The sequence below is a fragment of the Neocloeon triangulifer genome, unplaced genomic scaffold (assembly GCF_031216515.1).
Source record: "Neocloeon triangulifer isolate White Clay Creek 2 clone unplaced genomic scaffold, ASM3121651v1 ptg000012l, whole genome shotgun sequence".
NCBI classification, from domain to species: domain Eukaryota; kingdom Metazoa; phylum Arthropoda; class Insecta; order Ephemeroptera; family Baetidae; genus Neocloeon; species Neocloeon triangulifer.
The window spans coordinates 6,155,706-7,102,232 of NW_026775554.1; the positions used below are offsets into that span (position 1 = coordinate 6,155,706).

The 946,527-nt window shown below is 38.2% G+C and overlaps 109 protein-coding genes and 5 long non-coding RNA genes across 213 annotated transcripts; 55 read left to right on the forward strand and 59 right to left on the reverse strand.

Annotated features, from left to right (window-relative positions):
* The first annotated feature begins 7,399 nt into the window (after positions 1 to 7,399).
* LOC132197190 (cuticle protein 38-like) lies at positions 7,400 to 8,236 on the forward strand. The gene is made up of 3 exons (XM_059620301.1): positions 7,400 to 7,511; positions 7,621 to 7,925; positions 8,082 to 8,236. Exons 1-3 carry the CDS (start codon positions 7,500 to 7,502, stop codon positions 8,128 to 8,130), a joined length of 366 nt encoding a protein of 121 aa, XP_059476284.1. The 5' UTR covers positions 7,400 to 7,499; the 3' UTR covers positions 8,131 to 8,236.
* A 2,333-nt stretch (positions 8,237 to 10,569) lies between these two features.
* LOC132197510 (uncharacterized) lies at positions 10,570 to 12,989 on the reverse strand. Its single transcript, XM_059620846.1, has 9 exons — positions 12,845 to 12,989; positions 12,750 to 12,789; positions 12,043 to 12,119; positions 11,779 to 11,950; positions 11,689 to 11,717; positions 11,174 to 11,351; positions 11,012 to 11,103; positions 10,924 to 10,951; positions 10,570 to 10,811 (listed from the first exon to the last, which is right to left on the reverse strand). Exons 1-9 carry the CDS (start codon positions 12,884 to 12,886, stop codon positions 10,708 to 10,710), a joined length of 762 nt encoding a protein of 253 aa, XP_059476829.1. The 5' UTR covers positions 12,887 to 12,989; the 3' UTR covers positions 10,570 to 10,707.
* An 856-nt stretch (positions 12,990 to 13,845) lies between these two features.
* On the forward strand, positions 13,846 to 16,266 carry LOC132197560 (uncharacterized). Of its 2 annotated transcripts, XR_009441874.1 has the most exons (5): positions 13,846 to 13,952; positions 14,011 to 14,124; positions 14,723 to 14,791; positions 14,925 to 15,145; positions 15,742 to 16,266. XR_009441874.1 is itself a non-coding variant. In XM_059620905.1 (2 exons), exons 1-2 carry the CDS (start codon positions 14,911 to 14,913, stop codon positions 16,122 to 16,124), a joined length of 618 nt encoding a protein of 205 aa, XP_059476888.1. In that variant the 5' UTR covers positions 14,892 to 14,910; the 3' UTR covers positions 16,125 to 16,266. The 2 variants fall into 2 exon arrangements, 1 of the variants encoding a protein (XP_059476888.1); XM_059620905.1 differs by lacking the exons at positions 13,846 to 13,952; positions 14,011 to 14,124; positions 14,723 to 14,791 and having other exon boundaries at positions 14,892 to 15,145.
* An 863-nt stretch (positions 16,267 to 17,129) lies between these two features.
* On the forward strand, positions 17,130 to 19,754 carry LOC132197072 (elongator complex protein 3). Its single transcript, XM_059620120.1, has 9 exons — positions 17,130 to 17,323; positions 17,375 to 17,628; positions 17,690 to 17,893; positions 17,941 to 18,095; positions 18,157 to 18,379; positions 18,508 to 18,573; positions 18,633 to 18,850; positions 19,119 to 19,251; positions 19,341 to 19,754. The coding sequence occupies exons 1-9, from the start codon at positions 17,305 to 17,307 to the stop codon at positions 19,725 to 19,727; spliced, it is 1,659 nt and encodes a 552-aa protein (XP_059476103.1). The 5' UTR covers positions 17,130 to 17,304; the 3' UTR covers positions 19,728 to 19,754.
* Positions 19,755 to 19,882: 128 nt separating this feature from the next.
* LOC132197071 (serine/threonine-protein phosphatase 4 regulatory subunit 3) lies at positions 19,883 to 24,097 on the reverse strand. Of its 2 annotated transcripts, none has more exons than XM_059620119.1 (10): positions 23,474 to 24,097; positions 22,455 to 22,843; positions 21,823 to 22,003; positions 21,449 to 21,760; positions 21,204 to 21,396; positions 20,950 to 21,150; positions 20,716 to 20,885; positions 20,476 to 20,627; positions 20,166 to 20,418; positions 19,883 to 20,112 (listed from the first exon to the last, which is right to left on the reverse strand). In XM_059620119.1, the coding sequence occupies exons 1-10, from the start codon at positions 23,816 to 23,818 to the stop codon at positions 20,017 to 20,019; spliced, it is 2,292 nt and encodes a 763-aa protein (XP_059476102.1). In that variant the 5' UTR covers positions 23,819 to 24,097; the 3' UTR covers positions 19,883 to 20,016. The 2 variants fall into 2 exon arrangements, with proteins under 2 accessions (XP_059476102.1, XP_059476101.1); XM_059620118.1 differs by having other exon boundaries at positions 20,476 to 20,645.
* A 6,705-nt stretch (positions 24,098 to 30,802) lies between these two features.
* On the forward strand, positions 30,803 to 33,606 carry LOC132196791 (uncharacterized). The gene is made up of 4 exons (XM_059619675.1): positions 30,803 to 31,008; positions 31,071 to 32,174; positions 32,701 to 32,877; positions 33,341 to 33,606. The coding sequence occupies exons 2-4, from the start codon at positions 31,080 to 31,082 to the stop codon at positions 33,422 to 33,424; spliced, it is 1,356 nt and encodes a 451-aa protein (XP_059475658.1). The 5' UTR covers positions 30,803 to 31,008; positions 31,071 to 31,079; the 3' UTR covers positions 33,425 to 33,606.
* Positions 33,607 to 37,571: 3,965 nt separating this feature from the next.
* LOC132197650 (SET domain-containing protein SmydA-8) lies at positions 37,572 to 49,597 on the forward strand. The gene is made up of 7 exons (XM_059621057.1): positions 37,572 to 37,727; positions 38,484 to 38,677; positions 41,480 to 41,863; positions 43,260 to 43,680; positions 45,958 to 46,172; positions 47,213 to 47,382; positions 48,568 to 49,597. The coding sequence occupies exons 1-7, from the start codon at positions 37,710 to 37,712 to the stop codon at positions 48,810 to 48,812; spliced, it is 1,647 nt and encodes a 548-aa protein (XP_059477040.1). The 5' UTR covers positions 37,572 to 37,709; the 3' UTR covers positions 48,813 to 49,597.
* LOC132197651 (G-protein coupled receptor dmsr-1-like) lies at positions 49,585 to 67,855 on the reverse strand. Its single transcript, XM_059621058.1, has 7 exons — positions 67,809 to 67,855; positions 63,008 to 63,060; positions 60,066 to 60,382; positions 55,587 to 55,854; positions 52,620 to 52,780; positions 52,016 to 52,141; positions 49,585 to 50,046 (listed from the first exon to the last, which is right to left on the reverse strand). The coding sequence occupies exons 2-7, from the start codon at positions 63,021 to 63,023 to the stop codon at positions 49,783 to 49,785; spliced, it is 1,152 nt and encodes a 383-aa protein (XP_059477041.1). The 5' UTR covers positions 63,024 to 63,060; positions 67,809 to 67,855; the 3' UTR covers positions 49,585 to 49,782.
* Positions 67,856 to 72,006: 4,151 nt separating this feature from the next.
* LOC132196897 (acyl-CoA Delta-9 desaturase) lies at positions 72,007 to 77,311 on the reverse strand. The gene is made up of 4 exons (XM_059619833.1): positions 77,123 to 77,311; positions 75,651 to 75,778; positions 73,223 to 73,611; positions 72,007 to 72,382 (listed from the first exon to the last, which is right to left on the reverse strand). Exons 1-4 carry the CDS (start codon positions 77,298 to 77,300, stop codon positions 72,073 to 72,075), a joined length of 1,005 nt encoding a protein of 334 aa, XP_059475816.1. The 5' UTR covers positions 77,301 to 77,311; the 3' UTR covers positions 72,007 to 72,072.
* Positions 77,312 to 77,740: 429 nt separating this feature from the next.
* Positions 77,741 to 88,692, reverse strand: LOC132196767 (acyl-CoA Delta-9 desaturase). Of its 2 annotated transcripts, XM_059619629.1 has the most exons (5): positions 88,491 to 88,692; positions 86,008 to 86,147; positions 83,892 to 84,022; positions 83,145 to 83,536; positions 77,741 to 78,492 (listed from the first exon to the last, which is right to left on the reverse strand). In XM_059619629.1, the coding sequence occupies exons 2-5, from the start codon at positions 86,144 to 86,146 to the stop codon at positions 78,171 to 78,173; spliced, it is 984 nt and encodes a 327-aa protein (XP_059475612.1). In that variant the 5' UTR covers position 86,147; positions 88,491 to 88,692; the 3' UTR covers positions 77,741 to 78,170. The 2 variants fall into 2 exon arrangements, with proteins under 2 accessions (XP_059475612.1, XP_059475611.1); XM_059619628.1 differs by lacking the exon at positions 88,491 to 88,692 and having other exon boundaries at positions 86,008 to 86,217.
* Positions 88,693 to 95,386: 6,694 nt separating this feature from the next.
* Positions 95,387 to 99,874, forward strand: LOC132197897 (acyl-CoA Delta-9 desaturase-like). 2 transcript variants are annotated; one of them, XM_059621496.1, is made up of 4 exons: positions 95,387 to 95,512; positions 97,094 to 97,340; positions 98,108 to 98,534; positions 99,165 to 99,874. In XM_059621496.1, the coding sequence occupies exons 1-4, from the start codon at positions 95,441 to 95,443 to the stop codon at positions 99,607 to 99,609; spliced, it is 1,191 nt and encodes a 396-aa protein (XP_059477479.1). In that variant the 5' UTR covers positions 95,387 to 95,440; the 3' UTR covers positions 99,610 to 99,874. The 2 variants fall into 2 exon arrangements, with proteins under 2 accessions (XP_059477479.1, XP_059477478.1); XM_059621495.1 differs by lacking the exon at positions 95,387 to 95,512 and adding an exon at positions 95,568 to 95,685.
* A 2,330-nt stretch (positions 99,875 to 102,204) lies between these two features.
* On the forward strand, positions 102,205 to 105,771 carry LOC132198222 (UDP-glycosyltransferase UGT5-like). Its single transcript, XM_059622116.1, has 5 exons — positions 102,205 to 102,604; positions 102,764 to 103,057; positions 103,107 to 103,485; positions 103,789 to 104,008; positions 105,186 to 105,771. Exons 1-5 carry the CDS (start codon positions 102,233 to 102,235, stop codon positions 105,421 to 105,423), a joined length of 1,503 nt encoding a protein of 500 aa, XP_059478099.1. The 5' UTR covers positions 102,205 to 102,232; the 3' UTR covers positions 105,424 to 105,771.
* On the reverse strand, positions 105,124 to 123,735 carry LOC132198221 (uncharacterized). 3 transcript variants are annotated; one of them, XM_059622113.1, is made up of 14 exons: positions 123,520 to 123,735; positions 123,354 to 123,468; positions 116,763 to 116,938; positions 115,799 to 115,968; positions 111,907 to 112,012; positions 111,033 to 111,133; positions 110,810 to 110,971; positions 110,633 to 110,726; positions 109,417 to 109,710; positions 108,194 to 108,208; positions 107,401 to 107,721; positions 106,733 to 106,947; positions 106,468 to 106,676; positions 105,124 to 105,701 (listed from the first exon to the last, which is right to left on the reverse strand). In XM_059622113.1, the coding sequence occupies exons 2-14, from the start codon at positions 123,449 to 123,451 to the stop codon at positions 105,518 to 105,520; spliced, it is 2,145 nt and encodes a 714-aa protein (XP_059478096.1). In that variant the 5' UTR covers positions 123,452 to 123,468; positions 123,520 to 123,735; the 3' UTR covers positions 105,124 to 105,517. The 3 variants fall into 3 exon arrangements, with proteins under 3 accessions (XP_059478096.1, XP_059478098.1, XP_059478097.1); XM_059622115.1 differs by lacking the exons at positions 123,354 to 123,468; positions 123,520 to 123,735 and adding an exon at positions 117,193 to 119,695; XM_059622114.1 differs by lacking the exon at positions 108,194 to 108,208 and having other exon boundaries at positions 123,354 to 123,733.
* Positions 123,736 to 125,905: 2,170 nt separating this feature from the next.
* Positions 125,906 to 127,871, forward strand: LOC132198223 (3-oxoacyl-[acyl-carrier-protein] reductase FabG-like). The gene is made up of 7 exons (XM_059622117.1): positions 125,906 to 126,062; positions 126,114 to 126,263; positions 126,819 to 127,075; positions 127,139 to 127,208; positions 127,273 to 127,309; positions 127,364 to 127,427; positions 127,567 to 127,871. The coding sequence occupies exons 1-7, from the start codon at positions 126,026 to 126,028 to the stop codon at positions 127,723 to 127,725; spliced, it is 774 nt and encodes a 257-aa protein (XP_059478100.1). The 5' UTR covers positions 125,906 to 126,025; the 3' UTR covers positions 127,726 to 127,871.
* A 1,024-nt stretch (positions 127,872 to 128,895) lies between these two features.
* Positions 128,896 to 153,233, forward strand: LOC132196695 (suppressor of lurcher protein 1-like). Its single transcript, XM_059619511.1, has 6 exons — positions 128,896 to 128,970; positions 131,934 to 132,120; positions 145,159 to 145,349; positions 148,403 to 148,610; positions 150,075 to 150,325; positions 152,848 to 153,233. The coding sequence occupies exons 1-6, from the start codon at positions 128,904 to 128,906 to the stop codon at positions 152,907 to 152,909; spliced, it is 966 nt and encodes a 321-aa protein (XP_059475494.1). The 5' UTR covers positions 128,896 to 128,903; the 3' UTR covers positions 152,910 to 153,233.
* Positions 153,234 to 153,331: 98 nt separating this feature from the next.
* LOC132196694 (NADP-dependent malic enzyme-like) lies at positions 153,332 to 174,159 on the forward strand. 3 transcript variants are annotated; one of them, XM_059619510.1, is made up of 9 exons: positions 159,474 to 159,578; positions 163,529 to 163,843; positions 165,262 to 165,442; positions 169,970 to 170,128; positions 171,245 to 171,607; positions 171,888 to 172,187; positions 172,520 to 173,071; positions 173,200 to 173,323; positions 173,843 to 174,159. In XM_059619510.1, the coding sequence occupies exons 2-9, from the start codon at positions 163,806 to 163,808 to the stop codon at positions 173,980 to 173,982; spliced, it is 1,857 nt and encodes a 618-aa protein (XP_059475493.1). In that variant the 5' UTR covers positions 159,474 to 159,578; positions 163,529 to 163,805; the 3' UTR covers positions 173,983 to 174,159. The 3 variants fall into 3 exon arrangements, with proteins under 3 accessions (XP_059475492.1, XP_059475491.1, XP_059475493.1); XM_059619509.1 differs by lacking the exons at positions 159,474 to 159,578; positions 163,529 to 163,843 and adding an exon at positions 153,332 to 153,526 and having other exon boundaries at positions 173,630 to 174,159; XM_059619508.1 differs by lacking the exons at positions 159,474 to 159,578; positions 163,529 to 163,843 and adding an exon at positions 153,333 to 153,526.
* LOC132196696 (uncharacterized) lies at positions 174,144 to 175,561 on the reverse strand. Its single transcript, XM_059619512.1, has 3 exons — positions 175,323 to 175,561; positions 174,755 to 175,226; positions 174,144 to 174,679 (listed from the first exon to the last, which is right to left on the reverse strand). Exons 2-3 carry the CDS (start codon positions 175,207 to 175,209, stop codon positions 174,397 to 174,399), a joined length of 738 nt encoding a protein of 245 aa, XP_059475495.1. The 5' UTR covers positions 175,210 to 175,226; positions 175,323 to 175,561; the 3' UTR covers positions 174,144 to 174,396.
* Positions 175,562 to 175,851: 290 nt separating this feature from the next.
* LOC132196445 (uncharacterized) lies at positions 175,852 to 184,441 on the reverse strand. Its single transcript, XM_059619109.1, has 4 exons — positions 184,091 to 184,441; positions 178,093 to 178,283; positions 177,804 to 178,031; positions 175,852 to 176,871 (listed from the first exon to the last, which is right to left on the reverse strand). The coding sequence occupies exons 1-4, from the start codon at positions 184,131 to 184,133 to the stop codon at positions 176,509 to 176,511; spliced, it is 825 nt and encodes a 274-aa protein (XP_059475092.1). The 5' UTR covers positions 184,134 to 184,441; the 3' UTR covers positions 175,852 to 176,508.
* Positions 184,442 to 184,733: 292 nt separating this feature from the next.
* LOC132196446 (uncharacterized) lies at positions 184,734 to 190,844 on the reverse strand. Its single transcript, XM_059619110.1, has 4 exons — positions 190,724 to 190,844; positions 189,550 to 189,738; positions 186,444 to 186,553; positions 184,734 to 186,044 (listed from the first exon to the last, which is right to left on the reverse strand). Exons 1-4 carry the CDS (start codon positions 190,776 to 190,778, stop codon positions 185,817 to 185,819), a joined length of 582 nt encoding a protein of 193 aa, XP_059475093.1. The 5' UTR covers positions 190,779 to 190,844; the 3' UTR covers positions 184,734 to 185,816.
* Positions 190,845 to 191,063: 219 nt separating this feature from the next.
* On the reverse strand, positions 191,064 to 193,906 carry LOC132196442 (cleavage stimulation factor subunit 2). Of its 3 annotated transcripts, none has more exons than XM_059619104.1 (10): positions 193,732 to 193,906; positions 193,575 to 193,653; positions 193,345 to 193,514; positions 193,076 to 193,221; positions 192,900 to 193,007; positions 192,650 to 192,839; positions 192,362 to 192,500; positions 192,119 to 192,207; positions 191,259 to 191,359; positions 191,064 to 191,194 (listed from the first exon to the last, which is right to left on the reverse strand). In XM_059619104.1, the coding sequence occupies exons 1-10, from the start codon at positions 193,775 to 193,777 to the stop codon at positions 191,075 to 191,077; spliced, it is 1,188 nt and encodes a 395-aa protein (XP_059475087.1). In that variant the 5' UTR covers positions 193,778 to 193,906; the 3' UTR covers positions 191,064 to 191,074. The 3 variants fall into 3 exon arrangements, with proteins under 3 accessions (XP_059475087.1, XP_059475086.1, XP_059475089.1); XM_059619103.1 differs by having other exon boundaries at positions 191,259 to 191,362; XM_059619106.1 differs by lacking the exons at positions 191,064 to 191,194; positions 191,259 to 191,359 and adding an exon at positions 191,992 to 192,068.
* Positions 193,907 to 193,999: 93 nt separating this feature from the next.
* On the forward strand, positions 194,000 to 196,210 carry LOC132196443 (uncharacterized). The gene is made up of 4 exons (XM_059619107.1): positions 194,000 to 194,127; positions 194,191 to 194,566; positions 194,698 to 194,997; positions 195,234 to 196,210. The coding sequence occupies exons 2-4, from the start codon at positions 194,246 to 194,248 to the stop codon at positions 195,717 to 195,719; spliced, it is 1,107 nt and encodes a 368-aa protein (XP_059475090.1). The 5' UTR covers positions 194,000 to 194,127; positions 194,191 to 194,245; the 3' UTR covers positions 195,720 to 196,210.
* LOC132196444 (ubiquitin-like protein 7) lies at positions 196,209 to 197,605 on the reverse strand. The gene is made up of 5 exons (XM_059619108.1): positions 197,336 to 197,605; positions 197,085 to 197,284; positions 196,711 to 197,026; positions 196,485 to 196,648; positions 196,209 to 196,429 (listed from the first exon to the last, which is right to left on the reverse strand). The coding sequence occupies exons 1-5, from the start codon at positions 197,475 to 197,477 to the stop codon at positions 196,268 to 196,270; spliced, it is 984 nt and encodes a 327-aa protein (XP_059475091.1). The 5' UTR covers positions 197,478 to 197,605; the 3' UTR covers positions 196,209 to 196,267.
* Positions 197,606 to 197,677: 72 nt separating this feature from the next.
* On the forward strand, positions 197,678 to 199,297 carry LOC132196816 (STAGA complex 65 subunit gamma-like). The gene is made up of 6 exons (XM_059619714.1): positions 197,678 to 197,977; positions 198,049 to 198,237; positions 198,305 to 198,393; positions 198,460 to 198,557; positions 198,617 to 198,759; positions 198,812 to 199,297. The coding sequence occupies exons 1-6, from the start codon at positions 197,826 to 197,828 to the stop codon at positions 198,924 to 198,926; spliced, it is 786 nt and encodes a 261-aa protein (XP_059475697.1). The 5' UTR covers positions 197,678 to 197,825; the 3' UTR covers positions 198,927 to 199,297.
* LOC132196817 (PEST proteolytic signal-containing nuclear protein-like) lies at positions 198,963 to 200,115 on the reverse strand. Of its 3 annotated transcripts, none has more exons than XM_059619716.1 (4): positions 199,975 to 200,115; positions 199,566 to 199,729; positions 199,374 to 199,507; positions 198,963 to 199,293 (listed from the first exon to the last, which is right to left on the reverse strand). In XM_059619716.1, the coding sequence occupies exons 1-4, from the start codon at positions 200,015 to 200,017 to the stop codon at positions 199,173 to 199,175; spliced, it is 462 nt and encodes a 153-aa protein (XP_059475699.1). In that variant the 5' UTR covers positions 200,018 to 200,115; the 3' UTR covers positions 198,963 to 199,172. The 3 variants fall into 3 exon arrangements, with proteins under 3 accessions (XP_059475699.1, XP_059475700.1, XP_059475698.1); XM_059619717.1 differs by having other exon boundaries at positions 199,374 to 199,504; positions 199,566 to 199,732; XM_059619715.1 differs by having other exon boundaries at positions 199,566 to 199,732.
* Positions 200,116 to 200,355: 240 nt separating this feature from the next.
* On the forward strand, positions 200,356 to 203,005 carry LOC132197371 (mitochondrial tRNA methylthiotransferase CDK5RAP1). Its single transcript, XM_059620621.1, has 9 exons — positions 200,356 to 200,770; positions 200,839 to 201,084; positions 201,162 to 201,372; positions 201,494 to 201,639; positions 201,695 to 201,900; positions 201,955 to 202,389; positions 202,446 to 202,586; positions 202,647 to 202,799; positions 202,878 to 203,005. The coding sequence occupies exons 1-8, from the start codon at positions 200,527 to 200,529 to the stop codon at positions 202,782 to 202,784; spliced, it is 1,767 nt and encodes a 588-aa protein (XP_059476604.1). The 5' UTR covers positions 200,356 to 200,526; the 3' UTR covers positions 202,785 to 202,799; positions 202,878 to 203,005.
* On the reverse strand, positions 202,803 to 240,603 carry LOC132197370 (ankyrin repeat domain-containing protein 6). Its single transcript, XM_059620620.1, has 12 exons — positions 240,267 to 240,603; positions 222,315 to 222,489; positions 221,132 to 221,230; positions 210,194 to 210,295; positions 205,792 to 205,992; positions 204,885 to 204,983; positions 204,723 to 204,821; positions 204,343 to 204,570; positions 204,106 to 204,285; positions 203,625 to 204,044; positions 203,123 to 203,447; positions 202,803 to 203,066 (listed from the first exon to the last, which is right to left on the reverse strand). The coding sequence occupies exons 2-12, from the start codon at positions 222,453 to 222,455 to the stop codon at positions 202,897 to 202,899; spliced, it is 2,064 nt and encodes a 687-aa protein (XP_059476603.1). The 5' UTR covers positions 222,456 to 222,489; positions 240,267 to 240,603; the 3' UTR covers positions 202,803 to 202,896.
* On the reverse strand, positions 235,937 to 236,639 carry LOC132198036 (uncharacterized). The gene is made up of 4 exons (XR_009441953.1): positions 236,533 to 236,639; positions 236,399 to 236,468; positions 236,261 to 236,326; positions 235,937 to 236,162 (listed from the first exon to the last, which is right to left on the reverse strand). It is a non-coding gene; the product is annotated as an uncharacterized LOC132198036 (long non-coding RNA).
* Positions 240,604 to 241,431: 828 nt separating the features above from the next.
* LOC132198419 (heme transporter FLVCR2-like) lies at positions 241,432 to 244,482 on the forward strand. Its single transcript, XM_059622466.1, has 6 exons — positions 241,432 to 241,836; positions 242,193 to 242,420; positions 242,799 to 242,949; positions 243,004 to 243,199; positions 243,444 to 243,686; positions 244,200 to 244,482. Exons 1-6 carry the CDS (start codon positions 241,432 to 241,434, stop codon positions 244,480 to 244,482), a joined length of 1,506 nt encoding a protein of 501 aa, XP_059478449.1.
* Positions 244,483 to 245,253: 771 nt separating this feature from the next.
* On the forward strand, positions 245,254 to 248,437 carry LOC132197516 (uncharacterized). 7 transcript variants are annotated; one of them, XR_009441862.1, is made up of 7 exons: positions 245,254 to 245,310; positions 245,596 to 245,688; positions 246,403 to 246,503; positions 246,841 to 246,995; positions 247,043 to 247,225; positions 247,289 to 247,569; positions 247,636 to 248,437. It is a non-coding gene; the product is annotated as an uncharacterized LOC132197516 (long non-coding RNA). The 7 variants fall into 7 exon arrangements; XR_009441861.1 differs by having other exon boundaries at positions 245,255 to 245,310; positions 245,596 to 245,677; XR_009441865.1 differs by lacking the exon at positions 246,403 to 246,503.
* Positions 248,426 to 250,072, reverse strand: LOC132197515 (DNA-(apurinic or apyrimidinic site) endonuclease-like). The gene is made up of 3 exons (XM_059620854.1): positions 249,637 to 250,072; positions 249,447 to 249,579; positions 248,426 to 249,256 (listed from the first exon to the last, which is right to left on the reverse strand). Exons 1-3 carry the CDS (start codon positions 250,042 to 250,044, stop codon positions 248,673 to 248,675), a joined length of 1,125 nt encoding a protein of 374 aa, XP_059476837.1. The 5' UTR covers positions 250,045 to 250,072; the 3' UTR covers positions 248,426 to 248,672.
* A 2,879-nt stretch (positions 250,073 to 252,951) lies between these two features.
* LOC132197998 (uncharacterized) lies at positions 252,952 to 255,808 on the forward strand. Its single transcript, XM_059621661.1, has 3 exons — positions 252,952 to 253,065; positions 253,839 to 255,327; positions 255,393 to 255,808. The coding sequence occupies exons 1-3, from the start codon at positions 253,045 to 253,047 to the stop codon at positions 255,506 to 255,508; spliced, it is 1,626 nt and encodes a 541-aa protein (XP_059477644.1). The 5' UTR covers positions 252,952 to 253,044; the 3' UTR covers positions 255,509 to 255,808.
* Positions 255,809 to 255,960: 152 nt separating this feature from the next.
* Positions 255,961 to 257,353, reverse strand: LOC132197999 (uncharacterized). The gene is made up of 3 exons (XR_009441931.1): positions 257,225 to 257,353; positions 256,386 to 257,051; positions 255,961 to 256,336 (listed from the first exon to the last, which is right to left on the reverse strand). It is a non-coding gene; the product is annotated as an uncharacterized LOC132197999 (long non-coding RNA).
* A 1,236-nt stretch (positions 257,354 to 258,589) lies between these two features.
* On the reverse strand, positions 258,590 to 259,193 carry LOC132197901 (uncharacterized). The gene is made up of 2 exons (XM_059621503.1): positions 259,086 to 259,193; positions 258,590 to 258,894 (listed from the first exon to the last, which is right to left on the reverse strand). Exons 1-2 carry the CDS (start codon positions 259,171 to 259,173, stop codon positions 258,602 to 258,604), a joined length of 381 nt encoding a protein of 126 aa, XP_059477486.1. The 5' UTR covers positions 259,174 to 259,193; the 3' UTR covers positions 258,590 to 258,601.
* A 1,364-nt stretch (positions 259,194 to 260,557) lies between these two features.
* On the forward strand, positions 260,558 to 264,835 carry LOC132198427 (uncharacterized). Its single transcript, XM_059622474.1, has 11 exons — positions 260,558 to 260,639; positions 260,834 to 260,981; positions 261,053 to 261,111; positions 261,271 to 261,409; positions 261,477 to 261,641; positions 261,696 to 261,832; positions 263,839 to 263,992; positions 264,044 to 264,102; positions 264,158 to 264,296; positions 264,360 to 264,524; positions 264,616 to 264,835. The coding sequence occupies exons 1-11, from the start codon at positions 260,620 to 260,622 to the stop codon at positions 264,754 to 264,756; spliced, it is 1,326 nt and encodes a 441-aa protein (XP_059478457.1). The 5' UTR covers positions 260,558 to 260,619; the 3' UTR covers positions 264,757 to 264,835.
* LOC132198147 (uncharacterized) lies at positions 264,763 to 268,870 on the reverse strand. Of its 3 annotated transcripts, none has more exons than XM_059621975.1 (9): positions 268,734 to 268,769; positions 268,189 to 268,307; positions 267,275 to 267,427; positions 267,128 to 267,209; positions 265,914 to 266,024; positions 265,693 to 265,856; positions 265,233 to 265,408; positions 265,086 to 265,172; positions 264,763 to 265,029 (listed from the first exon to the last, which is right to left on the reverse strand). In XM_059621975.1, the coding sequence occupies exons 2-8, from the start codon at positions 268,289 to 268,291 to the stop codon at positions 265,089 to 265,091; spliced, it is 873 nt and encodes a 290-aa protein (XP_059477958.1). In that variant the 5' UTR covers positions 268,292 to 268,307; positions 268,734 to 268,769; the 3' UTR covers positions 264,763 to 265,029; positions 265,086 to 265,088. The 3 variants fall into 3 exon arrangements, with proteins under 3 accessions (XP_059477958.1, XP_059477959.1, XP_059477957.1); XM_059621976.1 differs by having other exon boundaries at positions 264,764 to 265,029; positions 265,693 to 265,844; positions 268,730 to 268,870; XM_059621974.1 differs by having other exon boundaries at positions 264,764 to 265,029; positions 268,730 to 268,870.
* A 57-nt stretch (positions 268,871 to 268,927) lies between these two features.
* On the reverse strand, positions 268,928 to 274,124 carry LOC132198145 (UPF0489 protein C5orf22 homolog). Of its 3 annotated transcripts, XM_059621968.1 has the most exons (11): positions 273,984 to 274,124; positions 273,689 to 273,927; positions 271,581 to 271,759; positions 271,322 to 271,520; positions 271,046 to 271,153; positions 270,857 to 270,982; positions 270,275 to 270,691; positions 270,032 to 270,224; positions 269,748 to 269,928; positions 269,573 to 269,681; positions 268,928 to 269,333 (listed from the first exon to the last, which is right to left on the reverse strand). In XM_059621968.1, exons 2-11 carry the CDS (start codon positions 273,812 to 273,814, stop codon positions 269,049 to 269,051), a joined length of 1,923 nt encoding a protein of 640 aa, XP_059477951.1. In that variant the 5' UTR covers positions 273,815 to 273,927; positions 273,984 to 274,124; the 3' UTR covers positions 268,928 to 269,048. The 3 variants fall into 3 exon arrangements, with proteins under 3 accessions (XP_059477951.1, XP_059477953.1, XP_059477954.1); XM_059621970.1 differs by lacking the exon at positions 268,928 to 269,333 and having other exon boundaries at positions 269,573 to 269,700; XM_059621971.1 differs by lacking the exons at positions 268,928 to 269,333; positions 269,573 to 269,681; positions 269,748 to 269,928; ... (4 more) ...; positions 271,322 to 271,520; positions 271,581 to 271,759 and adding an exon at positions 272,235 to 273,545.
* Positions 274,125 to 274,805: 681 nt separating this feature from the next.
* Positions 274,806 to 277,446, forward strand: LOC132198146 (gastrula zinc finger protein XlCGF7.1-like). 2 transcript variants are annotated; one of them, XM_059621972.1, is made up of 6 exons: positions 274,806 to 274,945; positions 275,047 to 275,123; positions 275,175 to 275,281; positions 275,343 to 275,654; positions 275,725 to 276,012; positions 276,555 to 277,446. In XM_059621972.1, exons 3-6 carry the CDS (start codon positions 275,213 to 275,215, stop codon positions 276,795 to 276,797), a joined length of 912 nt encoding a protein of 303 aa, XP_059477955.1. In that variant the 5' UTR covers positions 274,806 to 274,945; positions 275,047 to 275,123; positions 275,175 to 275,212; the 3' UTR covers positions 276,798 to 277,446. The 2 variants fall into 2 exon arrangements, with proteins under 2 accessions (XP_059477955.1, XP_059477956.1); XM_059621973.1 differs by having other exon boundaries at positions 274,817 to 274,945; positions 275,343 to 275,606.
* Positions 277,447 to 278,325: 879 nt separating this feature from the next.
* LOC132198144 (uncharacterized) lies at positions 278,326 to 283,690 on the forward strand. 3 transcript variants are annotated; one of them, XM_059621965.1, is made up of 7 exons: positions 278,326 to 278,575; positions 279,308 to 279,545; positions 279,637 to 279,822; positions 279,892 to 280,106; positions 280,238 to 280,468; positions 280,525 to 280,665; positions 280,769 to 283,690. In XM_059621965.1, exons 2-7 carry the CDS (start codon positions 279,428 to 279,430, stop codon positions 283,628 to 283,630), a joined length of 3,753 nt encoding a protein of 1,250 aa, XP_059477948.1. In that variant the 5' UTR covers positions 278,326 to 278,575; positions 279,308 to 279,427; the 3' UTR covers positions 283,631 to 283,690. The 3 variants fall into 3 exon arrangements, with proteins under 3 accessions (XP_059477948.1, XP_059477949.1, XP_059477950.1); XM_059621966.1 differs by having other exon boundaries at positions 279,340 to 279,545; XM_059621967.1 differs by having other exon boundaries at positions 278,326 to 278,471; positions 279,340 to 279,545.
* Positions 283,691 to 284,387: 697 nt separating this feature from the next.
* Positions 284,388 to 287,794, reverse strand: LOC132198431 (dynein intermediate chain 3, ciliary). Its single transcript, XM_059622479.1, has 8 exons — positions 287,588 to 287,794; positions 287,332 to 287,493; positions 286,823 to 287,087; positions 286,244 to 286,497; positions 286,032 to 286,191; positions 285,241 to 285,716; positions 284,766 to 284,969; positions 284,388 to 284,712 (listed from the first exon to the last, which is right to left on the reverse strand). The coding sequence occupies exons 1-8, from the start codon at positions 287,792 to 287,794 to the stop codon at positions 284,659 to 284,661; spliced, it is 1,782 nt and encodes a 593-aa protein (XP_059478462.1). The 3' UTR covers positions 284,388 to 284,658.
* Positions 287,795 to 287,957: 163 nt separating this feature from the next.
* Positions 287,958 to 295,737, reverse strand: LOC132197261 (S-adenosylmethionine decarboxylase proenzyme). Of its 2 annotated transcripts, XM_059620426.1 has the most exons (7): positions 295,549 to 295,737; positions 291,936 to 292,022; positions 290,159 to 290,388; positions 289,806 to 290,098; positions 289,700 to 289,720; positions 289,368 to 289,523; positions 287,958 to 288,910 (listed from the first exon to the last, which is right to left on the reverse strand). In XM_059620426.1, the coding sequence occupies exons 1-7, from the start codon at positions 295,680 to 295,682 to the stop codon at positions 288,773 to 288,775; spliced, it is 1,059 nt and encodes a 352-aa protein (XP_059476409.1). In that variant the 5' UTR covers positions 295,683 to 295,737; the 3' UTR covers positions 287,958 to 288,772. The 2 variants fall into 2 exon arrangements, with proteins under 2 accessions (XP_059476409.1, XP_059476410.1); XM_059620427.1 differs by lacking the exon at positions 289,700 to 289,720 and having other exon boundaries at positions 295,549 to 295,736.
* Positions 295,100 to 298,523, forward strand: LOC132197260 (dynein regulatory complex subunit 3-like). The gene is made up of 10 exons (XM_059620424.1): positions 295,100 to 295,229; positions 296,240 to 296,369; positions 296,435 to 296,718; positions 296,773 to 296,942; positions 296,988 to 297,188; positions 297,244 to 297,384; positions 297,440 to 297,647; positions 297,694 to 297,882; positions 297,933 to 298,072; positions 298,127 to 298,523. The coding sequence occupies exons 2-10, from the start codon at positions 296,243 to 296,245 to the stop codon at positions 298,245 to 298,247; spliced, it is 1,581 nt and encodes a 526-aa protein (XP_059476407.1). The 5' UTR covers positions 295,100 to 295,229; positions 296,240 to 296,242; the 3' UTR covers positions 298,248 to 298,523.
* Positions 298,267 to 299,965, reverse strand: LOC132197262 (enoyl-CoA delta isomerase 1, mitochondrial-like). 2 transcript variants are annotated; one of them, XM_059620428.1, is made up of 6 exons: positions 299,847 to 299,965; positions 299,519 to 299,640; positions 299,339 to 299,466; positions 299,134 to 299,280; positions 298,779 to 299,079; positions 298,267 to 298,536 (listed from the first exon to the last, which is right to left on the reverse strand). In XM_059620428.1, the coding sequence occupies exons 2-6, from the start codon at positions 299,634 to 299,636 to the stop codon at positions 298,367 to 298,369; spliced, it is 864 nt and encodes a 287-aa protein (XP_059476411.1). In that variant the 5' UTR covers positions 299,637 to 299,640; positions 299,847 to 299,965; the 3' UTR covers positions 298,267 to 298,366. The 2 variants fall into 2 exon arrangements, with proteins under 2 accessions (XP_059476411.1, XP_059476412.1); XM_059620429.1 differs by having other exon boundaries at positions 299,903 to 299,923.
* Positions 299,966 to 300,155: 190 nt separating this feature from the next.
* LOC132197031 (tumor susceptibility gene 101 protein) lies at positions 300,156 to 302,733 on the forward strand. Its single transcript, XM_059620059.1, has 4 exons — positions 300,156 to 300,291; positions 300,372 to 300,794; positions 300,935 to 301,603; positions 302,267 to 302,733. The coding sequence occupies exons 2-4, from the start codon at positions 300,498 to 300,500 to the stop codon at positions 302,528 to 302,530; spliced, it is 1,230 nt and encodes a 409-aa protein (XP_059476042.1). The 5' UTR covers positions 300,156 to 300,291; positions 300,372 to 300,497; the 3' UTR covers positions 302,531 to 302,733.
* On the reverse strand, positions 302,256 to 308,508 carry LOC132197030 (TATA element modulatory factor-like). Of its 2 annotated transcripts, XM_059620057.1 has the most exons (15): positions 308,254 to 308,508; positions 307,965 to 308,192; positions 307,643 to 307,907; positions 307,273 to 307,498; positions 306,741 to 306,776; positions 306,443 to 306,678; positions 305,772 to 306,013; positions 305,570 to 305,711; positions 305,305 to 305,452; positions 305,041 to 305,234; positions 304,766 to 304,978; positions 304,083 to 304,628; positions 303,679 to 303,883; positions 303,425 to 303,616; positions 302,256 to 303,300 (listed from the first exon to the last, which is right to left on the reverse strand). In XM_059620057.1, exons 1-15 carry the CDS (start codon positions 308,369 to 308,371, stop codon positions 303,004 to 303,006), a joined length of 3,288 nt encoding a protein of 1,095 aa, XP_059476040.1. In that variant the 5' UTR covers positions 308,372 to 308,508; the 3' UTR covers positions 302,256 to 303,003. The 2 variants fall into 2 exon arrangements, with proteins under 2 accessions (XP_059476040.1, XP_059476041.1); XM_059620058.1 differs by lacking the exon at positions 306,741 to 306,776.
* A 353-nt stretch (positions 308,509 to 308,861) lies between these two features.
* Positions 308,862 to 313,179, reverse strand: LOC132196558 (vacuolar protein sorting-associated protein 18 homolog). The gene is made up of 16 exons (XM_059619303.1): positions 313,011 to 313,179; positions 312,738 to 312,930; positions 312,344 to 312,678; positions 312,092 to 312,290; positions 311,918 to 312,039; positions 311,650 to 311,862; positions 311,366 to 311,595; positions 311,189 to 311,300; positions 310,951 to 311,127; positions 310,743 to 310,887; positions 310,373 to 310,687; positions 310,019 to 310,237; positions 309,741 to 309,892; positions 309,417 to 309,683; positions 309,218 to 309,357; positions 308,862 to 309,160 (listed from the first exon to the last, which is right to left on the reverse strand). Exons 1-16 carry the CDS (start codon positions 313,068 to 313,070, stop codon positions 309,097 to 309,099), a joined length of 2,943 nt encoding a protein of 980 aa, XP_059475286.1. The 5' UTR covers positions 313,071 to 313,179; the 3' UTR covers positions 308,862 to 309,096.
* Positions 313,180 to 314,583: 1,404 nt separating this feature from the next.
* On the forward strand, positions 314,584 to 504,702 carry LOC132197566 (uncharacterized). 2 transcript variants are annotated; one of them, XM_059620912.1, is made up of 11 exons: positions 314,584 to 315,126; positions 319,963 to 320,008; positions 498,967 to 499,068; positions 499,436 to 499,564; positions 499,630 to 499,780; positions 500,178 to 500,733; positions 500,987 to 501,286; positions 501,562 to 502,942; positions 503,176 to 503,353; positions 503,413 to 503,506; positions 503,562 to 504,702. In XM_059620912.1, the coding sequence occupies exons 1-11, from the start codon at positions 314,896 to 314,898 to the stop codon at positions 503,697 to 503,699; spliced, it is 3,306 nt and encodes a 1,101-aa protein (XP_059476895.1). In that variant the 5' UTR covers positions 314,584 to 314,895; the 3' UTR covers positions 503,700 to 504,702. The 2 variants fall into 2 exon arrangements, with proteins under 2 accessions (XP_059476895.1, XP_059476896.1); XM_059620913.1 differs by lacking the exons at positions 314,584 to 315,126; positions 319,963 to 320,008 and adding exons at positions 420,570 to 420,796; positions 423,486 to 423,531.
* Positions 331,838 to 335,822, forward strand: LOC132197211 (uncharacterized). Its single transcript, XM_059620344.1, has 22 exons — positions 331,838 to 331,908; positions 331,956 to 332,103; positions 332,166 to 332,197; positions 332,260 to 332,292; positions 332,350 to 332,383; positions 332,437 to 332,501; positions 332,645 to 333,007; positions 333,064 to 333,114; positions 333,168 to 333,216; positions 333,275 to 333,339; positions 333,396 to 333,498; positions 333,549 to 333,784; positions 333,844 to 333,913; positions 334,009 to 334,058; positions 334,441 to 334,476; positions 334,546 to 334,660; positions 334,711 to 334,820; positions 334,882 to 334,953; positions 335,006 to 335,042; positions 335,109 to 335,182; positions 335,239 to 335,338; positions 335,389 to 335,822. Exons 1-22 carry the CDS (start codon positions 331,867 to 331,869, stop codon positions 335,655 to 335,657), a joined length of 2,154 nt encoding a protein of 717 aa, XP_059476327.1. The 5' UTR covers positions 331,838 to 331,866; the 3' UTR covers positions 335,658 to 335,822.
* On the reverse strand, positions 337,444 to 338,774 carry LOC132196889 (cuticle protein 65-like). Its single transcript, XM_059619824.1, has 3 exons — positions 338,641 to 338,774; positions 337,934 to 338,381; positions 337,444 to 337,797 (listed from the first exon to the last, which is right to left on the reverse strand). The coding sequence occupies exons 1-3, from the start codon at positions 338,650 to 338,652 to the stop codon at positions 337,541 to 337,543; spliced, it is 717 nt and encodes a 238-aa protein (XP_059475807.1). The 5' UTR covers positions 338,653 to 338,774; the 3' UTR covers positions 337,444 to 337,540.
* LOC132196887 (uncharacterized) lies at positions 372,156 to 381,883 on the forward strand. The gene is made up of 9 exons (XM_059619822.1): positions 372,156 to 372,193; positions 379,563 to 379,697; positions 380,082 to 380,304; positions 380,383 to 380,575; positions 380,629 to 380,664; positions 380,716 to 380,888; positions 380,937 to 381,131; positions 381,343 to 381,573; positions 381,631 to 381,883. Exons 2-9 carry the CDS (start codon positions 379,576 to 379,578, stop codon positions 381,799 to 381,801), a joined length of 1,344 nt encoding a protein of 447 aa, XP_059475805.1. The 5' UTR covers positions 372,156 to 372,193; positions 379,563 to 379,575; the 3' UTR covers positions 381,802 to 381,883.
* On the reverse strand, positions 397,143 to 398,571 carry LOC132197992 (probable chitinase 10). Its single transcript, XM_059621649.1, has 5 exons — positions 398,465 to 398,571; positions 398,055 to 398,167; positions 397,835 to 398,002; positions 397,470 to 397,589; positions 397,143 to 397,404 (listed from the first exon to the last, which is right to left on the reverse strand). Exons 1-5 carry the CDS (start codon positions 398,550 to 398,552, stop codon positions 397,246 to 397,248), a joined length of 648 nt encoding a protein of 215 aa, XP_059477632.1. The 5' UTR covers positions 398,553 to 398,571; the 3' UTR covers positions 397,143 to 397,245.
* Positions 398,647 to 399,795, reverse strand: LOC132197902 (uncharacterized). The gene is made up of 5 exons (XM_059621504.1): positions 399,725 to 399,795; positions 399,498 to 399,666; positions 399,354 to 399,444; positions 398,935 to 399,056; positions 398,647 to 398,879 (listed from the first exon to the last, which is right to left on the reverse strand). The coding sequence occupies exons 1-5, from the start codon at positions 399,758 to 399,760 to the stop codon at positions 398,647 to 398,649; spliced, it is 651 nt and encodes a 216-aa protein (XP_059477487.1). The 5' UTR covers positions 399,761 to 399,795.
* On the reverse strand, positions 401,377 to 405,121 carry LOC132197458 (probable chitinase 10). Its single transcript, XM_059620756.1, has 11 exons — positions 405,072 to 405,121; positions 404,390 to 404,558; positions 404,165 to 404,333; positions 404,021 to 404,111; positions 403,615 to 403,736; positions 403,341 to 403,564; positions 403,151 to 403,286; positions 402,819 to 402,931; positions 402,457 to 402,624; positions 402,071 to 402,190; positions 401,377 to 402,022 (listed from the first exon to the last, which is right to left on the reverse strand). Exons 2-11 carry the CDS (start codon positions 404,468 to 404,470, stop codon positions 401,864 to 401,866), a joined length of 1,383 nt encoding a protein of 460 aa, XP_059476739.1. The 5' UTR covers positions 404,471 to 404,558; positions 405,072 to 405,121; the 3' UTR covers positions 401,377 to 401,863.
* On the reverse strand, positions 405,101 to 407,730 carry LOC132197459 (probable chitinase 10). The gene is made up of 10 exons (XM_059620757.1): positions 407,688 to 407,730; positions 407,455 to 407,626; positions 407,306 to 407,396; positions 406,917 to 407,044; positions 406,586 to 406,809; positions 406,386 to 406,521; positions 405,988 to 406,100; positions 405,761 to 405,928; positions 405,400 to 405,519; positions 405,101 to 405,344 (listed from the first exon to the last, which is right to left on the reverse strand). Exons 1-10 carry the CDS (start codon positions 407,706 to 407,708, stop codon positions 405,186 to 405,188), a joined length of 1,332 nt encoding a protein of 443 aa, XP_059476740.1. The 5' UTR covers positions 407,709 to 407,730; the 3' UTR covers positions 405,101 to 405,185.
* Positions 408,523 to 411,382, reverse strand: LOC132196867 (probable chitinase 10). Of its 6 annotated transcripts, XM_059619800.1 has the most exons (10): positions 411,308 to 411,382; positions 411,078 to 411,246; positions 410,932 to 411,022; positions 410,553 to 410,640; positions 410,279 to 410,502; positions 410,089 to 410,224; positions 409,641 to 409,753; positions 409,406 to 409,573; positions 408,990 to 409,109; positions 408,523 to 408,929 (listed from the first exon to the last, which is right to left on the reverse strand). In XM_059619800.1, the coding sequence occupies exons 4-10, from the start codon at positions 410,614 to 410,616 to the stop codon at positions 408,771 to 408,773; spliced, it is 984 nt and encodes a 327-aa protein (XP_059475783.1). In that variant the 5' UTR covers positions 410,617 to 410,640; positions 410,932 to 411,022; positions 411,078 to 411,246; positions 411,308 to 411,382; the 3' UTR covers positions 408,523 to 408,770. The 6 variants fall into 6 exon arrangements, 4 of the variants coding, with proteins under 4 accessions (XP_059475783.1, XP_059475784.1, XP_059475781.1 ...); XM_059619801.1 differs by lacking the exon at positions 410,553 to 410,640; XM_059619798.1 differs by having other exon boundaries at positions 410,553 to 411,022.
* Positions 504,676 to 511,579, reverse strand: LOC132197569 (ERC protein 2). Its single transcript, XM_059620921.1, has 7 exons — positions 511,427 to 511,579; positions 510,251 to 510,356; positions 509,972 to 510,182; positions 509,320 to 509,625; positions 506,001 to 506,420; positions 505,192 to 505,545; positions 504,676 to 505,045 (listed from the first exon to the last, which is right to left on the reverse strand). Exons 2-7 carry the CDS (start codon positions 510,343 to 510,345, stop codon positions 504,914 to 504,916), a joined length of 1,518 nt encoding a protein of 505 aa, XP_059476904.1. The 5' UTR covers positions 510,346 to 510,356; positions 511,427 to 511,579; the 3' UTR covers positions 504,676 to 504,913.
* LOC132197571 (uncharacterized) lies at positions 507,216 to 509,831 on the forward strand. Its single transcript, XM_059620924.1, has 5 exons — positions 507,216 to 507,282; positions 507,542 to 507,635; positions 507,739 to 507,886; positions 508,183 to 508,333; positions 508,532 to 509,831. Exons 3-5 carry the CDS (start codon positions 507,848 to 507,850, stop codon positions 509,011 to 509,013), a joined length of 672 nt encoding a protein of 223 aa, XP_059476907.1. The 5' UTR covers positions 507,216 to 507,282; positions 507,542 to 507,635; positions 507,739 to 507,847; the 3' UTR covers positions 509,014 to 509,831.
* Positions 511,580 to 512,340: 761 nt separating the features above from the next.
* On the forward strand, positions 512,341 to 520,910 carry LOC132197567 (tubulin monoglutamylase TTLL4-like). Of its 4 annotated transcripts, none has more exons than XM_059620915.1 (16): positions 512,341 to 512,479; positions 513,611 to 513,844; positions 514,147 to 514,398; positions 514,547 to 514,755; positions 514,817 to 514,887; positions 515,597 to 515,716; positions 515,803 to 516,009; positions 516,186 to 516,457; positions 516,638 to 516,972; positions 517,036 to 517,252; positions 517,309 to 517,434; positions 517,492 to 517,632; positions 517,749 to 517,956; positions 518,029 to 518,102; positions 520,108 to 520,244; positions 520,364 to 520,910. In XM_059620915.1, the coding sequence occupies exons 2-16, from the start codon at positions 513,620 to 513,622 to the stop codon at positions 520,536 to 520,538; spliced, it is 2,769 nt and encodes a 922-aa protein (XP_059476898.1). In that variant the 5' UTR covers positions 512,341 to 512,479; positions 513,611 to 513,619; the 3' UTR covers positions 520,539 to 520,910. The 4 variants fall into 4 exon arrangements, with proteins under 4 accessions (XP_059476898.1, XP_059476900.1, XP_059476899.1 ...); XM_059620917.1 differs by having other exon boundaries at positions 520,315 to 520,445; XM_059620916.1 differs by lacking the exon at positions 515,597 to 515,716.
* On the reverse strand, positions 520,844 to 523,011 carry LOC132197570 (sulfur carrier protein adenylyltransferase). Its single transcript, XM_059620922.1, has 6 exons — positions 522,394 to 523,011; positions 521,990 to 522,320; positions 521,713 to 521,921; positions 521,438 to 521,652; positions 521,100 to 521,322; positions 520,844 to 521,041 (listed from the first exon to the last, which is right to left on the reverse strand). The coding sequence occupies exons 1-6, from the start codon at positions 522,611 to 522,613 to the stop codon at positions 520,896 to 520,898; spliced, it is 1,344 nt and encodes a 447-aa protein (XP_059476905.1). The 5' UTR covers positions 522,614 to 523,011; the 3' UTR covers positions 520,844 to 520,895.
* Positions 523,012 to 523,120: 109 nt separating this feature from the next.
* Positions 523,121 to 523,618, forward strand: LOC132197573 (large ribosomal subunit protein bL36m). Its single transcript, XM_059620926.1, has one exon. The coding sequence runs from the start codon at positions 523,246 to 523,248 to the stop codon at positions 523,609 to 523,611; it is 366 nt and encodes a 121-aa protein (XP_059476909.1). The 5' UTR covers positions 523,121 to 523,245; the 3' UTR covers positions 523,612 to 523,618.
* Positions 523,619 to 523,631: 13 nt separating this feature from the next.
* On the forward strand, positions 523,632 to 525,083 carry LOC132197572 (Golgi SNAP receptor complex member 2). The gene is made up of 4 exons (XM_059620925.1): positions 523,632 to 524,140; positions 524,206 to 524,311; positions 524,370 to 524,525; positions 524,579 to 525,083. Exons 1-4 carry the CDS (start codon positions 524,004 to 524,006, stop codon positions 524,822 to 524,824), a joined length of 645 nt encoding a protein of 214 aa, XP_059476908.1. The 5' UTR covers positions 523,632 to 524,003; the 3' UTR covers positions 524,825 to 525,083.
* A 1-nt stretch (position 525,084) lies between these two features.
* Positions 525,085 to 531,294, reverse strand: LOC132197568 (serine/threonine-protein phosphatase 6 regulatory subunit 2). Of its 2 annotated transcripts, none has more exons than XM_059620920.1 (19): positions 531,121 to 531,294; positions 530,507 to 530,605; positions 530,338 to 530,417; positions 530,004 to 530,277; positions 529,437 to 529,574; positions 529,204 to 529,385; positions 529,016 to 529,138; positions 528,850 to 528,964; positions 528,535 to 528,687; positions 528,202 to 528,477; positions 528,091 to 528,149; positions 527,797 to 527,983; positions 527,554 to 527,738; positions 527,271 to 527,450; positions 526,952 to 527,031; positions 526,722 to 526,871; positions 526,553 to 526,670; positions 526,379 to 526,504; positions 525,085 to 526,234 (listed from the first exon to the last, which is right to left on the reverse strand). In XM_059620920.1, exons 2-19 carry the CDS (start codon positions 530,564 to 530,566, stop codon positions 526,186 to 526,188), a joined length of 2,535 nt encoding a protein of 844 aa, XP_059476903.1. In that variant the 5' UTR covers positions 530,567 to 530,605; positions 531,121 to 531,294; the 3' UTR covers positions 525,085 to 526,185. The 2 variants fall into 2 exon arrangements, with proteins under 2 accessions (XP_059476903.1, XP_059476902.1); XM_059620919.1 differs by having other exon boundaries at positions 529,437 to 529,607; positions 531,121 to 531,293.
* Positions 531,295 to 531,509: 215 nt separating this feature from the next.
* On the reverse strand, positions 531,510 to 538,831 carry LOC132196718 (lethal(2) giant larvae protein). The gene is made up of 19 exons (XM_059619547.1): positions 538,730 to 538,831; positions 538,575 to 538,668; positions 538,107 to 538,292; positions 537,948 to 538,054; positions 537,506 to 537,649; positions 537,113 to 537,451; positions 536,586 to 536,952; positions 536,049 to 536,300; positions 535,841 to 535,996; positions 535,496 to 535,775; positions 535,217 to 535,370; positions 535,008 to 535,147; positions 534,610 to 534,893; positions 534,198 to 534,427; positions 533,879 to 534,087; positions 533,551 to 533,647; positions 533,363 to 533,496; positions 533,158 to 533,228; positions 531,510 to 532,660 (listed from the first exon to the last, which is right to left on the reverse strand). Exons 1-19 carry the CDS (start codon positions 538,762 to 538,764, stop codon positions 532,604 to 532,606), a joined length of 3,336 nt encoding a protein of 1,111 aa, XP_059475530.1. The 5' UTR covers positions 538,765 to 538,831; the 3' UTR covers positions 531,510 to 532,603.
* An 851-nt stretch (positions 538,832 to 539,682) lies between these two features.
* LOC132196724 (ADAMTS-like protein 3) lies at positions 539,683 to 542,945 on the forward strand. The gene is made up of 6 exons (XM_059619559.1): positions 539,683 to 541,347; positions 541,419 to 541,536; positions 541,745 to 541,868; positions 541,933 to 542,050; positions 542,267 to 542,590; positions 542,866 to 542,945. Exons 1-5 carry the CDS (start codon positions 541,249 to 541,251, stop codon positions 542,501 to 542,503), a joined length of 696 nt encoding a protein of 231 aa, XP_059475542.1. The 5' UTR covers positions 539,683 to 541,248; the 3' UTR covers positions 542,504 to 542,590; positions 542,866 to 542,945.
* LOC132196723 (L-xylulose reductase-like) lies at positions 542,883 to 544,159 on the forward strand. Its single transcript, XM_059619558.1, has 5 exons — positions 542,883 to 543,043; positions 543,108 to 543,366; positions 543,424 to 543,631; positions 543,772 to 543,889; positions 543,963 to 544,159. Exons 1-5 carry the CDS (start codon positions 542,974 to 542,976, stop codon positions 544,067 to 544,069), a joined length of 762 nt encoding a protein of 253 aa, XP_059475541.1. The 5' UTR covers positions 542,883 to 542,973; the 3' UTR covers positions 544,070 to 544,159.
* Positions 544,160 to 544,277: 118 nt separating this feature from the next.
* On the reverse strand, positions 544,278 to 549,408 carry LOC132196721 (casein kinase I-like). Its single transcript, XM_059619554.1, has 8 exons — positions 549,228 to 549,408; positions 547,857 to 547,947; positions 547,688 to 547,798; positions 547,489 to 547,637; positions 547,203 to 547,431; positions 546,496 to 546,666; positions 546,286 to 546,434; positions 544,278 to 545,922 (listed from the first exon to the last, which is right to left on the reverse strand). The coding sequence occupies exons 2-8, from the start codon at positions 547,930 to 547,932 to the stop codon at positions 545,596 to 545,598; spliced, it is 1,212 nt and encodes a 403-aa protein (XP_059475537.1). The 5' UTR covers positions 547,933 to 547,947; positions 549,228 to 549,408; the 3' UTR covers positions 544,278 to 545,595.
* A 517-nt stretch (positions 549,409 to 549,925) lies between these two features.
* On the forward strand, positions 549,926 to 554,316 carry LOC132196719 (E3 ubiquitin-protein ligase ZNF598). 4 transcript variants are annotated; one of them, XM_059619550.1, is made up of 11 exons: positions 549,926 to 550,035; positions 550,250 to 550,467; positions 550,671 to 550,907; positions 551,314 to 551,525; positions 551,585 to 551,830; positions 551,997 to 552,288; positions 552,344 to 552,541; positions 552,593 to 552,685; positions 553,163 to 553,513; positions 553,564 to 553,812; positions 553,987 to 554,316. In XM_059619550.1, the coding sequence occupies exons 2-11, from the start codon at positions 550,294 to 550,296 to the stop codon at positions 554,167 to 554,169; spliced, it is 2,235 nt and encodes a 744-aa protein (XP_059475533.1). In that variant the 5' UTR covers positions 549,926 to 550,035; positions 550,250 to 550,293; the 3' UTR covers positions 554,170 to 554,316. The 4 variants fall into 4 exon arrangements, with proteins under 4 accessions (XP_059475533.1, XP_059475531.1, XP_059475532.1 ...); XM_059619548.1 differs by having other exon boundaries at positions 552,593 to 552,694; positions 553,987 to 554,315; XM_059619549.1 differs by having other exon boundaries at positions 552,596 to 552,694; positions 553,987 to 554,315.
* LOC132196720 (protein downstream neighbor of son homolog) lies at positions 553,848 to 557,230 on the reverse strand. 2 transcript variants are annotated; one of them, XM_059619553.1, is made up of 10 exons: positions 557,005 to 557,230; positions 556,747 to 556,944; positions 556,398 to 556,634; positions 556,141 to 556,336; positions 555,968 to 556,078; positions 555,679 to 555,917; positions 555,448 to 555,626; positions 555,182 to 555,395; positions 554,777 to 554,975; positions 553,848 to 554,717 (listed from the first exon to the last, which is right to left on the reverse strand). In XM_059619553.1, the coding sequence occupies exons 3-10, from the start codon at positions 556,616 to 556,618 to the stop codon at positions 554,385 to 554,387; spliced, it is 1,692 nt and encodes a 563-aa protein (XP_059475536.1). In that variant the 5' UTR covers positions 556,619 to 556,634; positions 556,747 to 556,944; positions 557,005 to 557,230; the 3' UTR covers positions 553,848 to 554,384. The 2 variants fall into 2 exon arrangements, with proteins under 2 accessions (XP_059475536.1, XP_059475535.1); XM_059619552.1 differs by having other exon boundaries at positions 556,999 to 557,230.
* Positions 557,231 to 557,344: 114 nt separating this feature from the next.
* Positions 557,345 to 559,700, forward strand: LOC132196725 (eukaryotic translation initiation factor 4E-like). Its single transcript, XM_059619560.1, has 5 exons — positions 557,345 to 557,444; positions 557,773 to 557,945; positions 558,412 to 558,589; positions 558,647 to 558,786; positions 558,964 to 559,700. Exons 1-5 carry the CDS (start codon positions 557,406 to 557,408, stop codon positions 559,076 to 559,078), a joined length of 645 nt encoding a protein of 214 aa, XP_059475543.1. The 5' UTR covers positions 557,345 to 557,405; the 3' UTR covers positions 559,079 to 559,700.
* LOC132196726 (uncharacterized) lies at positions 558,921 to 562,286 on the reverse strand. The gene is made up of 4 exons (XM_059619561.1): positions 562,001 to 562,286; positions 560,170 to 560,682; positions 559,990 to 560,114; positions 558,921 to 559,873 (listed from the first exon to the last, which is right to left on the reverse strand). Exons 2-4 carry the CDS (start codon positions 560,501 to 560,503, stop codon positions 559,751 to 559,753), a joined length of 582 nt encoding a protein of 193 aa, XP_059475544.1. The 5' UTR covers positions 560,504 to 560,682; positions 562,001 to 562,286; the 3' UTR covers positions 558,921 to 559,750.
* A 453-nt stretch (positions 562,287 to 562,739) lies between these two features.
* On the forward strand, positions 562,740 to 569,960 carry LOC132196722 (elongation of very long chain fatty acids protein 6). 2 transcript variants are annotated; one of them, XM_059619557.1, is made up of 3 exons: positions 562,742 to 562,889; positions 562,946 to 563,298; positions 567,275 to 569,960. In XM_059619557.1, exons 2-3 carry the CDS (start codon positions 562,982 to 562,984, stop codon positions 567,870 to 567,872), a joined length of 915 nt encoding a protein of 304 aa, XP_059475540.1. In that variant the 5' UTR covers positions 562,742 to 562,889; positions 562,946 to 562,981; the 3' UTR covers positions 567,873 to 569,960. The 2 variants fall into 2 exon arrangements, with proteins under 2 accessions (XP_059475539.1, XP_059475540.1); XM_059619556.1 differs by having other exon boundaries at positions 562,740 to 563,298.
* Positions 564,349 to 565,389, reverse strand: LOC132196727 (uncharacterized). Its single transcript, XR_009441791.1, has 3 exons — positions 565,231 to 565,389; positions 565,007 to 565,154; positions 564,349 to 564,517 (listed from the first exon to the last, which is right to left on the reverse strand). It is a non-coding gene; the product is annotated as an uncharacterized LOC132196727 (long non-coding RNA).
* Positions 569,961 to 575,580: 5,620 nt separating the features above from the next.
* LOC132197033 (WD repeat, SAM and U-box domain-containing protein 1-like) lies at positions 575,581 to 584,417 on the forward strand. Of its 3 annotated transcripts, none has more exons than XM_059620063.1 (16): positions 575,581 to 575,725; positions 575,777 to 575,906; positions 575,972 to 576,143; positions 576,306 to 576,451; positions 576,516 to 576,709; positions 576,877 to 577,088; positions 577,144 to 577,326; positions 577,383 to 577,525; positions 577,603 to 577,920; positions 578,027 to 578,232; positions 578,297 to 578,523; positions 578,588 to 578,678; positions 578,733 to 578,827; positions 579,019 to 579,163; positions 579,226 to 579,375; positions 583,987 to 584,417. In XM_059620063.1, exons 2-16 carry the CDS (start codon positions 575,806 to 575,808, stop codon positions 584,040 to 584,042), a joined length of 2,439 nt encoding a protein of 812 aa, XP_059476046.1. In that variant the 5' UTR covers positions 575,581 to 575,725; positions 575,777 to 575,805; the 3' UTR covers positions 584,043 to 584,417. The 3 variants fall into 3 exon arrangements, with proteins under 3 accessions (XP_059476046.1, XP_059476044.1, XP_059476045.1); XM_059620061.1 differs by lacking the exon at positions 583,987 to 584,417 and adding an exon at positions 579,442 to 580,135; XM_059620062.1 differs by lacking the exon at positions 583,987 to 584,417 and adding an exon at positions 579,442 to 580,092 and having other exon boundaries at positions 578,297 to 578,502.
* Positions 579,826 to 581,381, reverse strand: LOC132197044 (uncharacterized). Of its 4 annotated transcripts, none has more exons than XM_059620083.1 (4): positions 581,048 to 581,381; positions 580,375 to 580,613; positions 580,115 to 580,311; positions 579,826 to 580,050 (listed from the first exon to the last, which is right to left on the reverse strand). In XM_059620083.1, exons 1-4 carry the CDS (start codon positions 581,105 to 581,107, stop codon positions 579,914 to 579,916), a joined length of 633 nt encoding a protein of 210 aa, XP_059476066.1. In that variant the 5' UTR covers positions 581,108 to 581,381; the 3' UTR covers positions 579,826 to 579,913. The 4 variants fall into 4 exon arrangements, with proteins under 4 accessions (XP_059476066.1, XP_059476068.1, XP_059476069.1 ...); XM_059620085.1 differs by having other exon boundaries at positions 581,007 to 581,381; XM_059620086.1 differs by having other exon boundaries at positions 580,375 to 580,535; positions 580,592 to 581,380.
* On the forward strand, positions 581,453 to 581,843 carry LOC132197046 (uncharacterized). Its single transcript, XR_009441811.1, has 2 exons — positions 581,453 to 581,591; positions 581,663 to 581,843. It is a non-coding gene; the product is annotated as an uncharacterized LOC132197046 (long non-coding RNA).
* On the reverse strand, positions 584,370 to 585,697 carry LOC132197041 (uncharacterized). 2 transcript variants are annotated; one of them, XM_059620079.1, is made up of 5 exons: positions 585,543 to 585,697; positions 585,267 to 585,449; positions 584,914 to 585,152; positions 584,657 to 584,853; positions 584,370 to 584,592 (listed from the first exon to the last, which is right to left on the reverse strand). In XM_059620079.1, exons 2-5 carry the CDS (start codon positions 585,438 to 585,440, stop codon positions 584,456 to 584,458), a joined length of 747 nt encoding a protein of 248 aa, XP_059476062.1. In that variant the 5' UTR covers positions 585,441 to 585,449; positions 585,543 to 585,697; the 3' UTR covers positions 584,370 to 584,455. The 2 variants fall into 2 exon arrangements, with proteins under 2 accessions (XP_059476062.1, XP_059476061.1); XM_059620078.1 differs by having other exon boundaries at positions 585,267 to 585,453; positions 585,543 to 585,689.
* A 71-nt stretch (positions 585,698 to 585,768) lies between these two features.
* Positions 585,769 to 587,943, forward strand: LOC132197040 (cyclin-dependent kinase 1-like). The gene is made up of 7 exons (XM_059620077.1): positions 585,769 to 586,028; positions 586,085 to 586,238; positions 586,397 to 586,532; positions 586,709 to 586,867; positions 586,920 to 587,083; positions 587,345 to 587,486; positions 587,540 to 587,943. The coding sequence occupies exons 1-7, from the start codon at positions 585,983 to 585,985 to the stop codon at positions 587,645 to 587,647; spliced, it is 909 nt and encodes a 302-aa protein (XP_059476060.1). The 5' UTR covers positions 585,769 to 585,982; the 3' UTR covers positions 587,648 to 587,943.
* Positions 587,944 to 588,120: 177 nt separating this feature from the next.
* On the forward strand, positions 588,121 to 590,490 carry LOC132197036 (isovaleryl-CoA dehydrogenase, mitochondrial). Its single transcript, XM_059620075.1, has 7 exons — positions 588,121 to 588,341; positions 588,401 to 588,490; positions 588,549 to 588,770; positions 588,919 to 589,080; positions 589,156 to 589,321; positions 589,385 to 589,738; positions 590,107 to 590,490. The coding sequence occupies exons 1-7, from the start codon at positions 588,189 to 588,191 to the stop codon at positions 590,238 to 590,240; spliced, it is 1,281 nt and encodes a 426-aa protein (XP_059476058.1). The 5' UTR covers positions 588,121 to 588,188; the 3' UTR covers positions 590,241 to 590,490.
* Positions 590,491 to 590,621: 131 nt separating this feature from the next.
* On the forward strand, positions 590,622 to 592,484 carry LOC132197039 (isovaleryl-CoA dehydrogenase, mitochondrial-like). Its single transcript, XM_059620076.1, has 7 exons — positions 590,622 to 590,772; positions 590,823 to 590,912; positions 590,968 to 591,189; positions 591,253 to 591,414; positions 591,502 to 591,667; positions 591,720 to 592,043; positions 592,095 to 592,484. Exons 1-7 carry the CDS (start codon positions 590,629 to 590,631, stop codon positions 592,211 to 592,213), a joined length of 1,227 nt encoding a protein of 408 aa, XP_059476059.1. The 5' UTR covers positions 590,622 to 590,628; the 3' UTR covers positions 592,214 to 592,484.
* On the reverse strand, positions 592,434 to 604,698 carry LOC132197035 (PDZ and LIM domain protein 3). 10 transcript variants are annotated; one of them, XM_059620067.1, is made up of 11 exons: positions 601,275 to 601,499; positions 600,085 to 600,233; positions 599,222 to 599,486; positions 599,057 to 599,167; positions 595,340 to 595,489; positions 595,120 to 595,170; positions 594,499 to 594,587; positions 594,308 to 594,388; positions 593,241 to 593,409; positions 592,856 to 592,888; positions 592,434 to 592,726 (listed from the first exon to the last, which is right to left on the reverse strand). In XM_059620067.1, the coding sequence occupies exons 1-11, from the start codon at positions 601,419 to 601,421 to the stop codon at positions 592,640 to 592,642; spliced, it is 1,332 nt and encodes a 443-aa protein (XP_059476050.1). In that variant the 5' UTR covers positions 601,422 to 601,499; the 3' UTR covers positions 592,434 to 592,639. The 10 variants fall into 10 exon arrangements, with proteins under 10 accessions (XP_059476050.1, XP_059476048.1, XP_059476053.1 ...); XM_059620065.1 differs by having other exon boundaries at positions 594,308 to 594,391; XM_059620070.1 differs by lacking the exons at positions 594,308 to 594,388; positions 601,275 to 601,499 and adding an exon at positions 604,538 to 604,698 and having other exon boundaries at positions 593,241 to 593,514.
* Positions 604,699 to 606,001: 1,303 nt separating this feature from the next.
* LOC132197045 (hemoglobin subunit beta) lies at positions 606,002 to 611,677 on the forward strand. The gene is made up of 4 exons (XM_059620087.1): positions 606,002 to 606,472; positions 608,388 to 608,579; positions 609,328 to 609,553; positions 610,993 to 611,677. The coding sequence occupies exons 2-4, from the start codon at positions 608,410 to 608,412 to the stop codon at positions 611,125 to 611,127; spliced, it is 531 nt and encodes a 176-aa protein (XP_059476070.1). The 5' UTR covers positions 606,002 to 606,472; positions 608,388 to 608,409; the 3' UTR covers positions 611,128 to 611,677.
* Positions 611,678 to 611,800: 123 nt separating this feature from the next.
* Positions 611,801 to 612,721, forward strand: LOC132197043 (uncharacterized). Its single transcript, XM_059620082.1, has 2 exons — positions 611,801 to 612,117; positions 612,217 to 612,721. The coding sequence occupies exons 1-2, from the start codon at positions 611,940 to 611,942 to the stop codon at positions 612,708 to 612,710; spliced, it is 672 nt and encodes a 223-aa protein (XP_059476065.1). The 5' UTR covers positions 611,801 to 611,939; the 3' UTR covers positions 612,711 to 612,721.
* A 13-nt stretch (positions 612,722 to 612,734) lies between these two features.
* On the reverse strand, positions 612,735 to 613,860 carry LOC132197042 (DNA-3-methyladenine glycosylase-like). The gene is made up of 2 exons (XM_059620081.1): positions 613,374 to 613,860; positions 612,735 to 613,223 (listed from the first exon to the last, which is right to left on the reverse strand). Exons 1-2 carry the CDS (start codon positions 613,708 to 613,710, stop codon positions 612,850 to 612,852), a joined length of 711 nt encoding a protein of 236 aa, XP_059476064.1. The 5' UTR covers positions 613,711 to 613,860; the 3' UTR covers positions 612,735 to 612,849.
* A 530-nt stretch (positions 613,861 to 614,390) lies between these two features.
* On the reverse strand, positions 614,391 to 616,864 carry LOC132197622 (brachyurin-like). Of its 3 annotated transcripts, none has more exons than XM_059621017.1 (7): positions 616,758 to 616,864; positions 615,583 to 615,736; positions 615,335 to 615,524; positions 615,115 to 615,278; positions 614,926 to 615,030; positions 614,740 to 614,873; positions 614,391 to 614,671 (listed from the first exon to the last, which is right to left on the reverse strand). In XM_059621017.1, the coding sequence occupies exons 1-7, from the start codon at positions 616,758 to 616,760 to the stop codon at positions 614,501 to 614,503; spliced, it is 921 nt and encodes a 306-aa protein (XP_059477000.1). In that variant the 5' UTR covers positions 616,761 to 616,864; the 3' UTR covers positions 614,391 to 614,500. The 3 variants fall into 3 exon arrangements, with proteins under 3 accessions (XP_059477000.1, XP_059476999.1, XP_059476998.1); XM_059621016.1 differs by lacking the exon at positions 616,758 to 616,864 and adding an exon at positions 615,790 to 615,904 and having other exon boundaries at positions 615,335 to 615,515; XM_059621015.1 differs by lacking the exon at positions 616,758 to 616,864 and adding an exon at positions 615,790 to 615,904.
* Positions 616,865 to 617,450: 586 nt separating this feature from the next.
* LOC132196955 (aconitate hydratase, mitochondrial-like) lies at positions 617,451 to 621,805 on the forward strand. Its single transcript, XM_059619928.1, has 12 exons — positions 617,451 to 617,581; positions 617,949 to 618,094; positions 618,332 to 618,683; positions 618,828 to 618,986; positions 619,238 to 619,564; positions 619,619 to 619,748; positions 619,867 to 620,024; positions 620,211 to 620,675; positions 620,732 to 620,829; positions 620,885 to 621,021; positions 621,090 to 621,301; positions 621,356 to 621,805. The coding sequence occupies exons 1-12, from the start codon at positions 617,549 to 617,551 to the stop codon at positions 621,494 to 621,496; spliced, it is 2,358 nt and encodes a 785-aa protein (XP_059475911.1). The 5' UTR covers positions 617,451 to 617,548; the 3' UTR covers positions 621,497 to 621,805.
* A 15-nt stretch (positions 621,806 to 621,820) lies between these two features.
* On the reverse strand, positions 621,821 to 622,885 carry LOC132196956 (B9 domain-containing protein 1-like). Of its 3 annotated transcripts, XM_059619930.1 has the most exons (5): positions 622,531 to 622,885; positions 622,353 to 622,473; positions 622,199 to 622,307; positions 622,030 to 622,148; positions 621,821 to 621,976 (listed from the first exon to the last, which is right to left on the reverse strand). In XM_059619930.1, the coding sequence occupies exons 1-5, from the start codon at positions 622,723 to 622,725 to the stop codon at positions 621,822 to 621,824; spliced, it is 699 nt and encodes a 232-aa protein (XP_059475913.1). In that variant the 5' UTR covers positions 622,726 to 622,885; the 3' UTR covers position 621,821. The 3 variants fall into 3 exon arrangements, with proteins under 3 accessions (XP_059475913.1, XP_059475912.1, XP_059475914.1); XM_059619929.1 differs by having other exon boundaries at positions 622,199 to 622,473; XM_059619931.1 differs by having other exon boundaries at positions 622,199 to 622,473; positions 622,524 to 622,639.
* Positions 622,886 to 623,314: 429 nt separating this feature from the next.
* LOC132197463 (splicing factor U2AF 50 kDa subunit) lies at positions 623,315 to 627,300 on the forward strand. 4 transcript variants are annotated; one of them, XM_059620763.1, is made up of 10 exons: positions 623,315 to 623,521; positions 623,612 to 623,771; positions 623,956 to 624,071; positions 624,257 to 624,384; positions 624,573 to 624,831; positions 625,235 to 625,362; positions 626,087 to 626,209; positions 626,392 to 626,550; positions 626,603 to 626,767; positions 626,966 to 627,300. In XM_059620763.1, the coding sequence occupies exons 1-10, from the start codon at positions 623,494 to 623,496 to the stop codon at positions 627,095 to 627,097; spliced, it is 1,398 nt and encodes a 465-aa protein (XP_059476746.1). In that variant the 5' UTR covers positions 623,315 to 623,493; the 3' UTR covers positions 627,098 to 627,300. The 4 variants fall into 4 exon arrangements, with proteins under 4 accessions (XP_059476746.1, XP_059476743.1, XP_059476744.1 ...); XM_059620760.1 differs by having other exon boundaries at positions 623,315 to 623,771; XM_059620761.1 differs by having other exon boundaries at positions 623,315 to 623,771; positions 624,573 to 624,828.
* A 145-nt stretch (positions 627,301 to 627,445) lies between these two features.
* LOC132197464 (uncharacterized Golgi apparatus membrane protein-like protein CG5021) lies at positions 627,446 to 628,591 on the reverse strand. Of its 4 annotated transcripts, none has more exons than XM_059620767.1 (6): positions 628,501 to 628,591; positions 628,352 to 628,416; positions 628,054 to 628,288; positions 627,867 to 627,980; positions 627,674 to 627,808; positions 627,446 to 627,616 (listed from the first exon to the last, which is right to left on the reverse strand). In XM_059620767.1, exons 1-6 carry the CDS (start codon positions 628,513 to 628,515, stop codon positions 627,557 to 627,559), a joined length of 624 nt encoding a protein of 207 aa, XP_059476750.1. In that variant the 5' UTR covers positions 628,516 to 628,591; the 3' UTR covers positions 627,446 to 627,556. The 4 variants fall into 4 exon arrangements, with proteins under 4 accessions (XP_059476750.1, XP_059476749.1, XP_059476748.1 ...); XM_059620766.1 differs by having other exon boundaries at positions 627,867 to 627,992; XM_059620765.1 differs by lacking the exon at positions 628,501 to 628,591 and having other exon boundaries at positions 628,352 to 628,491.
* Positions 628,592 to 628,997: 406 nt separating this feature from the next.
* Positions 628,998 to 632,959, reverse strand: LOC132196874 (phenoloxidase-activating factor 2-like). Its single transcript, XM_059619808.1, has 9 exons — positions 632,942 to 632,959; positions 632,145 to 632,224; positions 631,315 to 631,431; positions 630,785 to 630,983; positions 630,504 to 630,601; positions 630,137 to 630,420; positions 629,815 to 629,966; positions 629,512 to 629,633; positions 628,998 to 629,453 (listed from the first exon to the last, which is right to left on the reverse strand). The coding sequence occupies exons 1-9, from the start codon at positions 632,942 to 632,944 to the stop codon at positions 629,378 to 629,380; spliced, it is 1,131 nt and encodes a 376-aa protein (XP_059475791.1). The 5' UTR covers positions 632,945 to 632,959; the 3' UTR covers positions 628,998 to 629,377.
* Positions 632,960 to 640,445: 7,486 nt separating this feature from the next.
* Positions 640,446 to 648,434, forward strand: LOC132197907 (uncharacterized). The gene is made up of 9 exons (XM_059621509.1): positions 640,446 to 640,521; positions 644,407 to 644,440; positions 644,553 to 644,785; positions 645,162 to 645,298; positions 645,360 to 645,556; positions 645,718 to 645,808; positions 646,298 to 646,475; positions 646,769 to 646,964; positions 647,039 to 648,434. The coding sequence occupies exons 1-9, from the start codon at positions 640,474 to 640,476 to the stop codon at positions 647,263 to 647,265; spliced, it is 1,341 nt and encodes a 446-aa protein (XP_059477492.1). The 5' UTR covers positions 640,446 to 640,473; the 3' UTR covers positions 647,266 to 648,434.
* On the reverse strand, positions 647,463 to 650,552 carry LOC132197909 (ethanolamine-phosphate cytidylyltransferase). The gene is made up of 6 exons (XM_059621513.1): positions 650,393 to 650,552; positions 649,381 to 649,692; positions 648,934 to 649,165; positions 648,682 to 648,882; positions 648,226 to 648,449; positions 647,463 to 648,166 (listed from the first exon to the last, which is right to left on the reverse strand). The coding sequence occupies exons 1-6, from the start codon at positions 650,434 to 650,436 to the stop codon at positions 648,070 to 648,072; spliced, it is 1,110 nt and encodes a 369-aa protein (XP_059477496.1). The 5' UTR covers positions 650,437 to 650,552; the 3' UTR covers positions 647,463 to 648,069.
* Positions 650,553 to 650,796: 244 nt separating this feature from the next.
* Positions 650,797 to 651,822, reverse strand: LOC132197910 (paramyosin-like). Its single transcript, XM_059621514.1, has 5 exons — positions 651,658 to 651,822; positions 651,495 to 651,582; positions 651,329 to 651,389; positions 651,021 to 651,276; positions 650,797 to 650,952 (listed from the first exon to the last, which is right to left on the reverse strand). The coding sequence occupies exons 1-5, from the start codon at positions 651,722 to 651,724 to the stop codon at positions 650,864 to 650,866; spliced, it is 561 nt and encodes a 186-aa protein (XP_059477497.1). The 5' UTR covers positions 651,725 to 651,822; the 3' UTR covers positions 650,797 to 650,863.
* A 101-nt stretch (positions 651,823 to 651,923) lies between these two features.
* On the forward strand, positions 651,924 to 661,142 carry LOC132197908 (C-type lectin domain family 4 member F-like). 2 transcript variants are annotated; one of them, XM_059621511.1, is made up of 16 exons: positions 651,930 to 652,046; positions 652,113 to 652,274; positions 652,335 to 652,398; positions 652,462 to 652,560; positions 657,656 to 657,700; positions 657,756 to 657,869; positions 657,928 to 658,035; positions 658,117 to 658,260; positions 658,315 to 658,351; positions 658,410 to 658,468; positions 658,527 to 658,644; positions 658,701 to 659,386; positions 659,744 to 660,175; positions 660,235 to 660,408; positions 660,461 to 660,647; positions 660,706 to 661,142. In XM_059621511.1, the coding sequence occupies exons 2-12, from the start codon at positions 652,150 to 652,152 to the stop codon at positions 658,934 to 658,936; spliced, it is 1,149 nt and encodes a 382-aa protein (XP_059477494.1). In that variant the 5' UTR covers positions 651,930 to 652,046; positions 652,113 to 652,149; the 3' UTR covers positions 658,937 to 659,386; positions 659,744 to 660,175; positions 660,235 to 660,408; positions 660,461 to 660,647; positions 660,706 to 661,142. The 2 variants fall into 2 exon arrangements, with proteins under 2 accessions (XP_059477495.1, XP_059477494.1); XM_059621512.1 differs by having other exon boundaries at positions 651,924 to 652,051; positions 652,167 to 652,274; positions 652,335 to 652,560.
* LOC132197904 (uncharacterized) lies at positions 658,386 to 663,818 on the reverse strand. Of its 4 annotated transcripts, XR_009441913.1 has the most exons (4): positions 661,753 to 663,818; positions 659,011 to 661,699; positions 658,837 to 658,943; positions 658,390 to 658,783 (listed from the first exon to the last, which is right to left on the reverse strand). XR_009441913.1 is itself a non-coding variant. In XM_059621506.1 (2 exons), coding segments are annotated over exons 1-2 (2,067 nt in total). In that variant the 3' UTR covers positions 658,386 to 661,698. The 4 variants fall into 4 exon arrangements, 1 of the variants encoding a protein (XP_059477489.1); XR_009441911.1 differs by having other exon boundaries at positions 658,389 to 658,783; positions 658,837 to 661,699; XR_009441912.1 differs by having other exon boundaries at positions 658,837 to 661,692.
* Positions 663,819 to 663,825: 7 nt separating this feature from the next.
* LOC132197906 (uncharacterized) lies at positions 663,826 to 667,576 on the reverse strand. Of its 2 annotated transcripts, XM_059621508.1 has the most exons (11): positions 667,326 to 667,576; positions 666,745 to 666,892; positions 666,336 to 666,616; positions 666,075 to 666,251; positions 665,908 to 666,015; positions 665,716 to 665,802; positions 665,204 to 665,377; positions 664,798 to 664,896; positions 664,501 to 664,736; positions 664,189 to 664,375; positions 663,826 to 664,094 (listed from the first exon to the last, which is right to left on the reverse strand). In XM_059621508.1, the coding sequence occupies exons 3-11, from the start codon at positions 666,613 to 666,615 to the stop codon at positions 663,826 to 663,828; spliced, it is 1,617 nt and encodes a 538-aa protein (XP_059477491.1). In that variant the 5' UTR covers position 666,616; positions 666,745 to 666,892; positions 667,326 to 667,576. The 2 variants fall into 2 exon arrangements, with proteins under 2 accessions (XP_059477491.1, XP_059477490.1); XM_059621507.1 differs by lacking the exons at positions 666,745 to 666,892; positions 667,326 to 667,576 and having other exon boundaries at positions 666,336 to 666,712.
* Positions 667,577 to 670,342: 2,766 nt separating this feature from the next.
* LOC132196503 (nuclear factor NF-kappa-B p105 subunit-like) lies at positions 670,343 to 673,223 on the forward strand. 2 transcript variants are annotated; one of them, XM_059619208.1, is made up of 6 exons: positions 670,343 to 670,425; positions 670,601 to 671,030; positions 671,091 to 671,300; positions 671,353 to 671,727; positions 671,833 to 672,045; positions 672,383 to 673,223. In XM_059619208.1, exons 2-6 carry the CDS (start codon positions 670,773 to 670,775, stop codon positions 673,136 to 673,138), a joined length of 1,812 nt encoding a protein of 603 aa, XP_059475191.1. In that variant the 5' UTR covers positions 670,343 to 670,425; positions 670,601 to 670,772; the 3' UTR covers positions 673,139 to 673,223. The 2 variants fall into 2 exon arrangements, with proteins under 2 accessions (XP_059475191.1, XP_059475192.1); XM_059619209.1 differs by lacking the exon at positions 670,343 to 670,425 and having other exon boundaries at positions 670,522 to 671,030.
* A 536-nt stretch (positions 673,224 to 673,759) lies between these two features.
* Positions 673,760 to 682,399, forward strand: LOC132196299 (nuclear factor NF-kappa-B p100 subunit-like). 9 transcript variants are annotated; one of them, XM_059618850.1, is made up of 8 exons: positions 674,348 to 675,990; positions 676,541 to 676,759; positions 676,972 to 677,331; positions 677,539 to 678,486; positions 679,264 to 679,473; positions 679,530 to 679,904; positions 680,115 to 680,333; positions 680,694 to 682,399. In XM_059618850.1, the coding sequence occupies exons 4-8, from the start codon at positions 678,373 to 678,375 to the stop codon at positions 681,453 to 681,455; spliced, it is 1,680 nt and encodes a 559-aa protein (XP_059474833.1). In that variant the 5' UTR covers positions 674,348 to 675,990; positions 676,541 to 676,759; positions 676,972 to 677,331; positions 677,539 to 678,372; the 3' UTR covers positions 681,456 to 682,399. The 9 variants fall into 9 exon arrangements, with proteins under 9 accessions (XP_059474830.1, XP_059474836.1, XP_059474827.1 ...); XM_059618847.1 differs by lacking the exons at positions 676,541 to 676,759; positions 676,972 to 677,331; positions 677,539 to 678,486 and adding exons at positions 673,760 to 673,819; positions 674,000 to 674,122 and having other exon boundaries at positions 674,232 to 674,486; positions 680,694 to 682,394; XM_059618848.1 differs by having other exon boundaries at positions 674,348 to 676,759.
* A 10,367-nt stretch (positions 682,400 to 692,766) lies between these two features.
* Positions 692,767 to 694,988, forward strand: LOC132198300 (cuticle protein 19-like). The gene is made up of 3 exons (XM_059622254.1): positions 692,767 to 692,925; positions 693,700 to 694,011; positions 694,356 to 694,988. Exons 1-3 carry the CDS (start codon positions 692,911 to 692,913, stop codon positions 694,665 to 694,667), a joined length of 639 nt encoding a protein of 212 aa, XP_059478237.1. The 5' UTR covers positions 692,767 to 692,910; the 3' UTR covers positions 694,668 to 694,988.
* Positions 694,989 to 698,776: 3,788 nt separating this feature from the next.
* On the forward strand, positions 698,777 to 704,321 carry LOC132198299 (cuticle protein-like). The gene is made up of 3 exons (XM_059622253.1): positions 698,777 to 698,925; positions 699,281 to 699,382; positions 702,945 to 704,321. Exons 1-3 carry the CDS (start codon positions 698,896 to 698,898, stop codon positions 703,617 to 703,619), a joined length of 807 nt encoding a protein of 268 aa, XP_059478236.1. The 5' UTR covers positions 698,777 to 698,895; the 3' UTR covers positions 703,620 to 704,321.
* Positions 704,322 to 705,069: 748 nt separating this feature from the next.
* Positions 705,070 to 766,043, reverse strand: LOC132198298 (mucin-12). 2 transcript variants are annotated; one of them, XM_059622250.1, is made up of 11 exons: positions 765,840 to 766,043; positions 750,605 to 750,642; positions 741,065 to 741,226; positions 723,142 to 723,392; positions 719,591 to 719,786; positions 708,480 to 708,700; positions 707,618 to 707,900; positions 707,186 to 707,395; positions 706,846 to 707,066; positions 706,595 to 706,788; positions 705,070 to 706,225 (listed from the first exon to the last, which is right to left on the reverse strand). In XM_059622250.1, exons 4-11 carry the CDS (start codon positions 723,373 to 723,375, stop codon positions 705,088 to 705,090), a joined length of 2,697 nt encoding a protein of 898 aa, XP_059478233.1. In that variant the 5' UTR covers positions 723,376 to 723,392; positions 741,065 to 741,226; positions 750,605 to 750,642; positions 765,840 to 766,043; the 3' UTR covers positions 705,070 to 705,087. The 2 variants fall into 2 exon arrangements, with proteins under 2 accessions (XP_059478233.1, XP_059478234.1); XM_059622251.1 differs by lacking the exon at positions 750,605 to 750,642.
* Positions 766,044 to 768,684: 2,641 nt separating this feature from the next.
* On the reverse strand, positions 768,685 to 828,533 carry LOC132196810 (methylcytosine dioxygenase TET). 3 transcript variants are annotated; one of them, XR_009441796.1, is made up of 12 exons: positions 828,383 to 828,533; positions 825,706 to 827,020; positions 792,250 to 792,321; positions 784,150 to 784,284; positions 781,947 to 782,045; positions 772,927 to 774,538; positions 772,693 to 772,871; positions 772,248 to 772,601; positions 771,964 to 772,191; positions 771,748 to 771,902; positions 769,689 to 771,545; positions 768,685 to 769,629 (listed from the first exon to the last, which is right to left on the reverse strand). XR_009441796.1 is itself a non-coding variant. In XM_059619706.1 (12 exons), the coding sequence occupies exons 2-12, from the start codon at positions 826,990 to 826,992 to the stop codon at positions 769,784 to 769,786; spliced, it is 5,835 nt and encodes a 1,944-aa protein (XP_059475689.1). In that variant the 5' UTR covers positions 826,993 to 827,020; positions 828,383 to 828,533; the 3' UTR covers positions 768,685 to 769,783. The 3 variants fall into 3 exon arrangements, 2 of the variants coding, with proteins under 2 accessions (XP_059475689.1, XP_059475688.1); XM_059619706.1 differs by having other exon boundaries at positions 768,685 to 771,355; positions 771,404 to 771,545; XM_059619705.1 differs by having other exon boundaries at positions 768,685 to 771,545.
* A 622-nt stretch (positions 828,534 to 829,155) lies between these two features.
* LOC132196814 (protein spaetzle 5) lies at positions 829,156 to 836,271 on the reverse strand. Its single transcript, XM_059619712.1, has 6 exons — positions 836,156 to 836,271; positions 833,059 to 833,252; positions 831,076 to 831,165; positions 830,779 to 831,024; positions 830,486 to 830,668; positions 829,156 to 830,426 (listed from the first exon to the last, which is right to left on the reverse strand). Exons 1-6 carry the CDS (start codon positions 836,174 to 836,176, stop codon positions 830,252 to 830,254), a joined length of 909 nt encoding a protein of 302 aa, XP_059475695.1. The 5' UTR covers positions 836,177 to 836,271; the 3' UTR covers positions 829,156 to 830,251.
* Positions 836,272 to 836,959: 688 nt separating this feature from the next.
* On the forward strand, positions 836,960 to 843,871 carry LOC132196811 (uncharacterized). 2 transcript variants are annotated; one of them, XM_059619707.1, is made up of 13 exons: positions 836,960 to 837,070; positions 837,153 to 837,211; positions 837,274 to 837,479; positions 837,544 to 837,722; positions 837,784 to 837,928; positions 837,982 to 838,180; positions 838,242 to 838,510; positions 838,579 to 838,799; positions 838,859 to 838,925; positions 838,979 to 840,824; positions 840,938 to 841,487; positions 841,541 to 842,499; positions 842,885 to 843,871. In XM_059619707.1, exons 2-13 carry the CDS (start codon positions 837,168 to 837,170, stop codon positions 843,285 to 843,287), a joined length of 5,088 nt encoding a protein of 1,695 aa, XP_059475690.1. In that variant the 5' UTR covers positions 836,960 to 837,070; positions 837,153 to 837,167; the 3' UTR covers positions 843,288 to 843,871. The 2 variants fall into 2 exon arrangements, with proteins under 2 accessions (XP_059475690.1, XP_059475692.1); XM_059619709.1 differs by having other exon boundaries at positions 837,005 to 837,070; positions 837,160 to 837,211.
* A 140-nt stretch (positions 843,872 to 844,011) lies between these two features.
* Positions 844,012 to 848,106, forward strand: LOC132196813 (eukaryotic peptide chain release factor GTP-binding subunit ERF3A). Its single transcript, XM_059619711.1, has 11 exons — positions 844,012 to 844,366; positions 844,645 to 844,808; positions 844,878 to 845,049; positions 845,474 to 845,620; positions 845,672 to 845,972; positions 846,025 to 846,171; positions 846,227 to 846,401; positions 846,456 to 846,629; positions 846,688 to 846,777; positions 846,834 to 847,002; positions 847,117 to 848,106. Exons 1-11 carry the CDS (start codon positions 844,126 to 844,128, stop codon positions 847,158 to 847,160), a joined length of 1,824 nt encoding a protein of 607 aa, XP_059475694.1. The 5' UTR covers positions 844,012 to 844,125; the 3' UTR covers positions 847,161 to 848,106.
* A 200-nt stretch (positions 848,107 to 848,306) lies between these two features.
* Positions 848,307 to 851,323, reverse strand: LOC132196812 (uncharacterized). The gene is made up of 3 exons (XM_059619710.1): positions 851,084 to 851,323; positions 850,898 to 851,012; positions 848,307 to 850,650 (listed from the first exon to the last, which is right to left on the reverse strand). Exons 1-3 carry the CDS (start codon positions 851,138 to 851,140, stop codon positions 848,405 to 848,407), a joined length of 2,418 nt encoding a protein of 805 aa, XP_059475693.1. The 5' UTR covers positions 851,141 to 851,323; the 3' UTR covers positions 848,307 to 848,404.
* Positions 851,324 to 851,445: 122 nt separating this feature from the next.
* LOC132196815 (uncharacterized) lies at positions 851,446 to 855,701 on the forward strand. Its single transcript, XM_059619713.1, has 5 exons — positions 851,446 to 851,492; positions 852,100 to 852,238; positions 854,393 to 854,546; positions 854,614 to 854,832; positions 854,949 to 855,701. Exons 2-5 carry the CDS (start codon positions 852,126 to 852,128, stop codon positions 855,270 to 855,272), a joined length of 810 nt encoding a protein of 269 aa, XP_059475696.1. The 5' UTR covers positions 851,446 to 851,492; positions 852,100 to 852,125; the 3' UTR covers positions 855,273 to 855,701.
* Positions 855,702 to 855,876: 175 nt separating this feature from the next.
* On the forward strand, positions 855,877 to 859,117 carry LOC132197240 (dynein axonemal assembly factor 3). The gene is made up of 3 exons (XM_059620391.1): positions 855,877 to 856,210; positions 856,904 to 857,535; positions 858,048 to 859,117. Exons 2-3 carry the CDS (start codon positions 856,906 to 856,908, stop codon positions 858,825 to 858,827), a joined length of 1,410 nt encoding a protein of 469 aa, XP_059476374.1. The 5' UTR covers positions 855,877 to 856,210; positions 856,904 to 856,905; the 3' UTR covers positions 858,828 to 859,117.
* A 1,338-nt stretch (positions 859,118 to 860,455) lies between these two features.
* Positions 860,456 to 876,761, forward strand: LOC132197697 (ATP-dependent translocase ABCB1-like). Of its 2 annotated transcripts, XM_059621159.1 has the most exons (27): positions 860,456 to 860,593; positions 864,708 to 864,904; positions 869,907 to 869,970; positions 870,241 to 870,378; positions 870,434 to 870,558; positions 870,677 to 870,797; positions 870,861 to 870,994; positions 871,048 to 871,219; positions 871,274 to 871,398; positions 871,535 to 871,706; positions 871,985 to 872,209; positions 872,266 to 872,391; positions 872,455 to 872,658; positions 872,776 to 872,946; positions 873,009 to 873,089; positions 873,152 to 873,306; positions 873,362 to 873,656; positions 873,713 to 873,814; positions 873,871 to 874,032; positions 874,082 to 874,285; positions 874,339 to 874,439; positions 874,498 to 874,638; positions 874,959 to 875,115; positions 875,167 to 875,361; positions 875,421 to 875,624; positions 875,954 to 876,100; positions 876,166 to 876,761. In XM_059621159.1, the coding sequence occupies exons 1-27, from the start codon at positions 860,567 to 860,569 to the stop codon at positions 876,358 to 876,360; spliced, it is 4,140 nt and encodes a 1,379-aa protein (XP_059477142.1). In that variant the 5' UTR covers positions 860,456 to 860,566; the 3' UTR covers positions 876,361 to 876,761. The 2 variants fall into 2 exon arrangements, with proteins under 2 accessions (XP_059477142.1, XP_059477144.1); XM_059621161.1 differs by lacking the exon at positions 874,082 to 874,285.
* Positions 864,622 to 867,793, reverse strand: LOC132197698 (cytochrome P450 9e2-like). Of its 4 annotated transcripts, none has more exons than XM_059621165.1 (6): positions 867,283 to 867,793; positions 866,413 to 866,994; positions 866,137 to 866,358; positions 865,774 to 866,025; positions 865,538 to 865,719; positions 864,622 to 864,920 (listed from the first exon to the last, which is right to left on the reverse strand). In XM_059621165.1, exons 1-5 carry the CDS (start codon positions 867,653 to 867,655, stop codon positions 865,556 to 865,558), a joined length of 1,593 nt encoding a protein of 530 aa, XP_059477148.1. In that variant the 5' UTR covers positions 867,656 to 867,793; the 3' UTR covers positions 864,622 to 864,920; positions 865,538 to 865,555. The 4 variants fall into 4 exon arrangements, with proteins under 4 accessions (XP_059477148.1, XP_059477147.1, XP_059477146.1 ...); XM_059621164.1 differs by lacking the exon at positions 864,622 to 864,920 and adding an exon at positions 864,994 to 865,489; XM_059621163.1 differs by lacking the exon at positions 864,622 to 864,920 and adding an exon at positions 864,994 to 865,477 and having other exon boundaries at positions 867,283 to 867,792.
* On the reverse strand, positions 876,051 to 877,373 carry LOC132197701 (cytochrome c oxidase assembly factor 8). Its single transcript, XM_059621172.1, has 3 exons — positions 877,148 to 877,373; positions 876,722 to 876,982; positions 876,051 to 876,655 (listed from the first exon to the last, which is right to left on the reverse strand). The coding sequence occupies exons 1-3, from the start codon at positions 877,181 to 877,183 to the stop codon at positions 876,434 to 876,436; spliced, it is 519 nt and encodes a 172-aa protein (XP_059477155.1). The 5' UTR covers positions 877,184 to 877,373; the 3' UTR covers positions 876,051 to 876,433.
* A 117-nt stretch (positions 877,374 to 877,490) lies between these two features.
* LOC132197696 (WD repeat-containing protein 81) lies at positions 877,491 to 884,422 on the forward strand. 2 transcript variants are annotated; one of them, XM_059621158.1, is made up of 14 exons: positions 877,491 to 877,679; positions 877,781 to 877,939; positions 878,006 to 878,132; positions 878,186 to 878,348; positions 878,399 to 878,851; positions 878,904 to 879,238; positions 879,296 to 879,496; positions 879,557 to 879,884; positions 879,948 to 881,222; positions 881,279 to 881,689; positions 881,757 to 881,828; positions 881,886 to 882,361; positions 882,413 to 883,387; positions 883,591 to 884,422. In XM_059621158.1, the coding sequence occupies exons 2-14, from the start codon at positions 877,824 to 877,826 to the stop codon at positions 884,074 to 884,076; spliced, it is 5,418 nt and encodes a 1,805-aa protein (XP_059477141.1). In that variant the 5' UTR covers positions 877,491 to 877,679; positions 877,781 to 877,823; the 3' UTR covers positions 884,077 to 884,422. The 2 variants fall into 2 exon arrangements, with proteins under 2 accessions (XP_059477141.1, XP_059477140.1); XM_059621157.1 differs by having other exon boundaries at positions 877,492 to 877,679; positions 881,276 to 881,689; positions 883,591 to 884,421.
* LOC132197700 (uncharacterized) lies at positions 884,389 to 929,474 on the reverse strand. Of its 4 annotated transcripts, none has more exons than XM_059621170.1 (5): positions 929,275 to 929,474; positions 905,131 to 905,331; positions 889,805 to 889,831; positions 889,179 to 889,548; positions 884,389 to 888,033 (listed from the first exon to the last, which is right to left on the reverse strand). In XM_059621170.1, the coding sequence occupies exons 4-5, from the start codon at positions 889,538 to 889,540 to the stop codon at positions 887,559 to 887,561; spliced, it is 837 nt and encodes a 278-aa protein (XP_059477153.1). In that variant the 5' UTR covers positions 889,541 to 889,548; positions 889,805 to 889,831; positions 905,131 to 905,331; positions 929,275 to 929,474; the 3' UTR covers positions 884,389 to 887,558. The 4 variants fall into 4 exon arrangements, with proteins under 4 accessions (XP_059477153.1, XP_059477154.1, XP_059477151.1 ...); XM_059621171.1 differs by lacking the exon at positions 889,805 to 889,831 and adding an exon at positions 902,288 to 902,411; XM_059621168.1 differs by lacking the exon at positions 889,805 to 889,831 and adding an exon at positions 902,288 to 902,414.
* On the reverse strand, positions 889,861 to 901,784 carry LOC132197699 (uncharacterized). Its single transcript, XM_059621166.1, has 2 exons — positions 898,725 to 901,784; positions 889,861 to 893,536 (listed from the first exon to the last, which is right to left on the reverse strand). Exon 2 carries the CDS (start codon positions 893,526 to 893,528, stop codon positions 892,593 to 892,595), a length of 936 nt encoding a protein of 311 aa, XP_059477149.1. The 5' UTR covers positions 893,529 to 893,536; positions 898,725 to 901,784; the 3' UTR covers positions 889,861 to 892,592.
* Positions 929,475 to 932,832: 3,358 nt separating the features above from the next.
* On the forward strand, positions 932,833 to 935,633 carry LOC132197963 (uncharacterized). Of its 4 annotated transcripts, none has more exons than XM_059621598.1 (8): positions 932,833 to 933,032; positions 933,147 to 933,588; positions 933,644 to 933,956; positions 934,012 to 934,153; positions 934,241 to 934,313; positions 934,368 to 934,682; positions 934,735 to 935,085; positions 935,155 to 935,632. In XM_059621598.1, exons 1-8 carry the CDS (start codon positions 933,001 to 933,003, stop codon positions 935,206 to 935,208), a joined length of 1,722 nt encoding a protein of 573 aa, XP_059477581.1. In that variant the 5' UTR covers positions 932,833 to 933,000; the 3' UTR covers positions 935,209 to 935,632. The 4 variants fall into 4 exon arrangements, with proteins under 4 accessions (XP_059477581.1, XP_059477580.1, XP_059477582.1 ...); XM_059621597.1 differs by having other exon boundaries at positions 932,834 to 933,032; positions 934,735 to 935,087; positions 935,145 to 935,632; XM_059621599.1 differs by having other exon boundaries at positions 932,846 to 932,934; positions 934,735 to 935,087; positions 935,145 to 935,633.
* A 116-nt stretch (positions 935,634 to 935,749) lies between these two features.
* On the reverse strand, positions 935,750 to 942,907 carry LOC132197965 (transcription factor kayak). Of its 3 annotated transcripts, none has more exons than XM_059621602.1 (4): positions 942,749 to 942,907; positions 937,225 to 937,399; positions 936,746 to 936,903; positions 935,750 to 936,416 (listed from the first exon to the last, which is right to left on the reverse strand). In XM_059621602.1, the coding sequence occupies exons 1-4, from the start codon at positions 942,860 to 942,862 to the stop codon at positions 935,943 to 935,945; spliced, it is 921 nt and encodes a 306-aa protein (XP_059477585.1). In that variant the 5' UTR covers positions 942,863 to 942,907; the 3' UTR covers positions 935,750 to 935,942. The 3 variants fall into 3 exon arrangements, with proteins under 3 accessions (XP_059477585.1, XP_059477586.1, XP_059477587.1); XM_059621603.1 differs by lacking the exon at positions 942,749 to 942,907 and adding an exon at positions 939,785 to 939,945; XM_059621604.1 differs by lacking the exon at positions 942,749 to 942,907 and adding an exon at positions 937,485 to 937,642.
* Positions 942,908 to 946,527: the final 3,620 nt, after the last annotated feature.

Consider the following 946,527-nt stretch of genomic DNA (forward strand, 5'->3'; position numbering starts at 1 on the left):
ACAATACGTTTAAGTAATAATTGCCTTTGAATTAAATTTATAATATGTCATTAGAATAGAATAGCATTTTTATTTCATTAAATTATCAACGCATTGAAAACTTTTGAAATATGTCAAATAACTTACTCTTGTAGATTTTTAAAACAAGATTTAACAGATTAAGTTTTCTAATTCTAGCTTCCAGACACACATCCTTAAAAGTTTCTGATAAAAATTAAAGGGTGAAAGTTTCAAACATAATATTTGATTGAAATTGTAATAATCTAGATACAAATTTTCTTGGTAATTATGAAAATGAGATATGAAAAAGTAACTCAATTATCACTAATAAGACGTGAGCATTTTTCTGAGAACAGACACGTTTGTTGCAAAGCAAATTTCATTTCATTCAGCTGGACTAGACGCGAGTATAGCCTTCAGGATATCTTGGTGTGCAAGCACGATAGAAAATTATCATTTTAAACAGATCAACCGTCGCCGATACCTTTCGCAGCACGGGTTTTCCCTCATCAATCACAAATCGCAAATTGTGTATTGACTTGTCGCTGCGGCCCCTTGGTCGTGTTTGAAAGCCCAAAAGGTATAGAATAAAATATAAATAAACTGTATCGCAAAAAATATACATATATAAGAGCTTGAAACGTTTCTCTTTGCACTGATTTAATTTGGCGAAATTGCGTTGCAAAAAAGCTAAAATAGGTGTTTTCAAGGATAGATAAAGTATTTGGAGCGGTGTGAAATTTATTTGTACAAGAAAGTTTCATTAAATAATTAGCACATCAAAACAAATAGTCAAGACACCTAAATAAAATTGAGAGATATAAATCTTTTGTTCACTATTATTCTCATTAGAGTCACGTGTTAATAGGTTAAAACAGCAATAAATCGGCAGATTAATGTCTTTCCCAGCGGCGCTTTGTTGCTGAAATTTCCTGTGTCGAAAGTTTGTCTCCTTTCGGAAGATTTGCTTGTGTGAAAAAAAAATTAAATTTTCGTCTGCTGGACGCAGACACACTAGGCGAAGCGCGCGTGTGTCGTTCGCCAATCCGGGCCCTGATGTGCTAATTTTAATTGGCCGCCGCGGCGCTCTTTTGCAAGCTGAGGACGGAGAACTCGTTTCTCGATGTGAGCCGGCCGATAATCGGCGGCGGTTGCGTCACACACGCCTCTGATCCGCAAAAATAGTATTCGCTGCGCGCGAGTGAATAGCTAATTATTTTTATATTCATGCACACACAAAGTGACTCGCTCGCATTTCTCACGACGATCGTGATTCCGAGCACAAAATTGGGAGTAGCGGGTTATTGTTGTTCTCGGATGAATTTGGCACAAGGTCTTTGTTTTATCACTCAAGGAAAGGGAAGTCACAAATTCGTGTAAAAATTAATCCTTCTCTTTCTCTCTCATTCGTTGTGGTCCTTAATTCGAGCCGGCTTATTCATATAATGGATTTATTGCTTTTCAACGCAGTTTTCTGTTCTTGACGATTATATTAGGCAGTCAAGTGTGTTTCGCCTTCAAGGTGCGATGGGCTTCTATCCATATTTGTAAAATTTCGTATTATATGCAAGATGGAAATTATCTATCTTGGGCATAATTTCATGGCTTGCTTCGTCACAGCCCATTAAACACGGCTGTTTCAAGACAATTTCGTGAGGATGAAAGTGATTTTTTTTTACAAAATATCAAGATCAAAACCCATATGATTTCAAAAGAATCGTCAAATTTCGCAGAAACCGTTATGCAACTAAATATTTTATTTGAAATTCTTAGTATGTAATCTTTTTTAGTTTGAACTAAAAAATGGTTATGTTATTTCAAAATTTTAAAATTCTGAAAATTTCAGAGATTTAATTGCAAATACTTTCCAACATTTTACAGGATTAGATTACATATTTACTAGCCTTATTTTGCTTTTTCGTATATAATATCATCCAACCGTTAATTTAATTAGTCCAATGGAAGTATTGAAGGATATAAAAAAAACACAGCATATAAAAATAATCAAATTTCATTGAGAAACAAACACAAGAAACACACGTGGGGGACATTCACTGGAGAGATGTCCTCCCCGGCTAGCAAACATGGTTAGCCCGAGATGATCTTTAGTGAATGTCACAAAAAGTTTGGACAGTTGACAGCAGCTGATGGTTTTAAAATTTTAGGAAAAACAGTAAAACAGCTGCTCCCATCCAGTTGCGCGTTTTTTTTAAAAATAATATTATATTTCTTCAATCTGAATAAAATTTTTGTTTTATCATATTTTTTAATGACAAAAAAAATCGTTTTAGTTGGATAAATCGTGTAATTGTAAGTACGGAATTAATTAATTATAGGCTTTTAAAAGGAAATTGATATAATTACCCTGACCTTTCCCAAGTAAGGAGAAAACCAACGCCCATGATCCTTTTTACTCCATTCTGCCACATAAGCAGTTGAAACTCATTTCATTACGCTTGAATTGACTCTGACTTTTATGCAGAAACGCACAAAAACAAACTAGATCTGACCGTATAGAAGATTTGATCGTTTTGGTCGCGGTACCTTTTTCCACTCACTTTATATTATACATTTTGATGTTTTTGTGCAACAATGTAAATAGCAGGTCGTTGAGCGGCTAGAAATGGATGGTCTATGGCATAATAACCAACGAGCCATGTCCAGACCATCGATCTCCATTCTTCGCTCCACCCTTTCTGTGTGTGATGCATGTGTGTGAATAGAATAAATGCGAGAGATAGTGCGAGGAGTTGCACAAACTGGTCCGTCACTTGGCTCTGCTCTGCCGGTTTTAGTGTTTTTTCTCACGCGGTGTAAAGAGAAAAAGATTATATAAAGAAGTGCCTAGGCTTTAATGAAAGGTTCGGGATTTACGAGGCTCTTAATTACCATATTGGTTGAGATTGAGAGGCTCTATTGCAATACGATCCAATCGTTAGGAAACACACTTGGGAATCCTAAATGTCTTAATAAATAGATGCACTGATGGTTATACAAAGTTGGGCAAGTTAAAGGTTCAAGTTAAAATTATGACGAAAAATTAATTTTAATGGAACAAACATACATGGCATTATTTTTGTAGTAAGAAACCATATTTGCTAGTTTTCTGTCACTTTTATTTCATTGTCAAAGCAAAAACCGTATAGAAATCGTGAAAAACCTAAAATATAGGAAATTTTAATTAAATATAAAAATATTATAATTTATAGCATAGATTACCATTTTGAATATGTAATGATGGCGAAAAACGTGCAGCTTTCTTCAAATCGAGCACCACGCGAGTTCAAAAAACTCGTTTCACAACGAATTTGCCAAATTTCCTGCTCGTACTAATCACGGAATGAGGTCTTTTCTCTAAATGAATTATTCCAGGCATAGTAGTTTAATAACGTTGTTCACTCATTCAGCCAGTATTAACACACACACAACATAATTGGCCTATTCCTGCAAATTAATCAATAAAATCATAGTGCCGGCGGCGATTCGCAATCTCTCGCTCCACAATCGCAGAAAAAACTGATTTTCCATTCAATATCCCCTGCGCATGAAAAGTGTAATGAACTAGCGGAGAGGTTGCTGGCGGCTCTTTAAAAATGTACACACTCGCCGCGCCTGTAAGGTGATGGTAATGTAAAAACGGGCGGCGCATTTGTGTCTCTTGCGATTGCATAAGCCGGAGAACAAGAGCACTCTCAACTGCTGCCTTTATTTATTTTTACAGCGAACACGTGACTGCTTTCAACGCTTTTCCTGATCCAGCCATCGCGAATATGTACAGAGGTGTTTTTATCCAGATCTATAATAAAATCCAAAACTTTGGTCGCGCACTTTCATTGTGTGTGACAACTGACAGAAACCGGCAGATATAAAAGTTAAAAAAGCGACGTCTCGCCACACAAAGGAAAAGTGTTGATGTGAAGTTTTTAAGACCAACAGACTGTAAAGATTAAAATGTATTATTTTTTGTTGCTTTATTAATTATTTATTTCTCCTCTTTGTGCAAATGCTGGAAATATTGACAGGCCTATTGCCCAATCATGGATAAAATATGCCAATTAATGGACTGAATCGGAGAATTCCAAACGAATTCATTAAACCTCTCGACCCAAATTAAATTACGATCGCTGCTTAATTAGAAACGTTTTTTTACGGAGAAAGCCACCACTTGATTTCGAAATTTTGATCTAGAAATTGACCTTGATGACGCTGTGGAGGCCACGCGTCGTCCACCTAGTCTGCGAATGAGTCATGCTTGCAAATCTTAAAACATCAACCTTCAGATCTGTCTGAAATTTTTTGAATAATTCCTATTTACTTATTCCATTGAAACCATTCTCAATTAATTTTCCATTTTTTATTAAAATTAAAAAATTTGGCACAAAAAAGTTTCTGGAATTACATTCTTACTCAAAGGTTGAAACAGTTAAAAGATGCCAAGGTTACAATAATTTTCATTTTTTGCTCTTTAATTTTGCAAGTTTCATCAACTTTATATAATATTGTTATAAAACTTTTTTAGTTATAATATTATGAAAAAAATATCAATACTATGATTCTTATTAATATTATTTAGAAGCATAAAAAACATTTTTAACATAAAAATAGTGTTATATGATACAATAAATATTAAATTTGTAACTAATTGTGTTTTTAAATAATGTTTATTGAAGCAAAAAATATTAAAAGCTACCAAATTAAAAATAATTGTAATCTTTCTATGTACAGGGAGTGCATATTTAAAAAAGGTTTGTCTTATTAAATTTTATTCAAGAACTTAAGTGCTTTACAAGTTATGGCAATTAAATGATGAGCTAATCGTTATCTTTGTAAAAGAAAATTTTACATTAAAATGAGTCAATTTACTTTTTAACAACCGACGTATACTCCTATTTCACGGGAAAGTATAAAAGTAAAATCAATAGTACCTGAAAATTGTAAACCAATCGCATTTAATAAATTAAATTTAAACTGTACCTGACGTCACATTGCAACCGCGCCACCTTCCCCCGATTCACCGATTTTAGACATTAGCTCATTCTTGTTTAAGTCATGGAGCTATGCGGAGCTCATGAAATAGGTCAGTCAATTGCTGTAAAAATTGTGTGTTTAATCATGAAATTCACCATGTTAATAATTGTTGTGTTTCATCTCGTAATATAGGTTTGCAGAATTAATCCATCTATTTTCAAATAAAAATGTATTTAATTCAAACAGGAAAACGGTTTATCATAAATTAACCAGGTTTTGGTAATTAATTCTAAAAAAATTGATTTTTGTATCGAACAGAATCCAGACGCCTCTTTCTTGACCAACGTGTTCTGGAAAGATCGGCGAGCGACAATTCAGTTCCTATAATTTCTTACGAGATGGTCATGTATACAATGCTAATTGTGTCACTTCTTGTATGCGCGCGTACTTCAGTGAGCAGAGAAAGACGGACAAGAGGAATTATTTACAAGCGTGCACAGCTGCGGCGGTAATCAATTATTCGGAGAGATCGTGACCCCGATTGAAAATAAGAGCTGCCGAGAATATTATTTGCCGGCTCTACATATAGTGAAATTCACACCGCGCCTTGTGCGCAATTCCACTCAAATTCCATTTACAACACTGATTATGCATGCGTGTTGGACGGAAAAATGGAGAAGAGCCAGAGACTGAGTTTCAGACGAGGAAATGAGCCGATTGTTAAATGGATAATATCGCCGTGTATTATGCAATTGTCGCGCGCGCGTTCGAAAGTGAAATTGAAAACTCGCCACGCCAGCCAAGTAAATACTCATCTTCACAGCCACGCGTAATATACATTTAACCGCGCTCGTTTGATTTGCTTAATAGGACGTGCTTCAGATTAAATAAATGTTTGTAAACCACGCTTGTAAATGTCTGGTTTGCGCACTATAGTGCCGGAAAATCTACTGGTGCTCAACATTATAAATAATTTATTAATAATAAGTCTTTTCAGAGATTGTACTGGTAAACTTTTTACATTACAAATTTTTTATGTTAAAAAGTATTGTTTTTCACTTAAATTATAAATTAATTTTTCATATAGAATTAATTTAAATAAAGTCTCCATCAAAAACTTTCCTGGCCTTTGTTTGTTTTCTTGATATATAAATTTTTGTTATTATTTAATGGTTTAGCATAATAAGTTTTAATACTGTTAATCTTATGATAGGGTTTTTACTGATTTTTGCTGACCTGCGAGATAGGAAGTGCTTAATTATGGCTAAGAATAGACATAAATGAATAATAATAACTAACAATAATTAATGGCTCTGTTTTATAAAATATTTCGCAGTGTAAAAATCGGTAAAAATTATTTTTCCAAGGATATTTGTATTTCTTATAGGAACGATTTCTGTTGGATTTCCGGTTCCTTGCTTCCGTCCACATATATTCATAATTATTTTCCTCTCTATTATATTAATGGTCATATTGAAAACGTGCCTCGAAAAAATGGATTTTGCTAGCTTTGGGTCTATGTCCGTCCGTGCGCCGCCGGCACTTCCTACGCTCTTCTCGCTAGGCACAAACAACAATTATCTAGTCAGGGTCTTTTCCTCTCTATTCGTCTGCGGCGGCCTGTGCGAAAACAAACCGACTCAGGGCCGGAAGAAAAGGACCCTCAATTATGAAACGAATGGGTCGATGGTCAGATCGATATTGCAGATAGATGGAATACCTTGAGAATTGCAAAACGAAACTTCACAGGACTATAATATATAAAATTAATTAGTTTGTTGATACGATTTGAGACTAAAATTATGTCTGTACAACTGATTTACATACAAAATATTGAAAATAAAACTGTTGCACATTATATTACATTTTAAAATTTGTGCTTTTGTGAGTGGATTTTTCATTAATTTGATTAATTTATCACTTATATAATATAAAATGTGGATTAATGAAACTTTTCTTTAATTTCAATTGATTATATAATACACTATCATTACCAAAACAAAATTTGTACTTATATTGTTAATGTGAATTTGATGCATTTATGTTTTCCATACTAATTTCAAGTAGAAAATTTATTTTAATTTTCGCATAAGAAAAGGGAAGAAATAAATATCCATCCATCCGTCACAATAGATACATATGTAGGCCCAATGGCCTGCAGGAACTAAATTTTTATTTGATCGTCTCTGTTGTCAGCTGCTGGTATGTAATTAAATTTTGCAAAAGAGCGCGTGTGTATGTTGAAGTCTAAAAGTTAGCCTTGCATGTGCGATTTTTTTTCTGAATGAGAATCGCGGATTGACCTGCGATGACCGGCGCGTGATGCAAGGATTGCTCCAGTTAATTCTACTCCATTTGATTTACCTGGCGAGCCAGCAGCACCAAGAAAGAATCACACACACCAAGGCTGCTCCCCTGCCCTGAGACAGTCAGGGTCCCCTCCTTCAACGCTCCAGCTATAAAAAGCCCTGAGCACCTCCCAACATCATTCTTTCAGCAGCAGCCGAAGAAACAAAATCCCCTCAATCACCATGTACAAGTTTGTGAGTATCTAGTTTTTGCCAAACGCATAATTAGATTTAATCAAAAAAGCAGGCCCCCAACAGCCGCCTCTCTCCGACCCGAATAAAACTAAACCTACCCTGATTTCAGGTCGCTCTCGCCGCCCTCGTGGCCGTCGCCAACGCCGGACTCATCGGCGCCCCCGTGGCCGCTCCCCTGGCCTACGCCGCCCCCGCTGTGGCTGCCCCTCTGGCTTATGCCGCCCCCGCCTACGCTCCCGCCTATGCCCCCGCTGCCTATGCCGCCCCCGCTGTCGTCAAGTCTCTTGCCCCCGTCGCCACCTCCTACGCTAACACCTACAAGGTCGCCGTGAAGGCCGCCCCCGTCGCCTACGCCGCTGCCCCCGTCGCCTATGCCGCCCCCGCTGTCCACGCTCCCGTCGTCGCCGCCCCCGCCTACGCTTCCTACGCTGCCCCCGCCGTCGTTAAGACCGCCTATGCTGCCCCCGCCATCGCCTCCTATGCCGCCCCCGCCTATGCTTCCTACGCCGCCCCCGCCGTCGTCAAGACCGCCTATGCCGCCCCCGCCTACGCTTCCTACGCTGCCCCCGCCTACGCTTCCTACGCTGCCCCCGCCTATGGCGCTACCCTCCTCCACTAAGTCCGAGGACAAACTTGTAAATTTGCACCACCATCAGACTGAGTAAATATTGTAACTTATTTGCGACTACATCTCAGCAATAAATGTTTACATGATCATCAAAAAATTTGATTTTTATATATTATAATTGACAACCCATAATAGGTATAAAAATGGGGTAGAAAGATCCAAAACACTACGGAAAATTTGGGATCTGAGTTAAAATTATTATCATTTTTTTATCTGAGTATTTTTATCCATGTTTATATCAATATTTCAGTAATAATAACACAAAAAAATGAGAAAACTTGCAGACTAAAATACAAGCCTGAACTAAGTTAAATACATCGTGTTTTAGATTAAAAATTATACCTATCATTCAATTATGATTCACGGTTATTTTCAAATATTCTACATTACAAAGTCAATCTTTCATTGTTCAAATAATGCAAAATTAATCACTATTCTTCTTTATTTTTATAAGAGGATAATTTTTTCAATTCTATTCAATTGTTAGGGGCAAACTGATTTAATTTTTAAGTCGAACAAGCTTTAGGCATAAAAAGGGATAATACAACTTGTAGAGCATAGGAAGATTGAGATTAAAATCTAAATAATTCAGTTCCATTCAAATCAATTCAAAAGACAAAATATGATCAATGAAAATCAATAAAAAAAAAACTACATAAATAATTGAAAGGATCAACTTGTAAAAAATTTGTAATGTCATGTGATGAAAAATAATTAATAATATTATAAACTTAAGGATACAATTGAACGTTAGGAAGGCCCTCCATTATGCATTTAGACTGACGGGTAGCTCCCCTTGACACTGACAGTGCTCTTTTTAAGTGCTTGATCCATTAATTAAAGATCACTACCGTCTGTTTAAGACGTCGGCTTCATACGCTCAAAGTGCACCTTGCCTGACAATGAGTATAAATAAAATATGTACATACTTTACCTAAAAGACAGATTGAACTCTCGCTTTTATTTTACAACTTTATTGGCATTTGTATCTCTGTTGCTTTGAAAAACAGAATTATTAAATTTAAATGTTATTTGCATTGAAATACAAATAAAAAAAACGTACATCCTTTGAAAAAAAAAGAAAATAAACAACATGTTATTATCTAGATACGCTCTGTATATCATTATGGATCGTTTATTTTAATTATTTTCTTCTTCATTTTCTCTCCGAAACATAATGTTAATAAAGGTGTGTAATAATTGCACCATTACTCTTTCATTGCCACACTTGCAGTTCACATCATACTTATTTCTAACGCCATATATTCTCGCACCTTGCGCACCTAATTTGCAGTTCAAGGTCCCCACAATACTCTGAAGAAGAACTTGAATTTTTCTCCGCATTTAATGAATGGCAATTTGTGCCCCAACCTTTTAAGGTTGTTGCATTAGTTTTGCATCTACCGATGAAATAAATGCGATTTATCCATCAACGTCACAGAGTGTTTTGTAACAACACTAATTCTGCAAAAAGTTCTAAAGCTTACTTAGCGGTTAAAGATAAATTTGGATAAATCTAGCGTTGCCCAACTGTCTGTGAGCAGCGAGACAGACAAAGGCCCACTCTTGGTGTAATTACGGCGGTTTTATGGTGTGACCAGAGTGACCCGGCGGCCTCCCTGCGGCCGGCGTGCAGATTTAACTTTCGCTTTTCATCCCGCGTGTGAATCCAGCTCCGAGCTAGCGGCCCACCATCCTTGCGACCAATCATCCATAGAACAAAACCGCCTCGAATCCTGCCGACCTCCAAAGCCAGAAAACATCAACAATAGAATGTCAAATTATTGCAGCACAAAACGTGTGCGAAAAATGCACGCAGAGAGAGCAAAGGAGAAATATAATTTTAAAACACAGGAGTCCATTACAACACTCGTACAAAATTCATTCATTCAAAAACAAAAACTTCACACAGTGAAACGAAAAAAAATATTTGATAAAAAAAATTAACTTTTTAGATTATTTGTTTTTTCGCCCACTGAAACTTGTAAGATCAATATTAAATTATTATTTTATATAACTCATCTTATAGAAAAAATCTAAATATCCCTTCCTGGTCTAGTTTTGGCTTAATAATTTCGTTTACTATTGTTTTTCCTTTATTCAGACATAATTTTGGTTGCACAATGTCACTATATAAAAAAAGAAACAAAGCACAATGTCATGGAGCAAGAAGGCCCTGAATAAATAATTTGCTTTTTGTTACCAAAATAATTTACTTAAATTATTAAACGTATCTTTTTTTAACTATTTTCAGAGGAGTTTTAATTACCATCAAATTTTAATTAAAAAGGAGCAATATACAATTAGCGAACAAAATTTTGGCTAACCAAATTTTTTTAGGACTAGTGATCGCAAATCGCAAGACCTAGCTCAACTGATATTAAATTTAATACAACTTGATCCAAGGAATAAAAAAAATCAAGGTCTTGCTGTTTTTTGGTTTTTAACACAAGCCGTCATATTTTATTTGATTAACAGCCAATTAAAGGGAAAAATTAAATTACGCAATTTCCATGATTTAATAGCACGCTGTCAGGTTGCCTGGAGAATTTGCAGTAGACTGAGTGTTCAGACAATGAGTCTGTAGGGCGACGAGGGGCCGAAAATGGACCGCAAGGAAAAGCCGGCGGCGAGCGACCTGAGGTTGTTCAGCGAATTATCGCACGAAGTGCCTATCGGGAGAAAAATAATCGTTTAAATTTGATTGCGTGTTTCTCAATTCGCATGCAAAAAAAACCCATCACGCACACACACATATCAATCTGCGAAATACGAAACACGTACTTTGAGTCAAGTTGTCGGACAAACACTCCTGCAGCATGGATAAATATAAAGCTTTTAAATGTACGAACGACTTAGCTTATATATTTACCTCAAGCAAATACCTCCGAATGCAAATGGAGAACTTGAGCGGGTAAGTGGAGCAGATTCTGCCCGTGCTCGTTCTGATCGCCCTTGGTGAGGCTATTTTATTTTTTCGATTCGTTGCATTATTATCATTAAAAGTAGATTTGTAAAAAGTGAGTTTGTTTACTAAAGGCCGTGGAGGAGCAATAATCGGTTGCGTTAGCAATTATGTCCGACCAGTCGGGATAGTAATCGGTGGCATTGGTGAATAGTTGGTAGACGCTGTCCATGTTCAGCGAGGATGAACTCGAGATGGTTGATGGATCCACCAAACCTAGACCTTGATATGCACAGTCTGCATAGCACTTTTATTAAAATGCAAAATTGATATTACAATTTTTTTTAACAATGAACACACAATTTTTTAGTAAGCTGTTTCCCATCTGTTTTTATATTAATAAAATTGTAAATAAAGAAATGTTTTTTATGTATAATTTATAACATAAGTTGCAAAATATTTGAGAAAAATTTAATTAAGGATATAATTAAAGACTAAATCAACAAATTCATATTTTTATAAATAAATTTTGCAAAACATTAATTAAAATATTGTGATGATAAAATAAATTTAATTAATTTTGTGTGTTGTTATTCTATAATTTTGGGAAATGTGCCAGGTGTGCATGAATTAAAATTATTTACCACGTTCAAAAGAACATCCTCTGCAGAAGCTGTCAATTTCACGGAAAGTTGTTTAGAAAATTAATTTGTTCCTCAAATTTCGCAGCTCACCTCTGCCACTGACGGCTGCCCTATTCAAGAAAGGCCGCACTAGCGTGCCCAAAAGTCCTCCAAAAATACCCCTATTTGACGTCCTGTACGTGACAACGCGCGAAGTTGCCCCGCACGCAGACTGCACGTAATTTGGAATTAAAATTGGAGCGTCGCAGCACGCCTGAGCCGACTATAAATAGACACATTTTTGCAATGAAATGCAAAACACGAAGGAAGAGACACAAATGATGAATGTCGCAAAACGTTTATTTAAATTCGAACCTGCAGCACGCCAACGATACTGGTGTATGGCAGGACATTCAGAACTGCTCGGGTACGCCTGTTCAGTGGCTCGTCATCTATATTTTGTGATTGAAAGGCAAAATGTAAATAATAAAATATATTTTAATCTTTTGTTATCAATTTGAAAAAAAATATAACTGAAATTTAATTGATAGCGCGCGCATTTTAAGCACTTCTTTCCATGAAATTATAAAATCTTTGTGAACAAAAAATATTATAGTGATGGTGATTTTCATTGATTGTCGGCTGTAATAAACAGCTCACAAAACCCACCGAGGATAAGTCGACTGAAAATTCAAATTACCATGACTCAACCCTCGACCCTTGATCATAAAATTCTACAAAAAATAATAACAATTTAACTCTTTTGATATATCAATGGCTAGAAGCGGAGAGAAGCTAATATATACAAAAGTTAATCAGTTTTTAAGTCAATTTGAAATTTTTATTTCATCTAATGTTTAGCCATAATTGTCCACCTTTATACCAAAAATGCCTGTTTATGTGTTTTCCACATGGAAAGTTCTAAAATCCAATATTATTTAATTATATCTATATATCGCCAATTTTTTTTATAGAAAATATTTTTCTATATTAAATTTTTTATTTAATATTCAAAAATAATTTTTCAGTTCCAAAATTTGTAATACATTTTTTATTATTTCCAATTTATTTATTTCTCTCACCTGAATCAAAATCAATATCTTGGCACCAAACAATAGGCACCTAAAGTACTCTCACATTTTACTTCGTTCTCCAAAATTGTATTATTTTTTGTCACCAGTTGCAGTAGAAGCGGAAGAAGTGCCCAAACAACAGCCATCCTGATTCAGAACTGAACGCGTGTGTAAAAAAAATAAGCGAGCCGACGCGTAAACCGCAGTGAAAATTAAATTGTTAAAAACACATTGACCTTCGCCAAGTGGCGCGTCGTCATAATGACTGCCGCTGCTGGTATTTAGATGCAATTTTCTAGTAATTTAGATCCGGATGTCAGGGAAAAAAACATTTGTCGCTCTCATAAAAAATGACGACTCGACAAAAATAGAAATTCATTTCGTTCTTATATTTCACAAAAAAATAAAAAATTAATTTCAACTTTTTAAGATTCGCATTTGCAGTCGCCCTTGACCTTTTGCGGCGAAATTATTTCCACACGCCAGTTAACTGCATTGAAATTATTTTCATTAATTATAATACCAGTTGAGCGTGTCAGAGAAATTTCGGCAGTCTAAATTATTCAGAGTGGTGTATATTTGCTGGTGTCGTGCGAGTACCAAGCCCAACGTAGCACCGACAGTCACCATGGAGACCCACACTTGTGATTTTCGGCTCCCTTGCGGTGTACGCAAGGGAATTCTTCCCTTTTCCAGTTTGCTGGAATTCGCAGGTGAAGACACTGGGCGTCGAGTGATGGCCCACAAGAGGGGCTTCGCGGTGGCCCCTTCGAGACCTCACGACTACCTCTATGGTTACTTTTTTCTTCTTATTGAAGAACTAAAAAAAAAATGTACAATTTGTTAAAATTCTGTTCTGAATATTGCATTATGAAGTTAAAATTTACAAGATTGAGTTTTGAAACTCACATATTTTTTTTTGTTATCACATATTGTGTAAAATCTGGAAAAAAAATGGCTATAAATTCTCAAGTAACAACAAATGATAATATTAAATTTAATTAATTTTACGCATTTTCCATTTTCATTACCTAATTCTTCTTTTTTGTGTGCGCAGAAATTGAAAATAAAAAATATCTTTAACTCAGTTCATTATAGCATAAAGCTTAGTTTTTATCATTTAAAATTTTTTCAGATCCCTTATTCACTGTGCCCACGTTTAAGGACTTCATGAAGGCGGCCAACTGTGCAGCTAAAGAAGCTGCTGAAATTGTTAGAAATTCATTCTAAAATTAAATTTTATGTAATTCTAAACTTGATCTAACATTAGCACTTGAGACCAGTTTTCAAAAATATGTTCAGTGAGCTGCCGCATTATCCGAGCATGGAAATTGTAGTGACAAATCGGAGCTTCCCACACCAAGTTCACAAAACTTTGTTCCAGGTAAGAGCAACAATAAATGAACAATTTATTTTATCCACTTTTGATTTTTTTCTTTTGGAAAAAAGTATTTAAGTAATTGATCAATGAAAATAATTAATAATTTTAATTCAAAAAATCTACGTTGCTACTAGTTCTGATACTGATACACACTCTTTATTTTTCCCTTTTCATAACTACAAGAGTTTAATGAACTGTAATATCAGCTTTAATGTACTGAAAAAGTTATTAATAAAAAGTAAAAAAATTGATTAATTAGTTTATTACAATATTTATTTGAGTTATTAGTTATTACCAAACAATTAAATAAACTGTAGAAAGAATTAAATATAATACAATTTAAATTATTCATCATTAAACATTAAGGCTTTTCTGCCATGCCTGTGTTACATGTTATGCTCATTTTAGCCATTCCGTGACGGGAGTACAAATATAATATAATTGTTTATACTTATACTACATTTAAAAGTAGTGCATGTATATCTATATATTTAAAGCGGATCAAAGCTTGTGGCTGTCCGTTTTCCTTGTTTCCTTGTGCAAAAGTGAATGCCTTTTTGCGTCAATCGATTGCATTTTATTTTTTTCAATGACACGCCAGGGTGGCGAGGAGACAATCTGATCGCGCTTCTGAAGTGAATGGAGTCCACAGACACAAATATTTTACAAGGTGAGCCGAAAATTTATTACCTGTTCTCTTTTTTCACTGGCATACGCCTATTTATAGTTGCCATTGACCACGTAAAATTTAAACAATGGACAAAAATTATTTGAACTTGCGAAACAAAAATGATTTATTTCAGCTCGATGGAACCAACACATGATTTGGATTGTGCGCCGCTGGTGCGAAAATCGTCCAGGCCGTGGGCACCGTCGCCCCTCAGCACAACCTACGTGGTCACCAGAGAGCTGAAAACCCTCGACCGACCTTTGACTGAACCCCATCTGGCCCTGATGACGGCCAGTTACAGAAACAACGGCACACAAACTTTCGCAGCCCACCTGCGTCCAGACATCGCCAAAGGTTATTCCCAAAAAAATATTATTCCCCTCAGTATAAAACAATAAAACGAGATGAGAGAAATTTTTTCCGTTAAAATCAATCGCATAAATGATAAATAAGGATGTTACCTTCCAGGTATATATGAAACTGAACCTTCTACAGCAGTTTGAGCTCCTGCTCTTCTGATCTAAAAATAACCCTCGCACACCTCACCGCACATTTTACGCAGTATAAACACAAACAGTTCATCAGCCTGAACAAGCCTGAAGAAGGCACGTCTTTGTAGCGGATGTTGTAAAACACTTCTTATCGGGTTTTTTCGTCTGCTTTTTTGATGAAGAAATTTATGACTTTCAGGTCAAAAAATTTGTTTTAAGAAACAATAATATTGAACTATTTGAACTATATATTTATGTAAAATGAAAGTAGATAATGTCAATCAAAATTAGACAATTTCGAAAATAAATATGCACGAAAAAATTAAAAAAATGTAAAAAAAGAAAATGATAGGTAGATTTTATATTTTAGAACAAAATGTCATTTAATTAAATAGGATGAAAGTAAAGAATGTCGAAATAAAACTTTTTTCATAATATAAAATAAGGAAAATAAAAAAGTTTCAGATTGCGACGATCCAAAGGGAGCGATTGAAGCAAAAATGCGACACATGAAGGAAATCAGCGACGAGAGATTGAGACTGGCGGCCAAATTGCGGGCCGAACACGCGTCTGCTGCCCAGGCGCAAAGAGAGGCTACCAGGGCCAGGACTAAAGCTCGATGGGAAGACCGCAAAGAAGCTGAACTGGCCAAACTCATGACGCGACATAACAGAGGCAAAACACCAAATCAAAAATTATTTTTACTCTCTTTTAAATATTTTTTTTATACTTTACAGAAGTTAGAAAACTGGCGAGGGAGTTCAATGACATGGGTCTTCACGAGCACCAGAGGAATAATTCAACTCAGGTGGACCGGAGTGAACACTTGGAGTTGCCGTTAATTCAAAATTTACCAGTTGTGGCACCATCGCTGTAAATTTGCATTTCTTGAGAAATTTCGCGATAAAGACTTTTCTCAAAATTGTATAAGCAGCCTTGTTATCCCCATTGTGCGTTGGTTGACGTTTGGAATAAATTTTATATAAGGCCTCCCATTTGCATACAGTGCTTCTTATTTTTAATTTTATTTTTAGCCCATGATATTCTTTATCAGCAAAATTGCCGTTTACGACCGGGTGCTGCAGTTATTGTTGTGGCAAAACGATGCGCAAACTGAACCTTCTATCCGAGCTGCTCGCCTGCTACCTGATTCTAAAAATAGATTTTAATGCCCAATCATCGCGGATACACCTATAGCGAGCACGGCGGGTACATGCACGCGGTCCAACTGTACCTGCATCGCTCTCCAACCTAACATCAACTAGAAACAGGAACAATGGGCACTTAAATAATACTATACCAGGTGGAGGCTTTTCACATCTTGCAGGGCAAAGTAAATACAACATTAAGAATATATACTGAAATAGGAAAAGTTTTAAAATTATTTGTAGAACAAAATACATAAAAATAATGGGGGACATTCACTAGAGATATCCTCCCGGGATAACCATGTTTATTTTTAAGATATTAAATTTTTACAATTTAAAATTGCAAAATTTTGCTTCAAAGTAAAATATGAAATAAACAACTACCTTGCAATATCTTTAGCATTTTAGAAATTGTTGAATTTTAAATTTTAATAAAAATAAAAATACATATTATAAATTAAATATTTTTCACTAAAATGTCGGGAAATGCATATCTCTACATTTTTGTTTTTTTATAATTTTTCAGTTTAAAAGAATGCAAACATTGATTGAAAATATGAGCCCCTAGCGTTATGTGCATAGGCCACAGGGTTGATTGCCGAGCGCAGCCAGTTGCATACTTTCAAATAAAACCATCATCGTCAAAAAACTTGCCGAGTTGCCGTGGTGGCGCTAGTAGTTGCTTTTGCGAAACACAAACCACAAACACATGGCAATGTTTTTATTTACTTGATTTTGCTCTTTATTATCAAAAGAAAGTGTATAGGCTCACTAATTCATTAAATTAAAACTACGAATTGAGCATTTTGAACTCACCTTGCATTTTTGAAGGGTTTTCAGTCCATCTGTTAGATAATCCAGAGTCAAATTCACCATGGGCAGAGGGAAAACAGGTGAGTAATTTTCACCAAAATTTAGTGCGATGTAAATTCAAAATCTTTTAGAAAAATCTCATCACGAGATACTGGAGGAGCAGCAACGGAGTTTGGCCGCAATCACCGAAATCGTGACTGAACTTGCCCAAGCCCAGCGAGAGGGCCGCGACGTCCAACTCAACAGACTCAAGACCAAAATCGCTTCGAAACATGGTCTGCAAAACTCACCTCGGCTGACAGAAATCATCGCAGCAGTTCCTCCAGAACTGAAGAAACTCCTGCTGCCAAAATTGAAGGCCAAACCTGTCCGAACAGCCAGTGGAGTAAGTTTTTTACTACGAAAAAATTAGTTTTAAAACCTTAATTGATCTTTCAATATTTAAGATTGCTGTCGTGGCTGTGATGTGCAAGCCCCACCGATGTCCCCATGTCAGTCTGACTGGCAACATTTGCGTCTATTGTCCTGGAGGACCAGACTCTGACTTTGAGTATTCGACCCAGTCTTACACAGGTTATGAGCCAACCTCCATGAGGGCCATCAGGGCCCGCTACGACCCTTATCTGCAGACCAGACACCGAGTCCAACAAGTAAAATAATAATTAAATTGTCAAGGTTGAAACTAATTTAAAGATAGCTTGAACAACTGGGACACTCGGTGGACAAAGTGGAGTTCATCGTAATGGGCGGAACATTCATGAGCCTGCCGGAAGACTACAGGGACTATTTCATTCGAAATTTGCATGACGCCCTTTCTGGACACCGAAGCTCGTCTGTTGATGAGGCTGTTATGTAAGATTTAACGTTCAAATTTTTTATAACATTATAGCAAAATGTTTTATTGGTTTTATAGGTATAGTGAGAGAAGCAGGGTCAAGTGCATTGGTCTGACGATCGAAACCAGGCCAGACTATTGTTTGAAGAAACACCTTTCCGACATGCTGAAATATGGCTGTACTAGGCTTGAGGTCGGAGTGCAGTCTGTGTATGAGGACGTAGCAAGGGACACCAACAGAGGTCACACAGTGCGGGCAGTGTCTGAAAGCTTTCAGCTATCCAAAGATTCCGGATTCAAGGTTTTAAAATCAATTTTGTTTAAGAAAAAAAATATAAAAGTATTTTGGGTTTAAATTGACAAATTAATAACATTAATGTAAAAATTAACTCTGTAATATAAGTCTGATTATTTCCTTTAATTTGATAGGTTGTGGCCCACATGATGCCTGATCTTCCGAATGTTGATTCGGAACGAGATCTGCTCCAGTTTCAAGTGGGTTTTATCTGTGATTTGATTTTTCACTGATATTTTAATTTTTTTTATTCCATCAGGAATTCTTTGAAAATCCAGCATTCAGGGCTGATGGCCTAAAAATTTATCCAACACTTGTGATTCGAGGCACTGGGCTATACGAGTTGTGGCGGACTGGTAGATACAGGAGCATGCCTCCAAGTGGATTGGTGCAATTGGTGGCCGAAATTTTGGCCATGGTGCCCCCATGGACCAGAATCTACCGAGTGCAGAGAGACATTCCCATGCCATTAGTCACGTAAGAAATGAATTTAATATTTGCAATTTCATGTTTAATTTAAGGAAAGCAAACTCATTTAAAACAAAGTTCCATGCACTCCATTTTTTTAAGCCGTTGCCGTTAAGTGCAACCCTTTGTCTGTTCTTGATTCTGTTTTTAAATCAGATTTAGTTCGTTGTTCCTTTATTTAACTAGTTTTTGGGCAAAGAGTCTCAATTTGGGAAAAGATTGCTATGTTTTAATATTTATTTCCCCTATTGTGCTTAATATTTTATTTTCAAAATAGATCTGGAGTGGAACATGGTAATTTGAGAGAGCTTTGTTTGGCTCGACTTCAAGAGCTGGGATTATCATGCAGAGACGTCCGAACAAGGGAGGTTGGAATCACTGAAATCCACAGGAGGGTTCGACCTTATCAGGCAAGGAAATTATTCAATTATCAAATTATAAAACAACAAATTCTATTATTTTAACAAGGCTTTGAGTACAACAATAATATGAATTTCAGGTGGAACTGGTGAGACGAGACTATGTTGCCAATGGTGGCTGGGAGACGTTCCTTGCTTACGAGGATCCTGAGCAAGACATCCTGGTGGGACTCCTGCGTCTCCGCAAGTGTACAGGCCAAGCTTTCCGACCCGAACTCAAGGGTGGCGTGTCTATTGTGAGGGAGCTCCATGTCTATGGCTCTGTGGTGCCCGTTTCTGCTAGGGACCCAACTAAGTTCCAACATCAAGGTTTCGGGGCTTTGCTGATGGAAGAGGCCGAACGCATTGCCAAAGAGGAACATGGGGCTAAAAAATTGGCTGTCATTTCAGGAGTCGGAACAAGGAATTATTATAGGAAGATTGGCTACCATCTTGATGGCCCTTTTATGTCAAAAGTGCTTGTCTAAATAAAAATGGTTTGTTTGGAAATTGCAATCTTATATGGACTTTATTTATTTTATAATCACAAACTGAAAATAATCAAAATTTTTAAGGTTCAAAAAGTTGTGAAAATCAAAGCACTTGAAAGAAGTTGATATGGATAAAAATTTAACAATTGATATTCAGTCTACTTCCATTATTTATTATAAAAATGTACATTAGCTGTAAATATACACTCACAAACAAGGACGGCACTCCCTCTCATTCAGATAAATTCATTCTCATGCACTCACTCATACAGCTCAATGACGCACTTCACGACAGTTTTGCCCTTTTTGGGGCCACCAAGTCATCGTCCTCTGGCTCCTCTTCCTCCTCCTCATCACTGTCTCCCTCGTAATCAACAAGTCCCTGCGACAAATTGAGATTAGAAACTTCTCCACAATCTTGGTTGAACTTAATACCTTTTTGAACATGAGTTTATCACTTCCTGGACTTCCAGGGGGTGATCCGGAGGCGTCGCCTGCTGCGTTGTTGTTCATTCGACCAGGCGTCTTGCGCTCCATCAACTTGCCTAACGAGTCCAGCTCCGAGTCAAGTTTTTTGGGGTCTGGGGTATCCTCGAAGTCTTCCTCGTCGTTGAACCACATGTCTTCCTCCTCCTCTAGCTGCCGTGGGTCACGCCGAAAACGAGGATTTCTCAGGATAGATGGCACTCTGAATAATAAAAAAATAAATAAAGCTTGACTAGAGATGCAAGACAAAATGTATTACCCATCAAGTGAGGACCTATCACGGTCCCTCAATTTGTCTTGATGCTGCTCGTAACGAACTCGCAAAGCCTTAAAAGTTTGTACGTAGTCAACTTCGTCAAGCACCTTGCCATATTGCTCGACAACATGCAACCACAAAGACTTGATATCCTCCTGCAAATCATAACTCAGCTGTAAAAAAAGGTTAGGAAAAGGGGGACACAAAAGGATAAGGAAAGAAAAATGGATTTCTTTCACTTACCAGTTTAATGAACTCAAAGAGTTCGATAATTGCAGAGTCTAAAAGGTTGTATCTGCTGCTATTGCGGATAAATGTGTCCACCACTGGCCTGAACAAGTTGTTCTTGATTATGTACCGGTTGTAAAACTCGTCTTTGAGAGCAATGATTTTACGCATGAACCGAAGAGCACCTACAAGTTACGAGAGTTATAGAATCATTTTCTAATATTTCTAGCAACATAAACAGATACTTACTGAGCACCAGGAAAGTGTGCTTTGAGCGCGTCAGCACCAGAACACGGCCCAATAAATTTTTGTTGAGGATGCAATTCTTAACATGGTAGGTGTGGTGCTCTACACAAAACGACAATAATTCCAGAACCACGGCCAATAACTGTGCAGTGCAATAGTCATCTCGGATAGGTGCGTCGCCTTCAGTGTTCACCAAAAGAGGATCTAAAAAATGAAACAAAAATTATTTCCCCAATGATGTTAATAAAAAAACTCACCTATTAGAACTTGAATGCTATGCTTGTAAAAGTAATTGAGGAAATCAGTTTTTTCGCTTTTACTGATCGAAGCCAGCATATTTTCAGGGTCCAAGAGGATGCGGAGGACACCCATTAATTGAACAGCACCGCCAAGTTCAGGGTCGGAGTCACAAATCATTTGTTCAATTATCACATTTATCAGCAGCTGCTCCTGCAATATAATTTTATGTAACCCAATTTGATTTTTGTTTGATTAATTTTACCTCATCAGCACTGTTTGCCTGCTGTAATGTGTAACCCCTGACAACCGAGGGCGAGTACTCGACAATGTGAGTAAGAATGTCTATCGAGGCAGCCTTTGTGACCGGATCAGTGCTTGCCAGAGTGTGCTCCAGAGCAGGCAGTATTCCGAGCGCGCTCAACGTCTTATAGAATGTTTCCTTGCCTTGAGGTTGCAGGTTTTGCGAGAAGTTGCAAAATTCCTTAATAAATAACACCAGGTCCCTTTTCTTGGTTGGGTCCAAGTTTTCGTCCATCAGCTGCACAAACACTGCAGTCAGGAACTTATCATCCTCCTGCAGCAAAATACCAAAAATACAGTGAGATTTAGGATTTAAAAAAATAGACGAATGTTTACCTGGATGAGGGTGACTATTTCAACCTTATTGAAGAAAATGAAGCTTGACAGCGTAGAAAGAATGTTTTCCTCGATAACTGAAGGTGTTGGCAGCACCACGTCTTGGATGTACTGAACTCGATAAGTCTGATGAATTTTTGCAAGCAGTTCGGGATTGTTGATGGGAACGACTTCCTTAAATCTGTTGGTGCATAATAGAAATGAATTTAGTACTAATTAAATTTACATACAACTATATAGATACTGATATTGATTCCAGATATCAATCAATAAAGTCAATCATTCTTAATAATTAGTTCAAGATTAAATTTTTATAGCTTATTTATGAATAATTTATTGCAAAATAGAGTAAGCAAAGGTTCCAAGAATTGAAACGTTTCATTCCTATTGTTATTAAATTTTTTTTACATATGTTTTATGTTTTATAAAATGTAATTTTAAAATCAACACCGTAGAAAGTCTAAAATAAACAGCAATAATTATTATTGCCAAATGATTTCACAGATCAAGGCGTGTAAATTAATTATCTGATAAGATAAGTAGGTAAAAAGACGAGATGTAAAAAAGTGGTTGACCTAAACACACATGAACAACTCAAATTATTTCTCAAAGATCTTAAAGAAAAAACTTACTTTGCTATGCCCTTGAGGTATTCTCTGTGCCGCTTGGGCGTGGGCAATGTGGGGTCGTATTCGAGACAGCCAACAACGTCAAAAATGGTGTCCTCGCTGAACATGACTTCGAAGAGTGCATTTTTATTGACGAGAAAGATGTTCTTGAAGATGGTGTATAGGTGATGAAGATGTTCAACGGACTCGAGGTCTTCACAGGTGCGGAACACGGCCAACAACTTTTTGATGTAGCCTTCGTGCTCCAAGGCAGTGGCAACTTTGTCCTTGCGCATTGGGGAGCCTAAGCACGACCTGATGACCTCGCTGATCTCTTCCAGCCTGGCCATCTCGCACGGCGGTAACTCCACAGGTGCCGAGTCAGAAGTGTCATCAAAACGCTCATCCTCCGACTGTGGGCAAAAATGCACTTTTAGTTACAATGCTGTTAAAAAAACCGTTTTAGAAATGTTAAATTGAGAAAAACAGTGAATTATAATATATAAACCAACATGGTTTGCGCCTCTAACAAGTTCATTTAAAGTTGAAAAGTAATTTATTGTTTACTAATTGTTATGAACAAAATCTTTTCAAACATTCCTATAATGCAAATTCAGGTGATAAATTATTACATAATTTAATTATGTATATAAATAAAAAAATACTCAAAAATTCCATCGAGGAAAAGCGGATTTATTCAAGCACAGTAATTTAAAAGATTCAAATTCATATAAAGCACCCAGAGACATAAAACACTAAAAAAAATTGACAGATGAAAATAAAAAGTGATTATAAAAAATAATAATAATAAACAGTGGGCAGATTTTTAAGTGTTTTGATTAATCAAAGTTTTTGAAATCCATTAAAACTTCAAGGTAGCATCATGTTTTAAGATAAGTAAAAAATGTAATGTTGCTGTCAAATTGCAACACAAATCCCTTTATTTCCTCATCCCAAAAGAGTTATTTTTTTTAGAGTTTACGTAGGCTCGAATTTGTTCTTGTGCCTTTCTGAAGCAAAAATAAACAAATAAAAGTAATTACCTCTACAGTATCCTGAGTTATGTCCACCGAAGGGTCTTTGCCTTGAACCTGACAAATCTTCTCCCAAATTTCGTCGCAACCAGCTTTTTCCTGGAAGCTCAGCGCCAGGTCAAAGTTTTCACCCTCGGACCACACAATCAGGGTGTCCTGCTGCTTTTGGTAGGCAGTGTCCGGCTGAATTTTGGACTCGAGCAAAAGAGATCCGTCCAACTCGGCGCGAACCAACAGGGAGATGCCCTTCAGCCGGTCGACGTAGGACGAGAAAACGTGTCCGGTGCCCCGGTCGTCCCATTGTCGGTCGGCGTTAAGCGCGTACAGTTTTACCCTCCGCCTTGTGTCGGTCATCGTGCCTCTGGAGGGCCCAAATAGGGCCTCAACAGCCCAAACTCACGTGCGAATCAAACCTCAGGCCACTGGCTTTGCGGGCATCGGCGCTTTTCGGTTCGAGCGTACAGCTGCAAGGGCCCCGACGGCCCAGATGTGGAACAGGGGACGTTTCCGGCTCTCGGGGGCGGCCGGCTGGATTAAAATTGGCGTCACACCGACTCACTGAAGCGAAATTCGAACTGGCATTATTTACCTCCTGAACTATTTGCATACAGTGGCAGCCATGTTGGATCACAACAACGCTCTACGGGGTCGCGAAGTCTCATGCACGGACTGCTGACGCGCGCAATATTTAAAAGTTTCATGACTTTGATTGACTTGCTGTATTGTGTATGTGTGTATGTAATTATGGTGTTAATGGTGTATGGTACCCGACAACCCGACGCGAAGTAGGTTCAGTTCTCACTAGTAGGTGAACTTGCAAAGAATGCGACTGTTCTTTGAATTTCTAAAATTCATGACCGAAACTGAAAATTTGAGAAATTCAGGTCTACTTGTATTGTCCTTTCATACTCAATAAAATTTTATTTAGACCCAAATATTGAAAATTTCAGTTGAGTCAAGGATTTTCTGGTCTAGTGCAGCGCGCGAAATGTGTTAAGATCGCGGAGGGCGACCTGTGCAGCGAACGCAGCGCTCAAAATTAATTACGATCGCGGAGGGCGACCTGTGCAGCGAACGCAGCGCTCAAAATTAATTGCGATCGCCGAGGACGAGCTGTGCAGCGAACGCAGCGCTCAAAATTAATTACGATCGCTGAGGACGAGCTGCATGGAGGGCGCAGCGCGCGAAGTAGGTTTTGTTCTCACTAGTGGGTGAACTTGTAAAAAATGCGACTATTCTTTGAATTTCTAAAATTCATGACCGAAACTGAAAATTTGAGAAATTCAGGTCTACTTGTTTTATCCTTTCACTCGATAAAATTTTATTTAGACCCAAATATTGAATATTTCAGTTGAGTCAAGGATTTTCTGGTCTAGTGCAGCGCGCGAAATGTGTTAAGATCGCGGAGGGCGACCTGTGCAGCGAACGCAGCGCTCAAAATTAATTACGATCGCTGAGGACGAGCTGCATGAAGGGCGCAGCGCGCGAAGTAGGTTTTGTTTTCACTAGTGGGTGAACTTGTAAAAAATGCGACTATTCTTTGAATTTCTAAAATTCATGACTGAAACTGAAAATTTGAGAAATTCAGATCTACTTGTTTTATCCTTTCACTCGATAAAATTTTATTTAGACCCAAATATTGAAAATTTCAGTAGAGTCAAGGATTTTCTGGTCTAGTGCAGCGCGCGAAATGTGTTAAGATCGCGGAGGGCGACCTGTGCAGCGAACGCAGCGCTCAAAATTAATTACGATCGCTGAGGACGAGCTGTGCAGCGAACGCAGCGCTCAAAATTAATTACGATCGCTGAGGACGAGCTGCATGGAGGGCGCAGCGCGCGAAGTAGGTTTTGTTCTCACTAGTGGGTGAACTTGTAAAAAATGCGACTATTCTTTGAATTTCTAAAATTCATGACCGAAACTGAAAATTTGAGAAATTCAGGTCTACTTGTTTTATCCTTTCACTCGATAAAATTTTATTTAGACCCAAATATTGAAAATTTCAGTAGAGTCAAGGATTTTCTGGTCTAGTGCAGCGCGCGAAATGTGTTAAGATCGCGGAGGGCGACCTGTGCAGCGAACGCAGCGCTCAAAATTAATTACGATCGCTGAGGACGAGCTGTGCAGCGAACGCAGCGCTCAAAATTAATTGCGATCGCCGAGGACGAGCTGTGCAGCGAACGCAGCGCTCAAAATTAATTACGATCGCTGAGGACGAGCTGCATGGAGGGCGCAGCGCGCGAAGTAGGTTTTGTTCTCACTAGTGGGTGAACTTGTAAAAAATGCGACTATTCTTTGAATTTCTAAAATTCATGACTGAAACTGAAAATTTGAGAAATTCAGGTCTACTTGTTTTATCCTTTCACTCGATAAAATTTTATTTAGACCCAAATATTGAAAATTTCAGTAGAGTCAAGGATTTTCTGGTCTAGTGCAGCGCGCGAAATGTGTTAAGATCGCGGAGGGCGACCTGTGCAGCGAACGCAGCGCTCAAAATTAATTACGATCGCTGAGGACGAGCTGTGCAGCGAACGCAGCGCTCAAAATTAATTGCGATCGCCGAGGACGAGCTGTGCAGCGAACGCAGCGCTCAAAATTAATTACGATCGCTGAGGACGAGCTGCATGGAGGGCGCAGCGCGCGAAGTAGGTTTTGTTCTCACTAGTGGGTGAACTTGTAAAAAATGCGACTATTCTTTGAATTTCTAAAATTCATGACCGAAACTGAAAATTTGAGAAATTCAGGTCTACTTGTTTTATCCTTTCACTCGATAAAATTTTATTTAGACCCAAATATTGAAAATTTCAGTAGAGTCAAGGATTTTCTGGTCTAGTGCAGCGCGCGAAATGTGTTAAGATCGCGGAGGGCGACCTGTGCAGCAAACGCAGCGCTCAAAATTAATTACGATCGCTGAGGACGAGCTGTGCAGCGAACGCAGCGCTCAAAATTAATTGCGATCGCCGAGGACGAGCTGTGCAGCGAACGCAGCGCTCAAAATTAATTACGATCGCTGAGGACGAGCTGCATGGAGGGCGCAGCGCGCGAAGTAGGTTTTGTTCTCACTAGTGGGTGAACTTGTAAAAAATGCGACTATTCTTTGAATTTCTAAAATTCATGACCGAAACTGAAAATTTGAGAAATTCAGGTCTACTTGTTTTATCCTTTCACTCGATAAAATTTTATTTAGACCCAAATATTGAATATTTCAGTTGAGTCAAGGATCTCTGGTCTAGTGCAGCGCGCGAAATGTGTTAAGATCGCTGAGGGCGACCTGTGCAGCGAACGCAGCGCTCAAAATTAATTACGATCGCTGAGGACGAGCTGCATGGAGGGCGCAGCGCGCGAAGTAGGTTTTGTTCTCACTAGTGGGTGAACTTGTAAAAAATGCGACTATTCTTTGAATTTCTAAAATTCATGACCGAAACTGAAAATTTGAGAAATTCAGGTCTACTTGTTTTATCCTTTCACTCGATAAAATTTTATTTAGACCCAAATATTGAATATTTCAGTTGAGTCAAGGATTTTCTGGTCTAGTGCAGCGCGCGAAATGTGTTAAGATCGCTGAGGGCGACCTGTGCAGTGAACGCAGCGCTCAAAATTAATTACGATCGCGGAGGGCGACCTGTGCAGCGAACGCAGCGCTCAAAATTAATTACGATCGCGGAGGGCGACCTGTGCAGCGAACGCAGCGCTCAAAATTAATTACGATCGCTGAGGACGAGCTGCATGGAGGGCGCAGCGCGCGAAGTAGGTTTTGTTCTCACTAGTGGGTGAACTTGTAAAAAATGCGACTATTCTTTGAATTTCTAAAATTCATGACCGAAACTGAAAATTTGAGAAATTCAGGTCTACTTGTTTTATCCTTTCACTCGATAAAATTTTATTTAGACCCAAATATTGAATATTTCAGTTGAGTCAAGGATTTTCTGGTCTAGTGCAGCGCGCGAAATGTGTTAAGATCGCGGAGGGCGACCTGTGCAGCGAACGCAGCGCTCAAAATTAATTACGATCGCTGAGGACGAGCTGTGCAGCGAACGCAGCGCTCAAAATTAATTGCGATCGCCGAGGACGAGCTGTGCAGCGAACGCAGCGCTCAAAATTAATTACGATCGCTGAGGACGAGCTGCATGGAGGGCGCAGCGCGCGAAGTAGGTTTTGTTCTCACTAGTGGGTGAACTTGTAAAAAATGCGACTATTCTTTGAATTTCTAAAATTCATGACCGAAACTGAAAATTTGAGAAATTCAGGTCTACTTGTTTTATCCTTTCACTCGATAAAATTTTATTTAGACCCAAATATTGAATATTTCAGTTGAGTCAAGGATCTCTGGTCTAGTGCAGCGCGCGAAATGTGTTAAGATCGCTGAGGGCGACCTGTGCAGCGAACGCAGCGCTCAAAATTAATTACGATCGCTGAGGACGAGCTGCTTGGAGGGCGCAGCGCGCGAAGTAGGTTTTGTTCTCACTAGTGGGTGAACTTGTAAAAAATGCGACTATTCTTTGAATTTCTAAAATTCATGACCGAAACTGAAAATTTGAGAAATTCAGGTCTACTTGTTTTATCCTTTCACTCGATAAAATTTTATTTAGACCCAAATATTGAATATTTCAGTTGAGTCAAGGATTTTCTGGTCTAGTGCAGCGCGCGAAATGTGTTAAGATCGCTGAGGGCGACCTGTGCAGTGAACGCAGCGCTCAAAATTAATTACGATCGCGGAGGGCGACCTGTGCAGCGAACGCAGCGCTCAAAATTAATTACGATCGCGGAGGGCGACCTGTGCAGCGAACGCAGCGCTCAAAATTAATTACGATCGCTGAGGACGAGCTGCATGGAGGGCGCAGCGCGCGAAGTAGGTTTTGTTCTCACTAGTGGGTGAACTTGTAAAAAATGCGACTATTCTTTGAATTTCTAAAATTCATGACTGAAACTGAAAATTTGAGAAATTCAGATCTACTTGTTTTATCCTTTCACTCGATAAAATTTTATTTAGACCCAAATATTGAATATTTCAGTTGAGTCAAGGATTTTCTGGTCTAGTGCAGCGCGCGAAATGTGTTAAGATCGCTGAGGGCGACCTGTGCAGTGAACGCAGCGCTCAAAATTAATTACGATCGCGGAGGGCGACCTGTGCAGCGAACGCAGCGCTCAAAATTAATTACGATCGCGGAGGGCGACCTGTGCAGCGAACGCAGCGCTCAAAATTAATTACGATCGCTGAGGACGAGCTGCATGGAGGGCGCAGCGCGCGAAGTAGGTTTTGTTCTCACTAGTGGGTGAACTTGTAAAAAATGCGACTATTCTTTGAATTTCTAAAATTCATGACCGAAACTGAAAATTTGAGAAATTCAGGTCTACTTGTTTTATCCTTTCACACTCGATAAAATTTTATTTAGACCCAAATATTGAATATTTCAGTTGAGTCAAGGATTTTCTGGTCTAGTGCAGCGCGCGAAATGTGTTAAGATCGCTGAGGGCGACCTGTGCAGCGAACGCAGCGCTCAAAATTAATTACGATCGCGGAGGGCGACCTGTGCAGCGAACGCAGCGCTCAAAATTAATTACGATCGCTGAGGACGAGCTGCATGGAGGGCGCAGCGCGCGAAGTAGGTTTTGTTCTCACTAGTGGGTGAACTTGTAAAAAATGCGACTATTCTTTGAATTTCTAAAATTCATGACCGAAACTGAAAATTTGAGAAATTCAGGTCTACTTGTTTTATCCTTTCACTCGATAAAATTTTATTTAGACCCAAATATTGAATATTTCAGTTGAGTCAAGGATCTCTGGTCTAGTGCAGCGCGCGAAATGTGTTAAGATCGCTGAGGGCGACCTGTGCAGCGAACGCAGCGCTCAAAATTAATTACGATCGCTGAGGACGAGCTGCATGGAGGGCGCAGCGCGCGAAGTAGGTTTTGTTCTCACTAGTGGGTGAACTTGTAAAAAATGCGACTATTCTTTGAATTTCTAAAATTCATGACCGAAACTGAAAATTTGAGAAATTCAGGTCTACTTGTTTTATCCTTTCACTCGATAAAATTTTATTTAGACCCAAATATTGAATATTTCAGTTGAGTCAAGGATTTTCTGGTCTAGTGCAGCGCGCGAAATGTGTTAAGATCGCTGAGGGCGACCTGTGCAGCGAACGCAGCGCTCAAAATTAATTACGATCGCGGAGGGCGACCTGTGCAGCGAACGCAGCGCTCAAAATTAATTACGATCGCTGAGGACGAGCTGCATGGAGGGCGCAGCGCGCGAAGTAGGTTTTGTTCTCACTAATAGTGGGTGAACTTGTAAAAAATGCGACTATTCTTTGAATTTCTAAAATTCATGACCGAAACTGAAAATTTGAGAAATTCAGGTCTACTTGTTTTATCCTTTCACTCGATAAAATTTTATTTAGACCCAAATAATATTGAAAATTTCAGTTGAACTCTCTGTGCCCCAATGTTAATTTCTGTGCCGACAACAATGGTTTGTCCAATCGACACTTCCAATATCAATATTAGAAATTTTTGAAAAATTCTCAATAAAAAAGATATGTACATAAATCTTTTTTGCATAAAAAATTTTCACCCTTTTTCATTATTTGATTGCGCAAATACATACTTGTAAAAGGAATTAATATTCCAGTCAGAAGAAAAATTCAGCGCAAATAAATTTACAAAAGTGCATTCATTTTGGAACATTTATGATTACGAGAGTATCTGATGATCAAAATAATTATAATATCTCTCGTCTATACCTTTCCTCTTTAAATGAACAGTGAACAGATCGAGAAGTTAACTCAGCGAGGCAAAAGTACATACACACGGATTCTAATTGAACTGAAATCGCATTGAAAATTCAAATATTTAAAAATGCGGTTTGATGTTATTGTTATTCTTGTTCTTTGCGAAGGTTCGAGGTCGTTCGAGACAGAGTCGACAACAAACAAAAGAAAACAAAAAGATCATACTTGACCACAAGTCAACGGAATGGCGAATGTCAAAGTCAAATCTTCAAAATTGAACGTGTTTGAACGTGAACGTCTCGCGAATTCAGTCTCGCAATTTAGCCAACCTAACAGTATTACATACATAGTTCTTGATCTTGATTTGATGAATTATACATAATGTATTTTATATTTTATTATTTCTGTTTAGACTTTGCTGATTTTTTAAAATCAACTTAAGATTGATATATTAATTTATGTTTTCATTTTAATGCTTTAAGGATCTTTCCTACGTGACTTTATTATTATTCTTAATATTTTTTAAAATCTAGAATCTGGATCGCGTTAAACAGTTGGTATTATTTTAGTTCTGTTGGTAGAACTGGTAGAAGTCGTCTGGCGTCTGCTATCTCTTCTCTGGTTGGTAGGTCTTGCGGTTGGTCTTGGTTCCGCTCGTTCGCTGTTCGCTTCGCTTCGCGCCAATTGCGTCCGTCAGCCATAAAAAAATAATACCATTGTTTACATATCGGCTAAGCAACATCGTTTTTCTGTTTTTCCGACCTAATCAACGACCAAAACGCATCAAAAAGCATCTCCTACAGCACCTGTCTCGGATCTGTGAGTTCAAACACGAGGATTATCCTTAGAAATAATTGATAATCGCCAAATTTCGTTCGCAGACCGCAGCCATGGGTCGACCGTCTAGAGGCAAAAGAGCCCTTGCCGACAAAACTAACGTCCGCCGCAAGAGTACGGAGGAAAACCCAAAGAAAGCGTGCGTTTACTCCAGCAAATTATCGCCCGAGAAACGCAAAGAGGACACAGATGTGTATCAGTTTGAGTTTGACAGCCAGGAGGAACCCAGAGGCAAAATCAAGAAAAAGCGTGTCAGAACAAAAAATCCTGCAGTAAAGAGGCTCAAAGCCTCTGCCAAGATAGGCGTTAAGGGCAAAAAGAGCCCCAAAAATAACGCTGTATCTCATTCCATCAAACCACCACCGAAAAATCTGCTTGCAAACATTGTTAGATCGATGCCTTTGATCCGTCCGAATTTCCCAGCCCACGTCCCTGCTGCTCTTCGCAAAGATCATCAAACTATTGACAAAGCCATTGTTGCCCCACCCAAGCTGCTTCCAGTTCGACCTCTACAGCCAACTCCGGAGTCCAGTCCGTCTCTCCCAGCAGTCACATCAACCCCAATGAGATTGGATAATATCAATGATTTTGTTCCGCCAAGTCCTCAGCATTCCTTCACGGATCGTCCCATCACCCCTCCTCTGGAAAATCTCTTTGACGATGATGTTCCTCTGGTTGTCTCCACTCAAAGGCCAACTAGATTTGATTATCAAGAGTTGGCGGACGCCCGGGCCAGGGTCATCAGGACTTCCCTAACCCCGAGAAATGTTGTTCCTGAGCCTGTAGTATTCAATAGAGATCCTTCTCCAGAACCTCCGAGGATGAAGCAGACGAGCATTCTCAGTTTTGTCACTTCTCCAAATGAGGGCCTGTTCTCCTGTTCATCTCCGGTGCGTCTGACAAGCCCGGAACCATGCAGCATGTTCAGTCCCACCAAAGATGGTGACTTGGATCTCACAAATGTTGAAGTGGGTGATGAAGAAGAAGAGGAGGAGTTGATTGAGAAGGTTGAAAAGCAAAAGAGAGTGGAGAGTCCTGCGTGTGCCCCAACACGGATTTCCGCCAGAGCTTTGAAGGAGGTCCTTGAGGCCAACAAAGAGACCCTTGCCAAGGAGATGCCACTTTCTCCGAAAAGACACTTCAATAGGGTGGGTTCATATTTTTTTTGAGAATTGTTTGTATTTAAAATTTAGAATTTAAAAAAATGCATATATAACTTTCAATAATCCTGATAGGAGGAAATTCAATTAATTTAGTATTTAGTTAGGAATTGAAAAATGAAAATTTAAATTCTTCCTATCAATAAGCCAAAAATTATTTTTAAAATCAGAAAAATTTTGAAAGGAGTGTAAATTGGATGGGTTAGAATAGAATGCTGGGTGTAGTCACTTTGGCAGGAAAAGGTAAATTATCTTTTTCCCGCTTTTTCCATTGAAATGAGTGCTTTGCATATAGCAACCTAGTCTTGTAATTTTACCTTAAATTATCTTCTTTTTTCCAAATTGCATTCTTTGATTCCTTTTGATCAATGTCCAAATGAAACTCTAACAAAATTTATTGAATTGACTAGTTTTTAAATTTTGAATGGATGCATTTAGCTTCATTTTTATTTTTTATTGTAAAAAATTAATTACTTTAACTTGCATTAAAATTAATACATTTTTCAATTTCCAGCCGGCTCGAAAATCCTATGACAGATTTTCCAAGAAAAAGGCCTTAGACTTTATGGAGCTGGAACACGAACATGATTGTGAAAGCGACCGTGAGAATCTCAGCAACAGTGAGGCAGAATCTGAAGAGGAGATTGAGGAGAAGAAAAAACTAAAGCCGAAGAAAAAGAGAGTTGATGCTGTAAGTTATTCAAAGAGAAATAATTAGAAAACATTACTAAGAGAACAATAGTCTTCTTCAAATTAATATTGCTTGAGGGGAATGGTATCTCATCTTATGACTGAGCCACTCTTTGCTTGATATTTTCACACCAGTTATTTCTCAAATTTGGAAATCAATTTGAAAATATGAGCAACACAGCTCGTCACAACAAAAATTGGCATCATCCAATTGAGAAAGTTGCTTTTTGCTTAAGAAAAACTGGTCTTATTTTGCTCATATTTTCATATGGATGTCCAATTTTGAGTAAATAAATGAATTTGTGCATTTAGAAAACACTCAGCACCAAACATTGGCTCATTTGTTAAACTTGATTTCCATCAAGCAAGGCCAATCTTTTATCGACCCCCTTCAATCAATTTTCCAAAAACAACAAACAGAAATTATAATGTTTTATTAATTTTATCAATATTTGCTTTTGCAGAAAACTAAGGCTTTCGAAGAGTGGGCCTCAAAGTTCAACAAGGAGCTTGAAGACTATGAAGAATTTGATCTAGCTGTCGAGTAAATGTATTCATTGCTATTGACTTTCAATTTTAACAAATGTATGTAAGGTAAGGTGCCTTGAAAGTGCATTTATTTTAAAATCTTCAGTGTTATTATTTAATATTATATTTGCTTGTGACAAAGCCTAATTATTTTTGTGGATGCAGGAATAAAATGTCAGTTTTTGCTACTTAAGCCACTAAATTAGTATTTGATTGTCCAATTACATCAACTATTCAGTCATATTAATCCTACGTGAATATTTGTAAAAGCCTTTTGCTATAAGCTTGTTGGAAAAAGCATTCAGTTTATTTTATGATTGGTTTTACATGATTAACAGTTTCATTTATAATAACGACCTTATGCCACTTGTGTATTTTTAATTTCTATTTATAGTAGCTATGTATTTTATTTATTGTACCAGCAGATTTGAGCGCATAATAATAACTCGGTAAAATATCAAAAGCTTTGGCTCTGGATGAAAAAGTACAGAAAGCTAATCAGTAATTTGCTTGTCATTGAGCTGGCAGTTTAGGCAACCTGCTTGTTATTTAGATTTTAGGTTTCACAGGCGGTAAAATGTTTAAAATGATGGGCTTTAGTCATCTATGATGTAAAAAAAGCAGACTAATTTTCCCATGATTTTATTTTAATGAGTGCAATTGTCTCTAAACCGACATTGTTAAAAAGCAGTGTCACAATAATATTTTATTAATCTCATTGGAGCACTTGATAAAATAAATATCTATTTATATAGTAAAAAAAATGGAGGCAATAATATAGGCTTTTTGACTGCAATGATCAGACAGACGCGCACATTTTCAAATACTTCTTATGCATTTTAAAAGATCAAATAGCTCTAGTAATGATAGAATTTGACCTGCTGCTGCGTTCGAGTTTTGGAATAATATTACTTAGTACCATGAACTACTGCAAACTGTTAATGAAACTAATATGAAATGAAACCAGAACCAGATGACAGGAATTATAATACTCTTTGAAATCGAATCCCTCAAAGAGGCGCTGGCGGATAATAGGCAGAAGCAATGAGCAGCTGCACTATCAAGTTTTGCTCTCATTAATTATAAAATTTAACATTGTTAAAATTTTTAAGAGAATATTTAGGAGAAGCTGATTTAACTGAAGCATTTAAAGTGTGCAAATTTAAAGTCAGATGAGAATAAACAGTGAAAAAATTAATTATAAAAAGTGAATTCGTATTATGTACAAATTTCATGACCGCAAGTCGAAACTTGTAATTTTGTGATTTTGAAGCGACGATGGACGATTGGTCACATATCTTTGGATTTTGATTAAGAGCATTACTCGTGAGTGAGGCATTTGAAAAATAAATCATATAGATATAAACAAACCGATTAAGGAAAAAAACGGCAAAAATTCACATACGGTTTTCATAGCTGGATGCATTATAAATACCATTTTGTTTATTTTTAGGATTTTATAAATATTTTCAAGACCTTCAATAAAATATTTGAAAAACAAAATGAATTAATAAGAATGTTTACAACAAATCAAGGTCCGCGCATCAGCAACAATGAAAAATGATTTGATTGTTGTTTGAGCTCTCTGATTGGGTACAAGAAAAGTTGTACCCAATCAGAGAGCTCGACAACAATCGAAATTTTCTGACGAGCGGACCTTGCAACAAATTATAAGGTTGGTTCACCTTGGTAGCTGCGTCTCTTTTTATTGTTTATGCTTTTTTTTTACTAAGAATAGTAAATTACAATAAGTATAAAGGGATATTTAAATATTAATCTAAAATTTTCAATTTCCTCATCAATGAAAAGTATTTCAATTGCTGCATGAAAATATAAATGATTATTCTTATTTTAGCAAATCAGTTTTCTTTCGATCGAAATCACAGCAACGTTATTTGGTAAATTACGAACTGTACCGCGTGCTGCCTAAATTACTGCAAGTTTTGCGATTGTCTCTCTACCGCTTGTCTGTGGCAAAATGTTTTGCTTAGAACAGCACAAAACTCGTTCCTCTCGCTGTTCTTCCTCAGCCAGCAATTCCTCACATTTGGCAAAAAATTAAATTCCATCCGTCGCGCCGTTGCCTCAAAACTTCGCTTGCGCTTTCCATTACTAAATTGGAGGAAAACGCGGGCGATCCAATTAGCGACACCGGCAGGCACCCTTATTTTTCAAGGAGTTTAGAGAAAATATTATGTGAGAGGGTCGTCGAAAAAAATCATCTTTCTTCTTTTATTGCAACTGGTGGTGCGTGTTGGTGGCTGGTTCTAAAAATAAGCACGGAATTGTGTAATTTTTTTTGTTGCGACGGCAGTATAATTTAATTTAATAGGTGTCATTTATCCTGAAGTATTCGCTGTTGATGTTTGGAATGAAAGTGATACATTGAGGAACTTCCATTATCCATTTTCACATAAAACACATTTGAAATAATATGAATTCATTTGCTAAAAAAATTCATTAAACTTGAAAAATAATAACTAAGAAATAAATTTTAAGCAAAACTAAAAAAGAAGTTCAATGAATTTTATATAGATATTTCTTCAAAAAAATTACAAATGTGCGTGCCAGGGCTCACCGGAGATTTGCCAAAACGTTAATTAAAAGCGAAGATTAAGCTTAAATTAAAATTCCTCCAGTGGCCATTATTTTAAATTAGCAAAAAAACGACACCGGGCCACGTGCGATTTATCACGCCGGTGGAGGACGGATGGCGGTGCTTTACTCATTAAAAGAGTAGCTCCGTTTAAACTGCACTCGTTAATTTGAAAATTCACGAGTGCCTGCAGGCGCGCTCTCGCCAACAGACCTCGCTTCGAATGGCTTTGATGGTGACAATTTAACGACGACGAGAAGGCTGCTTTTGCACACACGTTGTTGACTGTCACCAGAGCTTGGCGTACAATCCGCGCTTTTCCAGAGACTCGGTCTTCTGACTTGTGATTTTGCGCTCCATTTAGCCGTGGGTTCGGATCATATAAGACTTGCCACTTTCACGTTGTGAGTGTAGTTTTCTTCAATATTTACAAGGTTAGATAGCTTAAATAAGTTGAATCTAAGTTTTCCAATTAATTAATTCATAAATTTCATTATTTAAATTAAATTTACGCGGAAAAAGTTGTAAAAGTGGATGCTTTTAATGCTACTATTTTTGTTAAATTTATTAATTCATAATGAAATTGTTTTCATATTTAAAAATGATTTGATTGATGTGTAGCCATCACATTTTGAGAGATGCTTGTTTTGTGACTTATGACATGCGACAGAGATTTGCTGTGTTTTATAAATATATCTAAAATTCCAGTAATGACTATTACGTCTGTTACACTCAATGTCAAAATAAGCTGTCATTGTTTCAAAAACTCATATTGCGCACCCTAATAAAACTTCCTCAGGCGAAAGTGACATGCACACACACGTCATAATATTTTGGAAACCTTTGTTTCTTCTCTCTGAGTTTCGCAGGATATAATTATTGTTCGCCTATATGTCACTCTTGACACCAGCAGTGTTTCTATTAGTCAACGCTCAAGAGCAGTGCCGCCTCCAGTGCAAACACATGACATATTTGTCATTTTGTCATTTGGGCTTTTCTTTATTGGGGTGCTACTTAAAAAGAGCGGGCCAGGTGGAAGAAAACGTGTCAGGACAAATGAAGACATCTGAGCTCAAAATTATTTCAAGCTAAACACTAGATGCATGGTGAGCAGATAATCTAATAAGTTCAGACACTGTTTACTTAAAAAATTTCACTAGAAATGTAGAAATTAAAAAAACTATTTTGAAGATGAGTTAAGTAACAGGTTTTTTTTTTAAATTCGAATAAATTATAAAATTTTACTTTTTTTAATGTTTTTTTTTATTCTTTTTATTTTTAAAATTCATGTATGTAGTATATTCGTTAAATTTACTCTCCTTGTACTAATTGCAAGCTTTTGTATCCCTAAGAAAGGTTCCCAGTTGACAGTTCTCATAATTGTCGTTTCACACATTTATATTTAGTTTCGGTCTTTATTCTGGTCAGCGACGCTCTTCTCTCTCCAGAAGTTTACTCACATTTTTTGGCAACGCTTCTGGATGATCAGCGCCAGCGGCGTGCGCTGTCAATACGCTCGCGAGGGCCACAATAATTGAGCCAGATATTTAAAGACGTTGTTGTGCTATTAGCAGTCGGGGGTGTTTAATGGCTCGTGCCAGGTTGTTATTTGGGTTGGTGCCCATTGAGGAGGGGACCGTCAAGGCGCACGGGTCGTCGTCGGTCGGACGGACAGTAGTGCAACGCGGCGGCCGGGACACGCACCCACCATGCACAAGAAGCACAAGGTACTCTCCATCGATTCTCCTTATTCTAAAAATAAAATTATAAATTGATTTTGCAATATCGGGATCAATTTAATTAGACGGAAACTCCGAGACGCCGAGACGAGCCCTGGGAAAAACTAAATTTAAAAATTTCTAGAGAGAGCGGGCTGATTTTGCGTCTTGCTATTTATAGAAGCTTTTTCTCACTAGTGTTATATCGACAGGAGGTTAGTTAGTCATTTCCTCTGGAAGCGCGAAAAAGATCGGTTTCATCAATTCATTTCAATACGTCCAGTTCTGTTGAATTCTTGACTCGGGCGAAAATATAAAATATACGAAAGATATATAAGAGGCGCGCGTCGGACCATCGGCGAAGAGCGGCGCACAATTAAATTTAGATCAAAGGAGGGAATTCTCATCATATATATTTTTATTCTGGGCGAGTGCACGCCGTAAATAAATACAAGAGAGGGGTCCGTGGCGGCGTGTGCAGCGTGTTGGGCAAACGAGCGCGTGTGTTGTTTGTGTACGAAAATGTTAAAAGGCAATTAATCGGCACGCGCAAGTAAATCGTCGGCTCGGTGGAAGAAGCTGCGAAAGGGCCATTATCCGCCGACGACGAGACAGCGAGAGATGAAAAACGTTTTTTCAGTCGACTGACAGGCCGTCATGTTGCCTAGCCCTCTTTGTTGTTAATTTTCGAGACTCGGTAGTAATGCTAGTCAGCCTATCTGGTGTCCCTCCCGCTGACTGATCCAATTTCTTGGCCCAAACCAGAAATCGGGCGGCAAGAACAAGAACAAGCACCAGCAGCAGCTGCAGCTCAAGAGGTCGCCTGGAGATGACGAGCAGGAGCAAAAGACTGAGCTCATTGAAAATCAGCAGAAGGATGAGTCAACAACCCCCGCAGAGGAGGGCGTCGAGGGGGTGCCCGGTCCTGTCGAAATTCGCAATTCAGAAGTCATGGGAAGGTTAGTTTATTTATGATTCATTATTATATTGATTATTTCCAACTAAAAATCAATACAGTTTTATAAGTAATACAGTTTTAAAATAAAACTGATACAATTATATTTAAAAATTAACTAGTTAAATATAATTAACAAAGTTAGAATGAGAAATATGTACAGAAAAAATTAATGGCAGAGATTTTATGAGATAAGGGAATGCTTTTTATATATCTCATATAAAGCAAATTTTGCAAATAAACAACTGCTATAAAGCAACAATTATTATGATGATTGCATGTAAGTTGATTCCATCAAAGATATTCTGTATTAAAAAATCAAGCGATCATATAGGAAAAGAAATTAAAAAATTATGATTCCGTTTATGCGTTTAATATAAAAATAAAGTTATCTTTTTTTCTTTAGTCTGAAAATAAGTTGTTGGCAACCTATTTTTTTTTATAAGCTTATCATAAATTAAAAAAAAAGCACTTTTTGCTAGAAGATTAAGAATCACAATAATATGTTCTATTATTTGATGCTACGATATGAAATTGCTGCTTTATAGTGCACATATACGAGCAATTATAAAAATTGCCTCAGCTCAGCAGTTCATTCATTCCCGAGTCCGCCGTTGGAGTGGGTTTACACGCATTTGCAAAGTTTTTTATTGCTATCAGTAGCATCACATCCGCGATTTCAAGTACCTGCGAGTACTAGAGCATCTAGGTCGGCTCGAAATGAGAAAAGTTGTTTGCGCAGTTGAAAATACACATTTCCACCGGGTTGTGTAATGAAGGCAGCTTTACAGAGCAGCCAAAAACACTCGCTTGACACAACGCGCCTTTCAAATATGCATGAATACTCCTCACAACGCAAGTTCGCTTGCTCGCGCGAGTTGAGTTTGTGCTTTGGTCGAAAATATAAATACGCATGAACATCACTTCTTGCTTATTCAAGAGTTGGAAAGGCCGGTTTATAGAAGGGGAAAAAACAGTTAACTTTTGTGTCTTTCCAGGAAAAAGGGCAAATTTAATTTTTTTAGGGCTTCGTCAATATGCGTGACTTGACTCAAAAAGAGACTTTTGTTGCTCCGCAGTATGTAAACAAAGGTGCCTCTTGTGAATCTTCTTCATGAACGTTGGCAAGGCAGAGCACACGTTTTACTAACTTGTAACGAGATTTATTAATGATATTTTCAATTACCGATTTTGCAAAATTTACTATTCAGCAATTATAATAAAAAGAAAGATTATGCAAAGACATTTATCAAAGCCTTCTGCATAGTAAACTAAATATTAATAGCTGTTAATTTTCAATCATTGAAATTTCACCTTCGTCACGGCTCTGTTTTCAAAATTTGATGAAGAAACTAAACTGAAGCACCGCTGTTATAATTCTATGATTATTACCGTTCACCAGCTGAACAATAGGCCAGCTCGGCTTAATTTCTGCACGCATGGCATCATTTGCGTGGCGCAGCAGAAGCGAACAATAATTTATTTACCAGCACTAGGCAAATTGAATGGAAGAAAATTGAATTGTCCTGCATTATTACTGCTGCGTACACACGTTGTTTGGATTTGCGTTTTAAACCAATCGGGCTTTATCAATCTATTCACTCCTCTGTTTTCAATACATTTTGAAAATCAAGCGTGTCCTGGTTTTATTTACAACAGCGTGAGTTTGATCGTTTATTTGCAAAGGCTGGTTGATCACGATGCAATTAATTTGAGATCTATGACATGCTATTTAAACAGCAGTGCGCGGTCATTTATATTTGCAGATAACCCCATTAAAACGACCAGTCCGTGGAAATGCGATTTTATTTCGAGCACCCATGCGGCCAATGCCAAAGGTTTCATCCGATTGCACAACTTATACACTAGCTTTGGTTGCAATTTGCATTTTACAGCAGATATCGAGCTTTTGTTCAATGGAGGAATAATACAAGCCCGATATTCAAAGCATAAATGCTAGAGATTAAAGAGACTACTTAATTTTCAGCTCTCTTGTGAGATAAATAATGCGCTTCCTCTTAAACGATTGCGCATTGCAACACTGCAGGATCATTTATTTTCATTCGATACGACGTTTTTATCCGCTTTCTACGAGGAAGACCAGAGTAGAAGTGCTTTTATAGACGATGATTAAATTTGAATTCCAAGTGTGCTCTTGAGAAAAAAACATTCCTAGTCAATACAACATTATCATTTTCGTTTCAACGCTCTTTTTATAAAATCTCTGGTTTAGTTTTCTGAGCTCCTCCGTTTTATTTGCTGCCTAATTTTACGAGAAAATATTTCACACTAATTTTTCCTAGTTTAAATTGACCAAGAAATAGAAAACCTTGTTAATTTACAGTTTTAGAAAATTTTGGGCAATATCATAAATGGATAAATCAACTGCGTTGCTTGGCGGAGCAAAGATAATGTTCATGGAACTATTAAATAAATAAGATCAAATTATTGAATCGTTCTTAAATAATTACTGTTAAGTTTATTTGCATATTTCAGATTAATTAAAAATTATGTAGCAACAACACAATTATTTATTACCAAACATTTGAAAATTTTTAATGTGCTGAAAAAATTCGAGAAAACAAAAATAATTTTTTTCCCTTTAGGTTTTTAATTTTTTATGAAACCCCGTAATATGACATATGACACATTACAAATTGCTGGAAGAATGTTTCAATAAAACATGGTTAGGGCCATTTTTTTTAAATCACTTTAAAAAGAAATTTTTTTACAATTTTTTTTAGTTGTAGTCTTGTCGTCTCCAATCAACTGCTGGTCTTATCTAGGAGATGAATTATTTTTCCAGGTATTTGGTAGCTACCCGTGATCTCCGTCCTGGCGAATGGATCTTGCGCAACCTGGAGCCTTTGGTTGTTGGACCCTGCCAGGGTGGTCTGCCCTCCCTTTGTCTCGGCTGTCACGAACCTCTGCAGCTGCCCCTTCGATTAGGATTTCACTGCCCAGACTGCGGGTTGCCCTTGTGCAGCTCAAAGTGCCCTGGTTCTTATCACACGTCGGAATGCGACCTTCTGAAGGAAGGAGGCGCCACTCCTCTCGCACCTGAACTTCTTGACCTGCGCCCTGAACTCTACAATGCCATTGTTCCGCTCAGGGCTCTGGCACTGAGGGACTCTCACCCTGACAAATGGACCGTCATGATGAGGATGGAAGCACACAATGAAATCAGAAAGTGAGCTAAATTTTAAATTTCATGCTTTATTTATTTTATTTTTTTACTTTTGTTATCTACAAATCAAATGTTCTAAAATACCTTTAATTTAGAATAGGAATTTAACCCATATTATTTTTCTATGGTTCTTTATTTTTTAGGTAAAGGATATAACGTTCCAATGTTGGTATTTTTCTGACAAAGAAAATGAAAATCTTTGATTCAACATAGGATAATTTTAATTTTTCATTATCGTTATTATATTTGGTCGTCTGGATATTGTTTATGTATTCCAATTCTGAATTAAAATAGTTAAAGAAGTTCAAACTTTTTTATGAATTCTTTAGTGGCAAAAATTAATCAAAATTAGCCAAAATAGATTTGCTTTCAAGTTAAGACAACCCTGTTTAGCGCTCTTATTTTAATGGAGGTTAAGGTTAGTCTTCCTCCCACACCTGGAATTGATTGTGCGCTTCCAACAGACGATGCCACTTTTATTGAAGACTAAGCTGCACGCGCGGTCTCATATTTTATAAAGAGACTAATCCTTTCCAAGCCAAATCGAACGGAAAGCCGGGCATTTATCTTGTGTGGTGGCTGCCTTAACCAGCACGCAGGAAGAGAAAATCTTTCTTCGCCTGGCTTGTTTGCTTCAAGGAAGTCAAAGATTAGCCACGCACACGGTCCGTTCCCACGGATTTTCTGGGATTTGCCTCGATTTATATTTTCCCAAGAAAGAGCAAACAGATCTCAATCTTTACATTTCATCAACTTTTCTTTTGCCAACGAAAATAATACATAGTTTTTGATAAATGATGAGGTAATTGGCCTCAATTTATCCTAGGCAATTCGTTTTGAATAAACATAATTTAATTTTGTAAGAGGAAGAGATGATTGCGTTAGAGGGCTTGAAAGAGCCCAAGTGGCTTTGCTAATAGGAGCACGTTAGCCACGGCTGTTTATTTAGGATGTGAGGGAGGAGAGAGGTAAATTTGCTTTGTAATTTGTGACTGAATTAACTAAATCTAGCGTCTAAGTCATTAATATTAGAATCCACGTTGACAGAATTTATTAGTTATAACAAGACTGTAAGATAGTTTAGTAAAATTGAATCGTAGCCAACAAATGAAAAATTATTTTACAATTTTTTTATGTAAAAATAAATTTTTGATAGATTTTCCAAGTTTAAACATCTTTAAAAGAATAATAAGTTATTTTTTAAATATTAAATGTAATAAAGCAATTGAAATAATGGTTTCACCTAAATATTTCACTATTTTTTTTGCTTATTTCGAGGCAGACGACCCACTGACTATTTTACTTTTGAAGTATATTTTTTTTAGAATTTTTATATTTTGAAAATTGAAATAAAAAAGAGAGTACTAATTCAATGCCACTTTGGCGCTTTTTTCTACAGAACACGGCCAAACATTTGGCACGCAAACCAGCAGTTGGTCGTGGAACCGATCAGGACCACGTGGAAACTGGCCGACCGCTTTTCCGAGGAAGAAATCCACACAGTGTGCGGCATTCTGGAGGTGAACGCTTTCGAGGTCGGTCCTCAGGGCCGCAGCGTCCGCGCCCTTTACCCTGGGGCGTACTTAATGGCCCATGACTGCACGCCCAACACAAGCCACACGGACGACAGTACCAGCCGCCTCTCGGTGCGTGCCGGGTTGAAAATCAGCAAGGGCGAGTCCATCACCCTGAGCTACGCCTACACCCTCCAGGGCACCCTGCGGAGGCGGCAGCACCTTCGCGAGGGCAAGTTCTTTGATTGCGTGTGTCGCAGGTGCTCGGACAAAACGGAACTCGGCACTTTTTGCAGTGCTCTCCTGGTGAGTACCATAGAATTATGCTATAAACTTTTATTTCTGAATAAGACTACCCGCTAAGCTCCTTCGTCCTGCCGGTTGCATATCCAATTTATTTCAAGGGGCTATCTGCTCTGTGTGTAGCGAAAAAAAATATGTACAAGAATTAATAGCATAACTTGAAAAAAAAAACTATAGGTAAATAATTCAAGATTATTTTCTTTATCTTCATTAATGCGAAAATTAAACAGATATTAAATTTGGTGATAATTTAAAATAAATTTGCCTTTCTTGTTTGTTTTTATGGCAATATTATGTATCAATGCAGTAGCCAGTATGAGAAAAATTCTTTACATTTTATTTATATTTTTGGCTACCTTTGATTCTTAAATTGGTTAATTTATTATCAATTTAAACTTAATTAGATAAGTTCTAAGGCGTCCATAACAAATTCTCTCTTCTTTAAAAATAATCAGAGAATTTCCTCTTAATTCATTGACTGCGGCTTGCACTGCAGTATTATCCCTTTCTCCGAGCCCGCGCCTCAATTTCAATTTATGCAGTGCCGGCAGCTGCCACTAAGTTAATTGTCCTTAATTGTTCACGAAAGCTGAAATCCCTTTCCCAGATTATAATCAGCAGCTGCACCCCCCACTTGTCGCAACACTCATTTCTCACCATACTTATCATTAACTAACTCTTATTAATGCATGCTTCCTTCCTTCCTTCCTTTATTTCACCAAACTTTTGTTCCTTTGCACCTAGTCTATTTTGTGAATCGTTTTTAATTAAACCCCAGCTCTGACAAAGGAACTCGACTCCCACAAACAGTTCACTGAGCGCGTCAAGTGTAAACTGCTGAAAAAAGAGCTTCTCTCTTTGTAATGAGAGACACCGTGGCGTTTTATTTACGTATTCTAAAACGACAAGAAACTTTGCCAATTTTTCACTTTAACAAATGCTAATTGGACAGTCAGTTTTAATTGGGACGTCTGCACGGTCTTTCAAAAACGAATGCATATTAAAAGTTTCAAGTCGAGGAATAAAATGACTAACAAGGGGAGAGACAAACCAGCGAAAACGATTTTCGCTACTTGGAATTTATTGTTTCCGTTTACCGCGGGAAATTGCGAGTTACGAACCATATAGTGCCGCTGTTCATTATATCCGAGTTGCGCCCTCAACCTCTTTGAGATTGCTTTGGAGTGAAACTATTTGGTTTGCATTCCGCTTCCTCCTAATCCCTCTGGTTATATATACAAATATTTTGCTCGGTAGAAATTTTACTTTGATCTTTTGGGAAAATTAAAGTTCAGTTGTTTTATTTTCAGTGTAGATATCACAAGCTCGTCGTTAACTGATACAACTATTGTATAATGATATCTCTAAGTAGTTTTGAAATAACAGGTAATGAAATAAAAATTTTACAAATTGTAAATATTTAAATTATAATTAAGAAAATTAATTGTGTTTAGATTATATTATAAAACAAAAGTGGGGTCTATTCACATCATGAGTTCACACCATTAAATCCCACAAGATAACTGAACTTAAGTTAATATTCATTCACCTTTGTAACAATAAATTATTCAAAATAAACCTTTTAACATCAATTAACTGAACTAAACTAATTTCTGAGTTCAATTATAATTAATCAAATCATTAATTATTTATTGTACATACCATTGGATGTGATGCTCTACTCAAAATAACCAAAAACAACATTCAAGAGAGTTAAATTTAATTCACGATTTATCTTCTCCATGTGAAAATTACTAATGGCGTGTTATTCTCCGTAAAACTCTCTAATTTATAATTGGCCCTTTAAATTACGAAAGTTGAAACTTAAATGCACAGCATGTTTATGTTTGCTCTTTTTGCCAGCATCTGCAGAGTCTGAATCCTTCTCTCCTCGTAAGACACTCGCGGAGTCTTGCGAGAAGGAAAGCCTCTCACAAATTAGCGATAAAAGCAGCCGCAGGAAATAAAGCCTCTTAAGCAAATAACAAATAAATTAGCGCGCACAGGGGCGAAACACATAATAGGCGGATCTCTCGGCGGTGCAGGCGAGTGTCAGAAGCGATTATTTATTTCCCACTGCGTTTCCAAGGGGCCGCCGAATCCCTTGGCCGCAGAGCAAAAAGCGGATCGGCCTCGCGTAAATCAAAAGCCCCTTCGAATCTTTTCTTTTTTTCCATAATATCATATTTCTTTGCGTCTCGCAAAAATAATTCCACCCGAAGGAGGAAAACGGAGCAAAAATTTGGTCAGTAATCCCTTGAGTGACTTTTGGTGTTGCAGTGTCCAAAGTGCGGCGCCCCTCGCGTCCTACCCTCGGACCCGCTCAACGACCAGGCGCCGTGGGAGTGCGTTGCGTGTGGAAGTTACTCGGCCAACGCAACCTCCGTCGATTTGCTGCTGCGGCGCCTTGGAGACGAAGCTGAAGCCATCGATGTCGATGACGTGCCCGCCTTTGAAAAGTTCCTCGTCAAGTACTCGAAACTGTTGCCGCCCAGGTGAGAGTCGATTTCTATTGTCAAAAGGAAAGCAATTTTCTTGATTGCGCACGTCAACTTGAAACTTGATTGTCTTTTGGCTGCACCGCTGTTATTTTGATTAAGTGGGGGCTTCTCAATGTGTGCTTTCATTACATCCATTTACACTTATAGCTTTGACTTCTTTGATCAAGGCAACACTTTCATTGATTAGCTCAGAAGAATCATGTCAACTAATTTATTAATTAAATTATGAGTTAGAAAAAAGTAAATTGAATCACTGAAGACAAAATGACAATTTAATAGGAATCGTAAATGTATGAAAAGGAAAATGCATACATATCAACTTTTAGGTTTTACTTTAAAAAATAAGACAACACGCATTACCTTCTTATGTATGTAATTAAAAACTTATCTTGACAAAAAAAAAGTGAAAAGACGAATTTTAATACAAACTTGAAGTCACGAATTTAATGAAGAAATCACTAATGTTCTAAAACGTGAAATCGCAAATTAAAATTTTTTTGATTTGATCATTGAATATAGCGCTTCTAGGTAATATTTCGCCTAGACTTATTTTTAAGAATTCCATTTTTTTTCTATATGAATATTTAATAACATAAATTTCAATATGAAACTAGATAAACATTGACTGATATTGTTGTTGCAGATAATAAATAATTTTAGGCGTTTTTTCCATTTTCATACTTTTTGTTTCTTCGATTTGAAAACGAATTTACACAGTCAATTTAGCTTATCGAATGGTGCATGACATTTGGGAATTTTTGTACGAGGCATTTGGCTCTAAAAGAGAGACAAATGCGCGTACGTTTATCAATCAGGTGCCAACAACATACATGTTGCAGCGTGTGTGCCCTTTTGATTTCCAATCGTTTTTGTTTTTCATCCGATGAAAGGCCAAACATCACAAATCGTGCTTTGCCTTTATTGAATATTTAAATCACCAACACAACACGGCGCCCTTTTTTCATATATCCCTTTGATAAAAGCTTTTGCACCCATATTGCTCCGATTATTTATTTTTTCTATTTTCTCCACAGCCACTATTTGCTGCTGGGAGTGAAACACTCGCTGTGCCAGTTGTACGGGAAGGTAGCAGAGTATCTCATATCAGATTTGAGCGATGACATGCTCGAAAGGAAGAAAGACATCTGCGAAGAACTGATGCCAATTTTCGACGTTCTCGAGCCTGGCATGTCAAGATTAAGAGGTAGGAGCACCAGCTTGTGTCGATTTTTTTTCCAGATAAGAACTCTTGCATTTTTCATTGCGTCATTTATCATTTGCATGCATAAAATTTTAATTTATTTTTTATTTGTCACAGAAAATTTTCATCTTTTTATTAATTTTGTGAAATATGGATTTATACTGTGACAGTGTGACTTTAATTAATGGTCTGCTTAGAATACTGTTGATTATGTTAGATTTTTTTTTTTAATTGGCTTGTCTTCGATGGATTTTCGAGTTGCCAACTGTTTAATAGAGAAAGTATTATTGAAAAAACACCTATTTAAAAACCAGCTTTCATAATAAGAGGAGATCGTCTGTTTGTCTCTCACTTTTAATCATCCCATTTTATCAAAGAAAAATGTGCGCCTTTTTGATGCAACTAATAAGAAAAGTTGAAAGATAGTTTCTGTGGTGTGATGGGTAGAAAAATAATTGCACGTCGCAATTTAATCCTTTCTTAGGAGTACCTCTCCGTGATTAATAAAATGCAGGCGCTGTGAAAAACTCATTTCGCTGCACAAGAAAGTCTCTGAAGCACCTGGTTTGTCCTTTGAGAGAAGGTCTAAATTAAAATTTCAAATCAGTGTCAAAAAGGGGGAAAGAAATTTAATTAAGGACGCGTCGCCTTTAAATTATTGCCCTCGGCGTATTACATTACACAAACATGCTTTTGTGCGGTTCAGTTGCTTTCGTGTGGGATGGGTTTTGGAGCGAGTTTATGCAAATTTTCGTTAGAGCAGAGAAGGATAAAGTCATGTTATCTCAAAATGCAAATTGGATTCAACATTGTAAGGAAGAAAAATATTTATGTACTTAAAATTCAAAATTTGTCGGGATTTGTATAACAATTTTTTTCTAATAACATTCCTGGATTTTATTGAGGAATTACAGTTCAGTTTAGCTCCGACTGGAGAAGTTAAAAAAGTTTTAAAAATATAGCATGTCCGGTCAGATTCGCATCTAATTAATAATGATAACATTAAAAAACTGGAAAAAAAATTAATTTTAGGCAATTTTTTTCACTTGCATTGTGCCGATTGCATTTTATTTTTTATATCTTAATCAACATTAAACCTTGGCTTTATACCAAATCAACGTTTCATTTATTTTTATTTGATTAAAAAAAAATCAATTTTTACCTCTTAAATTTATTATTTCTTGTTAGGCATGACTTTATATGAACTCCACGCTCCTCTTATGGTTTTGGCGACGAGAGCATTTGAGGCCCGAAACATCAACAAGAAGGACTTGCAGTACCAGATGAAAAAGGTCGCCCAGTGTCTGGAACAGGCGGCAGAAATTCTCAAACTGGACCCCGAAGGATCTTCTGAGAGACAGATGGCCGACGCCGCGGCCCAAGCGTTGGTCCAGGTGAACGAGTGGCGCAAACAGATCGCCAACAAGAAGTGATTAAAGCACCCAACTAATTACTGTGTTAAAAAGAAATCGAACTTGACTCCCAACCAATCTTATTCCCCATAGCTTTAAATTTCATTCGAGGGTCTGTGAAATTTCAGAAAATTCCACTTTTCGATCCTGATAAATCAAAAACTCAACCAACAAATAGGAAAATATTTTTGGACTAAATTTTTTTGCTGGAAGAAAAATTCAAAAATCTTTCACTTGGAAAGTTTTTTGTTATTCTTGTCCTAAAAGTGATATGATAAAATTCATCTTAAATATTTTGCACAGAATTTATAAGGTTTTGTTATAATATTGTACTATCTTATTTATTTTACCAAATTCCAGACCCTTCTAATCAGATTTATGGACCGTTGTGAGCATTTAAGAGCCTTATTTTAATTTATTTGGAAATTGACGGCTCTAAATCTGTTGATATGGGGCTTGCAAAAGAAACTTGTCAATCTGGAAAATTGGCAATCTGCATAAAAAATTGGCACTTTTTAGACTCGTAAAATGACCAATCCCCATAACATAAGATGAGCCTCTTTATAACCTTGTTTTCCAGACTAAATTTTACTACCATTCCCTTATTTTTCCTTTATTCGTTTAGTTTAAGACCAACACTTTAATATCGCAAGTAACGTATAAGGACCCAAGATATAAAACCAAAGACAAATTGGAATTCCCTCTTCTCACCCAACTCAGTCAGTAGGTTTCTCTTTTTGTACCCCGGCGAAATGGTGTGTCTAATAAACAAGGCAACCGCCGCTTTAGGACAACACACACAACAACTTTTGTTTTTTATTGGCAACATCTGACACAAGTAAAGTACATACGCGCGGAGAGAGCTAGAACAATAAAATAGTCGTTGTCGGGGCCGCGGCTGGGGCTCATTCAGCCGCGACCCCGACCACTCAGTCTTTTTCCTTCGCTTTTTTTCCCCATTTTAAAAAAAGCTGCGATTCTTTGAGATCCTTCACACGACGGTCGAGTTGACCTCGGACGGCACCGGCGCCTGCACGGCCGTCGTCCCTGGAGGCGGCACCGCCTCCGGAGGCTCAAACCACGGCAGGAACAGGTGGCAGAATGTGGCTCGGAACTGGCGGCTCATGGCGCAGTACAGCAGAAAGTTGACGGCGCCGTTGAACAGCGCCAGCAGGTCCAGCATTTCGCCCAGCACCTGGTAGCAAGTTTGGAAGAAGCACGGACCCTTCATGCCGCTCAACACACCCAGCACTGCCTGCGAAAATATTTATGAAGCACAATTTTATTTATTTGTTTATTTTGTAAATACAGAACACCATTTAATTAGTTTTTTATTTCATTATTTAAATTTCAAATATTTCAATTAAAATAGTTTTGATTTACAAAATTATTAGAATTCCTCAATAATTATAAGACCTCAAATCTTTATATTTATACAGAATATAAATTCCAAATATTTTAATGTTTTATGATTTTATGTATGGTTTGTACTTTATTGAACTCTTTAGATGCGACTCAGGTGTTAAAAAATTGAAATTTTGTATGTGTTCTCATTTGTATGCAATAACAATAATCTAAAAAAATCGTAAATGACATGAAGGTATGAAATTTAATCTTTCAAAATTCACATATATATTTTTTTTACTGATTTGCAGTTTTACTCAGTTTTAATATTGAATATTTTGTAAATTTTTTATGATATTCATATTTTTCTAAGTAAATATAAACGTTTCTGAGCATTATAAAAAAATAATCGATCGACTATAATTTTCAAGTCTACGCACACCAGCATAACACTTTTCAAACTTGTGGTTTTAAAATGCTGGTGATGGGAGTTTGTAATCGACTTTTTATGTTCTCTGCAGCAAAATGAGAGCGCTGCACTGGATGAATAAGTGATGAGGCAGGTTATGTTGATGCTGAGTTTGGCCAAAGTTTCTTATTTTTTATTCATTTAGCCGTTCCGAGCAGCTTACATTGTTGTTAATGTGAGAGCTGTGTGTCAGAATGATAATCAGCTTTTAAAAACGCGCATGACTGCATAAACATGCTGTTGTTTATTAATTATGAAAAATAAATTGCTAAAAAAATGTTTACCTAAATTTAATGCTTTTCACACATTTCCCCCCTCTAAGTTTGCGGGGATGTTAAGTAAACATAAAATATACATATTGTATTTTAAATATGTAACACGATTTTTTTTTTCGATTATTGTCAGGTACAAATTTAAACAACTTTTTCAACAATTGAAAAAAGAAAATTGGCGCAGAAACTTATTCCATGATCTTTTTCATATTTTGATTCGCTAAGTCCATAGAGGTTTTCTAGTATTGATTTATGCTCGGCATAGCAAAGGGGTGCGGGCTCTTCGTGGATATCATATCGGAAAATAATAATTGGAATAAATTATATAATACGTCTATAGGCAATATTGATCAAAACGCACTACACATTTTTTGCTTAGCGCAGAAGTGAGATGAAAAGTTTTTATGACATTGAGATTTACATTCAGCAGCAGCTCTTTCCGCACAGACACACCTTTAAAAAATTCCTCTCACTCAGAACTTTGCTCTTCACTGCGTATATTCAAATCAAAAATTCAGCTTCCCTTGAGATGTCCCAAGTTTCAAAACTCACCAGACCTTTGGGATGTGCAAGGAAGATAAATTTTGGAATCTCTCAGCTACGCACAAAATTGAAAATACAGAGGGAAAATGGTCTGTATATTGTCATTCGAAATTATTATACCTCTGGTAGGGATATCGATGATAAATTACAAAGGCATTACTCAAAGTCAGGTGCCCTACTTGCATATCTCGGTGAAAAACCTTAATCGGTCTTTGAATAGTTGTCTCGATCGCATTGTACAGAAAGGAATGCTGGCGGAAAATGTGGAAAACTACATCAGTGCGCATCCAGAGCAAAAAACACGTCTGCATTCTACCGACTGCACATGTAATGCTTCAATCAACATCACACGGCAATTAATTATATTATGCGCCTATTCAAAAAGCACTAGTGGAAAATGCAGCAGCAATTATTCCTTTGTTAGTTAACAACGTCATTCAATTAATTTGAATTAATTTTGTCTTTTCTGTGAAAACGTTGCTAGTTAGATTATCGAAGTGCTGCTTTTTCCGTCCCAATTGCGACGTAAAAGTTTAGAACAGGGGATTAAGCGTGCAGGGGACATTTTCTGGTGGGTGGGTTAAGACCCGACTCACCTGTGGCAATTCCGTTGCAAGGAAGAGCAGAGTGACGGCCACCAGCATCCGAGTCGTCCTATCCGTCCTTTGAGAGATCCTTTTCCCCCGGCTCGAATTTTCCTCCCCGGAGAGCCTAATCTGGATCTAGAACCAAAACACAAACACATATGGAGCGGCTTTAATTTTTTGTAGTGTTTAGTTAGAGAAGGACAAAAAATTATCCTGATGTTTCCTTGGGTTTGTATTTTTCATGCAAAAATTCATCATTGTTTTGGAACAGATATACAAGTAATGCTTTTTTTTTTAATTGCTAACACCTTAATTCGATTTTCTCTCTTTTTTATTAATCAAATTTTTATTTATGAATTCATGGATGACGTGTTTGGTCAGGAATTGTGGATTGCGTGCGGGCTGGTGTAAAAGTCTTTTAAATAATTCTCTCTCCGAAATTCATTCTACCAATAAATATTTGCAAATTTGGCAATCCCGATTTATTATACAATATTTGAGAGCAGAAGCAGGTTTTTTTTTTACTTTTCCACAACAACATTTAGAGATATTTTTGGATTAGCGACTATTCTTGACGGAGATTCAGGTGAGTTGAAAAAATGTCATAATTTACCATGGGGAAGTTTTCAGGGGTAGTCAGCAGTTTTTGCGAGTGCTGGTGGGCCTTGAGAAGAGCCCTGACGAGGCAAAGACTCAGGGCCGAGAGCAGCAGACAGGGCAGAAGCTTGAGCACGCACCCGTTGAACCAGAAGTGGAAGTGGTAAAGAGCGCCTCCTGCAAACAAAAACAACAAATTATCTGCCGAGGTGCGGAAACCGTAAATCCAATTGGGATCGCGGTAAATCTCAGTTTTTGCTGCTGCGGGAAATAAATCCCCGCAGCGGGAGAATAAAATTCCGGGTGCGTAATGAGCATTCGCGCCTCGCACTTTGTGTGCGCCTGTTTGCTCGCGTTTTATGGCGGAATGATTTGCGACAGGGCGCATAATGAAGTGTACTGCGGTACGGTGGGAACCGCAACACGTGTGCCGCTGGTGCTCATAAAAGTGGCCGTAAATGAGGAAAAAGAGGAGAGGTCTCGAGTGGCACCGATGATAAAATTCGTTCCTCCCGTGTGTGCACTCAAGACAATGAGTTTGCACTGACAGCTAAATCAGCAAATGCCTCTTGTAAGTCTACGATTTAATCAAATAAATTTAATAGAAAACTGCTGGTTTGAAAAAAAAAACACCTTTTAAATTTTATAGAACAGATATTTGGAAAGCATTAGTGGTTTGAAGAAAAATCCACAATGTTTATGATAAAGGATAAGGAAAATATTAATTTTTATTTTATAATCATCTCAAATTTAATATTTAGAAATTCCTGACACCACGCATTTCAAACTTTTTTAACAATAAATTGTTTGAAAGTTTCCTTATAAGAAGACATATTAGTTATGCCTGGACAACAGCTGGAAAGCTTTGAATCATCACCGTCAATTTTAATCCAAAATTTGTGTTCTAAAAACATTCTGGCGCATTCTGGAATAGTTTAGCAAAACTCTATTAGGATCCTCATAGTTATGGAAGAAGTTTGAATCTCAAAAAATGTCCAGGGCCATTAAGATGTCAATCTTTTTTAAATAATTATTTTTGTTTTCAATTTATACAAAATTTAATGGTATTTTTAGGCTTGTAATGAGGAGTTTATTTTTTATTTATTATAAACAGCTAGCAATACCAAAATACTCAATATCATCAAAGGTTTCTGAGAACAGGCACTTAAAAATCTTATTTTTTTCCATCCGCTATTTACTCAAACCGCCTCAAACCACCTGAAAGAGCCTTTTCCATCAAATTGTAAATCTAAGAGACACAAGAAACAACCGAAATTTGGATTCGACAGGCAGGAAATCGAAAGGAAGCAAACAACCGTTAAGATTTCTCTCTCGTTTAACCTTTTTTCCTCCTTTCACTCGATCCATCAGGAAAATTTCTGCGCTTCTTTTCCTCGTTTTGTAAATTGGACAGTTGCCTGTTTTTCCTTTTATTGCATCGTGCGGCAACAAGCATGGCAGTTCTGAGTTCATACACGTTTCACGTGCTACAGCAGTCGATGAAAAATAAAGGGTTAACGTGGGTTGTATCAGCAGGCGTCGAAGCCTATTTTTCAACAAGAGTGCGAGAGAAAGAGGTGCGAAGTATTGATTTCCAAGCAAATATTTGCCAACGCAGGCATTTAAGCTCCACTTGAAATAAATTAGAAAAAGAGACGTTTTGAATAATATTTTCGTATGATTGGCGAAAAATACATTGAATAAAGAGGATGAAAAAGATGCGACGGAGTGACGACTAAGGGAAAATTCACCAAGGGGTTTACATTCGCAGAGAGGGCAATTTTCAATTTGCTCCAAAATACGTCAAGAGAAGGCTTTTCAATAGAACTCTCATTTTGCGCACAAATAATTCCAGCAGAAAACGAAGCTACGTGTTGCAAATGAAAAGGTTCAAGAACAATTCAGTGATTTCTATCACAGAGATGACACTTATTAAAAACACTGAAAGAACTTTCTAAAAATAAGAATATATGTTTCATCACGCAAGAAATATTAAAAGATTTATTTTCGTTTCCTCGTCTGAATTTCAAGAATGAGCTTATTGCAAAAATTTTTATAAATATTTTCCTTTATTCCGTTTCACTGAATCCAATTAAGGATTCAAATAATATTCATTTCAACGCTCACCGATGACGACTTCCATTTTCGATTTTTGTTCATCAAAATTATTTGTATTGGAAGATTGAAGATTACCTTAACAATCTTTAAGGAAAAACTTATTAATAAGTAATTATAAGAAATAATAGAGTAATATAAAATCAATGTTCAAAAAAATCTGCGCACCTTCGAAGTGGGATATTTATAAATTCGTTTTTTTTTCTTTCTGCTTTTTTATTGAAATTAATTTTTTTTTTCAATTATTTTATTTATGAAATGAACATCTTGATGAAGAAAATGTGTGGATTTTTCTGATTAATAATAAGAAGATAAGATTAAAATATCTCTTTTAAAATTATGCAATTGCTATAAGTAGAATCTCTCATCAAACATCATTTCTTGACAATTATTAATTGGTATGATTAATTAATTTGAAAAACTCTTATAATCTTAATATACTAAAAAGCACAAAAAAAATTATTATAATAATAATGATGATAAAAAAATTAATTGGATGAACCGCGTATTAATTTTAGAAAGAAAAATATTTTTGGCATTTATTTGGTAAAATTAATTTAATATTAAAATGATTGTTACTTGCAAGAAAACAAGGAAATGGTGGCTTGTTCAATTAATAAATTAATTAAAATTGAATTTCCAAGAACAAGTTTAAAATTGTATGATGTATCTCAAAATTGGGCAGGGATATTGCCTCGTTCATTTCGAAACTATTTGGATTATTTGCTATTCCAAAAAACCTTATGAAGTTCTAGTTTTTTTCAAACTACAACAAATCAAAGTAATTGTTTCCACCCGACAAACGACCACAACAAAATAAATTTTGTCTCAATATTTTTGCAAAGGAATGTGTGTCATCATCACTCACCATCCCGCTGGGCCAACTCGCTGAGGGTGATTAAGTGCCTGGTGTGCGGCCACTCGTCCGATGAGCGTTGGGTCAGCGTGAAGCAGAGGAAGGAGGGCACGCACAGCACGACGGCCAGCGCCAGGCAGCCGATCAACGCCACGGTCAGTGCCGTGTCCGAGTCGGCAGTCCGGCGTCCAGCGCCGCGACCAGGAGTCAGCTGGGCCAACGTCAGACAGCGCCAGGTGGCCAGTAACAGTGTCAGCAGCACGGAAGCGGTGTGCAATACCTGAGTGGGCAGACAGACAAAACTATAGAGTAGTCTGGGCAATACATAGTAAGTTTAGACAGTTGGTGCGTGTAAAAACCTTAAGCTTACAAAGTTACTTTTAAATTTTCTTCAAATTATTTGCAGGTTAAGTCGTATTTTCAATTGAAGAAACACCAACAATAAGGAGTGTAAATTATTTCCTAATAATAAGTCAAGCAAGGTAGACACGTCTGCATAGGTTTGAAATTGAACAAAAATCAGCTAAATAAAATATTTATTTTTATCTTAAAAATAATACTCAAACGAAAATTTGCAGAGTGATCCATACTATCAAAATTCATGTTTAAAGAAACTATGAGAGGCTCTAACTTAATTTGTTAGAAAGCAAAAACTAAATTCTTGAGGCAACAAGTAACCAGAATTTGAACTGAATCTGAAAATTAAAAATTTTAACTGCTCAAAGTTGCGAGACTCATTTAAATGGTAAATATTTCTCTACCTCTGATTTAAAAAAAAAACTATCTGCTGTATCCACCACTTGGAACGCTAACAGAATAGTTCAGCTTTGTTTTTTCTCGCACAAGTGATTCATGTTGGAGCTCCATTAGTGGGTATTCGAGTGATACTTTAATGTGTAGGAGATCTCGGTAGACTGAGTAAATATAAATCAAGAGTTCAGCTTTTTACCAGTTTCATTCACTTGCTATAAAGCGGATTTTCCTGGACAGGGAAAAGCAAAAAGTGCGCAGTTTGTCATTCAACCATAAGCAGGCGGTTTGGTGTGTGTTGGATAGATAAAAGCATCTACTTTTAAAATCCTACTTTTTATTTGGAGTCTCGCCCAAATCAGACAAGCAGTGCTATTTTCAGTGATTTTTTTTAATTAGAATTCCGTCCAGCTTTGGACGAAATAAAATTTTTTTAATTTAGAAATAAGTAAAAATTATAATATTTTTTTTTTAATTTTAGGAGTGAAGAAAGAAGTTTTGTTCCCGATGAAAATTTTAACAAAATCCTCTCTGACAAACATAATATCAGTCAAATAAATCTTAACAAGGGTGAAATTTGCTGTTAATGCTTCACTGCGGATAGCAATTTAACTTTAAACATGAATTTTCCTCTTTGGACAGAGAATAAGTAATGTTCTTTGAAACAAAACAATTTGCCAAAAGCTTCAAAAAGTCGATAATTTAATAGCAAGGAGCGCTTTCAATGCTCGGCCATGCGTGGATTTTTGTTCCTCCGGCGGCACTTGCTAAAGAGAGAGACGTGAATTTAAACCCTTTGTGTTTTCATTAAATTTCGCCCTCATCAGATCAAAAGAAATCCAACTTCTGCTCTTTGTACAGTCTGCAAAGATTCATTCAATCACATAATTAAACGTCAAAAGGCTACCCAATGCTTACTCAAGTATTTGGAGTTGATTTAATGGTGGTATTTTTTATGCGCTTCACTCACAGACGCATCGATCCACCGAGCCAATCAGATTATGAATAACCATTGATCTTATTGAAATGTATAAACGAATGAATTTCCAGCTTTATTGAAATGTTTTGATCTCTCAACTTCAAAACACACCGTGCCTTGGTGCACGTGGCACTTTTATTTGAGCATATCAGCGAAAAAGCACAAAATTTGGCGTTCGCTTCCAGGCCCCTTATGATCGAGTTTTGTCCTTCAGCCGAACACTAACCAGATTACCACACGCGCAAGAAATAATAAATTGACCAAAGACGCAATTCAGTAGGGCGAAAATAATAATATTTGATATTCCGCCAACGGACGAGGAGCTCTCGCCCCGTGCGCCAGCCAGAAATAGAGGCCCAAATCCATTTTTCTGGTAAACAGAGTGATGGGGGTGGAGAGATGAAATTATGGGCACGTTCTCTGCACTTCAAATTTGTCACGTTTGCACCTCATTCAATCAGGAACTTGACAAAATGCAAATCTTTACAAATTTAATAATAAAAAAAATAACGTTTAAGTTACTTTTTTCTAAGTTGAAAAAATTTTCTGTAAAAATTATGTCGCGCTTTGGACTTTTAGAGAAATTTTAAATTAGTAGGACCTTTTTTCTGAGATGATAAATTTAACCCCTCAACCTAAAGCGCGGATCTTTTTAAGAGCTTCTTCTTTTGGTGGAAGCCATTAAGAGGCAGATTTTTGTGGCTTATATCGCTAATGCCCTAATTATGTATAAGGTTAGAGGTTACGTGAATGCCTTAATTTGAAATTTGAAAATTACAAACTTTTGGAATACCATAATCTTTTATTTGAAGAAGTTGACACTCGAGGAGATGATCATGGAAATGAAGATTCGGGTTTTTCCTCGTTGCAAAAAATTGTTTTTTATTCAAAAACAAACGGCTCTACCAGTTTCGGTCACGGTCTGCGACCCTATTTCATGAGCAAACGCGCTGCTCGCTGACTAATGAGCAGCGCGTTTGCTCATGAAATAGGGTCGCAGACCGTGACCGAAACTGGTAGAGCCGTTTGTTTTTGAATAAAAAACAATTTTTTGCAACGAGGAAAAGCCCGAATCTTCATTTCCATAATCTTTTAGTTTTTACTTAATTAAAGTTTAAAAATTTTTATAGTACATAAAGTCAAAAAATAGGTTTGATTACAAATTTAAAGCATCTGAATTGAATTTTCACCAAACGCAAGGAAAAAAATAAATCTATGTATAGAAAAAATAGATTTTTCTGCTTGAAATTAACATTTTTTTATGTATATAAAATGATCCTTCCTTTTCCTGAATTCGAAAAAACTTCCACGCAGCTTCGTACCCACTAGATTTGAAAGTTTTAGGAAGCTTCTATCATAAGTTAAACCGACATTTTGTATTTATTTAAACAGTTCGTATATTTTCTAAGCTTCAATTAGAACACGCATCAAGTATTCATTAAGGCTTTTAATCAAATGTAAGAGTGTAATACGCCGCCCTCGAGTTTTCAGTTTACTGAATTCAATAAAACGCGGGTGTGCGTATCAAAGTGAATCAGAGAGCAGCCAAGTGGAAAATGTCTTGGCGGGTAGATCTAGTTAGGTAATTAGCCTGGAAGAGAGAGATCGTCGATTGACATCGGTGTGTCGAGAACGCAAAGGCCGGATTACGAGTTGCGCAAAGACCAAACACCCTGGAGGTTTTCTCCTCAGGCCTAATTATTTGCTACTCTGAACCCCCGGCGGTGCTAATCATTTTACAAAGTAGTTCACCGTTTATACTGAGAGAGGCAGGTTTAAATCTCATATCGCAACGCTTAAGTGCTTAAGTGAGCGTGCAGAACGCGATCGTCTATACTTGACGGCACTTTACAATGTAACTAGATCGGTCTTACAAGTCTGTTTGTCATTATTATTGATGAGCAGTGCCTTTGGAAATGGATGATGATGCGAGAAGACTAACAATAAGATTGAGCTAGTCAGTGTGGTAAACCGACACTATGGATTGACAGACAAGCAAGAGAGGGGTTTTGAAATTTATCCTTCGCAACAAAAATTATCAGGGTCTTCAGACAGGTAGCAGTTATCATAAAAATAAAGCTTATCCACAAATTCCATTAATTTTCAGGGGTTATTTGAGCAGATAATTCTATTTTAGTTCTTTATAAATCTATAGAGGAAATAATAATAAAATTTTTTAACTTTACCAATGGCACAACACACATCCATGAGAAAAGAGACTGATACTTTGTTAAATATCTTAGAATAATGATATGAATTCTCTATATTATATAAAAATTATTAAACAAAAAATTACTGACATGAATAAATTTTTTAAACAAAACATTTTTCATTTTTAATCATATTGAATTAATTGTTATTAATAAAAAAATTATAACAATAGTAATTTATATGAATATTTAACTTTATTTTTATCTGCAAATAAGCGAAAAAAACTTAAAATTTATCATATATGTTCAATTTTAAATTAATTACTTTTTGTTTTTACTTTCACTGCAAGTATCAAGACCATTTAATTGGCTTAAAAAATCAATTTTGCAAACACGCAAAAATAATCGGTTGTTACCAAGATATGTGTCTGGAATTCTCCAAACATTTTATATTATTTAACAATAAAATTTATACCTTTATGCTTTCTTATTGTAAGTATTGTTTATTGAAAATTTAGCGTTCAACTCAAACTGTCTGTTTTCCTAGCCATAAATCAATAAAATTTATATTCACTTTTGGTGACACAAAAATTAATGCAAGATATTTCCTACCTGCGCGAGCTGCATGTGAAGAAGGAGGAAAACTGCCCATCCGGGCAAATAGGAGCGCCATTGTCGCTCAGGGTCGATGTAGACCTCGTAGGCAAAGGGCAGGTAGAGCAGCATGACGACCACGTCGACCATGGCCAGCCAGCTGAGGATCCTGTTGACCGGCGCTGCCCGCAGCTCGCGCAGCACCACCAGATTCAGGCAGTTGGCCACCGAGCCCAGGATGCACACGGCCACGGCCAGCGGCCCGTGCACCCCTTTGTAGGCCAGCGCAGTGGCCAGCAGCCACCGCGGCATCCCGCACGCACATTCGTCCGAATCTGCCAACATTGTCATGCAAAACAATTTAATAAGAAAAATATGCAAATTTCGGTATTTATTCTCCGTGACAAGGGTGTGTAATAAATGCTTGCTGCGAGTTTTTTTGTTGGAAAAAATAAACGCTGCTCTTGACAGGTCAATTTAGGGCTGTCTCTTTTTGCGTCCAACCAATTTTGAGGCATCTCAGAGTTCTCCCCCGAGGTTATTTTGTAAGTTTGCGACAAAATTCACCTCGTGTCAAGTATAATCTGCATGAAAAATGAGCCAATTTAATTGATTATGATTAATTTTGCAGCAAACTCGAATTGGCAAAAAGATGAAAATATCGCGTTCATGATAGATTATCACAATGCATAAAAGTGGTTTAATCCAGCTTGAACTTTCCTAATTAAAGTGAATTGATATTGATCTAAAATATGATTGATGTTGATTGAGAGAAGTGATGCACTTTTTTTTTAATTTTCACTCAATTTATTATTATTTTTACTTGGGCTTCAAAATATGTATCAATGAAATATTACTTCAGTAAATTTATTTTATGTGCCTAATGATGTGAAAAGATTCACTCGATCTAAATACAATCTTAAAATCTGTAAAATTATAAAACGTGTCGCTTTCTTTATATTTGCACAACATCATCAGAACAATTTCTTGACAACAGCATAGCAAAATGTTTTGTTAATTAAAGAAATGGCATTTTCAATCATATGTGCTTATTGTTAGTTTCTCATTATAAGTACATATATTTCTTAGGATTTTCTACAAATTCACTCTCTCAAAATTTGCCTCCCACTGAATTGAAGTTGAATCATTTTTTTACGAATTACTTGTACAAAACAAGCCTTTTAAAGAGAACTAATGAATAAATTATATTTTTTTCATTAACATTGAAATATAGATGAAAAATGATTATATAAAAAAAAATGCTTGAATAATTTTATTTCTCTGTCACTTATGTTTATGATAACTTTATGCCTTCAGTTATGGTTCTGCGTCATGGACCACAAAACTTACAAATCATTGACCGGAAAACACGTAGACACTGTATAACTACACAGACGGAAAATCACATTTCCCACGGGGAGTTTATTTACAAAAGTCTCTTGATGTGCTATTTGGCAAATAGGTTGTTCGAATAGCTTTCTCCGTCAGCCCGTCGGCTGTCTCCCGGTGCGGTACATTTTTCGCAGAGAGAGAATAATAAAGTTCATGGGACTGTTATATAGCGGAGTGATATAAAAATTATTCATGCTGAAAAAAGCTTTGTCGACAGCACCAGCAGACTTTAGAGTTGGTAAAGTATAATATACAAGCCCCACCCTTGCATTTCAGAAAGAGAGTTTGCTTTCACAAGGACCGGAGAGGAAAATTGCGCGGCGGATATGATCGTCATTATGTTCGCGAAACAGCCGCGGCCAGAAACGAACTCATCCCTCTCGTTAATCTCATCTTTTCTGCCGAGCGACTTACCACCAGAAGAGTAATTAAATTTTTATCACCGGTCGGCGCACATGGCACTAAAGTTTATATTCGCCCTTTAGCCTCGGAGGTCGAGACGCGCAGGAGGCGATTTTCGAGTGTGACGCGCGGCTAAGGACCCGTTCTCTTTAATGGCGTTTTGCAAAATGCCCTTTGTCTGCTGTGACGGATGAGGACATACTCACTCGATAAACCCTCCCAGCAATGTTCACTCGGTAACGCAGACAAACAGACGGAAAAGGGGGTGAAAAAGCGAATTGCACAAACACACTCTCTCACAATGTTGCAAAGTGCCGAGACGCCAGCCTGCCTTTCATTTGACGCCTACATTCGTATGTGCGAGAGACTGAACATGAATTTATTTTTGCTCAAGTTCATATGCGTCAAAGAGGGTATGCAGTGCGCATTTTGAGTTGAAAAGGCCGATGATTGCCACTTTTCAACAAGTCACGCACATGATGAGACGAGTGAAATTTTACGATTTATTGCTACATTTTTTACTGAGAGTTTCAGAGAGACAGAAACTTTGATGTGATTTGAAATCCTATAAAAGACCTTTATTTGACCGCGGGTATGAGTTCAATAAAACTTTATCATATAACTCCAGCAACACATAAAATTGCTTTGATCCTTTTGTCCTTTGTTTCACACTTTATTGGTTAAGCCTACTTTGAATTTAATAAATTAATATTATTTTAAATGCAGAGTATTCATTTCTGTATTATTTGCAAACATCAAAGGATTTTATGTTTGTTTCTAATTTATGGTTTATTTAATTAAACCTCAAACGTATCGATAAAATGTACTTCACAAACGAAAAATCCAAATATATACCAATTAAAATCGAGTTGGAACGTTCTAGATTTCGGTACGCATCCTTTGAAGCGTCCAATAAACGAGGGAAATTATTTTCGGAATGCTCAATTGGCTCCAAATTAATAATTCCCAGAAGCCCTGCCCGAGTTGCTTTGGGACGTCGTATTTCGCTTTCCCGGTAAAATAGATTCAAATTCTTCCATTTCAATCCCTCTGCATTTTTATTTGAACAGGAAGACTGGATTTTTTTCTGAAAACTCGCAGCAACCATGACGATAAATTTAACGGTTGTCAAAAGTCAAGAGAGAGAGTAAAAAGCTACTACTCACCTTGCGTGGCGTTCATCCCCGCAGTGGCCGGCTCATAAACGTCAGGCGCCGCTCTGGAATATAATGAATTATCCGGGCCATATTACCAAAATAAACAGGAGCGAGAGCTTCTGCAGACGCCGCGGGCCAGTTCAACAACCAGCCAAAATCTCTTGGAACTTTTTCAATTAAAATTTGATCCGCCTATCAGATTTATTCCGAATGCGTGCACGCGATCCGAATCTGATCGGCCAGCCATGTGTTGCAAAAACGCGGGGGCGTATATTTCAGATTAGAGTTCTCGGGAGAGAATGAAAAGGCTCGGACGTCCGAGCGATTTTGGGCCTTCAAGGACGCCGCTTGACGTCGAGACGCCTTAATTCTCTCAGCCTGCCATCAATTATTCAGCACAAACTTGGCGCCGCCATCACCGGTGATGGTGTTTTGATTGGATTTTTATTGGAGGCGACTCAAAGTGCACCTCACTCTAGAAGATTGTTGTAAATATTTAAAAATATTAAGCATTACATGCTGTTTTAAACTATTTGTATAAAATTTCGTTTGGCCAGATATTATAATTTGATCTGGAAAGCCCGATATAGACTATTTTCATGAAGATTTTCTTCATAAAAACATAAATGTTATTTTCTTAATGTAATGTTCGGTTTAGAAAATTAATCTTTTGATTTATATGAGCACTTAAAAATTATTTTGATGACATTTTACTTTTGAATTATGCAACCTATTTGCTACCTCTGTTCTCTGAATCCTAAAATAGGGAGGTACAAGCACCTTGAACAATGAAGGGAAAAAATTCGTGCAGAAATTTTCTGATAACAAAAGATTTTCGCTTATAGTTTGAAAAATAATCCAGAAAAGTTAGAAAGTAAGTTTTGAAAATAATTTCTTTTGCCACAAAGTTTAGTTCTTGCCTGAATGTTCGGAATGCTCTTTTTTACATAGATTTTTTATGTAGCAAAATTTTCATCAATTTTTATCTTCACACCACCAATAAACACTGAAATAAAGAGAAAGAAATCTAATGATACAAAAATAAAAAAGCCCCCATCAGAACCGAATAGCTCGAGCAGAAAACAAGTGCTGAGGTAGATTGGAAATAAATTGACTAGAAAATTAAGAGGAGCGCGTTTCAAAACGCAGCGCAGCACCGAGCTTTCCATCAAACATTAATGGCCTATCACGGCTCGTGGTGTTCGTTAAGTGGCTTAACAAGAACGCCGTCTGTGTTGTTGCATAGCGAGAGGAAACACAAAAGCCCTGCCCATTAAAGTGGAATATCGCATAGTTTGAAAATTTCCCGCAGACTTATTTCCGAGAATATTTGCATGCGGCAAGAGTTGGTTAATTAGCTGAGACACGCACGCGTCTCAAATTTATACATCAATTTGAAAACTCTGCTCCAAGATTTCTGGTGCTCACAAATTACAAATTGCCCAGAGGAGTTTTCAAACTCGGGCCGAACTTTGCCTCTGCATAATTGAGGAAAAAGTAACATGCACTTCAAAAGATAAATTATTTTGCAAGAAATTCGGAACCTGCCATCAGACAAGGTGACAATTCATTCTTAATGAGAGGGAGACGTCATAGCGTTGACGATATTGAATAGAAACTTTGGTGCGATCGGGAAAACTTTGTTGATTGTTCGAAACCGCTGATCCCCCATTTCCAGCAGTGTTGCAAAACTTTGCTATCTCCGTCTATAAAGCTGTCAATAATCGATTAGAGAAGATTGCGGTAGAGATTTTGAACTTTTAAATAAGAGAAATACATTTTTTGAATCAAAATGGTTCCAATGAAAAGTAAGACCGGTCTGGAAGAAGAAATGCTATCTGTGAGCACTAAAGGAACTCATAGAATTTCCTTAATTTCTATATTGACATGTTATTTAGAATGGACACATAAATTGTAATAAATTAAAACAGCATAGTCATTTTACATCATGGTTAAATTTTTAAGTTTTTCCAATTTAAAATAACATATTTTACTAATGTTTAAAAACTTTCGTTTTAATTGCAGCAAAATAATTTCAGCAATTTTCTGCCAGTAAATCGCAATGTGTTGGTTGATTATTGATTTTCTTTTTTAAATTATCTACTATCGATCGGATTGATGCTGTTAATAGGGACGAAGAGAGCAGTCATCCTTTATACAGGCTAAAGCCATCAGCGGCTGTCAATACCGAAAAGGCCCATCCATATATCATGAAATTGATAGGGTGCGATCAGCCGAATCCGCCTCCCAAACGATTTCGAGCGTATGGACTGATGCACCCTTCCGCTAGCTTTTATTCCGGCCAACGAATATAAAACAAAACAATCAAATTAGTGGCGCATTCGAATATTCTGACGCAGTTGATTTTATACACAACACGAGCTTTTTTCATTATAAACAAAGTATAAAACGAACGCGGCAGCCAAAATAGAAATTGAATTGTCCTCCCTCAAGAGAGCGTTCGCCGGTTCGAGGATGAGAAATAATCAGAGAAAAACTCAAAGCAGAAGTCTCGCTGTAAAAGCTAATTTTTTTGCCTTTGTTTTGTGGAGCAGAAGGCAAATATGGTTTGCAAGACTCTATAATCAAATGAGGTTCTCGCCGTTGGGATGCTGAGAGAGCAATCCTCTCAATTTGGACCGAGTACAGCCAATTAGGGTCTCGAGACGAACGTCTCTATCTTGGTGGCAAGTGGCCCGAACGGCGGATGGATGTGAATTTCGCACGGGCTTTCACCCTTGAAATTTAATTCAAACGAAATTGGATGCTTGGGGAAAGTTCATGGAAACGGCAAAGAATTTGCTTTTCTCAACTTCTGCTGACAGCTGCAAAGATTTTGTAAAATTTCCTTTTCTACAAAGACTCGCAGTTCCGCGCAAAATATTAGCGGATGAGATATTTCATTGAAATTCTTAATTTCTGAGAATCATAAAGGCCATATTTATTTATTAATATTTATATTTCTTTGTATTCCATGTGAAATTTTTTATTTATCTAGCCGGTTCAAACCATTCTTCTTTGAACTTAGGTCTTTTTATTTGCAATGACATTTAAATATTTTATACATAACTTTCTTCATAGTTATTAATTTATGTAAATTTTGAACTCATATTTATTAATAATGAAGCAATAAACATGATATATTCGGAGAGAGTTAAACTAATTTATTCTAAGACAATGTACCCTGCTCATTTAGGCTGTATATCAGATAAATATTTTTAATATCGCATCAAGTTAATTTTTAATTAAGGTTCTAATACAGGTTTCTTTTCATTTACTAACAAGTAAAGAAATCAAAGTTAAAAAGACAATATAATATCTTCAAAATAAATAATATAAATGTATAATGTATTAAAAAATTATTTTTTAAAAACATTATATAACTTTTAATAAATGTAAATACAATTTTAAATTTTGTGCTTGATCAAACGTTATAGATAAGATAATCAAATAAAATATAATTTGTATGGAGCAAAATATAAATATTATGTGCAAGTAAATAGAAAACAACTCTGTTTGTAGTGAATCAATAAGCACACTTTCTTCCAGTTGAAACAAGAGAATTCCCCTTACGCATACAATTTCTTTTTTTGCCACTGAAGAGATTTTCGCACGTCGACCAGCGGCGTGCATACATTTTCAATCACTCAAGCTTGGCGTACACACGGAGCAACAAGTTGGGGCTCTATCGCTTGAAGCCACTCTCTCCTGTGTCTCCTTCAATTGTAATTCAACATCGCACCGACTATACATGCACCATAATATTGATTGCTTGGTAAAACAATGCAGCTGGACGCGAGCGTCAGTTCTTTGATCTAATAATTGAACAACACGTCCAGCGCAATTACAATGACGGTTTTTTTATGAGGTGCACATGTGTGCTCGTGATTGCAGAATAGCCATTAGTCAAATCATTTTGATGGCTGAAATTAATTCGTTTGAAAAATGAGGGTCGCGTTTTGTGCAAAATTGTGTAAACATGCATCAATCAAACGCAGCTTTGTAAATTGAATTGCTTCATTTTATGCTAACGCGAACAGAATTTCATTAGGGAATGTTGTCAGCTTGTCACTTTATTGACAGGTTTTTTATTATGCAAATTGAAAATACTTAGTTTGACACACACAAAAGTATATGAAATTATTAAAATAATATAATTCTATTTGAAATTTACAAGGAAATTTGATTGAAAACAGTCATACAGTTTTTATTGAAGCAAAATGTGACGAATTAAGACAGACGAAGTGGACACTCGGCACTATAGGAGACATTCATGAACTTAAAGACAGGGGGCTTGTCTTTTTTGAACAAAATATTGTTTTTTTTTTTTAATTTTTTCCAAAAGCAATTTATTTTATAATATGGAAAAAAAATTAAAAGTCACTGAATAAGATCTCAGATTCCAGAATAATATTATGTTTTTAATAAATATGATTTATTTCATGAGATTTATATTTTGTTGTCAAAAGATTATAACATTTATAACAATTTTTCCTTTGGTATTTTTATATACCAAGTTTGTGCTGATAAATTAAGCAGGGAAATTTCCTCGTGGATTCTTGCAAAAAAACCGATATGTATAATGTATGCATAAAAAATGGCGTGGAATAACCATGGCTTGTTATCCCATTCGTTGATGTTCCTGAATCACGAAAAAAAGAGCGCCGTCCTTAACGTGAAAGAGGGGATTTGCGAGGGCCCATTACGCTCGGAGAAAAAAAATGACAAAAGCCCTTCACAGAAAAAGAAAATTGCTATGGTGCAGAAAAAAAATTACGTCCGAGGGACGGATGGCGAACGAGGTACTCACTTTCAGCGGTGCTGTTCTCCGTGATGTCGCAAGCAGTTGGCCCGTCGCAGAGCAAGTGTGACGAGAGGGTTGAGAGCGCGGCTGCGGCGGCGGCACGATCAGAGCCGGCGCACGCGTATCTTATCGGCGCCCAATCAGCCAAATCCAGGATCCGGCGCACCACCAGATTTCGGACAATTACAACAATTAGAGACTCGTTTCGGGTTGCAAAACGTTGTCGTCGCGCGATTCTCCGATAAACTCACTATAATTTTGTAAGGATGTTGGGTTGCATACAATTAAAGTTGTTCATTCAATGAAACACATTGAAAGGGAAAGGACACAGTTCATTGTATTTCATCTCACTTTGGAGTGTAAGCCAATTTTTTTATTATTTATAATCGCAATGTAATTTTATTTGTTACATTCATCGATATTTTAAATAAATCTTGATACATTAAAGAGACAATAGCAGACTGGTGCCGATTCCATGAAAAAACACGTAATATAACTTTTTTAATTTACACTAGGATGATTATTTTTAGAATGCAAGAAGTGCCCAGCATTTTCATTGTAATTTTCATTATTATAAAAATTGTGTAGCATTATACTAGTTCATTTGCACAAAGCATGTAAAACTTACAAAACACTGTCCTATACTATAATTTTTCATTTTTTTTTATTAGTAACTAAAATCCTTGCTGCTTTCAAATTATGATTAGCAAACTATTTAATGTGTGTAATTTCAAATTACCAATTTTATTAAAAGTGACAAAAAAGATTAGAAGATGACGAATCGCAAAAATTCTCGATATGTTTTTATACTAGCTACTTTAAGGTATAGCCGACAATGATTTATAGGAGAAAGTTTTTATACTTTTGTGGACACACAATTTTGGGGTATTATCCGTGTGCTAGCGGCGCCGTGGAACCACGATCATTTGGAAGGCTTGCTCCGTTCTGACGGCGAGCAGGGCAGATTGCTGCAAAAGCACCATCGCTTCAATTTCCTCTTGGAATCTATGCCGATATTTTTCTCTCGCCTGTCGCACCCTGTAATTCAGAGAATATTGGAAATGAGAAAATTTCTCCCTTTTTCTGCCGTTGAGTTTTCTGTTTTCTCTCCAGGCAATTTTTCAAAAAAATGTAGAACTGCGGATTAATATGTTGAAAGAGGAGATTGCCATTTTTTCCAATATCAATATCCTTCATAAATGTGTACCCTCGTTTTTAATTACAATGAGCGTCATCACCAAAGACAAAGTTTTAATAATGAACTTTTATAACGGAAAAATTACAACCGCTTTTTATTGGAAATGAACAATTATTTTCCATAATTTTGTTTTTGCCTTGTGATCTTTCCAGTTTTTAAATAAATTAAAAAGGAATAGTATATCTACAATTTTGTTTAAGCAAGCATACTAAATGAATCTAATTTTTATTGTAGTTATTTAATTTAACTTAAATTTGCTGGAAATTTTAAAACAACAGCAAAAAACGCTGTATTTGTGTTTATAGTAAAATTTAATAAAATGGGAGTAACTTGGATTTTTAAATGCTTTTCCTTTTAAAATATCAATTTTTGAATTCTTGAACTAATAGGTGAATTGGAGGAAACCCTACCAGATTCGCAATATTTACACTAATAATAACTTAAAGATGAAAGTAATAAAGACTGGAACAAATGAAAAGAACTTCTTTTTAATAACAAATTCTTTGGAATTTAACAATTCATTTGCAATTTTAATAAACCAACAATGAAAAATTGAGGTCAAACAATGCAATAATTTGAGCTGGGAATTAATTAGTTTTGTTATCCCTGGTGAGTGCAAAGCAACTAATTTTCACGAAGATGCGAAACATCAACCTGTGCTGTTTGTTGCTGATAATTCCCGGAACGCTCCTGTGGATCGGGGATGCTGCCTCTGTGCGCCGCGATACGCAAACAGTCCAACAACTTTCCGACCTGGGACGCGAGCGAAACAATGACGTGGGAAAACTGCAGGATGCGAGCCGACGAGGCAGCGGAAGAAAAAATAATTACCGCGATGATAAATTGTTATTAGCGAGTGGCGGCGGAAAGTGGCCCCGCGAGGCTGTGCAGCCTCTGACCTTTGAACTGGACGACGAGCAACCGGAAGAGTCCTTTGATGACTACGCAGTTTTGGAAAAAGAGTTCGTCAGGCAGCAAAAGGAGGCGAGGAAAAAGTTGGAAAAGACTAAGGTGGCCCGTGAAAGTGACGACCGGTGCACGGGCCTCTTTTGCCATATTTCCAAGAAGTTCTCTTTTCTGTCAATACTCGTTAGTTTGATGATCGTGTTTTGGTGCTATTCAGGTGAGCAAAATATGAGGGTTAAAAAATCTTTTCCCCCCATTATTTTGGATAAATTCATAAATTTCTTAAATTAATTTATGCCGATTAATGCTAAAAATCAATAATTTATTGAAATAATTGTAATATATTTTTTCGTTAGATATGCTGCACTATAAAATTGTTTTCTTTTTATCTAAAAAATTTTATTGCTCAATTAAGGTTTTCAGGTCGTTTTATGCTTGATATTTTTAGGTTTTTTTTAAATTTAAATTATGAAATCAAATAATTTAGATTATTTTGTGGCAACAAATCACAAATTTGAATTGCACAATCAAAATATATGATGAAAATTAACAAATTGATTAGAAAAAATTTCCTTTTTATATTTTTATTTTTTTATTCAAAATATTTTAATTTTAACAATAACAGGACTGATTTGTTACTACCTGCCCTGCGGTTGGATAAGTCGGCCAAAAATTCATAGGAAGATCCGTGAATACCTCGAGCGCAACAGACCAGGCTTTATGACCGACGCCAGTGGCCAAGTGATCGACCAATATGAACCGACCTTGCGAGAAATAGCGATTTTTCAAGAGCTACAAGAAGATTTTCAAGATTTGTGACCAGCACGCATACCTTTTGCCGGCATCTCCTCTTTTCTGCGTGAATATATCAGATTTGCAAGGGTTGCTTTGCTCCATGACTATTCAAATAAACCCATTGAAATGAACCCTATGTGTATCAAACGGTTGCCTAGATACGGGCGTTTGAACAACTTCGATACGTGGCTTTCCTTTCTATTCAGTGCACGTGCTGGGCACTGCTGTGAATGGAAAACCAGCGCGCATCTTATAAAATATTGACTATGCGGTGTGTTCATTACAAAATGTTGCTTCTCGTAGTATGAAAGGTCCTAATTAATTTTCTTGAGAATCAATTAATCCTTCTGTATATACATCTGAAATTGCATTTCATTTCAACATCAACAGCGTGCTTCATTTCTCAATAATTAACATAAAAAGGAAAAAATTTTGCTAAAAGTAGCTAAAAGATTAATATTGTGATTGAAATATTGCGAGAAAAAAATTATAAATCTCTGTGAAAAAAGAAAATGAGATAATAAGTTGATTATCATAATTTTACTAGCCTGATCAGTTTTTTTGAAAGTTTTTGCTCATTTCCACAAGTGAATTCTTTGCTCTCCTTTTATTAAATTTGCTGACTTCTTACCTTCGTAAGCTTTTAAGTTGTTGCTTTGATCTCACGCAAAACAACGCGAATTTCTGATTTTCAAGTTGTGATATAAGTTTACGTCAAGGATGTAACAAACAATGCGTAATTGCGATTCCGAAGCAAGATATTTGCATCATCCAGAGCAGAGTGCTCTTGAAAACAACTTTATGACTTAATTAATTGCCGGTCTTGGGGAATTGAGGAGCATCTTTTAGGAGTTTGAACCCGAGAAGGCAGACATAACTTCAGTTAAGGTAGGAAAAGGGTATAAAACTCTTAAATACTGCATCATTAAATTTTTATATTGTAGCTAATGCTAGACAATCAATACATGAATTTTGTGACTATCTTTGATAATTAGTGTGCCCTTATCCCTCATGATTTAAGTATGATAAGTACATTGATATAAGGCAATTACAATTTTAAAAGATGTTTTTAAATTAAATAAAATGTAAAAAATTAACAAACAAAATATACTGATATATAAATTAAAAAATGAAGTGGTAAATATGTATTTATATTAAATGAAAGATAAATCTAAAAAAAAAATCTGCCTTATACTCATCGTCAGTTATTGTTCCTCAGTAAAAATGATTAAATTTATATTGCACAATTTTGGTGCTTTCAGAAGATTTTTGTCTGTCTACTTAAGCAAATAAAATTCTTGCTGCTGAACTTTAAAGTGTCAAGTTTTATTTCGCTTTTCATACAAGATCTGGTAAATTGTTTGAAGTCACTCAATTTGAAATCTGCTCTTCGTGTTTCCCGTTCTGGGCCTTCTTGCTCTCCATCACTTTGAGGACACTTTTCTCGATCGGCAACTTCTCGTCCAGCGAAACCTCCAAGGCCTTCTTCATCGTCTCGGTGCTGCACGTCTTCAGGTCGTAGGCCCAGCCGAGGGCTGCATACTGTTGGATCAGCCAGGTCGTCCAGTCGTCGCCGTAACTTCCATATTCGCTGGTCTTGTAGTCCCAAGGGAAGAGGTAGTGATAGTCGGGCCATCGCGAGCGTCGGATGAAGAAAACTTGGTTCGAGTCTGCCTCGTTTCTGAGAAAAAAAAACACGCGGCTCAAATTAGTTGTATTATTCCTCAGCCAGACTACTGATCAAATTAGAGAGAGATCCGGGCTTTGTGCAAAACAACTCCGTGGAATAATTCCCGCTCACTCAAAGACTTAGGATGCTGGTGCACGTTTGAAGATTTAATAAAGCAGCTCGCATTTACGTGGCAGGCCCAGGCACCTGTCTTATGCTATATTGAATTGACGGAACGCAATTCCTTACGAATGTGAGCTTGAAATTTTTTATCGATACTAGCATATTGAAATGAAAGATGATCTGAGCGAGAATGAATTTGAGAGAAGCTTATAAAAATTCAAATCAGAAACTGATTTGAATTTTTTTTATTCAACTCTTGTTTTTTTATTTTTTTTTTTATTGTAAGATGCTGCAAAAAAAGATGCTGTTTAATGTCATCATAAATGAGAAAAATATGATTTTCTTATTTTAAATAGTATTATTATTTGGAATTTTGCCATTGTTATCACATTCATTAAAATTTTGCAATCTTAATAAATTGTAAATTTCAAAAAAATTATGCAAGACCAAGCAATGAAGCAAGACTACCAAAAACTGTAAAAGGTTTAAAATTTAAAGTATTTGAATAGCAAAAATATCACTACTGATATATTCCTAGTTCCTTAGCAACCCTTCCAACAAGAACAAAAATTAAATATTTTTCAGTATTTTCATTTTTTTTCCACCGTAGACAAGGGATCATGATGAAATTTCCCGTGGAAATGCACGATGAAAAAATTTAAAAATCAATTAAGGGAAAATAATTATGAAATAAACGGAAGTCTTCGCTTAAAAATGTTTTTCACTCACTGATCGTGTTTCAGCCCGTAGAGCAGAGGTCCGCTAGTGACCAGCCAGGCGTAGTGCAGCACTATGATGTGTCTGATGGCGCCGACGATGCATAGTGAGGTGATCAGTGACTCGTCCCAGTACTCGCACGGCGCGTTGATGGGCAGCAGGAACGCGAAAACGGGCATCACGAACCAGTAGAGCCGTTTCTGCCACATGACCACCGAGTCAGCTTCGAGGTCGCTCATGTCGACGGCCTCCTTGGCCGCCTCTTGGTCTGGCCGCCGCTTGACCATTTTGTTGTTCAGGTGAGCGAACCAAAAGCCGCGACTAGCGTCATACGGGTCAAGGGCGGTGCCCCTCACCTGGTGGTGAAACCTGTGCTCCTTCACCCAGTCATAAACGCTGCCCTAAAATAAAATTTTTATATCAAATTTAAATTACAGCAAGAAAAAAAACGAGTTAAAAATATTAAAATTTTCTGATTAAAACAAAAATAGTATTATACTTTTTTATCTTATAAGATATATGTATGTTTTTCATTTCACTTTTCATTCATCATTATCAGTCAGCTAGTATACCAATAAATTGTTGTTTTACTATAATATAAGAACTTTAGTTTCGCTAAACAAATAATTATGAGCTTTATTCAACTAGAATTGATGATATTGATTTTGGTACATTTCATATTCATCCTCTTTTAAGGCCGTGTCTGTATTCAGTTCGTGATTAAATCCCTGAGGAAATACAAGATAATTTAATGATACTTGGTAAATTAAAAAAAAATCTATGTTTTTTTTTAGTCAAGCAATAAGTTCCTGTTAATTGAATGTTGCTTGAGGAATAATCTGGCCTTCGTTTCTGTCTGAAACAAACAAATTATCAAAATTTTATAACTGTTTCTTTGATTACATTATAATGAATCAATGAAAAATGTGGAATGAGCAGATCAGTGTAGAGAATAGATCTAAATCATTTTTATGATCGGAATTTAAATTTTACTTGCTGTTTGTTGATAACGGCCTTATTTTCATTAGACTAGGACTTAATTTTTACCCTTTATAAGTTATTAATAACTATTTTTACTTTGACGACTAATTTTGAGAAATAATAGGAAACTTATTATCATATCTTACAATTAATACAAAAAATATAGGTATTATAATATAATTTTTGATAGTCTAACTAAAATCATAAAAACAAATTAATTTTTTGTTTTGCAAAAATTAAGAAAATTGTGACACAATTTCTGTTTCAAATCAATCTGATTGCCAGCCCTGCGTGGCAGAGTGGAATGTTTGTCGTAGGGCCGTAGTTCCATAATTAGTTTATTTGAAACCATGCCGGCAGCAATCAGAACTTCATCTCGCTGGGTGCTCTAGTGAGTGGATTTCCGGCACGGCCGATGCTACTATATTTGCTTCCACGTTCAATGATTCTCAATATAAATCCATATTTACTTATGCATTTATCATTAATCTGAGGTACATACGAAGGGTCACATGTCTACTTTGCCTACTGCAGTGGACAAACGCAGAACATAAATCTGAGAGTGGCAAGCTGGCCATGCCTTGTTGGCTCCCCAATGGGACCAGATACGATATATCTCGGGCAGTTCGGGATTCAGAATTGGATTAACGGACAGCGAAAGGGGCTGCAACCGAGTTTCCATGTAAATTAGGTCGTGCGGTCGGTAGCTCCGGATGAATTCATTACGCGCAAATATAGATAGTCCAACCGGTGCAGGTTGAGGATTTGCGGCTGGCGATTATAATAAAGTGGCACAGCTAATTGATTGAGAGTGAATATGCAACCTGCTCGGCGTGAGTGCCCTTCAGGCTGCATAATTCCATTCTTGAGTACTTTCTATGAGGAAACCCAGTGATAATTAACATAGATTAATTGCGTATGTTTTTCACCTAAAATAGACAATATAAATAAATCCTATAATGAATTTAGACAGCAAGCAATATGTACAATAATTGATTCTTTATTAAATTGGGAAATTGATAATTTAATAAATTTTATTATAAATATATGTAAATGTATGTAATTGCATTACATTAAATATCATATATAATCATCCATAATGAAATTCGGAAAGTTATACTTCTTTAGATTAAGTAAATAAAATTGATAGATGACCATTGATTTTCACATGTTTTGTAAAAAAAAAAGAATTTGTTATAATTAAATAAAAATGTTCTGATTTTCAGAATAAAGTTATTTATTATTTATAAAAAATAAATTTAAAAAAATTTAATTTGAAAATAATAAATAAAGAAAATTGGTTAAAATTTTATTATAATACAAAAAAATACCTTATTTTATACATAACTTACTACTAAATTTTTTTTACTGTTTATTTTGTAAATCTTAAATGTATTTAATTATGTAATAAACAGTATAAATGATAATGATTTTTTATCATTTGTTTCTTGATGCTTACCTGACCGACAAAGGTGTGTATAGCGACAATCAATACTTTTAAGGGTGTGGCGGCCTCGAAGGCTCTGTGTGCGAACAGCCGGTGCACCAGGGTTGTGCTCAGTGGAACCACCAGGGCTAACAGGAGTGCTGCGAATTGAAAACAAAACTCGTGCCAGTAAAGTTTGCACAAATCGCTTGCGGAATCCCTATGCAGATCAGCAGTTTGATTGGAAATTTCCGATATTTCCATCGAATTCAAGCAGGGGGAAAACAGCCAACTTTTGCATGAGCATATGAAACTCATTCCACAGGAGTGTCGGAATGCAAATTGCGAAGGGAATGCGCAGTCTTTGTGATTTAGTCGCAGGGGAGATTTATTTTTATTTGAAAAAAGTCCAACGTCGATGGCGACACATACTTTTTATTCTCCTAAAACGCATTTTGTGTTCTCCTTTGGGTTTTTTAATGCACAAAAATTTACTTATCTTTTCCCTCACGCGTGGAGAGTCATGCGCAACGTACACTTTTCCTATAATGAGATGCTTTGAATCCCGGAAGCATTTGCGAAAAAAATATAGTACTTGTGCGTTTTATCTCTGGCGTATATTTTCAGCGGGAAAAGCAAATAAACGGGGATTGAAATGCGAGGAAAAACATTCAAAGTGTTGCACTCAAATGAGTTGAAAAAAAATCGTGAAAAAAACATTTACTTTATAAATTATTCATTACTTCCTGAAAAGCAACTGAAAAAATAAAATCCAAATTGTTATCACACTGAGAGAACGAATTAAATTTTCACTCAACTGGAGTTTTAAAATGTGATTTATGGCAAAATTTTTGTTTGAGCATTTTATAACTGAGATTATACGCGTAGACCGCGTAGTTATGCAATGATGTTATATTGGAGAGATGTCTCGGCGAGATAAGCGATCACAAGATCAAACAATTAATCGTATCATATCGCACCTCGTGATCAAATAAAAGCTTTTACGGAGAGGCGACTTGAACGCGTTTCTTTTTAGTCCACGCGGTGGGACTGATTTTAATTCCAATTGCAAAGTCAGTGGCTCGCATGCATTATTAATTAGTGGGCAATGACTTGACAAACAGCGGAGAGCAGTCTAGAAAAAAAACGTAAAGCGTGCGTGCATTGGTTCATAAAAGTGAAATCAAAATGAAATTTTATATATATTGGAACTGTTGAATTAATTAATTAAATCTAAAACAAACTGGTTTGTCAATTAAAATTTAATTGAAATTTGAGCTGGGAGAGAATAAAAGACATATAATTAATTTGACTGAAATATAAATGTAATCATTAAACATTTCGAATGGATAATTACGTCAACCGAAATAATTGGAACTGACAAACGAAAACAAGGGTTGCTTTCTTTTTTTAATGAAAGGCACGCCCCTTGAATATTAACGCAATTATTCTACCCGACGACCCTCCAAACGACCCCAACTTGAAAATCTACAACGTACGCTTACCTATCAAAGTGGTGCAGATGGCGGCCTCGGTGAAAATAAGTCCGACTCCATAGGCGGCCGCCAAGTGCAGGTAGATATAGAACAACACATTAAGCCAGTGGACGTTGATGCCCGGGGGTGGCGGTTGGGGGTTGCTGGTTTGCGGCGACATCGGAGCACGACGCGGAGGCCAGCTCATGCAGCTCAAAAGTAAAGTCCGTACGAGGAGGGTCTGCCGGACGGCCAGGGTCGTGGGAATCGCTCGGGTCAGCGAGACAATGCGTGATTGGCCGCCTTTGTGATTTTCCTGCCTTTGCTGACCGGTGCAGTCAGTTAGACAAATTTGGTGTATAAAAAAAATTATTATAAAAATTGAAAATATATTATCAGCCTTATTTTGTTGTAGCAAAAATCATGGTAATTTTATTTATGATTTTTTTCTGACATAGAAATCACACATTTTTGCGCAAACCGACTAAAACTGTTATTAATTTCAGCACGCAATAATATTTTTCCTTTTATTTCTCTAATTATTAAAATTCTTCCCAAGCTTCGTTGAAAGAATATTGTATAAAATATACCTTTATTGTGCTTATGGTGTTTATCAGTTTATATCCACTGCAGAAAAACTTCATCCACTCCTAATTTAAATATAACACACTTTATTGACCTCAAATTTTTCAGATTTAGTCCAAAGGTTAACTTTTTAAGTAAACCCTCTGTAAACACTTTCCCTAGAATACATCAATACTCTCTATTATCAAGGCAAATGCTTGTATAGTCACATTCAGTTTTTATTTCATGTTTTTTTACAACAATCAATAGAGACTGTTGGGCACTTTAGAATACATCAGAAAAATATCCAGATAAATTATAATACTTTAAACGCGTTTCAAGTCTTTGAAAATATAAGCACTCAGAATATTCAAATGCTCTCCAACAAGAATAAACTTAACTTTTAAATTCAAAATACTGTCAACATAAAAATCTGAGAGTTGTTAATCCTACTTACACGCAGTCGAATGCAATTCGTCAAAATGCAAAAACCTTCCGCACTCAAACAAAAGGTCTAATCAATTCTGGCACGCGTCAAGGCACACATGATCAACTCCTCTTTAGGCATGTCTTTGTCACCCCAGCCCCAGATGCCCGGACGTTCGCTGCCGTCCCCCGTCCGGTCCGCACGCCGCTGCACCAGAGAGGCTGGAACCGCCTTCAGGTCATACGCCCAACCGATTTTGGCAAAGTAGTCGATCAGCGACGTCGAAGGGTTCAAAGGACGGCCCAACTCGCCGGTCCTGTAGTCGTAAGGGAAGACATGGTGGTAGTTGTGCCACCCTTCGCCCAGGGCAGCCAAAGACACAGCCATGTTCTCAGTAGGGCTTATATTCCTATGAACAAAAGAAATTGGTATTTTAAATTTTTAGGTTTATTGGAAAAATTTATAAAAATGTTATTGGAATTTTTTACTTTTATGAATACACAATAAAAAATATAAGAAAATCTGATTATTTTCATTTAATCATATTTCATTAAATCATTAATTCATATTTTTACGCAAGCCTTATTTACGTACAAATCTTTATTTACACGGATATTTAAATCTAACAACATACATCATCGTCGAAAATAATACACAAAAGAATTCTTAACTCTCTACTAATTGTAAGCAGCAGATTTTTCAATAAAAAACAAAAACTGAATCCCCGTTATCATCACGTCCACTTCTTCCCTTTACTAAATCATCGTGTAAATCTCATTTCTTGCCATTTTTTATTATCTTTTGTCCATTTTTTTCTTTTTGGTATAGATTTTTGTTCCTTTTGAGAAGATTTATCTTGTTACGAACTGATTTATTTTCCCCCTAGCACCAATAAGTCCTACCAGGTGAAAGACAAGCACCAAATTGCGGCTTCAATAGAACTCTCCCTTGAGCCTCTAACACCACGGTCGCTCTTCTGAGCAGCAGAAACAGAAAGTCACCGAGTGTCCGTGACAGTTTACTCGAAACCCCAAGCCATATTTCGGCTCCTTTCTTTTTTCATAATAAGATTTTTGTCCGCCGCAAAAACCTTTTCCACGCTTTTCCTTTTTTCTTTCGTTTAGCAATTCAAACAGTTGTACGGCGCCATGTGGTCGGTTTGTCGGCGCTGCGAGTGGCGTTTCTCTTTAGCACACCCGAATAGAAACAGCCACCAAGATGACACACACGTACCGCCACGTTTCCAGTAGAAGTGCGCACCGCAATCTGGTCGTGCAAAGTGCGAGACTCAAGAAGATCATGCACGCTCATGGAAATTGAATTTTAAGCAGACGGAAAACGTTTGAAAAAAAAATAACGTGGGAGGTAGTGAAAAATAATACTTTTAACCAAAATTTAAAAATTAGAAACACATAATCTGTATCTTATAATTTGTGTTCTTATACATCAGAATTTTTTTACTTTAATACTGTTTTTTTTTTTACTAATGTATAATTAACTATAAAACTTTAAAAAAAAAAAATGCGTGCAATATTGACAATATTGTGTTTAATTACAAAAAATGTGTGTACATTTTTTTAAAATATAATTAAATCGACTTTTCGTGGCTCCCTGCACTTCTAATAAACCTCCGCATCTTATGTTAAATTGTTTCAATATTATTATATTATTTTCTATTCTTTATATTTAAATTTATTTGGAAATTTTACAAATATATTTCCCTAAACATATTCAAATGCTTCAATTGATGAAGTCAAGGAAATATTGGGAAATATTGTTCCAATTTGTTTAACATAAAATTAAACAACAACACTCATTGTAATGTTCTTTTTTAATGCCAGAGGAGGAGACTCTTAGGGGATGACCGTGGTTTTCAAAGAGTGTTTGTTATTCCTTTCCAATATATTGCAACTTTTTATTCAAGACTGGAAGGTTCGCCGGCGCTGCCAAAGCAAAGGAAGCGATTTTGCTTTCCGCTTTTTCCACTCTCGGTTCGGGTAAAAGGCCATCTGAACAAACAGACTCTTTGCCGTCAATCGGCCCGGAAAAGCCACAGAACCCGTTGTGTTGTGCGTGTATACGTTATTTTCCCTTTTTAATTGGGGCTTGGTGGCGTTTTCGGACCACGGGTCGCACACGCCCTCGATTGTGCTCGGACTGAATCGGCGCGGAAACGTATTATTTGTCGAGCGGCTTCGGAGCACGAGAGCGAGTGGTTGAAAGAAAAAGTATAAGAAAAGCCGGGTCGAGGCAGACGGATTGTGAGTGATAGCCATGAAGGGCGGAAAAGTTCCTTCGCGCCACTTAATCCGAAGTGAAAGGGGCCAGAGAAGTTTCACCGACCGCGTTGGGAATTCGTATAAGGACTGCCAAATAATATTACACGTTCTATATCTTGCGGGGAAAAAATCAGTCTAAGCGCACGAGGAGAGAGAAAAGACTTCTTTCAGTGCTAAACGAGCTGGAAGAGTTCGTCATTAGGAAAGTTGTGGAAAAAATTAGGGACGGATTTTTCTCTGTAATCAGCCGGAAGTGCCTCGAGTTGACCTTAATTTCGAGTCAGATGCCGCAGTGCTGAATAATAATTTGCATAATCCGCAAGGATATATTCTTCTTCAGACCTCTTCAATGAGCATCCGGCAGGATCGCCAGAATTTTCCTAAAATTGGCGATTTGAGTATGTTTCCCAAAACCCAAAGGAAAAATTCAAGAAATAGTTTGATGACGGAAACTCCCAAAGTTGAAATTATGGCCAAATCCAAATAGTTAAAGGTTATGGGAAAAAACTTTGACCTAAAAGTGCCAATGGTTTTGTTTTATATATAAAATTACAAATAAAAATATCATTCATTTCAGATTAAATTTGGTCTTACTAATAAATTTTTTATGTCGAAAGCGAACTCATAAAAATGACGATAATTTTTTTTAATGAGGCACTTTTATAATAAATATTATGAAAATATTGTCATCGTTATTTGAACGTACGTATTAATTTTCTTTCGGACAGACGGTGGACCCCTGGCACCGAGAACCCTTGATTACAGGCAAATTGGCTCACAGAGAGAGCAGAGATTCAAAACTTTCTGACACGCCGGACCAGAGCCAGCAGAGCCAATGGGCAATCGTAAGTTTTAATTTTTAATTAGCAAAATTTCACCGAAATTCCCAGCAGAGAAACAGAAGGGCTTGGCACAAAAAATAATTTCTCCCTTCATATTTTCTGCTGCTGACATTCATTTTATGATCGCCGTAAAATTGTACACACCGTTCACAAGAACTGTGCGCAATAAAATTAAATAACACAAGAGGGCGATGAAAAGGGTTAAATTAATGAAAAGCCGTTCTCCGCGCATCCATCAGTTTTGCAAATTGTTTCCAGTTTTACTTCCTCTTCCGAGCACCGACGAGGGGTCATGAATTATTTTGTAGCAGAGAGAAAGGGCAGGATCACCTTTGTTTTGGCACCGGAATGATAAAAGTTCCGCTTTGTGTTCGCGAGAAAAATGATAGCATTCACGTGAGAGCTTAACTGCTGGTTGATTCTATACGCGCGCCTGAATGCGTGCCGAGAATTTTTATTTCATTTCACGCTCAGCAACTTGCGTATTAGCTAAATCACAGACATTTATTTATTATTAAAATTTAATTTAATTCAAATACAAACTAAAAACTGATCTGTAGCAATCCATTAAATTGAAAAATACATTTAGTGTAAAAATTTATTTGTATTTGTTTAATTATATTAAATTAATAAATTTATTCTAATTTTCTATTATTTAGTTTTTTAAAAAAAAATTTCATTTATGTATAAATTTAATGGTTTATTTGGAAATGTTTTAAGATTTTACAATAATTTATTTGTGCAATTTAATATACTTTTTGAATTGATGTGGTTAATAAAATGGTCAAAAGATACCCATGACAGGCCATTGCATTGAGTACAAAGTTTCCTTTATTGGAATAAATTTTATGAATTCGTATGAATATGAACTATGTATTGAAAAGATTAATATAATTATCATTCAAGATATGAAAACAATTTTTTTTATCAAACAATATTGATCAAAGGCAAAATATGAAGAGAAGCTTTTGGCCGCGGATTTATTGATCTTTCGATTTATTACGTTTGTTATTACTAGAAGCGTCTCCTGCAAATTAAGGTCAATCAGCGAAGCACATTTTTGCAACTCGCGTTGCTCACTTCGGTGGTGTCTCACTCACACGTAAATCGTTATCTTTGAGTGCTTTGCCGTCTCAAGTGGGTATTTATGGGGCTACGAATTCCGCGTGCTTATGAATCAACGCAACGTGAACACCTGTCTACGGAGTGATAATCGTTACGACAATTTGATAAATAATTTGGACTTTCAGCACTTTGACTCTCTGTGTATTAAGCGTAACGTCTTTAAAAGAACATTTTCAAAGACAAATAAGGAAAATTTACAACCTCGAAAAAGGCAATGAAACGTTTAGAAAGGGTCTGCAGCTGATAAAAAAAATATAAATTAAATTAATATGAGATTCTCAGAAATACCTAATAAAAGACACTTTTATGGTTGCGCTCAAACACTTCCTAACATAATTGAACTTAATTATTATTATTTTTTTTTAAACAAAAATTTTCTTGAATCTAATGAAGTTGAATTTATTTCCTTTAATCAGACTGCATTGAATTGTGTTGTGAATTATTATTGTTATATTTTTCCTTGATTTAAGTAAGTCTTAATGTTTTTTCAATATTACTTATGTTGTAAGCTGTGTCAAATATGCCCATTTAATAAGAATTTTTAAGGTTTTTAATTTTTTTTATCTGGGATATTATTCTGATTTATTCAAAGTGTAAAAATCAATCCAAGATTAAAAATTATGAATTGACACAATTAAAGAAATTTGAAAATATTTTAACTAAACGTAATTCTTAAGCAATCATTTGAGTCACAGTGAAGAAAAATGAATTCAAATTGAAAGTAAAAAACATAACAAAAATATTCCACAACTTGCGCTTTCTAGGAAACAATTAAAAAAAAATGAATAAAAAAAATAAATCAGAAATTTACTCACGTGTCATAGGGTTTGTTTCCCCACATGTGGGCGGCGCTGTTGACAAAGAAGGCGATGTTGAGGGTGGTGCAGAAGCGCAGGTTGAACATGACGAGGAAGGAGACCCAGAGACGTTCGCCCCAGCCGTAGTAGGGGATGGCGACGGGCAGGCCGATGGCCAGCAGGGCAAATAAGGGCACGTAGAGGCGGCGCTGCCACACAACGATGGGGTCAGCCTCGAGGTCACTCACGTCCACCTCCCTTCGGCGCTGCTCGACCTCAGGTCGCGGCGTCAGCACCAGCCAGCCGACGTGCGCGAACCAGAAGCCGCGACGCGCGTCGTGCGGGTCTGCGTTCGTCTCCGAGTACTTGTGGTGCACGCGGTGGTCCTTGGCCCACGTGAACGCGTCTCTCTGCACAAACAAACGGCGCCGTTAGAACGAATGCGAATTGACAAAAGTGACACATGCACTCGTAAATATGGGTTTAGTGAAATTTATCCGCCTGTCAACTTACATTGGCGAGACGTGATAATCAAGAGAGATGCGTCTCGAGAATAACAAATTAGTCTTTTATTGTTATAAATAAAATCCAATAATTTTAATGAAATTCGTTTATTGGTTAAAAAGAGAATAAATATCAGCAAATATTGTGAAATTATAAATTTTTTAATTTATGACGCGCCCATTGACACTTATTCCTCATAGAGTACCTCTCTTGAAAACTGAATAATAATTATTGGAATAGTAAAAAAAGACATGAACTCACTTGGCCGGTGATGGTGAAGAGGAACATGAGTATCAGGGACAATTGCCACTTGGCCTTGTAGGCCTTGTGTGACCAAAGTCGGTGGGCGCCGGCCGTGATTCCGAATCCAGACCCAATCACAAAGAGGAACGCTGAAAGTGAGTCAGGTGATGACGTCAGTCAAAGGAAAACATTGGAAAATAAGAGGAAAAATAAAAGATGTTACACAAAAGCCAAAGGGAACAGAGAGACGCAGCTGTGTTTGTCTGCAAACATGGCCCTGCCCTATTCTACCACACGCAAGAAAGATAATGCAGAAAACAATTGCATATTTTTTTTCTTATTAATTTGGCTCATTCATGTCAAGTACTTGTTTCTACATGAAATGTGGAGATTAATTTCTAGTGTTTGTGAGAAGTTAATAGAATTGAAAATTTTTATTTGTAGTTAACATTTTAACACGATTTTAATATTGATTTGTAAAACGATCAAATATTTTTATAAAATTTTGATGTGCTAAGGGTTTAACCAGAAAGTATTTTTGTTTTATTCTCACAAACTTTTTCCTAACCAAGTGTTGTTGTAATAAATTTCTTTAAAATATTTATTATTTTAATTTTAACGCTTTTACATTCATACTTTAAAATTGGAGTATGTAAAATGAAAAAGAAATAGTTGCTGTGAAGTTTATTTTTAGTGTGATTAAAATTAATTAATTAAGCACCTAATCATATTTAAAATTAAAGTTTAAACAATTTGTAAGTGAGTGAAAAATAAAAATTTTATGAAATCATTTAAAGTTATAATATACAAGTTCTTCACCGCTTCCTGTCAGGGAAATTTAGTGAGATAAGAGGCTTATTTATCCTTTGGTAAAAATAACGTAAACTTGCCAGAAAAGGGCGTGCTCAAGTATTATTTTTTTCGTTATCTAATATCAACTCTCCAAAGCTCTCTTTCCTGCTGTGCCTCACGTTCAAAATTAACACATAAAATATTCAAAAGGCACCGGGGCTCTCTATATTGCCTTTTTGTAGTACACTACATTTGCTCGATGGAATCGCCGCCGTGAATAATAAATGGAACACACACAACAATCAATGAGGCGTGCCAACATTAATAATAAATAGCAGACACTTGGACGTCTCGAAAAACTTCTGCTAACAATTTGATTTTGATTCGAGCCAAAGAGGAAATGATTCCATCCATTAAATAATGACACGCACAGTGAGAGAAAGAGTAAAAAGTGAGAGTGCCGCTTCAGGAAAAAAGCAAACACAGCTTGAAAAGGCATTACTCGTAGTCTAAACAACGAGAGCAACAACATTAACCATCAGCTCGGGGCTGAATATTTATTTTCCAACCGATATTCTCTGATGTACAATCCATTACATACAGGATTGTTTGTTCTGCTCTTGTCAACAGAAGGGAATGATGGGCATATTTTTGCAATATCAACAAGCACGTACAAACAAAACAGAAAGAAAAATGTGTATAACAAAAAAATAAAAAATAAATGCAATCAACCGCAATTTAATATATAATTTCAGGGTCAATTGACAAAAAAAAAATAGGAATATAGATAGACTCTTAAACACGAAGTCTTCTATTTGTATATAAGATTAAATTACTAACTTAACTGAAACAAAAAGAAATACAAACAATAAACAAAATTATTAAAGAAAAAAATTTTAAAATATAGTGATTGAAATACACTTATTAAATATTTAATATTTTTTTTATAAATTTATTTTTTAAATTTTTAGAAATAAATTAAACTGATAATATACTAAGGCCAAAGGGAAAATGAACATTCAATTAATTTATTTTCTCGCAATAATAAAAGTCTACTCTCAAGACATATAAATAAAGAAGTATGGATTATGTAAATTTGTTTTTTATATTTCTATGAGACATTATAAATCAATGTCATTGATTTTTAATTATATTGTTTCAGGAACCGCATTATATAATCGCTATAACTAATTTGACGTTACTAGTTAATTAGTGCTAGTTTAATTATTCCCATTAAAATATCCGCTTTATTGTTTTAAATATTTTAGTAAATTTAATAGGATTAAGTTCTCAAAAGTATAGATTCAGCTTTAATTCAATTCGATTGAAAACACGTGCTAACCTGCGAGTAGCGTTCGGTGGTCGACCCATCCTGCGAGCACGAGCAGCAGTCCGGCGAAGGCCCCCAGGTGAAGGCCCACCTGGACGCAGAGGTCGGGCCATCGGATGCGGGCCGAGAATTCGTCGTCCTTCTCCACCATCCTGCAACACTCGTGAGTTACTTGCTCATGTTCCCCCGAGAGCAGCCGCCAAATCCTTCGAGATAAAACGGCGGCGGCCGGCGAAGAGTCACGTGACCACCTGTGGTTGGTGCTCACACCGCTCGCTCTAGTCCCGAAGAATAATTATACATTCGAAGAAAGACAAATGAAAACATAACGCGAGGGGTGACGTATGCAGGCCTCCCCACCGCGGGAAGCCTTGGCTTTTTTATTAGTTTGCTGACGAGATAAGGCGAGCAAGGGAGAAAAAAGCTCAGGGGATTTATTTCACTCCGGTGCTTGTTGATTTTGTATTATCGCTCGCAATGAAAAGGAAAAGTAGTGCTATCGGAGCGCCAGCGAGCTAGCGAGCAGCTGACTTCACGCTTCCGATCGAAACGGGTCACCTGCGTTTACTGTACTTTTATTCCAATCATGTGACAAACTGATGAACACCTTGTGACTTTACAGTTGATTTTAATTTGAAAAAAATAATAGAGGTCATGGAAGATGATTAAAAACCTCATTGATTGAGCAAAATTTTGCATTATAGATTAAATTCAAATTTTTTTTAATGTTTAATAACACTTGTCATATTAAGGCAAGGTGGAAAAAAAATAATTAAATTTTGTTTATTTTGCTGTATATATAGATAAAAAAGGATATCTTCAAAGTTCAGGAGCTTTCAATTTGAAAATAATATTTTACGATTGATGAAGAATTATTAAAACATAAAAACATTCAAAAAGGTAAACCTCACCATAATGAAATAATAATATTTTTAATATTTAATAAAATTTCCACCACAGCGGTTTCATTTTAGTTAGGGAGATTTTCACACAACCAGTTGAAATAGACATGTTATCTTGATGTCCTGGATCAATTTAATAGCAATTAAATGGATTTGCTATATACATATACTGGCTTGTATTTGCCATAAGCACGAAGGAAGAATTTACATAAAATTCGATCAAAATTTAACTATAAATACAAACCCTTTGAAAATATCAATAATTATATTTTGGCGTAAACTGAAATTGATTTAAAAAATAAAAAACAATCCAATCTTTTGAATCATTTTAATAGGTTAAAAGACTTAAAAGTGACTGATGGCGAGAGTCGGAGAGTCTGTCATATCTTTTTGGAAATACCAATTTACTCATTTTATAAATTTATTTTGGATTTATAATTAAAGGAAATGAACAAATATTTAATTTGTATACATGGGAGCTTGTGTCTTGTGTTGAATCCAATAAATAATATCATTTTATCTCAAGTTGTTGAATTAGATATTGTGTGATATTCTGTCGTAGATAGGACTGTGACGTATGTGTTATATAAAGTATGGTATTATTTACACTATTTTTGCTTCTGGAAAAGTCTAGAGAGTCGCTATTTGTAATAACAGCGTTCACCCCTTCCTCAACTTCTTTTCCCATATGCTTAATTTCTAATTTTGTACCATGAGTACGTCCGGTTGTTTTGTGATAAGAAATTCACTCACAGGAACTTGTTTAACAAGCGTTTACGTGTTTTACTTAAAAAGGTGAGCTTGCAGTTTTACTTTTAGTTATTTTCAGAAATCGCAATTTTTGCTCGTTGACATTCCCGGATGCTTGCTGGTGTTTGCAGCAGTCAACCCTTAAAAGCGCCCCTAAAAGCACCCCGTCGGTCGAAAGGATCAGATTTCAATTGAGAGTAGCACAGGGCGAAGAGTTATATACACTCTCCCGATAACAAACTTTGGCGAAAAGATTCTCGGAATTATATTCTATAGCTTTTCCAAACTCAATCTGCACATTCCTGTATCAGATATTAAGCGTGTTACATAACTTTTTTTTATAACTCTGCGAAACTCAATCCGTTGAAATAATGCACAGAAATTTCCTGGTCCTGGTAGCAATCAAAAGCTTCATTTTATTTATAATGAAAGCGGAATTTCCAGATAAAATTCCCTCTGGGTAAATTGAGTTAAAAAATAAATAAAAACTTGCAAATTTCAAACCAGAAAACAATTTATGTGTAAATTGAGCTAAAAAATGCTATGAAAGTAAAAAGTTTCTGAATTTGTTGTTTATTATTAAAAAAAACACCGGTTCCTGAAATAAGTATTTAAAAAAAGTTTTGATTTTCTAAATATAATTTTTGTTTCAAATACCAACTTCATTAATGAACCCTTTTGACAGATACTAAAAATTTAGACAATTATGTGTGTGCAGGTTACGCACGTGCCGATTTTAGGAGGGCCGCAGACAAAGTGCTTATTTTTACAATCACCGGGGACAGTATAATTAGAAAAAAGGGTCAATGGGCGACGATCGAGACAAAGGAAACAAATACGTACCCTCGCGACGCCAAATGTGGTGTATGTGTGCGTGTGTTTTTTTATTTTCGTTTGTTTTGCCAGCGAGCTTTGCAAAGGCGAAAAAAGGAGAAACCACCCCCGCTCGGTTTGGTGGTGTGTTTGCGATTGATCAGTCACGTACATTTGCGCCCCTCGGGGCGTGATTTTATCTATCGCGCGCTACACTGCAAATAGATATATGTGCAGGTCGGGTGCGTGTGTCGCGGGCATGCACATATCAATCCACCTGTCGGCCGCGCGAGCCGGTGCCGCGCCGTCAGGTGGCGGCCCCTGCTCACCGCTCGCGGCCAAACGCCCAACTCACAGCTTATCGTGAGCACCAAATGAGCACCACCAAGCGACACTTTTATTACTACATCTAGAAATTGTTTTCCGAGCACCACAACTCTTCACCAGTCAAGTCAATATGGTATAAATTATATGATGTAATTATTTCAAAACTATTTGGTGGGACATAGTAGTGAATATAAATATTAATTCTGAAAAAATTTTAGTGTTTAAGTAAATGTTTTATAATAAAAAAAATTAAGGTTGATTTTTATTTGAAACTGACAGTGAGATTGAGCTTAAATTTAGTGCTATGCTAATATATCAATAGCTTTTTGTGCAAACAAATCATTTGTCTATTCTAGAAATAAGTTATAAATTTCAAAATTAATTTTGTATGTATGTGTTTATTGAACGCCAATGGCGTGCGACAGGTTACATAAAATAAATACATCATAATATAATAAACATTAAGAAGGCAAAAACGTCATTTTTTCCATTTAACTTTTGAAGCTTCAATAAGAGACATGTCATTTTTTGCGCATTTGAGGAAGTGATAAGTGTCCATCTGCTGGTTACACTTTTTGCACACGCAATTTTCTTGAGCACTCGCGTGGTAATTTTTAGTCCGGCACAATACATAGTGAAAACCGTGACATGCATATCGGGTGAAAACGTGTCGATTTTCAAAGCAAGCTGTTTTCCAGTTTTGGTCGATCATTGCTGGAGTGTCAAAGAATTTTAAGTTTATTTCGGCTATTTTAAAGGATTGATTAGTGAAAAATTTGTCATAACTTTCGGTTTCGGGGAGACAATATTTCTCTCGCAGATCCTCGATGAAAGAACTTGTGTCGGCTAATGCATATGTGTATCGAGATTTTATATGTTTGGAGAGGGAGAGAGCTTTTTTAAGGAAGCGTGATTTAACTGTTTCGAGGTGCTGAAGATCATTTAATGATAAGTACGGCCAAAGTGCTTCTATTCCGTAGCTTGCAACGGGGGCGATAGCGAGATCAAAGATTTTCAGGGCGGTTTCCATGGAGGCCTTTGGGAGCGAGTCGAGTTTGGATAGTGCGAAGATTGCGGCTTTAACCTTTTTTGAAATATGTTTTGAGAAAGAAACACCGGAAGATTGGAATTTAACACCTAGGTAAATAAAATCAGAAACAAATTCGATTTTCTCATTTTCTATTAATAATTCGTCTGAAAGCTTAAGCCGGCCCTTTCCCTTGTTGCGGAATTTTAATATTTTGCTTTTGTCGGCATTTAGCTTTAAGCATCTTTCGGCTAAATATAAAACAAGCTTGTTTAGGAAGTTTTGAATATCTTTTAGATTTGTAGAGAGTAGCAAAATATCATCAGCATAGATTAGAAGTTTTATTGATGGAAAGTCTTTTAAAATTTCGTTGATGTTAAAAATTGAGAAAATAAAGAGGAGAGGCGATAGGCTACACCCTTGTTTTACCCCGTTAGATTGAACTATTATTTCTGATAGTGCCACCCCATCCCATACTTGAAGAAAATTGATGTCTAGGAATTCTGCCATTAAGTTGAGCTCCTCAAAATTAAGTTTCTTGGTGTCAATTAATTTTTTAAAAATAAATTTTCTGTCAATAGAGTCAAAAGCTTTTTTGATATCGAGAAAAAGGGCGTAAAGTGGCGTTTTAGAATTATAAACTGAGTCCTGTATTTCGTCGACTAAATGTTTAATCGCTTGGATCGTGGATCTTCCTTTGACAAACCCGAATTGATTTTCTGGGATTTCATCTGCCAAGTACGAATAAAGTCGGTTTTTGAGCACTCTATCTAAAAGGTTAAAAGTTGAGCAGCTTAAACTAATACCCCTGTAATTATTCATTTCAGAAGTATCCCCTTTGCCTTTGAATAATAGTTTTAAATTTGCTGTTTTCCATGAAGTTACCAATTTTCCTTTTTCAAGGCATAAATTAAAGAAAGCTGTAATTTCTGGGAGGAGCGGTTCGCAAATGTTCCTCAGAGTCCCGTTAAACAGTGAGTCCGGACCTGGTGCTTTGTTTATTTTTAATTCTTTTAAGGCTAGTTTAATTTCATCTTCGAGGAAATATTTAAAGTTTTCAGGTTGTGGGTAGTCCCTTAACATTGACTTAAGATCTAATGAATCTGTTTTATCTAAGCCCTTTACATTGAGAATGTGTTCGAAATTTTGTTGCCAGTCGAGTAAAGATATGTCATTTGCTACGTAGTTTAATTTTTTGTCCACACTTAAAAATTTATAGCATCGCGACTCTGCCTCTCGAATTAACTTTTCATCCCTTTTTTCTTGTGCGGCTTTCTTTTTGGACGCGCAAAGTTTCCTGTAATATTTCTTAGCATCGTGAAATATACCTAAAATTTCTGCATAAAACTGCGATTGATTTGGAAGAGATTCTAATTCGTCGCTAAAATGTTTTAGAAATAGCAAGTCTTGTTTAAAGAGGTAGCATTCTGTGTCAAACCAGGGTTGACTTATACGGGCGTGCGGCGGTGATTCTGTTGTGCATTCGTTGACTAAGTGTAAAATATTTTCATAAAACTTTTCTATGTTCTGATTTAAAATACAAATTTTAAGTTCTTCCCGAAAGTTGTTTTCAATCATTTCGTTTATCTTTTCGTAGTCAATTTTCTTTTTAGTGTTATTTATTGTTTTAAGGCTGTTTAAATTAGATATTTTAAAATGAAATTTCAAAACGCGGTGTTTTCGGCTGATATTTAAAGGCTCGTCGACAGTGAATTTAACAGTCTGAATTTCTTTCCCCGCAAGAATTAAGTCTATGACACTTTTCTTTTTACCGTCGTCTGTTTTGTAAGTGGGCTGAAAGGGAGTGGTGTTTATTATTCGAAGGTCATTAAAAATCACAAAATCCTGAATTATTTCACGTTTTTCATATTTCCGGTTATATCTCAATTTTGTAAATGAAATGGCAATATTTGCTCCAAATTTTAGAGTGGTTATGCTTATAACACAGCTGAATAGATTGACTAAATTAACTGCTTAAACAAATGTATTTAGGTTTTAACAAATGAATCATGTATTTAATTTAATCAATGGCGTCATCATTAAAATGTAACGAAAAAAAATCCATGTAATTTAAAATACAATTTTCGCTCTGGAGGCCATTATTCGACGTAAAGCTGTTGCTTTTTTATGTTGTATAGATCATAAAATAGTTTATAAACTCATTTCACTTCCTTTTACACTTATTCTTAGGATCGCATAAAAATTTAATGCTCACAGTAAAGAATAATAACAATACCACGCACATCTGTAACCAACACCGCACTATGAATGAATAAGAAAATGCATCTTAACAATAAATTCTGGTTTTTTTTATCGAGATTATTTCATTTAATACCCAGATACGCTTAAGAACAATTATTCGTGGGTAAATGTTTTCCCCCTCAATGAATAAGGAAGCATGTTAGTATATTATGTTTTTTTTTTGTAATATCACATCGCTAACTAATTTCATACTTGCCTCATTTGAATGACATGCGATTTAATTAAAAAAAAATTAATTCAATTGAGCATATTTTTTGCTATATTCATCAGTAGAAAGATGTTTATATTTTTTTTTTAATTTATAGTTCCTATTATTCATTTTTTTATAAAACATGATTTCGATTTCTAAATCTCTAAATTCAAGAGACTGATCTACGACAATGCAAGTCTTGGTAAACCGCGTTTTCAACATTGTCATAGTGACGCTTTCATTTAGAAGAGCCTCTTTGTACGCACAAAAGACTCCCCGAAGCGAAGCCAGTGCCAAAGAGAACAGTAGAAAAAGAGAAGGGCGGCTTCGGCTTTTACCCAACATGAACCGACGAATAATGTAACGAGTTTTGGCAAAGTGATATTTTGTCAGCAGCTGCGGTTCCTAAAATTACCAATTTGCGTGGGATTCGCAAAGTCTTGGGCTCAGCGTCTTTTTTTTAGCTTGATGAGCGCGCGGTCTCATCTGCGCGCACCAGTTGTTTTTCTTCAGACTCTTTTGTTGGCAGCACAACATAAATTACCTACACGTTCGTTACACCAGCCCAAATTGACATCAAGGGAAATTTGCTCCTCTCTATTAATTCTGCAAAAAGGGTAAAATTTCACGTGAAAAATTTCTCTGGGGAAAACTAAATAAAATTAAGCAAAAAATTTAACACTATACTTACTAATAAAGTAAATTTTGTTGGATAAAATATTTTTAGTAACATTAAAACATATATATTTTCTATCATTTTTTAACACCAAAATAGTTTTTCGCTTAATTTTTTGTTTGTTTATATGTAATTATATTTAAAAAAAAAACGAGTTTTAATAACTTTCCATATTATATAAGACTATAATTTTAAATTAAAAAGTAATCAAAATAAGTACATAATAAAAACTGATCACGTACTATAAGAACAATTAATCATGTTGAAAGCTACCTTGATTTTTTTTTATTTTTTTTGCTTTTTATTAAAAGAAAAAAGTCACAAGGATAAAGATTAATACCTGGTTGCTTCAATCAATATCATGTTAGCAATTTGAAATAATATTATGATATTTATAATGTTATAAAAACACTAAATAAATAAAATTTGGTGACTTGTATAATATAAAAATTAATGATTTCATGAACACGCGTCTCGGGTGATTGCACAGAAACACGTGAACAGTTATTTGCTGCCAACCACGTGATCCACGTGCTCACGTTTTAATTTTCTCGGTCCTATTGTGCGAATCTTTTTGCACAGTCAGCTGGAAGAACAGACATAGTAACTCATTACAGGCGGTCGATTAACTGAGACGACGCTACGTGCACACAGGCAGCTAAAAGCCCGTGTACGAACATCAACACAATCAGGTGCATTGAAATTAAACTCATCGCGTCGAGCGACAATGAAACTCTCGTGCCCTGTCAACTGTAAAACATTCCACTTTGTGTAAATTTAGACTTTCAATGCGTTGGTCATTATTTCTAATATTCCATATATTATTTCCAGTCGATTCTTGAAGCTCATGCAGTGAAAGTGGATCGCTTATGAATATAATTAATAGCAATGGGAACTAATTGCAGCAGTTTTTATTCTTGTTCTACAAAGGGTTTCAACAACTTATCGGGAGGAAAAATCGTTTCTCATTTCCTCACTTTTGTAAAGCATCGTGGTTTTAAAATTTCATCATTTATAGAAAATTACAAAAAAATCTCAATCACAAGCAGACCAGTAGAATCAAATGAAAATAATATTTCTAGTTTGTTCTGGTTTTAAATTTTTATGATAAGGTGTCAACAAACGGCCATCATCAGATTAATTGTAATTTCAAAGCAAAATTCACTGCGTGAAAAAAATGAAATAACTTTATTTAATTTGAAAATTTCATCTCGGCATGAAGTAATGACAATGGCTGTATCTTCAATATTGATGAAGAAACAGTAAGGAAACATTAAATTCCTCCAAACAAAGTAAAATTAATGGTTATTTATTTTGTTAATTTAAATTTGTAGATTTTAGTTATAACATAATTTATTACTATTTAATTTTTATAGTCCATTAATATAAAAAAATCCATAAGAAATTAATAATTAATCAGGATTTTAAATTAAAATATTGAAGTCATAATTTTTATTATAATATTGATATTATTTTTAGTTAATTTTTAAATTTATATTTTTGTGATATTAAAGTAAATGTTATAATTACAAGATTTTTGTAAAACAAGTTTGTTTAATTATATAATGTGTTCCTTATTCATTTTTACGTACCGTAACTTTAGATATAATTGTCCTCATAACTTTTCTTTATCTTTTTCAGTTAGTATGATTATTCAAATAGATTTTGAAGCGAACCGGAACAGAAAAATGTCTTATTTCCCTGTATGTGCTAATTTTCTAAATATCAAATTACCTATATTTTGGGAATTCATTTCCTTTACTTTGTTTTACTTGTCTTTTTTGAGAGGGTTTTGAACTTTAACTTTCTGATGTGAAGTAAAATCTGCGTAATTTAAGTTAATTTTTAAGTTGAACTAATAAACACATAATAAAGTTTGCTAAATATAAATTTGCTCATTTATTGAGTTTCGATAATAAAGAAATTTACTAAAAAATATGTTTAAACTGGATTCTTTCAACGTGAAATAAAGTTTCCAACAAGAACAACCCCGTTTTTTTTTTGTTACAGCTTCATTGAACTTCCTAATATTTTTGCGTCAACAATTTAGTATCAATAAATTTTTCTATTGTATTAAAATTATGTTTCAAGCAAGGCTGCCATGTTCCATAAATTATGCACATCCACACACACACAAAATAACTCTTTTAGGAAAAAAAAACATTTGATGAATATTTAATCAAGCACTTTACTGAGAGTGATTTGTGGGTCAACTATGAATTGAGAGAGGTTGCGTTGGATGCACCGATTTCCGCAAATGAACACTCAAGTTACCCACTAGAAAAGCATCTCGCAACTGCACAGAGGTGCTTTCCTGGCTTTGCGGATGAGACTCGCTGCAAGCGTGTCAATTGCCCGCGGTTCAATCGTGCAGCGCCCGTTAAGCAATAAAGTGTCCATTGTCATTGCGCGCGTCTTCGATTGTCTTCTTTCGGTGTGAAAATAAAGCAAGAGGTGCACTGGGCGGGGGAGGGGGCCGTCGAGTTAATAAAAGTGGAATGGTCCTACGGCACTCCATACAAACAAACACACCAGTTGACGCAGAGCGGTTCATTGCATATTTACTGCAGGTGAGTGCAATTCTACCAATTTTTGTTTAATGAAAACAAGTGTCGCGATACGTCAGCGCATTTCGTTTGACTCACTTTTTATTTCACTGAACTTTGAAACGGGCGTGCATTTTTTACTCATAATTGTCAATATGGTGATTATTGAAGGACGTGTCCTGGTTGATCCACTCGCGGTAATTATAGCTCTTTTTCTGAACAATCTCTGCAAGTAGTAGCAAATTTAAAGTTGAACAAAAATAAGCAATATATAAGCAAAAAATTAAGCTGGTTGAAAACTGATCATTTTGATGGAAAATTAACCTGCTAAAAACCAAAGCAATGTTAAAAAAAAATACACAAATTTTGTAATCTACTCCTAATTTTTTCCAGGTATATAGATTGCTATGCAATTTAATAATTTCAAAAATTTTAGTTATAATAATACTATATATTTTATCCTTTCCCTTTCCCTGCAAGTTTATGTTAAAAAAGGGTTATTTTTATTATTATTTGTGATGAAACAAAAATTCTAGAAAAGGTTGGAAAATGTGAAATATTTTGTTATAATTTATATCATTCTGATATTTTACAGGAAATCTTCAATATTTATAGTTCTTTTAATAACCTAATTTGAACATTAAAATGTAGAATTTGAAAAAAAGGGATTAGTATGGTAACTTATTTCAGTCCATAATTTAATTTAGTTAGCTGAAGCAGCCAGAAATAAAGTATTAATTTTTTTCGCTTCTGTCCACATTATTAAAATTTATATAAGTTTAATTATAATATTAAGAGTTTTCTAGTTCAATCTTTTTCTAAATCCAAGGCTATTCCGGCACTTTCCGTGCATTGGTGGTTCCGGTTTCTTCGTGCGACGAATGTAAATCTAATCTCTTAGATTTTTTTGGGTTGCAATGATTCGTCTCGAACCTAAAGGAAATTCAATCGTTTCGTAGGTTCGAGATGAAATGCTGCATACCAAGCGAAGAGAGCTGCTTCATCATACATACTAAACACGCCGAATGATTCACCTTGAATCCAACCAAAACAAAGCATGATTTGAAATGAATAATTTACGTTTTTTGATTCGGTAATAATTGTGTCCTTGTGAATACCTTATTAAAAGGCTTAAGGCTACGCGATATGATGATTATTAATAAACTTCAGCTAATTTCAATATCAAAATTTATGTTTAATTCACAACAGGAGCTGTGCATATTTTAATAATAAATATTGTAAAAAAAGGAAATCATTTTAATACTATAATATTATTAATATTTGATTATTTCTTTATACATTATTGTTGGCTTGTTGGCTATATAGTTAGTCGCAATCCCAGGTTTTGTAATAAATTAGCCTATCAAATATTATTCTGTTTATCTGTTTAATAACTAAAATATAGTAATGAATATGAATAAATTTTATTGTATTTAGGTCTCAAGTGATTTTACTAAATTTTAATTCACGACCTGTGTAAATTTAGTTTGAAATGTATGCAACCCGCTCAAAATTGCACTTGGTTAAACCTGGGTTAAACATTATTATCAAAGTTTCAGTGTAATGAAAATTAATGAATTCAATTGTGAAAATTGTTGTTTCCAGATAGGCCGATCAGCAATGGCACCCAACCTGCCAAGTCCGACGGCGAAGGAATACCTTCCGGCCGCGGCGCCGATGGACTCGGCGTTGCCCGAAGCGGCCAAAGTGGAGGCCAATCCCCAAAAAGAGACATACAAAGTGCACTTGGTGTGGCGAAACATTATCGCTTTCATATACTTGCACCTTGGAGCGCTTTACGGCCTTTACCTTTGTGTCTCACTGAATGCCAGATTTTACACCTTTCTCTGGGGTGAGTCCTTGGTTTTATTTTAGACAAGGGAAATTTTATCAATATGTACAAACAAAACATTATAAGCAACATTTATTAATTCTAAATGACACAAACAAATTTTCACCGTCACGCTTTTTTATTGCAAATCTTATATCTGACTTGCCATAATTCTAGTAATTGGTATTTTTAGCAAACAAGCACACTTTTGTTTATTTTATTCTAGCTTATTTTTGTAAATTGATTGCGTAAAAAACATTTTAACGCAAAAAAGATTGGAACGTGATAATTTTGAACTATCCTTCAAATTAATATTCAATAGTTTCAAGATTTATAGTGTAGGCCATGGAAAAATCTGGGCTAAATTGGCATGATTCATGCAAATTTTTTGTTTCGGCCCCGTTAACAGCATTAAAAATTAGTCTCGTTTGAATAAATTTTGCTAATATTTATGTTTTTATTTTTAACTCATTCGAGTACAACTTTCAATTCGATTAAAAAATTTCACAAAATTTGTGGGATTTTTTATATTTGAGCTTATTATGTTATTATAATTGATAAAAATTTACGCTGTTCAATTTCTTCAATAGAAAAACAAGACCCAACCAAAATTAAAAAAAAATCGTGTTAAGAAAAAATTTAATTAAATAAATCAAAACAAATAAATTCAATTAAAAAAAATCAAATTAAAAATAATCAGCAGATTTGATTTTATTAAACTGCAAAGTCATCCTGTTTGTGTTCATCGTAATGAAATAATTTTTTCATTTTATTTTTTGTGCCATTAGCGTTTCTGGTCGCGGCGATGGGCGCGATGGGCATCACAGCCGGCGCCCATCGACTGTGGTCGCACCGGGCGTACAAGGCCAAGTGGCCGCTGCGGCTCATGCTGGCCGCCTTCCAGACCATGGCCTTCCAGAACCACATTTACGAGTGGGTGCGCGACCACCGCGTGCACCACAAGTTCAGCGAGACGGACGCCGACCCGCACAACGCGTCGCGCGGCTTCTTCTTCTCGCACGTCGGCTGGCTGCTGTGCCGCAAACACCCTGACGTCCGACGCAAGGGGGCCACTGTTGACATGAGCGACATGGACGCTGACCCCATCGTCGTATGGCAGAGACGCACCTACCTCGTCCTCATGCCGCTCCTCTGCTTCGTCCTGCCAGTCTGGGTGCCCTGCTACTTCTGGAGCGAGAAAGGATGGTACTCGTGGTGAGTTTCACTTTTTTGGTTCAATTCAAAGTTATATTTCTCAAAATTAAATATAGTTTAATATGATGTATTTGGGCAGAGAATGCCCGAAGATATATTAATAGACACGATTTGAAACTAATTTTGTTACAGGAAAATTAGAAATCTAAAGTTAGAGATGCATTCCTATTGTACTTATAAAATTGAGGTGTTTCATTGTTGCACTTTGGAGCCCTAAAATTCCAGCATATATCTTCTTATTTGACATTAAAGATTTTAATTTCACCTCACTAAAGAAAATAATGTGAAATTTGTGATAGTGTGAAGTATTTTATTTCCAGAAATTTAATAATATAAATTTAGAAAAAAAGAAATATTTTACATTTTTATGACATTCTCTATTCCCTTCTTTTTACTATTGTACCTTCTTATTACTGCAAATATCACGCTCTGAACAAATATGATACTAATTCGATTTAATTAAAAAAAAAAAAATGCATCATTGAATTGGTTTTGCCATAAATTATTAAAATTATCAGCAGTTCCAATTAAATCCAATTAATTTTTTTCTGCATCATTGTTGCCAATTATGAAATTTATCAAATTGCAGTATAAAAAATAATCATATTGTAATAAAATTTAACATTTCAGGTATGTCGCTGGCGTAATGCGTTATGTGCTGTCGCTGAACGGAACGTGGCTGGTGAACAGCGCCGCTCACATATGGGGAGTAAAACCTTACGACAAGAACATCAGCCCTACCGAGAACCGTGCGGTGGCGATCGCAGCGTTTGGCGAGGGTTGGCACAACTACCACCACGTCTTCCCTTGGGACTACAAGGCGGCCGAGCTGGGCAACTACAAATTGAACCTGACGACGGCCTTCATTGACTTCTTCGCCAAAATCGGCTGGGCGTACGACCTGAAGGCGGTGCCCGTGGCCCTGGTGAAGAAACGGGCCGAGCGGACCGGCGACGGCTCGTGGGTCAACCACCACCACAAGGAGGGTGAAACGGCCCTTTGGGGGTGGGGAGACAAGGACATGAGCGCCGAGGAGAGGACCGAGATCGAGCAGTACAAGGAAAAGTCCTATTGAAGAAAATTTGGAGAAGAGTTGTGAAATTTTATATAAATGGATATTTTTAGAAGGAGAAATTTTTTAACTTTCTACAACTGCGACTCTCGTTTCCAATGTCACCAAAAATTTATATTTTCTAATTGTAAATAATAAAATATAATATTTTCATAAGCTGGTGAGTTATTGTCGTGACGGGATTAAAAAACTGCCTTCCAAAAATGAATGTAAAAAAAATGTCAATTATTTATTGTTAATAAAGACAGCAAACCAGACTTGGCTGGAATGCGCGCGTTTTATTAATATGAAGTCTGCCACTGGCGGTGCAATTCACGTAAGCATCAGCAATGCGCCTTCTAAATTTGAAAAGCGACTGAAATAGACTGGTCATGTCACAAAATTCGCTGCTCAACACACTCCACTGGCTAGTATTATTGAACGTGAGCGATGACACAGTAAGTAAGCAGACGCGCGCTTTCCAAATGAAATGTGCTGTTGCTATTTCGAGCTGGGTAGAAAACTAGAAAATCCAGCGAGTTCAAATGACGGCCCTGCAATGTACCTTGCTTTGTGAAATAATTGATATTGCTTGTTTCATCACCAGGAGCTACTTTTGCTCGGGTGTTTTGTGACAATGAGTGAACAAATTAGTTTGAATTTAATTTTAACTGAAAATAGGAATAAAATAAAATTGGTAAAAATCGGTTATTTTTAATCGCAGCACAATCAAACAAAGTCAATGTGAACTGTAAAATAATTTTATTATAAACTAATTTGTTATTGGGAGGTAAAGATAAATTTTAAATATTATTATTTAATAGCAGAATTTCCTGTTAAAAATCGTGAATTTTTTTTCGAATTAAGAACTGAATATGTGAAAGATGATTGGCTGATGGTCAGGATAAATTTTCAAACTATTTTTTCAGAGAAAACTGCAATTTATAAGCAATAGTATAATGATCGATCTTAACTTTTAAAGCTTTTCATGTTTTCTAATACATGAGTTTACGTTGATTGATGTATTATTTAAAAAAAAAAAATAACACGGTGCAATTTATATAGGGAAAAAATGATATCTCATTGTCAAAAGTCATTAATTTTCAAGGGCATTTTTTCATAGTCAGGCCAGTGCCTTTTTTGTGGATCAAAAGACACGATCCAATTTTACCTTTTTTAAATTTAAGGTTTTTCCCCTCAAAATTTCAATATTAAATACCAACGGTATACAGACACACATATGAATATAAATCATTTACGCAAATAATCAATTTCATTAAAAAACTTGAAAAGAAAAATCAAACAATAATATCTGATTTAAAAACTATAAGTAGAAGAGAAAATAATCATTTTTGTTTGGCAGTCCATTCTGTCCCACAAAATTTCCTACGATTAAGGAAAACTTAATTCATAAAAATTGTTACATACTTACATACATTTTCACTCACAATTTTGCTCTGAAAGTATATAAAATAGACGAGCTTTTATGTTACGAACCTTTTGCGTCACGTCTGGGTCAGCGCGGAATAATCGAGCTCCGGATAAATCCACAAATGTCACCGTGTCCATTAATGATGGAAACAGATTGTCTACGTGTCAGTTTCTCGCTAGCTATAATTCATCACACCTTGCTCGGTTCATGTCAAGAGATCGATCCGAGCCGGCTCCGTCATTAAGCCGTTGGTTATTTTACTCGGCACGGTCAAGGCCTGTCACGGACAAACGCAACGAACTCTTTCATTTATTTGTTGCCAAGGCCGCCGCTTGGCTCCACCCGCGAATTATTAATCAGACGAGCGACTTGTGATGCACACAAAAAATAAATACACTGTTGCTCGAGTGAACGAGAGCAAAAACAACTTGAATGGCGAAGATTTTGATTATCGACAAGTTTGTGCTTCTTTGTCGCGGCGTGACGTTGATGGATTGTCTCGGCGCGGCCGCCTGCCAGCTGCGGTGATGCAACCGGCGTTGCCGGGGCCCCCAGCAGGTTGCATAACCTGACCTAACACAACACGCGCGAGGCAGCAATAATAATATTCGTCACTCGTTTCGAAACAGCCACGGCCAATATGAAACTAAGTTGCGACTGACGAAGCTCTGAGCCAAGCGAGTTTAACCTTAAGATCTTCGAACTCATCATTATTGGCAGGAAATTGTGTGAAGACTGACATCCCTCTCAGCTGAAAATCTGCCAAAATATTTGTAAATATTAGTAAAATAAAATGAAAATGAGGCTGTTTGGACGAAAATGAAAGATAAATTTTAAAGTTTAATATTTTATTTACTTATTTCGTTTGTAACAAAAAAACTGTACAATTCTGCTGACGTATTGAGATTTTGATTAATTGTATTTGTATCCTACTCTTGTCCTGATTCAATAATATTGAAAAATATGCTTTTTAAAATTATCCTGGAAACAACGCGGAAGTTGAACTGGAAGCATACAATTTTTTGGCTAATATTTTAACTGCTATAAAAATAGATGTATCTAAAAAATTTAATTGAAAAATATAATAAATTTCAAATTAACATACAGATGGCACCTATTGATAGCTTTTCATTCTTTGATGGACGGTCAGCGCGCATAGATAAGATAAAAAAAAAATAATATCAGCGCTTCTTCAAATTACTCCACGTTTGTGTTATGTCAACAAAGTTTGCGTTCCTCGCCCTTCTTTTGGCCGCTGTGGCCACCCTCGGAGGAGAGGCGGCCCGCATTTTGGCCATTTTTCCCTCCTCCTCTCCGAGTCAGGTAAACGTGTACACCGCCCTGACCAAACAACTGGCTCGCGAGGGTCACCAGATCACAGTGCTCAGTCCCTTCCCGCAAAAATGGGCGCCACCCGGCTACACCGACTTCGACCTGATGCATGGCCCAGTCAGCGAGTTCAAGAACAAATTGGCCATGGAGGGATCGGTTCTGTACTCTACCGATTGGAAAGAGTTTTACAAAACAGCCATGTACCTGTGGAGGGTCGGCGTTGAATTAACCGAGGCGGTCATGACATCCCCACAGGCAATTTTTATACATATTTTGGTTTCCACCTTTTTCGCTTTCTTCACTTAACATGAAATAGCTAAATTTTTACGTGATTAAAAAGAATCACCTATTTTTACAAATAAAATTCGTTGTGCACCGAAGATTAAAAAATCAAATTTTTTAATTAACTTGCAGGTAAAAGACATAATGAGCAATCCAAACGGATTTGACCTGGTGATCGCCGAGTACTTCCTGCACGAAGCCCTGTACGGCCTTGCCCCATACTACAAAGTGCCCCTCGTGCTTTTCGCGCCCTCTGACCTCGTTCTGACCGATCCTTCGCCCCTATCGTTCGTGCCGCACCCGCTACTCTCCCTAAATTCACCCATGACCTTCACCGACAGGCTCATCAACGCCTTGGCCAACACTTTCTGGGCTGTTGGCTACAACTTTTTCTACCTCCCCAAACAGGAAACCATCAACAAACAAGTTTGAATTAAAATTTTTCTCAAACTCCGAATCTAATATGAGTTTGCAGATTTTCGGCGATGACGCTCCGAGCGTGTGGGACATTGAGCCTGCGATTATTTTGCACAACTCGCACCCAGTTCTCAGTCAACCTTTGCCACTCATGCCGAATGCGATCGAAGTCGGCGGGTTGCATATCCAAAGCAAACTGAGGGACCTTCCCGAGGACATGCAGGAATTTATTGATGACGCTGAAAACGGTGTTATTTACTTTTCATTTGGCGGAAGTTTGAAATGCTCGGAAATGCCTCCGGTTTTCAAAAACGCCTTCCTCGAAGCTTTCGAAGAACTGGATCAAAATGTTATTTGGGTTTACGATGGAGAGACCCTCCCTGGAAAACCGGAAAATGTTTTTATTTCAAAATGGGTGCCTCAGCAGGAAATACTTGGTGAGAATATATTCCAATATAAAAAGATTCTTCCTGATAATTATATAAAATTTATCTGTACTGTAAAAATCGTTTAATTACTCCATCTTGAAAAGTAGCAAAAAAACATTCGCATTACGCATTATAATGAGTTTGATTATTTTTTAACTTTTCTAATGGATTGCTCATAATCGGAAAAATATTTCATGATTTTTGTTCCAAATATCACTGGACCGTCCAAGTTTGCCCGAATTTCAGCATTATATTCTTCCGATTTTTTTTTATCACCGTTGGTCGAGATTTGAATTATTAATTTTGACGCAGCTCACCCCAAAACGGTGGCGATGATCACCCACGGCGGGATCGTGAGCGGACAAGAGGCAGCCCACTTTGGCGTGCCCGTGGTGGCCGTGCCCGTTTTCAACGAGCAGCAATTGCGGGCCGAAAAAACGCACAGGGATGGGTACGGAGTGATACTCGGCTTGCGCAATGTGACCAAGAATTCGTTGCTCTGGGCTATCAATGAAGCAGTGAGTAATCCAAGGTGAGCAGGACATGGAATCCGTGTTAGTATGCTGAATTTAGTCAAATAAGTATCTGCGGTAATTGGGGCGCGGAAGAAACACTTCAATTATACGCTCGACCGCACCTTTGAATGGCTTTAGCGCGTTAAAATTTTTAACGCTCGGCAATTTTTGCTACTTCTCATTAGCATTTGCTAATTAGTGGTTATAATTCACACTTGCTTGGAGACACTTTCAAATTAGAAAATTGCGCAAGTGTGAATTTTTAATTTGAAAGTCTCTTAAAATTAGTTTGCAAAACTGCTGTTACGGAAAAATAGTTAGAAAAATTAATTACAACTAAATTAATTTAAATAATATAATTTTATTTTTATGAAGATGACTTTTAAACTTTGTTTGATTAACAATCCATTAATTAGTTTCAAATATAAATTTTGTTTTTATTTATTGCTATTTTTTATTTGATTTCAATTCACAAGCTTTTATTGAAGTAGAAGTTGGGTTGAATTTTTTGTTAATTTATTTATAATTGCTACTTGTAAAATAATTAAAAACAAACAGCACAAAATGAGTTATGATACATTTAACTGTAAAGATCCTAAAACTGTATAATTTTGACTTAAAATTTTAAACGTTTAATTTTTGATATCTTGATATTTCGTCTCTTTGATACTTATAAAAAAATCATCCAAAAACAAACGCAGAACTTTTCATTGTAAAAATATTATGAGAAAATAACTTATTTTCCAAAACTTGAGACATAATGCTTCTGTTTTATTCAAATAATAAGTATTTCCACTGTTGTTAGAATTTTAACCAGTTTAATTATTATATAAGCACAGTTTGTAAATAGGTTGAATAAGCACCAGCCAAAAATCTCATCTGATATAACGCTGCACTTTTTTAAAATTTAAATAAAGAGATTGAAAAATAAACATTTCAAAGCATGATTTCCACTTGAAAATCTTAAACTCCATCCAACAATATAAAACTTGCACAACTGCTGCAAGAAAAAATCTTTTCCCTAGAGGAAAGTTGTCAACAAGCAATCATTTTATTTTTTTAATTTTTTTTTAAGCAGAGGAACTTTGATAGGGGGTGATTAGTTTTCATGAATGAATTAGACACAAATAAGTACATACTTTTGACATTTCGTATTTATTGTTGAAAATAAACAACTCTGTTTTCTTTGCAAAGGATAAAACAAGCGACGGAGCAGCGAGCCCTTCTGCTGCGCGACCAGGCGCAACCGCCCCTCGAGCGTGCCGTCTTCTGGGTCGAGTACGTCCTGCGCCACAAGGGCGCGCGACACCTGCAGTCGGCGGGGCGGCGCCTCTCCTGGTGGCAGCGTCACAGCCTGGACGTGATCGGCGTCCTGATCACCACTCTGCTTTTGCTTCCATTGTCACTGTGCGCGGTGAGGCGCGGGAAATGAAAATAAAAGGCTGCGTGTCAAGGTGGGAAAGAGTTTCGTGTGTTTTAATATTAAAAGCACTTGGCACATCAAGGCACTTGAGGAATGTCTCTCTTCACTTGGGCCGGCGGAAGTAGCGCAGCACCACGTAGCCCAGCACGCGGAACACCAACAGGAACAGCAGCAGCACCAGCGTGTTGGCCCACAGAGGCAGGTTCGCCCCCTGCACCTCCAGGATGGCTTCCACGGGGATGGTCGTTTGATTTGCGCATATCTCGAATTTCGACTGCAGTGCACACCTGAGGCACAGAAACAAAAACATTAAATTAATCAATTTAATAGTTGAAATTAACAAAATTCATTGATACAAATCTTAAATTATTACATCATGTAATGTGACAAGAGTTCAAGAAGTTGGGAGTAAAAAAAAGAGGGAGAAATCAAGTGCACGTTTTCATCTTGAAGTTACACAATATCAACTAATTTGTTCAAAAATTTTCGATTCAATTAAACTGAGAGAGAATTTCAAATGAAATAATGATATTCATATTAACAATAAGATGTGACTTTTCTGGAAGCATAAATTTATTGCAAAATATTTTTTAACAAGTGCCATGAAATATTCCATTATTTAAGATCTAAATAATAAATTATAATTTGATCTAAGCCACCTAAGCTAATGCTAACTGCATTAAATTAAATTTATAGTAATTATCCATTGTTCTTATTTCTAGATACTAATTAACTCCATTAATTAATTATGACAAACGCTTAAATACTAAATTAAAGAATTTTTTTTATTTAGAGTGATGTTTGATGTTGCCCTGGCAATAATTTATAATGATCTAAAAAGAAAAAGTAATTCTGCTTGGTATAATTATACCATTAAACTCGTTAAAGTCACATTTAAAAATTGTTTAAAAGAAACAAAAAAGACTTTAAAAGTAATTAATATTTTAAATCAAAAAGTAAATAATAAATTATAAACTACTATCAATAATTTCTAAAATAAATAAAAATGTTTATAAAACATTTTTTTTTTTTAAATTTAATAAAAGTCCTTACTGAATAGGCGAGCCTTCGCTGAACTCTACTATTTGCATATTCTGGTAGGCGTAGTGTACCATGCTGAGGTATTGCAGCCACTTGAGCCACGAAGAGATGTTTGTGGCCAAGTAGCCGCCAAATAGTTGTGTGGCCAGCGTGTAAAGAGCGCTGATGGTAATGGAGACCTGCATGTCCATGCAAGACGCTCCGACAAAAAAGCCCACGCTCTGCAATCGAATTCCAAAATTAATCAAAACCAATGAAAAAATTAATATTTTCAAACCTGAGCCACGATTGTGTTGAGCAGCAAGAAGGCCAATAGCGTCAGGAACACCGAGGGGCTGTGGAAACCCAGCATGGGGTAGGAAATCACGTGGTAGACAGCAGGCAAGGTCATGGTCAGAGGTAACTCGCCCACCATCTTGGCCAGGTAATAAGCGGAAAGACGGTACGCGCCGGACAGACGCTCTTTGTTTATCACCTCTCGCTCCGGGGGAACTGTAATGAAAAAAAACGCATTGTTTTTATTTATTTTTCTTGTTATCTTGTGTGTCGCAACACCGTGTGTTGTGTGTTGAATTGAAATTCTCGCGGGAGTAGTAAAATAAAAATAAAAAGGCCATTTCGGTCGGTTGCACCGCCGCTCGATGAATTCTCACCGGAGAGAGAGAAAGAAAAAAATTTTGACAAAAGCGCACTAGGTTGTGACACCACACGCTCTCTCCGTTGTGAAACCTTGTGCACACCGACAGAGGCAAACGAACTTTACATTGTGGGGCATATTAAATATTTATATTGGGCGCCGCATATAATTGCCAGATGCTCTTTTTTGATAAGATAAAAACCAAGGTTAACTATCATAACGCGGCGGCGGCGGCATTTGGCGGAATTTTTTTCGCGTGTTTGTGCGAATGAAAATTGAAAGCATGAAAGTGAGATAAGGGGGCTTACAGGATGAGAGGGCTCCGAAGTGAGCAAACAGCATCCAGTAGGTGGTGGAGAAAAACATCCACCCTTGGATGTCGTGCAGGGACTCTTCCTTCCTCTCCAGCTGGAACCAGAGGAGTCCCGCCAGGACCCCGAGCGCCACCGTCTGGATCCAGTTGAGCTTGGACAGCATTCGCGGACGCGCTTCCTGGAAGTTGCGCTGCGACAACACTTTAAACTGAGTCCAAAAACTGGTCGGCCAACTGAGTTCGTCGTCTGAGGTGCTGCTGGTCGAGCCGTGACTCTGGTTGTCCATCCACAGGGACCGGCCCTCTTCTTCTCTTACTGCAATAATAAAAAATAATTTTTTTCCATTAAAATATGAAATACAAAGTGGATATTATCAGTATAACAGAGGGGCTTGATAAACTCCTAAAATGAATTAATTTAAGATTAATTTTGAAAAAGATTAATCCAACTACGAATGACCAATAAACACCGAACAAAGCAATTGGGCATAATGCGGTCAGGAAATTTTTAAAGGAAATTTTTGTAAAAAAAAAAAAGTTGTGGCATTTGTTATAAATTAAATTAAATAATATATCATGCTTTGTTTTCTCGAGTCTAAATTACAAAATTAAATATGTTTGATTAAAATTGATTAAAATTTGAATCTTGGTCCATAATTTTCATTTTCTGGACGATCAATATTTAAACTTTTTTCATCTATTTAGGAGTTAGAAGCACCCTCTAGATTTCATTAAATTTTATTTCAATGCTTGATGACATTTGCTGTTTTATCAATTTCAATGCTTACTTCGACAGTTGCAATCTGTCCAGCAGCGTAAAAGAAAGGAGGAAAGACAAGGAGTTCAATTATTAATAAATGCTAAACGTGTGAATCATTTGTATTCTATGAAAACGTTGTTCTCTATCAATCACCTCTACTCATACGTACATGTACTTAAAAGTAGCAAAGCAATAATAAATCATGCAAGTGTGAGCAGGAAGCGGTATCCTGACCCGAAGAAAATCTCTCCCAGTGACGCACTGCACGTATAAGCGCGTGAGACAGAAACGGCCGCAGATAGAGAGTGTCATTTTCAATTGGATTGACACTTCTTACTTAGCAAACAAATTCAGTGTCTGTGTGCAGCCGCTAGGCGCGTATATTGCGAGTGGCGTAAATAGCATAAACTATTAACCTTCAGTGAGAAATGAAAAAATTTAAGGTCATTTTCACTCAGTCTGGTCGCCGTCGTCTGGGAAAGGACGCGTTGCTTATGTGTTTGAAGCAAGCGACCGACAATAATAATAGGACGGCCGTGTTGCAATTGCTTTTATTATCTAACGAATTATATTATATATTTGCCCTGCACATTTCATGACACACGCTGCGCGCGAGTTAATAAACGACAAAGGCGATGCTTTTTGCGCAACAAATTAATTATAATGAATACGATAATGGCGTTGCAAAAAATAGAGCTGCACACAGGATCAATGTAACAAGCTTTTAGATGTCAGACACGTTTTTCGCCTCGCTCCGTCTCAAGCGCACTCGTATCAAATATTATCTCGGCTGCGAGAAAAAGATACACTCAAAATGATATAATGCAACAAATAAACTGCATGACATATGAGCTCCCGAGTGTAATTTTCTTGCTCCGTATCATATTGATGAAACAATTATTTCCGATTCACATTGAAAGAGAGAACAGGATCACAAAACAAAACTTGAAAATGGCGACTCAACATAAAAAAAAAAAATAAGATGATCCAGCAAAATAATTTATTTCCAGAATTACGTAATAATTTTTGAATAAGTTGAATTTTTGTAAACATTGTATAGTTATTGATAAAAATGCCATTAAAATCAAAAGCAATGAGACAAATTAGAACGATTTAATGCAAATCAGCACTAAAATTATCTTTCAAGTTAGTGCACCAACCCTGCCCTAACTATATGTTGCGCAATGGTTTTCACGGAAGTGTGACAAAATTAGTACCAACAAGGAAAAACAAAGAAAATGACAATCTCACCTACGGCAGTGTAGACACTTTGTTTTTCGCTCACCGCGGAGACGCACAGCGAGGGTCGCTGGCCCCCCGAGTGGACGCAACTGATGTGGACTGGAGGACACGAAGGGCACCTGCTGGACCCTATGTGACCATTTGACTGGAGACGGCTCTCCTGGTACAAGTATTTGTTATCACAGATAGAGTTGGGAACGAAGTCGGGCAGAAGTTCTTGAGGGTAGTCGGGCTGGTTGCGCGCCTGTTTCGACGCCTGGATGATTCGGTCCCGCAGCTCGTCTGACCCTTTGACCTGCTCAACTGCAAGGAATACGCACACAAAAATCATTATTAGGCAGCTAAATTTTGCTGATTTATTTTAAATGATCATAGAGCTTTCAGAAAATCACATAATTTTATATTCAGATCTTGAAGGAGTTTTTGTTATTGAAAAATATTTGTGGACAAAAGTTTTTGTCCAAAAGAAATTAAATTTAAATATTTAGGCAATTATTTATCATAAAACTTGAAATAATATGTGAATTTTAGTTTTCTGATGGTTGATAGAAACTTTAATAATTTAAAGAGATAGAGAGCATTGTCCACGGTGTGACGATAAGAAAAGAAAAAAATAAGGTGTGCCTTTTCAAAGTCCTCTGGTTAAAATGACAAGCCAAGGTGTTTGGAAACTTCCGCGACTTGGTAATACAGATAAATTACATCAGGCGGGATGTGATGAAACTGGAAACTGCGCCTGCTGTCCATATTTTAATATTTTAAGTACACACCTTTTAGTGGAATTATACGTTTGATTTGAATACTAACAAAGAGGAAGTTGCCTAATGTGGTTAGTCATAGCTATTAAAAATTGCACACATTTTGTAATTTTCCTCCAGAAAAATATTTGAGGATGGACATCAGAATGAAATAATTTAAACTCATGAGGACGCGTCACCAAATTGCGTTTAATAAATTGAAATAGAAACTGACTAAATTTAATGCTTTGTTTTCAATGATTGTTCACGAAGCTGGGCAAATAAGACTAAAATTCTTTGCAAACAGCACTGACTTTGCAATATTTTTGCAGCGAAAAAATTAAACCAAATCAAATATTAACACACAGAAGTCATCAACCCGCACGCCCGCTCGAGCAATATCTCTCCCGCGTTTGTTTTCGTCGCGTGACACACTTTGCCGAGCTCCGAATATGCTATCAAGGAACACAAAAGTTTGGTCAACTCACGGATAAAGTCTGCGGGATTGTAATGGGGCATCACTGATAAGCCGATCCCGTTGAAGAAGTCAACCACCTTGTTTACCGCCCCGAAATACGCGGTCTGCAATTAACACCGTTATAAGTTGGCAAATTTACATACACCTGCAAATAAAGTATAGAAAAAAATTGAAATTTTCTCCCTACCTGGCCGTTGCACAGCAGCAGCAGTTTGTCGAACATGTGGAAGATTTGTGACGAGGGCTGGTGCACGGTGACCACCACCGTTTTCCCCGAGGTCTCGGCGTAGTTCTTGAGATTGGACATGAGACTGAAGGCTGAGTGTGAGTCGAGCCCTGAGGTTGGTTCCTGATTCATTTTTTAAAATCTTCAGTAAATTATTTGAATTAAAAACAAATGTGCAAATTACGTCGAGGAGCATTATGGAGGGGTTGGTCAGCAGTTCGCAGGCTATGTTGGCTCTCTTCTTCTCGCCCCCCGAAAGGCCCCGCTCCAAATAATCTCCAATAACTGCAAACACAGGTTGTTGCCATTACAATTACGTAAAGGATTATTCGCTTATTGACTGAATTATTATTGCAGGCGGTCGTAATGATAATAACAAATGTATCTGCCAAGCGGTCTATTATTTATTTATGGTCGGCTGCTTTATTACGTTGCCGGGTATGAAGAAAAATTAACAACATATTGCGTCTCTCTTTCGCATGCAAATTTGTGCCCTCGTCATAAAAGTGCTGCAAGAAAATATCATTCAAGTGAGCAGGATGTTTGATATAAGAACGTGTAAAAGGTGACCGCAGAAAGAGGCAATCATCGCCTTTAACAGACCATCGAAACAATTTTATTGCGTTTACTTTATACTCATAAAACAAACACATCATGTTACTTCTTTTTTTGTCTAGTGGCAGAACCGGTTTGCATTGTACTTTTCCCGAATCCAGGTTAATTATGACGAAAAGAGTAAAAGAAAACGAGTTAAGAGACACGCATGATGTTGATGCGAAAAGGAAAATTTGGTGCGATTATAAAAATGTATAAAATCGGTCGACGGGCCACTAAATTTCGTTATCTATCCGTTCCCAAATTCAAGGTCAAGATTAATAATGAAAATAGCAATGCACTCCGCTGATACGGTAAGAAGCCACTAATCTCTGATTATTGGCCAAATTTTCAAGAGCAAAGGCAACATCGAAAGATGTCTGCTGTTGATTAAGCCAAAATTTTGAAGAGTACAAAGAGCAAAAACAAAAATTAATAAAATAATTTTAAGCTATTTAACTTACTTGTGTCTTGGCATGACTCGAGGTCCAACACGTCAATAATGTGGTCCACGTGCTGCATTTTTTGAGAGTACGACATTGTATCAGGTAACCGGAGTCTGGCTGCATACTGTCAACAGAGAGAAATAAATTTCAGAATATTGTGTAATTTTTTTATAATTTGAATAAAAAAAATAAATTAAAAAACAATATTGATTCTTTTAAATTAAGTGAATCACTTGCTAGTATTGGTAAGAGACCTTCTCATTAGAAAGTCAATATATATTACTAATTCAATGTGAATGACGCTTTAATCAGCACAATCAATAAAAGAGACAAAATAATAATAAGTTATAATCTGGATTTCATGACGTGTGGTCTAGGTATTGATTTAATGATGAACGGGATTAAAATAATTCTAAAAAATGTGCCTATGTAAGCTTGTTCATATATAATCAATTTCTCTGGAAATCAACAGGAAATAAATTTTAAATTGAAATTTTATTATTTAAATATTGGTTATATAAAATAATTCAAAAATAGGAGCAGGTGCAACATAAAAGGATCTCTACAGTTTAATATCCGGAATTTTTTAACAGGGGCACCAAGTTATTTGAATATCTATGCTTTTTTCATTAGTGGATGCAACATTCAGTTTAGAAAACAGCATCTGAATGATTTTCATAAACTTTTTTTGCAATTAAAAATTTACGGGTGGATAATATTTGGATTATGAACTCTTGGTACTCATATGCATGATGAAAAAACCACGCCACACTCAAATTTCATGTCATGCGTAAATTTGTGTGCCAAGAGGCCCTTGCCTTAATTATGAAAATCCTATAACTTGTTTGTTCAGCAGACTGCACCAAATTGCAGGTGGAAAATTACAAGCCCTTGTACATTCCACATGGTTGCTGAATTAACTTTTCAGAGCGAAATATTGAATAGAAAAAAAACTGAAGAAAATATCAAGCGTTTATAAGTAAAAAAAAACCTTGCCCACTTTTGTCGTACTTTATTTTTTAATAAATTATTTTGTGAATAGGAATGACACCGGCGATAAATAAAAATAGATGTTATTCTGACAAAGCGGCGTTCAAGAGTGTGCGTAAGTGCACACTTTAGAATTCCTCAAAAATGCAAAACTGGAGCACTCGGAGAGGATGGAGATGCAGCGGCGATTTGAATTTCCAAGTACATTATATGCGTATCCCTCACGCGGTGCGCGAGTGGATAAAATTTATTCGCGCTATGTCTTTCTCTGCCGAGATGAATAGCAATGCAGTGAATAAATAAAGCAACGGGCAAGCGAGCGAAAGAAAAAAAGAAACTAGGATAAAGCGGTATATATTGAAACATGGTACGATCGATTAGATCACCGCCGAATTGAAGCTGCCGGCAGGGTCGCGAGCCTATTTTTTGTCGAAATGCTTTATCATGCATGCGCGCCAGCTTGTTCAATTGACCATTAAAGTGTGATGCATGAAAATGTACCGGTGCACACACACGGCACAGAGCGACACACCAAAATAGCTTTTAGCTGGAGGTTCGATTTCCAGTCGAAACTAACGACGGTGCAGTTGCTAGGGAGGTTGTTTTTTTTACAATTTGTTTCAGCGCTCATGCTGCTGCTGCTGGGACCAAATGACAAATGAACTCAAACGAACCCGTCGAGCGCACACTCGCGGCGATATAATTTGAATATCAATTAAGCGACGAATGATGTCACGTTATTGAGCCGCGGCTAATTGAAAAGGATGCTTTTTAATTGCATATTATAAAGTATAAGTTGTTTTGTTGCGAAGGCGAATCGATTAGGCCGAATTAAAGTTGATCAGGGGTCTAATGTAAAAGAGATTTGCCCCTGTTTTTATCCGGTTGCGATTCATTCTTTTGATTGGAGACAATGCGGAAACGAGCGGAACTACAAACAATCGGCCGCGCTTTTTCATTATCGCAGCAGGACGCGCAGTATTGTGAATATATGCCGCTGCTGAACGAAAGAATGAGAGAAAAAATAAGCTCTATATTATACGCCAAGAGGGCTTTTGCCATTTGACACGCTCTTCGTCGGAACCGGTAGAATAGATAAATGCAAAATTTAGAACGCTCGACTTGAATGGCATACTAAATTATTATTATATCGCTGCGGGACTTATAATTTCGCGCCACGTGCATGCAGGAGAGATATATAATTATCAGGGATGGGCAAAGAGAGTGACAGATTTTTATGCTTCATTCTGGCCTCTATTTTGCTCTGTAAGAACAAATTATTTAATAAATTTTAACAAAGTAACATTTTAATAACAATGAGCTGCACACATGAAAAATGCATAAAAATGTAATATTTTTTGCAGCGTCAGAATGTGGAATGATTTTTACAGTAAACAATAGCTAACAGTTTAGTTTTTTTAGAAAATAAATCAAGGAGTAAAATCTTTTGAGATTTGATGAATTTAATCAATTTCTTGGTCAAATTCCGAATAAAAAGAAAAATAATAAGCCTATACCCACATTTTTTTCAGCAAATAAATTTAAAAACATTTTGAACGGAGCTCTTGGTATGTGAAAGTGCTACTGTGCTTCAAGATCATTTATTATCCTGAGAATCGATTAGCCTAAACCTTAAAATTAATATTTAATATGCTAACTATGCTTTATTTTCCAATTCATGGAATTTTGAATTTGATAAGTCGCAAAATTGGCAAAATTTTCAAAATTTAATACATTTTACGAGTTGTATGCAATTCAGTACTGAAAGGACAAACAAGACGACTACTAAAAAAAACTTTGGTCACTTCTCTTTCCATTGATGATCAATTTAATTATTTACTTCTTTTAATACACATCTTTAAAATTTTCAAACACAAAATTAAATTAATTATAATTAAAATAATTAATCAGCGGTTTGAAAAATAAATGCACAGAAGGTTTTTAGCATTTTAACCACCATTTGTTATTATTTGTTTGCAAAATTAGGCTCGATTGTTCTCAAAAGTCATGCACACAACTCAACGAATTTTTGTTGAAATAAACTGCTTTGCAGCATGACGTGCCAAAGAGACAAACGACGAGTGGCCGCTCGTTACACAAGACAAATAAGCTGCTGCCAGTTAACATTGTTGTGTTCGCATTTTACTGCGCACAGATTTTTTAACAGCGCCCACTAAAATGCTAAACTGTAATGTAGCAATCTGTCCGTGCAGCGTCTTCTTATTTTTTTCCTGTTCATATTATCATGCGCCGCATAAATACAAATGAGCCATGCCGCTAATTGCGACTATTCGCAGCAGTGTTCTGCTGAAAAAGGGAAGTGCATGCAATGTACGTAATCTCGCAATTCAAGAAAAACAATCCTTCGGAGAGACGCGCGAGCGATGCATTACCGAGATTGGCTCATTTCATAACGTGTGTAAGAGAGAAGAGCTAGAGGAAGAGTCCATTAATAATGTCGCAACCCAGATTTTGTTTGAGCAACGGATAAGTCGGCTGATCTCTCATATCGAGTCGGAGAAAGAGGAACAAAAGAGCTTTTTATTTATTTAATTTCTACTCCGGGAAATTTCGAGAGTTGAGAGTGGATCGCCCATCTTAGCACTTTCCTCGTGAGACGCCGGCTGGTTTTTATTCACATGCAGTTCTCGCGCTGGATGCATGGGGAATCAAGTTTTCTTTCTTTCTTTCTTTCTCGCATGCACTCTCGGCGCGCACCAAAAGAGCGGAATGCAAGTGTGCATCATAAAGCAAAGGCGAAAGATCGCGCGACACGCTGCATGAAAAGATCGAGGCATCGCCTCCTCCTTTTATATAATTTACGGCCGCGCGGCGCGCATCAAATAAATACATGCATGCAATAAATACGCGCGCGGAGGAAGAGAGAGAGAGAGAGAGAGAGAGAACGGAGGTTACTCACCTCTAGGGTTTGTCTTAAGGTGAGGTCAGTGAAAAAGATGTCCTGCTGCAGGACGTAGCAGATCCGCCGCTTCCATCTTTTGTTGAGACACTCGCGGTTGAGTCGAATACTGCCCGAGTCGAGTCTGCAGCGGCCTGAGAGCGCGTTAAGCAGCGTCGTTTTGCCGCAACCTGCCACACACAAAAATGCAAAATTTCAGCAAAAGTCAATTTTTAAATTAACAAAATATTATTATCACAACTTCCACAGTTCATGTAATTTAAAAGTTTTAAAAGACAGAAATAACTATTAAAATCGTTAAGAGGTTTTTACGTGGATTTACTGAAACTGTGCGAGAAACACTTTTGGCTTTACCCCTGAAACTGCTTTACACTTTATAACACACACAAAACACTACTCTTCACCAAAAAACAGAAAAAACACACGCACCCTAACAATTATCTGAGTATTCAAATCATTTCTAAATTTTGTTATTTTTATCTTCAGTGTACGTAATACATGTTCAAAAAATTTCACGTCTTATGTATTTTTATTTATTTTAATATAAAATCTCATTGAAAATGTTTAATAATCAATTGCTAGTAATTTTAGAAGCTTCATTTATGCTTCTGTGGAAAAATTTTCATATCTAAAAAGTCACCACGTTTGCAAAATAATCATCAAGGCACTTTTAAATATCCGTTTTCAAAAGTAGAAGCTGATTAAACCAGTTTTCACCTCAAAAATAAATGAATTTTCAATCATTTTTTTTATAACACTTAGAAAAAAAGGAGTTAAATTCTCTACAAGTTAAAATTTAATTTCATACATTTTTCATGAGCTTAAAATTAAAAGTTTGTAAATTTTAACAAATAGGCACAAGATATTAAACGACGTTACATCAAGAAATAAGTACATGGAAAGACACACGTGCAAGTGATTGACCCGCGATCGGATCTAGTGCAGCAGAGGCTTGGGTACTCACCGCTCGGGCCCATGACGGCGAGCAGCTCGCCGGGTCGCACCACGCCGCTGACATCCCTGAGGATGCGCCGCCGGTTGACCGTGACCGAGACCCCGCTGAAGACGAGCTCCACTGGTTTCTGGGGGCCCAAATGTTGACGCTGCTCGGCAGGAAAATGAACACTCGTGCTGTCCGCCCTGCAAGAACGTTAATCATTAACATTATTTATTGTACTCAAGTTATACAAAAAAAATTTATCCTCTCTGAATCACAGCATTTTTCGGAGAAAAAGAATGAAAAAAAAAATAGTTTTGAACGGCTCGAACTATCTATAGGCTTAAACAAATATGTGAAATACAAAGAGCGGGCCCGTTATTAGCAGCTCGACCAGTTTGTCCCGTTGCTGGCGGCCGGGGTGTAGCGCGGGGTGGGTGGCTCCGTTAAGCTATACCTGAGAAGCAGCTGGCGCGACTTGTTCCTCGCGTCGCTGAGCAGGGCTGGGTTGGTCCTGGGAGGCACCATGGCCGCAGAGAGCCCGCGATCGACTCGCGGCGCGGGTAACGCGCGCCGTGTAGAGCGACGACGGTATCGTGACGCGCGCGGAGGGGGGAGAACGCGGAGGAGAGAAGAAATTCGCCAACAAAGAGCGAAGAGAAGAAAAGGGTGGCAGGGTTTGTTGTGGGTCGACGACCCGAATGGGTGTCAGCGGCTGACAGAAATAAAGGTCGGGCGGTAGGGAGATCCAGGCCGTGGTTGGGTCTGGCCGCCTGACCCAGTGCTGCGACTGACTCGTGGGCGTCTCTCGAGTTCAACGACCCGGACCTAGAGAGCAGCGAATCTCCTGAATCCAGGCCGGCCCGTCCGTCGTCTTACGAAATAATAATCGCATCCTTCCCGGGTAATGTTATGTAAATGGAGAGGTAGACATGAAGAGAGAGGAGACGCGAAAAGAGAGAGAGAGAAGGGAAAAGATACATATGCAAGCGCTAAGTTATTAAGTTCGCGAGCGAGCCGATCGAGTTTTGAGAGAACTTGCGCGTATCGTTCGGTATATAATTGAGTGGCGCCGCGAGAGAGGTTGATGCCTTCCTTTGTTGCCCCCGAGACACTTTCACCTCGCAATAATTTTTAATTAACCCTCCTAATAGAAAGCGATTGCCCGGCCGGTCGCTGCTATATCAGCAAACTGCCTGGTTCAACGTCCGCCCGCGTGCCCGCCCGCGGACCCTGAAAATCTGAATTTGATTTTCCACTTTCACTCGTCACAGGCCCGATGCGTGTGAGGATATATATGTGCAGCCGAGCACTGTGCTAATGCCGTCGTCGTTGTTGCTGCCACTCGCGAGTGTACGTGAAAGTGGGCCGCTCGGTCAACAACCTCTGCGCTTGCAGTGCGCCTCTAATCCAGGCCGCCCGCTCGGGTGTATACGGTGAGTTGTTCCAGCGGGGAGTTGTTACATTAAAAACGGAGAGTTATTCCGGCCAATCACAAGAGAGTAGCCATGCCCCCTTTTAGCTACGGGAATTGTTCCCAGGCTATATTTAGGCGTTGCCTTTACCTGCAGGTAAATTTTGGATACAATTATTATGTAATATAACTAATTAATTTAAGTATTTTTTTTCACAGTTAGATAATCCCGAGTCTTCAAAGTCACGTGATTAAAAAATATGGAGTTTGGAAAATCATTAATAATCTAAATCACCAAAAAACATCAATCATCAATCGATAATGGTGATTTGAAATTAAAGTCAGCTTTTCCTCTATGGGCTTTGTGCGTTGCTTATCGTTTAAGAAAAGAAATAATATTCAATTTTTTTTAAGTCTCCTCTCGACAACCGCCAAGAAAGCTAATGAATTGAGGCTGCAGCCCACAGCCGAAACATGTAGAGAAGGATTTTTTGTTTTTCTTAAACAATTAACACCTCACAAAACCTAACGAGGGAAAGCCGACTTTAAATTGAAATCACCATGAATCAACCCTCAATCGTGAAATTCTACCACAAAATCAATAAATAAATATGAAAAATGTAAAAGTTTGTAAAATTAGTTAGTAATGAATTCAATGAAAATACAATTGTAATGAAATATAAAGGCAGAATGTTAAATGATACTTATTTTAACGTTTCAAGTTTTTGCACGAGGTCTCTATTTACTATAATGGTAGATTCAAATCAACCAGATTTTTTTAAATATTTTTTTTCGTAAATTACCATTAAAGCGTAATATTTTTACTACAATTTCCTCACTACGTTGATTTTTAGTTTTGAAGAACCCAGTACAATATACTTGGTTTTTTTACTTATTGGCATGCATATAAAATTATTCGCGCCTAGATCAACTAGCCGTTTTCTTCGGAACAACTCCCCACCGGAACAACTCACCTACGTATGTGAGCTCTCTTGCTCACACTTCCGATTGCGCGTCCTTGACCCACCCCTGCAGGGTTCGCCGACCCCGCCCGCCGCCAGCAAGGGTCGACGACCGGCTGCATGCCTTTTTATCTGATTGCGCAAACGACGAACGAGCTGCGATGTGAGGAGAAAGAAATAGCGAGAGAAGAGGAAAAGCTGGCCGAGTCGCGGATGCTGGCCGCTGCAGGTGGCGGTGCATGCGCACCGATGATGCAGCGGCAGGGTGTGGCGCAGGCAGGCAGGCAGGCAGAGGGTTCGACGACCTTTGCCTACCTCAACCCGCGGCGCCTTGGTGCACCCAGGCTCGCCCCCCGTGTGCCTTGTGATTGCTCTTCGACTCAATTGGCCGATTAGGCCTACCACAAGGCTTAACCAGGGGTTTCCTGTCGTTAACAGAGCGCTGGTGCGCCTCCTCGCACACACACGCACACTGACCTCCCACAACACAGCAGCAAGCGCTAATTAAACTGGGATTTATTCAAGTGTGTGTGTGTGTGTGTGTGCCTTTTATGACGTCTGCTGCAGCTCGGCTGCCCCGCGCCTGCCACCACGGGATGCTCAAGGTGACCCCCTCGCCAGCGTTATATTCGCGCCTAGGCTCGCGCGCGAGCCGCGCTCTTCTCGCGATCAATTATTGTTTTATTTTTACCTGGTGCATGGCGAGCGCGCGCGGTTCAAGGCCGCTCTTTTTGTAATCACGGCGCAACCGGCACACCGCGGCGGCGGCTGCTGCATTTTCTCTTTCAAAACCGTTTTCGGCCTCGCGACTGACGAAACTCGCGGCCGTAGAGCGAGCCAGCGCGCAAAATAAAATAATGCAGCAGCAGCTTCATTGCTCAAAGGATTGTGTTGTGTGTTTGTTATGGGCCGCGAGTGCAGCGGCTAGGAAGCGCGAGTGTGTGTAATGCAGAGTCCGCCGGCAGACACACAAACACACATAGAAACTTCTCGGTTGCTGATTGAATCAAGTTTATTCACACACTTGGGAGAAGTTACACAAGATGTAGAGAAGCAAAGAAACAATAAACGCAAAGTCTGATTTAAAAAAATGTATAATAAAAAAATATGTAACAATGGGATTTTTTTTAGAAATAATAATTTTTAGTATTTTTATCATTAAATTTCTTATTAAAGCATTAAATATTTGGGTGGTGTTAACGTTTGAATTTAACTTTGGCTTTTCCTGGATGGATTTTTTTAATTGTTTCGTAAAAAAAAAACAATATCCTGCCTCCATGTTTTATCTGCCGACTGCAGCACAATTCATGGGCTGTGAAAAATTTTCTCTGACACAATTTTAAAGAAAAAAACTAAAGCAAAAACATGTGTAGAATTAACGGGATATTTTTTTCTATGAAACAATGAACTACTCCGAAAACCCATCAAGTAGAGCCGAATTTTTAATGTGTATTCAAATACAACTTCATATAATTATATTATTGAAAAATAATATTTCTAGTAAAAAAAATTTTAAACTTCTTTTATTTTGAAGGAAAAAGTGGTATAAGTAATGCATTATGCATTTAAAATGTTGCTCTTCATAATAAATTGTTAAATTACGATAGCATATAGTGCCCTAAAAATTTAAGACAAATTTGCATATTTGAGCTAATTAAGACAAAGAAGAAAGGCGACAAAAGTTTTAAATTGGGCTGAACACATAAATAAACCTGCTTCAGGACGTGAGACCGGCTCTGAGAATAAATAATTAAAAATTTGTGCAATTTCTATAATAGGTTATTCTGGGGTCAAGAGTCAAATGAAAACTGTATTTTAAAAATTGCCTATAGCAACTTACGCACACGGTTCAAATTAAAAATTTTCTCAAAGACAGAAGGTCCCAAACCAATAGGTATAGAAATTGTGTGCCAAGGTTTGTCTTGGATAAAATTTATTTTCGATTATTTATCCAGGGCACCTCGCTGTTGAGAATTGCGTCGTTAATTTTCTAATTTCAAGAATTGAGAAACAATAATTAATATTACTATCTCAAAAACAATCCGTCTAAACTTTGAACTGTTTGGTTAATTTAGAGAAGTGTAATAAATTAAAAGTCGCACCATATTATCAAAAAAATTCTAGCATTGCTAGCCCAACGTTTTCAAAAAACAAATTATCATGTATTATGATAAGAGGGTGACTAAAAATTTGATTTATTACACCTATTGAAAATAAAAGGTACAAGAATACGACCTTATCTTTGAAACAATAGAAGACGAACGTTCCATTATTTCCATTATTTGCTCACGTCCAAGAGGTGACTAAAATTTATTTTATACAATAAAATGACTTTTAGCAGGATATATTTTTTTAAATTGTGGTTTGCCTTGAGTTTTCAGACAAAAAGAAACGTTTTCAGTTCAGGTCAAGGGGAATTTTAAAAACAGAGCGGAACATCTTGCGGTAAAAAAATGAAAGCTTGTTATGAAAGTTGGGATTTTTTCAAGAGACAAGAGCGCTCTTATATTTATGATTTCCTTCTTTTTCAACTACATTCAAAGTTTATTCAAAAAATTCGCCAAATAATTTTTGCTGTCGTTTTGCTCTGCACGCGAATAAAAAGGAATGCGGCGAGCAAAGGGGTGGAGAAATGAACTCAACTGTACCAATCGGGCAATCAGGTTTGCTAGTTGGAGAGCAAGAGACCTGCAAAAAAGTTGCGGGCCTGCCACGCTGGGCAGCTCTCTTGCGCGCGGCCGGTTAACAAGCGGCAGGGAAAGTGATTCCAGCAGGAGAGCGCGCGATTTATTTTGGCCGTGCGTATATGTATCTCTCGCGCGGCGCGGTGCCCGTCTATATAATATGCGATCCTCAAGTTCACGGCTATGTGTGTGTATATAGTTGCAAATTAAGTGTACCAAAATGCAATTTCTGCCTATAACGAGATACATAATCCAAATATTCAAAATTTAAATGAAAACTGCAACTAAATTTGAGTAGAAAAAAAAAACATATACAATTACTTGAAAAGCTTTTCCGAAAAAAACTGACACATTTTATTTGGGAAAATAAAAATTTTAAATCTGAATTTGATAACTTTGTAAAAGAAAACCAATTATTAAAAATTAATTATGCCGAGGAAAGTTGGCAAACAGATGAAACGTGCGTTTTGTGCGTTCGGAGTTAGATACCGAAATAGCCGCGACGCGTGTGTCGGCCTTGAACCGTCCAGGGGCTCAATTTGCACAGTCATTAGCAGCGGCCGGCGCCCACGCACACCCCTATGGCTTGTATAGCATCCGAGCAGCGAGCGCGACCTTGGCTCTCCGGCCATATGGAGCCGCGGCGGCCGAAACGGTGCCGCGCACGAGAGAGATCCAACATGGCCGTTTCTCCGTCGAGGAAGTGCCAATCGCCCCCCACCACCCTCGGCCTTGGCCGTTTCGCCAAACGCAGCTAGCCACAGGGGGCCGGGGAGTGAACTTGGCCTTGAACCAGGCGGGCGTGATAATAGGCGGCTTATCTCTCGCTCTGCTCTTTTTTGTGTGCGGCTGGTTTATCAAAAAGCGCGATCGATGCGTCAACGCGTCATGTGTTTGTGCAAGCAACGGCTGCGGTGCGCGGCGGGTGAACGACCGCGCGCGACGGGCATTATATTCGCGGCGGCATCGATCGCGCGCGCGGCCGCCCGCTCGCTTTTCGAGCACCATGACTGGGTCAATAGAGCTCTAGGGTCGGCCAACTATATATCAATACCCGCGGCCCCGAGCACCGGCATAAACACAACGCTATACCGAAGGCAACACTTTGAATTTCCTTTTTTTTTTATTTCCTTTTTTTTCTTTCCACACAGAGAGCCCAGTGTGCTGGTGCGAGCGCGAGGCGCGCTTGAGAGACACACACCGAGCACCAGCAGCAGCAGGGGTTTGCGTGCGCATGCAGAGAGAGGGGCAGGGAAAGCTGCCAGCACAGTTCAGCGGCCCGACGGCCATATTGGTACCCGGGGTCAATAACCTGGGAGGGGAACCAACGCGCCCTCCCTTCACCCCCGGCAAGTGGGTCACTCGGGCGCCCGATTCGCGCCACGGCTCACGGGGCTCGCGGACCCCGCCGCGATTGGCACAAAAAAATGATAATAATAAAAATACGTGTCTGTCGGTCAGGGTATGTTATTTGTTTGGTCAGACGGTGGCGCGGGCCTTCAACTAACCCCCGACCGACCTTGGCCCATCCCCGAGTGCCATACGCGGAAATACCAACCTCTTAGCGGACTTGTGGCCCATGGCTCTTTTGTCGTCCTTGGGCAGGCGCAGGTAGTCTTGGTCGCCCAGCAGGAAGAGGTCCTTGGATATTATCATCGCCAGCACCAAGAGTCCTGTGTGTTCACTTTGATTTCACTTTACTGCCGCTTCTCATGATCACTTACTACTGGCCCAGTTAGCGCGGAAACCTGCTTTGAAATGCGCTAAACCAGACAAGCGAACCGAGGGCGCCACGTGATGACGACTTTTTTACCACCAGCAGCAGCTGCCATTGCCATCTAGCAGCCGCTTGCTTTTTATCGCTCGCTCGCAGCCGCGCACCAAGCAAGCAAGCGCGCCGTCGACCGACCGACGAGCCCGAGATGAACGTACGTAATGTACAACACACTCGCAAGTAACCATGCAGCATCTCGCACCCTGAGAGAGTAAACAAACCGCCAGCTCTCTCTCCTCTCTTCTTATTTTGTGTGCGTCTCTCTCTCTTCTCTCGAAAACAAGACAAGATGAAAATAAATTCCCGCGGTGCTAAATGCGGAGGGACGCATATGGCGCTGTTTACGAACAATTGGCCACATTCATCACACTCCCAATTTCCGCTACATTTGCCACTTTGCCGTTCGTGGCTGAAAAATGTATACAATAATAATGAAATAAATTTAGGGAGAATTTATTATTTCACATCTCACATATCCACGGACGGCCAGTTGCAATTTTTCACTTTTTTATTACCTCATTTCCCAGTATATTTAATCATTTCAATATGCAGCTCCTGTTTGAACAACCAAGGCCATCAAAAGGATACCCGGAAATTAAGTTTTTTTTTTCAGAACGATTTTGTGCAGTGTTAATATTTTTAATTATTCCAGAAATGACACCAGAGTTGACTTTCAATTTGATAGTAAATAAAACAAAATTAAGAAAAAGGTTGATTTAAATAACCTAAATAATCAATGCACCATGAAATTGTCAAATATGGACTCTTATTAGGATATTTTTCAGCTAATTTAAAACAGTGTAATTTTTCATAATCCACATTTTAATCCGAGGCCCTTATAATTTTAAACCAAACAAACTTAATTTTCAGATGGATTAATATATTATAATACATATAAATTTATTTGATAATTTCTTTTTGCAAAATAAAATAATTGTAATATGAAATAATCATACATCATACACAAAATTTGAAGTAAACTTTGATCGCTTTTCTCTTATTTCCTGCTTAAAGACTAGAAAGAATAACTGTGAAACAATAAAGAGACACGAATTTTCTAAATTTCATGAAGATAAAAGGGGCTCACTGCGGCGGATGGGGTCTTTTTGATGTCGCAAAAGTTTTAAAAAAATTCTTGCCGTTGAATCCAACAATTTCTTTTCTTAAATAAGTTGTTTTCAACAATTGAATGTAAACAATTTATTATTTATTTAATGTATTTGTAAGAATGTAAGAATTTGAAATTGAAAATAATAATAATAATTACTTCATATTTATTTATTTATTAATTAATTATTTAATTTTTAACATAAAAATATTATAATTTTGAAAACTACAATATAGTGAACTTCTTCGGAATTCAGCATAAAATCTAAAAATAATTGTTTATTGTGCGTGTCAAATGATTTGTATGTATTGGTTTAATGTATTTTATTATTCGTATTAATTTAATTAAGAAATTTATTTGTTCTCACAATCAGGTTTAATTGTCTACATACTATGATTCATTTTTTTTCTAACTTTATGTTGCACCTGTGGGGAATTTCAAATTATTTTTTCGTGCATAAATATTTTGTATTCACGCCTCTCTTTTATACTTGCCGAAAATGTTCCTGAATACACGTGCGGAATATTAATTTTTTGATTTCATGACGATAATATTGCTTTTAAAAAGCGATTTATGATCATCATATAGACATAAAATTATAAAATAAAAACCTCCCGACGGCGCTCAGTTCGTGTGTATTTCTCTTGACTGGACCTCAAGTACAAACCTTCAATTAAAATAATTTTGGCAACATGTGCGCTGCGTGCTGGAAAAAATTTAATATACATAGTCGGTCGTTTCGCATGCCAGCGAATAATATTGCCTACGCATGGGGGCATACATAGGAAACCATTTTTATATCCACAACGGCCTCGAAACCTGTTCTGCATTCGCAAAAAAAAACGCTTTCCTATAATACTTGGTTGCCAGGAGCTAATTGGGATCAGAGGTCACCTCCGTCACACATATTACAAAGAAGAAAAAACTAAATACTCGTCAGACGTCTAAAAAGCAGAAAACTAGTCTCATCAAGCCACATTTGCTCGGTCGTAATAATAAAAATTTTAATTTTAATTCAAAACCCGTCTCCTCCCGGCCGGCGCTTTGCTGGCGGTGACCTTTATTAATATGCGCAAAAGAGGCGGACGAGATCCTCTCTTGCCAACAGCAGGCTCGATCACAGCGACGCGTCAGTTTCGCGAATTTAAGACTATGCCCTGCCGTGCTAAGACGCAGAAAGATTTAATTAAAGAAAAAAGCAGACGCTACTTCAATGAAGGGCAAAAAGAGACTTCGCGGCACTTGCGTAACCTCAGCTCTGTTCTCCAACGCCGATTGGCCGCCTCCAGACCACGTGGGCACGAGGGCGTGGCCTCGCCCAGCTGCGAGTGGAAAACAGAGATCAGAGATGGCAGCTTTTGCGGGTAAAGTGGTGCTCATCACAGGTGAGAATTTCGCCCTTAACCTTGGGGAACGTTTTCAAATTTGAGTTTCAGGAGCCAGTTCGGGCATCGGAGCGGCCACGGCCGTGCACCTGGCGCGGCTGGGGGCCTCCCTGTCGCTCACGGGCCGCAACATCGACAACCTCGAGAAGGTGGGCCGGCAGTGCGAGGAGTCGAGCAAGCAAAAACCTCTGCTCTTGAAAGGTAAATAATCATAATCACATGCGCGTCTCCAGGGCCTTTGTCTCGCCAACACAAAGCATTCGCTCGCTCCGAGGAATGTGTTGAATAATGTTCCGAGCAGACTTAACTAAAGACTCAATTGCAAATTGCATACATCATGCCGGCAGCAGGGGAGCCAGCAGTTGTTGCCAAGTATAACTAGATTTTATCTTTTGAATGGAACGCGATGCTTTAATAAGTCGTTATATGTGAGCTTCGTTTTGAACTCGATTGACCCAGAGATAAAGATTTAAACAAACAATTTCTCATTTCATTAGAATGAAGAGGAAATCATTATTTATAATTACATTATTGACTCAAAACGGTAATAAACTTTATAAATTTTCTAGATTGTACCTATCTTCTATGCTGTAGTATCAAAAATAAATTTATTTAAAAGATTTTAAAACAAATTTTACACAATATTCATAAGTATTTTTTTCTTTCTATCTTTTGGCATTTCCCGTAATTATGGAAGTGCAAAATTTGTAATTTAAAATAAAAACTGCCACATGACTAAAACTTTGAAAATTTCAGGTGACATAACAAATGAAGTTGATACGAAGAACATTGTGGATACGACTCTGGGTCACTTTGGCCGTCTGGACGTCTTGGTCAATAACGCAGGAATTCTCGAAATGGGCACAATCGAGACAACCAGCTTGGAGCAGTACGACAGGGTGTTCAACACCAACGTGCGCTCCATTTACCACCTGACGCAACTGGCCGTCCCTCACCTCATCAAAAGCCAGGGCAACATCGTCAACGTCTCGAGTGTCAACGGCATCCGCTCGGTACATAACAATTTTCATGAGTTGTAAATTTTTTATTTACGACCTAATGAATTTATGTCACAGTTCCCAGGGGTGTTGGCGTACAACATGTCCAAGACGGCCGTCGATCAGTTCACTCGCTGCGTCGCACTCGGTAGGACAGAATTATTGCCCGTTGAATAAATATATAAAACAATTTTATTTTTCATTTCCGACAGAGCTGGCGCCGAAGAAAGTCAGAGTCAATAGTGTCAAGTGAGACAAAATTTATAGTGTTTTGAGATGTTTACGATCAATTCTACCCTTTAGCCCGGGAGTGACTCTCACCGAGTTGCAGAAGAGAGGTGGATTGGACGAGGAAAGCTACCAAAAGGTAAATATAATTATTAATTTTTTTGAACAGCAGAGAGATTAATTTAATTAATATTAAAATTTGCAATCACATAAAAGCATTTTTTGGTTATATTAAGAATTTTTGAAAGAGAATTTTTATTATTTTCTATAAATTTTAGTTTCTGGAAAGGTCAAAAGAAACTCATGCCCTTGGACGTGCCGGCAACCCAGATGAAGTTGCCAATGCCATTGCCTTCCTTGCCTCGGATGCATCAAGCTTCATCACTGGAGTTAATTTGCCAGTTGACGGAGGTCGCCACGCCATGTGCCCCCGTTGATATGATCAAAGTGCCATTCAATAACCCAATCTGCATGTTAACAAAAATACACCTGTGCTTTTCTTTTTGCATTATAATGTGAATACAGTTTTGTCAAAGAGCTCAATGTGATTGCAATAAAAACTATTTTTCATGAGTCAAACAAAAATGCACTCTTGCTCTGCTTTTTCTCATTAAGACAAAAGCTTCACCACCGCCGACTAAAATGCACAACGTTTGCATTTTTACATTCTGTGCTTTTAAAATGCATTAAGAGAGCTCAATCGGAAGGCAAGGCTACAGCAGAAATGGGTTAAGCTGAAAAGCATACAGTCTTTAAAAGAGCCAAAGATCAATTGGAGTGTGGCGGAAAGCACAGCAGTGCAGGGAGAGAGGAAAAAAATAAATCCGAAGAAGGAAAAACAATCTGGGCGCATCAGCATTCCGCCCTGGTCGGCGCGTGGCGAGGTTAGTTATGCAACCGGGCGGGCACGAGCGTCACGCTGGTTGCACGTCCGTCGCGCTGCAGGCGATCGTTACTGCAGAAAGGAAAGATGTCCCCGTCCTGGGGTCACACACACGAAAATCGAGGTAAAAGGCAACAGGTGCAGAGCGCCGCCGAGGTAGTGCGGGGCCCGCGGGCGAACTACGCAAGCCCCACCCCGATCCATAGCGATGAATTATGAATCACAACAAAAAGCCAAAAGCCAGCCAGAGCCGCTATCCACCCTGCGGCCGCAGCGAATTCGGAATAAAAAAGAAAATGATAAAAAGAAGAGAGGAAGAATTTCGTGCCTGCACTCGGCACTGCTGCCTTGATCCGCCCCGGCCGTGTCTTCCGTTTTTTCCTATTGACTCTGCCTAATGAGACTGCTTTGTATTTGCCCAGAGATCGTATAAACCTCTGCAGCAGGGCTCTCGTATATATAATGACGTCATGATTTATATATCAAAAATTCGGGCCCGGAAGTCGGGGGTCCGCCGCTGCTTTCTCATTACCGACGGCTTAATTGCGGCGCGGGCTGAATTATTAAGGGCGGCGTGCGATCCCCGTGGTGATTTAATTAACAAGACAGGTACCGTAGGCAGGGCGAACCGGCGCGCGGACGAAGGGCGAATCGATGCATCAGGGCTGGGCGCGTGCGCAGCCGTGGTGCACGCCTCGCGGAGGACCCAGAGGAGTCAGTCATGGACCAGTGATGGAGGCCCTCGCGCTCCTGCTGCTGCTGCTGCTCCTCGGCGACGCCAGCAGCCGCGACGTCAAAGGTGAGTCGCTTTTGTCTTTCTCCTCGCGCGCGCCCTCTAATGAATAAAGTTTGCAGATTTACGATGCAACTTTTTAATGCCTGCCTGCATGTTTTATACACGCACAGAGACGACTAATTGCACACTCTCTAAGCAGGCAAACTTTCTTTCACGTTTATGACAGGAAGTCGCATCACTTTATCACGCACCCTTTTTATCTCGCGCAAATTTCAAGGAAATTTTAACGTGCGCCTAATTGGCCTCTTTTGTCCACCGGCTTGCTAATGGAGAACGTCGTAAGTGATATAAGATTTAATACTAATTTTTTTAAAACTCTTTTATTCAGATAATATGTAAAAATTATCCAAGTCATTTTGTTGAGATATGAATTTTAAAAGTTTTATCCTATTCGTTCTCAGATCTCAGAAATCAAATGAAAATTAAAAAGGCACATCGGAACACCATGAAAGTAAAAATAGAACAAATTGACTTTCATACATCGGGCAGTCAATTATAAAATTCCACAGGATGATATGCATGCAATGAAGGATTTGAGCTTTTAAGTGTATGAACGCTAACCAGAAATAGCAAAAATTTCTATAGAATTTTATTGTTTCTTAAATTCTAGAGATTAAATAATTTTTGTCAAAGAATGTCACAAATTTTTTTTTAATTTAAAATTTAAAGACAGCATTTCCTCAACATTTATTTTCCTTGCATATTTTCTTTCCCTTTAAAAAAAACCATAATTTAAACTCTAACTTTACTTTATGAAGAAATTTATTGTATAAAAATAGCAACTTTGCATCATTCTTTTTGTTCTCTCTTGAACTTCAATTTGAGCAAATGACGTTATGATGGTTTGACGTGTGCTTAATGTGCTCTGGTCGCGTTGTGATGGATAGGGTTGCCGTGTGTAAATAGCCTGCGGTTGTCCGGCTTGCCGGACGGAAGGGATCAAAAGGGCGAACGTTTGCTGCAAAATAAAGTCTTATCTCTCCACATTCGCCACCGCGCAACCGAGTGGCCTCTCTCGCTTGCACTTTCGCCCGTCATTTTCCTCTCGTTGAACTATGCTTTTTCTTTCTCTTTCTCGCAGTGAAATTTTGCGGCGTACCCAAAAGTTAGTTTGGCCAGCAAGTTTCTTAATTAATTTACATTGAAGCCGCCGCCGTCGTCCATACATTTGACGATAGCGCTAAATGTACACTTTCCGCGCGAAATAATTATATGCAGTATTGACCGTTTTTGCATGAATATTCAAGCAGAATTTTAAAGTCACATTATTTCATGCTAATACCCCCCTCGAAATTATATACAATTTGCATTCTCTAAGTCCAAGGAGCTGTACATTATTTACGCCGGAACAAAGTTGCAGGAGCGAAAGTGAGTAAGTGTCGCGGTGCGCGAGGCAAAAAATCACTTTGTCCGCCGCATCCCAGCACGCGCAGTCCGAACTCGGAGTTTGGATCATTTTTCCCCAAAATCTCCCCGGGGCCGTGCGGCTTAATGGATCTGACATAAAAAATCAATTTACCTTTTCCCTCGCACCAAGTGCAAGAGAGAGATAAATATAAAAAAGAGAGAAAGTAAAAAAAAAAAACTGGACCGAATCGCACGTTCTATCCATTTTTCGTTCGGTCCAGGTGCATCAGCAGGATGCTGCGAAGGTGCTCCTTTATAGCGTGTTGTCAGGCAAGCCGGTGGTGCAAAGGGGCGGGGCGGCACACGCAACCCCATTTATCACCCCCGCACGCCCGGTATATACACTTTTTTCGTTCATCCTGAAAAAAGTTCCCGCGCGCTCTCCGGTCGGTGTCCCAGGAGCCCTGTGACGCGATATTTGAGATAATTGTTGGCCGGAGTTCATCACATCGATTGGATTTGCGCCAAGTGACCGACCAACCGACCGACCGGTCTCTCGCATCCCCCGGGACCCACCACCCCCTCGCGTTGCACAGTCTGCATTGCAGCTGCAGACCCCCGTCCGAAAAAAATACTACCTTTGAGTAAAGTTAGGAGAACGGTCAATATTTGACCAAAAATTGGATCTTGCAAGTCCACAGGCAGAAATCATCAGTTCTAGTTTCAATAATTCAAAACAGATTTTGGTTTTAAAAAAAATTATATTTTCTTGTAACTAAAATTTAATAGGGAAAACGGTGTAGAGTGTAGAGTTGATTATTTATTGAGATTTAAAAGGATCGGCACACATTATTATATTATTTTGCTCAAGAAAGATTATGTTGGAACAATTTTTTAATTATTCCATTAGGTTATTCTGGAAGAATTTCTTAAATTTAGTGTCAATTTCCCTCATACACATAGAAAGATTAGTGTTTTATAAAGAGCTCTTTGATGATAAGGAGTAAAATCGACAAAAAAAATTTGAATCAGAATTTTTTGAATTTCATTAAAAAATCAGTTATTCGGATTTTTATTTTCAAAGTTTAATTGTTTGAAAAAAAAATGCTCAACCTTTTATAAAACTAAAAAAGTCAAAATAGCAGAATAATTTAAATTTTTTGAAAAACTCTATTTTTTTAACTTTTATATCAGTAATGTGTGACATTGTTTGAATTTTGAAGTAACAAATTATTAATTTTCTTTATTTTTTCTTATTATTCTCTAATTTTTAGAACTAAAATAATTCAAATTAATTGATACTCCTAAAATTAGCCTAAAAACCAAGTTTATTTTGACAACAAGTTTCGCCTATTTGCTAGCAACATGTAAATGCTCATAAAACCTTTTTCCCTCTTTTCATGAGTGCAATAATAATAATAATAATAATAATAATAAGTTTATAATTAACAAAAATATTAAAAATTCAATTTTTTTTAAATTCCTGCAGTATAGATGGTCAAAATTATTTCAGGCCAAAGTCTGATTAGTGATATGATAAAAGTTTCGTAGTCATAAATATGTACTTTTATTTTCTCCGGCTGACGTCATCTATAACATAAAAAACTTCCATTTTTCAGCCGCCAACTGCGATCTGGTCATCACAAGCGACGCGGGGAAAAACGGCAGCGTGTCCTCACCAGGCTACCCGCAACCATACCCTGCGCGCTCGCTGTGCCGCTACGAGTTCCAAGGACGCGGCAAGGAGCGCGTGCAACTTGTCTTCACCGAGTTCAACCTGTACACGGCCGGCGACGACGACCACAAGTAAGAGCCTCTTTGTCTTCTTATTGCGTAAAGCGTGAGTGAGAGTGGAAAGAACCCTTGCTTTTTTGCGTGTGTGCGCCGCCTTTCCGTTCGGCCGCACGCGTGACACCCTCGCTCCCTAACACATTCGCACTTCTGCTTTGCGTTTCTTTTTTGCGGCAGCAAGAACTTTGACATCTCTCTTTTCGCTCTCAACCTAAGTGGTTTATGTGTTCAAGCGCGTGTTGTGGAACAAACGCGACAAAGAGAGCCTCCATGCTCACTGTAACCGCACTAACCATCAAATTGTGTTTTCTCCCCCTTCAGTTAAAAAAATGAAAAATGATTTTTACACAGAAAGGAGTTTAACATTAAATAATAAAAAAAGTAAATATTAAAATTTTTATAAATAAAATAGAATCAAATACAAATTTTTTTTGTTGACAAAATGGTCTTGCTCAAACTATTTTCACGAAATATTAAATCTTTATTTTATTTATTTTAATTATTTTGTAAAATTTTAAATGTTCATATTTTTTATATTAGAAAATTTTATTTTAGAAAGTTTTATATTTCATAAACATTTATAATAAATTTCTATTATAAATCCAATGCCACCGCCAAATCGTATTCTTATCTTAATTTAACAAAATGCCTTGGTCAGGCCTGCTTTCTTCAACTTCATTGATCTCACTTTCTTATTAATTTTCTAGCACACACTAAACATATTTATTGAAAACATTCAAATGAAATCGATTCTTATAGAGTAAAATTGTAACTTTTAAGAAAATTGGGTTCATAATGGTTTTTATTTTTGTGATGTTTTTATTTGCTCATTACTTCATGACATGACTGAACACTCATTTCTGTGAAAAAGATGAAACCCCCGTTTTCATCAAAATTTTCAATGCAAATAATATTATTTGGTGTTGATCATTACCAAATATAATGACGATTTTTAGACCGCAGTTTCCATTCCCTGCTTTTAAAAGGTAGAAACACTTGAAACAAAGACACTGAAAAGGCGATCAAAGAACGAATCAAAGCCATGTAAAATTTGGAAAACGAGTCGCGTTTGCACCGTAACATTTGCATGCTTTTTGCGGTGGGTCGCCGAATAAGGAATTTGACGATCACAGCAGTAGTTCCGCTCTCTCTCTCTTCGTTTGAGCCTTTTTGCGCGCGTGCACCATTCTGAAACAATGTGTGTGTTCGCCGCTGCCGCGTCGCAATTCTTTAAGCCAGCTTTGAGATATTCCATTTTTCATGCGCGCAGAAAGAGATTTTGTACGCGCCGAGTGTAAAAACAAAAACGCGCGAGCGGTGTGTGTGTGCATGATGCTTTGTGCATGCTTGTTGCTTGCGAAATGTTTTATGAGATCATATTTCAAACCGTGTTTTATTGCGTATGCTCTCTGTGTAATACAACTGTGCAATCCTCCTCGAGGAAGCGTATAAAATTTGTACGTGCGCCGCCAACAGTTTATTGACGATTTGCGTTTGTGTCGTTCTCAGCGAGTAATGAAAAAACCGCACCCAATATACTGCAAATATTTTTTATGACTTCCATGCAATTGTTATAAACCGGAACTCTTTTATCAACTTTTTATTAGCATTCAAAAAAATTACGAACTGGGAAATCAAGAGGATTGTTAAAATTTACATTCATCTGATATAAATTAAATTAAAGATGAATTTTTTTTCAGTTGAATTCATTTATTTTCTCACGTCGCAAGTAAAAAATTTTGGAAATCATATTGGGAGCCAATTCTAGTAAACAACTGATAAATTCAGAATATCTAAACCCCACTTTATAGCAAAGCAGTTTGCCAGTTTCAGTTTTAGTTAAGTTTTAATCTACTTGATGAGCTTAAGCTGTGAATTAATTTCTTCAATTTAATTCTGTACAAAGTATTACGTGTTTCTCTTGTAAACCAGCTTTTTCACCTATTAAAACCGAATTTTCATTCAACTGTAACGCAAGGAGAATAATAAAAAAACTTCAACGATTTGAGGTGACATTAAAAAAATATTAGAATGGTCAATAGAATTTCTATTTTAATTAATTCCCGATTTTAACACCTTTATTTTACTGTATCCTGTTTAAAAAAAGCCAATAATTTTATCTTTCACATCACATTACTTTTTAACAAAAGAAGGATTAAAAGATATTTGATGAAAATGCGATGGAAGACGCGCACCCAAGAGGAACTTTCGTCAACCAATTTACATAATCTCCCTTCAATGATTAAAACTTGCCGATCAGCACCGCCAGCCAAGATCGTTTCAATAATCCCAGGTGTACCGATGAACTTGCGCAGCTCCCAGAAGCTTTCATAACAAAATTTATTTCCAAGAACTTTAGTCCAAAAGGGAAAGAAATTGGCAACCAATTTCTGTCAATAACTCTCGATTTCTTATTGAACCGTCCCAAACAAGAATTCTCCTCTTCCAATAATTTCTTTTTCCTACCTTTACCTTATTTCTATTCCAAAGAAAGCTTGTTTTTTACAAAAAAGAATAAGCCCACATCTGAATCCAAATGAACATGCAGAATTGAGACTTCTTGCTACAAAGGGTGTCTCTTTTGAAAAGTTTTCTCAAAAACTCTCTCACACGGGGAAACGGTCTGTAAAGAGAAGAATGAATTTGATACATAACCGTGTCGTATCAATATCATGCAAAAAGTATATGAGGAAACTCAAAAGTCTCTCCTGTGCAGAAAGTTCTGAAGCATTTATTACTGTTTGTTTGCTGCCAGCCGAAACTTAGTTTCCTTGTGTCAGCACAACCGTGCAGTATCACATTTATAAAATCTTATTCTGTGTAAAAGCTCCCCCGGCAAGTTTTCGCCTCACTTTCTCCTGTGATCGCAAGGAGCGCAGATTTTTCCTACGTTCCCTCATCCCCTGCTTCCTCTCTTGTTTCTCGTTTATTTTAACGACAATTTCTCTTTTGAAAAATGATCCCCGTTGTTTGCCAGCGTGTGTTCGAAGTGTAGCAGTTTTACCAAAGTCGCTTTATTATCGCGGAGACATCTGCGAGAATTTATTTCGCGTTTGTTAACATAAGATTAGGCTCTTGATAAATTGTTTGTTTATTGCATTATTATGATAATGCGGTCATATTTAAAATATAAATTCAAGTCTCTGAGCGGAACCGGAAGGTTAGAAATTTGTCTATATGCGCCGCATGGACAGTTTGCCCATGGGCAAGTGCTCGGACGTTCAGGAGTGAGAAAAAAGGCTTACCTTGAACTGCTGCGGCCGCTCTTCCTGCAGTACCGAAAAAGCAAAGCACTGGTTTTCCGTCACTTTCTCGTCGAATTTACAGTATTATCACTTGTGAATTAAAAAAATAGGTCCCCACAACTTCACAAAGACATTTTTTGTCTAAATTCAACACAGAAAACTTATGAAATACGACTTTCCTTGCTTCCCCGCACGCACAGACCACACAACACTGGTGAATTTCTTTGTTTACCTCTATTTGTCTATTCATCATTTGTCTTAAAAATGATTGATGACTTTAACTTATTCCGCGCAACTGATTGGCCGATCTCCTGACATAGGCATTTTTTGCTTAAAACGGCGGGAAGGGAACGCTTGTCATATTAACATTATTTAATTTAATTGATTGAAATTCAATTAGCCAAGAATAATACATTTTACTAAAAATAATTAAATTAAAGTTATTACAAGAAAGTGCAGATTACATATTACTAAAATTATTATTGAACATTAATTACAACAATGTTTTGGTTGGTTTTAGTGTTAAAAATTTATTTTATATTTATATTATACCTATTTTTTAAAAAAGTTATTTTTTTTTAATGTGAAATAACGACTTTTTTGTATCTGTTTATGTTTATTAATTTTAATCAATCATAAATACAGATCTTCAATACGATGTCTAGTGTAATTAAAAGTTTTAACCGGCTGTAACCACATATTTAACATCAGTTTCAGGGGAGAACTTTAATTAAATTATTAATTTAGTTAAATAAATGCTGACAAAATCTACAAATATTTTTATATTATTCAACACAAGTTTCCTATTTATTCACGTTGTCTATAACATGGATGAATCGTGTTTTCTTTTTCTTTTTAAGTTTGTTTAAAGAATTGCATAGACTTTCATCTGTGGTGTTGCAGCAATGTCGCTGCGTTGTCACTTGTGTGCCAATTGCCCTGCGAAAATCCAATGCCGTTTGCCAAGAGACCAATATCCCAGCCGCATCATTTCTTTACAACGAAGCTGCAGAGCGCAAAAAATAATCCAATTGACCGCTTAGCACGGCAATGCAATCCCGCAAGACATGGTGGTGCGGCAAGTTGCATAAGATTAGCACCGTTTCGCAGAATCAAATCGCGTTGTTCCGCTCGGCTCGGCAGATCGGCTGGTGAGCTCGTTCCGCTGAATTAGCACAGTGGCATATTATTCAGTTAATTGCGGCGCAAAAGCGTATCCACGCGTGTCAGTGCACTTTTTGCATTCAGCCAGATGAGCACCTCTAGATGCAAATTAACGATCTAAGCGGATTTATAATAATGCTAAAAATAGTTAGCGAGTGTTTCTTTTTCCAGGCAGATAAATAAGGGCTTAAAATAAAATGCATTTTCCCAAACACATATGTTTCCAGTTATTTCAAAAAACTTCTGTTTTGGCAAGTTTTTTTTATAAAATATGTCCATCAATGTAATTAGTTTTGTTTTGTTCATTAAATTCTGATTATTTTGATTTCTTTTGTTGATTAGTAAGCCTTGTAAAGATTTGTTTTAATTTCTAGAAAATGTATCAAAAATGGGATTTCATGGATATTTCGGATATTTATTATATTAAAATAAACTTATAAAATTGCTATGAAATAGATACATTATACATTGGGATTGAAGAACATTTTTTTTATGAGACAGAAATTTGTGATTCAGAGAGGATAAGGTGAGCTCATGATGATTTCATGAAAAACCTGGATGAACCTGACAAAAACTTAATAATCCAGCTTCAAAAATTTCATCAATACGATTGTCACGGAAATTGCATGTGCCAAATATAATCCCCCATCTCTCAGGAAACAAAAAATTGCCGGAAAAGAAAGAAAAATCTCGACCCTTGGCAAAAAAGATTTTATCACCGCGCACTGCCGACGTGCGATTCATTCAACACATCCCCCAATTTTTCTCGCTGTAAATGGCGCGCGCGCGGCTCACGCAGATGATGAATTCTTTCACTCAGCCCTGTGTCACTTTTATCATCGCATATCATCATTTATTTTACAGCGCCGTGAGAAATTCCCTCGCTAATGAAAGCAATCTCGCTGAATTGGGACGAGTCCTAGTTGTAAAGGAAGCGTGCCAACCGTAAAACACAAGTTCCGCCGGCAGTTCGTCTCCGTTTGCTGGTCCCCCTTTCTTATCCAAAAATTTTATCTAAATCGGTGCCGGTAACTTAATTAACTTAATTATTTTGTATTTAAAATACTCCTTTTTAATTTACGTCAAAGTTGGTATGTAAAATAAACAAGAGAAGGAAATTGAGAAGTCACAGTACTTATTTAAGAGAAGGGAAGTTCTAATAAAATTTATTTTCCTTGACCAGTGAGTTTTTTTAAATAATTTTAATTCGATTTGAACAATCAAATATTATTGCATGAAAAAATTTGGGGAAGAAGAATAAAGAAAGTTCAATTGGTTGATAGAAAAAAATTAATTTTTATTATTTTTAATTTTAAACTGTTGGTTTCGATGTGAGATTACATATTTTAATAAATCATAAATATTTTCATTTATGTGGCACCAATTTCTTTTATTTAAAAAATATTTATGTATAGGAGTACTTTACTTGAATTTAATTTCTCGTTTTTAAAATTGTGATGAAACATGGAAAATTTAATTTATTTTGAAAATTTTTTTTGATTGATTTCATTGGTTGACTGCAGGTTACCGCAAATTGAACTTCATACTGTCTGATTGTAATTTTCAATTCAATATCGGAAATACCTTTGGAGGCAAGTAGGGTTACCCGGCCAGTTTGCTCCGGCGGGATTATCATTTGAGAGTCGTATAATTGCATTAATATATGAACAGAACAATGCATGCAGTTGACGCGCTCAGGGCAGTGCGGTTTCAATTAAACAACAATTAGCTTTATTGTATCGCCTCGGCCGTTGTGCCGTGAACAGAGACTTTGTCCCGAGGATTTTGACGAGCGCCACCGGAGGTGTTGTTTCGGGGCTAGTGTTTGCTCTCTCTCGTGATTTTAAACCAGCCTGCAATTTCGCATTGTATTGCCGAAACGAGCACAATGGCTTTGCGAAATCCGCCATCATATTGGAACGACACCCCCTCTGCATCACGCATGTGATGCTTTGATGGCAAGCTGGTTTTTTACGTAAATATATCCACGCAAAATCCACGGTTTTTGTTCAATTTCCCCGCGCACCGGCTTTGCTTTAGGTAAGCCCCTTTTACAACACGCTTCTTTTCAAAGGTTCTCCGAAAAAAACATAATATACAAAATTTTACCTGGTGCTTTTGTAAAAGCTCAAAGACAAGAGAGACGCGTTTCTCAACAGATTTGCTCTGATGATAATATTATCATTTCCTTCCTCTTGGATAACAATGCTGCTTTTTGGTTGATTAAAAACTCGCAGAATAGTATCTCAGGTTCCCATGCCCTGAAGTAGCTTCTCTTTTGTTTAATGCGATCTCTAGGGATGCATTTCACAAGAAAATTTGGAATGGAAAATTTTGTGGTTAAAAATTTTTGGAGTTGAAATTAAAATTTAAACTAAAATGATAAGATAATGCATTCATTTCAAAGAGCTTTTTCATAAGTGAAAGAACTAATTAATTTTTACTTTCACTATTTTTCCTAATTTCTCTATTTTATGATTTTCTTTCAGGAGAATTTGACATAAATTTTTTGAATTGCAAAGTTCATTTAAAACTGCTAACTATTGAAATCAAATTTCTCTTCCATTGCAACACATTGCACTCTATTTTTCTGGAATTCCTCGTGTTGATTTTGTTCCCGAGTCAATTTGTTGGGAATTAATTTACACAATCAAATTCAATTTACTTGATTTTAATTAATTTTAAACATTGCAAGCATCGACAACTTTTAAATATTACAGAAAAAAAGAAAGTTCTAAATTAGCGCTTCAGGTTTCAAAAATAAGAGGTATATAAACAAATGTTAACAATAGTATAGAAAAAAAAATTCATCTATTTTTACGTCAATTTATTATTTTTTTATTTTCAATTACTCCACCTACATAGATGGATAATTTATTAAACGCCATCGGCGTTCAACTTTTCATGCGAACAAACCATGCGCCACGGTTAATTAATTCTCTTTTAAATGTCAGTTTCATAAAATCCCGTTTGAACTATGCTCTTTTAAGTTAAAAATGAGAATATTACGTGAATATTTAATGAATTAAATAATGAGTTTGAACTGAACATCCAAAATTTATATAAAATCATCAAGAAGAGTAAAAAAAAATTATTCGCTTTTTTATTTGAAGTTTGAATAATTTTAGGGATTTTAGGAATCAAAAATTATTATTAAATAAGATTAAGAGAAACAAGTTTTCAAGCAGAATCAGTTTCTCTATGTTCCATTCACAATGCAAACAAAAAAACAAACACTACTTTTTCTATATACTATTGACAGATGTGAAAACGATGGAAAATTCAATCGGTTGAAAATGCGCAGCAATTGCCGATACACCTCGTCTCGCAAAGTGGCAAGATTCAATTCGCTCGCGCAGCAGCTGTGTGATTATGGATGCGAAAAAAGCAAGCGTCTCTTTCCGTGTCTCTCGATTGATCCTTCACGCAAAATTTCTCACAGATAACAAGAAGACGCCACCGTCGCCACAGGAAAAAAAGTTCGCAAAGCATCTTTCACTCTCGGCACTCAAAGGCGCTCAGATAAAACTCGGCTAATTCTTTTCAAATGCAAAACCTTTATCTCTCTCTTCGGAGGCAGCGCAGGAGTCTCGGAATAAACCACGCACACAGAATTTCGGTGAAAGGCAAACGAGGCGCGGCCACCCCCTGCTTTCCGCCCGCCCGCCAGCTTGGCGTTTTTTTTTTTAAGATGTGTTTACTGGCGCGTGTTACACTCACTTAACTCGGTATGCGAAATTCGGCTCAAAAGTTTGCCGAAGGAAATTTGCATTCACCGCCTCGCCGACGAGAAACAATTATTCAAAAGTGTGCAAAGTTGGCACTCGCCGCGCCGCCGCCGCTGCCTGATAAATTTGCATGCGAGAAAATGAACACACATTACACACACGCGCCGACACACACCAAACACACACGCCGTGTCGTACGTAACGTGTTTGTTAGCAACCTGAACATACACAACATGCGGGCAAAATTAGTTCGGAAACAATTTTGGTCGTCCTTTATTTATAAGGTTTTGAGGTAATTTTGATGTAGCTAAAGGCAGATACAAATTTAATTTTAAATTAACTCTTTGTTGTATTCACCATAGCGAAAATCGTAATTTAAAGTAGATTACAAATTTGCCAAGCATAAATGCGCTAACTAAAAAAACGGCCCTCTCAGTTTTAGTCATGATATATTTCATTCCTCAAGAAAAAATAAATATCAACACAATTTAGATAGAAATGTGTCATTAGAAGTGGTAAAAAAGCTTTATAACAAATATTTCAAAAAAATATATTTTCTTACTTGCAAAATTTTTCACTTTTAAAACTAATTTTTTTATTGCTTTCATAAATTTTTGAAGTCTTTTAAAAATAATTTTATTTTACGTGAGAAGATAAAAAAATTTTATAAATAATACATCAAAATGTTAAAAATTAATAATTTAAATTAATTAATTAATTTTAACAAATAAATTGTGCCATTTATGTATGTTATTAAATCAAAATTCAAAAATTGATTTTTATGTAAATAACATAATATAGAAAGCATTTTTGTGCGTAAAAAACATAATTTTTACTATAAATATAAAAATACATTTTATTTTTGCTTCCACTTTTGCTTGTTATATCACTTGTTCACTTATTCACTGCCAGGCATTATCGTTTTTTCTTTAAAATTTGCTCGAAACTGTGAGTATTTTGATTTCGCATTATTTATTTGCTCGACACACAACATCGAAATTTTGTCGATATGTCGCGTTGGGACTGTAACAACAATCATTGTACACATGCACGTTCATAAAACAGAGGCGCCTGATGTTGCACTGCAATTTTTGAGTTACGACTCCACTATTTGCCGTACGTCGATTCGTTTGAACGTGTGTTTATTTGTTTGTCTGTGTGTGTATATGCTGTTGGAATATGGGTGCAACACACCTACTATGCTGTAGACAATCATTAGCTGGTCGGTAGGAAACGAATGTGTGTTTTGTTGCGCACACAATTGTACGGATGTGTATGCAAATTGCAGCGCAAAGGCTGCCAGGCGACCGACTGCTGCTGCCTCATCCGAAGGGAAGTCGATTGTAAAAGTAAATAAAAGTCACTGCAGCTAGCGGGCTGGCTAGGCGACCAACCGAGCCAACGAGCCCCGCGCCGAGCACCACCCTTGTTTCATATATAATAAATGCAGCTACATCACTCTCGCGCTGCTTCTCTGTATCGCGAATTTATTCCCTGTTTCTGCGCAAACACGAGAGCTCTTCCTTCTTCGCTGCTGGCTGTGTAAGAAAGAACTGCGCTCTATGTGTAAGAAGAACAGCACAGTCGCCGGAATAGTGCTGAAAAATTCATGCTGGAGAACAAGCAAATGGGGCCGAAATATCATTTTTATGAAAAACTCAAAATTTCTCTTTTAAAATCGAGGATATAAATTTTAACGCTCTATTTAATATTAAAAATTAAACTTCTTGTCAACACAATTAAAGCAAAGAAAAGTAAGCAAATATTGACAGTTTGGGATATTCCCTTTCGTGATTTTTTTTTTAGGGTTAAATTGTTTTGATTATTCTTCAGAAATACTCAAGGAAATTTGGCTTCATTAAATAATTTTTTTTATTTATGAATTCATCTCTTGTATTTTCGTAAACTTATTTCATGTAGCACGCGCGGAGAGTATTTGCTACGAAAAATGTTTGAGCAAAGGAAAAAAATATAAACTTCTTTTGAGATAAAATTGTAATGGATCAATATGAATTTTGCAAATTTTCTGCAACAAGGAACAAACTCCATAAATTTGCTAAAATTATTATTAAATTGATATTAAGTTAGTTGTTTCTTTTAATGAAGAACAGTAAGAAAACACTAAAAAAAATTGCCGACTTCATTATTCCTATTGATCTTCAAATAAATTTTAAGTTTCTTGTTTTTTGTAAGTGTTTAGTACGCTTGATAGATTTTTTTGGGAGCATTGTAGAATGAGCACATATTTCATGAATTTGAACATATGATATACCCATTGATTAAAGAAATCAAATTAATTTCACAACTGATGCGTTTGCTGTATTGCCATGTTTAGCTTGATATGTGATTTCAATTTTATTTATATGATAAAATTTTTCAAACAAATTTTTATTTGTTATATTAAAGCGTATTAAAGTTTTTTCATATTAAATACAATTCATTTTTTATCTCACATTAAAACAAACCTTTCTAATTATTAACATTTTTATTGAATATATAATTAATTTTCATACAAAAATAATCTATTATCACACGGGAGACAGAAATCAAAATATAAGCTCGTATGATAACTGTAGATTTAATAATTACACACATATATTATAATAACATTAATGAAATTTAGGTTTACAGTAATTAATAAATCAAATTATCTTCAAAACACAGATTGAAGCTAGGAAAGTTTTATTATATTATATTGTGTGTTAGCAAATATGAAGAATAATTGCTGAAATTTCAATTTTTTTTTCGACGCAAACTTGGTTCTCTAAAGAATCAAGAAGCTGCTTTTCCTAGTGTGCCGAAGAAGCTGGTTCGTTTTATTCTCGGTGCCTCTCTGCGCACCACTCTTTAAATCTCACTTTAAGCCTGGCTGCCGCCGCCACCACCGCTGTCTTTTGTGAATATTCATTAAAATATTCGCTGTGTCGTCATTTTGTCACTGCACAAAAGCAAACATGCCACACAGAAATGAAATGCTCGGCGCGACACGACGTCTCTTGAAAACGCCGCAGCGTCAGCAACCAGCCGCAGCCCTTTCTTTCTCGCGGCCCCCAGGCGCATTCGCGTCCAATTTTCCGCTTTAAACTCGCGTTTTATCCAAACTTTTAATTCAAAGGGGGCATTATGTGCATGCGCTCACTCACTCGATCTCTCACATGCATGTATAAAGTGAGGAGGAACGGAGGGAAATATGAAAAAGCGGCTTGACACGCCGCCAAAAAACCAACAGGGAGCTATTATGGCCCTGCTGATGTGGTTGCGTTTTGGCTTCCCGACCCAGCAGCCTCTCTCCGAAAGCGGAATTAAATCGACTTGTTAAACATCATCTTCACGCAGTTTGTTCTGCGTCGAAGCTGGGGATTTGGTGCCGGCTTAGTCAAAATGAAAATTGGATTTTAGCTTACCAATGTGCAGAGCAAGACCAAAAAATTGCCCATTTCGAAAGCTTTGCAAACCTCATTTAACGGGTATAAAAGTTTACAAAAGGGAAAGTAGTGATTATAATGATTCTGTTGAAAGTTTCGTTTGAAAATTCTTCTTTATTTTTCATCAAACAAAATCATGCAACCTGCACAGCATGAATGTATTCAGTTTGCCTAAGCAAACACGGAAGTCCACAAAAGAATTTGTAATAAATTCACTTTCGGTCAAGATTTGGTGCCATATAATGTTTATTAATGTAATTTAACACAGTGACAGTGATTAGAGGTCAAAGGATGGTAACATGCTTTTTTGAGCATACAATTTTTACCATCAGAGTCAAATCTCTAAATCAATATCCATTAGAAGTATTTGTACACTTATAAATATTGTATTACAAAAAAAGTTTCCTTTTTCCTTTTGCTAACAATAAGAACATTTTGCAAAAGTTTCATTTTTAATGTTTCTTAAATATTTTTTTAGGAGCTTTCAACTAGTTTTTCGAACATGTATTTCCTTTTTTGGGAAACAGAACTTGCAGCAAGTTTGCGCAGTGAGGAAATCTTCTAGTTCTCTTTTCTCTCTCCGCCTCGCCGCTCTCTCTGTGTAATGTATGAGTACGTGTGCTGCTGCCGTATGTACACTGAATTCCCCAAAGAACACACCGTGTACACTCTATCTGGCTGAGCACTATTCACGGCGGAAATTCACTCTGCAACTATGTGTAGTAATGCAAACTTGGCGCGGAAAGTTTCTGCTATGTTTACCAGTAATTTCATCAATAAAGGCTTGATCAAAGAGCTCCATTATATTAAATTAAAATTCGCCTGTGCAAACTTTGCTGGCTTGCTTGAACATTGTAACGAACCCTGGTCTATTTAAACGACTCGGAAAAAGGAAGAAGAAAAATTTGCATTTTCAGTCTAAGAGAGGAAAGAAAAGAAAGGAGATATCTCCTTATTTATTTATGCTCTGTCAGATTCAGATAGGAAGGAAAAAGAAGGAACGCTTTTCATCAATGTAAATATTTCCTGCAGTCGCATAAATTTGGCGGGAAAACAAACAAACTTGAGCTCAACAAGAAAGAACAACAAGTAGCTCTCTTTCTCTTTTTAGTGGAAAATGCAGAAAATTCTGCCGGTGTCTAAAATAACCGGCCGGTAGGGTTGGATCGATAAGCAGTTTTTGACACCCTCTGTTTCCGAAGCTAAGCAGGACACATTTTTGTTCTCATTTGGCTGCATCGGATGGCAAAAAACATCTCGGCCTTTGTCGCGCCAGAGAAGAGGCAAACTTTTATATCTGCCCATTTTTTACTTTGTTCATTTTTCACGTCACCGCTCTCTGCTGCCGTGAAAACTTTTGCACGCCCTTCATCTCCCTCATCCCTTTTCTCATCGCTGCAAGGGTAGCTCGCCCGCCCGCCTGCCTGCCGTCGCCACCGCCGCGCACTACCCCATTCTAATTAATTAATTCCGCTCTGCCTTTTGCTTCAGCTGCGAGTCGGCCGACGCGATAAACGCGTACGTGCACATGGAGGGTCGCTCCGAGAAGATCGACACTTTTTGCGGCAGTCAGGTGCCGCTGCCCCTCATGTCCAGCGGGCCGCGCCTCTCCCTCGAATTCCGCGGCCTCGTGTCCTCGCGCTACGTCAGAGGATTCAAGGCGCTCTACAGTTTCACTGAAAGTAAGTACATATCCTTCAACTCTTTGGTTCCTCATATTTTAAAATTGCTTTAAATAAAAAAAAAATCCAAACAGTATTTTCGCACCATACATACTCTTAAATTGTGGTCTAATTTTCATTCATATATAATTTTTTTTATTGTTCTCGATTCAGGCACAAATTGCCTTGTGGTGCACGAATGAACTTAAGTTGTAACTAAATGAAATGCCAATTTTGTATTTTATTTATTTACTTTAAGAATTAAATGTACAAGATGGATGTGGATTTGGAACTATGCAAACACAGCAATATGTATTATTTCCAATTATTTCATTAAAGCAAATTTAAAGCAATAATTATAAAAAGTATTATATGTATTAATATTGTTTAAAACTGCAGTCAATGTTTTTTTTAAATATATTTATTTTGATTTTTTTTTAATTTTATAATGTTTTTTCTTAATAACTGACATTAATATTTGGATTCTTTTGTTTTGTTTTTCTATTAGAATGTAAAGCTTATATTTAATGATATTTTTTTAAACGTAAAAAAATTAATACATGATGCTGATTTCTGCATTGTGATTTGTCGATTCATCAACTTTGATGACATATAATTTTAGCAGGTAGTTCTTAACCTCCTCTAAAATCTCTTCACGCTGCAGTAATAATAACTGTCTAGTTAGGCTACTTATTAACTTTATTTAGTGCAATATAAATATAATTTTGATCACTATGATTTTTTTCAAAAACGTACTTTTCTTTAAATCTGTGAACTGCTATTCAGCAATTGTTTTAAATTCCAATGTAAATTACGTCCTTCTTGTTGATCTCCTTTGAAGCCCGCGTCTACGCACCGATGGCAAAACAAACGCAAAATACATTTCGAAAGGACGGGTAGCTTTTCTGAAAATGCCCTCTTCTTTGAACTCTTGCCTAGTATCGTGTTATTTAATCAGGATTCGGCCTCGTCTCTCGAGACTCGCCGCGACTACTGCAACTCTCTCCAGCAAGAAGATTACCTTAAACTTTATTGCTTCTTTTCAATTATTTGTTCGCTTTTCGTGCGTTTTCCGTGTCTCGTGCTGATTGCGAGGCGGAAAAACCGTGAACGGAAATCAGCTTAAGCCGGGGCTACGCTGCAGTGCCGGCCCGGGTTTTTCCGCCCTTTTTAAGGACGGAATGAAAGAGGCATCGAGTGCCTAAGCCTTATTGAAATGAATATTTGATGAGACCAGGCGTTTAACAAAGCCTGTTGTTCAACTTGTTAACTCTCGAGTTTCAGGTAAAACAAGATCCATATATGCCTGAGCTGATGTTGAACAAAAGAAGAACTCCTTTGTGAGTTTTTCACCGTAATGTGCGCGCTCGCTCCTTTTTCAAACTGATTAACAATTAAAAGCAGACCCATATTTGCCGAGTACTTTAAAAATTCGCGAATGCCTCTGAATAATTAATCCGTCTGCTCCTTTCTGCTCCATTTCTGCAAACACACAGACGGTATAGAGAGGAGAAGGTTGATAAAAATTTTCCCCGAACCCTTTTCCAACTGAGAGTAGGGCCACTCACAAAAGAATTGCGTTTCTTCTCTCTTTACTCAAAAAATATACCGTATCTTTTCAGTGGAAAGAGAGACACACAAAGTCATAAAATTTGACGATTTCGTAGTTCTCCAATAATCTTCCACTTCAATTCGTTATTTGAATAGTGGGACTTCCAGTCTAGTCTCTCTTCTTGCTTTCCGCCTCACATAAATTCAAACAAATTCTCCAGCAGACCCGATTCAGACGTTATATTATTTGGAACAGTGTGTGCGTGTGAACGTCCAATTAATTAACTGCAATTTTCATTCATGTATTCGTGTTGAGGCACTGCGGGCTACACGTATAAAAACATGCATCAAGTACGCGCCGGCTGATTGTGAGTTCAAAGTACCCACGGATAGACGAGTATGTATAAGATCGAGAGAATGTTTTACTGCTTTCTCTGCATTTGCATGTCGACGGGAGCATCTCCGATTTGCACAAGGCCTCGGTTTAAGAGCTCGTTCTTATAACGGTTTACTTACTGACGCCGCAATCAGTGCAGTAAAAAGTTTATTGTGCTGGTTACTTCTCTTTGTACTTATCTCTCATCTTTGTTTCCATAAGGGCTGCTCAAAGGGTCACAATAGAAAGGGGATGGATATAGTGAAGCTTAAATATTTTGAACTGTTGAAAATTTACAATGATAGTTTTTTTTTCAATCATTTCCCCATATTTTATTAATCACTAATCGTCAAAAGTTCTCAAGGTAGTCGTAACTGGTAAAGTTTTTATAAATGATGTTCTAACTCTAGCAAAATTTAACAACGCGGTTTTAATAATTTTAAATGGCGTATAAAAGATTTTTATATAATAAGTACTGTATAAGCAAAATCTTTTTATATAGCAAACTAATTTAAAATTGTATTAAGTATTCATTTTAAAAGGATCAGTGAATAGTTTTATTATAAATAAAAAATTTAACCGATTTAAATTTATTAATTAAATATTATGCATTTAGATAATATTTTATGTTTGTTTTTAAGCTTTGTGACGGAAAATTTATTTGATTTTATTATTAATATTGTATTATTAATATTACTACTATAAATAGTTTATCAACTTGCAAAAAACACTGCGCATTGTGCTTCAATGTATTTAAATTCAACAAAACCAATAATAATGAGTATAATTATCAAAAATTATCAATGAGCATAATTAAATGCACTTTTTATTCATTACTTTTGTAAATCCATTTTAATGACTTCTACCCTGGCTATAATGCCCAAATTAGGCTAAAGATAAGATACTAGATCAAGAAAAGTTTTTACTTTACTTAATGCTTATATTTTCAGATTTAATTAAAAATCTTAAAAAATTTCATCTAAAAAAAACTTGTAAACACGATTTAAGATTTTAAAAAACTTTCGCAAGCCTATATAATATTGTAAACTATAAAAGTGACTCAATTTCTATCCCTTTATTTTCTGGTCCATCGTGTTTCATCCCTTGCTTTAATTGCACACCCTTTGGTTTTGCGTGTTTGCCGTAGATTTTGGCGTGACAGGGGGTCGGCAGTTGATGGAGTACCCATGTGCGTTCTCCTTCAACAGCACGGAAGGCGCCAACGGCAGTTTCTCGTCGCCCAACTACCCTGGCTACTACCCTAGGGACACCGAGTGCCACTACCTCTTCAAAGGACGACCTGGCGAAAGGATACACCTGCATTTTACTTACTTTGACGTCGAGGGCGTTTTGCCGTGAGTCTAAAATTTCATCATTTTTCCTCCAAAAACTTTATTTTAAATTTTTCCTACAACAGTTGAAAAGAGAGGGTAAATATACAAAAGTGACTTTTTGGGGCGAGCACAGCCGAGTGGCTTTTTGCTCAAGTGGCCGTGAAAAAGTGCGTTTAAAGTGGAGAATTTTGCGGCTGTTTTGCGGGTTGACCCATTTTATTTGCACTTGATGACGACGGCAACACATGCACGAGTGATTATTTTAGAAGAGGACCTTTTCATCTTCCTCCTCCCTCTCTCTAATGTAATTTCGCAACTTTTCTTTTTCCTCTCTTTTGATGTCGCTGTAAGCACTTTATTCTCTCTTTCGCGCTCTCGTGATTAGGAAAGAGAGCAGCGGAAAATTCTCAAAACTTTATGGAAATGCCATTAACAAGCCTGCTGCTCTCTCAGGTGTCTTTTGATGATTGTAAATGTATTCCGAAAGTTAACGAGACAGCGCCTGTTTTATACGAACTACTGCTCTTTGCGGAGAGGTGCTTTTTTACACCAATATGGTCTCGCATTTAAAAGAGATGAGCAGGAAAAGTCGTCTATTTCTTAAGAGGAGATGATGATTGAATTACGACCTGAAGCCACTAATTGCATTCAAAATTAACATTCTTCATTTGCATGTCTTTGATAAGTTGCAAATAAAACTACAAGGTAAAAAAATAATATGGAAAAAGGATAGTATATGCAGTACAACTTAACGTGAAAGTTACTTGACTAGATATTTTCAATCGTTAAAATTTATTTAAAAAATGAATACCTATAACATGGAAATAAAACTAAAAAACTAATTTTTGATTCATTTAATAATATGTGCTTTGCCCTAATGGGAAAACACAAAAATGGCAAGTGGTTAATCATACAATCCAAATTTTTAATTCATTAAATTTCTCAATCAAGATCACTTTTTACATACTGTAGACTCGTATGTATTTTCAAAATCTGGCCTTTCAATAGAAAATTAAAATAATATTGATTACATAGCAAGCTATTGTATTACAATACACATATCATGTTTTGAAAAATTTATTATAAACTATAATATATTAAGATTTAGTGCTAAATTATTTTGTCTGTAAATTTTCACCATATTTTAGTAATTTCTAAAAAAAAAGTTTTATTTTTAATGCAACATGTTTCTTGACATATTCAGATTGCTGTAAAAAAAAATTGAAATAATAATGTCAGATATATTTGGTTAAGATTGACCTTTATAAAAATTTGGCCTACAAAATACTGTATTTCATATTTTATATTCTCAAAATAACTATAAAAAAAAATCACAAAAATAGGGTCAAACAGAAAGGAGCTGTGTAACATTCCAGAGGAAGGCAATGTAAACATAGGCACAAAGTCACATACCCACCCTTATCATAGCCGCCCGAGAGAAATTAAGGGGGAAATTTGCGGTTCAATCTGGTCGACGTGTTGCAGATGCGAGGCAACATCCGCCAGCGACTTCGTCGAGTTCTCCAACTACATGGCCCAAGACCGCAAGTACTCGCGCTACTGCGGCCAGCTGCGTGAGTTCGACGTCGAATCGGACAGACACTTCTTCCGCGTCACTTTTCGCTCAAACGACCGGCTCGACGGCACCGGTTTCCACGCCACTTTCCAGTTCCTCGAGCAGGAGGACACCAACACGGTTCGGCCAGTACGCACCAGTGCAACCTCAGCAGCCTCAGGTACTATTTTAAGTTACTCCATATCATTCGAAAAGGGAGATATAAATTTTAATTAATACAAACGGGATTTTTCTTTGATAAAAATTTTGTTTTTAAATTTAATAACTACGTATTTGGTTTAATCAATATCAAATATAGACACCTTAATTTTGATCATTTTAATTAAACATGCTTGTGTAAAATATCTATGTTTTTTTCATCATGGTTTCCACATTAAATTTTTCTTGCATAAATATAAAAAACTTGTATGCAAAACAATTTTATTTTATTTATTTTTATTTTATTTTTTTATTCAAGACCGTTTGGTTTTCAAAATTTGAAAATTTTCACTGAAGAGTATAATTTAAATAAATCAAAATATTTTATTTTACATTACACTAAAAATTCCTTTCACATAAAACACGCAAGTCAAAGTGTCATGCTTGAATGCCACGTAACTATATGTACTACTCTTACTCTATTAAACATAAAAAAGGTATCTTAGTGCTGAAACACACTTTTCTAAATAAATTTCCACGTTTTGAATTAACAGGTAAAAAAAATACAAGGCAAAATTTAAATACATGCAATGAATTACATCCTATATCATTTGGATAGAGAAAATGGAGTGAAATTTTAAAAGTCAAACAATGGAGGGTACAATATAATAACTCATTGTTTCTTTTTGTTGAAACAACCTAGGCTACAATTGACAGCATCAATTTCAACTTCTATTGAAATGATTTTAAATAAAAATCAACAATCAGTTATGAATATAGCCTTCGGTCAAAAGTTAAAACTATGCACATTTTGGAGCCCCGTCCTCATTAATAGTAATTATTATTTAAAACTAAATCAACTGCAAACCTGCTGCAAACATTTTAGCACAAAAATTTATTTGTCTCTATTTTCTCTTACCAACGCCATTTATTAAAGCAAAAAAACTTTCTATCCCTTTTTTGCTGCAATATTTCTTCCGGATACATTTTCTCTTGGCTTTTTTTCCGTTTCGGGGTGTTTGTTCTTTTTGTGACTCGTCTGATGGTTTTTATTCTCTCACAAAAGTGCACCAGTTTGTCCATTTTTTCGTTCGCTCTTATTATATAGAAAAAGCAATCGCGGTAATGGCACTGCATTTGCAAACAAAAGGGTGAAAAGTTGCTGAGAGAGAGATATGCACTCGCGGTGCTGCAGACCGTGGATAAGAGAGAAGCAGTTTTTTGCCTATCCTCTGATTAATAATAAAAAATAACTCATGAACAGTAACAAGAGCAAACATAGTGCGATATATATTAGTATTGACGGTTCAATTTCGTTGATTGCGATGGATTAATTATTATGTGTCGCCGAGTATAGAGACACCGGCAGCATTTTCAATTCCATTAAATTTAAAAAAATTAATTAATTTAAAAAAAAAAAATTTAATTAATTAATCAACAGAAGTCTGCTAGGCGGACATTAATTTTAATTGGATCTTGGTTTACTAATAGAGGACATTAAGAAAACGACGTTTTGAATAATTAATCGTCTCATCAGAGGCGCGAGTGAACGGACGAGAGAGACTCAGTTGCAAAAGAAAAATCCCGAGCCCTTGACCGTAATGTTGGCTGTGTATTGGGTCTCTAGGGTGCACTTGGCGAACGCTAAGAACGGACTAACTAGCAACCCTCTCTCTCTCTCTGCAATTTGGAGCGCACGCGTTTTCATCCTCTCTCGCTCCGTTTCCATTTGGCGTAAAGGCAAATTAGGAATTTTGCCTCTCGCAAGCCACCTGGCGCACTAAAGAATTCCGCGTGCGATGAATAATTCGTGCGAACGGGTTAACAAAGTTTCACTGCACATAACGAGAGGGGATGAGTAGAAACCAGCCCTTTCCGTGCTTTGGCGTTTTTTGCCGAGATAATGGAATCAGAACGTAAACAAAAGCGTCAATATTTATTGTTTATCTTTCGCAGAAGCGAGGGCGGTTTTTAATTAGAATTGATTGAATTGTCCTCCGGTGGTATTTTTTCAATTATTTCTGTTTTTAGTATTAGCAGATTTTTTAACTTGAGTTATATCATATCAGACGAGCGCACACATATTTATTTAAATCATATTTCATGTGAATTTAATTTTATCAAATAAATAGCAGAATAATATTTTTGCCCATAAGACAATTTTAATTCGCTTTCACCAAACCCAAACTATTATTCTTAATAGTCGAGTGAAAAGTATGTATTACGTTTAGAATTTTTTTGGTACACAACAGCAATTAATTTATTAATAAAATGCATTAAATAAAAGTAAATAATTACTAGAATTAGTTAATCAGTTGAAATTAAATTATTTAAAATGAAAATCATCACATAAAATAAAGTTTAATTTTAATGACGGAGTCAAATTTGGAAATTTCTTGAGAAGTCAGGTCAGCCAGCTGTGTCCAGAATTGTTAATTGAATGCCCACGTTATTATTATTATTTGAACCCCGCTTTACAAAGCAGATCCCTTATTTGAAATGTAGCTACAAAGGGTCTGACACTATGCTAATGTTTGATTTTAGATGAGGCGATGCCCGGGTGTTTGCTGCTGGCCGCCCTTTTGCTCAATGCCCCGTTCTACTAATGATAAGGGATCACAATCACTCACACTTCTCTCGCAGCAGCTCTACTTCAATTATGTAACGGACAACGCACTCTCATAATCCAATCGATTCACACATTATTATTATTGAACGCAAAAAAATTACATAATTCTGACAGCGGCGCGGCGCGCGATCGATTGACGAATTAATTAAAATTGCATTTTTAATTACGGATTATAACGCTCAAGTACTTTGTAAATATGATATTTTAAAAATCATGTGATAAAAGCGACTCTATGTACAGCTAAAAAGGCCAACCAACAAGCGACAAGGAATGAAAATAAATAAATAGCTCGTTAGTATTTTTCTCACCGGATGCCTTTTACTTATGCAACCTGCTCGACTCGCGCCTCAAGCGCCTCTCATGACTTTTTAGAGAAGCTCTACTATAAACAGCAAACAAGTTTGACTTGACGGTGACAACCGGCGGAAAATACATTATGATTCTCGGCTAATTCAGCAACCCTCATCCCCTATCGGTAAACCTTAACCGGTTTAAACCGATCATCCCCAGGGGGCTGTTGACGTTTCGCTGAATGTCAGTGAAAAAATTGGTGATTGACGCAATTTTTCTGGCTTGTCTCGTCGCATTGATTACGTAAGTATGCGAATTTTTACAATTTTGACACCCCCGAAAATCCGAAGTGCAGTCGAATGCGAATTTTGAGAGGACAACAGCAGGCGACGAGGAGCGACACGGTGTATGAAAATCGATCCGAAAGGGGTGAGCAGTCGTGTGCGGCCGAGTTTTAGTGCCCACCGTGGGGCCGTAAAAACGAAATAAAATGAAATAATTTCGCAATCGAGCCACAGAGTTATCATAGACACGATGATGCGCGCATCATAAATAATGGCCAACACTCGACATCTCCGGAGAGCAAACAAAACTTTTCACTCGGCCGGTGCGCGCGGTCAAGAGGAGGTGGAATTATATCATCACAGGCACCACCGCCGGGAGCAATCATTTAGCGCGCTTCTTGTTATCAAATTTATTGATCTCCAACGTTATTAATTGCTTGTTCCCGAGGAAATTTCCCGCTCACAGCACATACATGGACGTTCGATGTAAATTAGGGTGCCGCTGCTGGCGGCGCGTGTTGTGTGTGAACTGTGTTTGTTAATTATTATCATAAATGCCGGCAATATCGGCGGCGTTAATTGAGGCGCGCCACTGTTTGTTCAACACACTCGCCGTGCTTGTGTGCCGCAGGGCTCGAGTTTTTATTTTTGACGAGGGTATTGGTACGTTTGTGGCGCGCTCAAATCTAATCACAATAAACCTCAAAGCTTGTTGATTTCAATTGCAGGATTAATTATTCAATTAATAAACTTTGTTTATCACATGTCGTGTCTTAATCTCTTTGAAGTGGAATTCTTTAACACTGTTGAAACTATAATAAGAAGTTATATTTTATTTTCAATTTTTTTTTTATTTGTGTTCCTAAAAGATTTAACTTTCAGTTAACTAAAAATGTATTATTTTATTTTAAGTTTAAAAATTTGATAAAAGACAAGGAAAATGATGGATTAATGAAACACTTTCAGAACTTGATGGAGCATTACTTGATGCAGCACAATTTTTTACTTAGGCAGCCTGCTGCACACAAGTGCATAACAAGTTGCATACAATAATGTCGTCACTCTATAGCATTTGAGTGCATTATAGTTAATGTATTATTTTTATTGTTAGCTTAGATAATTATCATAAACATACTTTTAACAAGCTTTTGAATAAATTTTTAAAACTATAAAAAATTTTCTATAGGTTTTAAAAAATTGTATTGATAGTTTTGGTGTTTTATTATTTTGTAATGCACTTCAAAATAATAAGTTTAATAAAACGTACACGAATCATTTGAAATTATTAAATTTGCTATCTCCAGAAATAAACAACAATTTAATCTTTCTTATCTGAGTTATGTCCCTGCAAATTCTTTTCTTGATGAACACATTTTTTCTGTTATCGTCAAATAAAAACGGAGCACGCTTATTTTGCAACCAAAGTGCAACGTTAAATTTTAGTGGTAAAACTAATAAATATTTTCTGAAATCACAAATAGGGCCATTTCATTAAGAGACAATGTTATAATCTTTTGATGTATTGATATTGTAAAATACTTATTATTTGCGTCAGCAAAAATTTAAGCTAATAAATCTGAGATCTCTAGCAACAATAAAAAAAAAAAAAAACTCGGAAAGGAGACTGTGTAGGGACATTTATTTTGATAAATTCACTTACAATATATATATATATATATATATATATATATATATATATATATATATATATATATATATATATATATATATATTTTTTTTATCTGGATTAGCTTTTCATAAAAATGTATTTATTTCTTAAGAATTCACGAGTACAAAATCACCAACTGAGACTTAAGAAAGTCTTTCCAGTCTCCTTCAAGATTAAAGAGGCGAATGAAGTGGAATGAAGAAATAGCCGAGTGGAACGAGAGATAGATCTGTGTTTTAAATCTGAGAAAAGCTCGGTCCGCGTTCATCCGTCTCCCCATTGCGACGCGATTCCCATAAAAGAGAAATACGGTTGGACCGAGATCGCAGGACAAAAGCCTTTGATGACACGCGGGGAAATAAAAAGTTTTAAATTCCGCAATCTCATCAGCCCACTACTCAGGAATAAGATAATAAAACGTCGTCTCACTCTGATAAGGCAGGTAAATTAACGGCGACCTTTGCTGCAACGACGATGATTTTCTATCCCGAGACTCCATAAAAGCAAATAGCATCTGTGTGTCGGTTCTTTACGGCAGGCCAATAGTAAAAAATAAAATGGGCTCGCCCTTATTTCTGCGCATCTCGGAACAACTCAGGAGACGAACAGGGTCACTGATAATTTTTCACTTGGGGCACTTCGTCTCCTGAATGAAAAAAATGTGGGCCGTGACTTGGTAGCTGATTCGCCACTACGGCGAAAACGAACTCTGAACTTAAAAGAGTGACATTTTTTAGATTTAAATACAAAATGATGGCCTTAACAGATTAGAACATAATCACATTGAATACATAATATTGAGAAGTTTCTTAAAAATAAAAAATAACAATCAAAACTGAAATAAAAATTCCAAATTTATGATTACAAGAAATAAATGTTTACTCGAACCCAACCAAAACTATTTATTTTTAAACTTAACTTTTTACTAGATAATATTATAATGTTTGGGTTCACTGTTCACTACAATCCATATCAACTGCGTATGTGGGTATCATCTCATTTTACTAGTGCAGTATTTTGTATAAATTTATACTTATACTAATTATTATTTTTAGGAATATCCTTTGATTTAAATAACATTAAGAAAAGGAAACAAGTCATCCTGGGATCATTGTTAATTAATTATAATAAGAATAATAAACACTAGACAAAAATATCAAATATTTTTTACTATAAATAACATTAAAATTTATACAACCTTATAACGTTAATATTATTGCATATTTTAAACTTCTAAATTCACATAAAATGGAAATTAATTTTTTAAAGTTATTATGTAAAATATAACCAAATTCATGTAATTAATTCTAAAAAAAATCTTGTTCTGGATGCAAAAAACCCTAAATAATTATTTTAAATCTTCAATTAAAAATTGTTATTTGCGACAGGAGGCAGGAAATTACTATGTCTCAAGTCAAACGAGAAAAAAGAACCGGAGCTTTACACACTGGGCAATTTTTCATCCGCAGTGTGACAATCGAGAATGATGCATATCAAGAAAAATGATGACGCAAACATTAATAAAGCATCACTGGCGCGCCACTATTACCGGTGATGGTGCCGCAAAACGCGCGCGGCGAGAGAAAAAAATTCACAACACACGCTCTAGTGAAGTGTGCGAAAAATTCGCAATTTGACGATGGATGGAAAATGTTCGTCGCTAAATTCGTACCGCTCTTGACGTCGATGGCATTGTTTGCTGAGCCGAAACGTTCACAATTGCCACGATGCTTTTCTTTTTGCAAAATAAAAGGAGGAATTGCTTCTTATTTATTTTTATGAAAGATGGAGCGGAACACTCGTTTGTATTTTCTTTACATCTTGTCAATGTTTCTTCGTTATTTTGTTCAAAAGTCATGCTTACAAATAACAGCTCCTTAAATCTTGGTTTGTTTGCGTGTAAAAATTTCTAATTTCTGTATTAAGAATTGAGAAACTGCCAAGGACTAACTCGGTGTTTGTGGAAAAAAGCAATGTTTTGAAAGAATGAAGTGTTATTTTGAAGGATTCAAAGTAGATTAAAAGAAGGAAAATATTTCAGGGGTTATCATGAATTAAAAAAATCAGTAAATTTCTGTGCTTAAAATTATAACGTTTGTTATTTATAATGCTTTTTATGAAACTTTTTACTTCAATAACAATTATTTTCAGTGGACTTTAATAATAACTAGTTTAAAGTTAGAGGATATTTTAAAAATTATTCTCTACTTTGAGACACAAAAACGTGTTTCAGGATTACTTCAACTCACACGTTCACAATACATAATTAACTCAATCAGATATGAAAGTTCACCGAGCTATATTTTCATTAAAAACTAAAAACCGATAAATTGCCATTAATCGTACATGTAACAACGACGAAGCAAAAAGTGCTGAACTTTCTTTAACCTGTATTAAAATAGAAGTGTGCAATTAATAATTGTTCAAAGCGTGAGGCCAATCTTGCACGAATCGATGAATAAATTAGGCGTAATAGAGAACGCTTCATTCTTTGTACAAACTCATGGCTGCTCGCTCTGATTAAAATAAGTGATGTATTGCCCATCTGATTGCAGCTGATTGCGAGTACGTAGAGCTAAAATCGAGCAGCCGCGGATTTAATTACAGCTTGAGAGGAGCAAATCCTCTCCAGCATTTTGACGACGGCCCGCGTAATTGCTCCGCAGCTCGAGAGAGAATAATAAGTTGCTTAACTCGTTTTTCCTCCGAGTTTAAATCATCGCTCGAGTTCGCCGCGGTGCTTATCGAGTTACATGCAGCACTGCGAATATCTTGCAAACGAGCGCAAGTTGCGTAATTGGCATCGCAGCTTCTGGTTTCTTCTCTCGCGACTCATCTCTTGGCTTGACACATCAGTTATGCACATTAATGGGATGGCTGATGCTAATAGCGTTAAAAATGCAACTATATTCTGCACTATAATTTTATTAATTTTCAAATTAAACTATGTATGCAAAGTCTTAAAATATTCAATTGTATAATTATAATTATACAATATTGAATTTTGTATAATTATAATATTTGAGTTTATTTTTAGTTAGATCCAATTAACTGCAAATAGTTTGTGCTTATAAATTCACTGTATGGATTAATTAGTTAGCATAATGTGTAAATTCATTTACTACAAACTACAATAAGATTGAAATTTAGCATTAACTCATTAGACAATAATTATATTAGATTCTAAGATATTTTTTTTTATAATTTTTTTTTCAACTTTGCCCAGATAAACTTTGATAAATAAGTAATTACTGTAAAAAAAAAATGCCACAAAGTTTGTGTTATAGTTCACTCCATTAATTTTCCAATATTTGAATTTCAAACACTAAATTTTTACTAAAAATTTGTGATCCTGGATAGTGGACAATAGAATGGTAATATTATTTGATTTGGGTCAAATTAAAAAAAAATATACACATGATTCTTACATAATGATGGTACAATATTTTTTTTCTAAGCTTGCCATGGTAGCAGCTTGGTCAGAATACTTAATAAAAAATAATTTACTTTACAGTGATTTACAGATACAGTATAAAACAGTTTTTCTACAAACCGCCTGAAAAACATCAATTGACAACGAGTATGTACCGCTACTTTCATAATTAGTCTCTCATTCAGATATTACGTATTTGATGGAAAATAGAAAATAACATAAAATAATTATTTAAAGTATAAAGATAATGTGAATTTCTTGAAACAATTCTCTCTGATGTATTAATAGTTTAATATTTGACATAAAAATCTGATGAAATCATATTAACGGTAGATAATATGTGTACCAGTCAAATATTTGATGGGAGCGATTTACGCTGGAAACTTTGTTGTCCGTCGCTGCAAGCGTTTATCATAATATTTAGATCGTGCGAAACAATGCCAAATCGATCTCGCTTGTGTATATTATAAACAGGGCGCTGCACCATTAGCTGAAATTAGCAGCGTGCTCGGAACATCTTTTGAAAGCATAATTAATCACAATCAAGTGCTTAAATCATTCCCGCGTGGCAATTAATTAAGCTAATTGGACCCGTCAAACGTGTACACAAAACCCCCCAGAGGATTCTCGCGTCTCGGAAACAAAACCGGCCTAAGGATATATAACTTGCGCGCCTCCCGCCGACGGATATTGAAACTTGGCCCGCCTTATTATTCAATGAAAACCGAATTGATCTTGACAAGCAAGCAAAGTACAAAGATCCAGTGACAAGCCACCATTATCACATTAAACGGAGCTGCTCCTTTCTCGTCCGAGAGTGAAACCAGGTCAGGAAGGTAAACGCCCTGGCGCGCCACTTTCTATTTCGATAATTACCATTTGCGCTGCTTGAACACCTGGGACACTTACAGTGGACCTCAAGAAAAGTGCACACCGCTTTTGGTGCAGGTGGTGGCCTTCGTAGAGGAGGTGACGTATCTTCGCTTCTCGCAGGGCCCAACAATTAATACACTTTTTAACGTTTGCGAGTGAGAAATTTAAGGAATGTTGACAATCAATAAGATTGTTGCGAGTTATGTTGTTTGGGTCATTCTCGTTACTCATTACAGGGGCTCTTTCATATCGTTTAAACCCTATAAACATATAATTATTTGAAATGAAAGACAAACTTATTTGCCCAATATGATAGTGATAGCAATGAAGACAATAAGATAAATTTTAATGTAGGTTTTAGCAGCTAACGGAGGGTTTCGAGGCTTCAAAATTTGGTTAATAGTTTATGGTTTAAATAAAATTAACCACTACATGTATTATATGTAAATATTCTTGTTAGAATATAATGTTATTATAAAACTTAATTTTAACAATTATTTTGCTTCATACAATTAAAAACATTTTTTTTTTTAATTATTAAATATGTCTTTTCAAATTTAACTGTAAACTTTTTATAATTGTCGTTAGATATTAAGCACACATTATATTTGGTTGCTTATGAAAGGTGTATTTTAATGATTTTAATAAAATAAATCACATTATACTGATCATGAATCAGTTAGTTTATAATCTCTACAGTCAGTGATGAGGCTCTTCAGCCTCTTTAATAGACCAATACATTATCTAATTATATCGGAAATAATTTAAAAATTACAAGCTGACTTGTTAGATTGAAAGCTCCACAAAATCCTAAAATATAAGTCGTCAGTAGCTGTTTTGCAGCACGAGTACTTTCATTCGCGTGCAAATAAAATTAATAGTATAGAGAGAAAAGTATTAATTCTCCTTAAAAAAAAAATTCCGCCAAATTCATCATGAGAAAGTGATTTCTAGCTCTCTGATGGGAGAAACAACGAAAAGTCTGAACTGCAATAATCGAGCAGCTGATCGGACCTCAATAAAATGCAATAAGCAGCTTTTTCCAAGCAAAACGGTGTGCATTATTGAAAAAGAAGAGCCAAACTCTGTTGGCTAGAAAAGATGGAAAATTGCCAGGCATGGCAGCGCGATTACGGAAGAGCCTTGGCAAAGATAGCCGAGAGTCCGAGAGAGTGAAAAACGACCGAATACTTTTTGCTCAATTGGCCAATTTGTCCCCCGCAGCAAAAAGCAACCGCGTTTTTTTACTCACTTTTTATTATTCGCCGGTTTAATTCATTAATCTCCGCGCTAGGAAGCCCCCGAAAAACATTGATTCTTAGTGGAGCAGGAGTCGAGCACGTTCGGCTGGCGTGCCACCCTCGTGATCCACCCCCGAGCCACCCCCGAAACCGTGTCGTCGGGCTAATTGCACGTGAAGTGACGCACTCGAGCTCTCGATTCGGGCGGCCAAGGCCGGCGTGATTTGCACTTTTGTGCCGCAAACAAACACCCGGACACTAGGAAAACGCCTCCGGCTCTGATGAGACCCCCATTCATTTGGACCCAACACAAGTGTTAAGGCTTTTATTAATGGAGCAAAAGAGGAACACACTTGTTGCTCTGCGTGGCCATAAATCACTGCAAAGGAGAGGCACTCTTGCTCTCCCTCGATATCATTATTGCCGGCTGATTTATTCGGTTCCGATCGCGTAAAGGGAGTCTCTGTGGTCATGTTTGGTAATAAGGTGTCACCCTCCAACTTCATCCCCACGAGCTTTGCCCGTTTTTTACCTGCCGCAGACAGTCGGCAGGTTGTCTGCAAGATTTGTCGCCACCAGTGGACATTATTTGCAGTGAATCGTTTTCTATCGACGAGATTTGTCTCAATTTTGAATGATATAGATATTTCCGATATTGCAATCTAAAATGAAACTCCGGTTTTAGTAATATTGTGATTCTAGAAATAATTATGCAGCAGATGGAATTAGATAAGTTGTATTTCTACATCTGAATTCAAACACTTTAATTAAGTCACAAAAGTTAAAAACTTAAAAAAGTCATATAATATTTATCTTTTCATGTTCATAACTATAAATTCTTGATAATATTTGTGTTTTAATTTCAGAAAATGTTTTTAAAGATCATAAAAACTTTAATTATTTTTGATTGATTGTTGCAATATTTGAAAGGGAAGCCAGTAAAAATAAATATGCAGGCGAAATTATTGCAAGCCAAATTTTTAAGTGCAAAACTTTCTGTTGTAAGACGGAAAAGCGAAGTTGGCTACCATCCCAAAAACTTGGATGTTGCTAAGTGCTTTGAAGTGATTAATTTTAAAGATAGCATATTTCCAACTTATCGATTGGATCCGCTTGGCACAGGCGAGCTTTCAGTAAATGATGAAAAATGGGCGGAAGGGTCGGAACATAAGTTTGTTACAAAAACCAAATATAAAAATTAGTATATTTACTTTCAAAATATATAAAAAAAAAATTGTAACAAAACTTGGTTTATTAATAAATTTAGTGGAAATAAGTAAATTTTTATTTTAAAAGAATAAAAGAAATAATTTTACAGCATTATTGGATTGAAATTTAAACTAAAAAAAAGTTTGAAACATAACCATACACAATATCGTGTTGTGCGAAAGTTAATAAATTTAAAATTAAATTTAAATCTTGTTTAAATGTATGTATATTTTTGTGTACATATTCAGCTATATAAAAAACTAGTAAAGATTTATGGCTTATTTGATACTTAATTAGAAAAATAGAAATACGAAAGCATTTTTGACGATTAAAATTGTACTAAGACGCACACCTGGTAAGGTCACATCTATTTATAAAATTGCTCAGCAATCTCTGCTGTAAGCAAAAACTTCCTTCGAGTGTTTGTCTGTCTGAACTCTGAAGCATGCACCAAACTTATGTACCGCAGAGTTTGTTGTTTTCTCCGTCTGCGGCAGATTGAGTGCGAGATTCGAGGAGTGAGATATTGCAGTCATTAAGATAAATTAAAAATGAAACGCTCAACCTTCGATCCGATTGCACGTGAGATCATTGTTTCGCATTGGGATTTGAATATAATTATAATTGTTATACATGTGGAGCACAAACTAACAGCCGAGATAATTGAGTGTAATTTATAAACTTACCCGGCGGCCTATATAATAATAAAATACAAACTCACTCGCAATCAGAAAAACTGAATGCAAACAGCACCATTGTTTCTAAAAGCGAAATAACAATCTTTTTTGGAGCTTTCTTATAAAGGAAGATTGGCTTGGCTGTAGAATTTAAAATTGAATTATTTATTATTAAATTTATTTATTATTAAAAATTCTAAGAAGTTTGTAAGGTTGATCTTTGAATTTTCGCGTCTGAATTTTTTTAAAACGATACATCACTTGGCGACAACAAAAGAATCAACATAATAATCCCACAATTCATTAACCATAGCATAAAAAAATTGTTGAAATTAATTTATTAAAATTAAAAAAAAAATCAAGTTATTCTAGAATTTTTTACTGAATTTACAATCCTCTTAGTAGCATTGATTTATATTAAATTTTATAAAGGCCTTTTTCCTCAAAACTCTAAATGTTAAGGAACTTAAACACCTTTTTTTCTTTCTCATTAAAAAACATTTTTGAGTGTTTTTCCCATACATTTTACAAATTTCTCAGCATTAGACATTATTATTTTGGATCATTATAAAAAGTAGGAGTTGATTAGAAAAAAATCGTATAGGAAATTATAGGAAATATTAAAAAGATGTGTAAAAATGTGTGCTACTTTTTATCATTGTTGAAATATTGGGTTTAGCAAGGCCTTGTGTGCAGGAATTAAAACCTTGCTTAAACTCTGAGCCATGTTAATATTTACTTTATATCGTTTTCAATTCTGGAAATTTAAATTTTGGTGTCACAAAATTGCCTTCTGTGCCCACTTTTACCGGTTTTCTTCATTTTCTTGGAAGTCTTTTTTCTCACTCACAATCAGTCTGTCTCCAAAATTTTTAACCACAGAAAAAATCTCGAGCGGGTAGCTCTTTTATGGTTTCAGGTGTGCATTTTCGCAAGTCTCGATTTTTCCTCGCCGCTTTAGCGATCTTCGCCGTCACCGCACAGCAGTGCAGACAGAATTAATTTTGTGTGCCTTTTCGCAAAAGCAGTGTCGAAAAGTTCGAGTGGTGCGACGCAACGGTGTCCTGCAGCGTGCTAAAACAATGCGTCGCACCTCTTGGTGAAATCGGTGCTAATTGAAGTCACAGTGTAGTCCGAGCCAGTCTATCTCGCGCTATTCGCCTGCTCACCCACATACACATTCAGATCTCGTCGCCATGCGTTCCTTGCTCCTGTTCCGCCGCAGGTGTCTCAGGTGCGTTATTTATACAACATGTTTTCCAACTCTTTCAGCCTTTTCAGACTCTCACGACTGCCCTTCGGACCTGCCCTGGCCTTTTTAAGTTTTTATATTTCAACGCTAGCTGCTCCATTCAGACCCTTGGGTATAATTCTGACGCGTTTGCTATGGTATAAGTTGAGAGAAAAACTTATTCTCATTTTCTTCTTTTCTCCGTCACCTGTTTTTCCCCACCTCTGCGAATATATATGAGCATTATGTGGTATATGACTGACGACGGTGCACTTTTATATTCAAGGTCATGGGTTTTACGTAAGCGTAATTAACAGGATGCTTTATCTGCATAAAACCGGGTAATGCATTGCGAAGAAGAAATATCCACATCTTACAACATATTTAAAAAGTTGTATAATGTTCAATTGAAATAGAAGCATATAAATTTCCTGTATTTGATGCATTTAAATTTGTTGCAGAAATGGGTGCTTTTAGTTTAAAAGATTAAAAACTGATTAAATCTCATTTCCCCTATATATTATCAAATTTAATTTTTAAATTTTCAGGAATAATATTGCATATTTCACAATCTCCTCCGAAAAAAGAGGCTTTAAAAACTAGAGTTGGTTACAATCTGAAAATTTTGAAAATTTCATAAATATTTACTGAAAAACTCAATTGATTCAACGATCAAAATTCTTAATAAATAATAAATAAATTCCTAGTAAAAGCTATTTATGGTTAGTAAATAAAATCCTTCTCTGCTTTTTACGTGCCTGTTATGTGCATTCTTGATATAATTGAAAGAACGTTTTAATTATTAATATTTATAAACGATAATAAATTAAATTAATTATTAACTTTTGCCCCGAGTCTAAAACCCAAAATTAATGATGTTTTCAGATGTTTCAATAGAAGTTTTCTTTCTGCATAAAGCCTTCTGAATTTTTAATAAGTACAAAAATATTTAAGTTTTCCATTACACAAGCAATTTTGAATTAACGATATTTATATTTTTAAAATTTAAATCAAAAAATCAAGGACACCTTTTTTTAATAAATATATAAGTTTAATATTTTATTGATAATTTAAAAATTAAAATAATGAAATATTATATCAATTAATGAAGAATGATAAAAAAATTAAAATAATAGTTTAAAATAACTATATTAACAACTTTACTGAGACCGCCTTACATGGCGTACAAAATCTGTAGCTGAAAGTCCACCGCTCGAATATGATTCTCTCATAAACACGTTTCCACTCAAATCAAAAGATAATTGTCTGCAACCAGAGCACGGAGATATTGATATGAATCAATTGTAAAAGTGAGTCAGCAAACGCTCAGGGGTCTGGTGGTGGGCGCGTGAGATTTTGAAAAACCGCGAGGTGTCTCGCGACGGTGGCGCTTGCGCTAATCTTGGCTATATTTGCCGCAGCTGGGCCGCCGATGGAGGCAGTCGCACTCTTGGCTGCACCGTGAAAGCACCGATGGGAGACCTGCAGAGAGACCGGCTCGGCCAGCGGCCGCTGCACACCAAGCCGTCCGACGGCCAGGACGACACGTGTCCGGGCCTGGTGCGCGGCATTGACCGCCTCCGTGACCCGCACCTCAATAAGGTAGGTCTGGGTTTTTGCTTGTGTGCCAGGCTCGGCCGGCTCGAGCACCAATCCGCGTCCGGTGGTGCCACTGCCAACTGACCTTGGCGCAACTCTTTTTTTTATTTACGCCGGCAGTCGCGCCATTCGCGATAAGATTTGTCTATTTTGAATGCACTCAAGAATTGCAAAAGTGATTTTTTTGTTTCGAAAATGGAGGTTCTGGCAGAGTATTGATTTTCGCAAACAGAACCGCCGCAATAGGCCATGCGGGCAGCTTTTATTGTAAACTTTCTTTCTCGCTTTCCTTGAATTGGCTATTTTCGGATTATTCAATTTGCCGGCTTTAAAAAGAGCAAACTCGCGAGTTTTTAATCTGGTTTCGGTGTTGATGCAACTGACGTAAAATAGACCTAGCTCAAAATCAAGGTTCCATTCACTCTCCCGAGCAATAATTGAAATTGCCCAGTTGTAAACTTTTTGCCAGCAATTGGTTTTTAAATTAGACAAATAAAAAATATTTTAATAAAAGTTCCTCCAAGATAATCTGAGAGACACCAATTGAAATGAAAAATTATTTTTGGATATTACCCTATGTATAATTATCCTCAATATAATTAAAAACAAAGCGTATTCTTATTTTGTAACTTTGCGCATATTGCTTTTATTTATTTTCAAACTGTGTATAAAATGTGCCTATAATTGATAAAAAAAAATGCCATGTTCATGTTCCTCGTAGTCTTCTTCTGTTTATTATTATTATTATTATTATTATTTTTGCTCCACTTTTCACACCAATATTAAATAATCAAATTCTTTCATATCATAATATATTATAAAAGGTCTAATTTAAATTTCAAAATAGATCATGTCAATGCCAGCAATGCCAATTTTATTAAAAAATTTTTGCTCTAATAAAGAAATATGTAGAATATCTTCATTATACTTAGAATTTAATGCTGTTAAAGATTGTCAATTTTGTCAATAGCTCACACACAAATCGTAATTGCTTATATTTTGTTAAAAATGACAATCTTTTTGTGATACGTTGATATACAGTGATAAAATTTTTAGCTCATCTAAAAATAAAGATATTTTAAAATCTCTTCTTTTGAATTAAAATTGAAAAATTTGTATTTTCGCTTAATTCTTGAATTAATTTTACTATTACTCATCAATTTCTTAAATTCCAAAATAATTCGTTATTTTATAAAACTCAACTGAAAAATGTATGAATTCAGCTGTTTCCCTTGCCTGCTGTTGGCTAGAAAATTTACCAATAATTCGCTGTGCAATGTCATGGATTAATTCATTCAGCTTTTGTTATACCACTCAATCATTGATCCTATTTAAAAAAGTTGCTTCGTAGATCAATTTTCGCGTTGCCATTTCCTTATCAGAGTGACGTCAAAATTCGCGAATGCAACAGTAATACGCGCACATAAAAAATAAATGTGTGTTTGAACTGTTTTACGTAACTTCGTTCCGTAAACAAAACAATAATACGTTCAGTTGCAGAGACACGCGTCTTTTCAACTCAGTATTTTGCGTCGGTTGCTATAGAAAAGTTATTGAGCGCCGAAGCACAGTTATTATAGCATCTGGAATTCAGACCGTTAAATTAAAACACGCAAACCTGTTGCAATAAAAAAATGAACTAATGCATGTTCTGTGTAATTTCACGCTTGTTAAATTGGCTCCTTGTTGAAGGAAATTTAATTAAGATAATTAGCCAACGCCGGTGATTATCTTTTTAAAATATTTGCGCTTTCTTTCTCTCTCTTTTTAATTGCAAAGTCGATGAGCAAAAATTTCCCGCCGGGCAAAAGCGAGAGCCTTTTTTTCTCGCAGAAGAAAAATTCCCTTGGCTGCACAACAAAAGAGGTTCGCCGTGTGCGGCTGGCGGCGAGGGAATACATTATTTTCCATGAACAGGAATGCATCTCCTTTTTTGCATACTCCGAGCAAGTGTCACTTTTTATGTGTACCAAGTAGTAGCTTTTGCAACTCGAGCACACTTTTGAGTAACAGCAGCAGACAGGCCTTATGAGCGCTGAAACGGCGTGAGATAAAATTCATGAAGTAGAAGAAGTGACGAGGAGCAGGAATAATAAAGTGACTGACGTGTTTACATCGAGAATATATTTACAAAGAAAAAAAGTGGAGTAACGACATGTTCATAAAGTTGTTAGAATTTTTACAACTTCTTTTGCGAGATTTATTTATTTTGGTTGCAAATGAATTATTAATTTATATTTCTCAGCACAGAGGCAATCACTGCCCATATCTAAATACATGGATCATAAATTCCAATAAATTCAAATTGTGATTAGATTTAATCTGCTTAAGAGAAGAAAAATTATAAATAATTTAATTTATAATTTACTTATAATTTTAAATTTTTATTTTTGCTAATGTTAGCTAGTCTAATTTTTCCTTTTATTTAAATGCAATTAAATTTTAAAATTGGAACAAAAAGGGAAAAAATAATAATTATATAAATTAAATGTCAATTAAATGTAATTGAAACCATATTCTCCTATAGTTTTTGTTTTTGGAAACGTTCAATGTTATAGTTTTATTTGTAATGGGATTTGAACTTGTGTGCTTTACGTACTTCACTAATCCAAAAATAGCTGAATAATACAAATAATTGTTAGGACGATCTATTTTTTTTTCATGATTCGTTAAATAACGCAAAGCTGTTACATTGTTTGTTTAAAAGATTTAAAATTAAATATGATAACAGAGCTGCTAATGCAATCAAATAATAGCCAAATTTAACGGAACAAAAATTAATTTTAATACTGGGTCTTTCCTTACTAAAAATTATTTCTAAGCTCATTAACAATCTCTTACATAACTGAGGAAATAATTTTTTTCTTTGCATTGCTTTATCAAATTTGAAACTATACCATAAAACTATAAACTGATAAAATTTTTATCAAAACTCACATAATCATTTTTTTTTCGTGTCTGCAAATCTGATGAATTTTATAAGATGGAAATTTTATATATGAGAATTTTAGAATTATCAAGCTCTGCGAGGTGGTATTACTTTCGAAAGATCTGATGGATATCTGAGGATAACTTTAATTAGAAAAGTTTCTCGCGTTTACATTTCCCTTTTTGTCAGCAGAGACCAGAGTTTTGACGGAATGTAGCGATCGATAGATTTTCCAGGGAGAAAGCCATTATAATTCCACATAATTAGGGATGAAATATCCCTGAGATTTACATAATACATATAAATCCAAATGCCTAATTAGCACGTGCGGTGCATGCGTAATGAGCATTTTGCATGACAAAGAATGAGATTTACGCCTTCTCGCGCTCCATATGGAAATTTCGCTATCTGATGCGTGTATGCAAAATTACATACGCTTAATAATGGCACCATTTTCGGGCCTCGCTCGCTTAAGTAGGAAGTGAGTTGAGAGCGTTTAAGTGGCCGAGTTCACCGTGCTGTTTAACCCTTCTCGCGCGTCGTCGTGTCGCCCGAACGCGATTTGCATCCGAAGTTCTTCTCTATTTTCGGCCGTGTTCTATTTTTTATTCGCTCATGAATAATGGTTGAATCGCCCTCTCGCAGAAATTGATTTTCGTCGGACGAGTTTGAGGTTGAGAAAATAAATGAAGTCACGCGAGGGTGCGCTCTCGTTCGCGGGGTTGGTCGCGGTGCCGGGGGTGATTCGGATCACTCGGGGCCAGGCACCGATATGAGATGGACTCGGACTGGGAGCGCATCGGGGCTCTGCAGCCCACGAGGGCGCGCAGGGACATTTTTGTTGAGGGACTTTTTGAAATGGATGGCGTGGTGAGCTTAATTTTAACAATACTTTTCAAATTTGTTTTAAGATTCCATTGCTATAGGAGTTAAATTTTGTTAACAATAAATAAAAAATCATAATCATAGAAAATTTTGGAGACAAATAAACTGGGAAGAATAGATAAAATAGAGTCAATAATATATAATTTTAAATAATTATTCTATTTGCAAAATATGGACAAGTTTTGTTTTAATTTAAAGCAGCTGCACTAGTGTATAATAGGGAAACCAAAAGAAGCTACTTTATATATTTGTCAGCTGGGAATTGGTGAAGTCCATTATATTTGGCCTGTTTTACTTGCATTTATTTAACACATTTCTTCAGCGAGAAAAAGCATTGCTGGTAACCTTTGAATTACAAACTCCTCGTCAAGAGTAAATTGTCTCTCTTAATCTACTTTTAACTTTTACTTTTCTTTAACTGATATTTAATGTGGTTTTTACCAGATACGAAGCAGCCGAAATATAACATTCGCCGCAGAGAATGTCGGCGTTAAATTTGACAAACAGTACACATGTTATTTGGAAATTTCTAGAAACTCCCTTCACGAACAAAGAAATCTCAAATCTCATTTCCTTTAAACTCAAGTGCACAGAAAATTTGAATAAGATAATTGCCAGAAGAAACTAATCTGTCATTGTCGGAGCTTTTCATGCAAAGCGCATGCAAATTTTAATTAAAACTCGTTCAAAGTGCCTAATTAAAATTCAATTTTCAGGGCATGGCTTTCACCCTGGAGGAAAGGCAGGCGCTCGGAATCCACGGCCTGCTGCCCCCTCGCTTCAAAACCCAAGAGGAGCAGTTGGAATTATGCAAATTGAGCGTTGATAGATACTCCGAGGACCTCAACAAGTACATCTACCTTACTGGCTTGCAGGTAATAACATGAAAATTCCCATTTTCAACTCTCACTTTACGCACAGTCGGTTTCAAAACCGCAAATTTAATCTGTTTCAAAAGCCACCGTCGGCGTTTTCCTGCCTCGATTATAAATTTTTGTTATTAAAGATCGTTTCATTTTTTTGTTGCATTTTACTTTCTGCCAGGTGGTGCAACAGTTATGCGGTTGTTTATTAATGCAGCCTGATTGATTGATTGATTAGTTTTGTGCAACCAAACACACATGGCCCCACTCGCAGCTGGCCGAGATGCTTTCTATTGTTAATTTTCATAAGGATATTTAATCTCAACGTCCAATTATTAAGGAAGTCGCTCCACTTTACGGTTAGGAAATTTTAAGTGTTTTAGTTTCCTCTGATATGATTTGGTGACTCACGTAATTTATGGTTACGGTCGGCCTGAGAAACCTTGAATTAAGTGTTTATCGCTTTTCAAATATGACTGCAGGACACGTGTTTTGTTTGTAGAGATTTTTGTCGATGCTCTGAGAGCAAATTAGCTGGAGAAATCATCTCGTAATTGGCGTAGAAAGCAGTGATTATGTTTTTTTTGTTTCTGAGAATCATCATGGTTATGAATCCTGTTATTAAAGGGCAATAAATGCATTAGATCTGATTGACAAACAAAACTGTTACTTCTGCTGTTTGTCTGCATGAGCATTGAGCCCACTTTCGAGATGTTCAAAACATTGATTTATCAAGCTGTATATTCATCTGATAAGGTCTCGAATAGTTTTGCATAATAATTACTCTGCTTTCGACCTTGATACGACGAATTCTTAAATTTTTCAACAGCTTCTTAATGTGTTATTTTCTTAAACCATTGAACAAAAGTGAATGAAGGTGAAAATAACAGGAAATAAATCGATATAATGTGATAAATATCAATAAAAATACCATGAATATCCACCTTCACATTTTCACTTAGAAATACGTTTATATTGTGCATTGCAGTTTTTAATTAAATTGTGCGTAATACCAAGAAGCTAAATGATCCCAATTTCAATTAAATTTTAATTTTAATCAACCCTCATAATAGTTAAAATTATTTTCTCTTCTCATTTATTTTTGAATTTTTTAATTTCATCATATAGGATCGTAATGAGCACCTCTTCTACCGCCTTCTCTCCGAAAATGTTGAAGAAATGATGCCCATCGTGTACACGCCGACGGTGGGATTGGCGTGCCAAAAGTTTGGTCTCGTCTACAGACGACCCCGCGGCCTCTTCATCACCATTCACGACAAGGGCCACGTGTACGACGTGCTGCGAAACTGGCCCGAGTCCGACGTCCGAGCCATCGTGGTCACCGACGGTGAAAGAATTCTTGGCCTCGGTGACCTGGGCGCCTACGGAATGGGCATCCCTGTGGGAAAAATGGCCTTGTACACCGCCCTGGCGGGAATTAAGCCGCACCAATGCTTGCCCATCACCCTTGACGTTGGCACAAATATCCAAGTGAGTTAAAAAATCTTGTGCATCTGTTTCAGAAGTTTTTTTTCAACTAAAACTCTAATTAAAAATGAATTTTTGCTGTGAATTATTATTTTAAGACCAATATTTTGATCCAAATTAAATCTTATTAGAAGATTCTGAATGCAAAAAAAACCTATAATTACCAATGAAAGATAAAAAAATTCTAATTTAAAAATAGATTTTCAAACGTAAACTTTTTTAATTTTTTGACCATGTTTTGTAAGCGCCTTTCAAAATTATATGTTTATTATGAAATCGTCAGAGCCTTTTGGACGACCCATTGTACATCGGTCTGCGGCAGAAACGCGTTACAGGCACCGAGTACGACGAGTTCATCGAGGAATTTATGCAGGCGGTGGTGCGGCGTTACGGCCAGAATACTTTGATCCAGTTCGAAGACTTCGGCAACCACAACGCCTTCCGCTTTCTGGAAAAGTACCGCAACCAGTACTGCACCTTCAACGACGACATTCAGGGCACTGCCTCGGTCGCTGTTGCCGGGCTGTTGGCCTCCCTTCGCGTGACGCGCACAAAACTGAAGGAAAACACTTTTGTCTTCCAGGTACAATACATTTTTTGCTTTGTTCAGGTTTATACATATGAAGGATGAATGAGAAAAAAACGATAACTAATAAAATTTACAACATAATAATTTATTTAACAAAATAAAAATAAAGTTTTAAATATTTTTATTCGTGTATTTTCATATTAAAGATATTTTAAAAATTGAAATAATTTAAGAGCAAAGAAAAATTGATTTATAAACAGCTTTTTTTGCTTAAAACCATAAACTCGGTGCTTCTTTGGTTGCTATTAATTATTAACATATAAATGCATATGTTATATTATAAATAATTTATAAATTAAGATTAATGATGAAGTTACTAATTCTAGGGTGCTGGTGAGGCAGCCATTGGAATTGCAGACCTCTGCGTCATGGCCATGATGCAAGAGGGCGCCAGCCTGGACGAAGCCCGCCAGCGTATCTGGATGGTGGACTCCAAAGGTCTGATCGTGAAGGACCGCCCCGAAGGTGGCATCTCTGGCCACAAAATGCGGTACGCCCGAGCCCAAGCTCCAATCCGGCACCTTGCTGAAGTTGTCAAGACGGCCAAACCATCGGTGCTGATCGGTGCCGCCGCCATCGGAGGCGCCTTCACCCCTGAAATCCTTCAAGACATGGGCACCTTCAACGAGAGGCCCATCATCTTTGCCCTGAGCAACCCCACCAGCAAGGCCGAGTGCACTGCCGAACAAGCCTACCAGAACACCAAGGGCAAAGTGGTGTTTGCCAGCGGCTCGCCATTCCTCCCCTACACCTACGAAGGCAAAACCTTCCACCCTGGACAGGGAAACAATGCCTACATCTTCCCTGGTGTAGCTTTGGGCGTCATTTGCACTGGCATGCACCACATCAGCGATGAAGTTTTCCTTATTGCAGCACAAGTGAGTAGATAAAATGTTTTTTTTTCTACTAGCTAAAAAAAACTTTTTAGGTAACATAATTTCATCATCTCTTTAATTTCATTAAGTTATAAAAAAGCATGATTTTTTATTTGAAATATTATTTCCAGGCCCTCTCAGAGCTTGTCACTGACGGAGATTTGGCCAAGGGTTCTTTGTACCCCCCGTTGAATTCCATCAAGGACTGCTCTGTGAAAATCGCTGCCAAAATTGTGGACCATGCGTACGCCAAGGGTAAGTTTTATTTTTTTAAATTCATCAATGGTTCACTATGTATCTTTAATGCATGGTTATTGGATGTAAATATATTATATTGTACAGAATTGGAGCTTATTTATCTATTTATTCTTCTATTATATCAATTTTAAGTAATAATAAGATTAAAATAAGGCAATTGGGATTAATTTTAAATTGATGGAGTACTTTTAAATGTATCCATCAATTTCAAGTTCTTGGAAAAAATAATTAAATGAACAGAAAAAAAAGGAGCATGCTTAGCTGGGGCCACTAACTTGGGCAAATGTTGCTTTGGCTGCCTAGGTCTGGCTTGGACGTACCCCGAACCGAAGGACAAGGAGGCCTTCATCAGAGCCCAGTGCTACGACTTCCACTACAAGCCGGCGTTGCCGACGACCTATAAGTGGCCGTCGCAGCTCTGAGACTTTCTATCGGGTTCCTTCACGACTTATGCTTGCCACTGTCTAGTTTAGTTTACTTAAGGTGAATCTTTTACAAGTGTCTGTCCCCCTGCAGGCATCGCCTCCACCTACCCGCAGCCCTCGTGCTCCCTCAAGTTCGTCGAGAGCCAGATGTACGACTTCCACTACGGCCCCTCGGCGCTGCCCCCCCAATACCCGTGGCCGGATTTCGCCACACTCAGCCTGACCAAGTGAAGAAATTCAGAGAAAGAGACGGAAAATATCTATCTTTTATTAAACAGAGGCGTGTGAGCTGTTTCTTTTCTTTCTGTTGGTGCTGCTAGTCAGAACGGGAGAGAAGAAACTGCTACCTGAGCTGTTATTTATTTTAATCTGTGACTCAAAATAAAATTGTTTTATTATTTTGACAAATTGTCTGTATTTTGCATTTGATCGTTTTCACAAATTCATTTAGATAAAATTGATATCAAAAAATTTAGGACAATGTAAGTTACAGTTCATTTTAAATTTGTTGCAGCTGAATAGTCAACACACTACACATTTTAAAATAGTTTTGAACTGAAATTTGACAAATTTAAAGCATTTCAGTTTTATTTTGATTTTTACAATTATCCGTCAAAAGTTTAAAAAATTATAAAATTCAATAAGCTAAGCACAGCAAAAACATTTTTTCTGAGATCTGCATCTCTTTGGTCGGTCATTCTCTGAAAACTTCAACAGTCTCGAAGGGCGAGAAACTGCCCTAAGTTTGGGCTCTCTAATTTCCCGAAAGATATTTTGAGTCTGTTTGGTTTTAACATTTGGGCTTTTTAATTTTCTTCGGCCGAGCCCACTAATTTCACCAAAAAACTTGAATGACTCAACAAACTTAGCCATTCCTGGAGGAAGCGTCTGGACAATTTCTTTGTGATTTTGAACAGTCAAAGCCGACCTTAAAATAAAACAAAAATTAAATTGGCTTAAGCCTCTTATATTTTTGATAAATAATTAATATTATTAAATTTACTTGTAACTGAAGAGCTGCAAGTCTTCCTTTTTAATTCTCGTAGGCACATTTATCAACTTCATCGAATCGGTCAGACATAGCCTGAGGCAACTAACCACGTTCCTGTAGGCAATTCCCTTTGGCCGGCCGTTGTGACTAAATTCGATGGTTTGTTTGACCATGTTGATGTGGACACCAATGATATCTCCAGGCTTGTGGCATTGGCCATACAGAGAAATATCTGTGCCATGGTCGATGGTGGCGTTTGGACGGTACGTGTAGTTGAACTGGGAGGCCCAGATTCCTGGTCGAGCGCCCTTGATGACCTTTGGCAGCCTGCCGAGAGCCTGAATTCGCAGGATGCTGCTTGGGGACACCTTTGACTCATTAGGGTTTAGCTGCACTCTGTAGAAATAGTGAGCATTTGACTCGTCCATCAAAAATATATCTTCAGTTGAATTGGTTTCCTTGTGCATTACTGACTTTACAAGCTCTGAAAACAATCCATAATTTAATAATTTATGGTGCAAATATTGTTATAAATTTAGATATTTCAAAAGAAAATAATTAAATATAGAAAATTGTTTACCCAAAATGACAATAGTCTCAGCGATGTGATTTTTTCTCTAAATTGAACTTGACAATTCAATAAACATCGTCATACAAAAGCCGTCTTATTTAGCACTGAGGTTTATCTTTTTCATTTCATTTAGGCGGTTGTCTTTGTCTTCAGTTTAAATATAAAAAAAAGCAGAATAAAACACAATAAACTGTGTTGGGAATAAAATTAAAATAACCAAAACATTAGATCTAAAATGCAACAAACCGGTAACCGGTTTTCCTTATTTTTCATTTCGGTTTATTATAAAATTACTCGCGATCAAATGAGACAACGGTTTTATAAAAATCGGTTTTTGTAAAAATCACAACCGTTTCTCTGTCAACCAATCAATGCAAAGAATTTTTAGATGTTTCAGCGGTAACAGTCGGTGGCGCGAAACTGGCGTTTTGAGCGCATCATTTTGGACCGAATAAAAATTTATCTGAACATCAGTGAAAACTAAATTTAGGCAAGACCAGTCAGGGCAAGGCAAAAATAAAAAAATCAGATGGCCGAATTCATTCTCATATCATTTATTTTAAAATTGGTAAAATTGTATTGTTACAATTTTAACAAGTATTTTCTGACAAAATGGCCTCATTTGATATTTGAAACCAGGTGGTACAATGTAATGTCTTGGTGCACTGACTTTCGGTGTGAAGTACCGTTTCATGGTGGTATTATTACGGGTTGAAAGGAAGCATATCATCTTCGCACAATTCATCCCATCTGACTAGATTCCAAATGCAAGAGATTATTTTTAAATTTATGAATACATGACATCTCGCTTCTATGATTACTTAATTTAAAATAACCTAGGGTTAAGTAAAAAAATTATGTATTATTTAAAGTATAAAATTAATTGTTTCTTAAAATAATGCTAAAACTGTCGATAAATTTATGAAAAATTTTATGACAGTGAACATAAACTAAAATCTACTTCTATCAGTTGTTCTATGAATGCAATGTATTGGTGTTGATTAAATTTATAATTATTCATATTTGGCCAAAGTTTAAATTTTCATGAAATGAGCAAAAAAGTGGGTAAAAGTAATGAAGGATGAATTTTATATCTTTGGAAAAAATAGAAACCACGCGCTCTTTCATTTTTCGTCCGCTTTCTAATCACAATCAGGGGCAATTAAAAAGTCCAGTTTGGAAATCTAATTAAATTCTACTGTTTGATGATTCCCCTCATTTTGTCGAGCAATGCCTGCAGCTCGTCAACGTCCTCGAATTCATTGTGCTTGTGTTTTTTCTTGAGCCGCTCAAACTTGGCCTGTTCCTTAGCCCTGAGTTCCTCTTGCTTTTCGACCAGGTACTCGTCAACCTGCGGACCGCTGAAGTCCTCAGGGAAGGACGGCTTGTGCGGAGTGATGAATTTGTAGAGGCGTTCGTTGAGCACGTAGGCCTGCAGGGACGAGTTGCACTTGACGTTGAACCACCAGTCGCACGTCAGCAGGACTTGGTTGAAGATCGTCCCGTTCGGACACAAGAAGGACGCTTGACCGCCGTTCAGGTCACAGTAGTGCCAGACCTTGAAGGGAAAAAAGAAAATCAAATCACTGCAAAAATATCAAATAAGTAATTTTTGTATTTGACAATATACCGCAGTTCATTTACAATTAGTTACTATTCCTTTCCTTATACTTTATCGTAAAACATTTATGCAACGTTCAATCCAGAAGTGTTTTGCCGGTTGCCTATGTGCAGCTTGATTTGTTAAATATTGCTCTTTGCTACTCCAAATTGAGTTTCCATTCAGTGAAAATTGTTGAGCGTGACGCTGGTCTCGAGTTTGAACTCACGACCAGCACGCCTTTTGCAGATTGTTGTTGGAGTGAGTCATTTTGACCAGATGTTTTGCATATTTAATTACATTATGCAAATCGAATGCAGTGATTAACACGTTATTATGAGACATATATTATGTTAAGTGCCTGCCATAACTTTCTCACCATAAATCAAAAGGCAAAGTATACACTTGCCTTCTTTTCTCAACAATAACGTGAGATTTATTTTCAATCGTATTTCACGACATCCTTCAAATAAATATCTGCTTTTTTAAATGAATTGCAACAATTCAATGTGGAACAAAAGATGAAAGATATATATATGTGTAACTTTCATCGGCCGAGCGTAACTAATTCAATTTTTATTGTTGCATTATTGAGTAACCTTGTCGAGTGTATTATTCTCGGCCAGTACACTCTGTTTCTTTTTGTCTCAACTCAATGAATGATCAAACTTGCTCGCAATAGAAGGACGTGTATTTTTACGAGGCTGAGAATTGCTTCTCTCACGACCGTTGAAAGTCAAGCGACTCAATTAAATACGCGCAAATAAATTAAACAACTATTATTGCGTTAAAAAAGTTTCAAAACTTTTAACTTAATTGAAAGTTGTGCCGGGTATAATTATAAATGTGATTTTAATTTATGATTCCAATTTGAAAAAAAATCTGCTCACCTGACATTGGGTCTCAGGGTCTGCAAAGAAACCTTTGTACCTCTGCGTTCGGCAGTCGAACGCCGTCGGAGGGATGGTTCTGTAGGTGGGGTAGTCCACCCCCGGCCGACCAGGTGCTCCCTTGTTACTTTTCACCTTCTTGGCCTTGGGAGGTGCGGGAGGTGGGGGTGGCGTTGGCACTACTGGTGCCAGCGATAGCAACAGAGGCAACCTTGGCGGTCCCTGCTCCTGTTTTTCAATTTTAATTGTTTTATTGTCCTCATCAATCAAAAGTTAACAAATAATTAACCTGCGGAAGCAGAGGCACTTGTGGATACCGATGAATGCCGTTGAAAAGGAAGTACTGGTAGTTGGACGGTGCAATTAACCTTCGGGGGCGGTTAGGCGCTTCGGTAGGGGCCGCCGTGTCGTTGATGCCATCATCCGTCGGTTGCGAGTTGAATGACACTTTTATGCAATTTGACATGTCAACGAGAATAACTGGAAAAATAATTTTGTCTAAATTAAGATACCTGTGATTTTTATGGAAAGAAAATGAAAAAATAGTAATGAGATTAATTTTTTTTTAAACTTTGTTGTGATTTATATGCACTTACTAGTATCAATAGGAAATAGAATATTGAGATGATAACATAATTTTCAGATCTCAATTTTTTTAAATGAATATACTGTGCGATATTTTGCAAAAATAAATACTGCGAGTTTTTATTTAACAAAAAAAAATCGGTGATTGCCTGATTTTTTAGTCATGATACCAGTTGGTCAAATTAATTTAATTGTTTATAATCAATTTAGCCCAAGGATTTCAATCAATAAAATAATCATTTTAGTATACTAATACAATTTCAACCTATTCCAGGAGCTGTAAAAGCCAACTACTAAATAATAGCATATTGGTGCGTGAAATGTAAGAATCGTGCCGTTGTAATGAAAGTAAAATGCATCTATCCAACGCCCATCATTCCTCATTCCCATTGAAAAGTAAATCAAGCGAATACTTTCGACCTCTCTGTTCGTTGCTAAATTTGGGCCGTAAACAAAATTAATGAGGCGAAGAGACGCAGTATTTCAATTAAATCCCTCGGGTGAATTCGAGTCAGGGTCGCGCGAGTTCAAAGATTTACTCTCATGATCCAAACAGAGCAAACAACAATCAATTCGGCTGTTGGTCGCTTTTATTAGGGCGCTCTCTGAAAAAAAAACGGCACACGCCGGGGTCGAGTGAAAAAAAAAGGAATAAATGCACTCGGCGTGAATTGCGCAAGTGTTGTTTTATCGCCGTGAAATCTTCTCTCCTTTCAAGGGAACGTACACGCGAATAAAACTCGATGGACTGGAAAACCATTCGCGAGTGAAGTAATGAGCAACTGAACGTAAAATTTCGAGGTGTTATGTGTGCGTGTTGCAAAAGAGGCATTTTCTTCCCTAATGGGATGCTGCCCCCCAACAATCAACAAGTTGACAGCCTCATCAATCTCGGTCATGACGAGAGGGAGACAAGCGAATGACGTGAGTGTTGCGAAATTTCACATTGGCCAACTTTTTTTATGACACATGTGCGAGCCAAACTGCAGCACGCGCAGAAAAAAATGTGCGAAAAATGGAATAATAAATTTAGCCGGCAGTGCTTCGTAGGCATCAGAGAGAGGCGTGCGACTTCCTTGTTAATTTTGGATGGCGCCGCCTACAACGACGGAACTCCATTATGAAGGGACAGGATTGTAAATTTTAGGCAAAGGTGGTTTTTGTTGTATGTAACCATAGAAAATGCCGAAATTTAATATAAGATAAGTGGCAAAAGGAATTACGTTTATTAAAAATGAAGTAAAAGCAGGATTGATGGTTTTAAGGAAAAAAAAAATCATAACATAAAAAAACAATAATTATTATTTTAGCCACTCAATTTTTCAATTTTTAATAATGAAATTGATAAAATAAATCATCAAATGACTGAAGTTTTCCTACATTTGTCACGTTACTAAATTAAAAAAAAATAAATTAATTAATATATCATTCTTTGTAAGCAAAATTTTAGGCTTGATTTCTATAAAAAATTGATGATATAATCTCTTTAAAGTAAAAATAGTGGGGAAAAATAAGCAAAAAGGTAAATATCTCTGTAGCTCATTTGGGCGTGGGAAGAAACAATAGGAAAGTTATTAATAACTTTCCTATATTATAGCATTCAAGCACTCTAAACCCAGGCACGTACACTTGTACCAGCTAGGCTGTCAATTCCCACGCATTGCCTGGATTTACTGTTATGTTAGAAAATTAAAATGGGCTTTTTAATCATTGAATAATTTGAAAAAATTTACAGATCAAGTTTTATCTTCAAAAAATATATTTGAATAAAATTTAAAAATTAGGAGAAAAATGGCATTATGTGACTTTTTTTGAATTTAAAATAATTATTATAAATTTATTAACTAAAGAGTGTCTTTCAAGATTTAATTAGAGAAGAAACAAATTATTATTTTATGAGCAAATTTATAATTAGTTAGATAGTATAAATATTATTCATTATTATTAATAAGAAACTGTTTAAGTTTCAATGTAAATATTTGAAATATTTTGAATATTTCACTACAGAGCTTGTGAGCATACTGCTTGAGAAATATTGAAAATTAATTAATTAATTGTTATTTAAATAATACTTGAAAATAATATTTTCTAAACTGAAACTGCATTCAAGTCAAAATAAATGAATGAATAAAGTTGGTTACTTAACATACTATTTACTTTTGCATTTATATGTGTTTGTCATTGAATTGGGGTAAATACAATGAAATTTAATAATTCGCATTTTTCTGAATTTTATTTCAAAAAAAAATTTTTTGACTTCCGTTTTTATACAAACTGATCTAACAGCAAGTGACTAAAATTCGTCAGCCATGAGTAACATAAACGCAAACGATCCGCTCACCGGCGTGATTTGAACTCGCCGCCGCCGGTTCTCGGACAAAAGCTCTTTAAAAACATAGCATCCGCTCCCACGAGAGTGAGTAGCTACCTATCGAGAAAGCCACTTTGGATTTTTTAAATGAACTTATAAATTAACGTGCCTCCGACAGAGTTTTTGCTCTAGTTGTGTGAGCGCACCGAGCGATTCCCTTTCATTTTCAGCTGACAGGAAACCCCTACGCCATAAATTCAATTTTTAACTCTTTAAGTCTTCATTTTCATGTTATATATTAAAACTTACTTTTGCTTTTCGTAACGAGTTATTTGTATCAGATATGCACACATACAACCTTTCAATGCTCCACATAAATCGTGTACAATTGATCCATGTGTGTGCGCATTACGCAAGATCGAGACGGCGGCTCGGCTGCAAGTTGCGTCAAAGAGACGATCGAGCGTTTTATTTCTTTCTCATTATTTATTGTGTCTCATTTAGAGAAAGTGATTCATGAAATAATCCTCCCTGCACTCAACTGGTTTTGCCTCTGTCATTCACCTGCCCGCACCTGCGTGTGTGCATAATGACCACTTTCGCTGCAGGATGACCATTCTCTCGCCAGGTATACCCAACCCTGCATTTTTTTTTTCACGAAAAGAAGTGCGTGCTCGGAAGAAAGTAGTTTTGTTGTTTCGTCACTTTCACCTTGGCCTTGTGCCTGCCGGGTTAATCACCCAATTCGCATTCTTTGCATTTACATGCCGCAGTCGTCGCGTTTCCACTCGCCTGGAGACCGGAGAGTACTTTTGCTTAACGCACTTTTAATTGCGAGCAGCTCTCTATATGTCATGTAAGCGTAATTGCACATCAGGTGCGTCGCCGGATGAGAATCGCACTTTTTGCTTCGTCTTCTCTCACTGTGGAGAAATTATTCACATGATCTTGCTCGTTTTGGCACCGATGCTTGCAATAAATTCTACTTTACTCGGTGTAATTAATTGCCCATGAGTGAATTTACTGCATTTAATAATACAGACGGTACATTAATTTTAATGTAATAAAATCATACACTTGTATATGTATTCGCGGATAAATTTTATTATTTTGTATTGCAAGGTAAAATATTAAAATGACAAAAAAGAGGTAGAGATTAAGATTTAAAAGTTTTCCATTGTTGACCATTTTATTATGAATTATGTGAATAGTTAAGACGTAAATAATTTAAATTATTGTTCTGAAAATTATAGTGTTTATTAAATTAAATTATGAATCCTTGAGAGTTAAACAGCAAAACTAAAGACATAATATATATTAAGTTTACTCTGTCCGCATTTCTTTTTAATTAAGATTTTTAATTGAAGCTTATGATTCACACATTCTTACATTTTGAAAGAGTCGTTTTATGTGTTTTTAAAGGTTTTGACATTAATAAATAGTTTGTTTTGATATAAAGTAGGACTGAAATTTGTATTCGTCTTTTTTATTATTGTTTATTGCTGCGTGAATTTAAAAATTTGGAATTATTCTGGAGGGTAAAACAAACCTAATTTGAAGAAAATTTTGTATTTTTTCTGGCAATTACTGAAGTTAACGTGCATATTTCTGGATTATTTCTTTTTGATACACTGATCTGATTAAAAATATTTTTCTACTAATCTCTTCTAAAATAATAAATGTTGTTAAGTTTTCTATCCAAACATTGGTATTATATCCTTTTAAGCCATGTAAATTTTCCATTTTTTCCGTGCTGGTGTATTTGATAAAAAGGAAATTGACGTTTTAAAGAATTTTGACAAATCTTATTATGGAATTTGTTCATTTGAAAACCAAAAAATCAGCAAAAATCCAATTTTTCTCTCATTTCCATCATTAATTTTCAAGAGTTGTTGAAAATTTGCAAGATGGTGAGAAGATTTGCTCGCGTAGAGAAGTTTTCATAATTTTGTTTCAGATAAAGAAAGCGCTCATTATGCTATTAAGACGATCTTGACAAGAAAGCTACGGTGTGAATTTTTTTCTTGTCACGCAAAGAAGCCGCCGATTCATTTCCCGCGGCATTTAAATAAAATAAGTCGTGCTTCTGCAGACCGCAATGACGAGAGCGCACAAATCAAAAATTTTCATTGTGCGGCTTGTACCAAAATAATCGCGGATGAGTCGAACATTAAATTTGCTACGTGCGTGGGGAAAGGCGGAAGATGTACCGCGAGTTGCTCTCTATTATATTATGTGCGGCCTCTTTGTCGGAATTGTTTGTTTTCTTGAGCAAGGCACCATGACTATCGTTAAAATGTGTTTCTTTCAGCGTGTATATATCATCCGCGGAACCAACGCTTTACGAAATAGAGCTCAAATCACGAGCTTTTGTCGTGTCACTTTTTCGTCTTGCTTTAATCCTGTGGCTTTAGTTTAGCTCCCCCGAGGAGATGATGGAGTGATAATTTTGTAGAGCTTTTAAAAGAACATTTTTAATAGTGAAAAGGCAATTAAGACCAAGGTCTCGCACGATCAAAAATTCACAATCTCCGAATTCCTTAAAAGCGTATCACGACAAAAGAATTAAATTTGTCCGCAAGTTTATTTGTAATTTAATATTATTGGGAGCAGCTTTTACGCAGAGAAAGAACCTTGGAATTTGGTAGAGAAATTTGCATTTTCATACAATGGGACTTTACGATTATTATTCAATTTCTCTGCGTGAGAGTAGGTCGGTGCAGTAATTCGAACATTTTAATTTGTGCATTTCTCCGCAATAATGGCGCGTGTTCGGCGCGCGCCTTTTGCTGCTGCTGTCCGTCATCATTATCGACGGTCTATGCTATATTAAATTATCAGGAGAGCTGCGCACGAAAACACTTTTCTCTCATAGTTCAACGTAATAAATTTCGTATACGAGAACGTGTAATAAACACATTTGGCTCACCACCTGGGCAGCCTTTTATTTGCGCGGCGCTGAGAGTTGAGAGTTTATATATTTGCCAACGCCAACACAATAATAAATCTAACGAACACCTTGATTTTTTCATTAGTTTCTAATTTCAGCAATATATATGATGGGCTGTATAAAATATCTTTTTGTCATTGTATTTGCAACTAATATATATTCCCTTTTCGCAAAGCTTTAATATTAAGCTTTAAATTAAAAACATTATATGTATTAAACAAAATTATAACATTGCATCACAAAATTTCACATTTTCAAGCTTTATTGCAATTTTTTTTCATATTGTTGAATTACACACAATTCAACTTAAAATTAGTGACATTAAGTCACAAAATAATTACGCGAGACTTAAATTGATAATGTGTAATAGATCTAAATTATAAAATACTTCCTTTCAGTTGCGTATCTCCAAGTTATTAGCATCAATAATAGTGCACTCACCTATGCTGAGAAGTGCAAGAAAAAGGTGCGTCCTGTTCTCCATGTTGATAGAGACTCTCAACTTGAAGGTTCTCGACGCGCGCCTTCTCCCTTCTCTTCGGCGCTGGTGCTCGGCTTTGTCCCAAAGAGGCCGCGGTGGTCTGCGAAATCAACTATCTAATGCGCCCACTCTAATTGACAAGCGAGTAAGACGTTTAGACCATTAAATAAGATTTTTTGAGAGAGGTGGCGCTTTTTAAGCGAACGACGAAAAAGAAAAATTCCTGTTTTACAAAGACAAGAGGAAAATGTTGTGAAATCTGATACTTTCCGCGTAACAAAAATGCAAGTGTCCCGTTTCCTTTTTTATAGACTGTACTTGAGTTTCCTCAAAATCCTCTTTAAAGCTACTGTGTAATACGATACTTTATATTCAACTTTGTATCGTTTCCTCTTAAACATAAGGTGTTTGCATTTGCATATAATGCAAAGTTTGCACAATTTTCATGCTCATTACCATAACTTGCAGCATTTTTCTAAGGATTCAGGAATAGTTTATATCGAGCCGTATATTTAAATATTATTCGCATTCAAAATGATCATCTTAATTAATTATAGACGTTTTTTAATTAATGGAGACGTTTTGGGAACAAAACAAAATTAATTGACGTTGCCAATTAATCAGGTAGTTTTTATTTTCTAGTTTCGAAATAGTAATTGATGTCCTGCTGAACAACTTCAGAATACATTATAAGTGGCGGAGAATGGCTGGAGGAAAAAATACTGGTACACGTGAGCCGGTCTTACACACATGGCTATAAAACTGCAAAAAGGGAGGAAATAGAAGTTGTACTTTTGCATCAAGTCCACGAAACTAACAGGTACTGCTAAACAATAAAAAAAAACGCCCGCTGGTCGAATACACCGCGCAAGACAATACAATTCGTCGTCGTTAAAAAAGGCACAATGCAGATGCATATAAAAGTCTAAATAATTTACTAGAAGGCACTTTCCGAGCGGAAGATAAATTGCCCAACAGAAACACGAAGTTTCGCCGGCTGTCAAGCCTGAACCTCATGATTTTTGCACGCCCCCGGATACCGCAACAACACAACTCTCGATATATCGCTTTTGTATAAAAAGCATTTTCAATTTTATAATTTCAGAGTCAAGATAATGTAATCCGCCCGCCAATTCAAATCCTGTTCCTTTGTTGTTCCTTTCACTGCCGAGCTCGCGCGAAGGTCTTTGCTCTATATATTATATCCTTTCATTGCCTAGTCACGAATGCACCTTTGGCTAACTCCACGCGCATAACAACAAGAGCAAAGAATATCGAATGCGAGCCGCGAAAATGTTCGGTCATCTGTATAATCTGTGGCGTAATTGTTTCGCGATGAAAAGGAAGGCACAAAAAAGGGAGAGATATTTAACTTAAGGTCACGCGGCGGATAACATATATCGGCACCCAGCTTACAGCAGAAATTATTATCTGTCGAAGAAAATTGGAGAGGCAAATTTGTTAATGCCAAGGTTCTGGCGTACATTTTGTGACAACGAGGCAATTAAACTGAATTTTTTTAACACGGAAATCAGGCTTGATAAGAGCCCTGAGTTGCCACAACCTAATTGAAAAAAGATAATATACCCTTCCCATCTGATCTTTTGTCCGCAGCAGTCTTTTGGAAAAGTGTCTATCTACACTTCTAAAAATTTCACTACTTTATTTAAAAGACATAAAATGGCACTAAGTGAAGATGTTTTCCAGCAGATCCTTGGTGATGCTACGATGAGGAGCGGCCACGTCGTGGTGCGGCCTTCTATAAAGGCGGTCGTTCAGGGCATAAAGGACCGTGCTCAGGTCGCAACGCACGTTGAACCACCAGTCGCACACAAAAACGGCCTGGTTGAACTGAGTCCCATTCGGACACAGGAAGGACGCTTGGCGTCCATCAATGTCGCAGTAATGCCAGGCCTGCAATAAAATTTATTAAAATAATCAAAACCAATTATTATCTTGTATTCTATAAATTCTATAAAAGGAAATATCTTTCCTTATCATTTACATAAATTTTCTTTTTTTTTTAATTTTTCTTATTGACAAAAAATTATCTGAAGGGCTTTGTAACAATTGTGATTTATTTCTATGGCTCTTCCTTTCTCACAAACTCGCCGAGCAGGCTGATCGTCAAATTATTTTTTATAGAGCCCCGTACGTTTTTAGAATGGCGAGGAGTGCTCTCGTTGCTGTACTCCCGGGCACAGAGTCTAAATTTGTTTATTATGCGCCCGTTCACTTCTTGTTAAAGACGAACGTGTCAAAGGTTTCGCCGCGCGGAAGGTTGTTGCGAAAGGACCCTTTGTCATTTATTACCTGGCATCTGGTCTCTGTGTCTGCGAAAAAGCCTGGGTACGGCTGCTCGTCGCAGTAGAAATTTGTGTAGGGAACTTCGCCCAGCACTGGGTAGTCTGAACCAGCACGACCTGAAGGAGCAAATTTAAATTTATAAAAAAAAAAATTGATAGCGTCTTTGTAAGTATGATATTAAGAACTAAGTTGATAATAATTTATTTTACTTCATGATGGGCTTTAAATATTCCTGTCTCTATTAAAAAAACTTGTTTTACAATATTTTATTAAATCAATGCCTACAAGGAAATGCCATAAATTGTTTTTCAAACTCTTATTACTTGCTTAGTTTTAAGAATTCGTCTTAATGTCATGAAATATTATTGTTTTAAATTTAGTAAGGCATCTGGATTTTAGACTCTGAGATCTGGATCAACCATTCAGGTATAATTAGGAAATGATTTAACTGCTCGGGTGTTTCTTTATTTATTTCAATCCTTCATTTTTATGACTGCTGTATACGTATGTGCAGATTAAACGTTTTACACGTGTGCTCGGAGTCTGAGCAATGTTGCAGAACTAGTTTCATTTATCAACTTCCATCTCCAGAGAGTCACGCATGTATTTTCACAGCTCTCTGAACCTTACAGGGACGAATGATTAATTTTCAATTTAAATTCCTATGCTACATTCCCTATCATATGAATGAAAATTTAATTAATGTAATAGACTTAACTTCAGTGAGCTCTTACAATAGATTATTGCAAAACAATACAAAATTTTCTAACCCTTTTCCTGGTTCAGCAAAAATGTGTATCTGTCAAACAAATATCCGAGGCATGAGAGAATTAAGATGGATTTGTTCCAAAGTGACCTTCTAATGGCCCACAACAAACGAGCTCTCTCGTTCTTCCCCGAAAAGGATGACAATCCCTGAGGCCGTCGTATCCAATGTATCTCAATAATAAATCCCCCGCACTACACATAAAAAATAATATACCAGATCCAATGGCGCAGATGTCATTACTTAACCTCTAATTTATTCATTATTCTCACTATATCTGTGACACACTGAGAAGGAATAAAAAAAAGTTTCCAAACAAGTTTTCACAATAAAATCCCACGCCGAAGGACCCGGCGCTTTTCTCTTTGAATAATAATCGTGCGTACCTCTTCAAGTCGCTCTCGGACCCATCCTCTGTTATTACCGAATTATTATTGCAATACGCGAAATATGGAATTGCTCGTCTGGCAAAAGGAGTATCTCTTTTAAACTTTAATTCACCGTGATATGTTTATGACTGCCGCACGCCTACAGACTCGTCTGGGCACCAGGTGCTCATGCTCAACTTATATGAACATACCGTCTGCAGAGGTGCCTTAATTGTGAATCGTAACGAAGCGTTCTTTTATGGCATTTGTATGTAAATTTTATACGCAAAATTGAATTTTAGTATGGTGGTTAGCCATCTCAAATTACACCTTGTTTGTAAAAATGCAAATCGATATAATTTTTTGTTGAATTTTCTGCCTCTCTAGCCTGAAAAAGCCTCTCGAGGGCACCGCCGCTCGCGGAGGTGGAATGACAAATAGGCACACACAGACACCGTGGTTTGGTTTGGTGGCTTGCAAAGTAAATCGCGTAATTGCCTCTTGAGAAAAAAAACGAGGCGATTTTCATCTCCCTTGTTATGCAGTGCGTTGTGCAGAGTGTGTGTGGATTCCGTTTATCTGGGCCGCAACCTTGGTGTGTGTAAATTACCTTTGTGTTTGAATCATTATGCATGATGACTTATGCGCAGTGCCCTTTTTTAACAAAAAAAAAAGATAACAAACATTAGCATTGCTCTACCTTTTTTGGCGGTGCCTTTCAAAGGATTTGCAATGCCAAATGATGACATTTCTTACTCTTCCGGGATGAGCAAAAGATGAGCACCACCAGCTATTAAAGTAAAGAAAAATAATGCAACCGCAATGGCGAATTTAATGGCTGTGGTATTTCGACAATGCCAAAGTATAAAAAATGGAGAGACTGGCTTTGAAAGATCGCTTAATTTGTTTACAGAAGCATCTTCCTTCTTTTAATGGAAATGATTTGCATATAAACGTTAATTATATTTTAATTTTATGCTAATACAAGATCAAGGGCAGATACTGTGAGAATCAAGATGTGAATGTATTTTATGCTGATATTTTTCATAACGTGCGATAACGTGTATATATAAATTATTTTAATATATTATTATTTTAAATATTTTATATTATTTTATTGTACACAAAGCAAAAATAACATCAGATTTTAACATAAGATTAAATAAAAAGATAGTTTTTTTTTTTAATTATATGCATAAATAATTAATATAAATCTTAAAAAAACAATTAAAAATTGCAAAATTTTGAATTTCTTTGAATAGAAATGTTTCTTTAATGTTATTATTTTTTTTTAAATTAATATAGAATATAGAAAATTATTTTAATATTAGATAATAGTATTATTTATGTGTGTGTCTAAAATATTTCTCAATGTATAAAAATTAATGCACTGCATATTTTATTTTTATGCTAATTGTTTTGCCTTAATTAATTAATATAATCCAGTTTTCGACAATTACCGGTTATATTTTGGTGTAATCAGGTGTAATGTTCATTTTTTGCTTTATTCAATTCCATAAAGTGATCTAACTTGAGTATTAAATAAAATGTGTTAAATCAGAAAAAAATCAACATGACAAAATATATTTTCACATTTTCCTTCCCTTTGTTCACCTTTGTTCTTAATTGTCAGAAAGAAACAAAAAACGAATTCTAAATATTTAAGATACACTATTTTTGTTTCTTATATCATAATATAAGTTGATTTAAGTCAAGAAACGGGGAGCAATTTTCACGAGAGTACCCTGGCACACGGTACAACGTTAAAAATCTAAACACTCATCCCATGCAAAAAGAGCAATAAATAATAAAAGCGAGAGATAAGCACGCGCTCTCTACTAACTGGTGAGCGACGCGCGCGCGAGTGTATATATTACACACATAACACACACCAAGGCTCATTTTCCACTAAAACCGCGGCGCGACCTCTGCCCCATCCGCGATCGAGAGACCCCAAAGGTCAATGCTACAAACGCACCTGGGATGGCCTTGCCCAGCTCGAGGGCCTGAAGCACCGAGGGGCTCAGGAAGCTTGCGGGCAGATGCGACTGCTGACCATCGTCGTCGTCGTGAGGTCGCGCGGTGGCCGACTTGGTGCCCAATTCCTCGCCACCAGGCTGGGCGGGGGCCCTCGCCTTTTTCACGGGCGCTCCTTCCTCGGCTCCCTCTGCAAAAAGGTCAAAGGGCACACAAATATAAAAAGTGAAAGCTGCCTGCTGAGAGTGGTAAAGTGTGCGTGTAATTGTTTGTGTAATATGCAGCACACTAAAATAGATATATATATGGCCCGCCCAAACTCCACCCTGCCGCTGGCCCGAAAATTGCAACTTTTGAAGCGTGACGTCAGAAGAGCGAGCGATATACCTGGAATAATGGGTTTTTGCGTGGTCTTTAATTTATCCTCATTGTGTAACACTCTCTCGGCTCTTTTTCGGAGTGTCACGTGTCACACGCATAAAAGCAAGGGAAATATTTTAAGAATTCACTTTCGAAACTATTTTTAGAAATAAATCAAATAATGGTTTTTAGACTGTTTTTTTGCCTTGTTAGGTTAATTTCAGGGAATTGGATTTCCAAAGGATCTGACAAGCATGGAAATAATATATAGTAGAGAAAAACAACAGTGCAATAAATCACGACCGTTTGGAGCATCCGAGAAGAGAGGCGACTCGAGAAGTTGAAACTTTTTCTGTAATGTAATAAATCACACCGTCGCGACGTGCATCAACGTCTTTATCAAAATGCTAAAGGTACAAATCGACAGACAGGAAAATTGGCCAAATTGGCGCGTACGTGAAGTCAAATGTGAAATCAGCACCTCCGAAGCACATTAGCACATTAAAGCGTGTGATTTACCGTTTGCTGGGTGAAAGGGAAACAAAAACAATTAGCACCGCCTTTATGCACGGTGAAAGGGCTAACCTTGGGTCATCTTCTTATAATTTGGCGAATAAACAGTGGATATAGGAACTGGCAATTGGGCCTGCTCTTCCAGTCAGCTTTGTTTCCATGGGCAGTTCAAACCCAAGGCCATTCAGCGACTGGGCAAATGACCCCAATATTGTGTTAAAAAAGCAAAGAAAAATTCCCCGGAATTTAACTGCAAATCCTAGACTTGTTTGTGTGACAAAATATGAAACAAAAAGTCTCACCTGAGCGCAGGTGGCAGAGCAGGAAAATGACAAGCAAAGCAGCGGCTCGGCCCATGATACTGAGCTGCCGGAGTGCTGCTGGCTTTCCTCCAGAGAGCCGAGTGAGGAGGGGGGCGGCAGGTGCATCTCGACACCCTTTTGGCCCTGACCGGCCCCACCACCGCACTATGGTACTCTCGTTATTGTTTGTTTTGCCTTACAATGATCAGTGGGACGGAAAAACGCATTGAAGACAATTGCTAAACTCGGGTCTCATTAAAGTGACATTCACAGTTTTTTTGCTCTTAATTAGTTGTGTTTGTTTGTTTGTTTTTATTATTATGTCGACAAATCATTACACGACAAGGAGTCTCAACGCTGAGTGCTCTTGGCAATCTGCTCCTTGAGCACCAAAATACTCTGCCGCTGCTCGGGAGGCAAAGCAGCGATCTGCTCGTCGGAAAGCTGCAGCACTTGCATGATTAGTTGCGCCTGCGAAAAAAAATTTTGATCCATTGTAAGACGGACTCGAGGGGCAAAAAATTTAGTTTATTACCTTCTCTTGGTCGGAGGCACTGTTCAATCCAGCGGCGCCTGGGAAGTTTGGAGGCGGTCTTTGCTGCACTGGAGGGCGTGGGACAGCAACTGGTGGCGGCACTGCTGAAATTCATAAAGGGGAATGTTGATGGAAGATTTAGAATCAATCAAAATAATTTGCTGATAATTTTTTTCAGGTTCATTGCAAGTTTTATGTTGAATTTTTTTTATTAGGCCTATAATTAATGAATTCTAGTTGAATATTGAATTTTTATTATTCGCATGATGTGTGAATAAAAGTTTCAACATAAATATTGGCTACTGAACAACAGATGGCACGATTTCAAAATCCCACTGAAGGATTTCTTTCTTTCCATCTTGATTATATTATTTCATTTCCATGAAAAACACTCACTCTGCATTAAGACGGTTAGACATTCATGATAATCCTCAGGCAAACTTCTTCATAGAAATATTTACCTGAGAACTAATTGAAACCGATCCTCTCTCTAATTATATCTGAATTAATTACTTGAGTCGGCTTTGAAGCCTTCAGGCAAAATCATGCGACACAGGCAAGTTTATTTCATTTGTTGAGGAGAAAGTTATTCTTTACAAAACTTGATTCCATAGCATTATATGATAATCAGACGAAAATAAAATTATTATCAATTATGTGCAACTGGTTGTTAAGACACTTGCATAAGTGAATCAAAACTACACACACTTTGATAGACAGTAAAAGTGAATAGTCTTCATTTCAATAATCAATACTTAATTTTACCTAATGCAGTTTTAAGCATGCTGATAGCCAAAATCAACCGATAGTCTGCAATTTTAATGTCCATGCAGTAAACCAGGAAGAGATGATGAACTTACCAGAGCGAGGGTCGCCTCGAGGATCGGCAACAAAAGTGGCCCTGGGATCTCGCATGTCCCTGTCTCGGCGAGGATCTCTGGGAAATGCGCTGAAAATGAGTATAAATTTATGGTCAAAAGTTAAATGACCATTCGGTGATGCAACAAACCCATCCTCCACAGGAATGATAGGACTAAGAAAATTCATTTTTATTGAAAAATTGGGAAAAGTTATCAGTATTGTGTAAAGCAGAGGAGACTTACGGCTCAAATGGCTCAGAAGGACCGGTTGGGAAACCCCTTTCTCCTCGAGGGTCTCGCGGCGGCATAGCAGGTGGCATACGAAGATCCTGATCCAACATGGCAGGCCTTGCTCGGGGATCCAAGTGACGAAGATCTAAATCTGCAAGTAAATTTACATGCGAAATTTAATTATTGCATTGTTAAGAAAGGGAAAATTAGAAATTTACTTAGAATCTTTGTCAATTTGGCACCTAAATTAAATTTTGTAACTATTCGAGCTTGATTAGAATAAATATGAATTATATTTACCTCCACCAGCTGCAGGAGGAGGTCGCTGCAAAGGAATGTTTGGACCAGCAGCCGGCCAAGAGTCTTGAACTGGTGCAAAATCTGGTTTAGGTCTGCTTGCCGCAAACTGTATCTGAGGTGGGATAGGCATGGCCATCTTGTCCGCAGTTAGGATCGGTTTTGGAGCCGGATTGGCCTTGTGTAGCATTGCCTGAAATTAATGATATTAAAATTGATGGAGGACAAGACACAAGACAAGTCAGAAACTTACAGCAGCAGTGACTGGATCGACAATCCGCATGACGACCTGCGCCTGAAGCAGTGCGTACGCAAGTTGCGGGTTTTGCATAAGCATCGTTCGAGCCTCAGAGGGGTTGTTCTGTGATTGAAAACCAATGAAGTTTATTGAATTTAGTTAATTTGTTACACTTTAATTTGATACTATACCTGGCAACATAATTTCATTTGTTTCATGAGCTCAAACATTTGCTCTGGTGGAAGAGAGGCAACGGCTTTGCTGATGGCCTCTGGGGCTTTGTCAGGATCGACAGCATCCCCGTAGGGATTTTCCACCACTGGCCCTTGCAGGAGCACTGGAATTATAAATTCATTAGATGTAATTTAGTTTCCTTTATAGAAGAGAATAAAGTAAAAAAAAAATTAGAAGTTTTACTAAAAATTTTAATAATAACGAGAATGATTAAAAATATATTTACACTGCATTTCCATTCTGGATTTTTCAGTACAAGCATTGTCAACCCTGAGAGTACGTCCTCCTATTTCGTAGCCGTTTAAGTTGCGCATGGCGCTGAGGGCTGTCTCTTGGTCTTTGTACTCACAAAAGCCATAGCCTTTAGGCTTTCCAGTTTCTCTGTCATACACAAGCCTGCACAAAAAATCAAAATAAATACAATAAAATGAAATTTTTAAACAACCAAATATTTACTTAAAAGACAGAACGGGTCCAACTTCACTAAAAATGTCTTTCAACTTCTCTTCCGTCGCCTCGTATGGTATGTTGCCCACTGAAATAATTTAACGAAAAAAATTAAAATTGTAGAAAATTGCTCAGCATAAATTATATTTCTCATTATCCCCCTCACCAAAAACTGAGCGGAGCGATTTGTCCATCAAATTTGGATCTGCCATAGTGGATAATTATTTGATCCACGTCAGAAAAAGAGCCACTGGGCGAAACAAACAAGCCGGTCGAAATTCGGATGTTTTTGTTATGTTTACTCTTCACTCGTTACTGGCGGCCATTCATAAATATCCAAGGCTGCCAACCTACTTTCATACAAATCAAGCAAAACTCGATATGCAGGTAGTGTAATCTTGTTGGTACTAATGATTGTTGTGCTCTTTTCGCCTCGCCCCTCGCCCAACACCCTCGCCTTCCTTCCTCGTCTTCCCTCGTTCCTCGTTGCGTTGGATTGGAGGTCGGAGTCGTCCGGATAAAAACGAAAAACAAATCAACAAAACATTAGGCAGACCAAATTGTTAGTGATTTTGTGATACAATTTCTCATTTTTATTCAGCCTATCAATCATATCAAATTCCAGATATCAAAGTAAAATTCCATTTATTTGACGAGAATGAGAATATTCCAGCTTTGAAATGCGAGAAGACCCATTCGAAGGCGCTGAGAAGTCGCGCAAGTGGCGTAACCACCACAAGACCAATTGCAAGGAAACTGAAGAGGATCATTTGCAATTGGGACAGAAATTCGTCTACGAACTCGAGTCTGGTCGAAGCCTGATACCAGCCGCTGACCGACTGTTGCTCTTCCTGCGAGGGGCTGGTCGCCGCAGACACTCCAAATGCGGACTTTACTTGGTCAAAATGGGTCTGGCCCACGTTCCTGACGAGCAAATTCCCGTGCTCCTTCTCAGACTGATTGCAGATAAAGGCACTCCGGCTCGGTTGAGATGTCCTGAGGTATTATTTTGGAGTTAAAAACTCTATGTAAATTAAATTAATGAATTGTTACATATTATTTAAATTATTTTTAATGAAAAATTATATAAATATGTTTGCATAATCTAATTATAAAATGAATTTCTATTTAGGACTTTGTCGTCGAAGTGATTGAAACGATGGCCAATCTAGGGGTCAGTCTCCACTATCTGTACTACATGGGAGGCACCCTTTTGGACTCCTCACGAAATCGCTACCTGATGTCAGCAGTGATGGCCAACGTCCGGAAGGTTGGACGTCTTCTCTTGGAAAGAGGAACCACAGTTGAGCAACTGGTCACTGCCCCCAATGGGGTTCGTCGATGCGCTGACGGAAGTGGACATTCGCCAATTAGCTTTTGCCTCTGGCATTTCCAGTTCTACACTGATCCTGGCAAGGACCTTCTGGAATGGGTAAAGTTTGAATTCAATAATATATCAAATTGAACTCAAATGCCAAATTTAAATTAAGTTAACTAAATCCCTCCCTTGAGTCGCATGAATCCTCTTTCCTACTTCAACTGACTTTAACCCGCTTTAAAAATTAAACTTCTCTTTTTATAATTTCAAATCTCTAATATTTTGTTTCAATTCAACAAATAAAATTACATATAATTGCAACTATTGACTTACTCTGTTTTTAATCACAGGTAGAGCTTCTTCTCTTCCATGGTGCTTCGTTTGTCCTTCAGAGGGAAAACAACATCAACTTGGACAAGTCTGTGCCTCACTATCTCATTGAACACCTATTTGTTTTTGTTGACGATGAAACCCCCTGGGTGCCTACAGCTTTAAAACTGTTACACTTGTACCGAGAGTCAGGAGGTCGGATGTGGACAAAACAGAACACTAAGCATGGCGCTCAAAACGCCTTGGAATATGCAGACTTTGAGAGATTGGAGTTTGATATGGATGTTATCCAAGCTATGATGAAGACGCCTAGGTCTCTTATGAGTTTGTGCAGAAACTGTATCAAAAAGGCTGTGGGTAGACAGTTTTGGAGGGAAGCACCAAATCTGGGTTTGCCCAGAGAGCTGACTAGTTATATCATGAATTGGAACTACGAAGAAGAGTTCAAGAGGGAGTATGGCATTCGGCTAGTGCTACAATCCCCTAGTGTGGAGATTGTGGAATAGAGCAGGCAATAAGAAAGACTGCATAGCTTGTTTATTTCTCAATGAGTTAGTAAGCCAACTCTACTAACATACGAATAATAGAAATCTCATATTTTTTGTCCGTAACTTGCTATCATTACCCTAACCCACAAACAAGCTCTTGACTTGGAGCTCTTACAATTAGTGTGATGTTTAAATTTGTAGATCTATATAAATTCTGAGTCATTGTATTTTTCCTCCAATCAAAAATGAAATATTTTCCTTCCGTCTTTAATTTTTCTTATTTTTGTACCGCAGTGTACCAAACAATTTATTTCAAATGCCTACTTTGAGCTAAAAAGGGTGCATTCTTACACTTGCTAAGACTTTCATTTGGATATCTTTTGATTAAATTAGGAACTAAAAATAATTTAAAGATTTATATGATTGTTGATAATTGAAACAGTAAATCCCAAAATTAAAATAATGATTGTATAGTGGCAAAATTTGAATAAATTTTTTTCTTTATATTTGATAAACATATTTTTATTTCCAAATCCTTATTGCAGCACTAATAATATCCACATGCATCAGTTGAACTGACTTTGAATAATCAGGTCAACGGCTGCCTGAACATCACCATTAGTAATCTCCAGCATTTGCACACTCAAATTGTCATCTGTCAGACCGAGTTCTCTCATTTGTTGCAGTTCTTGGGCCCATCTACCAGCAGGTGGGGCAGTTGAAGGACCCTAGAAATTAAGTTTAACATAAATCTGGAAAATATATTTCAAATTAAATCAGTACGGCTGTCGGAGGTGTGGGTGCTGTGTTTGTGGGAGCTGATTGATTTGACGCGACTGCAGGACTGTTGGCCAATGAAGGGACTGACTGGAATGCCTGCATCAAAGCAGAGTTCAGCATTTCTGGGGTGAACAGTCTTGTTGGTGCTTGTCGAGATCTGTTCACTCCTGGAATAATAAAAAATATAGACATTAATAATCATAAGACCGGCTAATAAATTCCTCTAGACCTGAGATTGCAGAAGCAAGAGCAGCAGCAAGCTGATTTCCTGTGATTTGTCTTGATCCCTGTCTGGGAGAATCTTCAGTCTCCATGTCATCATTGTTTGCAGCATCATTTTTGCCATGGTCAGCAAATTCTGCAGCCAAATGTTTCACAGCCTCAGCCAATAAGGGACACTTTTTGCTGACTCTTTTGACAACCTCTGCGTCCACCATGAGCATCAGCAAGTCAGGGTCTCTGAGGATAGAAACTGCGACTGGATCTTCTTTCAAGCCAGGAATTGCAGCCAAAACATTTTCAAAAATGTCTGCCTTATTTAACCTCTGAAATTAACAGTGAGTAAAAATTCAATATTTTCTTTACAAAGTGATAAAAAGTTACCGACAAAGCAAAGCGAATTCCTGCAGCAGCTGACTTCAGAGCTAGGGCAATTTGACTTGCCTCTTCATTTGTGAGTTGAGGTCTCTCTTTGTTTACCGTCGGGCGACTCTTTGAAAAAACGTGAACGGTTTCTCCTGTCTGCAAACCATAGGTAGACAAATCGTTGCCGTCCCTCAAGACGAGCCCTCGGTAAATCAGATCTGAATTTTTGTAGAGAGTCAAATTTTGAAAGCATTAACATATTAATATACTGATTAGGTCTGGTTCTGATGAAGTTTCTTTTGCTGCCAAGGAACGGAGTTCTTGCACTGAACCTGTGAATGAAACCTCTCGAAGAGTTGGGCTGCTGTGTACCGGAATTCGGATAGAAAGAAGCACTCTCGGACTATCCATTTTTGAATTATGTATCCAAGATATTACTTAAAAAATAACTAAAGAGTTCGAGTTGAGAAAATTGCAAGATCACGTTGAAATTGCGCCTCTATCCCGTGTTTTTGACAAGTGACTAGTGCTGGGGCTGGGGGGCGGGTGGTGGTGGGCGGTGCCGGCGTTGGCAGACAATCTTGTCTTGTTTTGACAGTGCTACCAACGCAGCCAAACAGAAAACATAGAAAAAGAAAACAAATATTAGTTATCATACCTCGACTTGAGTTTGACAGTTTTATTATTCGTGAAATTTTAATTTAACATAGCTCTAAAGTAAATTATTCAACCATGTAATATCTTATTTTTATTGTAAAAATGTCCGAAAGTCGAAAATTATGGGGCGAAATCCCCAAACCCTCTAAAAGTCAAGAGCCAACAATGGAAAATCAGCCACTGCCTAAAAGAGAGAATTTGCTGGTCGATGTTCCTCTTAAGTGCACTCCCCTGCCAGGACCGCAGCCTAAACAGTAATTAATTTTCTTTTTTCAATGTAGTATTCCATTTAAATGTAATCCTCTATTTATTATTTATTTTTCAGAGAAAATGACGATTGGGCCAAATTAGACGAAAATGTCCTGACCGCAATTCAATGCCTGGATGTTGTAAGACAGATGGGTCGAGAATCAGAGCTTTCAGAAATATTGGTCCAGTTGCAACGGGAGGACGAAAAAATAATTCCATGGAAGCGGAGACGGCGGCATTCGAACGAAGATGTTAAACCGAATATGTAATTAATTCACCTTTAACCAAATTAGATTTCATTAAAACTTTAGATATATATAAAAATATTTTAGACATCCCAGTGAAGGCATCGATTCCGAAATTTGCAGAAAGGTCACAAAAAAAGCTGTAACTGCACTTGTAGCCCATAGCGGCTGTCATTGTAAGAATTGCCATTGAATTGTATTGGAATAATAATTTTAATTTAGCATATTTTTTTTCTTTTTAGACGCAAAGGATTCCGTTTTAGAAACGCTAACAGATGCTGCCAAGCACTTTATATTTAGCATGGGCTTGCAGCTTAGCCACCGAAAGGCAAATCAATCGGTATGAATTGTTCTATAGTGTGATAAAGGACTAAGGCATTGTCAATTTGTTTTATTTAGCCTGAATCTGCATTGATGGAAACAGGTATTGGCACCATGGCTGATCTTTTAAACTATTATGAGGAGCGTGTGATTGTGTATCGCCTTAATTTAGAAGCCGCCATTCAAAAACTTCAAGAGAATCCTCTCCCACTTCCAGTGCCGTAAGTTTACTGCAAGATGTAAAAAAAATGTGATTCTAATTTTAAAGTTTAGCCAAGAGGAAGAGACCGCAGTCGAGATTCATTTTCCTGCCGGCAGTGAGGAAATGCAGTCTTCTCTTGAGACTGGTTTGCAGATGCTTCTGAGTATGGAGGAGGGGCTCGAGTAAAAATTTAAAAAGAATGAAATAATAATGTTTAACGTATAGACTTAAATGTACATCGTTTAATTTTCAATTACGTGTTTTGAAATCCTACAGTGTTGAAGATCATGATTTTTACATTTTTTCTATCAAAAGCACCACAAGAAAAATGAAAATTGTATGTAAATAACTGAACAGAAATTGTTTCGATTTTTGCACATAATAGTAATAAAGATGAGTGCAATACGTAGAAATAATACAATTAATTACGCTTCATGACCTTGGAGACTCTTCCTGCAACTTCTTAACAGACATCTCAAATAGCTTGCTGGGATCGCAAAATCCTTGCTTCGTCTTACCAAAGGAGTTTGGCCCGGATGATGTGGGAGTGTCCCTAAAATAATTTTTTATTTGTTTTTATTGTGCACTTCAATTTTTGTATGAAAAAAACTTTTCAATAAATTAATTTCTCACCGTCCAATATTTTTCATGCGCATTCTTGCTTCGGGTGGCATTTCTTCTGGCTCGGAATCGCTGTCGTCATTGAAGACAGCTGCAACTAAATTTTTCTTTGGTTTGACCACTGGCGCTTCAGCTTTGCTTGCCTGCTAAATAAAATAGATTTTTTTTTTTTAAATTTCTGATGATTATCTATTTATTACATACCTGCAAGTTGGGTGCTTGCAGTTTCATTTGAATTCCGCCTGAGGGTTTATTTTTGTTGCCTATCAGAATGGGTTTCGGCTTAGGAGGATCTGGATTTCTTGGTCGTCTATCATCGTCCAGGGGGGATCTCGACCGCTCCCTTGACTGGCCATGGCTTGAAGATCCTGCTGGGTTAACACTGGTGGATTCAGATAACCGTCTTTGAACATTATGCTTAATAAGGACGCGGCTTTTTCGATCTTCAGCCCAAAATACTTAACAAAGTGAATGGATAAAATGTAAAAATAAAACAGGACAAAATCATTTTAATCCTGGAGACAGAAATTATCCAACACGTCTGCAGTGCAGTGTTGATCATTTTTAACGCGAATTTGCAGGAAGGTTCGGGGAAGCTTTGTAAAAATCAAACCTGAGTATTTTGAACTGTATCTGTAGCTATCTCGTCCCGACATTTCTAGATCGAATATGTTTGGAAATTCAGCTACATTTATCACTCAAAACATTTTCACCAACATTCATAGCCCTTCGGCCAGCGTAGAGTCTGTCTAGTCAAAACAGGTAAATAAGCAATCATACCAACTTTTGAACAAAATACAATTGTTTTAAATTAAAAGTATGATAAAAAAATTTTATATAAATAATTCCTTATATTAATAACTGTAATTATTCTTAAAATCATTTTAAATGCTTATGTCGTTATATTTCACTCCGATAAACAAGTCAATTGTCTCATAAAAAAATCGAAAAAATCAATACGTATAGTGTCTATGTTTGTCAGCCTGATCTATATTTATCCACATCCATATGGTAAACCTGAACAATAACATAACATGAACAACCAGAAAAAATAATTTTGCAAAAATTATAAATTATCGTTATAACGTCGTTTCTGCCTTGTGGTCACAACAATTTTTGCTGGTTATGTTTTTAATCCTCTGCAATTTACACAAACAGTGAAATCATGAGTTTATCTCTGAGGATTTTGCGCTATTTTCCGTGCAGGCGATTTTTCCAGCGGCGCAACAACTCCTTCCTGCGAAACTTTGGTGTTTCAGCAAGTCTTCAACACAAAGCCAACATCAAGGACGGACCCGGTTTAGAACACTTTCTTGCAAACAGTGTGATCCACAAGGATCTTGAACCTCCTCCTGAAGCTGAGGTCATCATTCCGTACCTTGACCAAATCAGCGGAGATGGGCAGAAAGGTTTGTGTAAAAAATATACTTTTTAGTTTTTAGTGTCTAAAATTTATTTTCAAATAATCATTGTATAGTGTTTTTTGACGTCTATGGCTGTCAAATGAATGTCAACGACACTGAAGTGGTGTGGTCTATTCTGAAGAACAAGGGCTATGAGAAAACGGAGGACATACGATTCGCTGACATCATCCTTGTCGTCACTTGCGCTATCCGCGAAGGAGCAGAAACCAAAGTCTGGAACCAGCTCAGAAACTACCGTGGTATCAAAAACGCTCGGGCCAAACTGAAAGACAGGTTGCCCCTAAAAATAGGAGTTTTAGGTAAATTTTAATGAGATTCCTGAGAGGGATCGAAAATTAACATAAATAACGGAGTGGATAAATTTAAAAAATATTAGGATGTATGGCAGAAAGGCTGAAAGAAAAATTGGTCGAGAAGGAAAAGTCAGTTGACATTGTTGCTGGTCCTGACAGCTACCGCGATCTACCTCGTCTGCTGGCCATCAGCCGAGATAACCAGACGGCTGTCAATGTGATGCTGTCTCATGATGAGACATACGCAGATGTTATGCCTATCAGACTCAACGAGAGTTCAAGATCTGCTTTTGTGTAAGTTAAAATGGTCACTTTCAACAGATAAACTTTTCAACTATATATTAATAAATAATTTGAGTGCAAAGTAAAATAGTGAGAGTTTCCCCTAACTTAGATATTTTTATGCTTTTTTCAGATCTATAATGAGAGGCTGTGATAACATGTGTTCATACTGCATTGTGCCATTTACCAGAGGAAGAGAAAGATCTAGGCCAATAGCTTCTATCGTAGAAGAAATTAAGGTTTTATCTGAACAGGGTATCAAGGAGGTTACTTTGTTGGGTAAAATTTCTATCAATTTAAATAATTTTTTAAAATAGTTTGTTATTTCTTATAGGCCAGAATGTAAACAGCTACCGTGATTTGTCGGAACAGCAACATTTTTTCTCAGCTGAAACTAACATGGCGAAAGGTTTCAAAACTGTTTACAAAATAAAGAAAGGTGGACTGCGATTTGCAGATTTGCTCGATAAGGTCTCGCTCGTGGACCCTGAAATGAGAATTCGATTTACCTCGCCCCATCCGAAAGACTTTCCGGATGAGGCAAGTTAATTTTTACTATAGGGAAATATTTTATTCGTTGATGCTCAATTTTAGGTTTTACATTTGATAAATGAGAGGGACAACATTTGCAAGAATATTCACTTACCTGCCCAGAGTGGCAACAGCGAAGTTCTGCAGAGAATGCGTCGTGGTTACACTAGGGAGGCATATCTAGAGCTTGTGGATCACGCTAGAGAGATCATCCCAAATTTGTCTCTGTCCTCTGACTTCATCTGTGGTTTCTGTGGCGAGACTGATGCCGAGTTCGACGAGACCATCACTCTCATGGAGGGAGTTATGTACAACTGGATGTACATCTTTCCTTACAGCCTCAGAGAAAAAACACATGCCCATCGCAGAATGGAGGATAATGTCCCTCTCGAGGTGAAAAAGAGCAGATTTGAGAGAATGTCAGTAACTATGCGGCAGACGACAGAGAGACTCAACAAATCTCAAATTGGCAGAAAGCAACTTATTTTGGTTGAAGGAGTGAGTTTATAGTGTCTGTGTTTATATGTATTGGATTTAATTTTATTTATTTATAGACAAGTCGGAAATCAAAACTGGATTATGCTGGAAGAAACGAAGCTAATCTAAAAGTTATCTTCCCTGCAGAGCCCATTCCTGAAAGTGTAGCCTCTGTTTCTTGTAGGGAGATTAAGGCTGGAGATTATGTTGTTGTTGAGGTATTAAATTTTCCAAAAGAAAAAGTATTACGTTTCCTCACAATTAATTTTAAATTTTAGGTTAGAAGTGCAAATTCACAATCGCTGCAAGGAAAAGCTCTTTATCACAGTTCCGTGCGTGAGTACGGCAGCTCAGCAGTTGGACCTGACACAAGAGAGTTGAGAGCCAAAGAAACCCAGTCGGCAGTTGTAATATAAAAATAAAACAACCAGGTATTAAATTAAATAGAAAATTATTTTATTTTCATTACAAAATTCACATCGGGAAATATACATTTTGAGTATTGTTAGAACAGGCAAATGTGCTTGGCTATACAAGGCTCGCGGTGGATCTTCTCACAATAGGTTTTTGTAACTGCGGCATTATTTGGGGATCTTGTCTGTTCATGACTGGCACTCCTGGCACGTGGCCGCCGATTCTAGGGCTGTAGTAGCCTTGCTGACTCGGTGGCATCACCACACCATTGGGCACTTGTTGACCTGATCAAATTTACAAGTAAAATATGCATTGAAAATTTCTTGAATATTATTTTTACCGTCAACTATGTCTGGTGAGGGTCCTTTTGACAATTTGCTGCTGTATCCAGACTCGTTGGGCGTCTCTCCAGTTGTGTCCGTGGCTGGGGAAGCTCCGTTGCTGTGGTAAACACCTGATCGGCACCTCATGCCTAAGGAGGCAAGTCTGGCGTCGAGCATTTCGGCTCTTTCATCCCACTGCCTCCAATTGTGCTGCACAGTCCATTCCTCTTTGAAGGCAACGTTTTCGTAGTCATGGCCGTTTTTCATGGGGGCTTGTACTATTTCCTCACTTGACTCTGAACTAGCACCATCGTCTAACTCCTCTGCCACAGGCAGAAATTCCTAAAACAACATGAATGAAATCATTAATATTTGTAACTGAAAACATAAATCTGATAAAAAAATTTTAAATAAAAATTTTATCAATTAAATTTAATTAATATCCATTGATTTTCTATTTTATTTAAAATTCAATGAATTCAAATAATTTAAATCTCAGACAGCAAAAGTATAAATTACCCTTTGAGGGGGCCACCGCAGGTCTTGGTGAGACCCATTGAGGACGGGAGCCTGCTGTGGCCTTCGCTGCTCATCCAACAGGTCTTCGAGACTCCTCGTTCTGGACATTTGGCGCTCAACTCTGTTGGAGGGCAGTCTCTCCGACGCCCTTGTGGCTCCTCCTCTGACCAACTCGCCTCTGAGCCACTTCTTCAGATGGACGTGTCGTTCGTGGCACTCGGCGCGCTCGGCTGCCACACACCTAGACAACTCCTCGATTTTCCCATGGGTTTTCATTTCCAAGCTGGTTACTTTTTCGTCCAGGCGGGCGTGAGCTGCGTCGATGTGTTCCTTCAACTCCTGCTTGTCCTTGTCTAAACGCGCCTCCATGTTTTTGAAAAATGGTGCGCAGTAGCAGGTGTAGCCAACCCCGACGGGACCCTGAAAAATATAATTTTAAAGAATAAATTGATTCATTAAATTTGACGAGGATTAGAATTACCTTGCAAATATTTCCAGCCAAATCCAAAAAGTACTGTTCCCCTCTCTTCAGTGGTTCTTTGGGTAGAGAGTCCAAATTTGGCTGTGGAAACGAGGTCGAGTCTGGGTAGTAGTGACAGCCATACGGAGACCACTGCTTGGAACCTTTTCCTTTCTCGAAATGTACTTTCCCGCTTTTTGACTGAAAAAAAAATATATAAATTGCTCATGTACAGGGAAAAAAAACATTTTTTAAAACCTTTTTGCGATCTTTAGGTCTTGAACTGGAGTCCTTGCTGCTGGTACCGCTTCCTGCCTTTTCCCTTTTCTTTCCGGTCTCGCTTTTCCTCTCCTTGGCTTTTCTGCTGCTGCTCCTAATCTTGTCTGGTGACGAACTCGGTGGCAGGGCTGCAGCAGGGCTGTTCAAAATCTGCAGAATTTCATTCAGGTCTTTCCTTGTCGCAATATCTCTTGAAGTCTCTCCTTGCTGGAAATTGAACCATCAATTTAATACAAGAGCCAATTAAATAAGAAACTGCGAGATTTATAATTTTCTAATAAAACTGTCAGAGCAACTTGTCTCGTTTTATGCCGGTCGCCATAACAATAAACTTGTTGCGCTACTCAATGCAAAATTACCTTATTTTTTAGACTTTTGTCGCAACCCGCCTCCAGTAGGATTCTGGTCAACTTTCTGCGCCCCATGGCTGCTGCGATGTGCAATGCCGTGTCACCGTTCTGAACACAATCAAATCGTAAAAGTGCCCAAGCAAGAGAGAATCGTAAAATTAAAATAAATACCTTGTTCTGGTCGGATACCCTACACTTGGCGCTGATCAGTATGCGCGTGACTCCTGCGTGACCGTAGCGGGCACTTGTGTGTAAAGGGGTGTCTCCGTACTGCAAAAAATGTTTTTTTATTACATTATAAAATTTTTAATCTTTTTTATATTTAATTTTTTAAATGTTTCATTTATAATTACTTTTCTTTTAGTATCTTTAAAAATATTTAGCTCTGCCCTTTCCTCTCCTTTTATTTTAATCAGGCAAAATTCTATATAATCGAGTGTAATAAAATGCCTAAGTGTCAAGCCCTATGTTCACAGGTCGGTAATTGGAGGCCTGGCAATGCTCTGTTTCATTGAAAACCGCAAGAGCAGGCGTGACTGACATTATTTTACTGCTTTTTCTCACCTCAAGTGAAATTTCATGTGAAAGGCTCTATTCATTTTCACTCAATTACTTTAGAGATTTGCCACTTGCAATTGTGAAACAAACTGATGCTTTTTCTGGCGATGTTTTTTGAAGCAATTATTCTTATTTTATTTAAACGTTTGTTTTAAATGCACAAAATAAATTTAATTAAAATTATGTGTGGTCATTGAGATTACAATATGTGTTTGTATTGAGCTGTAGTGTTTCTTAAAATGTCAATTTGAAAATTTTTTAGTGGATCTCTGTATAGTGGTGTAAATTATGTACCTTGGATAAATAGAGATAGAATTTGGAAAAATAATTATTTGGCAAAGAAATATTAATCATACTAATCATTAATTTAAAAAAAAAATATGTGTTTCTGGAACAAGATGTTTTCAAAGATCAATTTAAACAATTAGACCAAACCACTGCATTTTTTTTATTGATTTGAGTAGAATAATTATTGGATAAGTCACAACAATAATGAAAAAGGACGCAAATAAAAACTTACGTTATTTTGTATGTCAGGGTTGCATCCAGACATAAGTAATTCTCTGCAGCTCTGATTGTGTCCGTTTTGGCAGCTCAGATGCAAAGGCGCGAAACCTCCACGATTCTTCTTTTCCAGGTCGGTGCCTTTGGCTTTGGCCAGGGCGGTGACGCACCGCGCAAAACCCTTCCAACTCGCCTCGTGCAGTGCAGTGTTGCCGTGCTAGAACATGCAATCAACATTTTCAATAAGACCAAATGAAAAAAGGATCAGTTAAATTAGTTATACGAAGCTAATCAAGGAAAACGAACAAGTTTATTCATTTTCATACCGGGTGCAAAAAATTTAACAAATCCACAGCAGAGCAATTTGAATTGTGTATGGAAGCAATTACGATAATGATCAACGCGCCGCCGCGTCCATTTAATTTAATCTGGTTGCTCGAAATATTATTTATGTGCGACACACCGACCCTGTGGTTTGGTCAGAATTTGGGCATCCGTGTGCCTGAGGCTACGCCCATTTCGATTTTATCACTGATTAAAAGATCATCTATTTTCCATGTCATGAATACAAAATCAACACTTGCCGGCGTTTCGTCCAAGTATAACACAATTTTCACACTGATCTCCGGCATAAATAATGGAGAGGTGCAAGAAATATCAGCTTCTTCTTTGTTCCGCCGGCAGCGATTTTATATACATATTTTTATTTTTGGCCTGGCTGAAAAAAGAAATTTACAAAAACCAGCTCAGAGCGGCGGATTTTTGACAAAAAAAAAGCGTAATTAAATATAATAGCCGTGTGTAGCGATTACAAAATTGCTGATGGGCCTTGTAAGCGGAAAAAGAGTAATAGTTGCACGGTCGGATCAAGCAGAGAGCGTGATGCAGTTGAACAGGATTTGCAGGCTTGTTTTCAACTTTGACCCGCGACTGGCAAATCACGGGAGGAAATTGAGGCGTCGTGACCGTCTTTGAAGCTCGGTGCACGCGGCTCCTGGTTCACAGGTTGCTCAGTTGAATTCACAAAAAGGCACAAACGCGAGCCGAATCCCAAATGCGTTGTTAAAAAACCTGTACAATATTTTGCCAAAGAAGTGTTTTGAAGATTTCACTAAAGAGTTTTTCCTTCTAACGTGACGAGATTGATGGATCTCGATTTGTTTTTATTTTTGTTTACTTGTATAGTAAACTCGATATTTATCACTTCTTTTAGCATCAAATTGAATTCCACGATTATTTTAATGTCAAAAATATCTTCATCCGACACCTCGACTCAACTCCCAAAAGCTACAAGCCAGGTTTGAATCAATGGATTCCTGTCTGGGAGTGGCCCTGCACTCCTCTCTGCCGCAGTTATAAAAGAGGCCCATTGGAAAATAAAAATGCCTCAACACCTTGGCAGTGCTGCTTTATTATCGTTTCTCTGTCTCTTTCTTTTATTAAATTGTGAGAGTGCCACCCACTCCAGGGCATAAAAAAACGACACGGAGAACAATAAATTTCGAGGTAATGCACGCAGAGCACAACAAAGTATTCATCATCCCGGTTATAATTATTGGCTATCGCAAGCCCAAGCCTGTCTTCATAAATTACTTATTGTACAATGCGGCACTGCGCCTGCACAGAGTTGCCGAGCTGAGAGCATACGTGGTCAAGTTAAAAAGTTGAGGAGAGGAACAAAAATTTAAACAAAAGCTATTTTTAATTTAAAATAAATCCAATCTAAATTCGTCTGAATAAATTTTGCTGCCAATTTCCTCAGGCTGTATATAAATAAAGTTTTTTATTCTTTTTGTGTTGCATATCTTTTCTAATTTAAAAACAAAATAAAAAGTAAATTGATATTAGCGCTCGGCAGAAAAGATCTGCTAGAAGTCGGCAGATAAAATCTATTGTTGTATTTTCGTGCGAAACGGCCCTATAATTTATTCCAAGAACAGTGACTGGAAGGAATCCAGAAGGGATATAATACAGCTCAGTTTCCACTACAAAAAAGATCAGTGCGCGAAAAAGGCGTGTGTTGGATTTGAGGTGTTGGTGATCCGCGTGCGATATTATGCAGATGTGTTTAGAGGAGCAGGATGATATAACTCAACTTCATCTTGGTACAAAGGGGTCTATAAATAAAGCGCTACAATGCACTTGAATAAAAAAATAATCTGGAAGTGACGCCTTCGAAATCACACTTCAATTTTTCTTATGCGCTTGCGTGTTTTCTCCACGCAGAGAGAAATTCACATCCTTACACTTTGAACACAGGGTAGTAATATATTTTGTTTGTTATATACGAGTTAAAGAAATAATGGTGCTCCTTGCGCATCCTGCTGAGACGATCGTGTAATTGTGCAGCGCGTACGCCACGGAGAACCAGCTTTCACTAATATGCATTACAAAGACGGAGAGCTCTTGATTCAGAGATTCTCATTCAAAATAAAAAGTTTACATTATACTTTTCGCTGGTTTCTATGGAAGAATGACAAACAATGTGGCTAAATGGAGCAAAGAATCTCTTTGACAATTCCAAATTAATTAAAACAAATTTCAAGAGTTTCTACTTGAGACTGTGTAATTAATTCAAATAGAGCGAATTTAAAAAGTTTTGAAACGAGAATTAATTACTGACGAAAAATTCTATTTTCTATAGATTTGGTCTCAAAATTAATATAAAATGGTCAGCAATATACTTCTGTGTAATGTTTTCATGGATTTTTATAAATTTTCTGTCACGTATAGCAGACTTTTTTAAGCTTAAAGATTTTAACGTTTGTATATAGATTGCAAAAATATTCTTGGAAAAAAGCGATGAAATATGAGAGTATCCTTTTATTATTTTTAATTCAACCACCAAAACTGCATTATAAGATAATCAGTATATTTTTGTGAGAAAAAGTAGAATAAGGAATTTATTTATTCATTCAAAAATTTATCACACACATCTAGTCGTAAACCATTTTTTTACCTCATGAAAGATGGTTATTTAATGCTAATGGATGAAAATGGGACGTACGGTTTTTTTTTTCAAGATTAGCCCCGATCGTAGCTGCTTTTTATTCTTTAATGACGTGCAGTATGTGTCCTTTCTGAATTAGGAAACGCTGCTCTTTCGTTTGCGTGTTTTATGACGCGTGGAGATATAAATAAGAAAGGGACCATCACTCATCTGCCCACACACAAAGTGGGCCCCGCGATGCGAGCTCGGATATAAAAGCAGCATATTTTATGTATCATTCATTGGAGTGTGTTGTCCTCTGTGGCTCTTTTTCGAAAAGCGATAAGAGTTTGGGAAAAGCTATAATATCGAGGGCCATCGCATCTCTGCGCTGTTTGGACAATGGACGTCGTGACGCGCATTTTACACAATTTACTTTCCGACGCCGCTGCGCGTGACAAAATAAAATAATAAGAAAAAAGCTGCGGAGAGACGCCGCCGCCAGAAGAGGTGCATTTAGACACAAAAGTGCAGTTGGCGGAGGCACTCCTTTATACACGGAACTCAATTTGCGGCTGCATTCAGAGTAAAAATAATCGAGCGTGTAAAACTGCTCTTTGGACGAGGGACATTACTCTGCACGACGGACAGACTGATGGGAATTGAGCAATTTCACATTGCACGCTGAAGTGAGAGAGAAATTAATAATTATCGCTCTAAATTACTCTCACCGTAGGAGTCGTCACGAATTGTTTCTGTTTCAGTTTTTTTCTTAAGTAGGATATGAGAATAATTGAAAAGTTTGTAGATCTACAAACTGCATTAAAAAAGGTAATGGGAAACAGTAATTTAATGTGATTTAAAATGAACATAATGATATAATAGCTTTAAAAGTTATTAAACAATATTCTTTTCACAAATTAAATTTTGTGATAAGTAACATTTAAAAGAATAATAATCTATTTATTATTATTATTAATTATTATTATTATTATTCCATAAATTTTTTTAAGTTAACCTAACCCACCAAAACTCCTTTTTTTTAATAAAAAAATTTTACTTTCCTCTTACTTTGTATCACTTTGTATTTGCGCTGCCCATTTTTGTGAAAAATTTGTATGGATTGCAAAAGAAATGTCTATAGTGCCTCAAAAAGCTCAACTATCAGCAGTTATCCTTTTAGGAATGTGGAATTTTAACTTGCTTGAGTCCCTAAAGCGCGTTTTTAGTTGGAGATCATTCTGATTTACGACTCTCAGCGTGCAATGCAAAAAGCCACTCTATTAAAGAGAAGAAAGCTGCATGCTTTTCTGCCGGCTTTGGAATAAAATAACCGCAAAATGTATATAAATTCTATTTACATGCGAGACTTGCTTGCGAATCCAAACCTTAAACAATGTTAATCTTGAGAAACTAATCTCCTGAAGCAAGAAAAAAATGTAACCATAAAGAGAGAGAAAGATACATTCATGCATATAAAAGAACTCACCGTCGAGTCTTGATGGTTGACGTCGGCTCCGTGCCTCAGCAGTTGTCGCACAACCTCCAGGTGGCCCTCGGCGGCTGCCCTTTGCAGCGGAGAACACCCAGACTGCAACATCAACAAAGCAGAACGTTCAGACTTGCAAAAAACTCGATGAAAAATTGCCGTTCATAAAAATTAACGACCCTTCCTCGAACGAAAAATCAATTTCGCGCGCAATTGCTCTCTGTCACCTCACTCTTCACTCGATCAGGAGCAAATTATTTCATCAAAATCTACAGGTGTAATTTTCTAAACCCCGGCAGCCGCATACCAATTTTGTTTTCTTGCTTTCGGCCGATAGCAATTATCTCGGCAAATTGATATGGAATTCGCTCGCAGGGACCGTTTTGCTGCCGGGAAGAGCGGGTTGTTGGACGCACCAAGAGGAGAGTTCAATGCTTGCAAAGATGGTGGAAAATAGCCAATCGATTAATCTGTTAAGATATTTCCAAGCGTTTTTTTCTGCGATCTAGAGTTTTCATTATTAAATTAACTCTCTCAAAATTGTTGATAATGTATTTAAAATAATATGACCATGCATGTTTTGGTCCATAAGAAAATCTGATAAGCAAAGGGGTATTGATTATTTACATTAATAATTTAAATTTATTGATCATTTTTTAAGCTAAACTTTTAACAAATTATTGCACTGTCCTGACCAATTTTTTTTATTATTTTACGAAACAATACAAAAACTCGTAAAAGAATCTTTATTTTCATTTATGAGAGTGCGATAAATTTAACAAAAAAAGTTGAAATATGACAGTAATATTAATTTACAATTTTTTTGTTTAGACTTTAAAAATTAAAGATTTTAATAAAAATATGATAAGCAAATTAAATAGAATCTCAATTTTAATTTTAAATGTTGTTGCAATGAAAATTAGTTCAATCGTAAAAGAAAAGTAAGTAAAAATATTAGTTCAGATAAAGATTGCAATACAAAAAGACAGTCGTGAACAATTGAAGCGCAATAAAGGCCCGTTAGATCTGGACGTAATTGCTCTTCTATAGGAACTTGGCACGAAAATAGCAAGCACCATTTTGGCACCAGCGCCTTTCCTCCTCAACTATCACAGATGTTCTTTTTTCTCCGAGTGGCCCTGCGGCTTCAGCAGTGCAGTCCAAACAAAAGAGGAAGAACCGACGGCAAGGTCTCAAGGAAAACTTTTTGGTTTAAAAAAACGCTGCGCAAATCAGACTCGGTGGCAGCGGCGTGACGTGGAAATTAAAATAATGAGAGTCACGACTGATTAGGCGTTGCGTCATCTGGCAATGAACAAATAAATAATGCATTCGTGAGATATGTCCGCTCGCGAAACAATGGAGAAGCAATAATTCCATTTCAGATCGAATGCCTTTTTTAATATATTTTTGGTTTTTATTGGCTTGCGTGTCAACAAACAGAGCACCGCCAGGAAGGTATTAAAGAATTTATTGCTTTCCTCTGTATTAGTGTGTCGGTGATTTATTTCACTCCGTGGACAGATCACCGTTTCAATGTCAAGGAAATTAAAATTTTACGCCTCCTCGTCTCTTTGAGGCCGAAATTCGAGTGGAATTTTAATTGTTCGCTTGTCACGCAGCCGCAAAGATTGATGCTTTTGGAGGGGCCTTTGGGCTACGCGTGGCAAATTTACGATGGAACAAACCTTTGTGGAAAAAATGACCACACGGTTTTTCGATGAATTATGGAGGAAGCCGAAAAAGCGGAAAAAGCGTAAAAATCATCACTCTGCGATAATTTACAAGACTCTCTAAGAATGGCTAAAATATTATTGTCTAAAAATAAAATGCGTGATGAAGTTAATAGTTTTTATATTCTAACCATGGAGGATCTGCCTTCCAATTATGAAACTAATGCGCCGGAGAAGAATGAGAGAATGATACTCATTAACAGAGAAGGCAGGCCCTAATTAGAAAATATGACAACGCATGTGATAGGAAAATAATACAAAACGAAATTACATCTTCCTTTCTTTCTACGTCCTGCTTATATTTTATTTATTTTTTATTTTATTTATTTTTTATCAGGAGTCCCGCGTGTGAAAATTAAGACGGCTCGAAAATTTGCCGCGGCGGATATTATTTTCAGAGCAAAAGGGTTCGTGTAAAGTGAGATTGGTACATAAATTTTATGTGCTCTCCGGCGTATATTCAAGCAGGAGTATAAAAATAAGGTCTCTCTCTTTTTGGGGAGGAGCTGCTGCGAAAGAGAGCATCTCGAAAAGCCAAAGCAAAACATCTGCACGGGAAAAATGTGTCGTGCAAAACCAACCTTGACAAGCGTTTTGTGTCCGCCGTGAATGACATAGCTTGTCGAGGCATTCGATCATGAGCCAGCTGCCAATTAAAAAAGTAAGTGAATAAGGATCATCCTCAAACACCCAGAGCCTAAATCTTGAATGCTGAGGTTAATTTTAATACTCATTTCAATTATCTATTATATAAATGGTTTTATTCAAATTGAAAACTCGCTTGAAAACAAATTAACTTCTATTTAATTTAAATTGTTTTTATCTATTTCCAAATTTAATAAAATTTAAATATTGTTATACTATTTTCACTAACTTTAAATGCCAAATTATTTTAAAGCAAAAATATTTCGAACTGTAAAATAAAAAATAATAACAAAGCAATGTCAAAAATTTAACAAAAACCATTTTCAAATTATCAGCCCCCGAAATTTCTGACTTCTCCAAGATTGAAATATGCCTGACACATTGAAGTAAAATTAATGAGGAATGAAAAAATTTGTCCAAGATCAATGTAAGACCGATTTTTTTTATGTCCGTTGTTATACGATTTGAGCTTCCAGTTGGCAAACAAACGCCCACTCACGTCACCGCGTGCGAATCTCTCAAGAGGTTACGCGAGTTGGGCGCGGTGTTTTTGCCTCGCAGTGAACGCGAGAGAGGCGCAGCGTGCCAAATGCTGGCTGGGTGCGCGGCGACAACTGTTAAAGACTGGCTGGAATCGCCGAGGGCCAACTTTTCGAGCTCTCAGTTTAAAGTTTGATCAAGCGCGATCTCTTTACATTCAGACGTACGCTAAGTACACACACGTCTCGCGTCAGAGGAAAAGTATATTTATATTTAGCCACATATAAGTAAAAAGGGTTTGTGTTACGACTGGGTTCGAGTAACACAATGATTGAGCTCGGTGGAAATTATACTCTGTCCTGTGCTCTGTGAATCAAGAGAACGAACAACTTGTTATTTAGTTGCAAATTTGTGCCCAGAGCCAGCCGCGTGGAAATCGAGACGATTTGTTAAAAACAGTATCGTTTTCCGCACGACGAGTTTAAATGTAGCAATTTTATTCACAAAGTGCCGAGTGAACCATCATATTAAATTTAACATAATTAATAAGTACAAAATCGCCTGGCTATTTTTGTCTTTTGACTTTTCAAAAAAATCTTCAAACCCCACTTTTAGAATCATCAGCATGGGCAATTTTTTTCTGATAAATTCTTATCAGTTTTAATCACTCTTGGAATACGGTGCATGTTTTAGACAAGCTAACTCTCAAAACTGGTAAAAATAAGAAAGGGGCTATAGTTGGAAAGTTGAATAAAAACCGACTATTTTAGCCATTTTGACTTTTTGTTATTGAAACTAGAGATTTATTAGCAAATGAATTACTCTCACTTCCTTACAATTTAGAAATATACAATTTTTTTAATCAAAAAGGGCAAGTTTTTATGAGATAAACTTTATTAACCATGAATCTTGGGGGGGATATGTTTATTTCTATAATGAATCCCTAAGTATATTTTCGTAATTCTAAACTTTATAACTTCCAATTCAGGATTAATCAACAAAGAAACACTGGTCAAGCGTAATACTGTGTGTTAAGGGTATTAATTACAAAAGATAATTTACCAGCAAATTTATACATACACAAATTAAATCAATCATTTTATTTGTCTAATTATTAATTTACAATTAACCATTTACAAAAAATAAATTTAAAAAAAAATAAATTATTTAAAAAAAAATAAGTAAAAAAACTTTAAAAAAAAATTTATTTGTAAAAAAAGGTTATTTTTAAAGATGCTAAATTTAAATTTTTGTTAATCGCGTCTGTCTGTTTTATATATTAATTACTCTCTCGCAACCTCTGACTGAGCCGTTATTAGCTGCTGGATGCCGATGAAATTTCCATCGAATTTATTCGGTTCTATTTGCCAGAAAATAACTGTCAGCCTACTTTTGAGCGGCCTTCCTGAAATTAAAAAAACGAGCCATACAAACACGAAATAAATTTATAACTACCGCGCGATCCTCTCTGGCATAATATAAATAAATTCTCTCACCCGCATCACCAAAAAGATGAAAGCTCCTTAATTTTCTCTCACACAGCCACAAATTTCGCCGGCGAAAATTACATCTGTGCGGTTGAGGCGCGGAAACGTGAGGTTTCTCAAAACACGTCTCAGCTTATTATGCAGATTATACTGTTGTGTTTTATTGATTTGGCGGCGCATTTCCTGCAAGCCGTCTATGAGTGTTTCTTTCGAGAGCCTGCCGAAATTACATAGGTTGGGTGCATCTCACGAGAGAGAGCCCTAATGACGCGACTCTTTATTATAATATACGCGGGCTGGCTCGCCTCAAAGCCACCGCGAGCTCACCGAAATGACCTTTTCTCAGCATCATTTAATTTATAGCCACGAGATTCCTCGGCGGCCGGCGGTTCGTACCAAAGTGAATCTGTTGCAGCCTAATAGCCCAGCATCCCCCATGTTGAATCACTTTTATATTACAAAGGTTGGTGGTTTTCCTGCTCTCGTAGATCATATAATGGTTTTATTCTTCCTTGCACTCTTCCTCCTTTTTCAGGTCGTACAAGAAAATTGTTTGTATACTTTCCTTGTTTTTGTTTAGTTTTGAATATAATAATAATAATAATGAATGAAACTTTGATGCAGTAAAATTAGACTAAAAATTTAAATTTTTTTAAAGCATAAGAAAATAATATTAATATTTTTAAAATTTAAATCGACCTGGAAGATTTATTTTGAAAAATTTCCTGCATTAATTAATAGTATTTTTCGATTTTTCATCTGGAAAGTTGAAGTTGAAATAACAAATCAGGCTACATTGTGTAATAAATGAATAATTATGAGAATTCATTGTGTACGCGATTGTTATGTATGTGACAGAGTTATTTCATATATCTTATTATTACTTTATTTTAATTTAACAATGTGAAAATTAAAAAAAAAATCAAAAACTAAAAGGTTTAAATAATAAATTCTAATAGTGATTTGTATTTTTTAAATATATTATTCCAATGAATTAATTGAATAACTCAATTTTAGTGTTCGGTATGAAACCTAAATTTTAAAACTGTTGATTCATCCGTTTTATTTATTTTAATTTAATATTAAAGGTACTGCTGACTGTATAATAGATTTCGATATCTATCGCAGCTCCCATTCCAATTCAACGAACTAACGCACCGTGAATTTATTTCCAATTTCTCTCTTCGCTCGATTAATAAAGCACCTGCTTTTTGACACTTCGTTGCCACTTTCTCACACTTTATACCACGATAGTATTGGCCGGGTCGGCGAATTTCGTGACCAGATTTCTAAAGCAGCAGCAACAACACAAATCAAACCACTTTGTAGTATGTGCATCCATCGAACACACACTACTTTTGAAATGAGAAAAAAACGGAGAGCATCTCTCCATTTTGACCACACACAGGTTGAGAGGAGCGAGAGATGAATAAGAGCGGTCTGGCTCATCATCGAGAGAATACGACCTTCGAACACAATCCCAACCCTAATTGTTCCCCAGAGAGACAGGTAATTTTATAAAAGTAAGAGGGGAGGTTGTAAACACTATTAAGAAATCGAGCTCGACGGATGAAGAGATGCTCGTGCGGTCAACCTCAGTTCGATAGATAGATAGATGGACTCTAATCAGGCCAGAAGTGTGCCAACCACACTGAGAGTAATCCATTTTATGGCTTTATTCGCGCATAGCTTCGGCCGGTATGTGTGATGGGAACCAGGAAAAGCAGAAAAAAGAAGTTGATCGGCAGCTCTTGACCCACAAAACGTGCAAATTATTCCGCGTGATGCGTCGAGTTCTGATTTTCGTAACGACCAGCTATGAAATCGAGTTTTCTTCTGCGGTGATTAGAGAGAGGATGTGTGATCGAATTTTTCATATGAAACGAGACAGAGATGCTGGAGACTTTCGCTAGCAACCGCAGTAATGTGGGCCTGCACGTCCTTGATTTTCACTTGATTTTCAATATGAAAATTAAAAGAGTCGCAATAATCCGTTTTCAGGAAGTTTTGTAAGAATCGGTTGATTGAAAAATTCTGAAGCAGAAATCCTTATTTTTTTTTTGATAAAATATTTTTTCGTGATGAAATTTTCTCAATAATATTTTCAACATTTTTTTAGGACTTTGGTAAATCAAAGAATATTTTCTTGATATTTTTTTTATCTTTTATGTTATTTTTCTTTTTTTAATAAAATATAATTTTAAATGACTAAAAAGATTTCAAAATCTGTATCCTACCATTTATCACAGGATTCCATTTATAAAAAATTTGGTAAAAAAAGGCGCAGGCACTTTGAACTTTGATTAAATACATAGATGATATCCAACAATCCAACTGTATCCGCTTTTTTTCCATTATTATTTTAATTATTTATTTTTGATTATTTTTTTATCAATATTTATACGAAATTGCAAAAAAAAATATCAAAATTTTTTTTAAACTTCTTAGTACTGCATATAAACGATTTTTTAACTAAAGAAATTAAGCACTATAGGTTTGTACAATAGTTAAATACAATTAAAAAATTATCATCTAAATTTTTTTAGTAAAATAAAAATTTATTTTCCATGCCTGATTTTAAATTTTAAGTGTTTTACTTTATTTTGTCACGACTTACTTCCCATTGTTAAACAAGTCGCTCCCTGCTCTCTTTGATGCGTTCGTACATCCTTTTGTGATCGCATCTTGCGTACTTTCTAAGTTTTCTAACAGCATCTTCCGATAATACAATTCATTGTCGTCCTCAGAAAATATCAAAGAAAGCCAGAAGAAGCTGCTCTATTTCTTTCATTAAAGCAAAAGGAAGCGAGTCTTTCTACTTTTTACACCCACGATTTTGATTGTTGACCTGTCCGATTTTTTTTATTCGCGGACCAAAAGCAAACGGTTTTTTATTATGTGAAATCTCCGGACAGCTCATAAGAGCACAAGCTTTGAGTTTCGCCGCCACAAATTTATATAAATTTAATTCTCACACGCCGAGACATCTTCCTGGTCTTTCATATTTTTCACGTTCACGCGTGGTCTTCCCATCTAATTCGCCTTTTCATTGTTGGTGAATGTGTGCATACGATTCACAAGGCGCGGTGAATAGGATAATGACGCTGCCACTAGTGTAGTACGTACACCAGCGAGTGCAGAGCGAGCGGCAATCATAAAAATAATGCCGAGCTGCCATCGTTACATTGGGTTCATTGATCTGCGTCTTGGAGCTCGGCAGACGCAGGCAGACCAGTCATTAAACCGGGTACAAGCTTATTGAAAAGATCATTCGCGCGAAAATCTCAAATCTCATCGTTGCGGATTTGCAAGGCGATTCAATTATAAAAATTAGGATGATAAAGTCCACGAAGTGATTTGTCTCGCATTTGCATAAAACTTTGGAACTTGCGTTTCTAAGAAAGTCGCGGATGTAAAAATTCGTGTTCGTCGGGGAAGTGTGTTTCGAGTGCTTCCTTGTTTGCTTAATGAATTGTCATGTTTCCTCTTTCTTTTTAGATGTTGTGTTTTACACCGCATATTAGTGGAAATAAGGACAGTGTACTGTTTTTCATATGTTTAATGACTACAGATTTTTTTTTCTCTTCAATTATATTTTAAAACTCTAAATTTTATGTATGATGAGCAAAGCCATTTTTAACTGAAATAACTGAAATAGCGAGAAACTTAGCATTTTATTAGGGTATGATAAATCATAAATCATTATTATTAAAAATGAGATTGTAACATCAAAAAATGGAAACTTTGATAATTATTAAGAATTTGAGTTATTTGCCCCATAAAAAATAACTGCTGCGCTATATGATTGTGAACACAGATAAAGAAACAAAAGATGATAATTTTTATTCAACATTTAAAATTTCTTTTGAAACACCGTCTGAATTCCATGAAAGTATTTAAAATTCCATTAAAAAAAATCCTTCAAATTCCAAAACTGTTTCCTTTTTTTCTTGTGGGAAAGAGTGCATCAAAAAATTTCCGGTGTCAGACTCTTCAAAAAAAACTTTACTACTTCCATTGTGCAGCTTAACAAGTTCAAAGCCGAGATTCATTTTCAGACTGAATTAAGATTAAAACATGCAATGAGAAGCCAATTTAAGTTGAAGTCATAAAAGTGTTTGTAAAAAGATGATCGATTAAGATTGCAACTAAAATTTTTCAATGCAGTTTTTGCTCTGAAGAGAGCCAGCTCGCATTCTTCCCACTCTCAATGTCAGCGAAATCCAGATCGGTCGATTAATTTCCCACTGAGATGCTTAATACACGTGATGTATGTAAATTCGAAATTCCTCCGCCGGCTTTATGGCTTCGCTTGCCCAACGCTTTACGCAATACATAAAATGGCCAGCCGCGTAATTTATGTGACCAGCCGAGCAATGAGCGTGTTCCAGGTGATGATTGATGACAGCTACACGTCAGACCACTTTACCAAACTCAAAGGATGCGAACTGTTATCAGCTGCCCGTGTGGAAAACGTAATCTATTTTTCATATAGAAATGTATCAAATGTATTAATCATCAGGCAGGGGCATCAATCAAGAACAAAAGTTTGGAAAATAACGGTTTTGACTGGACAGCACCTTCTGACGTTCTTTGAAAACAAACACGCAATTTGGCCGGCAAATATCAACAAAAGTGATAAAAATCTAAAGACTGGTTCTTTATAAAGGTCCTGCGCTCGTTTATTTCATTTGGGAGGTTGTTTTGACCAAATGCTAAAGCAGTGCTAAAGGAAAGAATTTTCAGTTCAAAATAATATATAATATTTCCGTAAAATATTTATTTTCAGTTGAAAAACATACCACATGGATGCGCAAATGCAAAATTATACAAATATTGATATCTATGATGTTAACTAAAATTACGAAAATTACTATTGATAAAAGCTCTGTATTTTGTAAAGAGAAAAGAACAAAATTCCAGTGAATAAAAAATTGAAATCATAGAATTATTTAATAAAATTTCACCTACTAATATACAGAGTGATATCAAATGAACCATCAATACTTCCAGACCCTTGTTGTGAAAATTATGAATTTTCAATTTGTTATTGCATAATTTTATTATCATACCATAATTTAAGAAATTTTTTTTCATAGCTGAGTAAGTTTAAATAATGGAATATAAGTCATCTAGTCGAAAAATTTTCTATGATATCATGTATTTCTCAAAGTAACTACATAATCTGCATTAGATCCCCTTATATATTTATTTTCGTCAACCATGTGTAAAAATTTACAAAGAAAATTTATTTTAAATATATAAAATAATTAAAAATAAATTTATTTCAAAATAATCATTTTATAAAAACTATTTTTTTAGCTAAAAAATTACTTATTGCATTAAAAAAAATTTATTATAGTTAATGGTGCATAAAGTTTTATTATTTTTTTGAATGTAAAACATTAAATTACAATACTTTTTGGAATTCCGTTTAAAAACACGAAATTGCTCAACGCCCATCAAAATTTATTTCATTCAAACGAAAACAGATCGTGTTCCACATTTTGGCTGAAAACAGCTTGTTTCGTCCCAATGTTTTTGTGAATCGATTATCAGAGCGCTTTGAAAAACAGTCAGCGCGGATATATAATTGTACCGTGCAGTGATTGCTCAATTAGCTGGCACTGACCCACAAGATGTGCTCTCTCAGGGCTAACGGTCGAAAAACGCAAACAAGATCTTTTCCTATTTTACTTCGGCACGACTCCTTGTCGTAAAACTTTTACAACCGCACCTGATCAGCTCGTGTGACGTTTTATTTTACTCGTTTAATCGCCGAATTTTGATCAAACCGAATCTTTCTACAAGTCATTAACTTTCAGATGAGTATTTTTTTTAATTGCCACCTCAGAAACAAGCACCGTAAATAAGCAAATCGGCGGCTCCGTTAGTGTGTATGTTGTCGTGCAAGCAGTCGCGCATAAACACACAGGAATTCCTCTAATTTGGACGGTTTTTAATTGCCGTAGTAGGTTGCATAACTGCCGCGAGATATGCATCGCCTGTGCTCGAAAAAGGATTTCTCACACTTGGCTTTCTTTTTATTAACATGTCAACGAGGATGGGAACAAAAAAAAAGAGGCAGTTGAAGTTTTGTGGCTTCTCAACCGGCTTGTTTGGATGCCGATACGAGCAAGGCAATAAAGAAGCAGGCGAATATAAAAGTGTCGCCTCGGCAGCGCAATATCTCAATTACGGCGCGTCGAAATTAATAAAACACGAATGTTAAATCGTATAAATTCCTATAAGAGACACGAACTATGAACTTTTCAACAGCTTCCATAACTTAATGAGGAGAGTGCAAAAAGTGCTTACAAATTTATATAACAAACAAGTGCAACCGTGTAATTTGTCTTGCTTGATTTTCGCTCGAGATAAAAACGGGGACATAAATTTTTTGTGATTAATGGCGTCTAGACCAGCTCTTTTGAAAAAAATCAGCCGGGAATGCGACGAGGTTAATCAAGAGGTAAATCAAAAATCAGAGAACGACTTTGTCAGTGTCGGGAGTGCATTATATGTGAAAGGGAGATTAATCGTGGGGAGGATAAAGGGTTGTTGTTTGATCAGAATAAGAAATGTCTACTCACCCCGTCAGGTCGATTGACGTCGGCACCGCTCAGGAGAAGACTAGCGACCACGTTGGCGTGGCCCGCCGAGCAAGCCAGGTGCATTGCGGTGCGGCCAGCCTAAAAATGCATAGCAAAAGAACAATAATTTAAAACTGTAAATTAATTAAATTAACTGTTTAATTTATCCCATATTATGAGAATCAATATTGAACATCATTCTGCTGAATCTATGAAAAAAATTAAAATTTACTATAAAATTAATCTACTTTTCAAGCAATTTTTTTAATCTATCGTCTTACTATAAAAAATTATTTGTTGTGAGTTCTCATTTGGCAAAAATCAATCAAACACAAATACAAACAACTTTTCTTTTATATCAAATATTGACAGTCAGTGAGATTCACATGAGTTCAACCTTCACTCGGCCTTTGGAGTTGCCAAACGTTTATAAGAATCGAAGCGGAAGAATTGCATTCACGCGCTATGGGGCCGATCAGAAATTATGATTCGTAATCGTAGTTGCGAGAAAAATAGATGGATTCGAGCCGGCAATTTTTCACAGTGCGGCGTCGTTCTCTCTGTGAGAATTTTTTGTGTGGCCGCGGACTGAATAAGTAATTAGCAATGGTCGTTTGGCCGAGGCGGCGCTTTTCAGCCCCAACAATGCCGCACGCCGGCAGGACAATGCTTATTAATGAAGCAGGGACCGAAAAACGGCGATCCTCCCGCCAGTGTGCGGCTATTCTCGAGAAATTATATAGAAAAGAGAGAGACGTGCTATTTGCTGAATCACTTTTATTAAGTGATAATGAAGAGAATAGAGCAACACATTCAGTTCACACAATTAATTGTTTTCAGATGAGGATAATCCTCAAAATAATGTTGAAGTAAAACTAATTTTGTTTTGTTTAATTTTTTTAAATATTTGAATACAAAAAAAAAATAGTATACTTTAAATTTATATATGAATGTAAATTCTAGTTAGTACGTATTTATATTTTTGCGTGAAATATTCAGCCTTTTCTAAGTCGTAAATAAAAAAATTCACACTTCTAAGATTTATTAAATAATTTATAACGTGTTTAGGGTATTAATTTGTCTTTGAAAAATTATTCTAATAATGCCTTGGCTAAATGATCTTGTTTTGTAAATTTGCGTCATATAAATTAATTAAGTTAATTAATAAGGATTTGTGCTGTACCTCATCTGGCTCCAATTTGATGCCCTCGCCCATGAGCCGGACGATTGTGTCTGAGTCGCCACGGACGGCGGCCTGTCTGACCTCCTCCATCAACTCGGCTTCGGCCGCCGATGGGGCGTGCTTGGTCCTGCCCAAGGGCATCGTCTCCTCACTTCACGGTGGAATCACCAGCCAACTAAAACAAATAAAAATCAAATTTTTTAGCAAAAGTTAAACAATACAATGAAATATTTATTATGAAAATTAATTTTAAATGCCTTTATAGCTAATTACACGAATAAGAGTGCTATAGAAATTATTCAAACGTTTGGATAATATCCATCAGTTCATCAATGTGACTTAGACGGGGTGGGCAAAAAATTACAAAACCACCTGAAAACCTGTGCCGAGAGCAACACCGCGCCAAATAATGTCCTTCACAAATTTACACAGTCAGACCTATTTAAATTTCCACTAGATTCAGTTCTAATTACGAGCCTGATCAACTCACAAAATCAATTAACAAAATTACAATCACAGCTCTCAAGCGAGATGCACTCGAGGGCGGCTGAAATAGAAGTGTTCGTTCTTAATAATTTCATATACAAAATTATACACAGGGCTGCTTCGTGCAACATCGGCAATTTTAACTTAATTTCATTGGTCGTCCTCCAGAGGGTGGGTTGTCCCTCCTTTGGCTTGACCCTGAACTTGTTTACCAAAAATCAAAGGTCAAAGGAGGCCGTGCTCTTTTCTTTCTTTGAACACTTCCTGCCCTAAGATCGGCACAGAAAATCATGAAAGATAAATTTCCATTCAGCAACGCATTCAAAATTCAAAATATCGTCCCCTGCCAAAGTGAAATTTACAACTCATTATTCGTAAAATCGAAAACTGGCAGCTGACGAATGTTTGTTGCACTTTCCGCACATGCGGCGCGAATCTCACAAAGATGCACTATTCTTTCAAATGCACACATGTTGGCCACTTGCGGATGCAACGCTTGGGTCGCGTATTGTTTGTTGTCCACTCGGCTTCCTGCAGGCCTCGCAAATAAGCGTTTCAATTCTCTTTTCTTACTCTCAGCTCATGACCATTGCACGTTATAAATCTGAACGTGTACTTTTATTAAATAATTTTCCTTTTATTTTAAATGCTCTCTATTGGTTTAATGAATCATTAATCGTAAAATTACCTTTTATTAAAATTTAATTTCAGGTTAGTCGAATGTATGCATTGGGATATTATAAGTTTGCATTCGGCTGAGGTCCATACTTAAAATGGCAGGTGCTTGCGAAAGTAAAAAAAAAATCCATTATTTGTCGTGACTAATTCGACACGCAGTGCCTGTGTAAATGCAAATGAATCCAAGTTTGTTCAACTCCGTTTCTCCAAACAAGCGCCCAAGAGGCTTTTATACATTCGGAAAGCCTCTTTTTTTTCTTTTTTCAAAACGTACGACCGAATGACACATGACTACCTGACCGGCAGATTTTTAAAATGAGTTGACAATTCTCGGTGCTGCGCGCAGACGAAGAATGAATGTCGCAATCGTTTTGTCATCTCTCTCGCGGTGCATCTCGCGCTAATCGTTTTCCCAACCGATGGACCTTTCTTATTTAATTGCGCCTATTTAAGAAATTCGTGACAAATTAGTCGACCGATAAGCCCACGAGACCATAAATTAATACACGAGCACTTAAAAGGTCCTTTTCACGATCTCTCTCTCGCGCTTTGAAATTCAATTAAATAAAACAGCGCGACGCACTAATGGAGCGCGTCTTGAGTGGGCTGTAATTTTTAATTAGAGTCCCTCTGTTATGCAAATGCGACCAAAACAAAACTCAAACTTTTTTGTTCTGAACAATGAAATTAGACATGTGGCTTCATTAATGCACACAGCCTACTCGCATCTTGCCCATATTTTTCTTTCTCACAGACATTCGAAACAATGGCCGCCGTCGCTCGCTGCCGTGTTGAATGAATTAAACACAAACTGCACACCTCTGTGGCAGATGTGTGTGGGAGGAAACACGACAAACGGACACTCCAGCAATTGATTGGGCGCTGCATACACTCCAACAAGTGACACTTTTGAGCTCACTGGAAAACAACACGCATGCAAATCGCTAATAATTCCTGAAACTGAAACTAATTCCATTTTGGAATGGGTCCTAGCGATTCATGTGTTTGTCAAAGGAAACGGTAAATGATTGGCAACAAATGCAATGTGACCATGTAAAGGATTTTCCCAATTAATAAAAAATTTCACCGAAAGAAATGTTAAATTAAAAAAAACACACACATGGTTCAAGGTTCAACAGTGAAATAACAAATTACTCTAGCTTAGCAAAATTTATAAATTGTTAGTACTTAAAGCAATATAAGTTTGCAAAAATTTAAAGTATTTATAAAATTTTGCACCAAATATTATTTTTTCTTTAATATTTTTGTAATATATATCGTTTTTTATTTTATTTTTTATTTTCAGTTATTTTAATCTTTGATTTTATTTAAAATTATACAGAATAAATGACCATTTTTAAATATTAGTATTAAAAAAGATCAACTTAAATTTATAATTATATTGTTTCTCTTGTTGCATATTTTAAAGATCAATGATAATTCATAATGTTACGCCTGCCTCCTCACTATGGATTTTATTCATTTATGCCTGAAATTGAGAGTTGTAAAAATTATAATAAAATTGTATAAATTATATCACTGATATTCTGTTTTACTGTTATATTTTTATAATATTAACTTACTCTCATGTTTCAAAAACTCTAATCCTCAAAATTTGGAATAAAATAAATATATTTATAAGTAATACTCAATATCTATGTTAACTTTTCACTAAAAATATTTTCATTTGCCTGATTGACAAGCCGACATAGAACGTTAATTTTGCGGAGTCAACGTGGAGACCTTTCTTGACTTGCTGCATGTGCAAGTGGCGGCTACACACATTAAATATGTTATTACCGCGGCGACCATACATTTTTATTACGCGAGATTTCATGCTTCGAATCCTTGGATGACCTTGCCTCCGTTGCTCCACCTGACTGGGCAAGTGAGTGAGATTGGTGGAAGGTGCTGCTGCTTTTTGTCTTTCGGCTCGCGGCTCTTATGAGATTTTTTTCTCATTACACTCTCTCCCTTTTTAAATCCAAGCTTTTATATAATGCAAGCCGCTTGGTGATCATGAGAGCACAAAAAGATTTTTTATAAATTCAAAGTGATGGACGACGAACGACCAGAGAGTGAGCTCGGAAGCTTTTAGACAGATCATTGAGCAGGATTAATTTCTAATTTTCATCGGTGAGTCTCGTCACGATTTTATCTTGAAGTGTCCGCCTGGGAAAGGAAGTGCACTGGTTTTATTAAGTTGAATTTTATAATGTTCGGCATTAACGATAATTTAATGTTTATTTCGAGATAATTAATAATTACACAACATGCATAGACATTTAAAATTAATTAATCAACCTGTTTAGGAGGCAAAAAAATTAAATTTCAAAGGTGTACAAATGTAAACAGTTTTTATTTATTTTTAAGATAAAACACTGAAATGACAATATTTTCAAACTTTCAAGCAAAATAAGCAAAAATCTAATTTTATTCCTTCAAACTGCGTTCTTAATTTAGTTAATTAGCTTCATTAAAATTCTGTTAGAAATAAAACAAACCTGTATTTCTATCTAATTGATCAAAAGTAATAAAAACATCTTTTTTTAATCCAGCCATTTATGAAAAACAAACATCTTGGTGTTTCCTTTCCTCCCAGCGCGCACACTATTGCATGCCGAATGTCTGCCAGTTATCTGGCCGACGTCCGCATTGCCTGCCGATTGCAGGCATCGTCGGCCAGGCGTCTGCCAGTTGATCGCGGGCATGCAACGAAAGGGACTTTAGCGCGAGCGAGTGCCAAAGATAAATGAAGGTGCCTTACAGGCGATCGGCATTGAATGCCCATTTAATGCCAACCAGCAATCGGCAGACAACGAAGATGTCACTGCGGTCGAATCATTGGAAACTTCGGCTGTCATCGATCATTGAAAGCGTTTTATTTCCAAACAAAGTTCGTTGCAACGTTCGTCCGTCCGAGTTTTGTCCCGAAAATCTTTGAACATCCTTAAGAATTCATCACTTTTATGCCCAGTTTTAAGTTTTTGAGTATTTAGAGTGTCTGTTCCTTGGATTCATCAATGAAAATGGCCCGATTTTGTGAAACTTTGAAGGTAAATACAAATCCTAAATTTTATGTTCCATTGCACCCCGCATTGGCGCATTTGGCGGCTAAACCCGAGTTATTAAATATCCCTGCTGAATTTAAAATAAATCGAGAGCAATAGATTTTAACAAGATTAATTGAAATAAATTTAGTCTTAAAATATTAACGGTTCGCAGACTTCAAATTTGGCATTATTATTTTTCAGACCATTTTCTTGATGCAGCGTTTATACGGAGGAAGGCCAGTACGCGTTTAAAGACAAGCTCCCAAATTGGTGTGGACTTATGAGTGTGGTTCGTTTATTAAATCGTGTGCTTATGGAAAATTTCCATTTAATATCAATCGGAGGCATCTTGTATTTACGATTAAATTTTAAATGTTGTATTAAAAAATTATATAATTTAATAAAAAAATTACTTTTTGTATTATTTTAAAATATTTTAACAATTTAATTATTAAAATTGAAATGAATAATTTTTATTATATGCCTCAACGTAAATGCATAATTTTTCTTTCCACTTTTGCATTAAATTTCTTTATTTCCTTTTCTTATTTTACAGATTAATTATTTTTTACAAAAATTGCATAGAGCCTACATGCAATGACTGCATTTTATATTATATTGAATCCAAATTAACAAGTATTGGTAAAAAAATATTCAAAAACATAAAATGCAGTCATTGCATATATACGCTCTATGTAATTTTTCTAAACATTAATTAATCTGTAAAATTAGAAAAGGAAATAAAGGAATGCAAAAGTGGAAAGAAAAATGATGCATTTACGTTGAATGCGCATGCAACTGGCATGCAACGGACGGTCATCTGCCGGCCGACAACTGGCAGACGACTGGCAAGCGTTAGGGAAAATTGAATGCCAATGCATTGCCGGCCGATGATCGGCATTAAATGTTGACCGATAACTGGCAGACGACTGGCATGCAACGGTGTGCGCGCTGGGCTTTAATTAATAGCTATAATCGTCAAATCGCGTGCCAGTTATCTATCCTCCAAATTATATCTGAGCAAAAAATCTCCAGCCTCTAGCGATTTCTCATTCATTTATTTCTTTCTGCTCCCATGCGAATGAATAACAAGTTGATGATGCGCAGCTATTATTTTTACTTTTTGCTGAAGCCATTCATTTGTTTACCCAAAAAACATAATTTTTGTTCCAAAACAAACAAAAAATGCGTCAGATTTCCTCCAACATAAAAAGCTCGATTCACATCGTCGCCCTTGTCTGAAAAGTCCATCTCTGTTTCATGCTCGCGAGAAGTTCCACTTTTTTCCTATACGCTGCTTGGTTTTCCATTGAAGCGAGACGATGGCAAGAGTATTATGTACGATAATCGTCCCTTTTGTCTGCGGCCAGAGGCGCAGCACGTTCCATCTCTTTGCCGTGAAACCCTCTCATATCCGGCCCCGTGTGACGGAATAAACAAAACTCGGCCCCTTGCAGCGGAAGAAACCACGGGAAAAAATTACGCATTGTCCAAAACAAACAGAGCAGACGTGGAGAATTGGAAATGAAGATACGAAAGAACGACTTTTTTATTTCCAATTAGTTAGTTTACCCAAGGCTTTGGTGCTTTGACCCCAAAATGAACGATAAACAAAATATATTCACACTAATTCAATTTTAAGTGTAATTTAAGAATAAAACAGGAACCAAATGTAAATTATTTTTGATAATTTAATTTTTCCTCCAAAAATTATTTTATCTAATCAAAAACTTCAATTGAAACTTTTCAGCTCCAACAGGATTTTCTTCTGGGAAATTTCGGTTTTTTTTAATACAAAATTTACTCTGATAAATATCTAATAATTGATTTTTGAAAGCACATTTGGCTGAATTAGTTTAAATGATTATAAATTATGCGCTTAATGATTTTATAATCACTGTCTGATATTTTGCAATTCATTATTGAAAAAGTCCATTCATTTCTGTTTTATTCTTCCAATGAAAGAGCTTAGAACTTTTAAGGTGAGACAAATTCTCTCTTCTAGATTTCAATAAGAACTTCTCACATATGTAATTCAGTGCGAGGAATTTTCCCGCCGTGAGAGGCCCCACACAGCATGCAAGCAACTTCCTCTTTATCAGCACCTTTTTTATTCTTATTATACATTCGGCGCTTTTTCTCACAGCCAACGACCTTTGATTTCCGAGCTCTTTTATACATCAAATTCACCGCTCTGATTAGAATAGCTACGCTTTTGCCAAGAGGAAATTCTTCTCAAGAACAAAGAATTAAAAGGAGATGCCCGTCTTTTTCTTAATCGAATTAAAAGCTACTGTGTGTTTAAATAATATAAAATGCTTGAGAAATCGCTCTCGGTTTGATTGGAGCTGACTGCTCGGCTGCTGGTTCACGACCTGCCACTCAACGAGAGAAACCCATACGCATTGTATTATGTTATGGTAGTGCATGTTTTACTCCTCCGTTTGTAAGTTGTACGTGAGCTGTAATTAGCATCGCAACAGGGAAAACGGAGCATGTGAAAACGATCGGCTCTGCGGATAAAAACTGGTCTATTACAAAAGTTCTCTTTTTCTACACACAAACGAGAAAATAGAACCAACTTTGCATAAATTAAGGATATCACAAATTGGAGAAGGTGTGTAATAACAAAGAGTGGCATACAAATCTGGACACCGGCCTCTTTTTATAATGGAAGATTGAAACCGGGCGAACCTCGTTGCAATCTTTCATGAAATCCACCTCGAGTATTACCATTCAATCTTTTTATAATGTTTTCAGATATTATTACTATTGTTCAGTTCAGTTTCTATATAAAGATAATATATGGTTTAAAAATTTTCTCCCGTACGTCCAAAAGTAAATAAAAATGTCAAAAATTGTTCAGCAATTCTTTGTTCTGTGGTAATAATAAATTAAATCTGTTAATCAAGGCTAGCTTTGAAAAACTAAAAAAATCTTTAAAATTTGACACAAACAAACAACTTTAAAATAAAAATGCAAGGCCATAAATTTTTTCCAATTTTTGGTTTAAAAGTTCAAAATTACTAATGAACACTGTTACAATAATTAATATTAATTTTTAATTTATAAAAATTTAAAGTTGTCATTTTTCTAAATTTTTATTTTGTAAATTATTTTGATTTCTTTTAAATACATTAATTACTCTATAAGAAGACAATAATATATTATTCCTATCTTAAAAATTTTAACACTATCATTTGTATAAAATATCAAAGTATAATTTATGACTAGTTAAATAAAATATAATTTGACATCTGCCATAATTGATTAGATTGAATCTTGCTAGTTATAAAAATGATGATTATCTTAAATTATGTGAGGATGCAGTTTTTTATAATTAGATCAAGCTTATTTTCCACACCATTGAGCAGCACAAACTTATAATACGCACTCTCTCATTAAATTTAAAATTTATGTCCCGAGCGATTCGTTTAATTGCACAATGCATCTTCTCCCGGCCAAGAGAGAGAGTCTCGGATTTATACCTGCGCGAATCGTCCAAGTGTTGAATAAAATAATACAATAATGATACTCCACTCTCGAATGTCCGCTTTGTTTTTGCTGCGCGGCGTCGAGAAATTCTCGGAATGGCCTGCGGACCCAAATCGGCGGCGCGTCCATTAATAACCCGTGCGCCGAAGGAACCGACCATTCAATGCGAATAGAAGAAGAAGAAGTGCTGATGCAAGTCGCAATAAATAACCCTCTGCGTCAGCACTGCGCAAATAGTGCGATGAAAATCGTGCACCCTATCATCACTCACTCATCTCCTCTATGAAATTCGCCAATATTTTATAAATCGCTCTTCTTATTTTGTTTCGCTGCGAGTTATTTAAACTGCTTCTGACCACAAACATAGCAAGGCGGTGAATTATTTTCAACGATTTCAAAGTATTCTCAGTAAACATAAATTTTTATTACAATTCTTCTTTTCCAATTTAATATATAATGCGATATTTTTAACACCGGAAGTATTTTATTTCTTCCCCGTTCTATAAATTGTAAACACAACAATTAACCTTATTAGTTTGAAAAAATGTCAAATTTGAATTTTGTGAATAATTTGTAGGGTATTTGAAATTATTTTTTGAAAGCCAAAATGATGTGTGTGCTTTTAATTAATTTAAAATAATTCAATTCATCTGCAAATATTAAATAATGAAGATTTTAATTAAATAATGCATTTTATTTAACCAAATTATAAAAATTATAAAAATTAATATACAATATATAGCTTTACAACACTTAGAAAATCTCATTCTAGGGTTTCTAGGATATTTATTGGCATTTCAGGTTGCTCCAAGTGCCATGATTTTGTAAAGAAATTTGTATCTTCGGGCCACAGAAGATTATGACTCTTAAGAGCTTGGTATAACTTTAAGCTTTTAACCATATTTAGCACGTGCTTACTTTAATGCCCTTTTTAATTTCACTAAACAACCTAATGCGCAATTAACAAAGAAAAGCCTTTGGGCTGGAAAAACAACACCATATACCATAATTATATAATTTCATCCTATCCCTTCTATAATTGTCGAGATAATTATCTTAAACTTGTTGAAATGGCGAAGGCAATAAATCCACTGCACTTCAATAAATATTTCAATAATTCTCCAAGCGGGAAGACTTTTTTTAATAAAAACTCCATCAAAGATAAATTTTATTTCTCAAGCATTCGTGGGTGTGGCTTTGACGTGCATTTATTCAACATCGCTCGCGCGTTGCATCGGATTTAATTTTCATCTCGCAGGTCGAATTATTTGTCCGAGGCCATTTGCATTTTGACCGTGAACGTTTCACATTATTCAAGCTGCAGTTGATTTTTCTGACTCGGTGACGCGAGAGATGCGACGCAAAAGTTATTCTCTGCAGAGGAATTATTATCACGGGCCGTCTGAGAGCAAGTACGTGCCGTGTTATTAATGCGTGTTCCAGACTGGCTCAAGAACAAGCACATAACTGTAAGGAAAGTGCATGAGACGTGTGCGCTTAAGTGATTGTAAATTGCGCGCCGGGGATGCTGCAGGCGTGTCGTTGCATCACAATATTTATGCCGCGAATATGATTTGTCGTCGATTGTGAGTTTGTTGCCACAACAATAAGAGATGCTGGGATGCATCCCTGCAGGGTCTGCTACTTTATGTAAAACAAGTTTTTACGCCACAATAATGTATGACGCACTGCTTGGAAGTCAAAAGCATTTTTTTCAAAAGAGGGTAGTCTATTCTTGGTATATGAATATCAGTATAATACATCACCAACAACAGCGTAGAATGAACTGATATTATATATAATTGAACAAACACTTCACATTAATTTCAATAAAGGAACTTTTCAAAAACAAAACATGAATTCAAATTTAATATTGTTAACATAACAGAAATAAGGCAATAAATATTTAAAAAATTTACGAAAGATAAAAGAACATAAATAGTGAATCGAAATCAAATTTTACATTCATGTGTAGCTTTTGATATAAAAATTGCATTACTCAAGAGTAAGATTACAATTAGATTGAGAGAAAAACTATTTATTTATACATAGATCCAGAAATAATTTGTAATGGAGTCACTGTCGATTTAATCCAAGAGAGCTAATTTTTGTTCTTTCCTTTTCAATTGGAAAATCGCAACGATATTATATAAATATTTTACTTAAAATATATGTTCATAAGTATATATATAATTATATAAAATGTTTATTTTCTTGTAAAAAGTAGCAATTAAAATTTGTGCATATAAGCATTTTCATTGTGATGTTATAAAATCGTTTAAGTTGAGCAGATGTATAGAAAATAATAAATAAACTTTTCCCTGTCTGAAAATAGGCGGTGCGTTTCGCGGTTTGTGCTTTCCCTAACGACTCTCCATCGTGCAAACACAATTTTCGGCCTATTACGTAAATATTTAATATCCGTAGAGTAATGACCTCGGTTGTCGGAAAAACCGCAGGTCCAAAACGGATTCACCTGAAAAGAAATCGTCCAACTTTGTTTACACTTGATGGAAATTGACACTCACGCACAGCTGCTGTGAAATAAAATTACTTCGAGAAGCTCGAGTGCATCCGACTCCTTTTCCCAATTCGGTCTCGTGGATTAATTATATATATCACAATAATAATGCACACGGGTTTGTTGATGGACGGCCTGCTTTTCAAGAGAGTGGCAAACTAGTTCGTTTACTAATGAGCTTCAGACATGCAGCTTTAATAATTAATTCCACTGCAGAGAGTGTATTATGGAGTGGACCTTTTAACGACAACAGAAAAAACAGAGAGACGCGCACTCAAACAATTATCTGCCGTCGATCACCTCTTAAATTGCCACTCTTCTTTCAAGCAACAAAAGATATACAAATATAAGAGAGGCTCTCCTGGTTGTTTATTATTATTATTGTTTATCTGTCAATAAGAAAAAAATTTAACTCGTGAAAATTTTACATAAATTAAAGTATTGAGTAGAATGTCAAGACTTTTAATTTAATAAAACAATAAGCATTGTAAAATCGATATGGTTTGTTTATTATATTAAATAAATTTTGATTAACAGACAAATAATAAATAAATAAAATCAATAGGCATAGCCGATTTTCATCTTTTTTCCACATTCATTTACAAAAATCAATCAATCTCCACTCTTTTCCTCATATCACTGTAAGTAAAAATGATGAGAGGAATTCCCATCAGTTTGTTCTTTTATATAACACCAACTCCGAATCCGCCCCAGTCTCATCGCATTGTCAGAGTGGCGCTAAGAGCTTTTTCTTATTATTTGCTCGAGCGAGTGCTTTTTACGTAACCTGAGGCTGCGGCACCGGACACACCCTGTGAGATTCAAAAGGGTTAACAGTGGAAGGCGCCTCCTCGATTCGAGTCACCGACCAATCCGATAAATAAACCCACCATGTTTGCTTTCGGTAAAAGTAGACAGGTGTGCCGGTACCACCTGTTTTAATATTGATCCATTGTCTCTGCTGATCTCCCGGTGGCGATTTTGAAGCTAAGCCCGAAAATTTGATTAACATAAAATTTCAAATTCATTGATATTAATTAATATTATATTGGTGACAAAGTCCCCTTTTTATCCTAAAAAAAATTAATTCTGACATTTAGGTTTTTGCAACATAACCAACAACCAACATAATTTCATTCTAATATAAAATAATAGGCGAGAAAACTATAGCTGTTATGTATTTTTATCCATGTTGGAGGGATACTCAAGTCTCAACACAATTTTTGTTTGTACTTTTTTATTCAAATTTTCATTTTTAAAGAATTAATTTTTGCTCGAAACAATAATCTATAGAACAATTTTCAATCAAATTTAAATCTAAAATTTAGGAATATTCAGGATTTTTTGGTTAGAAGAACATGAGACTTTTGAAATAAAATCCAAGCTTGAAATTCCCGCTTAAAAAAAGACTTTTTTCATTATTCTATACTGATTAAAATCTTTGTGCGTTTTATTTTCAATGGGATTTTCATTTTATTTCCCTTTTTATTGTCGATGCGAACACAAAAGAAAAGGCTGGATGCACGTTCAAGAGCATAGCGTGTTTTTTCCCGGAGGAAAATAACACAAAAGATTTAATCTCGGCTCGCTCATGACTTGCACTCAATTTGCATAAAGGCAACGATCTCCGGAGACGGCAGCGCGACGTTTCCCTTTTTCTCTCTCTCCAAACAAGATTAAATAATATAAACAGTTCCTCTCAGAAACAAAGCTCTCGATCCCAACAAGCATCAAGAAGATCACCTTCTGGGAAACTGATTCTGAATTATTGGGCAATAAAATCTAAAAATTCTTGGACAATTTTGACATGCGCTTTCCTATTAGCCGAATATAAATCTGGGGATTTGTTTCCCAAGCACGTTTCTCTCCACAGTTTTTTCAAAAAGCTTTTAGAACTTGCAGGTAATGCCTTTCCAGGCGAGAAAATAATGCATTTTTTATTTTCCCGATGCCACCCAGGCAGCGTGAAATTTACCAAAGGAGTGAAGATGTTCAGCGTTATTTTCCTTCCTTCCCCTTTCGTCTCTCGCGCTTCCATAATTAATCTTAATGGTGTACACGCTCTATTTGGATTCGGCCGCGGGCGCTGCTCGGCAAAGAAGAAATGGCAAGCGAATCGATTACCCAAGATTAAGAGTGACTATAACGGTTAGTCGGCCAAAATTTATAAAGAAGGAATGCCGTCCGTCGACCACGTTAAAATATACGCGTGAAAACGAACGACGAACACGTTCGGTACCGTTGAAAATTCTAATTTCCAAGTGATGGACGGCCGCCGAGTGAAAAAAAATATGGACCACGCAGCAGGATCCAACTGATGACGTCTGGAATCTTTTAGATATCGATCTGAAAGAGAACGCCAAAGATCCAGTTCGAATGGAATTCTAATAAAATTCATTGGCTATCAACTCTCTAAATAAACAAACTGCATTTTGTACAAGTCAAGAGAAAAATATTACATTAAAATATGCAGTGTTGCAAGGCTGATCCAGAAAAATAAAAATAAGTTACAAAGATATTTTGCAAGGAATGAAATTTATTGTAAAATGAATTTTTTTAATATGTTTTTCTAGAATTTTGATACCTTATTCAATTAATAGGCTACAATTGAAACAAAATGTAAGGAAGGAACTTGATTAACAATCCCAGCAATTTGATTATATGATATTCATTTTATAAAATAATAATATACCAATAATTTGCAATTTTAAAGCAATCTAATTAACTGTTTAATATTTTTGCAAATAAGTGTTGTGAAAAATCATGTTTTCATAAAATGATATACACAAAAACCGGAGACGTTAAAATAGAACATATCAATTTTGTAACCACGAGCTATAAAAATTAAAAACTACACTCAGAACCTTTTTTACCTTTTTAAGGTTGGATTTACCTTCAAAATAAAGTTAAAAGGGTCTCAATAGCTCCTGTGAGTTAATGTAACTCTCAGATGAAGGTAAAATGTTTCTAACCCTCCCAATAGAGTACATCCAACACTTGTGTGAAGGTAATTTTCCCACCGTACACAGAGCAGCGCAACCAGACTAAACAGTAGTTTTAACTCACCGTGAAGGTAAATTTTAAAATACTTGAGAGTAGTTTTTATTTCTCGTGAAGGTAAATTTTAACGCACTCAGTGGTTGTTGGTACTCCTTGAGATGTTGAATGCTACTTTGCTTATGTGTTACTTTTAACTTTCATATTCAGTCACATTTATTTTTCTTATTGGGTTGTTTGAACTACAAATAATATTCCAGGTTTACCGAAAAATTTAAGTTTATTTTAAGAAAACCATCTAGTACAATTGCAGGCATAAATATTAGATTTTTAACAAATTACAATAATAAAAAGTTGCATTAATTAAACTTACAATTCAACGCTGTTGCTTGTATAGCTTGTTCCAATTTGATGATGGAATTTGGTGACCTTCTTTCTTCATGAACACTTCACTAAATCTACAAAAACTGACCACTGAGAGTACCAGAGAGCACTTTTTAAATTATGACTGCTGGTTTATTTTTGCAAGTCCACTTCCTTGCGCAGAGAGAGCCAAAACTGAATAGAAGGAGCACTTCTTGTTCGTTGTAGATCATCAAATCCTAAGAAATTAAGCCCCTGAAACAAAAACATGAAAGTTCAAAATATTAGTTTCATTTATAGAAATTAATATACCATAAAATAAAAATAAGAAATAAAAAAAATGATTATTTTACCTGAACAGTTTTAGTTTTTCCTTTTGTGTGTCTTGTTTGCATCATTGCCGATGTCAACTGCGCAATCTGCAACAAAATAATAATAAAATTCAATTTTAATTACTGGAATTTTTTAAAACGCTAACAGGTGTACAATACCTGCAGAAAATTCCATCGAAGGTTGGTGAAATTCGAATAAAGATTCAATCTGTATTGCAGTATGGTTCTCCTAAAACAATACACAAGGGGAAAATAAGTCATGATCGGCTAGTGTTTTTTCAAAAATTTCTTACCAGGGAACTTCTTGGCTGTGTTGGTTTGGTAGTGTCTTCCTCAGAGCCGAATTTCTGAGTCAAATTTGATTAAAATAAAACAATTTTAAGGATGACGCCGAAATGTGCTTCTTCATACAGGGCGCAGAGCTCAAATGAGGAGGCAGAGGATGCTGACGTAGGGCGTCTGTGCCGCGATTTACTTTTGGTGAAGGTAAAATTTACCGTCACTCTGGGTTGACGTTACTCTGCGGCGTTGGGTTATAAGCCAACGGACGCTACATTTTGGCGGACTTTCTCAGATTTTTAACTTTCCATGAAGGTAGACGTGATTATTTGAAAATTGTTGCGCGGGAGCAGAGCTTCAGTTTTGAGAAAATGCTAATTATTATGGAAATTTGGTGATTCAGCTGGCTTGTAGAATTTTAAATAGGTCAATAAAAAATTAATTTATTATTTAATGTAAAACTCAGGACATAAATCGCTATGATAACATTTTAAAAGCATTTTGAAGATATAGGAGCAGCGAATATTTTTGAGCAAAAATTTTATTTGCAGCTTATGTGAATCGCTGTAGATATATGTATATTGTGTTCTTTGGAATTTGTTCAAATTCGTCATTTCACATTTCCTTTCAATTTGAAGTGGCAAATTAATTACTATCTACATTAAAATTTTTTCAAATGTTAAATTACTCAATTTAAGTAAAATTAACTAATTTTATACTGTACAATTTTCCGTTGCAATATTAGCCTTTCAGTTTTTTTGTAAAGCTTTTTTTTAATTACAGCTTAAAAATATTTTTGCTTATGATTTTTGTGCAAGGAAATCTTGGATTTTTTAAATAATTTTTCTAAAAGACCCAAACGCAATGATTGCATGAAAATTCTAAGTTTTCTAACCTTTATGTAAAGGTAAAAGACACATATTTGCTAAGGTAGATAGACAGATCAACTTGTATGAGATGTTAATTTTTACCTTCACTCAAAAGTTGGGCAAAATCATTTTACCTTCACGCAAACGTTAGGAAGCATCAAACAGCATCCAACCTACCGCGACGGTAAAAACAATCTATGCGCTCAAGTAAGAAGAGACGCTGCAACATTTAGTGGAGGTAGAATGAACCCTCAAAATATTTAACTCTTGGGCTCGTCAAAATTTACCTTCAAGGAGAGTAGAATCAACCCCTTCGACAGTTCATTTAACACAATTTAATAGTTAGAAAAGCGTTAACTTTTATCGAAGGTAAATGGGGTTCTGAGTGTAACTTCTGCAATTTTGTGCATTACTAATTGGTTCTTTTGATGAAAATGAGGTTTTTAGATCTTGATTAATTAGCCGGCAGTGAGCATGAAAAAGCGTGTTTCACAAGTCGATCTCACTCACTTTATTACAAAACCGCGAAAGTGTAAAGAATCACTCTCTGTTAACGATCTGCGCCTTTGTTCGGCCACCGTGCAATGCCATATTAATTTTTCTGGTCGGCGGCACGAATTAGCATAATAAACTCTTCCTCCCCACATATATAATGTTTCAATTAGCCAAACGCGATTAACTCAATTTGATAAAATTACCGATCGGAAAATTGCTCGGCGACACACGCTGAGAGAGCGGCCGAGGTAGCGACAGGTTGAAACGCGATATTGCATTCGGAGCGTGCCAATGGATAAATTTACAAATAAATTTACCAACTCGGATGCACTTCTTCTCATTTCATGCTCGACCGGCGTGAGTTGGTTCTTTCTCTCTCATTAATATTTACAATCAGCAGGTGTAATTAATCTCCCAGCAGAGGCGAGTATAGATTAATGACATTACCAACGCACCGCAGCGGATCAAGTTTCTACTTATTTCTTGTTGCGAGGGTGGACTGCAAAGGCTGGTCCCGACGAGAAAAAATAAATTTTGCGGTGCTTTAATTTATTGGCTCCGACGGGTGGTCCACTACAGAGCCGAAAGTCGTGACAAACCAAACCTCTTCTGCACAGAGAAATGTTTTAAAGACCTCTCTCTCAATACTTTTATTGGTAAACCGACAAAGCACTGGAATATGACGCAGCGAATTTGTGTTTAGACGGTTGCTGTCAAAATAACATGCAATTAGCGTGTTTGGTGGGAGGTAATTTGCGATATATTGAGATGCTGATCGATCACTAAATAAAGCATTGCTGAGTGAGTGGGATTTGAAAACTTTGAAGCTGAGGAATATTTTTTGATTTGATTTTTTTACTCCTGATAATTTTTCCATTACTGAATTTTTTCATGACTTGTGTAGGTAGAAATAGAAATTACAATATAATAAAAATAATCTTATATATATCATATTTTTCCATAATTTAAATAGGTAAGACATAACAGAAAATTAAAGTTGGTGTTTTGTAATCTCTGAATATTTGAAATTTTAATTTCATAGAACTAAATATTAATAATAACATTGTTGTTAAAACTAAAATTGATTTTTATGTAATCTGTATTGACAAAAAAAAAATAGATCATGCTTACAGTAATAAGTAAATTTAAAATTAAAATGCAAAATAATATCATTAATTACGCAATTCATAAACATAAAATGTCTAATGTAAAAAACATAAAAATTGTATTTTTTAAGAGTTGCTTGTTAATTTAATAATAGTGTAAAAAAAATGTTTTTCTTTAAATTCATGATGGTTAAGTAAACATCAATAATTAAGTACTGTCCAGAGCTGGTCCAGAGTGTCCAGCACTGTCCCCCTTGTAGATTCCAAATAATTTATAATTTTTGTTTCTTCGTATCACTCCAATTCAACGTATATTGCAAACAAAAAAACTATTTACTATATAACCTCATTCATATAGAAGCCTCAAATTATCCAAATAAGATCTCTCTGGGTATTTTTTGTGCCTCGTAGACATTCCTGTGGAGACACGAGCGCTTCTTCTCACTCTTCATAAATGAATAGGCAACCTGACGCTTTCCTATGCCCATTAGAGAATAGGGCAGGCTCGCGTTTCCAGAAATCGAGAAGGCCTGTTGACCCGTGGCCATTCATCTTGGTCGGCGTGCGATTGGGCCGCGATTTGTCACGCTGTGGGGCTGCTTGTGTGGAGACTTCAACGCGCGTGGGTCTGATTTATCGTTTGCCCTGCTCAATCACGTTAATTGCACGACTCCTGCTGCGTCCAAATTACCCAGAAATTCCGAAACATGAGAGACCTCACCCGCACCAAAATAGATAAAATTTAAATAAGGAACTTGTGAGAAAATTTTGACTAATGTTTGTTGAAAGTCTTAAAAGAGTTAAAAGAATAAGACGAAATGATACAGGAAGTTCATGATTAATTAATGAGCACTTTTCGGTTTTTTCACCTCATTATGTTTTCTAATTATGCAGAAACTTTCCGTGACAAAGTTCAACGATAAGAAAGAAAGCAATAAATTATTAAATTGTTTCTTCATTTAAAAAAATATATAAATATGCAGCCATGAAGTTGAACTAATTTAATTTAATGAGCTCGGATCCTGTTACAATAATAAAAGTATAATTAGATGCAATTTCGCACCGCTTCAATAATTGAATTAACCTTGCAAAAATTGCTCTTTTTTGTCACTTCTGACTCGCATTCATTAGCAATATTCCTTGCTAGAAAAACGACGGAATATTATGACGGTTGGTGGGAAACTCGCAGCAGGCGCTAACAAAGGGAGTAAAATTACACGCCTCTTCATCTCTCTAGAGCAAAAAATTAACCTTTCAGGTCAGATATTAAAGATTTACCTGCATCGCAAATCCAAAAAATCCGGTCGCAGAAATTCCGGCCGGCGACTTTCACTCGTTTCTTTGTCACCAAACGAACTCACTGCAATTGAACTAAAACACCAAATTCGGCGACCTTCGGAGCTGCACCAGGACACTGCTCAGGTGGAAATCCGGGAACAGGACACCACTTCACTTGAAGAAGTCTGCACGCACTGGAAATCCTTCGTTTGAATTCGGTGCACGTCCACGCAGAGGGTTGCTCGCGTATGTTTTGGTCTTTGAGGTCACGTAACCTGAGGAATGCACTCGCCGACTGTTCGACTGTTGATCGACTCAACGGCGCTGAAAAAGACCTGTTTGCTGACCGGCCAGGTGCGCCATCTGCAGGCAGAGGAAATCGCCGCCAGGTGAGTTCCCGAGAGCAACAAGCCCGAGAGTTTCCTTCGAGAAGGTGCGAGGAAACGGTCTCAAACGCCATCTCTTACTGACAACAGAGGCAATGCGAACAGCAGGTTGCATACTTGAAACATTGCAGGCGTTTCAGGTAGGCGATATAAATTATCATAATCCTTGAAATTTTTTTTAATTTTGAAGAAAAACTCGATCAATATTTTATTCATTTTATTAAAGGAAATGTAAAATAAAAGCGTCAATGAATCACTAACTAGATAAGCTCATAATGCTTTTGAACAACAAAAATGAATAAAAAAAATTATAAGAAGAAACGTAAGTACAATAAATGAAGTGAAATGAAGTTTTAAAAATTTATTTAAATTATTTTTACTTCTTCAAAATCTCATTTAATTTTGAAAAAAACTTATTCTGAGGTTTTGCATAAAAAATATATTTGATTTGTAACTTAATTATTTGTTTTCGCTATCAATTATAGTTACTTTATTTAATATATTATTTATTTTATTCAAACGTTCTCAGAATTAAAAAATCATATTAGTGACATTGCTATTTCAATTATTGTTTTTCAATAATTTGTAACGAAAACAAACATGTTTCTATGGCAACTAATATAGTGAATGTGCAACAATGAAACACATTCAAATATTAACCAAGACATTGTTTGATATAAAGAAACTCATCCATATTCTAAAAATTTCCATTGTTGTAATTCACGAGAATTTTCAAACGGATTCATCAATTCAAAATGTCAGAGAATCTGAAAGCCGCGATGGAGAAGGGCAGCGCGAATTCCGGCGTGGCCCTTGAGAAGGTCGTAGTCCGACCCGCAAAGCAATCGGAAGGGGAAAACACCAATGTTGAGAAGGAAGAAGTGATTCCGGGGACTCCGGAGGGAAAGGTCGAAGTGGAAGAGAAAGGGCCCAAGAAGAAGCGCGACGGATTCCTCAGCTGGGCCGTTCTGCTGGCGGCCGTGTGTCTCTTCACCAGCGTGTCTGCCCAGGAGTTCACCGTGTTTCACTATTACAACGCGTTCATGAACTTTGCCGAGAACCACCGGGAGTTCAATTACACGGAGGTCGCTTCTCAAATGACCGACTGGGCCCTTCCGCCCTACTACAGCTCCATCCAGGCCCTGATCATCGCCCTGCCGGTTTTGTGGCTCATCGAGACAAAAGCAAGTTTAAAAAATTCATACAAATTCTTAAGTCATATTTTATTGCGTTGTGAATTATTGGAGAAAAATTATCTTTTTTCAAGCAAAATACACAAAAATGTCATTATAAAATTATAAACATTCTTTGGAAAAATATTATAACGATGTCCGCAAACAAGTTGCAGTAACAAAAGTTTTGTTTTTTATCTTTTAAAAATTTTATCCTCATATTCTCACTTATAAAAATTTGAAAAACGACAAGATTCGCAAAGATCAAAGATATTTTTTCAAAAAAATCATGAAGACTCTCCAGCATATAAATTTTTCATTTGGATCAAAAATGATTACATTTTTTCAATTTTTCATTGAATTTTTAGGGTGTTCGACTGGTGTTTGGAATCCTGGCCGTTCTGACGACCCTCGGCGTGGGAATCAAAGCAATAGCCGCTGCTCTCCACCTGCACATCATAGTTGTCTTCATCGGCCAGTCTTTGATCAACCTGAGCCGCATCGGCCTCTTCCCTGCAGTGCACAGACTCTGCGTTGCATGGTTCAGCCGCCGGTCCATCTCTGTTGTATGCGCCATTGCCTTTTTCGGAGACAACGTAAGAAAAACTCAACAAAGGCTTTGAACTAATTAAAAATAATTATGCTGTTAAGCACCAAAGTATAATTGTGCTTGAGAATTTTGAAAGGCATACACGCAAATTTCAGCTCTGTATAATAAATTTAACATTATAGATTGAATGGCATGTACAAAAAAATTTGTTTGTGCTGAGAGAATTAAATCATTTTTTCTGATTAAAAAATTTTCACGAATTTCTCATCACATGAAACTCATATAATTTATAATGTCCAAGTAATCAACTACTTTCTATTTAATTAGTTTCTGTTTTCACTTTCTGACTGAAAAAATTATAATTTTATTGATTTTCTGGAAATTTTAATCTCTTAACTTTTTTGTTATATACGTTATTTTACAGTTGGGCATTTTGGTTGGATACCTTACTCCGCACCTTATTTTCTGGACCTACGACAGAAACAAGGAGAAGTTCAATGAATTCTCTTTGCACATGATTATCCTCTACGGGATTATGGCCTCTCTGGCCATAATATTTTCTATCATCACCGCTTGTAAGTAATAAACTCTTAAAAATCGTTGATTTCTTACCAGAGTAAAATCGACAGTCATCCAAAGTGCTCCAAAAGAACCTTCGAGTCTTGCAGAGAAATTGAGGAACGAAATGGAAAAGCCCGACCAGTCCTTCATCGCGTTCCTGAAGCGCCTCAAAGCAATGTATGTTGCCGACTTTAAACTGGTCATGAACAGCATTGGCTTCGGACTCACTTATGGACTCACAATGATGATTTTTCATCCAATTAGGCAAGCAAAATATTATTTATTCATTAATTGTAAATTTAATATTCAACTTCTAACAGTCTGTTAGTTCCTTACTATTTTTAAAATATTTAATTACATCATGTTGAATATAAATTTAAATTATTTAAGATTACTTTAATTGAATTCTTTTTAACCTCTTGCATAATAAATACCGCAATTTGATGAGTCGATGGCAAAATAGTTAAATCTTCCTCTACAAGAGAAATTAAGTTTTTTTATTTTAAAGGCTGACTGTAATCTTTGAGGTGCACGAGGGAATCAAAGAACTGGATTTGCCAATCACGTCAGTCATCATCGCCTGCGGATACATAGGCTCCCTGGTGTCAGGGTGCATTCTCGACTGGACCAGGAAGCACCACTACGTGGCCCGTTTCTCAATCCTAGGCCTGTTCGCTTTCCACGTAATGCTGGTCATCAGCATCCACGCCGAGTCCATGTACTTCACCTTTTTCTGCTATGGTGGCGTCAGGTTTGTTTGGTCATGTCATCTCGCGTTTTAATATCGATTTTTTAAGTTATCAGTGAAATAAAAGATGGACATTTTTTACAGTCTTTTGTCTTTACAGATATAAAAAGCAGAGATGTGAATTATTAAATACTGAAATACAAGTTAAAAATAAGTAGTCACTTTGTAAACTTTTATCATAATTCTTCTATAACTATTCTTTTTTTTCAATTTTATGGAATTTCTACTAATAACAAAAATTTAGTTGGAAATTGGTAAATATAATAAATATTTAAATGCAATTTATTTGATCATGGTTTAAAAAAAATTGCACTCCAGTGGAAAATTAAGTGCAATAGTAAAAGCTGTCTTAACTTCTCGGTTGGGGTCATAAAAAAATAGAAGAGTTCTATAATAGAGTTTAAATTAATTTTTGTTTATAATTTATAACAACAAATCATATAATTAAATATGAATTTTGATTCCTTCTTTTGTTATTTCAAATTTATAATTTCTTTATAAATGAATTTTTTGCAGCCTGTTCTTTGCATTCTACATGACGGCCGCGATCGAGTACTCCGCAGAAAGGAGCTACCCAGCCCTCGAGAGCACCTCAACGGGCATATTGGTGCTCACCGGTTACGTGGTGGCAGGACTTTTCTCTGTGCTCTTCGGCACACATTTCACCAGCAAGAAGGACGCCACCCTGACTGGTTTCATCTCCACCGCCTTGCTGTCCATCGGCGCGCTTTTCACCATCGGACTCGAGCCCTCGTTCCTCAAGAGGCACAACGCTGGCCAGGATGTGGCGGCCTACTGATTGACAAGCTCTTCACACCTCTCAAATACTAATTGTTAATAGTTAACTGAAAATATTTGTATGTGTTTAAAAAAAAAATAGGTTTCATTTAATTTTTTACTCATCCTTATTTTGTGAAAATCTTGATTCAAAGATGAAATTCAAAAGTGCTCTCGTAATTTCTATTTTTTTTTATATATATTTACCATACTTACAGAAGTTGTTATGACATGACTTTGAAGTTGACAGAAGAAAATACGTAGTTCAATGTCAGGAACTATAGGCATTCAACTTTTGAATTCATAATTTTTTTGCAGATAGTCATTTGTCTTACAATTAAGACCACCAAAGAAATTAAAACACCGTATTATGATTTTTAAAACCTTGTAAAAATAAAAATATAATATATGTAATTATTACGGCACTGCTTTCATAGCAGGACAGCCGCCCATTTTATTTTAATCAAAAAGAATAAAATTTTATTTCATTTAGTAAAATTTGCTGATTATGGATTATGATTTTTACAAACACAAAATAAGTTATTTGCAGTGATTTGGTCTTCTATCGTTTTTTTTTTTCCTTTTTTACAAAGTATGACTTAATTTTGCCACCCTTCAATAAACTGCATTCTTTGGTGAAATGTTTTTGAGTACAAAATGCAGCGAATTGGAGATAAATGTAAATCTCTTTTCGCAATACGTAGCACACAGGCTGTCCGCCAAAATTCGAATATCAAATGATCAGACGACGGTCTTATTGGACGACGGCTGATCCAAGATCATAACAACAAACATGGCCGCTGCCGCTACAGTCTCAATGTTGGTCTCAATCATGTGGAAACAATAATAGGTAAGTTTTTTCATTATTTTATTGGTCTCCAACAGACCTTTTTTGCCGACCGTTTCGTAAATTCGCGCAGGAGTCTTTTTTCAATCCTGATTATTTTGCCATTGTTGCGGAGAATGCTGAGTCCTTATTACTTTTTGAATTGTTTCACATTCTCAACTTTTCAAACGTATGTAACGGTTGCTCGAAAATTCTCATCCCATCAGTTTGAAATAAGGATCTTTTAAAAAAGATCCTTGGATTGAAATGACTAATCTTGTGACTAATTCCGTGTCCCTGCCTCAAAAGATCGGATTCGATGGAGAGAAAGGTTCTCAAGGACTTCAAGGTTGAATTTAGCCCGAAAACTTCACATCGACGCCAATCTACGGTACGGCCTACGTAAGCTTATTAGCCGTATAGTGAGATTTATTCTTCAAGTCGAAAAATCGACTTTATTTTTTAATTGCGGAAGCTAATTAAAATTGGAAAACGAGTATTTTTAGATTCTTAATTCTTACACACAATCTATTGTGTCTTTCAAAAGATATCTTGAAGAAGATTTCTAAAAAAATTTGAATTGTTCATTCGATCGATTGATCATCCATTACTTAATATTAAAGAAATCTTGAAATTTCAATGAAATCGTCTTAAAAAATTACACTTTAACTTTTTAAAAGCGTTTTTCAATTATGTGGTTGGCCTGGTCGGGTGAATTTTTTTATTGGTCTCCAACCCTTGTCGGACGTGAGACCCATCGAGACCTTGCTTAAGACCGGTCGAGATCATTGGTATTGGTGGGTCTCGAAACTCTCGAAATTTTGTAACTTTATCATCATAAGGCTTATGTTCCACATCGGTCTTGGTGGGTCTCAGCCAGTCTCAATGCTTTATATTTTTTATCCTCTTGAAAATAAATATTCCAGCGTTAATCATATTTTGATATTTTAATTTATAAAGCATATTTTACAGCCTTGAGAGTGACTTTTGATCTCCTTTGCGCAGTATTCTTATCAATCCTCATTAGTTTTCAATTGTTGCAACGCTCTTATTAATTTTCTACTGTTGCGAACGTTTTAAATCATATAACGGCTGATTTCATTTTAAAAACTTCAGAACTTGGCCGATTTGATGGTCCAGTGTACATCAACTAGAATCTGCCATTTGGCTGCCAGATGGTTGTAGCCTTCATGAGAAAATTCTGGACCTACACGCCAGTAAGACAAAGCACTTGTATTAAACGACGTAAATATTGAATGAATTTATTTACGCCTGCGTCAGTGAATGCTGAAATTTACACATAATACAGCAATCAAAATTTGGTATTTAAATTCCAAAATCATTTATCAAAGCCTCGACAGCGACTTTTGAAATTTCTCAATATAATATATTTGCAAATTCGTGCAGTGTTATTTTTTCAATCCTGCCATTATTTTTCCATTGTTGCAAAGCCGTTTATTACTTTTTGAATTGTTTCACGTTCAAAGTTCTCGAAAGTCACGGTTTTTGAATAATTCTGCCCATTTCAAAATTATGAATAACTCGGTTCTCAAGCCTCCTCGATTTCCGGACGACGCAGTGGAAGTTCTGCAAGAAGCCAGTGATTTAGGCCGGAAGGCAGGCACAGCCCACATTGAGGCCAATTTACCTTACGGTCTCCAAGTTGCCGTGGCCCAGAAGAACAAGCTAGATCTTCGACGCCCATTCCAGTATGATAAATCATGTACATTTAATGCCTCAAATAATGAATGTGAAGGCCGCATGGAAAGGCTGGCTGTCGTCGAGGGAAGCAGCCGTCGGGGCAAAGGTCTAACAATAAGTTACACCGGCCTCACCACAACAGAGGCTGCTCAAGTGCGTGCCGATCCCCGGAAAGCGAAGCCAGCCTTGCTGGTTCAATTTTGCTTGTCGAATCGGCTTGACATGTACGGCTGTGTCAGTGAGTAGCGCTTTAAAATTCATCTGTAATCAAAATGATGAATTTTTTCCTCTCTTTCAACAGGCCTGCCTGACCTGGCTGTGGTTGTGAACAGGGCCCTGAGGAAAGAAAAGAATAGAGCTCGTCGGGATGCGATGGAGGCTACGGCTCTTGTGAGGGCAGCCGAGGCAAAGCAGCCGAAGGGTCTGATGGACAAGATCGTCTTGTGGATTTGGGGCGGCCCTTAGGAGAATTGCACACCGTCCTTAGCCACACTGAGGCGGACCAGTTGCAAGCTGATCCCAAGGAAGCCTCTCTGGTTCAATTTTGCTTGGCCAATCAGCTGGACTTCTACGGCTGCATAAGTGAGTAGCGCTTTTTAATTCATCTGTAATCAAAATGTTGAATTTTATTTTCCTCACTTTAAACAGGCCTACCTGACCTGGCTGTTGTTGTGGAACGGGCGCAGAGGAAAGAAAAGAATAGAGCTCGTCGGGATACAATGGAGGCTACGGCTCTTGTGAGGGCAGCCGAGGCAAAGCAGCCGAAGGGTCTGATGGACAAGATTGTCACGTGGATGTGGGGCGCCCCCAAGGAGCAGTGAGATAACAAGCAGTCAAATAAAATCATACATTTTAAGTTTAATTATTTTTTGAACAATTTATTGACTCCATTGTTAATCAAAAACACATTTACAAGTATTCAAGTTTTTTGCTGTAAGCGGATCAGTTTTGAATTTTACAAAATAGGCAGCCTAATATTGAGATTTATTCTGCAAGTTGGAATCCACTAATTTTTTTAATTGTGGAAATTAATTAAATTGAAAATGTTTTGAGATTCTTATGCAATCTTTTATATATTTCAAGATATGTATTGATGTTCTTATGCAATCTTTTATATATTTCAAGATATGTATTGATGTATCTAGCTCAAGTTTTCTTAAAAGCTTTTTTAATTGTTCATTCAATTGAAGTCCAATAAAAACCATTTGTTATAATTATGCAATTTAACTGTTAGACTTAATAATCTTATGTGGAGGAAGGATATTTCCAAGATTCTACATTTTATGGTGCAACAAGAGGAAGGTTTTACATGCTAGACACTTTGACTTTTGATTTGCTTTTGATTAAAACTTTTAATATTTGCTAGGAGAGGCGTTCATTGGCGTTGTTAAATTTTCTACACTCTTTTTATTAATAAAGAAATACACATCATAAAATACTTACTTTTATCACGAAATACCAATTTTATTTAAGTCTTCCAAACTACAATTGGCCGATTTAACTTTTGAAGATAAGCTGCTGAAAATTTATAACAAGTAATATTGCTCTAAAAATATAAAACATAATTTGATTCAAGTGAAATGAGACTAAGCAAGATTCCACACTTTCATCTAAAGTATTCAAATTTACTAAAAGAAATGGAATCATATAAATGCCTGAGAATATTTCTTGGAGGAAACATTTCTTTAAAAATGCATGTTGAGGATCAAAGGGCAGTGGTCGCTTCCGAAGACGTGGTTTCTGATCAGCGAGTCGCACATGTTGGGCAGCAGCTTCTCGGAAATGACAAAGTAATCAAGTCTCCAGCCAACGTTGTTAGCTCGGGCGTTGGCCATGTAGGTCCAGTAGGTGTAGGCGTCCTTCTTTCCAGGGTTGAGGTGGCGGAAGGTGTCGATGAAACCCTCGTCCAGCAGCTTGGTGAAGTCGTCTCGCTCCTCCTTGGTGAATCCGGCGCTCTTAGTGTTGCTCTTGGGCCGGGCCAAATCTATCTCCTGGTGGCTGACGTTCAGGTCCCCGGCCAGGATGACGGGCTTTTTGGCGTCCAGCTCCTTCATGTACTTGAGGAAGTCCTCATTCCACTTGAGTTTCTTGTCCAGAGTGACCAGCTTGCGACCGGCGTTTGGAGTGTAGCAGCACAGAAGATAGAATTTGTCAAACTCGGCAGTGATCAGGCGGCCCTCTTTGTCGTGGGACGGGCCCAGCCCGTACTTGACCGAGATCGGTTTCACTTTTGAGTAAAGACCCACTCCAGCGTAGCCCAGCTTGTCTCCTGAAGATAAACCACAGTAAGAATGAATCAAAATTAATCTCAAAGCAAGAATTAATAAAAAAAAAAGGCGAAATTTAAAAATTACAGCTGTAACTTTTGTTTGCAGAGTCAAATTTAAATAAAATATTTTACCAGATTTATTAAAATCCCAATTAAGTTTTTAATGAAATTGTTTGTTAAAAATGTTTACCAGAGCCGTCTGCCCAGAAGTCGTGATATCCTTTGATTTTGGCCTCACTGGGAAGTTTGTCCTTTGTGCACTTGACCTCTTGTAGGCACAAGATATCAGGATCCTCATTCTCAACATATTCATTGAAGCCTTTCTGAAAATTATCAAATAAAAATAAGAGATTTGCTTCAATAAAGTAGAAGTTTCAAACCTTAATAACCGAACGCAATCCTCCTACGTTCCAAGACGAAATTTTCAAGTTGAACGTCTTGCCATCGTCAGTTGTCTTTGAATCTTTGTAGTCGGTGTCGTTGTGGTTGCTGTTGGTCGGATTTTTCAACGCCTTTTCGTCCTTTTCCTCCGTGGATTTGCCTTTCTTGTTCGGGCCTTCTTCGTCCTCCGCCTTCCTCTTCCTGCTACCTTCGCCTTCGGAGTCCTTTTTGGGCTTTGCCTTACCGGCGGGACGACCCATTGCCGATAATTGAACTGTTAGATTTTGAAAATGATTAGATTTAAGCAAACGTGGGCTGCTTTTGAGCTTAAAATAGCGGATATTTGAGAGAAGAGAGAACTTTGGTTTCAACACAAATTTGACGAGCAGAAACCGCGGGAGCAGCATGGATAGTAAACACACTTGGCCGGCAACAAAATGCCCCTCCTCCTCTTTCGAAGTGCGCCAAACAAGAATCATCTGGGTACCTCCTTTTCACATGAAGTCCTGGCAGCGAATGACAGAAAAATCCGCCTAAGAAGAAAAAGCAGCCAGAACCGTGAGCTGTTTGGTTGGATTTCGCTTTTTCTTGCTTTACATACAACACAATACACTTCACACACTTCACAGCAGCGGATGTTTAATTAATTGTAAGTAAATTCTGTGTGTCTCTATTTATGCTCCCTACAAAAACGATGCCGAAAAATCGACCAACTATTTTAAAACACTTAGTTGTTGTTAATTCTTCACAAAAATTTTCAAATGTTCAGGCAAATTAAATTATTTTTTTCTATTTCTTCGCAAATAAGAGAATAAAGTTCCAATCAAATAAATTAATCCAAAGTATGTTGACTCCTTCCAATCAAATATTGACACATTATAATATAATAGGATTCCAAATTTATTTTTTAAAGCGCAATATTTCATTAATTTTTTTTCCTTGATGATATTCAGGAGAATATATATTAACTTGCATACCTCAATTCATTTGTAAGAAATTTTAGAGCATAAGCGATTTTGATTTTGTTTTCAAATAAATATATTCTGATAATTGATACTATATTATAATATTATTTATTATTAAATGCGCAATTTCCTTGTGGTACAATTTACGACTCAAAAATACCCATCGAGGAATTGAGTCGACTCACGATAAAATGCGTCTTTGTTAAATATTTTGAAGGGAAGCATATATATATTACTGAAACTGATTTTCGTTATGTATAGTTTTTTTGACAATATAATAATAAAAAAATACATTGACTTCATACATTACGCAAAGTAATTTTGAGTAATTTTAACAAATAAAATTTGTAGATTATAATTTTGTGGTAATGTTTGAATACAAAAATGTTTTAGCTATCCTTTCCATGTTTGACGAGTTAATTTTGTGCTTTGAATAAAAAATACCTTTGTATTTATTTTATAATTTATTTATTTATTAGTCAATAATTGTGAAAAAGTTTGGTCAAATTAAACTAAAAATCGGTCCAAAGTAATGGATGGATCTGTGACGACTGAACGCACGCCGGCAAGTGTGCTGCTACTGTTCTTCAATGAGGATACCTCCTGTTCGCCTGTTGTCCTGGCATCCAATGACAGTAAAATCCAGCTAAGATGAAATCCAGCCAGAGTGTGTGTTTTGTTTGGTTGGATTTGCTTTTTTATTTTTTCTCGCTTCACAGCAGCGGACAATAAAGAATTAATTCACGTTTTTAAACTATTTTATCTTCTTGCGCTTCAAACAAAAACATCAAGAAATTATTAACAAGTGTATTATTTCATATTTTAGAAAAAAATCAGGAAAAATTTCTTTTTTCTTCAAAAATAAAGGGAACAAATTTTCAATTAAAAATCAAACTAAACACCAAACAATACACAATGAGATTTTTCAATTTTGTCACTATTCCATTGAAAATAATACATATTTAGGCGAGAAATATTATTTATTGAACACCTCATTATAGGACAATTGTACAGTTTTAGTGCAAACATAAGCGATTTCCTTTTATATTCATTGCATGTATGTGTATTCTGGTTGGTCAGATAATATCGAAATTATTTATTAAGAAAATGCATGTGTGTTAATTAAATTAACTATTAAAAGGGGAGGCATTAGAGGAGTTGCTGAAGTATTTTTTTTTGTACCATCCAATTCTGTGACAATAGAATAAAATGATCGACTTCATGTATTATGCAAAGTAATTTTAAGAAATAAAATTATGCTGATTGTGAGGTCAAGCAATACTTTCCATGTTTAACGTGTAATTTTTTTACGTTGAATAGAAACAAGACGTTTGTTTACTTGCTACATTATATTTATTTATTACCCCAATTATAAAATAAAAATTTAGTTGCCTCTAACGCACAATGCCGACAAACTGTGTCACTCCACTTTTTTTCGAGGTTACCTCCTTTTCGCGTGATGTCCTGGCATCGAGTGACAGTAAAATACAGCTAAGATGAAATCCAGCCAGAGCGTGTGTTGTGTTTGGTTGGATTTGTTTTTTCTTGTTTCATATAGAAATAATAAACGATTTTTTTAAACTACTTTATCTTTTCATGCTTCCTATACTAACACTGAAGAATTATTATCAAGTTTTTTTCTTTTTAAATAATTAAAATGTCATTTTTCCTTCAAAAATGCAATAGAAAAAAAAATTGAAATCAAAATAGATCCGAATTGATCAAAATACAGCAAAACAATTTAACCAAGCAAAGCATTTTCCTTATAATTCATTACGTATAATTATTTTTGTTAGTATTCCTTATAATTCATTACGTATATAATTATTTTTGTTAGTATGGTATGGTAATTATTAATTCTTCAAACTATATTGATTTGCTAACTATTAAAAAGGGGGCATTATGTAGATTAGTTACTGAAACTTTTTTATATACATCCAATCTTGTGACTATGGTAAAAAAAAATGTAAAAAAGAAATCGGCGGAAATTTCAATCTATGCAACCGGAAGGACATCCCGCGCCGCGCAAGTTGCCAGCTCACAAATTGTAGGTAACACAATAAATAACATCCATATCAGCGAGAGACTTTACAAAATAAACTTTTCTCATAAAAAAAAAACTGAAAAAGAGAGCCAAAAAAAGAGTTGCATATTTACATAATACTGGAGTTTTGTGGCACCCGAGAAATCCTTTTTTAATAATCTTTCAAAAGGATCTTTAATTTTTTCATCCAATATTAAGTAACTGAATTTTAGATTATGATATAATTAGAAGAGGAGTGGGTTTATAAAAAACGATAAATTTGGAGCAAACAAGCTGCTATATATTATGTCGCCAAATCCCCTCTCCTCGTCTGCTTTGCTGGACAAGCAATATAAATATCATTCCTGGTTAATTATTTTTAGATCTTGCTCCGTTCTGAAAAGCTAATCTTCAAGCAAATGCGTCTCCAGCCATCATTCGTAAGATATTTTTAATTTTTTTATTATTAATGAATAATTTCACCATTGTAGACGTGTTTCTATCATTCACTTTCACTTAGCCAGAAATTTATTTACTCTTACATGGATCACATGGATTATTTAAAAAATATATTCGCTCTTGTTGCATCATAAAATTATATTAAATAAGATTTGTCATATTGTACGACATGCTAAATTTAGTAAATTTTCACAAAATTACAATATTTATGACGGATTATTATAAAAGTCTTACCAAGTAAGAAGCAGCAAATACAACTTTTATTATTTAAATATGAAAATCTAGAGAAGAAAATTTGTTGCTTATTGGTTTATTGAGAACTTTTTAAAAGTTAGTGGGAAGAAATAAAATATCTTCCGAAATATTAAATTGCTGTCAATATAAGCTAGAAACTTATAATAAAATTAAAGATATTTTAAATAAAAAAAGTAGTTCGCTCTGGTAATCAGAAAAATAAGTTTCAAATAATGTGATAAAGAAAAATAATTTTTAATGACCCTTTGTGCCCCTGGTATATTTCCAAACATTAATGTCATAAGGCACGCAAAGGTTACTCGGACAATGTGACCCTTTTATAGATAATCTATTATTTCTGCTTGTTTCCAAACTTAAATAATATTTCTTTTTTTATGAGATTTTACTTAACTGATTAGCTTAATAAGTTTATTATTATAATTGAGCGCACTTACAAGTTATAATTGTTTTGTTTTTAAATCGTTTAGTTTTTCTTATAATAGCTTATTTGTAATTTTAGTCGGTGATCACGTTGGCCCTACTATGCGTGGCCTACAGCGATGCAAGGAGCACCAGCAACGCGACCAATATGATTCTACAGTACATCGACGAAGGAAAAATTGAGTGGGCGAGCAACGCGTTCCTTAGGTTGCCGGAAAACAGGGATGAATTATTGGCAGGAATTATCAGCAAGGCTTACAACGGGAGCACAGCAAAATTGTTGAAAGTCACAAAATTTGCCGACAGCGTAAAATACTTCAATTCGGAAAAAATCGCTTTCGACACTTTGTACAAAGAAATGGAGAAGAACGGCCACCTGAGCGAAAAGGAAGTTTTTTACCAGTATTGCGTATTATCGCGGATAAGCAATGCCCCTTTTTTCAAAGCGCAGGACGGGCCTCTTAAAAATGCATTGCTAACGCTAAAGAGCAAATTTGCTGCAAAAAAAGAAGTCTTCTTAAACTCGCTAGCCCTAGAAATCTATCAAGATTACAAAAACCAGAAAAGCAAGCAAGTTTTTGAATTGTTTCAATATTCTTATTCGGAATGCTTCGTCCCGGAATTGGTACAGAAATTAATGTCCTCGCAAAGTATAGAATTCAAAACCATAATTAGTCATAGTTTAGAAACTCCTGGTAAAAAGCAACAATGCATCTATTTGGAGGAGCTGAAGAAGGGTTTGGAATCGCGTGGTAAAAAAGATTCGTTGGAAGACTTGGTCGTCTGGACAAGCGCCAAGTACAACCTTTTTAACACGACCGGTGGGGACTTGAGCTCTGATCGGTATTCAGAAAAGTGCAAGGCGATTTACGAGCAGCCGCCCATCAGCAAGTTGCGTTTCCACGACCAGTACATCTCAAAAGTGGCGCAGGGCAGCGTCGATGATATCAAAAAGTGGCACCAAGACTATCCTATCATGCGATTCTTCTTGGCCGACGTCATCCAGAGTTTGCCGAAAGATCAAGTGCAGAAATCAAACGTCAACAAATGGGCAAATTTTTTCGAACAACTTCCCCTTGAAGACAAATGTCTCTCTGCAAAAACGTTGCTTGACCAACTGGAAAAATTCTCCTTACTTAAAGGTCACGAGCACTTCAGAATTGCAAACGTCCTGATGAAAAATGGCGAATACAATAAATTTTGCTCGGTCGTAAAAGACAGCTTGCCGCGCGTGTTCGAGCAACTAATCTCTGGAAAAACGGGCAACTGCAGGCTGATTAACAGATTTTACAGCGAACCTCTGTACTGCACATCGGTGTTACGCTCCGATGAGCTCGGACGCAAAATTTATACTTGGGTTTCCAAAGAGAACGCCGCGGACCAGCACTGGCGAGTCCAGATAAGACCATCAGACGCACGCGTTTCCTTTTTTAACATTGAACGTGAGCGCCAGTTGCGTCACGTGCAGGGAAAAATCGTTCGAGGAGGAGGAAATGGATTGACCGACAAAGATTATTTCCAACTGGCGGCTGTTGATGGCGACTACCTAGTCATCGAATCGTCTGTCGGTAAGTTTTAAGTTGTGGTTCAATATTATATTAAACCCACTAACGCTATTAAAAATTGTTTTTAGAAAACAAAAGGCTCCTTGCGACGTCCGAAGAATGTGCCAGTTCAAGGCGTTGCGTCGAAATGGGAGATTACGAAAAGGGCAACACAAAATTTCATTGGTCACTTCAATGCAATTAGCTATTTTTTGCCCACCATATTGACTATTAGTTGTCAAAAAATTTTAATCTTTAATCACAATTGTTTAGCAAAATGCAATTTATAGAAATTCAATTTTTAATTAAAATTAATGGTGTTTTAAAAAAATTTCAATTCAAAATAATTCCAGAGCTAGGTCAAAAATAGCTGTTCAATTTATAATCACTATACGTCTATCGCATTTAATATGCGATCTTTTTTAAATAAAATGCGCAGCAAGTTGAAAATAGTTATAACAATGTGATTGTATCATTTGGAAAAATAAAAAATTTAATATCTCGTCCTCTTTATTTCTGTTCATTTCAGAACTTAATTATTGTTTCAGGATTTCATTGATGCATTTTATGAAATTTGTATTACATTTAGATTTGTTTAAAAATGCAGAAAAAGCAATATATTCTTTGTCAGATTTCTTTCACAAAAAAAGATCTCACTAGATTTTGACAGTAGTTTTTTATTATAATTAGTTTTTTTTTTATACATTTAATTTTTAAATTAAATTCTTCAGATATTAAAAAAAATTACAAACTGCTAAAAATTATATTTTAAAAATATATAATCTAGTATTTTTTTAATAAATTTTTGGTTTGCATTTTGCAGTTCCACCTTTTTAGAGACAGACTTCGCGAATCGTGTAGCATGCAAAATTGAGATACATAAATAGGCTTGGTCAGTACAGATGATCCTTTGGCTTGGGCACGGTGTCAAAGTCTACAATGCTGTCGTGGTTCCAGCGCCACGCGTACCATGTGTCAAAGCGCTTAGGCCACTTGCGCCACCGCTTGTAGTGCCCGGGGTCGGAAATGTACCCTGCCAAAAAAATTTCCAATGAAGAAAAGAAAAATAAAGAAAAACTCACATCCAGAGCCGTTGGCGACGACCATTGAGCAGAGGCCGACGAGCACCAGCAGCAGCAACCAGCTTTTGTTCTCCATGCCCTGAGTGTCGAGAGTGAGACGACCAGGAACATTAACACCGCTTTTAAAGCCTCCATAGCTGCGTTGAAAATAAAAATACCTCCCGCTGACGCTGTATGTAATCATTGCCAAAATAACGCATCAGAATTAAGCAAAGCAGCACCAACCTTGACGTTACACAACAATAATTAAGTTTTCTCATTTAGAAAACTAGCAAATGATGACTTTATCATATTTCAAGATATTATTTTATTAATTTTTTAATAATGCATCTAAAAAAAAAAAAAAGTTTGTTATTTTTATGTTTAGTTTCTGGCTTTTTATTTTAACTTCCATATTTCTATTTTTAAGCTTCGAGATTAACAAAAAATAATTGCATCATGATCAATCGTGACCGCGATCGCCGTGATCCCTGCGCCTGATGGGCCATCTATTGTCCCATCTATCACGCTGCCAGTTGTCAGTGATGGAGCGTCCAAACCAGGGATCCAAGTTATTAAAATATTGCCAGTAGCGATAGCAATAAGGGGGTCCTGGGATGCGAAACTGCAGCGGACAATCTCTCCAACGGCGCCTCAAGTCTCGCCAGTTATTCCAATCATCCCAGTCTGAAAATTAAAACACCCACTATTAATTTTCAATTTTTTGAAAACTAAAATTTTTTCCTTTCCCATTTTTTTTTAATTTTCCAAAATATCTAAAGAAATATTTAAAAATATTGTGAAAAAAGTAATTTGCATTTTGAAAGCAAAATAAATATATGCAACTACTGAATTCTTACCAGCGGTTGTTGTGTGGATGGCAGCAAAGAGAATGAGTGCCGCTGCCAGAAGCTTCAACTTGACCATTGCAAAGAAATGGTGGAAAATTACTGCAATGTTCAAATTTTTCCTGAGTTCTTATAGCAGAGGACAAGAGACCGCCCTTCAAACCTTGAGCAAGTGTCTTATCAGCACCAGCAGTGATAGCCATTGCAGCACCGCTGGACACTTTTCATTTTTTTTATGTCCGTCTGTCCGACCGTCCGTCACTATTCACCTTCAAAGATCTTGTGCAACATTTTCCTAACTTCTAGTTTTTCTTTCTTCCAAAACAATAGACTATTGTTTTTTCCATTGTTATGTAACCAAAAATTAAATCGCAGAAAAATGTTGCATAGAACGCGAAAAATGAAACTAAACGCATTTCACATTTCTTAAAATTTCCAAGAGCTCCAAAATCTAAAAATATTTGAGAAGTTTAATTTTCAAAGCCGCATTCACTGAAATACATCCGTTTCTTTTTTTAGGTCGAGTGCTTGAAAATAAAATTTATATATTCGTCAATTATGGTGGTATCAAAATTTTGATAATTTGCATAAAAAACTGGTACAATTTTTCAAAATAAGATAATAAAAAAGCTGCATATGGTTTCTTTGAGTTATTTATTTATTTCAACCAGAGCTTTTGCAATCCAAAATCAAAAAGTCAATTGTTATATATGTATACTTTGCATCCTTGCAACACTGCAAGTATTTGAATGACAAATTATTGATATGCATAACTTTCATATAAGGTAACAACGTTCCTTTTTATTACTCGAATTTGTAATTTTCCAAATCAAAAAGAACAATATATTTTAACAGCTTTAAAATTCTCTTTAATCAACCCATTACATTGTTCATTTGTTGGAGGTTGAGTCCGTCTCTGAAGGGGATGTTTCTGGACGGATTTGCAACCATATTGCGTCCTGAACGCTCAAGCAGACCCCGCCAGTACAGGAAACACAACAGTCTGTCCGTTTGGTACAAGTCGCCAGGACACATCGGCAGACTGTCGTTGCGAGCCACCTCTGACAAAATAGTTATATACTTATTGAACTCCTTTGCAAATTGATTTCACCTTGAGCAGTCGAGAACCAAAGACAGCACAGCACCAGGAACAAGAAGAAACTCAAAAGCCGAACCGACATTTTTGAAAGTTCAGTGAAAACTAAGCCAGTCGCGCGCAATTGGAAAAAGGAAAGACAACTAACGGTGCCCTTATCGCGGTGTCCCTTTATGCGCTCAGCTAATAACAGCACAAAAAAAAACATTATTACTCAGAAAAAACATTTATATTTTTATTAAAAATTGTATACAAAATAACCATTATTATTAACCAAATTTACATAAAATAAATTATAGAAGAATGGCATTATTTCCGGTCACTCCTGGTTTGTAGCCGGTGTGGGTGCGGAACTTTTCGAGCTCAACTTTGGCTTGCATTCGGCGCGACTGCATCCTCTCCCGTCTGTAGGTGCCCTTGTCGGGGCGGTGCTGATTGTTGGGGGATTTGAAGTACCTTCCATTGTTGTAACATTCAAGCCGGTTGAAGTAGTAAATTTCCGGCGGGCAACCAACCTCTGGCAGCCAGTAAGGCCGGTATGGCTCTGGAGGTGACCACCAAAGGTCGTTCGATCCGTAATAATCATCTATAATGATTTCATACAAAAAAATTAGGGGAAAAAATTGAAAGCTTGTAAACAATTGTGTATTTATTGGAATACAAGAATATGGTGCCAGAAATTAAATTAGATAATTGGATGAAAATTAAAGTGGTTTGACCTTCTCCAACTGAAAATCAGGAAAAATAATAATATAGTGGAAATCAATCAGCATTTACCGCGGTATCGTCCTCTGTAGCAGTTTGCGGCGATGAATCCAGATGCCAAGAAAACGAATATAGCAACCGACTGAACCATATTGCTCATCAGGTCGGGCTACAGGTCGCGAATGACTAATTTTAAGGTAACGCGCGCAACCTCGAAACAAACAAAACCGCGGGGACTCGTGGCGAAATCTCTTCTCGTTATCGCGGTAAATGAAAGCCACCCAGCATATTTGTATGGGAATTTTTCGCCCCCCGCTGCTATTCTTGACATTTTGACATCTTGTCAAGCCCAAAATAGAAACTATATGCGACTAACTACTTTGCTGAATAATTTTAGTAGAAATCATTTACATGTTTGCAAAAATGAAAATAATATATAGCTGTCTACATACTGAATAATGGAATCACTTTATTCACTTTCTAGGCTTGCGTTACAATAAATTTTATCACTGCTTCTTGCGTTCGTTGGCTTCCTTAACCAACTTCCAGTAGGAACAGCAGGGGTGGAAGTTGTGCGGTGAGCACCACCGCCAGTGGTAAGTGTTGCACCTCATCACATAACGAAAGTTTGGTTTGTACCACCGCTTGTCATCCTCTTCTTCTGACCAGTCTGAAAAGGAGAATTCAAGATTTGTATTTTAGGTCTAAAATTAAAGCATTATAAACAAAATTCATTTCAAAACTAATTATTTTGAAATATTTGGTAAATACACCCCATATCAGAAGCATTTAAAGTAAGCTTTTGGTTGCCCCTGTAAAGTATGCAATCTTTAATTTAAACTATATTAATTTTTCATATTTCTTAACCATATATCGATGTAACCTTTATTGAAATTTACAAATTTCAATTTATGAACCTTTTATATCAATAAATGAATAAAAATGGCTTTCATCTATATAGTGCGGCTTTTTTTTCTTTCTTCTGTTACATGTAAATCTTGTGGAACTTATTATAGAAAATTTCTGCACTTTGCCAAAGAAGACGTTGTAAAGTTTCTGCTCTGCTAAAATGATTTATGTCTTCATATGGACACAATTCATTTCTTGTTATCAATACATTAATTCTTGTTTAGTCACAATCAGAGTTGTAGGGGAGATTGAAATGACTCACGAGTGGCGTTGCTGGAAGATAAAAGGGCGGCGATGAGCACGGCTAGAAAAAGCACTTGACTGCACCTCATTTTGTCAAAAACTGACGACCTTAGAAACCGGTTGCTTTCAAAAGCTGCAGCTCTTTTGCGTAAGATTGCAGCCCTTTATCTTCCTCTTCCTTCCAGGGGGCTCCAAGCGTCCCAGTCGTCCCAGAGAAAATAGTTTTGTTTTATTAACAATAAAAAAGAGTATTTTATTTTTCATTTATTATTATTACAATATTTTAGAGTGCTTTGCTTATCTAACAAAGTGAGTTATGCCTTGATAACCTCACTGGCGATTAATTCGATTTCGATCTCTTGCCAGATAACGTACGTAACGTTCTATTTAAGGTCCAAAAAATCAGCAAGCAATTCTCAGTCAGCACAGTGTTTGATAAAATACCAAGTAAAAAATGGGTTGCAAACCATCCAAGTAAGTTCAAAGTTTTCAAATAATCTCAATCTACTCTGACTTTGTGAAAAAAATCAGAAGACAGATATTTATATCTACGCTGGTTAAATTTTATGTAAAACAATCTGTATTACATTTTGTTCAAGTTTTGAGATAATTAAAAGTGCTTTCATATTCTGGCATGGATTTGATTAATTTTTTGTAAATGTAATAAGGAGCCCTGGCAAAATGGTGCTGTATTATGACAAAAGGAGCGCCCCTTGCCGCACTGTAATGCTGACGGCCGCTGCACTTGACCTTAAACTCCAATTGGAACACGTTGACTTGCAGAAGGGCGAACACATGAAGCCAAAGTTCCTCGATGTATATCTTATTTAAAATTCAGTTAAAAAAAATAAGAAGAAGATAAATTAACAAATTTTGTCTTTTTGCAGATGAACCCACAACACTGCATTCCAACGTTTAAAGATGGAGACTTTATTTTGTGGGAAAGGTACTAAATTTAAAATTACTTTTTTAAATGTGTTACGCAGAGAAAATTTTACTTCAATTGCATCCTTTTTTAATTTCCATATTCATTGAAACAAATTCTCATTAAATTTGATTATTTGACTGATTTATGCAATTTTTGTTGATTAAATTTCTTTGTCAGCCGAGCAATTGCACAGTACCTGATGAACCAGTACGCTACCGACGACTCACTTTACCCGAAAGATCCACGCCGCAGAGCTCTAGTGGATGCCAGACTAAATTTCGATCAAGGCTTCCTTTACCAGCGCCTTTTGAACTATGTATATTATTTGAACAATATTTTCTTCCCCTGATGTGACAATACAATTAAACTTTTGCAATATTTAGTACGTGAAGCTTTTCTTCCAAAAGACGCACGACCAGGAACTGCTGGACAAGGTGATTGAGGCATTGGAGATGCTGGACAAATTCTTGGACGGCAAACTTTGGGCCGCCGGTGACACGATGACCATCGCTGACTTTGCTCTAGTTGCTTCTGTTTCCACCGCAGAGGTATTACAATTTTGCTATTTATTGAAATATAATATTTTAATTCATAAAAATTAGTTTTTTTCTGACAAAATCAACCTGGATAAAACGCCGCATGTGGCCAAGTGGCTGGCCAGGTGCAAGGCCAACATTAAGGGTTACGAGGAGCATAACCAGGACGGAGTGAACGCTCTCAAAGAAGTAATGTCGAAAATGTAAAATCCCGTGGCTATATTATTTGTTCTCTATAACCGCAATAGAAAAAGTTAAATTTATATCATTGTTGATGTTCCAAATTGGTATAGCAATAATAATAATTTTTTTGAAACATTCTTATCATGTTTTCAAAAGTTTTGATATTATAACAGGATAAAAAGGAATATTTTTTCATGCCTCTCTGCAATATATATTGCTACATTCGTATCTTATTTACATAAAATTATATTTCCTGATTAAATTTTAAATGACTTAATCCATCAACAATCGTAAAAGATTTTGGTCATTGAATGTTTTAATCAAAAAATTTGGAGTATTTTTTAAAATACCCATTTAAGTTTGACGAGCGTTGGTTTGGAGCACAAGCGCATTTTAGCGCTCTTTGTGGAGGTCTCAATTTGCAGAGGCTCCTCTCAAAAATCACTGAATTTTAAAATTGTGTGCCATAAGATGGATATAGTATATAGTTTTGTGTGGACCATAAATCAATCAATTTGCACCATATTGTGCTCACTAAATTTTAATTGTCGTATACCTTTTTTGTTGGAAGGTATGTTCCACAATGAAACAAAATAAAATTAAATATCACCTTTACTTGCTTCAATAATTTTAAAAGGTTGTTCTTATTCATTGGATGGCAGCAAAAATCTTTTCAGATTAAATACTACTAATTAGTCATTTTATCAATATTACTAATAAATTAGTATCCAATTTTTCAAAGACAAATGCAAAAAAAGCAGGACGCAAAATGTACTCACGAGCGCGCCGTGTTTCATGGACTTAAGCTTGAGCGCAATTATTCAATTATTTTTGAGAGGGATTTTGGGTTCGTTCTTAATCAAGCTTGAAATTATCTAATGTGACGCAACCCTCTGGTGGCTTTATACAAATTATATCACAAATAAACCTTTTTTATCTCAATCATGAAACTAGCTGATATGTGAGCACTTGTTATATGTATCATTTTCATTCAATTGAAACACTCGTCATTTAGCATCATTTGAAAGCTCAAAATTTGCATCAAATATGGGTGGCAAAAGTTTCAAGTAAGTATATAATTCCAAAGATACATAACTATAAATATAATTAAATATAAATGTAACATTCTTGGACGGCAAACTTTGGGCCGCCGGAAATTCAATGACCATCGCCGACTTTGATGCGTGGTCACATCCGACACCTTCGCAGAAGTTGTCTGCCGAGGTTGCGTAGGTTTCTTCCGCTATGTTAACGCAATAAATAAATTTCTTGGAAATATAATGGTAAAATTAGTCTTTGATCAATGAATACATTTATTACGTACTAATTATATTTTTCCCTTTAAATCAATGATACTAGTTTTCCAAAATTTCAATAGGAAATATACGAAGTACAAAGTATAATTATATAATTTTCCACTAAAGCATTATGACCGTTGCATCAATTCATATAATAAAATTACAACAGATGATTCCTTAAAAGAATTGGGCATACGAATCAAAACAATACGAATATTTTGTGGTTATATTCTTTCCAAATACTAAAAATAAAAATTGGTACATTAATAAACATGTCAAACGATGTAGAACAAGGAATAATGATCGTTGATCACTATATCTAAAATTATGGTACATTTTCTGATAAACTTCGAATGACTCGCTCAGGAAGATAAAGACTTTAGTCATTGAAAATTTTAATCTAACAATTTTGAGTACTTTTTTGTATTATCTTAAGGGAGGCAGCTCTCTGGAGAATTCTATACAAAGTGTATTATCAGAAAAATATGTTTTTATCTCAATTGCGTCAAATTACATGCCTAGCTGATATGCAGACACAGAATCGTATAAAATCACGTCCAGCCATTTAGTTGCAATTTAATGACTTTAATACCACTCATCATTTGCTTTCAATTGAACACTTAAATATTTCCTCAAATATGGGTGGCAAAAGCTCAAAGTGAGTGTATAGAGCTGAGACTTTGGTTGTGATTTTAACTTTGAGTAATATTTAAATGTGCGGATCAAAGGTCAACGGGTGGCAATTTGGTCCTTTATTACGACGAGCGGAGTTCGCCATGCAGGACGGTGATGCTGACGGCCGCCGCGCTCGGACTCAAGCCCGAAATGAAACGCTTTGATCTGCTGAAAAACGAGACCACTGCTGATCCTGAATTCCTCAAGGTTTGAGAAAAAAATCTTAAATTTTTATTTAACTCACTACGTGAAATTCAGATCAACCCGCAGCATTGCGTTCCAACTTTAAAAGACGGCAACTTTGTCCTTTGGGAAAGGTACTCAAAGAAAGCATAATAATTTGTGGCGCTGAATTTATCTCAATTTTTTTAGTCGGGCGATTGCTCAGTACCTGGTGAACCAATACGGCGCCAATGACTCTTTGTACCCGAAGGATCCAAAGAAAAGGGCACTGGTTGATGCGAGGCTATTCTTTGATCTTGACCGCCTCTACCCCAATCTCTCTCACTACGTACGCAAAAGATAATATAAACCAGTCGAGTAAAAAAATACCCTCATGCGGGTCGAAATTTAGTTCACAAAGCTGTTCTACCAAAAAACGCGAGACGAGGAATTGCTGAAAAAGGGGCACGAGGCTCTTGAGCTGCTCAACACCTTCCTTGAGGGCAATATGTGGGTCGCAGGAGATTCCATGACAATTGCTGACCTTTGCATCATCACCACAGTCTCCGCCACCGAGGTTATATTAATTTTTAACGAGATGTTCTTCTACTAAAAGATTGTGAATTTTAATGACTACGCAAGAACTAACGCAAGTCTATTTCTGGTAGTTGTTGGAGGAGCTGAGCGTTGCCAAGTACGAAAACGTGACCAAGTGGTTGGAAAGGTGCAAGAGCACCATCAAGGGTTACGCCGAGCATAACCAGCCAGGCATCGACGCGCTCAAAGACGCCATGGCCAAGGGAATTTGAATATCCAGACTACACCATCAAAGAAAATTTTTGTTAGATTTATTTTTCACGTGCAGAAAATACACACACTGATAACTGATGTTTCCACTTCTGGTGCCGAATTTTTCATTTTCTCTGTCAAATTTTTTTTTATAACCCTTTGCAAAATTAAATGTGACAAAATAAATTTTGCAAAAAAGATAGAAGTTTTGTTTGTGCAGAATTGTTTTTCATTTTTCTTTATAGTTTTGTTTTATGTATTATTTTTAATTAGGGAGCATCGCCAAATTTCTCCTAAAGATAAGAAAAATTAGTTTCTAGTCAAATATCTACAAAGTAAAGTTTTTTACTTTTCAAAGCATGAGGCGTCGATAGACGGGGACGTTGGGCTCGGCCTGCTCTTCGCCGAGCATCTGCGCCAACGAGTACACGTCACCCTTTATCAATTTTTTTATTATTGCAACAATAATTCAGAATAGATATTGGTTGAAACAAACCTGTGAAACGGGGGAACGCTTGGCGAGGAGGAAGCGTTTGCGCTGCTGCGGGGCAAAAGCGCCCCAGCGTCCCTCGTCGCGCTTGTGGTAGCTAGGCAGGATGGGCAGCAACCCGCCTGGCGAGCGCCGCATCACGGTGAACCGCTCTGGCACTACGTACTCGCCTTCGCTCCAGCCTTAGGATAAAATATATTTTAACATATTTCTTTTCAAAACAATTATTTTAGTTTTTTATTTTATAATAAAATACATGAATATTAGATAAAATAAGCGTAAAAGAATAATTTGTTTTTTATTTTCGTTTTACACTTTCCAAATAAAATTAATTTTATGTATGGAATCATATCTTCATATCTGCTAAATTATATTTTAATTAGATAAGGGAAATAACCGGAAATTCTGTGAATGAAGTTATAATGGGTGAAATTAAAATGAAACTAATTTTGATTAACGTTCTTACTGGTGTAGCGAGGGTAGGGCTCCGGCTCCTCGTCCGCGGGCAGCACAATCTCCGGCTCTTCCTCCTGCGGCTCCAGGTTTTCCAAAGCCTGCTCATAAAGGTGCTGCTGCGTTGGCGGCTGCGGATACGCCTCCCTCAGGCTGTTCAACAGACTTCGCATGTTTCTTAATTAAAAATAAAATGCCGAGCCTCTCTCCTCTTTGCAAAAGTGTGCGAAGTACCTGAGATCGTCACGGTTGGCAGCCGAAGCCCAAAGGGCTAGTAAGGCCAGGGCGTCATCGTCAGCGTTTGATTCGCGCTTGTTGCGACTCATCAGGCTTCGCATCGGGTTGCTGCGAACATGAATTTTTAAGAGACACTTCTCTATTGAAATGTTTCTGCAAATTTATGTCGTCGCCCGTCGGAAAAGGCATTTTGATGGGAGGCCTCCTGCTGTAAGTGGGAAAGTGCAAAGATGTTTCTTCACTATGTGTAGAAGTAAGTGGCGTTGCCAGGCAACGAGGTATTCCTAAGGGACTGTCAGGGACAAGAGTGGAATTTCTAAGGAAAAACTATATTGATTAAGTTTTAATAATATATTGTATTGACTAGAAAATTGTTTTATTTTTATTTGCTTCTAAAACCATCAATTTTCTTAACTTTTGTCTTTTAGGAGAGAAATAAATCAAGTTTTCTTTTCTTTATTGTTCTAACCCTAAAAAATTCAACATCAAGTTTTCTTTTATTTCAGTTTTGTAATTAGCTGAACTGACACAAACTGCTACACCCAATTAACTATGCTTAATAAGAGAGTCTAAAAGGGTGATAAAATGCTCCCATTATGTCCTAACTTACAATGGAAAGCTTTTGTCGTGAAAGTGCGGCTCAGAAAATATATACGTATACTTCATGAGAGACCGCTGTAATTTTGTGTAGCAAAAATTTAACATTTCCACCTCGAGGAAAGCCGCTGCGGCCGCAGCTAGTCTTGCACATTAAATTTCAAGGGCCGATAAGACTCCAAAGATTGCAAAATAATGATTTTTTTATTTTTCAGTAAGATTAGAAGTTTAATTCAAAGTATACGCGACGCTTTTTTTGTGATTGGTGTCGGGCAGGTTGCATAGTTGGTCCACCGGTAGGCGCTCGCATGCTTTTTGCGCGACACAATACCAGCAGTAGCAACAGGTCCGATCAATAGACCTGCCATGCCCCAGGCAACTATGACTATTTGCTAAACTCGTATTGCAACATGGTGCTATTTAATAGCACTCTGATAAAAAAGAGAGATTACTTTAGTTAATAAGCTAGTTATTTTATTTCTAATTTCACCGCATACAAAATTTAAAAAAGGCCAATTTGTTTGATATAATTTCTGCATCTAAAAAGTAGACGCAAAAGTTTATGTTTTCTAAATATGCGTCAGATTAAAAAGATCTTATGTTGATTACATTACCTTCTTTTTATGGGCGTCCGCACAAATCGGGCGTTTGACCTGCGCCTGTCGCCTACCGGAAAGTAAGGCATCTCGCCGCCGGCTGCGAACATGACCATTATTCGCGAATGACAAACAAAAAATGGTTGAAAAAAATGATTTGCATACGCGGATCAGAGAAGAGCTGCTCCACAAAGCCGCCGGACCGTTTGTGCAGGGGCGACAAATGCTGCTGCTGCCTCTGCTGATTATGCGTGTTGCCGATTACCTGCTTAACAGGGGCCACAGTCGACGACACAGTCATACTAGAACCTTCGGCACCTGTCCAGATAAAATCAAAACATTTTTCGATTATAAAAAAAACAGCGTTTGATTTTAGTTTTCTTGAAAAGCTTCGTCAGTAAAATATTTTGCTTCTTACTAATCTTTTTATTTACAAGCTTTTTTGTCAGTGTAATTTGAATTAAATATATTAATTAAATCTATTTATGTGCAAAGATTGCATAAATAATCTTAATTTGATTCTGAAGTCTGTAGAAAGTGTATTACTAATAATTTATTAACACAAGATCAATAAAATTAAGAACTTATTTTTTTAAATTTATGAACACAAAAAATTAATAAATTCTAGTTTCTTCTGTTTGTAATTTTTATCTGAGAAAAATTTTGAACAATGTGAGTGTCAGTTATAACTATAAATAATCAAAAATAATTAATAAATTTTCATCTATCATCTATCAATTAGCGTTTCACAAGAAATTAAAGGAAACACTTAAAATTAAAAGTAATAAATATATGATTGTGCTTTTCTGCGACTCAATCAAAGACTTTTGCACAAGGTTACCAAAGGAAGGCGTAAACAAGCAGACGTGTTGTGTGCAAATCGAGCAATTATTTCTCTAGTCAAAGTAGGAAAGAAAGAGGCAGGTAATTGGGAGCTGCGCGCTGCGTTTCCATGACGACCCACCGGACGAGAAGAAAAATTGTGAGGAAATAGCAAAGTTTGCATATGTATATGTGCGTCCCAGACAGGCTTGACGTCAATCGCAAAAGTCGATTATATAGTGTGTTTTTTTTTTCACCTTTATGCTGATGTTCATGGTTCTCTTGGTCAGGCTTGGCGGTCGGGCTGGCGGAGGCCGCGACCAAGATGACCAGCATCATCACGCCACTTGAGGGTCCCATCGTTTATTGCTCTTTGCTGCAAATTTTAATAAATAAAAATTAAAATTTAAGCTTTTTTTTCTCCTAGCAAATAATAAAATGTGTCAGGCAGCAACAGCAACTGGTTTAGCAAACAAAAGCACGCAGGTCAAGGACGCGTGAGAGTGCCTGCTACGTAATCGCTACCAACTCGCTCCAAAAACAAAAAGGGAATCTGCCCTCTACACGAATAATTAATCTGTGCGTGACAGAACACGAATTTTATTGCTAAATCAGCCATTAGACTAATGAAGAACTTTCTAGAACCAATATTGAAATGCGGCAGTCAAAAGCAAAAATATTTTGATAAAATTAAGGACTATATCGGTTTGAAATTGGATTGAAAAATTGACAACGGAAATTTGTGAAACATAAAAATTGTTGCAAGGGTACAGGTAGGTTAGAACGATTGAGGCTTACCTGCCTGCGAGGAGAACAGGTTATCTCCTTGTGTGCGGTCGCGGGAGCTGAGCACCGCTCTTACAGGTGATCAATGACCCAGCCAGGGGCGAGGGCGCATGACTGCGCGCTCACCCTCACACCTACGCACCCTTATCATATCTCTTTTAGTACCAAGTCTGTCCGCCAACAGGCATAAAAAATGATATGTACAAAAGGCAGTATATTATTTGTTATATTTCAATAGTAAAATTTATTCGAGTTGCATTTTAAAATTAATTTGTTCATAAATAAGCCATGGTTACAATTATAGGAATAAAAGACTTTTGATCGTTTTGAATCACAGAAGCGTTGGGTCGTTGGAGAGGGCCAACTGGGCCAAGTACTTGACGATGGCAGCATCGCAGCCGTGCAGGCCAAGTTCAATGAGACAAGTGACGCCTACCGTCCTGCATACTGACACCTTCTGGTCGATGGCAGACAGCAAAGCATGCAGCACCAGACAAAGACTCTGGTCACTCTTGTGCAGAGCCACCAAACTGGGCTGCAGCCCGCTCAAAAGGGAGCCGGAATACGCAGGGCCCAGAAGTTGCTTCGAGCCCAACTCCAAAATCGTCACACGATTCTGGGAATTAAAAATAGAACTTTATTGTAAATTAAATCAATCCAAACTTAATGTTAATGGAAATGTAAATATTCCAGTGCTTCTCCGTTGTTAAATTACTTAAAAAAAAAAAAAACGATTTTGAGCGCAGAGATTTACGCAAGTTACAAAATTTGAGATTTATTATTTTAATGATTTTGAGAAAAAACACCCAGAGGGAAGAACAATATTGTATCGTTTAAAATTTATAAACAAATCACCTTGTCGAGGCTGTTTATCATGTCGTGCACAGTCAGTCTTTCAGGCACGCACAGGCCAATCAGCTTGTGCTGGTCAAGATGGAATGAAACCAGAATTCCTTGGTGCCACCTAAAAAATAATGAAATTACTATTTAAAAATTAACGCATTAAAAAAATTGTTATGACAGCAGCTACCTTAGTACGCTCTTGGTATTTCTGCGGGGGACGAATGGGGCCAGCGCCTGGGTTATCTCGACGGCATATGCCTTCTCATGCTTGGCCGCTGCTAAAACCACAGTCCTCCCAGTGAGAAGGGAGTAAATCACATGACGAGCGGCGGCGGAGTATTTAGTAAAAAAGTCCAAAAGGCCGAGACCTAAAATACAGATTATGAAATTCTTAATTTAGCTTTAAAATAAATGTCCTTGATTTTAGGTGTAAAATTAGATAATGGTTTCAAAAATGACTTAAAGAGTAACCTGATTTTGTGTTGGCAGGAAATTCACTCCACAAACAGTCGGTTTGGAATTTTTCAGCTGCATTATCATTCAGTGACCAGTCTGAAAGATTCCTGTCCAGATCTCTGAAGCTGTCCGAACCCGATGAGCTGAGCAGGGAGGGTTTGGCCGAGTGAAAGCTGCAGTTACTGTCACTGCTGCTCAACTCCTTGTGCTGAAATTCAAATGAATATTCGGCTCAAAAAATTGGTACGCAGAATTTACGTTGTCCAAAATGAGTGAGTTTTGGTCGATGGTGCACTCCTTTGGGTCTGTGATGTTGGAGAGCAGTTTCAGGAAATTGGCGTCATCCAGCGCCAGGTTGATACCTCGGAAGGTGAGTTGACGAGGACGGATGGCCTGGTTGAAGGTAGTCGCCACCAGGTCAAGGTCGACGCCAAGTGAGCACCTGGCAAAAAAGTGGTGCAGGTCGATGAGGTGCCACAAACCTGCAGCACAGCCCCACGGACTGATGCAAACCACGGGCCTGATGAAGCGGGCCCTCTTGGAGCCACTCAGGTTGCAAGGTACCTTTGCAGAGTGGCACTCCAACTTCTGCAGCAACCTCTTCGCCTCCAGTAAATCAGAATTCTTAATTGCAGCACACCAGTCTTTCAACTCCATCATTTGCTGCTCTTTGTTCTAGAAAAAAATCAAAGCATTGGTTTATTTTCTGCCATAAAAAATTATTAAAATATGATACACTAATTTTAGTGCATTAGAATTAATGTTAATAATAATTATTATTTAAGATTTCTTTTTGTATATAAAGCCTAAACAAATTAGGAATTAAGTTCTGCCACTTACCAAGGAGGGTTCAACTGTATGCAGCAGGTTTTTTAATTCGGAATAATGGTTGACCAGTTGTTCAATGTCAATAGATTGCAGCAACTGTTTTGACTCAGTACTCAGAATTTCTCTTTCGTCCTCCATCTGGTATTTAAAAAATTACTTACAATATTAGTTAAAATTTAAATGAAACAAATTAATATAAACCTTTTTCAGTCTAAAATACTGCTCTTGCGTGGAGCGCAGGCAGTGCAATGCATGCTTGATATCTTCTAGGAAAATTTGTCTGTTGTCCAATTTGATCAATTCTGTTACCTAAAAATATTAAGATAAAAGTATTAAAATTGTGGTCTGTTTAATTTTTTGAATTGAAGATTATTACTTTTACTGGCATAAATATTGACATAATATTTTTAAATAATCTTAAAATACAAATTTGATTGCAATTTTCTCTACTTTTTTGCTTTAGTTACCAAAACGCACCTTCAGGAAAGCCTCCCTGAGCTGAAGGAACTGTCCCTCGAGTTTTTTCTTGTCCCTGGTGACAAAGGCGAGGCACATGGGCCGCACAAAGCCTCTGGCGTGCAGATCGTAGAGCGTGAAGTAGTGGACATAGGCGTGCACCCCAGGCACCACCGGCGTCTGCAGCACCTGCGCATCCTCGGCCAAATTGAACTGCCCGCTGAATGAATCAGAATTTTAGATTTAATGTTTCAACATTTTAATTCATTATTCAATAGACCTAGGGTTGGCCTGGTAGTCGACCGACATGATTTTGAGGATGAAAGCGTTCATGTCCAGTTCAGCTGCCGGCTCGTCGTGTACGTGCGGCGGCACGGTCAGCAAAGGTAGAGGTCCTAACACCTCGGAGAACTCGGAAAAAATCACAAAATCCTCGTGCGCGCAAAAAGTGCACGGGTCCTGCAACAACCAAATGAGAAAAATAATCCAAAATTAAGCCTCATGAAACTTAATGCAGTGCGTTTTAATTATAAAGGTTTGAAGTGACATCTAATAATAGGCCTAATCAAAGATCAAAGTACAAATCAGTACTTTCCTATGCGCCTTTATTCTAGTTGATCCTAATCATAAAAAATTATTACACTTTTCAGTTCAGAATAAAATTTCCCTCAAGAATTAAATTATTTATAAATAAAAAAATTCATATTAATTATTCTTTTAAATTTTATTTTCTGTTAGATTCAATTAATATTTGTTTGTTTTTAAAGTGGTTTTGACTAAAATTCTAGGCATAGGAATATGGTTGATATTGTAGTAAGTCTTATTATAAGCATCCTAACTACGCTTAACTTCGAAAGCCCTCTTGGACATCTTCCAGAATTACTTAAAACTAATTACATGTATGAATTTGATTTTTAAAACAAAAACCAATTGATGTTGTTCCTATCTTTTTTAATCAATCCAGCAATTTACAAGTCTTAATAAATTAACTGTAAGTCGTAGTTAAATAATAAAAAAATGCAACAAATTGGTTTAGGAGGACACATCTGTTGGCTCATTATATTAGGTGGGGTGAGCAGAGGAAAAAAAATAAAATAAATTAGCAGGCAGCGTCATAGTCCTTTTTGATCTCGGCGTCAGGGTAGAAGTGGAGGAGTTTGGCAATGACCGCGTCCTGGATGAGGTCGACGGCCTCCGGAGGGGTGTAGTCGTCCTCACTTGATCTGGCCAGGGTGACGAAGGTGGGTGGCGACGGCAGGGCCCTGAGAACGGCGCTCAGGGAGCGTTCTACGAGCTCGGCAATTTGCTCGTCAGAGGAGACGTGGTGCGGCAGGTCATTGCCATTGTCCAGAGTGCAACCTGCGTCGTGGACAATCTCCCAGTCCAGGGAGAGACGCTCTTCGTCTAAAGGGTAGGCGGCGTGCACCGAGTTGACCAACTCCTTGACTGCCTTGACCCTGGCCGAGTCAATGGGGAGTCCCTCGAGGGACCCGCCACGCTGGTTGACGTGTCTGAAGATGGTGGACAGTTCTTCCAACTGAGCCTCCCTTCTCTGGGCCATCTCCTCCGCCTCCTCAGGTACGGAAGGTGTAGTGTAGGCGTACAGGGGGGCCAACCGTTTGTACAACTCGGCCCTGGGGAACATGTCGACGAAAGGGTTCTTGGTGCTGAAGAAGTCGAGGTCAACGTCCAGGACGAAGTAGGCGCCCTGGCTGTCCGAGGGAACCAGTTGCCTCAGGTGCCTCTCAAGGGCCACCTCGTCATCCTCGGGCCCTTCGTCCTGGACGTACTGACCCAGGGTCAGCGTGACCAGACGCACTTCCCTGACAGCCTCCAGCTGCTCCAGGGGCGCAAACATGGCAGACCCGAGGAAGTACTGCTCGGCCGAGTCAACTCGGATTTCGCCCGATTGGTTGTGGCGGCCGACGCGGAAGTCCAGGACGCCGTCTGGGAACTGCTTTGACCAGGGCGGACGCAGCCACAGGATGTTACGGAAGTGTCCGGCGAAACAGGCGGGCAGCAGCCACGACTCAATGCTGATGTGTCCAAAGAGGGCCTCCTTGTCGAACACCGTGTCTGCAGGCATGCTGGGCGGTACGCCTAGGTCAGGGTGCGAATCCAGGTGAACGATGGTGTTGCCCTCGAGCGGCAGGTGGCGCGATCCCATCGCCCTGTAAAGGTGCGGCACCACCTCGTTGTGGTTCTCGACGACCAACACCGGCAACTGTCCGTACCGTCGCCGCGGCTGCTCCTCCATAATAAATTTTCAAATCAAAATTCACAAAGCAGACACGAAATTAAGAAGTTCCAGACTGTACTTTATGTCCTGTACCAATTTCTTTTCTTTCTTTCTCAATAAGGGGAGGAGACGGGAAAAAGAATACGCACCTTGGGGTCGAGCGCGTGCGTGGCCGCCGTCGCGGGGCTATTTTCGGACGGGTCGTCCCCGCCGACCACGAGCGCCTCCTCGGCCGCGTCCACCAGCAGCGTCGCTTCCGTGTACGTGCTCGCCATCGCTCCTCCCAGCAGATTAATTTACCAGCGATTTAACTTGTACCCTTTCGTTGTGTGTAACTTGTGATTCTGCCAAACGCTTTCTAATTTCAGCACTGCCGGCTCGCTCGTCCCTGCAAGAAAATTTAATTTTCCTCTGAAATTTCACAATTCTTTAATTTAATCTAACCCTTTTCCACGGCCCGACGACGGCGCGACTAAAATTAGATCAAACGCGCGCTCCTCTTCCGTGTTTGTTTGGGTTCCGTTGTGTCTTTTGTGTTTTTGATTACAAAAGGCAAAATCACGTGTATTCAAGCGCAGCCTCCAGATTTGACAAGTCTTTACCAACCACACAAATTTATGCAGAAATTTAATATACTATCATTTAACTGTTCTCTACTCCACTTTACTCCTAAAATTAATCTAATTTTATTTAAAATTTTAATAAATGATTGAAAAAATTCTTTTGTCAAGCACAAATAATAAGAAAAACTATTTAATTTTATTTTTCTGTATAATTAGTTGGCAATCCGGACCATTATGCCTTTGCTTTTCTCTCCCGTCAGCGATAAACAGTTCAGTCACTGTTACCAAGGTGAGTGGAGGGGCGCCTTTTTGGCAGGAACTTCAAGATTATAGTTATTATATTGTATATCATATTATGTACCATAAAATAATTATTTAATATTTTTGGCAAAATTATTAAACTATTTTTTTCAAAAAATTTTGAATAAATAATTTTATTAAAAAAATCATAAAAAAACACGGCCATTTGAATTTTACAAATCTTAATTTTTGCGCGCCGTTAATGATTATAATAGAAAGCTTGAATAATATTTTTCGTATTATCCTCTTGGATGGAAAAAAAATACTTTGGAACCGTGGGAAAATATTTTTTTTATTGATTTTCAGCTGTCAGTACACATTAAAGCACATTAAAGTATATTCCTTCGTACATTTAATTTATATTTTTCGATTTTTTCCTAACCGCCCGCCCCTTATGAAAGATTTACATTTTAGTCGGTCGGCTGCCGCTGTTGAAAAAACGACGCTCTTTTTATCACTGCCTTTGTCCGTGTGTGTTAAAAGCAGGCGCAGGTGAATGTAAATACGAGGAGCAAAGAGAAGGTCTCGCAGCCCTACACCGAGGTAACTTTGGAGGACACTCGACAGTGTGTGTCTGCTTTTACTTTCGTTTGTCGCAGTGGATAGCACCCTAGCTGACCAGTGCATGTTTCATTTTGTTCCAGTGTTTCGAAAATTAAAGACAGATAAGCGATGGCCGGCAAAGCAAAAAGGTTGATTGACGTCCGACGAGCGTTGAAAGGTACGTTAATTGGACGAAAGTGAAAGCCTTTTGAAAATTTGCGGCTTGCAGTTGAGGCGTTGGCCCTGCTGAGGTGAGGCCTGCAGAACATGGTGAAGAAGAAAAAGGAGAGCTCGACCGAGTCAATGAGCACCCCTACGTATACGGAGCTCCACCAGGTACACAAAAACCAACCCTGAAAAAATTAAAGAGACCGACCTGACGATGAACTAATTTCAGTACAATGGGGAGCAGAGCAGCTGCGAGCTGGGCAACTTTGTGATAAAGCAGGAGCCGTACGACATTTGGCCTCAGGAGGTGAAGCGCGAGCATGAGCACCCTGACATCCCTGGCCTGGTGACCAGCGACGACGAGCAGCTGGCGACCTCCTACCACCAGCAGTTGATGGCGGCGGCCTCGTCCTTTGCGCCTTCGCCCGGCCAGGCCCAACAGTTGGGCGGCCCTGAGCAGCTTTCGGAGCAGCAGCGGCCCTTCGAGTGCCAGGTGTGTGGAAAGAAGTTCATGCGAAAGTGCCACCTGCAGGTGCACCAGGTCGTGCAGAACTAACTCGCACCCTTCGACCTTGAGTCTAATTCTATTCTCCTCCTGATTCCTCCTGCAGGTGAACCACTCTGGCGAAAAACCCTTTTCCTGCTCGGTGTGCCAGCGCAGCTTTTCGCAAAAGTCCACCCTGTTTTCGCACTCGCTCACTCACTCGGGCGTCAAACCCTTCGAGTGCAACGTGTGCAGAAAGGCGTTCGCCCAAAAGTGCAATCTGCAGACGCACATGTTGGTGCACACCGGCCAGAAACCATTTACCTGCAAGGTGTGCGGAAAGTGCTTCTCCCAGAAGTGCAACCTCCAGATCCACGAACGCATCCACACTGGCGAGCGACCCTACACATGCAAGGTAACGATCTTAAACAGTTAGTTGAACTACAAAATTATTTAATAAAGATTTTTGGCTTTTGGGGCCAATCTATAATATGTAAATACAATTTTTGTGCTTTTAATCCAAAGAATAATTTTAAAAGAAACAAAGTCCTGAAACAATTGTGAAGTTTATATTACCTTTGATACATGACACATGACTTCCAAATTAGTAAGCTTTTTGGAAATGTACTACAAAGACTGGTTGAAGTTGTTATTAAAATAAAAACCATAAATTAAACACGCAAAATCAATTGAATATGTACAAAAATTTTAATTTGCAATATAAAAAAAAAATGAAAGTGGCCAAATCATGAAATAGGATTGAATTTATTTTGTATTTTGAAAATTAAAACTGCCTTGTTTTACCTAGATATGTAATTTTTTTTAATTAGGCCATTTAGGATTGGTTCTTATTAAAATTCTATCCCTAATCCTTGGATACAAGTCAAAGTAAAGATATTTAGGTCTAATTGTAAAATGTAATACTCTTATCTACATTATAATTTTTTTGTTGCGCAGGTGTGCGGCAAGTGCTTCACCCGTTCTGGCACGCTGATGGTGCACAACCGGGTGCACACCAAGGAGAAGCCGCACATCTGTAAGGTGTGCGGCAAGCGCTTTTCGCAGAGCAGCAACCTGATGAACCACAGCCTGACCCACACCAGCAGCCGACCGTTCGAGTGCCGCGAGTGCGGCCAGGCCTTCAACAACACCGGCAACCTCAGCCACCACGTGCGCAAGTGCCACCCGGCCTCCTCGTGAGTGACAATCAACCCCAACACAACTCGATTATTCCATGTGCCATTCACTAATTTTAGAGTTTGAAATTTTGATCTCGGATTCGGACCTGTGGTTGAATATTTCCCAAAAGTATAAATTTGTCTTCAGCCACCCAATGATATTTTTTCTGAAAGAAAGTGAAAATGCTGGGTGCTAAATGAAAGAATGTTGAAAGTTATAATTATTATATATTATTCCAAGTAGCTGCCTTAAAAACGACTAATCCTGCAAAGGCCCTCAATAAGAAACTGTACAAAAACCGCGGCGAGGTGAATTATTTCAAAGATTCCTTCGAACCCTTTTACTCCTGTGCTGTATATAGTTGAAAGCGGTTGAAAGTGTATCAAGCTAAAATTAACCCCCGCGAATTGAAATATATTTAACAGATTTACACCTAGAGCATTTAATTAACAATTAATTAAGAGAATTAAAACTTGCAACCCTCTCTTGTTGGCGTAGTGGGTGAGGGTGAGACGCATTCCTCTCTTTGTCTCGTCTTGATTTATAATTTTTTTTCGTTGGCAATCGATTTTCCATCCCAACGCATATCTCGGTGTACAACTGTCCTTCTGTGATTACTAGCCATATGCAAACAAATTGCAATAAATAATTAGAGCTGGAAAAAAGCAAATTTTTGTGTCTTGCTCATTTGTCAACTACCTAGCCACTTTTCTCCTTTTGATGATCGTTATGCTACCCAATATTATGTTTTCTTCTTCTTACAAAACTCAAAATGATAAAATAAAAGAAATATCATCTAGACGATTTCAATAAAATTGCCTCTCAACTTTTGCATAATATGACTGGGTCTCCTTTGAGCGAGTTGCTCTAAAGAGCTTTGGTTTCCCTATATATGGTGCCCTTTATCAAGTCGCAATTAGCTAAGCCTCCATAATTGTCTTGAATCCGAAAGGTAAATTTTAATATTTTAAGGTGTGAAACAAATTTTTTTTTGCAAAACTTTTATAATATTCGTATTTTTTTTTAATTAAACGCCGCAGTCGTACAAATACCTAATATTAATAATAATAATTACCAATTACCCTAAAAAGAAATAAAAAATCTTTCAAATTATTTATACGATTTTTTTTTTTGTTGTTTCTAGATACTATTATGGCTACATTTTTCCCCGCAGAATTTGCATATATTAGACAGTTTTCAGCTTCAAAATGATAAGGGCTATTTATTTTTACAATATACCCGCCATAAAATTACATTTTTTGCATTTTAAAATGTGTTTATTTAACCTAATTATTCATAAATGACAAGTTTTGAAGTACAGCATTTATTTACAGGATTTTATTTAAGTTCAAATTATATAAATTATAATCGACAATATTAATTCCGAAATGTATATGAGTTTTTTTTTAATTTAATAATAATGCTTTTATTAAACGCGTTTGCGTTAAAAAATTTATTTTTCCCCTCCTCCTCATGCCCGCTACTTGGCCGCTACTACCGCCAGAGGCGCACATGTACAACAGTTCTGCGAAATATTTTGCGATGGGAGTGCCGCACAGCGCACAACGCAAAAGACAAAGACAGAACAGACGGAAGCAAATAACTGTAGTAAACAAACTTCCCATCTTTTTTAGTGATAGAAATGATTCACAAACTCAGGAATGACAGCACCAATTTGCGACGCGGGGGCTGTCAGTAAGAGTCGTTGCAACAGGAGATTATGCATTATTATTTTCTAAGAGATTTTATGTGATTTTTTTCAACTTCAACAGAAGTCAAAAGCTGCAAATTACTCATTGGTAAGCAGTGTTCCATAATTAGCATAATTATAGAGGCGTGAATTTGTTCTAGGTGAAAATTCATATTCTTGTCAGTTTGATTTGAAATATTTAATAGTAACTATCATAAATAATATATTGTATGGGTACATACCACTTTTCCTGCCATCAGAAACATTAATTATTCATAAAAATATCAAAGTCAAGAGAGATTTATTATGAAAATAATTATGTATAATGTACAGTATATAATTATTATTTTTTTTTTTTTTTTTAAATAAAAGCTTAGCGGTGAAAAGTTGTCGTGATTCGTGATGCATTGAAGTATATAAAACATAAAATATTAAAGAAAAATGAAAGTTAATTATATGGGGGTTATAAAAAGTTCGCAATAAATATTTTTCCCAAAAAATTATTCTTTCGGAAAAAAGTTAAGTTTTTTTTATATTATGTTATATTTTTGTATGTTTCATATAAAATTTTACAAATAACACCATTTTTATAGAAAATTTGTTGAAACTTTTGCCATAGGTTTTGACATAAACTCAAAAAATTCAATGAAGTTGCGCGCACTCTCTTAATTATTATCATTAAAATGCTATGTAATAAAAAATTGATTAAAATTACGTCTACAATTTTTTTTTACTCAAACGTGCACAAGTTTGAGCATACATGCCATATGTTTTACATTTTATAAAGTTAAAGTGAAGCTTCTCAAATCTTAATCACTAAACAATTTTTTTTTTATTTCAGTAACATTAACATTGACTTTGATTTGATGACAGAGGGTCCAAAGAGATTTAAGATGTTTGCCTCATACCAGCTCTTGATCTCTTGTTTTTTGTGAAGAGGAAAATCTCACGTTACGACGAGATGACCGGCTTAGAAAAATTTCAGATTTTCTTCGAACTTGTCCCGCCCATTTTTTACGGTGGACAAACCTTGAATGCCAAAGTCGTGGTTGTCAACAGCAAGCCCATACAAATGAAAGGTCAGTTTTTTTTTGCAAAATTCATATTTGATGACAAATTTTTTTTATTAACTATTGTAATTATTCACTAACAAGTTTTTTGCCTTTACAGCTTTTTATATCAGGGTCAAAGGTAGGTGCAAAATGAGATCGCAAAGTTGGAGGCTGGAGAGTTCAGAAGTGGACAGTTTGATACCCAACTTCAGAAACGCACCTTCGAACAATGACAGGAGGAATCTTAAAGGTTACAATGACTCTGAAGACTACATTAACGACCAATTTGCTATTTTTGGATGGGGTATGTAATCAAAATTGGCACAAATTCATAACCGAGATATTCAAAATTTGTAACAAAATTTTTATTCAGGCAACGACGGAACTCTAGAGCCTGGCGAGTACTCCTTTCCCTTCACCTACACCCTGCCGATGAATCTACCTTCATCTTTTGAGACAAAATTCGGCTGCATCAGGTACACTCTGATGGCCGAGATGCACCAACCTTGGACAGTGGTCAACCACAAGGCCAGAGCGTTCTTTGCCATCATCTGCCCCTTGGACTTGAACTCTTTTCCTCAATTGACAGTAGGCATTATTGATTTTGTTTTTTAAATTTTTTTTATACCTGAGCAATCAAGTTACAAAAGTTACCGTTGTATGACGCTTCAGTGTTGATTATACAACCTACTAGATTTTGTAATTAAAAATGCTTTTAGGATCCCGTGACAAAGGAAATTGCCAAGAAGCTTTGCTGTTTGTGTTGTGCCTCTGGTCCTATCAACATTATTCTCTCCCTCCCTGTCGGGGGTGCAGTCCCCGGAGAAACCATTTTGCCTACTTTGGAAGTGGAAAACAACTCCGGAGTCGACCTCATCTTTATCTCACTCAGATTAACACAAGTACCCTGCTTTCGTCCATCATCTGTTACAAAACATTTGGAATATAAAGTCCGTTTCATTGTAAATTACCAATTTTGAAACTAAGATGTGCAGAAAATTTACAGACGTACATTGTTGAGCATCCATTGGGGCGTCTGGAGTCTGGACAGTATTGCACGTACGAAAGGGTGGCCCTGCGGATTCCTCCTGTGCCGCCCTCTTACTTGCTGCACTGCAAACTCTTTGACCTGGATTATTTTGTTGAGGTAAATACTTTAATTTTAAACAGTAAGATCATAATTTTTAGTATGGACCGTTTCTTAAAAACTTTTTTTGAAAAACTAATCCAAAAATCTAAAAATTCTCAAGATCATCTACGAGTCAGCCAAAAAGTACATCCCCAGAGGTAGAATGAAGTACTACCTACCCTTCTGGAATCCACGACTTGAAGCCATCCGCCTCAAACGTAACTCAGCAAGGAAAGCAGTGGAAAAAACAAATACTAGTCAACTTAGAGAAGAGCTCAAGCAGCTGCAAACTGATCTAACTGCAGCAATCACTGAAGAAAAGGACAAGAAGTACAGAGAATTTCTGAGTAACCTAGACTACAGAAAAGATGCCTCCAAAGTGCATACATTCTTCTCCCAACTATGTGGCAAAAAATCAAGTAGCGCAGAAGATAATACACCCCTCGAGTACAAAGGGAAATCTGCTGTCACGAACAAGGAGAAGGCTGAAATCCTCTGTCGTTATTTCAAGTCCGTCAGCACCCCTCTAAGGAAAAAGAAGAAAAAGCTCCCTAAAATTAAATACCAACATCAACCCAATGACTTTTATAATCGACCCTTCAATAGTGAAGAACTTAACTACGCTATCAACAAGCTGGATAATAAAAAAGCTCCTGGACCAGATGGAATCCATGTAGAATTCATCAAGCACCTCGGTCCTATTGCCAGAGGACATGTCCTCAACCTGGTCAACGCCTCATGGAATTGCCAAGTCCCCACCAGCTGGAAAGAAGCCCTCATCACACCTATCCTGAAACCAGAAAAAGATCCGAACAACCCTAAAAGTTACAGACCCATCGCCCTCACCAATACTTTTGCCAAGGTAGCGGAAAAAATGGTCAATCTCCGGCTGGAAAACTTCCTTGAAAGCAGCAAAATAATAGCAGACGAACAAGCTGGCTATCGAGAACACCGGGGCACCCTCGACCAAGTCGCCTACGTCGCCCAGGACATCAAGCAGGGCTTCAGTGAAGGCAAAAGTACCCTAGCCGCCTCCATTGATCTCTCAGGCGCCTTTGACTCTACGGACCGCCGCTTTGCAATTAAACAAATGCTGAACTACAAAGTCCCCAACAATATAGTAAGATGGCTGCACGACTTCATAAACGGAAGAAGCATCAAAGTCATCCACAAAGGACACAGAAGCAGGACTAGAAAAACAGCAGCAGGCGTAGCACAAGGCACCATCACGGCACCAACCACCTTTAAAATCGCCATTAATGAATTAATTTTCGTTCTCAAGACAATCCAAGGGCTGAAAATTAAGGTCTACGCCGATGACTTTATTCTCCTCCTCACAAGTAAATGCCCTGCAAATATGGAGCTAAAAATGTCTCTCGCCCTTCGTATTGCCAACTCATGGCTTAACGTTAGAGGCTTCAAGATCAATGAGACGAAAACCTTCTGCACCTACTACACAATGACTCTCTGCAAGTACTACTTCAACATCAAAGTGAACGACAAAAAAATCCAACAAACTGACCAGATGAAGTATCTCGGAGTGCAAATGGACAGTAAAATGACCGGAAGGCAGCACTTCGAAGAACAAGCAGAGAAAGGCAGAAAAAGGCTCAGGCTCCTACAACGTACCGCAGGATCCAGCTGGGGCGCTAAAATTGACACCCTCGCCCTCACCTATAAAACCTACGTCCGCCCAGTGCTGGAGTATGGAACTGAAATCTTCCCAGCAGCATCACAACCAATCAGTAGTCTCCTTGATAAAGTTCAAAACCAGGCTCTTCGTCTGATCACAGGCGGTGTCAAAACAACACCCATTGATGCCATGGAATGGTTTAGCCAGATTGAACCTTTGCGACTCCGACGAGAACAGAGAGCTATTCAGTTACATGAGAAGCTTCTCCGACTTGATTCCGAGTTCTGGCAAAACCACAACAACTCAAAGAAACCTGCCCACGCGAACTTTGTAGAAATCACCACCAAACTCAAAGAGAAACACTGCCCTGACCTTCTCCATGCACAGCGACAAAACTTCGAAACACCTTCACCATTTAACATGCCGGACGTTTCCAACCAACTTGAGCCAGCACTTCAAATAGAAGGAGTAGAAAAGAAGAGCAATCTGCAAGTGACTGAACTCCAAAAGAAAACGGACGCGCACCTGAAGAGTAATTTTCCTCTTTCTGAGTGGATTCATATTTACACAGATGGCTCACAAGACAACTCGACGCAAAGAGCAGGCTACGGTGTATACTGCATCTTCTTCGAGGAGTCCACCCCTCTGCCTGAAGGTGCTAATCACTTCGACGCTGAGACAGCAGCTATTGCACGAGCAGCACAAAAAGTAGCCGAACAAGATCGGTTTCCACTAAACAAGAAAAAATTTGTCATCCTCAGCGACAGCACGTCCGCAATCCAATTTGTATGTCAACCTGCAAACCTACATCCGGATTCGCTCCTTTTTAAAAACTCCCTAGTAAGACTACGAAAAAAGAACCATGAACTGGCCCTACAATGGATCCCTAGCCACTGCCAAATCCTAGGGAATGATAAAGCTGACTTTCTTGCGAAGGCCGCAACCAAAAAAATCTCACAATTAACAAAGGCCCTCACCTTCAACAACGTCAAGAAAATAATTAAAACAGCTACAAAAAAAATTTTCAAAGAAAGCAAAGAGGAAGCTGCCCGACTAAAAATCTGGTGGACAGAGATAAAGAAGGGCCCCGATAAGTCCTGGTCAAGGAAGACCGCGACCGCTCAGTTTCGGCTGGCCACTGGCCATGATGTCCTGCAGCACCACCTCAATAGATTCAAGATCACAAAGGACTCGGCAACCTGCAAACTTTGTAAATTAGAAAATCAAGACAGAGCGCACCTCTTCAGATGCGCCGCTCTCAAGAGTGATATCGACTCCCTACCAAAGGATCTGAGTAGGACAGAAAAAGAAGCCATTCTATACTGGATAGCAAGAAAAAGAAATAGCTGAAGAAGCTCATCTCTGCATAAGAAAAAAAAAAAAAAAAAATTCTCTGTTGGGTTTTTTAAAACATATGGGCCAATAATATTTAATTTTTTCACAATATTTAATTTTCCCCATCTGTTTGATAATTATATAGAAACTGCTATTTCAGGCATTCTTCCGCCCAGCTGGCGCTCATCGCAATTTTGACGTTCAGATACCTTTAGTTGTGGGCACGACTCCTGTGCACCAGACTTTTGACCACACTCATCCACCCTCGGCGCAAAACTTGACCACTCCAGAACCTCAGATGGACGCAACACCCAGCTACTCTGGCATTGGTGAGCATTTTGTTTGAAAATAAAATATATTGTGCATGTAGATTGCCAATATTTCAAATTCAGCTCCACCGTCTTTTGAGCAATCTGTGATTGGCCACCAAAGTGTTATTAACAATGGTGAAGATGACGAGTATGCCTTAGCAATGAGATCTTCGTACCCCTCTTACCAGTCATCTCGGTCTACTACAGTTCGTAAATAAACTTGTCGTTTACTTCTTATTGTGCCTTCATGATAATATATGTAGCAATTATTTCTTTGTCCTTAAAGGACTGCAGCTACAATTTGTGTTGCACTAACCAAGTGCTTAAAAGTGGAAATCACAATCTGTCATTTTTCTGCCCCCTTTTGGGCTCATTTTAGTTTTATTGCTTGAATAAATTATGGTTAAGCTATGCTTTAGTAAGCTTAAAGCTCGATTTATTTACTTGAGCATATTATTTATATTTAATTTAACATATTTACTCCTAGAGCATGCATTTAACAATTAAGAAATATAACTAACTCTTGCAACTCTTTCTAATTGGCGTTTTGGGTGAGGTTGATACTCGCGCGCATACTTTTTTTCTCGTCTTAATTTTATTAATTTTTTCAATGACGCTAAATGGCTAATCGCGCATTTTCTCGGTGTACTTTTATACTGTGATTAGCCGTGCGCACAAAAATATCAATGAATATAGGAGAGCTGGAAAAAGAACTTATTGTTAACGTCTAATTCATTTATTGACTTCCTCGCCGTTTTCCTCCTTTTTCTGCTCCTGGTCCTGCAACTTCAAAAATATCAATTTTTTCAAAGCTCCTCATTAAGCTAAGCTGTTTGTACCGATTGGACGATTTCGAAATAATGTCTCTCAGCTTCTGCAATCAGAGGGTCTTCAGCGAGTTGCTCAAAAGTGAGCGGTTCGGTAGACGGTCTAATTTGGTTGCCCTGCTGCCGGCCTTCGTCGCCACGAACCTTGCCTTTGAGTCGTTTTTCACGCCGCCGCGCCTCCACGATTTTCTCCCGTCGCGTTTCACGCTCAAGCATCTAATACAAAAATCAAAAAAATTCCAGTTATGTAAAAATTAAAAAATTTTAATTTGTTTAGCTTGAAAAAAAAATGAAACTAAATCATTAAATTTACTGTTTGCACGTAATAAAATTTTTTACAACTCTTTTCTTGTTTTAGGGGCAAAACATAAAAGTGTGTTACTTTTAAAAGTCTCGTTTGAATGTTAATTTGCCAAATAAAAAATTAACAAATAAGCATTTTGAAAGTTTCAAATTTTGAATAAATTAAAAGTTAATTTTATTTTACCTCTGTAAACATTGGTTTGTCGTTTTTGTGTGGCACAACGAGGTGGTCAGACACCTGGTAGAGGTACGTGGCGCCGGTATCGGAGCCGACGGCGAGCAGTTGGCCCTGTTCGTGGGCTCGGATGGATCTGAGCGTGGCGTCGCACACCTTGACGCTGAGCACGGGTCGGTGGCGCTGCTGCAACAAGTCCCACGCATCCAGCCGCCCGTCCTCCCTGGTGGTGTAGAAGGCCGAGAACTTGGTTGGACTCCAGCAGCCATCGGTCAACTGCCACTCGCCCAGACCCGTGCTGATGATGCTCGACTCGCGCACGTCCTCCGACCACACGCGCGCGCTCCAATCGCCCACGCTCAAGAAGTTCTTCACGAACGCAGGGTTCCGCTGCAGCGCGTAAACGGGGCCCAGGTGCGCCGCGTACTGACACACCATCTTCTCCGGTGGTGTCTTTCCCTTCCGGTTGCAATTTATCACCACGCCTAAAAAAATGTTTTGTATTTATTCCAAAAAGATTGATTTATTCAATTAAAAAATTTAAAAAAAAAACATAAATGTTTTAGAATTTTATTTTTTTTACTTACAATTCGAGAAGGCAAAATATTCCTTTTCTAGTTTCAATTTACATAACTTCTTTTTATATTTTGGAATAAAATAATACGTTTTAGTCATCTTTATAAATCAATATAAATTATATTTTTTAATTTGTTAAAATCTTTAGTTTTCAAGAAAATTATAATTTTTTTTTATTATTATCGTTATTATCCTTATATCTTGAAATGCAGGAAAATCTTTACCCATCTCGGTGCCAACCATGAACCTTGTTGGAATAGTAGGTTCATATTCCAGGCTAACAGCGCCCAAAGCCCTGCTCAAGCTCTGCTCCTGACCCTTGACCGGGTCAAGAATGAGCACCTCACTTGGCTCAGACAATTTTCGCGTGTCCCACCACATCACCTAATGAGTTTTAATGATAATTTGATTTTTTTTTTTAATTTAATATTTATACTTGTCCGTCTGTGCTGGCCGAAAAGAACTCAGTGCCCGTCTTGGAGTTCATCCAGAGGGCTTTGTGCACAGGGTCGCGGTGACTTGGCTCGAGAGGACTCATTTCAACCGGTTCTGGTCCCTTGCGTGTGTCCCAACACGCGACTCTTCCGTCATAAAAGCCGCTTACCAAGACGTTGGGGTCTTTCTGATTGTACTCGAGACACACGATCGCCGACGGTGGACGGAAAGTGAGGTCAGGCTGATTTGGCTTTTCTGTAAAAAAATTTAATTGGCCAGGTGTTGTGAAAAAGCTTATTTTCACAAAACCATTGGAGTTAAAGTATTATAAGGAATTATTTTACGTTTTCATTAACTAATTTGAGAAATCTTTAAATAAAATTTTCACTGTAAAATATCTATTTTTGTTAACTGCCCTTATTACTTGAATTAATTTGAATTTAAGTTTGTGCTATTTTTAAAAATTATAATTTTCTAATTCATAATAATTATATTAAATATTCAATAAAATTGTTTTTAAATCAACTAAGTTGTAGGGGACCAAAATAACGTAAATATTGCATTCTTTTTTTTAACTAACCCACGTGCCAAATGTATGTTTGGCTGCTGAGCTCAGAGTGGCTGGCGTGCTGGAAAGCCAGACTGCAATGGGAAACGGCGAGTCGCGTGCCACCGTCCGGCGCCCACGAGATGTGGTGCACAGGGCGCTTGATGTGGCAAGGGTCTTGAAAGACATTGAGTCCTCGCGCTGAAAGCGGCTCCACTTGCACACCTCCCACCTCCGCTTCTAGGTGCGTCTCGTAAATGTCCAGAGCGTTGTTCTGCAAAATGCAGTGCTCCACGGCCTATATAGTGATAACATTTCAGCTTAATTTTTTTTCAAATCTTATAATAAAAGATTTGACGTTTTGTTAACTTTCTTTGAGCAAATCTACAAAAAATTTAAAATGGAGTGATGACAAAAATAAAAAATAGGTAAATAAATTACAAGTAAAAAATATCTCTGCTAGCCATTCATTTTTTTAAATATTTGAATTTTAAAGCATGAGATAATATAACATTAGCTTTTATCTAATTAATTCTCCATACATGTGAAAGCTGAAGTATAGCGTGAATGTACTTTTCATCCTTCTCCACCTTCTTCCTAAACCTGAGCGTCTGCTCTGGGTCTGCAGGGTTTAAATCTTTGGGCCAGCCACCCTCAACGTGGTTCATTCCCCTATCATCAAACTCTGGCCTTGCTGTGTTCACCTAAGCGCACCCAGATTTATTTTTTTTGTATGTACACAACTTTTTAATTAAAATAGGGTCGAATTGGCAAATAACCTTAAATAAGTTGTTTTACCTGATCGCATTCGGAAAAATCGCCACCGTTTGTTTGTGCAGAGCAGTGAACAGGATTTGTTAATATGTAGTTTTTCCTGAAGTACTCCAGGTCGGTCGGCAGGGTAACCTGCAGCGTCGTCTTGTTCCTTTTGAAGCTGCATCGCCTGCCAAATTCTCTTCTCCTTTTTGAGTAGATGTATTGCAGCTGGTCAGTCGAAGAGGACATGACACACTTTCAAGTCTTACTCAGTGCAGTGAACACTTGCAAGACTATAAATATAACATATGAAAATGGTTTCCATAGCAACCAATTAGGTTTATTGAACTAATTCTGAATTTCGCTAGCATTTAAAAAGGGATATAAATAAAGAAGTTGAATAAAAATTTGGTTCTTTTGATTATTTAATCCACACATTTTATTTGCCCATCTAAAAGTCTACAGAGAATGAATAGACGTTGGGGAAGAATGAAAATGAAAGGCATCCTCCCACTCAACTCTTGTGAAACCCACTGGTGCAACAAAACAACCAGACACAAACAAACAAGTCTTCATTAATTATACATTCGTGAATATGAAATAAAAACGCTTGACAAACAATCATTATCAATCAATTAAGAGACCATAACTAAAATGCAAACATCGTATTGTACCTAGAACTGTAGTTTTAACATAGCACAAATTGATATTCCTACAAACCAAACCACCAAAACAATCGACAAGTAAAAAAAAACTCTTGTTTGTAATTGAGAGCTTTCCCACACGCGAAAGCACCCTTTAAGGAGATATTAATCAATGGAATAAAGAATTATAAAAAAAGTGATCTGCTGCGAACGAGCGCCTTTTGGCGGCGGGGTGGCGAAGGAAGGGTTGTCTTCGATCAGCGCAGCCCCAGACTGGACGCACCAAAAGAACAAAAGGGATGAGACCAGTGATCGGATGTCACCCGAGTTGCCGGAACGAGGCGGCGCCGGCGTCTCATCGCTACAGGAGCGTTGGTCATTCGAGCCAAGTGTGGGGCGGTGGCGATCACGAAATTTTGTTTCGCCACCAAGAGAAGAGCAGTCTAGGGCTAGGGTCTGGTGCGGAGCAGAAAGAAGTGTTAAAAGAGGAGAGGATCAGTGGGCGGCTGACGCGTGCAGGGGAGGAGGGCCCCGACAGGCCGCACGACCAAAAGGTCGGCGGACAACGGGCCTCCGCAGACCCTCAGCTCGGGAACTTGCTGTACAGCGCATAGGTCAGGTCGTAGCTCTTGAAGCGGCAGTACTGGATGTCATGCCGCAGCCACTCCCCGAATGATGCTGCCCGCTCCAACTCGCGCGGTGCCTCGGCCGCCAGAGACGCCTGCAAACAAATATTTTCAAACTATTTTAAAAAAAAAGCAAGATTTGAATTTTTTCATAAAAATGAAAAAGAAAAATTTTTTCCACCAATTAATTTTTAATTATTAGTTGACAGTTTTCTTCTGTCACTAACTTTTGTTTTAAATGAAATTTAATTTGAAAAAGGGCAATTTGTGGATAGTTTATAAATTAAAGAAAACTGATGGGATTAAACTGACATACAATATTCATGGGAAATTTTTTAACACTTTCAATTAATGTAGCAGTAATAACAAAAAAGCATGTTTTGTAGTATTCTGAAGGCCTGCAGGAGCTCACCGGCCAGGAGTAGAGTATTTAAACTTCAAAACATAACCTCTAGATTATTAGTCCATAACACTAATCAAAGTCGGTTTGCAAATGTTAGAATTTTTTATAGCTCACCTTGTTTGCAAATGTTAGAATTTTTTATAGCTCACCTTGTTTGCAAAAACAGTGAGCACAAATTTGCCCGGGCGGAAAGTCTTGACGACGCGCATGATCACCTCTTTGTACGAGGCCTGGGGCACGTTGCTCTCAAAGCTCACATAAGAGAATTCTGGTTCAGGTGTGATGTGGATCGTCATGTAACAGCCCTGTTGAAAAAAATTCTTATAATTTAGACTCTTTCACAAGAAAAAAATTAAAATCACACAAAATAATTTTTTTTAATCATATAAATTATGAAAAAATCATCATGAAAATGAAAGTTATTTGGGCAGTTTAAATTTGAAAGGGTGATGCCATGCCTCAGGAAGATTTGAATACTCACAGAGGCCAGCACAGGACCTTCCTGATAGAAACAAAAAGAAAAGAGTGGGAATAAGTCTCTGTCTTTTGAAATTCTAAATTCAATAGCAAAAATTATCAAGACTCACTTCATCCTTGGCAATTCCGTTCATGGAATATCCACAGGGCTCAAAGAGGAAGTCATCGAGCACCATGTTGGGCATCAGCTTGTCAATTCCGGCGCGCCGAGTGGCCTCAGCAGCCGAGGAGCACTCGTCCCTCGTAAAGATGCTCATAATGTCTGGGTCCAGTTCAGACATCAAGATCTCCAGGGTCTGGTCAGGCTCGGCAGGTCCCACCCTGCGCGGCCCATGCAAAGGGTGCAGGGTGTACAGGTACCAGCAGTCCCTGTTCACCGAGCCCAGGCAGTAGGCAGCTCCATCTTTACAGAAAAAAAAAACACATTTCATTAATTAATAAAATTGCAAAACAAAACTTGAACCTTTGAAGAAGGTGTCCAGAAGGGCCACTTCTTGCTCGAAGTTTCGGTGCGGCGAGTGCTGCAACTCTGGGCGCTTGAAGTTCTTGCGCGAGTAAAAAACGTCCTCCACTTCGTCAAAGCCAGCGTACTGGTTCACCAACAGCAGCAGCGGCTGCAGACACTCGAGCGGAGTTGTTGTGCCGCAAGTTTTCAGGATGAATCGACGCTGTGACACAAACATGCTGCTCTCACTAAAAAAAAATACAAGGAAAATGCTTTGAGTAACATTAATTTTTAAGTTTATATAAAGAAAATAATTGTATCCAATTTCCTTTTTGATCAAATGAATATTGAAATGAAATTTCATGAATTTTATTAATCTTTTAAATTATTTTATAAAAAAAAAACACAATAATAAGATTCGTGTCTTGATGTCTAATAAGAAATAATTTCCTAATTTCCAGAAAAAAAATGTCTGAATTCAGAATATAATTTTTGTTGAATTTTTCCAACGGTCCACATTTATATTTTCAGCGAATGTGGGCCGGCTTTAGGTAAAAAGTGGTCTGTTGAAGCAGGTGTGGTGGACGAAAATAGACTTTGAGTACATAAATTTAGAAGAGATCAAAAAGTGCCGCCTTTATTCTAATCAGACGCTGATCGAATGACCCAAGTGACCTCAGGAAAGAGGGTCAAGGCCGTGAGAGCGAATCGAGCGACTGGGGCGAAGCGAGGGTGGCGCGGGGTGCGGAACGGCTCTGCAGTGGCTGAAGGGGAAGGGGCGCCGCCGCAGTGCCCAGGATCAATTCTGATGCCCGTTTTCTCTCTGCCAGCACACACATGCTGACGCGCCCAATCGATGGCTTTTGTTAGTCCTACCGCGCCCAACTAACCCAGGACTTTCAATTAAAAATTTATTTAGAGAAGACAAATTTTTACTTTTTTATTTATTTTGTTATGATAGATTGAGAACCTAAATCCAGACCTGGATTTTCACTTCACTTGTTTAATTCTAAATTTTATCGATAGTAAAGAGGAATTTTCCTGGTACTTAAAAAGATCAACCAGAACAAAATCAAATTTCAATTTTTAGTAAACAGTATTCAAAACAGTAATCAAAAATAAACTATTTTGCTACATTTTAGGCCTGAATTTTAATCATGAAGTGTAATTCATTTCAGGAATAACCAAAATTTTCAGCTATTTTTGCAACCTTATTTGTTCCTTATGTGGATTAACTTTGCATCTATTTTTGATTGAAGAGCAGCTGTCGACAGAGGAGGGATCAATGGCACTAAAAGTCGAATGATACAAGTGCCAAGGCAGGTTTAGGCCGAGAGCGAAAACAATTCACACAGGAAGAAATAAAAAGCAATCGATTTTTGCACCGCGGCCAAGAATTTTAATGTCGACGTCCCGCAGCGAATTTGGCGAAACCAAGAGCCACGTGCAATTGAAAGTCCTTTACAGTGAAGACGAAAATTTCGGGCCCAAGGTGAAGGTCTGACCGCGTGTAATGGTTTGCAATTGTGGCCAGTGCAAAAATGCGAGGCTTTAAATAGGCTGCACACGCCGGTTTCGCTTTCAGCCGATCTTGCTCCACTTTTTCGATTCAAGACCGCGCCCTTCAGCAGCCAAAAGTCCAAAGTTTTCGAGAGTGAATTTGCGCGAATAATGCAGAGGGTCGGAATCGGCGCGGCCTGCTCGGCGAGTTGGCGTGCGGGGGCCAAAGCACCGGCCGCTTAAATTTAGCGCTCGACGGCTGCGGCTTAATTAGTCAGCCAGAGTCACAACTAACCTGAGTACGTAGGCGTCCAGCTGGTCGTTCTGCACGGAGCTGATGATCTCGCACCGCACTATCTTCAACAGACTCTCCAACTTCTGTCTGAAAACACACAGAAATTTTTTTCGATTAATTTAAAATACAAAACTACTCGCTTGGGAAACAAATCAAGTTCAGCCTAAAATAGCCCTCATTAATTACTTATAAAGAAAAACAATTGGATGAATGGAAATATTTTATTATAATTAAACATTTTTTTTATAATTATATTAATTTATATTGTTAATACATAAAGGGGATTTTCAGAGAATTTACTGCTGAAAGTAAAAATTGCTCATTTTGAATAAGTGGATAACCTAAAAAAAAGGATTGGCCTAAGATTCAATACTGCAGATCATTTAATTACGTGAGATAAGCTTTGAAAATCTTTTTGATATTATCTTAAATAAATCAGCATCAAGGATTATTATAAAAATAATTATTTAACCAAATAAAATACCCCTAAAATTTTAAATTTACAAGTACTAACACGCAAAGCGATGTTCTAATTTTAACCTCCCACTAATACCGGGTGCCATTGAGCAAAATTGTGTTTATTTTTCATTGAGCGTCTTTTTCTTTTGGCCTTGCACGAGACGACACTTTGCAGACTTCCGATTATGCAACGAGTGACGAGTCGTTGGCAGAAGGGTTATGACGGAACGACACCCCTGCTCGCGAGTTCGTATAAAGGCGCGCATTAATCCTTGGATGAGACGCAATTAGCTTTGCACTTGCTCTAGATTCCATTATATATAAATTTAGAGGATTTTCGACGAGCTTTGGACTCCGTCTTGGCGAAGTAAAAAATATTTGTCCCACTTGTTGTTTCTTAGTTGGTCTGGCCACGCGCACGTTGCATGCGAGTGCACTCTTTTCAAGAAGAGGTTGATGAGCGTCTGTAGTTTAATTCGGTTTAATTAAATTTTGCCAGATATGTAGAAAAAAAACCAAAATTTATTAAAAGCTTGGGTTTTAAAAGGATTGTATAGTGTGACTTTTTCAGATTTAATTTCGATCAAACATGCTAAATTAGGAAAATAATAATTTTAATAAAAAGATGGATGTGATTTGCTGGATTATAAAAAAATGGCAAGTATTTTCTTTTTAAATTTATAATTATGCGGCTGATTTTTTGTTTTGAGTGTGAATTATAAAAGGATTAAAACTTCATTTCAATCAGAAAATATGGGATCAATGATCACTAGAAATAACCCACAAAGATAATAACTTTTTTCTGACAAATAAACATACATAATATTTGTTTGAAAATATTAAAAGTAAAAAAAAAATGAATTGAACAATTCACGGTGGGGCTATTATCTTTAAAGTGGCGTATCGCCAGGATCGATTAAATCAGCCGAGGTAGATAAGCTTGCAAGTGACGTCAATGCAGCTTGGGCAAAGGTCAATTTTCTGACCATTCAATTTGAATGCGAGTCATACTAACTTTGAAACTTCTTTCTCGTGTAAATAACGGAAAATTCTGAAAGTTTTAAAACTAGAGATGCGTAAGTTGCACTTAATTAAATAATGAAGCAATTGACAATGAATCATTTTGTGAAGGCAGATGTCATTTGTGAAATACAAACACTTCAAAATGAAAATAAAATTTTATTTTTAATTTTAAAATTTTATTTATACATGAAACTTATGTGAATTTTTTTTAAATTTTAGAGAAAAAGAAGCAGCCTTTATGAAATTAAATATATCATTATTTGAAGAAGCGGTTGCGAAGACAAATGCTTTGCTAAAGGCTGCGCATCCCTGCGTATTGATTCGCAGGGCTGCGGAAGCGCGGACGGCGCGAGCAGATTTCCTGCCGCGAGCTGGGAATGAACAGTACTTTCCAAACGTGTCACGGTTTAAAGAAACACATCTCGTCAGCGCAATAATTGCGTTTCTGCTAGAGGCGACGACACTTCTGCTCATTGCGTTCGCCAGGGGAAATCGCGCGCCTCGGTTTTCCTCCTCCCGCCGCAAAGTCGCCATGCATTGATTGTGACAATTCCAGATGATAATCCTTTCTAAATATAGAAATTTGTTCAAAAATTGCAGCAAATGCTTAGCGGATTAATGAAGAAAAGTATTTAGAAAGTTAGCAAATAAATCACATGTTTTTTTGACTGATTTCTGTTTAATTTAAATGTGTAGATCTAAAACAGATAATTTTTTTAATTGTGAATATTAATCTTGGTTAAATATGCATTTAATAGACAAATTTATATTAATTTTATTTAATCATATAGTTAAGAAAAAGTTAATTTGTTTTGTCACGTTTACATCATATTCATCATTATGTAGGAAAATGGAAGAGAAATAGCAGGGCGTTGGCCGTGAATATTGTATCATATTTGAAAGTTTTATACAGTCTTTAGTCTTCGTTGCACGAGAGTCGTCTGCGATCGTCGCAAGGTCACCCGGGCACGCTCTTATCTCAACCCAGAAGCAAAAAAAATCGCAGCTATTACGAGATTTGCTCAATTTATTGCAGTTCGGTCCAGCTGATTAAACCGCGCTCCACGTGCGCGTGACTTGCATACTCGGAACGATGGGTCTTGTTAAAAAAATTAATTAAATATTTTATATTTCAATTTGAATATTTTGTAAAGAATTGAAATGAGAATGTGCAGTGTCAGAGCGAAAGCGCGTGACAACCGGTTGCAAATCGAGCAGAGACAATGCGAATTTGACCTCTCGCTGCATGAATGGGTTAAAGAATGTGCACTCGTTATAATCCTTTCGCTGCAGCCGTGGCAAAACGAGGCCTTCGGCGCAGACGGTCTGAGAGAGGAAAAAGGAGCACTAAATTCGTTCGTTGACTCCTCCCGTTAAGTCCTATTAGATTAATTATGCAAAACGCTTTAACTAATTTACAACAAAATATTTCTAGTTTGATTTGACATCACAGATCTTGATTAATAAAGATTTCAGAAGTTTAATTCTTCCTGATGTGAGGACAAAAATTTATTATTAAATGCTGGGAATCCCTTTAAAATTTTTCCTTATTGAACGGCGGGGAATTCGTGTTCGGAGATCAAATTTGGTGTTACAACGAGAAGGAGGCTCGGGTCAGACACACGCTGCCGAGCGACCCGACCCATGTACCGAGCGGGCCTGCGATTTGTCGGCTGCAGGCACGACACGAAAAAGCGCCGGCTGGTTAGCAACCGCAGCGAGGTATCGAGCAAGTCTCAACCGGGCTGACGTCACGAGACGAGGACCGGCCGGCTGCCGAGAGCCCACACCACGGCCCCCGAGTCCATCAGGGTCTCAACGGCGCTCAAATTAATTGCAAACCCAATTCGAAAAGGATTCATTCTTTTAAAAATTTTTTGTGAAAAATTACATAAGTCTGCACTTGGCCTTGGCCACGACCTGATCGGCCTCGCCGAGATTTATATAAATATGTGGGCCAGCGTCTACGACTCAGGGCCAACCTTTGAGACCTTCCGGAGGTTCCAGACTGTCGCACGGAAAAAGGGTTAAATTCCCTGTCAAACGTATCGATCGCTTTCACCCAAGGTTAAAGCAGGAAATTTTTAAAAGATGTTTGCAAACTTTAGAAGGGTCTCGAGAGACCTCTCACCTGGGGATCTTGCGCAGGTCGCAGTCGTCGACGCGGCCGTCGCTGCGGGTGAACCACACCTCGAGCAGCTTCTCAACGCCCTCGAAGAATTGCGGATCCTCGCCGCCGGCCAGTATCACTTCGTGCTCAGCCATGGTCGGTGCTCGCGGTGCAAAATGCAGAAAGCGAATGATGTCGATGAAGGGAAAATTAGGACTCGGATCGGAGCAGCGCTCCTATCCCCACCCCTTCGAAAGTCAGGGGAATGCGGCAAAAATCGTGTATCACTTGTTTCGGCGCGAGTTTGCACGCACCCTCGACCCTGTCCTGTCTCTGTTGCTATTCTGGCTTGGAACAACAATTATTAATTAATTACCATTGCCGTCAGAGAAAAGAAGTTTGCACAATTAAAGCTGTAATAAAAAGGAATATTATTTTAAAAACTGGATTGATAATACAATAATTACTTTATAGAGCAAATTAATAAAAATAGAACGCTATTGTAACCATAGAAACTTAAGTAGTTTATTGTGGAAAAATCGATTATCGTCATATAAAAAAAGTGAAAGCTAAAAATTTCTCGTATGTTAAAGTTAAAAGTAAATTATTCTGTGCCTTTTTATACCATGCACAATCAATAATTTTGTCATTTTAGAGGCAACGTAAATTTTGATAACCTTTTAAAACAATTAATTTTTAGAAAATATTAAATAAAATGAGCACAGTTCAGATAATAAACGAGCAGGTGCCCCGTGTCATTGACCAACAACTTATAGAGCGGCAGGCGAACGAGAGCAATTTGCTGGTGACCAATTTGCGGTCACTGGACCTTCATTCATCGAGTACGCAGATTATTTTATTATTTATTATCATTCGAAAGCAATTTTTTTTTCATATTTTTTTTCAGGAATTTTCGTGATTGAAAACTTATGGCATCTAGAGAGTTTGACGGTTCTGAAGTTAAATGACAACTGCATTGAAAGAATGGAAAATTTAGATGCGCTGACCAACCTGATCGAGTTGAATTTGTCCTTTAACAGAATTAGCAAAATAGAGAATTTAAAGCAGCTGGTTAATCTGGAGCGGCTGCTTCTGCACTCTAACCAAATTCACCTTGCAGAAAACATGGACACCTTGCAGAATCTGCGGCTGCTCACCCTGAGCCAAAATCAAATCGACTCTTTTGATAGTGTGCGTAAACAAATTTAAAATTCTGAGTAAATTTTATCGTGGAGTTGTAAACAGGTAATTTATTTGCGGCGGCTGAAGAATTTGCGCGCCTTGTCGATGGACAACAACCCAGTGTGCAAGGAGGCGCACTTCCAGGAGTTTGTTCTGGAGTTCCTGCCAGAGCTGCGCTACTACGAGTACAATCTAATTTCAAATGACCAAAGGCCCAAGGAATCAAAGTTCAAGTAATAAAATTAATCAATTTAACGCGAAATACAATTACAAGTTAGGCAGCTGCTGGCTAAGGTGGAGGAAGAGGAGGCTGAAGCAGATGTGCGATTGAGAATGGAGCAGCAGCAGAAAAGGAGGCGACTTGAACTGGAGAAGGCCTTTGTTGAGACGGTTGAGCCAAGCACCCTCCTGCAACCCCTTGCGAGTGCTTCCTGGAGTCTTGTGGTGCAGATTGGGGCGCTCGAAGATTTGCAGGCAGAGTATTTTAACATAACAAATTTAGCAGAGCACCAATTAAATAATAAAAAAAATAAGGCACAAGGTGCAGGTTGCAAAAGTGTGCGAGCAGTTGCAAGAGGCTGCTCTGGCACAAATGCAGCGTCGCCAGAATGAGATTGATTTGTTTCACTCAGGCATTCGGCAGGCCAGACTGGAGAATGGACTTCAGGGGCAGAAGTAGGTGTTTTTTTAATTGATGTCTTCAGAACAACAAAAATTATATTTCAAAAAGATTAGTGGAAGATTTCATGGCGCCGAAGGAGAAAATCTGCGAGGATTTGCGGAAACTCTTAGCAGCGGCCGAGAGAAGGAAGCCTGGGCAGGAGGAGTCCCCTGAAATGGACCAGGTGCGCGAAATTGCCAATCAGTTGATCAACAACAGCGAGAGTCTCAAAGACAACTTGATGGTACTTGAAATTGAACTTCAAGAGCAAATTGAGGTGTGTGATTGGTAGCCTGAACTGAAACTATAACTCAAAGTAAAAGGAGAAAATTGAGATTTTCAGCAGAAGCATGAGTGAGCTGATGGCCTCTTTCCAGAATGTAGCCAAGCTTAAGTTGTTGCGTCTCCGCGAACTAGAAATGCTCTTCCATCGAGATCTGCTGGATCCATGTCTCACGAGGGCATCAAACATTTATCTCAAAGGTCAGGGTAAAGGGGCCCAGTTGCTTGAGGTAAAACTTTTGAAAACTAATAAACACTGAAATAAGAAATGATAAATTAGCTGGCCAAGGAACCAAGTTTGTTGATGGAACAATTGATCGAGAATCACGAAGAGAGACTCCATGAAATTTGGAGGCAGGAGGTCAAGCTGGTCGCTAGTTGTGACGTTTGGCTAGAGAATCAAATTGCCCAGTTGAAAGAGTTTGTATTCAATTTAAAGACTTGAATATCTTAAACCGTTTAAAAATTTTAAAGGAATGAATTTAAGAGGGGAAGAGAACAGGTGCTTGAGGTGGCACATTTTGTGGATCTGCAACAACAAGAGATGATGGACCTCCAGCCAGGCTCTTGTCTGCCATCGCTTGGGCTCTTGTGAACCAATCAAAAGCCACATGTACTAGAAAACGTGGAAACTTCTTTTTTTAATATCATTAACTTTTGGCAACAAAAATAATATGTAAATAAACATCAATAATTAACAAAATGTAAAAAAAATTATTTTCCTTGCTTGTTCTTGAGCGCCTCCAAGTACTTCTCAAGGCTACTTTGCACAATTGGCTGGTTGACGAAGCTTAGGAAGATGTTCAAGTCAAGTTCCCTGTTCTGCTGGAGCCAGTCGAGCGCGTCATTGCGCAGATTCAGCTTAGTGAGCTTCCTTGCCACAGCTGTTAAAAATTAAAATGTATAGAAGTTACTCTCAATCTCAATACCTGTAAGTGTGTAACATTATATTATATAGTTCAAATTACTTAGCATTTTAATGTTTTTAAATTAGACAATTATTTATAATTTATGAATCATTAAAAAGCCTTTCATACTATTAAAATTAATAATTCAAACTTTGCCAAAAATCAAGTAATTCAAAGTAACATATAGATTTATGCAAAAGCGCAAAAAAAATACGCACGATGGATTTTGGCAAACAAGCCAAGGAATTTCTCTGCTTTGGCAATAGCGTCGGCTTTGTCGGTGGCAACCTCATCTATCAGCCCAATCTTCAAGGCTTCTTCGGTGGAAAACATGCGGCCAGTGGTTAGTGCCAGCTCAGTCTGTCTATAAGGAATTGCGGCCAGCATGGACGACATGAACCACTTGGGAGCCACAATGCCCAGTTTGGTCTCATTCAGACCGATGGTGTACTGTGGTCCAACCATTACTCGGTACTCGCAGCTCAGCGACAGAAGACAACCACCAGCTGGACTGTGTCCCTTTAAATAAAGCAGAAAATTATTGCTTATTTTTGCAAGTAAGACAGTCCCTACATTTATAGCTGCAACGGTTGGGTAAGACGAGCCAAAGAGTTGCAGCCACACCTCCTGCAGGGTGGACCAAAAGGCCTTGACGCGGTCAGGCTTGGGCTTGTACATTTCCATTATGTCCAGACCAGCGGAGAAAACAGTTGGTGAACTCTGCATGACATTAAAATAAAATATGAATTTCTTCTATGTACAACTGAAATTATTAAACCGATGTCAAAATCATGCCCCTGCACTTTCGGTTATCTTCCAGTTCCTGCAGGGCCTTGGAGAGGCCTTGAAGCAACTCCAGGTTGAGGCTGTTCACAGGAGGCCGGTTCATTGTCAAGGTGGCAATGCCTTATTAAAAAATTAATACGATTAAAAAATTTCGTTCTTTCATCCAACTCACCTGTTTTTTCATTAATCGACAGGTCAACAAGCTTTGCGTCTGCTGACATTGCCCTTGCGCAGGCAGGTGCCACAGCCTTTAAAAGACTTGGCCTGATGCGAGAGCTTAAATTCATCATGGCTCTGAAACAATAAAATTAATATGGTTTTATTTAAATACATATGGAAGAGAAATTTAAAATATTATTCTTTTAAATTGACTATTATATAAAAATATAAAATAAAATACATAGCCATGGTGGCCCCGGCTTGCTATTTCAATAATTAACTCTTTATGTACATAAATATGATAAATGAATGATTCTTTAAAAATGTAACTCAATAATTACCCCACTCAATTAGTTCAAATAAAATTGATTAAAACTTTAGTGCAGTCGTGAGTGACCTTTATCCTATTGATATGGATTTGCAATGGAAGATGAAAAAAGGGGCGCGGCACCGGTCCAGCTGTTTTTTGCATTGATACCAACATAATTTATTTTTATCATAAACAACAAAAATTTAAATATCCTATCAATGCCACAATCAATCTTTCAATTTTGCTAAAAAAAAACTCTATAAAATTTTTAAAATGTAATTTTAATAGTTATTTTTAGTTTAAAAGGTAAAATAATTTATTGCGTACCTTCTCCTAAGTTGGTAGCTAAAAATTGTTTTACCACTGCGGAGAGGCACTCGACGTCAGGAAACAAGAGGGTTAGGTGTCAAATTTTGTCCTTCTTTGCGAGGCGCCTGCGGTCAAATCAATTGGAGCCACAAACGAGGTCATACTAGGTAAAAACTCCCTGTACTTTTATTAATTTTTCCAAAATGGCTCTGCATTTCATGTTTCTAACGCGTTGATTAATACGCAGATTGCGTGCAAGCGGTCCATACACACCGTAACATACACCTCTGAATTTTTGTGGATGATGAGTCAGCCAGTGGCGGCGACCTGCTGATTCGCCACCAAAGGCTTTTTTATAGTGCCCAACACAATAATGGGTGAAGTGGCAAAGATCAAGAAGTTCCTGGCGGAGGCGCGCTACCACCACCAGGAAGCGACCAGCGTTGACATGGTCAACGTGATGAAGCAGTACAAGGGGCTTGTGTCCAACCTGGAGCCGTACGTCTTCAACGACGGCACCTGCCGAAAGCTGACCAATCTCTCTGGTACCATTCCGGTGCGCTACAAGGGCAACACCTACAACATACCCGTCCGCCTCTGGCTCATGGACACACACCCTTACAACTCGCCTATCTGCTATGTCGCCCCTACCGCCGACATGTGCATAAAAGTAATTAAAATTTTTACAAAACACTTTTTATCAATTATTACTTTCAGTAAATTATTTTTGAATTTTTAGCCTTTGAATTAAAATTAGTAGGTGTACTTTTACTACTTTTGCTTTAATAATTTATTTACTTATTTTTCCAGGTTTCTAAATTTGTGGATCATAATGGCAAGGTCTACCTGCCGTACCTACACGAGTGGGACGCGAGCAAGGCAAATCTTTTGGGTCTGGTGCAGGTCATGATCACAGTTTTTGGGGAGCAGCCGCCCGTCTACACCAAGTCGAAGGCGCCTTACCCAACACAGCAGGCCATGCCCACAGCCTCTCCTCCGTACCCTGTGTATCCTGGTGCAGCGACGCCCTACCCTGCCATGCCTTCGCAGGCAATGCCTCAACCTGGTGGCTTTCCCCCGTACCCTTCGATGGCCTCGGAAACACCCTACCCTCCGGCCTACCCTCCTGCAAGCTCAGGGTATCCCCCTCCACAACAGACGCCTTATCCACCGATGCAGCCAAGCCCCATGGCATCAGGCTATCCACCCCAGGCTGGGGTTGGTGCTGGAGGCGGTACAATCACCGAGGAGCACATCAGGGCGTCCCTGCTCTCGGCTGTTGAGGACAAACTGAGGCGTCGACTGCGAGAGCAATTCTCACAGGGCACGGCCGAACTTGAGACCCTGAGACGCACCAACCTTGAACTTGTCCAAGGCAAAAGCAAACTCGAAGGCCTAGTTGGCCGCCTAGATAAGGACTGTGCTGAACTGGACAAAGCAATCGCCACCCTGGAAGAAAAAGAAGCTGAGTTGGAGAAGGTAAACTTTATTCTATAATTTTGATTTTATAGGATTTGCCCTAATTTAGAAATTCAAACAAGCATTTTTTTTTTTTTTTTTTGTGGTAGAATTTAACGATCAAGAGTTGATTAATGGTGAGTTTGATTTAAAATTGGCTTTCCCGGTATGGGTTTTTGGAGTCGTTAAGGAGCAGGATATTGTTATTTTCTTAATCAATAAAAAAATTATATAAAAACATAATCAAAAATCAAAAGAAAAATAATCAAGGAAAAGCCAACTTTCATTCCAACTCACTGTTTTTTCTTTCTTAAATTTAAATCTGTTTTAGTAACCAATGGCAAAATAAAAAAGATGTTTTATTTCACTATTTTTCATTTTGAAATTGAAAGCAATATAATATGATTATATTTTATTGTTTTACAAACCTAATCTTTGCGAGATTAAAAGAAGAACACTTAACAAGCATTTAAAAAGGCTGATAATACTGTTTACATCTTCAACATGAAATGGCTAACAAATTATTTTATTAAACTAAAATGAAGTACCTCATGAAGTTGTCATTAGTGACCAAATAATTTTTTTTTTTTTTTGAAGTAAAGCGTTTTACATAATATAGCAGCAATTCTGCATTGCAAACACTTTTATTCTAATAAAAGTAATAAATATCTCATTTTGTCCCAGGGATTGGGCAAGTTGTCTTCAGAGGAACCGATTGACATTGATGAGGCGGTGACCACCACTGCGCCCCTTTATAGGCAGCTCTTGAATGCTTTTGCAGAGGAGTCTGCCATCGAGGATGTCATTTACTACTTGGGCGAGGCGCTGCGCAGGGGCCGCATCGACCTGGACGCCTTTCTCAAGCAGGTGCGCGCCCTCTCACGAAAGCAATTCATGCTTCGTGCCTTGATGAACCGGTGCCGACAAAAGGCTGGACTTGCTGGTTGATTACTGTTATTCAAACCATTCTTATTTTATTATCTCTTTTAATCAATTGCAATTTTCATTTAAGCCTTATTAGTCAACTCACGCATCTTTATTCACTATATAAAAATGATTGTGTAAATATACAAGTATTTTGTAAGCAGATAAGACAAAAAATAAAAGGCTAGGTACTTTCCGATGCCACTCAGCAGCAAAACAGCATTTTTCACTTCCATTGTGCCTCTTTATTAAGAATACAACAATCATTAATATTATAAAAGGAATAGTCTCGGAGCAAACGTGCACCATTTCGTGAAACCTGCTCTGAAATCAACAGCGGAGCAACAAACAAGATAAAATGATAAATCTTCATAATACGCTGGCCGATCAAGCAAGTCTCATGGGAATCGTCTTAAAAAATAACGCGTGTGTGTTTTCTGATCACAAGCCAAATCAGTCGAGCGAGCACTCTGACTAGGTGTCCTTTTTCTCTTTGCTCACAAAGGCGGTTGGCTGCCGTTGGTGCCCAAGAGGGCCTCGATCTGGGTGCGGTACATCTCCTTGACGTCGTCAAGGTCCATGCGCAGCTCCTGGTTGGCTTCGAGCTGCTCCCCGTACATCTGCAGCAGGGCGTCGTACTTTCGCTCCAACTCGGACAGCCGCTGCAGCTCAGCCGCTTGGGTCTCGGCCTTGGACAACAGAGTGGCTACCTGAGAGGCCAGCTCAGTGCGCTGGGCCTCTAGTCGCTTTGTCTGCGAGCGAAGCAGCGCTGTCTCTCCGTCACGCCTCTTCACCTGAAGTCAATTTCAACATATTTAAAACAGAAAATTTAAATGCTGTAAAAGTTAAAATATATATTGTTATTTTTTTCAAATCTAACTTAAATATTTTGATTTGAAGACTCATTTACATCAATACCTGAGACTGAAGGCCTTCAAGAAGGGCTGAGGTGGCCCCTCCAGAAGCAATCTCGTTAGCAAGACTGAGAACACCCACTCCTTCAAGCACATCGTCAGGTAACCAGCTGGTACTGGCAACACTATCACTCAAAGAGGGCGCAGGGGAAGCTCTTGGGGGGCTTTGAGATGCAGCCTGATGTGATATGGATACCTGCAAATAAGAATCAGATGGTTAAAATTTTATTTGTAAATAATTTTTCTCTCAATGCTTACAGTAAGGGGGTTCTGTTCGAGCATCTGACTACGAGCAACTTCTGCTTGTTTCAACTTGAACTCTAGTGCGGCTACGTGACGCTTTTCAGCCTCTGTAGCCGCCTGCTGAACAGCCAGCTGATCCTTCATCAATGAGATCTCTTTCCTCAAACCTTCTACCTCCTCTTTGTGTTGCTCCTGTATCCCCTTGATGCTTTGAGAAAGTCTGAAACCATTTACAGAACAATTAAATTCCTTTTTTCACTGTAACTATGAAATTGAAAAATTTAATGAAGTCATTATAAAAGTTATAATTTATAATACAATTATTCCTAATATTAAAGCACGAGATCTTAGGTCAAAATAAGGAAACACAAGTAAACAATAACTCAAATTTTAAATTTATGTTTAGTATTTTTTCTTACGTTTGCTTTTCATGCTGGTATGTAGTGCAGGCAACTTGCAGTTCTTTGTGGGTGGCAGTAAGTGTGGCTATCTCAGTTTGTAGGGCCACAAGCTGAGCATTGATGGTGGAGTTTCGGTCTCTGGACAAACGCTCCTGCTCACTTATGGCCGTCAGTTTTGCCTGCAGCTCGGAGATTTTGTCACAAAGTTGTCGTTCACTTCGCTCGGCTAATTGCTGCTGGCTGGAGGCAGACGCCTGCAGAGCCTCAAGTTGTCTCAGCAGAGGCTTGGTTGAGTCAGAGGTGCAGTGGGCAAGTTCTTCAGCCCGCGCCTCAGCCGCCTGCAGCTTTTTTAGCACAGCATTGTGTTCTCGCCGCAGCTGCTCCTCTCGCTGCGAGCCACTTGCTGAAGAAGACGTAAACTCAAGACGTAGCGCCTCCAATTCACGTTCGTGTGTAATTTTTAATTGATTTATCTCAACTTGTTTCTCCTCTAATTGCTGAGACAGAACTTGACGCTGGGCCAATTCGGAGCTTAACTGCAATGAACGAAGCTCTGTCATTTCCCTAAAATTCAGGAAAAGGTCATCTTAAGATTTGAAATACTTTGTGTATATTTAAGTTAATATTTCAAGCATTATTAATAAAATTTCTAAAATTTAATGTATGTAAAAGAGTATCTTGTCCAGATAAAAAAAACCCACTTATTAATGGAATCAAGAGAGTCCTGCAGACGATCTTTTTCCTCTTTCATATCGTTGAGCTGGATCTGCGCAGCACTGAGTTCGCGGTCCTGCCGCTTGACTTGTGCCGTCAGACGATTGACTGCTTCAATTTGACTCCGTTCTACCTCTTCCTTGGCGCTCAATGACTTCTTCAGCCTTTCCGCCTCTTGATTGAGTTCAGACAAATGCTGCCTTCGGATTAAAAAAAAGTGGCCATTAAAAATAAATATATAAATTTTAAAATTTTAATTTACTTGTTGGTTTTTGAAGCAGTCTCCATTTCTTTTTCCTTGGCTCTAAGTTTCTTTACCAGAGTGGAGAGTTGCAGTTGCTGCTTGGATAATTTTTCACCCTCGAGACGCAGCTCTTTGATCTCTTCGTCCTTTTCAGCCACAATTGCCTGCAGCTCCGAAACATCCACTTTACCAGACGCTTCCTGTTTTGCACTCTTTTTTCCAAAATTTAAAATTATTTTAAGAATTTTTTTATTATTTTTTTTTTTTTTTTGCAAAACTCACATCTAACTGCCGCTTAAGGGCCTCCTTGTCTCTAATGGCTTGTTGGAAGCGCCGCTCCAAAGCAGATAGCCGCTGAGTGAATTCTTCAGTTATCTGGCTAACGTCTTGAGTGTTGGCTGCTTGCTTCTGCAGACCAGCTTCAAGTTGTCTAGAAAATTTTATTGATTAGTTTGAATAAAAAAGTTGCAGTTAAAATAAACTTTTATAGATTGAAATATTTTTTTTAAACAATGACTAAATATTTTCAAATAAATTATGTTCTTACTTTTGCAGGTCAGTGTTGCTTTCTTGTAGCTCAATGTTATTCTTACTGAGCTCAAAAAGTTTAGACTCGCGCACCTCCAACAGTCCATGTAGTTCGTGGATTTTTTTCAGCATTTCCTCACTGGGCGCATTTGGATCGATGCCTAATTTTAGTAATATAAGAATTAAATATTAAATCAATTTTTTTAATATTGTTTACGGACCTGGAAGTCTAAGTGGAGCACGTTCTGATGTTGATGAGTCTGGGGAACCACTGCTGGGCAACTCGGCTCTCACAACGCTAACCAGTGGATGCAGCTTTGTGGGGCTGTGCCGGGAGTGTGTGCTGCTGCTGTCACCATTCGGGCTGGAGATAATCTCAATGTCTGAAGAGGTGGCCGTCTCTAACTCGTCACCTGATGTCTGTCCGCTGAGTTGGCCACATTCTATTTTTATTGGCTCAGACCTGCAGAAGACGAAGACCTCACATTTTGAATATTATTGATACAAAATTGATTTAAAAATCATTTGCTACTCACATTAAAATAACAAAAATAGTTATCGATAGTTATTTTGCAAATTAATAAAATAAATAATTTGATAATACATAAATTAAATGTAGCAAATTTCAAGCGAAACGTTTTAGATTTTAAACTTTATGAAAGCTATGGTAAATCATCTAAATTTGAGCCTAAATCCCACTGACATAAAACATTAACTAGAATTTAAATTTGCAATTTGAGTTTGCCTTGCAAATGAGAATTAATCTCTGTTGGCAAATTTACATAAAAAGAGTGAAACAACTGTTTCTTTAAACTAGTGCTGAAAATGACGCACGACAAGATGAAGATAAAGAAATATCTTAAAAGATATTAAAATATTAATGTTTGCCTACGTGAGTGAGGAAACAGGAGAATGTTGATCTCTGCCAGCCGTCTGGGAACTGTGCTCAGAAGAGTGCGAACTGGCCTGTTCCTCCATGGCCTCAGCCAGCATGGTTCGCATGTGAGCGCTGGCAGTCAACTCAATGGCAGCCACCCTTGGCTCCATCACAGTTGTCGTTGTTGTGCTTGACGCCGAGGTTGAGCTGTCGTCGGCCAGACTTGCCTCCGACTCTTCCTCGTTGATCACCTGCAGAATGAAAACCATATAATGTAAGAAAAACGTCAAACAAAAATGTGAGCCACACTTACAAGCTCAGAATTCTTGAACACACAATCAGGGTGGAACTTAAAAATGTAAGAAAACAAAAGAAATAAAAAGAAAACTCTAAAAGAAAAATTTGTTCGAAGACAAGATAATCGAATAATATGGAATATATTCATGGTGATTTGAATTTAAATTAAGCTTGTTTATTGTTATTCATTGTCTTTCTTAAACAATAAACAACTCATAAAACCCATCGAGGAAAAGCTGACTTTCAATTCAAATCACCATGAATCATTCCTCGATCAAGAAATTCTAATAAAAAAAAATGGGATATATTGTTATCAGATTACTATTGAATGCTCATAATTTTTCATAAAAAAATGCAGTATAACAATTACTTATATTTTAAACCAATAAAAACATATAATTATTTTCTTTTTGCATTCCTGGTATGTTTTTTAATAATGGCAGAAATTGAAAAAAAAGATTATTTAGTGAAAAAAATTGATTTTTTTTTCAAAACTGTTCAAAACCATTGTCTTAAAACACAGGTTTAATTCATTAGGGGATTTTTACCTCGACACTCTCAGGGGTGAGTAAATCACTAACAGGGCTCTGCAAGGGTGGTTGCTGCTGCTGAGGACGGACAGGAAAGAGGGTGAGTGGCCTCAACGGAGAGCACGGCGAGTTTGCCTCGCTCCAACCTAGCACCTCCACAGAACTGGGAGAAGTCAAATCACTGCTGCTGCCGCCTGCAATTATGCCAACTGACTCTGGAGAGCTCTGCTCTGCAAGTCGTTGGCTAAGATAAGAAAAATAAATTACAAAAATGTCTATGCCGGCTATAAAATAAAGTTTTTCGTAAAAATTTGTACCTGAACAAGTACTTGATGCTGAAAATTGGGTCAGAATAAATTAAAGAACATAAAATTTTGACTCAAATTACCAGGCCTCCGCAGTTTCAGGTGAAAGGCTACTTTCACTGGTGGATCCCAAGACTTCAACACTTTCGCTGCCTCCCTCGTCCGGACTTCCAGTGCTGGATGAGATCACCGACAATCTGTTGGGATTGAAGGGTGCAACATTCCTTCCTCTGTTTTGCCTTGCCAGACCAAGACTTGAAGGAGGCTGCTTGGTGCCGACGGCTTCTAGGGTCACCTTTTTGGGTTGACGAAGCACAAGTGCCGTGTCCGGCTGATCTTCCGTTGAACCTGTAGATTTAAAATTTTCGCAATCACCATCTTATTTTATTTGAATTTATCTAAAACCTGGTTCAGGCTCAGCTTTATTGTCAGCATCAAAGAAGGAGCCAGTGAAGGATCCCCACAGGTTGTTGGTCGAGGGCGTAGGCTCATGTTGTACAGCCAAGTCGGCTGCCGACGGTGTCCCTTGCTTGCTCGTCGAGACATCGAGACTACTTGTCGGGCTCTTAATGCCCCAGCTGGAAAAGAATCCATCCGACTCGTCTTCTGCAGCTGACGTCGACGCTGCCACAACTTGAGAAAATAAAATATTTATGCTGCTGATTTTTTAGCAAGATAAAAAAAAAGTGCGTACCTTTAGAAGGCGCAGGGTCGTCATCCTTGATGTCGAGCGCCTTGTCGATGGTCCTCTGCGCCTCTTTGAGCGCGTTTTTCGCCAAACTGGCGATGCCGGCCGTGTCGAACCAACTCATATCGGCCTGTCCATACCTCGATCCCTCCGAAGGACCAAATTTCAAAGAAATCGAGCTTCGGCAAAAATTCGCCCGCCCCTGATTTCACGTAAACATTGACAAGTGTCACACACAGCGCAGCTGACTGGGCGATTCGCCTGCCCTGTCTGCTACGTAGATTGTGAGACGGTGCTGCACCCTGCTGGAATTTATGTATTTTTGGCCTTTTTTTATTAGATGAACGAGATAAACCTAAACTCAATTTGCAAAATTACAAATTATTGCTTTAGAACTATTTATCAAAAAAATTATTCTTGGAGTAAAAAGCATGAAAGAAAATGAGAGCATTTTGCATTGATAAAAAAAACTGCGCCTCGGCAGAAAAATTTTGCCGGAGCTTGAAAAAAATCAGAGCTTTACTTAATTACACGATAAAAAAAATCCATTACAAAGACCGACTAAAATGACAGGTTCAGTTTATGAAGAATTAAACTCCTAAAAATAAATTGGAGATTGGAGTTTATAATTAATTTTTAAGACACCTCAAATAAATAAAATTTTCATAGGTTTTTTGTTTTTAAATTTAATTTAAAGTTATTATATTCTTTGATCTGCTATAATTATTAATTGAATTAAATTGATAAGGAAAAATGACTTTGAAATTTACAGTACGGCAGCAATGAAACATTTTGCAGAACAAAGATCACTTAAAAATTCAGTCCAATAAGGAATGCTCTTGTAATTGATCACTCCCAATCCTTGAGGATCTTGTCGTAGTCTGCCTCATCAATGAAAGGCTGGTCAATTGACCTGCAAAAGTGGACAGTTACTATTATTTTATCTCCAATAATTGCAATGATCACAAACCTGATCATGTTGTCCCCGCAGTAGAGGCACTCGCCAGCAACAAGTGAGTCAACCTCAGTTCGGACCTGTTCCCTGGCACTGATGGCTGACGAGCCGACGGACACAGCATCTTCCTTTACAGTCATGCTTGCTAACTGGCGCTGTTCAAAATAAATAAAAATTGAACTTAAGAGTACAAAAATACAAAATAAATTAAAACCTGAAGCTCCCTAAGACGGGAGAGCTGCTTGGTAGACAGCATAGGCGTGATCTGAGCCTGAAGACAGTCCATGTGGAAGTGGTGCGAACAAGGGAAGAGGAAGAATGCACGACTCATCAGTTGCTGATGGCATAGATTGCACATATCGTGCCCAGACACATATGCAAATTTGTTTTTGAAGGCGTTGATCTCATCTCGAATAACCTCAGCCGACTTGGTAGCCTCCTCCATTTCCTCCTTCAGCTCCTGAATGTGTTGGTTGTACTCCTGTATAAAAATCTAAGTAATTAAAACCCAGTTATGATTAAAAGTTAACCAGCATACTTCAAGTGATTGGCAAATGGCATCTTTGAAATGGTCAATGGTGACAAAATCAGAGAAAAATGGCAAAATATCCTCAATTTTGATCAGGTCGCATTGCTGCATGAAGTCCATAGCTTGTTGAACATCTTCCTTTTCCTCCACAACATGACGTGCTGAATTAAAATTTAAAAATATGTAACAAAATTAAGTTATACCCTTTATAATATGATTTAGATTTTATCTCAGAGAAATAAAAATTTAATTTTAAATAAAAAGTATTTGTTTTAAAATAGGCTTACCTATTTTTAGCCACAACTTCTTCCTCAGCTCATTGTCGTCAGGTGTTTGGGAAGCCGTTTGCTTGGCAACATCTAGATTGACCAATAGCGCCAAGTCCACTGCAGCCTCCCACAAGCCTAGCAGACAGGACAGTTGCACACATGCCTCTGCAATGCCTCTTTCACGACAAATGCGCAGGGCGTAGTGGGCGTCATAGTTGATTAAGCTAACATCCTGGCCTGCAACATCGGTCATGAACTTCTCATTAAATTTACTTTATTTGCAGCCATTGCAATAAAAAATAAACTATTGTAGAAACATGGTTTTAAGCAAAAGGTGAATAAATTAATCACGAATAAATTAAAAGAATATACCTTGAATGGCAAGGTACTGCATAAGCTTCTCTGGGTTGAGTCTGGCGTAGAGTGCAAGCAGGTAATTGTGGATAGCTTGATCTTTACACTGTAAATCCTGAACGCAGAATTCAAGGTAGCGTACCGTCTCGCTTGCCTGCAGGTCAGTACCACCCTGGTCACATAAAACCAAAGCAGGGATCAGCCGTGCAGGTGTCAAGTTTCGACCTTGACCAATTAATGCCTGCACCATTTTACGAGGCACAGCTTGCATAAGAGCTGGTGCAAATTGGTAAAAGTGCTCTTTCCTCCCGTGCCTCTTCAACACTTCCAAAGCTAAAAGTTCATAACAATTTGAGTTACCAATATCAATTTAAATTTTGAAACCAACCATCCTCAAAGGCGCCTTTTTGGATATTCTGGGCTATCACTCGTTCATAGTCTTGGTTTAACAAGGTGAAACTGGTAAGATTGTCCTTATCACCGTGGCTAGCCATGAGATTGTAGATTGTGCCGTAATTGTTCTTCACACATTCCTTTTTTCAATAAAAATATTAAATGTGTAACAACAAAAAATGACTAAGAAAATTAAAGCAGACCTTGACCAGACGCTGGTCCATGAAGCCTTTAAAGTGCTTCTGCAGCTCGTCATACTCAGGTGTGTCTGCCTTCCCACTATCCCTAAGCTCTCCCAGCTGGTTTAGGAACAACTCAATGACCCACACCACAATCATAGTGATCTGCGTCTTGTCCTGTGGTCGAACTTTTTCCAATTTCTAAAATAATTAACAAAAGTTACATAGGCTGTAGTAAAATTAAAAAAAAAAAAAAACTCACCAAGCAGAGAAAAAGTTTCAAAGCCTCAATTTGCCACTTTCTCAGAAACTTCAGAGTGATTTCTTCAAAGGAGGTCTTTGTGTCTGCAAAAGTCGTGGCACTCTCCATATATCTAAAATTTCAAGGGCATTGTTTTGTAAAAAATAAAATACATTTAATTATTGGCCACAATAATACTTTTCTTTTTCAAACAGTTTCTCAGCTTTCTGTACAAGTACAAGGTCAGTATGCTCTGGGTTGTTTCTAGCAAACTCCATCGCTCTATCAAAGTCACCTTGCTCAAGGTAGACCTTCCACATGTTCCGTTCCTCTTGCAACACCTTGTACTTGAAAATAGACTTTTCTGAGTAAACCCAGATAAAACCTTTCAGTGCATCTTTGCAGATTCCTAACAATTTTCCAGTTAGCTGAAAAAGAAAGTTGCATTTAAATTCGTATATATGCACTTCTGAAATAAGTACGTCAGCCTGAAAAGTATCCTGGAAGATTTGCTCTTGGTTTAGCAGACAGAGTGCCTGAACACGGTCAGGGTACATTAGAAGGGCATGGAATTGAGTCATAACGAAGGAAGCAGGAAGATCAGGGATCTCCACGTTGCCCTGCATTGGCAAAAATTTGAGTACTTTGCACTTGGAGAATATGCTATCTTGACCAGGAGGACTAGTAGAATCAACCTGAATCATTAAAATAAATGAATTAATCTGAAATAAAATAATCGGCAGTTTGTACCTCAGCGTGGTAAATTCCATTTGAGGTGAGCCAGCCAAAGATCTTGGGTGGCTCCTTCACTTGAGTGTAGCAAAACTGGAGCCTTGAGTTTTTCAGAGGTGATGTCATTTCCATGTAGTTTTCTTTTAAAAATTGTTACAACAAATATATAGAATTACTTTTGAAAGTACAAACCAGGAATACTGGCATTTAGGTAGCTGTTAAAAATTTGCAGCAGGACGGGTTTGTCATCAGCGCCGCTGGCGTTACCAACAAACTGATAAATTCTGCTAGCTGTTGCTACCATGACAAAGTAGCGTTCCGAACTGGCGTGGGCCCGATGAAATTCTATGCCCACAATGGGGAGCAAAGACCCTTTACCCAGGTCAAACGCCTATTGAAAAATTAATGCAAATTTAAATATTTTTTCTTAAAAAAATTTAATACCTCTTTCCAAATTTTTTCCCAGCTAAGTTGGAAGATGCGATCGGTCTCTGCCAAAAACTCGCACTCGAAGAGCAGACCCTTTGAAGTCCCAACGAGCAAGGGTCCTGTGGTGGTGACTGCATCATTGGTGTGGTTCCAGCCGACAGCCGTGACCTCAACGCCCCTTGCCCGGCTGCTCTGTCTGAATTTGGTCGACTTGCCAGAGAGGTAGAGCAACTCTGGCCCAGCGTCCCCGTGCTTTGAGGCAACACTCAAAAGGGCGTGTTGCCCCCACGGGTCCAAGAAAACTCCAACCACTCGCATTGCCACAGACATGGGCCTCCCTACGTCAATTTCTGCAAAAGAGGAAAATATTTAATCCAAATGTTAGAAACTCAAACTCGATAGGGCAAACCATCAACTTTGTCCGGCTGACGGTGGTCATAACGCAACACCGAGTTGTTGCTGAGCACAACAAGGACAACGTCGTTGCTGGCAGCCAGTCGCTGAACCGGAGCCCTTCCTGCTGACCCTGGCAAGTTCACTTTGACTTTGCTGAACATCGCAGGCTCCGCATCCATCAGCATTTTAATCATTCCAGTTGTACCCTTCAAAAAATATTATAAAGAATAAATAAAATTAAAAATTATCCATTGTAATTTCCCCTTTTTTAAACTAAATATCTTACCATGTCCGCTCTTGAAAGCTGCTGCGCCTCCAGCTCGTACTGAGCTAGAAGGCTGGACATTTTTGACCGAGATCAGTTCTCAGTTGAACAATTAAATTCTATGTGTACATGTACATTCATATAAAATTTGACAGAAAATAAATAAGTGGGCGTGAGTGTAGCGGCTAGAAAAATTAGAGAGGTGGGTTGCGGTCGGCGGGCATGCGCGCGAATTCACACTCACAGCATGCTGCAGCGCAACCTGCAGCGTGTTGTATGAATGCTAGGTGGTGTATGAATACTATGAATGTCTTTTTGTAGTGCTGCTCCAGCAGCTCCAGCAGTGCATGTTGTAGGCAAAAGAATTATTATTATGCTGCAGCGTGTTCGTACTTGCACAAAGTGGCTGGTCAGGCAGATGCTAGTTCAAATAGAGAACGCGTTGAACTATTGTTCAAATGCGTGCCGTACGTGCAGTAAAAACAGGAGATTATGCAGTGAATTACTATGAATAGCTGCGATGCAGAGTCTAAGTTTTATTTTTAGACAAGCAGAGGAACGAGAGATTGTGCACTTGTGCAGGTGGTTGATTTGCAATTATATGTACTGCATTCCTTCCTGGCCAGTCTGGTCCTGGTCTGACGTCTGACCCGTCGTTTACCTGAGCAATGTACATTTGGTACATATGTATGTAGTTTAGTTTGCTCTGGGAGCATTACATAAACTCTTCTTGTGGAAATAAGGACCATGTGGACATAAGAACTCCCTGGTGTTACGCTATGCTATGGTTCTTAACATTTCATCTGTGTCGTTGTTTGCATTAACTCTACTGATTTTTACTATAAATTAGGTTATGTAAACGCGAATTATCCATAATTGGCGGCGAATTTGGAGCGCGCATCATGGCATCCATGCCATGGATATCTTTTTAATTGCGCTAAATTTACGCTAAATCTTGAAAGCTGACGCTAGACAATCTGTTTTAAGTCTCATATGTGTGTATCAAACTTATTTATTATTTGATCCAACCAATCTTAATCGATGTATTAAGATAAAATTTTCAAGCCATCTATATTTTTTATTAATGTACTCAAGAAAAAATCTCTGATGATATTTGAAGCATTATTATACTAACGAATAACTCGAATAACTAACGAAAAAATTCGAATTGGTGCATCTGTGAAGCTTGTGTTGTTTGACTGCTTCATGCTACATACAGACAGCTTCAAACAGATTCGATCTCATCAGAACATATCTGTGCGATTTTGTGCAAAGAATTGAACGAATAACGTTCAGTCTTGTTTAGTAGCGTGTATCATCAAGCCTTACGTCGGTCCCTGGGCCAACCTAGTAGTGCAGCCTAGCGAGTCTAACAGACTCAGCAAAGTTTCCATAAGTTTGTGTCAGTGAGAATAAAATGTTTTTATCGGTTTTTACAATTAAAAAAATCCATCCAAATAAAATTGCTTGGATATTATTCAATAAGCAAAAAATAATTTTAAAAACAACTGAAAAACAATATTGTAATATAATTTAAATTAAATTTTGGTTTAAATTATTTACAAAATATATGTAATGTAATATTATTAATAGCCTGTGTGACTGGATCAGTGCTTGCCAGAGTGTGCCTATTTCTGTAAAAAGATTGGACTTTGCAAGATGGTCGGCAGGTGTCGGGGGTTGCAAGACTAGGGTGCCGGGGGTGCGTGGCGCGCAGATGCAGTCATCGGAGGCGGCAATCCGTCTGCCCTATTCGTTGTGCTGTGTACGATCGAGTCGCTCTGTGGCCACTCTCGGCATGGAGTAGCAACGCGACGGACATACTTTTGTGTCTCCTCGTGTAAATTGTTTTCGTCCGTCGTTCATCGGTGAAGTTTTAAGTGTTGGACACAAACAATTTTTGGCGATGAGCAACAACGAGTTCGGGTGCGCGACGCCGCAAGTGATGCGGGCCAGCGGCCGTTTGGCCGCCTCGAACGAGCGGCTGTGCTCGTCCGAGCCAAGCTCGCTGTCCGGCTCGCCGGTACATCAAGGCAGGTGGGCCTCGCCGGCCACCACGCTGCTCGTCGAGACCGAGTGGGATGGCAAAGAAGTCACAGTCGTCGATGGATTCGTCAAGTTCAGGGACAACAAGAGGGTCAGTATTTATATTACTTCAGGCACTTATTAATTTTTACTCACTAATTAAGATAGATTTGTACTAAAAAATTTTGTTTAGTTTTGAAAATGTTTAATTAGTACCAAATATTTTATTTTTTTGGAACACTTTGATTTTAATTAATTTTAATAAACACTTTTAAAAATAATTTCTAATGAATTCTATTAGTCTACAATATATATATTTTTTTTATTATTCAATTCTATAACTCATGTTTCAAAGACCATTTTAAAATCAATTTAATGAATTTGTGATTTCCATATTATAATTTTCATTCAATATTTAACATTAATTTGGTTAATTTAATAAAAATAACTTTAAAATTTTAATAAAATAATTCACACTGTGATCAGAATGATTTTTTGATTTGATTTAGTTTACAAAAGCACTTTCCTATTAAAATTTTGAATATTTTTTAATTCAATTATTCATTAACATGAAAACCTCAATTTGGCTGCATTACTTTATTTTGGCAAAATAAAGTCATCATTTCAGAAAAGCGTGACAAAAATTCAGCTGAAATGTGTTAGATGAGATTGATTGGCTCATCTTCCTTATGTCTAAAGTGATATCGACTTTATCACTGCGGCGGAATTTGCATGTAACACGGTGCCTGGCATGCGGTTGATGACTTGGATAAGATCTTGTGTGCTGTTCATAGGAGTGTGGCTCTACACAGCTTTCATTGTCCGCCGATCGACGTATTTTCAATTTTTTTTTTTTTTTTTTATGGAAAGTTATCGGTTTTTTTAAAGTAAATTAATTAGCTTTTTCGCTGCGTCGGTAATTTTCAGTGCAGGTCGTAAATTGAGAATTTTGCATTGACGCTTCTCGCCTTTTAATTTATTATTACTGCCCGAATTTTATCGCTCGAATTAAGCGCCTGTATTTCCTCTTTTGGGAAAATCGAACTGAACTCCTCTCGCTTTCTTTCTTTCTTTGCCGCTCGTGACGAGGGAGTTATTGTCTCCTGCAAATTTTACAGCCTCGGCGCTCGCTCGTAAAAGAACCCCTTCGCTTGTTTATTATTGCGTCGTTTCGCCAGCAAGAGTGCGCCGTCCCGATTTACGCCCCCAACTCTAATTTCAAATGAAATGTACTTTTGGTAAGATCTTTTGTCATCCCAGAATTTTGATTTTTTTTTCAAAAGAAATAAATTAGCCTGCACAAAATAAAAAGATGCGCGTCGGCTCAAGTTGCCTGGTTGGGATTTATTTATTTATTTTCTTGGTCAGTTTTAGCACTTTCGGAACAAGAGACCGGATTTCTTGTTCCTCTTGCACACTCTCAACCCGCCGGAATTCAAGTGTGTGAGTGTGCGATTTATTGATCGGAGCTGGCGGGTTGAATGTGTCGGCGGCGGCACTCAAAGAAAAATCAGCAGCCACTCTCGGCACCGCGCTTCAATTCTTAATGAGAGAACACGCGCGCATTGATTCGCTCAGCGGGCCCAAAGAGTTTCGCGTTGGGCAAAGTCCCAGCAGAGTAGATTTCCTAGCCATACCAGGCAAGCCTTTCCAACAATTTCAACTACTCTTTACAACATAAATTCGTTTCTCACAAAATCAGAGCTGGCTAATTTCATGTTATAATCAGCGCATCATTTGGATAATTATATGATTTTGTTTCAAATATGAGACATAACATAAAATTTTAACTGTGCCTTTTGTCTACAGTAAAACTAAAAGGTTATAATAATAAATTTGCAAAAATTTAGTTCACAAATGTCTTAAAAACATTTGATTCAAGCAATTGACATTAACAAAGATGTTAAATTTTCATAGAAATTATTTTCATTAAATTTGTTGTAAAACTTTTCTCAAGATGCATCTTATCTATTTCTTGCTTATTTTGTTCAAGAAGAATATTAAATGTTGAAAAAACAATATTACTTAAAAATAAATTCCTCCGTAAAATTTTTGCCCTCCTGATGCAATTTCTGGCTTTCTTTAAATTTCTTATATAATGTTGCGGTTAAACAAATCTCTGATCAAAACTATAGTTCTTAAGTTACTTTTTTTAAGCATTTCCATAGGAGGATTAGCATCTTGTTAGTTTGATAACCGCCGGCAAAGTGCTTCTAAGCAAAAATTGGCGCTCGCTGAGAATTCCGCAAAAGTTTTCTTTGAGCTCACGTTGAGGGCAAACAAGCTGGCTGCGAATTTATGAAGCTTCTCTCTCTCGTTACCCCGCGCTGGCTGCCATGTCAAATAATAAATCGTGCCCCCATACAAAAGCTTCCCTTGAATTGAATGCTGGAGCTAAAAGCCAACAAAGACCTTCAGCAAAGAATCGAGCGCTTGCCCCAAATCGGCCCGAGATTTCCGCATTCAAAGCCGATTTGCATACATGGGGTGTGAGAATTCCAAAAGCGAAATGCTGAAATATCTACTTGACCTTTTCATATTTGTTTCGAATTTTAAACAAATATAATTATTAAAATTACGAAGAAAAAAATTACAAAATTTGAAAATTTCAAAGCGGTATGTTTGAATAATATTTTGGTGCAAAATTTTAACTTGAAGAAAGTAGTAAAAGTTTGTAGGTCGTCGCACCAGTTGATCGTGAAGGCGAAAGGGCCAATTGGAATCCTTTCTTTCGCCGAGACACTGCTGGCGGAGGCAATGAGTGACGGGGCGCCGATCTCATTGTGCCATTGTCAGTTCGCCTGGTACCACATTATTGCCTATACTCGTTTCTCGTTCAGCAGCACTCTTTGAGTTTGCGGCGCGCGTGCCCCTGACCGGTCTCTCCGTCTCTTCCTTCCATTTTCCGGGACTTGGTCATATTAAGAAAAAATTTCTTATATAATTTACGGGACCGTCAGATTGAACGTTGCGAGATCGTTCCTTTGAAGCCTTGGTCGCCTCTAAAAGTAATATCGTGATAAATTTTGGAAAGAATTCCGATTGGAATTCCATGACTCAAATTTAATAGCATCCAAGTGGAATTTCCCAAGCCGTAGAAGATTTAAATTCTAAAAGCAAAACGACATTAATTTGCAGTTTTTAATCAACGTTGATCGACGGACAGAGCTAATTAAGCTCTTTGACCAGTTAACAAATGGCCAGTTGGGTAGAATGGTCACGGCTCATTAGCGGCAAATTAAACAGATATATGCACTCCACCAGTTATTCCCTCAGGCGCACGGTAACATGATGTTCAAAGAGACGACGACAATATCAATTTCGAGAACATGGAAAAGTGGTAATGATTGAAATTTTAAAAATAATATTCAAAGTAAAATAATGCTAAAATATATTATTTACTGTTCAGTAAATTCCTATCTATCTATCCAATGAATCCAAATTATTTTAATTAGAAACACTCTAAATCTTTAAATATAAATATTTTCTTTTGATTATTTTCTTTATTATTATTGTTGGCTATTTTTTATTTTTCCCATTTTTGAAAATAAATTTTTTACTTTCAATTTTTGAAAATTATTTATTTAAAACAAGATAATTATTTGAAAAACAAGAATTTTGCTAAACTTCCGAGATCAAAAATACCTCATCCGCCGCAGTGTGCCCCTTGTATTTTTATTTTAATTTATTGAAGTGAAATGATGTAAGCGGTAAGAATTTGTGTTACCCGTGTTACCAAACTATATTGCTGACAGCGCTGTGTTTTGCAAATTTGGTTGTGGCAATATTTGCGTTCGACCCAAGATTCACTTTGCTGTTTGTCAAACGCAAAGTCCCTCTGAAACAGAACAACAAAGTCCAAGTTCTAACTCTAGTTGTATAAAATCAAAGCAAGGTTCTCTTCACTTCAATTAATCACGCACCGTCCAAGCCTCCGAATAGATTAAATTTGTGCCGAATGATCAAAATGCAACTTTTTTAGATATAAATAAGCTGATAAAATTGACTCTCGTCGTTCGTGCGTGTTGGAAAAAGCGTTGCGGGAAATTAGACATTCCCATCAGACGCGGCGCTGCGCCAAATTTATCTTCGTCAGCACCACTATTCGCCACTCTCCCTTTTGTCGCACAAGTTAAAGGGGATGCTTAACATTCAACAGTTAGTAAGAATTCCGTAGACAAATATACGCCATTAATATATAGAGAAAATTGATTAAATTTTATGGGGAGGAAATTGCATTAAAATAGCCAACTTTAATTTTCCCTAGTCGGGGTACTTGTGAAGTGGCGGAGAACGCGCGAGAGCCAATTAATATGAGAGCAAACAATTCAACTTGCTCTCGTCTAGCGTGGAGTGGAAGTTGCAAAAAATGAAGAAGAGCACACCGCGTGCTTGAGAACGGAGAGCTTGTTAGTTGGTGCAATTTATTTATTCGTGTGTCGCATTTGCCTAATTAAATGCGAAGTGGAGCCTCATTAAAGAGGACGCAAATGATTTCTCTGCGCTCTATATTATTATTTTGCAGGCTGAAAAATCCTCAAGAGACGCCAAGCTTTTTCATTTTTCCCTCGCCTGAACAGCAGTGCAGTAATTGGGCGGGACGTGACTCAATTAGCCATTTTGCAGCCGGAGGAAATTCGCTTAATTTTTCCTTCTGCAAAACGTGTCTTTTACTCTCGTTCGATCGCTCTCGTGTTGGACCAGTTGACGCCGGTGCACTGAACTCACAGGCTACAAGTTATAAATTGCCTTCATGGAATCGCGGCTAGACAAGGTCGTCTTTTTGCTCTAGCCTGGTTTCAAAGTTTGTTGCGAGCTTAAAAGTTCAAAGGCATGCTAAACCGAACCGGATTTGTACAATAATCCTTTTCTCCGTGTGCTATTTTATCTTTTATAAAATAATAATAATGACGTTTTTCTAATGTTTTTGTTGTTGAAATTGTTTCAGTGGAAGCAACGCTGGGGCGTCGTGACCAAGCTGTCTCCTGCTGCAGGTGAGTCTTGATATTATTTTTCCAAGTAGTATTTAGCAAAGGGCATATCAACTGAATGCGCTTCCTTTCGCGGAAAAGCTAGTCACCCCGATTCAATTTTCCCCGCGTGACTTGCAGTGGCAGCGTCGTCGTAAATCACTCGGGGTCGCGTGCCGAAAGGTGCTCGAGGAAAGTTGTAATTTTAATCGCCGAGGACGTAACGCGCTCGCAGCGTCAAATTAGAATAATGTGGGCATAATATGTGCAGGTCGACACGAGTTTCGCGGCTTAATTTATGACCATCGCACCGTGCCCCTCTTGCACGACCAATTTCGGTTTTTTTCAAGAATGCGGATTTATTTCAACTTTAAAAAAGAGGCAATTACTGATATGAAAGCAGATTATTGTAATCATATTTCAGTCTATGTGACAAATTTTTAATCTTTCACCAGACAAATTAAAAATTACAAAAAAAAAAAAAAATTAATCATAACTGACGGAATAAAATAGTGATTAACGATCATGTTAACCTAATCAGGTTGGTGTTTGCTCCAAATTGAGATAAAAGGCCCACTTTGCATAAATTTGAATTAGTGTGGTACATCATCAGCTCAGATAACTCGCGTGTATCAAAACGTTTTGTATCTCGAATTCAATGCAGAACGCGAATTCAGTGCGGCACATCATTGATTGTGAGTGCGGAATTGATATAAACGTGCTCCATCACTCTTGTCTGCTCTTTCGCCTCGGTGCCTTTGCTAATAAGCACTTTTTCCACTCGACTTGCGCTCCAACGCGAACAACGCATGAGCTCATTATGCGTGCGAAACGAGCCAAAATGTTCGCGGTTGACAAGAACTTCTGCGACGAATGAACATTTATTTAGCAGTTGGAATTTTTGTTAAAGGTTTGATCTTGAATTTTAAAACCTCTGATGTTTTCGTGGACCGTTGTAGTTTTTAGGGATGTTGTCGGGGGATGGAGGGTCACGCGGCCATTAAAGGCGGCCATCGTTCCCAATCAGGCCCTTTGGCGCGCACGGCAAAACGAGCCCTGTCATTTGTTCCACTTTGTGCGCCATTATTAAAATCATGCAGGCTCCATTAAGGCCTTTTTATCCCGCTGTCACCGCCGCCAAAAGCATATTTACGTTTATATGTACATCCAGCACAACCATGCTTGTGCGAGAGTGAATAATTTATATATTTTATATCGCGGCTCCCTCCGAGCTCCCACTCGTCCGCCTCAAATTCTTGCGCGGCTTTACTTAATTAAATTTGCTCATCGCTTTCAATATTTACGCGCCCTGGACTGAAATGATCCTGTCACCATCCATCATCTCATCGCAAAGAATTTAATTTCATATAATTTTCTTTTTTTTTCCAATACAAATACCCTTTATGTGTTTGTTGCCAACTATATCGCTTGAAAAATAACGTAAAAGGTGTTAAAAGTTTTCCTCGTTGGGCTAACATGGGCAGTGCAGGGGTGGACAAATTGCGCTCGGGACAGTTTTATACATTGGCCGCGGCAGTTTGCAGCCAGAGAGGAGACACGAGCCAACGGCCATTTGTTTCGGGAACGAGGCACGGAGCTGAAAAATCGGCCGATTTACAGTTGTAGCGAAGTAAATTACCGAAACACTGCCGGCCGTAAATTGCTCTCGGCCTTGTTCCTCCTCGGTTCCTGCTGCAACAACACACCACTCCGGAGGGCGCGATATTTCAGTCTGGCTATACTTTGGCTTCTCGGTCTCTCTGTTTATTGTTATGGCCAGTGCTGCTAATTCTGAGGCGGCCTGGACAAATTTTATGTTATTGGCCGCCCAGCCAACTCCGTGATTTGATTTTTCGGGGGTTGAAATCTCACGCAGGCTCAGATTAAAAGTTTTGGTTTGAATTTTCATTTCCGGTTGCTAATGACTTTGGTTCTCAAGAGAGGATTTTGAAACAAATATCCTCTTCTCCGAGCATCAGACAAGGAACGCGGAGCATTTTATCGGGAAAGTTTTGAGCAGGAAATGAAAAGCATGGCTCTGCAAAAATCCATCGAGTGGGGATAAATAAATAAGGTCCCCCGCCGGCTCATCATCATCTCATTTCGAGAGAGAAAAAAATGCGGCATCAGCATCTAGAGGGCGGATTGTTGCAGGTATATTTATTTCCCCTCGGCAATAAAGGCCGGCGGCTGCTGTTAGCCATAACGTCTCCATCTCTCTCTGTTAGCCCCCGGCAAAAAGACACTCTTTACATGCGCCGCCGGTCGATAAGTCGCCCGTTTATTCCACCCGCACGTGAACACACGTTCACTTTATTATCATCGCGCACACTTGCCCCGCCGATGTAGCGGCCAAGCAAGAAAACACGTGCGTCCGATAAACAGATAAAAAAAATGCCCCTTCGCCTAAGCTCCGGCAGGAATAACCGAGTTTCCTATTTTATTTTATTTTTTTTCGTATATAAAATTTATCACAGAGTTCTTTCCGATTTTGGCCCAAAACCCAGAGAGCTCTCGAGCCTCGGAGCGAAATTTTAACTCAGCTGGACTCCTTTTGGCACGCCATTAACAAAAAGGGAAAGCGTCGTTGCTTCGGATTTCGCCGCGCGGCATGCAAAGTGCCGAAAATCCGCGACAAGTTTGTGGTTTTAGCATGGGTCCTTCTTTTTTATGCTCTTTTAGTCGGAGCGTGCGTTTCCGCGACTAAAAACGCGCGCTTCCTTTTTTCCGCTCAGCCAGAGTGAATAATTCTGCGCTGAAGAATTTGAAAAAAAAAAAATGAAGCCGGCAGTCGTCATTATCTCGCGCGAGAAAAGGAGGTCACATTTGGAATTAGTGCAGGGCGGTGGAAATGTCTGCCACTCACTCGCTCAAATTTCCATATCTCTGAGAGAATATTTTTGCCAAAATTAACGCTCTTCTCTCGAGTGGAAAGATGCTGTAGGCTTTTCCTGTGCAGAAATTAGAGGCAGGGCAGATGAGACTTGGTATTTCTTTTATAATTTTTTTTCTCCCGGAGTTGCGTGTGCTGCGAGGTATGTGTGTGTGTTTGGTGCGAGTCGACAACAGGTCCGCTTGTTTCGTGTCAACGCCGCCCTCGTAAATCTCCTTAAAGGGTTGCGCGCGAAAAAAGAGGCAACCCTTTCCGTCCGGTCTGTTTCCAGAGAAAGGAAAAAATAAAAATGAGCGTGTAAATTCGTCCCCAAGCTGCGCTAAGCCGACTTTTTGTTTACCTTTGGTGCTTTTTATATGCTTAACCCTTTTCCATGTCATATTTTGCACAGGAAAGTAAAGCAGAAATCGCTTAAAAATAGTTTAAAATAATAGTAGCGCGCTTTTACTTTGAAGAAAGTGTTTATTGAGTTCAAAATTAGAGCTTTTAATTTGGAAAAATATCTTTAATAAAGCCAAATTGAAACTAATAAGTATTTAACTGCGACAAAGTGAGGAAATTCTCAAATCAGTGGAACCGAATATGACCTTGCCGTTGGCCTCCGAGTACTGTTTCACAGTGAATGGCAGTCGTAGAAGTTTACTTGCACCTTTAGTTTCCCATTTGCTGCGCTAATCGGCATCAGCCGATCTTTATGCGTCTGCGACATGCGATATGCTAATTAACTTCTGCCTCCGCCTCTTCACGTCCTAATCGAAGCTGGAAAAAGTTTCGTTTCTTCTGCGGCGGTTCAGCCGAGGGCGAAAAACTTTTCCATCTCGGGGTGAGACCGCGGCAGTGCCAGTTTGGAGGAAAGAAAGTACACTCTATCAAAAAGCGGAGGCCAATTACTTTCCAACTGGTTTTAGCGTGGCCCCGCGCGTATGTGAATCGACGTGCGTGCCTCCAGCTCTCTTTCATGTAATACTCGACGCTTGTTTGTTTGCCGATCGCTGTTAGTTGTTATTGGTGTTTGGTTCCGTGAGCCGGAAGACGAATGACGTCGAAAATGACAGATAGATAGCGAGAGTAATTTAGTGGGAGTTGTCATGAAATACCTGTGCCGTAAATCAACCTAAATTACCCAAATTACAGCAACCTGGAAAATAATAAATGCAAGAAAGGAAATAATCAATAATATAATTTCAGATAATACTTGTTTTTATTATACATTATAAAAAATAAATATTTTAATTAATTTGTTGGTTCCCCTTGAATTAAAAATAATAAGAATCATAATATGATGAACTATTTTTTTTTTAATAAATGTTATATATTATGCATTTTTAAATATAAATGCACCCTTGGCATTATTTTGGTGGCCTTGCAAGAGGTAAGAAATTCTTATTTTGCGTGCTTGTGTGCAATAAACTTCTTCTTCCGGTGCATGAGGGTTGGAATTTATCGGAATCGAAGTCGAGTGTCGTGAATAATTTCCACCGTAGAGGGAGGAAAAGAAAGGAGTCTATTTTGGCATACAGAGTGTATTTTGCGCGGAATTGCTTTCCGTGCTGCAGCAATATGGGAAATTGCTCTTTTCACGCTTTCTTGCCTCTGCTGGTCGTCGGCGCCGGGGCGCGAGTCGATTTTAATAAAAAGGGAGCATACGGAGAAAAAGAAAAAGCTACGACGTCGTTACACTTGGAAAGGTGAGAGAAATCAATATCAAAAGAGCAGCAGTAACGAGATGAGACAAAATAACACTAGGAGGAGAGCTTCAGATTTTTCTCTTCGATCGCACAATGGACCAAATCTTTCCTTTCTCTCGCCAGATCCATTTTGTTTCGTCGCCCCGTTATTGTGATTTTTCTGTTTTCGTTCGGCAGTTTGCGTGAAAGCTTTGGTCGGGTGCGAGAGCTGTCACTGAGCAGTGCCAGATAACAAAACAAAAGGATTTGCTCCTCTCTCTCTCTCTCTCTTCTTTCTCTCTTTCTCCATCGTCGCCGTCATAATAATAAGAGTGAGAGACGCACGAGCCTACTCTCAAAGTGCTTTATTTTTTCAACTCTCCTCGCGCGCCGAGCCGTATTAACTCTCTCTTTCGCGCGCGCGAAACCAACTCTCTGTGGAGCACCAAATAAAAATAAACAGTCAAAAAATCCCATCTGCCCTTTTTCAGTTTAATTTCAAACGAATCGCAAAAAGGGTCAGTGAAAGGAGTTTTGCGGTTTTTCGTGGCAATTGTCGGCTGGTCAGGCAAGGAAATTGGGCCTCGTAATCCTGCCTCTGTGCTTTTCTTCCAACCAACTATTAAAAGTTATTTTCGGGCTCGTTTTTCTCATTAGATCGCTCGAGGGCTCTTTTTCGCTGCTGCGGCCGAGTTAGTTTCGGGCCAAATCCGTCGGCGGCCTGCGAGCAAGAGAGTCAATTTCAAAAGGATTCGCAGGCTAATAAGGGCAGGTGGAGCAGAAACACGTTAATAGCTTCAAAGACGGCAACGGCGGAATTTGAATAAGTGGCCTTGCAGCCGCGCCGACGAGTTCTGCATATTTCATGAGCAACTTGTTTTTATTCCCTTTTTGACTTTTTTCCCGGATAATTTGCTTTGATATAAAAGAGCTGCCTTTGAAACGCTTTTCTTATCAAAAATTTGAAAACCCTCTTGGAAAGAAAAATTTTTGATCAGCGTTATTACGAGTCTTTCGATTTATGAAGGAAGATCTGACAGCATATTTTTGCTGCTGCAAAATTTTTCCCTTACTTTTTCGAAGTGCGGACAAAAAGCAGATTTTTCGCTTCTCTTCTCCTGCAGCTGGCACCAACCAAATGTAAACAAACACCTCTGCGCGCTGAATCTGACGTATGTTTTCCTTTGGGAACGGCGTGTGTGTGCTCCGCGACCGGAAATGCAAATTCAATTTTTTCCTTGGCGGCTGAGCCGGGGAAGGAAGATGCCGCAAATCGCGATGCTGCGGCCGGGCTAATTCAATTACCATGCGAGAAGAGTGCGGGGGAGCTTCTCTCGCTCGCCTGGGTCGACCAACCCAAGCGTCCTAGACCCAAACCGCAACCCTAAACAATTCCGAACCCATTTAAATATTAACAAAGTAGATTTAACGCTTTGCGAGGCCTCTCGTATTTTTGTCTGGCGGTGAAATGAGAATTGATTTGACTTAACGCACAGTTTCTGGCAAGTCTACGACTAAAGTCGACAACCCCCTGTGAGGTTTTGTTGGTGCACGGGCGGGTGGTGTTTTTCCGGTTGTTTGCCCACGTAACCTGCTGCAGTCAGCCAAGCCGTCTTTGTAATTGGATCAGCCCGAGTGGCTCGTCCCGCAAATATTTCAAACGTCTTCTCCCCGACTCTCTTCGAGCGCTTTTATTTGTCCTCGTGCTGCTCCTTCGCAGGCCAAAGAGTGCGATAATGAGCTAATCGAATTACTCCTCAAAAGGTTGCTCCTTTGGGATCAGAAGGAAGTGAAAGTGTATATATGGCTCTGTTTTAATCGATACAAGTCTCAGATAAAGAAAAAAAGGGAGGAAGTGAAAATCTACTTAATTTTTGAGCGAAATTGAGAGGATTAATGGCTTAGGCAGATTTATCGTTCTGGTGGCACGGCGACCCAGAGAGAGCTGCAAATCCTTTTTAACTCGCGGCGTCTTTATCTCTGGCCCTGCTGCTCTGTGCAAATACGTGCAGCTCTCGTTAATACATTTAAATGGGAGCAACAACAAAGGGGAACGACCAACGTACGGCTCCACTCTTCTCTCTGGCTCTCTGAATTAGGCGGTCGCCGTAAATTGAATAGATAATTACGTTTGCTCACACGCACGCCGACAGCACAGAGAGTGCTTCTTCTTTACAGCTCTCTTTATTTTTCCCCAAAACAAACGAATTGTGTTTTAAAAAATTAGCAAAAATCTGATTTTGTTTTTAGTTTTGCACAGGGAACGAGACACAAAGCGAGAGATAAAAAATTAGCATACTGCGGCAAAAGGGCAGGCGGGTTGCGTTAAATTATTGAGCACACCGCAACCCGTTGGCAAAAACAGCCACACGCACGAGGCGAAAACAAAACGAAGAAGAGGAAGAAGTTCGGTCGCCCGAACAGACAGATTCCCCAAGGTGCGTCGGCCGCAGTCACATCAGAATGGACCGGGGGCTTCTTTGTCTTGTGCGGCTGCCCTAGAGAGCTAGAAAACAAACAAGCTAGACTGCCGTTGACAAACTGCCGCTGCGTGTAATTGTCATAGGAACGAAGACACGACCGTCCAGATTGTTCAGCTGTCAAGATGCTCAGGTGCAAAACTTCCTCCTTTGCAGGACAGTCCAGACATTTTTACAAAAAAAAGACGAAAAACATCCTAGTGCAAAATAAGTTTGCTCTTTTACAATATTTCTAGGGATACTACAGAATTAACCACATTTAATTTTAATAAAGAAATAATAAAGAAAAATGCCTCACTGCCACATGCAAGTGTGCAATTTTACTGAATTTTTTTTAGGTATTTACAAATAGTTTCACATTTAAATCAAATCAATCGTAATTACAAGGATATCATTTTTGAATTTAATCTTTGAATTGGCTCGACACCATAATTGTAATGGATGTCGACTCTGAACTCAATTGAGTTTTCAGGCTATTTAAATTCACTTTCAAATATTCCAAGGGGAACATCATCTGAATTTATATTTATTATTTCCTAATAATAACAGTTATTTTTTTTTTTTTAGAGGCGATCGATACCAATTGATAGGTTTTCATTTTTAGGGCTTAAATTAATTTTTTCAAAATTGAGTTGCATGGCAAGATTTTTATTTTAGGATTCCTCCCTTTTTTGGCAGGTTTCAATATCAAGGACTTTATAATTATGACATTTTAAAATTTTAGGAATGGGAAGATTTTATTTTTGTATCCTAATATGGCAGGATTAAATATATGAAGGTTTATTTGAAATCAAAGCCGCAAATTCCCCAATTTTGTGCCCTCGGCGCCGAACGAGTTTGCGGTATTGGAAAATTTGCGCACCCCAAACCAAACTGCCAATTTTCAGCGCACACCCCGAATACTGCATATTACATTGTTTTTCATTATTTCAATGTACAAAATTCGGCAATGTTTGCGTGCGTGAGGTGCGAGTTGCTCGCTTTGTGATGAATTATCGTCTTGACACTCGACGCGGCCGCTCTGATTTATTAATCCCCACGCACTCGGCTAGGGCTAATGATATCCTCGGAGCGAATGCCACGCGCAGATTTAGAAAAGTAATGATGTGAGCGAGTGAAAGAAAAATGACTAACTATGCAACCTGCACGACCCGCGTGCGCTTCACCCACTCTGGCTGCATATAGCACAGGCGTTTTCCTCATCATAAGTGAGAAAAGCAATTTTACGAGTTTATTTAAAGGCTATTGTCTTTTCAGGCAAGAAAAAGTCAATTTCCGCGGCTTGGAAAATATGTCAGTGGATCGAGGCTGCTTGTGTGTGCATAGTACATCAGGAGAAGATTTTTTTCGCTCTTGGGATTGGCGCGAAATAGCGCGGGGAGAGTCAATACACTTTTATATTCGGTAAATATTTTTGTGTGCGTGCGAGGCGGCGGAAATTTATATGAAAAGCAGCTCGAGGGTGCGCGTCGTAAAAAAATATACGGAGCAGGAGGGGCTTTTCCATCCGTCGGCTGCATCCTGCGAAACGCATGGGCATAAATATTTATTCTCGCCACTTGGCGTCGATTCCAAATCCAGCCACACAATTTTTCATTTTTCGCCAAAACCGAGTCTTTTCAAACGGATTTTCTCACAGCTGACCTCCTTTCTCTGTTATTTTAGTATTTGGAACATTTTTGTGTTTTTATTAAAAAAACTAGGAGATTTTTTTCCAAGTTCTGATCGAAAGTAATACTTCTTTTTCTTCGGAGTATCAAAAGCTGGAGAAGGGAGAGACGTGGGGAGGCGGAACGAAAGTCATTTTTCTCACGGTTGGCCGAGTGGCGGTGACACGCGCAGGCCGCAAACAGACACCTATTCTGTTTGCTCGCGGCAAACACATTGCGTTATTGAGCCGGCGCTGCCACCGCGGATTACCCGCCAACGACGAGACGACGCACTTTTCGCCCTCGCGCGTGACACGCGAACCGAAAACGACGATTCAATCAAACTTCCCCCAAACTCAATGCAACTGCAAATAGCGTAATCTGGAAGCGAGTAAATTTTCCAAGACGAAAAGTGTGCAATTTTTTGCTTAGTTGTTTGGCCGTTTGTGTGGGAGTTGCTTTTTACGACGGGAGTTTTCTTGTTTTGCCAGCAAGACGACGGCCACTTTGTTTTTCATTTGCTTGTTTGTTTGTTTGTCAGAAGAAAGGGCATCATGCAGATTTAAGTGGGTCGCCATTTAAATGTTAATTATGCGCTGCGAGAAGAGAGTTGCATCACTTAACGATCAGCGGCCAAAAGACCATTTGCATTTTACGGTCGCTCGGCTGAAAAAATAAAAACAAGCATAAGAATTTGCTTTAAAAAATTCATGTTGTTGCGATGCAAATGCAGCAGGGAGAATCCTCCTTGCTCTGTTTGCTTTTGTTGGGCAGGGACTGTGGCGAAAATAAAGAAAAGGCAGAGGGACAAGGCCCGGCGGCTCGTAAAAATTTGTTGCCAACTTATACGCTAGCTAGGCCCTCGGACAAGAAACTTTTGTGCAAATTTGACCCGACTTTTCATTCTGTCGTTGTCGTTAACGAAAATTAAATGGCCCAGGTGGGTCGGTCGTCAAGCGGTTGACGAACGCTGATTAAACTTGCTTTTAAGGACTTTTCATTAAAAACCGCGAGGATTTCAGTGCAACAGCGGGACGTGAAATGAGATCGATAAGGGGCAAGAGGACTTCCGTCCAAATGGGGAAACAATAGCAGTGGTGCTGAGTAAAGTGCCATGTTCACCAGCAAAGTGTGTCGTTATTTTTCAAATGAAGCGCGAGAAAAATAGGTATTTTTAATTAATATTTATGATCTTAAACCCTTAAGATAAATCTATTTGTCAATCACTGGATAGAAGAGCTTGAGCATTTTGAAAATATTGCTTAATTTATTCAATATTAAATTAAGAAAGTCCACTTTTTAAATTTAAAATTAGCAGTGGTTTTTATCAAATTGATTTTAAAATTTTTAAATGGAATCTGTTATCTAAAATAAAATATTATTAGAACGTTGGGGTCAGTGAACAATTTAAGGTCAAAAATTCTCAAGATCACACAGATTTAGATTTCTTAGAAAACTGATATTAATTTGTAAATATCTTAAGGAGTCTTGCGATTATCTTGTTTCATTGGAAATTTTTAATACGTGTCATCAAACAAACACGAAATTTTATTAAGAAAAAATATAAAAATTGAATAGAGAGAAGACGACAAAAATTGTACTATTTATTATTTTGAAGGATGGGAATACTCATATTCATTAAGAAATTAATATTTAAAGGGTGCAAAAAAGAGGAAACCAGGCCACATATAATATTTACTTTCATATAGGCGCTGAGTCGTGCAAATTGTGATTATTTAATTTAGTTTTAGTGGCACTACTTTTACTAAAAATTCAAGCTTTTCACACTGTTTTGAACTTAAATTTAATCTGTATAAAATTATTACGTTTTGGGATTCCCTCTATCATATTCTTTTTCAAATCATTTTCAAACTCATAAATCTGCAACCGTCATTTTTGCAAATCAAATATTAGTTTTATTTAATTTCTCTCTTTGCATACAATGGACGTTTCGCCGCTTTGATGGAATCTGTTTGCTTCTGCTGACGAAGAGATCATAACGAGGGCCCGCGCGTTCTGGCCGTTCGGCTTTGTTCGTGGCTCGCCATTCAAACGGCAATTAAATCCTTTGACCCCTCAGTGTCTCTCTGCGTCGCAAGTTTGCGCGTTTTCATTGTGCTCTCCACTCAGCCTCCCTCGTTATAACTCGGCCGCACACAACGTACTCGGTGCGTTTGCACGCATTCCAAAGTTTTCGCCGCTCGCGCAGCGCTCACAATGCAGCCCATTTAAAGCCGCTCGCTCGCGCCGTACGTCTAATAAGATTTTAATCTCTCTCTCTCTCTCTCCTCTCTCTCTTTGCCGAGCAGCAGGGAAAGGGCCAAGGAGCGACGAGCTAGCTCGCACTTTTTGGCTCGAAATCCCGCCGCTGTCTGCGCTGCAACAAAAACTCAAAACTTTGCAGGAGAGACGGAGCAAAAGAGAAAGAGCCAAATTAATTAACATTAACGAGATGCGCCAAGGAGAGGGACGAGAAAGCAAGAAACCACTTCTTGCAAAATTATCACACATCAGAAATTAAGTTACTAAATCTTTCTTCTGTATTATTCCAAATAATCCAAAAATGATAACTTTTAATGTAATTTCTTTTATATTTTACAACAACAGAATAATCATGCATGTTTTCAGTTGTTTGGTAAATTGTGCTTTAAAGTCTACTTTTATTTCTGAATCGCATCCTAATTGCACTAATTTCTCATTCCAAAAAGTTTGAATTTTGGCTGAGCACGTTACAAAGTTGGCGATTGAATTGCGCACTCGATCGATCGATTGGCAAATAATGTTTGAAAGCAAAACATTTGGCCTAAAAGGGCTCCAAACGAAACCTGCTGGTGCGCTTCCTTTCATTTGACGGAAAAAGGAAAATAAATAGGCCTCTTGCTCTCTTACACAGACACGGCCTCTTTCAACGCTGAATAAAGTAAACGAGACTTTGAAAACCAATTTTGCTAATTTTCTCGATTCTCAAAATGTCAAATAAATGTTTAAAGAGACTTGTATTTGCATTTCGTATTATTATAACGCTTAGTTGTTGTGTTGCAAGTTTTATTGTATATTTTCCATAAAAACGATTTACTCGCCACATCGAATAGAGCGTTTGGTTTTGTTTTCGACTCTAATTTCCTGTACGAAGCGTCAGTTGAAAGCAGCTTCCGCCGCATCGACGAACATTCGGGATTGTGTAGAGTGAGCGATGCACCGCTCAAAACTCTTGGTGTTCATCGTCTTATTATGGGCATGGCGCATAGAATTAATTTAATTCAGATTAATAACATTTAATAGGTTTTCCAAATCGACGCTCTTACCACCACTCGTACTACCACTCGTACCATCACTCGTACCACCACTCGTAAAAGAACCACGGCCAAGGCCAGGACAACAACCAAAAAGAAAGTCGTCCAGGTGGTCAACAAAGGGTTAAAATTCGATCGTAACATGAAAAAGCTTATGGATTAAGCTGTAATTTTAATACTATTACTATTTAATTTCCAGAGAAGCTCGAATCAACTCCTGACGTTGATACTGTAATAATAACAATGAAATATGAAGAAATTTTGTAATTATTATTTGAATTCACCAATTAAAGGGCTTTAGTTGCTACGATGCTTGCTATCCCAACGTAATTTAATTTTGAATATTTTGCTTAAATAATGTTCAATAACATTTTTGGTCAAAGTCTACTTTTCTTGATGACGCAGGAAGAATACAAAGTAAGTCAATTCTTATGATTATTGGAATAAATATAAAAGTCTTTTGGTCAAAGATTCCAGTATTTACGGAACTTTTGTGAGTGCCTGCGACAAAACTTATTTGATGGGCACTAAAGAAGTGAGTAAAAATAAAAAATTCAAATTCCGCGATTTTTGCCATATTCTGGAACAAAATGATAAAATTTGTAGATAAAATGGAACTGCAATTTCCTGGGAAAATTGCGATTATATATCAGAGTAATTAAAACTGGAACGGGTTAGGTGACGTGGGAGCAGAATTGGAAACTGTGTTGTGCTTTGGGCATGCAACCGGTGCTGATCGAGACGCTGGAGGAGTCGCAGTGTCTGGCCACCTCGCTGCCGGCCAACGTGACTGCGGACGAGGCCTACTGGACTGGCGGCTTCAAGCACGAGCTCAACAACATGTGGTCTTGGTGCACCAAGGACAGTCCGGAGCCCATCGACGAGAGTCTCATCACCGAAGTCAGCAATGATAAGAGCAAGTTCGACGACACGGCCATTCAACTCAGCTTCGACTTCAGTTCCATGCTCACCAATTGGAAGCCAGAAAACAAGTATAACCTCATGTGCGAGTCCGTCACCAAATCCGTCGTCGAGTTAGTCGTAAGAAATTTTAAATAAAAAAAACTCACGTTTGCTAAAGAGGGGCTGAAAAATAGGGAAATAAGAACTGCCGAGCCAAATGCATTAATAAGGAGTGCACCAGAAACGTAAAATTTTAATCACTTATGATTACTTAAAATAAGTTTTTATTTTTAAACAGACCACTTTGTTTGTGAAGAAAGGCCTGGATGAGCGGTTTGAGTTAAAGGGTATGTTTTAACCAAACTTTCCCAGTTCACCAAAACTTTTTGTGTGTGTGGTCGTTAGACCGGTACAAACATGGTCGTTGGGTTTCAAAATGCGGACGCTACTTCCTCTTTTCCAACAAAATGGTATTCAATAATTCTCGTGTTTGATTGTGTTGCGATAAAAATGGTGTGTGTTTAAGGTGACCTACTCTGATGCGCGGGACATGTGTTGCGCCCTCGGCACAAGACTTATCGCGCTTAAGACAGAGGCCAAACGCAAGTGCATCACCAAACTGGCAAAGGGTTGTTTTAGGAGACCAAAGATCATAAACAATAAAAGTAAAAAAATTCAGACTTTCCGGAAATTGTGGGAAACTTTTGGACCTCGGGCGCCGACTTTGGTTGTCCGAACAACTTCAGGTGGTGCTCGGTGGATAGAGCGTTTTTGAAGCGCAACATAAACTGGGCCCCCGGTGAGCCTAACGTCACAAAAGGCGACTGCGTGAGCTTAAAAGTGAGCAACGTGCACCCCAACCAAACCACCCTTGCCGTAGACGATTGCAATGCTAAAAAGTTCTTTGCCTGCGAGGTACGCAGCCAGCGTGAATCTGCAATGAACTTGTTAAATAATTTAAAAACAAAAAATAGGTGCGGCAGTCTGGCACTTCAATTGAAGCTGTGCAGAAAGAATGCGCCGAGCTTTTGACGCTCTCACTTGGTTTGAAACGAAATTCTCTTTAATTAATCAATTAATAATTAAAATTGAAAATTCGCCCACATTTTTATACTTATTGTCATTCAATTTATTTTAAGATGAGGTGTATGGCTTAGACAACCCAAACAATTACACATACCGCATGAAGGCAAGTCTTTTGAATTGGTTCCTTTCCCTATTATATCAACAAAATTCTTTAACTTTGGTTTTGATTTAATATTGAAAATAACACACCAAGATTATGCTTTGCATCACTAATGCATTATCGATTAAAAATAAAAATTATTATTGTTACTTATTTTTCCACATTGTAACAATGCCTTTTTTACATTCGATTGTTGAAAACATTTTATTGGAATGGAATGTTTATTAAACACCGTCGATGTACATTAGATACATAAATTAAGTTTTAAAAATGGCGGCTTCTCGCAAGCTCATAAAAACTAATTTGATCAAAGCAAGATAAAGAAAGTAGGGAAATAAAAAAATTAATTACTGATAATTTCTATAATATCTGTCTTTACTTTTAGTGCTACGTTCAGTGTTTGGGTGACAACCTTGGAATGGTATTGCTATTTTTCTTATATTTACGGGAAAGAATTCGCTATGGAAGGCTAACGTTTATTTTTGGCCAGTTAGTGAATGGAACACTGCAAGAGGGCAACGTTCTGCGGCTCATGGAAAGTTCTAATGAAAAGAGCGACATGCAGAAGGGCTACGAAGCGATTGAGCGATGCAAGAGCTACTCCGGTGACATTCAAATTGAATACCTGTTTATAAAAATTATAACAATATCGCAGTCAAGAACGACGATTGTGAGAACGCATATCAGCTGTACATGTGCGCAAAACGCGAGGCACCGGTTGTCTTTGGAAAAGTGGTCGTTTACAAATTCCGCATCGATGGCTACGTAAAATTCTATTTTGGAACGGTTGATTCCTTTTATTACTAATCACAATAATGAACCTCAGGTGTATCCGCCTGTGAAAATCGAAGTTCCCAGAATTTGCAATATGAACCAGAACGAGCTTTGTAGGGAAAATGTAAGTTTGAGAACAAGTTGGAATTTTTAACTGAACGAAAATTCACTTTCAGAGGACGGCTATTAATGAATTTGACACCTTGAACATGAGTAGAATAATTTTGACTTTGAGCTAAAATTTTTTAATAATCTTATACTAAAATTTTTGAAATGAAGCTACAATGGGCGGAATTGCAATCACAGGGTGGGATGGAAAAAAATGGTACAAATCCGAGTACGCACTAAACCACGTGAGAAATATTAAAAATTGCAAAACTGTATATTTTATCTTCAATATTTACTTCAGACGTATGAGCTTGCCTTCAAGCGATGCTGCGCCTTGGGAATGTATCTGCCGATCACCAAAACCTTTGACGAGTTCAAGAAGCTTTACGATTTCATAAACGGTGCACTTTGTTTAGAATTTTTTGAAGTAAGATTAATTTCATAATTCAAGGAAGCAAAGTTGACAATTTCTACGGAGAAACGTACTCCAACCCGGACGGCGAGCGTTGGTGCCGACACGACGCCCTGATAGACCCTGAAATGACGGCTGATGGTTTCAGCTTGGCGCACGAGCGTTCCTTCTTGTACACGCGCCGCGGGGGGAAGCCGCTCTACAAACTGACCACCCTCATGTTCAGCTACATGTTCGACACCCGCGTCAACTACTTTTACTGCGAGTCTTGGGACGAGCCCACCGAAACCACCACCGTCGCAGCTTGAACAATTATTCGTCGCTAGCAATCTTTTGACTAGCGTTTTTTATATTTCGGCTTGAATTCGATTAAATATACTATTAATTTTTCGATACAATCATATAAAATTGAATTAAGTGTATATTTAAAATTATATTTGATTGGTGCTATCAAAATTCAAAAGAATTCTAAATTCAGCTATTTCAATGATTTATTTTTTTATTTACTTCAAAATTTAAACAAATTTTTATTTGTCTTAAAATAAGAAACATATATGTTTCCGTTTTGAAATTAAAAAAACAATTGATTGCGTCTAAAAAAATTTATAATGCTATTAAATTATCCACAACTTTCTCTTTATAATAGATACATTTAATTTTGATGAAAATCAAGTTCATGTATCAATTTAATTGGAATATCGATACAAAAAAAGCCATTTCTTGCTTAAATTTAATGAACATTTTTGTTCATAAATATTATTTATCACTCAATTTAATAGGCGAAATTGACTAAAATGCAGCATTTTTAGTTAGAATGACTTAACAAATTTAATTTAAGTTGTTTTGAATCTTATAAACGAGGCATAATGTCTAACATCTAGGGTCAGGAAAAGTTAACTGCGTAGGCCAAATTTTATTGCCCACTTTTTATTTCAATGCAGCGGTGAGGGCAGAAGAAGTTGGAATCGATTCACACATTTAAGGCCAAATTGAATATATCTCTCTGTACGTCTCGATGGCGCGTGAAATTTGCAAGCGTCTCTCTGGCTAAAACGACCGGAAAGGACGGTCGGCGGCAATAAAGTTTGCGAAAAGCAGCCGAGCAAAAATTTATGATTATTCCTTCCCGGCCCGATTTATTCGCAATTGCGTCCTTTGCCTGTGAGGAAATAAAAAAGTCCTCCTTTAGTGGGATCTGAGCGAGTGCAACTCCACTTTTAGCTCCGTAAATAAAGGCCTCTTGTGCTGCAACCGGATCGCGAATCTCGCGTGCGTGTGCCGCGAAAACAAACACGCGTATGCAAATAAAGTTAGTTGCGGGCTGAAAGGCGCCTCCTCAGCGATTCATGTTTATCAAGCAGTGCTGAATGTGCAAATCTGGAAAACGCGGCCACCGCAGATCATCCCCCGTGCGCAATTCAATTCTTTCTTCCTCCTTTATTCCCTCTTGGTGCGGCGTGAATTTATTTCACCCTGCTTGCGTTCACGTATGCATGCGTGAATTGCCGAGAGCACCACTTTTCCAAAGAAAAAGCAATATCACGGAGCAAGCCAATCTCAACTGGATCGTAATTCTTCCGCCCGCAATCTGCATAGATCTGCCCTGCAAGCACAAAACTATACCTGATGACTTAGGCAGATTCTCAAATCTGTAAAACTTTAATTAAATATTCATTAAAGGTGTCAAGTAAAACAAAAGCAAGAAAATCGTCCTATTTTGAGAAATAAAACTGCATTTTATCAATTTTTGTGTATTGGTTTGGAAAGTTAGTGATGACGTTCGGGAAATTTTACACGCATAAAATTTCAAAGAAAAAATAGATTTATTCGCCTATTTTCGCTTTGATGAAAAGTTCTTTGAAGAAAGTAAAATATGAAAACAATTTCAAATTAAACTGTACGCAGATTTTTATGTTAGCTTCGGGTATAAATTTCTGCTGGTTGAGAAACTCCATCAATTTTAGTTCAAAATGAATGTTATATGAAAATTTTTTTGAATAGTTAGGAAGATTTGTTTAAATACTATGAAATCTAAATAATATAAATATGATCTGTCTGATTATAAAAAAGAAAATTAATGAAAATGCAAAAAGATTTCGGGTTTGTTATTATAATTTATTTGATGATGGGCATAAATTACACAAAAGACTGGGGAGGTAATGGTTTGTACTATCACAAGTTAATGAGACTCTTAGTGGATTCCGTAGGTGGAGTATCCAGCGGCGTAGCCGAGACCAGCGTTGTAACCGTAGCTGGCGGGGTAGGCAGCGCGGGTAGCAAGACCGTATCCAGCGCCGTAGGCGGGGTAGGCAGCGCGGGTAGCAAGACCGTATCCAGCTCCATAGGCGGGGTAGGCGGTGCGGGCAGCGATGCCGTAGCCAGCGCCATAGCCGTAAGCGGAGGGGTAAGCAGCGCCATAACCGTAGCTACGGGTAGCAACTCCAAGACCTGCGAAAAATTAGTTTGAATTAAAATTTAGCAAAAATATCTTTCGTTGTAGCCCAAAATTAGGCTTATTCCTTATTAATTAAGGTTCGATTCAATAAGAAAGAAAGAGGGGTGCTGGAATAATTTTGAATCTTACCGGAGTATCCCAGACTGTTGTAGGCAACAGCGGGGGCGGCAACGACGGCGGGAGCGGCGTGGGCAACAACGGGAGCGGCGTGGGCAACGACGGCGGGGGTGTGGACAGAGTGCACGTTAGCGTAGCTGGTGGCGACGGGGGCGACAGCCTTGACGACGGGAGCGGCAGCCACGATGGGAGCGGCGTGGGCGTAGGCGGGAGCGGCGTAGGAAGAGTATCCCAGAGCGGGAGTGGCGGCGTAGGAAGAGTATCCCAGGGCAGGGGTGGCGGCGTAGGAAGAGTATCCCAGGGCGGGGGTGGCAGCGTAGGAAGAGTATCCCAGGGCGGGGGTGGCGGCATAGCCGTAGCCAGCACCATAACCGTATCCAGCTCCGTAAGCGAGAGCGGGAGCGGCGGCGTAGCCAACAGCGCCGGCGTTAGCCACAGCGCACACGGCGGCGAGGAGAACCTGGAAACAAAATTAGTTTTACAAACTACGAACATCGATTTGGATCTCTCTATAATCTTGAAAATTTCAAGTTAACTTCTAAGTTTTTCTTTGAATACAACATATTTGATTTTTTCTCAAAAGGTTCTAGAAGTGATTTGAATGAACAATTTGTACTTGGAACACTCTGTAGTAGCGATTTGAAAGAAAATTTTTGACTTGGAACACTCTGCATCATTGACTTTTGGAATTTTGTTAGCGAAGCTCGTAGAAAACTCACCAGGAACTTCATGATTGTTGATGTGTGTATCAGGTGAATGATGCTGGACCTTCGGCGGCGACACCTTTTATACTAGCCGCGTCCACTGGTCCCCACCTAGCTTCTGAGACTCCTTTCTCTCTCTCTCCAAAGCGTCTCACTCGCTGCAAGTCTACGCCTGTTGGTCCAAGTGCCGGCAAATTTAGCTCTCGTTCATCTTAGTGCCTGCGAAAATCAACTTTTCAACTTTGCTCGCCCTCATTGTGCCTGCAATAGAGTGTCATTACATGCTGTGAAGTTACATGTGTTTAATTTTTACTACTTTTTAATACTCGCTGCTGCGGTTGGGCAATAAAGTTTTATGTGATCGGCACATTTGCAAAATGTTTCACTCGCGCAACAATTAGAGCAATGAAGCCAATGATACCTTTTTCGCTCTGGAGTGCAATGTTTTACTTCTTTTGTAAATTTTATTTGCAATCTCTCGGTTGATATTGTTGCATATCTTATGAAGCTGAATTTTGAAGTCTAAAATAGTATTTTAGGTATTTTAAATGGGTTTATTTTATGTTTCATCATTTTCCCAATTCCTCGTTTTTTAAATAGATTAGTGCAAACTACTATTAATTTATTTTTTAATTTTTACTGTGGTAAAATGGTCAAATAATAAATTGTATAATACTTTTTAGCTTTTTTTTACACCATAAAACCAATAAAATCTTGAAAATTTTTTAGGCTGTTTCATGATTATGATCAATTATTATTTTAATTGTACGCCAATAAATCGCATAATTTTATTTTTCGACCTTTTGTAGATCAGGGTTATTCTCTAGGAAAACTATTCATGCAAATCGTTTATCTCCATCATTAGGCCGTCATATTTATTCAAATCGGTGAAACGATTTTCACACAAACGATTGAGGCATTTTACACAAAAAGCGTTTTATTACTGCGCTAATCGACGCACTTTCGGCGAATTTCGAAACTCGCGTGTGTGTCAAGGACAAGGTCAGGCGACCGGCCGGACCTGAGCTGCTCTTAAAATAAGTGCGAGTGTGTTTACCAACGAGCCACTTCCACCGCCCGAGGCGCACTCGGAACTGGCATCCTTCCGATTCGCACGATGAAGGTGCCGAGAGCAAGGCCGCGTGCACCAATCCTTTGCCTAATATTAACACTAATTTTTAGAGCCTTCGTCTCTTTTTTAATTTCGCCGGAACAAAAATTCAGAATTTCAGAAATTCAAGTTTCTGAGATAAAAAAGAATTGAGTTCGGCAAGTCGTCCCTGCCCCAAATGCGCGAAAGTTGATTCGGCACAAAAAAGTGCGATGACCTGCTGGATGGAAATCCAGTTTTCGTCCAGAGCCGTCTTTGTTTACACGCCGGCGGCCAGGGCGAGTGGATTTGCTCTGCGGCCGGCCGGACAACTCTCACTAGTTCCTATTTTTTGCAGCGCTCGCCGGATTATGTCACTGGCACGCACGCACGCGTAATAAAATTTCCTCACGTTAATTGGCTGCTTTACGAGTCTGCTTAAGGCTCGCTCCGTTTGTTCATCGCCTGCACTCGCGTTGTCAAACTAGGTCGGCCAGATGCACTTTGCAATCGGGAAGCGCGGCATTATTATGCTGCAGAGCGTCCACACTTATGCAATGAGTCGGTTTGTGTAATTTTCCACTCCAATGATTTTTGAGCAGGGGTCACTTCTGGTAATGAATGATTTTGGAAAATACACATTATTTATCAGTTAGGCCAGTAAAAAGTTGTAAACCCGTTCATTAAAAAATGAAAAAAAAAACTATAAATATGTATTGACTAGAAATTGCATAATTATTTTTCATAATATAGGTTAGAATTTTAATTTAATATAATAAAGTACTTCAAAAATATAATGTTTAACATAGAAAAGAAATATTTAGTTTTTTTTTTATTATTTTGGCCACAAAAAACTCAGGGCTTTCCAGAACTAGTTGAACTATAATTCATTGAAAAAAAAAATATTTTAGAAAGGACATTATTTTCATTGCACCCATGATAAAAGATTGAGTGCGTTTTTTGTAATTGCGTCTCAAAGGTAGTTGGCCTTAACAAATAATTTATGATGTTTGAAGTGTGCGAATATCTTTCTCAAGCCTAGAATTACATTTTCAAATCGTTTTTTGTAAGTCTCTTCTCTCTAGCAAATGTATAATTTTAATTTTACAAAACAAATACTTCTGAATACACGAAGCCCATTCAATTTCTACAGTTCTGCTGCAATTAGTGAGGCATATAAAGATTCTTCCGTGATAGGAATTCCCTTTGTCAACATTTATTTATAGGCAAAACTAAAACTTTGAAACATGGAGATTCTGTCAGAAGAGACGTGGCTTCAAATTGATTTGTTTTGTTTTGTGCAAGAGCGAGGCACTTGCCCGTGGTGGTTTCGTTTGATTAGTTGGTGGTGCTTGCTTTGCATGCAGCAGCCATAGCGTCGTCGGTTCATTTCGTCTTTTGGGTGTAGTTGGCTTCCGAGTTCGAACAGCGGCATAAACCAATTATTAATTCTGCGGCGCCCAAGTTGCGCAATGCATCAATTACCATCGCCCGTGTGGCTGTTGGAAGAAGATGAGTTTCACACCGACGTCTCACTATTAGTGCCCAAAATGAATTAATTAAAATGCTCTAGGAAATGGCGAATGATCAATTATTTAAATAAAGTAACAGGAAGGAATTTTTACAATGTGGTCACGATTAGCACCGAAAAGAGGCCATAGCAAAAATCTCTGAGGATTCTTGAAAGCAAAAACAACTGCAAACCACCGTGTCTTGTCTCTCACTTTTGCAACGTGGAATTAAGGCGTTTTGTTCTCGTAACACCTGTCGCCGGCGGTGGCTGCCAAGAAATTCAAGGAAACAAATTGCGAGCATTAATCTGGTCGGGGTCGAGTGCGACAACTTATTATTCTTTTGCAAGCGAATGAGACGATTTACTTACTTTTTGCTGCTCTCTGTATAAATATATAATTAGGCAACTCGCGCGCGCGACGAAGAAATGGAAAAGTTTTTATCGCCTGAATATGGCAGCGCTGCTCCAGATCGGCACAGCAATTATTTTCCACCCAGCCGTGTAATCGATGCTCGCTAATGAGGCGTAATTGCGCCATTTTAATTGCTCGCTTTGATGTGTCCCTTTGTGCCCAACTTCATTATTCAGTCTGAATTATTTTGCATCGGGTTTTCACAGGAAAATTGCTACATATCACAATAATTTTGTTAGCTGCACAAAAATGCATGATAAAGTGCGCATAATGCAGATTACCAATTAAAAAAAAAAAATTGAATATAGCTTTTAATAATGAAAATTGTAGCTAGTTTAAGTTATTAGAGAAAATACACAATAATTTTTGTACCAATTTTTTTTTACTAATTTTGAAATAATTCTCTTAGTAATTTTTAATCTTTAGAAAGAGACATTGCAACCCCAAAAATCAACATTTTTATTATTTTATGCATTACAAAACATGACGTTGAGAGAGCTAGTTTGCTAGTTTCACCCAATTTGAGTGTGACGCAGAATTTCGTGCGCATCATGCTGCAATTCTGCGGCAGAGCAACTCTAGAGGGGCTCGTTAATTCGATTTAAAGCTCTCGATTTCTCACCGGCCGGCCACTCCTCGGGGCTTTGTTGACAAACTGCGCACTCTGTCCGGCCGGAACATGATTAGAGCCGCAAGGTCGGCTTCTTTCCTAATAATTGCAAAATCGTTTCGAAGCTCAAGTGGATTAATAAAAATTAATTTATTCGCGACACACTTTGCGTAATTAAAAACCTGTTGGTATCTTTGTTGTGCCGAACCGAAATTCCCTCTGAATATATTTTTGCATGATATCGAAGGAAGGGGGTAAATGGCATCAGGCCTCTCTCGGGGGTTGACTCGGCCGGGGAGATCATTAATTTCCCCATCGCCCCGACGGCGGCAGACGAGCGCGACGTGTTTACCTGCGCCTGATGCGATGTCATCCATCAATTTCTTCCTGCTCTTTCCTCTCCGCCTTTTTCTCGCTCCGAGTGCAGCACAAGTCTGTGATGTGAAGAGTGCAACTTTGGTTTTAGCCGATCAGCTCATTTTCATGCAGCTATGATGAACTGACAACTAAGACAATGGAGAGTGGCAGCTGTTTTTTTTTTTTTTTGCCCTCGACTTTTCAACCGCATCTTTGAAATTTAATAATGCAGACGTTCTATGACAAAAAGTTTTAAGGAATTAACAAAAATATGGTAACTTAAGTGGCCCTACCAAAATTGAATTTTTTTCTTGAAACTGAAATTTAAAAAAAAATTAAAGTAATAATTTTAAGTTCTTTATAATGTTCTAAACATTTCATTCATTTATTAATTCTACTCCAGATTCATTAGAAATATTTGAGATCAAAAATTTTCACAAAACAATTAAAAAATGATGCAAAAATGCAATGATGGATATTTTGAATTAAAAATGCCTTTGCTCACCACTTGCATTGTTCCGTAGCTCTGGCTGGTCGAATGCAAACAAGCAAGCCTTTTGTTGGCCGCGGTGGCCGTTCGCTCGATTGTGATTGTTGATTGTACATCTCTTCTCTCTGCGGGGGTTTGCCTCGTTGTGTGTGTGCGCGTCGACACGAAACCATTAATTAAAAGCCAATGAAACGGCGGCGAAATGAAAAATAACGCGTCGCTCCCTCGTCGCAGCGCAAATGGAAATTTACTTTTTCGGCGCGCACGTTTTCCCTGTATAATTGCGGACGACGCGAGATTTACGAGCCAAGGCAAAAATGAGCAGGGCGCACATCAATTTTGTTTGTTGCTCGGCTGACAGCTCTCGCCTCTCCCTTAATGTAATCAACGCCGGCGCCCAAATCGAAATTATCATTGCTTCCGACTCTGTGCAAACACATAAAATTATATATTCCCCCTTTGCATTTATCATAATGCCCGTTTGTGTGAACAATTAATGTTTGCGTTTGCCGACCGAATCAAAAATGATTGTCCATCGATCGCATATTGAACTGCTGCAAAATTAAGAATAATTGCCTCAGCTAATTTTTTATTTAATCGCCGGCTATCAACAGGAAGTGAGCGAATTAATTGGACTGGCTGTAATGGCCGCAGTTTTAGCAGCTAATCTTGATTTCCGACACGAAATGCATCAGGAATTAAAATCAACACCTATTATATTAAGTGACCATTTTGAACAACGCAGCGATAAGGGGATAAAATAACTCTGTTTTGATTTGATACGAATTCCTAAAAAAAAAACATGATATAGTCGAATGTGTCGGAGTTTCTACCAAAATGAGTGAATATTTATTGACTGCAGCTATTGCTGCAATTAAGTTATTTAAGTTAGTTTGATCTTAATTTTATTTTTAAATAAATCAAAAGGAAAATAATTTTTTGATAAATATTTCGTATTAACATTATCAATATTGTGAAAATCTACCGCACAGCTTTAAGAAATCCATTGATAAATATATTTTCTAAAAATTTTGCATGCAAAATCTAAATCGTGTTGGGCGTTTGAGTTTAGTAGGGCATGCAAAATAACAAGCATCTCTTTGGGGCTGATTTGCCTCGACTCATTTCCCTCGGCTCGTCCAAGCGTCCGTCCGTTGCCAAACGAGATTATTTATCTTTTATCCGCCGCTACGAGTCCATCAAGCGGGCGAATCAATTTGCGATCAACCCATTTGCGGCCTTTCCTGCTGCTGCTGATTGCCGCGCGCAATTACGCTGTGCGGAGCTCACCCGATCGAACCAAGGCTTCGTAGTTTCGCATTCGCAGCATTTAAGTTTCTCGATGAGCACCATCGCTCTGTATATCGCAGCCGACGAAAATGAACACACTCGCTGATTTACTTTTAATTAGAAGCAAATCCACCTCGGGAGCAAACTTTTCCAGCAAAGTTTGGTCCCTCAAGGTTGAAAAGAAGAGCAGAAGAATCTTTCGTTAGTATGAAGTCAAAAACTTTCACCAATGTAAAACATAAGGCCAAAAGCAACGTAAAAATTGTTTGTTTCCTCAGCACCTCTCCAAATTTCAAAGTAAAAATTAATCTTAAAGAAATAATCAAAAATTGTCCCATTTTTTAAAGTACAGAATTAAATCTCAATTTACAAAACATGTTTTCAATTGAAAATATACGGATAGAAATTAAATATAAAAGCATTTAAGACATTTTGAAAAAAAATCATTGTTCATCATTTGAATTTGAGTATTTTTTTATTTCATTGCTACTTTAAAAGCCGCTTCAAAACTACAATAGCTTTTTTATAGAAAAACACATAAAATATCACAGTTGATATGTTAGATTTCCTAAAAGGTTCAACCAAAAAAATCGCCTGCAACGTTTTTGTTTTCAAGACACGCACGTCTGGCGGGATATTAAAAGTACGCCCCAGCATTCGCGATCGGCTGCATAAATCTGCGGCGCACCCGAAAGAACCACGAATAATGCATTTGACGGGCGCCGAGCCGCGAGCGGAAATATTTATTCAACGCCTGCTCCCTTTCCTTCTTATTGAACTGTCTGCCGGCCGTCGTCCTATACACACGGTCAGGTGGGCCGCTCGGGAAATGGAAAGTCCGCTCTTCTCCTTTCGATCGGCCAGAAAACAAAACAATCCGAGCGGGCTCCACATTTACATCCCTTGGCGCATCAATGGCAACACGCATGACTGACTGATAGTGAGAATGGTGTGCTTAGTTGTCCGTATAGTCCAAAATTCACTACCCGTGCAGCACCAACAAATGATCGACCCTTTTAACCCTCTAGCTTTTCCCATTTTTCATTGCAAGTATTTGCTTTTGTTTCGTCTATGAATAAAAAAACAACAATATTTAATATCACAATCCATACCAACAGATATTAGTATATTAAAGTTGGAAAACTAGAAGATCGGATATTTTTTATGCATGCATTATTTTTTACCGATATTAACAAATTAGCATGAATCATGAAACAACCAGGTCAAAAAGGCCGCATAAAAATTTTACATTAAAATTTTTTAAAACGGCAATTTTATTTCGTATTTTAAAACGCGTTCCTGAAGTCTGCACCACTAATAAAGGGCACAGGCTGACAAGACTTTGTCTAGGCCGGCAAGAAAAAAATCATTATAATTAAAAAGTCTAAAATTTATTTTCATTTGAAAAATTTTGAAAAAAAATAATATATATATTTCACTAATATATTGTTGAAATTTTACTCTATTCATATAATTTTTTATCAATGAAAATCTTTTTTCTAAAAATAAGAATACTATAACTGAAAATTTCAATTAATATGATATCATAATATGTAATATTTTATTCAATTGATAGTATTTATAGTATGAATTTTGTACATAATGCAAGTGTGGCAGAATTTTTTTAATTATGTATTAAAAAAATCAATATTGATTTATCAAGAAAATATTCGTATATGAGAATTTACATCCAGAGACTCTTTTTAAAACTCGTCTAAAAATATTTTATGTATTTTTCTAAGAAAAGTTTCTAAATATCCCAAGCGAAAATATTTTTTTTTAAATAGTGTATTATTTATGTATTTCATGTATTTTAATATGCCTTCCTGTTTAAAATATTTCAATTCTATAACAAAATATTTCTTTTATCTGTTTCAGGTAAGAACGCCTTACTGTTATTAATCCGAAGGTGATGTCTCGTAAGTAAAATACATTTTTTATATACAAGCCAGATGAAATTTTAATAATTTGCTTCGCGTGACCGGCGTCCTTGAAAATTTAAAATAATAATAAAAAAAATTAAGCTAGCCTTCGCGTGCAAATAACAATGGAAGTGGTCGGTAAATTACAGAGCAGTCGAGTTGCTCTTAATTCTTGAGCGAGCGACGCCCTCAGGCAGATTTATGGGTCGGATCAGCGCGGTCGAGTCCCTTAACATCGCTTTTGCATTTGGACAGGTGACCCGAAAGTGCCTTAAAGTGCACTCGGCATGCGTAATTTTGCTTTGATTTATTGCTGGTGAAGGCTCAGACCCTTCTTAACTCTTGCGCAAAATAAACACTTGAAAAATTAATAATTCAAAATTTATCATTTGCCGAGAGAGGGTGGTAATTGGATAAGGGGTTATCGCCCTGGTCGCCGATTTGCGGTTGGGCACCCCGTGGCCTTTGAAACGATAAGCCCGCGTGTGTGTGTCCATTATTTGTTTGGAAATAAAATAATGAAAGAGCAAAGAGAGGCGATCATGATTTATTTGCGTGTCGCCAACCTAGCCACGTATACGGGGGTGGGTGCATTCCGTCGCCGATGAAAATCAACCCCTTCGTCGTCGCACCCCTGCGCGTGGGGGTGGCGACCAGCATTAGAGACGCACTCATCACCATAATCAGCTGCACGTTCGTTCGTGTTTTAATAAAAGCCTCCCCCGATGGATGACGGACGAGACCAGGGGTGCTTCATCGCCCACATGCGGAGGGTGGCTTTTCGCCAACTCGGGTTTTCGCACCCGCACACATACACAATCCGGCGTGTCAAGTCCCACGTTAATATTTTTATCCAATATTTTGTTATTTAAATTTCTACACTCTGCAATTTTTTGCGCTAGGAGAATAGTTTTTACTTTTTTTTGGAGAGACGTGCGGGGTGTAAAATGCAAATGCAATATAAACTGACGGCAGCCACTGAAAACAGAGAGCGCACACACACGTACGTCAAATCGCAAAAAGCTTTTCGCTCGTCTGCAGTACTATACACTCGTCTTACTCACGAGACTTTGAAGCGTTTTGTGTTATTTTAGCACGCCTGCTGGCGAGAAGGAAACGTTTTTAAAATAATTTCCCACAATGTTTTCTCAATGGGCGTGAGATGTTATTTCAGCTCGGACTGCTTTTACTTCGATTGTTCTGGCAAAACTGGGCTGCACTTATGTAGTAATTATTCTATATCAATAACCTTCTCTCTCAAAAATGTCTTAAAAAGTGGCCTCAACAAAAAAGCAATCACAGTAGCTAGATGGAAAAAAACCAAGCGAATGATGACCTTGGTCACAAACTGCTTCCTAGAATGAGTTATTTTAAGCTGGCGTTTCATTTCCTATTCTAGATGCAATTAAATCAATTAAAAATATTTTTTTAAGAAATTTCAAAAATTTGTGATACAACACTTCAATTTTTGAATACTTTTACTTATAAACCCCATTACTCTGTGATGCGTGACTTGCTTTGATCCTGCGGTTATTGAATCTTTTTAAACGTTTAATTGTAAATTGTGAGGTTATTTGCGCCGGTATTTTAAAGTGCTATGTATGCAGACACGCACAGTGACTTTTAAGATCTTGGAATTGCGCAAGAGAAACCGGTCCAGCGACAATCCAGCTGACGGACAAATCTGCGTTAATTTGCGAGAAAGGAAACAAGTAACACGCTCGAGTTTCAATGCAAAAAAGGAACTAGATCGTTTTGACTTTTTTACTCGGGCACAAAAAGTTGCCTCTTGACACCGACCAGCATTGATACACCAAATTGCAAAATATGATTAATGCTCAGAACAGAGAGATTAGCAACTTCCTCATTAGTTGCGAAAGTTGATTCGTTTGTCTAGCAAGAATTAAAAGCCTATGATTTGCATTAATTTGTTCCCTGCAAGGCGAAGAGTGTTGGCGTGGTCGCGGCTCAACCAAAGAAAGAAAGTTGCCTCCGATAGTAAAAAATAAAAAGGATCGATCTCGGAAAACGCCACCGGCCATCGCCTTTAACTTCTTTATTTTTTATTAATAGTGTATTGTAGGATGAAAGGTGCACCTGCCCTGGGTGGTGAAATATGACAACGCTGGGATTATAGTTCAGTGCATAAATTATTACCACCAGAGATTACGTACGGACTTTTGATTTCGTCGTAAATTACGCCGGCCGTGTTTAATACGCGCGGCAAATTGCTCGTGACGCTTGGGCGCGGCCCTGCAAAATGAAATATTTATTGCACGCGGCCCAAATCTGGTTTTCGATCAGCCTAATTTGGACTAATTTTTTTATCGTATATTGAAATTTTAAACGCCCTCAATGTCATTTGCTTTCATTTTATACTTTCGAGGCATAGAAAATTCAGCCGGGAAGGGAAATTTGAAATTTATCGCCCGGCGGGACTGCAACACCTTATTCCTTTTTTTTGGCTCACTGGCAAAACCACCCTAGGCCAAAATTTATCGCGGCGGCGCCGCCCTGACAGCAGGTCGGCTGCTTTTGCGGTTGCACCGCGCATAATGGAATGCACCCCCTTTGACATATGAAGGTTTGTTGCGGCTCCCTTGCAATATCCGACGTTCGTGCTCGCTACATTGTGCGTACACACAAGGGTTGCGAACGAAACGAACGGGGGTTGGAATTGAACGAGAAACACCAACATCGTTTTCATAGGCAGACCAACATCACGGACAGTGAAAAATGCAAAGGTCGAAACAAAATTTACGAGTGAACGAGCATAATTTGGTTCGATTCTAACATGTATGGAAGTTTGAACAAAAAAAAAATTGAAAAATAAAAATTTAGATCGGGAGATGATCAAAACAGATAATACAACCTACAAATTTAAATTGATCTAGTAAATTAAGCAATTGGTTAATTTCTTTAATTTATGGGAAAATTATTCAATTCCTTGAATAAAATTTACAATATATACATACTTGTTTTCAAGTTTGAGATTTTTTATTACAAAAAATCGTTGTTTCACTGCCCTTTGTTATTCTTTTTTAGCATTAAATAAATATTAAAGCGGCTCAAGCAATATATAAAAGAACGTGTGTCCCTTAAGGTAAACGCATCAAGCGATTTTTGAATGAAAGGAAATTTTAATGAAATGCACCCTTGCATGTACATCCGCACGAAAATTCCTTTTCCATTCTCTACCGCTCAAGAAAGAAAGAGAGAGACATTGACAAACCGAAGTGCTCCACGTACCACGTGTGAGTACTTTCTTGAACGAGGGGTCGTTCGTTCGTTCGCTGATGGGGTGGCAATTCTTCAAGGTCTTGCTGCTGCTTGTCCCTCTTATCTCCGACACCCCCGCCCGCCTCGTTTGCCGTTCATCTTTCCTTCTGCTGCTGCTGCTCGACAGGCGTTGGGGCGCAAAAATTTAATAACAAACCGGATGATTCGGACTCAGTCCGAAAAGAACCTGACTGAATTTTTTTGAGATGATTTTAAAGCGAGATGGATTTTTTTTCGACATTTTGGGAAAAATCTCATTTTTGCTGCATGAATAGACTAATTAGTGTTCGGTGCGTTTGCCAAATCTGGTGCATGGCAGGGGTGGAAAAACGTTGTTTGCTGACGGCGCACTTTGACTGATCGACTGGCAGGCGGCCAAGAGAGGGACCGAAAATTGACCACACACGAAATTTCACGCTGCGCCAATTATCGGCCTAATTTAATAAATCGCCCTTTATTTTCCCCCAAACTGAGCGGGAAACATATTTTCCGTGTATCTCGCGTGCAATCAGCGGCTTTATTTATTCCCGTCCGTCGAGATAAGAAAGAAAAAGCTATACTAGACGAAACCAAATACTTCTGAAGCAGCACCAAACTCATTTCTTTCCAACAGACGGTCGAGGCAATAACGTCTCTCTTTCTTGCAAGGGGAATAAGAATGTGTGTCCTCAGCAGAAATCAACGTCAGAGTTTTTATCGCTCTTTTTCAATTACTCAATAGTACAATGCAATCTACAATCTTCCTTGTTTTTAATTTAGATTCCGAGAAAGATTGTAACATAAAAAAAACCTAAAATTTATTGCAGAAAATTACAAAGAAGAATTTTGTTTAGTTTGTTTAATGGGTTAAATAATTTTTATTGAAATTGAGAAATTTAAATTGTAAAAATTATTAAATAAATAATAATAATAAAAATTTGCAATCAATAATATTTAATTTAAACAATTTATTATGAGCATTAAGAAAATACATCCAATTTTGGACAAATGTCACATGAATTAGGGTGGGCGCCAACGACAGGTGCCGATTTTCCCACGCCGCTTGCCAAACATTTGGCCCCAGGCTGTTTTTGCACCAATCGCTCTAATACAAATTGGATAGATAAAATTTTACCTCAATCCGCCGTTGGGATTAGTTGAAACAACATTCACGGCCACTTCTGGCGACGCAAACGTCCCATTACTGCATTAGCAACCTAATCGCCGCTAAATGGCTTGCCGAACAAACAACAACAAAGCCAGTTCCTCTTATTCATTGCAAGCAGATAAAACGTATTCGCAATGAAGAAATAAACTCGCACAGTTTATTCATTCACTCTCGTTCGTTGGTTTTTAACCTGCGATCCCTAAATGAAATTGATTCCTATGCAAAGAGGGGTCAGATGAAAAGCTGCCCCTTTACGGCCTCGCAGCCAAACAACTCGTTCATTTGCACAAACTTTTTGCATATATTTTACATGCCCGGTCGGCGCGCGTGTCGGTGTTTGTGTTGTTGCCCTGCTCCCCCGAGTGCCCATCTCGTGCGTGTTTTCGCCCTCCCTGCTAAAACCCCAGCAGCAGTAGCGAATCTGCCAATTTTTTATTCACGAACGCCGAGGAGGAGGGCAACCAGCGAGGCTGCTAAGTGCGCCCGGTTGCATAGTCTGGAATTCTTTCTTCTTCGTCACCGGAATTAAATCGTCCGGACGCAAAACTTTGCACTCGCCTCTTTTCAGCGGCACCTGCGTCTCCCCTCCCGCGTTCGTTTTCCAAATTGAATCAAACGCTTATTTTCAATTCGTTATTCGTTTGTTTGCTGACTCGATTATGATTAATCCGATTTGGTTGTGAGTTTCAATCGAAAAAGAGACGACTGGAAAGTTTGCTACTTTTTCCAATCAGCACCGCCTGCCAGCCAGACAATGAGGACAAAATTAACTGGAAAAGTTGAAATTTTTCAAATTTTGACTGGGGAGCTTTTCAAGGCGAGATTTGTCACGCGTTCAGCTGCTTATCTCGTCAAAAGTTTCTCCCTCGGCCGCCGACTTTTCTCGCTTGTTTCTTTCTAATTTTCCGAGCAGGAAAAGGAGGCACACGTCACCCTCTTGCTCGTTGAGCGAATTTCAGTCTGGCAATCACACCAGCTGGTGCCGTTTCCGAGTTCTCTCAGAAGAAGAGACAAAGTGGCATTCGCCGACCCCATGCACTTCTATTTCTCTGAACGTGTTATTTTTGCAAACGCCAACCAAGGATTAAATCAAAAAGAGAGCAAGGAAATAAAGATTTAAAAACGGCTGTTTCTCGTCTACTTTATTCATTTACAAAATGCACAAAAAAATTTGAAAAAACTTCCTTTTTAATGAAAGGTACTGAAGGTTTAAAATATTTCATTGATTATAAATGTAAATAAATTGAAGTAAAGTTTAAGTATGGATTTTAAAATATCCAAATTGAAATTCTTAAAGTGAGATTATTAGTTATGTTTTGATGCCCTGCTTTGAACTGATGCTCTCTTGGTGCTGGCAGGGTGTGAAAGTAAATGGCCGTGAAATCCAAAGAGATGCAGTGCAAATCCGAAGCAACAATAAATAACTCGGTATGGCGCACAGACGGCTCGAGTCTCACGCTGATTTTCTGTCTCGTCGACAGCGAAGCTCTCTCGCCGACGCCACTCGCTCCCACCGCGATTTGAATAATTAAAAGCGTACGCCGTGCCCATCGATCGGGTACAATTTAAGGGTTAAATTTCATTAATATTTTAATCGTTCCTGAAAATTATTTAGAAATTGGCAGTTGAATCAAAATTCAATTTTATTGCAGGCCGAAAAATAAAGGAGTCTTGTGAGATGTACGGACGTGAGGAAATCTCTCGTCTGTGATGGTGTCTCGTTTCGTCTCGTCGCACGCAAGGGACACTAAATAAAGCGAAACAACACTCAAAAGGAGCATAAAACTGGCCGGCAGCGGCGCGTGATGACCGGCTGGCCAAATTGGAGATACGTGACCATAAGTCTCGGACGAATGAAAAATGCACGCGTCGGCCAAACGAGCGGATCGACCTCGTTGAACTTTTTTTAAACCTATTGGGCGTTGGAATAAAAACACGCACTCTCCCAGTAAAACAAACCAAATGCGGAAAATCGCCTGCGGGAGGGTAGGGAGGAAAAAACGTCGCTCGCGTGTCATCCATGCTGCTGCTATTACGCTTGACATCATAATCAAAAGCATAATATGTTGGAGGAGAAATGAAATCTCGCGCCGCCGACAGGGTTTTTCATTTTCGATGTGAATCTCTCTCCTTTTTTGAGGGGACTCAACGCGAAAAAAAATGTATCGCAGGCGCCGATAACGGGGCTTTTTTATTCAAATTCCTCAGAGATTTTTTTCATTAGTAAAGAGACAGCTGTTTGACAGCGCTCTTTGGAAATATATAAATATAATAAATGAAAAAAAAAACTGCCACAGTTATTAACTTAAATATGCATGAATTTTCATCGGAGGAAAAGGACGAAATTAATTATATTGGGAATATAAAATGAAACTGATCGTCAAAAGCAAGAGAGTGTGTTTTGCAAGTTGGAAATGTCAGTGCCCTTGAAAGGGAGATTAATTATCGCGGATGCCGCACGAGTCACTGCCCCTCAAAAGTTCCGCACCACCCGTCCCATTCACTTTCCCTGCCGTTCTCATTTCTTTTTTCAATCCGAAAACTCGAAAGGCAGTGAAGACAATGGAGGAATTTCCATCACGCTGCCAACTAGAGAGATTTGCATACATAATTTCATTCGTGCGTAATTTATGGCCTAATATGCGAGTTTGGGTAACGCAAGCGCGTGCGGGGTGTAATAAAACAAAATAATACGCTATGAGATTTTCGGTCTCGTGTCTCCGGCGCATTCATTTTTCGGCCGGAAAAGTGCAGCTCGGGGGAGGCACCGCAATTCGGGAATGTAAAATTATACACACGTTTTTCAGCCCTTGAATATAACTTTTCCCACAGTAAAAAAGTTACGTGTGCAATAAGACCCGGAAATCACGAGAGTCTTAAACAAACTGGGCACAAGGGAAATTTTTAGAATTTGTTTTATTTAAACAAAAAAAGAGGTTAGGGTGAAAAAACTGGAGGCACGTTTGGCCATTCGCTTATCTTTTGCCTGACATCTCTGCTCTCGTCGGCCGGCAAATTGGCTGCTTCCGCTCACGTTTTTATTTCGACTCCAATTTGCCTCTGTTCCGAATATAGAAACTTTCAAAACCTTTTTTGCACCAAATTTAATCTTAAAACTGTTATTCATAATATTCAAATAATTGCTTTAATAAAATCCATTTCTGATTCACCTCTTGAAAGCTGATAGCCCTCTCGGCAGCAATAAATCGGCCGTTTCGGAGCGTGTTCGACTTTTTTGATAACGATCGATTCTTCTCCGAATAGCCCTTCACAAGTCGTAACAATAAATTTGTTAACCCTTTCCTCGGCCTAATGTAGTCTCGAGTGGCCGCATAAAATCTTTCGGTCCTGCTTTTCTTCTCTTTAATAATGGAAAAGAAGGGAAACGATCGGCGACAGCAGAAGCCAAGAAAGAAATTGCGTCGCGAAATGAGGCCGTAAATATTGATACGGGTTGTTCGCGCCCGCACCTTCTACGTTGACATGCATGAGAAAATGCGTGTGGCTGCGGGATTACTTTTTCGCGAGAACGCCTCCTCGACATGAAATCATCTCTCGCCGGCTTCCAATGTTCTGCTGTTGTGAAATCAGAAAACAACGGATCGCGGCGGCAAAACCCTCCTTGTTAGAAGTTCTTGGAAGAGATTTGTTTTTCAAGATAAAGAGGAAAAATGCGTCCACTTGAAATAAAAGTAGAGAGAAAATATCATTAGTTAAGTTGACTGACGTGAGGTGTGCATTTTTTTTTAATTGGACACTCCGTGCAAAATTAAAATATTTATATCAATTAATCAATGAAAGCTTATTAATATAGAAGTGTAAAACATCAAGAGAAAAAGGATAAATAAGAATACAAAAAATTATCAATGTAAAATTATTTTTTATTGAATAAAAAATTTAAATAAATAGTCATTAAAAATAAAATAAAATAACTAAGATTTTTGTATTATTTTCCCTAAATTAAAAGAAGAAGTATGCAAGCAAATATAATAAATTTCCTAAAGCAAAAATGAGGATTCGCGGAAAATGGCAAAAAAATTGGAAATCGGAGAAAGAATATTGTATTACCTTGTTTCTATCTTTTCAAACAAAAAATAAGATAATTTCAAGGTTCTAGTGCCTTTAAAAGTTCATCTGGATCAGTGATCACTTGAATGAATAATTTAACAGCAATCAATGAAAGTAGCCAAAAACTATAATAAAAAAATACGCCCGTGAATGGACTAACATTCACTATTCTGTATAGGTGGGTCGTTAAAGAGGACGTTCTATTGATCGACTCGGAAAAAAGGTGATTCAGTTTTCTCTCGCACTTCTCAGGGAATTAATTTTGAATGACCTGCTGATCGAGAGCTGCGTCGCCAGCAGCAGGTGAACGCAATCAGCTTTAGCCCAGAGTTGAGTGCCTTCTAAAACTCCTTCTTCCTCTCAAACTCAAGTTCTAATCGGAAACTTTGGAAGCTTTGCTGGGCAAATTACACCAATGCGATGAAGGCATTGTCAATCCAAGTGTTTATTAAAAGCTATCAAATCTCTTGATATTATATAAAATATTTAAAAAAAAATTTTCATCATTCCGGTGCTATCTTCTTTTATTTCATTTTTACAGAAGAGAGAGAAGTTGTCTGCCGGCTGTTTTTTCATTTCTCACCTGCCTCTGGCGCCCCTGCATGACCTCTCGCCGTACGTGTCCGCAGTGCCAAATGTACCTGAGCGCGAGTAAAAAATGCGCGACTCTCGCCCCTGCACGTAAATCACTCGCTCGGTTGCTCGCCACGCATAACGGAAATGTGAAAAAGTAACAAGTGTGCTGCATGCGTGCTGGGTGAGAATGGGGCAATTCGAGCTATTGTTTCACTCCACCTCGACCATCTTCTCTGCACTGCGTTGCAAAATGCTAAACGAAACTATCATTTTAAAAGTTTCGCAAACCTTTATTTTGCCTCAAATTTAATTTTGAAGCCCACAATGTTGAATTGTTGCTAATTCTACTCGGCATAAAAAAAAATGAAAAGCTGATATATAATTATAATTAATTTGGTTTAAATTTATGTTATGAGTCACAACAGACAAATCTGTTTAGAAAATTAAGTTCTTTAGTGTCAGCGTTTTGTCCTTTTACTGTTTGTCGGAACAAACAAGTGGTAACGAGAAAACTATCTAGACTATTTTTGGCCATGTAAGAAAATAGACGGAAAAACGGTTAGTTTGGCCCGGAAGGAAATTGGCCCATGTCAGAAGTTTCTGCCGAGTGAGCGCCCTTTACTGCCAATTGCTTCCATCGTCTTTTCCACAGCAGTGACTTTGGGAAGTTTGCTAAGAAATGTTTTCAAAATTTGCACAACTTGTATCAAACTTGGTAAAAGAATTCCAACTGGAAATTCCGCTCCATTTTTGTCTCGGGCATTAAATGAAGGCGTTAAACTGCCGTCTTGGAATGGTCGATGGCCTCTTGGCGATTATGCAACCGGCTGATCTCTCGCCTTCGAGCTGGGCAATTAGAGCGCGTTTCGCAAGAGCAGGATATGCTGAGCACGTACTTTTCCGCCGAGCTTCCAACAAACAGCTCCGCCCGCTGCATCCCAATCAAGCAAGACACTGCACTTGGCGGGGCGGAAACCAAACGCACCCTTCGGCCTTTTTCAGCCACTTTTTTCAAGATTTTCGGCCTGCTTTTGAGAAGGGTCTCTGTAATTTTGGCCAGGGAGGGAGATAGAAAATCGCAATTTGCAAGTGCAAGACTTTCGCCACATATTCAAGAAATTTATTCCGCCCTGCGTCGCCACCCCGTTCTCTCGCGAGTCTTGTATAATTTTAAAGACGCCGCGAGAGCAGCTTATGACTTATCATCGGCCGGAATACATTTCGAGGGGTCTGATTGCCGCGCTCGACTGCTCTCTCTGAGCAAATTTAACGACCCGCCTGCTAACTTGGTGCAAACGTGGCGCTCGTAATCGTTGAAAGAGTATATTATTATTCTCCTGGTTATTATTATTATTATTATTAATTATTCCTCTCGGTCTTATAGAAAATTTAAATTGGAAAAAAGAGGGAAGAAAGGGTTTACAATTCGTAGATGTCTGCTAAAACGCCCGATATCAAAACAGAGTCGGCCGCCTAAGGAAACCCACAATACATATCGAAAAAAGAACAATATTCAGAATAAATAAATTTTTAGCTTGCAGATTTAGAAATTTAAATTTGTTCACATAAACTAAAAGTTTTTTAAAAAGAACTAGTAAATTTTCTCTAAAAAAAATTACCTGATTCTGTAAGTAAAAAAAATAAAACGGAAATATAGGCAATATTTTATTTTTCACTAATATCTTAGAATATATTTGTAACAAATGTAATAACATTCATCTTGGTCTTACACCAAAAAACAAATTATTGAATATAATAAATCAAGTATTTGTCGAAGGGCGACGACCTCTGTCTGTCTGGTGTGCAATCGAGAGAATAGGCTAAGTCGTTGGGAATCCGTTTTATTGCATCGGCAGCCGCCAATCCATCTAGTCCATTTTGAATGCAGAAATATCAGAAAAAGGAACGCAAAGGATCGGAGTTGATATGGATCGGAGTGATAGTAAGCGGATTTAAGATTCGATTTGTGAAATCATCTGTTCCAAAAGTCTCTAAAATAAATCTTTTCAATAAATGAGAATAAGTTGGATACATTTCAAGTTTCTGATAAAATAAATCCAAAAGGCTCGCAAAGAAGGGGAACCTTAAATTTTTGAATTGTTACAACAACAAAAAAATAATAAGTATGCTCCTCTCTCCCCGGCCCAGTGGTCACCGTGTTTATCGGCCCCGAAAGGGGAGAACCCGAGTTATCGCCGTTATCGGCCCTTGCGATTTAGCAGCCTGTCTGCTACCGCCGGTGCCTTTCCCAAACAATTAAAAAAAAATAAAAAAATAAAAATTAAATTCTAAGGTTTCAGCATGGTCTCTTTTTGGGGTCTTTTTGAGGGAAGGACTAAGAATTCAAAATCGTAAAAATGAGGTCTGTTGAAAAAATAAATTCTAAGGTTTCAGCATGGTCTCTTTTTGGGGTCTTTTTGAGGGAAGGACTAAGAATTCAAAATCGTAAAAATGAGGTCTGTTGAAAAAATAAATTCTAAGGTTTCAGCATGGTCTCTTTTTGGGGTCTTTTTGAGGGAAGGACTAAGAATTCAAAATCGTTAAAAAGAGGTCTGTTGAAAAAATAAATTCTAAGGTTTCAGCATGGTCTCTTTTTGGGGTCTTTTTGAGGGAAGGACTAAGAATTCAAAATCGTTAAAAAGAGGTCTGTTGAAAAAATAAATTCTAAGGTTTCAGCATGGTCTCTTTTTGGGGTCTTTTTGAGGGAAGGACTAAGAATTCAAAATCGTAAAAAAGAGGTCTGTTGTAAAAATAAATTCTAAGGTTTCAGCATGGTCTCTTTTTGGGGTCTTTTTGAGGGAAGGACTAAGAATTCAAAATCGTAAAAATGAGGTCTGTTGTAAAAATAGATTCTAAGGTTTCAGAATGGTCTCTTTTTGGGGTCTTTTTGAGGGAAGGACTAAGAATTCAAAATCGTAAAAAAGAGGTCTGTTGGAAAAATAAATTCTAAGGTTTCAGCATGGTCTCTTTTTGGGGTCTTTTTGAGGGAAGGACTAAGAATTCAAAATCGTAAAAATGAGGTCTGTTGAAAAAATAAATTCTAAGGTTTCAGCATGGTCTCTTTTTGGGGTCTTTTTGAGGGAAGGACTAAGAATTCAAAATCGTAAAAAAGAGGTCTGTTGTAAAAATAAATTCTAAGGTTTCAGAATGGTCTCTTTTTGGGGTCTTTTTGAGGGAAGGACTAAGAATTCAAAATCGTAAAAAAGAGGTCTGTTGTAAAAATAGATTCTAAGGTTTCAGCATGGTCTCTTTTTGGGGTCTTTTTGAGGGAAGGACTAAGAATTCAAAATCGTAAAAAAGAGGTCTGTTGGAAAAATAAATTCTAAGGTTTCAGCATGGTCTCTTTTTGGGGTCTTTTTGAGGGAAGGACTAAGAATTCAAAATCGTTAAAAAGAGGTCTGTTGAAAAAATAAATACTAAGGTTTCAGCATGGTCTCTTTTTGGGGTCTTTTTGAGGGAAGGACTAAGAATTCAAAATCGTTAAAAAGAGGTCTGTTGAAAAAATAAATTCTAAGGTTTCAGCATGGTCTCTTTTTGGGGTCTTTTTGAGGGAAGGACTAAGAATTCAAAATCGTAAAAAAGAGGTCTGTTTTAAAAATAAATTCTAAGGTTTCAGAATGGTCTCTTTTTGGGGTCTTTTTGAGGGAAGGACTAAGAATTCAAAATCGTAAAAATGAGGTCTGTTGAAAAAATAAATTCTAAGGTTTCAGCATGGACTCTTTTTGGGGTCTTTTTGAGGGAAGGACTAAGAATTCAAAATCGTAAAAAAGAGGTCTGTTTTAAAAATAAATTCTAAGGTTTCAGAATGGTCTCTTTTTGGGGTCTTTTTGAGGGAAGGACTAAGAATTCAAAATCGTAAAAATGAGGTCTGTTGAAAAAGTAAATTCTAAGGTTTCAGCATGGACTCTTTTTGGGGTCTTTTTGAGGGAAGGACTAAGAATTCAAAATCGTAAAAATGAGGTCTGTTGAAAAAATAAATTCTAAGGTTTCAGCATGGTCTCTTTTTGGGGTCTTTTTGAGGGAAGGACTAAGAATTCAAAATCGTTAAAAAGAGGTCTGTTGAAAAAATAAATACTAAGGTTTCAGCATGGTCTCTTTTTGGGGTCTTTTTGAGGGAAGGACTAAGAATTCAAAATCGTTAAAAAGAGGTCTGTTGAAAAAATAAATTCTAAGGTTTCAGCATGGTCTCTTTTTGGGGTCTTTTTGAGGGAAGGACTAAGAATTCAAAATCGTTAAAAAGAGGTCTGTTGAAAAAATAAATTCTAAGGTTTCAGCATGGTCTCTTTTTGGGGTCTTTTTGAGGAAAGGACTAAGAATTCAAAATCGTAAAAAAGAGGTCTGTTGTAAAGATAAATTCTAAGGTTTCAGCATGGTCTCTTTTTGGGATCTTTTTGAGGGAAGGACTAAGAATTCAAAATCGTAAAAATGAGGTCTGTTGAAAAAATAAATTCTAAGGTTTCAAAATGGTCTCTTTTTGGGGTCTTTTTGAGGGAAGGACTAAGAATTCAAAATCGTAAAAATGAGGTCTGTTGAAAAAGTAAATTCTAAGGTTTCAGCATGGACTCTTTTTGGGGTCTTTTTGAGGGAAGGACTAAGAATTCAAAATCGTAAAAAAGAGGTCTGTTGAAAAAATAAATACTAAGGTTTCAGCATGGTCTCTTTTTGGGGTCTTTTTGAGGGAAGGACTAAGAATTCAAAATCGTAAAGATGAGGTCTGTTGAAAAAGTAAATTCTAAGGTTTCAGCATGGACTCTTTTTGGGGTCTTTTTGAGGGAAGGACTAAGAATTCAAAATCGTAAAAAAGAGGTCTGTTGTAACAATAAATTCTAAGGTTTCAGAATGGTCTCTTTTTGGGGTCTTTTTGAGGGAAGGACTAAGAATTCAAAATCGTAAAAATGAGGTCTGTTGAAAAAGTAAATTCTAAGGTTTCAGCATGGTCTCTTTTTGGGGTCTTTTTGAGGGAAGGACTAAGAATTCAAAATCGTAAAAATGAGGTCTGTTGAAAAAGTAAATTCTAAGGTTTCAGCATGGACTCTTTTTGGGGTCTTTTTGAGGGAAGGACTAAGAATTCAAAATCGTTAAAATGAGGTCTGTTGAAAAAATAAATTCTAAGGTTTCAGCATGGTCTCTTTTTGGGGTCTTTTTGAGGGAAGGACTAAGAATTCAAAATCGTAAAAAAGAGGTCTGTTGTAAAAATAAATTCTAAGGTTTCAGCATGGTCTCTTTTTGGGATCTTTTTGAGGGAAGGACTAAGAATTCAAAATCGTTAAAATGAGGTCTGTTGAAAAAATAATTCTAAGGTTTCAGCATGGTCTCTTTTTGGGGTCTTTTTGAGGGAAGGACTAAGAATTCAAAATCGTAAAAAAGAGGTCTGTTGTAAAAATAAATTCTAAGGTTTCAGAATGGTCTCTTTTTGGGGTCTTTTTGAGGGAAGGACTAAGAATTCAAAATCGTAAAAATGAGGTCTGTTGAAAAAGTAAATTCTAAGGTTTCAGCATGGACTCTTTTTGGGGTCTTTTTGAGGGAAGGACTAAGAATTCAAAATCGTAAAAAAGAGGTCTGTTGTAAAAATAAATTCTAAGGTTTCAGAATGGTCTCTTTTTGGGGTCTTTTTGAGGGAAGGACTAAGAATTCAAAATCGTAAAAATGAGGTCTGTTGAAAAAGTAAATTCTAAGGTTTCAGCATGGTCTCTTTTTGGGGTCTTTTTGAGGGAAGGACTAAGAATTCAAAATCGTAAAAATGAGGTCTGTTGAAAAAGTAAATTCTAAGGTTTCAGCATGGTCTCTTTTTGGGGTCTTTTTGAGGGAAGGACTAAGAATTCAAAATCGTAAAAAAGAGGTCTGTTGTAAAAATAAATTCTAAGGTTTCAGAATGGTCTCTTTTTGGGGTCTTTTTGAGGGAAGGACTAAGAATTCAAAATCGTAAAAATGAGGTCTGTTGAAAAAGTAAATTCTAAGGTTTCAGCATGGTCTCTTTTTGGGGTCTTTTTGAGGGAAGGACTAAGAATTCAAAATCGTAAAAAAGAGGTCTGTTGTAAAAATAAATTCTAAGGTTTCAGAATGGTCTCTTTTTGGGGTCTTTTTGAGGGAAGGACTAAGAATTCAAAATCGTAAAAATGAGGTCTGTTGAAAAAGTAAATTCTAAGGTTTCAGCATGGACTCTTTTTGGGGTCTTTTTGAGGGAAGGACTAAGAATTCAAAATCGTTAAAATGAGGTCTGTTGAAAAAATAAATTCTAAGGTTTCAGCATGGTCTCTTTTTGGGGTCTTTTTGAGGGAAGGACTAAGAATTCAAAATCGTAAAAAAGAGGTCTGTTGTAAAAATAAATTCTAAGGTTTCAGAATGGTCTCTTTTTGGGGTCTTTTTGAGGGAAGGACTATAAGAATTCAAAATCGTAAAAATGAGGTCTGTTGAAAAAGTAAATTCTAAGGTTTCAGCATGGACTCTTTTTGGGGTCTTTTTGAGGGAAGGACTAAGAATTCAAAATCGTAAAAATGAGGTCTGTTGAAAAAATAAATTCTAAGGTTTCAGCATGGTCTCTTTTTGGGGTCTTTTTGAGGGAAGGACTAAGAATTCAAAATCGTTAAAAAGAGGTCTGTTGAAAAAATAAATTCTAAGGTTTCAGCATGGTCTCTTTTTGGGGTCTTTTTGAGGGAAGGACTAAGAATTCAAAATCGTAAAAATGAGGTCTGTTGAAAAAGTAAATTCTAAGGTTTCAGCATGGTCTCTTTTTGGGGTCTTTTTGAGGGAAGGACTAAGAATTCAAAATCGTTAAAAAGAGGTCTGTTGAAAAAATAAATTTTAAGGTTTCAGCATGGTCTCTTTTTGGGGTCTTTTTGAGGGAAGGACTAAGAATTCAAAATCGTTAAAATGAGGTCTGTTGAAAAAATAAATTCTAAGGTTTCAGCATGGTCTCTTTTTGGGGTCTTTTTGAGGGAAGGACTAAGAATTCAAAATCGTTAAAAAGAGGTCTGTTGAAAAAATAAATTCTAAGGTTTCAGCATGGTCTCTTTTTGGGGTCTTTTTGAGGGAAGGACTAAGAATTCAAAATCGTTAAAATGAGGTCTGTTGAAAAAATAAATTCTAAGGTTTCAGCATGGTCTCTTTTTGGGGTCTTTTTGAGGGAAGGACTAAGAATTCAAAATCGTTAAAATGAGGTCTGTTGAAAAAATAAATTCTAAGGTTTCAGCATGGTCTCTTTTTGGGGTCTTTTTGAGGGAAGGACTAAGAATTCAAAATCGTAAAAATGAGGTCTGTTGAATAAATAAATTCCGCCGACTCAGCATGGTCTCATTTTGGAGTCTTTTTGAGGGATGGACTGAGATAAAAATAAAAAGAGGATTGATTTAATGATAAAATTGATGTGAGAATTTTATTTTAAATTTACATAAATGCCATGCATTTGTGGGGATTTGAATTTAAAATCGGCTTTTCCTCCATGGGATTTTGTGAGTTGTTTATTGTTTCGGAAAAACAATATCCTGCTCTACATGTTTCGGCTGCGGGCTGCAGCCATAATTCATGAGCTGTGAAAACATTTTGACAAAAAATTAGTACAAAAATAAATATTTTTTCAAAAAAATTTGCTCCCAAATTGACCATTTTTGTGTGAAAATTTTTTGTAACTAGCATATCTTCCAAATAACAATTTTTTACACAATATTTATTTTGTCATTTTATTCAAAATATTATTAAGCAACAATTAAGTTTTTATAATAATTTTGGTCAGAATATTTAAACGTGTGTTTTCTCGGCGGTGGTCGAGAGAAGACTAAATTTTTTTCTTATTATCCTAACATTCAGCTTTTTTATTTCCAGTGGAAATAAATTGAATTTATAAATTTCAATGGAAGATAAAGTAATTTTTTTATTTAAGAAGGATAAAGTCATTGTCGTTTGTGGTGGCGATTTTAGGTCGAAAGTGCGTTTGAATCGGGGGTGCATGCTGAGAGAGGGTTGCAAGGTTGCGGAAGCACTGGTAAAATGGCTCTTTGCATGCGTGCGACGGCCACCATTACAGCAGCAGTCGGGATCGTCGGAATTGCCAGTTTATGGTGCGCGCCTTGCAATAACTGAATAACCGATAAGCCCCCGTAATGCGCGTCTCTCGCAGCTATTGCTCGATGAATGGGTCTCGACGACACGCCTGGCAATACAAATTATCTCTCAAGTTACATGCGCTGGCTGCAGAGAGAAGCTCCTCAAGCTTCGAACAATGCCAAGTCTGCCTCTCTAGTTTCAATTTCTTTCTCCTATGTGAACTCTTCACTTATTCTAAATGTTTGATCGAACCGTTAAAAATTATTTTCTGCAGATTGTTTGGGCATGCTTAAGAGATCGCGTGCTGACGAGAGGAGAAGAAAAGTTTCTTTCTATTTTCTCCATTTCGGGAAACAAACGAGCTCGTTTCTGCCGCAATTTATGCCTGCACTATTTCTGGCGGCCGGTGCTGGTGCTCGGATAACGGATGAGGGTTGCGACACCACGAATGGAATGGAGACCTTTCCAGCTCCTTCTGGCGTGAAAAATCTCTCTTTTCCCAAGAAATGTAATTCCACCGCACCAAACTTGGACAGAAACCGGCGGTGTTTATTAATTTTGAGCGAACTCGGTTTTATCGCGACGCAGAGTTTAATGACGAACTATTTCAAAACGTCCGAATGATGAATCATCATGGCACTAATTGCACGGTTGAATCGGCCTTTCTTTCGACTGCTGATAAGACCCAGGTTTATTTATTGCTCCCTCCGTGTAAAAATGTGTGTGTTCTTTTGGGCTCAGAGATAAGCAAGGGAAAGTCGGCGGGCGTCGAAAGCTGAGGCGTGTGGCATTGGCTTCCCAAGCTGGTCGTCGAATCAATCTCACGGCGCAGCGTCGGCCGGGGAATGCGAAGAGACCGACTTCTTATTATGTGAGAGCGCGCCCTTAAAGGAGAAAGAACTCTCCGTGCCTACAAGCGAGCAGTGCAAAACTTGCTGACCATTTCTTCCTTTATTATATTCTCAAGAGAAAGGTCAAACACTCTGCTGGAAATAAATTCCCGCCAACTTTTCCACCAGAGGAAAAAAACTCGTTTCCTATTCAGCGGAACACAAATTGGAAAAATCCGGGGACATTTTCATACATCCGATGAAATACAAATAATGCAAGGGACAGAAACTGATTATACCGAAAATGCTCCTCAGAATCCGAAGCTCGTCCACCGTCAATCACCTGAGCACTCCACGCGTTTCTCCTGAACGCAATTTATTTTCTCAAGTCGCACGCATAATTAAGCGAATGGAAAAATCACGCATGCAGCGCACGTGGAAATCCAAAAGAGGACTTTGACCCTCGTGTTCGTTTTTGAATCAAAGTTTGCAGAGAGAAAAGTGAAAGTGGGTGTTCAGCACGCAGGCGAAGAGGGTCTCGGCTTTGAACTTTCAAGTTGCAGTGCCAGAGTTATTTCCGAGATTATTTCCCAACCCTTTTCCGCTTGCCTCCCTCTGCAGATTCACAAAGTTTTCTTACGCAAGATCATCTTTTCTCTTCAAATTTGACGTTCTTTTTTTTAAGAAATTAAATTATTATTTTTTGTCCAAAATGTACCAAAGCTCTCTCTCTCTCTTTGCTCGCCAAAAAGCGCAAAAAGACTCTTTGTTGTTTTACTTTGGAGCTTGCTGTGTGCAAAAGTAAGAGAGAACGCTGAGGGGCAATTTGATTTATCATCCGTGATGCGATTTTTGCTACTCTCTGGTCGGCCGGCCGGCAGACCCACTCCTAGCAGAGATATCTTTCTGCTTTTTTTACCGAGTCTCGTCTCATCCATCACACCGTCTGTATCTCTGGGCCGGACACGACGACCAAGCCCCAAATCTCTTTATTCCCTCTTTGCCAATTAGTCGGGCCAAATCGGCGCAGCTCGCGCCAAAGGAAAGAGAATCCGCCAGGAAGGGAAAGGACATGAAATTTCCTCTTTCTCTCTCTCTCCGCGTGCCTTTTAACGAACATAGCAGGCTCATTATTTCTTGATTGGAAAACGCGAGGAATGCCAATTTGCTTAACGATTCTTTTCCAGCGGCACTTGAAACTTTCTCGACTTGATCAGAGATTGAGAAAACAAGCGGAAACTTCTCGAGGAAAAGGAAATCTTTGCCGGTTTAAAGTGCAAGACAAGTCGGGTCGAATGAATGGTAGTTTTTTCCGCCGGGTTCGTGTTTGAGGCGTGTAAAGCGGTGGTTGCCGAAAAAGTTGTCTGCGAGCAAAAAAGCTCAAGTGAAAGATACACACCAGCCTTTAAAGCCGAGAGAGCGAAACTTTTTCCTTTTGCCGCCAAATTGAAAATTAAGCGGCCTTGTTTATTTTTTTTCGCGTTTTCCTGCGCAGAAAGAGTCGTTAAGCGCGCCACTTATTTTTTATTCTCTGCCCGCGAAAATGAGCGCAGGTCTGCGGAAATGCGGAAAGGAACCCCGCGAGACTGACGCAGTGGCTCTCCTGCAGAGACAAAAAATAAAAAGCAGGAAGAAACGTTTATTTGCTTTCGCGCGTGGCCCCGCGAGGATCAAAAGAAAAAGAAAGCTAGGGAAGCTTCATTTCCAACTCTTAAGCCGATTTGTTTTTCTCGTTTGCGCGCGCGAGTGAAAGCACGAATTGAAAGGGAGGATGGAATTTTTCATCAACTCATACCGGCGCGCCGAATGGAAAAAATACCGAGGATTGGCTCCAATACATATACCGGCCGAAAATGAATTAATTTATTCCATCCCCTCGCTGGATGCCATGAAAAGGCTCCGAAAACCCTTTCGTTCAATTCGAAAACGCACCCTAGAAATGAATAGCCGGAATGCGAAAAAAATAATCTCATTTATTAGCGCCTTTTAGCATATATGGATTGATTTCAAATCAAGCAAAAGTTAAACACATTTTATTAAAGTTCCAGTTAAAAAAAAAAACTTACAAAATAGGCAAACTTCCTTATAATTTTTTTTTTAATCTATTTGCGATTTTTAGAGACACAGTTGAGAAGTAGCTTGTATATGAAAATCATTTTTGGCAATTTGGTTTCGTTCGGAAAGTTTTCTTTCCCTCGCTATCTTTTGTTCTTGGGCTCGGAAGCTCGGGGCGGCGCCGACTCTACCGAAAATCTTTTTCTCCAACTTCGCAACAAAGTTACAACCCTTTTTAGCAGAGATAACCACACTCGAGCAACTTTTGCCAAAAATTATCTTGTTATTGAGTCTCGCGGCCGCCACGGTTTTGCAGTTTTCACCCTGAAAATTCACGCGATTTATTCTAGCCGAGGCGAGAATGCTGCACTACACGCGGAGTTTGTTGGCAGCAAACTAGACTTCGCACACAGTTAAAACTATTCGCCCGCCGAGTGAAATAATAAATCAAGTGGATTAATTTCCGCCTCTCGTCTCACAAAACACATACAACGGAGAGCGTGCTTCGCAAAACTTGTTGGCTATTTTTCATTTGATTCGCGACCATGTGGATTTTGTTAGCGTTTGCAAATTCATACATGTCACACGCCCAGGGCACTCCAGCAAACTCACAAAATTTAATTATGAAAATTTACATGAAAATTTTCCATTTCAACTAAACACCGATTCGTCATTTTATTTGCTATCTTTTTCCTCGTTACTTCCTATATAATTAATTGTATGTTTGCGATCAAATCGACAATTCTGTTGAATCCAAGCAGGAAATGACGTCTGATATTTATTCCGTGTCCAGGAATTCCCTGGTCGCGCTGACCATAGGCGACACAGCAGCGGCAAAAGAGAATAATGGCTGCGTGCGTGTTGCCTTGATGCCGATCGAGCCGCAATGCACACGTTGGGTGAAACACCGCAGGCAGAGAGGCAGCAAAAAGCAATTGGCTTCGATCTGCCGCCGTCTAGCTGCGCGATAAAGATCCAATTAAACATTTATTTGAACGTGTGTGTGCCCCGACTGGGCAAAAAGCACCGCCCGATGGCGAGCGCGCGGCTTCATTAACTTTTGAATTAAAATAATTTATATTCCGTTTGGCCACTGATGCACTCATTCATTTCGTCCCAACGGACGCAAAAAATGCAAAACCCGGGGCGATTTGTGCATCCTAATGGCTTTTTGCAGTCAGTTTGTTTGCGTCCTGAAACTGCTGACTCTCAGATTTTGCATACGGAAATTTAATTACAAAAATTTAAGATTAATTTTTCATTATTTTACATTTTTCCTAATTTTATTTTTTTATTTTTTAAAACAGTAGATTTGAAAAAAAATGTAATTGTTATTCAACAACTAATTTGTGTTGGTATCGTAATAAAAAATATTTAATTGAGTAAATATTTTATGGTTTAGGTAAATTGAAGCTACCTGCAGTGCAATTTCACAACTTTTTAAACTTTAGCACGCACATTTTGGAACTAAATTTAATTCAATCAACGTAAACGAGCCGTGTGGCAACGTGTGCAAACATTTGTCGGCCGAACGAAATGCAAATTTGATGTGAACGTTGCGCGAGGCAAGATTGGCACGCATCAATTAGCCCGCCGCGCGCATCACCGGAGCAAAAACACGCAATCAAATTACACACCCGCCGCGCGTGTCACTCATTGCACGGTAACAACCGATGCGCCGACCTTTTTTGTTTCAAAGAAAAAATGCTGCCAGCGGTCAAATCAGAGTTTTCCACTCGTCGATTTGTTCTTTTTTCGCTGCGAAATTTGCTCAAATCCAATATCAAGTTGTCTGACAGCTGCTGCCTAGGGAGCAGAGAAAGACATACACACGTTTTCCATGTTGAATATTTTAGCTTCTGTCCAAAGTGCAACATATAGTGGCTCTCTATAAAGCAAAATGTGAAGATAAAAAACAGTTTTTTTAAAATAAATTATTGCAAATTTATTAAGTTTAGGATATTTGAAGCAAAAAATTTGACTCGCGGAATCGATTTAAAAATTTAAGCTGTGTTTATCAATAAAAGCTTCAGGTATTATAATTAAAGATGGGCAAATAGTCAGTTTTTTAAACCAAATTAGTCGACTATTTTACTCACTTTTCTTCAGTCTAATAGTTAAGTTTACTTTTTAATTTTCATTTAAAAAATTCATTTTACGGTCTATAGAGTTTAGGGTAAAAATTATAAGCGTGCGCAGAAAGTAGCTAGAAATGATCAGAATGACCTATCCGAGATTTTGAGATGGTCACCAGAAATCATGAATTTTTTGGTTCAACACGATGAGAAATTTCATAACAGATGTTTAGAAATTTCACAGCACATGTTTAGAAAGTTCACAACACATGTTTAGAAATTTTACAACGCATGATGAGAAACTATAAAATCAGTTTCACAAATTTTTTATATGACCTTTTGCTTAAAATAATTCAAACTTCTAAAAGTTTTATACTTCTAAAATGAATTTAGAAACCACTCTAATATAAAGTCAGAGTGAATCAATTATTTAAATATAATGTTAATGTGTTTTTCCACTGTGATATAAATTAAATTTTTTTATAAGCAGCCCAGACGCAAAGTGCCTAGTCAGGAAACTCGTTACTTTTTTGTCACCGTAGAAAATGGTCAGGCACTCAAGTTGCTTTGAGTTGAGCCTCTCTTTCTTTCTTTCCCTTCCTTTCTCTCTCATGTTGTGTTTTAATGCAGGAAACAATTTAATTTTCTCTCTCGACTCGCAGCTCGCGAGCAAGGAGCCCTTTGTTTGCGCTGCACAAAGTGGATTTTTCGCTGAGCTGCTGTGATGTGGTCTCGTCGTTGGTTGGCTCACTCGGCGGGCCAGTCTGGCCTCCTCGGCCTGGGGTTGCCGCCGCTCCTTGAGGAATGCAAAGTACACCCTGCTCGAATCAATTACGCGCCGACAAAGGACCCCGCGCACGCCACCATTTCAAATATTCATCACTAGATGCAAAATCGAATTCTCTTTTCGCCGGCTGCAAACTTAACCGCTACATTTCCGGGAAATAAACGCGGCCGGAGAAGTAAAAGGGGCTTTTATTATTCAATAAAAATAGCGTGGCACGGCGAGCATTGCATTTGGCCAGAAAAGGGAAAAACGCCGTCGGCCAACACTACTCTCGCTTGGTTTCTTCTTGACTCGGTCCTTCGGGGAATTGCTCGAAACAGTACAATATTTGCAAAAAGAGTGCAAGCCTTAATTTGGGGCCGAGTCGTGGAGTGGAAAAATTCGCCAGACGGAGGGAAAATATTTGAACAGCGCGAAGCCAATTAGATTTACTTGAAAAGTTCAGCAGAAATATATGTTAATTCTTCAATCCGACTATTATAAAAGAAAAATTTCTTCCATTATTTTCCTTATGTAAAATGTATACCTATGTAACAATGTGGACAAATAAACAACAATAATAATTGGAGATGAAGTAAAATCACACAAAAATTGATTTGCCACTTCATTTGCCCTTTTCTCTTTTGTCCCACAAAGTGGATAATCTGGGAGTTTGGCGTTGCATGCTTTTTAATTTCCCTCGACGCAGCCGCTTTTGATTAAATTTGCCTGCATCTGTCGCCTCTCCTGCTTCCGAATTGTGCATTCGGACCCAGCATTGGAACGGTGGAGCGGAATCGGTTTGCGCGATTTTGTTTTGCCTCTCGGCGTGTCGGTCGGGGGCGCGCAGCTGGACTTGTAATTATGTTTGCTCCGCCAACTTCTCGTCCTGCTCCCGCCCAACAACCCTTCTTTAATCAGCGAGAAGCACACGGATTAATTATTACTCTGTGCGCACCGGCTGTTGGGAAAACAATCAAAAAGTGATTTTTTTCCGCCATCCGGAAAAGCACATTTACGATTAAGTGAGTGCTTAAAAGGCTTTTTATTATTTGTGCCATATTTTATTACTGCCACCGTGACGGAGCATTTGATTGGCGCGCCCTTTATGGGCCATTAAAGCAATAAACCTGCTGCTCCTTCTGAATCGAACTCGATAAAAAATTAAAAAAATATAAAGTCAGAGCAACAGCTGTTCAAATAAAAAAATTAATCCTTCGTAATAAAAGAAATAGCATTACAGTTGTTGTTTTCCTGGCAGAGGATCCAAATAAACGAGAGTTGTTTTTCTGTGACGGACCAGGCGGTCGGTCGGGCAGAGCAAATGAGGCCCAGAGTGAATCGGAAATTGCCAAAGTTTCCTTCATCACCCTGCGCCGGTCGGATCCGAGACTGCTCTCGAACTTGTGAACTGCGACATATTTTATTTTACTCTTTCCCTCTCGAAATGAAATTGACTTGCGCTCTTTTGTCATCGTAAAAGAATACGAGCAAATCCAGGCAGAGGCAATTTTGGGAAGCTTTTATGTTGCAAAATGAATTCAGAGCCGCGGCAGCACACACAGCTTAACTTGCGGAAAATTCAGCGGCGGTGGTGCGCATGTATATCAAGTTAATAAAGCGGCAGATGGGCAATAATACTGTCGGCGCGAGCACGCTTTTGACGACAACAAAGAACGCGCTCAAAACCGACAAAACGAGAGGGCTATCCAGTTGTGGCGAAAAAAGAACAAAACAAACGTTTATAACGCGATGCGGAAATAACTTTGACGCTCCAAGCAACTCAGTTTTTATTTTTAATTCTCACAAAAAATAATAACATTGAAACGTAAAAGAATTTTCCTGAGAGTTTTGTCAAATTTTTAAAGTGTTTCCAGTTTTTTAATAGCCTTTTAATAATGGAAGGCCCACCGTCCATGTTGGATTAGAGGCGAATTCAGATTAATCTCCGTTTTTTACTAGAGAGGCCCTTCGGTGTTTGTTTGAGGGCTTTGGCGGTTGACCTCGCGTCTTTTGTCCCTAACCAAGCAATTACAAGTGCTTTTTGCTCATTTTTCAGCTTCAACAACCGACCAAGAAAGGAAATCTGACAACAAGGTTTACTTTCCAAATCCTGCTTCTTGGATTTAATTTTCCAGAAATGAAAACGTAAATAATGGCTTGTGTTGTTTCAAATTTTGGCGGATATTTTATTGCACGGCTCAAGATTTAATGTAGCGGGCAACGAAGTTTGTTTCGCAACACATGCCGCGCCTCTCGTAATTCACTTTTTGCTTTGCTCGTTCGGTGGTGATTTATTCCGAGGCCGAAGAGCAGAGTGGAAAAAAGATAGGGACGCGTGTACGTGATTATAACAATTTATACGTCACGCGGAACGCCGCCGGTAAAGCAGGAGCTTCTTTTCCGCACTCCGTGGCAATAATTCAGGGCCACGCGGCTGCATTATTAATCAGCAAACTTTTTGCTCGGCGGCACGCGTCGCGGAAACTCCCGTTTCTTTTCAACAAAGAAACTCGCTACAAAACTCTGATCCAAAGAAATTTAAATTTTCATACTTGTTAAGAACATCGAGAAAAGGTTTAATCACTGTAGTCAATTTTTTCAATTCTGGTATATAATTTTTTATGCATAAAGAACTCTCAGAAAATTTTCAATAAAATCACAGGAGGTCTAAAAAAAATATATTAAAATTTCAGGTTTTTAAAAAAATATTAATTATCTCACTGTTTATGAAATATTTAAATAGCTTATATAACCTGGTATTGAAAATTTAATACGTTTGGGAAAAAAATATTTTTTACTCTTTGCTATATTTTTTTTTCCAGTTTTTCACATCTTTTTAACATCAGTTTGAAAGTTACCAGTTCCGTGTGGCGCAAAAAACGAGACTAACGGGACGTGCATAGAATTATGCCGACCAGGATGCCCCACTATCTTGCTATCTGCACAAAATGATAAAGGTAAAGGTCGCGGAACTCCTGCGGTTTGGTTAGTCGCCCACGACCAGTGGTTGTGCCTCGAACTCTGCTGTGATTGTGATTGCCGCAGGTTTGTCTCTATGCTCTCCTCAATTATGTTAGACAGTCGAGCAAAATTTATAATTTATTTAAACTCTCGTCACTTTCAATCAAGCCATCAACGACTGAAATTGAGAATATTTATTCCTTTTCCTGTTGCTCCCACCTCTCTGTTTTTAATTCTCTTCTTGAAAAATATTTATAAATTTTATCAAGCCTCCATCTCTTTAAAAACATTATTATTCATTTTTGTGTATCAAAAACGTTATAATTAATCAGGACATATTTTCTCAATAGAAAAATCAACTGAACATTCAAATTGAATCTAATTGAAGGTAAACAATGTGATATGTAACAATTGGACAAATAAACAACATGAATAATAATTTTAGCAAAATAAAATTTTCATTGCAAAAATCTTGTACAAACAACTTACTGTGTTGACAGTAAAACATTTTATAAACAAAGTGAGAAGCGAGGCATTGACCATTGTGGGGGGTGAAAATGAAAACATCCTATTTTTACAAATCTAATTAAATAATTATTCTTTCATAATAATTGAAATTATTTTAATTTTTGAAATCAAAAATTTATAATAACTTTCCACAAAATGTTCTTCGTGGAAATTCCACTTCATTCCCACCTACTAATCCAAAATAATGATAATTCTTAGGGAATCTAAAATAACAAATTAAATTTGTTTTTGTTTAAAAAGGCTATTGCTTCGGAGAAAGATTTCTTGTAATTTTCTCCTGCTCGGGCCCAGATGCGGCAGAGGAGCAAAGAGCTTTCTCTCTCTCGCGGGCGTTATCAATTCGTCTGCACGCGTGCATAATTAGCCGGCGACAGGAGAACGGGGCTGAGCCCATCTGGGCCCATTAATCAGCCGGAAGCTGTGTTCCTGCTCTAGGAACAGCAAGTTGCGGACATAAATCTGCTCGGCCCCAAGTCGCTGCTGCCATGTTCTATAATGCACATGCACTGCCTACTTTCTCGAGGTGCAGCGCAGGGGTATTTCACTTTCACTCTCTCTTTATGGGGAGAAAATGAAGCGGCTCCTGGTCGCGGTGGCGGCGGCGAATATCGATTGCACCGCCCGCCCGCACCCACACACGCACTCATTCCCACACACGTTGCCGCAATGAGCGCCAGACATCGAATCCCACTTAACTCCCGCCGCCGCATTAAAAATCAAATCTGCCGCCGCCGACGAAGCGAAAATCGGCGCCAAATCTCCAATCCGAAATCCATCAGAATTTATCAATTTTCTACCAAAGCCGAGGGATCAAACTGAAAATAGGGAAAAAATGGTTTCTTCCTGAGAAGTTTTATTTTTTACACTCCCGATTCCATAATTAAAACAAAACGCGTTCCCCTCCTCGTATTTTTCACTTGCAGCCCAATATTAAAAGCGGCTCATTTTTCCTGCTTACCGCGCAAATCCCTCTGCTCTCGCACTACTTTCTCTTTCTCAAAAGCGTGCCCAGGCCTTGTTATTTTTTGCTCCCTTCCGGCAGAGATGTAATAATTTTCCTCCCCGCCACTGAAAATAATTTCAAATAAAAGCTGAATCGGCACACCTGCTGATGGTTTTCGTGAGTGACAGTTCGATTTTTAATTTCTTGCCGGCGCTGACACGTCGCGTCGGAAATCGATAGGTATTCCGATGGATGAAGGAGGCTCGCTCGCACCCTTCCTGCCTCCTTCGGCGAGGTGTCGCGAGCAGAGTCGCGTATGCAACCGGCACGACTCCCCCGTCGAGCGAGTTGCCTGATCGGCTTGCGATGAAATTCAACGCCTTTCCATGAAAACGTCAAACGGACCGTAAAACTCATCCTACGGCATTCCCTAGCCAGCTTCACACTGATGGAATAAATTTGATAAAAATATACTTCACTTATCAAAGTTTTTTTTTTATTATGTGAGAACAACGATTTCCTTCATTGAAAATTGAACAAATAATCTCCAAAGAAAGAAATGTTTTCATGAATTTGTAAAGAAATTAATCATTTGAAACAATTGAAGAGACGCACTTTTGTTACACAAGCAAGTGTTTGCCTTAAAACTCCTTAGTTAACACCTTTCTTTGGTATGTACTTTTGGTGCTTGAGCGTTGGTCTTGTGCGAGTCTGGTGAAGCGCATAACTCTTGAGCAGAGTGCCCATTTTTTGCAAGATGACAAAGGGTGCTCGCAGATTTAATTTGGCCGCTTTGTGCGCCTCGTTCTCATTATTCAGCTCGTTGAGTCTCTCGTTCTGACAAAACGCCTTTCTCTCTTTGTTTCAGGTAAGAGAGCAGATTATTCGCCGGTGGGACGCGCACAGGGTGGCGGTTGGGGAAGAAAGATTTCCGGCCAAGGTAAGACGAGGCGGCAGAGCCGGAAAGTCGCGACGTCGCCGCCTAATGGAATTATTTGCGTAATTAACTCGTTTAGCTTTGTCTCCTCCTCAATCTGAGCTGCCGCCGCCGCCTGAACAAAGAAACTCAGATCCGCGCTAATCCGTCCCTCTAACTAAGAAATTGAAATTAATCCCTGCAAAGTGGGGAAACGACGACGAGCCTAATTTCATTTGATTTTTTGCCTGTACGAGGCCAAGGAATTTTTTTGTTTGCATATCTTGCAAATGAGATTCCGCAATTTGTTTCGTGGAAAGAGGAAAACAAGGGGAGAGGAAATCTGATTGAGAATTTGCTTACGTCTCGTGTTTGCCGCAGATGAGTGGAAAGATTGCAGCGGGCGCATCTTCAGTTTGCAACCAACCAGCTGTTCAGAGGGGAAAACAAAAAGCCACGCAAGCACGAAAGCAACCCCATGCTGCTTTGCGATAAAAAGAAACTTGATTGTTCCAGTCAACGAGTTCATTTTATTATTCTGTTTGGAGGACAGGAAAATGCTTCAAATTTTCGCGGAAAATTCAAATTTTAATTAAATCGCTTTTCAATTTGTTGGAAAATTGGTTTCGAGACGAAAACAAGCTCTTTACAGGTGGTAGGGTAGGCAAAGATAAAGAAGAAGTTATGCAGTTTTCACGTAGCTGAATAATCAAAAGTGTGCATGAATATTAACTGATGCGGTATGTTTGACACTGAAGTAGTTGTCCTCGCATATTCAATTGAATTTAATAATTTAATAATGCAGGGAAAATCCAAAACAGTTTAAAAAAATTAAATGGAAGAAGGCGTTTGTGGAATTAACATTTTATTTAACAATCAAAGGTTTGCATGATTATTAAAAATTGCTGTTATTAAAGTTAAAATTATTTAAATTTTGGCGTACTTCAAGTATTTTCAAAATGTAAACAAAAAAGTTGGGAATTAAAATATTTTAAGTAAATTGTATTTTATATAAACAATTATTAGATATTTAAAAACAATTTCTGAAGCGCTTAAATTTATAAATTTATTCTTCATTCAGTTACATTTCAAAGAACAGCAAAAATCTTATGTACTTCAAATATATGTATAATTATGTACATCAAAAGAGTAAATGTTTGTATAAAATAATTTAATTCACTGAAAAACCTCTCATCGAACTTACGTATTCCATAGCAAACTAAAATTTATCAAGCCCATATATGCTCAAGTCGAGAGTTTGAGTTGCATTTTTTCCAGCTGAGGCCTTTGCGCAAAACGGTTCATTGGCAGGGGTTGGATTGGGCCGTGTGGGTAATCAAGACCGCCGAGTGAGTGACTAGCTGCTCTATTTGCCTCTCGCCGCTCAAAGGAACTCTATCCGCGCGCGTGTGTATGTGTCTGTTGACATTCAAACTCGGGTTTAATGAGCTAATACATGCAGCGATTCAATTTTCCGGCGCACTCACGCAAATCCGCCGCCCGACTTTGACTGTAAGCCTTCCTATTTATGGTTCCTCTCTTGAGCAGAGCAGCAGTCAAAAGGCGGATTGAGGATCGCTTTGCGCCTAAATGCGGCGTTGCAAATTAATTGCGCTTGCGACCGAGAAATCAGATCATTACCCATATTCGCGTGCTAATTGCCATAAAACCCATGATTTGTCTGCGGTGTGATTTGGAATATTAAACCGGAGCATCAATTTGCCAATCAGATAGGAACGTTCAGAAATTCCATCAACTTCAATGATTTTCCTTGACAAGAAAGTAATATGAGATTATTTAATAGACAGCAGGTGGTAAATTTTATAGAATTTATTGAATGAAAAACAAAATAAAAAATGTATTGATGAAATAAATGAACACCTCGAGTGCCAAAAGGTGCCAAAAATAAAAAAAATTAATTGGGTGGTGCCTTCTGTACCACCAATAAAGGGCACAGGCCGACAAGACTTTGTCTTGGCCTGACCCTAAAAAAAAATAAAAAAAAAAATAAAAAAAAATCTACAACTGTAAGAACCTATATATAGAAATAGAAACATGTAAAAATTTAGTTAACTTTTGAAATAAAAAATATAAATAAATAAACAATTGTGAGATGTATGATGTATGCTGTTGAATTTTTCTGGATAAATTTTTTAATATCTTTCCATTTATTCTTCATCTCGCTATTATTATGATTTTGGAATTATGATGTAAGAAGTAGAGCGCATTTTAATTAGACGCGAGGAAGCTTTTCCGTCGACGAACACAATCAGCACTTTTTTTTCCCATTGGCAGCTCGGCGGCGGCGGATATTAAAAAAGTGGTGCCCGTATTATAGGGGGGGTAGAAGAGGGAGGAATAAGAAGACAGCTGCCGCTGCAGAGTGCATCAAAGAGAATGCGAAATCGCGAGCGTCGCAATTTTCTCTTCTCGGTTTCCGAAGAACTGAGAACAACTCCCTCTCGCACATAAACACACACATTCTTCCTGTTGTAATATGCATGCACTAAGCGTGCATGCCGAGGGAGGCGGAACGACGGACGGACGAGTGTTTGATTAAAGAAAAGCAGCCCACGCGAACATGAATGCAATCTAAATTCGTCTTATTCTGTGCTCAATCTTCAAACTTGGGGCAGGCGAATATTTCTCGCAATCGGTCTATTTTAGGGGCAAATCCAAAAGGAAACAGAAGAATAATTGCCGAAAATCTAGATAAGAAAATTTTGTACTTCTTCATGCTTATCCTTTTGAATTTTTTTAATTTAAATTTTTAAAAGACACATTAAATAAACTGAAAACGATTTTTGAGAAAGAGCAATAATTATATGTATTTATATTTATTTAATATGAAAGCCTAACCTCAGATTTTTTTAATATATTTTCAAACAAATAATAATTATTAAAACAACAATGGAGCTTCTAATCAGTTTCTCTCTTTGTCAATTAAAATTGTATTTTGAAATACACGATTTCATATTTTGATTTTTTTTAGAAAGCTATTGAGGAAATTTAAATGCTTTTTTTTCAAATAGGTTTATTATGTTTGAATTTATTATTACTTTAATCTTTCATGATGTATCTCGATTCATGCAGAAATTGCCTCGTGTTACACCATCAAACAAAGCGCTCAGAAGAATTCCAATTTTTTTCCAGAAAAATGGATTGAAGGCATTTATAAATTTTGATAGAACTGTACCTATTAACATTAGTTTGGATAAAAAAAATATAATTGAGAAAAAAATAAAAATGTTATTAATAAATCTATTGTATTTAATTCCATATTCTGTGAGGGTTTAATTGAATAGATCGTACTAAGTTATCTAAATTCTTGTTTTTTCATTGACTCACATTGACTTATTGTATTGCAATTGTATCTTGATTTTGAGTCTGTGATTACGTCAGCAAAAGAGTGCGCGTGTTTTGAGCACGGCGAAAAAAGACTTTCGTTCCTCGCTCTGTTCTTTTCGTTCCCCCCGCGAGTTGCGAGATTGCTCTTCAATTTCCCATTGTTTCCCAAATGCTCGTTCGCTCGCTCGTTGTGATTACTTCACTCCCTGCATCTCTGGCCGAAGCGATTCGAGTTTCGCAAATCGAGCCCACTGGGAAATTACCGCGCAGCCGATCGTTTAATTTTCGCCGATTCCAAAGCTGGCTGATCAATTTGACTGCGATTCAAATTACTCTCGAAACGACTTTTCAATTATTGCAAATTGGGATCTTTAATAACTTTTTAATTTCTAAAATTACCAGTGAAGTTTTTAATTGAAACTTGGAGATTGAAAGAAAGGCTTGTGGCTTTTTGCATTGCAATTAAGCGTGGCGAGAGAGAGAGAGAGAAAGTGAATGAATCATCAGAGCAGTGCGGCGTGCAACAAACAAACAAATAAACGAGCGAACTTTTGTTTCGCAAACAGTGCGAGAGAGACACTCGAGAGAGATGCCGGAGGCAAAAGGTGGCGAACGAGAGCGAAAGCGACTTTGGCCAAACGTGATCAAGTGCGTGTGTCTGTGTGCCAGCGAGCGACGCCACTCGAGCCAGCACACGAATTTTTGAGCTTGATTAGAATTTATGTCGAGTCTCGCGTCGGATTTGCAAAAGCAAAAGCTGTCCTGCTCTAATTAGCGAAACGCCATAGTTGGAGAAAATATGAAAACATTTGCCTACACTCAACCTGCAGAAAATTCTCATCTACAAATGAATAAATTAATGTTGTAAAAATTTTCTTCAATAATAATAAAAAAAAAAATTGCATATTAAAAGCCGAGTAAAAAAATTCGGAAATAATTATTTGATTTTTATTCCGAGTAATTTTTTCATTTTAAATTTCAAACGAATTTACAAAAATTATTAAGTTAAAATAAATTTTTACTAAAAAAAACTTAATAATATAATTATATTAAATTTAAACACTGTCAGATAAATTAAAGGAAATTCTCCAATTTTCCATCGCCTGCAATGTTCTTTCCTTTGACACGACGGCAGCCACTCTGCGTACATTAGCGCGGACTGAAGATTGATTTGCATGTGAATGGCCCTGATTCGCGCACGAGAACGAAAAGCACACTAATGAATTGAAGGCGTACTTCCCTCGTAAGTCTTGTCGGTCATATACACAAATGAGAGCACCCAGCATCCCTCTCCGCCAGAAAGGGATGCGTGGGCCAATTTCCAATAAGCGACCGACGCACAAAAGACTCTGCTGCGTATATGTGGTGGGCGAAGGAAAAAGTTGCTGCTCTTGAGATGCGTCGCGAAATTGTTTCCATCTCAAAGATTTTTTGTTTGGGAAAAAAAGAAACAAGAATGAATGGGAGAAAGGGAGGAAATAATGAAAACTTGGGTTGATTGAAAAGGTTTTTGAAAGTTTTTTACCTTTCGAGTGTGCATGATGAAAAAGCAGAACTACATATTATTACACTTCTATTAATTTTTTTTACCATATTCAGGCTTTTTTTTAAATTGATACTTTTGAAAATTTCTCTTCACTTGAAAAATTTAATAAAAAATTTTGACTCGCTTAAATCGCGGTCATTTTTTTAAATGCCATATAAAATCAAATCTATAGGCTTTTCAGGTCAATGTTAATTCCTGGAGCGTCGTGTGTACAGGAAGAGGACGTAGACACGAGAGAGTATGTCGTCATTTCTGACACACCGCGCTCATCGACTGGCCAACCGGCACAGAAGGGAGATCGTGAAAAGTTGGTATTTATTTTGTTAGCGCAACGTGGCTTTGTAAAGCGATAAATATCCTCATTTTCATTAAAATTATTTTTTATTCGTACGTGAAAAGTTCAAATTTTCAAGTTTGAAATATTTTAAGTTATGAATAACGACCACTATTAATTGCAAAACATTTTTATTTGATTTTTGGAAGTTAATTGAATTAATGCACATTTAGTATTTTTTCTATTCCAATGAAAATGAACTAACGAAAATCTCAAATTATATGCTCATTGTTGATTTTTATTATATATTTTTTTTTTTTTAATTCAAAATACAGTAATTAAATTTTGCGTCTTTAAATTTAAATATAATAATCATTTTTAGAAAAAAGCATAAAAATTCTTATTCTTTAAATTTAGTTCCTTATTTTCACCGCAATCGATGCAGCATCAGGGATTCTCCCTGAAGAATCGGGGCGCGTCGATGCTGTTGTGGGCTTTGCTTGCGGCCTCGGCGGTTCTCACGTGGCACTCGTACATGCTCGGAGAGCGACTGGACAACCTGGTGAAGGTGGTTTCGCGGCTGCACGGAGCCCTGCAGCCCATGCACGAGGCGCAGAAGCGACTCGCCGAAAAGGACGAGGTGAGCTGGGCCAAGGCGATTGACCTGCTGCACCAAAATCTCTCCACCTTGCCTAACAACACCGACAAAATTTTGAAGGAGATCGAGCAGAAGGTGAAAGAAGAGATCGCAGCCAGGAAGAACTCGACCCAAATAGCGCAGGGCATGATGAGCGATGCCGAGCGGCTCCTCCAGATCGCTCTTGAACGGATTGAGCGAATCTCCGGCGCCGCCAAAATCTCCGAAGATACCAAAAAGCTCGTCAAGGATGCCTTGAAGAACATCACATATGGTTTTATTGCAATAATTAATTCAATTCAATTTTATTCTTGAAAAAAAAAACAGACGCCAAAACTCTTTACACGCATGACGAAGCTGAGGGTATATAAATATATTTTTTGTAAAAACAAAATTAAATTTGAGGAAAAAAAGTTCAAAAGATGTTGGAGATGGAGCAGGAGGACTCAAACTTGATCAATTATGTGAGGCGGAAGATGTGGGTGACCCCGTCGCCTCGCACTGTGCCCTACAACCTACGCAGTCCAGGCAAGATGGACCGGAGCGAAGGCCAGTTGCCCGCCTTTCTCGACATATTTGAAAATTCTGTAAACTTCTTTTTTCATTTCTAATTTTTTTATAAGCGTTAATATCAGACAGGGAAATACTTTATCGAGTGCGGAGCGTTTGACGGAGAAGAAATTTCAAATACGCTTGATTTGGAGGAGCGGTACAACTGGACAGGGGCACTTATTGAAGCGTCGCCGCCAAACTTTGAATCTTTGCTCACCCGAAACCGAAAGTCAATCCTCATTCCAGCTTGTCTCAGTCTCGAGAAGAAACCAACAAAAGTGAGCAAACATGGAAATGTTTATTCATAAAAAATGTATTACTTCAAAGTAGAGATGTGGAACTATTGAGTTTTATTTTTTAAATAGCTATTTAAAAAGTTTCACCTCTCTTTCAAATCACCTATAAAATTAAATGTAGCCTGAAGGAAAAATTTAACTAATAAATTCTTTGGAAAAACTTAAATTTTCTTAACCTGGAGTGAAATTTTAGGTAAAATTCTTGCACAAGGGCACAGTGGGCAAAATCTTCAACTCTTCCGAACATGGCGGAAAAGAGCCATCGTTGAACCAGAATGAAAAGATGATTGAGGTGTTGTGCATGCCCTTCTTCACCATCTACAAGGCGCTGGACCGGCAAGAGGTTGACCTTTTTGTGTTGGACATTGAAGGCCATGAGAATGAGGTCCTCCACACCATTCCCTTTGACAAAACCAACATCTTGGTATGTTGATAAAAAAAAAACTTCTTTTTCTGTAATTTATGGGAAAATTCGAAAAAGGTCCTCATCGCCGAGTTCAGTCACGGAGTTAAGTTTTCCAAGGATCACATGAAAGAATACATGTTGAAACAGGACTACCGCCTTTACGAAGGGACAAAACAAAACTACTGGCCCAAAGAAAACTTCATGTTCATCAAGAAGGGCTGCAAATATGACAAGAAGCATCCTTGAATTTTATATATGTTTCTACAATTTTGTATTGTTATTTTTATTGTTATTTTTTATAATGCTTCTAAAGTGCTAAATAAAATAAGCAAAAATGAGATATTTCTGCTTTTCAAGCTTTTGCCACAAGTGCCGCCCGCGCGCAAACGGCAAAGAGGACAATCAAGTCAGCAAAGGGCCCATTAATTCAGCCTCAAGGGTCATTCTGCGTTTGAGCAATTATGCGAATTGTTGTGTCGCCGTTTTGAGGCAAGGTGCGAAAATTCGAGGGCCATCGAGTCGGCCCTGCTTTGAGAATTATGAGTCCAGCCGCTGTGATTAACGATCGGCCGCGCCAGATTAAACAAAACTCGCCCCTTTTCAGAAAAAAAGCGTACACACACGAGAGCAAAAAGGGCCGGCGAGTAATCTCGGTGGAGATAATTAGGGCGATTTAAATTCAATTTGTGGCTGGCAGCGACAGATTCGTCCCTCGAGGGTCGAGAGAGGGATTTTTGTTTGCGCGCAGTTCTCCATCAGGGAGAAATTATGCAAAGCATGGCCAAAATGCATGTCCAGTTATTAACCCTTAAAATTATTAACATAAAGTTAGTTTTGTCGCTGCTCTTAATCGGTATCTATTTTGCAGCAATATTAAATTGATAATACAAAATAAATATAAACTAATTAATCCCATCAATCCAAAGAATAAGAAAATATGTACTTTTTGATTTTTTTACACACAAAAATATGGTTTAAGTGTTTTTTTTGCGGAAAAAGGTTTTGGTTTTTTTATGAAAGAAAAGCTGACCCTTCTCCCTCCATACCTCTTGACTCTCGAAATTTTTAAAATTTGGTAATTCATTTAAATTGTAACAATAAAATATTTTGCTATTACAAAAAATCTAAATGATCTTCATCTTTCCAACTACTATTTCTCTGTCAGGTGTTCCCTATAGATGTGATATTTTTTTTCATAAAATTTTAAGTTAACAATAAAGTAAAAAAACAAGTCTTACTAGGAGCGGATAAGGAACTTTTGACCTACGAAAGTCAAGAGGCACTTTGATTAACAGATTCGTCTCTTCTTCTTCTTTTTTTCTTGACACCGCGAGTCGCTTTTGAAATTTGGCGGACATGTGATGAGCAGTCACGTCTGGAGCGAGGAGTGTAGGCTCGAGAGCACTTGATTAGGCCAAATTGCGTCGGACGGAGGCGAAAAGAAGAAGGCCGCGGCCGATCGTCCGTGCAGAGTGTGTGTGTAATGGAGGCGACGTGCTCCGAGTGGCAACTACGCGCGGCCTAATCTGCATACACTTTATTATCTGCCTTCGGAGCACGGCGCGGCCAATTTATTACGCACGTAATCTGGCAATAAAACGCGAAACAATTATTATCCCTGCTGCTCGGCGATATTAAATTCCTCGGCAAGCAGATTTTACGGCCCAACATCCATTACGCACCGAGAAGTGATGCGCGCAGCCTTTCGTCTCGGATTTCGCATGCGGATCACGCGGCTCTCGCGCTTTCCAATTTACACTTATATTCGAAAAGTTTCAAGATAATTTACAAAGCCTTATTAAAATTGGCTCTGGAAAATGATGTAAATAAGGTTGTAAAAACCTTCAAAGTACTGACATTAAAAATGCTTCCATTTTAATTAAAATTTACATAATTGCAACGGTTTTCTTATCATAGGCAATTTTGCATTGGTCTTATGAGTTATACACTCTCAAGGAACTTTTAAGTTAATAACTTTGATGATTTTGTTAACAAAATCTAAATTTGGTAATATACTTTAATATCCACGATGACATATTGGGCTATGTTTAAAGAATCTAGATTATTTTCAAAAATACAAAATTTTATATTTTTTGCTGCAATTTTTTGTCAGAGGCGTTAAACAAATTGAAATCAAAGATTGATTTGTGTGTAAAATGATGATGTAAATAAGTGTGTATTTAACTTTCAAAATACCAGTTCAAGTTCAAAAACCCTTTTTTTAATTAATATTATGATTAACATAATTTCAGCATTTTTTAAAGATATGTAAATTTTTTCATTGATCTATTGGCTTCTTCTGAGGAAACTTTTGAAGTTAATAATTTTGTTGACTTTCTAAAAAAAAAAAAAACGTGTCAATCAGGATATGAAAAATGGAATTTTAAATTGTGATAGTTGTCATCCCCTTTAAGATTTCTGAGACGAATATAGTGTCTGTAGTAAAATAATTGCGAGTTAGCCTCGGCGGAAGAATATATCGAGGGGGAGAGGTGAATTGCATTTTCTCGGTGCCATTCGTGTCAACGAAAGCAGAAGGAAAAGAAGCAGGTTGATTATATTCGGTATGTGTGTGCGTGTGCTGCGGGCGCAAGTCATGCAAAAAGCAGTCTGCCTCCCCTTGTTAATGAAGGGGGCGTTAATTGGGGGTGCATTATTGCCGCCGAGACTCTGAATTGTCTGCGGCGGATGATGGATGAGAGAAAGAGCCAGACCGCGCGCGCGAGAGCAGCGGGTCTGAATTTTTATCGCCGAATTAGGTGGGGGTCTGTTTACGACCCTCTCAGCCCAGCGAACGACGACGAAGGGAAGAGCAGCGCACTTTTTGAAACTTTTCCAGCGCAGGCACGGCTTATTTGCACGTTATTTGCCACCAAGCCACAAGTGAACCAGCGCGAACCCTCTTCAAAAGTTTCCCGGCTCAAAATAATGCTCTACACCGCCAAATATTTCCTTCCAGCCGCCTATAAGCGGACAATAATTGCGTTTCTCCTCAACATTGCTGCTGAATATCTGAGAAAATGCTTCTTTAATGGAGTTTAAAATTCAATTTATCCCTCTCTCCTTGGTTTCTCAATTAAATTTTTACTCTGTTCCTCTCTTTGTCTGCTATTTTGATGCAATAAATGACTTTTTAAATTTCATATTACAGTTTTATTTTTACCTATTTCGAGAAATTACTAGAAAGTGAGCTGATGTTGAAAAATCCATATCTGTTTTATATTTTCTTAATTTAATTATTAAAAAAAAAAATTATTTTATTTTATTTATTATATTGTTTTTTTTATTTTACTATGAATGAATAATTTATTATTTAAATTATTATTAATTTTTATTTTTTTTATTTTTACTTTTTTGTAGTGTAATTAAATAAGGGTATGATTTTTGCTTCATAAAAACTTGCCTAATAAAATATCTCAAATATCACTAAAAAATATATTTATTAGTTGCAATTTGTTCTCATTATATAAATATTAAATAATATCTTGTGGCTTAGATTTTCAACAGCTTGAATGTCTATGTCCATTAAAAATTATCCAAATTATTTAGTCTAACAAGGGAACATTTTTAGGTGCCTGACTGCGATTTTGATCAAATTTGGCATGTCAATTAGGATCCTGAAGTAAAGTCCAGAATTAAATGCATTTTTCACCCCAAAAGAAGGTTTCAAGTTGGCCATTAAAATAGATGATGACATTATTTATTATCTATTTTAATGGCAAACTCAAACCCTTCTGTAGGGGTGAAAAATGCATTTCAGCAGCTAATAATTTAATTCTGGACTCTACAAGAGAATCCTAATTGACATTCCATTTTTGATCAAAATCGCAGTTAGGCACCTAAAAAAGTTCCCTTGTAAATTATAATTATTTTCCTACGACAACATGCAGGGAACATGATTATTTTATTTTGAATTTTAAAAGAGACTCCCGCTGGCTAATGGATCGATTGCGAGCGTTTTATTTTTGCAAAAGTGGATTTGCATATAATGCATCGGGCGTGCAGGCGGACGGGTCAGTTGAGCTGGCCAGGCCGGGATTTGCCTCGGGCCGGTGCCTTTGATTGACAGCCGATGTATCACCGAGGGATTATAGGTCCGGCGATGAACAACCCCCAAAGTGCATCGGCCCGACGGACAGACGGACACGCATTGATACGCGAATCAAAGCAACTGCACAAAAGAGAAGGGCCTTCTTTCGTTGTGTATGATTGATTAAAACTCTCGAAAAGTTTAAATTAGGCCCGGGTGCAATAAATTTTGCTCGGAAGAAAGGGGCTCCTTTGTTATTCCGGCGTTGCACCAAAGAAAGAAAGACACGCACTTTATACGGCCGGCAGCTATTATCGGATTTCTCGCTGCAGCGGAGCGAGTTAATAAAAAGACGAGCGCGCCGGAGCACTGTATAATAAAAAGCAATATGCTTCGTTGTTACATGGCATCGAGCGCAGATATTGTGTGTCGTCGGTGAATAATTTCGCCTCTTCCGTCCCGCCGATATCGCGACGACATTTTTCTCGGCAAAACTTCCAGCGAATGGCAATTTTTCTTTTCAAAGATATCGTAGACGACGTCTAGAAAAAGTCTGCAAGAAAGTAAACATTTTTTGAAAAAAAAGATTCACCAAAACCTGCTATCCTAATATTTGTCAAATGAGTCTTGGGAGTGTTTTCTAATTGAAGTATTTATTAATATAACATTTTTTTTAATTAAACACAATGAAGTAAAAAAATTCGCTAATTTTTTCATCATTAAAAATTTGCACAAATGCATAATCTCCTGATGATTTCTTGTTTCGAACAAAGTTCAAAAAGTGTTTTAGTTTCGCTATGGGAAAATTTGAGCGTAGGCAGCTTGAGAACACTCTTGGCCACTTTTAATTAATTTTCTCCGTGTTTCGAGGAGGAAAGGTGGAGAATTAATTATCATCACAAGGCGGACGTGTAATGAAAATCGCGCACGCCACGCACGAGGCTGGCTCACGGCCAACGCCAATAGCTCGATTGAGGAAACCGAATCGAAAGAGAATCTTCTCCAATATAGCGAGAATATAAATAATTTCGATGTGAATTTTAAAAGAAAATATTTATTTAAATGGGGGAGCAGGAAAGAGATGCGAAATCCGTGTAATTATGTGCAGCGCTCTCTTCTCACGGGAGCGAAACTTTTACCAAGTTTTTAATTGCGCGTACGCCGCAAACTTCGCAGAGTGCCAAATTCAAAGCGGCGGCAGAGAGAAAAAATGTTTTAATGAGACTCTCATTCTCTTCCTCTTTTGGATACAATGGCGAAACGAAATTCCCCCTACCATTTGCGAAACTCATCGCGAAAACTGGTTTTTAATTCACCCTCTAATTGCGTCAGTCCATTTGCGGAATTTGTTTTGAAATCCAAACCAATGTTTATATTTGAAGAGTAAGAAAATTTGGTTAGATAATACGTGGAACTTTTTTTATTTTGTTGAAAAAGTTTTGTTCTGTTGCTTCGCGCGGGTGGTGGCGCCCGGTAGAGCAATGCATCAAAAATTTATAAATTATTCATTCTTCCGCCAGACTTGATAATTTATATTGCATCTCTCTCTCGACACACACACACGTGAAAATCCGTCACGCCGCTGTTATACGCATACACTTTTTTATTCGCAAGCGAGGGAAAAACTAATTTCGCGGCGCACAAGTCCTAAAGCACACCCACTTTTTCGCTCTCGCGTGACTCGCGTGCAAACGAGGCTCTTGCAAAAGACACTGACGGGCGTAAAAAAAGTAAAGTAAAAAATAGTACCGGAGTTTGCCCGAGATTCATCGTTCCTTTGTCAAGGCGAAGTTTGTGCCGCAGAGCTGCAGTGGGTTGCATCTGCATAATAGCAATAACCACCCGAGAATGAGATGCACCTGCAGCACAGTTAATTGCTCGGCAGCTTTGAGAGGCAGAGTTTGAATTAAAATTAACGAGAAGAGAGAAGCAGAATCCATTTTCCCGTAATTGTCTCGAAACAAAAGAGAAATTCGCGTGGTTATTTGAAAGGGATTTCTGGTGTGTGTCGAAAAATGGGGAAAAAAAGAGAAAGAGACGCAAAAAAACGCTTACATTTACCTTTATTGATGTGGAAAGGCAAAAGCCGTGAAATGAAAGGACCGGGGTTAAATTCTCTCTTTGTTAATCCCGGCATCAGGTGTAAACGTCAGGAGGGTCAATTGTACAAGCGGGAGTTCAACAAAAATCTGCATAGGAATTTTACTAAAAATCGATCCAGTACTTCTCTGGCATTTTTCAGGTGTGAATGATTAATGCGCTTTTCGTTAGCTTGCTAAGTGTGATTGATAGCGCAAATCGACTCTTGCTTGCGCGGTCTTTAAAATTTCATCAGCAGAGGATCTTTCTTTTATTTTGCCTCTCTCTTTCACTGTCAGACTAATCGCGTCTCCTCCTCGGCTGATTGATCGCAACCAATGAATTTCCACTCGGAAAATAACACGCCGCTTTTTGTCAATAAGAGCGAAATAATCCGTTCACGTTCAGGGTCGCGTGAAAACGAGTGTTTCGACTATGAAATCGGAGCAGCTAAACCGTTTGATCGGCCGCCTCCACTTTGTTTGATTAGCTGTTACGTTATACGAACTCTTTCGTGCTCGTGATTGAATTTGCTCCAACAGCACTCGATCGAAATTTAACAGCTCGCGAAGAACAAAAAATAAAAATCGTGCAAATCAAACGCGGTAACTGGATTTCCATTTAATATCAAATCAAAATGACTAGTATCAAATTTCCTAACCAATTAAACTCATTAAATTATCTCACTATTATTCTTGCAATCGTTTTAATACTTATATTTTAAATACGCATTGAAAATTACGGTACCTTATCCCTTATCTCAATAACAAGAATGCGACGGATGGGGTCTTTTTTATCTCAGAAGTTGTAGCAAAATTCTTACTACTGGTGGTGCCGTTTTATTCTACAATTCCTTATTTTCAACAAATTGTTTTAAACAAGGTTTAATCAACAACCTTAATAACAATCCACTGTTTTTGTTGCAGGTAAGAATTTGCTTGATTTGAGGAATTTCCACCGATTCGTTGCAGCTCACAAGTAAGATGATAAAAATCTGCCTCTTATTGATAGAAACCATTGTTTCTTAGAGCTGTTTGTGATTTGAGATAATTAGGTTTAAAAGCCGATCGTTTATTTGAATAAAACAAGTTGGCTGAAAATATTTTAAACTAATTGGCCCAAACGCGATTTATGCAACTGGCTCGTCAGGAGCGCCACGCGGGAGGCCTAACTCTGTTTTTCCAACGCTCGCTCGCACCGTTCGCTTTAAAATGAAAAAAGTTGGGAATTATTTGCCGAGCGCACGTGGAGCGTGAAATTAGCATAAATGGGTTGGCTGCCTGTCGGTCGGACGGGTTGGGCGAATCGGCGCGGCAATGGTTGATTGTTTAAATAACGGCCCTAATCCGCCGCTTATTCCCTTTATTGCCGTGTAAACAACAAAGCCGCTCTCGATCCGTCCAGTCTGCACATAATACTGCGTTCGTTGGCAACAATAACATTATCATAGGCGCATAACTGACTCGGCCGCGCACATAATAATAACCGTTAAATAAACAAAACGACCGCGCCGCGCAAAATTAATCGCTTGATCTGGCGATCGATGTTTGATCGCTTCAAGGTCGTGCCAGAGAAAAGGCGAACTTGAAAAGCTCTCAATTAAATCGTCTCGGCTACGAAAGAGAAAAAGAAAGAAAGAGTGAGAGCGGACGTGAGACGATTTTTTATCGCTCCCTGCGGAGCATCTGCCCCGCCGCCGGCCGAGTGATGTTGACAAGTTAAATATGGCGCACCAAGTGGCGCAGTGTGTACTTACACGCACACGTCCTCATGTAATCTAAGTAACAAAGTGTAAAGTGACGACAAGCCATTGCCAGGGGCAGTGACCAAAGGCTTTGTAAATAATTTGTCATTTTAATTCATAAAATTTCATTAGAAAAAGTGAATTGAAAGGGGGGGGGGTAAGAGCAGGAAAGCTTATTGTAAATATATTTTTCCCATAATTATTGCAGAATGTTTTCTTCAAATTATCGACTGAGTAAAAAATTTTCCGCAGCACTTCCCTCTGCCTTGGTAATGACATTGTTGTGTGCTGGGCAGGCCAAGAGGTTGTTACCTCCCAGTCTTGAGAGCGGTTTGCGGCCGAGAATCGCAAAACGTACACACATTTTCACTAGGGCTGCAGATGCCGTCAAGAGCTGCTTGTGTGCTTTTTTACACCGCGCTAAAATCGCGTCATGAATGGGCAACTTTCCCTTTGCTTTCGCCACCACTAATTCACACAAAATTGGCAACGAAAAGTTTGCAGCTGTCTCTGCATACACCTTATTTTTTGGAATTGTTGAAAAAATACATTGACATCAGCTTGAAATTGGTTCACTTCAGCCTCAATTGTTTAACTTTGGATTTACAAAAAAAAAAAAAATTCTAGAAATCTAAACTTATTGCAGCAAAGTTTGAATTTAAGCTCTACAACAGTTAGCCACAAGGTTTTTTTAATTTTCGTTAATTTAAAAAAAAAATATCATTGTAATTACCATGTTCAAGTTTCCCTGATATTCCATGAAATTTTGTCGTCCTAAAAAAGTTTTAAATCTACTTTAAAACATTGAATAATTCCTGAAATTTGAATATTTTGATCCATAGAGAGTGTTAATTGCCAGTTGTCGGTGCTCATGTGAGCAGCTCATATGAGCAGCATCAAAATCTGATCAAAATATACAAACTTCAGAAATTCTTGAATGTTTTAAAGTAGATTTAAAACTTTTTAGGGCGTCAATATTTCATGGAATATCAGCTCATATGTGCTGATATGAGCTGCTCAGTGAGTTGTCCTTGTTTTTTTGAAGAGGGAGTTAAAGGACGAAACCATGCGGTGAGCACATTACATCATATTACAGTTGCTGCACTAATGTGGAGCAAAATCAGCCCTGTACTGGAGCAGCAGTGAGCCAAATAAGGGGATTATAGAAAAAATTAAATTTAGGAACATTTGCGGCAATGCAGATATAAAAGCATGTCAAATATCTATAATTTTTCTAACATAAGAATGTGAATTTACAGTGTTTTTTTCTGATCATGGTTTGATTTTTGCGGATCACAATTAAATTATGTGGGTGTCGCGTCGGTGACGAGGCGTTTGTTTGGCCAGAGGGTCGTTTGTCGGCGGCACGTGATCGCAATTCGTATTGGGCCCTTTGTCGTTTGTTCCGCACGTCGGACTCGGCCTGCTTTGCTTTGCGCCGGGATAAGCAGCTTACGTATGTGCTTGTTGCCCTTTGGAAAATCTTGACCGAGGCCAACCAACTCGCCCAGCACAATCTGCAATCGCATAATACAATCCCTCTCGGGTTCGCAGAGTGGCCGTGTCGAGTTTCGCGCGGTGGTTATTGGAGAAACGATTTGCTGAAAAATATATATCTGTGGCGGCACCACAAGTTCGCCAGCCAGTTTGCTCTTCCTGCCCTCAGACTCGGCGGGAAATTGTTTTCCTATTGCTTCAACACAATGGTGAAAAATATAAATGCATTGAAAATGTGAGGAATAATAAAAAAAAAAACTTTAATGTTTTTTTCCAGATACAAAATTCAATAAAATATTATAAATACTTTTCACTAGAATGTATTGAAGGTTTTTTGTTTAAAGGGTTTAAAGTGTGCACCTGGTGTGCACGTCTAAATTATTCATTACTTAATCACGATATAAAAAAATAAAGGTATTGATAACTTTAAATCAGAACAATTTCCTTTTGAACAAAAAATATTTATTTAAAAAGGAAATGTGAAAAATTTTAAATTAAAAAATGCATTTTCCACATCAAAGATAAAAGATTTACAATCAAATTGAAGTTAAATTGGTATTTCTTTTAATTAATTGTACTGTCAGTTCAATCATAAAGTCACTAAAAAATTTTTTTTTATCAAAACTAATTGTAAGTCCTTTCCTTCAAATAAAAAAATCATCATAGCAATTTTTAATTCCATTTTTTTTTTAAAGCTGTACTTGAACCAGAAATGAGTAATTATTATTTTGACGGAGCATTTTGACTTTGAGCCCCTTCAAGAACCCCCGAGTTCGCATCTCTCTGCCCCCTTGTGCTGCGGTTTCTCTCTTGAAAGGGGTGGGTGTTGCAATGGAAACAGGTGCGAATCGTGGCTGAGTTGTTTCGTTGTTGCGTAGCCCTTTCCGCTCTTCCTCTCTAGAGAGCTTTGCGGCGCTCTAGTGCCGCGGCGTTAATTAAACTTTTAAATAAAACTGCTTTGCCGAAGAAAACCACCGTCGACACGCGGCACCGGCAATAACATGCATCCGCATTCTGCTTTTCTCCTCTAGTCGAGAGCTAGCCGGATTATTTATTTATTCAACGCTCTGCACTTTCGGCCAATTCAGCTCTATCGGTGTAATTTTACGAAACGCTCGTCGGCCAATTTTCCTTCAACGAAGAAAAAAATAAAATATAAACCGGCCAGCCAGTCGGGCTCTCGAGGGACACAAAAGAAATCCGCTCAAAATTGATACAAGCGCCGAATTTCTGTCCGAGAGCAGCTTGCCGGCGGCGGCCTTGCTTTTGGTCGTTCTCGTTTGCGTGCTCCAAATTGGTTCCAAATTGCCCCCCGAGAGGCAGAGTGCAAAAGGGTTCAATGGCTTTGCGATCGGTCTGCTGCTGATAGCAAAGGCCGAAACACTCGGCTGACGAGAAAAATAAGAAGAAAAATACTCCTAGCTAGGAAAAGCATAAAAGTATCTTTCCATCACCAACCTCTCCTTCTTCTCCCTTAAATTGCACGAATTTGAAACTAAATTTAGATCGTAAATTGCGGAACTATAAAAGGACGGAACGTTCTCTGACTGCTTAATGGCGCTTTATGGCAAAGAGGAAGGGACGATTGCAGTTCGAGAAAGTGCAGTGATTTGCTTTGTCGTCGAAACAATGCGGCCGGAAGAATGGCCGCCTGCACCCCACCGGCCGCACGAATTAGCCAAAGTGCACGGCTAGGGTGCGTGCACCCCCTTTGGTCCATTGTTCAAATCCTCCGCAGCTTCAGTCAGCTGAGAAATTCAAAGTGAAAATGCATTAAAACTTTTTTAGTTTTAGATATGATTGCAAAATCGCAGAATTAGGAACAATTATTATAGCCTTGCTGGTGATTCCTCCTCAATATTTGTAAATTTATTTTAGGACTGCTTTTCTTCTTTTAAAATTATGGTAGAATAAATTTCATCATTTCGTTTTACTCGTGTACATATTATGTTCACTTCAATTTCTGCTTAACCAGGCCTGCCTCCAGAAGAAAAGCTAAAAATTTATGGCAAAATTTACGATCTAGTGCATGCAAAAACGGCCGAGTCGAGCAAAAAGCAGGCCTCAGTCGATAATGGTGCCACGAGCAGTTTGGTTTCAAGTCCGTCGTGAATTATAGATTTAGTTTGCGGCAAAAACGAGAAGCTGTACTTACGAGAGGCCGGCGTTTCCATAATAAATCCCCGCGACCTGCTTTGTTTGTTTTTCTAATGCATAAGAGCGCGTGTGTTTGTCTGAAGAGGGAGGATTGCGCACTTGCAGGTCATCACCGAGACTCCCAATGCGACGCTAATTTAATAATACGCTCAGTTGCTCTTTTTGCTCGATCCTGATTAATTCTACCGGCTTTATGCTACACCACACCTAATCCCAAAACAACATGTATTCAAATCTAGTTAGAGATAAATATCGCCAGAAATAATTTACAAAATACAAAAATATTCACAATTATTGTTAACTTATTTTCAAAGAAATAATTTTACGCTTCAAAATTGTGTGAGATTTTTTACATTTAGGCAAAGTAGGCTCAATACAAAAAAAAGCAAATGGCATTTGAAAGTTTTTAATAAATTTATTAAAAATAAAAAATTAAATTATTCCTTTTTTTATTGTTTTTTTTTTTTAATCCCATTATAAAATTGAAAAGTTAATATCATTACTTGCATAATTTTATAATTTAAATTAATTTTTGTATTACAAATGAGCATACTTGGCGCTCACAATCAGTTCAATTGCTCGCCGTCTGCTCTTGCCATTAGAATTATTCGCTCAGTCGTTTGAAATCTGAGACGGATTTTCCGTTATCCTTCCCTTTCATTTCCAGGGGTTGTAAAAGATGAGACCGGCGCCTTTTATTGTCCCGCGCTCAGCTTGGGTAATTCATTTGGAGCGCCGAGACGATATTAAGATCAGTCCACGCGGGGGAGAAAGTGCGATCAGAGAAAGATAAAGGACTATTTTATGCGAGCTGCAGTCGCCCGCCTATTAAAATGACCCTTTAAACGCGAGGCAAACGGAATTTCATTGGTCAGGACTTTCATGCGACGAGATAGTGAAAATAAAGTGTTCAATTCGGGTTTTGGAATCATCTCAAACACCATCGTTGAAATTTGAATCGACCACATGTACAAGGAAGAACCTTTAATGGAGATTAATAATTCGGGGCGGCCCTCGTCAGAATAAATCCACTTTAGGTTGAGCGTCGTGGAGACAAAGGCCAAGCAAGATAGGAAGGAAAGTAATTTACTCCGTGGCGTATTAATCAATTTCCATTACCGTGCGCGAAATTGGATTTGGCTCATCGCTTAAGAGAGGAACCGCAGACGAAACTGGATCAATCGATCTACGTGCCTAAACAGTCCCAAAAAATAAAAAATGTTAAATTCAATTTGAAAATTCTTTTGAAATTTATTTTTCCCAAAACAGTTTTGTCCAAAGTTTTGCTGTTGAAAAATACCAATTAAATTTTAATGTAGCCGATTTGTTGGGAGCAAAACCACGACACGACCGACGGGCTTGTTTTGGTTTTGCGAAATGTCCCCGGAAAGGCTCCGTGGGGAAATGAACATGCAGTGTATGCGGAACCATAACTCTGCATTAAGCAGTGCAGAAACAATCGGCTGCGACTTTCGGATGAAATTTAACACGGTCGGAGCGGGGCTGCGAGTCCCCTTGCGGAAGTGCAGCAAAGTCCTGACGACGTTATCTCTCGCTTTTATTACCGGGGATGCACCTAGCAGGAATAATGCAATATCGCGTCGAGAGCGTTGCACGAGATGGAACGGCATGAATTTTTCATGCGGACGCCGCTGCACTCGCTGTTATACTTCCGGACGTGTGCAAACTCAAGGCAATTCATAACGTGTTATTTCTGCATGTGCTCTTGCTTGCACCCTAGAAAGAAAGAGGGAAAATCCGCTATGTCTAGGTGCACAATGATGAAATATAGCCTTTGTGATACAATTCAGCGCCATCTTTTGTATATGTTACTGTGTGGAATTTCCATGCTATTATGACTTTAGTCAATGGGAAACAGCAGAAATAATTAATTAAACTTTATTCGATATTTTGAATAATATCCAACTTCATGAGAGAAACAAGTTTACATTTCTGAACTCACAATTATTTCCATCATTTATGAGTGTGAAAAACTAGATTCCCACATTTTTTATCCATTTAAAAAATTGAAATATCTAAACTCTTAATAATTTATTTTTTCATAAATTATGATTAAATTTTTATCATATAATAATGTGCTTCTTGAATGATGTAGTTTTCTTCTTGTTGAGTTGATCCAAAATAACAAAATAATTATTATTTAACTCTCAGTACAAATTTAAACGTCTTAAACAAGGTCATAGAATAAAATAATAATTTGACGGTCCTTATGCACCTGATAATTTCAATTTGTTTTTTATTCAGAATTTCTTTTTCAAAAATAGTCACTAATAATTGAGCCGCAATTTCATTCTCCATTTCTTATTACACATGTCATATTATTTCAGCATAAGAACAACAGAACATACAGAGATTTTTAATTATTTGAAAATCAACCTTATAAGTTTAATAAATTAAATAATTAGTAGTTAAATTTCAGCCTGCTGCACAGACTGAATTTAACATAATTTGCTCATCGCATCCGTTCTCATTTGTGAAAAATTTCGGTCGCAGCTGCAGCAAGGAGAAAATTTTCGCCTCAAGTCCTTTGTTCTAATGAGCACGACCAGCGTCGCTTGCAGCCAGAACGGAAAAACTCATAAATATGCATGAAAAGTCCATTTAGCGTTAGCGGCGGCGGCGAGACACCCCGGAAAATCTTAATTCGCCGGGCAGAAAATTTGCAGCAAAAAATTCGCATTTGTTGCGCGCACGCTTTTTCCCTCTCTATTCATATTTTTACCATTATTTTCTGCGGATGGCGAAGAGAAGAAAAAGAACTGTTGCTGCCGGGAAAAGAAGAGACGGATAACGAAAAGAAAGTGGCCCGGTGCGGTGCTTCTTTTCTTACTCGCGCGCGCGGTCAATCATGCAGCGACGAGCATTCCTAATATTTATGTTCTCGGTAAAATCCCTGCCGGCAGCGCACAATGCCTCTCGTAAATAAGCACCGGATGAATGCGTAAAATTCCACCGGGGCCCAAAAGGAAAAACGAGAAAGGAACGCAGCTTGTTAGCCCGGCAGGCAACAGTGTTCGAATGAATCGGCCCGAAGCCCTGCAAATGATTCCAGCTGCGGAAAATGCTCTTGGTTTCTCGCTCTCTCTTGTATTGCAAATTCATGGTTTGTCGTCGACGCCCGCTTATTTGCATGCCATGAATATTTTAGCCCCGATCGAATCCCCAGCACTTGACTTCGACGTCGCAGCCCTTTCAAGAAAAAAATACTACCTTTGTATATTCTTTCGGAAACTGCAGAGAAACGCGATATCAAAATACTAAAACTAATAATAATATAAAGATAAATAAGATTTAATATAAATCGAAAATGGACTGTAGATTTTAACAAATTATGATGAAATTTTAATGGCCATAACATGCAAAATATTATTGGTGCAATAGTTTTGATAAATTCACGCTGCTTTATTAATACTGTTGTTTATTTTGTCCATATTGAAAAAAATTTATAAGTTGTGCAGTTTTTAAAAATTGAATTCCGGAACCAAAAGGTACCACCACTACCAAAGATTTTGCTAAATTTTGCTAAAACTTGTGAGCTCAAAAAGACATCCGTCGCAGTAATACATTTTAATATTTAATTTAATTTAATTCTAGAAAAAAATTCAAAATCTATGTTCAGGATATTCTTTTGTATACATAGATGCTGTCAACCAAAGAAAACTCTTTGCAGGGTTCCCTGTAATCAGAAGAATATGAATAGTGGTCGAACCAAGTTAATGTCAAAGAAGTGGTATTAATTAAATTTAATTATATAATATTGACAAAAAAATTAAATTTTCATTTTTTTGTTTAAATCTTTTAAGGCTCGCCGTGCGCTAACTTGTTAACTCGCAGATTTTTTTGTTTTGTTCAATAAAAATTTATTCAAAGATTAAATTGAACAAGCCAGCATTATATTTCAGATTACGTGTCGATTAGTTTCAGATTTTTAGTGTTTAGATCAAATAAGGCAAAAAGCGCAGACGTGTCAACCGCACAAGCCTTTTGCTGCTTTTTGTCGTCTTGATCTGCAGCTCCAGCTTCCCCTCGAGACGAAATTATATTTAATATTCACTCGACGCACACGCTCTGACGCGATTATGCAAATGGCGACGTTAGCAAAGAGGGACAATTAGAGGTCGGTTGAGTCACATCGGGGTTGCAAATAAACGACAGGGGTGGGTCACACGCACTGGCGCAGCGAACAGCCGGCGCCGTGCAGCAGCTCGGCGGTCATCCTCAGGACGGGCATTTTTCCACAGCCACACTTGCCCATCCAGTCGTCATTGCTCGCATAGCCGAAAATAATTCCTTCTACACCAGCAGATTTAAAGTATTCCATCTAAAAGAAAAAATGAAATTATAACAATAATAAATAAAAAAATTGTAGCATATTAAATTATTTACTTTTGCGGTCAGAATATTCATGTCTTCATAAGTAAAAACGTGCGTCGTGTTGTATGCGTAATTGAACATTTTGTCATCCTTTAAAATAGTGAAATTTTGCTTCCTTATGGTCTGACAAACCTGTTGACAGGGAAATCAAATTTGTTTTCATCATTGAAATACCATTGGAAAAATGCCGTTAAACTATCAATAAAATTTGAAATTTGATCAGGGATATTCAAATTGATTCAAATGCTGAGTTAGCACAAGAAAATTTCATAAGCAGCTTGGCTATGAGAATATCCCACACTGTTTAAAATTTATATATAGACGACCACTGTATATCCTAACTGCAACCGTTAATATTCAATGTGTGAAAAATGCACCTCTGAAAGGCGTTCCACTTGGCCTTTTCTAACTGCACTAGTCTTGGTTTTAGGTACAGTGTTATTCTGTACCAGTTCATAGAGGACAGAGAATGAGGCCACCCCGGCAAGAACCTTCGTCATGCGAGCCGCTCCAATCTTTTCTTTGATCGCACCAATTGAGTACATCTGCAAAAAAATTCATTTAATCACAGAAAATTATTATAAATGCAAAACTTGCTAGCTCGTGCATGGGCGCAGAGGGGAACAGGTCGGCGCTCCACACACCTTGATAGTCGTATGTTGTCATGTAAAAATAATCGACGAAATTCCATAAAACGTTCAGGTTGTACCCTGAATTATTCAAGTAAAAATTAGACCTAGGCAATTAGAGATCTTTCGAATGAATATAATTCAGACACCAGTAAATAATTCCACATTTAAAGCAAAACGAAAAATATGGAACACTTTTCCAACCTATTGTAAAATTGACTTTTTATTTCTGAAGTATTAAATATATTCTGCTGTCTGAAAATTTATTCCAACCCACACACATTAACATTATTTCTTCTTTTAGCGATATTTTTACGACAATTACAGTAAATATTTTATTGCGCAATCTTAAAATTTTTTGAATTGTTGTATGCCTACCACTCATAAGTATCACATCATATCTGCCCACGTTCAAGAACAATAGTTTGCCCTTGGCCTTGACTGCTGGATAAAGCTCCTTAAACATTGTCACCAAGTTTTCCTTGTCTTTCTTGTCGCCCCTGATGCAGTCAAACTTGTTTTTAATTTTAATAATAAACAATAAAATATTCAAAATTTGATTAATTCACGACAAAACAGCCCGGATAATACCAACGCACGTTGATTCCGTCAAATTTGTACTCATCGACAAGTTGGAGCATCTTCTTAATCAGTTGGGTCCGTAGATTGGCATCGGCGGCGACTTTTGAAAAAGTGACACCGTCCATGCCGTCGCCTGGTTCCATGCTGCCAAAATTCATGATGACAGGAATGCCTTGTTTTTGCGCAAACACCTTCGTTTTGTTGAAACGGTCTATCGAGAAAAATCCCAATATAATGTCAACCATAACACTTTTAATTTAATTTACCTATCAAAATTTGGCGCTGACTGATGTTGTTTGTGTCTGGATCGTAGAAAAACCACGGCCCCATTGATATGTGCGTACACAAATTGAGCTGCAGCATTTTTATCGTGTCAAAAGAGTCCACTCTGAAGAGAATTGAATATTAAATTAAACGTGTTTTATTATATTGAGAAAAGAGCAGTGAACCCGAATTTCATAAATTATTTTGCACGGCTGAGACTTTTGACCAGATGTTTGTTGACCAAAATTATGTTTTTTTTTCGAATCTTATATGAAAATTTCTTAACCACAATATTAGTACCAAATTCTTAAAAAAGGAAAATATTTTATTAAAAATTAATCAGCGAACTCCTCTTAATGTTTAAATACATAGTTCAAGTTTAAAGCAAATTTTGCAAATATAAAAACTCTTTTTCTCTTACAGTTCGTCCAAAAGGCAGACCAAAATTTTCTGATCGGCCTTAATCCATGTTGGTTCAAATCGCTCCTTTCCTTGACAAGGCTCGTCCACAACTGAAATAATTAAAAATTCCTGCAAATTGGAAATATCATTTTTTGGGATATACAGCCACCCGTTTTGTAGTTTATGGTGCAGTTTTTGCTGAAGCTGGGGAGGCCGAGACATTGAGAAATGCACCTCTGAAGGGGATGTTTAATGTCTGTAGCGTTTATTTGCGGCACTCGCTGACATGACTTAACCGTCGCAACGAATTCCACCGACATCAGAAGCACAAACTTAAAAAGAATAATATTAATCTCTACCAGAAAAGAGAGTTTAATTATGAAATAATACCATTTTTGAAATAAAAATCGTCTCCAAATTGAGCATTTTAATATTTTAATAATGTTCTGAATTTATGACTGAATGAGGCTCTTCTCGTCAACTGCTACATCCGGTTGTAATTTGCGCAAAACTAAACGGGGTCATGTTAAAATTTGCTATCGTAACTTCCTTCTATGGCCTGCAAAAAGAGTGAAAAGTTAGGATTTGTATAGGTCGTGGCATAAACGGGGCAATGAAAATGAACGTGTGTTGGTCAGCACAACAAGATAACTTAAAGCTGATATAATATCGGTGATGCACATGAATAAAGTACTCATGTATTCGACAAACCTGCCGAGGGGGAGATACAATTTGAATTTATCATTAAACTAAAGAGCTTGATATAGAGAATTAAATTGACTCAAATGCTTAATTAGTGTCAGAAAATCTCATAAGCAAACTGGCCATGAGAATATCCCTCAGTGTTTTAATTAATATTTTAAATTTAATAAATTAATATACTGCGCTTATCATTGGAAATTTCTTGTTAAACCATCAATAAAATTTATCCAGGGATATTCAAATTGATTCAAATGCTGAGTTAACACAAGAAAATTTAATAACTTATAGCTTGACTTGGCTATGAGAATATCCCAAACTATATAAAATTTATCGAGACAACTGTATATCGTAACAGCAACTGTATTTTCATAAATAATATTCAATGTGTGAAAAAATGCATGATCAACATTTGTAAATTGAGAACCACTTTTGGGAATTTTTTCAATAAAAACGGCTTAAAATAAAATTTTGAAAATTTCAGGGAAGGTCACATTATATAATCAACTATTTTTAAAATTTTTGTTAAAAAAACCAATTGCATACTTTACAGAGGCAAATAAATATGTACATATTTTACACACTAAACTTGCGAAGTAGCGAAAAATATTATTTGGAAAAATTTCAAAATATATATTGTATACATTTAAATTTAAAAAAAAATTTACTCCATTAGCTTTAATTTTCGCCAAAGTTTTTAATTTTTGGACCGATAGAAAAATTACCACAGCCAATTGAGCAAACTCCTTAACTCCGTCCAAACGGGCCTGCCGAGATGGTCGATGCGCCCACCCACGTGACTTTAAAAATTGTTCCTTGCATTTGTGAAAATATCATCATCATCATCAAAATATTTATTAAACACATGTGTGTACGACATTTGTGAAAATATCAAGTTGATAAAACAATTAGAACTATTGATTTGCTTGAAAAAACCCGGAAACTCTAAAATCCAGGATGGCTTCCGCTCGGGCATGCCGAAAATTCGTTTTTCGACTTTTTCGGCTATTGCACGCAGACGGAGTGACATAAAAGTGATAACTAAGATATCATTTTGAAGGGCGCACAAAATCTGATCTTTCTGTACCAATATTGAACCTCCATGAAACGAAACTTTTCAAACCCTTTGAAAAGTACAAACGTACAAATAATGCCGGAAAATACATGCCAAAAATGTTCATTGGAATTTTTGCAACAGGCAAAAACGATTTTAAAATATCAAGTAGAAAATTGTTTAATCATTACAAGTAAAATAATTTGTTACGCTGGTTAATAATACTTTATTATAAAAATTAAAAATGTTTTATCATTGTTTATTTAACCAATTGCAACATATAGTTTGCACGTTGAAAAGAATCAATTGTTTGGAGACAGCGAATTGTTGGACAGAACGGCATCACCAAAATATATGAATTAACTTTTAATCTCATGTTACGATGTGAATGTTATTTACAATTGAAATTTTAATCTAATTATATTCTTTGATTGCCGCGCGGCTCTAAAAATTATTAAAGCTTTGAAAGCGTGACCATTTATAACATTTAAGTTAAATTCAAATTAATACAATTTTTAAAGAGAATTAGGTACTTGATAGAAGTATCACAAAAGCTGCATTAATTTAGTCGCAGAATTCCATCGCTTCAGCCGAATGTAAAAAAGCACAAATTTGTCCACCAAAAAGCGTTTTTCTACTTTTTGTCGTCCTGACGTGCATTTCCTTGAGACGAAATTACGTTAATATCCACTTGAAGCACAATCACGACTGAAGTATAATAAAGAGGGACAATTATAAGTTGGTTGGGACAAATAGGGGCTGAAAATTCTGACAGGTTACACGCACTGGCGGAGCGGGCAGCCGGCGCCATGCAGCAGCTCGGCGGTCATCCTAAGGATTGGCATCGTTCCACAGCCGCACTCGTCCTTCCAGTCATCGTTGCTAATATAGCCAAAAATGAATCCCACCACACCAGCGGATTTTAAATATTCAATCTAAAAAATTCAAGTATCAAGAATTGAGGTTTAAATGTGATTATTTACTTTTGCGGTCAAAGTATTCAGGTCATCGTAAGAAAACACGTGCGTCGCGTTGTATGCGTAATTGTTAGTCTTGTTATCCTTTAAAATAGAGTAATTTTTCTTCCTTATGGTCTGACAAACCTGTCGGGAGGGAGATAAATATTTTTTCATCAATTAAACAAACAATGAGCTTAATGCTTAACAAAGAAATACTGGTGTTAAACTATAATATTTTCTACATTTGTTCTACATTCACATGTCGAGTTAGCACCAGAAGATCTCATAGGCAAATTGACATGTGAATATTATTTACCAATATTTTAATTTTTTTGCTGACTTTATCTTAAACGTAACCATATTTCTTTAGATAAATCATTTTTAGTGCCAAAATGTGAGCTTAAAAGCACCTCTGAATAGTTTGCCAATCTGCCTTTTGTGACTTCACTAGATTTACTCCTGGGCACTGTGTTTTTCTGTACAAGTTCATACAGGGCAGCGAATGAGGCCACCCCGGCAAGCACCTTCTTCATGCGAGCCGCTCCAATCTTATCTTTGATAATACCGATGGAGTAGATCTGCAACAGTTCATTTTGTGCCAGATTAGTTGCAAATGAAGTTTATTGGTGTACCACAAGGCAATCTCTGCCCAACTCGAGATACATCACACAAATATTCAAAAGTTATATAATGAAAAGAAAACTCCAACAATTGGAGAGGAGAATAAGATGACACACACATACACATACATACATATAAAAGAAAATCTTACAAGGTTGTGCATGCCCGTAGAGGGGAACAAAGAGGTTTTCCAGGTGTCTTCATAGACGTAAGTCGTCATATAAAAGTAGTCGACGAAATTCCATAAAATGTTCATGTCATACCCTGAATTTTTTAAATAAAATTGAGATTTACGTAATTGATTATTTTGCAATGAATTGAATTTGGATATTTGTTAATAACCCGTTCTCCAGCCTACATACACATTGAAATTATTTCTTCTAGCTACATTTTTAGTCTATTGAACAGTGTCCAATTATTAAATTGTTATCTTAACCCCAGCCCCCAGCAGATATTTGAGAACTATTGTAAATATTTCAATACCATTCATGAGAATCGAATCAAATTTGCCCACGTGCAAAAAGAATAGTTTGCCCTTGACCTTAAGTGCTGGGTAAAGCTCCTTGGCCATTATCACCAAGTTTTCCTTGTCTTTCTTGTTGCCTTTGACACAGTCGTACTTTGAGAAATTTATATAAAAAACAATATAATACTCAAAATTTGATTAATTCACGATAATACAGCCCGGATAATACCAACGCAAGTCGATTCCATCAAATTTGTACTCATCGACAAGTTCGAGCATCCTCTTAATCAGTTGCGTCCGTAGATTAACGTCAGCGGCGACTTTTGAAAAAGTGACACCGTCCATGCCGTCGCCTGGTTCCATGCTGCCAAAATTCATGATGACAGGAATGCCTTGTTTTTGTGCAAACACCTTCGTTTTGTTGAAACGATCTAACGAGAAAAATCCCAATGTAGACCACAACACTTTTAATTTAATTTACCTATCAAAATTTGGCGTGGACTGATCTTGTTTGTGTCTGGATCGTAGAAAAACCACGGCCCGATCGATAAGTGCGTACAAAAATTAAGCTGCAGCATTTTTATTGAGTCAAAAGGGTCCAATCTGAAGAGAATTGTATATTAACTTAATTTTGTTTGATCATATTGAGAAAAAAGCAATGAACCCGAATTTCATATTATTTTGAACGGCTGAGACTTTTGAGCAGATGTTTGTTGACTAAAATTATGTTTATTTATTTTTTAATCTGATGCAAACTTACTAAACCATAATTTACATTAGTACCAAATTCTCAAAATTGAAATTATTTTATTTAAATAAACCTGCAAACTCCTCTCAATTATAAGATAGTTCAAATTTTGCAAAATATAAAAACTCATTTCTCTTACAGTTCATCCAAAAGGCAGACCATAATCTTCTGATCGGTCTTGGCCCATGTTGGTTCAAAGGGCTTCCTCACTCGACAGGGCTCATCCAAAACTGAAATACTCTTGAATTACTTCACCTGAAATTAATATCTTTTTATGTTATACATCCACCCGTTTTGTAGTTTATGGTGCAGTTTTTGGTGAAGCTGGGGAGGCCAAGACATTGAGAAATGCACCTCTGAAGGGGATGTTTAATGTCAGTAGCGTTTATTTGCGGCACTCGCGGACATGACTTGACCGTCGCGACGAATTCTACCAACAACAGTAGCACAAACTTATAATAATGACATGTTAATCTCTTCTAGAACAAAATTTAATTAAGAAATATACAATTTTTGAAATCAAATTGATCTCCAGAATGAACATTTTAATGTGTCCTGATTTTTTAACTGACAATGAGGCTCCAGTCATGGACTGCTACGTCCGGTTATGGCTTGCGCAAACAAAACTACGCCATGTTACATTTTTGTGCAACTTCCTCCAATTGCCCTTCTATGGCCTACAAAAAGATTGAAAGTTAGGATTTGTGTCGTGGCTTTTTACTACAGGCTTTGTGCAGAATCTTCCAATCCTTCCAATAAAATGAAATCGTGATCAATTTTAAGAATTAAGGTGAAATGTTTTGGAAAAAATATGCAAAGAAATCGCATCATAAAAATAATTTAACTATGTTATTCTGAATCGTAATACATTATTTAAAGATTCACTTTTATTTTTGTTATTAGTTGTCCTTTATCTTGCTTGATTTAAAGAATCTAAAGAATCAATTGTAGTAATTACATTTTTGAACAAAATAAAAATAAAAAAATAAAAATTATCTTGATTTCATTTAAGTTAGTCTCAATGAAATCAAAACTTATTAAAACAATAAAATTTCCCAATTTAATTTTAATTGCAAAGTTTTAAAATTTCGTTGATTAGGACAAAAATTAAAAAAGCATAAACTTGCCAAAGGAAAAGCATTTTTATATTTTTTTGCTGCGATTTGTTGTTCAGACCTCCTCAAAATTACAATTTGTAATATTCACTCATTGTCGGCGCACAAATCCTGAAGCAATTAAGGTGGCGCAAGTAAAGGTGTACAATTAGGAGTCACATCAGGGTTGCAAATAATTGACAGGGTTTGTCACACGCACTGCCGCAACGGGCATCCGGCGCCGTGCAGCAGCTCGGCGGTCATCCTCAGGATAGGCATTGCGCCGCAGCCGCACTCGCCCTTCCAGTCGTCTCTGTGAATGTAGCCGTAAAAAACTCCTACTACCCCAGTAGATTTCAAATATTCAATCTAAGAAAATCAAAATTTTAGCATTAAAGAAATTGAATTGTAAATACTTATTTACTTTTGCTGTTAGAGAATTCAAGTCATCGTAAGTGAATACATGTGTAGTGTTGTATGCGTAATTGCAATTCTTGTTATCCTTTAAAATAGTGTAATTTTGTTTCCTTATGATCTGACAAGTCTGCCGGGAGAGAGATAAAATTTATTTTCATTGATTTTGTTGATTCTTAACATAGGAAAACTGCTACTTTCTGTCTCTAAATCAATATTTTTTTATGAATTTACAGTTAGAACCAGTAAACAACTCTTACATAAACTTTGCATGAGAATATCTCCAATAAATTAATTTTCAGAGCTAATCAAATTTAATTTAACCTTAATATTTTAATTCATCTTTTTTTAATTGTGAGCTAAAAAAGTACCTCTTGATAATTGGGGTATCGGCCTTTGGTGACTTCGCTAGTCTTGGTTTTAGGTATTGTGTTTTTTTGTACAAGTTCATAGAGGACTGATAAGGGAGTCACCCCGGCAAGCACCTTTTTCATGCGAGCCGCTCCAATCTTGTCTTTGACCGCACCGACTGAGTAGATCTGCAATAATTCATTTCATCAAATTCACGGATTATTATAAAAATTAATGAAAAACTTGCAAGGTTGTTCATGCCCGTAGAGGGGTACAGGTTGGTGCTCCATGAACCTTCATATGTGTACGTCTGAATAAAAAAGTAGTCAACGAAATTCCATAAAACGTTCAGGTCCAAGCCTGGATTTTTGAAGTGAGAATTAAAAATGAGATTTTAATATTATTAACTCCAAACTTAAGGCAACAAAGTAAGGAATATATGTATTTTGAGCTTCATTTGTTTGATATGATTTTTTTCCGTACAACCAATTACATTATTTTGCTGACATTTAATATTTTTATTTTTTTAAGCACGTTTTAAATTATTTTTTAATCTGCCTCTATTGATTTAATGTGTTATTTAATTACATAATCATAAAAAATTAAACAGAAATTGCAATATTGTTATAAATATCTTTTTAATACCTCTCATGATCATCGCATCCCAGTTGCCCACGAGCAAGAACAATAGTTTGCCCTTGGCTTTAAGTGCGGGATAAAGCTCCTTAAACATTGTCACCAAGTTTTCCTTGTCCTTCGCATTGCCCTTGACGCAGTCTGTCTATTTTCAAATAATAAAAGAATTAAAAATAAGCAAAAATTTGCTTGGAATTGGATTAAATTACAAAGGAACAGCCCGGATAGTACCAACGCACGATGATGCCATCAAATTTGTACTCATCGACAAGTTCCAGCAACCTCTTAATCAACTGAGTCCTTAAGTTGACGTCAGCGACGACTTTTGAAAAAGTGTCGCCATCCATGCCGTTGCCTCCTTCTGCACTGCCAAAATTCATGATGACTGGAATGCCTTGCTTTTGCGCAAACACCTTCGTTTTGTTAAGAAGGTCTGGAGAAAAATTATCATTGTTTATTATTTTTCCAAATTGTTACATCACGTTGTTTACATTCAATATCTCAAAATTGACCAGAATATTTTCCTTCTTTTATTTATACCTATCAAAAATTGGCGTGGACTGATCTTGTTTGTGTCTGGAGCATAAAAAAACCACGGCCCGATCGATAAGTGCGTACACAAATTGAGCTGCAGCATTGGCATTATGTCGAAAGAGGAGTCATCCACTCTGGAGAGAATAAATGTGAAAATAATTGGAAATCCTGATTATCATGGAAAATAGGCCATCTTTTGAAAAGATATTTTTAGCATAATATATGTGTACCAAATATTATGTAAATAAAATTTTATGTATTTAATTTTTTTTTAGCTACATGATCAATATTTTAAATTCAAATTATTTTATTATGAAAAAATCCACATTTTTTTTGTTTATTGATTTGATAGACTTTCAAGCAACCCGATGCAAAAAAAAAATCATTTTTCTTACTGTTCGTCAATATAGCAGACCAACAATTTCTGATCAGCAGTGACCCATGTTGGTTCAAATCGCTCCTTTCCTAGGCAGGGCTCGTTCAAAACTGAAATTATATTAAATTTCTCGAATATACCTAACTTTTTTATTTTTTGATGATATACATCCACCCGTTTTGTAGTTCATAGTGCAGTTTTTGGTGAAGCTGGGGAGGCCGAGACATTGAGAAATGCACGTCTGAAGGGGATATTTACTGGCAGTGGCATTTATTTGCTGCACTCGCGGACATGACTTGACCGTCCAGACAAACCCCACTGGCAGCATCAGTAGCAAAAACTTACAATATAGATCATATTAATCTCTATAATATAAAAGAAAAGGTATAATGAAATTTTACAAATTTCAAAACCAAAATCATCTGTATATATGGAGCATTTTCATACTGAATTCTGGTCTGAGGTATAGCATACATTTCAACTGCTACGTCCGGTTATGATTTACGCAAACAAAATGACGTCATGCGGAATTGATATTGCTGAACTTCCTTTTATGGCCTACAAAAAGATTGAAAGTTTTTGTTCGTGGATCGAGGTATAAATTTAAAAAGGGGCCATATATGGATTGTATGTTGGTCAGAGCATGAAGAATAATATCTTACTTAGCATCCTGTTTAATGTTGTTCAGGTGATGTAAAAATTTTGAATACTGTCGCTCAGTTGGCTATTTGTGCAGTATCAAGTATCATAATTCATCAGAATAAATTTTTATTAAGATTTAATCTGCAATATGTTCATTGCAATTTGCAGCAACAATTTTAAAATAAATAATGCAATATTATGAAAGTGGTGCATTGTAAGAATAATTTTATTTTATTTCGTAACTCATAAATTATTACACAAATTTACAACGTAAATATTATAATTGTTGGTCTAATGGTACAAATATTTTATGTCATGTAAAATTTGTTTTGTGCAACCTCCTCCTAAGGCTCCTCTATGGTCTAAATATTGGAATCACGTGTCGTAGCTTTTTACTGGCAACTTTGTGTGCAGAATCCTTCAACAAAATAAAATCACGATAAATTTTTAGAAGATTAAATGTGCGGAATAAATACCAATCGAATCGCATCATTAAAAAAATTATTTTATTCTGGTTTAGCAATACATTTTTAAAAATCCAAAACTATCTACATTTATGGTAATCATGCTATAAATGAAATCAAACTTATTAAATCAATATATTATATTAATTTTAATTGTAAATTTGCACAATTTCGCTGATTAGGACAAGAATAGAAAAAGCAGAAATTTGGCAAACACAAAGCATTTTTTGCTGCGTTTTGTTGTGTAGACCTCCAGACCTCCATGGAAATTACAAGATTTAATATTCACTCAGCGACGAGCCATGAAGCAATTTTACAAATGGTGGCGCGCAAGTAAAGATTTGTGGGGGCAAATCGGGGGTTGCAAATCCTAACAGGTCACACGCACTGACGCAGCGAGCAGCCAGCGCCGTGCAGCAGCTCAGCGGTCATCCTCATGATGGACATTGTGCCGCAGCCGCACTCGTCCATCCAGTCGTCTTTGCTAATGTAGCCGAAAAAAAGTCCCGCCACACCAGTGGATTTTAAATACTCTATCTATAAAAAACGGATATTATCAAATATCAAAGAAATTGAAATGCCAATAAAGTTATTTACTTTTGCGGTCAAAGTATTCAAGTCTTCGTATGAAAAAACGTGCGTCGCGTTGTATGCGTAATTGCTATTCTTGTCATCCTTTAAAATAGTGTAATTTTGCTTCCTTATGGTCTGACAAACCTATCAGGAGGTAGTTGAACTTAATTTTCATCATTAAACTAATGAGCTTCTGCTATGTAAATGAATGAATCGGGCTTTTTCCTTGTTGCAAAAATTATTTTTTTATAAAAAAAAATGGCTTCTGCTATTCTGTTATTTTCCGTGCAGAATTTATTAAGGTGCATTCTAAGTTAGCTAAAAAAAATCATGGAGAAAATATGGCCTGATAATATGCCCACTGTGTTAAAATTGAAGATCTAACCTTCTTGATCATTTCCAAAACATTTTAGTGCAAATGAGTGCGCTAAAAAGATCACCTCTGCATATTTTGTCACTCGGCCTTTGGTGACTCCACTAGATTTGCTTCTAGGCACAGTGTTTTTCTGTACCAGTTCATAGAGGACACAGAAAGGGGCCACCCCGGCAAGCACCTTTGTCATGCGAGCCGCTCCAATCCTTTCTTTGACCGCAGCGATTGAGTAAATCTGCAACAATTCGTTTTATTAAACGACTGTGTTAGTTTTTAATACAAAAAAGAAATGAAAAACTTGCAAGGTTGTGCATGGCCGTAGCGGGGGAAAGGGAGGTGCTCCATGAACCTTCATACTCGTACGTCGTCATATAAAAGTAGTCAACCAAATTCCATAGAGCATTTAGATCGTACCCTTGAATTTTTGAAGTAAAAATTAAACACAATTCGAGATCTTACTTATTATAATAACTTCACATTTGAAGCGAAAAAATTAGGCAAATTATTTTAAACTATTTGTAATAAAATGAACTTTCTATTTTCATAAATTTTTCAGATGTTCTTATTATTATTATATTAGAGGTTTCTGAAACTTTTCAAGCAAACATTCACCGCTCTACATAAATATTAAAATGATTTTTTTTTTTTTTTTTAGATTTCTTTTTACTCAGTTATTCACTTCCTTATTTTTTTGACTTTTTATTTTTATCTTTAGCCCCGGTTGTAAGTTTGTAAATATGTCTATTATACCATTTGTAACATACGACTCTGCGTAGCCAACAAGCAAGAACAATAGTTTGCCCTTGGCCTTGACTGCTGGATAAAGCTCCTTAAAAATTGCCACCAAGTTTTCCTTGTCCTTCTTGTTGCCCTTGACGCAGTCGTACTTTTTTAAATTTGAGCAATCAAAAATAAAATACTTAAAATTCCATTAATTTACGAGAACACAGCCTGGATAATACCAGCGTAAGTTGATTCCATCAAATTTGTATTCGTCGACGAGTTCGAGCATCCTCTTAATCAATTGGGTCCTTAAGTTGACGTCGGCGGCAACCTTTGAAAAAGTGGTGCCGTTCATGCCGTTACCTGCTTCATAGCTGCCGAAATTCATGATGACAGGAATACCTTGCTTTTGCGCAAATACTTTCGTTTTGTTGAAACGATCTGAGAGCAGAGAAAATATCTTTAATAGAATATTTTTCACTTTGATTTACCTATCAAAAATTGGCGTGGACTAATCTTGTTTGTGTCTGGATCATAGAAAAACCATGGCCCCATTGATAGGTGCGTACACAAATTTAGCTGCAACATTAGCATTGAGTCGAAAGTGGAGTCATCTACTCTGAAGATAATTGAACAATTGCAAATTGTGATCATATATATTATTTTGAACGGCTGAAAATAAGGTTTTTAGCAGAAGTTTATGTATGCGAACCAATGTTAACAAAATTTGTTCAATTTTATGTGAAATTTCTGAGCCATAAATAATTATTACGAAAATCAAAATTATTTTATTAAAAATAACTTCCCAAAGTCCTCTTAATTCTTAGAGAGTCAATCTTTTAGTGGAAAATAAAAACTTAATTCTCATACAGTTCGTCCAATAGGCAGACCAACATTTTCTGATCTGTCTTAGCCCATGTTGGTTTAAATTGCTCCTTCCCTTGACAAAGCTCGTCTGCAACTGGAATTCATAATGTGAAAATCCTTCAAACCAAAATTAAAATTTTTGACGGTACATCCACCCGTTTTGTAGTTCAACGTGCATTTCTTGGAGAAGCTGGAGAGGCCGAGACATTGAGAAATGCACCTTTGAAGGGGATGTATAATGGCAGTGGTGTTTATTTGCTGCACTCGAGGACATGACTTGACCGTCCAGACAAACCCCACCGGCAAAAATAGAACAAACTTACAATAAGACCCATACATTAATTTCTAATTGAAAATAAAATTTAATATGAAATTTTACCATTTTTGAAATCAAAATCATCTCCAAACGGAACATGTCAATATACTAAACTCTGAAATGAGGCTGCAGTCATCAACACCAAAACGTCCGGTTATATTTTGAGAATACAAATTGACGTCAGAATTGGTTACCCGCAACTTCCTCTTATGTGGCCTGCGAAATGATTAAAATTTTGTTTCGCGGCCCTTGGTTTTTTTTTAAATGGGGTAAAATATAATTATTATACATATAACTACATATTATGTTGTTATGGATTTACACAATGTATAACCCCCGGGAGACTCCGTTCAGTGGTCCCCGACCAAGTCAGTTGTTCAGTTCATAACGCTATCGAGTGCATACATATAAGAGATGCAAAAATTTAAAGACCTGCAGCATAACATCCAGTACAATATACATAATTAGCTGGAAGATGATTGAATCAGAAAAATATTGGTGCAAATTGCAGAAAATATCATAAAATATGAGGAAACATACCATGAAATAATTTTATCATGAGATAAATAATTCCTGTTTGTTATTCAAGTTTTTAATATTAATACTATAACTCAAAATGCTCTAATAATTGTTTATTTGTCAAAAATTTAAAATATTAAAAATAATCAAATTAATTGATCAAAATTATGAATTGTTGGATCTGGATCTCATATGTTCATGTATAAATCAAATTACATTTGAAAACCAAATATTGAATATGGGTTGCCATTTTTTTTAATAATTCATTAAAGATTTGTAATTTTAACATTTATATTATCAATTAGCTTGAATTTAAAGGATTTAAAGAAGCACACTTTATAAAGATATATGGTAATTGATGACATATTGGTGTTTTAGAATTTCACCGCGTCGTTCTATAAGTGAAAAAATCACTAGTTAACCGCAGAACACATTTTTTCTGCGTGGCGTTTGAGTTACATTTGGACTGCAAATCCTGACAGGCCACTTAGGTCACACGCACTGGCGCACCAAGCAGCCGGCGCCGTGCAGCAGCTCGGCGGTCATCCTCAGGACGGGCATCGTTCCGCAGCCACACTCGCCCATCCAGTCATCTTTATTAATATGTCCGAAAAAAACTCCCACTACCCCTGTCGATTTGAAATATTCAACCTGAAAAAATAAAAGATTTTTATATCTTATTTGAAGTTTAATTGATTTTTTTACTTTTTCATTCAAAGTATTCAAGTCCTCATAAGAAAAAACTTGCTTTGTGTTGTGTGCATAATTTCCATTCTTGTCATCCTTTAAAATAGTGTAATTTTGCTTCCTTATGGTCTGACAAACCTATCGGAAGATTTTTTTATTTCCATCATAAACTAATTTACAGCACGAGCCAATTATTCCTATTATTTTCTCCCCAAATGATGGATTTCATGATAAATTTCACGCAATTTACTTAATTAATTTTACATGTGAGAGTAAAATTTCACCTCTGAATAGGTTGCCGTTTGTGCCTTGGCGACTTCAGCTTTGCTTTTAGGCTGTGCGCTTTGCTGTGCAAGGATCAAATAGGACAGAGTATGGGGCCACCCCGGCGATCACCTTTTTCATGCGAGCCGCTCCAATCTTGTCTTTGATCGCACCGACCGAGAAAATCTGCAGCCATTCATTTTCAAAAATTTCGTAAATTAGTCTTGTTTAAAAACTTGCAACGCTGTGCAGGGGCGATGAGGGGAGTAAGGTAGAGCTCCATGAACCGTCATAAACGTAGGTCAACATGTAAAAATAGTCGACAAAATTCCATAAAGTGTACAAGTCGTACCCTGAATTTACAGGTAAGAATAAATTAGCTGTATCGTTTATTGGAATTGTATTTAATTAATTAGTAAATTTTCAACTTTATTTGTCGCTTACAATTTAGATCTCAAAATGATTCATGACCAATTAATTCTAATTAACTTATTTTATTTAATCATTTTTTTTTTGCCACATTGCTATTAGCTGAAAACTTACATTTCTGTAAAATAAAATGTAAAATATTATTTGTGATTCTCTAATTTACAAACCTTTCAAGATGACTGTATCTGAGTTGCTCACAAGCAATAACAATAGTTTGCCTTTGTCTCTAAGTGCTGGATAAAGCTCCTTGAGCAATGTCACCAAGTTTTCCTTGTCATTTCTGTTACCCTGGGAGCAGTCCAACTTTTTTTTATTATATTATTAATTATGAAATCAAGATAATTTGTTCGAACTTACAAGAATACAGCCTGGATAAAACCAGCGCAAGTTGATACCGTCAAATTTGTACTCTTCGACGAGCTCGAGCATCCTGTTAATCAGTTGTGTCCGCAGAATTGCGTTGGCGGCGACTTTTGAAAAAGTGACTCCGTCCATGCCGTTGCTTCCATACATGCTGCCGAAATTCATGAAGGTTGGAATGCCTAGCTTTTGCGCGTAAACCTTTGTCTTGTTTAAACGATCTGATTGTGAGAGAAAAATTTCAATATCGAATAGATTTTTTTTTTCACTTAATATACCTATCAAAAATTGGCGTGGGCTGATCTTGTTTGTGTCTGGATTGTAGAAAAACCACGGCCCAATCGATAAATGCGTACACAAATTGAGCTGCAGCATTTTCATTGCGTCGAAAGAGGAGTCATCAACCCTGAAAAGAATTTAAAATTAATTGATGAAAATAAATCATATCCTCTTACTCTTCAATGTCCAAATAGCAGACCAACATTTTTTGATCAGCCTTGACCCTTGTCAGTTGAAATTGCTCCTTCCCTTGACACGGCTCGTCCACAACTGAAATAATTTTCAATTCTTTCAGAAAAAAAAAAAATTAAATAAAACTTTTGATGGTACATCCACCAGTTTTGTAGTTTATGGTGCATTTCTTGGAAGTGCTAGAGAGCGCGAGACATTGAGAAATGCACCGCTGAACGGGATGTTTAAGGGTGGTGACGTTTATTTCACCCAATCGAAGACATGACTTGACCGTCCAGACGAACCCCATAGGCAATAGTAGCAGGAGCTGCACTTATTCATAAATATTATCCTAAATAGTGAATTAAATACGAAATTTTATACCACCATCCAAACCAAAATTATCTTGAATCGGAGCATTCTAATTCAGAATTGAGGCAGCATCCATCAATTTTTAACGTCCTGTTTTGACTTGACGTCACGCTTTATTTTACAGCGTGTCACTTCCTAGATGATAATATGGCCCACAATTAAGGTGATTTATTAGTGGTTTTATCCTTTTTTTCAATTTATTGAAAATGAAACATTGAATGGATTTATGTTGATCACCCTAACACCCTATCATCGTATCTTTGGCGTCCGGTGCTGCAAAAATTTAAAGTATCAGCTTTTGTGCAGCAGGGCACTTAGCTCGTCGCGTCCCCTTTGAAGAGCGGCCCGTCCGACCCCAGGGACTCCAATTACCCCCCATAGTTGCTCGAGCAGGAATTTCGAGTGCGTTTGCTTTAGTTAATCAAAGCCCCTGCGGCCGCCACTGAAATTTTGATGCGCCCTGTGATGGCTATGATGCATTATTCTATTAGTCGCGCTCCCCCTGTTACTTTCACGTCGTTTATGTTCTAAATTTTTAAATTTGCATTCACTAACAAGGAAGCGCAAGAAAATTTGTACTGTAAATTTGCATAGAACATCCAAGAATGGCAATTCAGAGAAAGTCACAATAATTATTCCTTTTAATTAAATCATCAAATTGGGAAATTTCATTCATGTTGCAACATAAAACTTTATGCATTGTCTATATCTATATTTAATTATACAAACAATAAATTCAAAAACTCAATTACTTTTAAAATTAATTAATTTGTGATTTTTTCACTTTTCACGTTTTCCTATGCAAAATTTCAACATTATCTTACATCTTAATTAACACATACATAAACTTATGCTATTATATTTGCTAAACATAATAGGTAATAGTCTGGGCGAAATAGGTTAATTAAACAGGTTGGCGCAGCGTGTGTGTGTGTGTCTTCTCATCAAAGTACGCGGCGCAACTCATTCCGTCTGCCCGTTTAGTCTTAATTGATATTGTTGCAGAGGGGCTCACTCACTTCTCGTGCACAATGTTGTCGGTTATTAAAATAATGTGTGCTCTCAGCAAACACGTGATTACCGCGCGTGTTTACCCGTTAGCTCTCGTCGGCTGGTGAGCATAGCGGGAGGCAAAAGACGCCCCATACGTCGCACCCCGTGCGAATCGCGTTCGCCAGCCCCAGGTGCCTCGCAATCTCGGTTTTGCTCCCTCGCCGAGAGTGGAATCGTTCACATACATGAATAATAAAATGAGCTGCAGTTAGTTGGTTTGTTTGTTTACCAACGAAAGGCAGCGTGTTATTGTTCTCTCTATTAGTTTGTTTATTGTCATAATAAATTTAGCTCACAACTAGATTTGATTTCATTTTTATCTAAAATATAATTAAACTTTGTTTAAAATTGAATTATAAATGAGAGAAAAAATTATTAAAATAAAACTTCTGTAGATGACAAAACCTGAAAACACTTTGATCATTTATTTCTCTGCAAAAAATGATCCCTCTTTTTCGGAACACAAAGACAGGTAACAAAAAAGCCGGCGTGTAATTCATAAAACGACGTGTAATAGGAGGGTCGAATTAGTGCGAAAATGGAGACGGACGTGGCAAGTTGACGCGACGTGCAGTTAAATAATAAAACGCGAGAGGCGTGCAAATGCAAATGGTCTGACGAAACTCATGAGAAGGGTCCCTGAAGAAAAGCCGAATTATGCGCGTCGTAATAATCATAATGGATGGGGCAAACCTTTGCAATCCCCTTCGCATCCCCCTCTCTCGGTGCGAGCAGGGTAAATAAAAATCTGTTATTCTCCGCGTGCTGCAGGATGAAGCCAGGATAAATAGAAAGGGACACCGACCGAGACAGACTTATTTGCATACTCTTGCACGCTGATGATGTTCAAACAAGCCCTACTCGCGCGCGTAAAACTTTTATGTATTGTGTTCTGCTCCTTTCCTCGCTCTATGGCAAAGGGAAATTTAATTAAAAAATGACACGGCTCTCTTTGTGCTTTCAAAATTAATGAGAGCAGAATTATAAGCCTGAGAAAACAGATAAAAACTTTTGGCTTAACTTTTCAAAAGTGTGTTTTAATTGACCAATTTTTTGTTAAAACAATCTCTGATTGAATCGTTTTTGCTGAGCTTTAAAAAATTCAATAATTGAGTCTTTAATTGAACACACTAAAATTTTATAAATGTTCTAAATTATTTTTAACTTGATTTAATTATTTATTAACTGAACAATGTTTTTTTTTTCTTTCTATAGGAGCTCGTGTTCTTTACTTTTTATTTAGAAATTTCAGTGTCGCTCAATTCGCTTGGCGGCGCCCGTGAAGAGAAATTCAATTAAGTGACACACGAGTGGAATGTCTGCGTGCTTGAGTGACGTGTTATGTAGGAACACGCGCGCTTGATTCGCTCGTTTGCATGCGTTAAAAATAATAACGGTTCCAGGGAATGGTGTTGATTGCGTCTCAGAGATTCATCCGCCGGAATTCGCCCTGTACAAAGGCGAGGGGTGGCTCGGGGTGCAGTGCACACGTCTCCCGTCTGCGATGCAATAAATAGCATTCCTGGCCCAACAGCAAAAGGGATTAACGTCACGAGGGTTGTATATAGGGCGCTGTCAGTGTTTTGTCTGCCGACGGATTTTGGCCAGCCGGATTTCGCAATAAGTGCGTAAATGTGCCTTGGTTCCAGTCAGAGGAAGACCTTTGATCTAATTGGCTTTGTCTTCTAGTTTATTTTTTTTTTTAGCAAAAAGCTGGCAAAAAGTACTGAACTATAAATTGGAAACAAAAATGAATTTAAATGTACCCAGTATAAAATTTTCCAAGCAAATAATAATAATTAAGTCGAGTGAGGAATGGGCTAATCATCAACAAAATATTTTTATTAATTACAAGATAAATTGACCTCTGAATAAAAACCATTTTGTTTAATTCAAAACCAAGAATACCTCTTTTTCTCTTGATAAAAATGTCTCCATTTCTTCTCTCAGTAATTAAACCTGTTTATAACATTTTCATGGCATTGCGGATTGCCTAAATTCCTGAATGATGTGATTCGCGTTTGATCTTATTGTTAAGCGCGGTAATTATTAATTTTGACTCTGAATACAGGAGATCGCATCAAACCAGCATTGTGTTGTATCATTTAACAGCAGCTGACGATTGTCGTCAGTGGATGCGGCCGGCAGCATTAATCTGCTGAATTATGGCTGTGTGCATCAGGTGCAGTAATTGATGGTTCACACGTGCGAATGCCACACATAGAGCAATTTGCGCCAAACATTAGTAGGGAGGGTCGAGACCCACTCTGTCCCGTATAATGTCATATGAGACTAATTCTAATGAATTAGTTGCGATAATTCAATATATCGTCTTGAAAACCAGTTGGAAAATTAAATTTGTTGAAATTTTTAATCAAATAAAATTTCTCCACTTTTATGACATTCTGTTTATTACATGTTTTAAAATCAATAACTAATAAAAAAAAACTTAAATGAGCTTCAGGCGATTTTTTTATTTTAACTTTTGATGCGATCGGAAGAAACGAGTGGAAAAATTTACGTTTGTTGACGTTTATTTTTGCGGACATGCGTGCTCATCGAATCGTGAAATTGGAATCGGAGTTCGTTGGTCCATACCTCCGTGCACATCATTCCCATTCATTCGTCGGTTTGCCCGCCGGTGGGTGCAACGCACGTCAGCAATTGTTTCGGAATTCGCCCCCAGGGCTGTTTGCGCATTTCGAGACTTCACTCCCTCCAACCCTCCCGCGACGAGGGGATGTTTCTCGGCGGGGGCAATGAATAATGAACGATTATTTTAACGCCGCTCGTCTCTTCGTGTACGAGCGCGTGTTCACCAGCCAAGGTATTCATGTAGCACACGACATAAAATAACATGCGCGCGATCTCGTATCGGGGGTAGCAATCCCCTCCGCCAACCCTCGCCAAACGCGCCACCGCTTCATCGCAGCTCCATCTCGGCGGAACACGAACTAACTCTCAAGTTACTGCTTTGCCTATTAATATAAAAAAAAAATTAATAGAAAAATTGCAAATTTTTGTTATAAATAGCTACTTTGGTAAATGGGGATGCATTTTACTTTCAAGCAGAAAAACATTTATTTATACTTATAAAATTAAATATGTATAAAAAGTTTTTTAGTCAACAAGAATGATATTTTATTTTTATTTTGTAGTTATTTAGTTTTTAGTTGATTATCATAAAAAATTTAATTTCAATCAATTTTGCGCGAGAGAAAAATATTAAAATAGAAATAAACACCTGAAACATATCTGTTATTTTCTTTAAAATGTACAACTTTTGTTAATATTTAAAAAAATACATTTATTAAATTTAGATGTTCACATCATTGGTATAGTTTAACAAGGAATAAATCTTAATGCTTTTTGCTATTTCCTAAACAAAAAGCATATATATCATTTTCAGTTTCGGATAATTCTTTTAATTTATTTTCTGCTTGTAATATAATTTATTCCCTTTACATAATATTTAACATATTTTATAAAATAATATATTTCCATGTAGGTTTAACAAAATCACACTGATCAAAACCAAAAGTGTTTCCGGGATCAGGAGTTATTAAAGTAGCTACGAGATGGCGCACCAATTGAGTGGTCCAGCGCCGCGGCCGCAGCATCCAAGTTCCTTTTTCTGCACTGCCTGCGCTGTCGTGCCGTTTTGCAGTGTCGGCGCGACGAAGGAAATTTTCAAAATCGCATTCAACTTCAATGGACTTCAAAGGGTGTATATTATCATTTGAATATTTGCGCGTGTCCGGACGAGAGAGCACTCTATGGGGACAAGAAGTGCATGTTGTACGAACTCTCGTGACGATTGCCGGCAGCGCATTTGACCACACACGAATATTCCCCATTCTTTGTGTTGCAAAAGCAGTCTGCGAGACATCAAAGCAAACGTCCCGGCAAGAATTTGCAGCGCAGAGAATATTCACATTTTTTGCTCTTCTTCTTTCTTTCTCTGTGTCACGACTCGCATGAATTCGCGTTTAATTCAGCGGCGCTCGTTGCATAATCTCTGACCGCTGCGCGCTCAACAACTTCAAATAAAACATACACACGAGAATGAGTGAATAATTCATACACACGTGTGCATATTTCATTTCCACGCCAAGAAATTCCTGTATTTTAAATAGCAGAGACTGTTTCACTGAGGAATTTTGTCTTTTGTTTCAGGTAAGGCTAGAAATGTGCTGCCAAATATCAAACCACTTTCAGGTCTTCCGCAGGCGAGTAAGTACCGAATTTCAGCACCCAAGAAATATGAAATATCGTTAAAAAAATATCATGCCGCGTTAATTGAAACGGAAATTTCGGCAGTTAAATTAAATTTTATTTCCAGTGTTCACTTTAATGTTATGAAACTAAAATTTAGCACAATAAAAGAAGAAGAAAGCAACTTTTTAGATTTTTTTTATAGCTTGCAAAAATGTTTCATAAGTTCTTGCATACCATCTTTTATATTGTTCACTTAAATGATCCCAAGAAAGATTTTAATATAAAAGAATAGAATCAATAATATAAAACATTTTAAATTATTGTTTCATAAAATATAATAGTTTTCTCAATTTATTTTTTAATAAGCAAAATCGATTATTTAATACAAATTTTAAGTTCACTTTTCCTTAAGCCAAGGGTTAAACTAAAATCAGAAATTTTAAATATTAATAAAAGCTTTCTTTCATGGTATATTGTTTAAATTTGTAAAATTATGTAAAAAAAATTAAATTTTAAGTGTGTAAAAGTAAACTTATTATTGTTTTGAAATATAAGGAGACATAATTTTAAGTCAGCTATATATCCAGGTTTATCATAAGCTTGTTATATTAAACACTATTTTAATTACATCATTTCTTATGAAAGTGGCAAATTCAACAATTTTAACAGACTGCCGAGTATTTTTTTTTAAAGCTGATCCAGCTGTATGATTTACAAAAACATTTTATTGGATCATGCTATTTGTTCCATCATCTGAAATAAACATTGCGCAATTTTTTGGGTTGGAGTATATTGATTATTATTTATTATTAATTATGCTTTCATTTGTTCGTAATATCTTCAATTAGCTGGAAATTAATTTCGTGCTGACTCAGGTTGGGAGTGTAGTTTTAGCGGCGGGCGGGCGGGGGCGCTGTGCTCGGCGATGGGCAGATGCAGAGCCGCTCGGAGGTCTTCAGTCGGGCACCGCTAGTCGAGGGCAGAGGTTGACGCACGGACGATGCCGGCGCGACGAAATCGCAGGCAGGCGCGCCTTCTCCGGCCTCACCACTGAGCGGTTTCTCGTGCAAATTTTTCGGACAATTTATCTCTTTATTCAGTGGTTTGTGAAGAAAAGTAAAATAAAACTCAAGTGACTTCACCATGGTGGATAACAACGCAATCATTGAAGGCGCCATGAAGTTCCGAGATGGAAAGAAGGTGAGGATTTTTTATTTTATATTTTTTTTCGATAATTTTTTTGCATATATCCGACAGCAACAGATAAAATAATAATACTGAAGCATTGTAATTACGTCATTTATTCACGTTGAAATTCCGTATCGGAATTTATTAATTTATTGTTATGGGAAGAGTTTTTCGTCAATGAGCAAAGTTTGAATTTCGCCCTGCTTGAGATTCTCATTACGCTTGAGGGTCTCTCGACGCCGCTGAGAGCTTCCTGTATTGGTTTTTGATTGCGCGCCCTCCTCTTTTTATTGAGGGCGAATATAATTTTATTTAAAATGAAATCAAACAACGTTTTCTTTGTTGCGAGCGCCGAGTAAATCTGGAAATGAAATATTAAGCGAGAGCAAAAAATTGAAACAAAAGCTCGGCTATTGGGTCTTTGAAATTCCAGCAACCCTATTGTTTTCCTCTGAAAGAACTTTTTGCGGCGGTTCCCATGGCCCAGCGTCGGCAGCGATTGCAAAATTCCCGCAGACCTTTTATGGTCTTGGACCTCCGTCGTCCGCGCGCGCCTTTTTTCCTCACCTGCGCGACAATCGAGACCGATTTTTTCCCCGAACGGCCAAAGAGGCTTATTAGAGTCGCTTCTTGTGTGCCGAATTTTTTTCAGCCCTTTGTTCAATTTGCCGGGAAGAAATCAGCTCAGTGTCTGGAGCGGAATATCAAATCGGATCAGTGTCTATCACATGCAGAATTACACACAGAGGTCCAGCAGCCGACTAGAAACAAGGAAAAAATCGCTTTGTGAGTTTCTCTTTGTTTCTAGATATTCGAGCAGCAACTTCAGAAGTCAAGTTTCTGCTGAAAAAAAACGCATTCAACTTTTATTTTACATAATAAGATTTATCCTTTTTTAAAAAACGGATTCAATTTATAATTCCTCGAAAGGATAAAAAACAATCAGATTCGTTAATTTCCACGATTATTTTTTCCTCTTGTAACAGCGACGATCTGTTAGTACAAGCATTAATTCCTTGGCCAGCAGCGTCGGTCGCTTGGCAACTTGGCGAGCACATTATTTGCAGCATTCCTGTGGCCTGATAAGAGTCTCGCTAATTGCAGTGAAGCTCTCGTCAGGGTAAAGGAGTGGAAGTGGAAAGAAACAAGATGATTTCAGCAGAGGAGAATAATGTAAATAACTGATATAATTTTTTAACAAAATTATCAACATAAATAATTATTAAACTTTTCATAATAAAATTATTTTCATTTAAAATTTTAATAAAAGCAGTTTTCTTTAAATAAATCCAGCAAAGAATAATTTTCTAAATAATTTGAAACGGTGCATCAATAAATTAGGAACATCAAAGATGCAGCATTAATTAGCAAATCAATAGCTTTCTTGTGACAGCAGAAACCGGAATTAATCAGAAACCGATGTACGGCTTCAAGTGCGCTGTGTTTGCAATGCTAACTAATGTTATTCCGCCGAGACAAAACAAGACTCTCCCCCGCGTTTTCTTTAAGCAATTTGCCAGGAAAGTCGGCGTTAGCTGCTCGAAACTTTTCCTTTTGCGTACAGAAAGAGACGCTTTTCGTTTTTAAGCCGCTTTCGGGATCCCTTTGATGCTGCACAGAGGTCACAGCCAGAAATTAATACAAAAATCTTCCTCCTCTCTCATACTTGCTGCTTTTTTCGCAGTGTCGTTCGTTCACTTTTCTCAAAAAAAAAAAAAAAAAAAAAAACTTCGCCTCGGGAGGCAAAAGAACGAGAGCAGACCTGTTCGCCAAGCGTGTAGTTTAAGAGAAGAGCAGATTATTACCATCGCGTGTCGGGAGTTGTAAAATGCCAATTTTTTCACAGTGCCTCGGGTCGTTTTAAATCTAAATGTACCGCTAATTCAATCCGTTGCAAAATAATTACACAAAATTCAAACCTGATGAAGTCAGTGTCATATAAAGTGGAATTTTTGCAACGACACGCGCTGTTGGTGAAATGGAGTTGCTGGTGATTGATTCGCTCTTTTTTCGCAGCCATTGCGCCGAACGCGATAATTACATTCGCAGAAAAATGCTTACGCGCGCGGGAATGCTGGAGCGACAGCAGTCGGTTGGTTCCACATCTGAAAAGCTCTCTGCTTTTGACGCTAAAAAAAAATCAAACACCACTCTTTTTAATTAAAACGGAGTGCGTTTTCTCTTTTATGATTCGCGCTGTCGCGAAAATGCGTCGGTTTTAGTTTATTTGTAATCAGCAGGATAATAAATTTTAACTCTTGCATGCAATTAGTTGAAAATGATTTTGCGAAAAATTCAGTCTGCTTCTGCCGTTGGAGTGACGTGCTGGAGCCGAATAATGCCAAACTGTTGCTGACGGATTTTTTTAGCCTGTCTATTTTTTACGCGCCGTGCCATCTTTTCTCTTTCGTTCGTCTGCTTCCTCTCCGCAAATGACGCACCAAAAGAAGCAGAACATAATACCACACGCAACACATTCGCTTTCTCTCTCTGGCTGGAAATTGCACTCAAAGAGAGAAGCGGGCGTGCTTTTTGCTTTTGCCGAAAAAGAAATGATGATGATGGTGGTTTCTCGTCTTATTTCTCGTCTCGAAAAAGAAAAGGAAGAAGGCAAATGAACGAAAGGGAAAGATCTCTTGAATTAGCGCCTTGCTTTTCGCACTCAATCCCTAAAGACTCACGCGGCTTTTCGAAATTTCAGTGGAAATCAAGATGGGGCGTCATGACCAAGTTGTCTCCAGTTGCAGGTAAGCTTTTGAATCTTTCTTAATTAATTTTGACTAGTTCTATTCATTCTTACTTTTATGTGCATTTTTAAATTCCAATTAAATAAAAAATTAATGTGTTGTCCTCTTTTTTAATTCGTGTAAGGCTCATTTGGTTTGAATTTTTTTTCTTTCAAAAAATATTGGGAAATAAAAATTTAATTATAATAATTTAGAGACATCTTCATTTAGCTCTTCCTCTCAATTTGATTTGACTTGTTGTTCAAGTTAATGTACCTCAATTAATATGTTTTTTTAAAACGTTTATTAATTTACTAAATATTTTGTTTTCAAATTCAAATTTCAAAAATAAATAAATTATAATATTTAATTGCAGTTATTATTATTTTTCAGTTAGATGCTCTCTTCATTTTTATTGTATTTATAAGTAGATTAAGACGCGTGATATGAAGTTAAGAAATAAAAAGTTGAAAATTACTCTACAGAAAATATAGTTTCGTCCTTTTTCACCTCTGAGTACTTTGATCAGGATTTTCTGTATCACACTGTGTGATATAGAATCAATATTTGAGCGTGGCTCGCGGAAATTGAATTCGCCGGTGTCTGGTTCGTTTTTTTACTCGCGTGCGACGGCGGGAAGATCATCTTGGTTGGCGTGCGGGCGCATTAATCATAGTGTGTGTATTTTTGGGCCTCTTATCACTCGATCGGCGGCGTATGGGGTGCACTGCATCGGAAAGGGAAAATAAAACAGCGAGGGATGAGAAAATAAGAAAGTGGTGCTCTGATTGCTTCGGACCCACAGCTGCCGGTGACAGACACACGCACGCATTAACTTCTTCTGGATTGCGTCTCGCGTCCTCTTCCAACTGCAGCCGAGATGAATCTCTCACCACCGTAAAAAGAATATAAGAGAGCGGAGCACACACCCTTCCAAATCGACTCATGAACTAAAAGCAGTCACACTAAAAAAAATCAGGGAGAGTGCTGCTTTTACTTGATGAATGATTGACTTATTGTTTTTTTATTGAAATATGCTTTAATAGTCCAAAATCAATCGATTTTTTTACATGATTTTATTTAAATTTATATTTCTTCCTTCCCTTTTAACTAATTGTTAGTATGGAAGCAGTTGTTCCATCAAATCTAGACATTTTAATATTTTATATTTTAAATTCCTCTATTTTATTACTAAAAATAATTTTTAGAATTCATCAAGTAGAATAAGAAGTGACATTTTTTAAATATCAACATAATACAAATATTCCGTGAAATTTACTTCTCTTTATTTCGCTCTTTTTGATTTACGACTTTTGCGGTTTTAAAACTCCAGGTTTCCCTCTGTGCTCTGCTTTGTGGTAAATGGCGTGAGATGCATCACTCGCGGTCCGCGCCCGACAGGAATGTTAATTTGGCGCCCTCGGCGGCGCATATACACAGCGAAAAGAAAAACGCGCGCCCATTAAGCATGTGTGCGCCGAGGCTGGGATTATTAATCGCGACCGGCTGGGTTTCGAGTGAGTGCATTTTGCCACATTTCTCTGCAATTCTGCTCTCTAGAGCGCCAACGGCGCACTCTACTTGCTGGGCATGTGTATAGCAATTTAGAATTCGACGCGCGAGGGAGAGAATTAAGGCGAGAGGGAGCCAGAGCAGCTTATCTGATAATTTAATTAATTAGAGGAGCGACACGTTCGTCGAGAGCGAGAGAGGCAGAAAAGCCGACCAGACTTGTTCGCTGTGCGAATTTGTCAAGAGCTGTGAAAATTATTTTAGCTTGCTCTGGAAACTCGATCGCGCTGGAATATCAAAAAAGGATCGGGCGCAAAGTGAATCAGAGCCGCATTTTATTGCTGTAATCCTCTTTTGCATGACAATAAAAAAAAGGAAGAAGGGCTGGAGGGGAGTCGACTTTGAATGCGTGGGCAATTTTTCGCATTGTATGCGACGCCTGCAGGAAGTGGCGAAGAGAGCGATTTTCTGTGCTGCTCCGGGGGATTAATGTGCGTCCGCCGCCGATTAATGATGCATCATCATACGAGAGCTTTATGCACCACCGACTCGCATCTGGCGTTTTATTCCGCGAAAACCACCAACTGCAGAATCAGAGAAAAAAATTTATGCAAATATTTTAATCTGCTAGGGTGATTCACCTCTCTTGACGAGTGCTTTAAAATAACTCTTGATCGATCGCGTGTTGTTTTCTCGGATTAAAAGTTAATTGACTTAGAGAGCTATTAAATGTTAAATATCGATCCGCCTCATTATAAAAATCCAATCCACCGTGATTAATAATAATTTATTGGCGCAGGTAGAGCTGGCCTCGCAGTTGGAAATTCTTCCATAAAATTTTATGGTTGGTAATTTCTCAAACTTGAAGGTTGATTTAGTTCATCCTTTGACGAGCGTATTTCTTTCATTTTTTTTTTTAAATTGCAACATTGAAAGGCGAGGAATATTCACATGATTTATTGCACCCCATTTTCATGCAAATGCTCAAGCTGGCAGCTGTTTTCGAATGTCAGATGCAAATTGAAAACGCGGGCGTTGCAGGCGGACAACAATTTAATATTCAAACTTTGGTGACGACTTCCAAAATGGTTTTATTCTTAAAATTACTTTTTATTTGCCGTCTAATCTTATAGATTCCGTAAAATATATTCATGTGTGTTGATTTTTTTTAATTAAACTAAAACTAAAAATTATACCACTCACCATGTGTAAAATTAATCTTCTAGCGCAGTGTTAAGATTGGACTGATTTGCTAAGTAAATTGGTACTTTAAATCTACCATACTGAAGCAACGTCAATTACAAAAAGAGAAAATTATAATAACACTTAATAACTTCAATTTTGATGACAATCAGGAAAAACTCTTTCGAAGCACTGAAAAATGTTTTCCTCAACAAACAAATATTATAGCATACAAAACAAAAGCTTAAAGTATAGAGAGATAAAATTATAGAGGGCTTTTTACTTTAGTTACAATCAAATAAATTTTGTGTGCTTCGGTGATTTTATTTCCCTGTGGTATTTATAATTATATAAAGCTAATTACTTTTCTAAACAACATATAAAACCTATTTTATTCGGTTCTAAAGAGACGCACTTTTAAGACGGCAGAAAAACAACTAGAATCAGGCGAAGATAAACAGAACGAACAGAAGCACCGTCGTGTTCTGTCCGAGTGATTGATTGAGGCGCGGGTGCGCGCTGAACGGCTGCTCTGTATTTTTACACCTTGCACCCTTCTTTTCCCACCCATCGGGTATTTTCTTATTTATTGACTTTGCCGCCCTCTCGCACCATGAGCCAGCGCACTGCATTATACAAAGAGCAAATAAAAGACTTTGTTAAACGCTGCCCTTGCGAGAGGAAATTCGATTTTGATCAGCTGTGCAGAGGCGAGATTTTCGCGAATCGCCGGCAGCTGTTGTTGTGAGATGTAATTGCGTGCTCTGCTTTTTTGCCGTCATTATACACCAAGCGCTGCTGCCGTAATTACAAACACATAACACACACGCCGTAATTACGCCAACAGCCGCGGTCGGAAAGTGAGAGTTTTGAGTTCACACGACGGCTGCGAATTTAATATTTAAGCGAAAAGGAAAAGCAAAATGCGCGACACAAACCCTTAGGGAATAAACGAAGCACGTGATGTTTCCTAAAAATGCTTCCACTCACGACTCTCATTTTATTAGCAATATAATGCAACATTCAAATTTATTCACAAATTGATTTTAAAAAAATATTTTTAAAATTAAATAATTAATTTAATAAAATTTTTACCAAAGGATTGCTAACTTTTTGTTTGCATATCGATCGCGGCGTGAAGATTTCGCGGCTCGTCATGTGAGGGGTGGGTGGGTGGATGCCACGGGATGTACAAAAGGGCGCGGAATGTGATTACCCGGCCGGCGCTTTCTCCCTCTCGTAATTATTCACCTGCACGTTGCTCGCGCCAGAGAGCGAACACTTTGTTCTTCTTCCACATACATGTTGTTTATTTTGCCTCTCGTGCAGGTGAACCCTTTGTTGCCACCAAGCAAGGCTTTCATCTTACATCTCATATATACAATTTATTACGGAGCTCGGGTTGAAACACACACGCAAATTACTAGAAAAGGGTGTGTTCTGGAAACGGGGTGGGGAGAAGAGGACGCGGCGAATTGACAACTTTGTGTAATTTAATTTTTTGCCCGCCGCATATAAAGTTGCCGACGAGGGATTTTGTTACAAAATTAATTATCTCCCGATGACAACTGAGAAGCAGAAAAAAGTCGTCCGTGCGCATTTGATTAATAGAGTTTCGCGGGGCCGGCGGGTACTCCTTTTTCTTGATCAAATTATCGGAGGCGGCTGTGCAGGGCAGGCAGGGAATTGACGTCACGAATGCCGATAATAAGCCGGTGCTGCTGCTAGCAGAGAGGCTTAGCGGCGAACGATGAATAAGTGATTCCGCTGTCAGCCGCAGCGCTCTCAGGCCCTGCGGGTCAGAGGTGCTCGGCTCAGTGCAATTGGAATAAAAAAAAAAGAATGAAAGAAACCGCTGAAAGAGTCTAACAAGTTGACATGAGACGCGAATCAACCGCCGTGATGTGCCCTCGGATGAGAACAAAAAAAATTGCCGCTTTGTCCCGATCATTCTTTGCTAATTAGACAAAGAATAAATTTTCATATTAAACAAGTTGTTTTTAAGGCTTAAGTATTTATTACAACCTTAATTTAAATGGAAAAATTTGCATAAATAGAGTGTGTATAGAAAAGCTTTGGTGAATTTTCAAAAGCAAAATGGAGCCTTTCTTGTCGGTATTTTGTTTTTCGCTATGCAAAGGAAAAATTGTGCCGAGCAACAAATTGTATTTTCTCGACAAGTCCAGGGAATGTGTGAACATGAAAGGGCTTTTTCTCTCTGTCCCTCGTCCTTTTATGCTATAGTGGTGGTGAAAACGTTGTATGGGCAGATGGAATAAGAGAATGCCATTGTTTTAGAAAGTGGCTTTTTAGCTGAAGATCCTAAATGCATGCTCGTCATACCAGGGAAAAAATGGAAATTATTTTAATATATGTAATTTAATTTAAAATGAGATATTTAAATTGCCTTTTAATTATTTCTTCTCTGATGATATACTTTTTTGCTTTTTGCCGCCCTTACAGTCACATTAGTTTACATTAACGAGACACAGGGTCGCTTAATTACAAACCACGGGGCATGAAATTAAGCCCTAACGCTCCACCTGCCGCACCAGGACAGACTCGACAGACAAAGCGGCACATTTTATTTTTAATCAAGAAGCTTTTCGCTTAATTCTGGTTGCTGATGCGCGACACACACAAACGACGCCCGAATTTATTTACTCTGGGGTGGACGAAGAGAGAAAAGGGGGTGGGGTCGCTGCGTTTGATTAGCAGGGTGCGTTATTTAGCACCCTCGTCGTCGGACAACGTCAGCCGGACGGAGGATAAATCCCAGCAGATCTGATACATATCCTTAACGCAGTCTCTCATGCGTGGAAATCGTGCAGCCGCGCGCTGTCATTGAAAGTGAAACGAGCAAAGGGTGCCAGATTGCGAGACACAGAGATGTGTGGTTCGATTGGCTACAAAAGCAGCTCTGGTTTTTGATAACAGGCAAAGGGGAAACCAAGATTATAAATCTAATTCCACCTTGCATTTAATTAAAGTTGGCAAATAAACTTTTTGATTGGAAACGGAATTATTATTATCTGGAAGGGAATAAATAATAATAATAAATTAAAGTTACTTTTTTTAAATTTGTTATAAACCGGTTACTTTTTGAATATGAGCTAGGATAAACTTCATATTAAAACTTTTGGAGGTTTTCTCTGAGGAAGAGATGGAGTCGGAAGGAAGAAATTAATATTTGATGTATCATGGTGAGCAAATATTGGAGCAGGTCTCGGATTACCCTCGCGTCATATCGCGGCGAGGGTAGTAAGACTGTTTTGACAGCCGCGCGTCTCGCAGGCTGGCTGGATGGATGACTGATAAGGGACACGTGATGATATTGGAAAGGAATTGTCTCACGCACGCACACTCATTCGCAGCCTCTCGGGGCTTCAAGAGAGAGCGGCGATGCGGGGGAGCGAAATGTTAAGTGAGCTAGACGAGAGTTATAGGTCAAGAATGAACGACGACACGTGACCTATAAACCTGACCTTTGAGATGCTCTCTTCACGTGACACGCAACAAATTTCAAAAGTTTTCGTAACAAAAAAGATTAAACAAAATACAAAATAAATGCATAGTTTTTAAATTAAATTTATTAATTCCAAAAAATAATGAAAATTATTTTTAGAACATTTTATTTTGAACCGGCAGTCAAATGAATTAGTATCGGACTGCAAAAGAGAAACCACTTGACCCAATTGAATTATCGTCGGCGGACAAGTGGGTCCGAGTTGGGTCGGCGCCGCATGTGCTGCTGGAGGCCATTTGTCCTTTTCGTTGTGCATTTTCGTCGCGCACAGCTGAAATGTTAATTACGAGCCGCCCATAGAGAGATAATGGCTCTTGAGCAAACAGCCCCGGCCGAATTCGCCCTGGCTTTGTGCCGTATAATAATTATTCGGGGCCGCCGGAATGGGTGTAATCACACTCGGGCGCAAGTTTATTATCTTCTCGTTCGCCGCGCCATTAATTGTTAATGCCGTAAATTTGCGCTCGTAATAAGTTCCCTTCAGCTCATCTCTCATACTTTGCGTCTCGCGTTTATATTGTGTATTAACTTTGCCAGCCGTAAAGCCCTTCAGCGCGTTGATGGAGCAGATGCCGAAATAGAGCGAATTTCAAAGCAAACACAAGAGCTCAATTATTTTGAAACCTACCTTAGCTTGAAAGAGACAATTTTCAAGAGAGGATGAACTATTTCCAATTACACAAACATTGCTAACATTGACAAAAAAGAATCCAATTATTCACATTAAAATTAATTAAAAGAGCATCAAACATTGACATAAGTTAAACTCGCAAAAAAAAACTTCTCGAAACTAATAACAAAACTTCCAATTAATTTTCAAATTATCAAAATTTAAAAAGTTGTTTGTTATATTATATTTAAAAAAAACTTCAGCCTCAAACTCCTATTTCTTTGTTCTTTTGTTGATTTTTAACCAATTAAGCTATGATGACACACGTGTGGCCATTATTTGCAAAATATTATTCCTACTTTTCACGGCGTCAATTTCGCGAGGAAACGACTGCTCGTAAAACAACGATGACAAAAGCATTATAATCCGTTTCATTATCACGTGCGCAGCCAAAGGCACATTAAAAACTCTCTGGTCCGTTTTGATGGCCGGCGTTTTAATTCTTTTGTCGCGTCCCAGCCGCTGCACGCAGCAAAAAGCCGGGAGTCGAATTTCAAAACCTGCTGAATTATTAGAAGGCGAGACGGACTGGGTGCGAAAGGGTTGCATAGAATCGCGCGTGCGGTTTTACGCCGCCAAGGCCCGAGCATTCCTGAGACCCACGAGATCAACCGTCAAGCTGAATTAGCAACAAGATTAAAAATAAAAATACACACCATAACAAAGTGTCAAACAAATTTTTATCTTCTCTTCACTCCTTTGAATTCTAATATTTAAATAAGGAGATATGAAATGGAAATTAAAATAAAACTATTAAATATTTAAAATTCTTTTATACCATTTACGTGCATAAAAAATATTAAAAAAGCAAATATAGATTAATCTTCTTGATGAGGCTCACTGCGGCGATTTAGCAAAATGTTTTAACAAAATTCTTGCTTGTAGTGGTGCCGTTTTATCCAAATATTCCTTTCTTTCGAAATAAATTGTTTTCAACAATTGAATGTAAAAAATGTATTGTAATAATGAGGGCAAATAATAATAATAATTTCGTATAGATTTCTATTTTTAACATTTTTATTGTGAATAAATTTTTTAAATTTGTCAAAGAACTTTTGGTTTTTATTATAAAAATTTAAATAATTCCAGATAATTTTGAAAAAAATTTACTATGCACTACACATTTTTGCATGAATTGCTTCGTTCCCAAAAATTGACCTTGGACATATTTTGGCCGTGCTCTCAATTAGAGAACGAAAAACGCATTTAAAGACGCACCAGAGTGAAATCCGATCCGTCCGCCCAAGAGAGCAGATGATCGCCGCCGCCGGACGGGCGAATTAATTCTCCTCTCATGGTCAATGAGTCTCTCTCTCTATTTATAAACTTTTTTGCTGCCCGCGTCCATAAATCCACGCCGACGAATCACTCAACTCTCTCTCGTCTGGCCGATCGCAATCTGAACAGAGCGAACTCGTCGATTGTAAAAAGCTGCAAACGCCAGAGCCATTCCCAATAACTTTTCAGATTTTATATATATTATGAAGTACTTCTCTCTGCCCTTTATATAGCCTTGGTAGATCGAACTCCAGTATTTGCAGGTGCGCTCTCAAGAAATTCTTGAACAAACATAAAACTTCCATTTGATTTTATTTTATCATTCTCTGAAGTTAATCATAAGTTTTGCTTGTACTGATAAATTCAGAAAATTTTCCTACTAAATGGTAAAAGCAACTTGCATTGAAATTCAAAGACGACATATCAGACCATTCAGCTCTATCACGAGGAAAGCAACAATAGGCCTGGAATTAATAGTTTTGGCGCGGGACCGATCGCTCCGATTCATTCGCCAGCGCAGGGGCTTTTTGTCAGGAAAGGATGTTGGCGGCGAGATTTCTCGCCGAGATGCATCTCAATCGAAAATTACCCGAAAGGGACCTCCTAGGCGAGAAAGGAAGGAGATAAAAATCTCATCATGCTAATGGCGACCACCAGATTGAGCATCTAGCTCCTGGAAGGAGATCTAATTTTATACCTGCGCCTTCTTCTGGCTGTTTATTTCGTGATTTGAGTACAGGTACCATCTTTAGTACGAAACGAAAAAATAACCAAAATTCTAAATGGGAGTTAATTTTATTTAATTGGTTTAAATTTCCAAAATTTCTCCTCTTTTATTATATAAAAAATATCATGGTTAATTTTTTTTTCTTATTTTCACTGAAGTTGATAATGAAAAAAATTGCATTTTCCGACATGCAAAATATATTCCAAATTTTAATTGCTGAATTGAAGTATACCTTAATTAAGGTTCAATTTTGCACTATTCAAGTTTTTCTTTGGACAAACACCGGCGACCTCTGAGTGAGATGGAGTTCAAGCGCCTCGTCATTTCCCACCGCGTGATCCTCCGAGTCATGCTCTCCGTGTTTTTTTTTTCTTCAGGTGCATCTCTCCTTTTTTATTCCAGCATGTGGTCTGCCGTGTTTGCGTCAAAGAACTTGGTTATTTTATTAAGAATATGATATTATTTTGCCGAGCGCCATGCAAACCACACAATATGTAGAAAAGAGAGAAAAGTGCAACCGCACTCAACTCGAATTGTGTATGTATAAATTTTACTCTCACAGAGAGAAAGAGAACGAAAAGGTGCGTTATGCGTATCGTGTGTCTCTTTTTGCCGGCGGCTCGTGTGTCGCGTGAGAGAAGAAAAAGGGTTTGTTCGGACAAAAACGGCGTCGTTTTCGGAATTTGCGAAAGTGCGACTAAACGAATTTGGCGGACGCGCGAGGGACAAATTTAATTTGGGGCAGCAAATCGGCTCTTAATGCGCTTTGTGCTAAACTGCCGCCCGCAGGCGAGTTTAGGCGTCCCTAAAGCTCAACCTGCAGGATAATGCCAGTCGCATCGCAGGTAATTGGAGAGTGCAGGCAGGAAAGGAAACGCGGCAAGGCCCCTCGCAGAGACTCCGCCTAATTGTACCTCTATTTTTATTTTCAATCTGCGAAATTAATTTGAGAGAAGAAGAGCGTCGTCGTTAGTGTAATTGCAGTTCTTCTTTAATAGGGATTGCGCTCTCCTCATTAAAATTATTTTCTGAATTAAAAAACCCCGCTGTTTTCCGTAAGACGCCCATAGATCGCATTACGTGATGCAGAATTAAGATGCTCCTTTATTCTCAATTAAAATGAGACTAGACGTGAGTTCATTCGCTTCAAGAATTATTTCTGCCGCTTCTTTATGCCAACACGTATAGGCGTGTGTTTAAAATATACATATCTTTTAATCTTGGCGAAAACAATTCAACTCGGGGCGTCTTTTGTTTTTCGACCAGCCACCCACTTCGCTGCTGCACGAAAACACACAATGCCCTTCCTCCTCAGGCAAACTCCGTCTCGCCAGAAATATACGAAATAATGTTTTATGCAAACACGGTACCGTGCACAATATTAAGGCGCGAGCGTTTGATGAATTTTAAGAACGAAGCTTTTAAGAAATTTCCCTTTTTGCCAGCGCCCGTTTCTTTTCTCCTTCTAATTTTGCCCAATTTAAAGTTGGCGCACAGGGCTTTTTCCTTTGCTTCTCTTTCTGGGCCGCTCTCAGCGGCAGCAAAAAAGGGTTTGCCCGGACTGCAGCTTTAATTTCGCCGCCGCACTCGCTCTCGCTCGGGTAAAATAGGTATTGGAAATGAAGAAAAAGAGCGAGAGAGCGACGCTCAATCCATTATTCATGTGATATCTCGCAGGCAGTCGATTTCTTCTCGCAGCTATTTTCGCTCCGCCGGCGCACCAACTTTAAAGCTAGGCCAATAACGAGCTGCCGAGAAGTTTGACACACAAGACTAGGCACCCGCAAAATAATGCCAGGGCACACCTCAAACAAAAATTTATCTCAAGGAAAAGTTCCTGTCGTTTGTCGCCGGCATAGAAATTCGTTTTCTACTTTTCCCCTCTCGTCGCGCGCGAATTTTATGGCACACGAATCGTAAAAAACTTTTATCCTGCGAAGAATTTCGAAAAGAAACAAGACGGAAACATAAATATGGGCTGCAAATTTATTCTTCGCGGTGCAGGGGAGAGGAACGAGTCTCCAGAGGTGACTGCATGGCGAAAGGTCACACACGTCTGGCCCGTTGGACCGTGGAGATGCATCCAATTAAAGTGCACAAGCAACACGACCGCTCTCAATCTGCATCCCTACAAAACGTGACAGCTTTTTAATGCAATGTGAAAAATAATTTATTGTTATGGTTTTTATTTATAACATAGTTTTTTTTTTTTAAACATATCGATCAACCAATTTTAATTCATTCAAAGAATTTTTCTAATTTTCTAAAAGCATTTTAAATACTCTTATTTAAGGAGTTTTCCGTTTATCAGGATTTTAAAACGGATTATTTTTTGTATTTTCTATTTTTACATTCCAGAAACATTTATCCTTCAAATTTCAATTGCCGGAAATCAAGCAGATGGTGTTTTAGTCTAAATTTAGGTGAGCAGCAATCGCTCGCCGACCGCCGATTGATTGATTCCCGCGGCCGATTAATCTGCTCTGGAACACGATGTCGACGCGCGCGGACTGATTTTGCGGTCGTGTCGCTCCAGTCTCGATCAATCACTCTGTAAACGTCAACATACTTGATATGACACGCCGATTTGTCCGATTTTGATCCAATTAAACTCGGAAACGGTGGAAAAATATCTCTCCCTCTTTCTAGCTCTGGCACCAATTCAAAACTATTTAATTGGCAAACTTTTAATTTCGCTTCCTTTCGCCAGTTGAAAAAATAATGAAGACCGGGGAACTTTTGCGGCGCTGCTCCTTTTTAATAATAGAGCGTGACGGTCGAGGGAAAATTTAATTCAATTTGCCACCGCTCTCGCTTTCTGGTGCCGATAAATTTTGCGCGTGAAATATTCACGGTTTAATCCAATTGCCCTCGAAAAGAGCTTTTTGTCCCTGGTGCTTAAATATTTACGCGAAAGAGCCACAACGCGTTGACCATTAATTCCCCCGCAAAACACTGAGGAAGCGAAGACCCCTGCGGACGGTTTGAGATTTATCCCGCTTGTTTAGTCCCTATTTATGTCTCCCCATCAGGAAAAAAGTAAAGTTTGTGAGAAAAAACTGGGAATTGATAAGCGGCGAGCAAAGTTCTTGACAGACGAGATTGACGGGTTATCTGGAGCGCAGGTTGTCGCCGTCAGCTGTCAGATTAATTTGTCCCGCTTGAACTTTTGCTCCTGCAGCACCGGGTGGGTGGGTTTTAATTAAAAGAAGAGCCCGAGACCGACCGAATCAATCAGCGCGTGCGAAATTAATTGGTCTCTTAGACGAGAAAAGAGAGGAGGGAAAATCAAAACGCCCGCGGCTCATTATTTAAACACGCCGGGTTTGTTTTGTCAGAGGAGCTGCAAAAAGCGAAAAGGCGGACCGGACCGATGTTCCACTTGAATGATTTCGGCGGGCCCCTCTTTTTGTCCCAAAACATTCGCGCTCTTTTATCATTCTCCTGGTGCAAACCAAAAGGCTTCTCTTTCCTTGCACCCTTTTCTCTCCCTCGAGCACTGCTCTGGAATGTAACTAAAACGCCCTCTCGCTTTAATTAATCCTCAGCCAACGATTATTTATGCAGCAAAAGCTCATGTGGAAAAAGTGCACCCACCACATTGCATGCCCAAGAGTGGAATTTGTCGGAATTCTGAGCCTTTTTTGGGGAGTGAAAAAGAGGGATCCATTGCATTTGAAAAGAAAAAAAATCTGAAAGTTTTTAATGGAAATAAATTAAAAATTTATTTTAGTTCTCCGGTTGATTCTTAGAAAAACATTAATTTTTTTTAAATTATATTCTTTTCAAAAGACAAAATTTTTGCTAAATATATTTTATGAAATTTTAAATTAAAACTATGTTAATCTGAGAAACCATGCACAGCAATAAAATTATATTCATATTGTTAAATATTTTGAAATTTTGCAAATAATTTAAATTGCGATTCTAATTTTAAACACTAATAGTTGCAAATACTAAAGGGATATATCAAAACTTCAGCCGTTTGTAACAGTTCCGTGGCTGTGCAGTTATGAAAGGTCGGTGGTCAGCTGGCAATTTGCATTTCAGCGAAATAACGCTGCAGACCTCAAATTATGTAAACTACCGTTGGTGGAAAATTGCACAAATTTCACGCCTAGTTTCATCAGCAGCTCTTGCCATTTATTAAAAAAATTTGAATTTACATCTCGTTTTATATCTTCTTTTCAAACGTTCGGAAGTTAATTTACTCTCAACAGTATCGCTGCACCCCGTTGAGAATTTCGCCGGTTGCTTCAGGGGCACATTTATTCAAAGCTGTAAAGCGTCGTTAGCTAATTTGATCTGCAAGACGAGATAAGCAGAGAGAGAAGGAGGGGGGCCAAAAGCAGCAGGAAGGTGCAAAATCAGATCTCGGCATATCAGTTTCTCCCACCCCACACCAAAATTAAATTTAACTAATTTTATATTATTATTTTACTAAATAGGAACAACCCTTGAAGTGGAAATTTCAATTAAATTTTTTAAACGTAACTGCGCTTGTATCGTTTTGTCCTTTAAAAAAGTCGCTGGGTTTTACGACCACTGCGGTTGATGATAAATATTTGGCCGCAAAACGATAAATCGCCCCACGCGGCTCCTTATAATTTTATTGTCGATACGCCCGCTCAGTCCCCGCCCAGCAGGACGATTAATAAAAATTCCGTACCGATAAATCTGCCCATAAATCCGGTCATTTTCTTGTCTGCTTAAAATTCGTCGCTTTTTCGTTATTATTATAATTTTTCCCACTCGACAAAACCAAAGCTGGCGGGTGTTAAGGACGGTGTGGGTGATGTCGTGAATATAAATTTTATTGTTTCTCGCTCGCCGCGAACGGATTGAAGTTGCCGCCGGCGTCTCGAAACTAACTGGTCGCCGCCGATCGGTGCGAGAAAAAAACGAGAGATAACCTCGAATCTCGGCGCTTTGTTTTTGTATCTGATGGAAAAATCTCGCTCTTGTAACTTGTTGCTCTCTCTACACATTTTATTGTTTTGTTTATTCACGGCTGTGCTTTTTTATTGCTTCTTTATAGCCACCGGCCCTTTGTGCTTTTCGTTCAAAAGCCTGGTTTAATTAAAGCCAGGTGTCCGGAACTGTAATTGGAATGCTCATTATCGTTCCGACGCTTCTTTCATTCAAATCTCGGTCTTTTGTTTTTATTTTTTTTATTTAAACGATGGCGAGTTTATTGCATTATATACGCGCCAAGGGGAAGGTCATAAACAATAAAATTTTTATCCCAGTAAATGTGCAAAATCTGATAAACATAGAATCACTTTTTGCACGCGAAAAAACACCTGCTTGATTCCTGAAGAGATAAAAACCTCAATTCAAGAACAATAAATTTAATCACACAAAGATACGATTAGAATTATTTCCATCAAGCTTTTATTCAGATTGAAATTTTTGAAGCAGATTTAAAAGAAACTTTTTCTGTTCAATTAAGTGCAAAAATTTATTTATTTTCAAGTGCAGATTGCCATTATTTATTCTTTAAGAGTCACAATATCTCTGCGTGGGCTTTGCGTTTTGCCCAAAGGACGAGAAATGAAAAACGCGAACCCATTTTTCGGGCCAACGGGGTGCTATTTATGCGGCCGCGCGTCGGACGGCGGCAGACAAAGTCCAACGAGCCAGAGCCTTTTATAAATTTCGGCCTCCCTCTGCTAAAACAACGCGTAATGGCTCTCTCTGAGCAAAGCGAGCACTTTCGTTAGCAGACGCTTAGTCAACTTAACTCATTACAGCGCACGCAAAGCCAGGGCTGTGGGAAACAAAGGCCAGCGTAAAAAACTGCTGATTTCTATAGAACTTACTTATAAGTAAATCTGAATTTTTTTTCAAAGAGATTCTGAAGCCAGCGGTTAACCAACCTGCTGAAAAGTAGAAACATAATCCATTGTTTCTTTTAATACCATTAATTTAACATTTTTTTTTATTAATTAATGCTACAAAGTAAAAAAAAAATTGTAGCCCTTTTCTCAATTTACCCTAATTCCTTTGTCAGCTCTGTGTAATTCTTGATTCTATGCTATTTTTTTTATTTTTTATTATCAATTCATAAAAAGTGAGGAAATACAAATAGAAAAGAAACGGTATCAACTTTAAAAACTTTTATTTATTATTTTAGAGTTCAGGTTCCTCAAGAAAGATCTGAGCTGGGCAAGCCGAGATTTTTTTCTTTCCCAACATTTTTTTTTTTATTTTCAAAACGGAAACTATAAATTTTTATAGCTCTGTAACTTTACCAAAACTTTCTTCTATAAACTTCCCCCAAGGAATCTCTTTAAATAATTCATTACATTAATCTTTAGTTTCATATGCATTAATTTTATTTTTGTTATTAAGCTTTCTGTAATATACATAATTTAATTATAACTTTATTTGGTTAAATTGGCATAATGTATTAGTTGTTCATTAATTTTGATTGTGAAAAAATTATATTAATATTATAGTTTTTAATGCAATTTTATTACTTTGTATGTTTGTACATACATCTGTTTAATAATTACATATTTGATTGGTTGATTGTTATTACAATGTTGGTAAAATAAATATTTATAATGTAAATCTGAATCTGCAAAGTTGACATGCAATAGTAACCTTATAGTATTAAATTATCTCAAGATTTAGGGAGGTGTAAACATTAATAATAATTTGATCTGCAATTATTTTAAATATTTTGAAAATAGTTACATGAATGTTAAACTGTTAAACAAACTAATAATTGAATACATTGAAAAAATATATATATTAAAATTATTTAAAAATTATAAATAAAAATTGGTTTAATAAAATTTAAAATGTTATAATATGCTATTAAATGTTATCTTTTAAATTTTAAGTTATGAATATTGTTTGTATAGGAAAATACTTTTAATAACTAGTTTTTGGAATGAGGACAAAAGTTAAATAAACTTATGTTGATTGGGAAATAGATCATATAAAAAATTAAAAATTACAACATTTTTAATGATCAAAGATTTTTAGAAATATGCGAAAATGCTCTGAATATTTTCCATATCTTTTCAATTTCTCTCAATCAATTTCGGAGAAATTTACAAATTTTGGCGTTGCTGGGTCGGTTTTATCTACGCACTCTTTTCAAATTTTGGCAATTGGGCGACTCGGTAGTACGTGTTCAGCAACAAATTCGACCCGCCCAACATCAAAGCCCGAGTTTGCCTTAATTTAAAGCGCGTCTTTTTTGTTCCGTTCATTCGTTCGTTACGAGAGAGGAAAATATTATAGGATGCTGTACATCGTCTGGTGGAATCTGTCTCTCTCAACAAACGCCGCCCGTCCGCGAAAGCCTCTTATCTCTCGTCGGCTCAACTTTATACTCGCAGAACACACACACACACACGGCGGCTTATTGCCTGATTAGACTCTGCTGCTAATAATCTGCTCTGCTCCCGTGCGCCCAATACCGACATTCCAAAATTCCCTTGTAACAAAAAAGTGATAAAAAATCTTCTTATGAGACACACTTTTCCTTGGTAAGCGAGCGAGAAACGGAAACTCAATATTTGCCTCAAAGAAAGAAAAATAAAACAAAGTGTGAGATAGAGCGGCTGATCCTTATTCTCTGTGCAAATCTGCAAATCCCGGCTCTCTTTCCTTACGGCAAATCCCCATCCGGCTCTCCTGAGCAAACTTTGTCTCTCTCTCCGAATAATAATAATTATTTCCTTAAAATTGCGCGGTAAGAAAGTGTCGGGGGATATTAACGCTGACGAGCAGAGTGACAAGTGCACAATGCTCTCGACGTCTCGCGAAACACGAGCCGAGCAGATGAGCATCTCCTTACTTTGGAGAGACATTTTCTCATTAATTGCGCCACCGCCACTCAAGTACTGACTCGCGCGCCAAATTCAGCAACTCCAAGTGCGAGGCGGCGCGCATTGTTATTATCATCGTCACCATCACGATGCGCAATTCGAACCAAAATATACAAAACGCGAATTTCTCGCCGACCTCAAAGGGTGCGCATTGTCTGGCCGGCTATCGAATTTCCGGCCGGTCCGACCAGTTGGGCTTTTCCCAGAAGAGAACACAATTCGCCCGTCTTGTGTGTTGCAAACGAGAGACCCGTACTATTGTTGCTTTAGGCTTTAATACAATTATTTCACCTCGCGATAGAAATAAATCAAAATGCTAATAATTTTCCTATTTCTGTTCCAGGTAAGGCCGAAAACGCTGAAATTGTTTAATGTTGACTCTTCAAATCTCCTGCGGGGTGAAAGTAAGCTCTCTTAATTCTGTTGAAAATCCTGCTTCAAACTTCAGGGAAAAGTTATGATTGAAGCAGTTAATCCATAAATTATTCCAAGTGGCGGGAATGTCTCCACTATAATATTCAAATTTTCAATATTAAATATTGTAAATGTTCATGTTTTGCGCAATTTATAATATTTCAACCCTCAAATTTTTAAAAGGGAACTACAAAATCCAAAATTTTGATAAACGATAATTTTCTATGTAAATGTGAGTTAATATTTATAAAACTTATTTTTCAAATTTTGGCCGATTTTTTACATTCTTTGTATATTTTTTTGAGCGTTGATTACTAAATTTTTTCTATTAATAATATGAAATCCTGCTGGCAAGGAAACCAAATTAACAATTTGTTTGAGACTGATCGAATTTAATAATTAATTAGTTTCTCTTGCATCCTCAACATTTGCTTTCATCATACACCATGGATGCAGTAAATGGTTTTTCGGATATTTTGATCAAAAGGCGAGAAAAGGTCTCTGAAATTAGAGTTCTCTCTTTAATGAAGGGATGAGATAATCAGCTGGCCAGCAGCTAGTGTGATCGGTTTTGAGTTTCCCGAAAATTGGGCCGACCCCCGCTGGGAATTATTCAGCGACAGCATAATTTCGCGGCGGTGCGAGCGCTTTAATCACCGCGCACACAAAGGTGATCAATTAGCTGCGGGCCAAAGGCCGCTGACGACAAAACGGGGCAGTACAAAGGACCGCAGCATCCATTCCGGCCACGTCCGCGCCCGAAACAAACTCTGCGCTGGGTGGGTCGAGTAATAGGAATGTCCTTCGAAAAGTAGATTTTTCCTATTTTGCGGCGCCGGCCAGAGTCTAATGGACCCTTCGGGTGGCAAAAGTACTTGGTATCTAAAATGGGTTTCTCTACTTGAGCGTATGCAAAAAAATAAGAGTCGCTATTTTCATAGTGGCTGCTGACGGGTCGCGGAACAAGAGAAATGCATTTTTAGCTTCAAAGAAGAATCAGGTCAATCGATTTTTAAATTATCGCAAAATGCTAGCTTTATTTCAACTTAGTGAAAATGGCTGTATATTAAAAAATTATTTATTCAAGAAATATTGTTCAAATATATAAACAGCAAAAAACATGAATTTGCAATTAAATTCAACTGAATATTTAAGTTTTGGAACTTGTTTGAAAAATTTTTCAATCAAAATAATTAATATTAATATATAAATTATTAATAGTTCCAAAATGCACCTACTTTAGATGTACTCACTACAGCAGACCCTTTGGATAAGGATATTCTTATTTTATAAAATGCGTTATCACCAAAAACCATGACTATTGCGTGTTTTAATTTTTATCTAATTAGCGAAGAACTTCGACTTCTACAAAATGTACAACAAAACACCTTTTTAGGAAATTGTGTTTTTATCCCTGAAAACCAGCCCGGAGTTTTACAAAACAATTTTTGGAAGTATTCATTTAGAGATGCAAGGACAATTTGGCCGGCGGGCGGGTCACTTTGGCTTTGGAAATTCGCAACCCGCTCGTATGAGCAGCGGCCAGATTATTATACGCACAGACCGAGACGACAGAACGGGGGAAGTTTCAAGCTCCTCTCTCATTTTCCATTGTCAAAAATGCGTGAGCGCGCGTCCCTCGGGAGGCGTAATGAAGGGCGAGGGGCCTGCAGGCCCTTTCTGCTCCGCAACAATGACACACGACCGTGACACGCCGAAGAAAAATGCTCTTTCGCCAGACAAACTCGGAATTCCTGCTTTTTCCGCACCCTCTCGCAACAGCCGGGAAACGTCTCAATTTGCAATTCGCTTCTCATGCAGCTGACAAATTGGAACAAAACAACTTTTGCTCTAGGAATTTTCATGCCTAAGCGTCGAATGTTTTTATCTGAGAGTGAATAAAAATATAAGAAAACCACGGTTGACTAGACGCATTGATAAGGAGGTCTTTCTCGAGTGGCTCTCTCTTGGCCGCGGCTTGGAGAATAAAATAAAAACCAGTGTCGAGCGTTCTTCAATTATTATTCTCCTTCTTGTCGTATAATTGGAGGGCCAGACGGTTGAGAAAAGGAAGGACGCAAACTCTACGTCAATAAATTTTCTTTATTGTGAATTACATTCAGAGCTGCAGAAATAAAAATGAATTCATTTCTTAAGAGGTATTTGTCGCAAAAGCAAAAAATGAAAAAACTACTGGATGGAAAACGCAAAAATGGGCTTTTGCTCTCTCTGTGTTTTTGCTCTAATTTGATTCTCCGACGCTGCGGCAGACAATGGCACAATGTCCGAAATAACTTTTCTCTCGCTTACTTTTTTCCCCTTTTTCGCTTTCCCAAGCACTAATTGCGCCGCATATTTTCGAATTTCCGTCGCATTCACAATGCGAAAAGGCTTTGCTGTCGCGCTTTTTTGCAATGCAAATTGCAAAGCAGAATCATTTTCAGATTAACCCTTTTCCTCGAGAATTTCCAAATTTATACTCACACATGCGACATGCACCATATACACATTTGGTGCAGAGTAGAGACCGGCGGCCATAATTCTCATGAGCGGCCCTTTGTGCGATACAGCAGCCGAGAGCACGCAGCGTCCGCACCGCATAAATATTTTTTGGTTCCGACTTTGCCAAATCTAAATCAGCGCCGCACAATGAAAGCTTCTAAAAAGTGGTCGTAAATTTCAAAACAAGTTCAATTATTTTTATTTGTAGACATATTTATAGAAAAACGTTCTTTTCCGCTCTCAATTATAATTGCAGCTAGCAGAAGCGGACACATGTCATTGTAATTATTTCAAGCAGCGCGCACGGTCTCGTCATATAATTTGACGGCGGCACATCGCGGGCATAATTATTATGATAATCGTTGCACACAAGAGAGAACAAAAGCGCCAGACTGTTAAACTCTCGCGCCAACTCTCGTTTTCCGAATTAATTAATGAACAATCGACCCCCATTCGAGTCTTTTTCAACTCGCCGCCGGCACTTTTGTTCGAATTGAGTTGTCCATTAACTCGAGCTAATACACAAAAATACTACATGAGGGTGCTTTTACAACCTTTCAAGTGCAGCAAGCGCTCTTTTCGACGGCTATTATATTTATTTAAACAGGTCCACTATTTTTATCAGGAATAATAAGTAAAAGTTGTTATCTTTTAAGTTAAATTTTATAAAGGTTTAATTTCATAAGATTGAGGGTCAATAATACCCCAGACCGAAAGTACCCCGCTTCAAACGCGATCCATGGCAGAAACATAATTATGTGGTGGCCCATATCTGGTAGGAGAAGTAAAGTAAATCACCTGTTATAGAAAATTTCGCTTCAAACAGTTTTCAATCGCAATGAAAGTACTGCCTATTGTGATATTTAATGTGCTGAAGTCATCAAGAATCCTGAAAAGCCGATTTGATGGAGGCTGAGGTGGAAAATCAGCGGGACAACAGGAAACTCGGAACAAGGCAAAAGAACAATGATGCCCACTTGGAATAATTAAAAAAAAAATCCACCACATTTTTATTCAGAATGGGAATAAAATTTCATGCGAGTAAATTTAAGAAGTACCCACTTATAAAACGCCACTAAAACAAATAAATGAAACTGTGGCTACAAAATTTAATTCCTGCAGAGTTAAATCTTATACTTTTGTTATTTGCACAAGAGGAAGGGCGGAACTGTTTTTGGATCAGGCTGATCCCAGCCGCGGTGGCTTTTCTCCGGGACGACCGCGAACAGAGGCAGGGCAGATGCCGCCGAGTGGCTTAATTCCGCTTTAATGCCGGCCATAAAGCGGGCGCGTATTGTTTTTAATAAGGGCGCGGTAAACACACACACACTGCCGCCGTAAAACGCTATCGCCGCTTCAAGCACACATTACACCGCTTAGAGGACCGAAAGTATAAATTCGGAAAGAGCTTTTTGGAAATTATGATTTGGTGCGAAAGTCGGACAAAAGGGTCATGTGCGGCGAACGGGGGCTAATTGACTTGCAAGTAATGGGCCTCGATTTGCATCGCAATTTAAAAGGGGAGTCCGGCTAGGGTGGACGCGAAAGTCGCCCGGTCGAAAACAAACACAGAGAGAGCGAGCGATTGTTCATGAATCATTCATGGCGGCGGCGGCCAATAATTAATTCGGACAATTTGGCCGACACGAGAGCAGCGGCGCAGGATGCGGCGACTGCTCTCGGGCGGGTGCGAATGTGTTCGAGCAGTACCTGTATGTGTCTGCATCGGAGAGAGCAATAATTATTAGACAATTACCGGCGAATTATTGCGGCGAGCTCGGAGCTGTTTTCATTGTGCAGTGTCGGCATTGCACGTTGTTAGCCGCTGGCGCGTGAATTGCCAATGCGAATTAGCTTAATGAAAAGGACCGCCTCGCGCCGAGTCGATCCGTCAGTGTCGTTCTCTAATTGCGAACTCACTTCATTTGCCGCTCAACGATATAACCACTTTGATTTATTTCAACTTAAGTGCGAGCGAGAGAGATTAATTTACTGCTGAATAGAGAGAATTCTCTGCAAAGTTCCAATTTTGATGTAACAATATCTTTATTTAGCTTCATGAACTAGTGAATAATTATGTAATAATAAGCAGCAAATAAAAACATGATGCTTTCAATGAGCAACAATTATGAATTTGATTCTCATCTTTTATATTTTTATAATAATAATTTTAGTGGAATATAAAATCACAATTTTTACAAATTTATAAACTCTACAAAAGTTCAGAGAAATATAATTTTTTAAGTTAATTTTATTAGTGTTTGTTAATTTAATAATTTTTTTCAATCAATTCTCGTCAATTTCCAGTATAATTACTACAAAACATAAAGTTTCAAATTGATTTTAATGTTGTTAAGTTAGACAAGACCATTAAAAGTATTCTTTAGAAGATGTCAAAGTAGAAATTTGTGCTGCATTCATTCCATCTCCAATAAATTTCAATAAAAAAATTTATTATTTCTTTTCCATTTTATTGGATATGTAATAAATAGAATAAGAAGGTTGTTAACAAATCATCTTCTTTTATTGGCAAAAGCTCTTTGTGTATGGGGATGAGGCTCGCCACTTAACGCACAATAACAATATCATTTTTCATAATCTTCTCCTGCACCTTTTTATATTACATCGGATGAAAAGAGAGACGCTCGTCTTGTTTGTTGTAATAAATGTGATCGCTCACTCACTCCATCAAGGGGCAAGAACGCAAACAATGCAAATCCAATCCGAGCTGAGTTTGTCACCCCGTAACAAAATATTATATCAAAGAGGAGAGAGAAAAGAAAGAATAGTGCTCTGGGCTGAAAATTGGATGCTGCTGCAGTGGCAGCAGGACACGGCGGGGTTTCCTTTTCTCCTCCCTGCTCGAAATTTTACGATTGCGCGTCGTATTTTCCTTATTTTTATTAAAAGTATAAAAAGAGACGCGTTTGTGCGGTCAGTCGCTCCCTCAGTGCGCGGCAATAGATCGGAATTTTTACGAGCTGTAAAGCTGCGAGATTAAGAATCGGTTTTATTACCACAAGCGAATGATGATAATTTAATACTTTTCCCATCGGGAGCTCCAGACGTGAATTTTTCAAATGCCTTTCTTGCCCATAAAGTGTTGAAAATTACACTCAAGAGGGCTCCGTTTCGCGACACCGCGGAAATCGCTAATTTGGGGCGTAATCAATTTTCCATTAGGTGCGGCGAGCACGTCCCTCGGTACCTAATTTCCCGCGATCAGAAATTTGCATATTTGAGTTTCGTCGCCGACGACGTAATTATACGAGACGCAGCAGCAGCTGCGTTTTATTATTCCGGCAAAATCGAAAAGTGCATCTCGTCGGAATCTCTGCAGTAGCATCATCAGCTGGCGAACGAAACGAGTTTTCTTTATTCTGGAGAAAGCGAGAAGAGAGAGAAAAAGCGCGAATAAAACCGAACGGGGGTGTGCGCGAGTGTGTGGAATAAGGGCAAAATAACAATACGCATTAGAGGAGGGGGATGAAAACGGGGCCTGGTGATGATGGGGGACCTCATTGCGGCGGTGCGGTACAGATCCGCCATAAAATCGTTCTGTAAGTACAAACCATATAAACTGTGATAAACTGCACGCTTAAGGAAGATATTATCCTATCTGGAAATAAATCAAATTTAAAATTAACTCAATTTTCAAGGATTATTTTTTTAATTATGTTATAAATTTATCTAAAAAAAAAAATATATATATATATTTTAGGAATTTTTTTAAATTTAATTATGGTCATGCTATAAACATAAATAATGATATTTCATTGTTGTTTATGTGCCCACATTGCTACAAATACATTGTTTACATTAAATTGTTATAAAAATTGATTTAAAAAAGGAATTGTTGGCCAAAACGGCAGCACGACCACTAGCAAGAAATTTGCTAAAACTTCCGAAATTAAGAGTCCATCCGCAGCAGTAAGCCTCGGTTGAAAAAGTTTTTATTATAATTAAAATTTTAAATTTCTAATTATATAAATTTATAAATAAAATTTGTATACATATAATGAATAGAAATTTCTATTTTTAAACATTTTGAACTAAAAGAGAGCAGATAAATTATGAAATTCTTATGAAGCGAAAACGAAGTTAAAGAAATCTCATAATATTCTCTAAGAGCAAGATGAAGCGTTTAATGCCCAAAGTATGAAACTTAATTCAAATTGATTCCTGCTGGCTCTGTTCTCATGCATTATTTATGGCGACAAACGCGAATAACGCACGCATACTCGCGGGAGTAAAAAAGTTTTCCACTCTCTCTCTGCTCACCCAGCCGCTCTCGCCTGCTATTGACTTTTATATGAAGTTCCATGATATTATATCTGCGAGTGTGGGTGCTCGGCTCGGCGGCGGCATTTCTGCATGAATTAATTCGTTCGCTCCCCAGCTCGGCCGGTTGGGCTTTCGCGCACCGTATACACTTCTCCCGTTTCCGGGCCGGCTTTTGGTCGCGGCGCCGCTTCAATTATGCAACCAGCGCGGCAACCCTTTTTTGCAGATATAATTAATTGCCGCGTGCGCCATTGTTGGGCTTTTTGTCTTCGTTACGCCGCATACCATTCAAACCAAAAAAGTATCAAACTCAATAATTGGCAAACTTTTCCCATTCGGCATGTTCCAAATTTTCTATTTGATTTTGAGAAAAAAGTCAAATATTTTGAAGAGTTATTCTTTTGCAACTTACGGAGGTTAAGGCCCCGTTTCTCCCCTGAAGTGTACACACGTGTGCACCCGATACTTATTCCAAGCATTTTCAACTACAATTTGTCACTCGCTGTGAAATCCAAGCCCGAAAGTCCTAAATTTTTCGTCGCCGCAGTTTCACTCTTTATTGCCGCGGCTGAGAGACGAGTTAAAACGCTCCCTTGGGGGTGCGCGTGTCTTCCCTGCTGAGTGACAAGCGGCGCAATAATTGGAGGGTGCGGATGACAATTAGACATGCGGCAGCAGACGCAGCGTCTTCTCCTCTCTCTCGGTGCATCCGTTTTGGCGTACATAATAATTTGCGGCTTCTGCAAATTGCAACTTAATGGCCGAATTGTGTTCAAGTCGCGACGACGACTTGAAGCAAGAGCGAGGTGCTGCGGTAATTCACGCCCGCCCTCGCGCATCGTCTCGTGCTCGGAGCAGAAATTATCGATCAAAGACGAGTGAGAGAGACGCCTGCACCGGTGAAATTTATGCAAATCGAATCCGCGCGCCGGCAGCTCAAAAATTGGCAAAAGTTTCCAAAGTTGCCTCCGCGAGCAAGCCAACTAAAGCGCAAGATGCTCCCATCAAAGGACAGAATATGCGGCAACTTTCGGTTCTGCTGGGAAAAAGAATCAGAACTGTAATTGAATTATATCAAAGCTTTGGCCAAGTTCTAATCAGTTTTAGCAAGAATTTTTTTCAATATTAAACATCAGCAAAAATTTATTTGAATTTTTTGTCTATTTCAATGTAAAAAAAATGTTTTGCCAAAATGTTTTTCAATTTTTTGGCTCCACATCATTCTTCGTTTTGTTACGGCTAAAAATAACACTTGTGAATGCTGGCACATATTTTATTTCAACTATCACTCTTGCTCGCGCTTGTGCAAAAATTTCGCCACTCTCGTTGTAACGATGATGGATGGCTGCGGAAAATGGTAGCGTATGCAGAATTACATGACGAGACTAGAGTTGTGGTACATTTCCAGATTAGTCGCGAAAAAGTCTCTCCTCGTAAATCACTTTGCGATTTTTTTGGTTTGTTTATCTTGTTATACGTGGGCGACTCTAGCAAATACACACAATAGGCATCGAGATGCCGCGCGAAATTCGAGAGAATCCTTCTCTCTCTCAAGTGGTTTCGAGCGTGTGTGTGCGTTGGTGCTCCAGCGGTGCCGCCACAAGTGCTGAGGAAACATCCAAATCCTCTTAAAAAGTGATAATGTGAGAAGAGACGACGTTCGTTCAAGTAGAGAGAATTCGCGCTGCAGCTTGTTTGTGCGTCGCGACTGTCGCGAGTTATGGAGGCAGTTCAAAATTGAATTGTTTTAGATTTGTTTTGTCTGTGCTGCGAGAGAGAACAGAGAAACGGAGATGAATCAAGTCTTTATCTGTTCCGCTTCATTAATATTCCTGGCCCAGAGCGTTCTCTTTGCTCAACTCGCGTTCTTTGTATAATTCAACGAGCTCAGCAGACGCGGATAAATCAAAAACTGCGCCGGATTACATTATGATTTCATCCGTTTGCATCTCTGAATGGACGGATTATATGCAGCTTGAATATCAATTGCGGAAAAACGAGGAGTGACGGCCGAGGAAAGATTGAAAGGGTTTGAACAAATTCATATACACATCTCGCTCCAGTTTTTATTTAATCTCGCTTTTTCGAGGCAGCAAATATTTATTCTGCATCCAACGGGGAGTAAAAAAGATTGTGGGCGACTCGTGGGGTGTCGAGTGAGTTTGCGGCGGCGGCGGCAAGAAGAAGAAGAAGAGGGCGGCGCAGATGAAAAGAATAAACATGGCGCTCTGCACTCACAACCTGCATGGAAATGTCGCGTGTGCCCCGAATAGCAAGCAGCTGTTTATTTGCACACCTCCCTAATAATTCCAAAGTGGCTCCAATGCAGAATTTTGGAGAAAAAAATTTAAGAGGCAGCTGTGCAGTCCATTGACACGCAGGTTTTTTTATTCGGGCGGAAAAGCGTCGTCGTTACAACAAGACGTGTTTGTTGGACGTGTCCATTGTCTCGGCGCACACTTTGAAAAGAAAAAAGAGCGGAAAAGAAGCGCGTCTGTGATTTGCATTCGTCGTCGCCTTCATTCTTTAATGGGTCCTTCCTTCCTCACTTACTTTTTATTTTCACGATTGAAATATTTTTCTCCGTCTCGATTTTTATTTTTTGAATAATATAGTTTTTCACGGGGATGGAAACAAAACCCTGACGCAAATGCGATTTGGTGTGGGTCTGATTTAATATCTCGAGTGAGCAGGCAGGCGTTCGGATTTATTGAATTCATCTTTCTCTCTCGCACGCGAGGGTTTCGTCTCCTCCCAAACACATCTGCATTCCCAAACGCGGCCGCCGCCCCACAAGAAAAATACATCAGATGGAAAAACACGCAGCAGCAGGTACTGATCTTTTTTATCTTCTTTTTCGGGCACAAGACAAATTGGTGCGCTGCCAGCAGGTGGACCCATGTTCCTCTGCGTACTGAACGCGGTACATTGTGTTGGGAACAAATAGTTGAAAAAGGATACAAGGACCTCTGGAATGGAAACATCAAACGGCGGGTCTGCTCTTAATTTGAATTCCGAACAGAAGAAAAAGCTGTTGGGCTGTGTTTCTTTTCGGTTGACACGCTCCGAATTTATTTTCTCCTCGCCCGGGCCAAATATTTATTTATTCCTCCCCTTCTCACACGTGTTTTATGTATTTTCTCTCTGGCGTGTACGTTATGTGCGTGTGTAATTTAATATCTCGCTCGCTCGCCGGGTGAAAAGAAAAAGATCAACGGCCTGCTGGATTTTTTTCCTCTGTAAATAAAATGGCAAAGTTGGAGACGAGCAGAGTTGTGAGCCAAAGTAAATGTTCTTCTCTCGGCGGTGTCGAGTTAATTAATTCTGCACTGCAAGTTACGAGCCAGCTCCTCTCCTTTGGAGCAAATCACAACATATAAAGTTTGCCGCCGACTGCCGCTGCTTGTCGCCGGTGCACAATTGCTGCAGCAGTGCAGATGCAATCAACTCTCTGGCGCAACAAGAAAACAAACTGCAAAACGCGCGCGGGGTGCAATCTAGCTGTCAAAAGAACACGGCGATGAGATTTCAGAGAGGCTCTTTCTTTGATCGGTCGCCCGGAAAAAATGAAAGGCAAGGAACGCAAATTTTGGTGCAAAATCGATCCGCGCCTCCCTTTTACCTTTTCCCGGAAGATTAAAATGGCAGAGCCGAAATTTATAAAACTCCGGGGAAATTTATGCTGGTCAAGGGCAGGTGCGATTTTTGAGCAGAGGGCGTTTTGTTTTAATCCCCAATCAGTTTTGTCAGAAAAATTGTATATTATGCGGGGCCGTAGGGTGAGGAGGAAATTCAACAAGACAGGCAGGTGGATATTATTAATTTTTGTATCCAAAAACTTGACACGCTCGGAAAGAGACAGAATGTAAAATGATATAAAAATATATAAATGTTGGCAGCGGACGAGAGAGTGCGAATGGCAAACAAATGTTTAATTGTGGCTCTTTTTTGAACAAAATGGAACAAAATATTCACGCTTTTGAAAGCTGACGCTGCTCGAGGGGTTGGAAAAATTAAACACGTAAACATTCCAGTCGGCCGCGTAATGCTAGTGAATTTCCTGCACGCGCTTATTGTAAAAATATAAACATTCATAAAAGGGAGATTGTATATTAATTTTAAAGCAATATATTTATGGGAAGAAAACGCATCTGTCTAAAACCGTTAAGATTGATTTTTTTTACTGCTGACAAAAAAAAATGTTATGCAAATTGAAAAGTTCGGGACGCGACGCCACTGGTTCTGTTTTAATATCGGAGAAAAGTTGCTCGCGGCGCGGAATTTCATCGGCGGATGGGCCAATCATCCTCTCTGGGGTGCAAAACTGAAAGAAATGTGAAAATATCCTTGTTGATGAATATAATCCGGAGCGAGGAAAATCCTCTGGATTTTTTCTTTGATCATTAAAAAAAAAATGAAAATTAGAGGGAAATAAAGCCGAATGGAAAGTCGAGGGGGTCGGAAAATAAATCCTTGTTGGTCAAACTTTCTATCCCTAACGAAGTTTGGAAGCTGTGGTGGTTTTTCCACGACAATGAGGGCTTATCTCACTGACCTCCTGTCACAGATTTGTGCCTTTACCTGCGCAGATTTGAGCAAGGTAAAGTTTTGGACGTGACCTCATAAACCCAATTAATAATCATCAACAATATCAATTTTTATATTCCGATTCTTGAGACTTTTGTGATTTTTCCTTATTCAGTGGCAAATTACGATTCAATTGGCTCTTGTAAAGCTCGCTTTTGCCAAAAATTAATTCAACGAAGTCTAGCGTGGAGGCGACATGATAATCCCGTCGGCGGCTGCGGCGGCGTTTGGCCCTTTCGGGCTCTCGAGGGTCAAGACTGACTGGTTGGCATTGCACTCACGTAGGCCAACCTCAAACTTCGGCGTGCGTCCCTTTCGCCGTGGCTTCTCACGATATTTATTAGCTCTGCGAGACCTTTGGCTTTCGGCTGACGCGCCCCAAAATAATAACGAGCGACACACCGAAAACACCCCTTTCGCATGTGAAAACGAGAGACTCTTTTTCCGTCAGGAAAAAAATAATACATTATATTCGCGAGTTTTTCTGCTCATTTGCCTGCTCATCAATCAAATCGTGTCTTCTGCAGCTGAGAGGGAGATTATTTTCCTCCCTGAATACAAAATTTTATTCCGAGAGTTGTGGAAAACACGCAGACGACACTTTTTTTTTATTTTTCGCATACAAGTAGCAGCAGAAAGCAGGCAGGGAATCTGCTGTGCTCACGGGGCACACGTCTCGTTTCAAGTGCATGTGTCTGCTGCGCTGCGGGAGAGCTGCAGAGACCCTCAACCTCCATCTCCTTCAAGTGAACCCCTTTCCTTTTTTCTCTGGCTATACGCGGAGAAAATAGTATCCAATTGGCCGAATCGATTCTGCGAAGGAAAACGAATGAAATATGATAAAAACAAAATATTGTAAGTTAAATGAAAATCGCTAAAAAATTGCGAGAGGTTTGTGCTTGCTCTTTTTCAATAAACCCTTCAGAGATCTTAAGGCCTTTTAAAAGTAAAATCTTTTATATTAAAACTGTGAAGTTAAGCATTTAAATAGAAAAAAACTTGAAAGCCAAATAATAATCAATATTAGTTTATTATTTGATATTTTAAAATACTATTTTTTTTTTTTTTTTTATATTTTCAATTTTACAAAAAAAAAACTATTCAATGAAACTTTGAATTTTTGAAAGGAAATTTTATTTTGAATCCAGAATATTTTAAATACAAAATTATAGATAAAAATAAGTTGATCTTTCTTTATATCTGTGATAATGAAATTATTATGATGAATGTATTATCATGAATGTATTTTTCATAAGACTGAGAGATGCATTTCAAGCATTTAATTAAATGCAACATTTTTTAGCTTAATTAAATAACCTATAAAATTTCCCTTATTGCAATGAGGGTTTGCTCAAATTTAATATATTCCCTTTGAGTTGTAGGGAATATTATGTAAAACCATTGTCGACAGGGAATGAGTGAAGGAAGAGCAAACAAAGCCTAATCGCTAGAAACCCGCGGTGCAGTGAGGGGTGCTTCGCACGCAATTCCGAATTGTGGCCGCCGAGAGAACAACGCCCATTTGCTAATTGCTGCGGGGCCTCTCGACGCCTCTCTTCTCGAAATGCAAATGCAAAATGCACTCGAGTGCATTTCGATTTGGCCCGTCGGTCACGTCCAGGAACCAAAGAGGACTCTCGTCGGGCTTTTATCATGATTACGAAATTCAAAACTGAAAACCACCCCCTGCACTTTGATCAAAATAATACTTGCGCAGAGCGATTAGAAAATGCACATCCATCCCTCGTCACATTTGGCTGTCGTCAGCGGTATAATTGATTTAAATGCGGCGTCTCTGGCGAGATTATTTTTCATTTGCAATCGAGCACGGCGGAGAGCGAGTGTGAATTATTGATCGCCACCAGACATGCACCGTGTGAGTGTCTCTTTGAGCGACGCGCGCGCTAATTGCTTACACACACACACGTTCCGTTCGTTCATTCGATCCGCCTAATCTGCACACAGGGAATATTTTATTTCGCGCTGCTCCACCGCCCGACGCAGCACATGTCCCAATTTGTAACTTCCAATTACCATCACGAAGTTTAGCATATTAAAAATACTCACCAGCAGAGCATAAATTTCCCATGTTTTTATGAGATTTGACTCAAAAGCTATGTTAGTGTAATTCAATCTTCCCCTTTCTCCATACAAATTTTGTTTTGCATTTGTTAAAATTTTTAACATGACTTATCTTAAAATAATCTTCATTTTCAATACTAAAAATTTGTTGTTTAACTTATGATTGAGTATTTTTTATGACTAAAATAAAAACAGCCCCCCCTATTTAAGGAAATTATTATTGCTGCGCGATGACTGTCAAGTCAGAGCTGCTAGAACACACAGATTGTTTCTCCTTCCGCCATTTGATTGCAATGATGACTCTTTCAGAATGATAAGCTATCGCCTTTGGAATGCACTACCGCAGAGTTGGTGTTTGAATGAAAATATTAACTCATTAAAAAATAAATTATTGCAGCAATATTTGAACCAGTATAGGCTGAATGAATGAAATAAAAAATTAAAACAGAATTTAAAAGGACTGATCTGGAATAATAAAAGCTGAATTGCGAGGCGAAAATCAAAGACGAAAATAAAGCCTGTTTACTAAACATAATTTGAGCTGCAGTTTTTTGCCAGGATTAAGAGCAAAAAAAGAACAAAGAAAGCGGCATTCGGAAGTATCAGGCAGTCATTTAAATGCAAGCTTTCAGCATCCAGAAAAATGAAAAAAAAAATGTCCAAAGAACTTTATTACTGTTAATTTTTCTTTTTGTTTTGTATTTTGTTATTGTAAAAATTTGTATGTAAAATTATCATCTTTTCTCTCATTATATTAACTTGTATAATTTTGAATGTATAAATGATGTATCCCGTTATGGGCAGCAATTGCCTTTGTGATAGATCAATAAACACAATTTGCAACTAAAATAAATAAAATTATATTATTATAATTAAATTTATAAATTTTAAGATCATTTTATACTTGTGTGTGTTTTTTAGTCGTTTATTTTTCCAAAGAATAAACAATCCTGCTTGACGCTTGACATATTTTGGCTGCGGAGCTATGATATTATTTTGACACAAAATAAGTCCGAATAAGTCTATAAATTATAGTTTTAGTAAAGTCATGTACAAATTTTAAGAATTAACAATTTTCAGTCAATATTTCTCACTAAACAATTGAAACACAAACATTTTTAACAATTTTTTAAGACATTTTATGGAAGTTAATTTAAAAAGAAAGAAAAAAAAACAATTTTGGTCAGAATACGGTGAAACGTATGTTTTGAGTAGCAGGTGTTTTTAAAATGAATTTTTAAAATTTCGTCATTCAGACTAGTGATATCCCAGCTGATGAGTTTGAATAGCCCTCGATCTAAATTCTTGTTGAATCTAACTTTTGAGTGGAACGACGACGAGCTCTACAGATTATCAGAGCAGCAACGGAGACTTTTGAATCCGCCGCAGCCAGAGCTGGAAAAGACGGCGCAAAGTCTTTTGAAGTTGCGCGGCGCGATAAATTATTCACGCGTTTGCGGCAAGTTTGCTTCTCTCGGCATCGGCATGTGATGCTCCATGGCCGCACGTGTATCAAAAAGCGATCATAATTTCATTACGCTGCGTATCCTGCACGTTTATATATATGCAACCCGCGCGACAAAGTGACAGAGTACACCATGAGCCCAGCGAAAGGGGGTTTTGTTAAAAGCCGCGCACTTTATATGAAACGGTGGCACATATTTTTCTTTGAGATTTTCCGGCAAAGGCAAGCATTCGAGGCGAGAAATAAAAAATTGCGCGTGCCTTGTTATTTTTCTTCTGGCTCACATTGCTCGGCGAGGTGTTTACTTTAAAATGAGAGAATGTGTATAAAAAAGCAGGCAGAGAAAACTCCATTTTTTATTTCCGCGGTTTTATTCCTCCAAGGGAATCTCGCGACGCACAAACAAGACACTGAAAGAGACGGGTTCATATTTTACACCTCTTCATATAAAAATAGAAAGAAATAAAGTGGTAGGGACTAAAAAATTTAAATTTTTTTCACATTTAAATTTCCTGTTTAAAGTGAAAAGTGTAAAACAATAAAAGGAGATAGAAATTCTCAACTTTCTCAACATTACTTTCAAATCCTTAAAGGTATAGTTAAACAGATTTACGATCTTCAATACTTTATAACAAACTGAACGATCGCATGCTTGATCGCATTCCTGCTCAGTTTTTGCTCCTGCTTTCCAACTGCTCGCTCGAGAAAATTTGCGAGTTGCTTTTCCGTAGCGCTGCAGCTTTATTTGCCTCCCGTTGCTAATCTCTGTATTTATTTCTTGTTGCAGGTAAGGATCGGAGCCGTTTCGCTGCCCCTTTCCAGAGCCGGGGATTACGCCGCTGTTAGTTTATCACAGTCCGGGTAAAGTGTCAAAATATTTCACAGCAGCCGCGATAAAATCCGACCCGCTATATCTCTCGTTAAAAATAGATCTTTCCAATCGAAAGGAGTTCTACAGATGCGCGTCAAAGTTTTTTCCAAACAAAAACTTAAAAAAGTTCGCCTGTAGATGAAAAGGAAAGTTTGAAGATAAATGGCAGAATAATTGAGAGAGTTTTCTTTTGTGCGCCGAAGTTCATTGTTGTTGTCCCTTGGGTTTGTTTAGCAAATAGAACACGCGGTACCATTTTTATTCAAACGTGTAATCCGAGACAGGCCCGGCGATAAGGGGCACTTTTACTTTATTTCTATTTTATTACCTGCACATCAAACGAGAATTGAGACGTCAGCAGCCCCATCTGAAATTCCAAAGCCAAACGCATTTTGAATTGTGCGGCTGATTGATGGCGTTGCCGGTGGGGTTGGATTAAAAAAAAAAAAACGAATCGTTCGGCTGCCCGCATCTGGTTTCGTGCATCTTTTGTCGTTTCCATCGTGCGCGCACGGTTGACAAATTGCGTCCCAGGTGAATACCTACCCTGCTCACATACAGCCCCCTCCGGAGATAATGTGCGCCCCCTCGCTCGGCTATATCGCGCTGCATAGGTAATGCGCGCACCAACAATCATTTCACTGCATGGACGACGCGGTCATTATCTTGATTGTTGCCATTCCATTTGACTGATTATGCTGCTAACATGTCGATTCCATACATGTGCACTTGATGTTGCCTCTAATTGTAATTAATCACCCTAACTAAACATGAAACATTGATCACCAAGTTTTAACACACAAAACATTTGCCTACTTTTCTCCCAACCAATTTTTCTCAATTGATTGTCTAACTTGTTCGGAGATAAAACAAAAAAATGAAAAATAATATAAATTGTTGGCTTGTATTTTTAATTAATTTTTCATTTTTCTTTCATAAATTAAATTTATAAATAAATTTGATTTAGATAAATAACACTGTGGCAAAATTTTTGATGCGTGATAAGAACAAAAAAATTAGTCAACTCAGGCTCACTGCGGTGGATGGGGTCTTTTTGATCTTGGAATTTTTAGCAAAATTTTTGCTAGTTTTGGTGCTGTTTAGTCTGACAATTCCTTTTTTAAATAAATTGTTTTCAATCATTGAAGTTAAGCAGTGTTTATAACAATCTGGACAAATTAACAAAAAACAAATAATAATAACTCTAAATTTAGACAAAACTGTTTTTTTTTTTTTAATCATACGTTATTTATATTTAAACTTTTTAAAAGTTCTAGTCGTCAACAAAAATTCAATTCATTTCATATTTTTTATAACCCGATTTTTTTGCGTCAAGTTGAATTTGTTTGGAAGTCAATATTGGAGAGGGGTTGAATTAATTGGTGAAAGTGTCAATGGCGAGTTGATTCATTTTGAAAAGTATTTCATCGCACGCCAGCCTTTTTTTAATTCATCAATGTCCTCTGCTCTCATGATGGCCCATCAGCGCCCCTGCGTCACGAATTGGCAGCCAGCGTCCAATCCAATACATTCATGGTCTCTCTTTTTTTTCTGTATTATTTATCGGATTTTTTCGCTCAATAGTGCCGCTTTGTTTGCACTTTTGACATTGTCCTTGCTCTCTCTCATCGCGCCAGTTTACAATTTCTCCCCGTTCGTTGGCGAACGGTGAATAAATAAAAAGCCGGCGGTGTGTACAAACGCCGAGTATACAATTTACGGCGAGGGAGAGCACGTAAAAGCGCATTAAACAAAACCAGCCGGCCGCGTGGCGCGCTGCACTAAAAAAGAGCGCAACCGTAAAACAAACTGCCACACACGCACTAAAGCTGTATAGGCAGGGCAATATTAAGGATTTCGCCTGAATGATGCATGAAAAAATTAACAACGGTTTAAATTTGCAAGACCTAATTTGTTACACATAGAAAAAAAACTGGAAAAAAACCGCAAGCTCTTTCAATATTGCAAGTGACGTCGGCTGAAATACCGATATCAGTTCGCTGATTAATTGCAAGGCTGGGCAGCAGCGGACAGCTATGAGAAGAGGTAATTAGATCCGAGGGCTGCCAGGCGTGGCTCCGAACGTCAGTAGACGGAATTTAAGAGTTTAAATTAGACCACACAAGCACACGCCAATGCAAAAAAATATATACAAGGTTTAATAAATTCAATTTAATTGATTTGATTTTTATTGAAGAGATATTTATTTTAGCTTAGTTAAAATACATTTAAAACTTCTCCTAAACCTAAGTAAAATTATTTTTTATAGAAAAAAATCCGTCCTAGTTTGCAGATTTTCCTCTTACGTCAGAAACTTTGCCTCCCACCCTGTATATTAAGTGGCAAAAAAGTTAATTGAAAAGTTTGGAGCAGCACATTAATGAGGAGCTAGATTTGAAAGGACGGCAATTAATCAAGAGCGATCTTTAGTTGGGAACTAATTGGCTGCGGAGTTGCGAAATTTTAATTTCGCTAATTGCCGCTCGGCCGGAAGGAAAAGCAGACGCAGTTAAAGCGAATTATTGTGCAGCGAATTCTTGTGATGCCTGCTTTGAGTCGCTCGGCGGCGAATTGTTGCCTTTTGCACTATTGGAGTGCTGCTGCCTCTCCTCTTTTGTGTTCAACGTGCTGGTGTTCAGCCAGAGAGAGAGAGTGGTGGATGCGAAATATAAATCACCCGCTCGTTATCTAGTGTGCGCGTAATGGCCGCGGAGAGAGAGAGAGAGAGAGAGAGAGAGAGAGAGAGAGAGAGAGAGAGAGAGAGAGAGAGAGAGAGAGAGAGAGAGAGAGATAGAGAGAGAAAGGCAGGCACCCTCGTCCGACACACGCTGCGTGGAGACCAGCCAAACCGAAATTCGCGCCGACTGCAACTTGCCCCCGAATTTTTATCTCGCCTGATTAAGTGGCAACTCCCGCTCTTTACTCGCCGGGCCATTATACTGGTCTACGCATTTGTTTGCCCAAATTGGCCTTCTGTTTTTTTTACTCTCAACTCCTGCCGTTTGAAAATCCTGAGAGTTAAAAACTCCCTTTGAACATTAAGCACCAAAATCCACCCTATATATTAGTCGAAAAGAAGAGGACATTATTTTAATGAGTTTAAACAAAATAAATCTCTCACAAAAACTCTGGATAAGAGAGCTCAAATATTCTTTCTCGCATCTGTCACGCATGAAATTGAGAGAATCGTTTCATATTTTTTATAATGTGAAATGATGTGAGAATATAAAGTAAGAAACTGAAAATTACATTTCATATTTATGAGAAGATTAAAAAGAGAGGAAAAAAGATTCAAAGAGCTAATTGCATTTTGTTACGTTGAAGTTTGTAAAATCATATTCTCCCTTCTCATTTATATCATTTTTGAAAAACTTTTATTAATTATGCAATTTTTTTTACAAAACAATTATCTTCACTGAGGAAATATTAACTCTCAAATTATATTACAAGTTATTTAATAATTTAATTTATTGTTTATAGGTTCAGAAATTATTTTTAAAAATTGTATTAAAAGTGACTGATATCTATGCTTGTGATTTTCAAATCAATCAACAATGATAAAAATCTGGAACAGGTGAAATTAATCCCACTAATCAGTAATAATACCAATAAAATATTCCATCCATGTTATAATGAATTATTTTATTGGCAGATTGCTTTGGCAGTCCGTGGGTAATGGGTTTGATGGTGGCGGAAAAAGCGAATCGGCCCGTCTGGCTTGCCGAGCAGCAGCTGCGTCGCTTCCCGACTCTCTCATTATTCCGTTTAATTAGACTGCGCCGGCCGTTGTGTTAATGAATCAGGCCGAGCCAACAGCGGCACTCATCATTTCGCAAATTATCAATTCGCGCAAACAACTCTCGCGGCTCGTGCATAATTTAATCGCATCATCATCATCATTATCCAAATAATAATACATTCACAGGCAGCGAACTTAAACGGGCCCCTCTCGGATTTACTCGATATTCCGATTTAGTCGCTTTTCGCATATTAATTAACTCTTTCTTCTTCTTTTCACCCTTTCGCGAGGAGAGAGAGAGACGCTGCCGGTTTAATTTTCTATTCATAAGCCGGCGTAGGAAATTCAAATGAACTTTTCTCTCTTGGCGCGTCTTTTCATATTCATGAGCCCAAGAGAGACTCCATCTCACTTTCCAGCGCCAGCCTGTCCGCCGAATTCGTCCTTTTTATTCTCGGCGCAGCGACAACAGGTGAACTTGCGCGGCTAATAAATTTACGAGCACTTTTGCCGCACAATAACTCTGGCAAGGGTGCCGCAATAAATAAATTTCCGCAGAGAGCAAAACCACGCAGCAATTACTCGTCCGTCGGCCAAGAATAAATAAAATTTAGCCTGGGCCAAAGTTGGTGCTGCGCTAATTTATCGGTGCAAACTTTTCAATAAGAATAAACAGCAGTCGAACCGAAACTCTTTTGCCAGGAAAAGTTGGTGCGAGGCAACAAAGTTGCGAGCGAGGTGACGACGAGAGACGCGAGAATTCGCAGGCGGTAAACGTACTTTTGCCGAAAACCACTTAGAGCCGATGGATTTTTGCCACCGAGCGAAACATTCTTAGGGGAATTAGTTTGTTATTTATGTTTCGCCCTCTCTCTCTCTGCCGCTGAGAGAGAAACACAAGGACAAAGTTTTTGCACTAAATTAAATAAATTTTCGCCTCTGTAAATCCACCAAATGCCTCTCTCAGAATTTAAATTATATGAGTACAAACTTTTTGCTCTTTGATTAAAATTGAAGAATTTTTGTGTTTTCGGTTCAGAGCAATTTTGAATTCAATTTTATACACCTTTGTTGCAAGTGATTAAAGTAATGACAAAAATTCTATCGTTTGTCATGGAACTTATTGCAAGTTTATTGTTTTTATTTACAATGAAATTAATCAGAATTTGGAGCGTTAAACCATAAAATTATAAACATTAATTTTAAATTTTAACCAGTTTTTAAATGTAATTTAATTATGAATTTTGAACCCCTGTTGAAATTGGCAATTACAAGTATTCAAGTTTTTCTTTCAAAGAGTATCTTCTCACTTCAGCTGCACTTGCAACATCCTCTCCTCTTATGAAAAAATATATAAATATCAAAGAGCAATTTTCTGGTGTATACTTCTCACGATATAAGTTTGCATTGCAATATCGAGTCGATTGGCGTGCATTTAAAGGGAGACGGTGAAGCCTCGCCTGTTACACTGTTTTGTGTGTGGTGTGTGTGCCGATAGCAGAGAAGTGGAGAGCTTTGAAGTTTTGCTGCCTCGGGAACGGGCGAGTTTGCCTCTCTCTCGGCTGCAGCACGTAACAAAAAGAGCTTTTCTCTCGGTGCACGATCGGTCTAGAGAGTCTCTCAATCCGCTGCAAATTGCCCGGCCGGCTCCCGCGGGAATTTCATTTCGGTCCGGTGGAAAAGTGATTCGGCAAGGAAGGCAAAAGGGCGCATTCCTCCGCAGCCTCCAGAAATAGTTTCTCTCTTGGCCTGAAGGTCAATCAGAATCGCCGCTTTTCGCTCTATTAGCGATTTGCGGCCGTAGCGTCGGACGCGCGCACCGAAAATGTTTCCGACCAGGACCCTTTCAACTGCCCTGATCGGCCGATTGTTAATCACGCCAATTTGGCCCCAGTGCGCCACTCTCTCTCCCCATTAACCCTTTGTCAACCAGAATTAAACGACTTGCAAACACGCACGCCAAAGAATTCAAAGCATCCGATTCACCAGAGCATTGAAATCTCTGCCTTTTGCTGACAATGAGTTTTGCGACTTCTCAATAAAGGGTCAAAATTATTATTCACAAAGGGTAAAATTATTATTTTTTTTTTAAATAGGAGATTTCAGAATATTTAAAATTAGCCAAATTTTTTATCTCAATTTTTAAATTAATTGGAGAACAGCCAATTTTTTTTTATTTAATATTACCTCATTTTATTTGGCGGATTTTAGATGATTTTTTTTTTTAAATCTATAGCGCATATTTTTCTGAAATTAGGTGATTTTAGACGAAATATTGCATTCCAAAATATGTGATGAAAGATGAAAAATCTCAAAATAGTGTGAAAAAAAAATATGAGGTGATTTTAATCTTAATTGGACTTTACCTTGATTGGCTTTGTCAGTTTGGCGAATTGTTTATTGGAAAAATCAATATCCTGCTCTATCGACTGCGGGCTGCAGTCATAATTCATGAGATGTGAAATTATTTTGACAAAAATTAGTTTCAGTAAAAAAAAATTGAATCAAATTATTCCCTTTTTCCAAAAACAAAATCCTTTACAGTCACAGTTTAACATTATAAACCATTTTTACCTCAAATTTTAAAACTTTTTGCAGAAAATAGTTTAACAAATTATATTATTTACAATACTTTTGGTCAGTATTTTTCTTTAACAATAAACATGAGCTCCCTAAACCCATTGAGCAAAATCAGACATTAAATTCAAATCACCATAAATCAATCTTCGTGAGATACTAAAAAAAATTTATAATAAAGTTTGTTTGATTTTTTACTCAAATGGTCGAAATGAGTGATTTTAAAACAAAGAGGTGATTTTAACGTGAAAAGTGTGTATATTTGGGTTTAATTAGTACATATTTGTTCATTCCAACTTACAGATCTATTAAAAATTGATCTTCGTTTTGCGATTCCTGATTAAATCCAGATTAAATTCTCACGAAAAATTAATATTAAAAAAAATTATTTCAATCAAAAAACAAACTGCAGAATTGACGTGAGATTGAAATTTAAGATGGGTGTACAGTTGTTGGTTGTTGTTTACTCTTGTACAAATCAATGCAATTAGCTGAAGGGTGACTTTTGGTCTGTAAGTTGAGGAGCCGGCAAACAGCATTTGATTGTGTGCAGTCTCTGTTTGCGGTGGCTGCTGGAGGCCGCGCGCCGGTTCGAGTCAAACAGCGGCTGATTGCGCCTCGGGGAGGCCGGCCGTTGTCTAATCGACGCGATTGATTCCGCACAGACCTTCCTTCGGCCGCACACCGACCGGCAGCAAACAGATCCGTCGGTGCTGCGGCGTCCACACTCACCGCAACGCTGCTGGCCGCCGCCCTCCTGCTGCCTAAAACCACACACGTCAAAATTAATCTTTTTTGTATCGAAAAATTCTCCCACATTATCCACAAATGACATAAAGTAGCTCATTTGAATATTTTTTAATAAAAATGAGAAAATATATTGTTTTGACGAACAAGTTGCGGATGAAATAAAAATTAGTTCCAAGACAAACTTTTATTTGCGCACAATTTGCAAGCACCGCGAGCAAGGTAAGCAAACGTGGTTGAACAAGGCGGCCGATAAAACACAAGAGGGGTGTGCTGTTGTTTGCGGCCAACGAGAGCCAAGCGTGGTGAATTAGTAATTAACGCAAAGGCCCACGGCTGCTGCATGCATGCGTTGTGCCGGTTTGAATGTTTAATTGGCCGCCACCAACACTCCGCATTTAATATTCATTGCTAGACAACATTTGTGAGCCTTGCCAATCAGATTTGTAATTTATCTCGGCAAATATTGACCCTGCTCGCTCAAAAGCTAGGCCCTCTCCAAAGTGCTTGTTTACAGCTACGGCTGCGTCTAACTAACTTGCTGGCGTGTCACTCAAACCTTCAAGAAATCTTAAAACATTTGAAAGTGGCGGGGTTTATGGCCTATCAATTCATGCAAATAATTTATTCATAAAAAATATGGTTACTTCATCTGTTTCATTTTATTGATTTTTTCAATTTGATAATTATAATGTAATAATTTTAATGGGAGACATACAATTAAATTTCCTACATATTGGGCCAGCAAAGTAAGAATATTGCGGAATATTGATTTTTTTTTAATTGATTTAATTTATATTCGAGTAGTTTTTCGAAGTTTAATTTTATATATTTATTGGTTAAAAAAATTGCAATAAAATTGAGTCACTTTCATTTAGTAATAATAAATGGTAATATTGTTTATTAAATTATTTAAATAATTGTTATTATAATTTAATAGTTAAATTCCTTTTAGAACACATAATTAAATAAAATGGTGAAACTGAACAAAATTATTGAAAAAAAGGGACGAAATTAACTCACCATGCTCATTTTATTGAATTATTTACTAATTTTTTTGTAAGTGAATTTCGGTATTGATTGAATTGTGCTAAAAATGAATGGTCAGCATCCGGCAAGTCTTACAACCACAAGAGTGTCTAATGGAAAAAAATTGGTGCTGTGTGAGCAGCGTGCAATAATTGTTTCCGCGCCAATGGCCTGCACGTCGCGCACTCTCCTTTTATTGCAGCGCGGCACGTAGCTCGTAAAAATTATTCGCGCAACCCCTTCTAGCTTTCGCTCACTCTTAAGATAATTTTTCATTGGATAATAAAAGATGCGCTTTATGGACGTGCGTCGGCCGTAATAAAAATGAAATGCCCTCCGCTCCATTTTTCCTCACACAAGTGATGAAACCGCGCCAAAGGGGTCGAGAAGGTGCGGAGACGTGCGTCGTCCCTCATTTCTGCCTTCCTCGGCGCTCGCTTGCCCTTTCTTCTCCTTCGCAGTGAAAATTGAATTATAAAAAGCGGCAGCCGAAAGTAGGGAGATGAATTCTTGCCTCGTCCGCCGTTTTATGGCAGCCGGATGAATATTTCTCTATTTACATATTTTTCCACCCCTGGCGGCCTTTTCGAAATTAAAAATAAGCAAAAAATCGATCTTTCTTCGCCGCGTAAACACGTCTTTAAATCATGCATCTGATGCATCCTCCCTCGATATATCGGATGCGTCGTTTAATTTATGGCACTGCATCGACGCAGGCCAGTCCCCTCGACGCATGTTTGGACATTCTGCGCGCGATAACCCCTGCTCGCTTGCACACATAAACAAACACCACATCGATCCGTCATGTTTTACAAGCAGCCCAAATTCAAACTGCCTTCCCAAATCTTTTTTATATAGAACCGAGTTTCGTCCGCAGCAGCTTTTAAAAGTTCTGGTTCTGCTGCCGTACGTTCGAACGACTCGCGCTAATGGGCAAAAAGCAGCTCGGAGAAAAACGACAACTTTTCTGCTGCACAGCTCAGACTTTTCCCGAGACTATCGAGTGCTTCTCGCACCATTGGCGAGCCTCCGTGCGGTACATAACATAAATCGAGATTATTATTGAGAATGTTTTCCATTCCGAGTTTCTCTCAATAACATTCTATAGCTTTTATTTATATTCTAGAACGCGAGCGGCGAAGTTATCGAACCAGCAGTATTTTCTAGCACATCGACCATGTAAATTCTCATTTACAGTCTGTTTTTTAATTGAGAAATAATTATTTTGCTTCCATTTCTAAACCCAAATAAATTATTAATTCAATTAATTTATCATTTGCCAAATTTTATTTATATTTATAAATTTGAAATACTTTTAACAAAGACATTAAAAAATATTATTTCACTTAAAAAAATTACATAATATTTTTTAAAGTCTTTGTTATAAACATTTCAAATTAGTAAATATGTAAACAAAAATTAAATGATCTTTGAAATTTCCAAATTGTTTATTATACTAATAAATTTTCTATACAGAAAAATGAGTAAAAGGATTTCTAAAACCTTATCTCATGTTCTGGTTTGTAAGTAAAATTGCTTTGGAAACCAGTCTGATAAAAAAAATTAAATTTATTTGCTGGCAAAAAAATCTAAATCCGGTAAAGAAATGCTTCATTGAATTATCAAAATTAAATAAAAATTTACTCTTTCTCTGAATGCAAACGACTTCTTGTCAGAAGCATGTTGACAAACTCAATCACGCGTTTAAAAATTGCGTCGCTCTGAAATTACAGCGCTCTCATGTTTATCTCATTATTTCTTTTGACACTGCCATGTGGTTGAAAAGTAATTAAACTAAACTATTCTCGCATGTTCGACTTGCATTTAATTAATTATATTTTGTTAGATAAGCAAAGAAGTTGTTGCGTTATTTGTTTATTATTGTCAAGGATAATAGGGCTGGTCGTGTTTGATGCGGATCATGTCGTGGAAGGATTTTGCTCTCTGGGGCCGCGGAGGTGTCGAGTGACACGCGCCGCGCTGCCAGGGAAGGCGCGTTGAATTTCAAAGAGAGCTAGGAACGCATGCAGCACACGGCGAGCGAGAATTCCAGCTTGATCTTTCACAGAGAGACACACGCACGCCTCATTTTAATTTGGAGCGAGCTCTTTTGACTTCACACGAGACCCTGTCAGACGGAATTGCTGCTCTGAATCAAACTGATGAAAGCGACCGAGGAATACAAGTTTTGGCTGAAAATTTAACCCGCAGATAGCATAACTCATAACGAGTCAATTTGATCCAAATAATATATTATGATACAATTTCATGGAAGTCTTTTTTGAAATTATAAAATAACAATATTAGAAAAAGGTTCAAGGATTAATTTTTTTTACACAAAAATTTATATTAAATCCAATTTGAGTTATATCTGTTTAAAAGTTTAAATTTTGTCATTAAAATCACTATTAATGATTGTTTTTTTTTTTATCTAGAACGTGCTTTTGAAAAAAGGTGACAAATTTGATCAGATTAATTTCATTTCATTTTGGTTTTAATTCTCAATAAATAGCAAAATGTTAAAGTTTCAATTTAGCTCTCATAAATTTTGGAACTATAATGTTGGCGTTGAAATCGAGTGGTGCAGTTTGAGTTCATGGGACAAATTCCTTTCTGGAGAGCCGCAGAGACAAATTGCGCGTCGTCTGCGGGGCCATTACATTACTCGCCCTGGCATTTCGTGACTGCTCGGCCGCCCACAAATCTGCTTTTGCTTCTCAGCCTCCCGAACGCAGCAGCCCTTTTCCGCCTTTTTTCTTGCTCTCCGGCAGCGTTCGTCTGACCAGATGACGGATTTATTATGCCATTCCGCTCTCGCAAAACATGAGCCGAAAAATCCAGTGGCGACCCACTTATAAACCCACGCAAGTGCTGCTCTCAGGGCAAAGGTCGCCGAGCTCCGGATGGCAACTTTCACACCGGCCGCTGGCAGATTGATTTATTAACTCTGAAGAAAAGAAAAAGAGCATCATATTTATTTTATATTTTAAATGTTTTCGTCAGAACGTTTAAATAAAAATTTATAAAATAACCTTTGAACAAGTTAGAAGTTCGTTCTGCTTCGACCCTTTGGTTATTTTCGTCTCTCATTTTGGGGCAAATTAGGCTTCTGAAGACGTACGCGTGATCAACGAGACGTACGATACGTGATTCGCGTAGTGCCGAATTTCCGCTGCTTTTACACGTGTCTGCAGGTCAACGCGGCTCATTGCGCCGAACGAAGAGAGACACTGGCGGAATGCCTAATTCGCGTCAGGTGCTGCCGCAGCAACCGTCTAGACGCTCATAACTCTGCCCTCCTCATCGAATTCAAACGAACTCTGGTCCCAACAGAGAGTCTTTAATCACCCCGTCGCGCCCAAAGTTATCACATCAAGTGACACAAAAGCAACCCCTGTTCAAAAATACAATCAAATTTTGAAGAAAAATTTCAATTAACAGCAATAATAATAAAATTCAATTTCTATAAACTTATTTATTAAACTTTAAAATCTAAAAATTTATATTATAATAAGGAATAGAATTTAGATTAGATGCTAGTTTTTCATATAAAAGAATAGAGCTATTTGTTCCAATTCAAGTCGCAACTTGTTAGGGTGAGCTTTGCAAGGGCAGAGAGTCAATCGAGCGCAATTCAGATTTATGGTCTAATTAGCAAAGTAGTGAAAGTTTAATTGGGAGTCGCGCCCGACGCAAATGTAATCCTTGTGCGAGGGCACGCCAGATTTTACGCCATTAATGTAATTGATTTTTTTTGCGGGGGTGCGACACCCAGCCCACTGCACACCCTGCTTTTTCAAGCGAACGGATTCGTTTCCTTGCAAATCGCGCGCAGTCAATTTTTAATTGGACGGCTTCTCCCCGAGTAAGCAGTAAAATTTATCGTCCCCAAACATTTTCTTGAGGGCTGGGAAGCTTTCGGGAAAAAAAGACGAATCCGGTGTGTGTGGATTTATTTACTCGCGCGTTTTGTTTAATGTTTACGACGACCCCGTGTGCGTTTTATTTCGTTAGAGTTGAACTGAAAGGGGAGAGAGTCGGTTTTAAACGAAATGGAATTTTTATCCTTCAGACATGCTTCGCTGGCATTTATTGAGAAAAAGAAATAAAATTTAAAAAAAGCTTCACTTTCGTTTGTTTATTTTCACGTGTCCCTCGGAGGAATAAATGGTGTGCTTTGAAAATAAAAGCCAATTTATAAAAATTAGCGCGGCGTGACGTCACAATGCATCATCAATTAACGTGTGAGCAAGATTTGCAGCAGCTCATTTTCATCGCGAGATTAAAACGAGCTGCACGGCGGGTGCCGCGCGGTGACACGATTTAAATTATTGACGCGGGCCGGCGAATTTATGCCAAAAGCGTGTGCAGCCGATAATTCGCGCATGGCCATGATAATAATAAAGCACATTTATCGACGAGCGAGGCGCCGCGACAATGCATGATAAATATTCATGGCCCCGGCAGTGCACGGAGAGGAAACTATAAATTCGCGTTTGGCCAATTTGCGCGCAGAATAATGGCCGGTGTTGGAAATTTATACACAGACACTTTTCAATTTTTCGAGTGCGCAGAGACAGACGGCATAGAAGGGCCACTCGAATATCCCTTTCTGTCTCAAACACACGCGTAGATCCAACGCCCAGGAGCAAAAAAGCGCCCCAAGAGCACGAATCGCAGAAACAGAGAGGGTCCCGTTTTCCTCCTCCTCTTCTTCTACGGAGAGTGTTTGCCTTGCTCTTCGGCAATTACCCACGTGCCACGGCCAATTAGCAAAATGTCCCCTGCCGTAACGACGCGCAAAGATTTCACCCCTGCCACGTCAATCGATATGCAAAGTTTTTCCTTTCTAAATCTTGTGAAATTTTGTTCGCAGGTAATGCTCGTTTTTGGATTGCCCTGGGCCGACTGAGATAAAAAGGTGTGTGTAATCCGACGACGGCGGCAATAACACTTCTGGAGAGACGCTTGCTTGCTTTTCGAGGATAATGCGCGGGCGAGAAGTGCCTAAGAAAATATTTTGTCGCCCCTTTGAGCGGCGCCTAATCCGCTTGAATGTATTTGTCTTGCGCGTCTTTGAGGTAAACGACACTGCTCGGTGCCCTCATCGCGCGCACACAGGCCGCAAAGTGAGCGAGCGCAGGTGGGCCCAACAACCCCCAAAATAGAGAGAGAGAGTGAGACAATTGAATAAAGGGATTAGTCGGTTTCCATCTCGCCTCCATTCTTAGCAGACAAATCCTTTGTCTCTGAAACAATGAGAGAAAAACTTTCTCCGCAAACCAGAGACGGCAAAGAAGTTTTGATCCCTCTTATCTGATATAGTTGGAAAATCTGGAAAAAATCGGAAAAATTTAAATATTTATTATTCAATCAAATCAAAATAATGAAGCTACACAATTTAAAGGTATAAAAACTTTCCAAATATAAATTTATCAAGAAATAAAATCAGTCAAGAGCTATCGTTCCAAATTAACACAAATTGGAATCGAACGGAAATTGCGAAGATGCCTCGAGTCAGATGTGTTCAAACGGCCGGTGCTAGGGGCAATTAAAGAGCAAGCGGCTAATTTCGCTGTAAATAAACTTTGGAACGACTAAACTTCCGCTCATTTTATTTTATGCACCGCACACGTTTGTTTTCTCGCTCGATCTCTATTACGAGGAAAGTCTGGCGCAGCAGCATTAAGAGTCGTCATTAAAGCGCCATTCGAAGTCATTCGGTTGTGATTTCCTCCTCCGACGGCACAGAGTAACATAATCCTGTGTTGAGAGAGAACGAGGAGAGAGACTCCCTTAAACGATCGGCCATCTGAATAACGCGCTGTTAACGAGCCTCGCGTCTTTCCTCTTTTAATCAACGCGGCTGCTTTTCGTTTTTGCTTCGCGAAAAGCCAACTCAGAGAGAGACAACGCTGCTTGTTTCCCTTCATTACCTGTAAATATTCCAACTTCAATTAAATAAAAAACAGACACAATATTTTTTATCAATATTATTTAATTAATGTAGAAAAATTCTTGTTACTGGTTTTCCCATTATTTCCAACAATTAATTTTTATTTTTCAAATTAATTGTTCTCATCATTTGAATTTAAACAATTTGTTATAGCAATTTTCACAGATAAAAAAAATTATTATTAAAAAATTCAGCAACAATAATTAAATTGGGAAGGTTTAATGAAATAAATTTTAGTTTGGAATCTGCGTATTAAAAAATAATAATATTAAGTCAATAATTTTTAGTTTTAAGTATTTTCGTTGGAAAAGAGGTAGGGTCGTGTGTATAAAGTGAAATCACCCCTCAGCTTATGTGTTGGAGCCATTTGCTGGAATGTACGCGTGCATTTGCGGTCGGAGGTTTTGCAGCAAAAACTGCGTCCTACGTTTGATTTATTTTGCGTCGCGGACAGTCTGAAGCAGGTCGGCTGCATTCGAAGCACGTGTCTCCTCATCGCGCTAATGGCGAATGCACCCTTGCTCGCTCATAACGTAGCACCGCGTGTGTGGAAATTACGGCGCGGTTTTCATTTGCTGCACTTGAACGGGCAAAAACCAAACTGCTGCACATTTACGCACCGCAACTCTCATGCAAAAGCAGCGGGGAGCCGTCTCGAGAGTACCCCGCTTGCTCTGCTCAACTCTTTTTGCAAAACATGCACTCGAAAACTTTTCTAAATCATCCCCCTTTTTGGATTTTAAAGCTTTTAATACCGCAAGCGAAAAATAATTATTTTATTGTCATGACGAAAAACGTAGTAAACTTTCATATAGTTTGGTGCTTCAAGTAAATTCTGATCTCAAGATCAAACTCGTTACCCTTTCACCCCTTCCATACCGCATAATGTATTTCACCCGTTTAGGGTTGCGGCCGATCGCCGTCGTAGGTGCGAGGGGAGTATAAATTACGATTTCTAGGCGCACGCCGAGCGCATGTACAATCAGTGTGTGTCCTTCACGTGCACCTCGAGCAACGAAGATCGATCGAAAGTTGCAGCTCGGCAGAAATCGAAATTCAAAATTTCCAAAGAAGTTTCCAGCCGACGCGGTGAATTTCGAGCGAAACAAAGTGTGTGCAGAAATTCTTGGCAAAGTGCAAAGCAACCCTTTTCCGCCGCGAACACAAGGGTTGTTGCTCCCCCACGCTGCTGTAATTATTATTATGCTCGTCGGCGGACGAGCGAGAGGGCGGCCGCGTAAAAGTTTCCGCAGCTACGGCTGTTTGCATTTTACAGCTGCTGCTGCGAAGAGAGAAAGGAAGAGAGAGTTTCGTTGCGTGCTCCTCAAATAACCCTCGCACACAAACTTATGTTCAGCATAGTTAGCATGTAAGAAACGTGCGGTTGGAAAAAGTGATAACCTTTATGGTTTAATTTAACACTAAATTAAACACTTTTACTGCACAGTTTCCTGCTATTAATTAACGTCTTAAACAGATGATATTTCCTAAGAAAAATAGTTGAGCTCTATTTTTACTAAAAAAATTATATTATATATACAAAATTCAAAATAGCAACATTCTTTTTTCAATTTTTATTACTTTGGTTTTGCTATAAAAACTATAAAATTTCAATTTTATCAGGATATTCTACCAATGTTTTCAATCCAAACATTGAAAACTTGTAATCTGTAATGTAAAGTTGAACTTGATGAATATGGAGAGCGAGTTGAGCTAGTTTCTAACAAGGTACTCAATTGAACAAGATACCCTACGCTCTTGTAATCTCTTCTTCCATCTTAAAGTAGCGCAGAAAGTGCACTTGCACCTCTCATTAGCATACTTAATCACCTCTGCAGTTTTCTCTCTTGGAAGCTAAAGTAAAGATCATCAAATTCCATTATCTATCGAAAGCAAACAAAGAATGAAAAGGAAAACAAATCCTCTCCTATTTTTCCAATTTCCAACTCATGGGCTTGGGGTGGATTTGGCGTTGCTCGTGTCAGGGCCACTTCCACTTCATCCCTTGTTCCTAAAGAAACCCGCGGTAATCTCGTCAATCACTTCGTCTGCAGCCTTCATTCCCGAAAAAAGACAAATTTTCCACGAACCAATGAAATTCGTAAATAACCGGCCTACGAAATAAAAAGAGAATAATTCGACGAGATGGATAAGGGTTGTGCGCTTGTTATACGGACAAGAGGGCGAAAGTGAGTCGCTCTCGTTTTTAAAAAAAAAATTCACTTGCATGTAGATTGCGAAGTGGCCTCTCGCTTTTCAAAAGTCGAGTGACGCAGAACCAAAAAAAATTTCGCGTTCTCCTTTCCTAACGAGAGAATTTTTAGGAAAATTGTCGCTGGGACGAAAATCGATCAACTAACGAGGTACCTTACGATTCAAGCAAAGGCATTCAAATCTCGGCAGCAGTTTCCGGTGCGATTCGTCTGCACAATTGCAAATTACGCGCCCTTTCAAACGGAGTTAAATTCCTTTCACGTTTATAATAAATGATGCTCTCCCCGCGGCCGCATAATTAAAACATTAATGAAATTAAATTCGGGCCCAAGCAGAGGCTGTGTGTTGTGTTAATTAAAGCGCGAGCAAGGGGCTTTTGTGCAAATCGTTCGGTGAAAGGGCGGCTTACGACGGAAATAAATGAGCAGACTGAACTAGAGACGCCCTGCGTCTTTTCTGCCTCCTGGCCCATTGTGTTTGCCTCGTCGGCTGTGCCTAATTTGACCCTTTCATTTTTGCCCCCTTCTATGATTAAAAAATTTCCCAGCAATCGATCAAGAATGCTTAAAACTAAAGTATCAACCAATATATTTCATCATCGGTATTAGCAACACACGTCAATTTCAAATTGCAAGTGAACACGGCAAACAGCGCACCTCCATTTACAAAATTCACGCTAAACTTATCTCTCTGCGGATATTGGTTATTGACGCATGCATATATGCGAGCAGCAAATTGCGCAATCTTTTTCAATTCAAGTCATGCGTTAATTTTAATATTTAGAGACACGTGGATAAACAGAACTAAACAAGAAATGCAAGCGGAAAACAAGCGAGAACTTTATTTTTGGATATCATTTTCGATATCATGTCAAGTGGTGTTAGCGATTGTTATAATAAACAGCAAAGCACCGGGAACAAAAGAGGAGGTCGCTGTTATTTGAGAATTGGTCCCAACTTTAAATGAAAAAATGAAACATTTTTTCATGCGCATCTCTCATTTTAACTGCAAATTAATCCACCTTTTACATTTATTATTCCAACTGTCAAAATGAAAATCAACGTGAAAATCTCTTTCTCTCCGCCTGTGAAAAGAAAACACGAATGAAAATTGCAAATAAACCCTCTTTTCCCGCCGTCGCCGAGAGCGAATTGAATTCACCATTTTTCTCTCTCTTTCCTGGCGATTCCCTCAGCTCTTGTTTATTCTTCGATGAGGTTTTCGCCGAGACCGAGGGGCTTTCCGCTCGAGGTGCTTCACTTTTTGATGAGACCGCGAGCAATCCAGCGAGAAACCTTCCTTCGCTCGCTCTCTTTCTTTCTTTCTTTCTTTCCCTCGAATAAATTCGGCAGCTTCGCCACAGCCTCCAGTTTTATTCTTTCCTCTCCAATGCCCAGTGGTCCCGCAACAGTTCGCCTCCCCATTATCTCTCCTGAAGAGGAGTTGGCCAAAATCGATGGCAGTGCGAAAACGGCTTCGGATTCGGGGCGGGCAGGTAATTAATTCCTTTTGCTCTCGCCGATAAGTTAATGCCTCGTGAAATATTTGCACCCTGCGCTTTGCCTGAATTTGTCGGAGTGAGTCGCTTTTGTTTTCCAGCCCTTTGTGCGCCACCGATCGAGCGGAATGAATAAGGGTCGGCGACCGACCAACCGCGCAGAGGGTGAAAAGGTTACTGCATTCTTTGAATTCAATGCTCCAGATATTTCCAAGATTGCTTCATTGAAGTCAAATATGAAGTATTAAACAATTATTCAAAATATTTGCATCAATCATAAAAATTTTCCATGTTCAATATATATTCAAATATTCCTGTTTGTTTTAAATAAGATTTCTTAACTGATGTATTCAGAGAAATACTTCATCTTATCTGTCTTGTAAAATGAAAATAAATAATAGTCAATAAAATGTTCTCTCCGACTTAAATAAAACAAGGAACTCATGAATCTTCCATACATAAAACAACCAAGTTGTTTTACAAGTACTGGAAAAACTATTCTTCTGATTGAATATATCATATTTTTATCGTTGTGCTCTCCATTGGTCTTCCCTTGGGGCAAAAAACTAGTGGCGCTGACAATCTGATTGATTAAGCGGAATCGATAAAGTCGCACGTTGTTAACTGCTGCTTCTGCCGCCGCCCGTCGCCGATCAGCGGCAATAACTTTTTGCTCTTGGCCGTTGGGCTCGTGCCAACGATTGTTGCCATCTCCTGGCGCCGACGCCGCCGCGAGCTCTACAACAAAAACTCTTCTTTACAATTTTCATACAAAACTATTTCAACCACGCCGCCTTTGTGTACCTTTGGCAATTCCGTTGCGAGAGATAATTATCTGCAGGCTTTCGAGGCGACAAGGTGAAAACGTTCGTTTCCATTCAAGAGCGCCGCACCTCATCGTCTTTGGCTCCCCTCGACGAGATTACTTCGCTCTAATGCCGTTTTGTATCGCCCGTGCCCAATTAAGGGGCCCTCTAGTCGAGGCGAAGGTGCCTTCTAATTGCTAATGCCAACAATTTGATTTCAGTCAGTGGGCCTCTCTGCTCCTAATGCAGCCTCGATTCACAAACAGATTTCCGAGAAGATGGTTCCTTTTGATCTTCAATTGGAACGAGCGGACAAAAGAATTTTTAATCGACTCCATTATTTTTGCTCGTTCCGAATTCGGCCGAGTTTTGATTAAAACTGGCTGACAGATAAGCCGTCCGAGGGAAGAAAAACGCAGAGAGAGAGAAAATGAGCTTTGTTTAATGCTGATAAATAACGCGAGCCGGAATTCGTTTGAAGTTTTGAGCGGGTGCGACGGCGCGTGCGGCGAAAGTCGCGTCAGATAACAAACCTTGTCCCGTTCCGATCGCCTGAACCGTAAACATGCTGGTCCCGCGAAGATAGCGCGTTAATTTCCACTTTCCAAACTGCTCGTTTTTATTCAGAACGAAGCTTTTGTATAAATTATTTCCGGCCTCTTGTTTTCCTACTCGCAAGTTTGAGAGGAAAAATAATAACAACGCCTGGGGGTGTTCGTTCAACCCTCCCTATCTGCTTTCATCCCCCGCGCTATTTTTCAATAATTAAAAGCGTCTGACATCTCTTTGTAGGATGACTAAGGATAAATTTCAAATCGGCTCCCCCCTTTGCAAACAATTTTTCAATCGTACGGTTTAGGCAACTCGCCCGTCACCCGAGCAACGCGCGTTGCCTACTTTCGGAGCGGACAGGCGTTCCATCTCTGCAGCACCTGCACTCTCGTGTCGGACAGGTCGCATTAATAATGGTAATCTGGTGCGAAGGAGAGGCAGACGGGCAAAAAGCAGCGCTCTCTCGTCTTGTCGCAAATAGAAACAAGACGCTGGGCAAAAAAGGCACCAGCTGTCGACAACGACCGACTGGAGAAAAAGATAAAAAAAGAAACAGAGAATTGCTTGAGGCGGTCGTCGTCGAGGCGGAAGAAGGTTAATTAAGCTCAAGAGCTGTGCACTTTCCTGGCACCGAATTAATTGAATTGAGTCGTTTCACCGAAAGAGGCAATCCAGATATTTTTATAAAATTACTGTACAATAAAACCTGAACTTATTAATTTTTAATAGCACTTATTGGTAGAAACTGCTTTGCAGACGTTTCGGTGCCACTTTTGCTACGCATTTGAAACTACTCGCAAACTTCAGGCGCTAGGAAACGTCAGCAGGAGCGAAATGCTGTGCGAGTTTTGCTGCTTTCACTTTGCGAATTCCACTCGCACTTCTCGCGGCTAATTAGATTGCGGCCGCTTGAGATGTGGGTGCCAAATCTGCACGCGGGCAACTCCAGACTGGCAGGCGCTGCAGCCAAGAATTTCCTCACTACTTCTCACTTTCCCCAAACCAAAGGGAATACCAGTGCTGATTTCACGCTAAAATATGCTCTCAATTTTTTAAACAGACTTTTAATTCTAATTAAATTAGAGATATCCTCAAATCTTACCCACTTTTACTTACTTTTAAATTTAAATATTTAAAAAAAAGATGACTTGCATTTTATAAGGGAAATTCCAAATTCGGCAGTTTGGGTTTCCCCGGGGCGCACGAGGAAAAGCTACGGTTTTGGCAATACGGGCGAGAGGGCGGACGGGCGCCGTTGCCGTTTTTGCCATTAGTGTTGTCGGAGGGCGATAATTCACAGGGCACTAGTGTTATTGTCATCGGCTCGCTGCCCTTCGATTCGATGCGGGCCGGCGGCGTTCAAAAAAAGGCCTTTGATCTCTCACCGACAATTCCATCTCTCATTTAAGCCTAGCAATTAATTTTCGCACTAATTTCCGTTCAATCGCAAGACCGTGTAATTAAGGATTGTGTCTGCCCAGTCGATGAAAACGGCTGAAATATAAGTTTCTAGCACACAAATAAGAATTTAAATTACCTCGGAATGAATTTTATTTAATTTTTATTGTTAATCTGGTAATTTTTAATTGCTGCATTCAATTACATCGATCACTTTCTTGGCCATCTAATTGGAAATTCTTCCGCCGTCAGCCTTGCAATAAAGAGCTGCTTGATTGTTGAAACTGTGCAGAAAAAATATGAAATTTTTTGCTTAATCATCACGAGGAAAATTGAATTCCTCGATGGCGGCGGATTTGTGAAATTTCATTTCGCACAAATTCCCTCTCTCAATAAGATTACCAGATTTTAATTTGTTGCCAGCCGCTTCCTTTTTATTCCCGGCCGAGTTATTATCGAGAGGGGCTAGCAAAAAATTCAATTTCGCATAATTCTCTCCGTCTCGGATCGAGGGCCAATAAGCCGAAGCACGACCGGGCACATTCCCATTTGTTGCATGTAGAACGGGTCTTCTGAGCAATTTCCATACATGTGCATACGTTGCAAGGATCTTCAAGATGGGGCAGTGCAAAATCATGCAAATGGAAGCAAAATAACACCTTCTTCTTTACTGAAATATAGACAATTTAATTGAAGAAATGACATGCTAACGATTTAAATTTTTTTAACTAGAACAAGGATGTTGTGGGGTTCGCAAAAAACATTGAAAAGGAGTGTAATAGTAATAGTTGTTCCTGGTCTTTGGTGCACTGCCCTGCTAAAAGGGACTCTGTGTTTGGCACGCGGGAGGAGGCGAACAGCGTCGTTTTACATGACAATGGTGGCCATTTTGTGCCGAACGAGCTGCCGAGTCGTTTTGCGGCTATTTTATCGGCGAGAGAGATAAGTCTCGGACCTATCTGGCGACACTAGAGAGCGAATGAGTGGCGCGACCGCAACAATGAAGCCACTCGGGTCACGTCTGCATTCATGGTGGTCGATATATAAGTGCTGCACTTCCACTATATTTAATCCCACGGCCAGTGCCTCCGTTTGACCGATTAAAGCTCGTACAAAAGCCTTGCTCGAATTTCCAAACAAAGTTGTTTGCTGGTAGGCGTGCAAATTATCGTCTGTGTGTGTTTAGCACTTCCTAAATTTATGCAGAGTCGCGAGACAAAGGGGAATCATTTTGAAATTTGGACGGCTGCCAGCTGGAGGCCCTTTTTTCCATTTGTCAAAGGCATGAGAGGGTCTTTTTCCCGAATTTATTTTTTATTTATGCGTCACTCACTTCCAGGCACTTCCAGGAAGGCAAGGAGGCGGGAAAACGCGCCTCATTAACGCAATTAATTATATTTTCGGCGTTTGAAGGACAACTCACTTTTCCACCCTTGTGCAGTGTGGCAAATTTATGTGCGGCGACGGACGATAAACAGAGAAAGAAAGAAGGGAGATAGCGAGTGCGTCTGACTCTGATATGATGAATGGCACCGGCCTGCAGGGCGGCTGACCACCCCCGACAGACACTTTGGCCGTGTGTCGCCGGTCGGCACCGCATCTTGATTTACAACTCGCGCGCTATCTTGCCACTCGGCCGAGCGGAAAGATCGAGTTAATCACTTGGAAAGCTGCGGCAGCGCGAATTTGCTGAAATTATTTCAACCTATTTCCACGGTTGCTAGATCGAGAAAAGCACGCACAATTTGCCGCCAGTACGGGAATGAGAGTTGGAAAATGCATTAAGGTGGAATGGGTGTGGTTCAAATTATTGATAATCAAAATTATTTAATATTGATATCAAAATTTGAGCTTGACCATCTCCAATAAAATCCAGAAATTAAATTAAAATTTCAATTGGATCATAAAAAAATTAACAATTATGCATATAACATTTTATTAAATTCTTCAAATCCAGAGATTTTAGAATTTATATATAATATGTAGAAAAATTATTTAATTTTAATTTACATTTTATCTCTTTAATAATATTATTTAAGTAACTTACTGTCTCCAGTACGATTAAACTGATTGTGAGAAATAATTTTTTCAAGTTTAGTAAAAAAATCTTAAAATCAGATAATTCATTAAAATATTATTGTGTTTGTTAAGCATAAAAAATGCATGCAGAACTATAAATTTAATTATTTTTAAAATCAAATTTTTAAAACTGTTATTGAATTGCTTTCAAATTGAACCGCGAATGTTTGGAATGAAAATAAGTATTGTGAAAGGGCGCGGTCGGGAAAAGTGCAGCGCTGGCTGGAAGTTGGTTTGAAAAGTTGAAGGGTTGCGAGTAGGGTGGTTCCATAGGTTGCACCCTTGACGGGCGGAGTGGTGCTATTTCGCGAGAGGGCGTTTGTTTGGCGTGCACTCGAAACGCGACTGTGGCCCTCGCTAGCTCGGCACCTTTTCAATCGCGTGCCAATTACACCGTGGCTGTTGCAAATCGCAGTTGCAAACAAACAGCCGCTAATTGCCGTCGAGAAAAAGAGTTGCTCTCTCTCTATCTCGATCGGCGCACTTCCACGCCGATGCGCCTTCACAATGGGCAAATAAAAAAAGAGTGAGACGGAAAAATGCACTTTCGAGAGAGCAGCAGTGATTCTCGACCGCTCAAAAAGGCATTTCGCGTCATTGAGTGCGATCAAAGCAAAGTGCACACCGAGGGGACTACTTTCCTCTGCTCTGTTGTGACTCACATTGCGCGCTTGAAAAATTTATTGCCTGTGCTTGATGCGAAGAAAGCGTCCCCTAGCATTGATGAAATTCCATATTTCGTCAATTTGAAGAATTCCCCACAGGGATTTTAAAGATAAAATGGCTGAAATATTTAAATTCTACTTGTACGCGAAAAAAAAAATGAATTGACAAATAAAAACAGGAAATTTTAATTTTCTACTCAAATATTATCAGATCTTTAAAATTTCACAATTTTGTTAATTGCTTAACCTGGTGTATTTTTTTATAATTTCATTAAACATTCAATTTGATAAAAGGGATGAATGTTTGAAAATTTATATTCTAATGTAATTTTAAATTTTACTTATTTTCGCTCATTTGAAATGAAGTGTATTTTACGTTGACTTTTAATGTTCTCGTACTTTTCCAAACTCTGATTTTGCTCTGCTTTTTCCAGCTGGCGCGAATTAATTCTTGCCTGCGATCAGTCGCCGCCTGTAATCAACAACGAATGAACAAACAAATAAACAAACGGACGAACGCAAACAATTGCTGCCGAGTTTGAAGCTGCTCGCTTTTCGGCCCAACTTTTTCATTACGAAAAGCAAAGCAGCAGCCAGAGTAATTAAAAGTGGAGCTGCTGCCTCTCGCGTCGAGCGAAATAATTCACAATGTGTACCGTCCGGTGAAAGAAAATTCCGTTCGTGATTAATGGCGGTGGCGAATAGGAAAAAAAGAAGAATCGCACCAAGATCAAATTTCATCGAGCGCTCACGCGTCGTGATTTATTTCCTCCGCTTTCTATCGGCGGCCGGAATTGGAATGGAAAAAAAGAAGTGATTCATCGCGTGTCACCGCAGGGGGTGTGAGGGGTTGCGAAATTTCCTCCCCGACGCACCGCGTTTGATGTCGGTTTCCACTTTTTGCCCTCAACTACTGCTGCATCGGTCGGCGCCAATTAACTAACGCCCCTTTAATTAAACGCACGTTTGACCGTTTGTTTGTTTGTTTGAGGTGCTTCTTGTCGCCACTTGGCAGATTTATCGACGCGCGAAATTGCCGTGTGCGACAAAACGCTCTACGTGTTTTGGAAATTTCATTAGTTCGGCCCTCACTCGAAAATAAACCCACTTTCACCAAAACCGAATTCATTTCTGACTCCATAAATGGACCCAAAACTCTCTGAAACAAAGTTGCACTTGGCAAGAATTGAAATCTTTTGAAGCAGAACTTGAACGGATTAAATTCCTACCGCAAATCACCTCGGTTTGAAGTTAACTTGATTTAGTTTCTGCTGCAAAAGGGAATTATCGCCCCGAGGATGAAATAAGCGAGGGGAAATATAATTGAGGGTTGCCCGGGAATGTCAGATTACGCGGCAAGCTGGCCTTTGTACGTCGCCAGGGGAGCTCGCAAGGCCTGTTTGGAAAACAATTTATCCTTCTTTCACGATTTGGCGCAGGAAAAAGAATAACTTCATTGAAGTCGATGAAAAGTTTCCTCATCGGTGGAAGAAAGTTGGTACCAAGAGCACAGGACTAAAACTTGTTGAAATTTTTGAGAGTGGTGAAAATCGTGGAAAAAATCACTCACTCGCCATTTGGCATTCGGTTAATCGGATTTGGCGCCGTCAAGAGTTTGGAAAAAGGAGCTGCTCGGCATGCAAATCCCCGAGCGGCGCTGCTTTTTTCGTTCCTTTGGCAATTTCAATTTCGCCGCGCTGACAATGGGCCCGCAATTATTCTTGCACAAAGCCCAAGAGCGGCAGGGAGAAGAGAGCAGTCGCTGCAAGTGCAAAGGGCGTGAGTGCACTTCATGCTGCAAGCGGCAATATCGTGCGGTTTAACGAGATGGAGCGCACGTCAGAGCAACTCGTTTGTCTATGCAGACAAGGGTGAACTACAATGTTGACGGGGAAAACAATTTGTTGCAGAGAGTGCCAGAAAAACATTTGTCTGGAAATATTATCATCGCTTCAAAAATAATAATAATAATAATAATAATAATAAAATTATTGTTTATCGTCATAAGCAATAAAAAATATTCATATTTTGTATTAATTTTGACAGTTTGCTACACGGAAAATCCTTTATTATTTCCAATGCTTAGAATTGCACGATTAACAAATAATTAAGACCTGAATATGGTTTACTGTTTATAAAATTAATGCCAAATTATATTGTTATTTTTGTTTTATTTTTCTCCACATTGTTACTACAAATACATTGCTTTCATTCAATTATCCAAAAAAAAATTATTTAAAAAAAAAGGAATTGTTAGACAAAACGGCACCTTCAATAGCAAGTGAGCTCGGTTTTTTTCTTATCACTTCACAAATTTTGCAGAGTTCAGTCAAATTTAATGAGAGTGTTGGATGCTTTGTTATAATTTTCTATTCTTGTATAAAAGCTATAAAAGCACAAATCATTGGTTTAAAAGAAATTATTATTTTTCGTTATTTTCAAGCTGATAAAATACATGTTTTTTTTTTTTTTTAATAAAATAACCTTGTCTACAAACAAGGAGAGTAATGATTAATGACCAGAGTTTTATAATTGGTGATTTATGCGATGGTTTTTTTCATATTAAAATTTAAAATGATAATAATAATAATGATCATTTTCACCTGAAATTTAAACTATTATGGTATAATTATATAGGTAAATATTTAAAATACACCCACATTGTTTTAATTTTGCTTGAATGGCCAACGTTTTTATCTCCTGTTATTCATTTACTTATAATTACTATATATTTTTACAGCTAAATTTCCCACAGATACAAAACTTTCTAATCAATATCCATTTACATCATCTAGACCATTATATAACATATTCCAGAGTTAAACGACTTGCAAAACCTCTACTCGGGCAATCAATACAGTGGAAGCCACACGCGGGGGCGAAACCGCGGGCCATTCGGTCTCGGATAGTTGAGTTCGGCAGAAAAAAGCTGCGGGGATCGATTGCGGCCGCGCCAACTGCATTCCATTAAAACCCCCCGATGATTTAGGGAAAGAGACGGACTCGTTTTTGATATTAAATTTCTGCACCGCCGTTGCCGCCGCGAAAAACGACACTCGAAATTGAAAGCCGTAAATTCCGGTCGCTTGTTTTATGGCCGCCTTTAAGCTCCGTTTCCGGCGCCTTTTGATGCTTCGGCAGAGAGTAAGAAAAATTGCAAATGGAAAGAAATACTCCGGGCGAAATGATCGATTCTAAATAAAGCGTGACGGCCGAGTGGGGACCAATTTGGCCAAATTTATCGCGTCCAATCGAGCCGGGGCGAGAATGATCGAGTCCGACTGACTGCAGCTGATGGGAATTTACGACGCTCCAGAGGGTCCATCGGCGCACGGAAATTCAAATTTAATCGACTGGAGGCTAATTCGGCGAGTTCAAAAGGTTCACTGAATTGTGCTTTGAAATGGTGACGGCAATAAATGTTTCAATTTCCTGAATTTTCGACAAGCGCCCAAACAGCAGCCTAATCCACAGTGTGTCGCGCTCAAACAAAACTCCCACGCGGATCAGCAGCCGCTTTTGTGCCACGGAAGAAACTTTATCAGGGGGTATATCAAATTCGCCGTAATGATCTGTCTAAAACTTTGCTAATTAATTTCCAACACCATCGAGAAAGGAGAAGAAGAAGAGCTCGCCGCAAGAATTCCTCTGCTCAACTTGATACTTTCCTTTGAATTATTGAAATCTTTGTTTACAGGGCGGGATCTTGTTTTGGGCCGATCTGAGAGCAAAAAAAAAAAAAAAACATGCAACGGAAACAGGGCTAGCTGCTTCCGCTGCTTTTCCATCAGTCTCCTGATGCAGGGGTTCTGTGGCGCCACAAAATTGCCCCAAGATCTTTTGCAAAACTTCAAAGCCAAATTCAAATCTTGTTACACACTTTACCCTCAAGTTAAAATTTTTAAGTCTTTTAACTGACTAGAAATAAATCATTTTTTATTTAAAAGAAAATGAAATTAACAAAGTTTGATGTTTTTTTTTTTTATTATTATATATTCACAAAAATTAATTTCTGCAATTGTTCTATATAATTCTTGTTAAGGACTTGAGTTTGAAATGATTTCTCTTCAAATTCAAACTTCTAAAGTAAAATTTGCTGATTGGACACGACGATAATTTTTCCGCACCATATGCGGACGAATAAATTTGGAAAAAAAGGCCGATAAGAAAAATTTTTACTACCGAGCGTAAAATAAAAAACGACGACCGGCCGTTAGGATGAAAATGCAGTGAGTCACTATCAATCGTTATACGAGATTTTCTTACTGCGTCCCTCCCGCTAGGGTTGGAATAAGGAAGAAAGGCCGCAAATTGGAAATGACAGAGCGTGGTTGTCGCAATCAGAGGCGCACCCCCGACACATTATTTCCATACCAGCTGGTTAATTGAAAGGAGCCGCGCGACAAGAAAGCGCCTGAGCTTTTGCGATATTTCTTAACGCGGCCGCCTTTTAATCGGGACGAGTGGCAGCCAGCCGAGAAGAAATGAATGACGAGAGAGAGGGACTTTTCTTTAAAATGGGGATGAAGCTGCGAGGGGGAGGCAGAATTGCACAAAATAGATTTTGCATCCATGTGAATACCGCACGAACATGCACTTAAAAACAACATTATTTAAAATTATTTCATCAATATAACTATAGATTTGAATATTTTAAAGTTTAAAGAAATTAACACTCCAGGAGATGATCATCTAGAACTTCATTTCCATACTAAAAAGTATTGAATTTTTTATGGAATTATTTCCATCCGGAGAGCAGCTCAATTAAGCGCTACATTTTTAAAACTGTTGTAATTAAAATTGAAAAATTGTATGCGTCAGCGTTAATTTAGGAAGATGAAGATCTTCAAGCACCTTTTAAAGGAAATTCAGTTGTTGGGTCATCCTATGGAATTTAATTTTCACGCCCAATTTGCAATCTCCGAGGAGCCGAAGGAGTGGCGCTCCCCCGAGGAACAATTCGGCACGTTGTTGAGCCCTCTTGATCGATGCTGCGAATCGACAAGCGCCATACATTTATTTATTCTGAGAAGCAACAGAATGTGTACCTGGGCGGCTTGAGGGATTCTTCTTTTCCCAGCTCTCTAGCTGCTGCTGCGCTGAGAGCAATTTGCGAAATGGATCCTTCTCCGTACCTTTTTCTCTTTTTACCCTCTTAGAGTGGACATTGTGCTCTCTGCACGCGCTCAAAGTCAACAAGTAGCGCGCACGGCTTATTTTATTTTTTCGTGACGTCATTTGCCATCTGCCCAAGTGCCTTCTTGGCCCGGCAGATTTCTGCCCCGTAATGAATTGAAAGCAGAATTTTGAGCTCGCCGAGAGAGTTGCAGGTCTCTTTTTCCCCGTCTATCTTTTCGCTCTACTGCTGAAAAAAAGCGGCTCCTATTTCATAATCCTGCGTCGGCCTTTATCAAAAACGTCGCCATTGCGCGTGATAAACGACGCAAATTTCGCGCGGCGCCGTAAAAAAGAAGTTGCATCAAGATTGCGCCGTAATGAAGTGCCCCCGAACCAACTTTTTACACACTCTCGCGCCGCACACATGCGTGAAAAATGTTCAAGGCACCTGTTAGCCCAGCTCCTCGCCGTGTTTCATCTAAATTAGGATCTCGTCGCTCGCTGCCTTTTTACGACCAGCATCGCAAAATCGTGCACCAAAATTAAACGCGATCGTCCCCTTTCAACGACAACGGAGTTTAAAAAAATGTGCGAGTAAAATTTTACGTGATTTTGGTGTAGTTTTATGGAAAGACGTAATCGTTGCTCACAGCTCTGATCCCTTTAAATTTAAATTTTAACTTGAAAAATTGTAGTGCACGTTTAATTTTTTGATTTACTATATAAAATATTCGAGCTTCCAAATATTCAAATATTTTTAAACCTCGACGAAAATCAGGATTATTTTACCTTCCCAAAGAAATAAAATATTGTACAAAATTGCTTTGTGTTACACCCCAGTATCGAGGTAATTTGATAGTTTCCTCTTATACTTACCAAGTCACGTAGTTGGAGTATCTCTTTTGAGCGGTGGCAAATTGAAACTGCCTACAAATAATAGAGAAAGATGGTTTGAGCTAGATTATCTAGTGTGGCACCCTAAATGTGTGTGTGTCTCTCTTGGATCGCAATTCGAGCAAAGAGGTCCCCAGAGACCGGCGGGGGTGGGTACGCGTGTGTCTGTTGTTTTGCGAGCAGTGTGTTTTTATTGCCGCTAATCTGTATTCATAACTACGGCGCGTAATCCGTTTCATTTATCTGCGCGAGCATTGTGAGCCCCTGACTGATTTATTCATATGCTAATTAATTTGAGCGCAAATCCGCGCGCGCAGGCTTTGACGCGAAACGAACAGCAGCGTCTGTCAAAACATATACAAATGCCTTCTGCTTGGCAAAGTTCATTTTGCAAGCAAACAGCCAAACAACTCAGAAGCTCCTAAAGTTACTTGTCACAAAATATTAAAAACGAAAATATTTTCATGAAAACAAAACTTTTTCTGACAATCCCAAAAATAATTTCAAAAGATGAATTATGTTTAAACAAAAGTATTCCAGAAAAGCAAAAATCAATTAATTAATTATTAGTATAATATTTACTTTGCTTTAATATATCGCAAAATCGTTTAATATTCAAAGATTGAGAAAACAGAGAAAACGACCAAATCATTGCTCGAAGCACAATAAAATGTAGAAAAAAAGCTTTTAAATTATATGAAGCATCAGCCTCAACACTTCATTTTACTTGACGCAAGCTGAGTTTTTTTGCTTTGCTCTTATTTATCGCAAAATCGTTTAATATTTAAAGATTGAGAAAACGGAGAAAACGACCAAATCATTGCTCGAAGCACTATAAAATCTAGAAAAAAAGCTTTAAAATTTAATGAAAGAGCATAGCCTTAACACTTAATTTTTACTTGACGCAAGCCGAGTTTCTTGCTTCGCTCTTATTGTGCGCTGATTCTTTTGTTTTAGAAAATATATTTATCTGTAAAATTATTCATAATACTTAATGTTTAAAATTTGCATGGAGTCGAATTGTGATTTTTCAACAATATTTTTCAGCCAAACCTAATTTTTGTGTACCGTTTTCCAATTTTGTTTTAGATATTCAGTGCAATAAGAAATTGATCTTGAGACAACTAATCCAACCTGCAAAATTAAGGTGCAAAATATTGGTAAAAAAATTGAAAAAAATTTTTATTAATGAAATGCGGGGTTTCATGCAACCTTGGCTGGTGGAGCTGAAAGGCGTATATTTTCTTATCGCGAGCTTTTCCTGTTGCTTGGGCTGCAGAAATTAGCCGCGGCTAACGACGACTCGTTAAGGAGCCGCGGAAAATTACTAGGACATTAACGCGATAGGGCGCCTCGCGTCGCTCCTTTTCCCGACTGACGTCACGAAAGAGATACGACAACGGATTTGCATGTGCCGAGGGAGAAAGAAGAAGGAAATGTACGGAAGCGGCTGAATAATGTGAATAATGGGCTCGACGAGTGGGAGTGCGTTTCGGGCGGAAGGAGAGCAGATCGTAACTCGAACGCAAACACTCCAACTGGTCCATCGTCTTGCTGTTTATTTTCTGCTCGTCGATGGAAATGGGGGCGATTTTTTACAGAAGCAGTGACGCGCGGGCGAAATAATTCAGCGCGCTTTCAGACGATGACAAATAGACGTGTGCCCCTTTTCACTAATGAGTGGGTCTCGGTAATGCTGCAGCCGTTTCAGCCGCAGCTGAGAGCATCTGTGAATTTGTCTCCATCAGGCTCAAGCGTCGCACGCCTCGCTTGCTTTATGAGCGAAAAATGTGGGCAAATGGGAATGATAATTTCTGCTTCTCCATGGGAGAACTTATGATAATCAAGAACAACATTTAACTCATTTTTCAACCATTTTCACGTATTTAAATAGGAAAAAATTGGTTATAACTACTATAATTTTTTTACAAATTTGCAATTGTGAGCCATAAATTAAAACAATTATATAAACTTCAATAAAAAAAATTTGGGTATTTCGTTGGAGATAGCAAAAAAATTTCCCAAAATTTTTATTCATTTTTTTCTGTTGCGAAGAAAAGAGGCCAAGTAGAAAAATTTCCAGTCCTCTCTTGCGGTGAGTAATTTAGCGGCGGAAATTGCATAGGGCCAAGAGGGCACTACTTCTTTAGCATCAACAATTCATTATCATTTCCCGCTGCTCTCGTCATCCCTCGCCAAGATGGAATTTTAAAACTTGTGCTGACGCAAACCTCGTCCAACTCGGGCCCCGAGCTGTGGGCAAGAGAAAGTGGGTTGAAATTTCATCAATTCGTCTTGTTTATGCAGGAAGTGCAGGGTGGTTTTTGCGGGAGGGGCAGATTAGCCGCCGGTCTGCTCCAGGGACCTTCGCCCTTGTTCTCTGTGACGACGAGAGAGCGCAAGACCAGTGCGGTTTGCAGGCTCCAGTGCATCTGGGACGCACGCCGCCGTAAACAAAGCAACACGCCTGAAAAATCGCCACCCGCAGTCCTCGGGGCAGGCCGAACTCAGTTTCCTCTTTCACGTTAAGAGCAAAAATCTGAAAGTAAAAGTCACAATCTATTTAAATTTATAGTTTTTCTTTTAGAATTAAAAATTATATAAAATTAAAAATATTTATATTTAAAAAAAAAAGTATAGGTTTATATCGATATATGAATTTTTTCCAAAATTTATTTTTACACTAATGTCCACTATAAAAACAACTAATTTTAAAGAGTACAAAGGTAAACAGTATTTCACTGTCCTTTGGCTAATGAGCACAAAGCGAGTGTCGGTCTCGTTTTCGGTTTTGCGCAAAAGCGCATCTCCCCTCGTCTGGAAACTCCCAAAAGGGTCTCGTGTTTATGTTTACATACAAATTTCGCCCATCCACTTTCACTCACTCTTTGCTTTTCTGTCTATTGCAGGTAAACGAGAGCAAAAACCTTATTTGCCAGCTGCTGCGTCGTCCAGAAACATTTAAGTACAACATTCAGGAGATTTGGAGTCGCGATATAAATTTAAATAGAGCACTCTGAAAAAATAACATACACTCCGTGTTTTTACTTCTGCTCTCTTTCGATGAAAATTTGAAACGACGAAAGTTTTAGCTGTTTTAGCATTCACAAAGCAATTTGTTGCTGTCGACGGACTTCAAAGAGCGTCACGGTATAAATTTTTCAACAAGCAAAAAAAATACACTCTCGCTGAAGCTTTTTTGGCATCTGGAGGCAAAAATCGCAGAGATTCGATTAGCGATTGAATTAATTTTTAATCACGTGTGCGCAGGGTTCGTTTGTGGTGGGAGGCGAGGCATTAGCATGCGAATGAATCGAGCAATCAAATCCAATTTGCAAATTTCAAGCTTAACTCAACAGCACACATACACACACGAGCGTGCGTGCAATTATTCATGGGGCAAAATAATCGTGAGTTTGGTTTTCACCTCACCCGCGTCAGGCTATTTTTTTTCTCTCGCGGCCGGCAGCTTTCTGCCTATCACAATTCGACGCACGCACTGCCCTGTTGGCGCAAAATAACAAAGCTATGATTCCATCGACTTCCTCTTACTTAAACTTTTGTCTAAAAACAAATAATTTGCAATGCGAGAAGCGAAAATCTGGTGATTACGGAAACAGTCAGCACTGTCAGCAAGTTGCGAAAAAAAAAACACGAAGCTCTGATTGAGTTCAGCCTTGAAATTCAGCTTTGTTTAAATTAGAAAAGTAAACAAAAAGTGTATAAATTAGTAGAGAATTTGTTATTATCGAACAAATAAATCAAATAAAACAATAGTTCTAAAATGTGTAAATAAAATGTAAATGAAGAAAAGCAGCAAAACATATTATTTTGAAAAATGTTTTTTAATTGAAAGCCCATGCAAATTTGAACACACGATGAGCAAGTTGTGAAATGGCAACGGTTGGCCGACCGAAAACAAGTGTGAAATTGAATGAGAGCTCTGGGCCGTGCTCTCTCGTCATCACCCGTTGGCACCCCAGAACAAAACGGGGCGCAATCCGCAGCAGAAATGGGCAGCCGGTGGTCCTGCTTAGCATTCATGGCAGCGACTCGCGTGTGTTTGCATGTCCGTGTTGGAAAATATTTTCTCGTCCGGCATTTTTGTTAAATTTTTTTATTTTGCCGTGCATGGGATGAATAATAATCATCGAGAACAAGGCAATTAGGAAGAAAACGTGGCGATTTGCGGCAGCTTACAATTAGCCTTAGCACAGAAACTTATTCTAAACAAACAATCTCGACTTGTCACATGATGAGTGCAGCAAAAGAAACCAAACAACTTTTTTTTTATTCTCTTGGTTTAAATTGTGTGTTTTAAATATTTGAAATTATTGAAATGATTTTTTAAAATAAAGTTTAATAAAATGATTTTGGAAATTTTGTAAAGTGGCTTACATCACCTCAATAATCCAGTCAGTGCTGTCTAAATTAACAAAATTTGCAGTTTAAACAAAGGAGAGTGAAAATATCGCAAGTACGTCTTTGTTTAGCACAAAATGGAGTAATTAAAAAGGCACGTGTGCGCGCTCGGCAGCAGTCAACAGGGCGCAAAGTGCGTTGCGAGTTGCCATCACGCGACAATGAGCTTTTTGTTCTATTATGCCAAAGTGTGTGTACATTTTCGCGTTGGCACAAAAAGCCTTCATTTGCCTGCGCGACACGCTTCGCCCATTAGGGACCTAGTGTTTGCGCCGTTCGATCGTCTCTCGCTGATTTTTATTTCTAGCAAAATTACTTCTCGTATCGGATCTTTTCTCGGAGCACGTGCTGCTTTTCGCACGGTGCGGGTCAGAAAAAGAAATCTAATCACCGACGTGACCGACAGCGATACACCGCGCCTTGATTTCGCCTTCCGCCGGCTCAGTCAGCACAACAACTTTTTCATCAGAAAAAGAAAGTTTTCGCACCTAAAGAGAAGAAGAAGCAGAAGGAGAATCAGATTATTAAAAGGCTCCCGTGAGAGATGCGCGCAGATGTTCCATAAAAATGCAATTTATTTCCGTGTTCTCCTGCACGCGCGTGCTTCGCATCTTTTCCTCCTTTTTTTCCATTGGTTTGTCGCGTGCGAGCGACCGGAATTTATGTAGTGAGAAAATTTGTAGAAATATTTAAATTTTAGCCCAGGATTTTTTTTATTCCTCCTTTGCTCTCGCCGCGGGATGCAAAACCCATTTATCTTTCCTTTCCTCCGCAACGGCGACGCCAACCAACTTTTCGCTCCCAACGAAACAAAAGGGGCTTTCTTTCTCTGCTTTTCGCAAAACCGCGCGAAAAGGCGCAGAAAATGTTTTCACTTGGGGAAAGTAAACTTTTGTTTTCGCGGAGAAACAATCACTTGCCCCAGCACCAAGAAAAATCAGGCGGCTGAAGTTTGATAAAATCATTTTGAAACAAAGCAGCAAAATATTTTCAAGTAAAAATTGCGAACTATGTATTCAAAATTCATTTTATTTTTTAATTTCTCAAAAATAAAAATTGTTAAGATTTCATTACATCCACTGTATACTATATGATATGCAAGATTTCATACTAAATTTTATCCTACACGCTTCTTGTTTCTTTAGTTTTGGGCACTCTCCATATTGGGCATAAATCTTTGTGTCTGCTCACGTTCAGTGCACTGTAGTCTCTGCGATCGGTGAAAACAAAACACGATTTTGGCTTGCAAATCAACTCTCTCGGAGGTGACTGGCTGGCTGGGGGGAAAAACAAAACGCGACGGTTGCAAAGGAAAAAGCAATTTTTGCAAATGTCGCGCGATTTATGGCGGCCGTTACTGGTAATGGCCGAGTCAGGGGGCGAAAGGGGTGCGGAAATGCGACTCGTTTTGTCATTGTTGTGGCCCGACGCACAGATAAGCAAAATTCAAACCCCCGTTTTCAGGATTCGGGGAAAGTATGAAATAATAAAAAGTATCGATTTCGCATTTCCCATCGCTCTCTCTGATCGAAATTCCTCCAAAAGCATAAACGACTGACGCATCTCACGTTGAAAACAAAACAGAAAATCAGCCTTATTTCATTTGTATAAATAAATTTTAACTCATTGTCTGTTGATATACCGTTGTTTATTTTCAAACAACAAGACTTATTAAACTTCATCTAATTGAGGCACTAAAATAATTTACTGTTTTTTTTAACAATCTTTTGTCAGAACAAATAATGATAATTTTTAATTTCTTATAAATTGCAATTTCATTTAAGTTTTGTAAAATGTTCCTAGCCATTTGCGAAATTAAAAACTTGGATCGCATTATAAAGTTTGAGCTAAAAAGAAACGAAAAGGTCAAATTGTGCGTAAAACCACAACATATAATAATATCTGCGGTGACCCAGGTGAGAGAAGCACTCTTTATAATTACAACATGAGAACGAATTCATAATCTGGTCTTTTCTCCCCCACAAGGCTGGATTTTAATACATACGAGAAGTTGGCGGTTCACCAATTGTAAATGAAAGAGTTTCGCAAGCCTTTTGCTCCTCCTTATTTTTACGTCGTTATAAAAGCCCGCCACGCACGCCTGTGCAAACGGTTGCATAGCTCTGGGAACCTAGTTCTGATTCTGGGTAAATCACTTCCCATTTTTAAATTGGAACGTGAGTTTGAAGTTTTTTTTGCCAAGAACTACTGTAAATTTTATTTTCACATACGCAGGATTTATAAGAGTACAGTATAAAAATCCTTCCATGCGGAGAATTTGCACTCAGCACCCGGCGTTTATTAATTTAATAAATAAAATGCACTTCACTCTAGCTTTTGCATGTGGTTCAGAAATTATAAAGAGAGCAAAAACTAATCGAGGTGGTAGATATGGGCTTTAAATTTCCCTCTTCTCAATTTTGCAATTCACAAACGTAATGAAACAAGTTTAGGATGCGAGTAAAGTTTTTGCGAAAATTAAAAAAGAAGCCTCGTCATGGCGTGAAAAGGGAAATTCGCGGAATGAGAAATGAGCCAAAAATGCAGCAGCGAACAACATGCAAATTGAACTCGCAAAGAGAAAAGAAAGTTTCTTATCTTCCAGCGAAGACGACGCACGGAACAAAGAAAGAAAAAGGGAGGAGACGTGCCGAGTCTGAAACAAGCTCGTGCTGACGCTTTTGTGCGAGGCGCCCAATTTATGCGAGCGCAATAAATAATTAGCCGCGCGTTCTAGTGAATTTCACCTCGACGCCGCACAACAGCTCACCTTGGCGACAAAAAGTCCCAGGCAAAGGGAGAGCAAATCTTTTGTTCCTGACAAGAGCATAATTCATATTTCCCAATCTCTGGAAACAAATTCGAGAAAGTAGATTGGATTCTAATTCTAATAAATTGACTCAATTTTTATTAATACAAATTGTGTATATTTACGGAATGAATTGCGGAGATTCTAATTAAATAACAATTTCAATGAAACATCAATTTGTATCTTCATTTTTTATTAATTTCATAATTAATTATTATTTCATATTTCTCTCAGCAATGTGTGCATCTCCCCCTGTACACAATAAACCCTTTTGTCAAAAATATCTCAATAGAATTTCTGACGAAATATTTCAGGCGAGGTGAGAGCGTCTTTTATGTCGCCGTCGTCGCACCGAAAAACGAGTTAATCACCTCTCTCGCTCTTTCTTCCCTTAAAGAACAAAGAACGGACGGCGAGGGTGCACCTCGCGCGCGGGGGATCGACTAAAAATATAGACAGAGGGAGAATCCGTGCGCCGCTGCAGATGATTATTGCGTCTGCGGGGCGAGCAAAAGTGTGGAGGATAATAAGTGAGAGAGAGGACCAAGTCCCCTTCGCTCGTTGCCCGCCTCTGAGAAATAATGAGGCAAAAACGCCGGCCTTGTGCGTGATCTGCTGTCGAGCCAAAAACTTAAGATAAAAGCGACCGGCCGGACCAAACGCCCGCTTTTTTCTCTTTTAGTTGGTTAGTCGCTTGAACGAATTTTTCTGATAAAGATTTTTGCAACACTTAACAAAATAAAAATGTATAGTCCTTATAAGTAGTGAAGGTGTAATTTAATATTTTTATTTTATTGCTCATTTATTTATTCATAAGTCGACTGTTCTGTTCAATCAGTTCAAGTCAACAATTGAAAATGTTTTTTACAAAATAATTTTTTATTTTAAGCCATTACTTTGAAATTCCTGAAGCATAATTGAAATTATTCCGCTTATTTTGAGATTGAAAATAGAGTTGAGGGTGCATTTTTTTAAGGCGAATGATTTGTATGCATTCTTTCCTTATGATTAATTCAGACAGGAGCGGCGAGGGAACAAGAGTCCCCTTGCTTCAGCGTATTTTCGACAAAGCAAAGAATACTCATCTACCTCCGTTCGGAATTATGCATTCAGAGCCGCCAGCTCAGATAAATTACGCGATCCCTTAGGAATTTCGCCGCTCAGCTTTGCATTACACCAAGTATGACGGTTGGAAAAAAAAAACGGGCGGCGTCTCACTTTGTTCTTGCATTATTGACCGGCTGCGTAAATAAGCGTGGAGAAGAGAACAACTGCAGCTGCACTTTGGGGATTTGCATTCTACGAGCGATGGGACGCAATGAGCGGGAAAGAACAGGGGCTTAAAATGAACGCCCCATTCGGAGATTCCGATTGTTCTTTTTTCAGCGTCACTTGAGATTCTTTGACTTGAAAAATGACGAACCAAAATTGCCTAAAGATTCAAAAAGAAAAAAAGAAAAAATTAGTTTTTTTATACTCAAACTCACCATCTTGAATTAAATAATTATGAACAATTGTAATTAATTTCAATATCAGAAACTAAAAAATTTTTATACCATAATCCCATTGCTGTTGCAAATAATTTGAGAAATTACATTGCAAAGTTTGCAAATAATTTTCAGTGCACTCAGGAAAATTGCACTCGGGCTGCGGGGAGCCGGAAGTGTTTTGCGTAATGGCAACATTGGTGCACGCAAACAACGCTGGAGGTCCCGCGAGTGCCGTCAGACACCTCTGCTGCTGCTGCTGCGGTGGCGGACGCGCACCTGCTCGACACGAGTTATGCAGCCCGCAAGCCCCGGGGACGCCTCTGTCCCGTCCTGTGTTTGTCTGCGAGCCTCATGCATACGCTAGAATTCAAATCGTCTTTGGCGAAAACTTTGACACTTGTCGAGCCGCTGGCGAGCAAAGATCAAAGACAAAGTCGCTCTGCGCTGCAAACCGGAAACAAAAATATTTTGCCCAAACTTGTCCGTGTCTGGGAAGGATAGAGTTGTCCCAAAGAAAACACGATGCCAGACTAAAGGAAATAGAAGAGGCCAAATGCTCGAATTTTTAATCAAATAATAATAATAATTAAAAACACTAAATTTTCATATGCTCAAAAAGCAAAAAATAATGTTTTTTCGTCATTTTAATTTAAACTAATATTGCAAAAAAATACTCGCTTAATAATCTACAAAACCTAAATATGGTTCTCTGACCTTTCACATTTTTATGCACTTACATTTTGCAATCGGACACCCACCATTAAATTTATGCTCGTCCTAGTTCTATTCAGCCGGGTCACTTCACAGTCCTTTGATAATTGCACAGTATGCGCTTTTTCCTGATTAAGACGCCCAGAGGCAACAGTAATTTCTTAGAGACAAAAAGAAACCGGTGAGAATGTGAGTATTTTCTTGCAGCTGATGCGAGTCTCATTACTTTAACAACTTGCAACTTTTTCTCGCAGAATGCACGCGTTTTTTTTCCACCGACTGAACTCAACTTGCAACTTTTTGAATCATCACTGATGAGACTGTTCTTATTGAATGCATAACGTCATTAAAACATTTCAATCAATATCCTTCTTTAGTCCTTCCCGTTCTTTCCTTAAATAAAAACAAAACAAAATTATATTAATCAAAATGTTAAGTTAAGAATGCAGGAAATAACAATTTTAATATAAAATTCAGTAAAATTTGTACTAAACATTATTCTATAGTTATAAACAATGCATACATCTCTTAAAATGAATTATTTGGATTTAATTAAATAAGGAATTTTTTACTGAGGTCTTCCAGTTAGGTTCAGAAGCCAACCATTTCAAGTGTGGTCACCGTGTTCCGTTAGCATCGATTACTTAGTTTTTTTCTCCGCACGGCCGAAGCCGATAGAAAGGAGCAGATAAATCAACGATCAGGCCTCACTTGAGAAAGACGGAGAAAAATGGCACCTTTCTCTCCAACGGCCGGCCGGTGGTAAATTTATTGTTTCCGACACCCTCCGCGCCATTTGCCTCCTCCCTCAGCCTAACAACTTCTGCCGCACCCTCTTAGAACCAGTGAAAAATTGACCCAAACGCTCTTTGGGAAACTTTTTACCTGCCTTCGGGGCTTAAGAAAAACTTTCCAAGTTCGAAAAAATGGCAAAAATGAGATAATAAATTAAAGAATTAAGTTACGACTAACGGCAAATGAAAATTTTTAGCCACATTAAATAAAAGAAAAATCCAAACCTTGATCCTCATCTTTAATATTTGATTTTTTCACTTCATTGAGTGATGATTGCGGTTGATCAAATCATCAAACATTGAAAGTGATTAGATGTTCGGAGAATTTCTGCCAGACCTCGGTTCCTCAGTTGGATTGGTTTGATAAATTTCTCGAGCCAATTGATGCTGGAGGCGGTGTGCAAATTTGCACAGCGGCTGGCGAACCTGCCAAGCGTTAAAGACGCACGTGGCTGCACCGGTCTTTGCTCGGTTGGATCATTAGCGTGGCAAACACTCGCACACAACTCGCTCGATCCGAATATGAAGGAAAAGGATTGAAGGGTCAAATAACGAGCAGGCAACTCATGCACAAGTCCTTCAAAAATTAAATCCTCCCCCTATTATTATTGTATGTAAACAAAGAAGAAAAATTAATTTTTATATAATACAAGATTACTCAATTATTAAGAAGGAGGTGAGAAGCCTAGAATAAAACTGAAAAAAATTATAATTCTTTCTTTCTTCCTTTCTTTCTTTCTTTAGAAATGGACTTGAATTTCATTCTAACGTTTGGCTGCATGAAAGTTTTCAGCCTAATTTTGCCTTTTCCAATTAGCGGGGAACAAGCCAACTGACAAAGTCTGAAAAATTTAAAGCTTGTAAAATATGTGCGAGCCTTTTCTTCCTGCTTTCTTGTTCTCACTCGGCAAACGAAGAGGCGTTTTTTAATTAAGACTCGTCGGCGGAAAATGCAATTTAACCTCGGCGCACAGGTCGTAAAACACCGAGAGTCTGTGTACAGCAGGGGGACGAGACGAGATTCTTGGAAGTTTTTTACGACGCGTTTAGAGCGAGAGAGGGAAGAAGTGAATGGTCTGAACACGGAATTAGCGATCGGCGATACGACATGATTTATCGGCTCGTTAGTGGCTTTTTTCTCACTGCAACTTAATGAAATCCAAGCTTGTAGCTTGTGCGATAAAATTTAAGAAAAATTCAATCAATCCCTCTATACAAGAAATTTTTAAACATTGAAAGTATCCTTACAAAATTTTCGCTCTTCCAAGTATTTTAAGAATGGGAAATTGGTTAAATTTGATTGCCATTCTCCAAAAGTCGGAGCTCAGGGAGATGAGAAAATGAAGTTTATGTTTAATTATTCTCTTTCGCTCGCTGCTTCAGGGAGAGAAAATGAGCCGAGCAGGGACTTCTTGTTATTTCACGCAGCTCCAGCAACCTCGGATAATATTCGCTCAAAATTCTCAAGCAAAATTTCAACTCAATTTCATTTGAAATCGAGTGCTTTTGGCGATGGCTGCTGTCAGAGCCACGAATCCAAAAGAGAGAAACAAGCTTGGCGAAATGCACGCAGGCCCCTCTGCATTTTGAGGAAATAGCGCAAGGGGAGAGAGAAACTTTTCCAATATACTGCAGGACGTGTCAATCATGTAATGACAAAAGTATCATCAAAGCGTGCGCGACAACCGAATCGGAACAGTCAAAACTTTTCTGCTGAAGAAACTTTTCTCACATACTCGTGGCCATCGCAAAAAGACCATCAGCTATTGTCATTCAAGAGAGTAAAAATAAATAAATTGATCGCTTTTTGGGGTCGCTGATTAAGCATTTGCGCTGACAAAAGCATCTTTTTGTCTTTCGTCTCTCGAGATAAGACACAACTTATGGGAAGCAGGTGGGCCCTTCAAACAATGGGCCCTCAACGTGTCCCCTCAAGTCCAAGATGGAGAGAGAGAGGATTTGGCATAATGCGAACCGACCGCCCACCCTCTCGGCGGATGGGCAGCTAGTTTCCTGAGCAAAGCAAAGGGCTTGCTCCGTTTGATCTCGAGGCGCTCACGGGACAAAGCCGGCCCTAGCAGAGCTTGTTAGCCGCGCCGAGTTAGAGAAACAATTTTCGCGCTGACTTGGCAATAAGCACTGAGCACGCTCCGCACTTGCTTTGACACACTGACAGCCCCAAACGAGTTTTATCCCATTTCATTTTTTTATTTTTATGTATGCGTGGGCCCCTGAACGTTTTGCGTTGTAAGCATAAAACAATACGTATGCAAATTTAAATGTTTCAAACGATTTATTTATGAGAATATATTTTTTAAATTTCTTAATGATGTGAAATTTTTAAAATTCCAAAATTTTGTTTTTCAGGAAATTTAAGATTTAAATAGATTGAATTTGATTTTTATCAACAAAATATGACACTAATTTAAAGCTGTTTCTACTTTTCAAACTGTTTTGATTTAAATATTACTGAAATTATTTAAAATTTTAAAAATGATGTAAATATCTAGTTTATATATATATAATTATTTTTAATCATTTCAATTTTTAAGTCAGAAGATCATATTAGTTTATTCAGTATTTCAAGATAGTAAAACTTTATTTTGTTAAAAAAAACTTGTGTTTGTCTTTTCTATTGTCAAACAAGCTGATGGTGACAAATGCGCCTAATTAGCAGTGTGCATTTGGTGTTAAGCAAACACTCACTTTTGGTCCCCGGAGACCTCATTAGTCAGCGGCCCTCGATCTCTTTCGTGTCCTTGCAAGCAAGATAATCACCCTTTCGGCTTTTGCTTCACTCTCTGCCGCGAGAGACAAACAAACAGGGGTTTTCATTGACAGCTCGTCGACATGGTTCGCGTGCGTGTCGCCGTCGATAAATATAAAAGGCATAAGAGTTTTTGCACCCCCTTATTTATTGCACGTGTCAGCGGCAGCCTCTCACTCATTTTTTCCTGCCTCTCATCTCTCGCCAACAGCGTCAGATTGAAACACTGACTCTTCTGTTCCAGACTGCCTCCACCTCCAGCTCTACAGGGACTGCAAGGATCGATACAAGCAGGGACAGACCAAGGCCTCCCTTTCCCTCCAACACTTCCTTGGACTCGAAAGTGGTAATTATTCATCAAAATTTTATTTCTTTGTATATTATGAGCCACGCGCACCATTAAAATTTTTAGATCAAATTATTTCAATTCAAAAGTATTTAAAAAAAAAAGGATAATATCCGTTTACCCTGCTCTGACGAACACTTGCGGGTGATTGATGGAGGCCCTCTTCAGTTTTTGTTGCACTCGGCAGCGTATGCTGGAGTCCATAAATAACACCCGCGCTTGACTTGACTGACTTTCCATCCTTTTCCCGTTCCAGTCAGTCAAACGTGATGCATGTTCGCGACGACAAAAGCCCCTATACGTGCTCATGCAAAATTTATCACGCTTTTCCTTTATTTTGTGACTAAAATTCCCCCGTTGCGCACAGGCTTCACCCTGGACAAGGAGTCAAACACGGTGGCCATCATCTGCCAGGACCTGACCGTGGTGTTGGCCTTTGACACCAGGGAGCGACTCATCCAGTGGCAGGTCAAGATCGCCACGCACCTCGGCGAAGGTGAGAGCGCCTCGAAAATAAGTTGTAATTGCGAGCGCTCAAGTCTCCCCTTTGAATTGTTGCAGACCAACAGTTCCTCATTCAGGTCAGCTCGGCACCACCCAAGTCCAAGGTCGTGCCTGGACCTGCCAGGTTGCACATCCAAGATCATAAATTCTGCCTCACCAACGGCGTCCCACCGCGCCTCCTCGGAGTCTGGGAAATTGGACATCTGAGGTCAGTTAAAAAAAGTTTAAATTAAAATTATTTTAAATTTTATCAATCAATAGAACTATGTTGTTTTGGTTTTCAAGAGAATTTATAAATTAAGTTTGTCTGAAGCTGCTCAAACGATTGATAAATAATGAATATATTGTATTACTCCTATTAAGCTGTTCACATGATGTGTCTAATAAATTTCTATCTAAAAGAATTTATTTATGATCACGATATAAATAACTTTTATGTACAAAAAATAAAAATAAATTAGGCAGACACTGAACTGGTCAATATTCAAATCAAATATTATAATAGAAATGATCCAATTGCCATTTTGAACCACCTGATATAATATGTAGAAAAAGTAAATTAATTGATTTCAAATTTTTTTATCACTTGATAAATGATTTTTCAGACGTTATGGGGTGGTGGACGGCAAATTCTGCTTTGAGGGTGGTTCCCGTTGCTCTGCCAAGTGTGAGGGTCTGCACATACTGGGCTGCGGACAGGCGTCCGAAGTGCACCAGGCGATGCAGCTGGCCGCCCAGGGCAAACTGGCCACCAGAAGAAGGCCTCTGAGTCGCAAGATGTCTGCCATGGACAGTCCTCGCAAGATGCTGCACTCTCGAACGGAAACTCGTGCCTCCGACCTGAGCAGCTGCGCCGATTCGCTGATGGGCAGCGACCTCCTGAGCAGAAGCATTTGCGAGGCGCACAACAGCGCCACCATGGAGGATCTGACCGGTCGCCGCTCGCCGTGGTCGTCGGCCGAGTCGGCTCACACTGACCTTATGGACAGCTGCAGTGACGCCACCTCAGTCGTCGCGGCCGACATTGAGATGGAGCGCCGCGGCGTTGCCATGGAACGCTGCTCGTCGTGCATCAGCAAACTCGGTGCCATTTCTGTCAAAGGCGCTAATTTCACACACACCTGGACGGTTGATCAGCACAGCCAGAGCGCCTGTCTTCAGGTAAAAAAAACCTTTTTTATCTTTAAATGACAGTTATTTATATATTTTTAATTAAATTAAAGCAGGTTTTATTTAGATCTATAAAAAAATTTAAGAAACAAAATTTTGAGTTGATTTAATTGATTAATACTAATAATTTATTTTAATATTTGATTTAATTGCAATAATTAACTAGATAATTTTTAACATTTAAACTGATTTTTAAAGTTTCAACGTTTGAAGCATTAATATTATTTCCATTTTTTCCTCCCAGGACCGAACGTCCCTGTCTTCAGGGAGTAGCGGAAGCGGTGACTGTTGGTATGACCGTCCCAGGGCCGTTCAGCCACCGCCAGTCATCCCCCCAAAGAGCCCAAAACACGCAGCTGCAGCGCCTCCTGTAGTGATGAACGGCAGGTGTCAATGCTGCCCCCCAGAGCGGCCGCCCAAACCACAGTCGCCGCGGAGGGCTCCTCCACCCACACCGCGCCCTGGACATGCTCAGCCGGTGCACTCGGCGGTTGACGAACACAACTATGACGTTCCTCGCTCTTTCTTGCATGCAAAAATGCCTGTAAGTATAGAAAAAACTGAAACTCAGAGGTGAAAAAATTATACATTGATGGATATTTATTTTTTTTGCCAATTATTTCTATCATTTTCTTTTAAAATTTAACCCGCTATATTTAAAATTTTCAGTGATATTTACTGAAAAAGATAATTGGCTTTCATTTGAAGATAAATATTTCCTCTTCATACCATCTCATTTAAGTTTCACTTCACTTAGTTCTTACAATTAGTTCATTATAAACTTATATTGAAATAATTTTTTGTTTCATTTGTTGCCAGATGGACTATTATGACACACCAAAGAAGCTGAGGGAGGTGATAGGTGACTTTGGTAACTATGACACGCCGCCGTGCGCCAAGTCCATCGGCCGACCGGCCTGCAATTGCCCTCAGCAGCAGCAGTTGTTCACGCAACAACCAAGGGCTGAGAGCCGCCTGTCTGCCATTTCAGAGACTAAGTACAGCAAAATAGAACTTGAGGATGGCCGGCAGTACCTGCGAAGGCAGCACCCCGACATGTGGGCCCAGCAGAACAAGCAGCAGGGATGCGGTTTGCTTGGACAGCAGGCGAGTTGCCCATGCCACAGGGTAGCCATGGGCTGGACGGAGTTGCTGCCCTGCCGAAGAGGCTCGGGCGCCGAGGCCGACACAGGCGTGCCCATTCACAAGGTCAGGCTGAATGGCGAGGGCCGCATGCCGGTGCGCGACCCCAGTGGTCAGCTGTCCGTGCTCTACGCCACCGTGGACAAGACGAAGAAGAAGATGCGACCTCCGCCGTGTCCCAACTACGTCAATGTTGAGGAGCTGCGTACGGGGGAGCAGCAACCTCTGGTGGGACAGCAGCCCACGGCCAATTACGCCAACCTGGACTTTGCTCATTCACTGGAGAACTACGAGAACGCCAAGGACATCCTGCAGAGAGCCGGAATCTCCAAGGATGACCTTGAGCAGCAGAGGGAGCAGTACATAATGATGGAGCCAAACAACGCAAGCACCAACAAGTTCCCAGGCTACCTGGCGATGACGCCAGCAGCCAACTTAGGCAGGGCGTCCAGCATTCCAGCGCTATCCTCGCGGCCAGGACACCAGATGAACTCGAGCTCTCCAGGAGCGGTAGACCTCAGGGCGCTGCAGAGAAAGCGGTCGAGCTCTGCGGACGCGTCCCGCTTCCTCTCCGACGACGAAGACAACGCCCTCGAGGACAACGACAACTCGCACAGCACTGAAACGGTGCAGGAGCGGCTCTCGGCAGAGGCGGCCCTTCGAGAAGATTCCTCTCCGTCTGAGCTGCTGCACCTGTCTGACGCGTCCACCCTGACCGAGACGGACAGCGTTGAGATCAAGTTGATGACCTTGCCGCGATCTAACGTGGAGGACGCCAAGGACCGACAGCCGGCGGCCGTGCACATCCGCAGGTCCTCCTCGGTGCCATGCAAAACTGCCGGACACAACAGAGACTCGTCCAGCTCGAACGACTCAGGCGTGTCCGCCGGCTCGCCCTACTTCCCTGACCTCGAGCCCAAGACAGTTTGCATCCACTCGTCGCTGCCCAGGAGGTGCAGGTCCTCCGAACCCCTCAAAGACGTAAAGCAATTGCCCAAAGCACCAAAGTCCTCCTCCGCAGAGGCTGAAGTTCCAATCAGCATTCAGCCTTCCAGAGGTAAAAATGATTTCTTTGATCCTGGAAGTAGTTAATAAATTGTTGGATTTTTTTAGTTTTTAAAGTAAGCTTTAAATAAAAGATTATAATTATTTTAAATTTTAATTCATACAATTAAGTAAAAGTTTTATAATTAAAATAATTTTTGGCTTTTGTCAATTTTATCAATATACATTTTAAAAAATCCATAAATTTTCTAATTGAACTTTTTTTATTTAATAAAACTCTTTTAGGGATGAACGGCAGGCCGGGAATCTATAAAGGAACAAATGGGGACGCAATCACTCCCGCGCCCTACCCCGACTCCCACAGCACCAGCAGCGGTACGTCTGACATGTCCGACTACATTGAGACGCTTTCCCTGTCCAGTCACAGCAGCTCTGACATTCCAGACAGCATGAGACTTGGACTGTAAGTTTCCATGAAATGGCAAATCGTCACAAGACCTTTTTCTCAATCTATTCTTGCAGGCTAATTGGAAGACAAGCGACAACAACGCTGAGACCAAGATCAGGTCGGGAATACCAGAAAATCGACAGGGCGTTCATTGAGACCGATTTGAAGGTGGGACGCAACAAATTATATTAATTTTATGATCTTAATTTGATGATTTGCGCAGGGAGCCGTGACGGAGAAATCAGGGTCTGGATTGAGAGGCCTGTCGCAGTACCCTGGAGCAGATAAATGTGAATCGCCGTCGCCAGGATACATGAGCGGCTCGCCAGGGCAGGAAACCCAAAATGGGCAACCGCACTAGCAAACTCCCAAGTGATTTTAAAGAGGAAATTTTGAATATGTACTGCGAGAAACAAAAGAATGATTTCCATTTAAGACTTCAGCAGCGTGCAGACAACGAGATGTGCATTTATTTAAGAAAAAACGCATTATTATGTGGACCTACCTCGAGTGAAAACTGTACATATCCGGGCGAAAATTTTTTAGTTCAAACTTGAATAATCAACAAAAAGTTTATTTAATTTGATTAGTAGTAAGAAATGCAGCTGACTGTACTTTTCCTCTTTCTTTTTTTAACTCGAAATACAGACTTGAGCTTAATACGATGAGTAAATTCAGCAGGATGTTCTGCTCTATAACTGTTAGTCAAAAGAACGAATTGAGAAAATAGGCCTACTATGTAAGGGAGTAATAGATGATAAGGTGTATTTATATATCTCTTCCATACGAATAATAATAATTAACGCTCCCGCTGCTCTCTTGTACTTGATCTTGGTGGATGATTTTTTTTGTGATAGAGCTCAGTTTTCATTATTACATCATGTAATAGTCCCACTAGTCAACCTCTTGTATAAACTGGAAAACAAAACTTTTACTCATCTTCTCACACTCTTTGCTCTAATTACTGAACTCGTCATTAACAAGAATTAGTTTAACTCTGTTTTATATAACGAGCCAAAATGATTTTTCTCCTGGGGGTTTTGAAAAAATACAAGAAAGAGTTTTTGCAATTTTATACCATTTAAATAAAAAAAGTTATTTATTACCACAGAGAGAAGAATAAAACTCGTGTATAGGTCTATCTATACAGTGCATGTGTATTTAACGAGACGAATTCTAAATCATTGTATACCACAACACACAAGCTCCTTATATGTATGTGAGAAAATGGTTTCCATTGTTGTAAGATCAAATACCTGCGTAGAGGATTATGGGGGAAAAAGAAATTGTTTTATAAAAGACGCCAATGTAAAAAAGGTAAATAGGAAAAAATCATGTATAAAATGAGGAATAAATTTATTGAAATTAATTCTTACAAGGTTTTTAATTATAGATAAAAATGACACTCTAGCTTTTTTACATTTTAAATTAAACTAGATGGCACACTCCAAAGAAAATGTAGAATAAATTTTGAAATTTTGTATTTGTATAATATAAGTGATAAAAATTTCATCTTAATGCTAAAAATGGTAAAATTTGTTGGGATTACATGATTAATTAGCTTATTATAAATTTTCATTCGGTTCCCACAAGGTTGTCGTCTATTGGCTCCGAGATAGGCTGCTTGCTGGGGAGATCAGCAATCACTGCGTTGTGCAACTTGGCAAAGTCTGTTCTCGCCTGATCAAGGGCTGGTCCCAGTTCATTCTTGGTTACAAAGAAAAAATTAAATAAAATCCAAATCAATATTAGTGTACGGTGAGAGTTGCATAAATTATAAAAACTGAATTTTCTAGAGGTTAGATTAAATTTTAAAAAAAATGGATAAAAAAATGCAAATTATTTTGACGTACTTTAATCATGTTGAACTCTCTGGTAACAAGAGAAATGCGTCCAAGCAGGTAGTTGAGGTTGCCATCAACCTCAGCCATGGTTCCACTGAGTTGTCCGACCTTGCCGCTCATGTTGCCCATGGTTGTGAGACTCCCATTGACATAGGACTCGGTCTGGTTCTGCAGTCTGTCCAGGGTGCTGACCGACTGCGTCAGTTGGCTGTACATGATGCCGATCTGGCGCCACACCTGGCTGATCTCGGACTCGAGAGCCGCTGACATGTTGCGCAGGGTCTTGGTCTGGTTGCGCAGAATATCGCCAGAAAGTTGCTCAAAACGTTCTCCAATTGTCTCATTCAGTAGATCAGCATTTGCCTTCAAGCAAAAAGGTTTTGGTTATTTTTCGTCCCTTTTACACAGAAGATAGATTTTTTTAAACATTATGTGAAATATTAAATGTTTTGAGATAAAATTAATAACATTTTGTGAGATTTGTTGAATTAAAAATAAAAAATAATAATTAAATATAAAAAGTGTGTGTATATCTATTTATAACCGATATTAATAAAAGCGTTAGTAAATCTAAATTTAAAGAGCATTAGTAGCATAAATAAAAATATAATGAAAATCCCTTTTTTTAAAGAAAAGAATTTTAACTTGACTCAAAACCATTTGGAATGAAATCCAAAAAATTAAATTTGTTTTTTTGGTTTTAATTGATAAAAATAAAGAAACAAAAGGTGGAATTTTTAAAAGTGAAATATATAGTACTAAAATAAATAAAAATGTTGCTACGGACAATATATTAATTAATCAATTTATTGAACTACCTTTCCACTCTTGCGTAATTCGTAGAGCGTCTGCTGGCCACTGAGCTCGATGCGCCGCTTGCCCTCTTCGACGCCCTCGGCTGTCTGCACGGCCACCCTTTCCAAGTTTCGCAGCGCCTCGACGCTCTTGGTCGTGTCCAGCTTGACCTCGGATAGCACCACGTTGAGGCCGCTGAGGCCGGTGGTGGCCTCGAGCCTGGCCACCGCCACGGTGCTGACGATGCGCTCTGTCGATTCGGCGCTGCTCGTCAGCAGGTCCTCGCGTAGAACGGCGATCGCCCGAGCCGTCTCGTTTCCATCAGAGCCTCTGTCCGAGCCGACCTTCAACTCAGACACCAACTTCTGTGTGTTCTCCACCGCTTCCAGTACCGAACTCAAGCTTGTCTCGTCATCGGCATCATACTCGCTCTTCTTCACGTCCTGAAATTTTATGCAACAATTCATAAAATTATAACATTTTTTTAAAAATGTAATTGATGATTTCTGGAAATAATAATTTAAAATTATTCTCACAGCTTTGAGTGCGTTATCAAAATAAAAATACTCTACTTGATTTTAATGATTTTCATAATATAATATACAATAAAAGTTTTTTATTATGATAACTGCTAATAACATTATTAAAAGAGAAAAAGTGAAAACTCGATCATTTGTCTTTTAATGAGGTGAAATTTGTGAATATATATTTTTTATTTCTTGTAAAGGATTTTGTATTAAACGCTTTTGCGTACAACTAGGGTGCAATGCAAACACCCTTCTCAACACGAAATCCTGCGGCCCCCGGCCGACTTTCAACCCTTCACTCGCAGTCCCAGCATGAGAAATCACTCAGGTTCCCCCGAGAAAAATCCGCCTGGAGTGGGAATAGAACCCACAATCTCCGGGATGGAGGGCAAGAGCATACTCCACTTAGCCACTTTCCAATTGGTGGTCCCGCCGTTTGGGTTTGAAAAATAAAGAAAGTTCTCCATTTTCATAAGAGGGTGTATGCGGGAGACGCAGAGTTCTAAATAAGGCTCATTTGAATTTTTTGAAAATTAGGAATTTTAAACATGAATATATTTTGGAAAACATTGCAAATTCTTGAAAGATCCCGGTTATCTGTCATCTGCAATTTTTATATTGTATTAATTAATCTTTGAACGAGTATGTACTTGTAATTTTTTGCCTCCTTTAGTGCACCTCTGTACATCTGAAATATATTTTCGCAAAAAACTGGCAAAAACGGAGGGAAAATTTAGGGGCGTAACCCGTGTTAGCCACATGAAATGTTCATAAAAAAGTTTGTTACATTTTCTTTGCTTTTCTATGTATTTGTCGATTTTCTTTGAAGGAATTTTTAATTTGGCATAGTCAAATCAAGAATTTTTTTAAAATATGTTACATAGGAGATTTTTTCGGCAGTTATCATTTGTTGGAAATGTTATATAACCACCCATTTTTGTGTGAATGGATTTGACTATGTCAACAATAGAGGTTCCGAGTCCTTAAAAAGTCTTGAAACACGGTGCGATACTCTGAATGGTGGATTTTTTTTCAAGGTTAAGACAGTAGACAATCTGCTCGACTGTGAAACGAACGGCTGAACTCCATTTTGATAAAAAATAAAACGACCTCAACGGCTGCAAAAACACGGTAGGTTTTATAGAAGTTCCCACGCGGGACTTTTAAAAATTAACGCAACAACCTGCTACATACTTTTAATCGTGTTTTCTATTTGTTGCTTTTTTTATCATAGTTGCTTCCAGTTTTGAACAGCACGAATTTTTAAATTGAAATTCTCGTCTCCAAGTGTCACTTCTCTTGAACACTATTTCATACTCATGCTTCTATACTGAAAAACAGCGATGGCCCAGGCACAACAGCAGGGTCAGCAGGCACCGCCGGTAAGCTTAATTCAAACTGACTATAGCTCCTTCATATAAATTGATATAAAAATTTTATTTAAACTTGAAAGTATAAGAATTTTCAAAATTCTTGAAAGCTTTTTCAAGCTTATTAATGTTTTATCATAAATTTTTCGACTAAAAGTGAGCAGGAGAATTAAAGAATGTATAATTTTTAAATTAATTCCTAGGCTCCAAGTACTTCTGTGAGAGGAGGAACTATGACAAATTCCTATTATAGAAATGGAGTCCTGGATTTATCAAAAATATAATTTACATTGATTTGTCTTTTGTAGCTCCTTGATATTAGAGGACTGGAAGATGGGACAATTGCAACTCTTTTGGCTGTACCACACCCGACTATCGAGAGGCTCATTTCCTTGCCAAAACTTGAATTGGTGGTCGCATTGAAAAACAACAAGCAGCAGGATTTCAAGTTAGATTGGGGTAAGATAAATCATTGTCTGCAGGCCTTTAGAGCTCTTAAGTTTTCCATGAAGAACAATGGATTTTTAATATCAGAGATGATTTAATGATTGCTAATTTTTTCTTATCAAAATCTTCAGATGCTAGTTTGTTTACAAGGTGTTTATCTTATTAAAACCACAATTTTGTACTCTTCTGTAAATTAATTTTAACCGACAGGAAAGCCTCGATTGGCCAGCATCCTGCATGCGTTCCTTCTCACTGCCAACCGAGACATTATTGACGTTGGAGGGCAGCCACCTCAGGTGATCCAACCACCTCAAGTGATCCAACCACCTCAGGTGATCCAACCACCTCAGGTGATCCAACCACCTCAAGTGGTGCAGCCACAACAGCCACCCCTGATGCAGCCACCCCTGATACAGCCACCTCAAGGGGTGCAGCCACAGCCAGCTGCAGCTCGGAGGTATTCTGTACAGCCCTGGGAGAACCTGTGCATGATCTGCATGAACGAGACACTCAAGTTCATCTTTGTCCAGTGCCTGCACGCCGGCATTTGCAATGGATGCAGGGAAAACATGCTCGCCAAAGACAATGCACACCAGGGAGACGATCGTACAACGACCTGTCCCATCTGCAGGATTGAACACACTGGGAGAAATATTCGCCAGATGTTCCTTATCAACCCGGAACTTATTTGAAAAATCCCTGAAGGCTGCAAACCATTGTCCATTGATGTCCAACACAGTTGTTTGTTCTTGATTTAATTGCGTTCAACGCTTAATTTTTAGTTTAAATGACCTGACTTTACAACTGTCTGCTGGTTCAGAAGAGTAAATTGCTCAATATAAATAAGAATTGTTGGTACAATAAGAATGATGAATATATTTATGATAATAGAATTAAAATAATCCTCCTATCCTAGAGATAAAATGTAAAAAAAAACCTGATAAGAGCTTTTTTCCCCAGCATGCTGTTAAATTTAAAAATATCTTGTAAATGCGTACCTTAAGTCGGTCCACTTCGCTACGGAAGTGCTCGAGAAGCGACCGAGAGGCGGTTGCGTGGTCCTCAAGCTTGGATTCGCCACTCACAAGCTTGTCAGCAGCCTCCTGAAGCATTCTGGAGGCGACAATCAGGTCATTGGCATTGCCACCACCGTCACTCAAGGCGAGCGCCTCGAGCCGCTCGCGAATTTGTCTCAGCTCCTCGCTGATAGCTCCAGAGTTGCCACCGCTGTTCTGCAACTGAGAGCGAATTTCCTCCACAGAACTCTGCAGGCGTTGCATCCACTGCCTCTCACTCTCGGTGTGCTAAAACAACGGCAAAATTTTTTAAGTTATTTCTGTTTATAAAGCATTGCCTTCAATTTACACGAAAAAATAAATTCATAGGTTTATAAATATTTGAAAATTACAAAATAATCAAATGAATAACAAGAGAATATGCCTGGAAAAAAGACATTTAATATTTTAAATCAAATTAAACTATTTGAAATAATTGTCAGGAAATAAAATGTTCTTTTTCAAACAATATAATTTCTAATCTAGCTTATTTTTTTTCTATAAGAAATACCTAAATTTGGACGCACGACTATCTTGTAAATAGATTTTAGAAGCAGAATTTTTATCAGATATGATATTGAAATATTTTTCAAACCTGGTTGAGGCCATGAACCACTCGTCCAACGTCACTGCGAAGGGCGTCCACGTCAGCCTGCTGCTTCTTCAAATGCTTTTCCAGGCCGGCGATGGTCTTCTTGAGGTGCTCTCCAAGTTGCCTTTCGCGCAACTCGTGTCGCTCAAGGCGCGCATTGTTTTCCCTGAGGTCCCTGTTCAGCGCCAAAACACCCTCGGCGATCTGCTCGATTCTGAACGCATTTTTCATTTAATTCACTCTCTTTGTTAGAACAAATGCTTTGCTTCAAAGCAGACTCACGTGATTTCCTTGCGCTGCTGAGCATCTGCGACGCTTGCGAAAAGCGCCGCCACCAACAGCAAAAACACGGGCCGCACCATCTTTCGATTAGTCATGCGTGCGCCTCCTGAAACTCATCAACATTTTTTTATACTTTTGCGACACACTTCTTTTCTTTATGGAAGTTATATACAAAAAAGTAGGTCTTGATTTTTCATATTTTATTAGGCCGCGAGAAGTTTTGTGGTCGCAAAATAATGTGTCTCTTTATCTCTCAGCGCAGAGCGGGTCAAAGTTGTGAGATGCCCCTTGCGAACCGAGGTCGCTCTGCAATAAGTGTGAATTTTGACTCCTAATAATTATTTAGATAAATTCGCTTTGGTCGACGAGAGAAATAAATAATTTTGGACACATTTCTGCATATAAAATTGAAACGTCTCTAATTATTAATAATGTTTTATTTTTTTTAGAATTTTATTGTGACTGCGTAAATTCAATTTGCATTCAAAATGAGAAGAAATTATAATTTGTACTTTTCTGAACAGCGGCTTCCTCTATAGCTCGACAGTTCCAACCGAGGTGCAGAGGCGAGGTTGGATTATTTATTTTATTATCATTTATCTCCCCCTGCTGCTCGTCTCTCACGAAACTGCATCCCTCATCTTCGTGCACCACCACGATTGCGTTTGTCCGCTCTCTCTCTATTTTTACAAAGAACTGCTCTGTTTGACGAGCCCGTTTTTTTTCATCCTCAACTAAATCCATCATGCAGCTTTCTGTAAACACACGCCACCCGTCATCCCCAAGCTCGTTTTACTCGCAGCACAAAAAATATATAAAGCTAACAAAAGTCCTACGCCAACAAATATACAAAAATTCGATGCGAGAGATATAGCTTTGGCTTTGCTCAGCAACACGCACTGAACTAAATTTTAAACTACAATTAATAAAAAACTATTTACAATTTAAAATTTAAAAGAATGGCACGGAATGATATTATATTGGTTTAAAATATCTCTCTATTTTCCGAGTTAAATATTGAGCTATAATTAATTTTCATATTGTTGGATATTATTTCCATATTATTTCATTGTTAATTTCAATCTTAGGATTAATATTTTTTTGTTAATGTACAATTTTTTACTTATTATAATTAACTCTGTTCATGAAGATTTCAAAATAAATTTGGAAACTCACGGCTGGTGATGGTGAGAGGCACCCCTTCGACCCCACAGCGGCTCCTCCTCGAATGCCGCTCTCCGCGCTGGCCGCTGTTTTCATGGGGAGCAAAGTGGAGACAGAGGTCGCTTCACACGTGCAGCCCCACTTCCTCAAGCTCCGGAGTATAATATCGAGATGTGCGTATATTTTTTTTAAGATTTTTTTTATCACGTTGTTGTCTCCCCTCATCCGACGCTTTTCCCTTGATAGCAAATTAATATCCACGCTTCCTCAATTAATGAATATTTAATATTATGACATTATGATATTTGACATTATATAATTATATACTAAAAAAAAGTAAATAATTAATGTTTCTGAATTACCATTTTCCTCATTAGCGCTCATTTTTATTAAAAAATATAATTATATTGGCCACTTATGTATTGTTGAAGATTATTTTTTATTTTCCGTTTTATTTTTTAGTAATCGAGGGTTGTTTCATAACAGCCAAGACATGTAGAGTAGGATTTTTTGTTTTTTTTTTCCAATGAAACAGTTGAAGCAACTTTTTCCCATAATCTTAAATTGAAAAATTTCCTCGTGTAAACTTCTCACTAGGTTATTTCATTAATATTGTAAAATAATTAATTTAGAAATTTTTCTAACTAGAATTTTTGATGTAAGTGTTTCGTCATTTTCTCTTAATTATTAAGTTAATTATACTAAATTGAACTCTAAAATAGCATTTAGATTAAACAAATCTTGAAAAGTTTCAATTACGTTAAATTGTTAAATTGATTAGCACCAACTTGAAACAAATCTGGTCTTATAGTTTAATAATGCCTCGAATAAAATGTTGAAACTTTTTGACATTCTCTTGGACCACAAATACAAGTCGGAACAAGTAAACACGTGTATGTATTAAAAAAAACTATATATTCCTGTAGTTTGCGTGCCTGTCGTTTGGCGCCATGTCAGCACCGGTGCCGTGAATCCCCCCACCCGCGACGAGGCCAAGATGTCGTGCTGAGGGAACCGAATGGCGCCGTCTAAAAATTCGTGATAAAGCCGCCGATTTCTCGCCAGGTAAGTCACTCTGCGCTTACACCAGCCAGCAACTTGCTTGTCACTTTAATGTCGACTTCTCCACCACGTCCTGCGGTCAAATTCGCCCGGGTGCGGCCGAAATCCGAGGTCAAAAGGTCGCTCTTGCAAACGTGCCCGCGCTCCTTCCAGCTGAATTATTTATTTTTAAAACTTATTAAACCACCACGAGGGGCTTTTTGCCACTTTTAGGCTTTGGGGGACTTATTTCTACGGCCTCGGGCAAAATTTCTGCGTCAGCAATCGCCTCGGACACAGCAGGGCTGATCGGCTGTTTTGCTATTGATTTTTGCCTCCATTCTTTCTCATCGCACTCTCGATTCCTCGCACACATTTGAAACGGAGAGGCCTTGCCTCAAGGCCGCCGAATCTGCTCAAATTTGTACCAAATTGCTACCGCCGCGCTCTGGCACGGGGCCTCTCAAGGCGAATGAGATAATAACTTTTGTATTATTTGTAATGCAAAAAACGCATTAATATTTTATGTTATCGCATTTATTATTATTTTTTATTGGCAATCGGTGGAAAAAGTTAATTAAATAATCAAATTAACCTAAATAAAAATATATTTATTGAAATAAATTATTTAGTTTTATAGCAAATGAAAATTATTTTACTTGCGATTATTATAGTTCAATATTTTGGCTGAAGTTCATCTTTATAACAACATTAATTTTGAAATAATTATTAAAATTAGAAAACGTTTTATTTTATTTGTTTCAAGTGAATCAGTTGAAATTTTCACATAATATCTTGAATTGATACATTCACATTCAGATAAAATTAATTGTTTTCGATGAGGGTAGTCTTATGTTGAAATAAAGTATAATTTTAATTCTTTATTATTAAATTTAATTAAATATTAATAAAGATTAAAAAATTTCAAATTTAATTGTTGTGCAATATAATTTTTAAATTTTATAACTCTCTTTTTCATTGAATTAGTATTGTTATAGTTATTTGGAATCATTCAAAGTTTAAATTTCAGTTTTACGTATAATAATTAGAATTACATTGATTTTATTTTAACTCATTTGAGTACAACTTATAATAATTGAAAGAGTTGAATGTGGAACGGCATGATAATTTTATTGACAATAATTGTGTGTGCAGTTTCTGAAGATGGCCTACGTAAAAGTGCCTGCGCACGGATGCCAGCAGCACGATTACCCGGGCGGCGGTGTGGCGACTTGTCAGCACATCTCGAGTAGCTGCTGCCCTTCTTTCTCCGGCGGCGAGGGCAGCTTCGCCGAGTGGCGGTGCAGCCAGTGCTGCGTGTCGCGGCCCCACTGCAGCACGGCCGACTCGCCGCCCCCCGTCAGCCCCTCGCAGGCAGCCGCATCCACGGTGAGTGAACTGCGGGAGAGCGAAATCTCGGCCAACAGCCAATAGCACCATTACCTCCTCTGCCGCACAGAACAGATCGATTGCTCAATACAACACATACTTCTTGAGCGTGTCAAATATCGCCTCTCGATTTAACTCTCTGCGGCAGAAATTTCATTTAAAATTAAATTTTTTATATAAATAAATTGTTAGACATCAACATATGTTTGAAAGAAAATGAAAAGTTCAAAGGTTAAATTTATTGAATTTATTTGCAAAGAGGAATATGTTAATGAATTATTATTTTTTTTTTTATTATGCAGATTGACGGGAGGAAAAATCGAGCAGGGTTCTTCGGTGAGGGTGAGGGCAAGTGCCTGATGGAAAGCAGACTGATGGGCAGCAGCTCGGAAAACCGCGAGCACGCCTGCGCTAGGGAGGCCTTCCCTAGGGCTGGCAACAGTCAGGTGCTGGGTGAGATCCAGTCCAGTGCCGCCGATGAGCTCTCCAAGGCCTCGCACCTCCTCAAAGAATCGGCCGCTGCTCTTGACAACTGGCCTGACCGACAGCAAGAGGTATGATTTTTTTATTATCTCCTAAATCAGGCTTGAATCCGATTTGCAGAAAAGCCCAACCATCAATTTTCTTTTTGTTTTCTTAAAAAAATTGATTGGGTCATTTGATCTTTAGTTCAATAAATTTATATTACGTCCCAATTTTCAGTTGGAAGCTGTTCGCTCGCAACTGCGACCTCTGAGACATCACTCGACCTTCCACAAGCAAGAAACCAAACGGATGCGTACTGAGCCTTTGCTGATCGCCCCAGCGGCCTCTGCTGCAGCCACCAAACGGCCAAGAGAAGTCTCTCCAAGCATGCCGGCCGTCCAGCGCCTCTGGGAGTCAAACAGCAATATTGCTGACAACGAATCCAGGTTTGAGTGAAGAATGTAACATTATATTGATCTCGATCTGTAAATTTTTTCCATAATTTAGTGACATCCCAATTGATGATGAGTATGAGGACGAAGAGCTGCAGACTGTGTCTGATGAGTCGAGCGATCCAGGTGACCCCATTGCATTTATCAGAGTGCTTATACATTATAAAGAAAGCCTCCACTGTCACTTTTGATATTAATTTTCCACAATGACTGCCAGCAAGCCATACCACTCTTATTGCTGGAAATTTATGAGATGACCCATATAAATCTTAAATGATTTTTTTTAATGAATCAAGTTCCTCCTTTTTAAGTATCATTGTTCAGCAGTGGATAAATATGGTTAAAGCTAGTTTAAGTAGCATTTAATAATGAATTAAAATACAAAATCTCCATCAAATTTTGGTGTGAAATAGTTTCTTAATATTTTATTTGATTCTCTGGTTAGTATGGATTACTCTTTCAAATATCTTTCAGTTTTATTTATTTTTTCATGGTAATGTATGAAAGCATTATAGTGTTTCAGAAAATTATTATCATTATTATTCTCTTAAATGCCTGCATAGAAAAGTTCACAAATTGTCCCTTTTTTTAAGAATGGTCAATTAGTAATTACTAAATAATGCAAATGAAATGCAGTGAACTACTGATTTTGAGCCAAAAAATTGATTCACCTGGACACTATTTTAATTGTAAAGATAGCAAAACACCAAGGCCCACCTCAAATATGAACATTTTTCTTTCTTAACATATCAAGTTACATACTCACTGAAGCAATCCATCGCAAGTTTTGATTGCAAATGCATGCTAATGAGCAGCCTGTGTTTTTGTGGTCCAGGCTCCAATACTCCATCGGTGGTTGGAGAAACCTTGGGCAGTATATCACTAACCGACTCTGCGCTGTCCAAGACCTCGAGTTGTAGTGGTCTGACAGCCCCGAGCCTCGCCACCAAGACAGGTGATTCTCCCGCCTGCAATATTTTTTTCTTTTTAGTCACTTAAATGTTTAAGCTAAAAAGTATAATTTGTAATTTGAATTTGCAGGGAATCAAAATGAGCCACCGTTGAGGAACAGTTTGTTCTCATATGTGCCGCCATATGTGCGCTTCCAAATGCCAATCGATGGGGCACAGGGTGAAGAAATTGGCCTCCCTGCAGAGGTTAAGAGACTGCTCAAGTGGAAGCTCAGTCCCATAACTCCGCTTGTTGTCAGGAGGACTCTGCTGCGTTCAAACTTCAGATTAGTAAAAAGTGAGTGGTGTCTACGAATTCATTGAAAGTAAAAATAGAAAAACAAATTTCATCAACAAGAAAGGATGATATGAATCATGAAACTTAATATTGCTAGTTTACTCAATGACTTAATTGTTTAGTTTAAATATATGACTTATTTTTTATCATCAACTTGGGCTTTTTTTAAATTTTAGCAACAAATGATTGGGCTGGCACTTGGGGAAAACATATGAAGTCGGCACTGTTTACTAGCATCAAAGACTACCAGAAGATGAACCACTTCCCAGGCACCTTTCAAATTGGCCGCAAAGACCGCCTGTGGCGCAACCTGCACAAGCTAATGCAGAAGTTTGGCAAAAAGGAGTTTGGCTTCATGCCCAAGACCTACGTTCTACCTCAAGATCTCCGCCTCCTTCGCCAAGCGTGGGAGAAGACTTGCGGCATTGAAAAGTGGATAGTTAAGCCGGTCAGTACCACACCAACAACCCATTATCAATTGCACTTACGTTCATAATTTACTTGTTAAATTAAAATATCTGGTGGTGATGGATAGTTAGTTAAATTTTAAAATAAAGTCATCAACCACCTTGTTTTAAAATGTGAGTTTCCAGCAGGTAGTATCATTTTTATTCAAATTTTTATGCAGCCGGCGTCAGCAAGAGGGACAGGAATTCGTGTTGTGCACAAGTGGTCGCAGATCCCAAAGAAGCGTCCGCTAGTGGTGCAGCGTTACATTGCGCAACCATACCTCATCAATGGCAGCAAGTTTGACCTGCGATTGTATGTGTTCGTGAGCAGCGTCGACCCTCTGCGCATCTACCTCTACGACGATGGTCTCGTCAGATTTGCCTCTGTGAAATACTCGAATGATATGAGCAGCCTTCATGACCGCTACATGCACCTCACAAACTACAGCATCAACAAGAATAGTTCTCATTACACACAGAACGAGGACGCCGACGCTTGCCAGGGACATAAATGGTAACTTCATTTAATAATACTCTGCTTTTCAAATTTTGTTCTCATGTGTTAATTTCACCACAGGACTGTGAAATCGCTGTGGACATATTTGGCACAGCAAGGAGTGAATGTGAATGAGCTGTGGTCTCGACTGGAGGATCTGGTGGTAAAGACCATAATCAGTGGTGAATCCTCAATTGCGCCACTCATTCGAGAACATGTTTCCTCACGCTACTGTTGCTACGAGCTGTTTGGGGTTGACGTCTTACTAGACGAGCACCTCAATCCGTGGCTCTTGGAGGTCTGTTGCATTTAAAGATTTCGAGCGTGGATTTCAATTCTTGAATTGTGTCACAGGTGAATATCTCACCCTCGCTGCACTCTTCCTCCCCACTTGACCAGGCTGTGAAAGGACCAATGGTGTGCAATTTGCTCAATATGGCTGGCTACCACATTCCCAACAAGCTCCCATCCTCCATGCAGGTAACCAGATCTGTCAAAGCAAAATGAGGCTTATTGAAAAAATTATCTCAATTGTAGAAAGACTTCCTGCGTAATCTTGCTCCTGATGTCAAAACAAATCAGCTGTGCATTGACAACCGACTCTACTACATTGGTCTTTCCCGCGATGAGGCTGCCAAACAGCTCTTCTTTACCAAAGAGGCCTACCAGCGGGAAGACGTGAGTCTTCTTCAAACTTTTCATAAATTTAAACACCATCAAGGGCAAAATAAGCTTTATTAGAAATTAAATTACATTTATGTCAAATTATCTGAACACATTATTTTCTGTTGTAGTACCTGGGCCAAATTCTGCAAAACTTATCTGCAGACGATGTACGGCACTTGGTGCAGGCTGAGGATGAACTGACGCAGGCCGGAGGCTTCATCAGGGTCTTCCCAACTCCGTACACTCACCGCTACCACCAGTTTTTCGAGGGGCCGCGTTACTATAACATGCTTTTCGATGCATGGGAGACGCGATACAACTCTAATAGATCCCCAGGTTAGATCATTTAACAATTTTTTCACAATCAGCAATAAATATCTATTTATGTTCTGCCTTGTGTCCCTTCAGGAATTTCATTACTGGAAGACTTGTGCAAGCAGAAGTACCACCTAAACATACCAGCGCTGAGTGCCCGCGCCAAGGTGAGTCATGATCCCTCGTTTGACCTCTACTTTTGCTTCTAAAACGAAACGAGCGCATGAGGATTTGTAACAAAAGTTGAGCCGCTGTAAAAACTGGTGCAGTTCTGATCGCTGGGGAACAAAACTCATTTTTCACATTTTCTCTTTAAAAGAGTTAATTTTTTCTCGTGTACATAAGCTGCTTCTCTTATTTCTTTTCCCCATTGTAAATATGACATAATTTTCAAACTCTTGCTTTCCTTACTTAGAATGATTTTTTTACTTTAGGTGAGTCATTTAATTTACGCCTTTCTCATTATTCAGTCGCTGCTTTTTCTTTGACTTTTCAGCTGCACTTTTTTCTCTAAGCCGAGTTTCTCATTTTTTTGCCTCGATCGAACGACGTCATTTTATAGCCCAACACCTGAGCACCATGTTTATTTAATTGTTGATAATTACATATAAATTATATAATTATTTTTGTACATAATTGAACAAAATTGATTCATTCGATTTCCTCGCACTTACTCGAGACTGATTTAAAAACACTGTTGACAATGCCGATCGATCTTAATAGGCCAAAGTGTGTGGCCTGTTGCGCAAGATTTACTCGCAAATTAAGAAAACCGAGCAGAGTAAGTTGACACCACCATCATCTAGGCCCGTGTACTTGAGGAATAGCCTCCGTAATCTCTATTTTGATCGATATGACCTTTTATGGTTTACTTATACTCGCAATGTCACACGCGTAGTCGATCCTTTAGTCCATTGGTTGATTGTGTATTCCATTAATTAAATTTCGTTTCTTACTGGGTTGCGCCAACTTGTTATTCTTATTTTCCATTTCGGACACTTTCCGGAATTTTATTAGAGCTCGAGATAAAGTGCTAATGTTTTTAAATTTGTCTGCGTCGATCCTATGTGTCTCTCTTCGGTGATATTTTACCTTAGATGATTGATTACTATTATTAGTATTCTATAGAACAGATGGTCAAGCTTAAATGCTTTTAAAGCTGTTATCAAAATATTGTTAGATTATATTGTTACATTGGACTCATTGGAGAGTCAATTTTTAGCTTTATTTTGTATGAAAAAAAAATGCTAGTCAAAATCCCTACTTGCTATGAGAGTAAAAGGAGTCGCACAAAATGCAGTGCCTTTATCCTGTGTAGAATATTTGTGCCGTCAGTAACAAAAATGATTTGAATTTTAGCAAAAGTAGCATTAGGAATATTTTTTATAGATCAAGTATTGAACCCCACTATACGAGCTAAAATATGTGCTAGAAATTGCTCGAGCCTCAAAGTAGATAGGAACTGTTCCCGTTGTAAGTATCAATCAGTTTGAAGTCAAAAGTTAAGTTATAATACATTAAAATATTTTCGTAAAACTCTATGAATAGGAGGCAAATTTCAGGAAGTTCCAAGTTCCAATCCACTTTGAGAATTGAGAAACAAATCTACGAATATCTCATTAGTTTAGTAAAATTTGATGTGTGAAACAAAAAATTCAAAACACGCACCTGTCATAATAATAAAATAATATTGCTGTCCTCGGTGTTCATGTAATGAGCTGTGAAATTAAACTCAATCAAAAGACGACTCATCCATTATTTGAATCTAGAGCTAGGCCTTTCATTAATCAATGCTTAAAACTTGTCTAAATCCGTTCGACTTGTACGTAAGACGCTTAAGTAAAAAAGGAAGTTGCGTGCATCTTGCTTTCCGAGAGGTAAAAACATGGATTCTCATAAGTATGTTCTCACTAACGCACCATGCTAACAGTTTGCTGGCAAAACACGTGACTCACAAAACACTAATCAGTAGAAGAAATAAATTATAATGTAGATGAAAAAAAATGTAGCAAAAATTGTATTTTTGTACATAAACAATTAGTCACTTATATTTTAGGCAACTTTCTGTATTCACGAGCTGTATATTTAAAGGTGTTGTAGATTTTGAAAGAGTTTTGTTTTTGTTCTCATTGTCAGGCGGTTCGCAATTTAAAATTTTTTTGTGCCTTTCAGTCGTCTGCAGAAACGGAATCAGCGACGGAGACAGCGTTGGAGAGCAAAGCACTGCAAGTTCCTGCACCCTCTGAAGAGCCGCAACATGCAGAGAGTGTCCTGATTCAGTCCATTGAAGAGTCCCAAGTTCTATCTAAGTGAGAAATAATCGCTTTCTCTTTCAAGTATACATTTAATTATGATTTTTCTTTAATTGAAAATTTTCAGCTTTAAACTTTCATTAATTTGCTGTTTCTACTCTCTTTGATTTACCCAGTCCAATGACGACAAAGTCTGCTAGAGCGTTAGCACAACAGGCACTAATGAAGGCCAAAAAGCACCACTTCCCCTGCTGGCGACGCACCTACTGCTTTTCGGCTCTGTCGTCGCGCTGCTTCAAAGCCACCAGGGCCAAGCTGCAAAAGACAATGACCAAAAGCAACTCAGCGTGACCCTCGTGCCTTGCCTGAAGAAGCGCTCCTCCAGTGAAGTGCACACACTATCAAGTTGTCAGTCAATGTTGGGAGAAAAATCACTATTTTGCATGTACTACTTATTGTTGCTAGCTTGTAGCTCAAGACACTATTTTATGACAAACACGCATTTTGCCAGCTAGCCTCGATTGACTTGTTTTATAGAACGAAAATGCTCATTCGGTGTTTTAGATCCATAAAGACTCCCTCAAACGCTTTGAACTCATTTAATTGTAATGCGAGAAAATTTAATAATGATTAAATCAATTAACCAAAAAAACAAGCGTTGATTCCCAGGATTTATTTATAAAAAAATTATTTAGGAATAAAATTTTTTTAATAAACTGGAAACTGGTCGTCTATCACTTTTGCCCAGGCGTGCAGTCCGCCCTTCATATCTACAACTTTGTCTTCTGGGTAGGCTTCCTTGAACCTCACTGCTGCCAGCTGGCTGTCATTTCCTCTCCGACAAACAAAGCAAACTAAAATAAAGAGGAAGATTATTTGCTAAAATTTACTTAAACTTTTTACAGTCATTACCTTGTAATGATGGAGAATTTTGCTTGGCTTCGAGAACAGCTTTTTTAACTTCTGGCAAAATCTGCTCAAAATCTTTAAAAGGGAAGTTGACTGACCCTTGGATGGCGCACATTCCGAATTCACCCTCCGTCCTAACGTCCACCAACAAAAGTTTGTCAAGTTCAGCTTTCACATAGTCCGGAGTGACCCTTTCATGATCCTCTAGTGCCTTTACTGGAACATCCTTCAGAATAAAAAATAAAAATTGTGAGCTGGTAGAAGAAAGTAAAATAGTAATGGTTTAGATTTTAATTTATAAAATGGTTAACAAAAAATTTTTTTTTTTTAATTTTTCTTACCTCTCCACACATTTCAATATAGTATGGCAAATTTTTCTGTGGGTTTGAACTGCAAGCAGGACACTTTTCGTTAGCCAATCGAAGCCTGACAGTCCTCAGGGAAAGATCATTGGCATCAAGCAGAATCATTCGGCCAGCAACAGACTCGTTCTGTGGCCAGTCGACGATTAGTTTTATCACCTCAATGCTCTGCATCAGGCCAATGAGACCAGGAACTACAAAATTTCAATATAATATAAGTGTTTGTGACTTGCCGTTTAAATTAATTAAAAAACCTGCACCCAGAACGCCCGACTGACTGCAGCTGGTGGCGCTGGCAGCTGGAGGAGGTTCTGGGAAGAGGCAGCGATAACACGGTCCTTTAACCAGGGCGCCGTCCTTCTTTACAAAGCCGTTGTACACTGTGAGTTGACCTTCCAGACCCAGGGCACTCCCTGATACAAGCGGCTTTTTGTGGCGGACACAAGCATCGTTAAGGAGGTACCTGAATATTATTAATTATATTTTTCAACATGATTAGATTTTTTTAATTTGATATTTAAAGAATCGCACCGAGAGCCAACGTTGTCTGTGGCGTCGACAATCACATCATGTTCACTGACAAGACGATCTGCGTTCTCTGGAGTGAACCTTTCACAGATAGGAATAACATTGGCATAACTCTGGTCCAGGGCAAAAAATCTGCACGCCGAATCAACCTTAGGAAGACCAATTGTGGCGTCCGAGTGCAAGGTCTGCCGGTGCAAGTTGCTGATCTCAACAAGGTCACTGTCCACCACTGTGATGCGTCCAATGCCAGCCTTGACTAGGTAGAGGAGCACAGGACAACCAAGTCCACCGGCCCCAACGACCAGCACTGAGGATTTTTTCAGCCGCACTTGTCCTGTTAAAAAAAATTATATAGTAAATATGTATTTTTTATCATTTTATTCGTTTTATTTTTACTCTTTAATTACCTGATACGCCGACTTGAGGTAAGATAATTTGTCTGCTAAAGCGGACAACGTCTTCTTTAGACAGATTCTGCTCTGAGGCGTCAATCAAAGCCGGAAGAGAGACGCTATTGACCTTAAGGTTCGCCAACAGCTCCTCTTTCTCGACTAGCAACCGCTTCAGTTGTGCAACTTCCCTTTCGAGTTGTCCAATGTTGTCGGCCATTGGATGGGATGTATGCATAATTTGAGGTCTTTATCAATTTGGGTTAAAAATTGCCCATCTATATAAATCTAATCAAAGTCTCGAGTTCTAGTTTTCTCAAGCTAATAAAAATCTTTCTGTTTTGAATATAATTATCTTTTGCGTTATGCGGCATGCGATCCACGATCCTGCCCCTGCCCTGCGGAATGTTAGTTAATGTTATGTTATGTTCTATCTATGTATGTTGTTATTGTTTGTTATGTTGGAGTGTGAAAGAAGGATAATGGCACTTTAGAGAACACCACTTTCACTTTAATTTGATTTTAAATCAAAAATTGCAAAAATCATTCAAAAAATGTGTTAATGATCTCTAAATTCTTATCTTTGACATTTACTACTCATAAAGCATTAAAAAGTTAAATATTTTCAAAACATCATTTTATCCTTTTCATAATACCCTTCGTTAAAATTTTTCAAACTTCCACAAGGCTTTCGCGCCTTTCTAAAAGAACCAATCCAAAATGCAACAGAGTGGGAGTGGTCAGCGGATTGAAAAACAAAACAGGCAACGGCAAGTGATCGCCGTGTGCGAATTTAATTTTGATTTCGAAGTGTTTTACCACAGAAACCGGATAACCGGGTGTTAAGTGGAGATAGATAGAGTTCTCGAGATGAATTTGGCACGAAATTTGGCCTCGTGCCTTCTGCCTAGAGCCGCAGGGCTCTTGGCGAACGTTGGACTTCGTCCTCAGTTACGAGCCGTGCACCTCCTGGCGCAGATCAGACTGCCGGTAGGCGAGAAGATCCTTCTGAAGGCTCCATGTGCGACCCTTCTGGCAGTGCCGAACTGCGGCATGAAGGTTAAGGGCCTGCTGAAGAGGCGCTGCAAAGACTGCTATTTCGTGTACCGCGACAGCCGCAAGTACGTCATGTGCAAGGCGCACCCGAGACACAAGCAGGCCGCATTTGCGCCTAGGGAGAAGTATACGTGGATTTTGTCACCAGGACCCATGCAAAGCAAGCAGAGGCCGTGGTAGAAAATAAGAAAAAAAATCTTAGTGCTTAAAAACTATATAAAAAACATTTTTAGAAAATAAATGTGTGAGATTTTTTTAAAGAAGGGGCGTGTCCGGTCTGTGGTCACGTGAGTGTGTGACGTCATCGTTTTGGGACGGACGTGGAGTTTCGCCTGCTGAGACTTAAAACCGTCTCTAAAGTCTCAAGATATTGAAAAAATCAACAAGCGTCCATATCCAAATAGAAATGGAAATTTCATTTCCACGTCCTCTCAGAAGCGGAGTTCTCTGAAGTTCCCGATCGCCCCTGAGTGCCTTTTCGTTTCAACTCAACCTATTTGTGAAACATAGAATAACGGGCTCTTCCAACTGTGCCGCATATATTCTGAAATATACACATAACCTGGACAGACATGGACATTCTGTACTACCAGACGACCAAGCTATTGCTGGAGGTGCAGCAGGGCTTCGAGCGCATTGAGAAGGTCTACGGACCGGATGCCGACGCCCTCGAGCGAGAGTTGCAGGCCAGAATTGACCAAGCAACAAGGTGTTTTAATATTAATCCAAATCAATTTTTATAAATGCATAATTGTTTTTGTTTTTTAATTTCAGTAACTGCGAGAGAATGGAGTCGTTGGTGTTCAGAGAGCCCGTCTCTCGAAGGCAGTCGGTCAAATTCAAAGTTGATCAAGCAAAGTACGACCTCCAGCACCATCAAGTAATGAAAATGATTTATTAGGTATATAATTTTTTTCTCCTCAATTTTAAATTAAAAGGCGGCCTTGCGGATGTACCAACACAAAAAGCTTCAGAAAATCCAGGAAGAGCAGGAGAGGGAAGAGTTACTGACGAGGAGATTTACCACTTTGGCCAGCACTGAGGATACCAGTATCAATATAGATATGTCCTTGCAGCACCACTCTGCTCTTCAGGCATGATCTTAATAAAACCTTCTTTAGTCAATGAATTATTATCATCCTTGCAGGGCGCCCACCGGGGTGTAGATGACCTTCTGAGCTCTGGTTCTTCCATCCTTGAATCGATGCGTGATCAGCGGGGAGTTCTGAAAGGAGCTCGAAAACGGCTGCTGGACATTGCGAGTACACTCGGCTTGTCTAACACGACCATGCGGCTGATCGAGAAGCGTGCTGCCCAGGACAAAGTGCTTCTCATTGCTGGCATGGTAGTCACCCTGCTTATTGTGGTGCTCACCGTCAAGTTCATTCTGTGATGCTCCCTATTATTATAGACTGCCATTAAAAGACAACATTGATTCGTTCCACTCCCAGCTTGTTGTTGTTGAGATTTAAAAAAAAAAATGGAAAAGATGATATTCAGTTGGATTGAAAACTGGTCTTGTTGAATCATCTTCTGTTTCACGAGCAGAATAAATTAAATCCAAACCTGAGAATGAATTATTCCTTCTGACCCACGTGGCTGCAGACCATTATCAATGTATTTATTGTTAAATAAAGAACAGAGATGTTCAATTACTTGCATCTTTATTTCATCATTTAAAATGAAACTGCCTGCTTGTAAACATAATTTGGAAAATACAGCAAAAAAGGAAGTAGTAAATTCATCGCACTGGTTTCGGAGGTAGGCACATGGTGTGCAATGAAAAGGTCAATCGGCTGGCGAGGTCTTTTGTGGTATAATTATTTTATTCTTTCAACATTCAACTTTGGCTATGTTATGGCCTCACAGTGAACGAACGAACGAGTCGCATGCAACCAATCGATCTTGAAGTTTTCAAACAGTTTTTTTAAATTCACTTCGGTGGCGTACAAAAATAATAAATCAAAACTTAATGGTTGGTGGAAATAATTTGACAATTCTTTGAGCTAACAAGAGTGAGTGAATGTGTACTTTTGTGTTGATAAAAAACAATCTTATTTTGAAGACACTACTTTGGAATAATATCCATCACAGATCCTAATTTCTCTTTCACAATTGATAACAAGTTTGGCATCCTGAAACTCTTCATTTCAACCAAAAGATCAGACTGACGCTGCACTCACATAAGTTTTCTGTATTAAATAATATTATAAAGTTGAGCACCATAAGTTGGAATATATTGGTGACTTCCCTGATAATGCAGCGTCTTGAAAGTTGGCAAAAAATCTCAAGAGCCATGGTGGAATTGGTAGGTAACTGCTGTTTCATTCTCTCTTTCTCGCTTTGTGTGGAACTTTGAAAAAACTAACAAGGCTATTCATCAAGATGCGCATAACAAAAAATACGTTCCATAATTTGCACTTGCTTATAGTTGTTGTATTTGGATACTCCATAAGAAAAGTTTTAGCTCTGGTAGAGGTGAAACAAGATATGCGAATGCTTAACTCACAGAGAACAATTATTCATGAACATCATAAATATTATTCTGGAATAGTTTGTGTGGTACAAGGCACCATCAATCAATCTGCCGATGGATTGAAACATGCTAAGATTGAATTGCACGTATCGGAACCCGTGGTGGTATTTTTTACTAAAATTGTTGGTGTGACAAACAACTCGACTGCCTCCATCCATCCGTCGCAATCAATAAAAGTAGTGAGCATCGGGGTCGGAGAAGAAATACCAAAAAAACTACTAAATGCTTCCTTCACCTTCGGCCGCAATATTTGTGCTGCAGCTGCCACTGGAACACAAATCAGAAGAACTTTAAGAATACAATTTTATCTCACATTTCTGCTTAGATTTTAAGGCAGCATTTGAATAAAGATAGACTGCGAACAATTTTTAATTGCAACTAGAGACAAAATAAAAAGTTTTGAAATGGTACCTGTCCGTGACGACTTCGGTCTCCTCACACTTGGGCTCCTCTGCTTCAGCCAGAGGAGTATCACTTTGGGTGGCGGGAGGGTCTACCGCCACACCTTCCGCCGACATCAGTCCTTGCGAAAGAAACCTGGAATTTGAAATGAAAACAAGGAAAATTGCTACTACTAACCAGTACCTAAAATTGTCAACTAATTCAGAATTTTCCTCCAGTGTTTCCAATGGAGGATTGGCGTTGGTATCTGCTGAAGTCTGATCAGCTGCCTCGGAGCCTGCATTGTTTTCCTCATCTTTAACTGTTATGACTAATATTTAATTTGTTACTGAAGATTAAACAAGAAAGCAACCTTCAGGCGCAGCTTCCGGTCCCGATGAAAAGGCACAAAAGTTGGCCCAGCCATCCTGGTCAGCGACGGGCGCCTGTTCGGCTGCAGCAATCTCACTAGCCTCCCAAGGATTTTCAGCGTCTGCCACCACAGCAGGTGTATCGGCCCAGGCTGAACAATGAAATAAATAATTATAAAAAAATAGATCAGACTAATAACAATTTACAAAAATTAATAATTCGCAAACTTACGATCAACAGTATCAATTTCCATGACTCCAGCACCAGGTACATTGGATTGCTCTTCTTCATCACTGTCATCACTGAGATTTCTGAATGTTTTAAGAATCATTATAATTAACAACTGTGGGGGAGATAGGCAACAAAATTTTGCATTTTATCTTCATTTTCTATTGAAAAAAATACTATAACTTTTTCTCCATTTTGGAGCTTTAAAATATTAAAAATTTTATTGATTTTGGAACTAATTAAAATAATACATTCCAAATAATTATTGTAATTTTTTTTCTATAGCGAAGCAAAGTATAGAAAGTTAGTACTGGATTCATACCTAACCACGGGTGGTTCAACTGTGGTGGGTGAGTTAAAGTTGAGCTCATTGTCCAGATCATCGTCATTGCCAGGCCCCGTCTTTTGGTTGCACATGTCAAAGAAGAGCTCGCGGCGCCGTGACATCTCATCTGATGAGCCAAGCCTGTAGCCCGGAGGAACGTATGTGTCAGGTTCAGAACTGTAATACGTCCCCAGACGAAAAGAAAACAAGCATGCAATGCAAAACCCCGCAGCGAAAAAGAAAGCACAGCAGAAAAAAAATATTGGTATTTAATACTGACTGCATAGGGTCCTCATTGTCAAAAAACTGGTTGTCATCGTACGAGGAGCCTTCAGCAAAAGGTGTTGACTTGTAACAGGTTAGAAGCTCGGTGAAGTTGAGCAGCACGGTGCCCTCTTGAGAGAACGGAATGATGGGGTAGTCGTTGTCCTCAGACTCAATGATTTTAGACGGATGCTGCCCTCCCTAAGTACCACAACGAAGAAGTTTAATAATTCATTGGTTTACTTTATTTTGCTTTTACCAGGAACTCAGATTGGATTTTGTTGATTTCTTCGATCTGCCCATCCAGCAGCTCATGCCACTCAAGACGTGTATCCTCTGCAGGCACCAGCCTGGCCAGCGTTTCCTCAGTCACGCACTGCCGGATGCAGTTGCAAATTAGAACCAGGTGGCCAAAGTATCCACACTTCACTTTAGGCAAGGAACCACTAAAAAAAAAACAATAAAAATTAATATTCATCGATTTGAATTTTTAAATAATCATTTGCAATTTTAATAAAAGCAATTAATTGAAGTTCCAAGAGATAATACTTACTCTTTATCCTTTTTGTAGGCCTCAATGACTCTCTCTAAAAGGCGACTCTCGCCGAACAACTGGACAAAAAAAAAATATAAAAATTGAAACGAAAAATCGTCAGGCACCTACGTTAATCACAAGTGGACTCGGCTCGGAAATGTGTGGTGCGTTAACGTTCTCCTCAGTCTCAGCCACCTCATCTTTCTTTTCACTATCACCCGAGTCAGCTTCCGCTTCGGCGGGAGGTGTTGAAGGACTTGAGCCTGGGCTCTTGGCAAACGTTTTATCGAAATTGTGATTGAGCGACGCAATTTCTGGGCCAGATAGGCTTTGCAGCAGCAGAGTGATGCAGTGCTCAACCTGAGAGTGCAGAAAGTTGTTCCATTTGTATGCAAAAAACAAATCCTGTAAAGCCAGGGCAATGAGATCAAGAAGCTCCAAAATTTCTTTCCGAGTAGTTACCAGTAAAACGCTAAGAGTGCCTAGTTCTGATAAAGTGGTTAAAACTTCAACATCCTGAGTGGCAACAAGTGCTGATATAAGGCGACAGACTTGCAGGCGGGTATTTCCAAAGGGAGGATCTAAGTGCTCAGCCGTCGTTTGGATCGCAGATTTCTAAAAAATAAAAATAATTTTTCTTGCACACAATTTCAATTTTAAATAAGCATTTAATTTTCTCAGACATTGATAAAATTATTGACATCTTAAATAAATTTATTTTGTACTTCTCACACAATGGCATGACTTAAAACAAACTGAACATTTGCATTGCTATACCTTGGGAGGGTGAAGTAGAACGTCGTGGAGGTCTTTGAGCCTTGGAACCATGGCTTTGCAAATGTTGCTCTGACAAGAAAGTTCTCTCTCTTCATTATGTTCAGACCCGTCGTCCCTATTGGCCACGAATCAATAAAAAATACTGGGTTTTATAATAATTTCTCACGAAGGTAGTCGACTTGTCTCTAACAAAGTAAGAAGTACCGCTACACCTCCAACTATGGCACTCTCACTGCGTTGGTCCCCGCCAGAGAGCATCAAGTCCAGAATGGTTGAGGCAGTTTCGGGTCTGTAAATGTGTAAATTGTTGAAGAAAATATTGCTACAAATAATGGAAGCAACTTTGATACTCACGACTCTAGTCTTTCTAAGATGGGGTCAGGGCCGCCGTTTTCGGAAGAACAGGTTCTAAAGGTGTCCCTTGATATTCTGATGACGTCAAGCAACAGCTGGGAGGCGTTGCAGTGCCTCTCAGGCTCAGTTTCAGGCCCCATCAGTTCCAGAATTCGCTGCACTACATTCTGTCCTTCTAACCACTACACAGAAAAAAAATTGAATTCAAATTATTAATTTTAGAAAATACAAACCGTAAGAACATTCTTGCGCATGTCATTGCCCTCGACACTGGTGATGAGGCGCTGCAGGAAGTCCATAATGGCTGAGGTGCCCAGGTGGCGCAGAAGGACTCCGACAGTGTCTTCCTGCTTCTTCAGGAATTCTAGAGCCTGCAAGCAGGTGAACTGATAGGAGTACCAGTTCTGGTGGAAGGAATGGATAGGTCAGAATTTGGTCGCAATCATGCAGTGGGAAAGGAACAAAGATCAAGGAGAGGAGAAACAGATAGAGAAAAAGAGGGAGAGACATTACTTTAGTTTTGTTTTTTGTAAGCACAGAAATACTTCTTTTTAATTTAAAAAGAACCAGATGAAGATTCATGAAGTATTTATAAGAAGATGCCAACACACAAATTTAAAAAAGCTAATTCAAATATAATGAAGGTTCATTTTTTTCTATAAGGATTAGCAAAAAAAATCCTTGAATACAGTTAATTTTGAAGCACTTTTTTACAAATTTTCTTAAGGTTCTGTAAGAACTGTATAATTAATAATGAAACCCAAAAAGTCATTATGAAAAAAAATTCCTAGTGCAAATACCTGCTCAGCTCTGCGTGTGACAAGGCCGGTGAACGTTTTGCTGAAGAAGCTGGCAAGCAGAGGGTTAAGGGGCGGTGGTGTGTCCAAGAAGGAGTACAGTTTTGTGAGGAGGGTTTCACTGCCAGCCAGGCGCTCGTTCAGCTGAGGAACGTCACATGTCAGCAACTCACAAGCCATGTTCGAGTAGCGAAACCGGTGCTTCTCTTCCACCTCAATCGACGGCTCCTCCACAGTCAGGCTTACCAGCTGCTCCAAAATTTCAGGCCGCAACAAACTGATGTGTTTAAAAAGTTTTTAACATTATTATTTCAACATTCAATGATTAAGGTTTTACTAATCAATAAGCTTCTTGTTTTGAACTCTGCATTCTTGTACTATGTCCTCCTCATCCAAGACCTCATACAGAGTTACATCCTGCAGTTAAAGATAAAAATTGTGAATTAGTGTCAATTTAAAAAGTACATGATTATGTTTCTTTGAATCTATTAATTGCTATATATTACCTCTTTGCTAAGGAGGGTCTCAAGGTGAGAGCAGGCACTGGCGTTGTACTTCCAGAACATGGTTTGATTTTATGGCCTAAACAGCAGACTTCCAAAAAGCTGTTGCAGAAATAAAATGTTTTCCTATAATGACGTGTTTATTTAGCAAACGCCTCCCTTTCAGCAGAACAATATTTTATCTAATCATTTCAGGCGACCGAGAAAAAAAGATGTTATTGATGTATTATCAGAATTGGAGTTAACACTTTTAATTATGATAGAAATTGAAATAAAAAAAGTTATTAAAAATAAACTAAAAAAATCTCAGCATATTTGATATTTTGTCTTTGCATCACAAGAAATTTTATTTTATAGTGCAAGAAATGACCACAAATTTTATTCTGAAAAATTGAAGCCCTCCGGGGAAACTGAGGATAACTTTTACTTTACAATCGAAAAAGAAAATTAACCACTAATTATCAAGTCAATAGATTTCATCCAAATGAGAAAGGTGCGCCGTTTCGCCGTTTGTAAAAAGACAAAAACAATTTTTGTGCAGGCAAGACGAGAGGTGTGAGAGGTTCGAGCAAGGGAGGCAAATTGCTGGCCAAATGCCGGCAAATTTCGGAACCAACCTAAAGGCGGCGACGAGCGCCCAAATAGATTCGACAGAGGTCACGCTCTCTGCGGTCGAACGGCCGATCACAGTCCGCAAATTGCACTTGCTCCGGCCGAAAAAACAAAATTTTTCGCTCGACTTCGCGGAATGGCGCCTGGTTGATTCCGACCCACTATGCTCAGCGACAAACTCGACAAAGTGCCAGAGTTGCAATAAGAGGCGCCAAATGTTTGAATAATGTATATTTTCTTTGATGCGCTATTGTAGATAGGAACTTAGGAAGCGTGAAATTCCACAACTTTATTTGATTTACAGATTTTTTTCCATTACGGTAAATCTGGATATAGCCAATTATGTCGATAACAAGAAAATATAATTTGAAATTTTAAATAGAATCATTCCAGAATTAGGTTAAAACTTTTTGTTTATTCAAAATAACATTCATTAATAAATGTAAATTCAATTAACATTTTTCTGTGTATCAGAATGGTAAAAATAATTTCCTACTTTAGGCAAGCGATACTAGAAATCATGAAACATAATATGGATATGGTTGGTAGAGATATAAAGCTATACTTCTTTATAAACAAGGTGATGCGTGTATATGTGTTTCGAGTTTCTGCTGCGTATATGTGAATACAAAAAAAGCTGCTCTCTGCTTCAAAAGCCACATGTACCATAAAAGCTATACCACGTTTCTTCTAAGTACATGAAATAATAATTGCTAAACCAATCATCGTAACACAAAATATAATTATACTTTGTCGTTGCCACTTGACCGATCACTCTTTTTTTGCCACAAAAAGCATTTTTCGATTGGTCGCACATACATAGTATTTATCTTAGAATACGAAATACTGAATATTGGTATTGTTAGAAAAATATCCAAAATTTTCTGTCTTCTTAATAAGAGAAACACTTTAGATTATAATAATTAAGTGGTTACAACAGTTCTACCACCAGTCAGGGTGCGTTATATTTACAGCAAAAAATTTAGTTGATCATGGATCAACCATCCCTAAATTAAAATTTCTGCCATGAAGCTTGCAGGTGGCGTGCGACAGAATCAATACAAACAAGCTGTGTGCTGTGCAACAAAGATAAAAACAAACACATCTTCATTTTCCAAACTTTGGGTTTTGCAACAAGTCTAGGTACACTTTTAAAGCCAAATTTTAATTTTAATAGGAAACAACAGAGCCGCCACTTCTCGACTTGTCTTGCTTCTTCAGGGTCAAATTAATTCATATTAAATTGCGACCTTTTGCCATACATTGCGAGTTTAAAATATATTATATTAATATGCGCCACTCATGTTGTTACATAATTTAATTCTAAGCATCTTTCGTTAGTAAAATTTGTCCCTTCGCCTCAGAGCATATTGTGTGAGAGAGGCGATGGAGGTTGTAAACTATTGGAAAGTGGGAGGAGCGAAAGAATGCGTCAAAAAGATCCATCGGCTGGAATCGGAGAGAAGTCTTTTCGATCTGAGCCTAGCCTTACAGGTCCTCGGAGATTGCCAAAGGGGCTTTAACATCCACTGCGCTTCCATTAATCTGCAAAAATAAGGACAACTTTGTAGAGAAAAGTTGTCATGTACAAAATTCAGTGTTAGTATTAGTGCCAGGTAATAGTCGTGTTTGATTATTGTCATCATAGACCCTTTAAATATATGTTATTTCATGGAATACAAACATAAAATAGTCAGTACGGTTTAGGTTTAAATATTTTAAGTACCATTTCATACTTAAATAACTATTATAGAGTTCAAAAGGTCTTTGATTATTTGATATAAAATATTTTTTTAATTTAATTTTAAATACTCATGCAATACAAATCAGTCAGTAAATAAATTTCAGCATCTAGAGAAGCTGCAGACATCAATTCATAACCATCCCAGCACATCCCAGAACTAGCATGCGTACAAGTGAAATAAACAAGTTAATTCTAAAGAAAGGTCCTTCAACTGATAAGGAGAAGCTTTCCACAGAGTCCACCTCCACCCTGAAAATTAGCAACGCAGGGTTTTGATCTCTCTGAAGGGTAGTCTGACCTCTGTGTGCGGTGGCTCGGGAGCATCTTCGTTGTTTTCCAGCTCAGCATCTGGCGGGCTGTCAAGCACTTCTACACAATCGCAAGCTTCATTTAAAACAAAAGCATTTCTACTCGAAAGCAAAATTGAACTAAAAGCAACTGACATAAGCCATGCAGATGACGACCTATATAACTTTAAGTTTTATTCTTAAATGATAACTCACTTTGCTCTGTGGATTGACTGTTGCCACCATTCTTCATTGTCTCTTTCTTTTCAACCGCCAGCGATGAGTTTGCCATGGAATTAGCGTTCGGCGAGGACTTAGGCGTAGAAGTCGTGGCTCCTGGAGTGCTAGACCTTCAACAACATATTTTGTTCAGACAAAGTATAGAAATTGAAGGGGTGACTGACGTTAGGTGATCTCTGACAGAGTCCAGGGTCAATTCTCCAATGCTAACCTCCAGCTGCTCTTCCGTTCCAGACGACACATTGAGACCCACAGCCTCATCTGCAAAAGGTTTTTTATATTGAATTGATGTTTAAGGGGAAAATAATAATACACGACAAAATTTTTCATCCATTGCAAAGAATCTCATGCTATAATTAAATAGCATGCTTGGATTTACGTTCGAAATAGGTTGCAGGTCAAAGTACAAAAAAAATTAATGATAACCATGCCAAAATAAATAGGGGCATCAGCACACGACACGCATAGTTGCGAGTCACCTTTGCGATGTACCTTTCTTGCTACCGGCCTCTGACGTCCCGCTCTCGGACACAGTGTCTCCGTTGATGCCATTTGTCTCCGCCTTTGCCCTGCTTGTGCCACTCAGGTGGCACCGCAGCTGGGTCACCTTCTGTGTTGCGATGCTCACTCTTTGCAGCTCACTAGACGATATTGGGTAGATTGCCTCACCACATCGAGAGAAACCCAAAGTCGTGATGCCGCTAAAGCGAACAGAAAATTTCCTCAATGAAATCAAAGTTTTAAGCAGAACTGGTGTTGAATTATTAGTAGCTACTGGGATTGTCAAAATCATTGTTGAAAGGATAATTACTTGATATCTTCTCGTTTGATGCAGGGCACAGCCAGGAGCCTCCTTAAGTCTGGTAGGGTGAGAGCCAGGATTTCACCCATGTTTGTTATCCCAAAGAGGGCATACTGTGCTTCCTCCGCTCGGACGTTGGAAGGCGTTAGTCGAATGGGAGCTGCTCGTCTCAGCATAGAGCCCTCATTGGCTGTCAGCTTGCTCTTGCAGAAGGGCTTCAGTGTAGGTAGGGTGAAGGTCTTGAAAATTGAAATTTTTCCATCAGAAGAAGCATAATAATTGAACATTTTTTTTTAAATTAACATTTGAAATTAAATGTCATATTTCCCCAATATTTGCATCAATCCCTTTCTATTTTGATTTTCTGCTTGTGAAACAGGGCAAACTGAGCGATATAATAGCAAAAATAAGCATGACTAACTTTAAATTGTTCCTCAGAGCAAATGACCACTCTATGGGGACCAACGATGTCAGGAGTTGGAGTCAGTCCTGCTTCCACTTCTCCAGGAATAGGCAAAGGCGAACCAATACCATCTAGCAAGATGATATTAACAATGGGCGCTCGGTGCTTCAGTTGAATTTCTTTGCCGAGCTGGCAGGAAACGTCTTCGTCTTTTCGCTTTCCACCCTTGGGCACTGTTACTGTGAACACCAGCACATTGCCGCTGTTGGTGCCAGCCCAAAGAGTGGGAGAGGTTCCTTGCTCTGCAAAATAAGGAAGACGTTTTAATTTTAACCTGGTGTTTCTCTTTAAATGAGTCATCGACAATTTTTAATATATATGCTGAATTTTATGCTGATTTAATTGAAGTTGCTTACGACTGACAAGGAAGGTGTCCTCCAAGGCCAAACATCTGACCATGCTGCCTAGGGCATCTTCAACTGGCCTAGCTTCCACCTGTCTTTCCACAGGCCTCGACAATGCAACAGACGTTCCAGCTGACGTACCAGGTAGGGAGCTGTGCATTAATGTAATTTCAGCATTTTAATGATCTGCTATAAAATTAAAAAAAAAAATAAAAATTGACCTTTCAGCCTTGTCACCAGGGGACGCTGCTGGAGATCCAGGTTTGTTTGTATTTCTCTGCGACCTTCCCTTCCTAAGGCGTCGGAAGGACTCCCTCAAGCTCTTCTTAAAGCTCTTTCGTCGCGAAATTGGTGTGTCTCCCGCACCCGAGATGTCTGCCAAAATAGAGACAAGCTTGTTAATGGTTCATATTTAAAAAAATGTAAGTCGTATTTGCATACAAATAATTTGCTTTAAAAAAAGTATTTAAGTTTGATAAGGTAGTTCTTTTTAAAATAACCATTTGGATTCAGAGTACATCGAGTGTGGACAGCGACATGTCTGGTGGTGTCATAAACAGCAAGTCCGTGAGCAGTTCCAGCTGCCAAGATGCCCCAGGTTGAATTCAGGGTGATTGCAGTAATGGAGGCAGGTGGATGAAGCTGCACTAGAGCCTCCACAGTGGCGCCCTTCTGTAATGCCTGTTTTTTTGCTTTGCTTTTGCTCTCAGTTAATTTTAGCTGGTCGTGGCCCTTCCACACAAAACCGTCTCTATCCCGCACTATGTTCATAAGAGTGCTCTGAAAAAGAAGTAATTAATCTCTTGGTGTACAAAAATTAAAAAGTATGAACTTAATCCACCCACCATAATCTTTTTTGGAGGGTCATCTTGGGTTTTCAGCTTAACCAGAAGAATGTGGCCAGCAGTGCCAGCGACCACTAGAATGCCCTTGAAGGGGCATAAGGTCACTTTCTTAACAGCCAAACGTGGATCGTCTGAGTAGGGGTCAAAACAGCCAACCTGCCAAAGAGTTATAAACTTTATTCTTACTAACATTCAAACTCAATCAAACCTTTCTGAACGGAGGCCAGTCTTCCTCATCTCCAGCATCATCAGCAATGTCATCGTCAAAGTCGTCGCCGGTACAAAAATATGGCTCGGAGCTAAACTTAAATAGGGGTGCAAGGGCAACTCCGTCAGCGTCCCAGAATCGTACTGAGCCGTCTTCATGTCCCGTAAGAAGAAGTTCATGTACATTTCCTTTAGAATCTTCTTCTTTCTTGTCTGAGTCATTGGTAAGATTTCCTCCAGTAATAGGCCAACTCTACAAACAAACAATAAAATGCAATAATTTCTATCTCCCGTTCTACTCTTCTCGTTAACTGTTGTTTATTTTTGTCCAAATTTTTCATCACATGCATCATCCATGTGCATTTAGGAATATTTTAACAAAAATAAACATAAAAAAATTAAACCAATGATTTTGAGACTAGCCCCTGCATAGATATTAAAACTTGAAAAGCATTTGCAAGGAAATGTTTTAAAATTTTGTAGTTTTTTCTTTCTTATATGATAAATTGCAAAACACAAATTTGAATTTAAAACTTACGCTGCTCGAATAGCTGCTTTCGCTTTGTCTGCCGGCTTCTTTTAAGTGTTGCCAGAGGTCATGTGGCACAGGGCTGACCATCTGAAGGCATGTGACTGCAGACGCATGCAGTGACACCAGATAGGGTAAGGGGATCATCCTCCACTCAGGGTCGGAAAGGTCGATGACAACAAGCTCCTCCTCGGCCAGTACGATCAGCGCTTCAGCAACACCCCCCTTTTCAGGCAACACTAGGGCTACATCCACAACATGAGAGGTGAAGTCAAAGACCACATGCTTGTCATCCTGGCCCTTCATAGCCGACACCGTGTAGCGATCAGAGTGACTTGCACGAGGCATTCCACCACCAAAGATCACTAGCTCCTCTCTGGAAATAGATGCAGATTAAATAATTACATAAGTTTTCAATTTAAATAAAAATTTCCATAAAAATGAGGAAATACTTTTGTTACGTTAAAAAAGCAGAATTTTTTTATGAATCTTGAGATCATTTATAAAGTTTTTAACATTAGTAATTGATATCTCACCCCTTATTTTCATGCCAGATGATTTTTGAGATGGGTTTGCAGGGGAAGGGTCCGTAGACAGTGGTGGGCTCCTCAAGAGGCGTTCGTCCTCCGACCGAAGCGTCCCAGGTGACCAGACTGCCGTCGTTGTGGGCCGACTTGAATTTGGTGCCGCCTGTGTGCCAGCTGAAGCCTTGCAGCTCCTGGCTGCTGATGTATGTTTGCTCCGTGCGCTGTGCCTCAAGGTCCCACAGCACCATCAAGCCCCGATTGTAACCAATCAGCAATTTTTTTGAGTTGCCTGGCATTTCTTGCATCGCCTCCACTGCGCCCGGCCGAATCTTGTAATCCTCAGGCACACTGTTAGAGTGAAAAACTGAAATTACTTCTGCCAAATTAAATTGAGCAACTTACTTTTGGATGACCACATCCTGATAGATAATGTTCTCCTCCATCTGGAAAGTGCGTGTATTCAACAGGTACACATTTCCACCTTCTGTGCCCAGCAGCAAGTGCTGGTTGCCACTCTGCAGGCATGACGCTGATATTCTCTTCAGTCTAAATTGAACAAGGAAATTTTTTATCAATTTTTAATGGACTTTCAACTCTATAGATAGAATAAGGGATATTAAAAAAAACCAGGAGGATTGAGCTAAGGTTTGGTGACTTTGATGTTAGAATAATTGTATAACCATTTTCCCTTAATTTTAAATACCTCCAGAAATTTAAATTTGTCTGGATTTAAAAAAAAAATCCTAATCTTGACATTAATCAGCATGAATTAAATAATTTTAAATAAAAAAGAACTTCAGCCTTCTAAATTTCACAATTATCCCAACCACGGGACAGGACTTACTTTCCCTCAAGAGCCAGCGCTCTGACCTTGACGAGTTTGGCACATTTGGTCTCCTCAATCTCCCACAAGACGAGTGAGTTGTCATTCAGAATGGTCACCAGTCGACCCTGCACAAGTTCAAGTCAATACCACTGACCACAACTGAATATTGCCTCTCACCTCTCCTTCCAGAAAAATAATCTTGCTGACCCCGCAGCCATCGCAGGCCTCATTCTGTCCGTAAAACTCAACTCCAGGCTTGCCGAAGACCTTAATAGCCCCGCTGGCGGTGCCGATGGCCAACAAGCTAAGCACTGGATCAAAGGCCAGCGCGGTTGGCTTGCTAGGAAAGCCGTGCTGCACGGTCTAGAGTTAAAATTAAAGATTGTTTAATTTTGTATAAAATATTACATTGGCAAATATTTATATACATTCCAAAGCAAGATTAATGTATTTTAATAAGAAGAAATTGAAAGAAATACAATACATATAAATATAAATTTTAAATTGTAATTTTAATGGAATAGGAGTTTCAAGTGGCAGTAAATGAATCACAAGAACAAAATTTTATTTTTAAGAAAAAATAGCCTCGTTATTTGTGTAGAAATTAAAGAAATATATGTAAAAATAAAAAATATTAAATCGCACCTTTTTGAAGTTGAGCAATTCGCGCTGCTGACGCTGGCGCTCAGTGGTGGGCTGTTGGCCCCTGCCTCGGATGAACTTTAGCATCCTGGTCACCCTGCAACCATAAAAAAGCACCCTGATCAATGCGTTTAGTTCGCCTCCCTCACGGCTGGCACCTGAACAGTTCTTGGGCGGGCTGTCGTGTTGCCATTTCGGCTCAAATAAAAACTGAAAGTGCTGCGTGCGGTCGCAGCCAAACTCGCGCAACGACTAAGGGAAGGAAGGAAGCAAGGGTTCTGCGTGTGCTAATCGGATTGATGGGACATGGCAAGCTGGAAACAAAGCGCCTTGCGTCACTAATCCCAGCGAGAATGTCACACTTGAACTCGGCTTTGGCAACAACATTATTTTTTGATATTCAAAATTTCGGGCATATTGAGATGAAAATCCATCAAGGATCCAAGATTTTTGCCTTTTCGATCGGTTAATTAAAACTATTTTGGCACAGGACCGAAGAAGGATTGGTTTTGGTAAAAAACTGAGTTTTATCAATTTAACTTTTATTTATTCTTCCAAAATTTAATCAAATGCCTAAAGAAAGCAATTAGAAAATATTAACTTTTTTCTTGCTCTTAAAACGTTAAAAAAAATAATGGTCTCTAAAAATAATTCATAAACCAACAATACGTTGTAACATAATAAATGAAATTGAAATATTTTCTCATCATATGTGATAAAAGGAAAATAAATAGGAATCACTCAAATGCATAGCAAGCTTTAATGATTTCGTTTTTTGTTTCCTTTTAAAATTGAAAAGGTATCATACGGTGTATATTAAATTTGCTCAGCTTCTCTTACAAACAAAACTTTGTCTTAATATTTTCTAATTTTGGCCAGAACACGATCAGAGGGAGAAGGGAAAGCAAGCGATTTCGCTTTTTACCTGGGGGAGCCCTTAAAACTGACTTGGGTACCAAAACGCCGCTCGTAATCGGATAGGGCAGCGCGACGGCAACTAACAACGCACGTCTACGTGCACCACCAGGGTCCTAATTGGACTAAGGACTTATTATTTTCCGTATGTATAATGCGTGGTGGCAAGTGCAAGAGGCCACTTCTTGGTATTAGTCAGCAGCGAATGTACCGCTATGTGCGGCGGCCGACGATGGGTGTTTTTCGCTGGAAGGCCCCACCCACACCTCGGCGGACGCACCTTGCGTCGCAATTACCTGCTGCAGCTCGCGTCGGACGCCCAATTCTTTGCTCGGACGTCTTCTTCCGGTCAAGGTGCACGCGATCCGACACCCGCAACTCCGTTCTCACTGCAATCCAAGCCGCGATCTGAACACAAATCCGAGCCGAGACATAAGTCACTCGGTGGTCGGCGACATCAACAACACCTGAGACAGCAGCCAGCAGCCTGCAACGCCTGCAACCTTGCTACCAACTTGACAAAATTTACATATCCTAAATCTTCTTTCTTATAAACAATTTTAAATTTACTTCAAGAATTAAAAATTTGAAAAACGTCTAATAAACCAATTCAGTTTAATTGTATCGCTTTATTACGTTCACTTGTGAGAGTTTTAATAAACAAATGTTAATTATTCTGTTGGCGTCATCGCTATGGTTGAAGAATTTGCCTCTGGCGGCGCGAAATATCAATATATTAATGCGTATCACATTTTGTTATCGTCAACTTTGAGTAAACTTTCTCATCCTTCAGTAAACATTTGTTAGGTTAGGTTTGATATGACACGAGAAGAAGAAGCGGTTCTACTGACAATGAGTATAATATAAAAATAGAGGCGACAACAAAAATCGTTGAGACATTTTTAAGAGTATGAGAAAAAATATATTGAAAAACAGTATTATTCATAACGATTTTTAAGAAGATATTATATAATCTAATTAATATTACTTACTAGTAATAACGGTAAAACAATATTGTTACTTTTTTAATGATAGAAGGCTTCTTTGATTTTTAAACACTTCTGCTTTTATTTACATGAAGTTGAACAAGGTGCAAAGGATAGAGAGGAAGTGCAGAGGAGAGGGTCTATCCGTATAAAATACGGGCTGATATAATCAGTAGTTGGTCGGTCTGCGGATGTTTATTGTGCGTGACTTGATTGGAACTTTTTAAAGAGCTCAAGTCTCTTCCTCTTCTACTTCTTTCTTACTAACATTGAAGGCTGGTGGCTTTATCTACCTATCAAATCTGTATTTATTTAAGAAAAATGATTTTTAAAAAAAATAGCAAATTAATAGTAAATTCAAGTTGGTGCAATAAAGGCTGTCTGACTGAGTAACCCCATTCTCTAATTTAGTTTTTCACTAGCAGAGTTTCAATAATCCACATAAAATGCCTCTTAAAAATGAAATTAAATAAAAACTTACAACTATACATTCTGCTACACTCCTTAACTAAAAAACTCATTTTCTATTGCGTTGTATAATTATATTTCCATGGTGGCGTAAAATTGAGATGAAAATAGAAACAATTCAAACTTGAAACAGTAATTAAAAGCGCGAGAGTGCAAGGCCTAATGACGTCATTTGTCACAATTTCTAAAAATCGATTAATGGACAGAAAGATGGTTATCCCTTATTTAAAAATATTTCAGCTAGCGTGACATTGTAATTAATATCGGCGGCGCACCCGTAGTCTGTTTCCCTCAACCGTGTTTATTTCATGACGAGATCCATACTCAAATCACACACGCAGGTTGACATGATGTCGCACGCGGCGTTTTTCATAGGGATGTGCGTCTTATTGGATAATCTAGTTATGGTATATATACACAACTTCATTCTTTTATTTTAAAGATTTAAGTTACATTAAAAATCGATATTCGGAAGCAGGTAAATTTGGTCGTAAACTCCAATGGAAAAAAGATGGAGAAGCAAATTGCAGGCCTGCTTCCAGGGACGGCGGCCTGGCGGCTAATTTATGAGCCCTGCAAAATAACGTGCGGCGGCTGTAAGTTAAAATTTTTTCTAGATTAATCAACAGCGCACATTTAAAAATAAAAAAATTTCAATCCAAAATTGATTCCGGCCATGACTTCTTTAAATACAAAATTAAAGCATTTAATTTAACGCTTTATGTGAAATTCTCCTTCAACATTTGAGTGTTTTTTGATGCACTAATTTAAGAGAAGTTGATATAATTTTTGTGTGGATTGCAGCTTATCAAAGGTCAGTAGCGGTGTGCATGAAGGGCGACTGGCGAGTAGACGAGTCCTCATGCAACGGCGACAAGCCCCAAGAGCAGACCAAGCCCTGCGGCCAACAGCCCTGCTTCTCACCAAGGTATTAATTAAGCACTTAATTTTTAAGTTTAGTTTGAAATCTCATATTGCACTCAATTCCATAGGTGGCGGCAATTTAACTACTCAGATTGCAGCGGGTCCTGTGGTTCTGGCAAAGTGCTGCAAGTTTCAAAGTGCTACGTTCAATCGAAGAATTCAAACGGACAGGCTGTTTTTCTTGAGGCGAGGAATATTTTATACACATACATATATATACACATATATAAATATAAAAGCTTGTTCGCACGTTTTACAAACCCTTTAGGGGAAGCCTTTTCCATATTATATTTTCCCATCCAAAACAAACAGGCCGCGCTCTCGTAACAGATAATCTCTCTTGTTTCTCTATGATCGCCATTTGTATGATTTTCTCTGTGCTTGAATATATTTTTTTTTCAGGTGGCAGAGCGAATGTGTCTACCGGATCTGCGACCAACGCCGACGCCGACCCCGATCGATTGCAAACTACCCGATTGTCCGCAGACTTTGGCCAAGGTGGATACTAGTCCAGGCAGCTCTAACGACCCCAAAAAAGGCTCAAACGGCGCCGCCACAAGTGCAGTCCTCACAACTTCAATCGTCGGTTTGGCCAGTTTGACGGCCGCTCTTTTCAGAATTCTCCTTTTTGGTAGCTGAGAGCGAGATGAACGCTTGTGCAAAAGACTGAAAATGTGAATCGTTTTTTAAACTGCAGAAAAATTTTATTGCTTGAGGATCCATGATGTACGTTAATTCATAATAAAATATTTAAATAATGCTACACAAAGTTTAATTTAAAAAATCATATATATTATTTTTGATAAAGCTGTTTTGAATGCGGTTTTATCTTTTTTTCAATAATAATTAAATTATATAATGTTTTTTTTTAAACAATTCAATTTTATGTAAGCATTTAAAAAAATAGGTATGCATTTTTTTATATAAAAATCTTCATAATTTTGCTCTCGCGCTGCTGCTATTTTTCTTTGGTTTTATATTCTTATCAAGAGCGATCAAAGTTTGTTTTCATTTGCCGCTCTCCAATTGTGTCAGCCGTTGGAGCACCAATCTTCTTCCAGGCACGAAAAAACAAAACAGCCTCCGCAGCAGTTTGATTTTTAGTCGGCATGTCTGAAGGAAGAACTCACAACGCCTTTTTTAAGGGAAAGAAGGTCCTTGTGACGGGCGCCGGAAAAGGTTTAAAAATTTTACTAGTATTTGGAGGTTAATTTTTAGCTCGGATAGTAATTTTATCCTGCAGGCATTGGCAGGGCTTTGGTGGTGCGTCTGTGGCAGTTGGGCGCCAAGCCAGTGGCCGTGACCCGCAGCCAGCGTGACCTCGACTCGCTGAAGGAGGAGCTCGGCGCCAGTCTGAGCACCGTCTGCGTCGATTTGGCCGATTGGCAGGCCACCAGGCTTCAGCTGAAGGAGGCCGTCCAGGGTGTGCACTGCCTGGTCAACAATGCGGCCGTAGCGCAGCTCGAGCCCTTCCTCAAAGTCTCCGAGGAACACTTTGACCAGTAATGAGAAAAGCATAACTGCGAATCAGCTATTTGATTCTTTTATATGCATTAAAGGTCGTTTGGGGTTAACGTCAAGGCCGTGGTCAACGTGAGTCAGATGGTGGCTGAAGACATGATCGGAAGAGGCCAAAGTGGTGCCATTGTCAACGTTTCCTCGCAGGCTTCGCAGAGAGCCCTGGCTGACCATGCGGTTTACTGCTCCACCAAGGCAGCTCTTGATGCCCTTTCCAAGGTCATGGCTCTTGAGCTTGGCAAGCACAAGGTTAATTTTCTCTCATTTTGAAAGTTTTAACAGAATTCATCGATTATTCTGGATATTAAAAGAAAATTTAATTAGGCCTTAGTTCATAAATTGCGAAGTGCATTCGATGAAAAAATAATTATTTTATTTTTTGCTATTAGATCCGTGTGAACTGCGTGAATCCAACCGTGGTGCTGACGGCGATGGGTCGGCTGGGCTGGAGCGACCCAGTCAAGGCTGGCCCGATGCTGGCACGCATTCCAGTGGGGCGCTTTGCAGGTGACATATTATTACACGAACGAGTTTGGCTTGAGAATTAATAATAATTGATCCCGTGTGTTGTTTTCGGTAGAGGAGCAGGATGTGGTGGAAGCCGTACTTTTCCTGCTCAACGACTCCGCCGCCGCCATGGTGCACGGCTGCTCATTGCCAGTTGACGGTGGCTTCCTTGTCACCTGACCGTGGCAAATTCAGATAAAGCAGGGATAAAAAATTAGGATAATATTGGTTTGCGAGTTCTTCAAGCAAATTAAAGTTTTGATTATTAGATTTCTTTGACGTTTTAATACCCGAAAATTGTATACATCACAACAAATAATGTGTTATACTCTTTCCTTAAACGTAGAATCAATACAATTCCTGTTAGATCGCAATTGATAGACATGAATCACATCATGTTTTTTTTTATTATTTTTTTATTTTACAACTTTTCTCAATCAAATTTTTTTGTTGTTGCAACAAAATTATATAAAAAAAATTCAAAACCCGTGCCTAAAATCGGCTCGCGGACAAGGAAACACATTTTTACAATTTTCTTTCTCAGTATTAATTATCATAAGGCAGCGATATAACGATCAATCTCGAACGTCTATTTTGTATATTTACACTCTTTTCTTTCTTGCTTTCATTTCGGACGAGTCGCAATCACCACCAGGTTCTTCTCATTTCAATTCGTTTTTGTCGCACACATCGAGTATAAAAATATATGTACAAGGTGTATGATACAGCCTGACGCCGGCCGGCGGTCAGAAGCTTCCATTCTACGTTCAAGCCGAGCGCTCGCCACTCTTTTTCAATCCTCTCCGCATTATTTACACTTCAGGGCGGCGCTGGTCGTTTTGTCCATCTGACCTCTCGGGGTCAACAAAAATCAACCACTTCTCCATTCTCGGGAGGGAAAGAGAGCAGCTTATTAAGTACTTACAAGTGCAGAGCGAATTCGTTCAGTCACACTTCAATGCTTCTTCTTAGGTTAATAAGAACCATATTTCTTCGATCAGTTTCAGTATCAAATAAGAAATTGTTTAATCTAATGGAAGCAAATACAGCGACAAGAATAGTTTCACGGTGATGTGCAAAATCAATTTCTTGAGGGCGCACTGGACGAGTTTGGAATTGGTGATTTAATTTTAATTAGTTTAGCATCGGAGAGACAATCTCTGAAGGAAATGTCAGATCAGATTGATTGCTAATTTAGAATATTCTGGTTACAGGTGAATTGCTACTAAATCAAAACCATTAACTCCAACGCAAGTTCCAGTGAGCTATTAAACTAACACTGCAAAAAATGAGAAAACCTAAGTTCCACATATCACGGGGGAGAAAAATAATATACGCCTAAAACGAAAGATCATCAGTCGTCTGGTTTCAGCAAACCCGACAGAGAGGCTGGAGGAAAATAGAAAAAGCAGAAGCCAGCCGACGCCGAGGGATGGATGTCAGTCGAGAGGCGTCGGCGGCGCCACGAACGGTTCACTCGAGAGTCGAACCAACTTGCTGGAGAAATTCGATCGAAGGGACATATAAACGATCAAGTTCACGTGTATAGGCCATTTTTAATGGACCAGCTTGGCTTGGGGGCGAATAATTTGATCACAGTCTGAAATTAATTCACTTATTCGGAGGGCAGCAGCTCGTTGGCAGCAGAGGGGCGCCGATTGCAACTTGCAGCGGGAGGCGCCTCGCTCCGTTGGTGCAAAGCGCCACTACCGTCTTTTACCTGAGGATGGCGACGCTGTTGTGGCTCCGCCGGTTGCCGCCGCTGGAGACACAGCCACCAGTCCTGGTGGTTGCTGTTGGGGAGGTGCAGGGGTTCGGGATGTTGTTTCGATGGGACTGACCACAGCAGCTGTTGCTGCTGTTGTCTTTGGGTGTCGTGCACTGCCAGAAGCACCCCCGCCTCCGCCACTCACTCCAGCACCTGGCTGACCGGACGCATTCTGCTGCTGCTGCTGGCTGCCCACAAACTGACCCATTCGAGTTGGGTAGCGCCGCTCGCGACCTGCCTCCTCCTGTCCCAAACGAGAAGCTCCCTGAAAAAGCAAACACAAACCAACTGTAACAATATTCATTTAAATTAACAACATTATTCAGAGTTTAGTTAAACTTAATATTAGAACTCATTTGAAAAATGAGAAAAAAACATATTAGTTAAAAGAGGCTATTTAAGTAAGCAGTACAAGCACTTCCAGTTTAAAAAATTCAAGTAGGGAAATTGCTCTCTATTAAGATACATGTCAAGCAATCAACAAAGACACTTTGCAACTAATTTTTTTTTCTGTAGCAGTAATAGCATGAAGATTATAATATATATCAAATTTAAAAAAAAAAAAAAAAAAAATTGAATATATTTAGCTTGACCAATAATAGTGAAAAACATGCTCTTTGATACTCACAAATTTAAGCATGTTCCAGTCAAAAACATAGTCATAGGTGAAGCCCTGACGGTGGAAGAGAGAACGGAACATTTGACGCAGGTAGTTGTAGTCGGGCCGCTCCTCAAACCTTAGCGATCGGCAATAGTAAAGATATGTTGCGAATTCAGCTGAAAATTTAGCAATTAAATTTAGAATTCATTATGGTTATGAGTTCATCAATTGTATTACCAGGGTATCCTCGGCAGAGCTCCTCGATGGGTGTGCCCATCTTCTTCTCAGAGATGCGTTCGTACTTCTGCCGCTTCGTGGCAGCTTTTAAGCCCTGCCACGGCAGTGAGCCACGGTTGAAGTACATCAACACATAACCCAGGGACTCCAAATCGTCTCGCCTGCTTTGCTCTAAAAAATAAATTTGGGAAAATAAATTTCAGCTTCTCCTATTGGAAAACTAAATCTAGTTTTTGTAGTAGAATTTCACAATCGAGGGTTTACTCTGGTGATTTTTTTATTAAAAAAAGCAGCAGAAAAAAGAGCAGGATATTGTTTTTTTCTTAAACAATAAACAACTTGCAAAAGCCATCCAGAAAAAACCGACTAAATTCAAATCACCACAAATCTAGTTCTTAAAAAAATTTAATGCAATTCTGTGGATATCAAAAAATAGGGAAAGAAGATTTTGATAGGTGCCGACGGTGTCATGTGTAGTGTTTTACTATTGCATTGCAAATTTTCATTGATTTTTATTTTTAAAGAATTTAGAATTGTTTCATTCTTCGAGAGCTGACAAAAGCGTGTTGTCAAAAATTCAAATGAAAAACTATATCCATCATCTATTTTCCTTTATCATGAAAAGAAATTTTTCGTCAGCAACTTCATAAAAATAAACAAATAAAAATCGTTTATGATTTGATCAACAAGCCAGATTAATCTCTTACCAATGCCCAGGTGGGTGCTGATAGAGGCATAGCGCGCAGTCCCAGTCAAATTTTTGTTTTCGCGGTAGAGGATGTGTTGGTGCGTGCGGCCGTCACGATATTTCTTAGCCAATCCAAAGTCAATGATATAGACCAGGTTGCCCTTTTTGCCGAGGCCCATGAGAAAGTTGTCGGGTTTGATGTCGCGGTGGATGAAATTGCGCGAGTGGATAAAATCTATTCGACTAATCTGCAAGTGAATTCAATTTTAAGAGTCACAAAAATAAAATTAAAAAAAAATATTTACCAGTTGATCTGCGAGCAGCAGCACAGTCTTGAGAGAAAATCTGCGGGAGCAGAAGTTGAAGAGATCTTCCAGTGAGGGTCCTAACAACTCCATGACCATCACATTGTAGTCGCCCTCAGAGCCGCACCACTTGATCATCGGAATTCCAACTGCAATTTAAATTAGTTAATCTGACCTATTTAAATTTACAATCTTGTACCTCCTCCCTGCATCATCTTGTAGAACTTTGACTCGATGTGCAGTTGAGGGTGCCTTGTCTTGATGCATTCAAGCTTGATGGCCACCTCTTCCCCCGTTGTTATGTTGGTCCCTGATAAAATTTTCATTATATTATTTCTTCAACATTTGAATAACTTATGAAAAAATACCTAGATAAATGTCACCGAAGGAACCGCTTCCGATTTTCCGCCCAAGACGGTACTTGTTGCCCACCCGGAGCTCCATTTTCTTGGGACTCGGCTGCCAAATCAAACAAATTATAAAAATTGTAGATCAGCAACAACGATTTGAACAATAATATATATTTTTCAAGCATACTTGAAGAATTTTTGTTGGTTTAAAATTAGAATGAGGATGGAGACTGAAAAAACGATTGTTGGCCGCATAGAAATTTACATTGAGTGTATTGTTGCAAAGAAATTGTTACCCAGAAATTTCTGTCCACTCTGTCTTCCAAAAGACCCATTTGAAGAAAAGTGTACATGTTATTTTTTGTAGTATTATTAATACTATTATTTATTCTACACTCGATAGGTAAAAAATTTTAAAAATTAGAAAAAAAAAGAAAAAAGGATTAACAACTTGACGATGTGCGCCAACATCGTGACTAAAGTGCACATACTTTTAAATTTAAGGATGACATAAAAACCAAGTAAATATTTTTGAAATAGAATTTTCAAATTTCAGCAAAATATTCAACCATTTTGTTTGCAACTGCAGGTGTAGCTTTTATGTTAAGAACAATGGCCCTTCAGTACAACTATTTTGCTATGTAAATAGCATTATTTTAACTACTGGAGAATCCTATGAAAAATATTGCACAATAATTTCTTTTTACTGTACAATTAATTGGTGTATATGTACACCACTGTTTTAGTCACTTTTATAAGAACGTTATTTAGAATAGAAAATTTGATTATTTTTTTAATTTGCCGCATATTTAGGCTACATTAAAGACTACATCATCTTAACGGGGTGTAATAAAATAACATTTGACTTTTCTACACACATTGATCAAAATGTTCGTCAAGGTCAAGTGTTGTCAAATTACGTAAAGTAAAACGCTCTTCCTGGAATTAATCACATTACACAATGCTCAGAGCAAAGTTTTGCCCAAACCATAATCAAAACATGGAGGGCAAATAGAGAGTACTTAAATTAATTCGGCATTTCAGTCCTTGGAAGGACTCAGAGCAAGTCTGCAGCATTCGTTCTAAAAAGTCGTAATAAAAACATAAAAAAATCTTCGAATAAATTTCCACTTTTTTGACCATAGATATGTATTCACTGAAGCAGAAACAACAGGAAAGTGCATTTTCAAATCAAATCTGTTTAGAATAATAGAGTCAATCGAAATAATGCACTGTGGTTAACTAAAATTTCCGAAAAAAGAAGTAAAACCAAAGTTTGGAATACACGGAAAATAGATGCGGAGGCCAGAACACCAGATGATAATAATAAATGGCCGATCGGGGCAAAGTAGACTCCGAGGTATCAACTTTTCCAGTCCGTCTAATTACCTTGGCGTGCTCTCTGTGGAAAAACTATGCGCAGATTTCTACAGCTGATGCACTTATCAAGCCAATTTCCAAGTCACGAGATCATTTTGTGCGATCTCTAAGCAGGATTACTGGGATATTTCATGTCGTTCTTGCGAGCGACAGATCCAATCCGAACCAAAACTGTTATGGCGACCGACAACCGAGCAATGATTTCTCGCCCAGCTGCTCATATGCAATTATTTCATATAATAATGTCGATTAAAAATATTTTGTCACTAAAATTACATCTAATATTAGTTAATAATTTATTTTTTAGAAACATTTTCAAAAATTGTCATCAAAAAAGTTTTACTTGTTGAAGATTCGAAACTAGGAATTCCCACCTGTCCTCCTCGAGTGTTATATGTAGTGGTTCATACATAATGCAATTTCATTATTTGCGAAACAATTGCTTTGAAATTAAAAGCAGTGACTATGAATAAAAAATAATATTATCCTACCAAAAATACCCTTCAATTCTTAGTCTAGTGGGACAAAGCTGGCAAAGGAAATAAAATTATAAGATTTTTCAGTTTTTCTCTTTGTTTTGTGATTTTCTATTTTTAAAGTCGTTTAATACTCCAGCGCACTTTTCCGGCATTACCATTGGTCTATTCAGCTTAAATTGGCCAATCAGCAAAGTAGAATTGGCGCATGCCTGTTAACTGAGCCAAGAGGCCAAAAATCATCATCATCGCGCACCTGCAAAGTGACGTAAAAACAAAAATTTACTGCAGCGTGTTAACATCTGTTTGCTACACATTTGCATGTGCAAAAATATGTCGTGGTAAGGCCAAACTCAAATTTTTTTCCAAAATAAACCTCCTGTGCTTTCTCTAACAATCATGCCGTTTTTCAAAACACCCGCATTTCAATAAATTTGGAAAATATATGTGTCCCTGCGTCCCACTTTCACTCGATCTTCATTGTTTGCTATAATTTATTGCTTGCGTAAAATAAGATTTAATAAGATTTATTAATAATTGTCGTCATACTCATAGGAGGCTGTCTAATTCAGACAACTGTTGTGACTGAGGAAACGAGGATGGCTGGCGGTGATGATGACGAAAATGCGAACACTTGCGTGGTGTGCTTCAAAGAGTCGGAGATCTTTTCTGTGGGCGAATGTGATCACCCTGTATGCTTCGAGTGCTCCACTCGAATGCGTGTGCTCTGCCAGCAGACTGAGTGCCCTATCTGCAGACAGGACATGCCCAGGGTACGCATGCATTGATTATATTCTGCAATACATATCTCTGCTTAAAGTCTGCTAAATTTTGTTTTGGGTTGACAATATTATTTCATCTAAACAAGAATTATGTTGATTAAAATTTTGAAGAAAGATTTTATTTGTTTGTATATATAGGGATGCGTTTCCAATTCCTTATTCGGTGATTTTAACCTATCATCTTAAATTGACAGGTGGTGTTTGCGGAGGAAGTGAAGCCATATAAAAAGCAGCAGCAGAGGTTTTTTGAAAAAAAGTACAAAATCGGGTTCTCGAGTTCCACGGCAGAAGAAGCGTACCGCCAACTGCTGCGGCACTCGTGCAAGATGTGCGCCAACCAACCTGAGTTCCGAACCTTCAATTTACTTAAGGACCACATGCGCAAGGAACATGAGCTCTTCTACTGTGATCTTTGTGTAGCCAATCTTAAGGCAAATGGACTTAAATATTAATAATCACGCTTTTTTTTATCTTAGCTTGAAACAATTTTTTTTTATATTGAAAGTTTAAACTCGTTGAGATGGATTTGACAGCTGTCCTAATCAGAAGCAGGGGTAGATCTTGGCAAAATTCTAGGAAAAACTTTATTACCTCAGAAATTGATAACTAAAAGGCCGATTAGCCATTGATTGACTATGCAGCTAAATGAATGTCCAAATTGTTTTAAAAAATTTCGAAGTTTATTATTATTTTTTTTTTTCATTAATACCTGTCCATAAAATTTAGCATGCACTTGAGAAACCTTAGGTTTAAAGAACCAGTCGACCATTCAAGCTTGGATTTAATGTGCCAAAATTTTGAACGTTTGGAGAACTAATTTTTTTCATCATTTTTTAGATTTTTTCGTGTGAGCGTCGCTGCTACAAACGCCCGGAGCTGGCTCAACATCGTAGAAGGGGTGACCCTGATGACCGCTCGCACCGTGGCCACCCTCTCTGTGAATTCTGTGATGAAAGGTTCATGGACAACGATGAGCTGTACCGCCACATGAGGCGCACTCACCATTATTGTCACTTCTGTGATGCTGATGGATTCAATCGATACTTTCCGTTAGTATAAAGATTTAATGTGCAAATTGACAGGCACTAATTAAAATTTCCCTGTTTAGTACATACGAATTTTTGAGGGATCACTTTCGCTCAGACCACTATTTATGTGAAGAGGGCGAGTGCAAGGAGGAAAAATTCACCTCCGTGTTCAGGTCGGACATTGACCTCAAGGCGCACAGAGCCTCTATCCACGGCAGGGCTTTAGGCAAGGCAGCTACCAAACAGGCTCGAACTCTGGAACTAGAGTTTACCCTGGCGCCCAGGCCAAGAGGCTCTGCAAGTCATGCTCACAGAAGACAACAAAAGTGAGCAAAATATTTGTAGTTTGCCAAGTTAAATTATTGCAGAGTCCTTTTTTTGAACAGCTTCAAAATTCTCTTTACATACTAAATCAAGGAATTTTTTATCATTTTAAAATTCTATCATCTCGATTTAAAATAATACTATCCTAATTTCACTCCCATTTTTTAGCAATGAGGATAGTGAGGGTGCAGTAGGTTTTCAAGAGCCTGTTGTGGTGCAGCAACCAGTCCGTCCCAATTTGCACGAAGACAATTTTCCTTCTCTGGGTGGCTCTATTTCATCTACGCCACCTTCTTCAGCCACCAATGTGATTAGATTCAAGGGTGGTGGCACACGATTAAACATGACAGAGGAAAACTTTCCATCTCTCTCTGCCGAATCATCAAACGTGAACATTAGTCTCCAGCGCGGCCCTGTCAATAACAGAGCTAATAACCTTTCAAACAACTTTTCAATCAAAGTAATAAAAAAATCAAAATGCATTTATCAAGGCCTTATTCAAACCATTCTCTTAGGTTCAGCATAAAAGGAGACCAGAGACCTCGGCGCCTCCAAGTTCTTCGGGCGCGCCTCTTCAAAGAGGTCTTGCTGACTTCCCTTCCCTCGCAGCTCCTGCCAAGCAAATGCCAGTAGCTAGCAGTTGGAAAGGCAAAGTTGTTCCTAAGGGAAATGTAGTCGGCAAAGTTGTACCGCAGAACCAAAGTCAATCTACTGTAAAATGAAGTTATTAAAATTAAGAGTTAAATATAATTATTATTCTTAAGCAGCAACATAGCCAAAGCAACTTGCTTGGTTCAAATGTTGATGGCAAAAGCAAAGTCACAGTGAAGCCTCCGTCCTTTGTCGCTCCAGCAGACGTTAGTAAAGTAATTATTTTTTTCCTTTTACTCTCCATTTCTCTGAATTACAAAAAAATATTTTTTCAAAATTTCTTTCACGGTGAAATTATAATATTTTAACTACTTGAAATTTTAATTACATTTTGGAGAAGAATTTCTTGATCGAGGGTTGATTCATGGTGATTTGAATTTAAAGCCAGCTTTTCCTTAATGGGTTTGTGAGTTGTTTATTGTTTAAGAAAAGCAATATCCTGCAATACATGTTTCAGCTGCGGGCTAATTCTTGTGAAAATGATTTCACAGCTCATGAATTATGGCTGCAGCCCACAGCTGAAACATGTAAAGCAGGATATTGTTTTTCTTAAACAATAAACAACTCTCAAAAACTTGTTTAGGAAAAGCCGATTTTAAATTCAAATCACATTTAATTACATATTCTCCATCTAAAATTAAGGATGTCAAATTTTTTATTATTTAATGCAATATTTTAATTAGGCGGAGGAGAGCAAATCAAGTAAATCAAAAAAGAAGAAAAATAAGGGACGACAGAATTCCACAAGTCCTCTGCCACAAGTATCATCAAACTCTTCAGTAAATTCGGCTACATCAAGTGGGACAAAGAGTAAAAAAACAGAGGACCGTAAATGCTCGGAGCTGCAAATTGGAGCCCTGCAAGAAGATTTGGCATCACCAGCCCCATCAGTTGCTCCTCCACCAGGGTTTGCATGTGTGCAGACCCCTGTCAGTCCACCACCTGGCTTCTCAGTCACCCTTAATTCTGTTGCCCGTCCCGCCAATGGCCTCACTTTTACTAATAGTTGCGGAGAGAGTTTTCCAATAAGACAGGTTTAAACCGCTATTTCACATTTGAGGTTGATTTTAATTGTGGTTTTCAGACTGCTGGTGTTTTTATACAACCGACCAATTCAAAGGAGAGGAACTCTCAGTTGGTGCAGCGGATACAAGCTCTGCAGACAGAGCCAGAGGGTTTCAATAAGTTTTGCCAGATGTCCTCTAAATTCCGTCGAGGTCAGATAGAGGCGCTCGAGTATTACAACCACTGTAGAGAGTCTGTCGGCGACAAAGAGTTTGTCAGAATTTTCCCAGAATTATTGGCTCTCTTGCCTGACATCAGAAAACAACAGGTTTGTAACACAGTAGTAATAAAAAACAATTGGCATCCAAATGCAATAAAATTATCAAATTTATATTAACTCGATAAAAGCAGGTCTTTCATAAAAAAAAAAATATTAAATAAAAATGCCAATTTTCGGAGCAGATTTTCTAACACAATGTAACCTCAAAATTGCATCTCTTAGGAGCTTTGGCTGGCACATGGTCAAAAAGGTGATTTCATTGAGTGTGTGACTTGCGGCCAGGTATTGAGTTCCAAGGACAAGAAAGCACACATAGACAGCCACGTGCTCAACAATAATTTCCCATCGCTGTCTCTAAATGACGGCGCACCCAAGACGCCAACATGGACACTTTCAAAAAAATGACCAATAATTAGTAAAGAAGACAAATTAATCCATGTTTATACAACTTTGATACGAGTGCTTATAGCAATAAGAACAAAAATATATTGCGCTCATTCTGTTACACTTCTGCCTCGTTAAGTGAAATAAATTATTTCAATAAAATGTAACTTTTTATTCCTTAAATATGAATTTCCCAAGGCACATGAGTTAGTTAATAATTGTTAATTTGATGAAACTCAGTCATGGCACACATATTGGCTGTTTTGGAATTTAACCCCAGCCAGCACAGACATTGGGCCCACTTGGCATAAAGCTTTCAGCGAATAGGAGGTCAGTCCGCAGTCCCTAAGGTTCTCCTGAGCAAAGGCGCTTGTGCTGGGTGGCTTTTCAGGTGAAGGCAGCGTCGAAAAGGCCTTGCTATGATCCACGATGGAGCTAGTCATGGAGAATTGGCTTTGGTGTGCCTCTAACTGTGCACACAGCTCTCGTAGAGTATGTGGAAGAACAGGACCAACAATCTCGGCACTGAAAAACTGCTCCCCCTTCATGTTTACAGTCTTTTGCCCCACCTGTTGATTAAATTTTTCTTACAGTTCAATAGGACACCAAAAGTCATAATATTATTTACCAAAAGAGGCACTAACGTTGCTCCGTGGAATGCAACGGGAGCTAATAGAGTTGGGGGAATCCCTGCCAATGTGCCAATGGTAGTTGTTATGCTGCGGCAGTTCAACAAAAGGTTGAAAAGAGCCATGACTTCTGCATCTGTTTGGACAACTACAGTTGAAGACGGCTTCTGATCAATTTGTGTGGTTTTTGCATTTTTACTAAAAAAAAAAAAAAAATGGTTTTTAAAACTGGCATAATTAGAGAAGAAAGAATAAAATTAAAAAATGTGATGCTGCTAAAAGAAGGTGATATTAATTAGTCAAACTATAAATTGTATTTTTCTCAAATGATTTTTGTTAAACTGATATGTTAAATATTCTGGATGTTTGTTTAAAGACAAAATTAGCCCTTAGTGATGGCTTACATTTTGCTTTGTGTCGAGTTTAATTTCTTGATCTCTGCCTCAGCAACACCAATGCTCTGCAACCACTCGACTGCCTCTTCATCATCCACCTCGTCCTCTGTCTCTTCAATGGGATCAGTGTCACTTGCTTGGCCATCTCTTGACTCATCTAGGTCACCAGGCGAAGAGTTACTTGATACTCCTTCCTTTTGCAACGGCAGCGTGAAGGATATTTCTAATTGATTAATTCATTTGATTAGTACATTTTAAGTTAAATATTATAATACCATCGTTTTGCAGGAGCCTCCTAAAGCCAGAGGTGGTCGGTGATATGATTGCATTTATTTCCTCAAAGCCACCAATGCCGGCTGCTCGCACCAAACATGTGAACTTGTTTGCGCAAAGGTAAAAGTAGGGGCACTGATGCGCTCTGACCAGCTGCAGCAATGACCGAAAACTTTCTCTCCTACAAGATTAATTACACAGCTTCCTCATAACTGAATAAAAGTTCATCAAACCAAGCATTGTGTAGAGCATCTTTTATTATTTGATCTAAGGGTGTAGAAATTTTCTTCTGTTTTTTATCGGCATTTGTCCTAGGAAACAGGGAGAGCCACGGCAAGGCAGGGTGTTGCCATGTCAGACATGTCTGCTGCAGCTGAGCATTAATGCCTGTGCTGATGGATGGTGAGGTCTCTGAACTTTTCAAATCCATGCATCTTGCAAAGGCAGTTGTCCCTGATGCTTCGTCCAGCATCTAATAAAAAATTTGAAAGTAACAAATAAAGAAAAAAAATCGTAAACAACCTTCAGGTTTTGATTCCACGGAAGTGGTTTCTTTGAGAAAAATCTCACTTTAGATTTGAGCGACCAGTCAATAGGAAGGACAGAGTCCCTCTTTTTTAGAGACTCTGCAGCCTATGAGGAATAATAGAGTCAATTAAAATTCCAGAATGAAATTTAGGTGAAGTGTATAGTACGATTTGGGATCCGGTGATTTTATCTAAGAAGTCTGCAAAAGAGTCTGTGAGAGCTTCCTTGCTCGGGCCTTGTTGCGAGTCCCTCGAGCTGGACTGGTTGAGCAATTGAAACAGAGTATTGTCATTTGAGGCATCAAGGTCACAGTTTGAGATTGAACTGCCAGAGGAAGCCTTAAACCTTTTAGTCAAATCTCTCCTGAAAATGCACAGAAATTTGAAGATTTATTAACATTAAATTTTTAATTTTGGTTATAAACCGAAATGGATTGAGGCGTGATTCAACAGCCTCATCAGGCTTTTCAATTTCATTGCTGGACGCTGCTTTGTTATCCCCAAGGATGTCAAGTATGTTCCCTCTTGAGACAGTGCTATTGTCCAACATACGAGCTTGTAGAGCTCGCTTCTTCACTCTGTGCATTTTCATAACGTCAGCGGGACGAGTCCATACTGTTGGTGATTTGTTCAAATTCTTGTCCATGTTTAAAATTTTGATACTGCAAAATACATACTGTAATTATCAAAAAAATTTAATTTAATGTACATCAATTAATAGGAAGAGCGAGGAAGAGCATTGACACAGAAGCTTAAAAAATAATGCACACAAACTTTCTTATTCAATTTGAGCGTTGCATTCCGTTTGAAAGGTTTCTCTCTGTAGTCTCTATGGCAGCGGAGCTCAATACTTTGTATTGCTTCTGTCTCTTCTGTCCAATAAAACTTAAATGTATGGATGTAATAATTTTTTGCACCGTGTTTAAATATTCAGGCAGAAAAGTCCTCCGCGGCGTCCTATCCCGGTATCCCCTAAATTAAAAATGAGGTTAAAATATTGTAGAAGAATTCAAGAATACGAATAACCAATACAAGTCTAGAATCACAAAAGCTTTAAAAGTATGAAGATCGAGATGTGCCTTGAATTGAGCTCCCAAACACAAACAAAAATCAAAATCTGACAATTTTACCTTTACCGCACTTGTTTTGAAACTTAATGCATTTAAACCAACTTAACAAAATTAAATTCCGTTACTTGCACAAGGGAAAATCAATTTTATGTAATTAAAAATATTTCAAGTAAATTTTAATTTATGAAATTAAGCGAAAAATTTAAAATTCATTAATGCAAAACGATATCTATAGAAAAACATTTTTGAAAAATAAAATAATAGGTTGGCAGAACGATTTATGATTGAATTGTACGAAAGAGGGCGTTGGCCGCGGAACGGCGACCGTGTGGGGAAAATTCTCTAGCGAATAATCGCGGTGACATGGCTGCTGCTGTCGGAAATACGAAGGCTCCTGAAGAGGTAAATTGCTGAAATTTCAGTGAATTGCTTTTCGGCGGTGCGGTTACTTGTCATATTTGACCTTTGTCTAGCTTAAGGTGGTTGGTATTTAAGCGGGCGCGGCCTTCCTCCATGCTAGACCGACGTTGAAACTAAGCACGGGGTTTCACCGGGGCAAAAACGTGGATACCTCCAATCGTTGACCTCATATGGTCGGTTCTCGGTTGGTTGGGTGCCGTTGCCCTTTAGCGCGTGCTACTTTTTCGCCACTTGGTTCTCGGTTCATCCAATTTTTCTGAAAATTTCAAAATTTGAATCTTAAAATCTCTAATTCGCATATTTTTTTCAGATGGAGCAAGAGCAAAAGGAGGCAAAGCCCATGGGGGACGTGCCTCGTGACGTGATCAAGCACCCTCTGCAAAACTCGTGGACGCTTTGGTACTATGAGAATGACCGTACCAAGTCCTGGGAGGACAATCAGGTTGAGATCTACAATTTCGAGACCGTTGAGGATTTCTGGGCGTAAGTCTCTGTCAATTTTCTAATTTTATCCCATGAGATTATGTGAGCCTGAAAATGAAGAGGTCTCCAAAAACATATCTTTATGAATTATGTTGTCCAAGGTAAAAATTCTAACTGCAGAGCATAATTTATTTATTGAAAATTTTAATTTATGTTATTTCAAAGTTGATCATTGGATTAATGTGCAGTGTGCACCGATAAAGACAAGATTATATAAAGTATGGTGGTACTTTTACCAAAAATTTTAAATCCTCGCTTTAATAGGACTTAGACCCAATACACTTTTATTTACTGGTCTAAGGCCGATACAAATAATTCTATGGTTTGACTGATTATAGGAGGCTGAAGATTTAAAATGAAACAATTGCTTTATTTTTTTTAACTTTAATAGAACAAGACCAATAGAGAATTCAAATTATAATTTTTCTCTTCCTCCGTAATTTTGATCTTACTTTGATATCCACAGGCTGGTGAATCACATCAAGCCAGCCAGTGAGCTCAGGGTTGGTACTGACTATTCGCTCTTCAAGAAGGGCATACGACCCATGTGGGAAGACCCTGCAAACAAAAACGGCGGCCGCTGGCTTGTGTCGCTTGAGAAAAAGCAACGTGGCCCTGAATTGAACAACTGCTGGCTCGAAGTGGTCGGTGTTTGTCCCCAACACACAAACTCCATATTTATACTAGATACTTTTTGGCAGATGCTATGCATGATTGGTGAGGCCTTTGATGAGTACAGTGACGAGGTCAACGGCGCTGTGATGAACATACGGCCCAAGGGCGACAAAATTGGCATCTGGACTGCTGATGGCACTCGCACCACCTGCATTATGGAGATTGGGTATAAATTATTTTTACTTGCCTTTGGGGGTTGCTGCTACCATCAATTCAAGTTGAAAGAAACTTTTTGAATTTACTATTTATTTTAAACAATTTTAATTTCATAGAGATTTAAAACCAAAGGCTAATTTTCATAATTCATTTTTACTGCTGCTTATACTCTGTTTTGTGATTTCAGACAACGCATAAAGTCCCGGCTGAACATCCCAGCCAAGGTTCTGATTGGTTATCAGTTGCACCGTGACTTGACGGTGAAGAACAGCTCAGTGATCAAGAACAGACATCAGGTGTAGTGGCCCTCGCGCTTCGAAAGGACTTTGCGAACGAACTGAAGACTGTTGCGAGTGCTCACTCAGACATAAAGGAAAAGATAAACTCTTAAGGCTGCTGAGCTTTTTTAAGAGGACTACTACTTCTTTCGTTTCTCTCTGTTTCTATTACTTCCGAATGGTTACGTTGCTAGTGACACACACACACTCCAAGCAGTGCTGGAATAATAATCCTATTTATTACGAATTGCTCTTGAATCCTGAGGAAGCTTCAATTTGTACATAACGAGTTGTTGTGGCGAAAGAGAATTGCGGTTATTCTTTATGTATAGCTTGAATAATATTGAGAATAATAATATGTAATTGATTTTGGCAGTTGGTCGAGTGTGTCTGTGTATTTGTATAAGGAACTTCTATATAATCAGTGGGTGAATCAATTGTAAGTATTTTTCTAAATGTAGGAAGTCGTTGATTAATGAATTTGGTTTCCAAGATGATAATTAATCAAAATTAAGGTGTAGCTATTTGCGATTAATGTCACCACTCGACGAGCAACACCCACTTGCCTGGTTTTTTACTCAAGCCAAAGAATTGTGTTTGAGCATGTAACAGGTATGACTTGAGAATAAAAGTTGTTTGTAAATTACACGAGCCTTTACTGCCAACAAATAACCTTACTTGCCCCATTCTTGTAAATTACTTGTATATTAAGTCATGCACCTCTTCCTTCAGGTCGGTCCTCCTAGCCTTTTCCAAAGCTTTTAATATCAATTTCTCTTGTTCGCTCCGAGATTTGTCTTTTGAAAGCCACGCAAACATCTGCAATTATGAAACAGATATGAGATTATGCCAATCATAAATTATTGTTACTAGTATTAAAATATTAAACCGTACGAAAGATCAAATTTATGACCCCATTGATGAATATAATTTACCCGTTCAATTTTCTCTTGGTAGTTGGGAATTTTCTCGAGATCATCTATTATACCATCTGGGACACCTAGCTGGTGTCCAAACTCCATCCACTTCTTGCCAATTTTTTCTGATATTGTGGACACAACTATAAATTAAAACAAAATTATTTTTTCACAATACATTTAATATTTAAACTCGACCTTCAGGGTTAATGCGATTTCCACATTGTACATTGTATTTATCTATGATTCGGTTCTTGTGGAGGTCATATGCCTTCTTTAAATCTTGGTCATTCTGGACAATGTCAGACAGCAACTCAATGTTGTCCTCGGCAACACTGCAGGTGCGCACCAGTTCGAACACCAGTTTAGACAATTTACCATCCAAATAAGTGCTGCGGAATCTCACGTCAAATAGGTCAGAGTGGTTCTTCAGGTAGCTCTGCAAAATTTCTTGCTGCTCTGCTTGCTGTTCGACTCGATCCAAGATTTTGTTCACTAGCTCTTCAAACGAGGTTTCAATTGAGGGCTGCATTGTTTTTTTTGGATATGTAATTTGAATTTTTAGAATGTAGTCCAAAAGAGCGCACAGTGTGCAGTGATTGGTTTGGTAAGAGGAAAGAATGGATACGCGCACTAGGCAGTTTCTTGGTACTCCACCAAACTGATTTCACGTTCACGCCACTAGGATGGATTATTCCCAGGCAGACGAAGCTACAGAAAAAATATTGAATGTGAGTCAGAAATATTGAAAGATTTCCTTTCCTATGCTAAAAAGCCTAAGATTGAAGTACTTCAATCAACTAAAACGGTTTTAATTTTATGGCCTCATGATAAATAAGTTATAGGCAAAATTAGCAAAAACAAATCCTGTTCAAATTTTTGATGAAAATTGGGTAAAGATGACTTGAGTACGCTCTTCTAAGCGCAATAAATAAAAAAATTAAAATATTTACATAATAATATGCTTTTTGAATGCCTTGAAGTAGAAAATTCGGTAATAATTTAGCGTTCGAATTGTGTGCGCAAATTTATTACTAATTTTTAGCAACGGTGGAGTTAGGATTTTTGTATTTTAATTGCCAAATACGTTGATTTTGAATAATTATAATGAAAATATAATCTAGCAACCAAGCAAAAATCGCTTCACAGCGTTTGAAAAAGTTTTATTAAATTTGTTTCAAATATTGTATGTAATATTTAGAGTGAAAAAATTTTAAACCAGTAAAATGAATATATTGATTAAACACAATTTTATATTATATTAAACCAATAATACGTATTATATTATTCGGTAATATAATAAATTTGACAAAGCATGGGATTTTTGTTGTGCAAAAGTAGATTTCGTAAAATTATTTAGATATAATTTGAAGAGCTTTATAAAATTTATAATAATAAAATACACAAATATAAACGCTACCGCTACTTATATTATTCAAAATTTTGTTATAATAATTTCCAAATTCCACAAGTATCATTTGTGTTTACAGACACACGTCCATTTGCAATTAAATAAATATCAAGGAAATAAAAATGAATGTCTATATATCTAGTTCTGAGCCGCAAATTTTCAAAGAATGAGAATTACATTGAAACCACAATTATTGGTACTCTGCAGTGTTTTGTGCGTTACATAAAAAGTTTAATTTTGAATGAATTTATTAAAGAACACCATAGGTGTGCGACATTACATATATAAATTAGGAGATCATTTCTTGACGAGCTGCTTCACACAAACTTAGAGAATTACGAGAGAGAAAAGTTTAATTTTAACAAATATATTACATCCTATAGGAGGCAGACGCCAATTAAAAAAAATCCTCACAAATTGAATTACTAATTATTATAAATGACATTTTAGCAAAACATGCTTGTCAAGAGAGGTGCAATTATTTTTAATCTCGTCTTTTACCCGTTTACGGGTTTACGCAAAACTTGTGTATGAAATGAATCAGATCTGACAGTCTGACAACTCTGACACGTGGGCGTACGATTAAATGTTATACTTCTAGCAATTTACAATAATTACCTCGATGGTTGCAATAAAAATTAAAGCAACAGCTCCTGGATCAACAGGCTGCGACTCGAGCAAAACGCACAATTCTCAAAGTTCGGTGGCTTATTTTTATCTATCAAAAACAGCTGTGTTTACTTTCGTTTCCTCGGAGCGTCAGAAGCGAAATGTGCTGAAGTCATTTCTTATCGTATTTCCTGAATCTTCTTATAGCTGATAAGGCTAGAAGAAACGAGAATCGTGACAAAAGTTCTGAGAAACGGGAGACGGAAAAAGATAAACAAGCTATTATGCTAAAAAGACCAACCCTCCTTGGATGGATTGGATTGTGCACTGTAAAATGGGTAAAATGAACAATTGCACCAAAAGGTGGCACCACCGGTTAATTTTTGGGACGGATCTGCAATAAAAATGTGAAGGCCAAAGGAAGATACTTATTGGTAGACACGTTGAAAATCAACGGCCCCTGCCCTTGATTAGAAGCATGATAGGCTTGGATTATTAAGGCAATCAAAGTGCAATTCCACAATGAGGATAATTGAAGTTAGATCGCGAATAGTTTTGAACTGATAAAAAGCAAGAAGATGCCAATAATGCGAATACCGGCTTTTGGTGCAGAAGTTTCAATATGGCGGCGTCACGTATCTCCTTTGCTTACATCCGTGTGGGGTGATCGCGTGACGTAAAGCGGGCTCATTGATTGGTCAAGAGGTGGGCGAGGCGCGACCTGGCGACGTCTGGCTCAACTAAAGCATAACTAGACCTGGGCTGGGAGCGAAGAAGAAGGGCCGCCGGAGTTCGTTCGGAAGGAAAGTGGGATGGTGAGGAGCAGTCGGCGCTGTTGAGAGCTGAGAGTAGTCGAGGCACAGCGCAGCCAGTTGGTCGTCCGGTGTGCTCGGTGCAGGCAGGACACAAACAAACGTCAGACCCGCAGTCAGTCAGTCAAAGAGTCATTTTCAGTTTGAGAGGCACACCGGCTGCTGCACTTCAGCAAAGATGACGTACCTCGACCTGACGGTGCCCAACTACTCGTACGTGTTCAACTTTGAGGAGGAGTTCGTGCACCAGGACACGCGCGTGTGGATGATTGAGAACTGGAAGAATGGCTTCTACTACGTCGGCATCTACATGATCCTCATTTTCGGCGGGCAGCACTACATGCAGAGTCGGCCGCGCTTCCAGCTCAGGGGTGTGCTCGTCATGTGGAACACCGCCCTGGCCTGCTTCAGCATCCTCGGCGCCTGCCGCACCCTGCCCGAACTTCTGCACACCCTCAAAAACCACGGCGTCTACCACTCGGTCTGCATCCCTAGGTAAGCACGAAAATCAAGCATACAAACAGGAAAACCCCCAAAGCCACCCCACCACGCCCCTTCCACTTGACAGGAAGCCCTCTGAGTTTGCAGGGAAAATAATGAATTTTCAGAAATGGCTCAAATTTTATTGAACTAAATTTTCAACTAAAAATCTCCTGCATTTCCGGGCCACTTCCCAGTGTTTGCCGGATGTTGGGAGTGCTTTTGCTTCTCTCATTTAATGACCGAGCTTTTTGGAATTCCCTCTGTGTTGATCATTTCCCTTCGAATAGTTTGAAATTTTTAGATATTCGATTTTTCGGTGCCAATAAAAATTTTAATTTAGAGTGTAACGTTTTTAAATTATTAAATATTAAATTATTTAATTCTCACCATTTTCTATTCTTTTCCCCGCACGGTGCTCAAAAATACTTTCATTAGAATTAGAATATTTATTAAACACACGAGGTATAAACCTTCTATTTTTAAAACCTCTTGTTTTTCTTGCCCAGCTCCAAAACAGAATTTCGTCGTATCTGTTTTGACAGCAGCACCAAACAAGGGTGGGCCGGATGTTACCTAAATTAAGAGTTGCCTATAAATAAGAAAATCGTCTCCACGTTGTCTTTGGCGATTGTGGAAGGCCAAGGTCGAGGGAGGCACGTGGGGGGTCGTTTGAAGATGCTAATTGGCCTGATGCTGAGTGGTCTGTTAAATCGCGCGTGTCATCCCAAATTCGCTACCTCGGCAATCGGGTTATCGCTGCGACCTAGCTGACCAATCTAATTGAAAATTAACTTTGGACTGATATAATGTTGCCAAGTGTCAAGAGGATCATTTCAAATTAAGCAAGATTGTGTTGAGAAGTTCTTTTGTCAAAACTGAATTAAGTTTTGCAAATTTAAAAACGTTTTCCTCATAAAATTTTTATACAAACAGCAAACATTTTAAAGCGGTTTTTTTTAAAAAAAGAATTTTTTTAAATCAACAGATCTCCACCAAAATTAACTTTTTTCTGTGTAAAGGTGCATACTTATTTTTAAAAGGAAAGAATCAAATTTTGTTCATATTAAGATATTAATTTTAACAATTCCTTATCCTCAGAAATACACGCTAACTTACACTTCCATTTTTTCTACTTTGAAAAAAACAATAAAAAAAATATTGACCCAGTATTTTGCCTGCTGGGAGGCTTTTTAGATTTTATTGTGTAGTCAAATCTCTAAAGCCAGCCACCCTGAAAATAAATAAAAAGATTTGGAAAGATTTATTTTTATAGGTAAGTTTTGCGGGAATAAAGGGATTGATTTATTAAATTAATAAAGTTGTGCACTCACATAGATTTTCTGTGGTGCCTTTGTTGGGTGTTTTGATTAGTTATTCATTAGTTTATATTAAAATTAATAATTAAAATTTTCCTACCAAACAATTTCCAATCAAACTTCAATTTAAAATATAATCGGTTTGTTTTGACATTCAAAGTGATAAAAATATTTTAAACAATATTATGCTCATCAACCGTTTATAATTTAAATTAATTTGTTGTTGAATAAAGATTCTTGGCTATTTATCGCTCTGGATCAAAGAAAGCAAAGCAATTCAAACGTGGCAGTCGGACTAAAATATACCAGTGAGGAATCAAAAGAAAGAAATTGCAGATTGGGTTGCGTGGTAAATAGAGCGGTCTCGTGCCGTTGCAGTCTGGTCGGAAGAAATTAATACACACCATGAACACCAGCAAGCGAGTGCTGAGTTTGGGCGAGGGGGCGTGGCTCCGGCTCTGGGTCACTTCCCCGTTACGTCCGTCTCTTCCCGAAGGTGAAAGATTTTCTCATTTATACTGCACGACGATTTCAACGTTATTCAGATTTCACCTAAAAGATTGCGTCAATTATTATTAGTTTTTATATTCATCATTATCATTGTTGATTTCAATTCAAAGTAATGTACTTTTTTTCACTGTCTCGTATTTATATAATAAAAAAATATCTTGAAGGTTTCCTGGCCGCAAGTGTTTTTGATTAAGAGATATTCCCAGCAAAAATAATTGTTTACGGTTTTGCCGTCATCCTTTGTGGTTTGAAAATGCTGGCCGATCAGCAAAGAGGCGTCAGCTTTTCATTTTTATCGAAAAAAGCTCTCCACGGGGTTTTGCGTGCAAGATAAAGACTTACGCAAAACGTGGTTGATCCTACCTGTAATCAAATGAATCATCATTGTCAAGAGTCCACTCTTGATTCGCGCTTATGTAAGAGTTAAGTGATATGAATTTTGCGTTAATCACCACCTGGTTTTTCCACTACATACAGAAAATCAGGAATTGCATTAAACAGGTTTTGTTTCTTTTTTTTATCTAGGAAATGTGAAATAAAGTGCTTTTCAAATTATAAATGTAACTTAAAGTTATCTAGGAATAAGTGAACATAACATCCTAGCTTTTATCCTTTATTGTTTATTATTAAAAAAAAACCGATACAATATTACATTTATTTGTTTTTCCATTTAAGGAATTGCATTGGTGTGCAAAAATCGTGTTTCTAAAGACTGCGATTAAAAATTTTTAAACGCATGAGACATAAGAGTTAAGGGATTTATTTGGGTGGATCTAATTATGCACTTTCAGTTTGATGCCAGCACTATAATTATTGTTTCTATTCACATTTTTTCTCTAAAAATAAGCACCGTGTCAGTATATTCATTTTCAGCATTTTTTCCTTTTTTTTTCATTAAATTAATTAATTAATGAATTTAAAAAATTATTTAATTGGGGAATTGTGTGTATAGCTTGTCAAGTTAGTTGAAGTCGTTGAAGTTCTATTCGCGTGCCACTCTTATCAGCCGCATTATTTTTATCAGGACCGGACGCCAAAAGCACGTTAATTAATTGGCCTGTTTGCTCGGCAGCGTCATTCATGCAACTCGGTCGACCGACAGACCGGCTGTGCTCCCTGTGCTGGTTACGCGAGCGAGTATGGCTTAAACGATCCACGCAACTTTCCATTCTGCATTCGCGGCGCACCCGGTAGTAATTATCTAATGAAAGACGCGCGCGTGGAATTTCTTCTCCCCTCCAAACAGCTGCCGCAAAAATGCGTGTAAAAATCGTCCGCCTGTCCAATTACGAGCAATCATCTTCAATTAATTGCGTCACCACAGCTGATAGATTTCCTTTTTATTTGCTCTTGATTGTTAGAAACACTTGCATTCATTCTTTTGTTATTAATTCATCTAAATAATTTTGCTTAAAATATCAAATGAATATATTTTTTTGTTTTGCCAGTTACAAAGTTTTTGATTTATAATTTATTTTAAACTAAAGTAATTAGGAGAAACTGGGAGAAATGATCTAATATTTAGAATTTGAGCAAAAATTGTTAAAATACCAAAAGCTTTTATGTGAGATGAATGAGGTTTGCAATTTAGAGCGCTTAAGCTTGCCTGTGGTGGCAAATCCTCTATAATCCGCAGCCGCCCTCTTATCTACGGTCCGCGAAAACTAATGGCAAGGGCGGCGCTCAAGTGGCTCAAAGAAAAACGATGACGAGCTGCACTTGACATGAATTTGCTCTGCATTTTTTTCGCGCGCGCTCCACCGTCGACTCTCTTTCCTTGTCTTCCTGCGCGCGCTTTTCTCTACACACACTTCCGTGTCTTCCGTTGATGAAATCGACTTGCAACTTTCTTACTCTCGTTGCAAACGTGTCGGACGACAACTTAAATTATTTGCAACTGTGAAAATTTTCATTCACTATCAGTTGTTCCAAATAAAATCCCTCTTCAAACAAAAAATGTTGCAGACTCTTTACGTTATAAACTAAAGCGTCGCCATAAAATATCTTTGAAAAAAGTCGAGTAAAATGTTAAGAGAAATTGGAGTGGCTCGACAATTGTATTGGCATCGAAGAATCTCCCAACCTGCAAACCCCTCTTTTAACAAATTTTGAAATGTTTTAAACTTTTTGCATTTATTGATTTTGAAATATTATGTTCACAGCTACATCCTGTACGACAAGGTGAGCGGTTTCTGGACGTGGATGTTCGTGCTGTCAAAACTTCCAGAACTGGGCGACACAGTGTTTATCGTTTTACGCAAGCAGCCGCTCATCTTCCTGCACTGGTACCACCACATCACGGTGCTGCTGTACAGCTGGTTCTCGTACGCCGAGTACACGTCTTCGGCACGCTGGTACGTGGTCATGAACTACCTGGTGCACTCGGTCATGTACACGTACTACGCCCTGCGCGCCATGGGCTACCGACCGCCCAAGCAATTCGCCATGTTCATTACGGCGTCGCAGTTGTCGCAGATGGTCGTCGGCTGCCTGGTCAACTACTGGGCGTACCAGTACCTGCAGAACGGCGACGAGTGTCACATCAGCCTGACCAACATAAAGCTCTCGTTCACCATGTACCTGAGCTACGCGGTGCTGTTTGCCAGATTCTTCCACAAGTCGTACCTTTCGGAACGCAAGGGCAACGCCCCTCCTCCGGCGCGTGTCCACTCGGCCCCGGCCGCGACCAAGTACGACAAGACGACCAACGGCCACCAGTACGGCCTGCTCACCGGCCAGCAGCGCACCAAGGTGGAGTGAAGGACGCCCGTGACCGCTCATCCCGACCCTTCTCCTCAAGGCCGAATTGCATTTCTCACTCTGGGAGCCACTCGGATGGACTAACGACAGGCAGGAAACACAAAACCAACTAACATTTCCAAATCTCTGAGAATTTCAATGCAAAAAGTCTTTGAAGAATTTTTTTTTCAAAAGTCTACAAACTCTTGTCTGAGTTTAGATTTTTTTTAAATTTCGTTTAACATTACGTCTTTGGTTCAACGAGTGGCCCCCTGACTGACGCATCCAAAAGTTTGGGCACAAAGCCATCATGTATTTTGTCTTGAAGATCTTTTGTGCGAACATTCCCTCAAATATGACAATTATTATTGTTGATTAATTCGCCATCATTACCTTTTAAAATGGCTTTCTCTGCGGAAACTACAAGAATTTTGCATAACCACCGCCGTCAAAAACAATCACTCCCTCCGCCTGATTCTGATTCGATTCCCGCCTCGGCGCAGTCAAAATTTGCGTTTGTTCGGATGCTGCACAAACGAAATGACCCCGTTCTCGCCGCGCGTGCTAGAGAGAGCCTCCGCGATATTTGCATATTCGGCCCCTCGGAGGGACTGTTCGGCCCAGCCATCTTCCGTTTGACTCCCTTCCCAGCCTCCTCCCTTCCAGAGTCGGGCTTGCGTAACAAAAAGTCGTCATTTATTTGTTTTTGTTTGTCTGCGTGAGTGAATGAGAGTGTTCTTAATTTAAAACAAGCGTATAGAGATTAGACGTATGTGTAACTTAACGAGAGAGAGCGAGGGGTAATTTTTCGGCCTTGTCGACTATTTCTGGTTCCTTTCAGCACCGATAAAAATGAAAAGTTGTTTGGAAGGAAAAGCACAAAAACCGGTGGTTCGATCGATTTTTGTTTTTAGTTTTTATGTTGATAACAAAAAACCTCAATTTGCATTCCAAATCGAGACAAAGTTAAAAATTTAAAGGGGGATTTGCTGTCCGTAGAGTATACTTTTGAGACTGTGATGATTTTGAGGCGCGACGATTGACATTTACGAGCTGGCTCCGAAACTAAACTGTAGTATAAAAGCTCAGGCGATAAACTGAAGTGTGCGAAATGTGCGCTCGCGGGAGCCGCTGGTGGTTTCCGCAATTTCTTTTTCTTTCGTGTAATTTTTCGTTGTTGCCTTTCTTTGCATTGAATTAAGCGCAGATAATTCGAGTTGAAATTTAAAATTTAAGAAAGTAAAAAAAAAGCATTGAGGCACACTCACTTTGAGAGAGCGTGGGAGTTCTTCAGAGCAGCATTTACTACAACGCATCATTCAGATTGACCTTTGACTTGCTGGTCAACATCCGTAGTCCTGCTAGATACGCGCGCTTTAGACAGTTCGTAGCTTAGGATCCGTGCATGTGTACTTTACCGAAAAGTACTTGAATTAATTATTAATAAATTAATTAATGAAAATCTAATCGCTACTCGACAGCCTTTTAATTTAACTAAGTGCGACTCTGTGTATATGCTATGCATACAGCGATTGGTCTGCTTTGATTGGAATTTGTGGAGAGAAAAAATCAGTTTGTAAACTCGCTACGTCGATTAAGGACTCCAGTCCCTTTTGTTGTCAGCTTCTGTGATTAGTTTTCTCGTCGATTCGTTGACTCGATCGACGCATTTTGTCTTTTCTTGCAGTTTTGTTGAAAGTTGAACGTTTGGGGTGGATGGAAAAAGAGGCTTTTCGGGCCCAAGCACACTTTTTAATGTCAAAGTTCAACCCAACGGTGTCAGGATCAGAGAGACGTTATGTTATCATTCAGTCCTTTTTTCCATCCAGCCTGTCTTTTAATTCCGATATTCTTCAGTTGACGACGAGAAACCAGCAGGCATTTTTGAGACTTACACTTTTCTCAATTTGCATTTTAGCGTTTAAGGAACTTCTATACTGTTATTGTGTAACACGAAATCGAGCACTATCCGGTCGTCGTATGTAACCACATTATAAAATGTAATTCCTGTCTGTACATAAGTGAATGAGGTAAAAAATAAATCACGGCTGCCAAATTATACCATGCTTCACCAAGAAAATAAAGAAAGTTTGAAAATTGATCTTGAAATTTTGTATGTGTCTTTTCTTTTCAAGCAACGCACAATCCCTGGCAGAGTCGTAGCATTTAGAAGAACAAAAAAATTCAGACTGCGAGCGTCTGCTGTGGCCCTTAATTAATTAACGCGACCTATTTTTAACGTCGCCGAGCGCGGCCGTGAGAGAATTTGGCAAAGAGCGGCTGAATGAGCACATTTTATTTATGCTGCCTCACTAAAAGCACTGACCGCCTCGTTTTTGCATTAACATGAACTAGGCGCGACGCTATGGGCACCAAGATTTGTTAGCGTTCATTGCATGATATCAGTTCAAATCCACCATTATTTAATTAAAAACTTTATTACCTTTAATTTTACTGTTTGGTAATTCAAGGATTGAGAAATTAGAACTTAGGATTAAAATTTAAATAAAGATGAAGTATGGACTTGGCCTGGAGAACTGGAAAAAGGTGATGAGATCAGCAGCGGTGTCAGCACTTTTGGTATTTAGTGCACCAGATATAAAGGCGCTTGAGGCACCTGCAGTGTGTTTGCATCAATATGTGGAAAAATAAAGACGCTCAGCTTTAAGTTCAACGGCCTCGTCATTCCAGCGCATTCTACCCGATACCTCAGTGGACGATGACAATTTTCCACTTTACATGCACTAGCCGGTGGTTCAAGCTCACCCTTCCATATGCGAGAAATACAAGTATTATTTCCGCAAAGAAGTGAAAGAAGCGCGCGCTCTTCGATGTTGTATGTCATCCTTATTATATGTCAATAAAATAGAATGACTTGTAAGAAAAATGTGATATTATGTTGCAGATTTTTTGCCTCACTCTTTGCTTGAAATTAATTGTATAGAATGGTGTGGGGATTGTGCTTTTTGACCGAGTGCTATTTAAATTTCAGGTAAATTTTTTGGGTACTATACTAACTTGTTTAAATAAATTTTATGACATAAAATTTGATAATTTTAATGAAAGTTGTGATAGTACTAATAGAATTTCATCAACAAAAATAATATTACACGTTAAAATACTTTTATATCTCTTAAAAAAAATATTTAAAACTTTGAGAAGTTCAGCCGCAGGAATTCTCAAAGGAATAAAAAAAAATTATACATTTAGTGACTATAACTTCGCTTTCGCAAAATTTTCTTGACACCGCATTTGTTGTACGTCGGATATAATATGCATTTGCTCTGTAGGAAGGTCAGTTGCAGCGAGTTCAAACTAAGAATAGTTCAAGTGCATTAATAATTATTTCTTGGGAGAAGCGCGCGCGTTATTTTATTTCTATAATGATCCGTTCAAAGCCTCGAGCCTCTTTCTCTCGGCTGTAATTATTTTATACCTCCCTTTTTCGAAGTCTTCATACGTTTTACTCTCCTGACTCTACATAACTGCAGTAAAGCAAAGCGATGATTGTTATTGCGTGCGCGTCGCTGATGCAGGAATAGAAGAACAAAATTAAAATAAATGCTACTGATCGTCAACATGGAGAATGAGCATAAGCCTATTATGATGTCGAGGCCAGCAACATTGATTTAATTCACAAAATGCGTCTGATAAATTCATTTCAATTATTTAAAACTTCTCTTTGTAACAAATTTAGAAGGACACAACATACATAAAGTTTATTTGAAACAAATTTCACAGAAAAAAAAAAATAAATAAAAATGGATGCACATCTTTTTGAACAACAATAGATAATATCAAACTATGCTCTGGGCACTATTTGAGTAATTATAGCCACACTCGCTCTGGGTATTTATATTTTAGAGGCGGCAAATTTTCACAATTAGCTGCCGGGCATTCTTTAAATATATAGTACACAAACTCTTAAATTACAAATCGCTTTCTTTCTTCACGGTCTCAATCAGGTGATGCTCGGCCCTTTTCACCAGCAGCACCGCTTCCTCCACGCTGATCTTGTAGTTATGTGTGTTACGCAAACGCACGCACACTCGCCGACCTTTAATTGTGCAATACCAAACATTTCGAGGAGGGAAAATAAAAATTCCTAGTCACAAATTTCCCCTGCGATAAAAATCAACACCTTTTGTAAACTATGCTTGCGCCATCAAATTCCTCAATGGTACAAATGGTGAGGTAAAAATTTTTGTTATAGTTTCCATTAAATTTATATATATTTCCCTCTTCAAAAAAGCAAGGAAAATTGCAATTATATACGCTCGACAACTGGCGCTCAGCAAGTTACATCTCTGCTCAAGGCCAACTGCATAATATAAAAGTCAATGAAAATCCCAATAAGATTGGGACCGCAAGTTGCATTACTATTACAAGGAAATTACTTTTGGAAAAACCATAGCATTAAAAAACTTTTATTCACCTACGTCTGCTTTTGCAATTGCAATGCATTTTCTAGGAGATTTCAACGCGAGCAAGAAAAATTTATCAAAATAATGTGCAGCATTGTTTAAAATTAATTTTTAAAGGAAGGATTTTAAATTGCGAAGAGGAAGTAGTTTGAATGGGATTCCTCGAATAATGAAAGTGCGCGATGGTGGTGCGGCGGGAAAAAGGGAAAGTGCTTTAGGTCTGCCGCGCGCTTCCAAAGATCTTAAGAAAGGACCTTTTAAATGCCCGCGGTCCATTAGCCACGCCTGCAATTCCTATGATACATGACATGTGTTGCCGCATGCAAACTCGCTGATCGTGAAACACAAAATTAAACAAAGGCTTAAATGCAAAATATCAGGTTTATTTCACTAATCAAAATTTGTTACAAAATATTTAATTAAAAAATTTAAGTCTTGGATATTTAATATATTTATTGATGAGAGATTGCAAATATTCTCATTCGAATAAAAACTCACACTGTGGAAAAACTGGTATTCCCAGTCGATCGATTAAATGCTCTTCCTTTAATAAGCGAAGTTATACATTTGCCATTTCTTATTCCACCTGGCATTCTTCGATTACGCGCATATGATTGATTGACACACATGTTCATTTAGATTTCTCACAAACGTGCCACATGCAAAAGTCGCACGACTTGTTTTCCCCTTATGATAGTAAAATTGCACATTATGCACGCAATCAAATTACTATAAATCGTTATTTCTAACAATAAATTTCAAGAAGACTAAAATTTGTTGAAACGGAAATAGCAAGTGGACAAAAATAATCCTGGTTTCTTTTAATTTCTGAGTGTGTCCATTTGAAAAACACGCGCCGTGTTGCGTTAATAATACTTTCTCACGATTTTCGCCTGCCGACGCACACACGCACTCCAAACTTTCTAACACAACTCTATTTACAAACACATATGGCCAGGCCGCAATGTCTCTCCTAAGTCAAACGAGCACCTCGGAATCATTTCCATAAAATGAATTAATTAAAAATTAAAAATATCATACTGCAACAGCTACTTTGATTTATTTTCTAATTTTTGCTCTGAAATTATATTTTTTTTTCTTTTGCTAACCGGAAGTGTGCAGTTGGTGTGTCGTACTGGTCAAAAATTAGTTGCTTCCTTTTAATGAAAAGTTTCTCTTGAGTGAAGTTGCAAGTAATCGAAGCGAGACCCTCAAAATTCGCACGCGTTAACGCATTATGATGCGAAGGCCGTGACATTCTAATTCTGTTCCGCACGGCTCCTTATATCCGTAACAGTGATAAAGATAAAAAAAGGTAGTAAAATATATTAAATAAATGATTTTGCTTCTTATCTCAGAAATTTTTTGCATTATTATCCAATCTATTAAAGATACTTGCATAGTAAAATTTAAGTTTATTTGCACGCAGTCCCAAAATCCTTTTATAAGTTACCTTTTTATAATAACTAATTATTTTTTCATGATTTTCTTTTAGCCACTGACTTTCTTAGCTCTGCCAAAAAATTTTTTTTATCTAAAAGCTCAGCTGTTGGTTCAATATTGATGTGGTCTGATTTTTTGATCCGTTCCAATGTACTTGACATTATCAGCCACACCTGTTGTGTCTCTTCACTCCATATTATTTTATTCCTGTCTATAGCAACAATGAGTTAATACGCTGGAAAAACCAACTAGATGATCACGTGCCATATACATTATATAATATGTAACGCACACAGATCGCGGCACAGTACTGGATATTTTCCATCGTTGGACTTCCCCATATCTTCGCAACATAACAAAAACGACACTTCATTTCGTTTTTGCCCCGCGGGAGTTTTCCACCAATCAATCTTTTACATCATTATAATCAAAGCCACAAGAAAAAAATATTTATAATGCTGTTTGTGATATACCATACTTCTTGCACGTAAACCAATTCCCACTCAAACAATTGTATTCTAATCTGCTAATCGAATTGGGCAAAATTCAATTCCCACGCGCAATTATATTAACAGTCTATCCTACAATGACCTTGAACTATAATGCAAATGACACTCAAAATTTCACAATCTAAAATAGATTTTTAAAAAAGCATAATTATGCACATTTATCTTTTCAATATTTTTGGTTTTTGAAATATATATGTTCCTCCTTTGCGACTGTTTTAAGAATATTTAAACATGTTAGACACATACGCGGTTTTCGAAAAAAATATGAAGCCAATTTTGACCAAGGTTTTCCGCAGAAAAAGTTTGAAAGATATAGTTCAAGTCATTTGAGCGGAAACATACAGGCGCGAACGGTCCTTTTCCCGCGTCATTACCTGACTTGCTAATTGAACAATAGCTAGATGTGAGTAAAGATGAAGAAAGGGATGGTCATGCAAAAACGCTTTCTGCTGCGTTTGACCCTCAACACTATGTTTTTCTGACGTCAGCAGAAGTAATTTTCTCTCCTTGCATTTTTTCGGTGACTTCGCAGAACGCTTGTAGTATGAAAATGAAAATCACGGGCGTCCATAAATAAAGAATATGAGCAAAAAGAAATATTCTCGCCGCATCATGCAATTTTTGACGTCAGCAGAGGAACGCCAATTTTAAAGAAAAACGAACAGGATATTTAAATTTCATCAAAAAAATTTTTAAAATACCAAATATCAAAGCTTATGACAAGGAACCTTCATGAAAAAGATGTGAAAAATATTTCTAATTTAATTTATCTTCCTACCATACCTTTAAATGGTTTGAATGAAAATACCGGAAAGTATGAAAAAACATAGTACAAAATTTTTCTTTTTTAATATGACAATTGAATGAACCTGAAGTTATCAGATCCTTGCTGAAAAATAATTATTTTAGTGTGGATACAAAAGTAGTACAACTAGTTTTGGCTACTAACTACAGCTCTTGAGTTCTATTTCACAAGAGAAAATTAAAACATACGAAAAAAATTAAGCATAAAAAATATTATAATATATATTATTTTTAATAATGAAAATAATAAAGACCCTTACTAATTAGTAATTAAACAATAAATTATCAAAGTTATCATTTACTATGTATTTATTTATTCTGCAACATTGCTCAATTATTTTCCAATTTTTTTATTATTAAACGATGAATTTTTGTATTTATTTATTTTATTAATTCAATTATTTTGGCTTATTTTTTCGTCCAAAAAATAGTTAGATCAAGATAGATTACTTTCTACAGTTTCTTTTGAATTCTAAACTCTCGCGTGTGAGGATATAATACCCTGTATTTCGCGCCGCTCAGATATTTTTCGACAAAGTCACTCTTGATTGGCCAAATGATTTTGTCGCCAGCCAATCGGCGCCATTAATGGCAAATCGTTGTTGTTCTCGTTCGTTCTGTTACGAACATAAACATTGAAAATTCCATACAATTTCGTCTTCACGATTTGTGCATAAATTATAGATCAGATAAGGTTGGCAATCGATTGGCGTGAGAGAGTGGAAATTAATCTAATCTTTGATAGGAATAATGTGAGGAAAGAGGAAAGGAAACATGGCTGCGGTGTCTTTGGCGATGCAGACGATCAGGTCGCATTTGAGCGATGTCACTTGCTGCGATTTTGGCAAAAACTTCACCCTCGCCTCCGGTTCTAGGTGCCAGTTTAAATCTTCATTTTAAAGAGACAATAACTTACATAAGATTTGATTTATTGTTAAAGTGACAAGTCGGTGCGAGCATGGGAATGGTCACCAGGGCATGGATATCGAGAGGTGGCTTTTTCCCCAATTGGTCACCACACTTACGGGGTCACGGACGCTCGCTTTTCTCCTCAGGGAACTATGCTGGCAACTTCATCCATCGACGGGTGCACTGTCCTATGGAATATCAGGGTTAATATAATTAAATTAAACCCCTAAAAAATTGTATCTATACAAGATCTTTTTATCCCAATCAATCGGATAATTAGTTAAAATTAATTGGCAGTTTTTTTAGTTTTTATTTATTTTAACTTAACTGCAGTCAATAAAACTATCTTCATTAAACTCAAACAGACTGGCTGCAAAATCCACCACTTTGTTCAGCCAAGTGGCAATGCAGTAAGGGTGTGTCGGTTCACACCGGACTCAACACAGCTGGTCACTGGAGGGGACGATGGAACTGTCTGCTTCTGGAACTTGGCTCACCGATCTCTAGTCAGGTACAGCAAGATAATTCATCGTGAATCTTATTTACTCAATTTTAAAATTATCTGTTCCTAAAAGGACAATCAAAGCGCATGAGGAGACCGTGCAGGCACTGTCTGTATCGCCTGATTCTAGTTTCGTTGCATCAGGATGCTCACAGGGTATTTTGCATATCCATGACATTGACGATGGCACCCTGCTGGCCACTCAGGATGGAGCCCATGACATGGGGATCACTGCTGCTGACTTCAGTCCTGTGCCCAGTAACACAAGTAATATTGTGCTTTAAATTATTTTAATCATATGAAAAAATTGCTATTTCAATTTAATGAATTAGAAATTAAAAAAAAAAAAAAATATCACATGAAAAGGAAAACTCAAGTACAATTTTGAACTACAATTCTGAATTTTCAGGTAATTAATTTTTTATTTTTCTCAGGGCCAGGTGTGAAGAAGGTGCTTCTCTTAGCTACCTGTGGCCACGATCATTTGATCCGCTTATGGAATGTCCTTGTCTATAAGAGCAGGGTTCTGCTGGAAACAGCCAAGACATTGCTCGGCCACTCGTCAACTGTGTTGTGTGTCCGCTTTGACCCTAGTGGCACTCATCTGGCATCGGGCGGTCTTGACAAGACCCTTCGAGTGTGGGAGGTAAGCTTTTTTTAATAAGAAGTTGTGCATTTTGAAGTTAAATCAAAAATCATAGGTGGGCTCAACTAAGTGCATCAGGGTGCTCGAAGGTCACGACCGCTATGTGACAAGCTGCAGCTTCTCTCGTGACGGCTCTTTACTTGCCTCAGGTTCAAACGACAAGAGCGTCAAACTCTGGGACATCTTTGGCCGAGTGACCTTGGAATCTGTACTTGTGCCTGCTGCCGCCTCTGGCTTGGTTTGTGTTCAAGTAGGATTTAAATTGCATAATTAATGCTAATATTTCACTGACAGTCAGCTGAATTCAATCACGGAAAGCTGGTGGAGGAGCGGTCAGCGTCTGAGATTAAGCTATTGCAGAAAATCGACTGTGGAGTAGCGGTCAATTTTTGCCACTTTGCGCCTGGCTCGAACAATGTATTGGCAGCAGCCACAGGGTACTTAAATTATTTATTTATTTGAATTAACCATTTTCAGGGTTTATCCAATTAAACTTACATTTCATTTTTTACAGAGAAAAATTTGTTAAGATTTGGCAACAAGAAAGCTCGGGCCGGTTCAGGGAGGCTACCTATTCTCCGATTGAGGCGCACCGCTATTCTGTAAACAAAGTGGAGTTTTCGCCTGATGGCAGTCAACTTTCTTCTTGCTCATTGGATGGAAGTGCCAGCCTGTGGAATGCAGAGAATGGGCAAAGATCAAATCCTTCTCTACAGAGCAGTGGTGCTGGGGTGCGCACCTGCCGCTTCTCGCCCTGCGGAAGAATGGTGGTCACTGGTGGTGATGACGAACGAGCACTCGTTTGGAGCATACCGGACGGTACAGCAATCCAGTGAGTGTTGGGATTATAAGTTACAACTTTTCACATTACAAATTTTGTTTGATTTATCTAAATATTTATTTAATTTTTTTTAAATTGAGCCAATCAATTTATTCAGGGTGATGGAGGGTCACACTGAGGCTGTGACTTGTGCTGCATTTTCTCCAGACAGCAAACTGTTAGCAACTGGAGATCTGGTTGGTTCAATGAGAATCTGGGTTATGCAAAAGAGCAATAAGCCTTGCAGCATTCAAGTAGTTGAGTCGGCTCATGATCTTGGCGTGCAAACCTGCGATTTCTCCCCATCGAGAGGCTCAAATGATGGTAATACTTAATCTTTTAATTTGTTTGTTAATTTGTGTAAGATGCAAATAAATTTTGATTGCAGGTGGGCACTACTCTTTGGCATCGGGTGGAAATGACGCATTGGTTAAATTGTGGGCGCTGAAATTTGTGCCTGGTGGCTGTTCTCAAATAAGTCTTTCCCGGACCTTCATTGGTCATGGAGGAACCGTCACATCGGTCAGATTTTCGCTCAGTGGCCAGTTACTGGGGTCGGCTGCTTCTGATAAAACTGCTAGAATCTGGAATGTGGTAACTAAAATAACCTTACTCGTATGTAAAAAATAACCTTTTCCTTTCCTTTGTGGTTACTTGTTATATAAATTTATGTCAACAGTATCAAGGAGAGTGCCTGTTTGTTTTGGAACTTCATAGCAGCATTGTTACAAGTTGTGCGTTTTCTTCAGATGGGTCTCTAGTTGCGACAGGTAATAAATAATTGAACGTTCAAAGTATTTGCAATCGACTGTTGGCTTTTGCAGGCTCTTTGGACAAATCCGTGATAATTTGGGAAATGCCTCGAGACTTGTTGGTGCGCAACCAAGCTGAGGAGAGTCTTCGGGGGCGCAGAGGAAGGGTATTCTGAATTATAAATGATGCAGTTTTTTTTTCGTATGGTAGACAAATTCATCTTGGAGTAATTATTTGTACGAGATAATTATCTCGTATTATAACCGTAATTAAAATCTTAAATTATAACCACTTAAAATTATTAAATTAACCAGTCTTAAACCTTATTTAAGCTAAGTCTTTTTTTACATTACGAAGGTTGAGGACTGGACAAGCAAAGATATAACACGGTGGCTGACGTGGATCGACTTGCCTCAAATTCCTTTCTTACGCTATCAACATCTGACTGGCAACGACATTTTGAACTCTACTATCCAAACTCTGGCTAGTGTTTTTGAACTAGGTTGGGTTTTTTTGAAATATTTTAAATAATAAATTACTTCAAAAAAAAAAAAAAAAAATTAGACGGTGAAGCACATTTGAGGGAGCTGGAAAAGCAGCTGTTTTGGCTGAAACATGAGAATGTGGGCAGTATCGAAGATATTTCAAACGTGCCTCACGAACTTTTGTGTCCCATTACCCAGGAGATCTTTAGAGAACCTATTATTTGTGCCGGTGAGCCTTAAAATTAGAAACCTGCTTTTACAAATAAAATATTTTTCATGCTTGATTTCTCTGTAGATGGATTTTGCTACGAAAGGGCCGCAATTGACGAATGGTTCCTCAGTGGCAAAGTGAGCAGCCCGATGACCAACCTGGACATGACTAACACTGCCTATGTTCCCAACATTAAGCTGAGGGCGCAGATTTGCAGCCATTTGTACGGGGAGCCGTAAAATCAAATTAATCTTTGACGACTTAAAAAATTATAGTGAGATGAAGCGCACAGATTTAGCTGTTAAGTTTTTATCTTTCTTGGGAGAGTGCCACGTACCTGTGTGATGAAAAGTTGTTTAATTGAAAATCATTATCATTCCAGTGCTTGCTAATTCAAACAGCTTTATGCACAAGCAATATAAAGTTACAATTATGAAGTTTTCAGAAAAAAGTTATACACAAGTTGCACATGCTGAAATAATAAATTTAAAGTTTCTTAAAATCCACAACTTAATGATCGTTATGTTCAGTACACATCAGTCAACACGATTAATTTCTATTTTTTGCCTGCTTCATATTTTGCTTTCTTGGAAGCAAGCTTGATTTCCTCACGGGCCATGTTTATCATTCTTTCGTGCCACACTTCATACTCTTCATCATCGCTACCATCGTCTTCAGACATTTGATATTCTTCTGCAATTATTATAATTATTTTTATTAGGCTACCTATAATTTTAAATTATATTAATTAAGTAACCTTGAGCATTTTTTTCATTTATATTGTCTATGATTTCTTGGTATACATGTTTTCTTTTCGGCTTTTTGGTACTGTTGAGGAGGCTGTTAGTATCATGGAGCTTCTTCATCATTGTCACCACAGCCTCAAATGTGGGCCAATTACCCGTTGTGGCCAACTCGAGGATTTTCGTCTTCTCAATTGACACTTTCCTTGACCTGATATTAATAATTTTTTTAATTTAAATTGTTAGGAATATGAGAAAATTGAATATTTTTTACTTAGCCACAACCCAAATTGCGCCTGTGAAGTATATTGGCTGATTCACTTCTTCATCTTCCTGCGTCTGATCAAACTTTGTCATCAAATTTGTAGCCTCGTTTGAAAGCTCAGCCAAACCCAGCTTGAGACACATGTCCTTTATTGAATTTACTTTTTGTAACTGCAGCATATTCTCAAAACTATACAATTGAGTCCTATACTTTTTTTTGCTCGTACCTGACAGCATCGAAGCAAGGTCCTATGAAATTTTTAAAAAATTTAATACAATACAAGAGTAAAATTAAGAAAATTTGTTGAGACATAAAAATATTTTACGCAACAAAATATCCATCTGCTGAATATATATATAATGAAATAAAAATTATTCTGAATTTGAATAAGTGGCTTCAGAGCTCAAAAAAACTCGATGAAATTCCCTTATATATGGGAAAAAGTGAGCATTGAAAAAAAAACACAGTTTTGCCTTCCACCATATATGATCAATGTAAATTTCTATGCAGGCAACAATTGGATTTTAATTGACCTTTTCCAATCCACTTTCCCGTCTGTTGCAATATCCATATAACAAAGCCGTTTTTTCAAAAGCAACAATCGAACAACAAGAATTAATATTTTAATCAGCACATTTAACTGTCAAAATTCAAACGGAAACATGGCAAATGAAGGCCCTGCCCTGAGAACCCGCGGAAGGGCCCGCAGAAAGCCAGTGTCGGCGCCGCCCGTCCCCGTCATGCAGCCGGCGGTCCCCGTCCAGCAGCCCGCGGTCCCCGTCCAGCAGCCCGCGGTCCCCGTCCAGCCTCCGCCTCAACCTGCACACCACGAGGCTCCTCCGCCACCGGCGGTTAACTTCAATGGGCTCATAAACATTAACATGCAACGTCCGTGTTAATGTTAACGTCGGTGGCGGAGGCGGAGGCTTGGACCGATGGATAGGGCTGATCTGCCAGGTGATCTTGGCCGCCTGCACACTTGCACAGTTGTGATGTGTACACGGAACGGAGGAGGTAAGAATAAAAATTTATTAATGTTAGGTTGGCAGTAAAGTCTATGATGTTGGCAACCCTTACGCTAATAAAAGTTAGTTCTGATCTTGTTGGTTCTGATCTCTTGCTTCCCACTTGAGAGTGTGTGATTTTGTGTTGTGAACCCTGAGAGCACCCTGAGAGGGTTTTGAGTTGACCTGAGCACTCTGGGACAGTGTCCAGAGTCTAGAGAAGTGTGTTCGGGTTTAAGAGAGACCGCCCGGACGTATCAATTAAAAATTATTCCAATCAAATTTTTTTCCAGAGATGAAAAAGGAGGAGGATTTGGCTTGCGTGGGTATCGAGAGGACTCTTGGCTTTGGCCACCGCTGTGAAAATCTGGCAAGCAATCAAATCATGGTTCTTCTAGGACTTCAGAACGCCCCTCAACTCTCAAGAACTCGCTCAAGCAAAAACGAATAAAACCGCATCTGTTTCGAAAACGAGATGATATATCAAATTCTTTTCTTCAGAATTTATTAGACTTACCTAAAGAAGGCTCTAAGTCAAAATATGGTAAAAATGTAAAATTTTTTTTTAGATTTTTATCAGGATAGCCAATCGATTGAAAATTCAATTTTAACTCTGGAATCCAAATTTCATTAAAAAATATTCAGCCGTTTTCAAATGACAGCTTGTTTTCCACAACGCGCCACTCGTCTACATCTGCAGTTGGGGGTCCACCACCTAGCGGTGGGAAGCACAAGCATACTTTCTTCAGTTTCTTTTGAATTCCAAACTTTCGCGGTTGCTTTCGCGTGTGAGGATAATATACCCTGTATATCGCGCCGCTCAGCTATTTTTCGACAAAGTCATTCTTGATTGGCCAAATGATTTTGTCGCCAGCCAATCGGCGCCATTAATGGCAAATCGTTGTTGTTCTCGTTAGAGTTCACGTTCGTTCTGTCACGAACGTAAACATTGAAGATTCCATACAATTTCGCCTTCACGATTTGTGCATAAATTATAGATCAGATAAGGTTGGCAATCGATTGGCGTGAGAGAGTGGAAATTAATCTAATCTTTGATAGGAATAATGTGAGGAAAGAGGAAAGGAAACATGGCTGCGGTGTCTTTGGCGATGCAGACGATCAGGTCGCATTTTTGAGCGATGTCACTTGCTGCGATTTTGGCAAAAACTTCACCCTCACCTCCGGTTCTAGGTGCCAATTTAAATCTTCATTTTAAAGAGACAATAAATTACCTAAGATTTGATTTATTGTTAAAGTGACAAGTCGGTGCGAGCATGGGAATGGTCACCAGGGCATGGATATCGAGAGGTGGCTTTTTCCCCAATTGGTCACCACACTTACGGGGTCACGGACGCTCGCTTTTCTCCTCAGGGAACTATGCTGGCAACTTCATCCATCGACGGGTGCACTGTCCTATGGAATATCAGGGTTAATATAATTAAATTAAACCCCTAAAAAATTGTATCTATACAAGATCTTTTTATCCCAATCAATCGGATAATTAGTTAAAATTAATTGGCAGTTTTTTTAGCTTTAATTTATTTTAACTTAACTGCAGTCAATAAAACTATCTTCATTAAACTCAACAGACTGGCTGCAAAATCCACCACTTTGTTCAGCCAAGTGGCAATGCAGTAAGGGTGTGTCGGTTCACACCGGACTCAACACAGCTGGTCACTGGAGGGGACGATGGAACTGTCTGCTTCTGGAACTTGGCTCACCGATCTCTAGTCAGGTACAGCAAGATAATTCATCGTGAATCTTATTTACTCAATTTTAAAATTATCTGTTCCTAAAAGGACAATCAAAGCGCATGAGGAGACCGTGCAGGCACTGTCTGTATCGCCTGATTCTAGTTTTGTTGCATCAGGATGCTCACAGGGTATTTTGCATATCCATGACATTGACGATGGCACCCTGCTGGCCACTCAGGATGGAGCCCATGACATGGGGATCACTGCTGCTGACTTCAGTCCTGTGCCCAGTAACACAAGTAATATTGTAAATTATTTTAATCATATGAAAAAATTGTTGTTTTTTTTGTTCGGTAGACAAATTCATCTTGGAGTAATTATTGCTACGAAATTATTATCTCGTATTATAACCGTAATTAAAATCTTAAATTATAACCACTTGAAATTATTAAATTAACCAGTCTTAACCTTATTTAAGCTAAAGTCTTGTTTACATTACGAAGGTTGAGGACTGAACGAGCAAAGATATTACTCAGTGGCTGACATGGGTCGACTTGCCACAAATTCCTTACTTACGCTATCAACATCTGACTGGCAACGACATTTTGAACTCTACTATCCAAACTCTGGCTAGTGTTTTTGAACTAGGTTGGTTTTTTGAAATATTTTAAATAATAAATTACTTAAAAAAAAAAAAAAAAAATTAGACGGCGAAGCACATTTGAGGGAGCTGGAAAAGCAGCTGTTTTGGCTGAAACATGAGAATGTGGGCAGTATCGAAGATATTTCAAACATGCCTCACGAACTTTTGTGTCCCATTGCCCAGGAGATCTTTAGAGAACTTATTATTTGTGCCGGTGAGCCTTAAAATTAGAAACCTGCTTTTACAAATAAAATATTTTTTATGCTTGATTTCTCTGTAGACGGATTTTGCTACAAAGAGCCGCAATTGACGAATGGTTCCTCAGTGGCAAAGTGAGCAGCCCGATGACCAACCTGGACATGACTAACACTGCCTATGTTCCCAACATTAAGCTGAGGGCGCAGATTTGCTGTCATTTGTACGGGGAGCCGTAAAATCAAATAATCTTTGACGACTTAAAAATTATAGTGAGATGAATCGCACAGATTTAGCTGTTAAGTTTTTATCTTTCTTGGGAGAGTGCCACGTACCTGTGTAATAAAAAGTTGTTTAATTGAAAATCATTATCATTCCAGTGCTTGCTAATTCAAACAGCTTTACGCACAAGCAATATAAAGTTACAATTATGAAGTTTTCAGAAAAAAGTTATACACAAGTTGCACATGCTGAAATAATAAATTTAAAGTTTCTTAAAATCCACAACTTAATGATCATTATGTTCAGTACACATCAGTCAACACGATTAATTTCTATTTTTTGCCTGCTTCATATTTTGCTTTCTTGGAAGCAAGCTTGATTTCCTCACGGGCCATGTTTATCATTCTTTCGCGCCACACTTCATACTCTTCATCATCGCTACCATCGTCTTCAGACATATTATATTCTTCTGCAATTATTATAATTATTTTTATTAGGCTACCTATAATTTTAAATTATATTAATTAAGTAACCTTGAGCATTTTTTTCATTTATATTGTCTATGATTTCTTGGTATGCATGTTTTCTTTTCGGCTTTTTGGTACTGCTGAGGAGGCTGTTAGTATCATGGAGCTTCTTCATCATTGTCACCACAGCCTCAAATGTGGGCAAATTACCCGTTCTGGCCAACTCGAGGATTTTTGTCTTCTCAATTGACACTTTCCTTGACCTGATATTAATAATTTTTTTAATTTAAATTGTTATGAATATGAGAAAATTGAATATTTACTTAGCCACAACCCAAATTGCGCCTGCGAAGTACATTGGCAGATTCACTTCTTCATCTTCCTGCGTCTGATCAAACTTTGTCATCAAAGTGGTAGCCTCGTTTGAAAGCTCAGCCAAACCCAGCTTGAGACACATGTCCTTTATTGAATTTACCTTTTGTAACTGCAGCATATTCTCAAAAGTATACAATTGAGTCCTATACTTTTTTTTGCTCGTTCCGGACAGCTTCGAAGCAAGGTCCTATGACATTTAAAAAAAAATTAATATAATACAAGAGTAAATTATGAAAATTTGGCGAGACATCAAAACATTAAATTTTACGCAACAAAATATCCATCTTCTGCACATACAAACCTTATCAATTTTGACACCTTTCATGTCGGCTGCAATATGAAGGCAGACGACACCCTTCAGCGACGCATCAATCCGGTTTGTGTTTGAGTTTTTAGTTTCCAGAAGACGCTCCAATTCTCTAGCCTTGTTCATCACCACCTCATTAAAACCCAATTTCCTTGCAAGAACTTCCATTTTTGTTCACTAACTAAAATAAATGTGCCAAAAATTGTAAATCATTTTTGCAAATTAATTGCATAAGATTAGATTGAACTAAAAATTAGAAGCATAGCATACCTTATTCCGAAATAATCTTAATTTATTGTTTATACGTAGCTCAAAATCACTCAAAATAAAAATTAAATTTGAATGCAGAATTCAGACCGACACAACCGAATCAAGCAAGATGTTTTTCCTCAATTTATGGAAATTTTAAAGCTCCCGCGTTTGAGATTAGATGCTGAACCAATCAGAAGGCCGGAGTCTGTTTACAAGTGGTGCGCAGTAAACGGTGTGCAGTAGTTTAAGCGGGCGCAACAAGCTGATCGCTGGACGCTGATCGCAGGGCTCATTTGCGCCGACATTGACTTTGACCAGCACACGCGAAAAATTGTGAGGTCACGCTTTTTTAACCTTTCTCTCAGGTCCTGACCTGTATGTCAATCCATCCTAAATCCTCCTGCTGAGAATCTCAATCGTTGCATTGTTGAACGTCATCGTTAACTCCCTGATTCCTGATGTCGAAAATGAATGAATTTGTGCGACTTGAAAAGCTGGGAGAAGGTTTGTTTTTTGACGTGGATGCTCGAAATTTGCATGATTTTCACATTTTGTCACAGGGACATACGGTGTTGTGTACAAAGCTCGCAACATCAAAACGGATGAGATCGTGGCGATGAAGAAAATCCGTGCTGAGGAGGAAGAAGGCATTCCTGCCACTGCCATCCGCGAGATTTCTTTGCTGAAGGAACTTGCCCATCCCAACGTTGTCTCGTACGCACAATTTTTTTGTACATAATATTTAATTAACACGCATCCCCACTTTTACATAGTTGAATAATTTTATTTTAAAGTGTCATACATAATTATGTATGTTTCTGGAATATTCTGCTTGTAAAAAGTTTCAACTCGTTGGACGATTAAATTCACAGGCTGCATGATGTTCTCATGGAAGAATCCAAGTTGTACCTTGTGTTTGAGCACATGAGCATGGACCTGCGCAAGTACATGGACTCTCTGGGCAAATCAACGATGCCTGCAGAAACAATCAAGTCTTTCCTTTACCAGGTAAATTTTTCATATTTATTAAGCCTTAAATTATTATCAAAAGAAATCATTTTTTTATTATGAGCAATAAAAAAACTTAATTCATAATCTATTTATTTTTAATTTCACAGTTAAACAGCTACTTCAAACTACTATAAAAATTAAAAATAAATTAATTTTAAATTTTAACTCAATAGATTACCCTGGCAATTCTCTTCTGCCACAAGCGCAGAGTTCTCCACCGTGATTTGAAGCCTCAGAACCTGCTTGTCAACGAGACTGGACGTATCATTAAAATTGCAGACTTTGGACTTGGCCGTGCCTTTGGAGTTCCTGTCCGAGCTTATACTCATGAGGTACCAATGGCCTCTTTTTAAGGAATTATGTTACATGCCGTCTTGTGATTAGGTGGTCACCCTTTGGTACCGTGCTCCTGAAATCCTGCTCGGCTCAAGCCGTTACTCCTGTCCTGTGGACATATGGTCCATTGCCTGCATCTTTGCCGAAATGGCCAACAAGAAGCCCCTTTTCCAGGGTGACTCTGAGATTGACCAACTTTTCCGCATTTTCCGGTGAGAATTTTGATGTGCTAAGTATTAATGAACTAAATTTTTATTAGAAAAATCCCAAATTTATGTTGTCAGAGTGAAAAAATCTTATATATTTTCTTATTTCATTTTACTGCTTTCAACACTTTAATGAATTCATCTGATTGTGTAGAAATGGTAAAAGTATATCATTGAAAGATTGTTTATTATTATTTTTTCTTTTCTTTAACAATGATTTATCCGGTCAAGCTTTCATTGTGTTAAAATATAATATATATGTTTCAGCATCCTGAAGACACCCAACGAAGACATTTGGCCTGGCGTAGGCGAACTTCCTGACTACAAACCTAGTTTCCCTCAGTGGAACCAAAACACGTTGGGAAAGCATGTGCCTACTATAAATGCCCATGGCCTGGATCTGTTGCAGGTAAAATAAGTGCTAATAGGAGAAGATATTTTTTAATCTTTGAATTTTATCAGAAAATGCTCATCTACAACCCTGTTGAGCGATTGTCTGCCAAAGATGCAGTCACCCACCCCTTCTTCAACGACTTGGACAAGGGCAGCTTGCCTGCGGTTGCAGACTAAAAACTTACCATTACCATCTTATTCCACAACATTGCATTTATTAATTATTTATAACATTCAGCTACTAGGCTAAGCTGCCTGATATATTCTTCTAGTTTCGCTTTTTTTTCTAATGCGCCTTCATTTTTTATTTCCCTGATAGATGTTTAAAATGTCAATTGTGATGTGCTTGTAAGCACAAAGTTCTTCTGCTATACTAACATGAGAGTATTAAAGTACAATAAGTGATGATGTACAAAATGACAAAGGAAAACAGCGTATAATTTCTAGATGATTTAAATTTTAACCTGAAGCATCATTGATGTTGAGGACAGAATAGATTGTACTAATTATTCTGTACTGAAAATTGTTTCATTGCTAAGGAAAATTACGATGAATTATTCTACATCCATACATAAAGTGTATTTTTTAAACTATTGGGTAAGTTCCCTCCAAAAGTAAAAATCGTCGCCATGCTTACCCCCACTCCATATTTTTCTTTGAAGACTGCTGCAGCCTCAATTATTTAATTTTTAGGTGATTTGTTCATTTGTTGCGCACCATGTCTGCTATTCGACTGCTGTCCCGTAAGTGCCCTCATACTCTCTTGAGGTGCAATGTCATCCCTGGCGTCAGTGTCTTGCAGAGCAGGAAGAGCTCCCAGTACTTTCCTATTGATGAGAAAATCTTTGGACTCACTGAAGAGCAGCAACAGGTATGATATCTGTCCACCTCTTTTACTCCAGTGTTGAGACTGGCATGGTTTTTACCCAGTTGCGGCAGACGGTGTTCAACTTTGTACAGAAGGAACTGGCGCCTAAGGCTGCTGAGATCGATAGAACAAACAACTTTCCTGAATTGAGGGTCAATATTTTATTTTTTTTATTTTTACACTCGTAAATAATTATATTTTGATTGATAGGAATTCTGGAAAAAGTTAGGAAGCCTAGGTACCTTAGGCATTACAGCTTCAAGCGAATATGGAGGTTCTGATGGCTCTTACCTGGACCACTGCATCATCATGGAGGAAATTTCTAGGGCGGCTGGAGGAATAGCCTTGAGCTATGGTGCTCATTCAAACTTGTGTATTAACCAGATCAATCGCAATGGAACCCATGAACAAAAGAGTAAATACCTTCCAAAGGTAACTTTCTCTAATATAAATTATGAAATTATGTATTTTCCGAAAAAATTCCTTTGTAATTTATTTTTCTTTTTCATGCATGTATTTACAATTTTTTTAAAATAAATTGATGCCTTGATATTAACCAAGAGAAATTTTTTATTCATAGCTGTGTTCTGGTGAGCACATTGGTGCACTTGCTATGTCAGAACCGGGAGCAGGGTCTGATGTTGTTTCGATGAAACTGAAGGCAGAAAAGAAAGGGGACTACTATTTGCTAAACGGAAATAAATTCTGGATCACTAATGGCCCTGATGCTGACACTCTTGTGGTAAATTTTTTTAAACTTTATTTTCAAATAAGACTCATTACATTATGTTATAAGTTTATTTTTCTTCTATTTTAGGTTTATGCAAGAACAAATCCCAATGCTTCCAAACCACAGCATGGAATTACAGCCTTCATTGTTGAAAGAGGCACTGAGGGATTCAGCACAGCCCAAAAGTTGGATAAGTTGGGAATTCGTGGCTCAAGTACTGGCGAGCTCATTTTTGAAAACTGCAAAGTCCCTGGTACGGTATTTTGTTTTAATTTACTACATTCATTTCATATCATTATCAATTCATCATCAATAGCAAAAAATATATTGGGAGAAGAGAACAAGGGCATCTATGTGTTGTTCAGTGGATTGGACTTGGAGCGTTTGGTGTTGGCCGCTGGCCCAGTGGGCCTGATGCAGGCAAGCTGTGATACGGCCTTTGAGTATGTTCACCAGCGCAAGCAGTTTGGTCAGCGCATCGGCGAGTTCCAGTTGATGCAAGCCAAGATTGCCGACATGTTCACCTCCCTGTCGGTTTCGAGGTCCTACATGTACAATGTGGCCAGGGCTTGCGACGGGGGTAGCGTCAGCCGACGTGACTGCGCCTCCGTCATTCTCTTCTGTGCCGAACAAGCCACTCAGGTTGCGCTCCAAGCCATCCAGTGTCTTGGTAAGATGATCGTCTTTTTTACTATGAAAATAAAACCCCAGAAAACTGCAAAAGGAATAAAACACTTTGGCTATTCATTCTAAAAGGGCCAAAAAACAATTACAAAATAATTTGTACCCTTATCAAAAACAACAGTCCCAAACGACCTCGTATTCTTTTACACAACAAAGTATTTAGGGGAAATGGTTGTTTCACGGCCTCGAACGACCTCTAATGATCTTGGACGGTCTTGCCACATTTTACCTTAAAAATTGCAAACAGCTATCATGAATTATAAGAAATTTGTGACTCCTAAATTAACTTTCTATTTTTGATCTACTTCCAAATTTTTTGTTATCTATTCATATTCTTCATATCTATTCTATCAGGTGGAAATGGCTACATAAATGACTACCCAACTGGGAGGTACTTGCGGGATGCCAAATTGTATGAAATTGGAGCTGGAACAAGTGAGGTGCGTCGCTTAGTCATTGGCCGCTCTCTCAACGAGTTGTACAAATGAAAAAGTGCCTGATATTTCTTGCCTGAAATCGCTAAGGTAGAGAGTTATTGGAGTGACGAAGTAATCCGACAATACTGAAAATGAATTCTGTGATCCAATCTGCCATATTATCGATATTATCATACTCCTACACTCTATTTTACTCTCAGGATCACTATAATAAATCAAGAGTAAAGAGCTTTGCTCAAAAACACTATAATAGAAAAAATATATTTTTTAAAATGGCGTTATACAAAAATATTTTTAAAATAAAGTGCAGCTCTGTTTAAACCATGCATTATTTTTAGCATATCAAAGTTCCAATCTGCAAGATAAGTTATCTCGAGAGTACTGGCATCAATAGTTCAAACAGTTCAAATCTTACCAAACATATTTAGCATCTAGTCAGATGTTTGCAATGTTTTTAGCAACAAAAAATATTAGAGTAGCATTTGTTGTCAGATGCAGATTTACCCTTAACCTTAAAAGATGCTTTTCCAACTTCTCCCCAATAGATGAGAAAGTTTTTGGTCTCTCAATAAAGCAGCAACAGGTACTAAAAAATTTTAACAACAACATTTTTAGTTTCAATTACATATATAGCTTCGCCAAACTGTTTTTAATTTTCTGCAAGAAGAACTAGCGCCTAAAGCTGATGCCATTGATGAGAAAAGTGACTTTCCAGAATTGCGGGTACTTTTTATATTTCTCAAAGCATTAAATTATTCTAACAATAGTTTGAATTTAGGAATTTTGGAAGAAGCTTGGAAAACTAGGCTTGCTGGGCATCACGGCTTCAAGCAAATATGGTGGCTCAGATTGCTCTGTTTTAGAGCATTGCATTGTTATGGAGGAAATGGCCAGAGTGTCAGGAGGAATTTCTTTGAGCTATGGCGCCCACTCCAACCTTTGTGTCAGTGCTATCAACAAACACTGCACTGATAAGCAAAAGGAACAATTTTTGCCGAAAGTAAGAAAAAATGAGGCTTACTGAATTTAAACTTACTCATTGATTATTTTATCTTGTGTATAGCTGTGTTCCGGTGAACACATGGGAGCCATGGCTATGTCGGAACCAGAGGCTGGGTCTGACGTTGTTTCGATGCGACTGAGAGCTGAGAAGAAGGGTGACTACTTTGTCTTGAATGGGACAAAGTTTTGGATCACCAACGGACCAGATGCAGATACACTTGTGGTAAGAACTATAATAGTTTTTTCCAATTGATACGTTTATTTCTCACGCTTTGGGACAGACATATAAAAACATTACGAATTTATTTAGGTTTTTGCGAAATCAAATCCAAACGCTGCCAAACCTCAGCATGGAGTGACAGCCTTTCTTATCGAAAGGGGCATGGAGGGTTTTACTAATGGCAAGAAACTGGATAAACTTGGCATCCGTGGCTCCAATACTGGCGAGCTGATTTTTGACAACTGCAAAGTCCCAGGTATATTTTCAAATAAGAATTTTTTCAATTTGCTTTGAAAATATTATTTCAGTAAAAAACATTCTGGGCGGAGAAAACAAGGGCATCTATGTGCTTTTTGGTGGTGTCGATCTAGAGCGGGTTGTTTTTGCCGCAGCGCCAGTTGGCGTGATGCAAGCATGCTGCGACGCCGCCTTCCAACAACCCTCTGAGGACCTACTGCTACAGGCCAAAAAGGCCGACATGTTCACCACTCTGTCGGCCTCCAGGTCATACCTTTACTCTGTAGCCAGGGCTTGTGACCAGGGCAGCGTCAGCCGCAGAGAATGCGCCTCGGTGGCCTTGCACTGCTCCGAGCAAGCCACCCAACTTGCCCTTCAGGCCATCCAGTGTGTTGGTGAGTACCACCTTATTCCTTTGCATGCACTCTAAAAATTTGGGACAAAAGGTGATATTGGTCGGACGGTGCGATACCTGCGCGACGCCAAGCTGTACGAAATTGGCGGCGGAACGAGTGAAGTCCGCCGACTTGTGATTGGCCGCTCCCTCAATGAACTTTATCTCTGATGAAGGTAGACATTTAAAGGAATAATCAGTTGTGATTCGAAATTCATTCTTTATTTTGCAAACTCTTGTATAACTTAATTTCAATTCGGGCAATAAGATTCGCATTTATGCACAAAAGACATCCAGCATCATTTTAAAGTGTATAGAATATTTACGCAACAGCTAGCTACTCTCACTTAGTGGCTCTTATTTACCTTAGGGTTAATTAAATATAGTAACATATTTGCAATATAATTTAATTCAGAAATTCTCCGTAACATAAATTATTACTCTCCAATCGAGTGTTCTCTTTTTACATATCAGTATTAACAATTTTTCATTTCATAAAAATAGCAATATTCAAATTCATCTTTTTGCGATGATTTTTGCGGCGAAATAGGTAGATTAATTAATTAATTAATACCAGCTTATAGACATCGTTGCCTTTTAAAAGTCGCTTTCCCCAAGGACCTCATTCATGAGGCGTCTGAACGAGTAGCTCTGGTGGATCTTGTCGTCTCCCAGCAAATTCTCCTGAAATGGAAATTAAAATTTGAAGCCCTTATACACATTGTAGATGAAGAGGATGCTATATCTAAATTTTGAAGAAACAAAAAAATTTGAATTTTGAAAATTAAACCAATTGATTTCAAATTCACTTACTGGCTGAGGATGAGGAGATTTTGCCTGTTGTTGCTGAAATGGCAAGCAATCAAAAGGTGAATTTCTAAAACTGGAAAAGCTTTTTACAGCGTCAAGACACAAGTGAGAAAAAAGAACCAAAATTAAAAAATCTGAATCTAGTATGACCCAGAACTAAAGTTAAAAATATAAATTTTAAATATTTCAACCTTGCAAAAATACGCAATGGAAGAAACTTACTAAGTGGCTATGTACTTTTTTTTATTATTAACAATATTAAAAGAAAAATTCAGAAGTTTTGAATTTGAATTAAAATTTTTTATGTGAAAAATTTAACATCAACACAAAATTTGAATAATCTAAGAAAATTTACAGTTGCTCATACTGCATTTAATAAAAATCGTACCCTCTGCAATTGGTTGAGTGGTGGCTGGATGTGCTTCTGTGGGGTGAACACCTTGGGCTGAATGGGCTCTGGCACCTCAGTGACGGTGTCGCCGAGTTCCGAGTCCTTGAGCGCCTTGAAGGTCTCCGACTTGGCAGGGTCATAGTACAGCGTCTTCTTGCCCTTATAACTGCGGGGTTGTGCACACGGGGGGCGGATCACGGAGGGTTGGGGCACAGACAGAGAGTTCAACAGGTGAATTCCAGTTTCGATTAATTCTGTTAGCGAGGCGCTTCTAATTTTTGTTATTTTTTTTTTTTTTCATTTTGTTTAGCGTTGGTCAGGCGTTAGTTGGAAGAGAGAGAGAAAAATTGGGGGGAAGAGGAGGTCAAAACTTTAATTAATGACCTTACTCCTTGTTGATTGTGTGATTATTCGACTGATTTGTCTCTCAAAAGTGACGGGTGAAGGATGGTTGGTGTTTTGGGGGTGGTGGTGGCGGCTGTTGCTTTTGTTTCAGGAAGGAAAGGTCAATGAAAATACTGAGATTAGCCGTGCACCACTGTCCTTTGATACTTTAATTTCAAATTACTTTATTTATCATTGTGTGCAGGTTGTGTTTTGTGGAAGAAAAATCTTTTCTATACTAATAAAGTCAATCTCAAGTGTTTTAGAAATACTAACTTGAAAAATCAGGCAATTTTTTTAAATTCGTTTAAAATCTTTTTATATAAAACAGGCTTCAGCTATAATGGGAGGCTTAAATAAAAACTATAAGAATTTCAGATGACTTGCGTGTATTTAACAAAAAAGCTCTCATTAAAGGCTATAAAAATAAGTTATCATTTCGTTATTTATAATTTTACAGTAGCCTTTTTTAAATGTGCGGCAACGATTGAGCCTTCAAATTAATTTATCTTATTATTTTCATTTCCCTTTTCAAATGTTCAATAAATTTTTTGCTATTTTCATTTTCACATTTTCCTCCTCCTATTGCATAGCCTCTGCCTTTAAGAGTACCCAAAACTACAAAGAATCAAGCAACTTGATTTTCATTCGCCTATCTACTGTCTCAGGACGCGACTTGCCTTGCTAGCCTAGTGCATGGCTGCCCTCTCGGCAGTCTGGGCATTGAGAAGGTTCGTCGGTAGGTGTGCGAGTAGTAGTGTCTGCTTTTTTGTAAAGTAAATTTTTAGTGTAGAATGTGTGCGAAAAATCGATGCCTAGCAGTTTTGCGATTCGGATATGAGTTGAAAAAAAAAACTAAAATGACACTCACGGTGTGACTCCGGTCTGCGCCTGCACACTGTCAGCGATGTTGTCCTCTGAGTACAGGCCGATTGGCGAATTGAACTGCTTGTGCATCACCTGCAATTCAAGCACCAGTAAAATTATTTGGCGTTAAAATTAAGCCAGGCAAATTGATTATGGTCCAAAATGGGTAAAAAAGTATGACGGTTTGAAGAGCCTTCAAAGTAAAAATTCTGAAAATTTAATTTTTTTTTTAATTTTTTTTATAAAATTGTTTGTTAGATCAGATTTGTGAGAGATGAAATTCAAAGCGGCTCCGTATATTTTCAACCTTACGGAGCGCTTTCGGCAAACAACACTCAAAGCTGTGGGTGAGAAAATGGTATTTATTTCAGAACTGCTTCCAAGTGCTGCCAATATGTGAATTTGAGACCATGCCAATGATTTAGAAAGTGCATGTACAAACAAACTTTGAAAACATGTGTATGATTTGTATTGTGTATGTACAAGACACAAACAGCCATGGTCGTTCTGCATCATGGTTTGATTCTTCTTCAGAGAGTATATTATGTGCTGTGTATTTGGATACACGCCGGGCAAACAAAGAAAAACACACGCTCCGTCCGTGACCACAGGACTGAATTTATACCTTCTTAGCGGCGTCGGGACCAGCCACGCGCTCCAAAACTGTGTCGGCCACCTGTGTTGCACAAAGATCGTATGTGCAGAAGCGACAATAATGATCAAAAGTTTTTGTATTTAAAGAAAACGGGAGACTAATCTTCTGCTAAAGAGGGAATTAAAGAAAACCAAAATCGGCTGCGGGTGGAAAACAAAAGAAAGAAATGTAAAATTTGCAACAAACTAACCTTTTGTTTCATCAAAACCTCAAGGTTCGGGTCGTAGTGCTGTGGGTTGGCTCTCATCGCAGGGTTGGGGTGGTGTTGCAGGTAAGAGGTCGTTGGCACCTCGCGCTTCACTTTGGCGCCGGGCAACACCAGTGGGGTGGTGCGGTACGGCTAAAACAAATTCAAAGGATTCTTAAATAAATTTATCACTTTTTTTCTAGACAACGAAAAATTGAGCGATTCAAGATTTTTTTTTTTTAATTTCACTTTGAAAGAAAATCTGCTTTTAGATTTTGTTCCACCTTGCTCAAATTTCATGTTTGAAATTTTGGCAACTTGAAATTTTTAGGAGGGTATATTCCTGTTTTACACAATTTTGCCCCGAATCCGAATGTGGCACACGTCAAACGATCTGCCGCCGCGTTCCTTTTGATGCTGTGTTTGTGTTTGTGACGCGGGCTAATTCCGTTGGCCAACTCTTTCGTCCCTAAATCAATACGAAATAATTCTGCTCCGTTGGCCTCAATTTCTCCAAAAGCGCGATCTGCTTTACTTTTTAATTCCAAATTTAATATATAATATAAACCGAAAATTGTGTTTATTAATTGTTTCCTGCGTGACGTGGGTAGATAGAAAATGGCGAGACAAAATTTTATTTTCAAGTTATTACAAGTCGGGGGAGGCGTCAGGCAGGCCGGCGTGGGCAAGTGCGAGGAAAAAGAAGCAGGCCACGTGCTATTTTCGGTGGCCAGTTTCAAGAGAGAGCGAAGCCGTTCGTTCTCTCGCCCAATCTTTTCTCTCTCGTCCGAAGCGACTTGATCCGATTTCTGATGGCCTTCCATGGAGCACCGCAACTGGACGCAAACTTCCCTTTCATTTGAAAATGAATCGACCGTGTTCGGGGTGGGCCAAAGGAAAATAAATTATGCGTCAAACTTTCATTTTCGAAGAAAGAAAACAAGAAACCAAAATCTTGCTACCCTCAATTTTTAAATTCCTTTTTAAAAAGGAAAAAATTCGAAATTTTTTTTTGAAAACTTGCATCTATTTTATTATAAGGTCAAAGCATAAAGAAGAATTTTACCAATTAAAAAATCGTTCATAAAGATTATGAGAAGTTTTGCGTACAGAAATGTTTAAATGATTTCCTACAAGTATTATTAAAATTCTGATTGAAAATTTCAAGCGCGTTGAAATAAGAAATTGTTGAATATTTTATGTTTACTTTATATATAATTTATTTTTAAAAAGACTAATGCTGTCTGTTTCTAAAATTACAATGGGTTAATTTGATGTAATTTTTAAATTTTCTGATGAATTTACTGTTAACTTTTACTGGGCGCAAAAACGGTTCTATCTAAAAAGAAAAAAAAAGCAATTAAAAAAAGAAAGAAATTAGTTTGCCAAAAAGGTGAATCACAAGTTTTGGTAGCAATATTAATTGTTGCTAAAAAAAAAACTGTTAAAAGTCGCAAGAAAAATATATAATTTACAGTTATAAAACAAAATGTATTTTATTTTAAACGGGGCGAAAAAACAGACCGAGCACTTCAGTAAATATTTATTGATTACTTGTGTAAACACTTTTATCAAAACTCTAGATTTAAAAGTTGCGTGTTCCAACCAAAATGATTAAATTAAAATTTGGCAAAACCAAAGTTCGCGGGCCGTTAATTTAATCTGAGCTAACATATTTGTGTTTCAAGCTTGTGACGTCGCGCTAAGTAAATTTGGCCCTAATTACGGGGCGCTTGCCAGTTTCTGACTGACGCAACTGCGTTCTTGCGTAATTAATTTCCATAAACAATTTCCTTTCGGAGTCTAATAATTTTTTGGCAGGTGTTTGCGAGTGGAAAGTAGAATTCTCGAATTTTCCCCTTTGCTATAATAAACCAAAAATCCCTAGCACTTGAGAAATACGATACAAATGTGGAGAGTTGCAGGCTCACCCAGAGGAGCGTTTCGGCGTCGTCGCGCGCGAGGTGGTGGTTGTTGTTGATAGGCTGCGAATGCCTGCGTGCCTGCACTCCGGCCATCGGAGCAAGTGACAATTTCGGTCTCTTCTGGGCGGTCGCGACGGACTGATTGAAGATGCTGGAACGTGTCGGTTTTTCAGAGTGGCTGCTCCATTTGGCGCGCGCCGCGCCGCGCAGATATTATAAGTTCGCACCAGACCGAAAATAAACCGCGGCCGGCCACATAACTGGACGCCGCTGTTGGGTGTCGTCCTTTCCACCCGTTGCTCAACATATTATATTATCGGCCAGCCTTTTGCAATCCACTCTCCGATTCGGTTTTCAGTTTTAAAACTTGCTTTGTCGTGCGTTCTATTTTTACATTCTAGAGAGTCTTCTCGAGATAAACTTTCATTAATTTTTGCTTGAGTCGCCATTATTTATTCGCGTCCTGCTCAATCGTCTGGAAGGCGCCGCAAAAGCAGAGACCCCTGAAAGCCAACAGCTGGCCGTTTTGTGTCGCAATCCGCCTACGCTCGCTTCAGAATTATATTGTGCCCCTTGACGAGCAGCACTCGAAAATATCAAACTGAAGATCTTGGAAGCAGATTCGCCACTTCTGAAACGGATTTGCGCGTCTGGTAGTAAATTTATAATTACTTTGCAAAATGCAAAGCAGATTGAAAGCAGATCAAATTTGTTTGGTCTATAAGCCAATATTTTGTGTGCAAAAGAATTGGTAAATTATGTAAGAGAGTGTAAGAGAGGAATTTCTTTGACAAAATTTACAGTAAATCTGTTTGATCGTAACCTGTTAATAAATTTATACACAATATTAAAAACCACGTAAGAAACCAATCCTTTTGCAATACTCTATTGCCTTCTCTAAAAGCAAAACAATGTGCGAAAACAACTGATGCCAACTACACTGCTGCTTTAAAAAGGCTAATTTGTCGCCTGTATTATTTCTTCGAAACCGCGCTGCTGTTTTTGCATTTCTTTGCAATCGAACAGAATTTAATTTTTTAATCAAAATATTAATTGAAAGAAAAAGGTCATTGCAATTTGATAATCGTGCCAAAGACGCCATTTGGGTGTTTATGAGTTGAACGACCTCTTGCTGGCCACCCCCATTTAGTTTCGCATTTCCTCACTGTCCGAAAGATTTAACCACCCGACGTGTTCTGTTCTACGAAGCGACCGAGTCTGAATCTGAACGACGCGAGTTTGGTTTGCGTGAGCAGTAGGGTACGCCGCGTCGGAGGAACGTGCGATTGGCGCAGCGCCAGCTCGCCGAACTGCTCTGGAGGACCAGCGATTTTTGGAGCAACCGCTCCAGCCATCTCTCGGAACAGATCGACATTTTTGCAAATAGCGAACTTGCAAAAGCGGAAACTCAAAGAATATTTCTATGGCCTTCAGTAAAGTTTAATTTAAAATTTCACTTGTGAGAAAAATATTTTTTAATATAAAAAAATATTTATATTTATTTTCCTTGAAAACCATCTAACAGTTGATCAATTTTATAAATTTTTGTTATGAATGGAGCGGAATGGAGTTGACGTTCATTTAAGGGCCTCGTTAGTTGCTTTTGTTTCTGATTAAAATTGACAGTGCGCGAAATGAAGAGGTTGCGAGTGTCAAGTGCGTCGAATGCTTTGCCGCTCGGTCACCAAGGGGCCGTAAATTGCGTGTCGGTGATTCAATCAGCCTGAAATAGCGGACGGACTTCGCCCTCACCCCGCCACAAAGCAAAAAGCTACTTTTTTAATTGCAAACTGACCTGCATGTCAATGCACTCCGGTGCTTCAAGGCCAAAGTGAGAGTTGGCAAGACCGGGCAGAGGAGGCGGGAAAGTTGTCACTGGAAGGTTGTGCACTGGACTCTGGATTGTCTGCAAATTTGAATAATTTATTCTCACAAAATGTTCGAAAAAGTTTTGCGTCACCTTTGAGAAGTTGCCACTGTTGGGCAGAGGGGCGCCGGCTGGTGGCGAGGTCAGCGCTGCGAGACCCTGAGGACCTCTGGCGGGCACCACAGGGCCAGGGCTGAAGACCTCCATGGCCGCAGGCGGCAGTGCAGTCTGAACTTGCAGGGGTCTATTCATGGGCACAGGCGACGCGTGTCCTCCGTTGGTCACTGGGCTTTGCTTGGACAGGGTCAACGGGGGAGAAATGGGTCCTGAGGCCAAGGGTTTCGGCTGATCTCCTCCTCTGAGAATGCCAAATTGACATGTTTAGCTAAATATGTCAATAGAAAATTTGCACTGTTACATTATTTTCTTATTGTTTGCCCAACACGCATTGTTAAAATTTCTAACTAAATCGTTTGAAAGGAATCTGCGATGTTTCCAACTAAAAAAAATCCAATAATTTTTTCATGTAAATTTTTTTGGCTGATTTTAATCTAAAACATTTTCATTCAGTACATCAAATTTTAGTTTCATTGTTATTCAAATTCTTTTATCAATTTGCGAAATATGAGAAAGCAGTAAAGCATTTGGAACGAGGAAAGTTGCGCTCTCATTATTTCACAAAGCTGTTGTTGAATAATCGCGCGCTTGTGTCTCATCTCGGCCGCTCTAGATGCTTCAGTCTTGGACTTGATCCAATAAATAAGGGCATTCCTGCTCGGATTCTCGCGCGACGCGGCGGCATTTTGTTTCAAAAACACGGCCGATCATTACGCCGATTTCGTTTTTCAACATGACAAAACTCTTTGGTCGGCACAACTATGTCACCCCGACCGAGTGAAAAAATCAACACTCGGATAAAGTGGGGGCGTCTCAATAAGTTCAAGTGAAAATGTTACCTCTGGACTTGGAGGGTGACGTTGTTGCCGGCGTTTTTGAAGAGGTGCTGCGCGTCTTTGTGGCTGAGGTGGCGGGCGTCGCGGTCACCGATTTTGGTGATGATGTCTCCGGGTTTCAGTTCGCCCTCGGAAGGGGTGCCGGCCAGCGCCTGTGAAATTTTCAAAATCATCAGTGAAGAAATAATGCACTCTGCTTTTACATGGAGGAAAGATAGATAATCTTGGCGGCCTATTTCCATTTTAATAACCTCTCGCGCCTCGCCTAATTGCGTTTGGTCGCAAACCATAAAGTCTAGAAATGAGATAGGGTGGTGGTTGCGCCACGCTCGCGCTCCAAACACGATTTCTCTGATCTCCTAATAGCAAACGTTATAGCTGCGCCCAAATTAATTTAATTTATTTGCTACGTTAAGCAGAAATGTTTGTCAGCGCTGAAAATTTTTTATATCTCTTCTTTTATTGTATTATCAAATTAAAAATAATTTATTATGTGTCCCACAAGAATCGTCGGTGAAAAAATTGAATAAGTTGTACGATTTGGATAAACTTTATCTTTTTTATAAGCACTTAATTAATAATTTCAAAGTGCGAATAACGTCACCTTATCAGAAAAAATTTATAAGCATGGGTACATAAGCAAAATAGTTTTGAAGGTGAGGGAATAGGTCCAATAAAAATTTTGAAAATTTACAAATTTATATAGGGCCTCAAAATAATATTAGTTTTTGTTAGACAAAGATAATGGCAATGGCAATAATGGGGATGTTTCTTGCAAAGATGCGTCTCCCTTTTCAACAAATCAGCTGTGATTTTTGCTGCGTAATATCATGAGACGTTAAATTAATATTTATAAATTTCATACCCTTGTAACCCTGGTACACAAACTAAAATATTTTTAATAATTAAAAAAAAAATAAAAAAAAAAATCTTTTTAAAAACATTTTTTTAATCTTTTAATTTTTTTTAACGCTACAAAGAATACTTTGTATTTCGCAGGATTTAGTTGCTAATTAAGTTAATATTTTTCCATCTGACTCATTAAAATAATTATCTTTGCAAAAATTTGATGTCAGTCGAAAGGCAGGTTGATCAGAACCGAGTGCGAATGTTGATGTGATGTCGACAGGCAGTGTTGCAATGCGAGAGTTGCGCGAGGTCAGTGTTTGCGTTCTGGGCGGCGTTTGGCTCACCCTCTGCACGGTGAGCGGCATGCCGAGGTCGGCGCCGCCGGCCAGTCGGAAGCCCCACGGCTGGCCGAAGCCGTCGCGCACCAGGGTGACGGACACATTCTGCTGCTTCAGGTTGGGGCTGGAGAATCGCCTGCCGCTGCTGGCCATGCCGCTCGATGGCTGGCTCGCACCAAGTCGCACTACGCACGCACTCGCCTATCAAAAAGCACTGAGACTGAGTGAGCGCGGCCTCCACTTCTTCTCTTCGCGCGCGCCACCGCCGGCCGCTCGCTGACGGCTATTTCGGGCCGCAGCAAGCTAGGGATCGCACTCGCCCCCCTCCGAAAGGGAGCACTTAGCGCGGACCCCTTGCAACGGACAGATGCACCTGCACTTGACCCGCAAAGAAAAAGTTTGGAAAAACTGAACGCAAGATAAAAAACAAATTTCCATCACGTATAGTTTGTTTAAGATTTAAGAATTATAAATGGTGTAGTAAATTTTACTATATCCAATAATTTATATTATATAAAAAAAACTGTTACACAAAAATTAATAAATGAAGATTTTTTTTATCATACAAGGTTAATATTTATTCCGTAATTAAAATTTAACATTTTGTAAATAAATATCAAGTCATTTATATTTTCTCTTAACACGCAAAGATATGTCTTTTTCCATCTCAAGTGGGAATGAGGAGCATTTCAGCGTTAACTGTTAATAAGCCTGTTGACTGATGTGAATGCGTATCACCAAGGTTCAACCCAAATGCGGTTCTTATAAACAGTTATTCTGCTGCAAATGCAAATAAATAATCACCTGCTTTTTTCTATATTTTATTTTTATTTTTCGTCTACTCAGCACTGCTTGAGGAGTTTAATTTATAATTAAATCTCAAACTTTCAGTCACCCGATTCACCCATTAATTTAATTTAAATTTTATAATGAGGACACTGTGCTTGTCTCAGACAGAAATGCAGTAATGCGGGTTCTACCTTTCAATTAAAGCTACAATTTAATTCCAATTTGCAGTGAAATTTCAACCAGACACAATTCAGTAATGTATCTTTTATTTCACTTAAAATACGCCGTTTCATCATACTTAAATCTCAAAAGACCAAGTCATACTTCATTATTTTATGTCTTCCTCTTACCAAGAACATTTTTTTTTAATTTTGTTGTTCTTTAATTCAGAAATGTAGCCGTTCAAGTGATTTAACAATCTCAAACTCTTTAATCATACAAGTTTAAATTTAGCACCGTTATTTCTTCAAAAGACTCCCATTGCTTTTATCTGTTATAATGTAAGTTATTTGCAAAAATATATTCAAAACTTAAAGCAAGTATATAAAGTATATAAATCTGTTTTAAATTAAAATATTATTTAAATCAGGAAACCTTGTAAAATCAATTGAAATGCCCAATTGCTCTGTATTTGAATTGAAACGGTCTGAAACTGTGTATCAGTTTTTATTCAGTCCAGAAGCAATATACTTCTTCCCTTTAAACGAACTTTGTTTTCAGAGCCAAGAGAAGTCGCGAAAGCGGCGCGTCTAGTTACGAAATTTTTGTTTTGCTTGTCGTTGGGCACTTTGGCTAGACGCATGTGTTTTATCCACGCGCGTCTCTACAATGAGGCAACCGTTTTTCGTCCACACAAATAAGCAATAATTCAGCATAAAAATAAATTATCCCTCTTCGGCCGAGTCTATTTTCACCGAGACAAAGTCGAGCGAGCACTACTTGCTTACACTTTCGCTTCGCAAACACCAGATCAATTATTAATGATGCTAGAAGAAAGAGATCTGGGCGGTCACCTTGGGCTCCAGACCCGGCCGGCGGGTTATTATTAGTTATTGTTTCGCCGTCGGACGTGGGAGGATTATTAGAACCCTGCGTCGAGTGATTGAAGCCAGCGGAAATTTAGCTTTCAATGAAGTGCTGCGGAAGTTTTAAAAGGAAACGAAAATTAACTTCACAGTATTGAAATTTAAAAAATCGTGGTTCTTTTAAGGTTCCTCATAAAATTGACTATATTGATTATTAATAGTGTAAATAATGAAAAACAATATTAATTCATAATAAAATAGAAAAAACTTTCAAAATAATGATGCAGCTGAGATAAGAAGCATTTTTTTTTTTGTATGAAATCTTCAGTCATAACGCCACAAAACTTAATTTATTTTACCAGCAATATTCTAAATTGACTGGCAAAAATATGTAAAATTTAATGTACATACATAAAAGGTTATTTCATATAATTTTCTATGATTTTTTTTTTCAAGCACCAAAACATTTTTGACGCCTGCAGGAATCAAGGGTAAGCAACCCGCTTGACCCTGCTGCCCTCGCGGTTGCATAACTTGACAACTCGCCTCTCTTATCATGAAAATAAGGATTGTGAACACATTGTCGGCGACAAATGTTTTCTATTTTCGGTGTCTGAACAGGTGGTGGTGTCTCACCCATCCGTTATCCTCGTGCCGTTTGTCAAATCACGATGATCTTTGTTTTGAACTTTTGGCGAGTTCGAAGAAGTGATTCCGGCCAATAAAGTTGATTCGACGCGTGAGTTGTTTACAGAGTTGCGAAATCCCAGCCAGCATGATTGACAAACCGTCCCGAGGTTCGTTCATTCAGCCCGCCTCGTGTTATTTTTTTTCTTAACACTCTCTCTATTTCCGTCCGCGGCCAACTCGAATTTGGCGTCTGATCGATTTGAATAATCCGCCAAGTTAAATTCGTCCGATTCATTTTGCGCTGTCCTAATTGCCCTCGTAATAATAATTGTGACTCAGCGCCCGCGGTCTTAATTGTTGCAAAACGCTCTCTCGCTTCGCGGGAGTGAGTCCCACGCCTATTTTCGTAGGCACGACTCAATTTCATTCACCACTCAAATTAGATTTATTTGCAATTTTCTTAGTAAAAAATACTGCAAAATAGTCAGCCTTGTCATTATTTCAATTTTTAAACCGCAAGTTCTGAGAAAATATGTTCTTGATAACACAAAATTGTTTACATATTTAATAACATCTATTCAGGCAGCAACGTGATAGCCCAGAAAAATTTGCTTTTGTTATAAAAAGCAATTTAAAATAAGACTTTCTTTATCACTACCATGAGAGTAGCTGCATTACTAACTTCGTCATTCAAAAAATTCAATGCAATGAAAAAGCCAGATCGAAATCGAAAGTGTCAGCCTTGACTTTGACGTTCTTGCCAAAGATGTAATCGAGGCTTTTAACTTCTTTTGCTCGTTAAGAGAGTAAAAAAAGAGTTTGTACCGTGTTGTGTCTGTTCTTCTTCTTGACGCTGAAGACGGGGTAGTCGTCAGGGTCGGGCTTGTTCCTGGGGATGCGCCAGAAGGCAGGTCGCTCCATCTCGGCCGCCGGCGGGGGTTGCAGTGAGCAGAAAGGAAAGGCGCGCCTCGGAAATTCACAATCTTTTGGACCTCGATGACGTGCATCGCTCCTATGTTTAGCCACTCCCCCCTCCCATCCCGAGACAGCAACCCTCTCGTCTCGCGGCGAAAACAAATCTTATTTTTCACGCCAGGCGTGCTCCGCAACGAATCAGCACCCCGCCTCAAAGTTCAATAAGGTTCAATAGTGCTTGTTTAATTGGTCCAGGGCCAAAATTAAAAGAATTCGTACGCTTAAAATTGAATTTGAAGAAATTAAAAATCTGTTTATCAAGAGTAATTTTGTCGAATGGATTTAACAGTATTTGGGACGTTTTTTTATGACACAAGTGAGATAAGAACTTTAAATTGAATGTGTGTCTCGCGCCAAATCTGAATGACGTGTGCGCCCGCAAGTGCGCCGGTTCCGATGAAATTCAACCTTATGCGCCTCGAGCCTCTCGCAGACTGCAATGGTGCGCGCTCTAAAGTGTTCCACGAACATCAACACGATGCTGTCAGATTAGGGATTTGAAATTTATGTAGTGAATGGGAGGATATTTAAAATATCTTACAAGTCTTCAATTTTGAAAGCAAAATTCATTGAATTGAATGAGGCTGTAATACAATTATAAAAGTCTTAGAAATTCTCCAATCTGTTGAGGATTTTTTGATAATTTAATATTTAATTATTTGAGTTTTTGTAAACATTAGCTTTTAAAATAAATCTTCACTCCAGTGAAAATCCTCCCTTATTTTTATGTTGCAGAAAATTTTACACTCAAGAGAAGGCCTTGAGGTTTAAGTTTTGTGCATAAATGCATCTTCCAAATAACTAAGCCAAATTTAAACAAAATAATTTATTTAATAACAAGTTTTAGTTATTTTAATCTAAGAAAGGAACACTCCCCTGACGTTGTGAATTCAAAAAAGATAATAATTATTAACAACGCAAACACGACACAACTCTACACTAAAAATTACAAAAAAACACACACTCACACTAACAAATTAACAAAAAAGAATTACTTTGCACTAGAACACGTGAAATTAAAAAAAAAATAAATGCTTTATTATTTTGTAAATTGAGTTTTAAAAAAAGAAACGAATGAATTTAAAAGAAGGATTTTCAATTACTTATTGAAGTTTTTTACCCTTAAAACTTAAAAGTAAAATTTTTCCAGCAAAATAATTTCAAAAATAGTTTGCTTCAATTTTTTTTTGCAAAAACATTTTAAACTAAATAAAAAATTTTAAAATAAAAATATAATTGTTCATTTCCATTTCAGACGAAGGAGAGAAAAAGTGTCTTAGAGCTTATTTCCTAGTTTGGTATAACATTAGGAAAAGGTCTCTCGCCTTCATAGACCATCATCGGACCGTCTCCAAGGGTATATTGGAATGATTGAAATAACTCTTTGTGCAAATCAATCGATGTGTAATTCTGATCCTCCGCTCTAACGCACAAGAAAAAAGAGGAGCAGCGGATATCAAGCGCGCGGGAGCCGATGTACAGCACTATGGAGAGGCAGATCTAATTTTCGATTGCTGGCATGTCGTGTGTGTGTGTGTGGCGGGCAGAGCTCTTTCTGTCTCTGGCACGCTGGCATGTGCATTGTGTGCTGGTAATGCAATATTGCGGGCCCAACTCCGCCAAACTGACTCTCGCCCTTCATTAAAAAACGAGCGGTTGCGGCGGCGGCGGCGGGGGACTCGTCCATCCATCTATCAGGCTCCGGCGGCCGCGGCAGTCACGAGAGCGCAGCCGAACCGCAAACACACTCGAGAGACTCCCAACACCCTATCCAACCTTCGCAAGGTAACGGTCTCACAAATTGTGACACATTTTAATTATTTCTTATTTAAAGAGGCAGTGATTTTTTTTAATCTCATTATTTGTCAAAAGTTCATCGTCGTGAAGAATTAAATTGATTTATTAAAAAACACCAATTTTACTATTAAGTATAGGATAAGTTAAATTCTAAACCAAGTCCTGTTTGGAAAGAGTAAATTATAAAAAACTTCAATTTATTTTTCATAGACTAGATCAAAACAAAATATTAATTTTTATATTGACGAATTAGGATTTGTGTCTTTAATTAAGAAAATATTCATTTAAATTTCGCACCAGTGAGCTTTTTTTTTAAGTCTATATTTATAATCTGTGATAGGCAAATGGATTAAAAACAAACGCTGTTGATAAAATTGAAAATTCTATCTATATTATTTGTAGGAGCAAAGGAAAATTAAAAAACAACGCTGTACATCATTTTTCCTGTTTTTCTAAAAAAGATGAATAATTTTATTTTACTTGCAAGCAATACTTTTTTGCAATTAATACATATTTGCTTGCCTAATATTTCATAATGCGTTATGTTTGCAGTATAAATCTGTTGACGTGAGTAAGAAAATATTAAACTTGTCAAACATTGCTCAGAGAATTTATTTCCTCTGTTTGCCTGGTGTGGATTGTTTTGATGGCTGCGATTAAAGAAATAACAAAGTGCTCGATAAGATAAGCGCCAAGCTTGAATTCCTCCACGCGCATCGGAAAAGGTGCAACTTGATTGCGACTTTTTTTTAAATTCATTTCCGTAAAAAGTCAGTAATTTTTTCGTTCATAACAAGGGTGTCGCGGGTCGAGGCAGCTAATTTCACGCCTCAATTTTCCGCTCGAGCCGCGGGCGAAATTCTAAAATTCCCACACAGGCAGAGCTCATTATTATTTTACATTTTTGCCCCTCGCACGCTGTGAGTCAGTCTCACGCCGAATAAAAGTCATTTTCTTTTTGCCACGCGAAAAAGTTGCTATGACCTGGAAAACAGGGGCTCGCCCCTCAGAGACATTTCTTGAACGATTAGAGGAGGCAAATTATGGTCCCGAGGGAAATCCGCAGGTGCACGACGTTCTAAATTATTTACGACATTTCACCTGCCATAAATTCACTCCCTAACCGCCACCGACGCCAATTCAACAGTTTTAAAGGAGAAAAGCTGCTTACAAAAGTTTGCCTTTTTGTAAAAAAAAAAGCATAAAGAATTGAACACACCTGCTCGCCGACGGAGTATGAAATGGCATTACATCTTGACAGCCAAACTAAATCCCTATAGCTGTGATTTATTGTGTGAAATATTTCACAGAGAAATTTGATGGTTCGTTAAACGGAACAGAGTAAATTTATAATACCACATACCACACTACAAATGCATTAAGAATTAAATTAATGTCACAGCAAAATGGCAATTTTTTCTGCTTTTATATGCCCAAGTTTTCTGGAATATTTTCTCCAGTTAAAAGTCAAAACGTATTTCCAATGCAGTTTTTTTTTATGGTAAAAGTTCTACATAAATAGTCTTGCACAAGATGAATAAAAAAAATATTGCTGCATACTTTTCTCGCTTAATGGATGACGTAGCGTAAAAAAGGCAGTAAAATTAATTTGCAGTATTTCTCTTAAAGAATAATGCCTGTGACCGTCGTTGGATGTGAAACATCACAACTTTTGTCTATTCCTTGAAAAGCATGACGGTTTTGAAGTATTCAAAGTTCTTGTAAAAAGAACTGCGCAGAGAATTTAACAATAAACACAGTTATTTAGAATTTTGCTGAATAATGTTTTCTAAATTTCCTGTTTTAAAATAATGGAATCTATACTTTGTTATTATAATTAAAAAAAGGAAATATATTTTAGCTTGAATTTGAGGAATCAAAATAAAAACTTTTTATTCAATAGAAGAGGAGAGTTTGGTGCAGAGATGGCCGGGCTGCTGGATTCGCTGCTGGGCATGCTGGGCCTGGGTCAAAAGGACCTGGACGTTGAGGACCCCGCGACGGGGCTCACCCTCCGCCAGAAGAACCACGTGCGCTCGACGTGGGCCCTGGTGGTGCCCAACATCAAGTCCGTCGGCGTCGACCTGCTGACCACGTGAGTAGTTCCAAAAGAATAATTATGTTCCGGGCGGCATCGGAAAGCGAGAGGGCCTCGTTAGTCCGAGCGCAAAGAGCAGACACGCCACTTCTCGCCGCGCGTTTGCCGTGCACTCGAGACGGACGGCCACACACACGTGCCAATTAATATCACTTCCTTTTGTGCTCTGCTGACTTGAGCCTCTCTAATCCCTAATACCAAGATTATTTCGACTGTAGAATGTGTCCTATTTAAACTTTGATTCAAAGTAATTTCAAAATAAACAAAAAACGAAAGATTACTATGGTTTGAAATTTTCTGTTTCCTTTTTTTTTAAATTCAGCCAGAGATAAATTATACAATTAATATTACATGCCGAAGAATATTATATTTTATTTCCAATTCAAACTCTATACCAAGGCGAATATGATAAACATCAATTTTCATAAACAAATTGAATATTAAGCCTTAATTTCAATTTATTTTAAAATGGCTTTTAAAATTACATACTAATTTTATAAAAAAAACACACACTATTAAACTATAAGTAAAATGCAAGAAAAGATATATCCAGATATATCTCAACCTCCACACAAATCTGATTTATTCTCTTTGAAATTTAGATCTAACACTCTTCAAGTCTATTAATTTACACCCCTATATATCAATTGAAGATGCCGTCTATTAAAGGCAGTGACCAAAGTGTTGAAGAATTTAAATTGACAGCGCGTCGTTTAATGAATTTAAAGTAATTGATGGCTGGCAGGTTCTTCGTGATGTACCCGCATCACCAAAAGCTGTTCCCCGCGTTCGCGAACTTAAGCGTGGAAGATCTGCGGAAGAACAAGAAGTTCACGGCGCACTGCAGCAACGTCATGTTCAGCCTCACCGGCCTGGTGGACGGACTGGACGACACCGAGGTGCTCGTCGAGCTGTGCGCCAAAATCGGCAACTCGCACGCCAGGCACCACGTCCCTCCGCAAGCCTTCGACGTGAGTTAAAACGCATTATTTTATGTATTAATTAACAACCTTGAAGGTCTCAAGAAGTGAGCGCATTGTTTGCTATTCCGCGTACGTGTTGACAAAAGGAGCCAATGCTTATTATTTATAAGCGTTAAAGGAGACATACAAACTTTAATTAAGCAGTTTATGTGCTATCAAATTAGAGTCGAATTTTTTCTTCTGAATTATTTACTTTTCGATTAGAACTTTAAAAATCTGTAAAGCCTTTGTAATAATTTTTTTCATTTTCAATAAGTATAAAACCATGAGAGAGAACCATGATTAACTAATTAAACTAATTTAATTCCCGAACGTCAATCTTATTATAATAATTTGTTTACTTCATTCTTTGGAGTTTCTTTCCATGAAATTTGGAACATTGCGAAATATTTTAAATGGACATTCTAAATTTTTGTAGTGTTTGTTTTTAGCCCGCATGCCCAAAAGTATAAGAAACTATATAAAATTTATTCACAAAATGTTGCAATTTATAATTGGGCAATTTTTAGGCTTGGCCATTTTTGGTCAAAATTGGTGCTTCTTTCGTCGTAACTGCTTTTAAATGAAAATGAGTTGCGGTTGCACATCTCACGGCCTGTTATTACGTAGAGCAATTATCTCGTCAAAAGTTAATTGGCCCGTGGTGGAGCGTCTCTGGTCTCGTCGTCAGGAGTGGTGTGTTCTGGCAGCAGCCTCAAAGAATTCGACCTAATTGGTATTCTGGAGAGGCGCCAGCCGAGCTCCAGTCCGTTGCGTGCACTTCACGCCTCGAATATTCAATTAGAAAAATACATTAATAAACGGCCTTGATTTGAATGAAAGCGTATTTGAATAAAAAAAATATAAACTAAAGGCTTTTCGAAATTTTCAGCGAAAAAAAAACGAGCCTCGGAGTTTTTATTTTAACTGGCACAAAAAGTGCCGCCGACAAATTGCACTGAAGCACGCCATGCTGAGCAAGTTGCGAAAGAGAGTCCATTAATTTTTCCGCCCGCTCGCGTGCACTGCACGAGAGAGACTCTTATTCGAGTTTGTCGATGCGGGAGGAGCTCTCTTGCTTCCCTTTGGAGGCTGCTGCCGCTTCTTTTGCTCTCAGGGAAGACAAAGGGAAAATAAAGCTGCTTGTTCATAATCGCCATCGATCTAAAAACTGACTAATTTAGGCCCTTGCAAAAAAATATTTCATCTCTTATTTGTGACTATCAAAAAATCCAAAAGTTGAATAATAGTGCAATTTTAGCTTCCTGTTTAGTTTCCTAATGCAATATGTAGTTATTCTCTAAATGAAAAATTTTGCCAGCTCCAAATATTTCAGTATTTTAGATAGGAGAAAAACAACTAAAATTTCAAAAGTGAAATGAACTTTCAATGCAAATTTTTACACTTCTTAATTTTAAATATTACACCGTTTTTCTCTTTTACTTCAGGATCTGAAGGTGGCCGCCCTGAAAGTGCTGTCCGAGAAACTGGGCAAGAAGTTGACACCGTCGGCAGCAGACGCTTGGGACAAGACACTCACAGTCGCCTTCTCCGTCATCAAAAAGGAACTAACTGAGCAGTGAGTGCTTCCAACAATCGCTAGCAAACGCACCAGTCTAAAGAAGGACAAACTCTCTTGACTCTTTAATTTCGGTCTGCGATGAGAGCCCTGACGTAATTTACTCTTTTGCTCCGAGTGCAGCTCCAATGCCAAGCAACATCTCAAGTGTGTGGTCAGCAACGCAACAACTGCGTATTATTATTACAAAAGAAACATGTAATTTTTAGACTAGCGGGTAAAACATAGCTTTGCACAAATTTTACTTGTAATTGCAGGACGCTCTGAAATGAAGACCCTTATTTATCTCAAGGATGTTATAATTTAAAAAAAAAAAAAAAAATTTACTAGAAATTGAACACCCACCAATAATTTTTCATTTTTCATCTGCCGAATTACGTACCAAATTAAAAATTGTTTTTACTCTCGGTGAAAATTTTAAATTTTCTGCAGATTATTGTTGCTGCATTTGCCAATTTTCATGTGGTCCTGACTCTAAACGGCTTTGATATGCATATAAATATATTTAATTGTAAATAAATAATAAACTTAATGACACACTATTTTATAAGAATTACCATAATCTTGACATTAATGAACTTCAAACCCTTTTGCCCCAATAATTAAGGACACTTTATTTTCATAGTCAAATAAAGTGTTTACAACAATATGATCCATTTTTGCCAATCATTGGAAAACAATTGCAAATATCTACCACAATTGTTGTAAAGACAATTGGACTTTATCAATAAGGAGCCCTTAAAAGAAATAAAAATCAGTTTTTCTTTTGTTATATCGGCGCATTGTTGCACTCTTTGTCTTTGGAATTTCGGTATAATGGTTATCTTATTCCTGATTCCGTTCCTCCTGCTGGAGGGCTGCGGGGCCTTTCAAGATGTCAATTTGTCCCAGCTGCAGCACATCGCCAACCACATCAGCCAGACGGACTGCCGTCGACTTGTTGCCTCTCTCGGATCGGCCGACTTTGAGCTGGACCCCAGACTCCTTCAGGAAGGTCTGTGTGATATTCTAATTGACTTTTTAAATTTCAATTTTACAAAAGCCAATGTTTTGAGTTGATTTAAAAAGAATAAACCTTTTTTTATCAAATTAGGGCTGAAACTTCCTGCGACGGCACCATGCATCCAGCTGCTGGTGGCGTGGGACAAACGGGAGCGCCATCAGGAGGTGCTGATGCTGTTGACTCGCCGCCTTCGCCAACTGCACTACCCAGAGTTGGCCGAGTGGCTCTCAGAGACCACCTTCGAGCAACTGGAAACTGATCTGCGCAAGGAGTTTGCAATGGACAAGAGCGGATGCAGAAATCGCCAGACAGCAGAAAAGGAAGCAGAAGTGGAGCTGCGACCCAACTCGATCTTCTTCGAAGGCCTTCAGGGTATAAAGGCGCACCAAAGACACATCATCTGGGCCGCTGCCATACTGACAGGACTTCTGCTTTTATTCTTGGGCATCAAACAGCTGGTCAGGTGTTGTCTCAGGTGGAAGCGTACAAGCAAGGGCTACCGCAACGTCAAATACAACTTCGAGTTGAAAAACGCAAACAGCTCAGACCTCGAGAGCGAGTATAAAAAGTATTGTGATTGTTAATTTTTGTTCATAAAAAAAGTTCAATTGTAAAATAACTACACTAATTTAATTAAAGTAAAAAAAATGTATCTCAATTTAAGTCATAAAAATGAATCTGAACATTTATATTGAGATTTTTACGTGTTTAGATAAACAATTTTCAGGTAATTTTTCCCTCTTGCTCTTTGTCCCTCCTGCTGACCGATTTGCTGCCAAGCAGGTAGAACCTGAGGGGCTTCAGTCTCCACTCCTTCTCGACCGAGTCAATTCCGACCCTGGTGGAGGTAACCACGGCCTCCGCAGGTCGCTCGGCCTCTTCGAGCCACAAACCTGTCCACTGGGTCAGGTCTTTAGCGTTGCAGGTGAATCTTTCGATGGCCAAGGACATGCACAGCTTAGAGGGGCCATTGCACAGCTCATGTTGCTTCCACGCCTTGTCCCTCGGGGTCTTGAGGTGAGCCCGGCGGTGCTGCTGCATCGTCTGCTCACCCTCAAGAGGCTCAGCCGCTCTCAAAAGCACCGCAGACCCTTCCTCTGCAATATATGAACGGCAGTGTTAGTTGATTTTAAACAATAATTGGAAATTATTAAATAAAACCTTTAAAAATATTTAAGAAGTTAATATAAATTTAGTAATTTATCTTTTTTTGTTTTATTTTTATTTTTTAATTTTCATATTTATACCCTTGCTAGAGATGTTGAAGCAGTGGTACATCCCGTACGTGAAGTAAACGTATGATGTGCCCGGCTTCATGTACATGGGCGCGTTCTTTTCAGTCCTTCGTCCGCCGAAGGTGTGACAGGCCTTGTCCACCACCCCCAGGTAACACTCGGTCTCGACGATGCGGCACCGCAGCTGCGAGCCGTCCTCCTGTTGCCGCACCAGCGTCTGGCCCAAAAGACCGACCGCCACTTCCTGACACGGCCGGTCAAAGAAATCGTCCGACAGCCGAAATCTCGACCGGGACAATTTCGTGCCATCGTCCACCGCACCTCCGTCTGCGTCTGCACGTCTCTTCATTTAGTTTTGTGCCCAAAACTTTGCGGTGCCTCGCTTGATCGAAATTTTTTGATATTTCTTTTTGACATTGGATCTTGGATTTAAGACAATTATTATATTTTTTTTTTATAACACCACACCAAACACTGCACGATCAAAACAAAAACATATGAAAAGTGATAAGAACCAGCCAATAGGAATTATTTCAGAATATTTTTGCTTAAAAATCTCGACCAATGGAATCGCTTTCGCTATTTGTTCGCGGCAAAGAGGCTCGCGTTCACTCGCGCTCTCTATGATCGCGTTTTTTTTCTATTTCGACTCTACAAGTTGACACTCGACAGTTTTAGCAGATATTACAGATTTAATTGTTTATTTTTTTTTATATTTAAAAGATATCCAAATAAAATTGCTTAGAAATTTTTAATGCACAAAAAATTATCTCGAAATCAATTACTTTTTAGAATTTCATTGTCAAAGGTTGATTCGCATGGTAGGTCCGCTCCACTTTCTGAGTTTTTAAATTGTTTATTGTGAAAGAAAAACAATGAACAGTGATAATTATAATGCTCTACTGCTGCTCTATACATATTTCGGCTGCGGGTGCGGGCTCCAGCAATAATTCACGTAGTTGAATTCTTATGGAAAGGACTAAGAAAAGAAAAAAGAAACGCCGGGCATTTTCTTAAAATTTTTATTATTCGATGTGACACTCAATCTTTTTTTTAAATGCAAATTGCTTTCATATTTAATTTTTTCAAGGGCGATCATAATAATTTTTCCCTTTTATGAGCAAAACTGCAAAAATCACTCAGGCACGAATAGCTATGTCGGTGTTATCTGAGATAAAGCCAAGGAAACTAGCAACCCTGGTGTAGCCAGAAGGCAAACTGGTGCAGGGGTTCGAGGTGAAGGAGGACACGCCGATCACCGTGTACAGCCCATCAGCCTCCTTGTACACCAACGCATTGCCTCCGTCACCCTGTCGACAAAAATATGAAATAAAAAAAAATATATTAAGAAAAAAAAAAAATTATAAATTGAAGTTACTCGGCAGGTGGCTTTAGCTCCAGGGGCGGTGCAGATGGTTGAGGACACGATCGGAGGTGACCCATAGTAACTCGCGCATTTGGAGTTGGTGATCGTGGTGAGGCGGACGAAGTTTAGGAAACGGCTGGTCTCTCCTGTTTTAACCTCTCTTTCTTATATGATTCAAAATTAATTCGAAAAAATCACCATAGTTGGTTGTGGTACCATACCCTGAGATCAGGGTTGAAATGCCTGAAAAGGTACTGCTCGCATCTACCTGTCGGGGCAAACGGGCAACGTTTACATAGGCATCTGGAAACACACAAAAATTAAAAATGTTTGCAGCGCTTTTATTTATTGATTTTTGGAAAGTTTTAAAGTTAATTGAAATCTCACTTAGAACAAATGGAGTTTCAAGCAACAGGATGGCTATGTTGTTAATTAAATTGGTTTTGTTGTACTCAGGATGGACAACAACGTCGGTGGTGTTGCGGAACTGTTCGTTTGTCTCTGGCAAGCTGCGGTCAATGCCACCGGCGGACACCTCAAATGTCGAGTAACTTAAAATTCAAAACGTTTTAGATGAAATTTCTTTAAGAAAAAAATCAATTTTTACTCGTCTACACAGTGAGCAGCGGTGAGGACGGCGTTGTCAGCAATGAGGGAGCCGCCGCAGAGCCAGGTATTGTCGATCCGCAGGTAGACGTTCCAAGGGAACTGCTTCAGGGATGCCCTGACCCCGCCGATGATGAAGCTTGACGGCGGCTTTGAATTGAACTTGGAACGGCCGGCTGACTCTGCAGAGACTAAGTTAGAGAATGTGCCTCTTCTCGATTTTTGTTTGAAATGTTCAATTTTATTTACCAGGTTGCGCTTTCTTGCCTGTTGGCGTGAAGTCCAATGTTGGCTTGTTTTTCGGGTCCTTTTTAAAAAGTTCAATTTCTTTTTCTGGCAAGCCGCCACGTACCTTCGATAGCGTTTGTTTCAAAAATTTGTCTTCTTTTGCTCTTCCTTCGACCTGCAAAATTGAGTTAAGATTGTAAAACGATGTGCTATCAAATAATTATTTACAATGCAAAGAAGAGTAAGAAGAAGTCCTCCTAGAAATATTTTATTGAAGACCATTGTTGTCACTTATATAGTCAGTTCGAAAGACACACACAAAGTGATTTTTTTTTATTCCGCCGACTTTTGGCACACGTAGTCTGACGTGACCTTTTCGTGCTGATAAATATGCCGGAAGACACATAAATGCTTTTAAATTTTTAAGAGAGCGGAAATTTTTTCTTATCACATTGTGAACGTTTCCTGTTAAACAGAGTTTTTTTTTTTTAATTTTAAGAAAATCGAATGTGCTGGGCATTCTTTTCTCTTACGTTGCCAAGTGCTGAACAAGTTTCTTGCGCTGCACAGCAATATAAAATAGGCCTTTAACTGTTCTGGATATTGTGTAAAAATATTTTTTAAATATTGTAGTAGAATGTAAATTAGGAACTTTGGGAAATAAACACATTAATTATTAAATACTGAAAACTAAATTTCAGTTTTCCTCAGTTTTTATGAATTATAATTTATAAGCAACAAAAATTTGGCAAAATCTGCGTGCTTGCGTGACCGATCCAAAATTTGTATTAAATTAAACGCATATTAATATTTAATAATATTATAATTTGCAGAATAAAATTTAATTTTTAATAAATAAATTATTTCAATTGTTAAATTTTGTAGCCATAAAAGTTAATAACAACTTAAACTATTTCTTGATAACGCCGAAATTTAAACGCTTGAAATTTTCTGGGGTGAGCGATGATTTTTTATCTTTTTAATATACCACTTGACGGAAGTTTCGTTTTTGTAAAAACGAATAAAAAATAATTGATAAGAAAAAAAACGAGTGTGTTCTATATTCTAAGGTGGAAAAAGTTATAGGAATCATAACTCTTGCTAGGAAAATTAAAGGAGCCCCAGAAAAATATTAAGCATGAGAGATTTATTTAAATTCATTCCCAGTCCAAAAATATTAAAGATAAAATTTTTACCATCGATGTCGACGTAAAGCGTTGACGTGTTTTTCTTCATTATTTGATAACGCCGAAACTTACATGCTTGAAATTTTCTGGAGCCAGGAATTGACACATCCATCATCCTTGGGTTATAAAATTAAAAATTTCAATAAAATATTGTGGAAGACTGCACAAGTTCAATGCTTTTAAATTTAAAAGAAAAATAGTGTAAGGATTTTTCTTTTTATCTCTTTTAAATTTTTTCCGCTTATATGCAAATTTTCTTTAAAAAGCAAAAACTATGCAAAAAATAGAGAGCTAGAGCCAAAATAAAGTAAAATTTTTTATACATTCACTCTCAGCATAACCAACTGAGGCTCATTAATGCGGCGGATTGTGTGTCTATTTGACCGTGGAAATTTTATCAAAAATCTTTTTATAGTGCTTTTGCCTTTTTGTGCAATAAATCCTCCCTCCCCCATAAATTGTTACCTTTCAATATAGAAACATTTTTTACCATTTAGATTTAAGCAAATTATTATAACAATTAGAGAATTTTCCCAAATCAGGTAAAAAGTTTGAAAATACAAAGTTTTCGAAGCTAATATTCCTTTTCATCAATTTTACAATAATTCCTCACTGTCTAATGAGAGAGAAATTTTAATCTTCTCGTTTCGCGCCATGACCGCAGCTCGATGGACTATTTTGAATAGGGCGCGAGATGGCAGTAGCGTCCGCAGATCGAAGAATTTTCCAACTCTATTCGTCCTCTTGGCTGGCTGGTGCGGGGCTGGTGGCTGATTTAGTTCTCGAGCAATCTCGCAGAAATGGCGAACTGCTTGCGAGCTGTGTCTAGACAGGTGAGACCAAATTTTACGCCAATCGGTCCGTTATTCCGAACAAAATTATAAAAAAACCCGTCCTCCACTTGCACTCCATTCGCCCCAATTCAAAATCCGGCGCATTTCGGCTTAATTTTCGCTGTAAAAGACGATCTAAAATGAACCGCTCTTTTTCGCACTTCTGAAAAATTTGCCGAAGTCGTTAGCCCCCCTATAATTAGAGCCCAAAGAGTAAAGGTCGCCAAAGGTTATCTTTGGAAAACTCTTCTCTTATCAGTTGCGAATAATTTTTTGCCTCTTGATCTCTGCCATTCTGCATTAATAAGGGTGCAAAAAATATTGCTCGTCTTCTTTTGGAAAAATTTTTCATCGTTTTCTTTCTCAGTCCTCTTGGGCGCCTGAAATCCAGCGGCGATGCTTCCACGTGTCCCCGCTGGCCTCTGCGGCCCAGAAGGTGGCCATGAGCAAATTCGACAACGATCCTCTCCCCCATGAGAAGCTCCAGAAAAACGTGGACATCGTCAAGAAAAGGTAATTTGGTTTCACAACTCTTATGCATTTTGATAGCTTTAATTTTTCAGCGGGTGCAGTATTTCATTTTTTTCTTTTAAATTGATCAAATAATTTAAAGTTTTTAAAAAAAATTTAGGTATCAAACTAATCACTTTTATGTAAAAGCATTTTATTTTGGTGTAAAATTCTACCATATATTTAAACGATTTAAATCATAAAAAATTAAATTTGAGATAATTTTTGTCTTTATTTCAGACTAAACCGGCCTTTAACTTTGTCGGAAAAAGTTTTGTATGGCCATTTGGATGAGCCCCAGAGTCAGGAAATCGAGCGTGGAACATCATACCTGAGGCTACGACCTGACAGAGTGGCCATGCAGGACGCCACTGCCCAGATGGCCATGCTGCAGTTCATCTCCTCAGGTCTGCCAAAGGTGGCTGTGCCCTCGACCATCCACTGTGACCACTTGATCGAGGCCCAGGTTGGTGGCGAGAAGGATTTGGCGCGTGCTAAGGACATCAACGCAGAGGTCTACAACTTCCTCCAGTCGGCCGGTGCCAAGTATGGTGTTGGATTTTGGAAACCTGGTTCTGGAATCATTCATCAGGTATATAATTCTCTATCTACAAAATTTTAAGAGTTATTTAAAAAGAATTTTAATAATTTAAGTTTTAAAACTTTCTTACTTCTTTTGCTTATGTTCTCTCTTTTAATTATTTCTTTGTATCACTAATTCTTTTCAAATTTCCAGATCATCCTGGAAAACTACGGTTTCCCCGGGCTGCTGATGATTGGCACAGACTCTCACACCCCTAATGGAGGTGGCCTCGGTGGTCTTTGCATTGGCGTTGGTGGTGCAGATGCCGTTGACGTTATGGCCAACATTCCTTGGGAACTTAAGTGCCCGAAGGTAAAATCGTATGATTTTGCTTTTCAATTTATTAAAAATATTTTTTTTTTGAAAATAATTTTATTCGAGACTTAAAGTCAATAAACATTATAACCTTGATTGCCTCCAAGCTGATAAAGCAGCTTGGCAAAGAAACAAATAGATCTTTTTTTGAAGAGTTGCCAGCACCTCAAAATTGCTTCATCTGCTCTTATTTATCTTGCAAGTTTACTCTAGAATTAAAAACTAATTGCTTGAATTCTGCATTTTAGGTCATTGGTGTCAAGCTCACTGGTGAGCTGAAAGGATGGACCTCTCCAAAGGACATCATCCTGAAGGTGGCCGGTATCCTGACGGTCAAGGGTGGTACTGGCGCCATTGTCGAGTACTTTGGCCCTGGCGTTGACTCAATCTCTTGCACTGGCATGGCCACTATTTGCAACATGGGTGCTGAAATTGGAGCCACCACCTCCGTCTTCCCCTACAACCATCGCATGCGCAGCTATTTGAAGGCCACCAACCGAGAAAACATCGCAGAGGTTGCAGACAAGTTCCAAAAATCTCTGCTCTCTGCTGATGACGGTGCTAAGTACGACCAGGTCAGTAATTTTTTAAAAATTCCTTTGAACTTAACATAAACAGTTAAATTTTAGATTGTTGAGATTGACCTTACCACTCTTGAGCCACACATCAATGGACCTTTCACTCCTGACCTTGCGCACCCGATCTCTCAGATTGGAAAGGTTGCCAAGGAAAAGGGCTGGCCTTTGGAGGTCAAAGTCGGTCAGTATTTTTTTTTATATATATATTTTCAGGCATATAATAAAGTTGTAATTAATATGAATATTTTGAAGCAAATGTGCTCAAAATTTTTGATGGAATTTCTTCGTTCTGTTTGCAGGTCTTATTGGCAGCTGCACCAATTCCAGCTACGAGGATATGGGCAGGTGTGCTAGCATTGTGAAGCAGGCCATGAGCCACGGACTCAAGTCAAAGGCCGCCTTTGACGTGACCCCGGGATCTGAACAGATCCGTGCTACCATCGAGCGTGATGGCATTGTAAGTGTTTTTTTTTGTTTTTTTTTTTTCAAGTTTCCTCTGTCTTTAAAAATTAAACTTTCAAATTCAGTTATAAAATTATAAAAGAATTTTCAGTTTGATATTTTTTGCATAGAATAATTATTCTCTAATTTGTTTTTATAAACCATAAATGCCTGATGGATATATTTTTCTTTTTAATTAAAGGCCAAGATCCTGAGAGACTTTGGAGGTGTGGTGCTGGCAAATGCTTGTGGTCCTTGCATTGGTCAATGGGACCGTCAGGACATCAAGAAGGGTGAAAAGAACACAATTGTCACCTCATACAACCGTAACTTCACTGGACGTAACGACGCTAACCCAGCGACCCACGCCTTTGTGACCTCGCCTGAGCTGGTCACAGCCCTCTCGCTGGCCGGCACCCTTGACTTTGATCCCACCAAGGACAAGCTGAAGGGCGCTGATGGCAAAGAATTCCTGCTCGACTCCCCCTATGGCGATGAATTGCCCCAGCGCGGCTTCGACCCTGGCGAGGATACCTTCCAGGCACCTCCCCCTGATGGCTCAAGCCTCAAGGTCAACGTTGACCCCAAGTCTCAGAGACTTCAGCTGCTCGAGCCCTTCAACGTCTGGGACGGCAAGGACTTGATCGACCTGTCCGTTCTTATTAAGGTTTGTGCTTGTTTTTAAAAACAAGTCTTAGTGTTATGAATACGTTTTAATTTCAGGTCAAGGGCAAGTGCACAACTGACCACATTTCCGCAGCTGGCCCATGGCTTAAGTACAGAGGTCATTTGGACAATATTTCTAACAACATGTTCATTGGGTTAGTTTTTTTATTTTGCTTGTCAATAGGAAACTTAATTAATGTCATTCTTTAGTGCTGTGAACTCGGAAAACAACGAGGTCAACAAAATTAAGAATCAACTCACTGGTGAGTGGGGAGGTGTTCCTGAGGTTGCCAGGCACTACAAATCGAAGGGCGTCCAGTGGGTCACTGTTGGAGATGAAAACTACGGTGAGTAATTTTTCAAGTAAATTAAAAAATAATAGAAAAACTAAATTGTACTTAATATGTGTCATCAGGTGAGGGCAGCAGTCGAGAACATGCTGCTCTGGAGCCCCGTCACTTGGGTGGCCGTGCCATCATTGTAAAGTCTTTTGCTCGCATCCACGAAACCAACCTTAAGAAGCAGGGTATGCTTCCCCTCACATTCGCCGACCCCGCCGATTATGACAAAATTCTGCCCACCTCCAAGATTTCCCTCCTTGGACTGAAAGACTTTGCACCCGGAAAGGTTAAATTTTATTTTTAATTTGAAACTAAAACCAAAAATTTGTTTTTCAAACAGCCATTGAAGGCAGAAATCAAGAACGGAAGCAAGGTGGAGACGATCACCTTGAACCACTCGTTCAACGAGCAGCAGATTGGTTGGTTCAAGGCCGGCAGTGCATTGAACAGAATGAAGCAGATTGCAGCCAGCAAGAAATGAACTACTGTCCGCTAGTCACGCCCTGTAGACAGACTGGAAACTTAATTATTACTTAGTTAGTCTCACATGTGGACGAGATAAGGATGGAAAAGCATTTTGTGTTGCTTAGCAGGCCTTGTGATGCAGTAGACATTTAGCCACTTTCTAACTTATGTTTATCCTCAAATAAACCCACACGTTGTACAAAATAACATCGCACTTGCCGAGAAACAGATCGAATGAAGTGAGTTGTTGCGCAGATGGAGAAAAATTTGTTAAGAAACTAAAGTGAAATTCAATAAAAAAAAAGCCATCTTGTTACTCATGTAAGGATGTGTTGTTTTTATTATTTTATAGACAATTGCTCCATGTCACTAACAATCGAGGCCAAGTTGAATGATCTTGGCTCTCGAGAACTTGTCTCGTATCCGCACCTGGCCAAGTCTTTTGTCAATGCATTGAGTTTGGCCATCACAACTCCGTGTGAGTTTGTCCTTAACACTGCAAATTAAAATTTTTACTTTCCTTAAAAAATACCACTTAAAAAAACTTACACTCTCTGCTCTCTCCGTGAGCCACAGTAGCTGGATTTAGAAACTCTGGACGTCGACCTGTGAACCAGGCAGTCATTTCTTGCAGTCTTGAGGATGACGCTGGTACAAAAGCAGGCATGCTAAATATTTGTTCTTAAATAAACAATTTATTTTTTAAGTAGAGAATTACCTTATTGTGCAAGAGGTACTTTCTAAAGGAACAAAACTCCACGCGTAACCTCGGACCACGTCGTTTCCAAAAGTGTCAGTCCCATAAACGCTTACCACAATTTTTGGCCCTGATTTTTTTTTTAATTTTTTTGCAATAGTTTTTTTTAACTTACATCCTGAAATGTTTGTTGACTTGAGGGTCAGTTCAACTGGGAGGTTCCAAATACACAGCTGTCTCTCGTCGACGTGACATTTGCTTTTTTTGGAAATCTGAGACATGCCTTCCGATACACCCTTCAAATTAAATTATTTAAAAAATATTTTAAAAAATAAAATAAAATTACCACATACAGATATAATTTGCCAGTCAGAGCCATAGTCAAAAAAGTACCGACAGTATAATTCGTCATATTCAGGAAAATCGGCGGCCTCAATAGCACCGTTCACAGACACAATGAAGTGACTTCCACCGACCGCCAGTGTCCTCGATGATAACTCCTCTGCAGATAACCTGCCAACGTTGTTTGGTGAAACATCTTTTGACATTTTGTATCACCTTAAACAAATTTATATTTTCAACACTATCTAAAAGATAACAATGAAACGGAATGAAAGTGATCTATATTAAAGCGACGCTTTAAATGATTTAAAAGCGTGTTCAATGTTGTGGACAGCATTTCCATAGCAACCGCGTTCCAGAGCAAAAACTTCTCGTGCCAAATATTTCAATGCTTTTTACAATGTAAATTATTCAAAATATTAAAAAAACGCAAAAAATATATCATTATAATTTTTCTCTTTAATTGAACATGGAGCTATCCTTTCTCCCCTCTTCATCTTTGTTGGATAGAAATATGAAAAAATTTGTGATTGATTCACAATAATTGTTTTCAAGTAGATTCCACGTTTTCCCAAGGCAAAAAAAAAATCAAATTTTCAATGATCACTAATAATAAATTTTTGGGAGGCGCATTTTGCAGAATGATATTTGATTTTAATATTGATCAGAATATAAGAGATGTAGGAGGTAAAAGATTTTATTTTATTATCCTTTTTGTGGTTGATCACACGCTTTTCGCGCCATAATCATGCATTTTTGTATTTGTACAAGCGGTCGTGGCGCTGCAATCGCTAATTCACTTCCTGGTCTGTGCGCTTCCTTCCATGTTTATGGACGTAGCGTGCTGAGAGTTTTCGACCCGCTATTTGTGTCCTATCCGGTCGAAATTTACAAAAATTCGAGTCGGAGCTAAGTCTGCTATTGTCACTTGAAGATTCTTCGTGCAAGGGAGATCATTTGATGCAGCAGTAGCTATGGGCGAGGACAAAACCGGCAAGTCGGGTAAGCCGCATGCTAAAATGGCGGTGCGCCCTGCGGACCGATCCATGGCATCGATCAGCCTCACCGAAAACCAACAATCGTTGTCCGCAGGCGACAGAGAACGCGATCGGGAGAGACCTGATAGAAGACGTCGCTCGCGGTCTCGGGAGCATCGGAAAAGGTCGCGCTCCCGCAGCAGGGAAGCCAGGGAACGCAATCGGTCGAGGTCACGCAGTCGAGAGCGTCGCGAAAGGACCGCAAAGCGGAGCCGGTGAGCGAAGTTTGCATTCGTGGATTTGACTTTTTTCATTTTTCATCTTCACGAAATTTTATTGCAGAAGCATTATTTTGCGGTTGAGTTGCAACTGAAGTTGACTTATGATTTTTTTTATTCTGCCATTTTTTTTAATACATAAATATAATTTCAAGTTAATTTAATTTTCTACTTTTGGTAGTTCTAGAAGCCCAAAAGATAAAAGGGCAGTGCGTCGAAGAAAGCCTTCCCTTTACTGGGATGTGCCGCCGCCTGGCTTCGAACACATTACTCCGCTGCAGTATAAGGCCATGCAAGGTGAGCCTACTTTTGTACTTTTCCATCTTTCCTTTTTTCACCTACCATTGTGCATTTGATTTCCAGGGTTTGATACCCCTCTAAAGTACATGCTTTGGGGTCAGTTTCAATTAAGAAAACTTAAAAATTTTATTCAATTCATTTTCTAATATTACTAAAAAAAAATTTATTTGCAATATTTTCAGCGGCTGGTCAAATTCCGGCAAACATTGTTGCTGACACGCCACAGGCTGCAGTGCCTGTGGTCGGATCCACCATAACGCGACAAGCCAGGAGACTGTATGTGGGCAACATCCCTTTCGGAGTTACAGAGGTGAGGAGGATCTTATTAAAAATTCAGTAGCTCTTATATTTTTATGATGAACAAATTTTTTAAGACAAGCATATAACAGAATTTACATCATGTTGATTTATTTTTCTGACAAAAACAAAAAAATGAAATATTATTTAAACTCTAATCATTCCTTTGACTTACAATGTTGTTGGCTTTTATTATTCCAGGAAGAGATGATGGAGTTCTTCAATCAGCAGATGCATCTGTCTGGATTGGCACAGGCAGCAGGAAACCCTGTGCTTGCCTGTCAAATCAACTTGGACAAGAATTTCGCTTTCCTTGAGTTCCGATCAATTGATGAGACTACTCAGGCGATGGCCTTTGACGGAATCAATTTTAAGGGGCAAAGCCTGAAGATAAGGAGGCCACACGACTACCAACCCATGCCGGGAATGTCCGAAAATCCTGCGATGAATGTACCAGGTAGTTAAGCTTCTCCGATTCAGTTTTTCAACTTGTTGCCTCTTAACCCTTGATTTGTAATTGAAAATTCTGTTCAATAGCTATTTTTTTATTGTGCTATAGAAAATTACAACAGGCCTAATTTTTTCAGCTTGGAAATCCATTTTCAAGGATTATTTACCTTGTAAATGCTTTCTGGCTTAATTAAAATTCAGGCTTACTACCCTTTTTTATTTATAATCGAAACTTCAAATGATGATTACAATTTATAGACAAGCATATGTCCTATCATTTTGAGGACTACTTTTAATCTGAAGAAGTTAAAAAAATCAGTAATGTAGTGCAAGGTTGAGGCCAAAATCAGTCACAATTAAAAAGCCTAATAGATAACAGGAGGTTTCAAAGGGATTTTCTCAACTTGTTGCAGGTGTCATAAGCACAGTGGTGCCGGATTCCCCGCACAAGATCTTCATTGGCGGGCTTCCCAACTACCTGAACGAGGAGCAAGTTGGATTCTCCGGCTCGGGCCAGCAGAGCTCTGCGCTCGGCTCAGTGGTACTTATTTATTCCTCCGCGGGTGGGGGTCGTATATCCACAGGTCTTGCCTACCTTCCCGCAGGTTAAAAGCAGAGGCGACTAAAGAACCAATCTCGAATTCGTTCAAAGAGCGGCGGATATTTTTTTTGCTCTTTTTCTTTCAGTGCGTCGACGCGATCGAGCGAAAGCAAAGTGCCATCCGAGTCTTTTTTTGTTCTCTTTCAGCTCTTTCCTCACTCTTTTCAGCAAACAAAACCTTTAATTTAATGCAATCTAATGAACCTCTGCTTTCTGCCCCCCTTTTAGCAAGGTATCACGGTTATTAGACCTCTGACACTCGAGAGATGGGCACTCACAGTTTGGATAATGCCAGGCAAGTGTGTGGCACCATAACAAGTGTTTCACTTCTTGTCCCGAGTCACGGCCGAAACAATCCAATGCTCAGTTTCATTTTTTGATAGGAAAAAAGAACATTCCCAAAACATATCATTTGAATAATATTATTTTCAAAGAAAGAAAACTATAATTGATTTTGCACTAAATCTGTCCAGTTTCTTGTTCGGACTGGTAAGTCTCAGTGAGATTGTGGGGCTCGACGAAGTCAGCAGGTAGGGCCACTGTGTGCGGGGCTAAGGGTTAGTGGAAAGGCAGTGGGGGTTCTCAGAATTTAATGAGTGTAGGAAGCACACAGCTGCTGCTATAATAATAGAGCGTCGCGTTACAGCTGCTGTCTTGTTCCCAGATCAAGGACCTGCTCTCTTCATTCGGGCAGTTGCGAGCATTCAACCTGGTCAAGGACTCTGCCACTGGTCTGTCCAAGGGATATGCGTTCTGTGAATACGTTGATGTTAGCGTCACTGATCAGGTAAGCCTAAATTAATGCTAAAATTTCTTGTAAACAAAAATGATGATTTCAATTTAATGACAAGCATATGTCCTATATATTTTTGAGGACTTCCTTTAATCTGAACAAGACGAAAATTAAAATTTTATTTTATAATAACTTCAGTGTATCTAAATAAAACCTCCCATTTTTTTAATTTTTAGGCAATCCAAGGTCTGAACGGTATGCAGCTTGGAGACAAAAAACTTATAGTCCAGCGAGCTAGTGTTGGAGCCAAGAACAACACTCTGACCGCTCAAGCACCAGTACAGGTGCAGGTGCCAGGACTGAACCTTCTTGCAGGAGCCGGACCAGCCACAGAGGTACTTTAATTTTTGTTTAATGTTTTGTGCAATATTAAATGCCCTTTTTTAGATTTTGTGTCTGATGAACATGGTAACTCCCGATGACCTGTTGGACGAGGAGGAGTACGAGGACATTCTTGAAGACATTCGTGAAGAGTGCGGCAGGCATGGAATCGTGCGCTCGCTAGAAATTCCAAAACCCATCAAAGGTGTTGACGTGCCAGGTTGTGGAAAGGTCAGTTAATATTTATTACATTGATTTGACAGGTTAAATACTTGCGAATTTAATTATAGATGTGATAAAATTTAAAATATGGTCAGAATTTTCATTTGATGCGATTTTCATATTGATTTAAAACATTCTGGTATTAAGTCATAACAAAATCGTCTAAATCATCTCTTAGATAATTAACCCTGGTTTAACACTTGGCAGGTATTTGTCGAGTTCAACACAATTGGAGACTGCCAGAAAGCCCAGCAGGCATTGACCGGCCGAAAATTCAACAACCGTGTGGTTGTGACGTCGTATTATGACCCGGACAAGTACCATCGTCGTGAATTTTAGTGCTGGACTTAAATTATGTTTAATCGGTTGATTAATGTCTGACTTTTTCGGATATGAAGTTATTTCGCATGCTTTTCTTTGGAACTTGTATATTATTATTATGGAAAAGCTGGTTGTAGCTGTTTATGTATTAAAATTAATCGCTTTAGCAAGAATGTTCCCTCTGTAATAAATGAGAAAAACCTCGTCGTACTAAAAGAAAATTATGCCTCATTATGATTGAAACAACACCAAAATTGACAGCTAAAACCGCTTTGTAGATCAAGCTAAAATTAGTGATTTCAGAGAAAAACTAGAAAGCACTTGTCATAATCCAAAGCAATGTGCTCAAAGGGAAATTTTATAAAGTATGGTAATCAATAATTTCAAAATTATTTACTGGAATGCAACTTAAATTTAGTTAAATACAATTAAATTACAGTGACAAGACGTAACACAAATTTGGAAGAGATCACAGCATTAGATGACGTTTGTGTTGTTGCCTGTTTGGGGTGGCGATTTGCTCATCATTCCGACAACCTAGAGTTCACCACGTGTTCAAATTTATAATTAAAAAGATTAACGAAAAACCCTTACATTTTGTACAACTTGTTGCCTGATGAAAGTGTTTGTGAAGCCAGTCAGTGTAAGGTCCTTATTTGCGCCAACCTTGCACTTGATGTAGCCGTACAGGTTGGCACCGTTCAGAGCCAATCCAATACAAACTAAAAGCTTAAAGCACAATAAAAATTAATATTTATTTTAGCTCAATTGAAATATTGCAACTTACAAGCCATCTGAACTTAAAGCCAAACAGGGCAATGATGAAGAGGAAGGCCCAGAGAACTGGGAAGACCACCAGGGCGATCCAGAAGACCCTGACCTCAGCAGGGTCAACACGTCCCTGCTCGGCGGCCTGCAAACAGGCGCCCATAAAATTTCTGGTTTTATTTGAAGAGTGGTAAAAAAAATTGAACCTTTCGAGACTCGAAGACCCAGTGGCTCTCGCCGTTGTCGTCTATGTGGTTCCACCAGCGGAGTCCGACCATCAAACGTCCGGTCACGTTTTTGACCGTCCAAAAGTCAAGAGAGAGAAGCAGTACAATGAAGACGAAGCTGGCGATGAAGCTGCTGCTGAACCATCCGCACAGCAGGTAGGTCACCAGGGCCGCGCCTCTGAACCCCAAGTGGAAAAAGGTCACGTACGGGTGCCTGCGTGGTGGTTTGAAATAAGTAAGCGATAAGGAAAAAAGCCCTTGTAAAGTCGATTCTTACTTGAATCTACCCTTGACAACGTCCTCATCGCCGAACTCGACCGTGTCGTCGTCCAGCAGGGGAACCTGTCGAACCACAGGAATATTAGGAGCTGCCATCGCATCGAAGCCTATTCAATTTAATCTAATTCATTGTTTACACCTACATACCGTGGCAGAGTCCATCGTCAGAGCCTGTGACGTCGCCTGTCGCCTTTTGCAGGCAAGCGTAAGTACGTAAACACAATTTTCGGACACGCCCCCTTATGACTATCATCATTGACGGCTGTGGGTAGGCAACCTGCGTGGCGCAGATGCTCGGCGGAAAAGTATCTATACTTTTCACAGGCACTTAATTTAACTGTCTGCATTGAATTCATTAATAATAAATAAAAAAAAATTTATATTACTTTTATTAATACTGTCAACTTTGATGTACCCTGAAGCAAAAATTATAAATTATGAAGATGTTCCTCACCAATAAAAAAAACCTTATAACTTTATCTTATGTGTGTTTTGACAAAATAAAATTAAAAGATATAATAAATATTAATATTAATTTTCTATTTGGGAAGTAGGCGTCATTTTTATGAATTCTTATTAGGATTTGTTATTTTTCTTTAATTCGGATGGGTTTTGATACTATTAAAAATGATATGAATTAGATTAAGATAATTTCATCACAAGTTTATTGCTTTCACATGTTCTAGCATAGGATAATCAATTCAATGATATCAAAATAGAATAAAATTTCTGCATAAAAATTCAATTAATGCATTTTTCCTGTTTTTGAATAAATTCCACAGCATCGCGTTTTGAATGGCAAGTGTACATATTATATTGACGTGCGTATCATGCAGAAACAGACTTAGGGCGTGAAATCATGCATGCATTTGTACCACAATTAAATATAATTAAATTAAATTAATAACCGTAGTTCTATAGATTCACTCAAACTGGATCTTTCTTGCTTCGGTTCACAGTCATACAAGAGTATTGGTAAAATTAATTTATATAGGTAAAAATAAATCAGATGGCCCTTTTTGTTTCACTTCTCAAATAGCAGTCGCTTGACCAGATCTGATTTATGCTCCAAAATAGTGTCCATGATCCATCGTTCGTATCTGCAATCAAAATCAGGGTTTAAAATAGAAAGGTTGAAATCAAAGTGGGATTCTAAACCTGGAAACCCTGGTGTAGACGCCAGGTGTGTTTTTTCGGCCGCATCCAATTCCAAAGCTTATTACACCAACTTGGTACCACTGTCCTGCATCCTCACACACCAATGGTCCTCCGCCATCACCCTAATAACCAATGTGGTGTAAAATTCAAGAGGAAATATGAATAATTAAATAATTTATTGCTGCTCAAATATTTTACACTATGCTTAATATTATTGTGGAGTTTTAGTAGTTGAATAAAATAAATTTATGCTTTTTATCAAGTATGAAATATTATTATATTAGTATGAAAATATTTACTTACATCACAAGCATCTTGTCCTTCTGCGCCCGCGCAGATGGCTGTGTCTGGCAGGGCATATGACGGCCCGAACTTATCCTTAAGAGCTCTTTCACACTGTGTGTGCTCCCATAGAGGCACTTGCACCTCCTTCAATTGAGATGAATGCTCAGCAGCTGAAAAAAAAATGTGATAAGAAATTATTATTATTAAAGCATTCCATTTTAATCACAAATAAATTATCTGGAATATACTTATTCAAAGTATATAAAATTATTTATATATTTATTTAAAATTTAAAATAAAATATTCGAAAATATTAAATAAACAAAGTTAAGAATAAAACCTTCATTTCTTCTTCCCCATCCAGTGATGACGCATCTTCGGAAGCCGGCCGAGTTGTCCTGGTCCCTTCTGGGAAGACACACAATGTCCACATTAGGTCTGTGTTGAGCCGGTGCGGTGAGTCTAATCAGCGCAATGTCGTGTGCCAGCGAGCGATTGTCAAAGCCAGGGTGCAGCACCACGGAGGCCACGTCGCGCTCCTGATGCGGCAGCGTCTCCTTCACACTGGCCACATCAAACTCCCCAAGACGCACTTTCAGCTTGCTCTCGCCTGAGCCGCCCACGCTGAAAGTATCATAAATGAAATAAATCATTATAAATAATTGTATTAAAAAAAAATCTATAAAAATAGCTATAAAAAAACTTACTAGTCATCGACACAGTGGGCCGCTGTCAACACCCAACTCTCATCTAAAAGGGATCCACCGCAAACATACAGATCATCCGGCTTTTCAAGTACGGCTACCTGAGCGTATAACATAAAAGTCAGTTACAAAATAATTTTTCGTTTGTAAATTAATTTTGAGATATAAGTAAAAATATACAAAAAAAAAATAAGAAAGCTGTATTTCATCTAAGCAATTTCTTAAAAAAAAAAAAAAATGAAAAGGCAAGATTAAGTCAAAATATTCCAGGAAACAAGACTTGCGTGCCACGGCCACTCGCCCTGTCTGGCCTGTCCAATTGCCGCTGTGTCGGCGCCTCGGTGGCCGCAGTTTGACGGCGAACTCTTGGCCGCCGTAGAACTAGGAGTCGCAAAAAAGCTGGTGAGCGGCTTCGAGTCTGGCGTAAAGAAACAGCACACACTCGAGTCCGCTAAGCCGCAGTAGCTGTACGGCTCCCCTCCTCTACAATAAAAAAAAAAACACATCAAAGATTAACCATTTTTATAATTTAAAAATGGAGATATTTAAAAAAAAAAATGTTTATAGTGGAAATATGATTCAAAGTTATTAAAACCGTTATTGCCGTTATATACAAAAAATTATACTTGTAATTAGTGTACTTCCAAAAATTGTTGATAAAATATCACTGCGTCTTTTCCAAAAGTTTTCAAAAGCTTGTCAGAACTTTTTCATGAATTCAATAAAATAAAATAATTTAGGAAAATAAAATATAAAAATAAAGATTGCAAAATAAAATTATACAAATAAAGCGAAATAAAATCAGGGCTATTACCCCATAACGCATTTCCAGTAGTCCATGCAATCGCAGTTCTGGTTTGGCCGGCTGGCTTCGTCCCTGTTTCGTTGGCCGCTGGCCGCGCCGAGAACAAGCAGCACTATCAGCAGCATGCTGAAAGCAAAAGTGACTGAAGATGAGCAGGCCGCTGAGATTATTTTGACGAAAGGAGGCAGCGGCGGGGAGGCCCAAGTGCAGGGTCAGCACGAGAGCAAAGGTCGCGAGTTGCTCTTTTGCACGGCGAGGAATTAGTTAGCAATTAGTGTGAGACGCGTGCGGCCTTGCCAACATATACACAGCCTCTAATTGTTTTCTTTTCTCCAAGAGTGAGAATTTAAAATAAAAGGAAAAAAGAACTTGACACGACACTCCGGCCGTGAACCTCCCAAACTTTGGTACCAAAAACTATAGCTGTTATTGTTGCAGTATTGCACCAACAGCAGCTTTTGTGTCACTTTTCCTTCGATTAGTTAATAAAATGAGCTATGATGGTTTTAATTTTACAGGAAAGTATAAAAAATATTGCAATTTTATTGTAATGCACCTCATGTTAATAAAAAAAATTATTTTATTTTAGGGTGTATTCAAGAAAATAATTAATTGCTTTATTTAAATTTTGGGGAATACAATAGCTTTAATTGGCTTCTATATGAATATTTTCACAAAGATAATTACAATTAAATTGTTTGCAATTGTTTGGAATTTTAAATTTGGAAATCCCAAGTGATGAAAATAAACATAATAGTATTTATAGTTATGATTCGCATGTATGACGCATCCTCCAAAAGAAGCCACTCGCGCAAAAAATTCCTTATTAGATATTTTACCTGAGAAGCTTCAAATTGGCAGGCACAGATGGGTTTGGCCGCCGACAGCGATTAAAGTAACAAGCAATCTTTTGCGTGACCTTGCCAGAAATGAAACAAAGAAAGGAAGATGGGATAAAAAGCAAGCGCAGCAATTCTAACTGACCACGCCGGATTCTTTTTATATCGCCTTTTATTATGCGCAGAAGTTTTAATATCGGTAGGTAATATAATATTGTCTTCAACTTGTTTCATTGCTATTGAGCAGTAATTTTTTTTTTACAATGCTCAAAAATAAAAATGGCATTAAAAGGAAATTTTATTTTAATGAGAATTATAACCAACCAATCATTGCACAAAATTTTGAGAAAACTAATTTCTTAATTATTCTTAGAAATATGAATAAGAAAACGGCATAGAGTTTTATATTATAAAGGTCGAAGTTAATGGGACGATCGTGTGAGAATTTCCACTGATGATGTGAATGGCACCTCTCGCGCCGCCTCTTTAAATTCCCAAGCTGTCGTCGCGAATCACTTAAGTGTGACGTAACTTCCCCAGGTACAACATGCTAATTAACTCCCAATTAAGTTTTACAACTTTTATCTGATAGTTGCTAAAAATGAACTCGGCTTGGGCGGCCGAAACGCGGATGTGCGCGCGGGCAGCGCAAAATCAGGCGTGACGACTTTTTGCAATTCTAAATGTCAGACGGATAAATCTCTCGCCGGCGCAGCTGAATTATATTCGGCGTGCTTCCCTGCCGTGCGAATTTCCCGTTTTTAGTTTGGTGGAGATTTGAACGACCGACAACGTACCATGACGTTTGGAGGATGGAAGGTCGCGGCTGTCGAAAAATGCGGTTGGGGACAAATCGGGAGAAAGAGGAATAATTTACGATAATTTATTCGCCAAGCAAGTCGTCCATCTCCATTTGTGAGCTCATGACATCTGTCCGAGAGACTCTCCCGAGAGTTGATCTCGCAACTCCGAGTGTTGGAATTTGCCATTGAAAACGAAAGCGTTCGCGGCTAAACGTGAGATCGGCGGAGGAAATTTGCATCGTTTACGTAATAAATCTAACCAATTGTAAATAATTCGATTATTAAACAATTTTTTAATTTTTTGTTGAACAAAATAAAATAAAACCATTCTAGAACAATTATTCATAGCTTTTCTTTATGACTCTAAATTATTTTGTGAAAAAATTGAATAAAATTGAAAAATCTCAATTTTTATAGCTGTTATTTTTATATTTTGTTCTGCCTTCATCAGACCGTGTGCCCCAAACTGGGTAGAGAGTATTTATTTTAGTATATTTAATCAATTACAATTAGTAAAATTTAACAAGAATGAGGCATTTTACTTTAAAATACATAGTGAAATACCTTCTTCAAAATATTTTTCTTATTTGAGACAAGATTTACAATAACTTAAATTAAAAAAAAATCATAATAATAAAAAAATTAGATCAAAATAATAAAAAACTCTTATTGAGAAATTTTACAAAAAAATGCAAAGAACCAGAAAAGAGCACCACCGAGAGCACTTTTCGCAGACAAGGACGGGTAGATTGTAAAATTGCACACGCATTCTGTTACAAGAGAGAGATAGTCGTCGTGACCGGCGCGTCACCCCCGCTCGATCGAACTGACTGCGAGAGTGAAATTCGCGCCAAGGCTGCGATCACTTGATGATCGGACGCATCTTCGTGTGGCCACCGAAAAAGGCAAAAAATAACAAAAACAACCGGCGTTAGAAAGATACACGCGAGAGAGAAAGAGATGCGTCGAAAAACGATGAGACAGACGTGTACCGAGTCGAGGCCGCGGGAGCCGCGAAGGTCGCCAGGTTGCTCACTCGAACGCACTTTTTGGACTCTTTCGAATTCTTTCCTTTGGAATTCTAATAATTCATCTTTCCGCGTAGACAATTCCAAACCAAGATAAAGCTGGTATACAAAAATTTAATTAATTTAAAATAGTAATTTTTCTCTTTTAATATTTTATAAATTTTTCACTAAAACACACTTGTTGTTAGGTAATTCTGTAACATATAAAAATTGCATCGTTGAATAAAATTGCAGGAGCCAAAATTCTTTGAAAGAGAACAGTCAAATTAATAAATTGCAAAGGATCGATCGTAAACGGCTTCGGCAATTTATTTACAGCTCAGGTGTTGCGCGATAGAAGAAGAAGTTTTCCTGCTGGGCTAAGGTCGGTTGTGACGCAACGACCTGCGGCGTTTGAGCGAACAAGCGAGCGAGCGAGAGCATTCAGAATAAATTCTTTAGGTACCTGAGCGCGCAATTAGAATATCATTATATGTGTTGATGGTACTTGTGCGATGCTCTAATCGTACCGTTTTGCAACATAGTCGCAGTTGAATGCGGCGATTTAAAGTTGCCGGCACTTGCAAGTGAAGTTTAATTTAATTTGGACATTTGAACTTTCACTAAAATTTTTTCCAATAACAATAATTTAAAAAAATATTCAAAACGGTCATTTATTTAAAATGAAGCTTTGAGTACATTGAGTTTTTTTTTAAGGAGAAAACATTGGACAGAACATGAACTTGTCAAATAAAAATATGCAAATTTTAGCTACAAAAAAGTTTAGAATATAAATAATTATCCAAGGATAGAATTTTTTTAACTATGCTGTATTATTATTTATAAATTTCATGGAAAAACTAGTCTTTGGAAAATATTCTATTTTTGCTTTCAAATATAAAATAAATAGTACAAATTCCTTACAAAGGAGTCATAGATCGAATACATTCTTACAAATTTAAATTTATTTTAACTTAAATATTCTTGTAAAATTTTCCAATTTAATATGAAGGTACATCACAATAGATCCAATTGTTCTTTTAACATTTAGTGCACCAGAGTGACCCCTGTTTGGAATGGATGCTCTTTCTCCCTGCGAGTGCAGCAGCTCTGGATCGTTCGATTTACCTTTCACCCGGCACCTGTGCTCCTCGCGGACAATACCGCACTTGGTATAGTGCGTCTGTGTCGTTCATCCCGGCGGTCACTTATTGGCCACTATACTTGCGATCGTGGCCCACTTTCGACGACCGTCGCGTTGTTCCCTTCGATCGGCCAATTTACGAGCGATAAAATGAAAAGCCTTGCTGGCGAATCACCTCAAAAAGTTGTTATTTTTTTTATTCATCTTTCGCTTTTACACAAAGTCGGTTTGGAATTTTGCGATGATGCGCACTCGGGCATTGCGTAAGCGGCAGGACGAGCAGCAAGAGAAAGTGCTGCGCTCTCCGGCTGCTCATTATATCATCATCAAATCGTCATTCCGCCGTTCGAATATATACAAGAGGAAGAGGTCGATTATTCAAAATTACAAACGAGCCATTGTTCTGCCCACGGACAATCGAATTGTCATCTTCCCGGTGATAAGTTTCTGTCAATTTTGAAGCTCAAAATGGATTTCTATTTTTTTATTTCATAAAAAATAAATTCTGGTAGAAGACATTAAGAGAAATTTTAAAAGAAATGCAATACTATCAGTCTTGAAAATACTCTTTTTATAGAATGACCAAATTTAAAAGCTAGCATAATCTTTAAAATTTGTTTAATAAAAAAATTGATCATAATTGCAATTGATTGAGCATTTAAAAGAATCCACTTTTATTTAGACTAGAATGCAAACATGAGATCAATTATTTTTGCAAGTCTAATTGTTGTAAAAAAATACGTGACTTCTTTTCTTTATTTGAATGTCCTTGGGTTGCTTGACTGTGGACTGTTCGAAAATGAAGAAGATTGATGGATGGATCTTTTAACTGATAGGCGCCGCGCCGAAAAGCTAATAAATCATCATGTTGTTAAAATACCTGAGTAATTGCATAAGTTGCAGTGGGAGGTTCGTACTTGCTAAATAATTTTGACTGGAAAGTTTGCGGTGTCTGACGAACAAAATCGGTGCAAATTTAGCTATTTAATTATAACATCAACATTATATTAAAAGATTTAATAGTCGCAGGAAATAAATTGTTTAATGTTTTCAATATATGATAAAGTTTTCAGTATGAAAAAAAAATAATTAAGCAGGAGCAGTATGAATAGAGGTTGTAGTAAAATTGGCTGTTAGATTTATTCAAACCATTAAAAAAGGACATATTTGTTACTGGAGATGCCAGCGAAAAATGATGATTTTTTAAATAAAGTTGAACCCAAAAGTAAAAATAAAAAAATTAATTGGGTGGTGCCTTCTATACCACCAATAAAGGGCACAGGCCGACAAGACTTTGTCTTGGCCTCACAAAATAAAAATAAAAAAATAAAATAAAAATTCAGTACACCAAGATCCAGAAACATCATATATCCAAATAGGCTACTATTTCTGAACAATTAAATTTTTTTAATTATTTATTTAGGACACAGTGAACGTTTTGCTAATTTCATATTCTAAATTTTATCGTTGATTAAAACTTTACGCAAGTCGATTTTCGCTGCAAATCTTAATGCAATAATGAACTGACCGGCATATCTTGTAAGTTTGTACATAGAGTAGACTGTTCGTTTTACCCATAAATTAAAACTCATGGTTTTTTCTATGCCTGGAAATAATTTCTGCAAACGCAACACAGTTGATGTGTTCAGTCTGCACTATTCTTTGATTTTTCTGTGCAGCAAAAAGCAATGAAAATATCTATGTGGACACTGTGCCCTGTGCCTGTAATGTAATTGGCAGTTCTGGTGCAGTCCCAAATTTTTATCAAAACGAAGATTAATTTTTTTCTAACAGATTAGACATAAAATCATTATTCATCCACGTTATTTTTATTCTCACTTTTCGCTTAGGAGTTTTATATAAAATCGTGCGAGATGAGCAGCGAAGTTTGAAAGTGTCCACTTCAGAAGTGCGAGATCGACCTTGTGCCAAAAATCGCGACACTTGAGATGTAAATGATGCAAATCGCTTTTTGGCTTGAACGCACGTGAACTGATAGAGCTGCAGCAGTTTTTTCCCTCCAATCACGCAGACTAAGAACTTTTGCAATCTTACATTTCGCTCAAATCTGCTGATTTGTATGAAAGATTTTTGATAAAAAAAATTAAAATTTGCTGCTTTTAAAAACTGATATCGACCATGTGAATCATACACAATTAATTTGTTGCTCTGTGAAATTGTTGCGTTTAAGTCCATAATTTTCTACCATCTACAATAAAACTGAATTTTTTAATAAATATTGAATGTAATTGCTTTCTTGTTGAATATTATGGTTTTCTGCCTCTGTTTGTTTCTCATTTAAAATTGCTAACGTTTGAATTGAGAGGAAAATGAAATAACTCTATTAACTTTGGTTACAAAAAGCGGTCTGATCGTATGGATAATTATCAAGAAAAGTGTACATACCTTTAGAGCTGTTGTTGGCCAAGTGAATAGCGACGGAGCGATTGTTCTTCTCGATCAGCTCGCGCGCCGTCAGGTTCAGGTGTGCGATTCGACCGGCGGCGCCGCTGCACGATAGACCAGTTCAGCGGAGGGGACTCGTGGCGCTTTCGTGTGGGTGCTGCAAATGCAAACCAGCTTTTATTTCATTTTCCATTCGCGAGTTGAACTGATAAGTTTTGGGAATTTACAAATAAAAAATATGCATAAATTGCATGAAAAGAACATAAAATGCATAAAATAGTGCAAAAACTAAAAATAAATAGTGGCATTTGAAAGTATCAGGCAGTCTAAATATATGCAAGCCTCAGCAAAAACCTTTTAAATGCTTGTTGTACTTTTGCAATTAATAATGTTTAAATTTTTGTAATTTCTAAACATTGTATTTTAATGGTAAAGATAGTAATTTTTTTTTATCAAAATCTCAATATAAGGGTAGCGATTGCCACTGTGATATATCAATAAATATGTATTATTTGCAACTATAACACACAAGGAAGTAAATTGTATAATTTGAAACAATTTTAATAAAATCGCAATTTTTTAGTTTTTAAAGGTAAATTTTAAAGAAAACAAAAATAATTTGAAGAAACTTTAATTATAGATTTAGAAATGAATCCTATTGATTCCTATTCAACCAATGCGGCGATTCTCTGTTAGTTATTTTTAAATTCTTATCCAATCCTACAATTAGTAAAATTATATCAACCCAGGAAATTTAAGGGAATTGTTTAATGCTTCAACTCTTTTAGATTTCATCAATTTGAATTGAATAAATTTTTTTTATGAAAATGTTGAATTATTCGCAACTGTAAGAAAACACAAAATTATAATGAATATTTTTTATTTTAAGCAAACTTTTCTTACAATCTCATGAGAAATAAAATAAGTAAATGTTTTGAAAATTTTGAGATTATTATTTTTTTTTCATTTCTTGTATCTAGATCTAATAAAGGCGTTATTTATTATTTGAAACACTATTTATTGTTTATAGTCTAAAAGCTAAAAAAAATTTCATTTAATGATTACAAGGCATTTGACGGATATTTCAATTAGACTCACTTTTGCATCCAAAGTTAAACCGACTCAAGCAGAATGCGGTGAAAAAATTATTTACTTAAAAAAGCTACACACCCAAAGAACAGTTTTGCAAAAGTAAGAGGTGTCGAACAAATAAAAAAAAGAAGGATATCATACACAAGAAAACGGAATCGCTTTCGGCGTCGCGGAGATAACTTCCGTACGGGACTTACTATAATTTGCCACAGCATTAAAATTGTCCGGTGCTCCATCGTCATCATGTAAAATGCACACGCACGTGCTCATGGGTGACTTGCTGAAAGCGGAAAACAAAAATTACAGACTAAATTTTTATGGCAAAATACATGATAGTCTTCTTCTACTAAGATAATAAGGAGTTCAATAAAAATGAATTATTTAATTAAAACGAAAAATTTGGATGATATTATAATTTTGAATTGCTATCATTAATTATTTTTTGTTTTTGTGAGAAAATGCAATATAAATTTTAATGTATATATTTAAATTCGTTTTATACAAAGAAAATGTTTATAAAAGATTTTATAAAAAAAACTGGACATATAGAAATACCGTAAATATAATTTTTCTCAATTTTTTAATATTTGAATTTATAATAAAATTTAAAAAAAGTTGTTTTATTGAATAGTGAAAACGCTTCAGTTTTAATTTTAAAACTTTTAACTCATCTCAGCCTCAGCGTAGTTCATACAAAAATAATGCTAGCAAAATAGTAACCAAGAGATTTCTCAATAATAGAGTATCAAATAAGCATAATTTAATTAAAATTTTTGTTTGGTTAATTACACAGCTAATAAATGGAAATAATTATTCTTCTTTGCACCAAAAACAGCAAAATTACAGCCGTACAGCTGCCCAGCCTGCTCGACCAATTTAGATTTAATAGCGCAAAAAGTAATAATTAGCGTGCATGCCATATATGAGGAGCCAATAATGTATTCACGTTCTGATTAATCCGTGTTAAATCTGAGCGAATGTGGAATGCGAGGAAGTGCAAGGGCGGAGTTTTCGCCCAGTTTCGCACAGGCCATTGAGCAAAAGGTGCATCCGCGTGCAAAAAATCTGGGTCGCCATTCATGCAAAAATAGTTTTAGTTTGAAGTTAAAAAATTCAACAGTTTGTTCACTTTTGAACTTCCGCGGTCGTCGAATGAAAAGTGCGTGTCCGATTGATTTTGCTTTCGAAGCTTGGACTGCAAATAGATTTTCACTTCGCTGAACAGAGACTCTAATGGTGCGTGCTTGAAAAAATCCTATAAGAACAGGTAATTCCCACAGCTTTTAACTGCAATTGAAAATATTTTTCCCATGTCTCTTAATAAATAAAATATTGATTGTAAAATTTACTTTTAATGTAATAAGCAACTTTAAATCAATTTCAATTAAAAAAATAATTCAAGTATGTTTGATTTTGTGGTAAATTAATTTACTTTTCCTTTAATTTTTTTATGCAATTTTACAATTAGACGGAGAGAATCAGTTGTCAAAGCATTTCCGCATTTCGTTTGTTGCCAAAAAAGCGTGTTGATTAAAAGCGGAAGTGAGGGAACTGTAAAAATGGGCGACGAGAGAAGTGCGTCTGTGTCTCTTAATTGCGAGCGGTTTCACTCGCAATGATCGCGCGTATAACGGGGTGCGCAATTAGGGGTTGGCAACCTTTTTGCTTTGGTGACTCCGGCGACAAAAGTGCATCTGTGTTGTGGTGTAATAGTCTCGCACTCGCTCGCGTTAGTGGAAAAGATAGCGGCCCGCACGCCTCGCTCAAGTGCCCGCCAATCGCGCCGCTTCTTCACCGGAGCGCCGAGAGAAAGACGAGGAGGAACCAAAGGACCACTCATTCACTCGACAGGACTCGCGGAGTGCGCACCACACACCATGCGACCCAACACCATAATCGCAGTCGTCCTCTGCACCCTATCACAGGTACGTCAAAAACTGCGAAAGCTCAAACTTTCAGGTCATCTAACTTAAATTTAATTCACCTTGGAGGCTTGGAGCTCAATTATATTTTGACAATTATTTAAACTGATTTAAACTAGAATATTTTTAATATTAAGAGACGTAGGAAGAGAAAAAGAAATAGAAATGAGAAGGGCTTGTAATTTTTAAAATGAACTTTTTCTAATTATACCAAGTAATATAGAGCTATTAATATTAATAAATTACTGTTGAATAATCATAATTTGATGCGATTCAGTTATCAAATTAAACTAAATTTAGTTGCTTAATGTCAGAAATATAAAAGGAGCAGTAAACTTTTTATCTACAAAACTTTATTAACCTAATGCAATTTTAAAATTAAATAATTTTAAAAGTTTTTGTTTTGTTATTTTTTATCTTCTAATAAATGTAAAACTTAATATGGATTTTAGCAGAGCACTTTATTTTATCATTTTAACTAACTATATTTGACTAGTAATGCAAGTTTTCAATGAAAAAATATTCTATAGATTTTATTTTCTTTCATTTTCGGAACATCGCGCCACCTGCTGCGTCGATTTACTTTGCAATTATATTACGAGTACTTCTTGCGGCATCGAAAATTGAACTCATACCAAGAATAAAATCCATTAGGACGTTCGAGTGTGCGGTCAATAAGCAGCAGCAGGCGGCGTTCACTCTTCGCTGATCGCTCGATGAGTAAAAAAAACTGAACAAATTTAGTAGCCATAATCAAGAGGATTTTGGCATGTAATTTCGTATTGAGGCGTTTTCATGCAAATTGTTAAATGTGCAGTTACTTTTCCTTCATTAGGCTCAATGAGACTAAACTGCTTGCAAGATTAAGTAGATTTTGAATTGCACTTTGAATTTGTGGCACCCAGCTCATTTTATATTAATTTAAAATCAATTAAATCATCGATATTTAATATTTCTTTTTAACATTTTTGTTCATGTTTCTTTTTTTAATAAGGAAAATTTTATAGAGAGTCTTCCGGATTAATATTTTTAAAATTTAATTAGCAGAAATAATCATCTGTTGTATTTCTTCATTAATATTTTATTTACGAAAATTTAGCAATATTTTTTCAACAAACTATTTATATTATTATACATAAGTCAAGTTCCTGCTGCCTTTACAGTTTACGGAAATTTAGCTCCATAAAAATATTAGCAGCAGATTTAAGCGTTTTTCAAAGCTCAGGTGCACTAAATTTAATTGTCAATTAAACGTAAATTGCTCGATCAAGTGCATGAAGAGATTCATAACTGGACGCAGGCCGTAAAAAATCTGCGTCTGAGATGAAGGGGGTTACTCACGCGTTGAAACGGGAGACGAGGCAAGCGTGAAGGAAGTACGTGTCTGCTTTGGTGCCTCTTCCTGATTTTAATTTATAATTTGCGAGAAGAATGGAAGCGTTATCTGTTTCTCATTGTACTAGACACGACGGTGGCCCAGATTTGCGCCAAATCGGCGGCCCAGCACTACTGTTAGGCAAATCGGAGCGTACGAATCGATTTACCAGCCGTTAAAAATTCAAAGAAATTAGACAACAATATTCGCATTCGTCGCGTGACCGCGGCTCAACGGACGACGGAACCGAAATCCATCCCAAAGAGAGCCACTGCTGCGTGTCGCGCCATGGGAACTTGACAGCAGATTTTTGTCCACAGTCCTGCGGCAATGATGCTCAACTGAGTGGAAAATCAAATTTGCCAATGCACACAAATTAGAAATTGATGGTTTATGAAACCGACACAAAAATTGTATGAGGCAAAAAAATATAACATTTATTAAAATGCAAATATAAAATAATTTAATAAAGGGAAAATTAAATTTTACAATTAAAAATTTGTGAAGGATAATTGGATAAAAAGTTTAATTTTATGAATTATTTAAATTATAAAAAACTAAATATTTCCATTATATTTAACAATTACATTAAAAAAATCTTTAATTGGTATTATTCTTACAAATTAAAATATGAGCAGGTTTTTTAATTCCAACAGTAAAGAGCGCTCTGCCAGAAAGAAAAAATATAACAGAGTATTCGAGTCCAGTGTTAAATTTATTTTTCAGTAAATTTGTATTTATTTTGCCAAGAGCTCACCGGCGTGAGTGCTTATTCAATGCTAATTAATTTAAGCATGACACAGCACCTGTTGATAAAGACATTTTAACTTTATTGTTCTTGAAAATAGGCACAAACATTCCGCCCACAAATCGTTCATTCCCACAATTATTTGCCTGCAAAGCTTTGCATTTTTTCCATTCTGTGTAAGTTTTTATCTTATCAAAAATTCTAAAAATTTGTGATCTGAATTCGAAATCTGCGTGAGAAGCGGAACATTCATGTTCACTAGAAATAAAAGCGCGTAACCAGAGAAAATAAGTATAAAAGAGGCAGTTGCATCTCTTTTAAAGGGTCCGTTAGTCGCTCTGCTGGAAGACAATAATATCGGCTTGCTTTTGTCGTCCGTTCGCGTTGAGTTACTTCATTCGGTAATTGCACGCGTTCAGTGAGCAACTCGCTCTCGCCGGCTGGCCGGCCATTCGCTGGACCCGCGACGACTAACTGGAAAAATTCAGACGAGTTCTTTATTTCTTCTTTACTTAACGGACAAGTCCTATGTCAAATAATTTAACCAGATGCCTCTTTTTTCGCTCAATTGCGATATTTTTGCACATAATAGCCTACTAAAAGGTCATCTTGAAGGTTTTTTAAACGTGATTTATTTAAAAATTGTAGAGGTAACTCAAAGAAACCGGGAAGCTATAAGCATGCATAAAGTTTCAAAGCGAGTTTTAATTTTAGACAAGGTCACATAATAAGTAATAAATTAACTCTTTACCCTGAAGATTTGAATCAAATTTGCTGGCTTTCAAAACTATTTAAAATACTTTAAGTGTAAAATTTCCTTTTTTCTTTATTGTTTGAATTTCCTTGAATTCTCAGCATGAAAATTAGGATAAATCATCATCACTATAGAGGCTCGTGCAATTTAGTCGATCAACTTTTTCTACGTCGCTCGGAACGTTCCAAAAATACATTTTCTGCACGAATCAAGTGATTTTATTTCGATTGGCACCTATTTCATTTCAAATCGACTAAAACCGACTTTGTCTTCAATTTCCTATTAAAGCGACTAAAACAGACTCTCTACATGGGCTCAATGTTGAGATATCTTCATATCTATCATCACCTAAATTATGGTTCTTATGGCTCAAATAGTTAAAATTTTAGCACGTTTACTGAGATAAAAAAAAATTGAAAATATCTATAAACAAGCAAGGGATTATGAAAAATTTTGATTAGATATTTTGTTTTAAATTCCAGACAAGTGAGCTTTTAAAAAAGTTGTAGGTACTGTATAAATTTTTTACTTGTTTTGTGAACTTATATGAATTAAATTTGTCAATATAAATTAATGACTCTATAGTCTATAAGTAACGCTGACGCTGGTTGTTATACATGGCAAAATTGGGACATTTTTTGTGACCAAGCAATAAATGAAAAGATATATTTTTTACCCTTTTTGCTCATTTTTCAAATTTCAATTTTTTTATGACTTGGAGTAGAATAAATAATAATAATTTAGTACAATAAGGGGATTACTTGGAACCAAAGCTAATTATTGCATTTCTTTTCTTCTATAAATATGCCTGAGATCAATGTGTAATACTAAATTGACAGAATTATGAAAATAATTCAATTAAAATTAATATTTTTAAACGCTGTTATACTGCTGCTTTATAAATTGTGTATTCTTTTTTATAATTAATGGCTCGTCCTGACAAACAAAGAAATGCAGTTGATGGGTCAAGAGCGACTGAAGTGGTCATATGTTTTATTTTATCTGTTGCAGGTCGTGCCATGGTCTGGTGCCCAAGACTACGACGGTAAGTAGAGCACCTGTTGCTTTTTAATTAATGACTTAAATTTTTCTGACTTTCAGAAATCTTGAATACTGAAATATGTACAATAAATTACATTTTTTTTCTTTCTTGATAGTATCTGAACTGCAGTGCAGTTTCGCGGCAAACGGCGGCAGTCGCGACTCAATTTCGGCAAAGCTGCGCAAGCCGGCGGGTTTCCGAGGGGCGCCGCTGTTCGCCGACGACAGGGCGGTTGACCCGGCCACTGACCCCTCGTGCCAAATCCGCCTAGACCCATCCGACCCGACCGACATGAGCTACAACATGCTGGTCACCGACTTCCATCGCTGCGGCGTCGTCAAAGTGAACGTGAGTTGTTTTTCTCTCAAAAATTATAAACTGATTCGCGCTGATTAGCATAAGAGTCGCACAATTACTCCGGGCGTTCGTCCGCGATCGAATCCACTTTTGAGTTGAAGATTTTGCATCGCACTCGGTGCTGCTAATTAGACTGTGCACGTGCTCGAGCGAGTTACTTTTTTCCGGCAAACTTGTTGCACCACCTCCTGCTATTATGTTGTGTTCTGCCGACAGCAAACTGCACACTTCGCGGAACACAAAGGCCTCACTTAAAATAGCGGATATTTAGATAAATTAATTGTAAAAAAATCAAGAATATTTGTTTGCCAACAAAAATTTCAACTATACATTCGGAGGATCTTGACTTGATTTAAATCAATTGCAGGGTGCGGTGCACGTGAGGCTGTGGTTCCCGCAGTTCCCGGGCGTCGTGATGCTCGCCGATCAGGAACTCATCCTCATGTGCAAGCCTCCGGAACCGATTGTGACGCAGCACAAAGCGGCCGGATTCGCCGGTAGTTTGTAAGTCAATGGGTCAAAGTTTCTTCATCCGGCTTTATTTAACTAACAAAAAATTGCACAGCTCGGGAGGCGCCCGCGTGTCTGGCGTGGTTGAGGAGAAACCGGGCACCCTTGAATATGAGGTTGCCCTGTACAAGGAGGCGCCGCCACGCAACAAGACGAACAACCAGCCACATTCCAAGGGAGAACTTCCGGTCGAACAGGCCGTCCAGATTGGCACCAAGCTGCAGCTTAGGGCCAGAATTAACGCGCAATCAGGTGCAGATAAATTTAAGATTCTATAAAATAAAATCTGGAATAACTTAATTATTATTATTTTATTTTATGAAAATGAATAAAGCAGGTAATTTACGCGGATCTTGTTAAATAAGTTGCTAAGTATAAACGATAAATATAAATTATTTATCAATTAATTTTAGTTTGGAAGTACGTCAAATTAATGGAGGTGACTGTTTCACCGGATCCAGACAACCCTCACGTTCCTGGACACGTTTATCTCGTCAAAGATGGGTGAGTAAAACCCTTTAATTTAATAAAAATGTTTTCAAGTTAACTTGCAAACATATTTTAAAAGATATTAATTGAATTTTAATGACTTAAGTAGAATAAATAATAATAATAAATAAATAATTTCATTTATGCTATAATTATTGAAACATTGAAATGGATAATTATGGAATATTAAAAAGAAGAACAAAACAACATATAATATAATAGCAGCAAAACATTATTATTATTATTGTTTATTCTTCATAAATCAAGTCAAATTAAGTAGGAAAAATTTTTGTGGTTAGCAAAACTTTGTTTTCATGTTATATTTTAAAATTAAATTTATTATTAGTTACAACAAAATGTTGAATTAAAGTTGAAATATTTGAGCAATAATTTTTTCAATGAAAATTTACCCCAGATGCAAATCAGATGCAAATGACTGCTTTAAAAGAAGTTCTTAGAAATGAAAACCAAGCGGGAATAAAATTTGAATATTTGATTTTTCAGATGCCGTAACCGCGATTTGGCGACCATAATTCCCCACCAACCAGCCAGGTACAAGGAGCGTCCGAACGAGGTTTTCCTCGACTTTGAGGCGTTTCTGCTAAGCACCCTCCAGGAGCGCTCCACCCTCTGGATCCACTCCGAGATCAAAGCGTGCGTCGTGCCCGAAGACTGCCAGCCGGTGAGCTTCTCCGTTATATGTTTGCTTTAATTAGCGGCGCAACCAGCCGTGCATGCGGATAGCGGGCAAAAAAGACGCAGCAGTGCATGCCTCTCCCGGGACGACAAGACAAAAGTTTCAATTTTCTGTCCCGCTGTCGGAGAGAAGAATCAAATGCATACTTTTGATGACTCTTTCACGCTCGGTGTACCCAAGAGATGATTTGTTTCGCTTGTTGCTCTTTCAAGAGTGACACACTCGGTTGCTCTGAACAAAGTCAAAACAGTTTTTTTCATCAAAAATAACTCTTGCAGGAATTCTGCCTGGACCTTTTCGAGCCGTCGGGTCACGGTCGTAGGCGGAGGGAAATCAGAGGAGGTCGTTCCTCCGCAGAAACAACCACCGTCCGAATGCAGAGAAGTCTGACCGGACCTGAAAATGTGAGCGCCGACCACCATTTCACCAATTTTGGCGAGAACATCGCTTACACAGTGCTCATGAAGGAAAATGGTAGATTTATTTAAATGATTAAAAAAAAGTTCAAAAGAAATAAATTCTGAAATTACAAACATTAATTATTGCAGAGTGCTATGAAGCAGCCAAGAACAGGGAAGAAGTGTGCGGCGCCTTTTTGGGGGTGGCCACCCTGCTGGGCGGGTTGCTGGTGATTGCGGTGCTGATGGCGTGCTACTTGACCTCGAGGCTCCACGCAGTGTCCAAGGCGAGACACACGCCCTCCTTTGAAGAACTCGTCCGGCAACACAAACTCAAGTACCAGGGACCAGAAGGCCTCGAACGGCAGTACCACTGACGCGCCCCGACCGCGACCGCAGGGGTGGGGGAGGGTGGCGGTCCAAAACAACCCCTGCGAGCCGCCCACGACTGCCTGTCAACCCCTTTGTACATAGGACATTCTCATTCCGGTGACGGCGCTCTGTACAGTAATTTATTGAATCTCGCAGACCATTAAAGATAATTTTAGTTTGTATAAATTTCTTGTTTAACTTATCAGAAACAAACTGTTTGATTTAGAGTTTGGATTTATTTTGCCAACAAGGTCCCCAAACGTCTGACAAAAAGACTTAAACATCTCATTAATTTTGGATTAAAACGGGCTAATATTGACTAAAATTTGCCCAAACTGACATCGACGGTTACATTTCCAAATAATATCAATCTTGGGGGCTTGTTTAAGGCTCTCAAACTGCAAATTTGAGATTGGTAGAAAAATTTGACAATTAGCTGGCCTACGTTAAGTGCATTTATAAATTGTGCTGACAAGACATTGGCCAAAGTTGGCATTTTGGAAGGACACTTGGCATTACATGCTCAAAATTCAATCAATATCCATCATTTGACGCGCTTTCTATTGACCAGCTTACAGAGAAATACATTGTACCAACTCAAATTTGAGAGTTCAAAGGCTTTTAAACCACACAAATGTACATAAAAGAGCAAAACAAGTTCATTAATAAACAGCTTGGAAACAAGTGCTATGGCACTAGATGATCACATTTTGGTTTGATTGAACGCAGACAAATAACTAAAACAGGAGTGTGTGGAGATCAGTTGTTGCTCAGGTCCATGGTGGATGTTGACAATCTCGATCCGCTCCCTATGCCTCTCCGTTCAGCAGCTGACTCTTCTTAAGCGCCTCATACGCTGCAATCTCCTTCAACTCCTTCTTCTGGTTGCGAGACTCAAACTCCAGCCTAATCAAAAATAGTATGATTTTGATGTACTGAAATTTAAATTAATGCCAAATTTTAACCTGTGCTGGATAATTCTTTCGACGATCTTCTCCGTTGTCATCTTGTTGTTTGAATCCAGCAGCTTGAAGCAGCCGCGTTTCTTTGGCTCGCCATAGGCGTCCTCATTGGTGACGCTATCTGGCTGAATAGGAGTCTGACCGTGGCACACAATATCAACTTTAAAATGGTCCATTAGATCAGCTGTCACCACGTATGGTGCTCCTATCACCACTTCCGAGACATACTGGAAAAAGCATAAAAATAAATTTTTCTAAAAAAAAAAAATGCTTGAAACAGCGTTCCAGAACAGAAATATTTTAATCATTTTGTTTTTCAAAATACGTTTAAACTAATTTAATGTTATTCCTCTATGTGAAATTTTAACATAAAAATTGACGTCACGATATTTTAAAAATAAACAAATGTCTTCATAAATAACGGGATTTTGTGTTCATTTAATTTAATTAGTTACTTACTTTGCAGGCAAGTACGCTGAGCACTCTTTCATGGAGATTCATAATCGGGTAGTTTTTGCCCTTGTAGCTGTTGACCACAGGGTCAGTGTGCAGCCCCACGATGAGGAAATCACCCTGCGCCCTGGCCTGTTCCAGAAAGTCCAAATGGCCCACGTGGAAGAGATCGAAGGCACCGGCCACGTACACAATCCGATCTCCCGGCTGCAAATAAAAGTTTTTAACCCCAATTAAAAATCTACCACAAGTTTTTACCTTTGGCTCTGTGCCCTCGCTGAACTGGATGATTTTCTGGGTAGTGGGGAGGAATTGCGAGCAGCCAGTCCAAGGACTTCGTGCAGCTGGGTCTAGTCCCATGGTGCTGGAGCCCTCCTTGCCCACTTCATACTCACGCTGACCCTGGTAGAAGTGTTGCCGTGTCAGCAGCAGCATCCGACCAACAAGGTCAGTGGTCGACACACCGGCCGTCCGCCGAACCTCCTTGTACCTGAGTGAAAAAAAATATGGCTTAAGTGTTAATAAAAGAGAGGACAAACCTAAATGCTTTTAATTATAGAACAGATTTTATGCTTGTTAATTTTGCAAATTTCTGGTAATATTTTCACTAATTAATACAAAACGATTCATTTGTGCGAAAAAAAAATCTATTTTTATCTCACAAGTTTTTAACTCAAAATTTAAGCCAACTTTGAAATTAATCACCTTCCAGCAGCCTTGACCAGGTGGTAGGTGTCGACGCCGTCAGCGGTCATGGTGATGTCGTCGCCGTGAACGCAGAAGTCGCAGTCGTACTTGTCGAGGGTGTCGAGGGTGGTGACGTAGGGCGCGCCCTCGACCACCTCGTCCACCCACTTGATGGCGCGCACCATCTTGTAGCGCTCCTGCTCGGTGTACACTGGTGGCCCCTTGTGCTTGGTGATCTCCTCGTCGGTGTGCACGCCAACCACCAACTTGGTGCCCAACGCCTTCGCCTGCCGCAGCGAGTTTGCATGTCCAAAGTGCACCATGTCGTAGCTGCAAGAAATAAATCATTAAATCAATCTCACCGTCCTTAGAACACATTTACTTTGTATGTTAATTATTTCCCGCCAGAAAAAAAGTGATTTTTTTTATTAGTATAATGTAAAAAAAATTTATTTTTATTTTTACATAAATTCTATTCTTTGTCCTAAAATTTTTATCGGCGAGTGATTATCCACAGATTTGTTTTCACTGACAAGTTTCTTAAAATTTGCAGATAAAAAAACCAATCTTTATTTTCGCGCGGGTGATAGATAAATAGATTAAAGAATTCCGCGAGTGGCGCGATCGCATTGCAAAGTCCTTCGTCACCGACTTGGCAGGCACAACAATGCAAAATCTAGCCTTTGACTTGATGATGGAGACAATGTGAAAAATGTAAATTACTGTGTTTTTAATCAATTCGGGTCAGCTCATTATAATCGAAGTTATAACAAAGAATTTATTCAAAATTTAAAACTTTACAATAAAATAGAGCATTTTTTATGAATTTTAAACTGCAATTATCATTATTTTAATAAAACGTTTTAAGCTTAATAGAAGTCTAGAAAATGAAGTTCATAATTATGTGTATGTGTATGTATGCGTGTGCGATTGCAAATCAAAACACAGAGCGGAGGTCAGCGGACACAACGAATTGACCCTGTAGGGGTCGAAGGCCTTTCGGTCCTCTGGAAACCGGAGGCAAACTCACCACCCATCGCACCAAACTCTCACTGGCTTCCGCTTCTCGTCCATTGCTGAGCTGCCGTCTTCCGTCTGAGATTTCCCGCAAAAGAACTGACTAAAACTAAAATTCGCGTGTACGCCTCTGTCCGGCAGTCGCCGATTCCGGTCACGCCCACTGAAGTCGGATGACAGCACGACTGAGGCGCCCCGTCGGCCGCTCCTAACATTGGCAAACCCGCCAAACCGAGCGCCTTTTGTTTGTTTTATTTAGAATTATTTTGATATACATTTGAAGACGAAATTAAATTCCCAAACTGCGGTATGCTGCTGCTGCTTCTGCTTTTTTCAGCTTTTAAATTTTTACTTTAGTAATTATGTTGAATATTTACATTTTTTATTAATTTAAATAAATAAATTTACTAGAGCAGATCAAATTAAAATGATGAAAATGTTTCAATTTATTCAATTTACATTAAATTCTCTCCTTCTTCTCACTTCACTCCTCATCTGACGAAGAGCTACTGGATGAATCGGAACCTGGTTGCACCTCTTTCTCTTCTGACTTTTGATTATTTCTCAGCTCCTCTGAAAATTTTATAAATTAAATTAAATCAATATTAATGTAGGAAAAACAATTTGTTGAAAGTGCTTACCATTTTCTCGTTCCTTTTCTTCTAATTTTTTCTTCAGCTCCTCAATTTCTTCAGCTTGCTTTTCGACCTTACTTTTCAGGTCGTCAATATCGCTGTCCTTGGAATTCAGTTGAGAGTCCAGACTGTCCAGTTTGCTATGCAAATCGGACAACTTATCCTTCAAATCGTCCTTGTCTTTTTTTAATTCGTTCACGGCACTTTCCAGCTCCTCAATCTTGGTCTCTTTTTCGTTCAGCTTATGCTCACACTCTCCGAGCTGAATTTTTTCTTTTAATTTAAGTTCAAAATTTTTTACAAAACAATCTCACCTTGATGACAACTATCTTCACATGCTCCTCTTTTTCGTGGATTAAAATCCGCGCGCTCTCCCTGTTTTAACACTCAAATTCAATCCAGAGAATAAAATAATGAAAATTGATTAGAAAGACTATACAAAAAGGAAGAAACAGAAAAGTGATTTTAAAGTCAACTTACAAGTCTTCGACGAGTTTTCGCAGCGTGTCTTTGACGTGATCGCAGAAGCGTAAACCCTCCTCGACCAAAGCCTTTCGCGTTTCCAATACTAATAAAATATAAAAATTTGTTTTATGTTTTATGTTATTCAACACATTATGAATTTATATTAAAGGAAACAAACCCGACGAAATTCGTTGGATTTCAATGCTGCTTGAGCTCGTGTGCTCCTCAGATTCGTACACCGACATAATTTTCTCTCTTAGAACAGATTTTTGGTGAAGTAAAAAATTACTATAGCATTAACAGCAGAGCGATGATGGGTGGGTACGGTTGCTGCGTTTTATCTCTAAATATGAGGAAATTTTAGCCCGTTTTCATTGATAAGAAAAGCAATCAATAAAGATAAAAGTGCAGTCGCATATATATCTTTTATAGTGTTAAATACTTTGGGAAAAAATTAATAAATCTTCACTGACAGGAAGTGCAAAATCTATTGCAAATTTATTACATCCGGCTTGTAATCGCAATGATGTCCGCTGCTCCTTGCTCAATATAGAGAGCTCAGTCGAAGTTAAGTGTCGCTGCACACAATATATTGCATAATTTTCATTAAATTTTTTTAATACGTTCTAATAGTAAAACAAATTATTCTTGGCCCTTTGCAAATGAAGTAATGCATTCGACAGTCAGGTGTGTGTGCTTCGTAGCGTTTTTATCGTCTCTGGCCATTAATCATACAATATCGAGTTTGAACGTTACTGAGAATGACAATGACAGTACTCTTGAAATTGATGAAATGTGAGGTGCTTTGGCAACTTTATTAATTGAAAATTAATTTTCCTACTTGAAATTTTAAAGTGAAACTGCCAATGAAGAACCTGAAATTACAACCATTTCGAGCACTGGTCTCGCGGACTTGCTGGTTTGAGATCACAAATATATATAGTTGTCATGAAGATGTTAAATTGATTTGTTAATTAAATAGCCCATAAAAGTTTTGGATGAACGTTTGGCAGTGTGGATGAGGAATTTGGAGACGAGCATTGTTTCAAAACTTCAATCCACCACATCGGTTTGTCCTCAGGTATATCATTTTATATTTAATAAATCATTAAAAATAGTGATCCGCTCGCGCCGATCGCTCTCATCTGCATCGCGCACGCCGCCACGCATTCGGGGGGCTCGGCGGACATTATTCCCACGATCCCTCACGCTCACTCTCCAACTCCTCTCTCCAGGACACACTTGTCAGGATGGTCCGGAGACTCTGGCTGAACTCTAGGCGCGTTGGGCCGGCTCTATCCCTCTGCGGGACGGAGTTCTCCGACCGCTGGATTCGCAAAAGCTGCACGCAGAATTTTCTAAGTCCCGCTGCGCTTTATTTGCCGCTTCAACTGCCAACAGCTCACTCCTTTTTGGGGCGCCGATCTTCCCGTTGATCTATCTGCCGCCGGAGAAGATCTGGAGGCTCTTTTGCACCTCCCAATGAGGCGGCTTTTCTTCTCGACGAGCAGGGAAGATCTGCGGTGCTCCAACGCTGGATGCTCTCGAAGCTCGAAGTTCCCCGGTGACTCTATCTCTCTGCAAGGCTGATATGATCTGCGGCGATTTGGCTCCTCCCTCTGGCTGCAGGATCCGCTGCTTGGATAGAAACATTATTGCATCGGGATTTAACTAACGTAACGCGTGGCTCCATAAACCGTGCACAGGTTTACAGAGCCAGCGTTTTGCTGCAGCCAGACTGAGTAGGGAAACCGGCATAGCCTCCGGCCGCCCTCCTCAGCCTGACCCGCAGGTCAGCCTGGTGGCAGCCCTTGCGGGCCGCCGGGGGTCTCCGCTCCCCGCTCCCGAAGGAGCCGGAGCAAGGAGTGCGCCGCTTACCGAGCGGCTCGGGTTTTTATATCATTTCTTCTCATTTGCATATATCGACGATCCTGGGAAATCGGAGACCCCTAACTCCACCTTTCTTCTAGAAGGTTCTCGAACTTTCCAATGCTTAAGGTATAGGAGATGACCACACTCCCCTCTTGCCGCACTCTGATTGGCCGCCCTAACTCCAGGGGGCTGGCCGAAGCCGCAGCGCCCGCGACACGTCGCCACTCGCCTGCATAAGAAAGGCCAGGGTAAAAATCAGCGGAACTAACTTTCTCTTCCCACTCCTTCTCTCTTGCTGCTGGCGCCGGCGCACAGAGCGCCCCTCTTCCGCTGCAGCCAACACATCAGCTGGGCACGAAAACAAAGCTAAATCCTCGGCAAACGAAATCGCGGCTCTGATGATAAATAAAATGCTTAAGCGAGGAACAACAATAAACAATAAAGATGGTGAATCAAATCCTCCCTTCCGAGCTTAGCATTTCACTAGCTCCCCTCGCGCATCTTGAAGCTCTTGAAGATCTCTGGTGGTGGTTGAAAAACTCTCCAGGCTGATAGGCTCCCCACGGGCTTCTTGCTTCTTGGAAAAATACAAAACTTAGACTACGTGAACACTGAGGCTCGAATAAAACTTAAAAGCACACATTAAAACGGCTAAAACTCCACTCGGGAGTTGACTAGCTCAAACATGGTTGACACAAATCGGTTGACTAAATCTTGACTTGATCTGGTAGACTCATAGTTGGTTGATCTCATAAATTGGTGTTTTACTACAGATAGACGGTTGACTTCGCACATTGTCGGCGGGCTACTTCCCAAAACTGCTCAGGACTCTTCACGGCCCTGGCCAACTCTTCAAAAATATCCCGCAACCTCCTGAAGCATATCACTACTTCTTGGCATATATGACTTTCTCTCACTTTTGGCGCCTGTGCACGTCTGCACAAATTCTCTCTTCACTAACTCTCTCTGGAGACTTCTTCTCCAGCCTTCAGGGTTACGCGGAAACTTCTCTTCTATTCTACCTCCTCGGTACCGGGATAAACTCTTCATGTTTATATTATATCTTGATCATGATCTTGACTCTTAATCTCTCTTCATATAATTCATGTATATTCATATTCTCTCTGAACAATTTCTTTCTTGCGCGCTCGTCTTGATGACTCTTCAACGTCAACTCTTCATCTCGCCGACTCTACTTGACGACTCATTCTCTCTTAGTGGACTCTTCATCTTCCACTTCTCTTCTAATTTGGTACCCTGGTGCGAAATACAACCACACGTCTTCTGAAGATCTCGGACGAAACTGGACAGCAAAACTTCCTCCCTGACTTATCACTGAGCTGCGCACTTGAAACATAGAGGCCGAATGCACAAGTCGTCCTTAACCAGCTAACTGGCAAAAGCACAATCGAGAAGAGATAACTCCCCGCGATCATAAGTGCTGAACGACTGGCTCGAACCTTCATCTCTGCTGCTTCAAATCCGCATTCGCTGATTCACTTGAAGCACAAAACTCTGCTCAAAAATCACGACTTGCAAAACTCAGGACTGTCAGACTCGTTGAATTTCCCACGATGGAAGATTCCCTGATGACTGTCCCACGACGGATGTTCCTCGATGCAGCTCTCCCGAGCTGTGATGAATAAAAACGATAAAACTCTAATATTCTATAAGCTTTAAAACTAACGGCACAATCTAAAAACTCTTGGCAGTTGATTCATTCGTTCTCAAGCAGGTAAAGTTTCGTTCTTATTTCTTCACCTTCCTCCCGAAGTTAACTCTACGCTCTACCGGCACATCTTAGCACATGAATTCAAAAGCTGAACAATTCGTTGGCTGAAACTCTTGCATTTGAAGCTCCTCTAGTTGGTTGGCAGATGTTCTGCTTTGACGCTAAAAACGCTGCCACTGATGATGTTATTCCAACTCTCTAATCCTTCTCAGGCCTCCCTCTGCATGACCCTCGGCACCCATCTGTCCCGCATGAATAGTTCTGCCGTCCTGCAATGAAGATCTAAACCATTCCTGCTTCAGATCCATCGCGGACCGGTTGTCAGAACACTCAAGATCCTGGGGCAGCCGGGGTTTCCGTCAGACAAAGTTCCTCCCTCATAAGATCGCTTGATTATTGCTTCTCTGCTTCTGAGTTCTCCTTGATGGTGTTTCGCATTTCTGCGTTCGGTTCACTTGCTAACTTAACTTCTGTGCTCTTTGATATCTCCGTGATCTCTGAAGATTTCACTGATGTTTCGCCTGTTTTCCTTGTAGAGCTGATTTCCGCAATCTGAACTTAATTCAGTCACCTTTAAGCTGAATCTGCTAATATTTGGTAATGAGGCTCAAAATCTGCGTTGACTTGCATTTTCTTGTTGATTTAACTTCGGGCCGCTTCTGTTGAAGAAGCTCTCTGGTGTTAGAAAATTTTACAAGATTTCTAAAATCTTGCTGCTGAAGTTCTTTTGACGATCTTAGTTTGTTGATAATTCTCTGACTTGCTCTGTGACTTGAAATTTCATCTTGGAACTTTGAAGATATCTGCATTTGAGGGCCTGCAGTCCCTTTAACGCTCAATCTCAAAGACTTCTGCTTTGAATTTTATTCGATGATTCTATCAGCAGAGCACAACTCAGTAGATCTTGAAGGTCTTGAAGCTGAAGATCTTGAAAGCTTCACGGTGTGATTTCTCTCTCTGGGACTTAGAATTTCTCTTGAAGTTAAGTGGGTGGTGTATTTTTCTTGTCTGAGTGAGGTTCATTTAAAGCTGGAGTAATCCCACTTCTGACACCACTTGATCCGTGTCAGAAGTGCTTCAAAAGCCAGCTCAAGGCTGAGGGATGCTCGTGGGCAGCTCTGCTTCAGATCCCACTTCTGACACCACTTGATCCGTGTCAGAAGTGCTTCAAAAGCCAGCTCAAGGCTGAGGGATGCTCGTGGGCAGCTCTGCTTCAGATCCCACTTCTGACACCACTTGATCCGCTCGCGCCGATCGCTCTCATCTGCATCGCGCACGCCGCCACGCATTCGGGGGGCTCGGCGGACATTATTCCCACGATCCCTCACGCTCACTCTCCAACTCCTCTCTCCAGGACACACTTGTCAGGATGGTCCGGAGACTCTGGCTGAACTCTAGGCGCGTTGGGCCGGCTCTATCCCTCTGCGGGACGGAGTTCTCCGACCGCTGGATTCGCAAAAGCTGCACGCAGAATTTTCTAAGTCCCGCTGCGCTTTATTTGCCGCTTCAACTGCCAACAGCTCACTCCTTTTTGGGGCGCCGATCTTCCCGTTGATCTATCTGCCGCCGGAGAAGATCTGGAGGCTCTTTTGCACCTCCCAATGAGGCGGCTTTTCTTCTCGACGAGCAGGGAAGATCTGCGGTGCTCCAACGCTGGATGCTCTCGAAGCTCGAAGTTCCCCGGTGACTCTATCTCTCTGCAAGGCTGATATGATCTGCGGCGATTTGGCTCCTCCCTCTGGCTGCAGGATCCGCTGCTTGGATAGAAACATTATTGCATCGGGATTTAACTAACGTAACGCGTGGCTCCATAAACCGTGCACAGGTTTACAGAGCCAGCGTTTTGCTGCAGCCAGACTGAGTAGGGAAACCGGCATAGCCTCCGGCCGCCCTCCTCAGCCTGACCCGCAGGTCAGCCTGGTGGCAGCCCTTGCGGGCCGCCGGGGGTCTCCGCTCCCCGCTCCCGAAGGAGCCGGAGCAAGGAGTGCGCCGCTTACCGAGCGGCTCGGGTTTTTATATCATTTCTTCTCATTTGCATATATCGACGATCCTGGGAAATCGGAGACCCCTAACTCCACCTTTCTTCTAGAAGGTTCTCGAACTTTCCAATGCTTAAGGTATAGGAGATGACCACACTCCCCTCTTGCCGCACTCTGATTGGCCGCCCTAACTCCAGGGGGCTGGCCGAAGCCGCAGCGCCCGCGACACGTCGCCACTCGCCTGCATAAGAAAGGCCAGGGTAAAAATCAGCGGAACTAACTTTCTCTTCCCACTCCTTCTCTCTTGCTGCTGGCGCCGGCGCACAGAGCGCCCCTCTTCCGCTGCAGCCAACACATCAGCTGGGCACGAAAACAAAGCTAAATCCTCGGCAAACGAAATCGCGGCTCTGATGATAAATAAAATGCTTAAGCGAGGAACAACAATAAACAATAAAGATGGTGAATCAATAGCAAAAGGACTCTCTCAATGAAATATAAATAAAAGAAAGGAATAATCGGACTAAGTAAGTCAATTTAATGCATTGCTTGTAAATTTTAATCAGTTTATTTGACAATAATATTAATATTTTTAGTCGGTCGACCAGTTGAGCCTTAAATTAAATGACGTGGGCCGAAGGGTTTGTTAAAATTTAATCCTTTTTATTTGTTTTTTGAAAAGAAAATCCATTTCAGTTAGAAGAGCTAATGCAGCGGGAAGAGGAGCGCGACTGGGAGTTAGAACTTTTAAAAAATGCGAGCCGAGCGGAAAAAATTATTCTTGAAAATAAGCTGCAAACAACAGAAAAGGTATATTTTTTTTTGCAATTTTTCAAACAACACGTCATTTTGAGAATTTTTAATTCAGAGGGTTGACGAAAAAGTGAAAGAGCTAGAGGTAGGTGCAAACCAATTGAAGGAAAAAAGCGAGGCAGAAAAGCAGGTGCTGGAAAAGAGTCTTGAAGAAGCCGATCTGGTTAGAATTATATTTATTATTAAAAAATTATTTTCATAAAAATTTCAAATTATTTTATTTCTCGTGACATTTTTCTATTAGAAAGTGAAAGAGGCTTTGCAAAGGAATCGATATTTGGAAGGCCAAATAAAGATCAAAGAACAAGAGAGGATGCACCTTGAAGACACTTTAGGAGTGTGCGAAAGCAAAAAGGATGCATGCCAGATCGAGCTTCGCAAAACTAAGGTCTAATTAAATATTTAAAAAAAAACATTAATAATAATTTATATGTTTAAAAAGATGACAAGATTGGCGAGGGAAAACTGCCACAAAGCACGTATGCTAATGAACATAATATTAAAAATGGCTATATAAAGTAAATTTAACCTATATAGGGGGAACAGACTTAAAGATATTGACAAACGACAAGAGATACTTCATCCGTACAAAAGCAGTAAGTTTTTATTTTCATGAGTTTTAATTGTTACATTATAATTTTAAAATTAAAAAAGACTAGTTGGGCCGAAGCAAAAGTTTTCTGTGAATCACGAGGCATGTGGATGGCGTCGGCCAAAAACAAAGCAGACCTTGCCGCACTGTTACAGGAGACCGATCAGTTCGAGAACTTTGGTATATTATTAAAAATTATTTTCAATTCTAATCGTAAATTTTTTACGAATTTAAAGACCGATGGTGGTTGTCAGCGTCGGATATTGGTCAAAGGCCAGGTGAATTCCGCTGGATTGATGGCAGCCCAATAGACAAGAACCTGTGGGACAAGCAAAGTGGAGAACCTGACGACCATGGCGAGGATAAACAGACCTGTGTCCTCATAATCTCTGGAGAAAACAAGAGATTGTATGACGATCCCTGCACCCTCGAACACAACATCATATGTGAATTACCTGCTGAATGCTACTAATATTCCTCTAGAATTAAAAATATAACGCATATAAGTTTGAATTAAAGATAGATAGAGTATTTATTGAACACAACTAGGTGTACAACGGCCCAATCAGCAAGGAATATGTCTGGAATATTGCGAATATTGAGTTTAATGTCCGAATATTGCAAATGAATATTGTGGGAATATTCGAGTGTAACGCTTTTATGTGCGATTTACATATTCAAGCGGTGGCGCCATTGGTGGTGGGAATTGGAACGAATGCAATAGTTGAGCTGATCGACATGTAAACAAACGTTTGGAACTGTCCAAAAATACCTTTTTCTTTGAAATTTTTGATATCCTAACAAAATTTGTCTCTTCAAATCTATTGAGAAAAAGTATTTAAGTATGTAGCGAATTGAATTTGTTGTTGCTTGTCCGTCTGACAAACGAAAAGCAATCGGAAATAAGATGATTGGGATGAAGGTAAATTTTAAAATAATTGAATAAATTTTTATAATGTTTGCTTATTAAATTTGCCGGTTCCTTCAAAATAAAGTTTTGGCCCTTCATCTACTCTTTATGATTTTCAAAAGGAAAAGGGGTCAAAAATGTGACCGGGGTGTGGAATTGCAAGTGGATAAAACTTGGCATTTAGAAAAAACTTTTCAAAAAATTATTTCCGCCAATTTCATCCAAAACTAAAACTGATTAAAGAGTATAAAATTTTATTACTTATTTTTATTAATGAAAAATATTTAATGTTTAGCATGACAAGACTTCCATGATCTTTTGTGCATCTCAAGTGACAATCATAATTAATGTGACATTTTTTCTTTGAAGGTGTATAATTGAACTTCTTGGGTGTGAAGAGGAAGATCGAGGCCGCCTGGAGACCGACCGTTCAAGCCGTAGTAGCCGCCAAAAAGAACCCCAGCAATCCTCAGGATAAAATGTACTGCTTGCCAATGTTTCCGTACCCGTCCGGAAATCTGCACATTGGCCACTCCAGGCTCCAGGGTCTACGCCATTTCGGACAACATGGCCCACTTTCATCGAATGAACGGAAAACACGTTGGTTTTATTATAACCAAATTACTTTTGCAGATGTGGAGGAGCAGCAGAGCGCAAGACTGACACACTGGCCACATTTTTTTACTCGTCTTGGTACACTTTGGGCTTTTTGGACTCCAAGAACTCTGAAAAACCATTTTGATCCTGCTAAAGTCAACGCCATGATGCCTGTTGATCTCTATGTTAGTGGAATCAATCATGGTAATTGAACAGCAAAGCTCGCAATTTTTTTAAGTAAAAACTAAAAAATCAATCCCTAGCTAAGCTGCACTTGAGTTATGCTCGGTTCATGGGTCACTTCCTTCACTCAATTGGCTGGTTGGATCGACGTGAACCCTTCTGCCACCTCCTTGTGCAGGGCAAGTTCATGGGCAAGAGCTACAGAGTGGAAAACTCTGGCAAATACCTTCGAGCCGACCAATTGGACACCTCGGGTATGAAATTTTTAAGCAGGTTGAGTGCGAGTTAACATTTAAAAATTGACAGGAAAAGAGCCTGTGGTGTTGGGGGCGGGAGCTGCGATTGTCGAAACGTGGGAAAAAATGTCCAAGTCAAAGTTGAACGGAGTTAGCCCGGTGAAGGTGGTGCAAGAATTGGGCTGTGACGCCACTCGACTTGCGATTCTGGCACAGGTGACACTGATCACCTCAGAACAGAAAATCGCCAGCAGAAAGTACTCTACTTTGATTCCTTGAAAGGAAATGTGCTCATATAATTTGTACTTATCTTAGCTTGCCAAGGAATCCTCAATTGGCAAAATAGCATTTGGAAAGTTATGGATGAATTTCTAGAGAAAAGAAATTTAATGCAAGTCATGTGTATTAATGCACATACACACTACAGACGGTAATTGGAGTACGCCCTACTGGTTCCACGCAGTCCTGCATACTAAATGACCACACAGTTCTAGGACGCTGTCAGGGTGCCATCAAGTAAAGCGTAAAAGCAATTATATTCAATATTGGTATAATTTACCAAGGGGAAACATGTGATTTTTTTGTAACTAAAAATTGGACAACACTGCTTCTTGTCTTTCACTTAACTAAATGCTGATAATTGGACTTAAGCAGCTAATAATGTTGTATATTTTTTAGTTTTTACTCCTGATAAATTTAATTTCAGCTGACTCACTCCTTTACGTCTTCCTTTCTCAGCTACTATACAAAATATTTCAAATTAAATTTTGTTTTTTCTTTCAAGTATTTACTTTGCTTTATCAATTATCACTACTTTCACTTAATGTATTTAGTAAACAATTTTTTAATAATTGTGTGTATTGTTTTACGCAAAATTGAATAACTGTACCAATTTAATGACCAAAATTTCTTGCAGAATCATCAATCATCATAAATCAAATAACTGTGTGGAGCAGTGGTCATGACAAAAGGAAATTGTGGAAGGACGACATGGTGGCTGAATCTTTTCTGCTGAAATTAAGTTCGAGTGAAAGTCAGATAAGTGGATTCATATTTTAGGAATGCGTTTCTTTTCTTTGATTTGTGTTTCAAATTTCTAGTCATAAATGCAACACAGCAACATGAGGAAAAGCAAGATCACAAAAGCTGGTATATACAAACAATGAGAATGTGTGCTCAAGAACGGATGCCAGACAGAATGGCCGAAGGACAGGTCATGAGGCGCTGGATCAGCGGCAAGTTAGGCAAGTGCACCAGCCTTTAGCCATTTGGATTACGCGCTGGGCCTCTTAATTTTCGATTCTGTAATCTCATTTTAAAAAAATTGGTAAATTAACAAAATATGAAATTTAATTTTTTTACCACACGCAGGTGTGGAGAATTGGCATGGCGACAAAGGTGCCATCAAATGGCATGAGGATCATCTTTGCTGCGACCTTCGACAGCGGATGCTGTGTTTGGACCGAGCTGAACTCTACCTTATGAATTCCAAGGCTTGATGACGGATAAGGAGTATGGAAAAAATCACCAGTTTTCACCAGCATGTTGCTGACAAGGATTGGATCATCGCCATGATCCCCTCGAACAGAAAGCAGTTTGAAAATTTGTCCTTCCCAATCCATGTAGAAACTGTCGCCTTTTGTGTTCAAACTCAGCTCTATTCTTCTGAACCTCAACGCTCTCAAGGGACCTTTCTTGTGACGAAGATAGACTACTGGATCCTGATCTAATTGTCGCACTCTGACTTCTCTTGATTCGGAGAGACGACGTTGAACTTGGGCAGCCGCGCTGTGTCCAGTCCGAATCAGCCTCACTAAGTGGCCAAGCTTAGTCTCGGTGCTGTATGTGCTGAAATAATCTAACGTTTTCTTCAAGTTCTGCACATCCTCGTGCAGGTGTTGCATGCAGTGGACGTTGAAGACGGTCTGTCCTTTACCGTAAAATTTGTTGTAGTTTGACACAAATGACCTCAGTAGACTTCCTGCTGTCTCAACTGCTTCAGGCTTTGTAACCATGACTGGGCTGCGCAAAATCCTAACCGCCGAGAAGAATTGCATTAGGTGGTCAAAGACCTCATCATCCACAACGCCTTTAAACAGAACTGGAAGGAAATAAGTGTCTACTTGGCGGAACATTGTGGCTTTCCATGCTCGGAGATGGCGAAGTGCAACCAGCTTTCGCTCGAAGTCTCGAGGTGAAAACTCCTTCAACGCATCAAGTCGTTTTCCTACAATTACCGATTTCTGTTGAGTCAGCCTTGCTTTTCCTTTCTTCTCGACAAACATATGTTTGATTAGTCTTTTCGTAACTCCCTCATCGAGGGCGTGCATAGGCTCCAGGGGGAAAGACGTAATCATGTTCATTGACTCAACCTGCTCGAATAGGGAATGGCCACTGTGGTGAGCAGGGTCATCCCTATTCAAGAAGCTTTCATGTGTTCTTAAGATGGGTTCAGTGACTTGTGCTTGCGCAAAATCCATTCTGTGATTAATGGACTTGCCAACTACTGTGCACTTTTCGCAGGCCTTTGTCGCTGTATGGCCAGCAGTGCATTTGAGGAGTGAACGAGCCGGCGCATCACCAGTGGCAAAGAGGAGTTTGAACTTGAAATCAACATCCTTGATTTTTATTGTGTCAATCAATTTGAGCTCCTCAACAAAGTCCTTGAAAAATTCAGTGTGGTCTGGCTTGCTCTCGCCAAAATACATTTTAATAACAAACGGCTCCGACTCAACGCCGTCGTAGTGGAGCTGGCCAACGATGGGCCAAGCTGTTTTGCAAAAGACAGGTGCCTTGTGCAAGCTGACTCCATCGGTTTTAAAGGAGAATGGGATTGATTTAGTTTCCATCGCTTTTTTCCACAACAAGTCACTTCGAAGCAAGTGCTCGGACACTGCATGCACAATGCCAAGGTTGAACGATTCACCGGTGGAGTCTTTGATTACATTCGTGGAAAGGTCCGTCTTTAGAAGCGTTGGTGCCCGCACAGGGAGGTCTCTGAATACTTTTGTCGAACTTAAAAATTTACAGAGCTCCTCAAGAAAGGACTGTGGTACCTTGGGGTACTTTTCACACAGCCTCCTCAATTCCTTGACCAGTCTCTCTGTATCACTTTCGAATTCGATTTCGTCATCAGAAGACATGGAGTCCTGCGTGGTTGGTAACGAGTAATCACTGTCACTGTCACTATCTGAAACAATATAAGTGCTCGAGTCTTGGCTGCAGCCGGCCACTGTTTCAAATGTCGGGGAAGAAGGAATAGTAGAATTTTGACTGAATACGTCTTGACTTAAGTTTTGATTTATTTCAGACTGTGATGAGAAACTTATAGCATTGCTGTCCTGAGTGTTACTTAAAGAAGTTCCAGTTTCATTAACAAGGGTTTGAAGGGCTCGATGCACCGCTACACGCTTTCTGCTGCTAGCCATTTTTTGCCTATTGACTGGCACTTAACACATCGGGTGACGCTGGTTCTTCCTGTTGAGAGACTTCGCCATCTTCTTCTCCCGAGATGCTTTCAAGGTCGCTTCCGAAATTGGCAAAAACCAACGTCGGATCAATCGAGTCCGCTGGAGCCGGCGAAGAGGGTTTTGAACAATTCGGGCGTTGCTTTGTAGAGCCTGCCAAATGACTGCTGATTCTTTTGTCAATGATCTCCGCTGTACCTCCAAGCTTGCCCTTTTCCACCTTCTTCTTGATAACAGCTGCAAGGGTATGAGTAGATTAAATAAATTTTAATTGATATATTTAATTTCTTTAATTTAAATGTGTATGCAAACATAATCTTCTAAATGTTACCTCTGGCCACTTGGTAAATCTTTGTGGGTTCAAAAGCCCTTTTTTTGACAGCAGGGTTCTTCAAGCACTTTTTTGGCCTTTTCAGAACCAAAGATCGTTGCAAGGATACAGATAAAATACTGTCCAGGCAGCTTTTCACAATGAGGGAGAGAGACTTTCCGAACGTTGCACCGTAGATTTGTTTGTACTGAAAAAGTTTTTCGTTAATGAGTTAAAAGTTTCTAAAAACAAAGCGAGTTTTGAATTACATATCAATGAAATATATATTTGATATTTTTTCTTAAATTGTATTTCGTCTGGTTGAAAAATTACCAGCAGCTTCTGTTGCTCTTTTTCTGAAAGTTCAGCCTCCAGGGAATTGAAGCCTTCCTCAGTTTGTAAGGGAAGATCAAATACTTTGGGCTCATCAAACTGAAAAGCTGGATCGTCACTGGAATTTTTGTTGGAGTGCTGCGTCAGTTCCTGCACCAATTCATAAATAGAATCCACCTTTTTGTTCAGGCTTTTGCTTTCTTCTTTTTGCTGAACAAAGTATCTGAGGATTTTCGCTAGAATGAAAAAAGGCAAATTAAATTATTTATCTCTGTATTAGCTCAAAGTATTACATACTCTCTAATGAATCAAGACGCTTTTGGATGTTTGCTTTATCCAAAAGTGGGGAAAGATACTGTTCTTCGGTCTGAACTTCCTTGTCCTGCACAAAAAGGACTAAAAGAAAAAATATGTGATTAATATGATTTCTCTATATCATTGTTAAGTACTGGTTTATTCTATTGACATTGTCAAATCAAGTCTTTACAACAAATGGTGGTTAAAATAACAGACTGTTTCCAAAAAATTGCCAAAATGACTTGTTTTTTATGTAAAGACTAGAATTGATTAAGCCAATATTTGAATTTTCTTAATAGATATCCTAATAAAAAGTGCAATTTACTTGTTTGGGATTGGGCCTCCCTTTCCCGGTTGGCCATTCCCAGGCTGAGCCTAATTATGATAAGACCTAAAGAAAACAAACCTGGGATGTCCTTCAATATGATCCCAGCAGCCTGCCCTTCGATTGGAGCAAAGATATTGTCTAGAGATCCAAACGTTAGTTCCTCTCTGGGAGGTGGCAATGCTTGGTTTGTTGTTTTTGTGGCGTGATCCTCAGATTCATAATCATCAAACTCTGTTTCTTGGCTGTCGATCACTGGAAAAATTTATTTTATTTATAATAATGGTGAATTAAAAAATCTGCGTCAACGTTTGCCAAGTTTAGATTTGAGTTGCTAGCCTCAATTCTGGATGAGACTATACAAATATTGTTTTTAAATTCATTTTTTTTATAATTACAAAGTGCACTGATTAGTAATTGATAATTCTTAGCAATTAAAAAATTGTTTACTGTAAATTGATCGAGCATAAAACATGAATTGTAGTTGGAAAAACTATTTTTGATATGGGAGTTGGGAATTGCTATTTTAATGCTTTTTAATGTTATAAAAATGGCAAAAACACATCGCTATGAAACATTATTAATTTCCTTACAATTAGCTGCACCACTTGGTACTTCCTCCTCCTGTGTTTCGGGTACATAGGTCTTGCTGGTCCTTTGATCTCTGGCCCGCAATACGTCTGAAGCATAATTTCAGAAAATTAAATAAAGAGTTTGGGACAAAAGTTATTACCATGATAAAAGTAGTTGTTTAAAACAAAAATTAGGTTTTCATAAATATTAACCTGATCCTTGAATCAAGCTGGTGCTTCCCTCTGGATTTGTACGTTTTCGAATGGAGTTTGCAGTTTGTTTTTGAAGAATGCCTAAGAAATCTGGTGCCGAGGTGGGAGCTGAATAAACAATTTTATAGCTTTTTATTAAATTTTAAAACTAAAAAAATCCTCCATGCCTGATCTTTTCCTCGACGAGCTTGATCTGTCACTGGGTTGTAAAACAAAATCTCCTCCATTCAAAAGCAAGGATGGAATACGGTTTCTGGGAGTATTTTCGTCTTCTGTAGTGTCAATGATTTCTTTACCATATTTTTCCAGCCTGGCCTTTTTATTTTGTGCTGATACATAGGAACCTGATGAAGACAACAGATATTTTAGTTATTTTTTTAATGACATTTAATACATCAAAATTGAAAAACAAAAATAGTTTCAATTACTTGCTAGTCCAAGTGCGACACCTTGGCAAACCATGCAGTCAGCTTTGTTGAGCACTCTTTTAGCCTTCTTTAAGGATATACATTCAAGAGTTGACACGTTACAGGGATAGAGGAAGCAGACCGGACTATTTTTTTCAACAGAGAAACTAACCAACCACTCTTTGGGAATTGCCTCAATTTCGTTCGCTTTCCGTCCATTTGGGTTATCACAACTATAGGAGACCAAGACAAAGTCTTTCATGATCACTTTGTCGCGACCTTGATCCCTTTTATTTTGCATGCTATGGAAGAGGAAAATTACTAAAGGCAATATAAAGAAAAAAGGACCGAAGAGCGTCCCATGCTCAAACATAACATTTTTAAACCGCATGCATGACCTTATCAATAGAGGAACGCAATTATATTGTACCTTTGATCCTTCAGCACTCTTATCAAGACTTTAAAAAAAGATGTACTCCACTCCAGCAGTTAAGGCGGGGACGGCAAGTGCGATCCCAGCGATTCTCAAAATTTTCTGATCGACGTCTTCGGCACTCTCAAATCAGCAGCAGGGAGAGCTATAGGAAATAAATACAAAGATGCATTATATAAAATAAAAATTTTAGATAGCAATATATGTCACTATCAAATGTTTATAAAATACCTCAACGTTGAAGATTAAATATTAAATTTATGATTTACTCTATGCATACAGAATATTTATGTATTTGCAGAAATCGACTTCACTTAGCTGACCACTTTTGGTCATAAAAATCATTCCTTGGAAAAATTAAAACTGGAGATGCAGTTAAATTATTGGAATTATGAAAATACAAGTTGAAAATAAGAAAAGTTGCCATCGCGGAATTAGTAAACAAAAAGTTCAACACCAAGGCAAGAGCATTAAATATGACGGCACGGCCGACGGATTTCGCTGTTCATTTACATTAATTTAAGTGAAATCCGTTAAGGGCCGGGACAGACGGATCCTTTTGAATTGATTTTAATTACCATTGACAATAATGCCAGCATTTGAGCTACAAAGAAAGAAATTTTGGCGCAAATCTAAGCAGTCAGCGGCACACCTCCCTTTGTTTTAAATAATCAAGATTTTCTAGTAGTTCACAAAACCGCCACCTCTTCGACAGCGCTTGTTTGCCCGAATATTGCAAACGAATATTCCAGGAATATTTTTGAATATTGTTTTCTAATATTCCTGTCAACTATATTGCTGAATATTCACTCTACATAAAGCATTTATTCAAACATATTCCTTGCTGATTGGGGGGTGTCTAAAGCTAAATTGTCTTCCTAAAATTAATTTTACAATTAAGCTTGTTTCGATAATTATTACAAAGTACAAAATTAGTTAATTTTGATTTTTGCAGCCTCTCTTAGGCTTAGTTTTCGTTCATTACATTCAAGAATATGATATTGTGAACATTTCTTACCGCAGTGCTTGCATTCACAATCTATTGTCGCTTGAGAATGAAAATTTTTATTCTTACAAAATAAATAGTGGTACCCGTGACAGGCAAATCTCGTAAACACTTGGCGATCACTGAACATTGCACATTGCCAATTTTTATTCTTCATAGTTTCTGTCTCGTAGAACTCATCACATATCTCAAGTTTGTTTAAATATTTAGACACACAAAATTTCTGGAATGCTTCAGTTTCAGTTAGAGAATATTTTACCTGTAAGTCCGATACAAAGAGATCAGTGTCAACTAATTCATACACAAATCTAGATCTAATATACTTGGACAGTCCTAAAACTCTTTTTAAATATCTTGTTTTGACTTTTTCAAGATTTTCAAAATCAGTCTTTGTTAGGAAAGGCCATATTTCTTCAATGCCGTAGGACGCAATTGGGGAAATTTTTAGATCAAATAGCTTGTGTGCTGTTTCAATGGATAATTGTTTTAGTTCTCGTATATTATAAGTGGCCAGCAATGCAGCTCTTGTTCTTTTTTCAATGTGCTTTCCAAAAGAGATTCCTGATGGTTGAAAAGTAACTCCTAAATATGTAAACTCAGCAACTCTCTCTATTTCAATTCCACCTAAATCTAGGCGGTCACTTAATGCATATTTTCCTAGACCCTTATTTCTAAATTTCATGAATTTGCACTTTTCCAAGTTAAGTTTCAAACTGCGTTTTAACAAAAATTCTTTCATTCTGGCTAAAGCAATTTTCAAGTCACTTAATTTTTCTGAGGTTAAAACAATATCATCTGCATAATAAATGGCTTTCACGTTTGGCAAATCTCATAGAATATTATTTATATCAGCTAAAGAGTAATTGAACAGAAATGGGGACGTGCATCCCCCCTGTCTTACCCCATTTGATTGTGTAATAAGTTTTGATACTGTTACTCCATCTACTATTCTCAAGAAATTTAAGTCTAAGTTGTGAGCTAAATAATTTAACTCCGTGAACGTTAGCTTCTTGCTTTCTATTAACTTCTTAAAAATAAACGCCCTATCTATTGAGTCAAAAGCTTTACTTACATCCAAAAATAAGGCATATAAGGGTGATTTCTTCTTATAAACTGTCTCTTGAATGTTATTAACTAAGGACTTAATTGCCTGTAAAGTGGATTTTCCTTTCACAAAACCATATTGATTGCCTGGAATCTCGTGAATCAAAGATGAGTAGATACGTGCATGCAGTACACGATCTAACAGATTGTAAAAAGCCGAACTAATACATATTCCTCTATATGAATTTGTATTTTCCGCGTCCCCTTTTCCCTTATACAAGAGTTTTAGATTTGACTGCCTCCATTCCTCTGGACATGTTCCTAGCTCCAAGCATTTGGTGAAAAATTGCGTTATTTCGGGGAGTAAGGATTCAACAAGTAGTTTAATATTTTCATTCTTCACTTTGTCAGGTCCAGGGGATTTCCCGTTTTTCATTTTCTTTAATGCTAACAAAACTTCTTCTTCCATAATAGGTGAAAAATTTATATCATTTCTGTAATCTACTATCATCTCTTTCAGATTTAAAGATTCATTTTCACTCAATTTTTTCTCGTTGAAAATTTTTTCAAAATTGCACTCCCATTCATCCATCATTATATTGTTTGTATTGTAAAAACTTTTGCTCAACTTGAGAATTTTATAGCACTTATTCTGCTCCGCCTCTTTTAAAATGTCCAACTCCTTCATTTGCACAAAAGCGTTCTTCTTCATTTCACACACATTTTTGTAATTTCTTTTTATTGCGGTATAGTGCGGTAATAGAATCTTGATTATACTAGTTACATTTAAACTTTCAGCCACTTCCAAGCACTCTCTCCATTCGTTCAATTTCTGTTTTAATTCGTAGCATTCAGAATCAAACCACGGTTGACTAATCCGTTCAGTTTGCCTACGAGGAATGTCGGCCTCTTTCATAATATTTATCATATTTTTATAAAACTCTTCAACGTCCCCCTTTTTTGAATTAAAACACTTATTAATAAAAAATTAAAGGAAAAAAGTTTTTCATTTTGAATTATTTTGAAATTAAATAGAAGCCACAGAAATATTAAAATCTTCTGCATTTTAAGTATAAATTAAATTTCAATAATCTATACAATTTACTTAGACACATGGCGAACACAAATTGGAATATTGTTGAGGTAAAAAACAAATATTTAAATAAAAATATTAAATTATTACTAATGGGACTGTCTTAAAAATCACAAACAGTAATAATTATGTACACTTTTGTTGAATTATGCACCAGATACATACCAGCACTGACTGGCAATATGCTTACTTGCTCTTTAGTTGATTTTTTTACTTTGTTAAACTCATTTTCTTATTGCTTTAACACATTATAGCCAATAATTATTATTTATTATGACATAAAATAGCCGATACGCATCTCCGCCTTTAAAGATAAAAGTTGCTCGTATCCGCTATGCAGCCATCAAATGCAATTTTATCACAAATTTATACAGTGCGACACCCAATTTTAATAATTCTGATTTTTATAAGGGTTCGCGCTTCTGCCTCTTCTCTGTTTCTCTCCCGCCTCGATCGTGAAAGACGTGAAACAAGCACAAACAGTTCGCTGTTTGTGCGTTTGTGGGGGCGTGGCGTGAACTTCAACAACACGACGGTAAAGACAAAGACATAAAATTCTCTATTTTTATTAAAGATGAACGTGTTTTTACTACAATTTAATTATTTAACGAAGCTAAGGCAAATTTTATTGTTATGTTTTCTCATTCAGAACAATCACATTGCATTCCCTAATCTCCTAAACTAAAATTCGCAATGCATGCTCCTTGCAGATTATGTGGTGATTCCCCGATTTCCCGACGAAAGGTGATTTAGCTGAACGAGGGGTACGCCGAGGTGAACAGTGAAAATAATTGTCTGTGGTCTGTGTCTGTTTGACTTTTTCATCGCTGCCTGCCTTTCCACTCGTCAACTGACTGATTTATTTCTTTCAAACTAACTGCCATGGAGGAACTTCAACTTTTCATAACTGAGCAACCATGCAGCACTTTCTTATTTAGATATTGTTCTGAATTGAACGGCGCGCACGGACACATTGCCGGCGAACACTCCAAGAAATCCAACCGAACTCTACCCAAGGTCGCTCTTCGTGGCTGGAGCACCAAAGAGCCCGTGTTCATTCGGTGCACCTTGGCTGCTGATGACGACGAGAACCATGAACACCCAAATCTTCTGGTCAGAAAGTTGGAGAGAAAAAAGGAGGTTTGTATTAAAGAGGTACTTAAAACAAATTAATTATTTATAATTTTAAAAAATATCAAGGCATACGAGCCACACTTGGTTGAATTAAATTTGGAGAACAACTGGGAGGCCGAATTCAAAGTTGGGATTATTCATAAGAAAAAGAAAGATGCAGCTGATATTCTCACTGAGAAAATAATTCGTAGACGACAAGAAACTGGCATGCCAAAGACTCTGACTTCTAAAGAGAAAATAAAAATCACCAGAGAAGCCAAAGACCAAGCTGCAACAGTAATTAGATTAAGTAGAAATTTTAATGCAACTAAAATTATTTAACTCTTAGGTTAATTTAGAATCTGTCAAATTGAGATTTGAAGCTGTTGATGCCAAAAACTTGCCAATTACTGGCTCCAATGGACTGCCTTTGATTGTGTTTTCACGGCCGATCCGGAACCCAAAGTGTGCAGCTAATAGAGAGCTAAAGATCATCAAGGCTAGTTTAACTGCAGGATCTTGCAGAGGAAACAGTGAGGTGATGCTGTTTGTTGATAAGGTTGACAAAAAGGACATCAAAGTCAGGTTCTTTCAAGAAGACGAGCAAGGAATGATCATTTGGCAAGATTTTGCCAAATTTGACAAGGCAGATGTCCATCACCAATATGGCATTGCTTTTAACACTCCTCCCTATCAAGATCAGAGCATCGAAGGTGATGTCGAGGTGCGTTTGGAAATAATATCACCAAAAAATTCAATTGATCCTGATGATTGTATTCTGTATGCAAGTTACACACATAGATTGTATTAAAATACTATTTTTCATTAGGTTATGTTTGAGCTTTTTCGTCCGACGGATGATGAGAGATCTGAACCTCTACCATTTGTTTATCGACCTGCTGAAGAATGCCCTGGGAAGAAACGCAAAATTGACATTGACGAAGATCTCAATTTAGTAGCATCTAAGACCACTAATAGCCTTACCCAATACTTCCAAGAGGTGTTTACTGATACTCGTGCTTCACAAGACGACAGTGGAATGGTGTGTTTTTAAAATATTTGATTTGCCTGTCATTCATTATCCTAGAGTTGAATTTAAGGTTGCCTTTTCATTGATGAGATGTTCATTGTTTGTAAAAAAGAATGTTCATTGTTTGTAAAAAAGAAAACAATATCATGCTCTACAGTCAACATGTTGTACTGCTGCCTGCAGCCTTAATTTGTGAGCTTTCTTGACTCTGTCATCTCTCAACTTTGTGAATTATGGCTGCAGTGAGCAAAAAAATGTAGATCAGCAGGATGTTTTTCTTTTAAGTGAACTACAAAAAACTTACAAAATGACCATGACCTATTTCTAAATATATTTTTCTTACTTTCAGGTATCCAGCACAAACCAATACCAATTTGCGGCAGATCCATTGTATGCAGGGGAAGCATTTGAAATGGATATACCAATTATAGAAAATCCATTTCAAATTATCGAGCTTGATGAATTTGATTGGGATGAAAGCCTAGGTATTGCTCATGATGGAGTCAAGCGTAGTCTGGGGATCAGCAATATTATGAAGAGGTTTGAACCTAAGAGCATGCAGCAGAAAGTGTGGTCTGCTGTGTTGAATGATGACTTGGACATGCTGAAAATCATTCTGAAGAGTTTCGAACGTCAAAAAACCACTGCCAAAAGTTTGTTGAAGGCTACCGACGACTCCGGTCGGTCTGCTGTACACATGGTTGCTGAAACAGGAAATGTCGAGATGCTGCAAGTACTAATGGACCTGGACATAGATGCCACTGTCCCTGAGAGGAGTGGAGGGAAAACGCCCCTTCATCTGGCTGCCCGTCGAGGTCATGAGGCTGTTGTCAATTTACTTGTCCAAGAGGCTGCCTCGTCCGTCGACACCCGAGACTGGAAAGGGCAAACAGCCTTGCATTACGCAGCCTCTGCTGGCTGGTGTTCCATCTGCGAAACACTCCTCGACGCAGAGTCTGATGCTGAAACCCCTAATCTGGAGGGAGAAACGCCCTTGGAGCTGGGATTGGAGAAGAATGGCATAAGGGAGGTCTTTGCCAAGTACGTAGAGAGCCTGGACGAGAAGATATCCTTTTTGAAGATATCAAACAATGATGAATACTAATTTTTAAAGAAGGCTACCGTTTCCTGAAAAATGTGATGCGCTGAAATTAAATGTGAGCTTTTCTGGTCTCCTATAATGAGTAAAATGGTTACTTTAGATGCACTTGATAGAAAATCATTCTTTGCAGCATAATATTGGTAAAGTGACCTTATATTAAAAAATTGAATTAATTTTTTATGGAATTTTGTATCAAATTAGATATAATAATTATTGTTTTGATCGCGCCAAAATTATTGCTTTATTGGTCCATGACCAAATAATCCCTTTTTGAGCTTACAGAAGGCAAACTCCTATCTTGAATCTTGTTCATAATCAATTTATCGATTGCGAAATAAATATATAAATTTATGATGATATTTGATGTAATTATGTTTTTCGTTTATTTTAAATAAAGGAATCTCGGGATAGACTGGGATAGACTTAATAAAGTGAAAATAATCCTGAATAAATGAAAACTATCTTATGTTAATTATTAAAAAACTAGCAATTCTTCGACGCGTTTGCTAACAAAAACCATTAAAATTATATTATACAATACAATACATCTTGGTTATACAATACACATCTCTCAGTAAGCGGCGAACGCGCCTCCCTCTCCCACCTCGATCATCACATGGTATCGCACCTGTTTGTGGAGGCGTGGCGTGAACTTCAACAAGTCAACAACACCGAGGTAATGAGGTATGACATTATTCTCACTCGGTATTATTTTGATTTTTATTAGATGAACGTGATTTTTCAATTTAATCATTCAACCAAGTCAAGCAAATTTTATTGTAATATTTTCTCATTCAAAACAATTAAATTGCACTCCCTAATCTATAAAACTTAAATTCATGCGTTCCTCATCTCCTTTTGCAGATTATGGTGATTCCCCAATTTTCCGACGAAAGCTTATGATTAGTGATTTCGCATTTCGCTGTGGGTACGAATACGAACGAATTGCTCGCGAACACTAAACAGTGCAGAGAGCAGAGACTGATTGTGAGTCGAAGAGGACACAATTTCTTGGTTGATTTTGTCATCGCTGCCTGCCTTTTCACTAAATAACTTCTAACTGACTAATATTTTTCTTTCAAAACGTGCGATGGAGATGGAGGAACTTCAACTTGTAATAACTGAGCAACCATCCAGCACTTTTAGATTTCGATATAAATCTGAAATGCACGGCGCGCACGGACACATAGCGGGCGAAAACTGCTTGAGATCCAACAAAACACTACCTAAGGTTGCTCTTTTTGGTTGGACCACTAATGAGCCAGTGTTCATTCGGTGCACCTTGGCTGCTGATGACGAGACCCATGAACACCCACATCTTCTGGTCAGGAAGTTGAAGAAAAATGAGGAGGTCCATACTGTCGTGACTCTCGACAGGACTTTTCCCCGAAGTTCTCACTTTGCGCAGAGCTGGAGACTTTCCCGGACTCGAACGTGCTTCTTAATTAATTATTGACTTAACTTGGCGGCCTCATGGAAATTGGCTTTAATTCTAATTGGCCTTTAATGCTTTTACTCTTTTATCTTTGTGCTCTAACTAAAAAGGGTTAATTGATATTTCAAGTAAACAAGTTAATTAACAATAACAAATAAAGTGATGGTTTATTCTTAAAACTAAACAATAATTGGCCAAACTAATGCGGAATTACTATTAGATTTAATATTCTAATGCTGAGTTTTAAAGTTCGGGCTGAATTAGTGAACGGATTAAGCTGATTTAAAAGGATATTCAGTTCCGAATTTATCTAGCGTGGGCGCCAAGCAATACCTTTTAAAGCGGGAAGGGAAACCATTACAACCACACTCAGTCGAGTCCAGGAAGCGTCTGCTTGGGCACTCAGGTGGCGCCCTGAGCGCGGCGGTCGTAGTTCTCGGTGGTGGCGTGGCGCGCGGGGCGGGAACTTAAGGGTTGTGCTCAGCTTTGGTTAATATACTAAATGGCCTTAACGCGCGCGGTTACATATAATTATAAGATTTGTACAATTAAAGTTCTTCTTCTGCAATACAATAATTAAAGATCCCTGTGGTTACACCACAGACTGCCTCCCGACAAATCTGAGTCACGCCCTCGTGACTCGTAACTTCTTTGTCCTCCCTGGTCCTCGGCAGGGTCAGTCTGGGGCGCAAGGTTGACAGCATTCGAACAAGCTGCGCAAGTGCTCTCGAGGGCCGAGGGCGTCCGAGACAATGGGGTTGTTATCGGGTCCCTCAGACAGGCTTGCGCTCCGCTGCAGGTTCTCAGGGTGGTGAGAATTGGTTCTCAGCGGGCGCGTCATCCAGGTTGCCCTCAAGTCAGCAACTCGGCATCTGTGACCTGTGCTTTCTGTTCGGACAGATTCAGACAAATATGTTTCGCAAACAGTGAACTTACATTTTAATTACAATTTTCTTAAATTTTAATTTTTTTTCCTTAATTGACATATTATTAATTTATAATTTCCACTTTTGGCATTTTAAACAAATTTTTCTCTAAAATTAATTTCTTAAATTTCAAATTTAATTTATCCGTAAAATTAACATGATTTTTAACATTTTATTCCTAAGAAAATTTGGCACGAAATTGCTCACACTGGATTAAATAGCTAAAAAGCAGAATGAATGAAGGTGGTAAGCAACCCGCGTTACGTTTGTGCGAGCGTTTTCTTTCTTCCTCGTCTTCTTGCCTGCTCGCTCCTGCGGGAGGCGTGACGTCACGCACAGGGCAGCGAACAGCGGTGCGGTGGAGGGAGGAGGAAAGGTCCCAAAACAAAACATAAACAAATTGGCGATGAGAGAACTGCACTCGTCGATGCGCGGATGCGGCGATGATTTTTCGACACGATTTCGCTTGCCGACAGTGCCGACGAATGTAGGAGGTGAGCTTGAACTATTCGCACATTTAATTATTCTAACATTTTGACAACAATTTTAAAACACAGCTTAGATTTAAGTGTCGCGATTTGTAAGCACTCTTTTCCCACAACGTAAACAAAATTTCAAAACAATTCTTATTTTAAATTCACTCATATTTTTCTTAAATTATTGTGGCCTAACTTAATTCCTTGCATTTAAAATTAAACATAATCATTGAAATCATAATACTGTCCACCTTAAATTAAAATTACAAAATACAATTTTACACAATCAATTCTCAAATTTTTCTCTGGACAAAATTCAACTGTGTTACATTTGACGATCTTGTTTTCCTTTTTAACTTGTAACTTTTTGAAATTTTATATTTGAACTCTTAATTTATAATTGGGGAAATTCTAACTTTTGCTGTGGCTCATTTGCTTTTAAAACATTTTATCATTTCACAAAATATAATTAATTTTCATTTACTTTTAAAATTCACTTTCTTAATTTTAATTACATTCTTGACTTAAAATTAAAAATTCACACATACTAATTTTCACATTCTTTCAGGATATCTCTTGCTCGTCAAGAAGCTTTTACGGCCTCCCGACAAGACTCTTGCGTCGGTCTTCTCTTCTGGTGGGATGAGATGACTCTACTTGGACCTTGGGGTTGCTCGAGGTTGGCATCCAAGCACACTGGAGCCTTTCTTTGGTTTCCGATGGAGGGAGCCCATCGAGTTGCTCGACAGTGGCGGACATTCACGACAAGCTGGACGAAGGCTAAGAGGTGAGTGAGGCTGCACCATTGTTGCCTCTCAAAGCCCTCTGGATTGGACATCTCTTGGCCGGGTGCCCTCGGGCTGAGCAGAATGTGCACTTTTGCTCGGGGCACCGGCCAAAGCGATGTCCTTTCCTGGAACACAGCTGGCAAGGCACGTTTGGGCAGTTCCTCGCCATGTGTCCCTTCTGTTTACACTTGTGACATTTCTTTTCTTGCAGGCTTTCCTTGGTTGCTGGAGGGTGGCCGTTGGTGATCGGCAGTGTAGCTCCCACCGTGGAGCCACACACGGAGGTGATGGTCGCACTCGGAGGCTGAACGGGGCAGACTGACGGTGCTGCTGGATTGCTCTGCCACATATTGGACGTCACCACACTGCTGGTGGTTTGCATGAGAGTGCTCTGGTGGTTGGGGGCACCAAAGACAGCATCCTTCAGCTGGCGAATGTATCCCAAGAGCTGCTGCTGCTGCTGCAATTTTTCATCCTCAGCTGCTTGAGCTTGCTCCTCACGCTCACGCCGGAGCTTGGTTCGCCGCAAGAAGTGCTCTTGATTTTCTGCAATTTCCCTCATGCTGGAAAGGTGATTTGAATTTGAATAAACAATTGCTTGCTGAAACTCGGTGCGGAGCCCCTCAAAGAATCGGTGCTTCAGTTCCTCCTCCAGGAAGAACCGTCGTGTTTCCTCCTTGTACTTGGTTCGTTCGAGCAGGGCACTGAGGAGCACCTCCCCTGCATTGACAAGTCGGCGGTAGAACTGGACGACTGACTCATTGCTGCCTTGTTCCAGGCCATCAAACGCATCTTTGGCCTCGGAGTAGCTGGGTGGCTGCTCAAACTCGGACGCCAACGCCTTCTTCAGGTCTTGGAGTGAGAGGGCGTCCAAGTTGAGCTTGCTGGCGAACCGGAACACATCGCCTTCAGTGTTGCTGACAGCAAGGCGGACAAGCTCTGCATCTCGGGTGTTTGGAAATGCGATTTTCACCCGCTCAACACTGTGGATGAAGTTCTTCAAGGACAGGCTGCTATCTGCTTTGTAGATGCCAATCAACTGGTAGACATGGGCTCGAATGGCGATGGACTGTGGGTCTTCTGGTTGGACATCTCTGTTGACCAACTCGGATGAGGTGAGAGGTTCCATGGTCAAATTGGTGAGTACAATATTACAAAATTTCTTAAATTTATTCGCTTATTTATAAAAATTGAGCCACAACAATAAAATTTAGCAATGGACCATTTTATTTGTTTCTTTGTAAAAAAAAATTCTCTCAATTAGAGGATTATCACCCAATCTCTAATTTAACTTTTCGCGTTTTTAACCCAACTTTGCTGATTACTTTTAACTTTCAATTTCCGAGTTCCTTTTTGGCATGAAGTGCACCTTTGCAAAACGCCCTTAAGGCTGATATTTACAAAAAGCACTCTACCCACTTAAATAATAGGATCCATTACAACTTAAAAGGGATACCTTAAATTAACAGCTCTGCGTTTTTCTTGGTCGCGCTCTACAGCAGTGTGCCTGTGTTTTCCCGTGAACAAATTCGGCAAGTGCTTCTTAAGGCGCTCTCCTTCCGTCAGCCTCTTGTTTCTCGGTGTACCTCGATCCAGCGGTCGCTTCTTGTCGATGGCACCAGGCTTGTCACGGTCGGTCTCGGATCCTCAGAACTTCGGCGAAAACAGGGTACGGGAGAGTACCGTGCTCTCTGGGCTGGCCAGGGTGCGCGGGACGTTCCAAAGGGTGCGTTAATTTGGAAAAAAAACACACCCCACCCACCTGACACCAAATCTGTCGTGACTCTCGACAGGACTTTTCCCCGAAGTTCTCACTTTGCGCAGAGCTGGAGACTTTCCCGGACTCGAACGTGCTTCTTAATTAATTATTGACTTAACTTGGCGGCCTCATGGAAATTGGCTTTAATTCTAATTGGCCTTTAATGCTTTTACTCTTTTATCTTTGTGCTCTAACTAAAAAGGGTTAATTGATATTTCAAGTAAACAAGTTAATTAACAATAACAAATAAAGTGATGGTTTATTCTTAAAACTAAACAATAATTGGCCAAACTAATGCGGAATTACTATTAGATTTAATATTCTAATGCTGAGTTTTAAAGTTCGGGCTGAATTAGTGAACGGATTAAGCTGATTTAAAAGGATATTCAGTTCCGAATTTATCTAGCGTGGGCGCCAAGCAATACCTTTTAAAGCGGGAAGGGAAACCATTACAACCACACTCAGTCGAGTCCAGGAAGCGTCTGCTTGGGCACTCAGGTGGCGCCCTGAGCGCGGCGGTCGTAGTTCTCGGTGGTGGCGTGGCGCGCGGGGCGGGAACTTAAGGGTTGTGCTCAGCTTTGGTTAATATACTAAATGGCCTTAACGCGCGCGGTTACATATAATTATAAGATTTGTACAATTAAAGTTCTTCTTCTGCAATACAATAATTAAAGATCCCTGTGGTTACACCACACATACTGAATATTTTTAAGTTAATTAATCCTAAATTTAAATTATATCCAGGCAAACGAGCCCCATTTGGTTGAATTAAATTTGGAGAACAACTGGGAGGCCGAATTCAAAGTTGGCATTATTCAAACAGCTAAGAGAGATGCTACTAAAATTCTAACGGAGAAAATGATTCGTAGAAGAGAGGAAACTGGCACGACAAAGACTTTGAATTCTAAAGAGAAAATGAAAATTGCCAGAGAAGCCGAAGGCCATGCTGCAACGGTAATTAGATTACGCAAATAGAAATTTTAATGCAACTGAAATAATTTTATTCCTAGGTTAATTTAAACTCCGTCAAACTGAGATTTGAAGCTGTAGATGCAAACAACTTGCCAATTTATGGCTGCAATGGATTGCCTTTGATTGTGTCTTCACAGCCGATCCTGAATAAAAAGTGTGCAGCTAATGGAGAGCTGAAGATCATCAAGGCTAGCTTGACAGCTGGGTCTTGCAGAGGAAACAGCGAGGTGATGCTGTTTGTCGATAAGGTTGACAAAAAGAATATCAAAGTCAGGTTCTTTGAAGAAGACGAACATTCTATGGTCATTTGGGAGGATTTCGCCAAATTTGGTGAGGCTGATGTCCACCACCAGTATGGCATTGTTTTCAACACTCCTCCTTATCGAGACCAGAGCATTGACAACGATGTTGAGGTGCGCCACGAAAACACTTGGTTAAAAATTCTTTCCAGGTGTATTAAATCAAATTATGAGTTTTCAGTTTCTGCCTACTTGAAATTTTTTATTGATGCTTCATTTTGCACACCATTCAATTTCCTTCATTAGATTTTAATTTTGATGCTGCATAATAATTAACGCAATTAAGTTACACACATACCTTAAAGTTTAATATATTCTAATTAGGTTCTGTTCGAGCTTGTTCGGCCAAAGGACAATCAGAGATCTGAACCTCTAGCATTTATTTACCGACCTGCTGAAGAATGCCCTGGGAAAAAGCGCAAGTTCAACATTGATGAAGAGCTCAATATTGTGGCACCTAAGACAACCAATAGCCTCAACCAATACTTACAGGAGACGTTTCATCTTCCTGATACTCCTGCTTCACAAGATGACCATGATCAGGTGTGAATATTATTCTTTTAAATACGATAAGTTTGTGTATTTACATTTGCTTTTTTTCTTAATGGGTTTTGAGATTCTTTTATTGTGATAAGTTTAAAAACAATATTGTGCTCTACAGTTACTGCATCCATAATTTGTGAGCATTTCTTAAGTCCTGGTTGAAAACATGAAAATTAGCAGGTTAATGGGTTTTTTTTGACAGAACAAAAAAAATGACCTAATTAAATTTTGTCTCAATAAACTTGATTTTTAATTTCAATTATAAAAACCGAGTATTCTCTTCGATATTGTATTAATGTAAATGTGATTTATGCATGCCAACCAACCCTGTGTACTAAGTATATTTTTCCAACTTTTTAGGTATCCAGCACAAACCAATTTGCAACCGATCCATTATACACCAGGGATCCTTTTGAAATGATAGATATTCAAACTATAGAAAATTCATTTGGAAGTATTGAGGAGTTCAATAATCTTTTAATGGATCAAGACAGTATGGCCATTGCACAGGATGGAGTCAAGCGGGGTTGGAATACCAGCAGTATTGTGAAGAGGTCTCAACCAAAAAGCATGCAGCAAAAAGTGTGGTCTGCTGTGTTGAATGGTGAATTGGACAGTCTGAAAAGCATTTTGGAGAGTTTCGAACAACGACAAAAAACCACTGCCAAAACTTTGTTGGAGGCTACCGATGACTCCGGTCGATCTGCTATACACATGGTTGCAGAAATAGGAAATGTCGAGATGCTGCAAGTACTACTGGACCTGGACATAGATGCCACTGTCCCTGAGAGGAGTGGAGGGAAAACGCCCCTTCATCTGGCTGCCCGTGGAGGTCGTGAGGCTGTTGTCAATTTACTTGTCCAAGAGGCTGCCTCGTCCGTCGACACCCGAGACTGGAAAGGGCAAACAGCCTTGCATTACGCAGCCTCTGCTGGTTGGTGTTCCATCTGCGAAACACTCCTTGACGCAGAGTCTGATGCTGAAACCCCTAATCTGGAGGGAGAAACGCCCTTGGAGCTGGGATTGGAGAAGAATGGCATAAGGGAGGTCTTTGCCAAGTACGTTGAGAGCCTGGACGAGAAGTTATCTTTTTTAAAGATATCCAACAGTGATCAAAAGTAATTTTTAAAATAGGCCACTTTTCCTGAAAATTGTGATTTGCTGAAATTAAATTTTCTGGTCTCCTATAATAAGTAAAATGGTTACTTTAGCTGCACACTTGGAAGAAAATCATTCTTTGCAGCATAATATTGGGAAATTGACCTTATATTAAAAAACAATCAATTTTTTATGGAATTTTGTATCAAATTAGATATAATAATTATCTTTATCCCGCCAAGACCAGTGCACTCTTGAGCTTGCAGAAGGCAAGCTCCAATCTTGATTGTAATGAACTGTGAAACAATTTTAGAAATTTATGATCAAATTTGACGCAATGTTAATTTTAAAAATAAAGGAGCTAGTTGTATTGATTAAAGAAGATTATTCATTAGTGTTCATTATTCTTTACCAGCTAAATTGCAGAAATTATCAATCACGTTGGAGTGAAGATAATCTTGAGAAAATGAAAAAATCCTCTATTGAAAAAAAACTTAAATTATTATGTATTGTATCGAATAAAAAATCTACTGGGTATAATAGAAAAAGTCGGTAATTTCAAATAGTAACATAATGCGGTTATTTCAGGATTATCAAATCAAGATTTTTACTGTTCAGATTTTAATAACCCTAAAAGTGTATTTTAATGTCATGTAGTATGATTGTGCAGTTCTATATGAATATAAAGTATGTAGTAAATTATATTAATGAAATCGGGTCGTCAGAGAAAGCATGCCATATAACATAGTCTACTGGCGGCGCTCCTGCTGAAACGTTTGCAAGCAACGGAATAATTTAATTTTTTATTATACTTTTAGCTGTTGTTAAAACAATATTTTTTACAAGATACGTTTTCCAAATGGGATAACATTCAACAGAGATTTTAATTCACGTTTGCATGCATTTTCTATTTTTCCACTGAAGTTGAACATTGACGAGCACAAATGGTAACATATAAAAATGAAAAAATTTGTTTGCGCATTGCTTATTCTCTGGTACACCCCAATAAACTTAATTTGCAAGTAAAAAAATACATTATTATAATAATATTTTTATGCTTGACGACTTTAACTGATGAGAAGGGCAAGAATTTTGCAAATGAAATTTGTGTAGCGGGATAGAGTTCAAAGATCAAAGCAAGAAATTTCAATAACAATGTAAAGATGAAAATGAAAACCAATTGTGTAGCTGCCTAAGCTGCCCTCTCTTTGCTCACTTTTCACACAGGTCTAACAATAAGAAAGGTTCACGCCTACGGTGGTACGGGATCAATCCAATTTGCATTTTACAAATGTCATTCTCATTTCAAAATTAATTTTTATGCATAGAGTTAAAGTATTCGGCTACCAATTTTTTTTCTAATAATTTTACAAAGGTGATTAATTTTTAAAGCCGTATAATAAATAATGAACAAAATAATGCCAATCCATCCCGATCAGAACTTACATTTGAGCCCAAAAATACAACCAAACATCCTCTCAGTCCGTCAGTATTATTTCCTTATTGCCCATGTGGGCCATATGTGCATTGCCAAACGGCAGTCCAAAAAATAAGCATGCATCAAATAACAAACATTCGCGGCTCCACTATTGGAGGATGTGTGTGTTGAATTGCAATTTTGCCACTTTTTTCTCGCTCTCCATTTGAATGAGCTGCATGCAGTCACTTTTGGAGGCGGAAGCAATCTATTATATCATTAAAGGTGACCAGCAAAAGTGCGCCGGCCACACGGCTTGCGTATAATATGTGAGCTTCGAATCCGCATGATTTTTTATCTCTCAGCGCGCAGCATCTCGTTTCGTCCGCATGACTGCACACGACAAAGGCGCCTGCAAATGTGTTAGACACGCTACTTATGTGCGGTCGAGATTTCGCAGGTTGCCTAATCGTGCATAATCAGTTCACACGACGCGTGTGTGTAACAGAAGTTTTGAGAAGATGATTTAAATAATTGTATATTTTGCGAAAGTGACAAGTGCGCATCCACATTCTAAAAATGTTTTATTATTTAGGTCGGGCCTGCTGGGAGAACGCCGGATGTGCGTTTTTCGATTTAAAACTTCCACTGCAATACGGATGGTGCCTAAATTATAAATAAAAATTAAGTAAAAGTTCTTCCGGCAGGAAAATAAGTGAGAATTTTTATTTTGACTCGAGAAGCATTGCTACCTTTTGGTAGTATAGTGGCCGTGAAAAGTGTCGGCGGAGATCGTGGGGAAGAGGTGACTATGGCAACCTTTTTTGATTAGGTGCCTCGAGTCAGTGGCGGATTTAGTGTGTAGCGACTCTGCCGATGACGCAACATACAAACTCAGAATAACAACCCAACTCATTCAGTCGACCAGCGGCTCCCCGCCTAGCCCGCTCGGCTACGACGCCCACCTTCGCGGCGAATACAACAACACAGCGGATCGAGTCTATGTGGCCACATACTTTTCGATCCAAATCTTACAAGTGCCTGTGTGGCCCGGACTTTCCAGGGGCCACTTACTTTGGTGTAAAATTACGTGAAATAAAATTTTCCTGACTCCCGACCACTAAAACCTTTTTCTGCGGCATCATCTTAAAATCTCAGATGGACGATTCTAATGATTGTGAACCATTTTTTTCCAAAAAATTTTTCTACCCCTCACCCCTGGAACCCTGACCTTTCGGGCCACTGGGCGAAGTCCCGACCCGACAAAGGCGACAATGAAAACGTGTTACAGCCAATTATCTAAAAGTCTCTGGCCATTTTGATCAATTCTAGCCTACTTTTTTTTAAAATTTTTTCTTCCCCTCATCCCTCTGACCCACCCTTTTGACCAAGTCCTGACAGAAAAAAATGGTTTGTGGCGATCATCTCGAAATCTTAGACAGACCATTTGGAGTATTTCTAGCCAACTCATTAGTCATTTTCAAACCCTCACCCCTCTTCAACCCTGGCCCATCATTACTGACCAAGTCCCGACAGATAAAAAAAGTTTCCATGACCACCATGTAGATATCAGACATGCCATTTGAAGCATTTGCAGCCACCTTTTTTTTGAAAATTTTTTCTACGCTTACCCCGGAACCCTGGCACGCGATAATAATTACAGACGATGATTTTACAATTTTTAAATTTAGCTAAGGTATATGGCGAATTTATGCCACTGAGCTGAAAATATAGCGCTCCCTTTATAAAAAATAGCTTTTCCTCCACTAATATGCTGAACGTTTATCACCGGCGAGACGCGAAAATAACAGACGAAGATTTTACAATTTTGAAACTTTTCTCAGGTCAGTAGCGAATTTATGGCACTGAGCTGGAAATATAGCGCTCCCTTTAAAAAAATAGTTTTTCCTCCACTAACATGCCGAACGTTTATCACCGGCGAGACGCGAAAATAATAGACGAAGATTTTACAATTTTAAAACTTTACTCAGGTCATTGGCGAATTTATGCCACTGAGCTGGAAATATAGCGCTCCCTTTAAAAAAATAGTTTTTCCTCCACTAATATGCCGAACGTTTATCACCGGCGAGACGCGAAAATAATAGACGAAGATTTTACAATTTTAAAACTTTTCTCAGGTCATTGGCGAATTTATGCCACTGAGCTGGAAATATAGCGCTCCCTTTATAAAAAATAGTTCAGGACAACGGCGTTCTGGGCCGCAGACCTGGTAAAATAGCATCCCCTTAATAAAATATAGCTATTCTTCCACTATTTTAAGAAACGATTAGCGCCGCACAGTCGTGAGAAAAATAGACGAGGAATTTGCAAATTTAAAAAACAGTTCAGGACAACGGCGTTCTGGGCCGCAGACCTGGTAAAATAGCATCTCCTTATTAAAATGTAGCTATTCTTCCACTATTTTAAGAAACGATTAGCGCCGCACAGTCGTGAGAAAATTAGACGAGTAATTTGCAAATTTAAAAAACAGTTCAGGACAAGGGCGTTCTGGGCCGCAGACCTGTTAAAATAGCATCCCCTTATTAAAATATAGCTATTCTTCCACTATTTTGTTTTCGTAAAATCTTGCTATTTTTCTACCAAACCTGACACACAAAAATAATACTGATTTTTTTTGCTTGATAAATTTGCTTGCTGACCATTAATTATTGAACCTCGACCTAAAATAAAGTAATCTAAAAATCAAATATTATTATTATTATAGGCCTCTGAAATTTGAGAAACAGAGAACGTAATTTGAATTGCACATACAAATTTTGATTGATTAATTTAAATATGCATTCATGAAATCAATAAGCTCACTGCGGATCACTTCCAATTCATAACAAAAAAGCCGTCGTGCGTCTGGTTGCTCTACTTTAGCAAAATGAATAAATCGAGAGGTTAACAGAGCACAGTGTTAATTATCGCGGACACGTTCAGGCGCACAATTTATAATTATGCCGAGCGCGGTGAACGGCGGCGGCTCTTCTCGGGCTCATAAAAACGAGGCAATATAAATTTGTGTCGCCCACTGGAATATCTAATAAATAATTCGGCAAGAAAGAGAGAAGGAAAAAATGTATGTCGCTTACGCAATTGCTGTAAATTATATAAAAAACGCGAGCACACACGAAGAGATTGTTTTTTATGTTTCACCGGCCGAACGTGTTCAACCACTTTTGCGCGCTGGATTAAATTTTCAGTGAACAAGCAATCGAGGTGACATATTAGACTGCTGGCGTGTTTCATTTCAGGTTGGGCCACTTCGCTTTGGGTGTTGTTTGTGTACTTTTTGAAAAGTGACACCGCCGGAATTTCATTTTCCGCTCCAAAAATGATAATGTGGCTAAGTGACTTACACTCTTTTCAATATAGAAAAGGCGAAACGGCCGTGAAAGAGAACAATTGCAACGGGCAGGGTGACACTTTAGTATTGAATTTACTTTTTATTAACTGAAAGTGAGCACCAAGGACTTTTTGGGAATGTGGTACTCAAGGCCAACTTTAATGCCGAAAAGAAGGAAATAATTTGCCATTAAAAGGAGAATTAATAAAATAAGCATTATTCAAGTATTTCAAAATAAATTCATATCAGACAGGATTTATTATTCAGGGTTTATTTTGTATTCCGCAAAACAGGTAGAATAAACGACGGTGATAATTTTAATAAATTTATAAATCTCAATTTCAAAGTAATATTCAATTCTGATTTCCCTTCCTTGGTATACAGTTGATCTCTATAAACAAAGCATAGCCGCAATGTTGCCGGTAATAAATCTGGCGGATCGTTTCTTTTTTCCTTCTTTCCTCTTACAATAGCGTGTTTATGTGTTCTATATAAAAGGCAGAAATTCTTTTCTGCTCCCACACTCAAGTGAAATGCTCTCGTTCACTTCTTTGCATATCTTTATAGACTGCTCTCGGCTATGAGTAATGGTGGTATGAGCGGCGCAATGTACTAATTAATTTGTATTTAAAACGCTCTCTGCTTATCGGATCAACAACAGGAAACTATCACTTTTTATCTCCGTTTCGATGTATCGAAAGAAAGAGAGTGAAAAGTTTGGGAATTTCTTCGCTGGTAAAAGTTTAATTTGCCTGGCCCGGCAGCACTATTAGATTGTTTTGTTCTTGACAACATCGAAAATGAAACAAATATAATTGAAAGTACATACTTGTACACCTGTTTTGCTTTCTCAGCAGGGAAATTTTATTCTCTTTTGTTAAATGCGAAAAAATTTTGTGCTATTAAATTTTTTAGTACTTTAGTGTAAATAAAATGCATATCTAAACATTTAATCGGAATGTTCTAAATTTCTACTAATTTTAAAGCATATAAATATTAAAAATTCACTTTGAGCGCTTGTTCAAGGGAAACATCGGAAGCCCTTTCACCTGCACCTGAGATATTTACTCCTGCTGGGCGCGAATTATCTACGGTGTTAAGTCACAATGAGCCACAAAACTTCTTTGATTATTTCAGCAAAAATTGCAAAGGCGTGTCCGTTGCATAAAGCACCGTGTATAACAAAGATGAATGGGCCGCGTTGAGTGCAAAGGCGTACGTTTTCACGGTGTGACGGACGAGAGTCGATTTCCATGCACTGACGAAGAAAGTAGCGTGTTTTGCTCGTGTAACGTAATGGCATGTTTATCGCCGAAATGTCGTCCTTGACCATTTCCATGGAGTGGACATTCCGCTTCTACTTTTTGCGGCGCGACGGTACTCACGAGTAGCCTCTTTTCTGTGCCAATGGTGCAATGAATCTGGCGCTAATAAATGCGTATATCAAACAACTCGTCTCCTTGTGAGAGATCGCTCGGTTTGGCGGCAATTAAAACGCGGACGAAATTCGTCTGGCGAAACTGAAAACGAGATTGCCGTCTCTCTCTCTCTCTCTCTGGATTAAGTAATATTATTATGAATTTACAAGGCAAATGCTTTACTTGAGAGAACATGCCAATTTGTGCTTGAAAAACTTTAGACTGAGCCTTCTGAAATTACATCAATTTTAACAAAATTAATTTTCTTTCAACATTTCCTGCAAAACTGGGCTTTCCTCCAGAAAAGAATAATTCCTTGTAATTTTGTATATAAAATGTATTTTAAATATATATAAATATAAATATGAAATATAATATTATATATTTTTTCAATTGTAAGTATGTCAATTTTTATGCTTTTGTCCCAGTTTTGTTTCTAAAAATTTATAAGTGTTGCTTTTTAGTCTTTTTACTCAATGAAATTTTCATTAGAGTCTTTCTTTTTGATTGGCTTGAAAATTTGCAAAAGAAATCGTTGAATGGCTTCCAGCCCGCACAAATGTCAAATGTTATGAAAGGTTTCTCTGATTTTTATTTTCGCAGAGATTTCTAATTGAAATGGTCAATTTCAGACTTTCAGAGCGGTGATGTGTTTTGGCCTCAGGGCTCAAGTAAGATCGCCGGCTATTTACTCGACGCGTGTAATAAACGAGCAATTGCGAAGCACGCGGACTCTGCGATTTGTAGAGCACTCTGGTTTCAAAATTTCGTCATAAATAAATTGAATCACGAGTGCGCACTCTTTGAGCATTTTATTGTGTGGTCTCTCTCTAGGCCTCTACCATTGTAAATTTCCTTAAGCACCGAGCAGATTATATGTTTGTGCACATAAACACCGACATTGTCTCACTTTTTATAATATAAAGCAATTCTTTCCGTAACAATCGTTCCGACCTTGCGACTTTGCTCTTTTCTTGAATTCCTTACCCCCGTAGAGCCGCTCAAAAATCTTTCTTATAGTTTGGACAAATTTATGAGGTTCTGGCCATGTTTCAAATTGAACTTAACAAACAAGGCATTAAAATAATTATGTCTGAGGGCCTAATTAGGAGAAATAGTGAGCTGTTTCTTTTGTCACACAAAAGCATCTCTGGTTCAAGGTTGTTCGGTTGCAATTTAATTGCGAGTGCAGCGAGCGGAATCCTTTCGAAAATTATTCAAATTAGTTAAGTTTTATTGTGCATAATTTTGCAATTAGCTGCCCTAGGCATATTATGCTGCGACTGGCTCTTAGTTAGTTTTGCAAATGACACTGACCCCGAACTCTTGGTTGGGCATTTATAACTCGGCGGCGTTAGTTGTGCCATAAAACTGACACAGCGCCCGACAAAAACGCGTAGGCAATTACTTTCGGAAGCAGACAGGTGTTTTAGATCCTTTAAATTATCCTTGATATTGTGACGAGAAAGTGGTAAATCTGGGAAAGAATTTAAATTAAATAAATTTTGAATAAATTACTATAACTACTATAAGTAATAAAAAAATAATAAAAACTTTGTTTAATTTAAGTTTTTAGATTAATTTTTTTTTCATCCTCTGATACTGCTGTATTATTGGTTTTGTTAAATAGAATCTCGTCTCACACAATCATAAATAAATGGTTTTTTGTTAGATTTATTATATTTTTCCTGGAAAATCATTGCACTAATTTTGTGGTCTTTATTCAAGCAGCACATTACTATAATGTGGCCCTAGATTTTTTTAAGTTGTTATTTAAACTTAAATGACTTTTCCAAGTAAGCTTCGAGGAGGTGATTTTAAACGAGGCTCTCATTCTCATTACATTATTTTATTGCTCAGCAATACCACCAATACTTGCAAAAGCATAATTACATAAAATCCTCGTGCCAATTTAAGGGATTTGAATTCAAGCAAATTTCGCTGTCACGGCTTATCACGTGCAAATTTCTTCGAGACTTAATTGAAAATGAAAACAGGGTCATGCACGAATTCATTTCAATTCACATTCACGATCGATTTTTGCGCAAGGAGATACACATGAGTAAGGCGACGAGTCACCGCGCGATGCTTTCTTTCCCATGCCGCGGCGGGTAATTGAGAATCTCCCGCGAGTGCAAACATCTTCATCTCATTACACAGCAATTCATTCAGCCGTTATTGCCCCCCGTCACATGCACCCACACTATGAAGAGCATGCGAGCGTCGTAAAAATAATGCAATAGAGTAGACAGAAAGATATCCCTATGGCTGCAACTTACACTAGCTCCCGACAGTGCGACCGCGTGCTGCATTCATTTCCGCCTGGTGGAATCAAATTAGGCTTTGATCATGACACCTCTATGTGATATAATTCTGACGTGGTTGAATTTGAGATTGTGTAATAAGTATGAAAGAAACTTGGTTATATACAGGTAAAAAAAAAAAATGGAAACTTTTTTAATAAGATAAAAGTAATTTTTTATCGGTTAAAATAGAACCAAACACAAGAAAAATTGAAATTGTGACTAAATATTTAATTTCTGATCTACTCTGTTTCGCTCATTTTATGCATCTTTGTAGTTGCGATTATTAAATATAATTGTTTTTATTTATTCAAATTGTTACAAAAGGTTTGAAATTTAGATTGAAGAAAAATAGTTAAAATAATCATTATTAATTCTATAAATATTAAATATAAATAATCAATTTTAGTAATCATTGCGAAAATGTTCTATTTTTTACAGTTCTCACATACTTTGTTTGGTTAATATCAGGAAGAAAATTTATAAACCTGCTGCATTATTTCGCAACCCAACGGAGACAGTTTGAAATTATGTGTATGTGCTCCGTAGGGAAAACGAGCTCAATTATTTAATCATGAGCTTTGTGACGACGGATCTATCTGCTCTCTCGCTCTGAGTAAAAGTGCGCAGAATTATCCCATGGAAACGCTCGACCATTCATCACGCCGGTATAAGTAGAGCATTTTGCATTGTGTTTGTTGAGAGTCATGTTTGACGCCGAGTAATTGGGCACACTTTGTCAAAAATTTCCATACCTTATTTGTCAGATATGATCAGGTTAATAAATTTTGATCATTTCATCAAGAGTTCCATAGTATTTAAATAAAGTATTAATTTTTAATTTCGACCATATTTAATTTTTGGTGTAGTTTCCAAATTTTATTAAGAAATAAAAGCAAATTTTTCATTTGATTAATAATTGACAAAATTTCAAAAACAAATAAATATTGTTCTATAAAATTTACGAGTTTGAAAATTAAATTAGTTGTTGTGTAAATAATCCAAAATTAATTATGAAAATCATTGTTTTTGTTCAATTGGAATTATACATTAAAAAATTTGATCTTATATCGAAAAAGTCACGCCCCATACGGAGATAAATCCGATTGCCATTATCTGGGGCTAGTGAAGCAACAAATTGGCTGGTGAGAAAGCGACTCCTCTGGGAACAAGGAAGGGTCCGCGCTGTGTCTCTCTTCTTTCAGATTCACTTTTAATGAATTTTGCAACTCATAGCGCATTGTTGTCAATTAATCATCAAAGTGCGATCACCGCGTCGCACGCGTACGTGTGTGAAACGAGAGCTGCGTCTGGCACATTGTTTGGCAATCTTGCGCCTCTCTAGCTAATTTTATTGCATCTCGTCCGCGCGAATTAGTTGCGTAACCCTTGCGGAGGCTGCAACCGAACTGAACTGGTTCCTCATATAGCGGTAGCGTGGATTATTAATGCTCGCGGGAGGATTTTTGCATTTAATTATTTTTGGATAACAAGATGTGCGTGAGGATAATTTAGCGTGAATTTGCAATTTTAAAAATAACAACCTCTTCTTTTTGGCGAAATAAATTTATCATTAGTAAATCACGATGCGTATAGGTGAGGAAAATGTAGTGTGCTCATTTCTTAATAATTTCTTCATCAGCTAGACCAGCGAAAAAATTCAGGAAAATGAGATTTGGTCTTTAATAATTTTAATAAACTTTTATAATAAAGGATGGCTCTTTAAAAATACTATTTTTATGTATGAAGGCATTTAGACTTCATAAAAATCTGCAGATCAATCTTTTTTAAAAGAAAATTTAAAAAATATATCACATTTACTTATCCGTGACCGTATTTTAAAATAGCTTCAAGAGTTTAAAAAATTATTCATTTATCTTTAATCTAGATTAAGGTGGCTTTTAAATGTGTTAATATTTCACTGCAAAAATACAACATCATACTTTTTTTCAAACACAGTACATATATTACTACAATTATCAAGATTTTGTGTTAAAATTCTAGTAATCATATTATCATATCTTAATTTCAAGTTATTGCAACAAGTTGTTTCATAGTCTTATTCCCAATCACTAGTAAAAGAACGGGAGCATGGTCAAATCTGAATCACTAGATACGTCACGTCACTTCTTTATTTTTCCTTATAACAAAAATTCAACGAATTTTTTGCTTGTGATAATCGACTGAAGCGCTAATGTGTGAAAACTTAAGAGAGACTAGAGTGAGCAATTAAGGCGCTTTGTTTTTAAACCAGGAGATGCAATTTTAGGCGCTATTTTTTTGCTGAAGGTCAAGGATTGTGCCCCATTCCTTTGCGACATTTTTTTGCATTTCACATGATAATTGCCTTTAAACTGCTGTAGCATTGACTTTTTGCACCTGGTGAGAAACTTCATCCTCCTGGCGACAAATGAGAAAAGTGGAGTAATTCGCGGAGGCTTTGTAATTAAATGCTTTAAAACTCTTCCATTTTTTTGCACTTATTAATTGTTTTTGTTAAAAAATTTATATTGAAGAAAGAAACCTACAAACCCTGTTTCCTGTTAAGGCTTTACCAAGAAATGTAAAATTAATATTTTAATTAAGGATGAATTGAGGAGAATCAGAAATTTTAATTTAACCTCAGAAATAGGCAACTTTGGCGAGTTGAAGTCGATTTGGACTTTCATCGTTTTTTTCGCAATCGCACTTCCTATCCTGCTGCATGTGTGTGGGTCTCATTACTGTTTTTTTTTCTTTCTTGCAGTAGCGGCGAGAAGTGAAAAGTGGTCTTTGAGAGTCGGTTGCTTTTTTATCAGGAGGGCACAGTGTGCATTGAATGGGACCCTGCTCCCATGCTGCCGCCGAAGACCGCGCCCGCTCGCTCCCTTCTACCACCGCTCAGGTAAGACTACCTTGTTCCTCCAAGTGTCCGGTGCTGAGTATAAAAGCGTTGCACTCTGACGGGAACAGCATCACTTGATCACATCAAGCAATCAAACACACACATACAATGGCTTTCGTTAAGGTAAGCTCCCTGAAAATTTTCCATTTTTACACTCGCGTTTTCAGATGGATGAAAAAACAATATCTTTCCTTATTTCATATTTAAACATTTCTTTTGCTTTTTAAATTTTCTCTTGTATCATTATTATTTATTTTATTTTTTATTATTTAGATATAATTTTAGAGAAGTAATGCATCCATAAATATTTACGAATCTATTTCTCACACAATTATATAATTCTAAAATCTTAAAAAAGATTATAATTTTCGTTAGTAAAATTTATTTTCAACCAAATATTGAAACTTTTCCGTTAATCTTGTATTATATTATTTATATTCAATCTAAACGCTATCAGTTGATCCCACTCAATTATTAATTTTTGAAAAATTTCATCAAATAATTGAAAACGCTGAACATAGAATATGATATTGTAAAAATACGCCCAGCATTTAAAATTCAGTAATACAAGTACTGCTTCCTGCATTGCGTTACATTTGTTTTCCATCTTTGGTGGGCAGTTGTTATTTTAGCCTGATCGGTTTAGACACAATTATATCATCGTTTCAGGAAAAGCCCGAATCGATCCACTTAAAGCTCGATCCGCTTTCAAAGTCGTGCTCATGCATGTGGGTTATGTAAATCGCTCGTACTTTTTTATTGCACTCGTCTGCATCGCATTAAAGCGCTCGTGACCAAAACTTTCACTTTCGGCCGCCGCGCCTCTTATGCAACCGGCACGACGCACCTGTCGTGCTCTTGCCTACCCGCTCTGATCTCATCCTTCCTTTGTCTCAGGTCCTGGCCGTCGTGGCCCTCGCTGCCGCCGCCAACGCCGGAGTCGCCCCCGTCGGCTACGCTGGCTACGCCGCCGCACCCGCCTATGGGTACGGCCGCGCTTATGCCGCCCCCGCCTACGCTGCCGCCCCCGCCTACGCTCGCGCCTATGCCGCCCCCGTGGCCACCGCTACCTATGCCGCCCCCGCCTACGCTCGCGCCTATGCCGCCCCCGCTGTCGCTGCCTATGCCGCCCCCGTGGCCACCGCCCACTATGCTGCCCCTGCTCACTACGCCGCCCCCGCCGTTGTCAAGCAGCCCGTTGACTACTACGTAAGTTTAATTAATTTTAATTTTTAATATCAGAAATTTTTTAAATGAAAAAAATTGATTTACATATTCTATTCTATTTTTCATAGAAATTTATATCAATAAAAAAAAATGCGTCGAATTTAACTTAAGCACAATCAATTATTTACAATTCATTCGAGCTGCTTTGAACAAGCTTAAATTATTTTTTGCGGTATTCAATAAATCGAAAAAATTCAATTTTCATCCCACATTTTTACATTTCCAATCACTATTTTTAAATTTAACTGATTAATTATGCTCTTAATTTAGAAAATAAATTCAATTTTGTTTTCATAATTTTTTAATTTGTTTCGTTAAATCAACAGAGCCACCCTCAGTACCAGTTCGAGTACGCCGTCCACGATGCCCACACCGGTGACGTGAAGAGCCAGAGCGAGCACCGCGACGGAGATGTTGTCAAGGGCCAGTACTCCCTTGTCGAGCCCGACGGCACCACCCGCACCGTCGACTACACCGCTGATGCCCACAACGGATTCAACGCCGTCGTCACCAAGTCCGGACACGCTTCCCACCCTGCCCCCGTTGTCCACAAGGCCGTTGCCCCCGTGGTCGCCCACGCCGCCCCCGTCGTGGCCCATGCCGCTCCCGCCTACGGCTATGCTGCTTACCACCACTAAGGAGTTTTACCCCTAAACTTTTCCTTTCAAAAAAGACTTTCCCCCCAAAACCAAATCTCGCCTCATAAGTCCCTCGCCTCATTGTGTATTATATAATTGCGCGTCCGCCGCTTGACTCTTCGATTGATCGTTCCATGATTCCTCTGATTTGCTATGCGAGCATCAACGTTTGATTATTTCTTTCCTCGCTTATCCACATCACGCACTGTTGAATGCCATTTTCATCTCGCGCACCACTGCGCGGTTTTTGTAATAAGACATGTATGACAATGAAGTCAAAAAATAAAAAATAAAAACAAACAAAAATCTCTTTTTCCTTTATCCTCTGAATTTATATTACAAAATCAGTAAAGTAGAAATATGAAATATTTAAAAAATAAGTGAAATAGAAACTTAGAAACACAGAAAGACCAGGTGTTGATAGAAATTGAATGCCATATTTTAAATATCAATTTTTAAAAGGTGCGAATAATATAGTTGTGCCTAAAATTTTGCTTACTTTCTATTGCATATATCCCTAGAATGATAAAATAAGCAACAACCGATCCGGTATAATATAGCTCTGCTGGACTTCAACCGTAAAAAAATAAGATAAATTTAGAGCAGCTAGAGCTTAAAAGGTACTCTCTGCACTCGTCTTTATTAAAAAACCTCTTTTTTATTAAAAATACAGCACAATAGAACTGGCAAAATCTCTTCAGGATCAAGAAATATTTTTCAAAATTAACGACTGTAAATTTAGAGCAACTAGAGCTTACAAGGTAATAAGATAATGACTGAAAATTGATGCAATTTCACCAAACTGACAACCATTAATAACCTGTTTTACCATCGATGTATGCAGCACGCTAATCCGCCGTGTCTAGAGTGTTGCAGAAACTCACGAATCAAATAGGAAATCTTTTCGTTTCAGTAATAATTAACATTCTGTTTCTCGACTATTAGAACCTTTTTGTATTTTCAAATATACAAACAAAGCAATTGATCCAAAATATTTAAAATCAAAAATATAATAATATCATAAGTTCTGTTCGTTTGTCTTTTTAATTTTACCATACAGTGCAATTTAATTTTATTCAAATTGATTCCAATTAATTTCTTTCCCGTTATAGTTGGTATATATATATAATAGTTCTGTTTCATAATTGATGCATGATCTGTTTTAAAAATCAAATATGCGATTATCTACCAAAGCAGAAGATATTTTTTTTCCAAACATTATTCTTTACTTTTGATTGATTGTGAAAGCGAAAGGAATTCCACGTAAACACACAATTAGTCATGCTATGGGCAGCGGATTGCAAATAAAATTACCTGTTGATAGCTTGTTATAAGAGCGATCCAAGCGCGGCACATGTAAGTACATATTCCAGATATCTGCGGTATACAAAAGGATTAAAAACTGGCATTGAATTAACAGTTATTAATAAAATGATTAAATTCCCTTATTTTAACCATAATAAAGCCGAAAATAGCAAGAAATATGAGCAATTAAGGTCAAAGATTATATTTTAAATTTTAAATACTAAAAAGAGTATGAATTATAACATTTTCAAAGTTAAGCTAAAAGAATATTTGTTGAGGCTCAATTTAATTAATTAATTGTTTACAATTTATTGTAAAATTACCAAATATTCTTGTACTACACAGTAGTTTACAACATTTTACTGCATTATTCATAGTTCAAAAACCAAATTTAAAGGACGTTTGAATTGGACTAAACATTATTTTGAAAAAGCGTTCCGCATAAAGCACTTTAATTAAGTGACTTAAAAATTATCAAATTGCCCTAAAGCATAAAGACTAGTAAGTTGGTATTATACCCCGATTTATTAACCGAGATGCGGTGAGCAGAGAAATTGCCTCTTCGGTGGCTAACATCGTGTGAAATGAAGTAATAAAGTTTGTATATCTCGTTGACGAGCACAAGTTAAGCCCTTGGCAGTGAACAGCAGTAGGACGTTCTACCCAAGCTGCTGGTAGGCCTCTCATCCGTTAGCACACGATCGAGAGATGCACTGTTTTTTTTTTTACCTTTTTCCTTCCTCGCAGTGGGCTGGGTTGAATAAAATGATTGTGCGCTTATGGTTGTTCAGAGCGCGGTGAAACTCATCAGCAGACGCCGCCGAAAGTGACACGCGCTAAAGAGATCGAAATCACTCTCTCTCTCAAATTGCCAGCCAATAAATTAGAATACATACGTGAGCGAATGCATGCGGATTGCATTTCTTGTTACTTATTCGCGAAATGGCACAGATTTAATAAAATAGTATGTATTTGAATCTACTAAAGTTTGGGAAATATATTTTAATGTATAATTTAGCAGTAAACCTTTAAAAAAAACATGATTCGCTCACTACTGATTGGTTTGAACGGCAATTGATTTTTTTTGTAAGTAAATTGCTAAAGGAAAAAAGTAATCATTACAAAATAAGACTACTGTAATTAATTCTGTTGTCTTTTAATTTAATGAATAAAAAAGAAGCAGAAATACTACAAATACCTTTAACCATTTCTTATGTTTCTTGAAAGGGGATATTTTATTCTGCTACAAAATTTTCCATTTTAAAAGATCACTTCTCAACTCATCAAAAATAAAAATAAAATATAATGTAATAATATAAATAAAAATCTCTTTAAAATGTAAATTATTTTGTATGCAAATTTCATAACATTCAATTTATTTTTACACTCACACCCTTACAAACTGTAAAAAAAAATTTTTTATTTGAAAAACATCCATCAATATATTTTGACATGGTTTAATATGATAATTAGAGGTGTATTTTTAAACCAATAAAGCCAGAAGTTTAGTAAAATAATAATAATAGATAATCTTATAGTACTATATTATACTGTGTTGAAATACAAATCAAATTATTTTAGAACAATGCAAGATCAAGTGACCTAACCGCGAACAGACTCGTGAGAGTTATAAGTAAAGCTAACATAACACCTCATTATATTTCTACTGTGTGTAAATTGCCGCAAATTGTCATGTATACTTCCACCTTCACTACCTGAAAGAAAGATCTATAAACCATAAATCGTAGAACACTGGAAGGCGCTGCATATTATTGTGATTAGTTTAGGCGCACGTAAGCTGGCACAAGACACACGTTTGTGGGGTTTTTTGAAAGCGGATTTGTGCAATAATTCAATTTGTTGGAATACAAGCGATTTACTTTCAAGCTAATTTTCCTTTTGGCCTAGAGTTTTACTCCACAGGTACTTGCCCGTGTACACACATACTGATATTGCAAATTGATAAAAGTCGAGCCGCGCAAACTATTCGTTCTCACATTGTTTGAACTTGTGCCAAAAATCGCTTTCTTATTCTCTTTTTTATTTTCTATAAATTGGGTTCCGCGCACTTCACAAACTTTTAAAATTGAGTAAAATTTATTTCACATTGAAAAAAATGATTTTTTTACACAATAATCTCACTTTTGAATGGAAGAAGGAAGAATGACTTATATTGCGCTGATTAATTTATTACCAATTGCAAACCATAAAGAGAAAAATAAATTACCATGGTATAATAAAAATAAAATCTTTTAATTACTATATCAGCCAATTCTGAAGGAAATACAATGAATCGTAGTTGCAGTTCTTATCCTTGACCAGAGCTTGGAATTTGTCTCTGTCAAAAATAAGGTTCTTGAATTCGCCATCTAAAATTACTTAAGGTATTAAAAACTATTTCAGCAATCAATTAAAAAATTGTATCCTTGAGATCACCTGAGATTTTATAATTTACAGCCTACCTTTGCTTTGAAAGTTACAAATTTTTTTTTTTTTTTTTTTTGCAATAATATTGCGATAATTAAGGAAACATGAATAGTGAAATTTTTAGCGTATCCTTAGCTTGCAAACAAGACAAAGTGGAAAGTGGCAAAGAAAAGCGTCCTCCGCCCACGGTGACAATTTATTCGGATCAGGTTGTCAATCACACGTACACCTTGTCTAACACTCTTGGCCGGCGAGCCATTGAACTTGGTCGCTAAATTGGCGATTTATGGCTGTTGGCCTAGGACTCTATGGCCGCTACGTGACCGGCAGGCCAAGATTGTCCAATATCATGCCGGACTTCAGCTTGGAGGATCGCAGCTCGCACTTGAAATCATCCTGCCCGGCTTGGACGCAGGAGGGGATCCGAGTATAAAACGTCTAGAATGGAAAGCTCCAGGCGTCATTTGTGATTACTATCATCGCCGTGCTGGGCAAAATGCTGAATTCTAGGATATCGCTCATCCAGGCAAGTGCTTATTATTTTTTGCTGAAAAAGGCCAAATTTTATATTTAAAATAATTTAATTTATAAACAGTTAAAAATTTGTTTACTAAAAAAAACTTTAAATGTTTTTGCATTGAATGAGTTTTTCAACGATCCTAATTTATCGTTGCTTTTCAATATCATGTATTAAAAACTTATTAATATCAGAGTGTATTTTGATATTGAAATTAAATAAAAATTCTGCATTTATTGCACGTTTTGTAATTTAAGTTTTATTTTAATTTAATAATCTTTTACATATTTTTGTAAATTTACTTAAAATTTATTCCTATTTATCTAATTATGCAATTTTAAATTTATGATTTTTTCATTTGCAGTTGGTACTGGTGTTGCTGACAGCGACAAATTACCTCGGGTCAGCCTCACCCAGTTTGGCTCCATCACCTGTTTACACAGCTTTGCCACCAAAGGATTACTATGTAAGTAAAAATTATTAAAAAATTCTTTTATGCTCCAATTAACTTTTGAGGAACAGTTCAAATAAAAATTATTCATATTAAAAATTAATTATTGAAATTTGCTCTCCCCAGCCGAGTCATTTAAATGCTGTGCTCCGCAAGAGAATAATTAGTCTAAATTAAATTAGTGCATAGAGCGTTTCAATAATTGCACCGAATCACGCATGAGGCAGGAAGTGCCGCGAATTTTTCTACGTTTGTGCATAAAATAAATAATCTGGGTTTGCTGAATTTCCAGAGTGCGAAAATTTATTTTCTCCGTGATTTGCACATTTTCTTGATAAACCAAGCAGCCGGCTATTAATTGTTTATTGAGCGAAATTTCTCTCAGATCCATTTATATTTGCTGTCGGTTTAATTTACCCGTGGCAACTCTCTTCCGCTTTGTGCTGGAAGGAAGTAGGGAAACGCATTTATTACAGTTGGACACATCTGGATGCAGCATCCCGCCGCAACTGCACATCTAATAGATTTATGTAGTTGTACTTTCGCTTTTTCATCGGCTCAATTTTACTTGAGCAAATAGTGCATTAATGATAGAGATCTGCTGCACACATAAAGCGACCGGCTCAGATCGGAATGAAAATTGTTTCAAATTACGTACGGTGAAAGAGTCGTGGAAAATGTATAATAATCACACGTCGCCAAGATTTATTTCTGCTGAATTGTCTTATATTTTCTCATAAAAAGTTGCTTCACTTCATTGGCGTCTCGGTTGTGACACGAATAAGTTGAAATAATCTAAAATCATTCTCACTTTCATTCAACGTAAGCAAATTTTAAATCTTCTTTCCTGGAAGAGACTGCGTTAAGCGTCATGATTGTGCAAAAGCTACACAGAGTGAAAATGATTTTCACGTCACATAGAAATCTTTGAAAATGCGGGTATCATCATAAACCGGCCGAATATATATTTTATTTTCTGGAGGTGGTGGAGAGCGAGAGATTGGCAGATAATGTCGCGTTCGAGAAATTGTAAAAATTAATTTACGGCCTCGTGTGTTTCCGATCTGGAAGTTGGTTTTAAAACACGCGAGATCTCTTGAGAAGTTCCCTCCGGCGGGATTGCTCATGAACTAGGTCATTATCGTAATTTAACCGCAAATATTCCCATACAGCTCAAGTATATAATAGCCCATGGCAGCTATTCAATTAGTGGAAAATTTGTTGACTTTTCTTTTTATAAATTCGTCTCTTCTGATTGTGAGATGTTTTTAATTAAATGCTAAATGAAATAAGTTTTAATTTGATAAATTTCAGATTATTCTGCCTAGAGTTCATAAATTTATTTTAGCCAAATAATTGTCTATGCAACTTTTTCTTAGTCTTTTGATTAAAAATCATGGAAGGACCCTTTTAAAGATTTTTTTCTAATTTATTAATTAGTTTAATAATTTAAAAGGATTTCACTTTTTCCTCTTCAACCAAATCAATGTTTTAATCGCTGTCCATAATATTTCAATAAACGCCAACTTCATGCATGATCCCTCCCACAATTAGATGAGTTATCAGGGCCCTTAATGTGGGAGAATGTTGATAAAAATTTTGCATGCTCGTGCGGCTCCGGTGTGCGAAAGTTTTACCATGTAAGTGAGAGAGGAATAAAATTCTCAATGAACGGCACCACTTATGCACTTAAAGCCAAAGAAGAAGCTCAAAGTGAAAGCACTAAAATTAGCGTAGTTTATTTTTATTGTTGGATGTCACTTCAATTACTCTTAATTAGGCTTTAAAATTTTAATATAAATTAATGTCCCAAATTCCATCTTGAGAGATCAAAGAGAACGAAACATAGTCATGCTCAATTTAACTGCGATCATAATTTTATAGGTCAGCTAGAAAATTTACTTTGGATGATCGAGGAGAAAACTTCCATTTGTTATTCCAAATTTTTCACAATGTTAATAGAAAGTGATTAAGATATTAAAATAACCAGTCAAGCGATCCAAGAGAAGTTGCAAAAATAAATCAAATTACTTCATAAAATGAGAATATCAATTAGAAGAGACTGCATGATAAAGTTTCACAAACAAAAAGTATCCATATCAAAGAGTGAGAGCTTTCTTTTTACATTTAATATCTAATTCTCTGCTCGTCAGTCGATGCGACATATTTTCTCAATAAAAAACCTTTATCGCTTCTGTCCATCATTAACGTTCTCCCGCCTGCATTTCAATATCGGACGTCACAAAAACGGATGATTTCTCTCTTGTCAAAATGTTTTCCACTCAATAAAGCACGTACGCACTACAAGTTGTTGGCGGCGGAGCATTATAATCAATTCGCAGCGTGCTCACTACAAAACAAACTTTCAAATGTGTGATTAAGACGGACAAGCTGCTTCGTTTTATTGCAATGCACGCACGTGCACAAATGAAAATAATGCCGCGCTCTCCATGCTGCACTGGCCACAGCACTTTTAATTCTTCTCACTTTTACTCAAACACGTCACGTGGCCGAGCGCCCACAGAATCAATTTTTTTGGCTGAAATTATTAGGAACTAGGAACGCACATGAAGTAAAGTCAGACCGCAAATTTTATTTGATCGGTCCATCAAAATATACTTTTTTATTGACACAATAAATTTAATTGTACATTAAGAGGATGTAAAGGTTTACTTTTCAGTTGTGGATGATACTATCGAATAAATTCACAGCTGATGATTGAAAAATTATTCATTAAATTCTTGTACACATTTTAAGCTAAAAAATATATTCCTTCTTATTGTTTGCAGTAAAAGTTAGAGAAAGCCTCGTTTGAAACAAAGCTATTGTTTCTGAATTGCAAATTAACTTATTATATACAAACCAAGCGTACTTAGATTTTTTTTTATTTACTTTCAAGCACGTTTTTGCAGAAGAAAAAAAGGAAATTATAATTTACTTTCTTGAAAACTCGATGTCCGTGAAACGGCTAGAGTTAATTATCACAATGTTTAGTGATGAGCGCATTTTCTTTTCATAAATTCTTTATTTGTTGAGAATGAAATTTTTTCTACTTCGGCAATTTGAATAATTATCTCTGCCTAGCAGGAAGTGATCCATCGCTCTATTTTTGACAAAAATAAATCTGCATCACGCACAAAACTCTTGTAAAAAAAATAAGTGCTTGCTTGACCAGCAAAATAGGTCCGCGAGAGGAGTGAGTCTTAAGGGACGGGCACAGCCTCCACGTGGCGGATTACTTTTTTCACACTCTCGTTCAGAAGAAATTGCCGTGTATCATATCAAGTTCTGAGAGACGAGCTTTCATCGCACACGCGAGTAGTAGCCCTCAGCAAATTGATTTAATTGGCAATTTGCATGTTTTTTCTTTGGTTCGCTAACGCGATCAGTGAAAGTCTATTCTCTTCTTGTAGACAACTTAATTTTCTATGAAAAATGTGGCTGATTGCTTTTTTCATGAATATTGCAATTTTCGGTTAAAATTGGTTTGATAATGATTTAGTAGAGTTCAGCGCTTAACTTAATTATCTCATGAAACCTCGCTTACTCACTCTAAAAAAAAATAATTAATTTTCAGGCGGTTCCTAAGTACAAATTCAGCTACGGCGTGACGGACCTTCACACCGGGGACATCAAGCACCAGACGGAGACGCGCGACGGCGACTTGGTGCAGGGCGAGTACAGTTTGGTCGAGCCGGACGGTTCCGTCCGTACAGTCCACTACACGGCCGATGACCTGAACGGTTTCAACGCCGTCGTCCACAAGACCGGCCCTGGCGTACACCCTGCTCCTGCTGTGCCTGCCAAGCCCGTCTTGGCGGCGCCGGCCCAGCCTGCCTACATCCCCTTCAACCACAAGCCGTTGGCCCCCGCGACCCCCGTGGCCTTTGACACCGGCAGCTTCTTTTCGCACCACCCGCCCCAAGCGCTGCCCACGGCCAGACCGCCCACCCCCATTTACCAGGCGGGAACGGCCCGTCCGGTGACCCCGGTGGAGACTTCAACCCCCTCCCTTCAGGAAACTCTGCTCGCCCTCTACCCTCAGCCCACCCCTCGGCCAGTCCAGCAGCCTCAACAGCCTCAACAGCCCAGTCGACCTGCGTACCGGCCCTACGGACTGCCGCCTCAGGTTTCGACGGGGCCCGTTCAGTTTCCACAAACGCCCGATGAGCAACAGCAGCAAACGCCGCAGTTGCCACCCCTCATCAGCAGACCGCAGCAGCAAAGTGCAGCTCCGTATTATTACAAGTAGAACACAAATTGCAGTTTTTTAAACAATATTCCTTTGGCGGTTCCTCTTTACGATTTTATATGTATCTCGCGTCCTTTTCCACAACTTAAGTTTTCTCCTTTTAGAGGAAAACAAATTCATAAATCAACCCCATAGCATCATTCATCCTTGTTTTAAAGTGTGGAACTGGTTGTTTGGAAATTCCCCGGGAACCGCCAATTTTTTACTTTCTTTACTTGTGTACATTTTGTCTTAAATTAGAATTACCTTCACCAAAGACTTGTAATGATAAAGTTGAAATTAATCTTGGTTGGTTGGCGAGAGTTACAAAAAAATGCAATCAAAACTTGACTAGGCCATATTTCCTCAACTACCTATAATTGTATTGCCTTGTAAAATGTACAATTTGTGTTCCTTGTAATAATCGCTTGGAAATTATCCCCTTCGGGGTGGTTTCAGTATTATTTCAGAAAAATTTCAACACAGTAGTAAATTTTGTGGTGCAAATGACTGTGATCATGGCACCGTTCTGTTAGTCTGATTGGCAGAGGGAATTCGAGCACGCAGCACGTGTGAATTGTGACCCACAAATATCAACTGCCTTGAACACGTTTAATTAAATTTTCACTTTTTATAACCTTAAAATTAATTAAGGCATAAGATTTTTTCATTAGTTTATATTTTGTCATGTATTGTTTTTATAAATAAAATGATTAAAAACTATCAGAGATTATCATTTAGAAAATCATAAACAACTTATGTTCATATGATACAAGTTATTAATTTATATTTATTCAAAGGAAAATTCCAGCAGTATAAAATGTTGATACCAATTGTTAAAACATCCAAATAATTCAATACAAACTATTTTGGCACCTGAGCAATTTTTTTTCTTTCTCTCTCAGTATCAAAAAGTGCTGTTTAAATACAAAATTTCTTCAAAAATTTAAAAAGGCCAAAATATTCAGACACTTTGTAAAAGAAGATTGAATTCAACAGAAAATATAACAAAATAATTTTAGTCTGGTTAGTCTTTAAAGTTACTAATCATTCATTAATTAAATGGCATAATCTAATAGATTTTAAGTTTTAATTGATGTCTTCTGCATTTTCTTTTTTCCAAATTACATAATTACTGTTTGCGCAAAATATTTACAGATCAAAAGTCATATTTTTTTTTTGGCTCACTCAAAAAGTACAGACATGGTCCTGTCTTCTGAGTCAGTGGCACTTTAAACTTCAAAATTGTAAAATTAATTAGATAATTAATCACATTTTAATTTAAAGACCTTCAGAAGAGAGATATGCCTTCAAATTGTAGCCGAGCTTGTGCAGAAAACGTCGCTTTGCGCAAAAAAAAATCATTTAACATGAAACAATTAATCAAGAAGATAGTTAATAAATTTGCAATAATAATCATTATTTATACAACAGAAAACTGGTGATGCAATCTTGAAGTTAAACCTAACGATTTTTACATAAAACCAATTTACACAACACCAAAATCGGTGTGAAGGGAGACATCACAATTGTTCTGCTTCTCATTGGCCGCCGCTGCCATGTTGACTTCGACCAGGGTGTCGATGCTGTTGATGCTGATGCCTTTGAGGATTTTCTGTGCGGTCAGCGACTTGAAATGCACGGTCAGGTCGCTCAGACTGGGAAAGGACGAGTGCAAAAGGTCTCCGTTGATTTTGTCAAGCTCGTTGTCCTCTCCGATTGATTTTCCATTGGTCAGGGAAGTTTTGCCCAAATTTTCCAACAGATTCAGACTGTCCGAAGGCTTCAACGGTTTGTCTAGACTGGTCTTCAGAGCCGAAGAGGAATTGTTGTTGCCCAACGAGCTGAGCTCGGTGTTGCTGTGGTACAGCAGATTCTTCAGGCTGCTCAGGGTCTCGGACCTTTTCCTTCCAACGTCCGAATTCACATTGTTCATCGAAGACTCGGGCAGCTGATTTTCAGCGTCACTGTTGGACACTTTAGGAATGGGCTGGTTGTTGTTTGCCACCTTCTGCTTGATTTCAACCTCGTCGGGGAGGTTCTCAACCGAAGGACACTTTTTGTTGAAAGAGGCCAAAGGCGAAACCTGCAGCTTTTTCTCCTTCGGAAGGTAGCAAGAGGATGGACGGGGCATGGGCTTCTTCACCGGGGCATCAACCACGCTCCCAGGGCTAGAGTGGGTTGGGGTGGCCACTGGGGTGCCATTCAAGGTCACCACTGACCTGTTTGGACTCTGCAAGACGCACACCCTGGCGCTGCCGTTCCCCGAAAAACTTGCTGTGGTTGTGGTCATGTCATTGGAGCCAAGCTTCAAAGGGCTGCGGCCATCCGAAGGGGCGTTTGTCCTCACCTGCAGGGTGATTATTGACCCTGGGATGGAGGTGGTGCCTGGTGGGAGAACAGGTTTTGGAGTTCCGGTGGGACTTGGGGACTTGATTGGCGACACCCTCGGAGTGTTCAGAAGGGTGGACGAGGTGGGGGAAATTTTGCTGCGGGGCGAATCGAAGCTGCTGATTATGGAAGGGGCGCCACCTGTGATGCTCGTCCCTGGGGAGGAGCCGGTGTGTTTGCTGCCGTTGGACGAGGACGTCGATCTCTGGCGCGAGGGCGCTCGAAGGGTTCCATTGCTGCAATAAGATCGATATTGAATAAAACTTATTTTTTACTCTTCATATGTATAATTTGCAAGAAAATTACAGGTTTCAATTAAAAGAATGTGCAAAGGTTCAAAAATTATGTTGCATAAATATAGGCTACCTATTTATTACTGTGCAAGGGGTAAAACAAAATGACTAAATGGACGAAAGAGACAATAAAAATAATTAAAAAATATAATAATCTTTTATATGATTATTTAGAATTACTCTTATTGAGACTCACAAGTTCCCAATTAAATTTGGAGTCATCAGAAGTCTGTAATACTGTTCCGAGCTTTTTGATTAATGATGCCACATGTTAGTGAAAATAATTTTATTTTTATTTTTTTTAAGCCTTACCATGACGGTGGATTGGAAGACTTTCTGTATGAGCGTGGTGTGTTGGAGTAGCTGCCAGAGTCTCCAGAGGGAAAGGTGAAATTGGTGTCTCCAGAAATATGGCGTCTCCGCCTCGGCAGGGTTGCTGCCCGCGAAGGTGGATCTTCAGACCAGGGAATGCTTGCTTGAGACCTTCCAAGGGATGTGTCTCTTGACTGCGAATTTCAATGGTCAAATAAAATTATTTCCTAAACAAATATTGCAAAACCTACCCTAGTTGCAGAAAGACTGTAGGAGGAGGTCCTCGTTTGGGTGCCAACAGAGTGCAGGTGGGTGACGCTGGGGTTGAACCACTCAGCAGGTGGGAATTGGGCTGAAAATGTGCTCAGGTTGCTCTCTCCCGATTCACTGCCATCTGCTCTGCTCAGGCGTTTATTGCTATTCCTGGTACCATTTCTCCTGAACAGCCTCGACAAGAAAGATGGACTTTTTTCTGCAAGATGAGTGATTGATTTAATGTTATTTTTTTTTTCAACTCTTTTTATTAATTTTAAAAATTATGAAAAAAATCTGTATAAAATAAAATTTACAAAACGTACGAAAATAAATTACCTTGTGGTTTAACTTCAACATCTCCCCAGTCCATTGTCCTTGAGCTGGTGGGCGATAGCCTCATAGAGCCACACCTGGGCAAGGAAGTGCTGTGGGACAGTCTCTTCTTGCTACCAAAAAGCCTCATCGAGTGTCTCCTCTCCAATATCCTTGAACCTGGCGATGGAGTCGGTTTTGCTCGTGGGTACAAAACTTTATCGTTGGGATTTCCTATGAATTTATGTATAATTTAGTAATTAAATCATTGTTATTTTTATTTATTATGCTTAAGTAAATAATAATAAAATGTTCCAATAAATATTCTTTTACGCATATATATTTTAAAATTGCAGTAAAACATAAATGTATGACAAGAACATAATATTGATTCGTAAAATTGTTTAATTGCTTTTTGTATAAATATTCTTTAATGAGTTCATTAATAATTATTACCTCCACAAATTACATCCGCAAGATTGGTTTGTACTGCTTGGTGTGTCCGGTCTCCATCGCGAATGGTTTCCATTTCGCCGTGAATGTAGGCAAGGGCCTCGTCCGTTGACATGAGAACCGTTTTGGGCGCGTGAAGATGATCCCCAACCGAATCTATGACACTCGATCTGTGGTGCGGGGAGACCGAGTGGCCTGCCCTGGAGCTAGGCCGACCCTGGGAGTTGCTGCGTCGCCGTCGACTCTCAGGAGTCACCACAAAATAGCCTCTTGAAGTGTGGTAAATCTGGAACAGTCAAAACTTGTCAAACAAAATGCTCTCAAATTACATCAGGAAGCGACAGCGCGCTTTTTACTTTCTCGCCTCTGCAACGAGCTGTTGCGGCACAAAGATATTTTTTATGATTTTATGTGCCATTTTTTGTTTATTAATAATTAAAATGTTCAGTTCTTTTATCTTATACAAATTTGTACCAATAATATGCCTATTTTTATGAAACACTGTATGCAATGAAAACAATTTAATACCAATTTTTTCGTTTTTAAAATAACAAATCAAATTTTTATTTTTAAATGTTTAATAGTTAAATAAAACTAACTTTTACTCAAAAAAAAAAAGAAAAAAGAATAATATTTAATTAAATTTATAGTATAAATTCAAAATATTAACTAAAAATATCTTCATTATTTCTAATAAATTAAATATAAACTTTAAATTAATTATTAATTTAACTTATACTCTTACTAATTGTAATGAGACTTCATTTTTGATTTCTTAATTTGATAGAAATTTTGAAAATGTCAATAATATAAAAGGGATAAAAGTAGATATCCCATTTTGAATTTTAAATTTTGGGAAACTAACCTTTCGTTCTTGCATGAGCTTGGCGAGTGCGTCATAAATCGTGTGCTCTGAAGGAGTTTCCATGACTGCAGGGAAGGATCGCTGCAACGCCGCCCTGACGGCCTCCAAAGACGCCGGCTGACCCGCAGAGGTGAGCTCCAAAACCACCCAGCACAGCGCCTCTGGCAACGGAGTGAATTGGCTTTGCGGTAATGACTGGACCAAGCACTCCTCCACGTCTCCTGAAACCAAGCAAAAAGCAAATGAGAAAAATAATAATTATAAAAGAGGCGGCGAGCGATTCATTAAGAGGCAGTGAACTTTTGCTACACATATAAAGTTTGAGGAAAAAACGAGAAGAGCCACAGTGGTGTCATTTCTGGTGACGCTCTGTTGTTTCAGCGCTTGTTCCATTTCGTTAATCCCCTTGAATTCCAACTGCCTAGAAGAAAGGAAAGAACGAGATATGCGCCAAGAGATGCCAGGGTTATTTCGAGTTCAAACTCCTACTTTGCCTCAAAACAAAAACACGAAAATTCCAGGGCACAGATATTTTTTTAGAATGCTCGGATTTTTTGCATATTAAATTTCCTCTTTTTTATTATAGAAGTTTAGCAAGGAAAATTTTCATCTGCTTTGAAAGTCGTAAACAGCGTCACACATTTTTCGGCCTTTGTTTAATAATTGAATTACGACGGTCCGCATAGTATGAAAAGAATTCTCCGCAGACCTCAATCGCATTACTTTTATTATTTCAGCTGTCGAGTTTAATCTAGGAAGTGCAATTAGAGTTTGCGGCGGACGGCGCACATGCAGCCGGCTGGGCGTGTTTTTGAGCCACACGCCACGTACCATTGCAAATCTCAAGTGTTTGCGGCAAAAGTGAGTCACACGAGCGTGGTTGCAACTTGAAGAAATCAAAACAAGGATTTGCACACTTAAATCATTAAAGAAAACGCGGGTATCACAATCATTATGAAATATATTGAATAAAATTTGAGGAAAAATTTTAAATAATTTAACTTTAAATATCATGATATTTACTATTTTTAGCCAATTAGATATAAATTTCAAGTCCTATTTTTTATCGTACATCTTATCATTTGTGGCTTTTTCTCACAGAAAAAAATCAAACTTGTTATTGACCTCGATGACCGTAATTAAAGAACTTTATCAAAAAGAAAAAACCTTCTTCTGCCCGACCTTTGGCAAAATATAATGCGATCTTGTTGAATGCGAATAATTTTAAATATTTCTTCTTGCTGGTAATCAACTTTTTCTTTCGTGCCCGTTTTTTGCTTGATGCCTGCGCGACCTTTAACTCGCGCGATTTTGTTTGAGTGTAATTTGCAGTCGTGCCCGCTCGCGATTTGCAGACGAATGAGATCAGCGGCAGACCAGTCTGTGACTTTGCGAGCGAGAGTAAAAAGGAAACTCCCTGCGATACCCGTTTGCAAGGTGTATTTTTTTCCTTTCTTTTCGGCTGATCTGCAGCAGCAAATCGAGAGAGCAGTAGAAGAAGGATGCGGAGAGCAACTCACGTGCTCGCAATAATAATAATGAATAAAACGCGCGCCGGTTTGCAAGAAAAGCAAGCAAGAAGGATCTACATGCCGCCAGCAGGTCAACTTTTTCACTGTGCCCTTGAATATTATAAACTTGAAAAATGACTTGTGCGAGCCTCTCGCGTAAATAATATTATTATGGTTTACAGGGAGAATGAGCACCATCATGATCATAATAAAAATATCAAGCGCGATCGAAGGAAGCTTCGATTTTTTGTTAAAATTTTTAACTAGTAAATTTTTCTAGATATATTTTTAATAGACGGTTTTTCAAATATAATATTATTGATAATATCAAAGGAGAGGAAATTATTTTATCCATCTTAAAAATATTTAGAATTTTGACTCACATTAGGAAAATTTCATGTTTTGCTTGTTACGCAAGATGCGCTTATTTGATTAATAAACCTGCTGACCCGCAATACATATTTCCCTATCAGCATAATTATTATAAAATATTATTATTTGCTCGAGTGGATTCAAAAACAACCGACGCTATCACCACCAAGCATAATTCCAAAGAATGGCCGATCAGTCTGAATTGAATAAAAAAAATTTATCCCGAGGCGTGTGGTCGTGACACAAACAAAATCACGAACACGTCCGCACCTGCACCGAGGGCGGAACTTGTAATTTGTTTGCAAAGTTCCTCTCCAAAGTGCTGCGAGGCTTGTTTTGGTGAACAATGCGTACTAATCCACCGGCTAATTTTGCATGCGTAGCAGAAAATCCACAATTCCTTCTGCCGAAAAGGGCACGCGGCTCCTTTTTGCGTCACAATTTCGCTAATTTCGCTGGAAATGATTTAGCATGTGGCTAAGGCGATTTTATTTGCATTTAATGCGGCATAAAAGGAGCCTGCTTGCTGCTGGGCGAAGGACAAAACACGCGACTTCCAAACTTGATCTGGCGGCGGCTTTTTTGGAACGGTTCCAGGAGCCTCGCTTGCTTATCTTCTTATTCTCGCTCAGTGCCACTTTTGCATCTACTTTTGACAAAGGCATTTCGGCTCATTACGGGTCGGCCGAGAAGATCATGCTGTCCGCATTGCGTCATTGTTTGCGCGGATTAGCGCTTTTATTGCGCCGCCACGCTGTGCGAAAAAGGCCACCGTGCAACTGATTGTGAGAAACAGCCGTCGACCCGGACTTTGCATTGTGTTTTATTTGGGAAAGGAATTTTCAAGGATGACAGGGATGTTTGACTCGTATACAAATTTACTGTTGGAAAATTGCAAATTTGGCTTTGTTTCGAATTTAAAAAAAATTAACTTATAGATTGAGTGTGTTTTTGTCATTTTAATTGAATAAATTATCCTACTGTGAAAAATACTTTTTTGGTTACATAGTTATATTCAAACATATTCCCTCACAATGTCCGTTGATACCGGTGCTGATTACAAAAAAAGCACGCATTCAACTTTCAAATTAATTACTTGCAAAAAAAAACTATAAATGTGTGTTTCAGCTACAATCAAAATCAATTATTAACAATATAGCCATGCAGATGCCAATTAAATTGAAGGTTAAGAGTCAGCTAGAAACTTGCTAATTAAAATTTTGAGCGTGGGCGTTTCCGAATGCCCAAATTTGTACTCGAGTCAGCCAAAATAATCGATTACTAATCACGCAGAAAAGAAAGTTCTATAAATTATCTCGCTGTCAGAGCGAGCTGCCTGCTTCGCTAATGATCATTCATAATTTCCATCTCGTATAATCAGAGCAGCCTTCCCTTTCTTCATGCCGCTTCGAAACGTGACTCTCCGAAGAACACAATATTGAAACAAAACTACATTAACGAACGATACACCGTATTTTTTCTACGTACACCGATCAACTGATCAAATAACCTTTCAATCAATTTTAAATTTGGTTTAGTGAGCTCAAAGCCACCATAAATTTTGATCTGACGGTTGAACTAACTAATATGAGAAGAAGGATTGGATTGATTTAAATGGTCTATGAATAATCCTTCAAACTTAATGTAATATTTATTTATGTGGGAGCCAATGTACATTAACAAAGCGAAAACAGCATTGAAAAGTCAAGCATTTATATTGAATTTATATGAAAAAAAAAATACAAACTAAAGGAGGGCTGTAATTGCAATTAAAAATATATAATTAAATGATAATATTTAAATTACAAGACTTCTTCCTGTACAACTTTTGGGTCAACGTGATAGGGAGTGAATTAACTCATTAATTTTAATTTCTTCATCGCTGTACTGTGCAATTATATAAAATTATTTCAAATGATTACAAAATACAAATTTTATAATAAATTCTTATATTTATAAATATTATTTGCTAAGTAAGAAATTTGCTGTATTTCGAAAAATTAATTTAAAAAAAATTATAAATCTAATTAATGTGATATAAGAAAAAATATTAAAGAAGGAATTTATTTAAGAAATAAAATTTTATTTTAATATCAATAAGTTTTTTTACTACACCAATAAACTCCTGTTTAGCTTTCATCACTCGAATTACGCGAAAATTAACATAATCAAATGTTTATTCATAGATAATAGGCTTGCATCACCGAAATTGAATTTGCATGCAATTTTAGCGACCGACGGCGGTGGCGGTTCAAGAAGCTGCAATCGTTTGCCGGCTTGCACGCGTGCGTAACTCTATATTTTTAATACTTTTAGTTTCGCCACTCACTCTCGCACACGGGCTACTGCATTATTCATTTAATACCTTTTGCACGCGGCAGCACACATGCATTCGCTGGAATTTTTGCGTCACTCAACACTTCTCCAATGAAAGAAAGCAAGAAGTGAGAAATAAAAATAAAGAATGAAGCTGCGTGCGCTTTTCATCGCTCGACTTTGCACAATATCGGGTGACACGCGTGGAAAATGGCACATGCCGGGTTATTAGTGCAGCGCCGGCGGAAAAGTGAGGTAAGACCAAAGTCAGATCGGATGAGGGGTGCCCAGATTGAATGTCTCTTATTTGCATGACGCGGTGAGTCACTCTTTCACCGACTGATATTATACCTGTCCTGTCAATATTAGCATCAGAGAAATGCACTCAATCTGCGCTTGCTTATAATTATTTACGTTAATCCAATCAGTTTAATGTTTAATCTAATGATGTTGTGTCGAAAAAAATAAAATCATTTTATCAAATAATCCAAAATTACCAACCAATTAAAAACCAACTCTTAATAATTTTTTGTTTATATTTAAAAAAAGTTATAATTGAATATACAAGAAATAAAATGACGTATGAATTTATCAAAATATTTATTTCTACAGTTTCTTCGTTGCTTGGCAAAAATTCTTATTGGGACTCTTTATATTTTTTAAAAAATTGTATTGATTTAAATCTCTTTAATTTGCTTCCTTTTATTCGTAAAAGAGTTAATTCTATACCCAATGAATCCACCTCTCATTGCATCAAGAAATAACAAGATATAAGTCTGGCGGCGCTTAATTCCACGAGCACTTTCAATTTATTTCACCCACTCGACTGTCTGGCCAAATTAATGGCATCGCCGCCGCTTTTTGCACACAGCGAATTCGGCGGCACTCATTAATTAGAGCGTCTGCTGTGCTCTGCCACTGATATGTCGCGGTTTAGTTTTATATATAATTGCTGCAGCAACAGCCGCATCATCCCTTTCAGACAAAAAAACGGCAACACGCCCAGCAGCTAACGTGGGACTTTGGAAATGCAGTGGGTGTGCAGACGGCGGATTATTTATTCGTCGGCCAACAAACCTGCTTTTGATCGAAATGCTGCTGCCAATACACTAAAGCCGCAGCAGATAAACGAATGCATCACTTTCCATCTCTACGAGTTTACTCGCACGCAGACTTGTTTTTGCCTCTGCAATTCTGGTTTTTTATTTCGTTGGAAAATGTAAGTCCTTGAAAAGAGGAAATAAATCAATTGATCATAAAATCACTCTGGCTCAGATTGGCTTTGATGGGTTTTTTTATTCCATCCATGAAAAACCACTTTCAAAATATGTTGGCTATTCAAACAATAAAATTTGGCTTGAACGTGAATTTTTTTGCAATTTATCACATATGGTGTACAGTAGCGTTTGGATTGAAAATTGAGCAGATCGTTTCAAATTTTTCTCACAATTAGTCCTTCAGTTTCACTTTTGAATTTCCTATCACCGAGAGAAATCACGTCAACAACCCTTTGAATAATCTATCCATACAAAAAAAAATCAATGCATAAGGAGGAGCTTTGTCAGTTCTTGGCCGGGTTGTTCTTTTTTTGTTGGGCTGCGCAACTGATTAAAATGCAAAAGACGTGGCACTACATTCGCATCACGCCTTTTCATTTGCACCACCTCTCTTGTCTCTCTTTTTCTCGGCAGCAAAATTCTTCAGCCACCGCGTAAAAACGTCCACGGCAAAAGAAAGAAACTAATGCGGAGGACGAGATTTATTCAGATATGTGCTCTAGGAAATATTGCACCTCTGGGAAAAAGAGAGCTAAAGTGTGAAAAGTATTGCGGATTTTCAGAACCTGCACATACGTGAAATGGAGAGCTACTTCTTCTTAACACTACTTTTTTGTGTCACTCAAGGAGAGGACGTTTGTATATAATTATTCCGATTGTGAGAGCGGCATATGTAAGTCATTGCAGTGAATTAGAATGGGTGGAGTTTATTTGTGTATATTCTTTGAAACGGGAAGCTTTCTTGTATTAGATTCAAATCAACAAGTTCTCTGCACCAGCGTAGCTCATTTCGCGCCATTGTATAAGCAAAATTATCTACCAATGGAGCTACAAATTGAAGCGGGATTAAAACTTTCATTTCAAATAAATCACGAACAAGCGCCGGAAATTTACATGCGATAAAGAGACACGAATTTATTTATGAGATTTGAATACCATAATCATATTAATACAGAAATCAGGTTTGTTTTCAGGAAAAAACTATTGGTTTTCAACAAGTTCCAACAACCTTTCTCCAACTCTCAAAGCTTGTAATTCGATTAAGAGAATTTCCTACAAAGTTTCTCCACATTTTTCTAGCAAGTGACCAGCATTTTGAATCATTTATTTAAATTAGTGTAGTGAGAGAAATGTATGTTACTTTTGAATTAATTGATACAAAATATTAAAAGACCTTGAACTTTAAAGTTAAGATTAAGCTGAGCGTAAAAAATTAAATACACCATTCACTAATTTCATGTGTACGGCCCACTTGGGATTGCTAATTAACTTTGATGGTCGCTTGTTTTTTTTTTCATTAATGTGCAGCAGCATCTCCAACTAGCACCGGCAATCGCATTATTCATCGTGCCAAATCTATATAATTATAAATGACGTTCGAGTTGGTTCGTAATTTAATAACAGGAAAAAAATTATAAATGATGGGAAGAAACAAAGTCTGTAGCACGCGTGCGTTGGTGATTGAAAAAAAAACAGCAATGAAAATCGAATACGATTTTCTGGTTGTTTAATTGCGTTATTTAAATAACTTTATATATTTATTGCGGTGATGCAAGATTTGCGTTGAATCCATGATAGATAAAGTCGCAGAGGAAGCACGCCTGTCGTGAGAGCAGAAATGAAGAGTGTGTTGTACAGGCACAAGATGTAAATATATTTTTCATTTTCCGTGATGCATAAATGTATTTTATGGCGTGTTATTTTCAAGAGTTTAAAAATAAACAAAGCGTCAGCAGCAGCTTTACATTTTCCTCGGGACACTTGTAAAACCAGTCTTTTTGAGGAATTCCACATTCTTGCGGCAACAGCAAAATGGATGTCGTGGAATTTACATACAAAAATATTTCACTAGAACTATTTGAAATTTGAAAGAGGAATGTTTAAAGAAGCAATGAAATTTTTAATTGAAAGGAAAAGCTTTCTCAAATAATTAATTTAATGAAAGTACAAGTGGAAAAACTTTTGAATTTTTTTTTTATTGTTCGGTTCATTATTTAAACTGATTTTTTTAATAATGGCCACGTGATCACCCAATTCAGCTGGCAACTCTCCCTTTCACGAAACAATTTTTATTGAGCCGAATTCAATTAAAGGCATCCACCGTTAATTGAAACCATTTCTTAAATGGAAATGTATGTGCGCCCCATGCTGTTCGTACGTGCACGTATTTTATTCAAACACACGTCAATGAATTTCGAACCGCCTTCTCTTAATAGATCTGGAAAGCTTAAGACAATTTGCTCGCAAAAAGAGATCTGCCGCGATAAAAGCAATTGCGGCCGGTTATTGTTTTGGTTCTCATGCATGATGCATGCGATGGCATCAAGTGTATGCGGTCCCTCCACCGTGCACACAAAAATTTTCCCTGGAGGCTCGCGCACTGCATTTTGCAGACTGATTGATTCAATCTCTATGGCTAACAAGAGCGCGTCGCTAAAACTCTCACAAGCCAACAGTGAAATCAAATCTGGCAGTGAAATTTCCCGAGTCAAAATCAGCCGTCGTGCGCTGTGGGAATCGATTGCCAGTGCTTAATAATATACATTCCAAGTTACCAACCAACGATCGGCTCATGATCTTTTGATAAAAAGCAAATCCCTCAGGGAGAGTGTTTTTGCGGCGGCGAGAGGTCTTGTCACGTACTAACTTTTTAGCATGAGTTGAAATAATTTAATTGGCGAGAGAGTTTAAATAGTTTCACAAACCCACAAACAATCAATTACGGAAAAAAGAAAATTTATCAACAATGTAAAAGCACTGAACGAAAACGTTAATCTTACTAAATTTAGATATACAGATACAGAAAAATAGCACACAATAAAAAATATAAAGAATCATGCAAAGTGTTTATTAATTTCTTAATAAAGTTAAAACATTAATAATTTTGATATAATTTCTTAATATTTTAATACTAAAAATTTAAACTTTTAATTTTTTTATACATTTATGAATAATAAAAGCCTCAAATTTATATTATGAAAATTTCTTGTTCCTGATTTATGTTGTCAGAATGAGGTAACAAAATTAAAGCGTGTTTCCCTAATACGCACAAATCCTTTCTGCAGGCACACCTTTCGAAAATTTCGTCTTGGATTACCAATTGACTCATTTTTAAGCAGCTTGATTGAATTACCTGCTGCGTTTTTTCTCACGAAATTTCTGCTCACGTGACCTCTTCATTACCGAAGCAGAGCCTCGGGAGCCGCTCCCTGTTCGTCGGTTCCTCGCGCGACTTCGCCGCCATTTATACATCTCTGATATTTATTTGTACGATGTTTAAGTGCTCGAGAGGTTTTTCTCAGGCGGCCCAAAGTGGTTTTCACTGGCGGTCATCGCCACTACGCCTTGCAATATTTTCTGAATCGCCTCTTGCCAGATCCGTATCAAATTTTTTACTGTATATGTTCAGAATTCAAGTAACTGGATCTGGATTTCAGTATCGGCCTGTGTCATTAGCTTTGATCTTATTTTCTTCATTTATAAGAAAAAAATTGTAATTACCAATAATTAATTTGACAAATAATCTTATAGGTGAATTTGAAGCAGCTACTAAAAAAATGATCGCCTTTTACTCTTAATTAAGTAAAAAAGCGTGTACTAATAAAAATTTACGGTGTGCTGGCTACAAGGCTATTTCACCGTAACCAACACTTTTCACCCTAGGACATTTGTGCGCGCGCCATGCTTATAATGTGCGCTCGTACTTGATTTACCTATGAAAAAACTGCCATGGAAAAAATTGAATTAGTGAATGAGATCTGACTCACCGCTCTGGGAACCGAACTCGCTTTAATGACGGCCAAAAATAATTTATGACTTCGAATATTGTCTTAATGAGGGCCAAGCATTTTTTGCAGGCGACATAACAGTACTTCTCCTTTTAAAGGCGAAATGCTACTTTAACCATGTGGTGCACAAAAAGATAACTTCCAGCTGTCAAAACGGTCCCCGAGTGATAAAATACATTTTTTAGGTCGCAGAATTGGCATTAATTGACGGCGGGTGAAACCGAAGTGGGTAAATTTTTTCTCACGAACGGCACACCTACTATTAACGCTTCGGAGCACGCAGACCCCAAGGCATTGTAATAAAATAATAACCAATCAATAAGAGAACGAAAAATATATGATCTTTTAAATTCTGCATGCTGCTTTTTATGTTTGTCACGTTCAAATAAACATCAAATTAGGAGATAGTAATTTTTAAATTTAAAATTTGAAATAAAAAAGATATTGAAAGTCTCAATTTTTACTAAATTCAAGGAACAAGTACGTGTGCTTTTAGCCTTTCCCTCTCTGAAAAGTCTTTTGTATTACTTGACACTCTTGCCACTCTAAAAATGTCAAATTATTCTTCAGAGCAGTCGTTAGTATGTTCTATTATATGCTTTTCTTCATTAACTCCACTGCAATTGTTGCATAGCTTGAAAACGAAATGAAAAGTTGTTTCGGTTTTGTTCGTGCATAATAGAGAGACTGTGGTGAAACAAATGTGATAAAACACTCCAGAGCAGTGAAATTGGAATGGATACGAAATAAATCACACCGCTCTTGTATTCAAATCGCGTGAAAGGCCATTTTGCATTTGATTTACGCAAAAGTTGAAGCTAAACCGGATTTCTCCAAATTTAAAACTGCAATTTTCGCGTGATGACGATTTTCATCAAGATATATTTATCCCATTTGCGAAAAGGGCTTCAGACAGTTTGCATATCAAAGAAAATTAACTGTAAATTCCGCAGCGCGCAGACACCTCTCTCATTTCTCATTTGAGGCGTCAGAGTGGCGCTCAGGTTGAAAAACTCGTTGCCAAGAGTGCCAATCCAATAAATAATGATGTCATGCACGGGTAGGTAAAAAACCGAGAAGGAAAGAGATGCGGTCATAAAAATACAACGACGACCCATCTCTGCTCATTGGAAAAGGTGACTAACATGTACATACATTCAAGTGAGCGCGTGCAACATACTCATACATCAAAAGACGAGGGAGTAAAACTGGTGTTGACCTTTTCGCATCTTTTGTATTACATCATTTCTTTTTTCGAACCTCTTTACTCCAAGGTGAATCCGCAATCTACTTTTACAAGTTAGTCACTTGGATTTATTTCACCTGAGAGACGCAAACTGGGCGTGGATTTGAATTTATGGGAGGAAATGAGTTCCATTTATAAATTTTTAATGTCGATCCGAGAAAGAGGGCATAAATCAAGGTGAGAGAAAAACTGGTCCACTGCACTCTGGGCTACGATGAGAACCAAATGATATCCGATTTTTTAGTGTCAACCATCATGATAATTATAATGGAGCGATCAGACAAATAAAACCTGCATCGCCGCCAGGAATGCATTCAGATGTAAAGAAATCGAAGATAAATAACAGAGAAGCGGCTAATTATGATATTTTTTTGTAATTTACATGCTGCTCACTTGTCAGTGTTGATGTAATTATAAGTGGAATTCACATATATCATTGGGCATCACGATAACTGGCAATGAGAACAGAAATTCCTATAGAGGGACATTAAAAAAATAAACATTTATTATCTGTTTGCTAATAAAATAAATTCCCATTCGCTTGAATCTCTTAATTGGCCTGTGGTCATTTAATAAAAATTTGAAAATAAAATGGACTTACCGACAAGGGTGACAATGTGGTTTGATGGTGGCTGCAGCGTTTTCCTGCCCCAGGCGGCCCTGATGATTTCTAGGGCGCAAGGGTCGGCTGAAACGAGGAGCACTCCAGGTGCCACGTACCCTTGGTACTGCAGCTGGCGCATGGCCTCCAGAAGGGAAGGGTTCCAAAAGCATCTCAAGTTCGCCTCAAGAAAACTCTGCAAAAAAAGATGGAGAAAATTTAGGCTAAACATCATTTTGCAACAAATATTTTTTTTTTTTTATTAAATTACATAATTTAAAAATGTTTTTAATATATATTTTTTTTTAAATTTCAGATTATCAGACTAATCAAAATAAGTATAAATAAATATTTATAAAGCACCAACGTTAAAGATACGTAAAGCATTAATGATACATTTTTGCCATCAATTCTTATAAGTTGCTTCTCGCAAGTTAACTTTACCAATCAAGTTTATGAGATATTATGAGCATTGATCTCCAGAAGATTTACAAAATTACTTAACTTTTTTAATATGGATTCTTATATTTATTATAGCTACAAAAAATAAAATATATATACTTAGTTAAAGCTGACTTACTTTCATTGAAGTTTTTTTTTAAATAATGCAATCTTTGGTAACCTTAATTATTCATTATTTAATTGAATTTTTAATATAATTTATGATTAACTTGCATACTTTCAAATCACATTTTGTCATTTCGTGAATGCAGATTGTTTTGAATAATACCATCATAATTTTACTGGTACAATTTTTGAATAAAATTGATCTTGATTAATGTGCAGGTAAATATAAATCTTTGCAAATCCGCTTGACCTTTCTACTCTCCTCGAAAAAATCGACAAAAAACTGGCCCCGCCGGATTGATTATTCAATTCATAACGCAAACGGCCTCTGGGCGTTTGTTTAATTCCCCCGAGTGAGAGAGTGGCAATGCACCTGTGTAATGTAATAAGTGGCATAAAATTATGCTCCAGAGCAGGTGAGTCACCCACGTATTCGCTGTTCGTAATTAAAGATTGCTCTCGTGTATTGAGCAGAGAGATAAGTTCACGACTGGCAAGAAAATCGTGTGCTACACCCACCTCGGCCAACAATAAACCGATTGCTTATTTGCAAAGATAACGTCATCCCAGCCGGCCTGCCGTTTGGCGACCTTTCCTCCAAGGTGCGTCAGGAGAGCCCCCACTCGTTACATATAAATTCACTCCACACAAAGTTGCTGCTGATTTTTTTTTCTTATATTCCAACGAGGCAAAAGTTCAGTGTCAATATCGCTTTCGAGGCCGCTTTACGTTGTTTGGCCAGGTGTGTGTTCAAAGGACTTTGCAAATCAGCGTTTGAACAGCACATTGCATTGTTCTTTTATTGCCGCCCTAAACAGGTGCTCAACGTTATTGGCACCTTTCAGGCGTTACGAACATAAAATTGGCGAAGGATTTCTGTTTAGCACAGGTCATCTCAGAGATCTGCGGAGTGAGATAGGATATTTACTTGCCGATTTGCAAACATTGAAAACGATTGTCTGTCAATTAGCGAAAGGACTGTCAAATATTGAAAGAGAAAATCCAAGGGTGAAAGAAAAGGCAAAAAGGTGAGGGGGGAAAAGCAAGAAAGGTTTGTTGTTAAATAAAAGCTGGTGCGTTATTACGTCACTAGAAAAAAGAAAAAAAGCTCCAAGTTGACTTCATGCTTCCATTCCCTCTTATTTTTAACATTTCCGCATAATTATTAATAATGAAATCTTCATTTTCTATGCAAATCGATTTGGGCTGCATTGATGTTCAAAATTATACCAGTAGGTGATTAAAATTTAAATCATTTTCTTTGATTACCTGAAATTATGGTAATAATTTCAATTTATTAAAATAAAGACAAAGTTTTCTCAATATTCCTATATGAACCAGGAATCAATAGGGAAAAACAGTCTATTAAAATTTAGAATTCCTTATTTTAAATAGAGGAACAGTTCTTCATCGTGAATAAATTTTTTAGACAAATAATACAATAGAATTTTAATCAATATTTGTTTTTTATTTTTTTACCTGTTAGAGAACCTGCATAGGATTTTTTTTTTTTAGAATATAATTTTACCGATTTTCATCACGATTTGATTTGATCTTAAATTCTTTCACACCCCTTTTTTCTCTCAGCTAAACGGATTTAACGCTATTTTCTGATCGTATGACTGAAATAGATATCTGATATCCAATGGCAATTTCGAATGGACGAATACCAATTTCCAGCAGCACTTCTGTGATTCCATGGTGCGATTCAGCACACAGGGGTAAATTTGTTTGGAACGACTCCAAAACAAGAGCCTCCATCCTGCAGGCGCTAAAAAACTCTCAAACGTTTCATACAGGAAAGTTTGCGGCGCCGGAGACAGAGAAATAAAAAAATAATTTAAGCGTCGCCGACTTTTTTCCATTTTCATTTCGGAAAATGTTTTCGCTCTCGCATTGCATACCAAAACCATTCATCAAGATCAAAAGCGGCCGAGAAATACACTTTCAAAGACAGAGGCGAGCGAGTCCAACTGCTGAGAGAGATAATGCGCGCCGTCTGGAAAAGCCAACATTGGACGAGGAAGAAATTTCCTTTGTCGTTCGAGTGGCTTTTCTCGAAAAGCCGGGGTTTTCAAATGCAGGCAGTGTTTTATCAGCAGCAAGTCTGCAGGGGCCTATACACTTAATGCACTCTCCACAACAGCCCAGATTAAGCAGAAGAAAGGGGGGATTTTTTTTTAGTGCTGTCATGGAAATTTGTTTCTTGCTTTAGGCGCAATTAATTAATTTTGACCAATTACACTGCAAAATCAGATTAAAATCCCTGCATACACACAACATTTAATTCTAAGCAGATGATTTCTCGAAGGCAGCAGATGTTTGGGTAGGGACGTTTCTTTTGGAATGAAGAAAGGAACTGCTATTGTTGCTATTCAAGAAATAACTGGGGTGAGGAGCAGCAGTACAATAAAACAGTTTTAAGGGGATTGGTCTCTGCGGCTATTTTTCGCTGCTTCGGCAGCAGTCCGTGTACCCCATATGTCCATGAAGTATTAACAACTGCTCTGGTTTGCCACTCTCCGCAGCTATGCAGACAAAATCTTCCCTTCTTTGCACTACCCACGAAATGGGGTAGTAATTTATGGGGATCTAACTAAGAGTGCACTCTTTATTCGTGAACAAAATTACTTCCTTAGCTATGCTGATAATTTATTTGCCTGTTAATTGTTAATATCAATAACTTATATTTTTAATCAAAGAGTTTAGTTAATTTTATTTATTATTTTTTAATAGCATTATTTATTTGTTAATTTGTGATAAGATTAAATAATTTCATAATATAGCTTTAAAAAAAAATAAAGGTTATTATATTGGATTTGTAAAAGTTGAACAAATATTTAATAAATTATTGCTTTGTTTAAAAGTTGATCCGTAATAGATACTGCTAATAGTAAATGCAATTTTTCTGCCCTTGGTTCTATATATGGTGACAGCAAAATTATTGAACATAATGTTATAAAATAATAAAACAATAAACTGACCTGGAAGAGCCTGTATCCACTGTCGTACATCCAGAACTCGTGGCCCTGCTTGGGTGGGTGCTGCTGGTGCGGATGTGCGGACACCAGGGTGGACACCCTCTGCAGCTTGACGGCGAGACACCCTTGCAGCAGGAGCAGGCACCTGGTAGGCCTGGCGACCACCAGGCCGCCCCCGGAGTGGTGGTGCGACGGCACAGGGGTGAGCTGGCGCGACTCGGCTGCGATCGAGCCCATGGTCGGCGTTTCTCACTCTGGAACAGGCATTTCGACACGTTCACTACTCGCTCACTCACTACTGACTGACTGTGCCACAGAGAAAGAAAAAGAGAGGTCTGGTGGGTCGGCGCGACGCCCCCCTCCGCAGTCCGCGCGCTCTCGCCGCGATCAGGAAGGTCTGACTTTTTTACAAATGGTTTGCTCGCCTACCCATACCGACTGCCGCATTAGCATTTTCCGTCTTTGGCGAATGTGAACACGGATTGGCAACAAATTGGGGTTGAAAATAATTGCCAAAATATTAAAAATTATGTTTGAATTTGAGCAATTGTTTAATTTGGTTCACAGAGAAAAAAAAATTAAATTTCCAAAACTCCTAAATTTTACAGAAAATTATAATATGATATAATTATTTGTTCAAAGCAAACGAAATAACCGTAATAAACATTAATTTGGTTCATTTTTAAATTTTAACTGGCGGATAATTTCACTATTTACTTTCAAAAAGTGGATAACAATAAAATAATTATTTCAAATGCGGGTATTGACTTCAGTAAACACAGTCATTATTATCATCTGTAAAATAAGATATCTCTGTAAAACTGCCTAATTTGTAATCGCAAACTTTAAATTGCTTCCAAAGAAAGAGGAAAATGCCCAGTCCGTTCCTAGAAAAACAGAGCTTAACGTTCCACAAAATTTATATTGCGAATGCATGTGCGTGTACAAATACCATGTTTTTGCTCCACACGCTTTGAAATTCCCCAGTGCCGGGTATAAACAGAGTTGCGGCTACTTGTTGGGCAGAAGTTTGCCTAGAATATTTTATTTTAATCGTTTTATGAACCGGACTCCTTTTTTTGCTAAAAGCGGTACTATTTTATGCAACAACAACGCGGATCCTTTTCGTTATGAGGTAATTTTAATATCGCGGTTTACGACTCCGGCGGGGAGGAATTTTTATGGATTTTTGATGAAACGAAAACGTTTGACGCAACGCAATTATAATCTGCTGGCGAATCTGCTCACTTGGCCGTAGCCATGTTGTCTGAAGATAAAACGGAGAACGATTTTATGGCACGCAGAGAGGGAATGGACTTTTGATTAACTAACCATCCTCCTCAGGCGTCGTAAATTATTTTTGAATATGCCGGCTTTTAGCGAACCTTGACTTTTGACACTGATGCGAGATGCTGAGAAGTGATTAAATTTGTTCAATGGAAGTGTTAAACAATAAACTTTTAACTTAAAGTAACTATTTGGCATAATATGATTTAAAATAAATTTTTATTTCATGTAACAAAAATAAAGCATTGAAGTTTGCGTATGAATAAGGTAAATTATATTCTGTTTTACATTCTTTGCTCACTTTTTTTTATTTAAAAATAAAAATCAATAAGCTTTTTTGTGACTTAAATTATTTATATTTAATACTTTGTGAATATTTTTACAGCTATGCATCAGTTGGTTTTTAACTTTTTTAAACTGTAAAATTCCATACACTGATCAACGTATAGCGAAAGAGGGGCGCTGTTTAATGAAAATTTTCAACCAACCTGAATTGGCATACCAGCATCTGAAGTCTGCAGACAACTATTATTTTGAGCCCAGCATCATACAAATGGCAGCGAGTCGCGCAAAGATGAATTTTAATTACAATTAAAAACCGGCACGTCCAGTTCTTCCGCGAGCAAAATTTACATACAAGTCATGTGCGTATCATAAGAAATTGAGTAAGGCATTAAGTTCGACGATGGAGCCGGTGTTTTGCAACGTAATTGACGCTCAGAATGCAGCCCGAAAGGAATTTAAAGATCATAAAACTCAATTTTTAACTTGGGGCCTACGTGATGTTCACTTCGTACACAGCAGCGAATTGCCAGCACAGGTCTAATTATTTTGCCCTCTAACCCAAGCAGGTGACGCGCGACCAGATTTGCCAACCCAGAGAGTGAGATGGGCGTCTTTTGAGCTTTTATGGGGTTTTCTCGGAGGAGCGGTCAAAATGCTCAAGACCGCTCGTTGCAAAATTCTTGGCAAACGCACAGGAATGTTTTATTTTCATGTCCATTTTGCAATTTTGAGAGGAATTTGCTAGCAGTAAGAAGAAACAAATTACTTTTTGCTCATGTTGGACCTTGCCTTTGCATCGCAAAATTGTTTATTCGAATAAAATGTTGAAATTAAATTATATCTGAGCTTCAGTAATTATAAACAATTTTTTATTCATAAGCGAACCTCATTAACCCTGCAAGATTGGACATTTTCACATTTGTCCCCAAAACTCGCGCATATAATGGCGAGCAGAATCGATTTTCGCGATGTGCACGACGGCACACAATGCAGGCGAGGTGCCGAGATCTAACGATTGTTGAAAGCAAGCGCCTGTTGGTGACACCGACGGCGACCATTAAGGGGTCAGCACCGTAACGGAAAGTCTTTTCAAATCAATGCAATTGCTCTCTGCGTGGAGAAAAGCGCACTCGGCTTGTGTGTCTTGGTCGGATATGCGTGATGTGCACATTTATTTGTCTCGATTGATCATGCGACGACCTTTCAGCCCGCGGAAAAGAAACACACGACCCACTAATCACTTTGGCGCAAAATCATGCACAAGGCGCACCATTGTCCTCTCGCCAGCTGATTTTACATCCTCGCTTTTGAACTCTGAAAGGGCATAATTAAGAAACTTTGGGAATAAATTTTTCAATAAATTCTTTTTTAATATAATATTAAAATCTCTGGCCTGTTATTACCGATGCAATAGATTTCAAATTATTATAATTTCCAAAAGCCATCACGCTTTTTAATGCGATTGATATTGTTAAGGCGGAAGAATTTAACTCGCGCGAAATATAGTGATTGACCCTTTGACCTGGCGAGGTGTGCTTTGCCATATGAATTTCCCTTCCTGCCAAAATCTCACTTTTTGAGTTCTGCATGTCCATCCGGCACTTTTACCCAAACGTGACTTTAATTTAAGAAAGGCCTTTAAAGGTGATTACGTGGCTGTTTGCTCTTTAAGGTCCATTGTTCTCGCGCGCCGACTTTCAGCTAATTCGCCACGGATTAGCCTTCTTATTTTATTTGGAGAAAAGAGTTTGACAGATGCAAATAACAAACGCAACGTTGCACGCGATGAATTCGACGCTTTTATGTTTATTTGATGCGGTGTAATGGTGCCTGATTTTTCCTATTCACAAAAGCGATATTAATTTCTTAGACATCTGCTCATGATGTTTTCGAATATGAAAGGGTTTCCTGCTCGGCGAAAGCATCGGCGTTACTTAATGCCAATGCGATAATATAATTTTACCCAAACAACAAAATGCATTATGTGCCTTGGAAAGTTTTAATTCGCTCGGTTTTACAGATTTTATAACAACAGGGAAAATACAAACATGACTTGAAATATTAATTTCCTTCTCGGAAGGGTTCAGTTTTATTATCAGACGTAATTATCATCTTCCTCGAGAGAGAAATGTTTAGTTTGTTCGCCACATTGAATAACAAAAAAAAGTAAATATAAAGTAGAGCTGCTGAATATTAATCACTTCCTAGCCTATGAATGTGCTACATGGTGCGATAAAACGCATAAATTACCGCCTGCAACGATAATAGGCAGCTCTCTATATACACACGTAATTGCAGAACGGAGAGAGAGAAATCCAATTTTAATTGCTTGGAGCATTGAGAAGGGTCTAAATGCAACTTCCTCCGATTCAATTAGACGCTTGTTTGTTAACGCTGCATCTGCTTATGTCCCAGGAATTATCCGATGGAGGAAAAGTTTTTTGTTTCCATGTAAAAAACCTTGCGATTCCTGCTACAACTAAAAAAATATTAAACATGTAGGTTGACAGGGAAATTCTATATTATTTCAATCACGGCACAAAATTTGAGGAATGGAAGCAATACTTTTTTAAATAAATTATTAAAATTCTATAAAATCATTTAATTCTTATGTTTTATTAATTTTCAAGCAGATATAAAATGAATTAAACAAATTTAAAAATGAGTAATTTAATTATGCAGGAGCTAAAGTACCGTTTTACTACACAAACAAGGACGCGTCCTTTGCAACTTTCTGCCGGGTCTTTCCGTGGGCACCACCTGCACCAGTATTATTGCATTATAAGATGTGGGTGGCGTTTCAAAACGCGAGCAGCCGGATTAACGACATTCAAGCGCACACGAGATTCAATCATGAAAGCATCTCATTAGGAGAAAGCACTCACTATTCTGCAATGCCCACAGTTTTGCTTTCAAATGCATTAGCCGTGCAGCTAAAGAGCTCGCAGCATGTACCGCGCGATAAAAATGTGCACAATTTGAGCGATGACGCGAACTCTTTTTAAGTAAATTTGAAGAAGAGTAATTTTTTTGCAACCAAACGTGGTGTTGCATTATCTCACGGAAGAAAGCGAAAATTTTAATTACGAGTTCCAACTAACAAGGAAATTTCTCGTGTTAACATCAGCGCGCACCGCGTGCATGCTTGTTTGCGTTTGTTATTTTTTCGCGCTGACGCGTTAGACGCCTTTTTAGCGGGCGGAGATTATTTTTTTGTGCGCACGCAAAAGTGTGCGGAGCACTTTAAAATTAATTTGGCGGTGTGGGAAGATTAAAAGCTGCTTCACATTATTTGCTGGGTTATCTGTTTGCACTCTGAGCCGGAACACTTAAACGCTCATTAACATAAGGACGTCCTTTTAAGGTACAAATGGTTTTCTAATTTGAAAAATACACTCCCTTAAAAATTACCATGAGAAATGCATGGTGAGAAAACCTAATTCTCTAAGCTGCATTTTTTACCTTTATAGTTTCACTTTCAGATATTTTAAACTATTAATTATTTTGTTTTTACTAAAAATGCTTTTAACCCAGCGCGCACAGCTATTGCTCGACTGACATCAAATCTTTGTCGGACAGACGTCCTCATTGCTCGATGGTTGCAGTTGCACGCCGGCGTGCAACTGAAATGCAATGCTTGGACGTCTTCACATGCAATATATGGGACTTAAAGAAAAGTTGGTGGCGCGGGAGCCCACAGGTTGCGGGCAGGTTGTCCGATGATTGCAGGCCATCGGCAACCGCCGGACAATCACCAGAGGTCGCACTAGGGCTCTCAAGTCATCAATCATCAACCACGTTTTGGTTGAGTCTTGTTTGGATCGGACTGCGGACATCATCAAGAATTTTTCCACCGAAAATCGCTAATTATCAAAGTAATCGCGTTTGCATCAAAACATTTAGTGTGCAATTTACGTTTCTAATGACACAACATACAAGGAGAAACATGCAGTTCATGGAATTTCAAATTAATCAAGGTAGATTTTGAAGATATTTATTCTCTTTATGTTCCATTACCATTTGTTGGTATTTTTTATAAGTTTTTTTTTAATAATCCATCCTAACTAATAATTTCCTTGAAATCAAATTTCAGATCAATGGAAAATCGACATCCATGAGTTTGGGGCAACTAGCTGATATATAATGGTTGTGATTTCACCGTTAAATTAATTCCTAGTAATGCATAAAGGACCAACTAGTGTGTGATTTACAAACAATCATCGTGCGTTATGGACCAATAGTTAAAGTGATTTAATTGTGAATATTTGCAAATTTCACTGTTCATTTTTGTGAGTACAAGTTTTATCCATTAAATAATATTTGAACTTGAAATTTTGTGGACTTTAAGTTTTGCAACTACCCATTAATTAAGAAAAAAGCAAAAAAATTATTGAAAGATGAAAATGACGATTGGATGTCAGCCGATCGTCAGTCCGTTCAACGCGCACTGACAACCGGCCGACATCGGCCGTGTGAACAATTGAATGACCGTGCGTTGCAAGCGACCGATGTTCGGCGTTGCACGCTGGCCAACATCAAACGAACGTTAGTCGAGCAATGCTGTGCGCACTGGGAACAAAGTTCTCTTCTTTTTCTAATCAAAATGTGAAAAAGGCATTTATGCATTTATTTAATTACTTAACAAATGTTGCAAATTCCAGGTTATTATTAAACATTATTTTTTTCAACATTTTTCCCTGTGATTATCTGTAATTTTTTAAGATAATTGAAATTTTTTCAATTCAAAAATTAACAGACGACTAACCCATGCTATGAATATTATTATTATAATATATTGCACGTATATTATTTTTTAATACATAAATGCATTGAAATGTATTTTATTTGATTGAGAAATATTTTCCACCGTCATACTAGGAAGACAAATTGATGCACTGGACATAATATAGAATTTCAGTGCAAATTATTTGCATGTAATGCAAATTGTCAGATACTTGATATTAAATCTTTCCACTCGAAAGAATGTCAAAACTCGATACTGTATGTCGACGTCGTGCATTGGAGATAGATCTCGCTTGTTTGTGCACCAACGTGCTCGTTCTAGTTCATTGTTTTCCTACAAGCCAGCGTGAGAATGGCATTGAAACGCCAGCAAAAATCACCCATGTCGTAAATAAACACCCGACGGTGTTCATTTTTGTGCAAACACACTCCATTCACTAGCTCGCGTTGGAACCGGCGACCCAGTCTCATCAGACCTTTTTGCCGAGAATCAAAAACCGCAGACTCGTAACGTGTGACCGAGCGCCCAAGCAATCCCACAAACTTCGCACGCGGTCAAAGGAAAATTGCGATTCCAGGAGTTTGTTTTTATGTAATACGCACTTGAGAAACAAAACAATCTCGGTAAGCTTTGACGCACCAATAAAATATTGTTATTAATTTCCTGCATTGCAGCAGGAAGTAGTAAAATGGTTTATTCCTTTTCGAGAGCAACTTACTCGACTGTGCACTTCTCACTTTTGTTTCCTCGGCGAATAATTCAATCAAGAGTGCCGAGAAGCGATTTATTATGCGGCACTTTGCTCGCCCACTCAATGGAACAATTGGATTTATGGGCATGGTTGAGTTGAGTGTGTCTCTCGCGCACCGCGACACTCACAAATTTTACACTGATAAAGTTCCCATTAATTTTCAGGAGCAAAAAAATGTAGCATTTTAAGGACTTGAAGAATAATAATCATTTTTAAAAATACTGTAATTTTGCAATGGAAAACATTTTGTTTTATTTGAGATCTGCAAATTAACTTTGTATAACTTTCTTTTCGTGATTTTATTTTTTTACTGAATGCTAAAAACAGCTGAATAAATCATGGTCGGCTCATTATTTCCAAGCATAAAGTCCATTACCTTCAACCGTGAACTAATCGACGTATTTTAAAACAAACATTCCGGACGGCTTAATAAACAAACAGTGCGGCGCTCCTTGAGTCCGTTCACTGCCGTTTAAAAAGGGAAATTCGATACCCACCATTAAGGGAGAGATAAAGGCGCACATCATCATCGGCGGGCGTCTCGATTTCCAGTCCGGTCATTAAGTCCAGATAAGAAATCATTTTGCCCGAAAACGGATAGCGCAATTTTACGCTGCTTGGGCCTCCGACTCGGATGCAGCAGGAAAGAGTGAAATAATAATAATAGACCGTGTGCTTAACTCACACTCTCACTTTTGCACTCACAACAGCCGAAACAACACAACTCGGAGCGCGCCCAAGCGTATATTGCCTGGCGAAAAAATTGCTGCCGCCGACAGCAAGGCTGCTCCATTACAACTCATTGGCACTACCGAGAGTGCGTGGGAGTTGAAATTTAATTTGAACCGATCTGATCGGCCGAGAAAGAAAGTCGGTAGCTTTTATTCGACCGCCATGCGTGACACTTGATGCAAGTTGGCGACTTTATCTCTGACGCCGGCAATTTCATCTCTGCGAGACGAGGAAGTGCTTTAATTGTGTTACTGCAAATCAAATATGCGCCAACTCATTTTCTAAAAATTTCACCGGCCTTTTTAAAATTTTTAATACTTTTCTATTTACAAATTGAAGTTAATAGATTTAAAAATGGAATACAAAGTTTGACACCGCTTCATTTAAATTATTTGGGTTATTTAACTTTTTATTTAAATTGAATTTGATGTGTTTTTATAAGAACATCCTAAAATTTTTACAATTTTTAAATTTGAAGGCACTAAACGTATAGAAGTGTAGAATCAGGAAATAATATTTTTATTACAATTTGGCCTAAAGGTGCTGACGAAATTTCATAGCATTGACTAAATTAGCATTACCAAGTTAAACGGAGACCTTGAATCACTCCGTCAAAATCTTGCATCGCAATTTCACGGGTGCCTCTCTTTTTATGATTTTTTTTATCCATTCGCTGAGCAAGACCGATTTGATTTCTATCAAAGCCTCTCGGAAATCACGACCGTCCGAGATTTGCACGTCGGCGCCGCCTTCATTATTTTACGCCGCATTGTTTGATTTTCGGAGTGGCCTTGAACTTGCCCGAAAACGCGGCGAATTAATTCATAAACGTCCAATCAGCACACGTGTGATTCATCAGCCATTAGTTCGCATTGTGTTTGCCGAGCCTTTCAAATGGCATGATTTGCTTTTTCGCGACTCCATTAGCGAGTCCTCTGGCCGTTCCCATAAGCCAACTTCTCTCTCCTAATAGGAAAAGAGCGAATTTTTAGCCGAACGTGTTTGTTGTCCTACTTGGCTTAAAAAATTCATAATATAAAAATAATGAATAGATTTCACTGTTGTGTTTAATTCGTGAGGTAAAATTGAAAGTGAATATGCTGTGCAGAAAAATATGACTTGCAAGTTGCGTTCGGAGGACAAGCTTTGGGTAAGCCGGCGTCGGAAACATGAAAAGGAGCCGGTCGCTTACAGAGTGACCGAGCCTGCATGAACATTAAAGTTTTATTTCTGTTGACGCAAGAAATTTTCGTGCTGCAAGAAACGATTACTGAAAAATTAGCAGGTGATGTTTAACCAAGAAGACCTATTTTGTGCTAGGCCGAGTGCAAAAAACTTGGGTCATTACATTTTTTGTATAAACATTCTTTTCATTAGAAGTTTATTTTATTCCAAGAAAATATATTCTTATTGAGAAAGTTTTACAACACTTGAGCTTAAGATCTCAGATTTAAAAATCGACATTTCTTTAATTAATGGCTATGGAGATTATTTAGCTCATCGGGGCAAACGTGTGGCGCAGGTGTGTTTTTGTAAATTGAATGCGCAGCCTCGGAGTTAGAAAATCAATTATGAAAACGCCCAAAAAGATGAAAACCAATTATCTGCTCATCTCCCAAAAGAAAGTTGCGCGTCTCCAGCTACAGGCGAGTTACCGCATTAAAAATTAAAACCCGCACAAAATAAGCATTCATAATCCTTGTTTTGTGTCATTCTTTAATGGCAAAATAATTCTCCATCATTCAAAAACAGCCCGAGGAGCAGACTGGAAAAAAACAAACTCGACGAAGAGGAAATTATCCAAAATTGGAACACGCGGCGAAAGAAAATAAAAACAGGTGGTTTAATTGCCTCTGGTCTGCCGGACTCTTAGTCAGTGCAGTGACAAAATACGAGGACACGCAGAGAGAGGAATGGAAAAAAGTCAGCGCGAGAGTATTTTATAATTGCGCCGGTCAGCAGAGCAGCCGCGGCGTGTTTGTTTTATGTATTCCTCTCAGGAGAGACGAGTCTCGATTTCACTTTGTGATCGCCAATTAAACTATTAACCTGTCCAAAAACAATAAACAATGCAGCGCAGATCGACGCCGGCGACACACAATCACAAAAGCGCAGTACACGACGAGGAGAAAGAGAAAAATGGATCTCGCTCTCTCGAAAGGAAATCGCGAATGATTCGATCAAAATTTTGCACGTTCATTATCGAACCATTAAAATGCCTTAAACAAACAAACGGTTCATTTGTCTCATGCGGATGTTTCAATTGAATATGAAAGTGGAATTTAAACTGAAACAATTATTAAAAGTCAATTTAACGTACGTTCAATTGAAGGCGAGAAATTGTAAAGTAAATTAACAGTGGGAGGCTTTAGAAAAATTCCTTCGAGCATCCAATTTGACTTTTCATTTTTGCATTCATAGTCATTAAGCTCTTCTCTCTATATTGAATCACACAAATTTCTCCAAAGATGCCAACAGTTTTTTTGAAAAGATTTCATTTTTGCAAGCAAGCTTCCTCCTTTTTCGATGCGGAGCGTCTTCTTTTCTACTGACGACCGCAAAAACATCATTAAAAGTCCATCATGTTCCTGCCGGGAATATACAAAGAGTGAAAACAGAGGCAGCCGACAGCAGCATCCATTCCGTGCATTACCATTTTCGATTTTGCTGCAGCATCTCCTTGTTCTGTGTATAAGATTTTTTGCCGCATCCGCGAAACCGAATGCAGGCAAAGGCAGACTTATTGGCACCGCGCGTCTAGACGGCCCACGCGACCGCCTCACGTCAACTGAAAAGCCGTAAAACGCTGACTGCGCCCGGATGTGAGAATATCTGGAGAAAAAATTCGCATCGGATCAGGAAGACGGGGAAAATAAAATATGACAGCATGTTTTACGGACGCTCCGTACGCAGAATGGCATGGCAAGATCATAAAAATAAATTTTTACGCAAAAAGTCGTCCATTTTTTACAACTTCCTTGGCAGCGGCTTTTTTTTGCAAAAGCTTCTAATGCAGTGTCGGTCTCTTTAAGGAAATTTGGGACAAAATTTATTTGCTCGGCTATCCGACCGACAAAGAATCACCACTTTGTTGAAATGCTGTGTGGCATAGCAACGCTATTTTTTTAAATGGATTGTTTATTTAATTTTTACTGGCACACTTTTGGTTCAAAGTATAATAACTATAATTTAAATGTTCTCGTTATATTAACACACGCTCTCATTAAGTATTTCAAACTCTTAAGCCAAAATAATGTTTCTGATAGTTATTTTATTTATTTTATTGAAAGAAAAAAAAATTAAAATCATATATTTTGTTACCTACTACAATTTATTTAATTTTTCTATCACTAATAAAGTTTTAGCAAAAAAATTTCATTATAAACAAAATATGGTAAATTGAAATTTTTCAAGCAAGTTGCGAAACTTTTAGAGAAAGGAGTTAGGATAAAAGGATTGAATTACACGCTGGATAAGAGGCGATGACCTTTTGAACAAATTAGCTTAGGATCAGATAAATCGAACCTCCTACTAAATCACCACACTGCTGTGTTTGGTTACTTGGCCTAATGGCCAAGGAAGTGATATAGGACTGCTGGCTGGCGCACATTGAAATTTGCCATAACGCGCAAAAGTTAAGGAAGCGAAGCGGAGGAGCAATGAATCATGTTGTATTGGGTTGTGGATTTAGACCTTATCCCTTTGATATGGGTACATTTTACGAGGAAGTATAATATGATTTAATGATCTACTGATTATAACTCAATTATTTAAAGTGATTGTTGTATATTTATTTCTAAGCATCAATTGACTATCTATTGCTATACATATAAATTTGTTTAAATTCCATATTTTATTAAATTATACTTTCATTAAAAGCATTAAAATTAATGTTATTACTGGGAACTATTGAATTTTATAATATAAAAATTTAATATAAATCATAAAATTAATTTAAAAAAAAAACTAGAATATTAATGAACAAAATATAAAAATTAAATATAATAATAGTTATTGTTTTTTATAGTTTAATTTCATAATATTTACAAACATTGATATTTTAATAAATAAACCTTAAATATGGCTGTTTTGTTCAATATAAACAGAATATAATCATGAGAAGGTTTCCTCAATTTGAATTTCTTTAAAAACAAAAGCAATTTCATTCATAGGATATTTATTTTATTGTGCGAACGGAATGCTGCATCAGAGACATTGCTCAAGATCCATTTTCCCAACGCCTGTGTACATTACAATCATTCATCTGCTGCAATTTTGCATTTTACAAAACTTCCTTGCCTCACTTCTCGAGTCGATGTGGTACATACGCCTTTATCGCCGCAAACAATCACTCCCTTTATGGAATGCAATATTGCTATTTGCGCGCCGCACACGAGCTGGTGCGCGATAAATTCAAATAAGTTCCTCTCTGAAAATGTGCATACGACTGGGTATCGCACCGGCCGATCAGCGAAGAATAAAACAATGCGCGCTATTACACTTTTGCGGAGGAACGGCAATAAATCCGGGGCGTTCGCGCTCCATTTGATAAGATAATGAGCGCGAAACAATTGACACTGCGCGCAAAACACACACATGTACAAACACCCACTTGTTCAGCGCGCATAATATAGCATAAACCGATTTCATTTTCAGCAAACAATGGGACTTGTTCACAAATCATTTATGGGTAGCTTTACTCGTTTTGCTGCGTGTGACATTGAAAAGCTTTTATAAGGAATAATACGTACTTTCATGTCTGATTGTGAATTTTATTGTAGCCAAGTTTGGATGGTTTTCTTGAGTGGTTTGGAAATTTATTTACGAACAATCTTAATTCGTTTGATTTTATAACTTCTTATAATTCCCCTTTAAACTGAATTTTATTGTTAGCCACAATTAATTTTTCACTATGACATCAAAGAAAATATTCCATCTAACTTTCATTTAAAATAATTACCATCCTGCTCATCAATTAAAAGCAAAATTCTAGAAACTGATGCGTTCACACGCATAATGAGATTTCCACTCGAGCAAATAGGTCAAGCGCCTGGCGCATATAATCTTTTAATAATGCAACACAAACGAAAATGAAAATGCATTCTTTGGTTCCACCAAAGTAAAATTTCGCAGGCCAGTAAAAGTGTCATATTTTCACTTGGCAGCTCGAGATGATTAATCTTTTTTTCTTTTGTGCATCCAACGTCGCTTTATTATTAAAAAGAGAGGAGGTGCTATACCGTGAGATTATTTTTAAAGCACATCATCATCCACCGTGCTCTATTAAGCACCACATTCAGCGAAGAAAAAGCGTTATAAGTTGCATTTGAAACAATTTTTGATAACTCTCTCTGATTGCACTTTTGCTTTTCTTTCATATGCGGAATTGCTCAGCACGGAATGTTATAAAACTATTATATTCGCAGCCGCATCTCTTGTAGGGAAGATGGGAATATGCGCAAATAAGAAGAAAGAGACTTTGATGGCTTTTTCACATAAATTAAAAGTGGCAGGAGCGCAACAAACCGCACTCGCAACTCTTTCTCTAATTCACGGAAAATCTCACCTTGCACTACTTTGTTCACACATTATGTGCCACCACTGATTGCAATCAAGAATCCTCTTTGTTTATGTTTATGTATTGATGCTAAAAATGTGTTAGATAAATATTATTTGGCGTAAATTTGTTACCACCGAACTTGTGTTTGAATGAAAATGTAAATATTTTTCAAGGCAACGCATAAAAAGCAATTCATTGAGAAATATTAATGTTATTTTAAATTTTTATTTTGTCATTAATTGGATGAGTTCATGTATGGGGCAAAGTTGCCCTCAGTTTGAACCCAATAAACAAACTTCTGAAACTAAATTCCAGATGCAATCACTCACTACATTTGAATACTTTTTTCAATCTTTATAATTTCAATTTTTATAATGAAATCATAATTCACCTCAATGTATGTAGTGGCACAGAAACATTATCCTCTTAGAATTAAACTTACAACAATATAGCATGTAACGTTTCAATATAATTTACTTGAATTTATTTTATTAAAGAAAGGAATACAACTATAAAATACATGCAACATTTTTATTGCATTTAGTAACAGCTAAAATTATAAATAAAGAAATAAACTAATAATAAATAAACATATACAATTTTAAAATAAAATTATTAAAGATAATACAAAAATATTTAAATTTGTAAAAAATAATATTATTAATTACTTTCATAACTATTATTTTATAAACTTTGCGTTGGACATCTCTTTCCTTCTCTTTTGAAGAGCAGAGAGGTTTAAAGGAACGCGTGAAGAATTGTGGGAAATTATTTGTGTGTGACACGTCTTGTGGCATGTTCCACATTCAGGAGCAAAAGAGTTGCCAGCTCCGGTGGTGGCGGGTTCACGTGAAATTGCACTTGGCTGGGGCATAAGAGAGTAATTACGCGGCGATATTATTACACGGCGAGCTGCACTGGTGTATGCACCGACGAGCGGCCTTAATTTGATGCAGGTCTCGCGAGATCGTCCCACGAGTCCAATTTGTTTATTGCACCACGGCTTTCTTCGCAGCACACACGCCATGCGGCACAAGAATGGTGTCGTCGTCTCATCCTTTTTATTGTCTGTCGACGTGCCGCTGATGTGAATTACTTTTGATGCCGGCAGAGAGTAATTTTAGAATTATGGCCCTCGATTAATGGAGGTTAAGTTATTATAAATTATTTAAGTGCTGACATTTATGAAAACTCGCACCATAATTTGTCTCAAGAGTCCTTCATGAACAACCGTAGAAAGTTTGTTTCGATTTATCTTAATCCCCAAGTAAAAGTTATTTAAGGAAGGTTCGTTGATTTTGCAATTTACAGTTGAAGGTACTTAGAATTAGCGAACAATTGCAACTGCGGAATAAAAAGAACTTGTTTGTTTTTGCTCCCAGATTAATCCAAATTGTTAGATAAGCCGTGAACAATGAAACTAATTAAAAGAGCGGCCTTCCAACTGTTCAGGTCCTTAAAACCCAAACCCAGTTAATTGTCCTCTCAATCCTCGTCACTGATTTCACGCTCGCCGCCAACAATTAGCTCTTTGACAAGCAATCAAGCACCGTGAAATCTATTTAAAGAGGTAAAATAACTGGCCACTCTTTTAACTTCGGACACAGCCTGAAAAACCGTCTCCAGGTGCGTAAATTTACCGTTGCGATTCCATTCTGCACTGACGTCATTTATTAATTATCACCGGTGTGCGAGAAAACCCTGCTTTTGTTCCCTTCGGTTACGCAAATAAATTTCAACACAAAAAAGATGCATTTTGTGCGACACCGAACGAAAACTCTTCAGCTTTATATTTCACTTCTTTAACTCCGGCTTGCGGTCTCGACGAAACGATTTCGTCGGAAATTTAGGAGATACGCTGCACTATTCTAAAATAATACCCCGGTCTCATTTTCCTGCTCATTAAGCACCGATGTTTTTCGTTCACCAAATTAAATGGGCTCGCTCTCGAGGCAGGAAATCGCCGGTGAGATGCCGATGCGGCGCCTTTCCGTCGTGACTCTATGTGCTCAAAAAAACAAAACAAAGTGTGCTGGTCTCCAATTCTGTATTAAAGGATGAGCCGCGCCCGACACTTCGTCACCCACGACGCGAGCCACGCTTTCGAGATCAACGGCAGCTAATTTCCTGCCTTATTTTTGTATTCTTCAACACCTCGAAGCTCTAACTCGCCGAGGGTAAATTTTTGTTCTAATTATAGGGATGTATAAAAACACCAAGCTCTGCCCTACAAATAGGAAGATATTTAAATTTCTGTCTATTTCATTAGCTGGTTGGTAGAAAAAAAAACTATAAAGAGTAATTGGATCAGGAGAAAAAGCAGCTTGTCATATAGGTATGTAGAACACGTGACTCCGTCACCCCTATGTCCTTTTCCGGGTTGCACGCGAGGGGTCATGCGAGTAATATTCGGGATCAAATGACCGCTGCCTTCACACAATGCTCGGTGGAAACGACTAACGGGTGCTCTTTTGTTTTTTGATAAGAGTTCCGCACCTGTGAGGCGCACGTCGATATGAATTACAAACGGAAGCGGCGCAAATATCAAACTGAATAACAAAACCTTTTAGGGTCCTCTCATTGTCAGTCTTCAGCACCAGGAGAGACATATTAATAAATTTATTATTTATTTGATTTGGTGCTTCTTTTTTAATTTAACAGTAATTTAATTTAAATTTTTATCACTTTCATGTTGACTTGATTTGATTTTTTAGTTTACATTTTTTTATAGATTAATTATTTGTACAATGGATATAAAAAGTAAAAGTTCCTGTGTGAAGTAAGATAAATCAAACACTTATCCAACAAAGAAAGGCCTCGGTTAAACCTTCCGAAATTTGCATCACGACTCGTTCAAGCATCCTTTCTTGAAAATGTGGGAAAATTAGCCGTCATTATTATTATTTATCACCTTTCGCGAGAGTGACGAAACACGCGATTGTGCCAAACAATGCTGCCTGCGGTTGGGAAAATTATCCGAATCCTCAATAAAACCTGGATAAAAATCGAATTGGCGCGGAAGTCCTTTCGTCTGATGCAAATAATTTGTTTCACTGGGTCTTTGGGAAACTGGGTTTCTGTTGAATGGAGCCACGAACGTAATAAATTGCTGGAGCCACTATGCGGTTTGTTCTTTGAGCAATAACAAAATAAAGCAGCATAAAGAAAATCAGCCGCCGCTTTCAGTTTGGCCACGATTTCGCAGCAGCGTGTGTGTGGTAAATAAGGTGTGATTTATTTATTCACTCGTTGCTCAATCAAATATAAATACACGGTGGCACAAAAAAGTGTTAAGTGTGAATCTAGGCCGTAACCTGACTGCATCTGACGGGCATTATTATATATTATTCTGATTGAAAGCCGAGAAGCAGAGCACCAAGAAAGGACGTTTGGTTTTTTTTTTTCATCCTAGCCAATGTGCAAATCACGAAATGAATTTTTTTCCTGTATTAATGATTCAGAATATGTGCTTTGGAACTTAATCCTTCTTGCCATTAGTTATTGTTAAAAAAATGTAAGCAATAAGAATATTCACTAATATTTTTTATCTTCAGATTAGCTCTGGAAATTTTGAGATGTTACGCTCGGAAGCGAAAAGTACAATACTGGGCAGGCAAAATGCGCCCGGCTGGGAGTCGGTGCTGCTGCTGCTTTTGCTGGCCGATGGTAAAACATCACCAGACAAGCAAGTCAAGGGTAACCCGAGAATTCCAGGCGGCAAAAAAACCAACCTGCCGCCGACGATCCTCTGCTGGCCCTTTTGCCGGCCGCAAACTCGTTCTCCGCCAGCCAGGGCTACACAACTGCATATATATCGACGGCGAGTGAGTTTATGCTGTGGTCGCGGCAGCCGGGCATGCTCAAGTTTTATTTCATGCCGGACCGACTCACTTTTCAATTCTGACTCGTTTATTTCGCGCAAACAACACACACACATGCGAGCGATCGAGTGCAAACGACCGCAAAATCTGCAGGCCGCTTTGCGTGTGTGCGAATTTATTGGTCAGGTGTGGTGTTGCAGCCCCCAGACACGTTGAAAAAATGGTTTGACGCGCGCCTTGTAATTTATGCATACTGAAGTCAATAACCCTTCACTCGTATAAATAAGATTTACATTTTTTTTTAATTCTTATCTATTTAAAATAAAAATAGAAATTTGTTTTTGCAATTGTGTTTCTAGTTATTTGTAAAAGAATAAATTAGATTTTATATTTGTGGAGAAAAACTCATTAAAAAAACCCAACATAAACTTAACTCTATAAATAAATGATTAAAAAATTTGCAAATTTTAAATTAACAAATCATCTTGGAAAAAAAACGCATTAATCATTTTTATTTTGGCCTCGGGTCTTCATAAGAAATTACACTCAATTAATTAGCATGATACCAAAGTTCCATTTAGAAACTATAAAAAAAATCATGGCATTGCCCTGACGGACACTTTAAAATTTGTAAATTAATTTATTTTCAGATGATTTTGCATAGCCTAATTACATTATTGCCAATCCTGCTCTTTTTACATCCCAAACCAAAATAAATATACAAGTTAAAAAAAAAGTAAACTCACCGGTTGTCGCTGCCGAATTCAGCACTCGTAAAGGGCGGGGAGCGGAAACGAGACTGTTTTGCAGGATGATTGAAGAGTCCAATCGGGTTTCACTGCGGATCAGCTTTGAAGAGGCCGCCGATTTTCGCCACCTCTGGCCTCTCGGTAGACATTTTCCTCTTTCTGTAAAACGAAAACGAGACACATCCTCGATGAGTGTTACTGAGTGACCTGCATTTTCAAACGCACACAACGCAATCAGGTCGCCTGCATAAAATTAAATTATCTCTCTAAGTGAGCCTACAGCACCGAGAGCATGCTCTTAATTCGCTCGACAATTAAGTTCACTTAGCGCCTCTAGATAAATGGAAAAACGAACAAAAACATACAGCAATAATAAAGTAATAAAAAGCTCTAATACGTTTCCACCATAATTTTCTTTGTATGAGAAAATTTTAATAGAAAGTTCTGCTATGCGACTCATTAAATACTCCGTCCTTGGTAATGATTTGGAAGATACGGTTATTTTCCTGGCATTAAAATGACAAATTATGATGTTCGCGACTGCATAATGGGCTGACGTGAACTTGAGCTGCCATGACGATAATATTTAATGCTGTAATTTTTATAGTTATTGTTTGCAATGGAGTATAAATTTTTCCAGCTCAAAGAACAATAAGCCTGTTTTTCGTCAAAAGGCGTCGACCTCTGCTCCATTCCATAAAATGCATATTTGATTTTGAAAGTTTGATTGAGAAACTGATGTGTTTGTGCGCCGAAAAGTCAGTTTTGAGGAGGCTGAACACCCAGTGATTATACACCAGCGTCATTTGAATAAATTTGATTGCCCCATTCATTGGGTGGACCGTTCATTTCACGCTGGATTAACGAGAAATTTATCGGGATGTGTGGCGCATGCATCACGCGTCTGAATCTGTTCAAGCGGAAAAGCAAGCTTGGGAAAAGTCCTTCTCTCGTCTGTTCGGACGTGGCGCCTTTCTTTCCGCGTCAATTCCAAATGTCGCGCGCGTGTTGGTGATAACCTAGAGGCGAAAAGTCGTGTTGCCCGTCCGATCCATTAATTCAATTTGTGGTGTCAACAATGTTTAAATCTGAGCAAGCTGACTGTGTGCACGCGAGTCTCTGCACTTGTGTTGCATTAAAAAGCAATAAATAAAATCAAGCGTCAAGTTTATTACGACAGAGTTCTTATGTATTTTAAATTGAAATTGATTATTTATTATTATTATGCAAAATGATTTTCTTGCTTTGATTTCGTTGTAAGAAAAATAGATCAGTTATAAGATAAAGCATCCAAATTATTAAGTAAAACTATCAGAATAACAAAAAGGCAATTAAATCATTATGGAAATTAAAATTTTTTATTAGGAAATTTACAAATTTTAATAGCTATTTAGATTCTTTATTTGATACTGTGAGCTCCATAACAAATATTCTCTTCCTTTTCATCAAATTGTAATAAATATAGATTAAAACTGCTATAATAATATTAATATAATTAATCTGAAAAGATATTAAAAATAGTTTTTACATATTTGTTTTATTGATTTTAATTATTTCATTAACACAAGTGAAAACTTTCTTATTTTTTGATTAATTAAATTTGAATATGTATCATGTATTTTATTAATCTCTACTTCAAACCTTTCACAATTCCTATACGTTACAAATTTGTTTTATTTTAGTTCTAGGGGCACCTTTCCCCAGCGCTGCAGTGTCAGGTTGAATTTCATTCATCCTCGAGTGCACCGTAATTACGGGAATGGCGCGACCTTTCAGCATGTTTTATGCTGCGATCGATTCGCCGATTTCGATCGCTCAATGGCTGGAGGTCGCAAATGATTTATTTCCAGCAAGCGCCAACCTGGAAATGACGTGTTCCTTTTGGCGCCATATAAGGCACACGGTTTTATTTCTAAATATGCAAACACACCGAGAGCAAGGGGGAGAAAGTCGCGCTCTCAGAAACACACTCTCCAGAGTATAATAATATCTATTGTGGCACTTGTTACTTATCTCTCTTTATCCAGTCGGCGTGTCACTGCACTTGAATAATCTATGGGATGCTGTTTCCTTCTGCTGCAGCGCACAGGTTCTTTCTTTCTTTCTTTCACGTATGTGTATTTATTTATATTTTCAAGCGGCTTCCAGAGTGCTCGCAGAGGCAAGGTTATTAATACGTATGTAAGAGTGTGTGTGTGTGTGCTGAATAGATGGAAAATAAAGGTCGTGGAGAATTGAATAATTGGAATAAAGGCTGCCGCTTAACATGGCGCATAAACGTTCGTACAAGTGCATACTTCTCGGTTCAATGCCTCGGACCGGTCGGTTTTGAATGCTGTGTTTTCTCCAATTTAAGTTTTCATTTTGGGTCAAGCTTTTTAATTACATTCCAAGGGATTAAGTTTAATTTTATCTTATTTAAATGTTAAATTAAATCCATGCCGGCAGATAATGAATGGAAATAAAAATTTCAAAATTATCAATCATACAAAAGTGACGTTCACTTAAAATAAAAACTATAAAAAGTTATTTTGTTGAATGAAATTTAAGTCTCTTTGAACTTGTAATATTAAATTTAAAAATTCTTTGAAATGAAAAAAGGCTTTTAAAAACCGAGTAGTTAGTATTAGTGTTTTACCACGCAGTTGAAATTATTATCAGATTCGCGACTTAAGTGCACATAATGAAAACGTTTCAGTGAACATCAAGGAGCAGTAACTCATAATGCAGACGTTTTACGTTCAATTACACTGTAATTTATTCGAAAAGATAATACAAAGCTCCCCAGGTGATTTAATTGAACTGCAGCTTACGTCACTCATAAATGCACAGAGGTTACAAGAAATTAGTCGCGGCGATTTGCAAAGATTAATAATGCAAAGCCTTGGATTTCTCTGCGATCTGAAAATAAGAAATCTCGATCTACCGTTTTCCGTTTCACTTTTGGACAGATTCATAATTATAATGTGCCCAAATAAGGTTCGCCAAAGGTTCTCCAGCACAGCAGCACCTTCAAAGGCAAATTGCTGCGCCCTTCTCAAAGGTTGATTGAAAATGATTTTGCTATTGACCTCTGCTTTTTATTCTTTAAAATTGGAAAATGGAAATGAAACACAAGTGTATAAAAAGCAGTTTTGATTAAATATGGACCGAGTGTTGAATATTCATGCGCGCGCACTCATCTCTCGCAGTCAGTCAGTTTGCAATAAATAAAAGCGGTCGGTGTGCAGCAGATCATTATCGACACATAATTGATGTAAATTACTTGGCATAAATTCCACCCATGGCCATTTTTATTGGCTGCATCGCTTTATTGCCATTGTACTCCCAAGAGCTCTTCCTTCGCATTGTTCTCCATTCTGCTGGCCGGATTTGCATTTAATTAATTACAGCCGCTTTTTATTGATTGAAAGCGGCGCGTGGGTTTTTATTTCAAACAAATTGTCATGTGGTGGGCGCTTTCGCGTGCATTATTTTTAGCTTTTTACTTCTTTTTATGGCCGGCCGCAGCTTTATCGCGGCTTAAAATAAATACAAGTACCACACACCAAGTGCAACAGCAATAAAATGCACGGCAAAGAACAAAACATAAAATAATGGTATTTATGTGTAAATGTGCAAAGTGGCAATTTCTTGGCGTCTTAACTCTTTTAAATCTGACGTTTTTCTCTGTGCTGCTTTTCCATTCATTATTTTCGTTTAAAAAAACTATCTGCAATAAAAAAAAAATGTATATACAAAATGTTATAACGGCTAAGTAATGAAAAGCGTTTCGTTTCACTTGCACTCTTGCTAAATTCATAAAAATAAATACACTGGCTTTTCTTCGCTTAAAAGGCGTTTCTACCACAGCAGACTCACTCCGAGATAAATTATTAATAGCATAGAAGCCTGTGCTACCATAGTAATTTATAGCCTGATAAATTAATGGAGCTAGGAGCTTTGCTCTAAAGAGTGACTTGAATGAAATAACTCGCACTAATTGGGCCACTGATACGGCGTTAAAACGTCTAAAGATCAAATTGCCTTGGAAAAAAATTAAATGCCCTTTGTTAATATGTTAAAATTTATAACTTTTGCATCAGATTAAAATTAACTATTCAAAAAAGGTGAATATGTATATTATATTTTTAATACTTCCAGAACTAAAATGTCTTAAATTTTATCCGTTAGGTTTGATCCCACTGAAAATTTCTGCCTTTCTATTGTGTTTGTAGAGTCTAAATAAAAAAAACGTGGTTGGGATTATAAGCAAATTGCATGAGCAATTTTCTCAGCAAGGGAGGCTGAAGTAATTCGTAAAAATAATCAAAGTCGCTTCGTCACGATGGCAGGTGCGTTTGAATTACAAAAAATTATATGCTAATGATTCTCAAGAAGTCTCTCCGGCACCTTTTAAACACAAGTTGAAAATCTCAAGAGACGCGTCATCTTCTTCGCAGTTGCTAAGCAAGTGAAATGGTTTTTCCAGGAGTGCACAAAGGCGACTTGAGAGTTGTAAAAATTCCACTCGAAATCACACCTTTTATATTTGCATACTGCGAATGACGTAACGAGAAAAAAAAATAACCCACAAACGCTCTTTATTGAAAGTTGCTCTCGGTATATAAAAGACCAATGAGTCACCGCGCAATTTTTCACTTAGTGACTGGGAAACCTTTTACTTTGCAGAATCAAAGCGTTCCAAGACCAAAATAAAGGACGTGTTGTGTTGGCCACTCGTTGGCAGTGGGCAGTTTTTGCAACAAGCTTTTGTTTCTAGTTGTGATAAAGTGTGTACTTACTTGCGTGTTTTTGACACGCAACCGCATCGAGCATCTCTGCTGCACAGGTTGCCTAATTAGGAAAGTGGAATAAATTGCATTAAGCAATTCAATTTTTTTCCCCTTTAATTAAATTCAGCTGGACTTGGATATAGTGAATTTTGTTTTGCCACCAAAATTGGTACGGAAGTTCAGCATTCTTTTGCCAAAGAGATTGAATCTCAAGCCGAGAGTGCGGAGACAACTTTTTCTCTTTTCTGCTGAAAAAGCAGTTCACGGTCTTGTTCCCACGGACACTCTATGGTTTCTTTCCATCTGCATATTAAAACGCGTCGATTTTGATACCGAAGACTGAAAATCCAGTTTTGCAGCAAACCTTTCTTTCTCTCTTTCGCAGAGCCGCCTCATTCATTCCGCCTCTGATAGCTTCATTAATATTTACAACGCTGTTCTCAGAAGGATAAAGAGGTGGAGAATGAGACTAGATGCAGCTTTCTTTGCCGCAGCATTAAAATGCACTTAATTCATCTGATCATGATCCGGTAGACAGCAGAATTTTTTTTGGAAAATACATTTCCAGCTCTATTTTTTTCACCCACTAAAGAAAAAATATAAATCCAGACTTTGCGAAATAAATATTACACTTTTAAATATCTCAAGAAAATGCGAGTTAATTGACCGGTTCATCGATTGACGATTGGCACCATTAACCAGCCCTCAGGTGATCGCACACTGCATGCAAATAAGAGGAATACATAAAACGGGCTCTCATTTAGCTGTTGCGATAATTTATCAGCACCGCCAGCGGTTGCACAACTTGTAAACTTGCGAACGGCGAGAGATAAAAATTATCCAACTTTTCTGCATCTGGTTATACGTGTGAAGTAAAATGAGGTTTATTTATGAAGTAGAGATGCAACCCGATCTGCCACTCAATTTCAAGAATCAGTCATCACTCCAAAATTGAATTTATTCCTCGTAAGTGGGATCACCATTCATTTTTCAAGAGGAGATGTGGTTTGTGTGTGGCACTCTTTGAATTACATCACTGCTCATTTTTTTAGCTCAAGGGATTAATAAAGGGACTTTATTGCACAGACCACCTGAGCGAAAAAGGTTCTTACGGGTGGTAATCCCGAGGGTCAGATTAAATTTAATGAGTCCTTCTTTACTTCTTGATTGCATATACAAAGCGCTATCTTTCAATGCATTCATTTACCATTGAAATATACAAATTAATAATATTTTTATCGTATGTAGGAATTGATTGACGTTATTAAATTAATTCTTATATTTCAATTAAATGCTTTGTTAAATGGCCAAGTTGATGAATAAAAATTTCCCTGAACCGTTTATAGAATGAAATTTCTACATTAAATAATATTACGAATTGCAGTAAATACTATTAATTAAAATATTCAAGGAATGCTGTAAGATTTCTAAATCTCTCCGACTAATTAAGAAATTCTGTACGAAAGAAAAAATTAAAGAACAATCGATTGAGATCTTTGTCGAAAGAAACTCCAACTAATAAGAGGCAGAATTATATCAGAGGAGAGACCGCATGCATAAATCTCTTTCTTTTTTCTTTTTAATTTGCCAAGCAAGCGATTTCACGCAGAAATTGCTGAGCGAGACCAATTATCGAGTACAAGGTCGTCTCTTCTTTTTTAAATAATTTAAAGCGATTTCCTTGAAGGTTTATTGACTGTCTGCCTGGCTACCGATTTGAATCAACCAGAGAGAGATGCTTTCTTTCTTTCTTTTGCTCGTCGTGTTTCTGCGCGCAGACAACTGGTTTCTTTGCTTCATATCAGCGGAGAGGCGATAAATAATTCAGACGGCAGACGTTCCGAAGAGAGATGTTCCGGTTTTTAAAAGGGGCTCGTGCACTTTCAGAGTGAGAAGAAAATCATTGTGGCCTAATTTGTTATAATTACATAAATTTTTTGCAGACAATTCTGTAAATCACTTTTTACACTGACGTCAAATTGCTCAATCTGAGGAAGTGGAGATGTAAAAATAAAATTGCACTATGGCGTTCCGATAAAATAGGTAGAGAATGATGAGCAAATTTTGCCACACATCGTTTCCAAACTGCAAAAAAATCTCGCACTATAATCTTAGCAAGGTGATTCAGAAAATCAAAATGATCATTGTGTGTGCAAAAAACTTCTTTTCTAGTAAAAGGTAAAATTTAAGAGATCTTCTTTTAATCAACTACATAAATTATTAAGGAAAAATTTCTCCTCTATAGTGCTCACTGAAGTCATTAAAGAAACATTATCAGCATGCATGCAACAATATAAAAATTAAAATTTTAAAACGTTTCCATTTTCATAATTTTTATTAATTTCAAATATTATTTAGCTTTATTTAATATAATTAATTAAAATTAAAATTAGAGTTCCTCTATTAATTTTTTATTTTGATATTGACAAATAATTTAAAAATAAAGTTCAAATTTCAACATCAACAAAGGCTTAATTATGCTTGCTGCATTTATCATTGTCAAACCAAACGTCAAATCATGACAAAGGTAATCCATAGGCCATAGGCTTGTAACAATTAATTACAAAATAAAATTAAATATTCGTGATATTCATCGTTAATATTTAACAGTATAATTTTATTTAGATTCATTTTTGATATAAATTCACATATATAAATATTTTATTTAGCATTCACATAGACGCAAAGATGTAATCAAGTATCAAATTGTGTAATTACGCAGAATGAGTTATTTTCTTTGAATTCATCATCAGCAAAAGCTAATTAATCAGTAAAAGCTATTTTCTCTCCACTTTTAGCGAAAACCATTCGCACCAGGCTAATTGCATGGGAGCGATTTTCACTTCATTAGCGTGTTACTTTGCAAAAAGTACTAATTTATTTAGCCAGTCAGCAACCGGATCGGCGATTGATGGCGCGTCAATCACTCTCGCAGGTTGGGTGAAAAGCGGAGAGAGATCAAAAACTCGGAAGGCCTCTAATGACGGTGCATTAAAAATCTCACACCCAAGTAGTGTTTTGGCGCGGCCTCTCCACCGCAACAGAGCGGGCGGGCGACGACACAATAATAAGGAGTCGACTTCCTGACGAAGCAGTTTCCTCCTCCAACAGAGTGTGTGTGTACTTGCGGCGAAGGGTCAGCGACACCCGCGAACTCTTACATGCGACCGGTAAATAATAATTATCTGTCTGACTCGGCACAGCCATCACTAATTCGCCATTAATGCGTAGCCGACATTATTCATTCCTTCCACGGCGTTACCGCAATAACAGATGAGAGACGAGAGATGCACGCGAGAGCGGCTCAAGAAAAATAACCAATGTGGTTTATGAAAAATTAAAAAAATAAAATAAAAGAGAATTGATTTATAATGATAAGGTTTGTTTCTGCTGAAGGATTTGAACTCTCGCCAACCAGAGTTGATTAACCTGCCATTAAATTTAATTTATTTTTAAACAATGACTGCACTAAGCGTCGAAATAAATATCTTAATCAAAGCGAATGCTACTTATGAAAATGCAAATGCGGGGCATAATTGGCTCAATTGTGTGAGCGTATACAATGATTGTAATCAACGCGATTGTAACTTGCGATGAGAATGGGAAACTGCGGCTTTGACGGATCGCATAGGTCTCGGATACAAAGGCAGACGGGATTCAGACATCAACCTGATATAGAGCAATGAGGTCTGCTCTTGACCCTGCCGAGAAAGCGATACGCCATCGCTGAAATTGTATTTTAATCCCTTTGAAAATATATTTAATGGCATGCACGTGTGCATATATAGAAAAAACTGCAATGCCCGTGCTAAATATTGGTTTTCATATAAAAAAAATGATGATTAAAATTAAGATTAGCCGAAATTAGTTTTCTTAAGAGTTTAAAAATCAAACATTTGGAATTGAAATTGTTATTTAGTTAAAAGCGTTAGAGGAAAATACTATAAATTAATCAGGGATAAAAGATAAGTTTAAAATTGAAATATTATTGAAAAACAAATATTTTTATAAATACAATTCAAATAAAACTTGTAGTAAAATAATATTGAATGTATATATGGATGATGCATTTGGGCAGAGAATGCCCGGTGATACATTTACAAACACAATTTGCAACTAAAATATAGTACATGCTTATTTTTTTAATTTTTTTTGTAAAATGTTAACTTAAATTTTTCAAAGCTGCACATATTAATTATGCTATTGAATTTTTTCAAAGTTTTTTCCTTTGTCAGTTATGCAATTCAATGGATGACCTGTTTAAAAGCGAGAAGATGATCTATTCAATTCAATTCATGTTCATTTTGACATTACTCTAAAATATTGCACTCGTTTTTCTTTTGTACGAACCGAGGTCACCGTTGAACGGCACCTATATCGAGAGTGATTTCAAGCTGCTCTATATAACAAAAATCGTGTAATCCAACGAGCACCATAAATTACTCCATAAGGTATGTTGTGTTCGTGTGTGTGCACGGCTTCTCAATCGACACGGCTTTAAAACCGACACACACGTATACGCCTCACTCAGAACAATCAATAAAATATTGCGATCTGCCGCCGCGACTCTTACCTAACTCGCAGGTCAGTTTGGCCGGGCTCATAAACAGGCCAATAAAACCATTGAAAGTGCAATTCGTGCTCAGCCAACTCATTAAAACTCGTTTTCTCTATAGCTGTCTGTATGAGCAATCGCCTTGGCGGAAATTAAATGGAAATTACTTAAAGTCACGGATTAACATTAAATAGAAAATTGACTTACATCTTTAGTGAACTTGCTTCAGTCACCGGTGTATTTTCCTGAAAAATCAAACGAAAAATATTAAAAATATTTTTCCGATTTATAGTAAAATTAAAAATAATTAAATATTATTGGTAAAATAACAAAATGTGTGTCATTATAACAGGACCGATATGCTACGCCAGGATGTTTTGAAACACAGTTCGGAATCAATTAATCCTGGGTCTTTAAAGTTTGGGCTTCCTTGTCTGTTTGAAATGAGTGGCGTCATTTCGGAGATGTTAAACGCGCTATTCTAAGAACGAGATAAGAGGTAAGTAGCACCGTTTGTGCCAGGCGTGCTTCCAAAAAAGTGCACGAACCCACATTTGTTCGCTGCCAGAAACAGACACAGCACTTCTTATATAAAGTCTCGAACACTCGGATTTTGTTTACATGGCAGCTTCTTGTTGTTTAGAAGCGCATTCAGATAATCTGTGAGAATTAAACCTTTTCAGGACTTGACCAAGGAGCGTCAAAATTGAAAAGGATTAGGAAAGCGTTGCAAGTTGTAAATGAAAACAAAGAGAGACTTTTCTCAAACGGTAAGATGGCCCCTGAACTTACTTTTGGTTCTTCAAAAAAGGTGCCTTTAAAATGAGGAAATGCTTAAAATCATGATATTTAATGAAAATAGAAACTGGAATTCAATCATTTTAAATTTGTCTCTTTTTAATTGAATAGGAAAATGAGAAAATTATAAAAAAATATTAAATGTTATAATTTGTGATTGTAATAATCAGTGATCCACTTTTCCTATGCAAATTGATGCAATTAAGGCATGCACAATTTGCTTTGAACGTTATATGTTTTACTGATGGAGGTCATCCTATGCAAAACATGCTCCAAAGTGAGCGTAATACTTTAATTAACACGCGCGGGAATTATGCAACACGCCAGAGGTATGTGCTTTTCCGAAGGCGAACGCCTCAATGAGCACACTCGAGTTCAACGTGCATATTAATTATTCTCCGTTTTCAGCGCGCAGGATCAGAGATCAAGTGCTGCCGATAAATCGCGCGCACCTCGACAAAGTGTTTCACGTAATTTTCATTATATCCACACGTGCTATGCAGCAGAGAAGTCTTCGTCGTCGAGGTCTTTGCAAATAAAATTGACAGTCCTTTCGCCCCGATTCGAAAGTAAAATCACTAAACAGCTGACGCGTGGAAAATAAAACAACACGCTGTGTTTTGACGCACGTTAAATTCGGTTCGGGCACAAACAAAGGTGGAGTGACACAACTTTGCTGATTGTGCAAAAAAAATAAAACGAAAAGGCGCAGATCGAGTCAAACACGATTTTTTACTTGTGACACTCACAGCAGGTAATTTTGAACAATCGAGACTAAAAAGGTTGAGCGCAAATTGTCAATGTCGTGTCTAATCGCGATTTTAAATTTCGTGTGCAGTGGGAAGGCTGAATTTTGGGATTGTTTATAAAAATGTTCTCAAAGCTTCAATCAAAAAATATCAAAAATTAATTCTTAATAAATAAATAAACATTTATTATTTGATGTGAGACAAATAATGGTTTAATTATCATTGGAAGGGTAAATAAATTTGTTATTTATGGCAAATCAGTTTCACGCCCGGCAGCAGAGAAAATTTAGCAAAAGAGGCGCGACGCATGTTTAGACGCTGATCATTCACATATTCTCTTCCCAAATAAGCCGCAGGAATTCAAATCATAATAATCACACCCGGGCAATTTAATGGCACTCCACACAAAGCGTAAAAATCAGAGAGCCATAATTTCCTTAACCTTGATCTTGTTTCCCAAACGTGAAATGAGAGAGAGACGAATTCGATTTGGAGAACAGGAAATGCGCCGGTTTCTACGAATCTGCGTGAATTTGTGCAAATTGGAGAACCGAAATTTGGAGAAAGTGCGCGCTGGATAAATAAGAGGCTGCCGAAAAGTGGCAAATATCACAATTTCGGTGTAAAAGGCATTTTGCGAATTTATAAAAATCAATTCTCTCCTCCTTTCTTGCAATTTCTCCGAAATCTGAGCAGCAAAGAAAGTGCAGCACTTTCGACAAAAACCGGTGCCGTGAGTGGCCAAATGCAGTCAGCCAGCATGAAAGAAACCAAAGGACCGACCGGCGGAGATAGTCAAATTTTTTTGTCATCAGTTGTGGGAGGAGAGACTGGCGCGATAAATAATTGAGACCTACAGCGCTGGGTTCGTGACATGCAATTGTTGTTTGCTCGCCTCTGGACAGCTTTTGGTCCACTTTTCTCTGCTGCTGCAGATCCAGCATAATAATAGAGACCGCCTGCCATCTACATCTTTTTTCTGCACGCCACGCACCAATCCTTCCTTTCCCCGGCTGACGAACCCTTTCGGAGACGCTTGTTTTGAACTCATCGCTGCTGCTGCGAGATTTCTCTCCTCTTCGTGCATGATTACAACTTTGACGAGAAATTACCGGCTGCTTTTTATGGTCACCAAAGTGGTGTTTACCACGCGGGACCATGTCAATAGAATAGATTTGTCTGCAAATGTAGACCAGCAAAATAATTGCGAAACGAAAGTTCTTCCTTTTTGGGAATAAAAGCAGTTGGAGTATGTTTGGCCTTGAACGTCACTTGATTATCATTTCCCAGAAATATGTGGTATAAAAAATTCAAACAAATAAATTAATTAATGTGTCGGCTAATAATGAAATTATTATAACGTTGAGATAATTATAATAATAAAACTTTATTTGCTTATGTGTATGAATCGTTTTAAATTAATTTATTGCAATACTTCAGTAATATATTTTTAATGTGAATTGCTAATTTTGTGGTATCAAAACATTAAAAGCCAATATTATTTTCCAATTAGTGAATACCTCGGTCTTATAAAAATTCAACTGTTTGACTTCATTAAATTTTGTTCATTTCAGTTGGTTTTTGTAAATTAATTACCTGTATAGTAAATTCATTTTTCATCATTTTCAGGGTTATTTTTAAATTTGAATCTGATATTAAAAATTCGTCACAAAACTGGAATTTATCAGTCGACTCTCACCACTGACGTCATCGTGACATTGAAAAGCAGCAGCCCTGGAAAAGGTGCTTCCGCTGCATTTTCCGCTGTCAAAGTCACTGTCAATGCCACTTTCCAGTGAAAAAGCGTGTGCTGCTTTAAAATCGGCTTCAGAGCTTGGAGAGCAAAAATCTCTTCACGGACAACGTTGCCATCGCAGCTTTTTATTGTTGTGATAGGCAACCTGCTGGAGGAGAGGGATACATATTGTTATTGGCCTCCTCACTGACACACAGAATGAGGGTTGCTGACAAAAAATATTATGCTTTAGCTGTGGGAGAAAATGCACTACGGCTCGTCGTGCATTATAAGAATATAGCCTTGGGGGTTTTCCTCAGCATCTTTTCTACAGACCAGGAGTCGTTTTGTGCCTAAGAAAAATTGGCCCCACGTTTAACAAAATATAATCAGCTGAATTTTCCAAACAATTTAGTCTGCTGCTGAATTAAAACGCGCTCCTCTCTATTCAACGTCAGCAATGCAGAAACTTTCGCACCTCCTCTCAATATAATCTCATCAATTTTCAAATTAAAAGATATCATCTGTTCGCCACAATAGGAAAAAAAATCGTATGGAACGCCCTGCGCCGGTTGTTACACTTTCGTTGGCACGGAGAATGTTTTAATTGAGGAATTAGCAGAGGCGATTCCCACACGGCTGCAGTCGGAAGTTATAAAGTTTGCCACGAATTTTGCTCAAGCCTCGTCCCATGACAAAGGACATGAATAACAGCCGGTTATTCCCTCGCTTCGTAATCGACTTGGCCACAAATAATTTGAGAAAAAGGCAGAGCAACGTTTCATTTATGCCTTATTAAGACCATCCTCAATTATAAAATTAATTAATTTAGAATTGAATTTTTCAGGACAGTCTGCTCTCACGAGAGTGTGAATATTTCAGATTTAATTTTTGTAGTGATTAAATATCTTCATGAGATCAATTAAACTTCAAGTAAAATTCTGAGTTAATCATTATTAATTAATTAATTCCAGCCTTTCTCAAGTGTGAAGGAAAAGGCTGGAGATTACATGGAGTTACGCATTAGATTATGCAACTGCACTTCTTGCTGCGGGAAAAACAATGTTTAATTTGACGAGAGAGCAATCTGTACAGCGTGAAGCAACCCGCTGCTGTCCGACTCGTTCAGCCGAGAGTGACATCAAAAATGCTCGAGGTGTTGCTTTATTTATTTGATCTTGTCAGGTGCCTACAAGTCGGAAAACAAGAGTGATAGAGTGCAATATGCCCTGAGCTGGAATATATCAATGAAAGCTGTGGCTACGACTTTCATGTTAAGCAAGTTCGTCTGCCCTTGAGTAAATACTAAATAATACAATTTTGACGCCGTGAAATAATGTTTTATTTATTTCGAGCGAAGGAGAATGAGAGGCGTCACTGACCACGCAGAATAATGGGCAAAGAAGTGCTGCCGGCGAAGGATTAAATACGAGAAAAGGGGCTTGTGAGAGATGGACGGACAGGATAATTACTTGTGGACCAGCGTAATGGAAGGTTTCGGAATGCAACCGAACAGTGGAGGAAATGATGACGGGCATTCACCGACAGTTGCACATAAAGGAGCCTTTGAAATGCATTAATTTTATGACATGAATATTCTGTGGCATCATTCCTTGACCAAAAATATGTTGTCTCGGTTAAGAAGTTATGGAGGATGAATTTAATCCATTATGTCAGAATCACGGCAATGTAAAAAAATCCTCTCTTGAAAGTGTTTTTAGAATAAAGTTTTTTTAAATTATTAATTGGATAATTTTTATAACTTCAATGAAGGGTTTTATAATTGTTATAAGAGAGTTACTTCCCAAAACTAGAGACGAGATCTTTCTACGTGAGAGTGAAATTGTGACTCCTAGAAAGTCGGCTAGACGCAAATTAAAACGTCGCAGCATTCGGCATTGGGTCGTAATTAGAGACACGGGCCGCTAATTAAATTTCGGCCTGGGACGAGATGCACATAATGACGGGAGAGCAGGCAAGAAAGCCTCCAGAGAAGGAGATAAGAAGAAATCTCTGCCATATTCAGCAGTGTTGCAGGAGTATTACGTCGTTAACCTTAATTTTTCATAAACGTGATGTTCTCGTATCTGCAGAGGGCCAAAGAAACTTCACTTGCAACACAAAATTTTTTTTATCATGTGTACGAATGCGAGTTTATTTTGCAATTGCATCACAATGAGCACAGCAGAAAAGGAAAAGAAGTGGAGCGTCGTGCTGTCGATTCACCGGACGCCTTTTGTGCTCGAATAAATATTATATATCAAAAGCAGCGGCATCCAATATTTTAACAACTTAATCAACAATGTGGATCGGACGAGGCTAAAACGCGAGAAATTCATAATGTGCATGACCGTGTAGGAAATATGAAATGAATGGCGCGTTCTGGCTCTTTCTCCGCGCGAGCTTTCTTCGTGTGCATCCGTTTAGGTCGAGCCGAGAACTTTTGCATTATTTTTTTGTCCCCACGTTGACATTATAAATTTTCTGGAAACGACGAGTTTTTGCTCGAAGCTGTTTATTTAATTACAAATTAAACGAGCTAAACGTTTAGTGAATTTTTGGACCTGTCATTTAATTTGCAGCGTCCAAGGGCGAAAATGTACCTGCTCAATATCACGTAGGCCCTCGGCATTTCATTGTGAGTTATTTTTAAAAAGCGAGACTTGAATGAGCGCAAAGCGAGTAATTTATGGGCCAAGCGTTCACAGGCGAATGCAGGAAGAGGGAAACTTCTAAAAGTCCTCCATAATATTTTTTTTCCAAATTCCATATTTATATATTTTCCACCTATAATTCTATCAAGGAAGTTTTGATAGGAAATCATTTCAAAATATTACAGTATTTAATGCTTCAATAAGAATTTACTGCATAAAATCAATAGTAAACCTTTTCAGGTTTTTTATTAACATTTATGATATAATTTATGTTATTTAATTTTTTTTAAATGGAAATGAAGAAGTTAATTTTTATATCCTCATTAAATGGTATAATTCATTTTAAAATATTTAGAAACAAATTATAGAAAACTATGCATGAAAATTATCCCCAATTTTTAAACTAAAATGTTAATTTATCTTGCAGTTATTTTAGATACTTTGAATTAAGCTAACAAAGACCAGATTTCGCAGCGCATTCATCACGATGGCCATCTGGAGTTGTGAACCATGAAGTGCGGGGCAAGCCAAATACACTCTGGAGTCAGAAGCATTTTCTTGTCCCGCCGATATCACCGCAGAGCCATCTTCGATTAACAAGAAAGTCACGCCCTTTCATTACACAGGCCAATTTTTTGCCTGCCATTACAATCGAAAGAAATTGCAATTTATTTGGCAGCATGTCTGAGCTACGGTCCGATCGAGAGTGCGAGAGACATAAATTTGACCGCCTGCCTTACATCTGATGGCCACTCAAGCGTGCACCGCCAGATAAAAAGGACCGATGAAAATAGCAGCGAAATAATAATGTGGCAAATGAATAATGCGCACGTGAATAAAAGAGATGTGAAAAGCCGCCAAATGAGAGCGAGCGTATTCGGTGAAAAAGATGCGACCGCACACCGTTCGAGTGATGCGCCGATCGAAAAGTGTTTGCTGGGAAAATAAACAGAATTAACCATTATTCTTTTAGACCGTGAAAATTTTGAGATCTGGGCTAAGAAAGCTAAAAACTATTGCCTATTGGTCTACTTTTTATTACATCTGTCAGCACTAAACAGGGGAGAAAAATTGTAAAATATTGGAGAAAAAAAATATTTTCACCCAAATTAATGATTATATGGAAAAGTTTGAAGTGATTCAACTAACTTCAAAATTATGTCTAAGAAATGGTGATCTACTGAGATTTTTATTAATTTATTCCATAATTTTTTCAAAAGGACAAAAATAATTTTTAGCTGTCCATTTAAAAGAAAATAATTTTAAATAAATTTAAATTGATTTATGTAGAATTTATATAAAAAATTTTGTAGTACTTCATAAATTTTTTAGAGGGAAATTCTTAAGCAGCATCCATGCCAAAAAATAATTGTACCCTAAATCATAAAATTAGCATTTTAAAGCTGCAATTTGCGATGAAACTAATAAATATTAGCGTAAGCATAATACAGATTTTAAATTTTATGGCAGACAGATTTGCATTGAGAGTGAGTGAAATTTGCCCCCGAAACCGTACAAAGCACAAAAGATCAAGTTTCGAGCTCTGCCTCGAGGTGGATTTTGCGTTTGACACATTCATAAAACGGATAAAGGTGCAGCTGAAATTGAATTAGCGCGCCGGAGAAATTAGCGCAATAAAACGGTCGCTGGTGATGGATTATTGGCATATTTTCGAGGTGATTGGAAAGCTCTAGAGGAGAATAAAAGACCGATCAGCCTCTGGTCGTGTTTCTCCACGTGCTCGGACACAAAAAGAACAATCAGAACTGCTGCTGGGCTCCGTTTTTGTGCTTGTGTAATTATTCTTCAATCTCATTAAAATCACAATTGATTTATTAAACGCGGGGGCAAAATTAATTAACAAGAAGAAGAATTTGACTTTCTCTAATATTAATATATAAAATAAATTCCAGCCGTTGTGTTTTAGGATTAGCGCGCGAAAATAATGAATTATGCTCGGAGACAAAGGGATATAATGATCTGATTGAGAGATAATTCGTGATAAGAAATTAATTGGAGCCGCGGGCTGGGAAAATTGTCCCGTTTTGCAGCCAAATATATCTCGTGGCTGATAGCGAAGGAGATCTTTGACCCTTGTGCGCGCCTCTCGACAAAAGTGAGTGGAGCATGAGAGGCAAATGTGCACACAAGCTCATTATAATATTATTATTTCTGCATGCGTCTCTTGCCGAGTGCATCGCTCGTCGCTGAGCAAACACAAAAATGGAAGGTAAAAAATAACAAAACAAACTGAGAATGTCATTTGATCTCTCACAAAAGTGACATTAATTGTAAGAATTTAAACCTATTAATTCGTTTTAACTTTCAAATTTCTATCATCTGAAAATTTGAAATAAAATAAGATTATACATTTAGCCAATTTTATCTCCATCTTGAAAAATAAATATGCAAATATGATTCAACATTATGTTTACGTAAATTATAATATATTTTTCTTGTTAATTTGATAGTACAGACTATTGTAATTAATTGAATTTCCATAATTAATATTTCCAAGCAAATGCAACAAACACAAAATTTTCCATTTATAAACTTTATTTTATTTTTAATGATAACTAGTTTATTCATGGTGATTTGAATTTAAAGTCGGCTTTTCCTCATTGGGTTTTATGTACTCACAAAACGCATCAAGGAAAAGCCCACTTTAAATCAACCCTCGATCGTGAAATTCTTCCACAAATGTATTTGATTTAATTTTTTTTTTAATATTGAAACAAATATGAAGAAAGCACTTGCATTAAGACAAAATCTTCTGATAAAGAAATCCGCTCAAAAATCCTCACTATAGCCAAATTCACTCAATTGGTCACGGCGAATTGGAGAGCGTCGTCGTTCCCACGCGATACGGATTTCAAATTTATTTTCCAGCCCAAGATCAACATGACGCAACCGCTCATGGGAATATCATGCATGCATGTATTGCGTTTAATCCGCGGAAATGTTGTCCGGCATTACATCTTTCAGGTGCTCCAAAGGTGCAGCTCTTTCCATGCTTATATCAAAATTCTATAAGCTCCGTTTAATCTGCTGTGTAAATTGAAACTGCCACTTTTGCCGGCTTAGTTGAGGTGCCTGCCGAGGATAATTTATTCACACGGGTGCAAATGCGATAGATAACCCATAAAACTAACTCTGCGTGGCGTTCTGTGCACTTCCTGATTCTTGTCTCGCGAACACTTTGTGAATGCAGCGAACTGCACATCAAGACGTGCCTCATCACATGTGCGCGGCGATGCACTCTTTGTTGAGAAAGAACAGTCAACTATGTCAAGGATTGCTTTTCTCGTAACGGATCTTCAGATAAGGGCTTTCAGTTTTCAATTTCTAATTATAAAAAAGGTGATAAAATTAAACGAACAAAATTTAGCAAAATTTTTTCTTTCACTGAATTTTAAGAAGAATTTTGTACTGCGCACAAGAAAGTCTTTTTCATTTCCAATAAGTTATTAAAAAACTGAAACCTTTTTTCAATTTGTTTTCACAATAATGTTAAAATAAAGCGTTTAGTCAAAAGTTGATTTAATTTCAATCCAATCTCTTCATGATAAATTGTAACAAAAATAGTTTGTTTATTTATCTGTCGCAGATAAAGGAGAGAGCAAATAATTGGAAAAGAGGAGTGATTTCTTTTTGTATTATTTATTTTCCTCGTCTCGTGTTTGCAATATGATATTAATCCCCTGCTCCATTGCAGCACGTTTCCGACGCACTGCTCTATTTAGTTGTGCCAATAGAGAATAATATTCTTCTTTTAGATATAGCATGTCAACACCGAGGAGAGATTGCTCTCTCGCGTTTTATTTTCTCGCCACGGGCCGAGTTGTGTTTTGTGTGTGTTACTTGTGACAATAAAACGCTGCTTGCTTTTATTATTTTATTGTTTTATGCTCGGCTAATAAAAAACCGCTACGAACAAATCCCGGAGCTGCCGGCGAGACGCAAAAATGTCTTCAGCTGATGGACCGCTTTTTATCTCTCAAAACCATAATGGAACTTCAATTAAAAGGCGCTCGAAAGCTTTTTCCGCGTTAGAAAATAAATATATATGAGACGTGGCGTGTTCAAATGTAGAATTGCGTGTGTTAAAATCATTCGATTTCTCCCCTTGAGCTTCAATTGTTGAGTGCAAGCCTGGAAGCTGCAATAAAGTCACGCCGGGTTAGTCAATCCACGCCCGTCATTTGTCCTTTTTTGTTTCTGTTAATGTGAAACAAACGAAACCAGCACATACGACGATGCACTTTGGAGGAATGGTTTCCTCTTGTTCGAGAAGGAAAAGTGTGATTATCAGCCGAGGGGGGTGCTTCCAGGCATGAAAAATAAATTCCCACCACCTCCCCCAGGTGCATGCGAGCTTCCTTTCTGATTTTAGTGATATCAAAAGCAGAATGCAATTAGTGAGCTTGGAAGAGTTCAAGAGAACAGGCAAATTTAATAAAAATAAAATGCAATACCAAGCAAAATAAATGTATAAAATTGATATTCCTCTCTACATTTCGGTGTAACTTTTAATTTTTTATTTATTTAGATTTTTGATACTAACAAAAGTGATTTATTTTTGCTGATGACTCCTCCACTGTTTCGTTTCCTTTTCGTGCTGTTCAAACAAGCTTCTTCCATTAAAAAACAAAAAGTACACTCGCACTCATCGTCTAATTGGCCGAGTCAAGGATGACGATAATTTTTCAGCCTGACATTTTGTCACCGCGAGAATTGCGCAATCACCCGCTTCTAGGTGGACGCAAGTAATAAATTCATAATAAAAACTTGAGTTATTTGTTCTCCCGGCGAGCTCGACACGTCTCTAACAGCTCATTAAATCAGGATGAAAATCGGCGTCAGACTGCAGCGTCGCCACTTATGCAACTGCGTGCACCGAGACAGCACGTTTTCATGCATATGTCTTTTTACATCGGCCACGTCCCGCACCTGCTGCTGTGCAACAAGTAAAAGTGATATTGTTTGTATATAACAATTTGTTATGATATGATAAACAGGACGGGCCAGGATATTTCAGAGAAAAATCCACGCATTCAAGTCTCCACAAGAATTTGACCTAACAAGGAAACCGCAACATTGCAAAACATAAACTTTTTTTAACTTTGAGAAATATTTTTCTAAATAAAATAAAAACCCTCGAATAAATCCAAACTTTTAATCCACACCAGGATTAAATAAATTTATTTAATCTTCAATTTTAAAAATTTGATTTTTGCTCTTTTGATGAAATATGATTTTAGTTTCTATTAGGTACTTGAAGTTGTTGTTGTGGAACCTTTAGGCACTCAAGGTGTTCATTTTTAATAAATTAAAAACCGGCTTTCTCAATGAAGATGAGCAAGTTAATTGTTTAGCCGACTTTTTGTATCATGCAGAAGCAATATTTGTATTTCATCTAAAAGTTTATAATGCTTTTCTGTTATAAAATTAAAATATAAAAATCGCTTTTTTTATCAACGAAACGTGAAAAATAATTCAGCAGCCTTAAGAGATCTATATTTCCGAGACAAAATAAATGGATAATGATTTGATAACCTTTTCTAAAATCAAGAACCACGGGGCAGATGCATCGCGCAGAGAGTTCCGTTATCGGATTCACTTTTGCGGTTCCCATATAAATTACCTGCCAGCAATTATCGCAGTTGCCTCCGGCTACGAAATAATAAGGATCGGTTGTTGCAAAAAGAAGCTGCCCGCTGTCAAAACAGAGAGAAGATGCTTTCGATGGCACGAGTGGCAAATTGCTGGTGCTGCCGGGACCATTATCGTCAGTTGCATACTTTCTCCCAACAAAAGCACCGCGCGGCTGATCGCCTTTATCCTTTTTTTTCTCGTCCCTTATACGCATGGCCAGAGAGGGAATTTTGTCAAATTATTTTAAAATGCTCTCACTCGACGACCTTTTATGGACGAAATTGCGCGGCCTGGAAAAAGTTGGCAAAGTGAGAAAGAAAGAGAGAGAGATGCGCGCATGGGAATGCAAAATGCAGCCACTTTTGTGTTCCGAGACATGATTTGAGATGATGACTCTTCTCAAATGCTGGAATAGTCTGCGCCATCATGTTCGTTTCACAAAAATAATATCTTATTTATAAAGTACGCGGAAATATGATCATTTATGATAACGAAATTGCAATTTATGAAAGTTCTACACGTGGTGTCAACATGGAAAGTTTTAATTTTAATAAGTATTAATCATCAGCAAAAATTTAGAGAAAAATATAATTATGTAACCTTTGTAAATTCTGTTGTTAAAAAGGCAAAATAATATAAAATTAAGCTGATTTGTGCCCAATATATCCTGAATGGCATTTTTTTTTATTGAAAAAAGGTTGGAATTCAAGGTTCTAGTACTGATGCTACCAAGGAAATTCAATTTTTTTTTGGTTTTAAAATATTTAAAAAACAAAAGTCCAGATAAATTTGCAATTATATTTTAATGCAAAGTGAATTTACAGAAATTATTATTTCAGATATATATAAATCATTAATATTATCAGGTATTTAACGCACAGTTCCAGACTCTACTGCTCATTTGCATGCGCATAGAAATAAATCATAGAAATAAATTATTCCTTTCACAGACGTGTAGAATATACGTATTTTATGCCTTGTAATCACATTATCAACTCAAATATGGAAAAATTTCTCCTCTTCTAATGGTCCAAACAGAATAATAAATCCACATGCAGCAGAGAGCGACAACTCAATTATCGTCTCGATTTGTTCTCCGAAAAAGGCAAACAGAGAAAAGTCTCTTTCTCGAATAAGAGGAAATTATTTACTCATTTCCTGCATAAAAGTGCTGCAGGCAAACTTATTAATTCATAAGCACGCGCCTTCCTTCTTTTATCTGGTCAGCGAATGTAACAAATGATAATAAATATGTGCATAAACAATGCGATGGTCACGATTAGAAACTTTGCAGGGCCAAAAACCATCGATCTGTTTCGCCGGCGTGTGCTTTACTCTCCAGTTCGATGGATGAAAAATTACTCTCTCCGAGCCGCCTATTTGGTTGTCACTTAACACCAATTTATGGCCGGCAGCTTTTGTTTTTTACCTCTCAAAGGTCAGCTTTCAAACTAACTACCTGCAATAGCTTTTCAAACACATATATGCACGCGCTTTTAGCAGGGAAACTCCACCGTTCCGACACGACGGTTTTTTATTTGCGATCATTTTCATAATTGTATAATTCATGCTGGCGCTTCGCAGCTTTCGAAAGAAATTGGGGAAAACGCCCACACCGACAGCACGCTTTTTTGCATTGGACAATAAGTGAAGCCGCTGTGAATTTCTCCAATTCCTAATTTTATGAATGTGAGAATGCGGTCAGTTTTAAATTTAATTAAAGAAGTTAGGAAAATAAAATGAACGGTTATATTAATAATGCACATTGTTATTTAATATGGTAAAATAATTATAATTAAACCTTAATTAAGAGATATTTCTGTTTTTAAATAAATCTGACTAATTTGTAATCAATAAATATTGTAATTTTAAAGTTATTTAAATTAACAAATACGTGCGTTAATAATTATATTGTATTTTTTTAAGTATATAAGAAGCAATAAAAATTAAAAACTTTAAGAATTTCAAGAATTTTTTTCAAAATATAACAATTTTTACCTTAATTATAAAATACACATCACAGTTGAATATTAAAATTTTCATATTTTTTAGGTCATTAATCGCGACTCTCTGTGGCGAGCCTTCTTTGATGCCTTTTTGCTCATGTCGGCGCAAAATAATAAGTACTCATGTAATTAAATTGGGTCGAAATCATTAGCCAACAAGAGCCTAGCGAATTTCGCCACGACGAGCAAAAAACAGCAAAACTTTGGAGGCTGCACGCTTTTGGACGAAATCGCGCTAATTGCCGTGGTTTCCTTAATTAATTAATCCGCAGCACGTCTCTCTATTCTTTCGTGTCCACGGTGTGCGCTCTCTTTGTGCGGCGCATCATCTCTCCGCCGATTTTTCTGTCCCAAAAGTGAAGGTCGCGCGCGCACTTTTTTTGCGAGCGACAACGAGAATTAGAGCACGTGACGCCGAACAAAACGTCGTAAATTTATGTATTGACAACAGGTGTTTTGCTGCCGCGAAATGTTTGAGCAGGTGCAGCCTTTGGTGCCATTTCTTCTGCTTGACAAAACTCGATAGACCATGAGAAATTATTGGAAATTTTGACGGAAAAAATGGGAAGTTCAATCTAAAGAGATAATTTTTTAATTGAAATATCTAGTAATTTGATGCTAATAATAATAATAAAAAAATCTCAAGTAAACCTCAAAATATTAAAAAAAAAAAATTAATGATAAACATTGGAGTATTAAAAAATTAAATTTATAATAATTTTAATTAATAAATTATGTGATTAATTTAAAAAAATAACAAATTTATATTATTTCTAAAACAACTTATGTACATTAACTTTATAAGTTAATTTCTTTTAGCACATTAAATTGCCTATCAGTCAATTTAAAATAAAAAATGATAATAATTTATTAAATTAAATTCACGGAAAATAATTCAGTAACCCTTTTGAATTGCTTTCCCATAAACAATGAATGTATAATTTTATTTCATTGATTGCAGGTCTAGGCAGATCTAGAAAATAACTTAGGACCAATTTTACTATTTTTATAGCCCATTTTCAATTTGAAACGCATCAATTTAAAAATTAGCATCAAAAATAGTTATTTCATCCAACCGGTTTTGTAATGCAGGTCAATGAGAGGTGAAACGGGAACTTTTTCATATAATTAGGCTCCTAATAAAATTGCTGGTACCCTGATACGAAACAACCGTCTAGCGATGATAACCATAAACTGCGAATCGATCGGCGGCTCAATTAACTCTCAGGCCACCACCTTTGGCCCACCGACGTTTAATTTGTTTTAATTTCCAATTACGCCGGCTGCAGGTGCACCTGCACGTGCAAATAAATGCGTACTTATAATTTATGTCGGTGGTGACCTCTCGCTCGCATAACATTGACCTCTCATTCATTACGAGCTGAACCCTCAGAGATCTGCATTTGTTACGGCGGAAAAACGATATAAACGTCGCTCATTAAATCATTTGAACGCTGCTAAATGACTGAGAAAATGAGTACCGGAAAGGTTTCATCATTTAATCGAATGATTGTTGAATTTTAAAATAGTTTTCATTAAATAATGGATAATTTTATAAGCTGATTAATTTTGAGTATTATGAACTTTAATGATGCTGTGAATAAAATAATAAAACATTATTTTATATCAAAATATATTATTAAAATATTAATTTATATTATTGTATTATTTATATTAAAATATTATTTTATTTTACATTAAATTTGTCATAAAAAACTTCGATTATGTAAATATTTTTGAAATTAAATTGTTTAGAATTTAGAATCAAGTTCTATTTTTGCTAGAATTATTATGTCATATGCATCGAGCCTTCAGAGCAAGGAAAAATATAATAAATAATCTTACCGATTTGGCGGTAAATCTGTCTTCTCCTCGGTGCTCAAATTCCAGGAGCTGCACTCCAAGGGTGAAGGGTTGTTCAGAACAAGTAGAGCGATCCCGTCGCCAACTCGACTCTCTCACAGCGACTCAGCTGTTTTCGGCGCCAACCTCAGCTGAAGTTTCGCCCTGAGCGTTGAATTCGACTGAATGTTATGTACCTTGTGAAGCAACTGCCGTCAGCCCATGCCTCAATTTTCTGGGTAATTGTGTTTCTGTGCGCGACGCTCGCGGGCCGAAAATCAATCCTGCAGAGCCACCTAGCGGAATAGTCAAAGACTAGAGGCCTTAAAATTCAAGTTAAAATTGGTTCCAAAATTTGACAAAAACTTTTTAATTAATCATTTTTTTGGCAACAAGTATTTTTTAATAAATCTTCTTTACTTTAAAAATTAGTGCCATAAACATTATTTTTATTTATATTTCATTAAAAATAAAAAAATATTTTTATATTATAGCATAATGTAAATTATTTTAAGGATAATGTTTATGAAATTGACGTTTTACTATCAAATATTTTTTATTTCATGTAATAATAATTATGATATTATTACTCTCACAGAATAATTAAATATAATCGTTTTTTTTTTAAATAAATATTTTGAAATGCATAAATTGAAAAATAATTAAATATTTCTCGGGAGTTTTATCGAAATGAAAATCTGTTTGTATTTATTCACAAAGTTGATGCTATATTCACATAAAACAGTTACAACTAAGCTTTCTTACTTGACTACAATATTGTATAATAGTTCTAAAATACTACCTCAATATGTATGCACTATGCAAATCCATTTCATTGGTGTACAATCAACTGAACATTAAATTCCACGTTCAAAATCAAATTGGCGTTATACAATAAACAAAATATTAAAAAATGACTTGCATTACAAAGTATGGCCATTTTTGTATTTAACATAAATATAAAAAGAGGACGATAAGAAAACGCTGGTCTAACAGGTTTGGTAGAAAAATGCAAAAAATGCAAATCTTGAATTTGAAGATTCGTGTGTGCCGGAAATGAGAAATTTTTGGCTCTACTGGTAACCTCTCTCTTAAGTTTAGATTTTTACTCTTTTGGAACAATACAAATGGGATATATAATAATAATTGCCATAATTATTTTAAATTTTTGTCATTCGATAATATCATCAGCATAGCAGTATTATTCAATTTGTCAACTTGAGTGTCAAAAATATATATACATTCAATATTATATCAAGGGGATAATTTTTTTTTAATTTCTGCATCATCATTTTCTTTTTCATTTGTTTCTCATATAAGTAATCGTCAGCATATATCTCGTCGAAGTCAAGAGATAATTTTTTTAAAGAGTTGTACTATTTTCAAAACTACTCGTTCCATTCATTTATGAATTTAATGCCAGCTTTGTAACTTTCACAAGACGTGTCCCAAGTTATGTTTTGCCCTTAAATACGTTACTGTCTTTTTGAGAAATAATTTAAGCTTTATGTGAAAAGGGAAGATCATTGGAAAAGTTTTAAAATGGATGATGACTGCTATAGGGGGACATCGCAAAACCGCACCGGGTTTTTGAAGGCAGGCAAATATTTTGTTATGATGTATGAATGTGTGTTGTGTGTGTATTTGATAAAGTGGATAAACCTACACAGCTACGAACATTTACGCTGCGAGAGAAGGGGCAGGAGACTGCAGGGACGAGTATCATTGTTTCAATTAATTAATCCACACAATCTGCGGTTCATTCAGGTTATTGGCACTTTATATTATTACATCGTTAAGAGCTACGGAATTTCCACTCAAGTCGCGAAGGGACAGATTTCCATTTTTTTTCAATGCTCTTTTTGCATAATCGTGGGATTTCGAGAAAAATAAATCGGTCGTTTTTCAACTTTTCCTATTTCGTTAATAAATCACCCACACGATTTCAAATTGCTTTTGGTTTCCATAATTATTCTTCTTTAACATTAAATACAATAATTGAATTTTTCATCGTCAACTTGTTCAAAAAAATAATTATCATTTATCTTTCCTCTCAATTAAGTGAGCACTACTTTTGTTTTCATCTTGCAATATCTCATAGGTTAAATAGCAATAAATTTTCTTTCTTTCTCCACGGTTGAATACTTTGTAGGGTGGGGGTTCGTGGGGCATCTATACTTTTGCAGGGGTACATTTTGATGTTGTCATCATCATCGTAATCATCATCAAAAATCAGTTCTGTTGGTAAGGTAGTTGAAATTTACCACATAATTCCTATATCTTAATATAGAGCAATAGAATTTTCGCCGCGCGGCCACGGCGTCTCTCAGCATTTTCTTCAATATATTATTATTCTGGATAAAATGATAATCAACTAATGGTACGCGATAAATTACACACAGACACTTGTCACAAGACACGAAAACTAATCAATTATTAGAGCGAACTATGTACAAGAGTTTTTTCACCTATTTTAATTATATCGTAAGATTGATAATAATTACTCAGTTATAGGCGGAGAAAGGGTTCGTTTCTTTGTGAACTGGGGAATGGAATTGCAATAAATAAATTAGTAGGATAATACATATTATTATATGCAACGACAAAAGCTTTCGCCCTTGGTTCATTCACTCGTCATTTGGTACAATCTAGGCAGACGCACTCGCATATAAGTTAAAAACAAAATACACAGTTCCCTTCTCGTTCTCAGGAAGGTGCAACAAAACAAAACAGGAAACAATTAATTCGTCGAGAGCAGTTGAGCCTAATGGAAAAATTAGCGTTTATTTTGACGTTGGTTCAAAATTGCATAAGTCTTTTCAAGAGTTTTGTTATAATTGAGCGTCCGTTGTTAATTTTTTTTTTTTTTTTGTTAGTTTCCTCTCGTAAAATAGGTGGGGCTGAGATGCTCGATAACTTCCTTTTACAAAAGGAACATTATTATACTGAGATCAGAATTCAACAAATTTGATACCAGCAGACTAGTGCAAAAATAGTTAGTTACATATTATCAAAAAAAAAAAAAAAAAAAAAAAAATGCAGGAGTATGCAACCTCGAGTGTTGATAAAATTTCGTGATGAGAATTGATGAAATTAATTTAAAATGATTTTTTTCTTGTGCTGCTTGAATTTGAACTGAATTTCTCCTTTTGTAATAGGAAAAATTTGTGCAGTGGGGGAAATTTGAAAAAACAAATTGGTGGACGTGTACAACTTTTTTCAAAAGTATACACAGAGTATCCTTGTATAATGATAAGTAGAGCAGCTGTTTTGAATTTAGCCTCTGCTGATATGACATAATCGTGTGTTTGGGGGGATTTGGGGTCTGCAATCAATGTGAAACGAGATCATTCACAATGGACTTTGAGTCTACTGCAGGGTAGAGGTGCGATGATGATTTTAATCGACAGGTTTGGTAACCTGGGTCCACCGTCGTATTGATTAAATTGTTTACTTAAAAAGAAAACAATTATTGTAAAATTAAACTTTGCGTTCATCCAAACTCACTGCACGATTTACTAATAGAGAAAAATGCACATTTGCACCATCATGAGCTGCCATCGAAAGGGCGTTTTCTTAGTAGTTAGACAAAGTAAAAAAGTAGTGGCACCAAATTCTACGCAAGGGAAGCCGCCGTGTCTGTATTTTTGTGTCATTTTTAAAAATCGCTTTTGTATTAAAACGTATTGTACGCACTTTAGTTTTAAAAAAGATTTAAAAAAGAAGAAATTGCTCTTTGTATGTACGTTTTGTCATATGCTCGTATAAAATTACTCCTTTTCTTTGTCACGATCTGTTTGAAAAATAATTTCTTTAGAAATCAATATCTGCTTTTAGAAAGGCCACACTTACTGTCAAAAATAAGATGGCAGGAGAGTACGCATTTTTTTTCTCAATTCACGCTAACCAGGGGCCGGATTGAAGCTAGGGCCGGCGTTCGGCTCGTCTCATCCAACAGCACCGTTTTCCTGATATGGTCCTGTTACCACGCAGGGGTGCATTGGAAAGAGGGTGGTCACAGTGTTGGTGGTGCAGGTCGTCGCCCTTTCGTATTGCGACGAAAGAGACTTGGGCCTATCCAGCAACATCAGCTCTCCGGCGTTGAGGGCCCCTTCGGAATTTCCCCCTCCACTGCTGGGCCCTGGATTAGAGCCGCCGCTGGCCCCGTTCGGGGTGGTGATGCCCAACTTGCGCAGCCGCATTTTTTCCTCCCACTCGTCCCAGCCGTGTCTGGCCCGATTGAGGTTCCTGTGTTGGTAGAAGACCAGGGAAATCCTCGAAGGTCGCAGCCTGTTGGGCCGCCGCAGGGCCGTGGTGCTGTGCAGCTCCTGCTTGGCACACTCGAACAACACCGAGCCGTGGCCCAGGGCTATCGCCACCCCACCCATCTGCGAGTCCTTGAAGCACTCCTCGTTGTCACAGATTTCAGTGACCTTCCCAATTGGCTCTGACCTTGGCATGGGTGGCTCGGCGTGCATCGGAAAGAAGGGGTGGTGGGGCGGAGCGTAGAATGGGTAGCCCTGTTGGTACATGAAAGGCGCGGACCCCATGAGTTGTTGGGGGTGGCAGTAGTAGCTGGGCTCGTTCCAGCCAAGGTTGCACCCGGACATGAACGAGTTTCCGTAGCTGTAGTTGTTGAGGGCGGCAAAAGGGTTGGCAGTGCTGGGTCCTGCTCCGTAACCAGAGGGATAACTTTGGTTGTTGTGGGCCTCGGGCCACGCCGAGTGCCCTGGCTCGGACTTCCCAGGCCAATCATCTCCTGCGGCCGGCCAGCTGGAGGTGGATGATCCGCTTTTGGTCTCACTCGGAGGAAAGGGTTTCAAGAAGCCTTTGCAGTATGAGGGGCCGGTGGGGGTTGACTCGGTGGAGGCGGCTGAAGTATTGCTGTGCGTCCGAGACGGAGGTCTTGCTTTCGGCACCCTGAAGGGCGACGCTGGCGTTTGAGGTGTGCTCGGAGGGGACGAGTAGTCCCATGAGGTGCTAGGTGGTCTTTGACTCTGGGCCCTCTCTCCTTTGAGACAACTGTTGTCACTGGGTGGTGGGTTGTTTGGCGCGGCAAAAGTTGGGGTAGGAGGCGTCGAGGGTGGAGCGTAGGCGGATCTAGCCGCAGTGTCCTCCTCCAAAGGCGTAGGAGGATTTTTCTTTGGCGTGTTTTCATTCTGCCAAGAAATGCTTGGGCCAGGGGTTGTTGGGGTGGTAGGGGCGGACTGCGTTTGCTGGTAGACCTGTTGTTGCTGCTGCTGCTGCCAAGAGGGTGGAAAAACAAAGGGACTCGCACTGGCGGCCGACTGAGGAGTCGAAGGACAGGACGAAGGGTTGCTCGGGCTGTACTGGGCGGCGTAGCGCATCAGTCCGGTGGTGCTGTCGGCGTCCACCTTCATCTCGCTGAGGGGGTCGCCCCACCAGTTGGGATTCTTGCAGTCGCCGTTCCAACCACGGCTCCAGTAGGCGTCGTGGTAGCCCTCCTGCCCCCAGCCTTGGTACATGGACACCGGGCTGTCGAGCACAGTCGAGGACACCTGAGGATTTTGAAGTTGAGCGGCGTCCATGCTGTCCAACAGACCTACGTCAATGTGCACCCCTGAGCCTCTGGGACCCTCTTTGTGGAGCTTGCCAATCACCGCATCTGGCTCGTCCTCCTTCCTCTTTTTGCCGTGCCTTCTACATGGCTGCAACGGGACTGACCTCACTCGAACCTCACAGGTAAACCTGGAAATCAAATTTTGTTATATTTAAAAAGGAAATAATGCTAAATTTTAAAACTGATCTTGTATAATACCTTACAATAAAAAAAATTGATTTGTCTATATATTCTAGGATAATGTAAAATTGAACAAGAAATTGGAAAATTGATTATGCCATTTGTTTCAATTTTTAAATGTTTAAAATTTGTAGGTAAACCAAAACTTACTTGGTCAAATTCTCGATGGCACCAGATTTGACCTTTTCCTGTTGGGCTTCTTTGCTGCCAAACTCGTCAGTCTCATCCATCACATAAAGAGGCAAGACATGCAACTGCTCATCATCTGGCTTGCTCAAACTCCTGTGCCTATTTAAACTAACCACCTTCAAACAAAAGATAAAATTAATATTTTTTCTCTTTACTAAATTGATTTATCAAACTAACCACTGTGCAGCCGTTGTTCATGTTGTGCAGATCTCGATGACTGTGGGCACAGAAATCAAGGCAGGCAGTGACTCCAGAGAATGGACGACCAGGTTTAAAGCCCAGTCTGCACTCAGAGGCGTCTCTTTCAAATTGCGTTTGATTGGCAAAAGCTTCAGGTGCAATGGTTTTGTACAAAGGCGCAATCAAGGTGGACAAAACGTGCATCCTCTCTTCAATTTCTTGCTCCTGAGATGTGCAATTCGTTAATAAAATTTTCAGTTTTATAATTTGAAACAGTTTACCTCTGTTCTCACTGAGAGTCTGAATTTTCTCACAGTTTTTGAGCGCGCGTATTTGCAACCGTTGTAGTACATGCTCCACGAGCAGCCAAAGGAGAAAGAGGCACCACAAGTGTCAGGGTCAAGACCTTGGCAGGCACATGTTCTGGGCTCGTTTGTGGCACATCGTCTTGTGGTTGGAAGTCCAAAGCGATTGAGTTTTTCCACAAGAAGGTTGTACAGTCGGCCAGCCTCGTTCGAGGGGACGCCATCCCACGCCACTATGCAGATAACAATCCAAGCAGTTGGACACTTGTGGCCCTGCCTGTGCTTGACAACTGCTAAGACTTTTTCTTCTAGACTACTTCTCCTAATCACCTGCAAGGATAATATAAAAAATTAATGTTGTTACAAATTATTATTGTCAAATGAAAAATAAAAAAAATAAATTATTTCTTGAGGTACTTACCCACTTAGCTAGAGGACATCCTTGTTGAGTTTTGCCCTCTTTGCCAGTGTAGCAAACCTTCTCTATTCTTAACTCTTTGCCTTCGATGCCGATTCTTGTCTCCATATCTTTCCTCAAGTCTGCTAGGCTGGCTGCCGTTCCCAAATGAGTATAAAATGAACCAGGCTCTGGTGGACTTGCTGTAATAAAAGGTACTATTCAAAAAAACTATAAAAGATAAAATTTCTAGTTTACATTTGTCAGGCGGGAAGCAACTGCAGTCAGGAACCTCTGCCTTGATGTTGTTTTTTAGTCTCTCCATGTGTTCTTGGTATTCTTTGGACGAGATGCTGGTCTTATAATCTTCTGGAGGCGGCTGGGGCACTGGCGGAGGCGTTGGTGACCACCTCCTGTTCCTCTCGGCCGCCTTCTGCTGGTCCAGGTAAGCGGCAACGTCCATCCGCTCCTTTTTCACCTCCTTCTGCTCCTCGACAGGAATTTGTTCTTGGCTATTTTCGCTGAAGGCGTATGCGCTACTCTCCTGCTTAATTGTGACATTTTGATCTTTGCCGTAGAATTCTGAAAATTGCAATTGCGGTGCGGCAGCTTCAATCGGCTTCTCGGAGGTTTTTTCCGCCGGTGGCTTCTTGAAGTTGCGCTGCTCATCATCACTCCAACTCTGTTTCTGTCTGTTCGAGATGAAGTCCTTCACGTCGTTCGGCAGCTCCTGGCCGAAATGCTGCATGCGTGCTCCCTCTGCCCAATCCCAAAACTGACCACCCTCAGACAGTGAAGTCTGAGGGTGGCCTTGGACTAAAAAATTAGGCCCTGTTTCTGGAGGTGGTTGGCCGTTTTCCCGGCCGAAGTTTTCCATGCTGTACTGGTGGTGGTAGTGCTGCTGCTGGTTGAAGTAGTGCTTCTTCATTTTGCTCTCCTCTTCAGCACTGCCATTCTGATACATGGGCCTACTCTGCGTCCCTCCTCTGTCCGAAGGTGGAGGAGGGGTTCGTTCCGGCTGCTGGGACTCTCTGCTGGCCCAACTGCTGCTGTTCCTATTCTGCTCACTGCTAGGTGTCGAAGAAGTGCCGCCTCGGGACCAGTTGTTGTTGGTCTGCTGTTGTTGGCGAGGCTGCTGTTCCCCAGGTACCGAGTTGTTGGAGCCTGAGTATCCACTAGAGTTCTGTGAACTCAGCTGGGGAAGGTGAAGTGGATACCCAGGATGCTCGTTTGGGTGACCGGTCGGCGCGTTTTGGGTGGTGGCTGAGAAGGTGTTATTGTTGCCCGGACCATTGGCCTTGGTGGCCTGCTGGCCTTCTTCGTACACGCTGCCGGCGCTGCTGTTCCTGCCCGGAGGGGCAGGAGAAGCGCTGGGAGCTCCCTCTTGCTGGTAGGCGGAGCCGTTGACGTAGGGTCCGCTGCCAGCACTGCTTGGGGAGCCTTCCAGGTACTGGCCGTTGTTCAACTGCCGGCCGTTGATGCCGCCATTAACCGTGGGGTTGTTGGGCGACGGTTGGGGTGTGTGGGTTTGCTGGGGAAAACGGGCTGGGGAGCTGGGGGGCCGCGGCGCAAACTGCTGCTGTTGTTGCTGTTGCTGCTGCACTCCGTAGCCAGTTCTCTGATCCTGCGGGTATTCGAAGGGTGGTGCGTAGCCTCCAGGCTGGTAGCCCTGGTAGAGTCCGGGCTGCTGGAATTCCATGTGCGGCTGCATTTGAGGGGTGGGCTGGAAGTGCGGGGAGCCCCAACCAGGGGCACTTTCGGCCCCGGGCTGTTGCTGTGGCCACATTGGAGTGGGGAAGCGATCTCTGCCAGGAAGGAATCCTGGGTCGGCGGGAGGGTTGCCGTAAAAGGTTGGCATCACACCAGGCACCTGCAGAGCAAAAGAAAATTAGCAATTTATAAAAGGCTTTTTTCAATTTTATTTTTAACAATTTTCGAAAAAAATAAAAAAACGTGTTGGTCAGCCAAGTTTTCAAGGGAAATAATTTACATCAATTCTTATTTTTAAATAAGCGCTTTTAAAAATTTGGGATTTGTTCAAGTAAGGACAAAAGAAGCGGCAGAACTAATCTTTGTGGACATGTGCCGCTTTTCGCAGGATCAATTTGGCAGATGTGATTTCTCGAGAAGCAACGAGTTGTATAAAAGAGTAGAGATCATGTCTCGAAAGTCTCTATCTAAATCAATGAGCACGGATTTTGTGAGAAGACAGGGAGAGGCGCGTGGCTCTGCACCAGCAGCAGATACCATCTCAGAAAAAGTTAATGTGCGGCACCCATTCTTCTCCATTAATCTCCACCGGCGGCGGAGGCAAGTCAGCTGTGCGAGTGAAAAAGAAAGAAAGAGAAAAAGAGAAGCGCCGAATGTGCTTTTGGTTTTTTCTCTCGTCGCACTAAAGAGAGAGTAAAAGTAAGTGGTGCTAGTGGAGGCGCAAAGAGAGCACCAGCAAAACGATCATTCAAAGACTTCCTCAAGTTGGGACGAGTTGGGTGTGTAGCGTGTGGAATAAGGAAGGGGGATTCCCTCGAGTGACAGCAGCAGGGTTAGACGGCATGGCGTGTACCCAACTAAAGTGAAACGATCCCAGCGCAAAGGCAGGGGAGCCGGGGCGCATCCTCTTTGACTGCTTCTTTTAGTGGTGCTGCTCTGTAGTAGAAGCGCGAGGGTTATATGTGCTGGTGGTATATTCTCTGTGGGTATAAAACGGTGGGTGTAGCAGACACCAAGGGGGAAAAGAGCGCGCCGTCGAGCACCGCTTTATATACAGCACACATATTTACAGCAGCCAGCGGCGTGTGGTATGACGATGATGATGATGTTTTGCAACAAAAGCAGAGGAGGCAGCCGCCAACGTGAGGGTGTGAAAGTGAGAACGATTTGTTCTCTCTCTGTGGCACATTTACACATCCCTTGTGCTCTGTCATTTTACACACGCCAGCCAGCCAGACTGCGGGAGGGCGTGTGGATTTATTTATAAATATGTATGTACGTGTGTTTGGCGGCGTGGTGCTCTCTCTGTGGCGGGGCACTGACCCGACACACACTGCATGTAGGTGTACCGACTAAGCACGTGGTGCTCAATGTTATTGTTTGGGTTATTATCGCGCGCGCCGAGGGTGCATGACTGAACGAGAGCGGCGCGCGTTTTGCGGCTATTTATTAACCCGGAAGAGCTGGCAAATCGCTTGGGGTTAAATTGAGCCTGCACTTTTGCACGATTTATTTCAGGGAGAAAAATTATACCCACTTTAAAATTATAAAGAAATGTTTCTTTTTCCAGCATTTACATAAGTAGGTTTTTTTCAGTACAAGTTTAACGGATATTATCCGTCGGCTTATAATATGGATTTTTTTTTAAATATAAAATTATATTTAACAGCTAGCATTTTAAATTGAAGGTTACTTATTGTTTATCATTTAAATATTTCAAGCAAATAATTTGAAAAAATAGGAACTGTTATAAAAAAAACCTAATAAAAATTACGGGCAGGGCAATGAGCTACATAAAGAAGAAGACATAAAAAACATAAAAAGTACTAGAAATTATCAGATTTTGAAATATTTTTCCCCTCTGAATTATAATTAACCCAAAAACCTAAAGTTTAATTTCCATCCCTTTTCCAATTGACAGAGTGTGAAAAATCGCACAGGGCCCTCGAATCAAGTGGTTTTCAGCGAGGGACGGGGCGGTTCGCGTTCACACAGAGTGTGCTCCAGCGCCCGCACTCACACATAGCGAGCGCCCTAGGAAATCAATGCCCTCTCAACCTCAAGACAAGATGGACGCCCCTTACATGATGTTTCACTCACTGGCCCGGCAATATTTTCGCCTGCCACTATTTTTTGGCAAACATATAGGGGGAATTTTTTACGAGAACAAGCTGCTTTTATGTGCGTTTTGTTTGAAAAGATGCGGCATTTTATGTACACACTCTTTGTAATATCATATTTTTTTTTTGCAGACATCAAACTTCCATTATCGCGCTCGTAGAATGAATTTTCGCGCACGACACAAAACCTGGCCAGTGTGGAAAAACTTTGGCCATTAATATCTGCTCTCGACTCGCCAAGATGCGAGCAAAGGAAAGGAAAAAGTTCCTCTGAGGGAGATAAGGAAAAGGGCAAAAAAGGAAGAAGGAAAAACACGGCAAAGTTTTCTTATCAGCAGAAAAATGATTTTAATGCAAATATGACCGCGAGCATGACGAGAAAAGTTTGCGAGGAACTAATAGAACGGAAAATTTACACCAGGAAATTCCAAGAATTCGGCCCCGACCGGCGTGCGCGGAAAATATTATGGGAGCAAAAACGGCCGCTCGCAATTGCACCAGCAGCGGCAGCTAGGGCTGAATGCGAGTTGATAATGAATTCAAGATGGCGACTATTGTCATTTTCGCGAGTTGGCCTGGGTATATTCGATGGTGTACAGACTGCCGCTCCGAAAGGAGTGGTTGGTACATAGAGAGAGAGAGAATATATAGTATTAGCAGAGAGAGCAGGCGATGCAGAGGAGCTCCGGAGCAGCTAGCGGGGAAATGATAAAAGCAGCCACCAACCAACCAAGCGAGCAACACCAGTAATGAGCCGCTTGCTCGAGAAAGATGTTGCCAAAATTGCCCCCGAAAAGTGCGTGCTCAGACTCACAATAGTTAATTGCGGCACACAACGAACCGTCGCTTCGGCAAATTGATGAGAAAACACTTGAGCTCGCCGCCGGAAATTTATATTAAAGTAAAGAAACTTTGCCGCAGAGGGTGCACCGCAATTTGGCCAGAATTGGCAGAGTTGACTTCAAATCACTTAAATAAAAAGAATCATTGGTGAGATCGTCTGTTTCAAAACAACGAAAAATCTATTTTTGAATTAATTTCCTATCCGTTATTTCATTACAGAACTTCCTGCCTTACAAAAAAGAGATTTTTGGAGTATTTATGGATGTGCGAGGTGAGAAATTCTTGATGATTTTCCGCACCAAATTCGCGAGCAGGGGTTGGAAAATTAATTTTCGCTGCTCGTCCGCGGCCCTTTCTGCGTCTCTCGACAGACGAATGAGGGCTGCTGTGTGTTGAGCTTTGGCGTCCAATCGATATCTTTTAATTTGTTACGGCATAGAAATTTCCCATCAATTTCCTGGCAGCAGCACCGACTTGGTCGGCTGCTGCTGGGCTGCCAGCTTTTAATCAAGCTTTTTCAATTACTGCCGACACTGGCAGGCGCAAGCCAAGTGCTCTCCTCTTGTAATTGCTGAATTTTCTGCGCTTGTTTCCCTTGGCTTGGCACGCAAATTTTAAGAAAGTCGGAAAAAAATGAAGCGTCCAAACAGGGAGTACAGCATGTACCAAAAAACCGCTGCGAGTCGCGGCGGCGGCGGCAGCGGGCGGCTTCAAGTACATAAGGGAGGTTTTGGGGTGGTTTGAGCAAGGGGAGGAGGTTTTGTAATACCACCGAAAGGGGTGGGGGGCATTCCACCCTTAAACAGAGAGCGGCAGCATCTACAATCGATGTCTCTTGGCTGCTGCCGAAATGACGTCACCGAGGAGAAGCGGAGAATTTTCGCTGCCTGCAAATCCTATTAACCGCGGGAGAAAGTGTGCGAAAATCGGCCGAGGAATTATATTCCGAGGATGAATGAATGAATGGAAGAATGCGAAAAAAGAAGAAGGCGGAAGACAAGTGGCCTCTCCGCACCATTAGTGTACACCGCCACGTACCGAACAAGAAGAAGAGCGAGCAGAGCTCTCTCGCTCCGGCGGAGAGAAAGAGTTCTTTGAGGAAGAAGGCGATGAGATCTTTTACTGCTTTAGTAGCTGCTGCTCTCTCTCTCTCTCTCTCTCTCTTTCTTATGCTACACGTACTTTTTTATATAAATGTACGTACACACAAAGAGCAGCGAGAGGAGGAAGCGAGTAGGCGAAAGAGCGTCGTCTTCTTGACCTTTACAACTTGTTACAGGTGAAGGTTAGCGATTGGCTATAAACGGCCACACAAAACTGGACGATATTGTATTTGGAGGTCGGTAAAACGATCGTGCTACTATACAGGGTGGCGGAATTGTCGATCCATAGAGGGAACAAAACAAATGCGTGTGAACTTGACCCAAAAGCGTAGACATTGACAATGGGCTAAATAAAAAATGCATTACATTTGTATTTATCAAAGAATACGAAAATTGTATTTTTAATCTCGGACAAGGCTAATTTGTTTTAATATTTCACTGCTGCGGAATCTAATCAGCAAATGAAGCGATACAAATTAATTAAATTCGGGTAAGCGCCCAAAAGCAAAAAAATAGCCTTACTGAATACCGAGAGCGCGCTCGTAAACTTTTCCGCAAACTGCAGCGGTCTGGATGGCGAATTGGGTTCGTGGGCGCTCTGTGTGTGTATACGAAAGCAATATGCCCAACTCTGGGCTAACTGCCGGGCAATTTGGCAGCGTGTTTGGTTTGTCGGATGGGATTCGATCTCGGTCTGGCCGCCGTAATAATGTATGAAAAGCAAATTGTAAAACGGAGGGAGGGAAAGGTAAACAGAAAGTAGATTACGTGCGCGCCGAGGAGCCGAGGGGTGCGGCGGCGGGCGAGAGGGCGGGCGGGGGCACCTACATGCACCGCACATACATGTATGTACTCTTGTACACACACACACACACTCGCACAGCCTGAAGGCGGTCAATATTCTGGGCCTCGCGGTGAGAGAGGGCAGGACAGCCGAAAAGGAGCCCTAGCTAGAGCTGTCGCCGCGGAGATGGAAAATCTCAACGCGTTCGTCAACCGATTGCGTACGGTGCCTGTCCGGGGACGAGTTGAGCGGGCGAGACGGGCAATTTGCCGAGATTGGATTTTTGCGCCTAACGAGATGATGCAAAATGTAGTACGGGCTGCCAGCACTTCTTTCCCCACTGCTCAAAATATGCTTCTGAATTCTCAACCGAATCTCATCTTCCGCGGGGAAAGAAAATAGCACAAGTGCAAAAAATTCTGGAAAGAATTGCAAATAAGTTTGGTAAAGTGTGTCGGCTTTTCAAGCAAAACCTGAATTTTAAACCTAAGCAAATAAAAATTAAAAACTGTGTACGTGTTGGTTGCCAAATATTGTCTCTATCACAATATTATCCTTTTGAGTTTCCTCATTTAACACGATTTTTTCCCTCTACCCCCTGCAGTTTTAAATGCTGATTGCTTTGCTCAAAAACATTAAATTTTGGGAATTCTGCCTTTTTTAAGCAAAACATTATTTCCATTCCTCTCCATTTTTATCTTTGTGAACGCGTCTGATTAAAATTAATTAAATGAACCGGCAGCCTAGGCGGTGAAAACAGGAAAACATCATTAATGAAGGCAGCAAATAAAGGAGCACAATTAAAAAAAGAAGCGACTTGGGTTTGCTTGCTCCCGCTCCCGTGCGCTTTTTGGCATTATGGCGAGAGGAGTTGGTCGAAATTTAATTAAATTTGTACACACGCATTCATTCCGGAGCGGCGGCTCGTAAAAAACAGCCGCCAGTCTCGCTGCGCTCGGATATAATAAAACAGAAATTTAATATTAAAAAATATGTCAATAACTCGCTTAGAAATTTTTAATTAAAAAAGTTTTGCATCGGGGAGGCGGCGGGCGGGCGGCGGGCGAGTCTCATATTGAGCTCGCTCTCTCTCACACGTCCATCCGAACGTTCATAAAAAAGAGATAGTGCTGTCGATCGATATTCTAGCCATGTACAATACAGTCAAAAGTTTTTTCGCAGCAGCAGTGGCGGCGATGCATCTGCTGGCGTCATTAAAAGCACTGTTCCGCTCGGATATGGATTTCTCTTTCTCTCTGCGTCTGATTAGCACTGGCTCTGATTAAATGCGTGTACTTATTTCCTCCCCCGAGTTTCGGCCGGCTGCACGCTTTTGTCGTCACAATAAATACAAAACCGGGCTGCTTTTGTCGTATCAAATAAATTGGCGACAAAGGCGACGAATAAATAATATTTCTTGCCGCCGCTTTTTGTCCGTGCAAATCAGCATAATAGGAAAGGGTGCCGAGCGAGCCATAGCGAGAGCGAGCGGGCGCGGGGTGTGTTTCATCGATTGCCGCTGCCGCTGGCTGCATCACACTGGTCCAGACATCTGCCACTCTCTGCAGACGGACCGGTTCTGCTCTTTCTCGCTATGCGACCTTATTACATTATACTATTACACACACACAGACAATTATTATTAAAATGCATGCAAAGCCGCCGGCTGCCTTTATTTTAAATATGAGCTGGAAAAAGGAAGCTGCGAGCCGGCTGCCACGTGTGTCACACATTAAACACACGGGTGCAAAAAAGCACTCACAGGAAAAGAGAGACCGTCGCGTTTTAATGTCGCTCTAAAGCATCACTTTTGTAGCTGGTGCTGAGCGGAACTTGTTCGAGTCTTGTGTTTCATAAAAAAACTCCACGATAAAAATAGAAAAAGTAAAGAGCAGATGAGTTGTGAATGTACTTTTTTTCTTTGGAGCAGAATAAAAGTTTTTGAAAATTCATAATGTAGTGTAGAATTCTATAAACTAAAAATTGAAATGAAAAAAATTCAATAAATAATTACATAAATAATATTAAAAAGCATTAATTTGGAAATCATTTATATAAATGTTATCCATATTTAAAGAATTTTTTTTAGTCTGTGAAGCAATTTCCGATCGTCTGCAGCTTTGCGCAAATATTATGGCATGCATAGTTGTATGTCATTAAGTGTTTAGGGGAATTGTCACATAGGGTGGTTTCTCATCCCCCAGCGTGCTTGCTGTACGCCATCAATTAAACAATCAAGGCACCTGCCCAACGACAACTGAACGTGGGGAAACGTTCTCTCGCGGCGTGAAAAGGGCGTGCATGTACAAATAATTGTATTCATCGTCCTCATCAGTAGTCACGAAAACACAAAACGAGAGAGGGCGCAAAATATAATAGTGCACCTCGCAGGGGGAGCCGTTTGGTACAGACCGATATTTGAAGAGGGAAATCTCGAATGCTGCGCTGCAGAGGGGTCAAGAGAAAATGGCACGCGCTCGCCTTCACCCCTTTGACGCGCTCCCTTCGTCCTTGACAGGTGCGGAAATGCACAAGCATGTGTGATAATTTGTGTCTGTAACACTTGGATGGAGTCGGCAGGCAGTTCATATCTCTCTGCGCTGACAACACAAGCTATAGGGTGGGATAGAATTTTGCGGTGAGCCTACCCCAACGCCTAGGCTGACCAACAAGTTGGTATCGCGCTGATCCAAGGGTCAAGCAAACCAAGTAACTCACCATTGGTGGTGCCGTCTGGCCTGGTGGTGCCCCGGAGCCTGCGGTGGGTCCGACACTTGGGCGAGAGCGACTGTCCATCTTGTTTGAAGTTTCTCCTCCCTGAAAACAGAGCGAAATTGTAAAGGTCAAATTTTTCAAAATTTTCACTTTTACTTCAAACATATTGGATAAAATCTCTCAGATTTGTAGGTTTATCATAAATGATGTCAGATATCACATTGATTCGACTACAAAATTTAAATTATTGAAATAATTACTTGTTAAATTAATATTATTTTTTTTACTTAATCAATTGTCCAGATCGGAAACATTTCTTTTTAAAGAAAATAAAAAATTGAGAATTAGTTAGATTTTTTTTAAATAGATTCAAAAGCAGCTTTTTCTTCTGATGGAAACACTGCCGCGAGCAAGTTTTCTTGCACGCTTGGTCGCATCGGGACAACACAAATCGCTTTTGCGAAGCTTACAACATATGCAACCACCCTGCATACAAGTCGTGCCAGTTGCCTACATCCATGCAAGAGCAGCTGCCGGCGAAAAAGGAAGTGAGAAAGAAAGTCGGCGACGGCAAACCGCAAAGCACTGGAAAAGGGCCAGACCACGTGCTTTGCTACAATACCACGTGCCCTTCAAAGAAGAAAGAATTGAAAGGTGTCTTGAGAAAAGTGCATCTCATAATGGGGGAGGCACGCGAGTTGACAAGGGGTCCCACTGACCCTTCTTCCTGTCGTCATCCCCCCAGTCAGTCATTCAGACCGACAGAGTTTCACCTCTCATTGTGGTTTAAAAGTGGGTGGATTAGCGTAGCGAGGGTGTTGCTGTGAATGAAGAAGCAAAACAGCAACAACTGAATGGAGCGAGCGAGGGAGCACCACCCTCCGAGGGGTTGCGACAACAACAACTTGATGATCACTTTGCATTTACAGTTATTTTCAGCAGATATAACCCTAATATCGACACGCAGACAGGCAGGGGGACTGTTTTGTCTGCACAGAGAGGGAACTCCCCACGTTGCACCTAAAAACGGGGTCAAACGCCAGAAAAAGACAGGGGTGCTCCTGCTGCTTGGGGGAGCCGCTTCGGTATATATGAATGAACCGATGTGTCGTTTAATGACTGCCGCCTCAAGATTCCATTACACACGGCCCTGGAACGTCATGTCACAGTCCCCACGGCGACAACAGGTTTCAAAAAAGCGCCTAACCCTCCGAAGTGCGAGGGAGGAGTCGCCCCCTCGCGTAAATCGTTCCTTTTTTTCTGCCACTGAGCTTTTGAATAAATTTTCCCTCTGACGTCAGCCGGGCCAATTTGGTACGTTGACGAAGCAGGAATTATTAATTTTTATACTTGTGTGCCCGTCCGGCCGTAATAATATTTTTGAGTTTCAGCAAAGTGGTGCATGCGGCTGGCGAAATATATGAATGTACAAATGCCGGCTCGAGCCGAGGAAACGAGATTTTAAATATTAAATTTTAATCTTGCGCCAGCATCACGGCGAATTTTATTCAGGACTTGCTTTCGGGGCGCCAAACCAACTAGCTGCAATTCGTCATGCAAACCGTTTCCAATTTAATTTGGCTGCATGTGCAAATCTCTGCAACAAACGTACACACTCAACCGTCGGAAGAGCGGGCAATTTATGCGGTGGAAAAAAGCAGAGCTGAGGATCGTCTTCACTCCTTCCTCCCTTCCGAGAATGCCAATCATGCGCCAAAGGCCATATTTGAATTTAATCTATTTTCGCCGCTGGCAGCAGCCCTCTTTTTCCCGCCGCCGCCGCCGCTATGCAAAGTGCTGGCAATAGAGAACTTTGATCAAGCAAACGCCTGCGGGAATTTAAGACTTTTACGACCCGGGAGCATATTGGATTTCAGTATAGGGCATGGCCCGAGAGCCGCAGCATATTGCATTGTTTCGCACACAAAGTGCGCCTGATTAAAAAGTTTAAATTACGACCGGCGGTGTTATTTGCTGCCAACTTTACGTGAGTCATGAAAGTGTCGAGCGTTTCATTTTGATTTAAAATTAGATGGTGACCCTCACAAAATTAGAAACAATTAAACTTAAAATAAAATTTTGATATTATTGTTTTCTTTCTGAAATTACTGTAAAAACAATCTGGATTTTTTTTCTTTTCCATCAAGAGGAATTTTGATTAAAATATGGTGGGTATTAAAATTTGATAAAAAAAATTTGAACTTACAGTAGCTGCAGAATTGATTCCGGCCATCATGTTGTCATGTGCTGCATTGGCTGAATTTGAACTGGAAGATTGTTGCTGTTGCTGCTGCTGATTGTTGCTAGAAGATCCTCCTCTTCCACCTCTGTTGCGATAACCCTGTTGCCAACAGAAAACACGGCAAATTATTCAGCGGTCGAAAGAACTGTGGTGGGTAGGCGGCGATTTCGCATCGCAATGCATTGTTCTCATTGTATGCGCCCCAAATCGATAATAATGGAGCGATTCGGGTGGAAATTCGCCCATTCTCTGTGCGCGCATTGAAACCCGAGAGCCATTTTCTCCGTGCCCAAACACGCGAATATAATTATTTATATGAAACGGACAACAATGATGAGTGCAGACAGGCGCGAGGAGAAATAAATTCGGGCCCGACGGAACAATATATTTAATAAATAATAAAACATGCACTCTGGGGTCAAAGATAGGCTGCACGGTCAACAAATGCGGCAACGATAAGACAAAGAAAAAGCCAGCGGCGTGGTGATAATGCGTTTCTCTTATCTTGCGACTCGTCGCCGCGTTCTCCGTCGGGCCCTAACGCAATTTCCTGCTTTTCCTCGAGCCAAGCGGCGAAGGTCATATTTCATCCCCGAAAAAAAAAACGAGAAAAATCCCAAGCGGTTTCACACTTGCCTTAATCTTTTCGCCATAAAAATCATTTCTTGGTATGAAAATTTCAGATTTTTTCTGTACTGAGGAGTTTTTTATTTTTATTATTTCCAAAATTAGAAAAGATTTGATAGTCACGTATTAGTTTATAAAAAAAATTATAAAGAGGTGCAGTTTTAAATTTTCTCTTGCGTTTATAAATTATTAATACGCCTTAACCTTGAAAAATGGCAAAAGTTGACAGATCAAAAATTTAGCCGCTTATTAAAATCTCCTTCAGCCTTAAAGTTAATACTCGGCAAACGAATTTCGCGCTCAATTTCAACGTAGCTCGCTGCTCTGCCGCGCGCAACTCCACGCGAAGACCATTTATAATTTTAATTAAGAATTAAATTAGCTAGCTTGTTGGAACATAAAATAAGTCATAAACGAAAGAGAGAGAGCGAGTGTCTGGCAGAGTAAATTAAAGCAGCCGCCGCACACTCTTATGGGGCGGAACGGCACTGCGGGGCTATTCCTGTATAGCAAACAACTTCACCTAGAGCAAAGAAAAAAGAAGTGCGACAAGGGAAAAAATCATGCGTCTGTCTGGCAGGTCGCCCAAGGGCCTTCACTTCTCCCTTGAGGGCCCATCTTTTACCTCGGTAATTGTGCATCAAAATAACTAAATGGAATATAAATAGTGGGCCAATTGAACACCAAAGTTCAAGCAATTCTATGGTAATTGTTTGATTTTAAATTAAATTAAATTTTTTTATGAAAAAAAAACTGGAAGCCAATAATTTTTTAGGAGTTAAAATATTGGCAATTATTAATATTAAATAGTGTAAGTAAGAGTTAAATTATTTCTAAAATAAAATAACAAAAACTCTAATGTTTCATTCACGGAAAACTTTAATGCGCTTTAATGATATTTTAAAATTAAAATTCATAAATATTTGTTCTCTAATTTCTTCTTTTTTTATCCAAAAGTTGAGACGAAAGATTTTTTCATAGCACCTTGACTAGGATTGATACCGCTCATATTTCAATTCACACAGAAATCTTTGCCTGCAACGAACAGCTCTAGGAGCAATTTTTATGCGGCCGCACACACGCCACAAGCCTATTTTACGATGCCATTTCTCCGCGTCAGACCAACTTCAGACGACCATTTATTCAACAAAGCGTTTGATTAATAATCAAGTCAACCTCGTTGCGCCGCAAGAAAGTCTCTATACTGCTTAATTGGAGCGTAATTCCGCGGGCTTGATTGGAATTCCTGTTTTTTTTCCAGGGACTAAGGTTTCTGCTTTTGAGCTTGCAATTGGAAACAAATAACGGCCGGGCAGGCGGATTAACTTACTAAGAGCTGTATTGGAATTCAATTTGTGAGCGGCGAATGAGCTTTTCCAATAATTCTCGGGATGCGCCCGTTGGCCCGCCATCGCCTCCAAATTGACTTTGTAATTAATTCCGCACGGCTCGGCCACAATATAAGTGAGAGAGAGAACGCGCTGCCAATTTCATTACTCGCGCAAGAACAAACGCCGAATTTTACGGAGAGGGGCGGCGCCCGCCGCACGCGAGATTGGGCCCCGAAATTGATGACTATTTAATTTTAATTCGGGCAATTTGCATGCAAATTGGCAAAAAGCGTAAATTTTTACGATTCGCACGCATGCACGCCATTACAACGCGCCATTGTTCGTCGCGCGCCATCAGCCGGCGTAAAAAATAGATAAATGTGTATAAAACGGAGCGGTTATGCGCGGAATTTTTATATTAAAATATTATACCAGCTCTTTCTTTTTTGCATGTGCACACTATATATCTTGAGTGCGATAAAATTTTATGTACGTAAACGGTTCGCTCTTTTTCCTCTCGCGGTGTGAGTGTGTATGAAATATTTGCGCATTGTAATAAAAATGCGCGAGAGAAAGAGCGTAAAAATAGAGTGACATTAAAAATTATGAGTTTGCCTTTCTGAGAGCGAATGGGAGAGACAAATAACGCGGCTTTTGGGATATAGAGCACTTCAGCGATTACAGAGTGATGTGCCAAGATTATGGTTTATTAGGCCTAGGAATTTGATGGAAGTCTGAGAGTTTTATTAAGCAGAGCATTCGGAAAAACTTCAAGAAGCATGCCAAAAAAATATTTCGGATTTTTTTTTTAACTTTAACTATAATTATACATATTTGAATTCTTCAAAAGGTAATGATTTACGTAAAGTATACTATCAATCAATTTATAATAAAAATAACTCGGGCCCTAATTATTATTTTAATAATTTGCATATTCTACTTTTTATAAATAACATTTTGTAGAGAAAAAAATAATTAAAAATCTAAAATTCAAACCTATAAATAAAATTCATGGTGATTTGAAATTTAAGTTGATTTTCCTCGATGGGTTTCTGTGAGTTGATTATTGTTTAAGAAAAACAATGTCCTGCTCTATACATGTTTTGGCTGCGAGCTGCAGCCATAATTCATTAGCTGTGAAATCATTTTGACAAGAAATAGTTTAAGAAGATAATCATTTTTTTTTAAATTAATATTTTCTTTCAAAGTAACCATTTTCCGTGAAAAATTATTCAAAGTTATATTTTTTTACAAAACAATTTTTAACACAAAATTTGACATAGAATTAAATTGTTATTATCCATTTTCGTATCCATTCGTCGCCACTGCTGTCTGCATATTTATTCAGAAAAATCAATCGAAAAAGAATTTAGTCTTCTCTCGACCACCGCCTAGAAAGGTACGCTCAAAACACATGTTTCATTTGACCAAAATTATTATAAAATTTAATTTTTGTAAAAAAAAAAATCTCAAAATTTTGTCTTAAAAATTGTTTGAAATAATTTTTCACGGAAAATGATTGCTTTGAAAGATGATTTAAAAAAAGATTGATTTTTGAACTAATTCTGGTCAAAATGATTTCACAGCTCATGAATTATGGCTGCAGCCACCAGCCGAAACATGTAGAGCAAGATATTGTTTTTCTTAAACAATAAACAACTCAAAAAACCCATTGAGGAAAAGCCGATTTTAAATTCCAATGACCATTAATCAACCCTCGATTGTGAAATTCTACTAGAAAACTAAATGAAATTGTCCAACAAGCTAAATTATCGAACTTTTTCGCTCCAGCTTAAAACAAGAATTGTCGCTCTTTAAATCCGACAACCCTTTTTCTGGACCCATGTCTTTAAATCCAGTCTGTCCAGCATGTGATTCCGCTTTCATCCTTTCTTTATAATTGAATTCAATGCGTGTTATTAAAGTGTCTGGCGCGCGCTGGCCACTCGCCCATTCACGGTGGGGATGCTGCGGTCCAGCGCGTGTCTTCTTCAGTCTTTCTTTCTCTCCAGTCTTCGCGACCTGCACCCCTCGTCCACCTGCAACCAAAGTGGTCCAGACGAGATCCAGTCTGGAGCGGGTCAGGTGCGAAGAGTCAAACTGGTTTGAATCAAATAAAGAAAATTTGAATGCGTATTTTCATCTTGAAGGCCGCATGATGATTTTGAAGGACGCCTTTTGTTGCCAGCTTAGTCTGCTCATCAATTATTCTGCCCGGCAGCAGCCATTATTATTATTATTTATGAATGCAAAAAGCAGGCAAAAATCCCCGCGCACCGAATCATTACGGCCTCATAAATCATCCGCTTTCAGCGCCATTAGCATTCAGGATAAATGCAAATTTCGAGTTTCGTTCAGTCAGACAAGTAAAAAATTAAATTTGACTTTACTGAGTCAAACGAAAATTAGGAATTTTTATTTAATAAATTTTTTAATATCGGAAAATTTTGAAGGCACCCGCGGAAATATTCGATAAATCCCGAGCATTTTATTGACAGAATTTGGTCCTCGTACATCAAGATTAGGCAATTAGGGGAGAAAATCAATAAATTCCCTGTCTGCGATTTATGTTATGTACTTTCAGGGGTAGATCGAGGTGGAGTATGTAGTGCAGGGGAGTAATCTTTCTGCGCAGCACTCTCCAAAGTTCGGGATTAAAAATAATTTATTCCCAGGCCGTCGATGCAAATTATTCGGTGCAATGACTGAATTTGGAATTCAGGGACAATTCAGAGTTTACATTCCAAAGTACAAACGAGAATGCACGGAATTCGAAATAAAAATTGCATGACTTGCAATTGGCCTTATTAAAAGTACTCACCGAACGAGACCGAAAACAGCTTCCTGTGTTTACAAAACGCGAGCTGGGAATGCCTCTGGTTCGCTTCGAGTTCCTCCCACGCGGCGTTGCTGCGTAAAAATATACTCGGGCCAACAACAATGCCGCCTCTGTTGTGACGATGATGAAGATCCGACCTTGAGGCAGGTAAACGAAGAAGAAGACGAATGAGAGGAGAGCAGATCAACTGTGAACCGCTCGCTCGAGGTCGAACCAACAACAAAATTTTCGTCGCTGCTATACAGAGATAATCACTCTGGCGGCCGCGTCGGAAATGTTTGGTCGAATAAATATTATATTTTTTTCCTATCCACGCACAAACACACGCAGTCTATTTTGGGTGTGAATGGCCTGGCGGGCGAGCCGGCAAAACTCAGCTGCCTTGCTTTTCCTCTTCCAACTCAAAGACACGCGTCAGGGTAAAAGTCTTACTTGCTGCGTGACGACAGCCGGCTGGCAGGGCCAAGTGGTCTGCGAATCCGTCCGGCGGAGACAGAAGAATGTGTGTGTGTGAGGCTGGTGCGGAGAACACGGGACCGACAGACCGACCGACCGACAGCGCAAACAGGCAATGTTGTAAAAGCAGCGGCACCAACCAAGGCAGGCAGCGTAGAAGCGGCGGCGTTGGTGGAGAAGAGCAGGCAGGACCCCCAGACTGTGCCTTCGTATATAAAACGCTCGCTCGCCCTCCGCCACTCGCGGCTACCCCAATCCCAACTACCCCCAAAACACATTAAAAACCATAAAAAAGAACGTAAAAAATATACGAATTTATACAACCCCCAAGAGATGTTTTTTATATAAAAAAAGCTAGAAAAAAATTACAAAAAATTTAATTCTAATTTTAATGTTTAAATTTTTTTAAACGTTTATTCTGCAATTTTTCCAAAATTTTAGTAATTTTTTGTGTCTTTTAGGGCGCGAATCGGAGTCTGATGCTGTTTGCCGAAGGAGGGGCCTACCCAACAGACAGGATCAATACCACGCGTTTTACCATAGGGGTTTCTTTCTCCATGTCCGACCCCGCGCGTTCTCCATCTGAGACGGCGCGCCAGCTCACTCAGTACCCCCTACTTTGGTACCCCCTGAAAGTGATGTGTGTGTATGTGCGGTGGTGTGCATGCAACGCCACAGCCGGCGGAGTTTTCCAGCAGCCGAAGCCCTTTAGCCTATTTGCGTTTATTCCGCCCAGGGTAAATTAATTAATGATACACTGAAGGGCTTAACAGGCACCGAATTGCGTTTGGCGGGTCAATGCTCTCGATCCAATTAGTCCGTCGAATCAAAGATTGAAAAACGATTTCATTCTAATTATTTTCCCTCACTGAAATATTCAACCAAAATTGTTATTATATTCCTATAACTCTAATTTTAATTTTCTTTTTCAATTTCCTGAATCTCAGGAACCGATTAAACGTGAGCCCCAAACCCTTTTCTTAAGCAAACACAATCATCGGATGAGATTTATCAATTTTAGCAAAGCAAACATCAGAGCGAAGGGAGAGGAATAAATAATACAGAATTTGAATTTCATTCCTTGCGGGTGCGTATGGCAGAAATTTTTGGCGAATGTTAGTTAGAAAATAAATTGCCCGGCGCCCAGAGCGGCATATAATGTTTGGAGCAGCTGCGATTGCAATTAAGTTGGCTCAGCAGAGTAATTTATTACGGCGAGCGGCAATTAGAAATCTTCATTGATTTTGTGCTGTGTGCCGTCGCCGCTCGAAAGGTCGAGTAAAGGTTAAAATCGCCGCTGAGAAGCAGCCCAGCCAGACGTACGCGTCCTCCTAATACAGCGCACTAACACTAATTATTTGCTCAGGGAATAGTGCTTGATGATGGAGAGCTCAACTCGAGCACGAAATTAGATTTATTGACTAAGGACATCCAATCTGCATGCATCACGTGAGCAAAGTTCTTGTTTGATAATCAAGACTAATTGAACACACAAATCAGCAGTCTGGTGCGCTCTGCATGTTTGAACTGGCGCTTGATTTGTGATTCTTGGCAAAATGCAAACTTGCACTAAATCACGGGAAAATATAAGAATTTTTAATTTCGTGTTTTAATCAGTTTTAATTTTGATTGAAGAAAAATTTTGTATCTTTCATTAGAACAAAAATTATTTAATCGTGCTAAATATTTAAACTAATTTCCTCACATTAACCTGAGAAAAAAAATTGTTTAAAAATGCAACTATAAAAAAATATTGATTTAAATTTTTTTTTTTGTAAATTGTGAATTTTGTTTTATCATCAACCAAGCTCTAAGACACAAATTCAAGAAAACGTTGTTTGTTAAATTAAACGGCATTTCCACAACAATAGCACGCACACCGTAAAGGGCCGCTGACGATGCTGCTCCGTGTTTGAGAAAAATGCGTTTTGCTGCTGCTGGTCCGCCATAGTCCATGCCGTTTCCATGGTGACCACGAAGAGCTTACAAAGAGATGATAGCTCTTGCAAACCTCCAGAATTAAGTGCACGACACGAACACGACCGTGATACGCAATTTAAATGAAACTCTGCTTTGCGTGTAAGACACTAATTGGCTCGCCAATCATTGTTCAGATATCTTTTTGATAATTACCAGGCAAATTGCTGGGGCTGAATAAAAGTGTGTGAATAATGTTGTTAGGCTCGTTGTAAGCAGAAAGAAGTTCACATCGATTTGAAATTCATAATAATTTATTTTTTTTTCGGTCCCTAAATTGTGTTTTAAGTATTCAAATTCTTTTTAATTATTTTAAATCATTTTTTTTACTTAAAACAATATAAAATATTTCATAAAAGCAGTTTGAAATGTTGATTAAAAAAAAGCGCTTCATTATAGAATCCAATTAGAATTTTTTAATTTTAAAGTTGTCAAGTCCAACCTGGCTGCTGGATATTAAACGAGAATTAAATTACCGCGAGGTAAATAAGATATCTCATTTCCAATTAGAGTACATGGCAGCTGCACCACTAGGTTGACACCCAGCTCTCGTCGTCCGCCGCGGTGCTGACAACGTAATTGAATGTGCGCGGCCTGTGTGACATTTGTGCGAAAACGCCACACGTACAATGTTCAACAAACGTCAAATTTAATATGGCTGGCGCGAGAATCGATTTGTCACAAGGACAAAAGTGAGCACTGCTTTGAAATGAATCCCAAAAAATTTAATGATTGAATCAATTTGGTTTAAAGAACGACGGAAAAAAATTATTTTTGTGACAGGGCACGGGAAATGGCTTTCTAGAAAAGGAGATATAAGGAATTTGTACTTACAGCACCACGACCACGTCCGCCCTTGCCGCGTTTGCTCTCGCTTCTGGATTTGGTGAAACCACCAAAGAGCCCCTGGAACATAAAATTTATACATTAGATATAAAAAAAATATCAAAAACAGAATTTAAAATATTTGCTCAATTTTATAAAATAATGAGTTATGTTTTTCAATTATAATTTATATTTTTTAATTTATTTTTTAAATCTCTTGTATTTGAACGTGCAATTTGATCAATTCGCAATTCCACCTCGCACAATCGTCATCTGAATGCACAGTTTAATTTCGCTCTGACAATGGACCGCAAATGAAAGTCCAGCGGACTAGCTCTGTTGGTTAGTTGTACATTATTTGTACTATGGCAACAAGAGCACAAATTTATATGAGTTTCGAGCCCTGCTGCAGTCGGTCATCCCTGCCGCTGATTGAATAGTGGTCATTATTTATGCATATCCCATTAGGGCATTTCTCGTCATCGCTGCCAGCCAGTATTTGGCTGCGCGTCCGGACGCGCGGCTTCATTTTTCGCGCCACGGATGTAAACCGTAATTAATGGCGATTCTGATGGGAGCGATGGGCAATCAACAATTTCCACACGCAGATCTGGGCGCAATTTATTCCGATGAATGATCGGCCTACGCTGTCAAATAATTGTAGATAAATAGCTACGGTGCTTGTAATTGAAAATTAATGTTTCGTATGAATCGAACAAATTTTCATTACTGCTGGCAATGTTCCCTGTGTGATGGGCTTTTATTCCATCGCAAAATAAAATGCTTTACTAGTTAGTAATTCAAAAAAATATTAAAAAAAATGAAGGCATAAAATTACCAGAGCTTTATCCTGATTTTTCCAATTAAAAGCACAATCAAAACGTAGTTATTGAGACACAAATTTGATTTATTGAGTTCGTGACTGGACAATATGTGTGGCAACGACAGCTAGACGTTTTTTTCTCTCTAAATGAAATAGTGCGTCCAGGACGTGAGACACGATAAGCGCATTTCCGTCGTTGATACCCAAAAAAAGTGGTGCGTGTGTCTCCTGGCGCAGGTATATATAAACGATAAAAGTCGCGGATACAAAACATAAAAGCCGGCGTTTGCTGGAAATGTCACGAAACGTCCGCTGCCATCCGAGAGTGCGGCGGTGTCGGGCGGGTAGCAGCACCATCAGGGGCAACGGCGCACACGGCCCTGCGTTTTGCTGCCTTCTGGTAACCGCAGTCGGCACTAAACTCGAATGGCGCCTTCCCGCCGGCACGACCCGAGCAAATGAAAGAGAGAGGGGTTCGGCCGGCATTGTTTGTGCGCAGCAATTTTGACTAATTGTCGAGGTCTCTCTCGGTGCTTGTGAAGAGAGGCAATCAGCCGAAATGCGCCACTTACAATTCGGACAAAAACGACGTCTGCTATTATGTTTTTTGTTTTTTCCGCCACAATCAACCTGCTGTTTAAGCATTTTGATAGGACATGCGAGCAGTTTAGAGTTGATTAAAAAAAAGTAGAGGAAATTGAAAAGTGTATGTATAATCTTACTTTTTATTTAAAGAGTAATAAAAATGGCCGCATATAGTTAGCTGAAAAGCAGCGCCGAAACCAGATCCTTTTGACATGAGTTGTCCAATGGAATATGTATGACGTTGTGGGTCTTCTTTTATCCATATAAGAGACACCCTGTGCAAAAATGATCTGGTTTGAGCTGCAACAATCCGATTCAACGAGAGCTGCAACGTATTCGAGTGCAAAAGTGTGTTTGCAAACAACAAAGCATGTTCTGGAAAGAAACTCGCGTGAAAAACGTTTTTATTTTTGAACAAAAGAGGAGTTTAAGAATTTGTCGTATCTAAAATAAAATAATATTATTCAAGTTATTCTTTTCTTTTTTATTAATAATTTATAAATAAAGTATTTCTTCAAAATCTTTCAATAATTTTTTTTCTTTCAGCCTATTTTGTCTAAATCTCAAAGCAATATTACATTATAATTATGTGAGATTTCTACTTGCATAGATTTTGCTTTAATTAAAATTTTGAAACGGATGATATAATTTTCAATTAGATAGAATTACGTTAATCGGCCGGCGTGTAATAGAATTCCATCAGGAATAATATTCCAGTCGGTCGCAATCAGTCGCAATGAGGCGCAGGCAGTAAATTGCAATTTCGGGGAGTGCGAGATTGGCGGCGTCGAGCGCATGCAAAATAATTCACGCCGGCAATTTGGCACGAGGGGGCGGTCGGGGGAGGGTTCGAGTCGGGGGCTAATCCTCATTAACGCATGCACATCCAGAATTTAACAAGGTTACAATCTACTGGACCGGAATACAGCCTCTCTCGCGCGCGCGGCGGATAATAAGATCAAATCGTGACGTCACGCGAGCACATGAGTCAGGCAACCAGCACAACACACTCTGGCACAGCATCGCCGGTTGCCATGGAGACAAATTCAGTTTCCCTCTGACACACGCATAAATTCCCTCAACACTAGTACGTGCACGTCTCTAGCCTCTCCGCCTAGATGATATTAGATTGCATTTTTGGATGCTCTGATGCATAATAGCGCGAGAGCCGAGTCAGCGAATTTAACCTCCCGGCAGAGAGGAGCAAACTTTCAATTTTCGCCAATTTCCCGGCCGCAGCGGCTGCACGCATGAGGGAAGCGTCGCGAGTGGAAACAATTTGCTGCATGCAAATCGGCCTGTCGCTGGAAAACCACTTTGCCGGAAAATCTTAAAGACCAACTTGTGCTGCTGCAGCCAATCTGCTAATTTCGCGGCCGTTCTTCGTGTGCACGAGTTTCCAAGTGCGTGTTTCTGCTTCAAAAGATTTCTCTGGGGTTGGATTCTTGTCTGGTCTTTGAGAGGTGCGAGTGCGAAACCGTTTCGGCCTGATTGAGCGTGTGAGGACGCAGTCATTCGGTTTGCTTCGGGAATTTTTCAGCCTCACTTGATGGTATGGGCTTTGAATCAGAAATAAATGAATCTCTTTTTACAATCTGTGTCAGAACTTGAAAGATCATAGATTTTTTATTACAATATTTTCTAAAGAAATCTTCAAATTCTTTTAAAAAATGAATAATTTTTTTTTTAATTTACTTATATTTCTCAGCAGTTGTTCAGTTTGATCAATGATAATTTATAAAAATGTTTTATTTATATCGTTAAATGTTAAAAGTATTATAATTATGATCAAACCATTTTTCCCTGCTTTAAGAAAAAATGTTTTAAGTCAACAACTTTTGTGATCTGAAAAAACTCATATAGTTAATTAAAATAAAATTAAATCAGATTTCCCAGTTTATTAAAAAATTGGCGTTTCACAATCCCAAGAGATGCGCATTGAAAACTGCATTCACGCCGCAGCACCTCCATCCTCCGGACAAAACCTCCTTCCAATTTCCATTTTAATCCGACTCTCGCCACTGCACCAATAAAAATGCAAAGTTAAGCGGGAGTGAGTTTGTGCTCTGGTGCTGATTATACAAAAAATTCTCCGACCACAGTTATATATTTCATCGATTTTCCAGTTAGCAGCGAGGAGGCTGCGTTTTTTTCCGCGCCTCTCGAAAATATAAATTTTTCCTTTGGTCGAGAAGAGAGCGAGAGTGCAGAGGAAAGTTTGCCACAGCAGCTTTAGTCGGAGCGCACAAATGTTACGGTTATTATTCCCATCAACAAGCGGGCGCCGCTATACATGCAGAATAAGAATGGTGCACTTTATAATTATAATTAGAGTCGAGAGCGAAAATGTTCTGGTAATGAGGAGTAGTTCCAGCAGCCCCTGGCGTTTCCTCCCCAGCCAGAACATCATGATTATAAAAAAGCCAAAACGCGCTCCGGCAGCATGATATTACACCAAATTAAACATAATTTTTCCCTCGTGCCAGTGCGGCGGACCCCTTTTGTGCAGTTGAATTTGGGCCGTGCAGAAAATATTGCCAATTTCACATGCGTGCTGATGATAATTTCATACACACACGGCAAAGGGTGCGAATGCGAGAAGAAAATAAGAAACGAGAGCCCCTAGCTCCTGGCTGGCTTTTTCATCTCGTACCTTACATCATAATCACCCCCGACCGACCGACCCCGCTACCTCCCCCACAAAATTAGAGGAGCGCGTGCCAAACTTTCTGACGTCACGGATTCGGGAGCTCACACTTGGCGGCCATTGTTTCGAGCTCTCTCTGAATAACACACAAATCAGCCCGCCGCATTGATGGAAAATCAAGTTGGGCCTTTTGTCAGAGAAGAGGGAGAAAAATCGGCCGATTGCCGCAATTCCAAATATTGATCCCACGCTGCTGATTGGCACAAGAACTATAAGCGAAAAAAATTCCACTCAAATTTATGCGGATTGAAAAAAAACTAACAGAGTGCTTTGGCCGTTGAATTCAATTGCTGCGGAGCGGCGTTTAAAAAATTGTACTTCTCTATTAGGTATTGAAATGATTGACGAGGTAATGGAATAAATGGACGCATGCAGCTGCTGTTGGCGGCTGCTTTCTGGTGGTCCCGATGCAAAATGGATTAGTTGCATGACTGCTAATACATTGAGACTAATAATGCACAAAAACCATTAGCAGGCCCACGTATATGTATAGAAGCGAACAGTGCGATTCAGGTGAAATTATATTAATGTTCCTTCAGAATTCGTTACGCCTTCGGCCAAATTTATAGCCTTGCATGCAACGGCGCTGAAGCTTTAGCAGGGGTAGAAAGTGAGATCTCGTGTTGGATTGCCGTTTTTTCCAAACAAAAATTATTTGAGAATTAAGTCATTAAAGGCCTTAAACACATGAGCTAGATTCATTTTAAAACCTTTTTTAATATTTTATTTTTAAATTGCTTCTTTAAAATAAGGAAATAAATAAAATTTATTTTCACTCTAGATGACCCATTCATTATCTGCATGCAAATAACAATTTTGGTTTTTGTGTGTGGCAGTTGTGCGATCCGGCGAGTGGGAAGAGAGTTAATTGGTTTTTTGCTTGTTCCGCTCATTCCGTCAATTTCATCGCCGACGATCGAAAAAGCAGGCAAATCAACGGGCGAGCTATTTCTCGCCGCTGCAATTCTCGTCTCTGCAATCGTAGAAAATAAATCGAATTGCTGCACGCCGTGTTGATGCCGCCTCCTCTTCCGGTAGTTGATTATAAATAAACGGTGGCGGCGGCGGATTGAGCGAGCGAGAGAGAAAAACTAGCTGCTGCTGTCAGGCAGCGCGGCGCGATGACGAGCGGCTGCATTCGCGTTCGCTCTTAATACCCCGGCAAATGCACAGCCAGTTTAACATCTGGTCGAATACATAAAAGCACGTGGTTCTTATGTACATAAATTTAAGTGTACGGTACATAGAGCGAGAGAGACGGTCGGCAAGCACCTGGTAGTTGCTGCCGCTGGAAAGACGGACCGACGGCTGCGCTCAAGCTGATATGGCTGCTGTTGTAGCCGAGCAAATATCAACCCCGGGGCCAGACAGGAACTGCCGATTAATAATTGCTGGAAACAATTCGGCATGCCAATCTAGAGTGAAACGAAATTTGCTTAAACTTTGTTTTGGCTTCAGCGAAATCGAGCGCAGTTCTGGTTGTTTTTATTTATATATTTACTTATTAATTTTTTTAGAGCAAAAAAGAGATAGAGAAAAACGGCAGGCGAATATATTTGTCCGTTACGCCCGCCGTCTTCCCGGCCGGTTTATTAAACATTCCGTCGGATCCGGCAAATGAAAATTCTTTGTGCGTGAGATTTTATGCCACTAATTTTCTTTTCTCCTGCTGGCGCTTTATTTGACTCCACTTTCCCAAACGAGAGAAAATAATATCGGAAAGTATAATAAATAAAGTTAAAATAATAAGAATATTGTGTTAATTATTTTTTCATAAATATTTCATTTCTTTCCTCGTGCATTTCTGCATTTTTCATTAATTAATTTAAGCAAAGGAGCATTTTATTTTTAGGATTTTATTTTCGGCGTTTTTTTTTAAAAGAGATTTCAGTTTTATTTCCAGCAGAAAATTTACATATCTGATAAGAAGCGTCGTTGCCCTCTGTCATAAACAATTTCCAATATACCGCACCCACTCTCTTTTCTTTTCCTATATTTCCTTTCGTTTTGCTTGTGCATAAAAAGCATGACATAAGCATGTTGGTGGTGTTCTGCGCGGAGAAGCTGGCACCGTTTGTGCTGTGCAGCTTTTATGCTTGCCTCTCTCGCACTAATAAATGTAAAACGACTCACAATTTATTATATTATGCTTTTACGTCAATTGAAAAAAACGCCGATTTCTTTTGTGCCAGTCCCAAAAGAAAAAAAGAAACGCGCAGGAAAGGAAAAAAGAACCATCGTTTACAAAATAAAATGCGTGTGTGTCGGACTTTTTCCTACACATAAGCAGGAAAGTTTTACTCTGCTGCGCGTTTTATTATTGGCATCCAAAACTGCTATCAAGAACAGAGAAAGTATATGTATATGGCTTCTGCAGTGTGGAATATTTCTGAAAATAATGACAAAAAGGACGATCGATTCCATTACTTTTCTTTTTACTGCTGGAAGGGAGAAGGAGCAAAAAGAACAGAAAAACTTGGAAATTTATATAAAACTTTAGTTCTTTCCCTTTTTTACCCGCATTTAAATTTCTATTTCAGAGTAAATAAAAAATACTCAAGCCTCTGTCATAAAAAAATGCAGTGAACAGATATAGAGAAATGGGGCAGTTTTTTAGAAGGAAAATCAACGTGCGAAAACTGCATGAAAAGCTCGCGTCAATACGTTTGATAGAGAGAGAGGACAATGCAGGCACGATGAGGATCCCATCACTTGATACAGAGAGAGCATTTTTATATTTTTCCATTCTGGTGGGTATAAGCTGCAGCTAGCGTATATATTCGTTACTTTTCCTTTCTTTCCTAGCTGCTAGCGTGATTTGGATGAAATATCGCACAATAGGCTCCAATCACCTTAGCTGTTTACCTCCGCTTTCGGGAGAGTATTGAAAGAAGAAAAACGGTCCGTGACAATCGCGAAATATAAAAGCTGCATCTCTCATGACGCGAGATGCAGCACGGCATAAAAAGCCGAGGGGTGAGAGAGATGCATTTCTGTCTCCTAAATTCTCAATTTTTACAGCCGGGCCACATGCCATTATCTTCTCCATTGTGCCGCGGAATAAAATTTTTCTCACAGCCGTTACACTTCTTCTTCCTCCTCGAGGCCAATTCGAATCGCTCGGCTTTTCGCGTGCTCATGGTACTAAACTTTCGCGGGCAGTAAATTTTAATTTAATCCGATCAGCACAATGAGCTCATAATTGCGCGGCCGAAAAGCGACTAGCGAAGGAAATTTGTTTTGACTTCTCTCGGGCAATTGTTAAGCCGGCATAAATGACGCATTCCTTTGGCGAAGGTTGTTGATAAATGCATATGCTTGGAGAATTTTTATTTTCCACTTCCGGGGAACTCTTTACAAGATAAAAAAGTGCTCGGCTCGTGCATGTCAACCTGCTGGGCGTTATTTCATTTCTGATTGCAGAAAGGGTATGAACTGAAATCTATTAATAACAATCAAATGTGCAGTAAAGAGATAAAAAAAAAGATTTGTACACTTCATTTAGATACACATTTAAAAGTTCAAATTTAAATAACGCAGTTATAAGCAAGAAAATTAAGCTAGAAATAAATTTTTTACATTTGAATCAACTAAAGAATTATTTTAAATTATAATTAGTTAACCTGATAACAATTTAAAAATAATATTCAATCAGAGATTTTATTTTAAAATATTATTTGAAATAAATTATGCAACTTTATTTGTCATATTAATTCATTCAAGAGTTCAATAATTCTCCAGTAGCTTTAGTTAGGCAAGAGATTTCCCATATATTCAAAATCAATGTTCGACTCCCCTGCTAATAATTTGATTATCCCCTCGGGAAGTCGTGTCAGTCATATCGGAGGGAAATCTCTTGCTGGAGAAAGGCATTCATTGTCCTACCCCAAGACGAATCCCCCAACCAACCCTGCACGCATTCAATAAGCGATGATGCCACTCAGTTGTTTACGTCTCGAAGACCGACTCGCCGGGGAGAAAGAAAGATCCGTAAACAGAATCACGTGTTTTTACTTCCTTGGGGTGGTTTTGTTTCAGCGGGGTAAAAAAATTGCATTAGTACGTCACGCGTGTCTTGTTATCTGCGGTGGCATCACATGTTGAGACGAGGGAGAGCACAGGTAAAAAGTAGCCCCTGCGCTGGGGTGCCAAATGTGGAACAGTAGGTGTGCGAGGGTGCCAGAGGAAATATTATTTTTAAATACTACAAACGAACGAACGAGTTTATAATGTGCTCGTCCCGGGGTGCTGAAATTGGGGGAGTTTTATCAAGGGGTTGTTGGAAATGAGGGTCAGTACTGCGCGAGCTGTCAGTCATATCGTTTTGTTTTATGCTGGCGTGTTTTGGTGGTGTAAAATTATGGAGAAGGCGGTGTATCAGTGTCAAATTATGGCCGGAGGGCTCCGAGAGTGGCAAAGAGGCGCCGGCCCCCCGCCTGCAGCCAGCCTTTGGGAAAGAAGGGGTTAATTCAATTTGACGTGCGGCGTTTAACGGCCCATTTGCATGACAGCTTATGACTTGTTCGAATCTGATTATGACCAGATTTATGACTGAATTTGTGGCCAACGACTACACCAGAAACTTTGTTATTCTTCAAACCTTAAGCAAAGTAATTTTTTTTATTGGGAATGGAATTTAATTAATTTTTTTATATCTATTGATATATATAATTTTTTCTATTAATTGCAATCGCAAAATTGATGAGTAAATCATGATGTTTCATTCTCATTTTGTTCACACGTTCCAGTTGTAATTGCAGTAATCTCTCTCTCTCTCTGTGCGCTCTGGATTTTCAATTGGCAAAATTGCCTCATTGATAAATTGACTGCGCGCATGTGAGTTCGCATGACTCTCAGTATATGGTAATGCAGCAGCGCATGTTAATATTTCATTGTCATTCATTGAAGTGCCATCAACATCATTACGCTCAAGGCTACTCAAGCAGGCCGATCACGTGTTTAATATTTTTAATAACACATTCGCGCGGCCACTCTCTGATTAAAAATTAAAACAAAACAAAAGATGACTTCATCCTATTTTGTCTTACTGCAAGAAGTCGGCCGAGAAGAGAGGAGCTCTCTACAATTAAATTAATCAAACTTCTGCCTCATGAATTTAAAATAAGGCGAAGATGAATGTGTGAGAAAAGATTTCTTAGTACATAGGCAACTTGCTCGTCATGCATGTGAAGCTCTTGCATAACTTCTATTTCTTGAAATGAATTTTACGGCAGATGAACATGACTGGAATTTTAGAAATTAGTTATTAAAATAATTATTTAGTTTCAATCCATATTTTTCAATTATTCTTAATTAATATTTCATATATTATTTTGATTTTTGATAATTTTTTGGCAATTTATAATGTATTGTTTCTCTGTCCCGCAAATAATTTTGGCCAGATGAATCATTCAACACGAGACATTTAAAACAATAAAATGCTCATCAGCAGCCTTGAAAGTATCAATGGCGATAAGGTAAATAATATACAGCGCTTGGTGCGCATGTTAAAAAAGCCGGCGCTGTTGTCTGCTGCTTTTTTCTAAAGCTTCCCACGAAGACCGCGCCGTGTAGATGACATTGCCCACTTCCGGGCCCCGTATTGCAGCTCAAATTCATAAAACACACGGCGACGAATTTTTAAAGCGGCTAGACGCGGAAAACGCGAGTATGGTGTCAATTAAGCGTGCATATCCGCCTAGCCGGATCTAAATCATTCAAAAAGAGCGCCGGCTTTCGCGGCTTAAAAAAACCTTGTTTGATGTTGAGATTTCAAAAAAGACGTGAAATGAAAATTTTCTAATTTTTTAGCTGAAAAGTGATTTGTCAAAAGCAGGAACCCTCGTGTGTCATGCCTTGCCACTTTGCCGCCGAGACAGAAAAAGTGCAATAAATAAATTCTGCTCACACGTGACGTTTCTTTTTTAATCCGCTGCATTGTCTTTGAATTTTGTATTGGACGCTTGGGGGACGAAAATCCCAAATCCTCACGGCACTAATAACTCATCTCTCAAAGAGATGAGTATCCCTTGCTCCAAATTATGATTTATCTGAGCGGCGCCGCTTCCTCGGCACACACACTCACTGCAGCATCCCTTATCGCGCGCACAAAGCAAACACTGCACATGAAACCGGGGGGTGCATTTCGCTCCGACCAACGATCGACCCAAGGCATGCACGCTCTGATAATCAGTAATAATTTGGCCCGCTGCAAATAGAGCGGCCTATGCATAGACGCACAGTGCGTGAGAGATAAGACGAGAAAATGCATTGACGGATGACCTGACACGGGAGAAATAAATTTTCCACCATCAACCAAACGGTCCTTGTTTGCAGCTTGATCTCTTAAGTTTTTTTTTACATTGGGGAGAAAGTCCGGAAATCCTTTCTGGGAAGAGCTTTGAGGTGACGCAAAACGTTTCACTAAATAAAATAAAAATAATAAAAACATATTTTCAGCTTGGTAGTATTTGTAAATTTTTAAAATTGCAACAAGGGAAATTAAAAATTAATTACTTAGTGATATTTAAAAATAAATCATAAATTTATTCTTACGTTGGAATTTATTTTAGTTTAAGATCAGAGAAAATTGGCACAAATTTCAAAGTAAACACAAAAATTTGCATCAACCTCTCGGCACATGGGCTAGGTTTAGTGGCACCCTTAAAGGTGAGAGCGTCTCTGGGAGTAATTCCTTAGGGGGCATAATAAAAGAGCGTCTGCGAGAGCTCGGAGACGCCATGGGTGGGTATATGTATCGTAAACGAAATTGTGAAGCGGGGATCGCATAATAAAATATGCTATGTACACGAGGCGCATCAGAAACAAGCACGGCGGAGAAGAAGCGCAGAGAAGGGATGAGTTATATAAAAGAGCGAGGTATACACAACATAAAGGGGAGTTAAGAAGACTGTGAAGGATGATGTAAGAAACAAGGAAGGAGATCAGGCAGCGTAACCATGACCTTACTCTAGTTTTCTTCTTACCCCTCTCCAGCGGCACTACATCTTTCTTCGCCGCTGCCGCCGAGAGCGCGCTTTTTGCTCCACTCGGAAGTACATATCATACGCCGTCAATAAATTTATTTATCATCCCGCCTAAGCATTTTTGCTTCCCTTCGGCACTATAATGGACCCAACTCGATTGTGATCTATGGCCTTATAAGGGGCATTGGCAATTCTTTGACCAACCAGAGAGTAAATTTGTGTTTGGAATTTGGAAACAATTTGAAAGATAAATAAAGCAGGAAAAATTGATCTTTTTTGTATGGAATATAAAATATTTTAATATAATATTTTTATTTCAAAACTTTTCTCAAAAAATTGTTGAAAATGAAAGAAATTAAAACTTTAAATCTTTATTCAATTGAAGATGATATTTATAATTTTTCAATTATTTAATAAAACTTCTTTTAATAGTATTTTATATGCTGTAAACAATTCATTTTTAGTAAGAACCCTCTTTGTAATATGCAAACTAAAGGCATAGTATGAAAGTTGTGAAGCGTCTGATCCATTTCATTGTATGATAAATCATTCAGAATGGCGGCGGAGTGCCGAGCTAGGGGATGATGCCCCCATAAAGTAGGTTATGTTTGGGTCAAAAGCGAGCGGCACCACAACAAAGTCACGTGTGTGTGAGTGAGTGAGCTTGGGCGTGACCTTTCCCTTTCTTTCCATGACAAGCGCAGTTAGGATGAGCTCGTTCTCCATCGTGACTCGCCATAAAACGGGCCACTGCCGCCGGTGGTGGAGTAAAAAGGCACCACAGCCTCGATCCCTATAGTACCCAACTAACCAACCCAAACTCCATTCATAAATTTCCCCATTCACCAGCATGGAAATCTCTCCACGGATTTATTCCGCAAACAGAGCCGCTTCATCTACTCCCAGCGGCGCGCGATGCGAAATTGGAGGATTAAACGGGATTTGCCACATTACGCAAACTTGCAAACAATGATGTCTCTTTAAAGCTCTGCATATTGGCGAGGCTTCTCTTTAATAAGCGCGGAAAGTCTTAATAGATTTTTATAGATTTAATTTTTTTTGCGAAAGTTCAAGCCGGGCTCAACTTTCCTCCGGCCGCAGCCATCTCATGAGAAAATAAATAACTGATTGAATATTTTTTTTTTGCATGTCACATCACACGAGATCAGATTTCCGAAAAAAGAATTATGTTACAGAAAATTATGCTGCCGAAGTGAACCGTGTCATTTTGGTTTGCGCACGCATAAGACGGACTTTCTCATGCTGGCGTCGGCGTCACTCAGCAATCTTTTTCTTGTGAGAATACGTCAATTTAGATGTCAACTTTATTGTTAGTAGAGCGTATATGAGATTATTTTGCGGTCAACTGGACGAGATGTATAGCATGTCCAGGCCGGCCACGCCCAAATATATTCGATTTCGCGCGATGAGTAAGTCGGTGAGTCATGCAAAAGGTTACTTACTTTCAATTACTCTGCGCTCTGCCACCCAGCGGAGAAAATAAAAGATCAAAAAGAGAGCCCCCAGCAGCTCGAATCGCCGCCATCAAATATTGAGGGCGGATGACTAACGCCGAATTAAACTCGCACTGCGCGCCTCTCTCTCTCTTCTTTTCCAAGTAATTGGCAACAACTTTTCGAGGCAGAATCGATCCGGCGGCGAGAGTTTGGCACAACGACGGCCCGCGCCATTGAAAATGCGGCGAAATTACTCTTCGGGGAATCATATAATCACATTTATGACAGACGCAGAATAAAAAACCTTAAATTTTGTGACGCGATGGAAAGAAAAAAAGTCGTCAAAGAAAAGAGAGAATGCTGAAAGTAGCTGTTAGCTGTGATGGAGCGCGGCGGCACGCAGTCAATAAAAGAGGTACTGCTCCTTAGCTTTTTGTATGATGTGTTTCAGAAGAGGAAAAGAAAGGACGGAATTGTACGCAGAAACTCCAACGCTTCCTCGAATGCGTAATACACCATTAAGCATGGGGAAAACATAAACGTTGGCGGAGATTTTGACAACAACAAAAAAAACAAAATCTCTTAAATTGACATAAGGTTTTGGCATTCAGAATATAAAAGGATTTATTTTTGAAAATGTATTAATACGGCAAAAGAAAAATTCCCAAAATATTTAATTATTAAATTTTTAATCTTTTTATTTTTTTTATATAAAAAAAATTTTAAAAAATTTTTTTTAAGATTATAGCCTGCAAATTGGAAATTTTTTTGTTTGAGCAATTTTTGCCAGGCAATAAAGAAATCGTGGTGTTTAGAAGCATCAATTGCTTATCCAGCAGTTTCTTTCTCAATTCACGCCCCATCTCCTTATCCATAATGCACGCCTCTTTCTCTGACCCACGCAGCAGAGGGCGAAAAAGCAGGAGGGTGGGTTAAGGACGCACAAAGCAGGGAATTGGGTTTTATCCGGTTAATATTCTCTCTAATATTACGATTATTGCGGCCTTTTTGCTGGAGGGCCTTGGACCGTTAAGGGTGGAAATACAACCCCGTTCTCTTCTTTCTCTCTCTCTGCTCCGGTGCAATATTCGGTCCCCTTTTAATTCGCACGGGCGTTTCGCTCAAGTGTCAATAACACAACAAAAACAGCGGGACGATAATCGGCCCTGCTGGTGTATTATTTAACCCTAACCTGCCCTACTCGAAAGTTTAAATACTATAACTGGGGTTTTGGCTGGTGGGTGTGCGAGCGAGCGAGCGAGCGGGCAGATACAGCGGCTGGCTGGGGGAATTATTATAATATCGAGGGGGACCGCCGGCATGCGTGGCTAGAGTGCGGGTTTGTGAATGATAACGCCACGGATTTTTATGCCAAACCAATGAATGATACTCGATGGGTGCGTCCGAGGCACCCACCAAAAAGCTCCCGCTGCGAGAGGCAGTGCAGGGGGCTGTGCGCACACAAGGGATGCGGATGCATGCATGGGGTTGTACGAAATGCGCAGGTTCAACCCTCAAAACCTATATACATCCCCCATGTTAATGCGTGCCGATTTGTTTTTTACTCGGGTCCCCTCAATTTGCGTTTCGATTGTGAGAAAGGAAGGTGTTTTGGGGTGACAAGTGAGTTTTGATGCATGGGGAAGCATCAGCTGATCCGATGTTGAATAAACACGTGGTGGGTTAGGGGTTCACCCACACCCACTGGAATTCCAACAATATTTTTCAATTGACGATTTTTTTTCAATTTAGAAACAAACACAGTCCCATGTTTCATAAATTGTATGAACTTATATTGTTGTCAATTGTTTCATTTTGTTCCAACAAAAAAGATGGTTTTTTAACAACAACAAAAAATATTTAGCAAATTGAACTCCAGCAAACTTCCGTTATAGAAAGAGAACTAGAACACTATGTTAATTAAGATTTATCTTATAATATTATTTAAAACAAATAATTTAGTTAAAAAAAACGTTATTTTTAAATCCAGATGAATTCTTGTGCAAACTAGAGATTATACATTCCATTAGTCCTGGACCAATATAGTTGCACTGAAAATGATCTCCCAAATCAGATAGCTGGAGCGAAAATTCACTCTGCTGCCGTCGAGCTAATTTGCAAATTCAAGCTCATTTGAAATGCGTATGTGCACGGTCGAGGGGGTCGATGACTGTTAGTGGAGAGCATGGCGAGCGATATTTGCGGTGGTTGGCGGCCATCATGTATGCGTGTGCGGCTCGCAGTTCGCTTCCAACTGCCGCAGATAAGCAGCCACACCGAATGGAAAAACTCGCTGCTGATTGCCGCGCACAAACTAATTGACCTTCCGCATGTGTAATTAACGTCACACAATTTCCGAACTTGGCTGTGTCTTATCACGCCGCATACTCGCCATCACATCAGCACTCCAGAGTTCCTACACCTTCTGTGTGAAAAGCGGAACGCGGCAAAAATTTGCAAAAAAAATCCGCTTTTATGCTTTTTTTAATGAAGAATTTTTCCGATTAAAAATAAAAATTAAATTTTGTCTTTAAAATTTTTTCTGCCAGATCATTGGGTTGGTTATTATTTTGATGATTGAGTCAATTAATCATTCACTTCAACGTATTCATTCCCATTGACACCACACCATAAATTAACAAATCCAGACCCGATTTTTTTTCGAGCACATGAACTTCCAAATGAAATAACACGCATGCAGAGTCATGCGCGGCCGCATAATAAATTTTTTGCCCCCGCAAAAGAGCGCGCGAGTGGATTTACCACCAGCCAGCCAGTTTAATCCTAAATTATTACCAAAACAGCCGTTATCTCTCTTTTCACGGTGACAAAATATTCAGTGGAAAAAAAATCGGTAAACAGCTGCCCGTCGGTATAATCACTTCAATTTATTCAATCTATCGCGCACAAAAAACTATAAAGCGCAACACTGACCATCTCCGGCGACGGGGTGATTTTCTCTGGCCATTTTTTAACCCCGTCCAGTTAATCATTTATGAAAGGTATTGTAAACGCGTTTATCGCTGGTTTTTTATGCCGGTGGCGGACAGGTCAACGTGAAGGCAGCTAGTCAGTGGCCGATAATAGGTTCTCACGTTCCCGCTACGGGCCACTTTTTCAGCCCGCTCTCTCACTCTCGGGGTGGTTGCAGCTCTAATGATGACTCGATGACTATTATAAATAGAATTTCTCGCCGCCGGCAGCTGCAGTGCAAAAACAATGGGTGGAAAAAATTACTTCGGATAAAAGCGTGCATTGGAAAGGCAAATAATGAAATATCGTGCGCCGAGAAAACCTATAGATGGAAGAAAAAATAATAAAACGAAAAGCTGCGGCTATAGAGCAAAACGGAAGTTGCGACTCTCCATTACCTGCGTGGCGTGACCATATCCTGCCTAGTGTGTTTCCAGGATTTCAACCACCCCCGCAAAACTTTGGTGGATTAAAATCAAGCTATCAGCAGACAAATTTTTCCTGAAGGACTTGAATTTTGAAATTTTTTCATTCATTTCTTTTTTTCAAAAAATTCCCCATATTAATTAAGATTTAAAAATAAAATGAGAAAATTTCCAAGCTAATTTTCAGTTTTTTTTAGAGGCAGCTGCTGAACATTGTGGCGGTTTTGACTCTTTCTTTTTCCAGAGAAAATCCATTTCATTGTCACAACTTTTTCCGTTTGGTTTTACAACAAAGTCCGCTTCTTTTGATTGTCAAAGAAGACCAGTCAGGCCACCACCTTTCCAAACCTGCTGCATTTTCTCGCGATTCTCACACAAATTTGTCCGAAAATCAAGTTCTAACCCGGCTGCACCCCTCACTCCCCCGGGGTGGGCCTTTTATTCAAAAGAAGACTGGTCAGCCGCCGAACTTGACCCACGCCGCTTTTTCTAAACCCTTCGACCCGGACGGGCCACTTTTTTCACCCAGTGTCCAGTTGGCGAGGGCCAAAGCTGTAACTCATCACTCACTCGTACTGCTCTGAATTTATATTTCAAAATGCGTCTCGTCGTTATGCATAATATATAATTTTTTTATCACTGCCCGACCAATGGCAAACGTGGCGATACTTGGGAATTTATACTGGTCAGTAAGTATCAAAGAGCGAGTGAGAGCGGAATTTTTATTAAAACGCAGCGCTTGCTTGGCCGTCGCCGCGCCTGATTAAGTTACTTGGCGTGGTTATATAGATGGCTTGTTTGGGAAACTTTAGAATTTTGAACGGCGCGTCCGCCGTGTCGTGGATAGAGTAACGAGAGAGTGACGTGATGTCATAGAAAATATAAGGATTCGACATCATAAACCACATCAAGCCCAAAGCAGCAGCGCTCTAGTTTTCTTTTCACAGCACCAGACTCATCAGCTCCCAGAAATTTGCATTTCAATGAGGATCGAGCCCGATTTTTTTTTTCAACCACCGCGCTTCTAATTCAATCTCTCAAGGTCTTGAAGTAAAAAATAATACATTGATAAACCAGTCCAACTGAAAAATTAATATATTTTTAATACATTTTCAAATTTTCATAAGATTAAAGTTTAAAAAAATTGTATAAGGAAACTAATAATTTTTGTGCATTAAAAAAAATTAAAATAAATTAGACCATTTCATGGAATTTAATTTTTCTTTTTTAAAATTATTTTTCAATTAATTTCCTTTGTTTCATTTTTATTTATTTCAGAATTTGGTTGATCAGTTTTCTGATAGATATTCTGTCCAAAAATTTTATTTTATGTAACGAAACACGTCGTCCTAGCTGATCGTTTAGTAATTAAAACGTCAAGCTGATTGGGACGCGAGCGCGAAAGCAACGCCGATTTGCATTAATCTCTCTGCCAGCTATAAAGCAGCGACTGTAATAATAATAATAATAGAAGAGCGTAGGCGGCTGCGTGTATGTTTATTATGGCGTCCATTCGCGGCTGATATCCGGTTCAGCCAACATAGTAATTACACCTAATTTTTCTCGCAAATAACTCGCCTCGCGGTGTAAAACGATTTAAACGTCGGCTGACTCGGCATCATCATCAGCGCGAGAGCTCCGTTTCCTCTCTCCGTCATAATGCATATACATGCGTTATAAATACTTTTTATACTACGGCGTGTACACACACTATAACCAACTACTTCCGTTTCCCTCTTGCCGAAACACAACAAAAACGCGCACCCGAAACTCCCGCCTCCACCACGGCAGCCGAGTGTCTCTGAAGCCAGGAAGGAAGCGATTTTTTTTTGCAAATTAGGAGCCACATTTATGGAGCATTTTTGTTCTTTGGTAAAAAAGAAATTGACAAAAATTTGTCAAAGAAAATAATTTTAATTCCAAATTATTTTTATTCTAACAGAAATTAATTGACAAGTAATTATTGCGTAAATATATATGTTTTTAGCCTTTTACAAAATCTATTTTTAGATTTTCATCCAGGAAAGTCTGCTGTTTTTGAGCAAAATGAATTCGCTTTGAATTCAATTTGAATGGAAAAGCCGGGGGTATTTTAGCATCAACAGGGCATTGAAATTGGCGTGGAATTTTCGGCAAAGGATTGAGATGACATAGAAATTAAACCGCGTGTCTCGTCCCCTTGGCAAATCATTTTAAACAGAGAGGCGCCGAGCTGGGCGTGGGTGTATAATTTTATTGCATTATTTGCGGCAAAACAGGAATAATTGGTCAGAGGACCGAGAATGGCTGACAACGCGCAACATCAAAGAAACAGTGGCATAATTAATGAGAGCCATTGCCGGTGGCCTGTGCACGGCCCTGCTCTAATCTAATTTTGCAAAACAAATCGCCCAAATGGATGAGAGGCCGCGAGAGTGTGCAGGGCGAGAGTTGACGCGCTGAAGAGGTCTCTTGTTGCTGAGGGGAATTTTGCTCACTGATTTTTTGCCTCTAGTGAATAATGTTTATCAACATTAACCTTCCAATTGCCATCAAAATTTGTTTTTTACAAAATATTTTATAAATTCTCTGCAAATTATTTATTAATTATTATTATTATCTTCAAATTATTTAAAAAGGTTTCATTTATTTGAAAGGCAATATTTGAGTATTTAATTTTTTTCATTTCCAAGGAAATTGCAAAAAAAAGTTCAATATTTTTATAAAAATTTAATTTTAATTGCTTTAAGTTTTAGACAAAACTGCATGATATGATTTTGATGCTTTTTTTTTTAACAAATCGTTGAAATAGTATTTATTTAGGAAAATTAACACTTTGAATTGGCTTCTAAAAGCCAAATCAATAAAAATTCAATATAATTTGAGAAATTACAATTTTATTTTATAAAAAAAGTATCTTTCCGTTTAGCCATTTCCGTTTTGTAAATTTCCGTAATTCCGCCAAATTAATCGGCCTCATTAGGCACGCGGGTGAGGCAGGAAAAATGTTTCAGCTCGAATCGCCATCTGGCCGTGCCAGTACAAAAAGAAATACGTCTGCGCAATTAGCCCTCGCGCTATTTGCTCATTCCTTCTCTGCTCTCGCCTGCTGGGAAAACGGTCGCGAACGGCGGAGGCGTGCTGTTTGATCGGCAACTAATTAAAATTGGAAACGCACATGCATGAATAATGCGCGCCTCCCATTTAATTCATAGGCGCAGCGTGTGTGCATGTGCAGTTTACCCGAGGATACAAATTGCTTGGTAATCCCACGTGGCCGGCGTGGAGGCGCAAGCTGCAGCCAATTCGATACAAAATTCTGCCCCGGGGCGCACTGCCGAGGAAATGAACGCGCGCCGCCCGATTAAATTTTTAAAACATCATACGAAGGAAGGAAAAATGGCTCGCGCGTTCAGGTCTCTCCTGCTGTCGATCATAAAACAAATTTAAATCAGCCGAGAACTTCATAGTCGCCTGTCAGCTGTTAGTTTGGCACTAAAGGAATACGTAAAAAATAAAATTTTAATAATTTTTTTTAAATTCATTATTTATATTTTATACACGCAGTCATAACTGAATTAATTTGGAAAAAATTGTCATCATCAATCTTGGAATATAAATCAAATCCAAAATGAATTTTGGCCCCATGCAAAGACACGCTTTTTAGCTCGAAAAATCTTTTGAGCTCACGCACATGCACACAAAATCAGAGGACAAACAATAAAAATCGCAATAAATTTCGTGTCCTTTCACTTCCTCCCCCTGACGATGCGATTTTAGACGTTACGCGTCCGAAAAACGGGGAAGTGCATGAAATTCTTCCAGCTGTATGCTATAATATGAACCACGGCTCCATAAACCTTTTTATATAAATAACGTGAGCACTTTTGTCAAATCCGCCTCGCGTTAGTTGGTTGGTTCTCTCTCTGCTGCACTTTAACGTAATAGATTGGGCACACACAAAGGCAGCTGTTACTTTTTTCCGTGCAACGAACGCGGCCATGTCATCTGCGCGTTACTCGCGCGGCCGCTGCAATTTATTTTTGTCAAGCTGCACGCCGAAAAGCAGCAAAATGTAGCTGCGCACGCTCCTCTTTTCGATTTAATCGCAACACATTTTGGCAGCGACTTTCGCTTTTGTCCGCTATCTGATTTCCTTTGTCGGCCTTCCCTACATAGATTAGACAGACTTGAAATAAAATTACGATTGCAACTTAAAGGTTTTGGTTTCGGCAAATTCCAGAACATTTTGAATTTCCTATTTAATGTTAAAAACGATTAAAGTTTTACCTTTCAGTTGAAAATTATCAATAGAAAAAAATCTTTAAAAATGTATATTTTCCTCTTATTGGAAGATCCTTGAAGAAATTTAAAATTTATATTTTTATATTTCACATTGGTTACAAAAAAGGTGCCTTGTTTACTCTCCTCCTTGGTAAGCAGCTCAAGAATTTTCCAGCCTGATGGTCTTGTGTGAAATGCACGCCCTCAGCTGATACTTTGTGCATGTTATTTTCAGTAAAAATACCTTTGACAGGCAGCTAGGCCTGTCCCTGGAGACAGCGACGCCAGGTAGAAATAAAACGCCACGCATGACCTTAATAATTCTGCGGTGGTTTGTGCAGTAAGGTCTCTTCCTTTCAGGTCTCTTTCTCTTTTCAGTGGTCACACTAGAGAGAGGGCATTGAAATTTCCATCGTTTTTTTAGCCTCGTGGGGGAGGTGGATGTTGGCTGGTCTCTTCCACCTTCGCAGGCAGCCGATTTTTTTTTTAAATTTATTTCAGAGCTGACGACGAGTGGCACACACAATAAATAATCATAATAGAGAAGAGTGCCACTGCGCTGACGATGGACCGACCGACCGACATCCTTTTTAAATGGTGAATCAAATCTGACGTGACAGGACGCTTGCTTAATTAAGGACAGAAAGCCGAACTGGCTCGGTGCTGTGTTTACAATGGCCAGCATAGGCGATATTATTTTATTCCAACCGCATCGCCCGGCCCATCTCGACGGAAGTTTAATATCGTTTGTCACATTTCGTGAGAATGGTTGGAATCGCTAATCGCCGCTTTCCAACGACCTCGATTCAAAAGACAGACCACCGTTGTTTGCAAATTTTAAACAAGCTCCACTAAATCACAAAGCAGCCAGCGCCTATTTTCAAATAAAATAATTTTTTAATTTTTTTCTGTTGATTTTTTTAATACAAGGAATGTTTCTTCTCTTTTGCCTGTGTTTGTTTGGAAATGTGAAACCATTCTATGAAATACATTTTTAAACTCGCTAAAAGTTCCAGTCGTTTTTTTTTTCCAATTATCAATAGTTCAATTCAACAGTCAAGCGACTTTTCATGTTCCAACGAGACAGGATTAAAAATATAAAAATACACCAAGGACATTTTATTTATTTGTCCTCTGCTCAGGTTCCCGCGTGCAAAGCCATGACAAGGGTAGTGATGCACTCGCTTTTGGCCCGATCTGTACTCTCGCGAGTGCATAATGTATTTTTTCCTTTTTCTCTCCACCAGCACAATAGCGAAAATAGGCACCTGAAAAATATGTGAGGCTTTTTGAGCCGCGCTTCGCTCCGGCGTCTATTCTTTCTCTCGCCGCACACTCATCGTCTCTTTTTCTTCTTCCTCCGCATTATTATTCAAGCTGAATACGAAAATTTTCTCGTTCTTATTTTTATCAATTGTTCTTCTCGTCATAATAGATACAAAAACACAGTTGCGAACAGTCGGTTGTGTCGCGCATTATTATCGCCAAGTGATTTCCTGCCGCCACCGCTGCCAACCGAAAAATTGTCTCTCGCCAGCAGAGGTATAAAAAAAGAAAAGAAAGCGGTAATAACTTCTGTCACTTTTAATGAAGAGGTCTTCATTAAAACGAATCAAATAAATATATAAACGTCACGTAAAATAAATTTCTGAAGTTTATGGAGCAGCTTCGGTGTTGGAAAAAAACCTATAGAAGGGTTGAGTCGAATAATATAATGAAAGTTTACTTTGAGCAATGCCACAGCAGCATCTTTTTCTGTTTTTGCTCTGCCCTTATTCGTTACAAGATTGATGAATGTTATTACAACCAAGGTGAGATTATGTTGACAAAAAGCAGTTTCGGCGGCTTCTCCGTTTACTCCTCTTGCATACGATTATTCCATTAATCCCTTAAACAATCTGCGTGTAATCATTTACTCTTCGTAACGGCCCCATCGTCTTTATAGCTTTGTAAGGTGTCATTACTCACTGCCGGCCGCAAAAAAACCAAATTCCCGAACAAAGAAAGGTGACATCAAAATAATACCCTTTTTGCTCATGCACGGCCGGAGCGAGTGAGAGAGAGAGAGGAGGTCTTGCGAGAGGTCACGGGAATATTTTCGAAGCCTCGGCGAGCAAAAAACGTGCCAAACTAGTTTTTGGCCACCACCACATTCATCCGTATAGGGGGTCTAATAGGAAGTTTTTTGCTCTTCTTTTCGCAGCAGCCGAATCCTCACGCTAGATAGCCATCCTTATTTATATTTAGATAAACAGAGACGCTTTTCTCTATTAATGATATTGGGTTACACATTTGGAATTAATTAAAATTGCTCTCATAAAAAATTACCAAAATCGGTGTAAAAGTTGCACGAAGAGGCAAACCTCGGCCATGTTTTCCACGCAGTCCTGCGGGGGCTTTTCAAATTCTCAAAAAATCTATGTGGGTGCAAAAGTAATATGCAAACTCTCCTCATTTTTTTCCCGGCGGCCGCTTTTGAAAGCATGGGAAAAAGGACACGCGTGTTTCGCGAACCAAGTTTTGATTTTCCTGCTCTCGGCGCGCTGGCTGCTGCGTCGGATTTTTAAAGAAAAGGATGTAATCAGGCAACTTTTTCTCCTTTTATACATAATAAGTTTGAGCAAGTGGGGGAGGACGATGGCTGCCTGCGCGCTCTGCTAAAAAATATCTTGCACACACAAGAGAGAGGAAAAGAAAAGAAAGAAAGAGAGCGGCAGAAGTATTCTCGTATGCATACACTTCCAGGAGCATAACACACTCGAAAATCATCGAGCGACTTATAAAATTCACCCTTTTGCATCTCCACATTGTAGTAGGCGCGCGGCGAGCACATGAGTCACCCACCTTTGAATAAAAAGCTAGCTAAACAGCGCGAGGAGAAAGAGAGTGAGTGCATCCAGCGAAGATTAAAAAAGGTCTGCGCCATATTATTACGGCTTGCTTGCGTTGGTGCGCTGCTATATGGATGTGCCGCCGCGTAATTTATACACAGAGTAGCGAGGATTAATATTGACGTCACTGTCAGCAGAGAAGGAAAGAAAGAGTGCAGTGGTAACTTCGGCATTCGAGGGCCGCGCGTTAATTTGCATTTTGATTTTGCCGCCGGAACCGAGTCTCAAGAGGCCAAGAGAGATGCGAGCAGAAGAGCTTCCGATAGATTAAAATTTGCATTATTTAATTAATTTTTCTTTCAAAATTCTTCCTATCAAAGCATAATTTGATTTTTGATATCATTGAAAATTTCAGATCTATATCCATCAACCAATTTTAGTTTAAAGTTTTTTTTTCAGATAAATTGTTCAAACAATTAAAAAATAAAAATCTTTGGCCTTTATTAGAACTCAGCAAGAAATTTGTATAAATATAATGGATCAATAGGTTTATTTATATGTGCCGGAGCTCGTGCGTGAGACAATAATTTTCCCACAAATTAAATAGGTCCAAGCAGGCCATGAAATGAGTGCCAGCCAAGCACCGGTCCAAATGAGCGCTTTCAAAACCTCTCGACGACAAATTCTCAGTGCTGCTACTGACATTCGATCCTTTCTTTTTCTTTCTTCGTCTCGGCCCGCCGGAATAAAATATCGTGGCGCACTGGTGCACGCACAATATTATTCATACACACGGTGGTGGCGGCGGCGGCGAAAGCAAGCAATTGAGAAAATAAGGAAGTTGCTTGCTCTGAAATTATTATTACCATCAACCTTAACTCTGGGAATCATTACTTCCTGCGACCTCTCTCATCTGTCCCTCTCCTCGCCACCTCTCCTACCAGCACCCAGCGCAGCATCCAAAATAGGCTCCACTTTTGTCCTCCGAGCGGCGACGCAGTGTTTGGATAAATTTAGTGGCGATCTTTTCTCCATTCACATGACGACGAGTCGATATGATTCAATTGAGTTAATTCCTGCGCCACAAGGAGTCTCTATTTCTATATCTCTCCTTCGCTCCGGCTCTATTATTTATTATCATCAGCAGAGAGATTGAGCAATAAAAAGTAATAACCAGCCGAGGAAAAGCGGCAGTACAAATAATGCGCAGCCCCAAACACTAGCGCGGGCTCATAATACAAATAATAAAACGCGATGGCTGCTCTTCTTTTGATAAAGGAAAACTTCCAGCGAGCTCTCTTTGGTTTCGTGCTCTTTGCCCAGCGTTGGTGTTGGATGCAACTTTTTACGATGAATAAAATGGAGTTCTATGACGGCTGATTTGATTATGTTTTCCTGGCCCCGCTGGCGAAAACACTTTTATTGCTATAGTGGAAATAAGTTTATTTCGCGTGTCAATTCAAATGCAAATCGTGGAATAAATCAGATTAAATTTTCCGGAAAACGATTCTTCTTTTTTTCAGGAAAAAATCCTCATCTGATAATATTTTGTCAGTCAGGATCGCAATAAATAAATCCGAAATGCGCTGGGCCGAGAGAGTTTTTTTTTGCCATCCCTGCTTCTGGCACCCAATAAAAAGAAAGTTTCTCGCGCGGAGGAAAATCGCGAGCCTATTGAATTTTTCACGGCGTGCTCGTGAAAGGCACAAAATGCATTTAAATCTTTCCATTCGGCAAGTTCGATCCTCTTTTGCGCTTGACACGAGTGCAAGAAGTCTCGAAATGAGAAATATAACTCCTGTACATTCTATTTGACAAAGCAGCGGCTTTTCTGGCTCCCCCTTGGCGAATGCCTCGGCACAGCAGCCAGGGCATCATATTTTTCATTTCCTTTCCAATAAAATGCACAAATCATGCAGAAGATTTACGAGGGGAAAATACATCCATCGCGCGCCGGAGCGCGCCAGTTATGTATATTTCTTAACGCTGAAAACCCACCCGCTGCGGTTTATTAATGCTGAATTCAATTATTTCAACTCATCAACGCAGCGAGAAACGTGGGTTGCACTTTTGCAGCTTCACCACCAAACCATTTAAAATCAAGAGAAGCGAATTAAAAATAAATTCAATTGATTCTTCCAAGTCAAAATTCATGCTGAATTTGGAGGGGTCCAAAAATGGAGATATACAAGTGGGAAATTGAAATATAATTCTTCCTTTTTATCAGAAAAGAAATATTTTCTCAAGTCATTTCAATAACCCTTTCATTAAAATTAATTGATTAAAAAAAGATGTTTAATAATAATTAGTGAGAAAGATTTTTAAATGAAGCCCTTAAGTAATTAAAAAATCAACTCTTTTTAAAAGTTCTGTAGTTTAGAATTTTCACACTCAAGGGTTCATTGATGATGATTTGAATTTAAAAATTACTTCGCAAAAAAATATTTTTTAAAAAAGATTGTTTTTTGTACTAATTCTTGTCAAAATTATTTCACAGCTCATGAATTATATGGCTGCAGCCCGCAGCCAAAACATGTAGAGCAGGATATTGTTTTTAAACAATAAACAACTCACAAAAACCCAGCAAGGAAAAAAACTTTAAATTCAAATCTCTTTTTATTTATCAACTGCATAATGCTCGTGCACCCTTTTCCAGCAAACTTGACATTTTAAAATTTACACAGAATTCAGTCAAGAAATTCTCTCTTCCATTTGATTTGAAAAAACAGAGAGGGTGAACCAAAACTGGTCATTTATTTCCCCCCTTCTCCGCCACCAGTGGTGCACTATTTTGCCACAAAATCGATTTCGAAAAAAGAAGCGCTCAATTTGTCGGCGACTGGCGTGCGCTCCGATTGGCAAAATGCAGCCCGTGGGCAGAAATGCAGCCGGCTGAATTTTGATCAGCCAAATGCACCACTGGCTGCTTGCCGGCTGGCTGCTCACTCTCTCCGAGCGAATTCCACCCCCGTAATCACCGCCGCAGTCATCAACAATCAGGCGGCGCGCGAATAACCCCCGTGCACCGCGCCAGCAACTAAAAAAAAACTGCAGCCACAGAAAAAAGGAAAGGCTTTGAAATTTTGAAGTGAAAAAATCCGACGAGAGGCCTTTTCCATTTTGTTGCACACTGGCTAGCAAATATATAGAGGAGAAAAAGAGATGCCAGAGGCACATTTATACTCAGCGAGTGCAGTCAACTAAGCTTAATCAGGTTTGATTTTGAAATCAAAATCGACTATTTCCTGCTACGTTGCATGATGATGCATATAAACAGTGGCAATAGGGCGACACAGAGAGCTCTCAATCTGTGCAGGATCTCTCTCAGGCGCATCAACTTTTATATTCAGCATCATCAATTGTGTCGAGATGCGTATTTATCTCACTGCTCGTTTGCCATTTCATGTTGTTGACCTTTTCAATTTGTCATAAAGTCGAATTGTTTATTCATTTATATTGTCAACGGCCAGTTAGGATAATGTGACATCAACTGCACCGCGTATTAACCAAATTGATAATCAAGTATTAATTAAGTTGGAGATTCACATTTTTTTTTAATTGTTTTGATTGTCAATTATTTTTAAACATTTATTATGTCAGAAATATAATCAGTGTGTTATAATGAAGCATTTGTAGCTTTTATAGTTTTGCGATAATTTGCAAACAAAGAGGAAACTTGAATAATTAACTTGATGCGACATAATTCTGCAACGAACAAAGGCGATGCATCATTCTCTTGTTTTGCACGCTGGTGATGCGTAATTTGTGCGTATTGCTGACATTTCACCACGATAATTGCATCAAAACACAATACGCCGGCATGGAAGCGAGAGAGTGAGAGCGCAGCATCCTCTCTCTTGTAGCTCTTTGTGTATGGAGAGAGTTGTGTGCGCATGCAAATTTAATTAATGGCGAAATTCAATAATAATTCATGGCGCTGATCTCATCAAGCGTCCCGTTTGCCGTTGGTACGCATGCAGTGCGTGATTTGATGATTCGATTGTAAACCAATTAAAAATACATCGATAAACAGGAAATTTCAATTTAGCAACTCTAATGGAAGCTCAGCATTTATTTATTGGACTAATTAACTACTGCCACCGACACACAAAGTCTAAATGCACTCGCATTAATTAATAATACAAGCTGGGCTGTCATTTTCGCAACGCACGGTTCTTAATCTCATTTTCCACCGGTAAAATCAAGTGACAGCACATGTGACTTTCCCACAAAGATTATATTCAGTGTCGAAATTCGCGGGAAATTTCCGTGACAGTTTGAGAACTTTTCCGGTGATGAATGCATGGACAATGGCTCTGACATCATCTGCTGGGGGTTATTTATGACTCGCACACTTTTTCTCCGCAGCAGGAAAAGTTTGGCCCGAAAAAGTCCGAATTTCGCCGCCTGTGCTGGTGACTATAATGAAACTCTTTTTATGCACAAACACACACGAGCGCAAGCATGAAATACAAGCGGAAATCCCTTTTTATCGCTGGATGCGTTACACGGTGGCGGCGGCAAAAAGTTGTAAACCAACTTTTTCCCGTTCAAAATACTCTCTTCATTGTGATATGCGAACTTTTAATCCAAAACTTCCCCGCTCAAACTTTCTTGCCTACAAAATATTCGGCCAATTAAATTAATTCAAAAAAATGTTCAGTGCTGATTTATTCGCAGTTAAACTGCGTGGCAGGCGGAATTTTTTTATTAGGGCGTAAATTCTCGGCGCAGAGCGAGGTTCATTATTATTTTGAAATGCATGTTGGCGAAATAAAAATGCACTTCGCAGCGCTGTACCCCAAAAGAAAAGAAGCGGCACAGGCGGTGGCGGCGGCGGCGAGCCAACCAACCCCCGCTTTAAGGGATGACTCACTGTAACCCCTCAACAGCATAGCACCGACCAACCAAACTATACCCCCGCGCGCTCACACATTATCGATCGCTTGTTCAAGTTGGCGAAAGAGAGTCGTCAGGAAGACCATATTATGCTCGCAGCAACCCCAACTGCATAACATTAACAAAAATCTAAGGCAAAATGCACCAAACTGCACCAAAATTTCAGCGAAAAAACTTATCCGGCAAAAAAACAACAGCCGGAATTATTTTAAACCTGCACAAGTGGATTTTTCTCCGAGCGGCGCTTTTGTTTACATTCGTAGGTTCTTGACCCTTGGTTTAGCTCAAAGGGTTCATCCTCTCTCTTCCTTTCCCCCTTTGTGTGATTTCATTTAAAGGGACCCAACTGTAAGCAGGGGGGTGAGTTAAAAATAAAAAGGTAACAGCCCGTTACAGGGAGGGAGATAAAAAAAACCAGCCGCGGCGTGCCCACAGGGAGTCACGCGGCACAATCAGGAAGAAGGGTACATATCGGCCGGCATTATTATGTATTAATACAGGTGCGCGCGCGAAGGGACAGGTAAAGGCGCGTTGTGAAAGAGAGCGGGCGTAATAGTAGCTATAGTAAGGAGGTTAGGGTGCGCGGCGGGCGTTTATATTGCTATATAGGATTGTGTGGGGGAGTCTTCCTCCTTTCTTCTACACCAAAAGGGGCGAAAGCCCCTTTTGCCTGCTTTTACCCAAACCCCTCGCCTGCCGCTGAGGCAAAAGAGAATGATGTGTTTTGAGGTAGGTCGCGCCTTGATGTAATACAGTGGCAGAAGATCCGCTCTTATAATAATAATAAAATTTTAACACCAACAACAACCGTGCTTTGAACCGCCCGATGGGACTGGCGCTTAATTTATATAAACCACGTCTCGACCCAGGGCACATAAAAATCTCAGTAATATGCTCATCAAGTCTCTTTTTGCAGCACTCGCATCAAATAAGCAGTGACATTTGCTCTGGCCGGACCAACCCCGAGCATCAGTGACAAATGATGACCCAATTGAGAGAGAAGTGCGTGCTTTGTCTCACTTTCCGTTTCGCACTCCATTGCTTTGGGTTAATGATGGCAGAAGAGAAGGGCAAAATCACATCAAGAATTTGATGAGATTCGATGGGAGTGACCTATTATTTATTAAAATTATTTATTTGTCCACATTGTTGCAATATATTGTTTGCATTCAATTGTTCAAAAACAATTTATTAAAAAAAAAAGGAATTGATGAATAAAGCGGCACCACAACCAGCAAGAATTTTAATAAAACTTTTAATTATTTTCTTATCCATTTGTTAAAAAAAAATTAGGTAAATTTTAGAAAAAAATATTATTTCATTCGATATATTTAGATTATTTAGAATTATTTCAGAGCATACAATGGTTTTGGTTTTTATCAGAGAAAAATTGAAAGTGTATGATTTAATAATTTTTTACTGGGGAATTAAAGATAATATTATATTATTATATTTCTGATTCAACCCATTTCTTTTGTTCTTTTATTACTTCAGAGCTCTTTTCTTTGTAAATTTCCTTTCGAGAAAGTTCCCCAATCAATTTTCCCGCAGCGCTAATTCATTTTCCGCGGAGCCATTCCGTGCAAGTCTGTCGTCGTCGCGGCGACAAACACGCAGCCGCTGTTTATAAATCACTGCCGACCAAATTATCCAGCACGCGAATCCCATGCTAATTAATTTATTATTGCTAACGCTCGGAACGCGCTGCTCACACATCCTGCATGCAGGGGGATGCTGCGACCCTGGTGAAAGGGGCAATTACTCAATTATGAACCATTTTGTTCAACCCTCGACGACAAGCCCCGTTTTATCGCGACCGCGAATCAACCCCAGTGGGCACCACCGGCCGAGCTCTTTACAAAATTCAGGAAATACGATGTTTTTAAAAAATTTGCACCACCTCTTTTCATAATTTTTGTTTTCCAAATTAGCCCCAGCACGGAAATTTCCAACCCCTTGCTCGTGAAGGGCGAAAAATGTTCACAAGGAACGTATACGGACGGGAGCTGTTCTTTTGCCTTTTTTCATTTTGAGCACGCACACGCATGAAGTGCAGTTCTAGTGGCAGCGTCGGAGGGGTGGCGGGGGGTGGTTTCACACAGAAGACGCGGCGGTGGCGGGCAGGGGGTGGTGGTTGGCGAGCCAGCGCGAGTATATGCAACGCTGCATGCTTTGCACACTCGCTGACGACGACGACGACGGCGACTTCGGGGCGCAAGCGTCCTCCCGCACCCCTTCCCCCTCCCCGCACCCCCTCGCGCTCGCCAAACCGTGTCCCATGCACCCGCTCGCTAACTCTCGCGGCCGCTGCGTTTCACATTATGTACCATGTACACACAGCATACATACTCTCGCTGCCTCTTATGTACCACCCCCATCCCCCGACCGACGTGCTGCACCCCTCCCCTCCTGCTGCCTCATGGAGTTTCGATCGGCTGCGTTGGGACGGTGTTGCCTACTTCTCTCTGCTCATCATGATTTCGGTCTCTGCTATTATGCTGCTGCAATTTCGCTCTCGCTCGACTGCTGCATTTTCTCGACGGGGCGGCGGCCGAACCTCCCTTTCGCCCGCCCGCTCGCTTTGGGCGCATTCCTGGCAGTAAAACTCGCGCCCAGAGCAGCACGAGTTGCGAATTTATTCCTTCGAGAGAGAGCGGGAAACGAATAAACAAAGTTAATTGCTTGTTTCATGGAGACGATTATTGCGTGAATTAAATTCGGTTTACTGCGTGTTCTCTGCGTTAATATCACTGACTTGATTGGCTCGAACGGGATTAATTTAAACCTAACTTGTTTTGAACCGTTAAACAGTCCGGATATGTAATTGAAATCTTGCCTCAATATTACCCACAAAAACATCTATTGATTTTCTAAATTTATAGTTAGCTATCTGAATTTAATTATTCACCGTTCAAAAAATTTCATACCCCTATGTATTATTTTATAAAATGATTTTTTTTTAAACAAGATTAATTTAATTGAGAAAAATAATAATGCATTGTTCCTGTTTCCATCGAATATTTGAAGGATTTTAAATTATATGTCTTTTTATGATTTAAGAGAGTAATTTTTCTTATTGTTAAAATAAAATAAAAATTTTCCATCTTTAGCTTCAATTTACCAAAGCACAATAATAAACAGTGTGAAGCATGGCAATCACGTGTGGGGCGGGAAACGGGCAAAAAGTCAATTTTGCTGGTCGGCGGCGGCGGCAACGTTGGTGGCGCAAAAAACGGCGGGCGAGGGTCATGTTTCGTGATGCCTCACCATGCACGCTTTTGGGCTGCTGCCAAAAGAGCACCGCTGGAGTAAAACGTGGTGTACTGAGAGTGGGGCCATGTTTGTATTTGTGAATGTGTTTTTGCGGCGGCGAAATTTCATTCTATAAAAAGCAACAAAAATACATCATAATATTACGGAACGGCGCGCAAAGGGCTTTACAAAGGCTGCGGAGTGAGTGAAAAGATGTGACGTTGCGCTCTATCATGTGAGCACCACGTTATCCGCGTGCAGTTGGGTGGTGCTTGGCTGGCTGGTGGCGCCCAACGGCAAAATCTAAGCACCCGCCCAACAACCCGCCGCCACCCTCGGTGTGCTGGCTGGAGTAGCAACCCTCTTTGATACAGAGCAAGCACGCCACCCGCGCGCTGTATGAATGACTGGGCTGGGTTGCTTTTACGGGTACTCGCGCCACCCCATTATTATTATTTATACATATAAAAACAGCACCACGTGCGCCAAGCGCCCAAAACATTCGCGGTGTGATGGGAACGCCGGATTTGGATGTAATTTCATACAAACTTTTCAATTGGAAAACTGAATCAACATTTCCATAAATAAACATTTAAAAACAGATATTTAACCAAAAATTTTGCTCTAAAATTTTGTTAACAACGTTTCTCTTTTAACAGCAGATTAAAAGATATTTAAATTTCTGTTTACATAAGGAAAATTATTTTTAAAATTTGACGAATAATTTATTTTCTTATTTTGTTGTGGTGGATGGAGTCTTTTTAATCTCGCAAGTTTTAGCACGATTCATTGTATTAATGGTGCTTTATTTTATTATCAAACAAATGAACATTGAATGTTTTCCACCCAACAATTGATTCTTTTTCATTACATGAAATGTTTTGAAACAACTCAAAAATATTTCAAAAATAATTTATTTAGACTCCGTTAAAATTTCGGCCGGAATACTCTGCATATAGAAAAAAGAAAAAATAAAACATTAAAATATACCCTTTTTATTTAATTTACTTTTTATTTTTGCTGAATTATATAGATTTAATTTTCTCAGTCAGTTCTCAAATATATTTTAAACATAACTTAACAGGAAAAAAATTAATTTTATAAAGTAAAATAAATACTTGTGACGTATTTTCGCGTGAACATTATATTTTATATTCCCGCCACTTTCCATAAAGTCAGAATAAAATTAAATTTATTGCACGTAGTAAATGATTTCATCAATTTTAATTTTTTTTCCTTCACTGATCTTCGAATTGAATGTCTCAATTAACGATGATTGGTCCACGGATGGTGCCAAGGGTTATTAGCATTATTGAGTCAGACTTGCACCGCGCGAACGGAAAAAAGCTTGGTGCCAAATATAGCATTTGACGGCGGACCAAAATTTTTTCGCAAAATTCTTTCATCGTCGCGATTCAAAGAGGCCGGATCGCTGGCGACCGACGGATGGAGTCTTAAAATAATTGAGCGCCTTTCTTTTCAATGGGCCGCGCTCGGCCGGGCTAATTTCGAGTTGAATGCCGAACGATTTTGTGCGCCACCATTATCGGATTTTTCGCCCGCTGGCAGCAAAAGAGAAAAGCGAGAGTTGGTCGCGGATCGCGCTGCAAAGCAAAGCTCACTGCATTTCGCCGCCGCCGCCGGCGCGGCCCTAAGTTATATTCAGAGATCAGTTTTGGCACCCTTTCGCAAAAAGAAGAATAGTTAGCAATGTTTCGGGCAAAAGTAATGCGCGTGGATGTACGCCAAGTTTCATGATGCGGCCGGCGAGGCGCGTGAGAGAATGGGGATGGAACGATAAGCGTCGCCACATTTTTTTGTAAATATATGGCCCCGTATTAAAATAAAATGAGTCGCCGAAAAATAAAAAAGAGAGAGAAGAGAGATCTCTGTTCGAGGAGTGATATCTTTGTATGCTTCGCGCCACTAAAGAGCTCTATCATAAAATGAGGCGGTGATAGGAAAAACTTTAGCCCCAAGCTATGAAAAAGATTTTAGTATAAATATCAATTAGACTTTTTCACAAAATAAAAAATTGTTGGTTGTAGGTCAGTGTTCAGTCACAAAAATTTTCTTAAAATAAACTAAATTCACTAAAGCTGTCACTGATTTTTAGCTCTTCGGTATCAATTAAATTTATAGTTAAATAAATATAAATAATTAAATATAAGATTGCTTGGAAGAAAATGTATCAGAATTTGGCTCTGATTGGTCAAATCTGATGAGTTCAGATGCACCTAGAGAAAAAGGACGAGTCTCCCTACCTTCTTCTCGGTGAGCTTTTCGCATCGCCGCTGCTTGCAGATCTGGTGACTCTTCTCGTTTCTGCAGGGCGCGCACTCGCCGCAATTGTCTTTACGTTGGCATCCCATGCATTCACCACAACGCTTGCGTTTTTTCTTGACCGGCTTGTCAGGGCCACCCATCTCGTTGTCCGAGGAGGAGGCCTGCTGCGGCCGCCGGAAGCCGTCGTCCATGTCCACGCTGGAGCCAGTGCTCGAGACGGCGGCCACCTGTCCCGAGCCCTCGGCGTTGGCAATGTCACTGTCCGCCGAGCTGTCCAGCGAGGACACCCGCGCTTTCCGTCGCTCTTTCTTCCTCGAGTCCATCCTCGCCTGTGGCATCCCCTCCGAGGAGCCGCTACTCTGCATGCCCGGGAACTTGAGCTGCCCCATGGCCAAGTGCTCAGGGCCCACGGGGGCCATCACCTTGTCCATGGGCGGGAAGTGCTTCATCTCGTCGGCCGGCTTCAGGTGGTACGCGGCGGGAATGTGGTGAGGGTGAGGTGGCGCCACGTGGTGGTGCGGCGGCCCCGGCGGGAACTGATTTGGCGGAAAACCTGGCGGCTGGCTGTGGAATAGCTGGATGTGGCGTTCGTCCAGGATCTGCTGCTGGATCTGCGGGATCTCCCGCGCCTGGACGGGCGCCGGCACAAGCGGGTAGCCGCGTGGCGGCGCCGCCACCAGCGTCGTCGCCGTCGTCAGCGTGTGGAAGTTCGGCATGCCGGGCGCCGCTTCGCTCGGAGGCATGGTGGCGGCGGCGACGGTGGCGCCGTTGTTGGTCACCGGTTCGGCGAAGGCCCCTGTTGTGAACTGAGACTGGAAGGACGGCAGCTTGGAGCCGCCGAAGGCATCTGTAAACGGCGGGATGCCCGCCGGGTGGAGCTTGAGCATCTCAGGGTCGGCGCCGCCGCCGGACTTGCTCTCCCAGGGTCGGTACTGCGGCTGGGACGCGTGCATGTGCAGCACCGAGGGCGTGATGATGGCCTCGCCCGTGATCTGGTTGCGTTCCAGCAGCCGGCCGGACAGACCTTCGCTGTAGTAGTCCCACGCGTTGAGGTCCAGGTAGCGGCCGTTCTCGGTGAAGCCCTCCATCCTGGACGGTCCGTTCTCGACGCCGAGCGAGCTGAACGGCGGCAGGCCCGATCTGGCCGTGTCCACCGACACGTCCGACACTCCGCCGCCGCCGTCGAACTCGTCCTTGAAGGACCCTTGGAAGAAGCCCCCGTGCGGTGCCAAAGTCTCGGCGCCCTGACTAGCGCCTTCACTCATGCTTCCTCATTGTAAGGCCTGGGGCCCCCTGAAATCAGAGAGGCATGGCCGATTAATACGACTCAAAAAAAGTAAATAAATAAAAATTGATGTGCATTCATTTTAAAATTTTCAGAGTGATTAATTTTATTTATTTTTCTTTATCATTCAAATTGAAAAAGATAAAATAAAAATATAATCTGGTTTTTTCTGAATCGGAAAGTTCAACGTTAAAATTAAATATCAATTAACCATTGCATTTAAATCTATCTCTTTTGCTGCCAATGAATAAAAACTTTAATTTTCGTTCTATTTCATAACGTACAAGATTACACGTTAAAATGTGGCGTTTTTCAATTTTGCTAACAATAAGTCGCAGACCGTGACCGAAGCTGGTAGAGCCGTTCTGTTTTTGAATAAAAACAAATTATTTTTGCCATCATCAAATTTACATAATACAGAAAAATATTATTGATTATCCCAATGCATTAATTTATTCAAATTATGGATAAATAAAAGCACTTTAATTTGAATTGATTGCGGCAAGAAATTTTTCAAAACATTTTTGAGAATGTCAAGTATGCATTTTATAAAAAAAAGAACCACATTTCCGCTCATCATTTCCCAGATTCCCAAGTAAAATATTTAGAGTTAGGCAGCAGACATTTTATCATCTTGTCAATATATTTGAAGATAAAATATCGAGAAAGATTTAACTTGCGAGAAAAAAAGCGCGCTTGGGAAGGAAAAACAAATACGGTCCATTCACGTTGTTCACTCCCACGGCGCAGCTGCACTACTTGTGTGTACAGATATCACACTGACTGTGAGCGTCGTGTTTACAATTTCGCTTTCGTTTCCACCAAAATTCGTTTCGAGCAACACAAAAAAGCCTGGCTAGTTAATTTTACCATTCGGTGACGCCGGCCAGTCTAAATTCAAACCAAGAGTTGAAAACAAGTAACAAATTGGCATTCTTTCCAAACGTTAACCACCGTGCTGTCGACTAAATAAATAAGACGCTAATTAACAATTCAAATTGAGTTTGACGTGATCGAGATTATTAATTGTTTGATAAAAAAAATCAAATTTATAGAAAAAAAAACATCGACACTCAAGTCACGTGTTGTTTACTAAAATAATATTCCGAACAAAAATTTAATATTGAATGATCAGTTAAAAAAATAAAAATATGATAATTGTGGTTATAAAAAAAATTTAAACCGTGTGCGAGGTCAGACCTCCTCTTCGGAACACAGGCCGCGTTTTGTTGTCGTGGGCGCACATGCAGTGCGGCCCGGACCGCGAAAACGCGACTCGCAAAAGCGACGACAAAGCAGTGACGCGCGTTCGAAACGATGAATGAAAGTGCAGGCGAAATGGGCAAAAGAATTGGGCGGCAAAAACTCACATCAGGTGCGACTTTGGTAATCCTGTGCTGGCGGTGGGCCTGTCGTTCGCTGCCGTGTGTGTGTCAGCCGAGGAGAGCCACCCCGCTTTCTGTGTGCTCTATCTTTCCTGCGTGTATGCCAACAACGGGCAGCTTGTGATTCGCGTACAATACGAGAACGTAGCCCGCTAGAGGGCAGAGGCGATATCCCGGGAAGTGGGGGTAAAGTTAAGGGAAGTTTGCGTGATGCCCGTTTCTTAAAGCATTCACCAGCTGGCGTGTATAATCTGGCGTCCTGTCCTAACCTTAAAGCTGTGCACAAAAAAATGAATTTTTTATTCCTTTTTCGCTGCTCGCGCCGCGTCCGCGCAATGATAACCAATTCAAGTTCAAATATATAATGACGACAACTCGCCGGCGCTCTGCCGTTGAACTTGAATTTTATTTCCTGGTGTGACGCTTCCCGGGAAATTTGCTGATAAAAATTTGTCACGAAATGCAATTTACAAAGCATGCAAACTGAAAGAAGAGTCATGGAAAATAAATTTATCCCCATATAATAATTACATTATAATTTAGAATGTTTTTTATAATTAAAAATTTAATATAATAAATTTTACTCAGTTATTTAAGTATATTAAATGCACTTAAATGATTTTTTCCTTGAGTTTTTTTTTATTTCAATAACAACGAAGGTATCTTTTTGTGAATATTAATTTTTCTGTAGTGTTTTACAACGGAAAGAGAGAAATTTCAGTGTGCGTGTGAAACTTGATACGTAGCCACTGCAATACGCGTTGTATTAACTTGATGGGATGCAGTATCGATCCAGCCGAAATGTATTTGGGTGAGGAGGGGTTGAAATGGCAGACAGACAGACGCATGCACGCAAGAACAATAATGAAAGCGATAAAAGCTATACCGAAAGTACAGGAAAACAAATTCGTGTCATATTATTCAAAAATTTTTGTATTTATTGGAAATTTCTGACGCTCACTTTTCCCTGCAGGGAATTGAGAAGATTCTATAAATTTAAAGATTTTTAGAATATCGTACGTTGCACTTATTATTTACAGTGATGTATCACTGAAATTTTCAGAAATTTTATTTAAAAAGATTATAGAAGTACCGAGACTACTCAATTCATGAAAAGATTGAAAAGGCAAATTGGTCGATGCAAAATGGAAGGAACGTGGCGTTATGCAACTTGCCACGCATACCTGCAACGCGAGTTGCCTACTCGCATTTTCACTTTCTGCATCCGCCGCGTCTCGTGCCATCTACAGCAAGAAAGTTATACTAATCTTCTTAAGCTTGTGAGAGAGGGAAAGTAAATCAAGCTCACCAATCATTTATATTGATTAAAGTATCTAAAAATAATCAAGATAATTTAACTTTAGTATATTCAGTAATCATGTATAACTAAAAAATCTTCTTTACAAGAATGAGGCAAAAATATAACCTTTTAATACATTTTTGGGTCTTTTTAATTTTTTATGAACAAAAAAAAATAAAAAGCTACAAATTATTATGTACAGTAAAACTAAAATGCTGCTATCGTAACAATGGCTGTTTCTAATATTGCACTAAAGAACTGATGCTAGTATTTGTGACGTTTTCGAGAAATAAATTTAAATTAGCATTATTTGCCCGACGCTATTGAGTTTTTTTTACATGGATTTTATTAAATAAAAATTCACTCTTGGTCATTATAGCGGTCAGAGAAAAAACAACAAGATTAAAGTAGCCTAATTTTAACATGTACACAACAAAATATAAAATAGCAGCTGTTTTGTGCTTTATAAAATTTAGGCGAACCACTCTAAATTACTAATTATAAATTTAAATTAGTTTCTTCATTGACGAAATTCTAATTGTAAAATTTGTGCACTAATTGGGGATTATATTGCAGGTGCAGCAATGAGGGAACCAAAAGACATCCGTCGCAAGTTGATTTCCTGATCCATCGAGGGAGAGCAATCTTTTCTGCACATATTGCTGCTGACAACGTGAGGTGTATCCGTTCGGAAGAGAACACAGGCCGTTGCACGAGCTGCCCTCAGACCTGCCATAAAATTGAATCCTTTTATTTTCTTTCCTGTTACAAAGAGCAATTCAACAAACCTGCACTGGACAGTTTCAATTTCCTGCGAAAGTCCGTCGACGTTGACCAAGTATTTCCAAATTCCTGTGTTGCTCATGCCCGCCTGAGGCCCAACAAATCTGGAGGTTGTTGCGCACAAAGCTGTGGGTCCTGCTTGTCTTTTCCTTCTTTTCTGCTGTTTTCCTGCCACAGATCTTGAATATCTGTGAATAAAAATTTGAAAAAAGACTTATTTTCAGATAAAACTTTATTATAAAAAATTTTGACTTAAATTTAAATTGAATAAACACTTGAAAGAAAATTATGAACTTGCCTATTCCACCAATTATCTGTAGGTGTGTATTGGTTCGGAAGCAAGGAACTGAAGTATGAGGCTGGGTAGTAGGGTGTTGAAGGCTGCGGTGGTCTCAGGCTAGAGCTAGGGAATCCCCTGCCATAAGTTGAGTTGAAGGTATTTCTGTTTTGTGGGTAATAAGTAGGGATGACCTTGTTGTAAGAGGGTGACGGTGGTGGGCTGTAGCTGTACGAAGGAGCTGAAGGACCGTATGGTTTTGGCGTCCTATTTATGAGACCAATTAACTTTTGAGACTTTCTTGTGCGTGAATTTTACCATCTTGCAGCAAAGCCTTCTCTGCTCTCATCCAGCAAGAGTGTCTTGTGGTCAAATTTCCATTTTTCCGCCAAATAACGAATCAGCTGTCTGCAAACAGGCAAATAATGATTATTATCACTATTTTGAAAAATATTTCTCATATTAAAATACTTGTGCATTTGAGTGGCAAAAATTTGCAAGGAAAGTAAGCTGAAGTGCGCTTAAAAAATATCGCAATGCAAAAAAAGTACTTCCAACCATTACATTGCCCCTTCATGCTGCTAACTTTTACTTTTTCCAGCAACATGCACATTATGTATGTTTAAAAAATTCCAGACTTGAATACAAGTTTGCACAAATTCAATTTCTCCAAATTTATTTTCTGAGAAAAGGAAGTGACCTATAAGTTTTTGTGTATTTATTTTGTGTTGGCGCGCGGACTCCTTAGATTATTTGCTGCTGAGATGACATTGACCTCGAACTTGGCCACGTGAACTCATCACTCGCAAGTTGCAGACGCACCATTACTCTGCACCATTCGGTTGCTTTCATATGCTGTGTGGTGGTTCAAAAACTTTCTACTTCATTGATTGATGCACTGTGCTGACGAGAGTAATTCACTTGCACACTTTTTGCTCAATAAATTGGGTTAATCAAGAGTCAACTTGATTTTGAAATTTATACTTTTCTTAAAAACACAATTTTGTTTAAATTTACATTATTGGCTAAATTGTATAGATTCGGTAAAAAAATTACAGCCAAATGGTTTAAGATTTTCACTTCAATCATGTCGAGGTAAAGCTCTGTGACGAAGTTGATCAATTTGTTATTGTCAACATGCAACATGTTAATCGCTGTTTATAACATAGCTGTGCAATTAATGGTGCATGTATTGCACATATTATAAAAGTGGCAACAACACACACCTGCTCATTCACCTGGAGCACTTAATCGACTGTAAAAGCTAATTATTTTTTCTCTCTCTGCCCTTGCACTAAAACGGCTCATGCTGAAAAAATCCTACGCTCATTAAGAAATTTAAATTATTTACGCGAAAATTAGGCCAAATTTGTATTTGAATACAGGATTATGAAAAAGAAAAAAAAAATGACCAGGCCACGGAGAAATTGCAGCAAAATTTCACGCGTAAATCGAAATTGACAATGACAAACTGCTGTGTAGTGTAAAATAATCTAATTAAGTGCTCCTGAGGCGGCATTGTTTTGAGAAGGGGGCAAGGTCACCGGCATTAGTGGAACAATACGCCTGGGGATTTCACCGCGCGCGCATTGTGCATTTGATAAAATCCGCCAAACGTTGTTTTTATCAGCAGAAACGCACTCAATCTTTTCACGCCGTTCGCCAAATGCTCAAATAAATGTGCTGGAAACGGAAAGTCCACGCGACTGGGTATTTCCGCCAGAGGCCTTGACGGTGTGCACAAAATATAAAAAGAAAAAATCTGTCCCAGCAGACTGACCATCAGAAACCAAAATCGGTCTTATTATTAATCGATAGCGAAAATCTGACGTCGCGATCTCGGTCACAATTGGTGAGGTGCTCAGTCATCGTGTATAAAAGGGCGTGACACGCGAGCGCAGTGACCATGGTGCCTGAGGTCCTCTTTCTTTACTGGAGGTCGCCGCCAGGTTCTTTCTAAACCTACTTGGTATTTCCTTCTCGCTCCCGATACCGAAATTTCAGTCAAAACGCGCGTTCAAGTCTCTCTCGCAAAAGTGCACGCAATGCTTTAATTGCATGCACGCTTCACGCCGCGGCCAATTTTTAACGCCGCGACCCTGTCGGTTGGGCAACGTGCTTTCCTCTGAAAAGGAACCGTGGAGAATGACCCTTTGAATGTGGTGCAGAATCTCATGCTTCATGCTGTAAAACGGTTCTAATTAATTGTTTTCGCGCACTGGCAAAATAAAAAATACTTAGTGTTATGAAAGAATAAAAATGACGTTGTCAACCAGGCAGATAAAAGTTACTTCCACTTACACAGGGTAATTTTCAATCTTCTCGCAAAACGTTTCTCCGGGTTTCGCGCAATAGGGCGTCTTCCCGGGAGGAACAGGAAGGAAGCGGTATTCGTCGCGGCATCCCCCATAGTGTTGACACTGAGGACTGGACAGAAGGGGCTGGAAGTACGAGATCACGACCAGGGAAAGAAGAGCAAACGACCCGCCTCTCGCCTGAAACAAAACCAAACAAATTTGCTCTGATTAATTTTTTAATAAAATTAACACATAATCAAAAAAATAATATTCTAGTAATTTTTTCCAAACGTTTAAAATAATTCACAAAATCATAATTTATAAAATTTGTAAAACCTATAAAAAAATATTTGTTTGAAAAACAAAATATGATTTTTAAATTTTCCATGGAAAAATAAGGAAAGAAATTATGTATAAATTAAAACATTTCACAATTAATACGCTCAATTTTTAATAAAATAAAATAAAATGAGCTTCCATGTCGCATTGCACCATTTGGAGTAAAAAATGTGTGTAGCAATAATGATGCTGCTCTGTGTCGTGGCGTGAATAGAGCTAGTTAGCAAAATGCAACATTTATGCCGAGCGCATCTCTAATTGTGTAGCTCTTGACAGGTGCGGGTAAAACTGCAATTAATGACGGAGTGCTTTCATGCGGTGACCATACAGTTGAACTGACAAAAAGGTGCTGCAACAACCTGCTCCATGAGACCAAAAGTCCAAATGAGCAAACATTGTGCACGGTCTGTGAAAGTAAAAGTTGCACAGACTGCGCACAGTGGCGATCTGCATGTCAAAATCAAATCAATCAAAATTATAACACGTACCTAAAGAAATGTTTGGCCTTTTGCAATTTGTCAGCGTCACAATTGGGTAAGAATAACTTATTATAAAAATTTCTTTGTCTCAATAATTTCAAAATTTTCATTTTTCCAATTGTAAGATCTCTGCAATGATTTTATATCGGAGGAAAGAAATCAGTTCTTATACAACAAAGCTGTCAGAAAAATTTGTACTTTCAGCACAGTATCAAGTAATGTAGACGTCTTAAAGGACAATCGGTTTGAACCATAAGTCTAGATTGACTTTTGTGATAGCGATTAAGACTAAGCAGATTTTTCCCACCAGCAGCAAAACTAGTGTCTGCACTGCAGGTTATTATTGAATTTCCTTCACTTGTGCCGCGCTTAACCTGCACAAATTTCTTTGTTTGCAGCGAGAGTGAAGCTTTCATGAGAAATTAAGCCGGACTTGTTTGCGAAAAAAATCCACACATCAAATTTAATAACTCAAGATACTCTCTTCCATATTTTCACACGAGCAAGCGAGCCTGCAGTGAGCGTGAAATTTGCATAGCTTCATACCAATTAGTAATTTGCTCATACTCTTTTCTTGAAGTTTGCGCCACACTCGCATAAGTTTACATCATAATTTGATAATCCGGCATGATCTGACTGAGGAACATTTGCTTACCTCGCTTGAAGCTTTTTAATAAATAATTTTTTTCTTTCAAAATAATATTCTATTTATTTTGGTCTTCATAATTTTTAAAATATGCAAAAAAACGTGATTAATGATATTAAATTTAAAATTCCCCAAGATAAGTCAGAATTTACGGGCTTATCAAACAAGCGAATGCGCACATGCATTGTAAGAGGGCCATTAATCTAAGAGCCATGTAGCGGGAAATTAAATATGGGCAATCTCCCCTTGAAAGCACGAAACCTATTATCATTTTATTCATTATAGATGGCCATCTCTGAGACTGCTTGGTGCAAAATGTAATTTTTTTCCACCTGTGCGTTGTGGCGCCTCGCATTTTTGTTGGAAAGCTTCGGAGCTCCCAGCAGCAGAAGATGAGATCAGAGCAAACTGCACCGAGAGATGCGCGGATGGAATTCGGAATTAGAAAATCGCACCCAATGGACGAACGAATCATCCTTTCAAGTATGTACACGTGCAGTGTGTCAAAACCGACCCATTTTTGTACGGGGAAATCCACTGCTAAGCTCTAATTTTTTTACTTGCAGCTCATTCGTTTTTTCTTATGTATAATATATACTGGATCAAAAGAGCACATCACACAAGCTCAAAATGAAAGGTGGATCTTTTTTTCCATCTACGTTTTTCTACTCGCAGATATATTAATGAAATCAACTGGAATGGTTCCAAATTTGAAAGTAACCGGCTTTCTATAGAGTAGAAAAATTTATTAAAAATTGCAGTGGCTTTATCGTCAATTACATTTTTTTTTAATAATTCATGTTATTTTTTAGTTAGTACGTTAGTAGGTTAGTACTTTTGATTTTATACATCTCTATGTGTCAAAAATTTCTCTCTTCGTTTATGCTTCAGACAAATTGTGAGAGAAACGTGCAGTAAAGAAAATTCACCAAGCATGATTAGTAAGATAATATGAGAAAAGAACTAGTCCAGCACACATGCGAAATTAAAATTCCGCCCGCAAGTGCACGCTATTATTATCAAGAAAAGTGACTTTCTTTGTTGTTCAGGGAAAAGTAAAACGTGCTGGGCCTGGAATTAACCTTTGCATTTATGCCCGCGCTTACGTGATTTGCCTAAGCATGCAAATAAATTTCTAAGTCTCATGATTCATATTTGCACGTTTTATAAAGTTTTTGGTGCACGTATGAGAAAAGAAATTATTTGTGTGCTGACGATTTCAATCATTTGAACAAAATGTAGTATTGGTTCAAAATATTTTAACTGAATTATCATTATAAAAAAAAATGAATAAATTTCATTAAAAAAGGAGCGTTGCTCACTGAAAAAAAAGCCAAAATTTTATGAATATATAGATTAAAATAAAGCTGTAAAAACAAGGACGGAAGAAAAATATTTTGTACTTCTTGAGAGCCATGCCCACTGAATGTGAGACAAAATAACATTTCTCAGTCACTGCTTGCATGTACTCTGCAATGCAAAGCCAAAATTTAATAAAACAATTTAGCTTCAAAAATACTTTTAATATTAAGAGACAATAAAATTTGAATAAAAAATAAAATGTTTTCAATAAAATAGATTGGTGAAATGCATGCTCCGAAAATTGCAAATCAATGTTATTGGAAAATAAGGCTCACCGGAGTCATGCTGCTGCACATGCGAGTGGATCGCGAGGCGCGGGTCTTTCAGCAGCGACTAAAGTGCGAGGGTCCTGCTCGAATCGCGCTAGACTGACTAACCTACTTGTCTTGTCTTTCTTTCGTTTTAGCCGCGGTGATTCCGCCTCCACATTCAAGGTGCGCGCTCTTTGCTTTACCATCCCTTCCACTCAAAGCTTAAAACTCTCATTTTCATAATGATCTGCATTGGCTCGCTGGGTCATTTGCACGCATCGTGCAGGTTTTCTTTGTTCCTGCACTTTTTTGCAATGCACCCGAGATGTACAATACTTTCACTTGATTGCAATATTTCATGCCACAAGATGCTGTCTAATAATTCTTAATCACCCAAAAACTCGCAGAGAAAGAATATACACTGTTGCACGTTGAACATATATTTTCAATTGTGATTTGCATCTTATTCTTTTATATTAAATTAACTTAAAATCGATTAATCTTTAATAATCGTCTAAAATAGGCATAAAAAATAAACAACAATAATAATTTGTAATAGCATAGCATTATTTTAAGCATAACAGTGTAGCTGCCAATTTAATCTTTTTGAAAATTTATTTTTATAAATAATTTTAAATATAAGAATAATATACTATAACTTTGTAGTCGATTAAAGGGATTAAAGCAACATGTATTGTATCTGAAGGATAGCGACCCTATTAGTTAAGTTTATTGTCGACAGAGTGAGCACCACAGCAAATGCAAGATCGGTGCTCAATTATGTGGTGGGCAGGGCAACAAGATAAATTATTTTAATATAACGGAGAACACAAAATAGAATTTAGTCAACAGCTGAGCTGATGCAGGCAATGGACAGAAGTGCGCAGTGCATTATCGTTATAATCTGAATAGATTCAGCGGGAATATAAAATCTCAAAGGTTTGGCATAATGGCTTTAATTTTTAAAATGCACTTTAAAATATTTTGTTTTCCTTGTTATGTTTTTATTTAATTGCAATAGGTTACAGGCGAAGAAATGGCTAATTTGGGGTTTTTCCAAGATGGGAAAAGTGCAGAAAAGTCAGTTTTATTAACTTTTATGACTTTGATAGAAGCGCCGTTCAAACATTTTTATTTCTCAGTGTATTCGTGTTTGTGGCTCATTACATGTTTAAAGACGATGAGGTAAATGAGAGACTTGGGAACGATGAAGATGTTGCTAATTTGCGAGCAACGTTTGAAACCAAACGTGGATGTCACTTCCGAGAGTGGCCATCGCCGCGAAAAGACGAATTACTGCACTTGCTCTCTGACCAAGAAACACTATTAAAATATTTCAACTCAAATGGTCAGTTCAATCTTGAAAATTAATCCAAATTTAAATATTATCTTTTGTTTTTCAAAAAATTCAGATGCCCCGTCTGTGTTCATACCATTCTTTCTGTCGCACGGCAACCGCGATGGAGTCATTTATACCGATCACCTCGACCAAGACAAAAATGATTATGAATATTTTACCACAAAAGAGGTGGTTGAAGCTTTACAGAGTTCAACTGCACTGGAACCAAGCTTGAAAATAATTTTTTTCGCGGTTAGAACAATAATATTTTTTAATTGTGTATTTTATTAATTTTATAACAATTTAATTACAGCCTTGCCGAGGTGAAATTGACGATTTGGTTCACGCACCTGGACAGGGACGCGATTACCCTGAGCTAAGGAATAATAAAAATTCTTGCAGAGTCACAAGCTTTCCGAACCAAGAGAATTTCGTCTTAGTTTATTCAACAGTAGAAAGTATTTCAGATCAAATTATAAATACTGTTAAATTGGCAATTCTCGACTTTTAGCAACCAAGGCAGTACGCAGCGAAAAGCTAGGCTCTGTACTTGTACGCTACACTTGCGAAACATTGAACAACTTGCGGAAAAACGCACCGCTGGAAGTCCTGCTGAATAAAATTCAATACAATGTCCATTCTTCCATAGACATAATGGGTCAATCGCCAGAAGTAAAATTTTTCCCAATGAAAAAATTTACATTTTACAAGTATGTGACAAAAATTATATTAAAGGAAGGATTTTTTATTTTATTTTAATTATATTTATAGAACCGATGTTGCGGTTTCTACGGTGGTCAATACAAGTGACGGAAGGGCAAATGCCAGCAAAATAACAATTGGTGAAGATAGAAGCCACTTTTTCTTGTGGCTTTCTGACAAGCACGCGGAACCCATCAGATTGAGATGGGCGGCCATATTTTGTGATGCACAAAATTCGCACGTGAGAAACGTCAAAAAAGCGCTCAGAGACAATCTTGACTTTGAAACTTTGGTGCTGCAAAACTCGGCAGAAAATCTCAAATGGATTTACGAAAAAAGTTAGTAACTATAAAATTTAAAGAAAAAAAATGTAATTAATTTTTTTTAAATTTTTTTTCTCAAACAGCTTTTGGTGAGCAAAGTGAGGTTGGATGCATCATTTTTTGTTTTTTCGTGAAACTCTTGCAAGACGAAAATGAAGAAATTTGCTTGAATATTGACGGGAAGCAAATTCAACTGGGGAAAATTATTCATCACTTTATTGGCCCAGATAATGAAAAATGGATTGGCCGCCCTAAAATATTTTTCTTCATAAACCAGTCGGTTTCAACAGACGAAATTAACAGTGTAAGCTTTTTTAATTATTTTAATAATTTTATGCGTATCTTACAAATCAATCATAATAGGGAGAGAAATTTCAACTGCGAGCTACGAACCACAGCGGCTGGTTTATTGTAATCCTGCCGAATGAAGGTTGGTTAATTTAATAGCGGATTGTTTTCAAAGTTAATTTTTTTTTATTCCAGAATCATCAACTGAATTAGTGGAAATTTTACAATCGCCAAAGCTGAAAATGGGAGTGAGCTTGCAGGAATTAACAATGAAACTATTGCTAGGAAAGTACGGAAATTCGGACCTCAAACCACAAATAGCATCTACGATGCCTTTTCTTGTCGACTTTCCTGCGTGGTCCACAATTTTCATCAAGCCTAATTTACACTTGACGATGAGAAGCTATGACGCTATTTTGCACAAGCGTAAAAATAATTTCTGGGAGAACTACAAGCCGACATTAAAAATCTTTGAAGAAAAAACCGATGAAAACTTCAAACGAGATTTTTCTGATCATAAAATTCTCAAGGTAACGAAAAAAGATGTCACCTTCGACGAGTTTATGAAAAAGTTGACGAGTGAGACAGAATATTCTGTTTTCATAATTTCGTCTCTTCCTGGCTCTGGAAAAACAACAATGCTTCGCGAAATAGCTTGTTTGGCCAGACATGGCGAAGGTGAAAATATTGTGGCAATGATAAGTTTATTGGACCAAATTGAATTTTTTGAGGAAACCCGGCGTGTTGATGTAAAAGGGTTTCTGGCCTATGCTACAAAGACAGAGTGGACGGAGAAGATCACGCAGGAAATTTTGGATAAACGCCAAGTTTCAATTTTCCTAGATGGTTTTGATGAAATTTGTCCAGACTACAGAAGCAAAGCATTGGCACTGATTAAAGAATTGGCTCGCCTAAAATTGCCATTATGGATCACTACCAGGCCACAAGAAGAAGCTGCCATCCTTGCAGCTTTGGAAGACCAGCTGACTACAAAAGTAGAAATAAAACAACTTGAAAAACTAGATCAAGTGAATTTGCTGAAAAGGTTGCTCAAAAAAAGTGATGATGAGTGCTTGCAAATTTTAGACAGTTTTGCTAGCAATGGCGCATCAGACATCTTGAAAAATCCCTTTCATTTGACTCTGATATCAGAGTGTGTTCTCCCGTCTTCAAAGGTTAGCTTGTTTTCAATTTTCCGAGACGTTGTCGACAAAAAGGTGCGACAAGCGTTGGTGCGGAAAGAGTCGTATGATGAAACCAGTAAAATGTTCGGTACTAAAGTGAAAAGGCGGTTGAGACTTTTGGAAAAAGTGTCAAGTGTTTTTATAGAAACTCTAAAATTACCAAAACTTAGTGTTGATGAAATAATAGAGGTCAACAACACTGGACTCGCTACCATTCAGGCGAATAAAAGTGTAAGATTCGTGCACCAGACATTTGCCGAGTTTTTGGCTGCGAACCATTTTCTGAACGACCTTGAAGAAAATGAAGATTTTGATGCTCCTATTTTTATGCACGAATCCTTCAGACAATGCAGAACATTTGTCAATCACTATCTGGCTGAATCAGCATCAGAGACGCAACACAACTTTACTTCATTTATATCGAAGCAAATGAGCAGTGCCACATTAGAATTGATCATTTCTGAAAAATTGACCTGTGTCTATGATCTTACAAGACCACTTTTTACGTTTGATGAGTCGCTTCAAAATGAGAAACATTTTATAAATGAGAGCTTCGCAGCACTGCAAGCCGCGTGCAGGACAAGTGAAAGTATCGGTCTAGAATTGCTAAAAATGGGAGCTTTAAACTGCTTGCAACCAAATCAACAAACGGAGGAAATTGTTGGACTGGTTGAAGATATAGCAAAGAACAATTTTCTGCATCTACTCGACGACTTGCGAGAGAGATATCCAAATTTGGATAAGGTTATTCATCAAAACGAGAATGTAAATGCAGCGAATTTTGCAGCAGAACATGGGCATTTGGAAATGCTAAGCAAGCTTGTGGAAATCGGAGCCGGAATTAATTTGAAAGACAGGTAAAATGTCATATGTATTTAGACTTTCAGGTTCACGCTTAAAATTTAAAATATTTTATTTTTCCCGGTCATTTTGCTTCATATAAATGTGTTTTTTCGCCTAAATTTTGCAGATTCTATCGCAATGCTTTACACTTGGCAATAGAAAACGGTGATTTGGCGTGTATCAAAATTTTGGTCGAAAACGGAGCAAATATGGAACTGAGAGACAGCAGCGGACGCTCAACTCTTCTAGCTGCCGCCGCTTCAAACAACTTGGAGATAGTGAAGTACCTTTTAGAATATGGAGCTGACCCACGGGCCATTGATGAAAATAAATTCAACGCACTGCACCTAGCCGTACAAAGTAAAAACCTTGCCATGGCTGAAGAAATCCTTCTTGTAGATCCTTCATTAATTGAGGGGAAAACGGATTATGAACGGAGCGCTCTTCACTTGGCAGCCAGAGCCGGTGACGTTGAACTGTGCAAATGGCTAGTGGAGAAAGGCGTTGATGTGCTGGGAATTGATCTGGACCTGAACAACGCTTTGCATTTGGCTTGCAAAGGAGGACATTATGAAGTTTCTGGGTACTTATTAGGATTGCGATGCTACGATTTGAGCGCGATCAACTTCAGTGGCAAATCAGCTCTTCACTCGGCGGCTAGATGGGGACATTGGAAGGTGAGTAGAAATGAGATCAATAGGCATAATGAGTGAAGCAATTTAAATTATAGGTGGCCCAGCTCTTGCTGGAGAACGGAGATGATATCAAGGCTACATATGTGGTCGGTTTAAACCCTCTTCATTACGCTGTGATTGGAGGAAACCTTGAAACCGTTCGCTTTTTCCATGAGAGAGACCCAAGTTTAGTCAAGCAAAAGACAGAGGTCAACGTCCTTCACTTGGCTGCCTATAACGACCATCCCGAAGTGCTGCCTTACTTGTTGGAGAACACGGAAACCACATTGGAAGACGTCAACGAGAAATCCACACAAGGACTTACGCTGCTTATGTGCGCAGCGCACAAAGGACATGAACAGGTTGTGCGATTTCTGTGGAGGCATGGTGCAGATTTGGGCTTGACTGATGAGAGAGGAAGAAACGCTCTCCACTTTGCCGTGCAAAGTGGTAATAGCGTAGAAACTGTGAGGTTTCTGCTCAGCGTCGACAGAAGCCTGGTCGAGGCAAGAGACAATTTCAATAATTGGGTTTTCAATCTGCTGAGACCAAGTGTTGATTTTGAGGAAATGAGATTTCTTTTTGAAGCGGGAAAGGATGTTTTGACCTGTGTTGACAATGCTGGATGGAATGTCTTACATCAGACTTGTAGTGAGGGTACAGCGAAGAACGTGCGCTTTCTCCTTGACTTAGGCTGCTTTGACATCAACACCAGAACCGTAGAAGGACGAACGCTTCTTCACTTGGCTGCCCGTAATGACGTCGAAGTCTGTCAAGTGTTGGTGGAAAAAGGAGTGGACCCAAAGGCAGTCGATGATTCAAATCAGACCGTCTTGCACTATGCGTGCGAGATAGACAATCTGGACATTGTTGAGTACTTTATGGGACTCGGGTGCTTCCAAATCAATGAAGATCGCAACACCGACGGACAAACAGTTCTGCACTTTTCGGCCGAAAAGAACCACCTAGCAGTTGTTAAGTACCTTATTGACAAAGGTGCAGATGTGGATTTGCAGTAAGTACATATATTGTGGTATATAGTATAGGCAGATGAGAAGATATTTAATTTTAAACTTATATTTATTGTAGTTTTATTATTCTATCCAGCATATATCTTTATAGCATCGCTTTGCTATGCAGTGATGTAGAAACTATTTTTTACAAATTCTCTTGCCTATCCAGATTTATTGTGTATCATAAAACTTAAAAGGTTTGTATGGTAAAATTTGTATTTATTGGGCATTATTTATTATTTGAAAATTAAAATCTTGAAACAAATAATAAATAACAGCGCAATGAAATTAATAACAAGGGAATAATTTCTATTTAAATTTTTATGAATTAATTTTTTGAAATATGCTTATTATAAATTATTTAAAAAAAAATATTATGTTTTTCAGGGATAAAAGAGGGTCAACGGCTCTACTCTTAGCAGTCAAGGAGGCGAGCGTCGAAATGTGTCGTTTGCTTGTGGCAAATGGAGCCAACCTAAATGCTGTGATGGACAGTGGCGTCGATGCCCTAATGAATGCGTCCAGAGGAAAGAATACTGAAATAGTAAAATACTTGTTGTCCACCGGCCAGTTTGACGTTAGGAAAACAAATGATCACGGAACCACTGCGCTTCATTTTGCGGTGCATTTAAGAAAAGGCCTAGATACAGTAAAATTGTTGGTAGGAAACGGAGCTGATGTGAACGCTTGCGATTGGCGAGACGAGACCCCGATCACTTTAGCGCTGGAGTACAAAAACACTGAGGTTTTAAATTTCTTGTTGCAAGAATGCGAAACAAATCGCACATAAAATCAATGTAATTTTTTTTTTAATTTTTAAGTTTCGAAACTTTATCAATAATTTGCTCTCAAGTAAATTTTATATAAAAAAAAATAGTTTGTTTTAATTTATGATTACATGTGAATTTTAAATTCCAATACAAATCATGTAGAAAATAAAAATAAATTAAGGCAAACCTTTTTGAGCAGAACCCTCTGTTGAATGAAATATTCAACCAAGACAGAGCTCAAAATGTATTTTTTAAAGAATTTAAAAAAAAAATAATCAAATAAAATTTTGTATCAGAGGCTCAAATTGATTGTAATGCGCAATTTTAAATTTAAACAAAACGAGAAACGAGAATACGTGTTTCGTGTTTCTATTGTAACAAGGCATGCAACCCGCAGGGCAAATTAAAAAAGACCACACTTATTGGCAATGTGCCATCTCCCGGTTTGTCAAAAAACTATGTAATCTATCCGGCACACATGGATGCAATAATTTCGCTCAATCGCGACTTGTTTCAAATTAAACGGACGATTCAAAAGGCACTGCCGGTTCAGGAGTTGATAATCTGATAATTTTCTATTCAAATTTCAACGTATGACCGCTTTTGATCGTCGACTTACCTGAAGAAAGTGCAATCCTTTAGAGAAAACAGGTCGCCGTCTTGTCCTGCAGGTGCCAGGATTTTTGGTTGGAACGGTTGGCAGCAGTGGCGGCTGCAGTTTCTAATAGTTTTAGCGGCGGCCGTAGTGGCGCTGCGGTGCTGCAGGAGGACCACATTGCCAAAGGTGCACACGCGGACAGAATCAACAGAAAACCGCGTTAAAAACGGGATTTTCTCGCGTCGCCGCGTGTCTGAACGATGAGCAGCGGTACTGATCAACACGCAACGACTACCGAGGCCGTGGCTCCGCCCGAGAGCTGGGAGAAGGCCGATTCTGCAGGCGCACCGATCGCCGCCACGACTCAACCCATCGACGAGACACCGTCCAGCTTCAGTCTGAACGTGAATGCTGCCGTGTTCGTACCCTCCTGGATGCCGAACTCCGCCCCCTCAGAACCCTCAGCAGGCACCCCGGACAGCCCTGCCAAAACCCCAAGTGGTGAGTGTCCCCCGATGGCCCACTTTTCCAACTTTCCCACCGCAGACCAACACGTTCCGCACTCCATATGGCCGCATTTCGAGACCACACCTCCTGTAATTTTACCCGATTTCCCACTTATTCCCGATTACTTGCTGACTTTCCGCCAACTCGACGGAATTCCGCGAATGTGCTTCTGCGAACTCAGCACCTGCTGCGACTCGGGTCGCGTTATTTGTGCTCCGTTCGTAAAATTTTCTGCCCGCTAATTGACCGGCAATTCTCTCGTTTTTCCGCAGACAAAAGTAGCCCAGACGCAGTCACCCTTGCCCTAGCAATGGAAGAACCACCTGGATCCACCTCCCCTACAAAACAACCACCTGATGGATCTTCTTCGAAGGCCTCGACCCCAGAAGATGGACAATCCATTGCAGTAGCCATGGCGGCGCTTGAAGTAAATGAGGTCTGTGAATTTTTTCAGCCATTTATTTGCAGGGAATAATTTAAATTTTTCTTTTTTTCTCATTTAAAGCCACCTGCGGCTGATAGTTGGGAAGAGGCTGCAGATGGGGATGAACTTGGGGAGGAAGATGTTGAAGAAGAGGAAGAGGAGCTTATTGTGAAGCCCAAAAAAAGGCCAGCAAAAGCTGAGGAGACCAAAAGCAAAAAGGAACACATCAACGTTGTCTTCATTGGTCATGTTGGTGAGTTTTGCTGCCAATTTCGCAATAATTCAATTTTTAGAAGCGATTTTAAATTGTAGTCTACCTATTAATTAAATATTTGTAAGTGGCATAATTTTACTTTTACATAAAACTTTATTTAATTATTGAAATTAATATAAAAATCCTGAAGATATCTTCTGATTGAAATTAAATTAAATTCTGAATTTCTTTTAAATAATTACTAAGGTTAATTCTGTTAAAATTAAATTTACTTTTTGGTTTAAAGAATTTGAATATTAAAATTATGAATTTTGCATAGATTTAAGCCTTTTGTTTAAATCGAAATAATTAATGTTTTTACACAATTCATATTTTTTTAACTATTTTTTATCATGTTAATCTGAATCAAATTTGTATGTTATTTTTATAACCTTTTCTGAAAACTACTTGATTTTGTCCACAGATGCTGGAAAGAGTACGATTGGAGGACAAATCATGTACCTGACTGGCATGGTTGAAAAGAGAACCCTCGAAAAGTACGAGAGAGAAGCCAAGGAGAAGAACAGAGAAACTTGGTACCTCTCGTGGGCGCTCGACACAAACCTGGAAGGTATGCAAAAGAATTAACCAAGAATGAATTTGAAATATAAAATTTTGACAGAACGAGAGAAAGGCAAGACAGTGGAGGTGGGCCGTGCTTACTTTGAAACAGATGGCAAACACTTCACCATTCTTGATGCGCCGGGCCACAAGAGTTTTGTGCCCAACATGATCGGCGGCGCCGCACAAGCCGACCTTGCCGTCCTCGTCATTTCTGCCAGAAAAGGAGAGTTTGAAACTGGCTTCGACCGAGGTGGCCAAACTAGAGAGCATGCTATGCTGGCCAAAACTGCAGGTGTCCGGCATTTGGTTGTCCTTATCAATAAAATGGATGATCCTACAGTAGAGTGGTCGGAAGAAAGGTGAATTTCGCAACTAAATTATGTTATTTTTTTTTAACTTTGAAAATTGTAGATATAATGAATGCAGAGACAAGTTGATGCCCTACCTTAAAAAACTTGGTTTTAATCCTCAAAAGGACCTCACATTCATGCCTTGCTCTGGACTCACTGGTCTGGGCCTTAAAGAGAAAATAGATGAAAAGCTTTGCCCTTGGTACAGGTGAGTTTCGGAAATGAAAAAAATTGCCTTGATTTTTAATTTTCCAACTTTTTAGAGGGGAAGCCTTTATTCCATACATCGACCAGTTGCCGTCATTAGGTCGTACTAGTGAGGGGCCTTTTATGATGCCAGTAGTTGACAAATATAAGGACATGGGTACTGTAGTTATGGGAAAGGTTGAGTCTGGTGAAGCCAAGAAAGGTCAAAGTCTTCTTCTTATGCCTAATAGGGTGAGTAATAAATAAGTAATTAAAGTTTTAAAATTATTAAAATTTCTTTCGCAGACACCAGTGATAGTAGACCAGTTGTGGTCTGACGATGAAGAAGTCACGTCAGTTAGCTCGGGAGAAAATGTCAAGATTAAGTTGAAAGGAATTGAAGAAGAGGATGTGTCTCCAGGATTTGTGCTCTGTGATGCCAATAATCCTACCAAAACTGGGCGTATCTTTGATGCTCAAGTACGAACTATCTCGGTCAACATTCTCTTCATCCACCTAAACTCAATTTTAATTTTAGGTAGTTATTTTGGAGCACAAGAGCATTATTTGTGCAGGTTACTCGGCGGTCATGCACATCCATTGCGTAGCTGAAGAAGTGACAGTCAAGGTAAATTTACACATTTATTTATGAAAATTTAGAAACTTATTTTTGCATTCAAACAGGCTCTGATTTGCTTGGTTGACAAGAAGACTGGGGACAAGTCCAAAACGCGGCCACGTTTTGTCAAGCAGGATCAAGTGGTGATCATGAGGCTAGAGTGTGCTGGTGTCATATGCCTCGAGCCCTTCAAACTGTTCCCTCAAATGGGCAGATTCACTCTTCGAGACGAAGGTAAGTCATTAATATAAATAAATTTTCCTAAAAAAAATTCAGAGCAGTCAAAAATAAGTAACAAAATTCAATTAGGAAAAATATATCGTCATAATTTTTAATTTTACTTTGCAGGCAAGACCATCGCTATCGGCAAGGTGCTCAAGGTGATAGAGTAAATAAGTGTCAATGAATGCAGCAGCAGAGTGCCTCTCTTTCTGTCATGCCCAAAGGACTCATTTAAAAAGAATACTAAAACTTAAGAGAAAAAGTGTGGTGGCGGCCATGTAGCTAAATTGCAGAGATCCTGCTTTTCAGTGAATTTGCGCATTGGCTGGCCAAACACCATGAACATGGCAATTAATAGTTGATTTTGCAAATGACAAATGGTGTCACTATTTTTAATTGGTACTGAATAAGTAGCTAAGCTTTGGTTACCCATACTTTGTTGGTTGATACTTTGCCTTAGTTTCATATTTTCAGTTGTGCCCAAAATCAAATTGTAAGGGTTGCTTGGTCATAAATTGGATGTAAAATCGCAAAAACTCGGCTGGACCCAGGTCTGCTATGTGGACCCTGTAATGCGGTTTGCATCCAATCGAAGAAGCACCCTTAACTTAAGTAACCACCTCCTAAGAAGTGTAAAAGACCGTGGAGATGGAATGATTAAATTTCAAAGTGCTTTACTAGGAGAGCAGTGCTTTTTTAAACAAGATTAATGAAGCAAGGCACTTTTCTTGGACTGTTTTGGCCATAATGTCGATTTGGAAGTGTCCCCTTTGTCCTTATGAACCTTTCACACTTTTACTTGTTGCTTCTTGCAATTTCGAATACTTATAAATTGGATCCGAGTTACGCCTCGTCATGTGCAAGTCTTCATCATCACGATCTGAACCTCTCTTATGGAAAATCATCATTGCCTGTTTATTGCTCTGTTTGATTATTAAATTAGTTTTCTAACCCTTCCTGTACGCTGCCCACTTATCCACTTTTAAAAATACCGCTATTCGCATCTTTGTAATTAGTTTTTCCTTTTTGTATCCGGTCATTAATTTCTATGATAATAAAAATGGAGAGGTATTGTTATTGATAATAATAAAGCTACACAGCATAAACTTGACAAGACTTGAAGTGCTTCAATATTTCAACCCCCATGCATGAAGGCTTAATTCTTATGCTAGATAATATAAATGTTTAATACATTGTTAAGGATAAATAATGTAATTAATTATTAATACATTGTTAAGGATAAATAATGTAATTAAGTATAAGTAAATAATAAATAAACGACAACAAAATAAGGTGCAGATAAAAAAACAACAAAATCAGTTTTATGTAAAAATTTATTTGATAATTCATACTTAAAGTATCAGCTGAATTATAAAAAGTATATGACTATTTTCACTACCAGTCTGTTATTGGCTTAGATGTCCTCTAAATTTGGTGGGACACACATCACTTTGACGCCAAAATAGTTTTCACTTGGTGGAATAGTAATGTTGATCAGTGGTGATTCAATGAAAAAGATTTGGCTCCAGACAATTTCCTTTTCTTCTTCGTACTTTTGAAAAACGGTTTTGCCCTTGAGTTCAGAGAGCTTCACTTCTCTGCCCACAAAGATGTTTAGAGTTTCGCTGGAAAATTTGGACTGTAGCTTGCAGAAGAACAAGACATTGGCTGCCTTCAACTGGGACTTGTTTTTGTAAAGGACAAAGTTGGAATTTGAGTTGGTGTCTTGGGTGCGAGTTGAGCAGGTAAGAATCAGCCCTCTGAAGTTGATTGAGTGGTAGAATATGACACTCGAATGATTTTCCAGTCTTCGAACCAGTTCGAGGATTTCTGCAGGAATGCTTGAATGAGGAATTGGATGTCCCAGAAACAAAGTTCTTGTCTTAGGATCGCACACTGATGTTAGTGTTTGAAAAGAATGTTGTAATTTTGCCATCTTCAAAAGTCTTTGGTGCACCTTTTTAGGTGCAGTTCCAATTCTGTGCTTAATGATTTTGTTCGCATCCTCAAACATCAGGGCTGAGTGGGAGAACAGAGGACCAAAGCGATATACTGAAGAACAAAGATGAGACAGCATGTGCACTTCCATCGATTCTCTCTCACTTCCGTACAGATCTCCATAGCAAGAACGAAACTCCGTGATAGCTTCAAAGCAAAAGGCTTGTTCGTCCAAGTTGATTTTGGTTTTAGAGAGAGTGTACGTAGCAATAACAAGCAATCTGAAGTGACGATAGTACTTCTCTGACCAAATGCTTTTGAAGAAAGGTAAACTAAAGTAGAGGAGCCAGTTCTTGAAGTCTTTGGCTGTCCAGGTGTCCACAGACAAAAAATCTCTTGGCGGACTTCCTATGATGGAAGAAATTTCAATTTCTTTCAGTCTTTTATTCAAAGTTTTTGCATCTCCAATGTAGAACTCTTGCTCTGAATTAGCAGGGTCAAACACTACCTTCAAATGGTTCTTGACAACTCCCAGAAGACAGGTTTCAATGTAATCTGGCAGAAGGTCTCTTCCTAGATTGAATTCGGGGAGGTGAGTCATAGCAGAAGTGCCCTTCACTCCGAGAATGCAACTAAGGTCAGGCAGACCGACACTCATTCTCCTTTGTACCTCCTCTGGGCACGACGTTTGCTGCAGGGTGAAAGAGTGCTCTTGGGTGTTTCCACTTGTCCTTGTAGGAAAAGAAGTTTCAGAGTAAGGATAAATTACGTTATACTTGCCTCTTTGACCTGGAATTTCACATCGAGAGCATCCGAAAAGTTCATTGGGCTTGTTCAGGTTCATCAGGGTTGCCCTTGATTGGGCATCAGCTACACAAAAGTGAACAGAAATCTTGCTGTTGTGTAGCTCCTTAGTCTCAGGGTGGGTCCAATTAACACCAACAGTCTTGAGATTTTTAATCACAGCAACGAATGGTCCCATGAATTCATTCAGATTTGGTTTCTGGATGGGAGCATACCACAAATTTGAAAGCATGACGAATCGCTTCCTGTGATGAATGGGGACTTCAGCAATTGTGAAAAATAAAGGCCAAACTTTTGCTGTTGGACTTCCAAAGGCAGAAAGGCCACTCGTATTGATCACAAGCGATAGGTCATATGGCCCTCTGTCTTTTGACAACTTCCTGTACTTGTCAGAGTCACAAACGTCCGAAACTTCTTCATTATTGATGAGGTGCTGACCCTTGCTCTCCGAGATCAAGTTGTAAAGGTGATGGTGCTCAAACAGGTTTTTAATTATGTCTGCCAGGTCGTTTTGTAGATTTACGGCAATTGCAGAGGAACCACACTTAACACATTTATATGACTGAATCTCATCGTTCAGACAGTCACTGCAGTGTAAAGTAATTTTGTGTGGTATAATGTTGGGAGTTACACTTTTCAGAAATGCGTCTACGGCGTCAGGCTTATCAGGTAGGAACTGGATGACGTTCGAAATGATACTTGACAGGCGGTCTTTGCTCAGTTTTTGATACATCGATGCGATACTGACAAGCGCCTTTCCTTGGGTAGTGTTTAAATCTTCAGGTCTTCCGTACTTCTTGCAAATTTTGGGGAGAAGTTGTTTGACTTTGAAGTTCACTTGATGCTCGGGTTTCAAAACAATTCTTGTTTGAGGTTCTTTCTCCACAGTCATTTCACCACTGGGCTCTTTTTGGCGATCTAAAAATTAAATAAATTTTAGCATATGATTTTTATTTACAGATTGGACAAATAAACAATAACCAAAATTTTAATGAAATCGGAAAAAAATCATGAGATGAATTTATAAAATGCTGGTCCCTTTATTACTTTTATTTTGACACCTCTAACCTATGTTTCAGTGCGTATGTGGACATACAAAAATTTTAAATGAGTATGTAGAAAGGCTAATAAGCAAGGGATAGAATACACAATAATATTAAATTACCTTGTCCCTGGTTCATGTTTTCTTTTTGCTGGGACGCAGCAATCACATGACTTTCAGTGGCCCTAATTGACTGCCCATCTGCTCCTTTCGCGAACTTATTAGGGATCTCTTCCAGCTAAGATCAGTTTAATAATTTTAGTTAAAAATTCGGTTTCAAAAAATAAAAAAAAATAAAAATCATGTTACCATGAGTGAGCATGTGTTTTGCACCTCCTTCGGAGGCCCACCACGTTTCCTGTTCATGACTAAATCTTGCTCAATTTACACGTCAACGCGGAAGAAGAACGCCTGCCTGACGAAATTTCATCTCTTTTGATATGAAATTAATGTCAATTATGAACAAATAACTCAAGTTGAAGAGGAAAAGGAATATAAGAAACTCGAAGTCAATCAAAAAGCAAAAGGCATGTCGCACGTCGTTTTGTTTACTAGTACATTTATGACAAAGGGCGGAGTTTTTCACGATGCTCACTTTTTTAACGTAGCAACGCCCACTCGCGCGCTTTTTTCTAAAAGTACACGCCCACATCGTTTGTTTTCGTGCTGGCTGCGAAAGTGCGAAAAGTTGCGTTCTTAGATCTTGTTTTTGTGAGAGGTTTGTTAATTTCAATAATTTATAAAAAAAATCCTACAATGATTTTATAGCAGCTATATAGAATAAGACATAAATCAATCAATTTTAAATTTTTACCACAAAATTGCACAAAATATTATTTATGTATCATGTTGCCGCATTTTTACGTCAGTCAGAGCAAAGGCTTTTTTCTGTTTGTTTTTTGTTTTGTTCAAATATTTGCTCGGTCGTGAATGTAAATAAGCAAAAAAATTAGCATGACGTTTTGCCATAGGCCTGCGCTAAAACACATCACATAATATTAATCACTGAATACAAAAAAGCGGCTTCAAAAAAAAGTTCAGTGACTTTAATTGGTCCACTTTCGTATATTACTTTTTATCGTTGCTCTTTTTTTACTTAATAAAGATTAGATATGAAAGGAAAAACTGATATAAAATTAAGTGCTAAATAATAAAAGCGATAGAGTGATTTTGAAAGTGTGTGTTAGATTTTATAATAATTCAAAAACAAAAAATTATCTTATATACAATTTCCCTGCAAAAACTAGGAAACTAAAATCTTGTATTATTTATCCTCGATATATATATAATTTGATCTTCTTTAACCCATACACGTGTTGTTGCAGCCTTGGCAAAGTCTCTATTCGCTAGGATGGCGAACAGGAGAAGGGGCAGCAGCAACAGCGACTCAAACTCGGAGGAAGTCTCCAAGCTGCATTCACTTGCCCAACTCGCTGGAGTTTCGATCTCTACAAGAACACACAGGTAATATCTGGCTTTGCTAAAATAACTTATTGTTAGTCCTAACCTAAGAAATTTACTTGTCTTTGGTAATTTATAAAATGTTCAAAAACTAAAAGTAGTCAATATTTTTTTTTTAATTAAACTTATGTACACCAACTAGAATTCAAATATCAAATTCGAAAGGATAAAACGTTTTATGTTGTTATGTTTTAAACGTTAATTTCAGAGTTTTATTGTTCACACGGGTCTTGAATTTGATAAACTTTGTAATGAAACAAACAAAGCAGCTCAAAGTCCAAGTGTTAAAATTTACAGTGCCGTCGTTGAGCTTTTGAGGTCAGGAGTTCCGCCAATGACTGTTTATTCTCTTCTCAAGATCTTTGCAGCCAGATCCTCTGTCCCCAACAAACCTTCGTCATCTGCGTCGTCAGAGACCAATTCTATTCACAAACAGTAAAGTTTCAAGAAAGGCAAGTTTAAAAAATGAAAAGTTCTTTTTATATTCATTTTAATTATTTAATTAATTAATTTCAGATTTCATTATGAGTGAGCAGAAAGTTCTTCTAACAAATAAAAGGGGGGTAAAGATAATTAGTCTAACTGACGCCAACTTGAAAGAAGCCTTGGCTCTTATGAGAGACGCTTATTATCCGGACGAGTCTGTTGCCAAGGCTGTGCAGCTTTTGGTGAGTTGCAATTAAACTAAAAAAACAACCTTTTTAAGAAAGAAAAAATGTTTAGTCTTGTCCTGAGGCCATAGACGAGCTTGAGAAATTGACAGTGGAGACTTTTGAAGATGGCACGTCCTTGATTGCCATCTTTGAAGGCAAAATCGTCGGAGCTGCTTTCAACAAAGTTCAATACAAACCCAAACCTGGTGACCAATGTTATTTTGAAGACTTCCGAGACTTGAAGTGCAAGACGGAAACGGCTAAGGAATACATGAACCTCATGATAAGAGTGAGTGCAAATTAAATTTGCTGATTACTTTATCAATGGAATGCATGAAAAAATTATTGTTAGGTTGATTCGAAGAATGACGCATTTGAGCATTATGGCGTGGAAAAGTCTATCGAGCTCATGTTCCTCGGCGTCTCGGGTCTCCACCGCGGCTTGGGCATCGGCCGCTTGCTTACCCAGGCCACATGTAATTTGGCCAAGGAAAGAGGAATACCCATTGTCACCGCTATTTTCAGCTCAATTGGTTCACAAACTATTGGAAAACGCCTTCAGTGGGACAAGCTTATCACGGTCCCAATGTCCGAGTTTTCTTTTAAGGGTAGATCCTACAGTGAATTCACTGGTGAACACCAGTCCTTGATTGCCATGGGCAAGAGGTTGTAACTAGTTGGTGTGTTTTCATTTGGGGTTAATTTTCAAACTTTAAAAGTGCCTGTTGTACTTAAATTAAGACAGCCTCTATTTTTCGTAAATTCCTGTAAATTGGAGAGTGGGAGAAATATATATTTATTAAAAATGAAACTTGTGCATTTTACTTGCTGGTACACATTTATTTTTTAATTTTCATTTTGTTCTTGCATGCTTGAATGAAGTTGGTTGTAATTGAGATAAAGAAAGAATTTGCCCTGACTTGTAAGCAACGTCTGCTGATAGGTTGCCGTTATGTTGATTTTCAATTCATCAGGTGTTCACGTGGTGCGCAAGGTCGTTCACACTGATATGCTTAAAGTAGTGATTCACACATTGGCATTGGTGTGCGAATCGCAAACGTTATTTTTAAAGAAGGCCATTTTGCAAGCAGTGTATTATAATATTACATAGTTGAGGGACGTCTTGTATTCTCTTACATTCCTTTTCTAAACAAACTAGTAGGAATACAGGCAGACTTACGTTATATTTCACTTTTTTTCCTCCTTCTTTCATTTTTAATATCTAATCAGAACTGATCAGAACCACAAAGATTATTTTGTCTATATTAAAAAAGTATGAAAAAATAAATATTTTAAAATCTATAGTGTTGATCTGTTGGTCGAATCAATCAAATTCACCAACAACAAAAACTTCATAAAATTTGAATCAAATAAAATTAACAATTAAATCAATTTCCATAATTTATTACGCAGTGGAAGTGGTATCTTTTTAATAGCTACTAAAATGAAATTAATTATAGAGATATAAATTTTTTTTCAATTGTATTAAAAATTAATGTTTCAGTCTGTTGACCATGGAAGCTCCCAATGTGTGGTTGAGAAATGACAAGGGAGTTGAAGTTATCAGCATGACGGAATCAAGACTGCAAGAAACCCTTGCAATGATGAGGGAGTCATATTATCCTGACGAGTCAGCAGCCGTTGGAATCGAATTGCATGTAATAATAAAAACACCGCAAATTAGATGTCCTAATTAAAGTTTCCATTTATTTGCTTTTTTTGTAGAAATGTCCTGAAAGCATCGATGAGCTGGAGCGTCTCACCATCGAGACCTTTGAGGACGGCACTTCTATGATTGCCATTTTCCAGAACAAAGTGGTTGGCGCCTCTTTCAACAAAGTCCAGCTGAAACCAAAATCTGGGGACCTAGGTTACTTTGAAGAATTCAGGGATTTTAAATGCAAGACTGACTCGGCCAAGGAGTATGTCAACAACATGATAATTGTAAGTACAGCCTTTATTTTTTATTTTTTTATTTATTTTTTAATTTTTGGGAATATTTTAAAAATAAAATAATAAAATTTTAGCTAATTTTAACAAATAAATAATTTACTATTCAGGCGGATTCTAAAAAAGATGCGTTTGAACATTACGGTGTTCGGAAATCTCTGGAGCTCATGTTTCTTGGAGTTTGTAAGCGCCATCGAGGTTTGGGCATCGGACAACTATTGACCGAAGCAACCTCCGTTGTTGCAAAACAGCGCGGCCTCCCGATTGTCACGGCAATTTTTACTTCCGTGGAGTCGCAGAAAATCGGCCGTCGTCTTCAGTGGGATGAACTAATTGACATACCCATGCATGAATTTGTCTATAGAGGAATCCCATACAGCAATTTTACTGGAAGAAACCAATCTATGGTTCTAATGGCAAAGAAACTTATCTAAAAATTTGTCTCCTTTTTGCCCTGTTTTGCCCTAAATTAAAAATAATTACGCTTTACTTCCTGTCGTTGCGACTGTTTTGATATGTTAGCACAACTATATTTGGAAAAACCAAAAATTGTTCAGATATACTTCAAATGGAGTGCTACGTGACTGACTACATGCAAACTAGTCAAGTAGTGTGTGCTGAAAGGTAGTAAGGTGATACTTGTGGAAATACAAAATTTATTTATAGACAAAATTGCAGCTGGCAGCTGCAAAAAAAATGTTATGGCGCCCTCATTTTCCCTTTTTATATGGGAAAATGTTATCTTAAAATAAAACATTACTTATAAAATCCATAAAATATTTCCAAAAAATTTGAATTAACCGATAAGAAAAGATAATCATTATTGCATCAATTTATCTATTTTTGTGGGCTGTAAATTATAAAATTACGTCGTCTACTTGATAAATAAAATTGATTTAATTGGGAATACTATTTTTTCCTTAAAACATACAATTTTTCTATCGTTAATTACAATATTTTTTCGTAATATCATGATGTGATGATGTATTAAAATTTAAAGAAATTGATATTTATTAATAGCAAATTTAATGAAAAAAAATGTTCAAAAAAGAGATCTCTGTGGCATATTTTTTTCGCCTTTTTTTATAATAAATATGACAAAATGTTATGACAGTACAATAAATACGCAAAATATAGATTTTCACATATGACGGGCAGCCTCGCACAGTTCGCCTGTCTGGCTTGGAAGTGCAATAAAAAGGAACGAATTTGTTGGAAAGAATCCATAGCAACGTCAAGTTGTTGACAAGCTCCGTGCAATTTTACACAGGCCCCTTAATCCAAATCTATATCACGTATGTTATCTGCAACTCGATCGGCATTCATCGTTAACACTTGCTCACCGGCGCGTTTGATGTGCTTGCTCTGACAAGTAAGTTCAATTGCACCGTAATTTATGCTGCGCCCAGCGTTGAAAGCGGCGGACCAGGCTTTTGCATGCGCCTCTGATTCGCGCTCTCGCGGGCTCTGTGTCATTCTCATGCGCACGCTATTATTTAATTCTTTTGCTATTTTAATTGGGGGCTGTAAAAGTAAGAGATAAGAGGGTCACGTCATCCCTATGGCAGTTAAATAATTAGCGAAATGCTTGGGCACAGGGTTGCGCCGAGTGGAAGGAGGCCCACGCACGCGGCGGTTGTTGAAATTTGGGAGTTGTTGCTGCATAACACGCCCGCCTACGTGATATTCCTCCACTTTGGGATGGCGAAAAAATGAATTTAAAATGTATCTGTGCAAATTTTAAAACTAAAAAGGGATATTTGTTGGTTTAATTGAAAATTATACTTTTTCAATTAATTGCTTTCTTTAATTTTGTGCAGCAATTTATTATACAAATTGTACTCTTTGATTTTATTTCAAATCATTAAAAGGCAAAAATTGGTTTGTTCCTTTTTTCTTTTTGCAAAATAAAAAAAATTGATGACGGCGAAAATTGTAAAAAACATCTTGTTAAAATAAATTTAAATTTTTAATAATAGTGCATGTGTAATAATTCCTTTACTTGTCACATAAATATATTTTTAATCTTTGTTCAGTCTTGCTGACTAAAATGAATTTAAATCAGGCATGATGTGGGGCTTCAGTCCGTCCTTTGACATTCAAGATGAACTTGACAACTGTCCTCCCAGCATCCAGAAAGCCGCGACGGTCAACGTTCTCCTCGTCGGCGTTGGCGATTTGCGCCACGTGCTCCGCACAATCGCCCAGTCCTACCGCCACCGATCAAACCGGCACCTCAACATGCACGTCCTCGAGTCCTCGCTGGAAGCGACGGCGCGCCAACTTTTGCTGCTGAATTTGGCTCTAGAGCCGGCCGACGTGCTGAACCCGCTGCAGAAGGCGCGGATGTTCCTGGAGATCCACGGCAACACCCTGGTGCGGCCCAACACGCAGCAGTACATTCGGCAAAAGGCCAGCCAGCTCATCTACATGGTGACCGACCACATTTACTTGAAAAACAGACTGCCCATGGTGTCGTTGGAGAATTTAAAGTACAAAGAGAAGGACTGCATGGAGGCGACGTACAAGTTCTGGAAAAACAGCACCATCGACTACTTTGACATCACCAAACTGTGGGACCTCAGGCTCAGGGCGCACCTCGGGCAAAGGTACGATTCGCGGGACAACGTTTTCGACTGGGACTACCACATGAAGCTGAGCTACAGCGCCGAGCACGGCCTGCCAGTCACCCATCAGGTATGGAATTTGAAATTTGTTCATAAATAACCGGAAATTATAAAAAAAAACTTCGCTACTCGCGAGACTTGCATTCTTGCATGTTGACTTTTACGGAGTTTTTAGTTTTTCTCTGAACTACTATAGCACAGAAAAATATGTGTACGTTACTGACTCCCACGAGAAAAAAAGCGCTTCTCGTGCATTTTATAGTTCGAATACGCCACACGCTATTCTTGATTGATCTTACGCTGATCGCAGCAAGAGGCCCACGTTTTTTTTTCAATTTTCTTAAAAAGTTGATGATAAATTATTGTTGTTTGTTTGTTCACATTAAATCATGTGTACTGTGTACGTCTATGTCATTAAATTTTTAACAAATTTAATTTTTAATTTTTATATTCCGAATTATTTGAATTAATTAGGATATATTTCTTATATATTAAATAAAAAATCTTTTAATTTATCTGTTTACAATTTATGGAGAAGAAAATAATAATTTAACCAATATATTTTGTGATGCTTGATTTTAGGAATATTTGAACTGGAGACAAACGGGGGTGGCCTTCAGGTGGATGAATTCAGCCGAGTGCACCGACGTCAATTTGACAATGGCCACCGGGGTCGTCAGCGAACCAAACCAGCGGCCGACCCAGTTTTCAGGCGACATGCTCACGGGGCCCTTCATCAGCTTCGGCGTCGACTGCGAAGATCCGGAAATGCTGAAAAAGTGCAACAACAAGTTTGTGCGAACCGCCACTGAAGTTTCGGAGCACAACGTCACCAGACTCATGTACGAGCTGTCATTCAAAAAGTCGTACGATTTTGAAGATGGCTTCGTTGATGACTGGGGTGCCGTTTACATGACGTCGCCGACGCCGTCCAGGATGAGCTCGGCGCGATCCATCAGTCGAGAGGACTCGGGCTACTTTCGGTCTCCTGCCAGGGAGGAGTACAGCTCCCTGATTGTGGATGACATGGAGGTAGTATTTTTGTCTCCGACCACTTTAGACGAAGACAGGCCGAGCAGCAAATTCCGTGGCACCTTCAACGTCATCATTCTCGGCCACTCTGTCGTGCCAGACATGGTCACTCAGTCTCTTTTGTCGTTGGCCGCGGACGACGCTCTCTTTCTGATCGAGGGCAAGAAGTACGTCGTGGGGCCGCGAAGGTGCGATCTGAAGGATTACAAAGAAAACTTCATTGAGCACATCAAGGACCTGCAACTGGACCCTTTGCCGTACACGACCGAGTACGACCCAATCACTGACGGGATCATGCGCTACTTGTTCAACAGACGCAACGTTCAATGACGTCTGGCAGGGCGCGACTTCAACGGTACAAACGAAGACTGCGCGGTGACTATCGTGGAAAATCATTTTCCTTGAACTAACAAAAATTCAAAGAGACGGTTGGACGTTTAATGATGCCAATGAGTGTTAGAGAAAGTTTAAAATGAAATATAGTTGATTTGGTGTTGCAAAAAGGTGTACAATCAAATTAGTTTTGTCACAAAAGTATAAATAGTTAGATGTTTGATGAAAATTTAAAAAAGGCGCAAATAATTTAATGTTTAAAATTAACTTATATTCTTGTGGGTCAATAAAAGCGAATTAATTATTAAATTTTGGTCCAAAATATTTGAGCATTAATTATTGCCCCAATTTATTGTAGCTTGAATGCATAATTTGTTTAGATTCAGTAAATTGTAACTTAAGTTTTAAAGAAATTAATTTATTTTAAGCGGCTGTTTAGGAATTTATTTAATATGTGTTTTATTGTGGTATAACTCTTGCGCGGCAGGGAAACCCCTACGCAGACAAACATTTCCAACTTACCGCGCACAAGATCAAATTTCCCCACATCAATCATTTTCAGCATATTTCGCTTCACGAAAACAAATCGACTTTTTTACACTTTGATCTTGCATAATCCATAAAGTCGGTGTCAAGAATGTGGTTAGCAAAAGCGCCACAGGCCGAGACTCTTGACCGCTGTCGTTCCAAATTTTGAAACAAAAATTAATTGCACAGAATGGAAACGGCAAAGAATAAAAGAGAAAACCCTTTCAACGCCGTTACGGGCCTAACGAAAATGAAAACAATACCCGCCCTTTGCCATTAAAATTCATGCGGCTGTCATTGAGAATTATTAAAATGAGACGGAAAGGAAATTGTTTTTCAGCCGCGGCGGCGCCTTTTTTCTGAGAGCGGTCCTCGAAAAAAGCCGTAAAACACAATCCATCCGTCATGCAGGGGCGCAATGAATTGCTCACAATAAAAACTATAAAAAGCACTCGGCGCAGATCGCGAACATTAATTCAGGTAAAAACATTTTTCAGCACGCAAAAATAGACGGCCGCAGAGACGACGGGGGAGTTTCCTTTTCCTTGTATTCATAATTTATCATTCTCACGGGAGGTTGTTGATTCCCTCCTGTTTCAGCTATTTTCGCCAAATTGTTTTCGCGGCTCGTGGAATGTGATCGCTGGCAAATTTAAATTTCGTCCTAAAACGATCAATTTGCTTGTTTTTTTTTAAACATATACATCTTCTTAATTTGCTTTTAAATTAGTCAGGGAAATAACTTTTTTTAAACTGCCTTTCTTCTTTGAAAGGATAACAAATTTTGGTATTTCCTTCAAACCTGATTTTTTTCTTCCAAAATTTAAATATTCAATTGCTTAAACTGCGAGTCAGAAATGCTTTCGATTTTTTTATTCAAATTACAACTGAGCGAGTCCAAATCCACAATCCTTAATGGAAACCGGCTCTGATTGTCAAAACAAACCCGAGTGCGACTGGCGTGCGCGCTCACGTTGCTTTTATTAGGGCCCACCTCTTGTGCGAGAGCGAATAAAAAATAAATTACTAACAAAACAAAAAACCGAGTGGAACGCGCGCTCGCGACCATAGAGCATCCGTGGTGGTAGTGAGTGGTGGTGGTGGTTGGGGCCGGAGGGTCATTCATGGGCAGGCCGATTCATTGGCATAGTCCTCGCTCAACCAGCCTGCTCGTCAGATCGAGGTGAGAAAAGAAGAGAGCAGACGAGATGCAACCTGACACAAGTCGGCAGCAGGTAAGACGCTTCTCTTATTGATTCTGTTAATGCACTTTCGGAGGGGTCGCTCTTTATCTCAGCTCTGTTTTACATTAAGTTTTATGACGGGCCGAGGCACATTTTTTATTGTTCAACGGAACGAAAACGCAGCACTCGTGTTCCTCAGACGCCTCGGTCAGCGTGATTCATCTTTGAAGTGTTTTCGGCTGCGGCGTTTGTTTGATTAGCATCAGGGATAGATGTTTTAAGGACAGAGGTTGGATTTCAAATGTTTGGTTTTTTTTTATTTCTATTGGAACTAAATGTCTACTTTCTTCATCACCATTTAAAATAATAAAGGTGGTAGGACTCTCTGCTTCACTAATTTATGTTAATGTTAACCTTTTTCAATGAAAACTGCGAGTATATGAAACAAATTAAAGTGTAAATTCATATGATAAATTATTTAACAATTCTTTCTCCTAACCATATCTAATTATTAGCTTTTCTGCATTTAAATCAATGTCAAGACTATAGTATAGAAACTATTTTTTACTTTTCAAATTAATCTGTTATCAACATATTTATTGAAGCTAATTCTTACCTTGTTTTAAGAGAAATGTCAGTTGAATTTAAATAATTTTTTGCAGATTATTCAACTTTTTTGAAGTCTTTATTGATTACCTAAATGAGCACGTTTGATATTAATTTCATTAATTTTATTTTTCAAGCAACCCATCATTAAAAGTGAACAACTCAATTTTACTTTAGATTGACAAAACAAGATGTTATCGTAAGTCGTGGCTATGCTCATGAGAAACAATTAATTTGCATATCAGGTTGATCTGAACAAACACAGCTGGTCTTTCAGGCCTTCAAAAGCTCCTCTTTTCTTTCCCACTTCATTCGCGACAATAATGAGGTCTGCATTAATCCGAATATTAGGGCGAGACAGACGTGGCGAAAGAAAGAGGACCGTTGACGATCGACTTGTAGATTCTCACGCAGTAAAGTAAAATTAGTGGGTGGCTATTTTTGGCCAGAAATCAAGATCAGCACGCAGCAGCAGCAACACTTACAAAGCTTGAAAAGCAGCAAATTTCGCCAAAGTTGCTCTGCCCCGGCATACAAATATAATCCTCGAGTCTTCTCTCAGGCCCCTTTTCAGGGTGGTCCTTCCTCCGCTCAACCTGCAAACAACTTGTTCATGACGAGAACAATCACATCAAGACGCAGACGTGAGCCAAATTTGACAAACGATAATCCTTTTTCGGCTTGCACTCAACAATGAGCGTATAATTTGCGAGTTGTAATAAATCTCTCTTTACATAAGAAGGAAACGCTTTTGCACGTTTTTTAAACGTCTGGTACTCTGGCAGAAATAGAAGAGTTCGCACGATGAGAGAGCCAGGGGGTCGAATATTTGCGGTGCTCAATATTTTATGTCCTAGTAGACACTTCTTTTTTATTCGCCATCAACGTAAGCCAAAATGTTTTCGACTCTTTCTCTTTCGGTGACTCGAAAATTTATGAAAGCACAGGCTTATATTTAATTTGCACACATTAGAGCGATACACAAAACCGGCCCCGTGATAAGCCACCTATTCAAACACATCGGATATTTTTTGCACGTGAATTATTTAAAGCAATTTATCTGAACTGTTATTGTGGCCGGCGTGCGGGTTTCTTCTCTCGGAGTGGCGTGGGCTCGCCAGAAAAATAGGCGCTTTTATTTGAGAAGCGTTTATATCATTCGCCAGAATAGGGAAAGCCACTTTATCTAGAGTCGTTTCTCTCTTCTAGTCTCTAATGTTCAATACAAAGGTGAGTGCCGCGCGCAAGACCATTTTACACACACTCACGCGTTCCGAACCCTCTCAGTTTGTGCTGCCGGCTTGTAAATTATACATAACAGAAAATTAGTGCCTCCTTTAAAACCTGTTAATTGGTTCATTTGGGCGTTTGTTGCTCCGAGAAGTATTAAACACAATTTTTCGGCCAAACGCCTGCTTTGTAATCAAAATTTTTTTCGGAGAACCGCTCTGAAACTTCTGGCGATTGGTTTAATTCTAAGAAGACTTACCTGAAAAGAGATAAGGGAAAATTTTTTTAGTTCCTTTTGATTTTATATGGGCCACGCATGAAAACCCAAATTCTCTTGGCTTTCCTCGGATACGTGCTCGTTGATTTATGAATTATTGTTTGGCGAATTTATGGCCACCGTTGTTGCTCGCACCGTGACGGGTATAGGTGCTTTTTTATATACAGGTGTAGTAATTTGCGTGAAGGCAAAACTACAAAGCTCCGCATTGACCTTTATTTTTATTCATGAATTTTTAATACACAGATTTTAGAGGGTCATTTTGCCATATAGAGTTTATTGTAAAATCTGGAGCTTAATATTTTGACAATGCTTTACAAGATAATACAACAATAAAAGCGACATGATCCTCAAGGATGAAAAGGTTAGTTAAAATTTGTAGCAATGACCAGTAGCTATAAAGAAAAGTGAGATACAATCAAAATAAAAAAATTGGCGTTACGATTAACATGAGATCTATGAAAGAAACGTACGTGTTCCAGTTGTATACTTTTAAAATATTCAATTATTTAAATTTCCATTAAAATTGTAGCATAAAATTTTCAAGTTTTGAAATGAATTGAATTGTGATTTTTTAACTATTTTTTTCTTCGAAAAAAAAAATAAATTTACAATTTATCTCCTTAATTGGCAAATCCTGTCGTCTTCGAACAGCCCATTCCGATTGTCACACAAATTTATATTTCCTGCCTGCTGGCATGCGCGTCTTGGAACGTTTCGCACATAAATCCAGAGGCGGCCTGATAAGAGAATAATTCAACAAACGGGTATTATTCCCCCCAGCCGCGAAACAAATTGCGTATATTGGGTGTTGCGAGAGGACAAAATCGAATGAGAGATTATGCCAATTTCCACTACCCGTCCGCTGCCTCAATAATAAAAGTCCCACGACATTCTAGTCGCTCGTAGAAAATATAAAACCAGTGCTGCTACACGGTTGTTGATCTTCTCGGCGCGGTGTGTCTATCTTGCTGTTATTTTACATTCGGCTGCCAGTTTGGTTTTGCGTGGGTTCCCGAGTGCGGCGGCGACGCGGCAGTTTTCGTCTAGCCGATTTATTTTATATATTCGTTTTCTCGCAGGCCTGCATTTAAAGGGTTCATTAAAGCAGTAAAACCGCTCGTATATAATTAATCGCTCTCCACATCTTTGTTAATGCGCTGAGCTTTTATATTATTATCATTTAATTGACCACACCAATCAATGCCCTGGACCACAGAGGAGCTTTTTGTTATCTATACTTGAGCTACTGGACACCAGCGATTTACTCGGCCCTGGCCATTTATGGCGACCACTCGACACGCCAACATAAAATCTCGCAAATTGCTGCAAACAAAAGGTTTTTTATTACGTCCTAGAAACAATAGGAAAGCTTTTTTGAGTGCTTTGTCGTATCTCTTTATGTTTTTAAACCGGAGCAAGCAAAGAATAAACAGCACTACTGAAAACCATGCTTTTTATATCGGACAGATGCGATCGTTTGGAGTGGGACTTGTGTATCGAGTTGCTCCTCAAGCAGCAGCGGCATCGCGGTTATAGATTACTTCCTTTGGTTTCGAAAGAAATTCCAGATGAGAGGTCTGCCTAATAAGGGTCATTATTTAAAATGTCTTGATTTGTGGTTCCCTATTTATCAAAACTATGTAAATTGATGATTGCACGTGAGCTGATATAAATTTCTTTAATTTATGGCCAATTAAACTGATATGATGAGAGAAGAGCTACATAGATAAATTGCGCTTGTGCATTTTAATGAGATTTTTCTTTTCGACTCTAAATCATTTGACGTTATTTTCAATTAAAAAATATTAATTTTTCTGCATTTTACAGACGTATATTTTTTTTTTTTTTTTTTTTTTTGAAATCATTTTAACTGAATGTTATTATCTTTATAAATGTTTCTTATCAGTCAAATTTTAAGCTCCAAAATTTTGCGTCTTTACAATGAAATACTTTTTTATTTAATTATTTAGCCTTTTTGCTAGTTTTCTTCTTGTTGTTTGCATGTTATTAGAGTTTTAAGCTCAAAAGCTTTTTGTGATGAAATTGCAGAGGCACGGCTTTGGTGGCAACACGCATCACCAAGAAGGACTCTTGACGTTCGCCAAAGCGGAGTCGGTGCTCATGATGGAGTCAAATCTCTGCACAACGGACACCGAGTCTGAACATCTCCACTTCGCAGACTCGGGTTTCAACTCACGGGAAAACAATTCCATCAAGCCGAGCAGCAACCAGTACGAGGAATGCCGGTGAGTGGAGAGCAAACTTTTAATAAAAATAATTCTCATTATTTGTTACGATTTAGTTAGAGGGAAATGAAAAACGTTTTGCTCAATCATTGAATATCACGCCATGCATGTAAAGCTTGTTTATTTATCTCTGCCACGAAACAACACGGAAACTCAATCAAGAAAAATATTCGCGTGATTCGGTTTGGAATAAATCGCAAACTTGATGGAGAAGTAGCGCTTTAATTCTTTCGTCACTTCACAAAGTAATCTAGGCAGGTGTTGGCGTTGAATTCGTTTTATAAGTGCCTAGGATAGAGGAACAAGCTAGGAGTATAATAATCAGCTTACGGGTTTTCTTGTCACTACCCGAGAATTATGGCTCCGGTGAAAAAGCTTCAACGAATTTTAATATGCAGGAGAGAAAGGCGCGCATTTTTATTAGGCCTATATGAGCTGCTTGATTTAACATGCATTAGATGCCGCGTGTTTTTTAATGAGATACGAACGATTGAAATGGGCGAGTTGAGGATTTATTGATTGTAATGGTGATTTTATTCACAAGAATCGCACCGTGGGCTGCATCACTAAGCACTATTAAATTTACTTTTAAAATATTAAAATTGTAAGAATTAGGTTTAGCTAGTAAATTACCTTCGTTAAATTTTAAATTTACAGGGGAGAAATTTTCAAGTGAAGGCCATTCTTTGCGTGGAGCAAGAAATTCTTCTCGTCGAACACGACAGGGTGAATCGTCTTTTCCGACTGCTCCACTTTGAAGTTGAGAACAATGGTGGCCAGGGCGGCTTTTACTTGGGCCTGGGCGAACCGAAAGCCTGCAGCGCATATTATATGGAGGCAAATTGAGCAATTTGTGGCAAATTACTTACCGATGCACTGTCTGGGGCCTTCGCCGAAGGGAAGGTATGAAAACGCCGGCCGCGTCTTTTTCGCCTCTTCCGTGAATCGGTCAGGGTCGAACACTTCCGGGTCGGGGAAATATTTGGGGTCGTGGTGAAGCGCGTACACTGGTATTGTGACCACATCACCGACGTCAAGGTGGACGTCCGAGTCTGGGATTTTGTAGCGCTTTGTACACATGCGTGTCAGCATACCGGCGGGAGAATAAATTCGCAACGTTTCTAGCAAAAAATTATTTTAAAAATTTTTTAAATTTCTTTTTAAAGTAGCCTAATTATTGAAAATGCTCTAATTAATTTTTTTTTAAATATTCAATTAATTTCTATGGTTACCATGCATAACGTTTTCCAAGTATGTGCATCCTCTGATATTGTCATAATCGATTTTTCCATCAGACGATTCAAAACACTTTTGAAGTTCCTCTCTCAGTTTTGTTTGAATGTCTTGATTCATGGCCAGTTCATGCAGGGTGAAAGCCAAAGCCAGGGATGACGTTTCGAAACCATCAATGAAAAATCCAACTGCCTGGGCAGTTAGCACCGTATCATTGAAATCTAAAAAAATTTTTTCTGTATAATCCTATGTGATAATTTAATTTCTTTATTTACCAATTTTTCCTTTATCGCTCAAATTTTTTTCCAACATTCCGTTAATTTCCTTCTTATCGTGCTCATCCTGTTCAACCTCTCCCAATTTTTTAAGTTGCATAAGCAGATTTATGAAATCGTTTCGTTTGAACTCAGGGTGCTTTTCCCTGTATGCAAATGCTTTCAAAATCAAATCCCTGAAGAAATCCTCCACGAACTGGGCAACAAATTTCATTCCCAAGGCACTGGCCAGCGAAGGAAAGGAGAACGCAATGGTCAGTTCGATTTGTCGGCGCAATGTAGATGGGCTCATGATTTCTTTGCCCATTTTGCGGAAATCATTATCTGAATTAGTGAGAGAGTTGCAGTGGATTCCAAAAGCGCAACTTCCGACTACGTCAGTAGTATAGTCTTTTGACAATCCGTGCGCCTCAAATTCACAATTGTCAGAATCAATTTTGCGTTGAAGATGATTTTTTAAGTCGTTGCAGATTTCCAAAATTAGTGGGAACACGTTGCGAATTTTTCCTGTCGCAAAAGCAGGCGCTAGTTTGGAACGAGCGTACTTCCACTGCTCACCCCTCATTGAAAATATATTGTAGGCTGAAAAAAGAATATAATACAAATTACAATAAACTTTTTTTATTGCACAAAGAAAATTATAATTTTTTTTCTTTTTTAAAATTCACAAAAGCTGATGGTTTATTATGAATTTACTTACAGTTATTAATATTTAAAATAATTTATTGAAATTTTAAATAACATTGAACTTTGTTTTGTATACAATCGCAATTTTAAATTAAAAATTATTTTTATTAAATATTAATTTAATTATGTGTCTGTGTATCAAGATTATAATAACAAAAGAATAAATTAATTAAATATAATTACCAAACATAGGATCATTTTTAGCATTGACTTGTATGAAGTTATCAGTGAAGCTAGAGAAATCCTTGACCATGATCTGCTTGAGGAGTTCAGGGTCACGCACCATTAGTGTCGGTTTTCGCATGCTAAAGAATCCTCCGTACTTGTTCCCGTCCAGCTCATTGTACATCTCTTGCGAGTGCAAACTCATCTGCTTTCTGAACAACATCGAGTCCAAGGCGGCGCCGAAAAAGGGCACCTTGGTCTCAAGCTCCGGCACACCTTTTTTCTTCCAGTAGTCAAACGTACTGGTTCCATACCAGTATATAAGATAAAGGGCCGTCAGCAGGAGCAGGGCCGTGTCAGCCAGGACGGTGTCCGCAAGCAAGAGGCCCATTTTTCGAGGCGCGCAGAACTAAAGCTGGGCTAAAACTGAGAATGACTGCACTCCAGAGATAATATTTTAAGCGGCGGTCTGTTGATATTAGGCGCGGAGGAAGCGACGCTGGGGCTTAATTTGGCGTGGTGGGAGTCCTTTTTGTAAGCTTGCATTTGTCCCAAGGTCAGAAACTGAATTGATGCGCCAAAAGTAAATCTTTTAAGTCCGTATCTTATCTTATACATTCTAATTTTTGAAAAGATTATAGACGTCAGATAGACATAAAAGTGGATTAAAATCGAACTGAAAATTTCATTTTTATATATGTGAAATGCTGTTTTTTTTTACCTTATTTAATAGGTGTGATAAGAATAACATAATTATTATGAAATCAATTAATAAATATTTTATTATTCATATCGACTTTTCTATTCAATTTTGATTTATAATTATTTGTATCAAGTAAAAGTTACTACTTATGCAACCTGATCGTAAATATTTAAATTTTATTAGCTCCTTTAATTTTGTATGCAGTTAACATCCAAATTGACGTCCACTACAAATGGGCACTAATTTACATGCTAAATTGTTGGCAGTGAAATGAGTGTATTAATTTATAATCCTATCACACAATGATGGTCATTAATTTTACTATTGCGAATTTATATGATTTTTCTCAAACATTTTTAATACTTTTTTATTCATTAATTTTTAATTATATTATATTAAATAGTTTTTAAATTTTTATGAAGAGCGTTTTTGGCGTGAAGTAGAAAACTTCTTTCGTTGAACTCAACTGGATGGACTGTTTTCTGAGATGGAAGAACTCAAAGTTGAGAATTATAGTGGTCAAGGCAGCCATGACTTGCGCGTGGGCGAATTTAAAACCTCTGTTTGATTAAATAATAAATAGCTTCAAAATTAAATTTGTTTACAAATTGTCTCGGGCCCTCTCCAAAAGGCAGTGCGACTTCGCCTCGTCAGTGTGAATCTATCAGGGTCAAAAACCTCTGGATTGGAATAATATTTTGGGTCGTAGGTCGAAGTGCGATGCGTAGACAGGGATGCTGACCAGATCACCGACCTCAATCCTGACGTTAGAGTCAGGAAGAGTGTTAATTAAGGTTTTATGCAAGTCCGGGAGAGAATTCCAGAAGGAGTATCTCAAAGCTTCTATCATAAAAAAAAACATAATTTTATTTTGTACTTGTTATTGTTCTTAAAAAATCTAAATTAATATTTATTTTTGTAATATTTTAATAATATTGATAATACTGTACCATCTAGTGCGTGATCAAGATGAGTGCATGATCTAAGACTATCGTAATTAATTGTGCTGACATCTCGTCCCAAACAATTGCTAAGCTCTTCACGTAATTTTGCTTGTATGTCTGGGTTTACGGCCAATTCATGAAGCGCGTAAGCCATGGCCATGGGATGAAGTTTCCAAGCCATCCAAGAAAAAAAACCAACGGCTTGCTCAGTCAAAACAGTATCATTGAACTCTTTCATAAACATTTAGTTATATCTTAATTTAAAATGTACAAGTACACTATATGATGACCGGATCACTGTGTACTGCAGAGAGTTGATTTGTTACTGCACGAGGAGCCCAAGGTTGAGCCTAGTCATTGATAAAAATAACCCACTCCAGTGACAGACTGGAAGCAGAGCAGCCAAATTTTGTATTATTAGACACCGTCTTCACTAAAAAGATCACCCTTAAAATTTTCATTTAACGATTCGCCTCGTTAATCTCTTTTTGTCGTAAAAAAATGTTTCAAATTATCACTCATTATTATTATCATGAAATAAGTAAACATTAGAAAATTTTATGATATTTAAAATTTTATATTTTTGTCGGCAATGTTTCGAAGGAGGAAAAATTTATAATTTGGTTTTATTGTGGTAGCATTTTGTTATATAATATGCCACTCTTCTCAATCTCATTTGTTCAACAATGCTTGTTTGTTTATTTTAAACAGGGGAAATATAATGTTTACTTTCTCACATCGACATCACACTCACCCGCAACTGATATATTAAACCAATAACATTTATTCTGTGAATCAGTGAGCATCTAATTCTCACCAAAGATGGGTCGCGACGAAAAGCTTCCACTCATTTTCAAAGCTGATTCTCTGGAAAATGCCCATTACGGCGGCACTCCATATTTCCAACAGTACTTTTCTCTTGCTTTTTGATATAATTTCTGTCGACAAACTCTCAACCGATTAAAACATCGTGACTATTTTCTAATGTGTTACAGGAGAAAAAGAAAAAGGGACACTGGTGAGGACCCAGCGCAAGGCAAATCAGGAATTTTGGGCCTAGTGAGTAACTATTATTTTTATTACTTTTCAGAACATTTTTGAAAAATTTACAATTTAAGAATAACAGAACTTGTTTATTAGCGGTGCTATTGACATTCAATTGACGCCACATATTTTATCTCTGATCCCCTTCCGTTGTTTACTCAATCTGATGAAAGATCTCATTCCTAACCGACCGAGGGGAATTATGTTAAAAAATTTTTTTGTTTTAAACGATTTTGTTTTTGCGTTTGAAAATAATAATTGACATTTTCTGTCTGTATCAATTAGTTCAGATGTGCAAGCAGAGCAGATATCATAATAATGTCCGTGGGACTTTTCTTCGCTGTGATACATGGTTCAAGTTTTCCAATTCTAGCGCTAGTTTTCGGCCAAATGACTAACACATTCATCCTCCAAGCAACACATGTAAATTTTAAAATGCGGAAATCGTGAAGAATTTTACTAAATTTAGAAATCCCAGGGTTTTGTAGACAACAGTTCTGGAGGAACACACTCACTAAATTCTAATTTGACGCAGCCAAATTTTCTCTTGGGAACAAACATTTTCCCACAAATGGAAAAGATCCTCCAAATGAATAGCAGCAGGTACAGCAATTTTTATTAAATAATACTTTATATTTCTTTTTTTATATTAATATTTATTTGGCTTTATTTATTTATTTATTGATCTTTTGAATTTCTATTTTTCAACTGAATAAATTAGTGATCCGCAATCTTGGAAGAGCCATGCACTGACTCCAGAAGAATTCACCGCTTACATGTCAATATTCGCCTTATACTATGTTTTCATTGGCCTGGGCGTGCTGGTTGCGGCATTCATGCAGGTTGCCTTTCTTTAAATGAAATAATAAATCATGAAATTGATTTCGTTTATTTTTATTCCGAAGACGCTGTGCTGGGAGTTGGCTTGTGAGCGGCAGGTCTACAGATTACGTCAGTTATTTTTTGCACAAATTCTGCGCCAAGACATCACTTGGTTCGACAGAAATCAGTCCGGCGACTTGACTAACAAGCTGTCCGAGTGAGTTTTTGGCGCGATCAATTGTTCGCAGAGTGAACGATCAATTATTTCAGTGACATGGAGCGAATACGAGAGGGTCTGGGCAGTAAATTTTCAATGGTCGTGCAGTACGTCTCCACCTTCATCGCGGGCCTGCTCGTGGGAATTTTCGTCAACTGGAGACTCACTCTGGTGATCCTATCAGTGTCACCGGTTTTGATTGGGACCTCAGGCTATATGGCAAAGGTTAAAAAATGGAAATTTTTTGAAATACTAATTTATCTTGAAATTTATAAATAGATCGCCGCTTCATCGGCAGCAAGAGAGCAATTAAAATATGGAATTGCGGGTGGCATAGCAGAGGAGGTTTTGTACAGTATTCGGACGGTGGCAGCTTTTGGAGGGCAGGCGAAAGAAGTTGAGCGGTGAGATTTATCAATGTTAAATTTGCGTCAATTTGAAGGAATAAAAATTTAATTAAAAAGGCTAAAAAGTGGTAAAATCTAAATCTCTCGTCTTGAGATTTTAGACAGACGCGAGTAATAAAGTTGTCTGCTTCAGCTATAAAGAGGCTCTAGAAGAAGGCCGGTGGATCGCGATGAAAAAATACTACGTGCTGGCGGTTGGCATGGCTGTGGTCTTCTTCATCACCTACGGCGCCTACGGTCTCGCCTTCTGGGTCGGCTCGCGACTCATCGGTGAGGGTCTTTGCACTCCTGGCAGCGTTTTCACGGTAATGACATGATTTGCATATCTAATTGCGGGGTGGTGCTTCACCTGCCTACTAATGAATTTAATTCATTAGGGCTTAATTACGCTATGCATATATTAATATAAACAAAACCTAAGAAAAACTTTACAAAAAATATATGGAGCTCTTCACAATTTATTTTGTCACTCTTTTTTTATAAAACTTTGGCTAAACAAATAAATTTTTAAGAAATTATTCTTATTCTTGATTTTAAATTGGCAATTTTTAAGGCTAACATTAATTTTAACTTTTCCTTAAAGGTGTTTTTCAGCGTGATGGCCGGCGCTTTTTCGCTGGGCAACGCTTTGCCCTTTGTCAACGCCGTCAGCACAGCCATCGGTGCTGCATCCACAATTTTTGGAATTGTGGACAGGACACCGGACATTGATGTGCTAAGCCCCATGGGCCATAGACCAAAACACATCAGGGGCAAGATTGAGTTCCAGTTTGTTTCATTTGCATATCCAACCAGACCGGAAGTTCAGGTTTTTTATTTGGAAAATCAATTATTGAATTTGTGGAAAAAATCTCGTTTCTGTAGGTTTTAAAAGACTTCAATGTGGTGATAGAACCTGGAAACAGAGTTGCGTTGGTCGGCTCGAGTGGCGCTGGAAAGAGCACGATCGTCTCCCTCCTACAGAGATTTTACGATCCTAATCACGGCGAAGTAAAAAACATTTGTTAGAAATGCGCAAAGAAGATTACAGACAAATTTATTTGCTCTGCTTAGATTCTGCTCGACGACGTGGACATTAAACTAGTTAACGTCAAGTGGTTGCGGGCGCAAATAGGCGTCGTTTCGCAGGAGCCAGTTTTGTTCGGCACCACCATCTATGAGAACATCAGATACGGCCACGATAAAGTGAGCTACGAAGAAGTAATTAGGGCGGCCAAGATGGCCAACGCGCACACCTTCATATCTATGTTGCCTCAGGTATTAAAATTATTATTATTTTTTTTTAAATATTTCATTGAATTTTTTTCATAAATCAAAATTTTAAATGATAATTTTTACCCATGAGTTTGCGTTACAATTTTAATTAATTTCTAGAAATATGATACAATGGTGGGTGAACGCGGGGCCCAACTTTCAGGAGGGCAGAAGCAAAGGATTGCAATTGCCAGGGCCATCGTGAGAGACCCAAAAATCTTGCTCCTGGACGAAGCCACTTCAGCACTTGACACGCAAAGTGAATCTGTAGTGCAGGAAGCTCTTGACAAAGTACGTTAAGATTTAAGAATAATGCGCGCGTACTTGAAAGTTATTAAAAAGGGTTTATATAGGCAATGGAGGGAAGAACTACGATAATAGTCGCTCACAGACTCTCCACCATCAGAAATGCAAACGTCATATACGCGATGAGAGTGAGCTTTTAAGTTTTTATTTAATTTCCATTTGGCTCTATGAATTTTTCGCACCCAAACAGAACGGAGAAATTTGTGAATGGGGTGACCACGAGGATCTGATGATGCGAAAGGGTCTCTACTACAGCTTGGTCACTCTGCAGACAATGCAGGGTCCGGAGGATGTGCAGCTGTACGAGTCTGAATACGAGCAGGATTATTCCGAGGACGGCGAAAAGTATTTAATTTATTATTATAATTATTATTATAAAAATTAATTACGCTACAATTAGCGACGTTTTGTTGAGAGACGAGCCAAAATTGGATCCGAATGGAAAGCGAAGCCACGCACAGACTGAAAAGACGCTTCACAAAAGCGTCTCAACCCTTTCAGTAACTTCCTACAATGAGACTGAAATTGAAAAAGCGACGCCCAAGGAGCCGTCGTTCAACACTAACAACACTGCCTGGAGACTGATAAGACTGAACAGTCCTGAGTGGGGCTGGCTAGTTCTAGGACTCATCGGGTGCGCTATTTTCGGCTCGGTGATGCCCGTATTCGCATTTTTCTATGGCGAAATATTTGCTGTAAGATTCTGAACCAAACTTTAAAGGAAAAAAATCACGAATGAAAACAATTTCAGACTTTTACACTAACTGGGGATGCACTCAAAGCAGCAGCCGAGTTTTGGACACTCATGTTTTTAGTTTTGGCTATTGGATCTGCTTATAGTTTTTGGTTGCAGGTCTGTGCGAAAATAATTTATTTTTTTTTTTTAATTAATTTTTGATCTAAATTCAGACGGTTGGAATGACAAGTGCAGCTGAGAAATTGGTGATGAGACTGAGATTGATGGCATTTGTGAATATTTTGAGGCAATCCATTGGCTGGTTTGATTTGGAGCAAAATTCAGCTGGAAAGCTCATCACCAGACTGGCGCGCGACGCTCCGTTGGTTAAAGGGGTAAGTTTGGGTTTGTTCAATTTAATCTTTACAAAAAATAAAATATTAGGCTTCGGGATTGCGAGCTGGAATGATGCTGAGCGCAATTGTAACCTTGGTGGCTGCTTTGACCATTGCCCTGATAAATGGGTGGAAATTGGCTTTGCTTTTGCTGATCGCGGTTCCTCTGCTGGCGATGGCCTCTCACCAACAAACCATGATTTTGCGGAGGAACCAGCGACGAGACGCAGAGCTTATGGACCAAGCGGGAAGAGTAATTTTTACCGATTGAAATTAAAAGCTAATTAAATGGAAATTTAAAAAAAGGTTGCGACAGAGAGCGTTCAAAATGTGAGAACAGTGCAGTCGCTGGGCAAGGAGAAACTTTTCTTTCAGTTGTACGTCAAGTATTTGGAAGCGCCGTTCAAGTAAAATTGCAAATTCGGATTTTTTCCCTTTTAACTATTAATATTTTTTACTAATCAGTGAGGCGAAGAAACAAGCCTTCATGTACGCTTTGGTGTTTTCATTTTCGCAAGCAATTATTTACATGATGTACGCCGGGGCGTTCCGTTTTGGCGCATACCTGATTGAAATTGGAGATATGGGGCCTACTGAGGTTTACAGGTGAGAAATTAGTTGTAAAATTTTTCCTTAAATCCTTTAAAAAAGGCCTGATTAATTTTAGTGATATTTTTCTTTGCAATAATTAGCATTGATTTGTAGAAGTTGTAAGAAAAATCAAATGAATTAAGAGGACTTATTTTTTGAAAATTAAGTTTAACATTATTTCCTATTGAATTGAAATATACTAAATTAACGCTTTTCTCACAATTTGCCTGATTAAAATAGATAAAAAATTCACCAACCTAGTTCATAACTGATTCATATCACCCCAATCATGTTGGCAAATTAAAAACAATTATTAAATTTGCATTTTTCCACAGAGTCTTTTTTGCTCTGGCTTTCTGTGCCGCCTCCGTTGGTCAGACCTCAGCCTACATGCAGGACTACACAAAGGCAAAAAACGCCGCCAATCTGATGTTCGAACTGATCGAACAGCAGCCGGCAATTGACGTGGCCGCTGCCCCAGGGGCCAGACCAGTATGATCATTAAATTTGCGTTAAAGGTTTTCCAATTCCAAAGGATTTTAGGATATTCGCGGCGATGTTGAGTTCAGGGAGGTCAGATTCAGGTACCCGAGCCGACCTGCCGTGCCAGTGCTCAGGGGACTCAGTTTCAGGGTGCGCAGAGGGCAGACCCTTGCTCTAGTTGGTGCCTCTGGATGCGGGAAAAGCACAGCGATTGCCCTTCTGGAGAGATTTTACGATCCCCTCGGAGGACAAATTGTAATTTGCTTTTTTTTTTAAATTAAAAATTATTTTAGTAATAATTTTAAAATTGGCAGTTGATTGACGGGTTTGACATTCGCACTTTGAATTTGGCCTATTTGCGTTCGAAGATTGGAATTGTGACTCAAGAGCCGGTATTGTTTGACTGCTCAATAAGGGACAACATCGCCTACGGTGCAGTGAGCTTTGTTACAGACAGTGATATCATACAAGCTGCAAAAACTGCAAATATCCACAAATTCATAGTTACGCTTCCACAGGTAAAAATTCTATTCTTGATCAGAATTTTGATTTACTTTTTTTTTTAAATTAAAAATTTGAAAGAAAAATTATATTTTGGTGTAAAAATTTATTTTGAAGTAATCATATTACTTATATAAAACTTCCACGTTTATTGGTAATTATAAATATTTCCAAGCAGAATTTCATCGAATTAAAAAAAGTGGAAATATTGAACTATTTTTCCAAAATATTCAATCATAAATAAAAATACAAAAATAATGAGAAAAAATAGAAGGGATATTTGGATTTCATTACTATATGAAAAAAAAAATACCTAAATAAAATAATTTGTTTGTAATATTCTAAGGGCTATGAGACAATGGTGGGCGAGAGAGGTACCCAGTTGTCAGGCGGCCAAAAGCAGAGAGTTGCAATTGCCCGTGCTTTGATCAGAGACCCAAAAATTTTGCTCCTAGATGAGGCCACCTCAGCTCTGGACACAGAGAGTGAGAAGGTTTGAAATAATTTATTCCACAATTTTAAGCCAATAAAAATAAAAATTAATAATCAATCTTTCAGGTGGTGCAAGATGCTCTGGACAAGGCGAGGCAGGGCAGGACTTGCATTGTGGTGGCGCACAGACTGACGACTATAAAAAACGCGGACTGCATTGCACTGATACATCAAGGAAAGGTCGCTGAAGTTGGGACCCACGAAGAACTGAGAGCCCTGAGGGGAAAATATTTTGCACTGACACAGGGACAGAAAGTGTGAATTTCATAGTTTTCATTAAAGACAGTTTTTGTTCGAAATATGACTAGATTGTAGTGAATTTATTGCTAGATAATTAAGATTTTCCATTGAGTCTTCCTAATGATTTCAAAATTTGTATTTTGAAAGACTGAAGCATCAACCCGATGTTTTTCTTGTACCAATCTCCATTGTATTTCACATGTACTTGCCAGTTTTCGTCGAGGAACCTCTTGTAAAAAATCGACATCTCGTCCGCACACAGTGTCTCGTTATTTCCTTTCCTTTGCTGCTGAATTTTCACAAACTCTTCTCGTTCCTGCAAATATGATTGTACAAGTTTTGATTTAAAATAAGATGTTTTTTAAAACAGTAAATGACACACTTTGATAAACCGCAAGTTGTGTTTGGTCCAGAATTCCTGGTTCCACTGCAAAACCTCTTGTCTTTTTTGTCTATACTCCTTTTCAGCGACGGACTCGTTGACAGGAACGTGGAAAATAACTGGTCTAATGTTGGAAACCTTGTCTGGTGGACCAACCATGTCTTTTTCTCCAACGGGCTGAATGACAAAACCACTCTCATTTTCATTTTGGTTAGGCGAATTTTGGCTTGTTGTTAGAAGTCTGGACGAATGTTGAAGTGTCTGAAATTTCACAAAAAAAATTTCTTTTTTAAACTTTTAAACTTTATCATGCTGATTCAGTTTTTTCTAATATTAAATCCATTTTTAAATATGCACACAAACTGTGGGACTATGTATTACATATTAATAGTTAAAATAACATAACTTTTTATTTCTTTTTCTTACCACACAACTCCTTAACCGTGTTATTGACAACATCATTTTTTGTTGAAAAGTTCAGATGAAATGAGGGAAAAGCTTAATGTTGTATTTTTTGTGTCTCAGCTCAGCATAAAAATTTACTCACGATCAAGTTCTCTGTAGGGATTGTAGAACCATGGGATACGAAGAAAGGCGGAGCCCCCCCATACCCGCAATGTTAAACTGGTACAATGTAATCAAATGGGAGCTGGTACCTAAGCCCCGCCCTTATTCGTATCCCAGAGCTCTACTATCCCTAGTTCTCTGGAAAAAGATTCTGGATCTCTTTTGTTTTGTTGTGATCTGACAGCTGAGGGGGCGTGGCAGGCACACAAAAGCTTTTTTTAGCTCGCTTCTCTCGTGAGTCGTTTTTAGGGCTGTCAAAATCATGAGACCTGCTCGCGGTCAGCGGTCTAATTGGTATTGGTGTCAGCTTTTGCGAAACCGCACATGACTACAGAATTTCATGAGGCTTTATGCATGCGTTTGGCACTGATGCCAAAATCTTTTGTGAAAGGTGAGAGCAACATGTTGTTTCAACTTTTTTGTACGCAATCACTCGTCTCTTATTTTTCTCCTATTTCATCCAACAGCAATTTGACACTCATTGTTTTCCAGGAACGACTACTTTTATTCTTTCTCCTTGAAAGACTGATTTGGTATGGATACCGACGCGAGGCAAACCCTTCGAAAGTTTTTGTTTATCCCAGAGAAGTACACCAAAGTCACCAAAAATGATGACAGATTTATTGCTCTCGTCCATAGGACTTGGCTTAGGTAAAAATTTATACCGATTTATACTCTTATCAATTTTTTTAATCGTTGCAATCGCAATTATTCCAGCTCTCTTTTACAAAAAGGCCGCCCGGATATTTTCAAGTATCACGAAAAACTGACTGACTTTGAAGTAGATCTGTTTTTGAAGCTTGGAGAGCCCTTTGATTCCTCCTGGCAGTTCTTGTCAATACGAGTAACATTGTTATTAAATCTTTTTAAATAGGCTAGTAAATATATCTTCCTAAGGTCATCCGGTTTGATCCTGAAGAAAAAGTCTATCCACTTCCTCGACCGAGGCAAACCAATGCAACTTTGGATTCCCTTCACCTTTCATACTCACAGCTTTTGCACTACATCAACCACTCAAACTACAAAAACTCGTGGAAGGACTCGTTCAGAAAATTTTCAAGTAAGCCTCATTTAAAAATTGTTAATTTCAAATTCATCATTTTCCTGCAGGTCTGCCAGGCACGAAAGACCTTCAGAGGGTTCCTCTGCTTTCCAAAAACGCTGTTCTGCTGGAGGTGGTGAAACGAGTATACTCATGTCCTGTGATCAACCTCGACACTCAAGAGGTTTTCCCTGCGCCAAAGGACTGCTTCCAAACGCACCCCAACTGTCTCCCCACTTTATGCGCTGTTTTCAACTCTCAGCACTTGTTCCTATTGCAAAACCATATTCCGCACTCTCTGTTCGACTGTGTCACCTTCAGCCCAGCAGTTCTGAACTCTGCAAGATCGAGATCTTTATTCATTATTTTTCAACTCCTTCGTCTCCTGAGAGACACTTACGACAAAGGAGTTGTCCTCGGAGGCGTCAACTTACATGATCTGCTGATTTCAACTAGCTTGTGGGTCAGTGTCGTTCCAAAAATTGAGGAAAATTTAATTGCCCCAGCTGAAATTGATTCAGGTATAGTTTTAATTAAAATATTTATGATCTCATGTTTTTTAATTAATTACAGAGCATCCCTACATAAATTGTAAAGAAGTGCATTCTATTTTGTTGAGGAATGAAAAGTCTCGGGAAAAAGCTTTGAACCAACTGCTGGACCTTTGGGTACGAGGGCAGTTATCAAACTTTGACTACCTCATTGCCCTGAACTGCCTTGCTGGAAGAAAGTTCGGTCACCCCAGTCACCACCATGTCTTACCTTGGGTGACAGATTTCTCTACGTCCAATGATGGCTGGCGGGACCTTTCGAAGTCCAAGTTTAGGCTCAACAAAGGTGACAGGCAGTTGGACCTCACCTTCGAAACAGCCTCAAACCACCAAAGTTGTGATTCACATCTACTACAGGTTGCCAAAAAAAGACGCAAAGAAAATAAAATTATTCATAATTATTTTTAATGGCAGATTCCTCATCACGTCTCAGACTTCCTATCAGAAATCACATATTTTGTATACTTAGCTAGGAGAACCCCCAAATCCCTTCTTTGCAAGTATGTAAGACCTAACTGGGTGCCAGCCGAATATCCCAGTTCGATCCAGAGATTGCAGGAGTGGACTCCCGACGAATGCATTCCAGAGTTCTACACCGATGCAAATACATTCAAGGTAAAACTTAAAGAATTAATTATAATCAGATCACAATAACTAAGTTTTTTTTTTATTTAGTCCATACACGAAGATCTGCCTGATCTGGAGCTTCCTTCGTGGGCTTCTTCTCCAGAGCACTTTGTGGAGAAACACAGACAAGCTCTGGAAAGTGTGCACGTCAGCGAACGACTTCATCACTGGATTGATCTCACTTTTGGTTACAAACTGAGTGGCTCTGCGGCCATCAAATCCAAGAATGTGTGCTTGTACCTTGTGGACAACCACACCAATCTCTCTGATTGCGGAGCTGTCCAACTTTTCACGCAACCGCACCCCCACAAGATCACCCCCAATCCTTACATGGAAATATCTGCTCCAAAAATTGCCATTCCAACATGCAAAAAAAGTAAATTTTAAATTCTTAAGAGTGAAATTTAATTATTTAAATTAATTTGTATTGTTTTTTAAGGACTGGAAAACACTCTGCCTTGCATTTTGTCACCTGTGTTGTCAACACCTGACAATATAGAAGACATGGTTGAATTCCAAAGCGAGACGCCAGAAGACTCTTCTCCTCTTGGAGTTTTTAAGCCTCTGTCTAAGTCAAAGTCATTTCTTGCCGCTGAAGAAGCAGCTAAGGCCATTCACCTTCCGAAAGACTTCAACCCCATTTCTTTGCTTCAAGACGTGGAGAACCTTTTCCACTTCTCCTCGGAAGTATTACATGAAAACGCAAAGGATGAAATAAGTGAGCAGCAAGATCTTTCCTCCCCTTATAAAAAAGCAGTGGCAGCATCAAGGGTGAAGGAAATGCAGACTCTCGGCTGTTTGATTGTTGAAATCTATTTGGCTACCAAATTAAGAGCAGCTGATTTGATCCACTGTGATTTCAATCAAAGACTCGATCGTTGTCTTAAAGTGGTTGAAAAAGAATGGAGGGACATGCCCTGTGCAGTCAAGAAAATCACATCCCTCCTGCTTGAAGTGGATGACTTTGGCAAGAAGTCACAAAAGCCGAATCAAGATTTTTACCACTGCATCTCCTCAGGTGGCTTGCCACCTCCGTCTGCTCATCAGCTCCTTCAACCACTTCTTTCGTCGGTTGTTCCTTTCCCGGAATATTTTGAGTCTCTTTACATTTTGCTTGCTGGAATCTATGAATTGGAAAGCAGTCCAGATGACACATCAGAGTTGCAAGTGAATCTCTTCCACAAAGAATTACCTCAGCTCTTGCAAAAAATGGATCAAGACGGGATCAACCTTTTGATTCCACACATTGTGCGACTCCTTAAAAGCGAATCTGCGACTAATGCGGCCTGGCGCCTTTTTGACCCAGTGGCAAAAGCTTTAGGGCCTCAAAAATCAGCCAAAGAGCTTTTGGATCCAATCTGCGACTTGCTCGAAAGTGGGGGAGCAACTCGAGCTAAATTGTACCACAGGAGCTTTTTGCTCAAGCTTATGGTCAGATTCGGACTGAAAATATTCATCGTCAACTTTGTTAAGCCTCTTGTCGAAGCAGTTGGTGGCTACAAAGACCAGCAGTGTAAAACGCCCACACTGGATTCGGAGAGAAGAAAATCGGATGCACTTGGTGCGGTGGAAAATTTTGCCATGTACGAAGGAGAAGCTGGAATTTTGTCTCCTCTCGACGAAGATTCCTCTGCTGACTCTGAAAAACTTGTTACAGAACAGGAAGTTTTTCAAACAAAAAAGGAGGAAGTTTCTGATACAGAAAATGAGCTAGGTAAAAAAATTGAGTATTATAAAAATAGTGTATTTGATTCTTAAAATTTTTAGAAGTTTTTGTTTTGGAAAACAATAATGAGAATGAGGAAAGTGACCCTGTAAACTTGGTGACCTCTCCAGCTGTTGCTTTGGACTTAATGGCCCAGTTAGAAATAGACATGGATCAAGAACCTGAAAACACCAATGCAAATGTGGAGATTGATGAGGCAAAAGATTCGACCCCTGAAGAATTGGCCGCCGCCACTCCAGTGCAGACAGAATGGAGACCTCCAAGGAGACCAACTGCTGCCACCGAGTTTCCTGTCTCGGAGGAAAGTGCAGAGTCTCTTCTGTGGTTGGCTCACAGGCTGGGACCGGTGCTGACTGCCAGGCACTTATCACGGAACCTTTTGAGAATGCTCTCTCTTTGTTATCTCGGGGAAAGCAGCTTAGCACCCAGTAAAGGACAGGATTCGTGCTGTCAAGGTAATTATTTTTTTTCTAAACCCATTTCTTTAAATAAATCCAAATAAATCGTAATTAAAATTTATAGCTATACCTGGTTTAAAACTTGTTGGCGATGACAACTCAGCAAGGGTGCTTTCCTGCTTGGCTGAAATTGCAGGTAATAAAGACAAAACAATCTAAGTTGCAATAATTTCTGAAAATTTTATTTGCGCAGCAATTTATGGAGAACAGCTGGTTGTTGTTCAATATTTTGGTCACATGTCAGAGTTAATTGCCCTGTGCAAGCGAAAACTCACCCAAAACTTGGAAGCTGGGTTGATAGGGTGCCTCTCATTAGTGTGCAGCATCATTCCATACCTGTCAGACTCAATATTGATGGAACAACTTACTGACATCCTGAAGAACATTCTTCACCCGTCAGTACGCCTGGTGGCCACAACCAGAGCTCCTTTCCCCTGCGGAGCAACAGCCAGACTTGCTTTGGCTTACAAATTGTTAGAGGCACTTTATATGATTGCGTTGAGGATTGGAACGGACATGACCAGAATGCATTTGTCCGTCACTCTTCAAAGATACTTCCTTGCCTTCGACAAAGCTTATGACCAGACTGAACCAGAAAGCAGCCATTTGGAAGTCAAGAGAGAATCAACAGACATCACTCTCAGAGGATCGCCATTGCAAATTTCACATGTAAATTTTCATCATTGAAAATGTAATTATAAAACTAAAAGTGTTTTTCAGGTTATGGTTTACGAGTCTATTGATTCCTTCTCACCACCTGCCCCAATTCTGGAAGCTGCGAACGAGATTCGAAGCAAAGCGCTGCACGAGATCAAGGCAGTTTTTAATGAGAAATTGGCCCACTGCATTTACATTCCATTTTATCGTCTATTGGGAGAATCACTAATGGAGAAAATAATGAAAAACGAGCCTCTTGTCAGAGATCTCTGCTACCAATACGAGCAGATGACGCCAAGACTGAAACACAGTCAAGGAACTGGAAGTCTTGTGTACCTGTCGGATCTTCTGCCGACTGAAGAAAATCTTGCTGGCACCTCTGGCAGTTTTGGCACCAATGTTTCTGTGATTGGAAACAGAATAGAATTACAGCGTCCAGACATACCGTCAACCCTGCCAAGTCCGGGCTTCAAAAATTTGGACGAAGTGTCTAACATCATCAGCAAGCGGATGGAAAACACAAGTCGGCACCTGAGGGGGAACTGGCTTGCTTACTGGGACCATGAAATTGGCCGTGCTGACAAAGATAACAAGTTCAACTTCAAGCAAATCAAATTGCAGCAGTTCACTGGCCACACACACAGTGTCCGGGCACTGCATGTTTTGGACAATGAAAACAGTTTCATCAGCGGCAGCCGAGACAAAACTGTCAAATTATGGTCTTTGCGCAGTCAAGGTGATGGCACCACAGCCTCGACCTGCAGGTGGTCGTACAATCAACACCGCAAGTCCGTTCTGGCCATTGCCTATGTCGAGCCAATGGGACTTGTGGCTTCATGCGACTCGATTGTTCACCTGTGGGACCCCTTCATGGGAGCGACGGTCGCAGTCTTGGACGGAGCCAACAGGACCGCTAACTCACCTGTCAATGTTTTACATTCCATGCCAGCACCAAGTTGCTCAGTTTTGGCTGCCACGACGGATGCAACTTTGAAGATTGTGGACATCAGGACGGCTGAATATGTTATAGAGATGAAGGTTTGTAACAGTCGTGCTTCTATACTATAATTATTTATTGATTTTTGGTGATTAATAAAATTAACTTTTTCCCCATTTTCATTAACAATGAATTGCTAATTTCAAACGAAAATTCACTCTACAATACAGATTTTATAGAGATATATAATTTAGTAAAATAGTATAATATTTTCTTTTTTAATAAAAAAAATTAATGATTTCAGGTTGCGAACTCAGCAGGCGGTCTAATTCGCTGCATTTCTGTGTGCAACTCTGGTAACACAGTGGCTGTGGGCCAGTCATCCGGCCACCTGGCCTTGTTGGACGTTCGAATGGGTATGATCCTGTCATCCTGGAAAGGTCATGAAGGTGAAGTTCTCCAGCTTGCCTCTTCTGGTAGCAATCTGGTCAGCTCGTCTCTAGACCAGACGGTGGCCACCTGGAGTTCAGACAACGGGAACCTCCGCTGCATCCTGAAAGGACCCACCGAGCCAGTTCATTGCCTGAATGCCTACAATTCGGAGCTAATTTCAGGCACCACAGCCAACAGAATCGGGGTGCACACCTCTGTGGGAGAGCAGGCGTGCTTTTCCTCAACTCGGCTCAGGAGTGACACTTTCAAAGGTGTCCTAACAGCTATGGCAGTCTTGCCCCTCAACAGACTTCTGCTGCTTGGTTCAGATGCCGGTCATATCAGTCTTCTATGCTAGTCAAACTCCAAGTAAGGTTTATTTTACCTGTACCAACTCTACTTTTCATCTTAAGCACAAGGGAAACTACCATTCCAGTATATTTTAGGGTTTTTGTGGTGTATTTTGATATGATGCGATTTTGTATCCAAATCAATCGTGAATTCTTAAGAATTTTTTAGCCAAAGTTTCTTTCTCTTTTGGAAAAGTCGTATAATTTCTGTCATTGAATTAAAGTTGAATTGCTTTATGTTTAAAATAACGAAAAAAGGCAAATTTCATTTTAATCAGGGAACCTTTGTCAGGTCGAAGGCAAGAAAAAGTCTGTGCAAATCTTGAACCATTTTATTTCCCATGAAAGTATTACAATATCAATATATAATAATATATATATAAGATCTTTTCAAGTGTTTAAGTTATTTTTAATGAAGAGTATTTTAATGAATAGAATTTAAAACATCTTTTCATTGGCAATATACACAGTGCATGTTCACACGTCTTAATGAAAATTTCAAGCTGAATAGCGTGATTGCATTGCGGCGTCGTAAAAAGGGCTGCTAAGAAATCTTTTTGCAAGCAAATAAAAACAAAATGAAGCGCATAAATTACATCATAATTCAGACCGCAAAGTACAATATAAGGTAATTTGGCACCCTTGAACGTTGCGAAGCCCAGTGCATCTGTTTGAATTTTTGTATCAGATTTTTTAATTATAAAACCATAGTTGCAAATTTCTTTAATCAATTTATGCCTATTTATAACAAGAATAAGCCAAGAGTAAACATATTTTATTTGTTTATATCTTTATTAAATGCTCAAAACTTCAACAAACATTTGGCTATGCAATTAATTAATTAAGTTGCAGACTTAAAAGATAGGAGACCAAGAAAATCAGTACATCCAGGAATCAAAGAACTGATGGATTTGATGCGTCTGTTGTGTTAACCGTGTTAATTATATTTAAAGGTTGGTCCATAAGTATGTAATGTCCCAGTAGTGGATTTAAATTTTACACTTGTCATAAGTATTTTTAGGAAATAGTGCGTGTAATGTGCGAGGAAAAGAGATAGGGTAAACACTTGAATAATATTCTTTCAGGTAGCATATAGCCTAGTTTCGTAGTATGAAAAAATTCATTAAATCCAAACGAAGGTCATTAACTTCGTCAGATGGTAAACAATTTTTTTTTAATTGAAAGGAAAAATATGTTTTGGAAAATTTGTGTTTGATGACGAGGCCTTCCAAGCGAATGAACAGATTTGTGCGTTTCATTTTAGAAGGCTACGCTTCTTCCGTAACTTGAAAAATGATTCGTAGTAATTAATTTAGGATATCTGGCAATTTTTTGAGAATATTATAATTTCCATAAACCTGCAGATGATTAAAATATGCAACCGTTTCATCTTAAAAGCCGAGCAGGTTGCATACTTAAATATTTGCAGGCGCCCCTAGAAAAGGATAAACAGCGCTATACACACACAGCTAATTTTAAAAGGAGTTTGCTGATGCCTGAAAAGATCTTAAATTCATTAAATTTGAATCGAGCCTTTTCCGATTGAACGTGTGAATGAGATTTTCAGGCAAGCGAAAAATGTCCCCTTTTCAACGCCCCACTGATCGTTTTGACCGTCTGGGCGTTGGCACAAATTTTTCTACTTTGCAAAGCACATCCTGAGTTTGTCCTAACCAGTGAATATTTTCAAATTACACGGTTCACAAAAATCAACTCAAATCAAAGACGCTCCACCTAATTTTGCTGCGGTTATGCATTTCGCCAAACAACAATGTACTTTTGTTTAACTTTTCTCCAAGGACACACAATTATTTTATTCGTCGTATTCCAAAATAATTTTACTCTGAGCAATTAGTTCATGCTGCTTATATTTTTTTAGATTTTTTGGTGATGTTTTTGAGGGTCGGTGTTGTTGTTTTTATCATTTTGAAATCGCGGGTAAGCTCTTCGGTTGTAATTTGTGATTTTCTTTAAAGCTTTGAACGTCTCCTCTTGCGGAGACTTATATAGACCCACTGATACTTTTCATCTAGTACAAAATAAACTTTCCAGCCAATTTTGGAACGCGACTATAATACTTCTTTAAACATCTTTCAAGCACGGAGACACATTTTACAAATACAATTGAATTGATTGGATTTCGACAGTTACAACGAGGTGGTGGAAATTTTCAAGGTTTTAACGAAATAAGATTCCTAAATTTTGCAGCAGAGAGCTTGCGTGTGTATGAAGGTTATGATAATTTTAAAGATCGTAGACACCAGGTACCTTTTTGATGAACTGTGATAGACACTTTAGCATGCTATTTTTTTCTACAATGAGAGTCAACAGCTCAGCACACAATTTCCCATTTAGTCAAGTTATAATAATTTTGGCGGTTGGAAATTTTTTTGATTTCTTTTTTCTGGCTTTACTATAGTATAAAGTTGTAATCAATTTACGCGCACTCACACCCATATGTGCTTCTGCAAAATGTTTTCAAAAGTGAAACATGGCAAATTGGAAGTAGCTTTGATGCTCAATGACATACATTTAGCTTTAATTTACGTAATTTATAATTTATATAACATTGAATTATGAGTTTTAATTTATAATCCATACTTTTATGACAGCAATACTGCGTTAAGAGTATCATGTTTAGTATTTTTTTTGTTCTTTTGGAAATTGACCTAAATATTCCTCGCTATTAAACTAAAAATAAAAAAGCATAGTTGACACTTGAAAGCTTTTCCTAAACTATTTAAAAAATAAAAATAAATAAATAAAATAAAAATTGCGATCACCTCTACATGATTTCAAACAGCTTTTAAAAGAACGAACTTATTAATCATGTCCATGAAGTTTTCAAATAAGAAATAAGCAACTAGAAATTAGCAATGCCAAATTTTGACAGCTCAAAAATTTGAAATGTGTATGACAGTCATAATAATTTTGGCTGATGTGCAATAACTGATGTCTGATGGCTATGGTGAAATTAACTAAAAACTACACTAAATTGAATCTTATTTTTTAAATCCCAAATGCACGACCTCAATCTAGAATCATTTTCAGGATGACTAAAGATGAGTTAAAATTCAAATTTTTGGAACAGAATCTTCTAAAAATTTCACATTTAACAATAATTTTGGATACTTAAAATATACGTAACAAATTATTTATGCATTACGTAAATATCTTATTCCTGGCTTAATTTAAAATCAAAATGCAAAACCACTCAAGAATTTGAGTTTCTCCCGTGGCCCATTTTCAAAATCATCAGGACACACGCTTTGTCAATTCCCACTACTAATGTCCATTGTACGTTGATGTCGTTTTATTTGAAATTTTAAATGCTCCATTTAATCAAGTGCCTGGCAATGTTTTTTTATTACTTCATCTCGAGGGTCTCGGACAGAGACAAAAGAGAGTCCACTGCGCACGTGCCAAAGCGCGCGAAAACGTGCGTAGAAAATCCGTCGGGAGGCGACGAGCACCCCCGCCACAGGGGCGTCTACGTTTTAGCCACCGAGGGCCGCTTCTGCTGCAACTGGTGGTCGTTCTCGGACGGTGACTTGGCCGTCGACACCAGCGTGTCCTTGGAGCTGCTGTGCGTCTCGATTTCGATGCTCACGCTCTGGCTCTGCGTCAGCGTGGCGCCGTTGCGCGCAGACGTGGCCGCCGGCGACGGGTCGGCGGCCGCCCGCTCTTCGGCCGACGGCATCTCCTGGATGATGTCGTGCGACGTTTTCTGCTGGTGGTGGTGGTGATGGTGGTGCGGCAGCGGATGCGCTGGTGTGCTTGAACTGCTGCCATTCTGCGCAGGCGACTTGGTCAGCGCCAGCGCGGCCGACTCCTCTTTGCGCATTCGCCGTATTCGAGCGCGACGCTTGTGCAGACACCGTCTGATCGGCACCATCACGCACCGGGCCACCGACAGCAAGGTTCCCAACGCCAGCAGGACGCTCCCCGCACCAAGAATGTAAAATCTGGAAACAGATAATTACGAGATTATTGAAAAATTTTTATGTTAATTCATTTACCAAACTGGAAATATATTATTTGGATCACTGGCTCTCAGATTTTTACACTTGTATCAAATCTTTAATTGATAAATTATTTTTTCTTCCCGGTTCAGAAATCAGTTGAAGCAAGCTTAAAGTAATATTTGTTTGAGATTAAAGGTCTTTTTTTTAATTTGAAGAAACAAATGGATGATCACTAGATCGGTGTAAGCGGAATAGTTTCAAATTTTTATTCTTATCTCTTGCTTTTTGAAAAACTCTCACCGTGGAGTAAAGAAGAATAATTAAAGCTTTTAAATAATAATAATAAATTGTTTGCAAATTTTAAAATCTATATACAATTAAACACAGAGCTAAATTTTGGAAAATTTTAACATAATTAGATTGTCGCACTAAGATTTTTATATAGGTGACAGGACCACAAAATAAATTCACACACTCCATTCAAAATGATTCAGACCGCCGGCCCGCCAGTGAGCAATAGTACCACACACAGAAGTGAGAAATTTAATTTAAATTATTTATTTTTATGCAGCAGAAAATGAATTTATGAAACTTTTACTCAAAATAATAGAATATTCTAGGAAAATGCTATTCAAAACCTAAATCATAAAATCTATTTTTCATTAATCACAAAAGTATTTAACAATATACTACTTACTTAATTAATTATCTTTAATAAAACTATACACTCATTTACTACATGTATTAAATTTGAAAATTGTTGAAAAAGTTCACTTTTACTCAAAATTTCACAAAAGTTCTTTAATATAACGTATTTGTGCATAATTTTTGCAATAAATGAATTTGAAAAATAAATGCAACACAAAACAAGTAAAATCTAGTTTTGGCTAAAAAGCACATTTTTTGAGATTACTTTATTATGTAGAGACCATTTCCGTTGATTCGTCATGAGGCAGTTATGATTTGTCTATAAAACGGATAGTTAACAAAAATTAATGCCTATGTAAAATGTGCTGAAAAACGAAAAACTGTATTCAGGACAAATCAATCAAATTTAATAGAAAATTTTTTGAAACCACAGGATTGCTTTAAATCTAAAATTGAAATTTTTTTTAAAACCATTGCTTTGATTTCTCAATATTTACCTGTGGTCACTGGCATCGGCACCAGGTTTGAGCTGCACCAGGCCAACGATGAGCAGGATGATCCCGAGCAGGTAGGAGACGACGATCACGTGCAGGGTGGACACTTTGGCGCACACGTAGAACTCCTCGGTCTGCGGCGATTCGGCGGCGTGGGGCGGCGTCGTGACGATGGGGCTCAGCCCTCCGCCGGCACTGCCCGGACTAGGACTGCCACCCCTGCTGGGGCAGGGCGAGCTTTTGCCCGAGGAGGTGGCCTGCTTGTTGGCATAGTTGGCCAGGTAGAGGTGGCCCGGGCGCGACTTCTTCTTGTCCTGTTTGCGCCTCTCATGCCTCACGGCAACTGCTGGCATGGCACCAATCATCGTCACTCCTGCAATTCGAGCCAAAAATGCCATCGAGCATGCAGTCAGACATTCACAACCACTTTGGGAACGAGACACCGGCAGGGTGAAGCTTAAGGGTGGCAAGACTTTGTACAAAAATTTATCATCCGTCGTTTTTATTGTCGGTGTATTCTCTAGTTGAGAAATTTATTAATAGAGCACTTCTTTTTGTTGAAATAAATTGTGCGTAAAATATGTGTGTGGGGTTGTTTTAATTAAAATTTATTTGAAAAAAACAGTTACCTTGTTTTCTCTGGTATCAACAGATAACTGCAACAAATTTGCAAATTATAGTGATATAGAATTAAGAGCAAAGTCAACTGAAGTAAGAAATGTCGATAGAGAGAGTGCCGGAAATTTTCAAGAAAAGGCAAAGATTTTAAAAGCTGGAGAGAGTGCTTTTTGCGCAGAGAAGCTACGTAGAATATACTATAGCAGCATTATAAGGGATTATTTCCACAACCACGTCTTATACAGAGATTATATCACATTGTTTTAAAACAGTCCATGGAAGTGATCGCAAATTTAATATACATGGTGCTGTAAATTAACCACAGAATGTGATTATTATTGTTGCATTGAAATTGCGGTTTGTTGCAATACTGTGTGCATATACTCATGAATGCGCTTAATGACGTCATTATCCGGTCTTTTATTGATCGTATCAATCAGATTAATTGTTTGCTCATCGCAGTTAAATTAAAATGGAACGCGAGTCTCGACTGTGTGAGGGAAATGAGTAATGATTCTCATTCAACGTGTTTGTTGCCTGTTTATTGATCTGCGTTAGTCAGTTGATTTATATTTAGAGATTTAATGGATGCATCATTAAAAACATACAGGGACGCATACAAACATAGAAATTGGTGAATGGCATGCAAGGGAGAAGAGAACGAGAAAATTTTATGCTCCGACTGCAGTAAAGCGCGGTGAACGGAGCTCACAAAGTACATATGCCTGTCTTTTACTGCCTTGAGGTTGTAAAATTCAAAATCACATCCACACATAAAATGCACAAAACCCTTGGGAAAGATTTGAAATTTCAAGGAGAAAATGAAAGGAAAATTGCGCGAGTTTGAATATTTTTCAAATGCTTTATTGATCGAATAGTGGATAGTAAATACAAAAATTATTATAAAAGTTAGTTCAGCAATAAACATTTAAAAGATTTTTGCTTCCCAATTCCAAGAAGGTAAAAAGTAATTTTGTGATGAGATCACCTTTGCTGTAATGTGCCGCTTGATTGATTTTAAGCTGTCTAAACTCCTACACGCATGGTAGTGTATTTATTTGTAAAAGCCATGATGTGGTTAACTTTGATTGCCAGCTTTTTTGGTTATTTTGTACGCACGTGTTTTGAAAATTTCACACCGAAATGCAGCTAAAGAACTTTTTTTGCAAATCAATACAGCAAACCCAAAACTAAATTCTTCACAAGCGACGCGATTTTTTATGTTGGAGGGCGAAATAACTACTAACGTTATAGAGGGGAGAAATGTTCTACTATCAGCACTTGATCTAGCTTTTTTTGACGAATTTACATTAATTATATAGTATTTATACTGTATTACACCATATCTATTTTCGTGCGTAGAAAGAGAGAGATTGAATGCTTAAGCAGGTTTTTTAAAGATTTTTCTAAGCGCACATAATTAATTACAGCAAAATTTTTGGTAACAAAATAACATTGTTATTTTCTTTTTTCATTTCGCATAGTTATTAATATATTACTTACGCAAACACATTTTTAAGGGCAACCCAGAGCGAATCAATTTATAACTCGCTGCATAAGATATGGTACTATGGAATTTAAACAGTTTTCTGCTGGAAAGCTATGCGAGTTTGAATAGATAGAGATCAAGTAATTATTGGTGGTGCGCTGTGATTATTCACAATAGAGTTGTGTGAGTGAGGAAAGTCGTCACTTTTAAATACATTTTGTCAATAGAAATATCAGTCTTTTTAATACAACTTGAGAAGATAATATAAGAAATTGTTTTCTCCATCACTTTTCATCTTGAGACAGATAATAATATATTATGTGTTAGCAGACAAATGCACTTGGTACGGATTCCCTTAAAAACTACACTTAAATTTTTTTTCAGCAAATATACAGTAGAGACGACTGCGTTGTTATTTATTTACCGGTATAATAGTGAATGCGCTTTGCAAATGCTCCGTTTTAATATTGTTTTTATTATGTTTAAATTTTAACATACAATATCACACAAAAATGTGAACAGATTTAGTAAGACATTGATTGGATGAAAACAAAATTTAATTTTTTTCCTTGACCGTAAAAAATTAATTTTGATCCGTTGAACACATAAATAAAGTGATTTAAAGGCGAGAGGTGTTGGCACAGAGATAAATGTTGCCTTTTTATTATTTGATTAATCAACACCAAACTCAAACTAAAAAATTGTGTATATTTGTGCTTTGGGAGGAAGTGGCATAATAGTAGAATGGGTAAATACTTTTAAGAACTCCACAATACTTCTTATTATTTTTCCAAGTCTCAACCAAGAATAATCGATTGAAGCAGGAAATTTTAGCTTTTAAAGTTTATTAATATTTATATAAAAAATGTAATTGGTCGTTTTAATCAGTGTGGTTTTTATCTAGATTGAAGAAGTAGAATTATTTGAATTATTCTTGCTTGGAAATTTGAAATTTTGACTGTGAAACAATAATGGTTCTTTAAAAAATTTTCCCATCTGAATTTTTAGCAGAAAATTTTAAATTTGAGATCATAAGTGTAAAATATAAAAAAAAAATAAGAGGAAAAGTCTAACACGGTCTTTTATATTAATAAATTTCCACCTAAATTTCATGCAAAGCGCGAGTGTCAAGCGAAAGTAGAAAATTGAAAATCTTCTTGGGTTTCTTAAGCTTTTCTTGCCTGAAGCAAAAACACTTGTGTCTGTCCCAATATCAGCGTTTCGTTTCCAGAACGTGTCTGTCAGTTCGGCCAGAGCCCATCACGAGCATATTCAGCGTTTTAGTTAGTCAACCCTAAAAGGCAGAGCCCTCACATGCGGTACATCTTCATCGAGCGGCTGGTGAGCAGCTCTTGGGTCTCGGAGGGTGTCGTGGGGCTGACGCTGCCAGTGGTGCTGTTGTCGTTCGAAGCCTCAATAGTTGTGACATCTATGGCCGTCCGTGACTCCTCCTCGCCTTGCTTCTCCTCGCTGAAGAAGCGTCGCGCTCGCCGGCTGGACGCGATCGAGTACTCGCTGCAGTCCTCCTCGATGATCTTCTCCAGAGGCGGCTCACCGTTGATGCAAGGTGGAGGAGAGCTGATTGGCGACGTCTTGTGCAGATGCGGGTGGTGCGAATGGTGCACCGGAACTGGCTCATTGTTGTCTAGATCTTCCCGTTTGCCCTCTTGGCTCGTGTGCAGACTGCCGCTGCTGGAGCTGTCCTCTCTGGGTTGTCGACGGGGTGTTGACATGTGGCCCGTCTCAACGTCCCTCACCAGTCGGTGGCCAGACTTTGATCTGTTCAGTTGGTTCGAGACGTACGTGTTGAGGTCATCGTCGGCCTGTTTGGAAACAAAGTGGTTCAGCACGACCAGGAAGATGCCGACGACGAGGCAAAAAATGCCAGAGAACAACAACTCGTTCCAAACACTTATTGGTTTACCGTTGACGCCGGCGTCGTCGTCAGTCGCCGGCAAGAGGGCCGACACGATCAGGAAGCCGCCGAATACGAGGAATACAACGCCAATGTGCATCATTCCAACGCTGGTCACCACCTTGGTGTCCAACATGGTGGGATGCTTCCGGTTTCGATGCCGAACAGCGCCATCCAGGCTGACGATGCTGTTTCGCGGCGACAAAGCTGAGTGGCCATGGCTGTCAACCGAGTGCGAACTGAAGCGACGCTCGCGCGCCCGCTTCTGCTCCTCGCGCCGTTTGCGCTGACGCTTGATGGCCAGCGCCGAGTGCAGCCCGACGGTGTGCATTTTGAATTCTGAAAAATCGAAAAGTCACGTGAGAATAATTTGATATATTTTTTTAAATCATATCCTAATTTTTTTTTGATAATTCCAACAACAAAATCTGATCCAAATGGTATAAAATTAGAAATTTATTATTACATAAAGAGTAACAATTAAAAAATTGCAAATGTTAGTGAAAATTGTTGCATTTGTGGCAGGATTTAAATAATAAAATTTCTTATAATTCAATAAAACCTGACGATTCAAAACTCCAATATAATTGTTTTTATACAAGTTTTTTTTTATTATAGAAGAGTTTACTTTAAGAATAAATTAACTGGTTTTCCGCAATGTTTGCATTGTCGGGCGTCGCAAGTATCAACAACTTGATCGTGACTCGCATTATTTCCCGCAGCCACACGCGGCGGCAATCTGACTTTGATGTCAAAAGCAGCTATCGTTCGCAGTGCTTTGCGTATTCGAGCGAGGGCGATCCATTCTCGAGAGCACCAACTCCTCGACAGACAGAGCACCCATTTTCACCAGCAGCCACTCGAAGCAGCTGCCGTTGTATTATCAGAGCTTTTCCGTCACCTGCCTGCGGCGTATTTTAGCAGACAAGGCCTTTCCTTGCAACTTGAAACCTTTTTCTTTGGAATAAATTTCAAACGTATGCGCTCGATATTTCCATCCAGCAGCCCAGAAGTTTCGCTGCTGAATGTTTCATGGGCATAAAAACTCTCATTCTTACGGAAATGTGCGTGCAAATTTTAAATGAAAACTTTCAAGCGACGAAAACTTTTGCGAGCACCGCCGAGCAGAAACCTACTTATTTCCGAATTTCGCAACCAGACACGCCTGCGTTTGTTGACTACATGTAAGGAGGATAGGCGGAGGGAGAATTGGGTTTCGCAAATCATCATCAAATCAACTGCGAGTGGCGGTGCCAGCTGGATCAGATTCAATTAACGAGCGAGAACAATATATTAGCAAGTATCTCGGAATCGCCTCCTCCGCCGTAATTGCGTTTCATCCCGCACGCTGCCAGACAGAGGACCTTGGGAAGAACAGAATCCTCTTTATTATCTGCACCGGCCGTATTTAACTCGTAAAAGAATGGGTTCACAGGCACCTGGCTCGAGCTGTCTGGTCGTTAAATACGTTTATTATTATACCAAAATTAGAAAATAAAAATATAAAGTGGTTATCGCGAGGTTTTATTATTTAATTAATGAAAACAATATTTTTTTTTGTAAAATTGCTGGGCTGAAGCAAAAACTCGTTTGAAGTTAATTGGAAAGAAAAAAGAAAAATCATTCGTTATTTTTTAAGCATGGAGAACCCTTTTTTTAATATTTAAAAATTGAGGTAAAAGAGTCGCATGAAAATCCCCATAGGCTCGTTGGAGGTGGAATTTGAGGTAGACCCATTTTGCAAATGCACCTGCTTATCAAATTGGAGAGGCTTTCAGCTTTTTTTTATTATGCAGTCGCTAAAGTGACTTTATTGAAAATTCCGACTCTCCAGGGTCGCTGCATGATGCTCGCCCGCAAATTAATATCGATCGGACCCTTTGGGCTGCGCACGGTGGTGGAAAAAACTCAGGTAAACATATTCAGACTTTATGCCCGTAAAAAACGTGCGTTGCGCAGACGAATGACCTATAATGTGTATACTAGCTCCGTTTTTTTTTTGCACCTTCGGCCTCGAATCGCACACGTACGCAAACACACACGAGGCTGCCACGAACAGTGCACTCGCTGTAGTCGATGTCAACCAAGTTGCGCTGGTGGGGTCGCTTTTAAAGGACGTGAGCATGTTGCCCTGGACTCCCCGTGGCACCACATTGGAGCGAAAAATAAATAAATCTCTGCGTGGTGTGAGACAACATTGAGCAATCATTGACGTGCGATTTTTAAAGGTCAGGGTTTATTAAAGGGCAGCGCCCTAATCTAATTTTAATGCAGCGCATTGTTCTCCATGGAAATATTAAACAGGTCTAAAAAAAATATATGTAATGAGCTTTTTCAATTCTTTTTTATGATTAAATGGCGCATTATTTATTATTTAATTATTTTTGTTAAGCTTATTTTAAATATTTATTAATTTTATTTACTTACTTCTACGTTATTTTATATTTCAAAGATTAATTAAACTTTTATAAGCTGCCAAGTAAAATGAAAGCTTTCTATTTAGGAGCAAACATAACAAAAAACTTGCGCATGTAACTAGGCATGTGTTTTTAACAAGACGGTTTTTATCATTAAATACCCCTTAGCTATTGATACAAATTGGCCAGTCATCTAAAGTTTCAGCCTGGGTAGCCGCAAGATTAAATGACCGCACCCAGGCCCACAGTTGAGGTCATTCACCGTAACGAGTAATCCTAAACCCTTTTTCTGAAAGCACCTTGCTGCGCAATTTTTGCCGACGAGGAGAGCAAAGAACAGAAGGAGAATAAAAGCACGTCCGCTCGCGGGGGTGCAGAGAAGTTGGAGCGGTTTAATGATCATCCCGTCGTGAGCGGAATGTTCTGCAACGCAATTCTGCTGACGCTCGAATGCCCACGGAGGAAGGTCTCAACCACATGCTTTTGCCTCTTACTGTATGTAAAACTTTTACTTAAAATTTCGTTTTTAAAAATAAATAAATAAAAAATTCAATTTAAAATGTAATATTTATATTTTCAGTCTAGAAAGGTCTCAAGGTAAATTTGGAATATATTGATTTTAATTTCTTGGCCGCCATCTGTAGTATTTGTTTTCTCCTACTTTTCAAAAGTGAATAATGACATAGTATAACCGCTCAATTTGCGTTGGAAATTGTTTTTTCCGTCGAATTATTGATCGCGCAGCTTGAACACTCTGAACAAGTATAATTCGAGAGTAAATCGCGTGCCACTAGGGACAGGCGAGCGAGATGAATATTGAAATTTATTCCCAACGTAATTTGGGCATGGGGAATAAATTCACTCGCCATCGAGCAACAGATGCTGCACGGTCGTTAGTTGGCATTTGGGCGACTGTTGAGACGCCTCGTGCACAATAATCGATAAAAGCAAACAAACAAGATTAACAATGTCTCGTTAAGCCACAAGTATCGAGTGTAAAAAATTATTCCAAAATAACAAACTGCAATATTTTAAATTAAAAAATAATATAATTATTTAATTTTTATTAATGTATATCAGATCATTTTCATCATTTGATTTAATATTAGCAGTTTTTCTCTTTAAGCAATTAAAATCATCAAAGCTTTTTTAATTAAAACCCTCCGTTCAAATGCAAGTCCCGCTTGAGACTCCCTTTGATCTTTCAACTCGGTCATTGACATGCAAAAGACCCAGCAACTTTTCTCAAAGCATAAGAAAGGTTAAGCAATTTCAGACCCGAGCAAAAAAAAAAATGAGTGAATTGAACACTTATTTTTAAGCGGTTGACGAATTAAAAAAAAAAGATAATGTAAGTTGAAATATTTTGGTAACAAGCACTACGAGCGGAAAAAATTAATAGTGTTAAGAGCGCGTGAGCACAGTAATTGACCAAAATAGAACCGGGTGTGGCGCTTTTTAACCAGAGTCATGTAGCAGAACGTATGAAAAAAGCGACAAGGTGCATTAACGTGGCCGTCTGTCTCTTTCTGTACCTGATGATTCTCGCGTGAGACTCAACTTGGCCAGCGGCGGACAAAGAGAAAAAGGAACTAATAATGAGAGCTTATTGAAAGCAGACAGACAGAGAGACGCTGACGAGGCTTGTTGTTCGCCTTGTTGATATTGAATTGCGCGTCGTGGAAAATCACGAGTCGAATGAAAGAACTCTGGGAAATTGAGTGAAAAAGTAATGCAAAGGGAGGCGTCGAGTTTTTCCCAAGGAAAAAGTAGTCGGGTTGCATGACAGAAAATTCTCTTTGTGGCGTCGGCGTTTTAGATTTCAAGATAAGAGAGTATGCGGAGAGCTCGAGTGTTGGCCGTGAAATCGCCAGGCCCTGATATACCATATTATGCGAGCTCGTATTTTTATTTTATTGCTCGGCGAGAAAGGAAATGAAAGTTTATAAGAGAATAAAAAGTAAAGAAACGAGGTCAGTGGCGGAAGTTGAGCAATTTATTTCTCTTTTCAATTTCAGCTTTTACGCCACTTGAACAGGAGTAATTATTTTATAATTTGATATAAAAAGAACAAAAGATGCAATGAGAAGTGCAGCAAGAGAGCATTATTTAAACAATTATTTTTTTATTAATAGAAATTTCTATCATCTTTCAACGATGAAAATTAATTTTTAAATTTGAAGAAAATGAAATTATAGTGGATTAAAAATATTTGATAAATTTAATTTTAATCATAATCAGTTTCCATTAATTTTTCTACCCCATTATATTATTTCTGAAGAAAAAACCCATTTATTTCCTCGCCGTCATTTAGAATCAAGACGGATTTTCGGCGGCACCAGACTGACAATGGACCGTGGCGATTATTGCATCATCAATCGTAATGTCCCTCGCTGGTCAGCAAAAAAACGAGGGTGCCGCTGGAATTATGAGCCACGCTCTCTTTCCCGCATGGCGTCGGGGGCACGCTCGTGCCAGGGTGGCGGAGGGGGAATGCACTGCGGGAAACGTACCCAAGTGTTCCAGATTCACACACACACGCCAATAGGAGGCGAATTTAATTATGCGCGGAACGAGGTCGCTCGTTCTGGGAAATTATGAGTCGCGATTAATTCCGTACAGACGAGGGGGCGCATCGGCCAAAAGAGACACTTGCGAGGCTTTCGGTGGGTGTTTATGGGATGCGAGGATTATCATAATTGGTCCGGACTGCGGCTGTCCAACAAGAAAGGTGGGGCAGCTTGGGAAAAGCACACTTGTTAAGCCCGACAACGAAAATAAAGGAGGGATAGTATTTCTAATTATGGTGATGAGATTCGTGAGCTTGTTTGCATAAGAAATTGGTAATTTTGTTCATTTGAGTAAAAAAAAAGAACAAATTTCCAGTTTCTTCTTATTTTCGATCATAAAAAATCAAAATTAATTACCATCCGCCATAAAAATAAAATGTATTATTAAAAATAATTAATTAAATTGATCTAAAATTTTTTTATCAAAAATTGAAAATGTTCTATATTTTGAACACTTATAAAAACCTGCCACAAATATTAATTTTCCCACTTGACACCAAAATATATGAAAGCAACAAGAAGATTCTAGAGGTCACTCACCTTATAAATCTGCTGGAGTCTACTACGGATGAGCCGTGCGCAGCAAGTCAGTCACATAATTTGCCTCGGGAAACTATCTATGAGCCGACCATGAGTCGGACGGTCGGAGACTCGGTTGCGACTTGTTCCTCTGGACTGTCGATTCACAGCACTGGCGTCGCTCGACCGAAGGTGTTTCGTGGACGAAACCTTTTGGCCGTTTCCTCCCCTTTGGCGCTGCTTCCCCGAGCCGCCGCCGCCGCCGCTTTATTGATCGGCGCGTATCGAGCCAGCAAGCAGCACCACCGCCCTGGTGGTGGTGGTGGTGCTCGTCGTCGAGGGGTGGATTCGCAGGCGCCACCCCGTGTGTACACTCGCCGCTCTCGAGTGTCTTCCTTCCGCTAAACAAAAACAAACGCCGGTGCCTCCTTTTTTACCCATTATTATTTTTTGCTGTGCTGATTAATATGCGCGAAACGTGATGGATGCACGCGTCTCTCGATGAGAATTTCTGCGCCCGTGGACGCTGATTGCGCCGAGCACGCAAACGTCAGGATGCGAAAATGTTTATGGGCTGCAGGCCGTCCGGTGATTACTAAATAACGCGTCGTGCGCGCGATTAAAACGCTTGTTATTGCTGTTGGCGATTGATGAATGTGGTTTTTGTTTTCATTTATCTGAGCTAGCGTGGAGCTTTTCCACTTTCAACTTATTTGGGAGAAGAAATTTAATTTTCTTTTTCTGAAACAATATTTTTTTGTTATTTCTATGAAAAAAAGATTTTTTAAATTATTATTCGCCGATCTGCATCTATTCACTTATCTAACAATAAGATATTATGTAAAATAAGCTTGGGTTCTAATAGCTCAATTTTACTAGCGACTTTACATCATTTTTTTAAGAGTAAAGTTAATTTATTGACATTTATTTTTATTAAAATGTCAGATTCATTGAGATCTAAATGTCAGATATAATAATGTCGATAATGCCATACAAAAGCCGCTCTCCAGACAGGTTTGTTCAGAAAAACATTATTAGATAAGGCTGTCAACTAATCTCACTTTGGAGACGGCGCATCTAGATAAACTAATGCGGCTGAACAGGCTGCGGAACTTTTTGTTTGATTTTCTGCGGCGCATTTAAAATTCAAAGCGAATTTCTCGAGAGTTGGAATTTTTCCAAAGTGTTTTTTGTTTACCGCCGGCCCGCAGAAAGAGATTCCCTGAGACGGAATGATGACGCTATTAACTCACTGACCCTGATACAAAATCAATACGAAACAAAAAGTTCTCCTCTGGGAGCCTTCTCTGGTGCTTCATGCACTTTTCTGTGCTCTCGGCTGAGAAGTAAAGCGCGCTTAATTAGCTCCGCACCTAATTAAGCTTAATTGTGTGTTCTCTTTTCTTCTGAACGAGCACCGAGTTAATTCAATAATAATTGAAATGACGAGAGACACAAGAGGCGTTCCAGAAAAATTTTTTTCATGAAAGAGAACGTTCGCTCGCTCGTATTTAACGCGACTCAGTGAAGCGGGCCCGATCCGCCTGCCTTTGAAACCGTTTATTTTCAGTCCCGTCAAGATATCAAGTCGCAATCCACGAGTCTGGAAACTGTGAAACCCGCATTGCTTTCCACACGGATTCACCGAGGGCACAATAAAGGACGGATATATCGAATTTGGCAACCACGCTGTAAAAAAAAAATTTCAACCGTAATAAAATGGAATTAATACTGAGCTGCTTAAAATTATTTAAAAAATTCTCTGAAATTAAAAACTCATGAGGCATAATTATATTAATTTCTTGTGTTTTTCTTCAATCATTTGTGCTGGATTAATCGTAGCACGTCACAATTCCTGACAAAAGGGCAAATCAAACACTATTAAGCGCGCCCGCCGTCTCTAATTGAACCACTTTTGGCTCGACATTGTGCCGGCGCCATTCCATTTGGTGCCGGTAATGCACTGCAAACAAAAGGAACATGCGAATTTCGCTGCGAGTACTGCGCATTAAATATTAGCGCGCAGGGCTCTTTCCGGCGGCACCGGCTGGTTGCCTGGATACCGGACGGCAGCCACTTGTTGGGCGCCGATCTAAATCATTACTTCGCCTCTACCTGCTCGTCGTCGGATGCTATTATTTACACAACCGAGCGTCCAACGACGTGTCAAATGATAATGGTAATTAAAGGACATGCATTTGCACGCATCAACATCACGCGGTCGAGGACCTACACATGTGAGAGCACGGCTGACATTATGTTGACGATGCCATTTGACACTGAAAGGTTATCCTGTGCGACACGGAGGAATCAAAGTCTGGCTGGCTTTAATTAGAATCAATATTAAGTCATATTTGAATGAAAAAATTTAGTATAATAATTTTTAATTTAAAATGATGTATTTACTTGAATTGAAGAATTGACTTTTAATTTCATTTAGAATGTTGTTGCTAAAAAGATTTTGATTGCACAAGTTTTTTTTTTAATTTAATTAATTGAAAAATGATTAAAATTAATGTTTTAGTATTATGCAACCCGCGACGACCTAAGGTTGAGCCAGTTGCAGAGTTCTGAATTTGACAGGCGTCAGCAGTACTTTTGTGAATTTCTCCTGCTCACACGGATAAGAAATAACTCGTCGTCGGAGCGTGAATTTCGTGCATTTTTCGTTGGAAAAATACGACTTGGCAACGTGCCAGTCATTCACAAGGAGGGACATAAAAGCACTTTATCAAGACGATTGTTTTAATAATTGCTCAGCCGGGTTTTGCGAGCGGAAAAGCGTGATGCGAATCCATGGCAACGAAGCTCACATAAATTTTGCAACGGGTGATGGAGCGGCTAAAAGCGGGGCTCTCCAATCATGGAAATAAATAATGCATTTTGACCACTCGGCTTGATGCGCCGAGGTAAATTTGGTTTTAAATCCATCAATTTTTCTACCTCAAGGCGTAAAATTATGAAAAAATCCCTAATTCGCGCACATAAAATTACTTCGATTTTTTTTTTAATTTCAGAAGGTAAAAAAACATTCTCTAAGAGGACGTCGTGCACAAGTCACATTATCAACACACCGAGAGTACCATCAAATTTTCACAGCACAGGAGGAAAAAGTACACAGCGTGAGAAGAATAGGAGAGCATGCGAGCGTGCAGAACACATTGAGAGTGAAAAAAGTACAATGAAGAAGGATGTCGAAAAAGAAAAGAAAAGAACGACGACTCTTTCACGGAAGTTTCACAACGGCACTGAAAGACTGTGAGTTGGAAAACATCTCAAACGGTGATTAAATGGGGTAACACAAAAAAAATCGCTGAAAATGTTGGGGATTTTTTTAGAGAAAAAAACACACGACTGAGAGGAACAGCTAGACTTTTAAGAAATGGCCGGAGTGAGGAATTTTTGCACCAGACTAAAGTGAGAAAAATTTAATTGCCGGATGTGATTTGAGATTTGATCAAATAATTTTCTCTCTCATTCCAAGTCATTTCACCTCCTATTTTCTGAGGGTTGGTCACATAGAATGTACACCGAGGTTGGTTAGGGAAAGATCTGCATGCGAGCAGCTGAAGTTGAAAGAGTACCTAGGGTGTTGCGGTACTGGCCACCAGAGAGCAGGAGCTGCAGTATGAGGTCGGAGCGCCTGTGGAGCACGCAGGACCGCCGACCGCACTTACAGTCACTCTCTATGCCCTTTAATCGAGCACGCTGCTGCAAGAATCACGTACACACACCTTGTTTGCTTGGCTCACTTTTCTGTCTACTACTCATTTAGCAAGAAAATAAACAAACCAAGGGGGACTACTTGTTCGCTCGCTCGCTCACTTCGCGCAGCCTTTTACATTTACTTAACGCGATTTGAAGGAAAAGAGAGAGAAAGATGCTGCTGGGGCGAAATGAAAATCGAGAAACGCACCGGGGACGAAGGGGTATGTTTGGATGGACGGATTGATCGCACAGGGAGGATGTGGTTAGCTTTTCAATCTTGTTCGTTAAGGCGTTTGCAGCTGGAGGAGCACTGGAGGGGAAATTGCGACTCGCTGCCATTGAATGACGAAATGTTGCATTGCTTAAATTACAGATTTATCTTCAACCGAGATGTTAGATATGCCGAATGCTTGAGCCATCTAACCTTTAAAATTACTTTTATTTTGTCAATGTTTGAACTTTTGCAACTTTTGAACTGGGCCGTGTTGACCTTAGCCACATTTTTAGAAAGCAAATGATCTAATTTGACTATTATCTGGATCATCCTAATTCAAGAAATTCGTGAAGGCTGGGAGTTATAAAATGCAAATTTTTTCCTTTAAATTACAGCCCTGAAAATTTAGATAATTTATATGCCTGATGCGCAGATAATAGTCTAAACTACAAAATATATGCTTTGTGAAAATAGTAATAACCAAGGGCAACACGCATCTGAAAAAAAAAACTAAAAAACACATTTAAACGAGAAATCATGTTTAAAGGAAAACGCTATAATGCTTATCTCAGCTGACCTCTGCATGTATTACATTTCCTCAACATATAAAAATTATGAAGATTTTATTTTTAATTTGATTTAAAATAAAAAAATAATTTTGAATTGAATCATTTGGGGTTTTAAATTTGTGAGAATGATAAAAATAAGTTTTAAAATTGGCTAATAATTTTCCTCATTTTAAGCCAAAAATATTCTTCCTCCTCGGTTCGCCTCCTCCAGCAACAAGGCTGCATGCGTTTTTATTTTAATCAACACGCCAGAGTGATGGTAAATGATTAATTACGCAGAGCGCGCGCGACCAAGAGCGCCGGCAGCAGTCTTGATTGAATGCCCTGCCCGAGGCGAAAAGCCCACTGACGCGTGTATTGTGGCGTGTAAAAAGAGAGTCTGTGTAATAAAACGCCAACATCATAAAAAAAAATCTTGCGAAAATCGCGGGGAGGGGGTCATTTTTCAAGCTGGAAGAAGAAGAGGGTTTTTACGAGAGGCGCATCATCATCAGAAGAAGTTGCATTCGCGGTACGTGAGGAAGGAAGAGCCGGATTATTTATCCACACGTCGTTTGATCCCTTTCCTGATTTTTAACGAGCTTGTTTCAAATAAACAAATGTTTGATGATGCGCCTTTAACGACACTTTTTGTTTATTTAGATGCTATAAATAAGGCTAATTTTAAATTTATGAAAAATGAACATTTTAAAATTTCACCATCACCCGGGAGGTCGATTTAAGGGAAGAGGTGCGACGAAAATAAGAAAAGAAATGTCAAACCGGCAGCACAAAGTAAAAAGGTGTGTGGAAAGAATTGAGGTGAGTGTGTGATGAGATTCAACTCTACCACCAGAACGAAAATCACAATCTACCACGCAAGCTGGTTATGTGAAAACAAAAAACGAAAGACCAGCAGACCGTGTGGGGTGTGTTATGAACTACAGGAAAATTTGCGTGTCTGCAGAAAAGCCATGTGTGATGTGAAATAATTTGTCTGGCAACAGAATGAGTATTTTTCCGTGACGGGTAATGTGTGGGGGAAGTTACTGTCTGATGGAAAAGCGGGAAAATAAGTGCCCAGTAAAAAGAAACGAGCATAGATGAGCAGAATATTTTTTACCAAAGGTCGGTGGGAAAATGTCAGTTTGTTGCTGTATGATTGCGAGATAGAGAGGAAACTGGTGGTGTGGCGAATGCCATGGTAATGGAATGGAAAAGAAGTGTTGATGTGAGGAAAGCAGCTCATAACGCAAACTTGTATGTCAAAATGCATTTTCCAACTCTTTTTCACTTGCAGCCAGTTTCAGCGAAATGCATTGGGAAATGCCAGAACGAAGTTTTTAATAGAAAAACTGGACAGATATATTAAAAATATAAAAAAATATTGGGAAAAAGAGGAAATATTGTTAAAGTGATATTTTAATGTAAAAGATCAAGAGGAAAAATGAAAAAATGTGCATATTAAAAAATCAACTAGTAAATATCTAAAACATTTTTTTTCTGAGCGAGAAATAATTTATTTGTTTATTTCCTAATTTAAAGAATGTATTGAACACTTTTGGAATTGCTGACAAATTTCTCTACATTTTTAGAAAAAAAATTAATCATTAATTAATCTTTTTTGTTTCCAGTAATAAAGTGGGGCAAAAAATGATTAAAATTTTTTATTTATGTACAAATTAATGTGTAATTTACAAAAAATTAAATTTCTTTAAATTTACACCAATTCAGTTTACCAAAAATTAAAAATATGATTGAGGAAAAAAATTATGTGCATTATTTAATTTGACTTCCTCGTTCTGGCAGAGATGCAAATGCAAATTGAGCAGAGAGCATTTGCAAGTGTGCGTTCTATATATATTTTTCTAGCAAAAGTAGTTCTGCGAAGGGTAAATAGAAGAAGTTGGAAAGGCTGTTTGTTCACTCGGCTCGAGCAAGAAATTTTTGCACTCACTTTCCTCGCAATGGCGCGGCCGTGCGTAGCTCTGGGAGACTGCAGGGTGTCTGCTTTGCTTCTTGTGCGGCGCGAGTCGAGTTCGTGGGTCCTAGCAGTTTAGGACGCGCCCTTTGCTCCGCACGTTGGGCCGCATGGCAACTCCCCCGCCGAGAGAGCGGTCGACCGGACCAGATAATGCGCCTCTTCTTCTCTCTATTCCTGTAACACACACCACCCATTAAAAACACAATATTTCCATGTCATGCGTGCCGATAATTCGGCACAGAGAGGATTTTTTTAGGAAGAAAACGACTCTACTTCTCGGTGGTTCCACGTCTACTTAAAAAAAAACGCCATCTGATTTTGGGACACCCTTACTTCTGCCACAAACAACAGTTTCGCTGATGAGTTTTAAATTTTTTTTACATGACAGGGTCCTTCCGCGAAATTTCTTTAAGTTTTGCATAATTCAGACGCTTTCTGCTTCTCCAAAAATAAGTTTTGTTGCTCAAAATCGATTTTGATTGGGGTTGGTTATGTTGATGTTGACCAAGAAAGAACACAAATGTTCTAAAAAAAGGGCTAAAAATAATCTGATCAAGTAATCGCTCAGGCAATCAAGACCAAAATAGCTTCGAGCTATAAATGAGTTGTTTTCCATTTTTGATGTTATCTTACTTAAAAAGGAAAGGCGAAAACAATCTCATCTCACGATCAGATCAGAAAACCCTAGAAACTGCCGTCGTCTCTGGAAATAATAGTTTTTGGACCTTTTGAATAGTTCATATTTGATACCTTTGTGCTGGTTGAAAAACTTAATAGCTCTGCAAATTTTGCATTTTTTCACGGCTCCTATTTATATAAGCGGAATACCAAATTTCATATCTGATTTATAAAACCAGAGATGTTATTTTTTTAACACATTGACTCTCAATTTTTAAATGTGTGATTAGTTTAAGGTACCCTGAAACTAATGAATAAGAAAATTCATCTTTTCATCAATGTATCAACCAGAAAATTAAAATGTGAATTATTTATTATCATTGCCAACATGTATTGAAACTACCAGACAATAAGGAAAAGAAAATAAAGTTAAATTTTCTGCATTTAGTAGCAACATTAATGCGTGATAAGAGAACAAAAAATTTGTGACAATGTTACAAGAAACCTCAATTAATTGGGACTTATTTATTATTATTTATACTTGTCAGATGATACAGAAAAAATTTAAATTTGAATAAAAAATTTTGTTTGTCAGGAAATTGTTAGCAAAATTTCCATTGAAAATTATTTTTAAAAAAATATGTAAATTCCAGGAGGAAAATCTCTGCATTTTGGTGATAAAAATTATCAGCCGCAACTTCATAACAAAAAAACTTGCTCCGGGCGGCCTTGTCAGTTAGGTTGATCGCGGATGACAAGGCGCGTAGGCAGCCACGCGAAAAATAGCTCTGTTTGTGACACTTGGCGTGGGTGTCGTGTCCGCTCGGGATGAATGGAACAGTCGCTTTGGAATGCCGTAAAACCAAACGATAGACCTGAATGGCGAACAAAGCAGTAAATAATCATAACGACTGGTCGTTATCCCCAGTTCATTAAATAGCTCATCGAAGAAAAATTCCTATTTGATAAAAAACATGACTTACGTCTAGTTTTTCGCCAAAACTTTTTTACCGGCACTTTTTAGGGTGGTAAGAAAAATCGCTTACCAATATCGGCAGCTATACCATTTTATTCATCTTGGGAGCTACAAAAACCCTTTCAACTTTTGCAAGCGCAATTAAGCCGCAGCATATAATAAGTAGCACAGTTTCTTAATCAAAACTTTGAGATTGTGTGTCGTCAATCAAAGTTTGAAAGCAAGCGCGGAGCTGCCATCAATTATCGATCAATTAAAGCGGCACGTCTGACCCGCGGTGCACAACATGAAAAAAATGCTCGAGTTTGTTGGTGGATTTGACGCAGGAGGAAAAAAATCAATCGCTCTCGATCGTTAATTACCTGAGCTCTCCGCGAGTTACGTCGCCGGAGAGAAAGAGGGACCGACCGATCTATCAAGCGGCGAGACTCGTTTCGCCACGGCCAGTCCGTCCGCGGGCCATAGTCATGTCGCTATTTTTGGACTCTCACAAAGGGCCTGCCCAACTTGGCTGCTGAATGGCCCTATTTCGTGTGTTTGTATCTGAGAGAGGAAAACAGGCCCGGTCCAGCAACGCGTCCGGCAGGAAGAAAACAACAACGCTGCGTACGCAAGATATAAAGCGCCACCCACTCTTCCAAGAAGCCCCACGCGTCTTTCGTTTTTCTAGGGAATTTCACAGCTTTCGAATCAAGTCTTCTCCATTGTCTTTCGCCTAGCACGGCTCAAAGAATGTGAACAAAAAATTGTTTGGCACAAAACAGGTACATTAACTATTTATAGCTCAACTAAAAAAGTGACACCGAAATTGAGCAATGTTTTATTTTACCATAAAGAGTTAAATTCTATCATTGGATAATAAATTTGTTGTCAATGTTACATTAAAAAATTAATATTTTTTATTTTTAAATTTGCCTCAAGAGCTTTTTCAGCTAAAATTGGCCTAGTCACATTAATCTTCTCTGTGCCATTACTTTATGCATAAATTGAGTGAAGATAGAAAAAATATTAAAATTAATAACACTTAAAAAAAACGAAACATTTAAAGCCACTCCATACAAACTAATTATTGAAGAAAATTTATGAAATGTTAAAAATTGTTATATGTACTAAGTTGATTAAGAACAAAAATTATTTTCTTCTATAATTTGGATTATTGCTTATTTCATAAAAAATGTCATTTCCTTTTCCTTTTTATAATTTAAATAACTCTTTTTCTAGCTTACTCTGAAATGTATTGTATATCAAAATAAAAATAAAACTATTAAAAACGTTATTCCGCAGTGTTGCTTAGCGCAAAGCTCGTTACAAAGAAAATTGAATCTGCCAAAAACCATATTATCCTTCCCCAACAGATAGAAACTCGGCGTGTCGTTCTGTTTTACGATGCCGGAGCAAACAGGGTCGGGGAGCACTACTGTTCCTCCGTCGTAACAAGATTAGCCGACTCGCAGAATAATTCCGATGAGATCTCGGCGGGCCGCCCAAGATCCATCCGACACCCACGCGCCCGATCTGCTCGCAAACGTGATCTTTGACCTTACAATTAGATTCGCGAGGACCGACGAAACACGCTTGTTATTTGGCCTAGCGAGCCCGAGAGAGAGCTCGGGGGATTTGCTCTCTTTCCGCTTGGCAGACGAACTGAATCATTCAGCAGTTCACCTGTCGAGCAGACACACACGCCACGCGAATCTACTCCCTATTCGATCGACTATCGCTATTACTTCCGCCCAAGTGTCAGTCGCACCAAGAAAATTAATCATCTTTATTATTTATTGTTCTCTATTAAATCTAACTGTTATTAAATCAGTTACATAACCAATTGTTTCGAAGAGTTATACGAAAGGGATTCATGTTACTTTATGAAGTGAAGCATTTAAAAAAATTGAGATAATTTCTTAGAATATTATTTAAATAATTTTTTTTATTCTCAATCTATATTTTCAATATCTTTAGTTTTAATGCTGAATTTATTATATTTTTAAAATTCATCAAATGATAAAATAAGCTAAGATTAAGAAAATCAAAACGGCGTGTCTGAATGGCGAATAATGTATAATGAATACAAGTTAATTAACTTTTTATTATTTCATCATTTTGGTTACCTCCATAGACACTCTATAACATAAATTATTCAGCCTTGCAAAGGTTTCTGACACATTATTTTGGAATATCCTATTTCATATCAGTTGATATTTATTTCAATATGAGCGCTGATGACGAATGGAAGAAATTTCCAGAATGAGCTGTGGGACCAAATTTCGAATCAAAGCTGCTGGGCGCTCCCTTGTGGAAAGATTTGGCGAGCAAACAAATGGAATGCTGGTCCGGTTACCACATCAAAACCCGCGGACGCCATTTATCTCGACGTCGCAAATGGAGCGAGCGGGTTTGGAGGTCCCTGACGATCGGAGTAAATATAAGGGCTTTCTTTCCGGCCAAAACTTTCCAGAGCTGTCAGATGGGAAGAAATAAAAAAGAAAGTGTGTATGTTATCTTCGAAGGGCGCGGAAAAAGGTTTTTTTCTCATATTAGGGCGACGCTCGTACTCGTTGAGAGAGAATTTCTTTATTTGTTCTTTCTTTGAAGTGAAATTAGCTTTGAGAAAAAAATCATAATCTCTTAATTTACAGGCGGTGGAGAGTTTCTTCTCTTTGAGCGGTCTTGAGATTAAAAAGTCTCGCGGCGTTTGTTGCGCCGGCTGCAGCGCGTGCGAGCAGATTCTGGGTCAACGTGGATTTTCGCTGCCTGCCTAGCTGCACTCACCCTTGCTCGCACGGGGTTCGACAAAGCGCCAGCGAGGGTGCGGATGTTTTTGCCAAATTTGTCTTCGCTCCTCCGCACCGCACTGCTCATTTGTCATAAGCCCAGCGCGCTTGGCCAGCAAAAACTAATTCTTGCTCGGGCAAGTCTGCTGCTGAATGTAGATGAGGCTAATTTCACTGAATTAACTGCGCCGAATGTTCTCTTACTTAAAGTGGTATAAATTAATTTGTAATTACAAGTGAAAGCTAAAGCTCATTTGGCCAAACCAAGATATCAAGTTTTAATTGATCAGCAAAAGGCCAATCTGGGAAAACTATTTTCTCCCAATTCAGTTTTTTCTTAGTTAGAAAACATCTGTGACCTAGTTTGAGTTAAAAAGAAGTTTGAATATCTTTTAATTTTAATACTTAAATACAATAATAAAAAGTCAATTTGAATCAAAAAACTTAATGAAAAAATTCAAAAATGTTAAATTATTTTCTTTTAAATAAATATTTTTTGTTTATTTAATTGTATAATCAATATCATTTTACATTTCCAGCCTGGCAACAAATTAGCTAGAAGTGCTTTAATTTCTTGAAATTTTTGGGAATTTAAAAAAAAATTAAATACATTTTGAGACTCTAGGATATTTATCTTATGTTCAGAATAAGATCTTGCGGTATTCAGATTTCTTTTGTAAAATTTAAATAGTATTTACCGCTTCCTATTTTCACAAATAAATTATATTATATATTCTGTTTACTTTTTTTTTAATAATATACTTATAAAAGTTCTACAACTTGACTACTTTATTTTATTTTCATTATGCACGCGCAAAAGCTTGTGAATTATTTAAAGCATCCTCTTCTGGAAGCAATAATTAAAAATTTTAATTTCATCACACAACTTTCTGTTTGAGGCAAATTGCATTATTAAGGTTGAAACTTTTCCCTTAGCTGTTAAGTAAAAACTTTTAAAGTAAAATGGAGAGAAGACTGTCAAAAGTGGCACGCTCAGGGTAAAGGTCCCTCATTAACGAACTTTGAACTTTGCGAGCGATAAATAACGCCGTCAAAAGTTTCAACGGCTGCTTATCACTTTGAATTAAAAATGCGAAACATGAATTATTCGGCGTCCGTAAAATCGTGAGGTTAAAAGAGGCTTGGATGACCAAACTTCATCATTAGAAGAGATCGTTACTGTTTAGATTAAATTGTGTGTGTATCTCTTTTCTGCGGAATTATTTTTAAAATCGCGTGCATCCCTTAAAAGCCGGCGCTGCGGCTGCTCTGTGTGTGTGTATTGTAGTAAAAATATACATGCTCGCTTTATAAAGAGGAGGCGTGCGTCACAATGTAGGGCCGTAAATGAGGCACGAGTAGCAGCCCTTTTTATTCGGGGAACAGCACTCTTTTATGATCCCTTTTTAATAATACATACATACACAGGTCTATAGAGGAGCACTTGATCGCAAAGAAAATGAGCAGTCGGTCGACGGTGCGGCGGCCGCCCCTTTTAAGGCTCCGCTTTTCAGGCGGCGGCTTTCGTCGTCGAGTGACTTCGCACTTAAAGAGTTGCGCAAACTTTGACACAATCGGTTGCCACCGGGCTGACTAGCAGTTGGGCGAAAAATCACGTTGGACTTCTTTGATAGACTCAAGAACAATTCAACTCAAAAGGTCCAATCAAACACAGAGAATAAAAATTTAACCAAAGCCAATAATATTATCACGATCTGGTCTACTTATTAATTAATTAAATAAAGGGAATTGAAATATTGTAATTTGTATGAACAATTTTTTCAAAAAGAGAAACTCGAAATTCCTTTATTGCAATAGGTTATTACTATTTTTAAAGTCAAATGAAACTATTTTTTTTTTCAAATTCACAGCAACACAATTCTATTTAAAAACAGACGTAAAATTTTAAGGACTTGACGTAACTTTTCTTCGTGATGTTTTACTTCACTTGTTTTCCAAGTGCGGCGCAAAGTGATCCATCTATCTGGATATTAATCTAGCAAAGTTGGGCCACACATACCACCAGGCCTGGTGTATGAATGGCCGATGTAAAATGCAGAGCCCCAAGTCAAAATATTTGCTCAGCTCGCTGCGATAAATTAGCATCACGTTATGGACACCGAGACTTTTGACGTGTTTACACGGTGCCGATGAAATATTTGGCGCAGAGCAAAGCCGGCCCGCTTAATTACTTCGGCAAAAGTGCAACTTTTCTGCAGGTCATTCCCAAAGCCATGGAGGACACGCGTTGCTAGCAAGTGCTGATGGACGGACAAGCCGTGTCGGCCGCTTTACGGCCGCTCGTGTTAGCCTCAAATTCGATTTCGCATGCAAAGTTCACTGAATTTCGTGGGTATGAGTGAGAACTGAATTTTTCATGACGACCGAAATGAAAATCGAGCGTGTCTGGCCGGCAAATGAGCCGACTGTCAGTTCGCTCTTTTTTAAACTAGTTATATCTATTCTGGCATTCTAGTTAACGTGACTTTTTTCATTCCCGTGTCAGTGCTAAATGGAGAAGTCCCCGATGAGAAGAAACATACAATTGTCTGACAACTATAAATCAACGGATCTGATTATACTTTATACATCTAAAAGAACAAATACGTTCATTTTTATATTATTAATTACGAAAATTTAAAAATTAGTGTTTTAATTTAAAATTCACGTAAAGTACATCAAAAAATAAAAAAACAAAAATATCTGTTATAAATGTTTAATTTATAATACCGGTCAAATATTTTGCACTAATTAATTTTTCCTAGGACAATTCCCTTTGGTTTTTAAACTTTTTTAAAATTATTATAGCATTATTTTTTGTTAATTTGTTTTTTTGATGATGTGTTAAGCAGTTTCAATATCATTAATATCATTTTTATGAATTTTTCAGCATAATTCTCCTTACAAAATAAATTTTGTTAGACAATTGAAAAAGTAAAATACTTGATACTCTACATTCGTGCAGTAGTTTGAATTGAATTAAAACTGGAAAAGCCCGATCTCTTCATTTCCATGATCATCTCCTTGAGTGTCAATTTTTTCAAATGAATTAAACCTACCTGATATTAAAATAAATAAAATAAAAAATTGAGAAAATCCATTTATGCAGGAATTTGTTTGCTTCTTGAGAGGAGACAGAACACAGGAAATTGTTTTGCCTAACAACAACCACAGCAAGAGGATATTTAATTAAGTCACGTTGGAGTGTTTGCAGATGACTTTTTGCTTTTATGAAAACATAGTTCGGTGCCAGAGCGGAAGGAGGTTGTTTGCAATCTTATTTTAAAGAGATTCAATTATTTTATTGATTGAAAATGAAATGATGCAGGAAATTTATGTTAGTTTTATGTTGCCAATTTTTATCAAGGAAATCCGTTTATTGTGGCGAAATGGCGGCAAAATCGAGAAACGAAGAGCATAAAACAAGGACGACGACGCTGTTCTTGATTCACTCACCCGCTCGTATAAAAAAAGCTAAGAAAAACGCACGAGCACTTTGCTCTTTGCTCTTGTGTCTCGGAGCGGATGCATAATAAATTTTTACGCCCTTTCAGGGATATAACTGGTCACGTACGCGCGAAAAAGAATGTCAAGCAGCGCGCTGAATTTATGTTAATGTATGGGAGTGCAAAATTCAGAGAGACTCGATCTTGGCGAAATTTGTGCGTGTGCAGATAGTTAGGCGACGGGATCGATAGACGGATGGGCTTTCGCGTGTGTTGATGAGAAAGTCTTTCTCTCTCTCTTTCTTTCCTTCGTTCTGGCGGCGCCGCCGGGAGAGCAGAGCAGCGAATAAATTAATTGAATGAATTTCCACCGGCGCACAAAGAAGAGGGAGGAGTTGAGCACCACGAAAAATTAAATGAGCTCCATCTTGAGTTCATTGCAAAGAAATTTTTTTTCTTTAAGGATTTCTGGAAATCTTAAAATACATTTCGGCCACAAAGTAAATTACAATTATTCAAAGAGGAAATGCATTTTTATGTTTCATTCATTATATTATCAATCAGGAAAAATATTGAATGTGGAAGTAAATTTTATGTTGATGAAATCCATAAAATATCATGGTCATTTCCTTATAATTCTTTGAAACATTAATTAACCGTAGTTCAACTATTAAATTCAAAATATTTTTTTTCAATGCTTTGAACGTTTCAACATGGAATAAGAATATTTTATTTTCACCCTTTTGACTACAAAATTTTCCCCCTTCACCCTTCACCTTTTGCTATATTATTTTTTTTTTATTCATGTAGTATCCTTTAATTATATAGGGTCATTGATGAATTACGATCAATAAATTGCAACGGTCCCCTCCCTTTTTACTTGATCTTTGCTGCTCTGCCTTTCCGCACGTCTGCCCATTTACCTTTTGCACAAAGTGGAGTGCAATGTGCGATTGCTGGTAATCGGGCTTCAGAGCTGGCGACTGCAAACGATGGCACGCGTCTGCAGCTTTTGAGGCGTGAAATTAGAATTTTCTATTAAGCCGTGCAAAAGCAAAGAAATTACGCAGCGATTCGAGCAGAGAATGGTTGAATTCTAGAAGCTGGATTTGAGCTTTTAGTGAGCGGCCAGTTCGGCGGGGCGCCGCAGGTACTCCTGAGAGAACTCCAAGAGCAAATGGAAAGTGGAAAATGGACGGCTTCCTTCATCCTGCGACGCAGGCAGCCTGCTTTCCGCCACTCAAGCTCTTTTGCTTCCTTTGTACTTTCGGGGATGGAAAAACGGACGGGACTTTCCAAGTTGTAGAAAATGAATGAAGCTTCCAAAAACTTTGGAAAATCAGATCATTTAACACAACGTAGAAGATGGAAATACTCAAACATTAAACAAATTTTGAATTAAAAAGTACTGTTATTTAAACTTATATTAGCTTTTGTTGTATTTAAAATTGAATAAAATTTTTACTATTAAATCAAAACAAATCAAGATCAAATTAAGTAGATCACAATTTTTCAAATATATAAAAACCAAAGTTTGATGTTTCAATGATTTGGTGTATTGACTTGTTGTGTATTTCAATGTATTGATTGGAGAATAAATGATAATTAAATAGTTTAAACTTAATCTTTGCAGTATATTATTTGATTTTTCTATTTTAATTCAATAAATATTTTAATTTTAATCATTTTATAGACAATGTTGCAAAGTTTTAACAATAAAATAAAAAGACCTCATTTGGTTAATTCAAAACATTAAAAATTATCAGTATGATTGAAATAATTCTTTTGCTTTGTTTCTCTCTCGAAGATTTAATGAAATTGAAAGGCGTCTAAATCTGGAAGATAAAATTTCGCGCCAAAGGGATAAGCGGTGACAAGACAAGCCATTAATTTGCCCAACTATCAGGTTTCTCTCGCTCGTTGTCACTTTTTCCTTGTGCAATGAGTCGTAGAATGCCTGCCGGAAAATTGCTGGGCGTTCCATCAGTGTCACTGAGACGAGCCTCCATTATCAAGGCATTAAGATCAGCTGCTGGATTGATAGTTTGTTCGTCGAAAATATTTCTGCCGCGCTTCTGTATCGCAAGAGGAGGAAATTGAGCGAGAGAAAAGGCGGAAATTTCACCCTTGATGATTTTTCTCGTCGATTTCAAATTAGATTTTTTTTTCTCGCCTTTTCTCATCTCGGAGCCCCCCGCTGTTGAATCGACATGTTATTGATTTACGCTTTAATACGAAATATTTATTCTACATGTGAAAATATTCACCGCACGCGCGTTTTATTGTCATGCCGATTTTCGCAAACGACGCACAGGTGGCACGTGGATTAAACACACCCCCTGCGTGTTTTGCATAAATGGAATGACGTCGGTGTCGAAATGATCCTCTACTGTTCTCCACATCCCCTGTCAATATCAAATTATTATTTGTTTCGACGGCGACTCATATTTTCGCATTCATATAAAAGCCCGGGCTTAATTAAAACCGGTGGTTTACTCTGCGGTTTGCATAATTTAGTTACGCATAAAACTTCCGTCAACTTTTTGCATTTTAAATTGAAAACGGGGCTGCGTTTGTTGTTCTACGCGTCAAACAACGCGGCGGTGGCAGATAAATGGATTTCATTAGTTGCTAGCAACGCAAACAGTACAGCGCAGTGATGGCTTTGTTTGATTAATGTCGTCAAAAAGAGAATTGCACAATATAAATAATGTATTGATTACTCTTCATAATGTGTTCCAACCCAATGCACGGTGATTGTGCAGATCGCTCATGAATTTCTTTCATGCATGCAATGTTGACATACTGCTTTGCACTCTGTTTTTGCTGACTTTATTTATACTGACTGAGTAAATGTAATCTAAATTGCAATTAATTTTAGATTTTGAAATGTTCACATTGTATGACAGTAAAAAAAGTTTTAGGTCAAACATACTTATAATAAAATTGAATTTATCATGTTTTTATAATAAATTAAAAAAATATATATCTTTACTATGTTGGCGTTTGGAAAATTCACTGAAACCAATGGTCAGTTGAGTTTGGCGGAAACTTTGTTTTTCATTTTACTTACTTGTATTAATTTCTTTTCAAACGAAGCAGTTGAGGATATAATAAATAGAAAGAAAATAATACTTCCGAACGTGTAATTTCTATTTGTAAAAAATTATTCTATGACCATTTTGAATTCACCAGGTCAGCCTGTAATGCGATGCGCACGTCGCAAAAATAACTGGACGCGCTTTGAATTCCTAGCACGCTGGTAGCGACTCCCCGAGGAAATAAATGCGTTTTAGCTTCAAATAAAGTGAGCAGAGAGTTGCCTGTGAGCAAACTTATTATATATTATATTCCACGCAGGATATAATCTTGTATTGGAATTTACGTGGCGAAACCAGAGAAATTCCCAGCGTGAAACAAGACGTTTTGCCAGCGGATAAAAAGCCGTCGTGCGCGGGCAAAACGAAGCGAGGATGATATAAAAGTTGATTGTGTGTGGAGCTAGCGAGGCAAGTGGGGGATGAGAGTAGCGGCGGGTGATAGACGCACTAAATGGGCCAGACCCACTTTTGCCCCGGGCCAAGATAGAAGGAAAAATAACACCGCCGAAAACGCAGCAAAAGTTCTCTTTTTTTTCTGAAAGAACTACTGTCTGGAAAAAAAGAGATGATGCGACTTCTGAGTGAGACGCAGAGTACTTTCGTCTTATCTTGCTCGTATTTTCCAGCTATTTGCCCTTTCATAGTTTATTACGTTGCAAATGGTCATCCCTCTAATACCAAGATGACAAAATTTGTTTTTGTATTAACTTTTTTTGTCATTACTTGCTTTTAAGCCATTAATATTCACGCAATTCTTGAAATCATTTTGCTACGTACAGTTTCAATTGAAGAGAAAATTTCAATTCATTCATTTTCTGATATGAAAACTATTTTAAAAATATATATTTTAAAAATTTACTTAATTTAGTAAAATATTTGAGATTTGTAATATTTTTTATTTTACCAAGAAATTCAAATTTTTACAATAAAAAAACTTTCTGCTATCACTACGAACAGTCTCACTAAAAGTCTAATTGGAGCTTAAACTTGCCACTGCCGTCAGCGAAAGGACGGTCCTTCTCTAGCCGTGGTAAAACAAACGTCCTTACAAATTAGCACTGGACCCATCTTGCCGCTGTTTCCCTTTCTTAATGTGCCCGTCTGCAGTCCAACTGCTGTTTCAATTCGGCACCGCAGTAAAAGCGAGCTGCCGAAAGACAGAGCTGGCTACTAATGGGTCGTTTTATGGTGTCAATAGCTTTCATGAACCACACATTTTGTGTGCTGCTCGAACACGGAGCGAAAGCAGGCAGATTAAATCTCTATCAGCGCGCCACAAATTGCCAGCAACGAGAGTGTGAGAGCCGGGCGAGAGAAAGGATCACAATTTACATTTCACTGGCGCCACCTCATTTGCATCTGGCACAATGAGTGTTTCAAATGTAGGACACACTCGTATGACAGTTGAGGGGGAGAAAGCCCAAAATTACAAAAGTCACTCGGCTATGATGCTCATATCATGGTATAAGAATTTGCAACTTTATAAAATGTGAAAGTTCGTTAGTGGGAATTGGGAAGAGAGAATTTAGATTTTCTTGAAAATTACCATTAGCATTGTTTCAATTTTGCTTTAGTAAAACTACATTTAACAAAGCTCAGAATTAAAGAAGATTTCATGTATGTTTGATTGAATCAAGTTGAATGAGACATTCCCGCTGGTTTTTATTTTTATAGTAAACAAAACATTTTAATTTACTCATTTTATAAACCATTTTTTTTATCCATTATTTCCCCGAATTTAAAAGACTCAAATAAACTTCGTCAGGTTGCCGCAAAAAATTCATAAGTATTACAACCTACTAACAAGGTATGCTCCCGAGATGACACACCCCGATTTCAATGAAAATTGGTGCACAACTTCTACTACCCTTTGGTACCCCAGAACGGTCATTAATTTTTGCCCAATTTTTCTTGTTTAATTTTTGCCATTTAAACTCCATGTAAATTGAATTACATTGGAGAAATCAGATGTAGGCAACTTATATACACAGAGGACGCTTTTGTTGCCTACATCTGATCGTTTTTAACATGCGTTTTAATGGAAACTACCCTCCCTTGTGAAATTGGGCAACTTTTGATAGCCATTCCAGAACACCCAAGGGTAGCGCAAGTTGCATACCAACTTTCAACAAAATCGGCGTGTGTCATCTCGGGAGCATACCTTGTAAAATTATTTTGTAAGATGGAGAGGGCAATTTGCACTGTTGGTGAAGACATATTTTGCTTGTCCCCAAAACCTATCCCATAAAGAAAATTTCGCAAGTCGGCTGAACAACAAATTCGCAACAGCCGGCGGCCTCACCGAAACCTCAGACTCTGCAACAAAGCATGGCGGAAGTGGTTTATTTGTTTAGAAAGCGCGACGAGATTGCGCTGCTCGCACAAAAATAATTTTGGCGTCACGCGCGAAACAGAGAATGTAGCCCCATTATTAAGCAGGCGTAAAATGCATAAATTCCGGCTGCCACCGCCCTTTGCCGCTTAACCCTTTTAGCCCCACTCTCCACCAGCAGCTCGCTGATAACACAAGGAAAAAATTTGCCTGGAGCTGCTTGTTTGTTTTTCGTGCATGTGCGAATCCGAGCCACTCATAGTCAGCATCAGCTGCTTCCTTCATTTGCATCCGACCTATAAATATTTGCATGCGACTCCAGTCGTAATCACATTCTGCGAAAGGCGACGTCACGTGCATGGAGAGGCAGATCATTGCAAAATATTGCTTCCTTTCTTGCAGGAGAAAAATAGAGAAGCAAAGAAGCCTTGCTCCATTTTTTGCCATATTATTTGCAAGAAGTGTCACATAATGCTCGAGTCCAATCACTTTTCACGAGATTATCCACCGCAAGGACGAACCCTGCTCAGAGAACCGGAAATTGATTGAGTTCCTTTATCGTGCATGTGACCCCACAATTTGTGTCACCATAGGGAATCTGCAAGGATCAACGCTAATAAATAGGAATAATATTATATTTTTCCTCAGACGACTTCCACATTTATTATCTCCAAAGTGTGTGTTGAGCGCGGTGGCCGCGTTCTTGTGATTTTTGTTGTTTTAACAGACTTCAGGAAGTTCATTTTCTTCACTTAAAAAAAAAGAAAAAATTAAATTTGCTTGAATTTTTAGCCGATGGATTGTGATGAGAATAAAAATTGATTATTAAAAAGTAATTGAAAATATATGTTACTTAGCTTGAGTAAACTAAACGCATTGATTTTGTATTTTATATTTTACTGTCATTAAAATTGATGATTTATGTTATTTATTTAAACATTAATAAGTAATGTTAAAATTATAACCGAACAAACGCTTTTGTATTAATTCCTGATAAATTTGGTACACACTATGTAAAAATAAGATAGAAGTTTTTAATAGCTTCACTGATATTTCCCGATCAAATTGCTGATTTTTTTTAGGTACAGCTAAACTCAACAAGTATTTTTCCCTCCAATTAAAATTAAGATAACTTCTCAACCTTTGTTCCGTTACGTTATTCAGGAGTCAAATTACATACATTTGAACCTGCAAAAACTTGTTGGCATAAAACGAAGTTGAGCACTTGTTGAAACTTTGAGCAATGAGGAAAGTCAGAATTTTTCACCAGTAAAAATTAAACGTGCTTTTTTCGCACAAGCACCATAAATCAGTTGGTGCGAGAATAAACACGCGGCCGGCTGGCTTGCACTCGAACAAACCGGACAGAGCAAATAATCCCTCCTATCAAGGCACAGATTACAAAGAGCATTTTTTTTTTACCATGCACTGACGCAAAAGGCGCGCGCATAAAAGCAAAGCCATCAATTTTATAGTCGTTTCAGCGCAAATATATATTCGCTCGGCGGAAAAACATTTTAGTACAATACTGTAGGGTGTGTATAACACCATTGGCGTCCGTTTGCACGCGAGATAGACAGAGTGTGAAAATAAATTAAATTTCCCATCGAGTCGTCGGTTGCGGCGCGGCGAGCACAATGAAACGAAGGCCTGATATGGAGCCGTTATGAAAATCGATACCATCTCTCTCTGTGTGTGCGGCTCTATGTATCCGTCCGCGAGTGCAGAACTCGTGGATGTGTGTGTGAGTGGCACGACATATTAAATTTCTGTCGGCTGCTTTTGTGTCCTTTTGTGTGAAGATAACGGTCTCTACATACTTGAGGCGAGTGGAAACAATTCTCAGGGGGTGCGACGACGTCTCTTTTCGCGCGGAGAAAAATGGCCGGCGGCGTCGCAGGGTGAATTAGACCGCGATCCACTCGCTCCTGCAGGAGGCCCTCGATTGAACAAATCGAGTTCAAAGACCTTGACGGCCTTGCAAGCAGCCAATGACTTTTCATCTGCTTGAAGAATGTCCTCAGGCTTTTTATGAGAATGTTATTTGGCTTGAGAGCGCTCTTACATAATGGGGACATTGATGCTCTTTTCTTATTCTACAATTGAAGGCAAGTGAACGATAACCTTAAAGAGGAAAAATAAAATTGGCTATTTTTTTACAAAAACAAAATTTCAATACATTTAATTCTTCTCGATTAATTTTAAATTATTTTATTAATAAATTCTACAAATATTCCGTTTCTATTTCCTAACATAGAATTGTCCATAAAACTTGTTTTTAATGAGTTATAAATTTTTCTGAATTTTTCCCACTCTGTGTAAAGTTTTATCGCTATTGATTAGTTGCATCAACGAAGCTCACTCATCAAAATTTTAACGCCGACTCGTATGATTTTCCACTTGGCTGCACGTGAGCAAATAATATTGCGTGTTTAAATGTGCAGAATTCCATTGCACGGCAGGCGCTGGGTATGCAACGATTGCGGCGCACGTGTGCTGCTAGTTGCATAACTCGTCCGCCAACTTTTATGTTTGTGCACACACGAGCAAGCACACACCGACGCCACACTTCTTTCGCTCCACTTTCGCAGCCTTTTACGTTGACGAATTCTCAGCGAGGCCTCACCTGGCGGAAACGGTTCTGCGTCCGGGGCAAAGTCGTCAAAGTTGCTAAAAGCAGGCGCTCCGTGCACCTGCGACCGGGATTATAAACTTAATTGATGGCTAATTTCCCGCCCCGGCTTTCGCAGCAGTTTCGGGCCGCCCGGCCATTTATGGACTGGGCACGTTTAATTAAATTAAATTAGCCTCACCTGCGTGACAATAATTCTACCAGGTGCCGCTGGTTGACCAGAATGTTATGGTTTAAGTAAGGGTGTACATATTTAGAGGATTATTCGAGGTTGTCTTTTGTCTTGGATATAAAGTGATTACAAATCAGAACATTTCTTTTGTTTCTCTCAATTCAATAAGAAAATTTGTTTCAAATAGTTTTTGTCTTCACTTGTTCAAATTTTGTCATATGAAAGCCATTTATTGAAATTTTGATTTCTTCAACCTAATTAGTAATTATAAAAATAAAAATATAATTTTTTTTACTAGTTTTTATTGTAATTTTAGTTCATTTTGTGATTAACTTTAAATAATTTTGTTTCACATTTAATTTATATTAAAATTTCCATTGAAAGCCATAAATCTGTGCCAGGACGACTTAAGCAGCGGATTTAATTTCTAGAACCCTCGGAGTTAGACGCGTTGAGCAAAGGTCAACCGATCAATCTCGAGAGAGCCTTGTTTCGCAACCCTTGACTTATTCACGGTTTTAATTTGCCGGTTGCAATTACACACGGTTCGACCTGCGCGTCGGCGACTAAAAGGGGTTTAAAATAAATTTGCATGATGCCAACTTGTGCCAGCCAGACGGCAATTCATCGCGGAGGCAGTTTATCTCGCATGATTGATTTATTAGAACGGCCACGCAGCATTTAGCATCTCAAGGGGTTCTTTCCGAGCGAGAACGATTTATATCTTGATCCACGCCAAATGAAGCCGACATCAATCGATTGCGCGAGTGCCCTTCCATATCCTGTATCGTGTTTGGCGCTTTTAGCCCCTGGAGTAAAAGCAACACAACTCTCGGAGGCAAAAGTGCATCATATACCACGGTATCTATAATGTATCACCATCACTTGAGAAACTACATCATCTCAATCATAATCAAGCTGCGATGGATAAAAGTTTGGAATTGACACAATAGGAAGTTTATAATAATTTAAAAATTATACAAGTCTGTATTCGAGTCTAAATATAAATTTTGTTATCATTATAAATTCAATTCAATTCAATTCAATAAATGTCTATTTGGGTCAAAAGATCAGACTAAAAAAATAAATTACGCCTTGTACCATTCCCCATTTCCTCTCTAATTAAATTACTGCTTAATTATATTCTCAAAAAAATGCTATTAAATTTTATTTAATGCATTATTCAAAGAGTTTTGTTCGTAACAGACGTAAAAATCTGTTGACTTTGACAGAGGTTAACTGAATTTTCCTTCTGCGTCATAGTAAGAGACGCAATTTTTTTCCTATTATTTTGGCGGAGTATCTTTCATTGTGTGCCGTCCTTGTATGAAGCTGCCAGAAAAAGCTCCAGCTGATGCGGGTAGGTATTTTCAATAAAGATCTTGAATGCAGATCTTGTGTGTTTTTCTTCTGGCGGCGTCACATATATGCGCTTGTTACTGTTAAAACGGAGCATAAAACCGCTTTTGTTCCGGGCTGCATGCAACACAAGAGACAATAAACCTCCCTTTTCATCAAAGACGTCGCGATTGCTTTGAAGTTTGTGTCAGCAACCGTAAGTCGAAACAATTCAGAGGCGCACTGCGAATTTGTTTTCATTTTTCGCTGCTCTGCTCTCAAACGCGCCAAAGACAAATATTATTAAATTCCGTGGAAATTCCGTGAGCAGCTCTCCAGATGCTCTCGCGATATAAAAATGAGAAATGAAATATTCAAAAGCTGCTTGCACGCGGTCGGTGGGAAAAAGGGTGCAAAAAGCGGAGACACCAAAAGTTTCTCCCTTTTGTCCCGAGCGGCGCACGTTCGGGTGCAACTTAACGACTTTCAGAATTGATAATGTCATTTGCGAGCAAAGTTTTTTAATGAGAATTTAATTGCGCTCAGGGCTGTGCATCCGGCAGGATTGTTTCGCTAGGCGATGCATGTTCAAGAATCTTGATTTGGCTCAAAATCTGTGACTCGCTAATTTCATAGTATGCCAAATAACTCCAGCACAAACTTTCACCCGCAGCTGATCAACATCTCCGCGACCCGATTTAGCCATGGATAGCACAAATGCAGTTGGGCTAAAATTATTTAAAAACCAAATCTTTTTTAAGCTCGTTCTGCTCTTTTGATTGAATATGATTTTAGTTTCTAGAGGTTCTTTCAGTTGTTGTTGTGGAACCTTTTGGCACTCGAGGTATTCACTTTTTGATTAAATAAAATCCGGCTTCCAAGGTGAAGATGAGCAACTTTATTCTGCATAATACAGAAAATCACTGCTCTACTAGCTTTGGTTGCGGGTTGCAACCCCTAATTCATAAGCTTTTGAAATGAAATAAGCCTTTTATTCATTTGCTAATAGCAGTCATTACACATGGCGCTAATTATTGTTAGTGTTCACAAGCAAGTATTTCTTTCTACCCCAGACAAGCACTTTTACTTTTTAAAAGAAGACAATCTGCTGGCCAGCATGTAATTACAACTCCAACGTAAGTACAAAATAATAACAATTAACAATATTAATAATAGGGCGTAATCACACGCGAAGGCTGTTGTGAACGCAAATGGCAAAATTGGTTTGGTAGTTCACTTGGTCGGTCACATCGCCTGGCTTTTCATGCCCACATTTAATCTTTTTGTAAGCACATTATTACGACGTAAAAGCCTTTTCTGGTCGCGCCGTTTACAACTGCGCGTCGTTTATGTCTCGTCCCAAGGAAATGCTGAGCACACTCCTCCCCTTGCACCCATTAAGTGATGGTCAACATAAATAACCAGGAGCACGCACCACCAGCTGAGGCACCTGCCTTAGCTCCACTTTCAAGGACAAGCAAAGAAATTGCCGTGCAAAATGCATGTGCTTGAGAAGTTTCCCAGCCGCAGCTCGAGAGGAATGAAAATGTGTGTCCCTCCTGTGAATTGAGCAAGAAGTGATTTGCATCTCTCAGGAACGTGTGCCAGAGACGCTCATCCACGCCAATTGAATTTCTGCGTTTACACGTTTCAATATGGATTTTATTTTATATGACAAGGAACGAAAAACTATTTTCAGTGTATTTTGGTGTATTTTTGCAACAGTTTAGTAACAAATGTATTTATTATTTGAGGTAGATATTATAATTGTTTTATCCAGTTTTATCTAAAACCAAATAATTATCTTTTAACAAATTTTTGTCGAAAAATTAAAATAAGAAAATTTAGATTTGTTTTAAAAAACTCTAATTTATTTCTCCGCTAATTTTTTTTTACAAATCCAATTTTTTATAACCTCATAATCCTTCAGTAACTGAATTTTATTTGTGTTCGCCCCATCAAAATTGGTGGGCAAAAATATATCTTTAGGAAACTCCAGCTAATTGCCAAACATAATCGCAATTTGCTAATTTTATTAGAGCGAGTTTTGCTGTCCCAGAGCTCTGCGTCGTCGTGAATCATAAATAATTACACTCACAAGAGCCATATCGCGTAACGCCGCGCGGGAAAATGACCCAAAATTAAGCCGCAACTGCCGCTCGCAAATGAAGAAAAATCACCAGCAAGAAAGAATAATCATCTGAAGCGGCCCGGGAGAAATAATTAATGCACAAATTGCGACAGGGAGTGGCTCAGCTTGATTAATCGCAGTCGAATAATGGTTGCGTATTTGCCCTAAATCCATTCACCCCGGCGACTGGCAGGCAGGACGAATTCACTGCACCTTTTCCCTACCGATTTCTATGCTCCGGCAATTAGTGCCGGCCGGACAGACCGTCGTCGGGTTAATGGGCCGCCGATAGATAATTCGTTGCTTTCCAGTGAAACACAAATTACGCCTGGTCTTGAGTTGGGCCTGACACACACTCTACCGTTCCGCCCAGATGCATTTGCGCTTATCGGACCCGAGCGTATGTGTTTGAAGAGGATTGAGTTGCCTGTCCTGAGCAAAAGGGAAGACTGAAAGAAAGCGGTTTCAGCCACAGATTCTATATGGTTTTGCTCTCGCAGTCATTTTTCATTCAGCTAACAATAAGAAGGGTTGTCCCAAAAATTTTGCTTGTATATACTTGCGTCAGTGTCAAAATTGAGCTCTTAAGAAACAATATTTCACTGTCTGAAGTTAAATGATTTTTTCTATATAAAATAGATAGATAGAAATATTTCAAAGCATTAAAAGAATACAAAAATTGGCTTTAGACAAAATTTATCTTAAATATTTTCATAACATAGTTTCTTGCTAGTGGCGGTGCCGTTTTTTACAACAATTCCTTTTCCATATAAATTGTTTTCAAAAATTTATTGTTAACAATGTGATGTAACAAGAAATTAAACAATTAAAAGTTTTAATAATAAGATTAATTATAAGTTGAAATGCATTGCATGTATTTATTTAATTAAAAAAATGAAGCTATTAACAAACTATTTCTAATAATGTTAATCTCGCACTGCCCCCTGCTGGACACGAAGTGCTTTTTCTTTTCCGCCCCCGGCCTCCTCAATCTGCTTCCCTCTGGAATGGCGTTCTCCGTGTTCCACGCCAAGACTACGGTGTGCCATCAGATTAGCCCTGGTTCTCCGTTTAGAGATAAATATATATTTACAGGACATAACTTGCCCAATAAGTTGGCCCCACTTGATGCTGGGCACCTTTGTTTATGAGATTATCCGCCTACAGGCATTATCTGCAAACCCAGCCTCGGAGCATTATTTTGAGCAGACGACAATGGTTCTCTCTTGCAGCTCGTGTGGCCTACTTTTGTTTCCGCGCGCTGAATCAATTAGTAGTTGTCGTGGAACAGTAATTTAATTAGCGGGAGAGCTGGAGGTGCGATGAAAATGCAGCGCGTTTGCTCCTAGCAAGCTCTTTGCAAAAACGACTCACATTGTTAGTCAGACATATTAAACGAGATCAATCATTTCTAAAGTTAAACTAATGCACACAATTAACTGATTGAAATTTACGTGAACAGATTAGATATTCACTTAAAAATTTCATTTTCTTTCATTAAAATTAAACAGCTTTCCTCTAATTGTTCTCAACTTCAGCATAGGACACTATTAAATTCGATTACAAATCGTGGGTTGCATGTCATGATAGGCGTTTGATGCTTTCGTGTCGTGAATAAAAAAAGGGAACCTCCACATGCGATATATTGTTCTAATCCACTTGATGTGTGGCAGACAGATAGGTGGATAATGCGCGGCACAAGCGTCGGAGATTTAATAAAAAGCTGATTTTCACGAAATAACGGGGGTTGTGAGCAAATCTCTAGATTATTTGAAAGAGCTAAATGGCCATTTTACACGCACAGTTATTTTGATGAAGCATTTCCTAAAACTGTGATATTATTATAAGGCGTCAAAGAAACAGTATGTACTTGTTAAATTGGATGGTGAAATTTTGAGCAGGTTTACGACTCCTCTTGGGGGGATGACCCATAAATCTCGGAGATGACAGGTCAAATTTTACAGCACCCTCCAGTGGGATGCGAAAATGCTATACATACTCGAGCCGCTGCTTAAAATTTTTTTTCTGCAGGAGGAAAACTTCAAGCAGAAAAAATTATAAAGAAGATTTTCTCTTTCTGAATGAAAGCGGACTGATTGCGAAACAAAATTTAGTTTAAATTGTTCATAAATAATAATAGAGCTTGGAAAAAGCAGCTCATTAGGGGAGGAAAAGAGCTCATCATAAGTTGATCGTGCGTCTTGTTCAGCAGAGGTGCGAGGCTAATGGCAAATTCATGCACCAGCCTGTTGAGACCGACGTGCCTTTCCACGCCACCCGGAAAACTGGAGGAAAATTCGCGCGCACATGAAATTGAACAATTTGAACACCAGCTGCGTCTTGGCGAAATTTTTATAGGCGGCCAGGAATTTGAAATAGAAGGGGTGAAAACGGGTCCGCTTTAATCATTACGCAGGGTACGTATTCCTTGGAGACTGCTTTGGTCCTTCGGCTTCTGCATACTAAGCAACCCTAGCTCGTTGTGATGCCATACACCCCATTAAAATGCAAATTGATTTTTTTGCGTGTAAACTTCGTCGGACGACTAATTGTGTTTTCGCTAAAGATTCAAGGCTGAGATATGGTGTGTGCGCATATTAATTAATTAAGACACCTGCCCAGATTGCAAGAGCAACCATATCTGCGTAAACAAGGGCCGTGCTCTCGTAGACCTCAATTACTGTTTCCCGCCCGCAGACAAAATCATCAACAATGTCTGCGTTTTTATCCCCAATATTCAGTTAGTTATTTTTCACTTATTTTATTTTGATAGAAAAAAGGAGCAACTTCTTGTTATTGTGCCTATCTGCAAGCAAAAGTTAAAATGGAATTTTTCATTTTGATCACTGTTAGAAGAACTACCAAATAATTTATATAAACATGTTTTTTGAAATATTTTTAGAAACTTTAAATAATCCTTCAAAAAGAACTGTGTTACGTTTTTTATTATTTAAATTTGGAGAAAAGGAATTATAGTATTGCTCTGGTATTGTTATTTTCAGAAAATTTTTAACCATTCATATACTGTAAAAAAATATCTTTCATAAATTACGTTGTCTGAATTTTCAAGAAAAGAAAAAAGTGAATCTTCACCAAGTCAAAAATGATTAATAACGTTTAAAATTGTATGCAACATTCTGGCTCATGTACAAATGGCCGGGTGAAAGATTGTCAAATTGTGTTGCCGAGATATTATGGAGAAAAAAATCATCGCAAGATTCTTGAATAACCATTTGTCAACGTCTTTTGGTGCCAAGAAGCGGTGCATCTGTTTGCCCGAAAATAGCGCCACTTCCAAATCGAACCCTTGTAAATTTAGAGTCAGTCATTAAAGAACCCTCCGAGTGTCACCTGCTCGCCATTGTCTCGCTCGGAATTCTCGATCGCACGTTGTCAAAGGCGCGCGGTAATTAAAAAAGAAAGCTGCGCCCTACTCCAATGAATCATTGAGCAGCTCGTCGCTTGAAACGCAGCCAAGAAAGCGAGATGTGTGTTGTCGCCCTTGGAACTCATTAATCGGATGGAGCGAGCAACAATTGCGCTAGCGAGAGAACGTTCGTTTAGCTCTCACGTTTTATTATTTTCGAGAAAAAGCAGAAAGGGTGGAGATTTACCGATGCTGGCAGGCCTTCCTTCGGACGCCGGCAAATCGATCTCGCTCTCTCACGCTCGCTATACCCCCTTGTTTATAAATTTATCTTGGCAAAAATGTGTGTTGCCGACGTGTGTTGTGGCGTAGAAGGAAAACTACACGACAGCGGCTGCGTTTCATCTTTGTGTATCTGTTAACCCTTAATAAAATTATTACCAGTCTGCACAAAATCTTTTATATTTCAATTGATGTACTTTCATTTAAATTAAATATGTTCAATTCCAGAAAAATAAAAAGTGATATTGAAAGTGTAATACAGAAATTATTGTAATTGAATCCTAAATTCAATAAAAAGGAGAATGATTTTTTTGTTAAAATAAATGAATCTTTTAAAAATATTTTGACTTGTTGGTGAGCTTTTTTTACTGGAAGGAGATATTGTAACAATTAACCAGTTTTTTAATTGTATTTTCTGAAATAAAAAGCATTTATATCCACAGTTGCTGCAGATTTTGTGTAATTTCAGCGAAAAAGCATCAGTAAAAATACAACTCCGATGAATTTTATTTTTATTAACGTCTTTCTTTCGCTCGGCAAAGAAAATTTGTAATTGCAAATGGAACTGTCTGGGGGAAGAAAACGTGTTGCGAAACAAGAGATTTCATTAAGCCGGACGCGTGTGGGAAAGGGTGGTGGCGGCGTGGGCCGACGTTCGCCTAAAGGTCACCGCCGAATGCCGGGGCAAATGCGAAAGGTACAGAGAGAGCGGCCGGACTAAAAAAGGCCGCCTGCGCTTGCGTCCGCCCGATATGCACCCTCGATCACTTTCGCACTATTCTGATCGGGGGCAGCGAATGATCTCGCACCTTTGGAGGAAAAAGCAGCCCCGAGGTGCGAAAAGCAACCCTCGACATTTTAACTTGTTGCTGCGGCTTAACCTTTTTTTGGCCAGCCGGGCCAGTGGCGCGCACCTTTTGCAGCCCGGCCGGCTGCGGACTTTGAACTCACCTGCTGCTGGCCGTGGACGAGAAGGGGCATCAAGAGGTCGGTGGTGCGTTCGCCATTAGTCCCGGGTGTCGCGACGCACCTTAAAGCCACCCTCCATAGAGGCAGCCGAGTAAGCAAGCCCGGCCGGAGCAAATCAAGGAGCACCGAACCCCGCGCGAACGACTTTCGGCCAGTGAGGATACGCGGCGTGTGTGTTGCCTCGGCGGCGGGTGGCTGCTCGCCCCGGCTGCGCTCGCCGCACGCCCTGCCCGCCGCTAACGCAACCCTTGCCCACTTTCCCGCCTATTTTCATAGATGGTGCGCTCTGCGCACCGACCTCTCCCAGGCCCATGTCCACAGAAATTTCACGAGAAAATTATAAATTTTTATTTAAATTCATTCCATTTTTAGTGCGCTGAAAGTTTAAATATTTCTTATTAATTTGAAAATGTATTAAATATTAATGTACATTGCATCAAAATTAAAATTATTGCAATATTCAATAAAGTAATAATTCTCAAGAACAAAAAATTATACCATTCAAATTTGAAAACGTAACGTTTTGTGTTGCCTTTTCAAATATTCTCAGCGAAAAACTTTACAAATATTTGTCCCTCAAATTTTTCTACAGTAATAATATAATAGAAATTCAATATAAAATTTTAATAAACATAGTATTCCTTAAAATTCTTCATTGTTATTTTCCCTTTTTTTGGAAATTTTTTTCGCCGTCTAGAAAATTGCACCACCAGCCTGCCAAAAATAAACATAGTTCAAGTTCTCCAGTCTATCGCGTCTTCAATTTCCGGCAAACTGCCACGCTCTCTGAGCCTGTCTTTCTGCTTGGAAAAGTGGGCATTTTGCCAACATTGGCAATAAGAAGGGTGCACGCAGGCGAATGTGCCAGAGGTCAACGACCGACACACGCGCGTTTGTCGCCGTTTTTTGTCGCCACTCATAAAACTATTGCTGATCCCCTCTCAATTGATTTTTATAATTTAAATGAAGTTTTAAGTCAGATCAATATATGTCTTACAAAAAATGTTATGAAATGAAAATTAAAAATAAATTACGTTCAGGGCCCTCTGCAGGTTGCTGAAAAGCAGGAAGCAGTCGTATCTGTGCGCCGAGCAAAGAAATATCTTCTCAAAGACATAGCAGAGCACATTTGCGGGTGTAATTTGATTTGCTAGAGGCAAAGTGCTGCTGATGAGGCTTCAATAGCCAAAACAGCTGACCAGCACAAAAACATGCGGACTGATTGGGGGTGGTTTTAAAGAATATAAATTTTGAGAAATTTTTGCCCCCAAATATTATTTTTTATTATGACAACAGGAATTTTCTAACTTCTATACACTGGTTTTGTCTCAGTATCTCGCGTCTCGGAACGTAATTCCACGCAAAAGGCGATAAGTCAAAAGTTTTAAAACTAAAATTTAATTATTTCCCGTTTCGAGTGGTTTCTTTGGGTATTAAATTCTCAGAATGCATTAATCGTAGATCGTAAATCTTAAGAGTATTTCTTGATTCCAATAAAAAGTCGAAAATTTTACTAAAGCTCTAGGTCTCGCGCGGGTAGCGCCAGTCCTTGTTAAAAAATAGTCCTTGTTTTGATAAATACTTTAATCATAGGTCTACAGAGGACTTTTTGATTCCTATTTAAAAAGTCGGAAATTTTACTAAAGCTCTAGGTCTCGCGCGGGTAGCGCCAGTCCTTGTTAAAAAATAGACCTTGTTTTGATAAATACTTTAATCATAGGTCTACAGAGGACTTTTTGATTCCTATTTAAAAAGTCGGAAATTTTACTAAAGCTCTAGGTCTCGCGCGGGTAGCGCCAGTCCTTGTTAAAAAATAGTCCTTGTTTTGATAAATACTTTAATCATAGGTCTACAGAGGACTTTTTGATTCCTATTTAAAAAGTCGGAAATTTTACTAAAGCTTTAGGTCTCGCGCGGGTAGCGCCAGTCCTTGTTAAAAAATAGTCCTTGTTTTGATAAATACTTTAATCATAGGTCTACAGAGGACTTTTTGATTCCTATTTAAAAAGTCGGAAATTTTACTAAAGCTCTAGGTCTCGCGCGGGTAGCGCCAGTCCTTGTTAAAAAATAGACCTTGTTTTGATAAATACTTTAATCATAGGTCTACAGAGGACTTTTTGATTCCTATTTAAAAAGTCGGAAATTTTACTAAAGCTCTAGGTCTCGCGCGGGTAGCGCCAGTCCTTGTTAAAAAATAGTCCTTGTTTTGATAAATACTTTAATCATAGGTCTACAGAGGACTTTTTGATTCCTATTTAAAAAGTCGGAAATTTTACTAAAGCTCTAGGTCTCGCGCGGGTAGCGCCAGTCCTTGTTAAAAAATAGTCCTTGTTTTGATAAATACTTTAATCATAGGTCTACAGAGGACTTTTTGATTCCTATTTAAAAAGTCGGAAATTTTACTAAAGCTCTAGGTCTCGCGCGGGTAGCGCCAGTCCTTGTTAAAAAATAGTCCTTGTTTTGATAAATACTTTAATCATAGGTCTACAGAGGACTTTTTGATTCCTATTTAAAAAGTCGGAAATTTTACTAAAGCTCTAGGTCTCGCGCGGGTAGCGCCAGTCCTTGTTAAAAAATAGTCCTTGTTTTGATAAATACTTTAATCATAGGTCTACAGAGGACTTTTTGATTCCTATTTAAAAAGTCGGAAATTTTACTAAAGCTCTAGGTCTCGCGCGGGTAGCGCCAGTCCTTGTTAAAAAATAGTCCTTGTTTTGATAAATACTTTAATCATAGGTCTACAGAGGACTTTTTGATTCCTATTTAAAAAGTCGGAAATTTTACTAAAGCTCTAGGTCTCGCGCGGGTAGCGCCAGTCCTTGTTAAAAAATAGACCTTGTTTTGATAAATACTTTAATCATAGGTCTACAGAGGACTTTTTGATTCCTATTTAAAAAGTCGGAAATTTTACTAAAGCTCTAGGTCTCGCGCGGGTAGCGCCAGTCCTTGTTAAAAAATAGTCCTTGTTTTGATAAATACTTTAATCATAGGTCTACAGAGGACTTTTTGATTCCTATTTAAAAAGTCGGAAATTTTACTAAAGCTCTAGGTCTCGCGCGGGTAGCGCCAGTCCTTGTTAAAAAATAGTCCTTGTTTTGATAAATACTTTAATCATAGGTCTACAGAGGACTTTTTGATTCCTATTTAAAAAGTCGGAAATTTTACTAAAGCTCTAGGTCTCGCGCGGGTAGCGCCAGTCCTTGTTAAAAAATAGACCTTGTTTTGATAAATACTTTAATCATAGGTCTACAGAGGACTTTTTGATTCCTATTTAAAAAGTCGGAAATTTTACTAAAGCTCTAGGTCTCGCGCGGGTAGCGCCAGTCCTTGTTAAAAAATAGACCTTGTTTTGATTAATACTTTTATCATAGGTTCGGCCAACTTCAGGAAAGAACAACCCTTCACTCGCAGTCCCCTGAGATAAACCCACAATCTGAGGGATGGAGGACAAGCGCACGCCTTTTACGCGCCTTCAGAGACTGAATACTGAATTTCTGTTTGTCAGTGGAAGGGCCGAACTGACACGCCTCTTTTTTGTATTGCAGGTGCAGGCAGCTTCTAGCAGCGCTAGCAGCACGCGAGATGAACCAAAACAAACTGCCAAAAATGTATGTGGAAACATTGAACGGGCATTAAATCAATGTGAAGGTGCATGATACTGCATTAATATTGTCTCCGTATACAAAGGCTCTTGAAAATATTGAAATCATGGTTGACGCATTTTTCGATTCGATCCCATGGTAATTTAAATTATAGTACTACATTTTAATAAGAAACATATAATATGTAAAGACTTTTGCCTGTGCAGATTGACATAGTGAGCTTTTATAATAAATATATTTCAATTTTTTCAGGGATGAGTTGCAAGAAACCCAAAGTCCAATATCTGAGGACTGCAAAAACTTTTTTGATTCTTTGACCAATAACAAGACAATGTCTCCATATATAGCAACTAAAAATACAAAAGCTAATGAGCCAAACACAAACAAACCTACAGACAGTACAGACGCTGCAACTCAGATGTCAAGTATCAAATTCGTCTTCCCTCGACAGAGCTCTCTGACAGCACCTCATCAAGCATTTTACTTGGCAGCCCGATATGGAACTCAGGCAGCCAAAAGGAGCCAGCCACTGTTCCAAAGGTTGCACCGCCTTGTTTTGGTTGAGCAAAAGGAGTTCAACGAATGGGCAGCAACGATCACTATTCCGTCTTCACATCACAAAGGCTTGCTGCTCCAAGGTGCCTCTCTTCTGTCAGCCAGGAAAGAATATGTGCCAGATCTAATTTTTAAACAGGTTTGTCTTGTACATTTTGAGATGAAAAAGTAATTAATATTTTAATTTATTCCAGCCGTACAGCCTTCACAAGGAGCTGCCAATGAAGAAGCCTGCTCGGAGTTCCGTACACCTGAGGCCAGTCCAACACTTATTCTCGGAAGGCCGAGTCGCAGCTTGTCGGCAACTTGAAGGGACTATTAACTGTACACTTCCAGTCAAATTTAATGTCAGCAAAAGAAGTACTGCTTTAAGCAGTGATTCGGTGGCTCAAAAATTGGCCAGTGAGCATTCTGCAGATGTTTTGATATGTCCCAGTGCTGTTTACGCCTTGGTTAATCCAGCTGGGACAGATGTTGATGTGCCCCTGACAGTTAAACAGATTGCAGGTAGAGTGAGAAGGGAAAACAAAATGAATTTTGAGATCATTGTTGAATTCTGTAGGTTCGGACGGGAAAAGTCATCGTGTTCTTGTGCTGGACAGGACACTTTCTGCAGTCAATCTCAGCGAGCAGAAGAAAATTAGATGGGCTGCAAGAAAAGCTGCTAAAAGAGAATTTTTTAAATTCGACAAAAGTTATTTTGAGTAAGTATCTTTTACCCAATTATTGAGAAACCCAAAAATTTATTATTTTGTTGTTGATGCTTATTTTTATAAAAAATTATTTTTCAGTTTCTCAAAGATGAGCGTCCAAGTTAATAAAAGTGATTTTACCCAGCAACTGAAAGACTACTCCGCTGCTAAGGTACTTAATAAATTGCCATTAAATGAAATTAAGTTGTAAAAGAATACATTCCAGACTGGCCAATTAAATAGAAACCATACATACTCCCTGTGGTGTCTTGAGCACGAGCGCACGTCCAGAAACGCAGACAGTGCTTGGGGAAGACAAGGCTGCCCCATTAGATTACTTGTCAGATCTCAGTGCCATGGCTTCCAGGAAAGAGACCAAGCAGCACCACTGTTTGTACACTTAGGAGTAAAACTGGAGCACCGACCTGAATGGGGTGCCGAGTTATTAAACCAAAGTGAAATAATGCGAGACTGGGTTGCTACATTATTGAGACCTGAAGCTATGCTTCTCAGAGCTAGGGTGGATGCCAAAACTTTAGAGGTGAATATGCCTTATCCCTAAAAAAATATATTATAACTTTTTTGCATAATAGGTTATCCAAGTTGAGCCAAAAGACTCGAGAACAGTAGCGAGTGAAGCCCGCCAAGGGGGCATTAACTGTCCAGCTACTCTCAGTGGCCTCCACACTTTGCTTTCGGAATTAATGCAGCTGCCTGAAGGCAATTTCATCTTGCGTGTTAAACCGCAGAGAGCTGAAGTTCTCGTCTTTGGCCCTGCACTGCCAGGGCAGGCATCAGTCAACCTTGACGAGGAGTACAAGAAAGATGTTCCTGATGTGGATAACTCTGTTTTGAGTATTGCCATTGACCCAAATGTTGTCACTCCTTTCTGTATGCAAAATCAACGAGTGCCTGCCACCTTCCTCCCTCTGACGTCTCCTACTAAGTATAATATTATTTTGGTTTTATTTTTCACTAAAATTAATGACTTTATGATATTTAGGTCCAATCCCAAAAAGAAATCCAGGAATAAGCGTAAAAAGGCATCGCTTGAAAATAATATATAATAAAGACAGTGGAGGCTCCTAAATGCAGCAAGCAGGAAGAATATTATTTTAATTTTGCCTCCAGAAAATTTTAATTCACATGTGAAATAGGTAAATAATGATAAAAAAAAATGAGCAAACACGGATTTATATTACTTTTGCTTACTTAACTTATTTGCATTTTGTTAGTCGCGAGATCCTTTGGCTATATTTTGAAAATTTAAGTTCACATTAACAAAACTAGAAAACTCCCGCTCCTCAAGCGGAAATTGTTGCTGTATTGAGTTGTCACTGTTGCCCCAGGTTACTTGTAAGCTGAAGTATTATGTATTGTTTTTTAATTAAGCCTCGAATTTCTCACAATTTAAGTTTTAAGTCAATTCCTGAACTTGTTTTTATTAATTCTTCGCTTTCAATAAAATATAGGTTACTGCAATATTTTAATAAATTACAATTAAAAAATTCAAACAAAACTCAATTTCCCTTTAGTATAACTGGGGTATTTGCAGCTGAAATTTAACTCTTCCTTTAGTACATGTTTATTAATAATTGAAACAAACAATTTTATGGTTTTTTAGGCATTCAATTTACTTGAGTATCAAAAGTACAATCAATTGCATAATCCATTATACAATCGTATCTTTAGAAAATATTTTTATCATATCATCTTAATATTACAAAAGTGAAAAAGAGGTGGAGAACTCAAGAAGTCCGACTAGCACCTGCTGGTTCAGCAGTAGGTTTCACTCGCCCCATCAAAGGGCCACAAGCTTTTGTCCGCCCCCGCCACTGGCCTCGGGGCTTCCAGCTTCTCGGGTCTGACTGGCACAGGTGGCGACTGGTGTGAGGCCAGTGCCACCAGCCATCAAACTGTCAAAGTTAAGGCCTGTGGAGGGGGTGCAGATGTTGACGCCGGCTTCGTTCTTGAAGGCAGGCGCCACGGCGAGAGTGGAAGGTCGTCGGGGCACCAGGCGAGGAGGTGGTCTTTTCAAGTCTTGCTGCTGCAGTCGACAACACGGTCTGTGCGCTTCCAGCAGGAACTCGAGCTCCTCTTTGTCACGCTGCAGTTGCTGGATTTCAGCTTGCATCGCCTGTTTCTTTGCTTCGAGACCTTCTGTTTCTTCAACCAGCTCGTTTGTGTGGTCGAGTCTTCGTTTGCGGCAACGGGCAGCTGCCAGTTTGTTTCTCTCTCGTCTGACGCTTCTCCTTGCTTCCTCCTCAGGAGTACACTGAAAAAATAATATTATTTATTAGATTTAAGTAATAAATAAAAATTATGATGAAATGCTTCCAAAGCTATTAAATTTTTAAAATAAAATCTTTTAAATTGAGAAAAACTGCCATTAAAAAAAAAAAAAAAATTGAAAAAACATTATTTCAATTCTTGCTCAAATAATATATGCTTTAAAACGAGTTGCAAAAAGTTGCTAGTGGGAGTTAGTCACCAGCTTGGGTCCAGATAATAATTTCAGCTAAATTTATGGCAGCGACAATTAGCGGGGCGTTTTGGAGCTGGCCAAGCGCTCAAATGAGTGCTCTGCTTGAGACTTTTGCTCACCTTGTCGTCCTTGACTGGCCGCCTACCACCAACATTCCTTCTGGTCGTTGTGGCTGGAGCTGGGCTGCTGCTGAGGGATGGACTGGACGGCGCTGACGGCTGCTGCCAGCCCTTGGCTAACTCAGAATTCACGAACACGGTGCCACCACCACTATTCACTGCAAATAGAAAAAATAAACACATAAGTGATTATGCTAAACATTTTATTTAAATGTGGAGAAAAAAGCTGATCGTTTATAACTAATTTTAAGTTATTAATTGTTATTAAATAATTCATAAAATTAACTGAAGTTTGTTTCATTCAAGTTTTTAGCTTTGAGATTAAGAAAAAAAATTAGATTTGAAAAAATGAAATTTTCTAAACAGTTTGTTGAGAAAACTGCATTATTATATAATAACCGTCTTTTAATTAAGGGCTTAGTGGAGGGGTGTCTACGTTTGATAGGACGTCGTATGCAAAACAAAAATAAACCACTTACTTGTGCTTGTGTGGTTGGCGTGATGAACCACCGGGGGCACAAAGCCGGCAGAGTGGTTTGTGTGTTGGGGTTGCAGCTCCAGGAAAGTCTGCTCAATATTTCTCAGGGTGGTCGGCGTCAGGGTGGCCGTCGTCCTGGTCGGCACCCCCGAGTTGAGCCCCTCGAGCGCCACAAACTGGAACAATAAAAAACGCAAAGGTAAAAAATCTGAAGAATCAAATTTTGAAAGAAAAAAAATGGGCCAAAATAAGGGTGGCCACCTGCTGGAAGAGCACGTCGGCCGGGGCGGCCAGCAGGTCCAGCAGGGGGTCGGCCATTTAGGTTGAGTTGGGTCGTTCGGCTCGCTCGCTCGCGCTTGTCGCGCAAACTGAGAGAGCAGGCCCGATTTAGAAATTCGCCTTGGCACGCGGCCCAATGGGGAGGCGCGCGCCCCGCGAGAAAATTAGTGACTCAGCCCCCCTGCCCCCTAACTCTTTGGTTGTGACTCACGCGCACCATTGTTGTCCGACACACACGCATTGTTGGGCGGCCAAAGTTGAAGGAACCAGCAAATAATACAATAGTGAGTCACTTTGTTTTCGTTTGTCCAGCACTGGACTTTGGATTTGGTGGGCCGCGACGGGAGGCGTAATTATTGGAGGCGATTTACGCCCTGCCGCGAAGCAAACAGGCAGCATCAATACTATTATATTACTGCCATATGCACTAATGAACTGCGATGAGTGTACTTTGATGTTTGTTACTTTGAAAATTTGAAGCAAACAAAAATAATAATAATAATAAAACAGTATAATATTCTAATAAATAAATTTTTTAAGTAAAAATATTGCGTTTACCTTTCAGAAGAAATATTTATATGATATTATTATGTATAGAAACAATATTAACTTTATGTTTAAATTTATATAAGTGAGCAAAAATTTAAGTATAAAAAATGCTTTTTAAAATAGTTTGGTTCTTTTAATGAAATACCATATAAAATAATATAGCAATTAATTTATAAATAAAATTAAAAAAAACTTTGAAATAAGCTGTTTAAAACATTTCCGCGTTCATTTTTATTATTAATTTGCAGGTTCATTGTTATTTTTCTTTAAAAAGTACATCTTCATGGGGCGTTATTTTGTTTAATTTTAACAATTAATAAATTTAAATAAATTTAAGTTTAATAAATAAACATATTTTAAAAGTTTAAATAGATTTTTTAATACAACCCTATGAAATTATTCCAAATGGAGAGTAGCAATTTTTTTTATTAAATCAAATTCGGCATTCCCTTTTTATCTGTTCCCTGTTGTCGTCATCACTGCCCTGCCTTCACTTCACACGTCGATAAAAGTTTATTGGCCCTCATCACTGACAAACCCTGCGCTTGTGAAAACGACACGCATTCGCAATTTAGATAACGCGCAAAATTTCGAAATATCACACCCACGGCCTTCCAAAATTCCTAGCTGAATTAAACTGAAATAGTTTTCATCATTAATTAATCGGGTAGGGATGTGATTTCAAAGCAATAAGGATCTGTGCCACGGGTTGCTTCACGGGGAAATCCAGGTAAAGAGACGAGGAGGTGAGGAAAGAAAGTAAGCGATTAACATGACTGACGCAATAAGTTTTCAAGTTTCTTGTATATGTACATTTAAACTTAGCGGTACATCTTGTTCTTTCCTCTCCTTTTATATTGTTAGAAAATCGGATTACAAATTCAAACCTGAGCCTTGATTTCAGGATAGGGTCGAAAACAATCACGGATTGTCATTGACGCAAACAATGGTAAATAAGGAAGGAAATTCAAGCGGGGAACAAACAAAAAGCTACGACATTTTCCTGCGGCGCCACACCCTGCTAACCAAATAGGTTTTCCGTCGACACAAATCTAGAATATACCAGTCAATCGGAGAACAAAATGACAAAAATTTTAAAAATTGAACTTTGGAGAGAGAAATTCTAGAGAGGAAATAAAATTGCGCAATGATATTAAGATAGTGAAAAATCTGTCATTCCTGGCGCGTTCAGGTGAGAAAAGAGAGGAGACGAATTTTTTAAGATAAAAACTACGCATTTTGCTTTACCGTGGGCAAAAGTTGGCGCTGCGACGGCCCGAAATCGCCAAATTTCACATTCGAATACGTGCAGAGTCGCAACGACGCAAACACGACGCAGGAAGAGTGAGTGACAACTGGTGCTCCGAGTGGAGTTCACCTTATCAACAGATCACGTGACCGCGGCCACCTGCCGTGGTGCCCCACGGATGACGTCATCCGCGCTGCAAAGGAGTGCCCGGCCTGCCTCGACGAGTGTCGCAACCGCCGCGAAATGAGCCAGCAAATTTCAAGTGAACGCGCACAGTAAAAACGGTACGAATTTTATCTTGTACGAAAAAAATTTAAAAAACCGAATTTGAAAAATGACTTAAATTGGCGAACGGAATGCACCTGCTGCCTGGCGGAGGAATTTCCGGCCATGCCGCGGGCAGGATGAGTCACTGTTGTTTTCACTTGGGAGCGACCGAGCGTGGAAAAGGAGGAAAAATTAAATCTCGGGGGTTGCAACTCACCAGCTTGGACTCAATGGAGGGCGAGTAGGAAAAATCCGAATACATGGTGCTGAAGTCTTCGAACAGCGGCGCAGAAGAATAGCAATCGGGCACTAAACGCGACATGAACGGGCGGGCGTTTCACGTCCCGGCAGCGAGAAGAGTCGACTGACGAGTCGCCGACCAGCACACTGGTTTTAGCCAAGGACGGCGGTGACGTCATCGCCGCCCAACCAGCAGTGGGGGTATTTTACTTGGAATCGCGCGGTCCGTCTCCGACCGCGGGCCCACGACTCCACGAACAAACAACACCTCCCGCGAGAGGGAAAAAAAGAGACAGATTTTCGCTTTGCCCCTATTTTTCTTTGTAATATGGACCGCAATGCGGGATGAAGTCACGAGGGTGGTTTCTCCCTCGTTGATGTCTCTCGAGTTCGATTGAGCAGAACATGCAGGTACTTTAATTTCTTGAATGCGAGTCTGGCTTTTGATCGAGGTTCAATTGCGCTCTAATTACATAATGCCACTGCAGGGTTATTTTTACAGTTCGTTTGTTGGCATCGGACTGTGGCTATTTCGGTGCTTTGTTTCGAAATGCTTTGTTCGTCGGAAAAGCAGGTTCTTGCCGTGTTGTTGCTAAAAAGAAAAAAAATTAAACAAAATGCAAAAATAGCTTTAAATTATCTGTAATATTTCCAAACGTGTTTTTGTTACAAGAAATATTTAAATTATTTTTCTATATCATTCACCACAAATATTTATCATTGCATTTAAATAAATAAAAATGGTGGATATTATTTTTTGAGTGATTTGTGTCTTGGCCGAATTTCCAGCGGCTACAGTAAATCCCGAAAATTCTTTATTATATTTGTCTATAGATCAGTGCATTTTAGGCGCTTTATACGAAATCTTCAAAAATAGGATCTTTGATCATGATTAAAAAGAACGATCGCCTTAAATACGGCCACAAATCAGCACAAAGTCGCATAAAAGTATTCACAAAGAATTTCACCCAAATTCAAGACCGATAGATTTAGAGGCTCCTCTGTATTTTTTCTCTTTTATCACAAAAACGTAATCATTTTAATTAGCGTCAATCAAAGCTTCATTATCGATTTGACTTTGGCCATCGCTTTGTTTTGGATCGCGTGAATTCCAAAGTTCTTATTAATGTGCAAATTATAACTTGATACAATCTCCAAAGGTGACGTGTGAAAAAAACGGTTATCATTGTTATTAATAAAAAAGATAAATTTATTGATGTAATCCAAATTACCTTCAAAGAATTTTGTTATTTTATAACAAAACTCGGTCTTTTCCCAATTTATGTTGGTCACGTTGCAGAAAAATTAGCCCAAGTTTTTCACATTTTGCTGCAAAATTTGAGGCGAGGATGTGAATTTTTGGGTACTGTAAACAAACATGTAATTTGCGACTGAAGTGTTAAAAATAAGTCAAATAAGTGCGAGCCCCAAGGCTCGGAGTAGAGACCAATGAACCCTGAACCGCTAATTCCAAGTAAAACTTTTAATAAAATCCCACAAATAGCAAGGAAAGTGTGTTGTTATTATTATCGATTTTATTAGGATATAATTGGAAATTCAATTATATTGGAAGTTTTATTCTTTTATTTGAAATTATTAATTTAAAGTCACCTACCCTATACAAAAACACTTTAAAAGAACCATTAAATTATAATCATTAAATTAATTTAAATAAATATCATTATTTGCCATATAATTAAAAAAAGAGTTGAAGATATATTAAGTTGCAAATGTTTATTATTTATGTTTCATTAAAAACAAAGAATTAAATTTAAAATAATAATTATTTATTTTAAATTTCAAACTATTTTGCAAATATTATAAGTTTTACTATTCTGACGTATCCTTATCAATATTTTCTATTGCCACAAGGAATGCAGTCTTTTGAGGAGCTTTATCTCAACAATCGTGAACCAAACACCTTGAAAAGTGTAGCAACATCCGGAGCGTTGGATTCCAATCTCTGGCTTTTCCTCATCGCGGCGCGGTCTATTATTAATTATTTTTAACTCTCAGATCCTCTGCTGTCGCCGTTTAGAATAACCAGAATCGCGACTTGGCATTGAGAAATGTGAAAACCCCGTGTGTGCGACTTTGAGTTCGAACGCGGATCTAAAGAGTGAAAGTGCTGTACTAGTGAAATAAAGAGAGAGAGGAAAAGTTGGTGGATGTGGGAGCCGCCAGCCCCTAGCCAGAGTGGGCCAAGTGGTCGCTCGTCCGTCGCTGACCTCCCCCACTGTTGTTTGGCAACACGCGATGGATCGATAATGCACGCGAAGGGCACCCACCCCCCTGAATCGCACCCCTAGCGAAATTATTTCCACTACCTCCATGCTAAAATTTCAACTCTCCGAGCGGCTTCTGATAAATTTCACTTTTTTCTTGATTGAAGTTAAAATCTGCCGAATTAAATTGGTGAAATTCAGGGGCCCTCGAAGGGTTTCCGCGACCCCGGCGCGGTCGCGCGCGAGCGAGCAGCGTGTTGTTATTATTCGGGGGTGGAAGCACGTGCGGCGATCGATATGACGGCGGGCGCCTGCCAGGGGGAGGTAAATGTAATAAAAATCCACCCCTCGCGCGGACATTTAATTTTTAAAGGCCGTCTGTTGCACTTTGAAGAAAATTTTCCAAAGTTCCAAAACAAAATTCAGCGAGAATTTTAATTCGCCAAAATAAAATTTTTGTTCATTGCGGTTGCGTCGATTTGACAGGTGGGCGGGCACCAGCAGCCGAAAGGATTGCACGAAAATTTCCAGCTGGCCGCGGTTCCAAAAGCCAAATTTAAACTTGGAATATGTGAATGGAAAATTTTTCTAAATTAAAAAATGCGTGTTGAAAATTCACAGCCCTAGGGGGCCGTCAGGGGGTGGCGTGGGGGCGAAAAGTGACAGGTGCTGGGTGTGCAGGGCAGATATAGTTGCGAATTATTTGAGACACTAACCTGGAAGTTTGACGACGGAGACATGGTCTCTCGTTTGATCTCGACGGAGGCCACCGTGGCCAGAGTGGCCAGGAAGCCTGGGGGCATTTTGTCCTGCAGGCCGGATTCAAACATGACTCAACCGGGGAAGCCCAAGGGCTTGCGTCACCGCTCTGCTATTTCCAACGACTGACGTCAGGCACCGAGGAACCCCGACCGAGTCGCACCGAAGACGCGCGAGAGGCCCCGAATTCGCACCAGAGCTGACTCACCCGCCCCCAACAAGGGGACTCCGAGCGGGACGTGCCGATCGTGGTCCATGATCAGCGCAGCCTCCACTTTTCTCAGAATCTCGACTGGCGGTTCTCAGAACCGTTCGCTTCTCGGGCATGGGGCTAAATTCTTCAAATTGATCGCGGTCGAGAGTATGACTCACCCGCCGGTCGCCAAACTTGATTGAGACACAAATTTATTTGCTGCACTTGGATTAAATTTTGCCGATTAAAAATTTTTTATTTTCATTAATTTGTAAGGCGGGATAAGCTTTGAAATTTTTTCAAAGGATTTCATTTGAACAATAATAACTTAATTATTTTAAACAGAATTTACACTCTTGTAATTTTCAAACTATTCAATTTTAGAACATTATTGTGTACCTTATAAATTTGATTTTGCATTAATTGAGTTCATCAAATTATTTAAAAAAATTTAAATTGTAGAAAGAATAATGAAATAAGATCGTTTAAAAAAATAGAGTTAGATGTTAGATTATTTATTATTAAAAAAAAATGATACCAAATTTCATATTTTTACGCATCAAAAGTTAGAAAAATAAAAATAATTCATGATATGCTATAAATTTTCAAAAATAATTGCTATAAATATTTTCATATATAAAGCAGCATTTAAGCCTATAGCTTGTATGGCGTAATAAAATTTTTAGTGCAGTGCTCTCGTCGTTGTCACATTGCGCGCACTGCATGGGGGGTGCAATGTATCTAGTTAGGAGCAGGCGGCTTGTCGTGGCTTCTCTGGGCGCATTAGAGAGCAAATAATAATGAGGCTCATGTGACTCTTCATTATTATTGTTGCGACAAGAGCAGCAGCACAATGCACCTGCATTCAAGGGCGGATGTGCCAACAATTCAAGCTCACAGAGTGAATAGTTAAAACTCGATTAACTACCGTTCTTAATGGTTTTAGAAAATTTCACTCTTGAAAGTAAATATATGGCGCGCCTAGAATGTGCTTGTTTGTTTTGAAAACAAAAGAGTTTATTATTGTTATTGAGGAATATACACATGAAAGTTGTTTGAAAGAAAATATTGATTAATTTCTATTCTTATAAACTAATAATAAGAATGCTTTATGAATCATAATTTAGATAAGAATACATAGTTGAGAAAATTGACGTTATTTATTTTATTGCTTTTAATTTTTCATCCTGAGAAAATGCAGCCACGGAATAAGGAAAAGGTTGAAAAAAATAATCCTGGCGCCAACAGCCCAATTAAAAAAAGTTGACTCAGCCAAGATTCGGCTGCCAAAAATCGTGTCGAGCGGCAGTTTTTGCGTTTTTTGGCTTTGAATTTTCCTCCATGCCATTATATTTGAGAGTGAGATAAAAACTTCCGCCCACAATAGTTTCCACTTTTTATCTCTTGACTGCTCCTAACCGCAACAACTGCCATGAGCTGGTCGGCGTGCACTCGGAAACTCTGCTTTGATATTTTGTCACGCGATTTTTCTCTCAACTCATGGCGCCAGGCCGAGATAATTAAAAGACTTCTCCGGAATAAAAGAGCAGTGCAGTAAAAAATAAAATTCTAGTAGTGTCTCTGGAAAGGCGGCGAGGCGCGTGATACATTAATTGTGCAGCTGTTTGAGTTTAAATTTTTTCTGCAAGACGCTGCAAGATATAGAGTTTCAGTATATTTCTGCACAATATAAAGCACAGCAGGTTTAATCAAATTTTTTGATAGACTTATTTAATTAATGTAGGAAGATAAAAATTATTACAAACATAATATAATTATAATTTTCAAGAATTTTTTATAACGTTAATTTTCTGAAATTTTTCTTTTAAAATCATCTAAAATGTTCCATTTTATTTATAGAAAGATAATAAATTAATTTTATTATTTTTCTAAGAACGATTTTTATATTGTTATTACTTTTCCACATCATTTTTTTTCCTGTTTACATAATATTGATCCCTAAATTTCGTTTTTCATGGCAACTATTTCACACTTAAGGGCAACTCTGTTTGATTTCAAATTTTCATGAAACCTGTTATTCAAGTTGCACCGGAAAACGTAATTAACCTTTTGTTGTGAAGTGTGAACGAATTCAGACGTGTTCTACCTTGCCCGCGGCGAGTTCAGACGAGTCAAAACATGTTACAACTCGTCACATCCTGCGCGCAAAGGGTGCGATTTGGTTTTGCCGCAGGCAGCGTGCAATGCACTGCAATCTTATTGTTGCTCTTCTTTGTCGCGTGAAGCCAGGTGAGGAGGAGCGCGGTCGGGATCACAGTCCAAGACCGAGATAGGCTATTTTCACGGGCATGAGTCATCGGTGCTCGACGATGACGTCATCGTCGCTCCCATTGCCTCTTATGGCAAAATAACAATGCGCCGCTTTCCTTGTGGCCCAGCTGGCGCCGCCGCGTGCGACGACAGATTTATATTTTTGGTGCAGCGTTTTTTTGGTGTTTTTTGGCACCTTTCCACTTGATTACGCTTTTAATCTGCCACTGATAAATTTTTGCACATGACTGATTTTCCTGTTTGTTTCAATGCGACACACAAAGATTGTAATTTTTCTTTTTTAGCAACTTTTGTGTGTGAATTACTATGTGGATGAAAATATAATGCAAATTAATATTTAAATCATTTCAATTACTAAACAAATATTGCAACATGGTCTCTCCACAAATGACTTAAATAAAAAAGCGCTTAATTTTAATTCACAGAGTTAATGAAGAGAACAAATTATATTGCAAATAAAATAATTAAAAAAAACTTACTATACATCACTACTTCCCGCATAATCAAAATTATTAATTAAAATACAGGCCGAACAAGACTTGATGTCTTGGCTTGACGCTGAAAAAAACAATGTTTAAAAAACTATTATTTTATATTTTTAGAAATAATGTGGTACTGTTTTTTTTTTAAATTACAAGTCAATTAAATAATATTATAATGTTGCAAACTCATAGCCATTAAAAGTAACCATATCGAAACTAAAATTTACAGAGTTGGCTTTGAATTCATCAATCATGAACCGATTATAACTTTAGGATTAGTTGTTTATAAACAATGATCTTATTGTTAAATTCCCAAAACTCTGAAGGTAATTTTGGGCAAAGAAATTATGCTTAAAGTTGATATTATAATTATTATTTTTTGAATTGCTCGAATCGATTTCTTATGAAGAAGACCTGTTATCACCATGTTATCACATTTGTTTGCCAAGGACAAGACGCAATAAATAAATGCATTTCCTATATTTAATTACTTGCAATTCTCTATTCGTCTTGCAAACTCAGAATAAAGAACTCAAAGAATGCACGTGCATAGCATCGCGCAGAAAAATCCAGTTTTGTATTTCGCTGCTGGGTCAGTTCGTTAGCAACAATGTGTTGATTAGCACACTTCTTCGTATTAACGACGTGTACATGTGTGTAAATGTACCAAGAGTTGCCGACCTTGCACATTTTATCAGGCAGCTTTTCTCGCACTTGTCGCCGCCGCTTTCGATTCTGATGCTCGCGCAGCTGCCGGCGCTTGCAAGTG

Excerpts from the sequence above, each read along its gene's own strand:
- LOC132197190 (XM_059620301.1), top strand. Across the intron at positions 7,926-8,081 it reads CCCGTCGTCGCCGCCCCCGC|CTACGCTTCCTACGCTGCCC; the intron begins CTACGCTTCCTA and ends CGCTGCCCCCGC.
- LOC132197510 (XM_059620846.1), bottom strand. The coding sequence starts at position 12,886 with ATGGCTGTTGTTTGGGCACTTCTTCCGCTTCTACTGCAACTG. Across the intron at positions 12,120-12,749 it reads AGATATTGATTTTGATTCAG|ATGACGAGCCACTGAACAGG; the intron begins GTGAGAGAAATA and ends CACAAAATATAG. Across the intron at positions 11,352-11,688 it reads AGGATGTTCTTTTGAACGTG|TGCTATGCAGACTGTGCATA; the intron begins GTAAATAATTTT and ends TTTTAATAAAAG.
- LOC132197560 (XM_059620905.1), top strand. The coding sequence starts at position 14,911 with ATGATTTATTTCAGCTCGATGGAACCAACACATGATTTGGATTGTGCG. Across the intron at positions 15,146-15,741 it reads GCGTCCAGACATCGCCAAAG|TTTCAGATTGCGACGATCCA; the intron begins GTTATTCCCAAA and ends AAAATAAAAAAG.
- LOC132197072 (XM_059620120.1), top strand. Across the intron at positions 18,380-18,507 it reads CCAAAGATTCCGGATTCAAG|GTTGTGGCCCACATGATGCC; the intron begins GTTTTAAAATCA and ends TTAATTTGATAG. Across the intron at positions 18,574-18,632 it reads GAGATCTGCTCCAGTTTCAA|GAATTCTTTGAAAATCCAGC; the intron begins GTGGGTTTTATC and ends TTATTCCATCAG.
- LOC132197071 (XM_059620118.1), bottom strand. The coding sequence starts at position 23,818 with ATGACCGACACAAGGCGGAGGGTAAAACTGTACGCGCTTAACGCCGAC. Across the intron at positions 22,844-23,473 it reads TAACTCAGGATACTGTAGAG|TCGGAGGATGAGCGTTTTGA; the intron begins GTAATTACTTTT and ends TTTTGCCCACAG. Across the intron at positions 20,419-20,475 it reads GATAGGTCCTCACTTGATGG|AGTGCCATCTATCCTGAGAA; the intron begins GTAATACATTTT and ends TTTATTATTCAG.
- LOC132196791 (XM_059619675.1), top strand. The coding sequence starts at position 31,080 with ATGGGTCGACCGTCTAGAGGCAAAAGAGCCCTTGCCGACAAAACTAAC. Across the intron at positions 32,175-32,700 it reads CGAAAAGACACTTCAATAGG|CCGGCTCGAAAATCCTATGA; the intron begins GTGGGTTCATAT and ends TTCAATTTCCAG. Across the intron at positions 32,878-33,340 it reads AGAAAAAGAGAGTTGATGCT|AAAACTAAGGCTTTCGAAGA; the intron begins GTAAGTTATTCA and ends TTGCTTTTGCAG.
- LOC132197650 (XM_059621057.1), top strand. Across the intron at positions 38,678-41,479 it reads AATTCAGAAGTCATGGGAAG|GTATTTGGTAGCTACCCGTG; the intron begins GTTAGTTTATTT and ends TTATTTTTCCAG. Across the intron at positions 43,681-45,957 it reads CTTTTTGCAGTGCTCTCCTG|TGTCCAAAGTGCGGCGCCCC; the intron begins GTGAGTACCATA and ends TTGGTGTTGCAG.
- LOC132197651 (XM_059621058.1), bottom strand. Across the intron at positions 55,855-60,065 it reads TTCACATGCAGCTCGCGCAG|GTATTGCACACCGCTTCCGT; the intron begins GTAGGAAATATC and ends CTGCCCACTCAG. Across the intron at positions 50,047-52,015 it reads TTGCAACGGAATTGCCACAG|GCAGTGCTGGGTGTGTTGAG; the intron begins GTGAGTCGGGTC and ends ATATTTTCGCAG.
- LOC132196897 (XM_059619833.1), bottom strand. The coding sequence starts at position 77,300 with ATGAGCTGGCCTCCGCGTCGTGCTCCGATGTCGCCGCAAACCAGCAAC. Across the intron at positions 75,779-77,122 it reads CATCTGCACCACTTTGATAG|CACTCCTGTTAGCCCTGGTG; the intron begins GTAAGCGTACGT and ends TTCAATTCGCAG. Across the intron at positions 72,383-73,222 it reads TACGGGCTGAAACACGATCA|AAACGAGGCAGACTCGAACC; the intron begins GTGAGTGAAAAA and ends TTTTTTTCTCAG.
- LOC132196767 (XM_059619629.1), bottom strand. The coding sequence starts at position 86,146 with ATGGTGGAGAAGGACGACGAATTCTCGGCCCGCATCCGATGGCCCGAC. Across the intron at positions 84,023-86,007 it reads CCACCGAACGCTACTCGCAG|CGTTCCTCTTTGTGATTGGG; the intron begins GTTAGCACGTGT and ends ACTCACTTTCAG. Across the intron at positions 78,493-83,144 it reads GGAAACAAACCCTATGACAC|GAATATAAGCCCTACTGAGA; the intron begins GTGAGTAAATTT and ends TTTTGTTCATAG.
- LOC132197897 (XM_059621496.1), top strand. The coding sequence starts at position 95,441 with ATGGTCCTACGGCACTCCATACAAACAAACACACCAGTTGACGCAGAG. Across the intron at positions 95,513-97,093 it reads TCATTGCATATTTACTGCAG|ATAGGCCGATCAGCAATGGC; the intron begins GTGAGTGCAATT and ends TGTTGTTTCCAG. Across the intron at positions 97,341-98,107 it reads ATTTTACACCTTTCTCTGGG|CGTTTCTGGTCGCGGCGATG; the intron begins GTGAGTCCTTGG and ends TTGTGCCATTAG.
- LOC132198222 (XM_059622116.1), top strand. The coding sequence starts at position 102,233 with ATGTCAACAAAGTTTGCGTTCCTCGCCCTTCTTTTGGCCGCTGTGGCC. Across the intron at positions 102,605-102,763 it reads CGGTCATGACATCCCCACAG|GTAAAAGACATAATGAGCAA; the intron begins GCAATTTTTATA and ends ATTAACTTGCAG. Across the intron at positions 104,009-105,185 it reads GAAGCAGTGAGTAATCCAAG|GATAAAACAAGCGACGGAGC; the intron begins GTGAGCAGGACA and ends TTCTTTGCAAAG.
- LOC132198221 (XM_059622113.1), bottom strand. The coding sequence starts at position 123,451 with ATGATAATATCCAAGGACCTCTTCCTGCTGGGCGACCAAGACTACCTG. Across the intron at positions 106,948-107,400 it reads CTTCGGAGCCCTCTCATCCT|TTCCCCCGGAGCGAGAGGTG; the intron begins GTAAGCCCCCTT and ends TTTTCATTACAG. Across the intron at positions 105,702-106,467 it reads AGCGAAGGCTCGCCTATTCA|GTGTGCACTGCAGTCGAAAT; the intron begins GTAAGGACTTTT and ends TCTGTGCCTCAG.
- LOC132198223 (XM_059622117.1), top strand. The coding sequence starts at position 126,026 with ATGGCAGCTTTTGCGGGTAAAGTGGTGCTCATCACAG. Across the intron at positions 127,076-127,138 it reads GTGTCAACGGCATCCGCTCG|TTCCCAGGGGTGTTGGCGTA; the intron begins GTACATAACAAT and ends TTTATGTCACAG. Across the intron at positions 127,310-127,363 it reads GTCAGAGTCAATAGTGTCAA|CCCGGGAGTGACTCTCACCG; the intron begins GTGAGACAAAAT and ends TCTACCCTTTAG.
- LOC132196695 (XM_059619511.1), top strand. The coding sequence starts at position 128,904 with ATGGAGGCCCTCGCGCTCCTGCTGCTGCTGCTGCTCCTCGGCGACGCC. Across the intron at positions 132,121-145,158 it reads GCCGGCGACGACGACCACAA|CTGCGAGTCGGCCGACGCGA; the intron begins GTAAGAGCCTCT and ends CTTTTGCTTCAG. Across the intron at positions 145,350-148,402 it reads GCTCTACAGTTTCACTGAAA|ATTTTGGCGTGACAGGGGGT; the intron begins GTAAGTACATAT and ends TGTTTGCCGTAG.
- LOC132196694 (XM_059619508.1), top strand. The coding sequence starts at position 153,465 with ATGTCAGTGAAAAAATTGGTGATTGACGCAATTTTTCTGGCTTGTCTC. Across the intron at positions 165,443-169,969 it reads GTGACCCGCACCTCAATAAG|GGCATGGCTTTCACCCTGGA; the intron begins GTAGGTCTGGGT and ends TTCAATTTTCAG. Across the intron at positions 172,188-172,519 it reads AAAACACTTTTGTCTTCCAG|GGTGCTGGTGAGGCAGCCAT; the intron begins GTACAATACATT and ends TACTAATTCTAG.
- LOC132196696 (XM_059619512.1), bottom strand. The coding sequence starts at position 175,209 with ATGCACAAGGAAACCAATTCAACTGAAGATATATTTTTGATGGACGAG. Across the intron at positions 174,680-174,754 it reads TTGCAGCTCTTCAGTTACAA|GTCGGCTTTGACTGTTCAAA; the intron begins GTAAATTTAATA and ends TTTTATTTTAAG.
- LOC132196445 (XM_059619109.1), bottom strand. The coding sequence starts at position 184,133 with ATGGAGAACAGGACGCACCTTTTTCTTGCACTTCTCAGCATAG. Across the intron at positions 178,032-178,092 it reads AAGTGCCTCTGCTTCCGCAG|GAGCAGGGACCGCCAAGGTT; the intron begins GTTAATTATTTG and ends ATTGAAAAACAG. Across the intron at positions 176,872-177,803 it reads ACCCTGAGACCCAATGTCAG|GTCTGGCACTACTGTGACCT; the intron begins GTGAGCAGATTT and ends TTTCCCTTCAAG.
- LOC132196446 (XM_059619110.1), bottom strand. The coding sequence starts at position 190,778 with ATGGGCCGAGCCGCTGCTTTGCTTGTCATTTTCCTGCTCTGCCACCTG. Across the intron at positions 189,739-190,723 it reads GCTCTGCCACCTGCGCTCAG|AGGGAGCCGAGGAAGGAGCG; the intron begins GTGAGACTTTTT and ends ACCTTTTTGCAG. Across the intron at positions 186,045-186,443 it reads ACACAGAGACCAGATGCCAG|GCCTGGCATTACTGCGACAT; the intron begins GTAATAAATGAC and ends ATTTTATTGCAG.
- LOC132196442 (XM_059619103.1), bottom strand. The coding sequence starts at position 193,777 with ATGGCAGATCCAAATTTGATGGACAAATCGCTCCGCTCAGTTTTTG. Across the intron at positions 193,654-193,731 it reads ATCGCTCCGCTCAGTTTTTG|TGGGCAACATACCATACGAG; the intron begins GTGAGGGGGATA and ends AAATTATTTCAG. Across the intron at positions 191,195-191,258 it reads GTGCCTCCGACCAAGAGAAG|GCGCAACTAATCATGCAAGT; the intron begins GTAATAAACTAA and ends TTTTTTTCGCAG.
- LOC132196443 (XM_059619107.1), top strand. The coding sequence starts at position 194,246 with ATGCGAGAAGACCCATTCGAAGGCGCTGAGAAGTCGCGCAAGTGGCGT. Across the intron at positions 194,567-194,697 it reads CTCGGTTGAGATGTCCTGAG|GACTTTGTCGTCGAAGTGAT; the intron begins GTATTATTTTGG and ends ATTTCTATTTAG. Across the intron at positions 194,998-195,233 it reads GCAAGGACCTTCTGGAATGG|GTAGAGCTTCTTCTCTTCCA; the intron begins GTAAAGTTTGAA and ends TTTTAATCACAG.
- LOC132196444 (XM_059619108.1), bottom strand. The coding sequence starts at position 197,477 with ATGGATAGTCCGAGAGTGCTTCTTTCTATCCGAATTCCGGTACACAGC. Across the intron at positions 197,285-197,335 it reads ATCAGAACCAGACCTAATCA|ATCTGATTTACCGAGGGCTC; the intron begins GTATATTAATAT and ends ACAAAAATTCAG. Across the intron at positions 196,649-196,710 it reads TCTTGCTTCTGCAATCTCAG|GAGTGAACAGATCTCGACAA; the intron begins GTCTAGAGGAAT and ends TTATTATTCCAG.
- LOC132196816 (XM_059619714.1), top strand. The coding sequence starts at position 197,826 with ATGTCCGAAAGTCGAAAATTATGGGGCGAAATCCCCAAACCCTCTAAA. Across the intron at positions 198,238-198,304 it reads GAAGATGTTAAACCGAATAT|ACATCCCAGTGAAGGCATCG; the intron begins GTAATTAATTCA and ends AAAATATTTTAG. Across the intron at positions 198,558-198,616 it reads ACCGAAAGGCAAATCAATCG|CCTGAATCTGCATTGATGGA; the intron begins GTATGAATTGTT and ends TGTTTTATTTAG.
- LOC132196817 (XM_059619715.1), bottom strand. The coding sequence starts at position 200,017 with ATGTCGGGACGAGATAGCTACAGATACAGTTCAAAATACTCAG. Across the intron at positions 199,508-199,565 it reads TGCAAGCACCCAACTTGCAG|CAGGCAAGCAAAGCTGAAGC; the intron begins GTATGTAATAAA and ends TATTTTATTTAG. Across the intron at positions 199,294-199,373 it reads CGCATGAAAAATATTGGACG|GGACACTCCCACATCATCCG; the intron begins GTGAGAAATTAA and ends AAATTATTTTAG.
- LOC132197371 (XM_059620621.1), top strand. The coding sequence starts at position 200,527 with ATGAGTTTATCTCTGAGGATTTTGCGCTATTTTCCGTGCAGGCGATTT. Across the intron at positions 201,373-201,493 it reads AGTTCAAGATCTGCTTTTGT|ATCTATAATGAGAGGCTGTG; the intron begins GTAAGTTAAAAT and ends TGCTTTTTTCAG. Across the intron at positions 201,640-201,694 it reads CAAGGAGGTTACTTTGTTGG|GCCAGAATGTAAACAGCTAC; the intron begins GTAAAATTTCTA and ends TATTTCTTATAG.
- LOC132197370 (XM_059620620.1), bottom strand. The coding sequence starts at position 222,455 with ATGCCCTTGGGCAGGACCAAGCACGCCCCATCGGCGGCCGAAGCCGAG. Across the intron at positions 221,231-222,314 it reads TCAAATTGGAGCCAGATGAG|GCTGGCCGCACCGCAATGCA; the intron begins GTACAGCACAAA and ends ATGCATTTTTAG. Across the intron at positions 210,296-221,131 it reads ACGTCAATCGACCTGACGGG|TCTGGGTGTTCTCCGCTGCA; the intron begins GTGAGTAGACAT and ends TTGATGTTGCAG.
- LOC132198419 (XM_059622466.1), top strand. The coding sequence starts at position 241,432 with ATGGAGAAGGGCAGCGCGAATTCCGGCGTGGCCCTTGAGAAGGTCGTA. Across the intron at positions 241,837-242,192 it reads TGTGGCTCATCGAGACAAAA|GGTGTTCGACTGGTGTTTGG; the intron begins GCAAGTTTAAAA and ends TTGAATTTTTAG. Across the intron at positions 242,421-242,798 it reads TTGCCTTTTTCGGAGACAAC|TTGGGCATTTTGGTTGGATA; the intron begins GTAAGAAAAACT and ends GTTATTTTACAG.
- LOC132197515 (XM_059620854.1), bottom strand. The coding sequence starts at position 250,044 with ATGCTGCTCCCGCGGTTTCTGCTCGTCAAATTTGTGTTGAAACCAAAG. Across the intron at positions 249,580-249,636 it reads GATTGCGTTCGGTTATTAAG|AAAGGCTTCAATGAATATGT; the intron begins GTTTGAAACTTC and ends GATAATTTTCAG. Across the intron at positions 249,257-249,446 it reads CTTCTGGGCAGACGGCTCTG|GAGACAAGCTGGGCTACGCT; the intron begins GTAAACATTTTT and ends GTTTATCTTCAG.
- LOC132197998 (XM_059621661.1), top strand. The coding sequence starts at position 253,045 with ATGCGTCTCCAGCCATCATTC. Across the intron at positions 253,066-253,838 it reads TGCGTCTCCAGCCATCATTC|TCGGTGATCACGTTGGCCCT; the intron begins GTAAGATATTTT and ends TTGTAATTTTAG. Across the intron at positions 255,328-255,392 it reads AGTCATCGAATCGTCTGTCG|AAAACAAAAGGCTCCTTGCG; the intron begins GTAAGTTTTAAG and ends AATTGTTTTTAG.
- LOC132197901 (XM_059621503.1), bottom strand. The coding sequence starts at position 259,173 with ATGAGCAATATGGTTCAGTCGGTTGCTATATTCGTTTTCTTGGCATCT. Across the intron at positions 258,895-259,085 it reads CTACAGAGGACGATACCGCG|ATGATTATTACGGATCGAAC; the intron begins GTAAATGCTGAT and ends AAATCATTATAG.
- LOC132198427 (XM_059622474.1), top strand. The coding sequence starts at position 260,620 with ATGGGTTGCAAACCATCCAA. Across the intron at positions 261,410-261,476 it reads ACCAGCGCCTTTTGAACTAT|TACGTGAAGCTTTTCTTCCA; the intron begins GTATATTATTTG and ends TGCAATATTTAG. Across the intron at positions 264,297-264,359 it reads ACCCCAATCTCTCTCACTAC|TTCACAAAGCTGTTCTACCA; the intron begins GTACGCAAAAGA and ends GTCGAAATTTAG.
- LOC132198147 (XM_059621975.1), bottom strand. The coding sequence starts at position 268,291 with ATGGGACCCTCAAGTGGCGTGATGATGCTGGTCATCTTGGTCGCGGCC. Across the intron at positions 267,428-268,188 it reads CCATGAACATCAGCATAAAG|GTGCCGAAGGTTCTAGTATG; the intron begins GTGAAAAAAAAA and ends TTATCTGGACAG. Across the intron at positions 267,210-267,274 it reads GCAGCTCTTCTCTGATCCGC|CCGGCGGCGAGATGCCTTAC; the intron begins GTATGCAAATCA and ends TCATGTTCGCAG.
- LOC132198145 (XM_059621968.1), bottom strand. The coding sequence starts at position 273,814 with ATGGCGAGCACGTACACGGAAGCGACGCTGCTGGTGGACGCGGCCGAG. Across the intron at positions 270,983-271,045 it reads AGTATTTTAGACTGAAAAAG|ATGGAGGACGAAAGAGAAAT; the intron begins GTTTATATTAAT and ends TTTAAATACCAG. Across the intron at positions 269,929-270,031 it reads TCCTGCCAACACAAAATCAG|GTCTCGGCCTTTTGGACTTT; the intron begins GTTACTCTTTAA and ends TCTGTATTTTAG.
- LOC132198146 (XM_059621972.1), top strand. The coding sequence starts at position 275,213 with ATGGTGAAGAAGAAAAAGGAGAGCTCGACCGAGTCAATGAGCACCCCT. Across the intron at positions 275,282-275,342 it reads CGTATACGGAGCTCCACCAG|TACAATGGGGAGCAGAGCAG; the intron begins GTACACAAAAAC and ends AACTAATTTCAG. Across the intron at positions 276,013-276,554 it reads AGCGACCCTACACATGCAAG|GTGTGCGGCAAGTGCTTCAC; the intron begins GTAACGATCTTA and ends TTTGTTGCGCAG.
- LOC132198144 (XM_059621965.1), top strand. The coding sequence starts at position 279,428 with ATGACCGGCTTAGAAAAATTTCAGATTTTCTTCGAACTTGTCCCGCCC. Across the intron at positions 279,823-279,891 it reads ATTTGCTATTTTTGGATGGG|GCAACGACGGAACTCTAGAG; the intron begins GTATGTAATCAA and ends ATTTTTATTCAG. Across the intron at positions 280,107-280,237 it reads ACTCTTTTCCTCAATTGACA|GATCCCGTGACAAAGGAAAT; the intron begins GTAGGCATTATT and ends AAATGCTTTTAG.
- LOC132198431 (XM_059622479.1), bottom strand. The coding sequence starts at position 287,794 with ATGTCCTCTTCGACTGACCAGCTGCAATACATCTACTCAAAAAGGAGA. Across the intron at positions 285,717-286,031 it reads CATGGTTGGCACCGAGATGG|GCGTGGTGATAAATTGCAAC; the intron begins GTAAAGATTTTC and ends ACATTTTTTTAG. Across the intron at positions 284,970-285,240 it reads ACAAACCAATGTTTACAGAG|ATGCTTGAGCGTGAAACGCG; the intron begins GTAAAATAAAAT and ends TTTTTGTATTAG.
- LOC132197261 (XM_059620426.1), bottom strand. The coding sequence starts at position 295,682 with ATGGCTGAGCACGAAGTGATACTGGCCGGCGGCGAGGATCCGCAATTC. Across the intron at positions 292,023-295,548 it reads GACCTGCGCAAGATCCCCAG|ACAGAAGTTGGAGAGTCTGT; the intron begins GTGAGAGGTCTC and ends GTGTGTTTTCAG. Across the intron at positions 290,099-290,158 it reads TCTGGACACCTTCTTCAAAG|ATGGAGCTGCCTACTGCCTG; the intron begins GTTCAAGTTTTG and ends TTTTCTGTAAAG.
- LOC132197260 (XM_059620424.1), top strand. The coding sequence starts at position 296,243 with ATGAGCACAGTTCAGATAATAAACGAGCAGGTGCCCCGTGTCATTGAC. Across the intron at positions 297,189-297,243 it reads CTCGAAGATTTGCAGGCAGA|GCACAAGGTGCAGGTTGCAA; the intron begins GTATTTTAACAT and ends AAAAAAAATAAG. Across the intron at positions 297,883-297,932 it reads AAGGGGCCCAGTTGCTTGAG|CTGGCCAAGGAACCAAGTTT; the intron begins GTAAAACTTTTG and ends ATGATAAATTAG.
- LOC132197262 (XM_059620428.1), bottom strand. The coding sequence starts at position 299,636 with ATGATGAATTTAAGCTCTCGCATCAGGCCAAGTCTTTTAAAGGCTGTG. Across the intron at positions 299,467-299,518 it reads GTCGATTAATGAAAAAACAG|GCATTGCCACCTTGACAATG; the intron begins GTGAGTTGGATG and ends TTTTTTAATAAG. Across the intron at positions 299,281-299,338 it reads GGGGCATGATTTTGACATCG|AGTTCACCAACTGTTTTCTC; the intron begins GTTTAATAATTT and ends AATGTCATGCAG.
- LOC132197031 (XM_059620059.1), top strand. The coding sequence starts at position 300,498 with ATGGGTGAAGTGGCAAAGATCAAGAAGTTCCTGGCGGAGGCGCGCTAC. Across the intron at positions 300,795-300,934 it reads CCGCCGACATGTGCATAAAA|GTTTCTAAATTTGTGGATCA; the intron begins GTAATTAAAATT and ends TTATTTTTCCAG. Across the intron at positions 301,604-302,266 it reads AAGAAGCTGAGTTGGAGAAG|GGATTGGGCAAGTTGTCTTC; the intron begins GTAAACTTTATT and ends ATTTTGTCCCAG.
- LOC132197030 (XM_059620057.1), bottom strand. The coding sequence starts at position 308,371 with ATGAGTTGGTTCGACACGGCCGGCATCGCCAGTTTGGCGAAAAACGCG. Across the intron at positions 306,679-306,740 it reads TGTTCAAGAATTCTGAGCTT|GTGATCAACGAGGAAGAGTC; the intron begins GTAAGTGTGGCT and ends TTCATTCTGCAG. Across the intron at positions 303,301-303,424 it reads TTGAAGGCCTTCAGTCTCAG|GTGAAGAGGCGTGACGGAGA; the intron begins GTATTGATGTAA and ends AATTGACTTCAG.
- LOC132196558 (XM_059619303.1), bottom strand. The coding sequence starts at position 313,070 with ATGTCCAGCCTTCTAGCTCAGTACGAGCTGGAGGCGCAGCAGCTTTCA. Across the intron at positions 312,040-312,091 it reads CCTAAATGCCAGTATTCCTG|AAAACTACATGGAAATGACA; the intron begins GTTTGTACTTTC and ends AATTTTTAAAAG. Across the intron at positions 311,596-311,649 it reads AGGATACTTTTCAGGCTGAC|CTAACTGGAAAATTGTTAGG; the intron begins GTACTTATTTCA and ends TTTCTTTTTCAG.
- LOC132197566 (XM_059620912.1), top strand. The coding sequence starts at position 314,896 with ATGAGCAACAACGAGTTCGGGTGCGCGACGCCGCAAGTGATGCGGGCC. Across the intron at positions 499,069-499,435 it reads CTTCCTTGGACTCGAAAGTG|GCTTCACCCTGGACAAGGAG; the intron begins GTAATTATTCAT and ends CGTTGCGCACAG. Across the intron at positions 502,943-503,175 it reads CAGCATTCAGCCTTCCAGAG|GGATGAACGGCAGGCCGGGA; the intron begins GTAAAAATGATT and ends AAACTCTTTTAG.
- LOC132197211 (XM_059620344.1), top strand. The coding sequence starts at position 331,867 with ATGCACCGCTCAAAACTCTTGGTGTTCATCGTCTTATTATGG. Across the intron at positions 333,115-333,167 it reads ATAAGGAGTGCACCAGAAAC|ACCACTTTGTTTGTGAAGAA; the intron begins GTAAAATTTTAA and ends ATTTTTAAACAG. Across the intron at positions 334,477-334,545 it reads TGGGTGACAACCTTGGAATG|TTAGTGAATGGAACACTGCA; the intron begins GTATTGCTATTT and ends ATTTTTGGCCAG.
- LOC132196889 (XM_059619824.1), bottom strand. Across the intron at positions 337,798-337,933 it reads CAACAGTCTGGGATACTCCG|GTCTTGGAGTTGCTACCCGT; the intron begins GTAAGATTCAAA and ends AATTTTTCGCAG.
- LOC132196887 (XM_059619822.1), top strand. The coding sequence starts at position 379,576 with ATGTTAATTCCTGGAGCGTCGTGTGTACAGGAAGAGGACGTAGACACG. Across the intron at positions 380,665-380,715 it reads CACGCATGACGAAGCTGAGG|TTCAAAAGATGTTGGAGATG; the intron begins GTATATAAATAT and ends GAGGAAAAAAAG. Across the intron at positions 380,889-380,936 it reads TCGACATATTTGAAAATTCT|ACAGGGAAATACTTTATCGA; the intron begins GTAAACTTCTTT and ends CGTTAATATCAG.
- LOC132197992 (XM_059621649.1), bottom strand. The coding sequence starts at position 398,552 with ATGTTTAAGGAGCTTTATCCAGCAGTCAAGGCCAAGGGCAAACTATTG. Across the intron at positions 398,003-398,054 it reads CTGCGCCCATGCACGAGCTA|ATGTACTCAATTGGTGCGAT; the intron begins GCAAGTTTTGCA and ends ATTTTTTTGCAG. Across the intron at positions 397,405-397,469 it reads TGAATATTCTGACCGCAAAA|ATGGAATACTTTAAATCTGC; the intron begins GTAAATAATTTA and ends TTTTTCTTTTAG.
- LOC132197902 (XM_059621504.1), bottom strand. The coding sequence starts at position 399,760 with ATGCTCAATTTGGAGACGATTTTTATTTCAAAAATG. Across the intron at positions 399,667-399,724 it reads CGATTTTTATTTCAAAAATG|TTTGTGCTTCTGATGTCGGT; the intron begins GTATTATTTCAT and ends ATTCTTTTTAAG. Across the intron at positions 399,057-399,353 it reads GTCTGCCTTTTGGACGAACT|AGTGGACTCTTTTGACACGA; the intron begins GTAAGAGAAAAA and ends AATTCTCTTCAG.
- LOC132197458 (XM_059620756.1), bottom strand. The coding sequence starts at position 404,470 with ATGACTGGAGCCTCATTGTCAGTTAAAAAATCAGGACACATTAAAATG. Across the intron at positions 404,112-404,164 it reads AAACTACAAAACGGGTGGAT|TTTTGGATGAGCCCTGTCGA; the intron begins GTATAACATAAA and ends AGAGTATTTCAG. Across the intron at positions 402,932-403,150 it reads TGATTCGATTCTCATGAATG|GGTATGACATGAACATTTTA; the intron begins GTATTGAAATAT and ends TAAAAAATTCAG.
- LOC132197459 (XM_059620757.1), bottom strand. The coding sequence starts at position 407,708 with ATGATTTTGGTTTTGAAATTT. Across the intron at positions 407,045-407,305 it reads GTCTGCTATATTGACGAACA|AGTGGATGACTCCTCTTTCG; the intron begins GTAAGAAAAATG and ends TATTCTCTCCAG. Across the intron at positions 405,345-405,399 it reads TGAATTCTCTAACAGCAAAA|ATTGAATATTTGAAATCTAC; the intron begins GTAAATAAGTAT and ends TGATTTTCTTAG.
- LOC132196867 (XM_059619798.1), bottom strand. The coding sequence starts at position 410,715 with ATGATCACAATTTGCAATTGTTCAATTATCTTCAGAGTAGATGACTCC. Across the intron at positions 410,225-410,278 it reads ATTATCCAGGCTGTGTTCTC|TACGACTGCGTCAAGGGCAA; the intron begins GTAAATTAATGG and ends AATTTAAAAAAG. Across the intron at positions 409,754-410,088 it reads AGAGTCGTATGTTACAAATG|GGTACGATCTAAATGCTCTA; the intron begins GTATAATAGACA and ends CAAAAATTCAAG.
- LOC132197571 (XM_059620924.1), top strand. The coding sequence starts at position 507,848 with ATGGCCCAGGCACAACAGCAGGGTCAGCAGGCACCGCCG. Across the intron at positions 507,887-508,182 it reads AGGGTCAGCAGGCACCGCCG|CTCCTTGATATTAGAGGACT; the intron begins GTAAGCTTAATT and ends TGTCTTTTGTAG. Across the intron at positions 508,334-508,531 it reads GGATTTCAAGTTAGATTGGG|GAAAGCCTCGATTGGCCAGC; the intron begins GTAAGATAAATC and ends TTTAACCGACAG.
- LOC132197569 (XM_059620921.1), bottom strand. The coding sequence starts at position 510,345 with ATGACTAATCGAAAGATGGTGCGGCCCGTGTTTTTGCTGTTGGTGGCG. Across the intron at positions 509,626-509,971 it reads TGGTTCATGGCCTCAACCAG|CACACCGAGAGTGAGAGGCA; the intron begins GTTTGAAAAATA and ends CCGTTGTTTTAG. Across the intron at positions 505,546-506,000 it reads AATTACGCAAGAGTGGAAAG|GCAAATGCTGATCTACTGAA; the intron begins GTAGTTCAATAA and ends TTTTGCTTGAAG.
- LOC132197567 (XM_059620915.1), top strand. The coding sequence starts at position 513,620 with ATGGCCTACGTAAAAGTGCCTGCGCACGGATGCCAGCAGCACGATTAC. Across the intron at positions 513,845-514,146 it reads CGCAGGCAGCCGCATCCACG|ATTGACGGGAGGAAAAATCG; the intron begins GTGAGTGAACTG and ends TTTATTATGCAG. Across the intron at positions 520,245-520,363 it reads GAGTCCCAAGTTCTATCTAA|TCCAATGACGACAAAGTCTG; the intron begins GTGAGAAATAAT and ends TGATTTACCCAG.
- LOC132197570 (XM_059620922.1), bottom strand. The coding sequence starts at position 522,613 with ATGCATACATCCCATCCAATGGCCGACAACATTGGACAACTCGAAAGG. Across the intron at positions 521,323-521,437 it reads ATATTGAAATGTGTGGAGAG|GATGTTCCAGTAAAGGCACT; the intron begins GTAAGAAAAATT and ends TTTATTCTGAAG. Across the intron at positions 521,042-521,099 it reads AAATTCTCCATCATTACAAG|TTTGCTTTGTTTGTCGGAGA; the intron begins GTAATGACTGTA and ends TCTTTATTTTAG.
- LOC132197573 (XM_059620926.1), top strand. The coding sequence starts at position 523,246 with ATGAATTTGGCACGAAATTTGGCCTCGTGCCTTCTGCCTAGAGCCGCA.
- LOC132197572 (XM_059620925.1), top strand. The coding sequence starts at position 524,004 with ATGGACATTCTGTACTACCAGACGACCAAGCTATTGCTGGAGGTGCAG. Across the intron at positions 524,141-524,205 it reads AGAATTGACCAAGCAACAAG|TAACTGCGAGAGAATGGAGT; the intron begins GTGTTTTAATAT and ends TTTTAATTTCAG. Across the intron at positions 524,526-524,578 it reads AGCACCACTCTGCTCTTCAG|GGCGCCCACCGGGGTGTAGA; the intron begins GCATGATCTTAA and ends TCATCCTTGCAG.
- LOC132197568 (XM_059620919.1), bottom strand. The coding sequence starts at position 530,566 with ATGTTCTGGAAGTACAACGCCAGTGCCTGCTCTCACCTTGAGACCCTC. Across the intron at positions 528,965-529,015 it reads GAGACAAGTCGACTACCTTC|GGACGACGGGTCTGAACATA; the intron begins GTGAGAAATTAT and ends CGTGGCCAATAG. Across the intron at positions 528,150-528,201 it reads CGAGTCCACTTGTGATTAAC|TTGTTCGGCGAGAGTCGCCT; the intron begins GTAGGTGCCTGA and ends TTTTTTGTCCAG.
- LOC132196718 (XM_059619547.1), bottom strand. The coding sequence starts at position 538,764 with ATGGCAACACGACAGCCCGCCCAAGAACTGTTCAG. Across the intron at positions 538,293-538,574 it reads AATTGCTCAACTTCAAAAAG|ACCGTGCAGCACGGCTTTCC; the intron begins GTGCGATTTAAT and ends TTTTAACTCTAG. Across the intron at positions 536,301-536,585 it reads AAAGCAGCTATTCGAGCAGC|AGTTGGCCTATTACTGGAGG; the intron begins GTAAGTTTTAAA and ends GTTTGTTTGTAG.
- LOC132196724 (XM_059619559.1), top strand. The coding sequence starts at position 541,249 with ATGACGAGATCCATACTCAAATCACACACGCAGGTTGACATGATGTCG. Across the intron at positions 541,537-541,744 it reads CAAAATAACGTGCGGCGGCT|CTTATCAAAGGTCAGTAGCG; the intron begins GTAAGTTAAAAT and ends TGTGGATTGCAG. Across the intron at positions 541,869-541,932 it reads CAGCCCTGCTTCTCACCAAG|GTGGCGGCAATTTAACTACT; the intron begins GTATTAATTAAG and ends TCAATTCCATAG.
- LOC132196723 (XM_059619558.1), top strand. The coding sequence starts at position 542,974 with ATGTCTGAAGGAAGAACTCACAACGCCTTTTTTAAGGGAAAGAAGGTC. Across the intron at positions 543,044-543,107 it reads TGTGACGGGCGCCGGAAAAG|GCATTGGCAGGGCTTTGGTG; the intron begins GTTTAAAAATTT and ends TTTATCCTGCAG. Across the intron at positions 543,632-543,771 it reads TTGAGCTTGGCAAGCACAAG|ATCCGTGTGAACTGCGTGAA; the intron begins GTTAATTTTCTC and ends TTTTGCTATTAG.
- LOC132196721 (XM_059619554.1), bottom strand. The coding sequence starts at position 547,932 with ATGGAGCTCCGGGTGGGCAACAAGTACCGTCTTGGGCGGAAAATCGGA. Across the intron at positions 547,799-547,856 it reads CTTCGGTGACATTTATCTAG|GGACCAACATAACAACGGGG; the intron begins GTATTTTTTCAT and ends AAATTTTATCAG. Across the intron at positions 547,638-547,687 it reads CAAGATGATGCAGGGAGGAG|TTGGAATTCCGATGATCAAG; the intron begins GTACAAGATTGT and ends TTTAAATTGCAG.
- LOC132196719 (XM_059619548.1), top strand. The coding sequence starts at position 550,294 with ATGGCTGGCGGTGATGATGACGAAAATGCGAACACTTGCGTGGTGTGC. Across the intron at positions 551,526-551,584 it reads GGATTCAATCGATACTTTCC|TACATACGAATTTTTGAGGG; the intron begins GTTAGTATAAAG and ends TTCCCTGTTTAG. Across the intron at positions 552,289-552,343 it reads CAAACAACTTTTCAATCAAA|GTTCAGCATAAAAGGAGACC; the intron begins GTAATAAAAAAA and ends CCATTCTCTTAG.
- LOC132196720 (XM_059619553.1), bottom strand. The coding sequence starts at position 556,618 with ATGGACAAGAATTTGAACAAATCACCAACAGTATGGACTCGTCCCGCT. Across the intron at positions 556,079-556,140 it reads AAATCACCGGATCCCAAATC|GCTGCAGAGTCTCTAAAAAA; the intron begins GTACTATACACT and ends TATTCCTCATAG. Across the intron at positions 555,627-555,678 it reads GATGCTCTACACAATGCTTG|GAGAGAAAGTTTTCGGTCAT; the intron begins GTTTGATGAACT and ends TTAATCTTGTAG.
- LOC132196725 (XM_059619560.1), top strand. The coding sequence starts at position 557,406 with ATGGCTGCTGCTGTCGGAAATACGAAGGCTCCTGAAGAG. Across the intron at positions 557,946-558,411 it reads ACCGTTGAGGATTTCTGGGC|GCTGGTGAATCACATCAAGC; the intron begins GTAAGTCTCTGT and ends TGATATCCACAG. Across the intron at positions 558,787-558,963 it reads ACCTGCATTATGGAGATTGG|ACAACGCATAAAGTCCCGGC; the intron begins GTATAAATTATT and ends TTGTGATTTCAG.
- LOC132196726 (XM_059619561.1), bottom strand. The coding sequence starts at position 560,503 with ATGCAGCCCTCAATTGAAACCTCGTTTGAAGAGCTAGTGAACAAAATC. Across the intron at positions 560,115-560,169 it reads AAATCGCATTAACCCTGAAG|TTGTGTCCACAATATCAGAA; the intron begins GTCGAGTTTAAA and ends TTTAATTTATAG. Across the intron at positions 559,874-559,989 it reads ACCAAGAGAAAATTGAACGG|ATGTTTGCGTGGCTTTCAAA; the intron begins GTAAATTATATT and ends TCATAATTGCAG.
- LOC132196722 (XM_059619556.1), top strand. The coding sequence starts at position 562,982 with ATGACGTACCTCGACCTGACGGTGCCCAACTACTCGTACGTGTTCAAC. Across the intron at positions 563,299-567,274 it reads CACTCGGTCTGCATCCCTAG|CTACATCCTGTACGACAAGG; the intron begins GTAAGCACGAAA and ends TTATGTTCACAG.
- LOC132197033 (XM_059620061.1), top strand. The coding sequence starts at position 575,806 with ATGGCTGCGGTGTCTTTGGCGATGCAGACGATCAGGTCGCATTTGAGC. Across the intron at positions 577,327-577,382 it reads CTGCTGCCGCCTCTGGCTTG|TCAGCTGAATTCAATCACGG; the intron begins GTTTGTGTTCAA and ends TTTCACTGACAG. Across the intron at positions 579,164-579,225 it reads GGCTAGTGTTTTTGAACTAG|ACGGTGAAGCACATTTGAGG; the intron begins GTTGGGTTTTTT and ends AAAAAAAATTAG.
- LOC132197044 (XM_059620083.1), bottom strand. The coding sequence starts at position 581,107 with ATGACGGGGACGGGCGGCGCCGACACTGGCTTTCTGCGGGCCCTTCCG. Across the intron at positions 580,312-580,374 it reads GCAATTTGGGTTGTGGCTAA|GTCAAGGAAAGTGTCAATTG; the intron begins GTAAAAAATATT and ends TATTAATATCAG. Across the intron at positions 580,051-580,114 it reads AAATGAAAAAAATGCTCAAG|AAGAATATCAAATGTCTGAA; the intron begins GTTACTTAATTA and ends TAATAATTGCAG.
- LOC132197041 (XM_059620079.1), bottom strand. The coding sequence starts at position 585,440 with ATGGAAGTTCTTGCAAGGAAATTGGGTTTTAATGAGGTGGTGATGAAC. Across the intron at positions 585,153-585,266 it reads AAGGTGTCAAAATTGATAAG|GACCTTGCTTCGAAGCTGTC; the intron begins GTTTGTATGTGC and ends TAAATGTCATAG. Across the intron at positions 584,593-584,656 it reads AAATGAAAAAAATGCTCAAG|AAGAATATAATATGTCTGAA; the intron begins GTTACTTAATTA and ends TAATAATTGCAG.
- LOC132197040 (XM_059620077.1), top strand. The coding sequence starts at position 585,983 with ATGTCGAAAATGAATGAATTTGTGCGACTTGAAAAGCTGGGAGAAG. Across the intron at positions 586,239-586,396 it reads GCCCATCCCAACGTTGTCTC|GCTGCATGATGTTCTCATGG; the intron begins GTACGCACAATT and ends TTAAATTCACAG. Across the intron at positions 587,084-587,344 it reads CAACTTTTCCGCATTTTCCG|CATCCTGAAGACACCCAACG; the intron begins GTGAGAATTTTG and ends TATATGTTTCAG.
- LOC132197036 (XM_059620075.1), top strand. The coding sequence starts at position 588,189 with ATGTCTGCTATTCGACTGCTGTCCCGTAAGTGCCCTCATACTCTCTTG. Across the intron at positions 588,342-588,400 it reads TCACTGAAGAGCAGCAACAG|TTGCGGCAGACGGTGTTCAA; the intron begins GTATGATATCTG and ends GTTTTTACCCAG. Across the intron at positions 589,081-589,155 it reads CTGATGCTGACACTCTTGTG|GTTTATGCAAGAACAAATCC; the intron begins GTAAATTTTTTT and ends CTTCTATTTTAG.
- LOC132197039 (XM_059620076.1), top strand. The coding sequence starts at position 590,629 with ATGTTTGCAATGTTTTTAGCAACAAAAAATATTAGAGTAGCATTTGTT. Across the intron at positions 590,913-590,967 it reads GTGACTTTCCAGAATTGCGG|GAATTTTGGAAGAAGCTTGG; the intron begins GTACTTTTTATA and ends GTTTGAATTTAG. Across the intron at positions 591,190-591,252 it reads AGGAACAATTTTTGCCGAAA|CTGTGTTCCGGTGAACACAT; the intron begins GTAAGAAAAAAT and ends TCTTGTGTATAG.
- LOC132197035 (XM_059620064.1), bottom strand. The coding sequence starts at position 601,421 with ATGGCCAGCAGCGGCAGGCGATTCTCCAGCCCCAACCTGAAGCAGCAG. Across the intron at positions 600,234-601,274 it reads TGCCGCTCACCGTGCAGAGG|GCGCTGGCCGGCACCCCTTC; the intron begins GTGAGCCAAACG and ends AAAATTTCACAG. Across the intron at positions 592,889-593,240 it reads CACTCAACCAATTGCAGAGG|CAACAACAGGCAAAATCTCC; the intron begins GTACGATTTTTA and ends TTGCCATTTCAG.
- LOC132197045 (XM_059620087.1), top strand. The coding sequence starts at position 608,410 with ATGGCCGGGCTGCTGGATTCGCTGCTGGGCATGCTGGGCCTGGGTCAA. Across the intron at positions 608,580-609,327 it reads GGCGTCGACCTGCTGACCAC|GTTCTTCGTGATGTACCCGC; the intron begins GTGAGTAGTTCC and ends GATGGCTGGCAG. Across the intron at positions 609,554-610,992 it reads TCCCTCCGCAAGCCTTCGAC|GATCTGAAGGTGGCCGCCCT; the intron begins GTGAGTTAAAAC and ends CTTTTACTTCAG.
- LOC132197043 (XM_059620082.1), top strand. The coding sequence starts at position 611,940 with ATGGTTATCTTATTCCTGATTCCGTTCCTCCTGCTGGAGGGCTGCGGG. Across the intron at positions 612,118-612,216 it reads CCCCAGACTCCTTCAGGAAG|GGCTGAAACTTCCTGCGACG; the intron begins GTCTGTGTGATA and ends TTATCAAATTAG.
- LOC132197042 (XM_059620081.1), bottom strand. The coding sequence starts at position 613,710 with ATGAAGAGACGTGCAGACGCAGACGGAGGTGCGGTGGACGATGGCACG. Across the intron at positions 613,224-613,373 it reads CTTCAACATCTCTAGCAAGG|AGGAAGGGTCTGCGGTGCTT; the intron begins GTATAAATATGA and ends CATATATTGCAG.
- LOC132197622 (XM_059621015.1), bottom strand. The coding sequence starts at position 615,843 with ATGGTCTTCAATAAAATATTTCTAGGAGGACTTCTTCTTACTCTTCTT. Across the intron at positions 615,279-615,334 it reads GCTGCTCACTGTGTAGACGA|TTACTCGACATTTGAGGTGT; the intron begins GTAAAAATTGAT and ends TTGAATTTTAAG. Across the intron at positions 614,672-614,739 it reads GAGCTAAAGCCACCTGCCGA|GGTGACGGAGGCAATGCGTT; the intron begins GTAACTTCAATT and ends TTTTGTCGACAG.
- LOC132196955 (XM_059619928.1), top strand. The coding sequence starts at position 617,549 with ATGGCGAACTGCTTGCGAGCTGTGTCTAGACAG. Across the intron at positions 617,582-617,948 it reads TGCGAGCTGTGTCTAGACAG|TCCTCTTGGGCGCCTGAAAT; the intron begins GTGAGACCAAAT and ends TTTCTTTCTCAG. Across the intron at positions 619,749-619,866 it reads GCCTTTGGAGGTCAAAGTCG|GTCTTATTGGCAGCTGCACC; the intron begins GTCAGTATTTTT and ends TTCTGTTTGCAG.
- LOC132196956 (XM_059619929.1), bottom strand. The coding sequence starts at position 622,725 with ATGTCAAAAGATGTTTCACCAAACAACGTTGGCAGGTTATCTGCAGAG. Across the intron at positions 622,474-622,530 it reads CTGACTGGCAAATTATATCT|GGTGTATCGGAAGGCATGTC; the intron begins GTATGTGGTAAT and ends TTTAATTTGAAG. Across the intron at positions 622,149-622,198 it reads AGTACCTCTTGCACAATAAG|CATGCCTGCTTTTGTACCAG; the intron begins GTAATTCTCTAC and ends ACAAATATTTAG.
- LOC132197463 (XM_059620760.1), top strand. The coding sequence starts at position 623,494 with ATGGGCGAGGACAAAACCGGCAAGTCGGGTAAGCCGCATGCTAAAATG. Across the intron at positions 623,772-623,955 it reads AGGACCGCAAAGCGGAGCCG|TTCTAGAAGCCCAAAAGATA; the intron begins GTGAGCGAAGTT and ends TACTTTTGGTAG. Across the intron at positions 624,072-624,256 it reads GCAGTATAAGGCCATGCAAG|CGGCTGGTCAAATTCCGGCA; the intron begins GTGAGCCTACTT and ends CAATATTTTCAG.
- LOC132197464 (XM_059620764.1), bottom strand. The coding sequence starts at position 628,449 with ATGGCAGCTCCTAATATTCCTGTGGTTCGACAGGTTCCCCTGCTGGAC. Across the intron at positions 627,993-628,053 it reads GGGTCTTCGAGTCTCGAAAG|GCCGCCGAGCAGGGACGTGT; the intron begins GTTCAATTTTTT and ends GCCTGTTTGCAG. Across the intron at positions 627,617-627,673 it reads GGCAACAAGTTGTACAAAAT|GTTGTCGGAATGATGAGCAA; the intron begins GTAAGGGTTTTT and ends GGTGAACTCTAG.
- LOC132196874 (XM_059619808.1), bottom strand. Across the intron at positions 631,432-632,144 it reads GCCAATTTGAAGCTTCTCAG|CATGCTGCTGATAGTGCTGC; the intron begins GTAAAATATCTA and ends TTTTGCTTTCAG. Across the intron at positions 630,602-630,784 it reads AGGGCGAGTGGCCGTGGCAC|GTAGCCGTACTTGAAAAGCC; the intron begins GCAAGTCTTGTT and ends TTATACGCTCAG.
- LOC132197907 (XM_059621509.1), top strand. The coding sequence starts at position 640,474 with ATGCGACCCAACACCATAATCGCAGTCGTCCTCTGCACCCTATCACAG. Across the intron at positions 644,786-645,161 it reads GCGGCGTCGTCAAAGTGAAC|GGTGCGGTGCACGTGAGGCT; the intron begins GTGAGTTGTTTT and ends AATCAATTGCAG. Across the intron at positions 645,299-645,359 it reads GCCGGATTCGCCGGTAGTTT|CTCGGGAGGCGCCCGCGTGT; the intron begins GTAAGTCAATGG and ends AAAATTGCACAG.
- LOC132197909 (XM_059621513.1), bottom strand. The coding sequence starts at position 650,436 with ATGGACGAGAAGCGGAAGCCAGTGAGAGTTTGGTGCGATGGGTG. Across the intron at positions 649,693-650,392 it reads AGAGTTTGGTGCGATGGGTG|CTACGACATGGTGCACTTTG; the intron begins GTGAGTTTGCCT and ends TATTTCTTGCAG. Across the intron at positions 649,166-649,380 it reads CTGGTCAAGGCTGCTGGAAG|GTACAAGGAGGTTCGGCGGA; the intron begins GTGATTAATTTC and ends TTTTTCACTCAG.
- LOC132197910 (XM_059621514.1), bottom strand. The coding sequence starts at position 651,724 with ATGTCGGTGTACGAATCTGAGGAGCACACGAGCTCAAGCAGCATTGAA. Across the intron at positions 651,583-651,657 it reads AATCCAACGAATTTCGTCGG|TATTGGAAACGCGAAAGGCT; the intron begins GTTTGTTTCCTT and ends ATATTTTATTAG. Across the intron at positions 650,953-651,020 it reads AGAAAAGGAACGAGAAAATG|AGGAGCTGAGAAATAATCAA; the intron begins GTAAGCACTTTC and ends TAAAATTTTCAG.
- LOC132197908 (XM_059621511.1), top strand. The coding sequence starts at position 652,150 with ATGCATTCGACAGTCAGGTGTGTGTGCTTCGTAGCGTTTTTATCGTCT. Across the intron at positions 652,561-657,655 it reads CCACATCGGTTTGTCCTCAG|TCGGTCGACCAGTTGAGCCT; the intron begins GTATATCATTTT and ends TAATATTTTTAG. Across the intron at positions 658,036-658,116 it reads GTCTTGAAGAAGCCGATCTG|AAAGTGAAAGAGGCTTTGCA; the intron begins GTTAGAATTATA and ends TTTTTCTATTAG.
- LOC132197904 (XM_059621506.1), bottom strand. The coding sequence starts at position 663,818 with ATGGCTAGCAGCAGAAAGCGTGTAGCGGTGCATCGAGCCCTTCAAACC.
- LOC132197906 (XM_059621507.1), bottom strand. The coding sequence starts at position 666,705 with ATGCGGTTTAAAAATGTTATGTTTGAGCATGGGACGCTCTTCGGTCCT. Across the intron at positions 665,803-665,907 it reads CAGCTTGATTCAAGGATCAG|ACGTATTGCGGGCCAGAGAT; the intron begins GTTAATATTTAT and ends ATTATGCTTCAG. Across the intron at positions 664,737-664,797 it reads GCGTCTTGATTCATTAGAGA|CGAAAATCCTCAGATACTTT; the intron begins GTATGTAATACT and ends TTTTCATTCTAG.
- LOC132196503 (XM_059619208.1), top strand. The coding sequence starts at position 670,773 with ATGGAGGAACTTCAACTTTTCATAACTGAGCAACCATGCAGCACTTTC. Across the intron at positions 671,301-671,352 it reads CCAAAGACCAAGCTGCAACA|GTTAATTTAGAATCTGTCAA; the intron begins GTAATTAGATTA and ends TTTAACTCTTAG. Across the intron at positions 671,728-671,832 it reads GCATCGAAGGTGATGTCGAG|GTTATGTTTGAGCTTTTTCG; the intron begins GTGCGTTTGGAA and ends ATTTTTCATTAG.
- LOC132196299 (XM_059618844.1), top strand. The coding sequence starts at position 674,226 with ATGGAGATGGAGGAACTTCAACTTGTAATAACTGAGCAACCATCCAGC. Across the intron at positions 674,487-679,263 it reads AGTTGAAGAAAAATGAGGAG|GCAAACGAGCCCCATTTGGT; the intron begins GTCCATACTGTC and ends AATTATATCCAG. Across the intron at positions 679,905-680,114 it reads GCATTGACAACGATGTTGAG|GTTCTGTTCGAGCTTGTTCG; the intron begins GTGCGCCACGAA and ends TATTCTAATTAG.
- LOC132198300 (XM_059622254.1), top strand. Across the intron at positions 694,012-694,355 it reads AGCAGCCCGTTGACTACTAC|AGCCACCCTCAGTACCAGTT; the intron begins GTAAGTTTAATT and ends TTAAATCAACAG.
- LOC132198299 (XM_059622253.1), top strand. The coding sequence starts at position 698,896 with ATGCTGAATTCTAGGATATCGCTCATCCAG. Across the intron at positions 698,926-699,280 it reads CTAGGATATCGCTCATCCAG|TTGGTACTGGTGTTGCTGAC; the intron begins GCAAGTGCTTAT and ends TTTCATTTGCAG. Across the intron at positions 699,383-702,944 it reads TGCCACCAAAGGATTACTAT|GCGGTTCCTAAGTACAAATT; the intron begins GTAAGTAAAAAT and ends ATTAATTTTCAG.
- LOC132198298 (XM_059622251.1), bottom strand. The coding sequence starts at position 723,375 with ATGGGCTCGATCGCAGCCGAGTCGCGCCAGCTCACCCCTGTGCCGTCG. Across the intron at positions 708,701-719,590 it reads CCACATTGTCACCCTTGTCG|GAGACGTGGAGGAGTGCTTG; the intron begins GTAAGTCCATTT and ends GCTTGGTTTCAG. Across the intron at positions 707,067-707,185 it reads TGTTGAAGTTAAACCACAAG|AAAAAAGTCCATCTTTCTTG; the intron begins GTAATTTATTTT and ends CTCATCTTGCAG.
- LOC132196810 (XM_059619705.1), bottom strand. The coding sequence starts at position 826,992 with ATGAGTGAAGGCGCTAGTCAGGGCGCCGAGACTTTGGCACCGCACGGG. Across the intron at positions 784,285-792,249 it reads GCGGACGTGGTCGTGGTGCT|GGTTATCGCAACAGAGGTGG; the intron begins GTAAGTACAAAT and ends TGTTGGCAACAG. Across the intron at positions 772,192-772,247 it reads GACTCTCAGTGAGAACAGAG|GAGCAAGAAATTGAAGAGAG; the intron begins GTAAACTGTTTC and ends TGCACATCTCAG.
- LOC132196814 (XM_059619712.1), bottom strand. The coding sequence starts at position 836,176 with ATGTGCAGCAGCATGACTCCG. Across the intron at positions 831,166-833,058 it reads AAGATTGAAAATTACCCTGT|ACAGCTGATTCGTTATTTGG; the intron begins GTAAGTGGAAGT and ends GCCTGTTTGCAG. Across the intron at positions 830,427-830,485 it reads ATTGAAACTGTCCAGTGCAG|GTCTGAGGGCAGCTCGTGCA; the intron begins GTTTGTTGAATT and ends ATTTTATGGCAG.
- LOC132196811 (XM_059619707.1), top strand. The coding sequence starts at position 837,168 with ATGGCTAATTTGGGGTTTTTCCAAGATGGGAAAAGTGCAGAAAA. Across the intron at positions 837,723-837,783 it reads TGAAAATAATTTTTTTCGCG|CCTTGCCGAGGTGAAATTGA; the intron begins GTTAGAACAATA and ends ATTTAATTACAG. Across the intron at positions 841,488-841,540 it reads CTAGATGGGGACATTGGAAG|GTGGCCCAGCTCTTGCTGGA; the intron begins GTGAGTAGAAAT and ends TTTAAATTATAG.
- LOC132196813 (XM_059619711.1), top strand. The coding sequence starts at position 844,126 with ATGAGCAGCGGTACTGATCAACACGCAACGACTACCGAGGCCGTGGCT. Across the intron at positions 846,172-846,226 it reads AAGCTTTGCCCTTGGTACAG|AGGGGAAGCCTTTATTCCAT; the intron begins GTGAGTTTCGGA and ends CCAACTTTTTAG. Across the intron at positions 846,778-846,833 it reads CTGAAGAAGTGACAGTCAAG|GCTCTGATTTGCTTGGTTGA; the intron begins GTAAATTTACAC and ends GCATTCAAACAG.
- LOC132196812 (XM_059619710.1), bottom strand. The coding sequence starts at position 851,140 with ATGAACAGGAAACGTGGTGGGCCTCCGAAGGAGGTGCAAAACACATGC. Across the intron at positions 851,013-851,083 it reads AAAACACATGCTCACTCATG|CTGGAAGAGATCCCTAATAA; the intron begins GTAACATGATTT and ends AACTGATCTTAG. Across the intron at positions 850,651-850,897 it reads AAACATGAACCAGGGACAAG|ATCGCCAAAAAGAGCCCAGT; the intron begins GTAATTTAATAT and ends TTTAATTTTTAG.
- LOC132196815 (XM_059619713.1), top strand. The coding sequence starts at position 852,126 with ATGGCGAACAGGAGAAGGGGCAGCAGCAACAGCGACTCAAACTCGGAG. Across the intron at positions 852,239-854,392 it reads ATCTCTACAAGAACACACAG|TCTGTTGACCATGGAAGCTC; the intron begins GTAATATCTGGC and ends TTAATGTTTCAG. Across the intron at positions 854,547-854,613 it reads CCGTTGGAATCGAATTGCAT|AAATGTCCTGAAAGCATCGA; the intron begins GTAATAATAAAA and ends CTTTTTTTGTAG.
- LOC132197240 (XM_059620391.1), top strand. The coding sequence starts at position 856,906 with ATGATGTGGGGCTTCAGTCCGTCCTTTGACATTCAAGATGAACTTGAC. Across the intron at positions 857,536-858,047 it reads GCCTGCCAGTCACCCATCAG|GAATATTTGAACTGGAGACA; the intron begins GTATGGAATTTG and ends GCTTGATTTTAG.
- LOC132197697 (XM_059621159.1), top strand. The coding sequence starts at position 860,567 with ATGCAACCTGACACAAGTCGGCAGCAG. Across the intron at positions 872,659-872,775 it reads TCATATCTATGTTGCCTCAG|AAATATGATACAATGGTGGG; the intron begins GTATTAAAATTA and ends ATTAATTTCTAG. Across the intron at positions 874,440-874,497 it reads TATTTGGAAGCGCCGTTCAA|TGAGGCGAAGAAACAAGCCT; the intron begins GTAAAATTGCAA and ends TTTACTAATCAG.
- LOC132197698 (XM_059621165.1), bottom strand. The coding sequence starts at position 867,655 with ATGGGCCTCTTGCTTGCGGACACCGTCCTGGCTGACACGGCCCTGCTC. Across the intron at positions 866,359-866,412 it reads GAGCGATAAAGGAAAAATTG|ATTTCAATGATACGGTGCTA; the intron begins GTAAATAAAGAA and ends AAATTTTTTTAG. Across the intron at positions 865,720-865,773 it reads AGGCCCCAGACAGTGCATCG|GCTTTCGGTTCGCCCAGGCC; the intron begins GTAAGTAATTTG and ends TATGCGCTGCAG.
- LOC132197701 (XM_059621172.1), bottom strand. The coding sequence starts at position 877,183 with ATGATGTTGTCAATAACACGGTTAAGGAGTTGTGTG. Across the intron at positions 876,983-877,147 it reads CACGGTTAAGGAGTTGTGTG|ACACTTCAACATTCGTCCAG; the intron begins GTAAGAAAAAGA and ends GTGAAATTTCAG. Across the intron at positions 876,656-876,721 it reads ACAACTTGCGGTTTATCAAA|GAACGAGAAGAGTTTGTGAA; the intron begins GTGTGTCATTTA and ends TCATATTTGCAG.
- LOC132197696 (XM_059621157.1), top strand. The coding sequence starts at position 877,824 with ATGGATACCGACGCGAGGCAAACCCTTCGAAAGTTTTTGTTTATCCCA. Across the intron at positions 878,133-878,185 it reads GGCAGTTCTTGTCAATACGA|GTCATCCGGTTTGATCCTGA; the intron begins GTAACATTGTTA and ends TATCTTCCTAAG. Across the intron at positions 879,497-879,556 it reads CCGATGCAAATACATTCAAG|TCCATACACGAAGATCTGCC; the intron begins GTAAAACTTAAA and ends TTTTTTATTTAG.
- LOC132197700 (XM_059621167.1), bottom strand. The coding sequence starts at position 889,540 with ATGATTGGTGCCATGCCAGCAGTTGCCGTGAGGCATGAGAGGCGCAAA. Across the intron at positions 888,034-889,178 it reads GCCGATGCCAGTGACCACAG|ATTTTACATTCTTGGTGCGG; the intron begins GTAAATATTGAG and ends ATCTGTTTCCAG.
- LOC132197699 (XM_059621166.1), bottom strand. The coding sequence starts at position 893,528 with ATGCACACCGTCGGGCTGCACTCGGCGCTGGCCATCAAGCGTCAGCGC.
- LOC132197963 (XM_059621597.1), top strand. The coding sequence starts at position 933,001 with ATGGTTGACGCATTTTTCGATTCGATCCCATG. Across the intron at positions 933,033-933,146 it reads TTTTTCGATTCGATCCCATG|GGATGAGTTGCAAGAAACCC; the intron begins GTAATTTAAATT and ends CAATTTTTTCAG. Across the intron at positions 934,683-934,734 it reads TGGATGCCAAAACTTTAGAG|GTTATCCAAGTTGAGCCAAA; the intron begins GTGAATATGCCT and ends TTTGCATAATAG.
- LOC132197965 (XM_059621602.1), bottom strand. The coding sequence starts at position 942,862 with ATGTTTGAATCCGGCCTGCAGGACAAAATGCCCCCAGGCTTCCTGGCC. Across the intron at positions 937,400-942,748 it reads CTCCGTCGTCAAACTTCCAG|TTTGTGGCGCTCGAGGGGCT; the intron begins GTTAGTGTCTCA and ends TTATTGTTCCAG. Across the intron at positions 936,417-936,745 it reads GGCCAGTCAAGGACGACAAG|TGTACTCCTGAGGAGGAAGC; the intron begins GTGAGCAAAAGT and ends TTATTTTTTCAG.